The 1,153,433-nt window shown below is 45.4% G+C and overlaps 2 protein-coding genes across 4 annotated transcripts in view; one reads left to right on the top strand and one right to left on the bottom strand.

Annotated features, from left to right (window-relative positions):
• KCNT2 (potassium sodium-activated channel subfamily T member 2) overlaps window positions 1–14,787 on the bottom strand; it is a 1,359,842-nt gene extending 1,345,055 nt beyond the window's left edge. For both annotated transcript variants that reach the window (XM_077277827.1, XM_077277828.1), the window contains exon 1: window positions 14,499–14,787. In XM_077277827.1, coding sequence (XP_077133942.1) covers window positions 14,499–14,593 — 95 coding nt within the window. In that variant the 5' untranslated portion in view covers window positions 14,594–14,787. The remainder of the gene's footprint in view (window positions 1–14,498) is intronic.
• A 174,614-nt stretch (window positions 14,788–189,401) lies between these two features.
• CFH (complement factor H) lies at window positions 189,402–1,109,278 on the top strand. 2 transcript variants are annotated; one of them, XM_077276558.1, is made up of 26 exons: window positions 189,402–189,677; window positions 306,370–306,555; window positions 308,372–308,477; window positions 314,884–314,960; window positions 321,770–321,958; window positions 336,165–336,338; window positions 436,712–436,888; window positions 541,287–541,472; window positions 570,235–570,417; window positions 584,395–584,571; window positions 611,547–611,684; window positions 615,245–615,418; window positions 620,407–620,580; window positions 676,443–676,493; window positions 739,039–739,098; window positions 772,401–772,580; window positions 813,070–813,252; window positions 845,753–845,926; window positions 878,877–879,059; window positions 974,055–974,237; window positions 995,161–995,358; window positions 1,070,101–1,070,280; window positions 1,094,841–1,095,008; window positions 1,095,092–1,095,286; window positions 1,106,071–1,106,259; window positions 1,108,962–1,109,278. In XM_077276558.1, the coding sequence occupies exons 1-26, from the start codon at window positions 189,608–189,610 to the stop codon at window positions 1,108,973–1,108,975; spliced, it is 3,969 nt and encodes a 1,322-aa protein (XP_077132673.1). In that variant the 5' UTR covers window positions 189,402–189,607; the 3' UTR covers window positions 1,108,976–1,109,278. The 2 variants fall into 2 exon arrangements, with proteins under 2 accessions (XP_077132673.1, XP_077132671.1); XM_077276556.1 differs by having other exon boundaries at window positions 1,108,959–1,109,166.
• The last annotated feature ends 44,155 nt before the right edge of the window (window positions 1,109,279–1,153,433 follow it).

Genomic DNA, 1,153,433 nt, shown 5'->3' with positions numbered 1-1,153,433 from the left:
CATTTAATACTGGCCTGGCAAACTGTTATGACCCCAATGGCGAGGGTCTCAGAGGAACAAGTAAGTCTGCGACGTACAAAAATCCAGCTCATAGGGCAGTGGTAACTGGGTTGACCATATAACTACTCCTAACGCCAACACTAGAAGTAGCCGGGGAACATGCCTACGTTGGTCGCTAGATGTCTCGCGCCAGCCGGAGGACTAACTACCCCTACAAGAGGAAAACAAAGACCTCTCTTGCCTCCAGAGAATAGACCCCAAAAGTCGGATACAAGCCCCCCACAAATAATAACGGTGAGGTAAGAGGAAATGACAAACACAGAGATGAACTAGGTTTAGCAAAGAGAGGCCCACTTACTAATAGCAGAATGTAGTAAGATAACTTATATGGTCAACAAAAACCCTAACAAAATTCCACACTGGAGATACAAGAACCCCCGAACCGTCTAACGGCCCGGGGGGAGAACTCCAGCCTCCCTAGAGCTTCCAGCAAGGTTAGGATACAGATTATGTACAAGCTGGACAAAAATGCAAACAAAAACAAATAGCAAAAAGCAAGAAAGCAGACTTAGCTTAATTTAGCAGGAACCAGGATCAGTAGACAAGAGCACAACAGATTAGCTCTGATTACAACGTTGCCAGGCATTGAACTGAAGGTCCAGGGAGCTTATATAGCAACACCCCTGACCTAACGACCCAGGTGAGCATACAAGGGATGAATGACATACCCAGAGTCAAATCACTAGTAACCACTAGAGGGAGCCAAAAGGTAAATTCACAACAGTGGTTGTAACCAAAGATCTCAAATTTTGACTCCTCAGACCAAAGCACAGATTTCCACTGGTCTAATTCCTTGTGTTCTTTAGCCCAAATAAGTCTCTTCTGCTTGTTGCCTGTCCTTAGCAGTGGTTTCCTAGCAGCTATTTTACCATGAAGGCCTGCTGCACAAAGTCTCCTCTTAACAGTTGTTGTAGAGATGTGTGTGCTGCTAGAACTCTGTGTGTGGCATTGACCTGGTCTCTAATCTGAGCTGCTGTTAACCTGCGATTTCTGAGGCTGGTGACTCAGATAAACTTATCCTCAGAAGCAGAAGGTGACTCTTGGTCTTCCTTTCCTGGGGCGGTCCTCATGTCAGCCAGTTTCTTTGCAGCGCTTGATGGTTTTTGCAACTGCACTTGGGGACACTTTCAAAGTTTTCCTAATTTTTCAGACTGACTGACCTTCATTTCTTAAAGTAATGATGGCCACTCATTGTTCTTTACTTAGCTGCTTTTTTCTTGCCAAAATACAAATTCTAACAGTCTATTCAGTAAGATTATCAGCTGTGCATCCACCAGACTTCTGCACAACACAACTGATGGTCCTAACCCCATTTATAAGGCAAGAAATCCCACTTATTAAACCTGACAGGGCACACCTATGAAGTGAAAACCATTCCCAGTGACTACCTCTTGAACCTCATCAAGAGAATGCCAAGAGTGTGCAAAGCAGTCATCAAAGCAAAAGGTGGCTACTTTGAAGAGCCTAGGAAATACAGAAAAATCTTTAAATGAGCAGGCGTGTCCAAACTTCTGGTCTGTACTGTATATATATATATATATATATATATATATATATATATATATATATATATACATACATATATATATATATATATATATATATATATATATACATATATATATATATATATATATATATATATATATATATATATATATATTAGGAAAACTCCACAAAAGGTCACTGAAAATCTGACAAAAGTGCAAAAGTATTTTATAGTTTCTGAATATCAGCTATTGAAAATAAGACATTGCTTTTGAACTGTGTTTTAGCAGAAAAGTAGTGATGAATAAATATACTAATGCAAATGGCATGGACAAACATGATGAAGTAAGAGGATGGAAGTTTTGCTCATATTCCCCCTTGATAATATGTGTATTAAAGTGGTTGTCCGGTCCAAATCGATAAGTTTGCAGTCACTCTGTGTGACTGCAGACTTATGAATCCCCCGGTGCATGCACTCTACGCTGCCGGGATTCGACGGTTTCTGAGCCAGGACCAAAGGGTATGAATAAGTTATTCATACTCCTGGCCAGTGGGCGCAGCCTTGGTTCCAAACACATACATGTCATTGAGCCAGAAACTGGTGAATCCCCACAGTGCACAGTGTGTGCGCTGGGGGATTAATAAGTCTGCAGTCACACAGCAGTTGTAATGTGTAGCTATACAAATACTTTTTTCCATATAGTGTTTTTTTCTGAGTATAACCATGTTGGATGTAGGTTTTACTTCCTTTCTGATTACTGGTTTAGTTTTGTTCCAGTCTGGTTTCTGAAATAAGTAATGTAATTTGGATTCGTAAGGTAAACCTTAAAACTCGTTAATAATTTTAGAAGTTACTGCATTTCATTTGCAAATGTAGTGTCCATATTCAGAAAGGGTCACAAGTTGAGTCTGTAATCTTAATCTCTATAGTCCGCAGAATCTTTGAGGGTTTTCTAAGTGATGCTGCTATAACTTGGCGTATCTCAATAAATTTAATCCCATAGCCCAGCTTCAAAAGGGGTTTATAAGTGATTGGTTCCCATAAACGTAATCTCATAAACTCTAGATTGGTGCAAAATAAGGACATATCTGGACTTTTTTAAAAAGATTGATATGATGCCACATAAAAATTGGTAAATATAATGAGAACCTTGGGAGTTTGGTAAAATATGTGTAAATGGGTAAAGGACTCCCTCATTAATAGGAAGAAGCAGAGAGTTGTTATTATAAGGAACCTGACACCTGATTCATGCCACCCAAACCATGAGTATCATGAATCAGATCCTGGCAATCATAAAGCTAGGATCATATTCATGCAGGCCTCAGTTTGGGCAGCATGATTTAGGTGACAGGATATAATAATTTACATTTTCCTTTTTAATATATCTATTTTTTTCTCACTTTTTTCTTACTAAGTTTAATAATTAACAAATGCATATTACACAACAAAGTTAAATCAAACATTTGGACTTTTGCTGTTTCTCCACTGCATGACATGGTTAAAAATTTCAGCAAACATAAACATGAATTCAATGTTCTGCTTTTGTGTATCAATATCCCAAAACCCGGAAATTTAGACCCAACATTGCTAGAAATTATGATGCTTTCTGGAGATATTAGTTATTTTTTAGCATTTTTGTTAATAGGTTGTATTTAGAAAAATCACCAGTCCGAGTCTCCCCACTGTTTTATTAAAAAAAAACAACTACTTACACTTTTGAGCTCTAAATAATCTAAATTTTGGAATTGTGTACATGTCAGACATTTGTTGATCTATATGTCTCCATGGTAACAGACGATAAAAAATCCATTTTGATTCATTTGATTCTGCAATCATGTGTCGCTCCCTGTTATTCGCCCATACCCTAATGCAATAATAGACTATGTTAGGGCTGGCAGAATGCACCAAGTAAATATAAAGATAACAATAAGGTATGTTCGCCACCTGGGGTCCACCATGCAGAGATGGTAACTGCTGCTCGGTAATGGTGGAACAAGATGGTGGGTGAACGCTGAGCACACTCTGGTTAACCGTCAACCGGTGTGTACTGCATCGAGCTCTGTTACTACACAGAACTCCTGTAACACAGTATATAGATACTGCACCCTGTTGGCTGTCACAGAGCACAGCAGAATTAGCACAAGTGAGGTCACAAGACTTAGCCCCAAAGTCGTGGGGGTAAGAGTCTATCTAGATCCACTGTGCGCATGGCGTCGCACAGGCGTACGTCACTAACTGACGCTGGCTAACGTGTACAGTTCTTGCAATGCACTACTTGGCACTGTGTTTTGTGCCAATCACCCAGACTCAATCACAGCACAAGGGAAGGTGGAAAATTAGGAGCTTGCAGCAGATACAGACATGCTTGCACATACACCACGATTAGGATATAAAAGCGCACAGCCGTGCGGCCATGTGATCCTATTATAGCCGCAGTCTTTCCGGACCTTGCCAAAGGACCAATCCAAGGTGCTTGAGGACCTGGGCATGTGACCTTCGGCCACCAATGAGTGGTCGTCACACGGGCATGCTCAGAAGGTAAAAGCAGGACTTAGTCCCAGGAGCTTCTACTCGCTGCTGACTAATGCTGGTTGCTATAGCTGGACCTGGAGAGGCAGCAGCAACCAGATGCACAGCAATAGTCTGAGCAAGATGCTGGGACCGACGTCTCTGCTGAGCAAGATCTTCTGCAGCTGAGGAAAAATGGGAAACAGTAGAAGAGACGGCTTGTGATTCTCCCTGTGCAGCAGAAGGAACTCGACGCCTAACATTACCCCCCTCCTAGGGCCCCCCTTCCTTGGGCCTCACCACGCTCAAACGCCGCAATGAGCTGCGGAGCCCAAATGTGCTCAATAGGCTCCCAGTTCCTGTCCTCTGGACCGTGACCTTTCCAGTTCACCAGATAGAGCTTTTTGCCACGTACCACCTTAGAGCCGACAATAACGTTCACCTCATAATCGTCCGCGGATGAATCCGATGTCCTGGCAGATGACTCAGAAAACCGGGACATCTGAATGGGTTTTAGGAGGGACACATGGAAAGTATCGGTGATACCCAGGTGTGGAGGAAGAGCCAGATGGTACACTACAGAATTCACCCATTCCAGGACCTTGAAGGGGCCAATGTAGTGAGGAGCGAACTCAGTGGACTCAGTGGAGTCCATCCCGACCATTTCCCAGGGCCTATCAGCTACCGGCTGGGATACAGTAGACCCACAGATCACTGCCGGGGAGACCGATTCTTGGCGCAGGAGACACATGCCCAAATATAGTCACTAACATCACGAGCTATATGCGGCCACCAGTGCGACCTCACAAGGAGCTCATATGTCCTTTTAGTCCCAAAATGTCCACCCAACCTGGAGGAGTGAGCCCAAGAGAGAACCTCCGGTCACAAATTAGATGGGACAAAAGTCTTGCTTGGAGGTACAGACTCTAGCAAAACCAGAGCCACGGTTCTCAGGATCTCTGAAGGGATAATAAGCCGAGGCTCCTCTCCCTCCTCAGATGAAACTACGGAAAGAGAGAGAGCATCGGCATGAGAGATCTTCCCCCAGAGAGAAAATGGAGGATGAAGTGAAATCAGGAGAAGAACAGGGACCATCTGGCCTGGAGAGAATTTAGCCGCTGGGCAGTCTGAAAATAAATATGATTCTTATGGTGGGTGAATACTTGGAAGAGGTAACGAGCCCCATCCAGCAGATGTCTCCACTCTGAAAAGGCCAACTTCATTGCTAGCAACTCCCTGTCCCCAATGGAATAATTCCTCTCCGCCCGTGAGAAAGTCTTGAAGAAAAAGAAGCAAGGATGCTTCCGACCTTGAGAATCCTTCTGAAAGAGGATGGCTCCAGCACCGACGGAAGAGGCATCCACCTCCATAATAAATGGCTTATCAACATCGGGGCAATGTAAAATGGGAGCGCTAGCAAAAGTGTGACTTAATAGATTGAAATGCCTTGGAAATCTCCTCCGACCAAAATTTAGGATTAGCTCCTTTCTTGGTGAGAGCAACCAAAGGAGCTACCAAAGTTGAGGAGTCGGGATTGAACTGGTGATAGTAATTAATGAACTTCATAAAGCGCTGCACTGCTTTAAAAGAATTGGGTTCTTGCCAGTCCATCACAGCCTCTAGTTTGGCAGGATCCATGGCCAATTCCTGGGCTGAGATAATATAGGCTAGGAAAGGCAAGGACTCCTGCTCAAACACGCTCTTCTCAAGCTTTGCATAGAGGGAGTTAGCCCGTAGGATGTAGAAGACTTTGCAGACATCTATCCAGTGGGAATCTACATCTGGAGAGTAAATGAGAATATCATCCAGATAGACCACGACCGAGGTGGATAACAGATCCCGGAAGATGACATTCACAAAGTCTTGGAAAACGGCAGGGGTATTACATAGCCCAAAAGGCTTCACTAGGTACTCATAGTGGCCATCCCTGGTGTTAAAAGCCGTCTTCCAATCATCCCCCTCATGGATGCGCATCAGGTTAAAGGCACCCCACAGAGCTAGTTTAGTAAATACCCTCACTCCCCACAACCGATCGAACAGCTCCGAAATTAGAGGTAGAGGGGGGTTTTTTTAATGATTATGGCATTAAGACCCCTGTAGTCAATGCATGGATGTAGTTCCCCATTCTTCTTCTGCACAAAGAAGAAACCAGCCCCTGCAAGTGACAATGACTTCCTAGTGAACCCTCTCGACAGGTTCTCCATGATATACCAGGACATTGCCTCCATTTCCGGGAGAGATAATGGATAGACTCGACCCCGGGGAGGCTCTTCACCTGGCAAGAGATCAATAGGACAGTCATAGGGGCAGTGAGGCAGAAGGGTCTCCGCAGCTCTCTTGGAGAACACATCTGCATAAGACCAATAGTGTTTGGGGAGAGATGATAGATCTGCGGGCACTGCTGTAGTAGCCACATGAACACACTCCCTCTGACATCTACCCTCACAAGACTCACTCCATCCCAATATTCTCCCAGAGGACCACTCAATATGGGGGGATGGTGACTGACGTAATCAAGGGACCCCAAGTAAGACCTCATCTGATAACTGCATGTTTTGCTGCATTTTTGCACTTAGTCATTGCTTTCTATTGGTGAAAAAACGCTTAGATAGAAGTGACATGCTGCAGTTTGCAAAAACAGCAGTTTTCTAAATCAGTCAGGAAAAAGAACAATGTGTGTGAATGAGATTTCTGAAATCTCATAGCTTTTGTTGGTACTATAAAATGAAGGTTCAAATTTGCATAAAAATGCAACAAAAACGCAATGTGTGAACACAGTTTAAGAAGATGTGCAATTTCAGCTAAATGGAAATAAGAGATATGAAACATCTGTTATCTTCTCACTTGAGGGTAAGAAAAAAAATGGCACAAAATGTTCTAGTAGAGAAATAACACAAATCACAAATCTAATAAATGATACTTCTCTCACCGATGACGTGCTTTGTTCAGTCTCTGGTTCATTGCAAGCTATCATGACTTACTTTAAATTACACTCACAAGTGCAGCAGGCAATTATGTAATCTTTGGGATTATATTATGTTTGAAAAGTTTACAGTTCTCCAGTTTAGCCAATTTGATCTACTGTTATAACTGGCCTACAAAAACTATTACATTTACAGAGGGAAATGAATACTTTGGAAATTAGAGCAAAATCAATTTCTTAGTAACAGATTGTTTTATTATCTTGAATTCTTAACATATCACATTGGTCTGATTATTAATAAACCTAGCTAAACGGTCATAAATTAAATTTATCTATATCATTGTAAAGCCTATTTATCTACATTATATATAAAGCTGATATTGCCATAACTGAACACAGTTTAGGACAAACTTTCAAGATCAGCTTTTATGTGTGTTCATATTAAGAATAATGCTGTTTTTTCCCATTATTTTACTGGTATGCTACATTTTTTACTGGTTTTCTTCTCTGCTTCTCAAATTTCAGTTGCCACTGAGCTGAGGTATGTGAGAGATTTGTGATCTACTACTGATCTACTAGTGTATCTCTCATTAGCATATTTTCAGAAGCAGCAGAAATATGGGAGATATCATAAAGCAATACTGAGCAGTGTTACGGTGAATTCAACGCTGGGGTGAAAAAAAACTTGTTAAAAAGGAGCAGAAAGCAGCACTCTTGTGTCTCTTTCTCTCTCTCTCTCTGATTCTTTATCCTTCTCTCTTTACCCTATATTTTAAAATTCAATTTCACCAACTTCTTCAGAGTTTACCCCAAAAATTTGACTTGGAGCAAATTAATTCCCCAAGGTCTCAAGTCTTTCTAAGCCTTTATTTGCCGTTAAAGATATATGACATTCTAAGGTCGCCTAGTATGATATTACACTTCTTTTAAGCTCTTTAAATTCAGACTTAGAAATTACTTAGAATTTACCTCAACCTTTTTGGCTATGGGGAAATGGATGAAACTCATTGCTCTATCAGATGTTTCAGGCTTTTTAAATTGTAAAAAAGTGGACATTTCACAAAAATTACACACTTTTGAGGGCAGTGGCAGCAACAGTGTAGAATATGATGGTGCAGGCAAGGAGATATTTGTCATGGTAGGGCCAGCCCTGGCAGTCGCAAAAACATCATTACTGTATTTAAAAGTATGTTGGTCAGGCAGGAGATGTATGGAATTATTCAGTTTTAATACATGTACAGTCATAAGAAAAGCTAAATACTGCCACTATGAGTTTTCTGGCTTTAGCTACCATGACTGCACATGATGAATTAGACCCTGTCATTACATATCAAAAAGTAGGCCAAAATGCAGAAACTTTGACTGTAAGATGCCCTAGTCATGTGGCTAAAAACAATCAAAATGATCACCCTTCCAAGACCAAGATTTACAGTCAGTATGAAGTGTTTGTGCAGATATGTTTTTTTTTAATTTTGCCACTATGGCGGACATTTTGGTCAAACATCTCCACTTTGGTCTTATCTGTCCAAAAGAACCTTTCAGAAGTCTTTAAGTTTGTCCAAAGGCAACATTGCAAACATAAGCCATGCGGCCATCTTCTTTTAGGAAAGATACTTAATCCTTGCTTCCTTGCAAGTAAGTCCTACCATAGTAGATTGCATTTTTTTCCTGACTTCTCAATATTATATTTTTAAGAAAGTGAGTCGTCTATTGCATCAGGCTGTTTCAGAGAATTTCATAGTCTCACTGCTTGTAAAGAGCCACCATTTTTGGTTATGATTAAGCCTTCAGTCCTGTACACACAGAGGATTCCCTCTGTCATTGTTGCAGACCTACATGTAAAAAGATCATTAAAAAGATCACTGTACTGTCCCTTCATGTAAATGTACATTGCAATTTGATAACCCCTAAGCCCTTGTTTTTACAAAATGAATAGCCCCAAGTTTGATGACCTGTCTTGATGCTATAGTTCATCCAACCCCTTAATAACCTTGATCGCTCTTCTCTACACCCCCTGTAAAATGTTTTCTACTTGCGGATATTTTTTCTTGGTGTAGAATGATGTTCTCCAAATTACTTGGTAACTACCTTATAAACCCCGTAGATTAAAGGGCAGCAAGAATTTATTTTCTAAGCTCATTGCTTATCTTATCTCTCCTTGGCATTGTTTTAACACATGCCTAAATTCTCCAGATCAGCAAACTGTCCAACCTTCTGCTTTTATAAATATGGTTGCACATTCTGATTACCAATTAATCATCTTGCTGCTGCATACCCTTTTAGTTCATATGGAATGACTTGCCCTAAAAAGCAATCTAGTAATCCTCAAATCAGGCAGTGACTTAGAGGACAGTGAGCCATGTGTGGGAATTTTAAATGTAGATTATAGTGAGTCTTATGTGACTACATTAAATAGTGTCTAAGTAAAATCCAAGTTTTATGCAGTACTTCAATATTTTGGACCACTTGCTATTTTCTTCAATTCCTTAGGATGTGTGAATGTGAACGCAAGAAAGCAAATATCAAGTGAAGCCTAAACCAAGAAAGTTGCTCTTTACCTGTCCTATTGAATAACTCAATTTATGACTTTAAGAACTCTTGAACTTTTTGCACTAACACCCTAAGCCAGCACAATACTTTCTATATTTTACCATTTTTATTTTTGCTATTTATTATTCACAATACATAATGTATTTACTGTATTCTACAGACTGTTAGTTTACGGTTACACAAATACCAAATATATCCATGATATTCAATGGTTTGCGAACTTTATTTACAAGTGTATATTGTAAAATATTGCTACAGATTTTGCCTCATTATTTTTAAGAAGCGTTACAAAAAAATCCAACTTTTACTTTTCAGGTTATTTTTTTGGCATATAGAAATGTGTTTGTATATGCCAATACCCTGTGCCGGAAAAAAGAAAAAAAGGAAAATTGAGGATTTTAGGCCCTACAATGCAGCCTGTAGCTCGTTAGAGTTAGAGTTTCTGACTTCCATACCAATATGCTTGTGTTTAAATCCCAGCAGTGTCAAGCTGGGCACAAAATACGAGCATTAATTAAACAAATAGAGGCATCCACTAAGAGAAATCAGATGTCTAGGACGCTGGCATTGAAGGAGAATATGGTAGGGTCATGTGTGAGATGCAACATTAGATGCAAATGCAACAGATCTGTTGTGCAAACAAGTGTTTGTATCAGTGTCCTGATGGGCACCTGCTCACCCCATGGACCCCTTGGAGATAAATAAGCTGCTCAGCTTGCTTGTGAAAAGAAGTGGGGTTAGAGTACAGCCTGAAAGAAACAGTTACTATCATAACCAAGATTTTATGAGATTCATCAGCACAGAAGTATGTATCAATTTAGATAAAACAAATGGAAATTGTGCACTTCAAGCTTTCGCGAGCAGGTTTATATAGCTTATTCCTATAGATGTTGGAAACTAGTTTTAACTTTCACACATTCAGAATTTGTTAGTTAAATTATACATGTGATTTGCCATGGCAAAATCCATTGCTGAAATACTAGGCTGAGGCTTGGATTTGTGCTGTAGGTGTTCCAGCTGATCGGCTTGAGGATTTCCCCTATTGTCTCAGTGTAGTAATTACTTCAGTTGGATTTTCTTTTTTGCTGCAAATAAATGGAGTATGAAAATCCCAGTCAATTGCACCTGGTGCAAAACGTCAACATTTTGGATAAAGATTTCTGTGGAAATCAATCCTAAATCCTCCTAAAATCTTAAAGATGTGAATATTGCCTTGTGCCTCTCGACTCGCTCTAAAGTTTTAAGGCAATTTGATTTGAAGTATAAGACATGATTTGTTTGCCTTCTGTATTAAATATGTATGACTTGTTATCTCAGCTAGAAACTGCACATGTCATTTAAATAACATTAAATAACCTTTTAGTAACGTCGGAAGACAGTAGAAGTTCTTGAATTACTTAAAAGTCAGAAAAAATACGCAGATCTTACAATTTTCTGTACATCACAACATCACACGGAGACTTTTTCCTCTTGTCACTGAAGTCCAGATGCTCAGGGATCTCATTTACTTACTCTCTTTACTTTTTGGTTCCACCTTGAGCTGCATGGTAAGGGATCGTTCACATGAGCATAAAAAAATCATCTCATTCAGGAAAGTCGGACATTTTTTCTCCCTTTTCATCAATATGCTGTCCATATGCAATCTTTTTTTCACTCAGCAGATATTAATGTTTTAAATGATCATTTACAGTTTCAATACCACAGAACTGTAATGTATCTGTAAAAATCAGATGTTTTACTGACGGTCCGTATGGCTTGCAATTTTTTTCCTGCAGTATACCAATTTGGAAGTGAAATCGCTAGATGCTGTAATTTTTTTTCTCATGTCAAATACAACTGAGAAAATATTTGCAGATCTGCACTATCTCATTTAATAACATTGGTCTGAGGGCAATCAGATTTTTTTATAGGATTGCAATCGTCTGATTTAAATGCCCTAAGGCCGGGGTCACACTTGCGAGCTCAATGCGAGAATATTGCGTCAAGTCTCGGTACTGCCCCCGACACTCGGAAATGAAGCGTTCAGCTGCATAGAAGTACATGAAACCGCACGCTCCATTCCTGAGTGCCGGGACTTGATGCGAGTTTCTCGCATTGAACTCCTAAGTGTGACCCCATCCTAAATGTTACAAAGGATTAACAGAAGCAAAACTGATGATTAATAGAAAAGATTTGTCCCCTACTGGACAACCACTTTTCCATGTTTCTAATATGCATATAAAATAATCAAAAATAATTCTTTCCTCCTGAACCGGCGTGGCTCCTACGCTCGAAACACTGTTTTCCTAAGCTATCCTGTGACATTGTTTATATCACAGAACACTGAAGACCATCAATTGCCACTGATGGGCTGCAGCCCTCCGAAGTCTGATATTTCTGAGGAACATAGCTCACAAAGCAGAGAAGCAGCCCATCTTTAGTCTGGGAGATAAGTATTATTTTCTGTCTTTTTTTACATTCATAATCGTAGATAACTTCCATATAAGTTAATGTGAAATACTGGAATGGTGTAGCGGAGTGAGCTATGTTGTTTTCATAGCTCCTAAGTTCTGGAGACAGGGTAAGTAGCCAAGCTGCTCTATTTCCATAGCTCCCATTCACTTATATGGGCTTATTTGCAGTCCCCTTGCTTTTCTTCTGGTGCGCTATCTTCTGACACCAGCACGTGGATGCTGATATTGTGTTAGCCATGAGTGTCTAAGATTAGAATAACTCTCAAAGACATCTGTGGGCTTTACTTTACCTCTGTATACCACTAAATCATTGTGGATATGAAGAAAATAAAGGTGAAGTATCAATTAGATGGCAAAATATAGCATCATACAAAACTGGGGTACACAGAGAGTTTAGGGTTCCCTAGTGTAAAGTTACATGTGTCTTAGCTCCACATCACTGTATTCCTAACATTCACAGTTTCAAGCAGGAAAATGATTCTATATTAGAAGCACATCATACAATTGTCTTAGAGCCATAAAATAACTTATTCCTTACATCATAGTGCACTTTACATCTGTGTTCAAGCAAAAATTGACAAGGCAAGCTGGATCAGAGCCGTTCTTTCCCATTGTACCAGTTTAGTCACTTATCTAGACTACTTAAGATTATCAACTATGTCTTCTGTTTTTTTTATTAGTTGTTTTACAATATTTTTCTTTTTTTCCGTTTGTGACAGCTGATTCAGGATATGTTAAGGTGTAAATGATTATTGTATTTATTTCACATTGTATGATAAGAAATGTATTTAAAAAATTACACAGCATGCAGCCTTTAATGAGATACGAGGTAAAGTAGCTGACAATTTTCTAGAAGACCTTAAATAAATTGATCTTACACTTCAGTGGAAACTAAAGTACCATTTTTTTTCTAAAAGTGAATGACTTGTGCTCTCTACTTTTTCACTCTAGTAATGATAGAATGATTAAGTCAAACGTAGGACACTCCAGAAAAATAAGTCTTGTATGTTCCTCACAACAGGTTGTATGCCTGAGGTTTCTACAATTGAACAATCATTAGCTTTAAGCTTCAGTGGACTCACTGTGCTAATATAAATCCAATCACATAACATTGCATCCACCTAGGCACATAGTTCTGTTCATTCTCTTGTGTGGGAATCTAATAAAGAGCAACTATAAGATCAATAAAGAACAACTATAGAAGATAAAAAAAAGAAAAACTAGAAGATCAATAAAGAGCAATTAGAAAATCTGTAGATCAATAAAGAACTATAGAAGATCAATAAAGAGCAACTATAGATAAGCAATAAAGAGCAACTGGAAGACCTGTAGAAGATCAATAAAGAGCAACAATAGTAGATTAATAATAGCAACTATAGAAGAGCAATAGAGAGCAACAAGAAGACCCGTAGAAGGTCAATAAAGTGCAACTATAGTAGGTCAATAAAGAGCAACTGTAGAATAGCAATAAAGAGCAAATAGAAGACCTTTAGAAGATCAATAAAGTGCAACTGTAGATCAATAAAGAGCAACTATAGACAAGCAATAGAGCAACTAGAAGACTTGTAGAAGATCAATAAAGAGCAACAATAGTAGATTAATAATAGCAACTATAGAAGAGCAATAGAGAGCAACTAGAAGACCTGTAGAAGGTCAATAAAGTGCAACTATAGTAGATCAATAAAGAGCAACTATAGATGAGCAATAAAGAGCAACTAGAAGACCTGTAGAAGATCAATAAAGAGCAACTATAGTAGATCAATAAAGAGCAACTGTAGAATAGCAATAAAGAGCAACTAGAAGACCTGTAGAAGATCAATAAAGTGCAACTGTAGTAAATCAATAAAGAGCAACTATAGACAAGCAATAAAGAGCAACTAGAAGACCTGTAGACGTTCAATAAAGTGCAACTATAGTAGATCAATAAAGAGCAACTATATACGAACAATAAAGAGCAGCTAGAAGACCTGTAGAAGATCAGAAGATCAATAAAGAGCAACTATAGTAGATCAATAAAAAACTACTAGAAGACCTGCTGGATTTCAATAAAGAACAACTCTAGAAGATCAATAAAGACCAACTATAATTATTAATCACAACAAATATGTACAAGCAAATAAAATTGCTTAATTGCTTAACACAAAGCATGACATAACCTGATATCTATCATGTCTACTGTCAAGGATCTTTGACTTTATAGAACGCAAATCAAACCCTGACACCCAGACATACTATGTTTTTTTCTTCATGGCTTAGCATTGTAAAGAGAAGATATGAATTCTTACACATAAAATTAATTGGATCCCAAAGCATCTGTAATTGTAAGGACTCAGCCTTCGTACAATTCTTCAGTCTTGCAAGTATTTGGAGAGTACAGAGAAAGTGTTTATGTGCTTGATTGTGCTAAACATATCCATCTTCCCAAATAAGGAGTATTAATCAAATTAAATTGGAAAACATGGTACCACTACCAAGCAATAAGAGGTTGATTAATAAATAATACAAATATTCTTACCTGTCATCATTTTGCCATCCTTGATCTCCAAGAAGCAAATCCCGAAATCTGTACCTGGGTGGTAAAGGGGGCACTTCACTGTCCAAATCCACCATCCTTTCAGTTCAGAGTATAAGAGACACTGTGCTGGATGCTGGCACACAGGCTGCAGGTTGCTGAAGCAGGCAGCGTGGATGCTGAGTTGGATCACTTTGCAGCATTACCTTGCTGAGAAAGACTGATATGGATTGGAAGCTTTCCACACATACATACAGCATCCAGACTCTTCAGCATGCACATCAGAAACGCCTCTGCTCATCTCATTTGCTACTCAAGAAGCTCTAAAGAAGATGTGAAATGGACCACAGTTAGAAAATGAAGCTTTCACTGAATGATATGCTTCACTGAACTGTGTGAATGCAAGAAAAAAATCTGTAAAATGATTAATGACAAGGGTCATAAAGTGTGTCACTCAAAGTGTGAAAGTGCTTATGGTAATATCACCTACTTCTCTACATCTTTCTTAATCCAACCAGTATAAGCCATATCGAATTTTATAAGATTTTTCTTTTCATTTCTTGCACTTTTAATTAGAGATGATAACATCATTTTGCCAGGTTTGAGAGTGGCTCTGTCTCCAAGCAGTTCACATCTTGCGAATCTAAGGAGAAAAACATTGCAATCATTTTTTTATCCACTCATAAAGATACTGCTTTTGAGATGCATTTAAACTGGAAAAAAGAAAAAATTAGTCAGCTCACCCATTAGGTGGATTTCTCTTCATTCCTTCCCACATGGAAAAAGGTTGAGCAGTCAGTCCAGTATGAAAGAAACAGATGATATCCAGCGGGAAACCAGTGATTTCATAAAAAATTCAACATTTATTTGTTCATATTAAAATAACTTCCCATATGGTACACCACCAAACATTTGTGAAAACTAGACTAATACAGCACTATGCACAATCTAGTGTTAAAGGGAACCTGTCACCCCGTTTTTTTGATATGAGATAAAAATATGGTTCAATAGGGCCTGAGCTCTGCTTTACATTAGTACCTTTCATATCCCCCAATTCCCCACCTTTGCAGAGAAAATACCTAAGTAATCTCGTCGTTTTTGGCTGTCAATCACCCCGGTCCGGTCCGATGGGCGGGGCCTAATTGCTGTCTCTCCCCCCGCTCCTCCGCATCTCAGATGTAACTAGATCTGTAAATATCACAGATCGTGGTAATTTTTTGCGGTTGCGCATTGCATTAGCCTCTAGCAAAGCATGAAATCATTACGGCGCATGCGATGGCTTTTGACGCGATGCTCTGTGCCCCAGAAGCATAGAAAGACTTCCGGGGCACAGAACGTCAAGGAAAATGCCGGCGCATGTGCAATAATGAGTTGAATACTTTGCCCACTGTTAGGCAAAACATACTGCGCACGCGCGAGACGCCACTTGAATGCGCAGGCACAGAAAACAACACCAACGACGGAAATAAGATTCATAGAGCAAAGCCGGAGGTGGAGAGAATCAGCGATTAGGCCCCGCCCATCAGACCGGACCAGGGTGATTGACAGACAAAAACGGAGAGATTACTAAGGTATTTTCTCTACAAAGGTGGGGAATCGGGGGATATAAAATGGACTAACGTAAAGCAGAGCTCAAGCACTATTGAACCATATTTTTATCTCATATTAAAAAAACGGGGTGACAGGTTCCCTTTAAATGCAGCGATTAATGCTAGATTGTGCATAGTCCTGTATTAGTCTAGTTCTCACAAATTTTTGGTGGTGTACCATATGGGATGTTATTTGAATTTGAACACATAAATGTTGAATTTTTAATTAAATCCCTGCATTTAAACTAGAGACTGTTTAGAAAGAAGTCAGTATTAGGTAATATGCATGCATATTTATACGGTATGCATTCATAGAAAATGTTTGGTGTCAAAGTATATGGCAAGGCATGGAGATTACACAGAAATGTGTCATTGTGAATCCAGTGATAGAGTCTGATATTTTTAACAACATTACTACTCAAATTTCTCCCCTATACACATATATGTTACATCATTACTACCCAAAGGCCTATATATATATTCATATATATATATATATATATATATATATATATATATATATATATATATATATATACACTCACCGGCCACTTTATTAGGTACACCTGTCCAACTTCTTGTTAACACTTAATTTCTAATCAGCCAATCACATGGCGGCAACTCAGTGCATTTAGGCATGTAGACATGGTCAAGACAATCTCCTGCAGTTCAAACCGAGCATCAGTATGGGGAAGAAAGGTGATTTGAGTGCCTTTGAACGTGGCATGGTTGTTGGTGCCAGAAGGGCTGGTCTGAGTATTTCAGAAACTGCTGATCTACTGGGATTTTCACGCACAACCATCTCTAGGGTTTACAGAGAATGGTCCGAAAAAGAAAAAAAAATCCAGTGAGCGGCAGTTCTGTGGGCGGAAATGCCTTGTTGATGCCAGAGGTCAGAGGAGAATGGGCAGACTGGTTCGAGCTGATAGAAAGGCAACAGTGACTCAAATCGCCACCCGTTACAACCAAGGTAGGCCTAAGAGCATCTCTGAACGCACAGTGCGTCGAACTTTGAGGCAGATGGGCTACAGCAGCAGAAGACCACACCGGGTACCACTCCTTTCAGCTAAGAACAGGAAACTGAGGCTACAATTTGTACAAGCTCATCGAAATTGGACAGTAGAAGATTGGAAAAACGTTGCTTGGTCTGATGAGTCTCGATTTCTGCTGCGACATTCGGATGGTAGGGTCAGAATTTGGCGTAAACAACATGAAAGCATGGATCCATCCTGCCTTGTATGGAGCATCTTTGGGATGTGCAGCCAACAAATCTGCGGCAACTGTGTGATGCCATCATGTCAATATGGACCAAAATCTCTGAGGAATGCTTCCAGCACCTTGTTGAATCTATGCCACGAAGAATTGAGGCAGTTCTGAAGGCAAAAGGGGGTCCAACCCGTTACTAGCATGGTGTACCTAATAAAGTGGCCGGTGAGTGTATATATATATGTATATATATATATATATATAAAACCACTGGCAAAAATTATGGAATCACCGGACTTGGAGGATGTTAATTCAGTTGTTTAATTTTGTAGAAAAAAAGCAGATCACAGACATGGCACAAAACTAAAGTCCTTTCCAATGGCAACTTTCTGGCTTTAAGAAACACTAAAAGAAATCAAGAACAAAAAATGTGGTAGTCAGTAATGGTTACTTTTTTTAACCAAGTATAGGGGGAAAATTATGGAGTCACTCAATTCTGAGGAAAAAATTATGGAATTGCCCTGTAAATCTTCACTCCCAAAAATAACACCTTCATCAAATTAGATCTGCTTGTTAGTCTGCATCTGAAAAGTAGTGATCACACTTGGAGAGCTGTTGCACCAAGTGGACTGACATGAATCATGGCTCCAACACGAGAAATGTAAGTTGAAACAAAGGAGAGGATTATCAAACTCTTAAAAGAGGGTAAATCATCCCGCAATGTTGCAAAGATGTTGGTTGTTCACAGTCAGCTGTGTCTAAAATCTGGACCAAATACAAACAACATGGGAAGGTTGTTAAAGGCAAACATACTGGTAGACCAAGGAAGACATCAAAGCGTCAAGACCAGAAACTTAAAGGAATATGTCAACAAAACAGGAAATGCACAACAAAACAAATGAGGAACATATGGGTGGAAACCAGGGTCAACGTCAGTAACCGAACTGTAAGAAATTGCATAAAAGCAAATGGGATTTACATACAGAAAATGTTGTGAAATTCGATTCTGGGCTCCCCCGGTGGCCACTTGTGGAATTGTACTTGTGTGCATCATCCCCTCTGTTCACCTGCTCCTATCAGGATGTGGGAGTCGCTATATAACCTTGCTCCTCTGTCAGTTTCATGCCGGTCAACAATGTAATCAGAAGCCTTTCTGTGCATGTTCCTGCTACTAGACAACTCCCAGCTAAGTTGGACTTTTGTCCTTGTGTGTTTTTGCATTTTGTTCCTGTTCACAGCTGCTGTTTCGTTACTGTGTCTGGAAAGCTCTTGTGAGCGGAAATTGCCACTCTGGTGTTATGAGTTAATGCTAGAGTCTTAAAGTAATTTCTGGATGGTGTTTTGATAGGGTTTTCTGCTGACCATGAAAGTGCCCTTTCTGTCTTCTTGCTATCTAGTAAGCGGACCTCGATTTTTGCTAAACCTATTTTCATACTACGTTTGTCATTTCATCTAAAATCACCGCCAATATATGTGGGGGCCTCTGTCTGCCTTTTGGGAAAATTTCTCTAGAGGTGAGCCAGGACTGTCTTTTCCTCTGCTAGGATTAGGTAGTTCTCCGGCTGGCGCTGGGCATCTAGGGATAAAAAAACGTAGGCATGCTACCCGGCCACTTCTAGTTGTGCGGCAGGTTTAGTTCATGGTCAGTATAGTTTCCATCTTCCAAGAGCTAGTTCTCATATATGCTGGGCTATGTTCTCTCGCCATTGAGAATCATGACAGTTTGACCGGCCAAAAAAAAGGGTTAAATTACTGGGCTGAGAAAGGAGAGAAAGAAGAAGTCTGCTACAATTTTTTTTTTTTTTTTTTTTTTCCTCTAGTTCTGAGTGTGCTCTTAATTGAATCACTTGCTAGTCTGCCTATTCTGCAGCCTTCCTCTCTTTCTCTCCTTCTAATCCTTGAATGGCTCTGTGTTCACCTGTTTCAAATGGATCTTCAGAGTGTAGCTACAGGTTTGAATAATCTCGCCACAAAGGTACAAAATTTGCAAGATTTTGTTGTTCATGCACCTATGTCTGAGCCTAGAATTCCTTTGCCTGAATTCTTCTCGGGGAATAGATCTCACTTTCAAAATTTTAAAAATAATTGCAAATTGTTTTTGTCCCTGAAGTCTCGCTCTGCCGGAGACCCTGCACAGCAGGTCAGGATTGTAATTTCCTTGCTCCGGGGCGACCCTCAAGACTGGGCTTTTGCATTGGCACCAGGGGATCCTGCGTTGCTCAATGTGGATGCGTTTTTTCTGGCCTTGGGGTTGCTTTATGAGGAACCTCATTTAGAGCTTCAGGCGGAAAAGGCCTTGATGTCCTTGTCTCAGGGGCAAGATGAAGCTGAAATATACTGCCAAAAATTCCGCAAATGGTCTGTGCTTACTCAGTGGAATGAGTGCGCCCTGGCGGCGATTTTCAGAGAAGGTCTCTCTGATGCCATTAAGGATGTTATGGTGGGGTTCCCTGTGCCTGCGAGTCTGAATGAGTCCATGACGATGGCTATTCAGATCGATAGGCGTCTGCGGGAGCGCAAACCTGTGCACCATTTGGCGGTGTCTACTGAGAAAACGCCAGAAAATATGCAATGTGATAGAATTCTGTCCAGAAGCGAGCGGCAGAATTTTAGACGAAAAAATGGGTTGTGCTTCTATTGTGGTGATTCAACTCATGTTATATCAGCATGCTTTAAGCGTACTAAGAAGCCTGACAAGTCTGTTTCAATTAGCACTTTACAGTCTAAGTTTATTCTATCTGTGACCCTGATTTGTTCTTTGTCATCTATTACCGCGGACGCCTATGTCGACTCTGGCGCTGCTTTGAGTCTTATGGATTGGTCCTTTGCCAAACGCTGTGGGTATGATTTGGAGCCATTGGAGGCTCCGATACCTCTGAAAGGGATTGACTCCACCCCATTGGCTAGTAATAAACCACAATACTGGACACAAGTGACTATGCGTGTTAATCCGGATCACCAGGAGGTTATTCGCTTTCTGGTGCTGTATAATCTACATGATGTTTTGGTGCTGGGATTGCCATGGCTGCAATCTCATAACCCAGTCCTCGACTGGAGAGCTATGTCTGTGTTAAGCTGGGGATGTAAAGGAACTCATGGGGACGTACCTTTGGTTTCCATTTCATCATCTATTCCCTCTGAGATTCCTGAATTCTTGTCTGACTTTCGTGACGTTTTTGAAGAACCCAAGGTTGGTTCACTACCTCCGCACCGGGAGTGCGATTGTGCCATAGACTTGATCCCGGGTAGTAAATACCCTAAGGGTCGTTTATTTAATCTGTCTGTGCCTGAACACGCGGCTATGCGAGAATATATAAAGGAGTCCTTGGAAAAGGGACATATTCGTCCTTCGTCATCTCCCTTAGGAACCGGTTTTTTCTTTGTGTCTAAGAAAGACGGCTCTTTGAGGCCGTGTATTGATTATCGACTTTTGAATAAAATCACGGTTAAATATCAATATCCGTTACCACTGCTTACTGATTTGTTTGCTCGTATAAAGGGGGCCAAGTGGTTCTCTAAGATTGATCTCCGTGGGGCGTATAATTTGGTGCGAATCAAGCAGGGGGATGAGTGGAAAACCGCATTTAATACGCCCGAGGGCCATTTTGAGTATTTGGTGATGCCTTTTGGTCTTTCAAATGCCCCTTCAGTCTTCCAGTCCTTTATGCATGACATTTTCCGCGATTATTTGGATAAATTTATGATTGTGTATCTGGATGATATTCTGATTTTTTCGGATGACTGGGACTCTCATGTCCAGCAGGTCAGGAGGGTTTTTCAGGTTTTGCGGTCTAATTCCTTGTGTGTGAAGGGTTCTAAGTGTGTTTTTGGGGTTCAAAAGATTTCCTTCTTGGGATACATTTTTTCCCCCTCTTCCATCGAGATGGATCCTGTCAAGGTTCAGGCTATTGGTGATTGGACGCAACCCTCTTCTCTTAAGAGTCTTCAGAAATTTTTGGGCTTTGCTAACTTTTATCGTCGATTTATTGCTGGTTTTTCTGATGTTGTAAAACCATTGACTGATTTGACTAAGAAGGGTGCTGATGTTGCTGATTGGTCCCCTGATGCTGTGGAGGCCTTTCGGGAGCTCAAGCGCCGCTTTTCTTCCGCCCCAGTGTTGCGTCAGCCTGATGTTGCTCTTCCTTTTCAGGTTGAGGTCGACGCTTCTGAAATCGGAGCTGGGGCGGTGTTGTCGCAGAGAAGTTCCGACTGCTCCGTGATGAGACCTTGTGCTTTTTTTTCCCGTAAATTTTCGCCCGCCGAGCGGAATTATGATATTGGGAATCGGGAGCTTTTGGCCATGAAGTGGGCTTTTGAGGAGTGGCGTCACTGGCTTGAGGGGGCCAGACATCAGGTGGTGGTATTGACTGACCACAAAAATTTAATTTACCTTGAGTCTGCCAGGCGCCTGAATCCTAGACAGGCGCGCTGGTCGTTGTTTTTCTCTCGGTTTAATTTTGTGGTGTCTTACCTACCGGGTTCTAAGAATGTTAAGGCGGATGCCCTTTCTAGGAGTTTTGAGCCTGACTCCCCTGGTAATTCTGAGCCCACAGGTATCCTTAAAGATGGAGTGATATTGTCTGCCGTTTCTCCAGACCTGCGGCGGGCCTTGCAGGAGTTTCAGGCGGATAGACCTGATCGTTGCCCACCTGGTAGACTGTTTGTTCCTGATGATTGGACCAGTAGAGTCATCTCTGAGGTTCATTCTTCTGCGTTGGCAGGTCATCCTGGAATCTTTGGTACCAGGGATTTGGTGGCAAGGTCCTTCTGGTGGCCTTCCCTGTCACGAGATGTGCGAGGCTTTGTGCAGTCTTGTGACGTTTGTGCTCGGGCCAAGCCTTGTTGTTCTCAGGCTAGTGGATTGTTGTTACCCTTGCCTATCCCGAAGAGGCCTTGGACGCACATCTCGATGGATTTTATTTCGGATCTGCCTGTTTCTCATAAGATGTCTGTCATCTGGGTGGTGTGTGACCGTTTCTCTAAGATGGTCCATCTGGTTCCCTTGCCTAAGTTGCCTTCTTCTTCCGAGTTGGTTCCTCTGTTTTTTCAAAATGTTGTTCGTTTGCATGGTATTCCGGAGAATATCGTTTCTGACAGAGGGACCCAATTCGTGTCTAGATTTTGGCGGGCATTCTGTGCTAGGATGGGCATAGATTTGTCTTTTTCGTCTGCTTTCCATCCTCAGACTAATGGCCAGACCGAGCGGACTAATCAGACCTTGGAGACATATTTGAGGTGTTTTGTGTCTGCGGATCAGGATGATTGGGTTGCTTTTTTGCCTTTGGCGGAGTTCGCCCTCAATAATCGGGCCAGCTCTGCCACCTTGGTGTCCCCGTTTTTCTGTAATTCGGGGTTTCATCCTCGATTTTCCTCCGGTCAAGTGGAATCTTCGGATTGTCCTGGAGTGGATGCTGTGGTGGAGAGGTTGCATCAGAATTGGGGGCAGGTGGTGGACAATTTGAAGTTGTCCCAGGAGAAGACTCAGCTTTTTGCCAACCGCCGTCGTCGTGTTGGTCCTCGGCTTTGTGTTGGGGACTTGGTGTGGTTGTCTTCTCGTTTTGTCCCTATGAGGGTTTCTTCTCCTAAGTTTAAGCCTCGGTTCATCGGCCCGTACAAGATATTGGAGATTCTTAACCCTGTGTCCTTCCGTTTGGACCTCCCTGCATCCTTTTCGATTCATAATGTTTTTCATCGGTCATTGTTGCGCAGGTATGAGGTACCGGCTGTGCCTTCCGTTGAGCCTCCTGCTCCGGTGTTGGTTGAGGGTGAGTTGGAGTACGTTGTGGAAAAGATCTTGGACTCTCGTGTTTCCAGACGGAAACTCCAGTATCTGGTCAAATGGAAGGGATACGGTCAGGAGGATAATTCTTGGGTCACTGCCTCTGATGTTCATGCCTCCGATCTTGTCCGTGCCTTTCATAGGGCTCATCCTGATCGCCCTGGTGGTTCTGGTGAGGGTTCGGTGCCCCCTCCTTGAGCGGGGGGTACTGTTGTGAAATTGGATTCTGGGCTCCCCCGGTGGCCACTTGTGTAATTGTACTTGTGTGCATCATCCCCTCTGTTCACCTGCTCCTATCAGGATGTGGGAGTCACTATATAACCTTGCTCCTCTGTCAGTTTCATGCCGGTCAACAATGTAATCAGAAGCCTTTCTGTGCATGTTCCTGCTACTAGACAACTCCCAGCTAAGTTGGACTTTTGTCCTTGTGTGTTTTTGCATTTTGTTCCTGTTCACAGCTGCTGTTTCGTTACTGTGTCTGGAAAGCTCTTGTGAGCGGAAATTGCCACTCTGGTGTTATGAGTTAATGCTAGAGTCTTAAAGTAATTTCTGGATGGTGTTTTGATAGGGTTTTCTGCTGACCATGAAAGTGCCCTTTCTGTCTTCTTGCTATCTAGTAAGCGGACCTCGATTTTTGCTAAACCTATTTTCATACTACGTTTGTCATTTCATCTAAAATCACCGCCAATATATGTGGGGGCCTCTGTCTGCCTTTTGGGAAAATTTCTCTAGAGGTGAGCCAGGACTGTCTTTTCCTCTGCTAGGATTAGGTAGTTCTCCGGCTGGCGCTGGGCATCTAGGGATAAAAAAACGTAGGCATGCTACCCGGCCACTTCTAGTTGTGCGGCAGGTTTAGTTCATGGTCAGTATAGTTTCCATCTTCCAAGAGCTAGTTCTCATATATGCTGGGCTATGTTCTCTCGCCATTGAGAATCATGACAAGAAAAGCTAATCCAAAGGCATCATTAACACCTAAACAGAAAAAAAACAAAGTTACCATGGGCTAAGGAAAAGAAATCGTGGACTGTGGATGACTGGATGAAAGTCATATCCAGTGATGAATCACAAATCTGTATTGGGCAAGGTGATGAAGCTAGAACTTTTGTTTGGTGCCGTTCCAATGAGATTTATAAAGATGACTGCCTGAAGAGAACATGCAAATTTCCACAGTCATTGATGATATGGGGGTGCATGTCAGGTAAAGGCACTGGGGAGATGGCTGTCATTGCATCTTCAATAAATGCACAAGTTTATTTAGATTTTTTGGACACTTTTCTTATCCTATCAATTGATAGGATGTTTGGGGATGATGAAATCATTTTTCAAGATTATAATGCATCCTGCCATAGAGCAAAAACTGTGATAACATTCCTTGAAAAAAAACACACAAGGTCAATGTCATGGCCTGCAAATAGTCCGGATCTCAATCCAATTGAAAATCTTTAGTGGAAGTTGAAGAAAATGGTCCATGACAAGGCTCCAACCTGCAACGTTGATCTGGCAACAGCAATCAGAGCAAGTTGGAGCCAGATTGATGAAGAGTACTGTTTGACACTCATTAAGTCCATGCCTCAGAGACTGCAAGCTGTAATAAAAGCCAGAGGTGGTGCAACAAAATACTAGTGATGTGTTGGAGTGTTTTTTTGTTTGTTTGTTTTTCATGATTCCAGAATTTTTTTGCTCAGAAATGAGTGATTCCATAATTTTTTCCCTATGCTTGGTTAAAAAAATTAACTATTACTGACTACCACATTTTTTGTTCTTGATGTCTTTTAGTGTTTCTTAACCCCTTCCCGACCTGTGAAGCCACGTAGACGTCATGAAAGTCGGTGCCAATCTGACCTGTGAGGCCTATGTGGCGTCATGGAGGAATCGCGTCCCTGCAGATCAGGTGAAAGGGTTAACTCCAATTTCACCCGATCTGCGAGGACAGGGGGAGTGGCACTTCAGCCCGGGGGGGGGGTGGCTTTTGAAAGTGAAGCAGCCAATAGGAGTGATTTGCAATATTTCACCTATGAAAACTGGTGAAATATTACAATCCAGCCATGGCTGATGCTGCAATATCATCGGCCATGGCTGGAAACCCTGATCTGCCCCCCCCCCACTGCCACCGATCGCCTCCCCACTCCTCCGTCCTGTGCTCCGCTCCCCTCTGTCCGCCTGTACGCTACCCGCTTGGGGGTCTAGTTTCCAAAATGGGGTCACTTGTGGGGGGTTTCTACTGTTTAGGCACATCAGGGGCTCTGCAAACGTAACATGATGCCCGCGGACCATTCCATCAAAGTCTGCATTTCAAAACATCACAACTTCCCTTCCGAGCCCCGATGTTTGCCCAAACAGTAATTCTCCCCCACATATGGGGTATCAGCGTACTCAGAACAAACTGGACAACAACGTTTGAGATCCACTTCTCCTGTTACTCTTGTGAAAATAAAAAATTGCTTACTAAAGCATAATTTTTGAGGAAAGAAAAATGATTTTTTATTTTCACGGCTCTGCGTTGTAAACTTCTGTGAAGCACTTGAGGGTTCAAAGTGCTCACCACATTTCTAGATAAGTTCCTTGGGGGTCTATTTTCCAAAATGGGGTCACTTGTGGGGGTTTCTACTGTTTAGGCACATCAGGGGCTCTGCAAATGTAACATGATGCCCGAAGACCATTCCATCAAAGTCTGCATTCCAAAACGTCACTACTTCCCTTCTGAGCCCTGACGTATGCCCAAACAGTGGTTCCCCCCACATATGGGGCATCAGCGTACTCAGGACAAACTGGACAACAACTTTTGGTGTCCAATTTCTCCTGTTACTCTTGTGAAAATAAAAAATTGAGGGCTAAAAATAATTTTTGAGGAAAGAAAAATGATTTTTTATTTTTACGGCTCTGCGTTATAAACTTCTGTGAAGCACTTGGGGGTTTAAAGTGGTCACCGCACATCTAGATTAGTTCCATGGGAAGTCTAGTTTCCAAAATGGGCTCACATGTGGGGGAACTCCAATGTTTAGACACACAGGGGCTCTCCAAACGCGACATGGTGTCCGCTAGCGATTGGAGCTAATTTTTCATTCAAAAGTCAAATGACCTTCCTTCCCTTCCAAGCCTTGCCGTGTGCACAAACAGTAGTTTGTGACCACATATGAGGTATCGGTGTACTCAGGATAAATTGCCCAACACATTTTAGGATCCATTTTATCCTGTTGCCCATGTGAAAATGAAAAAATTGAGGCTAAAAGAAATTTTTTGAGAAAAAAGTACTTTTTCATATTTATGGATCAATTTGTGAAGCACCTGGGGGTTCTAAGTGCTCACTATGTATCTAGATAAGCTCCTTGGGGGGTATAGTTTCCAAAATGGGTCACTTGTGGGGGAGCTCCAATGTTTAGGCACACGGGGGCTCTCCAAACGCGACATGGTGTCTGCTGAAGATTGGAGCCAATTTTTCATTGAAAAAGTCAAATGGCGCTCCTTCCCTTCCGAGTCATGTCCTGCGCCCAAACAGTGGTTCCCCCCATATGGAGTATCCGCGTACTCAGGACAAATTGTACAATAACTTTTGGGGTCCAGTTTCTCTTTTTACCCTTGGGAAAATAAAAAAAATTGTTGCTAAAAGATCATTTTTGTGACTAAAAAGTTAAATGTTCATTTTTTCCTTCCATGTTGCTTCTGCTACTGTGAAGCACCTGAAGGGTTAATAAACTTTTTGAATGTGGTTTTGAGCACCTTGAGGGGTGCAGTTTTCAGAATTGTGTCACTTTTGGGTATTTTCAGCCATATAGACCCCTAAAACTGACTTCAAATGTGAGGTAGTCCCTAAAAAAAATGGTTTTGTAAATTTCGTTGTAAAAATGAGAAATCGCTGGTCAAATTTTAACCCTTATAACTTCCTAGCAAAAAAAATGTTGTTTCCAAAATTGTGCTGATGTAAAGTAGATATGTGGGTAATGTTATTTATTAACTGTTTTTGTCACATAACTCTCGTTTAACAGAATAAAAATTCAAAATTTGAAAATTGCGAAATTTTCAAAATTTTCACCAAATTTCCATTTTTTTGACAAATAAATGCAAAAATTATCGACCTAAATTTACCACTAACATGAAGCCCAATATGTCACGAAAAAACATTCTCAGAACCGCTAGGATCTGTTGAAGCGTTCCTGAGTTATTACCTCATAAAGGGACACTGGTCAGAATTGCAAAAAACGGCCAGGTCTTTAAGGTCAAAATAGGCTGGGTCATGTAGGGATTAAATCCAGAAAGTTGCCATTGGGAAGGACATTAGTTTTGTGCCATGTCTGTGATCTGCTTTTTCTACAAAATTAATCAACTGAATGAACATCCTCCAAGTCCGGTGATTCCATAATTTTTGCCAGGGGTTCTATATATATATATCTCCAGACCTGAACCCCATTGAAAAAATCTGGAAGGTAATCAAGAGGATGATAGATAGTCACAAGCCATCACAAAAAGAAGAACTGCTTAAATTTTTGTACCAGAATCAGTGTGAAAGACTGGTGGAAAACATGCCAAGACACATGAAAGCTGTGATTAAAAATCATGGTTATTCCACAAAATATTGTTTTCTGAACTCTTCATGAGTTAATATAAAGTGATAATCTTCAGCACTCAATAAGTCACAAAAAGAAGATGAGTTCCAATAGATGAGAAGAATTTATTGAACAGCCTATAAGATAGGTTAAACAGACATCATCGGCAGTATTTGCCTTTATCAAGGTAGTCAATATCAAATTAAACAGAAATTAACACATGATTAGTATCGTCATACGAACAAAAATGAAGAAAAACGTTTTTGAAAAAAAAGGTAAGAAATTCTGAGCCAATCGCTGGTCAATGGCTGTGTATTCCGTGTATAAGCAAGCACCAAAACCAAAAGAAAGAAAATCAAAGTGACCAAGTAAATTCATATCCATAGGAAACAATATGCTAGAGGCATAATAAATAAGGACCATGTGAGTACCTAGGAAAACATATGAAAATGAAAAATATGCAAGTGGAAAACAAGAGGAAAAAACAAATAAATAAATTTAAGGAAAAATCAAGGAAAAATCCCAAGGGATAAAAAACAGATGCCAGGTCAGCGATTATGCACGCATGTGTTAAAGTTGCCTAACAGTGAGCACCGGTACTAGTACAAGAAAGAAAGGAAACAAAAGGGGGAAAAAAAGGGGGAAAGAAATAAATCTAATTACCTGACTGAGTTAAAACATTAGTATTGTTGTTTCCAAATGATTATGAACTTGTTTTCTTTGCATTATTTGAGGACTGAAAGCACTGTTGTTTTTAATTTTGACCATTTCTCCTTTTCAGAATAAAAACACAAAATGTATTGCTTGGAAATTCAGAGACATGTTGTCAGAAGTTTATAGAATAAAAGAACAATTTACATTTTACTCAAAAATACACCTATGACAAGAAAAACCAGAGAAACTGAACATTTTGCAGTGGTTTCTTAATTTTGCCAGAGCTGTATATATATTAGATAGCTGATGGACAAATAGTCGTTTGACTGATAGACATCTCCTGACCCCCTATAGATATGAACATGATACTTACTCCATTTTACGAAGATGATAGTAAAGAAAGATGCTGCTAGACAGTTCAAAAGTGTTGAATTTGCACCATCCGACTCTTATCTGTCCAGATATCAACTATATGGTGTGAGTAAGAAGACATTTGACTTTCAGCTGATTAAGCCAATACTAGCGGGTTCAGTGACTGTAGTCTAATGTACAGAAGGGTCATTAATCTGAATTATGCACAATTTGGTCTTCAGCCTGGATTTAAAGAGGTTGTCCACTAATAGGACATCCCCTTATTAATACAATTGTTTGCCCCCGTTAAAATAAAAAACTTATAATCACCACTCGTACACATGCCATGTGGGCACTCGTTCTCCCAGTGCTCACGTGAGGTTTTATGTCACATGAACCCTGCGCCCAATCAGTGCCGGCTTCACTGTCCCTGCCTTTGGAGGAGTAAGTAATCAAAAAGAAGTCAGAGCTGCTGCTGTTTTCTTTCTACATTTTACATTTAATTTGCCCAGATGTCAGGGCATAATAAGGAACATTTGTTTTGAATAAATTAGCTGCAAATTGAGTTTCCCAGTAAAACCCATGCAAACTGGCAAAATCTAATTTTGTAAGATCTGCTTATCATTAACAATTAAACTTGCCAACTAATTATATGATTTGCTTTTCTTTGAAATAAAGCAACACTCTGTATCGCTATAACAAGCAAACATGCAATATATAAAAATGGAAGTACATTACTGCTTTAGAAAATTGATTAAAATGAGGTACTTAGCACAAAAATTGTCCAATTCATGTGTGCCCAGCTGCCCACAACACGGCAATCCTCTTTGCTGGGAACCCAACCTCAAATTGTCTCTTTAATGGATTGTTAGGCTACAATTAGATGAGAAGGTAGGATACTGCTGTGACTTAAACTGCCATAGGCTGATGAGTGGAGTGCTCAGTCAGGGAGCCTATGTATACAAACAACAAAAGACTGATCGTCACTTCAAAACAGAAATCAGGTGTGTAAATGTGCTTACTAAGAGTAGCAATCGCCATATATAACTAACAAATAAAGTGGCACTCTGTAGCGCTATATCATGAAAACATGAAATTGGAATTGCATTACTGCTCTAGAAAATGGATTAAAATTAAGATACTTAGAGCATGAATTGGTCAATTCCTGTATGCTAAGTATTCTCATTATAGGCTCTCTGACTGAGCACTCCACCCATCAGCCTCTGGCAGTTTTAATCACAGCAACATCCTATCTACCCACTTAATTGTAGACTATAAGCCCTGGAGAGGGATAATATTAGGTTAGGTTCCTAGCAAAAAGGATCACATTGTCGTCACTGCTGGACATACATCAATTGGCCAATACATGTGCTAAATTATATTCATTTTAATCAATTTTATAGAGCAGTAATACAATTCCAATTTCACATACAGATTTGGCAAATATTAAGAGACCACCACATCAAAACCCTGTCATGGGCAGCCCAATCTCCAGACCTGAACCCCATTGAAAACATCTGGAATGTAATCAAGAGGATGATGATGGATAGTCACAAGCCATCAAACAAAGAACTGCTTACATTTTTGCACTAAAAGCAGTGTGATAGACAGGTGGAAAGCAGGCCAAGACGCATGAAAGCTGTGATTAAAAATCATGGTTTTTCCACAAAATAATTGATTTGTGAACTCTTCCTGAGTTAAAACATTAGTATTGTTGTTTCTAAATGATTATGAACTTGATATCTTTACATTATGTGAGATCTGAAAGCACTGTTTTTTTTGTTTGTTTGTTTTTTTTAATATAAAAAAAAATTAAATATTTTTGTATTTAAAAAATACAAAATTTATTGCTTGGAAATTTGGAGACATGTTGTCAGCCGTTTGTAGAATAAAAGAACAATTTACATTTTACTCAAAAATATATACCTATAAAGAGAAAAATCAGACAAACTGAACATTTTGCAGTGGTCTCTTAATTTTTCGCAGAGCTTCATTTATATACAGTGTATACACATGGTGGCATGTAAAAGAATAGGCATATCTGGTCAAAATTACTGTTATTGTGAACAGTTAAGCGAATTGAAGATTAAATGGTCTCTGCTCACTATAACAATAATTTTAACAAGGGGTGCCCAAAGTTTTAAATGCATCTGTATATACAGTGGGTCCAGAAAGTATTCATACCCCTTTAAATTTTTTCACTCTTTGTTTTATTGCAGCCATTTGGTAAATTTTAAAAAGTTCATTTTTAATCTTGACTGTAAAAAAACAGAAATGTAGTATATTTTGCAAATTTATTAAAAAAGAAAAATTGAAATATCACATGGTCATAAGTATTCAGACCCTTTGCTCAGTATTTAGGAGAAGCACCCCTTTGAGCTAATGAAGCCATGAATGTTCATGGGAATGATACAACAAGTTTTTCACACCTGGATTCGGGGATCACCTGACATTCTTCCTTGCAGATCCTCTCCAGTTCCGTCAGGTTGGATGGTGAACATTGGTGGACAGCCATTTTCAGGTCTCTTCAGAGATGCTCAATTGGGTTTTGGTCAGGGCTCTGGCAGAACCAGTCAAAAATAGTCACAGAGTTGTTCTGAAGCCACTCCTTTACTATTTAAGCTGTGTGCTTATGGTCATTGTCTTGTTGGAAGGTGAACCTTCGGCCAAGTCTGATGTCCAGAGCACTCTGGAAGAGGTTTTCATCCAGGATATCTCTGTACTTGGCCGCATTCATGTTTCCTTCAATGAAAACCAATTGTCCTGTCCCTGCACCTGAAAAACACCCACAAAAGCATGATGCTGCCACCACCATGTTTGACTGTCGGGATTGTATTGGGCAGATGATGAGCAGTGCCTGTGTAATAATTATAGGGGATAACTCAGGAGACTATTTGCATGGAACAAAACAACTACAGGACACAGTTTTATAAGTGGTAAAGTCTATATTATCACACGGTGATTCAAACAGGTGCAGAGAGAAACTCAAGTCCACAACACGTGGTGCAAATATCAAATGCAGCTCAGCAGTATATAGGAAACTTCAGAGGAAAATGCAACCATGCAGAAAGTCTATGAAGCACAATTATTCTTGAGGATACTTGACACGAATAAGTCCTTGCTTAGTCAAAAACACAGATAGATATGCTTTTAAAGCAGTTCAAATAATATCTTAGCTCAACCAGGGAGGTCTGGGTAATAGTCTCAGGTTCTTTCAGAGCAGAAACAGCTTACAAGTCCAGCAAATGAAGATGGAAGTAAACACGAGCAGCAGATGAAGGAGGATTACTGGAACTGGAGTATGCAGCAGGAACTCAGAGCAGAGTAGCAGGATCACCACACAGGTTCACAGGAGCAGGTATATAGCCAGGGAGTCACCAGAGGTCAGGAGCTGGATGCAAGGCAGAATACTCTAGCACAGACTGAAGGCTTGGGTGGAGTTTTATAGCAGGAAGACACAGTGCACATGAGACCAAAGATGCCATCTTGGAAAAGGGCAATAATGCACAAAAAGGTAATAAAAAATGTTCTGAGTCCTGACATTACTCCCTCCTTAGAAGTGGCCTCAGGGCGATCCTGGACCTGGTTTTTCAGGGAATCTCTGATGAAAACGAGAAATCTTCTGTTGGGCATTGATGTTTTCCACAGGTTCCCAAGAGTCTTCCTCAGAGGGATATTCCTGCCATCTTATCAGATATTGGAGCCGATTCCTGCGAATCCTGGAATCAATAATTTCCTCCACCACAAATTGTTTTTGCCCATCAATCTCCACAGGCTGCGGAGGTGGCACAACTCATCCCTGGAAGGTATTAGGAAATACAGGCTTTCGTAAAGATACATGAAAAACTGGGTGTACTTTCATAGTCCTAGGCAGCTTCAGCCGGCAGGCCACAGAGCTCACAATACCGTTGATCTTGAAAGGGCCAATTAATTTCTGTCCAAGTTTTTGTGAAGGAACGTTTAACTTCAGATTCTTAGTTGCTAACCACACGGAATCTCTTACCTTGAACATGAGTGCAGGTTTACGGAATCTATCAGCCGATCTCTTATAACGTTCTTGAGCTGTGGTCAGGGATTCCTTCATAACCTCCAGATTTTGCCTCATCGCAGTCAGCCTTTCCTCCACTGCCGGAACCGGAGAATTAATTGAAGACCTAGGTAAGATACAAGGATGATAACCCAGATTGGCAAAGAAAGGTGTAAATTTAGTGGAGGCGCTCTGAGAATTGTTGTATGAAAATTCGGCTAATGGCAGCAACTCCAACCAATCATCCTGGAGATGGCTGACATAGCATCTTAGATATTGTTCTAGCGTCTGGTTGGTACGCTCAGTCTGACCATTTGTCTGGGGATGGTAAGTGGAAGAGAGGCAGACATTAATATTGAGTGCAGAGCAAAACCCCTTCCAGAATCTTGAAGTGAACTGCACTCCACGGTCAGAGATGATCTCATCCGGAACCCCATGCAACCGAAAGACATTCTGTATAACCAAGTTCACTGTATCTTTAGCTGAGGGAGGCCGGTGCACGGAACAAAATGAGCAGCTTTAGTCAGGCGATCAACTACCACCATGATTGTATTCATGCCCCCCGATGTAGGCAGCTCCACAATAAAGTCCATTGATATAGACCCCCAAGGGCGGGACGGAACAGGTAATGGTTGTAGAAGACCCGTAGGTGCCACATGAGGAGTCTTGTAACTAGCACATACCTCGCAAGAGAGAACATAGTGCTTGGTATCCTTCAGGCAAGTTGGCCACCAGAAGAATCGGCTCAGGAACTCTTGTGTCTTCTGTACCCCCTGTGACCAGCCAACTTGGAGTCATGTACCAACTTGAAGATCTGCAGACGGATGACCTCAGGGACGTAGATAAATCGATCTCTGAACCACATGCTGTTAGGGCTAGCGGAACGCACCGAGTAAATAGATATGTTTTTATTGATATTGGTGTGTTCGCAGCCCGGGGTCCACCATGCAGGAGTACCTGCTGCTAGCAAACGGCGGCACTATATGGCGGTATGGACTAACTCAGTTAATTCACCGAGTAGCTGTGAAAGCAAAGCACTGTGCCCTGTTAGACTTCACAGAGGCACAGGCTAACTGCCCAAACAGAGAGCAGTCAGTGGTCACGCATGCACACAAAACTCCTCGAAGGAGGTGCCAGCATTCTAGGGGCTTGTTTCAGCCAGGTCCCTGAATACATACAAACACAAACTCCTCGCCAGAGGTGTCAGCATTCTAGGGGCTTATTTTAGCCGGGTCCCTGAACACACTCTCACGTGACCACATTGGCGCAAAGCACATAACAAAGAACAATACTAGTGCATGGCCGTGCGGCCATGCGAGCATTAAATAGTTGCAGCACATACAGGACCTTCCTAGAAGGACCATTGAGAGGCTGCCACAGAGCATGAGCACCTACAGGATCTTCCTGAAGGACCAATGGCCTTAGCTGCAGTATCTGATCATGTGACCCTCGATCTCCACTGAGAGATCTTACTCTGGGCATGCTTAGAACGAGAAAAGGACTTAGTCCCAGAAGCGTCTGCTCGCCGCTGCCCAGCACTGACTTCAATGGCAGAAGCAGGAAAGGCAGTAGTAAGTCTTTGCACAGAGACAGACTGAGCGAGACGCTGGGACCGATGTCTCCGCTGAGCAGGCTTCAATGCGGCAGGAGAAGAATGGGAGACCGCAGCGGAGATGGCCCGAGATTCCCCCTGTGCAGAGGCGGGAACTCGACCCCTAACATTACCCCCCCTCATAGGGCCCCCCTCATTGGGCCTCATTACATTCGAAGGCAGCAATGAGCTGCAGAGCCTGAATGTGCTCAGCAGGCTCTCTGGACCTATCCTCAGGACCGTAACCCTTCCAGTCCACCAAATAAAATTTTTTGCCACGAACCACCTTGCACCCCAAAATAGCGATCACCTCGTAATCGTCCGTAGACGAACCCGATGTCCCGGCAGATGACTCAGAAAACCAGGACATGTATACGGGCTTAAGGAGGGACACATGAAAGGTGTCGGTGATACCTAGGCGTGGAGGAAGGGCTAGACGGTAGACCACAGGATTAACCTGTTCGAGGACCTTGAAGGGACCCAAGTAGCGAGGAGCAAACTTAGTGGACTCAACACGCAGCCTGATGTTACGAGCGGAGAGCCACACTAAGTCGCCAGGAGCAAAGGTGAGGCAGGGCGCCGATGTGCATCGGCGGAGGACATCATTCTCTCCTTGGAGGCCCGGATGGCTTCCTGAGTGCGGTCCCAAATGTCTCATGCCTCCACTGCCCAGTCTGCTACCCTGGAGTCAGCAGAGGACACGGGCATAGGCACAGGAACCCACGGATGCTGGCCATAATTAAGGAGGAAAGGATTTTGACCGGTGGAGTCGGCTACAGCATTGTTAAGGGCAAACTCTGCCCACGGTAACAAGGATGCCCAGTCATCCTGCCTGGCAGAAACAAAATGTCATAAATAAGTGACCAGAGTCTGATTGGCTCTCTCAACCAACCCATTCGTCTCGGGATGATAAGACGAGGAGAGATTTAACTCAATACTGAGTAGATGACAAAGCCCCCTCCAGAATCGAGATGCAAACTGGGGACCCCGGTCACTGACAATCTTGTCCGGCATACCGTGTAAGCGAAAGATATGCTTGATGAACAAGGCTGCCAGAGCCCGTGCAGAAGGTAGCCGTGGAAGAGGCACCAAATGAACCATTTTGGAAAAATGGTCGGTGATCACCCAGATAATGGTGCAACTACGAGACTTGGGTAAGCCCACCACAAAGTCCATCCCGACCATCTCCCAGGGCCTGTCTGCAACCGGCAGAGGGTAAAGCAACCCAGCTGGCCATTGCCGAGGGGACTTGTTCTTGGCTCAAGAGACACACACCCGAACATAGTCTGCGACATCACGAGCCATATGCGGCCACCAGTATGTCCTCGCCAGTAACTCAGATGTCCTTTTGGAAACAAAATGTCCACCCACCCTGGACGAGTGTGCCCAAGAGAGAACCTCCTGTCGCAAACTGGATGGTACAAAAGTCTTGCCCGGAGGCACAGACTCTAGCGAAACCAGGGCCACAGTTCTCAGGCTCTCGGTGGGGACAATAAGCCGAGGCTCCTCTTCCTCCTCCACAGATGACACAACGGAGCGAGAGAGAGCGTCGGCACGAATGTTATTCTCCCCAGAAAGAAATTGGAGGGTGAAATGAAACCGGGAGAAGAACAAGGACCATCTGGCCTGGCGAGAATTTAACTGCTGGGCTGTCTGCAGGTACACCAAATTTTTATGATCTGCGAAGACTTGGAAGGGAAAACGAGCTCCTTCCAAGAGATGTCTCCACTCCGAGAATGCCAACTTCATGGCTAGCAACTCCCTGTCCCCAATGGAATAATTCCTCTCTGCTGGTGAGAAGGTTTTAGAAAAGAATAAGCAAGGATGCTTCCGACCTTGAGCATCCTTTTGGAAGAGGACTGCTCCAGCATCAACAGATGAGGCATCCACCTCCATGATAAATGGCTTATCTACATCGGGGCGATGTAGGATGGGAGCGCTAGCGAAGTGTGACTTTATGGAGTTAAAGGCCTTGGAGACATCCTCAGACCACAATTTTGGATTTGCCCCCTCGTTGTTGAGGGCAACCAAGGGAGCTACCAAAGTTGAGAAGTGCAGAATGAACTGGCGATAATAATTAATGAACCCCATAAAGCGCTGCACCGCTTTAAGAGAATGGGGTTCCTGCCAGTCCATCACAGCCTGTAGTTTGGCAGGATCCATAGCCAATCCCTGGGCAGAGATGATATAGCCTAGGAAAGGTAAGGACTCCTGCTCGAATATACACTTCTCCAACTTGGCATAGAGGGAGTTTGCCCATAGGAGGTCGAAGACTTTGCATACATCTCTCCGGTGGGAGTCAATATCTGGAGAGAAGATGAGAATATCATCCAGATAGACTACGATCGAGGTGGTGAGCATATCCCGGAAGATGTCATTCACAAAGTCTTGGAAAACGGCTGGGGCATTACAGAGCCCGAAGGGCATCACCAGATATTCATAGTGCCCATCCATAGTGTTAAAAGCCGTCTTCCATTCGTCACCCTCACGGATGCGAATCAGGTTGTAAGCACCCCGCTGATCTAGTTTAGTAAACACCCTTGCTCCCCGAAGCCTATCGAAGAGCTCAGATATCAAGGGCAAAGGATACTTATTCTTAATGGTGATGGTGTTAAGACCCCTGTACTCTATACATGGACGAAGTTCCCCATTCTTCTTCTGCACGAAGAAGAACCCAGCCCAGCAGGTGACACTGACTTCCTGATGAACCCTTTTGCCAGATTCTCTTGAATGTACTGAGACATTGCCTCCATCTCCGGGAGAGATAACGGATAAACTTGACCCTGGGGAGGCTCAGCACCAGGCAAGAGATCAATAGGACAGTCATAGGGGCGATGGGGCGGAAGGGTCTCTGCCGCCTTTTTGAAGAACACGTCTGCATAAGATCAATATTGCTTGGGGAGAGAGGATAGATCTGTGAGTACCTCTGTAGTCGCAACCTGATTGCACTCCCTCTGACACCTACCCCTACAAGATTCACCCCATCCCAGAATTCTGCCTGAGGACCACTCGATATGAGGTGAGTGGTACCGTAGCGAAGGTATCCCCAACAGGACCTCATCAATTTCCTCAGGAATGACGAGCAGAGATTTAATCTCCTGATGGGATGGTGACATGGACAGAGTAAAAGGGATGGTCTGGTGTGTTATCTGTGAGGGTAGAGTCGACCCATTCACGACTCGTACCGTTACTGGTTGAGCTAGCATAACCAAGGGTATTGCGTGACATTGGGCGAAGGGCCGAAGACATAAAATTGCCCTCCGCCCTAGAATCCATGCAGAGCTCTACCGAGTGGGAGGATGAGCCTATAATAATTGTCCCTTTAAAGGACAATTTGGAGGCAAACGTCGCCGTGTTTCCTCAACCGCTGGGGACATCTGGTGGCAAGATGTCCTGACTGCTGGCAAACATGACAGACCTTGAGTGCACAAGCGGTCTGAGACTTAGATCCCGCTCGTGACACTTCCATGGCCTCATGTGACTCAGGAACCAGGACCGGAGATTCCAGAGGTTTGGCGAAGGTGGGAGCCAGCCTAAACCTCTGCCTACACTGGGCTCGCTCTAACCTCCGCTTGTTAAAACGGAGGTCAATTCGAGTAGAGACAGATATTAACTCCTCCAGTGTGGCAGGAATCTCCCTAGTGGCCAGAGCGTCCTTAACGTGATCAGCCAGGCCCCTCCAAAATATGGGGATAAGGGCTTAATCCAACCACTCCAGCTCAGAAGCTAAAGTACGAAAGCGGAATGGCAAAATGGCTGACCAAGGACTCACCCTGAGTTAATGCCAACAGTTGGAGCGCCGTGTCATGGGTGACTTGAGGTCCTAAAAAGACCTGTTTCAGAGTGCTCAGGAACAGCGAGCACTCTGCACCACATGATCGCCACGCTCCCACAGCGGCGCAGCCCATTCCAATGCCCTGTCCGACAAGAGAGACAGAATAAATCCCACCTTAGCCTGCTCAGTGGGAAAACGTGCAGCCAGGAGCTCGAGGTGAATAGAGCACTGACTCACGAATCCCCTACAAGACTTGCTGTCACCAGAAAATTATTCTGGCAGCGGGAGGCGAGATAACAGGGACGTCGGAACAGGGGTGGCAGTGGACAAAGTTGCTGCAGCCACACTAGCAATCTGTGCAGCAACTGCGGTAACATCCACAGCTGAGGTTGAGCTCTCGAGAGCCACCAACCTACCCTCCAGCTGCTGGATATACCGCAAGGATTGCTGAATGTCCACTATTTACTAGCCAGACCCTGGCACTAGTATTATGTTAGGGCTAGCGGAACGCACCGAGTAAATAGAGATGTTTTTATTGATATTGGTGCATTCACAGCCCGGGGTCCACCGTGCAGGAGTACCTGCTGCTAGCAAACGGCGGCACTATATGGCGGTATGGACTAACTCAGTTAATTCACCGAGTAGTCATGAAAGCAAATCACTGTGCCCTGTTAGACTTCACAGAGGCACATGCTAACTGCCCAAACAGAGAGCAGTCAGTGGTCACGCATGCACACAAAACTCCTCGACGGAGGTGCCAGCATTCTAGGGACTTATTTCAGCCAGGTCCCTGAATACATACAAACACAATCTCCTCGCCAGAGGTGCCAGCATTCTAGGGGCTTATTTCAGCCAGGTCCCTGAACACACTCTCACGTGACCACACTGGCCAAAGCACATAACAAAGAACAATACTAGCGCATGGCCATGCGGCCATGCGAGCCTTAAATAGTTGCAGCATGTACAGGACCTTTCTAGAAGGACCAATGAGAGGCTGCCACAGAGCGTGAGCACCTACAGGACCTTCCTGAAGGACCAATGGCCTTAGCTGCAGTAACTGATCATGTGACCCTCGATCTTCACTAAGAGATCTTACTCTTGGCATGCTCAGAACGAGAAAAGCAGGACTTAGTCCCAGAAGTGTCTGCTCGCCGCTGCCCAGCACTGACTTCAATGGCAGAAGCAGGAAAGGCAGCAGTAACTCTTTGTACAGAGACAGACTGAGCGAGACGCTGGGACCGACGTCTCTGCTGAGCAGGCTCCACTGCGTCAGGAGAAGAATAAGAGACCGCAGCGGAGATTGCCCGAGATTCCCCCTGTGCAGAGGCGGGAACTCGACCCCTAACACATGCCACCCTTAAGGACAAGATTAATATCCACAGGTGGGTTGGCCAGAAATACATCACCGACTTAGGCCTCCCTGCACTCCTTCCACAAGTCCTGATCGTAGATAACTCTGATGAAATTGGCATCAGATACAATGGTCTTGGACGGCGCTCCAGGTACGGAATCCTCAGCATAGATTCGGGATAAAGCATCAGCCTTCCCATTACGAGAACCTGGACGGTACAAGATAACAAAGTTAAATTGATTTAAAAATAAGTTCCAACGAGCCTGACGAGGAGAAAGACATCAAGCGGATCTAAGGAACTCTAGATTACGATGGTCAGTTAGCACTATGATCTGTTGTGCAGATCCTTGCAGATGATGCCTCCATTCTTTGAAAGCCGCAATAATAGCCAGCAATTCCTTGTCTCCCACGTTGTAATTCTTCTCTGCTGAGGTTAGTCTATGGGAAAAGAAAGCACAAGGATGTAGCAGACACTTCTTTCCAGTTCTTTGGGAGAGAATAGCCCCCAAAGCATTATCAGAAGCGTCCACCTCCACAATGAAAGAAAGTGTTGGATCTGGGTATATCAACAGCGGTGCTGATGTGAAACAGATCTTAAGCCAATCAAAAGCTTCTTGAGCTTGTGATGACCACTTAAAGGGTTTTTCCTTCTTTGTCAAGGAAGTAATAGGACGGACAATATCAGAAAAATTTCGAATGAAGCGTCTGTAGAAATTTGCAAAACCAATAAAACGTTGGACCTCCTTAATGTTCTTGGGTACCGGCCAGTCAAGGATAGCCTGAATCTTACCAGATTCCATGTTCAGCCCCTGGGGAGAAATGATATAACCTAAGAACTGTATCTCAGAACGATGGAACTCGCATTTCTCTGGCTTAATATACAGATGGTTCTCTTTCAGACGTCTTAAAACAGTTTTGACATGTTCCTGTAGAGAGTCAGAAAAGATTTGTATATCGTCCAAATAGATCACCACAAACTGGTCCAACAAATCTCTGTCATTAGCAAGGTGTTGAAACGTTGCAGGGGTGTTACAAAGCCCTAAGGGCATCACAAGAGATTCAAATTGTCCATACCGGCATCTGAATGCTGTCTTCCACTCATCCCCTGGACGAATACGCACCAAATTATAAGCCCCACAAAGATCCAGTTTAGAGAACACCTTAGCATGGCGGACTCTTTCCAGTAATTCGGGAATCAGAGGCAAAGGGTAACGGTTTCGTACGGTTACCTTATTGAGTTCCCGATAGTCAACACAGGGTCTCAGGGTCCCATCCTTCTTCTTTACAAAAAAGATAGGTGCCCCTGCTGGTGAGGAAGAAGGACGTATAAAGCCTTTGGCCAGATTTTCATCAATATACTCCTTTAAGGCTTGAAGCTCAGGTGCCGCCAAAGGGTATACGTTATCAAAAGGAATAGCTGCCCCAGGAAGCAACTCAAAGGCACAGTCATAATGCCTGTGTGGAGGAAGCTGATCTGCATTCAACTTGTCACAGATGTCAGAGAACTCTTTATATGCTGGAGGTAAAGAAAATACCTGTACATGTGGTTCCGTAGCCGTGGACTCAGGGACAGCTTCTGTTAACGCTGAGTTGCTCCTTGTTGGAAAGATAATCTCCTTGGTCTCCAAGCTGATAATTGGGTTCTGAGAACGCAACCAAGGAATGCCTAAAATCACAGGAAAATGAGGAGAAGAAATTAGCAAGAAAGAAAGTTGCTCCAGATGATTAGGCTCCAACAAAATTTCAAGGGGTACGGTCTCCTGATCCACAGGCCCAGAAATTAAAGGTGACCCATCCACTGTTTCCATGGTAATTGGAGAGGCTCTTTGCTGAATTTTAATACCATGTTCCTTGGCAAATGCGATATCCATGAAATTGCCACCTGCACCAGAGTCAATCATAGCTGAACGGGAAATCCACTGTCCTGAACACAGGATCTTAATAGGGAGAGAACAGTGAGAGTTCTTTTCCTTAAGCTCCTTGGGGAGTGAAGTCATAGAAAGTGAATGGAATACAGCGTTTAAAGGCAGGCTACATTCAGAGATGTCAGATTCATCATCACAGTTGTCATACTCCCCTACTGCTGCTAGCACCTTTTTAGGCCGTCTAGGACACTTAGGACAATTGATCAAGAAGTGGTCAGACTGGCCGCAGTAGAAACATAGACTTTCACGAAGGCGATGCTCCCAGCGTTCATTGATCTCGCGCCTCTGAACAGAATCAATTTGCATGGGCACCTCCTCCATCTCCCGAGATGTTTTACCTGCAGTCTCTTTGGAAGTAAGGGAAAAGTTAGAAATACGGTTATATGCAGCAAACTTCTCCTGCCTACGCTCAGTAAGGCGAATGTCAATGCACACACAATGCTGTATCAATGTCTCTAGCTCTTGTGGTGACTCAGAGCGAGCTAGTTCATCTTTTACAATACTAGACAGACCCCTTTTAAAAATAGGCAATTGTGCATAACTGTCCCAATTGGTATCTACCGCTAATCTCCTGAATTCAGTAGCATACTCAATAACAGAACGTTTTGCCTGGTGTAAAGACAATAAAGCAGATTCAGCAGTTGCACGGTGATTAGGATCATCAAACATTAATGCAATAGCGGCCAAGAAATCATCCAAGCTATTTAACCATGGGTCACGAGACTTAATCATCGGATTCGCCCAGGCAAGCGCTCGTGCGGTCAGCAGCATTATTACACACAATACTTTGGATCTATCATTAGGAAAACAGTCAGCATGCACATCAAAATAAAGCATACATTGATTCACAAAGCCACGAAATTTGTCGCGATCACCATTAAATCTGAATGGGGGCAACTTAGGTGGGCTAGCTGGTGGCGGTTACCCAGAGGGAAAAGTCGCTTGTGCAGCTATTTGCGTGCTTATGTCCTGAAAAGCCCATCCATACTGGGACTCTATGCCAGCAAGTTTGTTTTCCTGGGCTGCCATGTGGGTGCTTAAGTCCTGCAAAGTCTGTCCAAACGCTTGTTGATTGTGTTCAAAGCTTCCAAATTTCTTTTGCAGACCTTCCACATTTCTTTTGCAGACCTTCCACATCTTTCTGCAGTGATCTAATTATGGAAAACACCAGCTCTAGTCTGCTTTCTGCAGTCATTGTTCCAACAGTCTCCTTTTTTTTAGGCTAGAGTATCCTGTAATAATTATAGGGGATAACTCAGGAGACTCTTTGCATGGAACAAGACAACTACAGGACACAGTTTTATTAGTGGTAAAGTCTATATTATCACACGGTGATTCAAACAGGTGCTGAGAGAAACTCAAGTCCACAACACTTGGTGCAAATATCAAATGCAGCTCAGCAGTATATAGGAAACTTCAGAGGAAAATGCAATCATGCAGAAAGTCTATGAAGCACAATTATTCTTGAGGATACTTGACAAGAATAAGTCCTTGCTTAGTCAAAAACACAGATAGATATGCTTATAAGGCAGTTCAAATAATATCTTAGCTCAACCAGGGAGGTCTGGGTAATAGTCTCAGGTTCTTGCAGAGCAGAAACAGCTTACAAGTCCAGCAAATGCAGATGGAAGTAAACATGAGCAGCAGATGAAGGAGGATTACTGGAACTGGTGTGTGCAGCAGGAACTCAGAGCAGAGTAGCAGGACCACCACACAGGTTCACAGGAGCAGCTATATAGCCAGGGAGTCACCAGAGGTCAGGAGCTGGATGCAAGGCAGAATACTCTAGCACAGACTGAAGGCTTGGGTGGAGTTTAATAGCAGGAAGACACAGTGCACATGAGACCAAAGATGCCATCTTGGAAAAGGGCAGCAATGCACAAAAAGGTAATAAAAAATGTTCAGAGTCCTGACAGCCTGGTTTTCTCCACACATACCACATAGAATTATCACCAAAAAAACTATCTTCATCTATTTAGACCAGAGAATGTTATTTCTCATAGTCTTGGCATCCTTCATGTGTTTTTTAGCAAACTCTATGTAGGCTTCCATCGGGCCACTCTGCCATAAAGGCCCGACTGGTGGAGGGCTGCAGTGATAGTTGACTTTGTGGAACTTTATCCAATCTCCCTACTACATTTCTAGAGCTCAGCCACAGTAACCTTGGGGTTCTTCTTTACCTCTTTCACCTAGGCTCTTCTCCCATGATTGGTCAGCTTGGCTGGACGGCCAGGTCTAGGAAGACTTCTGGTAGTCCTTAACCTCTTCCATTTAAGGATTATGGAGGCCACTGGACTCTTAGGAACCTTGACTACTGCAGAAATTCTGTTGTAACCTTGGCCAGATCTGTGCCTTGCCACAATTCTGTCTCTGAGCTCCTTGGCCAGTTCCTTTGACATCATGATTCTCATTTGGTCTGACATGCACTGTGAGCTGTGAGGTCTTATATAGACAGGTGTGTGCCTTTCTATATCAAGTCCTATCAGCTTAATTAAACACAGCTGGACTCAAATGAAGGAGTTGAACCATCTCAAGGAGAATCACAAGGAAATGGACAGCATGTGAATTAAATATGAGTGTCTAAGCAAAGGATCTGAATACTTATGACTAGGGTTGAGCGACTTTTCCTTTTTTGAGGTCGAGTCGGGTTTCACGAAACCCGACTTTCTCAAAAGTCGAGTCGAGTGAAATCGGCTGATCTTCTTGAAAAGTCGGGGTCGGGGATCGGCCGAAACACGAAACCCAATGCAAGGTAATGGAAAATCTATATATTTTTATATTTACTTCAGCGCGATATATGTGAAAAGCCGGTAATTCAATTGCCGGCTTTTCATTTCTCCTGCCTAAACCCGACATGATGTGAGACATGGTTTACATATAGTAAACCATGTCATATCCCCCTTTTTTTGCATATTCCACACTACTAATGTTAGTAGTGTGTATGTGCAAAATTTCAGCACTGTAGCTATTAAATTTAAGGGTTAAATCGCGGAAAAAATTGGCGTGGGCTCCCGCGCAATTTTCTCCACCAGAGTGGTAAAGTCAGTGACTGAGGGCAGATATTAATAGCCTAGAGAGGGTCCATGGTTATTGCCCCCCCCTGGCTACAAACATCTGCCCCCAGCCACCCCAGAAAAGGCACATCTGGAAGATGCGCCAATTCTGGCACTTGGCCACTCTCTTCCCACTCCCGTGTAGCAGTGGGATATGGGGTAATGAAGGGTTAATGCCACCTTGCTATTGTAAGGTGACATTAAGCCAGATTAATAATGGAGAGGCGTCAATTATGACACCTATCTATTATTAATCCAATTGTATGAAATGGTTAAAAAAAACACACACACAATATTGCAAAGTATTTTAATGAAATAAACACACAGGTTGTTGTAATATTTTATTGTTCTCTCAATCCACCTGAAGACCCTCGCTCTGTAACAAAGGAAACATAATAAACCAACAATATACATACCATCCGTAGATCTGTAACGTCCCACGATGTAAATTCATCTGAAAGGGTTAAAATATTTTACAGGCAGGAGCTTTGCTAATGCAGCTGTGCTCGTGCCTGTAAACCCCAGGGAATGAAGGAAATGTAGGTCAATGACCTATAGTTACCTTCAGTCGTGGTGATGCGCCCTCTGCTGGATGTCCTCATATGACGTCGAGCGTGGGAAAAAGTTCCCAGGCTGCAGTTCATGAGGACATCCAGCAGAGGGCGCATCACCACGACTGAAGGTAACTATAGGTCATTGACCTACATTTCCTTCATTCCCCGGGGTTTACAGGTACGAGCACAGCTGCATTAGCAGAGCTCCTGCCTGTAAAATATTTTAACCCCTTCAGATGGATTTACCTCGTGGGACGTGACAGATCATCTGAAGGTATGTATATTGTTGGTTTATTATTTTTCAAAGCGAGGGTCTTCAGGTGGATTGAGAGAGCAATAAAATTAAAACAACCGGTGTGTTTATTTCATTAAAATACTTTTTAATAATGTGTGTGTTTTTTTAACCCTTTCATACAATTGGATTAATAATGGATAGGTGTCATAATTTACGCCTCTCCATTATTAATCTGGCTTAATGTCACCTTACAATAGCAAGGTGGCATTAACCCTTCATTACCCCATATCCCACGGCTACACGGGAGTGGGAAGAAAGAGGCCAAGTGCCAGAATAGGCGCATCTTACAAATGTGCCTTTTCTGGGGTGGCTAGGGGCAGATATTTGTAGCCGGGGGGGCCAATAACCATGGACCCTCTCTAGACTATTAATATCTGCCCTCAGTCACTGGCTTTACCACTCTGGCAGAGAAAATTGCGTGGGAGCCCACACCAATTTTTTCCGCGATTTAACCCTTAAATTTAATAGCTACAGCGTCGAAATTTTGCACATACACACTACTAACATTAGTAGTGTGGAATATGCAAAAAAAAAAGGGGGATATGACATGGTTTACTGTATGTAAACCATGTCTCATATCATGTCGGGTTTAGGCAGGAGAAATGAAAAGCCGGCAATTGAATTACCGGCTTTTCACATATATCGCGCTGAAGTAAATATAAATATGTATATATATATATATATATATATATATATATATATATATATATATATATATATGTGTCTCAATGACATATATATATATATATATATATATATATATATATATATATATATATATATATATATATATATATATATATATATATAAAAAACGAAACCCGACTTTGGAGCGAAGATCGCCGACGGCCGACCCGATCCCACAGTGAGATCGGGTCGGGTTTCACGAAACACGACTTTCCCAAAAGTCGGCGACTTTTGAAATTGGCCGATCTGTTTCGCTCAACCCTACTTATGACTATATGATATTTTAGTTTTTCTTTTGTATTAAATTTGCAAAAATTACTCCATTTCTGTTTTTTTCAGTCAAGATGGGGTGCAGAGTGTACATTAATGAGAAAAAAATGAACTTTTTTGAATTTATCTAATGGCTGCAATGAAACAAAGAATGAAAAATTTAAAGGCGTATGAATACTGTCCGTACCCACTGTATATAAGTATACATTACCAGTGATTACAGCGTATACCTAAATATATATCACAGGTGAATAAAATAAATCCATAAGTACTGTACATACCACAAAATAATTAAAATGCTTACATAAATATGTCACCACTGATTTAAGATAGAGATAGAAGGATTGATTCATGTAGGATCAGCTTCAAATTGAATTTTTAGAAATTTACAGGTCCCTGAAAATTAAAATACTCTGTTTTGATTTGTGAGGGAAAAAAAGCCTGATGGCATTTCACACATGCTGCACACTCAGTGAGTGAGGCAATGGTGTCAGGCAGGAAAATGCGGGTTTTCCCATAATACCCTGCAGTGATCATATCACAGTCTAGTGCAGCCAATCAATGGGACCATCACAGGCAGTGATTTTAAAGGACAGGACAGCAGATCCCTGTGCTTGTCAGTGCCAGATTGCTATGAGTGCCGCCCAGTGGTCAGCGCTCATAGCAAGTGAGCATTTCTGCCTCTGTGTAGCAGAGGTGATTGGGTTATTGGGTTATAGGAGCTTCTAGTTTCCCATGTAGACTATTGAAGCAAGTGAAAAGTAAAAAAAAAATATTTTTAAAAATTTGAAAAAAATATATATGTATTTAAAGGTTCAATTCAGCCCCTATACGCCCCATTTAAAATAAAACAATAAAAAATATATGTACACATATTAGATATTGCCGCATTAAGAATCGCCCAATCGATCAATATAAAAAATAATTAATCGGTTCGGTAAATGGGGTAGCGAAAAAAAGTAAAAATGCTAGAATTACATTTTTTTGGTCACTGCAATATTAAATTAAAATGCAATAATGGGCAATCAAAAGCTTGTATCTGCACCAAAATTGTATAATTAAAAACATCAAGTCGGCACGCAAAAAATAAGCACTCACTCGGCCCCAGATCCTGAAAAATGGAGACACTACAGTTCTCGGAAAATGACACAATTTTTTTTAACAAACTTTGGATTTTTTTGTTCACCATTTAAATAAGAAAGAACCTAGACATGTTTGGTGTCTATGAACTCGTAGTGACCTGGAGCCTGGAAAATTATAATGGCAGGTCAGTTTTAGCATTTTGTGAACATGGTAAAAAAAATCCCCAAAACTGTTGTGGAATTGCACTTTTATTGCAATTTCACTGCACTTGGAATTTTTTTCCTCTTTTTGAATGCATGATATGGTAAAACCAATGGTGTTGTTCAAAAATACATCTCGTCCCGCAAAAAAACAAGTCCTCACATGGCCATATTGACTGAAAAATAAAAAATGTTATGGCTCTGGGAAGAGGGAGAGTGAAAAACAGAAACACAAAAATGAAAAAGGGCTGTGTGTTGAGTTATTTAGAGGGCACACCAAATTTACAATGTTAGGCCAGTGTCACACTTGCCAGTGTAATGCGAGAAAGTCGCACGAGTCTATCGCATTAATACCCGACACTGCCGCCAGCACTTGGAGTGTGCGGCTGCATGTATTTCTATGCAGCTGAACCTTCGGGTCCCGAGTGCCGGCAGCAGTGTCGGGTATTAATGCGATAGACTCGTGAGAGTTTCTCGCATTACACTGGCAAGTGTGATACTGGCCTAATACAAGCTGTACACAGACTACTTTATATTATGTCAAAGTGTCAGATTTTCTGCGTTGTCTCATGAAAAGGTTTTCAAAAATGTGAGGGTTGTGCTTAACTTTTGTGACATACTGTATGTACAAACTTGCATTTTAGTCCTTAGCCCAATTTGCAAAAAGATTAGGTTTTAAAAAAGACATAAATGCAAAATTTGCACACAGGGACGAGGGATCGGGAAATTTAATCTGCTGCACTAAAAGTCTGTTGCTCAGAAACATTAATGGCTTAACAAACAGCACTGGGATTAATGCATTCATTAGGCCGGTTTCACACGTCAGTGGCTCCGGTACGTGAGGTGACAGTTTCCTCACGTACCGGAGCCACTGACACACGTAGACACATTGAAATCAATGCATCTGTGCAGATGTCATTGATTTTTTGCGGACCGTGTCTCTGTGTGCCAAATACGGAGACATGTCAGTGTTCGTGGGAGCGCACGTATTACACGGACCCATTAAAGTCAATGGGTACGTGTAAAGCACGTAACGCACACGGATGTTTTCCATGTGCAGTCCGTGTGCCGTGCTGGAGACAGCGCTTACAGTAAGTGCTGTCCCCCCAGCATGGTGCTGAAGCCGCCATTCATCCACTCTCTCCAGCGCTCGCTGGGGAGAAGGGATGAAAAATCTTTTTTTTTTTTTTTATGTGTTTAAAATAAACTTTAGGGCAAACCTGTGCGCCCGGCCGCCGGCATTAAAATACTCACCCGCCTCCCTCGACGCTTGCTCTCCGCCCCGCAGCTTCTCCTGTATGAGCGGTCACATGGTGCCACCCATTACAGTGATGAATATGCAGCTCCACCCCTATGGGAGGTGGAGCCGCATATTCATCAACTGTAATGGGCGGCACCACGTGACCGCTCAGTGCAGGAAAAGCTGCGGGGCGGAGAGCAAGCGTCGAGGGAGGCGGGTGAGTATTTTAATGCCGGCGGCCGGGCGCACAGGGGGTGGGAGGGGGGAGGATGCCCTAAAGTTTATTTTAAACACATAAAAAAAAAAAAAAAAAGATTTTTCATCCCTTCTCCCCAGCGAGCGCTGGAGAGAACGGATGAATGGCGGCTTCAGCACCATGCTGGGGGGACAGCGCTTATTGTAGCGCTGTCTCTTCTGCACGGTCCGTGTGGTACCCAGGCGGCACACGGCTGCCGCACGTGTGCCACACGGATGGCCTACGTGAGCTCACGGACACACGGACACGGATAACTCTGGTACCGATTTTTTCCGGTACCGGAATTATCTGGACGTGTGGGACAGGCCTTAGAGAGCTGAGAACATTCCCCAATGAACAATTACAATGGGAAAATATATGCTTTTCTGAAGTTTTTCTTTAAAAAACATAGCCCCGAAGCTACCCTAAATATGCACAAATGTCATAGAAACAGTTACTGCTGTATTTCATAATGTATGCTCATTAGACACTAAAACTTAAGCTGATTAATAACAGCATAATTTCTACCAGGGACTAATTGGGAAAAAGATAGTTTTGCACCTTGGCTACTTGAAAGCAGTAAAGCTATTTACTAGTTTTCAAACAGAATTTGAATAAAATCTGGCATCAAAGGTTAAAGGAAAAGCCACAGATATTAACTAAGTAGTAAAATATTTTTGCTGTTGCACATGCAATATGTCTTACTTCTTTTAGGGAGATGCAGAAAGTCTAACATAAAATATGCATAAAATGTATATTATACGGTACTGTGCATCAAGATTAATGAGGGCCAAAATATTTAATCAAGAATAAAGGGTCCGATCCATTAAGATGTTTTTGCAAAAGAATACTGGTGTAAAACACTTAAAGATGTTGGCGACTACATTCTATAATTCCTCCACCAATTTGAAGCTTGTATGGAAGTATTTTTGCAAATACCTCTTGTCCTCAGTGCCTGTGAGTGGCGCTATCGCTGACTGCTCGCTCGGTATAACATGAGCCCACTGCAGCCGCTGCTGACATCCGCTGATATCACGTCAATTACCAGAATGCCTTGCTTGACCCCTCGTGACTCAGTTGCGCTCAATCTACTAAGTGACTGGGCTGTGGGCAGAGTTTCACCGCACGTCACAGCCCAGTATCCAGCCTGCACTTTCCTTCTCTCCTCTGCTTTCATTAGCCACAAGCATGCGCTGGATACTGGGCGGTGACTTGCGGTGAAACTGCACCCCAGCCCAGTCACTCAGAAGGGGTGTGCGCAACTGGGTCACACCAGGATGCAAGGCATTCTGATACTTGATGTGACAACAGCAGCAGCTGCAGCCAGGGTCACATGATGCCGAGTGAGTGGTCAGCGATAGCGCCGATCTCAGACAGAGAGAACAACAAGAGGTACTGTATTTACAAAAATACTTCTATACAAATTTTAAATCAATAGGAGAATTAATGAATGTAGTGGACAACCCCTTTAAGTCCTGAAATTTTTGCAGAAATTGAAACCATTGTCACTTATATTCCAGTCTTTGCTAGTATGGGCATAGCATGTGTAGCATATGGGCTGGGCAGGGCATGGCTACACCCGCCTATCAGATTCATGATGTTACCCCGGTTCAGTGGCATAATTTACTCCAGAAATGTACTCCAGTCTCTCATTGTAGTACATTTCTGGCGCCACATGTCAGTTAAGTAGACTCTATGGTAGTTTATGTTCTGTTAAATCACCATTCACTAAGTGGAAATATAGCATGAAGAGCCAGTAGGCTCATGGAACATAAGAGGCACATAAAGATAGTACTTACAAAGTGACTCAGAATAGGTACTGTCTCTGAATGCAGAATTTGGATATTAAAATGCAAGATCATTTATTATGTTAAAATTCACTTGCTCATCCACATTGTAGAACTGTCATCATTTATCTTATAATGCAAAGAATGGAAACACCTGCCAAATGCCCATGCAGCAGATGCCCTTTTAAAGAGGATCTTGCACCAAGTCAAAAGTATATAGTTTATGTTATGCTACAATGATTATTCATTTTTTTAATCTACTATGCAGTGTTAAAGATAAAGTATATGCATTTTTATTTAATTCTGGATTTGAGAGACAAAATTTAGATGGTTTGACCCTGCCAGGGTCTATTTCACTAAGTCATTTTAGGTGGTTGGAGCAAGGTAGAGAGAATTTCTTAATGGTGGGATATGGCACCAAGCATGTGCGGTGCTATGCTGTTGATGCTTGTTTTGGTGCTCCCGCGCGTGTCTTCGATGATGTTTGAGTGCAGTCCAATGCTTTACATGCACCAATAAGCTTAAGTGGGGGAGCGTGATAGTCCCCACTTGGTTAGCTACACTATATCATGTAATATTGTCACTGCAGGGCCGTATGTGAAAGTCCTGACAATTTTTGAGCTTGATCTCCAGATGATGCAATCTTCAGCAACAAGTAAAATGTAGCTGGGTATTTTTTTTCTTTGTAGTGCAAATTGTACAGCAAAATATTTGGATACTGTCTATTTCAGGTTATTTAACTCAAAGTCAATTTGCAGCAGATTGATTTGATCATCTCTAATTATTATGTACCTCATATTAGCACATCTCTCCTCTCTTCTCTTATATACAGCTCTCACGCTCTCTTCACAATCTTGAACTGCACAGATCCATTCACTTCCACCATGCAACACAACAGACACTGTCGGAAATCACTCAATCATCTGCCCACTCTCTCTGTTCTCCTTCTCCTAGTCACAGGAGATATCTCTCCTAACCTTGTCCCTTTTGTAATAATATGTTTAACTCCTTCCCTGCTACACTCAGAAACCCTGTCAATCTCATCTGTCTCTTTTAATTGTGCCCTCTGGAACTCACTGTCATCATGTAACAAACTCTCCTACACCTATGACTTTTCCTTTCAAATTCCCTTAACCTTCTGCCTGTGACTGAAACCTGGATCCAGCAGTTGGACACCACCATTGCTGCTCTCTCATGTGGTAGCATACATTTTTCTCATACCCCGAGAGCTGAGAACAGATCAGGTGGAAGTGTTAGTCTGCTCCTTTCAACAAAATGTACTCAGCTAACTAACTCTGCATTGAAAAATTGTAATGTTACAGTGCAAAGCGCCCTGGGTCAAGCTGCACCTCCTTCAATTAGACCCCTGGCACACACTACAAACACGTTTTCTCCAGTGGTACTCCAGGTGCTCCAAAAGTCTGTGGAGAAAATCCAATCTGGCAGAAAATTGTATCCATTATAAGTTTATGCTTTAAACATTTGCTCTTCACCTCTCAAAACAGACCTACTTCAACACCCTTATAATTACTATCCAACAATCCTAAATGACTCTTTCATACTTTTCTATCACTCTTCAATGCAAGAGTGGAAGCCCCCACAAACAACCACAGCGCTGATGATCTAGCCAATTATTAAAAAAAAAATTCACTACATCTGACAGGAAATGTTCTCATAATCCCCTAACAATATGAATTCTCTTCCCTCCTACACTGTATCTAGCTCACTTTCTGTTTTTGAACCAGTCACAGAAGACGATGTGAGTGTGCTACTTGCATCTTCTCACCTTTTTTCCTGCACCAGTGACCCTATTCCCTCACATCTCCTCCAGTCCTTTTCCCAAGCTTTCACCACTCACCTAGCTAAAATATTGAATCTCTCTGCTTAATCTTGTATCTTTCCCTCTTAATTTAAACATGCCTGCATACATCAATAACTTAAAAAAAATCCCTCGACCAGACCTGCGTTGGTAACTGCAGAACTGTCTCTAAGCCCCCTTTATCTCTAAAATCCTGGAATGCTTAGTCCATTCCTTTGTAATCCACTATCTCACAGATAACTCTCTTCAACATTTACAATCTGGTTTCTGTCTCTAATGATCTACTAAGAGAAAAATCTAATGGTCATTATTTCCTGCTGATTCTCCTGGATCTCTCTACAGCATTCGGCACTGTGGATCACCAGCTCCTCCTCACTATGCTCCGTTCTATTGGCCTCAAAGATACTGTTCTCTCCTGGTTTTCCTCCTCTCTCTCTCACTGCTCCTTCTACGTATGTTTTGTTGGCTCCTCTTCCTCTCCTCTTCCCCATACTGTTGTGGTTCCTCAAGTTTCAGTCCTAAGCCCCCTTCTTCTCCTTATACAATGCTACTATTGTACAAACATTCAGTAGATTCAGTTTTCAGTACCATCTCTATGCTGATGATACCAAATGATACAGATTGTCTGCTGATATCACCCTTTCATTATTACAAAATGTTAATGATTGTCTTTCCGAGGTCTCTAACATTATGTCCTCCTTCTATCTGAAACTTAATTTGTCAGAAATTGAAGTACTTGTGTTTCCTCTCTCCATTAACCTACCTATGCCTGATATGGCCATCTCTGTGTGTGGTTCTACCATTCTTCCCAGCAACATGCCCGCTGTCTTGGGGTCATATTCAACTCATGTCTTTCCTTCTCTTCCAACATCCGATCAATAGCTCACTCATGTAACTTACATCTTAAAAAGATCTCTAGAATGTGACCTCTTTTTACATTTGACTCTGCAAAAACTCTTATTGTAGCGCTTATTCATTCTGTCTGGACTATTGCAACTCTCTACTAATCATTTTCCATCTTACTAAACTCTCCCCTCTCCAATCCATCCTGAATGCAGCAGCCAGGATCATATTCCTTTCCAATCACTTCACTGATGCTTCTACCCTGTTCCAGTCTTTCCACTGGTTGCCTATCCGCTACAAAGTCCACTATAACTACACCACTAGACCCATATAAAGTTCAAAGGGCACAAAAACCGAACTATAATTAATTATTCACAAAGGAGAACCGGTATAAAGTGCCAATATGCACCAGAAAAATATTTTATTAGAAAATATACATAGAATAGACAAAAAAACAGGTACAGCTGCAAGGTTGCTACTAAGAAGCAGAGACTGCCATAATGAATTTTAAATAATGTAAGTATGAGTATTAACACACCTATGCCTGCTTTAGTATGCCCGTGCATAAACCTCCATATACTACATAGTGTAGGGGTAACAAACCCTGTCAAAATACATAAGGGAACTATGCTAGGACAACCATAAATAAGAATAAGCGGCACTTACATTAGCCTGGTGTGGATCACAGATGGCGTCCCCGCCGCCCAAACGCACGTTTCGCTTCTTCGTCAGGAGGACGCCTCCTGACGAAGAAGCGAAACGTGCGTTGGGGCGGCGGGGACGCCATCTGTGATCCACACCAGGCTAATGTAAGTGCCGCTTATTCTTATTTATGGTTGTCCTAGCATAGTTCCCTTATGTATTTTGACAGGGTTTGTTACCCCTACACTATGTAGTATATGGAGGTTTATGCACGGGCATACTAAAGCAGGCATAGGTGTGTTAATACTCATACTTACATTATTTAAAATTCATTATGGCAGTCTCTGCTTCTTAGTAGCAACCTTGCAGCTGTACCTGTTTTTTTGTCTATTCTATGTATATTTTCTAATAAAATATTTTTCTGGTGCATATTGGCACTTTATACCGGTTCTCCTTTGTGAATAATTAAAGTCCACTATAAACTTATCACTCTCACCAACAAAGTGCTCCACGGTTAAAAGCGTCACCCTACATCTCTCCTCTCAGCTTAGTCTACCACCCTAGCCATGCCTTCTGACTTAAAATTAAATAATATGTAATCTGAACCTCCCACTCCAATCTCTGAAACTTCTTGCATGCTGCGCCAATTCTTTTGAATGTAATACCCAGTAAAATTAATTAATTCCCAATACCCTCAATTTTAAGTGTGGCCTAAATTTCTTTAGACTGTCTATCACCTCACCTCACTAATCAAACTATCCCATTTTTGGCCATATAAAATTTTCTTCAAAATTATGACCCTCGTACCATCTGTTCACACGCCCTCCATGCACTTTAAAGCCCTCTGTGTCTGTACATGTACATACACTGGATGGTGACAGGTTCATGCAGCATTATAAGAATATCCTATTCATTATATTGATGGCTGGACCATACAACACAAGCACTTTTTCATCATTTACCTTTTCTTGTCTCCCTTATTTCTTTACAGATTGTAAACTTGCGAGCAGGGCCCTCACTTACTTTGGTATCTGAGTTATATGTTTTTCTGTAATGTCTTTATTATCAGTACAAGTCCCCTCTAAAACGTAAAATGCTGCGGAATATTTTGGCACTTTAGAAATAAGAATTATTATTATTATGCTTTTTATTTATAAAAGTAGGCAATCCCCAGAATGTGAGCTGTATGTATTCAAGGTTAGCATGTGAAAAAAACAGACAGAAATATGATACATTGAAGCCTATAACTATATTTTCTGTTAATGACACTTGCATTCCAGAAGTCAGTAGCAGAGATAAATTCTAAATTGAGACAATTCTGGCTGAAGTCAGCCTTTTGCTTGGGGAAACAAAAACGTGTCTAGAAATAGAAAATTACTCTAGTGATTGCTCTGTCATAAAAGATTGACTTTCCCTTCAATCTCAATTTAAATCTAGTTAAAAGGTTAAAGGGTAACAAGAAGTATTTCTTGTAGTAATAAGGCTGATTTCACATTTGCGTTTGTTGCCGCAGCGTTTGTACCGCATATAAACGCATGCGTCGTGTTTTCCTATATTTAACATAAAAAATGCATGCGTTTTTTTTGTTCGCGTTTTGCCGTGTTTGACGACGCATGCGTCGTCTCGTCGTTTGCGGCTTGGCGCGGAAATGCAACATGTAGTAATTTCTAGAGGCGTCTATTTGCCGCCAGGAAATGCATGCGGTCGATTGCGCAAGGTTTGCGACAAAAAAACGCATTGCTGTCTATATAAACGCATGCGTTTACAAGCACATGCGTTTGGTTGCATTCTTGAACGCATGCGTTTCAATTGAGAAAAACATGTCTAGACACTGATAAGCCACCCCCCACCATCAAGGTGATAAAAGGGAGGGTGTGGACAGTTGCAGGTCACTTCTCAGCAGACAGCCAATCAGAGCAGACCGACCACAGTGGACAGCTAAGCAGAGCAGACGGCCCACAGCGGACAGCCAAGCAGAGCAGACTGCCCACGGCGGACAGCCAAGCTGAGCAGATGGACCACAGCACCTTGGAGCAAACAAGCCTCAGAACAATGTGAGTATATCCTAGCCAATGCCTTTATTTTCTATTTTCTGTCTCTACATGTCCTAATTTCTGCAATTTCTTTCTACATGCATCAGAATGTCTCCTTCGGATTCTTCGTCTGGTGAGGAGTTTCGGCCAGGACAGTCGGAAGTGGAGCATGTCAGTGAGGTGAGTACTTGCCTCGTCAGATTGGTAAGAATTCACTGTCACATCGACACATGTGACAATTTAAATTTTTCTTTTTTTTAGAGCTCTTCTACTGCGGCAGAGACAGGGCAGGAGCAGCGGAGTCAAGGACTGGTGGAAAGACGGCAGCGGGTACGTATACAAGGCTTACTGTCCTCAGTGTAATAATACAATTGAATCTTCCTTTCTTTCCATTCTTATTTCTTTACTTTTTTCTTGTGGAATCCTTTTGTATGTTGACTTTACTATTCATGCCATTTCTTAGCATCTTTTTTCTTTCTTTTCCTTCTGTTAATTGAGCAAACTGTAATGACTTTCTTTAATTTTTAGGTTTCACAACGGGAGGATGATCTTATCGAGAATGACCTCCTTATCACCCTGGTCCAGGAGAGAGTCCCGTTGTGGGACACCCAGGATCCACTGCACTCAAACAACGTGACGATCCGGCGGTTATGGAATGAGGTGGCCCAAGCGATGTGGGATGGCTGGAACAACGCCCTGACACGGGTCCGAGCTGCATTTGGTAAGTATTGCACTGCAGTGTGAAGCAGCAGAGACCTTGGCTGTGCTCACTCCACTGTGTGTGATGAAAGAAACTTTCTGGAGTTTCTCTCATCACACACAGTTGTGTGAGCACGGCCAAAAGTACTTTTTCTGACCACCATTTTATTTTAACAGTATCCAAAGTCAAAACACGTTGGTGTTCGATGAAGGACCGCTTCAACAAGGACCTGCGTCAAGAGAGCCGTGTTCCCAGTGGTTCAGGAGCAAGGATCAGACGCTACAAATACCATCGCGTTCTGTCATTTTTAAGACCGGTCCTTGCCCAGAGAACGTAAGTATTTATCACGTGCATTAGGTTGTATTGTATTGCCATAATCTGTATTTTTACATTCCACAGGATTTTGCGTCTGTTAAATTTTTGATAGTAATTTTCTTTTTCCTTTTTTCACAGCATATACAGCACTACTGTTAGCCCAGGTTCTGGAGCGGTCCTTCATCCAACAGCCACGGACCCGTCCCAGCCATCCAGCAGCGCAGCAGCAAGTGGGCCTTCCACACTAACTGGAGACCAGGGAGCTGGTCCATCAGGTCTTCCCCTTTCGCAGTCCTCTTCCACTGCCCCTTTTTTTTTGGCTACCTCCGGCAGCAGCAGAGGGCTTCGGACAGGTCACTCATGCCCGAGTTTTTGCACTTGAGCTCGGTTTTACACGAAGCAATCAAGGCTTTGGGTGACCGAATGGATGTTTCACATAGCCTCTTGAATGCACGTATCCAGGAGGTCAGCAAAATCCTTGATCAAGTGAAAGCCGACCTCCAGAGGCTAGCACATCATTTTTTTAACCAAATTGAGCAGGGCATGTCGGAACACCTTACTCCTGATCTCCAGCTGAGTTTCATGCAGGCCTGCAATGCTGCTTATGTGCAGGCTATGCAGCAGAGTCGGTATTTCCAGCAGACAGTGGGGACATATCCACCTGTGCCTTCACTGTCACGCTTGACCACAATGTCGACCTCTGCTGCATCCCACTGCACGGCCACCTCAATTCCTTCCACAGCCGGACACCACTACAGCACCACCACCATGCCGAGTGCAGTTGGACATCCCACTGCCACCACCATGACATCCGCTGCTCCTGCTTGGACCTCCTCCACTGACACCACGATGCAGCAGGACCCTGGCATGGCCTTCCGTACCGCCACCTCCACGATGCAGCAGGACCCTGGCATGGCCTTCCGTACCGCCACCACCACGATGCAGCAGGACCATGGCATGGCCTTCCGTACCGCCACCACCACAATGCAGCAGGACCCTGGCATGGCCTTCCATACCGCCACCACCACGATGCAGCAGGACCCTGGCATGGCCTTCCATACCACCACCACCACGATGCAGCAGGACCCTGGCATGGCCTTCGTACCGCCACCTCCACAATGCAGCAGGACCCTGGCATGGCCTTCCGCTCTACAAGCGCTATGGACTCTGGCATGGCTGCATGCTCTACAAGCACTATGGACTCTGGCATGGCTGCACGCTCTACGAGCACTATGGACTCTGGCATGGCTGCATGCTCTATGAGCACTATGGTCTCTGGCATGGCTGTACGCTCTACAAGCACTATGGACTCTGGCATGGCTGCACGATCTACGAACACTATGGACTCTGACACAGTGCAGCCGGACCCTGACAGGTCACCTGCCACCACGCCACGCTATATGAGCCCACCAAGACCTCCCACAACCAGGCAAACAAAAAAAAACACAGAAAAATAAAAAACAGAGGACTCTTAGCATTCCTCCCCCTTCACCTCCCAATGTGTCTGTAATGTCAGGTTTGTCTCACCCTTCCAGTGCGTCTCAAGCCTCTCATGTGTCAAGCCCCATCCCTGAACTTCCAGACCCTTCTAGTTTCATTGCCCCTTCTCCTGCCACCTCTGCGTCGTCCACGGTTAGCCAGGCCTCAGTTCTTCACACCCCCCGTTTACATCACTCTACCCCAAGCCGGCGCAGTAAATACATTTTTGAGTTGTTTACAAAATAAAAAAGTTTGATTTGCCACAATTATGTTTGGTTTCTTGTGTCTTCCGCTGCCGGCAACACACTCCGTGCGCCAAGAAACTTTGCGACACACTTACTTTTTGGGCCACATCATATTTCCAGTAGTTAAAAATAAAAAGACTGCAGCTTTGTGTGTCTTTAGTATACAGATATGAGGTGGGCCCAAAAATATTACATGTACCTCCATAATCTCTTTTTGTCTGTGCCTAGTGTGGCAGTATGAAGAGAAAATGGTGGAAATACAGTGCAGACCTCTATTGAACAGGTCAGGTGTCAAAAAACTCATTAGTTATGACACCTGACCTGTTGATTAGAGAACTGCCTTGTATAACCACCATTTTCTCTTCTTCATACATAATCTATTACACACAACTTGAGGGACAATGGTGGTCACACACTACATATCTATGCTCACCTGCACAGGTGTCAGAAATAGTGAATTCATGAGCCTGTATATGTTTATCATGAATTCATTATTTCTGACACCTGACTTGATGACTATAGATAGTGTGACAGTGATTGTCTCTTCAGTTTGTGTCCAATGGATACAGGAGAAGAGAATCATGACGCAATGACATCAACAAGCTTACCAATAAAGCAACATGGCTGCCATTACTAGCAGTATGTGCCCAGTGTTGTATATCAGTATTTGTGAGCCAAAACAAGGAGTGAACAATTAGAGGTAAATTATGATATTAATATATCAAAAATGATATTAAATACAGATCAAATATTGCAAGTTTAGGACAGTCTTGGTTTGGAAAGGAAAAAGATAGGAGACAGGGTCAACTCAAAACTAAAGTTTATTAATGAGAAATATTATAAAGTTTATTAATGAGAAATATTATTATCATTGTAGAAAATTACTGGTACAGATCGAATTACAACTGAACATTTACACAACATTGTCCTGCCATGACACACGTCCAATATCTGAATAAAAAAAGGCCGCAAATTGGTCCCGCATGTGACCAACTGCTGCAGTTGACCGCAGCGGGTGATGCTGGAAATCGGGCAGTGGGTGTACAACTGGTTCATCCAGTTCAATGTTGGGTTGCTCCTTAACCATTTTATAATTATGCAGAACCACACAGGCTTTGACCACCTCGTCGACTGTTTCCACTTTTAGATTTATGGCTGATGCAAGAATGCGCCATTTAGCGACCAGAATGCCAAAGGTACACTCTACAGTTCTTCGGGCCCTGGTCAGTCTGTAGTTAAAGATCCTTCTAGTGTGGTTCAAGTCCCGACTGGAATAGGGCTTAAGTAGGTTTTCACACATCTGAAAGGCCTCATCCCCAACCATAACAAATGGCATTGGTGGTCCTTGAGTGTTGGGGAGAGGTTGTGGCGGGGGAAAATTGAAATTGTTGCCATACACACGGCGGCCCATATCCGAGTTCTTGAAAGTCTGGGAATCGTTGCCACGTCTAAAAGCTCCAATGTCCACGGCGATGAAGCGACAGTTCACATCTGCAATTGCCATGAGCACAACAGAAAAATATTTTTTGTAATTGAAGTACTCCGATCCTGTTCTGGCTGGTTTGATAATGCGAATGTGCTTTCCATCCACCGCTCCTAAACAGTTGGGGAAATCACACACACTCCAGAATTTCTCCGCAATTTCTAGCCACAAGTCCAAGGTGGGTAGGGGTATAAACTCATCCCGGAGTACATTCCACAAAGCCCGGCAGGTGTTCACAACTATTCCGGACAGGGTGGATATTCCAAGCCGGTATTGGAAGTGGAGGGATGATAAACTCTCTCCGGTGGCCAGAAATCTGGAAGAAAAACAAACACAAAAAACATTACAATCTATTCTTTTTATGGTGTGGTTACGCTAAAGAAAGAAAGGAAAAATACCAAAAAAATACATGTCAGAAAACACTAAATTTGGACTGTCATTGGTTTAGATTTTGAACGTACCTTAATGTAACCAGCATACGTTCCTCGGGTGGAATCGCTCTACGGAGCTGGGTGTCCTGTCGCCGTATGGCTCCTTGGACACGAGAAAGCAAATCCCGGAATGAGTCTTGCGACATTCGTGTGTATTCCTGGAATTTCTCCGGGTTGGCATTAAGCTCGGCATAGAGCGTGTGGTAGGCTCCACGGCTCTCACGTAGTTCGATAATGGGGTGCCTCCAAAAACGCCTACGTTGTCTCCTTCTCCATCTTTGGCGATTTCTGTCTTGCTCCCAAGAAAAAGCACAGGCAAGAAACAGTTTGAAGCTGAAATCCAGGTTGAAATAAAAGCTCTCCATGCGAAGATCCATCATGACACAGGATACAGTAGCAAACTGTTAAAATTTCAGTAGCCATAGGGTCTATATATAGAGATTCCATAATACACGCCCTCTGTAGTCCCATTGGCGTTGTCTGGTTATCTAGATTTTTCTCTTGTGAAATTTCTCATCATGCGCACCAAAAACGCAAACGCAGGAAAAAACGCATGTAAACGCGTACAAATGCGGCGTTTTTTAACCGCATGCGTCAACGCATGCGTCAAAAAAACGCCGCGTTTGTACGCGTTTATATGCGTTTTTTCCACCACTTGCTGATGCGTTTTAAACACTGCGGATTTAAATGCAAATGTGAAACTAGCCTAAGACAAAGTATTAGGTCATTTGATATCAACAGCTCCACTGTTATACAATTTTTGCCCTATTGTTGCTAAATCTATTGGCCAAATTTTGAAAATGATCTCTGACCTTAATATCCTTGAAATAATTGATTACATTAAATAACCAAAATGGTGAAGAGGTTTGCAAAACATTAAAAACGCATGCGTTTTTTGGCATGCGTTTTGACGCGTTTTCGGCAACGCATGCGTTTTTTGATGCGTGCGTTTAATTGTAGAAATGCAACATGTAGTAATTTCTAGCGGCGTTTTTTTGCCGCAAAAAACGCATGCGTTTATTCTCGGCAAAAAAATGTATTGCTGTCTATGTAAACGCATGTGTTTTTAAGCACATGCGTTTGCTTGCGTTAAAAACGCATGCGTTTTTATAGAAAAACACAAGAAAACACAAAAAAAACAAGAAAACCCTAACCCTATCCCTAACCCTTGGGTTACTAGGGATCCTAACCCTAACCCTAACCCTAAGGTTAGGATCCCTAGTAACCCTAGGGATCCTAACCCTAACCCTAACCCTAGGGATCCTAACCCTAACCCTTAGGGTTAGGGTTAGGATCCTAACCCTTAGGGTTAGGGTTAGGGTTAGGGTTAGGATCCCTAGGGTTATGGTTAGGGTTAGGGTTAGGGGTAGGGTTAGGGTTAGGGTTAGGATCCTAAGGGTTATGGTTAGGGTTAGGGGTAGGGTTAGGGTTAGGGTTAGGATCCCAAGGGTTATGGTTAGGGGTAGGGTTAGGGTTAGGGTTAGGGGAAGGGTTAGGGTTAGGGTTTGGATCCCTAGGGTTAGGGTTAGGGGTAGGGGTAGGGTTAGGGTGTGGATCCCTTTATCACCTTGATGGTGGGGGGTGGCTTATCAGTGACCTGGTGACCAGGACATTCTTCTAATAAAAAGCTACCCCTAACCCTAGGGATCCTAACCCTAACCCTAACCCTAGCTAATTCTATTAATAGTGGGTTTTCTAGTTGATTTTGATGATTGGCAGCTGTCACACACTTCTCAGCATGCGTTTCAAAAACGCAAACGCAGGAAAAAACGCATGTAAATGCGTCAAAACGCCGCTTTTTTCTGCATGCAAAAACGCATGTGTCTAAAAAACGCAGCGTTTGCATGCGTTTACATGCGTTTTTTCACCACCTGCGTTTTTTTTAAAAACGCTGCAGATCAAAACTCAAGTGTGAAACCAGCCTACTCATCATTTGGCTTCATGAGTAGAGTATGTTATAGAATGCAAAATGTAGTACCTTGAAAAAGTTTTCTCACCCTGTAAACTTTTCCAGATTTTTTCACACTACACACACAAAGGGGGAATCTTGTACCACCTCCGCTGCAGTCTCTCATTCTCCTCCAGCCGCAGTGGAGCCTGCTCAGCAGAGACGTCAGTCCCAGCGCCTGGCTCGGACAGATGCTGAGCATTTGGTTACTGCTGCCCTTCCAGGTTCAGCCATTATAACCAATACTGTTCTGCGGCGAGCAGGCGCCCCTGGGACTAAGTCCTGCTTTTCTCCTTCTGAGCATGTACAAGGGAAGACCTCTCATTGGAGGTCGGGGATCACATGCTCAGGTCCTGTGGCAGCTCATATTGGTCCACTACGAAGGTCCTGGAGAGCTGCAGCTATAAAAGGTTTGCCTGGCTGCTCGGCTAGTATATATCAGTAATTGTGTGTGTGTGGATGTATGCCTGTTCTGGTGAAAGCTCCGAATCATTCCCATCCCTAGCAGGGGTGAGCCTAGCCTCTCTGCTGACTGAGGCGAACTGCAAAATGGCGCCCCCCATACACCCCGTACACACACGGCTCTGCTCCACTCCGTACACATACACGGGTCAGCTTCATACACTTTGTACACACAGGGCTCCATTTTGTACACACAGTGCTCTGCTCTGCACACCTCATACACACGCTGCTCAGCTCCGTACACCTCGTACACTTATGGCTCAGCTCCGCACACCTCGTACACACACGGCTCAGCTCCGCACACCTCGTACACACACGGCTCAGCTCCGCACACCTCGTACACACACGGCACAGCTCCGCACACCTCGTACACACACGGCTTCTCTCCGTACACCTTGTACACACGCGGCTCCGCTTTGTACACCTCGTACACATGCGGTTCCACTCCGTACACCTCGTACACACACGGCTCAGCTCTGCACACCTCGTACACACACGGCTCCGCTCTGTACACACACGGCTCCACCACATCCACACTGTAAACCCCTCCTGACCCCAGACATAAGCTTACCCTCTTCCAGCACCATGACAACCAGCACAGCAGAGTCCTGCATACACTGAGGCCACTGATCACGTGACCCCTGACTCCTCCCATTCAGTGACATCATCACAGGTCCTGTGCGCACAGAACAGCCTTCTATGAGCAGCCCCAGCAGATGCAGGAGAGGAGTGACTTCAGATTGAGAGCCTGTGATGATGTCATGATCACGTGACCGGTCACATGACCCTGGGAGGGCTGAATGAGAGGATTCGGCCATTCGGGATGGTTGGGAGCCTTGAATACAGTAGTAACTGAACCTGAATCTACGACGCAAATTCAGTTACTACACCGACAGAACCTCCCGCCCCCTCTCTTCATTGAAGGCAGTGCCGCCTGAGGTAAAGTCCTTAACTTGCCACATGGTAGCGGTGCCCCTGATCTCTAGAGTTGATGATTGTTTGTGAATGTTAGAGCTGTCTAGAGCCAGATAGTGCAATCCAGCACCAGGCACAATCTATACTGCATCTAACCAGCAGTGACCGCCAGTGCGATGCTGTACGCACTCTGTGCGGCTATCTCCAGTTTCTCCTGACAATACATCAGTGTAGGGTGGGAACTCCCACTTGATCCCAGCATCTGACTCAGGGCGTCCTCAGGGTCAGGCTCAAAAGCCACCGAGGGTCAGAGCGGGATCAATCACCAGCATATGGGGTGAATTGCAGGGATCCCACTAGTATCCATTTGCTGCACCCTGTGACTGCTAACAGGGCACAGTGTTATCTTTATTCCCTGTGACTCTGTGAAGCAACAGAGTTCGCTCCTATACAGACCGGGTGATGGAACCTGTGTCTATTCAGGCAAAGTACTGCCATATAGTGCCACCATTAACTAGCAGCAAGTTCCACTCCTGCATGGTCGACCCCGGGCTGCGATCGCACCTTTACTATCATTATATTTACTCTGTGCATTCCGCCAGCCCTAACACAAACTTAAATGTAATTTAAATTGGGATTTTATGTGATATACCAACACTAAGTAGCAAGTATTTGTGAAGTGTAAATAAAATGATATATTGATTTTTAGTTACTGTAAAAATATAAGTCTGACAATTGTGATGTGCATTTGAATTCAGCCCCCAGTATTCTGATAATCATAAATATTGGGTGATCAACTGCCTTGAGAAGTCACATAATTTTTAAAATGAACCCACCTGTGTGTAATTTATTGTCAATATAACTACAGCTGTTCTATGAAGGTCTCAAGTGTTTGAAACATGAAAACCAACTAGCACACCCAAAAGGTCAGGGATAAAGTTGTAGAGAAGAGTAAAGCAGGGATAGTTTGTAAAAAAAATAGCCCAAGTTCTGAACATCTCACCAAACATTGTTCAAGCAATCATGCAAAAATGAAAGGAGTATGTCACAATTGAAAACCTATCAAGATATGGCCATCCACCTGAATTGACATCTGAAACAATAAAATCACTAATTAGAGAAGCAGACAAGAGGCCCATGTTCATTCTAGAGGAGCTACAGAGATCCACAGCTCATGCGGGAGAATTTGTCCTCAGGACAACTATTAACCCTATACTTCACAAATCTGGCCTTTATTAAAGAGTGGCAAGAAGAAAGCCAGTTTTCAGAGCAATCCAAGAGAAATCCTGCTTGCAGATTACAAAAATCCTTGCAGTGGACATAGCTGACATGTGGAAGAAGGTGCTCTGATCAGAAGAGACCAAAGTAGAACTTTTTGAGCTAAATGAAAATCTCTATGTGTGAGGGAAAACAAGCACTGCACATCACCCTGAAAACAAAATCACCACTGTCAATCACGGTGGTGGCAGCATCATGCTGTGGAGATGGCTTTCTTCAGTAGAGATAGGTAAGCTGGTCAAAGTTGATGGTAAGATGTATGGAGCTAAGTACAATGCATTGCTGGAGGAAAACATGGTAGATGCTGCAAAACACTTGAGAATGAGGCACAGGTTCACCTTCCAGGAGGACAATGACCCTAAACATATTGCCAAATCTAAATTGTAAAAGTTGAGATTAAAGCATTTTCATATGTGTAAATGGCCTAAATCCCACTGATAGTCTTTGACAAGTCTTGAAAATTGCTGTTCACAGATGCTCACAATCAAATCTCATTGAGCTAGGGCTAGTTTGCAAATGAATGGGCAAAAAGAATTCAGTCTCTAAATGTGCAAAACTGGTAGACACATATCCCAAAAATGTACAGCATAAGGTCACAGCACATGTACAATGTACAGCACAAGGCCACATTGGCCTTGTACCTCAATGGACTGTCAGCTTCCTAAGCCTGTCATTACCTCCTCTCTGTTGGTGCCACAGGTGGGGTAGTCAGCCCTGGAAGCTCTGAAGTAACAGCTGCTCTTATCCTGGCTAGTAAGTGGAAGGGTGAGACTCTGTAAATATGCACCATCTTTGGTATTTTGCTGGGGCTGTTCTATGTGTTATTTATCTGCTTTGTGGTTCAGTAAAGTATTTGCATCAAAAGGTGGTTCTAGAAATTATTGACTTAGGGGGGCTGAATTCAAGTGCCGTCATAATTTTCAGATTTATATTTTTGAATTTTTTTAGAAAACCATATGTGATAACACAAAATTTTATCTTAAAAAAACAGGCATCTATTTTTAGTAAACAAGAAGTCATTGACTGTTACATACATGTTGACTTTTGAATTTAAGTGTTTCTTTCTGGTTGTCAAGAAAACACAGACATTTGTTTGTATAAGCCTGTAATATTGACTTGTAAATTGACATTTGATGTAACATATTGTGCTGTTATCTTGGATGACTAGAGACGCAGGATAATTGAACAATGATGTTTGCTGATATGTTGATTACACATTGTACCAGGCTATGCAGTTTGTTGACTTGCAAACATTGAATGATAAACTATAAACAATCAAATAATGCTGAGTTAACCTAATTCACATCTTTCTCTTGACCTCTGAATGCTGGCTTGAGGGACAGTTGTTAACTATAAAAAGAGAGTATGTTCACCTCTGTAATGATATATTCATGCAGATATCCAGACAGCCAATACATCTAGAGATCCAAAGAACCAGTAATTCGTTACAAGACAGCTGCCAAGACATCAAGGCTCCATCACGAGGGATACAGATTTGACATTCTACAGGATGTCCACTTAGGGGACTATGGCCCCGGCTGAAAGAACACAGATCTGCTCCATTGATCATCACTGAACCATGGATACATTAGGTGTAGCCAGGATTTGGACCCACTGGTCACCTGAGCCCCATGGATACATTTGGGAATGCCAGGAATGGGACCCACGGTAAAAGGAGAGCAAGCGTTTGGTGGGATGATCCCTGGTCCATGCATTTTTGGCTTGCGGACCAGAGCACCTGCTGACCCCCGTGTCTCCACACCATGTATCAATTTCTTTACACTTAATAAATATTTGCTACTTTTCATTGATATATCACATAAAATTGACATAAACCAACTTTTAAGTTTGTGGGTGGAACGTGAAAAAAATTGGAAAAGTGCACGCTGTGTGAATACTTTTTAATGACACAGTATTATGGAAGACGAATAAGAGAACTTAAAAAGAAACAAAATTATTTTTATTAGGGCAATATAATAAATTAAACCTTGTACCTTGAAAAAAATTTTAGTAAACAAGGAAATATATTGATTCTTAAGTTTTAAAAGTTAAAAAAAAATCTGTAAAAAGTTATAGGGCTTAAATTAGAGTTCTTCAAATACTGAGGTGTCCCCACCGCTGTTATTGAGGAATGACACTAAAGAATAATATATAATAATAAGCAGAGATATTTATGCAGCTCACCTATATTGGGTGTGAGCAATCAGAGACTTTTACAAATACAAGGGAAAAAAGCGTTTGATCCATAACAAAAGTCCTTGGCAAAAAATATTATTCTCTTCTTTCGTAGACAATTCCATAAAATCCAGAAATAGCAGCAACCAAATGAATACAAACATATAAATGATTAAATATCACAGTCATCCAAAATGTGTTGAGTAAAAACTCATTTTATCTGTACCTGATGTAGTAATATGTGAATATTTATGGTGGCTGCTGCTGATTCTGGATTTATTGGATTTTCCTAATAAAGAAAATATTTTTTTTATGCTAAAGACTTTGTTGTTTGATCAAAACCTATTTTTCATCCATATATGATAATGACTCTGTCAGAACTGGCATTCTTTGACTGTATTACAATTTATTTATTTGTGCTTATTGTCAGATATTCAGGCATGGACCACTGTTGAAGGTTTGTTGGCACCAGATTTTAGTGGGGAGACACCATTAAGAAAAACCTAAGAAGCCTTAGTCTAATTATTGTATTGTGTATTCATATGTAATAACCAAAAAAGAAAATAATGGGTTAAGATTCCCATATATTGACAAAAACACTCAAACATCAGTATTATAATATAGTAAAAAGAGAGAAAAGAACAAATTTAAGGGGTGGAGAGACTGTCTTCGCACTTATTCACCCACAGAGATAGGCACCTGTCATGATCTCTGCAGGCAGAGATCATAGCAAGCCTATAGAGGGACAAGCTCTCGGAAGATGGAACTATACTGACCATGAACTAAGCCTGCCGCGCAACTAGAAATAGCCAGGTAGCATTTCCTATTTATCGCTAGATGCCCAGCTCTGGCCTAAGACCTAAATAGCTAGCAGAGGGAAATATAAGACCTGGCTCACCTCTAGAGAAATATTCCAAAGAAGACAGTAGCCCCCCACATATAATGACGGTGAGTTCAGATGAAACAACAAACGCAGCAGGAAAATAGTCTTAGCAAATTTGAGGTCCGCTTACTAGATAGCAGAAGACAGATAGTATACTTTCATGGTCAGCAGAAAAACACTAACAAAACACCATCCAGAGATTACCTTAAACTCTGGCATTAACTCATAACGCCAGAGTAGCAATCCCTGATCAACGAGAGCTTTCCAGACACAGTAACAAAACTTCAGCTGTGAACTGGAACAAATAGGCAAAACAAAACATGGACAAAAGTCCAACTTATCTAGTAGTAGTCTAGAAGCAGGAACAAGCACTGAGAGGCATCAGATAACATAGTTGACCGGCAAGAAACCACCAGAGAAATGAGCTTAAATAGCGACACCCACTACTGATGGAATCAGGTGAAACAGGAAAGAGGATGACAAGTCCAATTCCACAAGCGGCCACCGGGGGAGCCCAGAATCCAAATTCACAACAGTACCCCCCCCTCAAGGAGGGGGCACCGAACCCTCACCAGATCCACCAGGGCGACCAGGATGAGCCCTATGGAAGGCACGAACAAGATCAGAAGCATGAACATCAGATGCATTGACCCAAGAATTATCCTCCTGGCCGTAACCCTTCCAGTTGACCAGATACTGGAGTTTCCGTCTGGAAACACGAGAGTCCAAAATTTTCTCCACAACGTACTCCAACTCACCCTCAACCAACACCGGAGCAGGAGGCTCAACTGAAGGTACAACAGGTACCTCATACCTGCGCAATAACGACCGATGAAAAACGTTATGAATGGAAAAGGACGCAGGGAGGTCCAAACGGAAAGAAACAGGATTAAGAATCTCCAATATTCTATAAGGGCCGATGAACCGAGGTTTAAACTTAGGAGAAGAGACCCTCATAGGGACAAAACGAGAAGACAACCACACTAAATCTCCAACACAAAGCCGAGAACCAACACGACGATGACGGTTGGCAAAACGCTGAGTCTTCTCCTGGGACAACTTCAAATTGTCCATAACCTGCCCCCAAATGTGATGCAATCTCTCTACCACCGCATCCACTCCAGGACAATCCGAGGATTCCACCTGACCGGAGGAAAATCGAGGGTGAAACCCCGAATTACAGAAAAACGGGGACACCAAGGTGGAAGAACTGGCCCGATTATTGAGGGCGAACTCTGCCAATGGCAAAAAAGCAACCCAATCATCCTGGTCAGCAGAGACAAAACACCTCAGATATGTCTCAAGGGTCTGATTAGTCCGCTCGGTCTGGCCATTAGTCTGAGGGTGAAAAGCAGACGAAAAAGACAAATCTATGCCCATCCTAGCACAGAATGCCCGCCAAAATCTAGACACAAATTGGGTACCTCTGTCAGAAACAATATTCTCAGGAATACCGTGCAATCGGACAACATTCTGAAAAAACAGAGGAACCAACTCAGAAGAAGAAGGCAACTTGGGCAGAGGAACCAAATGGACCATTTTAGAGAAACGGTCACAGACCACCCAGATGACAGACATCTTCTGGGAAACAGGCAGATCTGAAATAAAATCCATCGAGATGTGTGTCCAAGGCCTCTTAGGAATAGGCAAGGGCAACAGCAGTCCGCTAGCCCGAGAACTACAAGACTTGGCCCGAGCACAAACGTCACATGACTGCACAAAGACTCGCACATCTCGTGACAGAGAAGGCCACCAGAAGGATCTTGCCACCAAATCCCTGGTACCAAAAATTCCGGGATGACCTGCCAATGCAGAAGAATGTACCTCAGAGATGACTCTGCTGGTCCAATCATCCGGAACAAACAGTCTATCAGGCGGACAACGATCCGGTCTATCCGCCTGAAACTCTTGCAAGGACCGCCGCAGATCAGGAGAAACGGCCGACAAAATTACTCCCTCCCTAAGGATACCTGTGGGTTCAGAATTACCAGGAGAGTCCGGGTCAAAACTCCTAGAAAGGGCATCTGCCTTAACATTCTTAGAACCCGGTAGGTATGACACCACAAAATTAAAGCGAGAAAAAAATAAAGACCAGCGCGCCTGTCTAGGATTCAGGCGTCTGGCAGTCTCAAGATAAATCAAATTTTTGTGGTCAGTCAATACCACCACCTGATGTCTAGCCCCCTCGAGCCAATGGCGCCACTCCTCAAACGCCCACTTCATGGCCAAAAGCTCCCGATTCCCAACATCATAATTCCGCTCTGCGGGCGAAAATTTGCGAGAAAAGAAGGCACAAGGCCTAATGACGGAGCAGTCGGAACCTTTCTGCGACAACACTGCCCCAGCTCCGATCTCCGAAGCGTCAACCTCAACCTGAAAAGGCAGATTCACATCAGGCTGACGCAACACAGGGGCAGAGGCAAAACGGCGCTTAAGCTCCTGAAAGGCCTCTACAGCATGAGGGGACCAATTAGCAACATCAGCGCCTTGTCTGGTCAAATCAGTCAGTGGTTTAACGACATCCGAAAAACCAGCAATAAATCGGCGGTAAAAGTTGGCAAAGCCCAAAAATCTCTGAAGACCCTTAAGAGAGGAGGGCTGAGTCCAGTCACAAATAGCTTGCACCTTGACGGGATCCATCTCAATGGAAGAGGGAGAAAAAATATACCCCAAAAAGGAAATTTTCTGGACCCCAAACACGCACTTAGACCCCTTCACACATAAAGAATTAGACCGCAGAACCTGAAAAACTCTCCTGACCTGCTGGACATGAGAGTCCCAGTCATCAGAAAAAATCAGAATATCATCCAGATATATTATCATAAATTTATCCAGAAAATCGCGGAAAATATCATGCATAAAAGACTGGAAAACTGAAGGGGCATTAGAAAGACCAAAAGGCATGACCAAATACTCAAAGTGGCCCTCGGGCGTATTAAATGCGGTCTTCCACTCATCCCCCTGCCTGATCCGCACCAAATTATACGCCCCACGAAGATCAATTTTAGAGAACCACTTAGCACCCTCTATACGAGCAAACAAATCAGTAAGCAATGGCAATGGGTATTGATACTTAACAGTGATCTTATTCAGAAGCCGATAATCAATACATGGTCTCAAAGAGCCGTCTTTTTTTGAGACAAAGAAAAACCCAGCTCCCAAGGGAGAAGAGGATGGACGAATATGTCCCTTTTCCAAAGACTCCTTTATATATTCCCGCATAGCAGCATGTTCCGGCACAGACAAATTAAACAAACGACCCTTTGGATATTTACAACCCGGTATCAAATCTATGGCACAATCGCACTCACGGTGCGGAGGTAACGACCCAAGCTTGGGTTCGTCAAAGACGTCTTGATAATCAGAGAGGAACTCAGGGACTTCAGAGGGAATGGACGACGAAATAGAAACCAAAGGTACGTCCCCATGAATACCCTTACATCCCCAGCTCAACACAGACATTGCTCTCCAGTCCAAGACTGGGTTGTGAGACTGCAACCATGGCAATCCCAGTACCAAATCGTCATGTAAATTATACAGCACCAGGAAACGAATAATCTCCTGGTGATCCGGATTGATACGCATGGTTACTTGTGTCCAGTATTGTGGTTTATTATTAGCCAATGGGGTGGAGTCAATCCCCTTCAGAGGAATAAGAGTCTCCAAAGGCTCTAAATCAAAACCACAACGATTGGCAAAGGACCAATCCATAAGACTCAGAGCGGCGCCAGAGTCAACATAGGCGTCCGTGGCAATGGATGACAAAGAGCAAATCAGGGTTACAGACAAAATAAACTTAGACTGAATGGTGCTAATGGAAACAGACTTATCAAGCTTCTTTGTACGCCTAGAGCATGCTGATATAACATGAGTAGAATCCCCACAATAGAAACACAATCCATTCTTCCGTCTAAAATTCTGTCGCTCGCTCCTGGACAGAATTCTATCACACTGCATACTTTCTGGCGTCTTTTCCATAGACACCGCCAGATGGTGCACCGGTTTGCGCTCCCGCAGACGCCTATCAATCTGAATAGCCATTGTCATGGACTCATTCAGACCTGCAGGCAAAGGGAACCCCACCATAACATCCTTAACGGCATCAGAGAGACCTTCTCTGAAAGTTGCCGCCAAGGCGCACTCATTCCACTGAGTAAGCACAGACCATTTACGGAATTTTTGGCAGAAAACTTCAGCTTCGTCTTGCCCCTGAGATAGTGCCATCAAAGTTTTTTCTGCCTGAAGTTCCAAATGAGGTTCCTCATAAAGCAAGCCCGAGGCCAGAAAAAACGCATCCACATCGCGTAACGCAGGATCCCCTGCTGGCAATGAGAAGGCCCAATCTTGAGGGTCACCCCTGAGCAAGGAAATCACAATCCTAACCTGCTGAGCAGGGTCTCCAGCTGAACGAGACTTCAGGGACAAATAAAGCTTACAATTATTTCGGAAATTCTGGAAGCTAGCTCTATTCCCTGTGAAGAACTCCGGCAAAGGAATTCTCGGCTCAGATACCGGAGCATGTACCACAAAATCTTGTAAATTTTGTACTTTCGTGATGAGATTATTCAAACCCGCAGTTACACTCTGGAGATCCATTATTGTCAGGTGCACACAGAGCATACAGAGATTAGGAGGAGAGAGAGAGAAAAGACTGCAGCAAGGCAGACTGGAGGAAAAAAAAAAAAAAAAAATTTCAGCAGACTTCTTATAACTCTCCTTTCTCAACCTGGGTCTTTAACACTTTACTGGCCGGTCAAACTGTCATGATCTCTGCAGGCAGAGATCATAGCAAGCCTATAGAGGGACAAGCTCTCGGAAGATGGAACTATACTGACCATGAACTAAGCCTGCCGCGCAACTAGAAATAGCCAGGTAGCATTTCCTATTTATCGCTAGATGCCCAGCTCTGGCCTAAGACCTAAATAGCTAGCAGAGGGAAATATAAGACCTGGCTCACCTCTAGAGAAATATTCCAAAGAAGACAGTAGCCCCCCACATATAATGACGGTGAGTTCAGATGAAACAACAAACGCAGCAGGAAAATAGTCTTAGCAAATTTGAGGTCCGCTTACTAGATAGCAGAAGACAGATAGTATACTTTCATGGTCAGCAGAAAAACACTAACAAAACACCATCCAGAGATTACCTTAAACTCTGGCATTAACTCATAACGCCAGAGTAGCAATCCCTGATCAACGAGAGCTTTCCAGACACAGTAACAAAACTTCAGCTGTGAACTGGAACAAATAGGCAAAACAAAACATGGACAAAAGTCCAACTTATCTAGTAGTAGTCTAGAAGCAGGAACAAGCACTGAGAGGCATCAGATAACATAGTTGACCGGCAAGAAACCACCAGAGAAATGAGCTTAAATAGCGACACCCACTACTGATGGAATCAGGTGAAACAGGAAAGAGGATGACAAGTCCAATTCCACAAGCGGCCACCGGGGGAGCCCAGAATCCAAATTCACAACAGGCACCATAAGTTCGACACAATACCCTCGCTTAACATCCTCTCTCTCTAAGTTACCCTAATGGGGAATAACTATCAAAAGACCACCACCATCACCAAACAATAAAATGCTATTGTTCAATCTTGTAGCTAATATCTGAAGCATGACCATAATAACACAAGGTCATAAGCTCTAGGAGTAAGTAGTCAGTAAATCCGTGTTTGTTATTGTGAACCTTCAGTGGATACAGCAGAATAGTTAGTTATGATGCTGTAACGTTAAGCCGTTAATACACCAGTCATAGAAAAATATAACTGTCTTAAATGTATTTACCAAAAGATGCACTAGAGCAAAATGTACAATGAGAGTTCACATAAAAATTGTCTCCTTATATAATATAGATATAAGTAGGGTAAAAATGATCCATAAGAAGCAATAGCTTTTTATACATAGAGCAGACTAAAACATTGGTACAGCCGATATTAGCTTCTATCGATGTTGATACATTTTACAGTAGTATTCCCCATGATAAAGGAATTGAGGCAGTATAATACTGCCTCAGTACGATAGGAACTAATCTCTTACCACATAACCGATTTCTGACCAGCTTGTTGAAATTCATTCTTGGTCTATGCTACCCTGCTCCTTGGGCTGATGGAAGAACATGGAGGTCTTTCTTGAAGATGTCACATGGTGTCCTTACATATTTTTTGGGGGGAGTTACACTGATTACATTCCCGTCCTATGGTCAGGCGATAAATATTCTTTTGAGAAATGTGTATGTCATCTCAATATAAGCAATTTGGGCCTGACTTTCACACGTGAGTTATAGGGCAACAGTATTTCCTTTTTGGATATTTTTGTAAAATGGATACACAAGGAACACATAGTACATCTATTTTTCATAAATCAACAGCAAAGAGCAGCCTACTTAGGTTTGATAGTTACCCTCCTACTAGCCTAAAAAAGGATATAATAACACAAAACTGCATGAAGTAATCATGACAGTACAAAGTGACCGAAAAATGAGAGAAGTAATTTAAAAAGAAAATAAATCATACAATAACAATGATAAAATTCAAATACTAAAAATATAAGACAGGGGAATGAAAAAAGACCTCCAAGTGAATTTCAGGAGAAAGGGCACACAAGCCACTACATCAAGATGATAAGATTTTTTGCACTACCAACTAAGGCAAAGATAGAATCAATATAGCCTGCCAATAACAATAACAATTGTACTTTATAAAGTTAAATCCTCAGAAAAGTAATTGGAGGAACCATATATGTTCCTGAGTCTGAGTGCTCAAATGCGATTAATTGCAGCCAGATCCTAAGAAATTGTAAAGGTGCACACAACAAACAGAAAACCAGTATAAATGGGTGTTACCTGTAAAAAATGTTGAGTGCCTCCGTGTAGTGCAGAGGAGGAGGGGTGCTGCATGCCGATTCCTTGGGGCCGACGAGTGCCGTTTTGCTGGTATGCTTCTTCTTATTGGGGCACCAGGTGATTTTTTTTTAATTAGAATTGATATCCTTGGTTGTTTAAACAAATAACTCAGTTTCACCAGCTTTTTCTAGATTGTATTCAGTGAAACTTGTTTGCCATACTTACCCTGACAAGAAACTGTGGTCTGGCATATAGGCCTTGGTAGCCAAGCTCATATTTTATCCTTTTTCTAGTTCTTTGTTTTAAGGACCTGTCCTATGATCATTTATTTGCATACCCCTGGTAACTGAATGCCAAGACAAGGGACCACACTTTCTTTTTTAAAGGATAACATTAAGGAGTCCCCTCCATTGTCATGTTGCAAATTAATTTTGGAAAATACATATTCTGTATCTACATATACAGCATATGCCCAACTTCTGCACATTAGAATGTTTGTAATCAATTTAATGATCGAAAATCAATATGTGCTAACTATACTATATAATTCCATCAGTGTCATCAAAAGCTAAAAACAGCAATGAGACCGAAAAAGCACACCATACTCGTAATATACAAAATAATTGTTTTATTAATCCCAAAATATTAAAACACTTACAAAAATTACCTCCACACCGACCACACGGTGTGGAGGGGCAAATCTGCAACCCCAGAGCTTCCAACTAGCCGGAATATTTCATGATGACAAGCTGGACAAAAGAGACATAACTTAAACTGAACAAAAGGTCATAGGCAGGGAAACACCCAAAAACTAGCAGAACTTATCTTAAGCTGAAATGGACTGGCCAACAGAGAACTTCCAGGAAAGGACTGAATCCACAGGAAGGAACATTGACAGCTGGCATCAACTACAACCTAAAGCCCAGTTAAATAACAAGGCCAGGGCACCGATTAGTGAAAGCAGCTGCTAAGTTCCACTTGAAACCACCAGAGGGAGCCCAAGAGCAGAACTCCCAAAAATACCATTCATGACCACAGGATGGAGCCCAAGAACGGAATTCACAACAGCCTGCCTCCTGGATCTACGATATAAAGGAAAATTACAAAATGTCATGCTACATGAGAACCTTGAGCAAATATTGGCTACCAAACAAGCAACTCTTGTAGACCGTTTGGTTCAGGCATTCCCAGCACACAGCGGCGGTGATGGTTCTCACACGAGCTGCAGGGGGCAACATGCAAGAGGTGTTAGAGGGGCACAAATCAGAAGTGGCGTTGGACAGAGGGGTTTTATGACCAGGTTGTGGAGTGATTTCGCAATGACCGCAGACAGGACAGGTACTGCAGCATCGATTCAAAGTGACAGGAGACAGCATTTGTCCTCTATGGTTACAAACTACTTTTCTTCCCTTATCGATGTTCTCCCTCACAGGTCATTCCCCTTTGATTACTGGGCATCTAAAATAGACACCTGGCCTGAATTGGCAGAATATACATTACAGGAGCTCGATTGCCCTGCTGCTAGTGTGCTATCAGAAAGTCTTCAGTGCTGCTGGTTCAATACTGACCGAAAAAAGGACGTGTTTGGCTACCCAAAATGTTGATGATCTAACCTTCATTAAAATGAACCAATCATGGATTTCAAATTATTTTGCCCCACCTTCCCCTGCTGACATGTAGCTTTCCTTTAAAAAGGTCTTGCTTTTGGACTCTTCTTACTGACTGCTCCAATTCCTCCATTTGCTGCTGCTGAATGTCCACCATAGGCCATTTTTAACACCTCCCTAAATGGGCTGACTCCCCCCACGGGCCCGTGGTCACCACTTGGCGCAAGCACCCGTGCGAGTGCCGTTTGCCTGGACAGGTGGGTGTGCCCACTTTTGGCCGATGGCACTGGCACAGGGTCCCTCATCGTACAATTAAGTGTCTCTGGCAGTGGGGGTGCACACCCAACGTCAGATACACCATTGTAATATGAAGGGCCCTGGGCCAGTACCGCCACCCACGAGAGAGTGTTCCCCCCAGCTCAAACAGTGGTCCACCGCTGTTTAGTCGGTGCTGTTAAATCCTTCAATGGCACTGCCAATACAAATTGAGAGATGATAGTAAATATATACAGGGACCATGCCCTCCATTTTGACCTGTGAATACTGTGCGCAAACTACCACTATCTGGTACTCAGCAGAGGAACCCACCCCTGTACGTTGCTTTGCCACCTGTTTATTTACGAACATTTTTTTTGCAGACACTTAGCCCGCTTTACTATTTAGGCCAATGTACTGTGTCAGCCACTTATTCCAGTTGTCCTCCACCGAACAAAGCAGTGCCACCAGTTTACTCCTGTTTCCAGTTTAGAACTGCATTGAGCCAACTTTTTTATTTTAGGCCTAGTAAGTCTGTCTGCGCCACTACTACTAATCGTCCTCCGCTGACCAAAACAATGCTGCCTGTGTACCCGTTACCCATTTTGAACTGCATTGAGCCTATTTTTTATTTTAGGCCTAGTAAGTCTGTCTGCGCCACTCCTAGCAATCGTCCTCCGCTGACCAAACCAGTGCTGCCTGTGTACCCCTGTTACCCATTTTAAACTGCATTGAGCCAACTTTTTTATTTTAGGCCTAGTAAGTCTGTCTGCGCCACTCCTAGCAATCGTCCTCCACTGACCAAACCAGTGCTGCTTGTGTACCCCTGTTACCCATTTTAAACTGCATTGAGCACAACGTTTTTATTTTAGGCCTACTAAGTCTGTCTGGTCCACTCCAGTCCTGACAATCGTCCTCCGCTTAACAACACTCTGCGGCCTGTGTACCCCTGTAACCAATTTTAAACTGCATTGAGCCAACTTTTTTAATTTAGGCCTACTACCTGTGTCTGTCTGCGCCACTCAATACAACTGTCCTTCACTGCACAAAGCAGAGCCTCAATTTGCAGCCGATATCACATATTAAAGTGCATTTGGCCAACTAGTTTGGTTGGGCCTACTAACAGTGTCTGCCGCTCCTTGGTATTCTCCTGTGTTTTTATCCTGAGCTTCAATCTTCAGGCTTTCGGCCTATAGGAATTTTTAAAACTGCATTTGGCCTACTGGTTTGGTTGGGCCTACTAACGGTGTCTGCTGTTGTGAATTCCGCTCTTGGGCTCCCTCCGGTGGTTGTAAGTGGCATTTTTGCGAGTTCTGCTCTTGGGCTCCCTCCGGTGGTTTTAAGTGGTACTGCTGCTCCTTGGATTTAGTAGTCAGCAGCTGCTTCCACTGATTATCTTTCTGGCTCGACTATGTAGCCTGGTTCTATCCTTCAGCCTGTGCCAGTTGTCAATGGTTCCTGGTTGGATTCACATCTCTGCTTGGATTTCCCTGATATTCTGACCAGTTCAGCAAAGATAAGTCCTTGCTTTGTTCTTTTGCAGTCCACTTGTTGTGGACTTAATCTTTCTGCACTTTCTATGTTTTTTCTAGTCCAGCTTGTCAGTATGGATTTATTCAGTTAAGCTGGAAGCTCTGGGAAGCAGATTTACCCTCCACACCTTTAGTCAGGTGTGGAGATTTTTGTAAACTCTGTGGTGGATTTTTCTAGTTTTTAATACTGACCGCACAGTATTCTTTCCTGTTCTATTTATCTAGTTAGACTGGCCTCCTTTGCTACATCCTGGTTTCATTCTGCGTATGTCATTTCCCTCTCCACTCACAGTCAATATTTGTGGGGGGCTGTCCTATCCTTTGGGGATTTTCTCTGAGGCAAGATAGCTTTCCTGTTTCTATCTTTAGGGGTAGTTAGTCCTCCGGCTGTGATGAGGTGTCTAGAGAGTGACAGGAATATCCCACGGCTACTTCTAGTGTTGTGTTAAGCTCAGGAACTGCGGTCAGTACAGGTACCACCTCCTCCAGAGCACGTCCCATGTTGCTCCTAAACCACCAGCTCATAACAGTCTGCCACTCCTTGCTGTTCTCCTCCACTGAACAAAGCAGTGCTGCCTGTTTACTCATGTTACCAATTTTGAACTGCATTTAGACTACTTTATTCTTTGGGCCTACATCTGTGTTTCCTCATCATCCTGCCCATTGCCCAGCCACTGCTAGATGAGTCTGCCGGTACATTGACCAAGACCACTACATTCCCCTTGCACTCTACATAGCCAGTATCTGACCCTGCAGAAAGTCTGGTTCCCCTTCCCGCATACTATACCACCTTACACGGGGACAAAATGGAAGGTGCAGATGAAAGTGCAGGTTCCTTCAACAGGGGGGGCATACTTGTTGGCGATGTCACTGGCACAGGGCCCCTCATAGTACGCAAAAGTGTCTCTGCCGGTGGGAGGCGCCCCCGCCGTCAATCACAATGCCGTACTTTGAGGGGCCCTGTGCCACTGGCAAAGCGAACGAGTGTGCCCCCCTGCTTGCTCAGGATCACAGCACTTGCAAAGTTGAAATACTTACCTCTCCCTGCTCCACCGCCGTGACGTAGTCCGCATTTCCTGGGCCCACGAAAAACTTGAGCCAGCCCTATTCCCCCCACAACTGTTGCCAAATGACCCCCAAATTTTAAATGGCTAACTATTATTACAAGGTAAATTAAGATTGACAAGCTTAAGTAACAAGAATTGATGTTTTTGGCATTAAAGTGGGCTCTGTTGGTGTAATCCTGTCCTCCACTCACAGCCGACTTTGATTCTCCATTGACTTGCATTGGGTTTCGTGTTTCGGTCGGATCCCCGACTTTTTGCAATAATCGGCCGATTTCACCCGACCCGACTTTTGACAAAGTCGGGTTTCGAAACCCGACTCGATCCTGAAAAAGTAAAAGTCGCTCAACCCTAGTCACAAGCCATCAAACAAAAAAGAACTGCATACATTTTTGCGCCAGAAGCAGTGTGAAAGACTGGTGGAAAGCATGCCAAGACGCATGAAAGCTGTGATTAAAAATCATGGTTATTCCACAAAATATTGAATTGTGAACTCTTTTTGAGTTAAAACATTAGTATTGTTGTTTCTAAATGATTATGAACTTGTTTTCTTTGCATTATTTGAGGTCTGAAGGCACTATTTGGTTTTGTTTTCATTTTGACCATTTTTCTTTGTCAGAAAAAAAATCCAAAAATTATTGCTTGGAAATTCAGAGTCATGTTGTCAGAAGTTTATAGAATAAATGAACAATTTACATTTTACTCAATAATATACCTATAAAGAGAAAAATCAGACAAACTGAACATTTTGCAGTGGTCTCTTAATTTTTGCCAGCGCTGTATATTGTGCAGGTTATACAGTGATCAATGATATTACACACAGGAGCTCTGTATATAGTGTCAGTGTGAGGCTATGTGCTCAAGTTGCAGAAATGCTGCGGAAATGTCTGCAGCATTTCTGCAACTCCCTGCCACGGGTAAAATGCATGCGGAATTTGCTTGCATTTTCCCGAAAAACACAAGCGTTTTGCAATCGTTTTTACCTTGCAGAATGCTTGCGTTTTCCAAGCGATTTGATGCATCGCTTGGAAAAGTGAATGACCGGTTGGTCACACTTGTCAAGCATAGTCCTTGACAAGTGTGACCAACTTGTTACTATTGATGCTGCCTATGCAGCATCAATAGTAAAAGATAAAATGTTAAAAGTAATAAAAAAAAATTAAAAATATGTTTATTCTCACGTTCCGACGGCCCCCTATCTCCTCAGCGGCACTCCCGGTAGGTTCCTTTCTCAGGAATGCTTTACGCAAAGGACTTTTGTAGTGTCACGGTCGTGTCACGTATCTCAGGTGATTCGCGCAATGCATCCCTGGGAACTGATGCCATCACGTGCACCGCTGAGAGGCGGGACGACTTCGGGGACCATCAGAAGGTAAGTATATCCCTATTTTTTATTTTAATAATTATTTTTCACATGAATATGGATCCCAGGGCCTGAAGGAGAGTCTCCTCTCCTCCAGATCCTGGGTACCATCCGCACATGGAGCGCTCACTTTACGCATAGTGGGCATGGCCACATGCATAAAGTGAGCGTTTCAATGCAATCCTATGGCTGCGGAATTGTTGCAATCCGCAGAAATAATGAACATGCTGCGGATTTTACTGCTATGCGATTCTGCAGCGGGAAAATCCACAGCATGGGCACAGCAACTGCGGAATCCCATAGGATTGCATGGGAATGCATTTCCGCTGCAGCAAAAAAAGCGTCAGAAACACATAAAAAACGCAACGTGGGCACATAGCCTAAAGGTAATACAGTGATCACTGGTGACATTGTACAAAGGGCCACTGCATATAGTATACAGTGCATAGTGTCAGTGTACAGGTAACACACTGACTCACCAGTGACGTCTCTAGATGAAGTCCTTCATCTTTCCTTTACATCTTCATTCAGCACAGAGCTAATCTCTGCAGGAAATAACACAGTTACCTAGAGCACCGCTTGCAGAACACATTACTTAATTTTCTACCAACTTCTACACTACACCAGATGAAGAAAAAAAAGGTTACATAGTGTCGCTCTGCACAGTAAAAAGGACCGCCCCCCCCATTTCAAACAGTATCCTCTAAAAATGAAATAAATACATGACTGCAGTAATATTATCCCTTAATTAGCCCTTATGGTAATAATATCCCCCATCCTGGCCCCCGTGTGTCTCATTCCTGGCTCCAGCCATATGTTCTCCCATCCTGCCCTCAACAGCATCCATTCTGCCCCCATGTGATGTCCTGTGATCCTGCCCCATCTGCCCCATGATCCTGCCCAATCTGTCTCTATTGTATCCTTCCTGCACCATGTGTCTCCATCCTGCCCCATGTCTCCATCCTGCCCCATGATCCTGCTCCATTTGTCTCCATCCTGCCCCATGATCATTGTCTCCATCCTGCCCCATGATCCTACCCCTGTGTCTCATCCTGTCCCCTATGTCTCAATCCTTCCCCCTGTGTCTCCATCCTGCCCCCTGTGTCTCCATTCTTGCCCCCTGTGTCTTCATTCTTGCCCCGTGTCTATATTCTTTCCCCCTGTGTCTCTATTCTTTCCCTCTGTGTCTCCATTCTTCCCCCTGTGTCTCCCATCCTGCCCCTTTGCTACTTTCAGTAAAAATAAAAAAACCTTTCTCCTTACCTGGCAGCGCTTTTGCGGTGAAGTTTGCTCCATGCAGTTCAAGTGCGCACTCGCTGGTGAATGACAATGACATCATATGCCGGTGACATGCATGCTGATGTCAGCTGCCAGCCTCTGATTGTCTGTGGCTTTTAGCTGTTGCTGACTTTTGTGCCTTGGGGGTCAGCTGCCATCCCTAAGGTCAGCACTGGTGTAGCACCTGGCTTTGTCTAACTTGTTTCTTCTCAGATCGCGGTATCGTCAGCCACAGTGCATCTGAGGGTGGACTTGGTGGGGCACCTGGTCACTCCCCTCTAGGTTCTCCTCGGATCACGGCACATTGGTTCCATCACCCATTCCGTAATAAGCTCCCCAATGATGTTCAATACAGGTTGGGAAGTGCTTTGAAAACCAGAAGATTTTTTTAGATGCCATATGTAATGTATTTTCTAATGCTGTAGGCACCATCTAACATTGTTGCCTTCAGCTTAGTCTTTGCAATTGTGTGATATTTTCTTTGCGATCCCTATTTATTACAATTGCTGGATCTGAAATAACTAGCACTTTTCACCTTCGGCGTCCCCCTCTATTTCCTTGTAGATTGTAAGCTTGTGTGCCGTGCCCTCACACCTAATGTAACTGTTTAAACCATCTTACCTTGTATTGAATTTATTGTCTGTATATGTCAGTGCTAAATTGTAAATTGCTGCGGAATATGTTGGAGCTATATAAATACAGTTATTATTATTAATATTTGCCTGTCCATCTTTTTATAAACTAAACTTAATTTTAGTAATTGTGTAATAAAATGTATGTTTAATTTAGTAAATCCAAGTGACCTGTAGTTTCTCCTACAGTACATTTTTTAAGAGTAGTTAATTAAGAAATATATAAACTATATTGAAAAATAAAACACATTCTAATTTATGTTGACACCAGTTTCGGAGAATCCATACTTTCCAGCTTTCAAATCAGATAAATTAGTTGTTATTGATATACATATGTTACTAAAGGAAGAGTATGGACCAGTGCAGAATTCAAATATACAGTAAATATTTTATAAAGATTGTAATTTTTAATTGATGGAGCTTTATGATTGTAACATTTCTTTATATGGTTAGATAAGCTCTTCAAGCTCATTTATCTTGTCTGTTATAAACTGAAACATAATTTTTTTTTCATTCAACCTCTCTTTTCGCTAACATCTTCTTTAACAATGACAAATACATTTTACTCTATCACTTTGCCCACACTAACTTATGAAATAATATTCAACAAGAACAGTAGACTTTCCACAGTTTTCTCAATTGAACTGGTTGGTGATGGTAACTTTTGATCACTTTTTCCTCTGGAAAAGTTTAAGGTCAAGATTCGAGAATAAAATAGGCATGAAAGAACTCAAGATTTTTAATAGCACAGAGAGAAGTAGTATTAACTTTTTAAAATTTGCCCTTTAGTTAACTTTTTTCAGCTTTTACTTTTAGTATCAGTAAGGAATTATAATACTATTATACAACAATTACATCAGTTCATTTGTCCTATTATCCATACTAAATTATACTCTAAAACAGGCAGTACTTCAGGGCAAATGCCTCATGGATCAGCTCCTGCTGGTGAAGCATGAGTAATATTGTTTTTGTGCGATTTTTCTCACGGTAGCTTGGTGGTCTTATGGAGTCCAAGAATGAAGGTTTTAAGTTTTTATTTACATTGATTTTTCTTGTTGGATTAAATTCCTGAATATATTCACACTGTGAGTTTTTGGTACTGATTGAGGACCAAAGAGACTTTTATTCTGTTACCTGGCTTTCTGTCTGTTACTGAGATCTAGGGCAGCATGTGAGACATCTTTTAGGTTCAGAGTTGATTAATCAAAAGACCTCACCTAAAAATTGATATCATAAAAGTTGATAAAGGTAGACCTTAATTTTGCATATTGATGTTAGCTTGATTGAGGTTGGAATATATCTAATACTTGCTGTTTTTGCAGGTATTGACTGTCAAACTCCGTAGATACACCATTGACCTGTGTTGTTAATGCTCCACACTGTCTAGGTTCTGTCTAGCTCTGTCTGTGGATACATATTACAATATGCGAGAGCTTCTCACTAAATTATAATATCAACAAAAAGTTAATTTATTTCAGTTCTTCAATACAAAAAGTGAAACTCATATTATTTATATTCATTACAAACAGAGTGATCTATTGCAAGTGTTTATTTCTGCATATGTTGATGATTATGGCTTACAGCCTATTAAAACCCAAAAGTCATTATCTCAGTAAATTAGAATAACAAAAACCACCTGAAAAGGCTTCGTAAGCATTTAAAAAAGTCGCTTAGTCTGTTTCAGTAGGCTTCACAATCATGGGGAAGACTGCTGGCTTGACATTTGTCCAGAAGGCAGTCATTGACACACTCCACAAGGAGGGTAAGCCACAAAAGGTCATTGCTAAAGAAGGTGGCTGTTTACAGAGTGCTATATCCAAGCATATTAAGAGAAAGTTGAGTGGAAGAAAAAAGTATGGCAGAAAAAGGTGCACAAGAAACCGGGATAACGGCAGTTTTCAAAGGATAGTTAAGAAAAGGCCATTCCAAAATTTGGGAGAGATTCACAAGGAGTGATCTGCTGCTGGAGTCATTGCTTCAAGAGCCACCACACACAGACGTATCCAGGACATGAGCTACAAGTGTTGCATTCCTTGAGTCAAGCCACTCATGGCCAATAGACAACGTCAGAAGTGTCTTACTTGAGCCAAGGAGAAAAAGAAGTCGACAGTTGCTCAGTGGTCCAAGGTATTGTTTTCAGATGAAAATAAATTTTGCATTTCATTTGAAAATTATTTAGACTTGAGAGTCCTCAGTGGTTGATACCTTTTAATGGCTAACTGAAAAGATGGCTTCATTTTGGAAATCAAGGTCCCAGATTCTGGAGGAAGAGTGGAGAGGCCACAATCCAAACTGCTTGATGTCTAGTGTGAACTTTCCACAATCAGTGATGGTTTGGGGAGCCATGTCATATGCTGGTGTAGGTCCCCTGTGTTTTATCAAGGTCAAAGTCAGTGCAGCCGTCTACCAAGAAATTTTAGAGCACTTCATGCTTCCCTCTGTTGACAAGCTTTTTGGAGATGAAAATGTCATTGCCCAGAAGGACTTGGCACCTGTCCATACTGCCAAAAGTACAAATACCTGGCTTAAAAACAACAGTATCACTGTGCTTGATTGGCCAGCAAACTCACCTCACCTTAACCTCATAAAGAATCTATGGGGTATTGTCAAGAGGAAGACCCAACAATGCAGATGAGCTGAAGGCTGCTATCAAAGCAACCTGGGCTTCCATCAGGGCCGGCGCTCCCGGGCAAGTGCCGGGACCCTAGCGAGATGAGGGGGCCCATTTTGACAAGTGTGACCAACTTTTTACTATTGATGCTGCCTATGCAGCATCAATAGTAAAAAGATATAATGTTAAAAATAATTAAAAAAAATAAAAAATCATGCTATTCTCATTGTCCGGCGGCCCCCGCAACCTTCCCGATCTCCGCTATGCTCCCCGCAGCTCCTGTTCCCAATGATGCCTTGCGAAATGACCATAGATGACATAGGATCACGCGAGACCGCTATGTCGTCACAGGTCATTGTCTCGCAAGGCATTACTGGGAACAGGAGATGCTGTGAGCATCGCTAAGACCTGGGCTGGATCCAGGGGCCGCCAGAAGATGAGTATATAACTATTTTTTTATTTTAATTCTTTTTTTAACAGGGATATGGTGCCCACACTGCTATATACTACATAGCTGTGTTATATACTACGTGGCTGTGCTATATACTAGGTGGGTTGTGCTATATACTATGTGGCTGTGCTTTATACTTTGTGGCTGTGTTATTTACTATGTGGCTGCTATATACTACGTGGCTGTGCTATATGCTATATGGCTGTGTTATATGTTACGTGGCTGTGCTATATACTACGTGGCTGTGCTATATACTACGAGGCTGTGTTACATATTACATGGCTGTGCTATATACTACGTGCTCTGTATTATATGCTATGTGGGCTGTTATATGCTACGTGGCTGTGCTATATACTATGTGGGCTGTGTTATATGCTACGTGGGCTGTGCTATATACTACATGGGCTGTGCTATATGCTACATGGGCTGTGTTATATGCTATGTGGGCTGTGTTATAAACTGCATGGCTGTGCTATATGCTACGTGGGCTGTGTTATATGCTATGTGGCTGTGCTATATACTACGTAGGCTGTGTTATATACTACGTGGCTGTGTTATATGCTACGTGGCTGTGTTATATGCTGCGTGGGCTGTGTTATATACTATGTGGGCTGTGTTATATGCTACGTGGCTGTGCTATATACTACGTGGCTGTGTTATATACTACGTGGGCTGTGCTATATACTACGTGACTGTGCTATATACTACGTGTCTGTGCTATATACTATGTGGCTGTGCTATATGCTACACATTTTCCACTTTTACAAATGTTCTACGTTAATACTTTCTGATGTTTGTTTTAACCCCTTTACCTCCAAGGGTGGTTTGCATGTTAATGACCGGGCCAATTTTTACATTTCTGACCACTGTCCCTTTATGAGGTTATAACTCCGAAACGCTTCAACGGATCTTGGCGATTCTGACACTGTTTTCTCGTGACATATTGTACTTCATGATAGTGGTAAAATTTCTTTGATATAACTTGCATTTAATTGTGAAAAAAATGGAAATTTGGCGAAAATTTAGAAAATTTCACAATTTTCAAAATTTGAATTTTTATTCTTTTAAACCAGAGAGTTATGCAACACAAAATAGTTAATAAATAACATTTGCCACATGTCTACTTTACATCAGCACAATTTTGGAAACAAATTTTTTTTTTCTAGGAAGTTATAAGGGTTAAAAGTTGACCAGCAATTTCTCATTTTTACAACAAAATTTACAAAACCGTTTTTTTTTAGGGACCACCTCACATTTGAAGTCACTTTGAGGGGTCTATATAGCAGAAAATACCCAAAAGTGACACCATTCTGAAAACTGCAGCACTCAAGGTGCTCAAAACCACGTTCAAGAAGTTTATTAACCCTTCAGGTGTTTCACAGCAGCAGAAGCAACATGGAAGGAAAAAATTATCATTTTACTTTTTAGTCACAAAAATGATCTTTCAGCAATAACTTTTTTAATTTACCAAGGGTAAAAAGAGGAAATGAACCTCAAAAGTTGTTGTCCTATTTGTCCTGAGTATGCTGATACCCCACATGTGAGGGGGAGCTACTTTTTGGGCACATGGAAGGGCTCAGAAGGAAAGGAGCGTCGTTTGACATTTTCAAGCTAAAATTGGCTGGAATTGAGATCGGACACCATGTCGCGTTTGGTGAGCCCCTGATGTGCCTAAACAGTGGAAATTCCCCACAACTGACCCCATTTTGGAAACTAGACCCCCTAAGGAACGTATCTAGATGTGTTGTGAGCACTTTTATCCCCAAGTGCTTCACAAAAGTTTATAATGCCCGGGCGTGAAAAAAAAATATTTTTTTTCCACAAACATGATGGTTTAGTCCCCAATTTTTTATTTTCTCAAGGGTAACAAGAGAAATTGGAAACACAAGTTGTTGTCCAATTTGTCCTGAGTACGCTGATACCCATTATATGGGGGTAAACCACTGTTTGGGCGCATGGCAGGGCTCAGAAGGAAAGGAGCACCATTTAACATTTTCAATCTAAAATTTACTGGAATTGAGATTGGACGCCATGTCGCGTTTGGCGAGCCCCTGATGTGCCTAAACAGTAGAAATCCCCCACAAGTGACCCCATTTTGGAAACTAGACCCCCTAAGGAACTTATCTAGATGTGTTATGAGCACTTTTATCCCCCAAGTGCTTCACAAAAGTTTATAACGCCCGGGCGTGAAAAAAAAATCCTATTTTTTCCACAAACATGATCGTTTAGTCCCCAATTTTTTATTTTCTCAAGGGTAACAAGAGAAATTGGATGCCAAAAGTTGTTGTCCAATTTGTCCTGAGCACGCTGATACCCCATATGTGGGGGTAAACCACTGTTTGGGTGCATGGCAGGGCTCAGAAGGAAAGGAGCACCATTTGACATTTTCAATCTAAAATTGGCTGGAATTGAGATCGGACGCCATGTCGCGTTTGGCGAGCCCCTGATGTGCCTAAACAGTGGAAAACCCCCACAAGTGACCCTATTTTGGAAACTAGACCCCCTAAGGAACTTATCTAGATGTGTCGTGAGCACTTTTATCCCCCAAGTGCTTCACAAAAGTTTATAACACCCGGGCGTGAAAAAAATATCCTATTTTTTCCTACAAAAATGATTATTTAGTCGCCAATTTTTAATTTTCCCAAGTATAACAGGAGAAATTGGACCCCAAAAGTTGTTGTCCAATTTGTCATGAGAACGCTGATACCCCACATGTGGGAAAAAATACTGTTTGGGCACACGTCAGGGCTTGGAAGGGATGTGGTGACGTTTTGGAAAGCAGACTTTGATGGAATGGTCTGCAAGGCGTCATGTTCCATTTGCAGAGCCCCTGATGTGCCCAAACAGTAAAAAAAACCACAAGTGACATTTTGTAAACTAGACCCCCAATGAACTTAGATGTGCCCCCTTTTTGGAACTAATCTACTGTTTCCTGTAAAGTAAATTAGTAGTGCATGGAGGTGTGGTACAATTTGAAGCAATACTTCATACACAGGCCAGGTTTTTCGGGGCAGGTGTCGCATTGATAAATGGTGTCTTTGCGTATTCCCCTTTTGTAACACACTCGGCACCTTTTTTGCGACTTACCTCTTTTTCCAGTTTGCGGGACCTCCCCCGGGAAAACCTGACCTGGTACGATACGAGCACCTTCAGTTCCGGAAGTACTGGGGCCCGCTCCTTCCCTCGTGCCAAATATCAGGGCCTTAACCACTACCTCCTGGAACTGAAGGTACGACGCAGTAGTGTGGCGTGCACATCGTGACAGCAGGAAAGTGTTGAGCATTGCCATTTGTACGATGTACACGGACAGCTTTTTGCACCACACCTTGGCCTTTCTCAAAGCACTGTACGGTTGGAGGAGTCGATCAGAGAGATCAACGCCCCCCATGTTTTTGTTGTACCCCAGTACACAGTCAGGTTTGCTGACCTGTGTAGAGGTACCCCGTACAGTGCTGAGTGCACTGCGATCACCGTGTATGGTGGTCAAGAGAAGGACATCCCTCTTGTCCTTGTACTTGACCACCAGCAGGTGGTTGCTACATTGGGCTCTGCTCTCACCTTTTCTGAGCATCTGCCCAAGTAGTGTCTTTGGGAGGCCTCTCTGATTTTTGCGGACAGTACCGCAGGCTGCGGTACCTCGCGCAGAGAGGGATTTGTAGAGTGGGATGCTGGAATAAAAGTTATCAGTGTAGAGGTGATAACCTTTATCCAGCAGTGGGTGCACTGTTTTCCCACTCACTCCCAGGACAGGGGGACACTCAGGCGGTTCAATCCTGGTGTCCTTCCCTTCGTAGACTCTAAAGCTGTAGGTGTACCCTGATGTACTCTCACACAGCTTGTAGAGTTTGATTCCGTACCTGGCCCTCTTGCTGGGCAGGTACTGACGGAATCTAAGCCGCCCCTTAAAATGAACCAAGGACTCATCCACGCAGATGTCTCTTTTGGGCACGTACACTTCACCAAACTTTTTGTTGAAGTGTTCGATGACCGGCCGAACTTTGAACAGATGGTCAAAGTTGGGGTCATCTCGTGCGGGACACTGTGCATTATCGGAATAATGCAGGAACTTATGGATGGCCTCAAAACGCGTTCGGACCATGACCATTCGGAACACTGGAGTGTTGTATAAAATATCAACACTCCAATATTGCCGAATTTCTGGCTTCTTCAGGAGCCCCACATGAAGCATCAGGCCCCAAAACTGCATCATTTCAACTGCGTCTACAGGAGACCAGTTAGAATATGATGAACCGGTGTTTTGCTCCAAAAATTGACGAGCGTACAAATTAGTTTGCTCCACCATGAGGTTAACAAAATCCTCAGAGAAAAAGACTTTGAAAAAGTCTATTTCTGTGAGGCCGATGGTTTCAAACCTGATTCCTGATTCTGCCACAAAATCAGGAATCAGTGGCTCGTAATTTTTGGGGGGCGAGGTCCATACAGGGTCCGAAGAGGGGCACACTGGTTCATCTTCAGGAGTGGGCCCTGCCTCATCTTCATCTTCATGAATGATGGGCACTGCTTCTGTCCTACGGCGTCTGCGTGGTGGTTCCGCAGGGCCGGAGGAGGAAGATGAGGAGAGGGAAGAGGATGAGGAAGAGGATGAGGAAGAATCAGAAAAACAAAGAAAAGTGGGATTCTCTCCCTCGCTATCAGTGTCGGAGGCAAGAATATGCCTCCTCCGCTGAATAGAGCTGTTGGGACGAACGGGACGAGCGGGACATTTTTTTGTGAGTATTGTGCTTTTGTGTACTTTATTGGAAACTATGTGCACGTGTGGGGGGATAGTGTTTGGTGCAAACTATTCTGAAAAGAAAAAGCTAAAGAAAAAAAAAAAGAAAATGGGGAGAAAAAAATACCTGTGAAAGGAATAGTCTAAAACAGCAGGCCCTAGCTCTGATAAGTGAAGCGCGTCACTTATCAAATTTCGGCGCCTGCTGGGTGTGCAAACGGGGATGTGAAAAAAACGCCAGGCACGAGAGCTCTGATAAGTGAACCGTGTCACTTATCAGAGTTCGGCGGCTGCTGGGTGTGCGAACGGGGATGTGAAAAAAAAAGAAAAGGGAAGGCACAGATTAGACGCGGCGGCTGGGGGAGTGCAAGGGGATGGGGAAAAAAAAAAGAAAAGGCACGGATTAGACGCAGCAGCTGGGGGAGCGCACGGGGATGGGGGAAAAAGAAAAAAGAAAAGGCACGGATTAGACGCGGCGGCTGGGGGAGCGCACGGGGATGGGGGGAAAAAAAAAGAAAAGGCACGGATTAGACGAGGCGGCTGGGGGAGCGCACGGGGATGGGGAAAAAAAAAAAGAAAAGGGAAGGCACAGATTAGACGCGGCGGCTGGGGGAGCACAAGGGGATGGAGAAAAAAAAGAAAAGGCACAGATTAGACGCAGCGGCTGGGGGAGCGCATGGGAAAAAAAAAAAGAAAAGGGAAGGCACAGATTAGATGCGGCGGCTGGGGGAGCGCAAGGGGATGGGGAAAAAAAAGAATAGGCATGGATTAGACGCAGCGCCTGGGGGAGCGCAAGGGGATGGGGAAATAAAAAGAAAAGAAAAGGCACGGATTAGACGCAGCGGCTGGGGGAGCGCACGGGGATGGGGAAAAAAAAAAGAAAAGGGAAGGCACAGATTAGACGCGGCAGCTGGGGGAGTGCAAGGGGATGGGGAAAAAAAAAAGAAAAGGCATGGATTAGACACAGCGGCTGGGGGAGCGCATGGGGATGGGGAAAAAAAAGTGAGCACGAGTGTTGATAGGTGAACTGCGTCACCAATCAACGCTCGGCGGCGCTAAGGGGGTGAAAAAAAAGCGAGCACGAGTGTTGATAGGTGAACTGCGTCACCAATCAACGCTCGGCGGCTGCTAAATTTGGGCATGGATACGGCGCTAGGTGGGGAAGGGGGATGGGGAGACGGGGCAAGGGGGGATGGGGGATGAAGAGAGATCGGGCCGGGATCGGGGTATCAACACTTATGGTTGTAGTCTCTCTTCTTTCTTCTCTCTTCTTTCTTCTTTCTTTAGCAAGAATTGTGGTGTCACAGGCTACTGTGGCACCACAAGTCTCAGCACAGGAGGGGATCTCTCAGCGTGACCGCTCTGAAGGAATCCTCACCAAGTGTGAGGATTCCTTCAGAGCAGTTAGACAGGTCAGGGGCAGGTGAGACAGGTCACAGAATGGTCACACCGCTGCTGTGACCTGTGATTGGTGGGATCGATGATCACATCGATCCCATCAATCAGAGAGGGCCCTGGTGACGCTGGTGTTGCTAGGAACCAGCCTATGATCGGAGCTCACAGCTCCGATCATAGGCAGGTTACCGGCAGGTCACCAGCAGGTGTCCGGCAGGTCACCGGCAGGTCACCTTTAGGGCACAGCGCGGTCACACCGCTGCTGTGCCCTGTGATTGGCACAATCGATGATCACATCGATTGCGCCAATCAGAGCTGCAGGATCCGGATCACAGGAGGCAGGGCAGAGGGGGCTGCGGAGCCCGTTACAGGCGGTAATACCGCCGCTGTGCCCTGTAATTGGCGCTATCGATGTGATCGTCGATCGCGCCAATCTGGGGGGGTTTAGCCGATGCCTGGCGTTGCCAGGCACTGGCCTAGGATCGAGTACATCGGTACTCGATCCTAGCCTGGGACCTCACTGTTTCAGCCAAATTGATTGGCTGAAACAATGAGAAAGGCTGCGATTGGCTGCTCAGAATTGAGCAGCCAATCACAGCGATCAGGAGGCCGGGGGGGTGGCGAAAGGCCCTAGGATGCCGACACCATCTTCCTCCAGGTAAGATGGCGTCGTAATTTTAATGCAATCACTGCGACTTAAGTTGCAGTGTCGCATTAAAGGGCATGACGTACTATTCAGTCCTTGGGAAGTAGGGCCCACCCCACATGGACGGAATAGTACGTCTAATGACAGAAAGGGGTTAAAAAGTCATATTAAATGTATGCAGTTTTTTCTTTGCAGCAAGTTTAGCTAACAATAAAATGCCTACTGGAAACTGAGGAAAAGGTCACACAAATTGGCATATAAGGGTTGACTTATATAAAGCCCCTCTACTGTATGGTATTGTAGAATTTACAATAGCTATCACTCACGTAAGAAGTGAAATCTGGCATTGTACTATACCTATATTTCTCTGCTGTATCTGTGCATCATGAATTGTGGTATGTGTTAAAGGGGGGGCCCACTGAGTCTCTTTCGCCCCGGGGCCCTCAAAAACATGGAGCCGGCCCTGGCTTTCATAACACCTCAGAGCCACAGGTTCATCGCCTCTATGCCACTCTGCATTGATGCAGTAATTGATGCAAAAGGAGCCCCGACCAAGTATTGCGTGCATTTATTGAACATACATTTCAGTAGGCTAACTATTCAGATTTTAAAATTATCTTTCAAGCTAGTGTTGTAAAGTATGGTAATTTACTGAGATAATGACTTTTGGGTTTTCATTGGCTGTAAGCTATAATAATCAACATTAACAGAAATAAACACTTGCAATAGATCACTCTGTTTGTACTCTATATAACATATGAGTTTCACTTTTTGTATTGAAGAACTGAAATAAATTCTCTTTTTGATGATATTCCAATTTAGTGAGATACACTTGTATGTGCAAAAAGTACCCAAGTTACTCAAGCTGCAAAATTCTGCCCACATTTGGACATGTACTTCTCATGTACTATTCTTTTTCATGTAAATTCTTCATATAATAATGATACAATATTAAACTTTTCTTGAAAAAAATATTAAGAATTTGCAAAGAATGAAAACAGTACAGGGCTGATAAATAACTAAGATTTATGAACAGCCCCTGCACATTTGTATAAAGGCTGGTTTTATACATTTCCCCTTGTGCTCATCACTTTTTTTGTATATGTTATATTTTTGTCATTTGTGATATTCTTTTTTGCCTGAACTGTAATTATTACTGTCACATTTATTATACTTCTTATCAAACTTACCACTTTAACTTTTTCCTGCTAAAAACAAAATAACAAAGTAACTGCCATTCACAAAACTATACTATTAACATGTCAAAAGTTTTGATCTATGGAGATTTGGGTGTTTAGACTGCCACCGATTGCTAAAACACAAAGGCCGAGCAATGTACAAATTCATCTGTGATCAGCTCTGCTTGTCTGTCCGTAGTAGACAGGTTTATGTTTATGTCGATAGACTTAGAGGAGTCTGCATGTAACTCAGCATCAATATCGTAACTAGATCAGATGGACCCCAATGCAAAATCTGTACCTGGACCCTCACCTGCATATTGGTCAGATTTATGGGCCATTGTAGCTTTCTAAAATCTATAAGGGCATGTGTTTCCCCCTTATGTAGTAATGACCTCATACTGGGCCCCTTCAAGGTATATATTGTTCCCACATCCTGGTATATATGGCCTCCATCCTTGGCCGATCCTGGTTCATATGTCCCACATCCTGGTATATATGTCTCCCATTCTGGGCCAACCCTGGCTCATATGTCCACCATCCTGGCATATATGTTCCCCCTCCTGGGCCTATCCTGGTATATATGTCCCCCATCTTGGTTTACTGTATATGTCCCCCATCCTAGTATATAGTTCCCTTACTGGGCCCATCGTGGTATATATGTCTCCTATTCTGGGCCCACCCTTATATATATGTCCCCCATCCTGGTTTATATGTTCCAGCTCATGGGCCTATCCTGGTATATATGTTCCCCATCCTGGTATATCTGTCCCCAATCCTTGGCCCATGCTGATATACTGTATATGTCCCCCATTCTAGTTTATACCCACAATCACAGAACATTCATCATAAGCATCACACAAGGACAGCTTGCATATGTTAGACATGTCATTCAAGCAAATCAAACATGTCAAACACATCACACAGGCACACCTCATATATTAGATAGGACAGGACTATTGCCCCATATCATTTCTCCCCTATGCCTCCAAACTACTGGAACAACATGTCTATTTTGAACTGTGCTCCCACCTCTCCTCTTGCTCCCTATTTCACCTCTTACAATCTGGCTTCAGACCACAACATTCCACAGAAATTGCCCTGACTAAAGTCACCAACGACCTACTAACTGCCAAATGAAAGAGGCGCAAGTTTGTCCTATTCCTTCTCCTGGACCTGGCATCTGCCTTTTACACAGTGGACCATTCCCTCTTGTTGCATACTTTCTGATCTGTTGACATTACAGACTTTGGATCTCCTTGTACGTAACAGACAGGACATTCAGTGTCTCCCACTCACACACAACCTCCTCATCTCGCCCACTATGTGTCGGTGTCCACCAAGGTTCAGTTCTAGGACCGGGAAATATGCTTAGAGGGTGCACGCGCGTTCTCCCTCCCTATTAAAGGGACTGCCCACATCAACCTAAGGTATTCTCAGCCTTTAGCTTGGTGACACCTTCTATTTAAGGCTTTTTCCCCAATATGGAGGTGCCTGAGATACACTGTTAGTTTCCCTTGCCTGTCTGCTTGTCTACCCTGTACCCGGCTGCTTTTACCTGTCAGTGCCCATCTGCTTGTACCTGTCTGTGCTCTTCTGTCCATCAGGCAGTACAGATAGCACGTGTCAGTTCTCATCTGTCTAACACCTAGTTCAGCCCACACCTGCCAGTGCTTCTTTGTTCCTCAGCCAGTCCCATCTGTACCAGTGGTTCCAGAGTCCCTACAGTTCCTGCCTGCATTTTATTTCCTCCTTCAGGCCATAGCAGCTTACTCATTGTAGGGTGTCAACTGCCACCTTTTGTAGGTCAGTCATGGAGTAGCACCTGGTGCCAGCACTTTGTCCCTTCTTGGGTCACAATTTTCACCTACTGCCACTTGTCCGAGTAGGGATTTGGTAGGCCACCTAGTTACGCACCTTTCGGGCTTTCAGAGAGATACCTTGCCTGTTACAGTCTCCATCTGCTGAGTTGGCTGTAGTGGAAGAGGTGTTCGTCCCCCCTATACTAGTTCTACTCTATTTCAATTGATGCCACTTTGTTGGTGTCTGCCAGTAATTTTTGCAAATGTGCAGACTCTAGTGAAGGGCGAGCAATAAAATGCTTTGGTGCTTGTTGCTCGGGTCGAGCAAATTGGAATACTCGGGTACTCGGCCAGAACAACGAGCCCAATGTAAGTCTATTGGAGACCCGAGTATTTTTACCGCGATCCCACTGGGGGTCCTTTTAAGGTCTAAAAAAGTCTGAAAATGATGGAAACACTGCTCAAATGACACAGGAACCTCATGGGGATCGCCCCTGGAAGCATTTCTGACTAAAGCTGAGTTCACAGTTTTAATAATTTTTTTCTGAGATTCATGCCATTTTCCCAGTGCCACAAAAGACACATTAAAACGAAACCAAAATGTGTTTTGCTTGGAAATATGTCAAGGTAACATAGTAACATAGTTATTAAGGTTGAAGGAAGACTTTAAGTCCATCTAGTTCAACCCATAGCCTAACCTAACATGCCCTAACATGTTTATCCAGAGGAAGGCAAAAAAAAAACCATGTGGCAAAGAGTAAGCTCCACATTGGGGAAAAAAATTATTTCCCGACTCCACATACGGCAATCAGACTAGTTCCCTGGATCAACGCGCTATCAAGGAATCTAGTATATATAACCTGTAACATTATACTTTTCAAAAAAGGCATCCAGTCCCCTCTTAACTTTAAGTAATGAATCACTCATTACAACATCATACGGCAGAGAGTTCCATAGTCTCACTGCTCTTATAGTAAAGAACCAGCGTCGGTTATTATGCTTAAACCTTCTTTCCTCCAGACATAGAGGATGCCCCCTTGTCCCTGTCTTAGGTCTATGATTAAAAAGATCATCAGAAAGGTCTTTGTACTGTCCCCTCATATATTTATACATTAAAATAAGATCATCCCGTAGCCTTCATTTTTCCAAACTAAATAGCCCCAAGTGTAATAACCTATCTTGGTATTGCAGACCCCCCAGTCCTCTAATAACCTTGGTCGCTCTTCTCTGCATCCTCTCTAGTTCAGCTATGTCTTTCTTATACACCGGAGATCAGAATTGTACACAGTATTCTAAGTGTGGGCGAACTAGTGACTTATATAAAGGTAAAATTATGTTCTCCTCTTGAGCATCTTTGCCTCTTTTAATGCATCCCATTATTTTATTTGCCTTTGTAGCAGCTGCCTGACACTGGCCACTAAATAGGAGTTTGTCATCCACCCATACACCCAGGTCATTTTCATTGACTGTTTTGCCTAGAGTTTTAGGATTAAGCACATAGTTATACATCTTATTACTTCTACTCAAGTGCATGACCTTACATTTATCCCCATTAAAGCTCATTTGCCATTTATCAGCCCAAGCTTCTAGTTTACATAAATCATCCTGTAATATAAAATTGTCCTCCTCTGTATTGATTACCCTGCAGAGTTTAGTGTCATCTGCAAATATTGAAATTCTGCTCTGTATGCCCCCTACAAGGTCATTAATAAATATGTTAAAAAGAAGAAGGCCCAATACTGACCCCTGTGGTACCCCACTGCTAACCGCGACCCAGTCCGTGTGTGCTCCATTAATAACCACCCTTTGTTTATTATCTCTGAGCCAGCTCTTAACCCACTTATACATATTTTCCCCTATCCACATTACTCTCATTTTATGTATCACACTTTTGTGTGGCATCGTATCAAAAGCTTTTGAAAAGTCCATATACACTACGTCCACTGGGTTCCCTTGGTGCAGTCCGGAACTTACCTCTTCATAGGTACATCCTTTGCAGGTTAATGAATTGCCTGTAAGGTCAAATATTTAACCCCAGATCAAAAATTTCCTCTCCCACTTAGGCTTAGTTCAGACACAGCGTTTTTGAAGCATTTTTCAACTTTAACATTGCTTTCAACCACTACAAATGTATTCATTGGGAAATGTCATTGCAACATTTAACAAGCCTAGCTGACCATGTGGTGTGTGACACATAAGCAGACCCATCTTGTTTCATTTACGAAGGAGGGACTCTTAAATTCACAGAGCCTATTTTTACTGGTGCATCAGGCGGCATTAATCTTCTTAAAGGGCCATTATGAAACAGTGGGTCTTCTAAGCTGTTGTACCATTTGCTGTGAGTGGATGGGCTGCCAATAATTACGACGCACTACAATACTCCTGTTATAAGATGTCCAGGGGGGACTCCTGAAAAAGTGTTGCATTGAATTCAAGGCCTGCCCTGCTACCAATTTATATGCACCCCAATTAGCCTTTCAACCTACATACTGGATGGGCCCATGAAAATCCACTTCACAATATGCATTTTGTACTCCGTACCCCTTTATTTTACACATTGGCAGCAAGGCCAGCCCTGCTGCATAGTCAGTCATATGTGTTATGACCCCAATGGCGAGGGTCTCAGAGGAACGTGGAAGTCTGCAGAATACAAAAATCCAGCTCATAGGGCAGTGGTAACTGGGTTGACCATATATCTACTCCTAACGCCAACACTAGAAGTAGCCGGGGATCATTCCTACGTTGATTCTAGATGACACGCTCCAGCCGGAGAATCTAGCTACCCCTAGTAGAGGAAAACAAAAGACCTTTCTTGCCTCCAGAGAAGGGGACCCCAAAGCTGGATAGAAGCCCCCCACAAATAATAACGGTGAGGTAAGAGGAAATGACAAACACAGAAATGAACCAGGTTTAGCACAGAGAGGCCCGCTTACTGATAGCAGAATAAAGAAAGGTAACTTATATGGTCAACAAAAACCCTATCAAAATCCACACTGGAAATTCAAGAACCCCCGAACCGTCTAACGGTCCGGGGGGAGAACACCAGCCCCCTAGAGCTTCCAGCAAAGGTCAGGATATAGATTTGGAACAAGCTGGACAAAAATACAAAACCAAAACAAATAGCAAAAAGCAAAAAGCAGACTTAGCTGAAATTACTGGAACCAGGATCAGTAGACAAGAGCACAGCAGACTAGCTCTGATAACTACGTTGCCAGGCATAGAACTGAAGGTCCAGGGAGCTTAAATAGCAACACCCCTAACTAACGACCCAGGTGCGGATAAAAGGAATGACAGAAAATCCAGAGTCCAAAAAACTAGTAACCACTAGAGGGAGCAAAAAGCGAATTCACAACAGTACCCCCCCCTTAGTGAGGGGTCACCGAACCCTCACCACGACCACCAGGGCGATCAGGATGAGCGACATGAAAGGCACGAACTAAATCGGCCGCATGAACATCAGAGGCGACCACCCAGGAATTATCCTCCTGACCATAGCCCTTCCACTTGACCAGGTACTGAAGCCTCCGCCTGGAGAGGCGAGAATCCAAGATCTTCTCCACCACGTACTCCAACTCGCCCTCAACCAACACCGGAGCAGGAGGCTCAGCAGAAGGAACTACAGGCACAATGTACCGCCGCAACAAGGACCTATGAAATACATTGTGAATAGCAAACGACACAGGAAGATCCAGACGAAAAGATACAGGATTAAGGATTTCCAATATCTTGTAAGGCCCAATAAAACGAGGTTTAAATTTGGGAGAGGAGACCTTCATAGGAACAAAGCGGGAAGAAAGCCATACCAAATCCCCAACGCGTAGTCGGGGACCCACACCGCGGCGGCGGTTGGCAAAGCGCTGAGCCTTCTCCTGTGACAACTTCAAGTTGTCCACCACATGATTCCAGATCCGCTGCAACCTATCCACCACAGAATCCACCCCAGGACAGTCAGAAGGCTCCACATGACCCGAAGAAAAGCGAGGATGGAAACCAGAGTTGCAGAAGAAAGGCGAAACCAAGGTGGCGGAACTAGCCCGATTATTAAGGGCAAACTCAGCCAACGGCAAAAATGTCACCCAATCGTCCTGATCAGCAGAGACAAAACACCTCAAATAAGCCTCCAAAGTCTGATTGGTTCGCTCCGTCTGTCCATTAGTCTGAGGATGGAAAGCAGACGAAAACGACAAATCAATGCCCATCCTACTACAAAAGGATCGCCAGAACCTGGAAACGAACTGGGATCCTCTGTCTGACACAATATTCTCAGGGATGCCGTGCAAACGAACCACGTTCTGGAAAAACACAGGAACCAGATCGGAAGAGGAAGGCAGCTTAGGCAAAGGAACCAAATGGACCATCTTGGAGAAGCGATCACATATCACCCAGATAACGGACATGCCCTGAGATAGCGGAAGATCAGAAATGAAATCCATGGAGATATGTGTCCAAGGTCTCTTCGGGACAGGCAAGGGCAAGAGCAACCCGCTGGCACGAGAACAGCAAGGCTTAGCTCGAGCACAAGTCCCACAGGACTGCACAAATGACCGCACATCCCTTGACAAGGAAGGCCACCAAAAGGACCTGGCCACCAGATCTCTGGTGCCAAAAATTCCCGGGTGACCTGCCAACACCGAGGAATGAACCTCGGAAATGACTCTGCTGGTCCACTTATCCGGGACAAACAGTCTGTCAGGTGGACAAGACTCAGGCCTATCAGCCTGAAATCTCTGCAACACACGTCGCAGATCCGGAGAAATAGCAGACACGATAACTCCTTCCTTAAGAATACCAACAGGATCAGCGACTCCAGGAGCATCAGGCACAAAGCTCCTAGAAAGAGCATCGGCCTTCACATTCTTTGAACCTGGTAAATACGAGACAACAAAATCAAAGCGGGAGAAAAACAATGACCAGCGGGCCTGTCTCGGATTAAGGCGTTTAGCAGACTCGAGATACATCAGATTTTTGTGATCAGTCAGGACCACCACACGATGCTTAGCACCCTCGAGCCAATGACGCCACTCCTCAAATGCCCATTTCATGGCCAACAACTCCCGATTGCCCACATCATAATTTCGCTCGGCAGGCGAAAACTTCCTAGAGAAAAAGGCACAAGGTTTCATAACAGAGCAACCAGGGCCTCTCTGCGACAAAACGGCCCCTGCTCCAATCTCTGAAGCATCCACCTCAACCTGAAAGGGAAGTGAGACATCGGGCTGGCACAAAACAGGCGCCGAAGTAAACCGGCGTTTCAACTCCTGGAAAGCCTCCACGGCAGCAGGAGCCCAGTTAGCTACATCGGAGCCCTTCTTGGTCATATCCGTCAAAGGTTTCACAATGCTAGAAAAATTAGCGATAAAACGACGGTAGAAGTTAGCGAAGCCCAAGAACTTCTGAAGACTCTTAACTGACGAGGGCTGAGTCCAATCAAGAATAGCTCGGACCTTGACTGGGTCCATCTCCACAGCAGAAGGGGAAAAAATGAACCCCAAAAAGGGAACCTTCTGTACACCAAAGAGACACTTTGAGCCCTTGACAAACAAAGAATTTTCACGCAAAATTTTAAAGACCAACCTGACCTGCTCCACATGCGAATCCCAATTATCAGAAAAAACCAAAATATCATCCAGATAAACAATCAAAAATTTATCCAGATACTTCCGGAAAATGTCATGCATAAAGGACTGAAAAACTGAAGGCGCATTGGAGAGCCCAAAAGGCATCACCAAGTACTCAAAATGACCTTCGGGCGTATTGAATGCGGTTTTCCATTCATCACCTTGTTTAATGCGCACAAGGTTGTACGCACCACGAAGGTCTATCTTGGTGAACCACTTGGCACCTTTAATCCGGGCAAACAAGTCAGACAACAGCGGTAAAGGATACTGAAATTTGACAGTGATCTTATTTAAAAGCCGATAATCAATACAAGGTCTCAAAGATACGTCCTTTTTTGCCACAAAAAAGAATCCCGCACCAAGAGGGGAAGAAGACGGACGAATATGTCCTTTCTCCAGAGACTCCTTGATATATGAACGCATAGCGGTATGCTCAGGTACCGACAGATTAAACAGTCTTCCCTTTGGAAATTTACTGCCTGGGATCAAATCTATAGCACAGTCACAGTCCCTATGAGGAGGCAGTGCACTGGACTCAGACTCACTGAAGACATCCGGATAATCAGACAAATACTCCGGAACATCCGAAGGCGAAGAAGAAGCAATAGACACAGGCAGGGAATCCCCATGAATACCACGACAGCCCCAACTTGAGACTGACATAGCCTTCCAGTCCAGGACTGGATTATGGGTCTGTAACCATGGCAGCCCTAAAACAACCAAATCATGCATTTTATGTAAAACCAGGAAACGTATCACCTCGCGGTGTTCAGGAGTCATGCACATGGTAACCTGTGTCCAATACTGCGGTTTATTTGCTGCCAATGGCGTAGCATCAATACCTCTAAGAGGAATAGGATTTTCTAATGGTTCAAGAGTAAAACCACAGCGCTTAGCAAATGAGAGATCCATAAGACTCAGGGCAGCACCTGAATCTACAAACGCCATGACAGGATAAGATGACAGTGAGCAAATCAAAGTTACAGACAGAATAAATTTAGGTTGCAAATTACCAACGGTGACAGGACTAACAACCTTAGCTATACGTTTAGAGCATGCTGAGATAACATGTGTAGAATCACCACAGTAGTAGCACAAGCCATTCCGGCGTCTATGAATTTTCCGCTCATTTCTAGTCAGGATTCTATCACATTGCATTAAATCAGGTGTCTGTTCAGACAACACCATGAGGGAATTTGTGGTTTTTCTATCACATTGCACCGAATTAGGTGTCTGTTCAGACAACACCATGAGGGAATTTGCGGTTTTGCGCTCCCGCAACCGCCGGTCAATTTGAATAGCCAGTGTCATAGTATCATTCAGACCTCTGGGAATGGGAAAACCCACCATAACATTTTTAATGGCTTCAGAAAGGCCATTTCTAAAATTACCGGCCAGTGCACACTCGTTCCAATGTGTCAGCACGGACCATTTCCGAAATTTTTGGCAATACACTTCAGCCTCGTCCTGCCCCTGAGACATAGCCAGCAAGGCCTTTTCTGCCTGAATCTCAAGATTGGGTTCCTCATAAAGTAAACCGAGCGCCAGAAAAAACGCATCAATATCAGCCAATGCCGGATCTCCTGGCGCCAGCGAAAAAGCCCAATCCTGAGGGTCGCCCCGTAAGAACGAAATAACAATTTTTACTTGCTGAGCAGAGTCTCCAGATGAACAGGGTCTCAGGGACAAAAACAATTTACAATTATTCACGAAATTCCTAAACTTAAACCTGTCTCCGGAAAACAGTTCAGGAATCGGTATTTTAGGTTCTGACCTAGGATTTCTGATAACATAGTCTTGTATGCCCTGCACACGAGTAGCCAGCTGGTCCACACTTGTAATCAAGGTCTGGACATTCATGTCTGCAGCAAGCATAGCCACTCTGAGGTAAAGGGGAAGAAGAAAAAAAAAAAAAAAAAACTCAGAATCTTCTTTCTTATAATCCCTCTTCTGCAATGCATTAAACATTTAATACTGGCCTGGCAAACTGTTATGACCCCAATGGCGAGGGTCTCAGAGGAACGTGGAAGTCTGCAGAATACAAAAATCCAGCTCATAGGGCAGTGGTAACTGGGTTGACCATATATCTACTCCTAACGCCAACACTAGAAGTAGCCGGGGATCATTCCTACGTTGATTCTAGATGACACGCTCCAGCCGGAGAATCTAGCTACCCCTAGTAGAGGAAAACAAAAGACCTTTCTTGCCTCCAGAGAAGGGGACCCCAAAGCTGGATAGAAGCCCCCCACAAATAATAACGGTGAGGTAAGAGGAAATGACAAACACAGAAATGAACCAGGTTTAGCACAGAGAGGCCCGCTTACTGATAGCAGAATAAAGAAAGGTAACTTATATGGTCAACAAAAACCCTATCAAAATCCACACTGGAAATTCAAGAACCCCCGAACCGTCTAACGGTCCGGGGGGAGAACACCAGCCCCCTAGAGCTTCCAGCAAAGGTCAGGATATAGATTTGGAACAAGCTGGACAAAAATACAAAACCAAAACAAATAGCAAAAAGCAAAAAGCAGACTTAGCTGAAATTACTGGAACCAGGATCAGTAGACAAGAGCACAGCAGACTAGCTCTGATAACTACGTTGCCAGGCATAGAACTGAAGGTCCAGGGAGCTTAAATAGCAACACCCCTAACTAACGACCCAGGTGCGGATAAAAGGAATGACAGAAAATCCAGAGTCCAAAAAACTAGTAACCACTAGAGGGAGCAAAAAGCGAATTCACAACACATATGCACCCCATTAGGCCTTGGAACCAACATACTGGATGGGTCCATGAAAATCCACTTCACAATATGTATTTTGTACTCCCATACTCCTTTGTTTTACACATTGGCAGCAGGGCTAGCCCTGCTGCATAGTCATATGCACCCCATTAGGCCTTGAAACCCACATAGTGGATGTGCCCATGAAAATCTACTTCACAATGTGCATTTTGTACTCACTTACTCCTTGGTTTTACACATTGGCGGCAAGGCCAGCCCTGCTGCATAGTCATATGCACCCAATTAGGCCTTGGAACCCACATAGTGGATGTGCCCATGAAAATCCACTTCAAAATATGCATTTTGTACTCCCGTACGCCTTTGTTTTACACATTGGCAGGAAGGCGAGCCCTGCTGCATAGTCAGTCTTATGCACCCCATTAGGCCTTGGAACCCACATACTGGATGGGCCCATGAAAATCCACTTCACAATATGCATTTTGTACTTCCATACGCCTTGGTTTTACACATTGGCGGCAAGGCCAGCCCTGCTGCATTGTCATATGCACCCCATTAGGCCTTGGAACCCACATAGTGGATGTGCCCATGAAAATCCACTTCACAATATGCATTTTGTACTCCCATACGCCTTTGTTTTACACATTGGCAGGAAAGCGAACCCTGCTGCATAGTCAGTCATATGCACCCCATTAGGCCTTGGAACCCACATACTGGCCCATGAAAATCCACTTGCATTTTTTAATGGTATGATGATTCCCTCTTTGCAGAATTATTTACAGGAGAATTTGGCAATTGTGTTTGCCATGTTTTTAACACTAAGGTTCAGATATGGCTTTAAAAAAGGCTAATCCTTGAAATACAAAGCAATTTCATTGCAAACTACAAAAATTCAAGGAATATTAAGATTGAATAATGTGAGGGTGTACATTTTTGTGTATGTTAACAATAATATACAAAGGTTAATAAGCACATATAAGGATTACATAAATATACTGATCACGTATATATGAAGATTAACTTCATACAGTCTACTTAGATCATCACCAAGAGGCTTTTAAATATCATCCATCTGGAATATCCGAGAAGCAACACCAAGAGAACCCCTGGGAGATTACCTACACTGCATGGGCATCCCCAGTTATGCAGGTATTAGCACACTGTACATGTACAGGTACCCCAGTTTTGGCATCTGTATTTGTCATGTTTCTCTGGTCTTTTATAGTGATTTACACTATGTAGTAACTCTAGTTTCACCCAGACCTTCAAGTAGCCAGCTTTCAAGGTTGTATGAAACTGAGATATCATGGAGTTATCAGACGAGGGGCCATAAACCCAAGAAAATAAAAGCCACAAGAATTTAAATCAAACCACCACAGGCAGAGTTTCATTAAACCTTAATGTTTTACAACGACAAACCGCAAACATATAGAGGCTTAGAACTGTTTGTGAAGTAAATAAACAAACATTTCTCAAGATTGTGTCACTATGAGCATTGTCTGTCACATCTGTAAATGTTTTACAAGAAATGCCGCTATGTGATTGTCTGAATGCATTCGGTATACAGTATTTTAATCTGGATTCCTAATTGCCATTTGTATATTTGCCATTTGTACATTTTAGGCAGCCAAAGTTATCGCTCTCAAGGAGAGAAACTAATATAGTCGACAAATAAATATTTGTAATGAACTACTGAGCCAAACTAACAGCATTGCTTTTTCAAATGTATATGAAGTGTATTGTATCCAATGTGAGCAACCAGGCAACACAAAAAGGAGCTTTTCAAGTGAGCTCTTTAATGTACACAAATGTTATGAAGTGTTTGCCAACAAGGATGTGGTTTCACCAATGGGGGTATACCTTTTTTAAAAATATCCTACTGCCATCACAGCCCCCCTTGTTTAAAATTCTGTGGCCTATAAAAGTACAGAACACGTTCACCCAGGTCATGTCATCGGAGATAAGGAAGAGACATTGCAGGAAACAGAGTTAAGAAGTAGGCCCAGTGTAGGGGTGTTGGTCTCTGAGACTCGTAATTGAGGGCATGAGCTGACAAACAATTCCCCAATGTGGGGTCCTTTTTTTACTAAATAAAATAGTGCCATCACAGCCCTCTTGCTCAAAATTCACTGTACAGAGCACTTTCACCATGGTGATCTAGTGGCAGGTAAAGAAGAGACATTGCAGGAGACAAAGTTAAGAAGTAGGCCCAATATAATGTAATGATCAATTCCCAATGTGGGGTCCTGTTTTCACTAAATAAAATAGTGCCATCACAGCCCCCTTGCCCAAAATTCACTGTACAGAGCACTTTCACCCTGGTGATCTAGTGTCAGTTAAAGGACACATTGCAAAAAAACACAGTTAAGAAGTAGGCCCAATTGTTGTGGATTCTGTTGGTGGGCTCCCTCTGGTGGTTACTGCTGGTACTGGGTGACTTTGGTGGGTTGCGGCCTTTGGTTTCCACCTGTCCATCAGAGGCTGGGTGTTTCCTATTTTACCTGGCCTTTCTGTCATTTCCCTTGCCGGCTATCAATGTGTTCAGATGTGCTCTGTTTGGTTCCTGCCTACCTGCTCCCAGATCTTTCAGGAGAAGCTAAGTGCTGATTTTCAGTTGTTTGGTTTTTGGTCCAGCTTGCTTAGAATGTCTCTATGCTAGCTGGTTGCTCTAGTGGACTGAGGTTCTCCCCATGTGCCATGAGTTGGCACATGGGTTCTTGTAATCTCAGGATGGTTTTTTTGATTAGGGTTTTTTGCTGACCGCTCAGTCCCCTTTTGTATCATTCTGCTTTCTAGTTTTCAGTGGGCCTCTATTTGCTAAAGCTATATACATCATCTCTATGTGTGTGCCTTCCTCTCATTTCACCGTCAATACATGTGGGGGGCAACTATACCTTTGGGGTTAATTCCTCTGGAGGCAAGTGAGGTCTTGTTTTCTCTGCAGTACTAGTTAGCTCTTAGGCTGGTGCGTGGCGTCTAGAACCAACGTAGGCACGCTCCCTGGCTATCTCTAGTTGCGTTTGTCAGGCGTAGGGCAGCGGTCAGCCCAGGTTCCATCACCCTAGAGCTCGTCCGATATTTGTTATATTTTGCTTGTCCTGTGCTATCCCTAGCCATTGGGGATTCATGACAGTATAGCCGGCCAACAAAGTGTTAATTGTTTGGGCTGAAGCAGGAGGAAAAGAAGTGTTCAAGGAAAATTTTTTTTTTTTTTCCTTCAGAGTTTTGCTGCCTAGCCCTTAATTGCTGTCTAGCTGCTTCTTACCTCCTCTTAACCCTTGAATGGCTCTGATCTTAGCTGTTTATCATGGATGTCCAGAGTTTGGCTTCCAGCCTGAGTAATCTCGCGGCAAAGGTTCAAAACATACAGGATTTTGTTGTTCACACTCCCATGTCTGAACCTAGAATTCCTATTCCAGAGTTTTTTTTCTGGAGATAGATCTACCTTCCTGAATTTCAGGAACAATTGTAAATTGTTTCTCTCTTTGAAATCTCGCTCCTCTGGAGACCCTGCTCAACAGGTCAAGATTGTTATATCGTTCCTACGGGGCGACCCTCAGAATTGGGCATTTGCATTGGCACCAGGGGATCCTGCGTTGCTCAGTGTGGATGCGTTTTTTCTGGCATTGGGATTGCTCTATGAGGAACCTAACCTAGAGATTCAGGCTGAAAAGGCTTTATTAGCCCTCTCTCAGGGGCATGATGAAGCGGAAATATATTGTCAGAAATTTCGGAAATGGTCGGTGCTTACTCAGTGGAATGAGTGCGCCCTGGCTGCAAACTTCAGAAATGGTCTTTCTGAGGCCATTAAGGATATTATGGTGGGGTTCCCTGCGCCTACAGGTCTGAATGAGTCTATGGCTATGGCCATTCAGATTGATCGGCGTTTACGGGAGCGCAAACCCGTGCACCAGTTGGCGGTGTCTTCTGAACAGGCACCTGAGACTATGCAATGTGATAGAATTCAGTCCAGAAGTGAACGGCAAAATTATAGGCGGAAAAATGGTTTGTGTTTTTATTGTGGTGATTCAGCTCATGTTATATCAGCATGCTCTAAACGCACAAAAAGGGTTGATAAATCTTTTGCCATTGATACTCTGCAGTGTAAGTTCATTTTGTCTGTGACTCTGATTTTTTCACTGTCTTCCATTTCCGTCGATGCCTATGTGGATTCAGGCGCTGCCCTGAGTCTTATGGATTGGTCATTTGCTAAACGCTGCGGTTTTAGTCTAGAGCCTCTGGAAGTTCCTATTCCTCTGAAGGGAATTGATTCTACACCATTGGCTATGAATAAACCGCAGTATTGGACACAAGTGACCATGCGCATGACTCCCGTTCATCAGGAGGTGATTCGCTTCCTTGTACTGTATAATTTACATGATGTACTAGTGCTTGGTCTGCCATGGTTACAAACTCATAATCCTGTCCTGGACTGGAAAACAATGTCTGTGCTAAGCTGGGGATGTCAGGGGGTTCATGATGATGCACCTCCGATTTCTATCGCTTCATCGACTCCTTCGGAGATCCCTGCGTTTTTGTCAGATTATAAGGATGTTTTTGAGGAGCCTAAGCTCAATTCGCTCCCTCCTCATAGAGAGTGTGACTGTGCTATAGAATTGATTCCTGGCAGTAAGTTCCCTAAGGGTCGTTTATTTAATCTGTCACTGCCGGAGCATACTGCTATGCGGAATTATATTAAGGAGTCCTTGGAAAAGGGACATATTCGTCCATCTTCGTCCCCTCTGGGAGCAGGTTTTTTTTTCGTGGCAAAATAAGATGGTTCCCTGAGGCCTTGTATAGATTATCGCCTTCTGAATAAGATTACAGTCAAATACCAGTATCCATTGCCATTATTTACTGATTTGTTTGCTCGCATTAAGGGGGCTAGGTGGTTCACTAAAATAGATCTTCGTGGTGCGTATAATCTGGTGCGGATAAAACAGGGTGATGAGTGGAAAACCGCATTTAATACGCCTGAGGGCCATTTTGAGTATTTGGTAATGCCTTTTGGACTCTCCAATGCTCCGTCAGTCTTTCAGTCCTTTATGCACAATATTTTCCGTGAATATCTGGATAAGTTTATGATTGTGTATTTGGATGATATTTTGGTGTTTTCTGATGACTGGGAGTCTCATGTTCTACAGGTCAGGAAGGTGTTTCAGGTTTTGCGGGCCAATTCTCTGTTTGTGAAGGGCTCAAAGTGTCTCTTCGGAGTCCAGAAGATTTCTTTTTTGGGGTACATTTTTTCTCCTTCTACTATTGAGATGGATCCCGTTAAGGTTCAGGCTATTTGTGACTGGACACAACCTACATCTGTTAAGAGCCTTCAGAAGTTCTTGGGGTTTGCTAATTTTTATCGTCGGTTCATTGCTAATTTTTCCAGTATTGTTAAACCTTTGACTGATTTGACTAAAAAGGGTGCTGATGTTACTGATTGGTCTCCTGCGGCCGTGGAGGCCTTTCGGGAACTTAAGCGCCGGTTTTCTTCTGCTCCTGTGTTGTGTCAACCAGATGTTTCACTTCCTTTTCAGGTGGAGGTTGATGCTTCCGAGATTGGAGCGGGGGCGGTTTTGTCACAGAGAAGTTCTAATGGCTCGGTGACGAAGCCATGTGCTTTCTTCTCTAGAAAATTCTCGCCCGCCGAGCGCAATTATGATGTGGGTAATCGGGAGCTTTTGGCCATGAAGTGGGCATTTGAGGAGTGGCGTCATTGGCTTGAGGGTGCTAAATATCGCGTGGTGGTCTTGACTGATCACAAGAATCTCATTTACCTTGAGTCTGCCAGGCGTTTGAATCCTAGACAGGCTCGTTGGTCATTATTTTTTTCTCGTTTCAATTTCGTGGTTTCATACCTGCCAGGTTCAAAGAATGTGAAGGCAGATGCTCTTTCCAGGAGTTTTGTGCCTGACTCTCCTGGAGACACTGGGCCTGCTGGTATCCTTAGGGATGGGGTAATATTGTCCGCCGTATCCCCAGACTTGCGACGCGCATTGCAGGAGTTTCAGGTGGATAAACCGGATCGATGTCCACCAGAAAGACTGTTTGTTCCGGATGATTGGACCAGTAGAGTCATCTCCGAGGTCCATTCTTCTGTGTTGGCTGGTCATCCTGGAATATTTGGTACAAGAGATTTGGTGGCCAGGTCTTTTTGGTGGCCTTCCTTGTCTAGGGATGTGCGTACCTTTGTGCAGTCTTGTGAAGTGTGTGCTCGAGCTAAGCCTTGCTGTTCACGGGCTAGTGGGTTGTTGTTATCTTTGCCCATCCCGAAGAGGCCTTGGACGCACATTTCCATGGATTTTATTTCTGATCTCCCGGTTTCACAGAAAATGTCCGTTATCTGGGTGGTGTGTGACCGCTTTTCTAAGATGGTTCATTTGGTGCCCTTGCCTAAGTTACCCTCCTCCTATGAGTTGGTTCCTTTGTTTTTTCAGAACGTGGTTCGTTTGCATGGGATTCCGGAGAATATCGTTTCTGACAGGGGATCCCAGTTTGTGTCTACTACGTTTTGGCGGACGTTTTGTGCCAAGATGGGCATTGATTTGTCTTTCTCGTCTGCATTCCATCCTCAGACGAATGGCCAGACGGAGCGAACTAATCAGACCTTGGAAACTTATTTGAGGTGTTTTGTTTCTGCTGATCAGGATGACTGGGTTGCTTTTTTGCCACTGGCCGAATTTGCTCTTAATAATCGGGCTAGTTCTGCCACGTTGGTCTCTCCTTTTTTTTGTAATTCGGGGTTTCATCCTCATTTTTCCTCTGGTCAGGGGGAATCTTCGGATTGTCCTGGAGTGGACGTGGTGGTGGACAGGCTACATCAGATTTGGAATCAGGTGGTGGACAATTTGAAGTTATCTCAGGAGAAGACTCAGCAGTTTGCTAATCGCCGTCGCCGCGTGGGTCCCCGACTTCTTGTTGGGGACTTGGTGTGGTTGTCTTCTCGTTTTGTCCCTATGAAGGTCTCTTCTCCTAAGTTCAAGCCTCGGTTCATCGGTCCTTATAGGATCTCGGAGATTCTTAACCCTGTATCTTTTCGTTTGGATCTCCCAGCATCGTTTGCTATTCATAATGTGTTCCATCGGTCGTTGTTGCGGAGGTATGAGGTGCCCGTTGTTCCTTCGGTCGAGCCTCCTGCTCCGGTGCTGGTGGAGGGAGAATTGGAGTATGTTGTTGAAAAGATCTTGGATTCTTGTGTTTCCAGACGCAAACTCCAGTATTTGGTTAAGTGGAAGGGTTATGGTCAGGAGGATAATTCCTGGGTGGTCGCCTCCGATGTTCACGCGACTGATTTGGTCCGCGCCTTCCATAGAGCTCACCCTGATCGCCCTGGGGGTTCTCGTGAGGGTTCGGTGACCCCTCCTCAAGGGGGGGTACTGTTGTGGATTCTGTTGGTGGGCTCCCTCTGGTGGTTACTGCTGGTACTGGGTGACTTTGGTGGGTTGCGGCCTTTGGTTTCCACCTGTCCATCAGAGGCTGGGTGTTTCCTATTTTACCTGGCCTTTCTGTCATTTCCCTTGCCGGCTATCAATGTGTTCAGATGTGCTCTGTTTGGTTCCTGCCTACCTGCTCCCAGATCTTTCAGGATAAGCTAAGTGCTGATTTTCAGTTGTTTGGTTTTTGGTCCAGCTTGCTTAGAATGTCTCTATGCTAGCTGGTTGCTCTAGTGGACTGAGGTTCTCCCCATGTGCCATGAGTTGGCACATGGGTTCTTGTAATCTCAGGATGGTTTTTTTGATTAGGGTTTTTTGCTGACCGCTCAGTCCCCTTTTGTATCATTCTGCTTTCTAGTTTTCAGCGGGCCTCTATTTGCTAAAGCTATATACATCATCTCTATGTGTGTGCCTTCCTCTCATTTCACCGTCAATACATGTGGGGGGCAACTATACCTTTGGGGTTAATTCCTCTGGAGGCAAGTGAGGTCTTGTTTTCTCTGCAGTACTAGTTAGCTCTTAGGCTGGTGCGTGGCGTCTAGAACCAAAGTAGGCACGCTCCCTGGCTATCTCTAGTTGCGTTTGTCAGGCGTAGGGCAGCGGTCAGCCCAGGTTCCATCACCCTAGAGCTCGTCCGATATTTGTTATATTTTGCTTGTCCTGTGCTATCCCTAGCCATTGGGGATTCATGACACCCAATGTAATGTTATGCCCAATTCCCCTATGTGGAGTCCTTTCTTTACTAAATAAAATAGTGCCATCACAGCCCCCTTGCCCCAAATGCACCGTACAGAGCACTTTCACCCTGGTGGTATAGTGTCAGTTAAAGAACCCATTGCAGGAGACAGAGTTAAGAAGTAGGCCCAATGTAATGTCATGCCCAATTCCCCAATATGGGGTCCTTTCATTACTAAATGAAATAGTGCAATTACAGGCCCCTTGCCCAAATTTCACCATACAGAGCATGTTAACCCTGGTGATCTAATGACAGGTAAAGGACACATTGCAGGAGACAGTGTTAAGAAGTAGGGCATTTGCTCATGGGGGTAAATTTTTTAAAAATATTTCATGTGGATCATAGACACCCTTTCCAAAAAATTGACTGTCTGTAGCAGCACAGAACTCGTGAACCCTGGTGATCTAGTGGTTAAGGCGGGCTAATCCGCTAGGTGGCAATGTGGTGGGCTCGACCACAGCAGCACACTCAAAAAAGGGTCTGGGGGGTAGGGAGAAGCAGAGGTCAAGCAGCGTACTAAGACATAGGTGAAGATGGAGGTGGAGATGCGTGTCAGAGGGAAGTCATCCAAACCCGGAAGGAGGGGATGTAAATTTAATCCAGGGAAGCCAAGAGGTTTAAAATTTCTCATGGGATCGAGTCTCCCAACTAGACAGTTCTTCTAAACGGTACAAGTCTTGAACCTTAAGGGTCCATTCTTTCAGCGTTGGAGTTGTTTGCCTCCAATGTGTAGAAATTAGATGTTTTGCGGCTGCCAATAAGATGGGAAGCAAGTCATGCTTTCCTGGATTAAAAGTAGATGAGGGAAGAGAAAGCAAGACATCTTGGGGGGTAAGGTCTCAATTCATTAGGCCCATACTATGTAAGGATTTGTTTATTTCAGTCCAGAATTGCAATAATCCTGGGCAAAACCAAAAAATATGTGATAAAGTACCTATGGATTGGGAGCATCTCCAGCACAGTGGGGAATCAGTTAGTCCTTATTGGAACAGCCAATCCGGGGTTCTGTACCACCTAGAAAGAATTTTGAATGCGTTTTCTTGTAGTAAGATGCATCTGGAGAACCCGTGAGAGTTGGCAAGTACTTGTTGAGATTCTTGGGGGGATAATGAGATCTTCAACTCCGACTCCCAATAAGAGAGGTATAGAGGTTTAAATTTAGTTGGGGTTTTGAGGAGGTTTGCATATAGTTTTGAGACCAGTCTGGTAATTGGCGATTTCAGCTTAACCAAAAATTCAAGCCAGAGCCAATCGGAGGATTGTCTCCTATCGGATCTGAATTTTGTCATGATGTGATGTATATGATTCTTCTGAAGGAAATTTGAGGGTTGTTTTGTAGAATTGGTCGGCCAATTGTCGGTGCCGGGTATCTGATTGGAGAGAAGTTGGGAGATTGGGACATTAGGTAGGGTTGCCCAAAGCCCGAAAGCATCTTCATAATTAGGGTCTGTCAGCCAAGTGATAACTTTAAGCAGAATATTGTCAAGAAAAAGGCAACAAGGAAGATGGTTTGGGATAAGGGCACGCCGGATAGATAAGGTGTTATGGGTTATATCATCTAGTTTTTGTTGTGGGGGGTAACAGACGACCAGAGGTAAAGGTCGGCCTCTTTCCCCATCAGAGAAAGTTCTAATTTTGTGTTTAAGTTGTCCGGGTTAGGCTTTAATAAGTTTATCCATCTGGCAAGGTGGATGGCTTTGTAATAAGTTTTGAAGTCAGGCAGACCGAGACCGCCTCCACCCCTGAGCAAAGAATGAATTTTTAAAGGAAGTCTAGCTTTTTTGTGTTTCCATACAAATTGAGAAATCAATTGGTTAACTGAAAGGAAGAATGAGTTAGGGAGAGGTATAGGAACCATGTTCATGATGTAAAAAATCTTTGGAAAAATATAAGATTTTATGACATTAGTCCTTCCTAGTCTCAAGAATATCCGGCACACTGAGAGGTTCCAAGCAAAAATTAAATTTATTGCATTTCAAATCGTTGATATTTCATCTCATATTAAGGCCAATTCCGCACATAATGGACAGGTAAAATACATGATTCAGGTATCAAAGTTCAACGTTTCGGCTAATTTATAAGCCTTTATCAAGAAATACCTAGATGCGGGATAACATAAACATTGATTAAACTCATTAAATATAACATAAAAAGAAAAACTGAATACTTGACAAGAGACAAATGTGGTCATATTTGCCAAAAGAGTAAATATTCATACTAGAAAAATGCCCATGACTCTACCATCCTCAATGAATTCACAATGAATTCACAGATTATCGTTGTCAAAAACAAATGTATATGATAGGATATCAAAATAAATTGTGCACAAAAAAACTCCATTTATATAAGCATATCTATAAATATGCATGACTGTATAAGTATCATATAGTATAATATATATCATATATCAGTCCAAGTCCCGGTTTATATCTATGGAAAAAAAGAGCAAGATCCACATGCTTATGAGCCAGGACTAACAGCAGTGAGTAGTGTTGAGCGATACCTTCCGATATTCGAAAGTATCAGTATCGGATTGGATCGGCCGATATTCAAAAAATATCAGATATCGCCGATACCGATACCCGATACCAATGCAAGTCAATGGGACACAAATATCGGAACGTAAATAAGCCCTTTCTTTCCTTCTATTTGCTGTGCCGGAGGGGGGAAGAGTGTGGGCGGTGCGTGGGCAGACACAGTGTCTGTGTGTGCGGGGTCTGTGCGGGCCTGCCAGGTATCTGTACATGCCTTCCTGGGCTGTATGCGGCGTGCCGGGGATGTATGTGGGCTGCCCGGGCTCTATGTGGCGTGGGGGGGTCTCTCTGCGGCGTGGGGGGGTCTCTGTGCAGCATGAGGGGGTCTCTGTGTGGAATGGGGGGGTCTCTGTGCGGCATGGGGGGTCTATGTGTGGCGTGGGGGGGTCTCTGTGCGGCGTGGGGGGGTCTCTGTGCGGCGTGCTGGGGCTCTGTGCATGTGTGCAGGCATCGTCCGATGGGACTACAAGTCCCATCGGACGATGCCTGCTACACTGACAGTGATTGACACATTAGCCAATGATGGGACAGTAGTAGTCCCATCATCCGGCTAATGTGTTGAATGAAAAAAAAATACTCCATACATACAGTACAGACCAAAAGTTTGGACACACCTTCTCATTTAAAGATTTTTCTGTATTTTCATGATTAAGAAAATTGTACATTCACACTGAAGGCATCAAAACTATGAATTAACACATGTGGAATCATACACTTAACAAAAAAGTGTGAAACAACTGAAATTATGTCTTATATTCTAGGTTCTTCTAAGTAGACACCTTTTGCTTTGATGACTGCTTTGCACGCTCTTGGCATTCTGTTGATGAGCTTCAAGAGGTAGTCACCTGGAATGGTCTTCCAACAATCTTGTATGAGTTCCCAGAGATGCTGAGCACTTGTTGACCCTTTTGACTTCATTCTGTGGTCCATCTCACCCCAAACCATCTCGATTGGGTTCAGGTCTACTGACAGTGGAGGCATAGCACACCATCATTCTCCTTCTTGGTCAAATAGCCCTTACATAGCCTGGAGGTGTGTTTGGGGTCATTGTCCTGTTGAAAAATAAATGATGGTCCAACTAAACGCTAACCGGATGGAATAGCATGCCGCTGCAAGATGCTGTGGTAACCATGCTGGTTCAGTATGCCTTCAATTTTGAATAAATCCCCAACAGTGTCACAGCAAAGCACCCCCACACCATCACACCTCCTCCTCCATGCTTCACGATGGGAACCAGGCATGTAGAGTCCATCCGTTCACCTTTTCTGCGCTGCACAAAGACACGGTGGTTGGAACCAAAGATCTTAAATTTGGATTCATCAGACCAAAGCACAGATTTCCACTGGTCTAATGTCCATTACTTGTGTTCTTTAGCCCAAACAAGTCTCTTCTGCTTGTTGCCTGTCCTTAACAGTGGTTTCCTAGCAGCTATTTTACCATGAAGGCCTGCTGCACAAAGTCTCCTCTTAACAGTTGTTGTAGAGATGTTTCTTCTGCTAGATCTCTGTGTGGCATTGACCTGGTCTCTAATATGAGCTGCTGTTAACTTGCAATTTCTGAGTCTGGTGACTCGGATAAACTTATGCTCAGAAGCAGAGGTGACTCTTGGTCTTCATTTCCTGGGGAGGTCCTCATGTGAGCCAGTTCTTTTGTAGCACTTGATGGTTTTTTCTACTGCACTTGGGGACACTTTCAAAGTTTAACCAATTTTTCGGACTGACTGACCTTCATTTCTTAAAGTAATGATGGCCACTCGTTTTTCTTTACTTAGCTGCTTTTTTCTTGCCATAATACAAATTCTAACAGTCTTATCAGTAGGACTATCAGCTGTGTATCCACCAGACTTCTGACCAACACAACTGATGGTCCCAACCCCATTTATAAGGCAAGAAATCCCACTTATTAAACCTGACAGGGCACACCTGTGAATTCAAAACCATTCCCGGAGACTACCTCTTGAAGCTCATCAAGAGAATGCCAAGAGTGTGCAAAGCAGTCATCAAAGCAAAAGGTGGCTACTTTGAAGAACGTAGAATATAAGACATATTTTCAGTTGTTTCACATTTTTTGTTAAGTATATAATTCCACATTTGTTAATTTATAGCTTTGATGCCTTCAGTGGGAATGTACAATTTTCATAGTCATGAAAATAGAGAAAAATCTTTAAATGAGAAGGTGTGTCCAAACTTTTGGTCTGCACTGTACATACATGCTACATACATGCTACATACATGCTACATACATACTGCATACATACTACATACTACATACATACTACATGCATACATACATACTACATGCATACATGCTACATACATACTACATACATACTACATACTACATACATATTACATACATACTACATACATGCTACATACATACTACATACATACATACTGCATACATACTACATACATACTACATACATGCTACATACATGCTACATACATACTACATACATACTACATACATACTACATACATACTACATACAGTAAATTCATACATTACATACATGACATACATATAGACATACAGTACATTAAACATAGATTACATACTTACCAATACTTGTCATTTTGATCCCCGAAGCCAGTGTCATCTGTAAAAAATATGAAAAAAACAAACAACCAATATACTCCCTGTCCGCAGAAATCCACGAGTGTCCCACGACGATCTCCCGTGGAGAACGGCAGCAACAGCTGTTGCAACTGCTCTCCAGGGGCACCAGAAACACAATGACGTAGGAAGGTATTCCTCCGCCGCTGTAAAAAAAAGTCCCTAGTCACACTTTATGGCATTGCTGTATGAGAAATTTTCCTAGGCAGCAATTGCCATAAAGTGAGACTTTGTCCTAAGGTAACCTCTCAGTGATGCACTGCAGGAGCCATTGTCTCCTGTCAGTGTGTCACTGAGGGTCCTATAGAGCAGTGACATCACCCGATGTCACTGTTCTATAGGGGAGATCGCCGTGGGACACTCGTAATTAATTGGACTACGGCGGACAGGTAGTATGTGGTTTATTATTTTACTGTTTTTGCAGGCGCTGAAGTATGGTAAGTATGGTGAAATGAAGAATATTAAAATACTTTTTCCTAATGTGTGCATGTTTTATTAACCCTTTCTTACTATTGGATTAATAACGGATAGGCGCCTTATTGACACCTCTCCGTTATTAACCCGGCTTAATGTCACCTTACAATAGCAAGGTTACATTAACCCCTTATTACCCCATATCCCACCACTACACGGGAGTGGAAGAGAGGGGCTAAGTGCCGGAATTGGGGCATCTTACAGATGCGCCATTTCTGGGGCGGCTGCGGACTGGTATTTGTAGCCGGCGGGGGCCAATATCCATGGCCCCTCTCTAGGCTATGAATATCAGCCCGCAGCTGTCTGCGTAGCCTTTCTGGCAATAAAATATAGGGGGACCCACGTCATTTTTTTGGGGGGTCCCCCTATTTTAATAGCCAGTAAAGGCTACGCAGACAGCTGCGGGCTGATATTCATAGCAGGCTACAAATATTGTATGTATGTTGTGTGTATGAATGTAGTATATATGTAGTATGTAGGGTTGAGTGACTTTCATTTTTTTAAGATCGAGTCGGGTTTTGTGAAACCCGACTTTGTCCAGAGTCGAGTCGAGTGCAGTCGGCCGATTATCGCTAAAAGTCGGGGATCGACCGAAACACGAAACCCAATGCAAGTCAATGGGGAAGCATAGTCGGCAGTAAGTGGAGGCCAGGAAAACACCTACAGTGCCCATTTTAATGCCAAAAACATCCATTCTTGTTTCTGAAGCTTGTCAATCTTAATTAACTTCATAATAATAGTTGTTCAATGGAACTTGGGGGTCATTTGGCAAATTTGTGGGGGGTAGGGCTGGTTCAAGGTTTTAGTGGGCCCAGGAATCGTGGACTACGTCACGGCGGTGGAGCAGGGAGAGGGAAGTATTTCAACGTTGCAAGTGCTGTGATCCTGAGCAAGCAGGGGGGCAGAATTGTTCGCATTGGCACTGGCACAGGGCCCCTCAAAGTACAGCGGTGTGTTTGCACGGCGGGGGCGCCTCCCACCAGCAGCGACACTTTTGCGTACTCTGAGGGGCCCTGTGCCAGTGACGTCGCCAACGAGTATGCCCCCCCACCTGATGAAGGAACCTGCACTTTCATCTGCACCTTCCTCTTTGTCCCTGTGTAAGGTGGTATAACATGCAGGAAGGGGAACCTTACTTTCAGCAGGGTCAGATTCTGGCTGTGTAGAGTGCAAGGGGAATGTAGTGGTCTAGGTCAATGTACCAGCAGACTCATCTAGCAGTGGCTGGGCAATGGGCAGGATGAGGAGGAAACAGATATAGGGCCAAAGAATAAAGTAGGCTAAATGCAGTTCAAAATTGGTAACAGGACAGGACTAAACAGGCGGCATTGCTTTGTTCAGTGGAGTAGCAAACCCAGGAGCAGCAGACACTGTTTTAAGGGCCCAACCACACTAGTAGGCCAAATGCAGTTTAATATCTGATACTATAGGCCGAAAGCCAGAAGGTTGAAGCTCAGCTTTATTCAGTTGAGGGCAAACACCAGGGAGGGGCAGACACCGTTAGTAGGCCCTAACCACCAATTTTTAAAAACACAGCACTTAATGAGAGCCAGAAGGATGAATGTTGTGAAATTGGATTTTGGGCTCCCCCGGTGGCCACTGGTGGAATTGAACTTGTGTGCATCATCCCCTCTGTTCACCTGTTCCCATCAGGATGTGGGAGTCGCTATTTAACCTTGCTCCTCTGTCACTTCCATGCCGGTCAACATTGTAATCAGAAGCCTTTCTGTGCATGTTCCTGCTTCTAGACAACTCCCAGCTAAGTCGGACTTTTGTCCTTGTTTGTTTTTTGCATTTTGTTCCAGTTCACAGCTGCAGTTTCGTTTCTGTGTCTGGAAAGCTCTTGTGATCTGAAATTGCCACTCTGATGTTATGAGTTAATACTAGAGTCTTAAAGTAATTTCAGGATGGTATTTTGATAGGGTTTTCAGCTGACCATGAAAGTACCCTTTCTGTCTTCCTGCTATCTAGTAAGCGGACCTCGATTTTGCTAAACCTATTTTCATACTACGTTTGTCATTTTCATCTAAAATCACCGCCAATATATGTGGGGGCCTCTGTCTGCCTTTCGGGGAAATTTCTCTAGAGGTGAGCCAGGACTGTATTTTCCTCTGCCAGGATTAGTTAGTCCTCCGGCTGGCGCTGAGCGTCTAGGGATAAAACGTAGGTACGCTACCCGGCTACTGTTAGTTGTGCGGCAGGTTTAGTTCATGGTCAGTTTAAGTTTCCATCCTTCCAAGAGCTAGTTCATATGTATGCTGGGCTATGTTCTCTTGCCATTGAGAACCATAACAGTTTGACCGGCCCACAAAGGGTTAAATTAATTGGCAGAGAAAGGAGAGAAAAAAGAAGTCTGCTGAAATTTTTTTTTTTTTTTTTTCCTTCAGTTCTGAGTGTGCTTTCAATTGAATCACTTGCAAGTCTGCCTATATTGCAGCCTTCCTCTCTCTCTCTCCTTCTAATCCTGGGATGGCTCTGTGTTCACCTGTTTAAAATGGATATTCAGAGTTTAGCTGCAGGTTTGAATAATCTCACCACGAAAGTTCAAAATTTACAAGATTTTGTTGTTCATGTTCCTATATCTGAACCTAGAATTCCTTTGCCTGAATTTTTCTCGGGGAATAGATCTTGCTTTCAAAATTTCAAAAATAATTGCAAGTTGTTTTTGTCCCTGAAATCTCGCTCTGCTGGAGATCCTGCACAGCAGGTCAGGATTGTGATTTCCTTGCTCCGGGGCGACCCTCAAGATTGGGCTTTTGCATTGGCTCCAGGGGATCCTGCGTTGCTCAATGTGGATGCGTTTTTTCTGGCCTTGGGGTTGCTTTATGAGGAATCTCATTTAGAGCTTCAGGCGGAGAAAGCCTTGATGTCCCTATCTCAGGGGCAAGATGAAGTTGAAATATACTGCCAAAAATTCTGTAAATGGTCTGTGCTTACTCAGTGGAATGAGTGCGCCCTGGCGGCGAATTTCAGAGAGGGTCTCTCTGATGCCATTAAGGATGTTATGGTGGGGTTCCCTGTGCCTGCGGGTCTGAATGAGTCCATGACAATGGCTATCCAGATCGATAGACGTCTGCGGGAGCGCAAACCTGTGCACCATTTGGCGGTGTCTACTGAGAAGACGCCAGAGAATATGCAATGTGATAGAATTCTGTCCAGAAGCGAACGGCAGAATTTTAGACGAAAAAATGGGTTGTGCTTTTATTGTGGTGATTCAACTCATGTTATATCAGCATGCTCTAAGCGCACTAAGAAGCTTGATAAGTCAGTTTCAATTGGCACTTTTCAGTCTAAGTTTATTCTATCTGTGACCCTGATTTGTTCTTTATCATCTATTACCGCGGACGCCTATGTCAACTCTGGCGCCGCTTTGAGTCTTATGGATTGGTCCTTTGCCAAACGCTGTGGGTATGATTTAGAGCCTCTTGAAACTCCTATACCTCTGAAGGGGATTGACTCCACCCCATTGGCTAGTAATAAACCACAATACTGGACACAAGTAACTATGCGAATTAATCCGGATCATCAGGAGATTATTCGCTTTCTTGTGCTGTATAATCTACATGATGTGTTGGTGCTTGGATTGCCATGGCTGCAATCTCATAACCCAGTCCTCGACTGGAAAGCTATGTCTGTGTTAAGCTGGGGATGTAAGGGGATGCATGGGGACGTACCTTTGGTTTCCATTTCATCATCTATTCCCTCTGAGATTCCTGAATTCTTGTCTGACTATCGTGACGTTTTTGAAGAACCTAAGCTTGGTTCATTACCTCCGCACCGGGAGTGCGATTGTGCCATAGATTTGATTCCGGGTAGTAAATACCCTAAGGGTCGTTTATTTAATCTGTCTGTGCCTGAACATGCTGCTATGCGAGAATATATAAAGGAGTCCTTGGAAAAAGGACATATTCGTCCTTCGTCATCTCCCTTAGGAGCCGGTTTTTTCTTTGTGTCTAAGAAAGATGGCTCTTTGAGGCCGTGTATTGATTATCGGCTTTTGAATAAAATCACGGTTAAATATCAATATCCGTTGCCACTGCTGACTGATTTGTTTGCTCGCATAAAGGGGGCCAAGTGGTTCTCTAAGATAGATCTCCGTGGGGCGTATAATTTGGTGCGAATTAAGCAGGGGGATGAGTGGAAAACCGCATTTAATACGCCCGAGGGCCACTTTGAGTATTTGGTGATGCCTTTTGGCCTTTCAAATGCCCCTTCAGTCTTTCAGTCCTTTATGCATGACATTTTCCGTGATTATTTGGATAAATTTATGATTGTGTATCTGGATGATATTCTGATTTTTTCGGATGACTGGGACTCTCATGTCCAGCAGGTCAGGAGGGTTTTTCAGGTTTTGCGGTCTAATTCCTTGTGTGTGAAGGGTTCTAAGTGCGTTTTTGGGGTTCAAAAGATTTCCTTCTTGGGATACATTTTTTCCCCCTCTTCCATTGAGATGGATCCTGTCAAGGTTCGGGCTATTTGTGATTGGACGCAACCCTCTTCTCTTAAGAGTCTTCAGAAATTTTTGGGCTTTGCTAACTTTTATCGTCGATTTATTACTGGTTTTTCTGATGTTGTTAAACCATTGACTGATTTGACTAAGAAGGGTGCTGATGTTGCTGATTGGTCCCCTGCTGCTGTGGAGGCCTTTCGGGAGCTTAAGCGCCGCTTTTCTTCCGCCCCTGTGTTGTGTCAGCCTGATGTTGCTCTTCCTTTTCAGGTTGAGGTCGACGCTTCTGAAATCGGAGCTGGGGCGGTTTTGTCGCAGAGAAGTTCCGACTGCTCCGTGATGAAACCTTGTGCTTTTTTTTCTCGTAAATTTTCGCCCGCCGAGCGGAATTATGATATTGGGAATCGGGAGCTTTTGGCCATGAAGTGGGCTTTTGAGGAGTGGCGTCATTGGCTTGAGGGGGCTAGACATCAGGTGGTGGTATTGACCGACCACAAAAATTTAATTTATCTTGAGTCCGCCAGACGCCTGAATCCTAGACAGGCGCGTTGGTCGTTGTTTTTCTCTCGGTTTAATTTTGTGGTGTCATACCTACCGGGTTCTAAGAATGTTAAGGCGGATGCCCTTTCTAGGAGTTTTGAGCCTGACTCCCCTGGTAATTCTGAACCTACAGGTATCCTTAAGGATGGAGTGATATTGTCTGCCGTTTCTCCAGACCTGCGGCGGGCCTTGCAGGAGTTTCAGGCGGATAGACCTGATCGTTGCCCACCTGGTAGACTGTTTGTTCCTGATGATTGGACCAGTAAAGTCATTTCTGAGGTTCATTCTTCTGCGTTGGCAGGTCATCCTGGAATCTTTGGTACCAGGGATTTGGTGGCAAGGTCCTTCTGGTGGCCTTCCCTGTCACGAGATGTACGAGGCTTTGTGCAGTCTTGTGACGTTTGTGCTCGGGCCAAGCCTTGTTGTTCTCGGGCTAGTGGATTGTTGTTGCCCTTGCCTATCCCGAAGAGGCCTTGGACGCACATCTCGATGGATTTTATTTCGGATCTTCCTGTTTCTCAGAAGATGTCTGTCATCTGGGTGGTGTGTGACCGTTTCTCTAAGATGGTCCATTTGGTTCCCCTGCCTAAGTTGCCTTCTTCTTCCGAGTTGGTTCCTCTGTTTTTTCAAAATGTGGTTCGTTTGCATGGTATTCCGGAGAATATCGTTTCTGACAGAGGAACCCAATTCGTGTCTAGATTTTGGCGGGCATTCTGTGCTAGGATGGGCATAGATTTGTCTTTCTCGTCTGCTTTCCATCCTCAGACTAATGGCCAGACCGAGCGGACGAATCAGACTTTGGAGACATATTTGAGGTGTTTTGTGTCTGCAGATCAGGATGATTGGGTTGCTTTTTTGCCTTTAGCGGAGTTTGCCCTCAATAATCGGGCCAGCTCTGCCACCTTGGTGTCTCCTTTTTTCTGTAATTCGGGGTTTCATCCTCGATTTTCCTCCGGTCAGGTGGAATCTTCGGATTGTCCTGGAGTGGATGCTGTGGTGGAGAGGTTGCATCAGATTTGGGGGCAGGTAGTGGACAATTTGAAGTTGTCCCAGGAGAAGACTCAGCTTTTTGCCAACCGCCGGCGTCGGGTTGGTCCTCGGCTTTGCGTCGGGGACTTGGTGTGGTTGTCTTCTCGTTTTGTCCCTATGAGGGTTTCTTCTCCTAAGTTTAAGCCTCGGTTCATCGGCCCGTACAAGATATTGGAGATTCTTAACCCTGTGTCCTTCCGTTTGGACCTCCCTGCATCTTTTTCTATTCATAATGTTTTTCATCGGTCATTATTGCGCAGGTATGAGGTACCGGTTGTGCCTTCCGTTGAGCCTCCTGCTCCGGTGTTGGTTGAGGGCGAGTTGGAGTACGTTGTGGAAAAAATCTTGGACTCTCGTGTTTCCAGACGGAAACTCCAGTATCTGGTCAAATGGAAGGGATACGGTCAGGAGGATAATTCTTGGGTGACTGCCTCTGATGTTCATGCCTCCGATCTGGTCCGTGCCTTTCATAGGGCTCATCCTGATCGCCCTGGTGGTTCTGGTGAGGGTTCGGTGCCCCCTCCTTGAGGGGGGGGTACTGTTGTGAAATTGGATTTTGGGCTCCCCCGGTGGCCACTGGTGGAATTGAACTTGTGTGCATCATCCCCTCTGTTCACCTGTTCCCATCAGGATGTGGGAGTCGCTATTTAACCTTGCTCCTCTGTCACTTCCATGCCGGTCAACATTGTAATCAGAAGCCTTTCTGTGCATGTTCCTGCTTCTAGACAACTCCCAGCTAAGTCGGACTTTTGTCCTTGTTTGTTTTTTGCATTTTGTTCCAGTTCACAGCTGCAGTTTCGTTTCTGTGTCTGGAAAGCTCTTGTGATCTGAAATTGCCACTCTGATGTTATGAGTTAATACTAGAGTCTTAAAGTAATTTCAGGATGGTATTTTGATAGGGTTTTCAGCTGACCATGAAAGTACCCTTTCTGTCTTCCTGCTATCTAGTAAGCGGACCTCAATTTTGCTAAACCTATTTTCATACTACGTTTGTCATTTTCATCTAAAATCACCGCCAATATATGTGGGGGCCTCTGTCTGCCTTTCGGGGAAATTTCTCTAGAGGTGAGCCAGGACTGTATTTTCCTCTGCCAGGATTAGTTAGTCCTCCGGCTGGCGCTGAGCGTCTAGGGATAAAACGTAGGTACGCTACCCGGCTACTGTTAGTTGTGCGGCAGGTTTAGTTCATGGTCAGTTTAAGTTTCCATCCTTCCAAGAGCTAGTTCATATGTATGCTGGGCTATGTTCTCTTGCCATTGAGAACCATAACAGATGAAGCTCAGCTTTATTCAGTTGAGGGCAAACACCAGGGAGGGGCAGACACCGTTAGTAGGCCCTAACCACCAATTTTTAAAATAACAGCACTTAATGAGAGCCAGAAGGTTGAAGCTCAGCTTTATTCAGTTGAGGGCAAACACCAGGGAGGGGCAGACACCGTTAGTAGGCCGTAACCAAAGTTGAAGGCCAAATGCAGTTTCATATCTGATACTATAGGCCGAAAGCCAGAAGGTTGAAGCTCAGCTTTATTCAGTTGAGGAAAAACACCAGGGAGGGGCAGACACCGTTAGTAGGCCCTAACCACCAATTTTTAAAATAACAGCACTTAATGAGAGCCAGAAGGTTTAAGCTCAGCTTTATTCAGTTGAGGGCAAACACCAGGGAGGGGCAGACACCGTTAGTAGGCCCTAACCACCAATTTTTAAAATAACAGCACTTAATGAGAGCCAGAAGGTTGAAGCTCAGCTTTATTCAGTTGAAGGCAAACACCAGGGAGGGGCAGACACCGTTAGTAGGCCGTAACCAAAGTTGAAGGCCAAATGCAGTTTCATATCTGATACTATAGGCCGAAAGCCAGAAGGTTGAAGCTCAGCTTTATTCAGTTGAGGAAAAACACCAGGGAGGGGCAGACACCGTTAGTAGGCCGTAACCGAAGTTGAAGGCCAAATGCAGTTTCATATCTGATACTATAGGCCGAAAGCCAGAAGGTGGAAGCTCCGATTTAGACAGTGGAGGACAATTTGAATTAGGGACTGCAGACAGACTTAGTAGGCTGTCCCCTGTGGACCATGCATCCAACACATTAACCCATTGCACCGTAATGAACACGTAATCTTCCGTGGCCATGCCTACAGGTCCATGCGTCTGTTGTCAGGTGCACCTTTGTACTCACAGATTGCCAGAGTGCATGGACAATGCGGTCTTCTACATGCTGGTGGAGGGTTGGGATGGCTTTTCTCGCAAAAGAAGTGTCGACTGGTTAGCTTGTAGCGTGGTACAGCGTAGTCCATCATGGCCTTATTAATAGTAAATAAAATATATAACTAGGCTCTATGAACTTTTAAATAGGTTCCAGGGGTACACGGGCAGCATTGGTGTGGTCAGTGGAGGAGTATTGCAAGTAGGGGCCGCAGACAGGCTCATAAAGGCCTAAAATAACAAACAATAGGCTCATGGCAGTTTTATATCGGTTACATGGATACAAGGACAGGCAGCATTGTGGTCAGTGGAGGAGTATTGCAAGTAGGGGCCGCAGACAGGCTCACAAAGGCCTAAAATAACAAACAGTAGGCAGTCATGGCAGTTTTATATCGGTTACATGGATACACAGGCAGGCACTCCAGGCAGCATTGTGGTCAGTGGAGGAGTATTGCAAGTAGGGGCCGCAGACAGTCTATCAAAGGCCTAAAATAACAAACAATAGGCTCATGGCAGTTTTATATCGGTTACATGGATACACGGGCAGGCAGCATTGTGGTCAGTGGAGGAGTATTGCAAGTAGGGGCCGCAGACAGGCTATCAAAGGCCTAAAATAACAAACAATAGGCTCATGGCAGTTTTATATCGGTTACATGGATACACGGGCAGGCAGCATTGTGGTCAGTGGAGGAGTATTGCAAGTAGGGGCCGCAGACAGGCTCACAAAGGCCTAAAATAACAAACAATAGGCTCATGGCAGTTTTATATCGGTTACATGGATACACGGGCAGGCAGCATTGTGGTCAGTGGAGGAGTATTGCAAGGAGTGTCTGACACAGTTAGTACTCCAAAAAAAAAATAGATGTTAATGTCTCGCAAAACAACTATAAGTAAAAAAAGGGTGGCATGCTTAGGTACAGGGGTGGGCTCATCTGCAGAGTTTATGACAAAGTAATTTGGCAGTAAATTAGTATTTACTGGTGTCAATATAGGACACTGACCCAGACTACTTTAACTAGCATCATAGATGCTAACAAATTGGTATTGTTTGTCAGTGACAGGCATTGAATGATGTCAGTGCATAGACTACACATTGGTGGAGCTGTGCGAGATAATTTTGCACGTGGTACAGCACAGTTTGAGCTGGGGGGGGAACTCTCTTGTGGCCGGCGGTACCGCCCCAGGGCCCCTCATGTTACAACGGCGTGTCTGACGTTGGGTGCGCACCACCACCGCCAGAGACACTACATTGTACTATGAGGGACCCAGTGGCAATGCCGTCGACCAAAAGCAGGCACACCCGCCTCTTCAGACAATCAGCACTGTAACGGGTGCTTGCGCCAAGTGGCGAGACAACGGCCCCGTGGGGGGATTTTTCCCATTGGGGGAGGTGTAAACATGTCGTATGCTGGACAAACAGCTGCTGCAAATTAACAGATTGGAACACTCAGTAAGACCAGTCCACAAGCAAGACCTTTTTATAGGAAAGCTAGGTGTCAGCCGGGAAAGGTGGGGCAAAATAATTTGAAATCCAGGAGTGGTTCATTTTAATGAAGGTGAGATCATCCACATTTTGGGTAGCCAGACGAGTCCTTTTTTCGGTTAATATTGAACCAGCAGCACTGAATACTCTTTCTGATAGCACACTAGCTGCTGGGCAAGCAAGCTCCTGCAACGCATATTCTGCCAATTCAGGCCAGGTGTCTAATTTTGATGCCCAGTAATCAAATGGGAATGACGGTTGAGGGAGAACATCGATAAGGGAAGAAAAATAGTTAGTAACCATACTGGACAAATGTTGTCTCCTGTCACTTTGAATAGATGCTGCAGTACCTGTCCTGTCTGCGGTCATTGCGAAATCACTCCACAACCTGGTCAGAAAACCCCTCTGTCCAACGCCACTTCTGATCTGTGCACCCCTAACACCTCTGCCATGTAGCCCCCTGCAGCTTGTGTGAGAACCATCACCGGCGCTGTGTGCTGGGAATGCCTGAATCAAACGGTCTACAAGAGTAGCTTGTTTGGTTGCTAAGATTTGTTCGAGGTTCTCATGTGGCATAATATTTTGCAATTTGCCTTTATAGCGAGGGTCAAGGATGCAGGCCAACCAGTAATCGTCATCGCTCATCATTTTAGTAATGCGTGGGTCCTTTTTAAGGATACGTAAGGCATAATCCGCCATGTGGGCCAAAGTTCCTGTTGGCAAATCTGCGGTTGTGCTGGTTTGAGGGGCAGTTACAGGCAAATCTACGTCACTTGTCTCCCTTAAAAAAACAGAACCCGGCCTTGCAACGCCACTAATTTCTGTTGGCCCAGGAGAAGCTTCCTCATTAAAAAAGTACTCATCCCCATCACCCTCCTCGTCCTCCTCCTCCTCTTCGCCCGCTATCGCGTCCTCTACACGGCCCTGACCAGACAATGGCTGACTGTCATCAAGGCTTTCCTCTTCCAAGGCTGCAGACGCCTGCTCCTTTATGTGCGTCAAACTTTGCATCAGCAGACACATTAGGGGGATGCTCATGCTTATTATGGCGTTGTCTGCACTAACCAGCCGTGTGCATTCCTCAAAACACTGAAGGACTTGACACAGGTCTTGTAGCTTTGACCACTGCACACCTGACAACTCCATGTCTGCCATCCAACTGCCTGCCCGTGTATGTGCATCCTCCCACAAATACATAACAGCACGCCTCTGTTCGCACAGTCTCTGAAGCATGTGCAGTGTGGAGTTCCACCTTGTTGAAATGTCGATGATTAGGCGATGCTGGGGAAGGTTCAAAGACCGCTGATAGTTCTGCATACGGCTGGAGTGTACGGGCGAACGGCGGATATGCGAGCAAAGTCTGCGCACTTTGAGGAGCAGGTCGGGTAACCCTGGATAACTTTTCAGGAAGCACTGCACCACCCGGTTTAAGGTGTGAGCCAGGCAAGGAATGTGTTTCAGTTGGGAAAGGGCTATGGCAGCCATGAAATTCCTTCCGTTATCACTCACAACCTTGCCTGCCTCAAGATGTACAGTGCCCAGCCATGACTGAGTTTCACTCTGCAAGAACTCGGACAGAACTTCCGCGGTGTGTCTGTTGTCGCCCAAACACTTCATTGCCAATACAGCCTGCTGACGCTTGCCACTAGCTGTCCCATAATGGCACACCTGGTGTGCAACAGTGGCAGCTGCGGATGGAGTGGATGTGCGACTGGGGTGTGTGGACGAGCTCTCGCTTCTGCATGAGGAGGAGGAAGAGGAGGAGGGGGGGCGAACGCCTACAGCCAACTCTTTCCTTGCCCATGGACTAGGCAAAACTGTCCCAATATTGCTGTCCCCTGTGGACCCTGCATCCACCACATTCACCCAGTGTGCCGTGATGGACACGTAACGTCCCTGGCCATGCCTACTGGTCCATGCATCTGTTGTCAGGTGCACCTTTGTAGTCACAGACTGCCTGAGTGCATGGACGATGCGGTCTTTAACATGCTGTTGAAGGGCTGGGATGGCTTTTCTAGAAAAGAAGTGCCGACTGGGTAGCTCGTAGCATGGTACAGCGTAGTCGATCAGCGCTTTGAAAGCTTTGCTTTCAACTAACCGGTAGGGCATCATCTCTAATGAGATTAGTCTAGCAATGTTCAAACCCTGTGTACGCGGATGCGAGAATGAGTACTTCCTTTTCCTAACAAGAGTCTCATTTAGGGTGAGCTGGACTGGAGAGCTGGAGATTGTGGAACTAGCGGTGGTGCCTGTGGACATGGGTGACTGAGAGAGGGTTGGAGATGGTATTCTTGCCGGTGCCCTACATGCAGTGTTTCCTACTACTAACCTGGTGATTCCCTGACTGCTTTGGCCTGGCGACGAAAGCTGCACAGATACTGCAGGTGGTGTGGGAAATGGTCGGCTTACAGGTAGGGAAGGGATGTAGCGTTGCTGACTAGCTTCATTTGGCGAGGGTGCTGCAACCTTTAGGTACGTTTGGTAGTTAGTCCAGGCTTGCAAATGCATGGTGGATAAATGTCTATGCATGCAACTTGTATTTAGACTTTTAAGATTCTGACCTCTGCTTAAGGTTGTTGAACATTTTTGACAGATGACTTTGCGCTGATCACTTGGATGTTGTTTAAAAAAATGCCAGACTGCACTCTTTCTACTATCGGATACCTTTTCAGGCATTGCAGACTGAGCTTCTTTAACCAGATGGCCACGCTGTCCTCCAACTGGTTTTGGTTTTGCCACGCGTTTTTGGCCAGATACGGGCCCGGTAGATGGAACCTGTTGTGATGTTGATGCCTGCTGCGGCTCCTCCTCCTCCGCTTCAGAACTACTGCCGCCTGCACCCTGTTCCCCCAATGGCTGCCAATCGGGGTCCACAACTGGGTCATCTATGACCTCCTCTTCTATGTCGTGTGCGATTTCGTCTGTGTCACCGTGTAAGCCGGTGGTATAGCGTCCGTGACGGGGCACCTGTCATGATCTCCATGGCCAGAGAACTAGCATAAGCCTCAATAGGAACAAGCTCTTGGAAGATGTAACTGTACTGACCATGAACTAAACCTACCGCATCATCTAGAAGTAGCCAGGTAGCATGTCCTACTTTTTATCCCTATATGCCCAGCGCCGGCCGGAGAACTAAATAATGCTAGCAGAGGGAAATATAAGACCTGACTCACCTCTAGAGAAATGCCCAAAAAGGAGACAGAAGCCCCCCACATATATTGGCGGTGATATGAGATGAAACAACAAACGCAGCAGGAAACTAGTTTTAGCAAATTTGAGGTCCGCTTTCTAGATAGCAGAAGACAGAAAGCATACTTTCATGGTCAGTAGAAAACCCTAACAAAACACATCCAGAAATTACTTTAGGACTCTGGCATTAACTCATAATACCAGAGTGGCAATTCCTGATCAACAAGAGCTTTCCAGACACAGTAACGAAACTGCAGCTGTGAACTGGAACCAAAATACAAAAACAAAACATGGACGAATGTCCAACTTATCTAGTAGATGTCTGGGAGCAGGAACAAGCACAGAGAGGCTTCTGATAACATTGTTGACCGGCAAGCATCTAACAGAGAAGCCAGGTTATATAGCGACACCCAGATCTAATCAGAACAGGTGAACAGGGAAGATGATGTCACAAGTTCAATTCCACCAGTAGCCACCGGGGGAGCCCAGAATCCAAATTCACAACAGTACCCCCCCCTCAAGGAGGGGGCACCGAACCCTCACCAGAACCACCAGGGCGATCAGGATGGGCCCTATGAAAGGCACGAACCAGATCAGAGGCATGAACATCAGATGCAGTGACCCAAGAATTATCCTCCTGGCCGTATCCCTTCCACTTGACCAGATACTGGAGTCTCCGTCTGGAAACACGGGAGTCTAGGATTTTTTCCACAACGTACTCCAACTCACCCTCAACCAACACCGGAGCAGGAGGCTCAACGGAAGGCACAACCGGTGCCTCATACCTGCGCAATAACGACCGATGAAAAACGTTATGAATAGAAAAGGATGCAGGGAGGTCCAAACGGAAGGAAACAGGGTTAAGAATCTCCAATATTTTATACGGACCGATGAACCGAGGCTTAAACTTAGGAGATGAGACCCTCATAGGGACAAAACGAGAAGACAACCACACCAAATCTCCAACACAAAGCCGAGGACCAACACGACGGTGACGGTTGGCAAAAAGCTGAGTCTTCTCCTGGGACAACTTTAAATTGTCCATCACCTGCCCCCAGATATGATGCAATCTCTCCACCACCGCATCCACTCCAGGACAATCCGAGGATTCCATCTGACCGGAGGAAAATCGAGGGTGGAACCCCGAATTACAGAAAAACGGGGACACCAAAGTGGCAGAGCTGGCCCGATTGTTGAGGGCGAACTCCGCCAATGGCAAAAAAGCAACCCAATCATCCTGGTCAGCAGACACAAAACACCTCAGATATGTCTCCAGGGTCTGATTAGTCCGCTCGGTCTGGCCATTAGTCTGAGGGTGAAAAGCAGACGAAAAAGACAAATCTATGCCCATCCTAGCACAGAATGCCCGCCAAAATCTAGACACAAATTGGGTTCCTCTGTCAGAAACGATATTCTCAGGAATACCATGCAAACGAACAACATTTTGAAAAAACAGGGGCACCAACTCGGAAGAAGAAGGCAATTTGGGCAGGGGAACCAAATGGACCATCTTAGAAAAACGGTCACACACCACCCAGATGACAGACATCTTCTGAGAAACAGGCAGATCTGAAATAAAATCCATCGAGATGTGTGTCCAAGGCCTCTTAGGAATAGGCAAGGGCAACAATAATCCACTAGCCCGAGAACAACAAGGCTTGGCCCGAGCACAAACGTCACAAGACTGCACAAAGCCTCGCACATCTCGTGACAGGGAAGGCCACCAGAAGGATCTTGCCACCAAATCCCTGGTACCAAAAATTCCAGGATGACCTGCCAATGCAGAAGAATGTACCTCAGAGATGACTCTACTGGTCCAATCATCAGGAACAAACAACCTATCAGGCGGACAACGATCCGGTCTATCCGCCTGAAACTCCTGCAAGGCCCGCCGCAGGTCTGGAGAAACGGCTGACAAGATAACTCCCTCCTTAAGAATACCTGTGGGGTCAGAGTTGCCGGGTGAATCAGGCTCAAAACTCCTAGAAAGGGCATCCGCCTTAACATTCTTAGAACCCGGTAGGTACGATACCACAAAATTAAACCGAGAGAAAAATAATGACCAGCGCGCCTGTCTAGGATTCAGGCGCCTGGCAGTCTCAAGATAGATCAAATTTTTGTGGTCAGTCAATACCACCACCTGATGTCTGGCCCCCTCGAGCCAATGGCGCCACTCCTCAAACGCCCACTTCATGGCCAAAAGCTCCCGATTCCCAACATCATAATTCCGCTCAGCGGGCGAAAATTTACGGGAAAAGAAGGCACAAGGCCTCATCACGGCGCAGTCAGAACTTTTCTGCGACAACACTGCCCCAGCCCCGATCTCAGAAGCGTCGACCTCAACCTGAAAAGGAAGAGTCACATCAGGCTGACGCAACACAGGGGCAGAAGAAAAACGGCGCTTAAGCTCCTGAAAGGCCTCCACAGCATCAGGGGACCAATTAGCAACATCAGCACCCTGTCTAGTCAAATCGGTCAATGGCTTAACGACATCCGAAAAACCAGAAATAAATCGACGATAAAAGTTGGCAAAGCCCAAAAATTTCTGAAGACTTTTAAGAGAAGAGGGCTGCGTCCAATCACAAATAGCTTGAACCTTGACAGGATCCATCTCAATGGAAGAGGGAGAAAAAATATATCCCAAAAAGGAAATTCTCTGAACCCCAAAAACGCACTTAGAACCCTTGACACACAGAGAATTAGACCGCAAAACCTGAAAAACCCTCTTAACTTGCCGGACATGAGAGTCCCAATCATCCGAAAAAATCAGAATATCATCCAGATACACTATCATAAATTTATCCAAAAAATCGCGGAAAATATCATGCATAAAGGACTGGAAGACTGAAGGGGCATTAGAAAGACCAAAAGGCATCACCAAATACTCAAAGTGGCCCTCGGGCGTATTAAATGCGGTTTTCCACTCATCCCCCTGCCTGATCCGCACCAAATTATACGCCCCACGGAGATCAATCTTAGAGAACCACTTGGCCCCCTTTATGCGAGCAAACAAATCAGTCAGCAACGGCAATGGGTATTGATATTTAACCGTGATTTTATTCAAAAGCCGATAATCAATACATGGTCTCAAAGAGCCGTCTTTTTTTTGACACAAAGAAAAAACCGGCTCCTAAGGGAGATGACGATGGACGAATATGTCCCTTTTCCAAGGACTCCTTTATATATTCTCGCATAGCAGTATGTTCAGGCACAGACAGATTAAATAAACGACCCTTTGGGTATTTACTACCCGGAATTAAATCTATAGCACAATCGCACTCACGGTGCGGAGGTAGCGAACCCAGCTTGGGTTCTTCAAAGACGTCACGATAATCAGACAGGAACTCAGGGATTTCAGAGGGAATAGATGATGAAATGGACACCAAAGGTACGTCCCCATGAGTCCCCTTACATCCCCAGCTCAACACAGACATAGCTCTCCAGTCAAGGACTGGGTTGTGAGACTGCAGCCATGGCAATCCTAGCACCAAATCATCATGTAGATTATACAGCACCAGAAAGCGAATAATCTCCTGGTGATCCGGATTAATACGCATAGTTACTTGTGTCCAGTATTGTGGTTTATTATTAGCCAATGAGGTGGAGTCAATCCCCTTCAGAGGAATAAGAGTCTCCAAAGGCTCTAAATCATACCCACAACGATTGGCAAAGGACCAATCCATAAGACTCAAAGCGGCGCCAGAGTCGATATAGGCGTCCGTAGTAATAGATGACAAAGAGCAAATCAGGGTCACAGACAAAATAAATTTAGACTGTAAAGTGCCAATGGGAACGGATTTATCAAGCTTTTTAGTACGCTTAGAGCATGCTGATATAACATGAGTAGAATCCCCACAATAGAAACACAACCCATTTTTCCGTCTAAAATTCTGCCGCTCGCTTCTGGACAGAATTCTATCACACTGCATGTTTTCTGGCGTCTTCTCAGTGGACACCGCCAGATGGTGCACTGGTTTACGCTCCCGCAGACGCCTATCGATCTGAATAGCCATTGTCATGGACTCATTCAGACTTGCAGGCACAGGGAACCCCACCATAACATCCTTAATGGCATCAGAAAGACCCTCTCTGAAAGTAGCCGCCAGGGCGCACTCATTCCACTGAGTAAGCACAGACCATTTACGGAATCTTTGGCAGTAAATTTCAGCTTCATCTTGCCCCTGCGATAGGGACATCAAAGTTTTTTCTGCCTGAAGTTCCAAATGAGGTTCCTCATAAAGCAAGCCCAAGGCCAGAAAAAACGCATCCACATTGCGCAACGCAGGATCCCCTGGTGCCAATGCAAAAGCCCAATCTTGAGGGTCGCCGCGGAGCAAGGAAATCACAATCCCAACCTGCTGTGCAGGGTCTCCAGCAGAACGAGATTTCAGGGACAAAAATAACTTACAATTATTTCTAAAATTCTGAAAGCTAGATCTATTCCCTGAGAAGAATTCCGGCAAAGGAATTCTCGGCTCTGATACCGGAGCATGAACAACAAAATCTTGCAAACTTTGTACTTTCGTGGCGAGATTATTCAAACCTGCAGTTACACTCTGTAGATCCATTATAGACAGGTGAACATAGAGCCATTCAAAGATTAGAAGGAGAGAGAAAAAAAAGAAAGACTGCAGCATAGACAGACTGGCAAGTGATCCAATTAAGAGCACACTAACTACTAAAGAAAAAAAAAAAAAAAAAAAAAATTTTCAGCAGACTTCTTATTTCTCTCCTTTCTCAGCCAAGGATTTTAACCCTTTAGTGGCCGGTCAAACTGTCATGATCTCCATGGCCAGAGAACTAGCATAAGCCTCAATAGGAACAAGCTCTTGGAAGATGTAACTGTACTGACCATGAACTAAACCTACCGCATCATCTAGAAGTAGCCAGGTAGCATGTCCTACTTTTTATCCCTATATGCCCAGCGCCGGCCGGAGAACTAAATAATGCTAGCAGAGGGAAATATAAGACCTGACTCACCTCTAGAGAAATGCCCAAAAAGGAGACAGAAGCCCCCCACATATATTGGCGGTGATATGAGATGAAACAACAAACGCAGCAGGAAACTAGTTTTAGCAAATTTGAGGTCCGCTTTCTAGATAGCAGAAGACAGAAAGCATACTTTCATGGTCAGTAGAAAACCCTAACAAAACACATCCAGAAATTACTTTAGGACTCTGGCATTAACTCATAATACCAGAGTGGCAATTCCTGATCAACAAGAGCTTTCCAGACACAGTAACGAAACTGCAGCTGTGAACTGGAACCAAAATACAAAAACAAAACATGGACGAATGTCCAACTTATCTAGTAGATGTCTGGGAGCAGGAACAAGCACAGAGAGGCTTCTGATAACATTGTTGACCGGCAAGCATCTAACAGAGAAGCCAGGTTATATAGCGACACCCAGATCTAATCAGAACAGGTGAACAGGGAAGATGATGTCACAAGTTCAATTCCACCAGTAGCCACCGGGGGATCCCAGAATCCAAATTCACAACAGGCACCATAGTCTCCGCTGGGTTTGATTCTGCCTCAGTACACTGCGAGGGCAATGTTCTGGACTGAGTCAAAGGAACAGCATAGTAATCTGGCTGTGGCTGTGCATCTGTGCACTCCATGTCCGATTCAACTTCTAATGGACATGGCCTGTTAACTGTTTCACTGTCTAACCCAGGAACGGTATGTGTAAAGAGCTCCATGGAGTAACCCGTTGTGTCTCCTGACGCATCCTTCTCTCTTGTTCTGGGTGAAGAAGACAAGGAAGCGACTTGTCCCTGACCGGGAGCATCCACTGACGATGCACTGCTCTGACATTTGGCACTTTCCGAGGAGGAGGCGAAAGAGCTAGAGGCAGAGTCAGCAATGAAAGCCAATACTTGTTCCTGCTGCTTCGGCTTCAAAAGTGGTTTTCCTACTCCCAGAAAAGAGAGCGTTCGAGGCCTTGTGTAGCCATACAAGGAACCTGGCTCAACAACTCGAGACTTAGGTGCTGTACTGCTTTTACCACGACCACCTGATGCTCCACCACCACTACCATCATTACCAGCTGACAATGACCGCCCACGGCCACGACCTCTTCCACTAGACTTCCTCATTGCTTGCAAAACGTAACCAAAGTAACACTATTTGTTACTGTAAAACAACTTATAAGGTGAACTCAAACTTCTGTAGGATTTATATATACCTTTATAGGTGCCTGACACTCAAAGGAAAATCAGGCCCAATGTTACACACTAGGTTTTCTGTGGCCCAATAATTTGAGACAGATGGCACACACAGGCCCAGCACTCAAGCAGAAATGCCAATCTTAATTTCCCACTATTTTTTTTTTTTTCTGGGAGAATTTACCCCCCCCCCCAAAAAAAAGGCCCAGTATTACACAGTGTTTTCAGTGCCACACAATGAGAGAGAGATGCCACACACAGCAATGGCAGGGAGTCAGACTTGACAATATTTATCTCCCACTAATTTTTTTTTTGGAAAAGGGAGAATTTAGGAAAAAAAAAAAAAGGACAAGTATTACACAGTGTTTTCAGTGCCACACAATGAGAGAGAGATGCCACACACAGCAATGGCACGGAGTCAGACTTGACAATATTTATCTCCCACTAAATTTTTTTTTGGAAAAGGGAGAATTTAGGAAAAAAAAAAAAAAGGACAAGTATTACACAGTGTTTTCAGTGCCACACAATGAGAGAGAGATGCCACACACAGCAATGGCACGGAGGCAGACTTGACAATATTTATCTCCCACTAATTTTTTTTTGGGAAAAGGGAGAATTTAGGAAAAAAAAAAAAAAAAGGCCAAGTATTACACAGTGTTTTCGGTGCCACACAATGAGAGAGAGATGCCACACACAGCAATGGCACAGAGTCAGACTTGCCAATATTTATCTCCCTGCAGTTATCTCAGAAAAGTATGGCAGGCAGCTGAAAAGGACTGCTGCACACAAAAGTGTGGACAAACACACAAGATAGCTGTGCAGAAAGGAAGGAAAAACAGGATTTGTGCTTTGAAAAAAGCAGTTGGTTTACACAGCGGCGTACAGACAAAGCAACGCAGCTATCAGGGAGCCTTCTAGGGCAGCCCAATGAGCTACAGCGCTGAGGAAAAAAAAATGTAGCTTCCACTGTCCTGCAAACAAAAGGTGGTGTTGGACAGTGGAAATCGCTACAGCACAAGCGGTTTGTGGCTTTATGTACCCCGCCTATCACTATCCCTGCTTCCGAAGAAGCTGCAGCAACCTCTCCCTACGCTCAGATCAGCAGCAGTAAGATGGCGGTCGGCGGGAACGCCCCTTTATAGCCCCTGTGACTCCGCAGAAAGCAAGCCAATCACTGCAATGCCCTTCTCTAAGATGGTGGGGACTGAGATCTATGTCATCACGCTGCCCACACTCTGTGTCCACCTTCATTGGCTGAGAAATGGCGCTTTTAGCGTCATTGAAACGCGACTTTGGCGCGAAAGTCGCGTACCGCATGGCAGACCCCACACAGGGATCGGCTCGGTTTCATGAGACGCCGACTTTGCCAAAAGTCGGCGACTTATGAAAATGAACGATCCGTTTCGCTCAACCCTAGTAGTATGTATGCATGCATGTATGTATGTAGTATGTATGTAGTATGTATGTATGTATGTAGTATGTATAGTATGTATGTATGTAGTATGTATGTATGTATGTTTGTAGTATGTATGTAGTATGTATGTATGTAGTATGTATGTATGTATGTAGTATGTATGTAAGTAGTATGTATGGAGTATGTATGGAGTATTTTTTTTTTCATCATTCAACACATTAGCTGGATGATGGGACTACTACTGTCCCATCATTGGCTAATGTGTCAATCACTGTCAGTGTAGCAGGCTTGTAGTCCCATCGGACGATGCCCGCACTGAGACACCCCGCACGCCGTACAGAGACACCCCACATGCCGCACAGAGACACCCTGCACAGAGACCCCGCACACAGCAGAGACACCCCGCACGCCGCACAGAGACACCCTGCATGCCGCACAGAGACATGCCGCACGCCGCATAGAGCCCCGGCACACATGCAGAGAGCCCCACGGTCATGCACAGATACCGCCCGCACACACATACACATGCAGTCTCCGCCCACGCACCACCCACACTTCATTATACTGCATAATTTTACTATAGGAACTTCCAATTCCAATTTCCGATATCGCAAAAATATCGGAACTCGGTATCGGAATTCCGATACAGCGAATATCGGCCGATACCCGATATTTGCAGTATCGGAATGCTCAACACTAGAAGTGAGACAAAGGAGATAGTATCAGATTCACCAGTTGTATATTATATACATGATTAGTATAGTGCCAACTGATCCTGTCAAACACTTTTTCAGCATCTGTTGACAGAATGGTTAGTGGTGTTTTAGTTCTCCTTGCTTAAGAAATGGCATGGAGGATCTTAGTAGAGTTGTCTTTGCCCTCACGACCCCTCATGAAGCCCATTTGAACGGGGCAAACAATCCCACCCAAAACTCCATTGATTCTTGAGGCCAATATCTTAGCCCACAATTTTAAATCAGTGTTGAGTAATGAAATGGGCAATAGTTGCTACATAGGCTGTCATCTTTCCCCTTCTTTGGTATAATGGCAATGTAAGCTTCCAACACCTGGCGAGGTGGGAGTCTTCCCTTCAAAGAAGGAATTAAAAAGATTTACTAGGTGAGGGAGGAGAATTTCGGAAATTTTTTTGTAATAACCTACCGGGAAACCATCCGGACCAGGTGCTTTACCACTGGGGGTAATTTTTAAGGTGTCTTCCACTTCTCTTAGCGTAATTTTAGCAAGAAGTGCTTCACAGTCTTTAGGGGGGATTGTCGGAAGGGAGAGAGGGGCCAAGAAATTTTGAATTTTGTTTGAGGCTGTTGAACAGTCTTTCTTGTCATCAGAGGGAGACAAATTATAAAGGAATTCATAATATTGGTGAAAGGTCTCAGCAATCTCCTTAGAGTCCACAACCCTCCTATTTGTCTTAGTAAGGATATTTCTTATAACTTTTCTCTCTGTTTGCTGTTTAAACATCTGTGTAGTGAGCTTGCCACTTCTGTTACCGTGCATGTAAAAGCGATGTCTGCTGTACATGAACATTTTGGCTGATTTCAGGTTTAACAGATCTTTGAGTTTATTGCGGAGGGAGATGAGTTCCTGATGAGACTCAATCGATCTAGTAGTTTTATGAGTACGTTCTGATATATTAATTTGATGAAGAGACTGAATTTCTTTATCTCTCTGTTTTTTATATATATGAACTTAGTGAAATAAGTTCCCCTCTGAGGTCTGCCTTATGTGTTTTCCAAATAATAGGTGTAATTTGACCGGTATTAATATTTTCGTCACAAAAATAGTGAAATAGTAGTTTTTAAGTTATTCACATTTTTTGGGTTATCAAGCAATGATTCGTTTAGCCTCCAAGTCATAGTTGCTCTAGGTAGGGTGGTAATAAGAATTTCAATGAAGACGGGGGCGTGATCCGAAATTGTGATTTCGCCTATTCGAGAAGATTTAATTAAGTGTAAAGCTCGAGATTGTACAAGTAAATAGTCTATACGATGGTATGAGTTATGTTGAGGCGAGAAGAAGGTGTAATATTTTGTAGTGGGGAAAAAGCTACACCAGGAATCAATTAACTGTAGGGAGTATAGTTAGCTTAGAAGCTTTTGTCTTGACTTCTGAGATATGGGGGAGGAACCACTAGAAGCATCTATACTGGAAAGAGAAGTATTTTTAACAAGATACCACACTGTTCTATATGTGGCCTGTATTTTTTTATTTTTTTAACTAAAATAGTGTGCCGAACTAGGGTAACAGATAGCAAATAAAGCTAAATGTAGGCCTGAATTTCCACAATTTGTAGGCAACAAAAAATCAGACGTCTGACAGCGATAACACACTGCCAAATATGTGGCCTGTATTTTGTTAAATGCAAAAGAATGCTGTATATAATTACAGTAACAGACAGCAAAAAAGTGGTAAACCGGCCTACAATGCCCTAACTTGGAGCACGCAGATATATGAGGGCTGTCACGGAAATACCGCACTGGCAAATATGTGGTTTTATTATATTTTTTTAAGCTAAATAGTGCTGTATATAATTACAGTAACAGACAGCAAAAAAAGTGGTACACCGGCCTACAATGCCCAAACTTGGAGCACGCAGATATATGAGGGCTGTCAAGGAAATACCACACTGGCAAATGTGTGGCCTTGTTATATTTTTTTATACTAAATAGTGCTGTATATAATTTGAGCAAAAGACAGCAAAAAAAGTGGTCCTCCAGCCTACAATGCCCAAACTTGGAGCATTCAAATATATGAGGGATGTCGCAGAAATACCACACTGGCAAATATGTTGCCTTTTTACAAAATTTCATGCTAATTAGTGCTGTATATAATTACAGTAATAGACAGCAAAAATACTGGTACACCGGCCTACAATGCCCAAACTTGGAGCCCGCAGATATATGAGGGCTGTCATGGAAATACCACATTGGCAAATATGTGGCCTTTTTATAATTTTTTAAGATAAATAGTGCTGTAGATAATTAGAGTAACAGACAGCAAAAACAGTGTTACAGCGGCCTACAATGCCCAAACTTGAAGCACACAGATATATGAGGGCTGTCACGGAAATACCACACTGGCTAATATGTGGTCTTTTTATTTTTTTTATGCTAAATAGTGCTGTATATAATTACAGTAACAGACAGCAAAAAAGTGGTCCTCAGGTCTACAATGCCTTAACTTGAAGTATGCAGATATATGAGGGCTGTCACTAAATACCACACTGGCAAACATGTGGTCTGGTTTTTTTAAATGCCAAATAGTGCTGTATATAATTAGAGTAACAGACAGCAAAAACAGTGGCAAAACGGCCTAAAATGCCAAAACTTGGAGCACGCAGATATATGATGCCTTTTTTGGTGAATTTAATACACAAAAAAAAAGTGTCACAAGGCTAGCACACACAACTATGCTACGTATACCTGAAAAACTATGATTTTTAAACAGAACTCAGTCTGACAGAACACACTGTATATTTTTTTGGGGGGGTTAATTTTTTGGGAAAAAAAATGCAACTAGGTATAGAGTAAAGAAGCTGCTGCAGCAGCATACAGTTATAGAGCTTTGGGAGAGATGCAGTGGGACCAATGGACGCACATACAGTGCCTTCAGGCCTTGCACTGATGTGGATATGCTGTGCCCTGCCTACCTAGAGCTGCAATATCGGGACCCACGAATTAGCCCTAAAAAGGACTGCTGGTTTCTCAGGACTTGTGGATTTAACAGTTACAGACCTACACTAACTATAAAAACCATGATTCTGACCATATCTTGGCAGCAGCTCTCCCTACTCTCGCTGAATCCGGAACAGAACAGCGGTGAGCAGGGCGGTGCCAGGTCTCTTATACTCGGGATGATGCTGTGCGGCCAAGTCAATCACTGCACGACCACAACAAAGATGGCTGTGGTGTTTCATGGCCTGGCAGACAATCCCTGCAGTGTGATTGGGTCTCTAAAGTCCGCCGAAAATGCTGGGTGGAGACACCAGTTACCGCCGAATAATCCTGGAAATGCGCAGTGCTCGCCGAGTAAATCGAGCATAGTGATACTCGGGCGAGTAACGAGCAGTGGCGAGCACGTTCGCTCATCACTAGTCCTAATGTAAGACACAGGCATTGGACATACTGTATTTTTCGGATTAAAAGACGCACTTTTTCCCCAAAAATGTTGTAGGAAAAAGCGGGTACGTCTTATAATGCAGATATACCTTACCGGCTGTGGTGGTACACGGTCTCTGTATGCCGCAGGCTGGGATGAAGGCTGCAGCTGTTCGGTGCGGGCAATCAGTCGCTTGGCCTAGCATCTGGTTCCTTCATGTGTGCGGTTAGCACAGAAGAGTCCCAGAGCAGGCACAACCCTAGTTAGGGTCTTTAGTCCCACTAATCATTCCACGACCCTGTGAAGCAACAGGAGTCGTGCTATACTAACCGAGTGACGGAACTCATGTCTAATTTGACATTATACCGCCATATAGGGCCACCATTCCTCTTGCAGCAGGCTTCTCTCCTGCACGGTGGACCCCGGGCTGCGAACGCACCAATAACAATTCATATCATCACTCGGTGCATTCCGCCAGCCATAACAGAATACTAGCACCAGGGTCTGGCTAGAAAATGGCGGACGATCGGCCTCTACAGTGGTACATCCTGCAGCTGGAGGGTAGCTTGGCAACGCTTGAGCTCACAACCTCGGCTGTGGATGTCACCGCAGTCACTGTACAGGCTGCTAGCATAGCTGCAGCCAGTTTATCCTCTGCTACCCCTGGTCCGACTTGAGGCCATGGTAGTTTCTCGAGCGGGACCTAAGTCCCGGGCCACTCGAGTGTCTGGGCCACTCGAGTGCCCATGGTCTGTAATAACTGCCAGCAGATGGGACATTATGCCAATAAATGTCCTCAACAGTCGGGAAACAATCATGTCTAGTAACCATAGGAGGAGGTTCACTAGACACAGCGGTATTTTCCTCCAAGCTGTCCTTTAAGGGGACAATCACTTTAGGCTCTTCCACTCTTACAGTCGAGTGTTGTGTGGACTCTGGGGCAGAGGGAAATTTTATGTTCTCTGCCTTCGCACAACGCCACCCTATACCCCTGGTGATGCTCGCCAGGCCAGTGACTGTTCGAGTGGTAAATGGGTAAACACTGCCTACACAAATTACACATCAGACCATTCCTTTCACATTATCTATGTCTCCTTCCCATCAGGAGATTATCTCCCTGCTTGTCATTCCCGAGGGAATAGATGAGATACTACTAGGGATACCCTGGTTACGTTTCCACTCTCCTCATATAGAGTGGTCCTCAGGGAGAATTTTTGGTTGGAGTGACTCTTGTAAGGGCTGATGTATGAGTGAGTGCATTCAGGTTGCCACTACAGAGGTACCCGCAGATCTTACTTCTCTCCCCAAGTGCTATTGGTCCTATGCGGACGTGTTCTCCAAAAAGGCTGCTGAGACCCTTCTGCCTCACCGTCCCTATGACTGTCCTATTGATCTCATGCCTGGAGCAGAGCCTCCCCGGGGTCGGGTCTATCCTCTCTCCCTCCCAGAGACGGCGGCTATGACTCAATATGTTCAGGAGAATTTGGCTAGAGGGTTCATTAGGAAGTCAGTGTCACCTGCAGGGGCGGGGTTCTTTTTCATGCAGAAGAAGAATGGAGAACTTCGTCCATGCATAGATTACAGGGGTCTTAACGCCATCACCGTTAAGAATAAGTACCCTTTGCCCCTGATTTCTGAGCTCTTCGATAGGCTATGGGGAGCAAGGGTATTCACCAAATTAGATCTGCAGGGTGCTTACAACCTGATTTGCATCCATGAGGGGGACGAATGGAAGACGGCATTTAACACCAGGTATGGGCACTATAAATATTTAGTGATGCCCTTCGGCCTCTGTAATGCCCCATCCGTTTTCCAATACTTTGTAAATGATATCTTCTGGGTTATGCTCTCCACCTCGGATGTAGTCTATCTGGATGATATTCTCATCTACTCTCCAGATATTGACTCTCACCGGTGAGATGTTTGCAAAGTCTTCGACCTCTTACGGGCAAACTTCCTCTACGCTAAGTTGGAGAAATGTGTGTTTGAGCAGGAGTCCTTGCCTTTCCTTGGTTATATCATCTACGCCCAGGGGTTGGCTATGGATCCTGCCAAACTACAGGCTGTGATGGACTGGCAAGAACCCCACTCTCTCAAAGCGGTGCAGCGCTTTATGGGGTTCATTAACTACTATAGCCAGTTCATTCCGCATTTCTCAACTTTAGTAGCTCCCTCGGTAGCCCTCACCAAGAAGGGAGCAAATCCCAAATTGTGGTCTGAGGAGGTCTCCAAGGCCTTCCTTTCAAATAAATCTTAGTTTGCTAACGCTCCCATTCTACATTGTCCTGATGTTGATAAGCCGTTTAATGGAGGTGGATGCCTCATCCGTTGGTGCTGGAGAAGTCCTCTTCCAAAAGGATGCGCAAGGTCAGAAGCATCCTTGCTTCTTCTTTTCCAAGACCTTCAGACAAGTGGAGAGGAATCATTCCATCGGGGACAGGGAGTTGCTTGCCATGAAATTGGCTTTCTCTGAGTGGAGACATCGTCTGGAGGGGGCTCGCTTTCCCATCCAAGTTTTTACTTACCACAAAAATTTAGTATACTTACAGACAGCTCAGCGGCTAAATTCTCGCCATGCCAGATGGTCCCTGTTCTTCTCCCGGTTCCATTTCACTCTCCATTTTCTCTCTGGGGAGAAGAACATTTGTGCTGATGCTCTCTCTCGCTCCGTTGTGTCATCTGTGGAGGAGGAAGAGGAGCCTCGGCTTATTGTCCCCACTGAGAGCCTGAGAACTGTGGCCCCGGTCTCACTAGAGTCTGTGCCCCGGGCAAGACTTTTGTGCCAACACATTTGCGACAGGAGATTCTCTCTTGGGCTCATTTGTCTAGAGTGGGTGGACATTTTGGGACCAAGAAGACGTCTGAGCTGCTGGTGAGAACATACTGGTGGCCGCATATGGCTCGTGATGTCGGGGACTATATTCGGGCATGTGTCTCCTGTGCTAAGAAAAAGTCTCCTAGTCAATGACCAGCAGGATTACTTTATCCCCTACCGGTGGCAGACAGGCCCTGGAAGATGGTCAGGAAGGACTCTGTGGTGGGCTTACCCAAGTCTCGTGGCTGCACCATCATTTGGGTAATCAACGACCATTTCTCTAAAATCGTGCACTTGGTGCCTCTTCCACAGCTACCTTCTGCACAGGCTTTGGTAGCATTGCTTGTAAAACTTTTTTCCGCCTACACAGTATGCCAGACTAGATTGTCTGTGACCATGGTCCACAGTTTGCGTCTCGGTTCTGGAGAGAGCTTCGTCGACCTACTCAGCATCGAGTTGAATCTCTCTTCTTCATATCATCCCGAGACGAATGGGTTGGTAGAGAGGGCCAACCAGACCTTGGTCACATATCTGCAACATTTTGTTTCAGCCAGGCAGGATGACTGGGCATCCTTGCTACCATGGGCGGAGTTTGCGCTAAACAATGCCGTAGCCGACTCCACTGGGCAGACCCCATTTCTCCTTAATTACGGTCAACATCCGTGGGTTCCTGTGCACATGCCCGTGTCTTCCGCTGACTCCATGGTGGCAGACAGGGCTGTGGAGGCATGGGACATTTGGGACCATACTCAGGATGCCATCCGGGCTTCCAAGGAGAGAATGAGGTTCTCCGCCGATGCGCACCGGCGCCCCGCTCCGACCTTTGCTCCTGGCGATTTAGTGTGGCTCTCTGCCCGTAACATCAGGCTGCGAGTTGAGTCCACTAAGTTTGCACCTCGCTACTTGGGTCCCTTTAAGATCCTCGAACAGGTTAACCCTTTAGTCTACCATCTGGCCCTTCCTCGCATCTAATTTGACATTATACTGCCATATAGGGCAGCCATTCCTCTTGCAGCAGGCTTCTGTCTTGCACGGTGAACCGCGGGCTGAGAACGCACCAATAACAATTGATATAATTACTCGGTGCGTTACGCCAGCCGTAACACACATCATATATATTTTATAAATATAGAAATACACTATATAAAGTTTTTACTCACAGAAACATTCAGTTTATATCCAGCATATACAGTATGCTCACATACATATACAGTTCATATATATTTACACAATATAATGCACACATGCAGTATACAAATATAATATACATACACATACTATATACTGTATGTACATGTATATATACTGTATATATAAAGTATATACAGTACAGACCAAAAGTTTTGACACACCTCATTTAAAGATTTTTCTGTATTTTCATGACTATGAAAATTGAACATTCACACTGAAGGCATCAAAACTATGAATTAACACATGTGGAATTATATACTTAACAAAAAAGTGTGAAACAACTGAAAATATGTCTTATATTCTAGGTTCTTCAAAGTAGCCACCTTTTGCTTTGATGACTGCTTTGCACACACTTGGCATTATCTTGATGAGCTTCAAGAGGTAGCAGATAAGTAAAGAAAAACGAGTTGCCATCATTACTTTAAGAAATGAGGGTCAGTCAGTCCGAAAAATTGGGAAAACTTTGAAAGTGTCCCCAAGTGCAGTGGCAAAAACCATCAAGTGCTACAAAGAAACTGTCTCACATGAGGACCGCCCCAGGAAAGGAAGACCAAGAGTCACCTCTGCCTCTGAGGATAAGTTTATCCGAGTCACCAGCCTCAGAAATCGCAGGTTAACAGCAGCTCAGATTAGAGAGCAGGTCCATGCCACACAGAGCTCTAGCAGCAGACACATCTCTACAACAACTGTTAAGAGGAGACTTTGGGAAGCAGGCCTTCATGGTAAAATAGCTGCTAGGAAACCACTGCTAAGGACAGGCAACAAGCAGAAGAGACTTGTTTGGGCTAAAGAACACAAGGAATGGACATTAGACCAGTGGAAATCTGTGCTTTGGTCTGATGAGTCCAAATTTGAGATCTTTGGTTCCAACCACCGTGTCTTTGTGCGACGCAGAAAAGGTGAACGGATGGACTCTACATGCCTGGTTCCCACCATGAAGCATGGAGGAGGAGGTGTGATGGTGTGGGGGTGCTTTGTTGGTGACACTGTTGGGGATTTATTCAAAATTGAAGGCATACTGAACCAGCATGGCTATCACAGCATCTTGCAGTGGCATGCTATTCCATCCGGTTTGCGTTTAGTTGGACCATCATTTATTTTTCAACAGGACAATGACCCCAAACACACCTCCAGGCTGTGTAAGGGCTACTTGACCAAGAAGGAGAGTGATGGGATGCTACGCCAGATGACCTGGCCTCCACAGTCACCAGACCTGAACCCAATCGAGATGGTTTGGGGTGAGCTGGACCGCAGAGTGAAGGCAAAAGGGCCAACAAGTGCTAATCATCTCTGGGAACTCTTCAGGATTGTTGGAAGACCATTCCCGGTGAATGGTCTTCCAACTACTACACACATACTATATACACATATACAGACACACACACTGTATACTGCACATGTACACACACAGATACACATATATATGTATACTTACCAGGTTCTATGGCTTCACTTGTACAGATCCAGTCCCAGGACAGTGCTATGAGCAGCCATGATGAGAACTCACAGACACTCAGGGCTGCAGGCATCTTCCTGGCCCGGCTCTAACCTATGTATGCTATGTTGTAATTGGGCCCCTCCCCCTCAACTTCTAACTTGACTGCACAGAGAAAGAAAGAGAGAGGGGCTGGAGGTGGATTTGGGAGAGACGTCCTGGGACAACAGAGGGTACAGCCTTATTCACTGATGTACACCCTCTGGGCACTTCATAAAGGGGCTGCAGATGCAAGGAGCCCCCTTTGTGAGTGGGGGCCCCAGGCATCTGCCTGGTCTGCCTGCCCCAAACACCAGCTCTGGCTTTTGTTACTCAATGCATGGCTTAGGCTACTTTCACACAGCAGGTTTTTTGCATCAGGCACAATCCGGAGAATGTTGGAAAAAACGGATCTGGCGCAGATTGTAAAAAACTGATGCGACGGATCTGTTTTTTTCAAAGGATTCCACTAGCATATTTAGATAATTGGATAAAAAAAAATTGGAGCATGCTCAGTTTAAAAAAAATGGAATCCGGTGCCGGAATCAGTCATTTTCCAGATCCGGCACCTTCCGGCTCCCATAGGCTTCCATTCTAGCAAACAGCCGTAAGCGCCAGATCTGGCGCTTCCGGCTTTTTCGCCGGAGACAAAAAACGTTGCTATGGACGTTTTTTCCAGAAACCGGAAACGGCAGATTTTCCGGATCCGGCGAAAACAGGATGAAACGCAAGGTCATCTGGCGCAATCTGGCACTAATACAAGTCTATGGGGAAAAAACGGATCCGGCGGCAACATTCACCCGATCCGTTTTTTTTTAATTTAGCCGGATTGAGCCTGACAGCAAAAACCTGATGTGTGAAAGCCTTATGTAGGCCACAAATGTGATGTGAAAGACACTTCATCAAGTTGCATTTTAGTTGTTAAATGGCAAATACAATGTGGCAGCTATAGGGTAAAGCAATTGTAGACAAGTGTCTTAGAACAGGTTTCTTAAAGATAAAAAATAAATCCTATAGTTTAGCCTGCAGTGTTGTGCAGTTCATTTTGGAATATGTTTTCACGAATCTTTGACTTTCTGAATATTTCTCAACAGCTAGATTCAGTTTTTTAATAGATTTCTTCTCAGCACTGTGGTTCTGCTTCGGGAATATGTTCCAAATCACCATACGTGCATCTTTGTGGTGCACAGATAAGAGGATTTCTATGTGCTCCCAACCGTGATTTTAAAGTGAATTCTTGAGATTCAGTGTCACTCAGAAGCTTCTTTATTGAGACGATAATTTATTAGTTTTTAGTAAGTAAATGAAGACGCAACACATTAAGTAGACAAACAATATGTCATTTTATATTTATATTTAGTTATTTCAGTTTTATAGGTTAAAATCATGATTAATTGTGATTCAGTCATGGTAATTGCTATACAAGCAGTTGCAATTAACGGAAACGTAGAAACCTGTATATGCCTAGCTGAACAGACCATGTTCCAGTTATCCAGTTCATCTCTGTGCATTACTTTTCATACATTAGAGAAGTGAAGAAATGCATCTCAGTTTTCCATTAAAAAGGTTTTGAGGGATAAGGCAATGGGTAAGGGTACTGTGGAGAGAGCAGGTGGCCAACATTGAAAATGATAGGGAGTCAGCCTGATCATAATTCAAGCCCTTCTGCTGACATTTACCAGAAAAACAGTTTTCGCAAAGCCTACCTTGATATGTGGCACATAGGCAAAGGAATAAGCATTAGATCCCATCCCAATCCCTAAAATGAGTCTGACTTGGGAAAGTGTATGTAGAAAACCAGCTTTCCTCTTCAAAAATAATCTCTAAGATGCACTTTTGGCACATGCTGTTTCAGTAGTGTCAGATAATATACAGAAATATAGCAATTCAGATAATCAAAGGAGCTCTGATTCAGCATCTCACAGAAGTGATGGGCACATTGGGCAGTGTAAAGCTAGCAATTGCAGCAGCAGTACTACAGCATAGATGACATGATGAACAGGGAGTAGACGCCCAGCTAAGTGTGAGTCATGGGCACTGATAGAATCAGTATAGTGTATAGGACAGACAATGGACAGTCAGGTATACAGACAGATGGTATGGTCAAATGGATCATTGGCATCAGCTGAAGTTAATAAAAGTCAGCACTAATCCAAGCATGGTTCTTTTTGACAAATGTAAGGTTTTCTATACTGATGGAAGGTAAGATGAAATGACGAGCAAGCATGCTTGCCACTGCTTTGATGCTCAATCGACCATTGGGATGCTCGGGTATGCTTTTTACTAGATCGAGTATTGTGGGTGCTCGAGCACTATGCTCGAGTCTCCACGTGTATGTTTCATGGCTGCCAGACAGCCAATAAACATGCAGGGATTTCACATCATGCACGGTAATGTTGCAGCCATGTTGGCTACTGGCATTACTGTGATGGACCAGCCGCATCACGTCATCAGGTCTTATAGAAAACTTGGTGATGCAATGCTTGGCACACACTCCTTTAGAAGCAGATCATGGAGAGTTGATCTAGGAGGGAGAGCTTTGATTAACGTTCACCCCCTCCGCTAAATAATATAAAGTTGCATCCTATAGTGCCTTTCATTTGGCACTGAGGAATGTTTTTAACCTTTTTAAGGCTAGTAAATAATTAATTTAAATTATTTTCTTGCAGGCTTGAAAAAGAGGGATTGTATAGGGAAGGGTACTGTGGTACCGATGCCTCGGCCCCTCTCCTCCGGCAGAGATGCCTGCTTTGTCTCCTCCTTCAGCATCTGCAGTTGCCCGGGGTATGGGCACCATGCGCAGATCCCTGGGCATTGTGCTTAGGGCACGCACATGCGTGCACTTCCCCTCTCTTAAAGGGCCCACGTGCATCCTGCAAAAATTGTCCCTAGCCAATTTCTGGAGGACACTTACCATTTAAGGCACATCCAGCACTGAGATGCCTGTGCAACATTGTCAGTTTGTTCCTAAAATGGAACTTATTTGTTCTCAGGTCCCAGTGCTCATATTCCTGTATACCTGCCTGTCTATCAGCCTTGCTCACCTGCCTGTCTACAAGCCATGCCTGCCTGCCTATCTGTCAGCCATACCTGCCTGTCTATCAGTCTTGCCTACCTGTCTACCATGCATGCTTGCCTGCCTATCTACCAGCCGTGCCCGCCTGTCTGTCGGATTTGGTGAAGCAATTATGCCCCTCCAAGTTTACCTTCGTCCACTCACAGTGGTTACACCACCCAGCCCATTAAGATGTGAGATCTCCCCCTATTTTTGATATCAAGCCAAGGTAAAGCAGACTGACATCATCTAACATTACTGACGTCATCACCGCTCTTGCTGGGTATTTACAAAGCACAACCTGACTGAGAGTGACCTATAAAGCTTTGTTCACAGAAAGAGGCTCCAAAGGTTGTACTATAGAACTGGTGGACGTCGTGAAAACACCATCGACTATGTTCGAGCTGCGAAGTTAATAAATCGGTGAATGAGGGACTGTCTTTTTCCATTATTTAATTCTCTCTTTTTATGTCTTTCAGATTGCCATTTGTCCACTAAAACGGAATCCTTGGAATACTTCGGATTAGCATGGCTTTTTTTATTAACAAATTGGTGTACCAGGGAGTGTTTTTTTTTTAAAAAAAATATTTTTCTGTGTTAGATTTTCCTCTTAACTTACTGGGTTAGTAATGGGGATGTTTCTCCATTGGTAACCCCAGGGCTTGATGAAACTGACACTGCACAGCTGACATCAACCCCCCAAAATATTACTCTAATTGCCACCAGAACAGGGCAATTGGAAAGAGATGGGCAAAGCACCAGAATTGGAGCATCTAATGGATGCCCCAATTCTGCTGCAAGCTGGTATTTTTAGGCTGAGAAGGATCCAAAATCCTTGCATCTTCCTTCGTAGCCTGATAATATCAGCCCCCAGCTGTCTGCTTTACCTTGTCTGGTTATCAAAAATAGGGGAAACCTCATGTGTTTTTTTTCATTCATTTATTTATATATTTATTAACAACTAGTGTTGAGCATTCCGATACCGCAAGTATCGGGTATCGGCCGATACTTGCGGTATCGGAATTCCGATACCGAGATCCGATACTTGCCGCGTATCGGATACCGGAATCGGAAGTTCCCAGGATTCAAACTGCACGAATTCAGCCAATGAGGAATGATTCTGAGTGTGGGCACATTCTGTTCAGCATGGTGGGCATGAAACTACTGGCAAGGCTGTGATTGGCTGCTGAAATGATGTCATGCTGCAGTTTAAAAGTTGCTGGCGCCATTTTGCGCTCACTCTGCTGTGAATTCAGTTAGTGACAGGACGCTGTTTGCTGACTGAGGGCCAGTTGAGATAGCGATTTGCTTTATTGTTCTTTTCCAAGGCTAATTTAGCAACCGCTGTGTTCACCTACTAATCACCTTGCTTTTGCCTTGCAGCGCTGTTTTCACAGCGATCTGTAAGGTCTCTGTGTGTGTGTGTGTGTGTGTGTGTGTGCAGCCCACTCTCTAGTCTGTGTGCAGCCATAGGCCATAGCTGGTTGTATTCAGTTCAGGGAGGGTGGTTCACTGCCTCATACTGTTCTATTTTTTTTTTTTTTCAAGTAGTGCAGGCTGCTGCACATTTTTTCAAAAAATTCCTATTAGTGTCTTTCCACCCGTATCCAGCTAAATTGTGGAAAAACACTACATAGGATAACATAGAGGAGGTTTTTGGGGCCTTGCAGCGCCGTTTACGGCTGTCTGCACGGTCTCCGAGTGACTGCAGCTCGCCCTGTAGTCTGTGTGCAGCCATAGCCGGTTGTATCCAGCTCAGGGTAAATCACTGCGTCATACCGTGAAATCCAATTTCCTTTTTTCTAAGTAGTGCAGGCTGCTGCACATTTTTTCAAAAAATTCCTATTAGTGTCTTTCCACCCGTATCCAGCTAAATTGTGGAAAAACACTACATAGGATAATGTAGAGGAGGTTTTTGGGGCCTTGCAGCGCTGTTTACGGCTGTCTGCACGGTCTCCGTGTGACTGCAGCTCACCCTGTATTCTGTGTGCAGCCATAGCCGGTTGTATCCAGCTCAGGGTAAATCACTGCGTCATACCGTGAAATCCAATTTCCTTTTTTCTAAGTAGTGCAGGCTGCTGCACATTTTTCAAAAAATTCCTATTAGTGTCTTTCCACCCGTATCCAGCTAAATTGTGGAAAAACACTACATAGGATAATGTAGAGGAGGTTTTTGGGGCCTTGCAGCGCCGTTTACGGCTGTCTGCACGGTCTCCGTGTGACTGCATCTCGCCCTGTTGTCAGTTCAGCCCAAAAAAAATAAATAAATAATAAAGTTCACCAAACACACCACTTTACAGTTGCCACATTAGCTCATATTAAAGTCTAGTCCACACTTTAGAAAATTAGTGTTTCTTATTCCTGTTAGGAGCTGTTCAGGAATAAGCACACAAAGCCGTTAGTACTTTTCTGCTTATCTTTATCAGTCAACCAAGATGAAGAAGGCAGGGAGTAAGGCACGGGGGCGTGGGCGCGGAGCAGGGAGAGGACGTGGGGATTCTGTGCCTGCTGCGGGCACCGGTGACTCATCAGCACCCAGTTTCAGCAGGGAACAGTCCTTCATGCGCAGCTTTGTCGTAGAGCGCCGTACACCGCTGCTGCGTGAAGAACAAATTGAAGCCGTTGTCGGATGGATGGCAGCTAATGCATCGACTTCAATTAGTGCCACATCCTCTCAGACACAGAGCACTGGAGAGCACCCATCTGTCTCTTCACCACCTGCCAAATTGCCCAGGCAGACAGAGAGCCCAGGACAGGAGCCATCTCTACTTCTGTTCTCTGAATCTCTTGGCTTGGAAACAGGGGGTCAGCCAAGCAGCATTGGAGAAATGGAAGAAGAGGCAGTGTGCAGTGATGCCCAACAGCTTTTTCTCTCTGAGTCTGAAGAGGCGGGTGGGCCAGTGCCTCCGGTCACCACACCGCAGAACGCATCCGCTGATGACACTCAGGTGCCACTTTCTGGTGCATGCTCTGCTGCTGAGACTACCCAGGAGGAGCAGTTGGTGGCAGAGGGTAGTGTAGATGATGAGGTCCTTGACCCATCGTGGCGTGAGGGACAGGAAGGTGGTGGGAGCAGCTCTGAGGAAGAGATTCCCCGAACGGGCCAAAGAGGGAGAGGGAGGGGGAAGACTGCGGATCCTGTAGCCTCCACTTTGGCACCCGTTAGGAGCGTGTCTCTTCCAACAGCCAAAAAGGGCGCTCCCAAGACTTGCAGTGCCTGGTCCTTTTTTGACACAGTTGCAGATGACATTTGCTATGTCAAATGCAAGGTGTGTCATCGCAAAGTCAAAAGAGGGAGAAATGTCAGCAACCTCAATACCTCCAACATGTGGAAACATGTGCGGACCAGGCACGTGGCGGAGTTACAGAAACGCACTGAAGAGATAGGCCAACCAACAGCGGCAGCTACCACCCCTTCTGCTCGTGTTGCCTCTTCCTCCAGCTCACACGCAGCTGGTTCGGCTTCCTCCCAGGATCGCCGTGGAAGAACCTCTGGCACTGTTGTCCAGAGACCCACTGTAATTCCACCCGCAGCACCACGTTCCCAGTTATCCTCACACTCCCAGGCCAGTCTACAGCCATTGGTAGTACAGGCATGGGAGAAAAGGCGGTCTTTCTCGGCAAACCACCCACGAGCACAGGCTCTGACTGCAGGCATTGCCAAACTTCTGTCACTGGAAATGCTGTCATTCAGGCTGGTGGAGACTGACAGCTTCCGTGACTTGATGTCATTGGCAGTCCCACAGTACAATGTGCCCAGCCGCTTTTATTTCAGCAGGCAAGCCGTCCCTGCCCTGCACAAGCATGTGGAGGGACACATAAAACACGCGCTACTGAACGCCGTCAGTAGCAAGGTCCACCTCACCACCGATGCGTGGACCAGTCAACATGGACAGGGGCGATACCTTTCCCTCACTGCCCATTGGGTTAATGTCGTTGAGCCGGGTACAGACCGTGCGAGTGGCGCAGGACGTGCCCACTCCAAGGATTGCAGGAATCCAGTCTGTACACATTGACTCCTCCTCTTACACAAGTTCCTCAGAATCGTCGCTGCAGGAGCCGTCACAGTCCACCTCCACATGGACCCGTGAACCTTTACCTGTTACGACCGACATGAGCACAGCCGTGGCCAAACGTCAACAGGCCGTCTTGAAATTTATTTCTTTGGGCAATCGAAGCCACACAGCGCAGGAGCTCTGGAATGCCATCAAGCAGGAGAGCGATGTGTGGTTTGTGGCAGCAAATCTCCAGCCAGGCATGGTAGTGTGTGATAATGGCCGAAATCTGGTGGCAGCTCTGGGCCTCGGCAACCTCACTCACATCCGATGTCTGGCACATGTGCTCAATTTGGTCGTGCAGAGTTTTTTGAGGGACTATCCGGATCTTGATGCACTGCTGCACAAGGCCCGCCTAGAGTGTGCTCACTTGCGGCGTTCCAGCATGGCAAAATCGCGCATTGCGGCTCTGCAGCACCGATTCCGCCTTCCGGAACATCGCATCATATGTGACCTTCCTACCAGGTGGAATTCCACGTTACATATGTTGGAGCTGTTGTGTGAGCAGCAGCAAGCAGTAATGGAGTACCAGCTGCATCAGGCGCAAAGAAGTCGCACTCCGCGCCGTTCAGACTTCACAACCACAGAGTGGTCCACTATGAAGGACGTCTGCCAGGTTTTGCGTCCCTTCGATTATTCCACGCGGATGGCGAGTGCAGATGATGCACTAGTCAGAATGACTGTCCCCCTTATCTGCCTGCTTAAAAAATCACTGCAAGCGCTAAGGGATGATGTTGTGGAAGAGGTGGAGGATGAGGATTCACCATTTCCATCATCTTCTGGACAGTCAGCGCCACGTGGTTCCTCACAAACGCGTAGGCAGGGGACACTTTGTGAGGAGGATGAGGAGGAGTCAATGGAGGAGGAAGACATCCGTCCAGAGGAGGGAGTTACACAATTGTCCAGTAGTCAGTGAGTACAGCGAGGGTGGGGTGATAACGAGCGGGCAGAGATCACGCCTCAAGCAGGGAACAGCGTTTCTTGGCCAGTTGGCAGTCTGCAGCACATGGTGGATTACAAGCTGCAGTGCCTGAGAAACGACCGCCGCATCGCCCACATTCTCCACATGTCTGATTATTGGGTGTTCACCCTCCTCGATCCTCGCTACTGGGACAACGTAGAAAGCCTCATCACACCGTTGAACCGGGAGCGAAAAATGCGGGAGTACCAAGACACACTGGTGAATTCCATCATCTTCTCCAGTCCAACTGAGAGAAGTGCTGCTAGTGCATTACAAAGCAGCTCAGTGCGTCCAGGCAGTGGAAGAGGCTCTGCACAAAGAGGGATCAGAAGCAGTGCCTCTGCCCAAGGCAAGACCAGTATGGCCCAACTGTGGCACAGTTTTGTGTGCCCGCCACAAAGGTCTACACCATCACAGACGGCTCCAGTCAGCAGGAGGCAACGGTTCCGTCAGATGGTGACAGACTACATGTCTTGCCCTCTTGCTGTACTCCCAGACGGCTCTTCCCCTTTCAAGTTTTGGGTCTCAAAGCTGGATACATGGCCAGAGCTAAGCCAGTATGCATTGGAGGTGCTGGCTTGCCCTGCGGCTAGTGTATTATCGAAACGCGTCTTTAGTGCTGCAGGTGGTGTACTAACTGACCGTCGCATGCGACTATCCTCCGAAAACGTTGACCGGCTTACTTTCCTGAAAATGAACCAGGCCTGGATCTCGCAGGAATTTGCCACTCCTCTTCCTGATTAAATAATTAGGTGACTGTCTACAGTATCCAGGTCTCCTGTTGTGTTCATCTTTGTACCACCTGAACTTTAATTCCTGGGCTCCAACACCGCCAGTTGAGGCTCAGAAGTGCTGTCTGCACAGTCAAAACATACGACCCAGTGTTATTGGGTGTCAGTAACGTCAGCTGATCCCCAGCTGTGTAGCCGGCAATGTGTCCTGCGACCCCCACGCTGACACAACAACTGAAATGTAAGGGAACCTGTCCCCCCCCATGCGTTTGTTACTGAAAGAGCCACCTTGTGCAGCAGTAATGCTGCACAAGGAAAAGGTAGCTATTTTTGTTTAGCTCCTTGCACACGCAGAACTTAACACTTATAAAATGTGTCCACTGATACCGTAAAACCATCCCGTAGGTGGGACTTTCCTTCGTAATGTGACGCAGCACAGCCGTCATTCCTACCCCCTTGGCGCCGTGCGCCGGCTCCTCAGCGTTGTTTGATTCTGTCCCGAAGCCTGCGCTGTTATGTTATCCCTTGGCCAGGCACACTTAGCGCTGCCCCTCTTTTGACATCACTTGGTGTCAACCTGACTGCGCCTGTGCGTCCGCGCTGGCCGAGATCCCTCCTCGCAGTGTCTTCTGATTTAATCACACTGCGGGCCTGGGATCCATGGGCATGCGCAGTGCATATCTTCACCTCTGCCTCTCACTCATCTCCCTTCGCCTTCTTCAGACTGTGAACCGTCAGCTGATCCCTAATAGCATGCCACGGCCGTGACACCGCACAGTCTGAAGAAGCCGTAGGGAGGGGAGTGAGAGGCGAGGATATGCACTGCGCATGGCCACGGATCCCAGGCCCGCTGTGGGATTACATTAGACGACACTGCGAGGCGGGATCTCGGCCAGCGCGGACGCACAGGCGCAGCAAGACTGATACCAAATGATGTCAGAAGATGGGCAGCGCTAAGTGTGCCTGGCTCAGGGATAACATAACAGCGCAGGCTCCGGGACGGAATTAAACAATGCTGAGGAGCCGGGGCATGGCGCCAAGGGGGTAGGAATGACGGCTGTGCTGCGTCATATTACGAAGGAAAGTCCCACCTCCGGGATGGTCTCATGGTATCAGGGGACACATTTTATAAGTGTTTAGTTCTGTGTTTGCAAGGAGCATAATGAAAAGAGCCACCTTTTCCTTTTGCATCCTTTGTGCTGCACAAGCTGACTCTTTCAGCTACAAACACCTTGGGGGGGGTTAAAGGTTCCCTTTTGACTTTCTCCAATCAGGCTTCGGCCTACACTGTGTTCCTCTGCTCCTCCTGCTGTCCCTGGGCTCCAACACCGCTAGTTGGTGCCTGGAAGTGCTGTCCGCACAGTCAACACTTGCTGCCGTGTTATTGGGGTTCAGTAACGTCAGCTGCTCCCCTGCTGTGTGTGCTGCAATACCTCCTATCTGCTCCTCCTTCTGTCCCTGGGCTCCAACACCGCCTTTTGTTGCCTGGAAGTGCTGTCCGCACAGTCAACAGTCGCTCCTCTGTTATTGGGGTTCAGTAACGTCAGCTGTTCCCCAGCTGTGTGTGTGGCAATCCCTCCTCTCTCCTCCACCTCCTCCTCCTTCTGTCCCTGGGCTCCAACTCCGCTAGTTGTTGTCCGGAAGTGCTGTCTGCACAGAGCCAAACACCTCGCCAATGTGTTAGTGGGGTTCAGTAATGCCTGCTGCTCCCCTGCTGTGTATACGGCAACGTGTCATGCGACCGCCACGCAGGCACAACAACTTAAATTTAAGGGAACTCCCCCAGGCGTTTGTTACTGAAAGAGCCACCTTGTTCAGCAGTAATGATGCAAAAGGAAAAAGTGCCTCTTTTCGTGGTGCTCCTTGCACATGCTGAACCTAACACTTATGAAATGTGTCCCCTCACACCGTTAAACCGTCCGGTAGGTGGAACTTTCATTTGTCATGTGACGCAGCACAGCCGTCATTCTTACCCCCTTGGCACCATGCGCCGCCTCCTCAGCGTTGTTTGAATCTGTCCCGGAGCCTGCGCTGTTATGTTAGCCCTTGGCCAGGCACACTTAGCGCTGCCCGTCTTCTGACATTATTTGGTGTCAGGCTGGCTGCGCCTGTGCGGCCGCGCTGGACGAGATCCCGCCTCGTAGTGTCTTCTGATTTAATCCCACTGCGGGCCTGTGATCCATGGACATGCGCAGTGCATATCTTAACCTCCGCCTCTCACTCATCTCCCTACGCCTTATTCAGACCGTGCGCCGTCAGCTGATCCCTAATAGCATGCCACGGCCGTGACGCCGCACAGTCTGAAGAAGCCGTAGGGAGGGGAGTGAGAGGCGAGGATATGCACTGCTCATGCCCATGGATCACAGGTCCGCAGAGTGATTACATTAGATGACACAGTGAGGCGGGATCTTGGCCAGCGCGGCCACACAGGCGCAGCCAGCCTGACACCAAATTATGTCAGAAGACGGGCAGAGCAAAATGTGTGCATGGCCAAGGGCTAACATAACAGCGCAGGCTCCGGGACAGATTCAAACAACGCTGAGGAGGCGGCGCACGGCACCAAGGGGGTAAGAATGACGGCTGTGCTGCGTCACATGACAAATGAAAGTTCCACCTACCGGACGGTTTAACAGCGTGAGGGGACACATTTCATAAGTGTCAAGTTTAGCATTTGCAAGGACCATAATTAAAAGAGCTAAGTTTACCTTTTTCAGCATTAGTGCTGTACAAGATGGCTCCTTCAGCTACAAACGCCTTGGGGGGGGGGTTAAAGGTTCCCTTTCAACTTGCTCCAGTGCAGGCTTTGGCCTACACTCTGCTCTTCCTGCTGACCCTAGGCTCTAACACCGCCAGTTGGGGCCCAGAAGTGCTGGCTGCACAGAGCCAAACACCTTGCCAATGTGTCAGTGGGGTTCAGCAGCGCCAGCTGTTCCCCTGCTGTGTAACCGGCATCGTGTCCTGCAAAAGCCACGCAGACACAAGAACTGAAATTGAAGGGAACCTGTCCCCCCCAGGCGTTTGTATGTATAACAGCCACCGTGTACAGCAGTAATGCTGCATTTGTACAAGGTGGCTCACTAAGTTATTCTCCTTGCACACGTGGAATGAAACACGTCTAAAATGTGTCCCCTGAGACCATTAGGTGTAACTTTCCTTTGTAATGACACGCAGCGACCCCCTTGGAAGCGCAGCCCTTCTTCTGACATCATTGTTTGGCTGGCTGCGCCTCTGCGGCCGCCCTGCCCCACACAACGCCCCTCGGTGTCTTATTTATTTTGACTGCGAGAGTGTGATTGACGGGCATGAGCAGTGCATATCTTCGCCAGGCTGTCACTCAGCTCCTTCCGCCTTCTTCAGACTGTGCGGCTTCATGGCCGTGGCATGCAATAAGGGATCAGCTGACGCCGCACAGTCTGTAGCACGTGTAAGGACACGAGTGAGAGGCGAACATATGTACTGCGCAAGGCCATGAATCCCAGCCCCGCAGTGTGAAACAATGTAAAGACACTGCTGGGCTGGGATTCATGGGCATCGCGAACCGCACCAGACGACATGAAATGATGTCAGAAGACGGACAGCGCATGGCCAAGGGATAACGCAACAGCGCAGACTCCTGTACATCAAAATGCGATGCTCAGGAGGCCGCGCCAAGCACCAAGTAGGTATTTTTGCCACCTGTGCTGCGTCTCATTACGAGGGGAACTCCCTCCTCCAAGACAGTTTTGACTGTATGAGAGCCTAAATGTGGTACGTGTTTCACTCAGCGTGTGCAAGGAACAAAATTAAAAGAGCAACCTTTGACTTGGGCAGCATTACTGCTGCCCAAGGTGTGGCTCTTCTAGTTTGTAACACCTGAGGGGGGGTTAAAGGTTACCTTTAAAATTGGTTCAATTAGGCTTCGGCCTACACTCTGCTCCCTCTGCTCCTTCTGACCCTGGGCTCTAACAATGCCAGTTGGTGCCCGAAAGTGCTGGCTGCACAGAGCAAAACACTCGCCAATGTGTCAGTGGGGTTCAGCACCGCCAGCTGTTCCCCTGCTGTGTAGCCGGCAACGTGTCCTGCAACAGCCACGCAGACACAAAGCTGCCTCCAGTGCAGGCTTCGGCCTACACTCTGCTCCCACTGCTCCTCCTGCTGACCCCGGGCTCGAACACTGCCAGTTGGTGCCCCGAAGTGCTGGCTGCACAGATAAAAACACCCGCCACTCTGTCAGTGGGGTTCAGCACCGCCAGCTGTGCCCATGGTGTGTAGCCGGCAAAGTGTCCTGCAAAAGCCACGCAGACACAAAGCTGCCACCAGTGCAGGCTTCAGCCTACACTCTGCTGTTATGGTTCTCAATGGCAAGAGAACATAGCCCAGCATACATAGGAACTAGCTCTTGGAAGGATGGAAACTAAACTGACCATGAACTAAACCTGCCGCACAACTAACAGTAGCCAGGTAGCGTAGCCTGCGTTTTATCCCTAGACGCCCAGCGCCGGCCGGAGGACTAACTAATCCTGGCAGAGGAAAATATAGTCCTGGCTCACCTCTAGAGAAATTTCCCCGAAAGGCAGACAGAGGCCCCCACATATATTGGCGGTGATTTAAGATGAAAATGACAAACGTAGTATGAAAATAGGTTTAGCAAAATCGAGGTCCGCTTACTAGATAGCAGGAAGACAGAAAGGGTACTTTCATGGTCAGCTGAAAACCCTATCAATACACCATCCTGAAATTACTTTAAGACTCTAGTATTAACTCATAACATCAGAGTGGCAATTTCAGATCACAAGAGCTTTCCAGACACAGAAACGAAACTGCAGCTGTGAACTGGAACAAAATGCAAAAAACAAACAAGGACAAAAGTCCGACTTAGCTGGAAGTTGTCTGGTAGCAGGAACATGCACAGAAAGGCTTCTGATTATAATGTTGACCGGCATGGAAGTGACAGAGGAGCAAGGTTAAATAGCGACTCCCACATCCTGATGGGAACAGGTGAAAAGAGGGGATGATGCACACAAGTTCAATTCCACCAGTGGCCACCGGGGGAGCCCAAAATCCAATTTCACAACAGTACCCCCCCCTCAAGGAGGGGGCACCGAACCCTCACCAGAACCACCAGGGCGATCAGGATGAGCCCTATGAAAGGCACGGACCAGATCGGAGGCATGAACATCAGAGGCAGTCACCCAAGAATTATCCTCCTGACCGTATCCCTTCCATTTGACCAGATACTGGAGTTTCCGTCTGGAAACACGGGAGTCCAAGATTTTTTCCACAACGTACTCCAACTCGCCCTCAACCAACACCGGAGCAGGAGGCTCAACGGAAGGCACAACCGGTACCTCATACCTGCGCAACAATGACCGATGAAAAACATTATGAATAGAAAAAGATGCAGGGAGGTCCAAACGGAAGGACACAGGGTTAAGAATCTCCAATATCTTGTACGGGCCGATGAACCGAGGCTTAAACTTAGGAGAAGAAACCCTCATAGGGACAAAACGAGAAGACAACCACACCAAGTCCCCGACACAAAGCCGAGGACCAACACGACGACGGCGGTTGGCAAAAAGCTGAGTCTTCTCCTGGGACAACTTCAAATTGTCCACCACCTGCCCCCAAATCTGATGCAACCTCTCCACCACAGCATCCACTCCAGGACAATCCGAAGATTCCACCTGACCGGAGGAAAATCGAGGATGAAACCCCGAATTACAGAAAAAAGGAGACACCAAGGTGGCAGAGCTGGCCCGATTATTGAGGGCAAACTCCGCTAAAGGCAAAAAAGCAACCCAATCATCCTGATCTGCAGACACAAAACACCTCAAATATGTCTCCAAAGTCTGATTCGTCCGCTCGGTCTGGCCATTAGTCTGAGGATGGAAAGCAGACGAGAAAGACAAATCTATGCCCATCCTAGCACAGAATGCCCGCCAAAATCTAGACACGAATTGGGTTCCTCTGTCAGAAACGATATTCTCCGGAATACCATGCAAACGAACCACATTTTGAAAAAACAGAGGAACCAACTCGGAAGAAGAAGGCAACTTAGGCAGGGGAACCAAATGGACCATCTTAGAGAAACGGTCACACACCACCCAGATGACAGACATCTTCTGAGAAACAGGAAGATCCGAAATAAAATCCATCGAGATGTGCGTCCAAGGCCTCTTCGGGATAGGCAAGGGCAACAACAATCCACTAGCCCGAGAACAACAAGGCTTGGCCCGAGCACAAACGTCACAAGACTGCACAAAGCCTCGTACATCTCGTGACAGGGAAGGCCAACAGAAGGACCTTGCCACCAAATCCCTGGTACCAAAGATTCCAGGATGACCTGCCAACGCAGAAGAATGAACCTCAGAAATGACTTTACTGGTCCAATCATCAGGAACAAACAGTCTACCAGGTGGGCAACGATCAGGTCTATCCGCCAGAAAATCCTGCAAGGCCCGCCGCAGGTCTGGAGAAACGGCAGACAATATCACTCCATCCTTAAGGATACCTGTAGGTTCAGAATTACCAGGGGAGTCAGGCTCAAAACTCCTAGAAAGGGCATCCGCCTTAACATTCTTAGAACCCGGTAGGTATGACACCACAAAATTAAACCGAGAGAAAAACAACGACCAGCGCGCCTGTCTAGGATTCAGGCGTCTGGCGGACTCAAGATAAATTAAATTTTTGTGGTCGGTCAATACCACCACCTGATGTCTAGCCCCCTCAAGCCAATGACGCCACTCCTCAAAAGCCCACTTCATGGCCAAAAGCTCCCGATTCCCAATATCATAATTCCGCTCGGCGGGCGAAAATTTACGAGAAAAAAAAGCACAAGGTTTCATCACGGAGCAGTCGGAACTTCTTTGCGACAAAACCGCCCCAGCTCCGATTTCAGAAGCGTCGACCTCAACCTGAAAAGGAAGAGCAACATCAGGCTGACGCAACACAGGGGCGGAAGAAAAGCGGCGCTTAAGCTCCCGAAAGGCCTCCACAGCAGCAGGGGACCAATCAGCAACATCAGCACCCTTCTTAGTCAAATCAGTCAATGGTTTAACAACATCAGAAAAACCAGCAATAAATCGACGATAAAAGTTAGCAAAGCCCAAAAATTTCTGAAGACTCTTAAGAGAAGAGGGTTGCGTCCAATCACAAATAGCCCGAACCTTGACAGGATCCATCTCGATGGAAGAGGGGGAAAAAATGTATCCCAAGAAGGAAATCTTTTGAACCCCAAAAACGCACTTAGAACCCTTCACACACAAGGAATTAGACCGCAAAACCTGAAAAACCCTCCTGACCTGCTGGACATGAGAGTCCCAGTCATCCGAAAAAATCAGAATATCATCCAGATACACGATCATAAATTTATCCAAATAATCACGGAAAATGTCATGCATAAAGGACTGAAAGACTGAAGGGGCATTTGAAAGGCCAAAAGGCATCACCAAATACTCAAAGTGGCCCTCGGGCGTATTAAATGCGGTTTTCCACTCATCCCCCTGCTTAATTCGCACCAAATTATACGCCCCACGGAGATCTATCTTAGAGAACCACTTGGCCCCCTTTATGCGAGCAAACAAATCAGTCAGCAGTGGCAACGGATATTGATATTTAACCGTGATTTTATTCAAAAGCCGATAATCAATACACGGCCTCAAAGAGCCATCTTTCTTAGACACAAAGAAAAAACCGGCTCCTAAGGGAGATGACGAAGGACGAATATGTCCCTTTTCCAAGGACTCCTTTATATATTCTCGCATAGCAGCATGTTCAGGCACAGACAGATTAAATAAACGACCCTTAGGGTATTTACTACCCGGAATCAAATCTATGGCACAATCGCACTCCCGGTGCGGAGGTAATGAACCAAGCTTAGGTTCTTCAAAAACGTCACGATAGTCAGACAAGAATTCAGGAATCTCAGAGGGAATAGATGACGAAATGGAAACCAAAGGTACGTCCCCATGCATCCCCTTACATCCCCAGCTTAACACAGACATAGCGTTCCAGTCGAGGACTGGGTTATGAGATTGCAGCCATGGCAATCCAAGCACCAACACATCATGTAGATTATACAGCACAAGAAAGCGAATAATCTCCTGATGATCCGGATTAATTCGCATAGTTACTTGTGTCCAGTATTGTGGTTTATTACTAGCCAATGGGGTGGAGTCAATCCCCTTCAGAGGTATAGGAGTTTCAAGAGGCTCTAAATCATACCCACAGCGTTTGGCAAAGGACCAATCCATAAGACTCAAAGCGGCGCCAGAGTCGACATAGGCATCCGCGGTAATAGATGATAAAGAACAAATCAGGGTCACAGATAGAATAAACTTAGACTGAAAAGTGCCAATTGAAACTGACTTATCAAGCTTCTTAGTACGCTTAGAGCATGCTGATATAACATGAGTTGAATCACCACAATAAAAGCACAACCCATTTTTTCGTCTAAAATTCTGCCGTTCGCTTCTAGACAGAATTCTATCACATTGCATATTCTCTGGCGTCTTCTCAGTAGACACCGCCAAATGGTGCACAGGTTTGCGCTCCCGCAGACGTCTATCGATCTGGATAGCCATTATCATGGACTCATTCAGACCCGCAGGCACAGGGAACCCCACCATAACATCCTTAACGGCATCAGAGAGACCCTCTCTGAAATTCGCCGCCAGGGCGCACTCATTCCACTGAGTAAGCACAGATCAGTTACGGAATTTTTGGCAGTATATTTCAACTTCATCTTGCCCCTGAGATAGGGACATCAAGGCTTTTTCCGCCTGAAGCTCTAAATGAGGTTCCTCATAAAGCAACCCCAAGGCCAGAAAAAACGCATCCACATTGAGCAACGCAGGATCCCCTGGAGCCAATGCAAAAGCCCAATCTTGAGGGTCGCCCCGGAGCAAGGAAATCACAATCCTGACCTGCTGAGCAGGATCTCCAGCAGAGCGAGATTTCAGGGACAAAAACAACTTGCAATTATTTTTGAAATTTTGAAAGCAAGATCTATTCCCCGAGAAAAATTCAGGCAAAGGAATTCTAGGTTCAGATATAGGAACATGAACAACAAAATCTTGTAAATTTTGAACTTTCGTGGTGAGATTATTCAAACCTGCAGCTAAACTCTGAATATCCATTTTAAACAGGTGAACACAGAGCCATTCCAGGATTAAAAGGAGAGAGAGAGAGGAAGGCTGCAATATAGGCAGACTTGCAAGTGATTCAATTGAAAGCACACTCAGAACTGAAGGAAAAAAAAAAAAAAAAAAAAAAATTTTCAGCAGACTTCTTTTTTCTCTCCTTTCTCTGCCAATTAATTTAACCCTTTGTGGGCCGGTCAAACTGTTATGGTTCTCAATGGCAAGAGAACATAGCCCAGCATACATAGGAACTAGCTCTTGGAAGGATGGAAACTAAACTGACCATGAACTAAACCTGCCGCACAACTAACAGTAGCCGGGTAGCGTAGCCTGCGTTTTATCCCCAGACGCCCAGCGCCGGCCGGAGGACTAACTAATCCTGGCAGAGGAAAATATAGTCCTGGCTCACCTCTAGAGAAATTTCCCCGAAAGGCAGACAGAGGCCCCCACATATATTGGCGGTGATTTAAGATGAAAATGACAAACGTAGTATGAAAATAGGTTTAGCAAAATCGAGGTCCGCTTACTAGATAGCAGGAAGACAGAAAGGGTACTTTCATGGTCAGCTGAAAACCCTATCAATACACCATCCTGAAATTACTTTAAGACTCTAGTATTAACTCATAACATCAGAGTGGCAATTTCAGATCACAAGAGCTTTCCAGACACAGAAACGAAACTGCAGCTGTGAACTGGAACAAAATGCAAAAAACAAACAAGGACAAAAGTCCGACTTAGCTGGAAGTTGTCTGGTAGCAGGAACATGCACAGAAAGGCTTCTGATTACAATGTTGACCGGCATGGAAGTGACAGAGGAGCAAGGTTAAATAGCGACTCCCACATCCTGATGGGAACAGGTGAACAGAGGGGATGATGCACACAAGTTCAATTCCACCAGTGGCCACCGGGGGAGCCCAAAATCCAATTTCACAACACTCTGCTCCCTCTCCTCCTGCTGACCCTGGGCTCTAACACCGCCAGTTGGTGCCCGGTAGTGCTAGCTGCACAGAGAAAAACACCAGCCAATGTGTCAGTGGGGTTCAGCAGAGCCAGCTGTTCCCCTGCTGTGTAGCCGGCATCGTGTCCTGCAAAAGCCACGCAGACACAAGAACTGAAATTGAAGGGAACCTGTCCCCCCCCAGGTGTTTGTATGTATAACAGCCACCTTGTACAGCAGTAATGCTGCATTTGTACAAGGTAGCTCACTAAGTTATTCTCCTTGCACACGCCGAACGTAACACGTCTAAAATGTGTCCCCTGAGACCAATAAACCGTCCCTGAGGTGTGACTTTCCTTTGTAATGACACGCTGCAACCCCCTTGGTAGCGCTGCCCGTCTTCTGACATCATTGTTTGGCTGGCTGCGAATCTGCGGCCGCCCTGCCCGACACAACGCCCCTCAGTGTCTTATTTATTTTGACTGCGAGGGTGTGATTGACGGGCATGAGCAGTGCATATCTTCGCCAGGCTGTCACTCAGCTCCTTCTGCCTTCTTCAGACTGTGCGGCTTCATGGCCGTGGCATGCGATAAGGGATCAGCTGACGCCGCACAGTCTGAAGCAGGTGTAAGGACCCGAGCGAGAGGCGAACATATGTACTGCGCAAGGCCATGAATCCCAGCCCCGCAGTGTGAAACACTGTAAAGGCACTGCGGGGCTGGGATTCATGGTCATCACGAACCGCAGCGGCCGACATTAAATGATGTCAGAAGACGGGCAGCGCTAACAGCGCAAGGCCAAGGGATAACACGACAGCGCAGACTCCTGTACAGCAAATAACGACGTTCAAGAGGCCGCGCCCAGCACCAAGGTGGGATTCTTGACATCTGTGCTGTGTCTCATTAAGAAGGAAACTCCCGCCTCCAAGACAGTTTTGATTGTTTAAGGGGCTAAATGTCATACGTGTTTCATTCAGCGTGTGCAAGGAACAGAATTTAAAAGAGCAACCTTTGACTTGTGCAGCATTACTGCTGCCCAAGGTGTGGCTCTTCTAGTTTGTAACCCCTGAGGGGGGTTAAAGGTTACCTTTAAAATTGGTTCAATTAGGCTTCGGCCTACACTCTGCTCCTCCCGCAGAGCCTGGGCTCTAACACCGCCAGTTGGTGCCTGGAAGTGCTGGCTGCACAGAACAAAACACCCGCCACTCTGTCAGAGGGGTTCAGCACCGCCAGCTGTTCCCCTGCTGTGTAGCCGGCAACGTGTCCTGCAACAGCCACGCAGACACAACAGACCTACAAATGCCTCCAGTGCAGGCTTCGGCCTACACTCTGCTCCCTCTGCTCCTCCTGCTGACCCCGGGCTCTAACACCGCCAGTTGGTGCCCCGAAGTGCTGGCTGCACAGAGAAAAACACCCGCCACTCTGTCAGTGGGGTTCAGCACCGCCAGCTGTTCCCCTGCTGTGTAGCCGGCAACGTGTCCTGCAAAATCCACGCAGACACAAAGCTGCCACTAGTGCAGGCTTTGGCCTACACTCTGCTCCCTCTCCTCCTGCTGACCCTGGGCTCTAACACCGCCAGTTGGTGCCCGGTAGTGCTAGCTGCACAGAGAAAAACACCAGCCAATGTGTCAGTGGGGATCAGCAATGCCAGCTGTTCCCCTGCTGTGTAGCCGGCATCGTGTCCTGCAAAAGCCACGCAGACACAAGAACTGAAATTGAAGGGAACCTGTCCCCCCCCAGGCGTTTGTATGTATAACAGCCACCTTGTACAGCAGTAATGCTGCATTTGTACAAGGTAGCTCACTAAGTTATTCTCCTTGCACACGCCGAACGTAATACGTCTAAAATGTGTCCAGTGAGACCATTAAACCGTCCCTGAGGTGTGACTTTCCTTTGTATTGACACGCTGCAACCCCCTTGGTAGCGCTGCCCGTCTTCTGACATCATTGTTTGGCTGGCTGCGCCTCTGCGGCCGCCCTGCCCGACACAACGCCCCTCAGTGTCTTATTTATTTTGACTGCGAGGGTGTGATTGACGGGCATGAGCAGTGCATATCTTCGCCAGGCTGTCACTCAGCTCCTTCCGCCTTCTTCAGACTGTGCGGCTTCATGGCCGTGGCATGCAATAAGGGATCAGCTGACGCCGCACAGTCTGAAGCAGGTGTAAGGACCCGAGCGAGAGGCGAACATATGTACTGCGCAAGGCCATGAATCCCAGCCCCGCAGTGTGAAACACTGTAAAGGCACTGCGGGGCTGGGATTCATGGTCATCGCTAGGGTTGAGCGAAACGGGTCGATCATTTTCAAAAGTCGCCGACTTTTGGCTAAGTCGGCGTCTCATGAAACCCGATCCGACCCCTGCGCTTGTCGGCCATGCGGTACGCGACTTTCGCGCCAAAGTCGCGTTTCAATGACGCGAAAAGCGCCATTTCTCAGCCAATGAAGGTGAACGCAGAGTGTGGGCAGCGTGATGACATAGATCCTGGTCCCCACCATCTTAGAGAAGGGCATTGCAGTGATTGGCTTGCTGTCTGCGGCGTCACAGGGGCTATAAAGGGGCGTTCCCGCCGACCGCCATCTTACTGCTGCTGATCTGAGCTTAGGGAGAGGTTGCTGCCGCTTCGTCAGAAGCAGGGAGAGCGTTAGGCAGGGTCCACTAACCACCAAACCGCTTGTGCTGTAGCGATTTCCACTGTCCAACACCACCTTCGGTGTGCAGGAACAGTGGAAGCTTTTTTTTTTTTTTTTTTTCCTCAGCGCTGTAGCTCATTGGGCTGCCCTAGAAGGCTCCGTGATAGCTGTATTGCTGTGTGTACGCCACTGTGGAAACCAACTGCTTTTTTCAAAGCACATATCCTCTTGTTCCTTTCTGCACAGCTATCTTTTTTGTTTGTCCACACTTTTTATTTAATTTGTGCATCAGTCCACTCCTATTGCTGCCTGCCATACCTGGCTTAGATTACTGCAGGGAGATAGTAATTGTAGGACAGTCCCTGTTTTTTTTTTTTTTGTGGGAGATTAAGATTGGCATTTCTGCTACAGTGCCATCCCTGTGTGTGCCATCTCTCACTGAGTGGGCCATAGAAAGCCTATTTATTTTTTCCGTGATTTGTGTTCTAAATTCTACCTCAACACAAAAACACTACATCAATCAGTGGTAGAAAAATATTGGCCTCAGTCAGGGCTTGTGTGCCACTGCTGTGTGTGCTATCTCTCATTCAGTGGGCTATAGAAAGCCTATTTATTTATTTTTTTTTTCTTATTATTTGGTTTCTAAAGTCTCCCTGAAAAAAAAAAAAAAAAAAAAAACAGTGGGAGAGTAATATTGCCCTTTCAGCTTGTGTGCCAGTCTTGACTCCTGGGTGTGCCACCTCTCTCATTCAGTGGGCCATAGAAAGCATTTTTTTTTTCCTTGATTTGTGTTCTAAAATCTACCTCAACACAAAAACACTACATCAATCAGTGGTAGAAAAATATTGGCCTCAGTCAGGGCTTGTGTGCCACTGCTGTGTGTGCTATCTCTCATTCAGTGGGCTATAGAAAGCCTATTTATTTATTTATTTTTTTTCTTATTATTTGGTTTCTAAAGTCTCCCTGAAAAAAAAAACAAAAAAAAAAAAACAGTGGGAGAGTAATATTGCCCTTTCAGCTTGTGTGCCAGTCTTGACTCCTGGGTGTGCCACCTCTCTCTCATTCAGTGGGCCATAGAAAGCCTATTTATTTTTTTGGTTTTTTTAATATTATTTGGTTTCTAAAGTCTCCCTGAAAAAAAAAAAAACATAAAAAAACAGTGGGAGAGTAATATTGCCCTTTCAGCTTGTGTGCCAGTCTTGACTCCTGGGTGTGCCACCTCTCTCATTCAGTGGGCCATAGAAAGCCTATTTTTTTTTTTTTTTTAATATTATTGGGTTTCTAAAGTCTCCCTTAAAAAACAAAAAATACATAAAAAAACAGTGGGAGAGTAATATTGCCCTTTCAGCTTGTGTGCCAGTCTTGACTCCTGGGTGTGCCACCTCTCTCTCTCATTCAGTGGGCCATAGAAAGGCTATTTATTTTTTTGGTTTTTTTAATATTATTTGGTTTCTAAAGTCTCCCTGAAAATAAAAAAAAAAAAACTTAAAAAAACAGTGGGAGAGTAATATTGCCCTTTCAGCTTGTGTGCCAGTCTTGACTCCTGGGTGTGCCACCTCTCTCTCTCATTCAGTGGGCCATAGAAAGGCTATTTATTTTTTTGGTTTTTTTTAATATTATTTGGTTTCTAAAGTCTCCCTGAAAAAAAAAAAAAAATAAATTAGGTGGGAGATTAATATTGACATTAGTGCTTGAGTGACAGTCCTGCGTGTGTGTCATCTCTGTGATTTTGTGCCACAGAAAACAGAGTGTGTAACATTGTGCCTGATTTTCCTTGTGGTCTCACCAACCTGTTAAGGGATATTGAAATCATACTGAAGTTATAGCTCACTGTGTAAGTTGTTTGACAGCAACAAATAAAGTTACTTTGGTTAAGATTTTAAAACAATGAGGAAGTCTGGTGCAAGAGGTCGTCGTGGGCGTTCATTGTCAGCTGGTAATGATGGTAGTGGTAGTGGAGCATCAGGTGGTCGTGGGGATAAAAATATTCCACCTAAGTCTGGAGCTGTGGAGCCAGTTTCGTCGTCAGGCTACACAAGGCCTCGAACGCTCTCTTTTCTGGGAGTAGGAAAACCGCTTTTAAAGGCGGAGCAGCAACAGCAAGTTTTGGCTTACATTGCAGACTCAGCCTCTAGCTCTTTTGCCTCCTCTTCCGAAACTGGTAAATGTAAAAGCAGCGCGTCGCTTGTGGATGTTCACGGTCAGGGACAAGTCGCTTCCTTGTCCTCCTCAGCAAAAACTACAACAAGAGAGAAGGATGCAGCAGGCGACACAACGGGTCACTCCATGGAGCTCTTTACACATACCGTCCCTGGCTTAGAAAGTGAAACATTTAACAGGCCATGCCCATTACAAGTATATTCTGACATGGAGTGCACTGATGCACAGCCACAGCCAGAGTACTATGCTGCTCCTTTGACTCAGACCACCACATTGCCCTCTCAGGGTACAGATCCACAATCAGACCCTGATGAGACTATGTTGCCCCGCCACGAACGCTATACCACCGACCGACACAGTGACACAGACGAAGTTGCACACGAGCTCGAAGAGGAGGTAATAGATGACCCAGTTATTGACCCCGATTGGCAGCCATTGGGGGAACAGGGTGCAGGCGGCAGTAGTTCAGAAGCGGAGGTGGAGGAGGGGCCGCAGCAGGCATCAACATCGCAACAGGTTCCATCTGCCGGGCCCGTATCTGGCCCAAAACGCGTGTCAAAGCCAAAACCTGTTGGAGGACAGCGTGGCCATCCGGTTAAAGCTCAGTCTGCAATCCCTGAAAAGGGATCCGAGTCTAGGAAGAGTGCAGTCTGGCATTTTTTTAAACAACATCCAACTGATCAGCGCAAAGTCATCTGTCAAAAATGTTCAACTAGCTTAAGCAGAGGTCAGAATCTGAAAAGTCTAAATACTAGTTGCATGCATAGACACTTAACCACCATGCATTTTCAAGCCTGGACTAACTACCAAACGTCCCTTAAGGTTGTAGCACCCTCGGCCAATGAAGCTAGTCAGCAACGCAACATCCCTTCCGTCACTGTAAGGCCACCATTTTCCGCACCACCGGCAGTATCTGTGCAGGTTTCTTTGCCAGCCAAAAGCAGTCAGGGTCAGGGAACCACCAGTTTTGTAGGAGGAAATATTGCATCTAGGGCACCGGCGGAAACAATACCGTCTCCAACCGTCTCTCAGTCTGCCATGTACACCGGCACACCCGAAAGTTCCACGATCTCCAGCTCTCCAGTCCAGCTCACCCTACATGAGACTCTGGTTAGAAAAAGGAAGTACTTATCCTCGCATCCGCGTACACAGGGTTTTAACGCCCACATAGCTAGACTAATCTCGTTAGAGATGATGCCCTACCGGTTAGTTGAAAGCGAAGCTTTCAAAGCCCTGATGGAGTACGCTGAACCACGATACGAGCTACCCAGTCGACACTTTTTTTCCAGAAAAGCCATCCCAGCCCTGCACCAGCATGTTAAACAGCGCATCGTCCATGCACTCAGGCAATCTGTGAGTACAAAGGTGCACCTGACTACAGATGCATGGACCAGTAGGCATGGCCAGGGACGTTATGTGTCCATCACGGCACACTGGGTGAATGTGGTGGATGCAGGGTCCACAGGCGACATCAATTTAGGGACAGTTGTGCCTAGCCCACGGTCTAGGAAACAGTTGGCTGTAGGCGTTCGCACCCCCTCCTCCTCCTCCTCCTCGTCCTCCTGCAGAAGCTACAGCTCTTCCACAGAACGCAGTCTGCCAACCACTCCATCGGCAGATGACACTGTTGCACACCAGTTGTCCCATTATGGGCCAGCTACTGCCAAGCGTCAGCAGGCTGTATTGGCTATGAAGTGTTTGGGCGACAACAGACACACCGCGGAAGTTCTATCCGAGTTCTTGCAACAAGAAACGCAGTCGTGGCTGGGCACAGTAGATCTTGAGGCAGGCAAGGTAGTGAGTGATAACGGAAGGAATTTCATGGCTGCCATCTCCCTTTCCCAACTGAAACACATTCCTTGCCTGGCTCACACCTTAAACCTGGTGGTGCAGTGCTTATTGAAAACTTATCCTGGGTTCTCCGACCTGCTCCTCAAAGTGCGTGCACTTTGCTCACATATCCGACGTTCGCCTGTACACGCCAGCCGTATGCAGACCTATCAGCGGTCTTTGAACCTTCCCCAGCATCGCCTAATCATAGACGTTGCAACAAGGTGGAACTCAACACTGCACATGCTTCAGAGACTGTGCGAACAGAGGCGTGCTGTTATTTATTTGTGGGAGGATACACGGGCAGGCAGTAGGATGGCAGACATGGAGTTGTCAGGTGTGCAGTGGTCTAAGATACAAGACATATGTCAAGTCCTTCAGTGTTTTGAGGAATGCACACGGCTGGTTAGTGCAGACAACGCCGTAATAAGCATGAGCATCCCCCTAATGCGTCTGCTGATGCAAAGTTTGACGCACATAAAGGAGCAGGCGTCTGCACCAGAGGAAGAGGAAAGCCTTGATGACAGTCAGCCATTGTCTGGTCAGGGCAGTGTACAGGACGAGGTAGCGGGCGAAGAGGAGGTGGAGGACGAGGAGGATGATGGGGATGAGTATATTTTTAATGCCGAACCTTTCCCGGGGGCACAGGAAATTGGTTGCGTGTCACGGCCGGGTTCTGGTTTTTTGAGGGACACAAGTGACGTAGATTTGCCTGCAACTGCCCCTCAACCAATCACAACCGGAGATTTGACAACTGGAACTTTGGCCCACATGGCGGATTATGCCTTACGTATCCTAAAAAGGGACACACGCATTACGAAAATGATGAACGATGACGATTACTGGTTGGCCTGCCTCCTTGATCCACGCTATAAAGGCAAATTGCAAAATATTATGCCACATGAGAACTTGGAACTAATATTAGCAACCAAACAATCAACTCTTGTTGACCGTTTGCTTCAGGCATTCCCAGCACACAGCGCACGTGATCGTTCTCACACGAGCTCCAGGGGGCAGCAGACTAGGAGTGTTAGGGGTGCACACATCAGAAGTGGCGTTGGACAGAGGGGTTTTCTGACCAGGTTGTGGAGTGATTTTGCTATGACCGCAGACAGGACAGGTACTGCTGCATCAATTGAAAGTGACAGGAGACAACATTTGTCCAGTATGGTTACTAACTATTTTTCATCCCTTATCGATGTTCTCCCTCAACCGTCATTCCCATTTGATTACTGGGCCTCCAAATTAGACACCTGGCCAGAATTGGCAGAATATGCATTGCAGGAGCTTGCTTGCCCGGCAGCAAGTGTCCTATCAGAAAGAGTATTCAGTGCTGCAGGTTCAATATTAACCGAAAAAAGGACTCGTCTGGCTACCCAAAATGTTGACGATCTAACATTCATTAAAATGAACCACAACTGGATTTCGAAATCTTTTGCCCCACCTTGCCCGGCCGACACCTAGCTTTCCTATGAAAAGCTCTTGCCTGTGAATTACTTTTCTAATGTCTAATTTGCTGCAGCTGATTGTACAGCATACGACATGTTTACACCTCCCTAAATGGCAAAACTCCCCACACGGGGCCGTGGTATCGCGACTTGGCGCAAGCACCCGTGAGACTGCTGTTTGTCTGAAGAGGTGGGTGTGCTCGCTTTTGGTTGACGGCATTGCTACTGGGTCCCTCATAGTACAATGTAGTGTCTCTGGTGGTGGTGGTGCGCACCCAACGTCAGACACACCGTTGTAACATGAGGGGCCCTGGGGCGGTCCCGCCGGCCTCAAGAGAGTTCCCCCCTACCCCAGCTCAAAATGTGCTCTACCACGTGCAAAATTATGTCGCACAGCTCCACCAATCTTTAGTCTATTCGCTGACATCATTCAATGTCTGGCACTGACAATACAAATTTGTAGACATCTATGATGCAACTTAAAGTAGTCTGTGTCTGTGTCCTATATTGGCACCATTAAATAGTTACTGCCAAATTACTATGTCAGAAACTCAGTAGATGAGCCCACCCCTGTACCTAAGTATGCCACCTTTTTTTTTGTTTTGGTTGTTTTGCGAGACATTAACATCTATTTATATTTTGGGAGTACTGGGACAGACACTCCTTGCACTACTCCTCCACTGACCACCAAGCTGCCTGTGTATCCATGTAACCGCTGTAAAGCTGCCATGAGCCTATTGTTTGTTATTTTAGGCCTTTGATAGCCTGTCTGCGGTCCCTACTTTAAATACTCCTCCACTCATCACCAGCTGCCTGCCCGTGTATCCATGTAACCGCTGTAAAACTGCCATGAGCCTATTGTTTGTTATTTTAGGCCTTTGATAGCCTGTCTGCGGTCCCTACTTTAAATACTCCTCCACTCACCACCAAGCTGCCTGTGTATCCATGTAACCGCTGTAAAACTGCCATGAGCCTATTGTTTGTTATTTTAGGCCTTTGATAGCCTGTCTGCGGTCCCTACTTTAAATACTCCTCCACTCATCACCAGCTGCCTGCCCGTGTATCCATGTAACCGCTGTAAAACTGCCATGAGCCTATTGTTTGTTATTTTAGGCCTTTGATAGCCTGTCTGCGGTCCCTACTTTAAATACTCCTCCACTCATCACCAGCTGCCTGCCCGTGTATCCATGTAACCGCTGTAAAACTGCCATGAGCCTATTGTTTGTTATTTTAGGCCTTTGATAGCCTGTCTGCGGTCCCTACTTTAAATACTCCTCCACTCACCACCAAGCTGCCTGTGTATCCATGTAACCGCTGTAAAACTGCCATGAGCCTATTGTTTGTTATTTTAGGCCTTTGATAGCCTGTCTGCGGTCCCTACTTTAAATACTCCTCCACTCATCACCAGCTGCCTGCCCATGTATCCATGTAACCGCTGTAAAACTGCCATGAGCCTATTGTTTGTTATTTTAGGCCTTTGATAGCCTGTCTGCGGTCCCTACTTTAAATACTCCTCCACTCATCACCAGCTGCCTGCCCGTGTATCCATGTAACCGCTGTAAAACTGCCATGAGCCTATTGTTTGTTATTTTAGGCCTTTGATAGCCTGTCTGCGGTCCCTACTTTAAATACTCCTCCACTCACCACCAAGCTGCCTGCCCGTGTATCCATGTAACCGCTGTAAAACTGCCATGAGCCTATTGTTTGTTATTTTAGGCCTTCGAAGCCTGTCTGCGGTCCCTCCTTACACTAGGCCTCCACTGACCAGACCACTGCTGCCCGTGTACCCCTGGAACCAATTTTAAAGTGCCTACAGCCAGCCCATTTTATTGTGTTAGGCCTTCGAAGCCTGTCTGCGGTCCCTCCTTCCACTAGGCCTCCACTGACCAGACCACTGCTGCCCGTGTACCCCTGGAACCAATTTTAAAGTGCCTACAGCCAGCCCATTTTATTGTGTTAGGCCTTCGAAGCCTGTCTGCGGTCCCTCCTTCCACTAGGCCTCCACTCACCAGACCACTGCTGCCCGTGTGCCCCTGGAACCAATTTTAAAGTGCCTACAGCCAGCCCATTTTATTGTGTTAGGCCTTCGAAGCCTGTCTGCGGTCCCTCCTTCCACTAGGCCTCCACTGACCAGACCACTGCTGCCCGTGTACCCCTGGAACCAATTTTAAAGTGCCTACAGCCAGCCCATTTTATTGTGTTAGGCCTTCGAAGCCTGTCTGCGGTCCCTCCTTCCACTAGGCCTCCACTGACCAGACCACTGCTGCCCGTGTACCCCTGGAACCAATTTTAAAGTGCCTACAGCCAGCCCATTTTATTGTGTTAGGCCTTCGAAGCCTGTCTGCGGTCCCTCCTTCCACTAGGCCTCCACTGACCAGACCACTGCTGCCCGTGTACCCCTGGAACCAATTTTAAAGTGCCTACAGCCAGCCCATTTTATTGTGTTAGGCCTTCGAAGCCTGTCTGCGGTCCCTCCTTCCAATAGGCCTACACTGACAAAGGTACACCTGACAACAGACACGTGGACCTGTAGGCATGGCCACGGAAGGTTACGTGTCCTTTGTGGCTCAATGGGTTAATGTATTGGATGCATGGTCCACACAGGGGACAGCCTGCTAAGTCTGTATGCAGTCCCTAATTCAAGTTGTCCTCAACTGAATAAAGCTGAGCTTCTACCTTCTGGCTCTCATTAAGTGTTTTTTAAAAAACAAAATGGTGGTTAGGGCCTACTAACGGCTTCTGCCCCTCCCTGGTGTTGCCCTCAACTGAATAAAGCTGAGCTTCTACCTTCCGGCTCTGATTAACTGCTGTTTTTAAACACATTGCTGGTTCCGGCCTACTAACGGTGTCTGCCCCTGCCTGGTGTTGCCCTCAACTGAATAAAGCTGAGCTTCAACCTTCTGGCTCTCATTAAGTGTTTTTTAAAAAACAAAATGGTGGTTCCGGCCTACTAACGGTGTCTGCCCCTGCCTGGTGTTGCCCTCAACTGAATAAAGCTGAGCTTCAACCTTCTGGCTCTCATTAAGTGTTTTTTAAAAAACAAAATGGTGGTTAGGGCCTACTAACGGCTTCTGCCCCTCCCTGGTGTTGCCCTCAACTGAATAAAGCTGAGCTTCTACCTTCCAGCTCTGATTAACTGCTGTTTTTAAACACATTGCTGGTTCCGGCCTACTAACGGTGTCTGCCCCTGCCTGGTGTTGCCCTCAACTGAATAAAGCTGAGCTTCAACCTTCTGGCTCTCATTAAGTGTTTTTTAAAAAACAAAATGGTGGTTCCGGCCTACTAACGGTGTCTGCCCCTGCCTGGTGTTGCCCTCAACTGAATAAAGCTGAGCTTCAACCTTCTGGCTCTCATTAAGTGTTTTTTAAAAAACAAAATGGTGGTTAGGGCCTACTAACGGTGTCTGCCCCTCCCTGGTGTTGCCCTCAACTGAATAAAGCTGAGCTTCAACCTTCTGGCTCTCATTAAGTGTTTTTTAAAAAACAAAATGGTGGTTAGGGCCTACTAACAGTGTCTGCCCCTCCCTGGTGTTGTCCTCAACTGAACAAAGCTGAGCTTCCACATTCTGGCTTTCGGCCTATACTATCAGATATTAAACTGCATTTGGCCTACTAGTGTGGTTAGGCCCTTGAAACAGTGTCTGCTGCTCTTGGGTTTGCTACTCCACTGAACAAAGCAATGCCGCCTGTTTAGTCCTGTTACCAGTTTTGATCTGCATTTAGCCTACTTTATTCTTTGGCCCTATATCTGTTTCCTCATCATCCTGCCCATTGCCCAGCCACTGCTAGATGAGTCTGCTGGTACATTGACCTAGACCACTACATTCCCCTTGTACTCTACACAGCCAGAATCTGACCCTGCTGAAAGTAAGGTTCCCCTTCCCGCATATTATACCACCTTACACAGGGACAAAGAGGAAGGTGCAGATGAAAGTGCAGGTTCCTTCATCAGGTGGGGGGGCATACTCGTTGGCGATGTCACTGGCACAGGGCCACTCAGAGTACGCAAAAGTGTCGCTGCTGGTGGGAGGCGCCCCCGCCATGCAAACACACCGCCGTACTTTGAGGGGCCCTGTGCCAGTGCCAATGCGAACGAGTGGCCCCCCCCTGCTTGCTCAGGATCACAGCACTTGCAACGTTGAAATACTTACCTCTCCCTGCTCCACCGCCATGACGTAGTCCATGTTTCCTGGGCCCACTAAAACCTTGAACCAGCCCTACCCCCACAACTTTTGCCAAATGACCACCAATTTCCAGTGCCCAACTATTATTATAAAGTTAATTAAGATTGACAAGCTTCAGAAAACAAGAATGGATGTTTTTGGCAGTAAAATGTGCACTGTAGGTGTTTTCCTGGCCTCCACTCACTGCCGGCTATGCTTCCCCATTGACTTGCATTGGGTTTCGTGTTTCGGTCGATCCCCGACTTTTAGCGATAATCGGCCGACTTCACTCGACTCGACTCTGGACTAAATCGGGTTTCACAAAACCAGACTCGATCTTAAAAAAATGAAAGTCGCTCAACCCTAGTCATCGCGAACCGCACCGGCCGACATTAAATGATGTCAGAAGACGGGCAGCGCTAATAGCGCAAGGCCAAGGGATAACACGACAGCGCAGACTCCTGTACAGCAAATAACGACGCTCAGGAGGCCGAACCCAGCACCAAGGTGGGATTCTCGACATCTGTGCTGTGTCTCATTAAGAAGGAAACTCCCGCTTCCAAGACAGTTTTGATTGTTTAAGGGGCTAAATGTCATACGTGTTTCATTCAGCGTGTGCAAGGAACAGAATTTAAAAGAGCAACATTTGACTTGTGCAGCATTACTGCTGCCCAAGGTGTGGCTCTTCTAGTTTGTAACCCCTGAGGGGGGGTTAAAGGTTACCTTTAAAATTGGTTCAATTAGGCTTCAGCCTACACTCTGCTCCTCCCGCAGAGCCTGGGCTCTAACATCGCCAGTTGGTGCCCGGAAGTGCTGGCTGCACAGAGCAAAACACCCGCCACTCTGTCAGTGGGGTTCAGCACCGCCAGCTGTTCCCCTGCTGTGTAGCCGGCAACGTGTCCTGCAACAGCCACGCAGACACAACAGACCTACAAATGCCTCCAGTGCAGGCTTCGGCCTACACTCTGCTCCCCCTGCTGACCCTTTGCTCCAACACCGCTAGTTGGGACTCTAGGAAGACAAGCTTGAATAGGTCCCCATCCTGGTTCCAGCACCGTCAGCTGGTTCCGGGCAGAGCCTTTGGCTTAGGTGCCTCCTTCTGGGTATCCGAGTTCCACCAACGTCAGGTGGTCCTTGATAGTGCTTTCAGGCACGGGTACCTCCTGCTTAGTAACCGGGTTCCAGTAACGTCAGCTGGTCCGCGGTAGTTCCATTGGCTTTTGGACCTTCGGCTACCCATCGGGGTTCCAGTACCGTCAGCTGGTTCTCGGCAGTGTCTTTTGCTCTTGTACCTTCTGCTCCCCATCCTGGTTCCAGTACCGTCAGCTGGTTCCGGGCAGAGCCTTTGGCTTAGGTGCCTCCCTCTGGGTATCCGAGTTCCACCAACGTCAGGTGGTCCTTGGTAGTGCTTTCAGGCACGGGTACCTCCTGCCTAGTAACCGGGTTCCAGTAACGTCAGCTGGTCCTCGGTAGTTCCATTGGCTCTTGGACCTTCGGCTACCCATCCGGGTTCCAGTACCGTCAGCTGGTTCTCGGCAGTGTCTTTTGCTCTTCTACCTTCTGCCCCCCATCCTGGTTCCAGTACCGTCAGCTGGTTCCGGGCAGAGCCTTTGGCTTAGGTGCCTCTGTTGTGATTCGGTTCGTGGGCTCCCCCGGTGGTCTCTTGTGGTACTGGTGTCCTGCAAGCTTTGCCTTCTCAGTTCACCTGTTCCTATCAGGATGTGGGAGTATCTTATTTAACCTTGCTCCTCAGTCATTCTAATGCTGGCCATCAATGTATCCAGATTCCAGAGTGATTCTGTTGCATGTTCCTGCTCCCAGTTTTCTGCTCAGCTAAGTTGGACACTTTAGTCCTTAAGTCTATTTTTGTATGTTTTGTCCAGTTTGCACTTATGTGAATCTCTGCAGCTGGAAGCTCTTGTTGGGCTGAAATTACCACTCCGGTGTCATGAGTTGTCACATGAGTTAAGGTAATTTCAGGATGGTGTTTTGAAGGGTTTTGCAGCTGACCGCGAAGTCCTCTGTTGTATATTTCTGCTATTTAGTTTGCGGGCCTCTCTGTGCTAAATCTGCTTTCATACTACGTGTGTCTTTTCATCTGCTCTCACCGTTATTATATGTGGGGGGCTGCTATCTCCTGTGGGGACATTCTCTGGAGGCAAGCCAGGACTGTGTTTTCTTCTACCAGGGGTAGTTAGTTCTCCGGCTGGCGCGCGGCATCTAGAGACAACGCAGGAATGCCCCCTGGCTACTTCTTTTTTGGGGTTCAGAAGATTTCTTTTTTGGGGTACATTTTTTCCCCCTCTTCTATTGAGATGGATCCTGTGAAGGTTCGGGCTATTTGTGACTGGACGCAACCGACTTCTCTTAAGGGCCTTCAGAAATTTTTGGGCTTTGCTAACTTTTATCGTCGATTCATAACTGGTTTTTCTAGCGTTGTCAGGCCTTTGACTGATTTGACTAAAAAGGGTGCTGATGTTGCAGATTGGTCTCCTGCTGCTGTGGAGGCCTTTCGGGAGCTTAAGCGCCGTTTTTCTTCTGCTCCGGTGTTGTGCCAGCCTGATGTTTCTCTTCCTTTTCAGGTGGAAGTTGATGCTTCCGAGATCGGAGCGGGGGCGGTTTTGTCGCAGAAAAGTTCAGATTGTTCAGTGATGAGACCTTGTGCGTTCTTTTCTCGAAAATTTTCGCCCGGCGAGCGAAATTATGACGTCGGTAATCGGGAGCTTTTGGCGATGAAGTGGGCATTCGAGGAGTGGCGTCATTGGCTTGAGGGTGCTAAACATCAGGTGGTGGTCTTGACTGATCACAAAAATTTGATTTATCTTGAGTCGGCCAGACGTCTGAATCCTAGACAGGCGCGCTGGTCGTTGTTTTTCTCCCGGTTTAATTTTGTGGTTTCGTATCTGCCAGGTACTAAGAATGTGAAGGTGGATGCCCTTTCTAGGAGTTTTGAACCTGATTCCCCTGGTGATTCTAAACCTACGGGTATACTTAAGGATGGGGTGATATTGTCTGCTGTCTTCCCAGACCTGCGACGTGCTTTACAAGAGTTTCAGGCGGATCGGCCTGATCGTTGTCCGCCTGGTAGATTGTTTGTGCCGGATGAGTGGACCAATAGAGTCATCTCGGAGGTTCATTCTTCTACGTTGGCAGGTCATCCGGGAATTTTTGGTACCAGAGATTTGGTGGCTAGGTCCTTCTGGTGGCCTTCCCTGTCTCGGGACGTGCGTACTTTTGTGCAGTCTTGCGATGTTTGTGCTCGGGCCAAGCCTTGTTGTTCTCGGGCTAGTGGGTTGTTGTTGCCCTTGCCTGTTCCTAAGAGGCCTTGGACACACATCTCTATGGATTTTATTTCTGATCTCCCTGTTTCTCAGAAGATGTCCGTCATTTGGGTGGTGTGTGACCGCTTTTCTAAGATGGTTCATTTGGTGCCCTTGCCCAAGCTGCCTTCCTCATCTGAGTTGGTGCCCCTGTTTTTTCAGAATGTGGTTCGGCTGCATGGTATTCCGGAGAATATCGTTTCCGACAGGGGATCCCAGTTTGTGTCCAGATTTTGGCGGGTGTTTTGTGCCAGGATGGGCATTGATTTGTCTTTTTCATCTGCATTTCATCCCCAGACAAATGGCCAGACGGAACGTACTAATCAGACCTTGGAGACTTATTTGAGGTGTTTCGTGTCTGCTGATCAGGATGACTGGGTCTCCTTTTTGCCGTTGGCTGAGTTTGCCCTTAATAATCGGGCCAGTTCTGCCACTTTGGTCTCCCCTTTCTTTTGCAATTCAGGGTTCCATCCTCGTTTTTCATCTGGTCAGGTGGAGTCTTCGGATTGTCCTGGAGTGGATACCATGGTGGATAGGTTGCATCGTATTTGGGGGCAGGTGGTGGACAATTTGGAGTTGTCCCAGGAGAGGACTCAACGTTTTGCTAATCGTCATCGTCGTGTTGGTCCTCGTCTTCGTGTTGGGGACTTGGTGTGGTTGTCCTCCCGTTTTGTCCCTATGAGGGTCTCTTCTCCTAAGTTTAAGCCTCGGTTCATCGGTCCTTATAAGATTTTGGAAATTCTTAACCCTGTGTCTTTTCGTTTGGACCTCCCAGCATCCTTTGCTATCCATAATGTCTTCCATCGGTCATTATTGCGGAGGTATGAGGTACCACTTGTGCCTTCTGTTGAGCCTCCTGCTCCTGTGCTGGTTGAGGGTGAATTGGAGTACGTGGTGGAGAAAATCTTGGACTCCCGTGTTTCCAGACGGAGACTTCAATATCTGGTGAAATGGAAGGGCTACGGTCAAGAGGATAATTCTTGGGTTACAGCTTCTGATGTTCATGCTTCTGATTTGGTCCGTGCCTTTCATAGGGCTCATCCAGATCGCCCTGGTGGTTCTTGTGAGGGTTCGGTGCCCCCTCCTTAAGGGGGGGGTACTGTTGTGATTCGGTTCGTGGGCTCCCCCGGTGGTCTCTTGTGGTACTGGTGTCCTGCAAGCTTTGCCTTCTCAGTTCACCTGTTCCTATCAGGATGTGGGAGTATCCTATTTAACCTTGCTCCTCAGTCATTCTAATGCTGGCCATCAATGTATCCAGAGTGATTCTGTTGCATGTTCCTGCTCCCAGTTTTCTGCTCAGCTAAGTTGGACACTTTAGTCCTTAAGTCTATTTTTGTATGTTTTGTCCAGTTTGCACTTATGTGAATCTCTGCAGCTGGAAGCTCTTGTTGGGCTGAAATTACCTCTCCGGTGTCATGAGTTGTCACATGAGTTAAGGTAATTTCAGGATGGTGTTTTGAAGGGTTTTGCAGCTGACCGCGAAGTCCTCTCTTGTATCTTTCTGCTATTTAGTTTGCGGGCCTCTCTGTGCTAAATCTGCTTTCATACTACGTGTGTCTTTTCATCTGCTCTCACCGTTATTATATGTGGGGGGCTGCTATCTCCTGTGGGGACATTCTCTGGAGGCAAGCCAGGACTGTGTTTTCTTCTACCAGGGGTAGTTAGTTCTCCGGCTGGCGCGCGGCATCTAGAGACAACGCAGTAATGCCCCCTGGCTACTTCTAGTGTGGTGTGTAGGTTTAGCATCGCGGTCAGCTCTAGTTTCCATCACCCGAGAGCTTGTCCGTTTATTCTATGCTTCTGATGTTTCCTTGCCATTGGAAACCATAACATGCCTCCCTCTGGGTATCCGAGTTCCACCAATGTCAGGTGGTCCTTGGTAGTGCTTTTAGGCACGGGTACCTCCTGCTTAGTAACCGGGTTCCAGTAATGTCAGCTGGTCCTCGGTAGTTCCATTGGCTCTTGGACCTTCGGGTAGCCATCCGAGTTCCAGTTCCATCAGCTGTTTCTCGGCATTTTCTCAGCCTTCTTGTACCTTCTGCTACATTTCCAAGTTCAAGACCCTAGAGACGATGACCCGGAAGACCACCCCTAAGATGACGACGACACCAGAGATGACAACCACTAAGATGACGACGACCCTGGAGACGATGACCCTGAAGACCACCCCGATGACGACGACCCCGGAGACGACGACCCTGGAGACGACGACAACATGGGAGACCGAGAAGCAGAAGAACAAGAGGCTGCAGAACAAAGAGCAGAAGAACATTAAGCATAACACTAAATATCAGAGCAAAAGATATTATCAAAATTATAAGCAGAAGAAGACTAAGCAGTGTATGGGGGTGAGTCCGTTCCTCCTCGTGGTGCCCCTGGATAAAGCCTGATGCTGCAGGCCAAACTGAACGCAGACAAATTTAACTCTTTTGTGACAGGCAGAAGGGAAGGTGTAATCTTCAAACTTTTATAGATAACAACTACGGGAATGCCTGTCACAAATAAGAATATGATGAAGAAGTTGAATATGAAGAAGAATAATAGTTAAATAAAAAGAATATGAACAATGTAAAAAAAAAAATTATAGGTAGAAGATGAAGAAGAAGATGAATAAGGTGAAGAAGAAGTTGATGTCAAAGATGCTGATGAAGAAGAAAGTGTGGGAGAAGTAAAAAAGAGGGTGAAGGGCGTGGAAGTAGTGAAACATCAATATCTGACAAAATAAAAAAAATCTTAACATAGTCAATATCTTTGTAACTCCGAACGTCTTTAAAAAAAATTAAAATTCCTGCTATTCTATTTGATTGGGCTAAACATCTATGCCTTTAATGTCTCCGCCACCTCCCCCAATACATCCTACATTATTCTTATTTGTTTTCCTTCATATAGAATGAACCTACAAGGAAAAAAAGGGTTTATTTTAATTCTGATATTTTCGTCCCATTGACTTGCATTGGGATCGGGTATCGGAATCGGCGAGATCCGATACTTTGCCGGTCTCGGCCGATACGGCCGATACTTTCCGATACCGATACTTTCTGATATCAGAAGGTATCGCTCAACACTAGTGCCTTTCATTTGGCTTGTCCGGATCGGCCTGGGGGCTCTGGTGAGGGTTCGGTGACCCCTCCTCAAGCGGGGGTACTGTTGTGAATTCTGCTCTTGGGCTCCCTCCGGTTGTTGTAAGTGGTAGCGCTGCTGTCTCTGAATCACAGCATTTATCAGGTGTTTTCACTTTTTGCAATTTGGACAGGGCTATTTATTCTTGCTTCACTCTTTAGTCAGTGCCAGTTGTCCACTGTTCCTGGAGGATTCACATCCCTGCCTGGTCTCTTCTGCTTTGCAGTTCTTTTCAACAAAGATAAGTTCTGGCCTTGATTTTGCTGTCCACATGTTGTGGTCTTATTTTTCAGTTCCTTTCTATGTTTTGTCTTGTCCAGCTTGGTCTGTATTAGGATTTTTTTAGCCAAGCTGGTATTTCTGGAGATGCAGATATACCCTCCATATCTTTAGTTAGCTGTGGAGTTGTTGTATTTTCTGTGGTGGATATTTTCTAGTGTTTTAATGCTGACCGCATAGTACTCTGTCCTGTCATTTCTATTTAGCTAGAGGTGGCCTCCTTTGCTAAATTCTCATTTCAGTCTGTGTATGTTTTTCCCTCTCCTCTCACAGTCAATATTTGTGGGGGGCTGCCTGTTCTTTGGGGATTTTCTCTGAGGCAAGATAGTTTTCCCTTTTCTATCTCTAGGAGTAATTAGTCCTCCGGCTGTGTCGAGATGTCTAGGGAGCGCTAGGTACATTCCACGGCTACTTCTAGTTGCGGTGTTAGGTTCAGGGTCTGCGGTCAGTAAAGGTACCACCTTCTCCAGAGTACGTCCCATGCTGCTCTTAGGCCACCAGATCATAACAGGCTACTCTGCTGACGTGCAGACACTGCTCCTAGGCCCAAAACCCCAAAACTATTAACTGGATTAGATGCAGTAAAAATTGAGATACACAGGCGGTGTAGCTAGCTTCACAGGCGGGCTACTCTGCTGACGTGCAGACACTGCTCCTAGGCCCAAAATCCCCAAACTATTAACTGGATTAGATGCAGTAATAATTAAGATACACAGGCGGTATAGTTTGTTTAACAGGTGGGCTACTCTGCTGACGTTCAGACACTGTTCCTAGGCATAAAACCCCAAAACAATTAACTGGATTAGATGCAGTAAAAATTGAGATACACAGGCTGTGTAGCTAGCTTCACAGGCGGGCTGCTCTGCTGACGTGCAGACACTGCTCCTAGGCCCAAAACCCCAAAACTATTAACTGGATTAGATGCAGTAAAAATTGAGATACACAGGCGGTGTAGCTAGCTTCACAGGTGGGCTACTCTGCTGACATGCAGACACTGCTCCTAGGCCCAAAACCCCCAAACTATTAACTGGATTAGATGCAGTAAAAATTGAGATACACAGGCAGTATAGTTTGTTTCACAGGCGGGCTACTCTGCTGACGTGCAGACACTGCTACTAAGCCCAAAACCCCAAAACTATTAACTGGATTAGATGCAGTAAAAATTGAGATACACAGGTGATGTACCTAGCTTCACAGGCGGGCTACTCTGCTGATGTGCAGACACTGCTCCTATGCCCAAAACCCGAAAACGTTTAACTGGATTAGATGCAGTAAAAATTAAGATACACAGGCGGTGTGGCTAGCTTCACAGGCTGGCTACTCAGATGACTATCAGACAATGCTACTAGCCCAAACGGATTGGCTGAGCTAGATTACACCAAATGCTGTGACTAACACTTGCACAGCACTGGCTGAGACCTGCCTGGCAAACAGTGCTATGAACTGCTGTAACCTACCCTGAAAAGGGCTGATATTACAATTAGTCCCAACACCTACCGACTCCCTAAACCTATCTCTCTGAGAATTTGCTCCAAAAAAACACTCTTAGTCTGTATAGCGCCCACAGCAGCAGCGGTGCCGTCTAACACTCAGCTGCAGCAGTGAGGAAATGGTGGCGACGGGGCAAATGGCTGGTTCTTATAGGGCAAAGACATGTGACATACACAGCCAACGACAAATGACCTTGCTTGTGTGCATCACATGCACATTGCTGTGTGTGTGTGCGCACTGCTGATAGGCTGAGAGACTGCACCGCCCCTCTGTAATTGCGGGAAAAAAAAATGGAGATCGGCGTTATTTCAGCACAGATCTATCCCCTGCCCCCCCCCGCCCACTATACACTGAAACAGTCCAGTAACAATGATAAACAGTTTTAATGTGCAAATCAAGTTACGCTTTTGGTGAACGAACGTTAATCGAACAGAAACTCGAACAGCTGAATTTTAAGCAAATTGTTCGGGTTCGTCGAACGACTCGAACACCGCCCAAAACAGCTTGAATTTTAAATTGGCGAACAGTTCGACTCAAACACTGCTCATCTCTAGTCTCTACCTGTTCCTTCATACAGCAAACCAGCCTGCCCCGTGTCTCAGCTGTGCCTGCCTGCCCCTTGTCTCTGCCATGCCTGCCCTGTGTGCTTGCCTGCCCCATGTCTCTGCCATGCCTTCCTGCCCTATGTCTCTGCTGTGCCTGCCTGCCCCATGTCTCTGCTGTGCCTACCTGCCTCGTGTCTCTGCTGTGCCTGCCCGCCCTGTGTCTCTGCCGTGCCTGCCTGCCCCATGTCTCTGCCGTGCCTTCCTGCCCCGTGTCTCTGCCGTGCCTATCAGAGTACTAGCTATGCTCACAAGCCACTCTGCTACTCGTACCTGTCCTAGGGTGCCGTTTCCCCAAGCGGGATCAGCAGCCACAGACAGACGCCACCCAGGAGTGGCACCTGGCAGCTGCCTGCTGCACAAGCCTGACCTCACCATCAGAGGCTCCAGTGAAAACCAAGGCAGCTGTCCTAGTCACACCCCTTCCAGGGTAGTCTGGTTTGTGGCACAGTGGGGCCACAAGCCCCAGGCTCACACCCATCAGTCAGGGCGTGAGCGTGACAACCATAAATAAATTTTAAAAATGGCGTAAATTCCCCTGTGTTTTTGATAACCAGCCAGGCAAAACAGATAGCTGTGGGCTGCAGCCACACAGAAAAGGCACATCTATTAGATGTGCCAATTATGCCACTTGGCCCAGCTTTTCCCACTTGTCCTGTAGTGGTGGCAAGTAGAGTAATATTTGTGGGCTTGGTGTCACCTTTCGGCTGCTATTTTTAGGTTGTGAGGTCAATATCCATGGCCCTTACCATCCTGAGAATACCAGCCCCCAGCTGTCTTCTTTAGCAAGGCATCTGTCAGTTTTGCCTGGCTGGTTATCATAACTACAGGGGAACCCATGCTGTTTTTTAATTTATTTATAGCACATGAATACTCTCATCAACTGCCAGCTGCTTTCACTGTTATTAGAGGCAGGAGGTGTAGGCTGATGGGAGTAATAGTCCCATCAGCGCCCTCCTGCTCCCGCTGTTATTAGTTGATTCCAGTGTGAACATTGGAGAATGATGAGAGCCGTCTTCAGCACCTGGTGCTGGAAGACAGTGAGAACAGTACCGCTGCTTCCCAGGCACCAGTGAGAGTCACACTGATGACATACAGGTGTCACACGTGTGCACGTGTGAGGGAAGTGTTGCGGCCCATGCTGATGTTAAAAAGCAGACATGTCAGCATATTTTGCCCATGGACACATAGTCTGTGGAAACACATTGACAGTCGACACACATACCAGACACAGTGACATCTGAAAGAGGCCAAAGACTGATAGTAATCCTGATTTTAATTAATTGTCTATCTTGTTTATACAGTTATTAAAAAATACAAAGAAAAATAATAAAACATTGGTATAATAAACTCTTTTTTTTACTTTCCAGTGAAAAGTGTGTGTTGCAATCATTCTACAGAAGTTAGTCAAAAGAGGCTTGTTGTTTTTTTTCTGTCAAATTATCACTAGGTAAACTTTTGATTTGAGCAATTGTTTACCTTGTTCAAACATTAGAGGTTTTATCTCTATTGGGACACTTTTCAAATTTTCTAACCATTATTCAGAGTTTATGTGCATATTCCTCACAGAAAGGAGCAACAGGTCTTTATATAACACCCCTCCCACTCTCTGCATTCCTTGACTGATTTCGTAATAAATAATTTATGTAAGGGGGTAGTTCATTTAGAGATTAAAAACTAGACCAGTCCGTGCACAGCTCACTTTAGGAAAAGCAGAGGTGGAAGAAGCAAGCTCACAACAGGACACATGCTCAATTAATGGTCTTTTAAAATGTCTTTACTGGGATATGTACTTCTGCTTGCATCTGCCCTATGCTGTACTGCAGAGGCTTCAGCTGACGGTAAGACTTTGCAATTATATCTCAATTTTAAATTTCCACAACTAATGTCTGCTACTATATACTTCACATGCAAATAAGTCCCACAACTCAAAAAATCCAGAATTAAATATTTGCCAAATAATTGAGTGATAAAATATTGTAACTTTTTCTTTGTGTATTTTCTGCATCTATTGTCCAAGGAAATGTTATATTAGTGAAAATCAATTAAACAAGATCTTACAATGTATTTGGAATAATGATGAAATACGTTACATTTTTCATGTATGTTTGGTCATAGAAGAGATTTAAGTAACAGGATTAAATTTGCTGTATGTCGTAAGATGTGATACAATGTAAAACTGACTTCAATTTCAGTAATGTCTGTGACGTAATGATAAAAGTGTTACATGTCTCTTAGCGTGTGTTCACATGGGCATAATTATGTCAAGAAATGAAATATATTTAACTGAAAAATACGTATTGTAGATATGTGTTTACCAGATGGAATTGCATTTTTGGTTGAAGTGAAAAGTATAATAAAAATCATAAAAATGTAGAGTGAAAATATGTTGAGCTATTTTGTATTTCAGTAAGCAACAATGACATATTTAACATGAAATGAACCATATAAGCCTATTATGGGCTGCATCAAGCAAAGATTAAAAGAAAAGTTAAGGCAATGCTTGGATGGTTGTGTCTTACAATGACAACATCAATTTTTTGCTGGACGTACTAGAAGTGAGAATAAGTGGTGATCAGCTGATTGCCATGATTTTATGTACTTTGAAAAGAGTTGTTTTTGACAATGTGTTTTTTTTTAGCTGATCTGTGAAAAAAAATACTTAAAATTACTTGAAAGATTTTTCTATAGAGTTCTATTGTAAAATTAGTTTGCTGGTCATATTTTCAATGTTTGAGTGTTTTTTTCTGACTCACATTTTGAAAAACACATGATGGGATAAAATAGTGTATATCATTAGTTTGATGCAAATCTAGACAGAATTTGCTCCACACTAGGCACTGTTCAATCAAAAAGCTGCATTAAACATTTCTTCCAAAATCTCTTCAAAACTGTTTCAGAAAATGATTCACAAAACCAAAAAATAACTCCTCCAAAAATTCCGCAAAAAACAAGTGTTTCCTGAAATAGTTTCCATTTGAAAAAGTATTTTGTTGCATAAAAATATTTTCATTTACACATAGTCTTAGGAGAAAAAAAAAAGATTTATATTTGAATTTTAACAAATAAACTTTGCAGGGTAAAAAAAAATAACTCCACAGCATTGATACATTTTACTACGCTATGGCTGTATATGAACAGAATGACTAAAAATGTAAAAACAATGCTAGTAACCCAATAGGATTATATGAATAGTTATCCAGTTACGGTAATGGTACAGATGTTCTATAGAAATAAAGACTGAGAGGTATTTAGGATTATGAATGCGCAAACTTGTATTTAGAGCTCATTCTCAGTGCACTTCTCTAGCTGTTTAAAATGCATGAGAATGAAAATAAAATAAAAAATTTCTAATATGACATGGATTTTTTAGCCTTTTTATGGCTACTTTGCTGCCATTTTGTACTTTCACAAAAGCTTCTTGTGTGTTACTGATCCAATAAGTGCAACAAATTCACAAAACAAATTGATTGTATATAACACGTTTTAGATTACGGCATACGCTGAACACACTTCAATCTGGCTGCAAACAAATAAATTTGCAAATAATTTAAAGGGAACCTGTTATACAAAAATACTATTTACCTGCAGATATAGTGTTTATATGCAGGTGGATAGTGCTAAAATTTTGCCTTACTGAAAACACGGCAACTGGAAAATGTGAACTTACATTCTCCCAGGAGCTGCTGGCTTCATATCATAGGGATGTGCTTTTATTGGTTACAGTCACCCCTCACTATACCGTGAGTGACAGCTGTAATCCCTCCCCTGCCCTGTGACTGACATCTCGCTCTGTACAGATGCGCTGCAGAGCAGGCTGTTAATCAAGGTGCCAGGCAGGGATTACAGCTGCTGATTAATGTGAGCGGTAACTGTAACTGCTCCCTACATGACATTGTAATTGAAAGCAAGTGGCTACAGGGAGGATATAAATTTAATTCCTGCTGGTAGTAATGCTTTCAGTTAGGCCTTTTTCAAACATCCATCTTTTCTGTCTGTTTTTTTAAGGACCGCAAATACAGACACATGCACACCCATTGTAATCCATTGTGGTGTGCACAAGTCAGATTTTTCCAAGCTCATCTGGAAATGCCCCAATGATCCGCAGTAACCTCGATGCGCTAACAGATGCTTATTCCTCAGTGGTTCTCAGCCTGGACGGTTGCATTTTAGCACCACGAGCAGGGGAGAACTATATGAGCCATCTTCAGCACCCGACACCGGGGAACAGTGCTAACAGTACCGCCGATTCCCAGGTGCTGGTATGTGTGATACTGATGCGGCACACTGTTGCCACACATATGCCACAAGTATTACACACATGTACACACAAACACTGATATCTCCAGTACTGTTTTGTCTTGTACCGGAAACATCAGGACGTGAAAAAGAGCCCTTAGTAGTGTTTTTGTGACTTCATTAGAGATACTGATGATGACTGATGATCAACAGTTAATATCTCAGCACACTGAAAAAGTTTATCTTAATCATTTGTGACCAGTCAGACTGTCCTTTGCAGAAGACTGACTTAGGCCGGAGTCACACTTGCGAGTGTGATGCGAGAAACTCGCCCATCATTCCCTGGCACTGACACCGGCACTAGTGCGAGTTTCTCACATCACGCTTGCAAAAGTGACACCGGCCTTAAACTGACGATGTCCCTGTCAGAGGTAACATCTTACTGCTGTGACTGAGACAAGTAATGTGTCATAAATTTCATTTAAATCCTTCAATTCCTCCCCACTAATATACTTGTTGGAGGCAAGGGAAGTCAATTATGACCTGTTTTTTGTAGTACTACTACCTTGACAGCTGAATCCAATGTTATTAGTGGGTTTTAGGCTTCTGCCAGCGGGTTCCCCATTCTTAGTCTAGTATGTTTTTTTTCTTATATACTAGCCCTTGCATTGACCATGACATTTTTTCTTTTACAATAGATTTTGCATAGCACTATGATTATCTTTTAACAATCTTTTCAATCAATCCCAATTGTAACTCCTGCCAAAAAAGGATGCAACAAGAAATGCTAGGTAAACAGGAAACAAATACAGAAAGTAAAATAATTCAGCAGGCTGTAGTGTACCTTAGGATGTGTGTGAAAAGTTGGAATTAATAAAATAGGTTTGCAAAAACAGGCATTCATAGATAAACATCAACATTTTTAAAAAATATAACTACTTTCCCACAAATGGCAAAGTAATAAATTATAGCTAGCTGCATATAAAAAAAGCCAAAAGCTGCAACAGGGTACTGTACTGGTATAATGCATGTGCATGTAAAATTTGACTAGTAAAACAGATGTGCAATAAATATTTAGAAGACAATCTTTTTGAGATAGTCACACATTTGATGCATTTTCATTTGTATTTAAAGGAAATCCTAGTATGTAGGAGAAAATATGAAAAAAAACCTGTTTTTAATAAAATAGCGGTGCTTCTTATAATCCATGTGTCTTATTGCTTACTGAGGTGGTGGCTGCGGTGAAGCGGGGTCCCAGGGTCGCTGCTGGAGGAGGCAAGAGTCGATGCTGCAGGCTGGGATGAGGGGTTGTTTGGATGTGCGGCGCACCACTGCGGGTTTTCGGTGCTGCAGGTGTTCTGCGCCACGAATGTTCGGTGCTGCAGGGGCTCTGCCAACATCTTGTGGAAGCCCACAGCCCCTGCAGTTACATGGTTTCCTATGCGATGGACTCCCAGAAAATGGCTGCCGGGTTCGGCGCATGGGCAGAAGGAGATCTCTGCACCAAGATCTCAGTTGATGAGATCTCTGCGCTGATCATGAATGATACCATTGGTAGAATACGAATGAGTGCTATGCGAGAAAACATCGCATAGCACTTGGACCAGTGTTAATCTTTGGGGCAACTCACATCACCATACATTTTCTTGGGTGTATTCTCTGTGCGAGTGAAATCGCACCATGCTGTGATTGTACTCATATATCGACCTAGACTCACCAATGCAAGCCTATGGGTGTGAGAAAAACTCGGACACCACACGGACCATCCGTCCAGCTTGCGACAAACACGCACACATTTCCCACATTTCCCTCATTTCTGCCCATTCAGAAATTTAATTCAATAGGGAAAATCAATGAGAAATGTAAAGCCATACACATGTCATATGGACGCCATGCGGATACATGGGTGTGAGATAATCGCATCATCGCATTGTAAACACATTACACATGGATTACCATAGAGAGACTTGGGCCGATTTTCCATACGTTTAGTGTGACGCTGGCCTAATAGAAGAAAAAGCATAGCGAAAGTGAAAGTCATACCTGATGTATGGCTTCTTCAGAGAAATCCCTTAGTGAAGTCTAGCTCTTTTTAACATCTCCTTTTAATCATGTCCGATATATTTTGTTTTATATGTTCTCCACAAAGTTTATAGATTTTTTTTCTCATACTTTTTTTGCAGGATCTATATTTATGCACATCATATGTCATGTCTCTGCCTTTGTTAGCTATACATAGTGCATCAGTCTTTCTATGTATAACACAAGTGACCAGAAAAATTGCAGCTTCATGTCCCATAAGGGGACTATTACATACATTAAAAAGTAAAAAAATAAAAGGTTTTAAAAATATGAAAAAAAAACACAAAAGTTCAAATCACCCCAATTTTAACCCATTAAAAATAAAAACTCTCAAAAATATAAATATTTGGTATCACTGCATTTGCAGAAGTCCTATTAAAATCTAAAGTAAATTAATTTGAAAGAAAAAAAAGTCAAAACGCCACATTTACGTTATTTTGGCTGCCGCAACAATGATATCAAATGCAATAAGAAGCAATGAAAACATCGTATGTACCCCAAAATGGTGACAGGTAAAACATAAGGTCAGGGTGCAAAAAATAAGCCCTCAGCTCTATATCTTTAAAATTTAAAGTGTTACGGGCATCGGAAAATCTTGATACAAGCAAAGTTGTGGGTTTTTTTTTGTTTTTTTTTTTGCAAATATCAAAAAAAATGTACCACTTAAAAAAAAAAACTATATATGCTGGGTATCCTGCATACTCATACTGACCTGAAGAATTATCTTGCCAGGTTATTTTACTGGGAACATGGTATTTAAAAATAAAATTGTGAAATTGCAAAATTTTTGCAGTTTCAGAGTGCTTGAAATTTGTATCTCTTTTCAGTGAATTACATGATAAATGAATTATGTAGTTGAAAAGTATAGCTGGTCCCGCAAACAACATATGGTTATATGGACAGAATACTATAATAGTTATGGATCATAAAAGAAGGGGAGAAAAAAATGAAAATAAAAAAAATAGAAAAATCACCCATGGTGAAGGGATTAAGATTGCGACCAGTGAATAAGCTAAATCAATGAAGTTGGAAAAAAGATACCGTATATACTCGAGTATAAGCCGAGATTTTCAGCCCATTTTTTTTAGGCTGAAAGTGCCCCTCTCGGCTTATACTCGAGTCATTGTTCCAGGGGGTCGGCGGGGGAGGGGGAGCGGTGGCTGTGACATACTATCCTGCTCCTGGCATGGTCCCTGCATCTCCGATGGTCTCGGGGCGCCGGCAACTTCTTCCCGCGTTAAGCGGTCACATGGTACCGCTCATTTGAGTAATGAATATAGACGTGAGTCCACTCCCATAGGGGTGGAGCCGGATATTCATTACTGTAATGAGTGGTAACGGTGACCACTCAATGCTGGAAGAAGCTGTCTGCGCCCAGAGAAGACTATCAGGGAAGCTGCCAGGGACCGCGCTGGGAGCAGGTGAGTATAATGGGGAGGGTGAGCAGCATTGCGCGATATTCACCTGTCCTCGATCCACCGCCGGGCGCTGCTCCATCTTCCTTGTCCTCTGCTATGACTCTCAGGTCAGAAGGCACGATGACATGTTAGTGCGGGTCCTCTGCCTGAAGGTCAGTGCAGAGGATGCAGAAGACAGAACCGGCGCCTAGCGGTGGAACGCGGACAGGTAAATATTGCAAGTGCCGGGGGCCTGAGCGACGAGAGGTGAGTATGTGATTTTTTTTTTAATTGCAGCATATGGGGCAAGTGTCTCTATGGAGCATCTTATGGGGCCATAATCAGCATTTGTGCAGCATTATATGGGGCAAACATCTCTATGGAGCATCTTATGGGGCCATAATCAGCATTTGTGCAGCATTATATGGGGCAAATATCTCTATGGAGCTTCTTATGGGGCCATAATCAGCATTTGTGCAGCATTATATGGGGCAGATGTCTATGGGGCAGATGTCTATGGAGCATCTTATGGGACCATTATTAACCTTTGTGCAGCATTATATGGGGCATATTTTAATATGGAGCATCTTATGGGGTCCATCATAAACTTTATGGAGCATTATATGGGGTGTATTTTGTATGGGGCCCATCATGAACTGTATGGAGCATTATATGGGGCGTATTTTGTATGAAGCATTATATGGGGCTCCTGATTCAATGTGGATATTCAAAAACACTTATCCTACTGATGTCTCAATTAATTTTACATTTATTGGTACCTATTTTTATTTAGGCTTATACTCGAGTCATTAAGTTTTCCGAGTTTTTTGTGGCAAAGTTAGGGGTCTCGGTTTATACTCGGGTCAGCTTATACTCGAGTATATACGGTACATTTATATTTCCAGTAGAAATGAATGAATGATTGAATGAATGAATATATTCAAAAGGAATTGAAATCTATTTGAATTTTGCAAATATCTGCAATTGTCAAGATGGCCACTAACCTTCTTTTTCTAAGCTGTAAAGGGATATTAAAAATTATACTTGCACTATCGCTCATCTCTTTGGCCCCTCTGATCCACACCATTACTTGTCCTCACTAGGGTTGAGCGACTTTCATTTTTTTAAGATCGAGTCTGGTTTTGTGAAACCCGATTTAGTCCAGAGTCGAGTCGAGTGAAGTCGGCCGATTATCGCTAAAAGTCGGGGATCGACCGAAACACGAAACCCAATGCAAGTCAATGGGGAAGCATAGCCGGCAGTGAGTGGAGGCCAGGAAAACACCTACAGTGCACATTTTACTGCCAAAAACATCCATTCTTGTTTTCTGAAGCGTGTCAATCTTAATTAACTTTATAATAATAGTTGGGCACTGGAAATTGGGGGTCATTTGGCAAAAGTTGTGGGGGGGTAGGGCTGGTTCAAGGTTTTAGTGGGCCCAGGAAACATGGACTACGTGTCATGGCGGTGGAGCAGGGAGAGGTAAGTATTTCAACGTTGCAAGTGCTGTGATCCTGAGCAAGCGGGGGGGGGCCACTCGTTCGCATTGGCACTGGCACAGGGCCCCTCAAAGTACAGCGATGTGTGTTTGCATGGCGGGGGCGCCTCCCACCAGCAGCGACACTTTTGCGTACTCTGAGGGGCCCTGTGCCAGTGACGTCGCCAACGAGTATGCCCCCCCCACCTGATGAAGGAACCTGCACTTTCATCTGCACCTTCCTCTTTGTCCCTGTGTAAGGTGGTATAACATGCGGGAAGGGGAACCTGACTTTCAGCAGGGTCAGATTCTGGCTGTGTAGAGTGCAAGGGGAATGTAGTGGTCTAGGTCAATGTACCAGCAGACTCATCTAGCAGTGGCTGGGCAATGGGCAGGATGAAGAGGAAACAGATATAGGGCCAAAGAATAAAGTAGGCTAAATGCAGTTCAAAATTGGTTACAGGACTAAACAGGTGGCATTGCTTTGTTCAGTGGAGTAGCAAACCCAAGAGCAGCAGACACTGTTTCAAGGGCCCAACCACACTACTAGGCCAAATGCAGTTTAATATCTGATAGTATAGGCCGAAAGCCAGAAGATAGAAGCTCAGCTTTATTCAGTTGAGGACAACACCAGGCAGGGGCAGACACCGTTAGTAGGCCGGAACCATCAATTTTTAAAAAAACAGCAGTTAATCAGAGCCAGAAGGTAGAAGCTCAGCTTTATTCAGTTGAGGACAACAGAAGGCAGGGGCAGACACCGTTAGTAGGCCGGAACCACCAATGTGTTTAAAAACTGCAGTTAATCAGAGCCGGAAGGTAGAAGCTCAGCTTTATTCAGTTGAGGACAACACCAGGGAGGGGCAGATACCGTTAGTAGGCCGGAACCACCATTTTTTTTTTAAAAACAGCAGTTAATCAAAGCCAGAAGGTAGAAGCTCAGCTTTATTCAGTTGAGGACAACACCAGGGAGGGGCAGACACCGTTAGTAGGCCGGAACCACCATTTTTTTTTTAGAAACAGCAGTTAATCAAAGCCAGAAGGTAGAAGCTCAGCTTTATTCAGTTGAGGACAACAGAAGGCAGGGGCAGACACCGTTAGTAGGCCGGAACCACCAATGTGTTTAAAAACAGCAGTTAATCAAAGCCGGAAGGTAGAAGCTCAGCTTTATTCAGTTGAGGACAACACCAGGCAGGGGCAGACATTCACCTTTAGTAGGCCGGAACAGCCAATTTTATAAAAAAAAAAGCAGTTAATAAGAGGCAGAAGGTAGAAGCTCAGCTTTATTCAGTTGCAGCTTCTTGGCAATAATATAAAGAAGACGCGACAGGACAACACTCGGTGGATGCCATATCTGTGTTTTCAATGGAAAAAAACCTTTCAGTTAACTACTTGCAGGAGAAAGTTTTTGTAGCTGGTGGCCAATTTTTGTACTGTACCAGTTTTTTGTTGTATGTGTTTTTGTTTTTAATGTTAAAATGTCTGCATTTGATATCTCTCCAGTATTTTCTTTTTTATAAGCAAAATACTGCAGTTTTACATCGGTTACATGGATACACGGGCAGGCAGCTTGGTGGTCAGTGGAGGAGTATTTAAAGTAGGGACCGCAGACAGGCTATCAAAGGCCTAAAATAACAAACAATAGGCTCATGGCTGTTTTACATCGGTTACATGGATACACAGGCAGCTTGGTGGTGAGTGGAGGAGTATTTAAAGTAGGGACCGCAGACAGGCTATCAAAGGCCTAAAATAACAAACAATAGGCTCATGGCTGTTTTACAGCGGTTACATGGATACACAGGCAGCTTGGTGGTGAGTGGAGGAGTATTTCAAGTAGGGACCGCAGACAGGCTATCAAAGGCCTAAAATAACAAACAATAGGCTCATGGCAGTTTTACATCGGTTACATGGATACACAGGCAGCTTGGTGGTGAGTGGAGGAGTATTTAAAGTAGGGACCGCAGACAGGCTATCAAAGGCCTAAAATAACAAACAATAGGCTCATGGCTGTTTTACATCGGTTACATGGATACACAGGCAGCTTGGTGGTGAGTGGAGGAGTATTTCAAGTAGGGACCGCAGACAGGCTATCAAAGGCCTAAAATAACAAACAATAGGCTCATGGCAGTTTTACATCGGTTACATGGATACACAGGCAGCTTGGTGGTGAGTGGAGGAGTATTTCAAGTAGGGACCGCAGACAGGCTATCAAAGGCCTAAAATAACAAACAATAGGCTCATGGCTGTTTTACAGCGGTTACATGGATACACAGGCAGCTTGGTGGTGAGTGGAGGAGTATTTCAAGTAGGGACCGCAGACAGGCTATCAAAGGCCTAAAATAACAAACAATAGGCTCATGGCAGTTTTACATCGGTTACATGGATACACAGGCAGCTTGGTGGTGAGTGGAGGAGTATTTAAAGTAGGGACCGCAGACAGGCTATCAAAGGCCTAAAATAACAAACAATAGGCTCATGGCTGTTTTACATCGGTTACATGGATACACAGGCAGCTTGGTGGTGAGTGGAGGAGTATTTCAAGTAGGGACCGCAGACAGGCTATCAAAGGCCTAAAATAACAAACAATAGGCTCATGGCAGTTTTACATCGGTTACATGGATACACAGGCAGCTTGGTGGTGAGTGGAGGAGTATTTCAAGTAGGGACCGCAGACAGGCTATCAAAGGCCTAAAATAACAAACAATAGGCTCATGGCAGTTTTACATCGGTTACATGGATACACAGGCAGCTTGGTGGTGAGTGGAGGAGTATTTCAAGTAGGGACCGCAGACAGGCTATCAAAGGCCTAAAATAACAAACAATAGGCTCATGGCTGTTTTACAGCGGTTACATGGATACACGGGCAGGCAGCTGGTGGTGAGTGGAGGAGTATTTAAAGTAGGGACCGCAGACAGGCTATCAAAGGCCTAAAATAACAAACAATAGGCTCATGGCAGTTTTACATCGGTTACATGGATACACAGGCAGCTTGGTGGTGAGTGGAGGAGTATTTCAAGTAGGGACCGCAGACAGGCTATCAAAGGCCTAAAATAACAAACAATAGGCTCATGGCAGTTTTACATCGGTTACATGGATACACAGGCAGCTTGGTGGTGAGTGGAGGAGTATTTAAAGTAGGGACCGCAGACAGGCTATCAAAGGCCTAAAATAACAAACAATAGGCTCATGGCTGTTTTACAGCGGTTACATGGATACACGGGCAGGCAGCTGGTGGTGAGTGGAGGAGTATTTAAAGTAGGGACCGCAGACAGGCTATCAAAGGCCTAAAATAACAAACAATAGGCTCATGGCAGTTTTACATCGGTTACATGGATACACAGGCAGCTTGGTGGTGAGTGGAGGAGTATTTCAAGTAGGGACCGCAGACAGGCTATCAAAGGCCTAAAATAACAAACAATAGGCTCATGGCAGTTTTACATCGGTTACATGGATACACGGGCAGGCAGCTGGTGGTGAGTGGAGGAGTATTTAAAGTAGGGACCGCAGACAGGCTATCAAAGGCCTAACATAACAAACAATAGGCTCATGGCAGTTTTACAGCGGTTACATGGATACACGGGCAGGCAGCTTGGTGGTGAGTGGAGGAGTATTTAAAGTAGGGACCGCAGACAGGCTATCAAAGGCCTAAAATAACAAACAATAGGCTCATGGCAGCTTTACAGCGGTTACATGGATACACAGGCAGCTTGGTGGTGAGTGGAGGAGTAGTGCAAGGAGTGTCTGTCCCAGTACTCCCAAAATATAAATAGATGTTAATGTCTCGCAAAACAACCAAAACAAAAAAAAAGGTGGCATACTTAGGTACAGGGGTGGGCTCATCTACTGAGTTTCTGACATAGTAATTTGGCAGTAACTATTTAATGGTGCCAATATAGGACACAGACACAGACTACTTTAAGTTGCATCATAGATGTCTACAAATTTGTATTGTCAGTGCCAGACATTGAATGATGTCAGCGAATAGACTAAAGATTGGTGGAGCTGTGCGACATAATTTTGCACGTGGTAGAGCACATTTTGAGCTGGGGTAGGGGGGAACTCTCTTGAGGCCGGCGGGACCGCCCCAGGGCCCCTCATGTTACAACGGTGTGTCTGACGTTGGGTGCGCACCACCACCGCCAGAGACACTACATTGTACTATGAGGGACCCAGTAGCAATGCCGTCAACCAAAAGCGAGCACACCCACCTCTTCAGACAAACAGCAGTCTCACGGGTGCTTGCGCCAAGTCGCGATACCACGGCCCCGTGTGGGGAGTTTTGCCATTTAGGGAGGTGTAAACATGTCGTATGCTGTACAATCAGCTGCAGCAAATTAGACATTAGAAAAGTAATTCACAGGCAAGAGCTTTTCATAGGAAAGCTAGGTGTCGGCCGGGCAAGGTGGGGCAAAAGATTTTGAAATCCAGTTGTGGTTCATTTTAATGAATGTTAGATCGTCAACATTTTGGGTAGCCAGACGAGTCCTTTTTTCGGTTAATATTGAACCTGCAGCACTGAATACTCTTTCTGATAGGACACTTGCTGCCGGGCAAGCAAGCTCCTGCAATGCATATTCTGCCAATTCTGGCCAGGTGTCTAATTTGGAGGCCCAGTAATCAAATGGGAATGACGGTTGAGGGAGAACATCGATAAGGGATGAAAAATAGTTAGTAACCATACTGGACAAATGTTGTCTCCTGTCACTTTCAATTGATGCAGCAGTACCTGTCCTGTCTGCGGTCATAGCAAAATCACTCCACAACCTGGTCAGAAAACCCCTCTGTCCAACGCCACTTCTGATGTGTGCACCCCTAACACTCCTAGTCTGCTGCCCCCTGGAGCTCGTGTGAGAACGATCACGTGCGCTGTGTGCTGGGAATGCCTGAAGCAAACGGTCAACAAGAGTTGATTGTTTGGTTGCTAATATTAGTTCCAAGTTCTCATGTGGCATAATATTTTGCAATTTGCCTTTATAGCGTGGATCAAGGAGGCAGGCCAACCAGTAATCGTCATCGTTCATCATTTTCGTAATGCGTGTGTCCCTTTTTAGGATACGTAAGGCATAATCCGCCATGTGGGCCAAAGTTCCAGTTGTCAAATCTCCGGTTGTGATTGGTTGAGGGGCAGTTGCAGGCAAATCTACGTCACTTGTGTCCCTCAAAAAACCAGAACCCGGCCGTGACACGCAACCAATTTCCTGTGCCCCCGGGAAAGGTTCGGCATTAAAAATATACTCATCCCCATCATCCTCCTCGTCCTCCACCTCCTCTTCGCCCGCTACCTCGTCCTGTACACTGCCCTGACCAGACAATGGCTGACTGTCATCAAGGCTTTCCTCTTCCTCTGGTGCAGACGCCTGCTCCTTTATGTGCGTCAAACTTTGCATCAGCAGACGCATTAGGGGGATGCTCATGCTTATTACGGCGTTGTCTGCACTAACCAGCCGTGTGCATTCCTCAAAACACTGAAGGACTTGACACATGTCTTGTATCTTAGACCACTGCACACCTGACAACTCCATGTCTGCCATCCTACTGCCTGCCCGTGTATCCTCCCACAAACAAATAACAGCACGCCTCTGTTCGCACAGTCTCTGAAGCATGTGCAGTGTTGAGTTCCACCTTGTTGCAACGTCTATGATTAGGCGATGCTGGGGAAGGTTCAAAGACCGCTGATAGGTCTGCATACGGCTGGCGTGTACAGGCGAACGTCGGATATGTGAGCAAAGTGCACGCACTTTGAGGAGCAGGTCGGAGAACCCAGGATAAGTTTTCAATAAGCACTGCACCACCAGGTTTAAGGTGTGAGCCAGGCAAGGAATGTGTTTCAGTTGGGAAAGGGAGATGGCAGCCATGAAATTCCTTCCGTTATCACTCACTACCTTGCCTGCCTCAAGATCTACTGTGCCCAGCCACGACTGCGTTTCTTGTTGCAAGAACTCGGACAGAACTTCCGCGGTGTGTCTGTTGTCGCCCAAACACTTCATAGCCAATACAGCCTGCTGACGCTTGGCAGTAGCTGGCCCATAATGGGACAACTGGTGTGCAACAGTGTCATCTGCCGATGGAGTGGTTGGCAGACTGCGTTCTGTGGAAGAGCTGTAGCTTCTGCAGGAGGACGAGGAGGAGGAGGAGGGGGTGCGAACGCCTACAGCCAAGTGTTTCCTAGACCATGGGCTAGGCACAACTGTCCCTAAATTGATGTCGCCTGTGGACCCTGCATCCACCACATTCACCCAGTGTGCCGTGATGGACACATAACGTCCCTGGCCATGCCTACTGGTCCATGCATCTGTAGTCAGGTGCACCTTTGTACTCACAGATTGCCTGAGTGCATGGACGATGCCCTGTTTAACATGCTGGTGCAGGGCTGGGATGGCTTTTCTGGAAAAAAAGTGTCGACTGGGTAGCTCGTATCGTGGTTCAGCGTACTCCATCAGGGCTTTGAAAGCTTCGCTTTCAACTAACCGGTAGGGCATCATCTCTAACGAGATTAGTCTAGCTATGTGGGCGTTAAAACCCTGTGTACGCGGATGCGAGGATAAGTACTTCCTTTTTCTAACCAGAGTCTCATGTAGCGTGAGCTGAACTGGAGAGATGGAGATCGTGGAACTTGCGGGTGTGCCGGTGGACATGGCAGACTGAGAGACGGTTGGAGACGGTATTGTTTCCGCCGGTGCCCTAGATGCAATATTTCCTCCTACAAAACTGGTGGTTCCCTGACCCTGACTGCTTTTGGCTGGCAAATAAACCTGCACAGATACTGCCGGTGGTGCGGAAAATGGTGGCCTTACAGTGACGGAAGGGATGTTGCGTTGCTGACTAGCTTCATTGGCCGAGGGTGCTACAACCTTAAGGGACGTTTGGTAGTTAGTCCAGGCTTGAAAATGCATGGTGGTTAAGTGTCTATGCATGCAACTAGTATTTAGACTTTTCAGATTCTGACCTCTGCTTAAGCTAGTTGAACATTTTTGACAGATGACTTTGCGCTGATCAGTTGGATGTTGTTTAAAAAAATGCCAGACTGCACTCTTCCTAGACTCGGATCCCTTTTCAGGGATTGCAGACTGAGCTTTAACCGGATGGCCACGCTGTCCTCCAACAGGTTTTGGCTTTGACACGCGTTTTGGGCCAGATACGGGCCCGGCAGATGGAACCTGTTGCGATGTTGATGCCTGCTGCGGCCCCTCCTCCACCTCCGCTTCTGAACTACTGCCGCCTGCACCCTGTTCCCCCAATGGCTGCCAATCGGGGTCAATAACTGGGTCATCTATTACCTCCTCTTCGAGCTCGTGTGCAACTTCGTCTGTGTCACTGTGTCGGTCGGTGGTATAGCGTTCGTGGCGGGGCAACATAGTCTCATCAGGGTCTGATTGTGGATCTGTACCCTGAGAGGGCAATGTGGTGGTCTGAGTCAAAGGAGCAGCATAGTACTCTGGCTGTGGCTGTGCATCAGTGCACTCCATGTCAGAATCTACTTGTAATGGGCATGGCCTGTTAAATGTTTCACTTTCTAAGCCAGGGACGGTATGTGTAAAGAGCTCCATGGAGTGACCCGTTGTGTCGCCTGCTGCATCCTTCTCTCTTGTTGTAGTTTTTGCTGAGGAGGACAAGGAAGCGACTTGTCCCTGACCGTGAACATCCACAAGCGACGCGCTGCTTTTACATTTAACAGTTTCGGAAGAGGAGGCAAAAGAGCTAGAGGCTGAGTCTGCAATGTAAGCCAAAACTTGCTGTTGCTGCTCCGCCTTTAAAAGCGGTTTTCCTACTCCCAGAAAAGAGAGCGTTCGAGGCCTTGTGTAGCCTGACGACGAAACTGGCTCCACAGCTCCAGATTTAGGTGGAATATTTTTATCCCCACGACCACCTGATGCTCCACTACCACTACCATCATTACCAGCTGACAATGAACGCCCACGACGACCTCTTGCACCAGACTTCCTCATTGTTTTAAAATCTTAACCAAAGTAACTTTATTTGTTGCTGTCAAACAAATTACACGGTGAGCTATAACTTCAGTATGATTTCAATATCCCTTAACAGGTTGGTGAGACCACAAGGAAAATCAGGCACAATGTTACACACTCTGTTTTCTGTGGCACAAAATCACAGAGATGACACACACGCAGGACTGTCACTCAAGCACTAATGTCAATATTAATCTCCCACCTAATTTATTTATTTTTTTTTCTCAGGGAGACTTTAGAAACCAAATAATATTTTAAAAAAAAAATAAATAGGCTTTCTATGGCCCACTGAATGAGAGAGGTGGCACACCCAGGAGTCAAGACTGGCACACAAGCTGAAAGGGCAATATTACTCTCCCACTGTTTTTTTTTTTTTCAGGGAGACTTTAGAAACCAAATAATATTTAAAAAAAACAATAAATAGGCTTTCTATGGCCCACTGAATGAGAGAGGTGGCACACCCAGGAGTCAAGACTGGCACACAAGCTGAAAGGGCAATATTACTCTCCCACTGTTTTTTTTTTTTTCAGGGAGACTTTAGAAACCAAATAATATTTTTTAAAAAAAATAAATAGGCTTTCTATGGCCCACTGAATGAGAGAGGTGGCACACCCAGGAGTCAAGACTGGCACACAAGCTGAAAGGGCAATATTACTCTCCCACTGTTTTTTTTTTTTTCAGGGAGACTTTAGAAACCAAATAATATTTAAAAAAAAAAATAAATAGGCTTTCTATGGCCCACTGAATGAGAGAGGTGGCACACCCAGGAGTCAAGACTGGCACACAAGCTGAAAGGGCAATATTACTCTCCCACTGTTTTTTTTTTTTTCAGGGAGACTTTAGAAACCAAATAATATTTAAAAAAAACAATAAATAGGCTTTCTATGGCCCACTGAATGAGAGAGGTGGCACACCCAGGAGTCAAGACTGGCACACAAGCTGAAAGGGCAATATTACTCTCCCACTGTTTTTTTTTTTTTCAGGGAGACTTTAGAAACCAAATAATATTTTTTAAAAAAAATAAATAGGCTTTCTATGGCCCACTGAATGAGAGAGGTGGCACACCCAGGAGTCAAGACTGGCACACAAGCTGAAAGGGCAATATTACTCTCCCACTGTTTTTTTTTTTTTCAGGGAGACTTTAGAAACCAAATAATATTTAAAAAAAAAAAATAAATAGGCTTTCTATGGCCCACTGAATGAGAGAGGTGGCACACCCAGGAGTCAAGACTGGCGCACAAGCTGAAAGGGCAATATTACTCTCCCACTGTTTTTTTAAGTTTTTTTTCTTTTATTTTCAGGGAGACTTTAGAAACCAAATAATATTAAAAAAACCAAAAAAATAAATAGCCTTTCTATGGCCCACTGAATGAGAGAGAGGTGGCACACCCAGGAGTCAAGACTGGCACACAAGCTGAAAGGGCAATATTACTCTCCCACTGTTTTTTTATTTATTTATTTTTTTTCAGGGAGACTTTAGAAACCAAATAATAAGAAAAATAAATAAATAAATAAATAGGCTTTCTATAGCCCACTGAATGAGAGATAGCACACACAGCAGTGGCACACAAGCCCTGACTGAGGCCAATATTTTTCTACCACTGATTGATGTAGTGTTTTTGTGTTGAGGTAGAATTTAGAACACAAATCACGGAAAAAATAAATAGGCTTTCTATGGCCCACTCAGTGAGAGATGGCACACACAGGGATGGCACTGTAGCAGAAATGCCAATCTTAATCTCCCACAAAAAAAAAAAAAAAACAGGGACTGTCCTACAATTACTATCTCCCTGCAGTAATCTAAGCCAGGTATGGCAGGCAGCAATAGGAGTGGACTGATGCACAAATTAAATAAAAAGTGTGGACAAACAAAAAAGATAGCTGTGCAGAAAGGAACAAGAGGATATGTGCTTTGAAAAAAGCAGTTGGTTTGCACAGTGGCGTACACACAGCAATACTGCTATCAGGGAGCCTTCTAGGGCAGCCCAATGAGCTACAGCGCTGAGGAAAAAAAAAAAAAAAAAATAGCTTCCACTGTTCCTGCACACCGAAGGTGGTGTTGGACAGTGGAAATCGCTACAGCACAAGCGGTTTGGTGGTTAGTGGACCCTGCCTAACGCTATCCCTGCTTCTGACGAAGCTGCAGCAACCTCTCCCTAAGCTCAGATCAGCAGCAGTGAGATGGCAGTCGGCGGGAACGCCCCTTTATAGCCCCTGTGACGCCGCAGACAGCAAGCCAATCACTGCAATGCCCTTCTCTAAGATGGTGGGGACCAGGATCTATGTCATCACGCTGCCCACACTCTGCGTTCACCTTCATTGGCTGAGAAATGGCACTTTTCGCGTCATTGAAACGCATGGCCGACAAGCACAGGGGTCGGATCGGGTTTCATGAGACGCCGACTTAGCCAAAAGTCGGCGACTTTTGAAAATGATCGACCCGTTTCGCTCAACCCTAGTCCTCACCACACCTTCTGATGGTGGGAAGTGGAGAGGCTGTTGAGGGGAGTGATGAGGTAAGAAAAAAGGATTTATTTGTCACTATGTGACGACGTGGGAACCGTGGGTCTCTGACTGGCAATAAGGCCGGGGTCACACTAGAGAGAAATACAAACGAGTGAGAGGCGCAAAAACAACGCATTGCACTCGGACCAATGTTTCTCTATGGGGCAGCTTCCATCAGCCATATATTTCTCAGCAGTATTTTACGGGCTGAGAAAATTGCAGCATGCTGCGATTGCCAGCGTTTTCCTCCAAAAATCCGCCAATGAAAGTCTATAGGGATGAGAAAAATACGGATTACACACGGACCACATGTCTGACTTGCGATAAATACGCACCTGTGTGCTATAGAAAATCCGGTAATTCAGTATGGTGTACAGTAAAATCACACTGAGGCTATGGTCACACTATCAGTATTCGGTCAGTATTTTACATCAGTATTTGTAAGCCAAAACCAGAAGTAGAACACTCAGAGGATAAGTATAATAGAAACACGTCACAACTTATGTATTTTTCACCCACTCCTGGTTTTGGCTTACAAATACTGAAGTAAAATACTGACTAAATACTGAACGTGTGACTGCAACCTGACAGGTTAAAAATAGAACAGATAAAATATATATATACACATATATATATATATATATATATATATATATATATATATATATATATATATATATACAGTACAGACCAAAAGTTTTGACACACCTTCTCATTTAAAGATTTTTCTGTATTTTCATCACTATGAAAATTGTACATTCACACTGAAGGCATCAAAACTATGAATTAACACATATGGAATTATATACTTAACAAAAAAGTGTGAAACAACTGAAATGATGTCTTATATTCTAGGTTCTTTAAAGTAGCCACCTTTTGCCTTGATGACTGCTTTACACACTCTTGGCATTCTCTTGATGAGCTTCAAGAGGTAGTCCCATAGCACACAGAGTTCCTCTATTCTAATCCAACTTGGGGACATTGTATTGACTTTTTATTGACAGTCACTCAAGGTAGCTTGCAGGACCTAATAGACACAGTCAGCATTAAACCATTGCGGGCTTTCTACACTACCAGCTACATTGCATTGGTAGTCATTTTGTATGGTTTGCAGATTATAACAGGCACGCCAGCATCAATCCAATGCGGGTTCTCCAGACTATCATTCATCCACTTCTCAGTGGATACGTCGTTTGGGGATTCTACTGCTAGATCTTGACAGGGTGATCCCCACCATTTACATATTTCTCTTTGTGCATCCTTGTTTTGGAGCTGATCATGGCATCTCCTTGCGTGAATTACATTCTGAGTCAATAAATACTTTTGTTCCTGAGCAAACTTGCACACAAGGACTTCTGCTTCAAACTGGTGAGCTGAATTTTTACCCCTTCCCTTTTTTCCTTTGCATACACACAGGTTTTTAATATCTTTTTTGTACGCTCAATCCAAAGTAAAGCCCTTGTTCTTCCGAAAAAAATAAAAATAAAAAAACAACAATATCCCATACCTGTCCGCCGTACAGTCAAGTCCCACAATGTAAATCCATTGGAAGGGGTTAAACACATTTACAACCAGGAGCGCTGCTAATGCTCCAGCTGCTGGCTGTAAACGATTGGGGAATGTATGGAATGCAGGGAACGGAGCTTCAGTGACTAACGGTGCTGTCACCGAAGCTGCGCCCCCGGGCGGTATGAACTTATTTGAGCTGTAGCGTGAGAAAATATTTAGAAACCTTCCCATGCTACAGTGGGAAGAGAGAGTTAAGTGCCAGAATAGGCACATTTTGCAGATGCGCCTTTTCTGGGGTGGCTGGGGGCAGATTTTTTTAGCTGGGGGGGCAATAGCCATGGTCCCTCTCTAGGCTATTAATTTCTGCCCTCAGTCACTGGCTTTCCCTCTCTGGCAGAGAAAATTGTGCGGGAGCCCACACCAGTTTTTTCTTTAAATTAACACCTACACCTCACAAATTTTACACACAAACAATTCTAACATTATTAGTGAGGAATATGTAAAAATCTAACGGATATGAAATGGTTTACTGTATGTAAACCATGGCTCATATCCTGTCGGGTTCGGTAAGGACATAGCAAAAGCCGGCAATTGAATTACCAGCATTTCTGCTATCTAGCTCTGTATTAAATATATATATATATATATATATATATATATATATATATATATATATATATATATATATATATATTGTATATATAGACTGTATAGATGTTTTCAAGAATATTTGAGCCCATGAATCCATTATATGTCCATTTTGCAAGCCGGCGAGAAAATCTCGCCATATGGATGTCATACGGATGACATACGGATGACACATGGATATTTATTGGAGAAAAAAATATTGCATCCTCGCATTGAATAAGGATCACTGTTCAGGAACTTTTCTGCGTATCTCAGCCGTTAAAAACAGACTGTATTTTTATACGTTAGGTGTGACGCCAGCCTAATGATTCTTTGTTGATCAGAGCCACCTGTGTTTCTCACACTGTCACATAGAAGACAGCATGGGAAACAGCCGATGCTCAGGGTTCTAAACCCAAACAGCAACACAGGCTTCCTGGAGAAGTCCATGTTTGGGGTTCATGCACGGACACTAGGTGTTCTGTACTGACCCTGAACTTTACTGATTTGGTTTGTCCACCACTGATGGAGAATTACTATTTTTTGCAAATAAAATCTCCTGGAAAAATCAGCATTTATAGGTGAATTCAATTTTTTTCTGATCTATTTATCGCTAATTGCTAGAATTCACAAATTTGGACAGAACAACAAAGGATGAGATTGAGCGAAATATGTTAGAGGAACAATCTGAAAGCAGAAATAAATATGAAATGATTAGCCATGCCAAGAGTGAACCAAGTGCCCGTGCTTTATTTAAGTAGTCATTTTGTATGGACAGACTCCCTTTAAACAAGAGACGACAAAGACAGGCAAAAGCCTTCATGATAATGGTGATGAGCAATATCGTGTTTTGTGGTGTTGGGCAGCTGCAATATTATTTATAGGATGTTAAGAAGAGAAACCTCCGACTCCATGTAGATGGAAGGCCGTCTTCACATGTACATGTTTCCGGTACGTGTAGTATCCATTTTTACATGTACTGGAGACTAGTGTTGAGCGATACCTTCTGATATTTGAAAGTATCGGTATCGGATTGTATCGGCCGATATCCGAAAAATATCGGATATCGCCGATACCGATACCCGATACCAATACAAGTCAATGGGACACAAATATCGGAAGTGATCCTGGATGGTTCCCAGGGTCTGAAGGAGAGGAAACTCTCCTTCAGGCCCTGGGATCCATATTCATGTGTAAAATAAAGAATAAAAATAAAAATAGGGATATACTCACCCTCTGACGCGCCCTGGTTGTAACCGCTGCAACCGGCAGCCTCCGTTCCTAAGAAGGACCTTCGATGACGTGGCGTCTTGTGATTGGTCGCGTGACCGCTCATGTGACCGCTCACGCGACCAATCACAAGACCGCGACGTCATCGCAGGTCCTTCACTCGCTCATTCTTATCAGCCGATACCCGATACTTACGGTATCGGAATGCTCAACACTACTGGAGACATGTATTCGCACTTACCTATTAAAACCTATTCTGATCTTCACATGTCCGTGTTTTCAAAAGACTGTTTGTCTGTCTGAACCACACAGAGACATGTCAGTTTTTTTTCCAGCCTCATGGATGACCAGGGCCAATATAAGTCTATGGATTTGTGTAAAACATGCACAGCACATGGATGGTATTTGTGCATCATCCATTTGCCTCCTGTATGCTGTATGTGTTTAACATTGCTAAGTATAGGAGATGCTTTGAAATTGATTTTTCTTAAGTCATACCAGAAAAAAAACAAATGGCAAACAAATGGCACACTGATGACACATGGATGACAACTGATGGCTCACTGGTGGCACACTGATCCAAAACACTAATGACAATGGTATAGTTTTTTTTCCGATACCGGTACTATACAAATGTGTGAAGGAGCATGAGGCTGCCTTCAAACATCATGTGTGGCTTTGTTCACACGACTGTAATATTTACTTAGTTATATAGGTTGAAAAAAGACCTAGGTCCATGAAGTTCAACCTTTCTTCACCAATTGTACATTTTGTCACTAAATTAACTATAACTCGCAATGTTATGTGTATTGAGGAAATCGTCTAGCCCTTTTTTAAAAGCTGTTATAGTGTCTGCTATTACTACCTCTTGTGGTAGGGCATTTCACAGTCTGACTGTTTGAACTGTAAAGAACCCTTTCCTGTTTAGCTGTCAGAATCCCCTTTCTTCCCCCTGTAATGAGTGCCCCCTGGTCCTTATTATGGTCTTTGGAAGGAATATGTCATGTGCCAGTCCTTTGTACTGACCACATATATATTTATACATGTAAATGAGATCCCCTCTGCGATGTCTTTTTTCTAGGCTAAACAAGCTCAACTATTCTAACCTGTCATCATATGAGAGGCCTTCCATCCCTTCTAATCTAGTTGCCTGCCTTAAAACTGACTCTAATTTCTGAATATCCTTTATTAAATACATTGGGATCACAGGATTTTATCTCTCTTTTTATACACCTTAATATCTTGTTTGCTTTTGTGGCTGCTGCTTGACATTGAGTACTGCTGCTCAGCTTACTTGTAACCAGAATACCCATATCCTTCTCTCGTTCTCTATTACCAAGTTTACTCCCATTTCATGCATATGCAACAAAAGGATTACTCTGACCCTACATTTATCTACATTAAACCTCATTTGCCAAGTGATTGCCAATTCAGACATCTTATCCAGATCGTTTCACAATATTGTACTATCAAGGTCAGATTTTAATATTCTACATAGCTTGATGTCAACAGCAAAGACTGACACTTTACACTCAATCCCATCCACAAGGTCATTAATAAAGAGGATAAAAATTAATTGGTTATAGCACATATAAAAGTTGAGCGACTTTTACTTGTTTCGGATCGAGTCGGGTTTCGAGAAAACCGACTTTGTCAAAAGTCGGGTCGGGTGAAATCGGCCAATTATTGCGAAAAGTCGGGAACCTGACTTTCAGCAGGGTCAGATTCTGGCTGTGTAGAGTGCAAGGGGAATGTAATGGTCTGGGTCAATATACCAGCAGACTCATCCAACAGAGGCTGGGCAATGGGCTGGATGAGGAGGAAACACAGATATAGGCCCAAATAATAAAGAAGGCTAAATGCAGTTCAAAATTGGTAACAGGACTAAACAGGCGGCATTGCTTTCTTCAGCAGAGGACAACTGTAAGGAGTGGCAGACACAGTTAGTAGGCCCAAATAATAAAGTGGGTTAAATGCAGTTCAAAATTGGTAACAGGAATAAACAGGTGGCATTGCTTTGTTCAGCGGAGGACAACTGTAAGGAGTGGCAGACACAGTTAGTAGGCCCAAATAATAAAGTGGGCTACATGCAGTTCAAAATTGGTGACAGGACTAAACTGGCGACATTGCTTTCTTCAGCAGAGGACAACTGCAAGGAGTGGCAGACACAGTTAGTAGGCCCAAATAATAAAGTGGGCTAAATGCAGTTCAAAATTGGTAACAGGAATAAACAGGTGGCATTGCTTTGTTCAGCGGAGGACAACTGTAAGGAGTGGCAGACACAGTTAGTAGGCCCAAATAATTAAGTAGGCTAAATGCAGTTCAAAATTGGTAACAGGACTAAACAGGCGGCATTGCTTTGTTCAGTGGAGGACAACTGTAATGAGGGGCAGACACAGTTAGTAGGCCCAAATAATTAAGTAGGCTAAATGCAGTTCAAAATTGGTAACAGGACTAAACAGGCGGCATTGCTTTGTTCAGTGGAGGACAACTGTAATGAGGGGCAGACACAGTTAGTAGGCCCAAATAATTAAGTAGGCTAAATGCAGTTCAAAATTGGTAACAGGACTAAACAGGCGGCATGGCTTTGTTCAGCGGACGATAACTGCAAGGAGTGGCAGACACAGTAAGTAGGCCCAAATAATAAAGTGGTCTAAATGCAGTTCAAAATTGGTAACAGGGCTAAACAGGCGGCATTGCTTTGTTCAGTGGAGGACAACTGTAATGAGGGGCAGACACAGTTAGTAGGTCCAAATAATTAAGTAGGCTAAATGCAGTTCAAAATTGGTAACAGGACTTAACAGGCGGCATGGCTTTGTTCAGCGGAGGACAACTGTAATGAGCGGCAGACACAGTTAGTAGTCCCTAACACTAAAGTAGGCTAAATGTCTGCCAAAAAATTGTTCATAAATAAACAGGTGGCATAGCTAGGTACAGGGGTGGGCTCCTCTGCTGAGTAGCAGACAGTGGTAGTAGGCGCAAAGTATTAACTGGTCTAAATGGAGGCCATGGCCCCTGTATATTTTAACTATCATCTATCATCTCAAAAAATTTGTATTGGCAGTGCCATTGAAGGATTTAACAGCACAGACTACACAGTGGTGGAGCAGGGAGAGGTAATTTTGCAAGTGGTAGAGCACTGTTCGAGCTGGGGAGGAACACTCTCTCATGGGCGGCGGTACTGGCACAGGGCCCCTCATATTACGACGGTGTGTCTGATGTTGGTTGTGCACCACCACCGTCAGAGACACTTCATTGTACTATGAGGGACCCTGTGCCAGTGCCGTCACCCAAGATTGGGCACACCCACCTGTCCAGGCAAACGGCACTCGCACGGGTGCTTGCGCCAGGTGGTGACCATGGCCCTGTGGGGGGAGTCAGCCCATTTAGGGAGGTATAAAAATGGTCTATTGTGGACATTCAGCAGCTGCAAATGGAGGTATTGAAGCAGTCAGTATGAGGAGGCCAAAAGCAAGACATTTTTCAGGCAAGCTTCGTGTCAGCAGAGGAAGGTGGGGCCAAATAATTTGAAATCCATGATTGGTACATTTTAATAAAGGTTAGATCATCGACATTTCGGGTAGCCAGACATGTCCTTTTTTCGGTCAGTATTGAACCAGCAGCACTGAAGACTCTTTTGGATAGCACACTAGCAGCAGGGCAAGCGAGCTCCTGTAAGGCATATTCTGCCAATTCAGGCCAGGTGTCTATTTTAGATGCCCAGTAATCAAAGGGGAATGACCTTTGAGGGAGAACATCGATGAGGGAGGAAAAGTAGTTTGTAACCACACTGGAAAAATGCTGTCTCCTGTCCCTTTGAATCGATGCAGCAGTACTTGTCGTGTCAGTAGTCATTGCGAAATCACTCCACAACCTGGTCATAAAACCCCTCTGTCCAACGCCACTTTGGATTTATGCACCTCTAACACCTCTGCCATGTTGCCCCCTACGACTCGTGTGAGAACCATCACCGCCGCTGTGTGCTGGGAATGCCTGAACCAAGCGGTCTACAAGAGTTGCTTGTTTGGTAGCCAATATTTGCTCAAGGTTCTCATGTGGCATGATATTTTGTAATTTTCCTTTATATCGTGGATTCAGGAGGCAGGCCAACCAGTAATCGTCATCGGTCATCATTTTGATAATGCAGGGGTCCCTTTTTAGGATACGCAAGACATACTCAGCCATGTGGGCCAATGTTCCAGGTGTTAATTCACTGCTTGTGCTGGGTTGAGGAGCACTTTCTTGCAAATCAACATCACTTGTGTCTCGCAAAAAACCTGTACCTGATCTTGCAACGCCACCAGTTTCTATTGCCCCCTGAGAAGCATCCTCCTCCCATAAATATTCATCCCCATCATCCTCCGCTTCGTCCACCACCTCGTCTGTTGTGAATTCTGCTCTTGTGCTCCCTCCGGTGGTTATAAGTGGTAGCGCTTGGATCGCTGCATTCATCAGGTGTGTCCACTTATTGCAATTTTGACTGGGCTATTTAGTCTTGCTTGACCCTTTGCTCAGTGCCAGTTGTCCATTGTTCCTGGAGGATTCACATCCCTGCCTGGTCTCTCCTGCTTTGCTGTTCATTTCAACAAAGATAAGTTCTGGCTTTGATTTTTGCAGTCCACATGCTGTGGGCCTTATTGTTCAGTTCTTTTCCATGTTTTGTCTTGTCCAGCTTGCTCTGTATAAGGATTTGTTTAGCCAAGCTGGTATCCCTGGAGGTGCAGATATACCCTCCATATCTTTAGTTAGATGTGGAGATTTAGTATTTTCTGTGGTGGATATTTTCTAGTGTTTTAATACTGACCGCATAGTACTCTGTCCTATCCTTTCTATTTAGCTAGAGTGCCTCCTTTGCTAAATCCTGATTTCAGTCTGCGTATGTTATTTCCCTCTCCTCTCAGTCAATATTTGTGGGGGGCTGTCTATCCTTTGGGGATTTTCTCTGAGGCAAGATAGTTTTCCCTTTTCTATCTCTAGGGGTATTTAGTCTTCCGGCTGTGTCGAGATGTCTAGGGAGTGTTAGGTACATTCCACGGCTACTTCTAGTTGCGGTGTTAAGTTCAGGGTCTGCGGTCAGTACAGGTACCACCTTCTCCAGAGTACGTCTCATGCTGCTCCTAGGCCACCAGATCATAACAGTACAACTGACCAACAATGAGTTAATCGCATCTCAGAAGAAGGGAAGGAAAGTGCTGAGCCACTTTTTTTTCTGTAGTCTGTTGTGTCTTTTATTCCCTCTTTACCTCTGGGTGGCTCAGGAGTTTGGCGCTGGCATGGATGTTCAGGGATTGGCTTCTCGTGTGGATCAACTTGCTGCTAGAGTACAGGATATTTCCGATTATATTGTTCAGACTCCGGTTTTAGAGCCTAGAATTCCAATTCCTGATTTGTTTTTTGGGGACAGGTCCAAATTTTTGAGCTTTAAAAATAACTGTAAACTGTTTTTTGCTCTGAAACCCCGTTCCTCTGGTGATCCCACCCAGCAGGTTAAAATAGTCATCTCTCTGCTGCGTGGCGATCCTCAAGATTGGGCATTTTCCCTGGAATCTGGGAATCCTGCTTTGCTTAATGTAGATACCTTTTTTCAAGCGCTAGGGTTATTGTATGATGAACCTAATTCAGTGGATCATGCTGAGAAGACCTTGTTGGCCCTGTGTCAGGGTCAAGAAGCGGCAGAATTGTATTGCCAGAAATTTAGAAAATGGTCTGTGCTGACTAAATGGAATGAGGATGCCTTGGCGGCAATTTTCAGAAAGGGTCTTTCTGAATCCGTTAAAGATGTTATGGTGGGGTTCCCCAGGCCTGCTGGTCTGAGTGATTCTATGTCTCTGGCCATTCAAATTGATCGGCGCTTGCGCGAGCGCAGAGTTGTGCACACTATGGCGTTGTCTTCCGAGCGGAGTCCTGAGCCTATGCAGTGTGATAGGATTGTGTCTAGAGCTGAACGACAAGGATTCAGACGTCAGAATAGGTTGTGTTTTTACTGCGGCGATTCTGCTCATGTTATTTCTGATTGTCCTAAGCGTACCAAGAGAATCGCAAGTTCCGTTACCATCAGTACTGTACAACCCAAATTTCTGTTATCTATGACCCTGATCTGCTCATTATCGTCATTTTCTGTCATGGCATTTGTGGATTCAGGCGCCGCTTTAAACTTAATGGACTTAGAATTTGCCAGACGTTGTGGTTTCCCCTTGCAGCTTTTGCAGAATCCTATTCCTTTGAGGGGCATTGATGCTACATCGTTGGCTAAAAATAAACCTCAGTTTTGGACACAGCTGACCATGTGCATGGCGCCAGCCCATCAGGAAGATTGTCGTTTTCTGGTGTTGCATAATTTGCATGATGCTATTGTGCTGGGTTTCCCATGGTTACAGGTGCGTAATCCGGTATTGGATTGGAAATCTATGTCTGTGACTAGTTGGGGTTGTCAGGGGGTTCATGGTGACGTTCCTTTGATGTCAATTTCCTCCACCCCCTCTTCTGAAATTCCTGAGTTTTTGTCAGATTTCCAGGATGTATTCGATGAGCCCAAATCCAGTTCCCTTCCACCACATAGGGACTGTGATTGTGCTATTGACTTGATTCCAGGCTGTAAGTTCCCTAAGGGCCGACTTTTCAACCTGTCTGTGCCAGAACATGCCGCCATGCGGAGTTATGTTAAGGAGTCTTTGGAGAAGGGGCATATTCGGCCATCTTATTCACCACTGGGTGCAGGGTTTTTTTTTGTTGCCAAGAAGGATGGCTCCTTGAGACCCTGTATTGATTATCGCCTCTTGAATAAGATCACGGTCAAATTCCAATACCCTTTGCCTTTGCTTTCTGATTTGTTTGCTAGGATTAAGGGGGCTAGTTGGTTTACTAAGATTGACCTTCGAGGGGCATATAATCTTGTTCGTATTAAGCAGGGTGACGAATGGAGAACTGCGTTTAATATGCCCGAAGGCCATTTTGAATACCCTGTGATGCCATTCGGACTCTCTAATGCTCCATCTGTGTTTCAGTCCTTCATGCATGATATATTTCGGAATTATCTTGATAAATTCATGATTGTATATTTGGATGATATTTTGATTTTTTCAGATGATTGGGAGTCTCATGAGAAACAAGTCAGGATGGTGTTTCAGATCCTTCGTGATAATGCCTTGTTTGTGAAGGAGTCCAAGTGCCTTTTTGGAGTACAGAAGGTTTCATTTTTGGGCTTCATTTTTTCTCCCTCATCTATAGAAATGGATCCGGTTAAGGTTCAGGCCATTCATGATTGGATCCAGCCCACATCTGTGAAGAGCCTTCAGAAATTTTTGGGCTTTGCTAATTTTTATCGCCGTTTTATTGCCAACTTCTCCAGTGTGGTTAAACCCCTGACCGATTTGACGGAGAAAGGCACTGATGTGACAAATTGGTCCTCTGCGGCTGTTTCTGCCTTTCAGGAGCTTAAACGCCTATTTACTTCTGCCCCTGTGTTGCGTCAGCCGGATGTTTCTCTTCCTTTTCAGGTGGAGGTTGACGCTTCTGAGATTGGGGAAGGGGCCGTTTTGTCTCAGAGGAATTCTGATGGTTCCTTGATGAAACCGTGTGCCTTCTTTTCTCGAAAGTTTTCGCCTGCAGAACGCAATTATGATGTCGGCAATCGTGAGTTGTTGGCTATGAAGTGGGCATTTGAGGAGTGGCGACATTGGCTTGAGGGGGCCAAGCACCGTATTGTGGTCTTGACCGATCATAAGAATCTGATTTACCTCGAGTCTGCCAAACGGCTGAATCCTAGACAGGCCCGATGGTCCCTGTTTTTCTCCCGTTTTGATTTTGTGGTCTCATATCTTCCGGGTTCTAAGAATGTTAAGGCTGATGCCCTCTCTAGGAGCTTTTTGCCTGATTCCCCTGGGGTCCTTGAGCCGGTCGGCATTCTGAAGGAAGGGGTGATTCTTTCTGCCATCTCCCCTGATTTACGACGGGTTCTTCAGGATTTTCAGGCTGATAAACCTGACCGCTGTCCAGTGGGGAAACTGTTTGTTCCTGACAGATGGACTAGTAAAGTGATTTCTGAGGTTCATTGTTCTGTGTTGGCTGGCCATCCTGGGATATTTGGTACCAGAGATTTGGTTGGTAGATCCTTTGGTGGCCTTCCTTGTCACGGGATGTGCGTTCTTTTGTGCAGTCCTGTGGGACTTGTGCACGGGCCAAGCCTTGCTGTTCCCGCGCTAGTGGGTTGCTTTTGCCTTTGCCGGTCCCTGAGAGGCCTTGGATGCATATTTCTATGAATTTTATTTCAGATCTTCCGGTTTCCCAGAGGATGTCGGTTATCTGGGTGGTTTGTGACCGGTTTTCTAAGATGGTTCATTTGGTACCTTTGCCTAAATTGCCTTCTTCTTCTGATTTGGTTCCGTTGTTTTTCCAGCATGTGGTTCGTTTGCATGGCATTCCGGAGAATATTGTGTCCGATAGAGGTTCCCAGTTTGTTTCTAGGTTTTGGCGGGCCTTTTGTGCTAGGCTGGGCATTGATTTGTCTTTTTCTTCCGCATTTCATCCTCAGACAAATGGCCAAACCGAGCGAACTAACCAGACTTTGGAAACTTATTTGAGATGCTTTGTGTCTGCTGATCAGGATGATTGGGTGGCTTTCTTGCCATTGGCCGAGTTTGCCCTTAATAATCGGGCTAGTTCTGCTACCTTGGTTTCACCCTTCTTTTGTAATTCTGGTTTTCATCCTCGTTTTTCTTCAGGGCAGGTTGAGCCTCCTGATTGTCCTGGGGTGGACCCTGTGGTTGACAGGTTGCAGCAAATTTGGGCTCATGTTGTGGACAAATTGGTGTTGTCTCAGGAGGAGGCTCAGCGTTTTGCTAACCGTCGTCGGTGTCTTGGTTCCCGGCTTCGGGTTGGGGATTTGGTCTGGTTGTCTTCCCGTCATGTTCCTATGAAGGTTTCTTCCCCTAAGTTCAAGCCTCGGTTTATTGGTCCTTATAGGATTTCTGAGATTATCAATCCTGTGTTTTTTTGTTTGGCCCTTCCAGCATCTTTTTCCATCCATAATGTTTTTCATAGATCTTTGTTGCGGAAATATGTGGTGCCCGTTGTTCCCTCTGTTGATCCTCCTGCCCCAGTGTTGATTGATGGGGAGTTGGAGTATGTGGTTGAGAAGATTTTGTATTCTCGTATTTCGAGGCGGAAGCTTCAGTATCTTGTCAAATGGAAGGGTTATGGCCAGGAGGATAATTCTTGGGTTGTTGCGTCCGATGTTCATGCTGACGATTTGGTTCGTGCCTTTCATTTGGCTCATCCTGGTCGGTCTGGGGGCTCAGGTGAGGGTTCGGTGACCCCTCCTCAAGGAGGGGTTACTGTTGTGAATTCTGCTCTTGGGCTCCCTCCGGTGGTTATAAGTGGTAGCGCTGCTGTCTTTGGATCGCTGCATTCATCAGGTGTGTCCACTTATTGCAATTTTGACTGGGCTATTTAGACTTGCTTGACCCTTTGCTCAGTGCCAGTTGTCCATTGTTCCTGGAGGATTCACATCCCTGCCTGGTCTCTCCTGCTTTGCTGTTCATTTCAGCAAAGATAAGTTCTGGCTTTGATTTTTGCAGTCCACATGCTGTGGGCCTTATTGTTCAGTTCTTTTCCATGTTTTGTCTTGTCCAGCTTGGTCTGTATAAGGATTTGTTTAGCCAAGCTGGTATCTCTGGAGGTGCAGATATACCCTCCATATCTTTAGTTAGATGTGGAGATTTTGTATTTTCTGTGGTGGATATTTTCTAGTGTTTTAATACTGACCGCATAGTACTCTGTCCTATCCTTTCTATTTAGCTAGAGTGCCTCCTTTGCTAAATCCTGATTTCAGTCTGCGTATGTTATTTCCCTCTCCTCTCACAGTCAATATTTGTGGGGGGCTGACTATCCTTTGGGGATTTTCTCTGAGGCAAGATAGTTTTCCCTTTTCTATCTCTAGGGGTATTTAGTCCTCCGGCTGTGTCGAGATGTCTAGGGAGTGTTAGGTACATTCCACGGCTACTTCTAGTTGCGGTGTTAAGTTCAGGGTCTGCGGTCAGTACAGGTACCACCTTCTCCAGAGTACGTCTCATGCTGCTCCTAGGCCACCAGATCATAACACTCATCCAGGAGAGTTCCCTGAGCAGACAATGGCTGACTGTCACCAAGGCTTCCCTCCTCCTTGGCTGCAGATGCCTGCTCCTTAATGTGCGTCAAACTTTGCATCAGCAGACGCATTAGTGGGATGCTCATGCTTATGATGGCGTCATCTGCACTTACCAGCTGTGTGCATTCCTCAAAACACTGAAGGACATGACAGAGGTCTTGTAGCTTCGACCACTGCACACCAGACAACTCCATGTCTGCCATGCAAGTGCCTGCCCGTGTATGTGTATCCTCCCACAAATAAATTACAGCACACCTCTATTCGCACAGCCTCTGAAACACGTGCAGTGTGGAGTTCCACCTTGTTGCAACGTCGATTATTAGGCGGTGCTGGGGAAGATTCAGCGATCGCTGATGGTTCAGCACACAGCTGGAGTGTACGGGCGACCGGCGGATGTGCGAGCAAAGTTTTTGAACCTTTAAGAGCAGGGCTGGTAACCCCGGATAATTTTTCAGGAAGCACTGCACCACCAGGTTCAAGGTGTGAGTCAGGCAAGGTATGTGTTTCAGTTCTGAAAGGGCTATGACAGCCATAAAATTCCTTCCGTTATCACTGACTACCTTGCCTGCCTCAAGATGTACACTGCCCAGCCATGACTGAGCTTCTTGCTGCAAGTACTTGGCCAGTACTTCCGCGGTGTGTCTATTGTCACCCAAACACTTCATTTGTAACTAGTGTTGAGCGATACCTTCCGATACTCAAAGGTATCGGTATCAGATGGTATCGGCCGATATCCAAAAAGTATCGGATATCGCCGATACCGATACCCGATACCCGATACCAATGCAAGTCAATGGGACACAAGTATCGGAAGGTATCCAGGATGTTTCCCAGGGTCTGAAGGAGAGGAAACTCTCCTTCAGGCCCTGGGATCCATACTCATGTAAAAAATAAAGAATTAAAATAAAAAATATGCATATACTCACCTCTCCGGTGGCCCCTGGACCTTACCGATGTAACCGGCAGCCTCCGTTCCTAAGAATGAGCACGTGAAGGGCCTTCGATGACGTCGCGGCTTCTGATTGGTCACGTGACCGCTCATGTGACCGCTCACGCGACCAATCACAAGCTGCGACGTCATCGCAGGTCCTTCACGCGCTCATTCTTAGGAACGGAGGCTGCCGGTTACAGCGGTAAGGTCCAGGGTCCGCCGGAGAGGTGAGTATATCCATATTTTTTATTTTAATTCTTTATTTTTTACATGAATATGGATCCGATTCCAATTTCCGATATCACAAAAGTATCGGAACTTGGTATTGGAATTCCGATACCGCAAGTATCGGCCGATACCCGATACTTGCCGTATCGGAATGCTCAACACTATTTGTAACACAGCTGTCATGATTCCCAATGGCAGGGACTTAGGCAAAAACGGACTAGCTCTAGGAAGATGGAATGTCAGATGACCGCGATGCTGAACCTAACACACAAATAATAGTAGCCGGGGGGCGTGCCTACGTTTTATCCCTAGACGTCTCGCACCAGCCGGAGATCTAGCTACCCCTAGTAGAGGAATACACAGACCTGACTTGCCTCCAGGGAAACCCCAAAAGTGATAGTAGCCCCCCACATATAATAACGGTTAGGTAAGAGGAAAACACGTACGCAGTATGAATATAGGTTCAGCAAAGAGAGGCCCTCTGACTAGATAGCAGAAAATACAAAAGAGGACTTCGCGGTCACCTCAAAACCCTAATCAGCCATCCTGAAATTACTTTAACTCCGATATCAACTCATGACACCGGAGTAGTAATTTCAGATCACTAGAGCTTCCAGCAGCAAGAGTGAAAAAATGCGTGCTGGACAAAACAAACACAAAAAATACAAAAGATCCAACTTAGCTGAATTGCAGACTTGGAGCAGGTAGCAAGCAACAGAGGTGCTCTGGTAACATTGATTGCCGGCACTAGAATGACTGAGAAGCCAAACTAAATAGGAAACTCCCAATTCCTGATGGGAACAGGTGCACTGGAAATAAAAGACAAAAGTAAGCCAGTACCACCAGTAGCCACCAGAGGGAGCCAAAAACAGAATTTACAACAGTACCCCCCCCCTTAAGGAGGGGGCACCGAACCCTCATGAGAACCACCAGGGCGATCTGGATGCGCCCTATGAAAGGCGCGGACCAAATCAGAGGCATGAACATCGGAGGCAGTCACCCAAGAATTATCTTCCTGCCCGTATCCCTTCCATTTAACCAAATATTGAAGTCTCCGTCTGGAAACGCGAGAGTCCAAAATCTTTTCCACAACATACTCCAATTCACCCTCCACCAGCACAGGAGCAGGAGGCTCAACAGAAGGAACAACCGGCACCTCGTACCTCCGCAACAACGACCGATGGAAGACATTATGAATGGCGAAAGATGCTGGTAGGTCCAAACGAAAAGATACAGGATTAAGAATCTCCAAAATCTTATAAGGACCTATGAACCGAGGTTTAAACTTAGGAGAAGAGACCTTCATAGGGACAAAACGAGAAGATAACCACACCAAGTCCCCAACACGAAGACGATGACCCACACGACGATGACGATTAGCAAACTGCTGAGTCTTCTCCTGAGACAACTTCAAATTGTCCACCACATGACTCCAAATCCGGTGCAGTCTATCCACCACAGTGTCCACTCCATGGCAATCCGAAGATTCCCCCTGACCAGATGAAAAACGAGGGTGAAACCCTGAATTGCAAAAGAAAGGAGAAACCAGAGTGGCAGAACTGGCCCGATTATTAAGGGCAAACTCTGCCAACGGCAAAAAGGCGACCCAATCATCCTGATCAGCAGACACAAAACACCTCAAATAAGTCTCCAAGGTCTGATTAGTTCGCTCCGTCTGGCCATTAGTCTGAGGATGGAAAGCAGACGAGAAAGATAAATCAATGCCCATCCTGGCACAGAACGCTCGCCAGAACCTAGACACAAATTGAGATCCCCTGTCAGAAACGATGTTTTCTGGGATACCATGTAAACGAACCACATTCTGAAAAAACAAAGGAACCAACTCCGATGAAGAAGACAATTTGGGCAAGGGTACCAAATGAACCATCTTAGAAAAACGGTCACACACCACCCAAATGACGGACATCTTCTGAGAAACCGGGAGGTCCGAGATAAAGTCCATAGAGATGTGCGTCCACGGCCTCTTCGGAATAGGCAAGGACAACAACAATCCACTAGCCCGAGAACAGCAAGGCTTGGCCCGAGCACAAACATCACAAGACTGTACAAAAGTACGCACATCCCGAGACAGGGAAGGCCACCAGAAGGACCTGGCCACCAAATCTCTGGTACCAAAGATTCCAGGGTGGCCTGCCAACACAGAAGAATGAACCTCCGAGATGACTCTACTGGTCCACTCATCTGGAACAAACAGTCTCCCAGGCGGACAACGATCAGGCCTATCAGTCTGAAACTCCTGCAAAGCACGTCACAAGTCTGGGGAGACAGCAGACAAAATCACCCCATCCTTAAGGATACCCGTAGGCTCAGAATCACCAGAAGAGTCAAGCTCAAAACTCCTAGAAAGGGCATCTGCCTTCACATTTTTCGAACCCGGCAAGTATGAAACCACAAAATTTAACCGGGAGAAAAACAACGACCAGCGCGCCTGTCTAGGATTCAGACGCCTGGCAGACTCAAGGTAAATCAGATTCTTGTGATCAGTCAAGACCACCACCTGATGTCTAGCACCCTCAAGCCAATGACGCCACTCCTCAAATGCCCACTTCATAGCCAAGAGCTCCCGATTACCGACATCATAATTTCGCTCGGCGGGTGAAAACTTTCGAGAGAAGAATGCACATGGTCTCATCACTGAGCAATCGGGACTTCTCTGCGACAAAACCGCACCGCTCCAATCTCGGAAGCATCAACCTCGACCTGAAAAGGGAGCGAAACATCAGGCTGGCGCAACACAGGGGCAGAAGAAAAGCGGTGCTTAAGCTCCCGAAAGGCCTCCACAGCCGCAGAGGACCAATTGGCAACATCAGCACCCTTCTTAGTCAAATCAGTCAGAGGCTTAGCAACACTTGAAAACCCAGTTATAAATCGACGATAGAAATTAGCAAAGCCCAAGAATTTCTGAAGACTCTTCAGGGAAGTAGGCTGCGTCCAATCACAAATGGCCCGAACCTTGACAGGATCCATCTCAATAGAAGAAGGGGAAAAAATGTACCCCAAAAAAGAGATCTTCTGAACCCCAAAAATACACTTAGAACCCTTTACAAACAAAGAATTGGCCCGCAAAACCTGAAAAACCTTCCTAACCTGTTGAACATGCGACTCCCAGTCATCCGAAAAAATCAAAATATCATCCAAATACACAATCATAAATTTATCCAGATATTTACGGAAAATATCGTGCATAAAGGACTGAAAGACTGAAGGGGCATTAGAAAGACCAAAAGGCATTACCAAATACTCAAAATGGCCCTCGGGCGTATTAAATGCAGTTTTCCACTCATCTCCCTGCTTAATCCGCACCAAATTATACGCACCCCGAAGATCAATCTTAGAGAACCACTTTGCCCCTTTAATACGAGCAAATAAATCAGTCAATAGTGGCAAAGGATACTGGTATTTGACTGTAATCTTATTCAACAGGCGATAATCAATGCAGGGTCTCAGGGAGCCATCTTTTTTACCCATGAAAAAAAAACCTGCTCCTAAAGGGGATGAGGATGGACGGATATGTCCCTTTTCCAAGGACTCCTTAATTTACTCTCGCATAGCAGCATGCTCAGGCACAGACAGATTAAACAAACGACCCTTAGGAAACTTGCTGCCAGGAATTAGGTCTATAGCACAATCGCAATCCCTGTGAGGGGGGAGTGTTGTGAATTTGGATTCTGGGCTCCCCCGGTGGCTACTGGTGGAATTGAACTGGTGTCTTCATCTTCTCTGTTCACCTGTTCCCATCAAGATGTGGGAGTCGCTATATAATCTTGCTTCTCTGTTAGTTGCTTGCCGGTCAACAATGTTATCAGAAGCCTCTCTGTGCTTGTTCCTGCTCCTAGACAACTACTAGATAAGTTGGACTCTTGTCCATGTTTGTTTTTGCATTTTTGTTCCAGTTCACAGCTGTAGTTTCGTTACTGTGTCTGGAAAGCTCTTGTGAACAGGAATTGCCACTCTGGTGTTATGAGTTAATTCCAGAGTTTTAAAGTAATTTCTGGATGGTGTTTTGATAGGGTTTTCAGCTGACCATGAAAGTGTCCTTTCTGTCTTCTGCTATGTAGTAAGTGGACCTCAAATTTGCTAAACCTATTTTCATACTACGTTTGTTATTTCATCTTAATTCACCGCCAATACATGTGGGGGGCCTCTGTCTCCTTTCGGGGTATTTCTCTAGAGGTGAGCTAGGACTAATATTTTCCTCTGCTAGCATTATTTAGTCCTCCGGCTGGTGCTGGGCATCTAGAATCAACGTAGGCATGCTACCCGGCCACTGCTAGTTGTGCGGTAGGTTTAGTTCATGGTCAGCTCAGTTTCCATCTCCAAGAGCTAGTTCTTTTATATGCTTATGCTATGTTCTCTCGCCATTGAGAACATGACAGTTTGACCGGCCCACTAAAGGGTTAATATCCTTGGCTGAGAAAGGAGAGAAATTAGAAGTCTGCTGAGATTTTTTTTTTTTCTCCTTTGAATGGCTCTGTGTCCACCTGTTTGTAATGGATCTTCAGAGTGTAACTGCAGGTTTGAATAATCTCGCCACGAAGGTACAAAATTTGCAAGATTTTGTTTGTCATGCACCTGTATCTGAGCCGAGAATTCCTTTGCCGGAATTTTTCTCGGGGAATAGATCTGGGTTTCAGAATTTTCGAAATAATTGCAAATTATTTTTGTCCCTGAAATCTCGCTCTGCCGGAGACCCTGCACAGCAGGTCAGGATTGTGATTTCCTTGCTCCGGGGCGACCCTCAAGACTGGGCTTTTTCATTGACACCAGGGGATCCTGCGTTGCTCAATGTGGATGCGTTTTTTCTGGCCTTGGGGTTGCTTTATGACGAACCTCATTTTGAGCTTCAGGCAGAAAAAACTTTGATGTCCCTATCTCAGGGGCAAGATGAAGCGGAAGTTTACTGCCAAAGATTCCGTAAATGGTCTGTGCTTACTCAGTGGAATGAGTGCGCCCTGGCGGCGACTTTCAGAGAGGGTCTCTCTGATGCCATTAAGGATGTTATGGTGGGGTTCCCTGTGCCTGCGGGTCTGAATGAGTCCATGACAATGGCTATTCAGATCGATAGGCGTTTGCGGGAGCGCAAACCAGTGCACCATCTGGCGGTGTCCACTGAGAAGTCGCCAGAGAGTATGCAATGTGATAGAATTCTGTCCCGAAGCGAGCGACAGAATTTTAGACGGAAAAATGGGTTGTGTTTCTATTGTGGTGATTCTACTCATGTTATATCAGCATGCTCTAAGCGCACTAAAAAGCTTGATAAATCTGTTTCCATTTGCACCTTACCGTCTAAGTTTATTCTATCTGTGACCCTGATTTGCTCTTTGTCATCTATTACCACGGACGCCTATGTTGACTCTGGCGCCGCTTTGAGTCTTATGGATTGGTCCTTTGCCAAACGCTGTGGGTATGATTTAGAGCCTTTGGAGACTCCTATTCCTCTGAAGGGGATTGACTCCACCCCATTGGCTAATAATAAACCACAATACTGGACACAAGTAACTATGCGTATTAATCCGGATCACCAGGAGATTATTCGCTTTCTGGTGCTGTATAATCTACATGATGATTTGGTGCTAGGATTGCCTTGGCTGCAATCTCACAACCCAGTCCTCGACTGGAGAGCTATGTCTGTGTTGAGCTGGGGATGTAAGGGGGCTCATGGGGATGAACCTGTGGTTTCCATTTCATCATCTATTCCCTCTGAAATTCCTGAGTTCCTGTCTGACTATCGTGACGTCTTTGAAGAATCCAAGCCTGGTTCGTTACCTCCGCACCGAGAGTGCGATTGTGCCATAGATTTAATTCCGGGTAGTAAATACCCAAAGGGTCGTTTATTTAATCTGTCTGTGCCTGAACATGCTGCTATGCGAGAATATATAAAGGAGTCCTTGGAAAAGGGACATATTCGTCCATCGTCATCTCCCTTAGGAGCCGGTTTTTTCTTTGTGTCAAAAAAAGACGGCTCTTTGAGACCATGTATTGATTATCGGCTTTTGAATAAAATCACTGTTAAATATCAATACCCATTGCCGTTGCTGACTGATTTGTTTGCTCGCATAAAGGGGGCCAAGTGGTTCTCTAAGATTGACCTTCGTGGGGCGTATAATTTGGTGCGAATCAGGCAGGGGGATGAGTGGAAAACCGCATTTAATACGCCCGAGGGCCACTTTGAGTATTTAGTGATGCCTTTTGGTCTTTCAAATGCTCCGTCAGTTTTCCAGTCCTTTATGCATGATATTTTTCGCGATTATTTGGATAAATTTATGATTGTGTATCTGGATGATATTCTGATTTTTTCGGATGACTGGGACTCTCATGTCCAGCAAGTCAGGAGGGTTTTTCAGGTTTTGAGGTCTAATTCTTTGTGTGTGAAGGGTTCTAAGTGTGTTTTTGGGGTACAGAGTATTTCCTTCTTGGGATACATTTTTTCCCCCTCTTCCATCGAGATGGATCCTGTCAAGGTTCAAGCTATTTGTGATTGGACGCAGCCCTCTTCTCTTAAGAGTCTTCAGTAGTGTTGAGCGATACCGTCCGATACTTGAAAGTATCGGTATCGGAAAGTATCGGCCGATACCGGCAAAGTATCGGATCCAATCCGATACCGATACCCGATACCAATACAAGTCAATGGGGCTCAAGTATCGGACGGTATTCCTGATGGTTCCCAGGGTCTGAAGGAGAGGAAACTCTCCTTCAGGCCCTGGGAACCATATAAATGTGTAAAAGAAAGAATTAAAATAAAAAAAATCGCTATACTCACCTGTCCGACGCAGCCGGGACCTCAGCGAGGGAACCGGCAGCGTTGTTTCTTTAAAATTCGCGCTTTTACTTGGTTACGTGAAGTCCCGGCTTGTGATTGGTCAGGGCGGGCATGTTGCCGGGACGCGGACCAATCACAGCAAGCCGTGACGAAATTACGTCACGGCTTGCTGTGATTGGTCCGCGTCCCGGCAACATGGCGCCGTGACCAATCATAAGCCGGGGACGTCACTGGAGGCTGGACACGCGCGCTTTTTAAATGCATTTTAAAAAGTGCGCGTGTCCAGCCTCCCGTGACGTCACGGCTTGTGATTGGTTAATCGCGGCCATGCTGCCGGGACGCGGACCAATCACAGCAAGCCGTGACGTAATTTCGTCACGGCTTGCTGTGATTGGTCCGCGTCCCGGCAACATGGCGCCATGACCAATCATAAGCCGGGGACGTCACTGGAGGCTGGACACGCGCGCTTTTTAAATGCATTTTAAAAAGTGCGCGTGTCCAGCCTCCCGTGACGTCACGGCTTGTGATTGGTTAATCGCGGCCATGTTGCCGGGACGCGGACCAATCACAGCAAGCCGTGACGTAATTTCGTCACGGCTTGCTGTGATTGGTCCGCGTCCCGGCAACATGGCGCCGTGACCAATCATAAGCGGGGGACGTCACTGGAGGCTGGACACGCGCGCTTTTTAAATGCATTTTAAAAAGTGCGCGTGTCCAGCCTCCCGTGACGTCACGGCTTGTGATTGGTTAATGGCGGCCATGTTGCCGGGACGCGGACCAATCACAGCAAGCCGTGACGTAATTTCGTCACGGCTTGCTGTGATTGGTCCGCGTCCCGGCATCATGGCCGCCCTGACCAATCACAAGCCGGGACTTCACGTAACCAAGTAAACGCGCGAATTTTAAACAAACAACGCTGCCGGTTCCCTCGCTGAGGTCCAGGCTGCGTCGGACAGGTGAGTATAGCGATTTTTTTTATTTTAATTCTCTCTTTTACACATATGTTGTTGCGATACCCGATACCCGATACCATTACAGTATCGGAATCCCGGTATCGGAATTCCGATACAGCAAGTATCGGCCGATACCCGATACTTGCAGTATCGGAATGCTCAACACTAGTCTTCAGAAATTTTTGGGCTTTGCTAACTTTTATCGTCGATTTATTGCTGGTTTTTCGGATATTGCTAAGCCATTGACCGATTTGACTAAGAAGGGTGCTGATGTTGCTGATTGGTCCCCTGATGCTGTGGAGGCCTTTCGGGAGCTTAAGCGCCGTTTTTCCTCTGCCCCTGTGTTGCGTCAGCCTGATGTTGCTCTACCTTTTCAGGTTGAGGTCGACGCTTCTGAGATCGGAGCTGGGGCAGTGTTGTCGCAGAAAAGTTCTGACTGCTCCGTGATGAGGCCTTGTGCCTTCTTTTCCCGTAAATTTTCGCCCGCTGAGCGGAATTATGATATTGGGAATCGGGAGCTTTTGGCCATGAAGTGGGCTTTTGAGGAGTGGCGCCATTGGCTTGAGGGAGCCAGACATCAGGTGGTGGTATTGACTGACCACAAAAATTTGATTTATCTTGAGACCGCCAGGCGCCTGAATCCCAGACAGGCGCGCTGGTCATTATTTTTTTCTCGGTTTAATTTTGTGGTGTCATACCTACCGGGTTCTAAGAATGTTAAGGCAGATGCCCTTTCTAGGAGTTTTGAGCCTGACTCGCCTGGTAACTCTGAGCCCACAGGTATCCTTAAGGATGGAGTGGTATTGTCAGCCGTTTCTCCAGACCTGCGGCGGGCCTTGCAGGAGTTTCAGGCGGATAGACCGGATCGTTGCCCACCTGATAAACTGTTTGTTCCTGATGATTGGACCAGTAGAGTCATCTCTGAGGTTCATTCTTCTGCGTTGGCAGGTCATCCTGGCATTTTTGGTACCAGGGATTTGGTGGCGAGGTCCTTCTGGTGGCCTTCCCTGTCACGAGATGTGCGAGGCTTTGTGCAGTCTTGTGACGTTTGTGCTCGGGCCAAGCCTTGTTGTTCTCGGGCTAGTGGATTATTGTTGCCCTTGCCTATTCCTAAGAGGCCTTGGACGCACATCTCGATGGATTTTATTTCAGATCTGCCTGTTTCTCAGAAGATGTCTGTCATCTGGGTGGTGTGTGACCGTTTTTCTAAGATGGTCCATTTGGTTCCTCTGCCCAAGTTGCCTTCTTCTTCCGAGTTGGTTCCTCTATTTTTTCAAAATGTTGTTCGTTTGCATGGTATTCCTGAGAATATCGTTTCTGACAGAGGGACCCAATTCGTGTCTAGATTTTGGCGGGCATTCTGTGCTAGGATGGGCATAGATTTATCTTTTTCGACCGCTTTCCATCCTCAGACGAATGGCCAGACCGAGCGGACTAATCAGACCCTGGAGACATATCTGAGGTGTTTTGTGTCTGCTGACCAGGATGATTGGGTTGCTTTTTTGCCATTGGCGGAGTTCGCTCTCAATAATCGGGCCAGCTCTGCCACTTTGGTGTCCCCGTTTTTCTGTAATTCGGGGTTTCATCCTCGATTTTCCTCTGGTCAGGTGGAATCTTCGGATTGTCCTGGAGTGGATGCTGTGGTGGAGAGATTGCATCAGATCTGGGGGCAGGTGGTGGACAATTTGAGGTTGTCCCAGGAGAAGACTCAGCTTTTTGCCAACCGCCACCGTCGTGTTGGTCCTCGGCTTTGTGTTGGGGATTTGGTGTGGTTGTCTTCTCGTTTTGTCCCTATGAGGGTCTCTTCTCCTAAGTTTAAGCCTCGGTTCATCGGCCCGTATAAGATATTGGAGATTCTTAACCCTGTTTCCTTCCGTTTGGACCTCCCTGCATCCTTTTCTATTCATAACGTTTTTCATCGGTCATTATTGCGCAGGTATGAGGTACCGGTTGTGCCTTCCGTTGAGCCTCCTGCTCCTGTGTTGGTTGAGGGTGAGTTGGAGTACGTTGTGGAGAAAATCTTAGACTCCCGTGTTTCCAGACGGAGACTCCAGTATCTGGTCAAGTGGAAGGGATACGGCCAGGAGGATAATTCTTGGGTGAATGCATCTGATGTTCATGCCTCTGATCTGGTTCGTGCCTTTCATAGGGCCCATCCTGATCGCCCTGGTGGTTCTGGTGAGGGTTCGGTGCCCCCTCCTTGAGGGGGGGGTACTGTTGTGAATTTGGATTCTGGGCTCCCCCGGTGGCTACTGGTGGAATTGAACTGGTGTCTTCATCTTCTCTGTTCACCTGTTCCCATCAAGATGTGGGAGTCGCTATATAACCTTGCTTCTCTGTTAGTTGCTTGCCGGTCAACAATGTTATCAGAAGCCTCTCTGTGCTTGTTCCTGCTCCTAGACAACTACTAGATAAGTTGGACTCTTGTCCATGTTTGTTTTTGCATTTTTGTTCCAGTTCACAGCTGTAGTTTCGTTACTGTGTCTGGAAAGCTCTTGTGAACAGGAATTGCCACTCTGGTGTTATGAGTTAATTCCAGAGTTTTAAAGTAATTTCTGGATGGTGTTTTGATAGGGTTTTCAGCTGACCATGAAAGTGTCCTTTCTGTCTTCTGCTATGTAGTAAGTGGACCTCAAATTTGCTAAACCTATTTTCATACTACGTTTGTTATTTCATCTTAATTCACCGCCAATACATGTGGGGGGCCTCTGTCTCCTTTCGGGGTATTTCTCTAGAGGTGAGCTAGGACTAATATTTTCCTCTGCTAGCATTATTTAGTCCTCCGGCTGGTGCTGGGCATCTAGAATCAACGTAGGCATGCTACCCGGCCACTGCTAGTTGTGCGGTAGGTTTAGTTCATGGTCAGCTCAGTTTCCATCTCCAAGAGCTAGTTCTTTTATATGCTTATGCTATGTTCTCTCGCCATTGAGAACATGACAGGGGAGAGAACTAAGTTTAGGCTCCTCAAAAACATCACAATAGTCAGACAAAAATGCCGGAACTTCAGAGGGAGTAGATGAAGCAATGGAAACCAAAGGTACTTCCCCATGAGCCCCCTGACATCCCCAGCTTAACACAGACATTGTTTTCCAGTCAAGGGCTGGATTATGATATTGCAACCATGGCAATCCAAGCACTAAGACATCATGCAAGTTATGCAACACAAGGAAGCGAATCACCTCCCGATGGTCAGGAGTCATACACATAGTCACTTGTGTCCAGTATTGTGGTTTATTCCTAGCCAATGGTGTGGAGTCGATACCCTTCAAAGGGATAGGAACTTCCAAAGGCTCTAGGCTAAACCCACAGCGCCTGGCAAAGGACCAATCCATAAGACTCAAGGAAGCGCCAGAATCCACATAGGCATCCACGGTAATAGATGATAATGAACAAATCAAAGTTACAGACAAAATAAACTTAGACTGTAAAGTGCCAATTGCAAAAGACTTATCAACCTTTTTTGTGCGTTTAGAGCATGCTGATATAACATGAGCAGAATCACCACAGTAGAAGCACAACCCATTTTTACGTCTATAATTCTGCCGTTCACTTCTGGACAGAATTCTATCACATTGCATATTCTCCGGTGCCTGCTCAGAAGACACCGCCAAATGGTGCACAGGTTTGCGCTCCCGTAAACGCCGATCAATCTGAATAGCCATAGTCATGGATTCATTCAGACCTGTGGGCGTAGGAAACCCCACCATGACATCTTTAACGGCGTCAGAGAGACCTTCTCTGAAATTCGCCGCCAGGGCGCACTCATTCCACTGAGTAAGCACAGACCATTTTCGAAATTTTTGACAATATATTTCAGCTTCATCATGCCCTTGAGAGAGGGCTATCAAGGCTTTTTCAGCCTGAATCTCCAAATTAGGTTCCTCATAGAGCAACCCCAGTGCCAGAAAAAACACATCCACATTGAGCATCACAGGATCCCCTGGTGCCAATGCAAATGCCCAATTCTGGGGGTCACCCCGCAACATGGAAATAACAATTTTAACCTGCTGAGCGGGGTTTCCAGCGGAGCGAGATCTCAGAGAAAGATACAATTTACAATTGTGCTTAAAATTCAAAGAACGAGATCTATCTCCAGAAAAAAACTCAGGTATAGGAATCTTGGGTTCAGACATAGGAGCATGTATAACAAAGTCTTGGATATTTTGAACTTCAGAAGCAAGAGTATTCAGGTTTGAAGCTAAACTCTGGATATTCATTTCTCAACAGCTGAGATCTGAGCCATTCAGGGGTTAAGAGGAGAGAAAAAGGCAGCTGATTGAAATTATGGCTAGACAAAACTTCTGAGTAAAAAAAAAGTGTCAGAAACTTCTTTTTTCTCTCTTTCTTCAGCCAATACCTTTAATACATTATGGCCGGCAATACTGTCATGATTCCCAATGGCAGGGACTTAGGCAAAAACGGACTAGCTCTAGGAAGATGGAATCTCAGATGACCGCGATGCTGAACCTAACACACAAATAATAGTAGCCGGGGGGCGTGCCTACGTTTTATCCCTAGACGTCTCGCACCAGCCGGAGATCTAGCTACCCCTAGTAGAGGAATACACAGACCTGACTTGCCTCCAGGGAAACCCCAAAAGTGATAGTAGCCCCCCACATATAATAACGGTTAGGTAAGAGGAAAACACGTACGCAGTATGAATATAGGTTCAGCAAAGAGAGGCCCTCTGACTAGATAGCAGAAAATACAAAAGAGGACTTCGCGGTCACCTCAAAACCCTAATCAGCCATCCTGAAATTACTTTAACTCCGATATCAACTCATGACACCGGAGTAGTAATTTCAGATCACTAGAGCTTCCAGCAGCAAGAGTGAAAAAATGCGTGCTGGACAAAACAAACACAAAAAATACAAAAGATCCAACTTAGCTGAATTGCAGACTTGGAGCAGGTAGCAAGCAACAGAGGTGCTCTGGTAACATTGATTGCCGGTACTAGAATGACTGAGAAGCCAAACTAAATAGGAAACTCCCAATTCCTGATGGGAACAGGTGCACTGGAAATAAAAGACAAAAGTAAGCCAGTACCACCAGTAGCCACCAGAGGGAGCCAAAAACAGAATTCACAACACACAGCCTGCTGATGCTTACCACTAGCTGTTCGATAATAGGACACCTCGTGTGCAACACTGGCAGCTGCGGATGGAGTGGTCGTGCGACTGCACTCTGTGGTAGAGCTTTTGCTTCTGGAGGAGGAGGAGGAGGAGGGGTGGCGAACGCCTACAGCCAACTGTTTCCTAGACCGTGGGCTAGGCAGAACTGACCCACTATGGCTGTCCCCTGTGGACCCTGCATCCACCACATTAACCCAGTGCGCTGTGATGGACACGTAACATCCCTGGCCATACCTACTGGTCCATGCATCTGTTGTGAGGTGCACCTTTCCACTGACTGATTGCCTCAGTGCATGGACAATGTGGTCTTTGACATGCTGGTGGAGGGCTGGGATGGCTTTTCTCACAAAGAAGTGCCTACTGGGTAGGTCATAGCATGGTACTGCGTAGGCCATCAGGTCTTTGAAAGCTTTGCTTTCAACCAACCGGTAGGGCATCATCTCTAACGAGATTAGTATAGCAATGTGGGCATTCAAACCCTGTGTACGAGGATGAGTACTTTATATTCCTAACGAGAGTCTCTTATAGGGTGAGTTGGACAGGAGAGCTGCATATGGTGGAACTAGCGGTGGTGGTGGTGGTGGACATGGCGGATTGAGAGAGGGTTGGTGATGTATTCTTGATGTTGGCCTACATACAGTGTTTCCTACCAATAACCTTGTGATTCCCTGACTGCTTTGGCCTTGCGACAATACCTCCACATTTGCTGCTGGTGGTGTCCTAACCGGTGGGCTTACAGTGAGGGAAGCAGTGTAGCGTTGCTGACTACCTTCATTCTGAGCAGGTGCAACAACGGTATGTGACGTTTGGTAGTTAGTCCAGACTTGCAAGTGCATGCTTGTTAAATGTCTATGCATGCACGTTGTATTTAAATTTTGAAAATTCTTCCCTCTGCTAAAGGTCTTTGAGCATTTCTTACAGATAACTTTTGACTGATCATTCGGATCTTGGTTAAAAAATTGCCACACTGCACTCTTCCTACTATCGAATACCCTTTCAGGCATTGCACGCTGTGCTACTTTCACTGGATGGCCACACTGTCCTAAAACTGCTTTTGTTTTTGACAAACGTTTTTGGCCTGATACGGGACTGCCAGATTACAGCTGTTGCGATGTAGGTGTCTGCTGCGGATCATCCTCCTCCGCTTCTGAGCTACTGGCAGCGGCACCCTCTTCCCCCAATGGCTGCGAATTTGGGTCAACAACTAGGTCATCTATCACCTCCTCTTCAATGTCATGTGCACCTTTCTCTGTGTCACCGTGTAAGGTGCTATAGTGTTCGGGACGGAGCACCATAGTCTCATCCGGGTCAGATTCTGGCTCAGTACACTGCGAGGGCAATGTAGTGATCTGAGTCAATGGAACAGCATAATAATCTAGCTGTGGCTGTGGATCAGTGCACTCCATGTCCAATTCATCTTGTAAAGGGCAGGTAACAATTTCCCTTTCTAACCCAGGCACGGTATGTGTAAAGAGCTCCATGGAGTAACCTGTGGTGTCGCCTGACACATCCTTCACTTTTGGTTTCGGTGAAGGACACAAGAAAACGTCTTGTTCCTGACCAGGAGCATCCACTGACGACTCACTGCTTTTATATTTTGAACTATCTGAAGAGGAGGCGAAAGAGCTAGAGGCTGAGTCAGCAAGGAAAGCCTATGCTGCTCCGGCTTTAAAAGCGGTTTTCCTACTCCAAGATAAGGGAGCCTTCGAGGCCTTGTGTAGCCAGACGATGACGTTTGCTCAACACCTCCAGCCTTAGGTGCTATTTTGCTTTTCCCACTACCACCAGATGCTTCACCACCACCACCGCCACCATCAGTACCAGCTGGCAATGACCGCCCATGGCCTCTTCCACCAGGCTTCCTCATTTTTGGGAAAATCTAACCAAAATAACAACCATTATATGGTACTGTAAAACAAGATAGAAGGTGTATATAAACTTGTTGAGAATTTAAATCTCCCTTTTTTGGGGGGGAGACTGCACCAAAACTCAGGCCCAGTGTAAAACACAACACAATGTAAGTGGCAGAACGTGGCGGGCTGATACACGACAAACTAACAGAACTGACGTATATCCACTTTTGACAACTTGAATCTCCCTTTTTTGGGGGGGATACTGCACAAAAACTTATGTCCAGTGTATAACACAACACAATGTAAGTGGCAGAACGTGGCTGGCTGATATACGACAAACTAACAGAACTGACGTATATCCACTTTGTGACAATTTGAAAATTCCTTTTTTTGGGGGGAGACTGCACCAAAACTCAGGCCCAGTGTATAACACAGCACAATGTAAGTGGCAGAACGTGGCTGGCTGACATACGACAAACTAACAGAACTGATGTATATCCACTTTGTGACAATTTGAATCTCCCTTTTTGGGGGGGAGACTGCACCAAAACTCAGGCCCAGTGTATAACACAACACAATGTAAGTGGCAGAACGTGGCTGGCTGATATATGACAAACTAACAGAACTGATGTATATCCACTTTGTGACAATTTGAATCTCCCTTTTTTGGGGGGGAGACAGCACCAAAACTCAGGCCAAGTGTATAACACAACACAATGTAAGTGGCAGAACGTGGCTGGCTGATATACGACAAACTAACAGAACTGTTGTATATCCACTTTGTGACAATTTGAATCTCCCTTTTTTGGGGGGGAGACAGCACCAAAACTCAGGCCCAGTGTATAACACAACACAATGTAAGTGGCAGAACGTGGCTGGCTGATATACGACATACTAACAGAACTGACGTATATCCACTTTGTGACAATTTGAATCTCCCTTTTTTGGGGGGGAGACTGCACCAAAACTCAGGCCCAGTGTATAACACAACACAATATAAGTGGCAGAACGTGGCTGGCTGATATACGACATACTAACAGAACTGACGTATATCCACTTTGTGACAATTTGAATCTCCCTTTTTTTGAGGGGAGACAGCACCAAAACTCATTTAAATAGTCTGACACGTCACTCCTTAGTGGATCAGGTGCTCAGAGAAGGGATGCCAACCCCTATATCCAATATAATAGAATAGAAATCCGGCACTCAAAAAATCATGCAAATGTATTCATTTATTTTATGATCCCCAAAAAAATTCATAACGTTTCGGTCTTTATGACCTTCATCAGACAAAAGATGCAGTGACAGAAAAAAACGACCTATAAAGTACATGTGACTCATTCCGGAGTTCGCATATGTGTCCGGTGGTCGGTCAGCAGTATTTGGACCACCGGACACATATATGAACTCCGGAATGAGTCACATGTACTTTATAGGTCGTTTTTTTCTGTCACTGCATCTATTGTCTGATGGTCATAAAGACCGAAACGTTATGAATTTTTTTTGGGATCATAAAATAAATGAATACATTTGCATGATTTTTTGAGTGCCGGATTTCTATTCTATTATATTGCACCAAAACTCAGGCCCAGTGTATAACACAACACAATGTAAGTGGCAGAACGTGGATGGAAGATATATGAAAAAATACAAGGACTGTAGTACAATTTCAATCTCTCTACAATGATCTCAGGACAAGTATGGCAGCAATAAAAAGGACTGCTGCACACAAAAGTGTGGACAAATAAACAAGATAACCGTGCAGAAAGGAGCAACAGGATTTTTGCTTTTAAAAAAGCAGTTGGTTTGCACAGCGGCGTACAAACAGCAATGCAGCTATCAGGGAGCCTTATAAGGCAGCCTAATAAGCTACAGAGCTGATGCACAAAAATATGGCCTCCACTGTCCCTGCAAAAAAAGGTGGTGTTGGACAGTGGAAATTGCTACAGCACAAGCGGTTTGGGGGTTAATCTTCCCTCCCTAACTATATCCCTTCTTCTGATGAAGCTGCAGCAACCTCTCCCTATACTGAGATTGGCAGAAGTAAGATGGCGGTCGGCGTGCTCGCCCCTTTATAGCCCCTGTGACGCCGCAGAAAGCAAGCCAATCACTGTCATGCCCTTCTCTAAGATGGTGGGGACCGAGACCTATGTCCTCACGCTGCCCACACTCTGCGTCCTCCTTCTTTGGCTGAAAAATGGCGCTGAAAGCGTTATATGAAATGCGACTTTTGTGTGCAGATCGGCGACCTCATGGCCGATCCCACACTAGGATCAGGTCGGGTTTCATGAAACCCGACTTTGCCGAAAGTCGGCGATTTTTGAATTTGTCTGATCCGTTTCGCTCAACCCTATTTTAATCCTTTTGACGCCCTAACACAATAAAAGGACGTCTGAAAACTGATGCAACTGTAAAGTAGACATGTAGTATGTTAAATGTCATTTCTGAACTTTTTTGTGTGGTTTGACTACCTGATTCAAGGCAATACAAATTAAAAGTTTGAAAATGCAACTTTTTCTCCAAATTTCCAACATTTTCTTACGCAACCGCAAATTATATTGACTTAAATTTAGCACTGCCATAAAGTACAAGATATCTTGAAACAAAAAAAGGGTCTGAGAATCACTGGGATTAGAAGAAGCATTGCAAATTTATTATAGTATAAAGCGACATATGTCAGATTTGAAAAATGAGGCTCTGTCAGGAAGTTTACCTGGTGGCAAGAGGTTAAATAATGTGATGAGGGAACCTGAACGGAACAGTCCAGGGTCCGTACCGGACACCTAGTGTCTGTTACTGAACCCAGAACATAGACATTCACTGTCTGTCCACATTCCTGTTCTGTTCACCAATCTAATAAAGCTTGTTAAAAAGCTGCAGCACTGCCAATCAACATGCTTTTAGATTGTGGGCAATTCTGAAGCCATCACAGCCATGCCAAGTATTGAAATGGCTGTGATTGGGTGGCACATCATGTGACTTGCCCTGAATAAAGCCATTATGCTCTCATTAGTGTATGGATAGGACACAGCTGGAGGAGAGGACTGATTGTGACTGCACACTTTGCAAAAAAAAAAACTATTGTGTGCCCTCTGCAACCCATATCTGTGGTAGTACTGCTAGTACTGTGCTGAAAGCCGCTGTGTGTACTCTGCACCCCCTACTTGTGGTAGTATGGTTCATTTAAGCAGCTGTTTATATTCTGCACCCCCCTACCAGTGGGAGTAATAATCCTTTAAGCCGCTGTGTGTACTCTGCACTCACCTGCCTGTGGAAGTAATGTTCCTTTAAGCTGCTGTGTGTATTTTATACCCCCTCCTGCCTGTGGGAGTAGAGTAATGATACTTTAAGCCACTGTGTGTACCCTGCACCCCCCACCTGTGGCAGTAATGTTACTTACTGCTGCTGTGTGAACTCTGCACCCCAATCCTTTGGGGTTCCTTTAAGCCAAGTGTTTTTTAGTAGTCTGGAAATTAAATAATTGGATTCAGCCATCTAGTGGCCATTTGTAGGGCAAATAAATACATTTTCTGTACCTCTGTCTCTTTTCTAGCAGTGTGGCAAATAAATAATTGCCATCAGCCATCTCATTGCCATTTGTAAGCCAAATAATTAATTTTTCTATACCGCTGTGCCTTTTCTAGTAGTGTGGCAAATAAATCTCAGCAGCAGTCGTCTCGTTGCCACTTGTAGTTCATAGAAAGTAATTTAACGTACTTTTGTGTCTAAAACTTTTATATACTCTGCAGCTTTGCTACTGAGAGTAGTGTGTCTAAAATAAAGTTCTACTCTACAGCATCTGTTTCCCATTAGTGGGCCAAAAAAACTTTTATTCTACTGCTGGGTCTATATGAGTAGTGTGTTTAAAAAAAATGATTCTATCCTGCAGCCTTTTTTTCTGAGTAGAGTGTTTAAAAAACAATTCTACTATGCAGCAGTCTCTTTCCCATTTGTGGACTGAAAAAATATTTTATTCTACCACTGTGCCTATGCGAGCAGTGTTTCTAAAAAATTTGTATACTTGGCATCCGTGTTTTTGGAAGTAGTGTGTCTAAAATAAAATTCTACTCTGCAGCCATCGCTTTCCCATTTGTGGGCCCAAAAATATATTTTATTCTACTGCTGTGTCTATACGAGAAATGTATATCTAAAAAATGCTTCTACTCTGCAGCTGTCATTTTGTGAGAACTATATCCAAAAAAATATCTTCTGTACTGCTGTATCTGTACGAGTTGTGGCTGTGCCTAAAAAAAAATAACTGTGCCTTTAAACCTCTGTGTCTACTGGGCCAAAAAGCCCCTTGAAGCACTTTGCCAAAAAGCCTTTGCATGTAGTGGGCCAAAATGCCTCTGGGAATACTGAGCAAAAAGCCTCTGAGAGTACTGTGTAAAAAGCCTCTGAGAGTACTGTGCAAAAAACCTTTGGGAGTACTGTGCCAAAAAGCCTCTGAGAGTACTGTGCAAAAAGCCTCTGGGGGTACTGTGCCAAAAAGCCCTTGGGAGTACCGTTCCAAAAAGCCTTTACGTGTACTGTGTCAAAAATCCTCCGGGAGTACTGTGCCAAAGAGCCTTTGGGAGTACTGTGCCAAAAAGCCTCTGGAAGTACTGTGCTAAAAAGCCTCTTGGAGTACTGTTCCAAAAAGCCTTTACATGTACTGTGTCAAAAATCCTCTGGGAGAACTGTGCCAAAAAACCTTTGTGCATACTATGCCAAAAAGCCTCTTGGAGTACTGTGCCAAAAAGCCTTTGGAAGTACTGTGCCAAAAAGCCAGTGGGTATTGTGTCAAAAAGCCTCTGGGAGAACTGTGCCGAAAAAGCCATTGTGTAGACTGTGCCATTAAACCTCTGGGTGAACTGTGCCAAAAGCCTATATGTATACTCTGCAGCTGTGTTTTTATGAGTAGTGGCCTAAAAAATAGTTTTACTCTGCACCCGTACCTGTGGTAGTACTGTGAGTAAAAACAAACATTTCTACTGTGCACCCATCTCTCTGTGAGTACTCTGAAAAAGCCTCTGTGGGAACCACTTCTGGTTAATTTTAATAAATGTGAACTTGCTCACATTGGCTGTGGAGAGGCGCATGCTTACACCTCCTGCCATGCTCAAAACATGTTCCGACAGTACATTTTCCACAAAGCAGGCCAGCACTACCAAGTAAAAATAAGGCAAACTCAGGCCATGTGTCCAATTTGGAGACCTAGAAAATATATGTGCCAGACCCATCACTCAACATGTGGATATGTGTGGACACATACTCTTCCACCACGTCATTGAAACTGTCATGCTCATGGAATTGATCCCTTGAGCTAGTGTTTTGTAGATAGTTTCTCTTCCTGCCACAGGTGACACACCTTTTCTCGGGGTGTTTGGGTTTTATTTTCTGACTGCAGTCTGTCTAGCTTAGCACAGGTGTTTTCATTTGTCACCATTTAAGTGCAGCTTTATATTCTCTTCCCCAGTAGGCATTTCCTGCTAGTGATAGATTCATTTAGAAGGTCTGAAATTGTATTGTTCTTTTGAGGAAGTCTGTGAGCTTTGAGCTAAGAATTTTTACCTTGTTGCTTCTTTGATATACTTTGCATCCCTCTTCTGTTTAATTTTAGTAAGTAGGCAGTATATTTGGTAAGAGTAATTGCTTTATTCTTTGTTAGGTATTTTATTATTAATATTATTATTATACATTTACAGTGCCTTGGGAAAGTATTTGGCCCCCTGGAACTTTTCAACCTTTTCCCACATATCATGCTTCAAACATAAAGATACCAAATGTAAATTTTTGGTGAAGAATCAACAACAAGTGGAACACAATTGTGAAGTTGAACAGAATTTATTGATTATTTTAAATTTTTGGGGAAATTCAAAAACTGAAAAGCTGCAAGTCGCTTGGGGTATTTCTCTATCAGTTTTGTACATTGAGAGACTGAAATTCTTGCCCTTTCTTCCTTGGCAAATAGCTCAAGCTCATTGAGGTTTGATGGAGATCGTTTGTGAATAGCAGTTTTCAGCTCTTTCCACAGATTCTCAATTGGATTGAGGTCTGGACTTTGACTTGGCATTCTAACACCTGGATATGTTTATTTGTGAACCATTCCATTATAGATTTTGCTTTATGTTAGGGATCATTGTCTTGTTGGAAGACAAATCTCCGTACCAGTCTCAGGTCTGTTGCAGACTCCAACAGGTTTTCTTCAAGAATGGTCCTGTATTTGGCTCCATCCATCTTCCCATCAATTTTAACCATCTTCCCTGTCCCTGCTGAAGAAAAGCAGGCCCAAACCATGATGCTGCCACCACCATGTTTGACAATGGGAATGGCGTGTTCAGGGTGCTGAGCTGTGTGGCCTTTATGCCAAATATTATTTGGCATTGTTGCCAAAAAGTTTGATTTTGGTTTCATCTGACCAGAACACCTTCTTACACATGTTTAGTGTCTCTCCCAGGTGACTTGTTGAAAACTTTAAACAAAACTTTCTTCTTGCCCCTCTTCCATAAAGGCCAGATTTGTGCAGTGTTCGACTGATTGTTGTCCTATGGACAGACTGTCCCACCAGCTGTAGGTCTCTGCAGTTTATCCAGAGTGATCATGGGCCTCTTGGCTGCATCTCTGATCAGTCTTCTCCTTGTTTGAGATGACAGTTTAGAGGGACAGCTGGGTCTTGGTAGATTTGCAGTAGAATGATACTCCTTCCATTTCAATATGATCGCTTGCACAGTTCTCCTTGGGATGTTTAAAGTTTTGGAAATCATTTTGTATTCAAATCCAGCTTTAAACTTCTCCACAACACTATCACGGACCTGCCTGTTGTGTTCCTTGGTCTTCATGATGCTGTCTGTGCTTCAAACAGAACCCTGAGACTATCACAGAGCAGGTGCATTTATACGGAGACTTGATTACACACAGGTTGATTATATTTATCATTAATAGGCATTTAGGACAACATTGGATTATTCAGAGATCCACAATGAACTCCTGGAGTGAGTTTGGTGCACTGAAAGTAAAAGGGCCGAATAATATTGCACGCCCCACTTTTAAGTTTTTTAATTTCCACAAAACTTTAAAATAACTAATAAATTTTGTTCAACTTCACAATTGTGTTCCACTTGTTGTGGATTCTTCACCAAAAATTTACATTTGGTATCTTTATGTTTGAAGCATGATATGTGAGAAAAGGTTGAAAAGTTCCAGGGGGCTGAATACTTTCGCAAGGCACTGTATATGGCACCATTTATTCCATGGCGTTTTACATATGAAAAGGGGCAAATATAGACAAGCACAATAAACATGAGCAATACAAGGCACACACAAGTACAGAAGGAAAGGGGACCCTGCCAGCGAGGACTCACAGTCTTCAGGGGATGGGTGAGGATACACCAGTAGAGGGTAGAGCTGGTAGTGTGGCGGTTCAGCAGACTAAGGATCACTGCAGATTTCAGGCTTGTCGGAAGAGGTGGGTCTTCAGGTTCTTTTTGAAAGTTTCCGTGGTAGGCGAGAGTCTGATGTGTTGGCGTAGAGAGTTCCAGAGTATGGGCAAAGCACGGGAGAAGTCTTGTATGCGGTTGTGGGAAGAAGAGATAACAGGGGTGTAGAGAAGGAGTTCTTGAGGATCAAAGGCTGTGTGTGGGTAAGTACTGGGAGACCATGTCACAGATGTATGGAGGAGACAGGTTGTGGATGGCTTTGTATGTTACAGTAAGAGTGTTTGAACTGGAGCCTCTGGACAATAGGAAGCCAGTGACAGACTTTGCAGAGAGGAGAGGCTGGGGAATAATGGGGAGACAGGGGGATTACTCAGGCAGCAGAGTGTTGGATGGATTGGGGTGGTGTCAGAGTGCTGGAGGGGAGACCAGAGAGTACGAGGTTGCGGTAATCGAGGTGGGAGATAAGGGCGTGCACTAGCGTTTTTGTGGTCTCATGGTGAAGGAGTGCACGGATCCGGGAAATATTTTTGAGTTTGAGTTGGCAGGAAGAGGCAAGGGCTTGGATATGAGGCTTGAAAGAGAGGGCAGCGTCAAGGATCACCCCGAGCTACCGAGCATGCGGGACAGGGGAAAGAGAGCAGTCATTGACATTGATGGATAGTTTTGGTGGAGGAGTAGAGTGTTAAGGGGGAAAGATGATGAATTCTGTTTTGGCCATGTTCAGTTTTAAAAGCGAGCAGAAAAGAAAGCTGAAATAGCAGACAGACATTGTGGGATTTTTGTGAGTAAGGAGGTGAGGTCAAGTCCAGATAGGTAGATCTGTACGTCATCGGCGTAGAGATGATATTGCAAACTGTGAGATTCTATAAGCTTTCATAAGCCAAAGGTGTAGATGGAGAAGAGCAGGGGCCCTAGGACTGAGCCTTGGGGAACACTGACAGACAGGGGGCGAGGTGAGGAGGTGGTGTGGGAGAGGGAGACACTGAATGATTGATCTGTTAGATATGATGAGATCCAGGATAGGGCCAAGTCTGTGATGCCAAGATATGAGAGAATCTGTAGCAGGAGCGAGTGGTCCATAGTGTCAAAGGCAGAAGACAGGTCCAGGAGAAGGAGGACAGAGTAGTGTCAATTGCTCTTGGCAGTTAGAAGGTCATTGGTGACTTTAGTTAGGACAGATTCAGTTGAGTGGTGATGTAATGATTATAGGGGATAACTCAGCAGACTCTTTGTGTGGAACAAGACAACTACAGGACACAGTTTTATAAGTGGTAAAGTCTGTATTATCACATGGTGATTCAAACAGGTGCAGAGAGAAACTCAAGTCCACAACGCTTGGTGCAAATAATAAACGCAGCCTAGCAGTCTATAGGAAACTTCAGAGGAAAATGCAATCAAGCAGAAAGTCTATGAAGCACAGTTATTCTTGAGGATACTTGACATGAATAAATCCTTGTCTTAGTCCAGGCACAGATAGATATGCTTATAGGCAGTTCAAATCATATCTTAGCTCAACCAGGGAGGCCTGGTTAATAGCCTCAGGTTATTGCAAAGCAGCAACAGCTTACATGACCAGCAAATGCAGATGGAAGTAAACCACGAACAGCAGATGAAGGAGGATTACTGGAAACTTGTGTATGCAGCCGGAACTCAGAGCGCAGAGTAGCAGGATCACCACACAGGTTCACAGGAGCAGGTGTATAGCCAGGGAGTAATCAGAGGTCAGGAGCTGGATGCAAGGCAGAATACTCTAGCACAGACTGAAGGCTGGGGTGGAGTTTTATAGCAGGAGACACAGTGCACATGAGACCAAAGACGCCATCTTGGAAGAGGGCAGTAATGCACAAAAGGTAAAAAATGTTAAGAGTCCTGACAGGTGAGATCAGAAGCCAGATTGTAACCAGTCATAGAGAGAGCAGGAGTAGAGGTAGGATGACAGTTCAAGATGGTCATGCTGTTCCAGTAGTTTTGAGGCATAAGGGAGAAGAGATATTGGGTGATAGCTAGACACAGAGGATGGGTCAAGGGAGAGCTTTTTGAGGATGGGTGTTATCGAGGCATGCTTGAAGGATGAGGGGAAGACACCAGTTGTTAGTGAGAGGTTGAAGATGTGTGTTAGGGTTGGGATGAAGACTGTGGTGAGGTGAGGGATGAAGCGGGATGGGAGCGGGTCAAGTGTGCAAATGGTGAGATGTGATCTTGACAAGAGAGTGGAGAGCTGATATTCTGTCATGGTGGAGAAGTTAGTTTTGGAGGAGCAGGGTTGAGCAGCTAAGAGGGGCATTGGGGGCTGCAGGCCAAAGCATTCTCTGATTGTAGCGATCTTCTGCTTAAGGAAAGAGACAAAGTCTTCAGCAGAAATGAGAGAAGAGGGAGGTGGTGCTGGGGGATGGAGTAGAGAATTGAAAATGTTGAAAAGCTGTTTAGGATGTAAGACAGGGAGGATATTAGAGATGAGAAGTAAGTTTGTTTTGCGGCAGTGAGTGAGGACTTGAAGCTGGCAAGGGACTGCTTGTATGTGATAAAGTCCTCGGCAGAACGGGATCTCTTCCATCTCCGCTCAGCAACCCTGGAAGCCTGTCTCAGTTCTTTGGTCAGTCTGGTCAGTCAGGGCTGCCTGTTGATTGTATAAGTTTTGCTGTGTGCAAGGGGGAGGCCGATTCAAATGCTGCTGTTATTGTGGTGTTGTATAAAGTGGCAGCAGCATCTGTGTCATGTAAAGAAGCTATGTCTGTAAGAGGAAATACAGATTCAGAGAGTGAATGTAAATTGAGGTGTTTGAGATTTCTGCGAGAGTGGGTGAGTTTGTGGAGTGGGGCTTGCATACTAGGAGAGGAGAGGGAAGAAAATGTCAGTAGGTTGTGGTCAGACAGGGGGAGGGGTGAGTTAGTGAGATTAATCAGGCAACAGAGGTGCGTGAAGATAAGGTCCAGCATGTGGCCATCTTTGTGAGTGGCCGCAGAGGACCACTGAATGAGGCCAAAGAAAGCAGTCAGTGATAAACATTTAGAGGCAGCTGAGGTGGAAGTGTCAATGGGGATATTGAAGTCACCCATGATGATAGTGGGGATGTCAGCAGAAATGAAATTAAGTAGCCAGGTGATGAAATGGTCGAGAAAGGTGGAGATGGCTAGCTCTGATGGGCGATAGATCACAGCCAGCTGGAGGTTGGAAGGGGAGTAGATGCAGTGGGAAGAGTAGCAGAGGGTGGTAGCAGAATTGGGGTAAAGGAGCAGTTATCAGACATGAGCCAGCCAACTCCTCCACCACATTTGTTGCTGGGGTGAGGGGTGTGAGAGAGATGGAATCCCCAATAAGAAAATGCAGCTGGATAGACTGAGTCAGAGGAGATGAGCCAGATTTCAGTGATGCCAAGGAAGGAGAGTTTGCTGGTGATAAAGAGGTCATGGATATAGGACGTTTTTTGCAGACAGAGCACACGTTCCATAGTGTCCCATGTAGGGGGACCGGGGGAGTGGGGGCTGCATGAATGGGTATGAGGTTATCATTATTGCGAAATCTTGTAGAGGATCATGGCAGGGTGTTAGAAATGAGTGTAGGGATGTGTTGAAGTGGGCTAGGATTTAGGGATACGTCACCAACAATGAGGAGTAGCAGACAGACCGTTAGAAGGTGGGAGCTGGATAGAACATGATGCGGCTGTGTGTGTCTGGAGAAAAAGGATTGTAGGAGGAGGAACAGTTCTGAGGAGAAGGTGAGAAGGCTGGGGAGTATGGAGGGATAAATGAGTAGTTCTTTACTAGGTAGAGGGATTGCAGGAGATTATAAGAAGGAAAGTAGAATGGGGGTGAAAATGAAAAAAAAAACAGAAACAGGGTACTGGTTTTCTATTCATTACCTTACAGTCAATTCCAGTCCAATTCAAGTCTAATTCAAAGTATTGTAATTAGAAATCTGTAATTTGAAAGATACATGGATCAGTTTAAAGTCTGGATCAGACTCCTTGGTCTGAATATATCCCCCAGCTAAGGGCAATCACGTGTGAATGAGGAGGTGGATGGGTACTGCAAGACCAGATGTTGAGAGTTAAGCAAAGGTCATAAAGAGAGGGAGGGGTTGGAGTGACCACTCAAAGATATGCCAGAATATCATAATGAGAGACATGAAACAGATCATGGAAACAAGATGATAGGTAAGAAAGCATACCAGAAAAAGATTATATGCACTGCACATAGACACTCAGATGCCATGTATTTCATTATTTACTTTACTCACTGTAACATATTTCCTTTGTTCAGCACACTTCTCTTGAAGTTAATTCACTCTCTGCTGTGCCCTCCAGTTCTTTAGGAGGAATGCAAAGCAACTCAATGGCCATTTAGGGAGATTAGGTCCAAGTTGCCATGTAATATTTTTTTGGTTAGGGACAACAATATTAGGCAGGCACCACCGCCAGGGATCACCAATAGCATGCTACAAAAAACACAACATAAAATGAAAGAAAAAAAGAGGTAGCATGCATATTAAAGGGATCACCACAAGGATTATCAGTAATAAAGGTTTATTTCAACACACTTGAACACTGCAAAAAGACATTAAAACCATTTAAGCACCGCACCACACAGATAACAAAATGCTCTAACACAGCAGGACTGAATATAAAGGTACCAAAAAAAGGGGAATAGGGGTTAGAGGGTTGGAGAGATTATGATTACTCATATAAAGATCCCCCTAAAGCTCAGATATCAAGCAATATAGCACCCCATACAACCTGTCGCTGTTAGTAAAATTTCCAGGATGAAGTCCCTGTGTAGCATAGAAATGAAGGATGGAAGATAAAGAGAGAGGTGGCACCGGTGCCACCTCTCTCTTTATCTTCCATCCGTCCTGCTGTGTTAGAGCATTTTGTTATCTGTGTGGCATTTAGAGTCAATTATGGATGAATAATAATATGTGCTTGATTTGTATATACTGAGGGTGGCACCGTGGTATGACCTCATTATAGGTCTTGGTTTCTATCCTTTGCGGTGTTTTCGCAATTTTAAATGGTTTTAATGTCTTTTTGCAGTGTTCAAGTGTGTTGAAATAAACCTTTATTACTGATAATCCTTGTGGTGATCCCTTTAATATGCATGCTACCTCTTTTTTTCTTTCATTTTATTTTTTTGGTTAGGGCTATCTCTGCACTTGCAGGCACCACTAGGGACTGTGGTGTCAGGATATCTAGTCTGTACAGGAACCGCAGGCTCAGCTTCAGTTTTTTAGTATCTAACCTATTAATCCCAAGTGAGTTGCTGCACAGGTATAACCTACATGCTGCCTATTGCTAATACAGATCAGATGGTGGTGCTGGATGTTGCGATGTGCTAAGTAAGATTTCTGCCATGCTAACCATCACTTCCAAGGTGGTGCTGGTGCCCCAGCCTCATTGCTGCCTTCTTCCTCCTCTGCCCTGTGCTTCAACTGAGCCACTGCAGTGCGAGCTAGAAGATCGTAGTGTCTGGTGGCTCTAATCCGCCACTGAGAAGAAGCACTTCTCCAGTGTATTAAATGTGTTTGCTTCTTTCAGCAGAATAGAGGTTAAATGGCCATGTTGGAAATTCCTACATTCAGCTGTGCTCAGCTAACCACTCCTCTTCCCTATAAAAGCTGGGCTCAATTGCCAGGTCCTTGTCTGAGTTAGCATTAGTTACATAGATCTGGAGTGAGAGAAGCTGGTGTGGAAAAGGAGAGCTGGAGGAGTTTATTAGCAACTTTTGCTTGGTTTGTACGCTTGGAAATTCCTTATCCTTTCCTGTTTTACTTTATTTTCCCTCCCTACACACCCTTGTGAAAACCTCTGTTATATGTAAATATATATTTTGTGTGTGTGGAGTTTTCTTTATACCATTGTCTCTGTCTGTTGGATTGGTGTACTGCTGTACACAGTAGCTCCTCTCTTCCCTGGATGGGGGAAGGGGAGAGACGTAGGGCTGTTGTAGGAGATAAGGTAAGGGCGGAGGCCCCGGCATATTCGCCATCTGAAGTATTCTGGAGAACAGTGCGAGTTAGGGCGCCCCCTAGTGTTAGGGCCAGGAAAGGTGCCCCTGGTCCCAGGTCACTTGCCAGTTGACTTGTGACAGGCACCTTCAGTAGTGCATCTTTCAGCGTCCACTTGTCTTCCCACATTTTCAGGTCTTGCTCTAATGATGAAAGGATGGTGCATTGTTCTTGTAGTGGGGAACCAGATTAGTGGCCACACAGTAATCAGCCCTTGCAACAATATGGGCAAATTAGTGGTGGTTGTGCATGCACAGCTGCATGTATTGCCTCATGTATGCCAGGCTGACCAGAGGCAACGACATGCTCTCCTTGGTGGGAGCTGTTTTGTCTAGGTCTTTGCATCGTCAGTTCCCTCCAAATCCCCCCAGCCATGCTCCAGTGATACCTGTGAGCTGTTTTGAGTGCCACCCTGCTATGAACATGGTTGTCCTTCATCTTACTCCTCTTACTCCTCCTCATTGTCCTTGAGAACTATCCCCTGGATGGACAATTGTGTACCTGTTGGTACAGGAACCTCTCCTCCAAGACAAGCATGGATGCCTAGCCTGATAATGGTGTGAATAGTCCCTCTTGTTCCTCCTCTTCATCTTGTGCCCCCAACTCATCCATCATCACCTGAATCTTGGCTTTTCTAGGAGGCATAGATATGAGATAGTAACGCAAATGATGGCATCATCAGCACTGCCCATGTTCCTGGAGTACTCAAAGCAGGGCAGCACAGCACACACATTCTGTATGGAGGCCCAATTGTTGGTCGTGAAGTTGCGTTGTTCTGCATAGCTACTCACCCGTGCATGCTGGAGCTGAAACTCCAGTATAGCCTACTGCTGCTCGCACAGTCTCTTCAGAGTGTGCAAGGTGGAGTTCTACTTTGTGGGTAAGTCACATTTTTAGGCGGTGAGCTGGATGGCAGAAGTGAAACTGGAGCACATACAGGCGAGCAGCATCAGGGTAAGAATGCCAAAAAACATGCAGCGTTGGCCTGCAGATTCAGCAGCTGTATCATTTTTAAGGAAGCTCTCCACCACCAAATTCAGCACATGCTCCAGGCAAGGAATGTGCCCAGAGATTTCACCTGTTATCGCACACCACCAGGCTGAGCTTGAGATTTAGAGGCACCAACTACACATCTGTCTGTTCTTTGATCCACATGCAAAGCTCCTGCGCAATGTGGGATTTTTCCAACTTACAGATGAGTTTTAGAACAGTCTGCTGTAGTTTTTTCCCGGCTGTGCTGAAGTTGGTGGTGCAGATGTTACGCAGACCAGATGAGGAGTATTGGAGGAAGCAAAGTAAGAGGAGGAGGTAACATGGACAGAGAAACATCCCAAAAATATCTAGCTATCATCTGCGGTGGTAAGACATGCACCAAAATGCTTTCTGCTTTACGCCCAGTCACCACAACATTTACCCAGTGGGCAGTTAGAGAAATTTAATATGCCTGTCTGTGCTTAATGATCCATGTATCGGTGATTATGTGGACCTCTACACTGATGCCATTGTGCAGTGTACACCTGATTTTGTATGCAACATGTTTGTGCAAGGCAGTGATGACCCACTGGAAAAGTAGTACCCACTGGAAAAGTAGTGGCGGCTGGGAACCATGTAATGTGGTACCCATGATCCCAACATATCGTTAGCCCTTTAGAAATCACTTGTGAGTCCACATGTAGAATATGGGATCCAGTGTTTGGGGGAAGTACAGCTGAACCCATCAATTGGGATGGTGTGGAATCGCTCGGTGACACTACTTGTGGTGGTGCTTTCAGATCTCTTTGCGGGGTGCCAGGTGGCTCTGTTGCTTGAGAGGGGAATGAAGAGGCCAAGACCACAGCATTTGTTTGGAATGTAACCCCTCTATATGTACAGCACCATGGAATCAATAGTCCTCTGACCATTTGCACTACCCCTCCCACATATTCATCTTCCAACAGAACAAGTAGTTGTGCATCAGTGCACTCAATCTTTTTGAACTGTGGGACAAGGCCAGGTGAATGTGCCAAGGAATCACAGCCAGCAGAGTCATCAAAAAGCAGAAGTGACTGCTCCATGAACTGGGGCTCAGACTGCTTGCCTGATTTGCAAGCGGGTAAGGTGGAAAACAGATGCCCATGGGACCGGGGAAAGAAAGAGCAAAGGGACTGAAGGAAGTCTCAGCCAACCATTCTAAAACCAACTCTACTTGATCTGGCCTCATCATTCATCCAACTGTTCTCAAGCCTACGAAATTACACAGAAAGTCCTGTCACCTGCTTGCATCAGAGGAAGGTGTTTCATTTTGCCATGTAGCAGACACAGATTTACCTTGCTTTCTCTCACTGCAGCAGCTACATCACTACCACCATCAACATGTTCACATCTCTTATTTGATGCTCTCCTCATTGTTTTCAACCCAATAAAATGCAGAGCGTTACACGGCCTGTATGCAGAGACAGAGAGAGGACAGCAGATTATTACTGTTAGGGCTAGCGGAACGCACCGAGTAAATATAGATATTTATTATTATTGATGCGTTCGGAGCCCGAGGTCCACTGTGCAGGGGAACCTGCTGCTAGTAAATGGTGGCACTATTTGGCGGTATAGACTAGCTCTGTTACCTCACAGAGTAGCCAAGAAAGGAAAGCTCTGCGCCCTGTTAGACTTCACAGGAGCACAGGTAAACTGCCCATCAGAGAGCAGTCAGTGGTCATGCAAACATACAATCTCCTCACCGGAGCAGCCGGTATTCTAGGGGCTTATTTCAGCCGGGGCCCTAAATCCATGCACACAATCTCCTCGCCAGAGGTGCCAGCATTCTAGGGGCTTATTTCAGCCGAGTCCCTGAACACACATAAATGACCACACTGGCACATGCACGTAACAGATTCAATACTAGTGCATGGCCGTGCGGTCATGAGAGCCTTAAATAGCTGCAGCAAGTACAGGACCTTCCTAGAAGGACCAATGAGAGGCTGCTACAGAGCCTGAGCACCTTTAGGACCTTCCTGGAGGACCAATGGATTTAGCTGCAGTATCTGAACATGTGACCCTTGATCTCCACTGAGAGATCTTACTCTGGGCATGCTCAGAACAAAGAAAAGCAGGACTTAGTCCCAGAAGCGTCTGCTCGCTGCTGCCCAGCACTGACTTCAATGGCAGAAGCTGGAAAAGCAGCAGTAACCCTTTGTACAGAGTCAGACTGAGCGAGACGCTGGGACCGACATCTCCACTGAGCAGGCTCCACTACAGCAGGAGAAAAATGGGAGACCACAGCGGAGATGGCCTGAGATTCCCCCTGTGCAGAGGCGGGAACTCGACCCCTAACAATTACACTGCCCTTTTTCAAAGTACCCAAAATAATTAATAAAAAAGACACACAAAATAGTGTTGGCTACCTCCTCCTCATACAGCACCTCCACCAACTTCGCCTTCTGCTCCAGTTGAACATCCACCATTTGGTTCATGATTGTATATTTTGTTATTCTGTTATTTTAGGCTACTTTCACACTAACGTCGCTATGCGTCGTTTTGTTGAAAAAACGCATCCTGCAAAAGTGCTTGCAGGATGCGTTTTTTCTCCATAGACTTGCATTAGCGATGCAGTGCGACGCATTGCCACACGTCGCAACCGTCGTGCGACGGTTGCGTCGTGTTGCGTCGGTCCGTCGCCACCAAAAAACAATGCATGTAACGTTTTTTGGTGCGTCGAGACCGTCTTTTCCGACCGCGCATGCGCGGCCAAACTCTGCCCCCGCCTCCCCGCACATCACAATGGAGCAGCGGATGCGTTGAAAAACAGCATCCACTGCCCTCATTGTGCGGCGCTTTTGCTGCTTGCGTCGGTATGTCGCAACGACGCAGTTCATTGTGCGTCGTACGACGCTAGTGTGAAAGTAGCCATAAGTGATTTTCCTATCCACATTTGTTTGAAGAGCAATTGTCCTGCTCTTACCTCCATTTATCGTCTTTTTGCAGTACCTAGCACTGAACCCTGCCATTTTGCAACACTAACATTTTACAACACTGTAGTTTGGGTTCCCATTGTCAGGGGACAAGTTTGAGTCCTGACTTTTTAAAAATTCTGCTCGAACCTGGGGAACCTGAACATCCACGGGTTTGATCATCACTGCTTCAAAATAAGAAACAAAAATCTGATGACAGATAGCCATTAATTCGAAAAGTATATGAAAACTGCTTATTAGGAACATGGTCAGAGTAAAAAAAAAATCTGGTTAAAGGCTGCCATCTTGTGACCATGCCTGAGTTTTACAACACACACATACAGTGGGGAAAATAATTATTTGATATACTGTCGATTTGTCAAGTTTTCCCACCTACGAAACACGGAGAGATCTCTAGTTTTTATCGTAACTGTGACAGACAGAATCTAAAAATAAAAAACTGAAAATCAAAGTGTATGAATTTCAAATCAATACATTACATTTTATTGCATGAAATAAATATTTTATCATGATCACCTTGCAACCAGCAAGAATTCTGTCTCTCACAGACCTGTTAGTTTTTTTTAAGAAGCCCTCCTACTCATGCATTCATTACCTGTATTAATTGCACCTGCTTGAACTCTTTGCCTGTATAAAAGACACTTGTCCACACATTCAATCAATCACACTCCAACCTCTTCACCGTGGCAAAGACCAAAGATCTGTATAAGGATAAGGGCACAAGAGACAAAATTTGTAGACTTGCACAAGGCTGGCATGGTCTACAGGACAATAGCCGGGCAGCTTGGTGAGAAGGCAACAACTGTTAGCAAATGTAAGAAACACAAAATGACTGTTAATCTTCCTCGGTCTGAGGCTTCATGCAAGATCTTGCCTCTTGGGGTAAAGGATGATTTTGAGAAAGGTCAGGAGTCAGCCCAGAACTTCATGGGAGGACCTGGTCAATGACCGGAAGAGAGCTGGAATTATAGTCTCAAACAATACCTTTAGTAACACACTTCGACATGGGAGGACCTGGTCAATGACCGGAAGAGAGCTGGAATTATAGTCTCAAACAATACCTTTAGTAACACACTTCGACGACACGGACTAAAATTCTGCAGTGCACGCAAGGTCCCCCTGCTCATGCCAGCACATGTCTAGGCCCATTTGAAGTTCGCAAATGACCATCTGGATGATCCAAAGGTAGTATGCGAGACGGTCGTTGGTCAGATGAGACCAAATTAGAACTTTTTGGTATCAACTCTACTCACCGTGTTTGGAGGAAGAAGAAGGATGAGTATAACCCCAAGAACACTGTACCAACTGTGAAACATGATGGGGAAACATCATACTTTGGGGGTGCTTTTCTGCAAAGGGGACAGGACGACTGCAACAAAGTATTAAGTTAAAGGGGCCGAATAAAATTGAACGCCCCTCTTTTCAGTTTTTGAATTTCCACAAAAATTTAAAATAACCAATAAATTTCATTCAACTTCACAATTGTGTTCCACTTGTTGATTCTTCACCAAAAATTTACTTTTGGTATCTTTATGTTTGAAGCATGATATGTGGGAAAAGGTTGAAAAGTTTCAGGGGGCTGAATACTTTCTCAAGGCACTGTACCTAGCTGAAGTTATCTGTGGGAATTCTTTTTTTTTCTTCACTTTATAGCTGTTCCTTTTATTCTAAAGCAATCCATAGCTCCCATATTTCTACATTTACTTGCTTGGTCATGCTGCAGACTAAAGCCAGGTCATTGTAATTGAAGAGCCGCAAATCTAAGAATTTTTTTCACATCAGATGTGAGTGGGCCAAAAAATATTTTTTTGTGTGTGTGTCATTGCCAACTTGAAACGTCCACTTGATGAAGACGGTATTTCCGTTGAAATGTGTTGTGGCTTACCCCCATCCTGTGTCAGAGTTCTCTCTTCAGCCCTCCATTGACCGAGTTTTATTCATGTTCCTTTTTTTTTCCTCTCTTGGAGGTGTTCGGCTGGAGCTGCTGCGGTACTCTGTACCTTTCCCACACTGGGGCTACCTCTCTCAGCGCTCCATTACAATCCGCCTGCTATTGACTTTCATAGCCAACTTGTTGACACAATTTAGTTGTGCCCAAAAAAATCAAGGCCACATTTAGATCAGGCTGTTACCTCAGGCTGAGGCCTCGTGTATCTGTGGTGGAAAAATAGAAGCTTCGCAGGCTTAAGTTGCATAGTTCTGTCTGCTAGCCTTGTTCCACTCATAAAAAAAAAAATACCAAAAAAAATGTATACCGTCTGTTATGTCAGGCTGAAGCCTGGTGTATCTGTGGTGGAAAAATCGTAGCTTCGCAGGCATAGATAGTAAGAAGGTGCTTTCGCAGCCCGGGGTCCACCGTGCAGAGATGAAACCTGCTGCTAGTTAATGGCGGCACTATATGGCGGTATTACGCCAGAATAAAAACGGGTTCCGTCACCCGGTATAAACTGATGCGAACTCTGTTGCTTCACAGAGTCGCAGGGAAGCAAAGGAAACGCTGTGCCCTGTTAGCAGTCACAGGGTGCAGCAGATGGACCCTAGTGGGATCCCTGAAACTCACCCCCGCTATGCTGGTGATTGTTCAGAAGAAGAAAAGCAGGACTTAGTCCCAGGAGCGCCTGCTCGCTGATGATCAGTGCTGGCTACAATGGCGACTGAATTGTGAAGGGCTGCAGTAACCAAATGCACAGTATCTGCCTGAGCCAAGCGCTGGGAAAGAAGTCTCTGCTGAGCAGGCTCCACTGTGGCTGAAAGAGAATGGGAGACTGCAGCGGAGGTGGTTCAAGATTCCTCCTGTGCAGCAGTGAGAATTTGACAACTAACATTACCCACCTCCTAGGGCCCCCCTCCTTGGGCCTCACTATGCTCAAAGGCAGCAATGAGCTGCGGAGCCCGAATATGGTCAATAACTTCCCAGGACCAGTCCTCTGGGCCATGACCCTTCCAATCCACCAAATAGAATTATTTGCCACATACCACTTTACACCCCATGATAGTGTTCACCTCTTAATCGTCCGTGGATGAACGTGATGTCCCGGCAGATGATTTGGAAAACTGGGACTTGTGAACGGGCTTTAGGAGGGACACATGAAAAGTGTCTCTGATACCTAGGCGTGGGGGAAGGGCCAGTCGGTAGACCACAGTGGTAACCTGTTCCAGGACCTTAAAGTGGCCTAAGTAGTGAGGAGCAAACTTAGTGGACTCAGCTTGCAGCCTAATATTACGGATGGAGAGCCACACTAAGTCGCCAGGAGCAAATGTCAGAGCGGGGTGCCAATGTGCATCGGTGGAGACCTTCATTCTCTCCTTGGAGGCTCGGATGGCATCCTTTGTGCAGTCCCAAATGTCACGTGCCTCCACAGCCTATTCTGCCACCCTGGAGTTGGCGGAAGACACGGGCATGGGCACAGGAACCCGCAGATGCTGGCCATAGTAAAATAGGAATGGAGTCTGCGTAGTGGAGTCATCTACAGCGTTGTTTAGCGCAAACTCCGCCCACGGTAGCAAGGATGCCCAGTCATCCTGCCTGGCTGAAACAAAATGTCGCAGGTATGTTACCAGGGTCTGGTTGGCCCTCTCTACCAACCCATTCGTCTCGGGATGGTATGCTGAAGAGAGATTCAGTTTGATGCTGAGTAGACAACAAAGCTCTCTCCAGAACCGAAACACAAACTGGGGACCCCAGTCACTGACAATTTTGTCTGGCATACCATGTAGGCAGAATACATGCTTAATAAACAACGCCGCCAAGGCCCGTGCAGAAGATAGCTGTGGAAGAGGCACCAAGTGCACCATTTTGGAAAAATGGTCGTTGACTACCCAAATAATGGTGTAGCTATGGGACTTGGGTAAGCCCACCACGAAGTCCATCCCGACCATTTCCCAGGGCCTGTCTGCCAACGGCAGAGGATAATAAAACCCAGCCGACCACTGTCGAGGAGACGTATTCTTGGCGCAGGAGACACATGTCCGAATATAGTCTCCAACGTCATGGGCCATCTGCGGCCACCAATACGTCCTCGCCAGAAGCTCAGATGTCCTCTTGGTCCCAAAATGTCCACCCACCCTGGAAGAGTGAGCACAAGAGAGAACCTCCAGTCGCAAATTAGATGGCACAAAAGTCTTGCCCTGAGACACAGACTCTAGCGAAACTGGAGCCACGGTCCTCAGGCTCTCCGAAGGGACAATTAGCCGAGGCTCTTCCTCCTCTACTGATGACACTATGGAGTGGGAGAGAGCGTCGGCACAGATGTTGTTCTCCCCGGAAAGATAATGGAGGGTGAATTGGAAATGGGAGAAGAACAAGGACCATCTAGCCTTGCGACAGTTTAGCCGCTGGGAAGTCTGCAAATAAACCAATTTTTTGTGGTTGGTATATACTTGGAAGGGAAAACGAGCCCCCTCCAGTCCAGGAGGTGTCTCCACTCCGAGAAGGCCAACTTCATAGCTAGCAACTCCCTGTCCCCGATGGAGTATTTCCTCTCCGCTGGTGTGAAGGTTTTGGAGAAAAAGAAGCAAGGATGCTTCCGACCTTGAGCATCCTTTTGGAAGAGGACTGCTCCAGCACCGACGGATGAGGCTTCCAACTCCATTATAAATGGTTTATCTGCATCGGGGCTATGTAGGATGGGAGCGCTAGCAAAATGAGACTGAATAGAGAGGAAGGCCTTGGAGAACTCCCTCGACCACAATTTGGGATTTGCTCCCTTCTTGGTGAGGGCTACCAAGGGAACTACCAGGTTGGGATGAGAAGTGAGGAATGAACTGGCAATAATGGTTAATGAACCCCATAATGCTCTGCACCGCTTGAAGAGAATGTGGTTCCTGCCAGTCCACCACAGCCTGTAGCTTGGCAGGATCCATAGCCAATCCCTGGTGGAAATGATATAGCCAAGGAAAGGCAAGGACTCCTGCTCAAACACACACTTCTCCAACTTGGCATAGAGGGAGTTTGCCTGTAGAAGGTCGAAGACTTTGCAAAACATCTCTCCAGTGGGAATCCAAATCTGGGGAGTAGATGAGAATATCATCCAGATAGACTACCACAGAGGTGGAGAGCATATCCCAGAAGATATTGTTCACAAAGTCTTGGAAAATAGCTGGGGCATTACAGAGCCCAAAGGGCATCACCAGGTATTCATAGTGCCCATCCCTGGGGTTAAAAGCCATCTTCCATTTGTCCCCCTCACATATGCAAATCAGGTTGTAAGATCCCCGCAGATCTAGTTTAGTAAATACACTTGCTCCCCGTTGTCATGTCGGACGCTGTTCAGACCAGGTCGTCCGACAGACAGCAGTAATTCCGCTTTTGACCACTATTTGCTCATTGGCGTCTGCTAGATTTTGTCTAGCTGTTTCGGGGTTTATTTGGCTAGTCCTCGGATTGGAAGCTGGGCCATTCCCATGGCCTTTAAATAGTTCTCCTGTTCATTGGGCGTCGCCGATTATAGCTTCTCTCTTGTGCATTGTTATCTCGGTCTGGAGTGGAGAGCTGGTTTGGAGATTCGTTGCTGGTGGTGTATTTTCCTCTGTCTTATTTACTCCTTCCCATATTTGTATTTATTTTGCCCTGCACATTTATAGTGTATTCCTGAGTGACTGCGGCGTGGTGTATATTTTCCTTTATCCTTGTCTGTTCTAACTGTGGGTATTGGAATATTACCTCTTCACTGGGTGGAGGGCGGAGGTATCAGCCTAGGGTTATAACAGGAGTCAGGGGGAGGTTCGAGGCCTGGACATGCACACCATCAGTGTAAACTCCAGGTAGAGGGTCAGTCAGGATTTCCCTAGTCTGAGGGAAACTGCAGGGGCCCGGGTTTTTAGCTCTAGCTCACCTAGTCTCCCCGTGACATTATAATCGGCCCAACAAAAAAAAAAGGAGTTTCTTTTTTTTTTGTCTTGTCATGGATCCCATGACTTCCATAACCCGCCAGTTGGAGGCGCTGTCCCTACAGGTCACTGAGTTGAGGGGGGCAGTGCAGCAACAGGGACTAGCAGTATCTAATGTGCAGGCTGGAGTGACAGGAAGAGTTGCTGAGCCTAAATTTCCTTTGCCTGAAAGATTTACTGGGGAACGCAGTAAATTTGTTTCTTTTCGTGAAGCTTGCAAACTATATTTCCGCATGCGCTCGATCTCCTCGGGTAATGAGGCCCACCGTGTGGGTCTGGTGTTGTCATTGTTAAGCGGGGATCCCCAAGCATGAGCGTTTTCTTTGCCATCTGATTCCGTTGCATTTGACTCTGTGGAGAGTTTTTTTTCTTCTCTTGGGAAAGTCTACGATGAACCTGACAGAATGGCTCTAGCAGAATCTAAGATATACACTATTCGCCAGGTGGAGCGAGTTGCAGAGGATTACTGTTCTGAATTTTGTCGCTGGGCGATCGATACACAATGAAATGATCCAGCATTGCGGAGTCAGTTTATACATGGGATCTCTGGAAGGGTTAAAAAAGCCCTTCTGATGTACGAGACTCCTGTGTCTCTAGATTCTGCCATGAGTCTGGTTGTCCGCATTGATCGCTGTTTGCGTCAGGGGGAGCATGAGACGCCGTCTGTGGGAGAAGGTTTAGGTTCACATGAGGTGGCTGCAGGTGAGCCCACGGAACCTATGCAAATCGCAGGGGAGTCACATGTCAAGCGTTAAGCCCCTGAGCTCAGGAAGCAGGGAGCCTGTTTTTACTGTGGTAAAACTGGTCCTTTTATTAACATCTGTCCTCTGCTGTCTAAGAAAAACGCAATGGCGGAAAACTTCTCAGCTCAGAGGGTGTGGAGAATACCAATCTGAGCTTATGTATATCCTCCATGGTGGTTTCTCAATGCATGCTCCCTGCTAAGGTTTTTATTGCTGGCAGTGAGCTGCCAATTACTGTTTTTGTGGATAGTGGTTCAGCCACAAATCTCATTGATGAGGAGTTTGCGCGCACAGCAGGTTTTAGGATTGAAAAACTGTCTCATCCTATCCGCGTGGTCACCATCAATGCTGCTCCTCTCTCTCAGGGGGAGATAACTGAATTTGTGGCTGAGGTGAAACTCCACATAGGAGTTCTACATTCCGAGCGGGTTACATGTAAGGTGCTCAGGAATCTTCCTGCTCAGGTGGTTTTGGGTTTTCCTTGGTTGTCTATGCACAACCCGGTAATTGACTGGAAAACTCAGGACATAATTCGGTGGAGCGAGTTTTGCGAGGAGAATTGTCTGGCCACATGTGTGGCTGCGGTGACTTCAAGCGTTCCGGAGTCACTTCTGGATTTTGTGGACGTGTTCTCTGAGAAGGGTTGTTCAGAGTTGCCGCCACATCGTCCTTATGACTGTTCTATCAGGTTTAAACCAGGGTCCACATTGCCTAAAGCAAGGATGTTTAACATCTCCGGTCCGGACAGACAAGCGTTAAAAGATTACATTGCTGAAAGCTTGAGCAAAGGGCACATCAGGCTGTCATCCTCACCGGTGGCAGCAGGGTTCTTCTTCGTGATTGGATTTCAGGGAGTTGAACCAGATTACGGTTCGTGATCCATACCCTATGCCTCTGATACCAGATTTGTTCAACCAGGTGGCAGGTGCTAAGTGGTTTACCAAGCTTGACCTCAGGGGGGCGTACAACCTCATAAGAGTCCGTCAAGGTGATGAGTGGAAGACGGCTTTTAATACCCCTGAGGGTCATTTTGAAAATTTGGTGATGCCGTTTGGGTTGACTAACGCACCTGCAGTGTTCCAACATTTCATCAATGATGTATTCTCCCATGTTTTGGGGAAATTCGTTATCGTGTATCTAGATGACATCTTCATATATTCTTGCGACCGTAATGCTCATTTAGATCATGTCAGGCAGGTGTTACAGCTTCTCAGAGAGAATAAGCTGTATGCTAAACTTGAGACATGTGTATTTTCTGTTCAAGAGTTGCCTTTCTTGGGTTATATTGTGTCTGCTTCTGGGTTCAAAATGGACGCCGCTAATGTGCAGGCGGTACTGCATTGGGAACATCCTGATAACCTGAAAGCACTTCAGCGGTTCCTTAGGTTTTCTAATTACTATAGTAAATTTATCAAGGATTTTTCCGTCATTGCTAAACCGCTAACTGACATGACTAAAAAGGGTAACAATTTCTCCGTTTGGCCTCAGGCTGCTGTGCGCGCATTTGAATTTCTTAAGAACAGTTTTGTTTCAGCCCCCATTCTGGTGCAGCCAGATGTATCTAAACCCTTTGTTGTGGAAGTCGATGCGTCTGAGGTTGGTGTGGGGGCGGTACTATCTCAAGGCTCATCTTTGAGTGGTTTACGTCCGTGCGCCTATTTCTCCAAGAAACTGTCGTCTGCCGAACTTAACTACGATATCGACAACAAGGAGTTCTTGGCAATTAAGTTGGCCGTTGAGGAATGGCGACACTTCTTGGAGGGGTCGGTACATCAGGTTACTGTTATTACCGATCATAAGAATTTGCTGTATTTGGAGTCAGCCAAGCGTCTGTCCCCCTGGCAGCTTTGCTGGGCATTGTTTTTCACGCGGTTCAATTTTGTGGTCACTTACAGACCGGGGTCTAAAAACACTAAGGTGGATGCTCTATCCAGGTGTTTTCCGGGAGGAGAACCTCGGGAGGATCCAGTACCCATCCTCCAAAAGGGTGTTGTGGTTTCGGCTCTCACTACCGAGGTTGAGGCTGAGATTGCCGAGGCTCAGGAGGAGGTACCATCTGAGCTTCCCGTCAACAAATCTTTTGTACCGCTTCATCTCTGCCTAAAGGTTTTGGTGGAGCATCATGATGCTGTCCTGGCTGGCCACCCAGGGGTTAGAGGTACCTTGGAGTTGGTGTCACGTCGGTTTTGGTGGCCCAAGATCTGACAGGACGTGGTCTCATACGTGTCAGCTTGTACCACGTGCGCTAGGGCTAAGACGCCTTGCTCCCATCCTGTTGGCACACTACTTCCTCTTGAGGTACCTAGTAAGCCTTGGACGGAAATTTCCATGGATTTCATCACTGATTTGCCCTCATCAGCTGGGAACACGGTCATCTTGGTGATTGTTGATCGGTTTTCTAAAATGTCGCACTTTGTGTCTTTGCACTTCGTTGCCTAACGCTAAGACTCTGGCTCAGGTATTTGCGCAGGAGGTGGTCAGACTTCATGGGGTTCCGTCTGACATCATGTCTGATAGGGGGTCTCAGTTTGTGGCAAAATTTTGGAGAGCATTTTGCTCACGGCTCGGGATCAAGTTGTCTCATTCTTCGGCATTTCATCCTCAGTCAAATGGTCAGACTGAGCGTATGAACCAAAATTTGAAACAGTACTTACGCTGTTTTGTCTCTGATAACCAGGAGGAGTGGTCTACCTTTCTTCCTTTGGCTGAGTTTCCATCAATAATCACCGCCAGGAGTCGTCTGGGGAGTCTCCGTTTTTTTGTGTTTACGGGCTACATCCTCAATTTTGTACCTTGAGTCAGAGGTGCTCTTCCGGCGTTCTGGAGGAGGACCAGTTGGGGACACAATTGTCATCAGTCTGGAGGAAAGTTAAGCAGTTCCTGTTGAGTGTGGGTGCTAGGTACAAGCGTGTGGCTGACAGTAGGCGTGTGCCAGGTCCGGACCTGAGTGTGGATGACTGGGTGTGGTTATCCACAAAAAACATAAGACTCAAAATACCGTCCCTTAAATTGGGTCCACGGTTTATTGGTCCATTTAGGGTCACCGCCGTCATAAACCCAGTAGCGTACCGATTGGAGCTCCCTACGGTGTATAAGATACACAACGTGTTCCACAGGTCTCTTCTAAAGAAGGTGGTGGGTTCTGTGGATGCAGCGCCTATGCCACCTCCAGTCTTGGTGGATGGTAATTTGGAGTTTGAAGTCTCCAAGGTGGTTGACTCTCGTGTAGTGCATCGCACTTTACAGTACTTGGTACACTGGCGTGGTTATGGGCCTGAGGAGAGGTCCTGGGTACCAGCCTCGGACATTCATGCGGATCGGCTGGTCAGGTTTTTTCATCGTCGCCATCCAGACAAGCCGGGACCTATAAGCCGTGAGGGCCCTGGGGTCCCTCGTAGAAGGCGGGGTACTGTCATGTCGGACGCTGTTCAGACCAGGTCGTCCGACAGACAGCGGTAATTCCGCTTTTGACCACTATTTGCTCGATGACATCTGCTAGATTTTGTCTAGCTGTTCCGAGGTTAATTTGGCTAGTCCTCGGATTGGAAGCTGGGCCATTCCCATGGCCTTTAAATAGTTCTGTTCATTGGGCGTCGCCGATTATAGCTTCTCTCTTGTGCGTTGTTTTCTCGGTCTGGAGTGGAGAGCTGGTTTGGAGATTCGTTGGTTGTGGTGTATTTTCCTCTGTCTTATTTACTCCTTCCCATATTTGTATTTATTTTGCCCTGCACATTTATAGTGTATTCCTGAGTGACTGCGGCGTGGTGTATATTTTCCTTTATCCTTGTCTGTTCTAACTGTGGGTATTGGAATATTACCTCTTCACTGGGTGGAGGGCGGAGGTATCAGCCTAGGGTTATAACAGGAGTTAGGGGGAGGTTCGAGGCCTGGACATGCACACCATCAGTGTAAACTCCAGGTAGAGGGTCAGTCAGGATTTCCCTAGTCTGAGGGAAACTGCAGGGGCCCAGGTTTTTAGCTCTAGCTCACCTAGTCTCCCCGTGACACCCGTAGCCTATCGAAGAGTTCAGAAATCAGGGGCAGAGGGTACTTATTCTTAATGGTGATGGCGTTAAGACCCCTGTAGTCAATGCATGGACGTAGTTCTCCGTTCCTCTTCTGCATGAAGAAGAACCCCTCCCCTGCAGGTGACACTGACTTTTTAATGAACCCCCTTGCCAAATTCTCCTGGATGTATTGAGTCATTGCCTCCATCTCTGGAAGAGACAGGGGGTAGACCCGACCCCAGGGAGGCTCTGCCCCAGGCAAGAGATCAATAGGACAGTCATAGAGGCGGTGAGGAGGAAGGGTCTCCACAGCCCTCTTGGAGAACACGTCCGCATAGGACCAATAGCACTTGGGGAGAGAGGAAAGATCTGCAGGTACCTCTGTAGTGGCAACCTGAATGCACTCCCTCTGACATCTGCCCTCACAAGATTCACTCCATCCAAAATTCTCCCTGAGGACCACTCTATATGAGGGGAGTGGTAACGTAGCCAGGGTATCCCTGGCAAGATCTCGTCTATTCCCTCAGGAATGACATGAAGGGAAATAATCTCTTCATGGGATGGAGACATAGATAACGTAAATTGGATGGTCTGGTGTGTTATTTGTGAGGGCAGTGTCGACCCATTCACCACTCGTACAGTCACCGGCTTGGTGAGCATCACCAGGGGTATTGCGTGGTGTTGGGGCAAAGGCAGAGGACATAAAATTCCCCTCCGCCCCAGAATCCACACAATGCTCAACTTCAAGAGTGGATGGGCCTAAGGTGGTCATCCTTTTGAAAGACAGTTTGGAGCAAAACGCCACTGTGTCTAGAGAACCGCCTCCTACGGTTACAAGACGCGGTCGCTTCCCGGCCACTGGGGACATTTCTTGGCATAATGTCCTGGCTGCTGGCAGACATTATATTATGACCCGAGAAGTGGACCCTCTGGGTCATGGCTACAGAGCCCCCGAAGGCGAGCGGACCAGATGGAACCACCCCCTATACAGGGAGTGTTTGGGACAGTGTTATGACCTGGTGGTTACGGAGTAGCACTGAGATGACCTGGTGGGTAAAACCAATTATGGACAAGCTCCGAGGAAGTGGCAGCTCCACCGACAACAATCACAGTTATGACCTGGTGATTACGGAGCAGCACAGAAATTACCTGGTGGATAAAATGTACAAGCTCTGAGGAGGTGGTAGCTTTACTGACCGCAATCCCTACTCCTAACACCAACACTAGAAATAGCCGTGGGACGTTCCTATCTCTGCCTAGACACCTCGACACAGCCTAAGAACTAACTACCCCTGAAGATGGAAACGGAAAACTATCTCGCCTCAGAGAAACCCCCAAAAGGAAAGATAGCCCCCCACAAATATTAACGGTGAATGGAGAGGGAAATGACAAACTCAGAAATGAAAATAGATTTCAGCAAAGGAGGCCAACACTATCTAAATAGAGAGAGATAGAAAAGGATACTGTGCGGTCAGTATAAAAACTAAAATCCACGCAGAGTTTACAAAAATAACCTCCACACCGTGAGTCGGTGTGGAGGTTATTTTTGTAAACTCTGCGTGGATTTTAGTTTTTATACTGACCGCACAGTATCCTTTTCTATCTCTGCAAATCTGCACCCCCAGAGCTTCCAACTAGCCTGAATATTTCATAATGACAAGCTGGACAAAAGAGACATAACTTAAACCTGAACAGAAGGTCAAAAGCAGGGATACACCCAAGAACTAGCAGAACTTATCTTAAGCTGAAATGGACTGGCCAACAGAGTACTTCCAGGAGAGGACAGAATCCAACAGGAAAACATTGACAGCTGGCATCGACTACAGACTAGAGCCCAGTTAAATAACAAGGCCAGGGAACCGATTAGTGAAGGCAGCTGCTAAGTTCCACTCGAAACCATCAGAGGGAGCCCAAGAGCAGAACTCCCAAAAATACCATTCATAGCCACAGGATGGAGCCCAAGAACGGAATTCACAACAGGACAGGCCCAAGGAGGGTGAAGCCGTGACTGCCGGAGCCAAAGGGACGACTGATATAAGAACCAGAGATGGGTCAGAGGATAAGGGAGAGGTGGTGTCACCGAGGCAAACAGATCAGAAGAGTCACGAGCTCAGTATGAAAGGAAAAGGTACTGACCAGAATGAAGGAGACACACGATAGATGGGGAACGTCGGAAACACAGGACCGGCTAGGAAGGCTGGAACACTGGGCTGGCAAGACGGCAGGAACACGGGACTGGCGAGATGACAGGAACACAGGACTGGCGAGACGGCAGGAACACAGGACTGGCACGGAGACAGGAACACAAGACTGGCACGGAGGCAGGAACACAGGACTGACAAGGAAGGCAACAATGAGACAAGGAACAAAACAGTGTAAACGCTGGTGGAGCCAAGGAAACTAAAGAAATGCCGGCAAGGAACCGACAAACACGATAGACGCAAAGGCGTCTAACCAGGGCAAGTGCAGGAGTGAAATACCCGATGGGCGCCGCCATATTGGGGGCAGAGCCAATAGGTCACAGACTCCCAGAAGCCCCAGCAGTACAAGAAGCCCGTCTGCGCATGCGCGGACCGGCAAAGGGATGAGCACCCCGGAAAGCAGAGACAGAGGAGCAAGGAGGAGCGTCGGGAGCGCGCCAGCCGGAAAGGTAAGTATAGGATGGCGTAACACATTACAGACCATGGGTATTCGAGTGGCCCGGGACTTAGGTCGAGAAACCTTCATGGCCTCATAGGGCTCAGACGCCTGAAGCAGAGATTCCAGAGGCCTGGCGAAGGTAGGAGCCAACCGAAACCTCTGCCGTGCCTACACTGGGTTCACTCCAACCTTCGTTCGTTAAAATGAAGGTCGATGGGGGTGGATATAGTTATAAGCTCTTCCAGTGTGGTGGGAATCTCCCTAGTGGCCCAGGCGTCCTTCACATGGTCAGCCACTCCTTTCCAGATCACAGGGATAAGGACTTTATCCGACCACTCCAGCTCAGATGCCAAAGTCCGGAAGTGGACGGCAAAATGACTGACCATGGACGAGCCCTGTGCCAATGCCAGCAGTTGGAGTGCCGTATCATGGGTGACATGAGGTCCCATAAAGACCTGTTTCAGAGAGTCCAGGAAGCGAGGAGCACTCTGCACCACATGATCGCCACGCTCCCACAGCGGCGTTGTCCACTCCAACACCCTGCCCGCCAGAAGGGATATAATAAATCCTACTTTAGCCCGTTCCATGGGAAAAACGTGCAGCGAGGAACTCTGGATGTATGGCACACTGGCTCACGAATCCCCGACACAGCTTACTGTCACCAGCAAACTTATCTGGTAACGGGAGACGGGAAAATGTCGGAGCAGGGGTGGCAGTGGACAAACTGGCTGCAGCTACTCTAGCAGCCTGAACAGTGACTGCGGTAACATCCACAGCCGAGGTTATGCGCTCATGAGCCGCCAACCTACCCTCCAGCTGCTGGATGTACTTCATTTTGAAGTGGGGCCAGATGAGATCGCATGCAGCGATGCCCAAAGCTTTGAACAGCCATAGTCATATGAAGGCGATGGTGGGAAAGTGTCACAAGTCCTCTTTTATTCTGAAGAGGCAGTTTGCATATTAAATTTCCCAGAGAAGCATTGCACGGCGAATAAGCCTTCTTTCCTTGACAATCCAGATCTAGTATGTCACTCTATACAGCTACAGATATTCCCTATATATCATTTGAATCTTTGGATTATTGTTTACAGACTGAGACTATCACTACCATTTTCAATCTGGTACATCAGAACTGAAGTAGTACACAACTATCAGGTCAGATTTTTTTCTATTATTATGATGCGTGCTTTGAATACATAGTACTATGCAGTATGAGCATAAATATGACATTCCTTGGAAGTGGTAGGCACTAGGGTTGAGCGACTTTCATTTTTTTAAGATCGAGTCGGGTTTTGTGAAACCCGACTTTGTCCAGAGTCGAGTCGAGTGCAGTCGGCCGATTATCGCTAAAAGTCGGGGATCGACCGAAACACGAAACCCAATGCAAGTCAATGGGGAAGCATAGTCGGCAGTGAGTGGAGGCCAGGAAAACACCTACAGTGCCCATTTTAATGCCAGAAACATCCATTCTTGTTTCTGAAGCTTGTCAATCTTAATTAACTTTATAATAATAGTTGGGCATTGGAAATTGGGGGTCATTTGGCAAAAGTTGTGGGGGGTAGGGCTGGTTCAAGGTTTTAGTGGGCCCAGGAAACGTGGACTACGTCACGGCGATGGAGCAGTGAGAGGTAAGTATGTCAAGTTTGCAAGTGCTGTGATCCTAAGCAAGCAGGGGGGGGGCACTCATTGGCATTGGCACTGGCACAGGGCCCCTCAAAGTACAGTGGTGTGTTTGCACGGTGGGGGCGCCTCCCACCAGCAGCGACACTTTTGCGTACTCTTAGGGGCCCTGTGCCAGTGACGTCGCCAATGAGTATGCCCCCCCACCTGATGAAGGAACCTGCACTTTCATCTGCACCTTCCTCTTTGTCCCTGTGTAAGGTGGTATAACATGCGGGAAGGGGAACCTTACTTTCAGCAGGGTCAGATTCTGGCTGTGTAGAGTGCAAGGGGAATGTAGTGGTCTAGGTCAATGTACCAGCAGACTCATCTAGCAGTGGCTGGGCAATGGGCAGGATGAGGAGGAAACAGATATAGGGCCAAAGAATAAAGTAGGCTAAATGCAGTTCAAAATTGGTAACAGGACTAAACAGGTGGCATTGCTTTGTTCAGTGGAGTAGCAAACCCAGGAGCAGCAGACACTGTTTTAAGGGCCCAACCACACTAGTAGGCCAAATGCAGTTTAATATCTGCTACTGTAGGCCAAAAGCCAGAAGGTTGAAGCTCAGCTTTATTCAGTTGAGGACAAACACCAGGGAGGGGCAGACACCGTTAGTAGGCCCTAACCACCAATTTTTAAAAACACAGCACTTAATGAGAGCCAGAAGGTGGAAGCTCAGCTTTATTCAGTTGAGGAAAAACACCAGGCAGGGGCAGACACCGTTAGTAGGCTCTAACCACCAATTTTTAAAATAACAGCACTTAATGAGAGCCAGATGGTGGAAGCTCAGCTTTATTCAGTTGAGGAAAAACACCAGGCAGGGGCAGACACCGTTAGTAGGCCCTAACCACCAAATTTTTAAAAAGCAGCACTTAATGAGAGCCAGAAGGTGGAAGCTCAGCTTTATTCAGTTGAGGAAAAACACAAGGGAGCAGCAAACAGAGGTATTAGGCCCCATTCAGCAATTAAAAAAAAAAAAAAAGAATTAGAGCCAGAAGGTGGAAGCTCAGCTTTATTCAGTTGAGGACAAACACCATGGAGGGGCAGACACCGTTAGTAGGCCCTAACCACCAAATTTTTAAAAAACAGCACTTAATGAGAGCCAGAAGGTGGAAGCTCAGCTTTATTCAGTTGAGGACAAACACCAGGGAGGGGCAGACACCGTTAGTAGGCCGTAACCAAAGTTGAAGGCCAAATGCAGTTTAAATTCTGATACTATAGGCTGAAAGCCAGAAGGTTGAAGCTCAGCTTTATACAGTTGAGGACAAACACCAGGGAGGGGCAGACACCGTTAGTAGGCCCTAACCACCAATTTTTAAAAACACAGCACTTAATGAGAGCCAGAAGGTGGAAGCTCAGCTTTATTCAGTTGAGGAAAAACACCAGGCAGGGGCAGACACCGTTAGTAGGCTCTAACCACCAATGTTTAAAATAACAGCACTTAATGAGAGCCAGATGGTGGAAGCTCAGCTTTATTCTGTTGAGTAGGGTTGAGCGAAACAGGTCGATCATTTTCAAAAGTCGCCGACTTTTGGCTAAGTCGGCGTCTCATGAAACCCGATCCGACCCCTGTGCTTGTCGGCCATGCGGTACGCGACTTTCGCGCCAAAGTCGCGTTTCAATGACGCGAAAAGCGCCATTTCTCAGCCAATGAAGGTGAACGCAGAGTGTGGGCAGCGTGATGACATAGGTCCTGGTCCCCACCATCTTAGAGAAGGGCATTGCAGTGATTGGCTTGCTGTCTGCGGCGTCACAGGGGCTATAAAGGGGCGTTCCCGCCGACCGCCATCTTACTGCTGCTGACCTGAGCTTAGGGAGAGGTTGCTGCCGCTTCGTCAGAAGCAGGGATAGCGTTAGGCAGGGTCCACTAACCACCAAACCGCTTGTGCTGTAGCGATTTCCACTGTCCAACACCACCTTCGGTGTGCAGGAACAGTGGAAGCTATTTTTTTTTTTTTTTTCCTCAGCGCTGTAGCTCATTGGGCTGCCCTAGAAGGCTCCCTGATAGCTGTATTGCTGTGTGTACGCCACTGTGCAAACCAACTGCTTTTTTCAAAGCACATATCCTCTTGTTCCTTTCTGCACAGCTATCTTTTTTGTTTGTCCACACTTTTTATTTAATTTGTGCATCAGTCCACTCCTATTGCTGCCTGCCATACCTGGCTTAGATTACTGCAGGGAGATAGTAATTGTAGGACAGTCCCTGTTTTTTTTTTTTTTTTTTTTTTTGTGGGAGATTAAGATTGGCATTTCTGCTACAGTGCCATCCCTGTGTGTGCCATCTCTCACTGAGTGGGCCATAGAAAGCCTATTTATTTTTTCCGTGATTTGTGTTCTAAATTCTACCTCAACACAAAAACACTACATCAATCAGTGGTAGAAAAATATTGGCCTCAGTCAGGGCTTGTGTGCCACTGCTGTGTGTGCTATCTCTCATTCAGTGGGCTATAGAAAGCCTATTTATTTATTTATTTTTTTTTCTTATTATTTGGTTTCTAAAGTCTCCCTGAAAAAAAAAATAAAAATAAAAAAACAGTGGGAGAGTAATATTGCCCTTTCAGCTTGTGTGCCAGTCTTGACTCCTGGGTGTGCCACCTCTCTCTCATTCAGTGGGCCATAGAAAGGCTATTTATTTTTTTGGTTTTTTTAATATTATTTGGTTTCTAAAGTCTCCCTGAAAATAAAAGAAAAAAAACTTAAAAAAACAGTGGGAGAGTAATATTGCCCTTTCAGCTTGTGCGCCAGTCTTGACTCCTGGGTGTGCCACCTCTCTCTCTCTAATTGTGGGCCATAGAAAGCCTTTTTTTTTTGGTTTTTTTTAATATTATTTGGTTTCTAAAGTCTCCCTGAAAAAAAAAATAAATAAAAAAAAACAGTGGGAGAGTAATATTGCCCTTTCAGCTTGTGTGCCAGTCTTGACTCCTGGGTGTGCCACCTCTCTCATTCAGTGGGCCATAGAAAGCCTATTTATTTTTTTTTTTAAATATTATTGGGTTTCTAAAGTCTCCCTTAAAATAAAAGAAAAAAAACATAAAAAAACAGTGGGAGAGTAATATTGCCCTTTCAGCTTGTGCGCCAGTCTTGACTCCTGGGTGTGCCACCTCTCTCTCATTCAGTGGGCCATAGAAAGGCTATTTATTTTTTTGGTTTTTTTAATATTATTTGGTTTCTAAAGTCTCCCTGAAAATAAAAGGAAAAAAACTTAAAAAAACAGTGGGAGAGTAATATTGCCCTTTCAGCTTGTGTGCCAGTCTTGACTCCTGGGTGTGCCACCTCTCTCTCATTCAGTGGGCCATAGAAAGGCTATTTATTTTTTTGGTTTTTTTAATATTATTTGGTTTCTAAAGTCTCCCTGAAAATAAAAGGAAAAAAACTTAAAAAAACAGTGGGAGAGTAATATTGCCCTTTCAGCTTGTGCGCCAGTCTTGACTCCTGGGTGTGCCACCTCTCTCTCTCTAATTGTGGGCCATAGAAAGCCTTTTTTTTTTGGTTTTTTTTAATATTATTTGGTTTCTAAAGTCTCCCTGAAAAAAATAAATAAATAAAAAAAAACAGTGGGAGAGTAATATTGCCCTTTCAGCTTGTGTGCCAGTCTTGACTCCTGGGTGTGCCACCTCTCTCATTCAGTGGGCCATAGAAAGCCTATTTATTTTTTTTTTAAATATTATTGGGTTTCTAAAGTCTCCCTTAAAATAAAAGAAAAAAAACATAAAAAAACAGTGGGAGAGTAATATTGCCCTTTCAGCTTGTGCGCCAGTCTTGACTCCTGGGTGTGCCACCTCTCTCTCATTCAGTGGGCCATAGAAAGGCTATTTATTTTTTTGGTTTTTTTAATGTTATTTGGTTTCTAAAGTCTCCCTGAAAAAAAAAAATAAATAAAAAAAAACAGTGGGAGAGTAATATTGCCCTTTCAGCTTGTGTGCCAGTCTTGACTCCTGGGTGTGCCACCTCTCTCATTCAGTGGGCCATAGAAAGCCTATTTATTTTTTTTTAAAAATATTATTGGGTTTCTAAAGTCTCCCTTAAAATAAAAGAAAAAAAACATAAAAAAACAGTGGGAGAGTAATATTGCCCTTTCAGCTTGTGCGCCAGTCTTGACTCCTGGGTGTGCCACCTCTCTCTCTCTAATTGTGGGCCATAGAAAGCCTTTTTTTTTTTTGTTTTTTTTTTAATATTATTTGGTTTCTAAAGTCTCCCTGAGGAAAAAAAAAAAATAAATTAGGTGGGAGATTAATATTGACATTAGTGCTTGAGTGACAGTCCTGTGTGTGTGTCATCTCTGTGATTTTGTGCCACAGAAAACAGAGTGTGTAACATTGTGCCTGATTTTCCTTGTGGTCTCACCAACCTGTTAAGGGATATTGAAATCATACTGAAGTTATAGCTCACCGTGTAAGTTGTTTGACAGCAACAAATAAAGTTACTTTGGTTAAGATTTTAAAACAATGAGGAAGTCTGGTGCAAGAGGTCGTCGTGGGCGTTCATTGTCAGCTGGTAATGATGGTAGTGGTAGTGGAGCATCAGGTGGTCGTGGGGATAAAAATATTCCACCTAAGTCTGGAGCTGTGGAGCCAGTTTCGTCGTCAGGCTACACAAGTAGTGTTGAGCGATACCGTCCGATACTTGAAAGTATCGGTATCGGAAAGTATCGGCCGATACCGGCAAAATATCGGATCCAATCCGATACCGATACCCGATACCAATACAAGTCAATGGGACTCAGGTATCGGACGGTATTCCTGATGGTTCCCAGGGTCTGAAGGAGAGGAAACTCTCCTTCAGGCCCTGGGAACCATATAAATGTGTAAAATAAAGAATTAAAATAAAAAATATCGCTATACTCACCTGTCCGACGCAGCCGGGACCTCGGCGATTGTAAGCGGCAGCGTTGTTTCTTTAAAATTCGCGCTTTTACTTGCTTACGTGAATTCCCGGCTTCTGATTGGTCAGGGCGGCCATGTTGCCGGGACTCGGACCAATCACAGCAAGCCGTGACGAAATTACGTCACGGCTTGCTGTGATTGGTCCGCGTCCCGGCAATATGGCGCCGTGACCAATCACAAGCCGTGACGTCACGGGAGGCTGGACACGCGCACTTTTCAAAATAAGCGCGTGTCCAGCCTCCCGTGACGTCACGGCTTGTGATTGGTTAATGGCGGCCATGTTCCTGGGACGCGGACCAATCACAGCAAGCCGTGACGTAATTTCGTCACGGCTTGCTGTGATTGGTCCGCATCCCGGCAATATGGCGCCGTGACCAATCACAAGCCGTGACGTCACGGGAGGCTGGACACGCGCGCTTTTCAAAATAAGCGCGTGTCCAGCCTCCCGTGACGTCACGGCTTGTGATTGGTTAATGGCGGCCATGTTCCTGGGACGCGGACCAATCACAGCAAGCCGTGACGTAATTTCGTCACGGCTTGCTGTGATTGGTCCGCATCCCGGCAATATGGCGCCGTGACCAATCACAAGCCGTGACGTCACGGGAGGCTGGACACGCGCGCTTTTCAAAATAAGCGCGTGTCCAGCCTCCCGTGACGTCACGGCTTGTGATTGGTTAATGGCGGCCATGTTGCCGGGACGCGGACCAATCACAGCAAGCCGTGACGTAATTTCGTCACGGCTTGCTGTGATTGGTCCGCGTCCCGGCAACATGGCCGCCCTGACCAATCAGAAGCCGGGAATTCACGTAAGCAAGTAAAAGCGCGAATTTTAAACAAACAACGCTGCCGGTTCCTTCGCTGAGGTCCCGGCTGCGTCGGAGAGGTGAGTATAGCGATTTTTTTTATTTTAATTCTTTCTTTTACACCTTTTTACATTAATGTTGTTTCGATACCGATATCCGATATTACAAAAATATCGGATCTCGGTATCGGAAATTCCGATACAGCAAGTATCGGCCGATACCCGATACTTGCAGCATCGGAATGCTCAACACTATACACAAGGCCTCGAACGCTCTCTTTTCTGGGAGTAGGAAAACCGCTTTTAAAGGCGGAGCAGCAACAGCAAGTTTTGGCTTACATTGCAGACTCAGCCTCTAGCTCTTTTGCCTCCTCTTCTGAAACTGTTAAATGTAAAAGCAGCGCGTCGCTTGTGGATGTTCACGGTCAGGGACAAGTCGCTTCCTTGTCCTCCTCAGCAAAAACTACAACAAGAGAGAAGGATGCAGCAGGCGACACAACGGGTCACTCCATGGAGCTCTTTACACATACCGTCCCTGGCTTAGAAAGTGAAACATTTAACAGGCCATGCCCATTACAAGTAGATTCTGACATGGAGTGCACTGATGCACAGCCACAGCCAGAGTACTATGCTGCTCCTTTGACTCAGACCACCACATTGCCCTCTCAGGGTACAGATCCACAATCAGACCCTGATGAGACTATGTTGCCCCGCCACGAACGCTATACCACCGACCGACACAGTGACACAGACGAAGTTGCACACGAGCTCGAAGAGGAGGTAATAGATGACCCAGTTATTGACCCCGATTGGCAGCCATTGGGGGAACAGGGTGCAGGCGGCAGTAGTTCAGAAGCGGAGGTGGAGGAGGGGCCGCAGCAGGCATCAACATCGCAACAGGTTCCATCTGCCGGGCCCGTATCTGGCCCAAAACGCGTGTCAAAGCCAAAACCTGTTGGAGGACAGCGTGGCCATCCGGTTAAAGCTCAGTCTGCAATCCCTGAAAAGGGATCCGAGTCTAGGAAGAGTGCAGTCTGGCATTTTTTTAAACAACATCCAACTGATCAGCGCAAAGTCATCTGTCAAAAATGTTCAACTAGCTTAAGCAGAGGTCAGAATCTGAAAAGTCTAAATACTAGTTGCATGCATAGACACTTAACCACCATGCATTTTCAAGCCTGGACTAACTACCAAACGTCCCTTAAGGTTGTAGCACCCTCGGCCAATGAAGCTAGTCAGCAACGCAACATCCCTTCCGTCACTGTAAGGCCACCATTTTCCGCACCACCGGCAGTATCTGTGCAGGTTTATTTGCCAGCCAAAAGCAGTCAGGGTCAGGGAACCACCAGTTTTGTAGGAGGAAATATTGCATCTAGGGCACCGGCGGAAACAATACCGTCTCCAACCGTCTCTCAGTCTGCCATGTACACCGGCACACCCGAAAGTTCCACGATCTCCAGCTCTCCAGTCCAGCTCACCCTACATGAGACTCTGGTTAGAAAAAGGAAGTACTTATCCTCGCATCCGCGTACACAGGGTTTTAACGCCCACATAGCTAGACTAATCTCGTTAGAGATGATGCCCTACCGGTTAGTTGAAAGCGAAGCTTTCAAAGCCCTGATGGAGTACGCTGAACCACGATACGAGCTACCCAGTCGACACTTTTTTTCCAGAAAAGCCATCCCAGCCCTGCACCAGCATGTTAAACAGCGCATCGTCCATGCACTCAGGCAATCTGTGAGTACAAAGGTGCACCTGACTACAGATGCATGGACCAGTAGGCATGGCCAGGGACGTTATGTGTCCATCACGGCACACTGGGTGAATGTGGTGGATGCAGGGTCCACAGGCGACATCAATTTAGGGACAGTTGTGCCTAGCCCACGGTCTAGGAAACAGTTGGCTGTAGGCGTTCGCACCCCCTCCTCCTCCTCCTCCTCGTCGTCCTCCTGCAGAAGCTACAGCTCTTCCACAGAACGCAGTCTGCCAACCACTCCATCGGCAGATGACACTGTTGCACACCAGTTGTCCCATTATGGGCCAGCTACTGCCAAGCGTCAGCAGGCTGTATTGGCTATGAAGTGTTTGGGCGACAACAGACACACCGCGGAAGTTCTGTCCGAGTTCTTGCAACAAGAAACGCAGTCGTGGCTGGGCACAGTAGATCTTGAGGCAGGCAAGGTAGTGAGTGATAACGGAAGGAATTTCATGGCTGCCATCTCCCTTTCCCAACTGAAACACATTCCTTGCCTGGCTCACACCTTAAACCTGGTGGTGCAGTGCTTATTGAAAACTTATCCTGGGTTCTCCGACCTGCTCCTCAAAGTGCGTGCACTTTGCTCACATATCCGACGTTCGCCTGTACACGCCAGCCGTATGCAGACCTATCAGCGGTCTTTGAACCTTCCCCAGCATCGCCTAATCATAGACGTTGCAACAAGGTGGAACTCAACACTGCACATGCTTCAGAGACTGTGCGAACAGAGGCGTGCTGTTATTTATTTGTGGGAGGATACACGGGCAGGCAGTAGGATGGCAGACATGGAGTTGTCAGGTGTGCAGTGGTCTAAGATACAAGACATGTGTCAAGTCCTTCAGTGTTTTGAGGAATGCACACGGCTGGTTAGTGCAGACAACGCCGTAATAAGCATGAGCATCCCCCTAATGCGTCTGCTGATGCAAAGTTTGACGCACATAAAGGAGCAGGCGTCTGCACCAGAGGAAGAGGAAAGCCTTGATGACAGTCAGCCATTGTCTGGTCAGGGCAGTGTACAGGACGAGGTAGCGGGCGAAGAGGAGGTGGAGGACGAGGAGGATGATGGGGATGAGTATATTTTTAATGCCGAACCTTTCCCGGGGGCACAGGAAATTGGTTGCGTGTCACGGCCGGGTTCTGGTTTTTTGAGGGACACAAGTGACGTAGATTTGCCTGCAACTGCCCCTCAACCAATCACAACCGGAGATTTGACAACTGGAACTTTGGCCCACATGGCGGATTATGCCTTACGTATCCTAAAAAGGGACACACGCATTACGAAAATGATGAACGATGACGATTACTGGTTGGCCTGCCTCCTTGATCCACGCTATAAAGGCAAATTGCAAAATATTATGCCACATGAGAACTTGGAACTAATATTAGCAACCAAACAATCAACTCTTGTTGACCGTTTGCTTCAGGCATTCCCAGCACACAGCGCACGTGATCGTTCTCACACGAGCTCCAGGGGGCAGCAGACTAGGAGTGTTAGGGGTGCACACATCAGAAGAGGCGTTGGACAGAGGGGTTTTCTGACCAGGTTGTGGAGTGATTTTGCTATGACCGCAGACAGGACAGGTACTGCTGCATCAATTGAAAGTGACAGGAGACAACATTTGTCCAGTATGGTTACTAACTATTTTTCATCCCTTATCGATGTTCTCCCTCAACCGTCATTCCCATTTGATTACTGGGCATCAAAATTAGACACCTGGCCTGAATTGGCAGAATATGCATTGCAGGAGCTTGCTTGCCCGGCAGCAAGTGTCCTATCAGAAAGAGTATTCAGTGCTGCAGGTTCAATATTAACCGAAAAAAGGACTCGTCTGGCTACCCAAAATGTTGACGATCTAACATTCATTAAAATGAACCACAACTGGATTTCGAAATCTTTTGCCCCACCTTGCCAGGCCGACACCTAGCTTTCCTATGAAAAGCTCTTGCCTGTGAATTACTTTTCTAATGTCTAATTTGCTGCAGCTGATTGTACAGCATACGACATGTTTTCACCTCCCTAAATGGCAAAACTCCCCACACGGGGCCGTGGTATCGCGACTTGGCGCAAGCACCCGTGAGACTGCTGTTTGTCTGAAGAGGTGGGTGTGCTCGCTTTTGGTTGACGGCATTGCTACTGGGTCCCTCATAGTACAATGTAGTGTCTCTGGCGGTGGTGGTGCGCACCCAACGTCAGACACACCGTTGTAACATGAGGGGCCCTGGGGCGGTCCCGCCGGCCTCAAGAGAGTTCCCCCCTACCCCTGCTCAAAATGTGCTCTACCACGTGCAAAATTATGTCGCACAGCTCCACCAATCTTTAGTCTATTCGCTGACATCATTCAATGTCTGGCACTGACAATACAAATTTGTAGACATCTATGATGCAACTTAAAGTAGTCTGTGTCTGTGTCCTATATTGGCACCATTAAATAGTTACTGCCAAATTACTATGTCAGAAACTCAGTAGATGAGCCCACCCCTGTACCTAAGTATGCCACCTTTTTTTTTGTTTTGGTTGTTTTGCGAGACATTAACATCTATTTATATTTTGGGAGTACTGGGACAGACGCTCCTTGCACTACTCCTCCACTCACCACCAAGCTGCCTGTGTATCCATGTAACCGCTGTAAAACTGCCATGAGCCTATTGTTTGTTATTTTAGGCCTTTGATAGCCTGTCTGCGGTCCCTACTTTAAATACTCCTCCACTCACCACCAGCTGCCTGCCCGTGTATCCATGTAACCGCTGTAAAACTGCCATGAGCCTATTGTTTGTTATTTTAGGCCTTTGATAGCCTGTCTGCGGTCCCTACTTTAAATACTCCTCCACTCACCACCAAGCTGCCTGTGTATCCATGTAACCGCTGTAAAACTGCCATGAGCCTATTGTTTGTTATTTTAGGCCTTTGATAGCCTGTCTGCGGTCCCTACTTTAAATACTCCTCCACTCACCACCAGCTGCCTGCCCGTGTATCCATGTAACCGCTGTAAAACTGCCATGAGCCTATTGTTTGTTATTTTAGGCCTTTGATAGCCTGTCTGCGGTCCCTACTTTAAATACTCCTCCACTCACCACCAAGCTGCCTGTGTATCCATGTAACCACTGTAAAACTGCCATGAGCCTATTGTTTGTTATTTTAGGCCTTTGATAGCCTGTCTGCGGTCCCTACTTTAAATACTCCTCCACTCACCACCAGCTGCCTGCCCGTGTATCCATGTAACCGCTGTAAAACTGCCATGAGCCTATTGTTTGTTATTTTAGGCCTTTGATAGCCTGTCTGCGGTCCCTACTTTAAATACTCCTCCACTCACCACCAGCTGCCTGCCCGTGTATCCATGTAACCGCTGTAAAACTGCCATGAGCCTATTGTTTGTTATTTTAGGCCTTTGATAGCCTGTCTGCGGTCCCTACTTTAAATACTCCTCCACTCACCACCAAGCTGCCTGTGTATCCATGTAACCGCTGTAAAACTGCCATGAGCCTATTGTTTGTTATTTTAGGCCTTTGATAGCCTGTCTGCGGTCCCTACTTTAAATACTCCTCCACTCACCACCAGCTGCCTGCCCGTGTATCCATGTAACCGCTGTAAAACTGCCATGAGCCTATTGTTTGTTATTTTAGGCCTTTGATAGCCTGTCTGCGGTCCCTACTTTAAATACTCCTCCACTCACCACCAAGCTGCCTGTGTATCCATGTAACCGCTGTAAAACTGCCATGAGCCTATTGTTTGTTATTTTAGGCCTTTGATAGCCTGTCTGCGGTCCCTACTTTAAATACTCCTCCACTCACCACCAGCTGCCTGCCCGTGTATCCATGTAACCGCTGTAAAACTGCCATGAGCCTATTGTTTGTTATTTTAGGCCTTTGATAGCCTGTCTGCGGTCCCTACTTTAAATACTCCTCCACTCACCACCAGCTGCCTGCCCGTGTATCCATGTAACCGCTGCAAAACTGCCATGAGCCTATTGTTTGTTATTTTAGGCCTTTGATAGCCTGTCTGCGGTCCCTACTTTAAATACTCCTCCACTCACCACCAGCTGCCTGCCCGTGTATCCATGTAACCGCTGTAAAACTGCCATGAGCCTATTGTTTGTTATTTTAGGCCTTTGATAGCCTGTCTGCGGTCCCTACTTTAAATACTCCTCCACTCACCACCAAGCTGCCTGCCCGTGTATCCATGTAACCGCTGTAAAACTGCCATGAGCCTATTGTTTGTTATTTTAGGCCTTTGATAGCCTGTCTGTGGTCCCTACTTGAAATACTCCTCCACTCACCACCAAGCTGCCTGTGTATCCATGTAACCGATGTAAAACTGCAGTATTTTGCTTATAAAAAAGAAAATACTGGAGAGATATCAAATGCAGACATTTTAACATTAAAAACAAAAACACATACAACAAAAAACTGGTACAGTACAAAAATTGTCCACCAGCTACAAAAACTTTCTCCTGCAAGTAGTTAACTGAAAGGTTTTTTTCCATTGAAAACACAGATATGGCATCCACCGAGTGTTGTCCTGTCGCGTCTTCTTTATATTATTGCCAAGAAGCTGCAACTGAATAAAGCTGAGCTTCTACCTTCTGCCTCTTATTAACTGCTTTTTTTTTATAAAATTGGCTGTTCCGGCCTACTAAAGGTGTCTGTCTGCCCCTGCCTGGTGTTGTCCTCAACTGAATAAAGCTGAGCTTCTACCTTCTGTTCCAAATTACCATTTTTAAAAATGCAATTGGCTCTACCGGCCTACTAAAGGTGAATGTCTGCCCCTGCCTGGTGTTGTCCTCAACTGAATAAAGCTGAGCTTCTACCTTCCGGCTCTGATTAACTGCAGTTTTTAAACACATTGGTGGTTCCGGCCTACTAAAGGTGTCTGTCTGCCCCTGCCTGGTGTTGTCCTCAACTGAATAAAGCTGAGCTTCTACCTTCCGGCTCTGATTAACTGCAGTTTTTAAACACATTGGTGGTTCCGGCCTACTAAAGGTGTCTGTCTGCCCCTGCCTGGTGTTGTCCTCAACTGAATAAAGCTGAGCTTCTACCTTCTGGCTTTGATTAACTGCTGTTTTTAAAAAAAATTTGTGGTTCCGGCCTACTAACGGTGTCTGCCCCTCCCTGGTGTTGTCCTCAACTGAATAAAGCTGAGCTTCTACCTTCCGGCTCTGATTAACTGCAGTTTTTAAACACATTGGTGGTTCCGGCCTACTAACGGTGTCTGCCCCTGCCTTCTGTTGTCCTCAACTGAATAAAGCTGAGCTTCTACCTTCCGGCTCTGATTAACTGCAGTTTTTAAACACATTGGTGGTTCCGGCCTACTAACGGTGTCTGCCCCTGCCTTCTGTTGTCCTCAACTGAATAAAGCTGAGCTTCTACCTTCCGGCTCTGATTAACTGCAGTTTTTAAACACATTGGTGGTTCCGGCCTACTAACGGTGTCTGCCCCTCCCTGGTGTTGTCCTCAACTGAATAAAGCTGAGCTTCTACCTTCCGGCTCTGATTAACTGCAGTTTTTAAACACATTGGTGGTTCCGGCCTACTAACGGTGTCTGCCCCTGCCTTCTGTTGTCCTCAGCTGAATAAAGCTGAGCTTCTACCTTCCGGCTCTGATTAACTGCAGTTTTTAAACACATTGGTGGTGCCGGCCTACTAACGGTGTCTGCCCCTGCCTTCTGTTGTCCTCAACTGAATAAAGCTGAGCTTCTACCTTCCGGCTCTGATTAACTGCAGTTTTTAAACACATTGGTGGTTCCGGCCTACTAACGGTGTCTGCCCCTGCCTTCTGTTGTCCTCAACTGAATAAAGCTGAGCTTCTACCTTCCGGCTCTGATTAACTGCAGTTTTTAAACACATTGGTGGTTCCGGCCTACTAACGGTGTCTGCCCCTCCCTGGTGTTGTCCTCAACTGAATAAAGCTGAGCTTCTACCTTCCGGCTCTGATTAACTGCAGTTTTTAAACACATTGGTGGTTCCGGCCTACTAACGGTGTCTGCCCCTGCCTTCTGTTGTCCTCAACTGAATAAAGCTGAGCTTCTACCTTCCGGCTCTGATTAACTGCAGTTTTTAAACACATTGGTGGTTCCGGCCTACTAACGGTGTCTGCCCCTGCCTTCTGTTGTCCTCAACTGAATAAAGCTGAGCTTCTACCTTCCGGCTCTGATTAACTGCAGTTTTTAAACACATTGGTGGTTCCGGCCTACTAACGGTGTCTGCCCCTGCCTTCTGTTGTCCTCAACTGAATAAAGCTGAGCTTCTACCTTCCGGCTCTGATTAACTGCAGTTTTTAAACACATTGGTGGTTCCGGCCTACTAACGGTGTCTGCCCCTCCCTGGTGTTGTCCTCAACTGAATAAAGCTGAGCTTCTACCTTCCGGCTCTGATTAACTGCAGTTTTTAAACACATTGGTGGTTCCGGCCTACTAAAGGTGTCTGTCTGCCCCTGCCTGGTGTTGTCCTCAACTGAATAAAGCTGAGCTTCTACCTTCCGGCTCTGATTAACTGCAGTTTTTAAACACATTGGTGGTTCCGGCCTACTAAAGGTGTCTGTCTGCCCCTGCCTGGTGTTGTCCTCAACTGAATAAAGCTGAGCTTCTACCTTCCGGCTCTGATTAACTGCAGTTTTTAAACACATTGGTGGTTCCGGCCTACTAAAGGTGTCTGTCTGCCCCTGCCTGGTGTTGTCCTCAACTGAATAAAGCTGAGCTTCTACCTTCTGGCTTTGATTAACTGCTGTTTTTAAAAAAAATTTGTGGTTCCGGCCTACTAACGGTGTCTGCCCCTCCCTGGTGTTGTCCTCAACTGAATAAAGCTGAGCTTCTACCTTCCGGCTCTGATTAACTGCAGTTTTTAAACACATTGGTGGTTCCGGCCTACTAACGGTGTCTGCCCCTGCCTTCTGTTGTCCTCAACTGAATAAAGCTGAGCTTCTACCTTCCGGCTCTGATTAACTGCTGTTTTTAAAAAAAATTGGTGGTTCCGGCCTACTAACGGTGTCTGCCCCTGCGTGGTGTTTGTCCTCAACTGAATAAAGCTGAGCTTCTACCTTCTGGCTTTGATTAACTGCTGTTTTTAAAAAAAAAATGGTGGTTCCGGCCTACTAACGGTGTCTGCCCCTCCCTGGTGTTGTCCTCAACTGAATAAAGCTGAGCTTCTACCTTCCGGCTCTGATTAACTGCAGTTTTTAAACACATTGGTGGTTCCGGCCTACTAAAGGTGTCTGTCTGCCCCTGCCTGGTGTTGTCCTCAACTGAATAAAGCTGAGCTTCTACCTTCTGTTCCAAATTACCATTTTTAAAAATGCAATTGGCTCTACCGGCCTACTAAAGGTGAATGTCTGCCCCTGCCTGGTGTTGTCCTCAACTGAATAAAGCTGAGCTTCTACCTTCTGTTCCAAATTACCATTTTTAAAAATGCAATTGGCTGTTCCGGCCTACTAAAGGTGTCTGTCTGCCCCTGCCTGGTGTTGTCCTCAACTGAATAAAGCTGAGCTTCTACCTTCCGGCTCTGATTAACTGCAGTTTTTAAACACATTGGTGGTTCCGGCCTACTAAAGGTGTCTGTCTGCCCCTGCCTGGTGTTGTCCTCAACTGAATAAAGCTGAGCTTCTACCTTCTGGCTTTGATTAACTGCTGTTTTTAAAAAAAAATTGTGGTTCCGGCCTACTAACGGTGTCTGCCCCTGCGTGGTGTTTGTCCTCAACTGAATAAAGCTGAGCTTCTACCTTCTGGCTTTGATTAACTGCTGTTTTTAAAAAAAAAATGGTGGTTCCGGCCTACTAACGGTGTCTGCCCCTCCCTGGTGTTGTCCTCAACTGAATAAAGCTGAGCTTCTACCTTCCGGCTCTGATTAACTGCAGTTTTTAAACACATTGGTGGTTCCGGCCTACTAACGGTGTCTGCCCCTGCCTTCTGTTGTCCTCAACTGAATAAAGCTGAGCTTCTACCTTCCGGCTCTGATTAACTGCTGTTTTTAAAAAAAATTGGCTGTTCCGGCCTACTAAAGGTGTCTGTCTGCCCCTGCCTGGTGTTGTCCTCAACTGAATAAAGCTGAGCTTCTACCTTCTGTTCCAAATTACCATTTTTAAAAATGCAATTGCCTCTACCGGCCTACTAAAGGTGAATGTCTGCCCCTGCCTGGTGTTGTCCTCAACTGAATAAAGCTGAGCTTCTACCTTCCGGCTCTGATTAACTGCAGTTTTTAAACACATTGGTGGTTCCGGCCTACTAAAGGTGTCTGTCTGCCCCTGCCTGGTGTTGTCCTCAACTGAATAAAGCTGAGCTTCTACCTTCTGTTCCAAATTACCATTTTTAAAAATGCAATTGCCTCTACCGGCCTACTAAAGGTGAATGTCTGCCCCTGCCTGGTGTTGTCCTCAACTGAATAAAGCTGAGCTTCTACCTTCTGTTCCAAATTACCATTTTTAAAAATGCAATTGGCTGTTCCGGCCTACTAAAGGTGTCTGTCTGCCCCTGCCTGGTGTTGTCCTCAACTGAATAAAGCTGAGCTTCTACCTTCCGGCTCTGATTAACTGCAGTTTTTAAACACATTGGTGGTTCCGGCCTACTAAAGGTGTCTGTCTGCCCCTGCCTGGTGTTGTCCTCAACTGAATAAAGCTGAGCTTCTACCTTCTGGCTTTGATTAACTGCTGTTTTTAAAAAAAATTTGTGGTTCCGGCCTACTAACGGTGTCTGCCCCTGCGTGGTGTTTGTCCTCAACTGAATAAAGCTGAGCTTCTACCTTCTGGCTTTGATTAACTGCTGTTTTTAAAAAAAAATGGTGGTTCCGGCCTACTAACGGTGTCTGCCCCTCCCTGGTGTTGTCCTCAACTGAATAAAGCTGAGCTTCTACCTTCCGGCTCTGATTAACTGCAGTTTTTAAACACATTGGTGGTTCCGGCCTACTAACGGTGTCTGCCCCTGCCTTCTGTTGTCCTCAACTGAATAAAGCTGAGCTTCTACCTTCCGGCTCTGATTAACTGCTGTTTTTAAAAAAAAATGGCTGTTCCGGCCTACTAAAGGTGTCTGTCTGCCCCTGCCTGGTGTTGTCCTCAACTGAATAAAGCTGAGCTTCTACCTTCTGTTCCAAATTACCATTTTTAAAAATGCAATTGCCTCTACCGGCCTACTAAAGGTGAATGTCTGCCCCTGCCTGGTGTTGTCCTCAACTGAATAAAGCTGAGCTTCTACCTTCCGGCTCTGATTAACTGCAGTTTTTAAACACATTGGTGGTTCCGGCCTACTAAAGGTGTCTGTCTGCCCCTGCCTGGTGTTGTCCTCAACTGAATAAAGCTGAGCTTCTACCTTCTGTTCCAAATTACCATTTTTAAAAATGCAATTGCCTCTACCGGCCTACTAAAGGTGTCTGTCTGCCCCTGCCTGGTGTTGTCCTCAACTGAATAAAGCTGAGCTTCTACCTTCTGGCTTTGATTAACTGCTGTTTTTAAAAAAAATTTGTGGTTCCGGCCTACTAACGGTGTCTGCCCCTGCGTGGTGTTTGTCCTCAACTGAATAAAGCTGAGCTTCTACCTTCTGGCTTTGATTAACTGCTGTTTTAAAAAAAAAAATGGTGGTTCCGGCCTACTAACGGTGTCTGCCCCTCCCTGGTGTTGTCCTCAACTGAATAAAGCTGAGCTTCTACCTTCCGGCTCTGATTAACTGCAGTTTTTAAACACATTGGTGGTTCCGGCCTACTAACGGTGTCTGCCCCTGCCTTCTGTTGTCCTCAACTGAATAAAGCTGAGCTTCTACCTTCCGGCTCTGATTAACTGCTGTTTTTAAAAAAATTGTTGGTTCCGGCCTACTAACGGTGTCTGCCCCTGCGTGGTGTTTGTCCTCAACTGAATAAAGCTGAGCTTCTACCTTCTGGCTTTGATTAACTGCTGTTTTTTAAAAAAAAATGGTGGTTCCGGCCTACTAACGGTGTCTGCCCCTCCCTGGTGTTGTCCTCAACTGAATAAAGCTGAGCTTCTACCTTCCGGCTCTGATTAACTGCAGTTTTTAAACACATTGGTGGTTCCGGCCTACTAACGGTGTCTGCCCCTGCCTTCTGTTGTCCTCAACTGAATAAAGCTGAGCTTCTACCTTCCGGCTCTGATTAACTGCTGTTTTTAAAAAAAATTGGTGGTTCCGGCCTACTAACGGTGTCTGACCCTGCGTGGTGTTTGTCCTCAACTGAATAAAGCTGAGCTTCTACCTTCTGGCTTTGATTAACTGCTGTTTTTAAAAAAAAAATGGTGGTTCCGGCCTACTAACGGTGTCTGCCCCTCCCTGGTGTTGTCCTCAACTGAATAAAGCTGAGCTTCTACCTTCCGGCTCTGATTAACTGCAGTTTTTAAACACATTGGTGGTTCCGGCCTACTAACGGTGTCTGCCCCTGCCTTCTGTTGTCCTCAACTGAATAAAGCTGAGCTTCTACCTTCCGGCTCTGATTAACTGCTGTTTTTAAAAAAAATTGGTGGTTCCGGCCTACTAACGGTGTCTGCCCCTGCGTGGTGTTTGTCCTCAACTGAATAAAGCTGAGCTTCAACCTTCTGGCTTTTGGCCTACAGTAGCAGATATTAAACTGCATTTGGCCTATTAGTGTGTTTGGGCCCTTAAAACAGTGTCTGCTGCTCCTGGGTTTGCTACTCCACTCAACAAAGCAATGCCACCTGTTTAGTCCTGTTACCAATTTTGAACTGCATGTAGCCTACTTTATTCTTTGGCCCTATATCTGTTTCCTCCTCATCCTGTCCACTGCCCAGCCACTGCTAGATGAGTCTGCTGGTACATTGACCTAGACCACTACATTCCCCTTGCACTCTACACAGCCAGAATCTGACCCTGCTGAAAGTCAGGTTCCCCTTCCCGCATGTTATACCACCTTACACAGGGACAAAGAGGAAGGTGCAGATGAAAGTGCAGGTTCCTTCATCAGGTGGGGGGGGCATACTCGTTGGCGACGTCACTGGCACAGGGCCCCTCAGAGTACGCAAAAGTGTCGCTGCTGGTGGGAGGCGCCCCCGCCATGCAAACACACATCGCTGTACTTTGAGGGGCCCTGTGCCAGTGCCAATGCGAACGAGTGGCCCCCCCCTGCTTGCTCAGGATCACAGCACTTGCAACGTTGAAATACTTACCTCTCCCTGCTCCACCGCCATGACACGTAGTCCATGTTTCCTGGGCCCACTAAAACCCTGAACCAGCCCTACCCCCACAACTTTTGCCAAATGACCCCCAATTTCCAGTGCCCAACTATTATTATAAAGTTAATTAAGATTGACACGCTTCAGAAAACAAGAATGGATGTTTTTGGCAGTAAAATGTGCACTGTAGGTGTTTTCCTGGCCTCCACTCACTGCCGGCTATGCTTCCCCATTGACTTGCATTGGGTTTCGTGTTTCGGTCGATCCCCGACTTTTAGCGATAATCGGCCGACTTCACTCGACTCGACTCTGGACTAAATCGGGTTTCACAAAACCAGACTCGATCTTAAAAAAATGAAAGTCGCTCAACCCTACTGTTGAGGACAAACACCATGGAGGGGCAGGCACCGATAGTAGGCCCTAACCACCAAATTTTTAAAAAACAGCACTTAATGAGAGCCAGAAGGTTGAAGCTCAGCTTTATTCAGTTGAGGACAAACACCATGGAGGGGCAAACAGAGTTAGTAGGCCCCAACCACCAAAATTAAAAAAAAAAAAAAACACTTAATGAGAGCCAGAAGTTTGAAGCTCAGATTTATTCAGTTGAGGACAACTTGAATTAGGGACTGCAGACAGAATTAGCAGGCTGTCCCCTGTGTGGACCATGCATCCAATACATTAACCCATTGCGCCATAAAGAACACGTAACCTTCCGTGGCCATGCCTACAGGTCCATGCGTCTGTTGTCAGGTGTACCTTTGGACTCACAGATTGACAGAGTGCATGGACAATGCGGTCTTTTACATGCTGGTGGAGGGTTGGGATGGCTTTTCTCGCAAAAGAATTGTCAACTGGGTAGCTCATAGCGTGGTTCAGCATAGTCCATCATGGCTTTATTAATATTAAATAAAAGAAAAAAATTGGCTTTATGCACTGTAAAATAGGTTCCAGGGGTAAACGGGCAGCATTGGTGTGGTGAGTGGAGGAGGATTGCAAGGAGGCACCGCAGACAGTCTTACTAGGCCTTAAATAACTAAAAATAGGCTCAAGGCAGTTTTAAATAGGTTACATGGGTACACAGGCAGCATTGTGGTCAGTGGAGGAGGAGTATTGCAAGGAGGGACCGCAGACAGGCTAACAAAGGCCTAAAATAACAAACATAGGCTCATGGCAGTTTTACATCGCTTACATGGATACACAGGCAGCATTGTGGTCAGCGGAGGACTATTGCAAGGAGTGTCTGACACAGTTAGTACTCCAAAAAAATAAATAGATGTTAATGTCTAGCAAAACAACTATACATAAAAAAGGGTGGCATGCTTAGGTACAGGGGTGGGCTCTTCTGCAGAGTTTATGACAACGTAATTTGGCAGTAAATTAGTATTTACTGGTGTCAATATAGGACACTGACCCAGACTACTTTAACTAGTAGCATCATAGATGTCAACAAATTGGTATTGTTTGTCAGTGCCAGGCATTGAATGATGTCAGCGCACAGACTAAACATTGGTGGAGCTGTGCGAGATAATTTTGCACGTGGTAGAGCACAGTTTGAGCTGGGGGGAGAACTCTCTTGTGGCCGGCGGTACCGCCCCAGGGCCCCTCATGTTACAACGGTGTGTCTGACGTTGGGTGCGCACCACCACCGCCAGAGACACTACATTGTACTATGAGGGACCCAGTGGCAGTGCCGTCGACCAAAAGCGGGCACACCCACCTCTTCAGACAAACAGCACTGTAACTAACGGGTGCTTGCGCCAAGTGGCGAGACCACAGCCCCGTGGGGGGAGTTTTCCCATTGGGGGAGGTGTAAACATGTCATATGCTGGACAAACAGCTGCTGCAAATTAAGAGATTGGAACACTCAGTAAGACCTGTCCACAAGCAAGCACTTTTTATAGGAAAGCTAGATGTCAGCCGGGAAAGGTGGGGCAAAATAATTTGAAATCCAGGAGTGGTTCATTTTAATGAAGGTGAGATCATCCACATTTTGGGTAGACAGACGAGTCCTTTTTTCGGTTAATATTGAACCAGCAGCACTGAATACTCTTTCTGATAGCACACTAGCTGCTGGGCAAGCAAGCTCCTGCAACGCATATTCTGCCAATTCAGGCCAGGTGTCTAATTTTGATGCCCAGTAATCAAATGGGAATGACGGTTGAGGGAGAACATCGATAAGGGATGAAAAATAGTTAGTAACCATACTGGACAAATGTTGTCTCCTGTCACTTTGAATAGATGCTGCAGTACCTGTCCTGTCTGCGGTCATTGCAAAATCACTCCACAACCTGGTCAGAGAACCCCTCTGTCCAACGCCACTTCTGATCTGTGCACCTCTAACACCTCTGCCATGTAGCCCCCTGCAGCTTGTGTGAGAACCATCACCGGCGCTGTGTGCTGGGAATGCCTGAATCAAACGGTCCACAAGAGTAGCTTGTTTGGTTGCTAAGATTTGTTCAAGGTTCTCATGTGGCATAATATTTTGCAATTTGCCTTTATAGCGAGGGTCAAGGATGCAGGCCAACCAGTAATCATCATCGCTCATCATTTTAATAATGCGTGTGTCCCTTTTGAGGATACGTAAAGCATAATCCGCCATGTGGGCCAAAGTTCCAGTTGTCAAATCTGTGGTTGTGCTGCTTGGAGGGGCAGTTACAGGCAAATCTACATCACTTGTCTCCCTTAAAAAAACAGAACCCGGCCTTGCAACTCCACTAATTTCTGTTGTCCCAGGAGAAGCTTCCACATTCAAAAAGTACTCATCCCCATCATCCTCCTCGTCCTCCTCCTCCTCTTCGCCCACTACTGCGTCCTCTACACGGCCCTGACCAGACAATGGCTGACTGTCATCAAGGCTTTCCTCTTCCTCGGCTGCAGACGCCTGCTCCTTTATGTGCGTCAAACTTTGCATCAGCAGACGCATTAGGGGGATGCTCATGCTTATTATGGCGTTGTCTGCACTAACCAGCCATGTGCATTCCTTAAAACACTGAAGGACTTGACACAGGTCTTGTAGCTTCGACCACTGCACACCTGACAACTCCATGTCTGCCATCCAACTGCCTGCCCGTGTATGTGTATCCTCCCACAAAAACATAACAGCACGCCTCTGTTCGCACAGTCTCTGAAGCATGTGCAGTGTGGAGTTCCACCTTGTTGCAACGTTGATGATTAGGCGATGCTGGGGAAGGTTCAAAGACCGCTGATAGTTCTGCATACGGCTGGAGTGTACGGGCGAACGGCGGATATGCGAGCAAAGTCTGCGCACTTTGAGGAGCAGGTCGGGTAACCCCGGGTAACTTTTCAGGAAGCACTGCACCACCAGGTTTAAGGTTTGAACCAGGCAAGGAAGGTGTTTCAGTTGGGAAAGGGCTATGGCAGCCATGAAATTCCTTCCGTTATCACTCACTACCTTGCCTGCCTCAAGATGTACAGTGCCCAGCCATGACTGAGTTTCATTCTGCAAGAACTCGGACAGAACTTACACGGTGTGTCTGTTGTCGCCCAAACACTTCATAGCCAATACAGCCTGCTGACGCTTGCCACTAGCTGTCCCATAATGGCACACCTAGTGTGCAACAGTGGCAGCTGCGGATGGAGTGGATGTGCGACTGCGGTCTGTGGACGAGCTCTCGCTTCTGCAGGAGGAGGAGGAAGAGGAGGAGGGGGGGCGAACGCCTACAGCCAACTCTTTCCTTGACCGTGGGCTAGGCAGAACTGTCCCAATATTGCTGTCCCCTGTGGACCCTGCATCCACCACATTCACCGAGTGTGCCGTGATGGACACGTAATGTCCCTGGCCATGCCTACTGGTCCATGCATCTGTTGTCAGGTGCACCTTTGTAGTCACAGACTGCCTGAGTGCATGGACGATGCGGTCTTTAACATGCTGTTGGAGGGCTGGGATGGCTTTTCTAGAAAAGAAGTGCCGACTGGGTAGCTCGTAGCGTGGTACAGCGTAGTCCATCAGCGCGTTGAAAGCTTCGCTTTCAACTAACCGGTAGGGCATCATCTCTAATGAGATTAGTCTAGCAATGTGGGCGTTCAAACCCTGTGTACGCGGATGCGAGGATGAGTACTTCCTTTTCCTAACAAGAGTCTCATGTAGGGTGAGCTGGACTGGAGAGCTGGAGATCGTGGAACTAGCGGTGGTGCCGGTGGACATCGGTGAGTGAGAGAGGGTTGGAGATGTATTCTTGCCGGTGCCCTACATGCAGTGTTTCCTACTGCAAACCTGGTGATTCCCTGACTGCTTTGGCCTGGCGACGAAAGCTGCATAGATTCTGCAGGTGGTGCGGGAAATGGTGGGTTTACAGTGAGGGAAGGGATGTAGCGTTGCTGAATAGCTTCATTGGCCGAGGGTGCTGCAACCTTTAGGGACATTTGGTAGTTAGTCCAGGCTTGCAAATGCATGGTGGATAAATGTCTATGCATGCAACTTGTATTTAGACTTATTAGATTCTGACCTCTGCTTAAGATAGTTGAACATTTTTGACAGATGACTTTGCGCTGATCATTTGGATGTTGTTTAAAAAAATGCCAGACTGCACTCTTTCTACTATCGGATACCTTTTCATGCATTGCAGACTGAGCTTCTTTAACCGGATGGCCACGCTGTCCTCCAACTGGTTTTGGTTTTGCCACGCGTTTGTGGCCAGATACGGGCCCGGTAGATGGAACCTGTTGTGATGTTGATGCCTGCTGCGGCTCCTCCTCCTCCACTTCAGAACTACTGCCGCCTGCACCCTGTTCCCCCAATGGCTGCCAATCGGGGTCAACAACTGGGTCATCTATGACCTCCTCTTCTATGTCGTGTGCAACTTCTTCTGTGTCACCGTGTAAGCCGGTGGTATAGCGTTTGTGACGGGGCACCATAGTCTCCGCTGGGTTTGATTCTGGCTCAGTACACTGCGAGGGCAATGTTCTGGTCTGAGTCAAAGGAACAGCATAGTAATCTGGCTGTGGCTGTGCATCTGTGCACTCCATGTCCGATTCAACTTCTAATGGGCATGGCCTGTTAACTGTTTCACTGTCTAACCCAGGAACGGTATGTGTAAAGAGCTCCATGGAGTAACAAGTTGTGTCGACTGACGCATCCTTCACTGTTGTTCTGGGTGAAGGACACAAGGAAGCGACTTGTTCCTGACCGGGAGCATCCACTGATGATGCACTGCTCTGACATTTGGCACTTTCCGAGGAGGAGGCGAAAGAGCTAGAGGCAGAGTCAGCAATGAAAGCCAATACTTGTTCCTCCTGCTCCGGCTTCAAAAGTGGTTTTCCTACTCCCAGAAAAGGTAGCGTTCGAGGCCTTGTGTAGGCAGACGACGTTTTTGGCTCAACAACTCGAGACTTAGGTGCTGTACTGCTTTTACCACGACCACCTGATGCTCCACCACCACTACCATCATTACCAGCTGACAATGACCACCCACGGCCACGACCTCTTCCACTAGACTTCCTCATTGTTTGCAAAACGTAACCAAAGTAACGCTATTTGTTACTGTAAAACAACTTATAAGGTGAACTCAAACTTCTGTAGGATTTATATATACCTTTATATGTGCCTGACACTGAAAGGAAAATCAGGCACAATGTTACACACTAGGTTTTCTGTGCCCCAATAATTTGAGACAGATGGCACACACAGGACCAGCACTCAAGCAGAAATGCCAATCTTAATCTCCCACTATTATTTTTTTTTGAAAAGGGAGAATTTACCCCCCCCCAAAAAATGGCCAAGTATTACACAGTGGTTTTCGGTGGCCCTCACAATGAGAGACAGATGCCACACACACCAATGGCACGGAGGCAGACTTGCCAAAATATTTATCTCCCACTAATTATTATTTTTTTTTTTAAAGGGAGAATTTATAAAAAAATAAAAAATGGCCAAGTATCACACACTGGTTTTCGGTGGCACACAATGAGAGACAGATGCTAAACACACCAATGGCACGGAGGCAGACTTGCCAATATATTTATCTCCCACTATTTTTTTTTTTTTTTAAAGGGAGAATGTATAAAAAAAAAATGGCCAAGTATCACACACTTGTTTTCGGTGGCACACAATGAGAGACAGATGCCACACAAACCAATAGCACGGAGGCAGACTTGCCAAAATATTTATCTCCCACTATTTTTTTTTTTTTTTGAAAAGGGAGAATTTATAAAAAAAAAAAAATGGCCAAGTATCACACACTGGTTTTCGGTGGCACACAATGAGAGACAGATGCCACACACACCAATGGCATGGAGGCAGACTTGCCAATATATTTATCTCCCACTATTTTTTTTTTTTTTGAAAAGGGAGAATTTATAAAAAAAAAAAAAATGGCCACGTATCACACACTGGTTTTCGGTGGCACACAATGAGAGACAGATGCCACACACACCAATAGCACGGAGGCAGACTTGCCAATATTTATCTCCCTGCAGTTATCTCAGAAAAGTATGGCAGGCAGCTATAAAAAGGACTTCTGCACACAAAAGTGTGGACAAACACACAAGATAGCTGTGCAGAAAGGAAGGAAAAACAGGATTTGTGCTTTGAAAAAAGCAGTTGGTTTGCACAGCGGCGTACACACACAGGCACAGCAACGCAGCTATCAGGGTCAGGGAGCCTTCTAGGGCAGCCCAATGAGCGACAGCGCTGAGGAAAAAAAATGTAGCTTCCACTGTCCCTGCAAACAAAAGGTGGTGTTGGACAGTGGAAATCGCTACAGCACAAGCGGTTTGTGGCTTTATGTACCCTGCCTATCACTATCCCTGCTTCTGAAGAAGCGGCAGCAACCTCTCCCTATGCTCAGATCAGCAGCAGTAAGATGGCGATCGGCGGGAACGCCCCTTTATAGCCCCTGTGACGCGGCAGAAAGCAAGCCAATCACTGCAATGCCCTTCTCTAAGATGGTGGGGACTGAGATCTATGTCATCACGCTGCCCACACTCTGCGTCCACCTTCATTGGCTGAGAAATGGCGCTTTTAGCATCATTGAAACGCGACTTTGGCGCGAAAGTCGCGTACCGCATGGCCGACCCCACACAGGGATCGGATCGGGTTTCATGAGACGCTGACTTAGCCAAAAGTCGGCGACTTATGAAAATGAACGATCCGTTTCGCTCAACCCTAGTAGGCACTCCTCACTTAGTACTCAACCGTGTATGAAATAATGCTGGGCAGTTTTTACATACTTTGATGATACAAATCGAATTTCAAAGTATTAGAATTTCAGGAAATTTGACTCGAACTCTGTGAATCTATCCTTTCATCTCTAGTTCATGTGACCTCATTTTTACATTTAAGCATTTGGCAACTGTTGGAGTGCAGTTGTTAGCGCGTTTGTCCATCTTTAGTTACTAGTGATGAGCAAGCACTAAAATGCTCAGGTGCTCGTTGCTTGGGTTGAGCAGAGCAGATTGGAATACTCGGGTACTCGGCCAGAACAACGAGCCCAATGTAAGTCTATGGGATACCCGAGTATTTTTACCGCGATCCCCGGGGGTCCTTTTAAGGTCTAAAAACATCTGAAAATGATGGAAACACTGCTCAAATTACACAGGGACATCATGGGGATCGCCCCTGGAAGCATTCCTGACTCCTAGTTCACAGCTTTAATAGTTTTTTTCTGAGATTCATGCCATTTTTCCCGGTGCCTCAAAAAAAACACATGAAAAAGAAACCAAAACATGTTTTGCTTGGAAATATGTCAAGGTACATCCTTTGCAAGTTAATGACTTGCCTGTAAGGCCCAATATTTAACCCCAGACAGAAAATTTCCTCCTCCACTTAGGCTTAGTTCAGACGCAGCGTTTTTGAAGCGTTTGTCAACTTTTACATTGCTTTCAACCACTACAAATGCATTCACTGGGAAATGTCATTGTAACATTTAACAACCCTAGCTGGCCATGTGGTGTGTGACACATAAACAGGCCCATCTTGTTTCATTTATGAAGGAGGGGCGCTTAAAGTCACAGAGCCTATTTTTACTGGTGCATCAGGCGGCAATAATGCACCCCATTGGGCCTTGGAACCCACATACTGGATGGGCCCGTGAAAATCCAATTCACAATATCCATTTTGTACTCCGTACTCCTTTGTTGTACACATTGGCAGCAAGGCCAGCCATGCTGCATAGTCAGTCATATGCAATCCATTAAGCCTTGGAACCCACATACTGGATGGGCTCATGAAAATCTACTCATATTTTTTAATGGTATGATGGTTCCCTCTTTGCACAATTTTTTTACAGGAGAATTTAGCAATTTTATTTACCATGTTTTTAACACTAAGTTTCAGATACAGCTTTAAAAAGGCTAATACTTGCAATACAACGCAATTTTATTGCAAACTACAAAATTCAAGGAATAGCATTATTGAATAGTGTGAGTGTGTACACTTTTGTATATGTTAACATACACAGGTTAATAAGTACATATAAGGATTAAATAAATATAGTGATTACGTATATATGAAGAATAATTACATACAGTATACATAGATCATCACCAAGAGGCTTTTAAACATCATCCGTCTGGAATATCAGAGAAGCAACACCAAGACAGAGAACCTCTGGGAGATTACCTACACTGCATGGGCATCCCCAATTATGCAGGTATCAGCACACTGTAAGTGTATTGTGTCCAATGTGAGCAACTAGGCAACACAAAAAGGAGCTTTTTAAGTGAGCTCTTTAAGGTACACAAATGTTATGAAGTCTTTGCCAACAAGGATGTGGTTTCACCAATGTGGGGTACCTATTTTAAAAATATACTAGTGCCATCGCAGGCCCCTTGCCCAAGCTTCACCGGCCTATAACAGTACAAAGCACGTTCACCCTGGTCATCGATTGGCAGTTAAAGGACACATTGCAGGAGACAGAATGAAGAAGTAGGCCCAATGTAAGGTCATGCCCAATTCCCCAATGTGGGGTCCTTTTTTACAAATAAAAATAGTGCCATCACTTTTCCCGTGCCCAAAATTCACTGTACAGAGCACGTTCACCCTGGTCATAGAGTGTCAGTTAAAGGACACATTGGACACAGGTCTCTTAGACTTGTAATGGAGTGCCTGGCCTGACAAGCATTTGCTTATAGGTGGTTAATATTTTAAAAAATTTTCATGTGGATCCTAGACACCCTTTCCCAAAATTTTTTTTACGTGCATCGTAAATACCTTGCAAAACTGTAAAGTGGTTTCCTACACAGTTGCTGCTGGGAAGGTGCAGGTTTTTGGTAAAAAAATGGCAGACGAATCGTTGGAAAAAGTGATCAGGAAAAGGGGCATGGTGATAACAGGAATGGGAACGTACATGATTAATAACAGCGGCGGCTATGGGAGGTATGAGATCCAGGATACAGCCTACAATGATTAGTCGTTTAGCCACCACCAATTACCAGAATGTGTTTCATGCCCGTCAGAAGGTCAGTGTAACAGATGCACATCTTTGACTCCGCCTAAAAAATGCTTGTCAAAAATATGTTGCCAAACCAAAGACGCACGTGTCTGTCTAAAGCACAAAGTGCAACATGTTCGTGAGATGCTGAATTATAGAAAGCAGATCAGTGTTGGAGGAAAACAAAACAAACTGATGGATGCTTGTGAAAAACTAAGAGGAGTGCACGAGGAGGGGCACAAGGAGGGTCATCTCCTTTCTAGAATAGTGGCGGCACAGAGAGGCTCCACACATATAGTTGCTTTGAAGGGAAAGGATGGGTCGGAGCATACTGGTTGCGGGGCAATTTTGGAGGTGATGATGGAATATTATTCTGATCTTTTTAAATAGAGTGTACAACCAACGATGGAGGAGGTGGATGGTTTTCTGGCAGAGGTTCAGCTTCCTAGACTTTCTACGGTTCATCAGGGACTTCTTGAAGAGCCGTTTAATTTGGAGGAGCTTGACGCCACACTGGCCTCTATGCCTACTGATAAAGCCCCAGGGGTGGATGGTATCCCAGGGGATGTGTATATAAAATATAAATGGGTATTGCTTCCCGCTTTGCTGGAGGTGTATGCTGCTGGTTTGGTGGAGGGGGAGTTGTCGCGGTCCATGCGTGAGGCAAAAATTGCAGTGTTGCCAAAACAGGGTAAGGATCCAACGGATCCGGCTTCTTATCACCTAATCTCATGATTAACCATAAATATCAAAATGTTGGCCAAAATGTTGGCTAATTGTGCTAATAAGGTGACAACGACACTAATACACCAGGACCAGTCCGGTTTTATGCCCAATAGTTCTACAGCATGTAATCTTAGACAATTGTTTCTCAATATGCAGGTAACGTTGGACAATATGGGTCAGAGGGTTGTGGTGTCTTTAGATGCTGCTAAGGCTTTTGATAGTGTGGAATGGCGGGATTTGTGGGCGGTTATGAAGGCTCTCGGTTTTGGCGGGGGATTTAGAAGTTGAGGGCAATTGTTATATGCCTCTCCAAGAGCCAGGATACAGGTAAATGGGCTCTTGTCGGGGGATTTCCCTTTATATAGGCAGGGGTGCCCCTTGTCTCCTCTCTTGTTTGCAATTGCTGTTGAGCTCTTGGCGAAGGCAATATGGAGGGATAGGGACATAAAAGGATTTAGATACGGAAACTATGAAGAAAAGATTGCCCTGTACGCGGACGACATGTTACTGTTCTTGAAAGATGTGCAGGAGTCTTTGGAGTCTGTTATGAACAGCATTAAAAATTTGGGTCTCTTTCCGGATTATCTATTAATTTGGATAAGTCTGTGTTGTTGTCCATGGATGTGGCGGCTCCTCTGACACTAGATCCTGGGGTTCCCTTAAGGGTGGTACATGAGTCTAAATATCTGGACATTGCCCAGCCACATAGTATATTGCCCAGTCACATAGTATACAGCACAGAGCCACGTAGTATACAGCACAGACACGTAGTATACTGCCCAATCATGTAGCATACTGCCCAGTCACGTAGTATATTGGCCAGTCACATAGTATGCACCATATCCCTGTTATAAAAAAGAATTAAAATAAAAAATAGTTACATACTCACCCTCCATTGGCCCCCGGATCGAAGCGGTTACCGATGCTCCCGGGTCGAAGGGGTTACCGATGCTCCTCGCGCGCTCCAGTCTGAAGAGTGCATTGCGGTCTCGCGAGATGATGGCGTAGCAGTCTCGCGAGACCGCACGTCATCATCTCGCGAGACCACAATGCATGGAGCGGTCACCGGGGTGTCGCGAGGAGATTCGGTAACCGCTTCGATCCGGGAGCATCGGTAACCGCTTCGATCCGGGGGCCAACGGAGGGTGAGTATGTAACTATTTTTTATTTTTTTTATTATTTTTAACATTAGATCTTTTTACTATTCATGCTGCATAGGCAGCATGAATAGTAAACGTTGGTCACACAGGGTTAATAGCAGCGTTAACTGAGTGGACCACACTCAGGACAAGCGGTGGACACCGCGTCCGGAACAGGAGCTCACCAGTGCGATACCAGCACTAAGTCTGAACCTACGACTACGGATTTTCCCAAGGGGTAATCCGCCCATAAAATACGTTCACCAGCCATCTCTAAAAAAGAGAGGTACATTGAAGAAGGTCTATGACCGAAATGTCATTGTGTATGTACTCTTTTAAATTAAAATCACATTTACATCCTATCACGTGTGTGCCAAGTTGATCTACAAGACTGTATTACTGCGTGTCATATGCTTTAATAAAAATTATTTGATTTAAAAAAAGAGGAGTTCACCATCCGTAACTATAAACACACCTGTGGCACAAGCTTTTTCATCTACACCCATACATATTACCAATAATATACAAATGTCACAGTCGAAAATTATTTGTTCTAGGGTAACGAACACTGTTAAAGGAATGCCACTAAACGTAGATAACCACGACCCTGGAAAACACCAGATTTCCTCTTTACAAGATATGGACGATGATGGTATTGATGATGACTTTGAAATTTACCACATCAACACCAAGAAGATGAAGATCACAGCTGCAAAAAATGTGCAAAAAAGGCTGTGAATGTCTGGAAAATCATTATCTCTTGTGCAAACTTTCCCTCTTACTAAAGTGGTACCGAATGATGCATACACAGCTCTCATGTCTATTTAGGGTGGAATGGTTAAAAGTAGGGTTGAGCGACTTTTATTTTTATAGGATCGGGTCGGGTTTCACGAAACACGACTTTCTCAAAAGTCGGGTCGAGTGAAATCGGCCGATCCTATAAAAAAGTCGGGGTCGGCCGAAACGCGAAACCCAATGCAGTGCAATGGGATACTATGGTTCCCAGGGTCTGAAGGAGAGGAAACTCTCCTTCAGGCCCTGGGATCCATATTTAAGTGTAAAATAAAGAATTAAAATAAAAAATATTGATATACTCACCCTCTGATGCGCCCTGGTAGTAACTGGCATCTTCCGGTCCTAAGAATGGCGCTTGAAAGACCTTTTGAATGCTTCCCAGCTTGTGATTGGTCGCGGCGGCCCACGTGACCGCTGAGCGACCAATCACAACAAGCCGTGACATAATTCTCAGGTCCTAAATTCCTCATTCTAGGAATTTAGGCCATGAGAATTACGTCACGGCTTGTGATTGGTCGCTGAGCGGTCACGTGGGCCGCCGCGACCAATCACAAAGCCGTGACGTCATTTAAGGCCCTTCACACGCTAATTCTTAAGAAGGAAGGCTGCCGGAAAGAAGCAGGGTGCTTCCGAGGGTGAGTATATACCTAATAGGAATATACTCACCCTCGGCTTCTTTCCGGCAGCCTTCCTTCTTAAGAATTAGCGCGTGAAGGGCCTTAAATGACGTCACGGCTTTGTGATTGGTCGCGGCGGCCCACGTGACCGCTCAGCGACCAATCACAAGCCGTGACGTAATTCTCATGGCCTAAATTCCTAGAATGAGGAATTTAGGACCTGAGAATTACGTCACGGCTTGTTGTGATTGGTCGCTCAGCGGTCACGTGGGCCGCCGCAACCAATCACAAGCCGTGAAGCATTCGAAAGGTCTTTCAAGCGCCATTCTTAGGACCGGAAGATGCCGGTTACTACCAGGCTGCGTCGGAGAGGTGAGTATATCAATATTTTTTATTTTAATTCTTTATTTTACACTTAAATGTGGATTCCGATACCGAGTTCCGATATCGCAAACATATCGGAACTCGGTATCGGAATTCCGATACCAGATACAGAAGATCGCCGACCTCATGGCCGACCCCACACAGGGGTCGGGTCGGGTTTCATGAAACCCGACTTTGCCAAAAGTCGGCGACTTCTGAAAATGGTCGACCCGTTTCGCTCAACCCTAGTTAAAAGATTATGTATTCTGTTTTGTCCATGTCCACTTTTTGAAAGGGAGCATAAAAGAAGGATAAAATAGCGGCAAGACGTGTGATTTTGGTCAGTGAGGAGGTAATGTCAAGTACAGATATGTAGATCTGCATGTCATCGGCATACTGATGACATTGCAAACCGTGCCATTATATCAGCTGTCCCAGGGTGAAGGTGTACATGGAGAAGAGTAGGGGTCCTAGAACTGAGCCTTGGGGAACACCGAAATACTGTGGTCGAGATGACGAGGTGGTGTGGGAGAGGGAGACACTGAATGTCCCCGTAACACCTTGGTTGTTTATTAAAGACTCTGCCGATAACCCCCAAAAGGCCATTTGCACCAACGGCCATGCCCGCATCAGCAGGGGTAGCAAAACTCCCATCCTAACCACCACAAGCATGATCAGGCACATGGCAGCAAAGAACCCGATTTTGTTGATTGAACACAAAGCTCCATGAACAGTGTATGCAGGTGATACCACTGCTTCTTCCCATGTTGTGTGTGCAAGCCAATCCCCTGTCCATGGTGCATGCAAAGATGCCTCATGCCCTGCATCTGCAGTTGCACACAAACTCAACTAGCACCATCAACAAGCACGTCAACGTCCTTATCCCAGCTCAGCGTTCAGTTGTGCATACCCCAGTCTTTGGAACGCAAGCAGAAATAAGCAGCCAATGCCACAGTACTAAATTCACACATTTCTCGTCTGCTTGCGCTCAAAATGTTGCATTTTAGGCCCGTGGGAGATGTAAGCTTTCTGCACCCTGATGCCTGTGACCATCACAAGGTACTCATTACACAGCTGCCACATTTTTTACCTGTCTGCCGTCATGACATTACACAAGCAAGCACATGTCCCACAACATTACCCGGGCCCTCTACAATGCTGTTACAGGGAAAGTGCACCTAAACACGGACACTTGGACAAGTGTATGTGGGCATGGATGGTACATCTCACTGACTGCACACTGGGTTAGAGTAGAGGAAGCCATGACTCAGTTGGACATTGGGAGACCATGTTGCTGATGTATGGAGACAGGTTGTGGAAGGCTTTGTCTTTCATAGTTAGGGTTTTGAACTGTAGCCACTGGGCAATCGGAAGGCACTGAAGGGCCTGGCAGAGAGGAGACGCGGGGGAATAACAGAGGGACAGTTGGATTACTTGGGCATCAGACTTTAGGATAGATTGGAGTGATGCAAGAGTGCTAGAGGGGAGGCCAGAGAGTAGAATGTTGCAATAGTGTAGGCAGGAGATCATGAGGGCATGCACAAACATTTTTGCAGTTTCTTGGAATATACAGATCCTGGAAATGTTTTTGAGTTGCAGTGGGCAGGAGGAGGCAAGGGCTTGCATATGTATCTTGAAAGAGAGGGCAGAGTCGAGGATCACCCCAAGGCCCCGAACATGCGGGACTATTTGTACCGGTGTGCCATCCTGGCGTTACACAGGCACATGTCCCACAGCATTACCCGTGCCCTCCAAAATGTTGTTATTGGGAAAGTCCACCTAACCACAGACACGTGGACAAGTGCTTGTGGTCAGGGACGGTACATCTCACTAACGGCACACTGGGTTAACATAGTGGAAGCCGGGACACAGTCCAACTTTCGGCTGGTGCACGTCCACCTAACACCGAGTATTGCTGGCCCTACGTCAATCTGGGTTGCCCCCACAGTCTACAGCTCCTGCACCTCCTCCTCCTTTCATTCATGCATTCTCTTCGGCCTCCATCTCTGAAGGTAACACATCAGTCACAAGCTGGAAGCACTGCAGCACTGCCTCAGGCAAGCGGCAACAGGCTGTTCTGAAGCTAATATGATTAGGTGACAAACCGCACAATGATGTAGAGTTGTGGACAGCTCTGAAAGAGCAGGCAGATCTGTGGCTGACACCACTAAACCTACAGCCAGGCATGGTCGTGTGTGACAATGGCTGGAACCTGGTGGCTGCTCTGTGTCGAGGTGAGCTCACACACATGCCATGCCTGGCCCATGTGCTTAAACTCATTGTTCAACGTTTCCTGAAAAGCGACACAGAGGTGCCATATCTGCTAGGAAAAGTACGAGGCTCTGCGTACCAATTTTAGAAAGCTTTTGGGTCACTGACTGGTGTGTGATGTCCTCCCCATGCATTGGAACTCTACACTGCATATTTTGGAAAGGATTTGTGAGCAGAAGAGGACAGTTGTTGACTTCCAACATCAACAAGGCCGTTGGTATTCAGTTCTGACTTCACACATAAGATCTCAGGAGTGGACATGGATGTCAGACATATGCAGCATTCTCCAAAACTTAGAGGAATTCACCAAGATGGTGAGCGGCAATGACGCCATAAATAACATCTCCATCCTGCTTCTCTGTGTTCTAATATAAATATTTATAGATATAGATATTTATATAGCGTCAACATATTTACAGTTTGAAACACAACAGTCCTAAGTAACAATGATAACAATAATACAGTAATTAAACAGAAAAAAAAAAACAACCCTGGCCGTGACAGCTTACAATCTACACTAAGTAACAACGAGAACAATAATAAAACCCCCCAAAAACCTTCCTGCTCGTGACAACTCACAATCTACAATGAGGTGGAGGAGATAAAAACTACAGGGAAATGTATTTACAAGGATGTATTTACAGTGATATTACTGAGGTTTGTCGAAAGTTGTGGAGGCTGGAGGACAAGGAGGAGGAGGAGAGCATGGTCAGTTGTCCTCTTGGTGATGACACAGAAGTATCGACTGTTAGCAGTCTTACACGCATGGCTGAGTTTATGTTCTGCTGTCTTTCCCATCACCCTCGCATTCTCAAAATTTTGGGTGACAGGGAATACTGATTGGTGACAATTTCAGACCCACGCTACAAGGAGAACTTTATTTCTCTTATTCCAGAGGCAGACAGCTGTAGTACAATGTTGGAGGACCATAGGGCCCTTCTTGCTGAATTATTTAAAAAATTCCCATCTGAAAAAGCTGGCAGAAGAGGTCACAGTTCATTGGCAAAGCAAGCAGTACAGGTGAGAGAGACACAACTCCAATCCAGCAAAAGCAAAGGCAGTGGAACACTGACAAAGTACGAGTTTTCTCGCACCCTCCTATCGCCCTGGCCCTGAGGCGTGGGGGACTCTCACAAGGAGTGCTTTGTTTTGGAAAATGCTGAGGGAGTACCTTGCTGACCGCACCAACATCCTCTGTCATTCCTCTGTGCCCTTTCATTATTATTTTGCAAAGCTGAACACGGAGCATGAACTGTGTCTCTCTACTGCGAACGTGCTCTGTACTCACGGTCATGGAGCGCACAGTGCCTCACTCTCTGGCGGTCGCTGTGAACATGGCTCCTTGCTTTCTGGCAGTACCACTTTTATTGTCGGGAGCACATGCCTTCTTAATACAGAGACAGAGTACAACACTGCAAAAGCGTTCACACTCTGCTCCTCAGACTTTCTATGTGCGCAGTGACTGCCTCTAGGCAGAAGATGATGATGGTGGTAGTTGGAGTTGGAGCATTTAACACAGTCATGAAGCAGCCATAACAACTTGAAAGAGAACTATTTTTAACGAGATACCACACTGTTCGATACGTGACCTGTATTTGTTAATTTTTGTAAACTAAAATAGTGTACCAAACTAGGGTAACAGACATCACATACAGCTGAATGTAGGCCTGAATTTCCACATTTTGTAGGCCACAAATACATCTGACGTCTGACAGCGATAACACACTGGCAAATATGTGGACTTTTTATTTTTTTTTAAGCTAAATAGTGCTGTATATAATTAGAGTATCAGACAGTAAAAAAGTGGTACACCGGCATACAATGACCAAACTTGGAGCATGTAGATAAAAGAGGGCTGTCACGGAAATACCACACTGGCAAATATGTGGCCTTTTTATAATTTTGGAAGCTAAATAGTGCTGTATAGAATTTGAGTATCAGATAGCAAAAAAAGTAGTGCACCAGCCTACAATGACCGTACTTGGAGCACGCAGATATATGAGGGCTGTCACGGAAATACCACACAGGCAAATATGTGGCCTTTTTATTTTTTAAATGCAAAATAGTGCTGTACAGAATTAAAGCAACAGACAGCAAAAAAAGTGGTAAATTGGCCTACAATGACCAAACTTGGAGCACGCAAATATATGAGGGCTGTCAGGGAAATACCACACTGGCAAAAATGTGGCCGTTTTTTTTTTTTTTAAATGCAAACGCACCGTATACCATCGTTATAATTATTTGGTGCGTTCCGCTAGCCCTAAACGTCTGTCACGGAAATACCACACCGGCAAATATGTGGCCTTTTTTGTTATTTTGGAAGCTAAATAGTGATTTATAGAATTAGAGTATCAGACAGCAAAAAAGGGGTCTACCGGCCTACAATACCCAAAGTTGGAGCACGCAGATATATGAGGCCTTTTTCGGTAAATTTAAAACACACACAAAAGAAAAGTGGCACAAGGCTAGCACACACAACAATGCTACGTATGCCTGACAAGCTATGATTTTTTAACAGGCCTCAGTCTGACAGAACAGACTACATATTTTTGTTTTTTTGGGGTGAATTTTTGAAAAAAAATCCAACTAGGTATATAGTAAAGAAGCTGCAGCAGCAGACAGTTACGGAGCTTTGAGAGGGGTGCAGTGGGAGCAGGCCTTGCACTGATGTGGATATGCTGTGCCCTGCCTACCTAGCGCTGCAATATCGGGATGCACAAATTAGCCCTAAAAAGTACTTTTGGTTTCTGAGGAGTTGTGGATTTAAGAGTTGCAGACCTACACTAACTCTAAAAACCACGATTCTGACCCTATGTTGGCACCAGCTCTCCCTACTCTCGCTGAATCAAGAACAGAATGCATTGAGCAGAGCGGCGTCAGGTCTCTTATGATGCTGTACGGCCCAGCCAATCACTGCATGACCACAACAAAGATGGCTTTGGTGTTTCATGGCCTGGCAGACAATTCCTGCACCGTGATTGGGTCTCTAAAGTCCACCAAAAATGCTGGGTGGAGACACCAGTAACCGCTGAGTAATCCAGGAAATGCTCGCTGCTCGCCGAGTACACCGAGCATAGTGATACTTGGGCGAGTAACGAGTAGTGGCGAGCATGTTCGCTCATCACTATTAGTTATCTTATTCAGTTTTTGCCTATTTATAAATAAAATTGCTGAATTTATAGTATATCATTTATTATTTTGCATATTTTCAGTGTGATGTAAGTTTACTCATGCATTTTCAGTATGTTCTAGTCCACCTATGCATGTAGTTTAGCCGTATGTGGGTTAGTAATGATGATCATTTAACTTCATTTTTTAATCTGCATTAAGGATCATGCAAGAGGCCAGAGAGAATGGTGGAGGCAGAATTGGTAGGTGACTGGGAAAATGAGAGTTATCCTGGAGGAACACAAGCAGTTTATCAGTGCCGACCTGGATACACTCGTCAAGGAACTATTAAGAAGGCATGTATAAGTGGTGAATGGCAATATTTTGGTAGAAAAGGTGAATGTAAAAGTAAGTATTTGCTGTATCTATAACAATTTACAGTGTATACAAATATATAACGTCTTTATCAAGATTCTTTTTATCTAAACCTTATTTTCAGTGACAGATTTTTCATCTCATTGCATAGTACTAAAAAATGTCAAACATATTTTTTTCATCTTTTAGTGAAACATTTTAATATGGAAAAAATTTTTGCCGCGGTTCATCATTGCCCTTGAACCTGTTTTTTGTCTAGTTCCGTGTGTTTTACGCCTTGATTTTGTTTGCACACAATTCATTATTATATTTCTGCCTTTTTAAGTCTATTTTACATGTGTTCGTCCCTTTCATTTTTTATTTTTTTTTTGCCTTGTGGTGGTGCCTACCAGTTCCATATGTTTTTGCTTAGTTTATTAATTGCGACTTTATTAAAAGTTGCTAAATTTGGCAGGACCTTACTCCAATCCTAAGCTCTGTTGTAATTTTGAGTATGCCAACATTTTGGAGCAATTTTACGACTTTTGGGTCCAACACAGTCAAAAATCACCATAACAGTTCAAGACAGGAAGCAAGCCCGTTTTTTACTTTTTGACATATTCCTAAATCCCATTTGTCATTTTGATGAATTTGGCACCAAAAACGGCAACTAATACAAGACAAAAGGAAAGTGACTTAAAAAAAATAGCAGAATTGTCAAATTGGAGCCAAAATAATATGAAAGTGTTATCAAGCTGAAAAATATGTAACAATCCTGATGCAAAACCTTTCAAATCCCAAACTCATTTCACTTAGTAGATATCAAATTTTTACAATGTAACAGACCCACACAAAAATTCAATTTCAAGGGTCCAATCTTATATATAGCAGTTTATCACCTATTCAAAGCTTCATTTAAAAAAAGTGAATAACATTTTAAACAAACATAGTTGCAAATGTAGTTAAATGGATCAAAATCAAAAAATGCAAAACAGTTTTTTTTTATTCTCCTCTTTGGAGAATTTCTAATTTTAATAGGGTCTTTGACAATAATTTGTTCACAGTGTGCTCTCATGCTGGAACCCCCAGCAATCAGCTATGATCAGTGGAGAAACATGGCAGTGTTAAGTTCAGGATTTCTTTACAATGGTCAGTTTGTCAGAGAAAGCATATCAACCATCTTCTGTGACCTTCTTACAGACCTCAAAGATAGTTGGAAAATTTGCTCCAAACAACAGATTTTTCTGGGAGCTTTTATGGACATTCACAAATATGCTGGTATTAAGAGTTATGTATTTAAGTTCAGATCCAGCACATGCAGTTATTTCTTCTGCATTAAATGGAAGCCATGACACTAATGTGACCAAAGCCTTATTTGTTAGGTGTAAGCATAATATATGAAAATTCAAAATAATGTATAATACATGTGTATTCAACTGAGAGGCAAATCATATATTATAATAATAATTAATACAGAATCCTAGACAATAAAATCAGAGTAACAGTGTGAGATCCCAAAGCTACATACTATTGCTATACATCAAAGTGTAACTGCACCTGATAAAAGAAAGTAAAGCACTTTTTGCCACTGTAAACTGATGGTGTATCATGTGGTCCCTTTTAGGAATTTAAGTGTATTTGAATAATTTTTCATGTCAATTTTGGAGTAGATCTGTGTGAACATATTCCTACCAGTAAATGTTTCTCGCTGTTTGGTATAAAGTTGAATTTCCCCATTTTTAGTAAATGGGAACTGTGTAGCAACTTTGAACACCTATAAAATGTAACAACCAATAAAAGATCTTAACATGATACATTTTGATTACAATAATACATATTGTGAATTAAAATGATTTTATTTTATATACAGAAAAATCATGTGGGCATCCAGGTGATATACCATTTGGATCATTTGAGTTGACAAATGAGGAGTCATTCATTTTTGGAGCTGTTGTTGAATACACTTGTGATGAAGGGTGAGTTAAATCCATGTTAACCACTTACCACTTGTTTTAAAGGGAATCTGTCAATAAGTTGGACTCCTCTAAACCATTCATATGAGCATGTAACCCTGCAGCTGGATATTTTGATTAAATAGTCTTAAACCAGTAGGACTTAATAGTGAAGTAAAATGATTTGCCTTTATGCAGTAGATCTAAAATGGTATAATAGGGGTTAACAATCAGTCTGAGAGAACATATCTCTACATACTCTTAACAAACAAAGAGGAAGTTCAATCCCTGAGGAATAAGGGCTATACCTTCGAAACGCGTAGGACCATCATCTTCCTTTTGCTTTTTGGACCTTTCCATACTTTGGTGATGTCACATAGTATAGACTAACATGGCACTCTATAGTAAAAGTGTTGTTGGTGCTCAAGTCAGGTATCCAACCCGTCAAAATATAATAATAAACTTGGCATTCAGTATTTGAACAAAAAAGAGCTTCCTTTTATTTGTGCATCCAGACAAAAATGGTTATGAACATTTTCGGTCCATCACAGGACCTTCATCAGAACATTCTTTAGCATGAACTAAAAGTATACACAAAATAAAGAAAATTTAGAACATAGGAAATGTCACATGATGCATAATAGCACAGTTACAAATTGTCATACAACATTGGTGATGATCTTGTTCCAAATAGCTGAGGGTGACGGTATGACAGGAGAAATGCTATCCAGTGGTGCTCCATGAGCTGTGGGTGATTCCAGTGGAGGTGCGATCCACACTATTCTTAGTTTTTAAGGGAAAACGGTTACTGTGATACTAACATAAGAGTGTACACTTGTGGGTGTACTAGTGATGTGGAGGTGCAATAAAGGATACACCATTTCTCACATAATACGAGCAAGATTTTCAGAGTGTTTGAAGAAGCGGGAGTCTATACAGCGGAGTGCTAAGGCTGTGAGGTGAATACCTAAAAAATATGATTTAGCATAAATAACAGTGCATAAAGGTGTCCATTATGCTGTATAGGAGGAAAACAAACGTGAGACTCATCATAAGACCTATGGTAACAGCGCTAACCTAGATAGTGTAGATGAGATCAGTGTCCTAGTTCCCAGCATAGGCCCGTAAGAGGTACTCTGGTGAAAAAAAATAAGGCAAACTTTTAACTGGGGGTCACTGAATGATGGTGTACCTGGATGTGAAGGGGTGCTCTGTAAGCGGTCATGAGCGTCCAAATTATAGGGACCTGCTGTAGTAGGTATGTACTGTAAGAAAGGGCAGGAAGAGAACAGCGCAATGAGAAAAAAATGTGAGAGAAAGCGCAATTAATAGGAAAATACAGGTAGCCTAAGGCAGTATTTAGAAAAAAGCAGAGTAGTGACATATACCTGTAGACAAGCTGGGCATCAAAAGTCAAGGACAGCGCAAGAGATAAAGGCAAAACTATTGCAAAAAAAACCGCGCTGGAAACAAAATTGTATAGCGGTTAGATATAGTGACTAAAGGGGAGTCCGGCCACAGCCTCATCTCCCTGTGTTACCTTTATCCAAGTGTGCGAGTGCGCCGTGCAGCAGGGAGGAATGCTGTAATGCAGTGGTACTTCTGGGTTTAAATCCCGGTCTGTGATGACTTCACAGCGGTCATGTGACCTTGGCTGTGCAAAAAAAAATGAGTGAAAGAGTTCTGTGGCTGAGCCGTGACCCGCCAGTGTAAATGTATATAAGCCTGATGGAATAGACTGCGAGAAGGGGAAGTAAGTAAGGCACACCTGGATTAATCTAGGATGTGAGAGGACCCGTATGGGTGAGCTAACCATATTGTCATATAGCAAAAGCGCCTGTACTTATTTAAAGACAGATCATACTGTACCATGATGAGTGTCAACGGTGCCCAGTGATATGAGAAGTACAAAGGTTAATGATTCTAAAATAGAGAAGTAGAGATTAGGTGCATAGACCACATATGATGCAATATAAAAAAACATATTATATCACAGTACACAAGACATATCTATAAAAAGGCTGAAACATCTTAGTCCCTATTGAGCCCTTTTGGTTCAAGGGTCTGAAGTGTAAAGATCCAGAATGCCTCGTTTTTCTTGAGGGTTTTTATTCTGTTTTGGCCTCTCCTGTTGGAATCTATTTGCTCCAGAACCTAGAACCTCAGCTATGAGATATTATGGTTTTTGCGTGGAAGTGGTATGGTAGGGGCAAGTGAGTTTTTTTACAGCGGATGGTAGATTTATGCTGCAATATCCTATCCCTTACTGGCTGAGTTGTTTTGCCCACATAGTCTAGACGGCAAGGACACTTTATAAGGTATACTACATATGAGGATTCACATGTGTAGCCTCTTATTGGAATACCTTGACTTGAGTGAGGATGGAAGACCTGAGGGCCTTTTTGCACATTGTTACATTGTAGGCAGTTAAGGCAAGGGAAGGTACCCTCTTTCTGGGTCTGTAGAAACGTCTGCTTGGCTACAATGGTTCTGGAGCCCATGTCAGCCCTGACTAATCTGTCTTTTAAGTTCCTTGCCCTGCGGAAGCAGGGCAGAAAGGGAAGTTTGAATTCCGGGATCTCAGGATAGCTTTTGTTGAGTAAGTTCCAGTGACGTCTGATGGTGGTTTGTATTAGATTAGAAAAGGGGTGAAACATACTCACAAATGGAATGCGTTTACCACTATCGTTTATCCTGGTGGGAGCCCCCTCCTGTCTGGCCTTTGCAAGTATCCTATGTGGATATCCCCTATTAGCGAACTTATCTTGCATCTCAGACAATCTCATTTTTTTAGTATTGTCATCTGAAACTATCCTGTTGAAACTGTGACTTGGGTATGGAGTTCTTTATGGAGGGAGGGTGACAGCTGCTGTAATGCAGTAGGCTGTTCCTGTCAGTGGATTTAATGAATGGATCAATAGATAATACACCATTGTAGTCCTTACAGACCAAAGTGTCCAGGAAGTTAAAGCGCTCTATGTTGTGTTGTAGGAAAAATTGCAATTCAGGCCAAACACTATTAAGATGCTTGTCAAATTGTAAGAGTGATTCCAAAGGACCATCCCAAATGCAGAAGATATCGTCTATGTATCGACGCCAAACTCTCGAGCGGGCCTGAAATAGAGGATGGGTGTACACAAAATCATTTTCAAAAGATGACATGTAGGCGATAACGTACAGAGGTGCTACATTCGAGCCCATCGCGGTGCCCTGCTGTTGAATATAGAAAGTATCCTCAAACATAAAGTAATTTTCCTTGAGGACCAGATCTAATAAGTCAGCACAAAAGTGTCATGTTTTCATGTCAGTACCAGCTTCACTGAGGAGTTTGTCTGTGGCTTGCATCCCATTATCATGTGTGATGGAAGTATACAGACTACTAACATTCCAAGTTGCTAGTATTGAGGAGGTGGAAAGAGGGCCCAGTTCTTTAATGAGTCCCAAAAACTTATTTGTGTCCAAAATGAAGGATTTAGTGAGTTTAACTAGAGGTGTGAGGATCTTCTCAAGTACTATCGCTGGAGGAGCTAAAATGGAATCGGTTAGGGATACTATTGGACGTCCAGGTGGTTTAAACAACCTCTTGTGTATTTTGGGCAAAATTTAAAACACAGGGGTGATCGGATTGGTTTTAATAAGGAAATTTCTAAGTTTATTGTCTATGGTGCCCTCACACTCATGAAAGTCCACAAGAGTTTTGATCTTTTGGGCTATTTTGTTAACCGGATTGTATGGTATGGCTCTATAAATCTCTGTATTATTAAGTTGACTATAAACTTCTTCCAAATAGTCAGTCCTATCCATTTTAATTGTGGCACCACCCTTATCAGCTGGTTTTATAACAAGCGTTTTATCCGAAGCTAGTTGATCTAAGGATGATTTTTTAAGGGTGTTAGGTTGGTCTGAAAATGAAATTTCCCCAGGTTAACATCCCGATTGAAAATATCAATGTCCCTTTCAACCAGAGAGATAAAGGTTTCTATTGGTGGACTGTCCTTGGGAGGCATATATGAACTGGGGGTCCGAAGACCCAGACTACAAAGGATCAAGGAGGGAAGAAGTTCCCTGGACTGGTGGGTCCACTGTGGGAGTCTGTGTTGAAAAATGGATACGTGATTTGGAGGTTACGAAAAAACCTCTGTAAGTCCATATTGGGTTCAAAGGGGTTAAATTTGTACACTGGGCAAAAGGATAACTGGGCAAAAGGATAAACCTTTATGTAGTAAGGACAATTGTACAGAGTCCAAATTCTTTGAGGAGATGTTGATTACCAGTGGGAGTTGCGTACCTGTTATCTGGTCGACCTTTGGCTTATCGAGTCCCCGGCGGCATTGGCCCCCCTGCCTCATCTTCCTTTTGATCGCCCTCGGCTGTTCCCTAAAAAATTGGAAGTGTGGATATTCGAGGTGCTGGGTCTGCTGTCGGCCGAGCCAGAGGAGCTTAGAGAGTTTCGCAGTCTGGTTAAACGCTGAGAATCTCGCCACTGATATAATCTGTTCTGGAGGTAATCTTCGGTATCCCTCAGTCATTTGGACCTTTTCTTCTTCTCCGAGTCTGACCTGTGTGTGCGTAAAATTTCCTGATTTTTTGTTTTGAGTTCTTGAAATGCCTCCTGGCACATGGTGCTTCTTATTTGGTTTTTGATTGCACATATTTGAGAGTTCACTGAATCAAGATTCTGTTGCAAGTAAGACAAGGTAAGCATCATCAGATCGGCAGAACATTTATTGAGAATATGTTCAAACTTGGTACAGTATTGCTTGTCATCCCTGAAGAATGTGGGTTGAAGGGGAACCCACGGTGATGTTACAAATCACGGAGCAGTTTGCTATTTGCTATTAGTATTTGCTGTCAGTAACAATTAGCCTTTTGTGGTGCTGCTGCCTGGAGTGCCGCTCAAACACTTGGAGATACAGCATCAACTTTTACAAGCTACACTGAGAGCCTTCCAAGAAACACTGAGAGACTCTCAATACGGAGCATTTCAATACATAGTACTCCCTTTGCCCATTCCATCTCGGATCAGGGCCATTAAAACTTAAAGAGGTAGTCCCATCTCCAAAGATCCTATTCCAATATGTAGTAGGTGTGATGATAATATTAGCAAATACCTCCAATTACAAATGTAGTACACTTTTTCTGATTCGCTTTGTCTCTTTCATCATGTGCAGGCATTGCAGGACCTTAATCCTTAAACCTTAATAATCCATGGTTATATAACTAATTGGAGGTATTTACTAATATTATTATTACACCTACTGCATATTGAGATAGGATCTTGGAAATGGGAATACCCCTGTAACCTTTTTCAGGACATTTAAAAATGTAAAAAGGTCTCATGAACCTAAACCAAACATGGGACATACAAACACATAAATTAACACATAGACACTAAAAATGAGCGAACCTGAACAGTAAAGTTTGGGTTCAGTACTGAACACCTAATGTTCGTGCAAGGATCCCAAACACAGACTTCTCTAGGAAGTCTGTGTTACTGTTCGAACTCAGCACCCAAAGCAATGGGTGATTCCCAAGCTGTTATCTGTGTGACAGCATGAAAAACACCAGCGGCTCTGATCATCGGTAAGAATATTACCACCAGAGAGCTGCAGTTCCCAGGCCATTAGACAATAGCATGAGCCAGCTGCTGTAACAGGCGGTAAAAAGATTACTGCTGATCACAGGCATCGGCTGATGAGAGATTACAACAACATAGAACAGTGCAGACATATGATTTCCTGGAAGGTGACTGATGTCAGATGCACATTAGCAATTGATCAACAGAGAAAGAGAGGCACCAAGAATGTTAGTAACCCAAGGAAGCAAAGTTTTGTTAAGTGCCACCCACTGCACTAACACTTTATTTGCATACTTCTAGAAACAGGGATTTCTCAAAATGCAGGCAACAGCTTAGCATTATAGAAGGTACTAATGAGTTAATAATTCACAAGGCTACATGCTCATTCATACAGGTTAGGTGGGTTTAAACTTACATATTCCTTTTAAGAATTTTCCATAAATTAACTCTACAAAATAGAACTGCATATACTGTTACCATCACTTGTAACTGTGAATTTAACAACCCACTCTCTTACTTATCCAGGGTCTGCAATAGGATTAACACTGCACAGAAATAATATTAGTATTAAGCATTTCACAATAGCTCTAACGTTATATGTAAGATTTAGTAATATAATGTTGCAGCATTTATGTTTTGCAATAAATGGACATTAAGTAAACCAAAAGTGATGTTGCCAGTGCTAATTGTGTTGTTGTGGGGAAATTGATCATTTTATCTTCAATCGAGCATCCTAGATAGATCCAAAATTATATTCAAGCTGATATGTTATGGTTAATTTTGCCATGTTTTTCCACTGCAAACAATCCCACATTTCAATGTATAAATAACTCTAAGTAATCTGATTTTCAGGTATCGCCTGGCGAGCAGAGAAAGAACTCGAGAGTGCACAGCTACTGGCTGGAGCAATTACCTTCCTCACTGTGATGGTAAAGTTAGAGACAATATTTAACAGATATGTATTAGTGCAAAATATATTATATAAAAGAGCCAATCAAGCAATTATGAAAAGTCAAATAGATGTGTAGAATGTTCAGCAATTTTCTGAAGATGTAGTTGAAAAGAAAACATGTCTCAGGGGAATGTGTCAGTAGGATCAATTCTCCTAAGCTGTATGTATTAGCATGCAGGTCATAGGAAGCTGAATAAAATGACACCCCAATATCTGTGATACAATCTTATTCGAGAGAAATCTACATTGGTCTTATATGTAAATGAGCAGTTCATGGCTGTGGGCCCAACATTGATGGCTTGAGAATCTGCCTCCAGAGATTATTTTACATAAAAGTTACCAGTCAGATGTGCAATGACCGCTTTCTGCTCTCCTGATCTCACTGCAGAGCTGTGTGTGATTATAACTGAGACAGCTGCAGGCTCCTGTCCGTTATTTAGCTTCCATCTCACAGGAAACCAGTTTTGCAAGTTTTAAAACACAGCAAATCTGTGAGAGCTGCAGCCGTTAATGTGTATATAAGTTGAGCTCTACTCTTCTGTGCTAGTTATTTGTCTCAAACTGGTATCTCCCCATTTAAAATAATCTCTAGAGGCAGATTCTCATGAAAATTAGTGTCTGGACCACAATTTGGAACAGTGCATTTACATTATAGGAAAACATGGATGTCTATGGAATAAGACATCAGATTGCAGATATCAAGATATCATGTTATTCAGCTTCCCATGACCCACATGCCCATATAGACAGCTTAGGAGGGACAATATTACTGTCAGATTCCCTTTAAGGGATCGCTGTTCTTCAGCTTTTCAGGAATTCAAGAGCTGACATATTCCACAGGTATTTTAAACACAGACGGGGTGAACCTAGCCACAGTGCTGCCTGAGGCGAACTGCAAAACGGCACCCCCCCAAACACATATAAAGTACAGCCCCCCTATAGGGCTCCTATCTCATATACAGTCCCCCATACATTACATGAGTGATACTGTAACTATTGTACATTCTACAATAGGTCATAAATCAGACAGTATAGTCCTCCATACAGTATTCTGGGCACCACAGTGCTCCATACAGAATAATGAGCCCCATATATTGCTCTATACAGTATAATAAGCCCCATATATTGTTCCATACAGTATTGTGGGCACCGCACAGCGCCCCATACAGAATAACATGCCCCATATATTGCTCCATACAGTAAAATGAGCCCCATATATTGCTCCATACAGTATAATGAGCCCCACATGATGCTCCATACTGTATAATGGCCATACAGTGCTCCATACTGTATAATGGCCACACATGATGCTCCATACTGTATAATGACAACACAGTGCTCCATACTGTATAATGGCCACACATGATACTCCATACTGTATAATGGCCACACATGATGCTCCATACTGTATAATGGCAACACAGTGCTCCATACTGTATAATGGCCACACATGATGCTCCATACTGTATAATAGCCACACAGTGCTCCACACTGCATAATGGCCACACTTGATGCTCCATACTGTATAATGGCCACACAGTGCTCCATACTGTATAGTTGCCACACATGATGCTCCATACTGTATAATGGCCACACAGTGCTCCATACTGTATAATGGCCACACATGATGTTCCATACTGTATAATGGCCACACATAGTTACTCCTACACATGCGGCTGTGCTCCGTACACCTTGCACACACGCCTCCACTCCGTACTCATGCAGCTCCACCCCATACACCTCATACACACCTGGCTCTGCTCCATACACCTCATACACACCCGGCTCCGCTCCGTACACCTCATACACATGCAGCTCTGCTCTATGCACTGAATACACACCCGGCTCCGCTCCGTACACCTCATACACACTGGCTCTGCTCCATACACCTCATACACACCCGGCTCTGCTCCGTACACCTCATACACATGCAGCCCTGCTTTATACACCTCATACACACACGGCTCCGCTCCATACACCTCACACACACATGGCTTCCGCTCCATACACCTCATACACACACAGCTTTGCCCCATACACCTCATAGACTCAAAGCTCCACTCCGTACACCTCGTACACATTCAGCTCTGCTCCGTACACCTCTTACACACACGGCTCTGCTACATCCACACTGTAAACCCCTCCTGACCCAAAACATAAGGCAGCTTACCATGGAAACCAGCACAGCAGAGTTCTGCAATCCATGGAGGTCCCGATCATGTGACCCCTGACTCCTCCCCTCCTTTGACCTCTTCACAGGTCCTGTTTGCACAGAGAAGTCAATATGTGGTGTGCTGCTCTGCGGGTGCAGGGATGTCCGGCTGATATTGCACACTGTGGGTTGTGACTAACCTAACGGTTAGGTTGTGGGTTGTGGGCAGGGGCGCGCGCACCGCACTAGTGACACTCAGCAAATGTCTGGGATTATGGAGCGTCGGCACCAGGTGTTCTGACCGCCGCTCTGCCGCCCCCTGTCTTTCAGTGATGACTGCTGCCTGAAGCAAAGGGCTCAACTTGCCCCATGATAGCAGTGCCCATGAACATAGAGCAACTCTTGGATTAGTTCTTGTTTTTTGCTCCTCATTTTTGGTTAGGTATCTTAGGGCAGTATCATAGATTGTTTTCATAGACGTTTAATATTTGTATACATTTTATGTACTAGAAAAATGTTGCTCATAGACTATTCAATGAGCACACTATTCTTCAAATGTAGAGTTTACTTTAGCAGTACAGTGTTTACTAACTAGGGCAATATGTAAATATGCTTTATCTCCTTTGCTGCCCCCAATCACTGCTGTTTGCATGAATCAGTCACTTACCATTAGTGATGGGCAGACCCTTGGACTTTTGGGTCCAGCAGGTTTGCCAAACAGTTAGAAAGAGTTTGGTTTGGGTACCAGATCAGTACCCGAACACTGACCCCAGTCACTTGAATGGGAGGCCCGAACAAGCAGTGATTGCCATGCTGTCATGTGCATGACAGCACGGCAAACACTGCCTCTGATCAGCCTTAAAATCATTACTGCTGGTCAGAGAGCCATGATTCCCATGCTGTCAAAGAACAGCGTAAGCCGTCAGCTGTGAGTGAAGGTAAAAAGTTTACCTCTGGTCACTGGCAGCAGCTGATGGGCTTACCACTCCCATCAGCCTACTCCTGCTGCCACTAATAACAGCACAAGCAGGCAGTAGCTGATGGGAGTATTCATCAGCAGGCACCTGCGCTCTAAATAAATAATTACAAAAAAACCCAGCATGGATTCCCCTGTATTTTTGATAACCAGCCATGCAAAACTTACAACTGTGAGCTTCAAATCTCCTCTATCATCTTTAGCAAGGTTGGTTATCAAGAATAGAATGGAAAAAAAAATAATTTAAAAATATGGTCTGGGGTTGTTAGGACTGGTGGAATGCACCAAATAATAGTAATAGAGAATATGAGGTGCGTTCGCAGTCCGGGGTCCACCATGCAGAGATGACACCTGCTGCTGAGTAATGACGGATGGACACTTGCTCAAACATGGGTTAGACCTACCCAGTGTGAATAGAAGGGAACTCTGTTGCTTCAAAGAGTTGTCACAAATACGCTGCGCCCTGTTCGCGTTCACAGGGTGCAGCTGAAAGACACTAGTGGGATCCCTATGAATCACCCCCACTAAACTGGTGATTGGACCCGCTCTGACCCTCGGTGGCTTTTGAGCCCGCGCCTGAGGACACCCTGAGTCAGATGCTGAGTCCAAGCGGGAATTCCCACCCTACACTGACAGGATGTCAGGAAAGCGCACTGATTGCGCATGGTGCCGCACTGCAAAGGCACTGTAACATCTTCTTGATGTGCAGGTAGCACTGTCGGGCACTAGATAGCATCCACCATTCACGAGCAGTCAAGAACACTAGGAAGAGGAATGATTAAGGAGCGACAGTCACACATCTACACACAGACTTTATCAAGTATACACTAGCGTATGGCCGAGAGGCCATGCAAACCTTTTATAGCAGTAGTGCTACGGGACCTTCCTGATGGTCCAATAGGAGCTTCAACAAAACCTGAGTATGTGACCCCCGACCTCCAATTGGAGGTCATCTTGTGGGCATGCTCAGTATGGGAAAAGCAGGACTCAGTCCAAGAAAGACCAGCTCGTTGATGATCAGTGCTGGCTACAAAGGCAGAGCCTGGAAAGGCAGCGGCAACCAGTCGCACAGTATCAGCTTGAGCCAGACGCTGGGACCGACGTCTCCGCTGAACAGGCTCCACTGCAGCTGGAGAATGGGAGACCGTAGCTGACATGGTTCAAGATTCCCCCTGTGCGGAGGTGGGAATTTGACACCTAACAGGGGTCCCCACCATTTTTGCCAAGCTATAACAGACATCTGGAGGCTGAAGTTCTCAGGCTGGTAAGGGCCCAGGGATATTGACCCCCTCAGCCTCAAAATAACAGCCCACAGCCACCCAGAAACAATGCATCTATTAGATACACCAATTCTGGAGCTTTGTCTGGCTCTTCCCATTTGGCCCATGGCCGTGGCAAGTTGGGTTCATATTTGTGGGGTTGATGTCACCTTTGTATTGTCGTGTGACATCAAGCCCAAGGGTTAGAAATTTCTAATCCTATAGTTACATTAATAATAAACACACACCAATAATAAAGTATTTTATTTGAAATAAATAAAAAAGTAAAAGTATGTTTATTTTAAATAATAAACACATTTATACTCACCTCACCGAAGCCAAGGTCTCCTGTAGAAAACAGGATTCTGGTCAGGTGATGGGCTGGGCCATTCTAGCAGTTTTATTTTCTTTCTCTGAAACCAATTGAAAGTGACCTTGGCAGTGTGTTTGGGATCATTGTCTTGCTAAAATATCCACCCTCATTTCATCTTCATCGCTCTGGTAGATGGCAGCAGATTTTTATTAAGAGTGTCCTGATAAATTTGCAAATTCATCCTTCCTTAAATTACAGCTTTGGCAAAAATTAAGAGACCACTGCAAAATGTTCAGTTTGTCTGATTTTGTTCTTTATAGTTATATTTTTGAGGAAAATGTAAATTATTCTTTTATTCTATAATCTTCTGACAACATGTCTCCGAATTTCCAAACAATAAATGTTGCATTTTTTTCTGAAAAAGAAAAATGGACAAAATAAAAAAAATGTTGCTTTCAGACCTCAAATAATGCAAAGAAAACAAGTTCAGAATCATTTAGAAACAACAATACTATTATTTTAACTCAGAAATAGTTCAGAAATCAGTATTTTGTGTAATAACCATGATTTTTAATCACAGTTTTCATGCGTCTTGGCATGCTTTCCACACGTCTTTCACACTGCTTCTGGTGCAACATTTAAGCAGTTCTTCTTTGTTTGATAGCTTGTGACTATCCATCATCCTCTTGATTACATTCCAGAGGTTTTCAATGGGGTTCAGGTCTGGAGATTGGGCAGCCCATGACAGGGTTTTGATGTGGTGGTCTCTTAATTTTTGCCAGAGCAGCATATGAAGTCTACCAGTGCCGGATGCTGAAAAACAGCCCCGCACCATGATGTTTCCATCTCCAAACTTCACTGTTGGCATGGTGTTTTTGGGATAATGTGCAGTGAATTTTAGATAAACACTATAGGGAAACAGAGAGCAGATCATAGGTTGATACCTTTATAAAAAGATACAATAGATCCGTAATGTGCTCACCTGATCGAGTTGTGTTGGCACAATTCCTGTAAAAGCTTAATAACAGTTGCTGCTGCCCCGTGGCTAGGGGATGAACTCAACCAGCAAACTTGATGGTAAAGAGAATTTTTTTATTGTCCAAACCAAAATTAAGATCCTTTATCCAGTAATATAAAGAAGCAGTGCTTATTCCGCTGAGTGTTTCCATGCCGGTCTGGTAAAAAGAGGAGTTTTCATAGCCTGGAATGGCTGCTAAATAAAGAAAAAAAAAAATCAAAAGGGAGAAAATAGTCGCAAAAGATTACAAAATGTGGGAGGGGAAAAGGTCTAGAATATAAAGGATCGGTGCGGTGAGAGATATAGTAAAACAGGTGAGTATAGAAAAATCCACTTGTATAAAATGATAAATGTGTCATGAAATCAGGAGAGAAAAGAGAGAGAAAAAAAAGATGGAAATAGGCTAGAACACTGTTGTAGAAGTGAAGGAGAAGAAAGACCAGGAGGAAAAGGAATAATCTGGTAGAGCCACAGGATAGTTAGGAAATATTTAGTTAGATGTGTGGGGAAACTAAGAAGGCAAAGGAGGAGAGAGTACACAAGAGCTCAAATGAAAATAAGCAATGTTGTAATATATCTTATCAGAGAAATCTGCTTCTTTCTCTGCCAGAATTGATGATCAGCCATTATCAAAATTCTCAATTCTGTGGTAAAAAATGTATTCAGTGAGGACAGACGTCCCCATTACTGAGATAGGAGATGACTGGTGCCACTGATGAGATTATAACTAGAATGGAGGGGGAGTAGGAGGGAAGAGCTCTGTTTACAGAATCTCCCTCCTCTCATCTACATTGGGTCTCTTCAGTAGCGACGTCCTCTCCTATCTTAGTAATGGGAACATCTGTCTTCATTGAATGCAGATTTTACCTTAGAATTCAGAATTTTTGTAATGGCTGATCAATTCTGGCAGAGAAAGCCGCAGATTTCTCTAATAAAATATATTACAAAGTTTCTTATTTTATGTCTACTATTGGTTTATGAAATGAAAATGAAAATAATGGTTACTTCTTAAGTAACATTTTACAGAGGAATCTTTGAAAATAAAGAATATTTTTTGACCTTTTTCAGTTATGAACTGTCCACCTATCGAAGCTTCAGGTAATCTCGATGTTTTATCCACTTCATATGATGAAGAATATTCTGTTGGCCAAGTGGTTAGATTTGCGTGCAAACTCCCAACCCTTAAGTTAAATGGACCTTCTGAGATTTTCTGCACATCAGACGGAAAGTGGAATTTGGATCCACCAACATGTACAGGTAAGAGGTAGAATATCTTAATTAAAGGGAATCCGTCAACAGATTTTTGCTACTATAGCTAAGTACAGCATGACATAGCTAAGACACTGATCACAGGGATGTGTCGTCTATTAAGCTCTGTGTGCAATTTCAATACAATCAGTATTTTATTAGCATGAAATTACCACTACAAGACTATATCTCACATGCATAAAAGTCAAGCTTTTCTCTGTAACCCTGCCCCAACACTGATTAGCAGCATGCTGATCATTTCCAGTGTACACAGGAAGCTACCAGCCAGAGGTGTGGGTGGGGTTAAACATACAGCTACATCTACATCAGATAAAATAAGGATTCTATCAATACTAAATAAAGCAGACTGGTAAGTGACACATTGCTGGAATTGATATGGAAGTTTGTTTTGGATAAATTTATCCCTGTGTGTGCTGCGGCCGTTCCCAATAGGACTGAGTATTTTGAGCGCTCATCAAGAATGGACTGTACACCATTGTGACAGAACAACATTCCATCAATACTGATACTTTATTGTACATACATAGTTTTATAATTGCATATAGAAAGGAGTGGTTAGGGGTTGTTAGGGGTGGTTAGTTAATTACCATATTGTCTAGCTCCTCTGTTATTGGTTATCTAAATATATATGGAATATTGTGATTAATGCACATATGGATGCTGATTAAGCAACTAAAATGTAGCTCTGCATCTAGGACAAAGTTGAGACATCTGATCACCACTTAATACATCTGGTGTTGTTCCGCTTTTGGATGGAAAACCCCCATACAGTCTGTCTGGCTTATATCAGTTTATGTCAGCCATTTTAAACCATTGATTATAATGTATATATTTGCCATGAGTATATGAGTATATATAATTATAGAGGAGTATACATGCAAGTGAGATCTACATGATATATATATTTCTATGACAAGCCCCCCTTAGATATCACTTGCCCTAATCCTAGCCTCCTGTCCCAAAGCGCTGCAACTCTTTTGTGATGCCGGTGAACTGACGCAAGCCTAATACCTGCGCCCCACTCCATACAGACTTTTCGCAAATGGGCGGTCAGTAGATCTGTCCTTACCGGGTGTTCGTTGCGATCAGTCTCTTAGTCAATAGCATGTGTAGTGTATTCTTTATCAGGTAGGTCATCTATTCGGTCTGGCAGGGCATCCACAACATCATTCTGGCTCGGGCGTCATCTTCTGGTAGGGGAGCTTTCTTGCAATACGATGAGTGGATCCAAGTGGGTCTTCCCTCCAGTTTCACAGAGGTTGGTGTCATCAGCAGCACTTGAACAGGACCATCAAATCTGGGATCGAGTGGTGTTCTCCTTACAAACTTTTTCACCAACACCCAGTCTCCTGGCTTCAAGGAGTGCGTACCGGACACTGCATCTGGATCTGGCAATGAAGAAAAAACTTGAGAATGGATGTTAGCAAGTTTCTTGGTGAGTTCAATTTACATAAGCAGACAAAGTATCATATTACATAGTCAGAGGCTGAGGGAAAGGATACCCCTAACCTGGGACTAGACCCAAACAAAATTTCATAGCTTTTCTGGGCCTCTGGAAGTGTGCCTTACACTAAGTAGTGTGATTGGGAGTGTGTAGGCCTAAGTCTGACCCTACTGCTGACTAGATCTCTCGTGTGAGATTTGCTGTGAATGCGGGTCCCTGGTCACTCTCTATCACTTCTGGGGCCCCATAGCTGCATATCTCGTCTCTGAGAGTAGCTTCTTTGTAGTAGTCTTTGCTGACTGTTTCCTCACTGGGAAAGCTTCTGGCCATCCTGAGAACACGTCCATGACCACAAGGGCATATTCGAAACCTCCACTTGGCGGCATTTGGATGTGGTCTATCTAGACCCTCCGGAAGGGGTACAGTGATCTGACAAGACGATGTGTGGGAACTTTCTCCATTCTTCCAGGGTTGCATTTGCCGCAGGTCAGACAGCTGCTAGTTAACTTGGCTGTTAGGGTGGGGATCCCTGGAGCGAACCAGTAAGCACCAATCGGATCATTCATCTGTGTCTTTAATCTGTGTGTGGGCCCATGTGCCCACTGGACCACCATAGGGTACATGCTTCAGGGAAAACAGGGTTTGTAGTCCATTGAGTATACATACCCTTCCTACTTCATGTGTTGCTCCCTTCCGCATCCATCATTCCTTCTTGTCCTTTGGGGCTTGCTTTTGCAGCTTTTTGAGCAGATCACAGGATGTCATTTGGTCAGGTTTCTTGTCTTCAGTCGTCATGTAGTAGCTGTCCGGCTCTACGACCTCTCCCACTTTTCCATATTGTCTTCCCTTGACTGCTTCTTTGGCTGCCATATCCGCCATGTTGCTGCCTCATGCCTTTACTGTGTTTAGTTTTTCATGCACTTTGACTTTTAGTACTGCCACCACTTTTGGAAGTTGAAGTGCGTTCAGCAGGTCCTTAATGGCTCCATGATGCTTCATGGTTGTTCCTCTTGCTGTGATGAAGTCCATTGCAGCCCAGATGGGTCCAAAGTCGTGTGCTATGCCATGCGAGTACCTCAAATCAGTATACATTTTCGCAGTCTTGTCTTCTGCTATCTGGTAGGCCTTTCTCAGCGCTATCAGTTCTGCTTCCTGGGCTGACAGACTAGGCGGCAGACTTCTGGACCACAGGATCTCTTGATTGCTGGTCACTGCACATCCCATGTGGAATCTTCCTTTATCATCTGCAAATCTGGAGCCATCGACATAGAGGATCAACTCTGGTTTCATCAGTGGCTCTTCTGCCACCTTGGGTAGTACTGCTGTTTCCTGTTGCATGATGCTGAAGAAATCATGGTCATCCGTCCGGAGCAAATCCAGATCCCTGCAGAAGGTATCATGCAGATTTTGATCAGACTTTTTATCTGAGGGTCCATATCTGTATCCCCCTTGGGAGTGGGAGTAAAGTGGACGGGTTGAGGACTGTGCATCTAGAGATGGTGACATTGTTGGGCAGGAGTAAAGAGCACTGGAGGCAAAGATGCCTGGCAGTCGAGAGATGTTTTGGCTGGGTTTGGTTGAGAATTGCTGAGATGTAATGCGGAGCCAGGATTTCCAATGGTTTTTCCAATGTTGTCAGTAGTCCTGTCCAGGATGGCGTGTGCTGCAACTGCTGCTCTCATGCGGGAGGAAGAGGCTCCCCTTGCAACTGGATCCAGGCGAGCTGAAAAGTAGTCCAAAAGCTCCGCTTTCCCCCCTGAAGCTGCGTCAGGACTCCAGTAGCAAGGCCTTGTTTTCTCATCAAGTAGAGACGGAATGGCTTCTCGTAGTCAGGTAGGCCTAGTGCTGGCACTGAGACTGCAGAGCCTTTTAACTTCTTGAATGAGCCAATGCACTTGAACGAGCTGAAAGCTTCATCTGTCAGGAGGAATGGGGTCACACTGACGTAATCACACCGAGGCTGCATTAGGACTCAGGCATCAGGGATCCAGGCTCTGCAATATGAAACTAGACCAAGGAAGACCTGTAGCACCTTTGGAGTTGTTGGAGGAACCATCTTCTCCACTGTGGTCTTCCAGTCATCTGTCAGGTGTTTCACCTGGTGAGCAATACAGTGTCTCTGGAACGTAACTCGCTTCAGACACCACTGGATTTTGTTCTTTGAGATCTTGCAGTGCTGCTCTGCCAGGTAGAGTAGGAGATACAAGGCATGGGCTTTACACATGTCAAAGTCAATTGCACAAAGGAGTAGATTGTCCATGTATTGTAGCAGGGTTACTTCTGCATGTTCTGTGACCCAGTTGGTGAGGACTGTGGACATTGCTTTGGTGAACTGTGGTGGGCTGTTCTGGGCCCACTGTGGCATCACTGTCCATGTGTGGTGTCCCCCCTGGTGCGTTAAGGCAATCAGGTACTGATCATCCGGGAGAAGGGGAACACTGAAGTAAACATTAGCCAGGTCGGTCACTGTGAACACTTTTGCTGTGGCAGGCACATTTGAGAGCAGAGTGTGCGGATTCAGCATAATTGCAGTTTCAAACACCGTGGCGTCATTCACAGCTCTCAGGTCATGTACTATTCTGAACTTGGCTGGCTCTCCTTTTACAGTCTTTTCTTGACCAGGAAAAGCGGGGTATTGCAAGGTGATGTGCAAGGAACAATGATTCCTATTTCCAGGTAGACCTTCAGTTGGTAAGAGGCAGCTTGACTCTAGGCCTGGCCTGGGCCTTACGAGGGTACGGGGTACCTAGCTTGAGTGACACCCGTACTGGGGAATCTTGAGGTTTTCTCACGTCCTGGGGTCCCTTAGACCATAGACTTTCTGGTACTACATCCAGTACCTCCTTGGGTAGGCCTCATCGGTTGTTTAATGTTCTTGTAGGGCCACCAGCATGACTCTTTTTGGGTCAGCAATGAAGAAAGTGTCACTGTCCCATCTTCCTGGAACACTGTGGTTGCCTTCAGCTTCTGCAGTAGGTTCGCTCCCAGCAGGTTGAGTGGAAGGTCCTTGACACCACAAACTGGGGCAGGATAGAGTGTCCTGGCTGAGTTCACATGCTCAGTGACTTTGTAAGCTGAGAATGTCTGACTTGACCATCAATGCCCATGTGAGACACAGAGGATTCTGATAGGCAGGTGGGATCAGTGAGTTCCACAGGTCTCATCACACTTCTGGCTGCACCAGTGTGCAGAAAAAAAGATCTGACAAAGCCATCCACTTTCAGGGTAATTTGAGGTATTAGTCCTGCAGATGAGGTTTTACATGTCAGGAGAATAGTGTCTTGCGGACCTGGCTTGCTTGCCTCTGTCCTATGGACGGGGTACTTCACTGCTTTCTGCACTTCTTCTTTGACCTGTTTCTCTGGACCAACTCTTGGGTTGCATGGATGCTCTGCACTGGTTCCGGAAATGGCCAAACTTGCCACAGATGCAACACTTGACTCTTCTTCTGTCTTCGTAGGGTGGTTGCGCTTCCAGGTTAGTGGTCACCATGAGAGGGGCCGTCCTCTGCACTCCTGGTTGGGACTCGGTCCCTTTGGCTACTGTGGACAATGGCATGATGGGTACTGTAGCGGCAGCGGGGTCAGGCCTGCCGATCGAAGCTACGGTGGTAAGATGGGGCCTGCAGGTACGTCAGCGATGAGGCCCAGGGGTGCCATGAGACCAGCGGCTGCATCCAACCCAAAGTCTTGGGGCATTACAGGGGCTGCGGCTGCATCTGCCATCACTTCTTACCCCTGGTCTGACATAGCTTCTCCCCTTTGCTACCCTTATTGAGGTCGGTGTCTCATCTCCGGAGTCTGCAGCGGTTCTTCCGGTGTGTCGCTCAGCACTTTGCAGCATCTTCACCTCTGGCTCCCCTTCTGGCATTCTCAGCAGCACAGCACCTGTTTCCTTCTTTGCGCTCTTTGTGGTGCTATAATGGCGGCAGTTTTGGTGACAATCGGCAATAAACAGTCTCCTAGGCGTACACAAACCATTTTGCTGGGTCAGTCCACTGCTATTGACCTGTTCTCAGGCCTAGCCACTATCAGTGGTTTCCTGATTGGCTGTCTCAGTCCATGCACAAAGGCCTGTGCCAACATTTGCCTGTGTATCTGGTCATGAATTGTGAAGCCAAAGTCTTGGAAAACTTGCATTACTCTGCCATGAAACTTCTTTACAGACTCTGTCTTGTCTTGGCTCATGTCATGTAAGCTGAGGGCTTGTCCTGCCAATCTGCCTTTGGCCCACTCTCTGAGCTGTTCACTTAGCTGTGGTTCTGACTCCCAAGCGTGTACATCTCATTCTGCTGGAAGTTTGAATTGTTCCTTCATGATTGGCCAGAGTGCATCACTTGCCTATATTTCCATTTATGGCCCAGAGATCATTCCAGGTGGCTGCATATGTTCGCTGGTTCTGCTACATTCTTCGGTAAAATGGCATGAGATGCATCCCTGGGTCTAGAAGATTGTCACCTGACTTGAAGTGCAGTGCACATAGTGTCATGGTGGTGCCTCTATCTGCCCCTGCATTCTTGGTGCCTGTGGGTTTCTTTTCCTAGTACTGGGCAGCATGTTTGATGTTCCCTCTTCATCTTCATCAGAGGAATAGTTGTGATAGCATGTACTGGGGTCATACACTGGCTGATATTGGACTTAGAAGTTGCCTTTTTATTTGTGTGAGGATGTCTCCCCCCTTGCTGAAGCTGTGATGGATTAGGCTTATAATTCTATGTTGGTGTGAATGTAGGCTGCTCTGACCGGTGTTGAAATTGTCAGCAGATGTAGATGATGATGTCAGTACTCCCCCCTCTGCACCCAGGGCTGAGCTGTCTGCTTATCATAGAAATATATATCATGTAGATCTCACTTGCATGTATACTCCTCTATAATTATATATACTCATATACTCACAGCTAATATATACATTATAATCAATGGTTTAAAATGGCTGACATAAACTGATATAAGCCAGACAGACTGTATGGGGGTTTTCCATCCAAAAGCGGAACAACACCAGATGTATTAAGTGGTGATCAGATGTCTCAACTTTGTCCTAGATGCAGAGCTACATTTTAGTTGCTTAATCAGCATCCATATGTGCATTAATCACAATATTCCATATATATTTAGATAACCAACAACAGAGGAGCTAGACAATATGGTAATTAACTAACCACCCCTAACAACCCCTAACCACTCCTTTCTATATGCAATTATAAAACTATGTATGTACAATAAAGTATCAGTATTGATGGAATGTTGTTCTGTCACAATGGTGTACAGTCCATTCTTGATGAGCGCTCAAAATACTCAGTCTTATTGGGAACGGCCGCAGCACACACAGGGATAAATTTATCCGAACCAAATTTCCATATCAAATGGCGCCCCGCGAGGCAATGGACAAAATGCACACGGGGACCCTGCTGACCGGAGAGACAGAGGTGTTGGCCACGGCCTTGGTTTACGGGATGGAAACTGCGCAGCTCCATAAGTAAGGTAAGAAAATGTTATCATCTTACCTGAAAGTCCCCTGTGCCCAGTCCGGGTCTATACCTTTTACCAGTCAGGTGTGGTCATCACCGCATTCCCAGGTAGTGTAAAAAGTCCAAGCCTGTATCCAACAAACCCTGGGATATAAGTCAAGGTGTCTGCTGTGTGCCGTGTATGTGTTCCATGTTTGTGTGAGATCCGGGAGAAAAAGTTGGACCAGTGACTTTTGTTTGCGGTGGCTGGGTAACAGACCGCAGGAGGTTAAATCGCTCTATAAGTTATTGCAGGATTCCCGTGCATAGGAGGAACAGGTAGTTCGGGGGCAGGTAGTCCCATGTTCCAGGCACAGGTAGTGATAACTTAGATGGCTCCTGCAGATTCCCATAGTGCCGGCGATCCAGTTAGGACAACCGGACCGGGGTGGTAGATTTCCCACTTGTTGTGCTTCTCACTCAGGTGGCCCGGGCACAGGTGTGCCCAGTGCGATTGGCAGTAGTGTGTTCCCAGCGCAACCTGCACGTGTCACAGAATAATTAAAGGGGCATCTCCCGGACGTCTATCTGTATCTGTTTCTGTTTGGTTTGATTCATGTATCGCTGCTTTAGGAGAATACAATTGTAAAAGAAAGGTTTTTTTCTCTCTCTCCTGAACTTCCTCTTTTCCACGCTGCAAGCAGAGATATATGCATTGTAAATCACACTGTCACATCTGTTTTTTTCTGGCTGTTTCTGCAATGCTGACTATGGTCTAGCATTTATTAGAAGAAGTGAAACTAAATAGTATCTATCATTTTTGCTGCGACATACGTGTTTTCAGATACGTGATTTTAGTGACTTTGGATACAATAGCATAAGAAAAGGGGAAGTGTGTGTCTCTGACTGCGTTGAGCGCAAAGAGTTTTGAAAAAAAAAGAAGCCGTTTTATTACTCATTGGAAGGTATTCCTTCTATCTTTTTTTTTTCATTTTAAAGTTTTTAAGTTTTTTTTTATTAAGTTTCTTTCAATCTCTTTACCTTTTACTTTTTAAGAAAAAAGTTTTTTTCCTTTTGTATAAAAATTTTGAGTTTTTGGTTGTGAACTACGTTTTTGACGGTTTTATCGTTTTGTTTGATTTTTTTTTTTTTGGAGTTTTTATATACTAATTTTTAGAAGTTTTTGCTGTTTTTTTTCCTTTTTTGTTTGTTTTCTATTATTGTTTTTGCCATGGGGTATAAGGTGGCCCAGCAACAGGAGGGTCTTTTACTTCCTGATGAGAAAACAGCCCCCCAGAAAGTGGCAGAACACAAAGGTGTTAAGTATGTGAAGAATTTTGGAAGGTATAAAGTATGTAAAATTCATAAGAATGGCAGACTTCAAACTGCGGAACGGCATGATGTAGAAAGGAAAATAAGGGAAGTTAGCTGTTGTTTAGTGTTGAGTATTCTGATACTGCAAATATCGGGTATCGGCCGATATTCGCTGTATCGGAATTCCGATACCGAGTTTCGATATTTTTGTGATATTGGAAATTGGAATGGTTACCAGGGTCTGGAGGAGAGGAGACTCTCCTTCAGGCCCTGGGATCCATATTCATGTAAAAAATAAAGAACAAAAATAAAAAATATGGATATACTCACCCCTCCGACGGACCCTGGACCTCAGCGGTGCAACCGGCAGCCTCCGTTCCTAAGAATGCAGTGAGTGTAGGACCTGTGATGATGTCGTGGTCTTGTGATTGGTCGCGTGACCGCTCATGTGACCGCTCACGTGACTGCGACGTCATCGAAGGTCCTTCACTCTCTGCATTCTTAGGAATGGAGGCAGACGCTTGCAGCGGTGACACCCAGGGCTCGTCCGAAGGTGAGTATATCCATATTTTTTATTTTTATTCTTTATTTTTTACATGAATATGGATCCCAGGGCCTGAAGGAGAGTTTCCTCTCCTTCAGACCCTGGGAACCATCCAGGATCACTTCCGATATTTGTTCCCATTGACTTGTATTGGTATCGGGTATCGATATCGGCGATATCCGATATTTTTTGGATATTGGCCGATCCAATCCGATACCAATACTTTCAAATATCGGAAGGTATTGCTCAACACTACTGATGTTAGATTGCTGAATGCTAATACATGGTATGAAGTGGCAGCAGAGCTTACATCGTTTCGGTGGTACAAAAAGATATGTGAGCAAACCAGGAAGTGATGTTTGTGTGTATAAGACGGGAGATATTGGATCTGCCCCGTCTCTCCCTACAGGGAGAAGGCATCATTGCTCCTCTCTATTGTTCTCGTTCTTCTCTATCCTACTTTTTCTGTCACTCTTTCTCTCCTCTTTCTTCTCTCTCACTCTCCTTTCCTCTCCTCTTTCTCCACACTTTTCTCTTCTCTCTCTCCCTCTCTCTATCTCTCTCCTCCACACCTTCCATCTTCTCCTCCCTCTTCTCCTCACTCTCTCTCTCTCCTCCTTCTCCACTCCCCCACCACACCTATCTCCTCCTTCTCTTCCTTCTCCACACCCATCTCTCCTCCCTCTTCTCCTCACTCTCTCTCTCCCCACCTCCTTCTGCACACCCTGATTCTCCCCATTTCTCTTTACCACACCTTTCTATCTCTCTATCTCCTCATTCTCCTTCTCCACACCTCTTTCCTCCTTCTTCAATCAACCCCTTATTCTTCTTCTTCTTCTTCCTCTTTCTTCCTCTTCGTTGCCGGCTGGGCCAATGCCCAATTCAAACAATATGGTGCTTACAGCACAAGGTTCCCCTTCTATGTCCCTGGCACAATCCAGCCGTTGCCAGTTGTGATATCGGGGAAAGAAGGTGAAAATCCCCCTGCACACAATGCAGTGAGCAGCCCCCAGATATAGCAGACAGCTCAGCCCTGGGTGCAGAGGGGGGAGTACTGACATCATCATCTACATCTGCTGATAATGTACAATTTCAGCACCGGTCAGAGCTGCCTACATTCACACCAACATAGAATTATAAGCCTAATCCATCACAGCTTCAGCAAGGGGGGAGACATCCTCACACAAATAAAAAGGCAACTTCTAAGTCCAATATCAGCCAGTGTATGACCCCAGTACATGCTATCACAACTATTCCTCTGATGAAGATGAAGAGGGAACATCAAACATGCTGCCCAGTACTAGGAAAAGAAACCCACAGGCACCAATAATGCAGGGGCAGATAGAGGCACCACCATGACACTATGTGCACTGCACTTCAAGTCAGGTGACAATCTTCCAGACCCAGGGATGGTCACCACCGCATTCTCAGGGTTTGTTGGATACAGGCTTGGACTTTTTACACTACCTGGGAATGCGGTTGTGACCACACCTGACTGGCAAGAGATATAGACCCGGACTGGGCACAGGGGACTTTCAGGTAAGATGATAACATTTTCTTACCTTACTTATGGAGCTGCGCAGTCTCTGTCCCGTGAACCAAGGCCGTGGCCAACACCTCTGTCTCTCCGGTCAGCAGGGTCCCCGTGTGCATTTCATCCATTGCCCCCCCATCCCCACAGGATGTCTGCTGTTTTGGAATGCCAAGTGAAATGCAAATACAACATGGAGTCCACAATCTGTTCCACCCAAATTTGCTCTCCAAATTTCAAATAGCGCCTTTTCCCTTCTCATCCTCGCCAACAAATTATAGGGTCAAATTTCTCCTATTATTTCTAGCGAAAATTACAAACATAGAGCAAAAATAACATTATAGTGAAAAAATCTAATTTTGCTCACCCTCAAATTTTATAAAATTTTGCGAAGCACTTATGAGTAGTGTTGAGCGATACCGTCCGATACTTGAAAGTATCGGTATCGGAAAGTATCGGCCGATAACGGCAAAGTATCGGATCTAATCCGATACCGATACCCGATACCAATACAAGTCAATGGGATTCAAGTATCGGACGGTATCCCTGATGGTTCCCAGGGTCTGAAGGAGAGGAAACTCTCCTTCAGGCCCTGGGATCCATATTAATGTGTAAAATAAAGAATTAAAATAAAAAATATTGATATACTCCCCTCTCCGACGCAGCCTGCACCTTACCGAGGGAACCGGCAGCCTTCTTTGCTTAAAATGCGCGCGTTTACTGCCTTCCGTGACATCACGGCTTCTGATTGGTCGCGTGCCGCCCATGTGACCGCGACGCGACCAATCACAACAAGCCGTGATGTAATTTCAGGTCCTGAATGCCTAATTCTAGGCATTCAGGATTTGAAAATTACGTAACGGCTTCTGATTGGTCGCGTGCCACCCATGTGACCGCGACGCGACCAATCACAACAAGCCGTGACATAATTTCAGGTCCTGAATGCCTAATTCTAGGCATTCAGGATTTGAAAATTACGTCACGGCTTGTGATTGGTAGCGTGCCGCCCATGTGACCGCGACGCGACCAATCACAACAAGCCGTGACGTAATTTTCAGTTCCTGAATGCCTAATTCTAGGCATTCAGGATTTGAAACTTACGTCACGGCTTGTGATTGGTCGCGTCGCAGTCACATGGGCGGCACGCGACCAATCACAAGCCGTGACATAATTTTCAAATCCTGAATGCCAAGAATTAGGCATTCAGGACCTGAAATTACGTCACGGCTTGTTGTGATTGGTCGCGTCGCGGTCACATGGGCGGCACGCGACCAATCAGAAGCCGTGACGTAATTTTCAAATCCTGAATGCCTAGAATTAGGCATTCAGGACCTGAAATTACGTCACGGCTTGTTGTGATTGGTCGCGTCGCGGTCACATGGGCGGCACGCAACCAATCAGAAGCCGTGACGTCACGGAAGGCAGTAAACGCGCGCATTTTAAGCAAAGAAGGCTGCCGGTTCCCTCGGTAAGGTGCAGGCTGCGTCGGAGAGGTGAGTATATCCCTATTTTTTATTTTAATTATTTCTTTTACACATTGATATTAATCCCGATACCGATTCCCGATATCACAAAAGTATCGGATCTCGGTATCGGAATTCCGATACCCGCAAGTATCGGCCGATACCCGATGCTTGCGGTATCGGAATGCTCAACACTACTTATAAGTTCAAAAAGCTCAACAAACCTCTAGGAGAATTCCTTAACGGGTCTAGTTTCCAAAATTGGATCAATTGTGGAACTTTCCACTATTTTGGTACCTCAGGGGTTTAGCAAATGTGACATGGTGTCTGCAATCTTTTCCAGCCAAATTTTCACTCCAAACACAAAAAAGCACTTCTACCCTTCTCAGCCTTGCAAACAAACAGAAGTTTCTGACTTCATGTGAGATATTGTCACATTAAGGAGAAATTGCTTAATACATTTTTTTTTAATAAATTCTCCTTTTATCTGTTATGGAAATGAAAAATTTAGGGCTAAAGCAAAATTTTCATGGAAGAAATTTAATTGATTATTTTTTAAGTCCACTTTGCTTTAATTCTTGTTTAACTCCTGAAGAGTTAACACATTTTCTTACAGCAGTTTAAAATAATTTGAGGAGTGCAGTTTTTAAAATTGTATCATATCTGGTGGATTTCTCACAAAGTCACTTCAAAACTGAATATGTCTGTCAAAAATTAGATATGTAAATTTCCATTAAAATTTAAAAAAATGTGCTAAATTTTAACCCTTATAATATTCAAAAGAAATAAAAGGACGTTTTTGAAAAAAATAGACAATAGGGAAATGTTAGTTGTTAACTGTTTTGTGTGGTATAACAACCTGGTTTAAGGATATATGGTAATTTCAAATGTTTCCACAAAAAACCCTGAACTGCCATGACCTCAGCACCGTGGGAAAAAGTCAGTGATGGGGTCACTGCAGTTCATGCTAAGTGACTTCACCGCAGATCAAGGTTAGAAATTCTCACGGTAATCTGCTGTGTGGTGAACTCAGTGACTTTTTCCCATGGATCTCACTGAGGTCACAGCAGTTCAGCCCGGCTGGGGACGCAGCCTCAGTGACTGGATGTAACCTCGATGATGTCATCGCCGGTCACTGAGGCTCCGCTCGCAGTAGTTCATTCCCCAGTGGTTCTCAGCCTGGACGGTCGCATCTTGGCACCATCCAGGTAGAAAACTATTAATCCTCCAGACATGGATTACAGCGTGAGACAGAACGACAGACAGGTGAGGGATATTGTTGTTTTTTTATTTTAGTTTTATTACAGAAGAACGAGGGCTTCAGTGGAATAGGCTTTAGGTGACTATAACTGTGTTTGTTATTTTTAAATAAAATGGAAAACTGTGTTTAGTATTATTTCCAATAAAGGTCTTTATTCTGGCTGTGTCTTTATTTACCATGTAACTATAGGATTAGTAATGAATAGTTGTCTTATAGACACTTCGCCATTACTAAACTGTGGGCTTGATGTCACATGACAATACAAAGGTGACATCAACCCCACAAATATGAACCCCACGTGTCACCACTACAGGGCAAATGGGAAAAGCCAGGCAAAGCGCCAGAATTGGCGATTCTAATAGATGTGCATTTTCTGGGCAGCTACGGGCTGCTATTTTTAGGCTGAGGGGCCTATACCCATGGACCATTACCAGCCTGAGAATACCAGCCCCCAGCTGTCTGCTTTAGCCAGGCTGGTTGTCAAAAAAGGGGGGGACCCCACACCTTTTTTAAAATTATTTACGGCATCAAAAATATGGCATGGGGACCCCTCTATTCTTGATAACCAACCTTGCTGAAGCTGACAGCTGACATTTGCAGCCATCAGCTGTGAGTTTTGCCTGGCTGGTTATCAAAAATACAGGGGAACCCATGCAGGTTTTTTTTCTTTTTTTAATTATTTATTTAAAGGGCAGGAGCAGCTGATGAATACTCCCATCCGTCGCTCTTGCTATCATTGTTATTAGCGTCAGCAGATGTCAGCTGATAGGAGCTGTAGTCTTTTTACCTCCGATCACAGCTGAGCACTCACGCTGTCTTCTGACAGCGTGGGAACCGCGGCTCTTGACCAACGAAGATGATTTCACCACTGATCGGAAGCTCTACACTGGTGTTTCCCACGCTGTCACACAGCGTGTGAAACACTGGCTTTTGTGATGTGTATGTTCGTCTATATTCGGCGATTTATTTGATGATTAAATCAGAAAATTTTGCAAATTCAGCAATCGTGAGCCGAATTGAACATTGAAATATTCGCTATTTTCTAATTACCACATAAAGTGACAGATTTGAAAGATGTGCTTGGTCGTTAATGTCAAAATTGGCTCCCTCACTAAGGGATAATAATAGATTGCTAAAGATTGTTTCATCACATTATAAACAATATTTTCTCATTAATATTCTTTTCTACAGAGATTAAATGCAATCGTCCAATTGTGGATAAAGGGAGCGTGAATAAACTAGGCCAACTTATCTTCAATATTAATGAAATTATACAAGTTACATGTGAGCAAGGATATCGTCCAAATAGAAATGGAGAATCGACATGCACTAAAGATGACTGGTTTCCTAAACCTTCTTGCACTGGTGAGTAAACACTTTATATTTCAGGTACAATATATTCTATATTTTAATATGTTTATAATTACTGCTCTGAAGTCTATAATGTATAGGTGCTTCTCACAAAATTAGAATTTCATCAAAAAGTTAATTTATTTCACTGCTTCAATACAAAAAGTGAATCTCATATATTATATAGAGACATTACAAACAGAGTGATCTATTTCAAGTGTTTATTTCTGTTAATATTGATGATTATGGCTTACAGCCAATGAATTCCCAAAAGTCATTATCTCAGTAAATTAGAATAATTTATACCACTAGCTTGAAAAATGATTTTAAAATCTGAAATGTTGGCCTACTGAAATGTATGTACGGCAAATGCACTCAATACTTGGCCGGGGCTCCTTTCTCATCAATTACTGCGTTAATGCAGCATGGCAAGGAGGACACTGTTAAGGTGTTAAGGAAGCCCAGGTTGCTTTGATAGCAGCCTTCAGCTCCTCTGCATTGTTGCATCTGGTATCTCTCATCTTCCTCTTGACAATGCCCCATAATGTATGGGGTTAAGGTCAGGCGAGTTTGCTGCCAATCAAGCACAGTGATACTGTTGTTCTTAAACCAGGTATTGGCACTTTTAGCAGTGTGGACAGGTGCCAAGTCCTGCTGTAGAATGTAATTTCCATCTCCAAAAAGCTTGTCAGCATAGGGAAGCATGAAGAGCTCTAAAATTTCCTAGTAGATGGCTGTGCTGACCTTGGTTGTTAAAAAAAACAGTGGACCTACACCAGCAGATGTCATGGCTCCCCGAACCATCACTAATTGTGCAAATTTCACATTAGACCTCAAGCAGCATGGATTGTGTGCCTCTCCACTCTTCCTTCAGACTCTGGGACCTTTATTTACAAATGAAATGCAAAATTTACTTTCATATGAAAACACCATGGACCACTGAGCAACAGTCTAGTTCTTTTTCTCCTTGGCCCAGGTAAGATGCCTCTGATGTTGTCCATTGGTCATGAGTGGCTTGACACATGGAATGCAACACTTGTAGCCAGTGTCGGACTGGGGTGACAAGGGCCCACCAATAACATTGACTTTGGGGGGGCCACTTTTCACCTACATGCAAATATTATACTACCTTTGTTCACAAATTTACCTATATCTCTATATAATAATATGCTGGGTAGCGTGGTTAATGAATGATGAGATGTTGTTTTTTTTCTGTACAGAGTGAATCAAGTGAATTATGCCAAATACTGCCCATATAGTGGGGTTGGGGGTCCAGATCTACACAGGGGCCCCACGGGGGATTCCCCTGTTACCTTGTGGGCCAGTCCGAGCTTGCTTGTAGCCTATGTCCTGGATATGTCTCTGTGTGGTGGCTCTTTTAGCAATGACTCCAACAGCAGTCCACTCCTTATGAATCTCCCCCAAAATTTTTGAATGGCCTTCTCTTAACAATTCTTTCAAGGATGTGCACCGTTTTCTACCACAATTTTTCCTTCCACTCAACTTGCCATTAATATGCTTGAATACAGCACTCTGTGAACAGCCACTTTCCTTAGCAATGACCTTTTGTGGCGTACGCTCCTTGTGGAATGTGTGTCAATGACTGCCTTTTGGACATCTGTCAAGTCAGCAGTCTTCCCCATGATTGTGGAGCCTACTGAAACAGACTATTGGACCTTTTTTAAATGCTTAGGAAGCCTTTGCAGGTGTTTTTTGCTAATTATTCTAATTTACTGAGATAATGATTTTTGGGTTTTCATTGGCTGTAATCCATAATCATCAACATTAACAGAAATAAACACTTGAAATAGATCACTCTGCGTGTAATGACTCTATATAATATATAAGAGTCACTTTTTGTATTGATGAACTGAAATACATTAACTTTTAGATGATATTCTAATTTTGTGAGAAGCACTTGTACCTTCAATTTGGTAATATTATGATAGAATAATATCAATTTATTTGTAATTATACTTACCCTAGTGTGAGCGAAACACATCTCAATAATTTATAGGGGTTTTCCCTTTCAGAAACTTTGGGCTATAAGCAGTGGCGTAACTACAAAGTTATGGGCCCCGGTGCGAACTTCCAAATGGGCCCCCCCCCCTACCCCCGCATCCCCCCTACCCCCCCCACCTTCCCCTAGATACGCCTCGGACTGTTGCAGGAATCTCCTGCACTGCAACATGGTGTTGGGTGCCAGCACAGCCCGCACAGTGGTATATCCAGCACAGCCCGCACAGTGGTATATCCAGCACAGCCCGCACAGTGGTATATCCAGCACAGCCCGCCCAGTGGTATATAGAGCACAGCCCGCACAGGGATATATACAGCACAGCCCGCACAGGGGTATATAGAGCACAGCCCGCACAGTGGTATATACAGCACAGCCAGCACAGGGGTATATACAGCACAGCCAGCACAGGGGTATATACAGCACAGCCAGCACAGGGGTATATACAGCACAGCCAGCACAGGGGTATATACAGCACAGCCAGCACAGGTATATATATAGCACAGCCCGCACAGGGGTATATACAGCACAACCAGCACAGTGGTATATACAGCACAGGGGTATATACAGCACAGCCAGCACAGGGGTATATACCGCACAGCCAGCACAGGGGTATATACAGCACAGCCAGCACAGGGGTATATACAGCACAGCCAGCACAGGGGTATATCCAGCACAGCCCGCACAGTGGTATATACAGCACAGCCAGCACAGGGGTATATACAGCACAGCCAGCACAGGGATATATACAGCACAGCCCGCACAGGGGTATATAGAGCACAGCCCGCACAGGGATATATACAGCACAGCCAGCACAGGGATATATACAGCACAGCCAGCACAGGGGTATATACAGCACAGCCAGCACAGGGATATATACAGCACAGCCCGCACAGGGATATATACAGCACAGCCAGCACAGGGATATATACAGCACAGCCAGCACAGGGATATATACAGCACAGCCAGCATAGGTATATATATAGCACAGCCCGCACAGGGGTATATACAGCACAACCAGCACAGTGGTATATACAGCACAGGGGTATATACAGCACAGCCAGCACAGGGGTATATACCGCACAGCCAGCACAGGGGTATATACAGCACAGCCAGCACAGGGGTATATACAGCACAGCCAGCACAGGGGTATATCCAGCACAGCCCGCACAGTGGTATATACAGCACAGCCAGCACAGGGGTATATACAGCACAGCCAGCACAGGGATATATACAGCACAGCCCGCACAGGGGTATATAGAGCACAGCCCGCACAGGGATATATACAGCACAGCCAGCACAGGGATATATACAGCACAGCCAGCACAGGGGTATATACAGCACAGCCAGCACAGGGGTATATACAGCACAGCCCGCACAGGGATATATACAGCACAGCCAGCACAGGGATATATACAGCACAGCCAGCACAGGGATATATACAGCACAGCCAGCATAGGTATATATATAGCACAGCCCGCACAGGGGTATATACAGCACAACCAGCACAGTGGTATATACAGCACAGGGGTATATACAGCACAGGGGTATATACCGCACAACCAGCACAGGGGTATATACCGCACAGCCAGCACAGGGGTATATACCGCACAGCCAGCACAGGGGTATATACCGCACAGCCAGCACAGGGGTATATACAGCACAGGGGTATATACCGCACAGCCAGCACAGGGGTATATACCGCACAGCCAGCACAGGGGTATATACCGCACAGCCAGCACAGGGTATATACCGCACAGCCAGCACAGGGGTATATACAGCACAGGGGTATATACAGCACAGGGGTATATACCGCACAGCCAGCACAGGGGTATATACCACACAGCCAGCACAGGGGTATATACCGCACAGCCAGCACAGGGTATATACCGCACAGCCAGCACAGGGGTATATACCGCACAGCCAGCACAGGGGTATATACCGCACAGCCAGCACAGGGTATATACCGCACAGCCAGCACAGGGGTATATACAGCACAGGGGTATATACAGCACAGGGGTATATACCGCACAGCCAGCACAGGGGTATATACCACACAGCCAGCACAGGGGTATATACCGCACAGCCAGCACAGGGTATATACCGCACAGCCAGCACAGGGGTATATACAGCACAGGGGTATATACAGCCAGCACAGGGTTTATACCGCACAGCCAGCACAGGGTATAGAGCACAGCCCACATAACATTTCATCTCCCCCCCCCCCCGATAATGGCCCCACAGTCCGGTTAAAAAGAAAAAAAAAAACTCTCCTCACCTTTCCTTTTGCCCGCGCTGCTCCTGGCGGCTGAAGTCTGCCCAGGACACTGCAGGTGCGCGATGATATGACGTCATCGCGCACCCGCAGTGTACTGTCAGAGGCAGAATGGGGAATGATGGGAGAGGGGGCGTCAGGTGACGCTCTCCTCCATCATTGCATTGAACTATACCGGTGTCATAGGCACCGGTATAGTTAAATGCGGCGGCGGCGGCACTGGGGGGGGTTCCGGGGGAGGAACAGTGCAGCGGCCCACTACTGGCATCGGCTCTTCTGGCATTTGCCAGAAGTGCCCGATGGCCAGCCCGGCCCTGGCCCTGCTCAGACCTGCCGGCCCGGGGCCCCTGACCTGCGGGGCCCGGTCGCAATGGCGACTGCTGCGACCGCGGTAGTTACGCCCCTGGCTATAAGCTCTGGTAGTTATACAAACCAAGCTGAATATTGCTCTCCCCATTTTCAGTGCTGAGTCTCTGTTGCTCCTTATTATGTTGCTTGTCTCCAATGCCTGTATCACATTGACAGCAATGTCGCTGATCAGTGAGCTCTGAGTTCTGTGCTGTCTGTGCAGCGCCCCAGAGTCCTGGTCGTTGCAGTAACGTCGCTCTGCCGCTAAGGGGAGTGATGGTATGTCTGATTGCACTAAAGGAGTTCACCTGACCAGGTATCACAGTCACACACTACACTTCACACTCCGGCCACCAGGGGGAACAAAAGGTTCTATGTATTAGGCCACTCCTCACACTCTGGTAAAACTGGGAGTCGGATAGGAAGTTAAGGAGAAGCTGACTGGGTTTTGCCCAGGTAACATCTAGTAAGAGGAGAGCGTTGCTTGGGAAGACTCAGGGAGGTCCCTGTCAGGGGTGGGATCCTGACAGTGGCCTAGCACGAGACAGATCGTTACAGAGCCGTGTCTGCACCTCATTGCGGCGGCATCCTAAGAAAGGACACAAAGCAAAGTATATTGTGGAGAAGTGAGAAACAAGATCACAGCACAAAGGAGATAGAACCAGGAGGACTCGTGCCCCAAGATCGGCAACATCCTTCTGAGGCGCGTAGCCGGTGGCCGGAACGCCGAGGGAGTAATAGGCTCTACGTATTACTTTGAACTACGGCAGGGCAGTTAACTCTAGGTTGGCTGTCTCACCTTTACACCCAATGAAGACAACGGAGGCAATTGTGGGAGAGGGGCATCTCTAGGGTCCCTATAAAATAACTCCAGGCCTACCCCGTCATACGGGTGCATCCTATCCAAACCATCTGGGGGACGGAGAGAGAGAGAACAGAAACATACATGACAGTTGTGAGGGCTATCCCGTGGTGCTCAGCAGGGAGGTACTACAACACACAGGCGCTAGTAGGAATGCTACTGATTTCCACCTGCAAAGGGAACTCTGGATGTGCCTTCGGACCAGCCTGTCTCAGCCAGCCCTGTTAGCAGTGCTCTGGATTGCGGATTCCGAAGCCTTCAGTAAAAAGGTAAAGAGACAGCAACCCTGTGTCCTCGTCATTTACTGCGACCTACACCATCACCATCTACTCATCAAGGGAAGCCCTGGGGACATACTTCACCTGTGGGAAGTTACACCATCTAGCTGCCATTCCATCACCCCAGCGGACCCCTAGCAGCGTCGGTCACCCTGACCGAACACCACAGGTGGCTTCACGAACACTTGACAAACTCTCACCTACACCTTTAATTGGGCGCCCCTTAGCAGGGTCACGGACCGGGTCGGGCCACCGTGACACCCCCAGAACCGAGACCGAGGGACCCGGTACCGAATACTCCACTGCCCTGCATTTGGGGGCCGCTCCATCTACACAGGCAGAGATGCTAAGCTGAGCATTTGGAGGCAACAAATGTGATGTGAGATGAACAACAAAGATCATGGCAGTAGCAGAGAGCAGGCACTGTACCCAGTAGGGCCAATAATGCTCAAATTGTTTTTTTTTTCACAATTATTTCAGCATATAGTCAAAAGTTGACTGAAAGATGAAAAACCATTCAATGTGGCAGTCAAAAAGAATGAATTGGCACTCAATATCTAGAAATGATTAAAAACGGCAATTTATTTGTAAACTTCTTGCATAGTCAGGAAGTATGCACATTTAGATTTCTAAAGCAGGTAGCCTACTGCCATTTCTTACTCATTGTGCTTTTTCAGGGAACAATGGAAAAGGCCACCCATTCTTTCAACCCCTCCTGCAATAACCCTTCCATTATGTGCAACTTTATTAAAGCAATGACATGAATGAAAAAGAGAAAAAAAAAACAGCTTCAGAATTCATTGTTACAAAACTGTTGAATTAATTATGGTTTATCTAATACTAGTGGACTTGTAGCATTTGTTTTATTTATCCAATTGGCATCAATTCTCAGTAATTGCTTGTTTATCACCACCACCATCAATCAGCATAGAAATCAGTTGCAAACCAGCAAATCTAAAGGTACCTTCACATTAAGCGACGCTGCAGCGATAGCGACAACGATGCCGATCGCTGCAGCGTCGCTGTTTGGTCGCTGGAGAGCTGTCACACAGACCGCTCTTCAGCGACCAACGATGCCGAGGTCCCCGGGTAACCAGGGTAAACATCGGGTTGCTAAGCGCAGGGCCGCGCTTAGTAACCCGATGTATACCCTGGTTACCAGCGTAAAATGTAAAAAAACCAAACAGTACATACTCACCTTCGCATCCCCCGGCGTCCGCTTCCTGCATTGACTGAGCACCGGCCCTAACAGCAGAGCGGTGACGTCACCACTGTGCTGTACTTTCACTTTACGGTCAGCGCTCAGTCAGTGTGGGAAGCGGACGCCAGGGGATGCGAAGGTGAGTATGTACTGTTTGTTTTTTTTACATTTTATGCTGGTAACCAGGGTAAACATCGGGTTACTAAGCGCGGCCCTGCGCTTAGTAACCCAATGTTTACCCTTGTTACCATTGTAAAACATCGCTGGCATCGTTGCTTTTGGTGTCAAACACGACAATACACGCCGGTCTGACGACCAAATAAAGTTCTGAACTTTCTTCAACGACCAGCGATATCACAGCAGGATCCTGATCGCTGCTGCCTGTCAAACTAAACGATATCGCTAGCCAGGACGCTGCAACGTCACGGATCGCTAGCGATATTGTTTAATGTGAAGGTACCTTAAGACAGAAGGACTCTCCACCATGTTTGTCCCTAACATACTTAATCAAGCACAAGCAGCCCCTCTCTGTTAAAATAGAATTGACATTTCTGAAAAAGAGAAAAAGAAGTATTGTTTTACTTATATTATAGAATTCACATGGGCACTGTCATGGGTTTACCACGAAAGAGAAGAGTCATAAGACTGCAGAGTTTGATTTCTCCTACCTCTGCCTTGTTTAGAAGCACTTCACCTTCATATAAAATGGTGTAGATTTCTTTTGGCAGTGGAAGAGTTGTCATGATCCATTTTTGGATTTGAGGCATCTTTGGTTCCATTATGTTTTAAATGTAGCTTTTTTCCTTTCAGGACCAGCAATGGTTAATGTCAGTTTCCCTTGCGGGCAATCTGTTGCAACTGCAGATTTAGGTCAGCTGATGTGGGTGGTAACCTCTCCCACCATCCTATAAATGGTCACCTGATGCATCAGCTGACTGTTAGTGATAGAGTTATTCTATGGAGACCAGCCGTGCAGTTGCAGCTCTCTGGTGTTAGCACTGTATCATCTATTTCTGGAGTATTGAGTCCTGTTTCAGTGTCATCTGCGGTCTGGAGCTTGGCAGCGGAGCCTGGAGCTAAGTGTGGTGTTTTTTCCTCATCTGCCTCATGTTTGTCACTCTCCCCTGTGTTTGTACCATCTGCAGTGGTGATGCTAGCGCCCTTGCCAGCCAGTGCACTAGCCAGGGCAGTGTGATGTGACAGCAAGGGACGAGGTTCCTGACGGCGATGGGGGGAAGGACCCTCTTACCGCATTAGGGGAGTGCATGGTCAGGCTTAGGTTTGAGCAGGTGGTGACCATCCCTCTTTTGCTATCCACTTAAAGTCTTCCTTCAAACTTAATAATTATGTTACTATGTAGTGTATGGGTATCTTGATTATGTCTCCCTGGCTGAGTCTAGACTCTGTAAAATCAAGCAGGGGGGCCAGCTGGGTGAGGAATACTGCTCAGAGTTTAGGAGATAGGCCACTGACACGCAGTGGAATGACCTTGCCCTTAGGAGTCATTTCTGTCAGTGTCTGTCAGCTATCCTTCAGGATACTCTGGTGCAGTATGCTACTCCTGGATCTTTGTAGGCTGACATGGCCCTCGCTGTACGGGTTTATAGACGCCTCAGGGAGAGACATACACAGAATCTACCTCCTGTGGTTCTTTGTAGGGAGGAGGACACATTGGTGCAGATGGATGAACCCGTGCAGCAGGGAGGAGTCCCTTATCAAACTGGGTTGCCTGCGGTTCACGGCGGGATGAGGGCATGTTTCTACTGTGGTCTTACAGGTCATTACATCAATGTTTGCCCAGCTTGTGCCAAAGTAGATACACCAACTCAAAAGCTGTGTCCCCCTGGTCATGTGGAGGGAGGCAACCAGGGTGTATATATTTCCTCCATCTTTTCGACTCAGTGTACCATTCCTACTGAAGTGGTGGTTGGCGGGGTTACTGAGACTATACCGGTGCTTATGGATAGTGGAGCTGGAGTCAATTTGGTGGATTTTTGCTTTGTCCAGACCCATGGTCTGAAGGGTAAGACGCTTGCAAAACCCGTTAGTGTTCAGGCAATTGACTGTCCCATTCAGCCAGAGGAGGGTGACCCAAGTCTCAGATAATATTAACCCATGTATAGGGTCAATTCATGAAGAGACCCTGTTGTGCTATATCTTGGAGGGTATGCCAGCCCCCGTCTTCCTAGGCCTAACTTGGTTGAAGATACACAACCCGGTCATTAATTGGCAGTCCAGGGAAGTAGTCAGCTGGGACCAGTTGTGTAAGGACTGCTGCCTGTGAGCTACAATCTCAACCTTCCTTCTCCAACCTACCTCTTCTTCTCCAGTAGGGCCAGCTGAGGTGCTGTCAGAGAGTAGGGCCAAGACTCAACCCCCACCACAAATAAACCCTGAGTCTCGGAGTCCTTTTAGGAGGAGGGGTCAGGAGAGGGTGGTGGTTTCCTCTGTATGTAGTGAGGGTATGAGTTTGGTGACACAAGGGGATGCCTCTTTTTTCTGTTCCTCAAAGAGTTCACCATCATTTGGCAAATGCATGAGTGGAAATAAATGTTCAGGTCCGGACCTATGTGTGAATTAGTACGTGTGAGTGTCCACTAATAACATCAGGTGGAAGTACGCAACTGGGACCTGGAGTTCTAGGGTGATCGGGCCATATTGGGTGTTGGACATTCTCAGCCTGGGTACTTTCCAGCTGGAGCTACCCCCAGTAATTCGTGTACACGGCATATTCCACAGGTGTTCTGGAGATTTGTTGCACCTCTGGAGCCTATGTTATTGCCATCTCCATTGGGTTGCATTTGCTGTAAACCTGAAGATCAGGTAACTGCGGAGGTAAATCTTTGTGGATCAAGGAGTCCTCGCCGTAAGTTGGTTCTGGTGAGGTCCGGTGTTAAGTGTCCAGAGGCCACTCATTGAAAGGGGGGTACTGACAAGCTCCATTTTTGGATATATGGCAGTTCTGGTTCCACTATGTGTTAAATGTAGTTTTTATACTTTCAGGACCAGCGGAGGTTAATGTCAGTTTCCCTTGTGGGCAATGTGTTGCAACTGCAGAGTTGTTAGGTCAGCTGATGTGGGTGGTAACCACTCCCACCATACTAAAAATGGTCACCTGATGTATCAGCTGACTGTTAGTGATAGAGTTATTCTATGGAGACCAGCTGTGCAGTTGCAGTTCTCTGGTGTCAGCACTTTATCATCTATTTCTCTAGTTTGGAGTCCTGTTTCAGTGTCATTTGTGGTGTGGAGCTTGGCAGCAGAGCCTGAAGCTAAGTTTGGTGTTTTCCCTTATCTACCTGTGTTTGTAAAATCAGCAGTGAGGAGGCTAGCACCCTTGCTGGCCAGTGCACTAGCCAGGGCAGTATAAGGTGACAGTTATTCATGAGGTTCCTAACCATGGTGGGGGCAGGACCCACTTAGGGCATTAATGGAGTGCAGAGTCAGGCTCAGGTTTGAGCAGATGGTGACCATCCCTCCATCCCTATCGGTAGGGCCTTCCTCTCCCCATTTCCATCCCGTTTTGTGTGTGTCGTGTCATCCTTTTTTTTGGAAGTGCATTTGAGCAGCAAGGTGGATTGCTGTTGAGGGGAGATAGAGAGGAAAAAAAATCTATAAATCTTTAGCACAGCGAGTGTGAACGAGCTGAGTGTGACCTGAGCGTAAGTGTGACCGGCGGTAAGTGTGTGACTTGCGATTCAGTGAAGAGGTATTTGGAAAGCCTTTAACAAATACCTGTGTGAATTGGTGTGAGTTGCTGAATTGGGAGTAGCTATATTCATAAGGAGTTAACTTAGGGTGGGGCTCATAATTAAGGGGATATAAGGGGCAGCTGTTTGGGGCTCAAGTCCTTTTTGGAAGTGCATTTGAGCAGCAAGGTGAATTGCTGTTGAGGGGAGATAGAGAGGAAAAAAAAAATCTATAAATCTTTAGCACAGCGAGTGTGAACGAGCTGAGTGTGACCTGAGCGTAAGTGTGACCGGCGGTAAGTGTGTGACTTGTGATTCAGTGACTTTGGAATCAGGGAGTTTCCAAGGGAGGAATTGCTTCTGTTTTTTTTTTAATTAATATTTTGTATTTATTTTTAATTAATGTTTCTGTGTGGTGCAATCCCCATTAGGAAATGTGCTCCACAATTGTTAATGCCATCCAGTGCACATCTTGCCACATGTATGCAATCCTTGATCAGCCAGTCGAGGGTGCATACTGCTGTGTGAGATGTGAGCACATTGTGCATTTGGAAGCCCAGATTTTGGATCTAAATGTGCAGCTGGCAACACTGAGATCCATAGACAATATGGAGAGGAGTCTTCTGCTCACAGAGCAGACGCTCAATGGGATAGATGAGGAGGGGGATGGTAGGATGGAGCTGCAGGACAGTGTGGCAGTTAGCTGGGTGACAGACAGAAGGCGGGGTAGAGGGAAGAGTGCCAGGGAGGCTAGTCCTGATCTGGCACACCCCAATAAGTTTGCTAAGTTGGCAGATGAGGGGGGTGCCAGTACAGGGGTATCACTGCTGCAGCCAGGCATGTCCTCTGAAAGCCGGAGGAGTGACTGCTCCAGTAAGGAGGGAAATAGGAGAGCAGGGCAGGCCAGACAGGTGCTGGTAGCGGGGGACTCAATTATTAGGGGAACAGATAGGGCAATCTGTCACAAAGACAGGGATCGTCGGACGGTGTGCTGCCTACCTGGTGCTCGAGTCCGACACATCGCTGATCGGGTGGACAGATTACTGGGAGGGGCTGGAGAGGACCCAGCGGTCATGGTGCACATTGGCACAAATGACAAAGTTAGAGGTAGGTGGAAGGTCCTTAAAGATGATTTCAGGGAATTAGGCTGCAAGCTGAAAGCAAGGACCTCCAACGTGGTATTTTCCGAAATACTGCCTGTACCACGTGCCACGCCAGAGAGGCAACGGGAGAATAGGGAGGTTAATAAGTGGCTCAAGAATTGGTGTAGGAAGGAGGGGTTTGGGTTCCTGCAGAACTGGGCCGACTTCTCAGTTGGCTACAGGCTCTACGCTAGGGACGGGCTGCACCTCAATGGGGAAGGTGCAGCTGTGCTGGGGGAGAAAATGGTTAGAAGGTTGGAGGAGTGTTTAAACTAGGGATTGGGGGGAGGGTATTCTTTTTATAGGAGGGGAAGATAGTGCAGATAGAGACCTGGGCACAAATAAGGAAATTGGGGGTGGCGGTGGCATGGGGGGTGGGGTTAGAACAATTAATAATTTAAGAAAGAATAGAGGTACAGAGAGTAACATCAAGTGCATGTATACTAATGCCAGAAGCCTCGGCAACAAAATGGATGAATTAGAACTAATGTTGTTGGAGCATAATTATGACATGGTGGGGATATCTGAGACGTGGCTGGATGAGAGCCATGACTGGGCTGTTAACTTGCAGGGCTATAGCCTGTTCAGAAATGACCGAACAGATAAGCGAGGGGGAGGGGTGTGTCTATATGTAAAATCTTCCTTAAAACCCATCCTGCGTGATAATATAGGTGAATTTAATGAAAATGTAGAGTCCCTGTGGGTGGAGATAAGGGGAGGGGGAAAAATAATAAATTACTGATAGGGGTTTGTTATAAATCTCCAAAAATAATGGAAGCAATGGAGAATATCCTCGTAAAGCAAATAGATGAAGCTGCGACTCAAGGAGAAGTCATTGTTATGGGGGACTTCAACTACCCTGAAATAGATTGGGGAACAGAAACCTGCAGTTCCAGCAAAGGTAATCGGTTTTTGACAACTATGAGAGACAATTACCTTTCACAACTGGTTCAGGACCCAACAAGGAGGGGGGCACTGCTAGACCTAATATTAACCAACAGGCCAGACCGCATATCAAATATAAGGGTTGGGGTCACTTGGGGAATAGTGATCACAAAATAATAAGTTTTCATGTAACCTTTAATAAGATGTGTAGTAGAGGGGTGACAAGGACACTAAACTTCAGGAGGGCAAATTTCCAACGGATGAGAGAGGATCTTGGTGCAATTAACTGGGACAATATCCTGAGACACAAAAATACACAAAGAAAATGGGAGACATTTATTAGCATCCTGGATAGGACCTGTGCACAGTATATACCGTATGGGAATAAACATACTAGAAATAGGAGGAAACCAATATGGCTAAATAGAGCTGTAAGGGGCGCAATAAGGGACAAAAAGAAAGCATTTAGAGAATTAAAGGAGGTAGGTAGTGATGAGGCATTAAATAAATACAGAAAATTAAATAAATTCTGTAAAAAGCAAATCAAGGCAGCAAAGATTGAGACAGCGAGACTCATTGCCAGAGAGAGTAAAAATAATCCCAAAATATTCTTTAACTATATAAATAGTAAGAAACTAAAAAATGACAATGTTGGCCCCCTTAAAAATAGTCTGGGTGAAATGGTGGATGAGGATGAGGAAAAAGCCAATATGCTAAATGACTTTTTTTCATCAGTATTTACAAAAGAAAATCCCATGGCAGACAAAATGACTAGTGATAAAAATTCCCCATTAAATGTCACCTGCTTAACCCAGCAGGAAGTACAGCGGCGTCTAAAAATCACTAAAATTGACAAATCTCCGGGCCCGGATGGGATACACCCCCGAGTACTGCAGGAACTAAGTACAGTCATTGATAGACCATTATTTTTAATCTTTAAAGACTCCATAATAACAGGGTCTGTACCACAGGACTGGCGTATAGCAAATGTGGTGCCAATATTCAAAAAAGGGGCAAAAACTGAACTCGGTAATTATAGGCCAGTAAGCTTAACCTCTACTGTGGGTAAAATCCTGGAGGGCATTCTAAGGGATGCTATACTGGAGTATCTGAAGAGGAATAACCTTATGACCCAGTATCAGCACGGGTTTACTAGGGACCGCTCATGTCAGACTAATTTGATCAGCTTCTATGAAGAGATAAGTTCCGGACTGGACCAAGGGAACCCAGTGGACGTAGTGTATATGGACTTTTCCACAGCTTTTGATACTGTGCCACACAAAAGGTTGTTACATAAAATGAGAGTAATGGGGATAGGGGAAAATATGTGTAAGTGGGTTGAGAGCTGGCTCAGGGATAGGAAACAAAGGGTGGTTATTAATGCAGCACACTCGGACTGGGTCGCGGTTAGCAGTGGGGTACCACAGGGGTCAGTATTGGGCCCTCTTCTTTTTAACATATTTATTAATGACCTTGTAGGGGGCATTCAGAGTAGAATTTCAATATTTGCAGATGACACTAAACTCTGCAGGGTAATCAATGCAGGGGAGGACAATTTTATATTACAGGATGATTTATGTAAACTAGAAGCTTGGGCTGATAAATGGCAAATGAGCTTTAAAGGGGATAAATGTAAGGTCATGCACTTGGGTAGAAGTAATAAGATGTATGACTATGTACTTAATTTTAAAGCTCTGGGAAAAACCGTCAATGAAAAAGACCTGGGTGTATGGGTGGATGACAAACTCATATTCAGTGGCCAGTGTCAGGCAGCTGCTACAAAGGCAAATAAAATAATGGGATGTATTAAAAGAGGCATAGATGCTCATGAGGAGAACATAATTTTACCTCTATACAAGTCACTAGTTCGACCACACTTAGAATACTGTGCACAGTTCTGGTCTCCGGTGTATAAGAAAGACATAGCTGAACTGGAGCGGGTGCAGAGGAGAGCGACCAAGGTTATCAGAGGACTGGGGGTCTGCAATACCAAGATAGGTTATTACACTTGGGGCTATTTAGTTTGGAAAAACGAAGACTAAGGGGTGATCTTATTTTAATGTATAAATATATGAGGGGACAGTACAAAGACCTTTCTGATGATCTTTTTAATCATAGACCTGAGACAGGGACAAGGGGGCATCCTCTATGTCTGGAGGAAAGAAGGTTTAAGCATAATAACAGACGCGGATTCTTTACTGTAAGAGCAGTGAGACTATGGAACTCTCTGCCGTATGATGTTGTAATGAGTGATTCATTACTTCAATTTAAGAGGGGACTGGATACCTTTCTGGAAAAGTATAATGTTACAGGGTATATACACTAGATTCCTTGATAAGGCGTTGATCCAGGGAACTAGTCTGATTGCCGTATGGGGAGTCGGGAAGGAATTTTTTTCCCCATGGTGGAGTTACTCTTTGCCACATGGGTTTTTTTGCCTTCCTCTGGATCAACATGTTAGGGCACGTTAGGTTAGGCTATGGGTTGAATTAGATGGACTTAAAGTCTTCCTTCAACCTCAATAACTATGTAACTATGTAACTATGTAACTATCCACTGATCGACACCTCATTGGGTCATTGTATTTCATGACATTATTCTGTTCAGTTGAGAGGTCTTGGAAGCTTTCCTGTATTAACTCCTTTACCCCAAGGGTGGCTTACACGCTACTGACTGGTCCAATTTTTACAATTCTGACCACTGTCCCTTTATGAGGTTATAACTCTGGAACGCTTCAACGGATACTGGTGAATCTGACAAGGTTTTCTGGTAACATATTGTACTTAATGTTAGTGGTAAAGTTTCTTTATATGACTTGCATTCATTTGTGAAAAATAGGAACTTTAGTGAAAATTTTGAAAATTTCGCAATTTTCCAACTTTGAATTTTCATGCATTAAATCACAGAGATACAGTACAGACCAAAAGTTTGGACACAACTTATCATTTAAATATTTTTCTGCATTTTCATGACTATGAAAATTGTACATTCACACTGAAGGCATCAAAACTATGAATTAACACATTTGGAAATATATACTTAACAAAAAAGTGTGAAACAACTGAAATTATGTCTTATATTCTAGGTTCTTCAAAGTAGCCACCTGTTGCTTTGATGACTGCTTTGCACACTCTCGGCATTCTCTTGATGAGCGTCAAGAGGTAGCCACTGGGAATGGTCTTCCAACAATCTTGAAATAGTTCCCATAGATGCTTAGCACTTGTTGGCCCTTTTGCCTTTACTCTGCAGTCCAGCTCACCCCAAACCATCTCGATTGGGTTCATGTCTGGTGACTTTGGAGGCCAGGTCATCTGGTGTAGCACCCCATCACTCTCCTTCTTGGTCAAATAGCCCTTACACAGCCTGGAGGTGTGTTTGGGGTCATTGTCCAGTTGAAAAATAAATGATGGTCCAACTAAACGCAAACCGAATGGAATAGCATGCTACTGCAAGATGCTGTGGTAGCCATGCTGGTTCAGTATGCTTTCAATTTTGAATAAATCCCCAACAGTGTTGCCAGCAAAGCATCCCCATACCATCACAATTCCTCCTCCATGCTTCACGGTGGGAACCAGGCATGTAGAGTCCATCCGTTCACCTTTTCTGCGTCGCACAAAGACACGGTGGTTGGAACCAAAGATCTCAAATTTGGACTCATCAGACCAAAGCACAGATTTCCACTGGTCTAATGTCTATTCCTTGTGTTCTTTAGCCCAAACAAGTCTCTTATGCTTGTTGCCTGTCCTTAGCAGTGGTTCCTAGCAGCTATTTTACCATGAAGGCCTGCGGCACAAAGTCTTCTCTTAACAGTTGTTGTAGAGATGTGTCTGCTGCTAGAACTCTGTGTAGCATTGACCTGGTCTCTAATCTGAGCTGCTGTTAACCTGCGATTTCTGAGGCTGGTGACTCGGATAAACATATCCTCAGAAGCAGGGGTGACTCATGGTCTTCCTTTCCTGGGGTGGTCCTCATGTGAGCCAGTTTCTTTGTAGTGCTTGATGGTTTTTGCCACTGCACTTGGGGACACTTTCAAAGTTTTAACCAATTTTTCGGACAGACTGACCTTCATTTCTTAAAGTAATGATGGCCACTCTTTTTTCTTTACTTAGCTGCTTTTTTCTTGCCATAATACAAATTCTAAAGGCCCTGTCTCACATAGCGAGGTCGCTAGCGAGATCGCTGCTGAGTCACAAGTTTTGTGACGCAACAGCGACCTCAGTAGCGATCTCGCTATGTTTGACACGTACCAGCGACCAGGCCCCTGCTGTGAGATCGCTGGTCGTGTCGGAATGGCCTGGACCTTTTTTTGGTCGTTGAGGTCCCACTGACATCGCTGAATGGGTGTGTTTGACACGGATTCAGCGATGTCTTCGCTGGTAACCAGGGTAAACATCGGGTTACTAAGTGCAGGGCCGTGCTTAGTAACCCGATGTTTACCCTGGTTACCAAAAAAAAAAAACAGTACATACTCACCTTTCGGTGTCCGTCAGGTCCCTTGCCGTCTGCTTCCCGCTCTGACTGAATGCCGCCGTACAGTGAGAGCAGAGCGCAGTGGAACCAACATTTGTGGAACCAACATTTTTTTTGTTAGACAGTTATAAGGGTTAAAAGTAGACCAGCGATTTCTAATTTTTAGTACACCATGTTGTTTAGGGACCACATCACATTTGAAGTCACTTTGAGGGGTCTATATGATAGAAAATACCAAAAAGTGACACCACTCTAAAAACTGCACCCCTCAAGGTGCTCAAAACCACATTTAAGAATTTTTTTACCTCTTCAGGTGCTTCACAAGAATTTTTTGAATGTTTAAAAAAAATGAACATTTAAGTTATTTTCACAAAAAAATTACTTCAGATCCAATTTGTTTTATTTTACCAAGGGTAACAAGAGAAATTGGACCCTCATAGTTCTTGTACAATTTGTCCTGAGTATGCTGATACCCCATATGTGGGGGTAAACCACTGATTGGGCGCATGGCAGAGCTTGGAAGGGAAGGAGAGCTATTTGACTTTTCAATGCAAAATTGGCTGGAATTGAGCCCCTGATGTGCCTAAACAGTAGAAACCCCCCACAAGTGACACAATTTTGGAAAATAGACCAACTAAGGAACTTATCTAGATGTGTGGTGTGCACTTTGAACCCCTTGTGCTTTACAGAATTTTATAATGTAAAACCGTAAAAATAAAAAATCATATTTTTTTCACAAAAATGATCTGTTCGCCCCCAATTTTTTATTTTCTTAAGGGTAACAGGAGAAATTGGACCCCAAAAGTTGTTGTGCAATTTGTTCTGAGTACAGTTATACCCCATATGTGGGGGTAAACCACTGTTTGGGCGCATAGCAGAGCTTGGAAGGGAAGGAGCACCATTTGACTTTTTCAATGCAAAATTGGATGGAATTGAGATCAGACATCATGTCGCGATTGGAGAGCCCCTGATGTGCCTAAATAGTGGAAACCCCCAAAAGTGACCCCATTTTAAAAATAGATCACCTAGGGAACTTATCTAGATGTGTTTTATGCACTTTGAACCCCCAATTATTTTACTTTAGCTTATAATGTAGAGCCATGAAAATTAAAAAAATCATTTTTTTCTGCAAAAATGATCTTTTAGCCCCCGATTTTATATTTTCCTAGGGGTATCTGGAGAATTGGGCATCAAAAGTTGTTGTTCAATTTGTCCTAAGTATGCTGATACCCCATATGTGGAAGAAAACTACTGTTTTGACAGACATCAGGGCTAGAAAGGAAAGAAGTGGTGTTTTGGAATGCAGACTTTGATTAATTGTCTGCAGGTGTCACATTGCATTTGCAGAGCCCCTAATGTACCTAAACAGTAGAGACCCCCCACATGTGACCCCATATTGGAAACTAGACCCCCCACGGAACTTATCTAGATGTGTTGTGAGATATTTGAACCCCCAAGTGTTTCACTAAAGTTTATAACGCAGAGCCGTGAAAAACAAATCTTTTTTTCCCACAAAAATGAATTTTAGCCCCCAAATTTTTATTTTCCCAAGGGTAACAGGAGAAATTGGACCACAAAAACTGTTATCCAATTTGATCTGAGTATGTTGACACCCCATATGTGGGGTTAAATCACTGTTTGGTCTCACGGCAGAGCTCAGATGGAAGGAGCACCATTTTAATTTTTCAGCGCAGAATTGGATGGAATTGAGATCAGACGTCATGTTGCACTTGCAGAGCCCCTGATGTGCCTAAACAGTGGAAACTCCACAATTCTAACTCCAACCCTAATCCCAACACCCCCTAACCCTATTCCCAACCGTAACCACACCCCTAACCCCAACACACACCTATCCCCAACACACCCCTAACCCTAATCCCAACCCCAACGCACCTTTAACCCTAATCCCAACCCTAACCATAACTCTAACCACACCCCTAACCCTGACACACCCCAACCCAACCGTAAACATAATCCAAACCCTAACCCCAACTCTAGCCCCAACCCTAACCCTAACTTTAGCCCCAACCCTAACTTAAGCCCCAACCCTAACCCTAATGGGAAAATAGAAATAAATACATTTTTTTATTTTATTATTTTTTCCTAACTAAGGCGGTGAAAAAGTGGGGTTTGATTTACTATTTATAGCAAGTTTTTATAATGGTTTTTTATGTTTGGCATCTGTCACAGACTAAAATACACTTTTTATTGCAAAAAATAGTTTTTGAGTCACCACATTTTGAGAGCTATAAATTTTCCATTTGTCCACATGAGGTCTTGTTTTTTGCGAGATGAGTTGACGTTTTTATTGGTACAACTTTCGGGCACATGACATTTTTTGATTGATTTTTATTCTGGTTTTTGTTAGGTAGAATGAATGAAAACCAGCAATTCATGAATTTCTTGGGGGGGGGGGGGTTATACCGTTCCGCGTTTGGTAAAATTGATAAGGCAGTTTTAATCTTTGGGTCAGCATGATTACAGCGATACCTCATTAATATCATTTTTTTATGTTTTGGCGCTTTTATACAATAAAAACTATTTTATATAAAAAAATAATTATTTTTGCATTGCTTTATTCTGAGGGCTATAACTGTTTTATTTTTTTGCTGATGACGCTGTGTCGCAGCTCGTTTTTTGCGGGAAAAGATTACGTTTTTAGCGGTGCCATGTTTATTTATTTCTGTCTTTTTGATCGCGTGTTATTCCACATTTTGTTCGGTGGTATGATGATCAAGCATTGTTTTTTGCCTTGTTTCTTTTTTTATGGTGTTCACTGAAGGGGTTAACTACAGGGACAGTTTTATAGGTCGGGTTGTTACGGATGCAGCAATACTACATAGTAACATAGTAACAAAGTTACTAAGGTTGAAGGAAGACTTTAAGTGCATCTAGTTCAACCCACAGACTAACCTATCATGCTTAACATGTTGATCCAGAGGAAGGCAAAAAAAAAAAACCCATGTGGTAAACAGTAAGCACCACATGGGGGGAAAAAATTTCTTACCGACTCCTCATACGGCAATCAGACTAGTTCCCCGGATCAACGCCCTATCAAGGAATCTAGTGTATATAACCTGTAACATTATAATTTTCAAGAAAGGTATCCAGTTCTGCGGTACAGACCCTGTTATTATGGAGTCTTTAAAGATTAAAAATAATGGTCTATCAATGACTGTACTTAATTCCTGCAGTACTCAGGGGTGTATCCCATCCGGGCCCGGAGATTTGTACATTTTAGTGATTCTTAGATGCCGCCGTACTTCCTGCTCGGTTAAGCAGGTGACATTTAATGGGGAATTTTTGGTATCACTGATCATATTGTCTGCCATGGGATTTTCTTGTGTAAATACTGATGAAAAAAAGTCATTTAGCATATTGGCTTTTTCCTCATCCTCATCCACCATTTCACCCAGACTATTTTTAAGGGGCCAACACTATCATATTTTAGTTTCTAAATATTTAGGTAGTTAAAAAATATTTTGGGATTATTTTTACTCTCTCTGGCAATGAGTCTATCTCAATTTTTGCTGCCTTGATTTGCTTTTTACAGAATTTATTTAATGCCTCATCACTAGCTACTTCCTTTAATTCTCTAAATGCTTTCTTTTTGTCACTTATTGCGCCCCTTACAGCTCTATTTAGCCATATTGGTTTCCTCCTATTTCTGGTATGTTTATTCCCATACGGTATATACTGTGCACAGGTCCTATCCAGGATGCTAATAAACGTCTCCCATTTTCTTTGTGTATTTTTATGTCTCAGGTAGTGTTGAGCATTCCGATACCGCAAGTATCGGGTATCGGCCGATACTTGCTGTATCGGAATTCCGATACCGAGATCCGATACTTTCGTGGTATCGGGAATCGGAATCGGAAGTTTCCAGTGTATGGTTCCCAGGGTCTGAAGGAGAGGAAACTCTCCTTCAGGCCCTGGGATCCATATAAATGTGTAAAATAAAGAATTAAAATAAAAAATAGGGATATACTCACCTGTCCGGAGGCCCCTGGACTTTACCGCCGTAACCGGGAGCCTTCTTTGCTTAAAATGCGTGCATTTAATGGTTTCCGTGACGTCACGGCTTGTGATTGGTCGCGTGCCGCCCATGTGACCGCGACGCGACCAATCACAACAAGCCGTGAAGTAATTTTCAGGTCCTGATGCCTAATTCTAGGCATTCAGGATTTGAAAATTACGTCACGGCTTGTGATTGGTCGCGTCGCGGTCACATGGGCGGCACGCGACCAATCACAAGCCGTGACGTAATTTTCAAATCCTGAATGCCTAGAATTAGGCATCAGGACCTGAACATTACGTCACGGCTTGTTGTGATTGGTCGCGTCGCGGTCACATGGGCGGCACGCGACCAATCAGAAGCCGTGACGTCACGGAAACCATTAAACGCGCGCATTTTAAGCAAAGAAGGCTCCCGGTTACGGCGATAAGGTGCAGGCTGCTTCGGAGAGGTGAGTATATCAATATTTTTTATTTTAATTCTTTATTTTACACATTAATATGGTTCCCAGGGCCTGAAGGAGAGTTTCCTCTCCTTCAGACCCTGGGAACCATCAGGGATACCGTCCGATACTTGAGTCCCATTGACTTGAATTGGTATCGGGTATCGGTATCGGATTAGATCCGATACTTTGCCGGTATCGGCCGATACTTTCCGATACCGATACTTTCAAGTATCGGACGGTATCGCTCAACACTAGTCTCAGGATATCGTCCCAGTTAATTGCACCGAGATCATCTCTCATCCATTGGAAATTTGCCCTCCTGAAGATTAGTGTCCTTGTAACCCCTCTACTACACATCTTATTAAACGATACATGAAAACGTATTATTTTGTGATCGCTATTCCCCAAGTGAACCCCATCCCTTATATTTGATATGCGGTCTGGCCTGTTGGTTAATATTAGGTCTAGCAGTGCCCCCCTTCTTCTTGGTCCTGAACCAGTTGTGAAAGGTAGTTGTCTCTCATAGTTGTCAAAAACCGATTACCTTTGCTGGAACTGCAGGTTTCTTTTCCCCAATCTGTTTCAGGGTAGTTGAAGTCCCCCATAATAATGACTTCTCCTTGAGTCACAGCTTCATCTATTTGCTTTACGAGGATATTCTTCGTTGCTTCCATTATTTTTGGAGACTTATAACTAACCCCTATCAGTAATTTATTATTTTTTCCCCCTCCCCTTATTTCCACCCACAGGTACTCTAAATTTTCATTAGATTCACCTATATTATCACGAAGGATGGGTTTAATGGATGATTTTACATATAGACACACACCTCCTTCTCGCTTATCTGTATGGTCATTTCTGAACAGACTATAGCACTGCAAGTTAACAGCCCAGTCATGGCTCTCATCCAGCCTCGTTTCAGATATCCCCACCATGTCATAATTATGCTCCAACAACATTAATTCTAATTCATCCATTTTGTTGGCGAGGCTTCTGGCATTAGTATACATGCACTTTATGTATCTCTCTGCACCTCTATTCTTTCTTAAATTATTAACTGTTCTAACCCCACCCCCATGCCACCGCCACCCCCAACTTCCTTATTTGTGCCCAGGTTTCTATCTGCACTACCTTTCCCTCCTATAAAATGAATTCCCTCCCTCATTCCCTAGTTTAAACACTCCTCCAACCTTCTAGCCGTTTTCTCCCCCAGCACAGCTGCACCTTCCCCATTGAGGTGCAGCCCGTCCCTAGAACCTGTAGCCAACTGAGAAGTCGGCCCAGTTCTCCAGGAACCCAAACCCCTCCTTCCTACACCAATTCTTGAGCCACTTATTAACCTCCCTAATCTCCTGTTGCCTCTCTGGCGTGGCATGTGGTACAGGCAGTATTTTGGAAAATACCACCTTGGAGGTCCTTGCTTTCAGCTTGCAGCCTAATTCCCTGAAATCATCTTTAAGGACCTTCCACCTACCTCTAACTTTGTCATTTGTGCCAATGTGCACCATGACCGCTGGGTCCTCACCAGCCCCTCCCATTAATCTGTCAAACCGATCAGCAATGTGTCGGACTCGAGCGCCAGGTAGGCACTTTTATTGTTTTTTTTTATTTACATAAAGAAATGTATTTATTGGAACAATATTTATTTTTATTTTTTTTCTTTACTTAGGAATTTTTGTAAAAATATTTTTACACATGTTAACTTTTTTTTTTTACTTTTTTACTTTGTCCGAGGGTGGGACATCACTACATAGTGTCAGATCGCTGATCTGACACTTTGCACAGCACTGTGTCAGATCAGCGCTCTGACAGGCAGTGCAGGAGGCTTGCCGGAACCTGCTCTCAGCAGACACTGACAAGCCACCTCCCTGCAGGACCCAGAAGGACCCCGTGGCCATCTTGGATCCGGAGGCCTGCAGGGAGGAGGCCCTCGGAACAGCGCGATCACATAGCGTTGTTCTGAGAGTCTCAGGGAAGCACGCATGGAGTCCCCTCCCTGTGTGATGCTTCCCTATGCCACCGGAAGCTGTGATCTTGCTTGATCGCAGTGTTCCAGGGGTTAAAGTGCCGGGAGACGGCCCATGACTGCTACTGGCACATAGTGCTGGATGTCAGCTGTGATAATCAACTGACACCCGGCCACGATCGGCCACGCTTCCCCCAGGAGCGTAGCTGATAGCATGTGACATACTATTCCGTCCATGGGAATTATGGCCTGGGTCACATTGACGGAAAAGTATGTCCAATGGTAGAAAGTGGTTAATGATCTCAGCTGTTCACTGTTGTTCTCTCCACTCTCCTATATTTTCTGGGCCCTGGCTACCCCTCATTGCCAGATATAGTTTATGCTGCATGATTGGGGATGTTTATTTGTGGTTGTTGTTTGAGAAAGCATTTGGTGGATTTATCTGAGTCAGTTGCTAGGTTTTGAGTGTGTGCTAATTTCCCTGCTTTTCCTACTTTGGTTTTACCCCATATTCTATTACTCGATGTTTATCTCTGTTGTTTGTGTGAATATATTTGCATCGTTGGCATTTTCCTTTTTCCCTGTTTGAATTACCTTGGTAGTCTGATTGGTGCATTATGGTATACTACTACTCCCCTCTTCCCTGGGAGGTGAAATGGTACAGACTGAGGATGGATTCAGGAGTTAAGGAAAGGTACGCGGCCCCGGCATCTTCACCATCAGAAGTAATCTGGGTAAGAGGGCAACCTAGGACACCCCTAGCATTAGAGACAGGGAAGGAGCTACTGGTCCTAGGACACCAGACAACAGAGATGTGACATTAGCTCTAGCTGGATCCGACAACTGCAGCAACTCAGCCTGGAGGTGGCAGAACTACACACTGTCGTTTTGCGGCACCCTAACACATCAGGTTTGGGGACCGTGACCCCCAGGTAACCTTTAGTGGAGCCCAAGATCGCTTTGCCTGACATGTTCTCTGGGGGGCGTTACAAGTTTGTTGTATTTAGGGAGGCCTATGAGCTATACTTTAGGTTATGTCCTTGTTCCTTAGGAACAGAGGAGCAACGGGTGAGGATAATAATCTCTCTCTTTCAGGGTGACCCTCAGCATGGGCATTCTCTCACCCGTCTGACTCTCAGTTGCTCTGGATGGTGGGGAAATTTTTTCTGAGGCTAGGTCATATACACAATGATCCCAAGTCCACACTATGTCAGTTTCAGCAGGGAGACCGTTTGGAGGAGGAGAATTGCTCCGAGTTTCGGAGGTGCTCCACTGACACTTAGTTGAATGACCCCACGCTCTGAAGCCAGTTCTGTCAAGGGCTATCAGTAACACTGAAGGATGCCTTAGCCCTATGTGAGACTCCAGTTTTCCTTGAGGCCGCGTGTTCCTGGTTATCCGGGTGGATTACCGTTTTCTCCATAGACATAAAGAGACACCCCAATGTGCGGTAGGTCTGGGGCCAATGTAAACCTGGTTTTAGTCATCTGAGAAATCCATACAGTTGGGTGAGGTGACACGTTCTGGGAATCAAACTGTAGTTTGGCGTAAAGGATAGTGTGTTTTCACTGTAGGAAAAGGGGACATTTCTTGGGTGCATGTCCTTCCCTACCCCACTGTAAACAGCAACTGTTAAACTAAGGAGGCCGAGTGGCAGAGAGATTAGCAACCCAGGTGTACACATCTCCTCCGTAGGTAGGACACAATGTTTTCTACCTGCTGAAATGCATCTGGGCAAAAATAAGGTGGTTATGTCTGCCTTTTAATTTGATCGATGCTAGGTTTGTCCAGGTCCAGGGCCTCAAAACACATACGCTACCTAGACCTATATTCATAATAGCCATCGAGTCCGCACTCTTGAGACGGATATTTTATTCCAGTCATCCGAAGGTTACATCTACAGGTAGGGCCCATGAACTCACAAAGTATTGACTGTTATGTGCTTGAGGGTCTGCCCTCTCCAATGTTTCTTGGATTACCTTGGCTCACTCTGCACAACCCTGTGGTAGATTGTCAGACATAGGAGGAGTAAAGTGGAGTGAGTATTGTCAAGGACACTGCTTGGGCACCCGGCTTGCAAGGGTGGATAATCAGTCTGTGCCTAAATACTAGTGATGAGCTAGTATATTCGTTGCTTGGCTTTTCCCGAGCACCCTCGGGTGATCTCCGAGTGTTAGTGCTCGGAGATTTAGTTTTCGTCGCCTCAACTGCATGATTTATGGATGCTGAACAGCCTGAATACATGTGGGAATTCCTTAACAAACAGGCATTCCTCACATGTATTCAGCCTGTCTAGCAGCCATAAATCATGCAGCTGCGGCAACCAAAAACTAAATCTCCAAGCACTAACAAATACTCGGAGACCACCCGAGCGTGCTTGTGAAAACCCGAGCAACGAGTATGCTCGCTCATCACTACTAAATACCTGTTTGACTTTGGGGATGTGTATTTGGAGCAGGGGTGCCAAGAATTTTCTCCCCATTGTCCTAATGACTGCGCTGTTAACCTTGTCACTGAGGCCAAGGTGCCAAAGAGCAGTCTATATAATTTCTCTGGTCAAGAGATGCAGAACATGAAGGACTATATCCCTGAGTTTGGCAATGGGTCATATCAGAACAACCTTATCCCCCATTGCTGCAGAGTTTTTCTTTGTAAAAGAAGAATGATGCCCCTGCCTAGATTTCCGCAAACTCAATCAGATCACAGTCCAGGATTTGTAACCGCTCCCTCTCATCCCAGACTTCTTTAATCAGAATTTAGGAGCAAAATGGTTTTCTAAACTGGATCTCATTCGCATCAAAGAGAGGATGAGTGGAAAACAGCTTTCAATGTGCCAAAGGGATACTATGAAAACCTTGTGATGCCATTTGAGTTGGCTAATACTCCTGCTGTATTTCAGCACTTTGTAAATGACATTTATAGTCACCCGGAAGGTACATTTGTTGTAATCTATCTTGATGACATAATAATTTATTCATCTGACCTTAAGTCACATCTGGTACATGTCAGGCAGGTGTTACAGATATCCAGAGGCAATAAATTATTTGTCAAACCAGAAAAATGCATGTTCTCAATTGAGGAGATCCCTTTTTTAGGATATGTTACTGGGTTAGGATTGTCCTTAGGATTTGAAGGCGTTCGCCAACTACTATCGTAAGTTTATCAAAAACTTTTTGATAGTGGCCAAACCTCTGATGGATATGACCAGGATTGGGCCTGTCCAATCAGGGAGGCATTTGATACCTTGAAAAAGTGTTTTGTATCTGCAACGATATTCTCACAGCCTGGCATCACTCAGGTATTTATTGTAGAAGTTGATGTGTCTGATGTGGACTTGGGGCTATATTGTATCCTGGTTAGTGATGAGCGAGAGTGCTCGCCATTACTCGGTACTCGCCCAAGCATTACTGTGCTCGGTGTACTTGGCGAGCACCGAGTATTTCCGGGATTATTTGGCGGGAGCTCGGGTCTCCGCCCTGCAATTTTGGAGCTCTTTAGAGCCAATGTCCATGCATGGATTGTCTGCCATGCACTGTAATGCCACAGCCATCTTTGTTGTGGTATTACAGTGATTGGCTGGCAGTGCTCGCCGCATTCTGCTCCGGAGTCAGCTAGTGTAGGGAGAGCTGCTGCTGAGATAGGGTCAAATTCATTCTTTTAATAGTTAGTGTATGTCTGCTAGTGTTCAGTTCACAAATCCTGATAAACCAACATTTCTTTTTAGGGCAAATTCTGCGGTACATAGATTGCAGCACTAGGTAGGCCGGGGAGTCTATGTGCACATATCCACATCAATACAAGGCCTGCAGGCACTGTATGTGAGTACATAGATCTCACTGCATACCTCAAAAAGCTCCATTACTGTCTGCTGCTGCTTATTATATATATATATATGTATATACATATATAGCTGCAGTTATCCGTGGCAATTTTTTTTTTTGCAGCTTATACCTGCTCATTTTATTATACAGCAATCCATAGCCCCCTTTTTTCTACATTTATTTGCTTGGTCATGCTGCAGACTACAGCCAGGTCATTGGAATACAAGAGAGTGCAAATATAAGAATTAAAAAATATTTTTTTTTGACAATGGTATCAGATGTGAGTGCGCCAAAAAAAATCTGTCCTTTTTTTGGTACTATCTAAAATTTTGTAATGTCTTACATTTTTGGACACCATTTTGCTGCCCCAAAAATTTGTAGGTGGCCCAAAAATATTTAGCTACAGTTCTTATATTTATCGCTGTGAGTAGTATGCCACATGCATCACATATCATTGCGCTAAATATCTTACAATTTCAGTACTCCAATTTTTTTTAGTGTCATAGCCAACTTATTGACACAATTTTGGTGTCAAAAATCAAGGCCACATTTTGATCAGTCTGTTATCTCTGGCTGACGCCTGGTGCATCTATGTTGTCAAAATCCTTGCTTTGCAGGCATACGTTGCATTGTTCTGTCTGCTAGCCTTGGTCTACTCAGTATTTAGTGTTTTCAAAAATGTCAAAAAAACATAAATTTAGATTCATTCATAAGGGTGCAAGCATGTTTGGGGTCACACATTCAGCAAAGCATCTCATTAGCTAAGCATCAAGCTAAAAGCAGTTACTCCATGAAAGTTGGTCAGGGCAGGAGTCAGGTAACCCACACTCTGCTCTCCCTTTTATCCATGTGCTTTATTCCTATCCTCCTATGTTCCCTTGCCATCCAAATTTATAGCCCCATCCTCCTCCATCACGACTCATACACATCAACCCCTATATACTTCCCTCTCCCATGTACAGCTCCCATGTACTTCTCATCTTCCTGAAAAACCTCAGTCCATCTTGCCCAAACACACTGCACAAAAAAGCTTCGTACAATTTCAAAAACTTTTTGCTTTTTATCTTCCTACTCCTACTGATTTTGGGTGACATCTCCCCTAACCCCGGTCCACCATCCCCCAACCTCAACTGCCGCCCTACCTCATATCAAAACCATACTAACCTTATTAATATTACTTGAACTCCCTCAACTTTCTCTTTCAATTGTGCCCTTTGGAGTCCAGGGTCTGTATGTAACAAGCTTCCTTTCCTGCACAACTACGTTCTGAACAACTGTTTAAATCTGTTGGCCCTCACTGAAACCTGGATCCAGGACTCTGACACTGTCTCCCCTGCTGCCATTTCTCATGGTGGCTTACAATTTTCCCATTCCCCGAGACCCACATACAGACCTGGTGGTGGAGTCGGCATACTCCTGTCCCCACAGTGCACTTTCCAGGCCATTCCCTCAGTTCTGTCACTCTCATTCCCTTCTTTTGAGGTCCACACCATCAGGCTCTTTCATCCACTCTCCCTCAGAGTAGAGATCATATATCGGCCCCCAGGCTCACCCACCCACTTCCTGGACCATTTCTCAGCCTGGTTGCAGCACTTTATGTCCTCAGAACTCCCAACCCTTATCCTGGGAGACTTCAACATCCCCAACCACAGCCCCACTTGCACATCTGCATCCCAGCTTCTATCACTAACCACTTCTCTCGGCCTCTCACAGCTCTAAACCTCTGAGACACACAAGGACAGTAACACCCTTGACTTGGTCTTTGTCCCGCTCTGTTCAATCTCCTACCTAAATAACTCACTGTTTCCCCTCTCTGACCACAACATTCTCTCCTTAACGCCAACAATTCCTCGTCCACCCCAGCACACTCCTACCTACCATTCAGTCAGAAATCTGCAAGACATTAACCCTCATACACTTTCAGACTCCCTACACTCATCACTGTCCCCAATCTCCTCTTTTTCCTGTCCTGATCTGGCTGTACACCACTACAATGACACTCTCAGAAGCACATTGGACCAAGTGGCACTCCTCACCCTCAGAACCTCCAAACACAGAGTGAAACAGCCCTGGCTCACATCGCAAACTCGATTTCTCCAGCGATGCGCTAGGAGTTCTGAACACTTATGTAGGAAAACTCGCACACCAGAAGACTTCATCCACTTTAAATTTATGTTAAAAACCTATAACTCTGCCCTTCACCTCGCCAAACAGACCTACTACACCACCCTGATCTCCTCACTATCCAACAACCCCCTGAAACTTTTTGACACCTTTCACTCCCTCCTCTGGCCGAAAGCACAAGCCCCTATCACAGACATTTGTGCTGATGACCTGTCCTCCCACTTTAAAGAGAAAATAGATAACATCCATCAGGAAATCTGCTCCAAACCACCAAGTTCTGTGACTCCCATCCCTCCCTGCATTTCCCCTGGCTGACTCTCCACATTTGATCCCATTACAGAAGAAAAAGTCTCTAGGTTCCTCTCTTCTTCTCGTCAGACTACATGCACTACCGACCCCATTCCCTCTCATCTCCTCCAGTCTCTCTCTCCAGTCGTCACAACTCACCTAACTACAATCTTTAATTTCTCCCTCTCCTCAGGCATTTTCCCATCCTCCTTCAAACACTCTGTCATTACTCCATTATTAAAGAAACCATATCTCGATCCATCCTGCACAAATAACTACAGACCAGTTTATAATCTCCTCTTCATCGCTAAACTCTTGGAGTGCCTAGTCTACTCCGGTCTTACCCGTTACCTCTCCACTCACTCCCTCCTAGACCCTTCACAGTCCGGCTTCTGCTCCTTACATTCAACAGAAACTGCACTCATCAAAGTGACCAATGACCTTATGACAGCAAAATGTAATGGAGACCTGTCCGCTCTTCACCAGTCATTACACTGGCTGCCCATCCATTATAGAATCCAAATCAAAGTACTTGTTCTCACACAACCTTACAACTCCTCCCTCATTTCTTTCTATTGGACTAACCAACCACTGCTCTCTGCAAATTGCTTTCAACTAACCTTTGCACTAATCCGTACCTCCTACTCCTGACTCCAAGACTTCTCACGTGCTGTGCCAATCCTCTGGAATGCTCTACCCCAAGATATTAGTACCAGCCACAATTTGCATAGTTTTAGGTGCTCCCTCAAAACACATTTGTTCAGAGAGGCTTATCACGTTCCCTTATCAAAGTCATTTTGGGTTTGTGTGTGTGTGCGTCGCCCATTCACTACTTCCATCTATCTCACATCCCCTGAAGATGGCTGGACCATCATTGTAAATACACCCCTGTACTTTGTATCTCCCCCACCTCATTGTAGATTGTAAGCTCTCATGAGCAGGGTCATCTTATTTTGCTTTAATTATTGTATTGTTAACGTTGTTACTTATGACTAGTGTTGAGCAAATACCTTCCGATATCGGAAAGTATCGGTATAGGATTGGATTGGCCGATATTCAAAAAATATCGGATATCGCCGTTACCGATACCCGATACCAATGCAAGTCAATGGGACCAAAATATCGGAATTAAAATAAACCCTTTCTTTCCTTGTAGGTTCATTCTACATGAAGGAAAATGACTAAGAATAATGTAGGATGTATTGGGGGAGGTGGCGGAGACATTAAAGGCATAGAGGTTTAGCCCAATCAAATAGAATAGCAGGAATTTTTTTTTTTTTTTTAAGACGTTTGGAGTTACAACGATATTGACTATGTTAAGTTTTTTTTATTTTGTCAGATATTGATGTTTCACTACTTCCATGCCCTTCACCTTCTTTTTTACTTCTCCGACACTTTCTTCTTCATCATCCTCAGCAGCAGCATCTTTGACATCAACTTCTTCTTCACCTTATTCATCTTCTTCTTCATCTTCTACCTATTATTTTTTTGTTACATTCTTCGTATTCTTTTTATTCAACTATTATTCTTCTTCATATTTTACTTCTTCATCATATTCTTATTTGTGACAGGCATTCCTGTAGTTGTTATCTATAACAGTTTGAAGATTGCACCTTCCGTTCTGCCTGTCACAAAAGAGTTACAACAGGATTTGTGCGCGTTCAGTTAGGCCTGCAGCAGCAGGCTTTTTCCGGGGGCACCACGAGGAGGAACGGACTCACCCCCATACACTGCTTAGTCTTCTTCTGATTATAATTTAGATAATATCTTTTGCTCTGATATTTAGTCTTATGCTTAATGTTCTTCTGCTCTTTGTTCTGCAGCCTCTTGTTCTTCTGCTTCTCGGTCTTCCGGGTCGTCGTCTTTAGGGTCTTGACCCTGGAAATGTAGCAGAAGGTACAAGAAGGCTGAGAAAATGCCGAGAACCAGCTGATGGAACAGGAACTCGAATGGCTACCCGAAGGTCCAAGAGCCAATGGAACTACCGAGGACCAGCTGATGTTACTGGAACCAGGTTACTAAGCAGGAGGTACCCATGCCAGAAAGCACTACCAAGGACCACCTGACATTGGTGGAACTGGGACACCCAGAAGGAGGAACCTAAGCCAAAGGCTCTGCCTGGAACCAGCTGACGATGATGGAACCAGGATGGGGACCTATTCAAGATTGTCTTCCTAGAGCCCCAACTAGTGGTGTTGGAGCCAAGGGTCAGCAAGGGGAGCAGAGTGTAGGCCGAAGCCTGCACTGGAGGCAGTTTAATATCTGTTGTGTCTGCCTGGCGTTTGCAGGACAAGTTGCCGGCTACACAGCAGGGAAACAGCTGGCATTACTGAACCCCACTGACACAGTGGCGAGTGTTTTTCTCCGTGCAGACAGCACTTCCGAGCACCAACTGGTGATGTTAGAGCCCAGGGAATTAAGGAGGAGCAGAGTGTTGGCTGAAGCCTGCACTGGAGGCAGTTTAATATCTGTTGTGTCTGCATGGCGTTTGCAGGACTTGTTGCCGGCTACACAGCAGGGGAACAGCTGGCGTTACTGAACCCCACTGACACAGTGGCGGGTGTTTTTCTCTGTGCAGCCAGCACTTCTGAGCACCAACTGACGGTGTTAGAGCCCAGGGTCAGCAGGAGGAGCAGAGGAGCAGAGTGTAGGCCGAAGCCTGCACTGGAGGCAGTTTAATATCTGTTGTGTCTGCGTGGCGTTTGCAGGACATGTTGCCGGCTACACAGCAGGGGAACAGGTGGCGTTACCGAACCCCACTGACACAGTGGCGAGTGTTTTTCTCTGTGAAGCCAGCACTTCCGAGCACCAACTGGCGGTGTTAGAGCCCAGGGAATCAAGGAGGAGCAGAGGAGCAGAGTGTAGGCCGCAGCCTGCACTGGAAGGAGGCAGCTTATTGTCTGTTGTGCCATCGTGGCGTTTGCAGGACACGTTGCCGGCTACACAGCAGGGGAACAGCTGGTGTTACTGAGCCCCACTGACACAGTGGTGGGTGTTTTTCTCTGTGCAGCCAGCACTTCCGAGCATCAACTGGAAGTGTTAGAGCCCAGGAAATCAAGGAAAGGAGGAGCAGAGTGTAGGCCGAAGCCTGCACTGGATTCAGTTTAATATCTGTTGTGTCTGCGTGGCGTTTGCAGGACACGTTAGCGGCTACACAGCAGGGGAACAGCTGGCATTACTGAACCCCACTGACACAGTAGCGAGTGTTTTTCTCTGTGCAGCCAGCACTTCCGAGCACCAACTGGCGGTGTTAGAGCCCAGGGAATCAAGGAGGAGCGGAGGAGCAGAGTGTAGGCCGAATCCTGCACTGGAGGCAGTTTGATATCTGTTGTGTCTGCGTGGCGATTGCAGGACACGTTGCCGGCTACACAGCAGGGGAACAGCTGGCGTTACTGAACCCCACTGACAACGGCAGGTGTTTTCTTCTGTGCAGCCAGCACTTCCGAGCACCAACTGGCATTGTTAGAGCCCAGGGAATCAAGGAGGTGCAGAGTGTAGGCCAAAGCCTGCACTGGAGGCAGTTTAATATCTGTTGTGTCTGCGTGGCGTTTGCAGGACACATTGCCGCAACACAGCAGGGGATCAGCTGGCATTACTGAAGCCCAATAACAGAGGAGCGACTGTTGACTGTGCAGACAGCACTTCGGGGCAGCAACTGGCAGTGTTGATGCCCAGGGACTGCAGGAGGAGCAGGCTGGAGGTATTGCCGCAACACAGCAGGGGAGCAGCTGGCGTTACTGAACCCCAATAACAGAGGAGCGACTGTTGACTATGCAGACAGCACTTTCGGGCAGCAACTGGTGGTGTTGAAGCCCACGGACAGCAGGAGGAGCAGGCTGGAGGTTTTGCCGCAACACAGCAGGTTAACAGCTGGCGTTACTTGTTGTGAATTCCGCTCTCGGGCTCCCTCCGGTGGTTGTAAGTGGCACTTTTGTGAGTTCTGCTCTTGGGCTCCCTCCGGTGGTTTTAAGTGGAATGGCTGCTCCTTGGATTTAGCTTCAGCAGCTGCTTCCACTGATTGTCTTTCTGCCTCGGCTATTTTAGTCTGGCCTTATCCTTCAGCCAGTGCCAGTTGTCAATGGTTCCTGTTTGGAGTTACATCTCTTTTTGGATTTCCCTGATATTCTGACCAGCTCAGCAAAGATAAGTCCTTGCTTGGTTCTTTTGCAGTCCACTTGTTGTGGACTTAATCGTTCAGCACATTCTATGTTTTTCTTTCTAGTCCAGCTTATCAGTATGGATTTATTCAGTTAAGCTGGAAGCTCTGGGCAGCAGATTTGCCCTCCACACCTTTAGTCAGGTGTGGAGATTTTTGTAATCTCTGCGGTGGATTTTTCTAGTTTTTATTACTGACCACACAGTATTCTGTCCTGTACTATCTATCTAGCTAGAAGTGGCCTCCTTTGCTACATCTTGGTTTCATTCTACGTATGTCATTTCCCTCTCCATTCACAGTCAATATTTGTGGGGGGCTGCCTATCCTTTGGGGATTTTCTCTGAGGCAAGATAGCTTTCCTATTTCGACCTTTAGGGGTAGTTAGTTCTCCGGCTGTGACAAGGTGTCTAGGGAGTGACAGGAACATCTCACGGCTACTTCTAGTGTTGTGTTAAGCTCAGGAACTGCGGTCAGTATAGTTACCACCTGTTCAGAGCTCGTCGCATGTCGTTCCTAAACCACCAGTTCCTAACAGTACAACTGGCCCAAAATGGGTTAAATGCATCTCAAAAGAAGGAAAAAAAAAGGAGTTCTGAGCCATTTTTTTTTTCTGTAGTCTCTTTGGCTATTTTTTTCCTCTTAATCTCTGGGTGGTTCAGGATTTTGGCGCGGGCATGAATGTCCAGGGTTTGTTTTCTCGTGTGGATCAACTTGCTGCAAGAGTACAGAGTATCCAAGATTATGTTGTCCAGACTCCGGCTTTAGAGCCTAGAATTCCTACTCCTGATTTGTTTTATGGGGACAGATCCAAGTTTTTGAACTTTAAAAATAACTGCAAATTGTTTTTTGCTCTGAAACCCCGTTCCTCTGGTGATCCCATTCAGCAGGTTAAAATTGTCATTTCTCTGCTGCGTGGTGACCCTCAGGACTGGGCATTCTCCCTTGAGTCAGGGGATCCGGCATTGCTTAATGTAGATGCATTTTTTCAATCGCTCGGATTATTGTATGACGAACCTAACTCTGAGGAACATGCAGAAAAAACCCTGTTGGCCCTGTGTCAGGGTCAGGAAGCGGCAGAATTATACTGCCAGAAATTTAGAAAATGGTATGTGCTCACTAAATGGAATGAGGATGCTCTGGCAGCAATTTTCAGAAAGGGTCTTTCTGAAGCCCTTAAAGATGTTATGGTGGGGTTCCCCACGCCTGTTGGTTTGAGCGAATCTATGTCTCTAGCCATTCAGATTGATCGGCGCCTGCGCGAGCGCAAAGTTGTGCACCATGTGGCAGTGTCCTCTGAACAGAGTCCTGAGCCTATGCAATGTGATAGGGTTTTGACTAGAGCAGAACGGCAGGGATTCAGACATCAGAATAGGCTGTGTTTTAACTGTGGTGATTCTGCTCATGCTATTTCTGATTGCCCTAAGCATACTAAGAGGGTAGCTAGGTCTGTTACCATCAGTACTGTACAGCCTAAATTTCTCCTATCTGTGACCCTGATTTGCTCATTATCGTCCTTTTCTGTCATGGCATTTGTGGATTCAGGCGCTGCCCTGAATTTAATGGACTTGGAATTCACCATGCGCTGTGGTTCTTCCTTGCAGCCTTTGCAGAGCCCTATTCCTTTGAGGGGCATTGATGCTACACCGTTGGCCAAGAATAAACCTCAGTATTGGACTCAGCTGACCATGTGCATGGCTCCAGCACATCAGGAAGATTGCCGTTTTCTGGTGTTGCATAATTTACATGATGTTGTTGTACTGGGTTTTCCATGGTTACAAGTACATAATCCAGTGCTGGATTGGAAATCTAAGTCTGTGACTAGTTTGGGTTGTCAAGGGGTACATAGTGACGTTCCTTTGATGTCAATTTCCTCTTCCCCCTCTTCTGATGTTCCTGAGTGTTTGTCGGATTTCCAGGATGTATTTGATGAGCCCAAGTCCAGTTCCCTTCCTCCACATAGGGACTGTGATTGATTGACTTGATTCCTGGCTGTAAGTTCCCTAAGGGCCGACTTTTCAATCTGTCTGTGCCAGAGCATGCCGCCATGCGCAGTTATGTTAAAGAGTCTTTGGAGAGAAGGGGCATATTCGGCCGTCTTCGTCACCATTGGGAGCGGGATTCTTTTTTGTCGCCAAGAAGGATGGCTCCTTGAGACCCTGTATTGATTATCGCCTTCTTAATAAGATCACGGTCAAATTCCAATACCCTTTACCTTTGCTTTCTGATTTGTTTGCTCGGATTAAGGGGGCTAGTTGGTTTACTAAGATTGACCTTCGAGGTGCATATAATCTTGTTCGTATTAAACAGGGTGACGAATGGAAAACTGCATTTAATACGCATGAATGCCATTTTGAATATCTTGTGATGCCTTTTGGGCTTTCTAATGCTCCTTCTGTATTTCAGTCCTTCATGCATGATATTTTCCGCAATTATCTTGATAAATTCTTGATTGTGTATTTGGATGATATTTTGATTTTTTTCCGATGATTGGGAGTCTCATGTGAAGCAGGTCAGGATGGTATTCTGTTATGGACCTGGTGGTTAGGAGCACCTGGAATGACCTGATAGTTAAACTGAAAAACAGGACGAGCTCTGGGAAGTGGGAGCTCTGCTGACCGCAACCCTAATCCCATTATCACACACACTAGAATTAGCCGTGGAACGTGCCTAACTCTGCCGAGACGTCTCGACACAGCCTAAGAGGTAACTACCCCTAAAGATAGAAATAAAGCCTCACCTTGCCTCAGAGAAATTCCCCAATCTGAGAGATCTGAACCAGTACTGATACATTGACAGCTGGCATCAAGTAACAATCTGAGAGGAGTTAAATAGAGAAGCCAACCCAGTCCTAAACAATGGCAGCTGATGAAGCAACTTCAAGACCAGCAGCTCCACTTTCAGCCACCAGAGGGAGTCCACGGACAGAACTCACAGAAGTACCATTCCTGACCACAGGAGGGAGTTCGAGAACGGAATTCACAACAGTACCCCCCCCCCCTTGAGGAGGGGTCACCGAACCCTCACCAGAGCCCCCAGGCTGATCAGGACGAGCCAAATGAAAGGCACGAACTAAATCGGCAGCATGGACATCGGAGGCAAGAACCCAGGAATTATCCTCCTGACCATAGCCCTTCCATTTGACCAGATACTGAAGTTTCTGTCTCGAGATACGAGAATCCAAAATCTTCTCCACCACATACTCCAATTCCCCCTCGACCAACACTGGAGCAGGAGGGTCACCGGAAGGAACCATAGGCGCCACATATCTCCGCAACAACGACCTATGGAACACATTATGGATGGCAAAAGAAGCTGGAAGGGCCAAACGAAATGACACAGGATTGAGGATTTCAGAAATCTTATAAGGCCCAATAAAACAAGGCTTAAACTTAGGAGAAGAAACCTTCATAGGAACATAACGAGACGACAACCAAACCAGATCCCCAACACGAAGTCGGGGACCAACACGGTGACGGCGGTTAGCGAAACGTTGAGCCTTCTCCTGTGACAATGTCAAATTGTCAACTACGTGAGTCCAAATTTGCTGCAACCTGTCCACCACAGAATCTACACCAGGACAGTCCGAAGGTTGAACCTGTCCCGAAGAAAAATGAGGATGGAACCCAGAATTACAATAAAAAGGAGACACCAAAGTAGCCGAACTGGCCCGATTATTAAGGGCGAACTCAGCCAATGGCAAGAAGGTTACCCAATCATCCTGATCAGCAGAAACAAAGCATCTCAGATAGGTTTCCAAAGTCTGATTGGTTCGTTCAGTTTGGCCATTTGTCTGAGGATGGAAAGCCGAAGAAAAAGACAAATCAATGCCCATCTTAGCACAAAAGGACCGCCAAAACCTTGAAACAAACTGTGAACCTCTGTCCGATACGATGTTCTCCGGAATGCCATGCAAACGAACCACATGCTGGAAAAACAATGGAACCAAATCAGATGAGGAAGGCAACTTAGGCAAGAGTACCAAATGGACCATTTTAGAGAAGCGATCACAAACCACCCAGATGACCGACATCCTTTGAGAGACAGGGAGATCTGAAATAAAATCCATGGAAACATGCGTCCAGGGCCTCTTCGGGACCGGCAAGGGCAAAAGCAACCCACTGGCACGAGAACAGCAGGGCTTGGCCCGAGCACAAGTCCCACAGGACTGCACAAAAGAACGCATATCCCATGACAAGGAAGGCCACCAAAAGGACATAGTCACCAAATCTCTGGTACCAAAAATTCCAGGATGACCAGCCAACACCGAACAATGAACCTCAGAGATAACCCTACCTAGTCCATTTATCAGGGACAAACAGTCTCTCCGCTGGACAACGGTCAGGTCTATCCACCTGAAACTCCTGTAGCACCCGCTGCAAATCAGGGGAGATGGCAGACAAAATTACCCCCTCTTTGAGAATACCAGCCGGCTCAGGAACTCCTGGAGAATCAGGCACAAAACTCCTTGAAAGGGCATCAGCCTTCACATTCTTAGAACCCGGAAGGTATGAAACCACAAAATCGAAACGGGAGAAAAACAGTGACCATCGAGCCTGTCTAGGATTCAACCGCTTGGCAGACTCGAGATAAGTCAGATTCTTGTGATCCGTCAAGACCACCACGCGATGCTTGGCGCCTTCAAGCCAATGTCGCCACTCCTCGAATGCCCACTTCATAGCCAACAACTCCCGATTGCCAACATCATAAGCCCCTGCTCCAATCTCAGAAGCATCAACCTCGACCTGAAAAGGGAGCGAAACATCTGGCTGACACAACACAGGGGCCGAAGAGAAACGACGTTTCAGCTCCTGAAAAGCCTCAACGGCCGCAGAGGACCAATTCACCACATCCACACCTTTCTTGGTCAAATCAGTCAGTGGTTTAACAACACTAGAAAAATTAGTGATGAAGCGACGGTAAAAATTAGCAAAGCCCAGGAATTTCTGAAGGCTCTTTACAGATGTAGGCTGAGTCCAATCATAAATGGCCTGGACTTTAACTGGATCCATCTCGATAGTAGAAGGGGAAAAAACGAAGCCCAAAAATGAAAACCTTCTGAACTCCGAAGAGACATTTAGACCCCTTCACAAATAAGGAATTAGCACGAAGGACCTGGAACACCATTCTGACCTGCTTCAAATGAGACTCCCAATTATCCGAAAAGACCAAAATATCATCCAAATATACTATCATGAATCTATCCAGATATTTTCGGAAGATGTCATGCATAAAGGACTGAAACACCGATGGAGCATTAGAAAGCCCGAATGGCATCACCAGGTACTCAAAATGGCCCTCGGGCGTATTAAATGCGGTATTCCATTCATCGCCCTGTTTAATACGCACAAGATTATACGCCCCTCGAACATCTATCTTGGTGAACCAACTAGCTCCCTTAATCTGAGCAAACAAATCAGACAGTAGAGGCAAAGGGTTCTGAAATTTGACCGTGATTTTATTAAGAAGGCGGTAATCTATACAAGGTCTCAGAGAACCATCCTTCTTGGCTACAAAAAAGATCCCTGCTCCCAACGGTGATGACGACGGGCGAATATGCCCTTTCTCCAAAGACTCCTTTATATAACTCCGCATAGCGTCGTGTTCTGGCACAGATAAATTGAAAAGTCGGCCCTTAGGAAACTTACTACCAGGAATCAAATTTATAGCACAATCACAATCCCTATGAGGAGGTAGGGCACTGGACTTGGGCACATCAAATACATCCTGGTAATCCGACAAAAACTCAGGTACTTCAGAAGGAGTGGAAGAAGAAATTGACAACAATGGGACATCACCATGGACCCCTTGGCAACCCCAACTGGACACAGACATTGATTTCCAGTCCAATACTGGATTATGGACCTGTAGCCATGGCAAACCCAACACGACCACATCATGCAAATTATGCAACACCAAAAAGCGAATATCTTCCTGATGTGCAGGAGCCATGCACCTGGTCAACTGGGTCCAGTACTGAGGCTTATTCTTGGCCAAAGGCGTAGCATCAATTCCCCTTAATGTAATAGGATACTGCAAGGGCTCCAAGAGAAAACCACAGCGCCTGGCATACTCCAAGTCCATCAAATTCAGGGCAGCGCCTGAATCCACAAACGCCATAACAGAGTAGGATGACAAAAAGCAAATCAGAGTAACGGACAAAAGAAACTTAGGCTGTTTATTACCAATGGTGACAGACCCAGCGGACCGCTTAGTGCGCTTAGGACAATCAGAGATAGTATGAGTGGAGTCACCACAGTAAAAACACAGGCCATTCTGACGTCTGTGTTCTTGCCGTTCAGCTCTGGTCAAAATCCTATCACATTGCATAGGCTCAGGCCTCTGCTCAGAGGACACTGCCATATGGTGCACAACTTTACGCTCCCGTTAGCGCCGATCGATCTGAATGGCTAAGGACATTGATTCATTCAGACCAGCAGGCGTGGGGAACCCCACCAAAACATCCTTAAGGCCCTCAGAAAGACCCTTTCTGAAAATTGCTGCCAGGGCACACTCATTCCATTGAGTAAGCACAGACCACTTTCTAAACTTCTGACAATACATTTCAGCATCATCCTGACCCTGACATAGAGCCAGCAAGATTTTCTCTGCCTGATCCACAGAATTTGGTTCGTCATAAAGCACTCCAAGCGCCAGAAAAAACGCATCTACATTAAGCAATGCAGGGTCACCTGGCGCAAGGGAGAATGCCCAGTCTTGAGGGTCGCCACGTAACAAAGAAATAATGATTTTTACTTGCTGAATGGGGTCACCAGAGGAGCGAGGTTTCAGAGCAAGAAACAGTTTACAATTATTCTTGAAATTCAGAAACCTAGATCTATCCCCAGAAAACAAATCAGGAATTGGTATTCTAGGCTCTAACATAGGATTCTGAACTACATAATCCTGAATGCTTTGTACCCTTGCAGTGAGATGATCCACACTAGAGGACAGACCTTGAATGTCCATATCTACACCTGAGTCCTGAACCACCCAGAGGTTAAGGGGAAAAGAAAGACAAAACACACTGCATAGAAAAAAAAATGGTCTCAGAACTTCACTTATCCCTCTATTGAGAAGCATTAACACTTTGTGGCCAGCTGTACTGTTATGGACCTGGTGGTTAGGAGCACCTGGAATGACCTGATAGTTAAACTGAAAAACAGGACGAGCTCTGGGAAGTGGGAGCTCTGCTGACCGCAACCCTAATCCCATTATCACACACACTAGAATTAGCCGTGGAACATGCCTAACTCTGCCTAGACGTCTCGACACAGCCTAAGAGGTAACTACCCCTAAAGATAGAAATAAAGCCTCACCTTGCCTCAGAGAAATTCCCCAAAGGAAAAGGCAGCCCCCCACATATATTGACTGTGATTTAAGAGGAAGGTACAAATGCAGGAATGAAACAGGTTTCAGCAAAGGAGGCCAGTCTTACTAAATAGACAGAGGATAGAAAAAGGGATCTTTGCGGTCAGCACAAAAAACTACAAAAGCCACGCAGAGTTGTGCAAAAAGACCCCCCCACCGAATCACGGTGCGGTGGTGCCACTCTGCAACCCAGAGCTTCCAGCTAGCAAGACAATATCATGATAGCAACCTGGACTAGAACTTAGCAAGTACTAAGAAATATATTCAGTACACAAATAAACAACAAATGAGCTTAGCAGGGACTTAGCTTCTGCTGAAGTAGACAGGACATCAGAGAGATCCAAGAGAGATCTGAACCAGTACTGATACATTGACAGCTGGCTGTTATGATCCTAATGGCAGAGGATCTCAGGAGTACCAGCTAAGTCTGCAAACACAAAAAACCAGCTCATAGGGAAGTGGTAACTTGACTGACCGTATACCTGATCCTAGCACAAACAACTAGCAGCAGCCGGGGAACGTACCTACGTTGGTTCTAGACGTCTCGCGCCAGCCGGAGAACTAACTAACCCTTTCAGAGAAAATAAGACCTCTCTTGCCTCAAGAGAAAGGACCCCAAAGTTATAATACAAGCCCCCAACAAATAATAACGGTGAGGTAAGAAGAAATGACAAACGTAAGAATGAACTAGATTTAGCAAAGAGAGGCCCACTGACTAATAGCAGAAAATAGGAAGATGACTTATGCGGTCAGCAAAAAACCCTACAAAATATCCACGCTGAATATCCAAGAACCCACGCACCGACTAACGGTGTGGGGGGAGGATAACAGCCCCCCTTGAGCTTCCAGCAAAATCAGGAATCACATTTTAAACAAAGCTGGAACAAAATAAGGGAAACTCAAATGCACAAAAATAAGAAAGCAGGACTTAGCTTATCTTGCAAAATCAGGAGACCAGGAGACAGGAGAAAACAGACAAGGTCTGGTAACAACGAATCCAGGCACAATACTGAGTATCCAGGAAGTTTAAATAGGCACACCTGTTGTGAATTTGCTTTTGGGCTCCCCTGGTGGTTGCTGGTGGTACTGGTGACTTGTGTGTCTTTGCTGTCTCAGTTCACCTGCTCCCATCAGTGTTTGGGAGTTTCCTATTTAGCTTTGCTCTCCAGTCATTTCCTTGCCGGTCATCATTGTAACCAGAGCCTTCGGTTGCATGTTCCTGCTACTAGTCTGCTGATCAGCTAAGTGGACTCAGTCCTTTTGTTTTGTATCTTTTGTCCAGTTTGCAGTTTTGTTATTCTCTGTAGCTGGAAGCTCTTGTGGGCTGAAATTGCCACTCCTGTGTCATGAGTTGACACAGGAGTCTTAAAGTAATTTCAGGATGGTTTTTGAAAGGGTTTTCAGTTGACCGTGAAGTCCTCTTTTGTATCTTTCTGCTATCTAGTAAGTGGACCTCTCTTTGCTAAATCTACTTTCATACTGTGTATGTCTTTTCCTCTTAACTCAGCGTTATTACATGTGGGGGGCTGCTATCATCTTTCGGGGTATTTCCCTAGAGGTAAGCCAGGTCTGTTCCTTCCTCTACCAGGCGTAGTTAGTCCTCCGGCTGGCGCGTGGCATCTAGGAAGCCGTAGGTATGCTCCCTGGCTACTGTTAGTTGTGTGGTAGATTTAGCTCACGGTCAGCTTTAGATTCCATCACCCAGAGCTCGTCCGTTATTTTTGTGTTCTGATGTTTCCCTGCCATTGGGAACCATGACAGTATGACCGGCCCCTGTTAAAGTTACTGGCAGAAGAAAGGAGAGAAAAAGAAGTCTGTAGAGTTTTTTTTTTTTTTTCCTATGTTTGCTCCATAGTTGGATCAGTTGTATTTCAGCTTTAATTACAGCCTTTGCCTTTCTCTCCTTATAATCCTTGAATGGCTCTGAGCTCACCTGTTTAAAGATGGATCCTCAGAGTTTGGCTGCAGGTTTAAATAATCTTGCTACGAAGGTTCAAAATTTACAAGATTTTGTTATACATGCTCCTATTTCTGAACCTAAAATCCCTACACCAGAGGTGTTTTCCGGAGATAGATCTCGGTTTTTGAATTTCAAATATAATTGTAAATTATTCCTTTCTCTCAGACCTCACTCCTCAGGAGATCCTGTCCAGTAGGTTAAGATTGTAATCTCTTTGCTGCGAGGTGACCCTCAAAATTGGGCATTTTCATTGGCACCAGGGGATCCTGTGTTGCTCAATGTGGATGCGTTTTTCCTGGCTTTAGGGTTGCTTTATGAGGAACCTAATTTGGAGATTCAAGCTGAAAAAGCTTTGATAGCCCTATCTCAAGGGCAAGATGAAGCGGAGATATACTGCCAAAAATTTCGTAGGTGGTCTGTGCTAACTCAGTGGAATGAGTGCGCCTTAGCGGCAAATTTCAGAGAGGGCCTTTCTGATGCCGTTAAAGATGTTATGGTCGGGTTCCCTGCGCCTACGGGTCTGAATGAGTCCATGACAATGGCTATTCAGATTGATCGGCGTTTGCGGGAGCGCAAGCCTGTGCACCATTTGGCGGTATCTTCTGAAAAGTCGCCAGAGAATATGCAATGTGACAGAACTCTGTCCAGAAGCGAGCGGCAGAATTACAGGCGTAAAAATGGGTTATGTTTCTATTGTGGTGATTCTGCTCATGTTATATCAGCATGCTCTAAACGCACAAAGAAGGCTGACAAGTCTATTTATACTTTACAGTCTAAATTTATTCTGTCTGTAACCTTGATTTGTTCATTATCAGTTATTACTGTGGATGCCTATGTGGACTCTGGCGCCGCCCTGAGTCTTATGGATTGGTCCTTTGCCAGGCGCTGTGGGTTTGATTTAGAGCCACTGGAAGTCCCTATACCTCTGAAGGGTATTGATTCTACCCCTTTGGCTAGTAATAAACCACAATTCTGGACGCAAGTGACTATGCGTATGACTCCAGACCATCAGGAGGTGATTCGCTTCCTTGTGTTGTACAATTTACATGATGTTTTGGTGCTTGGATTACCATGGTTACAGTCTCATAACCCAGTCCTTGACTGGAAAACAATGTCTGTGATAAGCTGGGGATGTCGGGGGGCTCATGGGGATGTACCTTTGGTTTCCATTTCGTCATCTACTCCCTCTGAGATTCCAGCATTTTTGTCTGATTATCGTGATGTTTTTGAAGAGCCTAAGATTGGTTCTCTCCCTCCCCACAGAGATTGTGATTGCGCCATAGATCTGATTCCTGGCAGTAAATTTCCAAAGGATCGTTTGTTTAATTTATCTGTGCCTGAACATGCTGCTATGCGAGAGTATATTAAGGAGTCCCTGGAAAAGGGACATATTCGTCCTTCTTCATCACCTTTAGGAGCCGGTTTTTTCTTTGTCTCTAAAAAGGATGGCTCTCTGAGGCCTTGTATTGATTATCGACTCCTGAATAAAATTACAGTCAAATATCAGTATCCGTTGCCTTTGCTGACTGATTTGTTTGCTCGCATAAGGGGGGCTAAGTGGTTCTCTAAGATAGATCTTCGCGGTGCGTATAATCTTGTGCGGATAAAGCAGGGTGATGAGTGGAAAACCGCATTTAATACGCCTGAGGGCCATTTTGAGTATTTGGTAATGCCTTTCGGCCTTTCTAATGCACCTTCTGTCTTTCAGTCCTTAATGCATGATATTTTCCGTGAATATTTGGATAAATTTATGATTGTGTACTTGGATGATATTTAGATTTTTTCTGATGACTGGGAGTCTCATGTTCAGCAGGTCAGGAGGGTTTTTCAGGTTTTGCGGGAGAATTCTTTGTGTGTAAAGGGTTCAAAGTGTGTTTTTGGGGTTCAAAAAATTTCATTTTTGGGGTATATTTTTTCCCCTTCTTCTATTGAGATGGACCCTGTCAAGGTTCGGGCTATTTACGACTGGATGCAGCCTACTTCTCTGAAGAGTCTCCAGAAATTCTTGGGCTTTGCTAATTTTTATCGTCGATTTATAGCTGGTTTTTCTGGCGTTGCTAAACCTCTGACGGATTTGACTAAAAAGGGTGCTGATGTTGCCAATTTGTCCCCTGCTGCCGTGGAGGCCTTTCGGGAGCTTAAGCGCCGCTTTTTGTCTGCCCCTGTGTTGCGCCAGCCTGATGTTTCTCTTCCCTTTCAGGTTGAGGTCGAAGCTTCCGAGATCGGAGCGGGGGCGGTTTTGTCGCAGAAAAGTTCCGACTGCTCAGTGATGAGACCTTGTGCGTTCTTTTCGCGAAAATTTTCAGCCGCCGAGCGAAACTATGATGTTGGTAATCGGGAGCTTTTGGCCATGAAGTGGGCATTTGAGGAGTGGCGTCATTGGCTTGAGGGTGCCAGACATCAGGTGGTAGTTTTGACTGATCACAAGAATTTAATTTATTTGGAGTCTGCCAGGCGCCTGAATCCTAGACAGGCACGTTGGTCGTTGTTCTTTTCCCGGTTTAATTTTGTGGTCTCGTACTTACCGGGTTCTAGGAATGTGAAAGCAGATGCTCTTTCTAGGAGTTTTGAGCCTGACTCTCCTGGGAATTCTGAACCTGCTGGTGTCCTTAAGGATGGAGTGGTTTTGTCTGCTGTCTCTCCAGATTTGCGACGTGCTTTGCAAGAGTTTCAGGCGGATAGACCTGATCGTTGTCCGTCTGGTAGACTGTTTGTTCCTGACGAGTGGACCACTAGAGTCATCTCGGAAGTTCATTCTTCTACTCTGGCAGGTCATCCGGGAATTTTTGGCACCAGAGATTTGGTGGCTAGATCCTTCTGGTGGCCTTCCCTGTCTCGAGATGTGCGTGTTTTTGTGCAGTCTTGCGATGTGTGTGCTCGGGCCAAGCCTTGTTGTTCTAGGGCTAGTGGGTTGTTGTTGCCCTTGCCTATTCCGAAGAGGCCTTGGACGCACATCTCTATGGACTTTATCTCGGACCTCCCTGTTTCTCAGAAGATGTCTGTCATCTGGGTGGTGTGTGACCGTTTTTCTAAAATGGTTCATTTGGTGCCATTGCCTAAGTTGCCTTCCTCATCTGAGTTGGTCCCTCTGTTTTTTCAAAATGTGGTTCGCTTGCATGGTATTCCGGAAAACATCGTTTCTGACAGGGGTACCCAGTTCGTGTCTAGATTTTGGCGGGCAGTCTGTGCCAGGTTGGGCATTGATTTGTCTTTTTCGTCTGCATTCCATCCTCAGACCAATGGCCAGACGGAACGAACTAATCAAACTTTGGAGACTTATTTGAGGTGTTTTGTGTCTGCGGATCAGGATGATTGGGTTGCCTTTCTGCCGTTGGCGGAGTTTGCTCTTAATAATCGGGCTAGTTCCGCCACTTTGGTTTCTCCTTTCTTTTGCAATTCAGGGTTTCATCCGCGTTTTTCATCTGGTCAGGTTGAATCTTCGGATTGTCCTGGAGTGGATGCGGTAGTGGATCGGTTGCATCAGATTTGGGGACAAGTGGTGGATAATTTGGAATTGTCCCAGGAGAGGACTCAGCAGTTTGCTAACCGCCGTCGTCGTGTTGGCCCCTACCTTCGTGTTGGGGACTTGGTGTGGTTGTCTTCCCGTTTTGTCCCTATGAGGGTTTCTTCTCCTAAATTTAAGCCTCGGTTCATCGGTCCTTATAGGATTTTGGAGATTCTTAACCCTGTTTCCTTTCGTTTGGACCTCCCGGCATCTTTCGCTATCCATAATGTATTCCATCGGTCGTTGTTGCGGAGGTATGAGGTACCGGTGTTTCCTTCTACTGAACCTCCTGCTCCTGTGCTGGTAGGGGGTGAATTGGAGTACGTTGTGGAGAAGATCCTGGACTCCCGTATTTCCAGACGGAGACTTCAGTATCTGGTTAAATGGAAGGGCTATGGTCAAGAAGATAATTCTTGGGTAACTGCCTCTGATGTTCATGCCTCGGATTTGGTTCGTGCCTTTCATAGGGCTCATCCAGATCGTCCTGGTGGTTCTCGTGAGGGTTCGGTGCCCCCTCCTTAAGGGGGGGGTACTGTTGTGAATCCGCTTTTGGGCTCCCCTGGTGGTTGCTGGTGGTACTGGTGACTTGTGTGTCTTTGCTGTCTCAGTTCACCTGCTCCCATCAGTGTTTGGGAGTTTCCTATTTAGCTTTGCTCTCCAGTCATTTCCTTGCCGGTCATCATTGTAACCAGAGCCTTCGGTTGCATGTTCCTGCTACTAGTCTGCTGATCAGCTAAGTGGACTTAGTCCTTTTGTTTTGTATCTTTTGTCCAGTTTGCAGTTTTGTTATTCTCTGTAGCTGGAAGCTCTTGTGGGCTGAAATTGCCACTCCTGTGTCATGAGTTGACACAGGAGTCTTAAAGTAATTTCAGGATTGTTTTTGAAAGGGTTTTCAGTTGACCGTGAAGTCCTCTTTTGTATCTTTCTGCTATCTAGTAAGTGGACCTCTCTTTGCTAAATCTACTTTCATACTGTGTATGTCTTTTCCTCTTAACTCAGCGTTATTACATGTGGGGGGCTGCTATCATCTTTCGGGGTATTTCCCTAGAGGTAAGCCAGGTCTGTTCCTTCCTCTACCAGGCGTAGTTAGTCCTCCGGCTGGCGCGTGGCATCTAGGAAGCCGTAGGTATGCTCCCTGGCTACTGTTAGTTGTGTGGTAGATTTAGCTCATGGTCAGCTTTAGATTCCATCACCCAGAGCTCGTCCGTTATTTTTGTGTTCTGATGTTTCCCTGCCATTGGGAACCATGACACACACCCAGGCCAAACGAAGCAGGTGAGTGCCAACCTGGGGAAAGACACTCCAATTGCCATACCGCTAATGACCACAAGAGGGAGCCAAGAACTATAGTTCACAACAGTACCCCCCCTTTAAGGAGGGGTCACCGAACCCTCACCAAGACCACCAAGGCGATCAGGATGAGCAGCGTGAAAGGCACGAACCAAATCGGCCGCATGAACATCAGAGGCGACCACCCAGGAATTGTCCTCCTGACCATAGCCCTTCCATTTGACCAGATACTGAAGCCTCCGTCTAGAGAGACGAGAGTCCAAGATCTTCTCCACCACATACTCCAACTCGCCCTCGACCAACACCGGAGCAGGAGGCTCAACAGCAGGAACCATAGGCACCACGTACCGCCGTAACAAAGACCTATGGAACACATTGTGAATGGCAAACGACACCGGAAGATCCAAACGAAACGACACCGGATTAAGGACTTCCAAAATTTTATAAGGACCAATAAAGCGAGGCTTAAATTTAGGAGAGGAAACCTTCAGAGGGACATACCGAGAAGACAACCAAACCAAATCCCCAACACGAAGTCGGGGACCCACACCGCGGCGGCGGTTGGCAAAGCGCTGAGCCTTCTCCTGTGACAACTTCAAGTTGTCCACCACAAGATTCCAAATCCACTGCAACCTATCCACCACGGAATCCACCACAGGACAGTCAGAAGGTTCAACATGACCCGAGGAAAACCGCGGATGAAAACCAGAGTTGCAGAAAAATGGCGAAACCAATGTAGCGGAACTTGCCCGATTATTAAGGGCAAACTCAGCCAGTGGCAAGAAAGTAACCCAATCATCCTGATCCACAGAAACAAAACATCTCAAATAAGCCTCCAGCGTCTGATTAGTTCGCACAGTTTGGCCATTAGTCTGAGGATGAAAGGCAGATGAAAATGAGAAATCGATGCCCATCCTAGCACAGAAGGATCGCCAGAATCTGGACACAAACTGGGATCCTCTGTCAGACACGATATTCTCAGGAATGCCGTGCAAACGAACCACATTCTGAAGGAACAAAGGAACCAAATCGGAAGAAGAAGGCAACTTAGGCAAGGGCACCAAATGGACCATCTTGGAAAAATGATCACAGACCACCCAGATGACAGACATTCCTTGAGACACCGGAAGATCTGAAATGAAATCCATGGAAATGTGCGTCCAAGGCCTCTTCGGGACGGGCAAGGGCAAAAGTAACCCGCTGGCACGAGAACAGCAAGGCTTAGCCCGAGCACAAATCCCACAGGACTGCACAAAAGATCGCACATCCCGCGACAGGGACGGCCACCAAAAGGACCTAGCCACCAAATCTCTGGTACCAAAAATCCCAGGATGCCCTGCCAACACTGAGGAATGAACCTCGGAAATAACTCTACTGGTCCATTTATCAGGAACAAACAGTCTGTCAGGTGGGCAAGAGTCAGGTCTACCAGCCTGAAATCTCTGCAACACACGTCGCAAATCAGGAGAAATGGCCGACAAGATTACTCCCTCTTTAAGAATACCCGCTGGCTCTGCGACTCCAGGAGAGTCAGGCACAAAACTCCTAGAAAGAGCATCAGCCTTCACATTCTTAGAACCAGGCAGGTACGAGACCACAAAGTCAAAACGGGAGAAAAACAACGACCAACGAGCCTGTCTAGGATTCAGGCGTTTAGCGGACTCGAGGTACATCAGATTTTTATGATCAGTCAAGACCACCACACGATGCTTAGCTCCCTCGAGCCAATGACGCCACTCCTCAAATGCCCACTTCATAGCCAACAACTCCCGATTACCAACATCATAGTTCCGCTCAGCAGGCGAAAACTTCCTAGAAAAAAAACCACATGGTCTCATCACAGAGCAACCAGAGCCTTTCTGCGACAAAACAGCCCCTGCACCGATCTCAGAAGCGTCTACTTCAACCTGAAAGGGAAGTGAGACATCAGGCTGGCACAAAACAGGCGCCGAAGTAAACCGGCGCTTCAGCTCCCGGAAAGCCTCCACGGCCGCAGGAGCCCAATTAGCAACATCAGAACCTTTCTTGGTCATATCCGTCAAAGGTTTTACAATGCTAGAAAAATTAGCGATAAAACGACGGTAGAAATTAGCAAAACCCAGGAACTTCTGAAGACTCTTAACGGACGTGGGTTGAGTCCAATCATGAATAGCTCGGACCTTGACTGGGTCCATCTCCACAGTAGAAGGGGCGAAAATAAAACCCAAAAAGGAAACCTTCTGCACTCCAAAGAGACACTTTGAGCCCTTAACAAACAAAGCATTATCACGCAAAACCTGAAACACCATCCTGACCTGCTTTACATGAGAATCCCAATCATCAGAGAAAACCAGAATATCATCCAGATAAACAATCATAAATTTATCCAGATACTTCCGGAAAATGTCATGCATGAAGGACTGAAACACTGAGGGGGCATTAGAAAGCCCAAAAGGCATCACCAAGTACTCAAAATGACCTTCGGGCGTATTAAATGCAGTTTTCCATTCATCTCCCTGCTTAATGCGCACCAGGTTGTACGCACCGCGAAGATCTATCTTGGTGAACCACTTGGCACCCTTAATCCGGGCAAACAAGTCCAACAATAGTGGCAAAGGATACTGAAATTTGACAGTGATTTTATTCAAAAGCCGATAGTCTATACACGGTCTCAAAGAGCCGTCCTTCTTGGCCACAAAAAAGAATCCCGCACCAAGAGGGGAAGAGGATGGACGAATATGTCCCTTCTCCAAAGAGTCCTTAATATAAGCACGCATCGCGGCATGCTCAGGTACAGACAGATTAAATAGTCATCCCTTAGGAAATTTACTACCAGGAATCAAATCTATAGCGCAGTCACAGTCCCTATGAGGAGGAAGGGCACTGGATCTGGACTCACTGAATACATCCTGATAGTCCAACAAATACTCAGGGACTTCAGAAGGAGTAGAAGAAGAAATAGACACCGACGAGGAATCACAATGAATTCCCTGACAACCCCAACTTGACACGGACATTGCCTTCCAATCCAAAACTGGATTATGGGTCTGTAACCATGGCAGACCCAGAACGACCAAATCCTGCATTTTATGCAAAACAAGAAAACGAATCACCTCCCGATGTTCAGGAGACATGCACATGGTCACTTGTGTCCAATACTGCGGTTTATTCTCCGCCAATGGCGTAGCATCAATTCCTCTAAGAGGAATAGGATTTTCTAAAGGCTCTAGGACAAAACCACAGCGCTTGGCAAATGATAAATCCATAAGACTCAGGGCAGCACCTGAATCCACAAATGCCATAACAGCGTAGGAAGATAATGAGCAAATCAAAGTCACAGACAAAATGAACTTAGGCTGCAAATTACCAATGGCGACAGGACTAACAGCCTTTGATGGCCGTTTAGAGCATGCCGAGATAACATGTGTAGAATCACCACAGTAAAGACACAACCCATTCTGACGCCTATGATTTTGCCTTTCGGTTCTAGTCAGGATTCTATCACATTGCATTGAGTCAGGTGTCCGTTCAGACAACACTGCCAGAGGATTAGCAGTTTTGTGCTCCCGCAAACGTCGATCAACCTGGATGGCCAGAGCCATAGAATCATTCAGACTTGTAGGAATGGGAAAACCCACCATCACATTTTTAGTGGCTTCAGAAAGGCCATTTCTGAAATTTGCGGCCAGAGCACACTCATTCCATTGAGTAAGCACGGACCATTTCCGAAATTTTTGGCAGTACACCTCAGCTTCATCCTGGCCCTGAGAGATAGCCAGCAATGCTTTTTCTGCCTGTATTTCAAGATTGGGCTCCTCATAAAGCAATCCGAGCGCCAATGCCGGATCTCCTGGCGCCAATGAGAAAGCCCAATCCTGAGGGTCGCCACGCAAGAAGGAGATAACAATTTTAACTTGTTGAGCTGAGTCTCCAGACGAACGAGGTCTCAAAGATAGAAACAATTTACAATTATTCCTAAAATTCCCAAATTTAAATCGATCTCCAGAGAACAGCTCAGGAATAGGTATCTTAGGTTCTGACATAGGACTGCTAATAACAAAATCCTGAATGCCCTGCACACGTGCAGCAAGCTGATCCACACTAGTAATCAGAGTCTGAACATTCATGTCTTCAGCAGAGCTTCAAGCCACTCAGAGATAAAGGGGAGGAAGAAAAAAAAAAAAAAACCTCAGACTTCTTTTCTTATAGTCCCACTTCAGCAATGCACTTCTTTATTTGGCCTGGATTACTGTTATGATCATAATGGCAGAGGATCTCAGGAGTACCAGCTAAGTCTGCAAACACAAAAAAACAGCTTATAGGGAAGTGGTAACTTGACTGACCGTATACCTGATCCTAGCACAAACAACTAGCAGCAGCCGGGGAACGTACCTACGTTGGTTCTAGACGTCTCGCGCCAGCCGGAGAACTAACTAACCCTTTCAGAGAAAATAAGACCTCTCTTGCCTCAAGAGAAAGGACCCCAAAGTTATAATACAAGCCCCCAAAAAATAATAACGGTGAGGTAAGAAGAAATGACAAACGTAAGAATGAACTAGATTTAGCAAAGAGAGGCCCACTGACTAATAGCAGAAAATAGGAAGATGACTTATGCGGTCAGCAAAAAACCCTACAAAATATCCACGCTGAATATCCAAGAACCCCCGCTGTCATGATTCTCAATGGCGAGAGAACATAGCCCAGCATATATGAGAACTAGCTCTTGGAAGATGGAAACTATACTGACCATGAACTAAACCTGCCGCACAACTAGAAGTGGCCGGGTAGCATGCCTACGTTTTTTATCCCTAGATGCCCAGCGCCAGCCGGAGGACTACCTAATCCTAGCAGAGGAAAATACAGTCCTGGCTCACCTCTAGAGAAATTTCCCCAAAAAGGCAGACAGAGGCCCCCACATATATTGGCGGTGATTTTAGATGAAATGACAAACGTAGTATGAAAATAGGTTTAGCAAAATCGAGGTCCGCTTACTAGATAGCAGGAAGATAGAAAGGGCACTTTCATGGTCAGCAGAAAACCCTATCAAAACACCATCCAGAAATTACTTTAAGACTCTAGCATTAACTCATAACACCAGAGTGGCAATTTCCGTTCACATGAGCTTTCCAGACACAGTAACGAAACAGCAGCTGTGAACTGGAACAAAATGCAAAAACACACAAGGACAAAAGTCCAACTTAGCTGGGAGTTGTCTAGTAGCAGGAACATGCACAGAAAGGCTTCTGATTACATTGTTGACCGGCATGAAACTGACAGAGGAGCAAGGTTATATAGCGACTCCCACATCCTGATAGGAGCAGGTGAACAGAGGGGATGATGCACACAAGTTCAATTCCACAAGTGGCCACCGGGGGAGCCCAGAATCCAATTTCACAACAGTACCCCCCCTCAAGGAGGGGGCACCGAACCCTCACCAGAACCACCAGGGCGATCAGGATGAGCCCTATGAAAGGCACGGACAAGATCGGAGGCATGAACATCAGAGGCAGTGACCCAAGAATTATCCTCCTGACCGTATCCCTTCCATTTGACCAGATACTGGAGTTTCCGTCTGGAAACACGAGAGTCTAAGATCTTTTCCACAACGTACTCCAACTCACCCTCAACCAACACCGGAGCAGGAGGCTCAACGGAAGGCACAACCGGTACCTCATACCTGCGCAACAATGACCGATGAAAAACATTATGAATCGAAAAGGATGCAGGGAGGTCCAAACGGAAGGACACAGGGTTAAGAATCTCCAATATCTTGTACGGGCCGATGAACCGAGGCTTAAACTTAGGAGAAGAAACCCTCATAGGGACAAAACGAGAAGACAACCACACCAAGTCCCCAACACAAAGCCGAGGACCAACACGACGACGGCGGTTGGCAAAAAGCTGAGTCTTCTCCTGGGACAACTTCAAATTGTCCACCACCTGCCCCCAAATCTGATGCAACCTCTCCACCACAGCATCCACTCCAGGACAATCCGAAGATTCCACTTGATTGGAGGAAAATCGAGGATGAAACCCCGAATTACAGAAAAACGGGGACACCAAGGTGGCAGAGCTGGCCCGATTATTGAGGGCGAACTCCGCCAAAGGCAAAAAAGCAACCCAATCATCCTGATCCGCAGACACAAAACACCTCAAATATGTCTCCAAGGTCTGATTAGTCCGCTCGGTCTGGCCATTAGTCTGAGGATGGAAAGCAGACGAAAAAGACAAATCTATGCCCATCCTAGCACAGAATGCCCGCCAAAATCTAGACACGAATTGGGTCCCTCTGTCAGAAACGATATTCTCCGGAATACCATGCAAACGAACAACATTTTGAAAAAACAGAGGAACCAACTCGGAAGAAGAAGGCAACTTAGGCAAGGGAACCAGATGGACCATCTTAGAGAAACGGTCACACACCACCCAGATGACAGACATCTTCTGAGAAACAGGCAGATCCGAAATAAAATCCATCGAGATGTGCGTCCAAGGCCTCTTTGGAATAGGCAAGGGTAACAACAATCCACTAGCCCGAGAACAACAAGGCTTGGCCCGAGCACAAACGTCACAAGACTGCACAAAGCCTCGCACATCTCGTGACAGGGAAGGCCACCAGAAGGACCTTGCCACCAAATCCCTGGTACCAAAGATTCCAGGATGACCTGCCAACACAGAAGAATGAACCTCAGAGATGACTCTACTGGTCCAATCATCAGGAACAAACAGTCTACCAGGTGGGCAACGATCAGGTCTATCCGCCTGAAACTCCTGCAAGGCCCGCCGCAGGTCTGGAGAAACGGCAGACAATATCACTCCATCTTTAAGGATACCTGTGGGCTCAGAATTACCAGGGGAGTCAGGCTCAAAACTCCTAGAAAGGGCATCCGCCTTAACATTCTTAGAACCCGGTAGGTACGACACCACAAAATTAAACCGAGAGAAAAACAACGACCAGCGCGCCTGTCTAGGATTCAGGCGCCTGGCAGACTCAAGGTAAATTAAATTTTTGTGGTCAGTCAATACCACCACCTGATGTCTGGCCCCCTCAAGCCAGTGACGCCACTCCTCAAAAGCCCACTTCATGGCCAAAAGCTCCCGATTCCCAATATCATAATTCCGCTCGGCGGGCGAAAATTTACAGGAAAAAAAAGCACAAGGTCTCATCACGGAGCAGTCGGAACTTCTCTGCGACAACACCGCCCCAGCTCCGATTTCAGAAGCGTCGACCTCAACCTGAAACGGAAGAGCAACATCAGGCTGACGCAACACTGGGGCGGAAGAAAAGCGGCGCTTGAGCTCCCGAAAGGCCTCCACAGCATCAGGGGACCAATCAGCAACATCAGCACCCTTCTTAGTCAAATCAGTCAATGGTTTAACAACATCAGAAAAACCAGCAATAAATCGACGATAAAAGTTAGCAAAGCCCAAAAATTTCTGAAGACTCTTAAGAGAAGAGGGTTGCGTCCAATCACAAATAGCCTGAACCTTGACAGGATCCATCTCGATGGAAGAGGGGGAAAAAATGTATCCCAAGAAGGAAATCTTTTGAACCCCAAAAACACACTTAGAACCCTTCACACACAAGGAATTAGACCGCAAAACCTGAAAAACCCTCCTGACCTGCTGGACATGAGAGTCCCAGTCATCCGAAAAAATCAGAATATCATCCAGATACACAATCATAAATTTATCCAAATAATCGCGGAAAATGTCATGCATAAAGGACTGGAAGACTGAAGGGGCATTTGAAAGACCAAAAGGCATCACCAAATACTCAAAATGGCCCTCGGGCGTATTAAATGCGGTTTTCCACTCATCCCCCTGCTTGATTCGCACCAAATTATACGCCCCACGGAGATCAATCTTAGAGAACCACTTGGCCCCCTTTATACGAGCAAACAAATCAGTAAGCAGTGGTAACGGATATTGATATTTAACCGTGATTTTATTCAAAAGTCGATAATCAATACACGGCCTCAAAGAGCCATCTTTCTTAGACACAAAGAAAAAACCGGCTCCTAAGGGAGATGACGAAGGACGAATATGTCCCTTTTCCAAGGACTCCTTTATATATTCTCGCATAGCAGCGTGTTCAGGCACAGACAGATTAAATAAACGACCCTTAGGGTATTTACTACCCGGGATCAAGTCTATGGCACAATCGCACTCCCGGTGCGGAGGTAGTGAACCAAGCTTGGGTTCTTCAAAAACGTCACGAAAGTCAGACAAGAATTCAGGAATCTCAGAGGGAATAGATGATGAAATGGAAACCAAAGGTACGTCCCCATGAGTTCCTTTACATCCCCAGCTTAACACAGACATAGCTTTCCAGTCAAGGACTGGGTTATGAGATTGCAGCCATGGCAATCCAAGCACCAACACATCATGTAGATTATACAGCACAAGAAAGCGAATAATCTCCTGGTGATCCGGATTAATCCGCATAGTTACTTGTGTCCAGTATTGTGGTTTATTGCTAGCCAATGGGGTGGAGTCAATCCCTTTCAGAGGTATCGGAGCCTCCAATGGCTCCAAATCATACCCACAGCGTTTGGCAAAGGACCAATCCATAAGACTCAAAGCAGCGCCAGAGTCGACATAGGCGTCCGCGGTAATAGATGACAAAGAGCAAATCAGGGTCACAGATAGAATAAACTTAGACTGTAAAGTGCTAATTGAAACAGACTTGTCAGGCTTCTTAGTACGCTTAAAGCATGCTGATATAACATGAGTTGAATCACCACAATAGAAGCACAACCCATTTTTTCGTCTAAAATTCTGCCGCTCGCTTCTGGACAGAATTCTATCACATTGCATATTTTCTGGCGTTTTCTCAGTAGACACCGCCAAATGGTGCACAGGTTTGCGCTCCCGCAGACGCCTATCGATCTGAATAGCCATTGTCATGGACTCATTCAGACCCGCAGGCACAGGGAACCCCACCATAACATCCTTAATGGCATCAGAGAGACCTTCTCTGAAAATCGCCGCCAGGGCGCACTCATTCCACTGAGTAAGCAAAGACCATTTGCGGAATTTTTGGCAGTATATTTCAGCTTCATCTTGCCCTGAGACAAGGACATCAAGGCCTTTTCCGCCTGAAGCTCTAAATGAGGTTCCTCATAAAGCAACCCCAAGGCCAAAAAAAAACGCATCCACATTGAGCAACGCAGGATCCCCTGGTGCCAATGCAAAAGCCCAGTCTTGAGGGTCGCCCCGGAGCAAGGAAATTACAATCCTGACCTGCTGTGCAGGGTCTCCGGCAGAGCGAGACTTCAGGGACAAAAACAATTTGCAATTATTTTTAAAATTTTGAAAGTGAGATCTATTCCCCGAGAAGAATTCAGGCAAAGGAATTCTAGGCTCAGACATAGGTGCATGAACAACAAAATCTTGCAAATTTTGTACCTTTGTGGCGAGATTATTCAAACCTGTAGCTACACTCTGAAGATCCATTTCAAACAGGTGAACACAGAGCCATTCAAGGATTAGAAGGAGAGAAAGAGAGGAAGGCTGCAGTATAGGCAGACTAGCAAGAGATTCAATTAAGAGCACACTCAGAACTAGAGGAAAAAAAAAAAAAAATTGTAGCAGACTTCTTTTTTCTCTCCTTTCTCAGTCAGTAATTTAACCCTTTTTTGGGCCGGTCAAACTGTCATGATTCTCAATGGCGAGAGAACATAGCCCAGCATATATGAGAACTAGCTCTTGGAAGATGGAAACTATACTGACCATGAACTAAACCTGCCGCACAACTAGAAGTGGCCGGGTAGCATGCCTACGTTTTTTATCCCTAGATGCCCAGCGCCAGCCGGAGGACTACCTAATCCTAGCAGAGGAAAATACAGTCCTGGCTCACCTCTAGAGAAATTTCCCCAAAAAGGCAGACAGAGGCCCCCACATATATTGGCGGTGATTTTAGATGAAATGACAAACGTAGTATGAAAATAGGTTTAGCAAAATCGAGGTCCGCTTACTAGATAGCAGGAAGATAGAAAGGGCACTTTCATGGTCAGCAGAAAACCCTATCAAAACACCATCCAGAAATTACTTTAAGACTCTAGCATTAACTCATAACACCAGAGTGGCAATTTCCGTTCACATGAGCTTTCCAGACACAGTAACGAAACAGCAGCTGTGAACTGGAACAAAATGCAAAAACACACAAGGACAAAAGTCCAACTTAGCTGGGAGTTGTCTGGTAGCAGGAACATGCACAGAAAGGCTTCTGATTACATTGTTGACCGGCATGAAACTGACAGAGGAGCAAGGTTATATAGCGACTCCCACATCCTGATAGGAGCAGGTGAACAGAGGGGATGATGCACACAAGTTCAATTCCACAAGTGGCCACTGGGGGAGCCCAGAATCCAATTTCACAACACCCCGCACCGACTAACGGTGTGGGGGGAGGATAACAGCCCCCCTTGAGCTTCCAGCAAAATCAGGAATCACATTTTAAACAAAGCTGGAACAAAATAAGGGAAACTCAAATGCACAAAAATAAGAAAGCAGGACTTAGCTTATCTTGCAAAATCAGGAGACCAGGAGACAGGAGAAAACAGACAAGGTCTGGTAACAACGAATCCAGGCACAATACTGAGTATCCAGGAAGTTTAAATAGGCACACCCAGGCCAAACGAAGCAGGTGAGTGCCAACCTGGGGAAAGACACTCCAATTGCCATACCGCTAATGACCACAAGAGGGAGCCAAGAACTATAGTTCACAACAGCTGGCATCAAGTAACGATCTGAGAGGAGTTAAATAGAGAAGCCAGCCCAGTCCTAAACAATGGCAGCTGATGAAGCAACTTCAAGACCAGCAGCTCCACTTTCAGCCACCAGAGGGAGTCCACGGACAGAACTCACAGAAGTACCATTCCTGACCACAGGAGGGAGTTCGAGAACGGAATTCACAACAGTATTCCAGATCCTTCGTGATAATGCTTTATTTATGAAGGGGTCTAAATGCCTATTTGGAGTTCAGAAGGTCTCTTTTTTGGGTTTTATTTTTTCTCTCTCGTCTATAGAAATGGATCCTGTTAAGGTCCAAGCCATTCATGACTGGATTCAACCCACATCGGTGAAGAGCCTTCAGAAATTTTTGGGCTTTGCTAATTTTTATCGCCGTTTCAACTTTACCAGTGTGGTTAAGCTCCTGACCGATTTGACAAAGAAAGGCGCTGATGTGACGAATTGGTCCTCTGCGGCTGTTGAGGCGTTTCAGGAGCTTAAACGCCGATTTACTTCTGCCCCTGTGTTGCGTCAGCCGGATGTTTCTCTTCCTTTTCAGGTTGAGGTTGACGCTTCTGAGATTGGGGCAGGGGCCGTTTTGTCTAAGAGGAATTCTGATGGTTCCTTGATGAAACCGTGTGCTTTCTTTTCCCGAAAGTTTTCGCCTGCGGAACACAATTATGATGTCGGCAATCGGGAATTGTTGGCTATGAAGTGGGCATTTGAGGAGTGGCAACATTGGCTTGAGGGAACCAAGCACCGCATTGTGGTATTGACCGATCATAAGAATCTGATTTACCTCAAGTTGGCCAAGCGGCTGAACCCTAGACAGGCTCGATGGTCCCTGTTTTTCTCCCGTTTCGATTTTGTGGTCTCGTATCTTCCGGGATCTAAGAATGTTAGGGCTGATGCCCTCTCTAGGAGTTTTTTGCTTGATTCTCCTGGAGTCCTTGAGCCGGTTGGCATTCTTAAGGAAGGAGTGATTCTTTCTGCCATCTCCCCTGATTTACGGCGGGTGCTTCAGGAATTTCAGGCTGATAAACCTGACCGCTGTCCAATGGTGAAGCTGTTTGTTCCTGATAGATGGACAAGTAAGGTAATTTCTGAGGTTCATTGTTCGGTGTTGGCCGGTCATCCTGGAATTTTTGGTACCAGAGATTTGGTTGCAAGGTCCTTTTGGTGGCCTTCCTTGTCGCGGGATGTGCGTTCTTTTGTGCAGTCCTGTGGGACTTGTGCCCGGGCCAAGCCTTGCTGTTCCCGCGCTAGTGGGTTGCTTTCGCCTTTGCCGGTCCCTGAGAGGCCCTGGACGCATATTTCCATGGATTTTATTTCGGATCTTCCTGTTTCCCAGAAGATGTCTGTTATCTGGGTGGTTTGTGACCGGTTCTCTAAAATGGTCCATTTGGTACCTTTGCCTAAATTGCCTTCCTCCTCTGATTTGGTTCCATTGTTTTTTCAGCATGTGGTTCGTTTGCATGGCATTCCGGAGAATATTGTGTCTGACAGAGGTTCCCAGTTTGTTTCTAGGTTTTGGCGGGCCTTTTGTGCTAGGATGGGCATTGATTTGTCTTTTTCTTCGGCGTTCCATCCTCAGACAAATGGCCAAACTGAGCGAACTAATCAAGATGCTTTGTGTCTGCTGATCAGGATGATTGTGTGGCTTTCTTGCCATTGGCCGAGTTTGCCCTTAATAATCGGGCTAGTTCGGCTACTTTGGTTTTGCCTTTCTTTTGTAATTTTGGTTTCCATCCTCGTTTTTCTTCGGGGCAGGTTGAGCCTTCTGATTGTCCTGGTGTGGATTCTGTGATGGACAGGTTACAGCAGATGTGGACTCATGTGGTAGACAATTTGATGTTGTCTCAGGAAAAGGCTCAACGTTTTGCTAACCGCCGTCGGTGTGTTGGTCCCCGGCTTCGGGTGGGGGATTTAGTCTGGTTATCTTCTCGTCATGTTCCTATGAAGGTTTCTTCCCCTAAGTTCAAGCCTTGGTTTATTGGTCCTTATAAGATTTCTGAGATTATCAATCCAGTATCTTTTCGTTTGGCCCTTCCAGCCTCTTTTGCCATCCATAATGTTTTCCACAGATCTTTGTTGCGGAGATATGTGGTACCCGTTGTTCCCTCTGTTGATCCTCCTGCCCCGGTGTTGGTTGAGGGGGAGTTGGAATATGTGGATGAGAAAATTTTGGATTCTCATTTTTCGAGGCGGAGGCTTCAGTATCTTGTCAAGTGGAAGGGTTATGGCCAGGAGGATAGCTCTTGGGTTGTTGCCTCCGATGTCCATGCCGCTGATTTGGTTCATGCTTTTCACTTGGCTCGTCCTGATCGGCCTGGGGGCTCTGGTGAGGGTTCAGTGACCTCTCCTCAAGGGGGGGTACTGTTGTGAATTCCGCTCTTTGGCTCCCTCCGGTGGTTGTAAGTGGCACTTTTGTGAGTTCTGCTCTTGGGCTCCCTCCGGTGGTTTTAAGTGGAATGGCTGCTCCTTGGATTTAGCTTCAGCAGCTGCTTCCACTGATTGTCTTTCTGCCTCGGCTATTTTAGTCTGGCCTTATCCTTCAGCTAGTGCCAGTTGTCAATGGTTCCTGTTTGGAGTTACATCTCTTTTTGGATTTCCCTGATATTCTGACCAGCTCAGCAGAGATAAGTCCTTGCTTGGTTCTTTTGCAGTCCACTTGTTGTGGACTTACGGTAATCGTTCAGCACATTCTATGTTTTTCTTTCTAGTCCAGCTTATCAGTATGGATTTATTCAGTTAAGCTGGAAGCTCTGGGCAGCAGATTTGCCCTCCACACCTTTAGTCAGGTGTGGAGATTTTTGTAATCTCTGCGGTGGATTTTTCTAGTTTTTATTACTGACTGCACAGTATTCTGTCCTGTACTATCTATCTAGCTAGAAGTGGCCTCCTTTGCTACATCTTGGTTTCATTCTACGTATGTCATTTCCCTCTCCACTCACAGTCAATATTTGTTGGGGGCTGCCTATCCTTTGGGGATTTTCTCTGAGGCAAGATAGCTTTCCTGTTTCTACCTTTAGGGGTAGTTAGTTCTCCGGCTGTGACAAGGTGTCTAGGGAGTGACAGGAACATCCCACGGCTACTTCTAGTGTTGTGTTAAGCTCAGGAACTGCGGTCAGTATAGTTACCACCTGCTCAGAGCTCATCGCATGTCGTTCTTAAACCACCAGTTCCTAACAGTTACTCAACCCCAATAACAGAGGAGCGACTGTTGACTGTGCAGACAGCACTTCCGGGCAGCAACTGGTGGTGTTGAAGCCCAGGGACAGCAGGAGGAGCAGAGGAACAGAGTGTAGGCTGAAGCCTGATAGGAGAAAGTTTAAAGGGAACCTTTAACCCCCCCAAGGCGTTTGTAGCTGAAAGAGCCATATTGTGCAACATTAAGCATGCAAAAGGAAAAGGTGGCTCTTTTAATTATGCTCCTTGAAAACGCAGAACTAAACACTTATAAAATGTGTCCCCTGATACCGTGAGACCGTCCCGGAGGTGGGACTTTTCTTCGCAATGGGACGCAGCACAGCGGTCATTCCTACCCCTTTTGTGCCTTTTGTAAGTTGTCCCAGTAGCGAGAATCTAGGAGGGTGTACACCCAATAATCAGCCATGTTGAGAATGTGGGCGATGCGGCGGTCGTTTCTCAGGCACTGCAGCATGTAATCAGCCATGTGCTGCAGACTGCCAACTGGCCAAGAAACGCTGTCCCCTGCTTGAGGCGTGATCTCTGCCCGCTCTGCATCACCCCGCCCTCGCTCTACACACTGACTACTGGAGAATTGTGCAACTCCCTCCTCTGGACTGATGTCTTCCTCCTCCATTGACTCCTGCTCATCCTCCTCACAAAGTGTCCCCTGCCTACGCCTTTGTGAGGAACCACATAGCGCTGACTGTCCAGAAGCTGATGGAATTGGTGACTCCTCATCCTCCACCTCTTCCACAATATCATCCCTTGGCGCTTGCAGTGTTTGTTGAAGCAGGCAGATAAGGGAGACAGTCATGCTGACTAGTGCATTATCTGCACTCACCATACGCGTGGAGTCATCGAAGGAATGCAAAACCTGGCAGTCGTCCATCATAGTAGCCCACTCAGTGGTTGTGAAGTCTGAACGGCGCAGAGTGTGACTTCTTTGCGCCTGATGCAGCTGGTACTCCATTACTGCTGGCTGCTGCTCAGACAACCGCTCCAACATATGTAACATGGAATTCCACCTGGTGGGTAGGTCACATATGATGCGATGTTCCGGAAGGCGGAATCGGCGCTGCAGAGCTGCAATGCACGATCTTGCCATGCTGGAACGCCGCAAGTGAGCATACTCTAGGCAGACCTTGTGCAGCAGTGCATCAAGATCCGGATAGTCCCTCAAAAAACTCTGCACGACAAAGTTGAGCACATGTGCCAGACATGGGATGTGAGTGAGGTTGCTTAGGGCCAGAGCTGCCACCAGATTTCGGCCATTGTCACCCACTATCATGCCTGGCTGGAGATTCGCTGGCACAAATCACACGTCGCTCTCCTCCTTGATGGCATTCCAGAGCTCCTGCGTGTGTGGCTTCGATTCCCCAAAGAAATTAATTTCAAGACAGCCTGTTGACGTTTCGCCATGGCTGTGCTCATGTCAGTCGTAATAGGTAAACGTTCACGGGTCCATGAGGAGGTGGACTGTGATGGCTCCTGCAGCGATTATTCTGAGGAACTTGTGTATGAGGAGGAGTCAATGCATACAAACTGGATTCCTGCAATCCTTGGAGTGGGCAGGACACGTCCTACGCCACTCGCACGATCTGCAACGAGCTTGCCTGCTGAAATAAAAGTGGCTGGGCACATTTTACTGTGGGACTGCCAATGCCATCAAGTTACAGAAGCTGTCAGTCTCTACCAGCCTGAATGACAACATTTCAAGGGACAGTAGTTTTGGAATGCCAGCATTCAGAGCCTGTGCTCGGGGGTGGTTTGCCGAGAATGGCCACCTTTTCTCCCATGCTTGTGCTACCAATGGCCGTAGACTGGGCTGGGAGTGTGAGGATGACTGGGAACGTGGTGCTGTGGGTGGAATTACTGTGGGTCTCTGGACAACAGTGACAGAGTTTCTTCCATGGCGATCCTGGGAGGAAGCCGAACCAGCTGTGTATGAGCTGGAGGAAGAGGCAACACGAGCTGAAGAGGTGGTAGCTGCCGCTGTTGGTTGGCCTAGGTCTTCAGTGTGTTTTTGTAACTCCACCACGTGTCTGGTCCGCACATGTTTCCACATATTTGTGGTATTGAGGTTGCTGACATTTCTCCCTCTTTTGACTTTCTGATGACACACCTTGCATTTGACAAAGCAAATGTCATCTGCAACTGTGTCAAAAAAGGACCAGGCACTGCAAGTCTTGGGAGCGCCCGTTTTGGTTTTTGGAAGAGGCATGCTCCTAACTGGTGCTGAAGTGGAGGCTACAGGCTCTGCAGTCTTCCCCCTCCCTCTCCCTCTTTGGCCCGTTCGGGGAATCTCTTCCTCAGAGCTGCTCCCACCACCTTCCTGTACCTCACGCCACGATGGGTCAAGGACCTCATCATCTACACTACACTCTGCCACCAACTGCTCCTCCTGGGTAGTCTCGGCAGCACAGTATGCACCAGAAAGTGGCACCTGAGTGTCATCATCAGATGCGTACTGTGGTGTGCTGACCGGAGGCACTGGCCCACCCGCCTCTTCAGAGTCAGAGAGACAAAGCTGTTGGGCATCACTGCACACTGCCTCTTCTTCCATTTCTCCAATGCTGCTTGGATGGCCCCCTGTTTCCAAGCCAAGAGATATAGAGAACAGAAGTAGAGATGGCTCCTGTCCTGGGCTCTCTGACTGCGTGGGCAATTTGGCAGGTGGTGAAGAGACAGATGGGTGCACTCCAGTGCTCTGTGCCTGAGAGGATGTGGCACTAATTAAAGTCGATGCGTTTGTTGCCATCCATCCGACAACGGCTTCAATTTGTTCTTCACGCAGCAGCGGTGTACGGCGATCTCCTACAAAGCTGTGCATGAAGGACTGTTCCCTGCTGAAACTGGGTGATGATGAGTCATAAGCTGGGTGTACTTATCCAAAAATATTTATTATATATTAGCGACTGGATAAAAATTAACCTTTATTAGGTATTGTTAAAAGCCCAATATGGCACACTAAAAATGACGAGACAAAAACCAAAGTGATTGGTGCCCTATTACCCAAACAGAAAAAGGGGAAACAACACACAACAATTAACAAACAAACCAACACTATCAGTGTTGAAATGACTTCCAATCTATATTCGTAGTTGTGGCTATTATTTCAATGGGCTAGCTGCCACCAAGCTCATAAAATACAAGGTTTACTGCAGTATGCTGGACATCTGTCTGTGGGTCACACTTTGATGTTAGTGTCCACCTGTCTACACACTATATGTGCAGTACTCAACCTTCAAATTCCGTTTAAATGGCTTTTCAATTATAGTAATGCATTGTATTTGGTATATTTCCATATAAGACCCACCTTATTACCATTCACAAATATATACATACTAAAAAATGCCATATATTAGATTGGAGCCTTTGTCAATTATGGACTGGCTGCACCAATACCCAGCTTATAAAATTGCCAAATCTTCATAATTACCCATCCATGAATCTATGGGATACATGTATTTCTCATTTAAATTTCTATGAGTGTTCCCAGACGGGTTAATTTTTGGCAACCTACAGGGTTAATGTGGATGCGATGTTATGTAAACATTGCTGGGATGTATGCGTTATCCTAAATATATTATTCCCATATATATGGGTGGATCTCACCGCATCTTCATCATCTCCAGCCTTTCAGCTATCACTATCCACCTCGTGTCCGCCCTGATATGTGGGTATCGTGCTCTACAATGCGTCTCCCGACGCGTTTCTTCTTTATAGAATCATCAGGGGAGAATGCTGCTGCCATTGCGGCTCTCCCCCTTTCTGTGGTATTTATAAATTCAGCTCGGTACCGCGCTCTGTAAACCCCGCCTCCTCGCGTGTGACGCGCTTCCTGAGCTTCCTCCTATGTTGCTAGGCAACCTGCGACGCTCTCCTGCTTTCTTAAGCGCTTAGTATCTCTGTTCGGCGGCGCTTGCGCACCACCTTACCCAGACCAAGCGTAATACAGAATCTGAGGGCCGGCTCCTGCCTGGTAATCAAACAACAGGATATAAATGCATATGTTCATGCTATTCAATCCGATATGGTGCTTATTAATTCAGTGCAACTCTTGCATATATTCACCATTGCGCATGAAGCGTCACACGCCAGGAGGCGGGGTTTACAGAGCGCGGTACCGAGCTGAATTTATAAATACCACAGAAAGGGGGAGAGCCGCAATGGCAGCAGCATTCTCCCCTGATGATTCTATAAAGAAGAAACGCGTCGGGAGACGCATTGTAGAGCACGATACCCACATATCAGGGCGGACACGAGGTGGATAGTGATAGCTGAAAGGCTGGAGATGATGAAGATGCGGTGAGATCCACCCATATATATGGGAATAATATATTTAGGATAACGCATACATCCCAGCAATGTTTACATAACATTGCATCCACATTAACCCTGTAGGTTGCCAAAAATTAACCCGTCTGGGAACACTCATAGAAATTTAAATGAGAAATACATGTATCCCATAGATTCATGGATGGGTAATTATGAAGATTTGGCAATTTTATAAGCTGGGTATTGGTGCAGCCAGTCCATAATTGACAAAGGCTCCAATCTAATATATGGCATTTTTTAGTATGTATATATTTGTGAATGGTAATAAGGTGGGTCTTATATGGAAATATACCAAATACAATGCATTACTATAATTGAAAAGCCATTTAAACGGAATTTGAAGGTTGAGTACTGCACATATAGTGTGTAGACAGGTGGACACTAACATCAAAGTGTGACCCACAGACAGATGTCCAGCATACTGCAGTAAACCTTGTATTTTATGAGCTTGGTGGCAGCTAGCCCATTGAAATAATAGCCACAACTACGAATATAGATTGGAAGTCATTTCAACACTGATAGTGTTGGTTTGTTTGTTAATTGTTGTGTGTTGTTTCCCCTTTTTCTGTTTGGGTAATAGGGCACCAATCACTTTGGTTTTTGTCTCGTCATTTTTAGTGTGCCATATTGTGATGATGAGTCACCGGTGCCCGCAGCAGGCACAGAATCCACATGTCCTCTCCCTGCTCCACGCCCACGCCCACTTGCCTTACTCCCTACCTTCTTCATCTAGGTTGACTGATAAAGATAAGCAGAAAAGTACTAAGGGCTTAGTGTGCTTATTCCTGAACAGCTCCTAACAGGTATAAGAAACACTAATTTTCTAAAGTGTGGACTAGATTTTAATATGAGCTAATGTGGCCTACACAACTGTAAAGTGGTGTGTTTGGTGAACTTTATTCTTTTTTTTTTTTTTTGCAGAACTGACTACAGAGTGAGCTGCACTCACACAGAGACCATGCAGACAGCCGTAAACGGCTCTGCAAGGCCAAAAAAATCTCCTCTATGTAATCCTATGTAGTGTTTTTCCACAATTTAGCTGGATACGGGTGGAAAGCCACTAATAGGAAATATTTGAAAAAATGTGCAGCAGGCTGCACTAATAGCAAAAGAGGACAATGGATAGAATGGTATGAGGCAGTGGCTGCACACAGACTACAGAGCGATGTGCACTCACACAGAGACCGTGCAGACAGCCGTAAACGGCTCTGCAAGGCCAAAAAAAGCTCCTCTATGTAATCCTATGTAGTGTTTTTCCACAATTTAGCTGAATACGGGTGGAAAGCCACTAATAGGAAATATTTGAAAAAATGTGCAGCAGGCTGCCCTAATAGCAAAAAAGGACAATGGATGGAACTGTATGAGGCAGTGACGCACCCTGAGATGAATACAACCGGCTGTGGCTGCACACAAACTACAGAGCGATGTGCCCTCACACACACACAGACACCTTGCAGACAGCTGTGAACAGCGCTGCAAGGCAAAAGCAAGGTTCTGTAATAGCGAAGATGCGGAGGGCACCACTAAATATAAAAGTATTTGGGGCTCACCGTGGACAGAAAACGACAGATAATGACCAAGGAAAAAAGATCATGTCCATACAAATGGGAGCACCTCAATCCAATTTCAAAAAAATTATTTTAGACAATAAAGGCTTTTATTGATAAATAACACAGCAATTCACACAGAATACAAGATTAAAAGCATTTGAAAGTGCAAAGTGCAACAACAAAACCTGCACATCCGTCACTTCCTAGTATAGGGAAAAGTGACAAACCACATCCCTGCCCTCTCCCACTGAATAAATTCAAGGTGCAATAAACAGAGTATTATGACCAAAAGACAAACTGGGATAAACTGAGATTAAAGAATGCAGGAAAAAATATATAATCAACCTGCAACTCTGAACCCATAACTGTAGAAACATGTATGTATATATATATACACACCTGGTATGCACACATACAGGGCCCTATCTGTATCACAGTACCACCAATTGGATTGGTGGATTGCACCCCACATCCCCTTTCCCTCCCCCTCATTACTTTATTACTTTTTTGCTTCCATCTGCTCTCGCACGTTTTGCATTTGCCAGGCTCAGTATTGGACCATAGGGCGTATGTATACCCTTTTCATCTGACATTTTTTTCACCTGTTGGTAACTCTTTTTTTTATGATATATCTAGCAGGCCAGGTGGTACTGTGATACAGATAGGGCCCTGTATGTGTGCATACCAGGTGTGTATATATATATACATACATGTTTCTACAGTTATGGGTTCAGAGTTGCAGGTTGATTATATATTTTTTTCCTGCATTCTTTAATCTCAGTTTATCCCAGTTTGTCTTTTGGTCATAATACTCTGTTTATTGCACCTTGAATTTATTCAGTGGGAGAGGGCAGGGATGTGGTTTGTCACTTTTCCCTATACTAGGAAGTGACGGATGTGCAGGTTTTGTTGTTGCACTTTGCACTTTTAAATGCTTTTAATCTTGTATTCTGTGTGAATTGCTGTGTTATTTATCAATAAAAGCCTTTATTGTCTAAAATAATTTTTTTGAAATTGGATTGAGGTGCTCCCATTTGTATGGACATGATCTTTTTTCCTTGGCAAAAGCAAGGTTCTCACACAGCGGTTGCCAAATTAGCCTGGATAAAGCACAATGAAGCAAATTGCTATAAACTGGCCCTCAGTCAGAACACAGCATCCTGTCCCTAACTGAATTCACAGCAGAGTGAGCCCTAAATGGCGGCAGCGACTTTTATAGGGTATCATGACATCATTTCAGCAGCCAATCACAGCCATGCCAGTACTTCCATGCCCATCATGCAGAATAGGATGTGCCCACACTTCTAATCAGTCCTCATTGGCTGAATTTGGGCAGTATGAATTCTGGGAACTTCCGATTCCGGTATCCAATATATGGAAAATATCGGAACTCGGTATCAGAATTCCGATACTGCAAATATCGGCCGATACCCAATACTTGCGGTATCGGAATGCTCAACACTACTTATGACTTTTGTGTTTGAAACTGTTAAACTGTAAAGCACTGCAGAATATGTTGGCGCTATATAAATAAAGATTATTATTATTATTTAAAAAATGTATACAGTCTGTTATCTTCATCAGATGCCTGGTGTATCTGTGGTGTCAAAATCTTCACTTTGCAGGCATACATTGCATTGTTCTGTCTTCTAGCTTTGATCTAGTCAGTATGTAGTGTTTTCAAAAATTACAAAAAACATTTAAAAAAATGTATAGTGTGTTATCTCCGTCAGACACCTGGTGTACCTGGGGTGTTAAAATCTTCCCTTCACAGGCATACATTGCATTGTTCTGTCTTCTAGCCTTGGTCTATGCAGTTTTTAGTGTTTTCAAAAATTACAAAAAAACATTTAAAACATTTTATACATTCTGTTATCTCAGTCAGACACCTGGTGTATCTGTGATGTCAAAATCTTCGCTTTGCAGGCATACGTTGTATTTTGTTGTCTGCTAGCTTTGGTCTACTTATTTTTTTTGCTTAAAAAATACAAAAAAAATTAACTGTCTGTCATCTCTGTTAGATGCTTGGTGTATCTGTGGTTTCCAAAGACTTGCTTTTCAGGCATACTGATCACATATAATTTTTCTCCAAATAAAATCATTTGTATTTATCTTTTCAAAGATTTCATTAGTCCATTTAAAATGGGCAAGGCAAGGTGCAAGGCATGGGGAAGTGGACGTGATGCTCATGGTGCATGCAGAGGACGAGGCTGTGGTCAAACTGAAAGTGGGCCACAACAAAGACGCACATCTTTGTGCTTGACCTTCCTGTCCCACTTTCTAGGGGATCTCAGCACACCAGTATTGAAGCCAGAGCAGTGTGAAACGGTTGTTGGTTGGATAGCGACTAATGCTTCCAGTCAGGTAGCCACCATGTCTTCCACATGGTCAAGTGTGAGTAGCCGTGGGAGTGGACAAGATATTACTCACCCTGACCCTTCTTCCTCTCACAATTCCGAGTGCCCTGAAACAACTGATCCCACACTTGGACAATCGGAAGAGCTGTTCAGCTTTCCCTTTAAAGATTCTGTCCTCTTGGCTGGTCAACTTGAAGTGGGGCCAGATGAGATCGCATGTAGCGATGCCCAAAGATTTGAACAGCCACGGTCACACAAAGGCAATGGTGGGAAAGTGTCACAAGAGGTGGACGATGATGAAACACAATTGCCAGAAAGTCAGGAGGAGGAGCAGGGTGCGGATGTGGAAGACGAGGTGGTGGATGTCATAGTGACTGACCCAACCTGGCAGGAGGACATGCAGAGCAAGGACAGCAGCACACATGGGGAAGGAGGCATATGACCGCAACAGGCAGGAAGAAGCAGAGTGGTGGCCACAGACAGGTGACGTGCATCCATTCCCCGTAACACCAACATGACGGAAGTTGCCATTCCAACAGTTAGATCTTCCTTAGTCTGGTTATTTTTTAAAGACTCTGACGATAACTCCAAACAGGCCATTTGCAGCACCTGCCATGCCCGCATCAGCAGAAATAGCAAAACTACCAGCCTGACCACCACCAGCATGATTAGGCACATGACAGTAAAACACCTGACTTTGTGGGCCGAACCCCCAGGCTCCAGGAGCACTGTCTGCATGTGACACCACTGCTTCTTCCACTGTTTTGCATACAAGCCAATCCCCAGATCACAGTGCCTGTGAAGATGCCTCAGGCCCTGCACCTGTTGTTATGCACAGTCAACTAGCACCATCATCAAGCCCGTCCATGTCCTTGTCCCAGCCTAGCCTTCAGTTGTCTATACCCCAGTCATTGGAGGGCAAGCGGAAATACCCAGCCAATACCCCACAGTCCACAATACTTAATTCAAACATTTCTCGTCTGCTTGCACTCGAAATGTTGCCTTTTAGGCTCATTGAGATGGAAGCTTTCCACAACCTGATGGCGGCGGCCGTCCCAAGGTACTCGGTCCCCAGTCGCCACTATTTCTCCGTACCGGAATTACACCAGCATGTGTCCCACAACATTACTCCTGCCCTCAAGAATGCTGTTACTGGGAAAGACCACCTAACCATGGACATGTGGACAAGTGCTTGTGGACAGGGATGGCACATCTCACTGACAGCACAATGGGTTAACAGAGTTAAAGCTGGGACCCAGTCAGACCTTGGGATGGAACAAGTCCTCCCCATGCCGAGGATTGCTGGCCCTACATCAATCAGGGTTACCCCACGGTCTACAGCTCCTCCACCTCCTCCTCCTCTTCTTCTTCAGCCTCTATCTCTGAAATAACACATCAGTCAGAAGCTGGAAACACTGCAGCACTGCCTCAGCCAAGTGGCAAGAGGCTGTGCTGAAGCTAATCTGCATAGGTGACAAACCACACAATGCAGAAGAGTTGTGGACAGCGCTGAAAGAGCAGTCAGATATCTGGATGACACCGCTGAACCTACAGCCAGGCATGGTCGTGTTTGACAATGGCTGGAACCTGGTGGTGGCTCTGAAGCAAGGTGAGCTCATTCACGTACCTTGCCTGGCCCACGTGCTTAACATCATGGTTCAACATTTTTTGAAAAGCTACCCGGAGATGTTGGATCTGCTAGTTAAAGTACACTGTCTGCCCATTTTAGAAAGTCAGCTACAGCTTCAGCATCCCTTGCCATGCTTCAACAGCATTTGCAGCTTCCGGCTCACCGACTGGTGTGTGATGTCCCCACTAGTGATAAGCGAACATGCTCACCACTACTCGTTACTCGCTCGAGTATCACTTTGCTCGATGTACTCGGAGAGCACTGAGTATTTCTGGGATTATTCGGCAGGACCTCAGGTCTCCGCCCTACAATTCTGGTGCTCTTTAGAGCACCAATGACAGTGCAGGGATTGTCAGCCATGCACTATAATGCTTCAGCCATCTTTGTTGTGGTATTACAGTGATTGGCTGGCCACACAGCATTATCTGGTCTATAAGAGACCTGGCGCCACCCTGCTGGCCGCATTCTGCTCCAGAATTAACAAGTGTAGGGAGAGCTGCTGCTGAGATAGGGTCAGAATCGTGCTTTTAATAGTTAATGTAGGTCTGCAACTGTTCAGTCTGCAACTCCTGAGAAACCAACACTACTTTTTAGGGCTAATTCAGGGGTCCCGAGATTGCAGCGCTAGGTAGGCAGGGGAGTCTATGCACATATCCACATCAGTGCAAGGCCTGCGGGCACTGTATGTGAGTACAGAGATCTCACGGCATACCTCCAAAAACCCCGTTACTGTCTGCTGCTGCTGCTGCTTATTTAATATATATCTAGCTGTAGTTTTCTGTGGCTTTTTTGCTTTTTCATCACCTGATACCTGCTCCTTTTATTCTAAAGCAATCCATAGCCCCCTTATTTTAACATTTATTTGCTTGTTCACGCTGCCTACTACAGTCAGATTATTGAAATCTAAGAACGTGCAAGTCTACCATTTTTTTTGTCCCAGAAACTAAATGTGAGTGCGCCAAAAAATCTTTTTTTTTTTTTGGTGTTGTGTCATAGCCAACTTGTTGACACAATTTAGTTGTGCCCCCCAAAATCAAAGCCACATTTAGATCAGTCTGCTATCTGAGGCAGACGGCAGGTGTATCGGTGGTGGAAAAAATCTTAGCTTTGCAGGCATACATATCATAGTTCTGTGTGCAAGCCTTGTTCAATTTTTTTTTTTCTAATATTCACCAAAAAGGAAAAATTAATTTATACAGTCTATGTCAGGCTGAGTCCTGGTGTACCTGTGTTTGAAAAACCTTATTTCCGCAGGCATACGTAGCATAGTTCTGTGTAGTGATGAGCAAATGTGCTCGCCACTACTCGTTACTCACCCAAGTATCACTATGCTCGATGTACTCGGCGAGCACTGAGCATTTTCCGGGACTATTTGGCGATAACTGCAGTGTCCACCCAGCAGTTTTGGCAGACTTTAGAGACCCAATCACAGTGCAGGAATTGTCTGCCAGGCCATGAAATGCCGCAGCCATCTTTGTTGTGGTCGTGCAGTGATTGGTTTGGTTGCACAGCATCATCCCGTGTATAAGAGACCTGGCGCCACCCTGGGAGAGCTGGTGCCTAAATAGGGTCAGAATCGTGGTTTTTAGAGGTAGTGTAGGTCTGCAACTCTTAAATCCACAACTCCTGAGAAACCAACAGTCCTTTTTAGAGCTAATTTGTGGGTCCCGATATTGCAGCGCTAGGTAGGCAGGGCACAGCATATCCACATGAGTGCAAGGCCTGCAGGCACTGTATGTGCATCCATTGCTCCCACTGCTTCGCTCCCAAAGCTCCATAACTGTCTGCTGCTGCAATTTCTTTACTATATACCTAGTTGGATTTTTTTTCCAAAAATTTACTGCAAATAAACAAAAATATACAGTCTGTTCTGTTAGACTGATGCCTGTTGAGAAATCATAGTTTGTCAGGCATACGTAGCATAGTTGTGTGTGCTAGCCTTGTGCCACTTTTTTGTGTGTTTTAAATTCACCTAAAAAGGCCTCATATATCTGCGTGCTCCAACTTTGTGCATTGTAGGCCAGTGGACCCCTTTTTTTTGCTGTCTGAGACTCTGATTCTATGGGCTCATTTCCACATGCGAGGCACACGTCCGTATCTCGCATGTGGAAACCAAGCTGTGGAGCCGGCACTCCAGAGCGGAGCGTGCGGCCGCATAGGAACACATGGAGCTGCACAGCTCCGATCCAAAGTGCCGGCGCCAGAGCTTCGTTTCCACATGCGAGATATGTGCCTCGCATGTGGAAATGAGCCCTATACAGCACTATTTAGCTTCCAAAATTACATTTTTGCCAGTGTGGTATTTCCGTTACAGCCATCATATATCTGCATGGTCCAAGTTTGGTCATTGTAGGCCGGTGTACCTCTTTTTTTGCTGTCTGATACTCAAATTCTATACAGAACTATTTTGCATATTAAAAAAAGGCCACATATTTGCCAGTGTGGTACTTCATTGACAGCTCTCATATATCTGCGTGGTCCAAGTTTGCTCATTGTAGGCCAATGTACCCCTTTTTTTTTCTGTCTGATACTCTAATTCTATACACCACTATTTAGCTTCCAAAATAAAAAAGGCCACATATTTGCAGTGTGGTATTTCCGTGACAGCCCTGATAAATGTGCGTGCTCCAAGTTTGGTCATTGTAGGCAGGTGTACCCCTTTTTTGCTGTCTGATACCCTAATTCCATACAGCACTATTTAGCTTCCAAAATATAAAAAAGGCCACATATTTGCAGTGTGGTATTTCCGTGACAGCCCTGATAAATGTGCGTGCTCCAAGTTTGGTCATTGTAGGCAGGTGTACCCCTTTTTTGCTGTCTGATACCCTAATTCCATACAGCACTATTTAGCTTCCAAAATATAAAAAAAGGCCACGTATTTGCTAGCGTGGTATTTCCGTGACAGCCTTCATATATCTGCGTGCTCCAAATTTGGTCATTGTAGAACGGTGTACCCCTATTTTTGCTGTCTGATACTCTAATTCTGTACAGCACTATTTAGCTTCCAAAATAAAAAAAGGCCACATATTTGCCAGTGTGGTATTTCCGTGACAGCCGTTTAGGGCTAGCGGAATTCACCAAATAATTATAAGGATGATATAAGGTGCGTTTGAAGACCGGGGTCCACCGTGCAGAGATGGAATCTGCTGATGAGTAATGACGGACTATATGGCAGTATAATGTGGATACACACTTGGGATAGCTTCACCCAGTATGAAGGAAGCGAACTCTGTTGCATCACAGGGCCACGGTACCGCACAAAGAGTGCAAGCAAAGAGTCTCAGAACTCTGTCCCAAGACTCAGAGAAAGGTAGCTTCCACCATTTGCAAACAGTCAACAACACTAGGGATGGGAATGATTTGGAGGTTTCATCCATCAACAGGCATACATCCACACAAACATGTTAATAAGTTTATACTAGCGCATGGCCGTATGGCCATGCAAACCTTTTATAGCAGAAGCTCTCCAGGACCTTCCTAGTGATCCAATAGGAGCTGCTACAGGACCTGAGCATGTGACCCCAACCTCCAATGAGAGGTCGTCCCTTAGGCATGCTCAGAAGAAGAAAAGCGGGACTTAGTCCCAGGGTCGCCTGCTCACCGCTGATCAGTATTGGCTACAATGGCTGAGCCTGGAAGGATAGCAGTAACCAGTCGCGCAGTATGAGCTTGAGCCAGACGCTGGGACCGACGTCTCTGCTGAGCAGGCTCCACTGTGGCTGGAGGAGAATCGGATACCACAGCGGAGATGGTTTGATATTCCACCTGTGCATCAGCGGGAACTCGACACCTAACATTACCCCCCTCCTACGCCCCCCACTCCTTGGGCCTCGCTACGCTCGAAGGAAGCAATGAGCTGCGGAACCCGAATGTGCTCAAAAGGCTCCTAGGACCTGTCCTCTGGGCCATAACCCTTCCAATCCACCAAAGATAATTTTTTGCCACGTACCACCTTACATCCCATGATGGCATTCACCTCGTATTCGTCCGTGGACAAACCCGATGTCCTGGCAGATGACTCGGAAAACCGGCACATGTGGACTGGCTTTAGGAGGGACACATGAAAGGTGTTGGTGATGCCTAGGTGTAGAGGAAGGGCCAGATGGTAGACCACAGGATTAACCTGTTCCAGGACCTTGAAGGGACCTAGTTAGTGAGGTGCAAACTTAGTGGACTCAACTCGCAGCATGATGTTATGGGCAGAGAGTCACACTAAATCGCCAGGAGCAAAGGTCGGAGTGGTGCGCTGATGTGCATCGGCGGAGACCCTCATGCTCTCCTTGGAGGCCCGGATAGCATTCTGTGTGCGGTCCCAAATGTCACATGCCTCCACAGCCCAGTCTGCCGCCCTGGGGTCGGTGGAAGACACGGACATGGGTACAGGAATCCACGGATGCTGGCCACAATTAAGGAGTAATGGGGTCTGCCCAGTGGAGTCGGCTACAGCGTTGTTCAGTGCAAACTCTGCCCAAGGTCATCCTGCCTGGCAGAGACAAAATGTCGCAGGTATGTGACGAGGGTCTGGTTGGCCCTCTCTACCAGCCCATTCGTCTCGGAATGGTACGCTGAAGAGAGATTCAGCTCGATGCTGAGAAGACGACAAAACTCTCTCCAGAACCGAGACGCAAACTGGGGACTCCAGTCACTGACAATTTTGTCTGGCATACCTTGTAGGCGGAAAATGTGCTTAATAAACAATGCCGCCAAGGCCCATGCAGAAGGTAGTCGTGGAAAAGGCACCAAGTGCAGCATTTTGGAAAAATGGTCGGTGACTACCCAAATAATGGTGCAGCTACGGTACTTGGGTTAGCTCACCACAAAGTCCATCCCGACCATTTCCCAGGGCCTGTCTGCCACCGGCAGGGGGTAAAGTAGCCTAGAAGGGTGTTGTCGAGGAGAATTATTCTTGGCACAGGAGACACACGTCCGAATATAGTCTCCGATGTCACGGGCCATATGCGGCCACCAGTACGTCCTCGCCAGAAGCTCAGATGTCCTAATGGTCCCAAAATGTCCACCCACCCTGGACGAGTGAGCCCAAGAGAGAACCTCCGGTCACAAATTAGATGGCACAAATGTCTTGCCCGGGGGCAGAGACTCTAGCGAAACCGGGGTCACAGTCCTCAGGCTTTCCGGAGGGAAAATTAACCGAGGCTCCTCCTCTACTGATGACACTACAGAGTGAGAGAGAGCGTCGGCACAGATGTTCTTATCCCTGGAAAGATAATGGAGGGTGAAGTGGAAGCAGGAGAAGAAAAAGGACCATCTAGCCTGGTGAGATTTTAGCCGCTGGGCAGTCTGTAAATAAACCAAATTGTTGTGGTCGGTATACACTTGGAAGGGAAAATGAGCCCCCTCCAGGAGATGTCTCCACTCCGAGATGAGCCACTTTATAGCTAGCAACTCCCTGTCCCCGATGGAATAATTCCTCTCCGCTGGTGTAAAGGTTTGGAGAAAAAGAAGCAAGGATGCTTCTGACCATGAGCATCCTTTTGGAACAGGACTGCTACAGCACTGACGGATGAGGCATCCACCTCTATTATAAATGGTTTATATACATCGGGGCGATGTAGGATGGGAGCGCAAGTAAAATGAGACTTAATGGAGAGGAAGGCCTTGGAGACATCCTCCAACCACAATTTGGGATTTGTTACCTTCTTGGTGAGGGCTACCAAGGGAGCTACCAAAGTTGAGAAGTGGGGAATGAACTGGCGATAATCGTTAATGAACCCTATAAAGCACTGCACCGCTTTGAGAGAATGGCCTGTAGCTTGGCAGGATCCATAGCCAATCCCTGGGCGGAGATGATGAAGCCCAGGAAAGCCAAGGACTCCTGCTCAAACACACACTTCTACAACTTGGCATAGAGGGAGTTTGCCCGTAGGAGGCCGAAGACTTTGCAAACATCTCTCCGGTGGGAGTCTATATCTGGTGAGTAGATGGGAATATCATCCAGATAGAGTTTGACCGAGGTGTTGAGCATATCCCGGAAGATATCATTCACAAAGCCTTGGAAAATGGCAGGAGCATTACAGAGCCCGGAGGGTATTCATAGTGCCCATCCCTGGTGTTAAATGCAGTCTTCCATTCGTCCCCTCACGAATGCAAATCAGGTTGTAAGCACCCCGCAGATCAAGCTTAGTAAATACCCTGGCTCCCCGCAACCTATCGAATAAGTCAGATATCAGAGGCATAGGGTATTTGTTCTTAATGGTGGTTGCGTTAACACCCCTGTAATCTATGCATGGTAGTTCTCCGTTCTTCTTCTGCACGAAGAAGAACCCCGCCACTGCGGGTGAAACTGACTTCCTAATGAATCCTCTTGCCAGTTTCTCTTGAATATATTGGGTCATCGCCTCTGTCTCTGGGAGAGATAGGGGATAAACTCGACCCCGGGGAGGCTCTGCTCCAGCCAAGATGTCAATAGGACAGTCATAGGGGAAGTGGGGTGGAAGGGTCTCCGCAGCCCTCTTGGAGAACACATCTGCATAGGGCGAATAGTGCTTGGGAAGAGAGGAAAGATCTGCGGGTGCTTCAGTAGTAGCAACCTGAACGCACTACCTTAGACATCTACACTCACAAGAAGGCAGAGGACATAAAATTTCCCTCCACCCCGGAATCCACACAAAGCTCGACTGTAAGAGTGGATGGGCCAAAGGTGATAGTCCCTTTGAAGGACAGTTTGGAGGATAACATCGCCGTGTCTAGTGTACCTCCTCCTACATCCACTAGACACTGATGTTTTCCTGATCGCTGGGAACATCTGGAGGCAAGATGTCCTGACCACCGGCAGACAGGACAGCCCTTGAGTGCACGAGCGATCTGGGACTTAGATCCCGCTCGTGATACCTTCATGGCCTCATGTGGCTCGGATTCCTGGACCAGAGATCCCAGAGGTATGGCGAAGGTGGGAGCCAGCTGAAACCTCTGCTTACACTGGGCTCGCTCCAACCTTCACTCGTTAAAATGAAGGTCGATGCGAGTTGATACAGCTATTAGCTCCTCCAGTGTGGCGGGAATCTCCTTAGTGGTCAAAGCATCCTTCACATGGTCAGCCAGCCCCCTCCAAAACACAGGGATGAGGGCTTTATCCAGTCACTCCAGCTCAGATGCTAAAGTACGGAAGTGGATGGAAAAATGGTTGACCAAGGATGAGCCCTGTGTCAGTGCCAGCAGTTGGAGCACCGTATCATGGGTGACTAGAGGTCCCAAAAAGACCTGTTTCAGAGTGCTCAGGAACCGCAGAGCACTCTGCACCACATAATCGTCACGCTCCCACAGCAGTGTAGCCCACTCCAACGCCTTGTCTGATAAGCGAGATATTATGAATCCCACTTTTGCCCGCTCTGAGGGGAAACATGCAGCCAGAACATCAAGATGTATCGCACACTGGTTCACGAATCTCCTGCATGACTTGCTATCACCAGAATACTTATCTGGCAGTGGGAGGCGGGATAACGTCGGAACAGGGGCGGCAGTGGATAAACTAGCTGCAGCCACGCTGAACAGCTACTGCGGTAACATCCACAGCCGAGTTTGTGCACTCGAGAGCCGCCAACCTGCCCTCCAGCTGCTGGATGTACCACTGCAGTTGCTGTTTGTCCACTATTACTAGCCAGACCCTGGCACTAGTATAATGTTAGGGCTAGCGGAATGCACCAAATAATTAGAAGGATGGTATAAGGTGCGTTCGCAGGCCAGGGTCCACCGTGCAGAAATGGAATCTGCTGCTGAGTAATGACGGACTATATGGCGCTATAATGTGGATACACACACGGATTAGCTTCACCAGGTATGAAGGAAGCGAACCCTGTTGAGTCACAGGGCCGTGGTACCGCACAAAGAGTGCAAGCAAGGAGTCACAGAACTCTGTCCCAGGACTCAGGGAAAGAGTTCCTCCAGACCTCTTGCACTCGACACCGCTACTGGGGTGTCAGAGATTATCAGAAAAAATAATTTAATGCACAAGAGTGGTGCAGTGCCGCTCTGGCAGATGCCACTAACAACGCAGACTTGGGCCAGGAAAGCGCTCTATTAGCGCACGGCACCGCACTGGCTGTCACTGCTATCAGACGCTGTATCGTGTGCTAGCTGTGCAGAATAGCACTGTCAGGCTCTAGTAGCTTGCACCATTCATTAACAGTCAACAACACTAGGGATAGGAATGATTCGGAGCTTTCATCCATCGACAGGCATACATCCACACAAACACGTTAATAAGTTTATACTAGCGCATGGCCGTGCAGCCATGCAAAGCTTTTATAGCGGAAGCTCTCCAGGACCTTCCTAATGGTCCAATAGGATCTGCTACAGGGCCTGAGCATGTGACCCCCGACCTCCAATGAGAGGTCATCCCTTGGGCATGCTAAGGAGAAGAAAAGCAGGACTTAGTCCCAGGGATGCCTGCCCGCCGCTGATCAGTACTGGTTACAATGGATGAGCCTTGAAGGACAGCAGTAACCAGCCGCACAGTATCAGCTTGAGCCAGACGCTGGGACCGGCTTCTCTGCTGAGCAGGCTCCACTGCTGCTGGAGGAGAATGGGAAACCGCAGCGGAGATGGTTCGAGATTCCCCCTGTGCAGAAGTGGGAACTCGATACTTAACAACATATCTCTGTGATTTAAGGGCATAAAGATTCAAAGTTGGAGAATTGCAAAATTTTCACGAAATTTCAGTTTTTTTCACAAATAAACGCAGGTAGTATCAAAGAAATTTTACCACCATTATGAAAGACAATATGTCATGAGAAAACATTATCAGGATCAGTTGAAGCATTCCAGAGTTATTACCTCATAAAGGGAAAGTGGTGAGAATTGTAAAAATTGGCCCGGTCATTAACATGCAAATTACCCTTGGGGGTAAAGGGGTTAATAGATAATCCAGAAAGAGCCCAAAATTTTTTAATGCTGTTCATAACAGCCCCCAAAGACTACTGCACATCTTCCAAGAACAGTAAGGGGCACCCCTGACGCATTCCCCTATATAAAGGGAAATCCCCCAACAAGAGCCCATTTACCGCTACTGGCTCTTGAAGAGGCATATAACAATTGCACCCATATTATAAATCTCTCGCCAAAACCCATAGCCTTCATAACCGCTCATAAATACCGCCATTCCACACTATCAAATGCCTTAGTGGCGTCTAAAGACAGCACCACCCTCTGACCCATATTGTCTGACTTTACCTGCACATTGAGAAACAATCGTATAAGATTACATGCTGTAGAGCTATTGGGCATAAAACCGGACTGTTTCCGTTTTATTAGTGTCGTTATCACCTTGTTAAGACGATTAGCCAACATTTTGGCCAAGATTTTGATATCTATGGTTAATAATGAGATTCGGTGATAAGAAGCCGGATCCGTCGGATCCTTACCCTGTTTTGGCAACACTACAATTATTGCCTCAGGCATGGACCACGACAACTCCCCCTCCACCAGACCAGCAGCATACATCTCCAACAAAGCGGGAAGCAATACCTTTTTACAATTTATATACACCTCCCCGGGATACCATCCACCCCTGGGGCTTTATCATTAGGCATAGAGGCCAGTGTGGCGTCAAGCTCCTCCAAATTAAACGGCTCTTCAAGAAGTTCTTGATCAACCGTAGAAAGTCTAGGAAGCTGAACCTCTGCCAGAAAACCATCCACCTCCTCCATCGTTGGTTGTACCTGCGGTTTATAAAGATGTGAATAATACTCCATCATCACCTCCAAAATTGCCCAACAACCAGAATTCTCCGACCCATCCTTTCCCTTCAAAGCAACTTTATGTGTGGAGTCTTTCTGTGCTGCCACTATTTTAGAAAGGAGATGACCTGCCTTGTCCCCCTCCTTGTGCACCCCTCTTTAAACTTAGTTTTTCACAAGCATCCATCAGTTTGTTTAGTTTTCCTCCAACACTGATCTGCTTTCTATAATTCAGCATCTCACGAACATGTTGCACTTTGCCCTTTAGACAGGCACGTGTGTCTTTGGTTTGCCAACATATTTTTGACCGGCATTTTTTAGGCTGAGTCAAACACATGCATCTGTTACACCGATCTTCTGACGGGCATGAAACACATTCTGGTAATTGGTGGTGGCTAAACGTCTAATCATTGTAGGCTGTATCCTGGATCTCATACCTCCCATAGCCACCACTGTTATTAATCATGTGCGTTCCCATTCCTGTCATCACCATACCCCTGTTCCTAATCACTTCATCCAATGATTCGTCCTCCATATTTTTACTACGAACCTGCACCTTGCCAACAGCAACTAGGAAGCCACTTTACAGTTTTGCAAGGTATTTATGATGCCTGTAAACAATTTTTTTTAGAAAAATTGCCCCCCATGGGGAAATGTTTGTCAGCCCATGCACTTAGTACATGGGCATTACAAGTATAAGAGACACAATCCTTTATATTGGGTCTAGGTTTTAATGAGGCCTTCAGTGATGTCTCCTCATATTCCAATGCTAGAACACCAGGGTTCACGTGTTCCCTGCTGCTACAGAAAGTCAATTTTTGGGAAAGGGTGTCTAGGATCCACATGTAATTTTTTTTTAAAAAATAACCACCTATGAGCAAATGCTTGTCAGGCCAGGCACACCATTACAAGTCTAAGAGACTCACACCCCTACATTAGGCCTACTTCTTAACTCTCTCTCCTGCAATGTGTCCTTTACCTGCCACTAGATGACCAGGGTGAACGTGCTCTGTACGGTGAATTTTGGGCATGGGGCTGTGATGGCACTATTTTTTTATAAAAAACAGGAACCCACTTTGAGGAATTGGGCATGACATTACTAGATCATCAGGGTGAACGTGCTCTGTACTGTTATAGGCCGGTGAAGTTTGGCCAAGGGGGACTGTGATGGCAATAGTATATTTTTAAAAAAGGTAGCCCCCGTTGGTGAAACCACATCCTTGTTGGCAAAGACATCATCATAACATTTGTGTAACTTAAAGAGCTCACTTAAAAAGCTCCTTTTTGTGTTGCCTGGTTGCTCACATTGCACACAATACACTTCATATAAATTTGATAAAGAAATGCTGTTAGTTTGGCTCCGTCGTTCATTAAAAATATTTCTTTGTCCACTATGTTTCTTTCTCTCCTTGAGAGCCATAACTTTGGCTGCTTCAAATGTACAAATGGTGAATATACCAATGGTGATTTGGAATCCAGATTAAAATACTGTATACCAAATGCATTCAGACAATCACATAGCTGCATTTCTTGTAAAACAGTTACAGATGTGACAGACAATGCTCATAGTGACACAATCTTGAGAAATGTTTGTTTATTCTTTTCACAAACAGTTCTAAGCCTCTATATGTTTGCTGTTTGTTATTGTAAAACAATAAGGTTTACTGAAACTCTGCCTGTGGTGGCTTGATCTAAATCCTTGTGGCTTTTATTTTCTAGGGGTTTATGGCCAATCATCTGATGAATCCATGATATCTCAGTTTCATCCAACCTTGAAAAATGGCCACTTGAAGGTGTGGGTGAAACTAGAGTTACTACATACTATCATACTAAGACAGTTGCCAAAACTGGGGTACCTGTACATGTACAGTGTGCTGATACCTGCATAATTGGGGACACCCATGAAGTGTAGGTAATCTCCCAGGGGTTCTCTGTCTTGGTGCTGCTTCTCTGATATTCCAGATGGATGATGTTTAAAAGCCTCTTGGTGATGATCTAAGTATACTGTATGTAGTTTATCTTCATATATACGTAATCACTATATTTATTTAATCCTTATATGTACTTATTAACCTGTGTATGTTAACATATACAAAAGTGTACGCACTCACAATATTCAATCATACTATTCCTTGAATTTTGTAGTTTGCAATAAAATTGCCTTGTATTGCAGGTATTAGGCTATGTGCACACATTGCAGATTTCCTGCGGATCCGCAGCATTTTTTACCGTGCAGAAACACTGCAGATCCGCAAGTGATTTACAGTACAATATAAATCAATGGAAAAAAAATGCTGTGCTAATGGGGTGGAAAATTCTGTGTGGAAACGCTGCGGATTAAAAGAAGTAGCATGTCACTTCTTATGTGTGAATATGCAGCGTTTTTGTACAACGTTTTATAGAAATCCGCAGGGGTAAAAACGCAAGAAATCTTCACAAAATCTGCATAAAAAACGCATCAAATTGGCACCTGCATTTTCTGCCAGGAGATGCAGAATCCGCACAAAAAATTCTAGAGGCTGATCCGCAATGTGTGCGCATAGCCTTAGCCATTTTTAAAGCCGTATCTGAACCTTAGTGTTAAAAACATGGCAAATAAAATTGACAAATTCTACTGTAAATAATTTTGCAAAGAGGGAATCATCATACCATTAAAAAATACGAGAGGATTTTCATGGGCCCATCCAGTATGTGGGTTCCAATGCATCATGGGGTGCATATGACTATGCAGCAGGGCTGGCCTTGCTGCCAATGTGTAAAACAAAGGAGTACGGGAGTACAAAATGCATACGGTGAAGCAGATTTTCAGGGGCCCATCCAGTATGTGGGTTCCAAGGCGTAATGGGGTTCATTTGACTGACTATGCAGCAGGGCTGGCCTTGCTGCCAATGTGTAAAACAAAGGAGTATGGGAGTACAAAATGCATATTGTGAGGTGGATATTCATGGGCCCATCCAGTATGTGGGTTCCAAGGCGTAATGGGGTGCATATGAATGACTATGCAGCAGGACTGGCCTTGCTGCCAATGTGTAAAACAAAGGAGTATGGGAGTACAAAATGCATATTGTGAGGTGGATTTTCATGGCCCCATCCAGTATGTGGGTTCAAAGGAGTAATGGGGTGCATATGACTGTCTATGCAGCAGGGCTGGCCTTGCTACCATTGTGTGAAACAAAGGATTATGGAGCACAAAATGCATATTGTAAAGAGGATTTTCATGGGCCCAGCCAGTATGTGGGTTCAAAGGCGCAATGGGGTGCATATGAATTGGTAGCAGGGCAGGCCTTGAATTCAATGCAACACTTTTTCAGGAGTCCCCTGGACATCTTATGAAAGGGGTATTGTGGTGCATCGTAATTCTTGGCCACACATCCACTCGCAGCATAGGCTACAACAGCTTAGGAGACCCACTGTTTAATAATGCCTTTTAAGAAGATTAATGCTGCCTGATGCACCAGTAAAAATAGGCTCTGTGACTTTAACCCTTTCTGACATCGGACGTACTATCCCATCGAGGTGGGGTGGGTCCGTATGACCACCGACGGGATAGTACGTCCAGACTATCGCAGCTGACATCCGGCACTATGTGCCAGGAGCGGTCACGGACTGCCCCCGGCACATTAACCCCGGCACACTGCGATCAAACATGATAGCAGTGTTCCGGCGGTATAGGGAAGCATCGCGCAGGGAGGGGGCTCCCTGCGTGCTTCCCTGAGACCCTCGGAGCAACGCAATGTGATCGTGTTGCTGCGAGGGTCTCTTGCCTCCTCTTCCCTGCAGCAGGCCCGGATCCAAGATGGCATCCGGGTCCTGCAGGAAGGTGGCTTCACTGCGCCTGCTCAGAGCAGGCACCGTGAAGCCTCCAGGAGCTGTGCACGTCAGATCGCCGATCTGACACAGTGCACAGTAAAGTGTCAGATCGGTGATCTTACACTATAACATCAAGCGCCCCCCTGGGGCAATGTTATAGTGTTAAAAAAAAATTTCACATGTGTAAAAAAAAAAAAAAAAAAAAAAATCCCCCAAAAAATGCAAAAAAAAAAAATATATTGTTCCTATAAATACATTTCATTATCTAAATAATAAAAAAACAATAAAAGTCCACATATTTAGTATTGTCGTGTCCGTAGCGACCCGACCTATAAAAATGTCCCACTAGTTAACCCCTTCAGTGAACACCGTAAAAAAAAAAAAAAATCGAGGCAAAAAACAACGTTTTATTATCATACTGCCAAATAAAAAGTGGAATAAGACGCGATCAAAAAGACGGATATAAATAACCATGGTACCACTGAAAACATCATCTTGTCCCGCAAAAAATGAGCTGCCATACAGCATCATCAAAGAAAAAAGAAAAAAGTTATAGTCCTCAGAATGAAGCGATGCAAAAATAATTAATTTTCTATAAAATAGTTTTTATCGCATAAATGCGCCAAAACATAAAAAAATGATATAAATGAGGTATCGCTGTAATCGTATTGACCCGAAGAATAAAACTGCTTTATCCATTTTACCAAACGCGGAACAGTATAAAGGCCTCCCCTAAAAGAAATTCATGAATAGCTGGTTTTTGGTCATTCTGCCTCACTTAAATCGGAATAAAAAGCGATCAAAAAATGTCACGTGCCCGAAAATGTTACAAATAAAAATGTCAACTCGTCCCACAAAAAACAAGACCTCACATGACTCTGTGGACCAAAATATGGAGAAAATATAGCTCTCAAAATGTGGTAATGCAAAATATATTTTTTGCAATAAAAAGCATCTTTCAGTGTGTGACGGCTGCCAATCATAAAAATCCGCTAAAAAACCTACTATAAAAGTAAATCAAACACCCTTCATCACCCCCTTAGTTAGCAAAAAATAAAAAAATTTATTTATTTCCATTTTCCCATTAGGGTTAGGATTAGGGCTAGGGTTAGGGCTAGGGTTAGGGTTAGGGCTAGGGCTAGGGTTAGGGTTAGGGCTAGGGTTAGGGCTAGGGTTAGGGTCACTGGCGTAGCTAGAGCTTTTGCCGCCCGGGGCTGTTTCCAAGTTTGGCGCCCCCCCCCCCCCATTGCCGTCACTCAATGCCGGGCACCGCCCCCTCAGCACTGTTTACCCATGAAATTCGGTGCCTGCGCTGTGTATCGCTGTTTGGTGCAGGCGCAGAGAGCTCTGGCCGTCTGACATCACAGCCAGGCTTGCAGACTGCGCCTGTGCGGCCACCCACCTTGGTAATCCCAGCCCCGCAGTGTGTTATGCATTATGCAGAGTTCGGGGCTGGGATTCACAAGCAGGGCAGCCGCACAGGTGCAGTGTCCAGCATTGCCCCAGTCTGCCTCCAGCAATCTGCCCCCAGTCTGCCTCCAGCATATTGCCCCCAGCATATTGCCCCCAGTCTGCCTCCAGCATATTGCCCCCAGTCTGTCTCCAGCATATTGCCCCAAGTCTGTCTGAGTCAGACATAAAGAAAAAAAAAAAAAAAAGTTAAATCCTCACCTCTCCCTTTCCCAGCACAGGTCCCGTGCACTCAGCGTCTCTCCGGCTCTGCAACGCTTAGGACAGAGAGGCTGAGCGCGCAGTGATGACGTCATCGCACCCTCTGCCCTGAGACGTTGCAGAGTCAGAGGGCGCCGAAGACGCTGCAGCTGCCGCAGGAACCAGGAGAGGTGAGTATTAGAAAGGGGGGCCCAATGCCAACGCTCAGAGGCGTAGCTAGGGTTTCAGCTTAGGGGGGGCAAAAAATCTGAGTGGGCCCCTAACCAGGTACCCCTGACTACAGCGACGTGGTGCACCCTAATTGTGAGCCTGGGGGAACATCAGCAGATGACCGCACTGTGACTGAAAATAAGTCTATATACAAAACCGAACAATGATATTACTATATGAGGACCATATATTGGTAGATACCAGTCGTGCAGACAATATAAGAGATCGCAGCACAGTTATAGACAATAATTTACAGAGGACATTCTTTCTGATGGAGTCATTCATTTTTCTCATCTTTTCCATCTGGCCCAGACCGACATGACAACTTCTCCACCCAGGACTCGTCTGCAGATATTATGAGGACACATTAGACTTCTCACATTTCCAGCCCCGTCCCCATCTATCCCCAACCTGCACAAACTCCTCATTCTGCTGATACCCCAATACTGAGCCGCTGCTTCCATATGTGTCCTACAGCACCTGCAGTATGGTACAATAATGGTGCCGCCCCACATAGTAATGCCACCACTGTGCCCCTTACATAGTAATAATGACTCCTTTGTGCTCTCTAAATGATAAAATTCACCCCTAGAAAACATTAATGCCCTGTGCTAGTGCCCTTCACATTTTGTCCCTAAAAAGTAATAATACTACATATGAAATTTTGATGGTCTCAGTACTGAGTGCCCCTATAGCAATAATGTTTAAGTGCCCACTTAACATTTAATAATGTCCCCTAAGTAGCCTCCATGAACAGCTTGACTATACACAGTATGGTGGGCCCACAGCTTTCCTATACACAGTACAATGCCCCCACAGCTCCCCAATACACAATATGATGATCCCACAGCTCCCCTATACACAGTATGATGTCCCCACTGCTCCCCTATACACAGTATGATATCAGCACTGCCCCCTATACACAGTATGGTATGCTCACAGCTCCCTTATACACAGTATGATTGGCCCACAGCTCCCGTACATACAGTATGATGTCCAATAGAGCTCCCTTATACATAGAATGATGTTCCCATTGGTCCCTCAAAACACAGTATAATAGTTAATAGTGTCCTGACACTGTGTCGCCTGCACTGAAAGTCACACTGCCAGGAGGAAATTAACTTTATTCCTCACTGCAGCCAGGGGGGCGGCGCCGGCATGGTTTCAGTCACCGCTCTGTGTATAGAGCGCAGCAGCTGTAACTGCACCTCTTAGGCTATGTGCACACGTTGTGGATTCCATTGTGGATTTTTCCATGCAGGTCCTGCAAGATCCGCAGGTAAAATGCCCTGCGTTTTACCTGCGGATTTACTGCAGATTTTGTGCAGTTTTTGTACGGATTTCACCTGTGTTTTTACACCTGCGGATTCCTATTAAGGAATAGGTGTAAACCGTTGTGGAATCCGCACAGAGAATTGACATGCTGCGGAAAATACAACGCAGCATTTCCACGTGGAATTTTCCGCAGCATGTGCACTGCGGATTTGGTTTTCCATAGGTTTACATAGTACTGTACAACACATGGAAAACTGCTGCAGATCCGCAGCCAAATCCGCAATGCGTGCACATACCCTTACTTCAACTGACAGCCAGCTCAGCAGCCTCTACCACCCAGTAGTTGCGCACTGATGCCCCTATAAATAATAATGCTTCTTAAGTGCCCACTTGACATTTAATAATGTCCCCTGAGTCCCCCCATGTACAGTGATAGTGGCCCCAATCTGCCCAATCTGCAGGCGGTCAAGTGACGACTTTTTCGGCTTCTCTCAATTCTCTTCTATTGAAAGAAACCAAACCTTTCTAGTCGACACAAGCACATAGTAAACATGTGGTCGCATGACCGCCTGATGACGCCAGTGATATTGGGGCTCATGGCAGCAGGAGCTCCGTGTCATGATTTGGCAGTCTGCTTATTATTAAAGCACCACTCTATCAGGGTTTTTTTTTCACTGCTGGAGGTGCTTTAAGCACAAGTCCCCTGCCCCGGCCATATACTCATCTTCCGCCATATTGACCGCTTTTTGGCATCGCTCCAGTCCCGCAGCTCCATCTTGTGAGCACAGCTTCTGATTGGCCAGAAGTTAGAAGCTGCATCATAAGCGCTCAATGTAAGTCTATGAGGGCCAGGAAGAGGCGAGAAAGAGGCCAGAACGAGGCTCTTATAGACTCACATTGATACCGTACCGCTCCATGAAACGCTAGGGCAGAGGACAGGTCACAAACTGCAGGAGACGAACCCAAACGGTGCGGTGGCGAAAACTGATGAAAACGCCGGAAGGTGAGTATCAGTTGGTCTTAGATTGAGACTATGTGCCCACGTTGCGGATTTGTGTGAGGATTTTTCCACGCAGATTTTGAAAAATCCGCATGTAAAACGCACTGCGTTTTACAAGCGGATTTCCAGCATTTTTTGTGCGGATTTCCCCTGCGGTGTTACACCTACGGATTCCTATTAAGGAACAGGTGTAAAACGCTGCGGAATCCGCACAAAGAATTGACATGCTGCAGAAAATACAGTGCAGCGTTTCCGTGTGGTATTTTCCACAGCATGTGCACTGTGAATTTTGTTTTCTATAGGTTTACATGGTAGAGTCAAATCCGCAACGTGTGCATACCCTTAAAGTGCCACTCCAGAGATGAAATAAAAAAAATGCTGGAATGATGCTTTAAGGGTATGTGCACACGCTGCAGATTTCGCTGCGGAACTGCAACGCTTCCGCAGCTGCGGGTCCGCAGTGGTTTCCCATAAGTTTACAGTACAATGTAAACCTATGGGAAACAAAATCCGCAGTGCACATGCTGCGGAAAAAAACGTGCGGAAACACAGCGGTTTATATTCCACAGCATGTCAATTCTTTGTGCGGATTCCGCTGCGGGTTTACACCTGCTCCAATAGAAAACTGCAGGTGTAAACCCACAGCAGAAACCGCACTAGAAACCGCGATAAATCCGCAGTAAAAACCACAGCGTGTGCATATGCCCTAAATGTGATGCAGCTCATGGCTTACCCAGCTGGTAAGTATAATAAGCCCCCTACCTCCCCATCCCAGAGAACAACTATTACATGTGATGGAGTGCATATAATCTCATAACAAAGCCGTATAATAATCAGCCCCCCAGTGCCGTCGCCCTTCACCCACCTCAGCCCTCACAATACCCTTATCTTCTCACATTCACCTCCTCAGTGCCCTGTCGACCCTCCCCCACAACACCCCCCATCCTCACATTCACCCCCCAGCCCTGTCCCCCTCCCCCACAACACCCCATCCTCTCACATTTACCCCCCAATGACTATGACATGCCTATCAATCTAATGTATCTTATCCCCACTTACCAATGAAGTTTGCAGCAGGACCAGGAAGTATCTGAGTGAGTGATATGGAGGTGGGCACTAGGACCCAGCGTGCCTGCCCTGGGCCAATTCCAGCACAGGGAGAGGGAGGGAACAAACCTGCAGCCTGGAGAAGCTCCTGAGGTCGGTCAGCACAATAATACAGTTCAGGAGGGACGAGCGTGCAGAATCGCAGTCTGACAGGGGAGCAGGCATTTTGCTGCGCTCCTCCTGTATTGTGCCTCATCACGGAAGTGGCAGTGCCGGCTCCCAGTCGGCCCCTTCATGTGGCAGGGCCCGGGGCGAAGGCCCCCTCTGCCCCCCCAGTAGCTACGCTACTGCCAACGCTGGTATGGCGGCCCTGGTCGTGGCGTCGGCGCCGCCCGAAAATTTAAAGGGCCCGCGTCTCAAATTTTTTTTTTGTTCTTCCTCCTCCTCCTCTCTGGGTCGGAGCCGCCCCCGGCATTGTGCCGCCCGGGGCGGCCCGCCCCCCCCGCACCCCCCTTCCTACGCCACTGGTTAGGGTTAGGGCTAGGGTTAGGGTTAGGGCTAGGGTTAAGGCTACAGTTAGGGTTGGGGCTAAATTTAGGGTTAGGGTTTGGATTACATTTACGGTTGGGATTAGGGTTGGGATTAGAGTTAGGGGTGTGTCAGGGTTAGGGGTGTGGTTAGGGTTACCTTTGGGATTAGGGTTAGGGATGTGTTTGGATTAGGGTTTCAGTTATAATTGGGGGATTTTAAATGTTTAGCCACATCAGGGGCTCTCCAAACGCTACATGGCGTCCAATCTCAATTCCAGCCAATTCTACGTTGAAAATGTAAAACAGTGCTCCTTCCCTTCCGAGCTCTCCCGCTCGCCCAAACAGGGGTTTACCCCAACATATGGGGTAGCAGCGTACTCAGGACACACTGGACAATACATTTTTGGGTCCAATTTCTCCTGTTACCCTTGGGAAAATACAAAACTGGGGGCTAAAAAATAATTTTTGTGGGAAAAAAAGATTTTTTATTTTCATGGCTCTGCGTTATAAACTATAGTGAAACACTTGGGGGTTCAAAGTTCTCACAACACATCTAGATAAGTTCCTTGGGGTCTAGTTTCCAATATGGGGTCTCCTGTGGGGGATTTCTACTGTTTAGGTACATTAGGGGCTCTGCAAACGCAATATGATGCCTGCAGACCAATCCATCTAAGTCTGCATTCCAAATGATGCTCCTTCCCTTCCGAGCTCTGCCATGCGCTCAAACGGTGGTTCCCCCCACATATGGGGTATAAGCGTACTCAGGAAAAATTGGACAACAACTTTTGGGGTCTAATTTCAACTGTTACCCTTGGAAAAATACAAAACTGGGGGCTAAGAAATAATTTTTGTGGGAAAAAAAAGATTTTTTATTTTCACGGCTCTGCGTTATAAACTGTAGTGAAACACTTGGGGGTTCAAAGTTCTCACAACACATCTAGATAAGTTCCATGGGGGGTCTAGTTTCCAATATGGGGTCACTTGTGGGGAGTTTCTACTGTTTAGGTACATTAGGGGCTCTGCAAACGCAATGTGACGCCTGCAGACCAATCCATCTAAGTCTGCATTCCAAATGATGCTCCTTCCCTTCCGAGCTCTGCCACACGCTCAAACGGTGGTTCTTCCCACATATGGGGTATCATCGTACTCAGGACAAATTGGACAACAACTTTTGGGGTCTAATTTCAACTGAAAAAAGGGAATGTAGTCAGCTTACCGGTCTTAGACGAAATCCCCAGACCTGCCAACGCCCAGCACGGTTCGGGGTGAGCGCCCACAGCAAATGAAGACAAAAAGAGAAATGATCCAGCTGGAGGTGGAGGCAGTTTAGACTTTGTGAGACATTATTAGACAACTAAAGCAATAAATAGTTCTTCAAAAAGAAAAATCTTTACATAGCAAACACCTAGGCACACCAGTGAAGAGGATCAACGCGTTTCAACTATGAAGTCTTACTCATGATCTATCTAATAGTGCAATGAGAGCATATATATATAGTGTGCACAAGACATTGATTGGACAAACAATTAAAAATGCAAAGAGAAAAAAAAAATAAAAAAAAATAAAAAAAAGGAGAAAAGCAAAGAAAAAAAAAAAGAGAAATGCAAAGGAGAAAAAAAAATGCATTTCTTTGCAAAAAATCACATATAAATGTAGAAAAAAAGTAATCACCGGTTAAGATTATCATAGAAATAACAAATTGACATAATAAATACCCTTAAGAGACATTGCTTGAACATTACTTGAACATTAATTAATATTGCTTTATTAAATCATGTCTAGCAATAAGGCCATAAGGAATACGTGTGTCTAACATAAACATCCAATACGTTTCCCGATTAAAAAGTTTCTTCTGTAAATTACCTCCTCTCGGAGGTTTGTAAACCTTTTCTATTCCACAGAATCTGAGACTAGTAAAATTACCTTTGTGCACGTTGTAAAAGTGTCTGGACACAGCTGAGGCAGAGAGGGCTTTAGAATTCAATGCATCTGATAAATGCTGTCTAACTCGTACTTTCAGTGGACATGTAGTGCAGCCTATGTACTGAACTTTACATGTAATACATTCTATTAAATACACTACATTTTCGGTGTTACAATTAATGTAGTCATGTATATCAAATTGTTTGTGGTTATGAAAAGATGAGAATTTGTTAGTTTTATGCACATAGTTACATGTTTTGCAACGAGTGTCTCCACATCTAAAAAACCCTGTGGCGTTGAGCCATGTGGCTCTGTTGGTGTCCCGTAGAGAGCTGGAGAATGTTTTAGATTCCAAAAATAATTATTCTAACCTGACAAAAAAGGAAAGACAAGCGCTGAAAGAGCTGCATGATAACCAGGATATTATAATAAGACAATCAGATAAAGGAGGCACTATTGTGCTACTAGACGCAGGGCTGTATAAAAAACTGAATTTACAAGACTTGGAAAATAAGGAGATGTATTCTGAACTTAGTTCTAACCCTACCGAAGAATTTAACTCACTGTTGCACAACCTGTTACAGGAAGGTGTACATATGAATGTTATTGACGATAGAATAGCAGAATTTTTAAAAAACGATCATCCAGTTACACCAATTTATCATTCATTCCCTAAAATACACAAAAATGTGTTTCCTCCCCCAATGAGACCAATAGTTGCAGGTATTGGTTCCATAGGGGAAAGATTGGGATCTTGGTGGACCATTACCTGCAACCATTGGTGCAAAATACCCCTAGTTACATACGGGACTCAAAATATGTAACCTCAGTTTTTGATCAATTTTACTGGAAGGAAGAATACGCATGGCTTACATGTGATGTGGTAGGCTTATATCCATCAATTCCCTATTCAGTGGCATTGTCGAGTTTGTCATACTATCTGGATACATACTCTGCCTATAATAATGATACAAAAAGTTTTTTAATATCTGCAGTGGACTTTTTACTTAATCATAATTACTTTTGTTTTGACAATAGGTTTTTCAGACAACTAACGGGAGTGAGCATGGGCGCTAAATTCTCGCCTTCTTTAGCGAATATTGTTATGTTGAAATGGGAAGAGAGCCATATCTATAATGATGATATTGATATATGCAAACATATTGTATGGTATGGTCGCTATATAGATGACTTGATCCTAGTATGGAAGGGGTTCACAGGAGGAAGTGACCAAATTTGTTGATCATATAAATAACAATAATTTTAATTTAAAATTCACCCATTCCTTTCAGAAAAAACACACCAATTTTTTGGATTTGAATCTCTCAGGTAATGCACTGAAACATACTGTTGAGATTACTCCCTATAGAAAACCTACCTCAAGTAATTCAATTCTTAGAGCCAATTCTTGCCATCCAAATCATGTCTTAAACAACATTCCATATGGTGAACTTATTAGAACAAGAAGGAATTGCTCTGATAATGACGTCTTTTTGGCAGAGACAGAGAAAATTTGTGAGCGTCTTTCTAAGGGCTCATTTCCACATGCGAGGCACACGTCCGTATCTCGCATGTGAAAACCAAGCTCTGGCGCCGGCACTCCAGAGCGGAGCGTGCGGCCGCATAGGAACACATGTAGCTGCACAGCTCCGCTCCAAAGTGCCGGCGCCACAGCTTGGTTTCCACATGCGAGATACGGACGTGTACCTCGCATGTGGAAATGAGCCCTTATAGAGGGTATCCTAAATGGAATCTGGACAAAGCATGTAAAAAAATCTCCAAAGTAGATCGAAAAAAATTATTAACAATGAAAAATTATAAATCTACTTATAATAATCCCCATAAAAACAATAATAATGTAGTATTCAGTACCCTATATAGCTCACAATACAGGCAGATCGTGGATATTGTTAAGAATCATTTACCCATGCTTAAACAAGATGACAAATTAAAACGTATTTCAATACAGAGCGATATCAAATTCGTTGCTAAACAAGCTCCCACTTTGGGTTCGATCCTATCCCCAAGTCTATTCTCCAGCTCTCTACGGGACACCAACAGAGCCACATGGCTCAACGCCACAGGGTTTTTTAGATGTGGAGCCACTCGTTGCAAAACATGTAACTATGTGCATAAAACTAACAAATTCTCATCTTTTCATAACCACAAACAATTTGATATACATGACTACATTAATTGTAACACCGAAAATGTAGTGTATTTAATAGAATGTATTACATGTAAAGTTCAGTACATAGGCTGCACTACATGTCCACTGAAAGTACGAGTGAGACGGCATCTATCAGATGCAGTGAATTCTAAGGGTATGTGTCCACGTTCAGGATTGCATCAGGATTTGGTCAGGATTTTCCATCAGTATTTGTAAGCCAAAACCAGGAGTGGGTGATAAATCCAGAAGTGGTGCATGTTTCTATTATAATTTTCCTCTAATTGTTCCACTCCTGGTTTTGGCTTACAAATACTGATGGAAAATCCTGACCAAATCCTGATGCAATCCTGAACGTGGACACATACCCTTAAGCCCTCTCTGCCTCAGCTGTGTCCAGACACTTTTACAACGTGCACAAAGGTAATTTTACTAGTCTCAGATTCTGTGAAATAGAAAAGGTTTACAAACCTCCGAGAGGAGGTAATTTACAGCAGAAACTTTTTAATCGGGAAACGTATTGGATGTTTATGTTAGACACACGTATTCCCTATGGCCTTAATGCTAGACATGATTTAATAAAGCAATATTAATTAATGTTCAAGTAATGTTCAAGCAATGTCTCTTAAGGGTATTTATTATGTCAATTTGTTATTTCTATGATAATCTTAACCGGTGATTACTTTTTTTCTACATTTATATGTGTTTTTTTGCAAAAAAATGCATTTTTTTTCCTTTGCATTTCTCTTTTTTTTTTCTTTGCATTTCTCCTTTTTTTATTTTTTTTATTTTTTTTTTCTCTTTGCATTTTTAATTGTTTGTCCAATCAATGTCTTGTGCACACTATATATATACATTCACTGGCCACTTTATTAGGTACACCTGTCCAACTTCTTGTTAACACTTAATTTCTAATCAGCCAATCACATGGCGGCAACTCAGTGCATTTAGGCATGTAGACATGGTCAAGACAATCTCCTGCAGTTCAAACCGAGCATCAGTATGGGGAAGAAAGGTGATTTGAGTGCCTTTGAACGTGGCATGGTTGTTGGTGCCAGAAGGGCTGGTCTGAGTATTTCAGAAACTGCTGATCTACTGGGATTTTCACGCACAACCATCTCTAGGGTTTACAGAGAATGGCCCGAAAAAGAAAAAAAATCCAGTGAGCGGCAGTTCTGTGGGCGGAAATGCCTTGTTGATGCCAGAGGTCAGAGGAGAATGGGCAGACTGGTTCGAGCTGATAGAAAGGCAACAGTGACTCAAATCGCCACCCGTTACAACCAAGGTAGGCCTAAGAGCATCTCTGAACGCACAGTGCGTCGAACTTTGAGGCAGATGGGCTACAGCAGCAGAAGACCACACCGGGTACCACTCCTTTCAGCTAAGAACAGGAAACTGAGGCTACAATTTGCACAAGCTCATCGAAATTGGACAGTAGAAGATTGGAAAAACGTTGCTTGGTCTGATGAGTCTCGATTTCTGCTGCGACATTCGGATGGTAGGGTCAGAATTTGGCGTAAACAACATGAAAGCATGGATCCATCCTGCCTTGTATGGAGCATCTTTGGGATGTGCAGCCGACAAATCTGCGGCAACTGTGTGATGCCATCATGTCAATATGGACCAAAATCTCTGAGGAATGCTTCCAGCACCTTGTTGAATCTATGCCACGAAGAATTGAGGCAGTTCTGAAGGCAAAAGGGGTCCAACCCGTTACTAGCATGGTGTACCTAATAAAGTGGCCGGTGAGTGTATGCTCTCATTGCACTATTAGATAGATCATGAGTAAGACTTCATAGTTGAAACGCGTTGATCCTCTTCACTGGTGTGCCTAGGTGTTTGCTATGTAAAGATTTTTCTTTTTGAAGAACTATTTATTGCTTTAGTTGTCTAATAAAGTCTCACAAACTCTGAACTGCCTCCACCTCCAGCTGGATCATTTCTCTTTTTGTCTAATTTCAACTGCTACCCTTGGAAAAATACAAAACTGGGGGTTAAAAAATAATTTTTGTGAAAAAAAAATATTTTTTTATTTTCACGGCTCTGCGTTATGAACTGTAGTGAAACACTTGGAGGTTCAAAGCTCTCACAACTAGTGTTAAGCATTCCGATACTGCAAATATCGGGTATCGGCCGATATTTGCTGTATCGGAATTCCGATACCGAGTTCCGATATTTTTGCGATATCGGAAATCGGAATCGGAAGTGTGCGGTGCGTATGGTTCCCAGGGTCTGGAGGAGAGGAAACCCTCCTTCAGGCCCTGGGATCCATATTCTTGTAAAAAATAAATAATACAAATAAAAAATATTGATATACTCACCCCTCCGGGAGACCCTGGCTCTTAGCGGTGCCTCCGTTCCTAAGAATGCAGGGCGTGAAGGACCTTCGATGACGTCGCGGCTTGTGATTGGTCGCATGAGCGGTCACAAGAGCGGTAACGCGACCAATCACAAGCCGCGATGTCATCGAAGGTCCTTCAATCTGCATTCTTAGGAACGGAGGCAGACGCTTGGACCGGTGAGAGCCAGGGTCGTCGGAGGGGTGAGTATATCAATATTTTTTATTTTTATTCTTTATTTTATACATGAATATGGATCCCAGGGCCTAAAGGAGAGTTTCCTCTCCTTCAGACCCTGGGAACCATTCCGATATTTTGTGTCCCATTGATATGCATTGGTATCGGGTATCGGTATCGGCGATATCCGATATTTTTTGGATATCGGCAGATCCAATCCGATACCGATACCTTTGCATATCGGAAGGTATCGCTCAACACTACTCACAACACATCTACATGAGTTCCTTAGGGGTTTTACTTTCCAAAATGGTGTCACTTGTGGGGGGTTTCAATGTTTAGGCACATCAGTGGCTCTCCAAATGCAATATGGCGTCCCATCTCAATTCCTGTCAATTTTGCATTGAAACGTCAAACGGCGCTCCTTCCCTTCAGAGCTCTCCCATGCGCCCAAACAGTGGTTTACCCCCACATATGGGGTATCAGCATACTCAGGACAAATTGTACAACAACTTTTGGGGTCCAATTTCTTCTCTTACCCTAGGGGAAAAAAATTGGAGGCAAAAAATCATTTTTGTGAAAAAATATGATTTTTTATTTTTACGGCTCTGCATGATTAACTTATGTGAAGCACTTGGTGGATCAAAGTGCTCACCGCACATCTAGATAAGTTCCTTAGGGGGTCTACTTTCCAAAATGGTGTCCCTTGTGGGGGGTTTCAATGTTTAGGCACATCTGTGGCTCTCCAAATGCAACATGGCGTCCCATCTCAATTCCAGTCAATTTTGCATTGAAAAGTCAAACGACGCTCCTTCCCTTCCGAGCTCTACCATGCACCCAAACAGTGGTTTACCCCCACATATGGGGTATCGGCGTACCCAGGACAAATTGTACAACAACTTTTGGGGTCCATTTTCACCTGTTACCCTTGGTAAAATAAAGCAAATTGGAGCTGAAGTAAATTTTTTGTGAAAAAAAGTTAAATGTTCGTTTTTATTTAAACATTCCAAAAATTCCTGTGAAACACCTTAAGGGTTAATAAACTTCTTGAATGTGGTTTTGAGCACCTTGAGGGGTGCAGTTTTTAGAATGGTGTCATACTTGGGTATTTTCTATCATATAGACCCCTCAAAATGACTTCAAATGAGATGTGGTCCCTAAAAAAAATGGTGTTGTAAAAATGAGAAATTGCTGGTCAACTTTTAACCCTTATAACTCCCTAACAAAAAAAAAAATTGGTTCCAAAATTGAGCTGATGTAAAGTAGACATGTGGGAAATGTTACTTATTAAGAATTTTGTGTGACATATCTCTGTGATTTTATTGCATAAAAATTCAAATTTGGAAAATTGCGAAATTTTCAAAATTTTTGCCAAATTTCCGTTTTTTTTTCACAAATAAACGCAGGTAATATCAAATAAATTTTTATCACTACATGAAGTACAATATGTCATGAGAAAATCTTGTCAGAATCACTGGGATCCGTTGAAGCATTCCAGAGTTATAACCGCATAAAGGGACAGTGGTCAGAATTGTATAAATTGGCCTGGTCATTAACGTGCAAACCACCGTTGGGGGTAAAGGGGTTTAAGAGTCCCTCCTTCATAAATGAAACAAGATGTGTCTGCTCATGTGTCACACATCATATGGCCAGCTAGGGTTGTTAAATGTTACAATGAGATTTCACAGTGAATGCATTTGTAGTGGTTGAAAGCAACATTAAAGTTGAAAAACGCTGTAAAAAAAGCTGCACGTGAACTAAGCCCAAGTGGGGGAGGAACATTTCTGTCTGGGGTTAATAACTTGGCCTTGTAGGCAAGTCATTAACCTGCAAAGGTTGTACCTTAACATATTTCCCAGCAAAATCCGTTTTGGATTCATTTGTGTGTTTTTTGTTGCACCGGGAAAAATGGCATGAATCACGGAAAAAACTGTTTACAGCTGTGAACTAGGAGTCAGGAATGCTTCCAGGGGTGATCCCCATGATGTCCCTGTGTCATTTGAGCTGTGTTTCCATCATTTTCAGATGTTTTTAGACCTTAAAAGGACCCCTGGGGGGAAAGCAGTAAAAATACTCGCAGTTGTACTGACTGTAATGAGTGCTGTTTGTGCCAACAAGACTGAATGTCTATTTTTGCTTTAAGCTGGTTTATCAAGTATGTTTTAAAAAACAGTTGAAGATTTAAATGTAAAGCATTCCTCCGAGTATCTCGTTAAGCAGCCGAGTGAGCCGATCTACCAGAATGTTTCAATGTATCATGTGCTGTACATAAATATGTTGCTACAAACGTCTACTAATAATAACCATTTTCTCAGAATTTTTAACTTTACTGGTGATATTTTAGTCTGCATACATGCCCCATGGGGTAACTGTGTACGTGGTGTATGGTAACTATACATAACACGGAGTCATTTACTCCATTTTTCATACAGGTTAACAAAAGTATAATAATAACAACACATAATTAAAAAGCAAATGGATATTTAGTATTATACATAGTTAAAAAAAACAGTACTCTCTTACCGCCTCATTCTTCTTTGTAATATTACGCTTGTAATTTGCTTAAAATGTACCTGCTAAGCACAAAAGCTACCATAGTAATATATATTTATGTGTGCTGTATGTTTTATTTATTTTGTTTATTTACAATTTTTAATAGAAATAACTTGCAACGCTCCTCAAGTGCAAAAAGGAAGTGTGGATGCAAGGAAAGCTGTGTACAGACATGGAGAAGAAATTGTTGTGAAGTGTGATTATGGTTATGTTCTCCAGCCAGAGCCTAATAAACTCCGTAAATGCACAATAAATGGATGGGATCCTGCTCCAAACTGTGTTAGTAAGTACATTTGCAAAACATAGTGTCTACAGTGTAAATATTTGTCTCCTAACATTATTACATAACTAAACACTGAACAAATGCTATCTATAATAAAACCATTTTTTGATCAATATGTTAACAGTAAATTAAATTGGCTTAGCCAAAAAAGTAGGCAGTAGTTCCTACTAGTAAAGCAGCTTTCATCGATTCATCATGACATCAAGGTGGGAGAATTTGCTCTTGAAAACAGTAAAGAGGAAGGCAAATAAATTAAAGGGAAGGTCATTCCACTATGCACATTCCAGTGTTCTCCAATAACTATACCTAATATACTGTAGATGTATCACTCTGTTAACTCCATAGGCAAAACATATAAAGGGGAAGTGGGGGCGTTGTTGTGTTGTATTAGTGGACACTCAATTACTGATAAGGAACAGGTATGAGAGCACCTCTAGAGCTAATTCAGATTACAATAATAAGGGGGAACAGTAAAAATAATTCAAATCTTAAAAAAATATACATTTCACTCAAATCATAAAAATCCCTATAAAATACATTTATTGTGTTGTTAATAACGAGAATTTAATTTGTTTGCACTTTAATTTGTAACTCTGTGTTTGGCAAATTGGAATATCATGTTTTCTTCACAATTACACTTCTTTACGATACTTGGTAGCTGTCCTTTGTTTTACATTGGGTACAGAAAGTTTTCAGGCCCCTTTAAATGTTTCACTCTTTGCTTCATTGCAGTCATTTGGTAAATTCAAAAAGGTTCAGTTTTTTTCTCATTAATCTACACTCTGCACCCCATCTTGACTGAAAAAAACAGAAATATAGAATTTTTTGCAAATCTATTAAAAAAAGAAAAAACTGAAATATCACATGGTCATAAGTATTCAGATCCTTTGTTCAGCATTGAGTAGAAGCTCCCTTTTGAGCTAGTAAAGCCATGAGTCTTCTTGGGAATGATGCAACAAGTTTTTCACACCTGGATTTAGCGATTCTCTGCCATTCTTCTTTGTAGATCCTCTCCAGTTCCCTCAGGTTGGATGGTGAATTTTGGTGGACAACCATTTTCAGGTCTCTCCAGAGATGCTCAATTGGGTTTAGGTCAGTCAAGAATGGTCACAGAGTTGTTCTCAAGACACTCCTTTGTTATTTTAGCTATGTGATTAGGGTCATTGTCTTGTTGAAAGATAAACCTTCGGCCAAGTCTGAGGTCTAGAGAAATATGGAAGAGGTTTTCATCCAGGATATCTCTGTACTTGGCCACATTCATGTTTCCTTCAATTGCAACCAGTCATCCTGTCCCTGCAGCTGAAAAACACACCCATAGCAAGATTCTGCCACCACCATGTTTCACTGTTGGGATTCTATTGGGCAGGTAATAAGCAATGCCTGTTTTCTCCACACATACCGCTTAGAATTATCACCAAAAAGCTCTATCTTAGTCTCATCCGACCAGAGAATCTAATTTCTCATAGTCTGGGAGTCCATCATGTGTTTTTTAGCAAACTCTATGCGGGCTTTCATATGTTTTTCACTAAGGAGAGGCTTCCGTCAGGCCACTCTGCCACAATGGCCTGACTGATGGAGGGCTGCAGTGATAGTTGACTTTTGTGGAAGTTTTTTCCCATCTCCCTACTGTATCTGTGGAGCTCAGCCATATTGATAATGGGGTTCTTCTTTACCTCTCTCACCAAGGCTCTTCTCCCATGATTGCTCAGTTTTTCTGGACTGCCAGGTCTAGGAAGACTTCTGATGTTCCCAAACTTATTCCATTTACTCCTCTTCGGAGACGTCGGATTTCTACTGGCTATTTGTCAGCCCTGAATCCATACACACAAAATCCTCTCCGAAGGTGCCAGAATTTTAACGGCTTACAGCCGACCATGAGCACATGATGACACAAATTACACAGTTGCAAGGTTCAAACACATGAACATAGACTGATACTAGCACACTGGCATGCGCCATTGAGAGCCTTTTATACTTTAAGCTCAAGTTCAGTCAGACAAGACCTTGCCTGTGGACCAATCTGAAGCTGCCACATCACCAGAGCAGCTGACATCCGAGCACCAATGAGAAGGCGCCACATCATGGACATGCTCAGTAGGGTGAAATCTAGATTTAGGCTCCAGAGCACAATGCTGCACGTGTATACCAGTAGTCACCATAGGCTTAGCTGGAGAGCCAGCAGTAACTACACATGTAGCATGAGCCTGGGCAAGGCGCTGGGAGCAGAGTCTGTTCTGAGCAGTCAGCCCAGCAGCTGAGCCTGAATGGGAGACCACAGCACCAGACAAGGCTTGGGATCTATCCCATGCTGTGGAAAAATCCCAGTGACTAACATGCGGTTCCTCTTATCTATATATATAATTGTCTAAGGGTTTTTCCGTCTGTCTGTCTTTCTGTCTGTCTGCCTTTCTGTCTGTCTGTCTTTCTGTCTGTCTGTCCTGGAAATCCCGCGTCTCTGATTGGTCGAGGCCGCCAGGCCTCGACCAATCAGCGACGGGCACAGCATGGCGATGATGATGTCATAAAGGCCAGGCCTCGACCAGTCAGCGACGGGCACAGCATGGCGATGATGATGTCATAAAGGCCAGGCCTCGACCAGTCAGCGACGGGCACAGCATGGCGATGATGATGTCATAAAGGTTGCCTCGACCAATCAGCGACGAGCACAGTCTGCCACGAATTCTGGAATCATCATTGTCCATATACTACGGGGACATGCATATTCTAGAATACCCGATGCATTAGAATTGGGCCACAATCTAGTTTTTAATAACTAGCATAAGCACAGGCAAAACCGATAGCTGCGGGCTGCAACTCAACATTGTCACCTTTACCATGGCTGGTTATCTAGAATAGAGAGGTCCCCATGCCATTTTTTTTTTTAAATAAATAATTTTAAAAACCGGTGTTGGGTCCTCATGTCCATTTTTGGCAACCAGCCAAGCTACAGCAGACAGCTGGGGGCTGGTATTCTCAGACTGAGAAGGGGCCATGGTATTGGCCCTTCCCAGTCTAAAAATAGAAGCTCACAGCCCCCCCCAGAAAAGGTGCATCTATTAGATCTGCCAGTTCTGGGCTTTGCCCAGCTCTTCACACTTGCCCTGGTGTGGTGGCAAGTGGCGCAATATGTTTGAGGTTGATGTCACCTTTTTTTTAGGGCTCCTGACATCATGCTCATGGGTTAGTAGGTTAGTAATTCAGAGGAGTCTATAAAACACCCCCATTGCTAACTGCATATTTAGATTGCAAAAAGAAACCCAGCAGGAATAAAGTAATTTAATTGAAATAAAGACACTGATACCTTTATTTGAACTAATAATAAAAAAACAAAGTTATACTAACCTTTGCACCTAATCCACTAAAGCACATGGCACCTGTAAAAGACAGAAAATAATAAACAATCATATTCCTTCCTGTTTATTGCACAGGCACCATCTGATGCATACTCTCATCAGTCCACACTTGTGACCAGTGGGAACATTTTTGTGAACAAAGTGTAGTTGTATTACTTCTACACTCATAAAAGCTCTGCACAGTGGAAATCCTGCTGAAAATTACAAGCTGGGTCATCCATACACCCTTAAAAGGCACCAATTTTGGTACCTCATTCAAACATTGTGATCAAAGTGTAGTTGTGGTATTCCAACACTCATAAAAGCTCTACACTCAGTGCAAAGCATGCCAAAAATTATAAGCAGGGTAATCCATACACTTTTGAAGGCATCAAGTGGTGTGCCTCATAAAAAGTAACAAAGTGTAGTTCTGATACTTCAACACTCATAAAACAAAAAAAAAATAAAATGAGGGTGATTAAGGCATCCATAAAGGCAACAACTGGAAAGCCTCATTTAAATATTTTGAAAATGGAGTTGATTTGCTTTTACACTCACAAAGGAAAAACTATAAGGAGGGTAATCCAGTTATTCATAGACCTTTAAAGGCAACACATGGTGGGTCTCATTAAAATATTGAAGATTAAAAACACTTTATGTGCTGTTGTCATCTTATGGTGAGGAAAATTTGGGGCTAAACCATTTTTTGTTCACTGTTATCAGATTGAGCCTGTCAGGATTTTCTGTTTACAGCTGAAAGTGCCTGTCAGTTATGACCCCCATACTCCAGAGACACTATAAACATGCTCAAACAAGACGCTAGTGGCAGGGAAGCACAACACCACCAAGGCTTAAAGAGACAGCTCATGCCCAGGGATTGAAGCTTGAGGAGGACAATTTGCATATTCCAGGTGCCTTCTGGGAAAAGCAAATAGTCTCACTCAGCAAGAAGATCGTTGGGTACTGCCTGGACCAGCTGCTTGGAAAACATCACCAAACTGCGCGCCTTACGACGCACAAATTGTTTCCTATTGGACAATATTGCAAGAAAGCTTGGCTGATTACACAAGAAAGAAAAAACACAACAGATTACACAAGAAGGTTACACATAGTAGATTACACAAGAAAGAAGACACACAGCAATTGAGCAGGATTTAGGAGCAACATGGCAGATGTGACAACCTACATGGTGAGCTGTAACATGTGCTACATGTTCGTTCACAGATCGACCAGAAGAAAAATCGAACTTCACCTGCAGGGTCTGAAAGAAAGAATTGCAACTTTGTAACTCATCAAAGGAAATGAAGACTTTCTAGACAGAACATAAGTATTTCTCCCGGTCAAGGAAGGTGAAGAACGTGTCAGCGAAACTCCAAAACAGACAAGTGGAAGTATGTGACCAAAAGAAGCAAGAAGATCATGGAGACATCAACAACCACACAACTGAGAAACCGATGTCAAGTCTTGTGGAGGACGAAGATAGCACACCTAAGATGAGGCACTACCAGCAAGCAAAGAAGAAAAGGGCACATAGCAACCCCCAGAGGTGACACAAAAAGTAGAGTCAAGAAGCGAAGATGAGTGGTGGTGAGAGACTCACTACTGAGAGGCATAGTATTTGTCATCTGCGGGCCATACATAACTGCAAGAGAATTATGCTCCCTCCCAGATGCGAAGATCAAGGATGTGAACGATAGGATACATTACCAAAGCTCATCAATTCCAAGGACGTCCACACATTTCTTCTGACACAAATTGGCACTAGTGATAAGTGAGTATACTTGTTGCTCGGGTTTTCCCGAGTATGCTCGGGTGTCCTCCGAGTATTTTGGTGTGCTCAGAGATTTAGTTTTGTCGACACAGCTGCATGATTTGCGACTGCTAGACAATCTGAATACGTGTGAGGATTCCCCAAACAGCCAACCCCCACATGTATTCAGGCTGTCCAGAGGCCTCATATCATGCAGCTCTGTCGACAAAAACTAAATCTACAAGCATGCCAAAATACTCAGAGGACACCTGAGCATACTCTGGAAAACCAGAGCAATGCGTATACTTGCTCATCACTAGTTGGAACCAATGACACGGTAAGGAAGGACCTACCGACAATCTGCAAGGACTTTGAAGAGTTGAGGATGAAAGTAAAGGAACTGGATACACAGGTAGTTTTTTCTTCTATCCTCCCCATAGACCGGCATGGCACCAGGAGATGGAACAGGATCCTTGATGCTAACAACTGGCTAAGATGATGGTGCAGACAACAAGGATTCAGATTCCTGGACCACGGTGTGAATTACCTGTAGGATGGACTCCTCACCAGAGACGGACTACACCTCAACAAACCTGGGAAACACACATTCACATATAGTAAAGAGAAAGTCAGCTCAACTAGTACTTGAAGTCCAGCTTGCATGGAACTAGGTGGATCCACACCAGATAATATACTTAAGGAAAAAAAAAGTTTTTGTTCCAGCGTCTGGTAAAATAGTTCTTTCTTTATTTTAGGTCCATTAAAAAATTACAAAAATTACAATGGTTGCATAGACAGGGCAAGGAAGCAAGACATGTTTTGAACGCTCACTTGGGTTCTTTATCACAGCTTCAATGTCTATGCAACAATTGTAATTTTTGTAAATTTTAATGGACCTAAAATAAAAACTATTTTACCAGACGCTGGAACAACAACTTTTTTTTTCCTTAAACACACATTTGCCAGAAGACTCGCTGCACTCATCAGGAGGGCGTTAAACTAGAAGAAGAGTTGGTGGGAAAAAAAATGTTAGACATGAACATGAAGCAAGAAAATATACTGATGAAGGATATGAGGTGCAGTAAAGAAGAGACAAGACTAGTGATGAGCGAACGTGCTCGCCACTACTCGGTACTAAGCGAGCACTGAGTATTTCCGGGATTATTTAGCGGGAGCTCGGGTCTCCGCCCTGCAATTCTGGTGCTCTTTAGAACGCCAATGACAATGCAGGGATTGGCTGCCATACACTGTAATGCCACAGCCATGTTATGGTATTACAGTGATTGGCTGGCCGCACAGCGTCATCAGGTCTATAAGAGACCTGGCGCCAGGTCTGCTCGCCGCTTTCTGCTTTGGACTTAGATAGTGTAGGAAGAGCTGCTGCCGAGAGAGGGTCAAAATTGTCCTATAAATAGTTAGTGTGGGTTTGCTAGTGTTCAGTCCACAAATCCTGAGAAACCAACAGTCCTTTTAGGGCTAATTCAGGGGTCCTGAGATTACAGCGCTTGGTAGGCAGGGGAGTCTATGTGCACATACCCACATCAGTGCAAGGCCTGCAGGCACTGTGTGTGAGCACATAGATCTCACTGCATACCTAGCAAAGCTCCATTACTGACTGCTGCTGCCTATTTAATATATACCTGGCTGCAGTTATCTGTGGCCTGTTTTTTTTTTGCAGCTTATAACTGCTCATTTTATTCTAAAGGAATCCATAGCCCTCTTTTTTCTACATTTATTTGCTTGGTCATGCTGCAGATTACAGCCAGGTCATAGTAATAGAAGAGCGTGCAAATCTTTGAATTTAATTTTTTTTTGTCCCAGGCATCAGATTTGAGTGCGCCAAAAAATCTGTCCATTTTTTTTGGTGCTAGCTAATATTTTGTAGTGTCTTACAACATTTTTGGACACCATTTTGCTGCCCTAAATCTGTAGCTGGCCCAAAAATATTTAGCTGCAGTTCTTAGATTTATCACTGTGAGTAATACCCCACACGTAATGCATATAATTGCGCAAATATCTTTCAATTTTAGTACTTCTTTTTATGTGTGTGTGTCATAGCCAACTTGTTGACACAATTTTGGTGTGCCCAAAAAAATCAAGGCCACATTTAGATCAGTCTGTTATCTCAGGCTGATGGCTGGTGTATCTGTTGTGGAAAAATCTTTTATTAGCAGGCATACGCTGCATAATTCTGTCTGCTCACCTTGTTCTACTGATTTTTTATTGCTTTCAAAAATTCACAAAAAGAAAAAAAAATACAGTCTGTTATCTCAAGCTGAGAACGGTTGTATCTGTGGTAGAAAAATCTTTTATTCGCAGGCATACGTTGCATAGTTCTGTCAGCTAGCCTTGTTCTACTCTTTTTTTATTGTTTTCAAAAATTACCAGCAAACATTAAAAAAAAAAGTAAACAGTCTGTTATGTTAGGCTGAGGCCTGGTGTATCTGAGGTGGAAAAATCTTTTATTAACTGTACAGGGGGAACCTCAAACCATGTCCGCTGTGGTCTCCCGTTCTCCAATCTCACGGGCTTTAAGAGGGATACATGAAAAGTGTCAGTAATACCTAGACGTGTAGGAAGAACCAAATGGTAGACCACAGGGTTAACCTATTCCAGAACCTTGAAAGGGCCTATGTAGCGAGGCGAAAACTTAGTGGACTCAACTCACAGCCTGAGGTTACGGGCGGAGAGCCACACTAAGTCGCCAGGAGCAAAGGTCAGAGCGGGGCACCGGTGTGCATCAGCAGAAACCCTCATTCTCTCCTTGGAGGCCCAGATGGCATCCTGTGTGTGGTCCCAAATGTCACGTACCTACACCGCCCAGTCTGCCACCCTAGAATTGGTGGATGACACAGGCATGGGCACAGGGACACGTGGATGCTGGCCATAATTAAGGAGGAATGGGGTCTGCCCGGTGTAGTCGGCTATGGCGTTGTTCAAAGCAAATTCCTGCCTGACGGAGACAAAATTTTGCAGGTATGTTACCAGAGTCTGGTTGGCAGTCTTTACCAACCCATTCATCTTGGGATGGTACACAGAAGAGAGACTCAGCTCAAGTTGAGAAACCGACAGAGCTGTCTCCAGAACCGAGACTCAAACTCAAACTCGGGAACCCGGTCACTGACAATTTTGTCAGGCATGCCATGTTGACGGAAAAAATGTTTAATGAACAATGTCGCCAAGGCCCGTGCAGAAGGTAACCGTGGAAGCGGCACCAAGTGCACCATTTTAGAAAAATGGTCAATGACTACAAAGATAATGGTGCAGCTACGAGACTTGGGTAAGCCCACCATGAAGTCCATCCCAACCATCTCCCAGGGCTTGTCAGCCACCGGCAGGGGGTAAAGTAGCCCAGCAGGCCATTGCCGAGGAGTCCTATTCTTGGCGCCGGAGACACATGCCCAAATATAGTCCCCAAAGTCATGGGCCATCTGCGGCCACCAGTACGTCCTTGCCAGAAGCTCAGATGTCCTCTTGGTCCCAAAATGTCCACCCACCCTGGACGAGTGAGCCCAAGAGAGAACCTCCGGTCACAAATTAGATGGAACGAAAGTCTTGCCTGGGGGCACAGACTTTAGCGAAACTGGAGCCACAGTTCTCAGGCTCTCTGAAGGGACAATAAGCCGAGGCTCCTCCTCCTCATCCTCTGATGACACTAACGAGCGGGAGACAGCGTCGGTACAAGTGTTCTTCTCCCCAGAGAGAAAATGGAGGTTAAATTGGAATCAGGAGAAGAACAGGGACCATCTGACCTGGCAAGAATTTAGCTGCTGGGCGGTTTGCAAATACACCAAATTTTTGTGGTCGGTGAAAACTTGGAAGGGAAAGCGAGCCCCCTCCAGGAGGTGTCTCCACTCCGAAAAGGCCAACTTCATGGCTAGCAACTCCCTATAGTTGTGGCCAAAAGTATTGACACCCCTGCAATTCTGTCAGATAATGCTCAGTTTCTTCCTGAAAATGATGGCAAACACAAATTCTTTGGTATTATTATCTTCATTTAATTTGTCTTAAATGAAAAAACACAAAAAGAATTGTCCTAAAGCCAAATTGGGTATAATTCCACACCAAACATCAAAAGGGGTGGACAAAAGTATTGGCACTGTTCGAAAAATCATGTGATGCTTCTCTAATTTGTGTAACTAACAGCACCTGTAACTTAACTGTGGCACCTAACAGGTGTTGGCAATAACTAAATCACACTTGCAGCCATTTGACATGGATTAAAGTTGACCCAAACTCTGTCCTGTGTCCTTGTGTGTACCACATTGAGCATGGAGAAAAGAAAGAAGACCAAATAACTGTCTGAGGACTTGAGAAAAAAAATTGTGAGGAAACATGAGCAATCTAAACGCTACAAGTCCATCTCCAAAGACCTGAATGTTCCTGTGTCTACCGTACGCAGTGTCATCAAGAAGTTTAAAGCCCATGGCATTGTGGCTAACCTCCCTAGATGTGGACAGAAAAGAAAAATTGACAAGAGATTTCAACGCAAGATTGTGCGGATGTTGGATAAAGAACCTTGACTAACATCCAAACAAGTTCAAGCTGCCCTGCAGTCCGATGGTACAACAGTGTCAACCCGTACTATCCGTCAGCGTCTGAAGAAAAAGGGACTGTATGGTAGGAGACCCAGGAAGACCCCACTTCTTAACCCAAGACATAAAAAAGCCAGGCTGGAGTTTGCCAACCACTTACCTGAAAAAGCCTAAAACGTTTTGGAAGAATGTTCTCTGGTCAGATGAGACAAAAGTAGAGCTTTTGGGGCAAAGGCATCAACATAGAGTTTACAGGAGAAAAAAAGAGGCATTCAAAGAAAAGAACACGGTCCCTACAGTCAAACATGGCAGAGGTTCCCTGATGTTTTGGGGTTGCTTTGCTGCCTCTGGCACTGGACTGCTTGACCGTGTGCATGGCATTATGAAGTCTGAAGACTACCAACAAATTTTGCAGCATAATGTAGGGCCCAATGTAAGAAATCTGGGTCACCCTCAGAGGTCATGGGTCTTCCAGCAGGACAATGACCCAAAACACACTTCAAAAAGCACTAGAAAATGGTTTGAAAGAATGCACTGGAGACTTCTAAGGTGGCCAGCAATGAGTCCAGACCTGAATCCCATAGAACAAATGTGCAGAGATCTAAAAATGGCAGTTTGGAGAAGGCACCCTTCAAATATCAGGGACTTGGAGCAGTTTGCCAAAGAAGAATGGTCTAAAATTCCAGCAGAGCATTGTAAGAAACTCATTGATGGTTACCGGAAGCGGTTGGTCGCAGTTATATTGGCTAAAGGTTGTGCAACCAAGTATTAGGCTGAGGGTTCCAATACTTGTCTGGCCCATTTTTGGAGTTTTGTGTGAAATGATGCAAATTGTCTCTTCAGAGAGGAAGAGGACTAGAACTCTAGTGCCACTTATTGGAAGTAGAAATCCTAACAGTCAATGTCAACCCTTTAACGAGCCTTGTCATATGACTTAGGATAATAGCCAAACCAGAATCTCAATTTGCAGACACTGTGTTTCGGGGTACTGTCCCTCGTCAGTGCAAAGTGGAGATCTGGTTTGGCTGATTGAGAAGCGTCTGACCGGGATCCAAGAAGTAAGGGTCAACATTGACTGTTAGGATTGCTACTTCCAATAGGTGGCACTAGATTTCCAGTCCTCTTCCTCTCTAAAGAGACAATTTGCATATTTCCCAGAGGAGCATTGCGGCTTTAAGTCTCCTTACCTCGACATGCTTATCATGTCACTCTCCGCAAGGAGAAACGATACTTCTTGGATCCCGTGTGAAATGATCAATGTTTTGCTTTTTGCTTCATTCTCTTTTGTGTTTTTTCATTTAAGACAAATTAAATGAAGATAATAACACCAAAGAATTTGTGTGTGCAATCATTTTCAGGAAGAAACTGAGTATTATCTGACAGAATTGCAGGGGTGTCAATACTTTTGGTCACAACTGTATACCCGATGGAATAATTCCTCTCCGCCGGTGTGAAGGTCTTGTAGAAGAAGAAGCAAGGATGCTTCCGACCTTGAGCATCCTTCTGGAAGAGGACTGCTCCAGCACCAACGGAATGGCATCCACCTCCATGATAAAAGGTTTATCAACATCGGGGTGATGTAAAATTGGAGCGCCAGTAAAGTGTGACTTGATAGAGAGGAAGGCATTCGAGACCTCCTCCGACCACAATTTGGGATTAGCTCCCTTCTTGGTGAGGGCAACCAGGGGAGCTGCCAAAGTTGAGAAGTGGGGAATGAACTGGCGATAATAGTTGATGAACCCCATAAAGCGCTGCACCGCTTTGAGAGAATTGGGTTCCTGCCAGTCCATCACAGCCTGTAGCTTGGCAGGATCCATAGCCAATCCTTGGGCCGAGATGATATAGCCCAGGAAAGGCAAAGACTCTTGCTCACACTTCTCCAACTTGGCATAGAGGGAGTTTGCCCATAGGAGGTCGAAGACTTTGCAAACTTCTCTCCGGTGGTAGTCTATATCTGGAAAGTAGATGAGAATATCATCCAGATAGACTACAACCGAGGTGGAGAGCAAATCCCAGAAGATAGCATTCACAAAGTCTTGGAAAACGGCTGGGGAATTACAGAGCCCGAAGGGCATCACCAGGTATTCATAGTGCCCATCCCTGGTGTTAAAAGCCTTCTTCCATTCGTCCCACTCACGGATGCGAATCAGGTTGTAAGCACCCAGCAGATCTAGTTTAGTAAATACCCTAGCTCCCCGAAGCCTATCAAAGAGCTCAGATATCAGGGGCAGAGGGTACATATTCTTAACGGTGATGGCGTTAAGACCATTGTAGTCTATGCATGGACGTAGTTCTCCATTCTTCTTCTGCATGAAGAAGAACCCAGCCCCTGTGGGTGACACTGAATTGATAATAAATCTGGAGCACCCCCAGATGCAGGGCCGCGGGGTACTCGGTACCGGGCTTCTCTGTCTCAGTTCTGGGGTTGTCACGGTGGCTAGACCTGGTCCGTGACCCTGCTAAGTGGCGTCCAATGAAAAATGTGATGGTGATGCGTGGTGCAAGTCGTGATGAATAACGAGGACACAGGGTCACAGTCTCTTTACCTCTTTACTGAATGCTTCAGGATCCACAATCCAGAGCACTGCTAACTGGGCTGGCTCAGACCGGCCGGTCCGAAGGCACATCCAGAGTTTCCTTTGCAGGTGGAAATCAGTGCCTACCTTCTAGCGCCTGTGTGTTGTAGTACCTCCCTGCTGAGCAACACGGGATAGTCCTCACAACTGTTGTGTCTGTTTCTGATGTTCTTCTCTCACAACTTGTATCTGTTCTGATGTTCTTCTCCATCCCCCAGATGATATGGATAGGACGCACCCGTATGACGGGTAGGCCTGGAGTTCTTCCGGGACCCTAGCGTCACCCCTCTCCCACAATTGCCCCCTATGCCTGCTTAGGTGATTTAGGTGAGACAGCAAACCTAAAATTAACTGTCCTGCCGCTGTTTGAAGTAATGCTTGGAGCCTAATACTTCCTCGGCGTTCCGGCCACCAGCTACGCGCCTCAGTAGGATGTTGCCTCGATCTTACGGCACGACTCCTACTGGCTTTATCTCCTTTATGCTGCGATCTCGTTTCTCACTTCTACACAATAAACTTCTCTTCGTTTCCTTTCTTAGGATGCCGCCGCAATGGGTGCAGGCGCGGCTCTGTAACATTCTGTTCTGTTCGCTAGGCCACTGTCAGGATCCCACCCCTGACAGAGACCCCCCTGAATCTTCCCCTGCAACACCCTCTGTCACAGGATGTTGCCTGGATCCAACCCAGTCAGCTTCTGACTAACTTCCTATCCAGCCCCCAGTTTTACCAGATTGTGAAGAGTGGCCTAGTACATAGAAATGTAGTGTGTGACTGTGATACCTGGTCAGGTGAACTCCTTAAGTGCCATCAGACGTACCATCACTCCCCTTAGTGGCGGAGCGTCAGTACTGCAATGACCAGGACTCTGGGGCGCTGCAAATCCTCTTGCCAGATTCTTCTGGATGTACTGAGACATTACCTCCGTCTCTGGGAGAGATAACGGATAGACATGACCCCGGGGATGCTCAGCACAAGGCAAGAGATAAATAGGACAGTCATAGGGGCGGTGAGATGGAAGGGTTTCTGCAGCCCTCTTGGAGAACATGTCTGCATAGGGCCAATAGTGCTTGGGGAGAGAGGATAGATCTGCGGGTACCTCAGTAGTAGCAACCTGAATGCACTCCCTCTGACATCTACCCTCACAACATTCACTCCATCCCCAAATTCTGCCTGTGGACCACTCTATATAAGGGGAGTGGTACCATAGCCAAGGTATCCCTAACATGACCTCATCAAATCCCTCAGGAATGGCGAGTAAAGAGATAATCTCCTGATGGGATGGCGACAAAGAAAGAGTAAATGGGATGGTCTGGTGTGTTATCTGTAAGGGCAGTGTTGACCCATTCACCACTCGTATGGTCACTGGTTTGGCGAACATCACCAGAGGTATTGCGTGGAGTTGGGCGAAGGCAGAAGACATGACGTTGCCCTCCGCCATGGAATCCACGTAAAGCTTTACCATATGAGTGGATGGACCTAAGGTTTTTGCCCCTTGAAGGACAATTTGGAGGAAAACGTCAACATGTCTAGTGTACCTCCTCCTCCTACCACTAGACGTTGACATTTTCCCGACCACTGGGGACATTTCCTGGCATAATGTCCCGACTTCTGGCAGACCGGACAGACCTTGAGTGCACGAGCGGTCCGGGATTTAGACCCCGCTCGTGACACCTCCACGGCCTCATATGGCTTGGACGCCTGGACTGGAGATCCCAGAGGTTTGGCGAATGTGGGAGCCAGTCGAAACATCTGCCTACACTGGGCTCGCTCAAACCTTCACTTGTTAAAACGAAGGTAGATGTGGGTAGATATAGTTATTAGCTCCTCTATTGTGGCAGGAATCTCCCTAGTGACCAAGACGTCCTTCACATGGTCAGCCAGCCCCCTCCAAAATACAGGGTTGAAGGCTTTATCTGGCCACTCCAGCTCAGATGCTAAAGTCTGGAAGTGGACGGAAAAATGACAGACCATGGATGAACTCCGTGTCAATGTCAGCAGTTGGAGTGCCAAATCATAGGTGACTTGGGGTCCCAAAAAGACATGTTTCAGAGTGCTCAGAAACCGCAGAGCACTCTGCACCACATGATCGTCGCAGCATAGCCCACTCCAACACCCTGTACGACAAGAGAGATATAATGAATACCACTTTAGTCCTCTCTGAGGGGAAACGTGCAGCCAGGAGCTCAAGGTGAATCGCACACTGGTTCACGAATCCCCTACAAGACTTGCTATCACCAGAAAATTTATCTGGCAGCGGGAGGATGGATAAAGTCAGAACAGGGGTGGTAGCGGACAAAGTGGCTGCAGCCACACTAGCAGCCTGAACAGCTACTGCGGTAACATCCACAGCTGAGGTTGTGTGCTCGAGAGCCGCCAACTTGCCCTCCAGCTACTAGATGTACTGCTGCAGTCGCTGTTCGTCCGCCATTACTAGCCAGATCCTGGCGCTAGTGTAATGCTAGGACTGGCGGAACACACCAAATAATAATTAGAGAGGATATGAGGTGCGTTTGCAATCCGGGGTCCACCGTGCAGATAGGACACCTGCTACTCGGTAATGGTGGACTAGATGGTGGTATAATGTGAATACACACACGGGTTACTCTCACCCGGTATGAAGGAAGCGAACTCTTTTGCGTCACAGGGCCGTGATACCACACAGAGAGCGCAAGTAAGGAGTCAAAGAACTCTATCCCAAGACATGGGGAAAGAGTTCCTCTAGACCTCTTACGCTCGACACCGCTACTGTGGTGTCAAGGATACAACTGAACTAATAATTTTTCGCACAAGAGTGTGTACAACGCCGCTCTGGCGGATGCCACTAACCACCCTAACCAGGGCCAGGAAAGCGCACTTCTGGCAGTCGCTGCTGAGAGGCACTGAAATGTGTGCTGGATGTGCAGAGTAGCACGCTAGGTTGCTTCCACCATTTGCGAGCAGGCAACAACACTAGGGATGGGAATGATTCGGATCTTTCATCCATCGACAGGCATTCATCCACACACACACAAGTTAATAAGTTTACACTAGTGCATGGCCGAGTGGCTATGTGAACATTTTATAGCAGTAGAGCTCCAGGACCTTCCTGTAGGGTTGAGCGAAAAGAATCGGACAATTTCAAAAATCGCCGACTTTCGGCAAAGTCGGGTTTCATGAAACCCGACCCAATCCTAGTGTGGGATCGGCCATGAGGTCAGCGATCTTCGCACAAAAGTCGCGTTTCGCATGACGCGGTCAGCGCCATTTCTCAGCCAATGAAGAAGGACGCAGAGTGTGGGCAGCGTGATGACATAGGTCTCAGGCCCCACCATCTTAGAGAAGGGCATGACAGTGATTGGCTTGCTTTCTGCGGCATCACAGGGGCTATAAAGGGGCGTGCACACCGACCGCCATCTTACTTCTGCCAATCTCAGCATAGAAAAATATTTAGAAGTGAGAGTCCTCAGTGGTTGATACCTTTTAATGGCTAACTGAAAAGATGGTAACAAATTGCAAGCTTTCAAGACTACATACGTCTCTTCATCAGGCAAAGACTAAAACAAATTCTGAAGAATCACATATTTATGCACAACATAGCACAGAAAAAAAAAAAAAACATGGATAAGCCAGGTGACATGAAGCAGAATTACCATGGATGATATAAACAGTTACGTCCATAAATATTGGGCCAATTCTTAGATAAGGATTGTTTTATTGTCCTGTGATTAGAGTCTCTGTTTGATGACCCCACATGGTCTGATGGGCAAGTTCCTTAATTGATGTAAAAAGACATAAATCCGTGTGACACATTCATTCCTGCATTTAGAGTGTCAAAGGTCATCATCAGTTTATATTCCCAGACTCTTCTGTCTCTCTGAGTCTTGAAGTTACCTTTCAATACAAGTAATTTCATGTCCATAATGTTATGATTTGGGAGACAGAAATGTATTGCCACAGGTATATCCATTCTTTTTTCTTTTATTGTATGGCGATGAGAGTTCATCCTTGTTCTCAGTTTCTGCCCTGTCTCCCCCACATACAGACCCCCAGTTGGACATTTAGTACAAATAATTAGGTACACCACATTAGAAGTGACGCAGCTGAAAGTACCTGGTATCTTATAGTCCTGATGTGAGTTGGGGATCTTTATCTTGTCCGTGGTCATTATAAATGGACAGGTTTTACAGTTTTTCTGATTGCAGGGAAAGGTACCTGCAGCTGTTGGAGAGGACAGGGAGCTCTTGACAATGATTCTTCTTAGATTTGGGGGCTGCCTAAAACACAGTAGTGGGGGGTCTGGAAAAATGGATTGTAAGCGGGCATCTTTTTGTAGTAAAGGTTGTAATTTCCGTGCAGCTCCCCTTAGCGCCTCCAGATTTGGATTGTAGGTGACTACTAGAGGCACCCGTTTATTTTCTTCTTTAGTTTTGTAATGTAGCAGGTGATTCCTTGATATTCTGGTGGCTCTTGTGATCTGATTTTCAATTGGTCTTGGATGGTAGCCCTGATTCAAAAAGGTCTTTCTGAGGTGACCCAGGTGTTCATCTCTATCCATTGGGTTGGAACATATACGATTGTATCTGATGGCTTGGCTGTAGACAATGGAGTTTTTTATGTGTTTTGGATGGAAACTGTCCCATTTAAGGTATGTTGGATGGTCGATTGGCTTCTGATACAGTGATGTCTGTATTTTATTGTTCTGCAGCTTAATGATGGTGTCCAAAAAGTTAATTTCAGTGCAGGAGTAGTTGAGTGTCAAGTTGATGGTGGGATGAAATTGATTAAACTGTTCATGGAACGTCTTTAACTGTGGTTCAGACTCCGTCCAGATGATTAAAATGTCATCAATGTAGCGGTAGTACGCCAGAGGCCTGATGGGACATGAGGACAAAAAGTCGCTTTCAAGCTTGGCCATGAAAAGATTTGCATACTGTGGGGCCATTTTACTTCCCATTGCTGTGCCAGTCTCCTGTAGATAGATCTTCTTGTCAAACTCAAAGTAATTGTGGGTGAGGATGAATTTTATAAGTTTCACCGCAGAATTTGCATCAGTCCCTGTGTTTTCCAGGAAGAGTTTGCAGGCATTTAATCCATCCTGGTGTGGGATATTGGAGTACAAAGATTCCACATCCATGGTGGCCAGGATGGTTCCTTCTGGTAGAGGACCTATTGCTGATAGTTTATTCAATAGGTCAGTTGTGTCCTGAATGAAGCTGGGTGTATCTTTTACCAGGGGTTTAAGAATACCCTCTACCCATCCAGATACCTGCTCAGTAAGGGTGCCCACACATGAAATAATTGGTCTTCCTGGGTTTCCAGATTTGTGGATTTTGGGAAGCATGTAGAATGTCCCTGTTCTTGGACTTTCTGGTATCAGGTCATTGGCTCTTATGGATACGTCGGGCAGACAAGATACCAACTTGTTTAGTTCCTTATAATAATCCTGTGTAGGATCCGACTCCAATTTTTTGTAGTAGCGTGTGTCCGTAAGTTGTCTGTTTGCTTCCTTCATATAGTCTGATGTGTTCATCATGACTATTGCACCACCCTTGTCAGCAGGTTTGATGATGATTTCTTTGTTGGTTTTCAGAGACTGTATGGCCTTTCTCTCCTGGACACTGATGTTGGAAGCTTGTGTCCTGTTAGTATCTATGATGGTGGATTTTATCAAATGTCTGAAAGAGTCTATATAATTATCCAAATGAGGGTTGCGTCCCGGTGGAGGTGTCCAGTCTGACCTCTTCTTTGTTGTTAGGATCCCTTTTCCTTCAGTCCAGGTGGGTTCTGAATCTTCTGTATCATTGAAATATTCCCTCAGACGCAGTCTCCTGAAAAAATGTTCCATATCACTGCAGAGTTCAGTTTTATCCAGGGCCTTAGTAGGACAAAATGAGAGTCCTCTGGAAAGCACGGCCAGCTCCACTTTGTTGGGTTTATAATCTGAGAGATTAATGACACAGTTATTTGTGCCTGGAATGGAGTGGTTGTCCAAGTTGTCAGGTTTAGGCTTTGTTTTGTATCTGTTTGCATTGAGTCCTGAATTGAGGCGCAATCTGTGCAGTTTCTTTTTCTTGTTATGAATTAGATGGATCCGTAGTTTGTTGTAATGTTGTAATTTTTGCTCTGTGTCTTCTGTAAGTGTTTTCCTCAGAGATTCAAACTGCCCTTGGACTTTACTCTTTATGCTGTAGCAGACATGCAAAAGATGATTCCTTAATCTCTCAGAAGTCCTGTAACACAGGTTCTGTGCATAATGGGTGTTGTAGGTATGAAGAATTGGGTTTGTAATCCAGAGTCCTTTGGGAATTAGATTCTCCTTTTTGCATGTAGATAGGAAAAAAATGTCGCTGTCCATTTGTGCACGTTTCTTCAGAAGTGGTTTTAGTTCCATAAAGATGCGGTACATTCTGGTATCCTCCATTTTGCAGGTACTTTCAGCTGCGTCACTTCTAATGTGGTGTACCTAATTATTTGTACTAAATGTCCAACTGGGGGTCTGTATGTGGGGGAGACAGGGCAGAAACTGAGAACAAGGATGAACTCTCATCGCCATACAATAAAAGAAAAAAGAATGGATATGCCTGTGGCAATACATTTCTGTCTCCCAAATCATAACATTATGGACATGAAATTACTTGTATTGAAAGGTAACTTCAAGACTAAGAGAGACAGAAGAGTCTGGGAATATAAACTGATGACGACCTTTGACACTCTAAATGCAGGAATGAATGTGTCACACGGATTTATGTCTTTTTACATCAATTAAGGAACTTGCCCATCAGACCATGTGGGGTCATCAAACAGAGACCCTAATCACAGGACAATAAAACAATCCTTATCTAAGAATTGGCCCAATATTTATGGACGTAACTGTTTATCACCCATGGTAATTCTGCTTCATGTCACCTGGCTTATCCATGGTTTTTTATTTTTGTTTTTTTGTTTTTTTTTCTGTGCTATGTTGTGCATAAATATGTGATTCTTCAGAATTTGTTCTAGTCTTTGCCTGATGAAGAGACGTATGTAGTCTCGAAAGCTTGCAATTTGTTACCATCTTTTCAGTTAGCCATTAAAAGGTATCAACCACTGAGGACTCTCACTTCTAAATATTTTTCTATCTACTGGCTAACACGGTACCAAGATATATTTCTTTTCTAATCTCAGCATAGGGAGAGGTTGCTGCAGCTTCGTCAGAAGAAGGGATATAGTTAGGGAGGGAAGATTAACCCCCAAACCGCTTGTGCTGTAGCGATTTCCACTGTCCAATACCACCTTTTTTTTGCAGGGACAGTGGAGGCTATTTTTGTGCATCAGCTCTGTAGCTTATTAAGGCCCCGTCTCACTTAGCGACGCTAAAGCGATCCCGACAACGATACGACCTGTCAGGGATCGTTGCTGCGTTGCTTTGGGTCGCTGGTGAGATGTCAAACAGTGAGATCTTCCAACGATCGCTGCTGCGATCTCACTGTTTGACATCTCAGCGACCAGCGACCTGTAGCGACCTGTAGCGACCTGTACAACGATGTCACATGGGAGCTATTATGACGATTCAGTGTCTGAGTCGTCAACGAGGTCGTTGGTAAGGTGTCAAACACAGCGATGTGTGCTACCCAGCGGGACCTCAACGATCAAAAAAAGGTCCAGGCCATTCCGACACGACCAGCGATCTCACAGCAGGGGCCTGGTCGCTGCTACGTGTCACACATAGCGAGATCGCTACTGAGGTCGCTGTTGCGTCACAAAACTTGTGACTCAGCAGCGATCTCGCTAGCGATCTCGCTTAGTGAGACGGTGGCTTTAGGCTGCCTTATAAGGCTCCCTGATAGTTGCATTGCTGTTTGCACGCTTCTGTGCAAACCAACTGCTTTTTAAAGAAAAAATCCTGTTGCTCCTTTCTGCAGTTATCTTGTTTATTTGTCCACACTTTTGTGTGCAGCAGTCCTTTTTGTTGCTGCCATACTTGTCCTGAGATTATTGTAGGGAGATTGAAATTGTACTACAGTCCTTGGATTTTTTCAGATATCTTCCAGCCACTTTCTGCCACTTACATTGTGTTGTATTATACACTGGGCCTGAGTTGTGGTGCTGTCTCCCCCTCAAAAAAGGGAGATTCAAATTGTCACAAAGTGGATATACGTCAGTTCTGTTAGTTTGTCGTATATCCGCCAGCCACGTTCTGCCACTTACATTGTGTTGTGTTATACACTGGGCCTGAGTTGTGGTGCAGTCTCCCCCCAAAAAAGGGAGATTCAAATTGTCACAAAGTGGATATACATCCGTTCTGTTAGTTTGTCGTATATCAGCCAGCCACGTTCTGCCACTTACATTGTGTTGTGTTATACACTGGGCCTGAGTTGTGGTGCAGTCTACCCCAAAAAAAGGTTGATTCAAATTGTCACAAAGTGGATATATGTCAGTTCTGTTAGTTTGTCGTATATCAACCAGCCACGTTCTGCCACTTAGGCCTATCCCACACGTCCAAATAATTCCGGTACCGGAAAAATCGGTACCGGAGTTATCCGTGTCCGTGTGTCCGTGAGCTCACGTGGCACATCAGTGTGGCACACGTGCGGCAGCCATGTGCCGCCCATGTGCCGACTGGGTACCACACGGACCATGCAGGAGACAGCGCTAAAGTAAGCGCTGTCCCCTGCTTTGGGTGCTGAAGCCCCCATTCATTTCTTCTCTCCAGCAACGTGTGTCAAAAAAAAAAACAGTTTTAGGACAGCGTGGCCATCCGGTGAAAGTGGCACAGCGTGCAATGCCTGAAAAGGTATTCGATAGTAGGAAGAGTGCAGTGTGGCAATTTTTTAACCAAGATCCGAATGATCAGTCAAAAGTTATACTGTATATAAGAAATGCTCAAAGACCTTTAGCAGAGGGAAGAATCTTCAAAATTTAAATACAACGTGCATGCGTAGACATTTAACCAGCATGCACTTGCAAGCCTGGACTAACTACCAAAAGTCACGTACCGTTGGTGCACCTGCTCAGAATGAAGGTAGTCAGCAACGCTACATTGCTTCCCTCACTGTAAGCCCACCGGTTCGGACACCACCAGCAGCAAATGTGGAGGTATCGTCGCAAGGCCAAAGCAGTCAGGGAATCACAAGGCTATTGGTAGGAAACACTGTATCTAGGCCAACATCAAGAATACCATCACTAACCCTCTCTCAATCCGCCATATCCACCACCACCACCACCGCTAGTTCCACCATATGCAGGTCTCCAGTCCAGCTCACCCTACACAAGACTCTCATTAGGAAAAGAAAGTACTCATCCTCTCATCCGCGTACACAGGGATTGAATGCCAACATTGCTATACTAATCTCGTTAGAGATGATGCCCTACCGGTTGGTTGAAACCAAAGCTTTCAAAGACCTGATGGCCTATGCAGTACCACGCTATGACCTACCCAGTCGGCACTTCTTTGCGAGAAAAGCCATCCCAGCACTCCACCAGCATGTCAAAGACCATATTGTCCATGCACTGATGCAATCAGTCAGTGGAAAGGTGCACCTCACAACAGATGCATGGACCAGTAGGCATGGCCAGGGACGTTACGAGTCTATCACGGTGCACTGGGTTAATGTGGTGGATGCAGGGTCCACTGGGGACAGCCATAGTGGGACAGTTCTGCCTAGCCCACGGTCTAGGAAACAATTGGCTGTAGGTGTTCGCCACCCCTCCTCCAGAAGCGAAAGCTCGTCCACAGAGCGCAGTCGCACGACCACTCCATCCGCACCTGCTAGTGTTGCACACGAGGTGTCCCATTATCGAACAGCTAGTGGTAATCGTCAGCAGGCTGTGTTACAAATGAAGTGTTTGGGCGACAACAGACACACCACGGAAGTACTGGCCGAGTACTTGCAGCAAGAAACTCAGTCATGGCTGGGCAGTGTACATCTTAATGCAGGCAAGGTAGTCAGTGATAACGGAAGGAATTTTATGGCTGCCATAGCCCTTTCAGAACTGAAACACATACCTTGCCTGGCTCACACCTTGAACCAGGTGGTGTAGTGCTTCCTGAAAAATTATCCGGGGTTACCTGCCCTGCTCCTGAAGGTGCAAAGACTTTGCTCGCACATCCGCCAGTCGCCCGTACACTCCAGCCGTATGCTGAAACATCAGCGATCGCTAAATCTTCCCCAGCACCGCCTAATAATTGACGTTGCAACAAGGTGGAACTCCACACTGCACTTGCTTCAGAAGCTGTGCGAACAGAGGCATGCTGTAATTTATTTGTGGGAGGATACACATACATGGGCAGACACTTGGATGGCAGACATGGAGTTGTCTGGTGTGCAGTGGTCGAAGCTACAAGACCTCTGTCAAGTCCTTCAGTGTTTTGAGGAATGCACTCGGCTGGTAAGTGCAGATGACGCCATCATAAGCATGAGCATCCCACTAATGCGTCTGCTGATGCAAAGTTTGACGCACATTAAGGAGCAGGCATCTGTAGCCAAGGAGGAGGGAAGCCTTGATGACAGTCAGCCATTGTATGCTCAGGTAACTCTCCTGGACGAGGTGGTGGACAAAGAGGAGGAGGATTATGGGGATGAATATTTATGGAAAGGAGGATGCTTCTCAGGGGGCAATAGAAACTGTTGGCATTGCTAGGTCAGGTACAGGGTTTTTGCGGGACACAAGTGATGTTGATTTGCAAGAAAGTGCTCCTCAACCCAGCACAAGCAGTGAATTGACACCGGGAACATTGGCCCATATGGCTGAGTATGCCTTGCATATCCTAAAAAGGGACCCCCGCATTATCAAAATGATGACCGATGACGATTACTGGTTGGCCTGCCTCCTGGATCCACGATATAAAGGAAAATTAAAAAATATCATGCCACATGAGAACCTTGAGCAAATATTGGCTACCAAACAAGCAACTCTTATAGACAGTTTGGTTCAGGCATTCCTAGCACACAGCGGCGGTGATGGTTCTCACATGAGCCATAGGGGGCAACATGGCAGAGGTGTTAGAGGTGCAAAAATCCAAAGTGGCGTTGGACAGAGGGGTTTTATGACCAGGTTATGGAGTGATTTCGCAATGACCGCCGACATGACAGGTACTGCTGCATCGATTCAAAGTGACAGGAGACAGCATTTTTCCAGTATGGTTACGAACTACTTTTCCTCCCTCATCAATGTTCTCCCTCACAGGTCATTCCCCTTTGATTACTGGGCATCTAAAATAGACACCTGGCCTGAATTGGCAGAATATGCATTACAGCAGCTCGCTTGCCCTGCTGCTAGTGTGCTATCAGAAAGAGTCTTCAGTGCTGCTAGTTCAATACTGACCGAAAAAATGATATGTCTGGCTACACGAAATGATGATGATCTAACCTTCATTAAAATGAACCAATCATGGATTTCAAATTATTTGGCCCCACCTTCCCCTGCTGACACGTAGCTTGCCTGAAAAATGTCTTGCTTTTGGCCTCCTCTTACTGACTGCTTCAATTCCTCCATTTGCAGCTGCTGAATGTCCACCATAGGCCATTTTTATACCTCCCTAAATGGGCTGACTCCCCCCACAGGGCCGTGGTCACCACCTGGCGCAAGCACCCGTGTGAGTGCCGTTTGCCTGGACAGGTGGGTGGGCCCACTCTTGAGCAAAGGAGGCTGCCGGTTAACAGCGGTAAGGTGCAGGGGCCTCCGGAGAGGTGAGTATATCTATATATATATTTTTTTTAATTCTTTATTTTACACATTCATATGGATCCGATACCGATTCCCGATACCACAAAAGTATCGGACCTCGGTATCGGAATTCCGATACTGCAAGTATCGGCTGATACCCGATACTTGCGGTATCGGAATGCTCAACACTACCTACTAACTGTGTCAGCCTCTCATTACAGTTGTCCTCCGCTAAACAAAGCAATGCAGCCAGTTTAGTCCTGTTACCAATTTTTAACTGCATTTAGCCTACTTACTTATTTGGGCCTACTGACTGTGTCAGCCACTACTTACAGTTTTCCTCCACTGAACAATGCAATGCCGCCTGTTTAGTTCTGTTATCAATTTTGAACTGCATTTAGCCTACTTACTTTTTTGGACCTACTAACTGTGTCAGCCTCTCATTACAGTTGACCTCCGCTGAACAAAGCAATGCCGCCTGTTTTGTCCTGTTACCAATTTTGAACTGCATTTAGCCTACTTACTTATTTGGGCCTACTAACTGTGTCTGCCCCTCTTTACAGTTGTCCTCCGCTGAACAAAGCAATGCCGCCTGTTTTGTCCTGTTACCAATTTTGAACTGCATTTAGCCTACTTACTTTTTTGGGCCTACTAACTGTGTTAACCTCTCATTAAAGTTGTCCTCCGCTAAACAAAGCAATGGTGCCAGTTTAGTCCTGTTACCAATTTTGAACTGCATTTAGCCTACTTACTTATTTGGGCCTACTAACTATGTCTGCCCCTCATTACAGTTGTCTTCTGCTGAACAAAGCTATGCCGCCTGTTTAGTCCTGTTATCAAGTTTGAACTGTATTTAGCCTAATTACTTTTTTGGACCTACTTCTGTGTCTGCCCCTCATTACAGTTGTCCTCCGCTGAACAAAGCAGTGTCGCCTGTTTAGTCCTGTTACCAATTTTGAACTGCATTTAGCCCACTTTATTATTTGGGCCTATATCTGTGTTTCCTCCTCATCCTGCCCATTGCCCAGCCACTGCTAGATGAGTCTGCTGGTACATTGATCCAGACCACTACATTCCCCTTCCACTCTACACAGCCAGAATCTGACTTTTCTGAAATTCAGCTTCCCCTTCCCGCATACTATACCACCTTACATGGGGACAAATAGGTAGGTGCAGATGAAAGTGCAGGTTCCTTCATCAGGTGGGGGGGGCATACTCGTTGGTGACATCACTGGCACATGGCCCCTCATAGTACGCAAAAGAGTCTCTGCCGGTGGGAGGCGCAACCCGCCGTCAAACACACCGCCGTACTTTGAGGGGCCCTGTGCCAGTGCCAGTGCCAATGCCAATGAGTGGGCCCCCCCCGCTTGCTCAGGATAACAGCACTTGCAAAGTTGAAATACTTACCTCTCCCTGTTCCACCGCCGTGACGCATTCCGCGTTTCCTGGGCCCACGAAAATCTTGATCCAGCCCTACCCCCCACAACTTTAGCCAAATGACACCCAGTTTTCAATGCCTAACTATTATTATAAAGTGAATTAAGATTGACAAGCTTCAGTAATAAGATTTGATGTTTTTGGCATTAAAATGGACACTGTAGGTGCTTTCCTGTCCTCCACTCACTGCCGACTTTGATTCCCCATTGACTTGTATTGGGTTTCGTGTTTCAGTCAGCCCCCGACTTTATGCAATAATCGGCCGATTTCACCCGACCCGACTTTTGACAAAGTCGGATTTCGCGAAACCTGACTCGATCTAAAAAAAGTTAAAGTCACTCAACTCTACCTTCCTGATGGTCCAATAGGAGCCGCAACAGGACCTGAGCATGTGACCCCGAACCTCCAATGGGAGGTCGTCCTGTGGGCATGCTCAGTATGGGAAAAGCAGGACTAAGTCCCAGAAAGGCCTGCTCGCTGATGATCAGTGCTGGCTACAAAGGCAGAGCCTGGAAAGGCAGCAGTAACCATTCACACAGTAGCAGCTTGAGCCAGATGCTGGGACAGACATTTCTGCTGAGCAGGTTCCACTGTGGCTAGAGGAAAATGGGAGGCAACAGCGGACATGGTTCGAGATTCCCCCTGTGCAGTGGTGGGAACTCGACACCTAACATTATGTCAGGCTGAGGCCTGGTGTATCTGTGGTGGTAAATACGTTGCATATTTCTGTCTGCTAGCCTTGTTCCACTCTTTTTTTCTTGTTTTCAAAAATTCACAAAAAACATATAAAAAAAATGTATACAGTCTGGTATCTTAGGCTGAGGATGGTTGTACCTGTGGTGGAAAACTCTTTTATTCGCAGGCATACGTTGCATAGTTCTGTCTGCTAGCCTTGTTCTACTCATTTTTTATCGTTTTCCAAAATTACCAGCAAACATAAAAAATGTAAACAGTCTGTTATGTTAGGCTGAGGCCTGGTGTATCTGAGGTGGAAAAATCTTTTATTAACTCCGCTGGGGTCTCCCATTCTCCTTCAGCCACAGTAGAGCCTGATCAGCAGAGACGTCGGTCCCAGCATCAGGCTCAAGCAGATACTGTGCGATTGATTACAGCTGCCATTCCAGGCTTAGCCTTTGTAACCAGCATTGATCAGCATCGAGCAGACATTCCAGTGACTAAGTCCTGTGTTTCTTCTACTGATCATGCCCATGGGACGACCTGTCATTGGAGGTCAGGTATCACATGCTCAGGTCCTCTAGCGGCTCTGATTGGACCACTAGGAAGGTCCCGGAAGGCTACAGCTTAGTGTTGAGCATTCCGATACCGCAAGTATCGGGTATCGGCCGATACTTGCGGGTATCGGAATTCCGATACCGAGATCCGATACTTTTGTGGTATCGGGTATCGGTATCGAAACAACATTAATGTGTAAAATACAACATTAATGTGTAAAATAAAGAATTAAAATAAAAAATATTGCTATACTCACCTCTCCGACGCAGCCTGGACCTCACCGAGGGAACCGGCAGCGTTGTTTGCTTAAAATGCGCGCGTTTCCTGCCTCCCGCGACGTCATGGCTTCTGATTGGTCGCGTGCCGCCCATGTGGCCGCGACGCGACCAATCACAGCAAGCCGTGACGTAATTTTGAGGTCCTGGAAGCCTAATTCTAGGCATTCAGGATTTTAAAATTACGTTCCGGCTTGTGATTGGTCGCGTCGCGGTCACATGGGCGACGCGACCAATCACAAGCCGTGACGTCACGGGAGGCAGGACATGCGCGCATTTTAAAATTACGTCACGGCTTGTGATTGGTTGCGTGCCGCCCATGTGGCCGCGACGCGACCAATCACAGCAAGCCGTGACGTAATTTCAGGTCCTGAATGCAGAAATAGGCATTCAGGACCTGAAATTATGTCACGGCTTGCTGTGATTGGTCGCGTCGCGGCCACATGGGCGGCACGCAACCAATCACAAGCCGTGATGTAATTTTAAAATGCGCGCGTGTCCTGCCTCCCGTGACGTCACGGCTTGTGATTGGTCGCGTCGCCCATGTTACCGCGACACGACCAATCACAAGCCGGAACGTAATTTTAAAATCCTGAATGCCTAGAATTAGGCTTCCAGGACCTCAAAATTACATCACGGCTTGCTGTGATTGGTCGCGTCGCGGCCACATGGGCGGCACGCGACCAATCAGAAGCCGTGACGTCATGGAAGGAAGGAAACGCGCGCATTTTAAGCACAGAACGCTGCCGGTTCCCTCGGTGAGGTCCAGGCTGCGTCGGAGAGGTGAGTATAGCAATATTTTTTATTTTAATTCTTTATTTTACACATTAATATGGTTCCCAGGGCCTGAAGGAGAGTTTCCTCTCCTTCAGACCCTGGGAACCATCAGGAATACCGTCCGATACATGAGTCCCATTGACTTGTATTGGTATCGGGTATCGGTATCGGATTAGATCCGATACTTTGCCGGTATCGGCCGATACTTTCCGATACCGATACTTTCAAGTATCGGACGGTATCGCTCAACACTACTACAGCTATAAAAGGTTCACATGGCCGCTTGGCTATGCGCAAGTATAAATCAGAAATTATGTGTGTGTATGTGTGACTGAATCTGGTGAAAGCTCCTTAATCATACCAATCCCTAGTGTTGTTTAAAGTACTTGGGTGATTGAGCTACTTAGCACCAGACTGTGCCATCCAGCACAAGGCACAGGTAAACAGCGTCACTTAGCAGCGATCACCAGTGTGGTGCCTTGCGCAACTAGTGCACTTTCCTGGCCCTAGTTAGGGTGGTAAGTGGCATCCACCAGAGAGGCGCTGTACGCAGTCTGTGCAGTAAATCATTAGTTAGCTTTTTCCCTGGCACTGCAGTTGCAGCACCGAGCGCTAGTGGTCTAGAGGGACTCTAACCCTTGTCTTTGGGGCAGAGTCCTGTGTGTTAGGGCTAGCAGAATGCACCAAATAAATAGAAAGATAAAGTAAGGTGCGTTCGCAGCCCGGGGTCCACTGTGCAGAGATGGAACCTGCTGCTAAGTAGTGACGGACTATATGATGGTACAATATAGATTCATGCACGGGTTGACTCACCCAGTATGAAGAAAGTGAACCCTGTTGCATCACAGGGCCGCGGTACAGCACAAAGAGCGCAAGCAAGGAGTCACAGACCTCTACCTCTAGACTCGGGATTAGAGTACAACTAGACCTCTTGCGTTCGACACCGCAACTGGGGTATCAGTGTAACCAAAATAATAATTTAGATGCACGGGAGTGTGTGCGGTGCCGCTCTGGCGGACGCCACTAACCACCCAGGCTTGGGTAGGGAAAGCACTGTGATAGCGCACGACGCCGCACTGGCGGTCACAGCAAATAAACGCTGTTTTGTGTGTTCAAGTGTTGATAACAAAGTCGGGTGCTAGATGGCAATCATCCACCTTTCGCGAGCAGTCAAACACAAGGGAGGGGATAATTAAAGAGTGACTTTCTCTCATCAACACACACGTGTACACTAGCGCATGGCTGAGCGGCCATGCAAACCTTTTATAGCGGCAGTGCTACAAGACCTTCCAGATGGACCAATAGGAGCCGCAACAGGACCTGAGCATGTGACCCCCGACCTCCAATGGGATGTCGTTCCTTAAGAATGCTCAGTAAGGGAAAAGCAGTACTTAGTCCCAGAAAGATCTGCTCGCTGCTGAACATTGTTGTCTTCAAGGACAGAGCCTGGAAGGGCAGTAGCAACCAGTCGTCCAGTATCACTCTGAGCTAAAAGCTGGGACCGGTGTCTCTGCTGAGCAGACTCCACTGTGGCTGGAGAAGAATGGGAGACCGCAGTGGAGATGGTTTGAAATTCCCCTGTGCAGAGGCTGGAACTTGACACCTAACATTATCCCCCCTCCTTGGACCTCGCTGTGCTCGAATGCAGCGTGGAGCTTGAAAGTGCTCAGCAGGCTCCCAGGACTTGTCCTCTGGGTCGTAACTCTTTAAAATCCACCAAACAGAATTTTTTGCCACGTACCACCTTGCACTCCAAAATAGCGTTCACCTCGTAATCGTCTGTAGACGAACCCGATATCCCGGCATTTGACTCGGAAAACCGGGACATGAATACGGGCTTCAAGTGGGACATACCTAGGCATGGAGGAAGGGCCAGACGGTAGACCACAAGGTTAACCTGTTCCAGGACCTTGAAGGGACCCAAGTAGCGAGGTGCAAACTTAGTGAACTCAAATCGCAGCCTGATGTTACGGGCGGAGAGCCACAACAAGTTGCCAGGAGCAAACGTCAGAGCGGGGTGCCAATGTGCATCGGCGGAGGTCCTTATTCTCTCCTTGGAGGCCTGAATGGCATCCTGAGTGCAGTCCCAAATGTCTCGTGCCTCCACAGCCCAGTCTGCCACCCTGGAGTTGGCAGAAGACACGGGCATGGGCACAGGGACACGTGGATGCTGGCCGTAATTTAGGAGGAATGGAGTCTGACCGGTGGGGTCGGCTACAGCGTTGTTAAGCACAAACTCCACCAACGGTAGCAAGGATGCCCAGTCATCCTGCCTGGCAGAAACAAAATGTCGCAAATATGTGACCAGGGTCTGGTTGGCCCTCTCAACCAACCCATTCGTCTCGGGATGATATGCAGAGGAGAGATTCAGCTCAATACTGAGTAGACGACAAAGCTCTCTCCAGAAACGAGACGCAAACTGGGGACCCCTGTCACTGACCATTTTGTCTGGCATACTGTGTAGGCGAAAGATATGTTTGATGAACAACGCTGCCAGAGCCCGTGCAGAAGGTAGCCGTGGAAGAGGCACCAAGTGCACCATTTTGGAAATATGGTCGTGATCACACAGATAATGGTGCAGCTACGAGACTTGGTAAGCCCACCACAAAATCCATCCTGACCATCTCCCAGGGCCTGTCTGCCACTGGCAGGGGGTAAAGCAACCCAGCTGGCCATTGCCGAGGAGACTTGTTCTTGGTGCAAGAGACACATGCCTGAACATAGTCTGTAATGTCACGAGCCATATGTGGCCACCAGTATGTCTTCACTAGTAGCTCAGATGTCCTTTTGGACCCAAAATGTCCACCCACCCTGGAAGAGTGAGCCCAAGAGAGAACCTCTGGATGCAGGCTGGATGGTACAAAAGTCTTGCCCGGAGGCACAGACTTTAGCTAAACCAGGGCCACAGTTCTCAGGCTCTTAGTGGGGACAATAAGCTGAGGCGCCTCTTCCTCCTCCTCAGGCAATAAAATGGAGCGAGAGAGAGCATCAGCACGAATGTTCTTCTCCCTGGAAAGAAAATGGAGGGTGAAATGAAACCAGGAGAAGAACAAGGACCATCTGGCCTGACGAGAATTTAACTGCTGGGCTGTCTGCAAGTACACCAAATTCTTGTGGTCTGTGAAGACTTGGAAAAGAAAACGAGCCCCCTCCAAGAGATGTCTCCACTCTGAGAAGGCCAACTTCATGGCTAGCATCTCCCTGTCCCCGATGGAATAATTCCTCTCCCGTGATGAGAAGATCTTAGCAAAGAAGAAGCAAGGATGCTTCTGACCTTGAGCATCCTTTTGGAAAAGGACTGCTCCAGCACCAACATATGAGGCATCCACCTCCATTATAAATGGCTTATCTACATCAGGGCAAAGTAGGATGGGAGTGCTAGGGAAGTGTGACTTAATGGAGTGAAAGGCCTTGGAGACCTCCTCAGACCACAATTCGGGATTTGTACCTTCTTGGTGAGGGCAACCAAGGGAGCTACCAAAGTTGATACGTGTGGAATGAACTGGCGATAGTAATTAATGAACCCCATAAAGCGCTGCACCACTTTAAGAAAATGGGGTTCCTGCCAGTCCATCACGGCCTGTAGTTTGGCCGGATCCATAGCCAATCCCTGGGCGGAGATAATATAGCCCAGGAAAGGTAAGGACTCCTGCTCAAACACACATTTCTCCAACTTTGAGTAGAGGGAATTTGCCCGTAAGAGGTCGAAGACTCTGCAAACATCTCTCCGGTGGGAGTCAATATCTGGAGAGAAATGAGAATATCATCCAGATTGACTATGACCGAGGTGGAGAGCATATCCTGGAAGATATCGTTCATAAAGTCTTGGAAAACGACTGGGGCATTACAGAGCCCGAAGGGCATCACCAGATATTCATAGAGCCCGTCCCTGGTGTTAAAAGCCGTTTTCCATTTCTCCCCCTCACGGATGCGAATCAGGTTGTAAGCACCCAGCAGATCTAAATTTGTAAATACCCTTGCTCCTCAAAGCCTATCAAAGAGCTCAGATATCAGGGGCAGAGGATACTTCTTCTTAACGGTCATGGCGTTAAGACCCCTGTAATCTATGCATGCACGTAGTTCCCCGTTCTTCTTCTTCCCTGCAGGTGACACAGATTTCCTAATGAATCCTCTTGCCAGATTTTCCTGGATGTACTGTGACATTGCCTCCATCTCCGGGAGAGAAAACAGATAGACTTGACCCCGGGGAGGCTCAGCACTAGGCAAGAGGTCAATAGGACAGTCATAGGAATGGTGAGGCGGAAGGGACTCTGCAGCTCTTTTGGAGAACAGGTCCGCATAGGGCCAATATAGCTTGGGGAGAGAGGATAGATCTGTGGGTACCTCAGTAGTAGCAACCTGAACACATTCCCTCTGACATCTGCCCCCCACAAGATTCACCCCATCCCAAAATTCTGCCTGTGGGAAACTCAATATGAGGAGAGTGGTACAGTAGCCAAGGTATCCCTAACAGGACCTCATCAATTCCCTCAGGAATGAAGAGCAGAGATATACTTTCCTGATGAGATGGCGACATAAACAGAGAAAAAGGGATGGTCTGGTGTGTTATCTGTGAGGGCAGTGTCGACCCATTTACCACTCGTACGGTAACTGGTTGAGTTAAAATTACCAGGGGAATTGCGTGACGTTGAGCGAAGGCAGGAAACATATAATTGCCCTCAGCCCCAGAATCCACGCAGAGCTCTACCAAGTGTGTAAATTAGCCCATAGTAATTGTCCCCTTAAAGGACAATTTGGAGGCAAACGTCACCGTGTCTAGTGTACTGTTATGACCCCAGTGGACAGGGTCTCAGAGGAACGTGTAAGTCTGCGAGATTCAAAAATCCAGCTCATAGGGCTGTGGTAACTGGGTTGACCAAATAGCTACTCCTAACGCCAACACTAGAAGTAGCCGGGGATCATGCCTACGGTGATCGCTATATGACTCGCGCCAGCCGGAGAATCTAACTACCCCTAGGAGAAGAAAACAAAGACCTCTCTTGCCTCCAGAGAAAGGGACCCCAAAGCAAGATACAAGCCCCCCACAAATAATAACGGTGAGGTAAGAGGAAATGACAAACACAGAAATGAACCAGGTTCAGCAAAGAGAGGCCAGCTTACTAATAGCAGAATATAGCAAGATAACTTATCTGGTCAACAAAAACCCTATAAAAATCCACGCTGGAGATTCAAGAACCCCCGAACCGTCTAACGGTCCGGGGGGAGAACACCAGCCCCCTAGAGCTTCCAGCAAAGGTCAGGATACAGATTGGAACAAGCTGGACAAAAATACCAAACTAAACAAAAGCAAAAAGCAAGGAAGCAGACTTAGCTTGAAATACAGGAACCAGGATCATAGGACAAGAGCACAACAGATTAGCTCTGATTTCCACGATGCCAGGCATAGAACTGAAGGTCCAGGGAGCTTATATAGCAACGCCCCTGAACTAACGGCCCAGGTGAGGATATAGGAAAAAACAGAAGCTCCAGAGTCAAATCACTAATGACCACTAGAGGGAGCAAAAAGCAAAATCACAACAGTACCCCCCCCTTAGTGAGGGGTCACCGAACCCTCACCACGACCACCAGGGCGATCAGGACGAGCGGCGTGAAAGGCACGAACTAAATCGGCCGCATGAACATCAGAGGCGACCACCCAGGAATTATCTTCCTGACCATAGCCCTTCCACTTGACCAGGTACTGAAGCCTCCGCCTGGAGAGACGAGAATCCAAGATCTTCTCCACCACGTACTCCAACTCGCCCTCAACCAACACCGGAGCAGGAGGCTCAGCAGAAGGAACCACAGGCACAACGTACCGCCGCAACAAGGACCTATGAAACACGTTGTGGATAGCAAACGACACAGGAAGATCCAGGCGAAAGGATACAGGATTAAGGATTTCCAATATCTTGTAAGGACCAATAAAACGAGGTTTAAATTTGGGAGAGGAAACCTTCATAGGAACAAAGCGGGAAGAAAGCCACACCAAATCCCCAACACGTAGTCGGGGACCCACACCGCGGCGGCGGTTGGCAAAGCGCTGAGCCCTCTCCTGTGACAACTTCAAGTTGTCCACCACAAGATCCCAGATCCGCTGCAACCTATCCACCACAGAATCCACCCCAGGGCAGTCAGAAGGTTCCACATGACCCGAAGAAAAATGAGGGTGGAAACCAGAGTTGCAGAAAAACGGCAAAACCAAGGTGGCGGAACTAGCCCGATTATTAAGGGCAAACTCAGCCAACGGCAAGAAGGTCACCCAATCGTCCTGATCAGCAGAGACAAAACACCTCAAATAAGCCTCCAAAGTCTGATTAGTTCGCTCCGTCTGTCCATTAGTCTGAGGATGGAAAGCAGACGAAAACGACAAGTCAATGCCCATCCTACTACAAAAGGATCGCCAGAATCTGGAAACGAACTGGGATCCTCTGTCTGACACAATATTCTCAGGGATGCCGTGCAAACGAACCACGTTCTGGAAAAACACAGGAACCAGATCGGAAGAGGAAGGCAGCTTAGGCAAAGGAACCAAATGGACCATCTTGGAGAAGCGATCACATATCACCCAGATAACAGACATGCCTTGAGACACCGGAAGATCAGAAATGAAATCCATGGAGATATGTGTCCAAGGTCTCTTAGGGACAGGCAAGGGCAAGAGCAACCCGCTGGCACGAGAACAGCAAGGCTTAGCTCGAGCACAAGTCCGACAGGACTGTACAAATGACCGCACATCCCTAGACAAGGAAGGCCACCAAAAGGATCTGGCCACCAGATCTCTGGTGCCAAAAATTCCTGGGTGACCTGCCAACACCGAGGAATGAACCTCGGAAATGACTCTGCTGGTCCACTTATCAGGCACAAACAGTCTGTCAGGTGGACAAGAATCAGGCCTATCAGCCTGAAATCTCTGCAACACACGTCGCAGATCTGGAGAAATAGCTGACAAGATAATACCATCCTTAAGAATACCAACAGGTTCAGCGACTCCAGGAGCATCAGGCACAAAGCTCCTGGAAAGAGCATCGGCCTTCACATTTTTTGAACCTGGTAAATACGAGACAACAAAGTCAAAACGGGAGAAAAACAATGACCAGCGGGCCTGTCTAGGATTCAGGCGTTTAGCAGACTCAAGATACATCAGATTTTTGTGATCAGTCAAGACCACCACACGATGCTTAGCACCCTCGAGCCAATGACGCCACTCCTCAAATGCCCATTTCATGGCCAACAACTCCCGATTGCCCACATCATAATTTCGCTCCGCAGGTGAAAACTTCCTAGAGAAAAAGGCGCAAGGTCTCATAACAGAGCAACCAGGGCCTCTCTGCGACAAAACGGCCCCTGCTCCAATCTCTGAAGCATCCACCTCAACCTGAAAGGGAAGCGAGACATCAGGCTGGCACAAAACAGGCGCCGAAGTAAACCGGCGTTTCAACTCCTGGAAAGCCTCCACGGCAGCAGGAGCCCAATTAACCACATCGGAGCCCTTCTTGGTCATATCCGTCAAAGGTTTCACAATGCTAGAAAAGTTAGCGATAAAACGACGGTAGAAGTTAGCGAAACCCAAGAACTTCTGAAGACTCTTAACTGACGAGGGCTGAGTCCAATCAAGAATAGCTCGGACCTTGACTGGGTCCATCTCCACAGCAGAAGGGGAAAAAATGAACCCCAAAAAGGGAACCTTCTGTACACCAAAAAGACACTTTGAGCCCTTGACAAACAAAGAATTTTCACGCAAAATTTTAAAGACCATCCTGACCTGCTCCACATGCGAGTCCCAATTATCAGAAAAAACCAGAATATCATCCAGATAAACGATCAAAAATTTATCCAGATAGTTCCGGAAAATGTCATGCATAAAGGACTGAAAAACTGAAGGGGCATTAGAGAGCCCAAAAGTAGTGTTGAGCATTCCGATGCTGCAAGTATCGGGTATCGGCCGATACTTGCTGTATCGGAATTCCGATACCGGGATTCCGATACTCTTGTGGTATCGGGTATCGGGTATCGCAACAACATTAATGTTAAAATGTGTAAAAGAGAGAATTAAAATAAAAAATATCGCTATACTCACCTCTCCGACGCAGCCGGGACTTCAGCGAGGGAACCGGCAGCGTTGTTTGTTTAAAATTCGCGCTATTACTTGGTTACGTGAATTCCCGGCTTGTGATTGGTCAGGTCGGCCACGTTGCCGGGACGCGGACCAATCACAGCAAGCCGTGACGAAATTACGTCACGGCTTGCTGTGATTGGTCCGCGTCCCGGCAATATGGCCGCCCTGACCAATCACAAGCCGTGACGTCACGGGAGGCTGGACACGCGCCCATTTTAAAATGAGCGCGTCCAGCCTCCCGGCTTGTGATTGGTTGACCGCGGCGCAACCAATCACAAGCCGTGACGTCACGGGAGGCTGGACACGCGCCCATTTTAAAATGAGCGCGTCCAGCCTCCCGGCTTGTGATTGGTTGACCGCGGCGCAACCAATCACAAGCCGTGACGTCACGGGAGGCTGGACACGCGACCATTTTAAAATGAGCGCGTGTCCAGCCTCCCGTGACGTCACGGCTTGTGATTGGTCAGGGCGGCCATGTTGCCGGGACGCGGACCAATCACAGCAAGCCGTGACGTAATTTCGTCACGGCTTGCTGTGATTGGTCCGCGTCCCGGCAACATGGCCGACCTGACCAATCACAAGCCGGGAATTCACGTAACCAAGTAATAGCGCGAATTTTAAACAAACAACGCTGCCGGTTCCCTCGCTGAAGTCCCGGCTGCGTCGGACAGGTGAGTATAGCGATATTTTTTATTTTAATTCTTTCTTTTACACATTTATATGGTTCCCAGGGCCTGAAGGAGAGTTTCCTCTCCTTCAGACCCTGGGAACCATCAGGAATACCGTCCGATACATGAGTCCCATTGACTTGTATTGGTATCGGGTATCGGTATCGGATTGGATCCGATATTTTGCCGGTATCGGCCGATACTTTCCGATACCGATACTTTCAAGTATCGGACGGTATCGCTCAACACTACCCAAAAGGCATCACCAAGTACTCAAAATGACCTTCGGGCGTATTGAATGCGGTTTTCCATTCATCCCCTTGCTTAATGCGCACAAGGTTTTACGCACCACGAAGGTCTATCTTGGTAAACCACTTGGCACCTTTAATCCGGGCAAACAAGTCAGACAACAGCGGCAAAGGATACTGAAATTTGACAGTGATCTTATTTAAAAGCCGATAGTCAATACAAGGCCTCAAAGATCCGTCCTTTTTAGCCACAAAAAAGAATCCCGCACCAAGAGGGGAAGAAGACGGACGGATGTGTCCTTTCTCCAGAGACTCCTTGATATATGAACGCATAGCGGTATGTTCAGGTATCGACAGATTAAACAGTCTTCCCTTAGGAAATTTACTGCCTGGAATCAAATCTATTGCACAGTCACATTCCCTATGAGGAGGCAATGCACTGGACCTGGACTCGCTAAAGACATCCTGATAATCAGACAAATACTCCGGAACTTCCGAAGGCGTAGAAGAAGCAATAGACACAGGCAGGGAATCCTCATGAATACCACGACAGCCCCAACTAGACACTGACATAGCCTTCCAGTCAAGGACTGGATTATGGGTCTGTAACCATGGCAGCCCCAAAACAACCAAATCATGCATTTTATGTAGAACGAGAAAACGTATCACCTCGCGGTGTTCAGGAGTCATGCACATGGTAACCTGTGTCCAATACTGCGGCTTATTTTCTGCCAATGGCGTAGCATCAATACCCCTAAGAGGAATAGGATTTTCTAATGGTTCAAGAGTGAAACCACAGTGCTTAGCAAATGAGAGATCCATAAGACTCAGGGCAGCACCTGAATCTACAAACGCCATGACAGGATAAGATGACAGTGAGCAAATCAAAGTTACAGACAGAATAAACTTAGGATGCAAATTACCAACGGTGACAGGACTAACAACCTTAGATATACGTTTAGAGCATGCTGAGATAACATGTGTAGAATCACCACAGTAGTAGCACAAGCCATTCCGGCGTCTATGAATTTTCCTCTCATTTCTAGTCAGGATTCTATCACATTGCATCAAATCAGGTGTCCGTTCAGACAACACCATGAGGGAATTTGCGGTTTTTCTATCACATTGCATCACATCAGGTGTCTGTTCAGACAACAACATGAGGGAATTTGCGGTTTTGCGCTCCCGCAACCGCCGGTCAATTTGAATAGCCAGGGACATGGTATCATTCAGACCTGTGGGAATGGGAAAACCCACCATAACATTCTTAATGGCCTCAGAAAGGCCATTTCTAAAATTAGCGGCCAGTGCACACTCGTTCCAATGTGTCAGCACGGACCATTTCCGAAATTTTTGGCAATACACCTCAGCCTCGTCCTGGCCCTGAGACATAGCCAGCAAGGCTTTCTCTGCCTGAATCTCAAGATTGGGTTCCTCATAAAGTAAACCGAGCGCCAGAAAAAACGCATCAATATCAGCCAATGCCGGATCTCCTGGCGCCAACGAAAAAGCCCAATCTTGAGGGTCACCCCGTAAGAATGAAATAACAATTTTTACTTGTTGAGCAGAGTCTCCAGACGAACAAGGTTTCAGGGACAAAAACAATTTACAATTATTCCTGAAATTCCTAAACTTAAATCGGTCTCCTGAAAACAGTTCAGGAATTGGAATCTTGGGTTCAGACATAGGATTTCTGGTAACATAATCTTGTATACCCTGCACACGAGCGGCAAGCTGGTCCACACTTGTAATCAAGGTCTGGACATTCATGTCTGCAGCAAGCTTAAGCCACTCTGAGGTAAAGGGGAAAAGAAAAAAAAAAATGAGAGAGGGAAAAAAAAAAAACTCAAAATTTTCTTTCTTATAATCCCACTTCTGCAATGCATTAAACATTTAATACTGTCCTGGCATACTGTTATGACCCCAGTGGACAGGGTCTCAGAGGAACGTGTAAGTCTGCGAGATTCAAAAATCCAGCTCATAGGGCTGTGGTAACTGGGTTGACCAAATAGCTACTCCTAACGCCAACACTAGAAGTAGCCGGGGATCATGCCTACGGTGATCGCTATATGACTCGCGCCAGCCGGAGAATCTAACTACCCCTAGGAGAAGAAAACAAAGACCTCTCTTGCCTCCAGAGAAAGGGACCCCAAAGTAAGATACAAGCCCCCCACAAATAATAACAGTGAGGTAAGAGGAAATGACAAACACAGAAATGAACCAGGTTCAGCAAAGAGAGGCCAGCTTACTAATAGCAGAATATAGCAAGATAACTTATCTGGTCAACAAAAACCCTATAAAAATCCACGCTGGAGATTCAAGAACCCCCGAACCGTCTAACGGTCCGGGGGGAGAACACCAGCCCCCTAGAGCTTCCAGCAAAGGTCAGGATACAGATTGGAACAAGCTGGACAAAAATACCAAACTAAACAAAAGCAAAAAGCAAGGAAGCAGACTTAGCTTGAAATACAGGAACCAGGATCATAGGACAAGAGCACAACAGATTAGCTCTGATTTCCACGATGCCAGGCATAGAACTGAAGGTCCAGGGAGCTTATATAGCAACGCCCCTGAACTAACGGCCCAGGTGAGGATATAGGAAAAAACAGAAGCTCCAGAGTCAAATCACTAATGACCACTAGAGGGAGCAAAAAGCAAAATCACAACAGTGTACCTCCACCTACTACCACTAGACGCTGACATTTCCTTGACCGCTGGGGACATCTGGTGGCAAGATGTCCTGACTGCTGGCAAACATGACAAACCTGGAGTGCACGAGCGGTCCGGGACTTAGATCCCACTGGCGACACTACCATAGCCTCATGTGACTCAGGGGCCTGGACTGGAGATTCCAAAGCTTTGGCGAAGGTGGGGGCGGGAATCTCCATAGTGGCCAGAGCGTCCTTCACGTGGTCAGCCAGCCCCCTCCAAAATATCAGAATAAGGGCTTTATCCGACCATTCCAGCTCAGATGCTAGTGTGTGAAAGTGGACGGCAAAATGGCGGACCAAAAACGAGCCCTGAGTCAATGCCAACAGTTGGAACGCAGTATCATTAGTGACACGATGTCCTAAAAAGACCTGATTCAGAGTGCTCAGGAACAACAGAGCACTCTGCACTAGAGTTGAGCGACTTTTACTTTTTTCAGATCAAGTCGGGTTTCACGAAACCCGACTTTGTCAAAAGTCGGGTCGGGTGAAATCGGCCGATCATTACGTAAAGTCGGGGGCCGACTGAAACACGAAACCCAATGCAACTTAATGGGGAATCAAAGTCGGCAGAGAGTGGAGGACAGGAAAACACCTACAGTGCAAATTTTAATGCCAAAAACATCAATTCTTATTACTGAAGCTTGTCAATCTTAATTTACTCTATAATAATAGTTAGGCATTGAAAACTGGGGGTCATTTGGCTAAAGTTGTGGGGGGGTAGGGCAGGCTCAAGTTTTTCATGGGCCCAGGAATCGCGGAATACGTCATGGCATGGAGCAGGGAGAGGTAAGTATTTCAACTTTGGAAGTGCTGTGATCCTGAGCAAGCAGTGGGGGCCCACTCATTCGCATTGGCACTGGCACAGGGCCCCTCATAGCACAGCGGTGTGTTTGGCGGGGGTGGCGCCTCCCACCGGCAGAGACACTTTTGTGTACTATGAGGGGCCCTGTGCCAGTGACGTCACCAATGAGTGTTCCCCCCACCTGATGAAGGAACCTGCACTTTCATCTGCACCTTCCTCTTTGTCCCCGTGTAAGGTGGTATAGAATGTGGGAAGGGGAACCTGACTTTCAGCAGGGTCAGATTTTGACTGTGTAGAGTGCAAGGGGAATGTAGTGGTCTGGGTCAATGTACCAGCAGACTCATCTAGCAGTGGCTGGGCAATGGGCAGGATGAGGAGGAAACACAGATATAGGCCCAAATAATAAAGTGGGCTAAATGCAGTTCAAAATTGGTAACAGGACTAAACAGGCGGCACTGCTTTGTTCAGCGGAGGACAACTGTAATGAGAGGCTGACACAGTGAGTAGGCCCAAATAAGTAAGTAGGCTAAATGCAGTTCAAAATTGGTAACAGGACTAAACTGGCAGTGTTGCTTTGTTCAGCGGAGGACAACTGTAATGAGAGGCTGACACAGTGAGTAGGCCCAAATAAGTAAGTAGGCTAAATGCAGTTCAAAATTGGTAACAGGACTAAACTAGCGGCATTGCTTTGTTCAGCGGAGGACAACTGTAATGAGAGGCTGACACAGTGAGTAGGCCCAAATAAGTAAGTAGGCTAAATGCAGTTTAAAATTGGTAACAGGACTAAACTAGTGGCATTGCTTTGTTCAGCGGAGGACAATTGTAAGGCGTGGCTGACACAGTGAGTTGGCCCAAATAAGTAAGTAGGCTAAATGCAGTTGAAAATTGGTAACAGGACTAAACTGGCGGCATTGCTTTGTTCAGCGGAGGACAACTGTAATGAGAGGCTTTCCAGTGAGTAGACCCAAATAAGTAAGTAGGCTAAATGCAGTTCAAAATTGGTAACAGGACAAAACTGGCGGCATTGCTTTGTTCAGCGGAGGACAACTGTAATGAGAGGCTGACACTTTGAGTAGGCCCAAATAAGTAAATAAGCTAAATGCAGTTCAAATTTGGTAACAGGACTAACCAGGCGGCATTGCTTTGTTCAGCAGAGGACAATTGTAAGGAGTGGCTGACACAGTGAATAGGCCCAAATAAGTAAGTAGGCTAAATGCAGTTCAAAATTGGTAACAGGACTAAACTAGCGGCATTGCTTTGTTCAGCGGAAGACAACTGTAATGAGAGGCTGACACTTTGAGTAGGCCCAAATAAGTAAGTAGGCTAAATGCAGTTCAAAATTGGTAACAGGACTAAACTGGCTCCATTGCTTTGTTCAGCGGAGGACAACTGTAATGAGAAGCTGACACAGTGAGTAGGCCCAAATAAGTAAGTAGGCTAAATGCAGTTCAAAATTGATAACAGGACTAAACTGGCGGCATTGCTTTGTTCAGTGGGAGACAATTGTAAGGAGTGGCTGACACAGTGAGTAGCCCCAAATAAGTAAGTAGGCTAAATGAAGTTCAAAACTGGTAATAGGACTAAACTGGCGGCATTGCTTTGTTCAGCGGAGGACAATTGTAAGGAGTGGCAGACACAGTGAGTAGGCCCAAATAATAAAGTAGGCTAAATGTCTGCCAAAGTTTTTTTCATAAATAACCAGGTGGCATAGCTAGGTACAGGGGTGGGCTCCTCTGCTGAGTAGCAGACAGTGGTAGTAGGCGCAAAGTTTTAACTGGTCTAAACGGAGGCCAGGGCCCCTGTATATTTTAACTATGTCATACCTGCCTCCCCTGACGCTGCGGCCGCTTCCTCCATCGGCTCCTCCTGCTGCGGCCTTGCTCACCGCCCTGGGCATCGCGCCGCTACCTCGGCCTCTCTTGCTGCTGCTGGGGGTCTTCAGCGTGGCGCCCGTGCTCCCTCCTTCCTCCGGCCGGCGTCTGCTCCGCACATGCGCCTTAGGTCACGGGCGCGCGCTCTTCTCCCTTCTTAACCCCTTCCGCGTCCTCGCTGTTTCAACCTCCTCCAATCAGGTGACTCCTTGGCCTTTATCAGGCGTCCTCTCCATATGGAGGCCCTGATTATTGTTGTGCTTTTGTGCTCAGTGTTAGGCCTTGTCTCTTCCTGCCTGCTCACGTCTAGCTTCTGTCGTTTGACTATTTTCCTGTTTGCTCCTCTGTGTCCTTCTTGTCCCAGTCCAGTCTCCTTCGTTCCGTTCCTAGTCTCCCTACCTCTTTCTTTTCAGTCTTGTTTTATTACCCACTCCTCTGTCTTTTCCTGAGCCGTCCCTCTTGTACCAGCTGTTGCAGTGTAGACCCCCTTGGGCCTGCTCCCCACTATCCCTGTATAGGGGTAGCCCCTCCCCGGGATCGCTCGTCCTTGGGTCGTCTGCACCGTGACCCTGAGGGTCCACTCTCTCTTTGTACGTCACAGTACGTCACAGTATAATCAGGCCATGGACCCCGCTGGTACTTCTGCAGCAATGCAAAAGGAGTTGTTATTTTTACGGGAGAACCAGACCCGGATCATGTCTGTCATGAAGTCCATGGATTCCCGGTTAACTGCCCTTCAGACTTCCGATCCTGGCAACGCCCCTTTGCTGGCGGGACTCCAGCAGGAGCTTGCACAGCAGCGTGATACGCAGTCCCATATTCTAACCTATATGGCATCCGTAGACGACCGTCTACACTCTCTGCAGTCTACGGCCGCTGCTTCAGTCTCTCATAGAGATCCGGTACCTCTTCCTCCTCCTCGTTTGGGAAAGCCTCCTAGATATAGCGGTGATCCCAAATTGGGTCGGGGCTTTTTGAACCAGTGCCGCCTTCACTTCGAGCTTCTGCCCCAGCAGTACCCAACCGATTGTGCTAAGGTGGCCTTTATTGTGTCTCATCTTGAGGGAGAGGCCTTATCCTGGGTAAACCCTTTATGGGAGCGGGACGACCCGGTAGTTGCCAGTATTCAGATTTTTTTGGACACATTCCGTAGAGTCTTTGATGAGCCCGGACGGCTGGCTTCTACTACCGAGTCCCTCTTTAGCCTCCAACAGGGAAACCTTACTGTTGGACAGTACGCCATCCGTTTTCAGACACTATCCTCTGAACTCGGGTGGAATAATGAGGCATTGGTAGGGACTTTTTGGAGAGGGCTTTCGTCCAAGATTAAGGATAAGCTCGCTGGCCACGATACTCCTACTACCTTGGAGGATCTCATATCCCTGGCCACGCGTATAGACTTACGCTTCCAGGAGCGTTCTCGGGAATCGGTCAGGGAGAGGAGGCCCTTCAGGTCGAACTGGGCACCTGGTCCTTCCCCAAGCAAGTCTTCCACCTCTTCCATACCTGAACCTATGCAGGTGGACCGAGTTAAGTTTTCTGAGCAGCGACGTAAGGAGAGGTTAGCTGTCATGATTCCCAATGGCCGGGACACGGGCAAAAACGGACTAGCTCTAGGAAGATGGTATCTCAGGTAACCGCGATGCTGAACCTAACACGCAAATAAAAGTAGCCAGGGGGTGTGCCTATGTTTTATCCCTAGACACCTCGCGCCAGCCGGAGATCTAGCTGCCCCTAGAAGAGGAATACACAGACCTGGCTTGCCTCCAGGGACACCCCAAAAGTTATAGTAGCCCCCCACATATAATAACGGTTAGGCAAGAGGAAAACACAAACGCAGTATGAATATAGATTCAGCAAAGTGAGGCCCTCTGACTAGATAGATGAAAATACAAAAGAGGACTTCGCGGTTACCTCAAAACCCTAAGGAGCCATCCTGAAACTACCTTAACTCCGTTATCAACTCATGACACCGGAGTAGTAATTTCAGATCACTAGAGCTTCCAGCAGCATGAGAAATACAAATGCATGCTGGACAAAACAAACACAAAAAAAGCCAAAAAAATTCAACTTAGCTGAATTGCAGACTTGGAGCAGGTAGCAAGCAACAGAGGTGCTCTGGTAACATTGATTGCCGGCGCTAGAGTGACTGAGAAGCCAGACTAAATAGGAAACTCCCAATTTCCTGATGAAAACAGGTGCACTGGAAACACAAGACAAAAGTCAACCAGTACCACCAGTAGCCACCAGAGGGAGCCCAAAAACAGAATTCACAACAGTACCCCCCCTTAAGGAGGGGGCACCGAACCCTCATGAGAACCACCAGGGCGATCTGGATGCGCCCTATGAAAGGCACGAACCAAATCAGAGGCATGAACATCAGAGGCAGTCACCCAAGAATTATCCTCCTGACCGTATCCCTTCCATTTAACCAGATATTAAAGTCTCCGTCTGGAAATGCGAGAGTCCAAAATCTTCTCCACAACATACTCCAATTCACCCTCCATCAGCACAGGAGCAGGAGGCTCAACAGAAGGAACAACCGGTACCTCGTACCTCCGCAACAACGACCTATGGAAGACATTATGAATGGTGAAAGATGCTGGAAGGTCCAAACGAAAAGATACAGGATTAAGAATCTCCAAAATCTTATAAGGACCTATGAACCGAGGTTTGAACTTAGGAGAAGAGACCTTCATAGGGACAAAACGAGAAGACAAGTCTCCAACACGGAGACAATGACCCACACGACGACGACGATTAGCAAACTGCTGAGTCTTCTCCTGAGACAACTTCAAATTGTCCACCACATGACTCCAAATCCGGTGCAGTCTATCCACCACAGAATCCACTCCAGGACAATCCGAAGATTCCACCTGACCAGATGAAAAACGAGGGTGAAACCCAGAATTGCAAAAGAAAGGAGAAACCAGAGTAGCAGAACTGGCCCGATTATTGAGGGCAAACTCTGCCAACGGCAAAAAGGTGACCCAATCATCCTGATCAGCAGACACAAAACACCTCAAATAAGTCTCCAAAGTCTGATTAGTTCGCTCCGTCTGGCCATTAGTCTGAGGATGGAACGCAGATGAAAAAGACAAATCAATGCCCATCCTGGCACAGAACGCTCGCCAGAACCTAGACACAAATTGAGATCCTCTATCAGACACGATGTTTTCCGGGATACCATGTAAGCGAACCACATTCTGAAAACATAAAGGAACCAACTCCGATGAAGAAGGCAATTTGGGCAAGGGTACCAAATGAACCATCTTAGAAAAACGGTCACACACCACCCAAATGACGGACATTTTCTGAGAAACCGGGAGATCCGAGATAAAGTCCATAGAGATGTGCGTCCACGGCCTCTTCGGAATAGGCAGGGACAACAACAATCCACTAGCCCGAGAACAGCAAGGCTTGGCCCGAGCGCAAACATCACAAGACTGTACAAAGGCACGCACATCCCGAGACAGGGAAGGCCACCAGAAGGACCTGGCCACCAAATCTCTGGTACCAAAAATTCCAGGGTGGCCCGCCAACACAGAAGAATGAACCTCTGAGATGACTCTACTGGTCCACTCATCTGGAACAAACAATCTCCCAGACGGACAACGATCAGGCCTATCAGTCTGAAACTCCTGCAAAGCACGTCGCAAGTCTGGGGAGACAGCAGACACAATCACTCCATCCTTAAGGATACCCGTAGGCTCCGAATCACCAGAGGAGTCAGGCTCAAAACTTCTAGAAAGAGCATCTGCCTTCACATTTTTCGAGCCCGGCAAGTATGAAACCACAAAATTAAACCGAGAGAAAAACAATGACCAGCGCGCCTGTCTAGGATTCAGACGCCTGGCAGACTCAAGGTAAATCAGATTCTTGTGATCAGTCAAGACCACCACCTGATGTCTAGCACCCTCAAGCCAATGACGCCACTCCTCAAATGCCCACTTCATAGCCAAGAGCTCCCGATTACCGACATCATAATTTCGCTCGGCGGGCGAAAATTTTCGAGAGAAGAATGCACATGGTCTCATCACTGAGCAATCGGGACTTTTCTGCGACAAAACCGCCCCCGCTCCAATCTCGGAAGCATCAACCTCAACCTGAAAAGGGAGCGAAACATCAGGCTGGCGCAACACAGGGGCAGAAGAAAAGCGGCGCTTAAGCTCCCGAAAGGCCTCCACAGCCGCAGAGGACCAATTGGCAACATCAGCACCCTTCTTAGTCAAATCAGTCAGAGGTTTAGCAACACTTGAAAACCCAGTTATAAATCGACGATAGAAATTAGCAAAGCCCAAGAACTTCTGAAGACTCCTCAGGGAAGTAGGCTGCGTCCAATCACAAATAGCCCGAACCTTGACAGGATCCATCTCAACAGAAGAAGGGGAAAAAATATACCCCAAAAAGGAGATCTTCTGAACCCCAAAGATACACTTTGAACCCTTTACAAACAGAGAATTGGACCGCAAAACCTGAAAAACCTTCCTAACCTGTTGAACATGCGACTCCCAGTCATCCGAAAAAATCAAAATATCATCCAAATACACAATCATAAATTTATCCAGGTATTTACGGAAAATATCGTGCATAAAGGACTGAAAGACTGAAGGAGCATTAGAAAGACCAAAAGGCATTACCAAATACTCAAAATGGCCCTCGGGCGTATTAAATGCAGTTTTCCACTCATCTCCCTGCTTAATCCGCACCAAATTATACGCACCCCGAAGATCAACCTTAGAGAACCACTTTGCCCCTTTAATACGAGCAAATAAATCAGTCAATAGTGGCAATGGATACTGGTATTTGACTGTAATCTTATTCAACAGGCGATAATCAATACAGGGCCTCAGGGAGCCATCTTTTTTACCCACGAAAAAAAAACCTGCTCCTAAAGGGGATGAGGATGGACGGATATGTCCCTTTTCCAAGGACTCCTTAATATACTCCCGCATAGCAGCATGCTCAGGCACAGATAGATTGAACAAACGACCCTTGGGAAACTTGCTGCCCGGAATCAAGTCTATAGCACAATCGCAATCCCTGTGAGGGGGGAGAGAACTAAGTTTAGGCTCCTCAAACACATCACAATAATCAGACAAAAATGCCGGAATTTCAGAGGGAGTAGATGAAGCAATGGAAACCAAAGGTACTTCCCCATGAGCCCCCTGACATCCCCAACTTAACACAGACATTGTTTTCCAGTCAAGGACTGGATTATGAGTTTGCAACCATGGCAATCCAAGCACTAAGACATCATGCAAGTTATGCAACACAAGGAAGCGAATCACCTCCCGATGGTCAGGAGTCATACACATAGTCACTTGTGTCCAGTATTGTGGTTTATTCCTAGCCAATGGTGTGGAGTCGATACCCTTCAGAGGGATAGGAACTTCCAAAGGCTCTAGGCTAAACCCACAGCGTCTGGCAAAGGACAAATCCATAAGACTCAAGGAAGCGCCAGAATCCACATAGGCATCCACAGTAATAGTTGATAATGAACAGATCAAAGTTACAGACAAAATAAACTTAGACTGTAAGGTGCCAATTGCAAAAGAATTATCAACCTTTTTTGTGCGTTTAGAGCATGCTGATATAACATGAGCAGAATCACCACAGTGGAAGCACAACCCATTTTTACGCCTATAATTCTGCCGTTCACTTCTGGACAGAATTCTATCACATTGCATAATCTCCGGTGTCTGCTCAGAAGACACCGCCAAATGGTGCACAGCTTTGCGCTCCCGTAAACGCCGATCAATCTGAATAGCCATAGTCATGGATTCATTCAGACCTGTGGGCGTAGGAAACCCCACCATGACATCTTTAACGGCGTCAGAGAGACCTTCTCTGAAATTCGCCGCCAGGGCGCACTCATTCCACTTAGTAAGCACCGACCATTTTCGAAATTTTTGACAATATATTTCAGCTTCATCATGCCCTTGAGGGAGGGCTATCAAGGCCTTTTCAGCCTGAATCTCCAAATTAGGTTCCTCATAGAGCAACCCCAGTGCCAGAAAAAACGCATCCACATTGAGCAGCGCAGGATCCCCTGGTGCCAATGCAAATGCCCAATTCTGGGGGTCACCCCGCAACAAGGAAATAACAATTCTAACCTGCTGAGCGGGGTCTCCAGCGGAGCGAGATCTCAGAGAAAGATACAATTTACAATTGTGCTTAAAATTCAGAAAACGAGATCTATCTCCAGAAAAGAACTCAGGTATAGGGATCTTGGGTTCAGACATGGGAGCATGTATAACATAATCTTGGATATTTTGAACCTTAGAGGCAAGAGTATTAAGATTTGAAGCTAAACTCTGGATATCCATTTCTCAACAGCAGAGATCTGAGCCATTCAGGGGTTAAGAGGAGAAAAAAAAAACAGCAGATGGCAATTATGGCTAGACAGAACTTCTGAGTTAAAAAAAAAAAAAAAAAAAAGTGTCAGAAACTTCTTTTTTTCTCTCCTTCTTTAGCCAATACCTTTAATACATTATGGCCGGCAATACTGTCATGATTCCCAATGGCCGGGACATGGGCAAAAACGGACTAGCTCTAGGAAGATGGTATCTCAGGTAACCGCGATGCTGAACCTAACACGCAAATAAAAGTAGCCAGGGGGTGTGCCTATGTTTTATCCCTAGACACCTCGCACCAGCCGGAGATCTAGCTGCCCCTAGAAGAGGAATACACAGACCTGGCTTGCCTCCAGGGACACCCCAAAAGTTATAGTAGCCCCCCACATATAATAACGGTTAGGCAAGAGGAAAACACAAACGCAGTATGAATATAGATTCAGCAAAGTGAGGCCCTCTGACTAGATAGATGAAAATACAAAAGAGGACTTCGCGGTTACCTCAAAACCCTAAGGAGCCATCCTGAAACTACCTTTACTCCGTTATCAACTCATGACACCGGAGTAGTAATTTCAGATCACTAGAGCTTCCAGCAGCATGAGAAATACAAATGCATGCTGGACAAAACAAACACAAAAAAAGCCAAAAAAATTCAACTTAGCTGAATTGCAGACTTGGAGCAGGTAGCAAGCAACAGAGGTGCTCTGGTAACATTGATTGCCGGCGCTAGAGTGACTGAGAAGCCAGACTAAATAGGAAACTCCCAATTTCCTGATGAAAACAGGTGCACTGGAAACACAAGACAAAAGTCAACCAGTACCACCAGTAGCCACCAGAGGGAGCCTAAAAACAGAATTCACAACAGTTAGCACAGAGTTTGTGTCTCTACTGCGGAGGGGTTAATCATTTTTTGCACTCCTGTCCTGAGAGGCTGGGAAACTCCTCCACCTAGGCCAGGTAAGGGAGGCTTCCCTAGGTGACCCAAATTCCTCTCTACCCTTAACTATTTCAGCTTTGATTTCTTTAGGTCTTGAGCGTAGATCTGTGGAGGCGTATGTGGACTCGGGTGCGGCTGGTAACTTCATTCGTGAGGAGGAGGTGTACAAGCTTCAGATACCAGTAGTTACCTTGGAGACTCCGCGTGTTATTTCTGCAGTTGACGGCAAACTCTTACCGGACCCTATCACCATGGTTACTCTCGAGTTGGAAATGCAGATTGGAGCCCTACACTGCGAGAAGATTGCCTTCTATGTTTTGCCCAATCTGTCTCATGTCCTGCTTTTGGGTCTGCCCTGGCTCAGATCGCACGAGCCAGTTCTTGATTGGCGCTCTGGAGAAGTACTCCGCTGGGGTCATGGATGTCATAAACATTGTCTACAGCCCGTTTCTCCTCCAGGTCCTCCTCAAGCGGCCACCAATTCTCCCAGTCTTCCTGCGGCCTATCACTCGTTTGCCGATGTCTTTGATAAGAAGGAGGCAGAGTCCCTTCCACCGCATCGAATTTATGACTGTCCCATCGAGCTAATTCCCGGAATTACCCTTCCCAAGGGTAAAACATATCCCTTGTCTCCGGCAGAGACTTTAGCTATGTCTGAGTACATCAAAGATAATTTTTCTAAGGGATTCATCCGGAAGTCCTCTTCACCGGCTGAAGCTGGTTTTTTCTTCGTTCGGAAGAAGGATGGGTCTCTTCGGCCTTGTATTGACTACCGAGGTCTGAATGCCATCACGGTCAAGAATCGATATCCTCTTCCGCTGATTCCTGAACTCTTCGACCAACTGAGAGGAGCCCGAATCTTTTCCAAACTTGATCTGAGAGGGGCCTATAATTTGGTTCGAATTCGCGCGGGAGACGAGTGGAAGACCGCCTTTAACACTCGCGATGGTCATTACGAATACCTCGTCATGCCCTTTGGTCTCTGTAACGCTCCAGCAGTCTTCCAAGAGTCCGTAAATGAGATCTTCTGAGACCTATTGTATTCCTGCGTGGTGGTATACATTGACGACATCCTTATTTTCTCGCCCGACCTGTCCTCCCACAGGAGAAGTGTCCGTTTGGTCTTGCAACGACTCCGGGAGAATCGTCTTTACGCCAAACTCGAGAAGTGTTTGTTTGAACAGTCTTCCTTGCCCTTCTTGGGATATATTATTTCTGATGTGGGGTTGAAGATGGATCCTGAGAAGTTGTCTGCTGTACTCAAGTGGCCCCGTCCCTTTGGAGTGAAGGCTGTTGTGAATTCTGTTTTTGGGCTCCCTCTGGTGGTTACTTGTGGTACTGGCTGACTTTTGTCTTGCACCTGTTCCCATCAGGAAACTGGGAGTTTCCTATTTAGTCTGGCTTCTCAGTCATTCTAGTGCCGGCAATCAATGTTACCAGAGCACCTCTGTTGCTTGCTACCTGCTCCAAGTCTGCAATTCAGCTAAGTTGAAATTTTTGGCTTTTTTGTGTTTGTTTTGTCCAGCATGCATTTGTATTTCTCGTGCTGCTGGAAGCTCTAGTGATCTGAAATTACTACTCCGGTGTCATGAGTTGATAACGGAGTCAAGGTAGTTTCAGGATGGCTCCTTAGGGTTTTGAGGTAACCGCGAAGTCCTCTTTTGTATTTTCATCTATCTAGTCAGAGGGCCTCACTTTGCTGAATCTATATTCATACTGCGTTTGTGTTTTCCTCTTGCCTAACCGTTATTATATATGGGGGGCTACTATAACTTTTGGGGTTTCCCTGGAGGCAAGCCAGGTCTGTGTATTCCTCTTCTAGGGGCAGCTAGATCTCCGGCTGGCGCAAGGTGTCTAGGGATAAAACATAGGCACACCCCCTGGCTATTTTTATTTGCGTGTTAGGTTCAGCATCGCGGTTACCTGAGATACCATCTTCCTAGAGCTAGTCCGTTTTTGCCCGTGTCCCTGCCATTGGGAATCATGACAGTATTGCCGGCCATAATGTATTAAAGGTATTGGCTAAAGAAGGAGAAAAAAAAATAAGTTTCTGACATTTTTTTTTTTTTTACTCAGAAGTTCTGTCTAGCCATAATTGCCATCTGCTGTTTTTTTTGTTTTTTTTTCTCCTCTTAACCCCTGAATGGCTCAGATCTCTGCTGTTGAGAAATGGATATCCAGAGTTTAGCTTCAAATCTTAATACTCTTGCCTCTAAGGTTCAAAATATCCAAGACTATGTTATACATGCTCCTATGTCTGAACCCAAGATCCCTATACCTGAGTTCTTTTCTGGAGATAGATCTCGTTTTCTGAATTTTAAGCACAATTGTAAATTGTATCTTTCTCTGAGATCTCGCTCCGCTGGAGACCCTGCTCAGCAGGTTAGAATTGTTATTTCCTTGTTGCGGGGTGACCCCCAGAATTGGGCATTTGCATTGGCACCAGGGGATCCTGCGCTGCTCAATGTGGATGCGTTTTTTCTGGCACTGGGGTTGCTCTTTGAGGAACCTAATTTGGAGATTCAGGCTGAAAAGGCCTTGATAGCCCTCTCTCAAGGGCATGATGAAGCTGAAATATATTGTCAAAAATTTCGAAAATGGTCGGTGCTTACTCAGTGGAATGAGTGCGCCCTGGCGGCGAATTTCAGAGAAGGTCTCTCTGACGCCGTTAAAGATGTCATGGTGGGGTTTCCTACGCCCACAGGTCTGAATGAATCCATGACTATGGCTATTCAGATTGATCGGCGTTTACGGGAGCGCAAACCTGTGCACCATTTGGTGGTGTCTTCTGAGCAGGCACCGGAGATTATGCAATGTGATAGAATTCTGTCCAGAAGTGAACGGCAGAATTATAGGCGTAAAAATGGGTTGTGCTTCTACTGTGGTGATTCTGCTCATGTTATATCAGCATGCTCTAAACGCACAAAAAAGGTTGATATGTCTTTTGCAATTGGCACCTTACAGTCTAAGTTTATTTTGTCTGTAACTTTGATCTGTTCATTATCAACTATTACTGTGGATGCCTATGTGGATTCTGGCGCTTCCTTGAGTCTTATGGATTGGTCCTTTGCCAGACGTTGTGGGTTTAGCCTAGAGCCTTTGGAAGTTCCTATTCCTCTGAAGGGTATCGACTCTACACCTTTGGCTAGGAATAAATCACAATTCTGGACACAAGTGACTATGTGTATGACTCCTGACCATCGGGAGGTGATTCGCTTCCTTGTGTTGCATAACTTGCATGATGTCTTAGTGCTTGGATTGCCATGGTTGCAAACTCATAATCCAGTCCTTGACTGGAAAACAATGTCTGTGTTAAGTTGGGGATGTCAGGGGGCTCATGGGGAAGTACCTTTGGTTTCCATTGCTTCATCTACTCCCTCTGAAATTCCGGCATTTTTGTCTGATTATTGTGATGTGTTTGAGGAGCCTAAACTTAGTTCTCTCCCCCCTCACAGGGATTGCGATTGTGCTATAGACTTGATTCCGGGCAGCAAGTTTCCCAAGGGTCGTTTGTTCAATCTATCTGTGCCTGAGCATGCTGCTATGCGAGAGTATATTAAGGAGTCCTTGGAAAAGGGACATATCCGTCCATCCTCTTCCCCTTTAGGAGCAGGTTTTTTTTTCGTGGGTAAAAAAGATGGCTCCCTGAGGCCCTGTATTGATTATCGCCTGTTGAATAAGATTACAGTCAAATACCAGTATCCATTGTCACTATTGACTGATTTATTTGCTCGTATTAATGGGGCACAGTGGTTCTCTAAGGTTGATCTTCGGGGTGCGTATAATTTGGTGCAGATTAAGCAGGGAGATGAGTGGAAAACTGCATTTAATACGCCCGAGGGCCATTTTGAGTATTTGGTAATGCCTTTTGGTCTTTCTAATGCTCCTTCAGTCTTTCAGTCCTTTATGCACGATATTTTCCGTAAATACCTGGATAAATTTATGATTGTGTATTTGGATGATATTTTGATTTTTTCAGATGACTGGGAGTCGCATGTTCAACAGGTTAGGAAGGTTTTTCAGGTTTTGCGGTCCAATTCTCTGTTTGTAAAGGGTTAAAAGTGTATCTTTGGGGTTCAGAAGATCTCCTTTTTGGGGTATATTTTTTCCCCTTCTTCTGTTGAGATGGATCCTGTCAAGGTTCGGGCTATTTGTGATTGGACGCAGCCTACTTCCCTGAAGAGTCTTCAGAAGTTCTTGGGCTTTGCTAATTTCTATCGTCGATTTATAACTGGGTTTTCAAGTGTTGCTAAACCTCTGACTGATTTGACTAAGAAGGGTGCTGATGTTGCCAATTGGTCCTCTGCGGCTGTGGAGGCCTTTCGGGAGCTTAAGCGCCGCTTTTCTTCTGCCCCTGTGTTGCGCCAGCCTGATGTTTTGCTCCCTTTTCAGGTTGAGGTTGATGCTTCCGAGATTGGAGCGGGGGTGGTTTTGTCGCAGAAAAGTCCCGATTGCTCAGTGATGAGACCATGTGCATTCTTCTCTCGAAAATTTTTGCCCGCCGAGCGAAATTATGATGTCGGTAATCGGGAGCTCTTGGCTATGAAGTGGGCATTTGAGGAGTGGCGTCATTGGCTTGAGGGTGCTAGACATCAGGTGGTGGTCTTGACTGATCACAAGAATCTGATTTACCTTGAGTCTGCCAGGCGTCTGAATCCTAGACAGGCGCGCTGGTCATTGTTTTTCTCTCGGTTTAATTTTGTGGTTTCATACTTGCCGGGCTCGAAAAATGTGAAGGCAGATGCTCTTTCTAGGAGTTTTGAGCCTGACTCCTCTGGTGATTCGGAGCCTACGGGTATCCTTAAGGATGGAGTGATTGTGTCTGCTGTCTCCCCAGACTTGCGACGTGCTTTGCAGGAGTTTCAGACTGATAGGCCTGATCGTTGTCCGTCTGGGAGATTGTTTGTTCCAGATGAGTGGACCAGTAGAGTCATCTCAGAGGTTCATTCTTCTGTGTTGGCGGGCCACCCTGGAATTTTTGGTACCAGAGATTTGGTGGCCAGGTCCTTCTGGTGGCCTTCCCTGTCTCGGGATGTGCGTACCTTTGTACAGTCTTGTGATGTTTGCGCTCGGGCCAAGCCTTGCTGTTCTCGGGCTAGTGGATTGTTGTTGTCCCTGCCTATTCCGAAGAGGCCGTGGACGCACATCTCTATGGACTTTATCTCGGATCTCCCGGTTTCTCAGAAAATGTCCGTCATTTGGGTGGTGTGTGACCGTTTTTCTAAGATGGTTCATTTGGTACCCTTGCCCAAATTGCCTTCTTCATCGGAGTTGGTTCCTTTATTTTTTCAGAATGTGGTTCGCTTACATGGTATCCCGGAAAACATCGTGTCTGATAGAGGATCTCAATTTGTGTCTAGGTTCTGGCGAGCGTTCTGTGCCAGGATGGGCATTGATTTGTCTTTTTCATCTGCGTTCCATCCTCAGACTAATGGCCAGACGGAGCGAACTAATCAGACTTTGGAGACTTATTTGAGGTGTTTTGTGTCTGCTGATCAGGATGATTGGGTCACCTTTTTGCCGATGGCAGAGTTTGCCCTCAATAATCGGGCCAGTTCTGCTACTCTGGTTTCTCCTTTCTTTTGCAATTCTGGGTTTCACCCTCGTTTTTCATCTGGTCAGGTGGAATCTTCGGATTGTCCTGGAGTGGATTCTGTGGTGGATAAGACTGCACCGGATTTGGAGTCATGTGGTGGACAATTTGAAGTTGTCTCAGGAGAAGACTCAGCAGTTTGCTAATCGTCATCGTCGTGTGGGTCATCATCTCCGCGTTGGGGACTTGGTGTGGTTATCTTCTCGTTTTGTCCCTATGAAGGTCTCTTCTCCTAAGTTTAAACCTCGGTTCATTGGTCCTTATAAGATTTTGGAGATTCTTAATCCTGTATCTTTTCGTTTGGATCTACCAGCATCTTTCACCATTCATAATGTCTTCCATCGGTCGTTGTTGCGGAGGTACGAGGTACCGGTTGTTCCTTCTGTTGAGCCTCCTGCTCCTGTGCTGGTGGAGGGTGAATTGGAGTATGTTGTGGAAAAGATTTTGGACTCTCGCGTTTCCAGACGGAGACTTCAATATTTGGTTAAATGGAAGGGATACGGTCAGGAGGATAATTCTTGGGTGACTGCCTCCGATGTTCATGCCTCTGATTTGGTTCGCGCCTTTCATAGGGCGCATCCAGATCGCCCTGGTGGTTCTCATGAGGGTTCGGTGCCCCCTCCTTAAGGGGGGGTACTGTTGTGAATTCTGTTTTTGGGCTCCCTCTGGTGGTTACTTGTGGTACTGGCTGACTTTTGTCTTGCACCTGTTCCCATCAGGAAACTGGGAGTTTCCTATTTAGTCTGGCTTCTCAGTCATTCTAGTGCCGGCAATCAATGTTACCAGAGCACCTCTGTTGCTTGCTACCTGCTCCAAGTCTGCAATTCAGCTAAGTTGAAATCTTTGGCTTTTTTGTGTTTGTTTTGTCCAGCATGCATTTGTATTTCTCGTGCTGCTGGAAGCTCTAGTGATCTGAAATTACTACTCCGGTGTCATGAGTTGATAACGGAGTCAAGGTAGTTTCAGGATGGCTCCTTAGGGTTTTGAGGTAACCGCGAAGTCCTCTTTTGTATTTTCATCTATCTAGTCAGAGGGCCTCACTTTGCTGAATCTATATTCATACTGCGTTTGTGTTTTCCTCTTGCCTAACCGTTATTATATGTGGGGGGCTACTATAACTTTTGGGGTTTCCCTGGAGGCAAGCCAGGTCTGTGTATTCCTCTTCTAGGGGCAGCTAGATCTCCGGCTGGCGCGAGGTGTCTAGGGATAAAACATAGGCACACCCCCTGGCTATTTTTATTTGCGTGTTAGGTTCAGCATCGCGGTTACCTGAGATACCATCTTCCTAGAGCTAGTCCGTTTTTGCCCGTGTCCCTGCCATTGGGAATCATGACAGAAGGCCATCCAACGTTTTTTGGGCTTCGCAAATTATTATAGACAATTCGTGCCGCATTTCTCCTCCGTGACCAAGCCTCTTGTCGCCTTAACCCGGAAAGGAGCGAAGTTCCATGTTTGGCCTCTGGAGGCGGAGGACGCCTTTCTTGCCTTGAAACAGGCCTTTGCTTCTGCTCCAGTTCTTCATCGACCTGTGGCCAGCAGACCCTTCTTCCTTGAGGTGGATGCGTCCTCTACAGGAGCTGGAGCGGTACTCTCCCGGATTCCGGTTCCTTGTGGATTCTTTTCTAAGTCATTTTCCCCCGCGGAATGCAATTACTCAATTGGAGACCGGGAGTTGCTGGCTATAAAGATGGCTCTACAGGAGTGGCCTCATCTCTTGGAGGGGGCCGCTCATCCTTTTATGATTTTCACTGGCCACAAGAACTTAGCCTACATCCAGTCCGCTCAGAGACTCAACTCCAGGCAAGCCAGATGGTCATTGTTCTTTTCTCGTTTTGATTTTAAACTTCATTTTCGGCCCGGAACTAAGAATACTAAAGCAGACGCACTTTCCCGGTCCTTGCAATCTCCTGAGATAGAAGAGGGTCCTTCACATATCATTGATCCCGCCAGACTCATGGTAGCTCCTTCAAATCTCCTCTCGGTTCCACCAGGCAAGACCTTCGTCCCGTGTGACAAAAGAACTGAAGTTTTGCGTTGGGGACATTCTTCCAAGATTGCCGGACATGTCGGTACCAAGAAGACCCTTGCTCTTCTTTCCCGGTATTACTGGTGGCCATCTCTTCGACAAGACACTTCAGATTTTGTAGCCTCTTGCATGACTTGTGTGAAGAACAAAGTACCAAGAGAGTTGCCTTCCGGTCTCTTGCATCCTTTACCCATACCCGAAACTCCTTGGCAACAAATAGCCATGGATTTCATTACGGATCTGCCTCATTCCTCTGGGTGCACAACCATCTTTGTGGTGGTAGACCGGTTCTCCAAGATGGCCCATTTCGTTCCCTTGCCCGGATTACCCTCAGCTCCAGAATTGGCAAGAGTCTTCGTTCATCAGATCTTCAGATTGCATGGCCTTCCTCAACGAATCGTGTCCGATCGAGGAGTCCAATTTACTTCCAGATTCTGGAGAGCTCTCTGTAAGCTCTTAGGCATCTCTCTGGATTTTTCTTCCGCTTACCATCCTCAGACCAATGGGCAAGTAGAACGGATAAATCAAGTTTTGACTTCCTACCTACGTAACTTTACCAACGCCCATCATGATGATTGGGTTACCCTTCTTCCTTGGGCTGAGTTTGCCCATAACAATCATGTCAGTGAGGCTACTTCCAAATCTCCGTTCTTTGTAGTCTCTGGTCTGAATCCAGGAGTACCTCTTCCAATGTCTTCTCCTTCTGGTGTCCCTGCTGCAGATGCCCTTTCTTCTGAATTTTCCCAAGTTTGGAAGGAGACCAAGGAGGCTCTCGTACGGGCTGCAGTTCTGATGAAGAGACATGCTGACAAGAGAAGGAAAGATCTTCCTCCATATCATCCTGGTGACAAGGTCTGGCTATCGACCAAGCATATCCGCTTGAAGATTCCCTCTTACAAGTTGGGTCCTCGATACATCGGTCCCTTCGAGGTCTTGGGTCGTATTAACAACGTGGCTTATAAATTGAGGTTGCCGGCTTCGCTCCGAGTCCCTAACGTCTTCCATGTCTCGCTTTTGAAACCTCACTCCTTAATCGATTTTGCCCAGCTCCGCTTGACTCTCCGCAACCTTTTGGCGTCGATAATGATTTTGAAGTAAGAGATATTCTGGCAATGAAGAGGGTTAGAGGAAGAGTCTTCTATCTTATTGATTGGAAGGGATTTGGTCCTGAGGAGAGGTCTTGGGAACCTAGAGAGAACATTAACGCTCCACGGATTCTGAAAAAATTCTTGACTAGCCTTGGTAGAGGGGGTCTTAGAAGGGGGGGTACTGTCATACCTGCCGCCCCTGACGCTGCGGCCGCTTCCTCCATCGGCTCCTCCTGCTGCGGCCCTGCTCAGCCTCTCTTGCTGCTGCTGGGGGTCTTCAGCGTGGCGCCCATGCTCCCTCCTTCCTCCGGCCGGCGTCTGCTCCGCACATGCGCCTTAGGTCGCGGGCGCCCGCTCTTCTCCCTTCTTAACCCCTTCCGCGTCCTTGCTGTTTCAACCTCCTCCAATCAGGTGACTCCTTGGCCTTTATCAGGCGTCCTCTCCATATGGAGATGCCTGATTATTGTTGTGCTTTTGTGCTCAGTGTTAGGCCTTGTCTCTTCCTGCCTGCTCACGTCTAGCTTCTGTTGTTTGACTATTTTCCTGTTTGCTCCTCTGTGTCCTTCTTGTCCCAGTCCAGTCTCCTTCATTCCGTTCCTAGTCTCCCTACCTCTTTCTTTTCAGTCTTGTTTTATTACCCGCTCCTCTGTCTTTTCCTGAGCCGTCCCTCTTGTACCAGCTGTTGCAGTGTAGACCCCCTTGGGCCTGCTCCCCACTATCCCTGTATAGGGGTAGCCCCTCCCCAGGGTCGCTCGTCCTTGGGTCGTCTGCACCGTGACCCTGAGGGTCCACTCTCTCTTTGTACAAGGATATCGAAAGGAGATATAAAAGGAGAGACAAGGGGCGCAGAGTCTAAGTGTAGATGTATATTCACAGCAAGAAATATATATTGTTGCACTCACCCTTTGGATGTCTTGTATGTACATTCAATTGATCCGTATGATGGATCCACGCCTTATAATATTCCGGTATTCAGCACTATTGCAGGAACTATGCCAGCCTTGATCCAAGGATTGCATGTGAATACAATGGTTAGAAAAAAAAAAAAAAAAAATTTCCTTTCTTGGCGCTTCCGGAAGACAAGGGTAATTTGAAGGTTGAGATAATTTGCTCAATACCAAATTTATTAGGACACTTCAATAAGAACAAAACAACGCGTTTCAGCCCACAACGGCCTTCATCAGGTATTATATGTGCTTTTAAAAATGTTTTAAAAAAATGTTATCTTTATAGACTGGTGACTCCCAATACATAGCAGGGGTGTGCCTGAATTAATTGGAATTAACACTCCACGCCAAGTGAGTCAGTGTGATCTTCAACCAATCCTGGTGTATCGAATGTTATAATGGTATAATAAAAAATATAATAACTATACATACACATATATATACATACATACATACATATATATATATATATATATATATATATATATATATATATATATATACATACATATACATACATACACACACTGATAGACAAGACATACTATAAATTGTAAGGTTACACAGTAAGTCCTTTTGAAAAGTATTTAAAAGACTATTAAATTACATGTCCTCTTAACAAAATTTAAAAATTTTTAAAATTCAAAAGTTGGATAAGTAGAAAAAAAAAAAAAAATAAATAAATAAAAAAAAAAAAAAAAATGAAAAAAATAATAAAAAAATATAAATAAAAATAAATTTAAAAAAAATGAAAAAAAAAATTAATAAAAAAAAAAAAAAATAAAAAAATAAATAAATAAAAAATTTAAAAAAAAAAAAAAAATTAATAAAATAAATGAATGGATTGATTAATAAATATGCAAAACATATTATAAACTGCAAAATTACACAGTGGATCCTGTGATCCTTTCCACACATTTGTAAAACAATTAAATAGCATTTTGGCAGAATTCAGAAGGGAAAAAATATGCACAATACTTATACGCACATACATACATACATATATATATATATATATATATATATTTATTTATTTATTTATTTATTTTTTTCTCCCTTCCTCTCTCCCTTTTCCCCTTCATTTATCTCTTCTCCCTCTCCATTGTGAATCTCTATACATTTTCCACTGTTTCATTGAGGCCATCGGGATATAAGGTTTTCAATCGGAAAATCCAATAGGACTCCTTTCTATTTAATTTCTGGATTCTGCTGATTTCATTCTGTGGTATTTGCTCCACAGGGGTTACCTTTATGTCAAATTTTTGGTGATGTTTGACCAGAAGGTGTCTGGACAGACTATGTTTTAAAAAACCTTTTTTGGTGTTGTGCCTGTGGCCATTCATACGCAATCGCACTGTCTGTGTGGTGCGACCCACGTATTGAAGGCCACAAGCACAAGTGATCACATAAATGACATAGTCACTATCACAAGTAAGATGTTGATTTATATTTATGGTTTCTCCTGTACTGCTAGATATAATATAGTTTTGTTTATGACTGATGATGTTGCAGCAGTGACACTTTTTAGATCCACATTTGAAAACTCCAAAAGGATTTTGTATAGGAGTCCCTTTAGTATTTAAAGAGGAAAGGGGTTTCCCCAAATTACTAGGAGCAATGATGTTTTTAATTGTAACTCCCCTCCGAAATGTAATACCGGGATACTTAGGTAACCATTGTTTTAAAAAAGAATCCTTTCTTAGGATGTACCAATACTTATTTAAAATCTGCCTTACTTGCACGCTCCCCTGATTAAAAGCTGTGATGAAATTATATTCCCATCTAGTATTTTTTTCTGTAGTGTTTTCATTTTTGTTTTTGCACGTCTTCATTTGTTCGATGTTTGAACTAGAAGGTTGTTTATTGTTTATGAGTTTCTTGTACAGACACTCATTTTGAGTTTTTTTCAAGTTTGTTTCATAAGCTTCTGCTATGAGTTTTTTCGGGTATTTTTTATCCAAAAACTTTTTAGTCAAAATTTTGGATTGTTCTACATAGTCTGTGTCTACCGTATTATTTTTACGGATGCGCCGATATTGACTAAACGGTATATTCTTTTTCCATTTAGAATAGTGTGCACTCCGAAAATCCAAAAAACCATTAGAATCTGTTTTTTTAAAATGAGTTTTGGTTATAATTTTTTCGCCTGAATGACTGATTTCTAGATCTAAATAATGGATTTTCTCTTTATTTATATTGTATGTGAAGGAAATGCCCCAATTATTCTTGTTGAGTTCCTCTACAAGTGAGATTGCTAATTCTTCAGTGCCCTTCCAAAAGATGATAAGATCATCTATATAACGCCTATATAGCAATATGTTTTCTTTATAAGGTGTTTGGCTGAGAGGCGATGAGGACTCGAATCGCCCCATAAAAAGATTTGCGAAACTGGGCGCGACCCGAGTCCCCATCGCGGTGCCAAATTGCTGCAGGAACAGCTCACCCTGAAATTCAAAAACATTATGCTCCAATATAAATCTTAAACCTGTTGTGAGAAAATCTCTCTGGACTGGTGGCATATCTGGAATCCCAGATAGATAGTGGGCTACTGCTTCGATTCCCATATTGTGTTCTATGTTTGAATATAGAGCGTTCACATCTAGTGTAATAAAGAAATAATCTTTTTCCCAATTTAGGGAACTACATTCCTTTATAAGTTGGTTAGAATCCAGTAGAAAAGATGGTAGTTTTTTTACAAGATCCTGAAGATGTAAGTCTATATAATGGGATAACTGGCTGGTCAAAGATCCGATACCCGAAATAATGGGTCTACCTGGAGGTGCTATGGGATTTTTGTGGATCTTTGGTAAGTGGTAAAAAATTGCTGTGCTTGGATTTTTGTTTGTCAGAAAACGTTTTTCTTTTTTATTGATAATATGTTGAGAATAGGCTTTATTTATAAATAGATGGTATTCTGAATTGTATGTTTTGGCTGGATCCATATTTACTTTTTTATAATATTTTTAATAATAATTTTTTTTTTTTTTTTTTAAATTTTTTATTTATTTATTTATTTATTTTTTTATTTTTATTTTTTTTTATTAATTTTTTTTTTTTCATTTTTTTTAAATTTATTTTTATTTATATTTTTTTATTATTTTTTTCATTTTTTTTATTTTTATTTATTTATTTATTTATTTTTTTTCTACTTATCCAACTTTTGAATTTTAAAAATTTTTAAATTTTGTTAAGAGGACATGTAATTTAATAGTCTTTTAAATACTTTTCAAAAGGACTTACTGTGTAACCTTACAATTTATAGTATGTCTTGTCTATCAGTGTGTGTATGTATGTATATGTATGTATATATATATATATATATATATATATATATATATATGTATGTATGTATGTATGTATATATATGTGTATGTATAGTTATTATATTTTTTATTATACCATTATAACATTCGATACACCAGGATTGGTTGAAGATCTCTCTTTGTACATCACAGTACGTCACAAACTATCATCTATCATTTCAACAAATTTGTATTGGCAGTGCCATTAAAGTATTTAACAGCACAGACTACACAGTGGTGGAGCAGGGAGAAGTAAGTATTGCAAGTGGTAGAGCACTGTTCGAGCTGGGGGGAACACTCTCTCGTGGGCAGCATTACTGGCACAGGGCCCCTCATATTACGACGGTGTGTCTGACTTTGGTTGTGCACCACCACTGTCAGAGACACTTCCTTGTACTATGAAGGACCCTGTGCCAGTGCCGTCGCCCAGGAGTGGGCACACCCACCTGTCCAGGCAAACGGCACTCGCATGGGTGCTTGCGCCAGGTGGTGACCACGGCCCTGTGAGGGGAGTCAGCCCATTTAGGGAGGTATAAAAATGGTCTATGGGGGACATTCAGCAGCTGCAAATGGAGGAATTGGAGAAGTCAGTAAGAGGAGGCCAAAAGCAAGACATTTTTCAGGCAAGCTACATGTCAGCAGGGGAAGGTGGGGCCAAATAATTTGAAATCCATGATTGGTTCACTTTAATGAAGGTTAGATCATCAACATTTCAGGTAGCCAGACGAGTCCTTTTTTTGGTCAGTATTGAACCAGCAGCACTGAATACTCTTTCACTAGCAGCAGGGCATGCGAGCTCCTGTAATGCATATTCTGCCAATTCAGGCCAGGTGTCTATTTTAGATGTCCAGTAATCAAAGGGGAATGACCTGTGAGGGAGAACATCGATGAGGGTGGAAAAGTAGTTCATAACCATACTGGAAAAATGCTGTCTCCTGTCACTTTGAATCGATGCAGCAGTACCTGTCGTGTCGTGTCAGCGGTTGTTGCGAAATCACTCCACAACCTGGTCATAAAACGCCCCTGTCCAACGCCACTTCGGATTTGTGCACCTCTAACACCTCTGCCATGTTGCCCCCTATGGCTCGTGCGAGAACCATCACCGCCGTTGTGTGCTGGGAATGCCTGAACCAAATGGGCTTCAAGAGTTGCTAGTTTGGTAGCCAATATTTGCTCAAGGTTCTCATGTGGCATGAAATTTTGTAATTTTTCTTTATATTTTGGATCCAGGAGGCAGGACAACCAGTAATTGTCATCGGTCATCATTTTTATAATGCGGGGGTCCCTTTTTAGGATACGCAAGGCATACTCAGCCATGTGGGCCAATGTTCCAGGTGTCAGTTCACTGCTTGTGCTGGGTTGAGGAGCACTTTCTTGCAAATCAACATCACTTGTGTGCCGCAAAAACCCTGTACCTGACCTTGAAACGCCACCAGTTTCTATTGCCCCCTAAGAAGCATCCTCCTCCCATAAATATTCATCCCCATCATCCTCCTCCTCCTCCTCTTCATCCACCACCTCGTCCAGGAGAGTTCCCTGAGCTGACAATGGCTGACTGACATCAAGGCTTCCTGTTGTGAATTCCGTTCTTGGGCTCCATCCTGTGGTTATGAATGGTATTTTTGGGAGTTCTGCTCTTGGGCTCCCTCTGGTGGTTTCGAGTGGAACTTAGCAGCTGCTTTCACTAATCGGTTCCCTGGCCTTTTTATTTAACTGGGCTCTAGTCTGTAGTCCATGCCAGCTGTCAATGTTTTCCTGTTTGATTCAGTCCTCTCCTGGAAGTTCTCTGTTGGCCAGTGTTGTGAATTTGCTTTTTGCTCCCTCTAGTGGTTACTAGTTTTTTGACTCTGGTTTTTCTGTCATTCCTTTTATCCGCACCTGGGTCGTTAGTTAGGGGTGTTGCTATATAAGCTCCCTAGACCTTCAGTTCAATGCCTGGCAACGTAGTTATCAGAGCTAGTCTGCTGTGCTCTTGTCTACTGATCCTGGTTCCAGTTATATCAGCTAAGTCTGCCTTTTGCTTTTTGCTATTTGTTTTGGTTTTGTATTTTTGTCCAGCTTGTTCCAAATCTATATCCTGACCTTTGCTGGAAGCTCTAGGGGGCTGGTGTTCTCCCCCCGGACCGTTAGACGGTTCGGGGGTTCTTGAATTTCCAGTGTGGATTTTGATAGGGTTTTTGTTGACCATATAAGTTACCTTTCTTTATTCTGCTATCAGTAAGCGGGCCTCTCTGTGCTAAACCTGGTTCATTTCTGTGTTTGTCATTTCCTCTTACCTCACCATTATTATTTGTGGGGGGCTTCTATCCAGCTTTGGGGTCCCCTTCTCTGGAGGCAAGAAAGGTCTTTTGTTTTCCTCTACTAGGGGTAGCTAGATTCTCCGGCTGGAGCGTGTCATCTAGAATCAACGTAGGAATGATCCCCGGCTACTTCTAGTGTTGGCGTTAGGAGTAGATATATGGTCAACCCAGTTACCACTGCCCTATGAGCTGGATTTTTGTATTCTGCAGACTTCCACGTACCTCTGAGACCCTCGCCATTGGGGTCATAACAGTTTGCCAGGCCAGTATTAAATGTTTAATGCGTTGCAGAAGAGGGATTATAAGAAAGAAGATTCTGATTTTTTTTTTTTTTTTCTTTCTTCTTCCCCTTTACCTCAGAGTGGCTATGCTTGCTGCAGACATGAATGTCCAGACCTTGATTACAAGTGTGGACCAGCTGGCTACTCGTGTGCAGGGCATACAAGACTATGTTATCAGAAATCCTAGGTCAGAACCTAAAATACCGATTCCTGAACTGTTTTCCGGAGACAGGTTTAAGTTTAGGAATTTTGTGAATAATTGTAAATTGTTTTTGTCCCTGAGACCCTGTTCATCTGGAGACTCTGCTCAGCAAGTAAAAATAGTTATTTCGTTCTTACGGGGCGACCCTCAGGATTGGGCTTTTTCGCTGGCGCCAGGAGATCCGGCATTGGCTGATATTGATGCGTTTTTTCTGGCGCTCGGTTTACTTTATGAGGAACCCAATCTTGAGATTCAGGCAGAAAAGGCCTTGCTGGCTATGTCTCAGGGGCAGGACGAGGCTGAAGTGTATTGCCAAAAATTTCGGAAATGGTCCGTGCTGACACATTGGAACGAGTGTGCACTGGCCGCTAATTTTAGAAATGGCCTATCTGAAGCCATTAAGAATGTTATGGTGGGTTTTCCCATTCCCACAGGTCTCAATGATACTATGGCACTGGCTATTCAAATTGACCGGCGGTTGCGGGAGCGCAAAACCGCAAATTCCCTCATGGTGTTGTCTGAACAGACACCTAATTCGGTGCAATGTGATAGAAAAACCGCAAATTCCCTCATGGTGTTGTCTGAACAGACACCTGATTTAATGCAATGTGATAGAATCCTGACTAGAAATGAGCGGAAAATTCATAGACGCCGGAATGGCTTGTGCTACTACTGTGGTGATTCTACACATGTTATCTCAGCATGCTCTAAACGTATAGCTAAGGTTGTTAGTCCTGTCACCGTTGGTAATTTGCAACCTAAATTTATTCTGTCTGTAACTTTGATTTGCTCACTGTCGTCTTATCCTGTCATGGCGTTTGTAGATTCAGGTGCTGCCCTGAGTCTTATGGATCTGTCATTTGCTAAGCACTGTGGTTTTACTCTTGAACCATTAGAAAATCCTATTCCTCTTAGGGGTATTGATGCTACGCCATTGGCAGCAAATAAACCGCAGTATTGGACACAGGTTATCATGTGCATGACTCCTGAACACCGCGAGGTGATACGTTTCCTGGTTTTACATAAAATGCATGATTTGGTTGTTTTAGGGCTGCCATGGTTACAGACCCATAATCCAGTCCTGGACTGGAAGGCTATGTCAGTCTCAAGTTGGGGCTGTCGTGGTATTCATGGGGATTCCCTGCCTGTGTCTATTGCTTCTTCTACGCCTTCGGAAGTTCCGGAGTATTTGTCTGATTATCAGGATGTCTTCAGTGAGTCTGAGTCCAGTGCACTGCCTCCTCATAGGGACTGTGACTGTGCTATAGATTTGATCCCAGGCAGTAAGTTTCCTAAGGGAAGACTGTTTAATCTGTCGGTACCTGAACATACCGCTATGCGTTCATATATCAGGGAGTCTCTGGAGAAAGGACATATTCGTCCGTCTTCTTCCCCCCTTGGTGCGGGATTCTTTTTTGTGGCAAAAAAGGACGGATCTTTGAGACCTTGTATTGATTATCGGCTTTTAAATAAGATCACTGTCAAATTTCAGTATCCTTTACCGCTGTTGTCTGACTTGTTTGCCCGGATTAAAGGTGCCAAGTGGTTCACCAAGATAGACCTTCGTGGTGCGTACAACCTTGTGCGCATTAAGCAAGGGGATGAATGGAAAACCGCATTCAATACGCCCGAAGGTCATTTTGAGTACTTGGTGATGCCTTTTGGGCTCTCCAATGCGCCTTCAGTTTTTCAGTCCTTTATGCATGACATTTTCCGGAAGTATCTGGATAAATTTTTGATTGTTTATCTGGATGATATTTTGGTTTTTTCTGATGATTGGGATTCGCATGTGGAGCAGGTCAGGTTGGTCTTTAAAATTTTGCGTGAAAATTCTTTGTTTGTCAAGGGCTCAAAGTGTCTCTTTGGTGTACAGAAGGTTCCCTTTTTGGGGTTCATTTTTTCCCCTTCTGCTGTGGAGATGGACCCAGTCAAGGTCCGAGCTATTCTTGATTGGACTCAGCCCTCGTCGGTTAAGAGTCTTCAGAAGTTCTTGGGTTTCGCTAACTTCTACCGTCGTTTTATCGCTAATTTTTCTAGCATTGTGAAACCGTTGACGGATATGACCAAGAAGGGCTCCGATGTAGCTAACTGGGCTCCTGCTGCCGTGGAGGCTTTCCAGGAGTTGAAGCGCCGGTTTACTTCGGCGCCTGTTTTGTGCCAGCCCGATGTCTCACTTCCCTTTCAGGTTGAGGTGGATGCTTCAGAGATTGGAGCAGGGGCCGTTTTGTCGCAGAGAGGCCCTGGTTGCTCTGTTATGAAACCTTGTGCCTTTTTCTCCAGGAAGTTTTCGCCTGCCGAGCGAAATTATGATGTGGGCAATCGGGAGTTGTTGGCCATGAAATGGGCATTTGAGGAGTGGCGTCATTGGCTCGAGGGTGCTAAGCATCGTGTGGTGGTCTTGACTGATCACAAAAATCTGATGTATCTCGAGTCTGCTAAACGCCTTAATCCGAGACAGGCCCGCTGGTCATTGTTTTTCTCCCGCTTTGATTTTGTTGTCTCGTATTTACCAGGTTCAAAGAATGTGAAGGCCGATGCTCTTTCTAGGAGCTTTGTGCCTGATGCTCCTGGAGTCGCTGATCCTGTTGGTATTCTTAAAGATGGAGTTATCTTGTCAGCTATTTCTCCGGATCTGCGACGTGTGTTGCAGAGATTTCAGGCTGATAGGCCTGAGTCTTGTCCACCTGACAGACTGTTTGTCCCGGATAAATGGACCAGCAGAGTCATTTCCGAGGTTCATTCCTCGGTGTTGGCAGGTCACCCGGGAATTTTTGGCACCAGAGATCTGGTGGCCAGGTCCTTTTGGTGGCCTTCCTTGTCAAGGGATGTGCGGTCATTTGTGCAGTCCTGTGGGACTTGTGCTCGAGCTAAGCCTTGCTGTTCTCGTGCCAGCGGTTTGCTCTTGCCCTTGCCTGTCCCGAAGAGACCTTGGACACATATCTCCATGGATTTCATTTCTGATCTTCCGCTATCTCAGGGCATGTCCGTTATCTGGGTGATATGTGATCGCTTCTCCAAGATGGTCCATTTGGTTCCTTTGCCTAAGCTGCCTTCCTCTTCCGATCTGGTTCCTGTGTTTTTCCAGAACGTGGTTCGTTTGCACGGCATCCCTGAGAATATTGTGTCAGACAGAGGATCCCAGTTCGTTTCTAGGTTCTGGCGATCCTTTTGTAGTAGGATGGGCATTGATTTGTCGTTTTCGTCTGCTTTCCATCCTCAGACTAATGGACAGACGGAGCGAACCAATCAGACTTTGGAGGCTTATTTGAGGTGTTTTGTCTCTGCTGATCAGGACGATTGGGTGACATTCTTGCCGTTGGCTGAGTTTGCCCTTAATAATCGGGCTAGTTCCGCCACCTTGGTTTCGCCTTTTTTCTGCAACTCTGGTTTCCATCCTCGCTTTTCTTCGGGTCATGTGGAGCCTTCTGACTGTCCTGGGGTGGATTCTGTGGTAGATAGGTTGCAGCGGATCTGGAATCATGTGGTGGACAACTTGAAGTTGTCACAGGAGAGGGCTCAGCGCTTTGCCAACCGCCGCCGCGGTGTGGGTCCCCGACTACGCGTTGGGGATTTGGTATGGCTTTCTTCCCGCTTTGTTCCTATGAAGGTCTCCTCTCCCAAATTTAAACCTCGTTTTATTGGGCCTTACAAGATATTGGAAATCCTTAATCCTGTATCTTTTCGTCTGGATCTTCCTGTGTCGTTTGCTATTCACAATGTATTTCATAGGTCCTTGTTGCGGCGGTACATTGTGCCTGTAGTTCCTTCTGCTGAGCCTCCTGCTCCGGTGTTGGTTGAGGGCGAGTTGGAGTACGTGGTGGAGAAGATCTTGGATTCTCGCCTCTCCAGGCGGAGGCTTCAGTACCTGGTCAAGTGGAAGGGCTATGGTCAGGAGGATAATTCCTGGGTGGTCGCCTCTGATGTTCATGCGGCCGATTTAGTTCGTGCCTTTCATGCCGCTCATCCTGATCGCCCTGGTGGTCGTGGTGAGGGTTCGGTGACCCCTCACTAAGGGGGGGGTACTGTTGTGAATTTGCTTTTTGCTCCCTCTAGTGGTTACTAGTTTTTTGACTCTGGTTTTTCTGTCATTCCTTTTATCCGCACCTGGGTCGTTAGTTAGGGGTGTTGCTATATAAGCTCCCTAGACCTTCAGTTCAATGCCTGGCAACGTAGTTATCAGAGCTAGTCTGCTGTGCTCTTGTCTACTGATCCTGGTTCCAGTTATATCAGCTAAGTCTGCCTTTTGCTTTTTGCTATTTGTTTTGGTTTTGTATTTTTGTCCAGCTTGTTCCAAATCTATATCCTGACCTTTGCTGGAAGCTCTAGGGGGCTGGTGTTCTCCCCCCGGACCGTTAGACGGTTCGGGGGTTCTTGAATTTCCAGTGTGGATTTTGATAGGGTTTTTGTTGACCATATAAGTTACCTTTCTTTATTCTGCTATCAGTAAGCGGGCCTCTCTGTGCTAAACCTGGTTCATTTCTGTGTTTGTCATTTCCTCTTACCTCACCGTTATTATTTGTGGGGGGCTTCTATCCAGCTTTGGGGTCCCCTTCTCTGGAGGCAAGAAAGGTCTTTTGTTTTCCTCTACTAGGGGTAGCTAGATTCTCCGGCTGGAGCGTGTCATCTAGAATCAACGTAGGAATGATCCCCGGCTACTTCTAGTGTTGGCGTTAGGAGTAGATATATGGTCAACCCAGTTACCACTGCCCTATGAGCTGGATTTTTGTATTCTGCAGACTTCCACGTACCTCTGAGACCCTCGCCATTGGGGTCATAACAGGCCAGTCCATTTCAGCTTAAGATAAGTTCTGCTAGTTCTTGGGTGTATCCCTGCTTTTGACCTTCTGTTATGGTTTAAGTTATGTCTTTTTTGTCCAGCTTGTCATTATGAAATATTCAGGCTAGTTGGAAGCTCTGGGGTAGCAGATTTGCTCCTCCACGCCGTGTGTCGGTGTGGAGGTTATTTTTGTAAACTCTGCGTGGATATTTAGTTTTTCATACTGACCGCACAGTATCCTTTTCTATCTCTGTCTATTTAGATAGTATTGGCCTCCTTTGCTAAAATCTATTTTCATTTCTGAGTTTGTCATTTCCCTCTCCACTCACCGTTAATATTTGTGGGGGGGCTATCTTTCCTTTTGGGGGTTTCTCTGAGGCGAGATAGTTTTCCGTTTCCATCTTCAGGGGTACTTAGTTCTTAGGCTGTGACGAGGCATCTAGGCAGAGATAGGAATGTCCCACAGCTATTTCTAGTGTTGGTGTAGGGATTGCGGTCAGTAAAGCTACCACCTCCTCAGAGCTTGTACATTATTTGTTTTACCCACCAGGTCATTTCAGTGCTGCTCCGTAATCACCAGGTCATAACAGTGATTGCTGTCGGTGGAGCTGCCACCTCCTCGGAGCTTGTCCATGATTGGTTTTACCCACCAGGTCATCTCAGTGCTACTCCGTAACCACCAGGTCATAACAGTACAGCTGGCCCACAATGTGTTAAATGCATCTCAAAAGAGGAAAAAGAAAGTTCTGAGTCATTGTTTGTTTTTTTTTCTTGTTGCTTGTTTTGTCTTTTTTTCCCCCTTGATCTTTGGATGGTTCAGGAGCTTGGTGCTGATATGGAGGTTCAGGGTCTGTCTGCTCGTGTTGATCATCTCGCTGCAAGGGTACAGAGTATCCAAGATTATGTTATTCAGACTCCTGTTTCTGAGCCTAGAATTCCTATCCCTGATTTGTTTTCTGGGTATAGATCTAAGTTTTTGAACTTTAAAAATAATTGCAGATTGTTTTTTGCTCTGAGACCCCGTTCCTCTGGTGACCCCATTCAGCAGGTGAAGATTGTTATTTCTCTGCTGTGCGGAGACCCGCAGGACTGGGCATTCTCTCTTGAGCCAGGGAATCCTGCATTGCTCAATGTAGATTCATTTTTTCAAGCACTTGGACTGCTTTATGACGAACCTAATTCTGTGGATCAGGCAGAAAAAATCTTGCTGGCTCTGTGTCAGGGTCAGGAAGCAGCAGAAATATATTGTCAGAAATTTAGAAAGTGGTCTGTGCTTACAAAATGGAATGAGGATGCCCTGGCAGCTATTTTCAGAAAGGGTCTTTCTGAAGCCCTTAACCCCTTTCTGCCATTGGACGTAATATTCTGTCCATGTGGGGTGGGCCCTAATTCCCAAAGACGGAATATTACATCCAGGCCGATCGCGGCCGGGTATCAGCTGCCTATCGCAGCTGACATGCGGCACTGTGTGCCAGGAGCAGTCACGGACCGCCCCCGGCACATTAACCCCCGGCACACCGCAATCAAACATGATCACGGTGTGCCGGTGGTACAGGGAAGCATCGCGCAAAGAGGGGGCTCCCTGCGGGCTTCCCTGAGACCCCCGGAGCAATGCGATGTGATCGCGTTGCTGCGAGGGTCTCCTACCTCCTATCCCTGCAGGCCCCGGATCCAAAATGGCCACGGGGCTGCATCCGGGTCCTGCAGGGATTACTTCCGGGTGCCGTGCAGGTGCTGGTAAGCCTGCACGGCTGTAAGTGAGATCTGTGATCTGACAGAGTGCTATGCAAACTGTCAAATCACCGATCTGTAATGTCCCCCCCTTGAACAAAGTAAAAAAGTTTAAAAAAAAATTCCCACATGTGTAAAAAAAAAGAAAAAAAAATTCCTAAATAAAGAAAAAAAAAAAATTATTATTCCCATAAATACATTCCTTTATCTAAATAAAAAAATCAAACAATAAAAGTACACATATTCAGTATTGCCGCGTCCGTAACGACCCCACCTCTAAAACTATATCACTAGTTAACCCCTTCAGTGAACACCGTAAAAAAAAAAAAAAAAGTAGAATAACACGCGATCAAAAAGACTGATATAAATAACCATGGTACCCCTGCAAACGTCATCTTGTCCCGCAAAAAATGAGCCACCATATAGCATCATCAGCGAAAAAATTAAAAAGTTATAGTCCTCAGAATAAAGCGATGCCAAAATAATTATTTTTTCTGTAAAATAGTTTTTATCGTATAAAAGCGCCAAAACATAAAAAAAAGATAGAAATGAGGTATCGCTGTAATCGTACTTACCCGAAGAATAAAACTGCTTTATCAATTTTACCAAATGCGGAACGGTATAAACGCCTCCCCCAAAAGAAATTCATGAATAGCTGGTTTTTGGTCATTCTGCCTCACAAAAAACAGAATAAAAAGCGATCAAAAAATCTCCTGTGCCCGAGCATGATACCAATAAAAACGTCAACTCGTTCCGCAAAAAACAAGACCTCACATGACTCTGTGGACTCAAATATGGAAAAATTATAGCTCTCAAAATGTAGTAATGAAAAAAATATTTTTTGCAATAAAAAGCTTCTTTCAGTGTGTGACAGCTGCCAATCATAAAAATCCACTAAAAAACCCGCTATAAAAGTAAATCAAATCCCCCATCATCACCCCCTTAGTTAGCGAAAAATAAAAAAATGTAAAAAATGTATTTATTTCCATTTTACCATTAGGGTTAGGGTTAGGGCTAGGGTTAGGGCTAGGGCAAGGGTTAGGGCTAGGGTTAGGGCTAGGGTTAGGGTTAGGGCTAGGGTTAGGGCTAGGGTTAGGGTTGGAGCTAGGGTTGGGACTAGGGTTGGGGCTAGGGTCAGGGTTGGGGCTACAGTTAGGGTTGGGGCTAAAGTTAGGGTTAGGGTTGGGGCTAAAGTTAGGGTTAGGGTTTGGATTACATCTACGGTTGGGAATAGGGTTGGGATTAGGTTTAGGGGTGTGTCTGGGTTAGAGGTGTGGTTAGGGTTACCGTTGGGATTAGGGTTAGGGGTGTGTTTGGATTATGTTTTGAGTCATAATTGGGGGGTTTCCACTGTTTAGGCACATCAGGGGCTCTCCAAACGTGACATGACGTCTGATCTCAATATCAGCCAATTCTGCGTTGAAAAAGTAAAACAGTGCTCCTTCCCTTCCGAGCTCTCCCGTGTGCCCAAACAGGGGTTTACCCAAACATATGGGGTATCAGCGTACTCGGAACACATTGGAGAACAACTTTTGGGGTCCAATTTCTCCTGTTACCCTTGGGAAAATACAAAACTGGGGGCTAAAAAATAATTTTTGTGGAAAAAAATGTTTTTTTATTTGCATGGCTCTGCGTTATTAACTGTAGTGAAACAATTGGGGGTTCAAAGCTCTCAGAACACATCTAGATGAGTTCCTTAGGGGGTCTACTTTCCAAAATAGTGTCACTTGTGGGGGGTTTCTACTGTTTAGGTACATTAGGGCCTCTGCAAACGCAATGTGTTGCCTGCAGACCATTCCATCTAAGTCTGCATTCCAAATGGCGCTCCTTCCCTTCCAAGCCCTCCCATGCGCCCAAACGGTGGTTCCCCCCCACATATGGGGTATCAGCGTACTCAAGACAAATTGGACAACAACTTTTGGGGTCCAATTTCTCCTGTTACCCTTGGGAAAATACAAAACTGGGAGCTAAAAAATAATTTTGGGGGGAATTTTTTTTTTATTATTTTCACGGCTATGCGTTATAAACTGTAGTAAAACACTTGAGGGTTCAAAACTCTCACAACACATCTAGATGAGTTCCTTAGGGGGTCTACTTTCCAAAATGGTGTCACTTGTGGTTTTTTTTTACTGTTTAGGTACATTAGGGCTCTGCAAACGCAATGTGACGCCTGAAGACCATTCCATCTAAGTCTGCATTCAAAATGGCGCTCCATCCCTTCCGAGCCCTCCCATGTGCCCAAACAGTGGTTCCCCCCACATATGGGGTATCAGCGTACTCAGGACAAATTGGACAACAACGTTTGGGGTCCAATTTCTCCTGTTACCCTCGGGAAAATACAAAACTGGGGGCTAAAAATAATTTTTGTGGAAAAAAAATGTTTGTTTTATTTTTACGGCTCTGCATTATAAACTTCTGTGAAGCAGTTGGTGGGTCAAAGTGCTCACTACACCTCTAGATAAATTCCTTAGGGGGTCTACTTTCCAAAATGGTGTCACTTGTGGGGGGGTTTCAATGTTTAGGCACATCAGTGGCTCTCCAAACACAACATGGCGTCCCATCTCAATTCCTGTCAATTTTGTAGTGAAAAGTCAAACGGCGCTCCTTCCCTTCCGAGCTCTCCCATGCGCCCAAACAGTGGTTTACACCCACATATGGGGTATCAGCGTACTCAGGACAAATTGTACAACAATTTTTGTGGTCCAAATTCTTCTCTTACCCTTGGGAAAATAAAAAATTGGGGGTGAAAAGATAATTTTTGTGAAAAAATATGATTTTTTATTTTTACGGTTCTGCATTATAAACTTCTGTGAAGCACTTGGTGGGTCGAAGTGCTCAATACACATCTAGATAAGTTCCTTAGGGGGTCTACTTTCCAAAATGGTGTCACTTGTGGGGGGTTTCAATGTTTAGGCACATTAGTGGCTCTCCAAACGCAACATGGCGTCCCACCTCAATCCCTGTCAATTTTGCATTGAAAAGTCAAACGGCGTTCCTTCCCTTCCGAGCTCTCCCATGCGCCGAAACAGTGGTTTACCCCCACATATGGGGTATCAGCATACTCAGGACAAATTGTACAATAAATTTTTACGGTCCAATTTCTTCTCTTACCCTTGGGAAAATAAAAAATTGGGGGCGAAAAGATCATTTTTGTGAAAAAATATGATTTTTTATTTTTACAGTTCTGCATTATAAACTTCTGTGAAGCACTTGGTGAGTCAAAGTGCTCAATACACATCTAGATAAGCTCCTTTGGGGGTCTACTTTCCAAAATGGTGTCACTTGTGGGGAGTTTCAATGTTTAGGCATATCAGGGGCTCTCCAAACGCAACATGGCGTCCCATCTCAATTCCAGTCAATTTTGCATTGAAAAGTCAAATGGCGCTCCTTCGCTTCCGAGCTCTGTCATGCGCCCAAACAGTGGTTTACCCCCACATATGGGGTATGGGCGTACTCAGGACAAATTATACAACATCTTTTGGGGTCCATTTTCTCCTGTTACCCTTGGTAAAATAAAACAAATTGGAGCTGAAGTAAATTTTGTGTGAAAAAAAAGTTAAATTTAAACATTCCAAAAATTCCTGTGAAACACCTGAAGGGTTAATAAACTTCTTGAATGTGGTTTTGAGCACCTTGAGGGGTGCAGTTTTTAGAATGGTGTCACACTTGGGTATTTTCTATCATATAGACCCCTCAAATTGACTTCAAATGAGATGTGGTCCCTAAAAAAAATGGTGTTTTGAAAATGAGAAATTGCTGGTCAAATTTTAACCCTTATAACTCCCTAACAAAAAAAAATTTTGGTTCCAAAATTGTGCTGATGTAAAGTAGACATGTAGGAAATGTTACTTATTAAGTATTTTGGGTGACATATCACTGTGATTTAATTGCATAAAAATTCAAATTTGGAAAATTGCGAAATTTTCCAAATTTTCGCCAAATTTCCATTTTTTTCACAAATAAACGCAGGTAATATCAAAGAAATTTTAACACTATCATGAAGAACAATATGTCACGAGAAAACAGTGTCAGAATCACTTGGATCCGTTGAAGCGTTCCCGAGATATAACCTCATAAAGGGACAGTGGTCAGAATTGTAAAAATTGCCCCGGTCCATAACGTGCAAACCACCCTTGGGGGTGAAGGGGTTAAAGATGTTATGGTGGGGTTCCCCACGCCTGCTGGTTTGAACGAATCAATGTCTCTGGCCATTCAGATTGATCGGCGCCTACGTGAACGTAAGGTGGTGCACCATATGGCGGTGTCCTCTGGGCAGAGTTCTGAGTCTATGCAATGTGATAGGATTTTGACGAGAGCAGAACGGCAAGAGTTCAGACGTCAGAATGGGCTGTGTTTTTACTGTGGTGACGCTACTCATGCTATCTCTGACTGCCCGAAGCGTGCTAAGAGGGTTGCTAGGTCGGTTACCATCAGTACTGTACAGCCTAAATTTCTCTTGTCTATTACCCTGATTTGCTCATTGTCGTCCTTTTCTGTAATGGCATTTGTGGATTCTGGCGCTGCCCTGAACTTAATGAACCTAGAATTTGCCAAGCGCTGTGGTTTTTCCTTGGAGCTTTTGCAGAGCCCTATTCCCTTGAGGGGGATTGATGCTACGCCATTGGCCAAGAATAAACCTCAGTACTGGACACAGTTAACCATGAACATGGCTCCAGCACATCAGGAAAATATTTGCTTTTTGGTGTTGCATAATTTGCATGATGTGGTTGTGCTGGGGTTTCCATGGCTACAGGAACATAATCCAGTGCTGGATTGGAAATCTATGTCTGTGACTAGTTGGGGTTGTCACGGGATACATAGTGACATTCCTCTGATGTCAATTTCCTCGTCACCTTCTTCTGAAGTTCCTGAGTTTTTGTCGGATTTCCAGGATATATTCGAGGAGCCCAAATCCAGTCCCCTGCCTCCTCATAGGAACTGTGATTGCGCTATTAATTTGATTCCTGTCTGTAAGTTCCCTAAGGGCGACTTTTCAATCTGTCTGTGCCAGAGCATGCCGCTATGCGGAGTTATGTAAAGGAGTCCTTGGAGAAGGGGCATATTCGCCCGTCTTCGTCACCGTTGGGAGCGGGGTTCTTTTTTGTTGCCAAGAAGGATGGCTGCTTGAGGCCCTGTATAGATTATCGCCTTCTCAATAAGATCACGGTCAAATTCCAGTACCCTTTGCCTTTGCTCTCTGATTTGTTTGCTCGGATTAAAGGGGCTAGCTGGTTTACCAAGATTGACCTTCGAGGGGCGTATAATCTTGTCCACATCAAACAGGGTGATGAATGGAAAACAGCATTTAATACGCCTGAAGGCCATTTTGAATATCTTGTGATGACTTTCGGGCTCTCTAATGCTCCATCTGTGTTTCAGTCCTTTATGCATGATATTTTCCGGGAGTATCTGGATAAATTCATGATTGTATATTTGGATGATATTTTGTTTTTTTCCGATGATTGGGAGTCTCATGTGAAGCAGGTCAGGATGGTATTTCAGATTCCTCGTGCTAATGCACTGTTTGTGAAGGGGTCTAAGTGCCTTTTTGGAGTTCAGAAGGTTTCTTTTCTGGGGTTCATTTTTTCTCCCTCGGCTATTGAAATGGACCCTGTTAAGGTCCAGGCTATTTATGATTGGACTCAACCCACATCTGTGAAGAGCCTTCAGAAATTTTTGGGCTTTGCTAATTTTTATCTCCGCTTCATTGCTAATTTTTCTACTGTGGTTAAACCTCTGACCGATTTGTCCAAGAAAGGTGCTGATGTGGTGAATTGGTCCTCTGCAGCTGTGGAGGCCTTTCAGGAGCTTAAGCGTCGTTTTACTTCTGCCCCAGTGTTGCGTCAGCCAGATGTTTCTCTCCCTTTTCAGGTTGAGGTTGACGCTTTTGAGATTGGGGCAGGAGCTGTTATGTCTCAGAGAAGTTCTGATGGCTCTGTATTGAAACCGTGTGCTTTCTTCTCCAGAAAGTTTTCGCCTGCTGAGCGTAATTATGATGTCGGCAATCGGGAGTTGTTGGCTATGAAGTGGGCATTTGAGGAGTGGCGACATTGGCTTGAGAGAGCTAAGCATCGTGTTGTGGTCTTGACCGATCATAAGAATCTGATTTACCTTGAGTCTGCCAAGCGGTTGAATCCTAGACAGGCTCGGTGGTCTTTGTTTTTCTCCCGTTTTGATTTTGTGGTCTCGTATCTTCCGGGATCTAAGAATGTGAAGGCTGATGCCCTGTCTAGGAGTTTTTTGCCTGATTCTCCAGGAGTCCTTGAGCCGGCTGGTATTCTCAAGGAGGGGGTGATTCTTTCTGCTATCTCCCCTGATTTGCGGCGGGTGCTTCAGGAGTTTCAGGCTAATAGACCCGACCGCTGTCCTGTGGGGAAATTGTTTGTTCCTGATAGATGGACTAGTAAGGTGATTTCTGAGATTCATTGTTCTGTATTGGCTGGTCATCCTGGGATCTTTGGTACCAGAGATTTGGTTGCCAGGTCCTTTTGGTGGCCTTCTTTGTCACGGGATGTGCGTTCCTTCGTGCAGTCCTGTGGGACCTGTGCCCGGGCTAAGCCCTGCTGTTCTCGTGCTAGTGGGTTGCTTTTGCCTTTGCCTATCCCTGAGAGGCCCTGGATGCATATTTCCATGGATTTTATTTCTGATCTTCCTGTTTCTCAGAAGATGTCTGTCATCTGGGTGGTTTGTGACCGGTTTTCTAAAATGGTCCACTTGGTACCTTTGCCTAAGTTGCCTTCCTCCTCTGATTTGGTTCCTTTATTTTTTCAGCATGTGGTTCATTTGCATGGTATTCCGGAGAATATTGTGTCTGACAGAGGTACCCAGTTAGTTTCTAGGTTTTGGCGGTCCTTTTGTGTTAGAATGGGCATTAATTTGTCTTTTTCTTCGGCATTTCACCCTCAGACAAATGGACAAACGGAGCGAACCAATCAGACCTTGGAAACCTATTTGAGATGCTTTGTGTCTGCTGATCAGGATGATTGGGTTACCTTTTTGCCGTTGGCCAAGTTTGCCCTTAATAATCAGGCTAGTTCGGCTACTTTGGTTTCGCCTTTTTTTTGTAACTTCGGTTTTCATCCTCGTTTTTCTTCAGGGCAGGTTGAGCCTTCGGACTGTCCTGGGGTAGATTCTGTGGTGGACAGGTTGCAGCAGATTTGGACTCATGTGGTGGACAATTTAACATTGTCTCAGGAAAAGGCTTAACATTTTGCTAACCGCCGTCGGTGCGTTGGTCCCCGGCTTCGGGTTGGGGATTTGGTCTGGTTGTCTTCTCGTCATGTTCCTATGAAGGTCTCTTTCCCTAAGTTCAAGCCTCGTTTTATTGGTCCTTATAGGATTTCGGAAATTATCAATCCGGTGACGTTTCGTTTGGCCCTTCCAGCTCCTTTTTTTGCCATTCATAATGTGTTCCATAGATCTTTGTTGCGGAGATATGTGGTGCCCATGGTCCCCTCCGTTGACCCTCCTGCTCCGGTGTTGGTTGAGGGGGAGTTGGAATATGTGGTGGAGAAGATTTTGGATTCTCATCTTTCGAGGCGGAAACTTCAGTATCTTGTCAAGTGGAAGGGTTATGGCCAGGAGGATAATTCTTGGGTTTTTGCCTCTGATGTCCATGCTGCCGATTTGGTACGTGCTTTTCATTTGGCTCGTCCCGATCGGCCTGGGGGCCCTAGTGAGGATTCGGTGACCCCTCCTCAAGGGGGGGGGTACTGTTGTGAATTACATTCTTGGGCTCCATCCTGTGGTTATGAATGGTATTTTTGGGAGTTCTGCACTTGGGCTCCCTCTGGTGGTTTCGAGTGGAACTTAGCAGCTGCTTTCACTAATCGGATCCCTGGCCTTGTTATTTAACTGGGCTGTAGTCGGTAGTCCATGCCAGCTGTCAATGTTTTCCTGTTGGATTCAGTCCTCTCCTGGAAGTTCTCTGTTGGCCAGTCCATTTCAGCTTAAGATAAGTTCTGCTAGTTCTTGGGTGTATCCCTGCTTTTGACCTTCTGTTCAGGTTTAAGTTTTGTGTTTTTTGTCCAGCTTGTCATTATGAAATATTCAGGCTAGTTGGAAGCTCTGGGGTAGCAGATTTGCTTCTCCACACCGTGTGTCGGTGTGGAGGTTATTTTTGTAAACTCTGCATGGATATTTAGTTTTTCATACTGACCGCACAGTATCCTTTTCTATCTCTGTCTATTTAGATAGTATTGGCCTCCTTTGCTAAAATCTATTTTCATTTCTGAGTTTGTCATTTCCCTCTCCACTCACCGTTAATATTTGTGGGGGGCTATCTTTCCTTTTGGGGGTTTCTCTGAGGCGAGATAGTTTTCCGTTTCCATCTTCAGGGGTAGTTAGTTCCTAGGCTGTGACGAGGCGTCTAGGCAGAGATAGGAACGTCCCACAGCTATTTCTAGTATTGGTGTTAGGAGTAGGGATTGCGGTCAGTAAAGCTACCACCTCGTCAGAGCTTGTACATTATTTGTTTTACCCACCAGGTCATTTCAGTGCTGCTCCGTAATCACCAGGTCATAACAGTGATTGCTGTCGGTGGAGCTGCCACCTCCTCGGAGCTTGTCCATGATTGGTTTTACCCACCAGGTCATATCAGTGCTACTCCGTAACCACCAGGTCATAACAGCTTCCCTCCTCTTCGGCTGCAGACGCCTGCTCCTTAATGTGCATCAAACTTTGCATCAGTAAACGCATTAGTGGGATGCTCATGCTTATGATGGCGTCGTCTGCACTTACCAGCCGAGTGCATTCCTTAAAACACTGAAGGACTTGACAGAGGTTTTGTAGCTTCTACCACTGCACACCAGACAACTCCATGTCTGTCATCCAAGTGCCTGCCCATGTATGTGTATCCTCCCACAAATAAATTACAGCACGCCTCTGTTCGCACAGCCTCTGAAGCATGTGCAGTGTGGAGTTCCGCCTTGTTGCAACATCGATTATTAGGCAGTGCTGGGGAAGATTCAGCGATCGCTGATGGTTCAGCATACAGGTGGAGTGTGTGGGTGACCAGTGGATGTGCGAGCAGTCTTCACACCTTCAGGAGCAGGGCTGGTAACCCCGGATAATTTTTCAGGAAGCACTGCACCACCAGGTTCAAGGTGTGAGCCAGGCAAGGTATGTGTTTCAGTTCTGAAAGGGCTATGGCAGCCATAAAATTCCTTCCGCTATCACTGACTACCTTGCCTGTCTCAAGATGTACACTGCCCAGCCATGACTGAGATTCTTGCTGCAAGTACTCGGACAGTACTTCGCGGTGTGTCTGTTGTCGCGCAAACACTTTCTTTGTAACACAGCCTGCTGATGCTTACCATTAGCTGTTCGATAATGGAACACCTCGTGTGCAACACTGGCAGCTGCGGATGGAGTTGTCGTGCGACTGCACTGTGTGGACGAGCTTTCGCTTAAAGAGGAGGAGGAGGAGGGGTGGCAAACGCCTTCAGCCAACTGTTTCATAGACTGTGGGCTAGGCAGAACTGTCCCACTATGGCTGTCCGCTGTGGACCCTGCATCCACCACATTAACCCAGTGTGCCATGACGGACACGTAATGTCCCTGGCCATGCCTACTGGTCCATGCATCTGTTGTGAGGTGCACCTTTCCACTGACTGATTGCCTCAGTGCATGGACAATGCGGTCTTTGACATGCTGGTGGAGGGCTGGGATGGGTTTCCTCGCAAAGAATTGCCGACTGGGTAGGTCATAGCATGGTACTGCGTAGGCCATCAGGTCTTTGAAAGCTTCGCTTTCAAGCAACCGGTAGGGCATCATCTCTAACGAGATTAGTCTAGCAATGTGGGCTTTCAAACCCTGTGTACGCGGATGACAGGATAAGTACTTTCTTTTTCTAATGAGAGTCTCTTGTCGGGTGAGCTGGACTGGAGAGCAGCATATGGTGGAACTAGCGGTGGTGGTGGTGGTGGACATGGCGGATTGAGAGAGGGTTGGTGATGGTATTCTTGATGTTGGCCTACATACAGTGTTTCCTACCAAAAACCTTGTGATTCCCTGACTGCTTTGGCCTTGTGATGATACCTCCACATTTGCTGCTGGTGGTGTCCTAACCGGTGGGCTTACAGTGAGGGAAGCAATGTAGCATTGCTGACTATCTTCATTCTCACCGGGTGCACCAACGGTACGGGACGTTTGGTAGTTAGTCCAGGCTTGCAAGTGCATGCTGGTTAAATGTCTAAGCATGCACGGTGTATTTAAATTTTGGAGATTCTTCCCTCTGCTAAAGGTCTTTGAGCATGTCTTACAGATAACTTTGCACTGATCATTCAGGTCTTGGTTAAAAAATTGGCACACTACACTCTTCCTACTATGGAATACCTTTTCAGGCATTGCACGCTGTGCTACTTTCACCAGATGGCCATGCTGTCATAAAACTGTTTTAGTTTTTGACAAACTTTTTTGGCCAGATACGGGCCTGCCAGATGACAGCTGTTGCGATGTAGATGGCTGCTGCGGATCATCCTCCTCCGCTTCTGAGCTACTGGCAGTGGCACCCTCTTCCCCCAATGGCTGCCAATCTGGGTCAACAATTGGGTCATCTATCACCTCCTCTTCAATGTCATGTGCACCTTCCTCTGTGTCACCGTGTAAGGTGCTATAGCGTTCAGAATGGGGCACCATAGCTTCATCAGGGTCAGATTCTGGCTCAGTACACTGCGAGGGCAATATAGTGATCTGAGTCAATGGAACAGCATAATAATCTAGCTATGGCTGTGCATCAGTTCACTCTATGTCCGATTCATCTTGTAATGGGCAGTTAACAATTTCCCTTTCTAACCCAGGCACAGTATGTGTAAAGAGCCACCACCATCAGTACCAGCTGGCAACGACCGCCCACGGCCTCTTCCACCAGACTTTCTCATTTTTGGGAAAATCTAACCAAAATAACAACAGTTATATGGTAGTGTAAAACAAGGTAGAAGGTGTATATAAAATTGTTGAGAATTTAAATCTCCCTTTTTTGGGGGGAGACTGAACCCATACTCAGGCCCAGTGTATAAAACAACTCAATGTGAGTGGCAGCAAGTGGCTGGCTGATATACGACAAACTAACAGGACTGAAATATATCCACTTTGTGAGAATTTCAATCTCACTTTTTTTTTTGGACACTGAACCAAAACTCAGGCACAGTGTATAAAACAACACAATGGAAGTGGCAAAAAGTGGCTGGCTGATATACGACAAACTTTGAGGACTGAGGTATATCCACTTTGTGAGAATTTGAATCTCACTTTTTTTTGGGAGGAGACTGAACCCAAACTCAGGCCCAGTGTATAAAACAATGCAATGTGAGTGGCAGAAAGTGGCTGGCTGATATACGACAAACTATGAGGACTGAGGCATATCCACTTTGTGAGAATTTGAATCTCACTTTTTTGCGGGGGAGTCTGAACCCAAACTCAGGCCCATTGTATAAAACAACGCAATGTGAGTGGCAGCAAGTGGCTGTCTGATACACGACAAACTAACAGGACGGAAATATATCCACTTTGTGAGAATTTGAATCTCACTTTTTTTTTTGGACACTGAACCAAAACTCAGGCCCAGTGTATAAAACAACACAATGGAAGTGGCAGAAAGTGGCTGGCTGATATACGACAAACTAAGAGGACTGAGGTATATCCACTTTGTGTGAATTTAAATCTCCCTTTTTATTTTGGGGAGACTGAACCCAAACTCAGGCCCAGTGTATAAAAAAATGCAATGTGAGTGGCAGAAGGTGGCTGGCTGATATACGACAAACTAAGAGGACTGAGGTATATACACTTTGTGAGAATTTGAATCTCCCTTTTTTGGGGGGGAGACTGAACCCAAACTCAGGCCCAGTGTATAAAACAACGCAATGTGAGTGGCAGCAAGTGGCTGGTTGATATACGACAAACTAAGAAGACTGAGGTATATCCACTTTGTGAGAATTTGAATCTCACATTTTTTGGGGGGAGACTGAACCCAAACTCAGGCCCAGTGTATAAAACAACGCAATGTGAGTGGCAGGAAGTGGCTGGCTGATATACGACAAACTAAGAGGACTGAGGCATATCCACTTTGTGAGAATTTGAATCTCACTATTTTGGGGGGGAGACTGAATCCAAACTCAGGCCCAGTGTACAAAACAACGCAATGTGAGTGGCAGAAAGTGGCTGGCTGATATACGACAAACTAGGAGGACTAAGGTATATCCACTTTGTGAGAATTTGAATCCCACTTTTTTTGGGGGGAGACTGAACACAAACTCAGTCCCAGTGTATAAAACAACACAATGTGAGTGGCCGCAAGTGGCTGGCTGATACACGACAAACTAATAGGACTGAAATATATCCACTTTGTGAGAATTTCATTCTCACTTTTTTTTTTGGACACTGAACCAAAACTCAGGCACAGTGTATAAAACAACACAATGGAAGTGGCAGAAAGTGGCTGGCTGATATACGACAAACTAAGAGGACTGAGGTATATCCACTTTGTGAGAATTTGAATCTCACTTTTTTTGGCGGGAGTCTGAACCCAAACTCAGGCCCATTGTATAAAACAATGCAATGTGAGTGGCAGCAAGTTGCTTGCTGATACACGACAAACTAACAGGACGGAAATATATCCACTTTGTGAGAATCTGAATCTCACTTTTTTTTGGGGGGAGACTGAACCACAACTCAGGCCCAGTGTATAAAACAACTCAATGTAAGTGGCAGCAAGTGGCTGGAAGACATATGAAAAAATACAAGGACTGTAGTACAATTTCAATCTCCCTACAATGATCTCAGGACAAGTATGGCAGCAATAAAAAGGACTGCTGCACACAAAAGTGTGGACAAATAAACAAGATAACTGTGCAGAAAGGAGCAACAGGATTTTTGCTTTTAAAAAAGCAGTTGGTTTGAACAGCAGCGGTGCAAACAGCAATGCAGCTATCAGGGAGCCTTATAAGGCTGCCTAATAAGCTACAGGGCTGATGCACAAAGATATAGCCTCCACTGTCTCTGCAAAAAAAGGTGGTGTTGGACAGTGAAAATCGCTACAGCACACGCGGATTGGGGGTTAATCTTCCCTCCCTAACTATGTCCCTTCTTCTTCTAAGATTGGCAGAAGTAACATGGCAGTCGGCGTGCCCGCCCCTTTAGAGCCCCTGTGATGCCGCAGAAAGCAAGCCAATCACTGTCATGCCGTTCTCTAAGATGGTGGGGACCGAGACCTATGTCATCACGCTGCCCACACTCTGCGTCCTTCTTCATTGGCTGAGAAATGGCGCTAAACGTGTCATATGAAATGCGACTTTGGCACGAAGATCGACGACCTCATGGCCGATCCCACACTAGGATCGGGTCGGGTTTCATGAAACCCGACTTTGCCGAAAGTCTGCGATTTTTGAATTTTTCCGATCCCTTTCGCTCAACCCTACTCTGCACCACATGATCACCATGCTCCCACAGCAGCGTAGCCCCCTCCAATGCCCTGTCGGACAGGAGGGACACAATAAATCCCACCTTAGCCCGCTCTGTGGGGAAATGTGCAGCAAGAAGCTCGAGATGTATAGAGCACTGGCTCACGAAACCCCTACAAGATTTACTATCACCAGAACATTTTTCTGGCAGGGGGAGGCGAGATAGAGTTGGAATAGGGGTGGTAGTGGACAAGGTTGCTGCAGCCACATTAGCAGCCTGAACAGCAACTGCAGTTACATACACAGCTGAGGTTGTGCGCTCGAGAGCCCCCATCCTACCCTCCAGATGCTGGATGTACCGCAAAGATTGCTGTTTGTCCATCATCACTGGTACCGCACAAAAAGTGCAAGCAAGGAGACACAGAAGTCTACACCTAGACTTGGGATTGGAGTACAACTACACCTCTTGCACTCGACACCGCAACTGGGGTGTCAGCAAAACCTAAATAATAATTTAGATGCATGGGAGTGCGTGCTGTTGTGAAATTGGATTTTGGGCTCCCCCGGTGGCCACTGGTGGAATTGAACTTGTGTGCATCATCCCCTCTGTTCACCTGTTCCCATCAGGATGTGGGAGTCGCTATTTAACCTTGCTCCTCTGTCACTTCCATGCCGGTCAACATTGTAATCAGAAGCCTTTCTGTGCATGTTCCTGCTGCTAGACAACTTCCAGCTAAGTTGGACTTTTGTCCTTGTTTGTTTTTGCATTTTGTTCCAGCTCACAGCTGTAGTTTCGTTTCTGTGTCTGGAAGGCTCTTGTGATCTGAAATTGCCACTCTGATGTTATGAGTTAATACTAGAGTCTTAAAGTAATTTCAGGATGGTGTTTTGATAGTGTTTTTAGCTGACCATGAAAGTGTCCTTTCTGTCTTCCTGCTATTTAGTAAGCGGACCTCAATTTTGCTATACCTATTTTCATACTACGTTTGTCATTTCATCTAAAATCACCGCCAATATTTGTGGGGGCCTCTGTCTGCCTTTCGGGGAATTTTCTCTAGAGGTGAGCCAGGACTATATTTTCCTCTGCCAGGATTAGTTAGTCCTCCGGCCGGCGCTGGGCGTCTAGGGATAAAACGCAGGCTACGCTACCCGGCTACCGTTAGTTGTGCGGCAGGTTTAGTTCATGGTCAGTTTAGTTTCCATCCTTCCAAGAGCTAGTTCTTATGTTTGCTGGGCTATGTTCTCTTGCCATTGAGAACCATAACAGTTTGACCGGCCAAAAAAGGGTTAAATTAATTGGCAGAGAAAGGAGAGAAAAAAGAAGTCTGCTAAAAAAATTTTTTTTTTTTTTTTTTTTCCCTTCAGTTCTGAGTGTGCTTTCAATTGAATCACTTGCAAGTCTGCCTATATTGCAGCCTTCCTCTCTCTCTCTCCTTCTAATCCTGGAATGGCTCTGTGTTCACCTGTTTAAAATGGATATTCAGAGTTTAGCTGCAGGTTTGAATAATCTCACCACGAAAGTTCAAAATTTACAAGATTTTGTTGTTCATGTTCCTATATCTGAACCTAGAATTCCTTTGCCTGAATTTTTCTCGGGGAATAGATCTTGCTTTCAAAATTTCAAAAATAATTGCAAGTTGTTTTTGTGTTATGACCCCAATGGCGAGGGTCTCAGAGGAACGTGGAAGTCTGCAAGATACAAAAATCCAGCTCATAGGGCAGTGGTAACTGGGTTGACCATATATCTACTCCTAACGCCAACACTAGAAGTAGCCGGGGATCATTCCTACGTTGATTCTAGATGACACGCGCCAGCCGGAGAATCTAACTACCCCTAGTAGAAGAAAACAAAGACCTCTCTTGCCTCCAGAGAAAGGGACCCCAAGCAGGATAGAAGCCCCCCACAAATAATAACAGTGAGGTAAGAGGAAATGACAAACACAGAAATGAACCAGGTTTAGCACAGAGAGGCCCGCTTACTAATAGCAGAATAAAGAAAGGTAACTTATATGGTCAACAAAAACCCTATCAAAATCCACACTGGAAATTCAAGAACCCCCGAACCGTCTAACGGTCCGGGGGGAGAACACCAGCCCCCTAGAGCTTCCAGCAAAGATCAGGATACAGATTTGGAAAAAGCTGGACAAAATACAAAACAAAACAAATAGCAAAAAGCAAAATAGCAGACTTAGCTGATATAACCGGAACCAGGATCAGTAGACAAGAGCACAGCAGATTAGCTCTGATAACTACGTTGCCAGGCATTGAACTGAAGGTCCAGGGAGCTTATATAGCAACACCCCTAACTAACGACCCAGGTGCGGAAAAAAGGAATGACAGAAAAACCAGAGTCAAAAAACTAGTAACCACTAGAGGGAGCCAAAAAGCAAATTCACAACAGTACCCCCCCCCTTAGTGAGGGGTCACCGAACCCTCACCACGACCACCAGGGCGATCAGGATGAGCGGCATGAAAAGCACGAACTAAATCGGCCGCATGAACATCAGAGGCGACCACCCAGGAATTATCCTCCTGACCATAGCCCTTCCACTTGACCAGGTACTGAAGCCTCCGCCTGGAGAGGCGCGAATCCAAGATCTTCTCCACCACGTACTCCAACTCGCCCTCAACCAACACCGGAGCAGGCGGCTCAGCAGAAGGAACTACAGGCACAACGTACCGCCGCAACAAGGACCTATGAAATACATTGTGAATAGCAAACGACACAGGAAGATCCAGACGAAAAGATACAGGATTAAGGATTTCCAATATCTTGTAAGGACCAATGAAGCGAGGTTTAAATTTTGGAGAGGAGACCTTCATAGGAATAAAGCGAGAAGAAAGCCACACCAAATCCCCAACGCGTAGTCGGGGACCCACACCGCGGCGGCGGTTGGCAAAGCGCTGAGCCCTCTCCTGTGACAACTTCAAGTTGTCCACCACATGATTCCAGATCCGCTGCAACCTATCCACCACAGAATCCACCCCAGGACAGTCAGAAGGCTCCACATGACCCGAAGAAAAGCGAGGATGGAAACCAGAGTTGCAGAAAAAAGGCGAAACCAAGGTGGCGGAACTAGCCCGATTATTAAGGGCAAACTCAGCCAACGGCAAGAATGTCACCCAATCGTCCTGATCAGCAGAGACAAAGCACCTCAAATAAGCCTCCAAAGTCTGGTTGGTTCGCTCCGTCTGTCCATTAGTCTGAGGATGGAAAGCAGATGAAAACGACAAATCAATGCCCATCCTATTACAAAAGGATCGCCAGAACCTAGAAACGAACTGGGATCCTCTGTCTGACACAATATTCTCAGGGATGCCGAGCAAACGAACCACGTTCTGGAAAAACACAGGAACCAGATCGGAAGAGGAAGGCAGCTTAGGCAAAGGAACCAAATGGACCATCTTGGAGAAGCGATCACATATCACCCAGATGACAGACATGCCCTGAGACACCGGAAGATCAGAAATGAAATCCATGGAGATATGTGTCCAAGGTCTCTTCGGGACAGGCAAGGGCAAGAGCAACCCGCTGGCACGAGAACAGCAAGGCTTAGCTCGAGCACAAGTACCACAGGACTGCACAAATGACCGCACATCCCTTGACAAGGAAGGCCACCAATAGGACCTGGCCACCAGATCTCTGGTGCCAAAAATTCCCGGGTGACCTGCCAACACTGAGGAATGAACCTCGGAAATGACTCTGCTGGTCCATTTATCCGGGACAAACAGTCTGTCAGGTGGACAAGACTCAGGCCTATCAGCCTGAAATCTCTGCAACACACGTCGCAGATCCGGAAAAATAGCTGACAAGATAACTCCATCCTTAAGGATACCAACAGGATCAGCGACTCCAGGAGCATCAGGCACAAAGCTCCTAGAAAGAGCATCGGCCTTCACATTCTTTGAACCAGGTAAATACGAGACAACAAAATCAAAGCGGGAGAAAAACAATGACCAGCGGGCCTGTCTCGGATTAAGGCGTTTAGCAGACTCGAGATACATCAGATTTTTGTGATCAGTCAAGACCACCACACGATGCTTAGCACCCTCGAGCCAATGACGCCACTCCTCAAATGCCCATTTCATGGCCAACAACTCCCGATTGCCCACATCATAATTTCGCTCGGCAGGCGAAAATTTCCTAGAGAAAAAGGCACAAGGTTTCATAACAGAGCAACCAGGGCCTCTCTGCGACAAAACGGCCCCTGCTCCAATCTCTGAAGCATCCACCTCAACCTGAAAGGGAAGTGAGATATCGGGCTGGCACAAAACAGGCGCCGAAGTAAACCGGCGTTTTAACTCCTGGAAAGCCTCCACGGCAGCAGGAGCCCAGTTAGCTACATCGGAGCCCTTCTTGGTCATATCCGTCAAAGGTTTCACAATGCTAGAAAAATTTGCGATAAAACGACGGTAGAAGTTAGCGAAACCCAAGAACTTCTGAAGACTCTTAACTGACGAGGGCTGAGTCCAATCAAGAATAGCTCGGACCTTGACTGGGTCCATCTCCACAGCAGAAGGGGAAAAAATGAACCCCAAAAAGGGAACCTTCTGTACACCAAAGAGACACTTTGAGCCCTTGACAAACAAAGAATTTTCACGCAAAATTTTAAAGACCAACCTGACCTGCTCCACATGCGAGTCCCAATTATCAGAAAAAACCAAAATATCATCCAGATAAACTATCAAAAATTTATCCAGATACTTCCGGAAAATGTCATGCATAAAGGACTGAAAAACTGAAGGCGCATTGGAGAGCCCAAAAGGCATCACCAAGTACTCAAAATGACCTTCGGGCGTATTGAATGCGGTTTTCCATTCATCACCTTGCTTTATGCGCACAAGGTTGTACGCACCACGAAGGTCTATCTTGGTGAACCACTTGGCACCTTTAATCCGGGCAAACAAGTCAGACAACAGCGGCAAAGGATACTGAAATTTGACAGTGATCTTATTTAAAAGCCGATAATCAATACAAGGCCTCAAAGATCCGTCCTTTTTAGCCACAAAAAAGAATCCTGCCCCAAGAGGGGAAGAAGAAGGACGAATATGTCCTTTCTCCAGAGACTCCTTGATATACGAACGCATAGCGGTATGTTCAGGTACCGACAGATTAAACAGTCTTCCCTTAGGAAATTTACTGCCTGGGATCAAATCTATAGCACAGTCACAGTCCCTATGAGGAGGCAATGCACTGGACCTGGACTCGCTAAAGACATCCTGATAATCAGACAAATACTCCGGAACTTCCGAAGGCGTAGAAGAAGCAATAGACACAGGCAGGGAATCCCCATGAATACTACGACAGCCCCAACTTGACACTGACATAGCCTTCCAGTCCAGGACGGGATTATGGGTCTGTAACCATGGCAGCCCTAAAACAACCAAATCATGCATTTTATGTAAAACAAGAAAACGTATCACCTCGCGGTGTTCAGGAGTCATGCACATGGTAACCTGTGTCCAATACTGCGGTTTATTTGCTGCCAATGGCGTAGCATCAATACCCCTAAGAGGAATAGGATTTTCTAATGGTTCAAGAATAAAACCACAGTGCTTAGCAAATGACAGATCCATAAGACTCAGGGCAGCACCTGAATCTACAAACGCCATGACAGGATAAGATGACAGTGAGCAAATCAAAGTTACAGACAGAATAAATTTAGGTTGCAAATTACCAACGGTGACCGGACTAACAACCTTAGCTATACGTTTAGAGCATGCTGAGATAACATGTGTAGAATCACCACAGTAGTAACACAAGCCATTCCGGCGTCTATGAATTTTCCGCTCATTTCTAGACAGGATTCTATCACATTGCATTAAATCAGGTGTCTGTTCAGACAACACCATGAGGGAATTTGCGGTTTTGCGCTCCCGCAACCGCCGGTCAATTTGAATAGCCAGTGCCATAGTATCATTCAGACCTGTGGGAATGGGAAAACCCACCATAACATTCTTAATGGCATCAGAAAGGCCATTTCTAAAATTAGCGGCCAGTGCACACTCGTTCCAATGTGTCAGCACGGACCATTTCCGAAATTTTTGGCAGTACACTTCAGCCTCGTCCTGCCCCTGAGACATAGCCAGCAAGGCCTTTTCTGCCTGAATCTCAAGATTGGGTTCCTCATAAAGTAAACCGAGCGCCAGAAAAAACGCATCAATATCGGCCAATGCCGGATCTCCAGGCGCCAGCGAAAAAGCCCAATCTTGAGGGTCGCCCCGTAAGAACGAAATAACAATTTTTACTTGCTGAGCGGAGTCTCCAGATGAACAGGGTCTCAGGGACAAAAACAATTTGCAATTATTCATGAAATTCCTAAACTTAAACCTGTCTCCGGAAAACAGTTCAGGAATCGGTATCTTAGGTTCTGACCTAGGACTTCTGATAACATAGTCTTGTAAGCCCTGCACACGAGTAGCCAGCTGGTCCACACTTGTAATCAAGGTCTGGACATTCATGTCTGCAGCAAGCTTAAGCCACTCTGAGGTAAAGGGGAAGAAGAAAAAAAAAATGAGAGAGGGAAAAAAAAAACTCAGAATCTTCTTTCTTGTAATCCCTCTTTTGCAATGCATTACACATATAATACGGGCCTGGCAAACTGTTATGACCCCAATGGCGAGGGTCTCAGAGGAACGTGGAAGTCTGCAAGATACAAAAATCCAGCTCATAGGGCAGTGGTAACTGGGTTGACCATATATCTACTCCTAACGCCAACACTAGAAGTAGCCGGGGATCATTCCTACGTTGATTCTAGATGACACGCGCCAGCCGGAGAATCTAACTACCCCTAGTAGAAGAAAACAAAGACCTCTCTTGCCTCCAGAGAAAGGGACCCCAAGCAGGATAGAAGCCCCCCACAAATAATAACGGTGAGGTAAGAGGAAATGACAAACACAGAAATGAACCAGGTTTAGCACAGAGAGGCCCGCTTACTAATAGCAGAATAAAGAAAGGTAACTTATATGGTCAACAAAAACCCTATCAAAATCCACACTGGAAATTCAAGAACCCCCGAACCGTCTAACGGTTCGGGGGGAGAACACCAGCCCCCTAGAGCTTCCAGCAAAGATCAGGATACAGATTTGGAAAAAGCTGGACAAAATACAAAACAAAACAAATAGCAAAAAGCAAAATAGCAGACTTAGCTGATATAACCGGAACCAGGATCAGTAGACAAGAGCACAGCAGATTAGCTCTGATAACTACGTTGCCAGGCATTGAACTGAAGGTCCAGGGAGCTTATATAGCAACACCCCTAACTAACGACCCAGGTGCGGAAAAAAGGAATGACAGAAAAACCAGAGTCAAAAAACTAGTAACCACTAGAGGGAGCCAAAAAGCAAATTCACAACATTTTGTCCCTGAAATCTCGCTCTGCTGGAGATCCTGCACAGCAGGTCAGGATTGTGATTTCCTTGCTCCGGGGCGACCCTCAAGATTGGGCTTTTGCATTGGCTCCAGGGGATCCTGCGTTGCTCAATGTGGATGCGTTTTTTCTGGCCTTAGGGTTGCTTTATGAGGAACCTCATTTAGAGCTTCAGGCAGAAAAAGCCTTGATGTCCCTATCTCAGGGGCAAGATGAAGTTGAAATATACTGCCAAAAATTCCGTAAATGGTCTGTGCTTACTCAGTGGAATGAGTGCGCCCTGGCGGCGAATTTCAGAGAGGGTCTCTCTGATGCCATTAAGGATGTTATGGTGGGGTTCCCTGTGCCTGCGGGTCTGAATGAGTCCATGACAATGGCTATCCAGATCGATAGACGTCTGCGGGAGCGCAAACCTGTGCACCATTTGGCGGTGTCTACTGAGAAGACGTCAGAGAATATGCAATGTGATAGAATTCTGTCCAGAAGTGAACGGCAGAATTTTAGACGAAAAAATGGGTTGTGCTTTTATTGTGGTGATTCAACTCATGTTATATCAGCATGCTCTAAGCGTACTAAGAAGCTTGATAAGTCAGTTTCAATTGGCACTTTTCAGTCTAAGTTTATTCTATCTGTGACCCTGATTTGTTCTTTATCATCTATTACCGCGGATGCCTATGTCGACTCTGGCGCCGCTTTGAGTCTTATGGATTGGTCCTTTGCCAAACGCTGTGGGTATGATTTAGAGCCTCTTGAAACTCCTATACCTCTGAAGGGGATTGACTCTACCCCATTGGCTAGTAATAAACCACAATACTGGACACAAGTAACTATGCGAATTAATCCGGATCATCAGGAGATTATTCGCTTTCTTGTGCTGTATAATCTACATGATGTGTTGGTGCTTGGATTGCCATGGCTGCAATCTCATAACCCAGTCCTTGACTGGAAAGCTATGTCTGTGTTAAGCTGGGGATGTAAGGGGATGCATGGGGACGTACCTTTGGTTTCCATTTCGTCATCTATTCCCTCTGAGATTCCTGAATTCTTGTCTGACTATCGTGACGTTTTTGAAGAACCTAAGCTTGGTTCATTACCTCCGCACCGGGAGTGCGATTGTGCCATAAATTTGATTCCGGGTAGTAAATACCCTAAGGGTCGTTTATTTAATCTGTCTGTGCCTGAACATGCTGCTATGCGAGAATATATAAAGGAGTCCTTGGAAAAGGGACATATTCGTCCTTCGTCATCTCCCTTAGGAGCCGGTTTTTTCTTTGTGGCTAAGAAAGATGGCTCTTTGAGGCCGTGCATTGATTATCGGCTTTTGAATAAAATCACGGTTAAATATCAGTATCCGTTGCCACTGCTGACTGATTTGTTTGCTCGCATAAAGGGGGCCAAGTGGTTCTCTAAGATAGATCTCCGTGGGGCGTATAATTTGGTGCGAATTAAGCAGGGGGATGAGTGGAAAACCGCATTTAATACGCCCGAGGGCCACTTTGAGTATTTGGTGATGCCTTTTGGCCTTTCAAATGCCCCTTCAGTCTTTCAGTCCTTTATGCATGACATTTTCCGTGATTATTTGGATAAATTTATGATCGTGTATCTGGATGATATTCTGATTTTTTCGGATGACTGGGACTCTCATGTCCAGCAGGTCAGGAGGGTTTTTCAGGTTTTGCGGTCTAATTCCTTGTGTGTGAAGGGTTCTAAGTGCGTTTTTGGGGTTCAAAAGATTTCCTTCTTGGGATACATTTTTTCCCCCTCTTCCATCGAGATGGATCCTGTCAAGGTTCAGGCTATTTGTGATTGGACGCAACCCTCTTCTCTTAAGAGTCTTCAGAAATTTTTGGGCTTTGCTAACTTTTATCGTCGATTTATTGCTGGTTTTTCTGATGTTGTTAAACCATTGACTGATTTGACTAAGAAGGGTGCTGATGTTGCTGATTGGTCCCCTGCTGCTGTGGAGGCCTTTCGGGAGCTTAAGCGCCGCTTTTCTTCCGCCCCTGTGTTGCGTCAGCCTGATGTTGCTCTTCCTTTTCAGGTTGAGGTCGACGCTTCTGAAATCGGAGCTGGGGCGGTTTTGTCGCAAAGAAGTTCCGACTGCTCCGTGATGAAACCTTGTGCTTTTTTTTCTCGTAAATTTTCGCCCGCCGAGCGGAATTATGATATTGGGAATCGGGAGCTTTTGGCCATGAAGTGGGCTTTTGAGGAGTGGCGTCATTGGCTTGAGGGGGCTAGACATCAGGTGGTGGTATTGACCGACCACAAAAATTTAATTTATCTTGAGTCCGCCAGACGCCTGAATCCTAGACAGGCGCGCTGGTCGTTGTTTTTCTCTCGGTTTAATTTTGTGGTGTCATACCTACCGGGTTCTAAGAATGTTAAGGCGGATGCCCTTTCTAGGAGTTTTGAGCCTGACTCCCCCGGTAATTCTGAACCTACAGGTATCCTTAAGGATGGAGTGATATTGTCTGCCGTTTCTCCAGACCTGCGGCGGGCCTTGCAGGAGTTTCAGGCGGATAGACCTGATCGTTGCCCACCTGGTAGACTGTTTGTTCCTGATGATTGGACCAGTAGAGTCATTTCTGAGGTTCATTCTTCTGCATTGGCAGGTCATCCTGGAATCTTTGGTACCAGGGATTTGGTGGCAAGGTCCTTCTGGTGGCCTTCCCTGTCACGAGATGTACGAGGCTTTGTGCAGTCTTGTGACGTTTGTGCTCGGGCCAAGCCTTGTTGTTCTCGGGCTAGTGGATTGTTGTTGCCCTTGCCTATCCCGAAGAGGCCTTGGACGCACATCTCGATGGATTTTATTTCGGATCTTCCTGTTTCTCAGAAGATGTCTGTCATCTGGGTGGTGTGTGACCGTTTCTCTAAGATGGTCCATTTGGTTCCCCTGCCTAAGTTGCCTTCTTCTTCCGAGTTGGTTCCTCTGTTTTTTCAAAATGTGGTTCGTTTGCATGGTATTCCGGAGAATATCGTTTCTGACAGAGGAACCCAATTCGTGTCTAGATTTTGGCGGGCATTCTGTGCTAGGATGGGCATAGATTTGTCTTTCTCGTCTGCTTTCCATCCTCAGACTAATGGCCAGACCGAGCGGACGAATCAGACTTTGGAGACATATTTGAGGTGTTTTGTGTCTGCAGATCAGGATGATTGGGTTGCTTTTTTGCCTTTAGCGGAGTTTGCCCTCAATAATCGGGCCAGCTCTGCCACCTTGGTGTCTCCTTTTTTCTGTAATTCGGGGTTTCATCCTCGATTTTCCTCCGGTCAGGTGGAATCTTCGGATTGTCCTGGAGTGGATGCTGTGGTGGAGAGGTTGCATCAGATTTGGGGGCAGGTGGTGGACAATTTGGGGTTGTCCCAGGAGAAGACTCAGCTTTTTGCCAACCGCCGGCGTCGGGTTGGTCCTCGGCTTTGTGTCGGGGACTTGGTGTGGTTGTCTTCTCGTTTTGTCCCTATGAGGGTTTCTTCTCCTAAGTTTAAGCCTCGGTTCATCGGCCCGTACAAGATATTGGAGATTCTTAACCCTGTGTCCTTCCGTTTGGACCTCCCTGCATCTTTTTCTATTCATAATGTTTTTCATCGGTCATTGTTGCGCAGGTATGAGGTACCGGTTGTGCCTTCCGTTGAGCCTCCTGCTCCGGTGTTGGTTGAGGGCGAGTTGGAGTACGTTGTGGAAAAAATCTTGGACTCCCGTGTTTCCAGACGGAAACTCCAGTATCTGGTCAAATGGAAGGGATACGGTCAGGAGGATAATTCTTGGGTGACTGCCTCTGATGTTCATGCCTCCGATCTGGTCCGTGCCTTTCATAGGGCTCATCCTGATCGCCCTGGTGGTTCTGGTGAGGGTTCGGTGCCCCCTCCTTGAGGGGGGGGTACTGTTGTGAAATTGGATTTTGGGCTCCCCCGGTGGCCACTGGTGGAATTGAACTTGTGTGCATCATCCCCTCTGTTCACCTGTTCACATCAGGATGTGGGAGTCGCTATTTAACCTTGCTCCTCTGTCACTTCCATGCCGGTCAACATTGTAATCAGAAGCCTTTCTGTGCATGTTCCTGCTGCTAGACAACTTCCAGCTAAGTTGGACTTTTGTCCTTGTTTGTTTTTGCATTTTGTTCCAGCTCACAGCTGTAGTTTCGTTTCTGTGTCTGGAAAGCTCTTGTGATCTGAAATTGCCACTCTGATGTTATGAGTTAATACTAGAGTCTTAAAGTAATTTCAGGATGGTGTTTTGATAGTGTTTTTAGCTGACCATGAAAGTGTCCTTTCTGTCTTCCTGCTATTTAGTAAGCGGACCTCAATTTTGCTATACCTATTTTCATACTACGTTTGTCATTTCATCTAAAATCACCGCCAATATTTGTGGGGGCCTCTGTCTGCCTTTCGGGGAATTTTCTCTAGAGGTGAGCCAGGACTATATTTTCCTCTGCCAGGATTAGTTAGTCCTCCGGCCGGCGCTGGGCGTCTAGGGATAAAACGCAGGCTACGCTACCCGGCTACCGTTACTTGTGCGGCAGGTTTAGTTCATGGTCAGTTTAGTTTCCATCCTTCCAAGAGCTAGTTCTTATGTTTGCTGGGCTATGTTCTCTTGCCATTGAGAACCATAACAGCGTGCGGTGCCGCTCGGGCGGATGCCACTAACCAGCCAGGCTTGGGTAGGGAAAGCACTGTGATAGCACACGGCGCCACACTGGCAGTCACAGCAAATAGATGCTGTTTTGTGTGTTCAAGTGTTGATAACAAAGTCAGGCGATAGATAGCAATCATCCACCTTTAGCGAGCAGTCAAACACAAGGGAGGGGATAATTAAAGAGTGACTTTCTCTCATCAACACACACAGGTTCACAAGTGTACACTAGCGCATGGCCGAGCTTTTATAGCGGCAGTGCTACAACACCTTCCAGATGGACCAAAAGGAGCCGCAACCGGACCTGAGCTTGTGACCCCCGACCTCCAATGGGAGGTCATCCCGTGGGCATGCTCAGTAAGGGAAAAGCAGGACTTAGTCGCAGAAAGACCTGATCACTGCTGAACATTGCTGGCTACAAGGACAGAACCTGGAAGGGCAGTAGTAACCAGTCGTCCAGTGTCAGCCTAAGCTAGACACTGGGACCGATGTCTCCGCTGAGCATATTCCACTGCAGCTGGAGAAGAATGGTAGTCCGCAGAGGCGATGGTTCGAGATTTTCCCTGTGCAGAAGCAGGAACTCGACACCTAACACTGTGACCCAATACTAGCGTTCACTCTGCGGTAATGTGGCCCTGTGACACAACATGGTTCGCTTCCTTACATACCGAGTACCGATATACTGTCTGCCATTACCAAGCAGCAGGTGTCATCTCTGCATGGTGGACCGTGTGTATTGAAGATTGGCAATGATGTGGGTGATGGGGAGAAGGCAATGATGGAGGTGGTGGAATGGGCAATGATGTGGTGGTGGGGGTGAGAGAAATGATGGTTGTGGTGGAAAGGACAATGATGATGGTGATGGGGGAGGCAATGATGGAGGTTTTGGAATGGGCAATTATGGGGTGGTGGGGGAGAAGGCAAGGATGGAGGTGGTGAGTGCAATGATGGCGGTGGAGGGGGAGAACAATGATGATGGTGGAGGAGAGCTGCATTACACGCTATGAGGGGGCTACATTATACTTCTGTGCTGGGCTGCATTATTTTCTCAGGGGGCTACAACATACTATGTGATGGGATCTGTATTATGACTTATGAGGGGGCTATAGTACATTCTATGGGGACTGCCTTATAAGCGAGCTGCATTATACTCTGAGGGGGCTGCATTATACTATATGAGGGGTGCTCCATTATGCCATATGAGGGTGCTACATTATATTCTATGGGGGGCTGCATTATACCTTATGTGGGGTTGTATTATAATTTATGGGGTGCTGTATTATACCCTATCAGGGGGGCTGCATTATATTCCATGAGGGAGGCTACATGATATTCTATGAGGGGGGCTACTTTATATTCTATGAGGGGGCTACCCCAACTGCTGCTACATAATTAAGACGTGTACTACCTTATATTATACCCTGATATTAGTGTGTAGTAGGCCCCAAGAATGATTTTTTCTGGTGGGCCCAAGGTGATCCGGTCTGATGCTGGGTGGGGGATATTCTCTGCACTGTTGAAAAGTGTGTCTCATTAAGGGAGAGGTTGAGGGCACAGGTAGAGTACCTACAAGAGGTGGAGGAGGCAGAAGCACTGAAGGAAGGGTTACATGCAGAGCTTTGTCCCACAATCCTTGTGAATTCCAAAATTTGCTGTATAGTGAAACCTTTGTGTCTAGTGTTTTAGTTTACCATCCCTTGGTGTGCAGTGGTTTAGTTCTCAAAAACTACAGCCACCAATTGGGCAAGTTCTCCCACTTAAAAAGATGAGAGGCCTGTAATTGACATCATAGGTAGACCACAACTATGAGAGTCAAAGTTGAGAAAACAAGTCCAGAAAATCACCTTGTCTGATTTGGCAAGATTTGTTTGCATTCTTCTCTGACCCTACTTCATCCAGCCCAGGTTCCAACTGCAAGAAAATGTTGCCCATTGGTGCAGATGTTTTCCTCCTCTTGAGTCTGTGAATCTTTGAAGCAGAACTTTGATGGCCATGGAATAGAATGTGCAAACAGCTCTGAAGACTTTCCCATCTGTGGTACCACACAGTCAGTTGGGCGGTTGGAGAGTTGTGACGTGGGGGGAAACAAGGGTAATTGGGATGACACTTATGAGGACTGTATTGTGTGTGATGCAAAGGTGGAGGAAGAGGATGAGGGGTCACTTTATGCAGAACTTGCCATCCACTGGAAAAAACTCCTTCCTTCATCTACAAGGCATACCCATGTATGGCTGCCAAAGAATGGGAGTTAAGTAGCTCATACAGTAACAGAAGTTATCAAATTGCTGTTTGTCAGTGCAGCAAAATAAATTACTTTTTATTTCTTATATCATCCCTGTCTCAGAATCTAAACAGCTATTAAGTACTTTCAATTCTCTCCTCATCCCCCAGCTACCCCTACCTATCCACTCATCTCAGCTGAAGTCTTTGCCTCATACTTTAATCTCAAAGATGATTGACAACATAAGGCAAAACTTTTGTCTAAAGTCTCCACAGCCCCTCCTGATAACTACTCAACTCTCCTCCTGCAAAACCAACTTCTCTAGCATGGAAGATCAATTTTCCTCTTTACTCTACAAATCATGTCTCATCACCTGTGAAAAACAGTCTTTATCACAAAACTAACCCACCACTTCAACCTGTCACTAACCACTGTTGTCTTCCCCTCATGCTTCAAACATACCTCAATCACACCCATCCTCAAAAAGTCCTCCCTTGACCCATTCATTGTGTATTGCTATCACTTATCCCCTATGCCTCAAACTAGTGGAATAACACGTCCATTTTGAACTATCCTTAAATCTATCCTCATGCTCCCTGTTTGACCGCTTACAACCTGGCTTGCTTTCGACAGCACCTTTTCACTTAAACTGCCATAATTAACGTCAACAACGACCTACTAACTAACCCCCAAATCTAAGCAACACTACTTTGTCCTCCTCCTCCTGGACCTGTCATCTGCCTTCAACATAGTGGACCATTCCCTATTACTACAAACTCTTTAATCTCTTGGCATCACAGACTTGGCCCTATCTTGTACCTCCTCATACCTATCAGACAGTACATTTAGTGTTTCCCACTCACACACCAGCTCCTCATCTTACCCCCTATCTGTCAGTGCCTCCAAGATTCATTTTTAGGACCCCTGCTCTACTCCATCTACATCTTTGTCCTGGGACAGCTCATGGAGTCTCACGGCTTTCTGTATCACTTCTACTATTACACAGATCTACCTCTCTGGACCTGATATCTCCTCATTACTTACCAGAACCCCACAATCTCAGTCATCTATTTCATCTTCTCTGCTAGGTTTCTAAAATGTAACATGGATAAAACCAAAGTCATCATCTTTCCACCATCTCATTTAATCCCCCAACTGACCTATCCATCAAAATCAATGGCTAGACAATGATCTTTCCTTCAAATCTAAGATCCAAGCCATTTCCGTTTCCTGCCAAGTCCAACTCAAAAATATCTTCCGAATCTGCAGATTCCTCAACCATGAATCTTCAAAAACATTAGTGCATATCCTCATCATCTCCTACCTCGACTACTGCATCTTCCTGCTCGGTGGCTTGTAATACTATCACACCCATCCAATCTATCCTAAACTCTGTTGCTCGATTAATCCACCTGTCACCCCACTATTCCTCAACTTCTCCCCTCTGTAAATCCCTGCACTGGCTTCCCATTGCCCAGAGACTCCGGTTCTGAACCCTAAGTTTGGCATATAAAGCGATCCAAAACCTTTCTCCTCCATACATCTGTGACCTAGTCTCCTGATACTTACATGCCCAAAACCTCCGATAGTCACAAGATCTCCTTCTCTACTGCCCTTTTATCTGCTCTTCCCACAATCGCATACCAGATTTCTCACGTAGATCCTCACAGATCCTCTGGAACTGTGTCCCTCAACATATCATACTCTTGCATTCCATGGGATCCTTCAAAAGGACCCTGAAGAAATACCTCTTCTTACCAGCATGCCAACTACACTAATCATTGCTCCACCATACCGCTGCAGCTCTATCCTCACCTATTGTAAAACCCATCCTTTGTAGACTGTGATCCCTCATGGGCAGGGTCCTCTCTCCTCGAGTAGCACTCGGTGACTTGTTTTGTTTAAGATTATCGTACTTGCTTTTATTCTATATATCCTTTTCACATACAGTAAATGGCACTAAAACAATAAATAACAATACCGCTGTGAAGCTGCCAAAGAAAGGGAGTTGAGTAGACAGTAAATGAAGTTTAAAAAAAAAAAACAGAGCAATTATAATATTCTACTCTGTGAAATTGATAACACCTTAATGGTGTGTGTCAACAATTTTGGGGAATATTTGTACTCCAAGTTGGGTCTCGTTCATGTGTGTTGCCTGTAGCAGTAGAATTCACATACAAGTAGGCCAGCAATTACTTTCAGTCAATTAGCTGTGTTACTATCATTAAATTTTTATAATATTTGTGGCATTCCAAGCTGATATTTGGGCCACCTGAGTGTGGCTGATAAAAATTAATGTATAAGATGTTGCATGAGGTATCAGGGCTCCCAGCACAGCATTCTCACACTGGTCCCTCATCCACCTCATCTCAACTGAAACTTCAATTCCAAGCAGTAACTGCTGGGACAGAACATGAAACATAATGCATGGCCCTTGGCTGATTGCTTGTGTGGCAGTATAACAGGTTCTACTGTGGGTCAATTGATCAGTCAACTAGCTGTGTTACTATTCTTACATTTTTCTATCAATAGTAGTCTATAAAACTCATGTTTTTGCCATATGAGTGTGGTTGGTTTAAAAAAATGGAGGTGTTGCATGAGGTGTGAGGTCTCCCAGCAAAGAAGGCTTACACAGCTCTCTTAACCACCAGGTCCTCATTAAAACTTTAATTCCAAGCTGTAAATGCTGGGACAGACCCTGATACCTCATGCATGACCCATCTGTTTTGGAAGCTTTTTGTCACCCACTAAGGTGTTGTCTATAAATTTGGTTTTGCCTCCTATTGAGTCAAATGGGGTTCGGGTACGTTCGACGAACTGTTCGGTGAACAGAGGTCCGTTCTGCAAATCTAACCGAACAGAACCTTGAAAGGTTCACTTATCTCTAGTAGAGAGTAGGATTCATGGTTCCATTTACCCTAGCAAGTCTTCTAGGTCCTGAAGCAGCAAAACAGCCTCAGACCATCACACTACTGCTGCCATATTATACTGTGGGTATCATGTTACCTTTCTGAAGTTCTTTGTTACTTCTACACCAGATGTAATGGAGCAACATACACCTTCCAAAAAGTTCAACTTGTGCTTCGTCAGTCCACAGAGTAATGTCCCAAAAGTGTTGGGGATCACCAAGATGTTTTCTGGCAAAAATGAGATGAGCCTTTATGTTCTTATTGCTCAGTACTAGTAGTGGTTTTCATCTTGGAATTCTGCCATGTAGGCCATTTGTGCCCAGTCTCTTTTTATGGTGTAGTCATGAACACTGACCTTAACTGAGTCAAGTGAGGCCTGCAAATCTTTAGATGTTGTAGTTGGGTATTTTGAAAATTCTTGGATGACTAGTTGCTTGGGGTAATTTTAGTCAGCCAACCACTCCTGCGAATTTTCATCATTATCCTATGTTTTTGCATTTTTGGATAATGGCTCTCACTGTGGTTCACTGGAGTTCCAAAACTTTAAAAATGGCTTTATAACCTTTTCCAGACTGATATATCACAATTACTTTGTTGCTCATTTTTTCCAAAACGTATTTGGATCGCGGCATTATATCTAGCTTTTAAGGATCTTTTGGTCTACTTCACTTTGTCAGGCAGATTCTATTTAAGTGATTTCTTTGAGAACAGGTGTGGCAGTAATCAGGCCTCAGTGTGGCTATGGAATTTGAGCTCCGCTTCCCAAAGATGTGATAAGCCCCAGTTCATTTCTGTTTTAAGGGGTGAGCAATCACTTTTTCACACAGGGCCCTGTAGGTTTGGATTTCTTTTTCCCTTAATAATAAAGACCTTCATTTATAAACTGCAGTATGTGTTTAATAGTGTTATGTTTGTCAAATTTTTTTTTTTTTTTGTGATCTGGAACATTTAAGTGTGACAAAATTGCACAAGAATGGGAAATCAGGAAGGGGGCATACACTTTTTCACACCACTGTATGTGTACAATTAACAACCCACTGCATTTTTTGCCTGTTTGGAGTCATTATTTTCTTACACCTCAGGTCAGTAAAATGGTGAATTGGTGTGATTAAGTGGTTTAAAAAACTGCAAAAATAACATTTATAAAATAAACATTTATTCCCATCCTTTGAGGCCAGGTGCACGTGATTAGTAATTAGCATCTCTTTGGACGCAGCGCATGTTCACTGCATCCAAAGCGCTGCCATCTTTTGAATGCAGGTGAATCCGCATGTGTTCACTGAACCAAGCGGATTCACCATGTTCAATACATTCTATTGATGAAATTTCTCACGCAGAGACTTTCATCTCCTTATGAGAAATTGACTTGCTGTGGTCTGAATAGACGCGCCACTTGTCAGTCTCGCGGGTAATCTGCAGGCATCTGTGGACGCATAGTGGGCATGGGAATTCTTGAAATCCTATCCACTATACTATGACATCTGGACCGTGTGGGTTTAATTTAACATAAGTACACAACGTGAAACCTGCAGCGATTGTTGTGCACATACCCTTACATTTCATATTTCAATAAGATTCTAAAATAGTTACAGTTCTTATTCATTAAGGTTATCAAATATTGCAAGTATCTTGGATGGGCAATCAGGATCACATTTTCTTCGCATTGTCAGCCATTTCTTCCCTTGAGTTACTCGTAGATTTTGTTAGTTAAAGGGAACCTGTTACCCCCAAAATGGCTGGTGAGGTGAGCTCGCCGGCATCAGGGGCTTATCTACAGCATTCTGTAATGCTGTAGATAAGCCCCCGATGTATCCTGAAAGAGAAGAAAAAGAGGTTAGATTATACTCACCCAGGGGCGGTCCCGTTGAGGTCCGGTCAGATGGGCGTCTCCGGTCCGCTCCGGCGCCTCCCATCTTCATTCCATGACGTCCTCTTCGGGTCTTTACGCCGCGGCTCCGGCGCAGGCGTACTTTGCCTGCCCTGTTGAGGCCCGGCCCCTGCGCACTGCAGTACTTTGCGCTGCCCTCAACAGGGCAGGCAAAGTACGCCTGCGCTGGAGCCGCGGTGTAAAGACCCGAAGAGGATGTCATGGAATGAAGATGGGAGGCGCCGGAGCGGACCGGAGACACCCATTCGACCAGACCGCAACGGGACCGCCCCTGAGTGAGTATAATCTAACGTCTTTTTCTCCTCTTTCAGGTAACATCGGCGGCTTATCCACAGCATTACAGAATGCTGTAGATAAGCCCCTGATGCCGGTGAGCTTACCTCACCAGCCATTTTGGGGGTGACAGGTTCCCTTTAATAGCAGGTGTTGTCAGACCTTTTTCATCCTTACACCTACATTTTCTCTTTTTTCCGCTTTGTTTCTGCAGGTAAAAAATGTGATGAACCTGATATTAAAAATGGAGAGCTTTACTACAATTACTATTTTCCAAGGAGTCCTAGAAGTACTATACAATATACGTGTAATACCAATTATCTGTCACTAGTACGGAGAGAATACTGGGGGAGAACAGAATGTACTAACTTTGGATGGAATCCTGAACCAAAATGTTTACGTAAGAATTTGTCCAGTTTGCTACCTCTCTTGAAAATAAAAGATTATTTTGAACATAAATATATATTTTGGTTTAAAGCAATTAAGCTTCATTGTAGAATTAAAAGTTGTATAAATTTCTTTTACACTTTCTTTATGAAATCATTATCTTTTATAAAGTATCAATATACGGTCAGTTCCGAGACCTAATAACACCCATGCTCATGAGATGGTGATCATTCAAATGCTGTCAGTTATCAGAGAACTAGAAAATTTCACTCCAAACCAGCTGGTCGTCTACATCATTGTCTGTAAGCCCAAACCAGGAGTGTGAGAAAAATGCAGAAGTGGTGATGGTGACGTTTTTCTATTATACTTTTCCTCTGAATATCCCACTCCTGGTTTTGGCTTACAAATACTTAAGTAAAAAAACTCACCAAATACTCAGCATTAGAACGAGGCCTAATGAAGACCAATATAAAACTGATTAATTGATTGACTGATATGAAAGTACATTGGAAAATTGTACAGCCTTTTGTTATCCATAGAAATTAAATGAAATATTAATACGTTGTCAAATATTCAAAATACTATAAATGCCTTCCATGATGCACTACAGTGTAGCTTCCCTATGTTAATTGTGTAGTGTAGTTGTGCATTCATTTTTTGTTAACAAAGCACTTTACCCATGAGTGTCTGGAACTCACGATTAAAGGGATATTTTCAAGTTGTCACTTGAGCAGATAAGAGCAATGCATAGTCCTACCAGTTTCCCTTTTTCCTGGTTTCTGGTAGGGCGGGCACACTTTCTTGAGTGACAGTTCTTGTGAATAACAGAGCTATAGTATTAGTAGACCTATAAAGCTCAACACAAGTTCTGCTGTAACACATCCATCATTAAACAAGCACATTGTTCCGGACAGTAAGAGCAGAAAGCTGTCATCAGGAGACCTGCTCTGAAAGCTGCAAGGGCTAATGGTTTTGTAAGATTTATAGCAGCAGACTGTCATAAGTTGAGAAGGAGGGGGAAGAAAGTGAGCAGCAGACTGGAGTGTACAAAGCAAAAGCCTGGAAAGATGCAGCTAGTATGTTAGGAGTTAACCTCTCTTCTGGAATGTAGCTACTGTCCACAATTGGCCTGGTCCTGAAAGGGTACTAGTGTCCAAGTTCCATGAAAACTATGTGCAGACTAAGAAAGCTAAAAGCTCTCTTATTGCAGGAAAATGGCAGCAGATTATTTATTATTATTATTATTATTATTTATTTTTATAGCACCATTAATTCCATGGTGCTGTGCATGAGACAGGGTTACATCAAAATACAAATATCACTTACAGTAAACCAACTAACAATGACAGACTGGTACAGAGGGGAGAGGACTTTGCCCTTGTGGGCTTACATTCTACAGATAAAAATATGCAAGTTTGCAATTGACTTGCTGTTTCTATGCTGTCTAATTAACTAAAGCAATTTAAAGGGAATCTGTCAGGCTATTTGTGTGTAGTATACTAATAGTAACCTGGGGGCGTGGCCTGGCTGCTCTCGGGATAAGACATGGCTGACAAGAGCTCCTACAAAACCCAGAGCATACCACAGAAAAAAGTGAACACCTTGATACAAGCTGATCCCCAGGACCAGGTTGAACCCATCCTGCACCCTTTGGGGTGAAGCTGGCAATGAAAAGTGACCCCATAATGTCTCTGGCTGAGCTGTGGGATAGACTGTGGGGACCTGACTGGGAGAAGACAGGCGCCATCTTCTCGACGTAGGGAGCTGTTTCTGACAGCGAACCAGAGATAGTGATATACACCACGGAGGTATCATCCAACGGGATGTCCCTCCCCCTTCCTGCCTGCTCGGGCTAGATCCGTCTCCTCCCGACGACCCCCCTTCGGCTCCCAGCTCTGGTACACTAAACAGTGCAGGGCTTCTCCTGCGCGCCTCCAGCTCCTCTACCTCGCCTCCCCTGCTCCTCTGAATGAGCAGAGAAGCTCCTGCCAGCAGTCGATGCGCTGCAATTACTCACCTATGTGGAACATGGTGTTTTCCCTCCGTGCTCCCCTCCATCTGTCGCCCAGGATGGGATACAGGTGGGCTGGATCTGAAGCTGTGGCGGCGGTGCTCAGAGTTTTCCCGCCTCTTGCCGACGCCATATTGAACAGTGCACCAGAGCGCTGAGGGCCGGAGCGGTGAGATCAAACTTCATCAGGAAGCACAGGGCCACCTCACAAAAGCCACTACTGCCCAGGAAGGAGTTTATAAACAAAAAAACATAAAGAATCAGGAAAAGGGGACCAAACAGAATTAAAAGAGTGGAGACAGAGGGGACCGGTGGGGGCAGGAAATAAGACACCCTGCATTGCATGAAGTACTAAAACATACTAGGAAGGCTCTCCAACTAATTGGCCAATATTCCTGGAAGCTCCTCCTCAGCTTCCTCTTTAATTTCTCTGATTCACTGTGCTTTTAGACTACTACAAAAGCTCCAAAGTTAGCAGAGAAAGGAATTAGGAATTGCCATATTTTTTTATGTGCAAATTGCCTCTTCAGGGAAAAAGAGGACTTTAACTCTATAGCGCCAAGTTGAAAGTAGCGATGCTACAAGTCACAATCAACGCTTTAATGAGTCTTGCAATATGACTTAGGATAAAAGCCAATTCAGTATCTCAATTCGCAGACATGGTGTTTTGGGCATATTTTTTCATGATCAGAACTATCTCTGGGATAACAGGGATATCTAGTGGTCTGTTACAGAATTGCACCCAAAAATACTTCAGAAAGTAAAAGAGGACTCTTTCTGCTTTCTCATCCTCTAAAAATGTAATTTTTTCTGTGACTGCATGCACTGAGGGACTGTGTTTGGTGCCAAGATAATTACTGGATGTGGCTGAATTTGAGCGTCTCACAATGGTCAAGATTGGCAATAGAGCCTCAGGAGCTACTTCTAGATCTAATGCTCCCCTAACCCAAATGGGCATGAATAAATTTCTTAAAAAAAGCAAGCAAAAAACGTTTCATCCATGTCCAAATCCCCACCGTCCATGGGCTTACACTCTCCTAGTGACTCTGACTCTGCAATGGAAAGTGAAATGGAAGATAGCAGAACCATGGGAGAACAGCCCGTATCCAGGTCCTTTATAAAAAGGATACTCGCTAAATCTCTAGAACCGGTTGTTAAAGACTTGTCTGACATCAAGTAAGAAATTTCACAAATAGGCCATAGGGTAGATGCGCTCGAGGCCTCCAACTCTATCTTATTCCAACAATCCAATGCTGTTATAGCCTGCTCACAGAGTCAAGGAGGTCATATCAACCAAATATATTCTATTCTTGAAGACCGTGAAAATAGAGAAAGAAGGAATAACCTGAGGATAAAGGGCATCCCTGAATCAGTCGCAGCTGAAGCTCTGTCTCTGACTCTGATAGAGATATTCTCTAAAATAATGTCCCAAGAGGACCCCTTCCACATAGAAATAGTGAGAGCTCACAGGTCGTTAACCCCTTGATCCCATATGACGTACTATCCCGTCAAGGTGACCTGGCACTTAATTCCCAGTGACAGGATAGTACGTCATACTGTTTAATGCGACATCGCGACTTAAGTCACGGTGATCGCATTAAATTTCCTGGAGGAAGATGGCGTCGGCATCCCAGGGCCTGGCTCCGCCCCCCCAGGCCCCTCGATCGCTGTCAATTCTGAACAGCCAATCACAGCATTTCTCATTGTTTCAGCCAATCAGATTGGCTGAAACAATGAGGTCCCAGGCTAGGATCGAGTATCAATGTACTCGATCCTAGGGCCGGTGCCTGGCAATGCCAGGCACCTGCAAACCCCCCCCCCCCAGATTGGCACGATCGCCGATCGTATCGTTCGCGCCAATCACAGGGCACAGCGGTGGTATTACCACATTGTGCCCTGCTGTATCGGCCTGGATCGGTGCTGCAATAACACCGATTGTAGACCAGAGCCTAATGTAGGCCCAGCAGGGCCTGCAGGAGCTGATTAGCGTGATCGATGCTATCGACGATAGCGCCAATCACAGGGCACAGTGGTGGTCATGTTGTGACCACTGTGTGCCCTTGCTGGTGACCCGGCTGTGACCTGCCTAGGATCGGAGGGATCCTAGGCAGTTGCCATGGTCACCAGCGCCAGCAGGGATTGGTGGAATCGATGTTATCATTCAATCCCACCAATGACAGCTCACAGCAGTGGTGTAACCGCTCTGTGACCTGTCTGTCACCTGCAGGTGACTTGTCTGACTGCTCTGCAGGGATCCCCACTCTAGCTGAGGACTCCTACAGAGTGGTCACACAGCCAGATCTAGTCTTGCTGGGCCTTGTGGTGCTACAGAAGCCTGTAACACCACAATCCCTGCATCAGTGCATTAGAAAAGAAAGAAAGAAGACCGAAGAAAGAAGACAGAAGAAAGAAGAGAGACTACAAACATAAGTGTTATCAGCCCCTACCTGATCTCTCTTCACCCCCCCATCCCCCCTTCCCCTTTCCCCCTCTTTTTTACCCCCCTCCATCCCTCTTTGCGCCACCTCCGTGTGCACGTTTAGCAGCCGCCAAGCGTTGATTGGTGATGCAGTTCACTGATCAACACTCGTGCTCGCTTTTTTTCATCAGCCTCCTTTGCCCAATTCCGAATACCCATCCGGCAGCCGCCAAACTTTGATAAGTGATGCAGTTCACTTATCAGAGCTTGTGCCAGCCATTTTTCTTTTTTTTTCACCACACCTGTGCGCACACCCAGCAGCCGCCGATCTTTGATAAGTGACGCGGTTCACTTATCAAAGCTCTTGTGCCTGCCATTTTCTTTTTTTTCACATCTCCGTGCGCTCACCCATCCGCCATGTCTAACCCGTGCCTTCCTTTTCTTTTTTTCTTTTTCACATCTCCGTGCGCTCACCCAGCCGCCGCATCTAACGCGTGCCTTCATTTTGCAGCGCCCCAGAGTCCTGGTCGTTGCAGTACTGTGGCTCCGCCACTATGGGGAGCTATGGTACGTCTGATGGCACTGAAGGAGTTCATCTGACCAGGTATCACAGACACCAATACATTTCACAGTCTGGCCTCCAGGGGGAGCTAAGGGTACTATTCATTAGGCCACTCCTCACAGTCTGGTAAAACTGGGGGTTAGGCAGGAAGTTAGATCAGAAAGCTGACTGGGTTGGAACCAGGCAACACTGTTATGGTTCTCAATGGCAAGAGAACATAGCCCCAGCAAACATAAGAACTAGCTCTTGGAAGGATGGAAACTAAACTGACCATGAACTAAACCTGCCGCACAACTAACAGTAGCCGGGTAGCGTAGCCTGCGTTTTATCCCTAGACGCCCAGCGCCGGCCGGAGGACTAACTAATCCTGGCAGAGGAAAATATAGTCCTGGCTCACCTCTAGAGAAATTTCCCCGAAAGGCAGACAGAGGCCCCCACAAATATTGGCGGTGATTTTAGATGAAATGACAAACGTAGTATGAAAATAGGTTTAGCAAAATTGAGGTCCGCTTACTAGATAGCAGGAAAACAGAAAGGGCACTTTCATGGTCAGCTGAAAACCCTATCAAGACACCATCCTGAAATTACTTTAAGACTCTAGTATTAACTCATAACATCAGAGTGGCAATTTCAGATCACAAGAGCTTTCCAGACACAGAAACAAAACTACAGCTGTGAACTGGAACAAAATGCAAAAACAAACAAGGACTAAAGTCCAACTTAGCTGGGAGTTGTCTAGCAGCAGGAACATGCACAGAAAGGCTTCTGATTACAATGTTGACCGGCATGGAAGTGACAGAGGAGCAAGGCTAAATAGCGACTCCCACATCCTGATGGAAACAGGTGAACAGAGAGGATGATGCACACCAGTTCAATTCCACCAGTGGCCACAGGGGGAGCCCAAAATCCAATTTCACAACAGTACCCCCCCCTCAAGGAGGGGTCACCGAACCCTCACCAGAACCACCAGGGCGATCAGGATGAGCCCTATGAAAGGCACGGACCAAATCGGAGGCATGAACATCAGAGGCAGTCACCCAAGAATTATCCTCCTGACCGTATCCCTTCCATTTGACCAGATACTGGAGTTTCCGTCTGGAAACACGGGAGTCCAAGATTTTTTCCACAACGTACTCCAACTCGCCCTCAACCAACACCGGAGCAGGAGGCTCAACGGAAGGCACAACCGGTATCTCATACCTGCGCAATAATGACCGATGAAAAACATTATGAATAGAAAAAGATGCAGGGAGGTCCAAAAGGAAGGACACAGGGTTAAGAATCTCCAATATCTTGTACGGGCCGATGAACCGAGGCTTAAACTTGGGAGAAGAAACCCTCATAGGGACAAAACGAGAAGACAACCACACCAAGTCCCCAACACAAAGCCGAGGACCAACCCGACGCCGGCGGTTGGCAAAAAGCTGAGTCTTCTCCTGGGACAACTTCAAATTGTCCACTACCTGCCCCCAAATCTGATGCAACCTCTCCACCACAGCATCCACTCCAGGACAATCCGAAGATTCCACCTGACCAGAAGAAAATCGAGGATGAAACCCCGAATTACAGAAAAAGGGAGACACCAAGGTGGCAGAGCTGGCCCGATTATTGAGGGCAAACTCCGCTAAAGGCAGAAAAGCAACCCAATCATCCTGATCTGCAGACACAAAACACCTCAAATATGTCTCCAAGGTCTGATTCGTCCGCTCGGTCTGGCCATTAGTCTGAGGATGGAAAGCAGACGAGAAAGACAAATCTATGCCCATCCTAGCACAGAATGCTCGCCAAAATCTAGACACGAATTGGGTACCTCTGTCAGAAACGATATTCTCCGGAATACCATGCAAACGGACCACATTTTGAAAAAACAGAGGAACCAACTCGGAAGAAGAAGGCAACTTAGGCAGGGGAACCAAATGGACCATCTTAGAGAAACGATCACTCACCACCCAGATGACAGACATCTTCTGAGAAACAGGAAGATCCGAAATAAAATCCATCGAGATGTGCATCCAGGGCCTCTTCGGGATAGGCAAGGGCAACAACAATCCACTAGCCCGAGAACAACAAGGCTTGGCCCGAGCGCAAACGTCACAAGACTGCACGAAGCCTCGCACATCTCGAGACAGGGAAGGCCACCAGAAGGACCTTGCCACCAAATCCCTGGTACCAAAGATTCCAGGATGACCTGCCAATGCAGAATAATGAACCTCAGAAATGACTTTACTGGTCCAATCATCAGGAACAAACAGTCTACCAGGTGGGCAACGATCAGGTCTATCCGCCTGAAACTCCTGCAAGGCCCGCCGCAGGTCTGGAGAAACGGCAGACAATATCACTCCATCCTTAAGGATACCTGTAGGTTCAGAATTACCAGGGGAGTCAGGCTCAAAACTCCTAGAAAGGGCATCCGCCTTAACATTCTTAGAACCCGGCAGGTAGGACACCACAAAATTAAACCGAGAGAAAAACAACGACCAGCGCGCCTGTCTAGGATTCAGGCGTCTGGCGGACTCAAGATAAATTAGATTTTTGTGGTCAGTCAATACCACCACCTGATGTCTAGCCCCCTCAAGCCAATGACGCCACTCCTCAAAAGCCCACTTCATGGCCAAAAGCTCCCGATTCCCAACATCATAATTCCGCTCGGCGGGCGAAAATTTACGCGAGAAAAAAGCACAAGGTCTCATCACGGAGCAATCGGAACTTCTCTGCGACAAAACCGCCCCAGCTCCGATTTCAGAAGCGTCGACCTCAACCTGAAAAGGAAGAGCAACATCAGGCTGACGCAACACAGGGGCGGAAGAAAAGCGGCGCTTAAGCTCCCGAAAGGCCTCCACAGCAGCAGGGGACCAATCAGCAACATCAGCACCCTTCTTAGTCAAATCAGTCAATGGCTTAACAACATCAGAAAAACCAGCAATAAATCGACGATAAAAGTTAGCAAAGCCCAAAAATTTCTGAAGACTCTTAAGAGAAGAGGGTTGCGTCCAATCACAAATAGCCTGAACCTTGACAGGATCCATCTCGATGGAAGAGGGGGAAAAAATATATCCCAAAAAGGAAATCTTTTGAACCCCAAAAACACACTTAGAACCCTTCACACACAAGGAATTAGACCGCAAAACCTGAAAAACCCTCCTGACCTGCTGGACATGAGAGTCCCAGTCATCCGAAAAAATCAAAATATCATCCAGATACACAATCATAAATTTATCCAAATAATCATGGAAAATGTCATGCATAAAGGACTGAAAGACTGAAGGGGCATTTGAAAGACCAAAAGGCATCACCAAATACTCAAAGTGGCCCTCGGGCGTATTAAATGCGGTTTTCCACTCATCCCCCTGCTTAATTCGCACCAAATTATACGCCCCACGGAGATCTATCTTAGAGAACCACTTGGCCCCCTTTATGCGAGCAAACAAATCAGTCAGCAGTGGCAACGGATATTGATATTTAACCGTGATTTTATTCAAAAGCCGATAATCAATGCACGGCCTCAAAGAGCCATCTTTCTTAGCCACAAAGAAAAAACCGGCTCCTAAGGGAGATGACGAAGGACGAATATGTCCCTTTTCCAAGGACTCCTTTATATATTCCCGCATAGCAGCATGCTCAGGCACAGACAGATTAAATAAACGACCCTTAGGGTATTTACTACCCGGAATCAAATCTATGGCACAATCGCACTCCCGGTGCGGAGGTAATGAACCAAGCTTAGGTTCTTCAAAAACGTCACGATATTCAGTCAAGAATTCAGGAATCTCAGAGGGAATAGATGATGAAATGGAAACCACAGGTATGTCCCCATGCGTCCCCTTACATCCCCAGCTTAACACAGACATAGCTTTCCAGTCAAGGACTGGGTTATGAGATTGCAGCCATGGCAATCCAAGCACCAACACATCATGTAGGTTATACAGCACAAGAAAGCGAATAATCTCCTGGTGATCCGGATTAATCCGCATAGTTACTTGTGTCCAGTATTGTGGTTTATTGCTAGCCAATGGGGTGGAGTCAATCCCCTTCAGGGGTATAGGAGTTTCAAGAGGCTCCAAATCATACCCACAGCGTTTGGCAAAGGACCAATCCATAAGACTCAAAGCGGCGCCAGAGTCGACATAGGCGTCCGCAATAATAGATGATAAAGAACAAATCAGGGTCACAGAAAGAATAAACTTAGACTGTAAAGTGCCAATTGAAACAGACTTATCAAGCTTCTTAGTACGCTTAGAGCATGCTGATATAACATGAGTTGAATCACCGCAATAGAAGCACAACCCATTTTTTCGTCTAAAATTCTGCCGTTCACTTCTGGACAGAATTCTATCACATTGCATATTCTCTGGCGTCTTCTCAGTAGATACCGCCAAATGGTGCACAGGTTTGCGCTCCCGCAGATGCCTATCGATCTGGATAGCCATTGTCATGGACTCATTCAGACCCGCAGGCACAGGGAACCCCACCATAACATCCTTAATGGCATCAGAGAGACCCTCTCTGAAATTCGCCGCCAGGGCGCACTCATTCCACTGAGTAAGCACAGCCCATTTACGGAATTTCTGGCAGTATACTTCAGCTTCGTCTTGCCCCTGAGATAGGGACATCAAGGCCTTTTCCGCCTGAAGTTCTAACTGAGGTTCCTCATAAAGCAACCCCAAGGCCAGAAAAAACGCATCCACATTGAGCAACGCAGGGTCCCCTGGAGCCAATGCAAAAGCCCAATCCTGAGGGTCGCCCCGGAGCAAGGAAATCACAATCCTGACCTGCTGAGCAGGATCTCCAGCAGAGCGAGATTTCAGGGACAAAAACAACTTGCAATTATTTTTGAAATTTTGAAAGCAAGATCTATTCCCCGAGAAAAATTCAGGCAAAGGAATTCTAGGTTCAGATATAGGAACATGAACAACAAAATCTTGTAAATTTTGAACTTTCGTGGTGAGATTATTCAAACCTGCAGCTAAACTCTGAATATCCATTTTAAACAGGTGAACACAGAGCCATTCCAGGATTTAGAAGGAGAGAGAGAGAGAAAGGCTGCAATATAGGCAGACTTGCAAGAGATTCAATAACAAGCACACTCAGAACTGAGGAAAAAAAAAAAAAAAATCTTCAGCAGACTTCTCTTTTCTCTCCTTTCTCTGTTAATTAATTTAACCCTTTTTTGGCCGGTCAAACTGTTATGGTTCTCAATGGCAAGAGAACATAGCCCCAGCAAACATAAGAACTAGCTCTTGGAAGGATGGAAACTAAACTGACCATGAACTAAACCTGCCGCACAACTAACAGTAGCCGGGTAGCGTAGCCTGCGTTTTATCCCTAGACGCCCAGCGCCGGCCGGAGGACTAACTAATCCTGGCAGAGGAAAATATAGTCCTGGCTCACCTCTAGAGAAATTTCCCCGAAAGGCAGACAGAGGCCCCCACAAATATTGGCGGTGATTTTAGATGAAATGACAAACGTAGTATGAAAATAGGTTTAGCAAAATTGAGGTCCGCTTACTAGATAGCAGGAAAACAGAAAGGGCACTTTCATGGTCAGCTGAAAACCCTATCAAGACACCATCCTGAAATTACTTTAAGACTCTAGTATTAACTCATAACATCAGAGTGGCAATTTCAGATCACAAGAGATTTCCAGACACAGAAACAAAACTACAGCTGTGAACTGGAACAAAATGCAAAAACAAACAAGGACTAAAGTCCAACTTAGCTGGGAGTTGTCTAGCAGCAGGAACATGCACAGAAAGGCTTCTGATTACAATGTTGACCAGCATGGAAGTGACAGAGGAGCAAGGCTAAATAGCGACTCCCACATCCTGATGGAAACAGGTGAACAGAGAGGATGATGCACACCAGTTCAATTCCACCAGTGGCCACAGGGGGAGCCCAAAATCCAATTTCACAACACAACACCTTGTGGCAGAGGGTGTTGTGGGGGAAGATTCGGTAGGGTCCCTGTCAGGGGTGGGATCCTGACAGAGGCCTGGCAAACGGAAAGAACGTTACGGGACCGTGCCTGCACAGTATAGCGGCGGTGCCCTAAGAAAGGACAAGAAGCGAGATTTATTGTGCTGAGTGAGAAACGAGATCACGCATCAAGGAGAATACCAGTAGGAGTCGTGCTGTTAGACCGAGGCAACATCCTACTGAGGCGCACAGCCGGTGGCCGGAACGCCGAGGAAGTACAGTGCTCCAGGCCATACTTCGAACCTACGGCAGGACAGTCAGTTATAGGCGGGCTGTCTCACCCAAATCACCTAAGAAGACATAGGGGGCAACATTGGAGAGGGGCGACTCTAGGGTCCCGGAAGACCTCCGAGCCTACCCGTCAAACGGGTGCGTCCTAACCATAGCATCTGGGGGACGAAGAGTAACATCATCTAATCGAGTTGTGAGGGAACACGAGAAACAGACACAACAGTTGTGAGGGACTATCCCGTAAGCACAGCAGGGGAGGACCACAACACACAAGCGCTAGAAGGTAGGCACAGATTTCCACCTGCAAAGGGAACTCTGGAGGTGCCATCGGACCGGCCGGACTTGCGCAGCCCGATTAACCGTATTCCGGACTGAGGACCCTGAATTCATCAGTAAAGAGGTAAAGAGACTGCACCCTGGTGTCCTTGTTATTTACTGCGACCTGCACCACACCACCATTTACCACCTTTCACTGGACGCCCCTCAGCAGGGCCACGGACCGGGTCTAGCCACCGTGACAATCCCAGAACAGGGACTCAGAGGCCCGGTACCGGGTACCCCTCGGCCCTGCGGCAGTGGGGGCGCCACAACTTGGCGTCACGAACAGGATCTACTTAAGCCCGAGGATCGGGTCATGTGTGCCTTGGAACTGTGATTTATTATACTTTGGACTGTGCTTTACTGCAAGGACTGTGTATTGCCGTTTACCGCCAAAATCCGCCATTACAGCGCCCTGAGGAGCGCAGGAGAAAGAAAAAGGGCGTGGAAGTGGGCGTTAATGAGCTGAAGAGCGCGAAAAAACAATGGCCGCCCAGTCGAAGTATTTCTGCATCCTGAGGACATGTCCGTCAGCAGCCGAGGTCCGCCTTCTCATCCTCTTTGGAGGGTGGAGACCATGGAGACGGGGCCGCCCACGAAAGAGACCGCGGGAAGAGGACACTGGAGAGGAAGCAAAGATGGCGACGCCGGGAGCACTGCGTGGGAATGACCCGACTCGGCATGAGGCTGCTTCACCCGACACAGCCCCAGATGCGCCATCGTTGCAGGGACTGACCCTTACGGAGCTACCGATGGGCCGACCCCACTGGCCGCTGTCTGAGGAGTGTGTGGCTGCAGCTGAGGACCGGCAGATAGCCGACGCCCTTGTGACCGCTCGGCTGGGCCAACCCATGGAGATTCGCCTGTCTCCGGTGTCCCCTGCTTCCTTCATCCCGACCGCGGCGGAGTGTGAGCTGCAGGCACAGGGCTTAAGGGTCCTGCCGGAGGCAGAACACCTGCGGCGCTTGATGACGGCCTGGCGGAACAGACCCCAACCTGCGGCCCAGGTCGATCTGACGAGCGTCGAGGACACTCCACCGTCACACTGGGGTGTCGTGGTGTCCTTCAACTCCCGGAAAGGAAGGGGAGTTATTCAGGAGATCGGGGAGCCACTACAGGTCCGTGTTGACCGAGAAAAAGTGGAGCCCTGCGGGGGAAGGTACGATTATAACCAGGAGCCTGGCGACGCAGTGACCTACACCCGGTGGAGGAAGGAGGTCGGCTGGATGGCTCGGGGGGTCCAGCGGTGTGTCGCACTCCAGGCCGCTGCCGGAACGTCGGGGGATAAGCCTCCTGCAGGGAAGGTGACGGAACCTGTCCCCACGGAACCTCAGGAAGTCCGGCATCACCGCGTGCCTCTGGGTCACGCTTGCCCACAAGTAAGGAGGGCATCCCGACGAGGGATCCTGTCGTTGCTGGAGCCGGGACCGGTCCTTGTTACACCAACGCGACCCGTTGGCCTGGTGAGGCCCGGAAGGAGACCACCCCCTGCCCCGCCAGAAACTGAGTAAGCGAGAATGCTTCATTAAATGTAAATAGTTAACTGTTTGTTTTCCTGCTTTTTGCTGCTTTAAACCCGACTAGGGTTATTCTTAAAGGGATCCCTTAGTTTACCCGGGATCCCTTCCACTGTTTTTGCTTTTGTTTCCTGTTTTATTATCACTGAAAGAACTGCTGAATCATGAACAATGCATGATTACAAACTTCTTGTACATAGTTTGCACCTTCTTAAAGGTGCTCTCTACTGGTTTTACAAAGGAAAGGACTCTTTGCGAAGAAACTGTTTCTGGAAACAGCACCGGAGTCCTTACTGCAACCAGACTTGCAGCTTGAGAAGTTGCACTACCTCATAGAGACTTGGTCCCCTCTTAAAGGGAATGTTCACATATTGCACTTATGAATAGTGTTGCCTTAAGACAGTTAAGTGGCAATGATATCTTGAAAGAAGAAGTAATAATGCTAACGTGTAGAAGTTAAATGTAGCTAACTAGTTAATTGTAAGGAATGTTTAATAATGTGTAAGAGAATGAGGATGGGAATTGAACCCGTACGGGGTTAGTCGGTGAGTCCTACTAGGAGCCATACAGAGATGGCTCGGTGATCCTGAACTAAGAGATGGGTGGCACGTTCTATACTGTGTATAGTAGCAGAAAGGCAGTATGCCCGGGCAGAAAGGGGCGGTCCTGCAACAGAACGAGAGGCAGTAGGCCTGGCGCAGATAGACAGGCGGTCCTGCAGACATAAAGAAGGGGAATGAAGAAAAGTTAATTAGTATTATAGCATTTTATAAGAAAGTCTTTAGTGGATTTAGTGTGTACGTCCTTAAAGGCAATGTTAAATTATAGTGTTTTATAAGAAGGTCTTTAGTGGATTGAGCGTGTACGTCCTTAAAGGCAATGTTAAATTATTGTTGAAAATTTGCACTAAGTAGAATACCCGTTTGGGTAAGAGAAAGTTATTTATAGTCTGTTATTTTGAATATCTAACCATGTTTGTAACGTTCAAGTGTCCTCACCTCCCATAAAGGGAAGCTTTGTTACAGTTACTCGTTATTGCATTTCAAAATTGTATGTCTTTTGCTGACATGTATTGTTGTTTTCTTCCCAGTCCAGGAGTACTGGATTTAACCGGGGGGGAGTGCAGCGCCCCAGAGTCCTGGTCGTTGCAGTACTGTGCCTCCGCCACTATGGGGAGCTATGGTACGTCTGACGGCACTGAAGGAGTTCATCTGACCAGGTATCACAGACACCAATACATTTCACAGTCTAGCCTCCAGGGGGAGCTAAGGGTACTATTCATTAGGCCACTCCTCACAGTCTGGTAAAACTGGGGGTTAGGCAGGAAGTTAGATCAGAAAGCTGACTGGGTTGGAACCAGGCAACACCTTGTGGCAGAGGGTGTTGTGGGGGAAGATTCGGTAGGGTCCCTGTCAGGGGTGGGATCCTGACAGAGGCCTGGCAAACGGAAAGAACGTTACGGGACCGTGCCTGCACAGTATAGCGGCGGTGCCCTAAGAAAGGACAAGAAGTGAGATTTATTGTGCTGAGTGAGAAACGAGATCACGCAACAAGGAGAATACCAGTAGGAGTCGTGCTGTTAGACTGAGGCAACATCCTACTGAGGCGCACAGCCGGTGGCCAGAACGCCGAGGAAGTACAGTGCTCCAGGCCATACTTCGAACCTACGGCAGGACAGTCAGTTATAGGCGGGCTGTCTCACCCAAATCACCTAAGAAGACATAGGGGGCAACATTGGAGAGGGGCGACTCTAGGGTCCCAGAAGACCTTCGAGCCTACCCGTCAAACGGGTGTGTCCTAACCATAGCATCTGGGGGACGAAGAGTAACATCATCTAATCGAGTTGTGAGGGAACACGAGAAACAGACACAACAGTTGTGGGGGACTATCCCGTAAGCACAGCAGGGGAGGACCACAACACACAAGCGCTAGAAGGTAGGCACAGATTTCCACCTGCAAAGGGAACTCTGGAGGTGCCATCGGACCGGCCGGACTTGCGCAGCCCAATTAACCATATTCCGGACTGAGGACCCTGAATTCATCAGTAAAGAGGTAAAGAGACTGCATCCCTGTGTCCTTGTGATTGATTGCGCCTTACATCACACATCGAACTGGCATTCCTTTATTGGACGCCCCTGAGCAGGGTCACGGACCGGGTCTAGCCACCGTGACAACCCCAGAACTGAGACCCAGAGGCCCGGTACCGGGTACCCCTCGGCCCTGCGGCGGTGGGGGCGCTCCACTTTTCTTTTTTTTTACATCTTCGTGCGCTCACCCAGCCGCCGCGTTTAACGCATGCCTTCCTTTTCTTTTTTTTCACATCTCCGTGTGCTCACCCAGCAGCCGCTGAACATTGATAAGTAACGCAGTTCACTTATCAGAGCTCTCGTGCCTGCCATTTTTTTTTTCACATCCCCATTCACACACCCAGCAATGCACACCCAGTGGTGCCATTTTTCTCTTGTTACCCTCGGGAAATTAAAAAATCGGGGACTAAATGATCTTGTTTGTGGAAAAAAATATGATTTTTTATTTTCAAGCCCGGGCGTTATAAACTTCTGTGAAGCCCCTTGGGGTTCAAAGTGCTCATCACACATCAAAGTTCCTTAGGGGGTCTAGTTTCCAAAATGGGGACACATGTTTGGGATTTCCAATGGCACATCAGGGGCTTGTCAAATGCATCATGGCGTCCGATCACAATTCCAGCCAATTTTAGGTTGACAAAATCAAACGGCGCTCCTTCCCTTTTGAGCCCTGCCATGCGCCCAAACAGTGGTTCCCCCCCACATATGTGGTATCAGCATACTCAGGACAAATTGGACAACAACATTTGCAGTCCAATTTCTCCTGTTACCTTTGGGAAAATAAAAAATAGGGGACTAAACAATAATGTTTGTGGAAAAAATATGATTTTTTATTTTCACGCCCGGGCGTTATAAACTTCTGTGAAGCCCCTGGGGTTTCAAAGTGCTCATCACACATCTAGATAAGTTCCTTAGGGGGTCTAGTTTCCAAAATGGGGACACTTGTGGGGAGTTTCCACTGTTTAGGTACATCAAGGGCTCGTCAAATGCAACATGGCGTCTGATTGCAATTCCAGCCAATTTTAGGTTGAAAAAATCAAACGGCACTCCTTCCCTTCCGAGCCCTACCATGCACCCAAACAGTGGTTCCCTCCACATATGGGGTATCAGCATACTCATGACAAATTGGACAACAACTTTTGCAGTCCAATTTCTCCTGTTACCCTTGGGAAAATAAAATGTGGTTTTGATCAGCTTGAGGGATGCAGTTTTTAGAATGGTGTCACTTTTGGGTATTATTTGCTATATAGACCCCTAAATGTGACTTCAAATGTGAGGTGGTCCCTAAAAAAAATCGTTTGTAAATTTTGTTGTAAAAATGAGAAATTGCTGGTCAACTTTTAACCCTTATAACTCCCTAATGAAAAAAAAAATGTTTTTCCAAAATTGTTCTGATGTAAAGTAGACTTGTGGGAAATGTTACTTATTAAGTATTTTGGGTGACATATCTCTGTAATTTAAGGGCATAAAAATTCAAAGTTTCGCCAAATTTCCATTTTTTTCACAGATAAACGCATGTAATATTAAAGAAATGTTACCACTAGCATGAAGTAGAATATGTCCCGAGAAAACAGTCTCAGAATCGCCAAGATCAGTTGAAGCATTCCAGAGTTATAACCTCATAAAGGGACAGTGGTCAGAATTGTAAAAATTGGCCCGGTCATTAACGTGCAAACCATCCTCGGGGCTTAAGGGGTTAAAACCCCAGCCTTAATTAGGAGACCCCCCCACGGGATGTCAGTTGCTGCTTTTTGGACTATCGCACTAAGGACTTAATATTAAGACGGTCAAGAGAAACAAAAAGTATTGTATTTGAGGACTCACCGATTTTGATCTTCCAAGACCTAGTGGCATCAATGCTCAATAAGAGACGCCTATTGAAACCTTTCACAGAAACCTTGCATCATAATCAGTGTCAATACCGTTGGCTATATCTCTTTGATATTGCAATTACAGCCAAAAATAAGCGTATTTAAGCTAGGACCTCTGCAGAAATCTGCTGGGGATCACCCTGGAAAAATACCCAGATTTGGAAATATACCACTTTACACCTTCCTTGAATTCTTTACCCCAGCCAACATCTTGGAGCATAGTCCAACCTGCAAGAGCCCATCAAGACAAGTGCAAAATAACGAAGCTCCAACCCATATCACCGGTCGACAAGAATGGATGAATTAATGGACTGGGTACTGGATTTGACCTGGTTGCAGAATTTCCATTTCCAGGCCTGGTAGACCTGTAATGATAGAACTGCTTGAATTTCGCTATGTTCTCATTGTTATTTGCTTGTTATTTTCTTCTCTCTTTTTCAGATAGAGGTGCTTAGATTTGGCTAGAGCCCTTTGACTCTAATAGTTTCCAAATACTCCACCTGTGTTTGAGCTTTGTTCACTAATAACAAACCAATGTCTCCCTTCCTATGGGGCTTGCCTGATTTCCATGGCATTGCCACCACCACATCTCTCCATATCAAGATGGTTTATGTTAATGTTTACAGCACTTGTCGAGATTTGTGTACCACCCCCGTCATTTTAGTTTTAATGTCCCTGTACCCCAATTATTCTTTGACATCCTTTCCACCCTTTCTCCCTTGGTCTGGTTTGGTTGCATTACAGACTAAAGGTCTGCACACTCACTATCTCTCTTATGGAGACTAATGAAGTTATTCTTAAGTGAGCAAGCTTCAATACGCATGGCCTAACTTCACCTATTTCGAGATCCCAGACACTGAATAGGTTCAGAAAGGAAACTTTTAATATTCTCCTCCTGCAAGAAAACTTGTTGTGAATTATGTTTTTGGCTCCCTCTGGTGGCTACTGGTGGTACTGGTTGACTTTGGTCTTGTGTTTCCAGTGCACCTGTTTTCATCAGGAAATTGGGAGTTTCCTATTTAGTCTGGCTTCTCAGTCACTCTAGTGCCGGCAATCAATGTTACCAGAGCATCTCTGTTGCTTGCTACCTGCTCCAAGTCTGCAATTCAGCTAAGTTGAAATCTTTGGCTTTTTTGTGTTTGTTTTGTCCAGCATGCATTTATATTTCTCGTGCTGCTGGAAGCTCTAGTGATCTGAAATTACTACTCCGGTGTCATGAGTTGATAACGGAGTTAAGGTAGTTTCAGGATGGCTGCTTAGGGTTTTGAGTTAACTGCGAAGTCCTCTTTTGTATTTTCATCTATCTAGTCAGAGGGCCTCACTTTGCTGAATCTATATTCATACTGCGTTTGTGTTCTCCTCTTACCTAACCGTTATTACATGTGGGGGGCTACTATAACTTTGGGGGTTTCCCTGGAGGCAAGCCAGGTCTGTGTATTCCTCTTCTAGGGGTAGTTAGCTCTCCGGCTGGCGCGAGGTGTCTAGGGATACAACGTAGGCACACCCCCTGGCTATTTTTATTTGCGTGTTAGGTTCAGCATCGCGGTTACCTGAGATACCAACTTCCTAGAGCTAGTCCGTTTTTGCCCATGTCCCTGCCATTGGGAATCATGACAGTGGATTATCGCCTGTTGAATAAGATTACAGTCAAATACCAGTCTCCTTTGCCACTATTGACTGATTTATTTGCTCGTATTAAAGGGGCAAAGTGGTTCTCTAAGGTTGATCTTCGGGGTGCGTATAATTTGGTGCGGATCAAGCAGGGAGATGAGTGGAAAACTGCATTTAATACGCCCGAGGGCCATTTTGAGTATTTGGTAATGCCTTTTGGTCTTTCTAATGCTCCTTCAGTCTTTCAGTCCTTTATGCACGATATTTTCCGTAAATACCTGGATAAGTTTATGATTCTGTATTTGGATGATATTTTGATTTTTTCGGATGACTGGGAGTCGCATGTTCAACAGGTTAGGAAGGTTTTTCAGGTTTTGCGGTCCAATTCTCTGTTTGTAAAGGGTTCAAAGTGTATCTTTGGGGTTCAGAAGATCTCCTTTTTGGGGTATATTTTTTCCCCTTCTTCTGTTGAGATGGATCCTGTCAAGGTTCGGGCTATTTGTGATTGGACGCAGCCTACTTCCCTGAAGAGTCTTCAGAAGTTCTTGGGCTTTGCTAATTTCTATCGTCGATTTATAACTGGGTTTTCAAGTGTTGCTAAACCTCTGACTGATTTGACTAAGAAGGGTGCTGATGTTGCCAATTGGTCCTCTGTGGCTGTGGAGGCCTTTCGGGAGCTTAAGCGACGCTTTTCTTCTGCCCCTGTGTTGCGCCAGCCTGATGTTTCGCTCCCTTTTCAGGTTGAGGTTGATGCTTCCGAGATTGGAGCGGGGGCGGTTTTGTCGCAGAAAAGTCCCGATTGCTCAGTGATGAGACCATGTGCATTCTTCTCTCGTAAGTTTTCGCCCGCCGAGCGAAATTATGATGTCGGTAATCGGGAGCTCTTGGCTATGAAGTGGGCATTTGAGGAGTGGCGTCATTGGCTTGAGGGTGCTAGACATCAGGTGGTGGTCTTGACTGATCACAAGAATCTGATTTTCCTTGAGTCCGCCAGGCGTCTGAATCCTAGACAGGCGCGCTGGTCATTGTTTTTCTCTCGGTTTAATTTTGTGGTTTCATACTTGCCGGGCTCGAAAAATGTGAAGGCAGATGCTCTTTCTAGGAGTTTTGAGCCTGACTCCTCTGGTGATTCTGAGCCTACGGGTATCCTTAAGGATGGAGTGATTTTGTCTGCTGTCTCCCCAGACTTGCGACGTGCTTTGCAGGAGTTTCAGACTGATAGGCCTGATCGTTGTCCGTCTGGGAGATTGTTTGTTCCTGATGAGTGGACCAGTAGAGTCATCTCAGAGGTTCATTCTTCTGTGTTGGCGGGCCACCCTGGAATTTTTGGTACCAGAGATTTGGTGGCCAGGTCCTTCTGGTGGCCTTCCCTGTCTCGGGATGTGCGTACCTTTGTACAGTCTTGTGATGTTTGTGCTCGGGCCAAGCCTTGCTGTTCTCGGGCTAGTGGATTGTTGTTGTCCTTGCCTATTCCGAAGAGGCCGTGGACGCACATCTCTATGGACTTTATCTCGGATCTCCTGGTTTCTCAGAAAATGTCCGTCATTTGGGTGGTGTGTGACCGTTTTTCTAAGATGGTTCATTTGGTACCCTTGCCCAAATTGCCTTCTTCATCGGAGTTGGTTCCTTTATTTTTTCAGAATGTGGTTCGCTTACATGGTATCCCGGAAAACATCGTGTCTGACAGAGGATCTCAATTTGTGTCTAGGTTCTGGCGAGCGTTCTGTGCCAGGATGGGCATTGATTTGTCTTTTTCGTCTGCGTTCCACCCTCAGACTAATGGCCAGACGGAGCGAACTAATAAGACCTTGGAGACGTATTTGAGGTGTTTTGTGTCTGCTGATCAGGATGATTGGGTCGCCTTTTTGCCGTTGGCAGAGTTTGCCCTCAATAATCGGGCCAGTTCTGCTACTCTGGTTTCTCCTTTCTTTTGCAATTCTGGGTTTCACCCTCGTTTTTCGTCTGGTCAGGTGGAGTCTTCGGATTGTCCTGGAGTGGATTCTGTGGTGGATAGACTGCACCGGATTTGGAGTCATGTGGTGGACAATTTGAAGTTGTGTCAGGAGAAGACTCAGCAGTTTGCTAATCGTCATCGTCGTGTGGGTCATCATCTCCGTGTTGGAGACTTGGTGTGGTTGTCTTCTCGTTTTGTCCCTATGGAGGTCTCTTCTCCTAAGTTCAAACCTCAGTTCAGAGGTCCTTATAAGATTTTGGAGATTCTTAATCCTGTATCTTTTCGTTTGGACCTTCCAGCATCTTTCACCATTCATAATGTCTTCCATAGGTCGTTGTTGCGGAGGTACGAGGTACCGGTTGTTCCTTCTGTTGAGCCTCCTGCTCCTGTGCTGGTGGAGGGTGAATTGGAGTATGTTGTGGAGAAGATTTTGGACTCTCGTATTTCCAGACGGAGACTTCAATATCTGGTTAAATGGAAGGGATACGGTCAGGAGGATAATTCTTGGGTGACTGCCTCTGATGTTCATGCCTCTGATTTGGTTCGCGCCTTTCATAGGGTGCATCCAGATCGCCCTGGTGGTTCTCATGAGGGTTCGGTGCCCCCTCCTTAAGGGGGGGTACTGTTGTGAATTCTGTTTTTGGCTCCCTCTGGTGGCTACTGGTGGTACTGGTTGACTTTGGTCTTGTGTTTCCAGTGCACCTGTTTTCATCAGGAAATTGGGAGTTTCCTATTTAGTCTGGCTTCTCAGTCACTCTAGTGCCGGCAATCAATGTTACCAGAGCATCTCTGTTGCTTGCTACCTGCTCCAAGTCTGCAATTCAGCTAAGTTGAAATCTTTGGCTTTTTTGTGTTTGTTTTGTCCAGCATGCATTTATATTTCTCGTGCTGCTGGAAGCTCTAGTGATCTGAAATTACTACTCCGGTGTCATGAGTTGATAACGGAGTTAAGGTAGTTTCAGGATGGCTGCTTAGGGTTTTGAGGTAACCGCAAAGTCCTCTTTTGTATTTTCATCTATCTAGTCAGAGGGCCTCACTTTGCTGAATCTATATTCATACTGCGTTTGTGTTCTCCTCTTACCTAACCGTTATTACATGTGGGGGGCTACTATAACTTTTGGGGTTTCCCTGGAGGCAAGCCAGGTCTGTGTATTCCTCTTCTAGGGGTAGTTAGCTCTCCGGCTGGCGCGAGGTGTCTAGGGATACAACGTAGGCACACCCCCTGGCTATTTTTATTTGCGTGTTAGGTTCAGCATCGCGGTTACCTGAGATACCATCTTCCTAGAGCTAGTCCGTTTTTGCCCATGTCCCTGCTATTGGGAATCATGACAAAAACTATTTCCAAAGTGAGAAACTTTCCTTTTTTGATAAGTCACATTATAACCAGTGGTATCTTGCTACATCCCCCCAGAACGGTTCTAGAGGAGTGTCAATTGTGTTTGATAAGAATACCCTCTTCTTCTAACTGATTCGTTAGTTAACGCTGAAGGGAGATACATCTTCGTGAAAGGCCTTTTTGGATCACCTTCAAACTAAATCAGTTCTGCTCTTTTTTAGAGGGCACACCAATTCCTGGAGGAAATCTAACCATTGAATCCTATCCTAGACTCGACCACAAAGAAATGCCAGATTTCATACCAAAATATTATTAAGATAAAGAAATCACTTCATACTCTCTCATTAGTTGATATATGGCGACATCTACATCCCACTGATATTGACTTCACTTTTTTCTCACATCCCCGTAATTCTTACCACTGAATTGAATATGTTTTCCTTCCAAGGCCTTTGTTGTCTAAAACCTTCAAAGTGGAGATATTCCCCTCGATTCACTCCGACCATTCAATAGTTTCAGTCTGCATTTCAACATCAAAATCTCACTCTATACATTACACATGGAGGCTAAATGACTCAATTCTAACTTCAGACCCTAATAAACAACAAATTCGTAGCACCCTTATTGATTTCTTTAAGATTAATGACACTCCAGAGGTAAGCTTCCCATTTGTGTGGGAGGCACACAAAGCAGTATTCAGGGGTGAACTGATTTCTATGGCTTCCCACCTCAACAAACAACGCAAAAGGATAATGTACAACCTTTACGAAGAAATAGCCAAATTAGAAATACAACATAAAAGAACCCTGCTGCATCAAAGCTTGGAAGCATTGACAGCCAAACGATTACAACTAAAAGACTTGCTCAACACACATTCTGCAAAACAGTGCCTCAATTGGAGGAACCACATGTATGTACATGGCGATAAGTGTTGTGAATTCAATTCTTGGGCTCCCTCCGGTGGTTGTAAATGGCACTTTTGTGAATTCTGCCCTTGGGCTCCCTCCGGTGGTTTTGAGTGGAACTGCTGCTCCTTGGGTTTAGCATTAGCAGCTGCTTCCACTGATCGTCTCTCCGGGCTCCGCTATTTAGCCTGGCTCTAGTCTTCAGCCAGTGCCAGCTGTCAATGTTTCTTGGTTGGATTCAGATCTCTCCTTGGATTTCTCTGATAGCCTGTCCATTTCAGCAAAGATAAGTCCTTGCTTGTTCTTTTGTTGTCCACTTGCTGTGGACTTAATCGTTCAGCTCATGTTATGTTTTTTCTTGTCCAGCTTGTCAGTATGATATATTCAGTTTAGCTGGAAGCTCTGGGGAAGCAGATTTGCCCTCCACACCATGAGTCGGGCGTGGAGATTTTTTGTAAACTCTGTGTGGATTTTTATAGCTTTTAATACTGACCGCACAGTATTCTTTCCTGTTCTGTCTATCTAGGTAGAAGTGGCCTCCTTTGCTAAATCCTGTTTTCATTCTGTGTATGTCATTTCCCTCTCCACTCACAGTCAATACTTGTGGGGGGCTATCTTTCCTTTGGGGATTTTCTCTGAGTCAAGATAGCTTTCTGTTTCCATCTTTAGGGGTAGTTAGTTCTCAGGCTGTGACGAGGTGTCTAGGGAGTGACAGGAACATCCCACGGCTACTTCTAGTGTTGGTGTTAGGATCAGGAACTGCGGTCAGTACAGATACCACCTCCTCAAAGCTCGTCCCATGCTGCTCCTTAACCACCAGGTCATAACAGTACAGCTGGCCAACAATGTGTTGAATGCATCTCAAAAGAGAGAAAAAAAAGTTCTGAGCCATTTTTTTTTCTGCAGCCTGTTTTGTCTTTTTTTCCCCTTAATCTCTGGGTGGTTCAGGATTTTGGCGCTGACATGGATGTTCAGGGTTTGTTCTCTCGTGTGGATCAACTCGCTGCAAGGGTACAGAGTATCCAAGATTATGTTGTTCAGACTCCGGCTTTAGAGCCTAGAATTCCTACTCCTGATTTGTTTTTTGGGGATAGATCCAAGTTTTTGAACTTTAAAAATAACTGCAGATTGTTTTTTGCTTTGAGACCCCATTCCTCTGGTGACCCCATTCAGCAGGTGAAGATTGTCATTTCTCTGCTGCGTGGAGACCCTCAGGATTGGGCATTCTCCCTTGAGTCAGGGGTTCCTGCATTGCTTAATGTAGATGCATTTTTTCAAGCGCTCGGATTGCTGTATGACGAACCTAATTCTGTGGATCAGGCAGAAAAAACCTTGCTGGCTCTGTGTCAGGGTCAGGAAGCGGCAGAAGTATACTGCCAGAAATTTAGAAAGTGGTCTGTGCTCACTAAATGGAATGAGTATGCCCTGGCAGCAATTTTCAGAAAGGGTCTTTCTGAAGCCCTTAAAGATGTTATGGTGGGGTTCTCCACGCCTGCTGGTTTGAGCGAATCAATGTCTCTAGCCATTCAGATTGATTAGCGCCTGCGCGAGCGCAAGGTTATGCACCATATGGCAGTGTCCTCTGAGCAGAGTCCTGAGCCTATGCAATGTGATAGGATTTTGACTAGAGCAGAACGGCAGGAATTCAGACGTCAGAATAGGCTGTGTTTTTACTGTGGTGATTCTGCTCATGTTATTTCTGATTGCCCTAAGCATACTAAGAGGGTTGCTAGGTCTGCCACCATTAGTACTGTACAGCCTAAATTTCTCTTGTCTGTTACCCTGATTTGCTCATTGTCGTCCTTTTCAGTTATGGCATTTGTGCATTCAGGCGCTGCCCTGAACTTAATGGACTTAGAGTTCGCCAGACGCTGTAGTTTTTCCTTGCAGCCTTTGCAGAGCCCTATTCCCTTGAGGGGATTGATGCTACACCATTGGCCAAGAATAAACCTCAGTACTGGACACAGTTGACCATGTACATGGCTCCAGCACATCAGGAAGATTGTCGTTTTCTGGTGTTGCATAATTTGCATGATGTTGTTGTGCTGGGTTTTCCATGGTTACAGGTACATAATCCGGTGCTGGATTGGAAATCTATGTCTGTGACTAGTTGGGGTTGTCAAGGGATACATAGTGATGTTCCTTTAATGTCAATTTCCTCTTACCCCTCTTCTGAAGTTCCTGAGTTTTTGTTGGATTTCCAGGATGTATTTGATGAGCCCAAGTCCAGTTCCCTTCCTCCTCATAGGGACTGCGATTGTGCTATTAACTTGATTCCTGGCTGTAAGTTCCCTAAGGGCCGACTTTTCAATCTGTCTGTGCCAGAGCATGCCCCATGCGGAGTTATGTTAAGGAGTCTTTGGAGAAGGGGCATATTCAGCCGTCTTCGTCACCGTTGGGAGCGGGATTCTTTTTTGTTGCCAAGAAGGATGGCTCCTTGAGACCCTGTATTGATTATCACCTTCTCAATAAGATCACTGTCAAATTCCAATACCCTTTACCTTTGCTTTCTGATTTGTTTGCTCGGATTAAGGGGGCTAGTTGGTTTACTAAGATTGACCTTCGAGGGGCGTATAATCTTGTTCGTATTAAACAGGGTGACGAATGGAAAACAGAATTTAATACGCCCGAAGGCCATTTTGAATACCTTGTGATGCCATTCGGGCTCTCTAATGCTCCATCTGTGTTTCAGTCCTTTATGCAAGATATCTTCCGGAATTATCTTGATAAATTCATGATTGTATATTTGGATGATATTTTGATTTTTTCCGATGATTGGGAGTCTCATGTGAAACAGGTCAGGATGGTATTTCAGATCCTTTGTGCTAATACTTTATTTGTGAAGGGGTCTAAGTGCCTTTTTGGAGTTCAGAAGGTTCATTCATGATTGCATTCAACCCACATCTGTGAAGAGCCTTCAGAAATTTTGGGGCTTTGCTAATTTTTATCGCCGTTTCATTGCTAACTTTTCAAGTGTGGTTAAGCCCCTGACCGATTTGACGAAGAAAGGCGCTGATGTGATGAATTGGTCCTCTGCGGCTGTTGAGGCCTTTCAGGAGCTTAAACGTCGATTTACTTTTGCCCCTGTGTTGCATCAGCCGGATGTTTCTCTTCCTTTTCAGGTTGAGGTTGACGCTTCTGAGATTGGGGCAGGGGCCGTTTTGTCTCAGAGAAGTTCTGATGGTTCTTTGATGAAACCGTGTGCCTTCTTCTCCAGAAAGCTTTCGCCTTCGGAGCGTAATTATGATGTCGGCAATCGGGAGTTGTTGGCTATGAAGTGGGCATTTGAGGAGTGGCGACATTAGCTTGAGGGAGCCAAGCACTGCATTGTGGTCTTGACCGATCATAAGAATCTGATTTACCTCGAGTCTGCCAAGCGGTTGAATCCTAGACAAGCTCGACGGTCCCTGTTTTTCTCCCGTTTTGATTTTGTGGTCTCGTATCTTCCGGGATCTAAGAATGTGAAGGCTGATGCCCTCTCTAGGAGTTTTTTGCCTGGTTCTCCGGGAGTCCTTGAGCCGGTTGGTATTCTCAAGGAGAGGGTGATTCTTTCTGCCATCTCCCCTGATTTACGGCGGGTGCTTCGGGAATTTCAGGCTGATAAACCTGACTGCTGTCCAGTGGGGAAACTGTTTGTTCCTGATAGATGGACTAGTAAGGTAATTTCTGAGGTTCATTGTTCGGTGTTGGCTGGTCATCCTGGGATTTTTGGTACCAGAGATTTGGTTGCTAGGTCCTTTTGGTGGCCTTCCTTGTCGCGGGATGTGCGTTCTTTTGTGCAGTCCTGTGGGACTTGTGCCCGGGCTAAGCCTTGCTGTTCCCACGCTAGTGGGTTGCTTTTGCCTTTGCCGGTCCCTGAGAGGCCCTGGACGCATATTTCCATGGATTTTATTTCGGATCTTCCTGTTTCCCAGAAGATGTCTGTTATCTGGGTGGTTTGTGACCGGTTTTCTAAGATGGTCCACTTGGTACCTTTTTCCTAATTTGCCTTCCTCCTCTGATTTGGTTCCATTGTTTTTTCAGCATGTGGTTCGTTTGCATGGCATTCCGGAGAATATTGTGTCTGACAGAGGTTCCCAGTTTGTTTCTAGGTTTTGGCGGTCCTTTTGTGCTAGAATGGGCATTGATTTGTCTTTTTCTTCAGCATTTCATCCTCAGACAAATGGCCAAACTGAGCTAACCAATCAGACCTTGGAAACCTATTTGAGATGCTTTGTGTCTGCTGATCAGGATGATTGGGTGACCTTCTTGCCGTTGGCTGAGTTTGCCCTTAATAATCGGGCTAATTCGGCTACTTTGGTTTCGCCTTTTTTTTTGTAATTTTGGTTTTCATCCTCATTTTTCTTCAGGGCAGGTTGAGCCTTCTGACTGTCCTGGTGTGGATTCTGTGGTGGACAGGTTACAGCAGATTTGGACTCATGTGGTGGACAATTTGACGTTGTCTCAGGAAAAGGCTCAACGTTTTGCTAACCGTCGTCGGTGTGTTGGTCCCCGGCTTCGTGTTGGGGATTTGGTCTGGTTATCTTTGGATGGTTAACCCTCGGCCAAGTCTGAGGTCCAGAGCACTCTGGAAGAGGTTTTCATCCAGGATATCTCTGTACTTTGCCGCATTCATGTCTCCTTCAATGACAACCAGTCGTCCTGTCCCTGCAGCTAAAAAACACCCTCATAGCATTATGCTGCCACCACCGTGTTTCACTGTTGGGATTGTATTGGGCATTTGATGAGCAGTGCCTGGTTTTCTCTACACATATCGCTTAGAATTATCACCAAAAAGATCTATTTTTGTCTCATCAGCCCAGAGAATCTTATTTCTCATAGTCTCGGAGTTCTTCATGTGTTTTTTAGCAAACTCTATGCAGGCTTTCATATGTCTTGCACTGAGGAGAGGCTTCTGTCTGGGCACTCTGCTATGAAGGCCTGACTGGTGGAGGGCTGCAGTGATAGTTGACTTTATGAAACTTTCTCTCATCTCCCTACTGCATCTCTGGAGCTCAGCCACAGTGATCTTGGGGTTCTTCTTTACCTCTCTAACCAAGGCTCTTCTCCAATGATTGCTCAATTTGGCTGGACGGCCAGGTCTAGGAAGACTTTTGATGGTCCCAAACTTCTTACATTTAAGGATTATGGAGGCCTCTGTGCTCTTAGGAACCTTACGTACGCCAGAAATTTCTGTTGTAACCTTGGCCAGATCTGGGCCTTGGTACAAGTCTGTTTCTGAGCTACTTGGCCAGTTCATGATTCTCATTTGGTCTGGCATGCATTGTGAGCTGTGATGTCTTATATAAACAGGTGTGTGCCTTTCCAAATCCAGTCCTATCAATTTAATTAAACACAGCTCGACTCCAATGAAGGAGTAGAACCATCTCAAGGAGGATAAAAAGGAAATGGAAAAAATGTGACTTAAATATGAGTGTCTGAGTAAAGGGTCTGAATATTTATGACCATGTGATATTTCAGTTTTTATTTTTTAATAAATTAGCAAAAATGTCTACATTTCTATTTTTTTCAGTCAAGATGGGGTGCAGAGTGTACACTAATGAGAAAAAAAACGTTTTTGAATTCATCATATGGCAGCAATGAAACAAAGAGTGAGAAATTTAAAGGGGTCTGAATACTTTCCGAACCCACTGTAAAATGCTCACCAAATACCGAATGTGTGATCGTGTCCTTATGGTAACTATTGCCTAAGCAACCCCAACCCATTTTTTACATGGTAACTTAGGATACCAGTTAAATAAGATATTGCTGCAATTTATGTAACTAAAAGGTTCCCTACATGTATCTAACTAGGATTGATATCACAGAATTTGCATGGATTTCTGCAATTAATATTCAGATGGATGTGACAGCTGCAAAAGTTTCTGCAGCAAATATTCCACACTTGAATATATGCAGTTGCTGGAAGGAACACGGTGAAATTACTATTATGTAAGAATGCAAAAAGAAACAGAAACTCATATAAATGTCTTTGTTTCTTATAGGACAATGTTTCAACAACAAGGCGTATTTTGAAAATGCTGAACTTGTAAACTTACAATCAAACTATCTGGAAGGAGAAGAAGTGAATTTTAGGTGTAAATCTCCTTCTCGGACACCAGACGGAAAGACCACTGGAATTAGAACGTGTCTCCCTAATGGAGAATTTACTACAGCGAAATGTTCAAGTAAGTATAATTGATTATTTCTAGGATATACAGGTCCTTCTCAAAAAATTAGCATATAGTGTTAAATTTCATTATTTACCATAATGTAATGATTACAATTAAAGTTTCATATATTATAGATTCATTATCCACCAACTGAAATTTGTCAGGTCTTTTATTGTTTTAATACTGATGATTTTGGCCTACAACTCCTGATAACCCAAAAAACCTGTCTCAATAAATTAGCATATTTCAACCGTCCAATCAAATAAAAGTGTTTTTTAATAACAAACAAAAAAACCATCAAATTATAATGTTCAGTTATGCACTCAATACTTGGTCGGGAATCCTTTGGCAGAAATGACTGCTTCAATGCGGCGTGGCATGGAGGCAATCAGCCTGTGACACTGCTGAGATGTTATGGAGGCCCAGGATGCTTCAATAGCGGCCTTAAGCTCATCCAGAGTGTTGGGTCTTGCGTCTCTCAACTTTCTCTTCACAATATCCCACAGATTCTCTATGGGGTTCTGGTCAGGAGAGTTGGCAGGCCAATTGAGCACAGTAATACCATGGTCAGTAAACCATTTACCAGTGGTTTTGGCACTGTGAGCAGGTGCCAGGAAGCATGAAGTGCTCCAAAATCTCCTGATAGCTAGCTGCATTGACCCTGCCCTTGATGAAACACAGTGGACCAACACCAGCAGCTGACATGGCACCCCACACCATCACTGACTGGGTACTTGACACTGGACTTCAGGCATTTTGGCATTTCCTTCTCCCCAGTCTTCCTCCAGACTCTGGCACCTTGATTTCCGAATGACATGCAAAATTTGCTTTCATCAGAAAAAAGTACTTGGGACCACTTAGCAACAGTCCAGTGCTGCTTCTCTGTAGCCCAGGTCAGGCGCTTCTGCTGCTGTTTATGGTTCAAAAGTGGCTTTACCTGGGGAATGCGGCACCTGTAGCCCATTTCCTGCACACGCCTGTGCACGGTGGCTCTGGATGTTTCCACACCAGACTCAGTCCACTGCTTCCTCAGGTTCCCCAAGGTCTGGAATCGGTCCTTCTCCACAATCTTCCTCAGGGTCCGGTCACCTCTTCTCGTTGTACAGCGTTTTCTGCCACATTGTTTCCTTCCAACAGACTTACCATTGAGGTGCCTTGATACAGCACTCTGGGAACAGCCTATTTGTTGAGAAATTTCTTTCTGGGTCTTACCCTCTTGCTTGAGGGTGTCAATGATGGCCTTCTTGACATCTGTCAGGTCGCTAGTCTTACCCATGATGGGGGTTTTGAGTAATGAACCAGGCAGGGAGTTTTTAAAAGCCTCAGGTATCTTTTGCATGTGTTTAGAGTTAATTAGTTGATTCAGAAGATTAGGGTAATAGGTTGTTTAGAGAACCTTTTCTTGATATGCTAATTTATTGAGACAGGTTTTTTGGGTTATCAGGAGTTGTAGGCCAAAATCATCAGTATTAAAACAATAAAAGACCTGACAAATTTCAGTTGGTGGATAATGAATCTATAATATATGAAAGTTTAATTGTAATCATTACATTATGGTAAATAATGAAATTTAACACTATATGCTAATTTTTTGAGAAGGACCTGTATAGGGTTGTGCAAATCAAGGTATTAGCAGGTGTTGCTAAGATCTGCAAATGAAAAAATTTTCAAGCATCAGTCTGTGGCATATAAGGGGGCATAAATGCCAGGTAGAATAGGATTTATTTTTAGTCACATGATGTTCAATAACAAATTATATTGTGGTACCGTGTTAGCCAGAAAAATCGATGTGAATACTTTTCTGCCCACTGATGACAAAAGTATTCTCAGAGTGATACCTTTACTGGCTAACTGGAAAATAATATGTTTATGTAGAAAAAAGATGCGGCCGCACTCTCCGGTCTTTAAAACAGGTAACTTTATTGCACACACATATCTTCACAGCACGGGGGTGTATCTACAAGAATGGAAGGGTACAGGCAGAACGACGGCCGTTCATTCACGGCTTGAGCACAAATGCATAAATGTTGCTGAAACCACACAAAACTAATGGCCTAGCAATCTAGCCATGGATTATATTCTAAAGAAAAATATGAACAAATTATGCTATGAAGAGGATCATGATAACTCATCAATAGTCAAAGAAATAACTACGGTATCTGTTCATATCGCAAAAAAATAGAGTGTGATGACTAAAAATGAGCAGTGGATATATAAGTTAGTCAATAAATGGTGACAAAACCATGGAACCAAAGCAGACCAAGATGACAATGGATAAATATTATATGTAAGTATTGGGTAATGCCAGGAATCGCTAAATATAAAATGATGAAAAGGCCTAACCCCCCCAAGCAAATAATAATACATATTAACTCCTTCACGACTGACATACATACATACATACATTGGAAATAGTCCTTGTTTCTATGCTAAACATAGGGAACAAATATAGTGTGAATGCATCCTTCTAGTATTAACAGTAAGCAGTACAGGCCATTAAGTGATGTTTTGTCTATAACCCTGAGCTATATATAGCTGCTTCAGAGTATACATAGATGTATATATAACAGAAGAAGAGCCCTTCATCTCATACATGGACAGCTTACATTGCACAGAGCCATTCTTAAAGTGTGGTTCTGTCATTTCAGTTTAAGAGGGCTTTCCTAAGTAGTGACCCTTTCCATAGGAAGCTCATATTTCATGATAATGCAGTCATTCATTTTAGCCCCTTCTCCACATATGATGTACCGGTACATCATATTTAGCAATGACTTGCCGAAATATGACATACTGGTATGTAATGGAGATCTTGTGGACACAGGAGCTGTGCCCGCATGATCGCTGTCAGGGGCTTGGCTTACGTGGTAGCCGATCTTTGCCTGTTACAGCTAGAGGTTGTTAAGCCTTGTTTCTTTAACTCCCTAAATGCCACGATCAATAGTAATCACAGCATTTAAAAGGTGAGGAGAGAAAGAGAGCTCCCTCTCCCACATGATCGGCATCACAGAGACTTAATCATGGTATCCTGATGGTTTCCATGGCAGAAATAGGTCAGATTATCACCTCCTTGTTTGCCAGCTGTGGTGCAATCAAGGAGCACAGTCCAAAGGGTATTCTGCAAGTGTAACTCTGGCAGGTCTAATCCATCGAAATTCATTTTACCAGTGATCAGAGTAATAAAAGTTAAAATCCATCAGGTTTACTATGTGAAAAAAAGTTTAAAAAAATTGCAAAAATATAAAGAAAAAAATCACAAAATAAAGAACAAATAATGAAGAAAATGTTATACTAATAAATATGTATATTTATGTAAAAACAAAAATAAACCAAAAAGTACCCCTATTTGGTGTTGTCCTGTCCAGAATAACCCGATCTAGAAAAGTAAAGCACTAATTAAACCCCTTCAGTGAACAATGTAAAGAAAATATAAATCGTGGCAAAAAACAATGCTTTTCCATCATACCGCCGAAAGAAGTGGAACAAAATGCAATCAAAAGGTCGAATCTAAATGAAAATGGTATTGGTGAAAATATCATTTTGTCTAGCAAAAAACAAGATAGCACAAAGAAGAGGGTTAATCGCAATTATAAGACTTCAAAATAATGACAATAACTGACAAGGAAAAAACTCCTCAAAAATCAAATAAAAATTAGAACAAATCTTTATGGAATAAATACAAAGAATTGCTGAAAATATTTTACAAAGGAGATTTTTATGTGCTTGAAAATGTGAAAATTATACTAATAAAAACTTCAACTCATCCTGAAAAAAAAACCAAGTCCCCACATGATTCTGTCAGCAGACATCTCGAAAAATTATACCTTTCAATATATGGTCATTTAAAAACTTTTCTTTACCAAAAAAGCATTTTTTAGTGCATGATAGCAGCCAAAAGTAACCTGACCCAAAGAATAAAGCTGTCAAATCACTTATACTGTACGAGAAACAGTGTAAAAGAAAAAAATTCTTGACCTGCTGTTGACTTGTTTATTCTGCCTTTCAAAGCTTGCAGAACGGCTCAGCTCACATTTATCCAGTGCTCTACTCTACACTGAGTCACTTTAGACTTTATCTAGCCTATGATCCAGCAGTGTCCATCTTTTTAAGTGTGCATTAAAGCATTGTCGGCCACAGTTTTGTGCACATTTGAAAGGAAGGACAGCACTGAACAGAGGCCAGATGGAGTCCAGACTGTAACCCTGCTGCCTCATTATAGTGAATGGATTCCTCTGGGGGGTTTCATCTGAACCACATAATTTGGAGATTTAAATGGAAACCCCGATGTAAGTGCTCAGCGCTGAGCAAACGATAAATGTGATACAAAATGTTTTGAAAAATGTTACCAATAATCTTTTCAACTCTATCCACAAAAAATGGTCCCAACTCAGGTCTATCGTATGTCAACGTAAATACAAGGGACTTTCGCGTTATTGGAAAGGCTTTGGAAAAGCACTGTGGCTCCTCACCCCCTGAAAAGCACACCAGGGAAATCCACACTCCAAAATCCAAATGCCCCCTCCCTCCTGAGCCCCAAAGTATGCCTAAACTGCAGCTAGTGACCACTAGAGATGCGCAAACATGTTTGTAAAACATTTGACAATCTCAAATTTGGCACGAATGATTTGGCTTTGTGTAAAGGTTCACAAGCATTTTAACTTAAAGTTGGCAAAATTTGGTCACAGTTTGGTAAATCATTGCTTTTCACTAAAGCTTTTGTTATTATTTTGGCTAGGATAGTGGTGCAGTATGATGAGCAGGGGTGATGGGGGATGTGTTTGATGAAGGGAGGAGGTGTGTCTAGGTCAAAGAAGCTGCGGAGTTTAATTTTTTTTCTTTAATAACTTAATGTGTGAACATTCTGGCAGCCAATCAGGGTGAGGAAACCATTCACAATGTCATGACACAAGGTTTTATTTGATTGGAAGCCAAAGTCACATGTCCCTGGGCATATAATAAGTGGACATCTTATTTTGCTGGCACCTTTTTCTCAGTGTCACAGTGCAGAGAAACTGCTCCTGATTCAAGTGCTGCAAGTGAACTTGTCAGTTTGGGCTGTCCCACACGTCCAGATAATTCCGGTACCGGAATAAATCGGTACCGGAGTTATCCGTGTCTGTGTGCCTGGGAACTCACGGAGGCCATACGTGCGGCACACGTGTGCCGCCCGTATGGCGAGTGGGTACCACACGGAGCGTGTGGTACCCACTCTGCATCATGCTGAAGCCGCGATTCATATGTTCCCTGCAGCAGCGTTTGCTGCAGAGAAAATATGAATAATAGTGTTTAAAATAAAGATCTATGTGTCCGCCGCCCTCCCACCCCTGTGCGCCCCCCCGCTGGTCAGAAAATACTTACCCGGGTCCCCCGTCGGCTGTCGCTCCTTCCTGGTCTGGCCGCGGCTTCTAGTGTATGCGGTCACGTGGGCCCGATCATTTACAGTCATGAATATGTGGCTCCACCTCCCATAGGGGCGGAGCCGACTATTCATGATTGTAAATGATCGGCCCCACGTGACCGCATACAGTAAGCCGCGGCCAGACCAGGAAGGAGCGACAGCTGACGGGGGACCTGGGTAAGTATTTTCTGACCAGCGGGGGGGCGCACAGGGGGTGGGAGGGCGGCGGACACATAGATCTTTATTTTAAACACTATTATTCATATTTTCTCTGCAGCAAACGCTGCTGCAGGGAACATATGAATCGCGGCTTCAGCACCATGTGGGGGGGACAGCGCTTACTGTAGCGCTGTCTCCTGCACGCACACGGACCCCAGACGGAGAATGTCCGTGTGAGGTCCGTGTTTTACACGGACCCATTGACTCTATTGGGTCCATGTAATACGTGCGCTCCCACGAACACTGACATGTCTCCGTGTTTGGCACACGGAGACACGGTCCGCAAAAAGTCAATGAAATCTGAACAGATGCATTGATTTTTATGAGTCTACGTGTGTCAGTGTCTCCGGTACGTGAGGAAACTGTCACCTCACGTACCGGAGCCACTGACGTGTGAAACCGGCCTGATCGAGATAAGATCCTGTCCTATGTGAAATCGATCTTCAAAAATCTTACTAGATCATGCAAAAACGTTATTGCTGTCTCAGTAGGCCCAATTTGCTAATCCAAACCATTTGTGATAAAACTGTGTTTCAGTAAGAATTCAGAAGGCCAGGTTTTCACTTATAAATAGTTAGCCCCAATATTAGGGTGCAGCCAGGAGGCCCAATTTTCTAATCCAAATCATTTGTGATAAAACTGTATTTCATTGAGAAATCAGAAGGCCAGATTTCCCCTTAAAAACAGTTAGGCCTGATATTGACGTGCAGCCAGGAGGCACAAATTTCCACATAAAAATTGTTAGGTTTAACAGTGTTGTTCAGGCACACTATCAAACAAAATAAATAGTAATTGTTCATTTAATGACAGGCGACTGACAGGTGTGAGACTAAAGGTACCTTCACACTAAGCGACTTAACAACGATAACGATAGCGATCCGTGACGTTGCAGCGTTCTGGATAGCGATATCGTTGTGTTTGACACGCAGCAGCAATCAGGATCCTGCTGTGATATCGCTGGTCGTTGCTGAAAGTCCAGAACTTTATTTGGTCGTCAGATCGTGTATCGTTGTGTTTGACAGCAAAAGCAATGATGCCAGCAATGTTTTACAATGGTAACCAGGGTAAATATTGGGTTACTAAGCGCAGGGCCGCGCTTAGTAACCTGATATTTACCCTGGTTACCATTGTAAAAGTAAAAAAGAAAACAGTACATACTCACCCTCTGATGTCTGTCACATCCCCCGGCATCCGCGCTGCTGCTCAGAGCTTACTGCACTGACTGTGTCAGTGCCGGCCGTAAGGCAAAGCACAGCGGTGACGTCACCGCTGTGCTTTAGGACCGGCGCTCACACAGTGCAGGGAAGCGGACGTGACAGGCACCGGAATGTAAGTATGTAGTGTTTGTTTTTTTTTACATTTACGCTGGTAACCAGGGTAAACATCGGGTTACTAAGCGCGGCCCTGCGCTTAGTAACCCGATGTTTACCCTGGTTACCCGGGGACTTCGGCATAGTTGGTCGCTGGAGAGCTGTCTGTGTGAAAGCTCTCCAGCGACCACACAGCGACGCTGCAGCGATCGGCATCATTGTCGCTATCGCTGCAGCGTCGCTAAGTGTGAAGGTACCTTAACCCCTTCACCCCCGGAGCTTTTTCCGTTTTTTCGTTTTCGTTTTTCACTCCCCTCCTTCCCAGAGCCATAACTTTTTTATTTTTCCGTCAATTTGTCCATGTCATGGCTTATTTTTTGCGGGATGAGTTGTGCTTTTGAACGACATCATTGGTTTTACCATGTCGTGTACTAGAAAACGGGAAAAAAATTCCAAGTGCGGTGAAATTGCAAAAAAAGTGCAATCCCACACATGTTTTTTTTTTTTTTTTTTGCTAGGTTCACTAAATGCTAAAACTGACCTGCCATTATGATTCTCTAGGTCATTACGAGTTCATAGACACCTAACATGGCTAGGTTATTTTTTACCTAAGTAGTGAAAAAAAATCCCAAACTTTGCTAAAAAAAAAAAAAAAATTTGTGCCATTTACCGATACTCGTAGCGTCTCCATATTTCATGATCTGGGGTCGGTTGAGGGCTTATTTTTTGCGTGCCGAGCTGGCATTTTTAATGATAGCATTTTGGTGCAGATACGTTCTTTTGATCGCCCGTTATTGCATTTTAATGCAATGTTGCGGCGACCAAAAAAACCTAATTCTGGCGTTTCGATTTTTTTTCTCGTTACGCCATTTAGCGACCAGGTTAATGCTTTTCTTTATTGATAGATCGGGCGATTCTGAACGCGGTGATACCAAATATGTGTAGGTTTGATTTTTTTTTTATTGATTTATTTTGATTGGGGCGAAAGGGGGGTGATTTAAACTTTTATGTTTTTTTTATTTTTTTCACATTTTTTTAAACTTTTTTTTTTACTTTTGCCATGCTTCAGTAGCCTCCATGGGAGGCTAGAAGCAGGCACAACCCGATCGGCTCTGCTATGTAGCAGCGATCATCAGATCGCTGCTACACACCAGAATTGCAGGTGTGCTGTGAGCGCCGACCACAGGGTGGCGCTCACAGCCACCGGCGATAAGTAACCATAGAGGTCTCAAGGACCTCTATGGTTACCTTCCTGATGCATCGCCGACCCCCGATCATGTGACGGGGGTCGGCGATGACATCATTTCCGGCCGCGCGGCCGGATGTGGTAGTTAAATGCCGGTCTGCATTTGACAGCGGCATTTAACTAGTTAATAGCGGCGGGTGACACGCGATTTCACCCGCCGCTATTGCGGGCACATGTCAGCTGTTCAAAACAGCTGACATGTCCCGGCTTTGATGCGGGCTCACCGCGGAGCCCTGCATCAAAGCAGGGGACCTGACGTTGGACGTACTATCCCGTCCAACGTCAGGAAGGGGTTAAGGTTGTGAAACAGCAGGTTGCTAAATGGGAAGGGTACATAAAACATGAGTGGAAAGGGGGAATAGGCTTGGTGTTCGACATGTACATGGGTTAGGTGTTTATGTTAATGAAAGCTCAACTGAACAAACAACTTTGCATCCTATCCAAAGACCACTGACAACATATGTTCTAGATCCCACTTGGTGTGAATCCAGATGCAGCTTTGTAGCTCAGAAAAGCAGGTGGAGGAGGAAGATGAGGAGCTAACATTGCGGCTTCCTACGCCGACACAAAGTAATGCAACCATGACAAGCACTACATCCTCAACACAACTCTGGCTGTGGCCAGCACTGGTATCGAGTGTGCAGTTCACAGGTGCTGAAAGGGTTGCCTAGCTTGGACCTTTTTTGAGACCGCAAAAGGATGACCAAACTCACATTGTCTGTCAAATTTGCAACAAAAACACTCAGTAGAGGCAAAAATTGCAGTAATTTGACAACTACATGCATGATATGCATGAAGCGGCACATGCATGATAAACATGCCTGTTTTTGGGAATCTTACTGCATTAAAATGCCGACTTGTGGGCCTCTCCAACTACCGGCCATCCCCTCAACCCCCATCTGCTGCTTCTTCTTCCTCCAACACCATGCCAAGTCTTCTCACACAGATCTATGGCCTCAGAAACTCCACTTGCTTAACCCCTACAGTCAAGGTGAGTGAGAGCTTGTCAGCTATTACAGAAGTGGGCATGACTACTATTTTTGTGTCACCTAGCACAGCACATTTTTATGAATCCACCATAACATCTCCACCTGCACCTCACTCAAATTCCAGCAGTTTATCCTGTTCTCCACAGGCAAGGCAGTTTATCCTGTTCTCAAGCACAGTCCTGCAGCTGAGGTCATGCAAAAGAATGCTTTCTTCTACACATGTCAAAGCCCTCAGTCACGCAGTTGAGGTCATGCAAAAGAATGTTTTCTTCTAGACAAGCCAAAGCTAATAGCTTGAACTCCACCATCTACAATAAGAAGGCCATGAAAATGTTGCCTTTCCACATGCTGGATACAGACGGTTTCAGAAAGCTGATGGCCGTCACAGTCCTCCAGTACCAGTTGCCCAGTCGCCATTACTTCTCTGAGAAAGCTGTGCCTGCATTACACCAGCATGTCGCAGACAATATCACCTATTCCCTGAAAATATGTATGTCTGCCAAGGGGCATTTCATCACTGACACTTAGATTAGCAAACATGAGCAGGGGTGTTACATCTTGTGACTGGGCACTAGGTGACTCTGGTGGCAGTGGGGGAAGGTGGTCAAGGAGCTGCTTGACAAGTCTTTGAATCACCAAGGCTTGCGGGACAAACCTCTGTATCCAATATTTCCCCTCACCTCCGTACTGTGCAGCCATGGCTCACTGCATTCAGGCACTGTTCAAATTAATTTGCCTTGGAGATCACAGTCAAATGACTTGGTTAGCTGTCCACAACTCTTGAGCTAAGTTGGAGCAATGGCTGTATCCAATGAACTTGGACCCAGGGAAGGCAATTAGTGATAACAGAGCAAACCTGGTGGCTGTCCTATGCCAGAGTGACCTCACACACATGCCTTGCAGGTCTCACTTCCTCAACCAGCTGGTACAGCAATTTCTCTGCCACTATCCAGGCCTGAATGCACTGCTACAGGAAGTACATTTGCTGTATTCTTACTTCTGACAATCACATCCCGCAGGTCATCGACTTGATTCGCTACAGATGTCGTTCTGATTTACAATGTTCCAACATGGTGGAATTCCACTCTGCACTTGTTGCAGCGATTATGGCAGCAACGACAAGCCCTGGTGCAGTATGTCATTTTGCATAGCCTGAGCAAACAGTCTGGACATGGTGCAAATCTTCTTGTGGAGTGGGAACGGGTGAAGGACCTCTTCACCCTGCTGCACAGTTTTGAAATAGCTACTAAGATGAGTAACGCTGACAACGCCATCATCAGCATCACTATTCCTGTCATCTACATGTTAGAGCACATATTGTTTAGTCTATGTGAGGATGCGGTGGTGCCAAAGGAAGAGGTGAAAGCAGAGGAGAATGCAGAAGGGATAACAATATCTCACATTTCCAGACTGTCATTGCACAGGTGTGTGACATGGGAGGGTGGCTTACAGCAATCAAGGCGGGCTGATGGTATCAGGCAAACTGTTAGTGAAGGTGAAGTAGCTGAGGAACAAATGGAGGAGGACGAGGTGATGGATGTGCAACAGTCAGGAGATGAAGAGGATAATGATCCCCTTTCTGTTGTCTGCAGATGGTGGAAGGAGATAGAGGAAGCAACCTTGAGTGTTACCCTGCCCCAAGCACAGCATAGACTTGGACCTCATGGAAAAACTCGACACATGAGTGCCATCTTGCTGCACTAAATTCAACATGATCCTGTATTCTTAGGGTTATTAATAATGCTGACTATTAGGTTGCCACTCTAGTTACGTAATTTAGTATTTAGTATTTATTTAGTAAGAATACATTTAGCCAGATGCTTCCCCCCCCCAATGGAAAGGGATGTGCGCATGCTGAAGTATGGAAACATGCTTGTAGACAATCTTAAGAGTGGTTTTCCCCATGACAGCAGTGAGGCACTGAGGCAGTGAATACTTATGACCATGAGATATTTCAGTTTTTCTTTTTAATAAATTTGCAAAAATTTCTACATTTCTGTTTTTTTCAGTCAAGATGGGGCGCAGAGTGTACATTAATGTGAAAAAAATGAACTTTTTTGAATTTATCAAATGGCTGCAATGAAACAAAGAGTGAAAGATTTAAAGAGGTCTGAATATTTACCAAACCCACTGTATGTTTGTAGTCATTGTCCTGGCTGCAAGACCCATTACTTAGGACGCAAACCCAGCTTTCTGACACTAGACACCAAAATCCTTTGGTAATCTTCAGGTTTCATGATGATTTGCACACAGTCAAATTAACCAGTGCCAGAAGCAGCAAAATAACCTCAAACCATCTTTGAGCCTCCACCATATTTGATGTATCATGTTCTTTTGTTTGTAAGCCTCATTTTGTTTTCAGTAAACAGTAGAAGGGTGTGCTTTACTAAAACGCTCTGTCTTGGTCTCATCTATCCACACATTGCTTTCCCAGAAGGATTTTGACTTTGTCACCTACATTTTGGAAAACAGCAGTCTAGCTTTATTTCTCCGTTTCAGAGTCCTCCTGGGTCTTCTACCATAGCATTTAATTTCATTCAAAGGTCAACAGTCAATGTTCGCTGACAATGATACACTCTGAGCCTGCAGGACAGCTTGAATTTCTGGGAACTTATCAATTAAATGACCAAAGAACTATGGCTGAAAACCATCTTCATGGAAGAAAGGCGACCAAAAATCTACACCTTCATGGAACCAATGCCAAGTGACTAAACTATGCACAAAAAGATATAGGAACAACGATACTGAAAAATTGGATTGATAAATCAAAATGTGAAATATTTGGCTGTAGTAGAAGTCACTTTGCTCAACACAGAGAAGAGTTTCTTTGTGGTTTTCTTTAAAATTTGCAGAGAAATTGGCTAATTCAATCAGCTTATCAGTGGAGCATCGACTTGCTGTAGTTCCTAGCAAAATCATAAAGCTTGAAACACAGTAGCTGAACTAGGGCCTCATAAATGCATATCTTTGATGCATATACAGTATAATCTGACATGCCGAAAAATTGTAAGAATACTAAAACTAATTATCCATGCCACCTTACATGAGTAAAGTATCTGATTATGTATTCTGTTGAAACTGCGGCAGACAAATATACTGTATATGGTATACTATGGAGAATATTCTGGGCAGATTTAAAAATCTACCTAAAGAAAAACTATTTTCGGAATAACTATGTTTAACTCCTTCATGACCGTGGGATTTTCCGTTTTTCCGTTTTCGTTTTTCACTCCCCTCCTTCCCAGAGCCATAACTTTTTATTTTTCCGTCAATTTGGCCATGTGAGGGCTTATTTTTTGCGGGACGAGTTGTACTTTTGAACGACATCATTAGTTTTACCATGTCGTGTACTAGAAAACGGGAAAAAAATTCCAAGTGCGGTGAAATTGCAAAAAAAGTGCAATCCCACACTTGTTTTTTGCTTGTCTATTTTCCTAGGTTCACTAAATGCTAAAACTGACCTGCCATTTTGATTCTCCAGGTCATTACGAGTTCATAGACACCTAACATGACTAGGTTATTTTTTACCTAAGTGGTAAAAAAAAATTCCAAACTTTGCTAAAAAAAAAAAAAAAAAAAAAAAAAAATTGCGCCATTTTCCGATACCCGTAGCGTCTCCATTTTTCATGATCTGGTGTCGTTTGAGGGCTTATTTTTTGCGTGCCGAGCTGGCGTTTTTAATGATACCATTTTGGTGCAGATACGTTCTTTTGATCGCCCGTTATTGCATTTTAATGCAATGTCGCGGCGACCAAAAAAACGTAATTCTGGCGTTTCGATTTTTTTCCTCATTACGCCGTTTAGCGATCAGGTTAATGCTTTTTTTGTTGACAGATCGGGCGATTCTGAACGCGGCGATACCAAATATGTGTAGGTTTGATTTTTTTTTTATTGATTTATTTTGATTGGGGCGAAAGGGGGGTGATTTAAACTTTTATGTTTTTTTTTATTTTTTTCACATTTTTTTTTACTTTTTTTTTTCACTTTTGCCATGCTTCAATAGCCTCCATGGGAGGCTAGAAGCAGGCACAACCCGATCGGCTCTGCTATGTAGCAGCGATCATCAGATCGCTGCTACACAGCAGAATTGCAGGTGTGCTGTGAGCGCCGACCACAGGGTGGCGCTCACAGCTGCCGGCGATCTGTAACCATAGAGGTCTCAAGGACCTCTATGGTTACCATTCAGAAGCATCGCCGACCCCCGATCATGTGACGGGGGTCGGCGATGACATCATATCCGGCCGCCCGGCCGGATGCGGTAGTTAAATGCCGCTGTCTGCGTTTGACAGCGGCATTTAACTAGTTAATAGGTGCGGGCAGATCGCGATTCTGCCCGCGCCTATTGCGGGCACATGTCAGCTGTTCAAAACAGCTGACATGTCCCGGCTTTGATGCGGGCTCACCGTGGAGCCCTGCATCAAAGCAGGGGACCTGACGTCGGACGTACTATCCCGTCCGACGTCAGGAAGGGGTTAACAAGACACTGAAAAATTAAAACTGCACTGTGATTGATTGCTATGGGTTAACAAAAAGACTGATTTCTTTTACACAATTTAAAAATTACGCCCCCATTCAATATTAAATATAAATGATATTTCTGCATAATTTCCAATATTTTCCTTTATAAAATGTTTCATGTTTTGACTCAAATTAGTGTTTTTTTAAAGATTTTATACCTTGATATTTTATTATTTGTTTGCTAGTATTACAAATTATTGTGTTATTTCTATATCATCATCACTGTAAAGTCATAGGAAACTTTCTTTACTTCGGTTTCTACATTTTCTAAATAGCCATTTTTAATTGCATCAACGTTTATTTTTTTGTTCTTAGTAACATGCAAAGCTCCGCGACTTCTACATGGAAAATACACCTTCATTGAAGAAGAATTTGCAAATGGAGCATATTTGCAGTATGAATGTGATAAAGGTTATATGACACAAAAACACAACCTTTTTGCCACTGCCCAGTGTCTTGATGGAAAATGGTCTGAATATCCGATGTGTATAGGTAAGAAAATTGATAGTAGGAAAACAATGATTAAGCGCATAAATATAAAATATACTGAACAAAAATATAAATGCAACACTTTTTTGTTTGCCCCGTTTTTTATGAGCTGAACGCAAAATTCGAAGACTTCTTCTTTATACATAAAAGGCATTTTTCTCTCAAATATTGTTCACAAATTTGCCTAAATCTGTGTTACGCCTGATTCACATGTACTGAAATTTCTGGTATTGGATATAACAGTACCGGAGATATCAGTATATGTGTGTTTGTCTGTATGTGCGTACGTGTGTAATACTTGTGGTATATGTGTGGTAATCGTATGTCGCCCTGTGCAGCATCAGTACTACATGTACCGGCACCTGGGAATCAGCAGTATTTTTAGCACTGTTCCCTGGTGCAAGGTGCTGAAGACAGCTCTCATAATTCTCCCCTGCTATGCTGGCGATCAGCACAAGCAGAGGAGAATATTGAGAGTTGTATTCAACTGATAACAGCAAAAGCAGATGATGGCTGATGGAACTAATACTCTCATCAACCTACAGCTGCTGCCGAGAATAACAGTGAGAGCAGGCGCAGGCTGATGGTATTTTTCATCTGCCGCTGCCTACGCTATACATAAATGACAAAAATGTCATGGGTGCCCCTGTATTTTTGATAACCAGCCAGACAAAACTGACAGCTGCGGGCTGCAACCCTCAGCTGTCAGCTTCAGCCAGGCTGCTTATCAAGAGTAGAGGGGTCCCCACTGTTAGGGCTAACGGAACGCACCAAATAATTAGGAAGATGGTATAAGGTGCATTCTCAGCCTGGGGTCCACCGTGCAGAGATGGAACCTGCTGCTGAGTAATAACGGACTATATGGCGGTATAATGTGGATACACACACGGTTTGCTTCACCTGGTATGAAGGAAGTGAACCCTGTTGTGTCACAGGACCGCAGTACCGCAAAAAGAGCGCAAGCAAGGAGTCACAGAACTCTATCCCAAGACTCAGGGAAAGAGTTTCTCTAGACCTCTTGCGCTCGACAACGCTACTGGGGTGTCAGAGTTAAACAGAAAGAATCATTAAATGCACAAGAATGCGTGCAGTGCTGCTCTGGCGGATGACACTAACCACCCAGACTTGGGTCAGGAAAGCACTCTATTAGCACAAGGCGCCGATCTGGCGTTCACTGCAATCAGATGCTGTATCGTGTGTTAGGTGCAGGTAACACTGTCAGGCGCTGGATAGCAAGCATCCACCATTCATGAGCAGTCAAAAACACTAGGAAGGGGGATGACTAAAGAGCGACAGTCACACATCTACACACACATGATTTCAAGTATACACTAGCACAAGGCCGAGAGGACATGTGAAACTTTTATAGCAGCAGTGATACTGGACCTTCCAGATGGTCCAATAGGAGTCGCAACAGGACCTGAGCATGTGACCCCCGACCTCCAATGGGATGTCATCCCTTGGGCATGCTCAATATGGGAAAAGCAGGACTTAGTCCCAGAAAGACCTGCTCGCTGCTGATCGGTGCTGGCTACAAAGGCAGAGCCTGGAAGGGCAGCAGTAACCAGTCGCACAGTATCAGCTTGAACCAGACGCTGGGACTGACATCTCAGGTGAGCAGGCTCCACTGCGGCTGGAGAAGAATGGGAGACCGCAGCGGAGATGGTTCGAGATTCCCCCTGTGCAGAGGCGGCAACTCAACACCTAACACCCACACAATTTTTTAAAATTATTTAAATAAATAATTAAAAAACAGGGTGGAGTTCCCTTCATTTTTGGCAGCCAGCATTCGGCATCAGGGAACAGCGCTATCAGTACCTCTGCTTCCCAGGCACCGCTACGTGTCATACTGATGACACACAGATGTCTTCCGTGTGTCATCAGTGTCCACATGTGTGGACCGTTTTGCAGCCTGTGTAGCTGTTAAACAATGGACATGTCAGCGCATTTTGTCCAACGACACATGGTCCGTGGAAACACACTGACATGTGCATAGACTGGTGCTGAGCGATACCGTCCGATACTTGAAAGTATCGGTATCGGATAGTATCGGCCGATACCCAAAAAGTATCGGATATCGCCGATACCGATACCCGATACCAATACAAGTCAATGGGACACCAAGTATCGGAAGGTATCCTGATGGTTCCCAGGGTCTGAAGGAGAGGAAACTCTCCTTCAGGCCCTGGGATCCATATTAATGTGTAAAATAAAGAATAAAAATAAAAAATATTGATATACTCACCTCTCCGACGGAGCCTGCACCTTACCGATGTCACCGGGAGTCTCCGTTCCTAAGAATGAGCGCTTGAAAGACCTTAGATGACGTCGCGGATTGTGATTGGTCGCGTGAGCGGTCACATGACTGCTACGTGACCAATCACAAGCCGCGACGTCATCTAAAGTCTTTCAAGCGCTCATTCTTAGGAACGGAGACTCCCGGTGACATCGGTAAGGTCCAGGCTCTGTCGGAGAGGTGAGTATATCAATATTTTTTAATTTTATTCTTTATTTTACACATTATTATCGATCCCGATACCGATTCCCGATATCACAAAAGTATCGGAACTCGGTATCGGAATTCCGATATCGCAAATATCCACCGATACCCAATACTTGCGATATCGGAATGCTCAACACTAGCATAGACCCATTCACTTGAATGGGTCCACTTGTGTAAGTGTCTTCGGTACATCTGAAAACTGTCACCAGACGCAGGCTTGGTCTGGCCCACAGAAGGACACTTTGGTTGGCCCCTGTGCAAGAGTGGACTGACATAAAAGGGAGCATCTTATTCATTTACCAATCTACCCAGTTCATTGTTACCATATATAAATTTGTGATTGAGGATAAGATCACATTTGCATGTAGCTGAAAAGGGGGCCCTGGAGTTGGTTACTGGTGGGCCCCTGTTACCCCAGTCCGACACTGACCACATGTACTAGACACACTGATGTCTTAAAGGGCTCTTAGCACTGACATCTGAAAGAGCCCTTAGTGAGTGCTTCTCCTTTGCCGAGATAATCCATCCACCTCACATGTGTGGCATAACAAGATGCTGATTAGACAGCATGATTATTGCACATGTGTGCCTTAAGGCCCCGTCTCACATAGCGAGATCGCTAGCGAGATCGCTGCTGAGTCACAAGTTTTGTGACGCAACAGCGACCTCCATAGCGATCTCGCTATGTGTGACACGTACCAGCGATCAGGCCCCTGCTGCGAGATCGCTGGTCGTGTCGGAATGGCCTGGACCTTTTTTTGGTCGTTGAGGCCCCGCTGACATCGCTGAATCGGTGTGTGTGACACCGATCCAGCGATGTCTTCACTGGTAACCAGGGTAAACATCGGGTTACTAAGCGCAGGGCCGCGCTTAGTAACCCGATGTTTACCCTGGTTACCAAAAAAAACAAACAGTACATACTCGCCTTTCGGTGTCCAGGTCCCTTGCCGTCTGCTTCCTGCTCTCACTGACTGCCGGCCGTACAGTGAGAAGTGAGAGCACAGCAGTGACGTCACCGCTGCGCTCTGCTCTCGCTGTACGGCCGGATCTCAGTGAGAGCAGGAAGCAGACGGCAAGGGACCTGGACACCGAAAGGCGAGTATGTAGTGTTTGTTTTTTTTGGTAACCAGGGTAAACATCGGGTTACTAAGCGCGGCCCTGCGCTTAGTAACCCGATGTTTACCCTGGTTACCCGGGTGCTGCAGGGGGACTTCGGCATCGTTGAAGACAGTTTCAACGATGCCGAAGTCGTTCCCCTGATCGTTGGTCGCTGGAGAGAGCTGTCTGTGTGACAGCTCCCCAGCGACCACACAGCGACTTACCAACGATCACGGCCAGGTCGTATCGCTGGTCGTGATCGTTGGTAAATCGCTTAGTGAGACGGGGCCTTTAGGCTGGCCACAATAAAAGGCCACTCTAAAATATGCATTCTCACTGAGAAGGGATCACAAAACAAACATTTTAATAATAAATTTAATAACCGATAAGACAAGCTACAAAAGTGCACTCAAGTTACACAGATCCTGAAACTTCAGGAAATGACTGGGCTAACATCACAAAAACATAAACCTCTCACCAATGTGATACATTTTCCAATCACATATAATCTGTTTCTTGTCTTAACTTGTTTCATCGTTCTCTGCTTAGCAACTCATCAGGAGACTTAAGATATTCCCATGAGAAGAGACTATAGCTCATAAAAACAATATTCATGCAAAAATAGCCTTATAGATGTGTCCTACACATTTACAGGGGACATTCGCAATCTAATATGATAGGTATGCCATAAACTAAGTTGTACATAGTTGGTATTTTAAGTGACAAAAAATGTGTGATATCTTCAAATTTAATATATCACATCTATATAGCATTTATTAGTGTGTTCAGAATAATAAGTTTTGATTACATGAGTGCTACTGGCTTTAAAAATTCAGTTTCACGCTGCACCCAAATCAATCAGTAATTGAGCTTTCACTCCTATAAGTATTGTAACATTGTCCATGTCACATAGCCCTTAAAATCATAGGGCATGCTTATCATGCCCTAGTCATCCTCGGGTAAGTATAATTCTCTGTGCATTAGAATGTGCACAAGTAACAACAGGATGCTAAAGCTGCGTCCTGCTTGTGAATCATCATATGTCAAATGGTGCCACCAGGTCATTTAAAATCTCTGCTCCTCCCACTCAGTGATGTGAAGCCCGGTCTCATCTGATTGGATAACAAGTTACTAATTTGTATCTAATCAGATCTCAAAGAGCTGGATTCCCCACATTTACATCATAATAAACTCTGTCTACATAGCCAATCATAAACTCGAGGGTGCAGCAGGGAGCAGATCATTAACAAGTTTCCCCCATGTAGTTTTAGGATGATTTCTCACCTTCCTCATGATCAAGGATAGTCTATTATGTGTCGAGTTCACGCCGCTGCACAGGGGGAACCTCAAACCATGTCCACTGCGGTCTCCCATTCTCCTCCAGCCACAGTTGAACCTGCTCAGCAGAGACGTCAATCCCAGCGCCTGGCTCAAGCTGATACTGTGTGCTTGGGTACTGCCACAATTCCAGGCTCTGCCTTTGTAGCCAGCACTGATCAGCAGTATGCAGGCATTTCAGGGACTAAGGCTGGTTCGCAGCCTTTCTGCCGCAATTTTCCGCATGCGTCGTGTATTCCTATCTTTAACATTAGGGATACAGGTGTCTGCGATTGGTTGCGTTTTGCCGCGTTTGATGACGCATTCGTCGTTTCGTTGTCTGCGGCTTGGTGCTGTAAACGCTACATAATTTTAGAGTCATCAATTTGACACTTAGAAACGTATGTGGTTGTTAGCAGAAGGAATGCGGCAAAAAAAACGCATTTCGGTCTATGTGAACGCATGTGCTTGCAAGCACATGCGTTTACTTGCGTTTGTGAGCGCATGCGTGGCACAACAGGAAAACATGTCTAGACACTGATTAGCCACCCCCACATACAAACTGATAAGAGGAGGGAGTGGGCATTGGCAGGTCACTATACAGGAGACGGGGAAGCAGACCAGACACAGGAAAGTACCTTGGAGGAAACAAGACTCTGAACAATGTGAGTATATCAACGCCAATGCCTTTATTTTCTATTTTCTGTCTCTATATGTCCTAATTTCTTTCATTTTCTTCTTTCTGCATGCATCAGAATGTCATCTTCTTCTGAGGAGGAGCAACGGCCTGGGCCTGCACAAGGGGGAAATGTCAGTGAAGTGAGTAGTCTCCTCTTCAGATAGGTAAGTACTCTACACATGTGTAATTTTTTTTTTCCTTTTTTTAGAGCAGTTCTTCCACTGCGGCAGAGGCTGAGCAGGAGCAGCATGGAGATGCTCAGGTGGCAAGGCGGCAGCATGTAAGTATACCTGGCTGACTGTTTATTCTATCCTGACTTTACTATTTTTGAATGTTCATTTCTTTACTTTCCTCTTTCTTTACCTTTTTCTTCTTGACTCCTTTTTTTCTTGACTTTCAATATTCATGCCAGTTTTCTGTCTCTGTCTTTTTTCTATTCCTTATGTTAATCTCTCCAACATTAATGTCTTTATTTATTTTTTAGGTTCCAGAACGGGATGAGGACCTCATTGAAAATGACCTCCTAATCTCCCTGGTCCATGAGCGAGTCCCGTTGCGGGACACCCGGGTTCCGCAGCACTCGGGCAACATGACAATCTGGCGGCTATGGAATGAGGTGGCCAGAGCGATGTGGGATGGCTGGGACAACGCCCCGACTCGGGTCCGAAATGCATTTTGTAAGTATTGCAATGCGGTGTGCTGCAGCAGTGACCTTGGCTGTGATCACACAACTGTGTGTGATGAGAGAAACTCCTGAGAGTTTCTCTCATCACACACAGTTGTGTGATCATGGTCAAAAGTGCATTGTCTAACCATTATTTATGTTTTTCAACAGTGCTCAAAGTCAAAACACATTGGCGTTCGATGAATGATCGCTTCAACAAGGACCTTCATCAAGAGAGCCGGGTTCCTAGTGGTTCTGTAGCAACGATCTGCAAATTCAAGTATCACCGCATCCTTTATATTTTTGAGACCTGTCCTTGCCCAGAGAACGTACGTATTTTTTGTGGTGGAATGAGTTGTGTTGGATTGCCTAATCTGTATTTTTCTGTTCCTCGGGAGTTGGCGCTTTACTATTGTAAATGTTTTGTTTTAATGTGTTTTTCACAGCACATGGAGCAGCACTCTTGACCCTGGTTCTGGAACGGTCCTTCATCAAACAGCCACGGACCTGTCCCAGCCTTCCAGCAGCACTGCAGCAAGTGGGCCTGCCACACAAACTGGAGACCAGGAAGCTGGTCCATCAGGTGTTCCCCTGTCTCAGTCCTCAGCCTCTGCCTCTTTTTTTGGGGCTCTTCCCAGCAGCGACAGGTCACTCATGCCCAAGTTTTTGCTCTTGAGCTCGGTCTTTCTTGATGGACTCAAGGTGATGGGTGACTGACTGGATAGTGCCATAAACTATATGAATACACTTATCCAGGAGGTCACCAAAAGCCTTGACCAAGTGAAAGCTGACCTCCAGAGGCCAGCACATCATTTTTTCAATCAAACTGAACTGGGCATGTCAGAACACCTTACTCCTGATCTCCAGCTTAGTTTCATGCAGGCCTGCAATGCTGCATACGTGCAGGCTATGCAGCAGAGTCGGTATTTTCAGCAGACAGTGGCGGCATATACACCTGTGCAAACACTGTCACGCTTGACCTCAAAGCCGAGCTCTGCTGCATACCACTGCATGGCCACCTCCATTTCAAGCACTACCGGACACCACTACAGCACCACTGCCATGCCGAGTGCTGTTGGACAGCCCACCGCCACCACCATGACAGCTGCTGCTCCTGCTTGGACCTCCTCCACTGCCTCCACCATGCAGCAGCAGGACCCAGGCATGGCCTTCCGCTCCACCACCACCATGATGCAGCAGGACCCAGGCATGGCCTTCCACTCCACCACCACCACGATGCAGCAGGACCCAGGCATGGCCTTCCCCAGCACCATGCAGCAGCAGGACTCTGGCATGGTTGTCCACTCTACGAGCACAATGCAGCAGCCATACCCTGACAGATCGCCCACCACGACCAGGCCGCAACAAATGAGCCGACCGAGGCTCCCCAGACTTACACATAGATCACAGAAAGGGAAAAAAATAAAAAGCAGCGGACTATCTGTATTCCTCCCCCCTCACCTCCCAATGTGTCAGTAATGTCAGGTTTGTCGCATCCTTCCATTGTGTCTCAGCCCTCTTATGCGTCAAGCCCCATCCACGAACTCCCAGACCCCACTACTTTAATTGCCCCTTCTCCTGCCACCCCTGCGTCGTCCACACTTAGCCAGGCCTCACAGCTGCACACCCCCCAGTTCCGTCACTCTACCCCAAGCAGGCGCAGTTATTTTTTTTTTTTTTGCTCTGTTTTATGGTCTCTGCCAGTACGATTTCATTGGAATGTAACTGACGCTCTATCTAGTTGTTATTTTCTGGCTTATGGAGCACATGCTGATTAACTGGCTGAGCTATAACTTTCTTGTGTTGTACTGTATGCAAAAATTCTCTTAACCCCTTTCTGCCAGCTGACGAAATACTACGTCAGCTGGCAGAACCCCCGCTTTAAGGTGGGCTCCGGCGGCGAGCCCACCTTAAAGCCGCGACATGTCAGCTGTTTTGTACAGCTGACATGTGTGCGCAATGAGCGCGAGCGGAATCGCAATCCGCCCGCGCCCATTAACTAGTTAAATGCCGCTGTCAAACGCAGACAGCAGCATTTAACTACCGCATCCGGCCGGGCGGCCGGAAATGACGTCATCGCCGACCCCCGTCACATGATTGGAGGTCGGCGATGCTTTAGCATGGTAACCATAGAGGTCCTTGAGACCTCTATGGTTACTGATCTCCGGCAGCTGTGAGCGCCACCCTGTGGTCGGCGCTCACAGCACACCTGCAATTCTGCTGTGTAGCAGCGATCTTATGATCGCTGCTACATAGCAGAGCCGATCGGGTTGTGCCTGCTTCTAGCCTCCCATGGAGGCTATAGAAGCATGGCAAAAGTGAAAAAAAAAAGTAAAAAAAAATGTGAAAAAAATAAAAAAAATATAAAAGTTTAAATCACCCCCCTTTCGCCCCAATCAAAATAAATAAATAAAAAAAAATCAAACCTACACATATTTGGTATCGCCGCGTTCAGAATCGCCCGATCTATCAATAAAAAAAGCGTTAACCTGATCGCCAAATGGTGTAATGAGAAAAAAAATTGAAACGCCAGAATTACGTTTTTTTGGTCGCCGCGATATTGCATTAAAATGCTATAACGGGCGATCAAAAGAACGTATCTGCACCAAAATGCTATCATTAAAAATGCCAGCTCGGCACTCAAAAAATAAGCCCTCACCTGACCCCAGATCACGAAAAATGGAGACGCTACGAGTATCGGAAAATGGCGCAATTTTTTTTTTTTTTGCAAAGTTTGGAATTTTTTTTCACCACTTAGGTGAAAAATAACCTAGACATGTTAGGTGTCTATGAACTCGTACTGACCTGGAGAATCATAATGCAAGTCAGTTTTAGCATTTAGTGAACCTAGCAAAATAGCCAAGCAAAAAACATGTGTGGGATTGCACTTTTTTTGCAATTTCACTGCACTTGGAATTTTTTTCCCGTTTTCTAGTACACGACATGGTAAAACCAATGATGTCGTTCAAAAGTACAACTCGTCCCGCAAAAAATAAGCCCTCACATGGCCAAATTGACGGAAAAATAAAAAAGTTATGGCTCTGGAAAGAGGGGAGCGAAAAACGAAAATGAAAAATCGGAAAAAACTCCGGGGGTGAAGGGGTTAAATAAAAAATCGCAAAAAAATAAAATTTGGGTTGAAAAATAAATAATATTGTTTTTTGCCCCCAATAATGTTTGGTTATTTGTGCATTTCACTGCCGGCAACACACACCGTGCACCTAATAAAACACTGCACCGCACACTATATTTTTTTGCCAACTCATAGCTCCAGTAGTTATTTAGTACAAGACTGTAGCTTTGTGTGTTTGGTATCGAGCTATGAGGTGGCTAAAAAATATATAACTTGTATTTTCTCCATAATCTCTTCAGTCTTATTAATCTGTGTCGCAGCCTTGTATAACCTCCATTTTTTCTTCAGTGTACGTAATCTATTTCACACAAACCGAAGAGAAGATGAAGGTCATGCAAGGCATATCTATACTCACCTGAACATGTGTCAGAAATAGTGAATTCATGAGGCTGTTATTTGTTCATCATGAATTTATTATTTATGACACCTGACTTGATGAGTGTAGATCTGTTTTGTATTATACCTCCATCGTCTCTTCATTCTACGTCCAATAGATACTGCAGAACAGAATCAGGACATAATGACGTCAACTACCTTACCACTAACAACATAAGTGGTTTTTAGAGGAAATACATAGGAGACTCGGTCAAGATATCAAAACACGAAGTTTATTAACAAAAAATATTAGTAACATTTTAAACATAACTGGTACAGACCCAAACCCAACAGGACATTTTACACAATATTGTCTTGCCATGCCACACGTCCAATATCAGAATCAAAATAGGCAGCAAATTGGTCCCACATGTGGCCAACTTCAACAGTTGACTGCAGCAGGTGATGCTGGTAATCTGGCAATGGGTTTGCAACTGGTTCATCCAGTTCAATGTTGGGTCACTCCTTAGCCATTATGTAATTGTGGAGAACCACACAGGCTTTGACCACCTCATCGACTGTCTCCATTTTTAGATTAATGGCTGTCCCAAGAATGCGCCATTTTGAGACTAGAATCCCAAAGGTTCACTTTACTATTCTTCGGGCCCTGGTCAGTCTGTAGGTATAAATCCTTTTAGTGTGATTCAAGTCCTGACTGGAATATGGCTTATGTAGGTTTTCACACATCTGGAAGGCCTCATCCCCAACCATAACAAATGGCATCGGTGGGCCTTGAGTGTTTGGGAGAGGTCGCGGCAGTGGAAAATTAAAGTTTTTGCTATACACATGTCGGCCCATATCCGAGTTCAAGAAAGTCTGTGAGTCATTGCCATGGCCAAAAGCTCCAATGTCCACGGCTATGAAGTGACAGTCCCCATCTACTATTGCCATGAGCACAACAGAAAAATATTTGTTGTAGTTGAAGTACTCCGATCCAGTTCTGGCGGGTTTGATAATGCATATGTGCTTTCCATCCACCGCTCCCAAACAGTTGGGGAAATCACACACACTCCAGACATTTTCTGCAATTTTCATCCACATGTCCTCCATAGGTAGGGGTATAAATTCATCCAAGAGAACATTCCACAAAGCCCGGCAGGTGTCCGCAACTATTCCAGACAAGGTGGAAATTCCAAGCCGGTACTGAAAGTGGAGGGATGATAAGCTCTCTCCGGTTGCCAGAATTCTGAAATAAAATAAAAAAAATTAAATTAAAATCAATTCCATTTATGGTGGTGTTTAGCTAAAGACATAAAGGAAAATACAAATAATACATGGCAGACCAACAATAATTATGACTGGCATTTGTTTAGAATTCTTACGTACCTTAATGAAACCAGGAGACGTTCATCTGCTGGAATCGCTCTACGGAGCTGGGTGTCCTGTCTCTGGATGGCTCCTTGGACACGACCAAGTAAATCCCAGAAAGAGTCTTGAGACATCCTGTTATGTTCCGGGAATTTGTCCGGGTTGGCATTAAGCTCGACATATAGCGTGTGATAGGCTCCACGGCTCTCCCGGAGTTCTATAATGGGGTGTCTCCAAAAATGCCTACGCCGTGTCCTTCTCTGTCGGTCTCTATTTCTTTATTGCTCCCAAGCAAACACACAGGCAAGAAACAGCTTGATGCTTAAATTCAGGTTGAAATAAAAGCTTTTCATGTGAAGATCCATCATGACACAGGATACAGTAGCAAACTGTTAAGATTTCAGCAGTCCAAGGGTCTATATATAGATATCCTATAATACACGCCCACTGTAGTCCCATTGGCGGTGTCTGTTTATCTAGATTTTTCTCCTGTTAAATTTTCCACCATGTGCACAGAAAATGCAAACGCATGCAAAACGCATGAAAAAGCGTGTAAACGCCGCTTTTTTTGACCGCATGAGTTATCTTATGCGTCTAAAAAACGCTGTGTTTGTACGCGTTTGCATGCGGTTTTTCGTGCATTTGAGGTTGCGGATTAAACGCTGCGGATTGTGACGCAAATGTTAAACTAGCCTAAGTCCTGCTTTTCCCATACTGAGCATGCCCATGGGATGACCTCCCATTGGAGGTCGGGGGTCACATGCTCAGGTCCTGTTGTGGCTCCTAGTGGACAATCAGGAAGGTCCTGGAGCGCTACTACTATAAAAGGTTTGCATGACCCATGGCCGCTCGGCCATGCGCTAGTGTAAACTTGCTAATGTGTGTGTGGATGTATGCCTGTCAATGTATGAAAGCTCCTAATCATTCCCATCCCTTGAGTTGTTGACTGCTCGTGAATGGTAGAGCTACCTAGCGCCTGATAATGCTCTCCCACACATTTAGCACACAATACTACGTCTATTAGCAGCAACCGCCAGTGCGGCGCCGTGCGCAAATAGTGCGCTTTCCTGGCCCAAGTTAGGGTGGTTAGTAGCATCCGCCAGAGCGGCATTGCTCGCACTCTTGTGTGGTAAATTCTTGTTTAGTTTATTCCCAGACACCACAGTAGGGGTGTCGAGTGCAAGAGGTCTAGAGGAACTCTTTCCCTGAGTCTTGGGACAGAGTGCTGTGACCCTTTGCTTGCGCTCTCTGTGCGGTATTGCGGCCCTGTGATGCAACAGGGTTCGCTTCCTTCATACCGGGTGAAGCTAACCCGTGTGTGTATTCTCATTGAACGGCCATATAGTCTGCCATTACCAAGCAGCAGGTGTATTTTCTGCACGGCGCACTCCGGACTGCGAACGCACCTTATGTCATCTCAAATTATTATTTGATGTGTTCTGCCAGTCCTAATACTGTCATTTTGTATTTCTTCCATTTTCTTACTATTGCACTCAGTTGTCTCCTTCTCACCCAGGAGCTTATGTATGGTTTTGTAGTCCATTCCAGTTTTCAGCAGGTCTATTAGCTTGTCCCTGACATCCTTAGAAATCTCTTTGGTCTTGCCCATGTTGTAGAGATTAGAGTCTGACTTTTGAGTCTGTAGACAGGAATCTTTTATAAAGGTGACTATGTAAGACAGCTGTCTTTAATGCAGGTAATGAGTTGATTAGGAGCGTCTAACTGGTCTGTAGGAACCAAAATTCTTAATGGTTGGCAGGAGATCAAGTACTTATTTCTCACTGCAAATTGAAAATACATTTATATCATTTATACAATGTTATTTTCTGGATTTTATTTATGATATTCTATCTCTCAATGTGAAAACTAGCCTACACTTAAAATTATAGACTGTTCATGTCTTTGTCAGTGTGCAACTTACAAAATCAGCAAGGGATCAAATAATTATCTCCTTCACTGTACATTAATCCGAACCCCTAATAATTTCTGAAACATGATTATGTACAAGTGAAAGAAGTGCTCACCCACATGTGAAGTGAGGGAATATAAGGGTGCTGTCATGGGCTCCAAAAAATCCCGTTACCGGTAAGTAACTAAGACTTTATTTGATCCCTCATGACAGCACCACGACAAAATTACAGAGATGTATGACATCAGGCAGGGAAAACAGATTGAAGCACCCTTCTTTCAAATGTGAGGTCAAAAAAGGAACCCAAATCAAGTATATAATGCTTATAAAAAGTGGAAGTAGAAGGCCATGTGTCTGCCTAACATATCTACTTGATCGAAACCTCTGATCTCTCTGCCACAGCCTATGTGGAGTGAGCCCCCAGACCTTCTGGTGCTGCCGTACCACTTGATGTATAAGCTAACAAAATGGCTTCCCTGATCCACCTAGCTAAAGTGCATTTTGAAACCTTAAGTCCCTTCCATTAACAAAGAATTATCCCTTTTCCATAGGTTAGTAACTGATATGTATCTGAATAGTCATCTCATGACATCCAGTGAATGGAGTCTCTCTTCCTTATAATTCTTAGAGTTGGTACAGAAGGAGGGAAGAACTATCTGTAGCCTATGAAACTTAGAGGCTACTTTATGTAGGTAAGATGGATCTGGCTTTAGGATAACCTTATCTTCCAGGAACTGGGTGTATGGTGGGAGTTTAGAAAGGGCCTGAATATCACTAACCCTTCAGGCAGATGTTAATGCTACAAGAAGGGCTGTTTTAAGGAAAATAAGTTTTATTGGGACTGAATCAAAGGGCTCAAAGGGAGATTCTGTCAAAGCTGTTAGAACTAGGTTTAGGTCCCATTTCACTATTATTTCTTTAAGTATGGGTTTAGATCTAGCCGATGCCCTAATAATTCTAGCTACCCAATAATTCCCAGCCAGATCACAACTATACAGGGCCCCCAGAGCTGATACCTCGACCTTGAGGGTGCTAGTGGATAGTACCATCTCTTTTCACCTTATGGGCACTTTCCTGGGAAAGGGATCTCATAGACTCCTTAACCTGATGATCTCTCTTAAATTAGTAGCAAAGTCTGGTGTTTCTCCTGCTACTGTCTACTGAATGCACAATTGCCCAGTCTCTTTAGATAAAAGTCTGCAATAAGGCCCTGCAAAGCGCACACGCCTTATGCTTAGATTTTGACTTAAGGTACCTTCACACTAAGCGATGCTGCAGCGATATCGACAACGATGTCGATCGCTGCAGCGTCGCTGTGTGGTCGCTGGAGAGCTGTCACACAGACGGCTCTGCAGTGACCAATGATGTCGAAGTCCCCGGGTAACCAGGGTAAACATCGGGTTGCTAAGCGCAGGGCCGCGCTTAGTAACCCTATGTTTACCCTGGTTACCAGTGTAAATGTAAAAAAACAAACACTACATACTTACATTCGCGTCCCCCGGCGTCCGCTTCCCTGCATTGTGTAAGCGCTGGCCCTAAAGCAGAGCGGTGACGTCACCGCTGTGCTTTGCTTTCCGACCGGCACTGACACACTCAGTGCAAGAAGCTCTGAGCAGCAGCGCGGACGCCGGGGGATGTGACAGACATCAGAGGGTGAGTATGTAGTGTTTTTTTTTTTTACTTTTACAATGGTAACCAGGGTAAACATCGGGTTACTAAGCGCGGCCCTGCGCTTAGTAACCCGATATTTACCCTGGTTACCATTGTAAAACATCGCTGGCATCGTTGCTTTTGCTGTCAAACACGACGATACACGCCGATCTGACGACCAAATAAACTTCTGAACTTTCAGCAACGACCAGCGATATCACAGCTGGATCCTGATCGCTGCTGCATGTCAAACACAACGATATCACTAGCCAGGATGCTGCAACGTCACGGATTGCTAGCGATATCGTTTAGTGTGAAGGTACCTTTACACTTCATTCACTGGCAGAAAATGGGAGTGATAAGGGGAAGATTATATCACCGAGTGAGCGTTCATGAAGATCACTTACCAGTATAAAGTAATCAAATGGTACCGAATCATACGGGGGTACATCTCAGCTGAAGAACCTTCCCAGGAGGCTGAAGACTGATCCAGTCTGCTGGAGCTTCTCTGACTGGATCTCCTTTCACTGATATGACCACCTCCTCCGCTGCTACAGGGTCGTCGCCAGGTCACTTGTAAGTGATGCTTCCCAGTGAACTGCTGCTGTGCAGATGATAATTATTGCTACACCTGATCCTGCTGCTCTAGTGACTCCATCTTTTCTTAAATGAAGACTATGGGCCTGGAAGCACCCAGTCTTCTTCTGGCCTGTCATTTAAAGTTTATGCCACTCCTCCAATCCGGCACCCCCAGATTTCAAGGTCAGAAGGTCTTCCATGTGGTCTGTCTCCCCGGTGCATCTCCCTGGAACTTGCTGGCTGTGTCTCTCGCCCACGTGGCCGTGACTCCCGATCGCCGCCAGGTCACGCCCACCATTGGTGACTCCACTTATGACCCTGCCCTGCAGGCTCGTCAATCCGCTCCTCAGATCCACTGGGAGCACATGCACTTCAGCCATGTCACATGCGGCAATCACCAGCCACGTCACAGGAGTCGTGCCCTGGCCAAGTCAGAGGAGATGGCCCCCAGCCATGTCACTTGGCCCACCCTAGTCTCCGTGGCAGGACATACACCAGCTGAGTGTGACCATGCCCTTGGGTTTGCGCGGACACAGCAGTCAGGCACAGTCCAGGTTATACTTAACTGCACCATCTTGCTGCAGACCACGGCTGAGCTGGTAATCCTAACCGGATACCACTTTCCTGCTCTGCTCACTACCGTGAAGTCTCCCTGGACCCACTGTGGTGCTTCCAGGGACCCCACACCAGCTGAGGAAGAGGACCCCCACAGCATGAACTGATCGGCCGAGCCTGGGAACGACTCCTTCTTTGACAGATATGTCTGTAGAGGTCTGTCCATCAAGGACAGGAAATCAACTGATGCGTGGGAGAGATGCCACTCTTTTATATCTGTAGGTTTTCTGTCTTTGAAGGGCAGATCCACTCTCTCATGATGCGGTCATGCGATTATGGGGATCAAATTATATATATTGTAAGATTGCACTTACTTACGGGTTTGGGAATACTCACTTGGCAGCAGGATAAACATAGACAGGCACGGTTTTTTCTCATAAATAGTCCATGTATTTTATGATCCACTCAGCATAAACCACAGAAGGCCATGTTCCACATCACAGACCTCACATCATACTTAGCACTTCACAGTATATGGCTTTGAAGCACAGTCAGTAAACATGCAGGACCTTTGTCCAGTTGTCCTGGGTGACTGCATGCCGCACAGTTCAGTAACTGACCTTCAATAAAACACATAGTCCTTTCCCCATATCCGGGGTTACCTCGTAGGAGCTCCTGCTCCACAGGCTGACTCCTCATCAGTCCATGGTCCTCACCACAGGTGACCTGTCCTCACCTCGTGCTGTTCAGGGCTAGCACACCCAACACCGAGGTTTCTCTCAGGACCTTGCACCTGTCTCCCCCATGTGCTACCCACACACCTGCTTTACATAGTGTCCATTAATCACATGACCAGTCACTGTTTCAACACAATTATGTCTCCAAGTGCATCCCGAAGCGCACATGCAGCGCCCCCTGGCTGCAACATTGGTCACTGCACCACATACCTCCCCCCTTTATTCAACCCTATTGGGGTGGACACATGACATCAACCCGGGGTTCCGATACAGGGAACCCACGTCACCTTGTCTTACTAGGCGAGAGGGCCCTCTCAGTCGGGTTTGGGCATCATGGTCAATCTGGCGTCGCAATCCCCTTGCAGCCATACGACCTGTCTGGACTGACTGTTTGTCAACACGTCCTCTAACGGGTCTCCCACCTAAGTCACTCAGCCCTGAGCTAACTGAGATGACACTTCTTTTATCTCTTTCATCAAGCCTCTTTCTGTAACCTCTCTGCTGGCTATTTCTTCCATGGTCTTTATGTCCTCTGTTAGCTTCACCTTGAGGACCTTCAGCCCTTAGCGAACCTCTTCGCCTCTCTAACCCGTGAGATGAAGCTGGCGGCCATCTGTTTCCCATTTTCTGCAGCTCTTTATTCATCTGCTCTCTCTCACGTCTTAGCTGCTCGATCTCTTTTAGGTACGTTACGCGATACCCCAGGAGCATCCGGACATTCTCAAGACTCTCCATGGACCAGACAATAAGGAATGGAACCATCCCATCTTCACCCATGTTCTGGGCCTCGTCATCAGCCGGAATCCTCAGTCTCTTCACACCGTATTTATTCACTATCTCCTGCATCACTCTCCCAAGTCTTCCGACGACTTTCGCTACCAGAGCTTTGGGCACTTGGATGACTTCTTCCACAAGGCCTAGCCGATTTTAAGCTTCTCTCGCAAGCTCTAGACGTCGAGTGGCCTCATTATTCCTCAACAGGATCATCTGTTTCGTGCGGAGGCACTGTAGATGCATATCCTTCAGGACAGCCACCCGCTTCACTGTGACCTCCTTAGTCGACAGTATCACCAACTGTTTCGTCTCTAGTGCCCAATGCACACTACACGCTTCTACTGCCTTTTTAAAGGCCTCATGCACACCCTCTCTGGTGCATGCATCTTGCGCCTCTTCGGGTACATCTATCATGCACTTGAAGAGCGGAGTCTCATTCTCCTCAGGAATGGATGGCTCCTGCTTTGCCATCGACCTTTCCATCAAGACATCTGCCACAATCGGGTGACTATCTTGTTCGGCTCTTAGCGCACACTTTTCTTCAGCTTTACCCTCTTCCAGACCCCTGGTCAAGATGGGCATTAGCAGCTTCATCTCGTTACCACTCTGGTACTGGCATGGTAAGCCTGCGACCACCACCTCTTTCTCTTGTAGAGGGCCTTTTAGTGCTTCTCTGAGCACTTCCATGTCTTCCTTTAGGGTCTTATACATACTTTGCCATGTGAACAGGTGACCTCTGAGCTCAGAGACTTCCTTCTCCAGCTCATCCACCCTGTGCTCAGCCGCTTGTCTCAGGACCCTTTCTCGTTCAACATGTTCTTTCACTGTCTCTTTAATCAGCTCTATTTCATGATCCTGTTCTCTATTGGCTAACACATGTCGCATTATCACTTCTTTAAATATATTTTCAGATGGGCCAGCTTGCTCACCCACACTCTGCCGCTTCAGAGTTTTACCTATCTCTTCATTAACAGGTTCAACCCTCTCTTGGGCTTCAGTAGTGACAACCTTAGCCTCCTCCACATTCACAGGGACTTCAGAGTACTTCACACACTCCAGGTCCTCCGCATCTCCCATCAAATCTTCACAAGGTGCAACTGGTTCAGCCCCTTTGCCTCTTTTACGTCTTCGGCGACGGGAGGAAGTTTTGCTACTTATACCAGAGTCAGTCTTACTGTCCTCTTTTCCGCTTTCGTCACCGTCTGAATGGGAGTCACCACCACCCGATCGGTCATCCGGGAACCAGCCATCCCCATCTAAACAGGTCACATTTTCTGGAATGGCTGCCACCGCTATCATGACTTTAGCCTGTGGAGCCCTGTCGTTTCTCTGTGTCAGTACCTCTGATTGCACAGCGTCATACTCTGCTGTAGCGCTTGTTACTGACCAAGACATGTCACAGTCACCCCCAGAGCCAGTCTCACACCCCACAACATGGTGAACCTTCCTGCTGCTCCCTAACCGGGTGTCAGCTTCAGGGGCTTTATTAACCACGTCACTTAAAGTCATCTTGGGGTACACACCAGGTGACATGTCTGTAAGTTGGGCAGATGCTCCCACCCCACAGGTCAACCCGACGTCTGACCCATCAGTCTTGGAAGGTGTTTCTGCCAACTTTGTGTCACTAAGTTGGGCCCATTCACCATTTTCCTTGGTCATGCCCACCTTAGGACTGTCAACTCTAGGGGGCACATTCTCAACATTACTACCTCCCATACACATAATTTCCACAAATACTTCACCCTTTTTCCACCAGTCCCACAGTGCTTCCAAATCTTGTCCTATTACGATAGGATACGGCAAGTTTGGGACTACAGCCACCTCCTGGTATGTGGAAACATCAGTTGCGACAATGTAGAGAGTGGCTACCTGGAGATGTTTAGTGTCCCCAGGTGACACAGAACTTCCTGGAAGGGTTCTCAGCAAAGACGCTTCTCTCCCCGGGTCTATTAACCCCCGTACACACTCTCCATCCAGCCAAAAAGAACACAGTCGTGACTCCTCACTGATTGCCGCCCCTTTTTGGCTCTGCCCCCTTTTGGGCAAGTGCTTTGCTTTTTGACACCACCCCTGTTCGGGAAACAGCCCCCTTTTGGGATTCCACCCCTTTTTGAGCTACTACCCCTGTTCGGGTTACCGCCCCTTTTTGGGACTCCGCCCCCTTTTGGGCAACCATCCCCGTTTGGGTCACCACTCACTATTAGGGATACTCCCTTCCTTGGGTTACACTCCGTGGATTTCCCCACGGCACTCAGGCCCCAGTTTGCCCAGTACACCCCTATGTCTCTGGGCTTGTACTGGCCCTTTAAGAGTCTGCACAAAGAAATTATTATTTTTTTTTATATATATATATATGTCATTTCACCAGCTCCCGCTGGTACCGCCACAGCTCCCGCTGCAGTCACACACAACTGGCACCACGATCCACAGCAAGCCGCTTGTCCCCTTCGTGGACCCACCGATCCACAGCAAGCCGCTTGTCAGCTTCGTAACGCCGCCGAGTTACAGCCAGACACAATCTTCGTGGCCCCGCCGAGCCACAGCAATTAACTCCACATGTGCGTGCTGGATCGTTGCCCGCTTCGAGCACCATATGTAAGATTGCACTTACTTACGGGTAAGGGAATACTCTCTTGGCAGCAGGATAAACATAGACAGGCACGGTTTTTTCTCATAAATAGTCCATGTGGTTTATTATCCACTCAGCATAAACCACAGAAGGCCATGTTCCACATCACAATATATATATATATATATATATATATATATATATATATATATATATATATATATACACTCACTGGCCACTTTATTAGGTACACCTGTCCAACTTCTTGTTAACACTTAATTTCTAATCAGCCAATCACATGGCGGTAACTCAGTGCATTTAGGCATGTAGACATGGTCAAGACAATCTCCTGCAGTTCAAACCGAGCATCAGTATGGGGAAGAAAGGTGATTTGAGTGCCTTTGAACGTGGCATGGTTGTTGGTGCCAGAAGGGCTGGTCTGAGTATTTCAGAAACTGCTGATCTACTGGGATTTTCACGCACAACCATCTCTAGGGTTTACAGAGAATGGTCCGAAAAAGAAAAAAAATCCAGTGAGCGGCAGTTCTGTGGGCGGAAATGCCTTGTTGATGCCAGAGGTCAGAGGAGAATGGGCAGACTGGTTCGAGCTGATAGAAAGGCAACAGTGACTCAAATCGCCACCCGTTACAACCAAGGTAGGCCTAAGAGCATCTCTGAACGCACAGTGCGTCGAACTTTGAGGCAGATGGGCTACAGTAGCAGAAGACCACACCGGGTACCACTCCTTTCAGCTAAGAACAGGAAACTGAGGCTACAATTTGTACAAGCTCATCGAAATTGGACAGTAGAAGATTGGAAAAACGTTGCTTGGTCTGATGAGTCTCGATTTCTGCTGCGACATTCGGATGGTAGGGTCAGAATTTGGCGTAAACAACATGAAAGCATGGATCCATCCTGCCTTGTATGGAGCATCTTTGGGATGTGCAGCCGACAAATCTGCGGCAACTGTGTGATGCCATCATGTCAATATGGACCAAAATCTCTGAGGAATGCTTCCAGCACCTTGTTGAATCTATGCCACGAAGAATTGAGGCAGTTCTGAAGGCAAAAGGGGGTCCAACCTGTTACTAGCATGGTGTACCTAATAAAGTGGCCGGTGAGTGTATATATATATATATATACATATGTATATATACAGTACAGACCAAAAGTTTGGACTCACCTTCTCATTGAAAGATTTTCCTGTATTTTCATGACTATGAAAATTGAAAAATTCACACTGAAGGCATCAAAACTATGAATTAAAACATGTGGAATTATATACTTAACAAAAAAGTGTGAAACAACTGAAAATATGTCTTATATTCTAGGTTCTTCAAAGTAGCCACCTTTTGCTTTGATGACTGCTGTGCACACTCTTGGCATTCTCTTTATGAGCTTCAAGAGGTAGTCACCGGAAATGGTCTTCCATCAATCTTGATGGAGTTCCCATAGATGCTTAGCACTTGTTGGCCCTTTTGCCTTCACTCTGCGGTCCCGCTCACCCCAAACCATCTCGATTGGGTTCAGGTCTGGTGACTGTGGAGGCCAGGTCATCTGGCGTAGCACCCCATCACTCTCCTTCTTGGTCACATAGCCCTGACACAGCCTGGAGGTGTGTTTGGGGTCATTGTCCTGTTGAAAAATAAATGATGGTCCAACTAAACGCAAACTGGATGGAATAGCATGTCGCTGCAAGATGCTGTGGTAGTCATGCTGGTTCAGTATGTCTTCAATTTTGAATAAATCCCCAACAGTGTCACCAGCAAAGCACCCCCACACCATCACACCTCCTCCTCCATGCTTCATGGTGGGAACCAGGCAGAGTCCATCAGTTCACCTTTTCTGCGTCACACAAAGACACGGTGGTTGGAACCAAAGATCTCAAATTTGGACTCATCAGACCAAAGCACATATTTCCACTGGTCTAATGTCCATTCCTTGTGTTCTTTAGCCCAAACAAGTCTTTTCTGCTTGTTGCCCGTCCTTAGCTGTGGTTTTCTAGCAGCTATTTTACCATGAAGGCCTGCTGCACAAAGTCTCCTCTTTACAGTTGTTGTGGAGATGTGTCTGCTGCTAGAACTCTGTGTGGCATTGACCTGGTTTCTAATCTGAGCTGCTGTTAACCTGCGATTTCTGAGGCTGGTGACTTGGATAAACTTATCCTCAGAAGCAGAGGTGACTCTTGGTCTTCCTTTCCTGGGGCGGTCCTCATGTGAGCCAGTTTCTTTGTAGCGCTTGATGGTTTTTGCAACTGCACTTGGGGACACTTTCAAAGTTTTCCAAATTTTTCGGACTGACTGACCTTCATTTCTTAAAGTAATGATGGCCACTAGTGTTGAGCATTCCGATACCGCAAGTATCGGGTATCGGCCGATATTTGTGGTATCGGAATTCCGATACCAAGTTCCGATATTTTTGCGATATCGGGAATCGGGATCGGGATGCATATTCATGTGTAAAATAAAGAATAAAACTAAAAAATTGGGATATACTCACCCTCTGACACGCCCTGGTTGTAACCGCTGCAACTGGCAGCCTCAATTCCTAAGAATGAGCGAGTGAAGGACCTGCGATGACGTCGCGGTCTTGTGATTGGTTGCGTAACCGCTCACGTGACCGCTCATGTGACCACGACATCATCGAAGGTCCTTCACTCGCTCATTCTTAGGAACGAAGGCTGCCGGTTGCAGCGGTTACAACCAGGGCGTGTCAGAGGGTGAGTATATCCCTATTTTTTATTTTTATTCTTTATTTTACACATGAATATGGATCCCAGGGCCTGAAGGAGAGTTTCCTCTCCTTCAGACCCTGGGAACCATCCAGAATCACTTCCGATAATTGTGTCCCATTGACTTGTATTGGTATCGGGTATCAGTATCGGCGATATCCGATATTTTTCGGATATCGGCCGATACAATCCGATACCGATACTTTCAAATATCGGAAGGTATCGCTCAACACTAATGGCCACTCATTTTTCTTTACTTTGCATATTTTATATATTGTATATTTGTATTATGGCAAGAAAAATCAGCTAACAGTCTATTCAGTGGGACTATCAGCTGTGTATCCACCAGACTTCTGCTCAACACAACTGATGGTTCCATCCCCATTTATAAGGCAAGAAATCCCACTTATTAAACCTGATAGGGCACACCTGTGAAGTGAAAACCATTTCCGGTGACTACCTCTTGAAGCTCATCAAGCTCATCAAGAGAAGGCCAAGAGTGTGAAAAGCAGTCATCAAAGCAAAAGGTGGCTCCTTTGAAGAACCTAGAATATAAGACATATTTTCAGTTGTTTCACACTTTTCTGTTAAGTATATAATTCCACATGTGTTAATTCATAGTCTTGATGCCTTTAGTGTGAATGTACAATTTTCATAGTCTTGAAAATACAGAAAAGTCTTTAAATGAGAAGCTGTGTCCAAACTTTTGGTCTGTACTATATATATATATATATATATATATATATATATATATATATATATATATATATATATATATATATATATATATATATACATATATATATATATATATACATATATATAGACACACACGCACATGTGTATAGCTTTTCAGATAAGTTTGAATAATAAACTTTTAATTACATTTTTTTTTAAAGGTTTGGTACATTTAAAATCTGGCTACTAACTTGATACTCCACAGTTTCTACTTAATATGGGTATCTTTATCTCCTCACATTTCAGTTTTAGAAAATGCTTGGATTTCTCATAAGAAAATCATCATGGAACATATGTGTTAGGAGTCGAGCTCCCTCTGCTGCACAGGGGGAATCTCGATCCGTCTCTGCTGCGGTCTTCCATTCTCCTTCGGCCGCAGTGGAGCCTGCTCAGCGGAGATGTCGGTCCCAGCGTCTCACTGAGTCTTATTCAGTGCAAAGGGTTTTTGCTGCCTCTCCAGGCTCTGGTATTGTACCCTGCACTGATCTACGGCGAACAGGCTTTTCTGGGACTAAGTCCTGCTTTGCACACACTGAGCATGCCCAGGGTAAGATCTCTCAGTGGAGATCAAGGGTCACATGTTCAGGTTCTGCAGCCAAGTCTATTGGTCTTTCTAGGAAGGTCCTGTAGGTACGCATTCTCAGTGGCAATCTCTCATTGGTCCTCTTCTTTAAGGTCCTGTACGTGCTGCAGCTATTTAAGGCTCGCATGGCCACACGGCCATGCGCTAGTATCTTCTAAAGTTACATGCTTTGCACCACTGTGGTCATATGCGTGAATGTGTTCAGGGACCTGGCTGAAATAAGCCCCTAGAATGCTGGCACCTCCGGTGAGGAGATTGTGTATGAGAGTATTCAGGGACCCGGCTGAAATAAGCCCCTAGAATGCTGGCACCTCCGGCGAGGAGGGTTGTGTGCATGCATGACCACTGACTGCTCTCTTCTGGGTAGTTAGCCTGTGTCTCTGTGAGAGTTAACAGGGCACAGAGCTTTGCTTTCTCGGCCGCTCTGTGAAGCTAACAGTGCTGGTTAATACCGCCATATAGTGCCGCTATTTACTTAGCGGCAGGATATTTCCTGCACGGTGGATCCCGGGTTGCGAACGCACCAATCACATCAATAAATGTATTCGGTGTGTTCCGCAAACCCTAACAATATGTTCCTGTAAAAAAAATATAGCTTATGTAGGTGTAAGGGGATGGAATAATGTTGCTGTTTTACCTTTCCTCCCTAATAAGTCCCGGTACCGTATGTTCTAGTGTAAATAAAAGTTAGTCTGTTATATTGTGGTACTGCTACATGAATACATGTATTACAGTCTATAAATAATGGTACTGCTACGCTGAATATGTGTATTACCATTACCTGCAAAATGTAGATATTATAACATGTCATGGTGTATTATGTTAGGCAAAGTGTAGGGCTCATGTTTGGCCACTAGATGGGGGGCATTGTAATGTACAGAGCTCTCACCTAGTGTATAGGACAGTAAATCATTAATCGTAGGTGGGGCTGCTGTGTAGTAAGGCTAGACACAGGAAGTGTTAGAGTCAGAGGGCGAGGGACGCCAGAACCGTCCACATGGGCTACAGGCCCAGGACACCACAGCAGCCACAAAACATTAAAGAAGCGAGGCCCAGCCATCCACAGCCCCAGAACAGTACAGCAGCAGGCCAGCACAGCTGGGGGCCAATAGTAGTTTCAGAATGTGGCAACTCATCGCTTGGGCAGACACCCTCAGGTCCAGGGCGAAGTGGCTGGAGGAACCCAGAGATGCAGTGAGTTTGGACAGTAAAGATATGGTACGAGCGTAGGGGACATTACAGAAGGGCAGGTCACTCTCCCAGTGGTTTCTGAATCCGGGAACTAATGATCTTGTGTCTGGGGTGAAACAGACTGAGGGATGCATATCCGTAGCAGAGCTGTGCAGAGAGAACACTGAGGAACCGTCAGGAACGTTCTGACCCAGGTCCGTGCTCTGTGACTACGAGTGAAGTTCAGGGAAAGGAAAGGAACATTGTTTTGTGAAGCCTGTTGTAATTACTGCAAAGACTCTGGATATGCTGTGTAGTGAATCCAGTAAAGATGTTCTTGTTGAAGTTGAAACAGATTGTGTCTCAGTTAATGCAAATCTGCCTGGAGAGCGTCTCCCGCAGCATAGCGAAGATCCAGAAGGAACTGGACCTGAAGACACGGGTATGCTGACTAATGGTGATTATTTTCTTGTGAGGTGAGGCCAGGACACAGAAACCCAGGAGTCCTCGGCCATGACTACGGTCCTGATCGAACCTTACATAGGGGTAGAGGAGGAGTTCTCACAAAATGAATTGCAAATTGTTAAAATTTACTGAGACTTGTCAATCTCTGGAATTTTGACTCAAAGTTGATTTGCAGTCGTTCAATAACCTCTATTATTTACCCATAAATCAAGCTAAGGCCGGGCTAGAAAATCACATCTGATATGAAAGCGCAAAGTATTCTCATTTTTTCCTATTTTCTAGAGCAGTAATGCAGCTCAAATTTCGATATGCTAATGACCCTCTGCTCCTGCTCTGCTGAGAGTGTAATCCGAATGTCAGTGCTATGGGCTCCGATCCTCTAGCATGAGAGGATTGGAGCACAGATGTGGAGGAGCTGGAGAAATTAATTTCTCCATCTCCTCTGCTGCCATTGTCAGCGGGAATTGCATTGTATTTGAATATTACCGATATCACCGATGCTTCACACGCAGACATAGACTTACATGGGTGCATGCAATCTAATTCTCGGGTGCAATTGCAGCGTGCTGTGACTATTTTCAAATGCCAAATCGGCATGTGAAAATCGCAGATGTGAGCTGCATCATAGAGAAACATTTGGTCGAGTGCAACCCTATTTTTTCCGGATTGCAGTCACCCGAATGCTTTGCAAGTAGGACTGAGCCCTAACACTTTCTATACAGTGAAACCTCTTTAAAACCATCTTATTGATCACCTTATACTCTAGAATTACTATGATAGGTTTTCGAATAATGTTTTATCATATATACTGGTGTTTTTGGGTGGTCATCTGAAAGACATTTTCATCAAGAGTACTGATAAAAAACTGTTAAGGCCTCCTTCAAATGTCTGTATCAAACATACACATGAAAAATAGTACCGGTGCCGTCAGTGTTTTCCATCAGTGTGTCATCAGTGTTTTTCCAGTATGGGAAAAGAAAAAATAAAATTACAATGCTTCTCCTATACTTTGCATTGTTAAACATGTTTTTTTTTTATAGGCTGAACTGGATGGACAAATGTCTTTTTTCGGCCTTGCTACCTATGTTATTATATGTTAAACACTGACAGTACATGGGCGGCACACTGATGCCATACTGGTGCTGTACGCATTTTTCACAGACCCATAGACTTGTATTGGCCCTTGTCATATACGTGCTATCGGGAAAAAAACGGACATGTTTCCATGTAGGACACATGGTCTGAGTGAAAATAGACGTGAAGATTTCCATAGGTTATAATGGGTATAGGCTGTCACACGTATTGGAAACACGGACATATGAAGGAGGCCTAACACACAGAAATGGTCATTTGAAAACTTGGCCGTTTTTAATGGCATCTTTTCATATCTAACATTAGTTCATAGATGAAATAATGAGCAATTTATGTCTATTTTTTACAGATATTACATGTAAATATGGGCTTTCCACATATAAAGATAAGCATGTTGCTCCCTATGCATGTCCTCTTGGTCAGAGGCCGAAATCAGATCTTGTGCAGTGTTTTAATTATGGCTGGGGTCCACCACCCATTTGTCAAAGTAAGTCTTAAAAATAAAAATATATCCTGTTATTAGTTATATAATTCTGGTTGCTTGACTGCTTTTTTTAATCTACTATTTTAGATTATGCTAACTGACTCCAATTTGCCTACATTTTCTATACATTATTCTTAATATAGTTTCTATTGATTCACTCTATAGAAAAATCTACTCCATGCCTCTTTTCGAAAGGGACGCGTGCATGCTGCAGTATTGAAACACGTTTGTAGAAAATCTTAAGTCTGGAGACACACTAGTGATTTTAATATCTGTCCAATTTTATGCCTAAAAAGTAAGACAAGTGCCATGTGTTTTTTATGTGAGTACAATCTGATTTTTAACACTTTACATCCAATTGCAATGCAAATGCAATTCGATTGCAACGCGATTATAACATGAGCTTTTGCAGAGAGCAATTCTCTATGTAAATTAAACAGTTTTCCAAGAAAATATTGTTCAGGATATACAGCTCTGGCACAAATTAAGAGACCACTGCAAAATGTTCAGTTTGTCTGATTTTTCTCTTTACAGATATATTTTTGAGTAAAAAGTCAATTGTTCGTTTATTCTATAAACTTCTGACAACATGTCTCCGAATTTCCAAGCAATACATTTTGTATTTTTTTTCTGACAAAGAAAAATGATCAAAATTAAAAAAAAAAAACAGTGCTTCCAAACCTCAAATAATGCAAAGTAAACAAGTTCATAATCATTTAGAAACATCAATATTTAACTCAGGAAGAGTTCAGAAATCAATATTTTGTGGAATAACCAAGATTTTTAATCACAGCTTTCATGCGTCTTGGCATGCTTCCCACGAGTCTTTCACACTGCTTCTGGTGCAAAAATGTAAGCAGTTCTTCTTTGTTTGATGGCTTGTGACTATTCAACATCCTCTTGATTACATTCCAGAGGTTTTCAATGGGGTTCAGGTCTGGAGATTGGGCTGCCCATGACAAGGTTTTGATGTCATGGTCTCTTAATTTTTTCTGAACTCTTCCTGAGTTAAAACATTAGTATTGTTGTTTCAAAATGATTATGAACTTGTTTTCTTTGCATTATTTGTGGTCTGAAAGCACTGGATTTTTTAAATGTTAACCATTTTTCTTTGTCAGAAAAAAAATTACAAAATTTATTGCTTGGAAATTCGGAGACATACTGTCAGAAATTTCTAGAATAAAAGAACAATCAACTTTTTACTCAAAAATATACCTATAAAAAAGTCAAACAAACTGAACATTTTGCAGTGGTCTCAAGTTTTGCCAGAGCTGTACATGTAATTATGAAGGAAATAGTGTTTCTTAACACTTTTCCCTTTAAAACATTTTTTTTATGTTTGGTTTGGTAGATGTTTTTAAAAATCCGTAAAACTGGCACAATAATGTGACAATATTATACAGTATGTGAGTCAGAAAGGCATGCAGGCATCTTCTCCATTTTACCATTTAGTTTTAGCTCTTTCTCATCCATTTCAGCTTTTTTCTCATGCCCCCAGCAAAAAAATATTCAGCTTTCCTTTTGACTTGCATTGGATTTGTTATTGGGTACGAATACACAGATATTATAAATGTTTGTAAGCCCATACACTTAGTGCATGGGCATTACCAGCCTAGGTTACTTACTCCTAAGACTATGTGCACACGTTGCGGATTAGCCTTAGGAATTTCTGGTGCGGATTCTGCCTCTCCTGGCAGAAAAAGCAGCTGTGGATTTGTCACGTTTTTTGTGCTGAGCCACAGCGTTTTTTGTGCATTTTTGCTGCGTTTTTTTTTTTTTTAATTTACTGCGTTTTTTTACCCCTGCGGGTTTCTATAATTAAATGGGTACAAAAACGCTGCAGATCCGCAAAAAAGAAGTGACATGCTACTTCTTTTAAACCGCAGTGTTTCCGCTGCGGATTTTCCGCAATGTGTGCACAGCTTTTTTTCTCATTGATTTACATTGTACTGTAAATCAATTGCGAATCTGCAGTGTTTCTGCACCGCAAAAAATGCTGCGGATGCGCAGAGAATCCGCAACGTGTGCACATAGCCTTAATAATGGGAAAAAATGTTTTATGAGGACCTCCACTATGTCTCTTCAAAGGGGTATTGGACTGTGCATCCTTCTAATTTTTAGCATCTCTTGCACTTACTGAATACGCTTTTCCAGTTTAGGAAACCCACTACGTAGTAATGGGAAAAAATGCTTTTCTGTGGATCCACCTTCTAGTTCAGGGAATTTTTTTTTTAAACTAAAAGAGCTGATGTGGTCTAGTAATGTATGATCCAATATCTTGTTGTGGGCAGTCAGGTTGTCATCACATAGGGAGTTCTCACAATGCATAAAGGATTTCACACCCGGGACAGGAGAGTTTGTACAGTAAGTACTAAAGATCCTGTACTACTTCATATCAGGCTGAGGACATGCTTCATGCTTTATTCCCCAGCAGTTTTGATGAACTAACAGTCCTTGATGCTGCTACATTCAACTAATCGCTTTTTTCAGGGCTAATTCAAATAAATTCTATTTTGTTATACTACCAATCTTATCTGCACTTTGCTACGTTGAGGTGTGGCAGTAGGTACAGCGTATGACAGACATCTAGTAAGGGATTATTGCCTTATAAATTCTAAGCCATTTCTGCTGCTTTTTTACATGGGCTCCATGATCTATTAATACTTTTTAAAGTAAGCTACAGATCTGGCAAAAATTAAGAGACCACCACATCAAAACCCTGCCATGGGCAGTCCAATCTCCTGACCTGAACCCCATTGAAAACCTCTGGAATGTAATCAAGATGATGATGGATAGTCACAAGCCATCAAACAAAGAAAAACTGCTTACATTTTTGCACCAGAAGCAGTGTGAAAGACTGGTGGCAAGTATGCCAAGAAACATGAAAGCTGTGATTAAAAATCTCAGTTATTCCACAAAATATTGATTTTTGAACTCTTCCGGAGTTAAAACATTAGTATTGATGTTTCTAAATGAAAGCAACGTAAATGTGCAAAAAAGCTGCAAAAATGCTGTGTGTGAATATAGCCCAAGGTGTGGAGTAGCATTTTTTTTTTTAATTTATTTAGCCTTATATACAAGTGATTATCCTAGAAAGAATGTTTCTTAACATTTTTTCCAGTCAAATCCATTTTAAGTGCCGTTTTGGATGCTATAGTGTCAGTTTGTAAAAGTGGTGTAATACTCGGACAACATTGTTCTCAGCAATGACCTGTGATTAAGAGATGCATCCAGGATTCTTCACCTTGCTGTTCCCATGCAATTTTAGCACTGTTTACATTGTTTTCAGCAATTTTTAGACTCCCTCCAGACGTCCAGGGTGTTTGAGGGGAAAAAATGCTCAAGTTTACTATTGACTTCATTTATACTCGTTACTCAGGTCGAGCACCCGAGCATTACGATTTGCTTGCTCATCACTAATATTAAAATGAATGGTGTCATTTAAGAGTACAACCTGACATGGAAAAAAAAAGTATCATGGCTCTTAGAAATACTGTAATAAAGTAAAAAATGAAAGGGAAGAAATGAAAAGTTGTGTTTAATTGCCTATTTTTCTATTTCAGATATTGGATGCAATATTCCAGAGGCATCAAATCTTGTACGAAGTCCTCATTTTCAATCTTATGAGATTAATGATAAAGTTGAATTTTCATGCAAGCAAGGCTTTGAAAGAGATGGATCTCGAACAAGCACTTGTACAGAAAATGGATGGAAACCAACATTACCGACTTGTCAAAGTGAGCTTGGAACTTTGGTGAAACAGAGATACTTTGTATAGATTACATGTTAGGATGAGTGAACGTGCTCTGTGATACTTGGTTATCACTCGAGTATCATGGTGCTTGGATATACTTGTTTCTCGGAAAGCAAGAGGAGGTGCTTGAGTGAAAACTCGACTCCCTGCCTTGCGTCTTTGATGCTTGTTATGCAGCCAATAAGCATGTGGGTATTGCCAGTGAGTTACTGTAATTATGTAGCCATCTTAGTTGTGTCATTACTGGGATTGGCTGGTCATGTGACATCATCAGAGATTATAAAAGGACAGGCGTCGCCCGGATCGGCACACTGACGCTATCGCACAGCTCTGTGACACTTCGTATCGGAGGGAGGGGCTACTTGTCAAGGCCTGAGTGCACAGTATAATGCACCAGAGGCCTGTAGTGTTGATACTGGTGCTAAAGCTCAGCCATCATACTAACAGCCCTTCTAAGGGCTAATCATTTGCAGTACATACAATCTGCATTTAGCAGGAGCAGGAAGAGTAAGAAAATCCCACTCTGTAGACTGAGATTATGCTTATGCTGTCCGTTGGCAAATATATATCTGCATTTTTGTTTGTGGGAGCTCAAAAAATTGAATATATTTTGATCCATCACATATTATGTGCTTTGAGGTCTTTTTTGTGTTATGCGACACTCTGAAAAGTTGTTGAAACATTTTCCTGGGCTACATATCTCACCCAAACACTATTCTGTAGTGTGCAGTAAATATTTGTGGTCTCTAAAACTGCTAAAAAGCTTTTCAAAATTTGTAGGCCTACATTTCTCAGACATACAATGTTATGTGTACTGTGAACATTTTTGCGATATGTAAAACTGCAAAAAAAAATTTAAAAAATTGTAGGCCTCTGTTTCTCAGACATACAGTGTTGCATGGTCTGTGAACATTTCTGTTATCTGTAAACCTGCTAAAAAGCTTTTTAAAAAAAGTATTGCCCTCAATTTCTCAGTCATACAGTGTTACATGTTCTGTTAACATTTCTGTAAACTGTCAAACTGCTAGAAAGCATTTAAAAAATTTGTAGGCCTTGTGAGGGGTTGACTAACCAAACTGATTGCAGAGGTAAACACAGGAACGCTTCAGGGGACCGAGTCACATAGTCTATGACCACTAGGATGTACTGATGACCCTGTGCAGACTTAAAGGGAACCTACCACCCCGTTTTTTAAAAATTAGATAAAAATAGTGTGAAATAGGGGCAGAGCTGGGCTTTACATTAGGGCCTTTTCGGTGCCTTTACACCCCCGTTAGGCTGCCCAAATACCTTTGTGAAGTGGCCGTTTTCTGCTGTCACTCAAGTGGGTCAGGTCGGATGGGCGTGGTCACAGCGCTGTTTGTCCCCCAGGATCCTGCTCATCATTACGTTGGTGGCGTAGTGGTGTGCGCATGTCCAAAGAAGATCCACTGCCCAGGAGATGAATAACGGCGCGGTCTTCGCTATTCAGCCGTTTACCGGTGGGCGCGGCCATCTTTCCTGTGGCCGCGCCTGCGCAGATGGAGCGCTCTGCTGCCCGGGACTTCAGGAAAATGGCCGCCGCGATCTCCATCTGCGCACGCGCGGAATCCCGCAGCCATTTTCCTGAAGTCCCGGGCAGCAGAGCGCTCCATCTGCGCAGGCGCGGCCACAGGAAAGATGGCCGCGCCCACCGGTAAACGGCTGAATAGCGAAGACCGCGCCGTTATTCATCTCCTGGGCAGTGGATCTTCTTTGGACATGCGCACACCACTACGCCACCAACGTAATGATGAGCAGGATCCTGGGGGACAAACAGCGCTGTGACCACGCCCATCCGACCTGACCCACTTGAGTGACAGCAGAAAACGGCCACTTCACAAAGGTATTTGGGCAGCCTAACGGGGGTGTAAAGGCACCGAAAAGGCCCTAATGTAAAGCCCAGCTCTGCCCCTATTTCACACAATTTTTATCTAATTTTTAAAAAACGGGGTGGTAGGTTCCCTTTAACTAGGGGACCTACAATGTCTATGGCAATCCTCTCAAAGGGGCCTTTATCACAGGCAAGGGAACAAAGGGACTTCGGAAGTGAGAAGTAGCAGCGGTTATCTGACAGATGGGGCAGGACCTACAATAATTTAGGATCTCACGGTAACATCATGGTCAATAGAACCTCCGCATTGCTCTCTCCTGAGTTTTCTATAACCTCAAATGTCCCCCCAAAACAAATGGCAAATGGGCCATGTATAAAACCCTCTGTATGGTTCTGGAACTAATAGCTACTTGACTATCTTACCTCCCTTCATTATAATCACCCGATAAAGCAACTCGCCATTGACTGCAAAGTGTGGGAACCTGGCGTCAGTCCCCAGCTCTTCAGCAACCCCATTGCTTTATCAAATGCCCCCTTTAAGGTAAGATCTCTAAGTTGAGCAGACTCGGAGTTCTATTTGAGTGCTTCTAACTCAGGGAAGATGGGCTCCTCCTTCACCGTCTCGTCCCACTCTCCAGCCCCAGCCCACATAGGGGAAACTCCTCCATCTTTGCTTTTGATGGAGTATCTTCCAGAGAGATCTGGCTTTTGTCTGGGACACTCTGTGCAGCCCCCTTTTGCCACAAGTTCCAAAATAATGAAAAATCCTACCCCAGCATGACAGGATGTATCAAGTCTTTTACTACCCCAACCTTACGGGACTTAGTACCACACTCTGTTCCCACAGTCACTCTCAACACAGGGTACTCCTTGACTTCTCCATGTATGCAGTGGATGCCCACAAACTTATTCGGGATCAATTGGTGGGGCAGTGTATCATTAATTAGGGTCACTAGACTTCCAGAGTCCAAAAATCCAAGAACCAGTACCAGAACCAGTTAGTAGAGTAGATATTTAGTTTTAGCTCTTTCTCATCCATTTCAGCTTTTTTCTCATGCCCCCAGCAAAAAATATTCAGCTTTCCTTTTGACTTGCATTGGATTTGTTATTGGGTACGAATACACAGATATTATAAATGTTTGTAAGCCCATACACTTAGTGCATGGGCATTACCAGCCTAGGTTACTTACTCCTAAGACTATGTGCACACGTTGCGGATTAGCCTTAGGAATTTCTGGTGCGGATTCTGCCTCTCCTGGCAGAAAAAGCAGCTGTGGATTTGTCACGTTTTTTGTGCTGAGCCACAGCGTTTTTTGTGCATTTTTGCTGCGTTTTTTTTTTTTTAATTTGCTGCGTTTTTTTACCCCTGCGGGTTTCTATAATTAAATGGGTACAAAAACGCTGCAGATCCGCAAAAAAGAAGTGACATGCTACTTCTTTTAAACCGCAGTGTTTCCGCTGCGGATTTTCCGCAATGTGTGCACAGCTTTTTTTCTCATTGATTTACATTGTACTGTAAATCAATTGCGAATCTGCAGTGTTTCTGCACCGCAAAAAATGCTGCGGATGCGCAGAGAATCCGCAACGTGTGCACATAGCCTTAATAATGGGAAAAAATGTTTTATGAGGACCTCCACTATGTCTCTTCAAAGGGGTATTGGACTGTGCATCCTTCTAATTTTTAGCATCTCTTGCACTTACTGAATACGCTTTTCCAGTTTAGGAAACCCACTACGTAGTAATGGGAAAAAATGCTTTTCTGTGGATCCACCTTCTAGTTGAGGGACATTTTTTTGAAACTAAAAGAGCTGATGGGGTCTAGTAATGTATGATCCAATATCTTGTTGTGGGCAGTCAGGTTGTCATCACATAGGGAGTTCTCACAATGCATAAAGGATTTCACACCCGGGACAGGAGAGTTTGTACAGTAAGTACTAAAGATCCTGTACTACTTCATATCAGGCTGAGGACATGCTTCATGCTTTATTCCCCAGCAGTTTTGATGAACTAACAGTCCTTGATGCTGCTACATTCAACTAATCGCTTTTTTCAGGGCTAATTCAAATAAATTCTATTTTGTTATACTACCAATCTTATCTGCACTTTGCTACGTTGAGGTGTGGCAGTAGGTACAGCGTATGACAGACATCTAGTAAGGGATTATTGCCTTATAAATTCTAAGCCATTTCTTTTTTACATGGGCTCCATGATCTATTAATACATTTTAAAGTAAGCTACAGATCTGGCAAAAATTAAGAGACCACCACATCAAAACCCTGCCATGGGCAGTCCAATCTCCTGACCTGAACCCCATTGAAAACCTCTGGAATGTAATCAAGATGATGATGGATAGTCACAAGCCATCAAACAAAGAAAAACTGCTTACATTTTTGCACCAGAAGCAGTGTGAAAGACTGGTGGCAAGTATGCCAAGAAACAAGAAAGCTGTGATTAAAAATCTCAGTTATTCCACAAAATATTGATTTTTGAACTCTTGCTGAGTTAAAACATTAGTATTGATGTTTCTAAATGAAAGCAACGCAAATGTGCAAAAAAGCTGCAAAAATGCTGTGTGTGAATATAGCCCAAGGTATGGAGTAGCATTTTTTTTTTGTATTTATTTAGCCTTATATACAAGTGATTATCCTAGAAAGAATGTTTCTTAACATTTTTTCCAGTCAAATCCATTTTAAGTGCCGTTTTGGATGCTATAGTGTCAGTTTGTAAAAGTGGTGTAATACTCGGACAACATTGTTCTCAGCAATGACCTGTGATTAAGAGATGCATCCAGGATTCTTTACCCTGCTGTTCCCATGCAATTTTAGCACTGTTTACATTGTTTTCAGCAATTTTTAGACTCCCTCCAGACGTCCAGGGTGTTTGAGGGGAAAAAATGCTCAAGTTTACTATTGACTTCATTTATACTCGTTACACAGGTCGAGCATCCGAGCATTACGATTTGCTTGCTCATCACTAATATTAAAATGAATGGTGTCATTTAAGAGTACAACCTGACATGGAAAAAAAAGTATCATGGCTCTTAGAAATACTGTAATAAAGTAAAAAATGAAAGGGAAGAAATGAAAAGTTGTGTTTAATTGCCTATTTTTCTATTTCAGATATTGGATGCAATATTCCAGAGGCATCAAATCTTGTACGAAGTCCTCATTTTCAATCTTATGAGATTAATGATAAAGTTGAATTTTCATGCGAGCAAGGCTTTGAAAGAGATGGATCTCGAACAAGCACTTGTACAGAAAATGGATGGAAACCAACATTACCGACTTGTCAAAGTGAGCTTGGAACTTTGGTGAAACAGAGATACTTTGTATAGATTACATGTTAGGATGAGTGAACGTGCTCTGTGATACTTGGTTATCACTCGAGTATCATGGTGCTTGGATATACTTGTTTCTCGGAAAGCAAGAGGAGGTGCTTGAGTGAAAACTCGACTCCCTGCCTTGCGTCTTTGATGCTTGTTATGCAGCCAATAAGCATGTGGGTATTGCCAGTGAGTTACTGTAATTATGTAGCCATCTTAGTTGTGTCATTACTGTGATTGGCTGGTCATGTGACATCATCAGAGATTATAAAAGGACAGGCGTCGCCCGGATCGGCACACTGATGCTATCGCACAGCTCTTTGACACTTCGTATCGGAGGGAGGGGCTACTTGTCAAGGCCTGAGTGCACAGTATAATGCACCAGAGGCCTGTAGTGTTGATACTGGTGCTAAAGCTCAGCCATCATACTAACAGCCCTTCTAAGGGCTAATCGTTTGCAGTACATACAATCTGCATTTAGCAGGAGCAGGAAGAGTAAGAAAATCCCACTCTGTAGACTGAGATTATGCTTATGCTGTCCGTTGGCAAATATATATCTGCATTTTTGTTTGTGGGAGCTCAAAAAATTGAATATATTTTGATCCATCACATATTATGTGCTTTGAGGTCTTTTTTGTATTATGCGACACTCTGAAAAGTTGTTGAAACATTTTCCTGGGCTACATATCTCACCCAAACACTATTCTGTAGTGTGCAGTAAATATTTGTGGTCTCTAAAACTGCTAAAAAGCTTTTCAAAATTTGTAGGCCTACATTTCTCAGGATGTATCAAGTCTTTTACTACCCCAACCTTACGGGACTTAGTACCACACTCTGTTCCCACAGTCACTCTCAACACAGGGTACTCCTTGACTTCTCCATGTATGCAGTGGATGCCCACAAACTTATTCGGGATCAATTGGTGGGGCAGTGTATCATTAATTAGGGTCACTAGACTTCCAGAGTCCAAAAATCCAAGAACCAGTACCCCATTGATGGACACGGTACACGCTTCTGTCACCTCACCAGGTTGACAGTCCACACTGCAGACCGGATAGGCATAATAGGAGCAATGTCTGACTGGGCTGCACTCCATTATTTCAGGGGATATATGACACCAGATGGCTACGTATCCAGGATAGGGACATCGCCAACAGACCATGTCCTTAACAGCCTTAAGTGACCCCTCAGTGGGATTTGGAAACCCCCCCATTTGTGGGTATAGCCACCCTCCGCTGTAAACCCGTCTCTCTTTGGGTATCTCAGTATGGGGAAGTGGTGATGTCTGGTTTCCTGAGGGATTTCTCAACAATCTGGTATGTCTCCACCAGGCTAACCAGGTGGTCCGCATTCCTAGGGTCGCCCTAGGTAACCCAGGTTTGTATTGGCCTTGGAAGAGAGTGGATGAGACTGTCCATTACCACACACTTGATCATATGGACAGGAGTGGAAGTCTCTGGCTGAAACCACTTTTGGACTAGATACAACAAATCAAACATCTTGGAGCGAGGGGGTTTGCCACTTGCATACACCCAGCGGTGGACATAGTTACTCCCAGGCGTGCCAAGATTTCAGTCTTTAACTTGGTGTATTCATTGGCATGCTGTAGTGCTAAGACATAATAAGCCCTTTGAGATTCTCCCGACAAATATGACGCCAGCACCTCCATCCACTGCTCTGGTGGAAGATTCTCTCGAAAAGAGCCAGAAAAGCTTCAACATCATCCCTGGGGTCATTTTTTGCATGGCTCTTCTTACTGCTTTCCGGACATACGAGTCATCACCTGGAATGAGGAAGGAGACCGCTGGCCTCCCACAAACCACCTCTGCGAGGAGTTCCATTTGCCACTTTAGCGCCTCCTGTCGTTATCTCTGCTGCTGTCATTGGAGCTGTTGTGCCAACAGATTATTTGTTTCCAGTTGTGCCATTTGTTGCTGCTGACTGACCAGCTGTTGCTGCTGTTGAACTTGGACCAAATGCTTCACAAGCTCCTCCAAGCTGCCGGATGTCTCATGCTGGATGGCAGATTTCACCCAGGACATGCAGTTCGTCCACACCCGCTGTGTGTTCTCCTGGATCGCTGCCAACAATCAAAACACCACAGGTGAGAGGTTGACTCACTCAGCTGCTTGCAAAGGTAAACACAGGAATGCTTCTTGTGGTAAATCATCTGCTGGTTTATTATGAGACAGCATAAACCATAACAGGGCTTAGAAAAGTATGGCATAACGGCAAAACAAAAGATAACATTTAGCAAAAGCCCTTATCTCTTAGGGGTTCACACACTCAGACCAGCATATGTCTTCAGCTCCTCCTGGAACCACTATCTGGAGACTCTCATCTCCAAAACAAAACACATATAACAAAAAACTTTTAACATGACATCCACACACTTGAGGTGGACATATGGTGAGTAGGCTTAACGCCCATCTCTGACATACAAACCCATCTCTTCTCATGGCTGATTAGCTCCTTCAGCAGATAGCATGCTGGAGAGAAACTTATGGGTTTCTAGATCACAGAAGACAGCAATCTCTGTGATACATATCTCCCTTCACATACAGTGCCAGTGACCGTGTCACAGCTTCATTTCTCAAACATACAGTGTTACTTTGTCTGTGAATATTTCTCTGAGGTCTAAAAGAGAATAAAAGCTTTCAAAAATGTTGTTGACCTCGAGTTCTCAGGCATACTGTGTGAACTGGTCTGGAAATATTTCTGTGATTTCTAAAACTAGGCATTGAAATATTTTTCTGGATTATATTTAATAGTGATGCATACACTTTTGCATTCTTTTGTTACATTACAGTGGAGTTAACTCACGAAAAAAGCTTTGATTGCTGAAGGTGACCACTTTTTTTAATTAAAAATAAACTTGGTATCAAGAGGTCTAGCAATTACAAAATGCATAAGGCATGCATAAAGGTAAAGTGAAGTGGAATTGCTGATTAGGTTGCACGCAGATGCCGAGGACATGGGGCAGACTATGACTGCTGCTGTGGCACAAGAAACACGCTCATCCACGACACATAGGTTACTGTCCGACTTTGCAGGGAGGTACAGTACACCGCTTCTGAAGCCAGAGCAGTGTGAACAGGTGGTCGGTTGAATAACAGATAATGCTTCCAGCAGGCTTGACAGTACCACACAGTCTTCCACATGGTCTAGTCTCAGAGGTCTAAAGTCTTTGATAACTTAATAATCACCCCAATCCTCCTTCCTCAAACCATATTGTTACCATATTGAGTAACATGGGAGACAGAGTCACAACAGATCTATCCCTGAGTGTTATGACCCCAATGGCAGAGGGTCTCAAAAATACATACCAAGTCTGCAAACACAAAAAACCAGCTCATAGGGCAGTGGTAACTGGGCTGACCATATAGCTAATCCTAGCACCACAAATAGCAGCAGCCGGGGAACATGCCTACGTTGGTTCTAGACGTCTCGCGCCAGCCGGAGAACTAACTAACCCTAGAAGGGAAAAGATAGACCTTTCTTGCCTCCAGAGAAAAGACCCCAAAAGTTGGATACAAGCCCCCCAACAAATAATAACGGTGAGGTAAGGAGAAAAGACAAACGTAAGAATGAACTAGATATTTAGCAAAGAGAGGCCCACTGACTAATAGCAGAATATAGTAAGATGACTTATACGGTCAGCAAAAACCCTATCAAAATTTCCACGCTGGATATTCAAGAACCCCCGAACCGTCTAACGGCCCGGGGGGAGAATACCAGCCCCCTAGAGCTTCCAGCAAAATCAGGAATCACATTTAGTACAATCTGGACAAAAAATAATAGCAATGCAAATAACCAAAAAACAAGGAAGCAAGACTTAGCTTAATTTTGCAAGATCCAGGACCAGCAGACAGGAGCAAACAGAAAGGAACTGATTACAACGATGCCAGGCACAGGACTGAGAATACAGGAAGTTTATATAGCGACACCCCTGGACTAACGACCCAGGTGGGTGCCAAACTGAGGAAAGACAATCCCAGAGTCATATCACTAGTGACCACAAGGGAGCCAAAAAAGTCTAATTCACAACACCTGAGGCATCTATCTATGCATGTGGGCAGAGCCATGGCGGCCTCTAATGATTCAGGATTTTCGTAAAGCGCTAGAGAGTCTTTTAATCTTTCAGACAGTCTCTGAGAAAACTGACTCCTAAGAGCAGAATCATTCCACCTGGTGTCAGTAGCCCATCTACTGAGCAGAATTCCCCTGCCAGATGATCTCCCTGTTGGAGCTTACATAGCTTAGACTCAAAAAGAGATAATGAGTCTGAGAGAAGTGAAAAAGCCCAGCATTGAGGATCTCCTTAAAGATGAACAAGGACAAAGCCTAAAATAAAGCTTGCAGGCTTCATAGAGCACAAAAATGTATCTAATTCCCAGAAAACAGATCCAGGAGGGCAACCTTAGGTTCTGGTTATGCTTGACTGCCTACCAGACCAATAGTCTTCTGCTGTAAGACTCTAGATTGCAGGTCTGACAGTTCAAGCGGCAGACAATGCAATTGTTTGGCAAAGACTGCAATGGGATCCATATCAGTATATAAAATGTGGGACTGGTGAAAATGTCATGCTGTGACGGTCCCCGGTAAGGGTACCGTTACACAAAATGATTTACCAACGATCACGACCAGCGATACGACCTGGCCGTGATCGTTGGTAAGTCGTTGTGTGGTCGCTGGAGAGCTGTCACACAGACAGCTCTCCAGCGACCAACGATGCCGAAGTCCCCGGGTAACCAGGGTAAACATCGGGTTACTAAGCGCAGGGCCGCACTTAGTAACCCGATGTTTACCCTGGTTACCATCGTAACAGTAAAAAAAAAAAACAGTACATACTCACCTTCTGCTGTCTGTCACACGTCCCTCGCCGTCTGCTTCCCGCACTGTGAGTGCCGGTCGGAAAGTAAAAGCAGAGCACAGCGGTGACGTCACCGCTGTGCTCTGTACTGCCGGCGCTCACACAGTGCAGACACAGGATGCAGGAGGAGTGCAGTGAAGCGGACGCCCGGCACCAAAATGTGAGTATGTGTTTTTTTTTTTTTACATTTACGCTGGTAACCAGGGTAAACATCGGGTTAGTAAGCGCGGCCAGTTATGATCCGGTGGTAGGATCACAAAACTGACCTGGCCTGTAAACCAGAATATCAGGACAAGTTCTGGGAATGTGGAAGCTATACTGACCGCAATCCTGATCCTATCCACACACACTAAAGGCAGCCGTGGAGCGTTACCTAAAAACCTAGACGCCTCTTCACAGCCTGAGAAACTGGCTACCCCTAGAGAGAAAGCAAAGACCTCACTTGCCTCAGAGAAATAACCCCAAAGTTTTAGACAGCCCCCCACAAATAATAACGGTGAGATAAGGGGAAAATACAAATGTAGAAATGAAACAGGTTTAGCAAATGAGGCCCGCTAACACTAGACAGACAGAAGATAGCTAGGATTCTGTGCGGTCAGTACAAAAACTATCAAAAACAAACCATGCAGGGAATACAAGAACCCCCACACCGACTCACGATGTGAGGGGCGCACTCTGCACCCCAGAACTAACCAGCAAGCGAAAAATCACATTAAAGCAAGCTGGACTGAACTCATCATATACTGAGAAACGTTTTCAAGGAAATAATGAGCAAAATGAACAAGCAAGACTTGGCTTCTCCAGTAGGAGACAGGTCACAAGGAAGATCCAGGAGTGATCAGAATCAGGACTGAATACAACGACAGCAGGCAACAAGTGAAGGTCCAGGTGAGTTAAATAGGAACAGCAAAGCAGGAAATGAAGCAGCTGAGCCCAGCCACAGACCAGCCATATCGCTAAAGGCCAACAGAGGGAGCCCAAGAACAAACTCACACAGTAACACTCAAGACCACAGGAGGGAGCCCGAGAACGGAATTCACAACAGTACCCCCCCCTTGAGGAGGGGTCACCGAACCCTCACCAGAGCTCCCAGGCCAATCAGGACGAGCCGAATGAAAGGCACGAACCAAATCGGCCGCATGGACATCGGAGGCGACAACCCAGGAATTATCCTCCTGACCATAGCCCTTCCATTTAACTAAGTACTGGAGCTTCCATCTCGAAATACGAGAATCCAAGATCTTCTCCACCACATACTCCAACTCCCCCTCGACCAAGACCGGAGCAGGAGGATCAACAGAAGGGACCACAGGCACCACATATCTCCACAACAATGACCTATGGAACACATTATGAATGGCAAACGATGTTGGGAGGTCCAAACGAAATGACACAGGGTTGAGGATTTCCAAAATCTTATAAGGACCGATGAAACGAGGCTTGAACTTAGGAGAGGAAACCTTCATCGGGACATAACGAGAAGACAACCATACCAAATCCCCCACACGAAGTCTGGGACCCACACAGCGACGGCGATTAGCAAAGCGCTGAGCCTTCTCTTGTGACAACGTCAAATTGTCCACCACGTGGTTCCAAATCTGCTGCAACCTATCCACCGCAGAATCCACCCCAGGACAGTCAGAGGGCTCAACCTGACCCGAGGAAAATTGAGGATGAAAACCAGAATTGCAAAAGAAAGGTGAAACCAAAGTAGCAGAACTAGCCCGATTATTGAGGGCGAACTCAGCCAATGGCAAAAAAGTCACCCAATCATCCTGATCAGCAGAAACAAAACATCTCAAATAAGTTTCCAAGGTCTGATTTGTTCGTTCGGTTTGGCCATTCGTCTGAGGATGGAAGGCTGACGAAAAAGACAATTCAATGCCCATCTTAGCACAAAAAGACCGCCAAAATCTGGACACAAACTGGGATCCTCTGTCAGACACAATGTTCTCCGGAATACCATGCAAACAAACCACATTCTGAAAAAACAGTGGCACCAAATCGGAGGAGGAAGGCAGCTTAGGCAAGGGCACCAAATGGACCATTTTAGAAAAACGATCACAAACCACCCAGATGACAGACATCCTCTGAGAGACAGGAAGATCCGAAATGAAATCCATGGAAATATGCGTCCAAGGCCTCTTCGGGACAGGCAAAGGCAAAAGCAATCCACTGGCACGAGAACAGCAAGGCTTGGCCCGAGCACAAATCCCACAGGACTGCACAAAGGAACGCACATCCCGCGACAAGGAAGGCCACCAAAAGGATCTCGACACCAAATCCCTGGTACCAAAAATCCCAGGATGACCTGCCAACTCCGAAGAATGAACCTCGGAAATAACTCTACTGGTCCATCTGTCCGGGACAAACAGTCTCTCCGTTGGACAACGGTCAGGTCTATTGGCCTGAAACTCCTGCAACACCCGTCGCAGATCAGGAGAGATGGCAGACAAAATCACCCCTTCTTTGAGGACACCAGCCGGTTCAGAAACTTCCGGGGTGTCAGGTACAAAACTCCTAGAAAGGGCATCAGCCTTCACGTTTTTCGAACCCGGAAGATATGAAACCACGAAATCGAAACGAGAGAAAAACAGCGACCATCGAGCCTGTCTAGGATTTAACCATTTGGCAGACTCGAGATAAGTCAAATTCTTGTGATCCGTCAAGACCACCACACGATGCTTGGCTCCCTCAAGCCAATGTCACCACTCCTCAAATGCCCACTTCATTGCCAATAACTCTCGATTACCAACATCATAATTCCGCTCGGCAGGCGAAAACTTTCTTGAAAAGAAAGCACATGGTCTCATCACAGAGCCATCAGAGCTTCTCTGTGACAAGACAGCCCCTGCTCCAATCTCAGAAGCATCAACCTCGACCTGAAAGGGAAGAGAGACATCGGGCTGGCGCAAGACAGGAGCCGAAGAAAACCGAAGTTTCAGCTCCTGAAAGGCCTCCACGGCCGCAGGAGACCAATTCGTCACATCAGAACCCTTCTTGGTCAAATCCGTCAAAGGCTTAACCACACTAGAAAAATTAGTGATGAAGCGACGGTAAAAATTAGCAAAACCCAAGAACTTCTGAAGACTCTTCACAGATGTAGGTTGAGTCCAGTCATGAATAGCCTGGACCTTGACTGGATCCATCTCAATAGTAGAAGGAGAAAAAATAAAGCCCAAAAAGGAAACCTTCTGGACTCCGAAGAGACATTTAGAGCCCTTCACAAACAAGGTATTGGCACGCAGGACCTGAAATACCAGCCTGACCTGCTTCACATGAGATTCCCAATCATCAGAAAAGACCAAAATATCATCCAGGTACACAATCATAAATCTACCCAGATACTCTCGGAAGATGTCGTGCATGAAGGACTGAAACACGGATGGGGCATTAGAAAGCCCAAAAGGCATCACCAAGCACTCAAAATGGCCTTCGGGCGTATTAAATGCTGTTTTCCATTCATCGCCCTGCTTTATGCGCACAAGATTATACGCTCCTCGAAGATCTATCTTGGTGAACCAACTGGCCCCCCTAATCCGGGCAAACAGATCGGACAACAGTGGCAAGGGGTACTGAAATTTGACCGTGATTTTATTTAGAAGGCGATAATCTATACAGGGTCTCAGAGAACCATCCTTCTTGGCCACAAAAAAGAACCCTGCACCCAAAGGGGACGAGGACAGGCGAATATGCCCCTTCTCCAAAGACTCCTTTATATAACTCCGCATAGCGGCATGTTCTGGTACAGATAAATTAAAAAGTCGTCCCTTAGGGAACTTACTACCAGGAATCAAATTTATAGCACAATCACAATCCCTATGAGGAGGTAGGGCACTGGATTTGGGCTCATCAAATACATCCTGGTAGTCCGACAAAAACTCAGGGACTTCAGAAGGAGTAGAAGAAGCAATTGACACCAAAGGAGCATCGCCATGAATCCCCTGGCAACCCCAACTTGACACAGACTTTGCTTTCCAATCCAGGACTGGATTATGAGCCTGCAGCCATGGCAGACCCAACACGACAACATCATGCAAATTATGTAGCACAAGAAAGCGAATCACCTCCTGATGTGCAGGAGCCATGCACATGGTCACTTGGGTCCAGTACTGAGGTTTATTCTTGGCCAATGGCGTAGCATCAATTCCCTTTAGTGGGATAGGGAACTGTAAAGGCTCCAAGACAAAACCACAGCGCCTGGCAAATGACAAATCCATCAAATTCAGGGCAGCACCTGAATCCACAAAAGCCATAACTGAGTAGGATGACAGAGAGCAAATCAAAGTAACAGACAAAATGAATTTAGGTTGTACAGTACCAATGGTGATAGACCTGGCGAACCTTTTTGTGCGCTTAGAACACTCTGAGATAACATGAGCAGAATCACCACAGTAAAAGCACAACCCATTCTGACGTCTGTGATTTTGCCGTTCAATTCTGGTCAGAATCCTGTCACATTGCATAGGCTCAGACTTCTGTTCAGAAAATACCGCCAGATGGTGCACAGGTTTGCGCTCCCACAAATGCCGATCAATCTGAATGGCCAAAGACATTGACTCATTCAGACCCGCAGGCGTGGGGAACCCCACCATAACATCCTTAAGGGCTTCAGAAAGACCCTTTCTGAAAATCGCTGCCAGGGCACACTCATTCCATTGAGTGAGCACAGACCACTTCCTAAACCTCTGACAGTAAACCTCTGCTTCATCCTGACCCTGAGAGAGAGCCAGCAAAATCTTTTCTGCCTGGTCTACTAAATTAGGTTCCTCATAAAGCAATCCAAGCGCCAGAAAAAACGCATCCACATTTAGCAATGCAGGATCTCCTGGCGCCAGAGAGAATGCCCAATCTTGAGGGTCACCACGTAACAAAGAAATAACAATTTTAACTTGCTGAACAGAGTCACCAGAGGAGCAAGGTCTCAGAGAAAGAAATAACTTTCAATTATTCTTAAAGTCCAAAACCTAGATCTATCTCCGGAGAACAGCTCAGGAATTGGTATTTTAGGCTCTGACATAGGACTGCGGACTACATAATCCTGAATGCCCTGTACCCTTGCAGTGAGATGATCCACACTAGAAGACAGACTCTGAATGTCCATATCTGCAGCTGAATTCAGAACCACCCAGAGATTAAGGGGAGGAGAGAGGCTAAACACAGTGCAGAGGAAAAAAAAAATGACCTCAGGACTTCTCTTCTCCCTCTTCTGCTGCATTAACACTTTGTGGCCTGCTGTACTGTTATGATCCGGTGGTAGGATCACAAAACTGACCTGGCCTGTAAACCAGAATATTAGGACAAGTTCTGGGAATGTGGAAGCTATACTGACCGCAATCCTGATCCTATCCACACACACTAAAGGCAGCCGTGGAGCGTTACCTAAAAACCTAGACGCCTCTTCACAGCCTGAGAAACTGGCTACCCCTAGAGAGAAAGCAAAGACCTCACTTGCCTCAGAGAAATATCCCCAAAGTTTTAGACAGCCCCCCACAAATAATAACGGTGAGATAAGGGGAAAATACAAATGTAGAAATGAAACAGGTTTAGCAAATGAAGCCCGCTAACACTAGACAGACAGAAGATAGCTAGGAATCTGTGCGGTCAGTACAAAAACTATCAAAAACAAACCACGCAGAGAATACAAGAACCCCCACACCGACTCACGATGTGAGGGGCGCACTCTGCACCCCAGAACTAACCAGCAAGCAAAAAATCACATTAAAGCAAGCTGGACTGAACTCATCATATACTGAGAAACGTTTTCAAGGAAATGATGAGCAAAATGAACAAGCAAGACTTAGCTTCTCCAGTAGGAGACAGGTCACAAGGAAGATCCGGGAGTGATCAGAATCAGGACTGAATACAACGAAAGCAGGCAACAAGTGAAGGTCCAGGTGAGTTAAATAGGAACAGCAAAGCAGGAAATGAAGCAGCTGAGCCCAGCCACAGACCAGCCATATCGCTAAAGGCCAACAGAGGGAGCCCAAGAACAAACTCACACAGTAACACTCATGACCACAGGAGGGAGCCCGAGAACGGAATTCACAACAGCGGCCCTGCGCATAGTAACCCGATGTTTACCCTGGTTACAAGCGAACGCATCGCTGGATCGGTGTCACACACTGATCCAGTTATGACAGCGGGAGATCCAGCGACAAAATAAAGTTCCAAACGATCTGCTACGTCGTACGATTCTCAGCAGGGTCCCTGATCGCTGCTGCGTGTCAGACACAGCGATATCGTATGGATATCGCTGGAACGTCACGGATCGTACCGTCGTAGCGACCAAAGTGCCACTGTGAGACGGTACCCTAAGGTAGGGAAGCCTCAAACTGTCCCTGGAACTGGGACCCTAACAATCCCTGTTCCGGGGTGCTCTTGAAGGTAGAGAGGTCCAGGTCTCCAACATTACTATGCTTCTGTTAAACCCTGATCTGTCCCCTCACCCATACCATGAGGAATGGGACAGAAATGTAAGGTAAACAAGACACAAAGACAAAACCAGGATAACAGACAACCTCTATCATACAAAAGCACTAATTAACAATAGGGAGGAGCAAAGGGACAGGGAGAAATAAACTAAATGGGAACAGGGACCAGGAGATAAACACACATGTACTACAACAAACCAGAGATCACTACTACAACAACTCCTCTCCAACCACTGAGCTTTAAAACTCAGCACAGGAATACAAATCTTTGACAAGTAGGGGCAAGATGTTTTGGCCAGATTTTATAGGGAGAAGTAATGACTAGATAAGAAGCAGATGAAATAGAGTTACATGTTTCTGACCAGTATAGAAAGAGTCATTAACCCCTTTAGCTCCATAAAAAATGAAATCAATTTAATTTGGGACACAAATCATACAATCTCTAAAGAAGACGTGGGATTCATTACCCGACATGACCGTCTAACTCTAGGTCTTCCAGGAGGACGTGACACCTTAGTGATAACCACTTCTCAATGTACTACAAATAGAAGCTAGCAATTAGAATGTGGCTGCACAGTGTGCTGTCAGTCATTATATGTATCATTATGCAAATTGAGTGGTAGCAAGGATGCACTGAGCCATTGGGGCATTTTTGGGGTGGATCAAAACCCTCACATTTAAACACAAAATATACATAATTTGCTATGGAATACAAAACCACTATAAGCTATGTTACAAGTATTATTTTTATAGGGGCAAAGTCCCTTAAATATATATATATATATATATATATATATATATATATATATATATATATATATATATATATATATATTGGAAAAAAGGAACAAGACCAATTAGATGGTCTAAGAATGTACGTGAACATAGCGTAGAAAGGTAAAAAAGTTTGAGGGATGAAAGACTCCTTCTAAGTACAACTTAATTTCTGCTTCATTTTAAGAATTAATTAATATACTGTACCTGGTCATCTTCTAGAAACTTAGGTTTCAGTTTGGCTCTTTGCTTTGCCGGAGAGAGAGAGCGCTTGGGCTACATGTAGCTGATGTTTCCTTCGATTGAGATATGATCTTTTGTTTCAGAGTAACTAATTTTTGAATGTTCAGGAGAATTGAGATAATGGAAGTAGCAACAGTATTAGTTGAGTTGAATAGATTTAAGGTTTTGGGGGATAACAGCATATGACTAGGTGCCACCCAAGCGGAGCAGTGTTGACTCTGCAGAGAGCGAATAGTGTTAATTATTAATATGTGCAGTCAGCAAGTATGAAACTTTGAAAAATCTTGATTGATAAGGGAACACAGGCTTTATTGGCAATAAAATCAATTTCCTTGCACAAAATTATCTTTATAATGTTTTGATAATATTGGAAACATTGTAATATTTTTAAAGAAAATTGCATTCATGGAATTTAAAAAAGTTTTAATTAAATAATTTTCAACAATTTTGCCCTTAATCTCCATCCTAAACAGAGTAAATTCTCCCCAGCTACAGTCAGTGACAATTAATTTTACACAAAAGTAGGAAAGAATATTGTATCGAAAAATAAATGTACGTAATATGCGGAATTATGTGGCTAAAAAAATTTAGCATTTTGTGTCAACATTTTAGTACAATGAATAATGCTGGCTCTGTATCTTGCATAGTACACATGATTCTTTTGGCAGTACTATCCTGTGGTCTGATATGAAAAGCATTAGGTGAGGAAGATGATGGGGTTGATGACAATGACAAGCCACTACTTGCAGGTACTGGCTTCTTACCAGAAAGACAATCGCGAAGATAGGTAGGTGGACAGCTTGAGCCTTGCTCATCTTGGTGGTCTGTTTGCTTTCCCCATATGAGAAGATGATGGTTTCATGTGCTAGTAGTGTTGATGTGTGCCAGGATGCTTATTTTCCAGCAGTATAACCTGCACTCTGTCTGATACCAAGGTTGTATCCTTTACAGAATCATTATGTTCATCATCATTATTGTCATCATCCCTGATTTGGGTAATAGTTGCCTCTTCATGGGAAATGGCCTGAGTTACTTCCCCTACCATCTGATTCCTACATTGAAATTTTCCCAGGTTTAGAATGCTAATACTACCTTCACAGCCCATAGTGCCATGGCTTGTAACACCAGCCATAAAGAATGGTGATAAAATCATGTTTTCCACCTTCTCTATCCCCATGTCATCTAAACACAAAGGATGATTATTTATCTCTTCCAATTAATCAACTGGAATACATTGGTATGGTGTAGTATGTTCCTTAGCCTATGGGTGATGTTTGTTAAGGAACTAAAGGGTTGAACAAAAACATGACTCATAGATAGAATAGAAATGTTGCCTTTTACAATAATAAATGTTAAGGTAGATGGTATTTTTGTATTAGTATTCACAGACTGCGACTATCACTCCCATTTTCAATTTGTTTAAGCACTGAAAATTGTACACTAGAATCAGATTAGGTCTTTTTTGTCTCCTTTTTTAAATGAGCTGTGCACTCTCACCTACTATTCCTGCACTGCACACAAATAAATGGAACTCCTTGACTAGCCCTCATTTTTTATACTGTCCCCATGATTGGTTGTGCTAGATCATGTAATGTGATATGCTGCACAGCATTAAAGGGAAGGCCATGTGGCCACTCCTGAGTGTTCATGCCATGGGGATACCACGACAGAGAGTAGCCAGAAGATTGCAGCGTTTGGTTACACAAACCCCTGCACATATTAGATCTGCTTCACCTTCCTATTACCAATGAAGGTGTTCCTTGCTCTGTTATTGCAAGAGTTAAATCAGTTCTATCTCCTAGAGCTCTTCGCTTTGAATTGCCTTAGCTGTTCTGTGTTGGTCACTCCTCGGAGTGTCCTCGGTGTCCCGGGACAAGGAGCTCCTTCTCTGTCTCTAACGCTAGGGGTGCCCTAGCTCGCCCTGTTGCCCTGATTTCTTCTGATGATGAAGAAAACGGGGTCACATACCTTGCCTTATCTCCTGAATCTGCCCTCAGGCTTTACCCTTCCCTCACCCAGGGAAAAGGGGAGTAGTAGCATATTGTAATACACCACCAAGACTATCATGATAATACAAACAGGGATAAAAGAAAATATCAATCATACAAATATGCTCACACAAACAACAGGGGTTTGCACTGAGGAGTGAGGGTAAAGCTAAAATAGGATAGGAAATTACTACAAACCCAAAACCTAGCAACAGTCACAGATAAATCTACCAATCGCCTTCTCAAACAACAACCGCCAACCAACAACCTGCAACCATGCAGGAAAAGCTAGCTCTGGCAATGAGTACTTGCCAGTTATATATAGGAGATGAGAGTGGCTAACAGTGAACATCTGAGCCTTAATCCAAGAAAGCTTCCAGGAGCTCTCAACTGAGCAGATTAACTCCTGCAGTGTTTAAAGAAACCTACACAATTTAATATGAACGTTATAATTTGTGCAGGAGTTGGAGAAATCAGATGCTGCGATCTTCTGGCTCCTCTCTAACATGGTAAACCTGTGGCCTACATATGCTCAAATCTGGCACTAGGAAATAGCTAATGATTAGTGTTGAGCGATACCTTCCGATATCGGAAAGTATCGGTATCGGATTGGATCAGCCGATACCGGCAAAATATCGGATCTCGCCGATACCGATACCCGATACCAATGCAAGTCAATGGGACGAAAATATCGGAATTAAAATAAACCCTTTCTTTCCTTGTAGGTTCATTCTACATGAAGGAAAACAGCTAAGAATAATGTAGGATGTATTGGGGGAGGTGGTGGAGACATTAAAGGCATAGAGGTTTAGCCCAATCAAATAGAATAGCAGGAATTTTTTTTTTTTTTTTTTAAGATGTTCGGAGTTACCAAGATATTGACTATGTTAAGAATTTTTTTATTTTGTCAGATATTTTTTTAACTTCTCCCACACTTTCTTCTTCATCATCATCAGCATCTTTGACATCAACTTCTTCTTCACCTTATTCATCTTCTTCTTCATCTTCTACCTATTATTTTTTTTTTGTACATTCTTCATATTTTTTTTATTCAACTATTATTTTTCTTCATATTCTACTTCTTCATCATATTCTTATTTGTGACAGGCATTCCTGTAGTTGTTATCTATAAAAGTTTGAAGATTACACCTTCCGTTCTGCCTGTCACAAAAGAGTTACATTTGTCCGCGTTCAGTTTGGCCTGCAGCATCAGGCTTTATCCAGGGGCACCACGAGGAGGAACGGACTCACCCCCATACACTGCTTAGTCTTCTTCTGCTTATAATTTAGATAATATCTTTTGCTCTGATATTTAGCGTTATGCTTAATGTTCTTCTGCTCTTTGTTCTGCAGCCTCTTGTTCTTCTGCTTCTCGGTCTTCCATGTCGTCATCTCCATGGTCGTCGTCTCCAGGGTCGTCGTCGTTGTCGTCATCGTCATCGGGGTGGTCTTCAGGGTCATCGTCTCCAGGGTCGTCATCATCTCAGTGGTTGTCGTCTCTGGTGTCGTCGTCATCTTAGGGGTGGTCTTCCGGGTCGTCGTCTTTAGGGTCTTGAACTTGGAAATGTAGCAGAAGGTACAAGAAGGCTGAAAAAATGGCGAGAACCAGCTGATGGAACTGGAACTCGGATGGCTACCCGAAGGTCCAATAGCCAATAGAACTACCGAGGACCAGCAGACGTTACTGGAACCCGGTTACTAAGCAGGAGGAACCAGTGCCAGAAAGCACTACCAAGGACCACCTGACGTTGGTGGAACTCTGATACCCAGAAGGAGGCACCTAAGCCATTGGCTCTGCCCGGAACCAGCTGACGGTACTGGAACCAGGATGGGGAGTAGAAGGTACAAGAGCAAAAGACACTGCCGAGAACCAGCTGAGGGTACTGGAACCCGGATGGGTAGCCGAAGGTCCAAGAGCCAATGGAACTACCGAGGACCAGCTGACGTTACTGGAACCCGGTTACTAAGCATGAGGTACCCGTGCCTGAAAGCACTACCAAGGACCACCTGATGTTGGTGGAACTCGGATACCCAGAAGGAGGCACCTAAGCCAAAGGCTCTGCCCGGAACCAGCTGACGGTACTTGAACCAGGATGGGGAGCAGAAGGTACAAGAGCAAAAGACACTCCCGGGAACCAGCTGACGGTACTGGAACCCGGATGGGTAGCCGAAGGTCCAAGCTGGCGTTGCTGAACCCCACTGACACAGTGGCGAGTGTTTTTTTCTGTGCAGCTAGCACTTCTGGGCACCAACTGGCGGTGTTAGAGCCCAGGGTCAGCCAGCAGGAGGAGCAGCGTGTAGGCCGAAGCCTGCACTGGCGGCAGCTTTGTGTCTGCGTGGCGTTTGCAGGACACGTTGCCGGCTACACAGCGGAGTAACAGCTGGCGTTGCTGAACCCCACTGACACATTGGCAGGTGTTTTTCTCTGTGCAGCCAGCACTTCCGGGCACCAACTGGCGGTGTTAGAGCCCAGGGTCTGCAGGAGGAGCAGAGTGTAGGCCGAAGCCTAATTGAACCAATTTTAAAGGTAACCTTTAACCCCCCCCTCAGGTGTTACAAACTAGAAGAGCCACCTTGTGCAGCAGTAATGCTGCACAAGTCAAAGGTTGCTCTTTTAATTTTGTTCCTTGCACACGCTGAATGAAACACGTATAAAATTTAGCCCCTTATACAGTCAAAACTGTCTTGGAGGCGTGAGTTCCCTTCTTAATGAGACGCAGCACAGCTGTCAAAAAAACCACCTTGGTGCTTGGCGCGGCCTCCTGAGCGTCGCATTTTGCTGTACAGGAGTCTGCGCTGTTGTGTTATCCCTTGGCCCTGCGCTGTTAGCGCTGCCCGTCTTCTGACATCATTTCATGTCGGCCGGTACGGTTCGCGATGCCCATGAATCCCAGCCCCGCAGTGTCTTTTCATTAATTCACACTGCGGGGCTGGGATTCATGGCCTTGCGCAGTAAATATGTTCGCCTCTCACTCATGTCCTTACACCTGCTTCAGACTGTGCGGCGTCAGCTGATCCCTTATCACATGCCACGGCCATGAAGCCGCACAGTCTGAAGAAGGCGGAAGGAGATGAGTGACAGGCGAACATATGCACTGCTCATGCCCATCAATCACAGCCTCGCAGTCAAAATAAATAAGACACCGAGGGGCGTTGTGTCGGGCAGGGCGGCCGCAGAGGTGCAGCCAGCCAACCAATGATGTCAGAAGACAGGCAGCGCTACCAAGGGGGTTGCTGCGTGTCATTACAAAGGAAAGTCACACCTCAGGGATGGTTTAATGGTCTCAGGGGACACATTTTAGACGTGTTGAGTTCGACGTGTGCAAGGAGAATAACTGAATGAGCCACCTTGTACAAATGCAGCATTACTGCTATACAAGGTGGCTGTTATACATACAAACGCCTGGGGGGAGGGGGACAGGTTCCCTTCAATTTCAGTTGTTGTGTCTGCAGGACACGTTGCTGGCTACACAGCAAGGGAACAGCTGGCGTTGCTGAACCTCACTGACACATTGGCTGGTGTTTTTCTCTGTGCAGCCAGCTGTTAAAGGCACCAACTGGCGGTGTTAGAGCCCTGGGACAGCAGGAGGAGAGGGAGCAGAGTGTAGGGCGAAGCCTGCACTGAAGGCAGTTTTAGGTCTGTTGTGTCTGCGTGGCGTTTGCAGGACACGTTGCCAGCTACACAGCGGGGGAACAGCTGGCGTAGCTGAATGTTATGACCCCAATGGCGAGGGTCTCAGAGGAACGTGGAAGTCTGCAGAATACAAAAATCCAGCTCATAGGGCAGTGGTAACTGGGTTGACCATATATCTACTCCTAACGCCAACACTAGAAGTAGCCGGGGATCATTCCTACGTTGATTCTAGATGACACGCGCCAGCCGGAGAATCTAGCTACCCCTAGTAGAGGAAAACAAAGACCTTTCTTGCCTCCAGAGAAGGGGACCCCAAAGCTGGATAGAAGCCCCCCACAAATAATGACGGTGAGGTAAGAGGAAATGACAAACACAGAAATGAACCAGGTTTAGCACAGAGAGGCCCGCTTACTGATAGCAGAATAAAGAAAGGTAACTTATATGGTCAACAAAAACCCTATCAAAATCCACACTGGAAATTCAAGAACCCCTGAACCGTCTAACGGTCCGGGGGGAGAACACCAGCCCCCCTAGAGCTTCCAGCAAAGGTCAGGATATAGTTTTGGAACAAGCTGGACAAAAATACAAAACCAAAACAAATAGCAAAAAGCAAAAGGCAGACTTAGCTGATATAACTGGAACCAGGATCAGTAGACAAGAGCACAGCAGACTAGCTCTGATAACTACGTTGCCAGGCATAGAACTGAAGGTCCAGGGAGCTTATATAGCAACACCCCTAACTAACGACCCAGGTGCGGATAAAAGGAATGACAGAAAAACCAGAGTCAAAAAACTAGTAACCACTAGAGGGAGCAAAAAGCAAATTCACAACAGTACCCCCCCCCTTAGTGAGGGGTCACCGAACCCTCACCACGACCACCAGGGCGATCAGGATGAGCGGCATGAAAGGCACGAACTAAATCGGCCGCATGAACATCAGAGGCGACCACCCAGGAATTATCCTCCTGACCATAGCCCTTCCACTTGACCAGGTACTGAAGCCTCCGCCTGGAGAGGCGAGAATCCAAGATCTTCTCCACCACGTACTCCAACTCGCCCTCAACCAACACCGGAGCAGGAGGCTCAGCAGAAGGAACTACAGGCACAATGTACCGCCGCAACAAGGACCTATGAAATACATTGTGAATAGCAAACGACACAGGAAGATCCAGACGAAAAGATACAGGATTAAGGATTTCCAATATCTTGTAAGGCCCAATAAAACGAGGTTTAAATTTGGGAGAGGAGACCTTCATAGGAACAAAGCGGGAAGAAAGCCATACCAAATCCCCAACGCGTAGTCGGGGACCCACACCGCGGCGGCGGTTGGCAAAGCGCTGAGCCTTCTCCTGTGACAACTTCAAGTTGTCCACCACATGATTCCAGATCTGCTGCAACCTATCCACCACAGAATCCACCCCAGGACAGTCAGAAGGCTCCACATGACCCGAAGAAAAGCGAGGATGGAAACCAGAGTTGCAGAAAAAAGGTGAAACCAAGGTGGCGGAACTAGCCCGATTATTAAGGGCAAACTCAGCCAACGGCAAGAATGTCACCCAATCGTCCTGATCAGCAGAGACAAAACACCTCAAATAAGCCTCCAAAGTCTGATTGGTTCGCTCCGTCTGTCCATTAGTCTGAGGATGGAAAGCAGACGAAAACGACAAATCAATGCCCATCCTACTACAAAAGGATCGCCAGAACCTGGAAACGAACTGGGATCCTCTGTCAGACACAATATTCTCAGGGATGCCGTGCAAACGAACCACGTTCTGGAAAAACACAGGAACCAGATCGGAAGAGGAAGGCAGCTTAGGCAAAGGAACCAAATGGACCATCTTGGAGAAGCGATCACATATCACCCAGATAACGGACATGCCCTGAGATAGCGGAAGATCAGAAATGAAATCCATGGAGATATGTGTCCAAGGTCTCTTCGGGACAGGCAAGGGCAAGAGCAAACCGCTGGCACGAGAACAGCAAGGCTTAGCTCGAGCACAAGTCCCACAGGACTGCACAAATGACCGCACATCCCTTGACAAGGAAGGCCACCAAAAGGACCTGGCCACCAGATCTCTGGTGCCAAAAATTCCCGGGTGACCTGCCAACACCGAGGAATGAACCTCGGAAATGACTCTGCTGGTCCACTTATCCGGGACAAACAGTCTGTCAGGTGGACAAGACTCAGGCCTATCAGCCTGAAATCTCTGCAACACACGTCGCAGATCCGGAGAAATAGCTGACAAGATAACTCCATCTTTAAGAATACCAACAGGATCAGCGACTCCAGGAGTATCAGGCACAAAGCTCCTGGAAAGAGCATCGGCCTTCACATTCTTTGAACCAGGTAAATACGAGACAACAAAATCAAAGCGGGAGAAAAACAATGACCAGCGGGCCTGTCTCGGATTAAGGCGTTTAGCAGACTCGAGATACATCAGATTTTTGTGATCAGTCAAGACCACCACACGATGCTTAGCACCCTCGAGCCAATGACGCCACTCCTCAAATGCCCATTTCATGGCCAACAACTCCCGATTGCCCACATCATAATTTCGCTCGGCAGGCGAAAACTTCCTAGAGAAAAAGGCACAAGGTTTCATAACAGAGCAACCAGGGCCTCTCTGCGACAAAACGGCCCCTGCCCCAATCTCCGAAGCATCCACCTCAACCTGAAAGGGAAGTGAGACGTCAGGCTGGCACAAAACAGGCGCCGAAGTAAACCGGCGTTTCAACTCCTGGAAAGCCTCCACGGCAGCAGGAGCCCAGTTAGCTACATCGGAGCCCTTCTTGGTCATATCCGTCAAAGGTTTCACAATGCTAGAAAAATTAGCGATAAAACGACGGTAGAAGTTAGCGAAGCCCAAGAACTTCTGAAGACTCTTAACTGACGAGGGCTGAGTCCAATCAAGAATAGCTCGGACCTTGACTGGGTCCATCTCCACAGCAGAGGGGGAAAAAATGAACCCCAAAAAGGGAACCTTCTGTACACCAAAGAGACACTTTGAGCCCTTGACAAACAAAGAATTTTCACGCAAAATTTTAAAGACCAACCTGACCTGCTCCACATGCGAATCCCAATTATCAGAAAAAACCAAAATATCATCCAGATAAACAATCAAAAATTTATCCAGATACTTCCGGAAAATGTCATGCATAAAGGACTGAAAAACTGAAGGCGCATTGGAGAGACCAAAAGGCATCACCAAGTACTCAAAATGACCTTCGGGCGTATTGAATGCGGTTTTCCATTCATCACCTTGCTTAATGCGCACAAGGTTGTACGCACCACGAAGGTCTATCTTGGTGAACCACTTGGCACCCTTAATCCGGGCAAACAAGTCAGACAACAGCGGCAAAGGATACTGAAATTTGACAGTGATCTTATTTAAAAGCCGATAATCAATACAAGGTCTCAAAGATCCGTCCTTTTTTGCCACAAAAAAGAATCCCGCACCAAGAGGGGAAGAAGACGGACGAATATGTCCTTTCTCCAGAGACTCCTTGATATATGAACGCATAGCGGTATGTTCAGGTACCGACAGATTAAACAGTCTTCCCTTAGGAAATTTACTGCCTGGGATCAAATCTATAGCACAGTCACAGTCCCTATGAGGAGGCAGTGCACTGGACTCAGACTCACTGAAGACGTCCTGATAATCAGACAAATACTCCGGAACTTCCGAAGGCGTAGAAGAAGCAATAGACACAGGCAGGGAATCCCCATGAATACCACGACAGCCCCAACTTGAGACTGACATAGCCTTCCAGTCCAGGACTGGATTATGGGTCTGTAACCATGGCAGCCCTAAAACAACCAAATCATGCATTTTATGTAAAACCAGGAAACGTATCACCTCGCGGTGTTCAGGAGTCATGCACATGGTAACCTGTGTCCAATACTGCGGTTTATTTGCAGCCAATGGTGTAGCATCAATACCCCTAAGAGGAATAGGATTTTCTAATGGTTCAAGAGTAAAACCACAGCGCTTAGCAAATGAGAGATCCATGAGACTCAGGGCAGCACCTGAATCTACAAACGCCATGACAGGATAAGATGACAGTGAGCAAATCAAAGTTACAGACAGAATAAATTTAGGTTGCAAATTACCAACGGTGACAGGACTAACAACCTTAGCTATACGTTTAGAGCATGCTGAGATAACATGTGTAGAATCACCACAGTAGTAGCACAAGCCATTCCGGCGTCTATGAATTTTCCGCTCATTTCTAGTCAGGATTCTATCACATTGCATTAAATCAGGTGTCTGTTCAGACAACACCATGAGGGAATTTGCGGTTTTTCTATCACATTGCACCGAATTAGGTGTCTGTTCAGACAACACCATGAGGGAATTTGCGGTTTTGCGCTCCCGCAACCGCCGGTCAATTTGAATAGCCAGTGCCATAGTATCATTAAGACCTGTGGGAATGGGAAAACCCACCATAACATTCTTAATGGCTTCAGAAAGGCCATTTCTAAAATTAGCGGCCAGTGCACACTCGTTCCAATGTGTCAGCACGGACCATTTCCAAAATTTTTGGCAATACACTTCAGCCTCGTCCTGCCCCTGAGACATAGCCAGCAAGGCCTTTTCTGCCTGAATCTCAAGATTGGGTTCCTCATAAAGTAAACCGAGCGCCAGAAAAAACGCATCAAGATCAGCCAATGCCGGATCTCCTGGCGCCAGCGAAAAAGCCCAATCCTGAGGGTCGCCCCGTAAGAACGAAATAACAATTTTTACTTGCTGAGCAGAATCTCCAGATGAACAGGGTCTCAGGGACAAAAACAATTTACAATTATTCACGAAATTCCTAAACTTAAACCTGTCTCCGGAAAACAGTTCAGGAATCGGTATTTTAGGTTCTGACCTAGGATTTCTGATAACATAGTCTTGTATGCCCTGCACACGAGTAGCCAGCTGGTCCACACTTGTAATCAAGGTCTGGACATTCATGTCTGCAGCAAGCATAGCCACTCTGAGGTAAAGGGGAAGAAGAAAAAAAAAAAAAAACTCAGAATCTTCTTTCTTATAATCCCTCTTCTGCAATGCATTAAACATTTAATACTGGCCTGGCAAACTGTTATGACCCCAATGGCGAGGGTCTCAGAGGAATGTGGAAGTCTGCAGAATACAAAAATCCAGCTCATAGGGCAGTGGTAACTGGGTTGACCATATATCTACTCCTAACGCCAACACTAGAAGTAGCCGGGGATCATTCCTACGTTGATTCTAGATGACACGCGCCAGCCGGAGAATCTAGCTACCCCTAGTAGAGGAAAACAAAGACCTTTCTTGCCTCCAGAGAAGGGGACCCCAAAGCTGGATAGAAGCCCCCCACAAATAATGACGGTGAGGTAAGAGGAAATGACAAACACAGAAATGAACCAGGTTTAGCACAGAGAGGCCCGCTTACTGATAGCAGAATAAAGAAAGGTAACTTATATGGTCAACAAAAACCCTATCAAAATCCACACTGGAAATTCAAGAACCCCCGAACCGTCTAACGGTCCGGGGGGAGAACACCAGCCCCCCTAGAGCTTCCAGCAAAGGTCAGGATATAGTTTTGGAACAAGCTGGACAAAAATACAAAACCAAAACAAATAGCAAAAAGCAAAAGGCAGACTTAGCTGATATAACTGGAACCAGGATCAGTAGACAAGAGCACAGCAGACTAGCTCTGATAACTACGTTGCCAGGCATAGAACTGAAGGTCCAGGGAGCTTATATAGCAACACCCCTAACTAACGACCCAGGTGCGGATAAAAGGAATGACAGAAAAACCAGAGTCAAAAAACTAGTAACCACTAGAGGGAGCAAAAAGCAAATTCACAACAGCTGAACCCCACTGACACAGTGGCGAGTGTTTTTCTCTGTGCAGCTAGCACTTCCGGGCACCAACTGGCGGTGTTAGAGCCCAGGGTCAGAAGGAGGAGCAGAGAAGCAGAGTGTAGGCCGAAGCCTGCACTGGAGCAAGTTGAAAGCGAACCTTTAACCCCCCCCAGGCGTTTGTTGCTGAAAGAGCCATCTTGTACAGCACTAATGCTGCAAAAGGAAAATTTGGCTCTTTTAATTATGCTTCTTGCAAACGCTGAACTAGACTCTTATGAAATGTGTCCCCTCACAATGTAAAACTGTCCCAGAGGTGGGACTTTCCTTCGTAATGGGACGCAGCACAGCTGTCATTCCAACCCCCTTGGTGCCGTGTGCCGCCTCCTCAGCGTTGTTTGATTCTGTCCCGGAGCTTGCGCTGTTATGTTATCCCTTGGCCAGGCGCACTTAGCACTGCCCGTCTTCTGACATCATTTGGTGTCAGGCTGGCTGCGCCTGTGCGGCGGCCCTGCCCGAGATCCGGCCTCGCAGTGTCATCTAATGTAATCCCACTGCGGGCCTGGGATCCATGGGCATGCGCAGTGCATATCCTCGCCTCTCACTCCCCTCCCTCCGGCTTTTTCAGACTGTGCGGCGTCCCGGCCGTGGCATGCTATTAGGGATCAGCTGACGGCGCACAGTCTGAAGAAGGCGGAGGGAGATGAGTGAGAGCCTGAGGTGAAGATATGCACTGCGCATGGCCATGGATCCCAGGCCCACAGTGTGATTAAATCAGAAGACACTGCAAGGTGGGATCTCGGGCAGCGCGGCCGCACAGGCGCAGCCAGCCTGACACCAAATGCCGTCAGAAGACGGGCAGCGCTAAGTGTGCCTGGCCAAGGGATATCATAACAGCGCAGGCTCCGGGACAGAATCAAACAACGCTGAGGAGGTGGCGCACGGCACCAAGGGGGTAGGAATGACGGCTGTGCTGCGTCACATTACAAAGGAAAGTCCCACCTCTGGGACAGTTTAACGGTGTGAGGAGACACATTTCATAAGTGTTAGGTTCAGTGTGTGCAAGGAACACAACGGAAGTAGGCACCTTTTCCTTATGCAGCATTACTGCTGCACAATGTGGCTCTTTCAGTAACAAACGCCTGGGGGGGGCAGGTTCCCTTAAATTTTAGTTGTGCCAGTGTGGCGGGCGCTGTTGTGAATTAGACTTTTTTGGCTCTCTCTTGTGGTCAGTAGTGATATGTCTCTGGGATTGTCTTTCCTCAGTTTGGCACCCACCTGGGTCGTTAGTCCAGGGGTGTTGCTATATAAACTTCCTGGTTTCTCAGTCCAGTGCCTGGCATCGTTGTAATCAGTTCCTTTCTGTTTGCTCCTGTCTGCTGGTCTTGGATCTTGCAAAATTAAGCTAAGTCCTGCTTCCTTGTTTTTTGGTTTTTTGCTTTGCTCTTATTTTTTGTCCAGCTTGTACTAAATGTGATTCCTGATTTTGCTGGAAGCTCTAGGGGGCTGGTGTTCTCCCCCCAGGCCGTTAGACGGTTCGGGGGTTCTTGAATATCCAGCGTGGAAATTTTGATAGGGTTTTTGCTGACCATATAAGTCATCTTACTATATTCTGCTATTAGTCAGTGGGCCTCTCTTTGCTGAATATCTAGTTCATTCTTACGTTTGTCTTTTCTCCTTACCTCACCGTTATTATTTGTTGGGGGCTTGTATCCAACTTTTGGGGTCTTTTCTCTGGAGGCAAGAAAGGTCTATCTTTTCCCTTCTAGGGTTAGTTAGTTCTCCGGCTGGCGCGAGACGTGTAGAACCAACGTAGGCACGTTCCCCGGCTGCTGCTATTTGTGGTGCTAGGATTAGATATATGGTCAGCCCAGTTACCACTGCCCTATGAGCTGTTTTTTTGTGTTTGCAGACTTGGTATGTACTTTTGAGACCCTCTGCCATTGGGGTCATAACAGTATGCCAGGCCAAGGTTGAATGTTTAATGCATTGCAGAAGTGGGATTACAAGAAAGGAAAGTCTGAGGTTTTTTTTTTTTGTTTGTTTTTTTTTCCTCTCTTTTTTCCTCCCCTTTACCTCTGAGTGGCTTGTGCTTGCTGCAGACATGAATGTCCAGACTTTGATTACAAGTGTGGATCAGCTTGCTGCTCGTGTGCAGGGTATACAAGATTTTGTTACCAGTAATCCAATGTCTGAATCTAAAATACCTATTCCTGAGCTGTTCTCTGGAGACCGATTTAAGTTTAGGAATTTCAGGAATAATTGTAAATTGTTTCTATCTCTGAGACCCCGTTCATCTGGAGATTCAGCTCAGCAAGTAAAAATTGTTATCTCTTTCTTACGGGGTGACCCTCAGGATTGGGCCTTCTCGCTAGCGCCAGGAGATCCGGCATTGGCAAATGTTGATGCATTTTTTCTGGCGCTCGGATTGCTTTACGAGGAACCCAATCTTGAAATTCAGGCAGAAAAAGCCTTGTTGGCTATTTCTCAGGGGCAGGATGAAGCTGAAGTGTATTGCCAAAAATTTCGGAAATGGTCCGTGCTTACTCAGTGGAATGAGTGTGCTCTGGCCGCAAATTTCAGAAATAGCCTTTCTGAAGCCATTAAGAATGTGATGGTGGGTTTCTCCATTCCTACAGGTCTGAATGATTCCATGGCGCTGGCTATTCAAATTGACCGGCGTTTGTGGGAGCGCAAAGCCGCGAATCCTCTGGTGGTGTTGTCTGAACAAACACCTGATTTAATGCAATGTGGTAGAATTCAGACTAGAAATGAAAGGAAAAATCATAGACGTCAGAATGGGTTGTGTTTTTACTGTGGTGATTCTACACATGTTATATCAGCATGCTCTAAACGCCTAACAAGGGTTGTTAGTCCTGTCGCCATTGGTAATTTGCAACCTAAATTTATTTTGTCTGTGACTTTAATTTGCTCATTGTCCTCCTACCCTGTTATGGCGTTTGTGGATTCAGGTGCTGCCCTGAGTCTTATGGATCTGTCGTTTGCCAAGCGCTGTGGTTTTGTTCTTGAGCCGTTGGTAAATCCTATCCCTCTTAGAGGTATTGATGCTACGCCATTGGCAGAAAATAAACCGCAGTTTTGGACACAGGTAACCATGTGCATGACTCCTGAACATCGGGAGGTGATTCGTTTTCTTGTTCTGCATAAAATGCATGATTTGGTCGTTTTGGGTCTGCCATGGTTACAGACCCATAATCCAGTCTTGGATTGGAAGGCAATGTCTGTGTCAAGTTGGGGCTGTCAGGGAATTCATGGTGATTCCCCGCCGGTGTCTATTGCTTCCTCTACTCCTTCGGAAGTTCCTGAGTATTTGTCTGATTACCAGGATGTATTCAGCGAGTCCAGGTCCAGTGCTCTTCCTCCTCATAGGGACTGTGACTGCGCTATAGATTTGATTCCAGGTAGTAAATTTCCTAAGGGAAGATTATTTAATCTGTCTATACCTGATCATACCGCAATGCGTTCGTATATCAAGGAATCTCTGGAGAAGGGGCATATCCGTCCATCCTCTTCCCCTCTTGGTGCGGGATTCTTTTTTGTGGCCAAGAAGGACGGATCTTTGAGACCTTGTATTGACTATCGGCTTCTGAATAAAATCACTGTTAAATTTCAGTATCCTTTGCCTCTGTTGTCGGACTTGTTTGCCCGGATTAAAGGTGCCAAGTGGTTCACCAGGATAGATCTTCGTGGTGCGTACAACCTTGTGCGCATTAAGCAAGGAGATGAATGGAAAACTGCATTTAATACGCCCAAAGGTCATTTTGAGTACTTGGTGATGCCTTTCGGGCTCTCTAATGCTCCTTCAGTGTTTCAGTCCTTTATGCATGATATTTTCCGGAAGTATCTGGATAAATTTATGATTGTTTATCTGGATGATATTCTGGTTTTTTCTGATGATTGGGACTCGCATGTAGAGCAGGTCAGGATGGTGTTTCAGGTTTTGCGTGAGAATGCTTTGTTTGTTAAGGGCTCAAAGTGTCTCTTTGGAGTACAGAAGGTTCCCTTGTTGGGTTTTATTTTTTCCCCTTCTGCGGTGGAGATGGACCCAGTCAAGGTCCGAGCTATTCATGATTGGACTCAACCCACATCAGTTAAGAGTCTTCAGAAGTTCTTGGGTTTTGCTAACTTCTACCGTCGTTTTATCGCTAATTTTTCTAGCGTTGTTAAACCTTTGACGGATATGACCAAGAAAGGTTCTGATGTTGCTAACTGGGCTCCTGCAGCCATGGAGGCTTTCCAAGAGTTGAAGCGCCGGTTTACTTCAGCGCCTGTTTTGTGCCAGCCTGATGTCTCACTTCCCTTTCAGGTTGAAGTGGATGCTTCTGAGATTGGGGCAGGGGCCGTTTTGTCGCAGAGAGGCCCTGGTTGCTCTGTAATGAGACCATGTGCTTTCTTCTCTAGGAAGTTTTCGCCTGCTGAGCGGAATTATGATGTTGGCAATCGGGAGTTGTTGGCCATGAAGTGGGCATTTGAGGAGTGGCGTCATTGGCTCGAGGGTGCTAAGCATCGTGTGGTGGTCTTGACTGATCACAAGAATCTGATGTATCTCGAGTCTGCTAAACGCCTGAATCCTAGACAGGCCCGTTGGTCATTGTTTTTCTCCCGTTTTGACTTTGTGGTCTCGTATTTACCAGGTTCAAAGAATGTGAAGGCTGATGCTCTTTCAAGGAGCTTTGTGCCTGACTCTCCTGGAGTCGCAGAACCAGTTGGTATTCTTAAAGAGGGAGTAATCTTGTCAGCCATTTCTCCGGATTTGCGACGTGTGTTGCAGAGATTTCAGGCTGGTAGACCTGACTCTTGTCCACCTGACAGACTGTTTGTTCCTGATAAGTGGACCAGCAGAGTCATTTCCGAGGTTCATTCCTCGGTGTTGGCAGGGCATCCGGGAATTTTTGGCACCAGAGATCTGGTGGCTATGTCCTTTTGGTGGCCTTCCTTGTCACGGGATGTGCGGTCATTTGTGCAGTCCTGTGGGACTTGTGCTCGGGCTAAGCCTTGCTGTTCTCGTGCCAGCGGCTTGCTCTTGCCCTTGCCTGTCCCGAAGAGGCCTTGGACACACATTTCCATGGATTTCATTTCAGATCTTCCGGTGTCTCAAGGTATGTCTGTCATCTGGGTGGTTGCATCTGATGTGCATGCGGCCGATTTAGTTCGTGCCTTTCACGCTGCTCATCCTGATCGCCCTGGTGGTCTTGGTGAGGGTTCGGTGACCCCTCCTTAAAGGGGGGGTACTGTTGTCAATTAGACTTTTTTGGCTCCCTCTTGTGGTCACTAGTGATATGTCTCTGGGATTGTCTTTCCTCAGTTTGGCACCCACCTGGGTCGTTAGTCCAGGGGTGTTGCTATATAAACTTCCTGGTTTCTCAGTCCAGTGCCTGGCATCATTGTAATCAGTTCCTTTCTGTTTGCTCCTGTCTGCTGGTCTTGGATCTTGCAAAATTAAGCTAAGTCCTGCTTCCTTGTTTTTTGGTTTTTTGCTTTGCTCTTATTTTTTGTCCAGCTTGTACTAAATGTGATTCCTGATTTTGCTGGAAGCTCTAGGGGGCTGGTGTTCTCCCCCCGGGCCGTTAGACGGTTCGGGGGTTCTTGAATATCCAGCGTGGAAATTTTGATAGGGTTTTTGCTGACCATATAAGTCATCTTACTATATTCTGTGTCATGGTTCCCAATGGCAAGGGAACGTAAGAAACATATGAATAACGAACGAGCTCTCGGGTGATGGAAACTCGAGTTGACCGTGAGCTAAATCTACCACACAACTAATAGTAGCCAGGGAGCATACCTACGGCTTCCTATATGCCACTCGCCAGCCGGAGGACTAACTACGCCTGGTAGAGGAAGAAACAGACCTGGCTTACCTCTAGGGAAATACCCCAAAAGATGATAGCGGCCCCCCACATGTAATAACGGTGAATTAAGAGGAAAAGACATACACAGTATGAAAGTAGATTTAGCAAAGAGAGGTCCACTTACTAGATAGCAGAAGGATACAAAAGAGGACTTCACGGTCAACTGAAAACCCTTTCAAAAACCATCCTGAAATTACTTTAAGACTCCTGTGTCAAGTCATGACACAGGAGTAGCAATTTCAGCCCGCAAGAGCTTCCAGCTACAGAGAATTACAAAAACTGCAAACTGGACAAAAGGTACAAAACAAAAGGACAAAGTCCACTTAGCTGATCAGCAGACTAGTAGCAGGAACATGCAACCGAAGGCTCTGGTTACAATGATGACCGGCAAGGAAATGACTGGAGAGCAAGGCTAAATAGGAAACTCCCAAACGCTGATGGAAGCAGGTGAACAGAAGCAGTAAAGTGCAAACAAGTCACCAGTACCACCAGCAACCACCAGGGGAGCCCAAAAAGCGGATACACAACAGTACCCTCCCCTTAAGGAGGGAACACCAAACCCTCACAAGAACCGCCAGGGCGATCTGGATGAGCCCTATGAAAGGCACGAACCAAATCCGAGGCATGAACATCAGAGGCAGTTACCCAAGAATTATCTTCCTGACCATAGCCCTTCCATTTAACCAGATATTGAAGTCTCCATCTGGAAATACGGGAGTCCAAGAACTTTTCTACCACGTACTCCAATTCACCCTCCACCAGCACAGGAGCAGGAGGTTCAGTAGAAGGAACCACCGGTACCTCATATCTCCGCAACAACGACCGATGGAACACATTATGGATAGCGAAAGATGCCGGGAGGTCCAAACGAAAGGAAACAGGGTTAAGAATCTCCAAAATCCTATAAGGACCGATGAACCGAGGCTTAAATTTAGGAGAAGAAACCCTCATAGGGACAAAACGGGAAGACAACCACACCAAGTCCCCAACACGAAGGTGGGGGCCAACACGACGACGGCGGTTAGCAAACTGCTGAGTCCTCTCCTGGGACAATTCCAAATTATCCACCACTTGTCCCCAAATCTGATGCAACCGATCCACTACCGCATCCACTCCAGGACAATCCGAAGATTCAACCTGACCAGATGAAAAACGCGGATGATACCCTGAATTGCAAAAGAAAGGAGAAACCAAAGTGGCAGAACTAGCCCGATTATTAAGAGCAAACTCCGCCAACGGCAGAAAGGCAACCCAATCATCCTGATCCGCAGACACAAAACACCTCAAATAAGTCTCCAAAGTTTGATTAGTTCGTTCCGTCTGGCCATTGGTCTGAGGATGGAATGCAGACGAAAAAGAAAAATCAATGCCCAACCTGGCACAGACTGCCCGCCAAAATCTAGACACGAACTGGGTACCCCTGTCAGAAACGATGTTTTCCGGAATACCATGCAAGCGAACCACATTTTGAAAAAACAGAGGGACCAACTCAGATGAGGAAGGCAACTTAGGCAATGGCACCAAATGAACCATTTTAGAAAAACGGTCACACACCACCCAGATGACAGACATCTTCTGAGAAACAGGGAGGTCCGAGATAAAGTCCATAGAGATGTGCGTCCAAGGCCTCTTCGGAATAGGCAAGGGCAACAACAACCCACTAGCCCTAGAACAACAAGGCTTGGCCCGAGCACACACATCGCAAGACTGCACAAAAACACGCACATCTCGAGACAAGGAAGGCCACCAGAAGGATCTAGCCACCAAATCTCTGGTGCCAAAAATTCCCGGATGACCTGCCAGAGTAGAAGAATGAACTTCCGAGATGACTCTAGTGGTCCACTCGTCAGGAACAAACAGTCTACCAGACGGACAACGATCAGGTCTATCCGCCTGAAATTCTTGCAAAGCACGTCGCAAATCTGGAGAGACAGCAGACAAAACCACTCCATCCTTAAGGACACCAGCAGGTTCAGAATTCCCAGGAGAGTCAGGCTCAAAACTCCTAGAAAGAGCATCTGCCTTCACATTCCTAGAACCCGGTAAGTACGAGACCACAAAATTAAACCGGGAAAAGAACAACGACCAACGTGCCTGTCTAGGATTCAGGCGCCTGGCAGACTCCAAATAAATTAAATTCTTGTGATCAGTCAAAACTACCACCTGATGTCTGGCACCCTCAAGCCAATGACGCCACTCCTCAAATGCCCACTTCATGGCCAAAAGCTCCCGATTACCAACATCATAGTTTCGCTCGGCGGCCGAAAATTTTTGCGAAAAGAACGCACAAGGTCTCATCACCGAGCAGTCGGAACTTTTCTGCGACAAAACCGCCCCCGCTCCGATCTCGGAAGCATCAACCTCAACCTGAAAGGGAAGAGAAACATCAGGCTGGCGCAACACAGGGGCAGACAAAAAGCGGCGCTTAAGCTCCCGAAAGGCCTCCATGGCAGCAGGGGACCAATTGGCAACATCAGCACCCTTTTTAGTCAAATCCGTCAGAGGTTTAGCAACGGCAGAAAAACCAGCTATTAATCGACGATAAAAATTAGCAAAGCCCAAGAATTTCTGGAGACTCTTCAGAGAAGTAGGCTGCGTCCAGTCGTAAATAGCCCGAACCTTGACAGGGTCCATCTCAATAGAAGAAGGGGAAAAAATGTACCCCAAAAAGGAAATTTTTTGAACCCCAAAAACACACTTTGAACCCTTTACACACAAAGAATTCTCCCGCAAAACCTGAAAAACCCTCCTGACCTGCTGAACATGAGACTCCCAGTCATCAGAAAAAATCAAAATATCATCCAAGTAAACAATCAAAAATGTATCCAAATATTCACGGAAAATATCATGCATTAAGGACTGAAAGACCGAAGGAGCATTAGAAAGGCCGAAAGGCATTACCAAATACTCAAAATGGCCCTCAGGCGTATTAAATGCGGTTTTCCACTCATCCCCCTGCTTAATTCGCACCAAATTATACGCCCCACGAAGATCAATCTTAGAGAACCACTTAGCCCCCCTTATGCGAGCAAACAAATCAGTCAGCAAAGGCAATGGATACTGATATTTGACTGTAATTTTATTCAGGAGTCGATAATCAATACAAGGCCTCAGAGAGCCATCCTTTTTAGAGACAAAGAAAAAACCGGCTCCTAAAGGTGATGAAGAAGGACGAATATGTCCCGTTTCCAGGGACTCCTTAATATACTCGCGCATAGCAGCATGTTCAGGTACAGATAGGTTAAACAAACGACCCTTTGGAAATTTACTGCCAGGAATCAGATCTATGGCGCAATCACAATCCCTGTGAGGAGGGAGTGAACCAATCTTAGGCTCTTCAAAAATATCACGATAATCAGACAAAAATGCCGGAATCTCAGATGGAATAGATGACGAAATGGTCACCATAGGAGTGTCCCCATGAGCCCCCCGACATCCCCAGCTTAACACAGACATAGCTTTCCAGTCAAGGACTGGGTTATGAGACTGTAACCATGGTAATCCAAGCACCAAAACATCATGTAAATTGTACAACACAAGGAAGCGAATCACCTCCTGATGGTCTGGAGTCATACGCATAGTCACTTGCGTCCAGAACTGTGGTTTATTACAAGCCAAAGGTGTAGAATCAATACCCTTCAGAGGTATAGGGACTTCCAGAGGCTCTAAATCAAACCCACAGCGCCTGGCAAAGGACCAGTCCATAAGACTCAGAGCGGCGCCAGATGTTGTGATTTTGCTTTTTGCTCCCTCTAGTGGTCATTAGTGATTATACTCTGGAGCGTCTGTCTTTTCTTATATCCTCACCTGGGCCGTTAGTTCAGGGGCGTTGCTATATAAGCTCCCTGGACCTTCAGTTCAATGCCTGGCATCGTTGAAATCAGAGCTAATCTGTTGTGCTCTTGTCCTCTGATCCTGGTTCCTGTTTTTCAAGCTAAGTCTGCTTCTTTGCTTTTTGCTTTTGTTTTGTTTGGTATTTTTGTCCAGTTTGTTCCTATCTGTATCCTGACCTTTGCTGGAAGCTCTAGGGGGCTGGTGTTCTCCCCCCGGACCGTTAGACGGTTCGGGGGTTCTTGAATTTCCAGTGTGGATTTTTATAGGGTTTTTGTTGACCAGATAAGTTATCTTGCTTTATTCTGCTATTAGTAAGCTGGCCTCTCTTTGCTGAACCTGGTTCATTTCTGTGTTTGTCATTTCCTCTTACCTCACCGTTATTATTTGTGGGGGGCTTGTATCTTGCTTTGGGGTCCCTTTCTCTGGAGGCAAGAGAGGTCTTTGTTTTCTTCTCCTAGGGGTAGTTAGATTCTCCAGCTGGCGCGAGTCATCTAGCGATCACCGTAGGCATGATCCCCGGCTACTTCTAGTGTTGGCGTTAGGAGTAGCTATTTGGTCAACCCAGTTACCACAGCCCTATGAGCTGGATTTTTGTATCTTGCAGACTTACACGTTCCTCTGAGACCCTGTCCACTGGGGTCATAACAGTATGCCAGGCCAGTATTAAATGTTTAATGCATTGCAGAAGTGGGATTATAAGAAAGAAAATTTTGAGTTTTTTTTTTCCCTCTCTCATTTTTTTTTTTTCTTTTCCCCTTTACCTCAGAGTGGCTTAAGCTTGCTGCAGACATGAATGTCCAGACCTTGATTACAAGTGTGGACCAGCTTGCCGCTCGTGTGCAGGGTATACAAGATTATGTTACCAGAAATCCTAGGTCTGAACCCAAGATTCCGATTCCTGAACTGTTTTCAGGAGACCGATTTAAGTTTAGGAATTTCAGGAATAATTGTAAATTATTTTTGTCCCTGAAACCTTGTTCGTCTGGAGACTCTGCTCAACAAGTAAAAATTGTTATTTCATTCTTACAGGGTGACCCTCAGGATTGGGCTTTTTCGTTGGCGCCAGGAGATCCGGCATTGGCTGATATTGATGCGTTTTTTCTGGCGCTCGGTTTACTTTATGAGGAACCCAATCTTGAGATTCAGGCAGAGAAACCTTGCTGGCTATGTCTCAGGGCCAGGACGAGGCAGAGGTGTATTGCCAAAAATTTCGGAAATGGTCCGTGCTGACACATTGGAACGAGTGTGCACTGGCCGCTAATTTTAGAAATGGCCTTTCTGAGGCCATTAAGAATGTTATGGTGGGTTTTCCCATTCCCATAGGTCTGAATGATACCATGTCCCTGGCTATTCAAATTGACCGGCGGTTGCGGGAGCGCAAAACCGCAAATTCCCTCATGTTGTTGTCTGAACAGACACCTGATGTGATGCAATGTGATAGAAAAACCGCAAATTCCCTCATGGTGTTGTCTGAACGGACACCTGATTTGATGCAATGTGATAGAATCCTGACTAGAAATGGGAGGAAAATTCATAGACGCCGGAATGGCTTGTGCTACTACTGTGGTGATTCTACACATGTTATCTCAGCATGCTCTAAACGTATATCTAAGGTTGTTAGTCCTGTCACCGTTGGTAATTTGCATCCTAAGTTTATTCTGTCTGTAACCTTGATTTGCTCACTGTCATCTTATCCTGTCATGGCGTTTGTAGATTCAGGTGCTGCCCTGAGTCTTATGGATCTCTCATTTGCTAAGCGCTGTGGTTTTATTCTTGAACCATTAGAAAATCCTATCCCTCTTAGGGGTATTGATGCTACGCCATTGGCAGAAAATAAGCCGCAGTATTGGACACAGGTTACCATGTGCATGACTCCTGAACACCGCGAGGTGATACGTTTTCTCGTTCTACATAAAATGCATGATTTGGTTGTTTTGGGGCTGCCATGGTTACAGACCCATAATCCAGTCCTTGACTGGAAGGCTATGTCAGTGTATAGTTGGGGCTGTCCTGGTATTCATGAGGATTCCCTGCCTGTGTCTATTGCTTCTTCTACGCCTTCGGAAGTTCCGGAGTACTTGTCTGATTATCAGGATGTCTTTAGCGAGTCCAGGTCCAGTGCATTGCCTCCTCATAGGGAATGTGACTGTGCTATAGATTTGATTCCAGGCTGTAAGTTTCCTAAGGGAAGACTGTTTAATCTGTCGATACCTGAACATACCGCTATGCGTTCATATATCAAGGAGTCTCTGGAGAAAGGACACATCCGTCCGTCTTCTTCCCCTCTTGGTGCGGGATTCTTTTTTGTGGCTAAAAAGGACGGATCTTTGAGGCCTTGTATTGACTATCGGCTTTTAAATAAGATCACTGTCAAATTTCAGTATCCTTTGCCGCTGTTGTCAGATTTGTTTGCCCGGATTAAAGGTGCCAAGTGGTTCACCAAGATAGACCTTCGTGGTGCGTACAACCTTGTGCGCATTAGGCAGGGCGATGAATGGAAAACCGCATTCAATACGCCCGAAGGTCATTTTGAGTACTTGGTGATGCCATTTGGGCTCCCTAATGCACCTTCAGTTTTTCAGTCCTTCATGCATGACATTTTCCGGAAGTATCTGGATAAATTTTTGATTGTTTATCTGGATGATATTCTGGTTTTTTATGATGATTGGGACTCGCATGTGGAGCAGGTCAGGATGGTTTTTGAGATTCTGCGTGAAAATTCTTTGTTTGTAAAAGGCTCAAAGTGTCTCTTTGGTGTACAGAAGGTTCCCTTTTTGGGGTTCATTTTTTCCCCTTCTGCTGTGGAGATGGATCCAGTCAAGGTCCGAGCTATTCATGATTGGACTCAACCCTCGTCAGTTAAGAGTCTTCAGAAGTTCTTGGGTTTTGCTAACTTCTACCGTTGTTTTATCGCAAATTTCTCTAGCGTTGTTAAACCGCTGACGGATATGACCAAGAAAGGCTCTGATGTAGCTAACTGGGCTCCTGCTGCCGTGGAGGCTTTCCAGGAGTTGAAACGCCGGTTTACTTCGGCGCCTGTTTTGTGCCAGCCTGATGTCTCACTTCCCTTTCAGGTTGAGGTGGATGCTTCGGAGATTGGGGCAGGGGCCGTTTTGTCACAGAGAGGCCCTGGTTGCTCTGTTATGAGACCTTGCGCCTTTTTCTCTAGGAAGTTTTCGCCTGCGGAGCGAAATTATGATGTGGGCAATCGGGAGTTGTTGGCCATGAAATGGGCATTTGAGGAGTGGCGTCATTGGCTCGAGGGTGCTAAGCATCGTGTGGTGGTCTTGACTGATCACAAAAATCTGATGTATCTCGAGTCTGCTAAACGCCTGAATCCTAGACAGGCCCGCTGGTCATTGTTTTTCTCCCGTTTTGACTTTGTTGTCTCGTATTTACCAGGTTCAAAGAATGTGAAGGCCGATGCTCTTTCCAGGAGCTTTGTGCCTGATGCTCCTGGAGTCGCTGAACCTGTTGGTATTCTTAAGGATGGTATTATCTTGTCAGCTATTTCTCCAGATCTGCGACGTGTGTTGCAGAGATTTCAGGCTGATAGGCCTGATTCTTGTCCACCTGACAGACTGTTTGTGCCTGATATGTGGACCAGCAGAGTCATTTCCGAGGTTCATTCCTCGGTGTTGGCAGGTCACCCAGGAATTTTTGGCACCAGAGATCTGGTGGCCAGATCCTTTTGGTGGCCTTCCTTGTCTAGGGATGTGCGGTCATTTGTACAGTCCTGTGGGACTTGTGCTCGAGCTAAGCCTTGCTGTTCTCGTGCCAGCGGGTTGCTCTTGCCCTTGCCTGTCCCTAAGAGACCTTGGACACATATCTCCATGGATTTCATTTCTGATCTTCCGGTGTCTCAGGGCATGTCTGTTATCTGGGTGATATGTGATCGCTTCTCCAAGATGGTCCATTTGGTTCCTTTGCCTAAACTGCCTTCCTCTTCCGATCTGGTTCCTGTGTTTTTCCAGAACGTGGTTCGTTTGCACGGCATCCCTGAGAATATTGTGTCAGACAGAGGATCCCAGTTCGTTTCCAGATTCTGGCGATCCTTTTGTAGTAGGATGGGCATTGACTTGTCGTTTTCATCTGCTTTCCATCCTCAGACTAATGGACAGACGGAGCGAACTAATCAGACTTTGGAGGCTTATTTGAGGTGTTTTGTCTCTGCTGATCAGGACGATTGGGTGACCTTCTTGCCGTTAGCTGAGTTTGCCCTTAATAATCGGGCTAGTTCCGCCACCTTGGTTTCGCCGTTTTTCTGCAACTCTGGTTTCCACCCTCGTTTTTCTTCGGGTCATGTGGAACCTTCTGACTGCCCTGGGGTGGATTCTGTGGTGGATAGGTTGCAGCGGATCTGGAATCTTGTGGTGGACAACTTGAAGTTGTCACAGGAGAGGGCTCAGCGCTTTGCCAACCACCGCCGCGGTGTGGGTCCCCGACTACGTGTTGGGGATTTGGTGTGGCTTTCTTCCCGCTTTGTTCCTATGAAGGTTTCCTCTCCCAAATTTAAACCTCGTTTTATTGGTCCTTACAAGATATTGGAAATTCTTAATCCTGTGTCCTTTCGCCTGGATCTTCCTGTGTCGTTTGCTATCCACAACGTGTTTCATAGGTCCTTGTTGCGGCGGTACGTTGTGCCTGTGGTTCCTTCTGCTGAGCCTCCTGCTCCGGTGTTGGTTGAGGGTGAGTTGGAGTACGTGGTGGAGAAGATCTTGGATTCTCGTCTCTCCAGGCGGAGGCTTCAGTACCTGGTCAAGTGGAAGGGTGTTATGATTTTCCCAATGGCAGGGAAATCAAAATAACAACGGACTAGCTCTCGGGTGATGGGAACTAAAGTGACCGTGACCTGAACCTGACACCACACTGGAAGTAGCCGGGGAGTGTTTCCTACGATGCCCTAGACACCACGCGCCAGCCGGAGATCTAACTACCCCTATCAGAGGAATATACAGGCCTGCCTTACCTCCAGAGATGAACCCCAAAAGGAGATAGCAGCCCCCCACAGATATTGACGGTGAGTCAAGAGGAAAAGACATACGTAGGATGAACAGCAGATTTAGCACAGTGAGGTCTGCTTACTAGATAGCAGAAGTACAGAAAAGAGTCACTTCACGGTCAACTTCAAAACACTACTCAAAAACACCATCCTGAAATTACTTTAAAACTCCAGTGACAACTCATGCCACTGGAGTGGCAATTTCAGTCCACGAGAGCTTCCAGCTACAGAGAGTCACATTGCAGATAGCTGGACAAAAATAGCATTAACTAGAAACAAAATTCAACTTAGCTGAACAGGATCTTGAGGCAGGAGAATGCAACAGAATGCTACTGATACATTGTTGGCCGGCATCGGACCAGCAGCCAAGCAGCCTTAAATAGGAAACTCCCCTAATGGGTGTCAACAGGTGATCAAGGATAGAAGAAAGCAAATAAGTGGCACTACCATAAAACACCACCGGGGGAGCCCACAAACAGAATTCACAACAGAAGGGCTATGGTCAGGAAGATAATTCCTGGGTGGTCGCCTCTGATGTTCATGCGGCCGATTTAGTTCGTGCCTTTCACGCCGCTCATCCTGATCGCCCTGGTGGTCGTGGTGAGGGTTCGGTGACCCCTCACTAAGGGGGAGGTACTGTTGTGATTTTGCTTTTTGCTCCCTCTAGTGGTCATTAGTGATTATACTCTGGAGCGTCTGTCTTTTCTTATATCCTCACCTGGGCCGTTAGTTCAGGGGCTTTGCTATATAAGCTCCCTGGACCTTCAGTTCAATGCCTGGCATCGTTGAAATCAGAGCTAATCTGTTGTGCTCTTGTCCTCTGATCCTGGTTCCTGTTTTTCAAGCTAAGTCTGCTTCTTTGCTTTTTGCTTTTGTTTTGTTTGGTATTTTTGTCCAGTTTGTTCCTATCTGTATCCTGACCTTTGCTGGAAGCTCTAGGGGGCTGGTGTTCTCCCCCCGGACCGTTAGACGGTTCGGGGGTTCTTGAATCTCCAGCGTGGATTTTTATAGGGTTTTTGTTGACCAGATAAGTTATCTTGCTTTATTCTGCTATTAGTAAGCTGGCCTCTCTTTGCTGAACCTGGTTCATTTCTGTGTTTGTCATTTCCTCTTACCTCACCGTTATTATTTGTGGGGGGCTTGTATCTTGCTTTGGGGTCCCTTTCTCTGGAGGCAAGAGAGGTCTTTGTTTTCTTCTCCTAGGGGTAGTTAGATTCTCCGGCTGGCGCGAGTCATCTAGCGATCACCGTAGGCATGATCCCTGGCTACTTCTAGTGTTGGCGTTAGGAGTAGCTATTTGGTCAACCCAGTTACCACAGCCCTATGAGCTGGATTTTTGTATCTTGCAGACTTACACGTTCCTCTGAGACCCTGTCCACTGGGGTCATAACAGCCAGAGTCCACATAGGCATCCACGGTAATAACTGATAATGAACAAATCAAGGTTACAGACAAAATAAATTTGGACTGTAAAGTGCCAATTGAAATGGACTTGTCAACCTTCCTAGTACGTTTAGAGCATGCCGATATAACATGAGCAGAATCACCACAATAGAAGCATAACCCATTTTTACGCCTATAATTCTGCCGCTCGCTTCTGGACATAACTCTGTCACATTGCATTTTCTCTGGCGTCTCTTCAGAAGATACCGCCAAATGGTGCACGGGTTTGCGCTCCCGCAAACGCCGATCAATCTGAATTGCCATTGTCATGGACTCATTCAGACCTGTAGGCGCAGGGAACCCGACCATAACATCTTTAACGGCATCAGAAAGACCCTCTCTGAAATTTGCCGCTAAGGCGAACTCATTCCACTGAGTAAGCACAGACCATTTACGAAATTTTTGCCAGTATATCTCCGCTTCATCTTGCCCCTGAGATAGGGCTATCAAAGCTTTTTCAGCTTGAATCTCCAAATTAGGTTCCTCATAAAGCAACCCTAAAGCCAGGAAAAACGCATCCACATTGAGCAACGCAGGATCCCCTGGTGCCAATGAAAATGCCCAATTTTGAGGGTCACCTCGCAGCAAAGAGATTACAATCTTAACCTGCTGGACAGGATCTCCTGAGGAGTGAGGTCTGAGAGAAAGGAATAATTTACAATTATATTTGAAATTCAAAAACCGAGATCTATCTCCGGAAAACACCTCTGGTGTAGGGATTTTAGGTTCAGAAATAGGAGCATGTATAACAAAATCTTGTAAATTTTGAACCTTCGTAGCAAGATTATTTAAACCTGCAGCCAAACTCTGAGGATCCATCTTTAAACAGGTGAGCTCAGAGCCATTCAAGGATTATAAGGAGAGAAAGGCAAAGGCTGTAATTAGAGCTGAAATACAACTGATCCAACTATGGAGCAAGCATAGGGGAAAAAGAGAAAAAAAAAAATTTTACAGACTACTTTTTTCTCTCCTTTCTTCTGCCAATAAGTTTAACACTGGCCGGTCATACTGTCATGGTTCCCAATGGCAAGGGAACGTAAGAAACATATGAATAACGAACGAGCTCTCGGGTGATGGAAACTCGAGTTGACCGTGAGCTAAATCTACCACACAACTAATAGTAGCCAGGGAGCATACCTACGGCTTCCTATATGCCACGCGCCAGCCGGAGGACTAACTACGCCTGGTAGAGGAAGAAACAGACCTGGCTTACCTCTAGGGAAATACCCCAAAAGATGATAGCGGCCCCCCACATGTAATAACGGTGAATTAAGAGGAAAAGACATACACAGTATGAAAGTAGATTTAGCAAAGAGAGGTCCACTTACTAGATAGCAGAAGGATACAAAAGAGGACTTCACGGTCAACTGAAAACCCTTTCAAAAACCATCCTGAAATTACTTTAAGACTCCTGTGTCAACTCATGACACAGGAGTGGCAATTTCAGCCCGCAAGAGCTTCCAGCTACAGAGAATTACAAAAACTGCAAACTGGACAAAAGGTACAAAACAAAAGGACAAAGTCCACTTAGCTGATCAGCAGACTAGTAGCAGGAACATGCAACCGAAGGCTCTGGTTACAATGATGACCGGCAAGGAAATGACTGGAGAGCAAGGCTAAATAGGAAACTCCCAAACGCTGATGGAAGCAGGTGAACAGAAGCAGTAAAGTGCAAACAAGTCACCAGTACCACCAGCAACCACCAGGGGAGCCCAAAAAGCGGATACACAACAATTCTGCTATTAGTCAGTGGGCCTCTCTTTGCTGAATATCTAGTTCATTCTTACGTTTGTCTTTTCTCCTTACCTCACCGTTATTATTTGTTGGGGGCTTGTATCCAACTTTTGGGGTCTTTTCTCTGGAGGCAAGAAAGGTCTATCTTTTCCCTCCTAGGGTTAGTTAGTTCTCCGGCTGGCGCGAGACGTCTAGAACCAACGTAGGCACGTTCCCCGGCTGCTGCTATTTGTGGTGCTAGGATTAGATATATGGTCAGCCCAGTTACCACTGCCCTATGAGCTGGTTTTTTGTGTTTGCAGACTTGGTATGTACTTTTGAGACCCTCTGCCATTGGGGTCATAACAGTGCGCATGACACGTTGCCGGATACACAGCAGGGGAGCAGCAGGCATTACTGAACCCCACTAACACATTGGAGAGGTTTTTGGCTCTGTGCAAACAGCACGTCCGGGAAGCAACCAGCAGTGTTGGAGCCCAGGGACAGCAGGAGGAGCAGAGTGTAGGCCGAAGCCTGCACTCGAGGCATGTAAATGTCTGTTAGTGTGCCAGCGTGGCAGTCGCATGACACGTTGCCGGATACACAGCAGGGGAGCAGCTGACGTTACTAAACCCCAATAACATGGCAGCAAGTGTAATCTGTGCGGACAGCACTTCCAGGCACCAACTGGCGGTGTTAGAGCCCAGGGACAGCAGGAGGAGCAGATTGGAGGTATTGGCGCACACACAGCAGGGGAGCAGCTGACGTTACTGAACCCCAATAACACGGCAGGAAGTGTTAACTGTGTGGACAGCACTTCCAGGCACCAACTGTTGGTGTTAGAGCCCAGGGACAGCAGGAGGAGCAGATTGGAGGTATTGCCGCACACACAGCTGGGGAACAGCTAACGTTACTGAACCCCAATAACAGAGGAGCGACTGTTGACTGCGTGGACAGCACTTCCAGGCACCAACTGGTGGTGTTGGAGCCCAGGGACAGCAGGAGGAGCAGAGGAACACAGTGTAGGCTGAAGCCTGATTGGAGCAAGTCGAAAGGGAACCTTTAACCCCCCCAAGGTGTTTGTAGCTGAAAGAGCCATCTTGTGCAGCACTAAGGATGCAAAAGGAAAAGGTGGCTCTTTTAATTATGCTCCTTGCAAACACAGAACTAAACACTTATAAAATGTGTCCCCTGATACCGTGAGACCGTCCCGGAGGTGGGACTTTCCTTTGTAATGGGACGCAGCATAGCCATCATTCCTACCCCCTTGGTGCCGTGCGACGCCTCCTCAGCGTTGTTTGATTTTGTCCCGGAGTCTGCGCAGTTATGTTATCCCTTGGCCAGGCGCACTTAGCGCTGCCCGTCTTCTGACATCATTTGGTGTCAGGCTGGCTGCGCCTGTGCGGCCGCGCTGCCCGAGATCCCGCCTTGCAGTGTCATCTAATGTAATCCCTCTGCGGGCCTGGGATCCATGGGCATGCGCAGTGCATATCCTCGCCTCTCACTCCCCTCCCTGTTATGGACCTGGTGGTTAGGTGCACCAGGAATGACCTGATAGTTAAACACGGAATCGGGACGAGCTCTGGGGAAATGGGAACTCTGCTGACCGCAAACCCTACTCCTATCAACACAACTAGAAATAGCCGTGGAGCGTGCCTGACTCTGCCTAGACGCCTCTTCACAGCCTAAGAGCTAACTACCCCTAAAGAAAGGAAACAAAGCCTCACTTGCCTCAGAGAAATTTCCCCAAATGTAAAAGCAGCCCCCCACAAGTATTGACTGTGAGTTAAGAGGAAATCACAAACACAGGATGAAATAGGTTTTAGCAAAGAGAGGCCAGTCTAACTAAACAGATTGAGGATAGAAAAGGGATCTTTGCGGTCAACACAAAAAGCTACAAAAATCAAGCAGAGTGTGCAAAAAATACTCCCGCACCGACTCACGGTGCGGTGGTGCCACTCTGCACCCCCAGAGCTTCCAGCTAGCCAGGCAGTTTCATGATAGCAAGCTGGACTAGAACTTAGCAAGAAAAACCATATGTAACAAATGAACAAGCAGGAACTTAGCTTGTGCTGGAGTAGACAGGTCCTCGGAAAGATCCAGGAGAGATCTGAACCAGTACTAGAACATTGACAGCTGGCATGGAGTAACGATCTGAGTGGAGTTAAATAGAGAATCCAGCCTAGCCCTAAACGAGGGCAGCTGGAGAAGGAATCTCAGAACCAGCAGCTCCACTCACAGCCACCAGAGGGAGTCCATGGACAGAACTCACCGAAGTACCATTCATGACCACAGGAGGGAGTTCGAGAACGGAATTCACAACACCTCCCTCCGGCTTCTTCAGACTGTGCGGCGTCCCGGCTGTGGCATGCTATTAGGGATCAGCTGACGGCGCACAGTCTGAAGAAGGTGGAGGGAGATGAGTGAGAGCCTGAGGTGAAGATATGCACTGCACATGGCCATGGATCCCAGGCCTGCAGTGTGATTAAATCAGAAGACACTGCAAGACAGGATCTCGGGCAGCACGGCCGCACAGGCGCAGTCAGCCTGACACCAAATGATGTCAGAAGATGGGCAGCGCTAAGTGTGCCTGGCCAAGGGATAACATAACAGCGCAGGCCCTGGGACAGAATCAAACAATGATGTGGAGGCGGTGCACGGCACCAAGGGGGTAGGAATGACGGATGTGCTGCGTCACATTACGAAGGAAAGTCCCACCTCCGGGACGGTTTTACGTTATCAGTGGACACATTTTATAAGTGTTAAGTTCTGCGTGTGCAAGGAGCTAAACAAAAATAGCTACCTTTTCCTTGTGCAGCATTACTGCTGTACAAGGTGGCTCTTTCAGTAACAAACGCCTGGGGATGGGGGGGACAGGTTCCCTTCAATTTCATTTGTTGTGTCAGCGTGGCAGTCGCAGGACACATTGCCGGCTACACAGCTGGGGATCAGCTGACATTACTGAAACCCAATAACACTGGGTCGTATGTTTTCACTGTGAAGCCTGCACTTCTGAGCCTCAACTGGCGGTGTTGGAGCCCAGGAATTACAGTTCAGGTGGTAGAAACATGAACACAACAGGAGACCTGGATACTGTAGACAGTCACCCAATTATTTAATCAGGAAGAGGAGTGGCAAATTTCTGCGAGATCCAGGCCTGGTTCATTTTCAGAAAAGTAAGCCGGTCAACATTATCGGAGGATAGTCGCATGCAACGGTCTGTTAGTACACCACCTGCAGCACAAAAGACTCGTTCCGATAATACACTAGCTGCAGGGCAAGTCAGCACCTCCAATGCATACTAGCTTAGCTCTGGCCATGTACCCAGCTTAGAGACCCAAAACTTGAAAGGGGAAGATCCGTCTGGGAGTACAGTAAGAGGGCAAGACATGTAGTCTGTCACCATCTGACGGAACCGTTGCCTCCTGCTGACTGGAGCCGCCTGTGATGGTGTAGACATTTGTGGCGGGCACACAAAACTGTGCCACAGTTGGGCCATACTGGTCTTGCCTTGGGCAGGGGCACTGCTTCTGCTCCCTCTTTTTGCAGAGCCTCCTCCACTGCCTGGACGCACTGAGCTGCTTTGTAAAGCAGTAGCAGCACTTCTATCAGTTGGACTTGAAAAGATGATGGAATTCACCAGTGTGTCTTGGTACTCCCGCATTTTACGCTCCCGGTTCAATGGTGTGATGAGGCTTTGTACGTTGTCCCAGTAGCGAGGATCGAGGAGGGTCTACACCCAATAATCAGCCTTGTTGAGAATGTGGGCGATGCGGCGGTCGTTTCTCAGGCACTGCAGCATGTAATCAACCATGTGCTGCAGACTGCCAACTGTCCAAGAAACGCTGTCCCCTGCTTGAGGTGTGATCTCTGCCTGCTCTTCATCACCCCACCCTCGCTGTCACACTGACTACTGGACAATTGTGTAACTCCCTCCTCTGGACGGATGTCTTCCTCCTCCATTGACTCCTCCTCATCCTCCTCACAAAGTGTCCCCTGCCTACGCGTTTGTGAGGAACCACGTGGCGCTGACTGTCCAGAAGCTGATGGAAATGGTGACTCCTCATCCTCCTCCTCTTCCACAACATCATCCCTTAGCGCTTGCAGTGTTTGTTGAAGCAGGCAGATAAGGGGGACAGTCATGCTGACTAGTGCATCATCTGCACTCACCATCCGCGTGGAATAATCGAAGGGACGCAAAACCTGGCAGACGTCCTTCATAGTGGCCCACTCTGTGGTTTTGAAGTCTGAACGGCGCGGAGTGCGACTTCTTTGCGCCTGATGCAGCTGGTACTCCATTACTGCTTGCTGCTGCTCACACAACTGCTCCAACATATGTAACGTGGAATTCCACCTGGTAGGTAGGTCACATATGATGCGATGTTCCGGAAGGCAGAATCGGCGCTGCAGAGCTGCAATGCGCGATCTTGCCATGCTGGAACGCCGCAAGTGAGCACACTCTAGGCGGACCTTGTGCAGCAGTGCATCAAGATCTGGATAGTCCCTCAAAAAACTCTGCACGACCAAGTTGAGCACATGTGCCAGACATGGGATGTGAGTGAGGTTGCCGAGGCCCAGAGCTGCCACCAGATTTCGGCCATTGTCACACACTACCATGCCTGGCTGGAGATTCGCTGCCACAAACCACACATCGCTCTCCTGCTTGATGGCATTCCAGAGCTCCTGCGCTGTGTGGCTTCGATTCCCCAAAGAAATTAATTTCAAGACGGCCTGTTGACGTTTGGCCACGGCTGTGCTCATGTCGGTCGTAACAGGTAAAGGTTCACGGGTCCATTTGGAGATGGACTGTGACGGCTCCTGCAGCAATGATTCAGAGGAACTTGTGTATGAGGAGGAGTCAATGCGTACAGACTGGATTCCTGCAATCCTTGGAGTGGGCAGGACACGTCCTGCACCACTCGCACGATCTGTACCCTGCACAACAACATTAACCCAATGGGCAGTGAGGGAAAGGTATCGCCCCTGTCCATGGTGACTGGTCCACGCATCGGTGGTGAGGTGGACCTTGCTACTGACGGCGTTCAGTAGCGCGTGTTTTATGTGTCCCTCCACATGCTTGTGCCTGGCAGGGACGGCTTGCCTGCTGAAATAAAAGCGGCTAGGCACATTGTACTGTGGGACTTCCAATGACATCAAGTCACGGAAGCTGTCAGTCTCCACCAGCCTGAATGACAGAATTTCCAGTGAAAGAAGTTTGGCAATGCCTGCAGTCAGAGCTTGTGCTCGAGGGTGGTTTGCCGAGAAAGGCCGCCTTTTCTCCCATGCCTGTACTACCGATGGCTGTAGACTGGGCTGGGATTGTGAGGAATCGGATGACTGGGAACGTGGTGCTGCGGGTGGAATTACAGTGGGTCTCTGGACAACAGTGCCAGAGGTTCTTCCATGGCGATCCTGGGAGGAAGCCGAACCAGCTGTGTGTGAGCTGGAGGAAGAGGCAACACGAGCTGAAGAGGTGGTAGCTGCTGCTGTTGGTTGGCCTAGGTCTTCAGTGTGTTTTTGTAACTCCACTGCGTGCCTGGTCCGCACATGTTTCCACATATTTGAGGTGTTGAGGTTGCCGACATTTCTCCCTCTTTTGATTTTATGATGACACACCTTGCATTTGACATCTGCAACTGTGTCAAAAAAGGACCAGGCACTGTAAGTCTTGGGAGCGCCCTTTTTGGCTTTTGGAAGAGACATGCTCCTAACGGGTGCCGAAGTGGAGGCTACAGGCTCCGCAGTCTTCCCCCTCCTTCTCTCTCTTTGGCCTGTTCGGGGAATCTCTTCCTCAGAGCTGCTCCCACCACCTTCCTGTTCCTCACGCCACGATGGGTCAAGGACCTCATCATCTACACTACCCTCTGCCACCAACTGCTCCTCCTGGGTAGTCTCGGCAGCACAGCACGCACCAGAAAGTGGCACCTGAGTGTCATCATCAGATGCATACTGCGGTGTGGTGACCGGAGGCACTAGCCCACCCGCCTCTTCAGAGTCAGAGAGACAAAGCTGTTGCGCATCACTGCACACTGCCTCTTCTTCCATTTCTCCAATGCTGCTTGGCTGGCCCCCTGTTTCCAAGCCAAGAGATTCAGAGAACAGAAGTAGAGATGGCTCCTGTCCTGGGCTCTGTGACTGCCTGGGCAATTTGGCAGGTGGTGAAGAGATAGATGGGTGCTCTCCAGTGCTCTGTGCCTGAGAGGATGTGGCACTAATTGAAGTTGATGCGTTAGCTGCCATCCATCTGACAATGGCTTCAATTTGGTCTTCACGCAGCAGCGGTGTATGGCGCTCTCCGACAAAGCTGCGCATGAAGGACTGTTCCCTCCTGAAACTGGGTGATGATGAGTCACCAGTGCCCACAGCAGGCACAGAATCCCCACATCCTCTCCCTGCTCCGCGCCCACGCCCACGTGCCTTACTCCCTGCCTTCTTCATCTTGGTTGTCTAATAAAGATAAGCAGAAAAGTACTAAGGGCTTAGTGTGCTTATTCCTGAACAGCTCCTAACAGGTATAAGAAACACTAATTTTCTAAAATGTGGACTAGACTTTAATATGAGCTAATGTGGCCTACACAACTGTAAAGTAGTGTGTTTGGTGAACTTTATTATTTATTTATTTATTTTTTGGCAGAACTGACTACAGGGCGAGCTGCACTCACACGGAGACCGTGCAGACAGCCGTAAACGGCGCTGCAAGGCCCAAAAAAACCTCCTCTAGGTTATCCTATGTAGTGTTTTTCCACAATTTAGCTGGATACGGGTGGAAAGCCACTAATAGGAATTATTTGAAAAAATGTGCAGCAGCCTGCACTATTTGCAAAAAAGGACAATGTGTTTTACAGTATGAGGCAGTGACGCACCCTGAGCTGGATACAACCGGCTGTGGCTGCACACAGACTACAGGGCGAGCTGCACTCACATGGAGACCGTGCAGACAGCCGTAAACGGCACTGCAAGGCCCCAAAAAACCTCCTCTAGGTTATCCTATGTAGTGTTTTTCCACAATTTAGCTGGATACGGGTGGAAAGCCACTAATAGGAATTATTTGAAAAAATGTGCAGCAGCCTGCACTATTTGCAAAAAAGGACAATGTATTTTACAGTATGAGGCAGTGACGCACCCTGAGCTGGATACAACCGGCTGTGGCTGAACACAGACTACAGGGCGAGATGCACTCACATGGAGACCGTGCAGACAGCTGTAAACGGCGCTGCAAGGCCCAAAAAACCTCCTCTACGTTATCCTATGTAGTGTTTTTCCACAATTTAGCTGGATACTGGTGGAAAGCCACTAATAGGAATTATTTGAAAAAATGTGCAGCAGGCTGCACTATTTGCAAAAAAGGACAATGTATTTTACAGTATGAGGAATTGACGCACCCTGAGCTGGATACAACCGGCTGTGGCTGCACACAGACTACAGGGCGAGCTGCACTCACATGGAGACCGTGCAGACAGCCGTAAACGGCACTGCAAGGCCCCAAAAAAACCTCCTCTAGGTTATCCTATGTAGTGTTTTTCCACAATTTAGCTGGATATGGGTGGAAAGCCACTAATAGGAATTATTTGAAAAAATGTGCAGCAGCCTGCACTATTTGCAAAAAAGGACAATGTATTTTATGGTATGAGGCAGTGACGCACCCTGAGCTGGATACAACTGGCTGTGGCTGAACACAGACTACAGGGCGAGATGCACTCACATGGAGACCGTGCAGACAGCTGTAAACGGCGCTGCAAGGCCCAAAAAACCTCCTCTACGTTATCCTATGTAGTGTTTTTCCACAATTTAGCTGGATACTGGTGGAAAGCCACTAATAGGAATTATTTGAAAAAATGTGCAGCAGGCTGCACTATTTGCAAAAAAGGACAATGAATAGAACAGTATGAGGCAGTGAACCACCCTGAGCTGAATACAACCGGCTGTGGCTGCACACAGACTACAGAGTGGGCTGCACTCACACACACACACACACACACACACAGACCTTGCAGATCGCTGTGAAAACAGCGCTGCAAGGCAAAAGCAAGGTGAGCACACAGTGGTTGCTAAATTAGCCTGGAAAAAGCACAATGAAGCAAATCGCTATCTCAACTGGCCCTCAGTCAGAACACAGCGTTCTATGCCTAACTGAATTCACAGCAGAGTGAGCCAGAAAGGGCGGCAGCGTTTTTTATAGTGCATCATGACATCATTTCAGCAGCCAATCACAGCCTTGCCAGTAGTTACATGCCCACCATGCTGAACAGGATGTGCCCACACTTGTATTCATTCCTCATTGGCTGAATTTGTGCAGTTTAAATTCTGGGAACTTCCGATTCCGGTATCCGATATGCGGTAAGTATCGGAACTCGGTATCGGAATTCCGATACCGCAATTATCGGCCGATACCCGTTACTTGCGGTATCGGAATGCTCAACACTACTAATGATAGTTACAACTTTCTGGTTTGGTGGGGAAGGAGTGTTCTGAAATAGTAGCAGTCAGAGGGTGTAGTTTACAGGAGATATCTGCATGGATGTGTGTTTATCCTACGGCCCAACAAACAGGCTCTCCATGCATGTGTTGTGACTGTCATACAGCCATGACACATGCAGCTGCGGCGCCGAACAGCTGATTATCGGGAGCGCTCCAGGTATCCAGGTTATAGATGCAGCTATTTGGTAAGCGCTATAGCTATTTGGATAAGCACTTATCCAAAGCTATTTGATCAACCCTATTAGAGTTATCTTATACACTTCAGTTCAATATCTCCCTGGAAGGAAGGAAGCAGATCAGCGAGCATTTAGGAGCACAGCAAGGTGCAAGACCGCAGCATCTCCAACTTCAGGGGTAGTCTGGGTTACAGGGATAGTCTAGAGTCCTCCAAGCTTGAGGGACAGGGAAAGAGCCAATTGCCCAGTGAAATCCAGTGACAGCATTGTGACATTATCATATCATCAGTCTTTACCTTTTTGGATCAACTGTGGATACTGTGGTTGCTCAGGCAGGGCAGTTACAAACAGCGTAGGTGGTGGCAGACTTGCATGCAGTTGCCTTGAAGCATTCATGGACTCGGGGCTTAGGGTCTGCTGCCTCCAACCCCTGTTGGAACCCAAGTTAGCTTAAGGATATGTTTGTGGTTTTTAGGGAGATTTTAGGTTACATCTCTATTCCTCAGGTACTGAGGAATAGCAGGTGGGGATTGTATTTTCTCTTCTCCAGGGTAACCCCCAAGCCGATTACCAATTGTTTCAAATGGTGGAGGGAATGTTAAATGCTCTGTGTCTAATTTATGATGACCCTAACCATGTTTCTCTGGCTGAAAATCAGCTGGTATTTTCACACGCTCAAGAGTTCATCTGAGTTCAGGCTGAGAGGGAGTGCAGCTTCAGTGACGTCACTGCTAGTCACTGAAGCTCCACTCCCAGCATTTCATTCATTCCCCAGTAGGTTACAGCCGGGTTGGTGGCATTAGCACCGCTCCCGTTTGTAAACTATATATCCCCCAGATATGGATTACGCCATGGGACTGACTGTACGCTGGACCAGTATGGGTATATTGTTGGTTTTTTATTTTTTATTTTTTTTCCAGGAGATCGAGAGCTTCACATGGATTATCAATAACAATAAAATGGTAAAACTGTGTTTAGTGTTTTATTTCATTAAAAGACTTTTCTGCATGTGAGTGTTTATTTGACCCTTTACAAACTTTAGGATTAGTAATGGATAAGTGTCTTATTGACACCTCTCAATTACTAAGCCGGCTTAATGTCACCTTACATTACAAAGGTGAAATTAACCGTGTTAGGACTGGCGGAACACACCAAATAATAATTAGAGAGAATATGAGGTGTGTTCGCAGTCTGGAGTCCACTGTGCAGAAAGGACACCTGCTGCTCGGTAATGGTGGACTAGATGGCAGTATAATGGGAATACACACACGGGTTAAATTCACCCGGTATGAAGGAAGCGAACCCTATTGCGTCACAGGGCCGCCATACCGCACAGAGAGGGCAAGTAAAGAGACACAGAACTCTGTCCCAAGACACGAGGAAAGAGTTCCTTTAGACCTCTTATGCTCGACACCGCTACTGTGGTGTCAGGGATAGAACTGAACTAATAATTAATCGCACAAGAGTGCGTACAATGCCGCTCTTGTGGACGCCACTAACCACCCTAACCAGGGCCAGGAAAGTGCACTAAGCACACGGCGCCGCACTGGCGGTCGCTGCTGAGACACGCTGAATTGTGTGTTGGATGTGCATAGTAGCACTGTCTCGCACTAAGTAGCTTCCACCATTCGCGAGCAGGCAACAACATTAGGGATGGGAATGATTCGGAGCTTTCATCCATCGACAGGCATTAATCCACACACACGTAAATTAATAAGTTTACACTAGACTATCTGTCTATGAATATATATATATATATATATATATATATATATATATATATATATATATATATACTAGATGGTGGCCCGATTCTAATGCATCGGGTATTCTAGAATATGCATGTCCACATAGTATATTGCCCAGCCACGTAGTATATTGCCCAGTCACGTAGTATATTGCCCAGCCACGTAGTAAATTGCCCAGTCACGTAGTATATTGCCCAGCCACATAGTATATTGCCCAGTCATGTAGTATATTGCCCAGCCACGTAGTATATGGCCCAGCCACATAGTATATTGCCCAGCCACATAGTATATTGCCCAGTCAGGTAGTATATTGCCCAGTCACGTAGTATATTGCCCAGTCACGTAGTATATTGCCCAGTCACGTAGTATATTGCCCAGCCACGTATTATATTGCCCAGCCATGTAGTATATTGCCCAGCTATGTAGTATATTGCCCAGTCACGTAGTATATTGCCCAGCCATGTAGTATATTGCCCAGTCACGTAGTATATTGCCCAGTCACGTAGTATATTGCCCAGCCATGTAGTATATTGCCCAGCCATGTAGTATATTGCACAGCAATGGAGTATACAGCACAGAGCCACGTAGTATACAGACTTAAAATAAAAAATAAACATATACTCACCTTCTGAAGGCCCCTTGTGCGGTGCACGCGGCAGCTTCCGGTCCCAGGGTTGGTATGAGTGCAGAACCTGTGATGACGTCGCGGTCACATGACTGTGACATCATGGCAGGTCTTTCTCGCAGGACCTGTGATGACGTCATGGTCACATGACTGTGACATCATGGCAGGTCCTTGTCGCATACCATCCTTGGCAGCGGAACCTGCCGCTTGCATGGAGCGGTCACCGGAGCGTCGCGAGGAGCGGGAAAGGCGGCAGAAGGTGAGTATATAATGATTTTTTATTTTTTTTTATTATTTTTAACATTAGCTATTTTTACTATTGATGCTGCATAGGCAGCATCAATAGTAAAAATTTGGTCACACAGGATTAATAGCAGCGTTAATGGAGTGCGTTACACCACGGCATAACGCGGTCCATTAGCGCTGCCATTAACCCTGTGTGAGCGGTGAGTGGAGAGGATTATGGAGCGGGCACTGACTGCAGGGAGGAAAGAGCGGCCATTGCCCGGACTGTGCCCGTCGCTGATTGGTCGTGGCAATGGTCGTGGACGTTTGCCACGACCAATCAGCGACTTGGATTCCATGACAGACAGAAGCCGCGACCAATGAATATCTGGGACAGACATACAGACGGAAGTACCCCTTAGACAAATAAATATATATGTGTGTGTGTGTGTCACTGACATATATACATATATATACACCTATACTATGTATATATTTATTCTATTCTAACCTATTCTATTCTATACTGTCCATGGCAGATCATTTGCCGGCTTTTAATCTATCTATATATATATACCGTATATGTTTTGAAGATCATTTGGTATTAAAATGATGTTTACAGTTGTGTATTATAATGTGACTTTAACATGAGCTTTTACATAGAGAGAACTGCTGTATGTAAAAGCTCATGTTAAAATCGCATTGCATACGGATGCCATATGGATGTCACACTGTTACTAGATGCGAGGAAATTGCATCCTCGCAATGCAAACTGATTACATACGGATCACTTTTCAGGAACATTTATGTGATTCTCGGCCGTCAAAATCGGACCGATTTATTTTTTACGGTAAGTGTGAGTCCAGCCTTACAGTGACTCACAAGCAACCTCTGCATGCTTATTGGCTGCATAACTGGTGCCAAAGATGCTGGGCAGGGGATTTGACCTTGAATTGGAGCACCGCCCATTGCTTGCCAAGTAATGAGCACTTCCCAGCACCATGATACTCGAGTAATAACCGATTATCACTGAGCACATTTGCTCATCCCTAAAAGCCAACTGTACAATACCCAGTTATTATTTAACTACTGGGTCTAATTGCCCAGGCTTTTTTTCATAACATAATGATCATTGCACACATTATAGCTGACTTAAGAGAAGGTGGAAGCAGCAATAAACCACTTGTGTTTTCTCCTCAGGAAAAAACAGAATGATATACATAATAGAAAACTGCAGCTCATCATACCCACCTGAAGATACTGCTGGCAAGATTACGGCCGGGATCACACATGCGAGAAACACGGCCGAGTCTCTCATGTTAATACCCGGCATTGTCTCCGGCTCTCAGGAGTGGAGCGTCAGGCCGCATAGCAATAAATACAGATGCACGCTCTGCTCCCGAGTGCTGGGTGCAGTGTCGGGTATTAACATGGAGACTCGGCCGTGTTTCTTGCATATGTGATCCCGGTCTAAGGGTATGTGCACATGCTTGCGGATTACTCTGCTGATTTTTCCTGACTGATTGTGGTAAATCTGCAGGTAAACTGCACTGGGGATTTCCTGCGGAATTATCGTGAATTTACCGCAATTTTTTTGCAGGTTTTGTGCGGATTCCACCTGCGGTTTTACACCTGCAGATTCCTATTATGGAGCAGGTGTAAACCGCTGCGGAATCAACACAAAGAATTGACATGCTGCGGAATAAACAATGCTACGTTTCCGCAGCATGTGCACTGCGGATTTTGTTTTCCATAGGTTTACATGGTTCTGTAAACTCATGGAAAACTGCTGCGAATCCGCAGCAAAATCCGCAGCGTGTGCACATACCCTAAGGGTATATTAGAAAGGCAATCTGAATGGCATGGTGCAGTTTTAGCTCTGCATGTCAGTGATGTGCTTATTTTGCACAGTGCTGTGCTGATGATAGGAGGATACATTAGATTGGTGTGGTAGTGGTGGCAATTACAACAATCATCAGACCACTTGAGAAAGCAATGCAGAATTCCAAGACCAAGCCTGTTGCATCCAAGATGATTGGAATCAATGGTTCTACCACTTTTTCGCTCATATACCTTTAAATCTGCTCTTTACAAAAGCTGAATCACATGAGAAAGATTTGTAAAGATTATTTTTAATGTTTAGAGATAATTTTCATGTAGATGAGAATTAGGAAGTATAGAAAGAAGAGCATCCATTACATATGTGCATTTCTTAAAGGGAACCTGTCACCCCCCCCCAGGCTTTTTTAACTAAAAGAGCCACCTTGTGCAGCAGTAATGCTGCATTCTGACAAGGTGGCTCTTTTAGTTCTGGGTGCTGTAACTGCCAAAATAATCAGTTTTATAATTTGTCCTAAATACCTTTTCTTCAGTCAAGGAGGCAAGGAGCGGACTGCGCCTGTGCGGCCGCCCTGCCTGTGAATCCTAGCCCCGCAATGTGAATAAATCAGAAGACACTGCGGGGCTGGGATTCACAGGCAGGGCGGCCGCACAGGCACAGTCTGCTAGACTGCATATGAGGACGGACTGGCAGCGCTCACTGCGCCTGCCCAAGGCAGGAGAAAAGAGCACAGGCGCCGGCCGATTTCAAAACAGCGGTGAGGAGGTGGCGCCCGGCGCCAAGGAGATTTGAGTGACGGCTGTGTGGTATCTGCAGCAGGAGGGAAAGGCCTGCCTCCTTGACTGAAGAAAGGTATTTAGGACAAATTATAAAACTGATTAGTTCTGCAGTTACAGCACCAATAACTAAAAGAGCCACATTGTCAGAATGCAGCATTACTGCTGCACAAGGTGGCTCTTTTAGTTAAAAACGCCTGGGGGGGGTGACAGGTTCCCTTTAAACCCTCCAGATCATATATTTTTGTATGAAAATGACTCAATGTGTCTGACTTCAAAGCAGCAGGGGAGTATTAAATATTATTTGTGCTTATTTATATTTTTAGAGCAACCTGGTCAGTCAGATGCCACTAACCCACCACCAGGTGAAAAGGAAGGTAAGTTGTTTATCTCATTTTAACATTTGCATTAATAAATAAACCAACATTTATCAAATCATACCCATTTAGGAAATGCCAATTATATAGTTTCATGAAAACTAGGGTAACTTAACATAAAAAAAATGTTTTTACAATGTCAGTTATTCCAATATTCTGAATATAAAGTGTCCAATATAAGCCAAGAATAAAGTTTGGTCTATGAGTAACCAGTAGAATGAATAGGATGACTGTATAAACCCTAGTTTGCAGTTCTCCAGAAATGTAAACAAATTGCGAGTAGTGTTGAGTGAGTGTGCTCGTTACTCAGGTTCTCCGAGCATGCTCGGTTGATCCACGAGTGTTTTTTGCTTGCTCATAGATTATGTTTGTGTCTCTGCAGCTTTTAAACAGCCTAACACATGCAGGGATTACCTATTTGTTATGTATTTCCCACATGTATTTCCCACATGTATTCAAGCTGTCTAGGAGCCCAAATCATGCAGCTGCGGAGACACATACATAATCTACGAGCACGCAAAAAATACTAAGAGAACAGCTGAGCATGGTTGGAAAGCTCAAGTAACGAGCACACTCGCTCATCACTAATTGTGAGTCAATACAATAGGGTAAAAAAGTAGTTACTGGTACTAGTTCACACACCGCTGAAGATTTAGAGAGTAGGTGGGCTTCTACATAATGCTACTCAGTAGAGTTGAGCGACTTTTACTTTTTTCGGATCGAGTCGGGTTTTGCGAAACCCGACTTTGTCAAAAGTTGGGTAGGGTGAAATCGGCCGATTATTGCGAAGTCGGGGGCCGACTGAAACACGAAACCCAATGCAAGTCAATGGGGAATCAAAGTCGGCAGTGAGTGGAGGACAGGAAAACACCTACAGTGCCCATTTTAATGCCAAAAACATCAATTCTTATTACTTAAGCTTGTCAATCTTAATTTACTTTATAATAATAGCTTGGCATTGAAAACTGGGGGTCATTTGGCTAAAGTTGTGGGGGGGTAGGGCTGGCTCAAGATTTTCGTGGGCCCAGGAAACTCAAAATATGTCACGGCGGTGGAGCAGGGAGAAGTAAGTATTTCAACTTTGCAAGTGCTGTGATCCTGAGCAAGCAGGGGGGGGGCACTCATTGGCACTGGCACAGGGCCCCTCATAGTACGGCGGTGTGTTTGACGGCGGGTGGCGCCTCCCACTGGCAGAGACACTTTTGCATATGGATCGCCCCCAGAGTAAAGCAATGGGGTACTCGGTACCGCGTCCTGCGATTCAGGGAATATCACGGTGGCTGACCCAGTCCGTGGCCCTCAGGGGCGTCCAGTAAAAGAGTTTATGTATGGGCAAGGTGCAATAAAGAATGAGGAGACAGGTTTGCAGTCTTTTACCTTGTTTACTGAAGACTTCAGATGGTATCCTCAGCCCGGAGCGCCAGATGACAGGGCAGAGTCCGGTCAGTCTGAAGGCAATTCCAGAGTCCCCCTATCCAGGTGGAAATCAGTGGCCTTCCTACTAGTTCCTGAGTGTTGTAGTACCTCCCTGCTGAGCTTCTCGGTAAGGTCCTCACAACTCTTGTAGATGTTCTTGGTGTTATGTCTTCCTCTCTCTCTGTCCCCCAGATGGTGTGGATAGGATGAACCCATATGACTAATTGCCTGAGGCTTATTTATAGGGAGCCTAGGGATGCCCCGACCCCCACAGTTGCCACTGAGTCTTTTTAGGTATTAAGGTCGGACAAACAACTTGGAATTGACTGTCCTGCCGGTCTCTGGAGCAAGGCTTAGAGACAGTTGCCCCCTCGGTGTTCCTAGCTATGGGCCAGAAAGGAGCAGGTTGTTCCTGGCTGATCTCCCTCTGATATTCCTCTCCTGTGATCTGCTTTCTTGCACACTCTCTGCTGTATGTCCACCTTTTAGTCCTTTTCCCAGGAGTTGCAGCACTTCAGGCCAGCAGAGCTCCTCTCGTACTGGCTGCCTGACAGGAACTGAACTCCTTTTCCTCCAGATCAGGATGTAAATAGGGGAGTTCACCCTAAACAGGCTTAGAGCTCCCCCTTCTGGTCTGGAGTGTGAACATGTTGCATGTGTGTGATACCTGAATGTGGTTGTCTTTCATTGCCTTCAGACATGACATCACTTCTCCCCTGAAAGGATAATGACATCACTGTGACGACCAGGACACTGGGGCGCCGCACTCCACCCCTGTTAAATCCAGTACTCCGGGACTGGGAAAAGAACAACAACAATACATATTAGCAAAAGACATACAATTTTGAAATGCTATGAACAACTTATACAAATGTAGTGCTGTGGGAGGTGAGGACACTTGAACGTTGCAAAAGTCTCTGTCATGCACAGTTCATGACTCCCAGTTCAGTGCGTGCAAACTTGAAACAGCAGGGATCCCGGGTAAACAAAGGGATCCCTTTTAAAAGCATAATGAAAATTTTGGAGCAATTCACTGTCCATTACTCCATTGTCCATTTTAAATCTGTAACAAAGATATATATACACAAACATTTTCAACCAAACAGCAGCAACCGTTAATATTTCCAAGTTTTGTAGCGAATTGGGGTCTGATTTTTAGTGCTACGTGTAGACCTCCGCAATGCAGGGGTTGCTAGTGACATAACAGGGTCCGCTGTGCTCGCTATCGCTGGTGTGGTGCACTGTCTTCTGGCTACACTTCTAGTGAGTCTAGGTAGCACTGGTATGCTGGAGCTCACAGGACTGCTGCTACTAATTGTGGGCCTGGCAGATTCACCGACGGCAGAGGGAGGACTTGCTGATTCAACTGTTGGCATGGCATCCTCTGTTGGAGTCTGCTGTGGTTGAGTTACAGCCGTGATTGCGTCGGCTATGGGAATCTGTTGGTGCAGAGTCTCTTTTGGCTCCAGATGATCTGGCCTCAAATTTGGTTCTGGCGGCTTCGGCTGACGAAACGTTAAAACAGGCACCACGATGGCCTGATTTATTTGAGTCCAAGACTGGGGAAAATCGCCAAGAACAGTGTGTATCATCTTCTCTTCTACGGGTGGATATGTTCCTGGATCTGTTTCCCTATCTCTCAACTTATCAGGGCATATTTTGAGGTGGTCTCTGGATATGGCTGTCGAAGTTTCTCCTCCATCTTTGCTGATGAGACAGAACTTCGTATTGTCAAAGTCGGATGGCAGGATGGTATATGGTTCCGCTTCCCATTGGTCGTCAAGTTTGTGTAGTCTCCTCTTCCGTTTGAGTACTTGTTCACCTGGCGACAAGGGAATTGCAGGAGCATGCTGGTTGTAGTCCCTTTCTTGTTTTTGTCTGGCTTGGGCTAGACATCTTTCCATGCATTCCTGTACTTTGCAGTACCTTTGCTGCCTTTCTGTATCCCAATCTGCATCTGGCGAGGTATCTTCTGGGATTAGGACCCCCATATCTAGATCAACAGGTAACATGCTGGATCTTCCTCTCATCAGGTATGCTGGGGTACAGTTGGTGGAATTCACTGGGATGTGGTTGTACATGTCTACCAAGTCGGGCAACTTTGCTGGCCATAAGTTCCGTTCTTCCACAGGCAAAGTCATCAGTAAGTCAATTACCACTTGGTTCATCTTTTCACACATCCCATTGGTTTGGGGGTGATACGGTGTCGTTCTGATCTTTTTACACCCGTATAAGTTGCAGAATTCCTGGAACACTTCTGCTTCAAAGGCTGGCCCTTGATCAGTCAGTACCTTTTCCGGGTACCCGTGTGGTCTGCAGAAGTGCTGCTGGAAGGCTTTGGCTGCTGTCCTTGCTGTCAGATCTTTGACAGGCACAACTACCAGAAATCTAGAGTTAGTGATCTACGATGGTGAGGGCGTAGACGTAGCCTGACCGGCTGGGTGTTAGCTTCACATGATCTAGCGCGACCAGTTCGAGCGGTTGTCTGGTGATGATGGGCTGTAGTGGAGCCCTTTGGCTGTCACGGTCCTTCCTGCGTAGGCTACATGGGCCACACTCTCGGCACCACTTTTCGATGGCTTTCTTCATGGCAATCCAGTAGAACCTTCCACGAAGCAGACTCTCCAACTTCCTCCATCCGAAGTATCCTGCTCCATCGTGGTACACTTCCAGAACCATTGGCGCATCTTGCTTTGGGACTACTATCTGCCATACCAACTCATGGGTGTGTGGGTCGATGCTTCTTCGGCACAGCTTACCATCGTAAATAAACAGCTTCCACAGCTGTTGCATCTCCTGTGGATCCTCCGGGCCAGGGTGTGATCCTGCCTGTGTCAGGAGCTCTTTCACCCGACGGACCGCGGGGTCACTGTCCTGAGTCTCTGCCCATCCATGGTGAGGCAGGGGATTCAGCGTGGCGTCCTGCCTGTTCCTGCGCCCGTTCCTCACATGATGGGAATACTGAGTGGCCTTGGGGCGATGGAAAGCTGGCAACTCTATTTCTTTGAGTGCTTCGGAGTCCTCTCCCATTTCTGTCAAGTTGGGCATCCTGGACAACGCATCGGCATTTGCATTCTTGTGCCCTGCCCGGTACTTGATGGTGAAATCATAATTGGACAACCGGGCCATCCACCGCTGCTCCAGGGCACCAAGTTTCGCTGTGTCCAAGTGTGTCAGTGGATTGTTGTCCGTGAAGACGGTGAATTTTGCTGAGGCCAGGTAATGCTTGAACCCCTCAGTCACTGCCCAAACAATGGCAAGGAACTCCAGCTTAAAGGAATTGTAGTTGTCAGGGTTCCTTTCAGTGGGACGAAGTTTCCTGCTGGCGTAGGCAATTACCCTCTCTTTGCCTTTCTGGACCTGGGACAATACGGCTCCCAGTCCCATGTTGCTGGCATCCGTATACAGCACAAACGGTTGATCATATTCATGGTAGGCCAGCACCTCTTCTCCCGTCAGCGCCAACTTCAAACAAGTGAAGGATCCTTCCAGGCCGTCATTCCAGTCAAATGAGGTATTCTTACCCTTGGTTTTCTTGGATTGGCCCACCAACAGGTCTTGCAATGGCGCGGCTTTCTTGATGAAGTCTTTGATAAACCTCCTGTAGTAGCCTACCAACCCGAGGAACTGCCAGACTTCATGGAGGTTGCTGGGCTTCGGCCAGTCTCTGATCACAGTGACCTTGTCAGGGTCTGGGGCCACCCCTTCAGCACTCACTACATGGCCCAGGTACTGCACTTTAGGCTTTAACAGATAGCATTTGGATGGTTTTACCTTTAGGCCAAAGTTGGACAGGGCTTCGAACACCTCGGCCAGGTGCTTCAGATGGTCCTCATAAGTCTTGGAGAAGACAATGACATCGTCCAGATATAGCAACACGGTTTCAAAGTTCTTGTGTCCAAGACAGCACTCCATCATCCTCTGGAACGTTCCTGGGGCGTTGCACAGTCCGAATGGCATGTAGTTGAATTCACAGAGACCCATCGGTGTGGTGAAGGCCATCTTTTCCTTGTCCGCCTCTGATACGGGAACCTGCCAGCACCCTCTGGTGAGATCCAAGGTAGAGAAGTAGTTAGCAGATATTAAAGCAGCCAAGGACTCTTCTATTCTGGGCAGTGGGTATGCATCTTTATGTGTAATGTGGTTTATCTGCCTATAATCAACACACATCCTCATCGTGCCATCCTTTTTCCTGACGAGGACTAATGGAGCTGCCCAGGGGCTACAACTGTCTCTCAGCCTCCTTCATCTCTCTCAACATGTCTTTGGCACACTGATAATGAGCTGGGGGTACAGGACGGTATCTCTCTTTAATGGGTGGATGATCTCCCGTGGGGATATGATGTTGAATCCCTTTTACCTGCCCCAAATCTAGGGGGTGCTTGCTGAATACTCATGAACCACTCTGTAACCCCTTGTTTCTGGTGTGATGGGGTAGTCAGTGCCCATATGCAATTTCTGACACCAATCTTCCGTTTGCCCTGCAGAGCCATTGTCCTCCGCCTGGTTGGACGGGACCAAGGGTTCTGGTGCCTGTATCACATTATTATCAACAGCAAACAATTTGGCAAGTGTGACATATTTGTTTATGTGGACCTCTTCCTCTCCACAGTTAAGGACACATACAGGCACCCTCCCATTGCGGACTTCAACCACCCCTCTAGCTGTCAGGAGGGTGGGCCTACTATCTGAATACACAGGTTCTACCAGGGCCTGGTAGTCTTTACCTCTGAGGCCTATTGCTGCCCGACACCATATTAACATTTCACTCCTGGGGGGTATTGCAATGGGGATTGAATCACTCACTGTCACGCAGCCAATTTCTCCATCAGTCAGTTCTACCTGCTGTCTCTGCATCAGAGCTCTGATTTCTTTCTGCAGGGCACGTTGTTCACTTTAACCAGCTGTTTCTGCCACCTGCTGTAACAAGACAATAACCTCTGCAAGACAATTTTCTATGACATTAGTACCAATGGTCATCATGGTGAATCATACATTCACGTTGGTCAATATCAACAATTACAATTCCTTGGGCTTTCAATTCTACCCGCCCCACTTTAATGGTGACCTCTTTGTACCCCACTTGTGCCAATCGCTGACCGTTACTGGCTATTATGGTGAAATCATCATCAGGCCACGAGTAATGTTGGTGTCCTCCCAATAACATTTATAAAGGATGTAAGGCATATTTGTCACCTGCGAACCGGTGTCCAACAGAGCGTTCATGACAATACCGTCAATCACAATGGGGAGAACAGGTCTTCCTCCAATGTACTTGGCTCTCCAGTTTTGCGGGCCTGGCCGTCCTACTCCTGGGGGTTGGCCCTCTGCCCCAGGGGTTGCTTGTTTAAATGACAGTACCTTGCAATGTGGCCCACCTGGTTGCAGCGGCAGCAGATGGGTCATCCGTCCTGATGAAAGCGATCATCGTCTCTGCCTCTGGTCGGCGGGATCCGCCTCTGTTGTTGCCAGGTAACATCCTCCGGTCTGGAAGCCAGCTTGATCTTCTCCTTGGGGGCCTCCTGTAGGGACTGCACGGTCCAAGCTAAAGCAGCAACGCTCTTGGTCAGCTCCTGCATCTGGAGGCGTAGTCCTGCAGGGGAATCATCTTCCAGGATCTGGGCATCGGCCTCGACAGAAACTTGAGCATCTGGCGCCACCTCCTGGTGGTACGTGAGGGCTTGACGCCTGGGAGGTACTGACGGCTGGGCTGTCACTCCTGTAATCACTTGGATGGCCTTGTCTTTAAATTGCGCAAAGGTCAGGTCAGGATTCTGCATGGCCAGGAGGTGCAGTTAGGCCCTTTGGTGACTGCACAGGAGCCCCTCGATGAACCGCTCCTTTAAGAGTTTATCCTCATCTTGCAAGCTGTTTGGATCATCCTGCTTGATTGCCCGCAGTGCCTCCTGGAGATTAAGGGCATAGTCCCGTAAACTATCCTGCAGCCTCTGCTTGCACCCATAGAACGTCAATTTAATTTATGTAGCGGTGCGGGTGTCAAAGGTGGTTTTAAAGGGAACCTGTCACCCCGTTTTTTCCGTATGAGATAAAAATACTGTTAAATAGGGCCTGAGCTGTGCATTGCAATAGTGTATTTTGTGGACCCCGATTCCCCACCTATGCTGCCGAAATACGTTACCAAAGTAGTCGTTTTCGCCTGTCAATCAGGCTGGTCTGGTCAGATGGGCGTGGTGTCTTCTCCCAGATCTTGCTTAGTTTTCTGTTGGTGGCGTAGTGGTGTGCGCATGCCCAAGGTCCCGAATTCACTGCACAGGGGAGTGAAAAGATCGCGATGTGCGCTATTTCATTGGTGATCGGTGGGGGCGGCCATCTTCCTTTGGCAGCACGTGCGCAGAAGCGGCGCTCTGCTGGCTGCGGCTTCAGGAAAATGGCCGCGGGATGCCGCGCGTGCGCAGATGGAGATCGCGGCGGCCATTTTCCTGAAGCCGAGATGCGAACTCTGCTTCAGGAAAATGGCCGCCGCGATTTCCATCTGGGCACGCGCGGCATCCCGCGGCCATTTTCCTGAAGCCGCGGCCAGCAGAGCACCGCTTCTGCGCACGCGCGGCCAAAGGAAGATGGCCGCCCCCACCAATCACCAATGAAATAGCGCACATCGCAATCTTTTCACTCCCCTGTGCAGTGGATTTGGGATCTTGGGCATGCGCACACCACTACGCCACCAACGGAAAACTAAGCAAGATCTGGGGGAAGACACCACGCCCATCTGACCAGACCAGCCTGATTGACAGGCGAAAACTACTACTTTGGTAACGTATTTCGGCAGCATAGGTGGGGAATCGGGGGTCCACAAAATACACTATTGCAATGCACAGCTCAGGCCCTATTTAACAGTATTTTTATCTCATATGGAAAAAACGGGGTGACAGGTGCCCTTTAAGCTTTGCAAAGACCTGCTGCACAGTTCTCTTATCTGCAGCTGGCCAGGACTTCACTTCTCTCAGAGCCGCTCCAAACAGTTGGCCCGTTACCATGTGAACTTTCTGAGGCTCTGTCAAGGGATAAAACTCAAGCAGGCTGCAGATCCCTTCTTTAAAGTCAGTTAATGTATGCGATTCTCCAGAGTATCATGGGAGCCAGGCTGCTCCAGGTATGTATGGCATGGAGAAGGGCATTATGGCCGCTGTAGCCGTGGCGGTGTCCGGCTGGCTGATGGAAGCGGTAAGCTCTGCGGAACCCGGTGTCGGTACAAGGCCTGCGGCTGCGACTATTCCGGGGCCTGGAGGCGCTTCCAGGTCTGCAGCTGCGACCGCCGCTACTTCCCTTCCTGGATCGGACATGGCCGCTCCTCCCCACTGCTAACCTGGTGGAAGTCGGGGATCCTCTCCGTGGCCCTCAGGGGCGTCCAGTAATAGAGTTTATGTATGGGCAAGGTGCAATAAAAAATGAGGAGACAGGTTTGCAGTCTTTTACCTTGTTTACTGAAGACTTCAGATGGTATCCTCAGCCCGGAGCGCCAGATGACAGGGCAGGCAGAGTCCAGTCGTTCTGAAGGCAATTCCAGAGTCCCCCTATCCAGGTGGAAATCAGTGGCCTTCCTACTAGTGTCTGAGTGTTGTAGTACCTCCCTGCTGAGCTTCTCGGTAAGGTCCTCACAACTCTTGTAGATGTTCTTGGTGTTATGTCTTCCTCTCTCTCTGTCCCCCAGATGGTGTGGATAGGACGAACCCATATGACTAATGGCCTGAGGCTTATTTATAGGGACCCTAGGGACGCCCCGGCCCCCACAGTTGCCACTGAGTCTTCTTAGGTATTAAGGTCAGACAGCCAACTTGGAATTGACTGTTCTGCCGGTCTCTGGAGCAAGGCTTAGAGACAGTTGCCCCCTCGGTGTTCCTGGCTACCGGCTTCTGCGCCTCAGAAAGGAGCAGCTTGTTCCTGGCTGATCTCCCTCTGATATTCCTCTCCTGTGCTCTGCTTTCCTGCACACTCTCTGCTGTATGTCCACCTTTTAGTCCTTTTCCCAGGAGTTGCAGCACTTCAGGCCAGCAGAGCTCCTCTCGTCCTGGCTGCCTGACAGGAACTGAACTCCTTTTCCTCCAGATCAGGATGTAAATAGGGGAGCTCACCCTAAACAGGCTTAGAGCTCCCCCTTCTGGTCTGGAGTGTGAACATGTTGCATGTGTGTGATACCTGAATGTGGTTGTCTTTCATTGCCTCCAGACATGACATCACTTCTCCCCTGAAAGGATAATGACATCACTGCGATGACCAGGACACTGGGGCGCCGCACGTACTATGAGGGGCCCTGTGCCAGTGACATCGCCAACGAGTATGCCCCCCCACCTGATGAAGGAACCTGCACTTTCATCTGCACCTTCCTCTTTGTCCCCGTGTTAGGTGGTATAGTATGTGGGAAGGGAAACCTGACTTTCAGCAGGGTCAGATTCTGGCTGTGTAGAGTGCAAGGGGAATGTAGTGGTCTGTGTCAATGTACCAGCAGACTCATCTAGCAGTGGCTGGGCAATGAGCAGGATGAGGAGGAAACACAGATATAGGCCCAAATAATAAAGTACGCTAAATGAAGTTCAAATGTGGTAACAGGACTAAACAGGCGGCATTGCTTTGTTCAGTGGAGGAAAACTGTAATGAGTTGCAGACACAGTTAGTAGGCCCAAATAATAAAGTAGGCTAAATGCAGTTCAAATGTGGTAACAGGACTAAACAGGTGGCAGTGCTTTATTCAGTGGAGAAAAACTGTAATGAGTGGCAGACACAGTTAGTAGGCCCAAATAATAAAGTGGGCTAAATGTCTGCCAAAAATTGTTCATAAATAAACAGCTGACATTGCTTTGCTCAGTGTCGGAAAATTGTGATGAGTAGCAGACTAAGTTAGTAGGCCCAAATAATAAAGTGGGCTAAATGTCTGCCAAAAATTGTTCATAAATAAACAGGTGGCATAGCTAGGTACAGGGGTGGGTTCCTCTGCTGAGTAGCAGACAGTGGTAGTAGGTGCAAATTATTAACTGGTCTAAATGGAGGCCAGGGCCCCTGTATATTTTAAGTATCATCTATCATTTCAACAAATTTGTATTGGCAGTGCCATTGAAGGATTTAACAGCACAGACTACACAGTGGTGGAGCAGGGAGAGGTAAGTATTGCAATTGGTAGAGCACTGTTCGAGCTGGGGGGGAACACTCTCTTGTGGGTGGCGGTACTGGCACAGGGCCCCTCATATTACAATGGTGTGTCTGACATTGGTTGTGCACAACCACCATCAGAGACACTTCATTGTACTATGAGGGACCCTGTGCCAGTGCCGTCGCCCAAGAGTGGGCCCACCCACCTGTCCAGGCAAACGGCACTTGCACGGGTGCTTGAGCCAGGTAACGACCACGGCCCTGTGGGGGGAGTTAGCCCATTTAGGGAGGTATAAAAATGGCCTATGGTGGACATTCAGCCGCTGCAAATGGAGGAATTGGAGAAGTCAATAAGAGGAGGCCAAGAGCAAGACATTTTTCAGGCAAGCTACATGTCAGCAGGGGAAGGTGGGGCAAAATAATTTGAAATCCATGATTGGTTCATTTTAATGAAGGTTAAAACATAAAACAACACAATGTAAGTGGCAGAAAGTGGCTGGCTGATATACAACAAACTAACAGGACTGATGTATATCCACTTTGTGAGAATTTGAATCTCACTCTTTTTTTTGGAGACTGAGCCAAAACTCAGGCCCAGTGTACAGTGCCTACAAGTAGTATTCAACCCCCTGCAGATTTAGCAGGTTTAATAAGATGCAAATAAGTTAGAGCCTTCAAACTTCAAACAAGAGCAGGATTTATTAACAGATGCATAAATCTTATAAACCAAAAAGTTTTGTTGCTCAGTTAAATTTTTATAAATTTTAAACATAAAAGTGTGGGTCAATTATTATTCAACCCCTAGGTTTAATATTTTGTGGAATAACCTTTGTTTGCAATTACAGCTAATAATCGTCTTTTCTAAGACCTGATCAGGCCGGCACAGGTCTCTGGAGTTATCTTGGCCCACTCCTCCATGCAGATCTTCTCCAAGTTATCTAGGTTCTTTGGGTGTCTCATGTGGACTTTAATCTTGAGCTCCTTCCACAAGTTTTCAATTGGGTTAACGTCAGGAGACTGACTAGGCCACTGCAACACCTTGATTTTTTGCCTCTTGAACCAGGCCTTGGTTTTCTTGGCTGTGTGCTTTTGGTTGTTGTCTTGTTGGAAGATGAAATGACGACCCATCTTAAGATCCTTGATGGAGGAGCGGAGGTTCTTGGCCAAAATCTCCAGGTAGGCCGTGCTATCCATCTTCCCATCGATGCAGACCAGATGGCCAGGCCCCTTGGCTGAGAAACAGCCCCACAGCATGATGCTGCCACCACCATGCTTGACTGTAGGGATGGTATTCTTGGGGTCGTATGCAGTGCCATCCAGTCTCCAAACGTCACGTGTGTGGTTGGCACCAAAGATCTCGATCTTGGTCTCATCAGACCAGAGAACCTTGAACCAGTCAGTCTCAGAGTCCTCCTAGTGATCATGAGCAAATTGTAGACGAGCCTTGACATGACGCTTTGAAAGTAAAGGTACCTTACGGGCTCATCTGGAACGGAGACCATTGCAGTGGAGTACGTTACTTATGGTATTGACTGAAACCAATGTCTCCACTGCCATGAGAGCTTCCCGGAGCTCCTTCCTTGTTGTCCTTGGGTTAGCCTTGACTCTTCGGACAAGCCTGGCCTCGGCACGGGAGGAAACTTTCAAAGGCTGTCCAGGCCGTGGAAGGCTAACAGTAGTTCCATAAGCCTTCCACTTCCGGATGATGCTCCCAACAGTGGAGACAGGTAGGTCCAACTCCTTGGAAAGGGTTTTGTACCCCTTGCCAGCCTTGTGACCCTCCACGATCTTGTCTCTGATGGCCTTGGAATGCTCCTTTGTCTTTCCCATGTTGACCATGTATGAGTGCTGTTCACAAGTTTGGGGAGGGTCTTAAATAGTCAGAAAAGGCTGGAAAAAGAGATAATTAATCCAAACATGTGAAGCTCATTGTTCTTTGTGCCTGAACTACTTCTTAATACTTTAGGGGAACCAAACAGAATTCTGGTGGGTTGAGGGGTTGAATAATAAATGACCCTCTGAAAAAACTTTTCACAATTTAAAAAACAAATAAACAAAGAAATAACATTCTTTTTTGCTGCAGTGTATGTCACACTTCCAGGCTGATCTACAGGCCAAATGTCACAATGCCAAGTTAATTCCAAATGTGTAAACCTGCTAAATCTGCAGGGGGTTGAATACTACTTGTAGGCACTGTATATAACAACGCAATCTAAGTGACAGAAAGTGGCTGGCTGACATACGACAAACTAACAGGACTGAAGTATATCCACTTTGTGAGAATATGAATCTCCCTTTTTTTGGGGAGATTGAACCAAAACTCAGGCCCAGTGTATATAACAACACAATGTAAGTGGCAGAAAGTGGCTGGCTGATATACAACAAACTGACAGTACTGAAGTATATCCACTTTGTGAGAATTTGAATCTCCCTTTTTTGGGGGGAAACTGAACCAAAACTCAGGCCCAGTGTATATAACAATGCAATCTAAGTGACAGAAAGTGGCTGGCTGACATACGACAAACTAACCGGACTGAAGTATATCCACTTTGTGAGAATTTGAATCTCACTTTTTTTTTTGGAGACTGAACCAAAACTCAGGCCCAGTGTATAAAACAACACAATGTAAGTGGCAGAAAGTGGCTGGAAGATATATGAAAAAATACAAGGACTGTAGTACAATTTCAATCTCCCTACAATGATCTCAGGACAAGTATGGCAGCAATAAAAAGGACTGCTGCACGCAAAAGTGTGGACAAATAAACAAGATAACTGTGCAGAAAGGAGCAACAGGATTTTTGCTTTTAAAAAAGCAGTTGGTTTGCACAGCAGCGTGCCAACAAAAATGCAGCTACCAGGGAGCCTTATAAGGCAGCCTAATAAGCTACAGAGCTGATGCACAAAAATATAGCCTCCACTGTCCCTGCAAAAAAAAGGTGGTGTTGGACAGTGGAAATCGCTACAGCACAAGCAGTTTGGGGGTTAATCTTCCCTCCCTAACTATATCACTTCTTCTGATGAAGCTGCAGCAACCTCTCCCTATGCTAAGATCGGCAGAAGTAAGATGGCGGTCGGTGTGCACGCCCCTTTATAGCCCCTGTGATGCCGTAGAAAGCAAGCCAATCACTGTCATGCCCTTCTCTAAGATGGTGGGGACCGAGACCTATGTCATCACGCTGCCCACCCTCTGCGACTTCCTTCATTGGCTGAAAAATAGCGCTGAAAGCGTCATACGAAGCGCGAATTTTGCGCGCAGATCGCCGACCTCATGGCCGATCCCACACTAGGATTGGGTTTCATGAAACCTGACTTTGCCAAAAGTTGGCGATTTTTTAATTTGTCCATTCCGTTTCGCTCAACCCTAGTCCACAGTGTCGAATGCTGCGGAGAGATCCAAGAGAATTAGCATGGAGTAGTTACCATTTTGGAAGTGCATTGAACAGCAAGGTGGATTGCTGCTGAGAGGAAAAACTAAAAAAAAATTGCTTTAAATCTTCAGTTTAGTGAGTGTGACCTGAGCGTAAGTAAGAACGGCAGTAAGTGCGTGACTTGTGATTCAGTGAAGAGGTATTTCAAAAACCGTTAACAAATAACTGTGTGAATTGGTGTGAGTTGCTGAACTGAGAATAGCTATATTCACAAGGGGTTAATTTAGGGTGGGGGCTCACAATTAAGGGTTTATAAGGGGCAGCTAGTTGGGGCTCAAGTCCTTTTGGAAGTGCATTGAACAGCAAGGTGGATTGCTGCTGAGGGGAAAAAGAAATAAAAAATCTCTTTAAATCTTCAGCTTAGCGAGTGGGAACGAGCTGAGCGTAAGTGCGAACAACAGTAAGTGTGTGACTTGTGATTCAGTGACTTTGGATTCAGGGAGTTTCCAAGGGAGAAATTACTGTATTTTATTAATACTTTGCATTTATTTTTTATTTTACTTTTCTGTCTGGTACAATCCCCACTAGGAAATGTGCTCCACTATTGTTAATGCCATCCAGTGCACATCTTGCCACATGTATGCAATCCTTGATCAGCCAGTCGAGGGTGCATACTACTGTGCGAAATGAGAGCACAATGTGCAATTGGAAGCCCAGATTCTGGATCTAAATGTACAGCTGGCAATACTGAGATCCATTGACAATATGGAAAGGAATCTTCTACTCACTGAGCAGATGCTCAATGGGATAGATGTAGGGGAGGATGGTAGGATGGAGCTGCAGGACAGTGAATCAGCAAGCTGGGTGACAGTTAGAAAGCGGGGTAGAGGGAAGAGTGCCAGGGAGGCTAGTACTCATCTGGCACACCCCAATAAGTTTGCTAAGTTGGCAGATGAGGGGGGTGTCAGTACAGGGGCAGCACTGCTGCAGCCAGGCATGTCCTCTGAAAGCCGGAGGAGTGACTGCTGCAGTAAGGAGGAAAATAGGAGAGCAGGGCAGACCAGACAGGTGCTGGTAGTGGGGAATTCAATTATTAGGGGAACAGATAGGGCAATCTGTCACAAAGACAGGGATCGTCAAACGGTGTGCTGCCTACCTGGCGCTCATGTCTGACACATCGCTGATCGGGTTGACAGATTACTCGGAGGGGCTGGTGAGGACCCAGTGGTCATGGTGCACATTGGCACAAATTACAAAGTTAGAGGTAGGTGGAAGGTCCTTAAAAACGATTTCAGGGAATTAGGCTGCAAGCTGAAAGCAAAGACCTCCAAGGTGGTATTCTCTGAGATACTACCTGTACCACGTGCCACGCCAGAGAGGCAACAGGAGATTAGGGAGGATAATAAGTGGCTCAAGAATTGGTGTAGGAAGGAGGGGTTTGAGTTCCTGGAGAACTGGGCCGACTTCTCAGTAGGCTACAGGTTCTACGCTAGGGACGGACTGTACGTTAATGGGGAAGGTGCAGCTGTGCTGGGGGAGAAAATGGCTAGAAGGTTGGAGGAGTGTTTAAACTAGGGATTGGGGGAGGGTATTCATTTTTTAGGAGAGGAAGATAGTGCAGATAGAGACATGGGCACAAATAAGGAAGTTGGGGGTGGCGGTGGCATGGGGTTGGGGTTAGAACAATTAATAATTTAAGAAAGAATAGAGATACAGAGAGATACATAAAGTGTATATATACTAATGCCAGAAGCCTCACCAACAAACTGGAGGAATTAGAATTAAAGTTGTTGGAGCATAATTATGATATGGTGGGGATATGTGAAACATGACTGGATGAGAGCCATGACTGGGCTGTCAACTTGCAGTTATATATATATAGTCTGTTAAAAAATGACCGAACGGATAAGCGAGGGGAGGTGTGCGTCTATATGCAAAATCATCCTTAAAACCCATCCTGTCATGAATCCCCAATGGCTAGGGATAGCACAGGATAAGCAAAGTATACTAAATATCGGACGAGCTCTAGGGTGATGGAACCTGGGCTGACCGCTGCCCTACGCCTGACAAACGCAACTAGAGATAGCCAGGGAGCGTGCCTACGTTGGTTCTAGACGCCACGCACCAGCCTAAGAGCTAACTAGTACTGCAGAGAAAACAAAGACCTCACTTGCCTCCAGAGGAATTAACCCCAAAGGTATACTTGCCCCCCACATGTATTGACGGTGAAATGAGAGGAAGGCACACACATAGAGATGATGTATATAGCTTTAGCAAATAGAGGCCCGCTGAAAACTAGAAAGCAGAATGACACAAAAGGGGACTGAGCGGTCAGCAAAAAACCCTAATCAAAAAAACCATCCTGAGATTACAAGAACCCATGTGCCAACTCATGGCACATGGGGAGAACCTCAGTCCACTAGAGCAACCAGCTAACAAAGAGACATTCTAAGCAAGCTGGACAAAAAACCAAACAACTGAAAATCAGCACTTAGCTTATCCTGAAAGATCTGGGAGCAGGTAGGCAGGAACCAAACAGAGCACATCTGAACACATTGATAGCCGGCAAGGGAAATGACAGAAAGGCCAGGTAAAATAGGAAACACCCAGCCTCTGATGGACAGATGGAAACCAAAGGCCGCAACCCACCAAAGTCACCCAGTACCAGCAGTAACCACCAGAGGGAGCCCGCAAACAGAATCCACAACAGTAGCCCCCCCTTGAGGAGGGGTCACCGAACCCTCACGAGAACCCCCAGGGCGATCAGGGTGAGCTCTATGGAAGGCGCGGACCAAATCAGTCGCATGAACATCGGAGGCGACCACCCAAGAATTGTCCTCCTGACCATAACCCTTCCACTTAACCAAATACTGGAGTTTGCGTCTGGAATCACGAGAATCCAAGATCTTTTCAACAACATACTCCAATTCTCCCTCCACCAGCACCGGAGCAGGAGGCTCGACCGAAGGAACAACAGGCACCTCATACCTCCGCAACAACGACCGATGGAACACATTATGAATAGCGAACGATGCTGGGAGATCCAAACGGAAAGATACAGGGTTAAGAATCTCCGAGATCCTATAAGGACCGATGAACCGAGGCTTGAACTTAGGAGAAGAGACCTTCATAGGGACAAAACGAGAAGACAACCACACCAAGTCCCCAACAAGAAGTCGGGGACCCACGCGGCAACGGCGATTAGCAAACTGCTGAGTCTTCTCCTGAGATAACTTCAAATTGTCCACCACCTGATTCCAAATGTGATGTAGCCTGTCCACCACCACGTCCACTCCAGGACAATCCGAAGACTCCACCTGACCAGAGGAAAAACGAGGATGAAACCCCGAATTACAAAAAAAAGGAGAGACCAACGTGGCCGAACTAGCCCGATTATTAAGAGCAAATTCGGCCAGTGGCAAAAAAGCAACCCAGTCATCCTGATCAGCAGAAACAAAACACCTCAAATAAGTTTCCAAGGTCTGATTAGTTCGCTCCGTCTGGCCATTCGTCTGAGGATGGAATGCAGACGAGAAAGACAAATCAATGCCCATCTTGGCACAAAACGTCCGCCAAAATCTAGACACAAACTGGGATCCCCTGTCAGAAACGATATTCTCCGGAATCCCATGCAAACGAACCACGTTCTGAAAAAACAAAGGAACCAACTCAGAGGAGGAGGGCAACTTAGGCAAGGGCACCAAATGAACCATCTTAGAAAAGCGGTCACACACAACCCAGATAACGGACATTTTCTGTGAAACCGGGAGATCAGAAATAAAATCCATGGAAATGTGCGTCCAAGGCCTCTTCGGGATGGGCAAGGATAACAACAACCCACTAGCCCGTGAACAGCAAGGCTTAGCTCGAGCACACACTTCACAAGACTGCACAAAGGTACGCACATCCCTAGACAAGGAAGGCCACCAAAAAGACCTGGCCACCAAGTCTCTAGTACCAAATATTCCAGGATGACCAGCCAACACAGAAGAATGGACCTCGGAGATGACTCTAGTGGTCCAATCATCCGGAACAAACAGTCTTTCTGGTGGACATCGATCCGGTTTATCCACCTGAAACTCCTGCAATGCGCGTCGCAAGTCTGGGGATACGGCGGACAATATTACCCCATCCCTAAGGATACCAGCAGGCCCAGTGTCTCCAGGAGAGTCAGGCACAAAACTCCTGGAAAGAGCATCTGCCTTCACATTCTTTGAACCTGGCAGGTATGAAACCACAAAATTGAAACGAGAAAAAAATAACGACCAACGAGCCTGTCTAGGATTCAAACGCCTGGCAGACTCAAGGTAAATGAGATTCTTGTGATCAGTCAAGACCACCACGCGATGTTTAGCACCCTCAAGCCAATGACGCCACTCCTCAAATGCCCACTTCATGGCCAAAAGCTCCCGATTACCCACATCATAATTGCGCTCGGCGGGCGAGAATTTTCTAGAGAAGAAAGCACATGGCTTCATCACCGAGCCATTAGAACTTCTCTGTGACAAAACCGCCCCCGCTCCAATCTCGGAAGCATCAACCTCCACCTGAAAAGGAAGTGAAACATCTGGTTGACACAACACAGGAGCAGAAGAAAACCGGCGCTTAAGTTCCCGAAAGGCCTCCACGGCCGCAGGAGACCAATCAGCAACATCAGCACCCTTTTTAGTCAAATCAGTCAAAGGTTTAACAATACTGGAAAAATTAGCAATGAACCGACGATAAAAATTAGCAAACCCCAAGAACTTCTGAAGGCTCTTAACAGATGTAGGTTGTGTCCAGTCACAAATAGCCTGAACCTTAACGGGATCCATCTCAATAGTAGAAGGAGAAAAAATGTACCCCAAAAAAGAAATCTTCTGGACTCCGAAGAGACACTTTGAGCCCTTCACAAACAGAGAATTGGCCCGCAAAACCTGAAACACCTTCCTGACCTGTAGAACATGAGACTCCCAGTCATCAGAAAACACCAAAATATCATCCAAATACACAATCATAAACTTATCCAGATATTCACGGAAAATATTGTGCATAAAGGACTGAAAGACTGACGGAGCATTGGAGAGTCCAAAAGGCATTACCAAATACTCAAAATGGCCCTCAGGCGTATTAAATGCGGTCTTCCACTCATCACCCTGTTTTATCCGCACCAGATTATACGCACCACGAAGATCTATTTTAGTGAACCACCTAGCCCCCTTAATGCGAGCAAACAAATCAGTAAATAATGGCAATGGATACTGGTATTTGACTGTAATCTTATTCAGAAGGCGATAATCTATACAAGGCCTCAGGGAACCATCTTTTTTTGCCACGAAAAAAAAACCTGCTCCCAGAGGGGACGAAGATGGACGAATATGTCCCTTTTCCAAGGACTCCTTAATATAATTCCGCATAGCAGTATGCTCTGGCAGTGACAGATTAAATAAACGACCCTTAGGGAACTTACTGCCAAGAATCAATTCTATAGCACAGTCACACTCTCTATGAGGAGGGAGCGAATTGAACTTAGGCTCCTCAAAAACATCCCTATAATCCGACAAAAACGCAGGGATCTCCGAAGGAGTAGATGAAGCGATAGAAATCGGAGGTGCATCATCATGAACCCCCTGACATCCCCAGCTTAGCACAGACATTGTTTTCCAGTCCAGGACAGGATTATGAGTTTGTAACCATGGCAGACCAAGCACTAGTACATCATGTAAATTATACAGTACAAGGAAGCGAATCACCTCCTGATGAACGGGAGTCATGCGCATGGTCACTTGTGTCCAATACTGCGGTTTATTCATAGCCAATGGTGTAGAATCAATTCCCTTCAGAGGAATAGGAACTTCCAGAGGCTCTGGACTAAAACCGCAGCATTTAGCAAATGACCAATCCATAAGACTCAGGGCAGCACCTGAATCCACATAGGCATCGACGGAAATGGAAGACAGTGAAAAAATCAGAGTCACAGACAAAATGAACTTAGACTGCAGAGTATCAATGGCAAAAGATTTATCAACCCTTTTTGTGCGTTTAGAGCATGCTGATATAACATGAGCTGAATCACCACAATAAAAACACAAACCATTTTTCCACCTATAATTTTGCCGTTCTCTTCTGGACTGAATTCTATCATATTGCATAGTCTCAGGTGCCTGTTCAGAAGACACCGCCAACTGGTGCACGGGTTTGCGCTCCCGTAAACGCCGATCAATCTGAATGGCCATAGCCATAGACTCATTCAGACCTGTAGGCGCAGGGAACCCCACCATAATATCCTTAATGGCCTCAGAAAGACCATTTCTGAAGTTTGCAGCCAGGGCGCACACATTCCACTGAGTAAGCACCGACCATTTCCGAAATTTCTGACAATATATTTCCGCTTCCTCATGCCCCTGAGAGAGGGCTAATAAAGCCTTTTCAGCCTGAATCTCTAGGTTATGTTCCTCATAGAGCAATCCCAATGCCAGAAAAAACGCATCCACACTAAGCAATGCAGGATCCCCTGGTGCCAATGCAAATGCCCAATTCTGAGGGTCGCCCCGTAGGAACGATATAACAATCTTGACCAGTTGAGCAGGGTCTCCAGTGGAGCGAGATTTCAAAGAGAGAAACAATTTACAATTGTTCCTGAAATTCAGGAAGGTAGATCTATCTCCAGAAAAAAACTCTGGAATAGGAATTCTAGGTTCAGACATGGGAGTGTGAACAACGAAATCCTGTATGTTTTGAACCTTTGCCACGAGATTACTCAGGCTGGAAGCCAAACTCTGGACATCCATGATAAACAGCTAAGATCAGAGCATTCAAGGGTTAAGAGGAGGTAAGAAGCAGCTAGACAGCAATTAAGGGCTAGGCAGCAAAACTCTGAAGGAAAAAAAAAAATTTCCCTTGAACACTTCTTTTTCTCCTGCTTCAGCCCAAACAATTAACACTTTGTGTGTCCGGCTATACTGTCATGAATCCCCAATGGCTAGGGATAGCACAGGATAAGCAAAGTATACTAAATATCGGACGAGCTCTAGGGTGATGGAACCTGGGCTGACCGCTGCCCTACGCCTGACAAACGCAACTAGAGATAGCCAGGGAGCGTGCCTACGTTGGTTCTAGACGCCACGCACCAGCCTAAGAGCTAACTAGTACTGCAGAGAAAACAAAGACCTCACTTGCCTCCAGAGGAATTAACCCCAAAGGTATAGTTGCCCCCCACATGTATTGACGGTGAAATGAGAGGAAGGCACACACATAGAGATGATGTATATAGCTTTAGCAAATAGAGGCCCACTGAAAACTAGAAAGCAGAATGACACAAAAGGGGACTGAGCGGTCAGCAAAAAACCCTAATCAAAAAAACCATCCTGAGATTACAAGAACCCATGTGCCAACTCATGGCACATGGGGAGAACCTCAGTCCACTAGAGCAACAGCTAACAAAGAGACATTCTAAGCAAGCTGGACAAAAATCCAAACAACTGAAAATCAGCACTTAGCTTATCCTGAAAGATCTGGGAGCAGGTAGGCAGGAACCAAACAGAGCACATCTGAACACATTGATAGCCGGCAAGGGAAATGACAGAAAGGCCAGGTAAAATAGGAAACACCCAGCCTCTGATGGACAGATGGAAACCAAAGGCCGCAACCCACCAAAGTCACCCAGTACCAGCAGTAACCACGAGAGGGAGCCCGCCAACAGAATCCACAACACCATCCCGCGTGATAATGTAGGTGAATCTAATGAAAATGTAGAGTCCCTGTGGGTGGAGATAAGGGGAGGGGGAAAAAATAATAAATTACTGATAGGGGTTAACTATAAGTCTCCAAAAATAATGGAAGCAATGAAGACTATCCTCGTAAAGCAAATAGATGAAGCTGCAACTCAAGGAGAAGTCATTATTATGGGGGACTTCAACTACCCTGAAATAGATTGGGGAATGGAAACCTGCAGTTCCAGCAAAGGAAATTGGTTTTTGACATCTATGAGAGACAATTACCTTTCACAACTGGTTCAGGACCCAACAAGAAGGGGGGCACTGCTAGACCTAATATTAACCAACAGGCCAGACCGCATATCAAATATAAGGCTTGGGGGTCACTTGGGGAATAGTGATCACAAAATAATAAGTTTTCATGTTTCCTTTAATAAGATGTGTAGTAGAGGGTATATAAGGACACTAAACTTCAGGAGGGCAAATTTCCAATGGATGAGAGATGATCTTGGTGCAATTAACTGGGATGATATCCTGAGACATAAAAATACACAAAGAAAATGGGAGACGTTTATTAGCATCCTGGATAGGACCTATGCACAGTATATACTGTATGGGAATAAACATACTAGAAATTGGAGGAAACCAATATGGCTAAATAGAGCTGTAAGGGGTGCAATAAGGGACAAAAAGAAAGCATTTAGAGAATTAAAGGAAGTAGGTAGTGATGAGGCATTAAATAAATACAAAAAATTAAATAAATTCTGTAAAAAGCAAATCAAGGCAGCAGAAATTGAGACAGAGAGACTCATTGCCAGAGAGAGTAAAAATAATCCCAAAATATTTTTTAACTACTTAAATAGTAATAAACTAAAAAATGAGAGTGTTGGCTGTTGTGAAATTGGATTCTGGGCTCCCCCGGTGGCCACTTGTGGAATTGAACTTGTGTGCATCATCCCCTCTGTTCACCTGCTCCTATCAGGATGTGGGAGTCGCTATATAACCTTGCTCCTCTGTCAGTTTCTTGCCGGTCAACAATGTAATCAGAAGCCTTCTGTGCTTGTTCCTGCTACTAGACAACTCCCAGCTAAGTTGGACTTTTGTCCTTGTGTGTTTTTGCATTTTGTTCCTGTTCACAGCTGCTGTTTCGTTACTGTGTCTGGAAAGCTCTTGTGATCGGAAATTGCCACTCTGGTGTTATGAGTTAATGCTAGAGTCTTAAAGGAATTTCTGGATGGTGTTTTGATAGGGTTTTCTGCTGACCATGAAAGTGTCCTTTCTGTCTTCCTGCTATCTAGAAAGCGGACCTCGATTTTGCTAAACCTATTTTCATACTACGTTTGTCATTTCATCTAAAATCACCGCCAATATATGTGGGGGCCTCTGTCTGCCTTTTGGGAAAATTTCTCTAGAGGTGAGCCAGGACTGTCTTTTCCTCTGCTAGGATTAGGTAGTTCTCCGGCTGGCGCTGGGCATCTAGGGTTAAAAAACGTAGGCATGCTACCCGGCCACTTCTAGTTGTGCGGCAGGTTTAGTTCATGGTCAGTATAGTTTCCATCTTCCAAGAGCTAGTTCTCATATATGCTGGGCTATGTTCTCTCGCCATTGAGAATCATGACAGTTTGACCGGCCCAAAAAAGGGTTAAATTACTGGCTGAGAAAGGAGAGAAAAAAGAAGTCTGCTACAATTTTTTTTTTTTTCCTCTAGTTCTGAGTGTGCTCTTAATTGAATCACTTGCTAGTCTGCCTATACTGCAGCCTTCCTCTCTTCCTCTCCTTCTAATCCTTGAATGGCTCTGTGTTCACCTGTTTCAAATGGATCTTCAGAGTGTAGCTACAGGTTTGAATAATCTCGCCACAAAGGTACAAAATTTGCAAGATTTTGTTGTTCATGCACCTATGTCTGAGCCTAGAATTCCTTTGCCTGAATTCTTCTCGGGGAATAGATCTCACTTTCAAAATTTTAAAAATAATTGCAAATTGTTTTTGTCCCTGAAGTCTCGCTCTGCCGGAGACCCTGCACAGCAGGTCAGGATTGTAATTTCCTTGCTCCGGGGAGACCCTCAAGACTGGGCTTTTGCATTGGCACCAGGGGATCCTGCGTTGCTCAATGTGGATGCGTTTTTTCTGGCCTTGGGGTTGCTTTATGAGGAACCTCATTTAGAGCTTCAGGCGGAAAAGGCCTTGATGTCCTTGTCTCAGGGGCAAGATGAAGCTGAAATATACTGCCAAAAATTCCGCAAATGGTCTGTGCTTACTCAGTGGAATGAGTGCGCCCTGGCGGCGATTTTCAGAGAAGGTCTCTCTGATGCCATTAAGGATGTTATGGTGGGGTTCCCTGTGCCTGCGAGTCTGAATGAGTCCATGACGATGGCTATTCAGATCGATAGGCGTCTGCGGGAGCGCAAACCTGTGCACCATTTGGCGGTGTCTACTGAGAAAACGCCAGAAAATATGCAATGTGATAGAATTCTGTCCAGAAGCGAGCGGCAGAATTTTAGACGAAAAAATGGGTTGTGCTTCTATTGTGGTGATTCAACTCATGTTATATCAGCATGCTTTAAGCGTACTAAGAAGCCTGACAAGTCTGTTTCAATTAGCACTTTACAGTCTAAGTTTATTCTATCTGTGACCCTGATTTGTTCTTTGTCATCTATTACCGCGGACGCCTATGTCGACTCTGGCGCTGCTTTGAGTCTTATGGATTGGTCCTTTGCCAAACGCTGTGGGTATGATTTGGAGCCACTGGAGGCTCCGATACCTCTGAAAGGGATTGACTCCACCCCATTGGCTAGTAATAAACCACAATACTGGACACAAGTGACTATGCGTGTTAATCCGGATCACCAGGAGGTTATTCGCTTTCTGGTGCTGTATAATCTACATGATGTTTTGGTGCTGGGATTGCCATGGCTGCAATCTCATAACCCAGTCCTCGACTGGAGAGCTATGTCTGTGTTAAGCTGGGGATGTAAAGGAACTCATGGGGACGTACCTTTGGTTTCCATTTCATCATCTATTCCCTCTGAGATTCCTGAATTCTTGTCTGACTTTCGTGACGTTTTTGAAGAACCCAAGGTTGGTTCACTACCTCCGCACCGGGAGTGCGATTGTGCCATAGACTTGATTCCGGGTAGTAAATACCCTAAGGGTCGTTTATTTAATCTGTCTGTGCCTGAACACGCTGCTATGCGAGAATATATAAAGGAGTCCTTGGAAAAGGGACATATTCGTCCTTCGTCATCTCCCTTAGGAGCCGTTTTTTTCTTTGTGTCTAAGAAAGACGGCTCTTTGAGGCCGTGTATTGATTATCGACTTTTGAATAAAATCACGGTTAAATATCAATATCCGTTACCACTGCTTACTGATTTGTTTGCTCGTATAAAGGGGGCCAAGTGGTTCTCTAAGATTGATCTCCGTGGGGCGTATAATTTGGTGCGAATCAAGCAGGGGGATGAGTGGAAAACCGCATTTAATACGCCCGAGGGCCATTTTGAGTATTTGGTGATGCCTTTTGGTCTTTCAAATGCCCCTTCAGTCTTCCAGTCCTTTATGCATGACATTTTCCGCGATTATTTGGATAAATTTATGATTGTGTATCTGGATGATATTCTGATTTTTTCGGATGACTGGGACTCTCATGTCCAGCAGGTCAGGAGGGTTTTTCAGGTTTTGCGGTCTAATTCCTTGTGTGTGAAGGGTTCTAAGTGTGTTTTTGGGGTTCAAAAGATTTCTTTCTTGGGATACATTTTTTCCCCCTCTTCCATCGAGATGGATCCTGTCAAGGTTCAGGCTATTGGTGATTGGACGCAACCCTCTTCTCTTAAGAGTCTTCAGAAATTTTTGGGCTTTGCTAACTTTTATCGTCGATTTATTGCTGGTTTTTCTGATGTTGTAAAACCATTGACTGATTTGACTAAGAAGGGTGCTGATGTTGCTGATTGGTCCCCTGATGCTGTGGAGGCCTTTCGGGAGCTCAAGCGCCGCTTTTCTTCCGCCCCAGTGTTGCGTCAGCCTGATGTTGCTCTTCCTTTTCAGGTTGAGGTCGACGCTTCTGAAATCGGAGCTGGGGCGGTGTTGTCGCAGAGAAGTTCCGACTGCTCCGTGATGAGACCTTGTGCTTTTTTTCCCCGTAAATTTTCGCCCGCCGAGCGGAATTATGATATTGGGAATCGGGAGCTTTTGGCCATGAAGTGGGCTTTTGAGGAGTGGCGTCACTGGCTTGAGGGGGCCAGACATCAGGTGGTGGTATTGACTGACCACAAAAATTTAATTTACCTTGAGTCTGCCAGGCGCCTGAATCCTAGACAGGCGCGCTGGTCGTTGTTTTTCTCTCGGTTTAATTTTGTGGTGTCGTACCTACCGGGTTCTAAGAATGTTAAGGCGGATGCCCTTTCTAGGAGTTTTGAGCCTGACTCCCCTGGTAATTCTGAGCCCACAGGTATCCTTAAAGATGGAATGATATTGTCTGCCGTTTCTCCAGACCTGCGGCGGGCCTTGCAGGAGTTTCAGGCGGATAGACCTGATCGTTGCCCACCTGGTAGACTGTTTGTTCCTGATGATTGGACCAGTAGAGTCATCTCTGAGGTTCATTCTTCTGCGTTGGCAGGTCATCCTGGAATCTTTGGTACCAGGGATTTGGTGGCAAGGTCCTTCTGGTGGCCTTCCCTGTCACGAGATGTGCGAGGCTTTGTGCAGTCTTGTGACGTTTGTGCTCGGGCCAAGCCTTGTTGTTCTCGGGCTAGTGGATTGTTGTTGCCCTTGCCTATCCCGAAGAGGCCTTGGACGCACATCTCGATGGATTTTATTTCGGATCTGCCTGTTTCTCAGAAGATGTCTGTCATCTGGGTGGTGTGTGACCGTTTCTCTAAGATGGTCCATCTGGTTCCCTTGCCTAAGTTGCCTTCTTCTTCCGAGTTGGTTCCTCTGTTTTTTCAAAATGTTGTTCGTTTGCATGGTATTCCTGAGAATATCGTTTCTGACAGAGGGACCCAATTCGTGTCTAGATTTTGGCGGGCATTCTGTGCTAGGATGGGCATAGATTTGTCTTTTTCGTCTGCTTTCCATCCTCAGACTAATGGCCAGACCGAGCGGACTAATCAGACCTTGGAGACATATTTGAGGTGTTTTGTGTCTGCGGATCAGGATGATTGGGTTGCTTTTTTGCCTTTGGCGGAGTTCGCCCTCAATAATCGGGCCAGCTCTGCCACCTTGGTGTCCCCGTTTTTCTGTAATTTGGGGTTTCATCCTCGATTTTCCTCCGGTCAAGTGGAATCTTCGGATTGTCCTGGAGTGGATGCTGTGGTGGAGAGGTTGCATCAGATTTGGGGGCAGGTGGTGGACAATTTGAAGTTGTCCCAGGAGAAGACTCAGCTTTTTGCCAACCGCCGTCGTCGTGTTGGTCCTCGGCTTTGTGTTGGGGACTTGGTGTGGTTGTCTTCTCGTTTTGTCCCTATGAGGGTTTCTTCTCCTAAGTTTAAGCCTTGGTTCATCGGCCCGTACAAGATATTGGAGATTCTTAACCCTGTGTCCTTCCGTTTGGACCTCCCTGCATCCTTTTCGATTCATAATGTTTTTCATCGGTCATTGTTGCGCAGGTATGAGGTACCGGTTGTGCCTTCCGTTGAGCCTCCTGCTCCGGTGTTGGTTGAGGGTGAGTTGGAGTACGTTGTGGAAAAGATCTTAGACTCTCGTGTTTCCAGACGGAGACTCCAGTATCTGGTCAAATGGAAGGGATACGGTCAGGAGGATAATTCTTGGGTCACTGCCTCTGATGTTCATGCCTCCGATCTTGTCCGTGCCTTTCATAGGGCTCATCCTGATCGCCCTGGTGGTTCTGGTGAGGGTTCGGTGCCCCCTCCTTAAGGGGGGGGTACTGTTGTGAAATTGGATTCTGGGCTCCCCCGGTGGCCACTTGTGGAATTGAACTTGTGTGCATCATCCCCTCTGTTCACCTGCTCCTATCAGGATGTGGGAGTCGCTATATAACCTTGCTCCTCTGTCAGTTTCTTGCCGGTCAACAATGTAATCAGAAGCCTTCTGTGCTTGTTCCTGCTACTAGACAACTCCCAGCTAAGTTGGACTTTTGTCCTTGTGTGTTTTTGCATTTTGTTCCTGTTCACAGCTGCTGTTTCGTTACTGTGTCTGGAAAGCTCTTGTGATCGGAAATTGCCACTCTGGTGTTATGAGTTAATGCTAGAGTCTTAAAGGAATTTCTGGATGGTGTTTTGATAGGGTTTTCTGCTGACCATGAAAGTGTCCTTTCTGTCTTCCTGCTATCTAGAAAGCGGACCTCGATTTTGCTAAACCTATTTTCATACTACGTTTGTCATTTCATCTAAAATCACCGCCAATATATGTGGGGGCCTCTGTCTGCCTTTTGGGAAAATTTCTCTAGAGGTGAGCCAGGACTGTCTTTTCCTCTGCTAGGATTAGGTAGTTCTCCGGCTGGCACTGGGCATCTAGGGTTAAAAAACGTAGGCATGCTACCCGGCCACTTCTAGTTGTGCGGCAGGTTTAGTTCATGGTCAGTATAGTTTCCATCTTCCAAGAGCTAGTTCTCATATATGCTGGGCTATGTTCTCTCGCCATTGAGAATCATGACAGTTGGCCCCCTTAAAAATAGTCTGTGTGAAATGGTGGATGAGGATGAGGAAAAAGCCAATATGCTAAATGACTTTTTTCATCATTATTTACACAAGAAAATCCCATGGCAGACTGTTATGGACCTAGTGGTTAGGAACACTTGAGATGACCTGATAGGTAAACCAGAAATATAGGACAAGCTCTGGGGACGTGGAAACTTTACTGACCGCAACCCTGATCCTATCACACACACTATAGGCAGCCGTGGAGCGTACCCAACTCTCCCTAGACGCCTCTTCACAGCTTGAGAACTAGCTACCCCTAGAGAGAAACAAAAGCCTCACTTGCCTCAGAGAAATTTCCCCCAAAGTAGAGTCAGCCCCCCACAAATAATAACGGTGAGTTCAGAGGAAAAATACAAACATAGAAATGAAAACAGGTTTTAGCATAGGAGGCCCACTAGTACTAAATAGTAAGAAGATAGCAAGGGAACTGTGCGGTCAGTATAAAATACTACAAAAATATCCACGCAGAGAATACAAAAGACCCTCACACCGACTCACGATGTGAGGGAGCAACTCTGCTCCCCAGAACTTCCAGCTAGCAAGAAAATAGCATATAAGCAAGCTGGACTGAACTTAACATATACTGAGAAACATTTTCCAAAAGCAGTGAACAAAAATGAACTAGCATGAACTTAGCTTCTCCAAGAGGAGACAGGTCACACGAGAAGTCCCAGAGAGATCTGAACCAATACTGAATACAACGACAGCTGGCAACAAGTAAAGATCTAGGTGGAGTTAAATAGGCAGCAGCATAGCAGAAAACGAGGCAGCTGGAGCCCAGCTAAAGACCAGCAGTATCACTCAAAGCCACCAGAGGGAGCCCACGAACAGAACGCAACAAAGTACCATTCACGACCACAGGAGGGAGCCCGAGAACGGAATTCACAACAGCAGACAATATGATCAGTGATAACAAAAATTCCCCCTTAAATGTCACCTGCATAACCCAGCAGGAAGCACGGCGGCGTCTAAAAATCACTAAAATTGACAAATCTCCGGGCCCGGGTTGGATACACCCCCGAGTACTGCAGGAATTAAGTACAGTCATTGATAGACCATTATTTTTAATCTTCAAAGAATCCATAATAAACAGGGTCTGTGCCACAGGACTGGCGTATAGCAAATGTGGTGCCAATATTCAAAAAGGGGACAAAAACTTAACTCGGTAATTATGGGCCAGTAACCTTAACCTCTACTGTGGGTAAAATCCTGGAGGGCTTTCTAAGGGATGCTATACTGGAGTATCTGAAGAGGAATAACCTCATGACCCAATATCAGCATGGGTTTACTAGGGACCGTTCATGTCAGACTAATCTGATCAGCTTCTATGAAGAGGTAAATTCTGGACTGGACCAAGGGAACCCAGGAGATGTAGTGTATATGGACTTTTAAAAAGCTTTTGATACAGTGCCACACACAAGGTTGATACTAATTATGGGCGAGCACTAACATGCTCGGGTGCTCGTTGCTCGGGTCAAGCAAATTGGAATACTCGGGTACTAGGCCAGAGCAACGAGCCCAAAGTAACTCTATGGGAGACCCGAATATTTTTACCGCGATCCCCCCGAGGGTCCTTTTAAGGTCTAAAAACATCTGAAAATGATGGAAACACTGTTCAAATGACACAGGAACCTCATGGGCATCGCCCATGGAAGCATTCCTGACTCCAAGTTCACAGCTTTAATCATTTTGTTCCGAGATTCATGCCATTTTTCCTGGTGCCACAAAAAACATCCTTTGCAGGTTAATGACTTGCCTGTAAGCCCAAATATTTAACCCCAGACCGAAAATTTCCTCTCCCACTTAGGCTTAGTTCAGACGCAGCATTTTTGAAGCGTTTTTCAACTTTAACATTGCTTTCAACCACTACAAATGCATTCACTGGGAAATGTCATTGTAACATTTAACACTCTAAGTTGGCCATGTGGTGTGTGACACATAAGCAGACCCATCTTGTTTCATTTATGAAGGAGGGACTGTTAAAGTCACAGAGCCTATTTTTACTAATGCATCAGGCGGCATTAATCTTCTTAAAGGGCCATTATGAAACAGTGGGTCACAATCCCCCTGTCATAACATGTCCAGGGGGGACTCCTGAAAAAGTGTTGCATTGAATTCAAGGCCTGCCCTGCTACCAATTCATATGCAACCCAATAAGCCTTTGAACCCACATAGTGGATGGGCCCATGAAAATCCACTTCACAATATACATTTTGTACTCCGTACTCCTTTGTCTAACACATTGGGGGCAAGGCCAGCCCTGCTGTATAGTCATATGCACCCCATTAGGACTTGGAACCCACATACTGGATGTGCCCATGAAAATCCACTTCACAATATGCAATTTGTACTCCCGTACTCCCTGGTTTTACACATTGGCGGCAAGGCCAGCCCTGCTGTATAGTCATATGCACCCCATTAAGCTTTGGAACCCACATAGAGGATATGCATTTTGTTCTCTCTTGCTCCTTTGTTTTACACATTGGCAGGAAGGCGAACCCTGCTGCATAGTTAGTCATATGCACCCCATTAGGCCTTGGAACCCATATACTGGATGGGCCCAATAAAATCTACATCACAATATGCATTTTGTGCTCCATACTCCTTTGTTTTACACATTGGCAGCAAGGCCAGCCATGCTGCATAGTCAGTCATATGCACCCCATTAGGCCTTGGGACCCACATAGTGGATGGGCCCAGGAAAATCCACTTCACAATATGCATTTTGTGCTCCATACTCCTTTGTTTTATACATTGGCAGGAAGGCGAGCCCTGCTCCATAGTCATATGAACCCAATAGGCCTTGTAACCCACATAGTGGATGTGCCCATGAAAATCCACTTCACAATATGCATTTTGTACTCCCGTACTCCTTGGTTTTACACATTGGTGGCAAGGCCAGCCCTGCTGCATAGTCATATGCACCCCATTAGGCCTTGGAACCCACATAGTGGATGTGCCCATGAAAATCCACTTCACAATATGCATTTTGTACTCCCGTACCCCTTGGTTTTATACATTGGCAGCAAGGCCAGCCCTGCTGCATAGTCAGTCATATGCACTCCATTAGGCCTTGGAACCGACATACTGGATGGGCCGAGGAAAATCCACTTCACAATATACATTTTGTACTCCTCTACTCCTTGGATTTACACATTGGCGGCAAGGCCAGCCCTGCTGCATAGTCATATGCACCCCATTAGGCCTTGGAACCCACATAGTGGATGTGCCCATGAAAATCCACTTCACAATATACATTTTGTACTCCGGTACTCTTTGGTTTTACTCATGCCAGCAAATTGAGCCACGCTGCATAGTGAGTCATATGCACCCCATTACGCCTTGGAACCCACATACTGGATGGGCCCATGAAAACCCACTCATATTTTTTAATGGTATGATGGTTCCCTCTTTGCAGAATTATATACAGGAGAATTTGGCAATTGTGTTAGCCATGTTTTGAACACTAAGTTTCAGATATGGCTTTAAAAAAGGCTAATCCTTGCAACACAAAACAATTTCATTGCAAACTACAAAATTCAAGGAATATTAAGATTGAATAGTGTGAGTGCGCACATTTTTGTATATGTTAACAATAACATACAAAATGTTAGGGTTGGCGGAACGCACCGAGTATATATATGTAGGGTTGAGCGAAACGGGTCGGCCATTTTCAGAAGTCACCGACTTTTGGCAAAGTCGGGTTTCATGAAACCCGACCCGACCCTGTGTTGGGTCGGCCATGAAGTCGGCGATCTTCTGAATCTGGTATCGGAATTCCGATACCGAGTTCCGATATGTTTGCGATATCGGAAATCGGTATCGGAATCCACATTTAAGTGTAAAATAAAGAATTAAAATGAAAAATATTGATATACTCACCTCTCCGACGCAGCCTGGACATTGCCGCTGGTAACCGGCACCTTCCGTTCCTAAGAATGGCACTTGAAAGACCTTTCGATGACGTCACGGCTTGTGATTGGTCGCGGCGGCCCACGTGACCACTCAGCGACCAATCACAAGTAATTCTCAGGTCCTAATTTCCTCATTCTAGGAATTTAGGACATGAGAATTACGTCACGGCTTGTGATTGGTCGCTGAGCGGTCACGTGGGCCGCCGCGACCAATCACAAGCCGTGACGTCATCGAAAGGTCCTGAACGTGCTCATTCTTAAGAAGGAAGGCTGCCGGAAAGAAGCAGGGCGCGTCCGAGGGTGAGTATATACCTAATAGGAATATACTCACCCTCGGCTTCTTTCTGGCAGCCTTCCTTCTTAAGAATGAGTGCGTGAAGGACCTTTCGATGACGTCACGGCTTGTGATTGGTCGCGGCCGCCCACGTGACCGCTCAGCGACCAATCACAAGCCGTGATGTAATTCTCATGTCCTAAATTCCTAGAATGAGGAATTTAGGACCTGAGAATTACTTGTGATTGGTCGCTGAGCGGTCACGTGGGCCGCCGCGACCAATCACAAGCCGTGACATAATTGAAAGGTCTTTCAAGCGCCATTCTTAGGAACAGAAGATGCCGGTTACCAGCGGCGATGTCCAGGCTGCATCGGAGAGGTGAGTATATCAATATTTTTTATTTTAATTCTTTATTTTACACTTAAATATGGATCCCATGGCCTGAAGGAGAGTTTCCTCTCCTTCAGACCCTGGGAACCATAGTATCCCATTGCACTGCATTGGGTTTCGTGTTTCGGCCGACCCCGACCCCGACTTTTTTATAGGATCGGCCGATTTCACTCGACCCGACTTTTGAGAAAGTCGGGTTTCGTGAAACCCGACCCGATCCTATAAAAATAAAAGTCGCTCAACCCTATATATATGTATTAATAGGTGTGTTTGCAACCCGGGCTCCATCGTGCAGGGAAGGAACCTGCTGCTGGCAAATGGCTGCGCTATATGGCAGTATAAGTGAACTCTGTAACTCCACAGATTTGCTAGAAGCAAGATGCTGTGCCCTGTTAACCTCACAGAGGTACACAGGTACCAAACAGAACAAAACTGTGGTCATGCAGTCAGAGAAACAGGCAAACAACTCCTCAACAGAGGTGCCAGTATTCTAGCTGCTTATTTCAGCCAAGACCCTGAATACACACATACAAACTCCTTACCGGAGGTGCCGGTATTCTAGGGGCTTATTTCAGCCAAACTCTAACCACATCCAGACATGACCACACTGGCGCTGAGCTCATAGACTTTGGTTTGATACTAGCGCATGGCCATGCGACCATGCAAACCTTTTATAGCTGTAGCAGACAAGGACCTTCCAAGTGGTCCAATAGCAGCTGCTACAGAGCCTGAGCGTGTGACCCCTGACCTCCAATAAGAGGTCCTCCCGTGGGCATGCTCAGTGTTTGCAAAGTAGGACTTAGTCCCAGAAACGCAAAACAGAGAACCCCTGGGAGATAACCTACACTGCATGTGCGTCCCCAATTATGCAGGTGTCAGCACACAGCACAATGTAACAGCTTGAGAACTAGCTACCCCTAGAGAGAAACAAAAGCCTCACTTGCCTCAGAGAAATTTCCCCCAAAGTAGAGTCAGCCCCCCACAAATAATAACGGTGAGTTCAGAGGAAAAATACAAACATAGAAATGAAAACAGGTTTTAGCATAGGAGGCCCACTAGTACTAAATAGTAAGAAGATAGCAAGGGAACTGTGCGGTCAGTATAAAATACTACAAAAATATCCACGCAGAGAATACAAAAGACCCTCACACCGACTCACGATGTGAGGGAGCAACTCTGCTCCCCAGAACTTCCAGCTAGCAAGAAAATAGCATATAAGCAAGCTGGACTGAACTTAACATATACTGAGAAACATTTTCCAAAAGCAGTGAACAAAAATGAACTAGCATGAACTTAGCTTCTCCAAGAGGAGACAGGTCACACGAGAAGTCCCAGAGAGATCTGAACCAATACTGAATACAACGACAGCTGGCAACAAGTAAAGATCTAGGTGGAGTTAAATAGGCAGCAGCATAGCAGAAAACGAGGCAGCTGGAGCCCAGCTAAAGACCAGCAGTATCACTCAAAGCCACCAGAGGGAGCCCACGAACAGAACGCAACAAAGTACCATTCACGACCACAGGAGGGAGCCCGAGAACGGAATTCACAACAGCAGACAATATGATCAGTGATAACAAAAATTCCCCCTTAAATGTCACCTGCATAACCCAGCAGGAAGCACGGCGGCGTCTAAAAATCACTAAAATTGACAAATCTCCGGGCCCGGGTTGGATACACCCCCGAGTACTGCAGGAATTAAGTACAGTCATTGATAGACCATTATTTTTAATCTTCAAAGAATCCATAATAAACAGGGTCTGTGCCACAGGACTGGCGTATAGCAAATGTGGTGCCAATATTCAAAAAGGGGACAAAAACTTAACTCGGTAATTATGGGCCAGTAACCTTAACCTCTACTGTGGGTAAAATCCTGGAGGGCTTTCTAAGGGATGCTATACTGGAGTATCTGAAGAGGAATAACCTCATGACCCAATATCAGCATGGGTTTACTAGGGACCGTTCATGTCAGACTAATCTGATCAGCTTCTATGAAGAGGTAAATTCTGGACTGGACCAAGGGAACCCAGGAGATGTAGTGTATATGGACTTTTAAAAAGCTTTTGATACAGTGCCACACACAAGGTTGATACTAATTATGGGCGAGCACTAACATGCTCGGGTGCTCGTTGCTCGGGTCAAGCAAATTGGAATACTCGGGTACTAGGCCAGAGCAACGAGCCCAAAGTAACTCTATGGGAGACCCGAATATTTTTACCGCGATCCCCCCGAGGGTCCTTTTAAGGTCTAAAAACATCTGAAAATGATGGAAACACTGTTCAAATGACACAGGAACCTCATGGGCATCGCCCATGGAAGCATTCCTGACTCCAAGTTCACAGCTTTAATCATTTTGTTCCGAGATTCATGCCATTTTTCCTGGTGCCACAAAAAACATCCTTTGCAGGTTAATGACTTGCCTGTAAGCCCAAATATTTAACCCCAGACCGAAAATTTCCTCTCCCACTTAGGCTTAGTTCAGACGCAGCATTTTTGAAGCGTTTTTCAACTTTAACATTGCTTTCAACCACTACAAATGCATTCACTGGGAAATGTCATTGTAACATTTAACACTCTAAGTTGGCCATGTGGTGTGTGACACATAAGCAGACCCATCTTGTTTCATTTATGAAGGAGGGACTGTTAAAGTCACAGAGCCTATTTTTACTAATGCATCAGGCGGCATTAATCTTCTTAAAGGGCCATTATGAAACAGTGGGTCACAATCCCCCTGTCATAACATGTCCAGGGGGGACTCCTGAAAAAGTGTTGCATTGAATTCAAGGCCTGCCCTGCTACCAATTCATATGCAACCCAATAAGCCTTTGAACCCACATAGTGGATGGGCCCATGAAAATCCACTTCACAATATACATTTTGTACTCCGTACTCCTTTGTCTAACACATTGGGGGCAAGGCCAGCCCTGCTGTATAGTCATATGCACCCCATTAGGACTTGGAACCCACATACTGGATGTGCCCATGAAAATCCACTTCACAATATGCAATTTGTACTCCCGTACTCCCTGGTTTTACACATTGGCGGCAAGGCCAGCCCTGCTGTATAGTCATATGCACCCCATTAAGCTTTGGAACCCACATAGAGGATATGCATTTTGTTCTCTCTTGCTCCTTTGTTTTACACATTGGCAGGAAGGCGAACCCTGCTGCATAGTTAGTCATATGCACCCCATTAGGCCTTGGAACCCATATACTGGATGGGCCCAATAAAATCTACATCACAATATGCATTTTGTGCTCCATACTCCTTTGTTTTACACATTGGCAGCAAGGCCAGCCATGCTGCATAGTCAGTCATATGCACCCCATTAGGCCTTGGGACCCACATAGTGGATGGGCCCAGGAAAATCCACTTCACAATATGCATTTTGTGCTCCATACTCCTTTGTTTTATACATTGGCAGGAAGGCGAGCCCTGCTCCATAGTCATATGAACCCAATAGGCCTTGTAACCCACATAGTGGATGTGCCCATGAAAATCCACTTCACAATATGCATTTTGTACTCCCGTACTCCTTGGTTTTACACATTGGTGGCAAGGCCAGCCCTGCTGCATAGTCATATGCACCCCATTAGGCCTTGGAACCCACATAGTGGATGTGCCCATGAAAATCCACTTCACAATATGCATTTTGTACTCCCGTACCCCTTGGTTTTATACATTGGCAGCAAGGCCAGCCCTGCTGCATAGTCAGTCATATGCACTCCATTAGGCCTTGGAACCGACATACTGGATGGGCCGAGGAAAATCCACTTCACAATATACATTTTGTACTCCTCTACTCCTTGGATTTACACATTGGCGGCAAGGCCAGCCCTGCTGCATAGTCATATGCACCCCATTAGGCCTTGGAACCCACATAGTGGATGTGCCCATGAAAATCCACTTCACAATATACATTTTGTACTCCGGTACTCTTTGGTTTTACTCATGCCAGCAAATTGAGCCACGCTGCATAGTGAGTCATATGCACCCCATTACGCCTTGGAACCCACATACTGGATGGGCCCATGAAAACCCACTCATATTTTTTAATGGTATGATGGTTCCCTCTTTGCAGAATTATATACAGGAGAATTTGGCAATTGTGTTAGCCATGTTTTGAACACTAAGTTTCAGATATGGCTTTAAAAAAGGCTAATCCTTGCAACACAAAACAATTTCATTGCAAACTACAAAATTCAAGGAATATTAAGATTGAATAGTGTGAGTGCGCACATTTTTGTATATGTTAACAATAACATACAAAATGTTAGGGTTGGCGGAACGCACCGAGTATATATATGTAGGGTTGAGCGAAACGGGTCGGCCATTTTCAGAAGTCACCGACTTTTGGCAAAGTCGGGTTTCATGAAACCCGACCCGACCCTGTGTTGGGTCGGCCATGAAGTCGGCGATCTTCTGAATCTGGTATCGGAATTCCGATACCGAGTTCCGATATGTTTGCGATATCGGAAATCGGTATCGGAATCCACATTTAAGTGTAAAATAAAGAATTAAAATGAAAAATATTGATATACTCACCTCTCCGACGCAGCCTGGACATTGCCGCTGGTAACCGGCACCTTCCGTTCCTAAGAATGGCACTTGAAAGACCTTTCGATGACGTCACGGCTTGTGATTGGTCGCGGCGGCCCACGTGACCACTCAGCGACCAATCACAAGTAATTCTCAGGTCCTAATTTCCTCATTCTAGGAATTTAGGACATGAGAATTACGTCACGGCTTGTGATTGGTCGCTGAGCGGTCACGTGGGCCGCCGCGACCAATCACAAGCCGTGACGTCATCGAAAGGTCCTGAACGTGCTCATTCTTAAGAAGGAAGGCTGCCGGAAAGAAGCAGGGCGCGTCCGAGGGTGAGTATATACCTAATAGGAATATACTCACCCTCGGCTTCTTTCTGGCAGCCTTCCTTCTTAAGAATGAGTGCGTGAAGGACCTTTCGATGACGTCACGGCTTGTGATTGGTCGCGGCCGCCCACGTGACCGCTCAGCGACCAATCACAAGCCGTGATGTAATTCTCATGTCCTAAATTCCTAGAATGAGGAATTTAGGACCTGAGAATTACTTGTGATTGGTCGCTGAGCGGTCACGTGGGCCGCCGCGACCAATCACAAGCCGTGACATAATTGAAAGGTCTTTCAAGCGCCATTCTTAGGAACAGAAGATGCCGGTTACCAGCGGCGATGTCCAGGCTGCATCGGAGAGGTGAGTATATCAATATTTTTTATTTTAATTCTTTATTTTACACTTAAATATGGATCCCATGGCCTGAAGGAGAGTTTCCTCTCCTTCAGACCCTGGGAACCATAGTATCCCATTGCACTGCATTGGGTTTCGTGTTTCGGCCGACCCCGACCCCGACTTTTTTATAGGATCGGCCGATTTCACTCGACCCGACTTTTGAGAAAGTCGGGTTTCGTGAAACCCGACCCGATCCTATAAAAATAAAAGTCGCTCAACCCTATATATATGTATTAATAGGTGTGTTTGCAACCCGGGCTCCATCGTGCAGGGAAGGAACCTGCTGCTGGCAAATGGCTGCGCTATATGGCAGTATAAGTGAACTCTGTAACTCCACAGATTTGCTAGAAGCAAGATGCTGTGCCCTGTTAACCTCACAGAGGTACACAGGTACCAAACAGAACAAAACTGTGGTCATGCAGTCAGAGAAACAGGCAAACAACTCCTCAACAGAGGTGCCAGTATTCTAGCTGCTTATTTCAGCCAAGACCCTGAATACACACATACAAACTCCTTACCGGAGGTGCCGGTATTCTAGGGGCTTATTTCAGCCAAACTCTAACCACATCCAGACATGACCACACTGGCGCTGAGCTCATAGACTTTGGTTTGATACTAGCGCATGGCCATGCGACCATGCAAACCTTTTATAGCTGTAGCAGACAAGGACCTTCCAAGTGGTCCAATAGCAGCTGCTACAGAGCCTGAGCGTGTGACCCCTGACCTCCAATAAGAGGTCCTCCCGTGGGCATGCTCAGTGTTTGCAAAGTAGGACTTAGTCCCAGAAACGCAAAACAGAGAACCCCTGGGAGATAACCTACACTGCATGTGCGTCCCCAATTATGCAGGTGTCAGCACACTGTACATGTACAGGTACCCCAGTTTTGGCATCTGTCTTAGTCATGTTTCTCTGGTCTTATATAGTGATTTACACTATGTAGTAACTCAAGTTTCACCCAGATCTTCAAGTGGCCTCTTTTCAAGGTTGGATGAAACTGAGATATCATGGACTCATCAGGCGAGGGGCCATAAAACCCTAGAAAATAAAAGCCACAAGGATTTAGATCAAACCACCACAGGCAGAGTTTCAGTAAACCTTATTGTTTTACAATGACAAACAGCAAACATATACAGGATTAGAACTGTTTGTGAAGTGAGTAAACAAACATTTCTCAAGACTTTGTCACTATGAGCATTGTCTGTCACATCTGTAAATGTTTTGCAAGACATGCAGCTATGTGATTGTCTGAATGCATTCGGTGTACAGTATTTCAATCTTGTTTACAAATCGCCATTTGTATATTCGCCATTTATACATTTGAGGCAGCCAAAATTATGGTTCTCAAGGAGAGAAACTAATATAGTGGACAAAGCTATATTTTTAATGAACTACTGAGCCAAACTAACAGCATTGCTTTATCAAATTTATATGAAGTGTATTGTGTCCAATTTGAGCAACCAGACAACACAAAAAGGAACTTTTCAAGTGAGCTCTTTAAGGTACACAAATGTGAAGTGTTTGCCATCAAGAATGTGGTTTCACCAATGGGGGGTACCATTTTTAAAAATATACTATTGCCATCACAGCACCCCTTGCCCAAACTTCACGGGCCTATAACAGTACAAAGCATGTTCACCCAGGTCATGTCGTCAGAGATAAGGAAGAGACATTGCAGGAGACAGAGTAAAGAATTAGGACCAATGTAGTGGTGTGGGTCTCTGAGACTTGTAATGAAGGCATGATTTGCCAAACAATTCCTCAATGGGGGTACTTTTTTAAAAATACACTAGTGCCATCGCATTCCCCTGGCCCAATCTTCAACGGCCTATAACAGTACTGAGCACGTTCACCCTGGTGATCTATTGGCAGGTACATTTTAGATTGCAGGAGACCGAGTTAAGAAGTCGGCCCAATGGAATGTCATGCCCAATTCCCCAATGTAAAATCCTTTTTTAAAAAACTAAGAGAGCCATCACAGCCCCCTTGTCCAAAATGCACCGTAAAGAGTACGTTCACTCTGGTGATCTACTGGCAGGTACAGGACAGATTGCAGGCGACCGAGGTAAGAAGTAGGCCTAATGTAATGTCATGCCCAATTCCCCAATGTGTTGTCCTTTTTTAAAAAAAAATAAGAGTGCCATCACAGCACCCTTGGCCAAAATGCACCGTACAGACCACGTTCACCTTGGTGATATAGTGGTTCTGGATGAGGAGGAGGATAAGAACAAACCGACCAAATCTGGAAGCGTATTCCCATGTGTGGTTGTGAAGAGGTGCATAAGAATACACCTCCCCAAAAGAGAAAATGTATTTGAGGTTAATAAGAAAAAATATGAATGGCACTGAGAAAACCACACTTAGTACTCACTGTTAAAGGATGAATAAACTCTGAATCACGGACACCTACCAAAAACCTTCACCTTGCTGGAAGTGCTTGCTGTAAAAAAAGTGCATAAAAAGTCCAAAGAAGCAAGAAAAACAGCAGCAGCACTCCAAATATTGGTGAAAAAACAACCTTAGTCCTTTATTGCATTATAAAAATCATGAACAAGGTATAGCGGGTAAACAAGTGCAGATTATGCAGGCAAATGAAACAGGACGACGGCCATTTCGCACAATAAGTGCTTCCACGGGTCCAGAAACAAAGAATGGTAAGTCAGTTCTTTTAAACACACACAATGTGATCACATTTGCATACAATTAAAATTCATAGATATCACATGTGGCGATGTCAGCATAACATACAATGTGCATTTAAAAAAAAAACGTTCCTCAGAGCAGCATGATACAGAATGACAAATCATTCAAACATTAAATGCAAATACAAAGCTTGTTTAGAGGTGATAAAAACCAGTCTATGACAAGTCATCTGAAAAACAAAAGACAAAAACATAAAAAAAAAAAAAAATTCTACAGAAAACATGAATAATCCAACCTTTCATTCAGTCCCAATGGACCTTGGGCATTTGCTTTAATAATCCACCTAGCCTCACGCCTCAAAAGGATTTTGTTATGATCACCCCCGCTTGGTGGTAATTTAACCACTTCCAAGCCTGCAAAACGCAGGCAGCGCTGATTACTATCATGTTTTTCCTGAATGTGCTTAATGAATCTAGGAGAGCCTTTGCCCGTTGTAGCTGAATGAAAATGTTCACGGAATCTAATGAAGACAGATCTTATAGTCTTACCTATATAACAGAAGGAACATGGACAAAAAATTATATACACCACATATTTGGTTTTACATGTGATCAAGTCTCTTACATGATGATATATAGAGCCAATTTGTAACGATTTACCGGTTTGATGATAAGAACAGAAGTTGCAATCCCCACAGCGAAATTGCCTTTTGGGGTATTAGTAGACAGCCAGTTAGTATTGCGTTGAGAAATACGGTGTTTTACTAACATATCAGTTAGATTAGTTGTCCGTCTATAGGAGAAGTGTGGAGCGATTTCATCGTGTTTGTGCAAGACCCCATCTGAAGCCAAAACGTGCCAATGCTTGCATATGGATGAATAAATTGCCTGATCAAGAGAGGTATGTTCAAAGCAAAAGTTAAAAATCTTTTGCGAACTTCCGGAACGCATTGAGGAGTAACCTGATTTCTTACTCAACAATTCGGATTGCGTTACTTTTTTAACACATTGTTCAGATGCAGTCAGCAAATTTTTTGGGATAACCTCTTGCCTCAAACAGCAATTGTCCAATTGCTGTTGAAACAAACTTTCATCATTATTTATTTTCCTTAAACGCAACATCTGGATGTAAGGCAAACTTTTTTTCGTATACTGCGGGTGGGCAGAGTCATAAAGTAGCAGCGAGTTGGAAGCTGTAGGTTTTCTATGAACTTTTGTTATGATAGCATCATCTTTAATATTTATATCAATGTCAAGAAAACACAAATTGTTACGTCCAAAATTAGAGGCAAAGCGCATATTTTCATCATTGGTATTATTTAAATATGCCACAAATTTTTCGACTTCAGAAATATCACCATCCCAGATAACAAATATATCATCCACATAACATAAATAGCATTTTATATGCTTCAAGAAGGGATTCTTTATACCGGTAATAAACTTCTCAAAGGCTGCCAAGAATAAATTGGCAAAAATGCATGTGGAATAGAGCACGAGACCTGCTCACTACTTGAGAAAACTGTTATATTTTCTTATAACGGGTGTGGACAATACCTCCGATGAGACACTTCCAGCGCAAGACGGGCTTCTACAAGGTCGTGCTGATGCAGTTAATTTTTTCATTGACTGCAATATTAAAGACGAACTTGAGGTGATTAGTACTAAATCTTTGGAATATAAAATACAATTGTTGGCTGAGAAAGAAATAAGAATGTTCAGGACTATTGAATCTCTTAAGTCTTACATTGACTGCAATAGGGTACCTCGAGGACTGAGAATTTTTAAAGAACCTTCCCAATTTCAAGATGATTTGGTTTTTAAAAATGAGTGGGAAGCTATCCATCTTGATTGCTCTCAAAAGTTACTGAAATTAGTGACTGCTAAAAATGAATAAGAGTATGCTGTGGTATGCGGCTAGTTGGAAAAAGCCAAACTTGAACTTTCTTCACGTCATAATGAAAATCAAATTAAAAATGTTCAAAAAAAGTTGGACAGAAAATTGATAGTAACACAAATTGAAACAAAACAGAAGAAAAAAGAAAAATTTATGAGGGATAAACAGGACTTTGATACTGGACGAGTTTTTCCATGGAAACAACAAGCCACCAAAAAACGGACATTTATTAATAAAAACCGCAATCAAAGGTTTTTCAGAAAGAAACCTATCAATGATGGGTGGTTTACAGATTCGGACTCTAGTGCAGCTGAGGATTGTGTAGAATCGGATGTTTCCACTCCTGGTGTATCAACAGTTCCTTTAGGCATTCCAAGACAAGACAGGGCAGGCGTTTCAAATCCAGGAAAGAAGCGCAAAGAGGTCTCAAGGAAACAATAAGTGACTCTGGTGACACAACTGATAAAAATTTGTCACGTAAAATCTTGACTTCAGACCATCTTTCTTTACTTTCAAAAGGCTTGAACTATTGCATTCCTGCAGCATTCGATTTAACTGAGCTTAAAATTGATTTGTTCAAAAGTGTCAGAAAATTACATTTGCATAAAACATTTATTGATAAAAATTTAAGTCTCACTCATGTGGAGACAAGAAATCTGATTTCCATTGGAACGTTGGGCTTTATGGCATATCCTCCTGATGATATTTCTCATCATGATGATGTGCAATAACTTCTCGATATTTCTAGCCCAAATGAATGTTTGATACAAATGCAGGACACTACTATTTCAGGTCTTCCCTTCACAGGTGGTGTGAGATCAAGTTTCGTTCCCCCAACCACCCCAGGTAATGTCATAGATTTGTTCCAAGAGCTAGTAGTTGAAGACATTGAGGCTCTAATTTATCAGACTCCGCCAAAAAATCTTACTTTACAACAACAAAAAGCGCTGAGAGAGATGCAATTATGGGACGATGTTGTTTTACGCAGCGCCGATGAAGGCGGTAATATAGTTGTATTAGAAAAGGATTATTATATACAAGAGGCATTGTCCCAATTGAATCAAACGGACACATATATACACCTCACTAGTAATCCTATTTCTAAATACAAAACTTCTCTAATGTCATTCCTGCGCAAAAATGTTGAAAATGGTGTGTTGCCTCAAAAGGAAGGTGAGAAACTGTTTCCTTCATTTCCTTGTATTCCTCATTGGTATACAATTTCAAAAATCCACAAGTCAGTTTCACACCCTCCTGGACGACCGATTGTGTCAGGTCTGAATACCATCACAGAACCTCTTTCCCAATATCTTGATTAGTGTTTAAAACCCGCTGCTGTCCCAAATTCCCTCTTTTGTGCGTGATTCTGGTGACTTTCTTAGGATTTTACAGTCAATTGAATGGCAACCTAATTTTTCTTTAGCTTCTATAGATATAGAGAGTCTATACACCAGAATCCCGCACAATCTTGGTATAGCAGCGGTAGAGAGAATTTTACACAATTCGAATAAATCGTCCACATTTGTTTCTTTTATATTAGAGGGGCTTGATTTTGTATTAACTCACAATGCATTTAAATTTCTGGATCAATGGTACCTACAAGTGGTCGGTACCGCAATGGGTACGCCCGTAGCATGCGTTTTCGCCAATTTATTCTTGGCAGCCTTTGAGGAGAAGTTTATTACTGGTATAAAGAATCCCTTCTTGAAGCATATAAAATGCTATTTACGTTATGTGGACGATATATTTGTTATCTGGGATAGTGATATTTCTGAATTTGAAAAATTTGTGGCATATTTAAATAATACCAATGATGAAAATATGCGCTTTACCTCTAATTTTGGACGTAACAATTTGTGTTTTCTTGACATTGATATAAATATTAAAGATGATGCTATCATAACAAAAGTTCATAGAAAACCTACAGCTTCCAACTCGCTGCTACTTTATGACTCTGCCCACCCGCAGTATACGAAAAAAAGTTTGCCTTACATCCAGATGTTGCGTTTAAGGGAAATAAATAATGATGAAAGTTTGTTTCAACAGCAATTGGACGATTTAAAAACGTGGTTTGAGGCAAGAGGTTATCCAAAAAATGTGCTGAATGCATCTGAACAACGTGTTAAAAAAGTACCGCAATACGAATTGTTGAGTAAGAAATCAGGTTACTCCTCAATGCGTTTGGGAAGTTCGCAAAAGATTTTTAACTTTTGCTTTGAACATACCTCTCTTGATCAGGCGATTTATTTGTCCATGCGCAAGCATTGGCACGTTTTGCTTCAGATGGGGTCTTGCACAAACGCCGTGAAATCGCTCCACGCTTCTCCTATAGACAGACGACTAATCTAACCGATATGTTAGTGAAACACCGTATTTCTCAACGCAATACTAACTGGCTGTCTACTAATACCCCAAAAGGCAATTTTCGCTGTGGGGATTGCAACTTCTGTTCTTATCATCAAACCGGTAAATCGTTACATATTGGCTCTATATATCATCATGTAAGAGACTTGATCACATGTAAAACCAAATATGTGGTGTATATAATTTTTTGTTCATGTTCCTTCTATTATATAGGTAAGACTATAAGATCTGTCTTCATTAGATTCCGTGAACATTTTCATTCAGTTACAACGGGCAAAGGCTCTCCTAGATGCACTAAGCACATTCAGGAAAAACATGATAGTAATCCAAGTAATCCGCGCTGCCTGCGTTTTGCAGGCTTGGAAGTGGTTAAATTACCACTAAGCAGGGGTGATCATAACAAAATCCTTTTGAGGCGTGAGGCTAGGTGGATTATTAAAGCAAATGCCCAAGGTCCATTGGGACTGAATGAAAGGTTGGATTATTCATGTTTTCTGTAGAATTTTTTTGATTTTTTTTTAATGTTTTTGTCTTTTGTTTTTCAGATTACTTGTCATAGACTGTTTTTTATCACCTCTAAACAAGCTTTGTATTTGCATTTAATGTTTGAATGATTTGTCATTCTGTATCATGCTGTTCTGAGGAACGTTTTTTTAAATGCACATTGTTGTTGTATGTTATGCTGACATCGCCACATGTGATATCTATGAATTTTAATTGTATGCAAATGTGATCACATTGTGTGTGTTTAAAAGAACTGACTTACCATTCTCTGCGCTTATTGAGCGAAACGGCCGTCGTCCTGTTTCATTTGCCTGCATAATCTGCACTTGTTCACCCGCAATACCTTGTCCATGATTTTTATAATGCAATAAAGGACTAAGGTTGTTTTTTCACCAATATTTGGAGTGCTGCTGCTGTTTTTCTTGCTTCTTTGGTATTTGAGGTTATGATTTGCTTTTTTCACTTGCTGGTGTACAGAAGTCTTTCCCAATCCAGGCCTTGTTCATTTTTATAAGAGTCAGCCTGTCAGCATTTTCAGTTGTCAAGCAGATGCACTTATCTGTTATAATTCCACCAGCGGCACTAAAAACCCTCTCTGACAGAACGCTAGCAGCAGGGCAGGCCAGGATCACCAAGGCGTATAGAGCCAGTTCATGCCACGTGTCCAGCTTGGATACCCAATAATTAAAAGGCACAGATGAATCACTGAGGATGTTTGTACTCCCTCACTATCTTCCCAAACATTGCACTTCTTGTGACAGCACCCCTTGCCTCTGTGTCACCACGATGGGAGTGTCTGAGAAAACTGTCCCAGAACTTGGCCATTGTTACCCTGCCTGAGCTGGATTGTACTTCTGTCTCTCTCGCTTGGAGTCCTTGGTTGTACAACAAACTCTGACATCTGCTGCCAGCGTTCTCACATGGGAATTTTCTAACTAATTCCATTACAAGGGCCCTGTGGTACTGCAACATTTTAGTACACCTCTCTGCCTCAGGCAGAAGAGACTGAAAGTTCTCTTTGTAGCGTGGGTCTAGAAGTGTCACCAACCAGTAATGAGTGTCACCCAAAATTTTGATAATCCGAGGGTCACGTGAAATGCAGAGCCATGTGTGCCAGACTGCTAACAGGCAAGACTTCCATGTCCTTACCAACAGGATGACTGACCATGCTGTCCTCCTCCTCCTCCTCATCCTCCTTCTCCCTGTCCTCAGGCCATCCTCGCTGAACGGAAGCTAATACAGATCTGTTTGTAGTACCGTCTATAGCGCATGAAAGTAGCTCCTGTTCTTCCTCCATCTCATTGCCTACCAATACACACTGAGAAGACATGAGACTGGGCAGAGTGTATTCCCCCTGTATGTTTTCTTGCTTCATGTCCTCATGCTCCGCCTGCAATGCATCCTCTTTGATTGTGAGCAGAGAGCTGAGAAGTGGGATGTTGATGCTAATTATGGCATCATCGCCGCTCACCATCTTGGTGCAGTCCTCAAAGTTTTGTAGGATGTTACATATGTCAGAAATCCATGTCCACTCCTGAGGTCTTATGTGTGGAGTCTGACCTGAAATTCGACCGCCTTGTTGATGTTGGTAGTCAACAATGGCCCTCTTCTGCTCCTAAATCCTTTCCAATATATGCAGTGTAGCGTTCCAGCGCGTGGGGACATCACACAAAAGCTGGTGAACTGAGAGCTGAAAACGCTGCTGAAGCACGGCAAGGGCGGCTGAAGCTCTAGCTGACTTTCTAAAATGGGCAGACAGACGGCGTACTTTCACTAGCAGATCCGGCAGCTCCGGGTAGCTTTTCAGAAAACGTTGAACCACGAGGTTAAGCACATGGGCCAAGCAAGGTACGTGTGTGAGCGCACCTTGCCTCAGACTTGCCATCAGGTTACGGCCATTGTCACACACGACCATGCCTGGCTGTAGGTTCGATGGTGTCATCCAAACATCTGACTGCTCTTTCAGTGCTGACCACAACTCTTCTGCATTGTGCGGTTTGTCTCCTATGCAGATTAGCTTCAGCACAGCCTGTTGCCGCTTGGCTGAGGCAGTGCTGCAGTGCTTCCAGCTTTTGACTGATGTGTTGATTTCAGGGATGGAGGATGAAGAGGAGGTGCAGGAGCTGTAGACTGTGGGGGCTACCCTGATTGATGTAGGGCCTGCAATCCTCAGCGTGAGGAGGATGTGTTCCATCCCAAGTTCCGACTGGGTCCCGGCTTCCACTCTGTTAACCCAGTGTGCCATCATTGAGATGTACCGTCCCTGCCCGCAAGCACTTTTCCATGCCTGTCCATGGTTATGTGTACTTTCATGGTAACAGCATTGTTGAGAGCATGGGTAATGTTGTGGGACACATGGTGGTGTAATGCCGGTATGGCACACCGGGAGAAATAGTGGTGACTGGGGACCGAGTACCTTGGGACGGCCGCCACCATCAGGTTGTGGAAAGCTTCTGTCTCAACAAGCCTAAAAGGCAGCATTTCTAGCGCAAGCAGAAGAGAAATATTAGAATTGAGTACTGTGGCCTGTGGGGCGTTGGCTGGGTATTTCCGTTTGCGTTCCAAAGACTGGGTTATAGACAACTGAACTCTGTGCTGGGACAAGGATGTTGACGGGCTTGCTGATGGTGCTGCTTGACTGTGGGCCACAGCAGGTGCATGGCTAGAGGCATCTTCACATGCACGTTGCACTGGGGTTTGGCTTCCACGCAAAATAGTGGAAGAAGCAGTGGTGTGACCAGCAGGCAGTGGTCCTGGAGCCTGGGGTTCAGCCCACAAAGTTGGGTGCTTTGCTTGCATTTGCCAGATCATGCTTGTGGTGATAAGGTTGGTTATTTTGCTTACCCTGCTGATGTGGGCATGTCTGGTGCTGCAAATGGCCTGTTTGGGGTTATCAGCGGAGTCTTTAAAAAATAGCCAGATTCGGAATGGTCTCACAGGTGGAATGGCAACTTCACTCATGTTGGTGTTACGGGAAATGGATGCACGCCTTCTGTCTGTGGCCACCACACTGCTTCTTCCTGCCTGTTTGGGGGGTATGCCTCCTTCCCCATTTGTGCTGCTGTCCTCGCTATGCATGTCCTACAGCCAGGTTGGGTCAGTCATTATGTCATTCACAACCTCGTCTTCCACATCCGCACCCTGCTCCTCCTCCTGACTTTCTGGAAATTGTATCTCATCATCGTCCACCTCTTGTGACACTTTCCCACCATAGCCTTCATGTGACTGTGGCTGGTCAAAGCTTTGGGCAGCTCTAAATGCGATCTCAACTTTCCCCACTTCAAGTTGACCGGCAGAGATTTCTGAATCTTGAAATGGAAAACTGAACAGCTCTTCAGAGTGTCCAAGTGTGTGATCTGTTGTATCAGGGCACTTGGCATGGTGGGAGGAAGGAGGATCATGGTGAGGAATATCCTGGCCACACTCACGGCTACTCAGACTTGACCGTGTGGAAGACAAGGTGGTGGTGGTGGCTAAGAGACTGGAAGCATTATCAGCTATCCAACCAACAATCGTTTCACACTGCTCTGGCTTCAATAGTGGTGTGCTGTGGTCCCCTAAAAACTGGAACAGGAAGGTCGAGCGAGAAGATGTGGGTCTTTGTTGTTGCCAACTTTGACCTTGCCCACGGCTTCGTCCTCTGGATGCACCATCAGCATCACGTCCACTTCACCGTCCCTTGCCTTATCCATTTTAAATGGACTACTGCACTACTTCAAATGCTCAACACAAATGTCTTTATTAGTAGCGAAATAATATGTGATCAGTATTCCTGCAAATCTACGCTTTTTCAAACCAAAACACCAGGCAGGCCTCAGCCTGACATTACAGACTGTATTCAATATTTTTTTTTTTTTTAAAGTTAATTTATGCAAAATTGTGCTGTATAGAATTTGAGTATCACACTGCCAAAAAATAAGTACACCGGCGTCCAATGCCCAAACTTGGAGCACAGAGATATATGACGGCTATAACGGAAATACCACACTGGCAAATCTGTGGCCTTTCAATTTTGTTATGCTAAATAGCGCTGTATTATATTTGAGTATCACACAGCCAAAAAATAAGAACACCGGCCTACAATGTCCAAACTTGAAGCAGAGATATATGAGGGCTCTCACCGAAATACCACACTGGCAAATCTGTGGCCTTTCAATTTTTTTTCATGCTAAATAGCGCTGTCTAGAATTTGAGTATCACACAGCCAAAAAATAAGTACACCGGCCTCCAGTGCCCAAACTTGAAGCAAGAGATATATGACGGCTGTAACGGAAATACCACACTGGCAAATCTGTGGTCTTTCAATTTTTTTTATTCTAATAGCTCTGTATAGAATTTGAGTATCACACAGCCAAAAAATAAGTACACCGGCCTCCAATGTCCAAACTTGGAGCACAGAGATATGTGACGGCTGTAACGGAAATACCACACTGGCAAAACAGTGGCCTTTTAATTTTTTTATGCAAAATAGTGCTGTATAGAATTTGAGTATCACACAGCCAAAAATTAAGTACACCGGCCTCCAGTGACCAAATTTGGAGCACACAGATATATGAGGCCTTTTTTGGTGAATTTAAAGCACCAAAAAAGAAAAAAACAGGGCACAAGGGTAGCACACACAGCTATGCTAAGTATGCCTGACAAACTATAACTTTTCAACAGGCCTCAGACTGACAGAACAGACTGTATATTTTTTTTTTGGTGGGGGGGAATTTTTGGAAAAAAATAGGTATATAGACAGTAAATAAGCTGCAGCAGCAGGCAGTTATGGAGCTTTGGGAAGGATGCATTGGACCAATGGAAGCACATACAGTGCCTGCAGGCCTTGCACTGATGTGGATATGCTGTGCCCTGCCTACCTAGCGTTGCAATATCGAGACCCACGAATTAGCCCTAAAATGGACTTTTAGTTTCTGAGGAGTTGTGGATGTAAGAGTTGCAGACCAACACTAACTCTAAAACCACGATTCTGACCCTATCTCGGCAGCAGCTCTCCCTACTCTCGCTGAAACAAGAACAGAATGCGGCAAGCAGGGCGGTGCTGGGTCTCTTATACTCGGGAGGATGCTATATGGCCCGGCCAATCACTGCACAACCACAACAAAGATGGCTGCGGCGTTTCATGGCCTTGCAGACAATCCTTGCACCATGATTGGGTCTCTAAAGTCCGCCTAAACTGCTGGGTGGAGACTGCAGTTACCGCCGAATAATACTGGAAATGCTTGCTGAGTACGCCGAGCATAGCGATACGCGGGCGAGTAGCGAGTAGTGTGGAGCACGTTCGCTCATCACTAGTTGATACATAAAATGAGAATAATGGGGATAGGTGAAATTTGTGTAAGTGGGATAAGAGCTGGCTCTGGGATAGGAAACAACGAGTGGTTATTAATGGAGCACACTTGGACTGGGTTGCGGTTAGCAGTAGGGTTCCACAGGAGTCAGTATTGGGTCCTCTTCTTTTTAACAAATTTATTAATGACCTTGTAGGGGGCATACAGAGCAGAATTTCAATATTTGCAGATGACACTAAACTCTGCAGGATAACCCATACAGAGGAGGACAATTTTATATTACAGGATGATTTATGTAAACTAGAAGCTTGGGCTGATAAATGGCAAATGAGCTTTAACAGGAAAATGTAAGGTCATGCATTTGGACAGAAGTAATAAGATGTATAACTATGTGCTTAATTCTAAAACTCTGGGCAAAGCCGTCAATGAAAAAAACCTGGGTGTATGGGTGGATGACAAACTCACATTAAGTGGCCAGTGTCAGGCAGCTGCTACAAAGGCAAATATAATAATGGGATGCAGTAAAAGAGGCATAGATGCTCATGAGGAGAGCATAATTTTACCTCTATACAAGTCACTAGTTCGACCACACTTAGAATACTGTGTGCAGTTCTGGTCTCCGGTGTATAAGAAAGACATAGATGAACTTGAGTGGGTGCAGAGAAGAGTGACCAAGGTTATTAGAGGACTGGGGGGTCTGCAATACCAAGATAGGTTATTACACTTGGGGCTATTTAGTTTGGAAAAATGAAGGCTAAGGGGTGATCTTATTTTAATGTACAAATATATGAGGGGACAGTACAAAGACCTTTCTGATGATCTTTTTAATCATAGGCCTGAGACAGGGACAAGGGGGCATCCTCTACGTCTGGAGGAAAGACGGTTTAGGCATAATAACAGACGCGGACTCTTTACTGTAAGAGCAGTGAGACTATGGAACTCTCTGCCATATGATGTTGTAATGTGTGATTCACTACTAAAATTTAAGAGGGGACTGGATACCTTTCTTCAAAAGTACAATGTTACAGGTTATATATACTAGATTCCTTGATAGGGCATTGATCCAGGGAACTAGTCTGATTGCCATATGTGGAGTCAGGAAATAATTTTTTCCCCAATGTGGAGCTTACTCTTTGCCACATGGGTTTTTTTGCCTTTCTCTGGATCAACATGTTAGGGCATGTTAGGTTAGGCTATGGGTAGAACTAAATGGACTTAAAGTCTTACTTCAACCTTAATAACTATGTATATTACATTTAGCTGTTAGTAGATCATTAGAGACTTTAGTGAGGACAGTTTCAGTAGAATGTAAAGAGCAGAAACCAGATTGAAGAGGGTTGAGAAGAGCGTTATCTGAGAGATAGCGGATAAGATGGGAGTGGACCAGGCGTTCAACGAGTTTGGAGATGAAGGGGAGATTAGAGACAGGTCTATAGTTAGTGGAACAGTTTTAGTCAAGGGATGGTTTTTTAAGTAATTGGATGTATGATGGCATGCTTAAATGAGGAGGGAAAGATACCGGAAGAGAGAGAGGTTGAATATTTTTGTTAGGTGAGAGATGATTATTATCATTATTATTATCATTATTATTATCATCATTATTATTATTATTCATTGTCTACCCTGCCGCCCTTGGGGAAGTCTGATCACAATCTTATACTATTGTCCCCAGTCTACCAACCTGTTGTTAGTAAACAGCCTGCTACAATTAAATCAGTTAGAATGTGGAGTCCAACAAATGAACAGGCTTTGCAGGATGGCTTTCATCTTACAGACGGGGATGTGTTGCTTGGGACAATGGACGAGTATGCAAATGTTAATGAAGTGGTTGGTAGAGTGACTGACTACATTAACTTCTGCACTGATATGCTGGTGCCGACTAAAAAGATTAGGTGTTTTGCAAACAACAAGCCATGGATAACAAAGGAATTGAAGCATTTGCTCAACAGGAAAAAAAAGGCATTTACATTAGGCGACAAAGAGGAAATTAAAATGATACAGCATGAATGGAAGTATAAAATAAAGGAGGCCCAGAAAGCCTTCAGAATTAAACTTGAAAAGAAACTGTCCCACAATAATACCAGGGAGGTTTGGTCAGGAATGAAATTACTGACTGGGCTTAAGGCAAGGTCTGATCACGGGGGAGGAAAACTGGACAAGGCTAATGAGATAAACGAGTATTTCAATAGATTTAGCAGTACATGTGTACTGCCAACTGGAAGTGGAGGGGAATTGGGTGCAAATTCTGCAACATCGATATTGGAGGATGAGCAGACTAATTTTAGAGTATCCGAAAATGATGTGAGGAGGCAGTTTAAGTCACTTAACGTTGGTAAAGCAGCAGGACCAGATGGACTCAGCTCACGTGTCCTTAAAGTTTGTGCAGACCAGCTGTGTACTGTCTTTACACTCCTATTTAATGGAAGTCTACAAACACAGAGGGTACCAGTGTTATGGAAAACTTCCTGTCTGGTGCCGGTACCCAAGACTTCTTCTCCTGCAACCCTAAATGACTATCGTCCTGTAGCCTTAACATCTCATGCTATGAAAGCCTTGGAAAGATTAGTTCTTGCTCACTTAAGACCGAGGGTTAACGCTTTTATTGATCCCCTTCAGTTTGCTTACCGACATAGATTGGGGGTGGATGATGCTATTCTTTCCCTGTTACATAGTGTACATTCATTTCTGGAGACTGACGGAACCATGGTGCGAGCGATGTTCTTTGATTTCTCGAGTGCATTTAATTCCCTGCAGCCACCTTTACTACACAAAAAGATGACTGATATGAAGGTGGAGGTGGAGATGAGAAATTGGATAACTGACTACCTATCAGATCGGCCACAGTTTGTACAGATGGGAGCAGTTGTGTCAAACAGATTACTGAGCAGTGTAGGTGCCCCCCAGGGAACGGTGCTTGCGCCCTTTCTTTTCACACTGTATACTTCAGACTTTCAGTATAAATCTGATCTTTGCCACCTTCAAAAATTTTCGGATGACTCCGTGGTAGTGGGATGTATTAGGGGAGATCGGGGGGATGAGGAATATAGAAGGGTGGTGTCGAATTTGGTGGATTGGTGCAATGGTAACTATCTACAACAAAATGTTAAGAAAACCAAGGAGTTGGTGGCCAACTATAGCAGGATTAAGTTGGAATGCTTACCGATCACTATTGCTGGTCAGGAGGTAGAGCAGGTGGAGAGTTATAAATATTTGGGGGTCCATTTGGATAGCAAACTGGACTGGAGATGCCACTTAGAGTTTGTCTACAAGAAGGGGATGAGCAGATTGTATTTCCTAAGGAAACTGAGGTCTTTTAATGTGTGCAGCAAAATGTTAGAAATGTTCTACCAGTCTGTGGTGGCAAGTGCCATCTTTTTTGCAATCATATGCTGGGGTAATAGTGTGCGGGCCTCTGATGCTAATAAGCTGAATAAGCTTATCAAAAAGGCAAGTTCTGCTGTCGGCTGCAATCTGGACTCTCTTGAGGAGGTAGTGGAGAGAAGAACTCTGAAAAAGTGTATGGCAATTATGAATAATAATGCACATCCACTATATGAGCTATTCATGAGACAGAAGAGCACCTTCAGTAACCGGCTAATACTTCTGAGGTGTAAGAAGGAAAAATTTAGGAAATCGTTTGTGCCAACTGCTATGGGGATGTACAACAATAACATTAGGGTTAAATCATAAAGGTGATTGTCTACTTTATTCCTTCTACTTTTCAGTTTACCCGCTGTGTATGTCCTATTCTAATGTATAATGTCCTTCTGTCAACAAACTGTCATGTCAATTAAGTAATTCATTTTATGATTCTTATGATGTAAGTTGTGCTGCTGTGATACCATAATTTCCCACGGGATCAATAAAGTGTATCGTATCGTATGACAGCAGGGGAAAGAGACTGGAGGAGATGTGACAGAATGGGGTCAATGGTGCAAGTGGTCGGGCGAGAAGATGCAAGGAGCCTGATTACTTCTTCTTCTGTGACTGGTTCAAAATCAGAGAGTAAGCTAGATGCAGTGGGGGAGGGAGGACAGTGCATGGTCTGAGGGGATTGGGAGAAAATTTCCTGTCAGATGTGGTCAATTTTTTCTTTGAAGTAATTGGACAGATCGTCAGCACGGAGATCCGTGGTTGGGGCCTGCAATCTTGGGTTGAGTAGGGAATGAAAAGTGTCAAAGAGACATTTAGGGTTGTTGGACAGTGAGTTGATGAGGGTGTTGAAATAGGTTTGTTTTGAGAGGTGAAGAGCAGAGTTGTATGTTTTAAGAATGAACTCATAATGGATTAAATTTTTGGGCAGATTAGATTTTCTCCACAGACGTTCAGCGCACCTGGAGCACCTCTGCAGGAAACTTGTTTGCAGCGTGTGCAACAGTTGTCGCCATCTGTGCCTAGTTGTTCTATGTATAGGAGGTGCAATTTCATCCAGGGCACTTTTGCAGGGTTTCATTGTAACGCTTCAGGGCAGAATCAGGATGTGAGATGGAGGAGATAGGAGCCAATGAGTACTGCAAGCTCTTCATAAATTTGTGGGTGTTAATTGCCTGTATGTTCCTATAAGTGTGGAAAGTGGGGGTGACCTGAGCGGGATGGCAGTTCTCGATAGAGAATGAATGAAGATTGTGGTCAGAAAGGGGAGTCTGTTAAATCATCTACTGAGCAAAGCCGGGAGAAGACCAAGTCGAGGGAGTTTCCGTCTTCATGCATTGGAGAGTTAGTTTGCTGCAAGAGGCCAAAAGAGGAGGTTAGAGATAAAAGGTGAGAAGCAGATGGGGAGAGGAGAAAAGCAAAGGGGATGTTGAAATCACCCATGATGAGGGTGGGGATGTCACAGGAGAGAAAGTGTGGAAGCCAGGTCGCAAAGTGATCCAGGAACTGATGAGAGGGGCCAGGAAGACGATACTCCACTGCCACTTGCATGGCGAAGGGGATGTAGAGTCTGACAACATGGATCTCAAAAGAAGGGAAGATGTTGTGAATCTGCTTTTGGGCTCCCCTGGTGGTTGCTGGTGGTACTGGTGACTTGTGTGTGCTTTACTGTCTCAGTTCACCTGCTCCCATCAGTATTTGGGAGTTTCCTATTTAACCTTGCTCTCCAGTCATTTCCTTGCCGGTCATCATTGTAAATAGAGCCATTCGGTTGCATGTTCCTGCTACTAGTCTGCTGATCAGCTAAGTGGACTCTTAGTCCTTTTCTTTTTGTATCTTTTGTCCAGTTTACAGTTCTGTGATTCTCTGTAGCTGGAAGCTCTTGCGGGCTGAAATTGCCACTCCTGTGTCATGAGTTGACACATGAGTTTTAAAGTAATTTCAGGATGGTATTTTGAAAGGGTTTTCAGCTGACCGTGAAGTCCCCTTTTGTATCCTTCTGCTATCTAGTAAGTGGACCTCTCTTTGCTAAATCTACTTTCATACTGTGTATGTCTTTTCCTCTGAACTCACCGTTATTATATGTGGGGGGCTTCTATCATCTTTGGGGTATTTCACTGGAGGTAAGCCAGGTCTGTTTCTTCCTCTACCAGGCGTAGTTAGTCCTCCGGCTGGCGCGTGGCATCTAGGGATAATCATAGGTGTGCTCCCTGGCTGCTATTAGTTGGGTGGTAGATTTAGCTCACGGTCAGCTCGAGATTCCATCACCCAAGAGCTCGTCCGTTATTTATATGTTTCTGACGTTCCCTTGCCATTGGGAACCATGACAGGAAGACAAGTGAAGGTACCTGGGGGATAACTTGGAAGGTACATTTTGGTGAAAGGAGCAGACGAACGCCTCCACATGCTCTGTTGTCTGATCTTGGGGTATGAGAAAAGTGCAATCCACCATATGAGAGAGCAGCAGCAGCAGTGGTGGTGTCTGACTGCGGGATCCAGGTTTCAGTAAGAGCAAAGAGGTTAAGAGAATTAGAAAAGAAGAAGTCATGGATGAAGGAGAGTTTATTACACACTGAGAATTCCAAAGGGCACAATTGAAAGAGGCAGAAGGCATGCATGAGATATTAATAAGGTTAGAGGAATTTCTGAGTGTAGCAGTTGGGAGGTTTGACTTGCTGTAACATGGGGGCCGGGGTTGGGAGAGATGTCTCCTGCGACCAGGAGAAGGAGGATAGAAAGAGTGAGCAGATGGTTAAGTGATTTGTGAGAGAGTCTCTTGTGTTGGATGGAGGGACTGAATGGATCTGCACTGTTAAGCAATGTGAACAGAGCATATACATAGGAGACGAAAGGACAGAGGGGCCAATATGAATAGAGTGTAAAGAGTTAATGTAAGGGTGGTGAATATGAGTGAATGCAGCAGCCAGGATATAGATGAGACAAATGCATATAGTGAGTATTTGTTGTGTTCCAAAAGTACAGGGAATAGATTTATTTGTCTTAACTGTCTCCTGCCCTGTCTAACTACCATGTTTTAATGGGACTTGCTGTCCGGACGTCCTGGGAACAAGAGAGGGCTACGGCTCCTCCCTGTGTCCTTTTTATTCCCCCCCTGACCCCCCTCGTATGTGCCTAGGTCACTTCCCCTATGTCATTTCCCCCTTTGTCGTTTCCTTTACTTCCTCCCCCGTTTCTTCTCTGTCCTCCCTCCCTGCTTTTTACCCAAATCCTTTATACCTCCGTCACTCGCTACCTGCCTCAATCATGTCCCCCTCCTTCCAACCCTCCGTGTCCCATCTGGCGGTTACTTGATCTTGGCAAGGTCGACTTCCCGTGACCTTCCCCCTTTTCACCTTGAATAAAACCAAGCCTGGTCTGATCATACAAAAGCTCCTGGGCAGGGGGGGAAGCAAAAGTGTATACAGAGAGGACAGCACGGGATCACAGCTGATTCTTTCAGCTAGGTGAAACATGTTTTTCAACAGGAATGGAAATTTTTTACCTTACAGAAACCAGCAGTGGCAATCCCATGATGTCCTGTCTGTGGAGCGCCCCCACGTCAGGGCAATGGGGTACTCGGTACCGGGTCCCTCTCGGTTCTGGGGATGTCACGGTGGCCTGACCTGGTCCATGGCCCTTTGAGGGGCGTCCAATTAAAGGTGTAGATTATACGGTGTTCGTGACGCCACCTGTGGTACTCAGTCAGGGTGACTGATGCTGCATAGGGGTCCGCTGGGGTGATTTTATAGCAGCAAGATGGTATACCTTCCCACAGGTGAAGTGTATTCCCAGGGCTTCCCAGAAGTGTAGATTGTAATGGTGGATGATGTGAGGTGCAGGGAATAACGAGGACACAAGGTTGCAGTCTCTTTACCTTTTACTGGAAGCTTCAACATCCACAGTCCGGGGTACGGACCACAGGGTAGGCAGAGTCCGGCTGGTCCGAAGGCAAATCCAGAGTCCCATTATCCAGGTGGAAATCAGTAGCCTTCTTACTAGCGCCTGTGTGCTGAGCAACTCGGTAAGGTCCTCACAACTTTCGTGGATGTTTCTGATGTCTTCTCTCTGTCCCCCAGATGGTATGGATAGGACAAACCCATATGACTGGGATGGCCTGAGGCTTGTTTATAGGGACCCTAGAGATACCCCAACCCCCACAATTTGCCGTGTCTTCTTAGGTATTAAGGTCGGGCAGCCAACTTGGAATTGACTGTCCTGCCGGTCTCTGAAGTAATGCGTAGAGTCAGTTACTCCCTTGGTGTTCCGGCCACCGGCTACGCGCCTCAGAAGGAGGCTGCCTGTCTCGAGGCAGAACTCCTCCCAGTGTTTTCTCCTTGTGCTGTGACTTCGTTTCTCACTCTCTACAACACAGTTCGCTTTGTGTCCTTTCTTTGGATACTGCCGCACGTGGGGCAAGCGCAGCTCCGTAACTTTCTATCCCGCTAGGCCTCTGTCAGTATCCTACCCCTGAGAGGGACCCTCTGTCTGCAGCTCAGATGTTCCTCCTTTCCCCTCTGTCTGCCTGACAGGTACTCACTGGGTCAAACCCAGGCAGCGTCTGACTAACTTTCTATCCAAACCACCAGTTTTACCCTTCTGTGAGGAGTGCCCTACTAGATAGGAGCATGGCTCCCCCTGGTGGATTGGAGTGTGAAGTGTGGTGTATGTTTGGTGATACCTGGAAGGATGGACTCCTTTATTACCTTCAGACATAATATCACTCCCCCTGGTGGAAGAATGACATTACTGCAGCAACCAGGACTCTGGGGCGCTGCACTTTTATACTGTAATTTGGTGTTCCTGTAATTGTGACAACCCACACATTAAAATAATGAATAAATTATTTACGAGGATCAATAAATGGAGTAAAAAAATAGTGTGGTATTTTTCTCTATTAAACCCAGAAAAAAATAATAAAAATGTAATAAAAATGTAACGCTGAGGCCATGTTAACATGTAGAATAAAGTCTGCATTTTTTTCTACTGCTTTTTTTCTGCAGATGTCCTCATTACACAATGCAATAACAATCTTCTCTAATTGTTGCATGTTTGCTGCATTTTTTTATGCGTGTTCCCCCATATTTAATGTGTTTATGGTGCAGATGTGAAACTGCTTTTTTGATAGTACAAAAAAGCTTTGATTATGCTCTTAAAAATGCAACAGCGTTTATTTTCTTCATGCTTTTTTTTTCAGAAGAAGCCAAATGAGAAAAAAGTACCAAAACCGCAGTGTTCAGCAGCAACTTTAGATTCACAGAGGGAGGAGATTTCATAGAATCACATCCACTTTGATGGGACATTTAGGCCATGTTCACATGTAGCGCAAATGCTGTATTTTTTTCAGCTTTTTTCCACAGAAATTGTGCTGTTTTTAACTGTCCATAAAAATTGGATGTGATTTTATGAAGACTGTGTCCCCCATACGTCTAAAAATGTAACTGAACTGTGAGGCTTTGGTGCTTTTTTTCTCTAGAGGCTTTTATGTGGAGCCTCAAAAAAAAAAACAAAGGAAAAAGACTGCAGATACTTTTTTAAGTGCAGATTCAAAGCTATAAAAAGCACTTAAAAACACAACTTCACATCTGCTCTAAAAATGCATCAAATAAGGGTGAAAGGGTATAAAATTCAGCAAATAACCAGAGAATATTGTTATTGAGTGGCTTGGTATGGAAACCTGCAGAAAACAAAAGCCACAGTACTAATGCTATGTATGAACACGGCTTTACAGACACCAAAAAGCCAGATGTCGTATAGTAAAGATACATACAGTGGGTGTAGAAAGTATACAGACCCCCTTTACGTTTTTCACTCTTTGTTTCATTGCAGACATTTGGTAAATTCAAAAAAGTTCATTTTTTCTCATTATTGTACACTCTGCACCCCATCATGACTGAAAAAAAACCCATAAATGTAGCATTTTTTGCAAATGTATTAAAAAACAAAAACTGAAATATCACAGACCCTTTGCTCAGTCACTCATACTTAAGTCACATGCTGTCCATTTCCTTAGGATCCTCTTTGAGATGGTTCTACTCCTTCATTGGAGTCCAGCTGTGTTTAATTAAACTGATAGGACTTTATTTGGAAAGGCACACACCTGTCTATATAAGACCTCACAGCTCACAGTGCATGTCAGAACAAATGAGAATCATTAGGTCAAAGGAACTGGCCAAAGAGCTCAGAGACAGAACTGTGGCAAGACACAGATCTGGGTAAGGTTACAAAATAATTTCTACAGTACTCAAGGTTCCTAAGAGCACAGTGGCCTCCATAATCCTTTAATGGAAGAAGTTTGGGACCACAAGACGTCTTCCTAGACATGGCTGTCCAGCCAAACTGAGTAATTGTGGGAGAAGAGCCTTGGTGAGAGAGGTAAAGAAGAACCCCAAGATCACTGTGGCTGAGCTCCAAAGATGCAGTAGGGAGATTGAAGAAAGTTCCACAAAGTCAACTATCACTGCAGCCCTCCACCAGTCGGGCCTTTATGGCAGTGTGGCCCGATGGAAGCCACTCCTCACTGCAAGACATATGAAAGCCAACATAAAGTTTGCTAAAAACACATGAAGGACTGCCATAGTATGAGAAATAAGATTCTCTGGTCTGATGAGACAAGGATAGATATTTTTGGTGAAAATTCTAAGCGGTATGTGTGGAGAAAACCAGGCGCTGCTCATCACTCGCCCAATACAATCCCAAGAGTGAAACATGGTGGTGGCCGCATCATGCTATGGGGTGTTTTTTAGCTGCAGGGACTGGATGACTGGTTGCCATTGAAGGAAACATGAATGCAGCACCTCTTCCAGAGTGCTCTGGACCTCAGACTTGGCCAAAGGTTCACCTTCCAACAAGACAATGACCCTAAGCACACAGCTAAAATAATAAAGGAGTGGCTTCAGAACAACTATGTTACCTTTCTTGACTGGCCCAGCAAGAGCCCTGACCTAAACCCAATTGAGCATCTCTGGAGAGACCTGAAAATGGCTGTCCACCAATGTTCACCATCCAACCTGACAGAACTGGATAGGATCTGCAAGGAAGAATGGCAGAGGATCCAGGTGTGAAAAACTTGTTCCATCATTCTCAAGAAGATTCATGGCTGTACTCGCTCAAAAGGGTGCCTCTACTCAATACTGAGCAAAGGGTCTGAATACCACCATGACCATGTGATATTTCAGTTTTTCTTTTTTTAATAAATTTGCAAAAAATTCTACATTTCTGTTTTTTTCAGTCAAGATGGGGTGCTGAGTGTACATTAATGAGAAAAAAAAATAACTTTTTTGAATTTACCAAATGGCTGCAATGAAGCAAAGAGTGAAAAATTTAAAGGGGGTCTGTATACTTTCCATACCCACTGTATTTATCTTTACTATATGACATCTGGCTTTTTGGTGTCTGTAAAGCGGTTTAAAGGGGTCTGAACACTTTCCGTTCCAACTGTAAAAATGAGAAAGTTCGGTCAACTCCAATCGTGAATGAAGGAACAAAAAATACATCCACAGGTCCCAACTAGAAATGAGCAGGATCCACAAATAACATTGCACCAACCCTGGCTAATCAAAAGCCACGCCGAGAACACCGAAGGTAAGGGATTCGTGGGTCTTCATCCAGCCTCCAAGTAGCACTGACCTGCACACTGGACCAGAGTCCAGTGAATCGATCAGCTTATCTTTAGTCCTAGCTGTCCTGGATACAGCTGACAGTCCCAGATGTCCCTCACTGACATCACCCCTCTAACATCTCCTTCTGCCATGGTAGAAAGAAATAGTTAATGAGTGTGCATTGCGGTGTGGCCAGGGACGTGTGCCAAGATTTGCAGCAACTCGCTATGCACACCATGTAATTTAGTCTTCTTTCTGGTCTTTAAAAGTTGGGAGGTATGTATAAACACACACCAACGTTGGTGTGTTTTAGGGGGATGATTCATGGTAATGATATGATTTATGCTTCTTTACTTGAATTTCAGAATTAATTTAGTGTATGAAGGTGCTTTTAGAATTTGTGAAAGAACTGTATTTAAATAAAACCCTTAAATAAATTTAAACTATCAAAATTAATTAATTATTGTGTGAATTAATGAGGATTACAAAGGATTATTCTGATCAAATCAAATTTCTGAACATTGAAGTGGACATAAAACAAAACAGTTCAGATATGTATCTAAATTAAAGTAGTTATGTAAAGAACATTTTATTCTTTGTTTCCTTATATTCTTTCCAATAATATATATTTTATAAACCTTTCAAAAGACCAATTTTTTCATAATTGAAGTCATGAGGCAAAATCACAAATGCATTTCTAGTGTTTCTGAAGCAAATACAAAGATGAGGAAGGCTGGCAATTTGTTTGTAATAATTAAATAATTGATAATATTTATTAATATTGATTTATTATTTTTGTTTTCTAGTTGAAATGCCTCTTGATCCAGATTCAGTTGCCTCAATGCCAGCTTCAAAGGATAAACAAGGTAAATTATGAATGTGCAACTATTATCTATTAAGCAAGGAAAATAATGAGTCATACGTTTAGTATAGTTCTATAATAAAGCATTAAGTTTTATCCAACTGTCAAACTAAAGGACTAGTGGATTTCATTCAACATCAAAATTTAAGTTTGGTAACAGTCGTCAAACCAGAAGAGCAAGTGATAATACCTTCATACATGCTCAGCACCTAGCTCCCCAGACAAGATATGGCAGATATGGCCAAGTTTTAGTAATGAAAGGTTCTCTGTATAAAGATTGGGTAGTGAGAAATACAACGACCATAAACCAGAGCAGGATTCAACAAAATAATCATGGCTTTTCTAGCAAAACCAGGAAACGAAAAGATAACATATATCACAGACCCTACGCCTGCACGAACCTGCCCTCTCAGGATACCATCACCATAGTCCAGCACAATTGCACATAAACACTACTCTGGAGCTCTCTTGCCACCAGACACATAGAGCAAAACTCAGTGGCCGGACAGTTAACTTTCCAAACTACACCCTTGGGGTGGAAATATGATGAGTAACCATCCCACCTGTCTCTTACACCTACTCACAAAAAATCCAACCCTGTCATGGCCCATTAACCCCTCTCAGCACATAACTTGCTGTACAGAAAGTTCTGGGTTTTCACAACACGAAAGACAGCAATCTTCGTAAATCATACTGTATCTCCCCTCACTTACATTGCAAGTAACCTTGTCCCACATCGCTACTTCTGCCCACAGCCGGGGGTTTTCAATAGTGATGAGCGAATGTGCTCGCAACTGCTCGGTCTTCGCCCAAGTATCACTATGTTCGGTGTACTCGGCGAGCACTGAGAATTTTCAGGATTATTCAGCGGGAGCTCTGGTTTCCTCCTTTTAATTTTGGTGCTTTTGAGAGTTCCAATCAGCATACAGGGATTGTCTGCCATGCACTGTAATGCCGCAGCCATCTTTGTTGTGGTATTACAGTGATTGGCTGGCCGCACAGTGTCATCAGGTCTATAAGAGAACTGGTGCCGCCCTGATCGGCACATTCTGCTCCGGACTCAGCTAGTGTAGGGATAGCTGCTGCTGAGATAGAGTCAGATTTGTTCTTTTAATACTTAGTGTGGGTCTGCTAGTGTTCAGTCCACAAATCCTGATAAACCAGCAGTCCTTTTTAGGGCTAATTCGGGGTACATAGATTGCAGTGCTAGGTAGGCAGGGGAGTCTATGTGCACATATCCACATCAGTGCAAGGCATGCAGGCACTGCATGTGAGTATATACTGTAGATCTCACTGCATACGTATAATGGCTCCATTACTGTCTGCTGCTGCGTATTTTACATATACCTAGCTGCAGTTATCCGTGGCAATTTTTTTTTTTGCAGCTTATACCTGCTCATTTTATTAGAAAGCAATCCATAGCCCCCTTTTTTCTACATCTAATTGCTTGGTCACGTTGCAGACTACAGCCAGGTCATTTCAATACAAGAGCGTGAAAATCTAACAATTTAAACATTTTTTGTCCCAGGCATCAGATGTGAGTGCGCAGAAAAATCTGGCTTTTTTTTTTTTGGTCCTATATCATTTTTTGTAGCATCTTACAATATTTTTGGACACCATTTTGCTGCCAATAAATCTGTAGCTGGCCCAAAGATATTTAGCTACAGTTCTTATATTTATCACTGTGATTTGTACACCACACGCATCGCATATCATTGCGCTAAATATCTTACAATTTTAGTACGCTAATTTTTTTTTTAGTGTCATAGCCTACTTATTGACATAATTTTGGTGGGCCCCAAAAAATCAAGGCCACATTTTGCTCAGTCTGTTATCTCTGGCTGACGCCTGATGTATCTGTGGTATCAATATCCTTGCTTTGTAGGCATACGTTGCATTGTTTTGTCTGCTAGCCTTGGTCTACTCAGTATTTAGTGTTTTCAAAAATAAAAAAAAATAAAAAAAAAAAAAACTATACAGTCTGTTATCTCCATCACACGTCTGGTCTACCTGTCGTCTTCAAATCTTGGCTTTTGAGGCATACATTCCAGTTTTTGGTCAGCTACCCTTGGTGTATACAGTATTTTGTTGCTTTTAAAATAAAAAAAAAATACAGCCCACATATTGAAACAGTCTGTTAAATCAGTCAGACGCCTGGTCTGTCTGTGGTCTCCAAATCTTTGCTTTTCAGGCATATTGAAATAGTCTGTTATCTCCGTCCAATGCCCGTCATATATGCGATCTAAAAATAGTTGTTTTCCATGAATACATTCAAATTTTTGGTCTGTCTAATACTCTAGGTCTAAACACTCTTTTGGTAAAAAAAAAAACAACAACAGAAACATATTACAGAGTGGTAGTTCTGTGACACGCCTCATCTATCTGTTGGCTAAAAAGTGTGCTTTTGAGGCTTCCATTCTCCTTTTTTTGAAGTGTTACCCTTTATCTAAACATTATTTAGCAGTTAAAAAATAAATATATAGGCCACATATTGAAGAGTCTGGCATCTCAGTCAAACACCAGATGTATCTGTGGCCTGTAAATTGTGGCATTTCAGGGTTACATTCCATTGCTTTTCCTGTCTTTGACCTGATTTCTATACACTATTTTTTGGTCCAAAATAAAAACACAGGCTACATATTTCACAGTGTGGTATCTCCGTGACACGCCTCATGTATCTTTGGTCTACAGAGTGTGCTTTTCAGGCTTTCATTCACCTTTTTTTTGCTGTGTGTTACCCTAGCTCTAAACAGTAAACACTATTTTGGGATGATTTTTTTTTTAAATGAACCTCCCATGGGGAAATGTATGTCAGCCCATGCACTTATTGTATGGGCATTTCAAGTCTAGGAGACCCGCTCCTTTAAATTGTGACTTTTTTTTAATGAGGCCTTCCTCCACGTCTCATCAGCTACTGTAATAAATAAAGGGGATAACACAGGAGACTCTTTGCGTGGAACAAGACAACTACAGGACACAGTTTTATAAGTGGTAAAGTCTATATTATCACACTGTGATTCAAACAGGTGCAGAGACAAACTCAAGTCCACAACACTTGGTGTAAATATTAAATGCAGCTTAGCAGTCTATAGGAAACTTCAGAGGAAAATGCAATCACGCAGAAAGTCTATGAAGCACAATTATTCTTGAGGATACTTGGCACGAAAAAGTCCTTGCTTAGTCCAAAACACAGATAGATATGCTTATAAGGCATTTCAAATAATATCTTAGCTCAACCAGGGAGGCCTGGGTAATAGTCTCAGGTTCTTGCAGAGCAGCAACAGCTTACATGTCCAGCAAATGCAGATGGAAGTAAACACAAGCAGCAGATGAAGGGGGATTACTGGAACTGGTGTATGCAGCAGGAACTCAGAGCAGAGTAACAGGATAACCCCACAGGTTCACAGGAGCAGGTCTATAGCCAGGGAGTAACCAGAGGTCAGGAGCTGGATGCAAGGCAGAATACTCTGGCACAGACTGAAGGCTGGGGTGGAGTTTTATAGCAGGAAGAAACAGTGCACATGAGACCAAAGACGCCATCTTGGAAAAGGGCAGTAATGCACAAAAGGTAATAAAAAATGTTCAGAGTTCTGACAGCTACCGCCCCTAGAACACCAGGGTGAACATGTTCTATGCTGCTACAGCCAGTCAATTTTTTGGTATGGGTGTCTATGATCCCCATAAAAAGTTTAAAAAATGTACCCCCCATGGGGAAGTGTTTGTCAGCCCATACACTTAGTGTATGGGCATTATGAGTCTAGGAGACCTGCTCCTTTGTAATGAGACATTTTTTTATGAGGCCCTCCTCCACGTTTCTTCCAAGTGGGGATTGGGGTGTGTGCAAATTTGTGTAAAGGCGGCCCTTGAATTCAATGCATAAGGAAACTGTATGGCAGTAATGCACAAAAGGTAATAAAAAATGTTCAGAGTCCTGACATTACTCCCTCCTTAGAAGTGGCCTCAGGATGATCCTGGACCTGGTTTCTCAGGGAATCTCTGATGAAAATGAGAAATCTTCTGTTGGGCATTGATGTTTTCCACAGGTTCCCAAGAGTCTTCTGTAGCGCCCCCACTGCCGCAGGGCCGAGGGGTACCCGGTACCGGGCCTCTGAGTCTCTGCTCTGGGGTTGTCACGGTGGCTAGGCCCGGTCCGTGACCCTGCTGAGGGGCGTACAGTGAATGATAGATGTGGATAATGATGATGTTGCGGTGCAGTGTAGGTTGTAGTAAATAACGAGGACACCAGGTTGCAGTCTCTTTACCTCTTTACTGAAGGTTTTAGAGTCCTCAGTCCAGAGTGCTGTCAACAGGGCTGTCAGAGACCGGCCGGTCCAAAGGCACATCAGGAGTTCCCTTTTCAGGTGGGAATCAGTGTCTACCTTCTAGCGCTGGGTGTTGTAGTTCTTCCCTGCTGAGCTCCCGGGATAGTCCTCACAACTGATTCTGCCTGTCTCTGATTTTCGTTCTCTCCGTCCCCCAGGTGATATGGTAGGACGCACCTGTATGACGGGGTAGGCCTGGAGTTCTTCCGGGACCCTAGAGTCGCCCCTCTCCCACAGCTGCCTCCGTTGTCTGCTTAGGTGATTTGTGTGAGACAGCCAACCTATAATTGGCTGCCTTGCCGCGGTTTGCAGTAGTACTTAGAGTCTCTTACTTGCTCGGCGTTCCGGCCACCGACTGTTTGCGCCTCAGAAGGATGTTGCCTCGGTCTAACAGCACGACTCCTTCTGGTCCTAATTCCTCTTTACTGTATTCCCGTTGTTCACTGGTTAGTTCTGCTCTTAGGAGTCTGCCAGGATCCCATCCCTGACAGGTCCTCTCACTAGCTCTTCCCAGTTACTTCTCTTCCTGTCTTCCTGTCCAACCCCCAGTTTTACCAGAGTGTGAGGAGTGGCCTACTAGATAGAACCACCCCCCCTGGTGGCCGGAGTGTGAAGTGTAGTGTGAGTGTTACCTGGTCAGAGAAACTCCTTTAGTGCAATCAGACGTAACATCACTCCCCTTAGTGGCAGAGCGACATTACTGCAACGACCAGGACTCTGGGGCGCTGCACTCCCCCCCGGTTAAATCCAGTACTCCCGGACTGGGAAAACAAGAACAACAATACATGTTAACAGAAAACACACACAATTTTGAAATAGCATAAACAATTAAACATAACAGTGCTTCCCTTTATGGGAGGTGAGGACTCTTGAACGTTGCAAAAGTTAGGTCATGCACAGTTTATGACTCTCAGTTCAATGGTTGAAACAGCGGGGACCCCGGGTAAACAAAGAGGTCCCCCTTTTGAAAGTTTTTGAGCAATTCACCGTCCATTACTCTATTGTCCATTTTAAAACCTGTAACAAAAGATATGCACACAAACATTTTCAACTAAATAGCAGCCCTTATTAATACCTCCAAGTTTTGTAGCGGAGGGGAGTTTGATTCTGAGTGCTGCGCGTGGACCTTCGCAGCGCAGGGGTTGCTATTGACCTAACAGGGCCCGCTATACTTGCTACCGCTGGTGTAGTGCACTGTCTTCTGGCTACACTTCTAGTGAGTCTGGGTAGCGCTGGCAGGCTAGAGCTCTCAGGGCTGCTGCTAGCAACAGTGGGTACGGCAGGCTCACCGATAGCAGAGGGAAGATCTGCCAGTTCAGCGGTCGGCACAGCATCTTCAGGTAGGGCTTGTTGAGGTTGCGGGGCCGGATGGTCGGGTACTACCATTGTTTCTGGTGGGTCCAGCTGTGGGAACGTTAGAACAGGTACCACGATGGCATGATTTATCTGAGTCCAGGACTGGGGAAAGTCTCCAAGGACGGTGTGGAACATCTTCCCCTTTTCCACCGGTGGGGAGATTTCTGGGGCCGCGTCCCTCTCTCTCAACTTATCGGGGCAGACCTTAAGGTGATCCCTGGATATCGCTGTCGAGGTCTCTCCTCCGTCCTTGCTGATGAGACAGACCTTCGTGTTATCGAAATTGGATGTCAGGATGGTATACGGTTCCGCTTCCCATTGGTCATCGAGCTTGTGTAGTCTCCTCTTTCGCTTGAGTACTTGCTCAACAGGGGACAGGGGAATCGCAGGAGCACGCTGGTTGTAGTCCCTTTCTTGTTTCTGCCTAGCCTGGGCAAGACTTCTTTCCACACACTCCTGTACTTGGCGGTACTTTCGCTGCCTTTCTGCATCCCAATCCGCATCCGATGAGGTATCTTCGGGGACTAGGACCCTTATGTCCAGATCAACAGGTAACTGGCTAGACCTTCCTCGCATCAGGTACGCTGGAGTGCAATTGGTGGAATTTACTGGGATGTGGTTGTACATATCCACCAAGTCAGGCAACTTGGTCGGCCACATGTTCCGTTCCTCCACGGGTAAGGTCTTCTTCAATAAGTCGATCACCACTTGGTTCATCTTTTCGCACATCCCATTGGTTTGAGGATGGTATGGGGTGGTTCTGATCTTCTTACACCCGTTGGCAGAATTCTTGGAACACTTCTGCTTCGAATGCTGGTCCCTGATCAGTCAGTACCTTCTCCGGGTAGCCGTGGGGCCGACAAAAGTACTGCTGGAAGGCTTTGGCGGCAGTCCTAGCCGTTAGATCCTTAACAGGTACGACCACCAAAAATCTGGAGTAGTGATCTACGATGGTAAGGGCGTAGATATAGCCTGACCGGCTAGGTGTCAGTTTCACATGATCCAGTGCGACCAGTTCGAGCGGCCGTTTGGTGATGATAGGCCGCAGGGGAGCCCGTTGACTACCACGGTCCTTCCTGCGTAGACTACATGGACCACACTCCCGACACCACTTCTCAATGGCTCTCTTCATGCCAATCCAATAGAACCTCCCTCGGAGTAGCCTCTCTAGCTTCCTCCATCCGAAGTGTCCGGCTCCATCGTGGTAGGCTCCCAGAACCATGGGCACATCTCACCTTGGCACCACTATCTGCCACACCAATTCATGAGTACGTGGGTCGATGCTCCTCTGGCACAGCTTGCCATCATGGATAAACAATTTGCTTCTCCCCTTCCACAACTGTTGGGTCTCCTGTGGATCATCTGGGCCAGGGTGCAACCCTGCCTGCATCAAGAGCTCTTTCACCCGACGGACCGCGGGGTCACAATCCTGGGTTTCCGCCCATCCGTGATGGGGCATGGGATTCAGCGTGGCATCCGGTTGGTTCTTGTGCCTGTTCTTCACATGATGAGAGTTCTGAGTGGCTTTGGGGCGATGGAAGGCAGGCAGCTCCACCTCTTCAAGTGCCTCCGGGTCTTCTCCCATTTCTGGCAAATTGGGCATTCGGGACAAGGCATCGGCATTAGCATTCTTGTGTCCTGCCCTGTACTTGATGGTGAAATCATAATTGGACAGCCGTGCCATCCACCGCTGTTCCAAGGCCCCGAGTTTGGCAGTGTCCAGATGCGTTAGCGGATTGTTGTCCGTGAAGACGGTGAATTTCGCGGAGGCCAGGTAGTGTTTAAACCTCTCTGTCACTGCCCAGACAATGGCAAGGAATTCCAGCTTAAAGGAACTGTAGTTGTCAGGGTTTCTTTCCGTGGGACGGAGTTTTCTGCTGGCATAAGCGATCACCCTCTCTTTGCCTTTCTGGACCTGGGACAGCACGGCTCCCAATCCCACATTGCTGGCATCCGTGTACAGCACAAACGGTTGGTCGTATTCGGGGTAGGCCAGTACCTCTTCACCCGTCAGTGCCGACTTCAAACAAGTAAAGCTCCTCATTCCAGTCAAATGGGGTGTTCCTCCCCTTAGTCTTCTTTGGTTGTCCCACCAACAGGTTTTGCAAGGGTGCGGCCTTCTTAGTGAAGTCCTTGATGAACCTCCGGTAATAGCCGACCAGCCCGAGGAACTGCCGGACTTCGTGGAGGTCACTGGGCTTTGGCCAGTCCTTGATCACCATGACCTTGTCTGGGTCTGGGGCCACTCCTTCAGCGCTCACCACATGGCCCAGGTATTGCACTTTAGGTTTCAGCAGATGACACTTGGACGGTTTCACCTTTAAGCCAAAGTTGGACAGGGCTTCAAACACCTCGGCCAGGTGCTTCAGATGGTCTTCATAGGTCTTAGAGAAGACAATGACATCATCCAAATACAGCAGCACGGTTTCGAAGTTCATGTGCCCCAGGCAGCACTCCATCATCCTCTGGAACGTCCCGGGAGCATAGCACAATCCAAATGGCATGTAATTGAATTCGCAGAGACCCATTGGCGTCGTGAAGGCCGTCTTCTCTTTGTCCGCCTCCGCTACAGGAACCTGCCAGTACCCACTGGTGAGATCTAAGGTAGAGAAGTAGTTAGCAGATTTTAAGGCAGCCAGAGACTCCTCTATCCTGGGCAGTGGGTATGTGTCCTTATGTGTAATGCGATTCAACTGCCTGTAATCAACACACATCCTCATTGTACCATCTTTCTTTTTAACAAGGACTAACGGAGCTGCCCAGGGGCTACAGCTGTCTCTCACCACCCCAGCCTCCTTCATTTCCCGCAACATGTCCTTGGCACACTGGTAATGAGCTGGGGGTACAGGGCGATATCTCTCTTTTATGGGTTGGTGATCTCCCGTGGGGATATGATGTTGGATCCCTTTCACCTGCCCAAAATCTAAGGGGTGTTTGCTGAATACCTGCTCGTACTCGTGTACCACCATGTAGGCCCCTTGTTTTTGATGGGATGGGGTAGAGTCAGTGCCCACATGCAATTCCCGACACCAGTCTTTCGAGTGCTCTGCAGAACCGTTGTCCTCCGCCACGTTTGACGGGTCCAAGGGTTCAGGTGTCTGTATCACACTATTATTAACAGTGAACAATTTGGCGAGCGTGGCATACTTGGTGAGGTGAACCTCTTCCTCCCCACAATTGAGGACACGTACGGGCACTCTCCCCTGGCGAACGTCGACCACCCCCCGGGCTGTCAGAATAGTAGGCCTATTGTCTGAATATACGGGTTCTACCAAGACCTGGTAGTCCTTTCCCCTGAGGCCTATAGCTGCCCGACACCATATTAACATTTCACTCCTGGGGGGTATCGCGATGGGTTTTGAATCACTCACAGTGACACGACCAATCTCACCACCAGTCAGCTCTACCTGCTGTCTCTGCATCAGAGCTCTGATTTCCTTCTGCAGGGCACGTTGCTCACTGTGGCCAGCGGTTTCTGCCACCTGTTGCAACAAAACAATAACTTCTGCAAGACAATTTTCTATAACATTAGTACCAAGAGTCATCATGGGACTACATTCTCGACGATCAATATCAACAATCACAATCCCTTGGGCTTTCAATTCCACCCGCCCCACCTTGATGGTGACCTCCTTATACCCCACTTGTGGCAACGGCTGACCATTACTGGCTATTATGGTGAAATCATCGTCAGGGCCACGAGTAATATCAGTGTTCTCCCAATACCATTTATAAAGCACGTAAGGTATAGTCGTCACCTGAGAACCGGTGTCCAGCAAAGCGTTCAAGGGGATTCCATCAACCACTACAGGGAGAACTGGTCGTCCTCCAATATACTTGGTTCTCCAATGCTGCGGGCCTGACCGTCCTACTCCTGGGGGTTGGCCCTTTGCCCCAGGGGTTGCTCGTTTAAAGGACAGTACCTTGCAAGGTGGCCCACCTGGTGACAGCGGCGGCAGATGGGTCGTCCGTCCTGATGGAAGCGATCGCTGTCCCGGCCTCTGGTCGGTGGGGTCCTCTTCTGTCGCGTCCAGGGGACATCTTCTGGTCTGGAGGCCAGCTGGATCTTTTCCTTGGGGGCCTCCTGTAGGGACTGCACCATTCGGGCTAGGGCAGCAACACTCTTGGTCAGCTCCTGCATCTGAAGACGGAGTCCTGCAGGGGAGTCGTCCTCGAAGCTCTGGGCGTCGGCCTCCGTGGCAACTGGGGTATCCGATGCCACCTCCTGGTGGTATGTGAGAGCGGGGCGCCTGGGTGGTATTGCGCGGCTGGGCTGTCGCTCCTGCAATGCCTGGATAGCTTTATCTTTGAATTGCGCAAAAGTCAAGTCTGGATTTTGCATGGCCAGGAAGTGCAATTGGCCCCGCTGGTGACTGCACAGGAGCCCCTCAATGAACCGCTCCTTCAGGAGTTTATCCTCATCCTGCATGCTGCCGGGGTCACTCTGCTTAATGGCCCGCATCGCCTCCTGGAGATTAAGGGCATAGTCCCGTAAGCTATCCTGCGGTCTCTGTTTGCATCCATAGAAAGTCAGTTTAATTTCTGTAGCAGTGCGAGTATCGAAGGTGGCTTTAAGCTTTGCAAAAATCTGCTGTGCAGTTCCCTTATCCTCGGCGGGCCAGGAGTTCAATTCTCTCAGAGCCGCCCCAAAGAGTTGGCCGGTTATCATATGAACCTTCTGAGGCTCTGTCAGGGGATAAAACTCGAGCAGGCTGCAGAGCCCTTCCTTAAAGTCAGTGAATGTATGCGACTCCCCAGAGTATCGTGGGAGCCAGGCCGCTCCGGACAGGTACGGCATAGAGAAGGGCATTATGGCTTTTGTGTTAGCGGCAGTGTCCAAGTGGCTGAGGGGAACAGCGGGTTCTGCGGCAACCGGTGGTGGTATTAGGGCCGCGGCTTCGCCCGCTGCGGGGACCGGAGCTGCCCCTGCGTCCGCGGCTGCGGCCGCCACCTCCTCTCCTCCCGACTCGGACATGGCTGTCCCTTCCTCCCACTAACCTGCTGGAGGTCGGAGTTCCTCTTCCGGGATTGGCGCCTTACCGCGCTTTCCGTTCCGCGCTTCTTTTGCCCGGTTCCGCCCACGAAGCTAAGGCTCCTCCCTCCGTGCGCGGCAATGGCGAATTTTGGCGGTAAATGGCAATACACAGTCCAAGCACAATAAATCACAGTTCCAAGGCACACATGACCTGATTCTTCAGGCTTAAGTAGATCCTGTTCGTGACGCCAAGTTGTAGCGCCCCCACTGCCGCAGGGCCGAGGGGTACCCGGTACCGGGCCTCTGAGTCTCTACTCTGGGGTTGTCACGGTGGCTAGGCCCGGTCCGTGACCCTGCTGAGGGGCGTACAGTGAATGATAGATGTGGATGATGATGTTGCGGTGCAGTGTAGGTTGTAGTAAATAACGAGGACACCAGGTTGCAGTCTCTTTACCTCTTTACTGAAGGTTTTAGAGTCCTCAGTCCAGAGTGCTGTCAACAGGGCTGTCAGAGACTGCCCGGTCCAAAGGCACATCAGGAGTTCCCTTTTCAGGTGGGAATCAGTGTCTACCTTCTAGCGCTGGGTGTTGTAGTTCTTCCCTGCTGAGCTCCCGGGATAGCCCTCACAACTGATTCTGCCTGTCTCTGATGTTCGTTCTCTCCGTCCCCCAGGTGATATGGTAGGACACACCCGTATGACGGGGTAGGCCTGGAGTTCTTCCGGGACCCTAGAGTCGCCTCTCTCCCACAGCTGCCTCCGTTGTCTGCTTAGGTGATTTGTGTGAGACAGCCAACCTATAATTGGCTGCCCTGCCGCGGTTTGCAGTAGTACTTAGAGTCTCTTACTTGCTCGGCGTTCCGGCCACCGACTGTTTGCGCCTCAGAAGGATGTTGCCTCGTTCTAACAGCACGACTCCTTCTGGTCCTAATTCCTCTTTACTGTATTCCCGTTGTTCACTGGTTAGTTCTGCTCTTAGGAGTCTGCCAGGATCCCATCCCTGACAGGTCCTCTCACTAGCTCTTCCCAGTTACTTCTCTTCCTGTCTTCCTGTCCAACCCCCAGTTTTACCAGAGTGTGAGGAGTGGCCTACTAGATAGAACCACCCCCCCTGGTGGCCGGAGTGTGAAGTGTAGTGTGAGTGTTACCTGGTCAGAGAAACTCCTTTAGTGCAATCAGACGTAACATCACTCCCCTTAGTGGCAGAGCGATATTACTGGAACGACCAGGACTCTGGGGCGCTGCACTTCCTCAGGGGGATATCCCTGCCATCTTATCAGATATTGGAGCCGATTCCTGCGAATCCTGGAATCAACAATTTCCTCCACCACAAATTGTTCTTGCCCATCAATCACCACAGGCTGCGGAGGTGGCACAACACGTCCCTGGAAGGTATTAGGAGATACAGGCTTTAGTAAAGATACATGAAAAACTGGGAGTACCTTCATAGTCCTAGGCAGCTACAGCCGGCAGGCCACAGAGCTCACAATACTGTTGATCTTGAAAGGGCCAATGAATTTCTGTCCAAGTTTTTGTGAAGAAACGTTTAACTTCAGATTCTTAGTTGCTAACCACATGGAATCTCCTACCTTGAACATGGGTGAAGGTTTACGGAATCTATCAGCCGATCTCTTATAACGTTCTTGAGCTGTGGTCAGGGATTCCTTCAGAACCTCCAGATTTTGCCTCATCGCAGTAAGCCTTTCCTCCACGGCTGGAAACGGAGAATTAATTGGAGACCTAGGTAAGATACATGGATGATAACCCAGATTGGCAAAGAAAGGTGTAAATTTAGTGGAGGCGCTCTGAGTATTGTTATATGAAAATTCGGCTAACGGCAGCAACTCCAACCAATTATCCCGGAGATGGCTGACATAGCATCTTAGATATTGTTCCAGCGTCTGGTTGGTACGCTCAGTCTGACCATTTGTCTGGGGATGGTAAGCGGAAGAGAGACAGACATTAATATTGAGTGCAGAGCAAAACCCCTTCCAAAATCTTGAAGTGAACTACACTCCACGTCAGAGATGATCTCATCTGGAATCCCATGCAACCGAAAGACATTCTGTATAACCAAGTTCACTGTATCTTTAGCTGAGGGGAAGCCGGTGCATGGAACAAAATGAGCAGCTTTAGTCAGGCGATCAACTACCAACATGATTGTATGGATGCCCCCCAATGTAGGCAGCTCCACAATAAAGTCCATTGATATAGACCCCCAAGGGCGGGATGGAACAGGTAATGGTTGTAGAAGACCTGTAGGTGCCACATGAGGAGTCTTGTAATGAGCACATACCTCGCAAGAGAGAACATAGTCCTTGGTATCCTTCAGGCAAGTTGGCCACCAGAAGAGTTGGCTCAGGAACTCTTGTGTCTTCTGCACCTCCCTGTGACCAGCCAACTTGGAGTCATGTACCAACTTGAGGATCTGTGTTGTGAATTCTGTTGTGGGTTCTGCTCTTGGGCTCCCTCCGGTGGTTATAAGTGGTAGTGCAGCTGTTTGTCCTTCACAGCAGTCATCAGCTACTTCCACTTTGGACAGGGCTATTTAGTCTGGCTTCAACCTTTACTGAGTGCCAGTTGTCCATTGTTTTCTGGGGATTCACTTCTCTGCTTGGTTTCTCCTGCTGGATTGTCCAAATCATCAAAGATAAGTCCTGGCTCTGTTTTTGCAGTCCACATGCGGTGGACTTTATAGTTCTGTGAATTGCTATGTTTTTTCTTGTCCAGCTTTGTCTGTGTAAGGATTTATTCAGCCAAGCTGGAAGCTCTGGAGTCACAGAGTTCCCCTCCATGCCTTTAGTTAGGTGTGGAGATTTTTGTATCCTCTGTGGTGGATTTTTGTAGTATTTTTAATACTGACCGCACAGTACTCTGTCCTGTCTTTTCTTTCTAGGTAGCGTGGCTTCCTTTGCTAAATTCTGTTTTTCAGTCTGCGTATGTTATTTCCCTCTCCTCTCACAGTCAATATTTGTGGGGGGCTGTCTTTCCTTTGGGAATTTTCTCTGAGGCAAGATAGTATTCCTGTTTCTTTCTTTAGGGGTAATTAGTCCTCCGGCCGTGACGAGGTGTCTAGGGAGTGACAGGAACATCCCATGGCTACTTCTAGTTGCAATGTTAAGTTCAGGGTCTGTGGTCAGTAGAGTGGCCACCTACTCCAGAGCTCATCCATGCTGCTCCTAGACCACCAGATCATAACAGATCTGCAGACGGACGACCTCAGGGACGTAGATACGTCGATCTCTGAACCACATGCCACCCTTAAAGACAAGATTAATATCCACAGGTGGGTTGGCCAGAAACACATCACCATCATAGGCCTCCCTGCACTCCTTCCACAAGTCCTGATCGTGGATAACTCCGATGAAATTGGCATCAGATAGAATGGTCTTGGACGGGGCTCCAGGAACGGAATCCGCAGCATGGATTCGGGATAAAGCATCAGCCTTCCCATTACGAGAACCTGGATGGTACGAGATAACAAAGTTAAATTGATTTAAAAATAAGTTCCAACGAGCCTGACGAGGAGAAAGACATCTAGCGGATCTAAGGAACTCTAAATTGCGATGGTCAGTTAGCACAATGATCTGTTGTGCAGTGTTATGGTTTCCAATGGCAAGGAAACATCAGAAGCATAGAATAAACGGACAAGCTCTCGGGTGATGGAAACTAGAGCTGACCGCGATGCTAAACCTACACACCACACTAGAAGTAGCCAGGGGGCATTCCTGCGTTGTCTCTAGATGCCGCGCGCCAGCCGGAGAACTAACTACCCCTGGTAGAAGAAAACACAGTCCTGGCTTGCCTCCAGAGAATGTCCCCACAGGAGATAGCAGCCCCCCACATATAATAACGGTGAGAGCAGATGAAAAGACACACGTAGTATGAAAGCAGATTTAGCACAGAGAGGCCCGCTAACTAAATAGCAGAAAGATACAACAGAGGACTTCGCGGTCAGCTGCAAAACCCTTCAAAACACCATCCTGAAATTACCTTAACTCATGTGACAACTCATGCCACTGGAGTGGTAATTTCAGCCCAACAAGAGCTTCCAGCTGCAGAGATTCACATAAGTGCAAACTGGACAAAACATACAAAAATAGACTTAAGGACTAAAGTGTCCAACTTAGCTGAGCAGAAAACTGGGAGCAGGAACATGCAACAGAATCACTCTGGATACATTGATGGCCAGCATTAGAATGACTGAGGAGCAAGGTTAAATAGGATACTCCCACATCCTGATAGGAACAGGTGAACTGAGAAGACAAAGCTTGCAGGACACCAGTACCACAAGAGACCACCGGGGGAGCCCACGAACCGAATCACAACAGTGCAGCTCCTTGCAGATGATGCCTCCATTCTTTGAAAGCCGCAATAATAGCCAGCAATTCCTTGTCTCCCACGTCGTAATTCTTCTCTGCTGAAGTTAGTCTATGGGAAAAGAAAGCACAAGTATGTAGCAGACCCTTCTCTCCAGTTCTTTGGGAGAGAATAGCCCCCAAAGCATTATCAGAAGCGTCCACCTCCACAATGAAAGAAAGTGTTGGATCTGGGTGTATCAACAGCGGTGCTGATGTGAAACAGATCTTAAGCCGATGAAAAGCTTCTTGAGCCTGTGATGACCACTTAAAGGGCTTTTCCTTCTTTGTCAAGGAAGTAATGGGATGGACAATATCAGAAATATTTCGAATGAAGCGTCTGTAGAAATTTGCAAAACCAATAAAACGTTGGACTTCCTTAACATTCTTGGGTACCGGCCAGTCAAGGATAGCCTGAATCTTACCAGATTCCATGTTCAGCCCCTGGGGAGAGATGATATAACCTAAGAACTGTATCTCAGAATGATGGAACTCGCATTTGTCCGGCTTAATATACAGATGGTTCTCTTTCAGACGTCTTAAAACAGTTTTGACATGTTCTTAATGTTCCTGTAGAAAGTCAGAAAAGATTAGTATATCGTCCAAATAGATCACTACAGACTGGTCCAACAAATCTCTGAAAATGTCATTAGCAAGGTGTTGAAACATTGCAGGGGCGTTACAAAGCCCGAAGGGCTTCACAAGAGATTCAAAGTGTCCATACCGGCATCTGAATGCTGTCTTCCACTTATCCCCTGGACGAATACGCACCAAATTATAAGCCCCACGAAGATCCAGTTTAGAGAACACCTTAGCATGGCGGACTCTTTCCAGTAATTTGGGAATCAGAGGCAAAGGGTAACGGTTTGGTACGTTTACCTTATTGAGTTCCTGATAGTAAACACAGGGTCTCAGGGTCCCATCCTTCTTCTTTACAAAAGAGATAGTGCCCCTGCTGGTCAGGAAGAAGGATGCATGAAGCCGTTGGCCAGATTTTCATCAATATACTCCTTTAAGGCTTGAAGATCAGGTGCCGCCAAAGGGTATACGTTACCAAAAGGAATAGGTGCCCCAGGAAGCAACTCAATGGGACAGTCATAATGCCTGTGTGGAGGAAGCTGATCTGCATTCTTCTTGTCACAGATGTCAGAGAACTCTTTATATGCTGGAGGTAAAGAAAATACCTGTATATGTGGTTCCGTAGCCGTGGACTCAGGGACAGCTCCTGTTAACGCTGAGTTGCTCCTTGTTGGAAAGATAATCTCCTTGGTCTCCCAGTTGATAATTGGGTTCTGAGAACGCAACCAAGGAATGCCTAAAATCACAGGAAAATGAGGAGAAGAAATTAGCAAGAAAGAAAGTTGCTCCTGATGATAAGGCACCAACAACATTTCAAGGGGTACGGTCTCCTGATCCACAGGCCCAGAGATTAAAGGTGACTCATCCACTGTTTCCATGGTAATTGGAGAGGCTCTTTGCTGAATTTCGATACCATGTTCCTTGGCAAATGCAATATCCATGAAATTGCCACCTGCACCAGAGTCAATCATAGCTGCATTGGAAATCCACTGTCCTGAACACAGGATCTTAATAGGGAGAGAACAGTGGGAGTTCTTTTCCTTAAGCTCCTTGGGGGGTGAAGTCATAGAAAGTGAATGGAATACAGCGTTTAAAGGCAGGCTACATTCAGAGATGTCAGATTCATCATCACAGTTGTCATACTCCCATACTGCTGCTAGCACTTTGTTAGGCTGTCTAGGACACTTAGTACAATTGATCAAGAAGTGGTCAGACTGGCCGCAGTAGAAACATAGACTTTCACGAAGGTGATGCTCCCGGCGCTCATTGATCTCGCGCCTCTGAACGGAATCAATTTGCATGGGCACCTCCTCCACCTCCCGAGATGTTTTACCTGCAGGCTCTTTGGAAGGAAGGGAAAAGTTAGAAATACGGTTTTATGCAGCAAACCTCTCCTGCCTACGCTCAGTGAGGCGAATGTCAATTTGCACACAATGCTGTATAAATGTCTCTAGCTCTTGTGGTGACTCAGAGCGAGCTAATTCATCTTTTACAATACTAGACAGACCCCTTTTAAAAATAGGCAATGTGCATAAGTGTCCCAATTGGTATCTACCGCTAATCTCCTGAATTCAGTAGCATACTCAATAACAGAATGTTTTGCCTGGCGTAAAGACAATAAAGCAGATTCAGTGGTTGCACGGCGATTAGGATCATCAAACATTAATGAAATAGCGGCCAAGAAATCATCCACGTTATTTAACCGTGGGTCACGAGACTCAATCATCGGATTCGCCCAGGCGAGCGCTTGTGCGGTCAGCAGCATTATTACACACAATACTTTGGATCTATCATTAGGAAAATGGTCAGCATGCACATCAAAACATAGCATGCATTGATTCACAAAGCCACAAAATTTGTCGCTATCACCATTAAATCTAAATGGGGCAACTTAGGTGGCTAGCTGGTGGCGGTTGCCCAGAGGGAAAAGTTGCTTGTGCAGCTATTTGCGTGCTTATGTCCTGAAAAGCCCATCAATACTGGGACTCTATGCCAGCAAGTTTGTTTTCCTGGGCTGCCATGCGGGTGCTTAAGTCCTGCAAAGTCTGTCCAAACACTTGTTGATTGTGTTCAAAGCTTCCAAACTTCTTTTGCAGACCTTCCACATCTTTCTGCAGTGATCTAATTATGGAAAACACCTGCTCTAGTCTGCTTTCTGCAGTCATTGTTCCAGCAGTCTCCTTTTTTTTTTTTAAGGCTACAGTATCCTGTAATAATCATAGGGGATAACTCAGGAGACTCTTTGCGTGGAACAAGACAACTACAGGACACAGTTTTATAAGTGGTAAAGTCTATATTATCACACGGTGATTCAAACATGTGCAGAGAGAAACTGAAGTCCACAACACTTGGTGTAAATATTAAATGCAGCATAGCAGTCTATAGGAAACTTCAGAGGAAAATGCAATCACGCAGAAAGTCTATGAAGCACAATTATTCTTGAGGATACTTGACACGAATAAGTCCTTGCTTAGTCCAAAACACAGATAAATATGCTTATTAGGCAGTTCAAATAATATCTTAGCTCAACCAGGGAGGCCTGGGTAATAGTCTCAGATTCTTGCAGAGCAGCAACAGCTTACATGTCCAGCAAATGCAGATGGAAGTAAACACGAGCAGCAGATGAAGGGGGATTACTGGAACTGGTGTATGCAGCAGGAACTCAGAGCAGAGTAGCAGGATAACCCCACAGGTTCACAGGAGCAGGTCTATAGCCAGGGAATAACCAGAGGTCAGGAGCTGGATGCAAGGCAGAATACTATAGCACAGACTGAAGGCTGGGGAGGAGTTTTATAGCAGGAAGACACAGTGCACATGAGACCAAAGACGCCATCTTGGAAAAGGGCAGTAATGCACAAAAGGTAATAAAAAATGTTTAGAGTCCTGACAGCTACCGCCCCTAGAACACCAGGGTGAACATGTTCTATGCTGTTACAGCCAGTCAATTTTTTGGCATGGGTGTCTATGATCTCCATAAAAAAAGTTTAAAAAATGTACCCCCCATGGGGAAGTGTTTGTCAGCCCATACATTTAGTGTATGTGCATTATGAGTCTAGGAGACCTGCTCCTTTGTAATGAGACTTTTTTATGAGGCCCTCCTCCACGTTTCTTCCAAGGGGGGATTGGGGTGTGTGCAAATTTGGGTCAAGGTGGCCCTTGAATTCAATGCATAAGGAAACTGTATGGCAGGACCAACTGAAGACTGTGAAGTGGGTTTTCCTGTGGCCATCCAGTACCTGGGTTCAAAGGCTTATTGGGGTGCATATGACTTAATAGCAGGGCGGGCCTTGCATTCAATGCAACATTTTTTCAGGAAGCCCTCCTGTACCTCTCATGAAAGGAGTATTGGGGAGCGTTGTAATTATTGGCAGCCCAGCCACTCACTGCATAGGCAATAAAAGCATAGGAGATTCACCGTTTAATAATGGCCCTTTAAGAATATTAATGCCGACTGATGCCCCTCTAAAAATAGGCTTTGTGACTTTAAGAGTCCCTCCTTCATAAATGAAACAAGATGTCTCCTTATGTGTCACACATCACATGGACAGCTAGGGTTGTTAAATGTTACAATGACATTTCCCAGTGAATGCATATGTAATGGTTGAAAGCAATGTTAAAGTTGAAAAACGCATTACAAACGCTGCGCGTGAACATAACCCAAGTGGTGGAGAATCATTTTGGTCTGGAGTAAATTATTTTGCCTTATATATAAGTCATTAGCTTGGAAAGCTTGTACCTTAACATATTTCCCAGCAAAATCCATTTTCGTTAAGTTTTTGTATGTTTTTTGGTGCACCTGTAAAAATGGTGTGAAACTCTGACAACATTGTTTACAGCTGTGACCTAGGAGTCAGAAATGCTTCCAGGGGCGATCCCCATGATGTTCCCGTGTCATTTGAGCAGTGTTTCCATCTTTTTCTGATGTTTTTAGACCTTAAAGGACCCCCAGGGGGATCACGGTAAAAATACTCGGGTTTACCATAGATTTACATTGGGCTCGTTGCTCGGGTCAAGTACCCGAGTATTCCAATTTGCTCGACCGGACCAACGACCATCCGAGCATTTTAGTGCTTGCTCATCAATATTTATGACCAAAACACAATTGTCTAATATAGTATATGAGCCTGTTGGGTTTATCTAAAGATACCTTTCATATACTAATTAGTTGCTGATGAGGTGTGGAGATGTTGATTTTCACCAGACCAGCTATCCCATTAATCATTCTTTAGCAGTGATTTGATTTGCATGAGCGGTGTCAGGAATGGCTCATTGAAAGTCTCTGCCTCCTTGACAATTCACTTTAAAGCTGGGGTACGCACACCTATCATTGTTGGTGCACTGTGCATGCCCAGGGCAGTAGCAGCAGTAATGCAGGACTTAACAGCCGTTACTGCAGGCTCTTTACGAATCTCGTGGTTGCCTGGGTCCTACATAACTGCTGCATCCCTGGGCATGCTGAGCATGTCGATGATGCTGTGAATGTAATGTATACCCGGCTTTCCTGTTCATTTCTAGGTAGGTATAGATTTTGCCAACAGGCAGCAGTCGTGTCACTCTTTGAAATCATGTCCCTCATGCCCACAGGGATGTAATAAAATAGTAAGTTGGACAATTAGTGTGGGTAAACCATTGACTTCACAGAACAAATAGCGACATTGAGAAGAAGATAACAGGATCACTAAATACACGCTATCAGTTTGGGGGGCCTATGGAAGCTGACAGGTACTGTTTAAGTGACAAAGATGCAGATCTGCCCACACATCAACAGATATTCAAATTTCAACTTCAAATTTTCACCACTCCCTCTCAAACATCCAAAAAGCACAAAGGTACCTTATTATAATCCTCCCTGATTGCCTGCAGCTTCTGGTACTTCTATGTTAAGGTCCTTCTGCATGGTTTGGGGCATACTTTAGAGGCGCATACAATTGAAAGCTATTCAAAAAGTCAGCATACGGTAAATCATAATTATTTACAAATTGGCAAAAACAAATAATCCTTAGTCAAAGACTTTTAAAATATATCTTTTATTTTTCCGTCTAATAACAGGAATTTAAATGCAATAAAAAATGCAATGGTTGCTAAATGGGCTATATGGGATACAATTTGAATGCTCCAAGTCAGATACATGCAGGGCATCTCTTTGTCTGATCAGGTAATTCGCTAATAGCTATAACAACTATGATTTATTGTCTTGCTTGTGCTGCCTCGTACCTACACTGCCTGTATCCTCCAAGTAATTTCTTTAAAGAGATGGCAGAGAAAATTGCAGAACCACTAGCCATAATATTTGAAAAATCATGTGACGGGGGCACCAATGGGAGTGTCTTTTGATGCAATTCCGCCAGCCACGAGTTAAATGCAGCTGTCAGAGATTGACAGCGGCATTTAAATACTTAACAGATATGCAGCTGTTAGGAGCATATGACAGCTGATAAGATCAGCTGTCATGTGCCAGGAAAGATGCGGGCTCCGTGCTGGAGCCCACATCAAATTCAAGGAGATGACTTTGGACGTAGCTATAAGTTCAAGGTCGTGAAAGGTCAGTATGATTGCAGTGACATCAAATTAGTATTTTAGTTTTTCTTTCTAAGCAAGCAGTGAAAAAAATTAAGAAATTTTGAAAAACTAACAACAAACTAAGTTTATGCTGCTGATATTATTATTATTATTATTATTATTATTATACATTTTACTTCTATGCTGCCGGCACATTCCACATCCCTTTACAAATCAGAGGTGATGTGCAAAATAAGATATTAAGGAGTAACACATAATTCAAGACATACCAAGAGTAGAAAAGGCCCTCCTTTTAAGCTTACAAACTACTGTATAAGGAAATATGGATGACGCAAAATGAAAAAAAGGCTTACATTGTATAATCCAGCCATGATTAACATAGGGGCATTCAAATGATGCTGCATAAATCAATCATCTGTCACTAAATGTAAAAATACATGTCATGATTCTGTTGTCTGATAACTTGAGGCCAGGTGCTCCTACTCTGTCCCTAACGGTATGGGCACTCAAGCAATCTCTGCTCCCCAGGTTACTTCTGATGGTGAAGATGATAGGGCCACATACCTTGCTTTGCTTCAGAATGAGCCCTTATCTATCCCCTCCCCCTACCAGGGAAGTGGGGAGGAATAGTGTATGTTAATACAAAAACCAGACAAACAAGTAAGGACGTATAGGGATAAATGAATATGTCAATCATACAAAATATCCACTCATAGACAACAGAGAGAAACACAGAAGAAAATAGGAAGCTAAACATAATAGTATATGATGGGTACTATGCACACAGCCAAAAAACACCAAGCAGCAATCACAGAACAACTCTCCAAAATGCCTCTACCGAACTCCGAATGCTCCACTCTTTCACCAAGCAGTACAAGTCTTAGCACTATCAATCCGGGTTGCCAGAGGCAAGAATATATAGGAGAGGGGAGTGGCTGATACTGTACAGCTGAGATCCTTCATGCAGAAATCTACAGAGACTCAAAGCTGAACAGTTTAACCCCTGCACTGCTGAAAGAATCCTGCACCATTTAATATGAAGGAGAAATGAGTCTATTCAGTGCAGGACTGCGTAAATTCATAGTTCTGGAGATGGAGGATGGAGGTGGGATCTTTGGATTATAGAAAAAGTTAGAATACAGATGAAGAAAGGACAGCGCTACTCCAGAATGTGAAGAAAGCAATCTACATTTTATTCTGCCTCCTGCGGCAATGTTTCGGTCCGAGGACCTTTTTCAAGCACAGTACAAAAACATGTTTCAACCACCATTATATATCTATAACCACACCCCTTAATTAAGCAGTGCCCAATAGGTGACCATCTCCTTTAAACAAATACACAATATAACCAAATACAGTATTACAAATATAAAAACAATCCCACAAAGACAGTCCCACATATATCCCATTAACTAACAGAGTCCAGCTAACCCTGATCGCTCCCAAAGATCCATAAACATCCATAAATCACATAAAACGTACCCAGCTCCTGAAAGGTAAACAAGACACATCGCACCTATCAGGAAAGTGCATCAATGATTACCATGGTGATAAAGGCGTATATGGAACAGAAATCATCCAATCACACAAATAGGTATCCACATCCTATGACCGGCCCATAGCCGGCATACACTGCGCAGCACCGCGTCAGCCCATAGGATGTTCATCCGGTCCGTCAGTCCTCAACACCGGAAGTGACGACGTATCATCGGAAAGAACCTATTGCGCATGTCCTCCCAGCCCTTAGCACCAGAAGCGACGACATCTCATCGAAAGAAGCATATTGCGCATGCCAAAAGTTCAGCTCCAATTGCGTTGTACATGTCCATGGGATTATACTGCTCAGAGGCTGCACTGCGCATGTCCACATTGTCATAGTGACATCTCACTGAAGGAATCCCATTGCGCATGTCAGGGATTCATTCCATATATGTCCATAAGCTCCATTGCGCACATCCACGTTGTCATCATATTGTGCACGTCCACGGCTCAATTATCTCCAGTGTCAGTGTATATAACAATAATTGTCCATAAACACATATTGCACATATCCAAATTCCATATTGCGTCAGTATTCATGCATATAGCCTCTAGTCCTCAATTAACACTCCATATATAGGATATCTCGGGGCTCCATCAGATATTCCTGGACCCGACGTTGTGTCACATGTAGGGGTACCTATTAGATCTTATTTAATAATAATTAAGTTATATTAGATATTCCATTATTCCATTCGACCCCATGTTATATGGTGCCTTCATGGTATACAAATAGATAGATAAACCGATATCAACCTTTTCAGGATATAGGCACACCTGTAATATAATGTCACAAAATAATCTAAGTACAACAACCAACACATAAATAAAGAAGAACAAATAAGAAAAAATAATTCACATAAATACTACCAGTATCATATAGGATATTTATCAATTCAGGGAACTGGTATGTCAGGACTATCAAAAAAATATCACATAAGACCAATATATAAGAGGTTAAAAACAATATACCGATTTATACACCACAAAGATCACATTAAAAAAGACAACTTTGCTGATATTCAATATTTAATCCCTTAGGAGAAAGTGTATCAAGCTCATGTATCCATTTGAGTTCTTTCCTCTTAAGGATAGCAACACGATCCCCTCCCCGTCTTAGTATAGGGACGTCGTCTATAACCCTATATCTGAGCTGGTTCACTGAATGTTTCATCTCATGGAAATGCTTTGGTACCGGTAGGTCAATGAGCTTTGTCCTAATTGTACTTTTATGTTTAGAGATCCTTGTCCTGATCTCCTTTGTGGTCTCGCCCACATAATAGAAGCCACAAGGGCAACTAAGAACGTAGATCACAAAACTACTCTTGCATGTATACCGTTTCTGGATCATATACTTTTTACCGGTATGGGGATGATAGAAACTTGCCCCTTTCACCATATTATTACAACATGCGCATCCGAGACATGGGAAATTACCCAAGCTCGGACGACTCAGAGTAGTTTGCAGATCCCTCTTTGAACTCCCCACATCTGATACTACCAATGCATCCTTAAAATTTCTGTTCCTCCTATAGGAAAAAAGAGGAGGTTTCTGAAATTCCTTGACATTAGCATGTCCCTTATTAAGCAAAGGCCAATGTTTGCGTATTACATCCGAGATCTGATTACTATGCCCATTATAGGCTGTAACAAAAGGTATCCTCTTTTCCGATTCTACAGCAACCTTAGGGGTAAGGAGCTCATCCCTATTCTTGGATAATGCTTTAGATTTAAACTTAACCAAATCAGACTTCGGGTACCCTCTCGCGAGAAACTTTTGACACATTTCATCCAACCTCGTGTCAATCAAAGTATCATTGGAGACAATTCTTCTAACTCTCAAAAGTTGACTCCATGGGAGGGATTCCACCATTCGTCGCGGGTGCTCACTTGAAAAAAGTAACAAATTGTTCCTGTCTGTCTGTTTGACAAACAGATCAGTACACAGCAACCCATCACTTTTATATACACTTGTGTCCAGGAACTGCATCCTAGTCTGAGAACACTCCATTGTGAAACCCAACCCAGGGTATATATTGTTCAAGAATAGATGAAAGAGCTCAAGTTCATCCCGATCACCGTCCCATACCAGGAAGACGTCATCAATGTAGCGCCGCCAGCCCCTGACAAGGCCCCAGAATCGAGAACTGTACACGTATTCGCCCTCCAGGACAGCCATATAGATGTTAGCATAAGTGGGGGCCACATTGGACCCCATGGCTGTCCCGCGGCGCTGCAGGAAGTATTCATCCCCAAAGAGAAAAAAATTCCTCTCAAGGACGAACTCCAGCAGCGCCAGGACGAAACGTGCACAATCTGGAGCCATGTCGGAGCCGCCAGCGCCACACCGACAGCCGACAGCCCCCTGGCATGCTCAATGGACGTATACAGTGAGGTCACATCAAAGGAAACCAACCATGTGGAATCCTCAACCCGCACATCCCTCAGTGATCCAATAAAGTCACTAGTATCTTTAACATAGGATGGCGCAGAAACTGCAAACCTCCTTAGTAGGTGATCTAAAAAAATCGCCACTTTGTTACACAGGGAACCCCTACCCGACACAATCGGGCGACCAGGAGGTCTCCGAAGGTCCTTGTGGATCTTCGGAAGGGCGTACAGAACGGGAACCACCGGGTGTTCAGTTTTCAAATATTCCACCAGCTTGGCATCAATCAAACCATTGGTGTGTGCCTCTTCTATTAATGTATCTAATTCCACCTTGAACCTCTGGGTTGGGTTCACCTGGAGCCTCTCATATACATCAGTGTCCGAAAGCTGTGACCTGATCTCATCCACATATTGGGCTGTATCCATCACCACCAAGGCTCCACCCTTGTCGGCAGCCTTGATGGTGATGGATTTGTTGCTTCTAAGGGTCTCAATTTCCCTACGTTCCAAATAGCTCAAATTTGAACGACCCCTTCTCCTCCCTTTTTGCTTTAATTTGGCAATATCTGCCTTTACAAATTTACAAAAAGTCTCCACAACCGGATCCTGTACCGGAGGTATAAAATTACTCTTATTGTAGAGACCACATTTATCAAGGGAGAGATGTGTATGAGATTCTACGGGCACAGCCTTCTCTTTGTCTGAAAAAAACAACGCCAATTTCAGCCGTCTGAAGAAAAAGAACAAATCATTGTCGACATTAAACCAATTAGTGTTACTCGTAGGACAAAAAGAAAGACCTTTGGACAGTACTTTCACCTGCAAATCAGAGAGGGTTAATGAAGAAATATTTACCACCAGAGAAGACGCTCCATTCACTTCCTCTTCCCCTTGGATCTGGTCACCGATCCCTGGTTCTCTCTTCCGGTGTTTCCTGCCACCCCTGTGGCCACTCCGTCTCCTTGGGGTGTCCCCACCCCTTTGGCTAAAAAACGAGATGCATCCAAATTCACCACTCTACCATCATCAGTGGAATCAGATTCACCCCCTGTGAAACCAAAAGTTGTTTGTGCATTCATATTCCTACGGGGTCTCCTTGTTCTCTTAGGAGCACCCCTAGAACGTCCAGAACCAGGCGATGATCCTCTTGGCAATGAATTTCTGAATTGCCACCCATAAACTCTGCCATTATTATAATCATCCAGATCTCTAAACCATTTAGATCTTTTGGTGTCCTCCAGTCCAGTTTTAAACTTCAGAAGGTTTTCCTCCATTTTAACATTAATATTTCCAAAATCATCGACTGGAATGGCAGATAACAGGGCAGTTCTCGTCTCATCCTGTTTGATCTTTAAGATCTCGATTTCTTTTTTCAGAAATTCTATATTTAGCAGCATGATATCAAATGCATATTTATTGCCTATCGCCTCAAACTTGGCACAAAACTGCACATTGTTCGGCATCAGGGTAGGCCTTAAACTAGACCTTAATCCCCTGGGGATTCTCTTGGCCTTAAAATATTCAACCAATGTACCCGTATGTAGCTCCAGAGAGATGATTTTTCTTCTTTCCACCTCCCATCTCGCTTTCAGCATCTCAGCAGAGGGTTGTTGTAAATATGAATTATCAGTCCTAGTGTCCGATATAATCCTTGCAGCATCCTCATCGGTATAGAAAAAACAGGCAGATGCTGGTTCACCACCACCACCAGCACATATATCCATAATTCAAAATTGTAAAGGATGCAGGCCAAACGTGACCCATACAATGCAAATATTCTTCAATAGTTGTAAGGCCGCACCCTAAAATAGCATAGTCTCTCAGGACTCAGAAGCGCACGTCCTTACCAGGGGGTCCAGCCCAGTCCATAATTCAGAATACAGATGAAGAAAGGACAGCGCTACTCCAGAATGTGAAGAAAGCAATCTACATTTTATTCTGCCTCCTGCGGCAACGTTTCGGTCCGAGGACCTTTTTCAAGCACAGTACAAAAACATGTTTCAACCACCATTATATATCTATAACCACACCCCTTAATTAAGCAGTGCCCAATAGGTGACCATCTCCTTTAAACAAATACACAATATAACCAAATACAGTATTACAAATATAAAAACAATCCCACAAAGACAGTCCCACATATATCCCATTAACTAACAGAGTCCAGCTAACCCTGATCGCTCCCAAAGATCCATAAACATCCATAAGTCCTGAGAGAGTCCTGAGAGACTATGCTATTTTAGGGTGCGGCCTTACAACTATTGAAGAATATTTGCATTGTATGGGTCACGTTTGGCCTGCATCCTTTACAATTTTGAATTATGGATATATGTGCTGGTGGTGGTGGTGAACCAGCATCTGCCTGTTTTTTCTATACCGATGAGGATGCTGCAAGGATTATATCGGACACTAGGACTGATAATTCATATTTACAACAACCCTCTGCTGAGATGCTGAAAGCGAGATGGGAGGTGGAAAGAAGAAAAATCATCTCTCTGGAGCTACATACGGGTACATTGGTTGAATATTTTAAGGCCAAGAGAATCCCCAGGGGATTAAGGTCTAGTTTAAGGCCTACCCTGATGCCGAACAATGTGCAGTTTTGTGCCAAGTTTGAGGCGATAGGCAATAAATATGCATTTGATATCATGCTGCTAAATATAGAATTTCTGAAAAAAGAAATCGAGATCTTAAAGATCAAACAGGATGAGACGAGAACTGCCCTGTTATCTGCCATTCCAGTCGATGATTTTGGAAATATTAATGTTAAAATGGAGGAAAACCTTCTGAAGTTTAAAACTGGACTGGAGGACACCAAAAGATCTAAATGGTTTAGAGATCTGGATGATTATAATAATGGCAGAGTTTATGGGTGGCAATTCAGAAATTCATTGCCAAGAGGATCATCGCCTGGTTCTGGACGTTCTAGGGGTGCTCCTAAGAGAACAAGGAGACCCCGTAGGAATATGAATGCACAAACAACTTTTGGTTTCACAGGGGGTGAATCTGATTCCACTGATGATGGTAGAGTGGTGAATTTGGATGCATCTCGTTTTTTAGCCAAAGGGGTGGGGACACCCCAAGGAGACGGAGTGGCCACAGGGGTGGCAGGAAACACCGGAAGAGAGAACCAGGGATCGGTGACCAGATCCAAGGGGAAGAGGAAGTGAATGGAGCGTCTTCTCTGGTGGTAAATATTTCTTCATTAACCCTCTCTGATTTGCAGGTGAAAGTACTGTCCAAAGGTCTTTCTTTTTGTCCTACGAGTAACACTAATTGGTTTAATGTCGACAATGATTTGTTCTTTTTCTTCAGACGGCTGAAATTGGCGTTGTTTTTTTCAGACAAAGAGAAGGCTGTGCCCGTAGAATCTCATACACATCTCTCCCTTGATAAATGTGGTCTCTACAATAAGAGTAATTTTATACCTCCGGTACAGGATCCGGTTGTGGAGACTTTTTGTAAATTTGTAAAGGCAGATATTGCCAAATTAAAGCAAAAAGGGAGGAGAAGGGGTCGTTCAAATTTGAGCTATTTGGAACGTAGGGAAATTGAGACCCTTAGAAGCAACAAATCCATCACCATCAAGGCTGCCGACAAGGGTGGAGCCTTGGTGGTGATGGATACAGCCCAATATGTGGATGAGATCAGGTCACAGCTTTCGGACACTGATGTATATGAGAGGCTCCAGGTGAACCCAACCCAGAGGTTCAAGGTGGAATTAGATACATTAATAGAAGAGGCACACACCAATGGTTTGATTGATGCCAAGCTGGTGGAATATTTGAAAACTGAACACCCGGTGGTTCCCGTTCTGTACGCCCTTCCGAAGATCCACAAGGACCTTCGGAGACCTCCTGGTCGCCCGATTGTGTCGGGTAGGGGTTCCCTGTGTAACAAAGTGGCGATTTTTTTAGATCACCTACTAAGGAGGTTTGCAGTTTCTGCGCCATCCTATGTTAAAGATACTAGTGACTTTATTGGATCACTGAGGGATGTGCGGGTTGAGGATTCCACATGGTTGGTTTCCTTTGATGTGACCTCACTGTATACGTCCATTGAGCATGCCAGGGGGCTGTCGGCTGTCGGTGTGGCGCTGGCCGGCTCCGACATGGCTCCAGATTGTGCACGTTTCGTCCTGGCGCTGCTGGAGTTCGTCCTTGAGAGGAATTTTTTTCTCTTTGGGGATGAATACTTCCTGCAGCGCCGCGGGACAGCCATGGGGTCCAATGTGGCCCCCACTTATGCTAACATCTATATGGCTGTCCTGGAGGGCGAATACGTGTACAGTTCTCGATTCTGGGGCCTTGTCAGGGGCTGGCGGCGCTACATTGATGACGTCTTCCTGGTATGGGACGGTGATCGGGATGAACTTGAGCTCTTTCATCTATTCTTGAACAATATATACCCTGGGTTGGGTTTCACAATGGAGTGTTCTCAGACTAGGATGCAGTTCCTGGACACAAGTGTATATAAAAGTGATGGGTTGCTGTGTACTGATCTGTTTGTCAAACAGACAGACAGGAACAATTTGTTACTTTTTTCAAGTGAGCACCCGCGACGAATGGTGGAATCCCTCCCATGGAGTCAACTTTTGAGAGTTAGAAGAATTGTCTCCAATGATACTTTGATTGACACGAGGTTGGATGAAATGTGTCAAAAGTTTCTCGCGAGAGGGTACCCGAAGTCTGATTTGGTTAAGTTTAAATCTAAAGCATTATCCAAGAATAGGGATGAGCTCCTTACCCCTAAGGTTGCTGTAGAATCGGAAAAGAGGATACCTTTTGTTACAGCCTATAATGGGCATAGTAATCAGATCTCGGATGTAATACGCAAACATTGGCCTTTGCTTAATAAGGGACATGCTAATGTCAAGGAATTTCAGAAACCTCCTCTTTTTTCCTATAGGAGGAACAGAAATTTTAAGGATGCATTGGTAGTATCGGATGTGGGGAGTTCAAAGAGGGATCTGCAAACTACTCTGAGTCGTCCGAGCTTGGGTAATTTCCCATGTCTCGGATGCGCATGTTGTAATAATATGGTGAAAGGGGCAAGTTTCTATCATCCCCATACCGGTAAAAAGTATATGATCCAGAAACGGTATACATGCAAGAGTAGTTTTGTGATCTACGTTCTTAGTTGCCCTTGTGGCTTCTATTATGTGGGCGAGACCACAAAGGAGATCAGGACAAGGATCTCTAAACATAAAAGTACAATTAGGACAAAGCTCATTGACCTACCGGTACCAAAGCATTTCCATGAGATGAAACATTCAGTGAACCAGCTCAGATATAGGGTTATAGACGACGTCCCTATACTAAGACGGGGAGGGGATCGTGTTGCTATCCTTAAGAGGAAAGAACTCAAATGGATACATGAGCTTGATACACTTTCTCCTAAGGGATTAAATATTGAATATCAGCAAAGTTGTCTTTTTTAATGTGATCTTTGTGGTGTATAAATCGGTATATTGTTTTTAACCTCTTATATATTGGTCTTATGTGATATTTTTTTGATAGTCCTGACATACCAGTTCCCTGAATTGATAAATATCCTATATGATACTGGTAGTATTTATGTGAATTATTTTTTCTTATTTGTTCTTCTTTATTTATGTGTTGGTTGTTGTACTTAGATTATTTTGTGACATTATATTACAGGTGTGCCTATATCCTGAAAAGGTTGATATCGGTTTATCTATCTATTTGTATACCATGAAGGCACCATATAACATGGGGTCGAATGGAATAATGGAATATCTAATATAACTTAATTATTATTAAATAAGATCTAATAGGTACCCCTACATGTGACACAACGTCGGGTCCAGGAATATCTGATGGAGCCCCGAGATATCCTATATATGGAGTGTTAATTGAGGACTAGAGGCTATATGCATGAATACTGACGCAATATGGAATTTGGATATGTGCAATATGTGTTTATGGACAATTATTGTTATATACACTGACACTGGAGATAATTGAGCCGTGGACGTGCACAATATGATGACAACGTGGATGTGCGCAATGGAGCTTATGGACATATATGGAATGAATCCCTGACATGCGCAATGGGATTCCTTCAGTGAGATGTCACTATGACAATGTGGACATGCGCAGTGCAGCCTCTGAGCAGTATAATCCCATGGACATGTACAACGCAATTGGAGCTGAACTTTTGGCATGCGCAATATGCTTCTTTCGATGAGATGTCGTCGCTTCTGGTGCTAAGGGCTGGGAGGACATGCGCAATAGGTTCTTTCCGATGATACGTCGTCACTTCCGGTGTTGAGGACTGACGGACCGGATGAACATCCTATGGGCTGACGCGGTGCTGCGCAGTGTATGCCGGCTATGGGCCGGTCATAGGATGTGGATACCTATTTGTGTGATTGGATGATTTCTGTTCCATATACGCCTTTATCACCATGGTAATCATTGATGCACTTTCCTGATAGGTGCGATGTGTCTTGTTTACCTTTCAGGAGCTGGGTACGTTTTATGTGATTTATGGATGTTTATGGATCTTTGGGAGCGATCAGGGTTAGCTGGACTCTGTTAGTTAATGGGATATATGTGGGACTGTCTTTGTGGGATTGTTTTTATATTTGTAATACTGTATTTGGTTATATTGTGTATTTGTTTAAAGGAGATGGTCACCTATTGGGCACTGCTTAATTAAGGGGTGTGGTTATAGATATATAATGGTGGTTGAAACATGTTTTTGTACTGTGCTTGAAAAAGGTCCTCGGACCGAAACGTTGCCGCAGGAGGCAGAATAAAATGTAGATTGCTTTCTTCACATTCTGGAGTAGCGCTGTCCTTTCTTCATCTGTATTCTGAATTATGGACTGGGCTGGACCCCCTGGTAAGGACGTGCGCTTCTGAGTCCTGAGAGACTATGCTATTTTAGGGTGCGGCCTTACAACTATTGAAGAATATAGAAAAAGTTAGTCTTAGGTCATTAGCAGAGTGGACAGCCTTGGCAGGGTGGTAGACATAAATGAGGGAGAAGAAGTAGGGCTGTGCATAATTGTGAACAGCTTTGTGGGTGAAAGTAATAAGTTTATATTGTATTCTGTAGCAAATGAGCAACCAAGTTTGACTGGCACAGAATGGAGTTATTGATGTAACAGCTGAAACTAAATATTACCCTGGCTGCTGCATTCAGGATAGATTGTAGAAGGGAGAATTTAGTAAGAGTTGTAGAAGTCCAGACGAGAATGAATCACAGCAACAGTATAAGTTTTCGCACAGTCAAAGGTAAGAAAAGTTTGAAATTCTTGAAACTTTTTTGAGGTGCAGGTGATCGGAAATAGGATATAAATAGTGATGCGCAAAGGTGCTCTTATAAGGTGTTATCTAAGCATGCTTGTGTGCCAATAGAGTATCTTCGGCATGCTCGAAAACAATGTTCGAATAGCCGTATATGCAGAGTTTTATGTTGTAAGCATGGACCTATAATGGATGAAGTCTTTGGACAATTTTTTTTTTTCATAGATTTTCAGCACACCCAAACACCGCTAAAGTAAACACATATGCGGCATGTGCCAGGGTAGCCATTGTCTGTGCTAATTCAGAACATGAGGAAGATGAGATTGGGGCTGATAGTGACTGTAAATTCTTCATCAAGTGCTACGTACTGATGGCATTAAAATTTCTGTATGTCTGAAAGTTAAGCGTGTTATGGTAAGAGAGTGAGCGTTAGTAAAATCACACACTAAGCAAAGTCAAGAGAAGACCAGGCCCTGGGACTGATGACATTAGACATTGTGTTATCATGTTTTGAGACCTGTAACATTTTGTATTTCTATTTCCAAAAAAAGAAAAATGGAGCTGAGTGATGGGTTATTTTTTCAATGGCAAGCTGACATTTGTAATGAGAACATTTTGGGGTAGACAATATTTTATCATTACTTATTGCATTTTGTGACAGAGCTGCATTAAAAAATGGAAAATCTGACATTTTTTTATTTTAACTTGTATTATATGTTTTAATTAATTTAATATTTTGGATAGATTGAACTTTTACAAATGCAATGATACCAAATGTATTCATTTTTAATTATTGAAAGTGATTTGTATTTATGGGGTAATAGATAAAAAAAGAGGCTCTAACTCTTAAATTTGTCCTTTTAAAGAATGCACTCAATTTTTTAACATGATAAAAAATGATATTTCAATAAGACAACAAATGTAGTGTAAACCTAGACTGAGATTATTAAGCATAAATACTTAAGAATAAGTTCTATTTATTTTCCTCTAGAAAATAGAAAGAAATGTGCTCGTGCACATAATCCAAAATTTGCTGAAATCACAAATCTAAAGGAAGCTTATTACAGCAATGATGAAGCTACCATAAAGTGTAACAGAGGATACAAGATGTACGGCAATGCAACAATCCGCTGTATTGACGGAATATGGGAACAACCTCCAGAGTGCTACGGTAAGTTTATTTTGTCCTTTAACATATATTTTTCATATATAGACATTTTTAAATACATATACATATATATATATATATATACTTTAAATGTTGTTCTGATTAATTTTAGTCGATTAGTTATCTTTATTGAAAAGCCATCAAAATATTGCCAAAAGTCAACAAAGCCTCTTATTACTTCAATAATACTTTATGTACCTGCTTATTCAGAATGTGCTATTCAAAAATATATTTATTTTTAACATAACTGATGTAAAACATGAATAGTGAGAATCAGACAGATGTCAGTGATTTTTCACAAATGCAAAAATGGTCCTATTGTCATCAGTGTTATCCAATTTTCATTAATGCTTGGTCAGTGTGTCAGTCTATACCATCACCAGTCATTCACTGATGTTAATAAACAAAAAGGAAAAGGCTTCTCCTATCGATTGCAATGGTAATTACAGAGAGTTTATGGATTTCAGATTGATGACATCAGTGTGCAGACTGTGATTGTCATAGACGTATAGACTTAGGCCGGGGTCACACTTGGAAGTGCAATGCAAGAAACTCACGCAAGTCTCTCGCACCAATACCCGGCACTGCCACCGGCACTCGGGACAGGAGAGTGTGGATGCATGTGTTTCTATGCACCATGTATTTCTATGCACCATGTATTTCTATGCAGCTGAACGCTCCGGTCCCAAGTGCCGGCGGCAGTGCCGGGTATTGATGAGATAGATTTGTGCGAGTTTCTCGCATTGCCCTCGCAACTGTGACCCCGGCCTTAAATGCCCAATTTTGATCAATGACTCATAAATGGACATTTCTCAGAGTTATTTTCTGAATAACTGGTCCCAAAAAAAAATTTGCTTGATTTTATAGAAACATGAGTGCATTTTCAAAGTGAATTCGGTAAACCCATTGGGACTAAATGAGAATTTAGTTTTAGCTGTGTTTCTTTTTATTCAACAGCCAATTATGAGACCATTTTGATTTGAAATATAGTATAAAACATTTAACAGCTATTTATTATTAAAAATCTGGTATTTATTCTCATGCAATAACTTGCTATATCTTACTTAGTGATGAAAATTAGTGTTCTCCATAATATTTAAGGGGAGAAGAATTTCTTTTTGTTATAGATATGATTGTAAAAATCATTCAAGTTCTCATACTTATCATTGTGAATACTGAAGCAAGGCTAGCAATCTATTAAACTTTACATGACCCTTAGTCTACCGTCTCACAGTGGCACTTTTGTCGCTACGACGGTACGATCCGTGACGTTCCAGCGATAGCCATACGATATTGCTGTGTCTGACACGAAGCAGCGATTAGGGACCCTGCTGAGAATCGTATGTCGTAGCAGATCGTTTGGAACTTTCTTTCGTCGCTGGATCTCCCGCTGTCATCGTTGGATTGGTGTGTGTGACACCGATCCAACGATGCGTTCGCTTGTAACCAGGGTAAACATCGGGTTACTAAGCGCAGGGCCGCGCTTAGTAACCCGATGTTTAGCCTGGTTACCGTCGTAAATGTAAAAAAAAAAAAACAGTACATACTCACATTCCGGTGTCCGTCAGGTCCCTTGCCGTCTGCTTCCCGCACTGACTGACTCCCGGCCGTAAAGTGAAAGCACAGCACAGCGGTGATGTCACCGCTGTGATCTGCTTTCACTTTACGGCCGGGAGTCAGTCAGTGCGGGAAGCAGATGGCAAGGGACCTGACGGACACTGGAATGTGAGTATGTACTGTTTGGGTTTTTTTACATTTACGACGGTAACCAGGGTAAACATCGGGTTACTAAGCGCGGCCCTGTGCTTAGTAACCCGATGTTTACCCTGGTTACCCAGGGACCTCGGCATCTTTGGTCGCTGGAGAGCTGTCTGTGTGACAGCTCCCCAGCGACCACACAACGACTTACCAATGATCACGGCCAGGTCGTATCGCTGGTCGTGATCGTTGGTAAATCGTTTTGTGAGACGGTACCCTTAGCTGCTTGGACCCCCTGGTTTGCAAACAGGTAATTAAAGCTTTCCTGGGAATATGGAGGGTGACAGATTTATGACCCTGGCCTGCATGTGCTTCATATGCAAACAGGCTGATGTGAGCTTCTTTGTTCCATTCAAATTATTGTGAATGTTGATCTTTTTATGAATGGCATAGATATGATAGATATGAAAGTTATATTTTCATAGTCATGACCAAGGGGCAACATAAAATATCACCTTAGGTCACTGGGTTGTGACAATATCACCATCAAATTAAATAATATAAAGATGGATGATGCAATTCATGCCATGTTTCCTATCTATGTTCAAGTAAAATCGTGGTAGGAAACATGACAATAATTTCTCCCTCTTAGGACCTCCAGGGCCGAAGATATCAAAGAATTTTGGAATCTCATAATTTTCTAACACTTAGGCTGGTTTCACACTTGCGTTTTGATCTGCAGCGTTTTTAAAAAAACCGCATGTAGTGAAAAAACGCATGTAAACGCGGCAAAACGCAGCGTTTTTTAGACGCATGCATTTTTGCATGCAGAAAAAAAAACGCGGCGTTTTGCCGCGATTAATGCGCTTTTTCCAGCGTTTGCGTTTTTTAAACACATGCTCAGAAGTGTGTGACAGCTGCCAATCATCAAAATCAACTAGAAAACCCACTATAAACAGAAATAGCTAGGGTTAGGGTTAGGGTTAGGATCCCTAGTAACCCTAGGGATCCTAACCCTAACACTAACTCTAACCTTAACCCTAACCCCTAACCCTAACCCTGACAAGCCACCCCCCACCATCAAGGTGATAAAGGCATCCAAACCCTAACCCTAACCCTAACCCTAACCCTGACAAGCCACCCCCCACCATCAAGGTGATAAAGGCATCCAAACCCTAACCCTACCCCTAACCCTAACCCTAACCCTGACAAGCCACCCCCCACCATCAAGGTGATAAAGGCATCCAAACCCTAACCCTAACTCTAACCCTACCCCTAACCCTACCCCTAACCCTAACCATGACAAGCCACCCCCCACCATCAATGTGATAAAGGCATCCAAACCCTAACCCTACCCCTAACCCTAACCCTGACAAGCCACCCTCCACCATCAAGGTGATAAAGGCATCCAAACCCTAACCCTAACTCTAACCCCACCCCTAACCCTACCCCTACCCCTAACCCTGACAAGCCACCCCCCACCATCAAGGTGATAAAGGCATCCAAACCCTAACCCTAACCCTACCCCTAACCCTAACCCTAACCCTGACAAGCCACCCCCCACCATCAAGGTGATAAAGGCATCCAAACCCTAACCCTACCCCTAACCCTAACCCTAACCCTGACAAGCCACCCCCAACCATCAAGGTGATAAAGGCATCCAAACCCTAACCCTAACCCTACCCCTAACCCTAACCCTAGGGATCCTAGGGATCCATAGGAATTGGCTATTATGTTGACCTGGTGACCAGGACATTCTTCTAATAAAAAGCTTTGTTCAATGTGGACACCCCAAGATATGCGGTATTGCTATATAGTACTAAAAATATAAACTCGTAGAGTATTGACTGTCATATAGGGTTAGGGTTAGGGGTAGGGGGGTTAGGGTTTGGATCCCTTTATCACCTTGATGGTGGGGGGTGGCTTGTCAGGGTTAGGGTTAGGGGTAGGGTTAGGGTTAGGGTTAGGGTTTTCTTTTTTTTTCTTGTGTTTAGGGTTAGGGTTTTCTTGTTTTTTCTTGTGTTTTTCTATAAAAACGCATGCGTTTTTAACGCAAGCAAACGCATGTGCTTAAAAACGCATGCGTTTACATAGACAGCAATGCATTTTTTTGCCGCAAATTAACGCATGCATTTTTTTGAGGCCAAAAAACGCAGCTAGAAATTACTACATGTTGCATTTCTGCAAATGAACGCATGCGTCAAAAAACGCATGCGTTGCCGAAAACGCGTCAAAACGCACGCTAAAAAACGCATGCGTTTTTTAATGTTAAGTATAGAAAAAAAAACAAATGCTTTTTTTAGCGCTAAAATGCAGCGGACAAAAACGCAAGTGTGAAACCAGCCTAAGGCATATCCTATGGTTTTCTGAAGACCATAGCTGCTGCTAGTCACCATTGAGGAGGTATATTGGTGTAACTTGGGTTAATAAAAACAAATGCCAAATTATAATCTTTGTTACTCCTGGGAGATGCAGTTTACTGTAGTTCTGTACATTGCCTCTCCAAAAACAAAAAGCTCCACTTTTAGAAAAGTCAGAACGATGTCTGCGACATCAGGTTTTGTACATTTCTTCTGTTTATCCTTTTATTTTATGCAATTGTTCATAATTTACAGTTTAGTCCATTTTGTAACATCTTTGCATAAACACTACCTACTTTTTCATATTAACCCCTTAACGACCAGGGGTATTTTTGGTTTTGCATTTTCATTTTGTGCTCCTCTTATTCCCAGAGCAATAACTTTTTAGTTTTTTGGTCAAAATGGCCATGTGAGGGCTTGTTTTTTGTGCACTACAGGGTGGGCTATTTCTATGGATACACCTAAATAAAATTGGAATGGTTGATGATATCAACTTCCTGTTTGTGGTACATTAGTATATGGGAGGGGGGAAACTTTTCAATATGGGTGGTGACCATGGCAGCCATTTTGAAGGCAGCCATTTTGGATCCAACTTTATTTTTTTAAATGGGAAGAGGGTCATGTGACACATCAAACCTATTGAGAATTTCACAAGAAAAACAATGGTGTGCTTGGTTTTAACATAACTTTATTCTTTCATGAGTTATTTACTAGTTTACAACCACTTATAAAATGTGTTCAAAATGCTGCCCATTGTGTTGGATTGGCAATGCAACTCTCTTCTCCTACTCTTGACACACTGATAGCAATACCGCAGAAGAAATGCTACTACAGGCTTCCAGTATCCATTGTTTCAGATGCTGCACATCTCGTATCTTCACAGCATACACAATTGCCTTCAGATGACCCTAAAGATAAAAGTCTAAGGGGGTCAGATTGGAAGACCTTGGTGGCCATTCAAGTGGGCCACGATGATGAATCCAATTTCCAGGAAACTGTTCATGTAGGTATGCTCGGACCTGACACCCATAATTGATGGTATAGTGTGGTATATGGGGTACAAACATAGTGGGGCCATTCTTGATCAATGAAAACCTCAATGCCACTGGAAATCTGAAATTGCTACATGATGATGTGCTGCCCTCTTTATGCACTGAAGATGGCATGTTCCCTGATTTTTTTCCAGCAAGATGGTGCACCCCCACATTATGGGTGTCAGGTCCGAGAATTCCTACAAGGAATCTGATCACCTTAGACTAGCATTTCTTCTGCAGTGTTGCTATCAGTGTGTCAAGAGTGGAAGAAGAGGGTTGCATTGACAATCCAACACAATGGGCAGCATTTTGAACACATTTCATAAGTGGTCATAAACTTGTAAATATCTCATGAATGAATAAAGTTACGTTAAAACCAAGCACACCTTGTTTTTCTTGTGAAATTCTCAATAAGATTGTTGTGTCACATGACCCTCTTCCCACTGGAGAAAATAAAGTTGGATCCAAAATGGCTGACTTCAAAATGGCCTCCCATTTACTAATGTGCCACAAACAGGAAGGTGATATCCCCAACCATTCCCATTTTAATTTAGGTGTATCCATAGAAATGGCCCTCCCTGTAGATGTAATTTTGAACGCCATCATTTGTTTTACCATGTCATGTAACAGAAAATGGGAAAAAAATTCCAAGTGCAGATAAATTGCAAAAAAAGTGCAATCACACACTGTTTTTTTATTTGTATTTTTTACTAGGTTTGCTAAATGCTATAATTGACCTGCCATTATGATTCTGCTGGTCATTACGAGTTCATAGACACCAAACATGTCTAGGTTCTTTTTTATCTAAGTGGTGAAAAAAATTCCAAACTTTGTGAAAAAAAAAGTTGCCATTTTCCAAGACCTGTAGCGTTACCATTTTTCGGGATCTGGGAACGAGCGAGGGCTTAATTTTTGCATGCCGAACTGACATTTTTATTGACACTATTTTGGTGCAGATACATTTTTTTGATCGTCCGTTATTGCATTTTATTGCAACGCTGTAGCGACCAAAAAAAAACGTAATTCTGGCATTTAGATTTTTTTTTCTCGCTACACCATTTACTGATTTGATTAGTTCTTTCTTTATATTTATAGATTGGGCGATTTTGAACGCGGCAACACCAAATATATAATATAATATTTGATTTTTTTTATTATTGTTCTATTTTGAATGGGGCGAAAGGGTGGTGATTTGAACTTTATTTTTTTTATATATTTTTAAAAACTTTTTTACTTTTTGTATGCTTTGATAGTCTCCATGGGAGACTAGAAGCAGCACTTGTCCGATTGGCTCTGCTACATAGAGCAGGGCTGCAGTCCTGCTCTATGTAGCAGAAATGCTCACTTGCTATGAGCGCCGACGACTAGGCCGCGCTCATAGCGATCCAGCAATGACAACCACAGGGGTCTTTTACTGACCCCAGGTTGTCATGCCAACCCATCGGCAACCAACTGCCATGTGACTCGGGCTCCGAAGGGAGGAGGGAATGATGCACTTCCTGCGTGTGCATGTTAAATGCCGCTGTCAGAGTTTGACAGCGACATTTAACAAGTTAACAGCTGCGGGTGATTCGCGATTTCACCCACGGCTGTTCTGGGCACATGTCACCGGGGGAGGCGTTCAATGACAGACTGTGTCCGTCATTGGACGTTAATGGGTTAAATATATAAGATTTAATACTGCCGTTCTTCTTGCTCTGTAAAACACACCACTGAAGCAATATGCTATCTAAATGGGCATCCAAACAGCCTGTATAAATAATTGGTGGAGGCAGCTAGTTCCTTTTTGTTATTGTGGTGCTTGCCAATGGACATACATATACACACATATACAGGTGCTTCTCACAAAATTAGAATATCATCAAAAAGTTAATTTTATTTCAGTACTTCAATGCAAAAAGTGAAACTCATGTGTTATAAAGGGTCATGACAAACAGAGTGATCGACTTCAAGTGTTTATTTCTGTTAATGTTGATGATTATGGCGTACAGCCAATGAAAACCCAAAAGTCATTATCTCAATAAATTAGAATACTTTATAACACCAGCTTGAAAAATGATTTTAAAATCCGAAATGTTGGCTATTGAAATGTATGTTCAGTAAATGCAATCAGTACTTGGTCAGGGCTCATTTTGCATCAATGCAGCGTGGCATGGACGTGATTAGCCTGTGGTACTGCTGAGGTGTTATGGAAGCCAAGGTTGCTTTGATAGCAGACTACAGCTCATCTTCAATGTTGGGTCTGGTGTCTCTCATCTTTCTCTTGGCAAAACCCCATAGAATCTCTAAGGAGTTAACGTCAGGCAAGTTTGCTGGCCAACCAAGCTTAGTGATACTGTTGTTTTTAAACCAGGTATTGGTACATTTGGCAGTGTGGACAGGTGCCAAGTAGTGTTGAGCGATACCTTCCGATACTTGAAAGTATCGGTATCGGATAGTATCGGCCGATACCCGAAAAATATCGGATATCGCCGATACCGATACCCGATACCAATACAAGTCAATGGGACTCAAGTATCGGAAGCTATCTTGGATGGTTCCCAGGGTCTGAAGGAGAGGAAACTCTCCTTCAGGCCCTGGGATCCATATTAATGTAAAAAATAAAGAATTAAAATAATAAATATGGATATACTCACCCGTCCGGCAGCCCCTAGACCTTACCGCTGTTACCCGGCCGCCTCTGTTCCTAAGAATGAGGAGTTTAGGACCTTCGATGACGTCGCGGCTTGTGATTGGTTGCGTGACCGCTCATGTGACCGCTCACGCGACCAATCACAAGCCGCGATGTCATCGCAGGTCCTAAACTCCTCATTCTTAGGAACAGAGGCTGCCGGTTAACAGCGGTAAGATCCAGGGGCCGCCGGACGGGTGAGTATATCCATATTTATTATTTTAATTCTTTATTTTTTACATTAATATGGATCCCAGGGCCTGAAGGAGAGTCTCCTCTCCTCCCGACCCTGGTAACCATACACTGGGAACTTCCGATTCCGATTTCCGATATCACAAAAATATCGGAACTCGGTATCGGAATTCCGATACTTGCGGTATCGGAATGCTCAACACTAGTGCCAAGTCCTGCTGAAGAATGAAATTTCCATCCCCAAAAAGCTTTTTGGCAGAGGGAAGCATAAGGTGCTCTAAAATTCCCTGGTAAATAGCAGCACTGACTTTGGTCTTGATAAAACACAGTGGACCTATACCAACAGATGATATGGCTCCCCAAACCATCACTGATTGTGGAAACTTCACTCTAGGCTGCAAGCTGCTTGGATTCTGTGCCTCTCCACTTTTCCTCCAGACTCTGGGATCTTGATTTCCTAATGAAATGCAAAATGTACTTTCATCTGAAAACAACACTTTGGACCACTGAGCAACAGTCCAGTTTTTTTTCTCCTTGGCCTAGGTTAGATGCTTCTGGCATTGTCTATTGGTCATGAGTGGCTTGACACAAGGAATGGAACACTTGTGGCCCATATCTTGGATGCGTGTGTTTGTGGTGTCTCTTGAAGCAATGACTCCTCCAGCAGGCCACTCCCAAATTTTGGAATAGCCTTTTCTTAACAATTCTTTCAAGGCTGCGGTTATCCCGGTTGCTTGTGCACACACGCCTTGATAACCTCATCGACGGTCTCCATTTTCAGATTAATGGTTGTCCCTAAAATGTGCCATTTCGAGACAAGTATACCAAAGGCACACTCAACAGTTCTTTGTGCACTGGTCAGTCGGTAATTGAAAATCCTTATTTGTGTGGTTCAAGTCCTGACTAGGGTCGATCGATCACCCTAAAAATCGGATCGAAAAGGATCGGTCCGATCACACTTGAAAATCGGCAATCGGGAATTCCGATTTCCGATCCTCATTGATGGGGATAATAAATTGAAATTCCTAAAACACCTATTTTACATTGTGGTGTTTTCTAAATGACTAAAAACACCAAAATAACATGTAGAATTGGTAATCGGAGGCAGCGGAGCCAGAGAAATAAAATAATAATGGGCACAGGTACTGTTTTTAGTATGAATAGCGGTTATAATGTGGCACATTTGGTCTATGGGTCAAAATAATAACGTAATGCTTGGCAAACTCTTTGGAATTTACTTTTTCTTCATTCATTTCATTTTATTCTTCAATGGTGGTCACGGCGTTGTAGATACCATTATCACGCCTGTGGATCTCCCAGGCCGAGGCGCCTGCTTCATTCTTTTTTCCGCTAAGATCAAGGGCAAAAACATTTCTTAAATGATTGTCTGTCGCTTCCTCTGTAATCTATGCCTGAGATGCAGGGAGGCCATACACTGGAACCAGCGGGGAAAGCCACAAAATTTACTATAGATACTGATGACCCGAAATCACACCAACATCTTTCTGACCCACGTCGCACACGACAAGATGCTGGAAGGCTCTAGTCTACAGCTAACGCCCAGTCGCCACAGTCAATAAAAATGTTGAAGAGATCTAAAGCTGCGCACCACAATCAAAAATAGAGAGCACTATAGCAAGAGTCCTGCCTACATTTTTGTCTGCACATCATTCCGCGGCAGCAGCATTGATGCCATGTTTGCTTGTTCCTTGCCCTGGGTGCAATAAATGGTACCGAGTTCTACCTACTATTAATTTCAATTTTTTTTTTTTTGCTACCTTTCATCCTTCTTTTTTAAATAGCTCATTCTGATAGCTTTTTTAAGAAAATGTGTTTATTAGTGTTGAGCATTCCGATACTGCAAGTATCGGGTATCGGCCGATACTTGCGGGTATCGGAATTCCGATACCGAGATCCGATACTTTTGTGGTATCGGGTATCGGTATCGAAACAACATTAATGTGTAAAAGAAAGAATTAAAATAAAAAATATTGCTATACTCACCTCTCCGACGCAGCCTGGACCTCACCGAGGGAACCGGCAGCGTTGTTTGCTTAAAATGCGCGCTTTTACTTCCTTCCGTGACGTCACGGCTTGTGATTGGTCGCGTGCCGCCCATGTGGCCGAGACGCGACCAATCACAGCAAGCCGTGACGTAATTTTCAGGTCCTCAATGCCTATTCTAGGCATTCATGATTTTAAAATTACGTTCCGGCTTGTGATTGGTCGCGTCGCGGTCACATGGGCGACGCAACCAATCACAAGCCGTGACGTCACGGGAGGCAGGAGACGCGCGCATTTTTAAAATTACGTCACGGCTTGTGATTGGTCGCGTCGCGGTCACATGGGCGGCATGCAACCAATCACAGCAAGGCAAGCGTGACGTAATTTCAGGTCCTGATGCCTATTTCTGCATTCAGGACCTGAAATTACGTCACGGCTTGCTGTGATTGGTCGCGTCGCGGTCACATGGGCGGCACGCAACCAATCACAAGCCGTGACGTAAATTTAAAAATGCGCGCGTCTCCTGCCTCCCGTGACGTCACGGCTTGTGATTGGCCGCGTCGCCCATGTGACCGCGACGCGACCAATCACAAGCCGGAACATAATTTTAAAATCATGAATGCCTAGAATTAGGCATTGAGGACCTGAAAATTACGTCACGGCTTGCTGTGATTGGTCGCGTAGTGGCCACATGGGCGGCACGCGACCAATCACAAGCCATGACGTCACGGAAGGAAGTAAAAGCGCGCATTTTAAGCAAACAACGCTGCCGGTTCCCTCGGTGAGGTCCAGGCTGCGTCGGAGAGGTGAGTATAGCAATATTTTTTATTTTAATTCTTTATTTTACACATTAATATGGATCCCAGGGCCTGAAGGAGAGTTTCCTCTCCTTCAGACCCTGGGAACCATCAGGGATACCGTCCGATACTTGAGTCCCATTGACTTGTATTGGTATCGGGTATCGGTATCGGATTAGATCCGATACTTTGCCGGTATCGGCCGATACTTTCCGATACCGATACTTTCAAGTATCGGACGGTATCGCTCAACACTAGGGTTTATTGTTTAAAAAAAAAAAATAATAATAATAATTTTGCTTCCCTATTCCTATGTTGTGTCGGAGTAGGTTTAAATATAAGAACTTTGCATGGTTTAGCAACATTTGAAAAATACTTCTTCCGGGAGGCCTGTCTCAGTGGACTCTCACCGGGAGGGGTCCGCGTTCAGGTTGCCCTGCAGCAGCAGGGAGTCTCCAGGGGTAACACGAGGAGGAATGGACTCACCTCCATACACTGTTTCGTCTTCTTCTGCTTAGACTTATTTTTTTCTTCTTCTGCATTTTATCATTCTGCTTATTCTTATTCTGCTTATTCTTTTTTCCTGGTCTTATGGTATCTGGTTCTTCTGGTTCTGGTGCTTTGGGTACTGGTACTTCTGGTTCTTCCATTTCTTAAACCTTTGCTTCATCTTCTTCTTCCTCTGGTTCTTCTTCTTCTGAGTCTTCTTCCTCTTGTACCGGTTCTTCTTCCGCTTCTTCTTCCTCTGGTTCTTCTTCCTCTTGTTCTGGTTCTTCTTCTTCCTCTGGTTCTTCTTCCTCTTGTTCCGGTTGTTCGTCTTCCGGTTGTTCTTCTTCCTCTGGTTCCGGTTCTTCTTCTTCCTCTGGTTCTTCTTCCTCTGGTTCCGGTTCTTCTTCTTCCGGTTGTTCTTCATCTGGTTCTTCTTCTTCTAGATCTTTTTGTTCTTCTTCTTTTGGCACTTGTATTTATAATTGTAATTTGTGAAGCATGTAGTTCGGGTGCATGGAAGAACAGCAAGAAGTACCAGTGTCCGAAAGCACATTCGTGGACCAGCTGATGTTACTGGAACCTGGATACACAGTAGAAGGAACCTGTGGCAAAGACATTATTGAGAATCAGCTGGTGGTGCTGGGACTCTGTTATTAAGCAGAAGGTATAAGTGCCATTGGCACTAGCGAGAACCATCTGGTGCTCCTGAAACCCTGTTACTAAGCAGAAGGTATAAGTGCCATTGGCACTATCGAGAGGGTTAACATTTGTTACTAACCCCCAAAATAAAGGACAGCTTCTGTTACTGGAACCAGGAGCCACAGAAGGAGCCGCCTGGACTACCTGCAATCTGGAGACCCAGCTAACTCTACTGGGGCACGGAGCAGAAGTAGATCAAGTTGTGCATGTCCCAGATTACCAGTCTACATTACCGGAACCCGGAGCCAAGCTAGGAGGCAAATGTCCTGCAGGCACTCTTGAGAAACAGCTAACAGAGGAAGCAGTGCAGGGCAACAGTGGGTGGTGCTGAGGCCCAATGGTATAGGAATCATTGTAGGTGGACAGGAGAATTTGAACTGCCAGTAGCACAGCCAGAGTCCAGCTTGCGTTGCTGAACCCTGGAAACACGGCAGCGGGTGTTCAATGTTCTACTGACACTTCCGAGCAACAGCTGATGGTGCTGAAGCCCAGGTGGACTGGAGTATTTGTAGGTGGACTGGAGTATTTGTAAGTGGACTGGAGTATCTGATTTGCCAGTGGCACAGCCAGAGTAAAGTGTGTAGTGCTGAACCCCGTAAACAAAGCAGGCCTGGTTCATCTTTATAAAAGTTAGGCGGTCAACGTTATCGGTGGATAGGCACATGCGTTGGTCTGTCAGGACTCCTCCAGCAGCGTTAAAGACACGCTCCGATAACACACTGGCAGCGGGGCAGGCCAGCTCCTCCAAGGCATGCTGGCTAAGCTCTGGCCATATATCAAGCTTGGAGACCCAAAACTTAAAGGGGACAGAACCATCCTGGGACACAATTACATGGCTGGACATGTAGTCCATCTGATGGTAATGCTGCGCCCTGCTGAATGGAACCGTATTGGATGGTGCATGACGTGGTTGCGGGCACATAAAACTTTGCCACATTTTGACAAGACTGAACTGGTCTTCTGCAGAGGTGCTGCTCCTGCTCTGTGGACGGCTTCCTCCCCGTCCTGGAGGCACTGAGCTGCCATGTTTAACACTCGAAGTAGTCCTCTCAGGTGGAAATGAGGACATCATCGAATGTATCAGTGTGTCTTGGAACTCTTGCGTTTTACGATCTCGGTTCAATGGTGTTATCAGGGTTTTTAGGTTGTCCCGGTAGCGAGGATCCAGGAGGTTGGCCACCCAGTAATCATCAGTGTTGAGAATATGAGCGATACGGCGGTCGTTTCGAAGGAACTGCAGCATTAAATCACTCATGTGTTGCAGACTGCCGACTGGCCACGCCCCACTGACCCCTGCTTGAGGTGTGCTCTCTGTCTCCTCTGCATCCCCCCATCCTTGCCGTAAATGATGACTACCAGTGTGTGGTATTCCATCCTCCTCTGGCCATGCTACTTCCTCCTCCGATTCTTCCTCCTCCTCTTCATCAAAGTGTCCCCTGTCTGGACCTTTGTGAGTTGCCGTGCTGCCTGGCTAACAACCCACCCATAGAGCTGTGGGCTGTGACTGTCCCGATACAGAAGGCATTGTCAGCATTTGTTCCTCCTCCTCCTCCTCCTCCTCATCTAAAACTGCATCCCTGATCCCTAGCATAGTTTTTTCAAGGAGGCATATGAGGGGTACAGTGATGCTGACTATGGCATCATCCGCGCTCTACATGAGAGTGGAATGATGAAAGGGCCGCAAAACACAGCAGATGTCCTTCATGTAAGCCCACTCGGCACATGTGAAGTGTGGCCTGCAACCTGTGCGATTCGTTTGTGCCTGACGCAGCTGGAATTCCATTACTGCGTGCTGCTGCTCACACAACCTCTCCAGCATATGCAACGTGGAATTCCACCTAGTGCGGACATCACATATGAGGCGGTGTTCAGGCAGGTTAAATCTTCGCTGCAGAGCTGCAATGCGCGCATTGTGTACGCTCGAACGGCGCAAGTGAGCGCACTCGCCACGGACCTTGTGCAGAAGATCTTCAAGATCCGGATAGCTTTTAAGAATACTCTGCACAACCAAATTTAACACATGTGCCAGGCATGGGATGTGAGTCAGATTGGCTAGACCCAGAGCTGCCACCAGGTTTCGCCCATTATCACACACCACCATACCTGGCTGGAAGTTGAGCGGCCTAAACCACTGCTTGATCTGCTGCTTGATGGCATTCCACAGCTGCTCTGCAGTGTGGCCTGTATCCCATAAACTAATCAATTTCAACACGGCCTGTTAACATTTGGCCATGGCAGTGCTCAACTTGGTCGTGTCAGTGGACAGTTCACCAATCCTTGCGGATGTAGATGGTGCCAACTGCTGTGCGGAGGAATCTGAGGAAGTGGAGTAGGAGGAAGAGGCAATGTGAATGGACGAAAGTCCTGCTATCCTTGGTGTTGGCAGGACCTGCGCAGTGCCACTATCCAATTCTGTACCCAGCTCCACCACATTTACCCAATGGGCAGTGAGGGAAATGTAGCGTCCCTGACCGTGCTTACTGGTCCACGCATCGGTGGTCAGGTGGACCTTGCTGCTGATGGCGTTAAGTAGCGCACGCTTAATTTTTTTCTCCATGTGCTGTTGCAGGGCAGGGACGGCTTTTCGACAAAAATAGTGGTGGCTAAGAACACAGTATTGTGGGACTGCCAATGCCATGAGATTGTGAAAGGCATCCATGTCCACCAACCTGAATGATAGCATTTCAAGGGCCAGCAGTTTTGTAATGCTAGCATTGAGGGCCTGTGCTCGGGGATGGCTTGCTGGGAATTTCCTTTTTCGAGCCCATAACTGTGGGATGGATGGCTGCAGGCTAGACAGGGACTGTGAGGATAACAGGGATTGCGAGGTTGGTGGCGGTGTGACAGTGACGATGGCTGGCTGTACACTACTGCAGGAGGACGTTCTCTCTCTGGGAGGAACAAGCTACAACGTTAGCGGAAGAGGTGGCACATGGAGCTGCAGGTTGGGCAAGATTTTTTATGTGACTTGTCCACTCCGCAACGTGCTTGTTCCTCAAATGCCTCAACATATTGGTGGTATTGAGGTTGTGGCTGTTTTTCCCTCGCTTCAGAAGAGTTAGATGACACAGATTGCATCTGACTGTTGTAATGTCATCAGCAACTTGGTCAAAAAAGGCCCAGGCACCACATCTCTTTGGACCACCCCTTGGACTAGTTTTTGCATGGGACCTGCTCCTTCCGGGTGCCGAAGTGGAGGCTACAGGCAACCAACTCTCACCCCTCACGCTACTCCCTTTTTTGGCCCTCTGCTGCTGTACTGTTGTGGGAATCTCTTCCTCTGAGCTGCTACCACCACTTTGCTGTCCCTCACACCATGATGGATCAAGGACCTCATCATCTGTTGGACCCTCTTCCAACACCTCAGACGATTGCTCCTCCCAGGTCGTTTGTATACTGCAGGACACACCAGCTAATGCCACCTGAGTTTCATCATCATCTGATGCGTACTGTGGTCGGCTCACTGTGTGCACAGGGCTACCCGCCTCTTCTTCTTCTGAGAGAAATAAAAGTTGGGCATCACTGCTTAAAAGCTCTTCTTCCTGTTGTCAAATACTGCCTGACTGGCCCCCTGATCCACAGCCAACAGATTCATCAAACAGAAGTAAAGATGGCTCCTGTACTGGTCCCTCTCACTGCCTGGGTAATTTGGCAAGTGGTGGTGAAGAAGCAGAGCGGTGCTCTACACTGACATGAGCGGACTCTGTGCTCTGTACCTGGGAGGATGAGGAACGAATTGAAGTCGATGCCGCAGCTGCCATCCATTCAACAACGGTTTCATTTTGTTCCTCCCCCAGCAATGGGATACCACGACCTCCAACAAAGCTGCGCATGAAGGACTGTTCCTGGGAATAGATAGTGGTTGAGTCACTTGTGCCCACAGCAGGCAAAGATTCTCCATGGCCTCTCCCTGCAACACCTCCGCGACCGCGACCATGTCCCTTACTCCCTGCCTTCCTCATCTCTCTACACTTAGATGGGCAGAAGGGAAGAAGAGTTCTCCTATTTAGTGTGCCTAAACCTGTAAAGCTGCAGACAGGTGTAAGAAACACTAATTGGATCTAGTTTGGTGTATACTTTAATAAAAACTGGTGTGGCCTAAACGAATATGAACTGGTGTTGTGTGAACTATATTTATCAAAATCTGAAAGTATCACAGAGTTTTTGTAGCAGTTGCATCGTGGGGGCGTAATCTACGGTGCAAATATGGAATCTACAAATATTCTGCGAATACTAGGTGAGAATGTGCAAGGCGGCACAATCCCACAACAAAAATACGATAGTGTGATTACACCTCGACTGCTGCACAGAGGTGTAAACCGACACTAATTGGAAGTATTGTGGTGATTCCAATTAGAGTGCAATCACACACAAAATGCAGGTGGTAGTATTAGGATTTTTTTGTAGCAGTTGCACCATGGGGGTGTAATCTACGGTGCAAATATGGAATCTACAAATATTCTGTGAATACTAGGTGAGAATGTGCAAGGTGGCACAATCCCACAACAAAAATACGATAGTGTGATTACACCTCGACCGCTGCACAGAGGTGTAAACCGTCACTAATTGGAAGTATTGTGGTGATTCCAATTAGAGTGCAATCACACACAAAATGCAGGTGATAGTATTAGGATTTTTTTGTAGCAGTTGCACCGTGGGGACGTAATCTACGGTGCAAAAGTGGAAGCTACAAATATTCTGCTAATACTAGGTAAGAATATTTCCAAATTCCCACACCTCTCCCCTCCCCAGTCCTCACTAAGATGTATGGGATCAACCAACTAAATAACTTTTGTTCCCTCTACCTATCTATCCAATTCTCAACGGCTGCAGTCCGAACAAAATAAAAGATTGGTGGATGGTGTGCTGAAACAGCAAAAAGACAGGCGCTGCAATCTGCAGAGAATGTAGTAAGCAGACCAGTGTATGCTGCACAGTGACGCTGCTGGCTCCACAGAACTCTGTGCAGGTCTTAAGAAAAAAAAGCGCAGGGTAGTGAAGCACAGTCAGTGAAGGTACTTTAACACAGGAGGTGTTAAAATAGATAGGACAAAAACGCTAATAGAGACACAATATTTTTGCTCTCTCTCTAATGACAGAGACAAGCTCTCCCTAACTGAATTGGTGCCAGCAAAAGAAGATGACTGATTTTTATATGGCCAGGGACATGTGACTTCGGCAGATAATCACAGAAGACCTTGTGTCATGACATTGTGGATGGTTTCTGCCCCTGATTGGCTGCCAGAATCAACACACATAAAGTTAAGGGGAAAAAATTGAACGGCTCCTTTACCCTCTGCATGCTCCCTCCCCTCATCAAACATGTCACATTGTCCCCCCACTCATCATACAGCACCTCTGTCTTAACCAAAGTAATAACAAAAGCATTAGTGGAAATGCGATGACTTACCAAACTGTGATCGAATTTTGACGAGTAAAAATGCTCTTGAAAGTGAACACGAATCCGAATGTGCTATGTTCGTGTCGAATTTGAAATTGGAGAACGTTTTCCGAACAAGTTCGCTTATCTCTAGTCTTGGTCTCATGATGTAAAAATGTGAATAGCATGATGAAGAGGACTGATTAAATACCAATTATATTTGAACCTTAAGATTTATTGGCCTTCATGTAATAAAGAGAAGGCACTGTGAATAACAATAATAGCAAGAATACACCATGTAAGGTGTTAGGGTTGGCGGAACGCACTGAATATATTTATTAGGTGAGATAGGTGCGTTCGCAACCCGGGATCCACCGTGCATGAAAGAACCTGCTGCTAAGTAAGGTGGTGAAGTAAATTAGTATAAACAAACTCTGTTACTTCACAGAGCCCGTAGTAAAGAGAACGCTGTGCCCTGTTTAGCTCACAGGGGACACAGCTACTGAGTAGAGCCAACAGTGGTCATGCAGTCCAAACCAAACATGCAGCTCCTCTCCGGTGGAGCTGGAATTCTAATGGCTATTAGCCAGCCCTGAATTCACTCATAAGAAACTCCTCGCCAGAGGTGCCAGCATTCTAGGGGCTTATTTCAGCCAGGTCCCTGAATGCATACACACAAAACTCCTCGCCGGAGGTGCCAGCATTCTGTGGGCTTACTTTAGCCGGGTCCCTGACCACACACACAACCACACTGGCGCTGAGCTCGTACATATTTGATACTAGCGCATGACCGTACGGTCATGAGAACCTTTAATAGCTGCAGCAACTTCAGGACCTTCCCAGAAGAACCAATGGAAGGCTACCACAGAACTTGATCAGGTTCAGGACCTTCCTTGAGGACAAATGGAAGTTGCTGTAGTACCTGGGCATGTGACCCTTGATCTCCATTGAGAGATCTTACCCTGGGCATGCTCTTTGTGTGCAAAGCGGGACTTAGTCCCAGAAAAGCCTGCTCGCCGCAGACCAGGGCAGGGTACAATAGCAGAGCCTGGAGAGGCAGCAGTAACCCTTTGCACAGTATCAGATTCAGTGAAACACTGGGACCGATGTCTCCGTTGAGCAGGCTCCACTGCGGCTGATGCAGAATGGGAGACCGCAGCAGACATGGTTCGAGATTCCCCCTGTTCAGCGTTGGGAACTCGACTCCTAACATAAGGGATGGAGCTATTTATAACAAGAGATAATACTATGCAATGATAGGACAGCAATGTATATTACAACAGAGGATGCTATATAATAGGGGAAGGCATCATACATAACTAAAAAGGATGCTAATTAATATGGGACGGTACGAAGCAATTATGTAATTAAAGATTGCCTTATATACTGTATAACAGGAAATTATGTTATATACTAAGTGACTGTACTATACATAATCAGGCTAAATTCATGTATCCATTTGAAGTGTCAGTGTGCTGCCCAATTTTTTCTTAGACAGCATACAGACCAATTAAGTGTGTCACATTTTGATCCTCATAATCGCATCAGAAATAGAAATTATTTGAGTCTTGCAGATCTCATTCTTGAATCTGTGATATTCACGAACATGTAAATAGATGGGTCTTTCCCTTTCTTGTAACTGCACCTTTAACCCAATCCCACCTCTACCCTCCTTTATTCTCCCCTCTTTTGAAGTCCACTCTGTCGTATCTACTCTCCCTCCAACCTCCAAGTGGCAGTCATATACCGACCTCCGGGCACGGCCACTGCCTTTATTGACCAATTCTCTACCTGGCTTCTTCACTTTCTTTCCACTGACATTCCCACTATCATCATGGGTGACTTCAACATCCCCACTGATACCCTTCAGTCAACAGCCTCCAAACATCTGTCCCTTACTTCATCTTTTGGACTTACAAAGTGGTCCACCGCAGCCACCCACACAGACAGACATACTCTAGACCTGGTCTTCAACCGTCTCTGCTCTCTATCTAACTTCACCACCTGCCTTCTCCCTCTATCTGACCACCATCTGCTCACTTTCTCCTCCCTGTCCTTCTCACTGGTCACCCATGTCCAGCAACATGCGCACCCCTGCAGAAACCTTGCACACCTAGACACCCACAAACTCTCTGACTCTATCTTACCACTGGCATCCATATCCTCACTCCACGACACACAGTGCCACTGCTTTCTACAGTGCCACTCTCGCATCAGCTATTGACACAGTTGCCCCTCTCGTTCATGGCAGAGTGCGATGTATCAATAGACAACCCTGGCACAATAACACCACTAAAAACCTCCAGCAAGGGTCCAGGGTTGCAGAGCGGCGTTGGAAGAAAGCACATTTGCAAGAAGACTTCACTGCATTCAAACAGGCAACACTTGCTTTCAAATCTGCTCTCACCTCTGCTAAAGAGGCCTACTTCACAACCCTTGTATCCTCCCTATCCTATAACTCCAAACAGTTATTCAAAACTTTTAACTCCCTCCTCTGCCCCCCACTGCCCCCTCCAACCTCTCTCATCTCTGCTGAGGACTTTGCCGCACACTTTAAAAATAAGATTGACGAAACTAGGCAAGTCTTCATTGTTCAACCACCACATCCCCTTTGTATACCAGACCAATGCCCAAACCCCATAACCTCTCTATCCAACACCACTGAAGGGGATCTTAATTGTCTCCTCTTCAAATCGCACATCACCACCTGTGCGCTCAACTCCATTCCACCTCCTCCCCAACCTCACCGGCACTCTGATCCCATCCCTAACCCATCTCTTCAACCTATCACTAATTTCTGGTACCTTCCTTTTTGCTTTCAAACATGCCACAATCATGCCTATCCTTAAAAACCCAACCCTCGATCCAACTGCTTTGTCCAGCTATCACCCAATATCGCTGCTCCCATTCGCTTCCAAACTCCTGGAGCAGCACCTCTACTCTGAACTTTCCTCCCACCTCTCATCCAACTTGCTCTTTGACAATCTACAATCTGGTTTCCGTCCCCACCACTCAACTGAGACTGCCCTGACCAAAATTACTAACGACCTACTTACAGCCAAAGCTAAAGAACAATACTCTATACTCCTCCTTCTAGACCTGTCCTCTGCTTTCAACACAGTTGACCACTGCCTCCAACTAGAGATTCTCACGTCCTTTGGCATCAAAGACCTTGCCCTATCCTGGATCTCCTCATACCTTTCCAACAACACATTCAGAGTCTCCCACTCCCACACTACCTCCTCATCCCACTCTCTCTCTGTTGGAGTCCCCCAAGGCTCTGTTATAGGACCCTTACTCTTCTCAATCTGTACATTTGGCCTGGGGCAACTCACAAAGTCCCATGGATTCCAGTACAACCTTTAGGCTGTGTGCACACATAGCATATTTTTCGCGTTTTTTTCGCGGTTTTTCGCTATAAAAATGCTATAAAACCGCAAAAAAAAAACTACCATTAAGCATCCTATGTAATAGAATGCATTCCGCATTTTTTGTGCACATGCTGCATTTTTTTCCTGAGCGGAATCGCATTCCAGAAAAAAACGCAGCATGTTCATTAAAATTGCGGAATCACGGCGATTCTGTACCCATAGGAGTGCATTGATCTGCTTACTTCCCGCATGGGGCTGTGCACACCATGCGGGAAGTAAGCAGATCATGTGCGGTTGGTACCCAGGGTGGAGGAGAGGAGACTCTCCTCCACGGACTGGGCACCATATAATTGGTAAAAAATAAAAGAATTAAAATAAAAAATAGCGATATACTCACCTTCGATGTCCCCCGCAGTCTTCCGGCCTCTCCGCTGCACGCTGCCGCCTCGGTTCCTATAGCTGCTGGGCGGTGAAGGACCTGCGATGACGTCACGGTCTTGTGATTGGTCGCGAGACCGCATTTTACCGGTCACGTGACCAATCACAAGACCGTGACGTCATCGCAGGTCCTTCACCGCCCAGCAGCTATAGGAACGGACACCGCTGAGGTCTGCAGGTGAGTATAACCATGTTTTTTATTTTTTTTATTATTTTTTAACATTTTACCTTTTACTATAGATGCGGCATAGGCTGCATCTATAGTAAAAAGTTGGTCACACTTGTCAAACACTATGTTTGACAAGTGTGACCAACCTGTCAGTCAGTTTTCCAAGCGATGCTACAGATCGCTTGGAAAACTCTAGCATTCTGCAAGCTAATTATGCTTGCAAAACGCTAGTTTTCTGCGGGTATATGCATGCCTAATTCTGCATGCGATATACCCGCGGCAGGAGGCGCAGAATTGCCGCGGAAATTTCCGCGGCAATTCTGCAACATGTGAACTTAGCCTTATGCTGATGACACTCAGATCTACTGTACCTCTCTGGCCCAGACGTCACCTCTCTGCTGTCCAGAATCCCAGAGTGTCTTTCAGCAATATCCTCCTTCTCCTCTCGCTTCCTCAAACCCAATGTGGACAAATCTGCACTCATCATCTTTCCTCCATCTCATAGATTTTCCTTACCTGACCTATCTATCGCAAATAACAACATCACGTTTTCCCCAGTACTGGAAGTCCGCTCTGCCCTGTCCTTCAAACCACACATTCAAGCTCTTTTCACCTCCTGTCGCCTCCAGCTCAAAACTATCTCCAGAATCCGTCCTTTCAACAACCGTCAATCTACTAGAATGCTTGTGCATGCCCTCAACATCTCCCGCCTTGACTACTGCACATCCTTTCTGTGGCCTCCCTGCTGACACCCTTGCTCCTCTCCAGTCCATCCTTAACTCTGCTGTCCGACTAATTCATTTCTCTCCTTGCTACTCCTCCACTTTCCACCTCTGCAAATCTCTTCACTGGCTCCCATTCCCTCAGCGTATTCAATTCAAATTGCTAACACTGACCTACAAATCCATCCATAACCTGTCTCCTCCATATATCTCTGAACTAATCTCCCAATATCTTCTATCACGTAATCTCTGCTCCTCCTAAGACCTCCTTCTCTCCTCAACACTTATTCGCTCCTCACCCAACCGTCTGCAGGACTTCTCCCGAATAACCCCCATCCTCTGGAATTCTTTGCCGAAAAACATCCGACTATCAACCACATTTAGATCCTTCAGACGGAACCTGAAAACCCACCTCTTCAGGTACGCCTACAGCTTGCACTGACCCCCCCTGCCTCCTCACCACTACCGGAGCTACTGCCACACCAACACCAGAGATCCTGCAACCCTCAACCTATTGTCTCCTTCCCCACCATCCTGTAGAATGTAAGCTCCCAAGGGCAGGGTCCTCTCCCCTCTGTATGAGTCTGTCATTGTTAGTCTGTTTACTGTAATTTGTATGTAACCCCTTCTCATGTACAGCACCATGGAATCAATGGTGCTATATAAATAATAATAATGATGATGATAATAATAATAATAATAATAATAATAATATAGACCTATAAAACTCTGAGTCTGTGTGCCATCCAATAAAAAAAAATCTAGCAGCACATGGACATATCACATAAATACTATATGAGAAAGTGACCTAAAGGAGTTTGTTTTTAAATAGCAGAATTATTTCAAGTCATGCAGAATAATAATTACAGTGCCTAGCAAAAGTATTCAGCCCCTTGGAACTTTTCAACCTTTTCCCACATATCATGCTTCAAACATAAAGATACCAAATGTAAATTTTTGGTGAAGAATCAACAACAAGTGGAACACAGTTAGGCTACGTTCACATTAGCGTTGTGCGACGCAGCGTCGGGCGCCGCTGCGTCGCCGCATGCGTCATGCACCCCTACATTTAACATGGGGGCACATGGACATGTGTTGCATTTGCGTTTTGTGACGCATGCGTCGCTGCGGCGCACGCGTCAGGGCGCACAGGACGCAGCAAGTTGCATTTTTTGTGCATCCAAAATCAAGCAAAAAAAGGACGCATGCGTCACAAAACGCTGCGTTGTGCATGCATTCACATTTGCGTTGTGCGTTGCGTCGCTGACGCTGCGGCGCACAATGCAAATGTGAACGTAGCCTTATGAAGTTGAACGAAATTTATTGGTTATTTTAAATTTTTGTGGAAATTCAAAAACTGACAAGTGGGGCGTGCAATATTATTCGGCCCCTTTACTTTCAGTGCAGCAAACTCACTCCAGAAGTTCATTGTGGATCTCTGAATGATCCAATGTTGTCCTAAATGCCTAATAATGATAAATATAAATATAATCCACCTGTGTGTAATCAAGTCTCCTTATAAATTTACCTGCTCTGTGATAGTCTCGTGGGGTTCTGTTTGAAGCACAGAGAGCATCATGAAGACGAAGGAACACAACAGGCTGGTCTGTGATACTGTTGTGGAGAGGTTTAAAGCCGGATTTGGATACAAAATGATTTCCAAAACATTAAACACCCCAAGGAGCACTGTGCAAGCGATCATATTGAAATGGAAGGAGTATCATTCCACTGCAAATCTACCAAGACCCAGCCATCCCTCTAAACTTTCATCTTAAACAAGGAGAGGACTGATCAGAGATGCAGCCAAGAGGCCCATGATCACTCTGGATGAACTGCAAAGATCTACAGCTGAGGTGGGACAGTCTGTCCATAGGACAACAATCAGTCGTACACTGCACAAATCTGGCCTTTATGGAAGAGTGGCAAGAAGAAAGCCATTTCTTGTAGATATCCATAAAAAGTGTTGTTTAAAGTTTGCAGCGAGCCACCTGGAAGACACACCAAACATGTGGAAGAAGGTGCTCTGGTCAGATGAAACAAAAATCGAACTTTTTGGCAACAATGCCAAAAGATATGCTTGGCGTAAAGGCAACACAGCTCATCACTCTGAATACACCATCCCCGCTGTCAAACATGATGGTGGCAGTATCATGGTTTTGGCCTTCTTTTCTTCAGCAGGGATGGGCGAGATGGTTAAAATTGATGGGAAAATGGATGGAGCCAAATACAGGACCATTCTTGAAGAAAACCTGTTGGAGTCTGCAAAAGACCTGAGACTGGGACGGAGATTTGTCTTCCAACAGGAAAATTATCCCAAACATAAAGCAAAATGTACATTGGAATGGTTAACAAATAAAAGTATCCAGGTGTTAGAATGGCCAAGTCAAAGTCCAAACCTCAATCCAATCAATAATCTGTGGAAAGAGCTGAAAACTGCTGTTCACAAATGATCTCCATCAAACCTCACTGAGCTCGAGCTGTTTGCCAAGGAAGAATGGGCATAATATGTGGGAAAAGGTTGAAAAGTTTCAAGGGGCAGAATACTTTTGCAAGGAACTGTATATCCAGTGTCTGCTGAAGTCCCATTTGATAAGACTCGTTTTCTGTTACTTCTCCATCTGGTCAAACCTTCATGCCAACATATTTCATCCACGACTTGTTTTCTCACACTGTTCACCACAGCCCTTAAAATAACAAGGTCACGTAAATTATATGCAAATTGCCTCTCCAAGAGGACTTGAACTTTAATGTCACCTATTAGAAATAGCAATCCTAAAAATCAATATCGGACCTTAAACAGACCTTTCTATAAGACTTAGGAGGAAAGTCACTCCAGAATCTAAATTTGCAGTATTTCAAGCTGTTTCCCCTCATCAGTGCAAAGCACAAGACCAGATTTGGCTGTTTCAGAGGCTTCTAACTGGAATCTAAATGGTAACGATTCTCCTTAATTAGTGACATGCCGGTCATGCCATTGTAAAGAGGCTTATAAGCCAAGTAATGCTCCTCTTAGAATTTAAGTGTGCAAATTGCCTCTTCAGAGAGGAAGATGACTTGAACTCTAAGGCCATGCACACGTTCAGGATTTTTCGTGTTTTTTTCGTGTTTTTTCGCTATAAAAACGTGATAAAAACGTGAAAAAAACGCTAACATATACCTCCTATTATTTACAGGGTATTCCGCATTTTTTGTGCAAATGTTGCATTTTTTTCCGCGAAAAAATCGCATCGCGGAAAAAAAAGCAACATGTTCATTAAAGTTGCGGAATTGCGGGGATTCCGCACACCTAGGAATGCATTGATCTGCTTACTTCCCACACGGGGCTGTGCACACCATGCGGGAAGTAAGCAGATTATGTGCGGTTGGTACCCAGGGTGGAGGAGAAGAGACTCTCCTCCACGGACTGGGCACCATATAATTGGTCAAAAAAAAAAAAATAAAAAAAAAAATAGTCATATACTCACCTTCGATGGCCTTCGGAGTCTTCCCACCTCTCCGGTGCATGCTGCCGCTTCGGTTCCTATAGCTGGTGTGCGGCGAAGGACCTGCGATGACGTCGCGGTCTTGTGATTGGTGGCGAGACCAGTCATGTGACCGCTCACGTGACCGCGACGTCATGGAAGGTCCTGCGCACACACACCATCTATAGGACAACGGACGCCGCTGAGGAGATCAGCTGTCTGCAGGTGAGTATAACCATTTTTTTATTTTTTTTATTATTTTTAAACATTCTATCTTTTACTATTGATGCTGCATAGGCAGCATCTATAGTAAAAAGTTGGTCACACTTGTCAAACACTATGTTTGACAAGTGTGACCAACCTGTCAGTCAGTTTTCCAAGCGATGCTACAGATCGCTTGGAAAACTTTAGCATTCTGCAAGCTAATTTCGCTTGCAAAATGCTAAAAAAAAATGAAAAAAACGGGAAAAAAACTAAAAAAAAAAATGCGGATTTCTTGCAGAAAATATCCGGTTTTCTTCAGGAAATTTCTGCAAGAAATCCTGATGTGTGCACATACCCTAATGCCACCTATTTAAAGTACCAATCCCTTTAAAGGGTTGATATTTACTTTTAGGATTACTATTTACATTAGGTGGTACTAGAGTTCAAGGCCTCTACTTCTCCGAGTAGACAATTTGCGCATTTCATTTCACAGTGGAGCATTGCATGGCTTAATGAACCTTCTTACACTGGCATGCCAGGCATGTCACTCTCCACAGGGAAAAAACATTACGACATATGTTGTATACATACATTTTTCTCCTGAGTAAAGAATTCCCCACACTGCGCTCATAAATACAAATTTGCATAATACCTTTAATGTACCATTAGCCAGCACTGAACCCTCCATTAACTATAATCTCTGCCACTCAATAAATATATATTCGTCAGTTACTGTGACTCTCAACTCACTTTATTTTAAGGCTCTGTGCACACGTTGAATTTTTGTTGGGTTTTTTTCCCAATGGATTTCTTGAATTGAACATTACAAGCAAAGTGAATGAAGTACAATGAACAGCAAGGTGGATTGCTGCTGAGGGGAAAATAAAAAAAAAAACCTTTAAATCTTCTGCTTAGCGAGTGTGAACGAGCTGAGTGTGACCTGAGCATACCTGCGAACTGGGGTAAGTGTGTGACTCAGTAGCGTAGCTACCAGGGGGCAGAGGGTGCGGTCGCCCCAGGCCCGGAGCTCAGAGGGGGCCCACCTGGAGCTATGCTACCCTTAACTATATTAGCCTGCTGTGCACGCCAATATAGTTGAGCTCTGCGGTAGAGCAGGGACAGAATCTCCCTGCACTGCCGAGGTCTGTTCTGTAGAGGAGCATGTACCCGGGGACGCTGGGTGCCGGCACTGTACCTGCTGCCTCCAGCAGAGCATACTACAGACACACAGACATTGCCGGCTGTGTGGTGTCTGCTGAAGAGACTTCAGGACGCTGCTTCTTCCCTCCCTGAGCCCTGCATAGCATACAGGAGCAGGACAGGAGATAGGATGACGTAGGAGCTCAGGCTGCAGGGGGCTGGAGGTGGCTGCACTGTGCAGTAAGGAGGAGGCAGGACACTGTTCCCCTCCTGACAAGTCCCTGAGGTTTCTTGCATCCATTTTGCTCTGTCTCTGTCAGTCTCCCTCACTCTCTGTCTCTCTGTCAGTCTCACTCTCTGTCTCGCTCTCTCTTTCTGTCTCTCTCTGTCTTGCACTCTGTCTCGCTCGCTCTCAGTCTCGCTCGCTCTCAGTCTGTCTCGCTCTCTCTGTCTCTCTCTGAGTCTCTGTCAGGGTCAGTCTCTGTCTCTCTGTCAGTCTTTGTCTCGCTCTTTCTCAGTCTGTCTCGCTCACTCTCTGTCTTGCTCGCTCTCTCTGTGTGTCGCTCTCTCTGTGTGTCTTTCTCGCTCTCTCTGCCCCGCTCGCTCTCTGTCTCGCTCGCTCTCTGTCTCGCTCGCTCACGCTCTCTCAGTCTGGCTCTGAGTCTCTGTCTCTCTCAGGGTCAGTCTCTGTGTCTCCCTGTCAGTCTCTGTCTCTCGCAGTCTCTCTGTCTCAGTCTTTGTCTCGCTCTCTCTCTGTTTGTCTCTCTCTCAGTCTCTGTCTCAGTCTCTGTCTCTCTCAGTCTCTGTCTCTCTCAGTCTCTGTCCCTTTCTGTCACTCTCTGGCAGTCTCTCTCTGGCTCAGTCTTTGTTTCGCTCTCAGTTTGTCTCTGTCTTAGTCTCTCGCTCTAAGTCTCACTCTCGCTCTGTCAGTCTCTCTGTCTCTGCCAGTCTCTCTTCAGTCTCTGTCTCTTTGTCTCTCTCAGTCTCTCTGTCTGTCTCTCTCAGTCAAGGTCTCGCTCTCTGTCTCGCTCTCAGTCTCGCTCTCTGTGTCTTTCTCTCTGTCTCAGTCTCTCTCTGAGTCTCTGTCTCTGTGTCAGTCTCTCTCTGTCTCTCTCACTGTCTGTCTCTGTCACTCTGGCAGTCTCTCTCTCTGTCTCTCTCAGTCTCTATCTCTCTCTCAGTCTCGCTCTCTCTCTTTCTCGCTCTCAGTCTCTCTGTCAGTCTCTCTTTCAGTCTGTCTCTCTGTCTGTCTCTATTAGTCTCTGTCAGTCTGTCTCTCTCAGTCTCTGTCACTCTCAGTCTCTGTCACTCTGTCTCACTCTCTCTGTTTGTCTCAGTCTCGCTCTCTCTCTGTCTGTCTCTCAGTCTCTCTCTCAGCATCTCTCTCTCTATCTCTTGTAATGTAGTCCTGTAGCAGGACAGGGGTCAGGGTCCTATCAGTCCAGTGTGTGTCATCTCATATCAGTAAATACAAGGTAACAAACATGAAAATGCCATTTATATAAACAATAAAAATCCCCATAAAGTTGAGGATAAATATATATGATGAAGAGCCAAATAGAATAAAAATGGGAACAGCCAGTAGGTGAGTATAGATAATCACAATCACATATACAGTAGATGCATATGTATACTCAGTCTGAATAACATGGACCGCAAATAGGGAGAAGGGAAAAAAAGAAGAGATGACATACAGGGGGTGCACTTTCTTCTTTCATTGTGTGATATTTTACCTCCCCCCCTTTCTTCTGCTTTCCTCTTTCTTTCCATTCACCTCTTTAGGGTCTTGTCCAGACAAGAGTATTCTTTTTAGGGTTACCTGGATTCATTCAGGGACCTATTCCCATATGGTGGACTCTATACGTATTTACTGGTTGTTTTTATTTTCTGCAATTTTCAGCCCACAGAAAGGGACAGAGCAGAGACCAGAATCCAAGGGAGATACAACGTTGGGGCTAATGCGGGGGCCATTATACATTTTCAATTACAGCAGGATCATCTGCTGAGGTTCCCCTTATACCCATGATTAAAGTGTGCCACCATAGTTGTAATCAAGGTTTAGGGGCCCACTCAGATGGTTCGCCCCCCCTGAGCTGAACCCTTAGCTACGCCTCTGGTGTGACTTGTGATTCAGTGAAGAGGTATTTGGAAAACCTTTAACAAATACCTGTGTGAGTTGTTGAATTGGGAACAGCTATATTCACAAGGGGTTAATTTAGGGTGGGGACTCATAATTAAGGGTTTATAAGGGGCAGCTGGTTGGGGCTCAAGTCCCTTTGGAAGTGCATTGAACAGCAAGGTGGATTTCTGCTGAGGGGAAAAAAAGAAAAAATATCTTTAAATCTTCTGCTTAGTGAGTATGAATGAGCTGAGTGTGACCTGAGCATAAGTGCGAACGGTGGTAAGTGTGTGGCTTGTGATTCAGTGACTTTGGATTCCGGGAGTTTCTAAGGGAGAAATTACAGAATTGCTATCTGTATTTGATTAATACTTTGTATTTATTTTTATTTAACTTTTCTGTCTGGTGCAATCCCCATTAGGAAATGTGCTCCACTATTGTTAATGCCATCCAGTGCACATCTTGCCACATGTATGCAGTCCTTGATCAGCCGGTCGAGGGTGCATACTGCTGTGCAAGATGTGAGCACGTTGTGCATTTGGAAACCCAGATTCTGAATCTAAATGTGCAGCTGGCAACACTGAGATCCATAGACAATGTGGAAAGGAGTCTTCTGCTCACTGAGCAGACGCTCAATGGGATAGATGAGGGGGGGAGATGGTAGGATGGAGCTGCAGGACAGTGAAGCAGCAAGCTGGGTGACAGTTAGAGGGCTGGGTAGAGGGAAAAGTGCCAGGGAGGCTAGTCCTGATCTGGCACAGCCCAATAAGTTTGCTAAGTTGGCAGATGAGGGGGGTGCCAGTACAGGGGTAGCACTGCTGCAGCCAGGCATGTCCTCTGAAAGCCGGAGGAGTGACTGCTCCAGTAAGGAGGGAAATAGGAGAGCAGGGCAGGCCAGACAGGTGCTGGTAGTGGGGGACTCAATTATTAGGGGAACAGATAGGGCAATCTGTCACAAAGACAGGGATCATCGAACGGTGTGTGCCTACCTAGCGCTCGAGTCTGACACATCGCTGATCGGGTGGACAGATTACTGGGAGGGGCTGCTGAGGACCCAGCGGTCATGGTGCACATTGGCACAAATGACAAAGTTAGAGGTAGGTGGAAAGTCCTTAAAGATGATTTCAGGGAATTAGGCTGCAAGCTGAAAGCAAGGACCTCCAACGTGGTATTTTCCGAAATACTGCCTGTACCACGTGCCACGTCAGAGAGGCAACGGGAGATTAGGGAGGTTAATAAGTGGCCCAAGAATTGGTGTAGGAAGGAGGGGTTTGGGTTCCTGCAGAACTGGGCCGACTTCTCAGTTGGCTACAGGTTCTACGCTAGGGACGGGCTGCACCTCAATGGGGAAGGTGCAGCTGTGCTGGGGGAGAAAATGGCTAGAAGGTTGGAGGAGTGTTTAAACTAGGGATTGGGGGAGGGTATTCATTTTATAGGAGGGGATGATAGTGCAGATAGAGACCTGGGCACAAATAAGGAATTTGGGGGTGGCTGTGGCATGGGGGTGGGGTTAGAGCAGTTAGTAATTTAAGAAAGAATAGAGGTACAGAGAGGAACATCAAGTGCATGTATACTAATGCCAGAAGCCTCGCCAACAAAATGGAGGAATTAGAATTAATGTTGTTAGAGCATAATTGTGACATGGTGGGGATGTCTGAGACATGGCAGGATGAGAGCCATGACTGGGCTGTTAACTTGCAGGGCTATAGCCTTTTCAGAAATGATAGTACAGATAAGCGAGGGGGAGGGGTGTGTCTGTATGTAAAATCATCCTTCAAACCCATCCTGAATGATAATATAGATGAATTTAATGAAAATGTAGAGTCCCTGTGGGTGGAGATAAGGGGAGGGGGGAAAAATAATAAATTACTGATAGGAGTTTGTTATAAATCTCCAAAAATAATGGAAGCAAAGGAGAATATTTTCATAAAGCAAATAGATGAAGCTGCGACTCAAGGAGAAGTCATTATTATGGGGTATTTCAACTACCCTCAAATAGATTGGGGAACAGAAACCTGCAGTTCCAGGAAAGGTAATCGGTTTTTGACAACTATGAGGGACAATTACCTTTCACAACTGGTTCAGGACCCAACAAGAAGGGGGGCACTGCTAGACCTAATTTTAACCAACAGGCCACACCGCATAGCAAATATAAGGGTTGGGGGTCACTTGGGGAATAGTGATCACAAAATAATAAGTGATCAAGTATCCTTTAATAAGATGTGTAGTAGAGGGGTGACAAGGACACTAAACTTCAGGAGGGCAAATTTCCAACCGATGAAAGATGATGTAGGTGCAATTAACTGGGACAATATCTTGAGACATAAAAATACACAAAGAAAATGGGAGACATTTATTAGCATCCTGGATAGGACTTGTGCACAGTATATACCGTATGGGAATAAACATACTAGAAATAGGAGGAAACCAATATGGCTAAATAGAGCTGTAAGGGGCACAATAAGTGACAAAAAGAAAGCATTTAGAGAATTAAAGGAAGTAGGTAGTGAGGAGGCATTAAATAAATACAGAAATTGAAATAAATTCTGTAAAAAGCAAATCAAGGAAGCAAAAATTGAGACAGAGAGACTCATTGCCAGAGAGAGTAAAAATAATCCCCAAATATTCTTTAACTACGTAAATAGTAAGAAACTAAAAAATGATTGTATTGGCCCCCTTAAAAATAGTCTGGGTGAAATGGAGGATGAGGATGAGGAAAAAGCCAATATGCTAAATGACTTTTTTTCATCAGTATTTACACAAGAAAATCCCATGGCAGACAATATGATCAGTGATAACAAAAATTCCCCATTAAATGTCACCTGCTTAACCCAGCAGAAAGTACGTTGGTGTCTAAAAATCACTAAAATTTACAAATCTCCGGGCTTCAGGTGGGATATGCAGCGCCCCAGAGTCCTGGTCGTTGCAGTACTGTGGCTCCGCCACTATGGGGAGCTATGGTACGTTTGATGGCACTGAAGGAGTTCATCTGATCAGGTATCAGAGACACCAATACATTTCACAGTCGGGCCTCCGGGGGGAGCTAAGGGTTCTATTCACTAGGCCACTCCCCACCATAGTGGGTAAACTGGGGGTCAGGCAGGAAGTTAGATCAGAAAGCTGACTGGGTTGGAACCAGGCAACACCTTGTGTCAGAGGGTGTTGTGGGGGAAGATACAGTAGGGTCTCTGTCAGGGGTGGGATCCTGACAGGGGCTTGGCAACTTGAACGAACGTAACGGGACCGTGCCTGCTCAGGATAGCGGTGGTGCCCAAGGAAGGACGAGAAGCAAGATAGATTGTGCTGAGTGAGAAACGAGATCAAGGCAATAAGGAGAATACCAGTAGGGGTCGTGCCGTAAGACCGAGGCAACACCCTACTGAGGCGCACTACCGGTGGCCAGAACGCCGAGGGAGTATTACAACATCCAGCTTCAAGCGATACTCTAAACAGCGGCAGGACAGTCAGTCTAAGTCGGGCTGTCTCACTTAAATCACCTATGTAGTCTTGGCGGGCAACTTGTGGAGAGGGGCGACTCTAGGGTCCCGGAAGAGCTCCGAGCCTACCCGTCAAACGGGTGCCGTCCCAACCGTAACATCAGGGAGGGACGGAGGATTAGCAGAACATCATCTAATCGAGTTGTGAGGGAACTTAAGAAACAGACACAACAGTTGTGGGGACTTTCCATAAGCACAGCAGGGAAGGACCGCAACACATAGCGCTAGAAGGAAGGCACAGATTTCCACCTGCTAAGAGAACTCTGGAGGTGCCATTGGACCGGCCGGACTTGCGCAGCCTGGTTATCCAGATTCTGGACTGAGGACCCAGAGATCTTCAGTAAAGAGGTAAAGAGACTGCAACCTGGTGTCCTCGTTATTTACTGCACCGCACCACTACAGCCTCACCGCCACCACCATCCGTCATACCTATCACCGTACGCCCCTCGGCAGGGTCACGGACCGGGCCTAGCCACCGTGACAACCCCAGAGCAGAGACTCAGATGCCCGGTACCGGGTACCCCTCGGCCCTGCGGCAGTGGGGGCGCTGCAATTTTGGCATCACGAACAGGATCTACTTAAGCCTGAAAAATCAGGTCATGTGTGCCTTGGAACTGTGATTTATTGTGCTTAGAACTGTACTTTATTGCAAAGACTGTGCTGTGCCACTTGCCGCCAAAATCCGCCGCCATTACAGCGCTGAGGAGAGCGCAGGAGAAGAAGAGGGGCGTGGAGTGGGCGTAGGCAAGCTGAAGAGCGCGGACGACAATGGCCGCCCAGTCTAAATATTTCTGTGTCCTGAGGACGTGTCCGTCAACAGCCGAGGTCCGCCTTCTGATCCTGTTTGGAGGGTGGAGACCATGGAGACGGAGCCGCCCACGAAAGAGACCGCGGGAAGAAGACACTGGAGAGGAAATAAAGATGGCGATGCCGGGAGCACCGCGTGGGGATGACCTGACTCGACATGGAGCCGTATCACCGGACACAGCCTCGGAGACGCCATCGTTACGGGGACTGGCCCTCACGGAACCACTGATGGGTCGACCCAACTGGCAGATGTCCGAGGAGTGTGTGGCCGCAGCCGAGGCCCAACAAATAGCATGCCGCTTGGAGGCTGATGCCCGCCTGCTAGCTCGGCTGGGCCAGCCCACGGAGGTCTGTCTATCTCCGGTGTCCCCGGCTCCTCCCAACCCGGCCGCGGCTGAAGGTACGCTGCAAACGCAGGGCATGAGGATCTTGCCGGAGGCCGAACACCTGCGGCACTTGATGACGGCGTGGCGGAGCCGGCCCCAGCCTGCAGCTCAGATTGATTTGACCAGTGTGGAAGAAACCCCGCCATCACACTGGGGTGTAGTAGTGTCCTTCAACTCCCGACACGGAAGGGGAGTTATACAGGAGATTGGGGAGCCGCTACAGATCCGTGTAGACCGGGAGGAGGTAGAGCCCTGCGGAGGAAGGTTCGCTCACGACCTGGAGCCAGGTGACGCTGTAACCTACACCAGGTGGAGGAGGGAAACAGGTGAAGCTGGATGGATAGCACGGGGCGTCCAGCGGTGCGTCACACTCCAGGCCGCCGCCGAAACATCTGAAGATGAACCTCCTGCCGAAAAGGCAATGGAACTTGTCCCTGCGGAGCAGCGGGGAACTCAGACCCACCACGTACCTTGGGGGCGTGCCGGCCCACCAGTGAGAAGAGCATCACGGCGAGGAATCCTGTCATTGCTGGGACAGGAACCGCTCCTTGGATCGGCAGCGCGACCCGTTGGTCTGGTAAGGCCCGGAAGGAAGCCACATTCTGTACCGAAAGATGAGTAAGATAATACTACTCTTAAAATGTGTACATAGTTTCTTAACTGTTTGTTCGTTTCCTGATTTTGCTGCTAAAACCCGTCTAGGGTTAACTCTTAAAGGGATCCCCTTGTTGACCCGGGATCCCTATCGCTTTTTGGTTGTTTTTCCACTTTTTGTTTCCTGTTGAAAAGAACTGCCGCAATCATGAACAGTGCATGATACAAACTTTTTGTAAATAGCTTGCACCTTATTAAAGGTGCTCCCTACTGGTTTTACTTCAAAAAGGACTCTTTGTGAAGATACCACACTGGAACCTTTGTTGAGTACGGACTGGTAGCTTGAGAAGACATGCTACCTCATAGAGACTTGGTCCCCTCTTAAAGGGGATGTTCATTTGTTGCACTTAAATGGTGATATTGCTTTAAGATAGGTAGCAATAATGTTTTGGCGAAAAGAAAGTGATGATAATGTTTGTATGAGAAAGTTTTATGTATCCAACTAGTTAATTGTAAAGAAATGCTGATAATGTCCCCTGAAAGAAAGTGAAAGCTAGTAGAAGGATGTAGTGGGCCCGTAGGGGTAGATGTAGTGCCCAGCATACATGCCAGTAAGAAAAATAATGGGAAGGTTTAATGTTCTATAGAAAATGTTTGATAATGTTGATAGACAACGAGGACAGAAGGTAAACCCTGAGTCCTCCTAGGAGTCATGTCGAGATGGCTCGGTGCTCTTAAACTGAAAGTAATGTTATGTTCTATACTGTGTATAGTAGTTGAAAAGACAGAAGGCTCGGGCTGAAAGGAGCGGTCCTGTAAGAAAGGAGAGGCAGTAGGTCTGGTGCCGTTAGGACAGGCGGTCCTGCAGATTTAAAGAAGGAGAATGTAAAAGTTAAATTGCCTTATAATGTGATTATAATAAAGTCTTTAGCGGATTCAGAGTGTACGTCCTTAAAGGCAATGTTAAATTATTGTTCAACAAGTTTGTACTAGTAGAATACCCGGTTGGGTAAGAAAAGTTATTTATAGCATGTTGCTATGATATTTAACCATGTTGGTAACGTTCAAGTGTCCTCACCTCCCATAAAGGGAAGCTCTGTTTAAATATACTTATTGTTATTGCACTCAACAAAACTGTATGTCTTTTTGCTAACTTGTATTGTTGTTTTCTTCTCAGTCCCGGAGTACTGTGTTTAACCAGGGGGGAGTGCAGCGCCACAGAGTCCTGGTCATTGCAGTACTGTGGCTCCGCCACTATGGGGAGCTATGGTACGTTTGATGGCACTGAAGGAGTTCATCTGATCAGGTATCACAGACACCAATACATCTCACAGTCGGGCCTCCAGGGGGAGCTAAGGGTTCTATTCACTAGGCCACTCCCCACCATAGTGGGTAAACTGGGGGTCAGGCAGGAAGTTAGATCAGAAAGCTGACTGGGTTGGAACCAGGCAACACCTTGTGTCAGAGGGTGTTGTGGGGGAAGATACAGTAGGGTCTCTGTCAGGGGTGGGATCCTGACAGGGGCTTGGCAACTTGAACGAACGTAACGGGACCGTGCATGCTCAGGATAGCGGCGGTGCCCAAGGAAGGACGAGAAGCGAGATAGATTGTGCTGAGTGAGAAACAAGATCAAGGCAATAAGGAGAATACCAGTAGGGGTCGTGCCGTAAGACCGAGGCAACACCCTACTGAGGCGCACTACCGGTGGCCGGAACGCCGAGGGAGTATTACAACATCCAGCTTCAAGCGATACTCTAAACAGCGGCAGGACAGTCAGTCTAAGTCGGGCTGTCTCACTTAAATCACCTATGTAGTCTTGGGGGGCAACTTGTGGAGAGGGGCGACTCTAGGGTCCTGGAAGAGCTCCGAGCCTACCCGTCAAACGGGTGCCGTCCCAACCGTAACATCAGGGAGGGACGGAGGATTAGCAGAACATCATCTAATCGAGTTGTGAGGGAACTTAAGAAACAGACACAACAGTTGTGGGGACTTTCCATAAGCACAGCAGGGAAGGACCGCAACACATAGCGCTAGAAGGAAGGCACAGATTTCCACCTGCTAAGAGAACTCTGGAGGTGCCATTGGACCGGCCGGACTTGCGCAGCCTGGTTATCCAGATTCTGGACTGAGGACCCAGAGATCTTCAGTAAAGAGGTAAAGAGACTGCAACCTGGTGTCCTCGTTATTTACTGCACCGCACCACTACAGCCTCACCGCCACCACCATCCGTCATACCTATCACCGTACGCCCCTCGGCAGGGTCACGGACCGGGCCTAGCCACCGTGACAACCCCAGAGCAGAGACTCAGAGGCCCGGTACCGGGTACCCCTCGGCCCTGCGGCAGTGGGGGCGCTGCAGATACACCCCCGAGTACTGCAGGAATTAAGTTATGTCATTGATAGACCATTATTTTTCATCTTTAAAGACACCATAATAACAGGGTCTGTACCACAGGACTGGCATATAGCAAATGTGGTGCCTATATTCCAAAAGGGGACAAAAAACTGAACTCGGAAATTATAGGCCAGTAAGCTTAACCTCTACTGTGGGTAAAATCCTGGAGGGTTTTCTAAGAGATGCTATACTGAAGTATCTGAAGAGGAATAACCTCATGACCCAATACCAACATGGGTTTACTAGGGACCGTTCCGGTCAGACTAATCTGATCAGTTTCTATGAAGAGGTACGTTCTGGACTGGACCAAGGGAACCCAGTAAACGTAGTGTATATGGACTTTTCAAAAGCTTTTGATACGGTGCCACACAAAAGGTTGATATATAAAATGAGAATAATGGGGATAGGGGAAAATATGTGTAAGTGGGTTAAGAGCTGGCTCAGGGATAGGAAACAAAGGGTGGTTATTAATGGAGCACACACGGTTAGCAGTGGGGTACCACAGGGGTCAGTATTGGGCCCTCTTCTTTTTAACATATTTATTAATGACCTTGTAGGGGGCATACAGAGCAGAATTTCAATATTTTCAGATGACACTAAACTCTGCAGGGTAATCAATACAGAGGAGGACAATTGTACATTACAGGATGGTTTATGTAAACTAGAAGCTTGGGCTGATAAATGGCAAAGGAGCTTTAATGGGGATAAATGTAAGGTCATGCACTTGGGTCGAAGTAATAAGATGTATAACTATGTCCTTAATTGTAAAACACTGGGAAAAACCATCAATGAAAAAGACCTGGGTGTATGGGTGGATGACAAACTCACATTTAGTGGCCAGTGTCAGGCAGCTGCTACAAAGGCAAATAAAATAATGGGATGCATTAAAAGAGGCATAGATGCTCATGAGGAGAACATAATTTTACCTCTATGCAAGTCACTAGTTCGACCACACTTAGAATACTGTGCACAGTTCTGGTCTCCGGTGTATAAGAAAGACATAGCTGAACTAGAGCGGGTGCAGAGAAGAGCGACCAAGGTTATTAGAGGACTGGGGGGTTTGCAATACCAAGATAGGTTATTACACTTGGGGCTATTTAGTTTGGAAAAACAAAGGCTAAGGGGTGATCTTATTTTAATGTATAAATATATGAGGGGACAGTACAAAGACCTTTCTGATGATCTTTTAATCATAGACCTGAGACAGGGACAAGGGGGCATCCTCTATGTCTGGAGGAAAGAAGGTTTAAGCATAATAACAAAGGCGGATTCTTTACTGTAAGAGCAGTGAGACTATGGAACTCTCTGCCGTATGATGTTGTAATGAGTGATTCATTACTTAAATTTAAGAGGGGACTGGATACCTTTCTTGAAAAGTATAATGTTACAGGATATATATACTAGTTTCCTTAATAGGGCGTTGATCCAGGGAACTAGTCTGATTGCCGTATGTGGAGTTGGGAAGGAATTTTTTTCCCCAATGTGGAGCTTACTCTTTGCCACATGTTTTTTTTTTTGCCTTCCTCTGGATCAACATGTTAGGGCATGTTAGGTTAGGCTGTGGGTTGAACTAGATGGACTTAAAGTCTTCCTTCAACCTTAATAACTATTTTACTATGTTACTATGTTAAATTTTGCTTATTTTTACCCCCAAAATGTCCCCCATCTTTGGCTCCTTTTGGTTTAATGTTCCCAATCCTGGGCCCCATCCAATAATAATTTCCTTCTTGGTAAAATGTTTCCCAGCTTTGGCTCTTTGATAGTAAAATGTCACAAATTCTGTGTCCCTTCATGGTAAAATAGCAAAGAAAAAAAATTTCAACTCACCCTTTCAAAGAATCCTATATGGCAACTTGTACACATCAGAGCAGTCTGCTGGAAAACCAGATGGCAAGCATGGGAACCACAATGTGGTTAATCCTTGTAAAACTCTCTTACTTGCAACCCCAGGTAGGTAAACCAGTTATTATGAAGATTCTGGAGTTATCCCCTCTGTGTAGAGATGGTCTCCTAGCTGCGTCTTCCGTGTTGACTGTAACCCAGTTTAGCTTTGTTAGGATTGCCTTACTCCTGAGAGATGTAAGGAAATTCTTACAGTCTGTAAGAATGTGGCAGTCTGCACATTGGAACTTTTTTAGCATGTGTTCAAACATTTTTTTGAAATTTTAAATAACAAATACTCGCTTTTTTGAGCGCCATATTAACCATTTTTGATTTCATGGTAAAATGTTGGATATCCGGGGCCCCTTCACAGTACAATGTTCCCCATTTTGGGCTCCTTTTTGATAAAATGTAATTTATCCTGGGCCCATTCATGGTAAAATGTCCCCCTTCCTGGGCCCCATCCTATAATAAATTCCCACATCATGGGATCTTTTTCGGTAAAATATCCTTCATTTTGAGCTAGTTCTTGGTAAAAATATCCTCTTCCTGGGTCACTTTATGGTCTTATGTACCACATCCTGGTCCCCTTCATGGTAAAATGTCTCTCATCCCGATCTTGGGCATAATGCCCCTTATCCTAATCCCATTCTATAATAAGAAGGATATGATTATAAATATGTATTAAATCAAATGTTTGTAAATAGTAAAGAAAAAAGAATAAGAACAAATGAAAATTCATTAGAAACATGCATTAATATGGCCAAAAATATAGATGGCGTCATTACGAATATGGAAATACCTGTTATGTCCACTCTTTTATTTACCATGCAAGGTAAGCTCAAAAATAATAATAATAAAAAATTAGCAATGCTAGGATTGCATTTTTGTTCATCATGCTTATAATAATATTGCACAATAGGCTACTAAAATATTGTCCGTAATGCAATGCCACGTATTTCAAAATAATTCCATTGAAAAGATCAACTGATCCCTGCAAAAATAAACCCTGACACAGCTGGGTGGAGGAAATTTTAAAATGTTATGGCACACAGTTAATGGAGATAAACACAAAAAAATGTAATGAAACACTTTTTCTAGAAAAATATAAAGCGTTCTTTAAATTTGGTATCATCATAGTTTTATTGACCTGCAGAGTAAAGTAGACAGAACTGATTCATGAAGGAATTTTACCTTAATTCTTGTGTAAAACTTAAAAGCTCCAGCCTTTAGTGTTTCCACGCCAGTCCCGACCAGCTTCACTGAAATGGACGTAGCATGGGCCGGACAGGACATGGCTGAACCTAACCAACTAATTTATGAAACTGTAGTGGAGTAAATTTCACCCATAAAGTACTCTCGTACATTTGTACAGAACTAAGAAGCAGATAATTTATTAAGTGGAGATGGAGGGCGCTTCTTAATGAATTTGTCAAATTATGTTCTGGGGGACTCTTTCATTAAGACTGGCGTTCACAATGCCATTTTTATTGACTAGGGGCCAACATGTTTTTGACCAAATAATGAACTCAGTGAAATTTGAAACATAAAGTCAGAGTTGTGTTTTTTTCATATTACACCTAGAAATAATTAATACAGTGTATTAAATAAGTTACCTGTACTCCAAAATTCTGGCCTTGAAAAATATTTTTTTCTGCATTTCAAGAAAAACTCTCAAATTTACAAGTATAAAAATAATCAAAAGTTATAGTCTTTGGAAAGCAATTATGGAAAAGAGAAAAAGATTGCTGTATCCTTAAAATTTTAAGCTTATAGCTATTTATCAGTCTTGGTAAATGAAATTCCAAGAAGCCCTACATAGAGAAGTTACCGTTATTTCTAGATGTGGAGCTAATACCAAAAGAGAAGCAATCATGGAGAGAGGCAATTGGTTTTAATAGACAACTGCTTATATGATATTACTCCTTTCTGATTAGGAACCTTGTTAAAGTAATAATAATGTAATATTTTTCTATTTTTTAAGGAGTAACAGACTGCAGGAAACCGCCTAGAGTAATTAATGGTTATTTAACTACGGATTCTAAGCAAGAAAAATATGTTACTGATGACATTGTAAAATACCAATGTGATCCAGGATTTCACATCAGTGGATCAAATAAAATTATTTGTGTGGGTGGACAGTGGTCTGGTTCACCAGAATGCACAGGTAAGAACTTTAAAATATTTATATAGTACCTACAGGAAAGATATATATATTGGTACCGTGTTAGCCAGTAGATAGAAAAGTATTTAGAATTGAGAGTCCTCAGTGGTTGATCAGCAACTGAGGACTCTCAATTCTAAATATTTTTCTATATAGTACCTTACATTGAAGTATTGTCATAAAAAAATGGGATATCACATAACTAGGCTTTGTTTTTTAACTTAGAATATTCCCATGTGTTTAGTTCAGGCACTTTCCACACTGACGTCATGTTATTTAAGTCTGACTAGTGAAACTAGTATGATTGTGATGGGTTTTTGAATTGGGTATCTGTAGCCATTTTCTATAATGTGATAAAGTATAATTTATTTAACAAATCTTCAAGTGATTACAAAATCTTTTTAAATTCATTAGCTATGCCAAATTTGGCTGTGAAAAGTGATATAGTGAAAAATGTTGCAAAAATAACGCCACTTTTGGGACAGATGCCGACAGTGCAATTATTCATACGTGTTATTTATGCGGTGTACATGGAAGAAGCCATGGCCTTTAAACAAGCTGTGGTCCAAAAACAATTTCTTTTTGGGCAATAGCAACAGGTTTGGTATTTGGGAAAAATAATGGCTTGGTTTACCTGTCAAAAAATTATTCCTTTTTATAGAGTAACATGAAATAAGTATTTCATCATCTACCAACCAGCAAGCAGTCTGGCTCTCACTGACCTATTAGTTTTTCTTCAAGAAGTCCTCTGTGATGACACAGCATTTTATCGTAATTAACCTGACATCTATTTTCCCAACTTGGAGTCCAAACATTTCAGAAAATTAGTGTCAGAAACCAGGAAAAGTGATATCAATTGACCCACATTAGAAATGTTATAATGGCCCCACATGGATGGATGGGACAGGGCGCTGTCTAGCATTTCTAGCTTACAAATTGATTAGTATGAGGTGGATGAGTCACAGGTGTAGGCAGGACTGCCACCAGGAATTTCAGGGCTCCAAACTGGCAAAATTTCAGGGTCCCTGGAAACTCCACCCAGGCACCACACCAGCTCCGCCTCCACCCCAAACCTTCCACTTTTCCACTGCCCACTCTTGTAAAAACTCTACTTATGCATTATGTCCTCACCAATCTCACATTAACAGTTCCCATTGAACATCAGATTACAGACATAGCCATCAGCTTTTGTTTTGGCCAAAAGATGTTTTAAGCCTACCACCACGACAATGTAGACTTTTTTGGCACGGCAAGGGGTTGATTAGGAGATTTCACCAGGTAACATGCACACATTCACACATACACAATTTTATTTTATACTAACGCATGGCCAAGCAGCCATGCAAAACTTTTATATGTGACCTCTGACCTCCAAAGAGAGGTCGTCCCACAGGCATGCTCATTATACAAAAAGCAGGACTTAGTCCCTGGAGCGTCTGCTCGCCACTGATTAATGCTGGTTACAGTAGCTGGACCTGGGATGGCAGCAGTAACCAGACGCACAGCATCAGCTTGAGCAAGACGCTGGGACCAACATCTCTGCTGAGCAGGCTCCTCTACTGCTGGGGAAGAATGGGAGACTGCAGAGGACATGGTTCGAGATTCCCCCGTGCATCTACAAGAACTTAACACCTAACAAATACCGCTACATCATGACATCCGGACAACATATTACCACTAGAGATGGGTGGACACCTGGTTGTTCAGGTCTGATGGGTTTGCCAAACAGCTACAAAAAGTTTGTGTTTGGGTACCAGAACAGTATCACTTGAATGGGGGGCCTGAACATCCAGTGCTTTCCATGCTGTCATGTGCATGACAGCGCAGCAAATACTACTTCTGATCGGTGATGAAATCATCCCCACCGGTCAGAGAGCCTCTTTTGCCATGCTGTCAAAAGACAGCGTGAGTGCTCAGCTGTGATCGGAAGTATAAAGTTTACCTCTGGTCACTGGTGTCAGCTGATTGGACTACAGCGAGAGCAGGAGAGGCTGATGGAATAATCATTAGCTGTCTCCTGGGTTTTATATAATAAAAAAAAAAATTACATGGTTCCCCAGTATTTTGGATAACCAGCCAGGCAAAACTCACAGCTGAGGGCTGCAACCCTTAGCTGTCATCTTCAGCAAGGCTGGTTATCAAGAATAGAGGGGTCCCCATGCTGTTTTTTTTAAAGTATTTAAATAAATCATTTAAAAAACAACATTTTTGACAAACAGCCTTGCTAAAGCAGACAGCTGGGGGCTGGTGTTCTCAGGCTGGTAAGGGGCCATGGATATTGCCCCAGCCTAAAAATAGCAGCCCGCAGCTTCCCAGGAAACCCACAACTATCAGTTGCGCCAATTCTGGTGCTTTGCCCGGCTCTTGCCACTTGCCTTGTAGCAGTGGCAGGTGGTGTTACTATTTGTAGAGTTGATGTCACATTTGTATTGTCAGGGGACATCAAGCCCATGGTTTAGTAATGGAGAGCCGTCTAGAAGACACCTATTAATTACTAATCATATACTGTAGTTGTATGGTAAAAACGACACCGCTAGTATTTTATTAGAAATTAAACAAAACACACTTTTACTTTTTTTATTTAAGAATAACAAACACAGTTAAACACACCAAACGCCTATTCCACCTAAGCTCTCATCTTCTATAATAAAACATAAATAAGAAGCGACAATATCCTTCACCTCTCCATCATTCTGTCCCATGCCGTAATCCATGTCTGGGGGATAAACAGTTTTCAACCTGGATGTGCCAAAATGCAACCTTCCAGGTTGAGAGCCACTGGCGACTTAACTGCTGCGAGTGCATCGAGGTTACCTCTGGTCACTGAGGCTGTGTTCCAAGCCGGGCTGAGCTGCCGTGACCTCGGTGAGATCCCCGCTAGCACCATGAGAAAAATTCATACTGTGATTTGTTTTTTCCACAGACCAAATTTGGTCTGTAGAAAAAATTGCAGATCTGCACTGCCAGATAGTATAATATTGTGCCGAATGCTATCAGGTAAACCATTATACGCTTGTAAGATCAGAGCCTAAGTGACTTTATTCCTCCTGCAGATCTTCTTCAATTAACCTCTAGCTGGAGTCCGGCCTTATATATATATATATATATATATATATATTTATATATATATATATATATATATATATATATATATATATATATATATATATACTGTGTGTACACTGCTCTAAAAAAGGGAACACTAAAATCCCACATCCTAGATATCACTGAATGAGATATTCAAGCTGTAAATCTTTATTCATTATATAGTGGAGTGCGTTTGAACAGTAAAACCTAATCTCATGGAGGTCTGGAGTTGTAATGATGCTCAAAATCAAAGTGGAAAATCAAATTACAGGCTGATCCAACTTTAGTGGAAATGCCTCAAGACAAGGAAATGATGCTCGGTAGTGTGTGTGGCATCCACGTGCCTGTTTGATCTCCCTACAATGCCTGGGCATGCTCCTCATGAGGCAGCGGATGGTCTCCTGAGAAATATCCTCCCAGACCTGGACAAAAGCATCCGCCTGCTACGGAACTGCATCACAGAACTAGGGTAGAAGGGGGAAAACTGACCCTGCACTATGATTAGGCTGATGCCCAACGATGGAGCGTTCCTTGCGAATAGACCCACCAACGATCCTAGGTTAATCTCAAGTGAAACCTATAGACAGGGGGTAGGGGGTCCCTAAAAGATCTTAGGGCTGAGTACAAAAAACGTGTCACCTCCTGATCGAAAACACAGAGAAGGCTGCAGAACCAACTGAAAACAGAAACTAAGACCAGCAGAACCAGAGGTCCCAGTACTTCACAAATTACAACACAGAAGACAAAGCTAAGCACCAAGAGAGAATTCAAGCAGATTAACACTGTTGTCCAGCAAGGAATGGGAGGCAGATGCTGGTTAATAAAGGGTGACCCAAACACCTGACCCAAGGGAAACCCAGCACCAGGGGAAAAAGACCAGCAGCCAGAACACCACAAGAAAATGGCGGATAGTCACAAATTGAACAGCTGCTAACAGTACCTCCCCTTTAATGAGGATCCCCCAGATCCTCTAGGCCGGGCCTTATTCAGAAATCTCCTGTGAAAATCTACTTTGAAGAACCTAGAATATAAGACATAATTTTAGATGTTTCACACTTTTTGTTAAGTATATAATTCTACATGTGTTAATTCATAGTTTTGATGCCTTCAGTGTGAATGTACAATTTTCATAGTAATGAAAATACAGAAAAATCTTTAAATGAGAAGGTGTGTCCAAACTTTTGGTCTGTACTGTATATATATATATATATATATATATATATATATATATATATATCCCAAACAGAGGCCTCATTCACCTTGTTATTTAGTGGCAGTGAAATTGCACATAAAAAAACAATATTTATTTCTGTTGGTAAACGTGATACAGCCTTTCATATCTCACGTTGTAATTTTGTGGCGGTAATATGGAGATGTCTGCAACTATCACACACATTATAAAAAATATAGTTTTTTACTGTTGCTAAATGTGATATAGCACGACGTATTCCACGTTGTAATTTTGTGGCGGTGATATGACTGTCTGGAGACCTCACGCACATTATTATAATTTTTTTCTGTTGGTTAACGTGATATAGCCCACCGTATTCCAGATTATAATTTTGTGGCGGTCATATGAAACTGTTTGCAGGCCTAACATACATAAAAAAAAAAATCTTTTGCAAAATGTTATAGTGGCCTCCGTATCCCACATTGTTATTTTATGGCGGTGATATGAAGCTGGATACAGACCTCACTCACATTAAAAAAAATATGTTTTTTCCTGTTGGTAAACAAGATACAGCCCGCCGTATCCCACATTGCAATTTTTTTATGTTAAAATTAGGCTGTCTGCAGAGCTCACGCACATAATTTTTTTTTTCTTTTTTCTGTTTATAAACGTGATAAAGCCTACCATATCCCTCATTGTAATTATGTGGTGGTGAAATTGTTGGGTGTGCAGAGCTGTTGCACATAAAAAATAAACATTTTGGGTTTTTAATAATGTGATACAGCAGGGTAAATATGATTTTGAAATTGTTTGTAGCATATCTTCTAGGTTATACAGGTGACACTTACAGTAACAAAAAAATTGTTCCGTTACTAGCTTTGTACAGTAGGGAACATCTCACTTTCAAATTGTTTGTAGCATCTAGTCTGTTATAAAGGTCTCATCCACAGGCCCCCCAAAATATTCTTCTGTTACTAAGATCATACTGTAGGGGACATCTCACTTTCAGATTGTTTGTAGCATCTACTCTGCGTTATAGAGGCCTCTTTCACAGGCCCAAAACAAATTCTTCTGTTGCCAACGTCATACAGCAGGGAGAATCTCACTTTCAAAATGTTTGTAGCATCTACTCTATGTTATAGAGGCCTCAACCACTGCCCCCCCAAAATTCTTCTGTTACTAATGTGATACAGTAGGGGCTATCTAACTTTCAAATTGTTTGTAGCATCTACTCTATGTTACAGATTCCTCATCCACAGGTCCCAAAATGTTTCTTGAGTTACTAATGTCATACACTATGGGACATCTCACTTTCCAATTGTTTGTAGCATATATAAATGTTTGTAGCGTCTATGTTATAGAGGCCTTATCTACCCCAAAAATCTTGTGTTACTAACATCATAGGGAAGATCTAATAAAAAAATTGTTTTGAGTATATTTTCTTTGTCATACAGGCCTCATCCACACTTAAACAATTATTTATTCTGTGACTAACGTGATTCAGCATGCCATAATTCACCTTATCATTTAGTGCCACTCAAAATCAGCCGTATGCAATGCTGGTGCAGAGTTTAAAATCTACCTTTTGGTTGCTAGTACTGTGCTCCTACCACACTATCTGAGCGACCATGACTGTGAAAAAGTAAGGTCGTGGTGGAAGGGGGATTAGGCTTTTTGTTCAAGGTATACATCAGTGTACACCAATGCAGTAATGTTTCTGTAAGCACTAGTGAACCAACAATATCATGTCCTATCCATAGACAACTGACAACTTCTGTTACTGGACGGGCTACTCCACTAACTTTGTTTGGCAGACACACAGCGGTACGCCTTGTTGATTAGGCACAGAAAGTGAATGTGCTCGAGTGGATGGAAAGTGCAGCTTCAAGAGGCCTCTCCTTCTCTTCTTCCATGTCAACATCACACCCAGTACAAACCACAAAGGTGACAGCCATATTACCTTTGCTTCCCCTAGCATATAAACGCTCCAACTGTACAACTGACTGTAAGGGACCACAGATAGGTGAGTTTGGAGAGCCGGTCACACATGCCATGGGCATAAGAAGTGTACTCAAAGGCTCACGGAGTCAAGAAGAGGAAATCTGCACCAATGCCCCCAATTTTTTTTTTTTGCTTGGATCCGGGGCAGGACATAGTAGGGTCCAAGCAGCATCCTGACCCTTGTGACCAGACGTTAACCCCTGGGGGGGAGGTGATCCTGATGAGACTCAGATATCTGAGGCTCACGCAGACTGTACTCTGCTGTCAGGGCAGGAGGAGGAGGAGGGTGACTCAAATGACAATGTGATAACACAGAGGATGATGATGATGTGTTAGGGTACCGTCACACAGTGCAATTTTGATCGCTACGACGGTACGATTCGTGACGTTCTAGCGATATCGTTACGATATCGCAGTGTCTGACACGCAGCAGCGATCAGGGATCCTGCTGAGAATCGTACGTCGTAGCAGATCGTTTGGAACTTTCTTTCGTCGCTTGATCACCCGCTGACATCGCTGGATCGTTGTGTGTGACAGCGATCCAGCGATGCGTTAGCTGGTAACCAGGGTAAACATCGGGTAACTAAGCGCAGGGCCGCGCTTAGTAACCCGATGTTTACCGTGGTTACCAGCGTAAAAGTAAAAAAAAAAAAAACGTACATGCTCACCATCTGATGTCCGTCCGGTCCCTTGCCGTCCGCTTCCCGCTCTGACTGTCTGCCAGCCGGAAAGTGAGAGCAGATCACAGCGGTGACGTCACCGCTGCACTCTGCTCTCACTGTACGGCCGGATCTGTCAGAGCAGGAAGCGGACGGCAAGGGACCGGACGGACATCAGATGGTGAGCATGTACGGTTTGTTTTTTTTACTTTTACGCTGGTAACCACGGTAAACATCGGGTTACTAAGCGCGGCCCTGCGCTTAGTAACCCGATGTTTACCCTGGTTACCCGGGGACTTCGGCATCGCTCCAGCGCCGTGATTGCACGTGTGACCGCAGTCTACGACGCTGGAGCGATAATCATACGATCGCTGTGACGTCACGGATCGTGCCGTCGTAGCGATCAAAATTGCACTGTGTGACGGTACCCTTAGATCCCAATTGGCATGAACACAGGCACACAGTTGAGTAGGTCATCTGAGGAGTAAGACGAGCAAGTTACATTGCATCGTACATCGCAGACACATAGTGATGCATCCACGATGAGTAATGCATCCTCAGCCACAACTCTGGCTGTGACCAGCAGTGTTCGCAGATCTGCAGCTCCCAGGGGTTGCATAGCATGGGTCTTTATGACATTGCAATGAATGAGTCAACTCGCGTAATCTTCCAACCTTGCAAAAAAATCTAATCAGAGAGAAAAGTGCAATAATAATAATAAGTGCAATAATTTGACTACATGTATGACTACATGTATGAATGACTACATGTATGAATCTTCACATTCACAATCAACATGCGTTACTCTGGGAATCCCACTGTGCAAAAATGCGGACCAGAGGACCTCAACAGCCATCAGGCGCCCCACAATCACGTGTCAGTCGTTAAGTGGACAATGCCAGTAAGTGTGTCTTTAAGGGCATGATTGATGTTCCTGGACATGTGCTGGTACAATGCAGGGACTGCACAACAGGAGAAAATGAAGCTGCAGAGGACCAGAGGTGGCAGAAATTCTCACTGTCTACCAGCCAAAATGACAACATTTCCACAGCAAGCAGCCTGGCAATGCATTAACTTAGCACTGGGTCTGCAGGTGGGTGGCTGGTAACTCTTTTTTTGTTCTAAGGCCTGGATTAAGGACAGCTCAATGCTGCGCTGGGTCAAGAATTTGGAAGTGCCTCATGATGGTAAGTCAGAATGTGCAAGGTTAGATCCAGAGCAGGAGGCATCTGTGCCAGTGTTTTGGACAGGGGATTTGGAAGCACCTAGCACAGGGGAAGAGGCAATGGTGACACACAATGGCATCAATCATGTACCCAGGCATTCGTCCCAATGAGTCAGGTGCTTAGATGACATGTGCCTGAGCCAGTCAGGAACTCAGGGTGGAGACAGTCAAGAACGTAGGGTGGAGACAATCAGAAACAGCACCGGTACAAGTATTTGAGTCAGCACAGTATTGTCCAACGAACGAGCTGAATAGCTCAGAGGGAAGAGCTGCGCCTGGTGCACAAGGCCTGCTGGGTTCGAATCCTGACAGTACTCGCCTTCTTTCAGGATGGCCTCTGGACATCTCAGGTATTGGCATCTTTGGATGTCTCTTATGAAAAGCTCTTGTAAGCCTGGATGCATGGACATTGCCCTGCGGCTCCCATGGCTTATCTTCTGCTCCGTAACCCCTCCGTTGCACCAAATATTGTAGTCTTTCTCTACAAGAATCAAGACTCAAGAGTCAAGAATTTCATCCTCAATGTACTCTTCTTCACCATGGACTTTTTCTGGTGGAGGAGATGGCTGAGTTCTTCTTTGAAATGGGTACTCTCTGAATTGTGCCGCCTGATGCACAAGAGCTGCTGGGTTCGAATCATGACAGTATGGCTGAGGAATGGAACACTAAAAAAAATTTAAAAGCCCCTTCTCAGTTGTAGAGATCACAGAAATGTCCTCAGAACACGAAACACTGTATGGCTGAGAAATGGAACCGTACAACATTTTAAAAGCTTTTTCTCTGTTTTAGAGGTCACAGAAATGTTCACAGACCACATAGCACTGTATGGCTGAGAAAATGAAACCTTAAATTTGATAGAAGGAGCCCATAGAATGTTTCATATTTGAAGAGTGTTTGTGTGGAGAAATGGACCAAAATTACTGTTAAGCAATGCTAGTTTCTTCATACAGGGGTCATCTTGAAGTTCTCATCACTAGGGTTGAGCGACTTTTACTTTTTTAAGATCGAGTCGGGTTTCGCGAAACATGACTTTCTCAAAAGTCGAGTCGAGTGAAATCGGCCGATTATCTCGAAAAGTCGGGGATCGACCGAAACATGAAACCCAATGCAAGTCAATGGGGAAGCATAGTCTGCAGTGAGTAGAGGCCAGGAAAACACCTACAGTGCCCATTTTAATGGCAAAAACATCCATTCTTGTTACTGAAGCTTGTCAATCTTAATTTACCTTGTAATAATAGTTAGGCATTGGAAATTGGGGGTCATTTGGCTAAAGTTGTGAGGGGTAGGGCTGGTTCAAGTTTTTAGTGGGCCCAGGAAACGTGGACTACATCACGGTGGTGGAGCAGGGAGAGGTAAGTATTTCAACTTTACAAGTGCTGTGATCCTGAGCAAGCAAGGGAGGCCCACTCGTTCGCATTGGCACTTGCACAGGGCCCCTCAAAGTACGGTGGTGTGTTTGCACGGCGGGGGCGCCTCCCACCGGCAGTGACACTTTTGCATACTATGAGGGGCCTTGTGCCAGTGACGTCGCCAACGAGTATGCCCCCCACCTGATGAAGGAACCTGCACTTTCATTTGCACCTTCCTCTTTGTCCCCGTGTAAGGTGGTATAGTATGCGGGAAGGGGAACCTGACTTTCAGCAGGGTCAGATTATGGCTGTGTAGCATGCAACGGGAATGTAGTGGTCTGGGTCAATGTACCAGCAGACTCATCTAGCACTGGCTGGGCAATGGGAAGGATGAGGAGGAAACACAGATATGGGCCCAAATAATAAAGTGGGCTAAATGCAGTTCAAAATTGGTAACAGGACTAACCAGGCGGCTGTTATGATTTTCCCAATGGCAGGGAAATCAAAATAACAACGGACTAGCTCTCCGGTGATGGGAACTAAAGTGACCGTGACCTGAACCTGACACGACACTGGAAGTAGCCGGGGAGTGTTTCCTACGATGCCCTAGACACCACGCGCCAGCCGGAGATCTAACTACCCCTATCAGAGGAATATACAGGCCTGCCTTACCTCCAGAGATGAACCCCAAAAGGAGATAGCAGCCCCCCACAGATATTGATGGTGAGTCAAGAGGAAAAGACATACGTAGGATGAACAGCAGATTTAGCACAGTGAGGTCCGCTTACTAGATAGCAGAAGTACAGGAAAGAGTCACTTCACGGTCAACTTCAAAACACTACTCAAAAACACCATCCTGAAATTACTTTAAAACTCCAGTGACAACTCATGCCACTGGAGTGGCAATTCCAGTCCACGAGAGCTTCCAGCTACAGAGAGTCACATTGCAAATAGCTGGACAAAAATAGAATAAACTAGAAACAAAATTCAACTTAGCTGAACAGGATCTTGAGGCAGGAGAATGCAACAGAATGCTACTGATACATTGTTGGCCGGCATCAGACCAGCAGCCAAGCAGCCTTAAATAGGAAACTCCCCTAATGGGTGTCAACAGGTGATCAAGGATAGAAGAAGGCAAATAAGTGGCACTACCATAAAACACCACCGGGGGAGCCCACAAACAGAATTCTCAACAGTACCCCCCCCTTAAGGAGGGGGCACCGAACCCTCACCAGAACCACCAGGGCGATCTGGATGAGCACTATGAAATGCACGAACCAAATCAGGAGCATGAACATCAGATGCTGTCACCCAAGAATTATCCTCCTGACCATAGCCTTTCCACTTAACCAGATACTGAAGTTTCCGTCTGGAAACACGGGAGTCCAAGATCTTTTCCACCACATACTCCAACTCACCCTCAACCAGCACAGGAGCAGGAGGATCAGCAGACGGAACAACCGGCACCTCATACCTCCGCAACAATGACCGATGAAAAACATTATGAATAGTAAAAGATGCTGGGAGGTCCAAACGAAAGGACACAGGATTGAGAACCTCCAGAATCCTATAAGGGCCGATAAACCGAGGCTTAAACTTAGGAGACGAGACCTTCATAGGAACAAATCGAGAAGACAACCAAACCAGGTCCCCAACACAAAGACGAGGACCGACACGCCGATGACGATTAGTGAACTGTTGAGTCTTCTCCTGGGACAACTTCAGATTGTCCACAACCTGTCCCCAAATCTGATGCATTCTATCAACCACAGCATCTACTCCAGGACAATCCGAAGACTCCAATTGACCGGACGAAAAGCGAGGGTGAAACCCTGAATTACAAAAAAATGGAGAAACCAAAGTGGCAGAACTGGCCCGATTGTTAAGGGCAAACTCTGCCAATGGCAAAAAATCAAGCCAATCGTCCTGATCAGCGGACACAAAACACCTCAAGTAAGTCTCCAAGGTCTGATTAGTACGCTCAGTCTGGCCATTAGTCTGAGGATGGAATGCAGACGAAAAAGACAAGTCGATGCCCATCCTGGCACAGAACGCCCGCCAAAATCTAGACACAAACTGAGTACCCCTGTCAGACACTATATTCTCAGGAATACCATGCAAACGCACAACATTCTGAAAAAATAGAGGGACCAGCTCAGAGGAGGAGGGCAATTTGGGCAAAGGTACCAAGTGAACCATCTTGGAAAAACGGTCACACACCACCCAGATGACGGACATCCTACGAGAAACAGGAAGGTCAGAAATAAAGTCCATAGAGATGTGCGTCCAAGGCCTCTTAGGAATAGGCAAGGGCAACAACAACCCGCTGGCCCGGGAACAGCAGGGCTTAGCCCGAGCACAAACATCACAAGACTGCACAAAAATACGTACATCTCGAGACAACGAAGGCCACCAAAAGGACCTAGACACCAGATCCCTGGTGCCAAAAATTCCAGGATGACCTGCCAACGTGGAAGAGTGAACCTCCGAAATAACTCTACTGGTCCAGTCATCAGGGACAAACAATCTACCAGGCGGACAGTGATCAGGCCTATCCACCTGAAACTCCTGCAAAGAGCGCCGCAGGTCTGGGGAGACAGCTGACAATATCACCCCATCCTTCAGGATGCCAGTAGGTTCGGAATCACCAGGCGAGTCAGGCTCAAAACTCCTAGAGAGGGCATCCGCCCTCACATTCTTAGACCCAGGCAGATATGAAACCACAAAGTTAAATCGAGAGAAAAACAACGACCAGCGCGCCTGTCTAGGATTCAGACGCCTGGCTGACTCAAGATAAATTAGATTTTTGTGGTCAGTCAAGACCACCACCTGGTGTCTAGCACCCTCAAGCCAATGACGCCACTCCTCAAATGCCCACTTCATGGCCAAGAGCTCCCGATTTCCAACATCATAATTTTGCTCAGCGGGCGAAAACTTTCGAGAGAAAAACGCACATGGTCTCATCACTGAGCAGTCAGGACCTTTCTGCGACAAAACTGCACCTGCTCTGATCTCGGAAGCATCTACTTCAACCTGGAACGGGAGCGAAACATCAGGCTGGCGCAACACAGGAGCAGAAGAAAAGCGGCGCTTAAGCTCCCGAAAGGCCTCCACAGCCGCAGAGGACCAATTGGCAACATCAGCACCCTTCTTGGTCAAATCAGTCAAAGGTTTAGCAATGGCAGAAAAACCCGCTATGAATCGGCGATAGAAATTAGCAAATCCCAAGAATTTCTGAAGACTCTTTAGAGAAGTAGGTTGTACCCAATCACAAATAGCCTGAACCTTAACAGGGTCCATCTCCATAGATGAAGGGGAAAAAATATATCCCAAAAAGGAAATTCTCTGAACCCCCAAAATACACTTTGAGCCCTTCACAAATAGAGAATTAGCTCGTAAAACCTGAAAAACTCTCCTGACCTGTTGAAAATGAGATTCCCAGTCCTCCGAAAAAATCAAAATATCATCCAAATACACAATCATAAATTTATGCAGATATTCACGGAAAATATCGTGCATAAAGGACTGAAAAACGGAAGGGGCATTCGCGAGACCGAAAGGCATTACCAAATACTCAAAATGGCCTTCAGGCGTATTAAATGCGGTCTTCCACTCATCCCCCTGCTTAATCCGCACCAAATTATACGCACCACGTAGATCGATCTTAGTGAACCACTTCGCCCCCTTTATGCGAGCAAAAAGATCAGTCAGTAAAGGTAACGGATACTGGTATTTAACTGTAATCTTATTCAGAAGTCGATAGTCGATACAAGGTCTCAATGAACCATCCTTTTTACCCACAAAGAAAAACCCTGCCCCCAGTGGAGACAAAGAGGGGCGAATATGACCCTTTTCCAAAGATTCTCTGATATACTCCCGCATAGCAGTATGTTCAGGTACAGACAAATTAAACAAGCGACCCTTAGGAAATTTACTACCGGGAATCAACTCAATAGCGCAGTCACACTCTCTGTGAGGAGGGAGAGAATCAGTTTTAGGCTCCTGAAAGACATCATAAAAATCTGACAGAAATGCTGGGATCTCAGAGGGAGTAGATGAAGAAATGGGAACCAAAGGTGCATCCCCATGAATCCCCTGACATCCCCAGCTCAGCACAGACATTGATCTCCAGTCCAAGACTGGATTATGAATTTGTAACCATGGTAATCCAAGTACTAATACGTCATGTAGATTATATAACACAAGGAAACGAATAATCTCCTGATGGTCTGGGGACAGATGCATAGTCACTTGTGTCCAATATTGTGGTTTATTGCTAGCCAAAGGTGTAGAATCAATACCCTTTAAGGGAATAGAAACCTCCAGAGGCTCTAAATCAAACCCACAACGCTTGGCAAAGGACCAATCCATGAGACTCAGAGCGGCGCCAGAATCCACATAAGCATCCACAGTAACAGATGATAAAGTACAAATCAATGTCACGGACAAAAGAAATTTAGACTGCAAGGTACCCATAGAAAAAGATTTATCAACCTTTTTATCAACCTTCTTTATGCGTTTAGAGCATGCTGATATAACATGAGCTGGATCTCCACAATAGAAGCACAACCCATTTTTGCGCCTGTAATTCTGTCGTTCGCCTCTAGACAATACACTATCGCATTGCATATGCTCTGGTGCCTTTTCAGAGGTCACCGCCAAATGATGCACAGGTTTTTGCTCAGAAGATACCGCCATATGGTGCACAGGTTTTTGCTCAGAAGATACCGCCATATGGTGCACAGGTTTTTGCTCAGAAGATACCGCCATATGGTGCACAGATTTGCGCTCCCGTAAGCGCCGATCAATCTGGATAGCCAATTTCATGGCATCATTCAGACCTGTAGGCACAGGGAACCCCACCATGACATCCTTCACGGCATCAGAGAGACCTTCTCTGAAATTAGCTGCTAGAGCGCACTCATTCCATTTAGTAAGCACCGACCATTTACGAAATTTTTGGCAGTATATCTCAGCTTCATCTTGCCCTTGAGAAAGAGCTATCAAGGCTTTCTCAGCCAAAATCTCTAAATTAGGTTCTTCATAAAGCAACCCCAAAGCCAGAAAAAACGCATCTACATTTAATAACGCAGGATCCCCTGGCGACAATGCAAATGCCCAACTTTGTGGGTAACCCCGCAATAGAGAAATAACAATTTTAACCTGTTGCGCAGGATCACCAGCAGAGTGAGATTTCAGAGACAAAAACAATTTACAATTCTCTCTGAAATTCAAAAAACGGGATCTGTCTCCGGTAAAAAATTCAGGCATAGGGATCTTAGGTTCAGACATTGGAGCACGTATAACAAAATCTTGTAAGTTCTGGACCTTTGTAGCCAGGTTATTCAGACCTGCAACCAAACTCTGTGGATCCATGATTCAAACAGGTGTAACCAAAGCCATTCAGAGATTAAGAGGAGAGGAAAAAAAAAAAAAAATGCTGAAGACTGCAGTTTAAGCAAGGAGTACAAATAAGCACTAAGGTGCACTTTCCAAACACAGAAGGAAAAAAAACCTTTTCATATCCTTTCCTGCTTTAGTGCATAGTTTTAACACATGTGGCCGGCCAAACTATTATGATTTTCCCAATGGCAGGGAAATCAAAATAACAACGGACTAGCTCTCGGGTGATGGGAACTAAAGTGACCGTGACCTGAACCTGACACGACACTGGAAGTAGCCGGGGAGTGTTTCCTACGATGCCCTAGACACCATGCGCCAGCCGGAGATCTAACTACCCCTATCAGAGGAATATACAGGCCTGCCTTACCTCCAGAGATGAACCCCAAAAGGAGATAGCAGCCCCCAACAGATATTGACGGTGAGTCAAGAGGAAAAGACATACGTAGGATGAACAGCAGATTTAGCACAGTGAGGTCCGCTTACTAAATAGCAGAAGTACAGGAAAGAGTCACTTCACGGTCAACTTCAAAACACTACTCAAAAACACCATCCTGAAATTACTTTAAAACTCCAGTGACAACTCATGCCACTGGAGTGGCAATTCCAGTCCACGAGAGCTTCCAGCTACAGAGAGTCACATTGCAAATAGCTGGACAAAAATAGAATAAACTAGAAACAAAATTCAACTTAGCTGAACAGGATCTTGAGGCAGGAGAATGCAACAGAATGCTACTGATACATTGTTGGCCGGCATCAGACCAGCAGCCAAGCAGCCTTAAATAGGAAACTCCCCTAATGGGTGTCAACAGGTGATCAAGGATAGAAGAAGGCAAATAAGTGGCACTACCATAAAACACCACCGGGGGAGCCCACAAACAGAATTCACAACAGGCGGCATTGCTTTGCTCAGTGGAGGAGACAAGCAAGGAGCGGCAGACACCGTTACTAGGGCCCAACCAAACTACTAGGCCAAATGCAGTTGCTTATTAAAAATATAGGCCGAAAGCCTGAAGATTGAAGCTCAGCTATATTCAGTGGAGGAGAACACCAAGGAGCAGCAGACATCGTTACTAGGGCCCAACCAAAGTAGTAGGCCAAATGCAGTTTAAAATTCCCTATAGGCCGAAAGCCTGAAGATTCAAGCTCAGCTTTGTTCAGTGGAGGAGACAAGCAAGGAGCGGCAGACACCGTTACTAGGGCCCAACCAAAGTAGTAGGCCAAATGCAGTTTAAAATTCCCTATAGGCCGAAAGCCTGAAGATTGAAGCTCAGCTTTGTTCAGTGGAGGAGACAAGCAAGGAGCGGCAGACACCGTTACTAGGGCCCAACCAAACTACTAGGCCAAATGCAGTTGCTTATTAAAAATATAGGCCGAAAGCCTGAAGATTGAAGCTCAGGAAAAAAAAACAGGAGAACACCAAGGAGCGGCAGACACCGTTAGTTGGCCCAACAAAACTACTAGGCCAAATGCAGTTTAACATTCTAAATACAGGCCGAAAGCCTGAAGATTGAAGCTCAGGAGAAAAGAACAGGAGAACACCAAGGAGCGGCAGACACCGTTAGTAGGCCCCAACCAAACTAGTATCCCAAATGCAGTTTCATATTAAAAATATAGGCCGAAAGCCAGAAGATTGAAGCTCAGAAAAAAAAAACAGGAGAACACCAAGGAGCGGCAGACACCTTTTGTAGGCCCCAACCAAACTAGTAGCCCCAATGCAGTTAAATATCTGATATAGGCCGAAAGCCTGAAGATTGAAGCTCAGCTTTTTTCAGTGGAGGAGAACCCCAAGGAGCGGCAGACACCGTTAGTAGGCCCAACCAAACTAGTAGGACAAATGCAGTTTAAAATTTATAAATATATCCTTAAAGCCTGAACATTGAAGCTCAGCTCTGTTCAGTGGAAGAGAACACCAAGGAGTGGCAGACACCGTTAGTAGGGCCCAACCAAACTAGTATCCCAAATGCAGTTTCATATTAAAAATATAGGCCGAAAGCCTGAAGATTGAAGCTCAAGAAAAAAACCTGGAGAACACCAAGGAGTGGCAGACACCGTTAGTAGGGCCCAACCAAACAAGTAGCCCAAATGCAGTTTAAAATTCCCTATAGGCCGAAAGCCTGAAGATTGAAGCTCAGCTTTATTCAGTGGAGGAGACAAGCAAGGACTGGCAGACACCGTTACTAGGGCCCAACCAAAGTAGTAGGCAAAATGCAGTTTAAAATTCCCTATAGGCCGAAAGCCTGAAGATTGAAGCTCAGCTTTGTTCAGTGGAGGAGACAAGCAAGGTGCGGCAGACACAGTTACTAGGGCCCAACCAAACTACTAGGCCAAATGCAGTTGCTTATTAAAAATATAGGCCGAAAGCCTGAAGATTGAAGCTCAGCTATATTCAGTGGAGGAGAACACCAAGGAGCAGCAGACATTGTTACTAGGGCCCAACCAAAGTAGTAGGCCAAATGCAGTTTAAAATTCCCTATAGGCCGAAAGCCTGAAGATTGAAGCTCAGCTTTGTTCAGTGGAGGAGACAAGCAAGGTGCGGCAGACACAGTTACTAGGGCCCAACCAAACTACTAGGCCAAATGCAGTTGCTTATTAAAAATATAGGCCGAAAGCCTGAAGATTGAAGCTCAGCTATATTCAGTGGAGGAGAACACCAAGGAGCAGCAGACATTGTTACTAGGGCCCAACCAAAGTAGTAGGCCAAATGCAGTTTAAAATTCCCTATAGGCCGAAAGCCTGAAGATTGAAGCACAGCTTTGTTCAGTGGAGGAGACAAGCAAGGAGCGGAAGAAACCGTTACTCGGGCCCAACCAAACTACTAGGCCAAATGCAGTTGCTTATTAAAAATATAGGCCGAAAGCCTGAAGATTGAAGCTCAGGAAAAAAAAAACAGGAGAACACCAAGGAGCGGCAGACACTGTTAGTAGGCCCAACAAAACTAGTAGGCCAAATCTAGTTTAAAATTCTAAATACAGGCCGAAAGCCTGAAGATTGAAGCTCAGCTTTGTTCAGTGGAGGACAACACCAAGGAGCGGCAGACACTGTTAGTAGGCCCAACCCAACTAGTAGCCCCAATGCAGTTTTCAAATTCCTATAGGCTGAAAACCTGACAATTGAAGTTCAGCTTTTTTCAGAGGAGGACAGCTGTATTGAGTGGCGCAGACAGACACAGGTAGTAGGCCTTAAACCAAAAAGTTGGCTCAATGCAGTTTAAAAAAGGTTACAGGGGTACACAGGCAGCATTGATGTAGTCAGCGGAGGACGATTGGAAGGAGTGGCGCAGACTTACTAGGCCTAAAATAAAAAAAGTAGGCTCTGTGCAGGTTTAAATAGGTTACAGGGGTACACAGGCAGCCTTGCTGTGGCCAGCGGAGGACGATTGCAAGGAGGGACCGCAGACAGACTTACTAGGTCTAAAATAAAAAAGTAGGCTCTATGCAGGATTAAATTGGTTACAGGGGTACACAGGCAGCATTGGTGTGGTCAGTGGAGGACGATTGGAAGGAGTGGCGCAGACATACTAGGCCTAAAATAAAAAAGTAGGCTCTATGCAGGTTTAACTTGGTTACTGGGGTACACAGGCAGCATTGGTGTGGTCAGCGGAGGACGATTGCAAGGAGGGGCAGACTCAGTTAGTAGGGCCAAAAAAGTAATAGGCAAAATGCAGTTAAAAATAGATTACAGGAGTACGCTGGCGGCCTAGCTGTGTTCAGTGGAGGACAACTGTAAGGAGTGTCTGACACAGTTAGTAGGCCAATATAATAAACTGAGGTTAATGTCTGGCAAAAAAAAAAAAATCACAAATAAACATGTGGCATACCTAGGTACAGGGGTGGGCTCCTCTGCTGACTTGCAGACAGTGGTAGTTGGTGCAAAGTATTAACTGGTGTAAATGTAGGACAGGGCATCTGAATATTTTTACTAGCATCAATCATGTCAACAAATGGTATTGGCAGTGCCATTGAAGGATTTAACAGGACAGACTACACTGTCGTGGAGCAGTGAGAGGTAATTTTGCAAGTGGTAGAGCACTGTTTGAGCTGGGGGTGGAACACTCTCTCGTGGGCGGCGGTGCTGGCCCAGGGCCCCTCATGTTACGACGGTGTGTCTGACGTTGGGTGTGCTCCACCACCACTGCCAGAGATACTTCATTGCACTATGAGGGACCCTGTGCCAGTGCCGTCGCCCAAAAGTGGGCACACCCACCTGTTCAGCCAAACGGCACTCGCACGGGTGCTTGCGCCAAGTGGTGACCACGGTCCCGTGGGGGTAGTCAGCCCATTTAGGGAGGTGTAAAAATGGCCAATGGTGGACATACAGCAGCTGCAAATGGAGAAATTGGAGCAGTCAGTAAGCCGAGTCCAAAATCAAGATCTTTTTACAGGAAAGCTAGGTGTCAGCAGGGAAAGGTGGGGCAAAATAATTAGAAATCCATGATTGGTTCATTTTAATGAAGGTTAGATCATCAACATTTTGGGTAGCCAGACGAGTCCTTTTTTCGGTCAGTATTTTTTTTTTCCTTTAAATGTTTATTTTATTTTCAAAGATAACACATAACAACACAAATATAAAATATTCCAATACAAATTATAATTACAACACAAAAAAAGAAAGAAAAAAAATTATATATATGTATATATATATATATATATATATATATATATATATATATATATATATATATATATATACATATATATATATATATACACAGTGCCTACAAGTAGTATTCAACCCCCTGCAGATTTAGCAGGTTTACACATTTGGAATTAACTTGGCATTGTGACATTTGGACTGTAGATCAGCCTGGAAGTGTGAAATGCACTGCAGCAAAAAAGAATGTTATTTCTTTGTTTATTTTTTTTTTTAAATTGTGAAAAGTCTTTTCAGAGGGTCATTTATTATTCAACCCCTCAACCCACCCGAATTCTGTTTAGTTCCCCTAAAGTATTAAGAAGTAGTTGAGGCACAAAGAACAATGAGCTTCACATGTTTGGATTAATTATCTCTTTTTCCAGCCTTTTCTGACTATTTAAGACCCTCCCCAAACTTGTGAACAGCACTCAAACATGGTCAACATGGGAAAGACAAAGGAGCATTCCAAGGCCATCAGAGACAAGATCGTGGAGGGTCACAAGGCTGGCAAGGGGTACAAAACCCTTTCCAAGGAGTTGGGCCTACCTGTCTCCACTGTTGGGAGCATCATCCGGAAGTGGAAGGCTTATGGAACTACTGTTAGCCTTCCACGGCCTGGACAGCCTTTGAAAGTTTCCTCCCGTGCCGAGGCCAGGCTTGTCCGAAGAGTCAAGGCTAACCCAAGGACAACAAGGAAGGAGCTCCGGGAAGATCTCATGGCAGTGGGGACATTGGTTTCAGTCAATACCATAAGTAACGTACTCCACCGCAATGGTCTCCGTTACAGACGAGCCCGTAAGGTACCTTTACTTTCAAAGTGTCATGTCAAGGCTCGTCTACAGTTTGCTCATGATCACTTGGAGGACTCTGAGACTGACTGGTTCAAGGTTCTCTGGTCTGATGAGACCAAGATCGAGATCTTTGGTGCCAACCACACACGTGACGTTTGGAGACTGGATGGCACTGCATACGACCCCAAGAATACCATCCCTACAGTCCGGCATGGTGGTGGCAGCATCATGCTGTGGGGCTGTTTCTCAGCCAAGGGGCCTGGCCATCTGGTCCGCATCCATGGGAAGATGGATAGCACGGCCTACCTGGAGATTTTGGCCAAGAACCTCCGCTCCTCCATCAAGGATCTTAAGATGGGTCATCATTTCATCTTCCAACAAGACAACGACCCAAAGCACACAGCCAAGAAAACCAAGGCCTGGTTCAAGAGGCAAAAAATCAAGGTGTTGCAGTGGCCTAGTCAGTCTCCTGACCTTAACCCAATTGAAAACTTGTGGAAGGAGCTCAAGATTAAAGTCCACATGAGACACCCAAAGAACCTAGATAACTTGGAGAAGATCTGCATGGAGGAGTGGGCCAAGATAACTCCAGAGACATGTGCCGGCCTGATCAGGTCTTATAAAAGACGATTATTAGCTGTAATTGCAAACAAAGGTTATTCCACAAAATATTAAACCTAGGGGTTGAATAATAATTGACCCACACTTTTATGTTTAAAATTTATAAAAATTTAACTGAGCAACAAAACTTTTTGGTTTGTAAGATTTATGCATCTGTTAATAAATCCTGCTCTTGTTTGAAGTTTGAAGGCTCTAACTTATTTGCATCTTATTAAACCTGCTAAATCTGCAGGGGGTTGAATACTACTTGTAGGCACTGTATATATATATATATATTATAACAACTGTTTTAGGACAAATGGTATTTACTCGCTGTCCAGGTTTGCCAAATCTTTGCTACCTTTTTTCTCCTAGTGCGAGACTGAGACAACATTAATTCATATTTACAGTTCACATTCAGCTTTTCGGTCAGCTCTTTTAGGGTTGGAGGAAAGGTCTCCTTCCATTTTCTAGCCAACAATATTCGAGCTGCTATCAGTATATGTGATATCAACCCTCTAATTTCTTTAGGAAATATTTCCAAACCAATGTGTAAAATCACCATTGAGGGTGTAATTTGTGCCGTTACCCCTGAAATCTCCATAATCAGCTTCAACACACTGCCCCAAAAGGATAGAAGCCTCGGGCACAAGTACCAGATATGTCTCTGGTTGCCTACTTGTCCACATCCTCGCCAACATAAATGGGAGGATTGCGGATTAAATTTTGCAATTCTCTCTGGGCATAGATACCATCTCATTTGAGTCTTCTTTAATTGTTCCACGTGATTTATACAGGATGACACTCTCTTAACCTCCTTTATGCTATTTCCCCATAGTTCTAATTCTAATACCTCCCCTAACTCTAGCTCCCATTTTTCCATATAAGGCAGTTTAATCTCTTCAACTGGGTTAATTAAAGCTCTATAAAACACTGATATTCCTTTTATAGTTGGACCTGATGTTACTATGAGTTTTCCCATCTTTCCCTCTCCCATAGTGCCAGAATATCTCGCTTTTACAATTTTATTTAAAAAATTCCTAATTTGTAAATACTGATAAAAATATTTCCGTATTCCGGTATATTTCTTGGCTAATTGATCAAAAGGGATAACTCCAGTGATTTCCATTATGTCTGCTAAAGTTTGTATACCTGCCCCTCGCCATTGTTGGAGGTTTAAATAAGGAATATGGGGCTCAATGGCATATATTGACAATGTTTCACATGGTATCCCTAGCAGCAAGGGTATTAACAATCTCCATAACCGGATTGCCGCCTGCATTGTTGGCAATAAGGGGGAGGTGGGTCCCATTTGAATTAACTCTGTCTCTAGCGCCAGACGCGTGGAACCCCGTCTAGAATAAAATTTTTCTATCTGCATCCATCTGTGGTTTCCATTCATCTGCCACCATTCTTTTAAACCCACTAATATTGAGGCTCTATGATATGCCATTAAATCCGGGACTCCCATCCCCCCTACTTCCATAGGTAGATATAGTGACGCCCTTGCTACGCGTGGTTTCTTATATGCCCATATATATTTACTAACTAGTAGTGTTGAGCGATACCGTCCGATACTTGAAAGTATCGGTATCGGAAAGTATCGGCCGATACCGGCAAAATATCGGATCCAATCCGATACCGATACCCGATACCAATACAAGTCAATGGGACTCATGTATCGGACGGTATTCCTGATGGTTCCCAGGGTCTGAAGGAGAGGAAACTCTCCTTCAGGCCCTGGGAACCATATAAATGTGTAAAAGAAAGAATTAAAATAAAAAATATCGCTATACTCACCTCTCCGACGCAGCCGGGACTTCAGCGAGGGAACCGGCAGCGTTGTTTGTTTAAAATTCGCGCTATTACTTGGTTACGTGAATTCCCGGCTTGTGATTGGTCAGGTCGGCCATGCTGCCGGGACGCGGACCAATCACAGCAAGCCGTGACGAAATTACGTCACGGCTTGCTGTGATTGGTCCGCGTCCCGGCAATATGGCCGCCCTGACCAATCACAAGCCGTGACGTCACGGGAGGCTGGACACGCGCTCATTTTAAAATGGGCGCGTGTCCAGCCTCCCGTGACGTCACGGCTTGTGATTGGTTGCGCCGCGGTCAACCAATCACAAGCCGGGAGGCTGGACGCGCTCATTTTAAAATGGGCGCGTGTCCAGCCTCCCGTGACATCACGGCTTGTGATTGGTTGCGCCGCGGTCAACCAATCACAAGCCGGGAGGCTGGACGCGCTCATTTTAAAATGGGCGCGTGTCCAGCCTCCCGTGACGTCACGGCTTGTGATTGGTTGCGCCGCGGTCAACCAATCACAAGCCGGGAGGCTGGACGCGCTCATTTTAAAATGGGCGCGTGTCCAGCCTCCCGTGACGTCACGGCTTGTGATTGGTCAGGGCGGCCATATTGCCGGGACGCGGACCAATCACAGCAAGCCGTGACGTAATTTCGTCACGGCTTGCTGTGATTGGTCCGCGTCCCGGCAACGTGGCCGACCTGACCAATCACAAGCCGGGAATTCACGTAACCAAGTAATAGCGCGAATTTTAAACAAACAACGCTGCCGGTTCCCTCGCTGAAGTCCCGGCTGCATCGGACAGGTGAGTATAGCGATATTTTTTATTTTAATTCTCTCTTTTACACATTTTAACATTAATGTTGTTGCGATACCCGATACCCGATACCACAAGAGTATCGGAATCCCGGTATCGGAATTCCGATACAGCAAGTATCGGCCGATACCCGATACTTGCAGCATCGGAATGCTCAACACTACTAACTAGTAGTTGTAAATCATTAATATATTTTTTTGGTATATTTAGGGGGAGGGTCCTAAAATAATACAAAATCTTTGGTAAGGCTATCATTTTGAAAGCATTAATACGGGCTACCCAGGAAGTGGTGATTTTATGCATATCTTCTAATAAAATTTTAATTTGTGTATGTAGATTTGTAAAGTTTACTTTTATTATCTGATCTGTAGTTGTCAACATTATCCCTAAATAGGGAATTCCTTCTTTTAACCACTGAAATGAAAATAATTTCTTCATATCTTGTATGGACTCTATTGACATTGCCACTGGAAGAATTGATGATTTATTCAGGTTTAATTTATAAAACGATATCTCACTGAATTCTTTCAGCTCCTCTAAGACTGTCGATAAAGACTGTTTAATATTCAAACAAGAGATAATAATATCATCCGCATAAAGACTTATTTTATGAGCCTCCTTCCCTACCATTACCCCTGAAATTAAAGGCGAGATCCTAATCCTTTCCGCCAGTGGTTCCATACATAGAACAAAGATTATTGGGGACAGGGGGCAGCCCTGTCGCGTCCCGTTTGTTATATAAAAAGGTTCCGATAGAGCACCCGCCGTCCACACTCTTGCCGAAGGGGCCGCATATATGGCTAAAATAGCTGCGAGAATTGATCCTCCCAACCCAAATTTTTCCAGAACTGCCCGGACATATCCCCAGTGCACCCTGTCAAAGGCCTTCTCTGCGTCCAATGACAGGAATGCACTGGGGAGGCCTGACAGCTCCGCAATCCGAACTAAAGCTATCATTCGGCGTATTCCATCTTTCGCCTCTCTACCCCTCACAAACCCTACCTGGTCTGGTGAGACCAGATCTGGAATAATCTGATTTAAACGAGAGGCTAACATTTTGGTAAAAAATTTTATATCCGTGTTCAAGAGAGCTATAGGTCTAAAATTTTCTGGGGTTATGGGTGTTTTACCGGGTTACGGTAAAGTGACAATGGTAGCCTCCAAGTTGACTTTAGCGATTGACCCCTCGTCCTTCCACCTCGAAAATATTCTCAATAAGAAAGGAACTAGCTCCTCCTGAAAAGTTTGATATTAATAATTAGGAAATCCATCCGGCCCAGGCGCGCTAGCCCTCTTAGATTGTTTTATGGTCGAAATAATCTCTTCTTTTGTAAAGGGGGCATTCAAATAGCTCAATTGCTCATCTGAAATCTTAGGAAGATTCACGGATCTAAGATAATTTTTTATTCCCTGTGCCGAGGGTTGTGGGATCCCTGGGTCACTCCCCAGATTATACAGCTTTGTGTAATATTTAACAAATTCCTCAGCTATTCCCATAGGGTTTCTCACATGAGACCCATCTGACTTCAAAATATATTCAATCCTATTCTTTATCTCTCTTTTTTTTATTTTTCGAGCAAGGAGGGCCCCCCCTTTGTCCCCAGCGGAATACCACTTCATTTTTAATTTACGCATGTTATGCGCATGAGCAGACAGCATTGAATCTCGCAATTTAAATCTGATTGAAAATATTTCAGTAGTGATTGGAGGGGTAACCACCTTCTTGTTGATAGATTCTAAGGTTTGCAATCTGCCCAAAAGTTCTCTTTTTTCCTTCTCCTTTCCTTGTTTCAGGATAGACGCTTGTTGTAATAACACCCCCCTTATAACCGCTTTATGTGCCATCCACAAGGTTTCATCATTGATCTCCCCATTGTCATTTTTATCAAAATATTCCCTTACTGCAGAACCTACTATCGAAGATACCTTTTCATTCAGGAGTATTTCCTCATTCATGCGCCACCTGAATATGGGCGTATGTTGATAAGACAATGAAATCTTAAGATATATGGGGGCGTGATCCGACCATGTTATCAGACCAATCTTTGCTTCCATACTCCTTAATAAAATGTTATCATCTACCAGGAAATAATCTATTCTGCTGTATGTGTGGTGTCGGTGGGAGAAAAAAGTATAATCTCTTTCTGATGCTTGGACATATCTCCAATAATCATGATAATGAAATTCGAGAGCTAATGATCTCAACTCCCCTCGACTCCGCTCACCCCCTCGAGAACTGTCCATCTCTCTGCTCATAGGAAGATTAAAATCCCCACAAACTATTTTACCTCCTTTTCCAACTGCCTGTATTTTTTTAAATACCTTTCTAATGAATTTTCCTTGGCCTCTGTTCGGTGCATATATTGTCGCTAATGTATGTAATATCCCATTTAAAGTACAGGACAAAATCAAAAATCTCCCTTCTGAGTCTACATATGTCTGTAACACTTCACATGCCACTGTGTGTTTAATTATAATACAGACCCCACATTTTTTAACCGTATTATTAGAAAAAAAAATATGTGGAAACTGATTATGATGAAATCTCCCATTATCTATTTCAAGCAGATGTGTCTCCTGTAAACAAATTATTTCTGCTTGTGATTTTAACACCTCTGACCAAACCATGCTCCTTTTACTAGGGGAATTCATGCCTTTACCATTTAATGACATTATTTTTATACTCATTACAACATATATGTATCTTCTGCTATAAAGTCCTCCACCTCCTTACCCTTTGAACTAATCCTATTAAATACACTGGTATCCAACACTATAAAACAAGCAGTTATCTCCGTCTCTTTCAGACCCAAAGCTGCACTGAAATATAACAGTATGTTTATCTCGACGCGTTTCTCCGAGGTCGGTTCATCAGGGCTGACCCGATCCTGTGGTTTTTGGATGGACATTGTTCCCCACCACTGTACCGCACGGTGCTTCCAAGCGGTTTATCTTCTTACCCGTCATTCAGATAAGTGGTGTTTTTCTAGTATGTCTCCTGATGAACCGACCTCAGAGAAATGCGTCGAGATGAACATACTGTTAGAATATATTAGATTGGGGATTTACACTCATTTTTGTGTTTTCTTATTTATATAGACTAGGTGCTATGGTTTATACTTATTAGCCTTTGCACGCTCTGCCTTTTCTGAGAGCCTGTTTGCAATTTTGCAGTGGTTTCCATCTGGCAGCGTTAGGGCCTATTAGGGCCAGCCGACGAGAGCGGGGGCGCCATTTGCACAGGAATTTGTAGGGTGCCAACCCCCGCAAATAGGCAGTGTGAATATAGGTACAGATAATCCCATAGGGAGCCTACAGGCTAGATAGGGTTATGTGCAATTATGTACTAAGTATGTGCTACTGTTGATTCCAAAAGAGCACACGTACGCATTATTATGGTTATGTGAGTCAAGTACTTGGCACACTAGTCATTGTTATCTGTTTGTCTGTTTGTATGGTCTGCTGTTTGTCTATCTATTCCACACTTGAGGGTTGTTTAGGGTGAGTCAGGGCTAGTCTACGTTGAGCGGGGGCGCCATTGCACAGGTTTCATAGGGTGCCAACCTCCGCAGCAAGGTAGGGCATAGATAGCCTACACATTAGGGACTGAGAGCACCCTGTATCTTTACTTAGCCAAACAGTAGCCTTTTTTAGGTCGTGATTGTTGAATTTTATCTTTAATATTAGTAAATGTTACGTTTTATTGTGTATTGGATTTATTTGTGAATTTAGTGCTTTAGTCGGTGAAATAATTGTCTCTTTTGGGCACTTACATTAATTGCTTCTGTGATACCGGATCGGCCGAAACACGAAACCCAATGCAAGTCATTGGGAAATCTATATATTTTTATATTTACTTCAGCGCGATATATGTGAAAAGCCGGTAATTCAATTGCCGGCTTTTCATTTCTCCTGCCTAAACCTGACATGATATGAGAAATGGTTTACATACAGTAAACCATGTCATATCCCCCTTTTTTTTTGCATATTCCACACTACTAATGTTAGTAGTGTGTATGTGCAAAATTTCGGCGCTGTAGCTATTAAATTTAAGGGTTAAATCACGGAAAAAATTGGCGTGGGCTCCCGCGCAATTTTCTCCACCAGAGTGGTAAAGCCAGTGACTGAGGGCAGATATTAATAGCCTAGAGAGGGTCCATAGTTATTGGCCCCCCATGGCTACAAACATCTGCCCCCAGCCACCCCAGAAAAGGCACATCTGGAAGATGCGCCAATTCTGGCACTTGGCCACTCTCTTCCCACTCCCGTGTAGCGGTGGGATATGGGGTAATGAAGGGTTAATGCCACCTTGCTATTGTAAGGTGACATTAAGCCAAATTAATAATGGAGAGGCGTCAATTATGACACCTATCCATTATTAATCCAATTGTATGAAAGGGTTAAAAAAACACACACACATTATTAAAAAGTATTTTAATGAAATAAACACACAGGTTGTTTTAATATTTTATTGCTCTCTCAATCCACCTGAAGACCATCGTTCTATAACAAAGGAAAAATAATAAACCAACAATATACATACCATCCGAAGATCTATCACGTCCCACGATGTAAATCCTTCTGAAGGGGTTAAAATATTTTACAGGCAGGAGCTGTGCTAATGCACTCGCTGCTGCCTGTAAACCCCGGCGAATGAATGAAGGTAATGTAGGTCAATGAAATGTAGTTACCTTCATTCGTGGTGATGTGCCCCCTGCTGGATGTCCTCATATTACCTCGAGCATGGGAACTTTTACCAGGCTGCAGTTCATGAGGACATCCAGCAGAGGGCGCATCACCGCGAATGAAGGTAACTACAGCCTGCTGACGCTTACCACTAGCTGTTCCATAATGGGACACCTCGTGTGCAACACTGGCAGCTGCGGATGGAGTGGTCGTGCGACTGCGGTCTGTGGACGAGCTCTCGCTTCTGCTGGAGGAGGAGGAGGAGGGGTGGCGAACACCTACAGCCAACTGTTTCCTAGACCGTGGGCTAGGCAGAACTGTCCCACTATGGCTGTCCCCTGTGGACCCTGCATCCAGCACATTAACCCAGTGTGCCGTGATGGACACGTAACGTCCCTGGCCATGCCTACTGGTCCATGCATCTGTTGTGAGGTGCACCTTTCTACTGACAGATTGCCTGAGTGCTTGGACAATGCGGTCTTTGACATGCTGGTGGAGGGCTGGGATGGCTTTTCTCGCAAAGAAGTGTCGACTGGGTAGGTCATAGCGTGGCACTGCATAGGCCATCAGGGCTTTGAAAGCTTCACTTTCAACCAACCGGTAGGGCATCATCTCTAACGAGATTAGTCTAGCAATGTGGGCGTTCAAACCCTGTGTACGTGGATGAGAGGCTGAGTACTTCCTTTTCCTAATGAGAGTCTCTTGTAGGGTGAGCTGGACTAGAGAGCAGCATATGGTGGAACTAGTGGAGGTGGTGGTGGACATGGCAGACTGAGAGAGGATTGGTGATGGTATTCTTGTTGTTGGCCTACATACAGTGTTTCCTCCCAAGAACCTGGTGATTCCCTGACTGCTTTGGCCTTGCGACGATACCTCCACATTTGCTGCAGGTGGTATCGTAAACGGTGGGCTTACAGTGAGGGAAGAAATGTAGCATTGCTGTCTAGCTTCATTGTGAGCGGGTGCAACAACATTACGGGACTTTCGGTAGTTAGTCCAGGCTTGCAAGTGCATGGTGGTTAAATGTCTATGCATGCAAGTTGTATTTAAATTTTTTACATTCTGACCTCTGCTAAAGGTCCTTGAGCATTTCTTACAGATCACTTTGCACTGATCATTCGGATCTTGGTTAAAAAATTGCCAGACTGCACTCTTCCTACTATCGAATAGCTTTTCAGGCATTGCACACTGTGCTACTTTAACCGGATGGCCACGCTGTCCTTCAACTGTTTTTTGTTTTGACACACGTTTTTGGTCAGATACAGGCCTGCCAGATGAAAGCTGTTGCGATGTTGATGCCTGCTGCGGCTCCTCCTCCTCCTCTTCAGAGCTACTGCCAGCGGCACCCTGTTCCCCCAATGGCTGCCAATCGGGGTCAACAACTGGGTCATCTATCACCACCTCTTCTATGTCCTGTGCACCTTCCTCTGTGTCACCTTGTGAGCCGGTGCTATAGCGTTCGGGACGGGGCACCATAGTCTCATCAGGGTCAGATTCTGGCTCAGTACACTGCGAGGGCAATGTTGTGATCTGAGTCAATGGAACAGCATAATTATCTAGCTGTGGCTGTGCATCTGTGCACTCTATGTCCGATTCATCTTGTAATGGGCATGGCCTGTTAACAATTTCCCTTTCTAACCCAGGCACGGTATGTGTAAAGAGCTCCATGGAGTAACCTGTTGTGTCGCCTGACGCATTCTTCACTGTTGTTCTGGGTGAAGGACACAAGGAAGCGACTTGTTTTTGACCGGGAACATCCACTGACAACGCGCTGCTTTTAAATTTTGCACTTTCCGAAGAGGAGGCGAAAGAGGCAGAGGCAGCAAGGAAAGCCAAAACTTTTTCCTGCTGCTCCGGCTTTAAAAGCGGTTTTCCTACTCCCAGAAAAGGGAGCGTTCGAGGCCTTGTGTAGCCAGACGATGACGCTGGTTCAACAACTCGAGACTTAGGGGCTATATTGCTTTTCCCACGACCACCTGATGCTCCATGACCACCACCACTACCATCATTACTAGCTGGCAATGACTGCCCACGGCCACGACCTCTTCCACCAGACTTCCTCATTCTTGGGAAAATGTAACCAAACTAACAATCGTTATATGGTCCTGTAAAACCAGGTAGAAGGTGTATGTAAACTTGTTGTGAATTTAAAACTCCCTTTTTTATGTGTGGGAGACAGCCAAAAATCAGGCCCAATGTATTACGCTACACAGTTTGATTGGCAGAAAGAGGCTGGCAGATATGCCACTAACAGGACTGACGCAGATGCACACACTGGCAATATAAATCTCCCTCTTTATGTGTGGGAGAATGCAGGAAAAAAACAGGCCCACTGTATTACACTACACAGTTTGATTGGCAGAAAGAGGCTGGCAGATATGCCACTAACAGGACTGATGCAGATGCACACACTGGCAATATAAATCTCCCTCTTTATGTGTGGGAGAATGCAGGAAAAAAACAGGCCCACTGTATTACACTACACAGTTTGATTGGCAGAAAGTGGCTGGCAGATATGCCACTAACAGGACTGACGCAGATGCACACACTGGCAATATAAATCCTCCCTTTTGGGGGGGGGGGGAAACTAGTGAATAAATCAGGCCCACTGTATTACAGTATAGTTTCTGTGGGAGAAAATGACTGGCAGAGATACCACAGACAGGAATGGCACAGATGCACAGATTTGGCAATATTACTCTTACTTTTTTTTTTTTTTTGGGGGGGAGACTAGTGAATAAATCAGGCCCACTGTATTACAGTATAGTTTATGTGGCAGAAAATGACTGACAGAGATACCACAGACAGGACTGGCAGAGATGCACAGATTTTGCAATATTAATCTCCCTTTTTTTTTTGGGGGGGGAGACTAGTGAATAAATCAGGCCCACTGTATTACAGTATAGTTTCTGTGGCAGAAAATGACTGACAGAGATACCACAGACAGGACTGGCGCAGATGCACTGATTTGGCAATTTTAATCTCCCTTTTTTTTTTGGGGGGGGGAGACTAGTGAATAAATCAGGCCCACTGTATTACAGTATAGTTTCTGTGGCAGAAAATGACTGACAGAGATACCACAGAAAGGACTGGTGCAGATGCACTGATTGGCAATATAAATCTCCCTTTTTAGGTGTGGGACAGTGCAGAAAAATACAGGCCCACTGTTTTACACTACACAGTTTCAGGGGCAGAAAGTGGCTGGAAGATATATATAAAAAAAAAAAAAGGGACTGTACTACTATTACTATCTCCCTACAATAATCTCAGAAAAGTATGGCAGGCAGCAATAAAAAGGACTGCTGCACACAAAAGTGTGGACAAACAAACAAGATAGCTGTGCAGAAAGGAAGGAGCAACAGGATTTGTGCTTTTTAAAAAGCAGTTGGTTTGCACAGCGGCGTACAAACAGCAATGCAGCTATCAGGGAGCCTTCTAGGGCAGCCCAATAACTGATGAAGAAAAATCTAGCCTCCACTGTCCCTGCAAAGAAAAGGTGGTGTTGGACAGTGGAAATCGCTACAGCACAAGCGGTTTGGGGGTTAATGTACCCTGCCTAACTCTATCCCTGCTTCTGAGGAAGCGGCTGCAACCTCTCCCTATGCCCAGATCGGCAGCAGTAAGATGGCGGTCGGCGTGCACGCCCCTTTATAGCCCCTGTGACGCCGCAGAAAGCAAGCCAATCACTGCCATGCCCTTCTCTAAGATGGTGAAGACCAGGACCTATGTCATCCTGCCTGCACTCTGTGTACACCTTCATTGGCTGAGAAATGGGCTGAACGCGTCATATGAAACGTGACTTTGGCGCGAAGATTGCCGACCGCGTGGCTGACCCCACACTGGGATCGGGTCGGGTTTCACGAAACCCGACTTTGCCAAAAGTCGGCGATTTATGAAAATGACCGATCCGTTTTGCTCAACCCTACTCATCACCAGTAAACGCTTTTGTATAAAGATTTAAATACATTTCACTAAGCATGTTTAATAATTTTTTCCCTTTGTAATGTCTCATTACACATTACTTAATTCATAAACAGCTAGGGTTTGATTTTTTTTGCCTGTGTGGATTGGATGGGTTGTTACCAACACCTGTTGAGAATTTCAATAGAACCTTTAGAAACATATTTACTTACTCATTGGTGTAGTGTCCTAATTGTACTTTTATGTACTCAAATAGCATTTTGCAGAAATTTTCACACTTTTGTCAATGACCTAATAATCTGTTTTTTTTTCTCTTGAGATGTTTTAACAATGTTTTATTTTGCTTTTACTTTTTAGAAGATTCATGTGAAGGGGCTCCAGTAGTTTCAAATGCATTTGTTGTACAAGATCAGAAAATATATAAACATGGTGAAAGTGCTGAATTTACATGTAAAGATAACTATGGATTTTCTGGAGGAGATTCAGCAAAATGTGTGGAAGGAAAGTGGATGAATGTTCCAAAATGTGTTGGTAAGTAAAGTATATTACATTGAAAACATTTGAAGAAAAGGGGAAACAGGAAACCTAACCAATGTCGATAGTTTCGTGATATTCCCACAACAATGGGATAGTAGAGGCACAACTCAGTAGACAATAGATATATACAACCCCCAAACCACTAATTATAGCAAAGAGGGAAAAGAGTATCTTATACCAAATATTATATTTTATTAAAGTACAATACAAACAAAGATAATAAACAGAATGAAACTGCCGAAGCAGGACTGCAAGGGAATCCAGAAAAAAATTATTAATAGCAACCAGCAAGCCTTAGTATAGTGTTCAAAATCACACATCTGAATATTGAAAAAATAAGAAAAATTGCTATAAAATGAGTCCAAGTTTTGGAGTGCCAACAGTCACTCAGGTTAAGACATATGTAATACTGGGTGCATGTACTGCTGGTCAAAAACTCACAATAAGGACAAAGTAGTTGCACGAAATTGTATATAAAATGTGTATAAGTAAAGTGCTGAGTACTGCAAATGGTGCACTGGCCACTAGTGGGCTAAGCTGCATATAATGAGCCGGTACTTACTGGTGCAATGTGCTGTAACGAGACCCCGGCCAAAGAACCTCCAATTGTTTACCTGCTACAGTCGGGGTGAGGGAGAGCCTGTCAGCTGATATTGAAATGGACATTCCTGCTGTTTTTAATGGATTTTAGATACTAAGCACACCCCATCTTTCTTAATCCACCATAACATCTCCACCTGCACCTCTCTCACAGTCCAGCAGCTTGTCGTGTTCACCCTACTCCACCCTGTGTCAGCACAGTGGCCAGCACTCGTTTGTGAAGTTGTACTCAAGTATAAGATTGTTTCCTCTTACACATGCCAAAGTTAAGAGCTTGAACCTCACCATCTTCAATCTATTAATAATACTAACCTTTATTTATATAGCACTAACATATTCCGTAAAGCTTTACAAGTCAGCAGTTCATATAAAACAGTCAAAGATTACAAAGTTTACGATAATCAAACAATTAAAGCTAAAATAATGATGACCCTGCTCCTCGGAGCTTACAGTTTACAATGAGGTGGGGGTGACACAAAGTACAGGTGCTTATTTACAATGATGGTCCAACCATCTTGAGGAAATGACCGGTAGATAAAGGCTGCATGAAGCTTTTGCTTAGAGTTGAGTTAGATGGTGAATTATGTTCAGATAAGTAGAGAATAGGTTATAGATAGAAAGGACTTTGATTAGGGAATGTGATAGGCCACCCTAAACAGATGTGTATTGAGGGAGCACCTAAAATTGTGTACGTTGTTGTTACACTCCTAATTTCATTGCAGAGAAAGGGTAAGAGGTGAGTTATCTAGGTAGGAGATTGAACTGGGCAGGACAAAGTCCAGGTAAGGGCTGTTACCATCTTTGTGTGTCTCAGAGGTCACAAGAAGTGGCTAGAGATAGAAGCAGGGATGTGGTTGGGTAGGTGGGGCTGTTGAAGTCTCACAAAATAAGGGTTGGCAATTCTGAGGACATAAAGTGTCGCAGCAAGGCAGAAAAGTGGTCACGTTAGTGAGTGGGTAAGCCTGGGAGACGATATATTACCACTACTTGGAGGGAGAGTGGATGGAAGTCCCTGATGGTGTGAAGCTCCAAGGAAGAATGATGTCCAATGGGTCTATATTTATAACTTAAAATAAAACTGGCTTGTTGGTGGCATCAAGGAGTGTTGGGTTATCTTGGAGTTAGTAATGATCGTACGGCGGGATATACACATTCCATCTGGAGATGGATATTCCTTACACTCACTGTTAGTTTTCTGAGAAACAATTATTGTGAACAGCCTGTGGCCTCCTCTATTAATTGGCGCCCAATCAAATAATTGTCTGGATGAGAGAGCCCAGCTGAGGCTCTTCGCTACAAAGATCATAGCAGGTGTTTCTGCGTGAGTCACAGCATATGATCTCTGTGATTATTGCATGGCCAATCCAATCTGTTGGCCATGGAAATGCAGCCTTTCTGCCTTGTGGATACAGACAATTCCGAAAGTTGATGGCTGTTGCAGTCCTCCAGAGACAGTTGCCAATCACATTACTTCTTTAAGAAAGCTGTGCCTGCGCTATACCAGCATGTCGCAGACAACATTACTCGCTCCCTAAAAAAATCTATGTCTGCCAGGGTGCATTTTAACACTGACACCTGAATGAGGAAGCATGGACAGGGGTGTTACATGTAGCTTACTGTTCACTGGGTGGCTCTAGTGGCTGTGGTGGCAGTCAGGGAAGAGGCTGCTCCACAAGTCTTGCAATCCCCGAGGCTTGCAGGGTGCTTGGTGATAGAGAATTAAACCACTACACACCATAAGATGGAGAACTAAAATACTAGACAATAGGGGTTGGAGAACTAAACTACTAAACAGCTTGGGTTGGAGAACTAAGCTAATACATACCAGGCGATAGAGAGCTAAAGCACTATACACCAAGGTGTCACTAGACATCAAGTCTTGGAATCCCGAGGAAATGTGAAACATACCTTCAGATAACACTTTCTCCAGTGCTTCTGCTTCCCTCACCTCCTTCAGGGCCTAAACCTGCGCCCTTAGCCCTTGCCGTAAGGAAACACACATTTCAACAATCCACAGAGTATCCCCTCCACCTCCATACTGCGCATCCAGGATTCACTGCAATCAGGCAGTGTTTAAATTACTATGCCTTGTAGATCGCAGTCATTCAGATCAAGAGTTGTTGACAGCTCTCCATGCTGAGTTTGAGCAATGGCTGTCTCCACTCAACCTGGAGCCATGGAAGACTGTGTGTGATAACGATGCGAACCTGGTGGAGGCCCTATGCTAACCTCACACACGTGCCTTGCATGGCTCACATCCTCAACCTGATGTTAGAGCATTTCCTCTGCCACTGTCCCTGCCTCGATGTTCTGCTGCAGAACCCACTGGCGTTGTGTGCTCACTTCCACCATTCCACTTATGTTGGTATAGAGATCTTTTGGACTACCGGTTAATATGCACTGTGACTACATCGTGGAATTCAACTCTGCACATGCTGCAGCCACTGTGGAAGCAGTGCTGATACCTAGTGCAGTATGACATTTAACATAGCCTGGCACAATGCAGTAGGAGTGGACACAGATGAATGTCCTCTGCACTAGATATGAGCAATTTTTTGGGGAAATGATTGCCAAACATAAATTCTTCACAAATAAAATTCATGATCGGAAACCCGAGTAAAATTTTATAAAATCGGTAAAAATCGGTAACATTTGGTAAAAGTACGGGAAAGTATTTTGCTTGCCACAAAAATATTTTCAGCACTTTAGCAACGATAATGGAGGTGTATAATGGGCGTTTGGCACATGTTTGATGAGGTGAGGGGGCTTGCAGAGCTCAGAGGAGTGGTGTTTTTGTAAGCACAGCAGTCATTTTTTATTTTTTTCCCTAGTTTTATGTGTGCACATTGCAGCTAGCCAATCAGGGCACAGGAAACACCCACAATGTCTTGACACAACGGTTTGTGTCATTGGCTGCGGAAATAACATGTCCCTCTGCATTTAAATAACAGACATCTTGTATTAGCACCATTTTGACACTGATACAGCGCAGAGAGGCTGCTCCTGATGCTGCCACTCTTACTAGCAAGATTTCAGCTATTTAGTTAGGCAGTTGTATATCAGTAATGTAGCTATATAGTGTCCATTGGGGCTGTAAGGCTGTGTGCACACGTTGCGGATTCTTTGCATTTTTTTCGTGTTTTTTTGCTATAAAAATACGATAAAAATGCTTAAAATACGCATGCATATGCATCCCATTATTTAGAATGAATTCCGCAATTCTTGTGCATATGTTGTGTTTTTTTCCGAGAAAAAAATGCATCGTGGAAAAAAACGCAGCATGTTCATTAATTTTGCGCATTTTGTGCAGATTTCCCACTATATTATTGCATCCCAGAACCTCCGGAAAAAAAAAAACACAAAAAAAGCGCAAAACACGAGAGAAATATGCGAAAAAAACCACGAAAAATCCGCATGTGGATTTCTTGAAGAAAATGTCCGGTTTTGTTCAGGAAATTTCTGCAAGAAATCCTGAGGTGTGCACATAGCCTAAAACTTACCCTCCGGAATTTTTTTGGGGGGGCATTATTGAGGATCTCAAAGTAGGCAGGACACATGTCCTACAAGTGTGGTGTTGTTAGGTGTTGAGTTCCCGCTGCTGCACAGTGGGAATCTCGAACCATGTCCGCTGCGGTCTCCCATTCTCCTCCAGCCACAGTCGATCCCAGCAGCTGGCTCAAGCACATACTGTGCGTTTGGTTATAGCTGCCTTTCCAGGCTCAGCTTTTATACCCAGCATTGATCAGCGGTGAGCAGACGATCCAGGGACTAAGTCCTGCTTTTCTTCTACTGAGCATGCCCATGGGACGACCTCACATTGGAGGTCGGGGGTCACATGCTCAGTTCCTGTAGCATCTCCGATTGGATCACTATGAAGGTCCCAGAAGGCTACAGCTATAAAAGGTTTGCATGGTCGCTTGGCCATGCACTAGTATAAAACTGAAATTGTGTGTGTGTAGATGTATGACTAAATCTGGTGAAAGCTCCTTAATCATTCCCATCCCTAGTGAAAGTACTTGGGTGATTGAGCTACCTAGCGCCAGACTGTGCCATCCAGCACTAGGCACAAGCTACAGCGTCTGTTAGCAGCAACCGCCAGTGTGGCATCGTGCGCAATCAGTGCACTTTCCTGACCCTAGTTAGGGTGGTTAGTGGCGTCCACCAGAGCGGCGCTGTATGCACTCAGTGCGGTAAATGTTTTAGTTAGTCCTGTCCTGACAACCAGTCAGTGTAGGCTGGGAATTCCAGGTTGGACTCAGCATCTGACTCAGTGTGTCCTCAGGCAAGGGCTCAAAAGCCACCGAGGGTCAGAGAGAGTCCAATCACCAGTTTAGTGGGAGTGATTCATAGGGATCCCACTAGCGTCTTTTAGCTGCACCCTGTGACTGCTAACAGGACGCAGCGTATATTTGGCGACTCCGTGAAGCCACAGAGTTCACTTCCATTCACACTGGGTGAGGTATAAACCCACGTGTGAGCAAGAGTCCATCCACCATTACTCAGCAGCAGGTTCCATATCTGCACGGTGGACCCCTCTTATCTCCCTTTATATTATTTTGTGCGTTCCGCTAGCCCTAACAGTTGTGCACTGCTTCTATAGTGCTCCATGCACTGGTATAGCATTCTTAATAATATTATTTCAGTAAGCCAATGTAAAAAAGCCTGCTGTATCCCATATTTAGCTAGTTAGATAGTTGTATATCAGTCAGAAACTGATACTGTAGGCATCTAGTGTTCAGCGTGGCTGTTAAATTTACCTTCCCGCGCTTTTTTTTTCTTTTTTGGCCATATGAAGGTGCACAAACAAATCCAGCAGGGCATTTGTTGAGCACTGCTTCTATTGTGATCCATGTACAAGTATATCATTCTAATTCACATGTAGCTAGTGAAAAAATATTAAACAGCCTGCTGTATCCCACCTTGTAATTTAGTGCTGTGGTGAAATAAAATGGTCTGCAGATCTAAGGCACAATAAAAAAAAGTTATGTTTTTTTTCTGTTGCTAAATGTGAAGCAGCCTGCTGTATCCCATGTAGTCATTTTGTGGTGGTGATATGAACCTGTCTGCATACCTAAGGCACATAAAAATTTATAATTTTTCAGTTGCAAAAAGTTAGACATCCCACTGTATCACACTTTGTCATTTGTTTGGGTTGAAATTAGGCTGCAGAGGCCTGATCCAGAGGCACCTGACTTGAAAATTAGTTTGTAGCTTATAGTTTGTTAAAGAGGCCTGATCTTTGGTCCAAAAAAATTTCTTCTGTTAGTAACATAATACAGTAAGGGACCTAACTTTAAAAATAATTTGTAGCATCTAGTGTGTTATTGAGGCCTGATCCATAGGCCACAAACAAATTCTTATGTTATTAATGTCATACAGTAAGGGACCTGACTTGAAAAATAGTTTATATCATCTAGTGTGTTATGGAGGCCTGATCATTGGTGCAAAAATTTTTTATTTTTTCTGTGACTAACACGATACAGCACGCCATATTTTAACTTTGAATTTACTGTCGCTGAAATTCAGCTGTTTGCAGAGATGGTATAGATTTTAAAATCTAATTTTTGGCTGTTAATACTGTGCTCCTACCACACTATCTGAGCAACATGACTGAGAAAAAGTGAGGCTGTGGTGGAAGGGAAATTAGGCTTGGTGTTATAGCTGTACCTGGGGTAGGTGGTAATGTTTGTGAAAGTACTAGTGAAGCAACGTCACATCCTATGCAAAGACAACTAACAACTTATGTTACTGGACAGGCTACACCACTACCTTTCATTGGCAGCCGCACAGCGGTATGTCTTGTCGATGATGCCCAGAAAGAGCATGTACTTGAGTGGATGGCAAGTGCAGCTTCAATTGGCCTCTTCTCCTCTTCCTCCACCTCAACATCACACCCAGTACAGTCCACAGATGTGGCAACCAAATTCCCATTGCTTCCCCCTGCGTCCCAACTATCCAAACATTTAACTGACTGTACGAAACCACAGATGGGTGAGTCTGAAGAGCTGTTCACATATTCTATGCCATATTAATCAGAAGTGTACTCAAAAATTTGAAGAGTCAAAAGAAGGAAATCTGCACCGATGCCCAAAATTTTTTTAGCTTGGATCCGGAGCAGGAAGAAGTACAAGCATCCTGACCCTTGTCATAAGATGTTAACCCCTGGGGGGTGAGGTGATCCAGATGAGACTCCGATATCTGAGGCTCACGTGGACTGTACTGTGCTGTCAAGGCAAGAAGAGGAGGAGGGTGACTCCAATGGCGAGGAATGTGATAACGCAGAGGATGATGATGAGGTATTAGATCCCATTTGGCGTGAACATAGAGGCACACAGCTGAGTAGGTCATTTGAGGAGGAAGACAAGGAGGTTACATTGGGCCATCTGTCGCAGACATGTAGTGATGCAGCCACGATGAGCGATGTATCCTCAGCCACAACAGTGCCTCTGACCAGCAGTGTCTGTGGATTTGAAGCTCACAGGGGTGGCAAGGGTTGCTTAGCCTGGGCCTTTTTTGACACTGCAAAGGATGAGCCAACTCATGTAATCTGCGAATATTGCAAAAACAAAGTCGAGGTAAAAAGTGCAATAATTTGACTACTACATGTATGAACCTTCATATGCGCAATCAACATACTTTAGTGTGGGAATCCCACTGAGCAGAAATTCAGACCAGCGGACATGAACCACCATCAGTCGCCTCATCAATCGCATCTGCTGCTTCTTCCTCCTCCTCTGTTACTGTGCCAACTATTGAGATGCAGGTCCTTTATCGCACAGCCTCGGGTTCGTTACCCGATTGAGTCACACTGATTTAGAGGGCCACCTTCAGCTGTAACGGAAGCGGACATGCCTGCTGTTTTTGACCAATCTCAGAGAACGATCACACCACAAGTATCTTGATCCAGAGAAACATCTCCGCTTGCACCTCTCTCATGGTCCAGTAGTTTTTCCGGTTCACCATAGTCAGCCCTCTCACAGCATTGCAGCCAGCCCACGGTTCTGCAGAAGATTGATTCCTCCTATGCATGACAAAGCATTTTGTTGGCTACAGAAATGCTGCCTTTCCGCCTCATGAATACCGACGGTTTCTGAAAGCTGTTGGCTATCGCAGTTCCCCAGTACCAATTACCAAGTCACCATTACTTTTCTAAGAAAGCTGTGCCTGCGCTACACCAGCATGTAGCAGACAACATCACCCCTTCCTTGACAAAATCTCTGTCTTCCAGGGTGCATTTCACCACAGACACTTGTGCGAGTAAGCATGGCCAAGGGCATTACATCTTGCTGACGGGGCAATGCGTGACTCTGGTGGCTGTGGGGACAGGCGCTGCTCCACAAGTCTTGGAATCCTCAAGGCTTGAAGGCCAAACCTCTACATTTAACACTTCCTCCACCTGCACCCACAACCTCTGCCTTCACAAGACACATATTCCAACAGTGCATAGCGAACCCCCACCCCTTTCCTACTGCTCACCGCAATCAGGCAGTCATAAAATTGATATGCCTTGGAGATTGCAGTCATATAGCTGAAGAGTTGTGGACAGCTCTCCAGGCTGAATTTGATCAATGGCTGTCTTTGCTGAACCTACATCCTGGGAAGGCCGTGTCTGATAATGGAGCAAACCTGGTGGCAGCCTCACGGTGAGGCAAGCTCACACATGTGCCTTGCATGGCTCACGTCCTCATCCTTGTGGTACAGCATTAACTCAGCCACTATCCTGGCCTGAGTGACCTGCTTCAGAAAGCACATAAGCTGTGTGCTCATTTCCGCCATTCGCACCCCTCTGATCATCAACATGCATACAGAGGTCTTTGTCCATGCCAGTTAACAGGTTGATCTGTGATGGCCCAACGCAGTGGAAATGTGGCACATATCACGTTTACAGAGTGGGCAAAGATTAAAAACCTCTGCACCCTTCTGCACAGTTTAGAAATGGCTGCTAAGATGGTTAGCGCTGACGACGCCATCATGAGCATCACTATTCTGGTCATTTATATGCTGGAGCAGACTTTGAACAGCCTGCGGGAGGAGATGGTGGTCCAAGAAGAAGAGGAGGAAGTGGAGGAGACTTCGGAAGGGATAACATTGTCTCAAAGTTCAAGACTTTTGTCACACAGGCAAGTGCCAAGGGAGGGTGGATTACTGCAATCGAGGGAGCTGGTGATGATAACAGACAAACTATTATAGAAGGTGCAAGATCCAAGGAACAAATGGAGGAGGAAGATGGGTAAGCAACTTTTGGATGAAGAGGATAATCCTCCCATCTCTATTTTTTGGGGTTGGCTGAAGGGGATGGAGGAAACTAGCCTCATTGTTACCCAGCCACCAGCACAGCATGGGCTCGGACCTTATGATTGTGCCCCACATATGAGTGCCTTCTTGCTGCACTATTTGCTACATGATCCCTGTATAGTAATGATTAGGAATAATGCTGACTACTGGGTTACCACTTTATTAGATCCACATTATGAAACCACATTTTTCTGGATCATTCCCGCCCTAGAAAGGTACCCGCGAATGCTAGAGTATTGAAACACACTTTTATACAACCTTAAGAGAGCTTTTCCCCAAAACATCAGTGAAGCACACATATCGCATTGCAGCTGTAGGCTTCCAATCTCCAGCCCGTCATTTCATCAATGCCAAAACATTAGCAGCAGCAGTGGTGGGAGTGGAAGAAGCAATTTCTGTGAGTCCTTTGACACTATTTTTTGACCAACTCCTGCTCCAGCACAATAGAGTCCAAGTCTTAGATGTGGTGTACCGATGGAGAGGATGGTTCAGGAGTATCTAGAACTAAATATCAATACCATCAGTTAGGGTTTAGACCCTTTCACATTTTGGTCTTTCAAAATGGATGAGTTGCCTGAGCTTGCTGTTATGATCTGGTGGCCTAAGAGCAGCATGAGACGTACTCTGGAGAAGGTGGTACCTGTACTGACCGCAGACCCTGAACCTAACACCGCAACTAGAAGTAGCCGTGGAATGTACCTAGCGCTCCCTAGACATCTCGACACAGCCGGAGGACTAATTACCCCTAGAGATAGAAAAGGGAAAACTATCTTGCCTCAGAGAAAATCCCCAAAGGATAGGCAGCCCCCCACAAATATTGACTGTGAGAGGAGAGGGAAAAAACATACACAGACTGAATTGAGAGTTTAGCAAAGGAGGCCACTTCTAGCTAAATAGAAAGGATAGGACAGAGTACTATGCGGTCAGTATTAAAACACTAGAAAATATCCACCACAGAAAATACAAAAACTCCACAGCTAACTAAAGATATGGAGGGTATATCTGCATCTCCAGAGATACCAGCTTGGCTAAAAAAATCCTTATACAGACAAAGCTGGACAAGACAAAACATAGAAAAGAACTGAACAATAAGACCACAGCATGTGGACAGCAAAAACAAGGCCAGAACTTATCTTTGTTGAAAAGAAATGCAAAGCAGAAGAGACCAGGCAGGGATGTGAATCCTCCAGGAACAATGAACAACTGGCACTGACTAAAGGGTGAAGCAAGACTAAATAGTCCAGTCCAAATTGCACAAAGTGAACACACCTGATAAATGCTGTGATTCAGAGACAGCAGCGCTACCACTTACAACCACCGGAGGGAGCCCAAGAGCAGAATTCACAACAGCTTGCATCACATGCCTTGGAGGTATTATCATGCCCGGCAACCAGCGTCTCTCAGACCTAGTGATGAGCGAGAATACTCGTTGTTCAGGTTTTCCTGAGCATGCTCGGGCATCCTCTGAGTATTTTGGGGTGTTCTCAGAGATTTAGTTTTTGTTGCCACAGCTAGTCAGCCTGAATACATGTGGGGTTTGCCTGTTTATTAGGGAATTCCCCCATGTATTCATCCTGTCTAGCAATCATTCAGCTGAGGCAAAGAGAACTAAATCTCTGAGCACGCCAAAATACTCGGAGACCACCCGAGCATGCTCTGGAAAACCCAAGCAATGAGTATACTCACCCATCTCTACTCAGAACATGTCTTCAGAGCTGCTGGTGGTGTCCTGAGGGATAAGCACTTATGGCTGTCCACTGAAAGTGTTCACCACCTAACTTTCATTAAGATGAACAAGTCATGGATCTCCAAGAACTTTTGCATACCAATCGCAGACTGTACAGACTAGGTGATATTGCATTTTTTAGTGTGATGCATTATTGTCAGGTAACTGCACTCTGTGATATCTTTAGTGCCGCTTCTGTGGCTGCTGCTGCTGATGTTAACACAAATTTGTGGAAATGTGAACAGTCATGGTTAGTGTTGAGCATTCCGATACCGCAAGTATCGGGTATCGGCCGATACTTGCGGGTATCGGAATTCCGATACCGAGATCCGATACTTTTGTGGTATCGGGTATCGGTATCGAAACAACATTAATGTGTAAAATACAACATTAATGTGTAAAATAAAGAATTAAAATAAAAAATATTGCTATACTCACCTCTCCGACGCAGCCTGGACCTCACCGAGGGAACCGGCAGCGTTGTTTGCTTAAAATGCGCGCGTTTCCTGCCTCCCGCGACGTCACGGCTTCTGATTGGTCGCGTGCCGCCCATGTGGCCACGACGCGACCAATCACAGCAAGCCGTGACGTAATTTTGAGGTCCTGGAAGCTTAATTCTAGGCATTCAGGATTTTAAAATTACATTCCGGCTTGTGATTGGTCGCGTCGCGGTCACATGGGCGACGCGACCAATCACAAGCCGTGACGTCACGGGAGGCAGGAGACGCGCGCATTTTTAAAATTACGTCACGGCTTGTGATTGGTTGTGTGCCGCCCATGTGACCGCGATGCGACCAATCACAGCAAGCCGTGATGTAATTTCAGGTCCTGATGCCTATTTCTGCATTGAGGACCTGAAATTACATCACGGCTTGCTGTGATTGGTCGCGTCGCTGTCACATGGGCGGCACGCAACCAATCACAAGCCGTGATGTAATTTAAAAAATGCGCGCGTCTCCTGCCTCCCGTGACGTCACGGCATGTGACCGCGACACGACCAATCACAAGCCGGAACGTAATTTTAAAATCCTGAATGCCTAGAATTAGGCTTCCAGGACCTCAAAATTACGTCACGGCTTGCTGTGATTGGTCGCGTCGCGGCCACATGGGCGGCACGCGACCAATCAGAAGCCGTGACGTCGCGGGAGGCAGGAAACGCGCGCATTTTAAGCAAAGAACGCTGCCGGTTGCCTCGGTGAGGTCCAGGCTGCGTCGGAGAGGTGAGTATAGCAGTATTTTTTTATTTTAATTCTTTATTTTACACATTTATATGGATCCCAGGGCCTGAAGGAGAGTTTCCTCTCCTTCAGACCCTGGGAACCATCAGGGATACCGTCCGATACTTGAGTCCCATTGACTTGTATTGGTATCGGGTATCGGTATCGGTTTAGATCCGATACTTTGCCGGTATCGGCCGATACTTTCCGATACCGATACTTTCAAGTATCGGACGGTATCGCTCAACACTAGTCATGGTTGGTCTACATCTGCCGAGTTAGCTGTAGTTGAAGAAACGTCGGTCCCAATTATACTATTTCCATTCTCATGAAAGTTACTCCACTTCGGTGGTGTCAGGCCCTCATTTTTTTAAATATCAGCACTCCAAGTTGGGTGTCTATCTGCTGGATTAGGTGTAGTGAAAGACTTGTCGGTCCCTATTAGACTATTTCTACTGTGGTGAAATTGATGCCACTTTGGTGGTGTCTGCCAATAATTTGGAAATGTGAACACTCCTGGTTGGGTGTCCATCTGCTGTATTGGGTGTAGTGAAAGACCTGTCAGTCCCTATTTGACTATTTCTACTGTGGTGAAAATGATGCCACTTCTGTGGTTGTAAGGCCCTCATTTCTTTAAATGTAAACACTCCTTGTAAGATGTCCATCTGCTGGTTTGGGTGCAGTGAAAGACCTGTCGGTCCCTATTGTACTATTTCTATTGTGGTGAAATTGATGCCACTTTGGTGGTGTCTGCCAATGATTTTGGGAAATGTGAACACTCCTGGTTAGGTCTCCTTTATGCGTGTTGCCTGTAGCAGTAGGCCTCCGAGACCATCAGGCCTCCACTTCCTTGTACGCAACTACCCGTGTTACTATCCTTAAATTTTTCTGACAATGGTAGTGTTAAGGCTTCAATCGACCAGCCCGGTGATACTCACCTCACTCGCCGGGGTGCCACTGATCGGGGGCTATCCAGCATCTCTCTGTACTTCCTGCTTTCCACCCATGTCGGGGATCCAGTCACTCGCACACGTGCGCTTGGCAGCATAGGCTGCGGCCGCGCGCTTCCGCAGCGCTTAATGCAGCCAGAAGATCCTGACTCGGAAGCGGTTCCCTTGCGTGGCGGCGCTCACCAAGTATTTCAGGCCGCTTCCTGCAAGGGGAAGCACTTGATTATTTCGCTAGTGTCTGTCTTGGGGCCAGTTTTGGCATCAGTATGGGTGCTCTTCTATATCTCAGGTCCCAGTGTGCACTCTGCTCTCTCCTGCTGCCAGCGTGCTTCCCAGTGTGCACTCTGCTCTCTCCTGCTTCCAGCATGCTTCCCAGTGAACTCTCTGCTCACTCCTGCTCCCAGCATGCATCCCAGTGTGCATCCTGCTAACTCCTTTTCCCAGTCTGCATCCCAGTGCGCTTCCTGCTCACTCCTGCTTCCAGTGCGCTTCCCAGTGCATGCTCTGCTCTCCCCAGATCTCAGTTTGCCTCTCTGTGTGTAGCCTGCTCACTTCTGTTTCTCCTTAGCTTTCCTGTGCATTCCCGGCTCTGACCTGATCCCAGCTCTGCCTCAGTCTTTTTCAGCATCTGCCTTCCCTGGGCTCTGATGGTCCTGGATCCGGTTCAGTCTCCTCAGCCTCTGGTCCTCGGAACCCGTCCCTACATCCCAGCTTCTCGCTTAAGTAACCAGCTTCCCTGTTTGTCCTCAGCTCCTAGTCCCATTCCTCTGTGTCCCTTGTCCGCCTACGGTTTCACATTGGTCTCTGTTTCCTAGGAGTCATCCCCCTGGGTGCCAGCTACCATGGTTCTCTACCATCCTGAGCCTGCCCCTGATGCTGCCTGTATACGGGTCAGTCTCACTAGGTCAGCTTGCTCAGGCTGGGTTGGTATCACGGCCCAGAGGGTCCGCTCTAGGCATGGTGATAGAATGATCAGGCCATGGATCTCGCTGGTGCTTCTGCATGAGAATCAGAATCGCATTATATCTTTACTGCCACAGCAATATCCCACCTATCAGACTAAGGTGGCACTTGTGGTTTCACACCTGGAGGGGGAGGCTTTGGCTTGGGTAAATCCATTGTGAGAGTGTAAGGAACCCATAGTCTCTCAGATTCCAATCTTTTTGTAGACCTTCCATAGAGGGTTCGATGAACCGTGTCGTCTGGCCTCTACCACTGAGTCCTTCTTTAATCTCCGCCAAGGATCTCTTTCTTTTGGGCACTATGCCATTTGCTTCCGCACCTTGGCCTCTAAGTTGGGGTGGAATAACGAGGCGCTGGTCAGAGCCTTTTGGCAGGGGCTGTCGGGTCGAATCAAAGATGAGCTCGCTGGCTGAGACACGCCAACCTCTCCCGAAGATTTAATATCTCTCGCCACGTGTATTGACCTACGGTTCCAGGAGCGCACTTGAGAATCTGCTTGAGAGAGGAGGCCTAGTCACCCGCCTCTTGCCGGCACCAGGTCATCCGGTCCACGATCTATGGAGTCCACTTCCGCCGCTGCTTCTGAATTGATGCAAGTGGATTGGCTCAAAATTGTGGAACAGCAACATAGAGAAAGGCTCGCATAAGGTCTATGTCTATACTGTGGAGATCCTTCCCATCTACTTCGTTCCTGTCCTGTGCAGCCGGGAAACTCCTCCACCTAGGACAGGTAATAGAGGCCTCCCTAGGTGTGTGTGATTCCTCTCTACCTTTAACGCTGTCTGTTCAGTTGTGTGTGGGTCTTAAGTGCTACTCCAATGTGGCTTACAAGGATTTAGGCATGGCAGGGAACTTCATTAGGCTTGAAGAGGTTGAAAGGTACCAGATTCCTGTTAGGACCCTGGAGAATCCCCGGTTCATTGCTTCCGTGGATGGCAGACTTTTACAGGAGTCTGTTACCAAGGTTACCGAGGAACTGAAATTGCAAGTTGGAGTTCTGCATCGGGAGAGGATTGCTTTTATGTTCTCTCTAAAATGTCCCGTGCTCTTCTTCTAGGTCTCCCTTGGTTAAGGTCACACGAGCCAACCCTTAATTGGCATTCTGGAGACACACTTCATTGGGGCCAGTTCTGTCAGGAGAAGTGTCTGCTGAGAGTCTGACCAGTTGGAATGTCACAGCATCCTCCTGTCCCCATTGGGTTACTCTCAGCCTACTGGTCTTTCATGGATGTCTGCAGCAAGAAGAAGGCAGAGAGTCTTCCGCCAGATCGGCCATATGACTGTTCGATTGAGCTCATTCTTGGTTCGACCCCTCCTAGGGGCAGAATATACCTCCTCTCTCCAGCTGAGACCCAGGCCATGTCGGAATACGTCCAGGACAATCAGGACAGGGGCTTTATTCGGAAGTCCTCTTCTCCCACAGGCGCGGGATTCTTCTTTGTTAAAAAGAAGGACGGCTCCCTTCGAACCTGTATTGACTATAACATCATGGTCAAGAACAGGTATCCTCTGCTGCTTATCCTGAAGCTCTTTGATCATTTGAGGACAGCACAGATCTTTACCAAACTTGATCATCGTGATGCCTACAACCTGATGCATATTTGCGCTGGGGATGAGTGGAAGACCACATTTAATAAGCAGGATGTACATTACGAGTATTTGGTCATGCCCTTCGGCCTCTGCAATGCGCCCACGGTATTTCAGAAGTTTGTCAAAGACATATTCCAGGACCTCCTATACTCATGCGTTGTAGTGTACCTGGATGATATTCTCGTCTTCTCTCCAGATCTGCCATCTCACAGACAAAACATTCGCCATGTGCTGTCGTGTTTCAGGTTGAACCGTTTCTATGCCAAGTTCGAAAAATGTGTTTTTGAACAGACCTCTTTACTATTTTTGGGATACAAAATCTCTGAATTCGGCTTAAAGATGGATCCGGAGAAAGTGTCTGCCATTCTCAACTGGCCACTGCCTCTCGGGGTTAGGGCCATCCAACGGTTCCTTGGATTTGTGAACTACTACAGGCAGTTCATTCTGCACTTTTCCTCATTATCTAAGCCAATTTCAGCTATTGTTCGCAAGGGAGCCAATTCCCACGTTTGGCCTCCGGAGGCTAAGGATGTCTTTTTGTCTCTGAAACAAGCCTTTGCAGCCGCCCCTGTGCTTTTTCGTCCTGAGGCTAGCAGACCATTCATTTTCCAGGTGGATGCCTCCTTCACAGGAGCCAGAGCAGTGTTTTCCCAGAAGTCCTCTTCCGGTTGCTTAGTTACCTGCGTTTTTTTCTTCAAGGCATTTTCTACAGCCGAACGCAACTACTCTATCGGTGACAGGACTGCTGGCCATTAAGCTAGCTCTCAAGGAATGGCGTTACTTACTTGAAGGGGCAGTACACCCTTTCATGATTTTCACTGACCACTAAAATCTGTCTTACATCCGATCTGCTCAAAGACTCAACCCTCGGCAGGCCAGGTGGTCTCTGTTTTTTGCCCACTTCGATTTTGAACTTCACTTTTGGCCGGGCAATAGAAACGTCAATGCTGATGCTCTGTCTAGGTCCTTACAGCTGGCTAATACAGAGGACACATTATCTCACGTTATCGATCATTCCAGGATTATCATGGTGGTGCCTCTGAGTCTTGCTACTATATCCCCAGGGAAGACGTTTGTTTCACAGAGTGACAGAGAAAAAAGTGTTACTCTGGGGTCATTCATCTTAGTTTGCTGGGCATGCTGGGATTAAGAAGACTTTCTCTCTTATCTCTCACCACTATTGGTGGTCCTCTCTACGCCAAGACATACAAGATTTTATAGCTTTCTGTCCATCCTGCGCCAAGAACAAGATTCTGAGGCATCTACCCTGCGGTAATCTGCATCCTCTTTCTGTTCCAAATGCCCCATGGCAGGATATAGCCATGAATTTCATCACTGATCTCCCTCCCTCCTCTAGTTGTACGGTTATTTTGGTGGTCATGGATCGTTTCTCTAAAATGGCTCACTTAGCTCCTCTGCCTGGATTGCCCTCAGCTTCCGAATTAGTCAAGATTTTTATTAGTCATATCTTCAGGATTCATGGATTTCCGCAATGCAACAGGGGAGTTTAATTTACTTCCCGCTTTTGGAGGGCTCTATGCAAGCTTATGAAAGTGACTTTGGACTCTCTTTGGCCTATCACCCCCTACCAATGGTCAAGCAGAGGGTACCAACCAGATCCTGATGTCATACCTTCGACACTTTATTAATACTCACCAAGAGAATTTTTCCTCCGGCAAAATTCGCATTTAACAATCACCCCAGCGAGTCTTCTAACAAGTCTCCTTTTTTCATGGTCTCGGGACAGCACCCTAATGTGCCTCTGCCGGTTCCTCCAGTCTCGGGCATGCCTGCAGCTGACTCTCTGTCCATGGAGTTCTCTAAGATTTGGGAGGAGACCAAAGGAGCAATCGTTAAAGCAGGTGTCAGGATGAAGAGATATGCTGATAAATGACGCCTGGACCCACCTCCTTATCTTCCTGATGACAAGGTATGGCTCTCATCCAAGTATATCCCACTTAAGATTCCTTCCTACAAGTTGGGTCCTCGATACATATGTCCCGTTGAGATCTTGGGATGAATCAATGACACGGCCTATAAGTTGAAGTTGCCTGCCTCGCTCCATTTTCCCAACACCTTGCATGTCTCCCTTCTTAATGGTGTTTAACTGCTATCATTCTTCTCTCTGTCACACTCCTAGCCCTGTGAGCATTGGGAACATTTATACTCACTATGAAAAAGGTGAGGGGGAGAACTTTCTTCTTGATTTATTGGAAAGGGTTTGGTCCTGAGGAGAGGTTGTGGGAGACTTGGAAGAACATCACTGCACCTCATATTCTAGGTAGATTTATTTCCAACCTTAAAAAGGGGGGATGTAAGGAGGGGGGTTCTGTTATAGCTCCAACCCCCCGGCCCCGTGATACTCACCTCACTCTCTGGCGTGCCGCTGACCGGGGGCTCTCCAGCATCTCTCCTGTACTTCCTGCTTTCCGTCCATGTCAGGGATCCAGTCGCCCGCGCACATGCGCTGCACTGCTCAGGCTTCCACAGCACTTTATGCGGCAAGAAGATCCTGACCTGGAAGTGGTTCCCTTGTGTGGCAGCGAGCACGAGGCATTTCAGGCTGCTTCCTGCAAGAGGAAATGCCTGACTAATTCACTAGTGTCTGTCTTGGGGCCAGTCTTGGCACCAATACGGGCGCTCTTCTATATCTTAGGTCCCAGCGTGCTTTCTGCTAACTCCTGCTTCCAGCATGCTTCCCAGTGCGTGCGCTGCTCACTCCTGCTCCCAGCGTGCATCCCAGTGCGCATCCTGCTCACTCCTGTTCCCAGTCTGCATCCCAGTGCGTGTCCTGCTCACTCCCGCTTTTAGTGCGCTTCCCAGTGCACACTCTGCTCTCCCCAGATCTCAGTTTGCCTCTCTGTGTGTAGCCTGTGCACTCCTGTTTCTCCTTAGCTTTCCTGTGCATTCCCGGCTCTTACCTGATCCCAGTTCTGCCTCCCTCTTTTTCAGCGTCTGCCTTCCTTGGGCTTTGGTGGTCCTGGATCCGGTTCAGTCTCTTCAGCCTCTGTTCCTCGGAACCCGTCCCTACATCCCAGTTTCCTGCCTCAGTAACCAACTTCCCTGTTTGTCATCAACTCCTAGTCCCATTCCTCTGTATCCCTTGTCCCCCTATGGTTTCACATCGGCCTCTGTTTCCCTCCAGGTGCCAGCTACTCTGGTACTCTACCCTCTTGGGTCTGCCACTGATGTTCCCTTTATAGAGGTCGGTCTCACTAGGTCAGCTCGCTCAGGCTGGGTTGGCATCACGGCCCAGAGGGTCAACTCTAGGAATTGTGACAGGTAGTCTACAAACTTATATTTGTGCCACCTGAGTGTGGCTCAGCATGAAAGCAGGTAGAGGTGTTGCATGTGGAGTCAAGGCTCCCAGCAAAGGGGCCCAACACCGATCCCTCACCCACCTCGTTTTGCTGTGACGTTCATTGGAAAGCTTTAAATGCTGCAAAGAACCCCAATACCTCATGTCTGGCTGATTGCTGCAGTTTCATGCCACAATTTGCACTGTGAGTGAATTGAGGTCACTTTCCTGGTGTCTGTCCCTCATTTGATGTGTTTTGGCAGCATTTGAGGCCATTGTAAGGTGTTATGCATGCGTTTGTTTTTGCCTCCCATCGACGTAAATAGTGTTCAGTAATGTTCAGCCAATATTCGACGAATTAATCCACAAATATTGCAAATTCGCCGAACGTAATCCAAATTGAACATTGAAATATTTGTTCATCTCTACTCTGCACCTTTCTGCATGTTTCAAAATGACTACTAAGATGGTTAGCGCTGACGACGCTGTCATCAGCCTCACTATTACTGTCATCTACATGCTGGAGCACACTTTGAATAGTCTGTGGGAGGGGGTGGTGGTGGTCTCTGGGGAAGAGGAGGAAGCAGAAGAGGACGCCTTTAGGGTTAACAATATCTCTAAGTTCAGGTCTGTCGTCTCACATGCGGCTGGCATGGGAGAAACAAATCTAGAAGGATCAAGAAAAGGACGAGAAGGAAAAGGTGATGGACGCACAAGTTAGGTAATGAAGAGGATAATGATTCCCTCTCTGTTGTCCATGGTTGCCAGGAGGGGATTGATGTGTTTTCACAGACAAAACAGATAAAAATAGAAGTGTACTAGATAATTTATTCACCGTAGAGAAAACCCCAATTTAAGGATACATTAAAACATAACTTAATAAATCTTGCAAAATTACTAATACAGTGAAAAAACACATACCACCACAAAAATATCATACAGACACCTAATAAGAAATACCAATGGGGGTGCCTAACAGTGGGGGATGGCACCCTTGATACAGCGAGAATGGTGTCCTTTCACGTCGAAGGCTGACCCTTCTATCCCTTAGGTAAATATGGATGCCCCTATGATATAATTTAAAGGGGCAACTTGATATCAGTGGCTGTGATATCCATATCTGTATGCATCCCCTGATTCGATGCATGGTCAACAAAATGATAAACCATCTGTGATATGCATATGCATCCAATCAGGGGATACATACAGATATATAAGAGCTGCATGAGCGGTAAAAACCTAGGCACTCTAATAGAGGGGATATGATGTGTTATATCATATGGACATCTATCCTTACATCATCCAGCATCAGCTAAGTCTTTAAGATCTATACTGATATCTCACTCCTGATGAATCTCAAAAGAGGGGAAATGTGACGAGTTTATATGTGTATAGCTGTTGGTCTAATATTGTACTATCACAGATGGTTTATTATTTTGTTCGTCATGCTGAATTTTTCATTGTATTTGCCGCTAAATGTGACCTTGTCACAGATTGTCTATTATGACTCTGTTGATTTTGCCAAACATTTGTCACTGAGAGGTTATAGCTGTTGGTCTAAATGCTATCATAGACCACCTATTACTTTGTTGATGTCGCTGAACTTTCTATTATATGACATTGTCACAGGTTTTTCTACTATGACTTTGCTGAATGTTAACAAATGAAATGCCCTACCAATATGATTACTAGTGTCATTTTACATATAATGATCACTTGTTGATGTTTACAAGGCGCTAAGCACTTTAATCTATCTAAGTGTATTAGAACATGTTTTTTTCTTTGACCTAACATGAGTGAATATCTACTTTTGTCTTGTTATATCTTTGGTACTTGGTGTAAGTACAATAAGTTACAATATTAAGGCTGTACTCTGTGTGGCTTTATCTATATTATTACAGCCACTGATATCAAGTTTCCCCTTTAAATCATATTATAGGGGCATCCAGGTTTACCTAAGGGATAGAAGGGTAGGCCATAGATGAGCGGGGGTACCATTCTCGTTGTATCTAGGGTGCCAACCCCTGCTGTTAGGCAGTCTTGAGATTATAGGGACAGATACATACACATAGTGTTAAGGCTAGTGGAACGCACAAAATTATATTAAGAAAGGTACAAGGTGCTTTTGCAGCCAGGAGTCCACCGTGCAGAGATAACTCCTGCTGCTCGGTAATGGCGGGCAATATATGGCGGTATAATGTGTTCACACATGGGTTAGCTTCACCCGGTATGAAAAAGGAGACGAACCATGTTGCTTCACAGGGCCGTCGAACCGCAAAATGAACACTAGGATAAGGTCACAGAACTCTGCCCCAAGGACTGGCGGAGGAGTCCCTCTAAACCACAAGTGCTCGGCGCCGCAACTGCGGTGCCAGGGAGAAACTAAGTCTAACATTTACTGCACAAAAGTGCGTACAGCGCCGCTCTGGCGGACGCCATTAACCACCCAGACTAGGGCCAGGAAAGCGCACTAGTTTCGCACGGCGCCTAACTGGAGGTCGCTGCTGATTTGATGCTGTAAAGTCGTCCTTTTGTGCAGGATAGCACTGTCAGGCGCTAGATAGCTCAATCACACAAGTACATTCAACAACACTAGGAATGGGTATGATTAGGAGCTTTCACCAGATACAGGCATACATCCACACACACACGTTTACAGATGTATACTAGCGCATGGCCGTGTGGTCATGCGAACATTTTATAGCTGTAGCTCTCTGGGACCTTCCTAGTGATCCAATAGGAGCCGCCACAGGACCTGAGCATGTGACCCCTGACCACCAATGAGAGGTCGTCCCTTGGGCATGCTTAGAAGAAGAAAAGCAGGACTTAGTCCCAGGAGAGTCTGCTCGCCGCTGATCAGTGCTGGTTACAATGGCTGAGCCTGGAAGGGCAGCAGTAACCAATCGCACAGTATCTGCCTGAGCCAGACGCTTGGATCAATGTCTCAGCTGAGCAGGCTCCATTGCGGCTGGAGGAGAATGGGAGACCACACTGGAGATAGTTCGAGATTCCCCCTGTGCAGCAGCAGGAACTCGACACCTAACATTACCCCCCTCCTAGGCCCCCCTCCTCCTTGGGCCTCGATACACTCTAAGGCAACAATGAGCTGCGGAGCCCTAATATGCTCAACAGGTTCCCAGGACCTGTCCTCTGGGCCATGACCCTTCCAATCCACCAAATAGAATTTTTTGCCACGTAACACCTTACACCGCATGATAGCATTCACCTCGTAATCGCCCGTGGATGAGCCCGATGTCCCGGCAGATGACTTGGAAAACCGGAACATGTGGACGGGTTTTAGGAGGGACACATGGAAGGTGTCGATGATACCTTGGCGAGGTGGAAGGGCCAGACAGTATACCACAGAGTTAACCTGTTCCAGGACCTTGAAGGGATCTAAGTAGCGAGGAGCCAACTTAATGGACTCAACTCGCAGCATGATATTACGGGCGGAGAGCCTCACTAAGTCGCCAGGAGCAAAGGTCAGAGCGGGGCGCCGATCTGCATCAGCGGAGACCCTCATTCTCTCCTTGGAGGCCCAAATGGCATCCTGTGTGCGGTCCCAAATGTCGCGTGCCTCCACAGCCCAGTCTGCCACCCTGGAGTCGGCAGAAGACACGGGCATGGGCACAGGAACCCGTGGATGCTGGCCGTAGTTAAGGAGGAATTGGGTCTGCCAGGTGGAGTCGGCAAACTCCGCCCACGGTAGCAAAGATGCCCAGGCATCCTGCCTGGCAGAAACAAAATGTTGCAGGCATGTGACCAGGGTCTGGTTGACCCTCTCTACCAATCCATTCGTCTCGAAATGGTACACTGAAGAGAGATTCAACTCGATGCTGAGTAAATGACAAAGCTCTCTCCAGAACTAAGACACAAACTGGGGACCCCGGTCACTGACAATTTTGTCTGGCATACCGTGTAGGTGGAAAACGTGTTCAATAAACAATGCCGCCAAGGCCCATGCTGAATGTAGCTGTGGTAGAGGCACCAAGTGCACCATTTTGGAAAAATGGTTGGTAACTACCCAAATAATAGTGCAGCTGTGGGACTTGAGTAAGCCCACCACAAAGTCCATCCTGACAATTTCCCAGGGGCCTGTCCGCCACCGGCAGGGGGTAAAGTAGCTCAGCAGGTCATTGTCAAGGAGAACTCTACTTGGCGCAGGAGACGCATGCCCGAATATAGTCTCCGACGTCACGGGCCATATGCGGCCACCAGTACATCCTCTCCAGAAGTTCAGATGTCCTCTTGATCCCAAAATATCCACCCACCCTGGACGAGTGAGCCCAAGAAAGAACCTGTGGTCGCAAATTCGATGGCACAGAAGTCTTGCCTGGAGGCACAGACTCTAGCGAAACCGGGGCCACAGTCCTCAGGCTCTCGAAAGTGACAATTAGACTACTCTCTTCCTCCTCCTTCGATGACACCACGGAGCGGGAGAGAGCATCGGCACGAATGTTCTTCTCTCTGGAAAGGAAATGGAGGGTGAAATGGAACTGGGAGAAGAACAGGGACCATCTAGCCTGGTGAGAATTTAGCCTCTGGGCAGTTTGCAAATACACCAAATTCTTGTGGTCAGTGTAAACTTGGAAGGGAAAACGAGCCTCCTCCAGGAGATGTCTCCACTCTGAGAAGGCCAACTTCATTGCTAGCAATTCCCTGTCCCCAATAGAATAATTCCTCTCCACCGGTGTAAAGGTCTTAGAGAAAAAGAAGCAAGGATGCTTCCGACCTTGAGCATCCTTTTGGAAAAGGACGGCTCCAGCACCTATGGAAGAGGCATCCACCACCATTATAAAAGGTTTATCTACATCGGGGTGATGAAGAATGGGAGCGCTAGCAAAGTGGGACTTAATAGAAAGGAAGGCCTGGGAGACCTCCTCTGACCACAATTTGTGATTTGCTCGCTTCTTGGTGAGGGATACCAAGGGAGCTACCGAAGTTGAGAAGTGGGGAATGAACTGGCGATAATAATTAATGAACCCCATAAAGCGCTGCACCGCTTTGAGAGAATGAGGTTCCTGCCAGTCCATCACGGCCTGTAGCTTGGCAGGATCCATGGCCAGTCCCCGGGCAGAGATGATATATCCCAGGAAAGACAAGGACTCCTGCTCAAACACACACTTCTCCAACTTGGCACAGAGGGAGTTTGCCCATAGGAGGTTGAAGACTTTGCAAACATCTCTCCGGTGTGAATCCATATCTGGAGAGTAGATGAGAATATCATCCAGATGGACTACCACCGAGGTGGAGAGCGTATCCAGGAAGATATCACTCACAAAGTCTTGGAAAACGATTAAGGCATTACAGAGCCCGAAGGGCATCACTAGATATTCATAGTGCCCGTCCCTGGTGTTAAAAGCCGTCTTCCATTCGTCCCCCTCGTGGATGAGAATCAGGTTGTAAGCACCCCACAGATCCAGCTTAGTAAATACCCTTGCTCCCCGGAGCCTATCGAAGAGCTGAGATATCAGGGGCAGAGGGTACTCGTTCTTAACCATGATGGTGTTAAGACCCCTGTAGTCTTTGCATGGACGTAGTTCTCCGTTCTTCTTCTGCATGAAGAAGAACCCCGCCCCTGCAGGTGACACTGACTTCCTAATGAATCCTCTTGCCAGATTCTCCTGGATGTATTGAGTCATTGCCTCCATCTCTGGGAGAGACAGGGGGATAGACCCGACGCCTGGGAGGCTCTGCCCCAGGCAAGAGGTCAGTAGGACAGTCATAGGAACGGTGAGGCGGAAGGGTCTCTGCAGCCCTCTTGGAGAACACTTCTGCATAGGACCAACGGTGCTTGGGGAGAGAGGAAAGATCTGTGGGTACCTCTGTAGTGGCAACCTGAATGCACTCCCTCAGACATCTGCCCTCACAAGATTCACTCAATCTCAAAATTCTCCCTGAGGACCACTCTATATGTGAGGAGAGGTAACGTAACCAGGGTATCCATAGCAGGATCTCGTCTATTCCCTCGAGAATGACAAGAAGAGAAATAATCTCCTGATGAGATGGAGACATAGATAAAGTAAACAGGATGGTCTGGTGTGTTATCTGTGAGGGCAGTGTCAACCCATTCATCACTCGTACAGTCACAGGTTTAGCGAGCATCACCAGAGGTTTGGCGTGCAATTAGGCAAAGGCACAAGACATAAAATTCCCCTCCACCCCAGAATACACACAAAGCTCGACCGTGTAAGTGGATGGGCCTATGGTAATTGTCCCCTTGAAGGACAATTTGGAGGAAAACATCGCTGTGTCTAGTGTACCTCCTCCTCCAACCACTAGACACTGACGTTTTCCCGACTGCTGGGGACATTTCTTGGCATAATGTCCAGGCTGCAGGCAGACAGGACAGACCTTGAGTGCACGAGCAGTCCGGGACTTTGACCCCGCTTGTGGCACCTCCATGGCCTCATGTGGTTCGGACGTCTGGACCTAGAGGTTTGATGAAGATGGGAGCCAGCCGAAACTTCTGCCTACACTGGGCTCGCTCCAACCTTCGATTGTTAATACTAAGGTCGATGGGGGTAGATATTACTATTAGCTCCTCCAGTGTTGCGGGTATCTCCCTAGTGGCCAAGACGTCCTTCACATGCTCAGCTAGTCCCCTCCAGAATATAGGGATGAGGACTTTGTCCAGCCACTTCAGCTCAGATGCCAAAGTTCAGAAGTGAATGGCAAAATGGCTGACCATAGACAAACCCTGTGTCAATGCCAGCAGTCGGAGAGCCGTATCATGGGTGACATGAGGTCCCAAAAAGACCTGTTTCAGAGTGCTCAAGGACCGCGGAGCACTCTGCACCACATGATCGTCGCGCTCCCACAGTGGCATAGCCCACTCCAACGCCCTGTTCAACAGGAGGGATATGATAAATCCCACCTTAGCCTGCTCCGTGGGAAAACGTGCTGCCAGGAGCTCAACATGTATATCACACTGGCTCATGAATCCCCGACACAGCTTACTGTCATCAGTAAACTTGTCCTGCAATTGGAGATGAGATAACGTCGGAGCAGAGGTGGCAGTGGACAAGCTAGATGCAGCCACTCTAGCAGCCTGAACAGCAACCGCAGTAACATCCATGACTGAGGTTGTGAGCTCGAGAGCCGCCAACCTGCCCTCCCGCTGCTGGATGTACCGCTGCAGTCGCTGTTCGTCTGCCATTACTAGCCAGACACAACGCTAGTTTAATGTGTTCACACATGGGTTACCTTCATCAGGTATGAAAAATGAGACGAACCCTGTTGCTTCACAGGGCCACCGAACCGCAAAATGAACACTAGGATAAGGTCACAGAACTCTGCCCCAAGGACTGGCGGAGGAGTCCTTCTAAACCACTAGTGCTTGGCGCCGCAACTGCGGTGCCAGGGAGAAACTAAGTCTAACATATGCTGCACGAAAGTGTGTACAGCGTTGCTCTGGCGGACACCACTATCCTCCCTGACTAGGGCCAGGAAAGCGCACTAGTTGTGCACGGCGCCACACTGGCGGTCGCAGCTGATTTGACACAGTAAAGTCATGCTTTTGTGCAGGATAGCACTGTCAGGCGCTAGATAGCTCAATCACACAAGTACATTCAACAACACTAGGAATGGGTATGATTAGGAGCTTTCACCAGATACAGGCATACATCCACACAAACGATTACAGATTTATACTAGCACATGGCCATGCAACCATGAAAACCTTTTATAGCTGTAGCTCTCCAGGACCTTCCTAGTGGTCCAATAGGAGCCGCCAGAGGACCTGAGCATGTGACCCCTGACCACCAATGAGAGGTCGTCCCTTGGGCATGTGCAGGAGAAGAAAAGCAGGACTTAGTCCCAGGAGCATCTGCTCGCCGTTGATCAGTGCTGGTTACAATGGCTGAGCCTGGAAGGGAAGCAGTAACCAAGGGCACAGTATCTGCCTGAGCCAGACGCTGGGACCGATGTCTTTGCTGAGCAGGCTCCACTGTGTCTGGAGGAGAATGGGAGATCGCAGCGGAGATGGTTTGAGATTCCCCCTCTGCAGAGGCAGGAACTCGGCACTTAAGACATAGAAATAAATATTTTCTATACTAGATACCTTTGTTTAAAAAAAAAAAATTCAAGTAACATGTTTTCAACACCTCCATTTAGTACTGTAATCATTTCACTTTTGCCTTACTCCCCTGTTCTATAATAGTTGCAGCAGGGTGAGCCATCAACGAGCGGGGGCGCCATTGTGTGGGATTTAGGGTGCCATGCTCCGCTGGTAGATAGGGGCAAGTCAGTTTATTATAGGGATAGGCACCTCCCTTGGTATTTCTTATTAAGTGTCTGTATGATATTTTGGTGGTGTTATGTGTTTTTTCACTGAATTAGTAATTTTGCAAGATTTATTAAGTTATATTTCAATGTATCCTTAAATTGGAGTTTTCTCTATGGTGAATAAATAATCCAAGAGGGGATGGAGGAGGCAAGCTTGAGTGTTATCCCACCACCAACATACTATGGACTTGGACCTCATGAAAGAGACCAACTAATGAGCGCTTTCTTGCAGCACTATCTGCAACAATGATTGTTGCCCATATTGTGAGGATTCTAAATAGTGCTGACCACTGGGTTGCCAGTCTATTTGATCCACGATACAAAAGTACATTTTGACAGTTGCTCCCCCTTCTGGAAAGGAACGCTCACATGCTGCAGGATCAACACATGCTTGAAGACAAACTTGACAATGGTTTTCCCCAAGACAGCAGTGAGACAAACAGCATGCATCACAGTGATTGGCTTCTAACCCCAGAAACATTGAGTCGTCAACGCAAAAACATTAGCAGCCTTGCAGCGCTGGAGTCCTGGGTTCCAACTCCACCAAGGACAGCATCTGCAAAGAGAGTGTATGTTCTCCCCGCGTTTGGGATGGTTTCCTCCCAATACTTATTTTTCTTTCCATACTCCAAAGACATATTGATAGGAAATTTAGATTGTGAGTGCAAATGGTGACAGTGTCAGTAATGTCTGTAAATGTCTGTAGAGTGATGTGGAGTAATTGGCACTATATAAGCGATATAAAAATAAATAAATAAATAAATAAATAGAAAATGATGCTCAGCCACACTCAGGTGGCACAATTATCAGATTCATAGACTTCTATTGTCAGAAAAATGTTCACTCAAAAAGGGTGGAGGACTGCCGATCTCGGAGGCCTACTGCTACAGGCAACACACATGAAGGAGACCCAACCAGGAGTCTACACATTTCCAAAAATTAGTGGCATACAACAACAAAGTGGCATCAATTTCACCACAGTAGAAATGGTATAATAGGGACCGAAAAGGTCCTCCACTACACACAATGCAGCAGATGGATAGTTAGACACCCAACGAGGAGTGTTCAGATTTCCACAAATTAGTGGCAGACACCAAGAAAGTTGCATCAATTTCACCACAGTAGAAATAGCATAAAAGGGATTTACAGGCCTTTCACTACACCCAACCCAGCAGATGGACACTCAACCAGGAATGTTCACATTTCCAAAGATTAGTGGCAGATACCATCAAAGTAGCATCAATTTCACCACACTAGAAATAGTATAATAGGAACCGACAATTCTTCCACTAAACCCAAGCCAGCAGATGGATAGTTGGACACCCAACCACTAGTATTCACATTTCCAAAAAATAGTGGCTGACACCAGCAAAGTGGCATCGATTTTGCCACAGTATAAATAGTATAATAGTGACTGACAAGTCTTCCACTACACCCAACCTAGCAGATGGACAGTTAGACACCCAACCAGGAGTGTTCACATTTCCAAAAATTAGTGGCAGACACTGGAATGTGGAATCAATTTCACCACAGTAGAATTAGCATAATAGGGACCTAAAGGTCTTTCACTGCACCCAACCCAGGAGATGGACACCCAATCAGGAGTGTTCACATTTTCAAAAATTAGTGGCAGACACCACTAAAGTGGCATCAATTTAACCACAGTAGAAATAGTATTATAGGGACCAACACATCTTCCACTACAGCCAACTCTGGAGATGGGCACGCAAGCTTTTCACATTTCCACAAATTTGTGTTAACATCTGCAGCAGCAGCAACTGCAGGCACAGAAGCACCACTAAAGATATCACAGACTGCAATTTCGTGAGAACAATGCAGCACATTAAAAGCTACAACATCCAGTAACAAAAGTTGTCAATTGTCTTTTGATATGAGGTGACATTGTTGGTTCACTAGTGCTTTCACAAACATTACGACCTACACCACATACACCTTGAACTCCAAGCCTAATCCCATTTCCACTACAACCTTGCTTTTTTGCCGTCATGTTGCTCAAATAGTGTGGTAGGAGCACAGTATTTGCAACTAAAAATTAGATTTTTTACTCTGCACTACCTCTTCACACAGCTGAATTTGAGCACCACTAAATGAGGAGGTGAAATATGGTGTGCTGAATCACGTTAGTCGCTGAAGAAAGAATTGTTCGAGTGTTGATGAGGCCTGTATGACAAAAGATATGCTTTAAACAATTTAAAAGTGAGATCTAACCTACTGTAGAACATTAGTAGCTGAAGAAATGCTTTTCTTGAGTGGATGAGTATTGTATAAAATAGACAAGATGCTCCAAACAATTTCAAAGTAAGATCTTCCCTACTGTATGACGTTAGTAACTGACGAAATTATGGGGGGCCTTTAGATGAGACCTGTATAACATAAACTTGATGCTCAAAACAATTTCAAAGTGAGATATTGCCTACTGTAGAAAGTTAGTAACTAAATAAATTAGATTTTAGTGTGGATGAGGCCTGTATAACCAAGAATATATGCTTCAAACTATTTCAAACTGGGATCTAACTTGCTGTATCACGTTCATAAAAACAATTTTTTTATGTGCACACAACAATTTCACTGCCGTGAAATTACAAAGTGTGGTATGGCTGGCTATATCACATTTAGCAACAGAATATTTTTTTAATGTGCATGAGCTCTGCAGACATTTTCATTTCGACGCCGCAAAATTACAATGTTGAATATGGCAGGCTGTATCAACGTAATTTTTTTTTTATATGCAAACCTGCATATTAATGAGCTGTGCAGACAGTTCAATTTCATCCCCACTAAATGACAAGGTGATGCATAGTTTTCTGAGTTACGTTAGCAACTGCCAAGAAAAGATTTTTTACTGTACAACAGCTAAAAACACATAACAAAATTACAACGTGGGATATGGTGGGCTGTATCAGGTTTAGAAACAGAAAATATATTTTTTTGATGTGCATTAGCTCTGCGGACAGTTTAATTGCACCGCCACAAAAACGTGGTATATGGTGGGCTGCTTCACGTTTAGCAACAGTTTTTTTTGTTTTTTTTTTGCTTTAATCTGCATGAGCTATGATGACAGTGGACTTTCTGCACCACTAAATAACAGTGAGATATGGTATGCTGAATCATGGTAGCAACTGCCAAAAAACATGTTTTCATAGCCAGCAGCTCTAATCACAGAACAATGTCACCACACCAATAAATGACAAAGTGACATATGCCTTGCTGTATCACATTTTGCAAGTGAAACAAATATTTAGAAAGGTTTTCTAGTGCATGGAGCACAGTAGAAGCAGTGCACAAGACACTTGTATGAAATGTGCCCTACTATTGATGTCTATGGACCTCAGTAATGGAAAAAAAAAAACTGCTGGAAGGTTGATTTGTTTTGCTACAGTGTCAAAATGGTGCTAAAGCAAGATGTTTGCTTTTTATATGGGAAGCAACATGTGATTTCAGCAGCCAATGAAACAAGCCGTTGTGTCAGGACATTGTGGATGTTTCCTGCACCTCAATTGGTTAGCCACAATGTGCACACATAGAGTTAGAAGAAAAATAAAATACAGTTTACAAGCATGCCACTCCTCTGAGCTCTCCCCACCCCCTACCCTCATCAAATACATGCCCCAACCTCATCATACACCACCATTATCGTAGCCACAGTGCTGAAAATACTTTAGTGGCAACACAAATGTTTTCCTGCACTTTTTACCACATTTTTCCGATTTCATAAAATTGTGCTCATATTTCAGATCACAAATCCATATGTGCCATATTTGTGCTGATTTTATGTGTGGCTATTGTTTATCAACCAAATTCGCTATCTACAATAACCCAATAAATATTATCAGCTGCCACCACCAATCGTATTTACAGGCTGACTGGATGCCTCATAGGTAGCATATGGCTTTGAGGCGCAGTTTACAGAACATAAGGAGCAGAATTATTAAATTTCATATTTAATCCAAAACGGGCAGTGTTTATAAAATATATGCAAAAGATTTTACAAAGGACACAAAACAATACAGCATTTAAATTTACAGAAAATTAAAGGGATTAACAAAAGAACTTACTATGCCCCTCACAGAGTTGAGTCAGCTTAGCCAAACGAGAGCATTTCACTTGGAGACTTTCATGGAATGTGATTCATTCACACACAGCGTGTATCTCTTCAGGAACACAGATCATAATTCAGCTTGATTTTTTATCAGCACCAGAGTTACACCACCCATCCCCTCCCGTGATAACCTCACCTTGGCTTGGTTGTTGTTGTGGGTTGTTCTCAGCCCTTCAAGAGTTTATGGAATTCTCAATTTATGTGATAACCTTTCTCTAAATGATCTCAGAAGTTCGAGATCGATGACATATATTTTATCAGGATTTTACCTTTCCCCAGAGATAAAACATGATATGACTGTTGTCACTTAATATGGCCACTATGGATGTGAGGCTTATAGGCAGGTGTTACATTTATCAAAAAACATGCATATTCTTCTCCGATTAACCCTGAAGTCACAAAGATATGTCCTATCACTATCAGATTTATACAAGACCCAATATTCAAAAAATTTTTTCCAATACCCATGCATCTGGCAAGGATGATTGGATTAAAGGAATATGCACCAGTGAAGAAAAATAGCTATCTCTAAAGGATGTGAGATATTCATTTTAATCCCCATAAAACCTAAAAAGTATTTTCCAGACTTAACAATTTTTCCAATCTGTAACTCTTTGTCCATGCGCAATAGACAAAGGGACCGTCACACTGACCAACTTTCCAACGATAACGACAGCGATCTGTGACGTTGCAGCGTCCTGGATAGCGATCTCGTTGTGTTTGACAAGCAGCAGCGATCTGGATCCTGCTGTGATATCGCTGGTCGGAGCTAGAAGTCCAGAACTTTATTTGGTTGTCAGGTCGGCGTGTATCGTTGTGTTTGACAGCAAAAGCAACGATGTCAGCAATGTTTTACAATGGTAACCAGGGTAAAATCGGGTTACTAAGCGCAGGGTTGCGCTTAGTAACCCGATATTTACCCTGGGTACCATTGTAAAAGTAAAAAAAAAAAAACAGTACATACTCACATTCTGATGTCTGTCACGTCCCCCGCCGGCGTCCACAGGGTTAAAACTGCTTTCGGCAGGAGTGTTGCTAATGCTGCGCTGCTGCCGAGAGCTTCCCTGCACTGACTGTCAGTGCCGGCCGTAAAGCAGAGCACAGCGGTGACGTCACCGCTGTCTGCCAGCGCTGACACATTCAGTGCAGGGAAGCTCTCGGCCGGAGCGCGTGCATTAGCAAGCGCTCCTGCAGAAAGCAGTTTAACCCTGTGGACGCCGGCGGGGGACGTGACAGACATCAGAATGTGAGTATGTAGTGGTTTTTTTACTTTTACAATGGTAACCAGGGTAAATATCGGGTTACTAAGCGCGGCCCTGCACTTAGTAACCTGATGTTTACCCTGGTTACCCGGGTGCTGCAGGGGGACTTCTGCATCATTGAAGACAGTTTCAATGATGCCGAAGTCTTTCCCCTGATCGTTGGTCGCTGGAGAGAGCTGTCTGTGTGACAGCTCCCCAGCGACCACACAACGACTTACCAACGATCACAGCCAGGTCGTATCGCTGGTCGTGATCATTGGTAAGTCGTTTAGTGTAACGGTACCTATACTTGTTAGTATGGCCAGGATCTCTTACTTCAAAAGGCACTGCATGCATTTTAATTAGGATGGTTAACTTATTTGTCTATTGTACAAGCCTATCTCTTGAAGACTCAAGCTTTCAGCTCAGATTTTGAGCTATTGTCCTACTGCACAGGAGGAGAAGGGGGGTGAAGGCCTAGAGCTTTCAATATTTTCTATGACAGTGTGTGTGCATGCATGTGTGCGTGTGAGTGTGTGTGTGTAACTTTGGAAAAAAATCTCAAAGTCAAACTTCACTTTGCAAGATAGTAATTGAAACAGCCAGATTTTGCGAAAGTATATGTCTACTTACTTAATCAATTTTATTTTTATTCTAGTAACAGCCTGCAATCAACCACCTACTGTTCAGAATGCTAGAATTAAAGAACAAATTAAAAATATGTATGCATCTGGTGACACAGTTACATATTCATGTAATAAGGATTATTCCCTGGAACAATCTTTGACAGGTGAAGCAAAATGTGAGAATACAGAATGGATCAATCTACCAGTGTGCAGAAGTAAGTGCTGTTCCAAATAAAGAAGAACTGCTTAAATATACCAAGACACATGAAAGCTGTGATTAAAAATCATGGTTATTCCGCAAAATATTGATTTCTGAACTCTTCCTGAGTTAAAGGGAAGAAAAACCAAACTTAGACAGGAGTCTTGATGGTCAGTTGCTCTCACAGAGTCCCCCATACAGGGCACTGTATGGGGACTCTGTGAGAGCAACTGACCATCGAGACCACCCTCATTTGGGGCAGTAGTGGGACGAACAAGATGGGAGTTCCCAGCGTGCTGATAAGTATACTTTGTGCATTTGCTCTTATTTTTCAGGACGATTGAGTCCTTTTTTGTATTTATGAAAGCAAGCTGGGATAGCTCTCCTGTCTAAGTACCAACTATGAGTGACTGCTAATATGTCCGTACTATCTGCAGGTCTTCTCTCCTAATTATTTATAATTTTGTTTTTTGCACCTTTGTCTTGCTTAGGCATATTATTTGCCAGGAATTGAGCCTGTGGACTATCAGTCCAATAGAGACTGCAGTATTTTATAGTGTCCAGTTTGTTATCTTTTGAGCACTATATTGCAAGATAAGATTATACCTCTTTAGACTAATAGAGGATTGCTGATAGCATATTTTACATTTGCACGTTGTAAGGTATTCTTGTGCTAATAGTACTTATAACCATCTATTCGGATTATTGTGTATTATTACACTCCGGTTACCCGTTATTCTGTATGGGATTAATCAGTCTACTGTTTATTCAGCCAGAGTACTCTACTTTTCATCCCTCTGGGCTTCAGTATTCTGAAGAATACTTACATTTATTTTTTTGAGTTTTGATAATTTTTTCTATTTATTTTTTCCATTTTTTTGGTTTTTTTGCTTCTTTATTTGTTTATTTCTTTACGGGTACCTGTGGTGTATTGGGACATGTATCTTTTATCTCTCCTGAATTCAGGGTGAGCAAGGGACCCTAGGGTCAGCCACCGTTGAGTGGGGGCGCCTACCGAAACAACTTAGGGTGCCTACCTCCACTGCTAGGTAGGTGTCACTATAGTGGTCTGTTGTAGTATTTAACAGGTTTCCTTTATTGAAGGGAGCACTTAGGGTAACAACAGGGTTAGCCTTCGAGGAGTGGGGGCGCCTACCGCGGTAAAGTAGGGTGCCTACCTCCACTGCTAGGTAGGGTTTATTAGTAGATTACACAGGGTGGTTTAGGTACATTGGATGCCTTCTTACCTTTTAATATCTATTTGACAAGTAAAGTCTACTTTTAAATTGTTCTATTAAAAGTTAAATTTTAGGGATCCTTGTTTGGTTTTGGTTTTTCTTTGCTTCTAGGATTCCGATTTATAGTAGTTTGGTTCTTTTGAGTTAAAGGGAACCTGTCACTCCCAAAATCGAAGGTGAGCTAAGCCCACCGGCATCAGGGGCTTATCTACCGCATTCTGTAATGCTATAGATAAGCCCCCGATGTATCCTGAAAGATGAGAAAAAGAAGTTAGATTATACTCACCCAGGGGTGTTCCCACTGCGGTCTGGTCCGGGGCCTCCCATCTTCTTAGGATGACGTCCTCTTCTTGTCTTCATGCTGCGGCTCCAGCGCAGGCGTACTTTGTCTGCCCTGTTGAGGGCAGAGCAAAGTACTGCAGTGTGCAGGCGCCTGGAAAGGTCAGAGAGGTCCAGTGCCTGCACACTGCAGTACTTTGCTATGAAGATGGGAGGCCCCGGACCGCGATGCCCATCGGACCGGACCGCCCCCCCAGGTGAGTGTAATCTAACCTCTTTTTCTCATCTTTCAGGTTACATTGGGGGCTTATCTACAGCCTTAAGGTACCTTCACACTGAACAACTTAACAACGATAACGACAGCGATCCGTGACGTTGCAGCGTCCTTGATAGCGATATCGTTGTGTTTCACAAGCAGCAGCGATCAGGATCCTGCTGTGACATCGTTGGTCGGAGCTAGAAGGCCAGCACCTTATTTCGTCGCTTGATCACCCGCTGACATCGTTGAATCGGCGTGTGTGACACCGATCCAGCGATGTGTTCACTGGTAACCAGGGTAAACATTGAGTTACTAAGCGCAGGGCCGCGCTTAGTAACCTGATATTTACCCTGGTTACCATTGTAAATGTAAAAAAAAAAAAAACACTACATACTTACATTCCGGTGTCTGTCGCGTCCCCCGGCGTCCGCTTCCCTGCACTGTGTCAGCGCTGGCCGGCCATAAAGCAGAGCACAGCGGTGACGTCACCGCTCTGCTTTGCGGCCAGTGCTTACACAGGATGCAGGAGGAGTGCAGGGAAGCGGACGCCGGGGGACGTGACAGGCACCGGAATGTGAGTATGTGTTTTTCTTTTTTTACATTTACAATGGTAACCAGGGTAAACATCGGGTTACTAAGCGCGGCCCTGTGCTTAGTAACCCGATGTTTACCCTGGTTACCCGGGGACTTCGGCATCGTTGGTCACTGGAGAGCTGTCTGTGTGACAGCTCTCCAGCGACCACACAACGATGAAACAGCAACGCTGCAGCGATCGGCATCGTTGTCTATATCGCTGCAGCGTCGCTTAATGTGACGGTACCTTAACAGAATGCTGTAGATAAGCCCTTGATGCCAGTGGGCTTAGCTCACCTTCGATTTTGGGGGTGACAGGTTCCCTTTAAAACATTAGTATTGTTGTTTCTAAATGATTATGAACTTGTTTTCTTTGCATTATTTGAGGTCTGAAAGCACTGTTTTTTTTGTTTTGACCATTTCTCCTTTTCAGGAAAAAAATACAAAATGTATTGCTTGGAAATTCGGAGATGTTGTCAGAAGTTTATAGAATAAATGAAGAATTTACATTTTACTCAAAAATATACCTATAAAGAGAAAAATCAGACAAACTGAACATATTGCAGTGGTCTCTTAATTTTTGCCAGAGCTGGATATTAATTTTATTATTAGCTGTTTGCAAAGAACATATATATACAGTGGGGAAAAAAAATATTTAGACAGCCACCAATTGTGCAAGTTCTCCCACTTAAAAAGATGAGAGAGGCCTGTAATTGACATCATAGGTAGTCCACAACTATGAGAGTCAAAATTGAGAAAACAAATCCGCTGGGCAACACAAACTTTTAACTCCCTTCAAAGGTTTTCTATGAGGTTGAGATCTGAAGACTGGCTAGGCCACTCCAGGACCTTCATATGCTTCTTACGAAGCCACTCCTTTGTTGCCCTGGCGGTGTGCTTGGGATTATTATCATGCTGAAAGACCCATCCATGTTTCATCTTTAATGCCCTTGCTGATAGAAGGAGGTGTTTGCACTCAAAATGTCACGATACACGGCCCCATTCATTCTTTCATGTACAGGGATCAGTCATCCTGGTCCCTTTGCAGAGAAACAGCCCCAAAGCATGATGTTGTCACCTCTATGCTTCACAGTAGGTATGGTGTTCTTTGGATGCAACTCAGCATTCTGTCTCCTCCAAACATGACGAGTTTTGTTTATACCAAACAGTTCTACTTTGGTTTCATCAGACCATATGACATTTTCCCAATGCTCTTCTGGATAATTCAAATGCTCTCCAGCAAACTTCAGAAAGGCCCGGACATCTACTGGCTTAAACAGGGGGACACATCTGGCACTGCAGGATCTGAGTCAATGGCAGTGTAGTGTGTTACTAATGCTAGCCTTTGTTATGGTGGTCCCAGCTCTATGCAGGTCAGTCACTATGTCCCCCTGTGTGGTTCTGGGATTTCTGCTCACTGTTCTTGTGATCATTTTGACCCCACAGGGTGAGATATTGCGTGGAGCCCCAGATCGAGGGAGATTATCAGTGGTCTTGTATGTCTTCCATTTTCTTATTATTACTCTCACAGTTGATTTAATCACACCAAGCTGCTTGCCTATTGCAGATTCAGTTTTCCCAGCCTGGTGCATGGCTACAATTTTGTTTCTGGTGTCATCCGACAGCTCTTTGGTCTTCACCATAGTGAAGTTTGGAGTGTGACTGTTTGAGGTTGTGGACAGGTGTCTTTTCTACTGATAACAAGTTCAATCAGGTTCCATTACTACAGGTAATGAGTGGAGGACAGATGAGCCTCTTAAAGAAGAAGTTACAGGTCTGTGAGAGCCAGAAATCTTGCTTGTTTTTAGGTGACCAAATACTCATTTTCAACCATAATTTGCAAAATAAAGTTTGCCAAATCAGACAAGGTGATTTTCTGGACTTGTTTTCTCATTTTGACTCTCATAGTTGTGGTCTACCTATGATGTAAATTACAGGCTTCTCTCAGCTTTCTAAGTTTGAGAACTTGCACAATTGGTGGCTGACTAAATATTTTTTTCCCCACTGTGTTTGTTATTACCTTAGGGCTGCAGCCACATTGTCAACATTACCCCCAAGGCTACTTCCACACTAGAGTTTTTCGGCGGACGTCGCAATGCGTCGTTTAGGAGAAAAAACGCATCCTGCAAAAGTTGTCTGCATTTTTCCCCATAGACTTACATTACCGACGCATTGCGACGTATCGCCACACGTCGCACGACGGTTGCGTCGTGTTTTGGTGCACCGCCGCCACAAAAAACATTACATGTAACATTTTTTGTGCATCTAGTCCGCCATTTTCGACCGCGCATGCGTGGCCAAAACTCCGCCCCCTCCTCCCTGGACCTTACAATGGGGCAGCGGAAGCGTCGTAAGAGTGCTTCCGCTGCCCCCGTTGTGCTTCTCTTTCACAGCATGCGTCGGTACATCGGCCCATCACACTGTGACGGGCCCATACTGACGCTTGTGTGAAAGCAGCCTAAGACTGCTGTTTTTGCAGCCTCCTTTACCAGAGGGTCTCCTTAGATTTTAAAAGCCACATCTACTGTATGTATGGTTGTCTCTTTTTATGTGTATGGGAACATTTTAGGGAGCCACATTTTTCCAAGACGCAAGGTCTCATAGATGAGCTACCCAAAAAAATACTAAGTGCCACAGTCATAACTCAAAACCACTGGTCCCTTTTTGAAACCTTATAATATGAACGGCTGACCACAAAACTCAAAGCTCCCTTGTATCTGTTGGACATCTGGTTGTCTTATGCAGTTAAGTTGCAAGGAGGAAAGAACTTGCCTAGGTAGAGAGAAATGACCCAGCATTCATGTTATGAATGTGGTATGGATCATCAATACTGATGAGCGAACGTGCTCGCCATTACTCTTTACTCACCCGAGTATCACTATGCTCGATGTACTCGGCGAGCATTGAGCATTTCCAGGATTATTTGGCGATAACTGCAGTCTCCACCCAGCAGTTTTGGCTGACTTTAGAGACCCAATCACAGTGCACGGATTGTCTGCCAGGCCATGAAACAGCGCAGCCATCTTTGTTGTGGTCATGCAGTGATTGGCTGGGCCGCACAGCATCATCTCGAGTATAAGAGACCTGGCGACGCCCTGCTCGCCGCATTCTGTTCCTGTTTCAGCAAGAGTAGGGAGAGCTGGTGCCGAAATAGGGTCAGAATCGTGGTTTTCAGAGGTAATGTAGGTTTGCAACTCTTACATCCACAACTCCTGAGAAACCAACAGTCCTTTTCAGGGCAAATTCGTGGGTCCCGTGATTGCAGCACTAGGCAGGCATGGCACAGCATATCCACATCAGTGCAAGGATTGCAGGCACTGTATGTGCATCCATTGGTCCCACTGCATCCTTCCCAAAGCTCCATAACTGCCTCCTGCTGCTGCAGCTTATTTACTGTCTATATACCATTTTTTTTTCCCCCAAATCCCCCCCCCCAAAAAAAATATATATATACAGTCTGCTCTGTCAGACTGAGGCCTGTTGAAAAATTATAGTTTGTCAGGCATACGTAGCATAGTTGTGTGTGCTACTGTAAGGAGTTAAAAGCACAAGAAGAGTCTGGGGGCGGTTACCTTCTTGGCTCTGTGCCCGGAACCATTGAGCTGTGCTGCGGGTTCCCTAGGGAGAGACTGATAGACTGGGACAGAAAGGAAGCAGCCACAGGGCGGGAAAGGGACGCGCGCAGGAGACAGAGCAGCGTGCAGAGCAGGGTGCAGCTGCGCTTCAGAAGAGAGAGAGAGCTCCCGGTCTGAGGACAAATAGAGAGAGACTGCCCAGAAAGACTGTATCTCGTGAGTACATAAAGCGGACTCTGCTGTGACTGGAGAGGGGCACTTTGAGACCCGTTTTAGAGACTGACACCCTGGTCCCCGCGGTATCAGTACAGAGACTTAACAGTACAGAGCCCCTGACTCCTGGTACAGAGACTTAACATTGCGGAGCCCCTGTTTTCCTGGTATAGAGACAACAGTGCGGAGCCCCGATTTCCAGGTTGTGCTGTAAAAGTTAAAGACTCAGAGCCTGTGCATACCACATTAACTCCCGAAACCCCAGGCAGCAGGCTCTCAGAGACTACTCTGCCCACGGACAACAGAGGGACGTCAAGTGCCACTGTTTCTCGGCGCCTACGTTGGAGAAGACGACCCTCCAAGCAAGTCATCTTCAGACTGATAAGTGTTCTTTTCTCAAGGAATCCTGCTTAATTCGGTTATATTGTTTAACTCCCGTATTTTTGCATTGTTTTATTGTTAGTTATTTTGCATTGCTTCCTCCCTGCGAGGAGAACCATATCCCTGTTATTAAACCCCTCAACTGTTGGTCTGTCTGTTCCGTGGTGACATACTCAGTACCTGCATTCTATTACACTACCCTTGTGCCCCTTTTTTTTTTGGTGTTTTAAATTCACCGAAAAAGGCCTCATATTTCTTCGTGCTCCAAGTTTGGTCATTGGAGGCAGGTGTCATTTTTTTTGGCTGTCTGATAGTCAAATTCTATTCAGCACTACTTTGCCTAAAATAAATTGAAAGGCCACAGATTTGCCAGTGTGGTATTTCTGTTACAGCCGTCATATATCTCTGCTCCAAGTTTTCGCATTGGAGGCCAGTGTACTTATTTTTTGGCTGTGTGATACTCAAATTCTATACAGCGCTATTTAGCCTTAAAAAAAAATTGAAAGGCCACAGATTTGCTAGTGTGGTATTTCTGTTACAGCTGTCATATATCTCTGCTCCAAGTTTTGGCATTGGAGGCCTGTGTACTTGCAGCGCCCTAGAGTCCTGGTCGTTGCAGTACTGTGGCTCCGCCACTAAGGGGAGCTATGGTACGTCTGATGGCACTAAAGGAGTTCATCTGACCAGGTATCACAGACACCAATACATTTCACAGCCGGGCCTCCAGGGGGAGCTAAGGGTTCTATTCATTAGGCCACTCCCCACCATTGTGGGTAAACTGGGGGTCAGGCAGGAAGTTAGTTCAGAAAGCTGACTGGGTTGGAACCAGGCAACACCTTGTGGCAGAGGGTGTTGTGGGGAGAAGATTCGGTAGGGTCCCTGTCAGGGGTGGGATCCTGACAGAGGCCTGGCTACAAGAAGGAACGTAACGGGACCGTGCCTGCTCAGCATAGCGGCGGTGCCCAAGGAAGGATTAGAAGCGAGATAGATTGTGCTGAGTGAGAAACGAGATCAAAGCAAGAAGGAGAATACCAGTAGGAGTCGTGCTGTGAGACCGAGGCAACATCCTACTGAGGCGCACAACCGGGGGCCGGAACACCGAGGGAGTATTACAATATTCAGCTTCAGGCAATACTCTAAACCAACGGCAGGACAGTCAGTCTAAGGCGGGCTGTCTCACCCAAATCACCTATGCAGTCTTGGGGGGCAACTTGTGGAGAGGGGCGACTCTAGGGTCCCGGAAGAGCTCCGAGCCTACCCGTCATACGGGTGCCGTCCTAACCGCAACATCAGGGAGGGACGGAGGATTAGCAGAACATCATCTAATCGAGTTGTGAGGGAACTTAAGAAACGGACACAACAGTTGTGGGGACTTTCCGTAAGCACAGCAGGAAAGGACCGCAACACCTAGCGCTAGAAGGAAGGCACAGATTTCCACCTGTTAAGAGAACTCTGGAGGTGCCATTGGACCGGCCGGACTTGCGCAACCTGGTTATCCGGATTCTGGACTGAGGACCCAGAGATCTTCAGTAAAGAGGTAAAGAGACTGCAACCTGGTGTCCTCGTTATTTACTGCGACCGGCACTTCATAACTACACCACCATCACCATCTACATCCGTCACTTCATTCACTGTGCGCCCATCGGCAGGGTCACGGATCGGGCCTAGCCACCGTGACAACCCCTAGAGCAGAGACTCAGAGGCCCGGTACCGGGTACCCCTCGGCCCTGCGGCAGTGGGGGCGCTGCAAAATTTGGCGTCACGAACAGGATCTACTTAAGCCTGAGGAATCAGGTCATGTGTGCCTTGGAACCATGATTTATTGTGCTTGGACTGTAATTTATTGCAAAGACTGCGTGTTGCCATTTACCGCCAAAAGTTCCCGCCAAAAGTCGCCGCCATTGCAGCGTCCCAGGGAGCGCGGAGGAAGAAGAGGGGCGTGCCATGGGAGGAGACTACCAAAGCGGCGCCAGAAGTAGCGACCGCCCCCTCCAACTCCTGCTGCGAGAGGACGACTTACCCAGCAGCCGAAGAGAACCGCCCCCTGACTTGCAACGGCAGGAATGGGGTGAAGGAGGAGCCCGACCTCGGAGAAATGGCGGAGCCAGGTGCATGCGTTGCCGCCGAATGCCTGACAGCGACGATGAGCAGCAAGTGCCCGAGCCACAGCGAGGTGATCCTGGCCTGCCCCTGCCCATCAGAGACGGACTTGCGTCCACCGCCGGTGAAGGACCTGAACTCCTTGGAGCCGCCAGTGGAGGAGCCGAGCTTTCCTATCCCAGCCACAGAGCCATGGAGGGCAGAGCCACATCCAGAGACCACTCCGGAAGAGCCGCGGTCCGGGCTGCAGCCGATTCCAGTGTCCTTGTCAACGGACCGGAGCAACATCGGTGGAATCACATCAGGCGCAGGTATGGATGGCACCCCTACTCCCCCGGCCGATTCTGCTCTCCCGACCGATCCGGCTCCCCTGATCAATCCCGCTCCTGTGACCGCTCCTCACCCCAGCAGCAATAACCGTTTCTTCTCAGTGGAGCGGGTAGTCCTCACCCCCGACGCGATGGGGAAGCTGTTACCTCCACTACCGACCAAGGTGGGGGAACCCATAGATGTAGGCCCGGACGGGGTGATCCTCCGGTGGGACACCCCCTGGAATGAGCCGTATGGAGCTCCGGGGGAGAGCCTCACCCTTGCGGTACTTACCTGGGAACAGTATAAGCAATGTCTAATACAACACTGGAAAGATCGAGACGAGACCGAACAACATGATACACAACGTAGAAAGTCTGCGCACGGCAGGAAAGACGTGGTAAAGCGTGGAACTGTGCTGGCCTACCACCCGAAGAGGGGATGGGGCTCCATACAGGAACCGGGACTACCAACTGATGTCTTTGTTACTAGTTACAACGTAAAAACTCCCTGCTGCAGTCGAGATGGTGACCCGTTGCAAAGGGGGGATCAGGTGACCTACACTCGCCACCGGAATGCACAAGGATGGTGCGCTCGGAATGTTCGCCGGTGTGAGCCTGAGGGAGCGTCACCTGTTGCCCCAATCATGACTGATCCAGATTTGCCAGATCTTGTTACTGTCACCACTGTACGCCTTGTAGCGGCTGCTGAACTTGCAAGCAGGGTTAGCCTCCAAATCCAGACACCGGCTGATCTGATGGCATCTGAGAGACCAACTACCAGCACAGGTGCTGCATCAGCCGGGAATCAAAGACCACCCCCTACACTACAAGACTGAGTAAGCAGGAATGCTTTAATAAATGTAAATAGTTACTGTTCTACTGTTTTGCTGCTAAACCCGGTTATGGTTAACTCTTAAAGGGATCCCTTTGTTGACCCGGGATCCCTATTGCTTTTTGGTTGTTTTTCCACTTTTTGTTCCTGTTGAAAAGAACTGCCGCAATCATGGACAGTGCATGATACAAACTGCTTGTAAATAGTTTGCACCTTATTAAAGGTGCTCCCTACTGGTTTTACTTAAAGAGAGACTCTTTGCGAAGATACCGCACCGGAGCTTTTGCTGAGTATGGACTGGTAGCTTGAGAAGATGTGCTACCTCATAGAGACTTGGTCCCCTCTTAAAGGGGATGTTCACGTATTGCGCTGATGAACCGTATTGCCTTAAGACAGTTGGGTGGCAATAATGTCTTGGAAAGAAAAAGTAATAATGTTGATATGAACACGTTAAATGTACTTAACTAGTTAAATGTGAAAAGTGTTTGATAATGTTGATGGAAGAACGAGGACAGAAAGTGAACCCGTAGGGGTTAGTGGTGAGTCCTCTTAGGAGCCAGATAGAGATGGCTCAGTGATTTCAAACTGAAAGTAAATGATATGTTCTATACTGTGTATAGTAGTTGAAAAGGCAGTAGGCCCGGGCTGAAAGGGGCGGTCCTGTAAAGAAAGGAGAGGCAGTAGGTCTGGAGCCGTTAGGACAGGCGGTCCTACAGACATCAAGTAGGAGAATGAAGCACAGTTGCTTAAGCCTTATAATGTGTATAAGAAGGTCTTTAGTGGATTCAGAGTGTACATCCTTAAAGGCAACGTTGAATTAATGTCTAAAAATTTTGCACTTAGTAGTACCCGGTTGGGTAAAGAGAGTTATTTATAGAAAAGTTATTTAAAAGTATTTAACCATGTTTGTAACGTTCAAGTGTCCTCACCTCCCATAAAGGGAAGCTCTGTTCAAGTATACTTATTGTTATTGCACTCAACAAAATTGTATGTCTTTTTGCTAACCTGTATTGTTGTTTTCTTCCCAGTCCAGGAGTACTGGATTTAACCGGGGGGGAGTGCAGCGCCCCAGAATCCTGGTCATTGCAGTACTGTGGCTCCGCCACTAAGGGGAGCTATGGTATGTCTGATGGCAATGAAGGAGTTCATCTGACCAGGTATCACAGACACCAATACATTTCACAGCCGGGCCTCCAGGGGGAGCTAAGGGTTCTATTCATTAGGCCACTCCCCACCATTGTGGGTAAACTGGGGGTCAGGCAGGAAGTTAGTTCAGAAAGCTGACTGGGTTGGAACCAGGCAACACCTTGTGGCAGAGGGTGTTGTGGGGAGAAGATTCGGTAGGGTCCCTGTCAGGGGTGGGATCCTGACAGAGGCCTGGCTACAAGAAGGAACGTAACGGGACCGTGCCTGCTCAGCATAGCGGCGGTGCCCAAGGAAGGATTAGAAGCGAGATAGATTGTGCTGAGTGAGAAACGAGATCAAAGCAAGAAGGAGAATACCAGTAGGAGTCGTGCTGTGAGACCGAGGCAACATCCTACTGAGGCGCACAACCGGCGGCCGGAACGCCGAGGGAGTATTACAATATTCAGCTTCAGGCAATACTCTAAACCAACGGCAGGACAGTCAGTCTAAGGCGGGCTGTCTCACCCAAATCACCTATGCAGTCTTGGGGGGCAACTTGTGGAGAGGGGCGACTCTAGGGTCCCGGAAAAGCTCCGAGCCTACCCGTCATACGGGTGCCGTCCTAACCGCAACATCAGGGAGGGACGGAGGATTAGCAGAACATCATCTAATCGAGTTGTGAGGGAACTTAAGAAACGGACACAACAGTTGTGGGGACTTTCCGTAAGCACAGGAGGGAAGGACCGCAACACCTAGCGCTAGAAGGAAGGCACAGATTTCCACCTGTTAAGAGAACTCTGGAGGTGCCATTGGACCGGCCGGACTTGCGCAGCCTGGTTATCCGGATTCCGGACTGAGGACCCAGAGATCTTCAGTAAAGAGGTAAAGAGACTGCAACCTGGTGTCCTCGTTATTTACTGTGACCGGCACTTCATAACTACACCACCATCACCATCTACATCCGTCACTTCATTCACTGTGCGCCCCTCGGCAGGGTCACGGATCGGGCCTAGCCACCGTGACAACCCCTAGAGCAGAGACTCAGAGGCCCGGTACCGGGTACCCCTCGGCCCTGCGGCAGTGGGGGCGCTGCATACTTATTTTTGGGCTGTGAGATACTTAAATCCTATACAGCGCTATTTCGCATAAATTAACTTAAAAAAAAATTAAATACAGTCTTGTTAGGTCAGGCTAAGGCCTGCCTGGTGTTTGGGTTTGAAAAATCGTAGATTTGCAGGCATAATGATCACATACTATTTCGCTAGTAATAAAGACATTTGTGTTGAGCATTTGAAATAGTACAGTAGTCCATTCAATATGGGCAAGGCAAGAGGCAAGGGATGGGGAACTGGACGTGATGCTGATGATGCATCCAGAGGATGAGGCCGTGGGCAAGGTGAAAGTGGGCAACAACAAAGACCCACATCTTCTCGCTCGACCTTCCTGTCCCAGTTTCTAGGGGACAGCAGCACACCACTATTGAAGCCTGAGCAGTGTGAAACGGTTGTTGGTTGGATAGCGGATAATGCTTCCAGTCACTTAGCCACCACCACCACCTTGTCTTCCACACGGTCATGTTTGAGTAGCCATGAGTGTGGCCAGGATATTCCTCACCCTTATCCTCCTTCCTCCCACCATGCCGAGTGACCTGAGACAACTGATCCCACACTTGGACACTCTGAAGAGCTGTTCAGTTTTCCATGTCAAGATTCAGAAATCTCTGCCGGTCAACTTGAAGTGGGGAAAGATGAGATCGCATGTAGAGCTGCCCAAAGCTTTGACCAGCCCCGGTCACGCGAAGGCGATGGTGGGAAAGTGTCACAAGAGGTGGACGATGATGAGACACAATTGCCAGAAAGTCAGTAGGAGGAGCAGGGTGCGGATGTGGAAGACGAGGAACAGGAGCTACTTTCATGCGCTATAGAAAGTACTACAAACACATCTGTATTAGCTTCTGTTCAGCCGGGATTGCCTGAGGACAGGGAGGAGGAGAATGAGGAGGAGGAGGAGGAAAGCATGGTCAGTCGTCCTGTTGGTGAGGACACGGAAGTCTTGCCTGTTAGCAGTCTGGCACGCTTGGCTGACTTTATGTTGCGCTGCATTTCACGTGACCCTCGGATTATCAAAATTTTGGGTGACACTCATTACTGGTTGGTGACACTTCTAGACCCACACTACAAGGAGAACTTTCAATCTCTTCTGCCTGAGGCAGAGAGGTGTACAAAAATGTTGCAGTACCACAGGGCCCTTGTAGCTGAATTAGTTAGAAAATTCCCATGTGAGAACGCAGGCAGCAGACATCAGAGTTTGTTGTACAACCAAGAACTCCAAGCAAGAGAGACAGAAGTACAATCCAGCTCAGGCAGGGGAACAATGTCCAAGTTCTGGGACAGTTTTCTCAGACCCTCCCATAGTGGCGACACAGAGGCAAGGGGTGCTGTCACAAGAAGTGCAATGTTTGGGAAGATGGTGAGGGAGTACCTTGCAGATCGTATAAACATCCTCCATGATTCCTCTGTGCCTTTTAATTATTGGGAATCCAAGCTGGACACCTGGCATGAACAGGCTTTCTACGCCTTGGAGGTCCTGGCCTGCCCTGCTGCTAGAGTTCTGTCAGAGAGTGTTAGGGTTTTTAATGCCGCTGGTGGAATTATAACAGATAAGCGCATCCGCCTGTCAACTGAAAATGCTGACAGGCTGACTCATCAAAATGAACAAGGCCTGGATTGGGAAAGACTTCTGTACACCACCAAGTGAAAACAGCAAAACATAACCTCAAATACATTCTCTGTTTTAGGGAGGTGTATTCTCATACACCTCTTCACAACCACACATGGGTATATTCTTCCAGATAGGGTCGGTTTGTTTTTATCCTCCTCCTTATCCTCATCCTCCTCATCCAGAACCACTAAATCACCAGGGTGAACGTGTTCTGTATGGTGCAAGTTGGCCAAGGGGCCTATGATGGCTCTATTTTATTTAAAAAAAAAAAAGGATTTTACATTGGGGAATTGGGCATGACATTACATTGTGCCTACTTCTTAACTCTGTCTCCTGCAATCTGTCCTGTACCTGCCACTAGATAACCAGGGTGTTGGCCAAGGGGCCTGTGATGGCACTCTTTTATTTAAAAAAAAAAAGGATTTTACATTAGGGAATTGGGCATGATATTACATTGGGCCTACTTCTTAACTCTGTCTCCTGCAATTTGTCCTGTACCTGCCAGTAGATCACCAGGGTGAACGTGCTCTGTACGGTGCATGTTGGCCAAGGGGCCTGTGCTAGCACTCTTTTATTTAAAAACAAAAAGGATTTTACATTGAGGAATTTGGCATGACATTACATTGTGCCTACTTCTTAACTCTGTCTCCTGCAATCTGTCCTGTACCTGCCAGTAGATCACCAGGGTTAACATGCTTTGTACGGTGCATGTTGGCCAAGGGGCCTGTGCTGGCACTCTTTTATTTAAAAAAAAAAAGAAAAAGGATTTTACATTGGGGAATTGGGCATGACATTACATTGGGCCAACTTCTTAACTCTGTCTCCTGCAATCTGTCCTGTACCTGCTACTAGATCATCAAGGCGAACGTGGTCAGTACTGTTATAGGCCGTTGAAGTTTGAGCTAGGGGCATGCGATGGCACTAGTGTATTTTTAAAAAAGGTACCCCCATTGGGGAATTGTTTGGCAGCTCATGCACTGCATTAAAAGTCTCAGAGACCCACACCACTACATTGGCCCTAATTGTTAAATCTGTCTCCTGCAATGTCTCTTCCTTATCTCTGATGACATGACCAGGGTGCACGTGCTCAGTACTGTTATAGGCCGGTGATTTTTGGGCACAGGGGCTGTGAAGGCACTATTTTATTTTGTAAAAACAGGACCCCACATTGGGGAATTGGGCATTACATTACGTTGGGCCTACTTCTTATGTCTGTCTCCTGCAATGTGTCCTTTAACTTCCACTAGATGATCTGGGTGCACTTTCTCTGTACTGTCATAGACCAGTGATTTTTGGGCACGGGGGCTGTGAAGGCACTATTTCATTTTGTAAAAACAGGACCCCACAGGACTGTGGCTATGTAGCTGAGGAGAGAGGACGCATTGCGATAGAGCTCCTTGAATCCTGATACTATCCTGCACTAAAGACCCCCAGGGACGGTGAAATATCTACTATTGTTGAGCCTCCCAGACTCCGGATGGCTTTTGGCTCCTGTGACGAGGTGCTGTGAAGACCGGGAGGCACCGGGGGCTAAAGAGTCCTGGACAGACGACTGGATCCCTCTGAGGAGGCGGCCATTTCCAGGAGGGCACGCTCTGTCGGGAGGAAGCGTGTCGCTGACTCCTGCGGGTATGGGGATCCCACCATTGGACTCCGGGTGGCTTCTGGCACCTGCGGTAGGTGTTGTGGAACTCCGGTGCACCGGGAACAGGTGGTGGCGGCGTCTGTGTGGAGCGGCAGCCATCTTCAATGCGCACGCTCTGACAGGAGGAGACACGACACCATTTCTCACCCTTGCAGCGCTGTTTGGGTGAGTGAGCACACCAGAGCATACTGAGGGGACGAGCAGCATGTGCTCTGGAAAATTGGTCCCTGCACTCCCCTTTCAATAAAGACACTCATTTGGTCAGTTCCACTACTTTGGAGGGTTCTTGGACCCCCCCTCCCTGCTGCTACAACTGCGGGCGCCATGAGTCCTTCCTGGTGCACAATAGACTGGTGGAAATCCAGGGTAGCCACATTTATAACTCCCTGCATCCTGTGGATATAAGTACTCTATATAGCCCTGCTGTGACTGTGTGGAACACTTATAAATATAATTCTAACCATCCTGCTGTGCCACATTACTGCTAGTCATTAGTGTTGAGCGATAACTTCCGATATTCAAAAGTATCGGTATTGGATTGGATCGGCCGATATCCAAAACATATGGGATGTCGCCGATACCGATACCCGATACCAATGCAAGTCAATGGGACCAAAATATCGGAATTAAAATAAACCCTTTCTTTCCTTGTAGGTTCATTCTAAATGAAGGAAAACAACTAAGAATAATGTAGGATGTATTGGGGGAGGTGGCGGAGACATTAAAGGCATAGAGGTTTAAAGGCATTTTTTTTTTCAAGACATTCGGAGTTACAAAGATATTGACTATGTTAAGATTTTTTTTATTTTTTCAGATATTGATGTTTCACTACTTCCATGCCCTTCACCTTCTTTTTTACTTCTCCGACACTTTCTTCTTCATCATCCTCAGCAGCAGCATCTTTGACATCAACTTCTTCTTCACCTTATTCATCTTCTTCTTCACCTTCTTCCTATTATTTTTTTTTGTTACATTCTTCATATTCTTTTTATTAAACTATTATTCTTCTTCATATTCTACTTCTTCATCATATTCTTATTTGTGACAGGCATTCCTGTAGTTGTTATGTATAAAAGTTTGAAGATTACACCTTCCGTTCTGCCTGTCACAAAAGAGTTACAACAGGATTTGTCCACGTTCAGTTAGGCCTGCAGCAGCAGTCTTTTTCAAGGGGCACCACGAGGAGGAACAGACTCACCCCCATACACTGCTTAGTCTTCTTCTGCTTATAATTTAGATAATATATTTTGCTCTGATGTTTAGTCTTATGCTCAATGTTCTTCTGCTCTTTGTTCTGCAGCTTCTTGTTCTTCTGCTTCTCGGTCTTCCGGGTCGTCGTCTCCAGGGTCGTCGTCTCCAGGGTCGTCGTCATCATCAGGGTAGTCTTCAGGGTCGTCGTCTCCAGGGTCGTCGTCTCAGGGGTTGTCATCTCTGGTGTTGTCGTCATCTTAGGGGTGGTCTTCAGGGTCGTCGTCTTTAGGGTGTTGAACTTGGAAATGTAGCAGAAGGTACAAGAAGGCTGAGAAAATGCCAAGAACCAGTTAATGGAACTGGAACCCGGATGGCTACCCGAAGGTCCAAGAGCCAATGGAACTACCGAGGACCAGCTGACGTTACTGGAACCCGGGAACTAAGCAGGAGGTACCCGTGCCAGAAAGCACTACCAAGGACCACCTGATGTTGGTGGAACTCAGATACCCAGAAGGAGGCACCTAAGCCAAAGGCTCGGCCCGGAACCAGCTGATGGTACTGGAACCAGGATGGGGAGCAGAAGGTACAAGAGCAAAAGACACTGCCAAGAACCAGCTGACGGTACTGGAACCCGGATGGGTAGCCGAAGGTACAAAAGCCAATGGAACTACCAAGGACCAGCTGACGTTACTGGAACCCAGTTACTAAGCAGGAGGTACCCGTGCCAGAAAGCACTACCAAGGACCACCTGACGTTGATGGAACTCAGATACCCAGAAGGAGGCACCTAAGCCAAAGGCTCGGCCCGGAACCAGCTGATGGTACTGGAACCAGGATGGGGAGCAGAAGGTACAAGAGCAAAAGACACTGCCAAGAACCAGCTGACGGTACTGGAACCCGGATGGGTAGCCGAAGGTACAAAAGCCAATGGAACTACCAAGGACCAGCTGACGTTACTGGAACCCAGTTACTAAGCAGGAGGTACCCGTGCCAGAAAGCACTACCAAGGACCACCTGACGTTGATGGAACTCAGATACCCAGAAGGAGGCACCTAGGCCAAAGGCTCTGCCTGGAACCAGCTGACGGTACTGGAACCAGGATGGGGAGCAGAAGGTAAAAGAGCAAAAGACACTGCCAAGAACCAGCTGACGGTACTGGAACCCAGATGAGTAATCAAATATACAAGAGCCAATGGAACTACCGAGGACCAGCTGACATTACTGGAACCCGGTTACTAAGCAGGAGGTACCCGTGCCAGAAAGCACTACAAAGGACCACCTGACTTTGGTGGAACTCGGATACCCAGAAGGAGGCACTTAAGCCAAAGGCTCTGCCCGGAACCAGCTGACGGTACTGGAACCAGGGGGACCTATTCAAGATTGTCTTCCTACAGCCCCAACTAGCGGTGTTGGAGCCCAGGGTCAGCAGGGGGAACAGAGTGTAGGCTGAAGCCTGCACTCGAGGCAGTTTAATATCTGTTGTTGTGTCAGCGTGGCGGTCGCAGGACACATTGCCGGATACACAGCTGGGGATCAGCTGACGTTACTGAAACCCAATAACACGGCAGCAAGTGTTGACTGTGCAAACAGCACTTCCGAGCAGCAACTAGCGGTGTTGGAGCCCAGGGACAGCATGAGGAGCAGAGTGTAGGCCGAAGCCTGCACTCAAGGCAGTTTAATATCTGTTGTTGTGTCAGCGTGGCGGTCGCAGGACACATTGCCGGATACACAGCTGTGGATCAGCTGACGTTGCTGAAATGTGTCCCCTGATACCGTGAAACCGTCCCGGAGGTGGGACTTTCCTTTGTAATGGAACGCAGCACAGCCGTCATTCCTACCCCCTTGGCGCTGTGCGCCGCCTCCTCAGCGTTGTTTGAATCTGTCCCGGGGCCTGCGCTGTTATGTTTAACCTTGGCAATGCGCAGTTATCGCTGCCCGTCTTCTGACATCATTTGGTGTCAGGCTGGCTGTGCCTCTGCGGCCGCGCTGCCCGAGATCCCGCCTCGCAGTGTCGTCTAATGTAATCACACTGCGGGCCTGGGATCCATGGGCATGCGCAGTGCATATCTTCGCCTCTCACTCACCTCCTTTCGGCTTCTTCAGAGTGTGCGGCGTCACGGCCGTGGCATGCTATTAGGGATCAGCTGACGGCGCACCATCTGAAGAAAGCGGAGGGAGATGAGTGAGAGCCTGAGGTGAATATATGCACTGCGCATGCCCATGGATCCCAGGCCCGTAGTATGATTAACCCCTTCCCAACCTGTGACGCCACGTAGGCGTCATCAAAGTCGGTGCCAATCCGACCTGTGACGCCTATGTGGCGTCATGGAGGGATCGCGTCCCTGTAGATCGGGTGAAAGGGTTAACTCCAATTTCACCCAATCTGCAGGGACAGGGAGAGTGGTACTTCAGCCCAGGGGGGGGGTGGCTTCGCCCCCCTGTGGCTACGATCACTCTGATTGGCTGCTGAAAGTGAAAGAGCGAATCAGAGCGATTTGTAAGATTTCACTATGAAAACTGGTGAAATATTACAATCCAGTCATGGCCGATGCTGCAATATCATCGGCCATGGCTGGAAACTCTGATCTGTCCCCCCACCGCCACCGATCTCCTCCCCAGTCCTCCATCCTGTGCTCCACTCCCCTCCGTCATCCTGTCCGCTCCCCTGTCGTCCTGTCTGCTCCCCCCAGACTCTGATCCCACCCCCCGTGCTCCGATCACCCCCCGTACTCCGATTCCCCCCCCCCTCATACTTACTGAGCCTCCCAGTGTCCGTCCGTCTTCTCCACGGGCGCCGCCATCTTCCAAAATGGCGGGCGCATGCGCAGTGCGCCCGCCGAATCTGACGGCGGGATCACACAGTGATCACACAGTGATCAAAATAAAAAAATTGTAAATTAACCCCCCCCTTTATCACCCCCATACGTAGGGACAATAATAAAATAAAGAAAATATATTTTTTTTTTCACACTAGGGTTAGAACTAGGATTAGAACTAGGGTTAGGGTTAGGGGTAGGGTTAGGGCTAGGGTTAGGGGTAGGGTTAGGGGTAGGGTTAAGGCTAGAACTAGGGTTAGTGTTAGAATTAGGCTATGTGCGCACGGTGTGGATTTGGCTGCGGATCTGCAGCGGATTGGCCGCTGCAGATTCGTAGCAGTGTTCCATCAGGTTTACAGTACCATGCAAACCTATGGAAAACCAAATCCGCTGTGCCCATGGTGCAGAAAATACAGCGCGGAAATGCTGCGTTGTATTTTCCGCAGCATGTCAATTCTTAGTGCGGATTCTGCAGCGTTTTACACCTGTTCCTCAATAGGAGTCCGCAAGTGAAATCCGCATAAAAAACACTGGAAATCCGCCATAAATCTGCAGGTAAAACGCAGTGCCTTTTACCTGCAGATTTTTCAAAAATGGTGCGGAAAAATCTCACACGAATCCGCAAAGTGGGCACATAGCCTTAGGGTTGGAATTAGAGTTAGGGTTGGAATTAGGGCTAGGGTTGGAAATAGGGTTAATAATAGGCTTGCGGTTAGGGTTATGGTTAGGGTTAGGGGTGTGTTGGGGTTAAAGTTGTGGTTAGGGTTGGGGTTAGGGTTGGGATTAGGGTTAGCATTAGGGTTAGGGTTGGGTTTAGGGTTAGGGTTTTGGTTAGGGGTGTGTTGGGGTTCGGGTTGGGATTAGGGTTATGGCTATAGTTGGGATTAGGGTTGGGGTGTGTTGAGGTTAGTGTTGGAGTTAGAATTGAGGGGTTTCCACTGTTTAGGCACATCAGGGGTCTCCAAACGCAACATGGCGCCACCATTGATTCCAGCCAATCTTGCATTCAAAAAGTCAAATGGTGCTCCCTCCCTTCCGAGCCATGACGTGCACCCAAACATTGGTTTACCCCCACAAATGGGGTACCAGCATACTCAGGACAAATTGGGCAACAACTATTGTGGTCCAATTTCTCCTGTTACCCTTGCAAAAATAAAAAATTGCTTGCTAATACATAATTTTTGCGGAAAGAAAAATGATTTTTTATGCACTTGGGGGTTCAAAGTGCTCAACACACATCTAGATAAGTTCCTTGGGGGGTTTAGTTTCCAAAATGGGGTCACTTTTGGGGGTTTCTACTGTTTAGGCACATCAGGGGCTCTGCAAACGCAACGTGACGCCCGCAGACCATTCCATCAAAGTCTGCATTTCAAAAGTCACTACTTCCCTTCCAAGCTCCGACATGTGCCCAAACAGTGGTTTACCCCCACATATGGGGTATCAGTGTACTCAGGACAAACTGGGCAACAATTATTGGGGTCTAATTTCTCCTGTTACCCTTGTGAAAATAAAAAATTACTTGCTAAAACATCATTTTTGAGGAAAGAAAAAATATTTTTTATTTTCACGGCTCTGCGTTGTAAACTTCTGTAAAGCACTTGGGGGTTCAAAGTTCTCACCACATATCTAGATAAGTTCCATGGAGGATCTAGTTTCCAAAATGGGGTCATTTGTGGGGGAGCTCCAATGTTTAGGCACATAGGGGCTCTCCAAACGCGACATGGTGTCCGCTAACGATTGGAGCTAATTTTTCATTCAAAAGTCAAATGGCACTCCTTCCCTTCCGAGCCTTGCCGTGTGCACAAACAGTGGTTTACCCCCACATATGAGGTATCGGTGTACTCAGGAGAAATTGCCCAACACATATTACGATCCAATTTATCCTGCTGCCCATGTGAAAATGAAAAAAATTGAGGGTAAAAGACTTTTTTTGTGAAAAAAAAGTACTTTTTCATATTTATGGATAAATTTGTGAAGCACCTTGGGGTTTAAAGTGCTCACTATGCATCTAGATAAGTTCCTTGGGGGGTCTAGTTTCCAAAATGGGGTCACTTGTGGGGGAGCTCCAATGCTTAGGCACACAGGAGCTCTCCAAACACGACATGGTGTCCTCTAAACATTGGAACCAATTTTTCATTGAAAAAGTCAAATGACACTCCTTCCCTTCCAAGCCCTGTCGTGCGCCCAAACAGTGGTCCCCCCACACATATGGGGTATCCACGTACTCAAGACAAATTGTAAAATAAATTTTGGGGTCCAGTTTCTCTTTTTACCCTTGGGAAAATAAAAAAATTGTTGCTAAAAGATCATTTTTGTGACTAAAAAGTTAAATGTTCATTTTTTCCTTCCATGTTGCTTCTGCTGCTGTGAAGCACCTGAAGGGCTAATAAACTTCTTGAATGTGGTTTTGAGTACCTTGAGGGGTACAGTTTTTAGAATGGTGTCACTTTTGGGTATTTTCAGCCATATAGACCCCTCAAACTGACTTCAAATGTGAGGTGGTCCCTAAAAAAAATGGTTTTGTAAATTTCGTTGTAAAAATGAGAAATCGCTGGTCAAATTTTAACCCTTATAACTTCCTAGCAAAAAAAAAAAATTGTTTCCAAAATTTTGCTGATGTAAAGTATACATGTGGGTAATGTTATTTTTTTTTATGTTTATTAACTATACTGTGTCACATAACTTTCTCGTTTAACAGAATAAAAATTCAAAATTTGAAAACTGCGAAATTTTCCAAATTTTTGCCAAATTTCCATTTTTTTCACAAATAAACGCAAAAATTATCGACCTAAATTTACCGCTAACATGAAGCCCAATATGTCATGAAAAAACAATCTCAGAACTGCTAGGATCCGTTGAAGCGTTCCTGAGTTATTACCTCATAAAGTGACACTGGTCAGAATTGCAAAAAATGGCCAGGTCATTAAGGTCAAAATAGGCTGGGCCATGAAGGGGTTAAAACAGAAGAGACTGCGAGGTGGGATATCAGGCAGCGTGGCTGCACAGGCCCAGTCCGCCTGACACCAAATGATGTCAGAAGACGGGCAGCGCAAACTGCGCATGGCCAAGGTTGAACATAACAGCGCAGGCCACGGGACAGATTCAAATAACGCATGGCGCCAAGGGGGTAGGGATGATGGCTGTGCTGCGTACCATTATGAAGGAATGTTCCACCTCCGGGATGGTTTTACGGTATCAGGGGACACATTTTATAAGTGTTAAGTTCTGCGTGTGCAAGGAGCAAAACTAAAAGAGCTACATTTTCCTTGTACAGCATTACTTCTGCACAAGGTGGCTGTTTCAGTAACAACTGCCTGGGGGGGGGCAGGTTCCCTTAAATTTCAGTTGTGGTGTCAGCGTGGTGGTTGCAGGACACATTGCCAGCTACACAGCAGGGGAGCAGCTGGCGTTACTGAACCCCACTAACACAGTGACGAGTGATTTTTCTCTGTGCAGACAGCACTTCCGGGCAGCAACTGGCGGTGTTGAAGCCCAGGGATAGCAGGAGGAGCAGGCTAGAGTTATTGCCGCATACACAGCAGGGAAGCAGCTGGCATTACTGAACCCCAATAACAGAGGAGCAACTGTTATCTGTGCAGACAGCACTTCCGGGCAGCAACTGGTGGTGTTGAAGCCCAGGGAAAGCCGGAGGAGCAGGCTAGAGTTATTGCCGCACACACAGCAGGGGAGCAGCTGGCATTACTGAACCCCAATAAGAGAGGAGCAACTGTTAACTGTGCAGACAGCACTTCCGGGCAGCAACTGGCGGTGTTGAAGCCCAGGGATAGCAGGAGGAGCAGGCTAGAGTTATTGCCGCACACACATCAGGGGAGCAGCTGGTGTTACTGAACCCCAATAACAGAGGAGCAACTGTTAACTGTGCAGACAGCACTTCCGGGCAGCAACTGGCGGTGTTGAAGCCCAGGGAAAGCAGGAGGAGCAGAGTGTAGGCTGAGCCCTAATTGGAGCAAGTTGAATGGGAACCTTTAACCCCCCCCAGGCATTTGTAGCTGAAAGAGCCACTTGTGCAGCACTAATGCTGCAAAAGGAAAAGGTGGCTCTTTTAATTATGCTCCTTGCAAACGCAGAACTAAACACTTACAAAATGTGTCCCCTGATACCGTGAAACCCTCCCGGAGGTGGGACTTTCCTTCGTAATGGGATGCAGCACAGCCATCATTCCTATCCCCTTGGTGCTGGGCGCAGCCTCCTCAGAGTTGTTTGAATCTGTCCTGGAGCCTGCGCTGTTATGTTCACCTTGGCAATGCGCAGTTAGCGCTGCCCGTCTTCTGACATTATTTGGTATCAGGCTGACTGTGCCTGTGCGGCCGCGCTGCCCGAGATCCTGCCTCGCAGTGTCGTCTAATGTAATCACACTGCAGGCCTGGGATCCATGGGCATGCGCAGTGCATATCTTCGCCTCTCACTCACCTCCTTTCAGCTTCTTCAGAGTGTGCGGCGTCACGGCCGTGGCATGCTATTAGGGATCAGCTGACGGCGCACCATCTGAAGAAGGCGGAGGGAGATGAGTGAGAGCCTGAGGTGAAGATATGCACTGTGCATGCCCATGGATCCCAGGCCCGCAGTATGATTAACCCCTTAAGCCCCGAGGGTGGTTTGCACGTTAATGACCGGGCCAATTTTTACAATTCTGACCACTGTCCCTTTATGAGGTTATAACTCTGGAACTCTTCAACGGATCTTGGCGATTCTGACATTGTTTTCTCATAACATATTGTACTTCATGTTAGTGGTAAAATTTATTCGATATAACTTGCGTTTATTTGTAAAAAAAACGGAAAGTTGGCAAAAATTTTGAAAATTTTGCAATTTGATGAATTTGATGAAATGAATTTTTATGCCCTTAAATCACAGAGATATATCACGCAAAATACTTAATAAGTAACATTTTCCACATGTCTACTTTACATCAGCACAATTTTGGAACCCACATTTTTTTTTTGTTAGGGAGTTATAAGGGTTAAAAGTTGACCAGAAATTTCTCATTTTTACAACACCATTTTTTTTAGGGACCACATCTCATTTGAAGTCATTTTGAGGGGTCTATATGATAGAAAATCCACAAGTGTGACACCATTCTGAAAACTGCACCCCTCAAGGTGCTCAAAACCACATTCAAGAAGTTTATTAACCCTTCAGGTGTTACACAGGAATTTTTGGAATGTTTAAATAAAAATGAACATTTAACTTTTTTTCACACAAAATTTATTTCAGCTCCAATTTGTTTTATTTTACCAAGGGTAACAGGATAAAAGCAAAAGTTGTTTTACAATTTGTCCTGAATACGCTGATACCCCATATGTGGGGATAAACCACTGTTTGGGCGCATAGCAGAGCTCGGAAGGAAAGGAGCGCCATTTGACTTTTCAATGCAAAATTGACTGGAATTGAGATGGGACGCCATGTTGCGTTTGGAGAGCCCCTGATGTGCCTAAACATTGAAACCCCACACAATTGACACCATTTTGGAAAGTAGACCCCTTAAGGAACTTATCTAGGTGTCTGGTGAGCACTTTGACCCAACAAGTGCTTCACAGAAGTTTATAATGCAGAGCCGTAAAAATGAAAAATCATATTTTTTCACAAAAATGATTTTTTCGCCCCCAATTTTTTTTTTCCCAAGGGTAAGAGAAGAAATTAGACCACAAAAGTTGTTGTGCAATTTGTCCTGAGTACGACGATACCCCATATGTGGGGGTAAAACACTGTTTGGGCGCATAGCAGAGCTCGGAAGGGAAGGAGCGCCATTTTACTTTTCAATGAAAAATTGACTGGAATTAAGATGGGACGCCATGTTGCGTTTGGAGAGCCCCTGATGTTCCTAAACATTAAAACCCCCCACAATTTACACCATTTTGGAAAGTAGACCCCCTAAGGAACTTATCTAGATGTGTTTTGAGAGCTTTGAACCCCCAAGTGTTTCACTACAGTTTATAACGCAGAGCAGTGAAAATAAAAATTCTTTTTTTTTTCACAAAAATGATTTTTAGCCCCCAGTTTTGTATTTTCACAAGGGTAACAGGATAAATTGGACCCCAAATGTTGTTTTCCAATTTGTCCTGAGTACGCTGATACCCCATATGTGGGGGGAACCACTGTTTGAGCGCATGGCAGAGATCGGAAGGGAAGGAGCGCCATTTGGAAAGCAGATTTAGATGGATTGGTCTGCAGGGGTCACGTTGCATTTGCAGAGCCCCTGATGTACCCAAACAGTACAAACCCCCCACAAGTGACCCTATATTGGAAAGTAGACCTCCCAAGGCACTTATCTAGATGTGTTGTGAGAACTTTGAACCCCCAAGTGTTTCACTACAGTTTACAACGCAGAGCCGTGAAAATAAAAAATCTTTTTTTTTCCCACAAAAATGATTTTTATTTTCACAAGGATAATAAGAGAACTTGGACCCCAAAAGTTGTTGTCCAATTTGTCCTGAGTACGCTGATACCCCATATGTTGGGGTAAACCCCTGTTTGGGCGCACGGGAGAGCTCGGAAGGGAAGGAGCACTGTTTTACTTTTTCAACGCAGAATTGGCTGGAATTGAGATCGGACGCCATGTCGCGTTTGGAGAGCCCCTGATGTGCCTGAACAGTGGAAACTCCCCAATTCTACCTGAAACCCTAATCCAAACACACCCCTAATCCCAATGGTAACCCTAACCACACCCCTAACCCTGACACACCCCTAATTCTAATCACAACCCTAATCCCAACCATAAATGTAATCCAAACCCTAACCCTAACTTTAGCCCCAAACCTAACCCTAACTTTAGCCCCAACCCTAACCCTAACTTTAGCCCCAACCCTAACCCTAACTTTATCTCCAACCCTAGCCTTAACCCTAACCCTAGCCCTAACCCTAACCCTAGCCCTAATGGGACAATCGAAATAAATAGATTTTTTTAATTTTATTATTTTTCCCTAACTAAGGGGGTGATCAACGGGAGTTTGATTTACTTTTATAGCGTTTTTTATATCGGATTTTTCTGATTGGCAGCTGTCACACACTAAAAGACGCTTTTTATAGCAAAAAAGATTTTGCGTCTCCACATTTTGAGACCTATAATTTTTCCATATTTTGGTCCACAGAGTCATGTGAGGTCTTGTTTTTTGTGGGATGAGTTGACGTTTTTATTGGTAACATTTTCGGACACGTGACAGTTTTTGATCACTTTTTATTCTGATTTTCGCGAGGCAGAATGACCAAAAACCAGCTATTCATGAATTTCTTTTGGGGGAGGTGTTTATACCATTCCGCGTTTGGTAAAATTGATAAAGCAGTTTTATTCTTCGGGTCAGTACGATTACAGCGATATCTCATTTATATCATTTTTTTTATGATTTGGCGCTTTTATAAAGATAAAAGCTATTTCATAGAAAAAATAATTATTTTGGCATCGCTTTATTCTGAGGACTATAACTTTTTTATTTTTTTGCTTATGATGCTGTTTGGCAGCTCGTTTTTTGCGTGACAAGATGACATTTTCAGCGGTACCATGGTTATTTATATCTGTGTTTTTGATCGCGGTGTGATAATAAAGCGTTGTTTTTGGCTCGTTTTTTTTCTTTTTTTCTTACGGTGTTCACTGAAGGGGTTAACTAGTGGGACAGTTTTATAGGTTGGGTCATTACAGACGCGGCGATACTAAATATGTGTACTTTTATTGTTTTTTTTGTTTTTTTAGATAAAGAAATGTATTTATGGGAATAATATTTTTTTTTTTTTTATTTAGGAATTTTTTTTTTTTTTTACACATGTAGGGAAATTTTTTTTTTTACTTTTTTACTTTGTCCCAAAGGGAAAATCACAGATCGCCGATCTGACAGTTTGCAAAGCACTCTGTCAGATCGGCGATCTGACATACAGCCGTGCAGCCTTACCAGAGCCTGGTCTGCACCCGGAAGTACACCCTGCAGGACCCGGATGCAGCCCCGCGGCCATTTTGGATCCGGGGACTGCAGGGAAGAGAGGTTCAGTACAAGGTGAGTACATCACCTTGTACCGATCATCTCAGGGAAGCACGCAGGGAGCCCCCTCCCTGCGCGATGCTTCCCTGTACCGCCGGTACACTGCGATCATGTTTGATCGCAGTGTGCCGGGGGTTAATGTGCCGGAGGCAGTCCGTGACCGCTCCTGGCACATAGTGCCGGATGTCAGCTGCGATAGTCAGCTGACGCCCGGCCGCGATCGGCCGCGCTCCCCCCGTTCGCGCTGCCGATTGCGCTGAATGTACTATCCCGTCACTGGGAATTAAGTCCCAGGTCACCTTGACGGGATAGTACGTCCAATGGGATTAAGGGGTTAAATCAGAAGAGACTGCGAAGCAGGATCTCGGGCAGCGCGGCCGCACAGGCCCAGTCCACCTGACACCAAATGATGTCAGAAGACGGGCAGCGCAAACTGGGCATGACCAAGGTTGAACATAACAGCGCAGGCCACAGGACAGATTCAAACAACGCTAAGGAGGCAGCGCACGGCACCAAGGGGGGAAGGAATGATGGCTGTGCTGCGTCCCACTGACTCAGCCGATCAGATTTACCTTTTCCAGCATGCCAATTTGTCAGGGGTAATCCTTTTGTCAGGCTAGGTAAGATTACAGGTATCTGTGGCGGAAGCCTTGCATAATAAATAGTGTGGCAGATTTACAGCCTAGATACCTTTTTGTAGCTTATGTATTGATTCTTGTATGGATATTTATACCACTATGATGTTTCTTGGTAAAATCCTGTGGAATAACAGCATGTCTATACCTGACAGAATGAAATTGTGATCTGACTGTATTATTATAATCGGCTTGGTAGTGTCTTCTCTGGTATTTACCTATGATAATTATTTGTTGACCCGTAACCTCTACCCATGTGGTGGGGGCCTTTTAATTGTTTTTAATGTTTTTGTGTGGTGTTCTCAATAAAAAAAATTTTTTGTACTTTATTATTGTATTTGGTGATCCCATTTGTTCGTATGCATACACTTTTCTCTATATGGCCGGCACCAAGGGGGTAGGGATGACTGCTGTGCTGCGTCCCATTACGAAGGAAAGTCCCACCTCCGGGACCGTTTTACGGTATCAGGGGACACATTTTATAAGTGTTAAGTTCTGCGTGTGCAAGGAACAAAACTGAAAGAGCTACCTTTTCCTTGTGCAGCATTACTGCAAGGTGGCTCTTTCAGTAACAAACGCCTGGGGGGGGGGGACAGGTTCCCTTAAATTTCAGTTGTTGTGACAGTGTAGCGGTCGCAGGACACATTGCTGGATACACAGCTTGGGATCAGCTGACGTTACTGAAACCCAATAACACTGGGTCATGGGTTTTGACTGTGCAGACAGCACTTTTGAGCATCAACTGGCGGTGTTGGAGCCCAGGGATTACAGTTCAGGTGGTAGAAACATGAACACAACAGGAGATATGGATACTGTAGCCAACCAATTATTTAATGTGGAACAGGAGTGGCAAATTCCTGCAAGATCCAGGCCTTGTACATTTTCAGAAATGTAAGCCGGTCAACATTATCGGAGGATAGTCGCATGCGACAGTCTGTTAGTACACCACCTGCAGCACTAAAGACGTGTTCCGATAATACACTAGCAGCAGGGCAAGCCAACACCTCCAATGCATGCTGGCTTAGCTCTGGCCATGTATCCAGCTTAGAGACCCACAACTTGAAGGGGGAAGAGCCGTCTGGGAGTACAGTAAGAGGGCAAGACATGTAGTATGTCACCATCTGATGGAAACGTTGCCTCCTGCTGACTGGAGCTGCCTGTGATGGTGTAGACATTTGTGGTGGGCACACAAAACTGTGCCACAGTTGGGCCATACTGGTCTTGCCTTGTGCTGAGGCACTGCTTCTGCTCCCTCTTTGTGCAGAGCTTCCTCCACTGCCTCGACGCACTGAGCTGCTTTGTAAAGCAGTAGCAGCACTGCTCTCAGTTGGACTGGAGAAGATGATGGAATTCACCAGTGTGTCTTGGTACTCCCACATTTTACGCTCCCGGTTCAATCGTGTTATGAGGCTTTGTAAGTTGTCCCTGTAGCGAGGATCTAGGAGGGTGTACACCCAATAATCAGCCGTGTTGAGTATGTGGGCGATGCGGCGGTCATTTCTCAGGCACTGCAGCATGTAATCAACGATGTGCTGCTGACTGCCAACTGGCCAAGAAACGCTGTCTCCTGCTTGAGGCGTGATCTCTGCCTGCTCTGCATCACCCCACCCTCGCTCTACACACTGACTACTGGACAATTGTGTATCTCCCTCCTCTGGACCGATGTCTTCCTCCTCCATTGACTCCTCCTCATCCTCCTCACAAAGTGTCCCCTGCATAGGCCTTTGTGAGGAACCACGTAGCACTGACTGTCCAGAAGCTGATGGAATTGATGATTCCTCATCCTCCACCTCTTCCACAAGATCATCCCTTTGCGCTTGCAGTGTTTGTTGAAGCAGGCAGATAAGGGGGACAGCCATGCTGACTAGTGCATCATCTGCACTCGCCATCCGCGTGGAATCATCGAAAGAAGGCAAAACCTGGCAGACGTCCTTCATAGTGGCCCACTCTGTGGTTGTGAAGTCTGAACGGCGCGCAGTGCGACTTCTTTGCGCCTGATGCAGCTGGTACTCCATTAATGCTGGCCGCTCCAACATATGTAACGTGGAATTCCACCTGGTGGGTAGGTCACATATGATGCAATGTTCCGGAAGGTGGAATCGGCGCTGCAGAGCTGCAATGCGCGATCTTGCCATGCTGGAACGCCGCAAGTGAGCACACTCTAGGCGGACCTTGTGCAGCAGTGCATCAAGATCTGGATAGTCCCTCAAAAAACTCTGCACCACCAAGTTGAGCACATGTGCCAGACATGGGATGTGAGTGAGGTTGCCTAGGCCAGAGCTGCCACCAGATTTCGGCCATTGTCACACACTACCATGCCTGGCTGGAGATTCGCTGGCACAAACCACACGTCGCTCTCCTGCTTGATGGCATTCCAGAGCTCCTGCGCTGTGTGGCTTCGATTCCCCATATAATTAATTTCAAGATGGCCTGTTGATGTTTGGCCACAGCTGTGCTCATATCGGTCGTAACAGGTAAACGTTCACGGGTCCATGTGGAGGTGGACTGTGACGGCTCCTGCAGCGATGATTCTAAGGAACTTGTGTATGAGGAGGAGTCAATGCGTACAGACTGGATTCCTGCAATCCTTGGAGTTGGCAGAACACGTCCTGCGCCACTCGCACGATCTGTACCCGGCTCAACAACATTAACCCAATGGGCAGTGAGGGAAAGGTATCGCCCCTGTCCATGGTGACTGGTCCATGCATCAGTGGTGAGGTGGACCTTGCTACTGGCGGCGTTCAGTAGCGTGTGTTTTATGTGTCCCTCCACATGCTTGTGCAGGGCTGGGATGGCTTGCCTGCTGAAATAAAAGCGGCTGGGCACATTGTATTGTGGGACTGCCAATGCCATCAAGTTACGGAAGCTGTCAGTCTCCACCAGCCTGAATGACAGCATTTCAAGGGACAGTAGTTTTGCAATGCCAGCATTCAGAGCCTGTGCTCGGGGGTGGCTTGCCGAGAATGGCCGCCTGTTCTCCCATGCCTGTGCTACCGATGGCTGTAGACTGGGCTGGGAGTGTGAGGATGACTGGGAATGTGGTGCTGTGGGTGGAATTACTGTGGGTCTCTGGACAACAGTGCCTGAGGTTCTTCCATGGTGATCCTGTGAGGAAGCCAAACCAGCTGTGTGTGAGCTGGAGGAAGAGGCAACAACACGAGCTGAAGAGGTGGTAGGTGCCGCTGTTGGTTGGCCTAGGTCTTCAGTGTGTTTTTGTAACTCCACCGCGTGCTTGGTCCGCACATGTTTCCACATATTTGTGGTATTGAGGTTGCTGACATTTTTCCCTCTTTTGACTTTCTGATGACACACCTTGCATTTGACAAAGCAAATGTCCTTTGCAACTGTGTCAAAAAAGGACCAGGCACTGCAAGTCTTGGGAGTGCACGTTTTGGCTTTTGGAAGAGGCATGCTCTTAACGGGTGCAGAAGTGGAGGCTACAGGAACCGCAGTCTTCCCCATCCCTCTCCCTCTTTGGCCCGTTCGGGGAATCTCTTCCTCAGAGCTGCTCCCACCACCTTCCTGTACCTCACGCCACGATGGGTCAAGGACCTCATCATCTAAATAACCCTCTGCCACCAACTGCTTTTCCTGAATAGTCTCGGCAGCACAGTACACACCAGAAAGTGGCACCTGAGTCTCATCAACGTGGGCACTGACCCACCTGCCTCTTCAGAGTCAGAGAGACAAAGCTGTTGGGCATCACTGCATACTGCCTCTTCTTCCATTTCTCCAATGCTGCTTGGCTGGCCCCCTGTTTCCAAGCCAAGAGATTCAGAGAACAGAAGTAGAGATGGCTCCTGTCCTGGGCTCTTTGACTGCCTGGACAATTTGGCAGGTGGTGAAGAGACATATGGGTGCTCTCCAGTGCTCTGTGCCTCAGAGGATGTGGCACTAATTGAAGTCAAAGCATTAGCTGCCATCCATCTGAGAACGGCTTCAATTTGTTCTTCACGCAGCAGCGGTGTACGGCGATTTCCTACAAAGCTGCGCATGAAGGACTGTTCCCTGCTGAAACTGGGTGATGATTAGTCACCGGTGCCCGCAGCAGGCAAAAAATCCCCACGTCCTCTCCCTGCTCCACACCCACGTGCCTTACTCCATGCCTTCTTCATCTTGGTTGACTGATAAAGATAAGCAGAACAGTACTAAGGGCTTAGTGTGCTTATTCCTGAACAGCTCCTAACAGGTATAAGAAACACTAATTTTCTAAAGTGTGGACTAGACTTTAATATGAGCTAATGTGGCCTACACAACTGTAAAGTGGTGTGTTTGGTGAACTTTATTATTTTTTTATTTTTTGGCAGAACTTACTACAGAGTGAGCTGCACTCACACACAGACCGTGCAGACAGCCGTAAACGGCGCTGCAAGGCCAAAACAAGCTCCTCTATGTAATCCTATATAGTATTTTTCCACAATCTAGCAGGATACGGAGGGAAAGCCACTAATAGGAAAAATTTGAAAAAATGTGCAGCAGGCTGGACTAATTGAGAAACAGACAATGGAACGGTATGAGGCAGTGACGCACCCTGAGCTGACTACAACCGGCTGTGGCTGCGGACAGACTACAGAGCGATGGGCACTCACACACACAGAGACCTTGCAGACAGCTGTGAACAGCGCTGCAAGGCAAAAGCAAGGTTCTCACACAGCGGTTGCTAAATTAGCCTGGGTAAAGCACAATGAACCAAATCGCTATCTCTAAACTGGCCCTCAGTCAGAACACCGCGTCCTGTCCCTAACTGAATTCACAGCAGAGTGAGCCCAAAAGGGCGGCAGCGACTTTTATAGTGCATCATGACATCATTTCAGCAGCCAATCACAGCCATGACAGTAGTTACATGCCCACCATGCAGAGCAGGATGTGCCCACACTTCTAATCATTCCTTATTGGCTGAATTCGGGCACTTTGAATTATGGGAATTTCCGATTCCGGTATCCGATATACAGACAGTATCGGAACTCGGTATCGGAATTCCGATACCTGATACTTGAGGTATCGGAATTCTCAACACTACTAGTCATGCATTGCTCCAAAGGATCGGTGGCTGCCTATAAATTAAAAGAGTTTGCCAGAGTTGATCCCTCTGATAGTGTACGGTCTCTTAGAAATAATCCCTCACAAGTACAACGCAAAAACCGTCTCTCTGATAGTAGTGAGGGGAGTGAACAGGAAGAACTGACTCTTAAACAGGCGTCTGAACAATTAATGCAGGCCATATCCCTAACCAGAACATCACTTACCGAAAAAATAGAGGATGTACATACTGAAGTGGGACGCCTTCGGCAGGATATGCAGGCTATGAAAGGGCGTATTATGGAGGTGGAGACAAGGGTATCCCATGTAGAAGATACCATTACTCCCATGGAGGCCAAGTTGACAAAAGCAGCTGGCTCTATAAACGCCTGGAAACAAAAAGCAGATGACCTAGAGAATAGACTACGCCGAAATACATCCAGATTACTGAATCCAGCGAGGGTATCCCCTTACTTCTTTGATAATAGGAGCACAGGACGTTGCTCCTATATTGTTTGGTTCTTGTTCCATTTTTTCTTTTATATTGGTTTTATCTGTTATCTATGTAGAAACTGCCGTCAACAGCATTCTCATTTTCTGTGTGCTATCTTTGATCTTTACCTGAGTAATAATGTATACCATATCTTGATGAGTAAGCATGGGATCTGAATTGGTATGTATGACCTGGAATGTACGAGGTATTAAATCCCCCCGGAAGAAAATTAAGGTATTTTCACAGATTAAACACCATCACCCCCACATTGTGGCTTTGGTGGAGACGCACCTGACCAGAGATGCGGCCCGGTGCGTGCAGAAACCATGGGTGCAATGGTATATTCACGCGTTCCATACTAACTATTCGAGGGGGGTGTTGTTGCTGGTATATATAGTTAGATGGGAGGCCAGGGAGGCCCATAGGGACCCTGTGGGTCGTTTTGCTTTTGTATACGCAATAATTAATTCTCGTGAATATGTAATTTTATGTATCTACAACCCTCCCCCTGCTAACACATCAATCCTCCGGATGGTAATGAGTTTTGCCTTAAACTATCCAGACGCACAAGTTATTTGTATGGGAGATTTTAATTTAGTCATGGATAATTGTCTTGACAGATTTAGATTGGGTGATGGAGGGTCTGAGGAGCCCCCCTCTTCGGCTCCAACTCAGTTGGCATTGTTTATGGAGGGCAGTGGATGGCTGGATTTGTGGCGGATGTGAAATGCCCCCATAGGGCTGTGGGGTACTCGGTACCGGGTCCTTTGGTTCTCAAAGGCGGATTTCACGGTGGCTGACATGGTCTGTGGCCCTCGTGAGGTCCGTTGTAAATGGGGGAAATGTCTTTAAAGGGATTTGTTTGTGACGCCACTTGTGGTATTCGGTCAGGGTGACCAACGCTGCTTAGGAGTCCACTGGGGTGATGTTATGGCAGCTAGATGGTATACCTTCCCACAGGTGAAGTATATCCCCAGGGCTTCCCAGTGTGCAGATGGTGGATGGTGTGAGGCGCAGTGAAGAACGAGGACACAAGGTTGCAGTCTCTTTACCTTTTTACTGAAGGCTTCAGCATCCACAGTCCAGAGCACCAGATCACAGGGCAGGCAGAGTCCGGCCGGTCTGAAGGCAAATCCAGAGTCCCCTTATCCAGGTGGAAATCAGTAGCCTTCCTCTAGCACATGGGTGTTGTAGTACCTTCCTGCTGAGCGTCTATGTAAGGTCCTCACAACTGATGTTGGTGTTCTAGATGTTATGTCTCTCTCTGTCCCCCTGATGGTAAGGATAGGACAAACCTGTATGACTGATGGCCTGAAGCCTTTTTCAGGGACTCTAGCATGCCCCAGCCCCCACTAGTTGCCACCATGCCTCCTGGGTATGGGTCGGGCAGATAATATGGAATTAGCTGTCCTGCCGGTCTCTGGAGCCAGGCTTGGAGACGATGACTCCCTCAGTGTTCCGGCTACCGGATCCTGCGCCTCAGAAAGGAGGAAGTCTTTTGCAGGGCAGAACTCATTCTGGTTTCCTCTCCTTTTGCTATGACTTCATTTCTCACCCTCTACAATACAATTTGCTGTTCTTGTCTCTTTTTTATGATGCTGCCACACGTTGGGCCGACGCAGCTCCGTGGCCTTCTGTCTAGGCCTCTGACAGGATCCCACCCCTGTCAGGGACCCACTACCTGAGCGGAGCTCAGACAGATAGCAGCTAACTGGGTGAAGCCCAGCCAGCTTCTGCCTAACTTCCTATCAAGACCACCAGTTTTACCTAATTGTGAAGAGTGCCCTACTAAATAGGAGCATAGCTCCCCCTGGTGGACTGGAGTGTGAAGTGTGATGTATGGTTTGTGATACCTGGTAAAAGATCTCCTTTATTGCCTTCAGACGTAACATCACTCCCCCTAGAGGAGAATGATATTACTGCAACGACCAGGACCCTGGGGCGCTGCAGATGCATCACCCTGGAATGAAAGGATACACCTGCCACTCGAACACTAGGCGGACACTGTCCCGCATAGATTTTATATTTAGATCTGGTGGATTAGCAATGTGGATAGATAGTGTGGAACATGGCAATAGAGGGGTATTGGATCACAGCCCGATTATACTTAAACTCAGATATGGGCAACCGAACAATAGTATGGTCTGGAAGCTGAATCCCTTTTGGCTGAAATTATTGGTTTCTAACGACAGAACAGTAGATCAGCTGAACTGTTTCATTTCGTCCCACTCAGCACCTCAAAATGTTAATTTATTTTGGGACGCCCTTAAGGAGTATTTAAGGGGATGTTTATCTTCCACAATTTCTTATATAAAGAGGGTGACCTTGGAAGAGGATGCTTAGATGGAACGGAGGTTGAAAGATGCAGAGGCTGCATACTTATCTAACCAAACTAATGGCAATAGAATCGAGTGGCTGACCTCACAAAGGCTATATACTCAACATATAGATACCAAGTCTAAGCGTAAACTGTTCTTCGCACGTCAATCATATTTTGAACTAGGAAATCAAGCTAGAACATTTTTGTCCTTTCTGGTGCATCAACGTAATACATCCAATACAATATTACAGATTTGTGCACCAAACGGCTTCTTGGTATCCACGACCGAAGAAATACTCCACTGTTTTTATGACTATTATAAATTGTTGTATAAGTCCAAAAGTGGCCTCGATATTTTAGAATGTTTAGATTATCTATCAGATATAACATTTCCCACATTGAGTCCCACCCAGCGGGCCTTTATGGATGCTGAGTTTACATTGGAGGAGATAGAATATGCAATGATGGACATGGCCTCTGGGAAGGCTCCTGGACCGGATGGGTTTCCCATTGAGTTATATAAGAGATATAGGGATATCCTAGTGCCACTCTTATTAAAGGTATTTCAGGGTGTATGGGAGGGAGGATGTATGCCTGAAACTTTTTATGAGGCAAATATTATCATACTTAAAAAGGAGGGGCAGGACCCTTTGGAATGTGGAATGTGGATCCTATCGCCCCATATCCATGGTCAATGTAGACTACAAAATCTTCACTAAAGTCCTGGCCATTAGGCTGAATTCAATTATATTGGATCTTATCCACCCAGACCAAACTGGCTTTATGCCCGGTAAGAGCACCTCCATTAATATCAGGTGAGTCCAGTCGATAATTCAATATAGTTCTTTAGTGTCAGACAACAACTGGGCATTAGCATCACTGGACGCGGAAAAAGCCTTTGATTCTCTTGAGTGGCCCTTTCTGTCAGCATGCTTACAGAGGTATGGTATTGGGGATAAATTTCTGAAATGGATCAATATACTATACATGAAACCTAAAGCCCGTATAATTATAAATAACTCCATTTCCGAGTCTTTCTCATTATATAGGGGGACCCGTCAGGGATGCCCCCTCTCTTCAGCTCTTTTTGCTCTCGTGATAGAGGCATTGGCAATACGTATAAGATCTTCCCCTGACATTAAGGGTATAGATATAGCGGGTCGTGAGGATACCATCGGTTTATATGCTGATGACATGGTGATATTCATGGACAGGGTGGAGGAAACATTGTTGCGGGTAATTACCACTCTAGATAAATTCAGTAAATACTCCGGTCTATATATCAACTGGGACAAATCTGCTCTGTTGCCTCTCTCTTGTACCCCAATACCAGGCCTCGAAACTCTCTCCTCGTTACTTATTGTATCCAATTTTAAATATTTAGGTATCTACATGTCCCAATACAGCAATTCTGACTTACAACTTAGTATTTATCCATAGTTAGAACTAGTCAAATCTAAATTTGCGTCTTGGAGCAAAATTCCATTGTCGATTGCGGGCCTTATCAACCTAATTAAAATGATACTCCTCCCTAAGCTTAGTTATTGCCTTCAACAAAGCGCAGTACCGGTACCTAAATCCCTCTTTACAAACCTAAACTCCCAAATTACTTCCTTTATAAGGGGGAAAACTAGACCCAAACTTAGGCAGTCTGCTTTACAGACTGCTAAACAGGGGGGTGGAGCGGCACTGCCGGATTTTTCTCTGTACCACCTGGCCGGACAGGCTAGAGCATTAAGTACATGAATGCCTAATAATTGTCTCCCTAATTCTGAATATCAGTTGCTTCACTCTGCCCGAGGCTTCCTGGAACTAGAAAAAATTAATGTCCCTCGTTTACTGCCTATGCTTCTTCTTTCACGGTCAGTTTGGAGACAAATTAAAAAAGTTGTAGGATTTAAAGGTATTATAGGGGGAAATGGGAGGGACCTATCCCTGACGTGCAAGAAGAGGAATGGGAAGAGATTCTAGAATCCCCACTCAGGGTGTCCCCATCGATCAATAACAGAATGACCCAGCTATATATAATATATAACGAAGTAAGGAAGGCGTTCCAGCTCCATAAAATTCAAATGCTTTATTTCTCCATTAAAAATTGGTGTAATACAAACAGTCCTTGCCTTAGATAAATTCAAAGAATAAGAATGGAATAAATTCAGCAGTAATGGTACATAATTTCATTTTTACGATTCAGGCCAAATGGATATCTGGTTCGCAAATTATATATCCAAAAAGCTTCTCTGGTTAGAAGCTGTCTTTTGATATCTCCACCCCGCTGTGACAGTTTAGTTTGTTCTATGCCCTGGATTGTCATCATAGATGTATTACCTGAATGACACATGATAAAGTGTTTGGCAGCAGCTGATATATTTTTACCTTGGATATTAGTGCTTCCTAGGTCCCTTAAATGCTCTGTGAATCTAGTTTTCAGCTTTCTCGTAGTGCACCCTATGTATGACAAATTACATTCTCTACAGTCAATTTTGTACACTACATTCTTTGAGTGACAATTAATAAAAATTTTTATTTGGAAAGTTTTGTTTTTATCCTTATCTTGGAATGTGTTATTTGTTAATGCGTACCTGCATGTACTGCACGCAGTGACACCACATTTGTAAAAGCCTCTACATTGTAACCATGTACTAGAAGCCGGCTGTGATTGAAAGAGACTAGGTGATAAAGAGCTGCCAATAGTTGGCGCTCTCCTGGCCACAATATTGAGCCCATCTTTGAGAATATCTGATAGTAAATCGTCTTCCTGCAATATAGGTAACCTTTTCAATATTATATTTTTAATTTCATTGAACTGGCTGCTGTATTGGAAACAAACATATGGTTTCTTACTTTTACCTTCTCTTTCTCTTTTATTCTCCCTATCTAGGGTTAAAAGACTATCTCTAGGTTTTTTATCCACTATTTTTTGTGCTCTATTTAGGGTCCAGTCAGGATACTGTCTTTCTTTTAGCTGCACTCTTAAGCCATCAAATTCCTCCTTTTTAGATATTTCACTACTACAATTTCTCTTGTGCTGCGTATATTCTCCCACCGGAATTGACTTTATAGTATGTTTGGGGTGGCTACTCCTCACATGTAGCACAGTATTCCCACTGATGGGTTTTATGTGCGTCTTGCTGTCAACAATCTGATTTTCTACCCCCATCAAGTCTAGATCTAAAAATGAAATAGTACTTTTATTCAATTTGTGGGTGAATTTGATACCAAAATCGTTGCCGTTGATGTATCCAATGAAATCCGGTACGGCAGATACATCGCCGCTAGTGTTGAGCATTCCGATACCGCAAGTATCGGGTATCGGCCGATACTTGCGGGTATCGGAATTTCGATACCGAGATCCGATACTTTTGTGGTATCGGGTATCAGTATCGAAACAACATTAATGTGTAAAAGAAAGAATTAAAATAAAAAATATTGCTATACTCACCTCTCCGACGCAGCCTGGACCTCACCGAGGGAACCGGCAGCATTCTTTTCTTAAAATGCGCGCTTTTCCTTCCTTCCGTGACGTCACGGCTTCTGATTGGTCGCGTGCCGCCCATGTGGCCGCGACGCGACCGATCACAGCAAGCCGTGACGTAATTTTCAGGTCCTTCTAGGCATTCAGTATTTTAAAATTACGTTCCGGCGTTGTGATTGGTCGCGTCGCGGTCACATGGGCGACGCGACCAATCACAAGCCGTGACGTCACGGGAGGCAGGAGACGCGCGCATTTTAAGCAAACAACGCTGCCGGTTCCCTCGCTGAAGTCCAGGCTGCGTCGGAGAGGTGAGTATAGCAATATTTTTTATTTTAATTCTTTATTTTACACATTAATATGGTTCCCAGGGCCTGAAGGAGAGTTTCCTCTCCTTCAGACCCTGGAAACCATCAGGAATACCGTCCGATACATGAGTCCCATTGACTTGTATTGGTATCGGGTATCGGTATCGGATTAGATCCGATACTTTACCGGTATCGGCCGATACTTTACGATACCGATACTTTCAAGTATCGGACGGTATCGCTCAACACTAATCGCCACCCCAAATAATTAGGGTGTCATCGATGTATCTGCCGTACCAGATCATGGACCCGGCAAAGGGATTGTTCACACTGTAGATATATTTGCGTTCCCAATACGCCATAGTCAGATTTGCCAATGAGGGAGAATACTTAGCCCCTATTGGAACGCCTGTCCTCTGCTCATACACCGTATTTTCAAATGAAAAAATATTGTGTTTTAGAAGAAAAAAGTGACTTGCAACACATAATTAATTAGATCCTGGGTATAGGAGCTGAAATTTTCCAAGTGATCACATAGCGCTTCCATTGCCAGGGTATGTGGTATGCATGTGTACAGTGATATAACATCACAGCACAACCATGAATAATTTTTCTGCCATATTTTATTTGAAAAGGTTTTGAGAACTTCCCTAGAATCTTTCACATAGCCTGGTAATTTAACAACAAGGGGTTGTAAGACGGAGTCCACCCACTCACAGAGATGTTCATTCATTGACCCTATACCCGACACTATGGGTCTCATAGCCGGCAAACCCACTCCTTTATGCACCTTAGGCAAACCGTATAATATGGGCATTTTGGGATTGGGAACATATAAATAATCAGCCTGCTTTTTGCTAAGGACACCCAAACTCAAACTCAGAATCATAACATTTGTGTACCTTAAAGAGCTCACTTGAAAAGCTCCTTTTTGTGTTGCCTGGTTGCTAACATTGGACACAATACACTTCATATAAATTTGATAAAGCAATGCTGTTACTTTGCCTCAGTAGTTCATTAAAAATATAGCTTTGTCCACTATAGTTGTTTCTCTCCTTGCGAGCCTTAACTTTGTCTGCCTCAAATTTTACAAATGGAGAATATACAAATGGTGATTTGTAAACAAGATTGAAATGCTGTGTACCAAATGCATACAGACAATCACGTAGCTGCATATCTTTTAAAACTTTTACAGATGTGACAGAAAATGCTCATAGTGACACAATCTTAATAAATGTTTGTTTATTCACTTCACAAACAGTTCTAAGCCTCTATATGTTTGCTGTTTGTCATTGTAAAACATTAAGGTTTACTGAAACTATGCCGCTGGTGGTTTGATCTAAATCCTTGTGGATTTTATTTTTTAGGGGTTTATGGCCCCTCATCTGATGACTCCATGATATCTCAGTTTCATCCAACCTTGGAAAGTGGCCACTTGAAGGTGTGGGTGAAACTAGAGTTACTACATACTGTAGTGTTATTCACTATATAAGACCAGAGAAACATGAATAAGACAGATGCCTTAACTGGGGTACCTGTACATGTACAGTTTGCTGATACCTGCATAATTGGGGATGCCTATGCAGTGTAGGTAATCTCCCAGGGGTTCTTTGTCTTGGTGTTGCTTCTCTGATATTCCAGACAGATGATGTTTAAAAGCCTCTTGGTGATAATATAACTATACTGTTTGTAGTTAATCTTCAGGGGCAGCACGGTGGCACAGTGGTTAGCACAGCAGCCTTGCAGCGCTGGAGTCCTGGGTTCAAACCCCACCAAGGACAACATCTGCAAAGAGTTTGTATGTTCTCTCCGTATTTGCGTGGGTTTTCTCTGGGTACTCCGGTTTCCTCCCACATTCCAAAGACATACAGATAGGGAATTTAGATTGTGAGCCCCAACGGGGACAGCAATGATAATGTGTGCAACCTGTAAAGCGCTGCGGAATATGTTAGCTCTATGTAAAAAAAAAAATAAAGATTATTATTATATATATACGTAATCACTATATTTATTTAATCCTTATATGTACTTATTAACCTGTGTATGTTAACACATACAAAAGTGTACGCACTCACACTATTCAATCATACTATTCCTTTAATTTTGTAGTTTGCAATAAAATTGCCTTGTATTGCAAGTATTTGCCTTTTTTTAAAGCTGTATCTGAACCTTTGTGTTAAAAACATGTCAAATAAAATTGCAAAATTCTCCTGTAAATATTTGTGCAAAGAGGGAACCATAACATACCATCATACCATTAAAAAATACTAGTGAATTTTCCTTGGCCCATCCAGTATGTGGGTTCCAAGGCCTAATGGGGTGCATATGACTATGCAGCAGGGCTCACCATCCTGCCAATGTATAACACAAAGGAGTATGGAGCACAAAATGCATATTGTGAAGTGGATTTTCCTGGGCACATCCAGTATGTTGGTTCCAAGGAATAATGGGGTGCATATGACTGACTATGCAGCAGGGCTGGCCTTACCGCCAATGTATAAAACAAAGGAGTATGGAGCACAAAATGCATACTGTGAGGTGGATTTTCCTGGGCCCAGCCAGTATGTGGGTTCCAAGGCCTAATGGGGTGCATATGACTGACTATGCAGCAGGGCTGGCCTTACCGCCAATGTATGAAACCAAGGAGTACGGGAGTACAAAATGCATATTGTGACTATGAAGCAGGGCTAGCCTTGCTGGCAATGTGTAAAACCAAGGAGTACGGGAGTACAAAATGCATATTGTGAAGTGGATTTTCATGGGCACATTCAGTATGTGGGTTCCAAGGCCTAATGGGGTGCATATGACTGACTATGCAGCAAGGCTGGTCTTGCTGGCAATGTCTAAAACCAAGGAGTACGGCAGTATAAAATGCATATTGTGAAGTGGATTTTCATGGGCACATCCACTATGTGTGTTCCAAGGCCTATTGGGGTTCATATGACTATGCAGCAGGGCTGGCCTTGCCGCCAATGTGTAAAACCAAGGAGTACGGGAGTGCAAAATGCATATTGTGAAGTGGATTTTCATGGGCACATCCACTATGTGGTCCAAGGCCTAATGAGGTGCATATGACTATGCAGCAGGGATGGCCTTGCCACCAATGTGTAAAACCAAGGAATACGGGAGTACAAAATGCATATTATGAAGTGGATTTTCATGGGCCCATTCAGTATGTGGGTTCCAAGGCCTAATGGGGTGCATATGACTATGCAGCTGGGCTCGCCTTCCTTCCAATGTATAAAACAAAGGAGTACGGGAGTACAATATGCATATTGTGAAGTGGATTTTAATGGGCCCATCCAGTATATGGGTTCCAATGCCTAATGGGGTGCATATGACTGACTATGCCGCAGAGCTCACCTTCCTGCCAATGTGTAAAACAAAGGAGCACGGTGTTAGGGTTGGCGGAACACACCAAATATATTTATTAGATGGGATAGGTGCGTTGGCAACCCGGGATCCACCGTGCAGGAAAGAACCTGCTGCTAAGTAAGGCGGCGAATAGTGTTGAGCATTCCGATACCGCAAGTATCGGGTATCGGCCGATATTTGCTGTATCGGCATTCTGATACCGAGATCCGATACTTTTGTGATATCGGGAATCGGTATCGGGATCAATATTAATGTGTAAAATAGAGAATAAAAATAAAAAATATTGATATACTCACCTCTCCGACGCAGCCTGGACCTTACCGATGTAACCGGCAGCTTCCGTTCCTAAGAATGAGTGCTTGAAAGACCTTAGATGACGTCGCGGCCTGTGATCGGTCGCGTGAGCGGTCAAGTGACCGCCACGCGACCAATCACAAGCCGCGACGTCATCTAAGGTCTTTCAAGAGCTTGAAAGTCCTTAGATGACGTCGCGGCTTGTGATTGGTTACGCGGCGGTCACGTGACCGCTCACGCGACCAATCACAGGCCGCGACGTCATCTAAGGTCTTTCAAGCGCTCATTCTTAGGAATGGAAGCTGCCGGTTACATCGGTAAGGTCCAGGCTGTGTCGGAGAGGTGAGTATATCAATAATTTTTATTTTTATTCTTTATTTTACACATTAATATGGATCCCAGGGCCTGAAGGAGAGTTTCCTCTCCTTCAGACCCTGGGAACCATACAGGATACCTTCCGATACTTGATGTCCCATTGACTTGTATTGGTATTGGGTATCGGTATCGGCGATATCCGATACTTTTCTAGTATCGGCTGATACTATCCGATAGCGATACTTTCAAGTATCGTACGGTATCGCTCAACACTAGCGGCGAAGCAAATTAGAATAAACAAACTGTTACTTCACAGGGCCCGTAGTAAAGAGAACGCTGTGCCCCGTTTAGCTCACAGGGGACACAGCTACTGTGTAGAGCCAACAGTGGTCATGCAGTCCCACCAACACGCAGCTCCTCTCCGGTGGAGCCGGAATTCTATCGGCTATTAACCAGCCCTGAATTCACACATAAACTCCTCGCCAGAGGTGCCAGCATTTTAGGGGCTTATTTCAGCCTGGTCCCTGACTGCATACACAAAACTCCTCGCCAGAGGTGCCAGCATTCTAGGGGCTTATTTCAGCCGGGTCCCTGACCACACACACGACCACACTGGCGCTGAGCTCGTACATATTTGACACTAGCGCATGGCCGTGCGGTCATGAGAACCTTATATAGCTGCAGCACCTACAGGACCTTCCAAGAAGGACCAATGGAAGGCTGCCACAGAACTTGATCAGGTACAGGACCTTCCTGGAAGACCAATGGAAGTTGCTGCAGTACCTGAGCATGTGACCCTTGATCTCCACTGAGAGATCTTACCCTGGGCATGCTCAGTGTGTGCAAAGCAGGACTTAGTCCCAGAACAGCCTGCTCACCGCAGATCAGTGCAGGGTACAATAGCAGAGCCTGGAGAGGCAGCAGTAACCCTTTGCACAGTATCAGACTCAGTGAGATGCTGGGACCGACGTCTCCGCTGAGCAGGCTCCACTGCGGCCGATGCAGAATGGGAGACCGCAGCAGACACGGCTCGAGATTCCCCCTGTGCAGCAGCGGGAACTCGACTCCTAACACACGGGAGTACAAAATGCATATTGTGAAGTGGATTTTCATGGACCCATCCTCTGTGGGTTCTAAGGCTTAATGGGGTGCATATGACTATGCAGCAGGGCTGGCCTTACCGCCAATGTATGAAACCAAGGAGTACGGGAGTAGAAAATGCATATTGTGACTATGAAGCAGGGCTGGCCTTGCCACCAATGTGTAAAACCAAGGAGTACGGGAGTACAAAATGCGTATTGTGAAGTGGATTTTCATGGGCCCATTCAGTATGTGGGTTCCAAGGCCTAATGGCATGCATATGACTGACTATGCAGCAGGGCTGGCCTTGCTGCCAATGTGTAAAACAAAGGAGTACGGGAGTACAAAATGCACATTGTGAAGCGGATTTTAATGGGCCCATCCAGTATATGGGTTCCAATGCCTAATGGCGTGCATATGACTGACTATGTAGCAGAGCTCGCCTTCCTGCCAATGTGTAAAACAAAGGAGTACGGGAGTACAAAATGCATATTGTGAAGTGGATTTTCATGGGTACATCCAGTATGTGGGTTCCAAGTCCTAATGGGGTGCATATAACTGACTTTGCAGCAGGGCTGGCCTTGCCGTCAATGTGTTAAACAAAGGAGTACGGAGTACAACATGCATATTGTGAAGTGGATTTTCATGGGCATATCCACTATGTGGGTTCAAAGTTTTACTGGGTTGCATATGAATTGGTAGCATGGCAGGCCTTGAATTCAATGCAACACTTTTTCAGGAGTCCCTCCTGGACATCTTATGACAGGGGTATTGTGGTGCGTCGTAATTCTTGGCAGCCCGTCCACTCACAGCATAGGCTACAACAGCTTAGGAGACCCACTGTTTCATAATGTCCCTTTAAGAAGATTAATGCCGCCTGATGCACCAGTAAAAATAGGCTCTGTGACTTTAACAGTCCCTCCTTCGTAAATGAAACAAAAAGGGTCTGCTTATGTGTCACACACCACATGTCCAGCTAGGGGTGTTAAATGTTAAAATGATATTTCCCAGTGAATGCATTTGAAGTGGCTGAAAGCAATGTTAAAGTTGAAAAACGCTTTTAAAACGCAGCATCTGAATTATGCCTAAGTGGGAGAGGAAATTTTCGGTCTAGGGTGAAATATTTGGCCTTACAGGCAAGTCATTAACCTGCAAAGGATGTACCTTGACATATTTCCAAGCAAAACCCGTTTTGGTTTCATTTCCATGTGTTTTTTGTGACACCGGGAAAAATGGCATGAATCTCGGAAATAATTAAGACCGTGAACTAGAAGTCAGGAATGCTTCCAGGGGCGATCCCCATGAGGTCCCTGTGTCATTTGAGCCGTGTTTCTATCATTTTCAGACATTTTTTACCTTAAAAGGACCCCCGGGGGGGATCGCGGTAAAAATACTCGGGTCTCCCATAGACTTACATTGGGCTTGTTGTTCTGGCCGAGTACCAGAGTATTCCAATTTGCTTGACCCGAGCAATGAGCACCCGAGCATTTTAGTGCTCGCCCATCACTAATCATCAATGCTTATAGCTTTGCACCAGTCGTGTACAACCAAAAGGGGCAGACCACCCAATGCTCCCTCCTCCATCATTCTTCCTCTGCATCTGACGTCTCAAAGCAATGGGCGCAATGACGTCACTACAACATATATCAAAATTCTGATGTGCATTATCAGTGGTGAGTTCAATAGGCATATATCAGATAAATATCAATATATAAAGATAAATATACCTCACCACTGCTGCATAGTATGTGGACAACTGCAAAACAACACGAGAACAGGAAAAGAGGACCTCAAGCAGTCATACATCCAAATATAAAACAAGATTTATTGGTACAAACAACTTTAAAAATACCAGAACGCAAGTGCATAAAAGGGCCAATAAGATGACAACAAGTGTCAACGACATCATGCTGAGCCCAAGATACAGGGTGACCCTAACATGATAATACACACAGGAGAGCTTGGCGGTGCCAAATAACAAAAAAATCAAAATGCCACAGAATCACCCTGGGCGCCCCCTGAGGAAGGTATCACACCGAAACGCACGTCGGGGTGACGGGTGTCCCTGCGGTATTTGTCAGCTATCAGGTGATGTGGATGCGGTGTCGTATTGAATTGTGATTCTGTGGCATTTTGATTTTTTTGTTATTTGGCACCGCCAAGCTCTCCTGTGTGTATTATCATGTTAGGGTCACCCTGTATCTTGGGCTCAGCATGATGTCGTTGACACTTGTCATCTTATTGGCCCTTTTATGCACTTGTGTTCTGGTATTTTTAAAGTTGTTTGTACCAATAAAGCTTGTTTTATATTTGGACATATGACTGCTTGAGGTCCTCTTTTCCTGTTCTTGTCACTACAACATGTCTACTGTGTCGAGCAATGTGAAGCTGCAAAATATCCACTGAGGAGATGGGAGCAAAAGGGGTACAGAGAGAGGTAAAGGTACCTTCACCCATAACGATTTTGTTAACGATATCGTTGCAACGTCACGCTTTTTGTGACGTAGCAACGATCCCGCTTAACGATCTCGTTATGTGTGACAGCGACAAACGATCAGGCTCCTGCTGGGAGATCATTGGTTGTAGGGAATGATCAGGACCTTTTTTTGGTCGCTGATCACCCACTGTCATCGCTGGATCGGCGTGTGTGACGCCAATCCAGCGATGTGTTCACTTGTAACCAGGGTAAATATCGGGTTACTAAGCGCAGGGCCGCGCTTAGTAACCCAATATTTACCCTGGTTACCATTGTAAAAGTTAGCGCCGGCCGTAAAGCAGAGCACAGCGGTGACGTCACCGCTGTGCTCTGCTTTACGGCCGGCGCTGACACAGTCAGTGCGGGAAGCTGACGGCGAGGGACGTGACAGACATCGGAATGTGAGTATGTAGTGGTTTTTTTTTTAACTTTTACAATGGTAACCAGGGTAAATATCGGGTTACTAAGCGTGGCTCTGCACTTAGTAACCCGATGTTTACCCTGGTTACCCGGGGACTTCGGCATCGTTGAAGACAGTTTCAACGATGCCGAAGTCGTTCCCCTGATCGTTGGTCGCTGGAGAGAGCTGTCTGTGTGACAGCTCCCCAGCGACCACACAACGACTTACCAACGATCACGGCCAGGTCGTATCGCTGGTCGTGATCGTTGGTAAGTCGTTTAGTGTAACGGTACCTTAAGTATTTTCTTTTATTATTTTTGTAATCAATGAGAACATTATGGAGTCCATTATATTATAAAGGGCTATGTGTGACCATTACATTTTATTAAAGGTACCGTTACACTAAACGACTTACCAACGATCACGACCAGCGATACGACCTGGCCGTGATCGTTGGTAAGTCGTTGTGTGGTCGCTGGGGAGCTGTCACACAGACAGCTCTCTCCAGCGACCAACGATCAGGGGAATGACTTCGGCATCGTTGAAACTGTCTTCAACGATGCCGAAGTCCCCTTGTAACCAGGGTAAACATTGGGTTACTAAGTGCAGGGCCGCGCTTAGTAACCCGATATTTACCCTGGTTACCATTGTAAAAGTAAAAAAAAACACTACATAATCACATTCTGATGTCTGTCACGTCCCCCGCCGTCAGCTTCCCTGCACTGACTGTGTCAGCGCCGGCCGTAAAGCAGAGCACAGCGGTGACGTCACCGCTGTGCTCTGCTTTACGGCCGGCGCTGACAGTCAGTGCAGGGAAGCTGATGGCGGGGGACGTGACAGACATCGGAATGTGAGTATGTAGTGTTTTTTTTTTTTAACTTTTACAATGGTAACCAGGGTAAATATCGGGTTACTAAGCGCGGCCCTGCGCTTAGTAACCCGATATTTACCCTGGTTACAAGTGAACACATCGCTGGATCGGCGTCACACACGCCGATCCAGCGATGACAGCGGGTGATCAGCGACCAAAAAAAGGTCCTGATCATTCCCTACGACCAACGATCTCCCAGCAGGGGCCTGATCGTTGGTCGCTGTCTCACATAACGAGATCGTTAAGCGGGATCGTTGCTACGTCACCAAAAGCGTGACGTTGCAACAATATCGTTAACAAAATCATTATGTGTGAAGGTACCTTAAGAGCTATGTGAACTATTACATTATAGGGAAGGCAATGTGGGACCAATTATACTATACCCATTTTATTATATAGAGGGCTATGTGGAGCCTATTACATTATATGGAGGGTTATATGGGGCCCATTATTTTATACTGGCTACTGAACCCGTTCTACGCCCGGTGGCGCGCATTTATATTTGTATATGGTCTCCATCTTGGTATGTGCTGCTTCCATCCTGTGCCCTAATCTTGTCATGTGCTGCTACCATCTTACGCCCCCATCCTGTCACATGCTGCTCCCATCCTGCGCCCACTTCCTGTCATGTGCAGCCCCATCCTGCACCCTCATCATATTTTCTGTGCCTCCATCTTGTCTTGAGCTACTCTCTTCCTGTGTGCTCATCCTTTCATGTGCTCCCATCTTGCACCCCAATCCTGTCATGTGGTGCTCCCATCCTGCTCCCCAATCCTGTCATGTGGTGCTCCCATCCTGCATCCCCATGCGGTCATGTGCTGCCTCCATTCTGTTCACCCATTCTGTAATGTGCTGCACCCATCCTGCGCCCCCATCCTGTCACGTGCTGCTCTCATCCTTCTCCCCCATCCTGTCACGTGCTGCTCTCATCCTGCGCCCCCATCTTGTCATGTGCTGCTCCCATCCTGCCACTCATTCTGTCTTGTGCTGCACCCATCCTGCGCCCACATCCTGTAATGTGCTGCCCTCATCCTGCGCCCCATCCTGTCAAGTGCTGCCCTCATCCTGCTCCCCCATTTTGGCATGTGCTGCTCCCATTCTGTGCCCCATTCTGTCATGTACTGCTCCCATCCTGCGCCCCATTCTGTCATGTGCTGCTCCCATCTTGCGCCCCCATTCTGTCATGTGCTGCTCCCATCCTGAGCACTTCTAGAGGGAGGATTTAAATTTATCCTTCACGGTTAACCCAGTGATTTCCAAATTAATATACAAGGTGTTGCCGGCAACTGAAAATGACCAGACGGAGACGTGTGTCTCTGTATGGGGGATCGAGCTGATCTCTGGCCCCCGTTTATTTTGTATATCAGTTTTCATTGTCACAGAAATTATAATCCAACTAATCAGCATAAGAACACGCTCACAGTTCTTAACCTATAAGAATGCAGGAAAAACTTAACCCATGAGGATTCAGGAAAAATGGAAACTACAGATATGGTCATGTCTTTTTGGCACAGTATGTGTTTTTCTAACAGATGCCTCAGTCTTGTATAGTGATACACCCCCGAATCTCTTATCTGGCTCGAGACAGAAGACTCAAGGTCTTTATACCAATTATGAACAATAGCCTAGTTGCATACCAGGCTTGTGAACAACAAGATAAAGTTACTTCATGGCAGCTGTAACCTTTTACCTAATTAAATAACAGAATTTATCTTTAAGCAACAAGAAAATGGAGTCAAAAACACAAAATGGAGAATCTAGCACAAAATGGAGAACCTTTCATAATTTGTTCCTTCACATTCCCCCCTAGATAAATTTTGTTAATTAATGTCCAGCATCAGAGATACTATCCCAAGCTCTAAGCTCGAGGGGTACTGGTCTTCACATGACTGGTGCCATGTTACCAGCCATTTTAAATACAGTTTCATTAATATCTACAAGCGAGGGAAAAATCTTATTATTTCACAGTCTAAGATATAGCAGTACAAAAAGTATATAAGAAAATATATTTTCACCTTGACAATCCCCCCTAAACACTAAGTTTTTTCCTTAACCCCTTCCCGACATTTGACGTACTATCCCGTCGAGGTGGGGTGGGCCCGTATGACCGCCGACGGGATAGTACGTCATAGCCGATCGGCCGCGCTCACGGGGGGAGCGCGGCCGATCGCGGCCGGGTGTCGGCTGCATATTGCAGCTGACATCCGGCACTATGTGCCAGGAGTGGTCACGGACCGCCCCCGGCACATTAACCCCCGGCACACCGCGATCAAACATGATCGCGATGTGCCGGCGGTGCAGGGAAGCATCGCGCAGGGAGGGGGCTCCCTGCGGGCTTCCCTGAGCCCCCCGCAGCAACGCGATGTGATCGCGTTGCTGCGAGGGTCTTACCTCCCTCCCTGCCTGCTCCAGACCCGGATCCAAGATGGCCGCGGATCCGGGTCCTGCAGGGAGGGAGGTGGCTTCACAGACGCCTGCTCAGAGCAGGCACTGTGAAGCAGCCTGCACTTCTCGCAGATCGGTGATCTGTCAGAGTGCTATGCAAACTGGCAGATCACCGATCTGTATTGTCCCCCCCTGGGGCAAAGTAAAAAAGTAAAAAAAAAAAATTCCAAATGTGTAAAAAAAAATAAAAAAAAATATTCCAAAATAATGAAAAAAAAAAAAATATTATTCCCATAAATACATTTCTTTATCTAAATTAAAAAAAAAAAACAATAAAAGTACACATATTTAGTATTGCCACGTCCGTAACGACCCAACCTATAAAACTGCCACACTAGTTAACCCCTTCAGTAAACACCGTAAGAAAAAAAAAAAAAAAACGAGGCAAAAAACAACGCTTTATTACCATACCGCCGAACAAAAAGTGGAATAACACGCGATCAAAAAGACTGATATAAATATCCATGGTACCGCTGAAAACGTCATCTTGTCCCGCAAAAAACAAGCCGCCATACAGCATCATCAGCAAAAAAATAAAAAAGTTATAGTCCTGAGAATAAAGCGATACCAAAATAATTATTTTTTCTATAAAATAGTTTTTATCGTATAAAAGCGCCAAAACATAAAAAAATGATATAAATGAGGTATCGCTGTAATCGTACTGACCCGACGAATAAAACTGCTTTATCAATTTTACCAAACCCGGAACGGTATAAACGCCTCTCCCAAAAGAAATTCATGAATAGCAGGTTTTTGGTCATTCTGCCTCACAAAAATCGGAATAAAAAGCGATCAAAAACGGTAACGTGTCCGAAAATTTTACCAATAAAAACGTCAACTCGTCCCGCAAAAAACAAGACCTCACATGACTCTGTGGAGCAAATGTGGAAAAATTATAGGTCTCAAAATGTGGAGACGCAAAAACTTTTTTGCTATAAAAAGCGTCGCTGGTTTCACACTTGCGTTTTTGTCTGCAGCGTTTTTTGCACAAAAAAACGCATGCGTTTTTTCCCTATATTTAACATTGAAAACGCATGCGGTTTTTTTGTACGCGTTTGGTCGCGTTTTCAAACGCATGCGGTTTTTTTCTGCATGCGTTCATTTTCAGAAATACAACCTGCAGTATTTTCTTGCGTTTTTAAGCACATGCGTTTGCGTTAAAAACGCATGCATTTTTATCGAAAAAAACAGAAAACACACTGAAAAGCCACCCACCACCATCAAGGTGATAGAGATCCAAACCCTAACCCTAACTCTACCCCTAACCTCACCCCTAACCGTTTAATGAACATTTTCTGACAGTCATAGTGCCACGTATTTCAGTGCCACGTATTTCAGTGCCACGTATTTCAGTGCCATGTATTTCAGTGCCACGTATCACGTATTTCAGTGCCACGTGTTTCAGTGCCACGTATTTCAGTGCCACGTATCACGTATTTCAGTGCCACATATTTTAGTACCACGTATTTCAGTTGCACATATTTCAGTGCCACGTATTTCAGTGCCACGTATTTCAGTGCCACGTATTTCAGTGCCACGTGTTTCAGTGCCACGTATTTAAGTGCCACGTATCACGTATTTCAGTGCCACGTATTTCAGTGCCACGTATTTCAGTGCCACGTATTTCAGTGCCACGTATTTCAGTGCCACGTATTTCAGTGCCACGTATTTAAGTGCCACATATCACATATTTCAGTGCCACTTATTTCAGTGCCACGTATTTCAGTGCCACGTATTTCAGTGCCACGTATTTCAGTGCCACGTGTTTCAGTGCCACGTGTTTCAGTGCCACGTATTTCAGTGCCACGTATTTCAGTGCCACGTATTTCAGTGCCACGTATTTCAGTGCCACGTGTTTCAGTGCCACGTATTTAAGTGCCACGTATCACGTATTTCAGTGCCACGTATTTCAGTGCCACGTATTTCAGTGCCACGTATTTCAGTGCCACGTATTTCAGTGCCACGTATTTCAGTCACGTTTAGGGTTAGGGGTAGGGTTAGGGTTAGGGCTAGGGTTGGAGGTAAAGTTAGGGTTGGGGCTAAAGTTAGGGTTGGGGCTAAAGTTAGGGTTAGGGTTTGGATTACATTTACGTTTGGATTAGGGTTGGGATTAGAATTATGGGTGTGTCAGGGCTAGGGGTGTGGTTAGGGTTACCGTTGGGATTAGGGTTAGGGGTGTGTTTGGGTTAGGGTTTCAGGTAGAATTGGGGGGTTTCCACTGTCCAGGCACATCAGGGGCTCTCCAAGCGCGACATGGCGTCCAATCTCAATTCCAGCCAATTCTGCGTTGAAAAAGTAAAACAGTGCTCCTTCCCTTCCGAGCTCTCCCGTGCGCCCAAAAAGGGGTTTACCCCAACATATGTGTTATCAGCGTACTCGGGACAAATTGAACAACAACTTCTGGGGTCCAAGTTCTCTTGTTATCCTTAGGAAAATAAAAATTTGGGGGGCTAAAAATCATTTTTGTGGGAAAAAAAAGATGTTTTATTTTCACGGCTTTGCGCTATAAACTTTAGTGAAACACTTGAGGGTTCAAAGTTCTCAAAACACATCTAGATAAGTTCCTTGGGAGGTCTAGTTTCCAATATGGGGTCACTTGTGGGGGGTTTGTACTGTTTGGGTACATCAGGGGCTCTGCAAATGCAACGTGACGGCTGCTGACCAATCCATTTAAGTCTGCATTCCAAATGGCGCTCCTTCCCTTCTGAGCTCTGTCATGCGCCCAAACAGTGGTTCCCCCCCACATATGGGGTATCAGCGTACTCAGGACAAATTGGAAAACAAATTTTGGGGTCCAATTTATTCTGTTACCCTTGTAAAAATACAAAGCTGGGGGCTAAAAAATCATTTTTGAGAAAAAAAAAAATTATTTTCACGGCTCTGCGTTATAATCTGTAGTGAAACACTTGGGGGTTCAAAGCTCTCAAAACACATCTAGATAAGTTCCTTAGTGGGTCTACTTTCCAAAATGGTGTCACTTGTAGGGAGTTTCAATGTTTAGGCACATCAGGGGCTCTCCAAACGCAACATGGCGTCCCATCTCAATTCCAGTCAATTTTGCATTGAAAAGTCAAATGGCGCTCCTTCCCTTCCAAGCTCTGCCATGCGCCCAAACAATGGTTTACACCCACATATGGGGTATCAGCGTACTCAGGACAAATTGCACAACATTTTTTTGGGTCCAATTTCTTCTCTTACCCTTGGGAAAATAAAAAATTGGGGGCAAAAAGATCATTTTTGTGAAAAAATATGATTTTTTATTTTTACGGCTCTGCATTATAAACTTCTGTGAAGCACTTGGTGGGTCAAAGTGCTCACCACACATCTAGATAAGTTCCTTAGGGGGTCTACTTTCCAAAATGGTGTCACTTGTAGGGAGTTTCAATGTTTAGGCACATCAGGGGCTCTCCAAACGCAACATGGCGTCCCATCTCAATTCCAGTCAATTTTGCATTGAAAAGTCAAATGGCGCTCCTTCCCTTCCAAGCTCTGCCATGCGCCCAAACAATGGTTTACACCCACATATGGGGTATCAGCGTACTCAGGACAAATTGCACAACATTTTTTGGGGTCCAATTTCTTCTCTTACCCTTGGGAAAATAAAAAATTGGGGGCGAAAAGATCATTTTTGTGAAAAAATATGATTTTTTATTTTTACGGCTCTGCATTATAAACTTCTGTGAAGCACTTGGTGGGTCAAAGTGCTCACCACACATCTAGATAAGTTCCTTAGGGGGTCTACTTTCCAAAATGGTGTCACTTGTAGGGAGTTTCAATGTTTAGGCACATCAGGGGCTCTCCAAACGCAACATGGCGTCCCATCTCAATTCCAGTCAATTTTGCATTGAAAAGTCAAATGGCGCTCCTTCCCTTCCAAGCTCTGCCATGCGCCCAAACAATGGTTTACACCCACATATGGGGTATCAGCGTACTCAGGACAAATTGCACAACATTTTTTGGGGTCCAATTTCTTCTCTTACCCTTGGGAAAATAAAAAATTGGGGGCGAAAAGATCATTTTTGTGAAAAAATATGATTTTTTATTTTTACGGCTCTGCATTATAAACTTCTGTGAAGCACTTGGTGGGTCAAAGTGCTCACCACACATCTAGATAAGTTCCTTAGGGGGTCTACTTTCCAAAATGGTGTCACTTGTAGGGAGTTTCAATGTTTAGGCACATCAGTAGCTCTCCAAACGCAACATGGCGTCCCATCTCAATTCCAGTCAATTTTGCATTGAAAAGTCAAATGGCGCTCCTTCCCTTCCAAGCTCTGCCATGCGCCCAAACAATGGTTTACACCCACATATGGGGTATCAGCGTACTCAGGACAAATTGCACAACATTTTTTGGGGTCCAATTTCTTCTCTTACCCTTGGGAAAATAAAAAATTGGGGGCGAAAAGATCATTTTTGTGAAAAAATATGATTTTTTATTTTTACGGCTCTGCATTATAAACTTCTGTGAAGCACTTGGTGGGTCAAAGTGCTCACCACACATCTAGATAAGTTCCTTAGGGGGTCTACTTTCCAAAATGGTGTCACTTGTAGGGAGTTTCAATGTTTAGGCACATCAGGGGCTCTCCAAACGCAACATGGCGTCCCATCTCAATTCCAGTCAATTTTGCATTGAAAAGTCAAATGGCGCTCCTTCCCTTCCAAGCTCTGCCATGCGCCTAAACAATGGTTTACACCCACATATGGGGTATCATCGTACTCAGGACAAATTGTACAACAACTTTGGGGTCCATTTTCTCCTGTTACCCTTGGTAAAATAAAACAAATTGGAGCTGAAATAAATTTTGTGTGAAAAAAAGTTAAATGTTCATTTTTATTTAAACATTCCAAAAATTCCTGTGAAACACCTGAAGGGTTAATAAACTTCTTGAATGTGGTTTTGAGCACCTTGAGGGGTGCAGTTTTTAGAATGGTGTCACACTTGAGTATTTTCTATCATATAGACCCCTCAAAATGACTTCAAATGAGATGTGGTCCCTAAAAAAAAATGGTGTTGTAAAAATGAGAAATTGCTGGTCAACTTTTAACCCTTATAACTCCGTCACAAAAAAAAATTTTGGTTCCAAAATTGTACTGATGTAAAGTAGACATGTGGGAAATGTTACTTATTAAGTATTTTGCGTGACATATGTCTGTGATTTAAGGGCACAAAAATTCAAAGTTGGAAAATTGCAAAATTTTCAAAATTTTCGCCAAATTTCCATTTTTTTCACAAATAAACGCAAGTTATATCGAATAAATTTTACCTTTAACATGAAGTACAATATGTCACGAGAAAACAATGTCAGAATCGCCAAGATCCGTCAAAGCGTTCCAGAGTTATAGCCTCATAAAGGGACAGTGGTCAGAATTGTAAAAATTGGCCCGGTCATTAACGTGCAAACCACCCTTGGGGGTGAAGGGGTTAAAGAAAGATCCTTCGAGACTGTCCATGTGATGGGAAAAGGGGAGGTGGATTTCTTCATCCAGACACCTCAGAAACTCTCCCCTAGCGAGAGGCCTCCAGGCAGCTGAACCCTTCACTAACCTCACATGGAGTTCTCCCACTGTCCCTAAACTAAATCTCTTAGCATCATCTGAGAATGGGGGGTTCTGTCTACTCTCTTGAGGGGGACATACTTAGGGATCTCCCTTGGATCAGTACCATCGTACTCTGGTGGGTCTACTTCTTGATTGAGGAAGGTGCCAGTCGAGATTGCGTTCACTATCTACCTAGGCCTGCCCAGGTGTACTTGTACATCTATCATATTGTCATTATTTGTTTGTAAAATGAGAAAGGTTGGTTCTCAGGGTCAGCCAATTGTTTTTGCATAGCTAGCTAATCTGAGGGCCTCCAGGGATAATACTCCTGTATCTGTCTTGCCCTACCTGATGTGGTTGGTTCTCTGGTGGTGGGGGGGCGACATGACATGCTGGTCTACAGCTCCTTCCCAAAAGGATTACTGTCAGCCTACTCCCAAAAGTTAATGTCTCCACTATCCACCAACCACAATCCTGTGTCAGCTTCTTATATCACTGAATGTGATCTTGTCTGGACAGGATTCAGTGTAATTCTCTTAGGTCGGGTTGCAGCACGGGTCATACAAGTGTTAGGGCCCAAATCCTCAACTATATCCTGAAAGGCATCACAGCTATAATTAACAAATCTTTGTTCTCTGTAATATATATATTTGATCCATTCAACATTTTTATTAATCTGCACCTGTGGGATTATAGAAGCAATGCCGGCATAAATCTGGTTCTGGGCTTTAAACTGGTCAGGCACCCCCCTTGGCACTCCAATGGCATCAATATACACTAGTGGATCTTCTTCATAACTCATGTGGAGCTGGTCAAAACTTCTCCTCTTTCTGGTAGGTTCATCAGGTATCTTTGGTGTACATATATTGTGTATGTTTAATTAGCAAATCAGTATCTAGAGGACTGTTTTCTTTGCAGAAACTTGTCTTGAAGATCCCTACTGGTGTACCTGTGGTGTCGTGGGAATTATAACAGGTGTAATTGTCAGCTAATACGGTTACTTCTCCTGGGACCTTTAGTTTAGGTTCCTTATGAATTAGTGGGACATAATCTGGGCAATCAGTGGACTTCAAACCTTTCAACAAATTCATGACACAGGCAGTGGTGTTGTCATCAGGAAAAAGCAATGCATGTGTGTAGAGATGTGTATTCGCAGCAGCACAAGCAATACATCCTACAGAGATATTCTGGACTCTTACATTGTATCTCACCCATTCTAACCATAGATTTTTCCTTGGGGCTGTTTGTGTTTCTATGGAGAAAACCTCTTGCCAACTGAGACCTGGAATGGGGATCACTTCATTGACTACATTTTGCAAACGCTCACCTGGGCCTAAATTCCCATGGTATCCACTACTAAATACATAATTATAATGCCTTCCCAGTACAAATGTCTGCAGGTCAGCAGATTGGGGGCTTTCGAGATTTAGGAGGAGGGGGTGACAACTTTTACCCCATTTACAGCCCCTAAGTGGTTGCGGAAAGGCTGTTAGATGCATTCTCTCACGAAGACTCCTACCCATCCTATCCTTAGAGAACATGGCTTCACTAGATTTATATCCCCAATCATCCCCCGTACTCCAGGCAGCATCTGACCAATAATAACAGTTATTGTTGTCATTTCTGGTAACACATATATAAAACTGGATGATCCCCTCTACCACCCGTCCAGTCTCAAGGCACTTGACTACATCACAGAAATCAAATCGCCAGATATTCACCGGGGCTGTCAGGTTTACCCAGAGAATAGTGGGGCCAGAATTCTTATTTACAATAGGGGCCGAAGAGGTAGGGGCGAGGATGGCCCCTGGTCCCAGGATCAAAAACAACAGCAACATTTCCCTTCAGTCACTACTGTGACTAAACACTGGTTCGGTCTCTTTTACAGTGTGAGGCGTGGATCCAGGTGCTCTTTCCTTCAAATTTTACTGCAGTGGGGGTAACCAGGATCACCGTGTGAAGTCCTTCAAATCTTGTCTGGAGACAATCTCTGCACACAAACTTTTTCACATACACCAGGTCTCCTGGCACAAAGGGATGGTGTCCAGGAACCTTGTCTGGGTCTGGAAGAGAACTGAAGACAGTTAAATGCACTTTGGCAAGGTGTCCATGTAAGGCCTGCACATAGCTAGTCAAGTCCTGGTACTTGAGCTGCAACTGTTGTGGAAAGAAACATTCAAGATTGGGGCTCCTGCCAAACAGAATCTTATACGGTGACAGTCCTGTCTTCCTGTTTGGGGTATGTCTTACTGAAAACAAAGCTAGAGGGAAGCATTCTGTCCATGGTTTACCAGTCTCTGTCATTGCCTTCTGGATTTTAAGCTTAAAAATTCCATTTAGTCTCTCCACTCTTCCACTACTCTGCGGATGGAGTATGCAATGCTTGACTTACCCCCAGTGCTGCCATTACCTCTGACATGATCTCTCCAGTAAAATGGGAACCCTGATCGCTTTCAATTACTTCAGGAATTCCATACCTGCATATGATCTCAGCCATCAGTTTCTTCGCCGTTGTCTTAGCCGTAGCTTTGGCAACTGGGTAGGCTTCTGGCCAACCTGAAAATAAATCAATGCAGACCAACACATACTCATACGTCCCTACCCTGGGTAACTGAATATAATCATTCTGCAGTCTCTGGAATTGGTTAAAGGGCCGGGGAGTGTGTTTGGATGGGGTTTTCACTGTCCTACCCTGATTATGTGTGGCACATATCATGCAGCTCTGTACCTGCCTTTCTGCGCAGGTGGAAAACCCGGGGGCAATCCATTGTTTCTGTAGGGTGTCACACATGGCCGTCTTCGAGTGGTGCACATTCCCGTGCAGAACCTGTGCCATCATTGGGTACAGTACCTGTGGTAGGCAGACCTTTTCACCCCTCCCCCATAGCCCAGTGACGGTATCAGAGCAAGCCCCTATCCTTTGCCACCTATCTTTCTCCTCCTTACTTGCCTGTTCTTGTAACCGGGCTAAGATGTCTTTCAACACAAGTGGAGATGGTGGGGTGTCTAGGTGATGTACTCTAGAGGCCACAGGAGTGCTTGCTGCTTTCTTGGCAGCCTGGTCTGCCAGTGCGTTACCCTTTTGTCCGTCCATCAGTGCCTTTGGTATGTGCCTTTACCTTTATAATGCCTGCTTGGGTGGGGAGCTGTAGTGCATTCATAAGTTGCTGGACTGCCTCAGCATGTTTATTGGGGTGGCCATTTGCTGTCAGGAAAGCCCTGGCTCTCCAGATAGGCCCATAATCGTGTGCAATGCCAAAAGCATACCTGGAATCAGTGTAGATATTTACAGTCTTAACTTCTGCTAGTTTGCTCTGCTTCTTGTGCACACATATGAGCTGGCATTGACTCTGCCTTGATTACCTCATGTTCTGAGACCACAGCATATCTGGTACAGTAGCATCCTTGGTCATCTTGGTGACGGGATCCATCTACAAAAAGCTCAAAATCAGCATTAGAATGGGCACACTAGAGACCAGCCGTTTCCTGAAACATCAATTCTAGACAATCATATGGTTTGGAAACCTAATCTTGTTCCTCTGGATCCATTCTAGAAAGAAAAAGAGTGTCCTTTTTCATGTCACCTACTCCTCCCCCCTTTGGATCCATAGGTACTAGGAGAAGAGTAGCGGGGTTTAGGACAGTGCACCTTTTCAAAGTCACATTAGTAGGCATGAGAATAGCACACCGAAATCGCAGCTGTCTGGTCATGGACATTTGGCTAGATTATACTTGGTTAGGGATACTATATACATCGTGTGGGGTATGGACCATCAGTGGGTAATTTGATTGAGTCCATGAGGGTTTTAACAGCTTCAGCATTCTTCACTGGAGTCCCGGCGGTGGTAATAAACCCTCGATTGGCCCATAGGGCTCCTAAATCATGAGCAATACCAAATGCATACTGTGAGTCCGTGTATATATTAGCCCGCCTGTATTTGGCCAGAACACATGCAGTAGGCAGAGCCTGAAGTTCTACTTCTTGTGCTGACAGTGAGGGAGGGAGTGCAGCTCCGTGCACTACAGTATCTTCCGTAGTAACAGCGTATCTGGTGTGGAATCTGCCAAATCATCAGCATATCTTGAACCGTCTTTCAGGGCATTGTAGAAAGGTTGCATTATACGGGATGCGTCCGGTATCCACTGACAACAATAAGTACATAGTCCAAGAAAACGCTGGAGTTCAGTCTCATCTTTTGGTAAAGGAAGGGAGCTGACGGCTATTTTTCTTTCTTTTGTGAGGTGTCTGACACCCTGAAGGAGACAGTGACCCAAAAATATCACTTGACCAAGGCAGAACCGAAATTTCGAGGCCGAAACCCGACAGTTCAGATCTGCCAGATACTTGAGAAAACTAACAGTGGCAACAATGGTTTCCTGCTCTGTCCGTTCACACAACAAAAGATCATCCACATACTGAAGCAGCGTGACATATGGGTGTTCTAACTGCCAGGGTAAAAGACACTCTCCCATATTTTTTTGCAAACTGATTGGGACTTCTTTTTTTGGGCCCCCTGTGGCATAACTGTCCGCGTCAATTGTCATCCCTGATAAGTGAATGCAAACAGAAACTGGCAATCTGGGTGTAATGGAATGCTGAAGAAGACATTGGCAAGGTCAATAACTGTGAACCAAGCAGCATCCTGAGATATCTGGGACAAAAGAGTATGTGGATTAGGCACCGGAGTTTCTGGAACAGTAACTGCATTAACTGCCCGTAGACCTTGTACCAGCCGGTACACAGGGGGTTGGTCGGGTGGAGTCTTTTTCTTAATGGGAAACAAGGGCGTGTTCCATGGGGAAACACAGGGTATCAGGACACCATTATCGAGTAACGTTTGTATTTGCCCCTTGAGGCACTGCTCCTGATCATGTTTCAAAGGGTACTGATGGACTTTGGGAAAAGGGGCACCAGGTTTGAGAATCACTTTTACTGGTTCTACAGGCATTATTGGGGGAGAATCTGGGTCTATCAGGACCATCATAACTGTGGGAAGGGCATGTAGGATACAGATCTCATTATATTCATCTGCATAGGGGTTATATAATGTAAGGACCATCTGACCATCATCTTGGAATTGTATTCTGGAGCGGAACTGTGATAATAAATCTGCCCCCAGTAAATTTACTGGACATGAGGGAGAGATTACGAACTGAGCAGTAACTTCAGGGAAAGGTCCCACAGGGTTAGGTTTTATAAGAGTATATTTATTGGGTCTGTCATCTACTCTAATTAAAACAAGCTCTTGATCTGAGAATTGACATGGGGCTGGGGAGGGACCTTATCATCAAGCAGGGAGACCCCCTGTTCCAGATCATCATTTTTAATTGTTTGTCTTTCTGACACATTATTCTCAAACGCTTTCTCAATACCTTCCTGCACCACAAAACATCCAGACTTTATCATAGGAGTAGACAGCTTTCATTTTTCAACGTAGCAAAAAACAATCAGAATTCATTTTCTCTGTTGATCCTCAATTTGCTATATATCAACCACTCAACTTGCTTTTACCAATCTTTCAATCACTGATACAAATTTCCTTATAAAACCAGGCACTATATTTCACTTTCAAATTCCAGATTATAATATTTCTTTATACTTAAAAACAATGTTGTCGCTTTAAACAAGACACAGATCTACCAGAGAAAATACAGAGAACACCGTTACAGTATGTGCTCTCTCCATTCCAAGGACACAGAGATAAGAGAGATCACAGCATTCCTCTACACAGAGAAAAGAGACAAGCAATAGCGCAGCTACGCGACCCCTCCCATCGGATATTTCAAAGACAAACACAAACGAAATACAGTAGTTCTTAGACTTAATTAATTTCTACAAAATCTTCATCGCACAATTCACATACCAGAACACCTTAGAAAAACCAATGATTGAGAATATTTTCCCCGTCTTTGGGCAAACAATATCAGATTCATAATACAACTTCAATGACTTCTTTTCCTTCCACAAAAACGGATTCTCCTTTAGAGCTAAATATGCTTCTTAGTTGTGCATAATACCGACGGCCTTACGGTTTTATTCCACTGGGTCTCTCTCTGTCCCCCGCTGGGACAACCCAAAAACACGGTACTCAGTGAAAGGAGGAGGGCGTCTTAGACTTAACCCTCCGGACACCCCTGGAAATACATAAATATATGATTCCTGAGTTACGCATCCTACCCAATCTTCGATCACCTCACCGCGCCTGATTCTAACAGTGATCAGGAATTCAGGATATTTTGACTATAAAGAGAATTACATCACTGGTCAATCCGGGGTGTCCGTCCCTTATGAGGTACGGTTCGAGCACTGGGCTCCCAACGGAACTACACCTCTATATGATTCCACCCAAAAATCATCCCACCTCCGGGGACAAACCTCAGATCCTCTTTGCAGCAACAAACACAGGAAAACCACACCAAACGGTCAGTCTGGACAGTATAACTGCCAACTTACCGTGGTTGTTGTGGGGGATCAGTCCCAATTTTCCAGTGCCTGTGTCCGGTCCGAGGGTCCTTTGTCTTGTTGTCCTCCGGGCGGCAGAGGCGTTCCTGCTTGGAGCCCCACGTTAAGCGCCAACTGTTGAGGGAGGATTTAAATTTATCCTTCACGGTTAACCCAGTGATTTCCAAATTAATATACAAGGTGTTGCCGGCAACTGAAAATGACCAGACGGAGACGTGTGTCTCTGTATGGGGGATCGAGCTGATCTCTGGCCCCCGTTTATTTTGTATATCAGTTTTCATTGTCACAGAAATTATACTTCAACCAATCAGCATAAGAACACGCTCACAGTTCTTAACCTATAAGAATGCAGGAAAAACTTAACCCATGAGGATACAGGAAAAATGGAAACTACAGATATGGTCATGTCTTTTTGGCACAGTATGTGTTTTTCTAACAGATGCCTCAGTCTTGTATAGTGATACACCCCCGAATCTCTTATCTGGCTCGAGACAGAAGACTCAAGGTCTTTATACCAATTATGAACAATAGCCTAGTTGCATACCAGGCTTGTGAACAACAAGATAAAGTTACTTCATGGCAGCTGTAACCTTTTACCTAATTAAATAACAGAATTTATCTTTAAGCAACAAGAAAATGGAGTCAAAAACACAAAATGGAGAATCTAGCACAAAATGGAGAACCTTTCATAATTTGTTCCTTCACACACTCATTCTGTCATGTGCAGTAAAAAGGTGCTGATGTATTTTCTATATACAGTATATTCAGTAGAAAGTGGCTGGATTGCTCCGCTGACATATTTTATATATAGATTCAGTATAAAAATGGCACCGGAAAGCGCGGACTGCGCAGGTGCCGATTGCGGCGCCACAACCCTCCTGGGCCACAATCCTCATCTCCGGATGCGTAACTTACAAAATGGCATGCACCATTTCCGACAGAGGATTCATGTCCCGGCCTTCGGCCTGAAGAGACCTCGCGGCAATACAGGATAGGTACCATATATACTCGAGTATAAGCCGACCTGATTATAAGCCGAAAATCCTAATTTTGCCACAAAAAACTGGTTAAACTTATTATATCCAGTATACTCGAGTATAATCCTAGGGTGGGAAATGCAGCAGCTACTGGTAAATTTCAAAAATAAATAGATACCAATAAAAGAAAAATTGATTGAGCCATCAGTAGGTTAAATGTTTTTGGATATCCATATTGAATCATGAGCCCCATATAATGCTCAGTTATACATACATACAGTTCATGATGGGCCCCATAAGATGTTCCATACAAAATATGCCCCATATAATGCTCCATAAAGTTCATGATGGGCCCCATAAGATGCTCCATGCAAATATATGCCCCATATAATGATGCACAAAGGTTAATAATGACCCCATAAGATGCTCCATATTAAAATATGCCCCATATAATGCTGCACAAAGGTTAATGATGGCCACATAAGATGCTCCATAGAATAATATGCCCCATATGCTGCTCCATAAAGTTTGATTGCCTCATAAGATGCTCCATAACATAATATGCCTCGTATGCTGATCCATAAAGGTTGAAGGCCCCCATAAGATTCTCCATAGCATAATGTGCCCCGTATAATGTTCCATAAAGGTTAATGGCCCCCATAAGATGCTCCATAGCATAGTATGCCCCGTATGCTGCTGCTGCGATAAAAAAAATGACATACTCACCTCTCATTGCTGGGCGCCGAGTGCTGGGGCTCTGAGCAGGCAGGGACACCGGCACACTATGGGGGTCAGGTGCCGGAGTCGCCGCTGCCTTAGGCTCCTGGCGCTTGGGATATTCACATGTCCCAATTCCACCACCGCGCGCCGCTCTGTCTTCCTGTGGGGCTCGATATACTGTACCCATTATGTTACATGGATGGCTATGTGGAAACTATCACAGTATATGGAGGACAATGTAGGGCCCATTATATAATATGGATGGCTATATGGGGCCTATACATTATGTGGAGGGCTATGTGGGGGCCATAATATTATATAGAAAGGCTACGTGGGGCTCATTATATAATATGGAGGTCTATGTGAAGGCCATTATATTATATAGAAAGCTATGTGGGAATCAAAATATTATATGGAAGGCTATGTGTGCCATTAAATTATATGGAGGGCTATGTGTGGCCCATTATATTATATGCAAGGCTATGTGGGGTTCATTACAATATATGGAAGGCTATGTGGGGCATGTTATACTATACCTATTATATTATATGAGGGCTACCTGGGGCCATTATATTACATGGAGAGCTATGTGAGGCCATTATATTATATGGAAGGCTATGTGGGGTCATTGCATTATATGGAAGGATATTCGGGGTTCATGTTATTATTTGTAGGGCTATGTGGGAGCCATTATATTGTATAGCGGGCTATGTGGGGCCTGTTATGTTACATAGAAGGTTATGTGAGGCCATTATTTTATAGGAATAGCTAAAGGGCTATGTGAATGCCATTAAATTATATGAACTCTATGTGGGGGCCATTATATTATATGAAATGTAATGTAGGTGGGGCCATTGTATTATATGGAAGGCTATGTGGAGCCAAATATTTTATATGGAAGGCTATGTGGGGCTCTAAATATGATATAGAGGGCTAAATAGCGGCAATAATATTACATAGAGGGCCATGTGATGGTCATTATATTATATATAGTGCAATGAGGAACCCATTATAATGTATGGAGGGATATGAGGGACCATTATATGATATGGGAGGCTATGTGGGGTCTATTATTATTTAAAAGATTATGTGAGGGGCACCTCCGCCTGCTCAGGAGACCCATAGCGGCTGGGCAGCAGAGCAGGGAGATCGATTCTCCCTGATCTGACTCAAAATGTAACTGTATCGGCGCGCTGCATGCGCCGATACAGTTACAGTAGCATAGCTCCGGGTGGACCCCCTCAGAGCGCGGGGCCCTGGGCGACTGCCCCCTCTGCCCGCCCGGTAGGTACACTACTGCACTGGCCCCTCCCCTGTGTTACCTCCTTCCCAATCTGCTGTCCAGGAAGCAGATTCTGTAGCTTCTAGCCCACAACATGCAGTTGCACATACAGTAAGACCATTCAGCAAACGCGTCCACTTTTTGGTCGTAGCGCAGAGTTTAATTCTCCCTTGTCAGCATATATGTCACTTCCCAAATTGTTTGTTAGATAGGCAATACATATTTGTTAGCACTTTACATTGTCTGGTGCTGGACAAAGACCATTCCTGGCTTATCCTGGCTCCTAAATGAGACGTGTGTCTCTTTATTTAACTGTTGCTTCCTTTACATTTTCTAAATTTTTGGTAAAAAAAAGAACATGGTGGTGGGGTATTTGCTAGTTTCTGTACATTTTAAGCACGTCTAAGATACTGAGCTAATACACTCCACAGACCTATTTAGGCCACAGCCTTACACACATTGTAGCATGGTCATTGCTATGCAGCACTGTCTGTCACCTGAGTAATACACTCCACAGACTTCTATACTCTTTGGGACATATCCCGTAATTACTTCATTGTTGCTCAAGATCATGCAAAAGATACATTCTGGCTGGTTGGGTAGTTTCCAGAAGTGCGTAGGCTTGTGCTGATTGGTCAATGGCACTCTGTCTCTTTCCCTTGAGGAGGCTGCTTCAAAGTAAAATGAGGCTTCTACATGTTCCTGACATGGGTTTCAGGTCTGACAGACTGACCACAATACAGGCCCTCACTTGCATACACTATATTCAGAAATTAATTCAAATGCTTTTGGTGTCTGGTAGAATCCAATTTACTGACATTCAGGGCTGTACATGCCATCGGGCACTTCTGGCAAATGCCAGAAGGGCCGGTGCCAGTAGTGTGTTGCTCGATCCCTGCATGCTGAGCCGCTGTCAGCGGCGCCAGCGCTGACTCGCCCCCCCCGCCAGGGCAGCCACATTCAACTATACCGGCATCTATGATACTGATACAGTTGAATGCAATGATGGAGGAGAGAGTGTCTGCTGACGCTCCCTCTCGCATCATTCCCTGCTTTGCCTCTGACACTGCGGGTGCGCGATGACATCATATCATTGCGTACCTGCTGTGTGCCGGGCAAACTGCGGCTGCTGAGACCGGAGTCAGGATTTTTTTAATATATCAATGATTGATAACTGGATTGTGGGACTATTAGGGGGGCTGCATTACATTCTATGGGGGGCTGTATTACATTCTATGGGGGTTGTATTATATTCTATGGGGGGCTGTATTACATTCTATGAGGGGGGGATTGCATCATACTCTTATGGGACTACATTATTTTCGATGGGGAGGTATGCTGTGTTATATTCTATATTACATGTATTCTATGTATTACATTTATTATATTCTATGAGGGGTGATTGCATCATATTCTATGAGGGGGCTACATTATATTCTATGGATGGCTGCATTATACTATATGAGGAGGGCTGCATTGTATTCTATGGAGGGGCTACATTACATTCTACGGGGGATGCATTATGCTCTATGAGGGGGCTACCATATATTATATATGCAGGGGCTGCATTATACTATATGAGGTGGCTGCATTATATTCTCTAGGGGGTTACATTATACTCGGGGCTGCAATATATTCTGTGGGGTGGCTGCATTATACTCTGGGGTGGCATCATTATACTATATGTGGGCTACATTATACTGTATTGAGGACTATGGGGAATACGTTATACTATAGGAAGAACTATGGGGTGCATTATACTATGGGAAGTGAATTGTACTACATGGATGACTATACTATATGGAGCACTATGAGGAGTGAATTATACTATATGGAGGACTGAGCAGTGTATTTTAATCTATGGAGGACTATGAGGAGTGTATTATACTATATGGAGGACTGAGCAGTGTATTTTAATATATGGAGGACTATGAGGAGTGTATTATACTATATGGAGGGCTGAGGAGTGTATTATACTATATGGAGGACTAAAGAGTGTATTATACTATATGGAGGACTGAGGAGCGTATTATAATATATGGAGGACTGAGGTGCACATTATTATATATGGAGGACTATGGGGTGTATTATACTATTATATTATATTTATGTGGGAACAGAAATCCTTGTTCTCAGCAGCACATCGCCGGTGTATACTGTATATGTGCTGCTGATAACATGATATTGTATGGGGACAGATTGATCTAATTGTGATTGTTCTGTTCCCTTCATTCTTTCTCAGTTGGTGTAAAGAGGCCGGGAAACAAGCGAACGACTTCAGTATTGTTGATCACACTCATTTAGCGGCCTGAGATGAGTGCATGTAAATACAGCAGAAATGCTTTGCAGGGAGACCAGGAAAGGATGATGACAGTTGTAGTTAGCACCCGGCGCCTGGGAATAGCGCTACCTCTACTGCTTTTCCCAGCCGCCAAAGCATTTAATTCTGGTATGTGTAATGATTTTTAGGGTTGATGTCAGCTGCATAATGTCAGCTGCTATCAATCCCTGGTGTAAGTAATGGAGAGTTGTCTATTAGACACCCCCACTACTAGCCCAGACCTGGCGAGCCCCAGCGACTCTGAAGGTTGGTGACGGTAGTAACAATACCGCTCTTCACAGTCACCGAGCTCAGCGCAAGACCCGGAATATCTGAAGAGCCGTGACGTTACTGATGTCGCCGCTCTTCAGAGTCACCGGGTCTCGTGCAGCACAGCGGAACCAAAAGTGGCTGTAGGCAAAGTTTATGGAGCATCAGAATGAGGTTTCATAGTCTTTGGTCGTCTCAATCCCTTCATTAGCTGCGAGATCCAGTTATGTAGGTAAAGTAGCGGCTTTTCTTGGTACCGAAACTGAAAGCAATAAATAGAACTGAGCTGTAATTCTGGATACAGCTGTGATTATATATTATATAGATTGCATAAAAAGAGAAGAAAATTGCAGCACTCACCCCGTTTGTTTCTTCAGTTCTTTATTTGAATATACATATCCACGATGGGATGTGGCACAAAAACGGCTTGGGCTTGTGAGGGGAGCCGGGATGTGCAGAGACGAGACGGACGACGGCCGTTTCACGCGTTTGCGCTTCTACGGGTCCATGTGAAGTGGGCTTACAACGTCATTTCCCTTTATGGGATTTAGACGACTTAGAAATTTACATAAATTTACATACTTTTACACCATAGTGAGTTAAAACCAACAACTTACTCGAACTGCACCTGTCAGATATGCAGCCTCAGGAATGAACATTAAAATATCTCATTTAAATAAATACCGATAAGTCTATTTTTTCATTTAAACCCCAAGGACCCTGTGCATTGGTCCTTAGTATCCACCTGGCTTCCCGCTGTAAGAGAAGCCTATTGTGATCACCTCCATATTTGGGGAAGTTTACCTTTTCTAGCCCGGCGAATTTTAAAACATTAGGGTCACCTGCATGATTTTCTTGTATATGCTTAACTAAACGCACTCTGCCTTTTCCTGTGAGGATTGAATTATAGTGCTCCCGAAAGCGCACCATTAACGGCCTTATCGTTTTGCCTATATAATACCGATTGCAGGGGCAGAAGATGACATACACAATAAACTTACTTCTACATGTTATAAAATCTTTGACTGTATGGAGATATGTTCCTATTTTTAGTGGATTATCTGTTTTGTGAAAAATACACATACTACAATCTCCACATTTATGGTTGCCAGGTGGGGCAGAGGTATCTATCCAATTCATATTGCGTTTTTCTACACGATTTTTTACAATTAAATCCCCTATATTTTTTGAGCGCTTGTATGAAAAAAGGGGAGTAGTGGTTGCAAAGTCTGCGTCTTTTTGGAGAACGTGCCAGTTTTTTCGGATTACCGCGTGTATTTGATTATCCAGGGGGGTGTGTTTAAATATAAATGGAAATCTCCGATTTTTATTACATTTCTGTGCCTTTTCGTTCTTTTTATTTCTGCTTTTTTTATTATTCCCCTTTTCCAACAGATCTATTTGGGAGAGAGTAGCTGCACGTGCTTCAGCTGCGCATAATAAATGTTCCGGATACCCTCTTGTTTTAAACCGCATTTTTAGTTCATAAATCTGTTTTTTATAAAGGTCCTCACTATTATTTATTTTTCTTAATCTCACCATCTGACTGAATGGGATGCTGGATTTGGTGTGGTGTGGGTGAGCACTATTAAAGTGTAAAACACTGTTAGTGGCTGTATTTTTCCTATGAACACTTGTTATTATTGAGCCACTCTTAATTTCCACCTTCACATCCAAAAATTCCAGTTCAGTACCTCCATATAGTGATGTGAACTTCATGTTCTCATCATTTTCGTTCAGATATTTAATGAAGTTTTGGAAGATTATTTCGCCCCCATCCCAGATTATGAAGATATCGTCTGCAAAACGTAAATAAAGACGGATGTGTTTCAGATATGGATTTAGGGGTCCGGTGACATGCCTCTCCTCAAACGCTGCAAGGAACAGGTTTGCAAAGACGCATGCCACCGGAGTACCCATTGCGGTACCTGTCTTCTGGCGATACCATTTGTCCATAAATTTAAATGTATTGTTGGATAGAACAAAATTTAAACTATCAGTCACAAAGGATATGAAATCTTGATCTTTATCCGTATTTATTAGAATGCTCCGAATCGCCTCTATGCCCGTGTGTTGCGGAATTCTAGTATATAGACTTGTAATGTCTATAGAGGCTAAGGCAAAAGTTGGTTGCCACATAAAATCCTTTAGAGCCAGCAGGAAATCCCCTGAGTCTTTGATAAATGACGGAATTTCGTATAGCAACGGTTTTAATAACCAGTCAATGAGTTGTGACAGAGGTTCTGTTATGGAGTTAATTCCAGATACGATGGGGCGCCCTGGAGGTTTTTTCTCATCCTTGTGAATTTTTGGAATGCTATACCAATTCGGGTAACTAGGGGAGTCTGGTATTAATTTCTCCGCTGTTTTTTTAGAAATAATCCCTTTTTCTACATATTTGCGTAATAATGATCTTAATTTATCTTTAATAACGCTGGTGGGGTTTCTTTCTAAAGGCTGATATGTATTTGAGTCATTCAGCTGGAGTAGGGCTTCTTCTATATAATACGATTTATCCAGAATCACTACATTGCCCCCTTTGTCAGCCCTTCTGATAATAACATCCTCCCACCCTTGTATTTCTTTCAAGGCTGTGTATTCGGGGATTGGCAGATTTTTTTGGGGCTGTGTATATAAGATTGCCTCCATGTCTCTTGTGACTAAATCTTCAAATAAATCAATATTATTGCCTGGGGAAATGGGGGGCATCCACCGTGATTTAACTCCTCCCATGAAGGGGGTAAAAGTTGGGGGCTCTTCCGTTACTTTTATTTTTTCTTGTGAGGTCTCCTCAGGATTTTCAAGGTTAGTTAAGAGATTTATAATCTCTCTATCTTGTATGTCTGGTTGTGAGTATGCTATAAATCCTAATTTACCGACAGTAGCTGGTATATCAGTGGTAACTGCTGTGGGGGAAATACCTTTATTTTTACAAAAAGATTTATGGAGATGTAGTTTGCGCGTGCTTTTGAATAGTTCTATTTTAAACTCTCCCAGATCAAATGGTTCTGGTAGGCAGAAATTTAGTCCACGCGATAAAACTTTATAATGGTCTTCTGTCATTGATTTTTTTGACAGATTTATAACTTGCAGAGATTCTTGATTAACCGGTATTGAATTGTCCATGCTCAGCGTCTCCAAGACACTTGTTTCCGCTTCTTGAGGGTACTTTTTTCTTCTTTTTCCACCCCGGCGTGTTTTCTTCCTTCTAAAGGGATGGATGCGCTAGTTTGTGGATGCTGAGTTGTAGTTGTATTTATTAAAGACATCGCTCCTTCCTGGACATCTTCTGCTGCACTCGAGTCGGAGTCTGTCACCCACCCGTCACGTATTGTGTGTGGTTTTCTACCAGATTTATTTGGGCGATTTCCTCGAAAAGGTTTTTTAGAGATATTTTTATTCCAAGAAAATACTTGGTTGGTCTCAAAGTCACGCTTATCTCTTAAGAATTTTTCTTTTTTCTTTTCTTTGGTTTCCATTTGAACAATTACCAATTTCTTTTCCAATTTTTTTTTCGAAATTTTTAAACACAGTATCTCCTATTCTGCTTTTTAGTTCAATCTTAGATTTTTCCAATTGTTCACATATTAAAGTATAATCCTTTTCATTCTGTGTAAGAACTACCGTATTTTCCGGCGTATAAGACGACTGGGCGTATAAGACGACCCCCCAACTTTACCAGTTAAAATATAAAATCTTCTTAAAAGTCGGGGGTCTTCTTATACACCCTATGTCGTCTTATAGGGCCGGTGAATATGTGCCTTTTGGGGGGGGGGGGAGTGATCCTGATGCCGAGGGGGCGTCTCACAGGAAAGTGAGTATCCCCCATTACCTTATCGTAGCGGTGCAGCGTGGGGGTCTCAGTGCTGGGAGTGGCGGCGGCGGCTGCTGTGCTCTGGTGCGGCGGCTGCTGTGCTCTGGTGCGGCGGCTCCTCTTCTGTGTGGGGCCTCTGTGCTGTGAGGTGGCGGTGGCGGCGGCATATCTTTATCCAGTTGGGGCTCCTCCGGCATCTCCTTAGCCCTGGAGGCCCCGCCGCAACTCCATCGGTGCAATGCAGCGGCCATTTTCCCGGAGGCAGCTCAATAGGTGCGATGCGGTGGCCTCCGGGAAAATGGCCGCTGCTCAGATTCAGATCTCGTCCCGAAATCTCGGGACACGAGATCTGAATCTGAGCAGCGGCCATTTTCCCGGAGGCCACCACATTGCACCGATGGAGTTGCGGCGGGGCCTCCAGGGCTAAGGAGATGCCGGAGGAGCCCCAACTGGATAAAGATACGCCGCTGCCGCCGCCACCTCACAGCACAGAGGCCCCACACAGAAGAGGAGCCGCCGCACCAGAACACAGCAGCCGCCGCCGCTCCCAGCACTGACACCCCCACGCTGCACCGCTAGGATAAGGTAATGGGGATTACTCACTTTCCTGTGAGACGCCCCCTCGTCATCAGGATCACTCCCCCTCCCCACCCACCATATACACCGGCGTACACGACGATTCCCGGCGTATAAGACGACCCCCGACTTTTAAGAAGATTTTCGGGGGTTAAAAAGTCGTCTTATACGCCGGAAAATACGGTAATTGGAGTAGATTTTGCGAACATTGCAGGTGTATTTTTTCCCAAGCATTTTGGAAACTGGGATCATCTTTAAATTGGGAGATTTCCTTAAAGACTCGCAGTCCTCTTGGCACTCTATTGCAATCGACGTAAGATTTCAAAGATTTTACAGTCCAATATAAACGGATTTCTTTTTCTGCCAAAATATGAATTTTCGACTCCAAAGTTTTGGTACTAATTAATTCGAGTTCATCCTTATGGTTGCACTCTGCAAAGTAGTCTCCTGCTCCCTCTCTGCCCGCCAGTAAACCACCTGAAGCTTCTCCCTCATTAGCTTGATCCTCCATTTCTTCCATTTGTATGGAGGAGCACGACATTATGTGAGGTTACTTCCCCTTCGTGCTCAAGTGCATGAATCTAATTCAAAAGGTAAAGCACGTAAAAAAGCTAAGCACTGGCACTGAACCGGGCGTGTAATTTTTTTAAATAATGTCCGCAAGAGAGTCTCTCTTAAGCTGGGGGCTTTTTATGAAGCGATTCTTGAGAAGACCAGGGTGGTGCTATGCAGTGGGTATGACACATCCAATAAAGATTGCATAAAAAGAGAAGAAAATTGCAGCACTCACCCCGTTTGTTTCTTCAGTTCTTTATTTGAATATACATATCCACGATGGGATGTGGCACAAAAACGGCTTGGGCTTGTGAGGGGAGCAGGGATGTGCAGAGACGAGACGGACGACGGCCGTTTCACGCGTTTGCGCTTCTACGGGTCCATGTGAAGTGGGCTTACAACGTCATTTCCCTTTATGGGATTTAGACGACTTAGAAATTTACATAAATTTACATACTTTTACACCATAGTGAGTTAAAACCAACAACTTACTCGAACTGCACCTGTCAGATATGCAGCCTCAGGAATGAACATTAAAATATCTCATTTAAATAAATACCGATAAGTCTATTTTTTCATTTAAACCCCAAGGACCCTGTGCATTGGTCCTTAGTATCCACCTGGCTTCCCGCTGTAAGAGAAGCCTATTGTGATCACCTCCATATTTGGGGAAGTTTACCTTTTCTAGCCCGGCAAATTTAAAACATTAGGGTCACCTGCATGATTTTCTTGTATATGCTTAACTAAACGCACTCTGCCTTTTCCTGTGAGGATTGAATTATAGTGCTCCCGAAAGCGCACCATTAACGGCCTTATCGTTTTGCCTATATAATACCGATTGCAGGGGCAGAAGATGACATACACAATAAACTTTTTTGTGCCACATCCCATCGTGGATATGTATATTCAAATAAAGAACTGAAGAAACAAACGGGGTGAGTGCTGCAATTTTCTTCTCTTTTTATGCAATCTTTATTGGATGTGTCATACCCACTGCATAGCACCACCCTGGTCTTCTCAAGAATCGCTTCATAAAAAGCCCCCAGCTTAAGAGAGACTCTCTTGCGGACATTATTTAAAAAAATGACACGCCCGGTTCAATGCCAGTGCTTAGCTTTTTTACGTGCTTTATATATTATATAGTCGTGTTACACTCCCCTCACTTCTTGTAGCCTACAAGTGTACAAAGATATTATACAGTTACTATGTGACAAGTGGACCTGTGTAACTTCAAATGCCAGGGCTGAATATTAGTCCCAGTCCAGCCCTGCTGACATTGATCATACAGCTTCCCCAACTCTTGTGTTATATTCACCTTAGAGAGGCTTCAGCCACTATGACAGTGGCTCCATTGGCATCCTGTGGCAAAAATGAACTGTGGAGCTCACAAAACTCAGGTTTTGGTTTTGGTGGTGATGGTGTGCAAAGCCCAAAATTTAAATGGGCATGTTTTCGCTGGCATTCTAAATGCTGGGTAATATGTATTCCACTATCTACCTAACAATATTGAATGGGGGAGGTACCTCCCAAATGTAGGAGTGAGAGCCCTCACAAATGTAGAAGGAAAAACTAAAGCCAAAACACTCCATGTGAACATATGCTAAAGGAGCGGTATAAGTTTTTGTTTATTTTTTATATTATTTTTATTTTGTTTTATAAACATGTAATTATGAAGGAAAAAATGTTTATTAGCATTTTTCCTTTAAAAACAAAATTTGGTTTGCTTTGGTACGTCTTCTTATAAATACGGAAAACATGCGCAATAGTCTGACAACATTGTTCCCAGATACAATATGTGAGTCAGAAAGACATAAGGGCATCTTCTCCATGCTGTTCCCATTTAGTTTTAGCACTTTCCCATCCATTTCGGATTTTTTCCCATGCCACCAGACCTGTTTGTTGGGTCCAGCAGAAAAATATTCGGCTTTCCCATTGACTTTCATTGGATATGTTATTCGGTGCGAATACACTAATAATAGAAATTATTCAAACCGATTTTCCCAAATACAAATATTATACTATTCGATCATCACTATTAATAAATTTCTTGAATATGGTTTTGAGTAGTGTTGAGCGATACTTTCCGATATCGGAAAGTATCGGTATCGGAAAGTATCGGCCGATACCGTCACAGTATCGGAATCCAATCCGATACCGATACCCGATCCCAATGCAAGTCAATGGGACGAAAATATCGGAATTAAAATAAACCCTTTATACACTTGTAGGTTCATTCTACATGAAGGAAAACAACTAAGAATATTGTAGGATGTATTGGGGGACGTGGCGGAGATATTAAAGGGACAGAGGTTTAGCCCAATGTAATAGAATAGCAGGATTTTTTATTTTTTTTTATGAAGTTCGGCGTTAGAAAGAATTTGACTATTTTTTTTTTTTTTTTTTTATGTCAGATATTGATGTTTCACTACTTCCACGCCCTTCACCTTCTTTTTTACTTCTCCCATGCTTTCTTCTTAATTATCCTCATCATCAGCTTCTTTGACATCAACTTCTTCACCTTATTCATCTTCTTCTTCATCTTCTACCTATTATTTTTTGGGTTACATTGTTCATATTCTTTTTATTTTACTATTATCTTCATCATATTCAACTTCTTCATCATATTCTTATTTGTGACAGGCATTCCCGTAGTTGTTATCTATAAAAGTTTGAAGATTACACCTTCCGTTCTGCCTGTCACAAAACAGTTACATTTGTCCGCGTTCAGTTTGGCCTGCAGCATCAGGCTTTATCCAGGGGCACCACGAGGAGGAACGGACTCACCCCCATACACTGCTTAGTCTTCTTCTGCTTATAATTTACATAATATTTTTTGCTCTGATATTTTGTGTTATGCTTAATGTCCTTCTGCTCTTTGTTCTGCAGCCTCTTGTTCTTCTGCTTCTCGGTCTTCCAGGTCGTCGTCGTCTCCAGGGTCGTCGTCTCCGGGGTCGTCGTCATCGGGGTGGTCTTCAGGGTCGTCGTCTCCGGGGTCGTCGTCATCGGGGTGGTCTTCGGGGTCATCGTCTCCAGGGTCGTCGTCATCACGGTGGTTGTCGTCTCTGGTGTCGTCGTCATCTTAGGGGTGGTCTTCTGGGTCATTGTGTTTAGTCTCTTGAACTTGGAAATGTAGCAGAAGGTACAAGAAGGCTGAGAAAATGCCGAGAACCAGCTGATGGAACTGGAACTCGGATGGCTACCCGAAGGTCCAAGAGCCAATGGAACTACCGAGGACCAGCTGACGTTACTGGAACCCGGTTACTAAGCAGGAGGTACCTGTGCTGAAAGCACTACCAAGGACCACCTGACGTTGGTGGAACTCGGATACCCAGAGGGAGGCACCTAAGCCAAAGGCTCTGCCCGGAACCAGCTGACGGTACTGGAACCAGGATGGGGAGCAGAAGGTACAAGAGCAAAAGACACTGCCGAGAACCAGCTGACGGTGCTGGAACCCGGATGGGTAGCCGAAGGTCCAAGAGCCAATGGAACTACCGAGGACCAGCTGACGTTACTGGAACCCGGTTACTAAGCAGGAGGTACCCGTGCCTGAAAGCACTACCAAGGACCACCTGACGTTGGTGGAACTCGGATACCAAAGGGAGGCACCTAAGCCAAAGGCTCTGCCCGGAACCAGCTGACGGTACTGGAACCAGGATGGGGAGCAGAAGGTACAAGAGCAAGTGTCTGCGTGGCTTTTGCAGGACACGATGCCGGCTGCACAGCAGGGGAACAGCTGGCGGTGCTGGACCCCACTGACACATTGGCGAGGTGTTTTTCTCTGTGCAGCTAGCACATCTGGGCCCCAACTGGCGGTGTGTTAGAGCCCAGGGTCAGCAGGAGGAGGAGCAGGAGGAGGAGGAGCAGGGGGAGGGGAGTGTAGGCCGAAGCCTGCACTGGCGGCAGCTTTGGGTCTGTTGTGTCTGCGTGGCTTTTGCAGGACACGTTGCCGGCTACACAGCAGGGGAACAGCTGGCGGTGCTGGACCCCACTGACACATTGGCGAGGTGTTTGGCTCTGTGCAGCCAGCACTTCCGGACAGCAACTAGCGTTGTTGGAGCCCGGGCTCTGCAGGTGGAGCAGAGTGTAGGCCGAAGCCTAATTGAACCGATTTCAAAAGTCACCTTTAACCCCCCCTCAGGGGTTACAAAGTAGAAGAGCCACAGCTTATGCAGCAGCAGTGCTGCGCAAGTCAAAGGTTGCTCTTGTAATTTTTCTCCTTGCACACGCTGAATGGAACACGTATAACATTCAGCCCTTTATACAGTCAAACTGTGTAATGGAGGCGAGAGTTCCCTTTGTAATGAGACGCAGCACAGGTGTCAAGAATCCCACCTTGGTGCTGGGTGCAGCCTCCCGAGCGTTGTTATTTGCTGTACAGGAGTCTGCGCTGTCGTGTTATCCCCTGGCCTAGCGCCGTTAGCGCTGCCCATCTTCTGGCATCATGTAATGTCGGCCGGTGCGGTTCGCGATGCCCATGAATCCCAGCCCCGCAGTGTCTTAACATTGTTAAAACACTGCGGGGCTGGGATTCAGGGCCTGGCGCAGCACATATGTTGGCCTCTCACACTCGGGTCCTTACACCCGCTTCAGACTGTGCGGCGTCATCTGATCCCTTATCGCATGCCACGGCCATGAAGCCGCACAGTCCGAAGAAGGCGGAAGGAGAGGAGGGACAGGCGAACTGATGCACTGATCCTGCCCATCAATCACACCCTCGCAGTCCCAATAAATAAGACACCGAGGGGCGTTGTGTGGGTCAGGGCGGCCGCAGAGGCGCAGCCAGCCAAACAATGATGCCAGAAGACGGGCAGCGCTACCAAGGGGGTTGCAGCGTGTCATTACAAAGGAAAGTCACACCACCGGGACGGTTAAATGGTCACACAGAGGACACATTTCAGACGTGTTTTCAGTTCCACATGTGCGAGGAGAATACGTTTCTGAGCCACCTTGCACACATGCAGCATTACCGCTGTACAAGGTGGCTGGATAACGTAAAAACGCCTGGGGGAGGGGGGACAGGTTCCCTTCAATTTCAGTTCTTGTGTCTGCGTGGCTTTTGCAGGACACGTTGCCGGCTGCACAGCAGGGGAACAGCTGGCGGTGCTGGACCCCACTGACACATTGGCGAGGTGTTTTTCTCTGTGCAGCTAGCACATCTGGGCCCCAACTGGCGGTGTGTTAGAGCCCAGGGTCAGCAGGAGGAGGAGCAGGAGGAGGAGGAGCAGGGGGAGGGGAGTGTAGGCCGAAGCCTGCACTGGCGGCAGCTTTGGGTCTGTTGTGTCTGCGTGGCTTTTGCAGGACACGTTGCCGGCTACACAGCAGGGGAACAGCTGGCGGTGCTGGACCCCACTGACACATTGGCGAGGTGTTTGGCTCTGTGCAGCCAGCACTTCCGGACAGCAACTAGCGTTGTTGGAGCCCGGGCTCTGCAGGTGGAGCAGAGTGTAGGCCGAAGCCTAATTGAACCGATTTCAAAAGTCACCTTTAACCCCCCCTCAGGGGTTACAAAGTAGAAGAGCCACAGCTTATGCAGCAGCAGTGCTGCGCAAGTCAAAGGTTGCTCTTGTAATTTTTCTCCTTGCACACGCTGAATGGAACACGTATAACATTCAGCCCTTTATACAGTCAAACTGTGTAATGGAGGCGAGAGTTCCCTTTGTAATGAGACGCAGCACAGGTGTCAAGAATCCCACCTTGGTGCTGGGTGCAGCCTCCCGAGCGTTGTTATTTGCTGTACAGGAGTCTGCGCTGTCGTGTTATCCCCTGGCCTAGCGCCGTTAGCGCTGCCCATCTTCTGGCATCATGTAATGTCGGCCGGTGCGGTTCGCGATGCCCATGAATCCCAGCCCCGCAGTGTCTTAACATTGTTAAAACACTGCGGGGCTGGGATTCAGGGCCTGGCGCAGCACATATGTTGGCCTCTCACACTCGGGTCCTTACACCCGCTTCAGACTGTGCGGCGTCATCTGATCCCTTATCGCATGCCACGGCCATGAAGCCGCACAGTCCGAAGAAGGCGGAAGGAGAGGAGGGACAGGCGAACTGATGCACTGATCCTGCCCATCAATCACACCCTCGCAGTCCCAATAAATAAGACACCGAGGGGCGTTGTGTGGGTCAGGGCGGCCGCAGAGGCGCAGCCAGCCAAACAATGATGCCAGAAGACGGGCAGCGCTACCAAGGGGGTTGCAGCGTGTCATTACAAAGGAAAGTCACACCACCGGGACGGTTAAATGGTCACACAGAGGACACATTTCAGACGTGTTTTCAGTTCCACATGTGCGAGGAGAATACGTTTCTGAGCCACCTTGCACACATGCAGCATTACCGCTGTACAAGGTGGCTGGATAACGTAAAAACGCCTGGGGGAGGGGGGACAGGTTCCCTTCAATTTCAGTTCTTGTGTCTGCGTGGCTTTTGCAGGACACGTTGCCGGCTGCACAGCAGGGGAACAGCTGGCGGTGCTGGACCCCACTGACACATTGGCGAGGTGTTTTTCTCTGTGCAGCTAGCACATCTGGGCCCCAACTGGCGGTGTGTTAGAGCCCAGGGTCAGCAGGAGGAGGAGCAGGAGGAGGAGGAGCAGGGGGAGGGGAGTGTAGGCCGAAGCCTGCACTGGCGGCAGCTTTGGGTCTGTTGTGTCTGCGTGGCTTTTGCAGGACACGTTGCCGGCTACACAGCAGGGGAACAGCTGGCGGTGCTGGACCCCACTGACACATTGGCGAGGTGTTTGGCTCTGTGCAGCCAGCACTTCCGGACAGCAACTAGCGTTGTTGGAGCCCGGGCTCTGCAGGTGGAGCAGAGTGTAGGCCGAAGCCTAATTGAACCGATTTCAAAAGTCACCTTTAACCCCCCCTCAGGGGTTACAAAGTAGAAGAGCCACAGCTTATGCAGCAGCAGTGCTGCGCAAGTCAAAGGTTGCTCTTGTAATTTTTCTCCTTGCACACGCTGAATGGAACACGTATAACATTCAGCCCTTTATACAGTCAAACTGTGTAATGGAGGCGAGAGTTCCCTTTGTAATGAGACGCAGCACAGGTGTCAAGAATCCCACCTTGGTGCTGGGTGCAGCCTCCCGAGCGTTGTTATTTGCTGTACAGGAGTCTGCGCTGTCGTGTTATCCCCTGGCCTAGCGCCGTTAGCGCTGCCCATCTTCTGGCATCATGTAATGTCGGCCGGTGCGGTTCGCGATGCCCATGAATCCCAGCCCCGCAGTGTCTTAACATTGTTAAAACACTGCGGGGCTGGGATTCAGGGCCTGGCGCAGCACATATGTTGGCCTCTCACACTCGGGTCCTTACACCCGCTTCAGACTGTGCGGCGTCATCTGATCCCTTATCGCATGCCACGGCCATGAAGCCGCACAGTCCGAAGAAGGCGGAAGGAGAGGAGGGACAGGCGAACTGATGCACTGATCCTGCCCATCAATCACACCCTCGCAGTCCCAATAAATAAGACACCGAGGGGCGTTGTGTGGGTCAGGGCGGCCGCAGAGGCGCAGCCAGCCAAACAATGATGCCAGAAGACGGGCAGCGCTACCAAGGGGGTTGCAGCGTGTCATTACAAAGGAAAGTCACACCACCGGGACGGTTAAATGGTCACACAGAGGACACATTTCAGACGTGTTTTCAGTTCCACATGTGCGAGGAGAATACGTTTCTGAGCCACCTTGCACACATGCAGCATTACCGCTGTACAAGGTGGCTGGATAACGTAAAAACGCCTGGGGGAGGGGGGACAGGTTCCCTTCAATTTCAGTTCTTGTGTCTGCGTGGCTTTTGCAGGACACGTTGCCGGCTGCACAGCAGGGGAACAGCTGGCGGTGCTGGACCCCACTGACACATTGGCGAGGTGTTTTTCTCTGTGCAGCTAGCACATCTGGGCCCCAACTGGCGGTGTGTTAGAGCCCAGGGTCAGCAGGAGGAGGAGCAGGAGGAGGAGGAGCAGGGGGAGGGGAGTGTAGGCCGAAGCCTGCACTGGCGGCAGCTTTGGGTCTGTTGTGTCTGCGTGGCTTTTGCAGGACACGTTGCCGGCTACACAGCAGGGGAACAGCTGGCGGTGCTGGACCCCACTGACACATTGGCGAGGTGTTTGGCTCTGTGCAGCCAGCACTTCCGGACAGCAACTAGCGTTGTTGGAGCCCGGGCTCTGCAGGTGGAGCAGAGTGTAGGCCGAAGCCTAATTGAACCGATTTCAAAAGTCACCTTTAACCCCCCCTCAGGGGTTACAAAGTAGAAGAGCCACAGCTTATGCAGCAGCAGTGCTGCGCAAGTCAAAGGTTGCTCTTGTAATTTTTCTCCTTGCACACGCTGAATGGAACACGTATAACATTCAGCCCTTTATACAGTCAAACTGTGTAATGGAGGCGAGAGTTCCCTTTGTAATGAGACGCAGCACAGGTGTCAAGAATCCCACCTTGGTGCTGGGTGCAGCCTCCCGAGCGTTGTTATTTGCTGTACAGGAGTCTGCGCTGTCGTGTTATCCCCTGGCCTAGCGCCGTTAGCGCTGCCCATCTTCTGGCATCATGTAATGTCGGCCGGTGCGGTTCGCGATGCCCATGAATCCCAGCCCCGCAGTGTCTTAACATTGTTAAAACACTGCGGGGCTGGGATTCAGGGCCTGGCGCAGCACATATGTTGGCCTCTCACACTCGGGTCCTTACACCCGCTTCAGACTGTGCGGCGTCATCTGATCCCTTATCGCATGCCACGGCCATGAAGCCGCACAGTCCGAAGAAGGCGGAAGGAGAGGAGGGACAGGCGAACTGATGCACTGATCCTGCCCATCAATCACACCCTCGCAGTCCCAATAAATAAGACACCGAGGGGCGTTGTGTGGGTCAGGGCGGCCGCAGAGGCGCAGCCAGCCAAACAATGATGCCAGAAGACGGGCAGCGCTACCAAGGGGGTTGCAGCGTGTCATTACAAAGGAAAGTCACACCACCGGGACGGTTAAATGGTCACACAGAGGACACATTTCAGACGTGTTTTCAGTTCCACATGTGCGAGGAGAATACGTTTCTGAGCCACCTTGCACACATGCAGCATTACCGCTGTACAAGGTGGCTGGATAACGTAAAAACGCCTGGGGGAGGGGGGACAGGTTCCCTTCAATTTCAGTTCTTGTGTCTGCGTGGCTTTTGCAGGACACGTTGCCGGCTGCACAGCAGGGGAACAGCTGGCGGTGCTGGACCCCACTGACACATTGGCGAGGTGTTTTTCTCTGTGCAGCTAGCACATCTGGGCCCCAACTGGCGGTGTGTTAGAGCCCAGGGTCAGCAGGAGGAGGAGCAGGAGGAGGAGGAGCAGGGGGAGGGGAGTGTAGGCCGAAGCCTGCACTGGCGGCAGCTTTGGGTCTGTTGTGTCTGCGTGGCTTTTGCAGGACACGTTGCCGGCTACACAGCAGGGGAACAGCTGGCGGTGCTGGACCCCACTGACACATTGGCGAGGTGTTTGGCTCTGTGCAGCCAGCACTTCCGGACAGCAACTAGCGTTGTTGGAGCCCGGGCTCTGCAGGTGGAGCAGAGTGTAGGCCGAAGCCTAATTGAACCGATTTCAAAAGTCACCTTTAACCCCCCCTCAGGGGTTACAAAGTAGAAGAGCCACAGCTTATGCAGCAGCAGTGCTGCGCAAGTCAAAGGTTGCTCTTGTAATTTTTCTCCTTGCACACGCTGAATGGAACACGTATAACATTCAGCCCTTTATACAGTCAAACTGTGTAATGGAGGCGAGAGTTCCCTTTGTAATGAGACGCAGCACAGGTGTCAAGAATCCCACCTTGGTGCTGGGTGCAGCCTCCCGAGCGTTGTTATTTGCTGTACAGGAGTCTGCGCTGTCGTGTTATCCCCTGGCCTAGCGCCGTTAGCGCTGCCCATCTTCTGGCATCATGTAATGTCGGCCGGTGCGGTTCGCGATGCCCATGAATCCCAGCCCCGCAGTGTCTTAACATTGTTAAAACACTGCGGGGCTGGGATTCAGGGCCTGGCGTAGCACATATGTTGGCCTCTCACACTCGGGTCCTTACACCCGCTTCAGACTGTGCGGCGTCATCTGATCCCTTATCGCATGCCACGGCCATGAAGCCGCACAGTCCGAAGAAGGCGGAAGGAGAGGAGGGACAGGCGAACTGATGCACTGATCCTGCCCATCAATCACACCCTCGCAGTCCCAATAAATAAGACACCGAGGGGCGTTGTGTGGGTCAGGGCGGCCGCAGAGGCGCAGCCAGCCAAACAATGATGCCAGAAGACGGGCAGCGCTACCAAGGGGGTTGCAGCGTGTCATTACAAAGGAAAGTCACACCACCGGGACGGTTAAATGGTCACACAGAGGACACATTTCAGACGTGTTTTCAGTTCCACATGTGCGAGGAGAATACGTTTCTGAGCCACCTTGCACACATGCAGCATTACCGCTGTACAAGGTGGCTGGATAACGTAAAAACGCCTGGGGGAGGGGGGACAGGTTCCCTTCAATTTCAGTTCTTGTGTCTGCGTGGCTTTTGCAGGACACGTTGCCGGCTGCACAGCAGGGGAACAGCTGGCGGTGCTGGACCCCACTGACACATTGGCGAGGTGTTTTTCTCTGTGCAGCTAGCACATCTGGGCCCCAACTGGCGGTGTGTTAGAGCCCAGGGTCAGCAGGAGGAGGAGCAGGAGGAGGAGGAGCAGGGGGAGGGGAGTGTAGGCCGAAGCCTGCACTGGCGGCAGCTTTGGGTCTGTTGTGTCTGCGTGGCTTTTGCAGGACACGTTGCCGGCTACACAGCAGGGGAACAGCTGGCGGTGCTGGACCCCACTGACACATTGGCGAGGTGTTTGGCTCTGTGCAGCCAGCACTTCCGGACAGCAACTAGCGTTGTTGGAGCCCGGGCTCTGCAGGTGGAGCAGAGTGTAGGCCGAAGCCTAATTGAACCGATTTCAAAAGTCACCTTTAACCCCCCCTCAGGGGTTACAAAGTAGAAGAGCCACAGCTTATGCAGCAGCAGTGCTGCGCAAGTCAAAGGTTGCTCTTGTAATTTTTCTCCTTGCACACGCTGAATGGAACACGTATAACATTCAGCCCTTTATACAGTCAAACTGTGTAATGGAGGCGAGAGTTCCCTTTGTAATGAGACGCAGCACAGGTGTCAAGAATCCCACCTTGGTGCTGGGTGCAGCCTCCCGAGCGTTGTTATTTGCTGTACAGGAGTCTGCGCTGTCGTGTTATCCCCTGGCCTAGCGCCGTTAGCGCTGCCCATCTTCTGGCATCATGTAATGTCGGCCGGTGCGGTTCGCGATGCCCATGAATCCCAGCCCCGCAGTGTCTTAACATTGTTAAAACACTGCGGGGCTGGGATTCAGGGCCTGGCGCAGCACATATGTTGGCCTCTCACACTCGGGTCCTTACACCCGCTTCAGACTGTGCGGCGTCATCTGATCCCTTATCGCATGCCACGGCCATGAAGCCGCACAGTCCGAAGAAGGCGGAAGGAGAGGAGGGACAGGCGAACTGATGCACTGATCCTGCCCATCAATCACACCCTCGCAGTCCCATTAAATAAGACAACGAGGGCTGTTGTGTGGGTCAGGGCGGCCGCAGAGGCGCAGCCAGCCAAACAATGATGCCAGAAGACGGGCAGCGTTACCAAGGAGCTTGTTGCGTGTGTCAATACAAAGTCAAATCACACCTGAGGGACGTTTTAATGGTCACAGAGGACACATTTTAGACGTGTTCACTTCAACATGGGCAAGGAGAATAAGTTTCTGAGCCACCTTGAACACATGCAGCATTACTGCTGTTCAAGGTAGCTGTAAAACATAGAAACACCTGGGGGAGGGGGGACAGGTTCCCTTCAATTTCAGTTCTTGTGTCTGCGTGGCGGTCGCAGGACACGTTGCCGGCTACACAGCAGGGGAACAGCTGGCGGTGCTGAACCCCACTGACACATTGGCTGGTGTTTTTCTCTGTGCAGCTAGCACATCTGGGCAAAAACTGGCGGTGTTAGAGCCCAGGGTCAGCAGGAGGAGCAGGGGGAGCGGAGTGTAGGCCGAAGCCTGCACTCGAGCAAGTTGAAAGGAAACCTTTAACCCCCCCCCCCCCCAGGCGTTTGTAGCTGAAAGAGCCATTGTGTACAGCACTAATGCTGGAAAAGGTAAACTTAGCTCTTTTAATTATGGTCCTTGTACATGCGGAACCTAACATTTATGAAATGTGTCTCCTCACAGCGTTAAACCGTCCGGTAGGTGGAACTTTCCTTTGTCGTGTGACGCAGCACAGCCATCATTTTTACCCCCTTGGCGCCGTGCGCCGCCTCCTCAGCGTTGTTTGAATCTGTCCCGGAGCCTGCGCTGTTAGGTTAGCCCTTGGCCATGCACACATGTTGCGCTGCCCGTCTTCTGACCTCATTTGGTGTCAGGCTGGCTGCGCCTGTGCGGGTGCGCTGGCCGAGATCCCGCCTCGCAGTGTCGTCTAATGTAATCCCACCGCGGGCCTGTGATCCGTGCCCGTGCGCAGTGCATATCCTCTCCTCTCACTCCCCTCCCTACGGCTTTTTCAGACTGTGCGGTGTCACGGCCGTGGCATGCTATTAGGGACCAGCTGACATCGCACAGTCTGAAGAAGCCGTAGGGAGGGGAGTGAGAGGAGAGGATATGCACTGCGCACGGGCACGGATCACAGGCCCGCGGTGGGATTACATTAGACGACACTGCGAGGCGGGATCTCGGCCAGCGCACCCGCACAGGCGCAGCCAGCCTGACACCAAATGAGGTCAGAAGACGGGCAGCGCAACATGTGTGCATGGCCAAGGGCTAACCTAACAGCGCAGGCTCCGGGACAGATTCAAACAACGCTGAGGAGGGGGCGCACGGCGCCAAGGGGGTAAAAATGATGGCTGTGCTGCGTCACACGACAAAGGAAAGTTCCACCTACCGGACGGTTTAACGCTGTGTGGGGACACATTTCATAAGTGTTTGGTTCAGCATGTGCAAGGAGCATCACGAAAAGAGGCACTTTTTCCCTTTGCATCATTACTGCTGCACAAGGTGGCTCCTTCAGTAACAAACGCCTGGGGGGGGGGGGGGGGTCAGGTTCCCTTACATTTAACTTGTTGTGCCTGCGTGGCGGTCGCAGTACACGTTGCCGTATACACAGCAGGGGAACAGCTGGCGGTGCTGAACCCCACTAACACATTGGCGAGGTGTTTGGCTCTGTGCGTACAGCACTTCTGGACGGCAACTAGCGGTGTTGGAGCCCAGGGACAGGTGGAGGAGGAGGAGGTTGGAGAAGGTTGGAGGAGGTAGGAGGGATTGCCACACACACAGCAGGGGAACAGCTGACGTTACTGAACCCCAATAACAGAGGAGGGACTGTTGACTGTGCGTACAGCACTTCTGGACGGCAACTGGCGGTGTTGGAGCCCAGGGACAGGTGGAGGAGGAGGAGGTTGGAGGAGGTAGGAGGGATTGCCACACACACAGCAGGGGAACAGCTGACGTTACTGAACCCCAATAACAGAGGAGGGACTGTTGACTGTGCGTACAGCACTTCTGGACGGCAACTGGCGGTGTTGGAGCCCAGGGACAGGTGGAGGAGGAGGAGGTTGGAGGAGGTTGGAGGAGGTAGGAGGGATTGCCACACACACAGCAGGGGAACAGCTGACGTTACTGAACCCCAATAACAGAGGAGCGACTGTTGACTGTGCGTACAGCACTTCTGGACGGCAACTGGCGGTGTTGGAGCCCAGGGACAGGTGGAGGAGGAGGAGGTTGGAGGAGGTAGGAGGGATTGCCACACACACAGCAGGGGAACAGCTGACGTTACTGAACCCCAATAACAGAGGAGGGACTGTTGACTGTGCGTACAGCACTTCTGGACGGCAACTGGCGGTGTTGGAGCCCAGGGACAGGTGGAGGAGGAGGAGGTTGGAGGAGGTAGGAGGGATTGCCACACACACAGCAGGGGAACAGCTGACGTTACTGAACCCCAATAACAGAGGAGGGACTGTTGACTGTGCGTACAGCACTTCTGGACGGCAACTGGCGGTGTTGGAGCCCAGGGACAGGTGGAGGAGGAGGAGGTTGGAGGAGGTAGGAGGGATTGCCACACACACAGCAGGGGAACAGCTGACGTTACTGAACCCCAATAACAGAGGAGGGACTGTTGACTGTGCGTACAGCACTTCTGGACGGCAACTGGCGGTGTTGGAGCCCAGGGACAGGTGGAGGAGGAGGAGGTTGGAGGAGGTAGGAGGGATTGCCACACACACAGCAGGGGAACAGCTGACGTTACTGAACCCCAATAACAGAGGAGGGACTGTTGACTGTGCGTACAGCACTTCTGGACGGCAACTGGCGGTGTTGGAGCCCAGGGACAGGTGGAGGAGGAGGAGGTTGGAGGAGGTAGGAGGGATTGCCACACACACAGCAGGGGAACAGCTGACGTTACTGAACCCCAATAACAGAGGAGGGACTGTTGACTGTGCGTACAGCACTTCTGGACGGCAACTGGCGTTGTTGGAGCCCAGGGACAGGTGGAGGAGGAGGAGGTTGGAGGAGGTAGGAGGGATTGCCACACACACAGCAGGGGAACAGCTGACGTTACTGAACCCCAATAACAGAGGAGCGACTGTTGACTGTGCGTACAGCACTTCTGGACGGCAACTGGCGGTGTTGGAGCCCAGGGACAGGTGGAAAAGCAGAGGAACACAATGTAGGCCGAAGCCTGAGAAAGTCGAAAGGGAACCTTTAACCCCCCCCCCCCCCAAGGCGTTTGTAGCTGAAAGAGCCAGCTTGTGCAGCACAAAAGATGCAAAAGGAAAAGGTGGCTCTTTTCATCATGCTCCTTGCAAACACAGAACTAAACACTTTTAAAATGTGTCCCCTGAAGCCGTGAAACCGTCCCGGAGGTGGGACTTTCCTTCGTAATATGACGCAGCACAGCCATCATTACTACCCCCCCGCCGCCGTGCCCCGGCTCCTCAGCGTTGTTTGATTCCGTCCCGGAGCCTGCGCTGTTATGTTATCCCGTGGCCAGGCACACTTAGCGCTGCCCATCTTCTGACATCATTTGATGTCAGGCTGGCTGCGCCTGTGCGGCCGCGCTGGCCGAGAGCCCGCCTCGCAGTGTCTTCTGATGTAATCCCACTGGGGGCCTGGGATCCATGGCCATGCGCAGTGCATATCCTCGCCTCTCACTCCCCTCCCTACGGCTTCTTTTTCAGACTGTGCGGTGTCACGGCCGTGGCATGCTATTAGGGACCAGCTGACACCGAACAGTCTGAAGAAGCCATAGGGAGATGAGTGAGAGGTGGAGGTTCAGATATGCACTGCGCATGTCCATAGATCCCAGGCCCCCAGTGGGATTAAATCAGAAGACACTGCGAGGCGGGCTCTCGGCCAGCGTGGCCGCACAGGCGCAGCCAGCCTGACACCAAATGATGCCAGAAGACGGGCAGCGCTAAGTGTGCCTGGCCACGGGATAACATAACAGCGCAGGCTACGGGACGGAATCAAACAACGCTGAGGAGCCGGGGCGCGTCGGCGGGGGGGTAGTAATGATGGCTGTGCTGCGTCATATTACGAAGGAAAGTCCCACCTCCGGGACGGTTTTACGGTATCAGTGGACACAATTTTATAAGTGTTAAGTTTTGCGTGTGCAAGGAGCAAAACCAAAATAGCTACCTTTTTCCTTGTGCAGCATTACTGCTGCACAAGGTGGCTCTTTCAGTAACAAACGCCTTGGGGGGGGGGGGACAGATTCCCTTACATTTCAGTTGTTGTGTCAGCGTGGCGGTCGCATGACACATTGCCGGCTACACAGCTGGGGATCAGCTGACGTTACTGAAACCCAATAACACTGGGTCGTATGTTTTGACTGTGCAGACGGCACATCTGAGCCTCAACTGGCGGTGTTGGAGCCCAGGAATTTAAGTTCAGGTGGTAGAAAGATGAACACAACAGGAGACCTGGATAACGTATACAGTGACCTAATTATTTAATCAGGAGGAGGAGTGGCAAATTCCTGCGAGATCCAGGCCTTGTTCATTTTCAGGAAAGTAAGCCGGTCAACGTTATCGGAGGATAGTCGCATGCGACGGTCAGTTAGTACACCACCTGCAGCACTAAAGACACGTTCCGATAATACACTGGCCGCAGGGCAAGACAGCACCTCCAATGCATACTGGCTTAGCTCTGGCCATGTATCCAGCTTTGAGACCCAAAACTTGAAAGGGGAAGAGCCGTCTGGGAGTACAGCAAGAGGGCAAGACATGTAGTCTGTCACCATCTGACGGAACCGTTGCCTCCTGCTGACTGGAGCCGTCTGTGATGGTGTAGACTTTTGTGGCGGGCACAGAAAACTGTGCCACAGTTGGGCCATACTGGTCTTGCCTTGGGCAGAGGCACTGCTTCTGCTCCCTCTTTGTGCAGAGCCTCCACCACTGCCTGGACGCACTGAGCTGCTTTGGAATGCACTAGCAGCACTTCTCTCAGTTGGAATGGAGAAGATGATGGAACTGACCAGTGTGTCTTGGTACTCCCGCATTTTTCACTCCCGGTTCAACGGTGTGATGAGGCTTTCTACGTTGTCCCGGTAGCGAGGATCGAGGAGGGTGAACACCCAATAATCAGACATGTTGAGAATGTGGGCGATGCGGCGGTCGTTTCTCAGGCACTGCAGCATGTAATCCACCATGTGCTGCAGACTGCCAACTGCCCAAGAAACGCTGTCCCCAGCTGGAGGCGTGATCTCTGCCCGCTCGTCATCACCCCACCCTCGCTGTACAGACTGAGTACTGGACAATTCGGGAACTCCCTCCTCTGGACGGATGTCTTCCTCCTCCATTGACTCCTCCTCATCCTCCTCACAAACTGTCCCCTGCCTACGCGTTTGTGAGGAACCACGTGGCGCTGACTGTCCAGAAGATGATGGAAGTGGTGAATCCTCATCCTCCACCTCTTCCACAACATCATCCCTTAGCGCTTGCAGTGATTTTTCAAGCAGGCAGATAAGGGGGACAGTCATGCTGACTAGTGCATCATCTGCACTCGCCATCCGCGTGGAATAATCAAAGGGACGCAAAACCTGGCAGACATCCTTCATAGTGGCCCACTCTGTGGTTGTGAAGTCTGTACGGCGCTGACTGCGACTTTTTTGCGCCTGATACAGCTGGTACTCCATTACAGCTTGCTGCTGCTCACACAACCGCTCCAACATATGTAACGTGGAATTCCACCTGGTAGGTAGGTCACATATGATGCGATGTTCCGGCAGGCGGTGTCGGCGCTGCAGAGCCGCAATGCGCGCTTTTGCCGTGCTGGAACGCCGCAAGTGAGCACACTCTAGGCGGACCTTGTGCAGCAGTGCATCAAGATCCGGATAGTCCCTCAAAAAACTCTGCACGACCAAATTGAGCACATGTGCCAGACATGGGATGTGAGTGAGGTTGCCGAGGCCCAGGGCTGCCACCAGATTTCGGCCATTATCACACACTACCATGCCTGGCTGGAGATTCGCTGGCTCAAACCACACATCGCTCTCCTGCTTGATGGCATTCCAGAGCTCCTGCGCTGTGTGGCTACGATTCCCCAAAAAAATTAATTTCAAGACGGCCTGTTGACGTTTGGCCACGGCTGTGCTCATGTCGGTCGTAACAGGTACACGTTCATCACGGGTCCATGTGGAGGTGGACTGTGACGGCTCCTGCAGCGATGATTCTGAGGAACTGGTGTAAGAGGAGGAGTCAATGCGTACAGAATGGATTCCTGCAATCCTTGGAGTGGGCAGGACACGTCCTGCGCCACTCGCACGGTCTGTACCCGGCTCAACTACATTAACCCAATGGGCAGTGAGGGAAAGGTATCGCCCCTGTCCATGTTGACTGGTCCACGCATCGGTGGTGAGGTGGACCTTGCTACTGACGGCGTTCAGTAGCGCGTGTTTTATGTGTCCCTCAACATGCTTGTGCAGGGCAGGGACGGCTTGCCTGCTGAAGTAAAAGCGGCTGGGCACACTGTACTGTGGGACTGCCAATGACATCAAGTCACGGAAGCTGTCAGTCTCCACCAGCCTGAATGACAGCATTTCCAGTGACAGAAGTTTGGCAATGCCTGCAGTCAGAGCCTGTGCTCGTGGGTGGTTTGACGAGAAAGGCCGCCTTTTCTCCCATGCCTGTACTACCGATGGCTGTAGACTGGGCTGGGAGTGTGTGGTTGACTGGGAAAGTGGTGCTGCGGGTGGAATGACAGCGGGTCTCTGGACAACAGGGCCAGAGGTTCTTCCACGGCGATCCTGGGAGGAAGCCGAACCAGCTGCGTGTGAGCTAGAGGAAGAGGCAACACGAGCTGAAGAGGTGGTAGCTGCCGCTGTTGGTTGGCCTAGCTCTTCAGTGTGTTTGTCTAACTCCGCCGGGTGCCTGTTGCGCACATGTTTCCACATGTTGGAGGTATTGAGGTTGGCGACTTTTTGACCTCTTTTGATTTTTTGATGACACACCTTGCATCTGACATAGCAAATGTCATCTGCAACTGTGTCAAAAAAGGACCAGGCACTGCAAGTCTTGGGAGCCCCCCTTTTGACTTTTGGAAGAGACATGCTCCTTACGGGTGCCAAAGCGGAGGCTGCAGGATCCGCAGTCTTCCCCCTCCCTCTCCCTCTTTGGGCCGTACGGGGAATCTCTTCCTCAGAGCTGCTCCCACCACCTTCCTGTCCCTGACGCCAAGATGGGTCAAGGACCTCATCATCTACACTACCCTCTGCCCCCAACTGCTCCTCCTGGGTAGTCTCAGCAGCAGAGCACGCACCAGTAAGTGGCACCTGAGTGTCATCATCAGCTGATGCGGCCTGCGAGGTGGTGACCGGAGCCACTGGCCCACCCGCCTCTTCAGAGGAAGACAGAAAAAGCGGTTGGGCATCACTGCACCCTGCCTCTTCTTCCATTTCTCCAATGCTGCTTGGCTGGCCCCCTGTTTCCAAGCCAAGAGATGATTCAGAGAACAGAAGTAGAGACTGCTCCTGTCCTGGGATCTCTGTCTGCCTGGGCAATTTTGCAGGTGGTGAAGAGACAGATGGCTGCTCTCCAGTGCTCTGTGTCTGAGAGGATGTGGCACTAATGGAAGTTGATGCATTAGCTGCCATCCATCCCACAACGGCTTCAATTTGGTCTTGACGCAGCAGCGGTGTACGGCGCTCGGCGACAAAGCTGCGCATGAACGACTGTTCCCTTGTGAAAGTGGGTGCTGATGACTCACCGGTGCCCGCAGCAGGCACAGAATCCCCACGTCCCCTCCCTGCTCCGCGCCCACGCCCACGCCCACGTGCCTTACTCACTGCCTTCTTCATCTTGGTTGACTGATAAAGATAAGCAGAAAAGTACTAACGGCTTTGTGTGCTTATTCCTGAGCAACTCCTCCTAACAGGTATAAGAAACACTAATTTTCTAAAGTGTGGACTAGACTTTAATATGAGCTAATGTGGCCTACACAAATGTAAAGTGGTGTAACTGGTGTGTTTGGTGAACTTTATTATTTATTTATTTTTTTGGGGGCTGAACTGACAACGGATAGAGCTGCAATCACACGGAGACCGTGCAGACAGCCGTAAACGGCGCTGCAAGGCCCAAAAACCCTCCTCTACTTTATCCTATGTAGTGTTTTTCCACAAATTAGCTGGAGACGGGTGGAAAGACACTAATAGGATTTTTTAAAATAAATTAGCAGCAGACTACACTACTTTGAAAAAAAAGAAAATTGATTTGGCGGTATGACGCAGTGAAAAACCCTGAGCTGCAGACAACCAGGCTACGGCTGCTCACAGACTACAGGGCGAGCTGCAGTCACACGGAGACCGTGCAGACAGCCGTAAACGGCGCTGCAAGGCCCAAAAACCCTCCTCTACTTTATCCTATGTAGTGTTTTTCCACAAATTAGCTGGAGACGGGTGGAAAGACACTAATAGGATTTTTTAAAATAAATTAGCAGCAGACTACACTACTTTGAAAAAAAAGAAAATTGATTTGGCGGTATGACGCAGTGAAAAACCCTGAGCTGCAGACAACCAGGCTACGGCTGCTCACAGACTACAGGGCGAGCTGCAGTCACACGGAGACCGTGCAGACAGCCGTAAACGGCGCTGCAAGGCCCAAAAACCCTCCTCTACTTTATCCTATGTAGTGTTTTTCCACAAATTAGCTGGAGACGGGTGGAAAGACACTAATAGGATTTTTTAAAATAAATTAGCAGCAGACTACACTACTTTGAAAAAAAAGAAAATTGATTTGGCGGTATGACGCAGTGAAAAACCCTGAGCTGGAGACAACCAGGCTATAGCTGCTCACAGATTACAGGGCGAGCTGCAGTCACACGGAGACCGTGCAGACAGCCGTAAACGGCGCTGCAAGGCCCAAAAACCCTCCTCTACTTTATCCTATGTAGTGTTTTTCCACAAATTAGCTGGAGACGGGTGGAAAGACACTAATAGGATTTTTTTGAATAAATTAGCAGCAGACTACACTACTTGAAAAAAAAAAAAAAAAAAAAAAAAAGAACAGTATGAGGCAATGAACCACCCTCCCTGAACTGAATACAACCAGCTATGGATGGCCTATGTGGCTGCACTCAGACTAGAGAGTGGGCTGCACTCACACACACACACACAGAGAGACCTTGCAGATCGCTGTGAAAACAGCGCTACAAGGCAAAAGGAAGGTGAATAGTAGGTGAACACAGCGGTTGCTAAATTAGCCTTTGGAAAGCACAAAGAAGCAAATCGCTATCTCTAAACTGTCCCTCAGTCAGCAAACAGCGTCCTGTCACTAACTGAATTCACAGCAGAGTGATCGCAAAATGGCGCCAGCGACTTTTAAACTGCATCATGACATCATTTCAGCAGCCAATCACAGCCTTGCCAGTAGTTTCATGCCCTCCATGCTAAACAGGATGTGCCCACACTTGGAATCTTTCTCATTGGCTGAATTTCTGAATTTTGAATCATTGAACTTCCGATTCCGGTATCCGATACGCGGCAAGTATCGGAATCCCGGTATCGGAATTCCGATACCGCTAGTATCGGCCGATACCCGATACTTGCGGTATCGGAATGCTCAACACTAGTTTTGAGCACTTTGAGGGGTGCAGTTTTTCAATGATGTTACTTTTGGGTATTTTCTGTAACATAGTCCCCTCAAAGTAACTTCAAATGTGATTTGGTCACTAAAAAATGGTTTTGTAACTTTTAACCATTCTAATTTCCTAAAAAAAAAATATTTTTCCAAAATGATGCTGATGTAAAGTAGACATGTGGTCAATTCTATTTTGTGACTATTTTGTGTGGTATAATTGTATGATTTTAGGGCATACAAATTCCTAGTTTAAAAATTGTGAAATTTTCACATATTTTATAAAATGTTTGATATTTTCATAAATAAGTGCAAGTCATATTGATCATAATTTACCACTAACATAAAGTAGAATGTGTCACGAAAAAAACATTCTCAGAATCACAGGGATGTTTTGAAGAGTTCTAAAGTTATTACCACATAAAGTGACAGTACTCAGAATTGAAAACTTTTTACAGGTCAAGAAAGTGAAAACAGGTTTCAGGGTGAAGGCATTAATATTAGATATTTTAATCTATCACAAAACTTGGGATGTTAGATTTAGCAAGGCTTAAGTAACTTCTGTGGCACTGAGGAGACAACAAACAATACATTTTTTTATTTTGTTTTACCAATGATATATTTACATATTTAATTTGCTTAATTGTTATTCTTTTTCAGAAATCGGAGACCAGTGTGGTCCACCACCAACTGTACAATCTGGAGACACAGTGGATATTAGAAAAAACAGCTATAAAACTCGTGACGTTGTTGAATATAAATGCAAAAATTATTATCTTCTTAAAGGAAATAAGAATGTGCAGTGCATGAATGGTGTCTGGGGAGAAGCACCAGTTTGTCTAGGTATGTTCATTATCACTTATCACTAAGTGTATAGAAACAACATGAAGGCAAATAAATAATATTACTAGAAGGTTTGTAATAAGGTTAGTAGTGCACGCACAGAGGGAATGTTGTTCCTATATTCTTGTAAAAATAATAATTAGTACAATTGCATATAAACAGTATACATATGTAAAACAGTACATATGTGCATGTTAAACATGCATACAGTTATATGAAAAAGTTTGGGCACCCCTATTAATCTTAAGCTTAATGTTTTATAAAAATTGTTTTTTTTGCAACAGCTATTTCAGTTTCATATATCTAATAAATGTTGGACACAGTAATGTTTCTGCCTTGAAATGAGGTTTATTGTACTAACAGAAAATGTGCAATCTGCATTCAAACAAAATTTGACAGGTGCATAAGTATGGGCACCCTTATCATTTTCTTGTTTTAAATACTCCTACCTACTTTTTACTTACTAAAGCACCTTTTTTGGTTTTGTAACCTCATTGAGCTTTGAACTTCATAGCCAGGTGTATGCAATCATGAGAAAAGCTACTTAAAGTGGCCACTTGCAAGTTGTTCTCCTGTTTGAATCTCCTCTGAAGAGTGGCATCATGGGCTCCTCAAAACAACTGTCAAATTTTCTGAAAACAAAGATTATTCAACATAGTTGTTCAGGGGAAGGATACAAAAAGCTGTCTCAGAGATTAAACCTGTCAATTTCCACTGTGAGGAACATAGTAAGGAAATGGAAGAGCACAGGTACAGTTCTTGTTAAGGCCAGAAGTGGCAGACCAAGAAAAACATCAGAAAGGCAGAGAAGAAGAATGGTGAGATCAGTCAAGGACAATCCTCAGACCACCTCCAGAGAGCTGCAGCATCAACTTGCTGCAGATGGTGTCACTGTGCATCGGTCAACTATACAACGCACTTTGCACAAGGAGAAGCTGTATGGGAGAGTGATGCGAAAGAAGCCGTTTCTGCAAGCACGCCACAAACAGTCGGCTGAGGTATGCAAAAGCACATTTGGAGAAGCCAATTTCTTTTTGGAAGAAGGTCCTGTGGACTAATGAAACCAAGATTGAGTTGTTTGGTCATACAAAAAGGCGTTATGCATGGCGGCCAAAAAACACAGCATTCCAAGAAAACACTTGCTACCCACAGTAAAATTTGGTGGAGATTCCATCATGCTTTGGGGCTGTGTGGCCAATGCCGGCACCGGGAATCTTGTTAAAGTTGAGGGACGCATGCATTCCTCTCAGTACCAGTAGATTCTTGACAATAATGTTCATGAATCAGTGACAAAGTTGAAGTTACGCAGGGGATGGATCTTTCAGCAAGACAATGATCCAAAACACCGCTCCAAATCTACTCAGGCATTCATGCAGAGGAATAATTACACTGTTCTGGAATGGCCATCCCAGTCCCCAGACCTGAATATCATTGAACATCTGTGGGATCATTTGAAGAGGGCTGTCCATGCTCGGCGACCATCAAACTTAACTGAACTGTAATTGTTTTGTAAAGAGGAATGGTCAAAAATACTTTCATCCAGGATCCAGGAACTCATTAAAAGCTACAGGAAGCGACTAGAGGCTGTTATTTTTGCAAAAGGAGGATCTACTAAATGTTAATGTCACTTTTCTGGTGAGGTGCCCATACTTATGCACCTGTCAAATTTTGTTTGAATGCAGATTGCACATTTTCTGTTAGTACAATAAACCTCATTTTAAGGCAGAAACATTACTGTGTCCAACAGTTATTAGATATATGAAACTAAAATAGCTGTTACAAAAAAAACTATTTTTTATAAAACATTAAGCTTAAGATTAATAGGGGTGCCCAAACTTTTTCATATAACTGTATATACATTTGTGGCGCCCCTAGGGGTATTTGCCAAAAAATAGTTATTGACACCAAATACAAATATTAAAATAGCAAGACTGCACTACCATCTCCGGCCAGAAGGGGGAGCTCCAGAGACTCCCCTTGATCTATTCTGGTCTGAGAAAAGGACTGGCAGTTGGGTTGCGGAGCTGAAAGTGAGAGGTCGTATAACTGAACTCCTAACAGCCCTATGACGGATTATAGGCCCGTAATACCCATAGTAGGAAAAGAGGAATAGAGAAAAAGGACATTGTGAGAACCGGGTTGCAATAATTTCTACCCAAAATAGGCGCAGAGACGGATACCGGATCCGTGGCTATATTCGTTATATATAATACAGAAACCGGAAGAAAGTGAGGTGATATCAGCTTCACCAGGGTAAGATGCAGCAAAAGACACAGAGTTCAGCGGTACTCCCAAAGGGGGTAAGCCGACAAAAAGGACTCGGGTTGTCCGTCGAACCAGAGCACAGAAGAGATAGATTGGGTCGGCAGCCAGTTCACATACAGCAGCAGGGCCATACAGAAACTGCGCATAATAAGAGGTGGAAATCCTGACAGGGTCAAAGTAATTCAGAGTTCTTATACAGACTCCGGTGACAGTATTGGTTGCAAATCCCTTTTTGTTGAAGTAAACTGGTTAAACGTTTCAGTGCCTCAGTGTTTCATTTGGACAATAGCCATCGATCCAGGATCGGGGTCATCACAGCTGAGAGGATGCAAATAAAATGATAAAAAAACAGACAATGTGATTTTCTGGATTTTTTTTTCTCAGTTTGTCTCCCATAGTTGAGGTCTACCTATGATGTAAATTACAGACGCCTCTCATCTTTTTAAGTGGTGGAACTTGCACTATTGCTGACTGACTAAATACTTTTTTGCCCCACTGTAACTGTATCAAACAAATATATGCCCATCATCCACAGTTACATATTTCACATATATACAGTGTGTACAGAAAGTGTTCGCACCCCTATAAATTTTTCATTCTTTGTTTCATTGCAGCCATTTGGTAAATTCAAAAAAGTTCATTTTTTTCACATTAATTTACACTCTGCACCCATCTTGACAGAGAATAAAAACAGCCATGCGATATTGGAAGGTAGCAATCCTACAAGTCCATGTTGACCCTTTAAGGAGCCTTGTCACAAGACTTTGCAGTGAATTTGCACACACTGTGTTTCGGGGTACTGCCCCTCGTCAGTGCAAAGCGGAGATCCGGTTTGGCTGTGTGAGAGGCATCCGACCGTTATCCAAGAAGTATCGTTTCTCCTTGTATAGACTTAATAACGTGTGTGTGTGTGTGTGGATGTATGCCTGTCGATGGATGAAAGCTCCGAATTATTCCCATTCCTAGAGTTGTTGACTGCTCGCGAATGATGAAGTAATGTAGCGCCAGATAGTGCAATCCAAACACAAGAGCATGATCCTTGCAGCGTCATTCCAGCAGCGACCACCAGTGCGGTGCTGTGCGCAACCAGTGCACTTTCCTGGCCCTAGACAGGGTGGATAGTAGCGTCCGCCAGTGCGTTTTCCCCTGGCACCGCGGTAGCGGCGCCGAGGGCTAGTGGTCTAGAGGGACTCTTTCCCCTATCCTTGGGGCAGAGTTCTGTGACCTCGCCCTAGTGTTCACTCTGCGGTTCGGTGGCCCTGTGAAGAAACATTGTTTGTCTCCCTTTTCATACCGGGTGAAGCAAACCTGTGTGTGAACACGTTATACCGCCATATTTTGTCCGCCATTACTTAGCAGCAGGTTCCGTCTCTGCATGGTGGAACCCGGGCTGCGAACACATCTCTTATCGCTCATTATATTATTTGGTGCATTCCACCAGCCCTAACATTATACTAGAGCCAGGGTTTGGCTAGTAATGGCGGATGAACAGCGACTGCAGCAGTACATCCAGCAGCTGGAGGTCAGGTTGGTGGCTCTCGAGTGCACAACCTCGGCTGTGGATGTTATCGCAGTAGCTGTTCAGGCTGCTAGCGTGGCTGCAGCTAGTTTGTAGACTGCCACACCTGTTCTGACTTTATCCTGCCTCCCACTGCCAGATAAGTACTCTGGCATAGCAAGTAATGCAGGGGATCCTTTAACCAGTGTGCGATACACCTTGAGCTCCTGGCTGCATGTTTCCCCTCAGAGCGGGCTAAAGTGGGATTCATTATTTTTCTCTTGTTGGACAGGGTGTTGGGGTGGGCTACGCAGCTGTGGGAGAGCGACGATCATGTGGTGCAGAGTGCTCCGCGGTTCCTGAGCACTCTGAAACAGGTCTTTTTGGGACCTCAAGTCACCCATGATATGGCGCTCCAGCTGCTGGCACTGACACAGGGCTCATCCTTGGTCAGCCATTTTTCCGTCCACTTCCGGACTTTAGCGTCTGAGATGGTGTCGCTGGATAAAGACCTCATCCCTGTATTTTGGAGGGGGCTGGCTGATCATGTGAAGGACGCTTTGGCCTCTAGGGAGATTCCCGCCACACTGGAGGAGCTAATAGCTGTATCAACTCGCATCAACCTCTTTTTCAACAAGTGAAGGTTGGAGCGAGAACAGTGTAGGCAAAGGTTTCGGGTGGCTCCCACCTTTGCCAAACCTCTGGAATCTCCGGTCCAGGCGTCTGAGCCACATGAGGCCATGGAGGTGTCAAGATCGGGATCTAAGTCCCGGACCGCTGGTGCACACAAGGTCTGTCATGTCTGCCGGCAGTCAGGACATCTTGCCTCCAGATGTTTCCAGTGGTTGGGAAAATGTCAGCATCTAGTGGTTGTAGGAGGAGGTACACTAGACATGGCGATGTTTTCCTCCAAACTGTCCTTCAAACCTGTAACCGTATGAGTGGTAAATTGGGTCGGCAGTGCCATCACAGATAACACACCAGACCATCCTAGTTACCTTATCCATATCTTCATCCCATCAGGAGATTATCTCCCTGCTAGTCATTCCTGAGGGAATTAATGAGGTCCTGTTAGGGATACCATGGCTACGCTACCACTTTCCTCATATTGAGTGGTCCTCAGGGAGAATTCTGGGATGGAGTGAATCTTGTGAGGGTAGATGTCTGAGGGAGTGCGTTCAGGTTGCCACTACTGAAGTACCCGCAGATCTTTTCTCTCTCCCCAAGCGCTATTGGCCCTATGGGGACATGTTCTACAAGAGGGCTATGGAGACCCTTCCGCCCCACCGCCCCTATGACTGTCCTAATGACCTCTTGCCTGGTGCAGAGCCTCCCCGGGGTCGAGTCTATCCCCTATCTATCCCGGAGATGGAGCCGATGACCCAATACATTCAGGAGAATCTGGCAAGAGGATTCATTAGGAAGTCAGTATCACCTGCAGGGGCAGGGTTCTTCTTCGTGTAGAAGAAAAAAGGAAAACTACGTCCACGCATAGATTACATGAGTCTTAATGCCATCACCGTTAAGAACAAATACCCTCTGCTTTTGATACATTAGTTATTCGATAGGTTGCGAGGAGCGAGGGTATTTACTAATCTGCGGGGTGCTTACAACCTGATTTGCATCCATGAGGGGGATGAATGGAAGACGGCATTTTACACCAGGGACGGGCACTGTGAATACCTGGTGATGAGCTTCGGGCTCTGAAATGCTCCTGACGTTTTCCAAGACTTTGTGAATGATATCTTCCGGGATATGCTCACCACCTCGGCTGTAGTCTATCTGAATGATATTCTCATCTACTCACCAGATTTAGATTCCCACCGGAGAGATGTTTGCAAAGTCTTCGACTTCCTATTGGCAAACTCCCTCTATGCCAAGTTGGAGAAGTGTGTGTTTGAGCAGGAGTCCTTGCCTTTCCTTGGCTATATCATCTCCGCCCAGGGATTGGCTATGGATCCTGCCAAGCTACAGGCTGTTATGGACTGGCAGGAACCTCATTCTCTCAAAGCGGTTCAGCGCTTTATGGGGTTCATTACCTATTATCACCAGTTTATTCCCCACTTCTCAACTTTGGTAGCTCCCTTGGTAGCCCTCACCAAGAAGGCAGCAAATCCCAGATTGTGGTCGGAGGAGGTCTCCAAGGCCTTCTTCTCTATTAAGTCTAATTTTTCTAGCACTCCCATCCTACATCACCCCGATGTAGATAAACCATTTATTATGGAGGTGGATGCCTCATTCGTCAGTGCTGGAGTAGTCCTCTTCCAAAAGGATGCTCAAGGTTGGAAGCATCCTTGCTTCTTTTTCTCCAAGACCTTCACACCAGCAGAAAGGAATTATTCCATTGGGGACAGGGAGTTGCTAGCTATGAAGTTGGTCTTCTAAGAGTGGATACACCTCCTGGAGGGGGCTTGTTTCCCTTCCAAGTGTATACCGACCACAAAAATTTGGTTTATTTACAGACTGCCCAGCCGCTAAACTCTCCCTAGACTAGATAGTCCTTGTTCTTCTCCTGCTTCCACTTCACCCTCCATTAGCTTTCTGGGGAGAAGAACATCCATGCCAACGCTCTCTACCTCTCTGTAGTGTCATCAGTATAGGAGGAACCTCGGCTAATTTTCCCTTCGGAGAGCCTGAGGATAGTGGCTCTGGTTTCGCTAGAGTATGTGCCCCCCGGGCAAGACCTTTGTGCCATCTAATTTGCGTGTGAAGTTTCTCTCTTGGGCTCACTCGTCCAGGGTGGGTGGACATTTTGGGACCAAGATGACATCTGAGCTTCTGGCGAGGACGTACTGTTGGCTGCATATGGCCCGTGACATCGGAGACTATATTCAGGCATGTGTCTCCTTCTCCAAGAATAAGTCTCCATGACAACGGCCTGATGGGCTACTTTACCCCCTGCCGGTGGCGGACAGGCCCTGTGAAATGGTTGGGATGGACTTTGTGGTGGGCTTACCCAAGTCCCGTAGCTGCACCATTATTTGGGCAGTCACCGACCATTTTTCCAAAATGATGCACTTGGTGCCTCTTCCATGGCTACCTTCTGCACGAGCCTTGGCAGCGTTGTTTATGAGGCATGTTTTCCGCCTACACGGTATGCCAGACAAAATGGTCAGTGACCGGGGTCCCCAATTTGCATCTCGTTTCTGGAGAGAGCTTTGTTGTCTTCTCAGGATCGAGCTGAATCTCTCTTCAGCATACCATCCTGAGACGAATGGGTTGGTAGAGAGGGCCAACCAGACCCTGGTCACATACCTGCGACATTTTGACTCAGCCAGGCAGGATGACTGAGCATCCTTGCTACCATGGGTGGAGTTTGCGCTGAATAACGCCATAGCTGACTCCACTGGGCAGACCCTAGTCCTCCTTAATTGTGGCCAGCATCCGCGGGTCCCTGTATCCATGCCCGTGTCTTCCTCCAACTCCAGGGTGGCAGACTGGGCTGCTGAGGCACGTGAAAATTGGGTACGCACACAGGATGCTATCCGGGCCTCCAAGGAGAGAATGAGGGTCTCTGCCAATGCACATCGGTGCCCCGCTCCGACCTTTGCTCCTGGTGATTTAGTGTGGCTCTCCACCCGTAACATCAGGCTGCAAGTTGAGTCCACTAAATTTGTGCCTCGCTACCTAGGCTCCTTCAAGGTCCTGGAACAGGTTAATCCTGTGGTCTTCCGTCTGGCCCTTCCTGCACACCTAGGCATCACCAATACCTTTAATGTGTCCCTCGTAAAGCCCGTCCACATGTCCCGGTTTTCCGAGTCATCTGCAGGGACATCGGGCTCATTCACGGACGATTACGAGGTGAACGCCATCATGGGGTGTAAGGTGGTACGTGGCAAAAAATTCTATTTGGTGGATTGGAAGGGTCATGGCCCAGAGGACAGGTCCTGAGAGCCTGTTGAGCACTTTCGGGCTTCGCAGCTCATTGCTGCCTTCGAGCGTAGCGAGGCCCAAGGAGAGAGGGCATGTTAGGTGTTGAGTTCCCACCGCTGAACAGGGGGAATCTCGATCCATCTATGCTGCTGTCCCCCATTCTCCTCCAGCTGCTGTGGAGCCTGCTCAGCAGAGATGTCAGTCCCAGAGTCTGGCTGAAACTGATACTGTGCGGCTTGTTACTGCTGTCCTTCCAGGCATGCGAGCAGGCATCCCTGGGACTAAGTCCTGCTTTTCTTCTTCTGAGCATGCCCAAGGGATGACCTCTCATTGGAGGTCGGTGATCACATGCTCAGGTCCTGTAGCGGCTCCTATTGGACCACTGGGAAGGTCCCGGAGAGCTTCCACTATAAAAGGTTCACATGGTCGCACGTCCATACGCTAGTATAGACTTACTAACCTGTCTGTGTGGATGTATGCCTGTCGATGGATGAAAGCTCCGAATCATTCCCATTCTTACAGTTGTCGACTGCTCGTGAATGATTAAGTAATCTATCGCCAGACAGTGCTATCCAAATGCAGTGCCCCAGAGTCCCGGTCGTTGCAGTACTGTGGCTCCGCCGCTAAGGGGGGCTATGGTACGTCTGATGGCACTGAAGGAGTTCATCTGACCAGGTATCACATACACCAGTACATTTCATAGTCGGGCCTCCAGGGGGAGCTAAGGGTGCTATTTATTAGGCCACTCCTCACCACAGTGGGTAAACTGGGGGTCAGGCAGGAAGTTAGGACAGAAAGCTGACTGGGTTGGAACCAGGCAACACCTTGTGGCAGAGGGTGTTGTGGGGGAAGATTCGGTAGGGTCCCTGTCAGGTTTGGGACCCTGACAGAGGCCTGGCTACAAGAAAGAACGTCACGGGACCGTGCCTGCTCAGCATAGCGGCGGTGCCCTAAGAAAGGAACAGAAGCGAGATATATTGTGCTGAGTGAGAAACGAGATCAAAGCAAGAGGAGAAATACCAGTAGGAGTCGTGCTGTAAGACCGAGGCAACATCCTATTGAGGCGCACAACCGGCGGCCGGAACGCCGAGGAAGTATTTATATATCTAGCTCCAAGCAATACTTCAAACCAACGGCAGGACAGTCAGTCTCAGGCGGGCTGTCTCACATACATCACCTATGAAGACATGGGGGGCGCACTAGGAGAGGGGCGACTCTAGGGTCCCGGAAGAGCTCCGAGCCTACTCGTCATACGGGTGCCGTCCTAACCAGAACATCAGGGAGGGACGGAGGAGAAGAACATCATCCGAATGAGTTGTGAGGGAACATCAGAAACAGACACAACAGTTGTGGGGTACTATCTCGTAAGCACAGCAGGGGAGGACCACAACACATAGCGCTAGCGGGAAGGCACAGATTTCCACCTGTAAAGAGAACTCTGGAGGTGCCATTGGGCCGGCCGGACTTGCGTAGCCTGGTGAACCGTATTCCGGACTGAGGACCCAGAGATCTTCAGTAAAGAGGTAAAGAGACTGCAACCTGGTGTCCTCGTTATTTACTGCACCGCACCACCACCACCATCTACATCCATCCTATCATTCACTGTGCGCCCCTCGGCAGGGTCACGGACCGGGGCCTAGCCACCGTGACAACCCCAGAGCAGAGACTCAGAGGCCCGGTACCGGGTACCCCTCGGCCCTGCGGCAGTGGAGGCGCTACACAAACACAAGAGCACAATCCTTACAGCGTCTATCCAGCAGTGACTGCCAGTGCAGCGCTGTGCACAATCAGTGTGCTTTCCTGGCCCTAGACAGGGTAGTTAGTGGCGTCTGCCAGTGCGCACTCTCGTGCGGTAAATGTTTGTTAGTTTTTCCCTGGCATTGTGGTAGCAGCGCCGAGCACTAGAGCTATAGAAAGACTCTTACCCCAGTCCTTGGGGCAGAGTTCTGTGACCTCGCCCTAGTGCTCACTCTGCGGTTCGGCGGCCTTGTGAAGCAACAGGGTTTGTCTCCCTTTTCCTACCGGGTGAAGATAACCCATGTGTGAACACATTATACCGCCATATTGTGTCTGACATTACTTAGCAGCAGGTTCCATCTCTGCACGGTGGACCCCGGGCTGCGAACGCACCTCTTATCACTCATTACATTATTTGGTGCATTCCGCCAGCCCTAACAGTAAATTATTTCACTGACTGTTTTTAAAAAACATTTTACCTCACAAAATGTACCCAATGCGATCTCCTGCTCTACTGTCAGTATTGTCTTTGAGGGAAGAACACAGCACAGGAAGGAGAGAGACGGGGATAGCACATGGGGTAGACAGGTGAAAGAAGAGCGCAGAAGAGAGAGAGTGGATAGGTGGGTGAGCACATGGGGGAGAGATTCTCAATCCTGTAAAGTCAGCCCCCATCGTGACATTACCGCCTTCCCAATGCAATAGCATCGGGCCTCCATCTAGTTATATTTAAGGAATAAGTGACAATAATAATTAAATATGAGAAGTGATGTGGCTCTAATAAATTAATTATACAAGAGAATGTGTAAAAGGATAAAGTAAATAATGAATACTAAACAAAAATATAGTAATGAATGAAAAAGTAAATAAAGAAATAAATAAACTAGAAATAAAAAGAATATAGAAATAAATAAAAACAGAAATGAATAAATAAAATATTGGAGAACTTGATATTAAAAAATGTGATCTAATGATTGTGTGATACTGTAAATGTCAAAACTAATGGTGAGTACATCAGTAGAGGAAACTGAAGTGTGTGTGTGTGTGTGTGTGTGTGTGTGTATTGTGATGCAGAAACAATTTTTAAGACCTATATAAATATATACATGTAAATATATACATATACAGTATCTACTATATAATTGTCTAAGGGTCACTTCTGTCTTTCTGTCTGTCCTTCTGTCTGTCTGTCTTTCTGTCGGTCACGGATATTCATTGGTCGTGGCCTCTGTCTGTCATGGAAATCCAAGTCACTGATTGGTTGTGGCAAAACGCCCACGACCATTGCCACGACCAATTAGCGACGGCTATTGTCCGGCGGCAAAATGGCCGCTCTTTCCTCCTCGCAGTCAGTGCCCGCTCCATAGTCCATCCTCCCCTCCAGTCATCCAGTCAGCCTTCACACAGAGTTAATGCCAGCGTTACCGGAGCATGGTGTAACGCACTCCGGTTACGCAGCTATTAACCCTCTGTGACCAACTTTTTTACTATTGTGCTGCGTACGCAGCATCAACAGTAAAAAGATCTAATGTTACAAATAAGAATAATAAAAAAAAGGTTATTCTCACCCTCCGACGTCGCGCCGTCCTCGCCAGTGCAATCGGCAGGTTCCGGTGCCAAGGATGCTATGCGAGAAGGACCTTCCATGACGTCACGGCCATGTGGTCCTGCACTCATACCAACCCTGGGACCGGAAGCTGCCGCGCGCACTACACACAGGCGCCAGGACTTCAAGGGGCCTTCGGAGGGTGAGTATATGTTTATTTTTTTATTTTAAAGGGAACCTGTCACCTGAATTTGGCAGGACCGGTTTTCGGTCATATGGGCGGGGTTTGTGGGTGTTTGATTCACCCTTTCCTTACCCGCTGGCTGCATGCTGGCCACAATATTGGATTGAAGTTCATTCTCTGTCTTCCGTAGTACACGCCTGCTCAAGGCAATCCCGGAACACAGCAAAATACTTCCGGGACATAGTGCGCCGGCGCATGCGCACTAATGCTTTTTGGCTTTGCCCACAGTTGGGCAAAGCATACTGCGCGTGCGCAAGGCAAGATTGCCTTGCGCAGGCGTGTAATACAGAGGACAGAGAATGAACTTCAATCCAATATTGTGGCCGGCATGCAGCCAGCGGGTAAGGAAAGGGTGAATCAAACACCCGAAAACCCCGCCCATGTGACCGAAAACCGGTCCCGCCAAATTCAGGTGACAGGTTCCCTTTAAGTCTTTTTTAACCATGCATATAGTGCCCACATTACTATATACTACGTGGGCTGTGTTACATACTGTGTGGGCTCTGTTATATACTACACCTCTATGCTATATACTAAAGTGCCTATGTTATATACTGCGTGGCCAGTGTTATATACTGCGGGGGCTGTGCTATATACTGTGTGGTTGCTATGTACTGCGTGGGCTGTGCGTGTGCTGTGTTATATATTAGGTGGCCAGTGTTATATACTGCAGGGGCTGTGCTATATACTGCGTGGCTGCTATATACTGCGTGGGCTGTGCTATATATTACGTGGCCAGTGTTATATACTGCGGGGGCTGTGTTATATACTGCATGGCTGCTATATACTGCGTGGGCTGTGTTATATACTGTTTGGGCTGTGTTATATACTGTGAGGCCACTATTACAGTGGGGCAAAAAAGTATTTAGTCAGTCAGCAATAGTGCAAGTTCCACCACTTAAAAAGATGAGAGGCATCTGTAATTTACATCATAGGTAGACCTCAACTATGGGAGACAAACTGAGAAAAAAAAATCCAGAAAATCACATTGTCTGTTTTTTTATCATTTTATTTGCATATTATGGTGGAAAATAAGTATTTGGTCAGAAACAAACAATCAAGATTTCTGGCTCTCACAGACCTGTAACTTCTTCTGTAAGAGTCTCCTCTTTCCTCCACTCATTACCTGTAGTAATGGCACCTGTTTAAACTTGTTATCAGTATAAAAAGACACCTGTGCACACCCTCAAACAGTCTGACTCCAATCTCCACTATGGTGAAGACCAAAGAGCTGTCAAAGGACACCAGAAACAAAATTGTAGCCCTGCACCAGGCTGGGAAGACTGAATCTGCAATAGCCAACCAGCTTGGAGTGAAGAAATCAACAGTGGGAGCAATAATTAGAAAATGGAAGACATTCAAGACCACTGATAATCTCCCTCGATCTGGGGCTCCACGCAAAATCCCACCCCGTGGGGTCAGAATGATCACAAGAACGGTGAGCAAAAATCCCAGAACCACGCGGGGGGACCTAGTGAATGAACTGCAGAGAGCTGGGACCAATGTAACAAGGCCTACCATAAGTAACACACTACGCCACCATGGACTCAGATCCTGCAGTGCCAGACGTGTCCCACTGCTTAAGCCAGTACATGTCTGGGCCCGTCTGAAGTTTGCTAGAGAGCATTTGGATGATCCAGAGGAGTTTTGGGAGAATGTCCTATGGTCTGATGAAACCAAACTGGAACTGTTTGGTAGAAACACAACTTGTCGTGTTTGGAGGAAAAAGAATACTGAGTTGCATCCATCAAACACCATACCTACTGTAAAGCATGGTGGTGGAAACATCATGCTTTGGGGCTGTTTCTCTGCAAAGGGGCCAGGACGACTGATCCGGGTACATGAAAGAATGAATGGGGCCATGTATCGTGAGATTTTGAGTGCAAACCTCCTTCCATCAGCAAGGGCATTGAAGATGAAACGTGGCTGGGTCTTTCAACATGACAATGATCCAAAGCACACTGCCAGGGCAACGAAGGAGTGGCTTCGTAAGAAGCATTTCAAGGTCCTGGAGTGACCTAGCCAGTCTCCAGATCTCAACCCTATAGAAAACCTTTGGAGGGAGTTGAAAGTCCGTGTTGCCAAGCGAAAAGCCAAAAACATCACTGCTCTAGAGGAGATCTGCATGGAGGAATGGGCCAACATACCAACAACAGTGTGTGGCAACCTTGTGAAGACTTACAGAAAACGTTTGACCTCTGTCATTGCCAACAAAGGATATATTACAAAGTATTGAGATGAAATTTTGTTTCTGACCAAATACTTATTTTCCACCATAATATGCAAATAAAATGATAAAAAAACAGACAATGTGATTTTCTGGATTTTTTTTTCTCAGTTTGTCTCCCATAGTTGAGGTTTACCTATGATGTAAATTACAGACGCCTCTCATCTTTTTAAGTGGTGGAACTTGCACTATTGCTGACTGACTAAATACTTTTTTGCCCCACTGTATATACTGCGTGACCTGTATTAACGCAGTGAGTATTCTACAATATGTATGTATGTATATAGCAGCCACATAGTATACAGCACAGACCACATAGTATTTGTCTGCTATATACTACATGGCTCTTATATACTACGTGGCCTGTGCTATATACTATGTGGCTGCTATATACATACATACATATTCTAGAATAACCGATGCTTTAGAATCGGGCCACCATCTAGTAAGTACATAAATGTGTATAGCATATAGTATACTTTGCAAATAATGTAATGCGTTATACAGTGGGGAAAAAAGTATTTAGTCAGCCACCAATTGTGCAAGCTCTCCCACTTAAAAAGAAGAGAGAGGCCTGTAATTGACATCATAAGTAAACCACAACTATGAGAGTCAAAAAGAGAAAACAAATCCAGAAAATCACCTTGTCTGATTTGGCAAGATTTATTTTGCAAATTATGGTGGAAAATAAGTATTTGGTCATTAACAAAAGTTAGTCTCGATATTTTATTATATATCCTTTGTTGGCCATGACAGAGGTCAAACGTATTCTGTAAGTCTTCAGAAGGTTGGCAGACACAGCCACACTTTTGTTTGTATGTTGGCCTATTCGTCTATGCATATCTCCTCTAGAGCAGTGATGTTTTGGGCCTGTCGCTGGGCAACACGAACTTTCAAATCCCTCCAAAGGTTTCTATGGGGTTTGGGGTTTGAGACCTGGAAACTGGCTAGGCCACTCCAGGACCTTCATGTGCTTCTTACAAATCCACTCCTTCGTTGCCCTGGGGGTGTGCTTGGGATCATGATCATGCTGAAAGACCCATCCACGTTTCATCTTCAATGCCCTTGCTGATGGAAGGAGGTTTGCACTCAAAATCTCCCGATACGTGGCCCCATTCTGTCAGAACTCTGAACATTTTTGATTACCTTTTGTGCATTACTGCCATTTTCCAAGATGGCATCTTTGGTCTCATGTGCACTGTGTCTTCCTGCTATATAACTCCACCCTAGCCTTTAGTCTGTGCTAGAGTCTTCTGCCTTGTATCCAGCTTCTGACCCTGGTGGCTCCCTGGCTTTGTACCTGTTCCTGTGAACCTGTGTGGAGATCCTGCTCTGAGTTTCTGCTGCATACACCGGTTTCCAGTAATCCTCCTTCATCTGGCTGCTTGTGTTTTCTTCTATCTGCATTTGTTGGACATGCAAGCTGTTGCTGCTCTGCAAAAACCTGAGACTATTACCCAGGCCTCCCTGGTTGAGCTAAAGACATTATTTGAACTGGCTTACAGTATAAGTATATCTATCTGTGTTTGGACAAAACAAGGACTTACTCGTGTCAAGTATCTACAAGTATAACTGTGCTTCATAGACTTTCTGTTTGATTGCATTTTCCTCTGAAGTTCCATATAGACTGTTATGCTGCATTTAATATTTACACCAAGTGTTGTGGACTTGATATTTTTTCTGCACCTGTTTGAATCACCGTGTGATAATATAGGCTTTACCACTTATAAAGCTGTGTCCTGTAGTTCTCTTGTTCCACGCAAAGAGTCTCCTGAGTTATCCCCTATAATTATTACACATTCATTCTTTCATGTAAACGGATCAGTCGTCCTGTTCCCTTTGCAGAGAAACAGCCCCAAAGCATGATGTTGCCACCCCCATGCTTCACAGTAGGTATGGTGTTCTTTGGATGCAACTCAGCATTCTGTCTCCTCCAAACATGATGAGTTTTGCTTCTACCAAACATTACTACTTTGGCTTCATCAGATCATATGACATTCTCCAAATACTCTTCTGGATAATCCAAATGCTCTCTAGCAAAATTCAGATGGGCCCTGACATGTACTGTCTTAAGCAGGGGGACACATCTGGCACTGCAGAGTCCCTGGCAGCATACTGTATTACTGATGGTAGCCTTTCTTACGGTGGTCCCAGCTCTATGCAGGTGATTCACTAGGTCTCTCTGTGTGGTTCTGGGATTTTTGCTCACCGTTCTTGCGATCATTTTGACCCCACGGGGTGAGATTTTGCGTGGAGCCACAGATCGAGGGACATTATCAGTGATCTTGTATGTCTTCCATTTTATAATTGCTCCCACATGTGATTTCATCACATCAAGCTGCATGCCTATTGCTGATTCAGTTTTCCCAGCCTGGTGAAAGGGCTATAATTTTGTTTCTGGTGTCCTTTGACAGCACTTTGGTCTTCACCATAGTGGAGTGTGGAGTATGACTGTTTGAGGTTGTGGACAGGTGTCTTTTATACTGATAACAAGTTCAAACAGGTGCCATTACTACAGGTAATGAGTGGAGAACACAGGAGCCTCTTAAAGAAGAAGTTAATGATCTGTGAGAGCCAGAAATTTTTAATGTTTTTAGGTGACCAAATACTTATTTTCTGCCATAATTTGTAAAATAAATCTTGCTAAATCAGACAAGGTGATTTTCTGGATTTATTTTCTTATTTTAACTCTCATAGTTGTGGTCTACCTATGATGTTAATTACAGGTCTCTCTCATCATTTTAAGTGGGAGAACTTGTACAATTGGTGGCTGACTAAATACTTTTTTTCTCACTGTATGTGAGAAATATCTGTGCAACCATACTAAAAAGTCAAATAGATGTGCTAATTCTGGCACGATGCCCAGCTCTTCCCACTTGCCCTGTGGTTGTGGAAAGTGGGGTACATGTTTGTGAGGTTGATGTCACCTCTGTTTTGTCTGGTGACATCAAGCCCATGGATTAGTAATGGAGAGAAGTCTATATGATGACTATCCATTATTATTCCTATAGTTGTTTTGTAAATAAAAACAGCAAGTATAAAGTACTTTATTTGAAATAAAAACAAAACACATCCTTTTTTATTTAAAAAGGGCCATTAGGCGAGTTATACTGAGGTGTTAAAGAGTCCTTAGGGGGATCTAGTAGCTGACAATTCAAATATATTCTATTCTCTCCTAATATCCCTCATAACCGAAAACAATTTAAGGTTTAGTGGAGGAGTAGGGGGTTATCCCATTACAAACATTTTTGCACATTTGACTGCGTTACAGACTTAGCTGCTGCCACGCACAGGAAAAATCCTTTCAGGAACTATTAAAATGAATTCTATTCTGTAATAATATCATACTTAGCTGAACAGATAAATGAAAATGAGCAAAGTGTGCAATAAAGGATGGGGAAGTGGATGTGCTGCAGCTGGTGATTGCAGAGTCCATGGCCATGATCCATGTGAAACTGGGTTTGCTGCAACAGAACAATAAGCATGCTCAACCTAGCTTCCTCTCCCACTTTTCAGGGTGGGCATGTGACACCACTCTTTAAAACAGTACAGTGCAAGCAGGTTGTGTGTTGGATGGCAGACAATGCTTCCAGTCTATTTCCCAGTCTGGACCGCATAATCCTCAACCTGATCCTCCATCCTCCCACAATGCCGAGTCCCAGAAGACAAGTAACCCATACTTGGACACCATGTGACAAAGAAGAGAAGGCAGCACTCACCGATCCTTAAAATGGTTTGACCTTTATTCAGTCACATAATAAAACCTTCATGGCTCAGTGGGGTGTGAAGATAGGCGTGTGCAGGCTCTGACGACGGCTGATTAGCGCTGGTATAGCGCTTCTATGGGTCTTGGACACTCCTAGGAGCTTTTTACTTCTTCTGGCCTGTCACCATGCAAGTTTCAAGATGGACAGAAGGAGTTTGTGTGCAGTGATGTCCAAATATTTGAGCAGCCACAATCAGAAGAAGCATTCTGCAGTGTAAAGCAATTAATGTCTCAAGAGGTGGATAATGATGAGACATATAGATAAATATGATAAATAAACTGGAACCAACACTTGCCTTTCATAGAAAATCTAGGGACAATCTTCCAAGTAGCAAGGATCTTTGGTGCCAGTGAAAACAAACAAATATTGTGTAGTGTGAAAACCGGGACTCACCATCCCTTAAATTCTTCCTATATTCATGAAGTTTAAAAGATGACAGCAGTTTAAGAATTAAATTCAGTAAATACAAGTGATGATGAGACACAGTTGCCAACAAGTCATGTTTTGAGAACAAGTCAGAATGACTACCAGAGTGAGCAAGTGTAAGACAAGGTGGTGGATGATAAAGTCACTGATCCAATCTGGCACAGTGGCATGCAGACCGAGCACAGCAGCACAGAAAGGGAGGGATCTGCAGAACTGCAACAGGCAGGAAGAGGAAGTGGTATTGACAGAGGGAGAGGGCGGTCCATTGTTACCCAGAGCAAACACACATGGCCAGCTACCAGGCCAATGGTTTGGTGTTCCCCAGTCTGGCACTTTTTCATAACAACTGCGGAAAAAACAAAAGAACAGTGAGTTGCAGCAAGTGCCATACCAAGCTCAGTAGGAGCCAGATCACTACCAGCCTGACCACCACCAGCATACTCAGGCACATGTCATCCAGGCACCCAGCTAGGTGGTCAGAACGCCTAGGTCCACAATCACTGTCTGTCAGTGCTGAAGCAGTGCTTGTAACTACCACCACACTGACTGGTGTGCGACCTGCCCACACATTGGAAATTAACATTGCATATGTTGTCAAGGCTTTGTGATTAGCAGAGGGCTGTAATTACCAATTCCAACATGCCTGTCGGTATTCCTCTCAGCCTCCGCACATAACAACTGACAAGTGGCCACGGATGTCTGACTTATATGCAGTACTCCAAAACTTTGAGGAATCAACCAAGATAGTGAGTGGCAACGACAACAAAACTATTGTGACCATCCCGCTTCAGTGTCTACTCAAACACTCACTGCTCACAATGAAAGAGAAAGCTTTGCATATGGACCAGGTGGCGATGGAGTAAGAAAGTAGACAGGATGATGCTAACCAGCCCAGCCTCATCTCATTTTCTCAGCGCATATTGGGTGATAATGAGGAGGAGGAAAGGGGCAGGAGATGGTTACCCGCATTACAGAGGTTACTACAAACACCAGTTTCTTGTCTGTTCAGCGTGGATGGCCTGAAGAGGAGGAGAGGGAGTAGGAGATGAAGAGTCATCCTTCTGGTAGGGACAGTGAACTCTTGACTATTGGGAGTCTGGCAGTTTTAAAGTCCCGCTGCCATTCATCATATTATATTCATTTTGGGCACCACTAATTACTTGTTGTTCATCCTTCTCAATCCCTGCTACAGGGAGCACTTTTCGTCTCTCCTTCCAGCCACGGGGAGGGCTAATAAAATGTTGCGATACCAAAAGGCTTGGTCAAAAAAACTCTTGTCTAGCAACGCTTGCGGCAGATGTCAGTGTTCTTTAGACAATCAAGTAGTAGAAAGGAGAGAGACACCCCAACAGGTCCAACAGAGGCAGGGGAACACTATCAATGGTCTTATGCAGTTTCATTAGACTCTACCATTGGCCAGGCCATGATTTGCAGGGTAAACTCGCAAGAAGGGAAACAAGAAAATGGTGTCAAAAGCTTTTGTCTATTATATTTATATAAGGTACCTTAACTATTCTTTATATGAGCATTATTCATTTAAACTCCATAATCTATCAACTATGTATACTGTATACACTGTATATGCTAGGATGTATACAAACATTGAATACATTAAATGTGGACTGCATTACTGCTTCATAGAATATACTTAAAGGTAATTAGCACATAAATTGGCCTATTCATGTGACTGCCTCCATGTCTGACTGAGCACACTTCCCATCAGCCTAAAGCCTCCTTCGTATGTCCGTGTTTCCAGTACAAGTGGCATCTGTTTTTTTCAAGGATACCACAAGTAGTCATATAGCTTTATATACCTGATGAAGGCTCTTAGAGCAGAAATGCGTTGTGTTTAGTTTTTCATACATTTTTACGTGTTTTTCAGGAACCTATAGACTTTTATTGGCTGCTGAAAAAAACCAGACATGTCTCTGTGTAGTTTACACGGACACATGATCTGTGTAAAAACACAGAAATGTGAGCAGCACCATAGGTTATAAAATAGGTACATGTGATATCATTGAAAAAAAACAGATGCCACATGCAATGGGGTGCAACTGATTGTGCTAAAGAAGTAGGACAAAAAAAAGAAATAGAGTAATGAAAATGAACAGTGCACACTCCCAAGAATGAAAGAGTGAATGAAAAAGCTTTATGAAAATACAGTAGTGCCAAAAAAACATTAAAAACAATTAAAAGCAAACAGAAATATAGAGGCTCATGATAAAAGCATCAAAACACAGGCATAATGGGACAAATAATCCCAAAAATACTCCAAATGAGTACAAGATACCAAAAGGATAATTCAGTACACAGAAGTTTATAGAAACAGAGCATTAATATCCAAAATATGGCAGAGTTGCCAATGACCATTAAAAATATATATATAGACATAGATGTTCACATCATATAAAAATAATCAACATCTTGAAGCAGTCAACTGGCCACCAAACTCTTAGTGCAAAGACATGCCATGTAACAGAAAATACTAAATAGTGCACAGTATCATGCAGAACATCAATAATCCGTATTGAAAAAGGAGTGTAAGTGAAAGTAGGCAGATTAAATAACCAAGCAAATATTAAGGCATACTTGTCACAAATGGAGCCCACAGATGCCCTCCAGACCCATTGCGTGTCGCTAATACATTTAGCTTTGACAGGGTAAGTCAATGTCTGATGTGACAAAGTATAAATACAAGTAAGCGCACTTACTAATTAATGATCGCTGACACCTGGGCGGCATACACTGGACATGAGGTAAAATGGTCCATGTCGAAACATCTGTGTCTAAGAGCGGCGTGCATGCCATCACTACCGGAAATGGAAGGATGCGTTCCACTGACCGGAAGTGACGCACCGCAGTAGTGGAATACAGGAAGAACAGTCAGTCAGGGCGTCTGTACATACCCACGATAAGCGCTCTGTGTTCCACCAACCGGACATGGCCGGCGCAGAGCTTCTGTAAGGTAACGTAAAACAGCACCTTACAGAAGAAGTATATCCCTGCGCAAACTAGTCACAAGCTGGAAATGTAAGCTAGCAAAATACAAATAGATTGAGTACCAATATGATAAGCCATGGCATAAGATTTAATAAGAAATAAAGGAGACAAATGGAAAATAAAAAATAAACAATGAAAAATAAAAAAACAAACGAATTGAAGGTAAAATATGTGAGACTTCTTTGCCCAATGAGCTTTCTAATTTTTTTGGGTGCTTTTAGTTTTCAGTTCATGGTAACTATATTACTAATTATGGTGTTATAAAATATAGAGTAGTAGAATTTTGCGTTGTCTTAAAAAAATAAAATAACATAGTTGAGATGTCCTTTTTATGTTTTAGAACCTTGTACTGCAAAGGAAAAGAGTATGGAAGATAATAATATACACCTAAAGTGGTTAGGCGAGAGAAAACTATACAGTACACATGGTGACACAATAGAATTTGATTGTAAATCTGGATTTGAATCGCCTCCTAACACACAGATGAGAGTTACTTGTGAACATGGAAAGTTGGAATATCCAAAATGCTACAAAAGAGGTAAGTTTAGTTTGGAAATAGCAATGTGCAGAAAGTGATGCTTAATTATGATTATCCCAAAAAATATTACAATCTGAGAGTCCTCAGTGGTTGATATCTATTAATGGCTAACTAAAAAGATGGTAACAAATTGCAAGTTTTCGAGACTACTCAGGTCCCTTCCTCAGGTATAGAATAACACAAAGTCTGAAGAGTCACATATTTATGCACAACACACATAAATAATGTAATAGCTAAGACAACTGACGTGAACCAGAACTATCATTATTGGAAGGGGAGAAAATATGTGGCCGTAAATATTGCAACACTTCACAGATAAGGAGTGTGAAAGTTTATTGTCCTGTGATTGAAGTCTGGGCCATGATTGTGATGCCCCCAAAATGGTGTGAAGAGCACATTATTTAGGTAATGTAGAAAGCCATACCCCCAACAAATGCTGAGGCCAATGATTCAAAAATGGTTTTGGTCTGCAGGCTTGTTATTTTACAATTCTATTTGCTCTATTCACATTTTTTACTTTTTATTAGGGATGAGTGAAAATGTTGGGTGATATTTGGTTATCACTTGAGTATCACGGTGCTTGGATGTGCTTGTTACTCGGTGAGTAATAGGCGGTGCTTGAAGTAAAACTTGAATCCTTGCCCTGTATCTCTGACACCTGTTACACAGCCAATAAGCATGAGGGGATTGCCTGTGAGTCACTGTAATGCCATAGCCATCTTGTTTGTGGCATTACAGTGATTGGTTGGCCATCTGACATCAAAGAATATTAAAAGACAGACTCTGCCTGGCTTGGCATACTGATGCCATTGCACAGCTTTGTGACACTTTGTATTGGAGGGAGAGAGTGCTTATCTAGGCCGTGTGCACAGTATAACGAACCATAGACCTGTAATTTTGATACAGGTATTGAAACAGCCATCAAACTAACAGCCCTTCTAAGCGCTAATCATTTGCTTTGCTGTTTGTATCACATACAATCTGCATTTAGCCTAGGGAGAAAGAGAGAGTCGCAGAAGCAGGAAAAGTGGCAGGATACAGTTTGTTGGAGGGATTAGGGCTTTGCAGTCCGTTGGCAAAATGTATAGCAGCATCTTTTTTGTGGGGTCTGAAAAAATTGAATATATTTTGATCCATTAAAGGGAACCTGTCACCCCCAAAATCGAAGGTGAGCTAAGCCCACCGGCATCAGGGGCTCATCTACAGCATTCTGTAATGCTGTAGATAAGCCCCCAATGTATCCTGAAAGATGAGAAAAAGAGGTTATATTATACTCAGCCAATGGCGGTCCCGCTGTGGTCCGGTCCAATGGCCGTCGCAGTCCGGTCCGGGGCCTTCCATCTTCTTACGATGATGTCCTCTTCTTGTCTGCACGCTTCGACTTCGGCGTACTTTGTCCGCCCTGTTGAGGGCAGAGCAAAATACTGCAGTGCGCAGGCGCCGGGAAAGGTCTGAGAGGCCCGCCTGCATAGGCAGCATCAATAGTAAAAAGTTGGTCACCCTTGTCAAGCACTATGCTTGACAAGTGTGACCAAACTGTCAATCACTTTGCGTGAGCATTCTGCAAGCTAAAAATGCTTGCAAATGCTTGTGTTTTGTGGGAAAACTCATGCGAATTCCGCATGTGTTTTACCCGTGTCAGGCAGTTGCGGAAATGCTACAGACATTTCCACAGCATTTCTGCAACGTGGGCACATAGTCTAAAACTAAGAAAAAGCTTTTCAAAAATTTTGTAGGTTTCCATTTCTCATCCATAGAGTGGTACATGGTCTTTAAACATTTCTGTAATCTCTAAAAGTACACAAAAGATTTTAAAAATAGTGTAGGGTTCCATTGAACAAAAGCATTAAAACATTTTTCTAGATCGAATTTCGTTGTCATCCATACGCTTTTGCATTCTTTCTGTTACAGTGGAGTAAACTCAAAAAAAGTGCTTTGATTGCTGCAGGTGACCAGTTTATTTATTAAATGTATGATGAAATGGATTTAATAGTGTTTGTACTATTTGGTCAATTATTTAATCTTTATACTAAGCACTAATGATGAGCGAGCATGCTTGCCACTACTCGGTACTCGCCCGAGTACCACGGTACTCACAAATGCTCGGTTCTAGTCGAGTACACCGGGATTATTCAGCGGGAGCTCAGGTCTCCGCCTTTAAATTTTGGTGCTTTTTAGAGCGCCAATGAACATGCAGGGATTGTCTGCAGTGCACTGTAATATCGCAGCCATCTTTGTTGTGGTATTACAGTGATTGGCTGGCTGCACAGCATCATCAGGTCTATAAGAGACCTGACGCTGCCCTGCTCGGCGCATTCTGCTCTAGATTCAGCTAGGGTAGGGAGAGCTGCTGCTGAGATAGGGTCAGATTTGTTCTTTTATTAGTTAGTGTGGGTCTACTATTGTTCAATCTGCAAATCTTGATAAACCAACAGTCCTTTTTAGGGCTAATTTGGGGGTATATATATTGCAGTGTAGGCAGGGGAGTCTACGTGCGCATATCCACATCAGTGCAAGGCATGCAGGCACTGTATATGAGTATATAGATCTCACTGCATACATCAAAAGGCTCCATTACTGTCTGCTGCTGCGTATTTTATATATACTTAGCTGCAGGTGTCCGTGGCTAGGATTTCTTTTTTTGGCACTTTATACCTGCTAATTTTATTACAAAGCAATCCATAGCCCCCTTTTTTCAACATTTATTTGCTTGGTCACACTACAGACTACAGCCAGGTCATTTTAATACAAGAGCGTGAAAATCTAACAATTTAAAAGGTTTTTTTTTCACAGGCATCAGATATGAGTGCACAGAAAATTCTGGCCTTTTTTTTGGTACTACAGTATCTTTTGGAGTGTCTTACAACATTTTTGGGCACCATTTTGCTGACCAAAAAATCTTTAGCTGGCCCAAAAATATTTAGCTACAGTTCTTATATTTATCACTGTGATTTGTATGCCACACACATCGCATACCATTGCGCTAAATATTTTACAATTTTAGTACTCCAATTTTTTTTTTTTAGTGTCATAGCCTACTTATTGACACAATTTTGGTGTGTCCAAAAAAATCAAGGCCACATTTTGATCAGTCTGTTATCTCTGTCCAGTCTACCTGTGGTCTACAAATTCTTGCTTTACAGGCATAAATTCCACTTTTTTGTCTGTCTGCTACCCTTGGTATATACAGTATTTTGGGGTAAAAACATTTTTTGAAAAACTCCAGGCTCATATTGAAACAGTCTGTTATCTCAGTCAGATGCCTGGTCTATCTGTGGTCTCCGAATACTTGCTTTCCAGGCATAGATTCCACCTTTTTGTCTGTCTGCTACTCTTAGTCTATACAACATTTTGGGGTAATTTTTTTTTAAAAACTACAGGCCACATAATGAAACAGTCCGTAATCTCCATCCGATGCCTGGTCTATCTATGCTGTACAAATACTTGCTTTTCAGGCATACATTCCACTTTTTTTGTCTGTCTGCTATCCTAGGTCTACACAGTATTTTGGGGTAAAAAAAATAAAAAAAACTTCAGGCCACATATTGAAACAGTATGTTATCTCCGACCGACGCCTGGTCTATCTTTGGTCTACAAATACTTGATTTTCAGGCATACATTCCACTTTTTTGTCTATCTGCTACACTAGTTCTATACAATATTTTGGTTTAAAAAATTTTTTTTAAAACTCCAAGCCACATATTGAAACAGTCTGTTATCTCCGTCCAACGCCTGGCCTATCTGTGGGCTACAAAAACTTGCTTTTCAGGCATACTTTCCATTTTTTTGGAGTTGTAATAGCCTACTTTGTGACAGTAATTTTCTTTTCAAAAGAAAAAAAAGGCCACATATTGAACATTGTGGTTTCTCTGTCAGACGCCTCCTCTATGTGTGGGTTAAAAATTGTTAGGAAAAAAGCAAATGTTCCAGCTTCATACGAATAAAATACAAATTTTAATAGAAAAATTTAAAAAAGTGCATACTCCACGGATCTCACAATTGCCCCGGGGAGGAAAGCAACGCGTTTTGACTGCTGCCGCAGTCTTTATCCAAGCTAATCTATCCTAGAGCACACACCAGCATATAAGGTGCCATGCACCAATCAAAAGGATATAAACATGTCACATGATCAAAAGGTCCTAAAACATTTAACAATCAGATACAAATAGGCAAATGAAAAAAATAAAATAATATAAAGAAAATTTTACATAGTTATAATAATTGCTGTAGTCAGACAGATGTCAATAGTGGAACATGATCTCGTTTTTACGATTTAAGCTGTCAGGAAAACGTGTGCCCAGAACAAAAATCCAATAAGCTTCTCGTGTTAATAAGAGTCTGAGTGTCTCCACCCCGATGGGGTTTTATAATTCTTTCCAAACCCTTTACACGAAAAGATGAGGTGTCCCGTGCATGATAATCAATAAAATGCTTAGCAGCAGATGAAATATTGCGATTTATGCTTCTTATATTAGAAATGTCATATTTTCTTTTCTTTTAAAAATTGTTGCATTTGAGTGCTCCTTTGAGCTGGTTTTGGTGTGTCTTTGCCTAGTAATTAATAAAATTTGTTAAAAATAAAATTAAAAAATTACCAACATTCCATTAAATTAAAAGTGTGTTTTTTCGGCACAGTGATCACGTATTGGTTTTCTAAAAATTAATCCATTTGTATTGAACTGTTAAAATATTTCAGTAGTCCATTTAAAATAGGCAAGGGAAGGGGAAGTGGATGTGATGCTGATGGTGCATGCAGAGAATGAGGCCGTGGCTAAGGTGAAAGTGGGCCACAACAAAGACCCACATCTTCTCGCTCGACCTTCCTGTCCCAGTTTCTAGGGGACCGCAGCACACCACTATTGAAGCCAGAGTTGTGTGAAACGGTTGTTGGATGGATAGCGGATAATGCTTCCAGTCACTTTGCCACCAACACCACGTCTTCCACACGGTCAAGTCTGAGTAACTGTGAGTCTGGACCGCATATTACTCACCGTGATCCTCTTTCCTCTCACCATGCCAAGTGCCCTGAGACAACTGATCCCACACTTGGACACTCCGAAGAGCTGTTCACTTTTCCCTTCCGGACTCTTGGCTAGTAAACTTGAAGTGGGGCAAGATGAGGTCTCATGTAGTGATGCCCAAAGATTTGAGCAGCCACGGTCACACGAAGGCGATGGTAGGAAAGTGTCATAAGAGGTGGATGATGATGAGACACAATTGCCAGAAAGTCAGGAGGATGAGCAGGGTGCGGATGTGGAAGAAGAGGTGGTGGATGACATAGTAACTGACTCAACCTGGCAGGAGGACATGCAAAGTGAGGACAGCAGCACTCATGGGGAAGGAGGCATATCACTCCAACAGGCAGGAAGTAGCAGCGTGGTGGCCACAGACAGAAGGCATGCATCTGTTCCCCGTAACACCAACATGAGGGAAGTTGCCATTCCAACTGTTAGATCTTCCCGAGTCTGGTTATTTTTTAAAGACTCTGACTATAACCCCAAACAGGCCATTTGCAGCACCTGCCATGCCCGCGTCAGCAGGGGTAGCAAAACAACCAGCCTGACTACCACCAGCATGATCAGGCACATGGCAGCAAAGCACCTTACTTTGTGGGCTGAACCCAAGGCTCCAGGAACAGTGTCTGCAGGTGACACCACTGCTTCTTCCACTGTATTGTGAACAAGCCAATCCCCAGTGCATGTGAAGATGCCTCGTGCTCTGCACCTGTTTTTGCCCACAGTCAACTAGCACCATCATCAAGCCCGTCAACGTTCTTTTTCCGATGCAGCCTTCAGTTGTCTATACCCCAGTCATTAAAATGCAAGCAGAAATACCCAGCCAACGCCCCACAGGCCACAATACTAAATTCTCACATATCCCGTCTGCTTGCGCTCGAAATGTTGCCTTTTAGGCTCGTTGAGATGGAGCTTTCTGCAACCTGATGGCAGCGGCCGTCCCAAGGTACTCGGTCCCAAGTCACCACTATTTCTCATAGTGTGCTGTACCGATATTACACCAGCAAGTGTCCTACAACATTACCCATGCCCTCAACAATGCTGTTACTGGGAAAGTCCACCTAACTACGGACACATGGACAAGTGCTTGTGGGCAGGGATGGTACATTTCACTGACGGCACACTGGGTTAACAGTGGAAGCCGGGAACCAGTCGGACCTTGGGATGGAACATTTCCTCCCCATGCCAAGGATTGCAGGCCCTACGTCAATCAGGGTTGCCCCCACAGTCTACAGCTCCTGCACCTCCTCCTCCTAATCCTCCTCCTCAGCCTCCATCTCTGAAATGAGCACATCAGTCAGAAGCTGGAAGCATTGCAGCACTGCCTCATCCAAGCGGCAACTGGCTGTGCTGACCTAATCTGCTTAAGTGACAAACAGCACAATGCTAAAGAGTTGTGGACAATGCTGAAAGAGCAGTCAGATTTTTGGCTGACACCACTGAACCTACAGCTGGTCATGGTCCTGTGTGACAATGGCCGGAACCTGGTGGTGGCCCATAGGCAAGGTGAGCTCACACATATGCCTTGCCTAGTTAGGGCATGTTAGGGCATATTAGATTAGGCTATGGGTTGAACTAGATGGACTTAAAGTCTTCCTTCAACCTTAATAACTATGTAACTATGTAGCCCATGTGCTTAAACTCGTCATTCAACATTTTCTCAAAAGCTACCTGGAGCTGCCATATCTGCTACATAAAGTATCCCGCTTGTCTGCCCATTTAAGAAAGTCAGCTACAGCTTCATCTGCCCTTGCCGTGCTTCACCAGCATTTGCAGCTTCTGGCTCACAGACTGGTGTGTGATGTCCCCACGCGTTGGAACTCTACACTGCATATGTTGGAAAGGATTTGTGAGCAGAAGAGGACAGTTGTTGACTAGCAGAATTAACAAGGCCATTGTTATTCAATTCAGACTCCACACATTCAAGACCTCAGGAGTGGACATGGATGTCAGATGTATGTACCATCCTCCAAAACTTTGAGGACTGCACCAAGATGGTGAGTGGCGATGATGCCAAAATTAGCATCACCATCCCGCTTTTCTGCATTCTGAAAACATCTCTTCTCACAATTAAAGAGAATGCATTGCAGGCAGAGCACGAGGACATGGAACAAGGAATCTTACAGGAGGATTACACTCAGCCCAGCCTCATGTCTTCCCAATGTGGATTGGTATACAATGAGGAGGAGGAGGAAGAACAGGAGCTACTTTCATGCGCTATAGACTGTACTACAAGCACAACTGTCATACCGTCTGTTCAGTGTGGATGGCCTGAGGAGGAGGAGGAGGAGGAGGACAGCATGGTCAGTTATCCTGTTGATGAGGACATGGAAGTCTTTCCTGTTAGCAGTCCGGCACGCATGGCTGACTTTATGTGGCGCTGTGTTTCCCAGGACCCTCGCATTATTAAAATCTTCGGAGACACTCATTACTGGTTGGTGACACTTCTAGACCCATGCTACAAGGAGAACTTTCAATCTCTTCTTCCAGAGGCAGACAAGTGTACTAAAATGGTGCAGTACCAGAGGGCTCTTGTAGGGGAATTACAAAAAAAATTCCCATCTGAGAACACTGTCAGCAGACGTCACAGTTTGTTGGACAGCCAAGAAGTACAGGTGAGTGTGTGACAGAAGTACACTCCAGCACAGGCAGGGGAACAATGGCAAAGTTCTAGGGCAGTTTTCTCAGACCCTCCCATCGCGCCGGCACAGAGGCAAGGGGTACTGTCACAAGAAGTGCAATGTTTGGGAAGATGCCGAGGGAGTACCTTGCTGATCATACAAACGTCCTCCGGGATTCCTCTGTGCCTTTTAATTATTGGGTATCCAAGCTGGACACGTGGCATGAACTGACTCTCTATGTCTTGGAGGTCCTGGCCTGCCCTGCTGCTAGCATTCAGTCAGAGCGGGTTTTTAGTGCTGCTCGTGGAACTATAACTGAGAAGTGCATCCGTCTGTCAACTGAAAATGCTGACAGGCTGACTCTTTAAACATGAACAAGACTTCTGTACACCACGAATGAAAACAGTGAAACTTAACCTTAAATACATTGTCTTTTTTGTGGAGGTGTATTCTCATGCACCTCTTCACAACCACACATGGGTATGCACTTCCAAATTTGGTCTGTTTGGTGTTATCCTCCTCCTTATCCTCATCTTCATCATCCACAACAACTAGAACACCAGGGCGAACGTATTCCGTGATGCAAAAGTCGCTCAATTTTTGTGCAAGAGCGTTTTTAGGATGCCCGTTACTAATTTGAAGCCAAAAAAAATTTACTCCCCCAAGGTGAAATGTTTGTCACACTTAGTGTATGGGCATTCAAAATGTAGGAGACCCGCTCCCTTAAATTGGGAATAGAGACATATGAGGACATCCTCCATGTCTCTTCAGGCACCACCACTAGAGGGTGAACGGATTTTGTGATGCAACAGTCACTCTATTTTTTGGGAAAGGGTGTTTAATGATGCCTTAAATAATTAAATTAAAAAAAGGTGTACCCCAGGGGGGAATGTTTGTTAGCCCATAAACTTAGTTTATGGGCATTCCAAGTATAGGTGAAGTGCTCCTTTTTAATGTGACAATTTTTTTTTATGAGACCCTCCTCCATGTTTCTCTCAAGGGTGATTTTGGTGCATGCAGATTACAGCCAGGCTTTGCATTCACTTCATGGACAAAATCTATGGTAATAAAAAAAAAATAATAATAATAATAACATTAATGTGAACTTTTGTTTCATGTGGCCATCCAGTACATGGTTTCAAAGGGTTATTGGAGTGCATGTAACATTGGTGCAGGGCAGGCCTTGCATTCAGTGGATAAGCAAACAGTATGGGAGACACTTTCTTCTAATGGGATCAATTTTGTCTGAGGTGGTAAAGTACATCTGCTGAAATGCTTATTGGGGTGCATGTAACTTTGGGACAGGCCAGGCCTTGCATTCAATGCTTAACCAAACAATATGGGAGACACACTTTCTTCTAATGGGAACAATTTTGTCATGAGGCAGTAAAGTACGTCTGCTGAAAGACTTATTGGGGTGCATGCAACCGTGGCACGAGGATGTTGGGACAGGCCAGGCCTTGCATTCAATGCATAAGCAAATATTGCGGGTCACTGGGAAATCCCGGATGACGTCAGTGACCCGCACACGTCACCAGCAGGCACCGGAAATGACACCGTGGCAATTGCCCGTGTCAGGGACATGCGTACTAGTGCACGTCCCTGACACGGGCAATGGCTGCGGAGTCATTTCCGGTGCCTGCTGGTGACGTGTGCGGGTAACTGACGTCATCCGGGATTTCCCGGTGACCCGCACTGCCATGTTGGCGCCTGAGGTGGCGAGGTATTAGGCGCCCGTTCTTTGTCAGAGACATGCACCGCTAATTAGCGGCATGGAGGACTATAAATACAGGATGTTGGAGACATGGACACCATGCGGGCCCCCAGACGAAGCAGTGGGCGAAACGCGCGTAGGGGCATGTGTCGGCATTATGGAGAAGGGTAAGACTCTACTATGGGACTAATAGTCCTTACTGCACGTGTGAAATTCTGGGTCACTGGACCGCGGGACTGTTTTTTTGGTAGAATAGTGCAGTAGTGGATCCCTGCAAAGACATGGGTAGTCTGTCGAGCTAAAAGTTAGTGACTACTGGGATTCAGTCTAGATGTGATTGTGCCCTTCCCTTGTTCATTATGTGACACTTAGCGTGTCCTTTTGGTGCACCTTTACCCAATATTTAAATAACTCTGTAGTATTATATTATTTGAATATGGATTTTGTTTTATATGTTTAGTGTTCAATAAATAAATATAATTTTTATTCTTGTGAGTTTGTGAGTCGTTATACTTCGTTCTTTGAGGTTGGTATATAATAGGAAGTATCTCAGGGTACTATCCCAATTGGTTCTGGGTGATCCTGGCAGGACCAATTTGTGACTATGGTTTCTGGACCTGAGTCTTTGTTGTTGGCAATAACAGTATAGGAGACCAACTGTTTAATGGCCCTTTAAGAACATTAACCCCTTCACCATGAAGCCTGTCTTCAACTTCCTGACCAGGCCATTTTTTTCAATTCTGATCACTGTCACTTTACGTGGTTATAACTCTGAAACGCTTCAACGGATCCTGGTGATTCTGAGATTGTTTTCTCGAGACATATTGTACTTTATGATAGTGGTAAAAGTTTTTCGATATGACTTGCGTTTATTTGTGAAAAAAATGGAAATTTGGTGAAAATTTTGAAAATTTAGCAATTTTTGAAACTTTTAGTTTGTAGGCCCTTAAATTACAGAGTCTTGTTGGCACTATAGTTAATAAATAACATTTCCCACATGTGTGCTTTACATTAGCACAATTTTGAAAACATAATTTTTTTTTTGGTTAGGAACTTATAAGGGTTAAATTTGACCAGCGATTTCTCATTTTTACAACAAAATTTGCAAAACTATTTTTTTACGGACCACCACACACTTGAAGTTACTTTGAGGGTTCTATATGAAGAAAATGCCCAAAAGTGATACCATTCTAAAAACGGCACCCATCAAGGTACTCAAAACCACATTCACAAAGTTTATTAACCCTTCAGGTGCTTCACAGGAATTTTTGGAATGTTTTAAAAAAAATTGAACATTTAGCTTTTTTTCACAAAAATTTTACTTCAGATCCAATTTGTTTCATTTTCCCCAGGGTAACAGGAGAAATTGGCCCCCAAAAGTTGTTGTACAATTTGTCCTGAGTACGCTAATACCCCATATGTGGGGGTAAACCACTGTTTGGGCGCACGGCAGAGCTCGGAAGGGAAGGAGCGCCATTTGACTTTTCAATGCAAAATTAGCTAGAATTGAGATCGGACACCATGTCGCGTTTGGAGAGCTTCTGATGTGCCTACACAGTGGAAACCACCCCAAGTGACACCATTTTGGAAAGTAGACCCCCTAAGGAACTTATCTAGATGTGTGGTGAGCACTTTGAACCCCCAATTATTTCACTAAAAGTTATAATGTAGAGCCGTAAAAATTAAAAAAAAAAAAAAATTCCACAAAATGATCATTTAGCCCGTAATTTTTTTATTTTCCCAAAGGTAACAGGAGAAATTGGACCACAAAAGTTGTTGTGCAATTTGTCTTGAGTACGCTGATATCCCACATGTGCAGGACAACCACCGTTTGGGCCCAAGGCAGAGCTCGGAAGGGAAGAAGCGACGTTTTGGAATGCAGACTTTAATGGAACGGTCTGCGGGCATCACGTTGCGTTTGCAGAGCTTCTGATGTACCAGAACAGTAGAAAACCCACACAAGTGACCCCATATTGGAAACTAGATGCCCAAGGAACTTACCTAGATGTGTTGTGAGAACTTTAAACCCCCAAGTGTTTCACTAAAGTTTATAACGCAAAGCCGTGAAAATAAAAAATATTTTTTTTCCACAAAAATTATTTTTTAGCCCCCAAGTTTTTTAGTATCACATGGGTTACAGGAAAATTGGACTACAAAAGTTGTTGTGCAATTTGTCCTGAGTACGCTGATACCCGATTTGTGGGAGGAAACCACCATTTGGGCTCATGGCAGGACTCGGAATGGAAGGAGCGCTGTTTTGGTATGCAGACTTTGATGGAAAGGTCTGTGGGCGTCACGTTGCATTTGCAGAGCCCGTGTTGTACCTAAACAGTAGATACCCCCCACAAGTGACCCCATATTGGAAACTAGACCCCTCAAGTAACTTATCTAGATGTGTTGTGAGAACTTTAAACCCCCAGGTGTTTCACTAAAGATTATAATGCAAAGCCGTGAAAATAAAAAATATTTTTTTTCCACAAAATTGATTTTTTTAGCCCCCACATTTTTATTTTCACAAGAGTAACAGGAGAAATTGGACAGCAAAAGTTTTTGTCCAATTTGTCCTGAGTACACTGATTCCTCATATGTGGGGGTAAACCACTGTTTGGGTGCACAGCAGAGCTTGGAAGGGAAGGAGCACTGTTTTACTTTTTCAATGCAGAATTGGCTGTAATTGAGATCGGAAGCCATATTGCGTTTGGAGAGCCCCCCAATTCTAACTCCAACCCTAACCCCAACACACCCCTAACTAATCCCAACTCTAACCATAACCCTAACCACACCCCTAACCCAAACACACCCCTAATCCCAACCCTAACCATAACCCTAACCACATCCCTAATCCCAATGTCCCCTGTTATGATCCTAGTGGCAAGGATCACAAGTAGGACTAGCTAAGTAACTAAACCGACTACAAACTCTAGGGAAGTGGTAACTGAATTGACCGCAACCTGATCCTATCCGCAAACAACTATAGGCAGCCGTGGAACGTTACCTGAAAATCCTAGACGTCTCTTCACGGCCTGAGAAACTGACTATTCCTAGAGGGAACGAAAGTCCTCACTTGCCTCAGTGAAATGACCCCAAAGATATAGAATAGCCCCCCACAAATATTAACGGTGAGTTAAGGGGAAAGCACAAACGCAGAGATGAAATTAGATTTAGCAAATGAGGCCCGCTAACACTAGAAAGCAGAAAATAGAAAGGGAACTGTGCAGTCAATTAAAAACCCTATTCAAAATATCCACGCAGAGATCGCTCGAGCCCCCGCACCAACTAACGGTGCGGGGGAAGCAACTCTGTACCCCAGAGCACTCCAGCAGAAGAAATCACATATTAGCAAGCTGGACTAAACTCATCATACACAGAAATCATATTGCAGACTGATGAGCAAAAAATAATTAAACAGAACTTAGCTTCTCCTGAAGAGACTGAAACCGAAGATAATCAGGAGTAATCAGAATAGCACTGAGTACATTGACAGCCGGCAACAAGTGGAAGTGAAACAGAGCTAAATAGGAAACTCCCAAGTGAATAACGAGGCAGCTGATCAGCCACAGACCCACAGGATAACAAACAAAGCCACCAGGAGGAGCCCAAAACAAAAGTCACACAATACCACCTGTTACCACAAGAGGGAGCCTGAAAACAGAGTTCACAACAGCCCCCCTAACCACAACACACCCCTAACCCCAACACACCCCTAATCCCAAACCTAATCCCAACCCTAACCCTAACCACACCCTTAATTCAAACACACCCCTAACCCTAATCCCAACCCTAATCATAACCCTAACCACACCCCTAACCCCAACACACCCCTAACCCTAATCCCAACCCTAACCCCAACCGTAAACATAATCCAAACCCTAACTCCAACTTTAGCCACAACCCTAACCCTAACTTTAGCCCTAACCCTAACTTTAGCCCCAACCCTAACCCTAATTTTAGCCCCAACCATAACCATAACTTTAGCCCCAACCCTAACCCTAACCCTAATGGGAAAATGGAAATAAATAATTTTTTTTATTTTATTATTTTTCCGTAACAAAGGGGTTGATAAAAGTGGGTTTGATTTACTATTTATAGCGAGTTTTTATGGCAGATTTTTGTTTGGCAGCTGTCGCACGCTAAAAGATGCTTTTAATTGCAAAAAATAGTTTTTGCATCACCACATTTTGAGAGCTATAATTTATCCATATTTTGGCCCACAGAGTCTTCTTTTTAGCAGGACGATTTGACGTTTTTGTTGGTACATTTTTTGTTTCGGGCACATGACATTTTTTGATCTCTTTTTATTACGATTTTTGGGAGGCAGAATGAAGAAAAATCAGCAATTCCTGAATTTCTTTTCGGGGGGGGGGGGGGGGGGTGTTTATACCATTCCGCCTGTGGTAAAATTGATAAAGCAGTTTTATTCTTCGGGTCAGTAGATTACAGCGATACCTCATTTATACATTTTTTTATGTTTTGGCGCTTTTACACAATAAAAACTATTTTATAAAAAAAAATAATTGTTTTTGCATCGCTCTTTTCTGAGAGCTATAACTTTTTTATTTTTCTGCTGATGGTGCTGTATGGTAGATTTTTTTTGCGGGACAAGATGACGTTTTCAGCGGTACCATGTTTATTTATATCTGTCTTTTTGATCGCGTTTTATTGCACTTTTTGTTCGACAGTATGATGATGAAGCACTGTTTTTTGCCTCGTTTTTTATTAATTTTTTTACGGTGTTCACTGAAGGGGTTAACTAGTGGGATAGTTTTATATAGCTGGTCGTTACGGACGCGGCAATACCAAACATGTGTAATTTTATTTTATTTTTTTTATTTACAGAAATGAATGGATTTAATGGAAAATATTTATTTATTTTTTTAATTTTTGGGGGGATTATTTTTTTATACATTCTTTTTTTTTTTTTTTACATTATTACATTGTCCCAGGTTGGGATATTACTATATAAAGTCAGATCGCTGTTCTGACACTTTCCAGAGCACTGTGTCAGATCAGCAATCTGACAGGCACTGAAGGAGGCTTGCCGCCAAGCCACCTAAGTGAAGGACCTGGAAGGACCCCCACGGCCATTTTGGAGCCGGGGTCTCTATGGAGAACACTGGAACAATGCGATGGCATGGCATTGTTCCGGTGGGATTTTCTTTGTGCCGCTGTCACTACTGACAGCGGCATCAGAGGGGTTAAATGCCCACAATCGGCGCTAGCACTGATCATGGGCATTGCTGCGGGATGTCAGCTGTCACATACAGCTGAAACCTGCACGCGGTCGCTGCTGTGCTCACCATGAGGCCGCGCGATCCTGCCACCGTACTAGTACTGCGGTTTGCGGGAACACAGTTCCTGCAGAGCTGTACTAGTACAGCGCATTTCAGGAAGGGGTTAATGCCATCTAATGTCCCTCGAAAAATAGGCTCTGTGACATTAAGAGTCCCTCCTTCATAAATGAAACAAGATGTGTCTCCTTATGTGTCACACACCACATGGCCAGCTAGGGTTGTTACATGTTACAATGACATTTCCCAGTGAATGCATTTGTATTGGTTGAAAGCAATGCTAAAGTTGAAAAATGCATCAAGAACGCTGTGTGTGGACATAGCCCAAGTGGTGGAGGAACATTTTTGGTTGGGGTTAGTTATTTTGCTTTATATAATTCATTACCCTGGAAAAAATGTTCCTTAAAATATTTTACAGCAAAATCCTTTTTGCTTTTGTTTTTGTATGTTTTTTGATGCACCTGTAAAAATGGTGTGAAACTCTGACAACATTGTTTACAGCTGTGACCTAGGAGTCAGGAATGCTTCCAGGGGCGATCCTCATGATGTTCCCGTGTTATTTGAGCAGTTTTTCCATCATTTTCATACGTCTTTAGACCTTAAAAGGACCCCCAGGGGGGATCGCGGTAAAAATGCTCCGGTTTCCCATAGACTTACATTGGCCTCGGTGCTCGGGTTGAGTACTTGAGCACTTTTATATCTGTTATTTTTCAATTCTGGGATACATTTAATTATGCATTTCTCTTATTCAAATATTGTATTTATCTAATCATGTAGTTATAAAAAAAATATAATTTGAGCACTGTAACATTATTAACCCCTTCCCGACCCATGACGCCACGTAGGCGTCATGAAAACCCGTGCCTTCCCGACCCATGACGCCTATGTGGCGTCATGGAATGATCGCGTCCCTGCAGATCGGGTGAAAGGGTTAACTCCGATTTCACCCGATCTGCAGAGACAGGGGGAGTGGTGCTTCAGCCCAGGGGGGGTGGCTTCACCCCCTCGTGGCTACGATCGCTCTGATTGGCTGTTGAAAGTGAAACTGCCAATCAGAGCGATTTGTAATATTTCACCCCAAAAAACGGTGAAATATTACAATCCAGCCATGGCCGATGCTGCAATATCATCGGCCATGGCTGGAAAACCTAATCTGCCCCCACCCCACCCCACCGATCGCCCCCCCAGTGCTCCGGTGCGTGGTCCGCCCCCCTAAGTCATCTTGTCCGCTCCTGCGTCCTCCTGTCCTCTCCCCCCGTGCTCCGGTGCCCCCTCCCTGTGCTCCGGTCCCCCCCCGTGATCCGATCACCCCCCCTACATACTTACCGGGCCTCCCAGTGTCCGTCCGGCTTCTCCATGGGCGCCGCCATCTTCCAATATGGCGGGCGCATGCGCACTGCGCCCGCAGAGTCTGCCGGCTGGCAGATTCATTTCAGAAGTATTTTGATCACTGCGATATAGCCTATCGCAGTGATCAAAATGAAAAAAAAGTAAATGACCCCCCTTTATCACCCCCATAGGGACAATAATAAAAATAAATAAAATATATATTTTTTTTTTCTGCTAGGGTTAGGGTTAGAACTAGGGTTAGAATTAGGGTTAGAATTAGGGGTAGGGTTAGGGTTAGGGGTAGGGTTAGGGCATGTGCACACAGTGCGGATTTGGCTGCGAATCCGCAGCGGATTGCCGCGGATCCGCAGCGGATCGGCCGCGGATCCGCAGCGGATCCGCCGCGGATCCACAGCGGATTGGCCGCGGATCCGCAGCGGATTGGCCGCTGCGAATTCGTAGCAGTTTTCCATCAGGTTTACAGTACCATGTACACCTATGGAAAACCAAATCTGCTGTGCCCATGGTGCGGAAAATACCGTGCGGAAACGCTGTGTATTTTCCGCAGCATGTCAATTTTGTGCGGATTCCGCAGCGTTTTACACCTGTTCCTCAATAGGAATCCGCAGGTGAAATCCGCACAAAAAAACACTGGAAATCTGCTGTAAATCCGTAGGTAAAACGCAGTGCCTTTTACCTGCGGTTTTTTCAAAAATGGTGCGGAAAAATCTCACACGAATCCGCAAAGTGGGCACATAGCCTTAGGGTTAGGGTTGGAATTAGAGTTAGGGTACCGTCTCACAGTGGCACTTTGATCGCTACGACGGTACGATCTGTGACGTTCCAGGGATATCCATACGATATCGCTGTGTCTGACATGCAGCAGCGATCAGGGACCCCGCTGAGAATCGTACGTCGTAGCAGGTCGTTTGGAACTTTCTTTCGTCACTGGATCTCCCGCTGTCATCGCTGGATCGTTGTGTGTGACAGCTATCCAGCGATGCGTTCACTTGTAACCAGGGTAAACATCGGGTTACTAAGCGCAGGGCCGCGCTTAGTAACCCGATGTTTACCGTGGTTACCAGCGTAAAAGTAAAAAAAAAAAAAAAAACGTACATACTCACATTTCGGTGTCCTTCAGGTCCCTTGCCGTCTGCTTCCCGCTCTGACTGTCTGCTGGCCGGAAAGTGAGAGCACAGCACAGCAGTGACGTCACCGCTGCGCTCTGCTCTCACTGTACGGCGGCACTCAGTCAGAGCGGGAAGCAGACGGCAAGGGACCTGAAGGACACCAAAATGTGAGTATGTACGTTTTTTTTTTTTTACTTTTACGCTGGTAACCACGGTAAACATCGGGTTACTAAGCGCGGCCCTGCGCTTAGTAACCCGATGTTTACCCTGGTTACCCGGGACCTTGGCATCGTTGGTCGCTGGAGAGCGGTCTGTGTGACAGCTCCCCAGCGACCACACAATGACTTTCCAACGATCACGGCCAGGTTGTATCGCTGGTCGTGATCGTTGGTAAATCGTTATGTGAGACGGTACCCTTAGGGTTGGAATTAGGGCTAGGGTTGGAAATAGGGTTAAGATTAGGCTTGTGGTTAGGGTTAAGGATAGGGTTAGGGTTGTGTTGGGGTTACAGTTGTGGGTAGGGTTGGGATTAGGGTTAGGATTAGGGTTGGATTTAGGGTTACGGGTGTGTTGGGGTTAGGGTTGTGGTTAGGGGAGTGTTGGGGTTAGGGTTGTGATTAGGGTTATGGCTACAGTTGGGATTAGGGTTAGGGGTGTGTTGGGGTTAGTGTTGAAGTTAGAATTGAGGGGTTTCCACTGTTTAGGCACATCAGGGGTCTCCAAACACAACATGGCGCCACCAATGATTCCAGCCAATCTTGCGTTCAAAAAGTCAAATGGTGCGCCCTCCCTTCCAAGCCCCGACGTGCGCCCAAACAGTGGTTTACCCCCACATATGGGATACCAGCGTACTCAGGACAAACTGGGCAACACATTATTGGGGTCCAATTTCTCCTGTTACCCTTGCAAAAATAAAAAATTACTTGCTAAAACATAATTTTGAGGAAAGAACAATTATTTTTTATTTTCACGGCTCTACGTCATAAACTTATGTGAAACACTTGGGGGTTGAAAGTGCTCACCACACAAATAGATAAGATCCTTTTGGGGTCTAGTTTCCAAAATGGGGTCACTTGTGGGGTGTTTCTACTGTTTAGGCACATCAGGGGCTCTGCAAATGCAACGTGACGCCTGCAGACCATTCCATCAAAGTCTGCATTTCAAATGTCACTACTTCCCTTCCGAGCCCTGACGTGCGCCCAAACAGTGGTTTACCCCCACATATGGGGTACTAGCGTACTCACAACAAACTGGGCAACAAATATTGGGGTCCAATTTCTCCTGTTACCCTTGTGAAAATAAACAATTGCTTGCTAAAACATCTTTTTTGAGGAAAGAAAAATGATTTTTTATTTTCACGGCTCTGCGTTGTAAACTTCTGTGAAGCACTTGGGGGTTGAACGTGCTCACCACACATCGAGATAAGTTCCTTGGGGGGTCTAGTTTCCAAAATGGGGTCACTTGTGGGGGGTTTCTACTGTTTAGGCACATCAGGGGCTCTGCAAACATAACATGATTCCCGCAGACCATTCCATCAAAGTCTGCATTCCAAATCGTCACTACTTCCCTTCCGAGCCCCGCCATGTGCCCAAACAGTGGTTTACCCCCACATATGGGGTATCAGCGTACTCAGGAGAAACTGGACAACTTTTGGGGTCAAATTTTTCCTGTTACCCTTGGGAAAATTAAAAAATTCTGGGCTAAAAAAATATTTTTGAGGAAAGAAAACACATTTTTTATTTTCACGTCTCTGCATTATAAACTTCTGTGAAGCACTTGGGGGTTCAAAGTGCTCACCACACATCTCGATAAGTTCCCTTGGGGGTCTAGTTTCCAAAGTGGGGTCAATAGTGGGGAGTTCCTACTGTTTAGGCACATCAGGGGCTCTGCAAACGCAACGTGACGCCCGCAGAGCATTCCATTAAAGTCTGCATTTCAAAACGTCACTACTTCCCTTCCGCTCCCCGACGTGTGCCAAAACAGTGGTTAACCCCCACATATGGGGTATCAGCGTACTCAGGAGCAACTGCACAACAACTTTTGGGGTCCAATTTCTCCTGTTACCCTTGGGAAAATAAAAAATTGTGGGTTAAAAAATCATTTTTGAGGAAAGAAAAATAATTTTTTATTTTCATGGCTTTGCGTTATAAACTTCTGTGAAGCACTTGGGGGTTCAAAGTGCTCACCACACATCTAGATTAGTTCCTTGGGAGGTCTAGTTTCCAAAATGGGGTCACTTGTGTGGGAGCTCCAATGTTTAGGCACACAGGGGCTCTCCAAACGCGACATGGTGTCCGCTAATGATTGGAGCTAATTTTCCATTCAAAAAGCCAAATGGCGTGCCTTCCCTTCCGAGCCCTGCCGTGCGCCCAAACAGTGGTTTACCCCCACATATGGGGTATCATTGTACTCAGGACAAACTGGACAACAACATTTGGGGTCCAATTTCTCCTATTATCCTTGGGAAAATAAAAAACTCCGGGCTAAAAATAATTTTTGAGGAAAGAAAAATATTTTTTTATTTTCATGGCTCTGCGTTATAAACTTCTGTGAAGCACCTGGGGGTTTTAAGTGCTCACTAATCACTATACATCTAGATTAGTTCCTTGGGGGGTCTAGTTTCCAAAATGGGGTCACTTGTAGGGGAGCTCCAATGTTTAGGCACACAGGGGCTCTCCGAACGCAACATGGTGCCCACTAACGATTGGAGCTAATTTTCCATTGAAAAAGTCAAATGGCGCGCCTTCCCTTCCAAGCCTTGCCGTGCACCCAAACAGTGGTTTACCCCCACATATGAGGTATCGGCGTACTCAGGAGAAATTTCCCAACAAATTTTAGGATCCATTTTATCCTGTTGCCCATGTGAAAATGAAAAAATTGAGGCTAAAAAAATTTTTTTGTGAAAAAAAAGTACTTTTTCATTTTTTACGGATCAATTTGTGAAGCACCTGAGAGTTTAAAGTGCTCACTATGCATCTAGATAAGTTTCTTGGGGGGTCTAGTTTCCAAAATGGGGTCACATATGGGGGAGCTTCAATGTTTAGGCACACAGGGTCTCTCCAAACGCGACATGGTGTCCGCTAATGATGGAGATAATTTTTCATTCAAAAAGTCAAATGGCGCGCCTTCCCTTCCGAGCCTTGTCGTGCACCCAAACAGTGGTTTACCCCCACATATGAGGTATCGGCGTAGTCAGGAGAAATTGCCCAACAAATTTTAGTATCCATTTTATCCTGTTGCCCATGTGAAAATGAAAAAATTGAGGCTAAAAAATTTTTTTGTGAAAAAAAAGTACTTTTTCATTTTTACGGATCAATTTGTGAAGCACCTGGGGGATTAAAGTGCTCACTATGCATCTAGATAAGTTCCTTGGGGCGTCTAGTTTCCAAAATGGGGTCACTTGTGGGGGAGCTCCAATGTTTAGGCACACGGGGGCTCTCCAAACGCGACATGGTGTCCGCTAAAGATTGGAGCCAATTTTTCATTGAAAAAGTCAAATGGCGCTCCTTCGCTTCCGAGCCCTGCCGTGCCCACAAACAGTGGTTAACCCCCACATATGAGGTATCAACTTACTCAGGACAAATTGGACAACAACTTTTTTGGTCCAGTTTCTCCTTTTACCCTTGGGAAAATAAAAAAATTGTTGCTAAAAGATCATTTTTGTGACTAAAAAGTTAAATGTTCACTTTTTCCTTCCATGTTGCTTCTGCTGTTGTGAATGGTGTCACTTTTGGGTATTTTCAGCCATATAGAACCCTCAAACTGACTTCAAATGTGAGGTGGTCCCTAAAAAAAATGGTTTTGTAAATTTTGTTGTAAAAATGAGAAATCACTGGTCAAATTTTAACCCTTATAACTTCCTAGCAAAAAAAAAATTTCTTTCCAAAATTGTGCTGATGTAAAGTAGACATGTGGGAAATGTTATTTATTAACTATTTTGTGTCACATAACTCTCTGGTTTAACAGAATAAAAATTCAAAATGTGAAAATTGCAAAATTTTCAAAATTTTCGCCAAATTTCCGTTTTTTTCACAAATAAACTCAGAAATTATCGACCTAAGTTTACCACTAACATGAAGCCCAATATGTCACAAAAAAACAATCTCAGAACCGCAAGGATCCGTTGAAGCGTTCCTGAGTTATTACCTCATAAAGTGACACTGGTCAGAATTGCAGAAAATGGCAAGGTCATTAAGGCCAAAATAGGCTGGGTCATGAAGGGGTTAATCTGTGAACTGCATTACTTATTATTTATAATTTTATATGATATGTGCATAAGTCATCTAATTATGTAGCTGGAATACATCAATATAGTAACAGTATTTGGCTGAAAAACTGCTGTATTTTGCATTAATGTTATTATTGTATTGGTATTGGCATCAGTTCATTTGGCCCGAACGGTTACTTACTCCCTTTATTATTATTTTTATATATAATGTTCTCTGATATTACTTACTTTACTAGCGGGGAGTCCTCCATCTTTTCCTAACTGTACAATTCTTTGTTATTTTATTTTATCAGTGGTTCTACATTTGTGTCTATTTAACTCTATAATATGCAAATTGCTTCTTCTGAGAAAAAGAGGACTTAACTCTATAGCGCCACCTGTTGGAAGTAGCGATCCTACAAGTCACAATCAACGCTTTAACGAGTCGTGCAATATGACTTAGGATAAAAGCCAAATCAGTATCTCAACTCTATAGTGCTACCTCTTACCCATGCATTTTATACCGCTTCTGTGCCTACTTAAATAGTCACTGCTCACAAATAAACATGAAGCTTTGCATGACAAGGTGGGGATGGAGGATACGTAGCACAGTATGTAGCCAGCCCAGCCTCTTCTCATCTCCTCAGCAGAGATTGAGTAAAGGCCCCGTCTCACTAAGCGATTTACCAACGATCACGACCAGCGATACGACCTGGCCGTGATCGTTGGTAAGTCGCTGTGTGGTCGCTGGGGAGCTGTCACACAGACCGCTCTCCCCAGCGACCAACGATCAGGGGAACAACTTCGGCATCGTTGAAACTGTCTTCAACGATGCCGAAGTCCCCCTGCAGCACCCGGGTAACCAGGGTAAACATCGGGTTACTAAGCGCAGGGCCGCGCTTAGTAACCCGATGTTTACCCTGGTTACCAAAAAAAACAAACAGTACATACTCGCCTTTCGGTGTCCAGGTCCCTTGCCGTCTGCTTCCTGCTCTGACTGAGCCGCCGTACAGTGAGAGCAGAGCGCAGCAGTGACGTCACTGCTGTGCTCTCACTTCTCACTGTACGGCCGGCAGTCAGTGAGAGCAGGAAGCAGACGGCAAGGGACCTGACGGACATCAGAAGGCGAGTATCTAGTTTGTTTTTTTTTTACATTTACGCTGGTAACCAGGGTAAACATCGGGTTACTAAGCGCGGCCCTGCGCTTAGTAACCCGATGTTTACCCTGGTTACCAGTGAAGACATCGCTGGATCGGTGTCACACACACCGATTCAGCGATGTCAGCGGGACCTCAACGACCGAAAAAAGGTCCAGGCCATTCCGACACGACCAGCGATCTCGCAGCAGGGGCCTGATCGCTGGTACGTGTCACACATAGCGAGATCGCTATGGAGGTCGCTGTTGCGTCACAAAACTTGTGACTCAGCAGCGATCTCGCTAGCGATCTCGCTATGTGAGACGGGGCCTTTACAATGAGGAGGTGAATGCTGAGGAGGAATATGAGCCAGTGGCTAGCACAACAGAGGCTAGTAGCCACACAACCTTCAACCCATCTCTCCTGCGCAGATGTGCTGAGGATGAGAATGAGGAAGAAGAGAGGGAGGAGGAGATGGAGAATCGTTATCATGGTGGAGACAGGGAAGTATTGTCTGTAGGGACCTTGTCACATATGGCAGAGTTTATATACCACTGCCTTTCCTGTGACTCTTCCGTTACATTCATTTTGTCCCAAAAAAGAGTATTGGTTGTTCACCCTGCTGTACCCACACTACAAGGAAAACTTTGCATCTCTTCTTCCTGAGGTGGAGAAGTCTTCTGAAATGGTGTTATACCAGAAGACCATTACGGAAAATATGTTAAAAAATTCTCATCAGACAACACTGCATCTAGTCTCTTAGACAAATTAACTTTAGCAGAGCCTGTTGCCTTTTCACTGAATCAGTGCTGCAGAGCTTCCAGCTTTCTGCTAATATGGATGACGTGTTCTGAGATAGCAAATTGGAGATAGAAGACTAGCAGGAGGGGTGCAGGAACTGGTGTTGGTGGTGGAGAAAACCATGATCGAAGTAAGGTCAGCAATCCTCGGCGTTGGTAGCATATGTGCCTTGCAAGGGTGACCCCGGCTTCCATAATGTTCACCCTGAGTGCCGTCAGAGAAATGTAGGGTCTCTTGCCACAAGCGCTTGTACACGTCGGTCATTAAAGGGGTTTTCCCATGAACAATAGTTATTTTTAATCAATAGATCTTGAAATAATCAATTCCAGAACTGGATGTGTTTAAATAAAATGGGCCTGTTTGAGATAACCTTATAAATGTGCTCCTGCTACGTACTGTGTAATGGTTGTCTGACCATTCATGAACATGATCTGATCATACCATAGCTCCTGGGTTGAAGAGGAAGCAAAATAATACACTATTACAGCACAGGATAGCAAATGCTTTTTTATTTGATGTAAAATATTGTTGAGAACAGGCAGGTACAGCTGGGAGAAAAGTATTAAGTCAACGACCAATTGTGCAAGTTCTCCCACTTAAAATGATGAGAGAGGCCAGTAATTGACATCATGGGTAGACCACAACTATGAGAGTTAAAATGAGAAAACAAATCCAGAAGTTTACCTTGTATGATTTGGCAAGATTTATTTTGCAAATTATGGTGGAAAATAAGTATTTGGTCACCAAAAAACATGCAAGATTTCTGGCTCTCACAGACCTGTAACTTCTTCTTTAAGAGACTCCTCTGTCCTCCACTCATTACCTGTAGTAATGGCACCTGTTTGAACTTGTTATCAGTATAAAAGACACCTGTCCACAACCTCAAACAGTCACACTCCTGACTCCACTATGGTGAAGACCAAAGAGCTGTCGAAGGACACCAGAAACAAAATTTTAGCCCTGCACAGGCTGGGAAGACGGAATCTGCAATAAGCAAGCAGCTTGATGTGATGAAATCAACTGTGGGAGCAATAGTAATAAAATGAAAGACATGCAAGACCACTGATAATATCCTTCGATCTGGGGCTCAACGCAAGATCTCACCCCGTGGGATCAAAATGATCACAAGAACAGTGAGCAAAAATCCCAGAACCACACAGGGGGACATAGTGAATGACCTGCATAAAGTTGGGACCACCGTCAGGGATCCTGCAGTGCCAGATGTGTCCCCCTCCTTAAGCCAGTACATGTCAGGGCCCTTTTGAAGTTTGCAGAGAGCATTTGGATTATCCAGAAGAGTATTGGGAGAATGTCATATGGTCTGATGAAACCAAAGTAGAACTGTTTGGTAGAAACAAAACTTGTCGTGTTTGGAGGAGACTGAATGCTGAGTTGCATCCAAATAACACCATACCTACTGTGAAGCATGGGGGTGGCAACGTCATGTTTTGGGGCTGTTTCTCTGCAAAGGAACCAGAACGACTTATCCGTGTACATGAAAGAATGAATGGGGCCATATATCGTGAGATTTGGAGTGCAAACCTCCTTCCATCAGCTAGGGCATTGAAGATGAAGCATGGATGGGTCTTTCAGCATGATAATGATCCAAAGCACATCGACAGGGCAACGAAGGAGTGGATTCGTAAGAAGCATATGAAAGTCCTAGAGTGGCCTAGCCAGTCTCCAGATCACAACCCCATAGAAAACCTTTGGAGGGAGTTGAAAGTCCGTGTTGCCCAGTGACAGGCCCCAAAACATCACTAGAGGAGATCTGCATAGAGGAATGTGCCAAAATACCACCAACAGTGTGTGCTAACCTTGTAAAGACTTACAGAAAATGTTTGACCTCTGTCATTGCCAAAAAAGGATATATAACTAAATATTGAGATGAACTTTTGTTAATGACCAAATACTTTTTTTCCACCATAACTTGCAAAATAAATGTTGCCAAATCAGACAAGGTGATTTTCTGTATTTGTTTTCTCATTTTGACTCTCATAGTTGTGGTCTACCTATGATGTCAATTACAGGCCTCTCTCATCTTTTTAAGTGGGCGAACTTGCACATTTGATGGCTTAATAAATCCTTTTTTCCCCCATCATAGGTAAAGTTCCCGATTTCTGCAAGATGAATGAGGTAGGCAATTTCTTCTTCTAGTTTGTGGTAATATGACCCACTGGGCAACCAGTAAATGTCTCAATGGATCCCAGAGCTGTGAGCAGGCCCTGCCTTACAACTCTTACAGGACCTGTGCACATTAGTTAAAGCAGTGACTTGAGTTGAGAAACTTGCACCTGATCATTCAATGTCACTGTTTTCTGGTGGCAGAGGGGTCTGTTGTGAATTCCGTTCTGGAGCTCCCTCCTGTGGTTGCTAATGGTATTTTTGTGAGTTCTGCCCTTGGGCTCCCTCTGGTGGTTTCGAGTGGAACTGCTGCTCCGTTAGGTAGCTGTAGCAGCTGCCATCACTGATCGCCTTGCCTGGGTTTGTTATTTAAACCTGCTCTGTGCTTTAGTTCATGACAGCTGTCAATGTCTTAGGTTGGATTTGGTTCTCTACTTGGATTTCTCATATGGCCTGTCCTTGTCAGCAAAAGATAAGTTCTGCTAGTTCTTGTTCGTCCATTTGCTTTGGACATTATTGCTTTGCAAATATGTTTCTTTTTGTCCAGCTTGTCACTATGTCATATTCAGGCTAGCTGGAAGCTCTGGGAAGCAGATTTGCCCCTCCACACCGTAAGTCGGTGTGGAGTTCATTTTTTGTAAGCTCTGCGTGGATTTTTGTAGTTTTTAATACTGACTGCACAGTATCCTTTTCTCTCTGTCTATCAAGTTTAGTATTGGCCTCCTTTGCTGAAAACTGATTTCATTTCTGTGTATGTCATTTCCCTCTCCCCTCACAGCCAATATTTGTGGGGGGCTATCTTTCCTTTTGGGGTTTTCTCTGAGGCAAGATAGCTTTCTATTTCCTTCTTTAGGGGTAGTTAATTCTTAGGCTGTGAAGAGGTGTCTAGGGAGAGTCAGGAACATCCCACAGCTATTACTAGTGTTGTTGTTGGGATTAGGGATTGCGGTCAGTAGAGATACCACCTCCTCAGAGCTCGTCCCATGTTGTGTTTTAGCCACCAGGTCATATCGGTGTGGCCTCTTAACCACCAGGTCATAACAGTACAGCTGGCCCACAATGTGTTAAATGCATCTCAAAAGAGGGAAAAGAAAGCTCTGAGTCATTTTTTTTTCCTTTGTTGCTTGTTGTGTCTTTTTTTTCCCCTTAATCTCTGGGTGGTTCAGGATTTTGGTGCGGATATGGAGGTTCAGGGTCTGTCCTTGCGCGTGGATCAACTTGCTGCAAGGGTACAGAGTATCCAAGATTATGTTGTCCAGACTCCGGTATTAGAGCCTAGAATTCCTATTCCTGATTTATTTTCTGGGGATAGATCTAAATTTTTGAATTTTAAAAATAATTGCAGATTGTTTTTTGCTCTGAGACCCCGTTCCTCTGGTGACCCCATTCAGCAGGTGAAGATTGTTATTTCTTTGCTGCGTGGCGACCCGCAGGACTGGGCATTCTCCCTTGAGCCAGGAAATCCTGCATTGCTCAATATTGACGCATTTTTTCAAGCGCTCGGATTGCTGTATGACGAGCCTAATTCTGTGGATCAGGCTGAAAAAACTTTGCTGGCTCTGTGTCAGGGTCAGGAAGCAGCAGAAGTATACTGCCAGAAATTTAGAAAGTGGTCTGTGCTCACAAAATGGAATGAGTATGCCCTGGCAGCGATATTCAGAAAGGGTCTTTCTGAAGCCCTTAAAGATGTTATGGTGGGGTTTCCCACGCCTGCTGGTCTGAATGAGTCAATGTCTTTGGCCATTCAAATTGATCGGCGCCTGCGCGAGCGCAAGGTTGTGCACCATATTGCAGTGTCCTCTGAGCAGAGTCCTGAGCCTATGCAATGTGATTTTGACTAGAGCAGAAAGGCAGAAATTCAGACGTCAGAATGGCCTGTGTTTTTACTGTGGTGATTCTGCTCATGCTATTTCTGATTGCCCTAAGCGTACTAAGAGGGTCCCTAGGTCTGTTACCATTAGTACTGTACAGCCTAAATTTCTTTTGTCTATTACCCTGATTTGCTCATTGTTGTCCTTTTCTGTTATGACATTTGTGGATTCTGGCGCTGCCCTGAACTTAGTGGACTTAGAATTTGCCAAGCGCTTTGGTTTTTCCTTGGAGCCTTTGCGGAGCCCTATTCCCTTAAGGGGGATTGATGCTACGCCATTGGCCAAGAATAAACCCCAGTACTGGACACAGTTGACCATGTACATGGCTCCAGCACATCAGGAAAATATTCGCTTTTTGGTGTTGCATAATTTGCATGATGTTGTTGTGCTGGGTTTTCCATGGTTACAGGTACATAATCCAGTGCTGGATTGGAGATCTATGTCTGTAACTGGTTGGGGTTGTCAGGGGATACATAGTGATATTCCTTTGATGTCCATTTCCTCGTCCCCTTCTTCTGATGTTCCTGAGTTTTTGTCTGATTTCCAGGATATATTTGATGAGCCCAAGTCCAGTTCCCTGCCTCCTCATAGGGACTGCGATTGTGCCATTAATTTGATTCCTGGCTGTAAGTTCCCTAAGGGCCGACTTTTTAATCTGTCTGTGCCAGAGCATGCCGCTATGCGAAGTTATGTAAAGGAGTCTTTGGAGAAGGGGCATATTCGCCCGTCTTCGTCACCATTGGCAGCAGGATTTTTTTTTGTTGCCAAGAAGGATGGTTCCTTGAGACCCTGTATAGATTATTGCCTTCTCAATAAGATCACGGTCAAATTCCAGTACCCTTTACCTTTGCTTTCTGATTTGTTTGCTCGGATTAAAGGTGCCAGTTGGTTTACTAAAATCGACCTTCGAGGGGCGTATAATCTCGTGCGTATTAAACAAGGTGATGAATGGAAAACAGCATTTAATACGCCCGACGGCCATTTTGAATATCTTGTGATGCCATTCGGGCTCTCTAATGCTCCATCGGTATTTCAGTCCTTTATGCATGATATCTTCCGGAATTCTCTGGATAAATTCATGATTGTGTATTTGGATGATATTTTGTTTTTTTCCGATGATTGGGAGTCTCATGTGAAGCAGGTTAGGATGGTATTTCAGGTCCTTCGTGCTAATGCATTGTTTGTGAAAGGGTCTAAGTGCCTCTTTGGAGTTCAGAAAGTTTCTTTTTTGGGTTTCATTTTTTCTCCCTCGGCTATTGAAATGGACCCTGTTAAAGTCCAGGCCATTCATGATTGGACTCAACCCACATCTGTAAAGAGCCTTCAAAAATTGTTGGGCTTTGCTAATTTTTATCGCCGCTTTATTGCTAATTCTTCTAGTGTGGTGAAGCCTCTGACCGATTTGACGAAGAAAGGCGCTGATGTGATGAATTGGTCCTCTGCGGCTGTTGAGGCCTTTCAGGAGCTTAAACGCCGTTTTACTTCTGCCCCTGTGTTGCGTCAGCCAGATGTTTCTCTCCCTTTTCAGGTTGAGGTTGATGCTTCTGAGATTGGGGCAGGGGCCTATTGTCTCAGAGAAATTCTGATGGCTCTTTGATGAAACCATGTGCTTTCTTCTCCAGAAAGTTTTTGCCTGCTGAGCGTAATTATGATGTCGGCAATCGGGAGTTGTTGGCTATGAAGTGGGCATTGGCTTGAGGGAGCCAAGCATCGCGTGGTGGTCTTGACTGATCATAAAAATTTGATTTACCTCGAGTCTGCTAAGCGGTTGAATCCTAGACAAGCTCGGTGGTCTCTGTTTTTCTCTTGTTTTGATTTTGTGGTCTCGCATATTCAGGGATCTAAGAATGTGAAGGCTGATGCCCTTTCTAGGAGTTTTTTGCCTGATTCTCCGGGAGTTCTTGAGCCGGCTGGGATTCTCAAGGAGGGGGTGATTCTTTCTGCCATCTCCCCTGATTTGCGGAGGGTACTTCAGGAGTTTCAGGCTGATAAACCTGACCGCTGTCCTGTGGGGAAACTGTTTGTTCCTGATAGATGGACTAGCAGGGTAATTTCTGAGGTTCATTGTTCGGTGTTGGCTGGTCACCCTGGGATTTTCGGTACCAGAGATTTGGGGGCTAGGTCCTTTTGGAGGCCTTCCTTGTCGCGGGATGTGCGTTCGTTTGTGCAGTCCTGTGGGACCTGTGCTCGGGCTAAGCCTTGCTGTTCCCGTGCCAGTGGGTTGCTTTTGCCTTTGCCTATTCCTGAGAGGCCCTGGACGCATATTTCCATGGATTTTATTTCTGATCTTCCTGTTTCTCAGAAGATGTCTGTCATCTGGGTGGTTTTTGACCGGTTTTCTAAGATGGTCCATTTGGTACCGTTGCCTAAGTTGCCTTCCTCCTCTGATTTGGTTCCATTATTTTTTCAGCATGTGGTTTGTTTGCATGGTATTCCGAAGAATATTGTGTCTGAGAGAGGTTCCCAGTTCGTTTCTAGGTTTTGGCGGTCCTTTTGTGCTAGAATGGGCATTGATTTGTCTTTTTCTTCTGCATTCCATCCTCAGACAAATGGCCAAACGGAGCGAACCAATCAGACCTTGGAAACCTATTTGAGATGCTTCGTGTCTGCTGATCAGGATGATTGGGTGACCTTTTTGCCGTTGGCCGAGTTTGCCCTTAATAATCGGGCTAGTTCTGCTACCTTGGTTTCGCCTTTTTTTTGTAACTTTGGTTTTCATCCTCGTTTTTCTTCAGGGCAGCTTGAGCCTCCTGACTGTCCTGGTGTGGATTCTGTGGTGGACAGGTTGCAGCAAATTTGAACTCATATGGGTGACAATTTGACGTTGTCTCAGGAAAAGGCTCAACGTTTTGCTAACCGTCGTCGGTGTGTTGGTCCCCGGCTTCATGTGGGGGATTTGGTCTGGTTGTCTTCTCATCATGTTCCTATGAAGGTTTCTTCCCCTAAGTTCAAGCCTCGCTTTATTGGGCCTTATAAGATTTCTGAAATTATCAATCCAGTGTCTTTTCGTTTGGCCCTTCCAGCTTCTTTTTCCATTCATAATGTGTTCCATAGATCCTTGTTGCGGAGATATGTGGTACCTATGGTTCCCTTCGTTGATCCTCCTCCTCCGGTGTTGGTTGAGGGAGAATTGGAATATGTGGTGGAGAAGATTTTGGATTCTCTTTTTCGAGACGGAAGCTTCAGTATCTGGTCAAGTGGAAGGGTTATGGCCAGGAGGATAATTCTTGGATTGTTGCCTCCGATGTTCATGCTGCCGATTTGGTTCGTGCTTTCCATTTAGCTCGTCCTGATTGGCCTGGGAGCTCTGGTGAGGGTTCGGTGACCCCTCCTCAAGGGGGGGGTACTGTTGTGAATTTCGTTCTGGAGCTCCCTCCTGTGGTTGCTAATGGTATTTTTGTGAGCTCTGCCCTTGGGCTCCCTCTGGTGGTTTCGAGTGGAACTGCTGCTCCGTTAGGTAGCTGTAGCAGCTGCCAACACTGATCGCCTTGCCTGGGTTTGTTATTTAAACCTGCTCTGTGCTTTAGTTCATGCCAGCTGTCAATGTCTTAGGTTGGATTTGGTTCTCTCCTTGGATTTCTCATATGGCCTGTCCTTGTCAGCAAAAGATAAGTTCTGCTAGTTCTTGTTCGTCCATTTGCTTTGGACATTATTGCTTTGCAAATATGTCTCTTTTTGTCCAGCTTGTCACTATGTCATATTCAAGCTAGCTGGAAGCTCTGGGAAGCAGATTTGCCCCTCCACACCGTGAGTCGGTGTGGAGTTCATTTTTTGTAAACTCTGCGTGGATTTTTGTAGTTTTTAATACTGACCGCACAGTATCCTTTTCTCTCTGTCTATCAAGTTTAGTATTGGCCTCCTTTGCTGAAAACTGATTTCATTTCTGTGTATGTCATTTCCCTCTCCCCTCACAGCCAATATTTGTGGGGGGCTATCTTTCCTTTTGGGGTTTTCTCTGAGGCAAGATAGCTTTCTATTTCCTTCTTTAGGGGTAGTTAATTCTTAGGCTGTGAAGAGGTGTCTAGGGAGAGTCAGGAACATCCCACAGCTATTACTAGTGTTGTTGTTAGGATTAGGGATTGCGGTCAGTAGAGATACCACCTCCTCAGAGCTCGTCCCATGTTGCGTTTTAGCCACCAGGTCATATCGGTGTGGCCTCTTAACCACCAGGTCATAACAGGGGTCGTAACGACAGCCAATTCGGGCCCCTTCAATACAGTGTTTGATATTAATGTCTAGAGCCCATTAATGGAATTCACAGTTAAAATCCCCTATACATCTTATAATGCACATCAAATGCAAGTGAATAGCGTCAATTATTCACCATTCAATTGCTATGGACAGATCCATACAGATTTTTGTCTCCACGTGGGAAACGTAAACACATTTGTGAGAATATCGAGCATACTGATTAGACCCAGTGAATGACAAGAAAACAACTAGTGATGAGCAAGCACTAAAATGCTGGGGTGCTTATTGCTTGGGTCAAGCAAATTGGAATACTCGGGTACTTGACCCGAGCAACAAGCCCAATGTAAGTCTATGGGAAACCCGAGTATTTTTACCGCGATCCCCCCCGGGGGTCCTTTTAAGGTCTAAAAGCATCTTAAAATGATGGAAACACTGCTCAAATGACATGGGAACATCATGGGGATCGCCCCTGGAAGCATTTCTGACTCCAAGGTCACAGCTGTAAGCAATGTTGTCAGTGTTTCTCGCCATTTTTACAGTTAAAAAAACATTAAAAAACGAAACCAAAATGGATTTAGCTGGGAAATAGGTTAAGGTACATCCTTTCCAGGGTAATGACTTGTATATAAGGCAAAATAATTAACCCCAGACCAAAATGTTCCTCCACCACTTGGTCTTTGTTCACACGCAGCGTTTTTGATGCGTTTGCTTTCAACCAATACAAATGCATTCACTGGGAAATGTCATTTTAACATTTATCAACCCTAGCTGGCCATGTGGTGTGTGACACATAAGGAGACACATCTTGTTTCATTTATGAAAAAGGTACTCAGTCTTAACCCCTTCACCCCGAAGCCTGTTTTCACCTAACTGACACGGCCAATTTTTACAATTCTGACCACTGTCACTTTATGAGGTCATAACTCTGAAACGCTTCAACGGATCTTGGTGATTCTGAGATTGTTTTCTCGTGACATATTGTACTTTATGATAGTGGTAAAACTTCTTCGATATGACTTGCATTTATTTGTGAAAAAAACAGAAATTTGTCGAAAATTATGAAAATTTCGCAATTTTCAAATTTTTCGTTTTTATGCCCTTAAATTAGAGAGTTATATCACATAATATAGTTAATAAACAACATTTCCCACATGTCTGCTTCACATCAGCACAATTTTGGAAACATATTTTTTTTGTTAGGGAGTTATAAGGGTTAAAAGTTGAAAAGCGATTTCTCATTTTTGCAACAAAATTTGCAAAACCATTTTTTTTACGGACCACCTCACACTTGAAGTGACTTTGAGGGGTCTATATGACAGAAAATGCCCAAAAGTGACACCATTCTAAAAACTGCACCCCTCAAGGTACTCAAAACCACATTAAAAAAGTTTATTAACCCTTCAGGTGCTTCACAGGAATTTTTGGAATGTTTAAAAAAAATTGAACATTTAACTTTTTTTTCACCAAATTTTTACTTCAGATCCAATTTGTTTTATTTTACCAAGGGTAGCAGGAGAAATTGGACCCCAAAAGTTGTGCAATTTGTCCTGAGTACGCTGATACCCCATATGTGGGGGTAAACCACTGTTTGGGCGCATGGCAGAGCTCGGAAGGGAAGGAGCGCCATTTGACTTTTCAATGCAAAATTGGCTGGAATTGAGATCGGAACCCATGTCGTGTTTGGAGAGCTCCTGACGTGCCTAAACAGTGGAAACCCCCACAAGTGACACCATTTTGGAAAGAAGACCCCCTAAGGAACTTATCTAGATGTGTGGTGAGCACTTTGAACCTCCAAGTGCTTCACATAAGTTTATAATGTAGAGCCGTAAAAAAAAATTAATATTAATTTTCACAAAAAATGATCTTTTTGCCCCAAATTTTTTATTTTCCCAAGGGTAGCAGGATAAATTGGACCCCAAAAGTTGTTGTGCAATTTGTCCTGAGTATGCTGATACCCCATATGTGGGGGTAAACCACTGTTTGGGCGCATGGCAGAGCTCGGAAGGGAAGGAGCGCCATTTGACTTTTCAATGCAAAATTGGCTGGAATTGAGATCGGAACCCATGTCGTGTTTGGAGAGCCCCTGACGTGCCTAAACAGTGGAAACCCCCACAAGTGACACCATTTTGGAAAGAAGACCCCCTAAGGAACTTATCTAGATGTGTGGTGAGCACTTTGAACCTCCAAGTGCTTCACAGAAGTTTATAATGTAGAGCCGTAAAAAAAAATTAATATTAATTTTCACAAAAAATGATCTTTTTGCCCCAAATTTTTTATTTTCCCAAGGGTAGCAGGATAAATTGGACCCCAAAAGTTGTTGTGCAATTTGTCCTGAGTACGCTGATACTTCATATATGGGGATAAACCACTGTTTGGGCGCATGGCAGAGCTCGGAAGGGAAGGAGCGCCATTTGACTTTTCAATGCAAAATTGGCTGGAATTGAGATCGGAACCCATGTCGTGTTTGGAGAGCCCCTGACGTGCCTAAACAGTGGAAACCCCCACAAGTGACACCATTTTGGAAAGAAGACCCCCTAAGGAACTTATCTAGATGTGTGGTGAGCACTTTTAACCCCCAATTGTTTCACTAAAGTTTAGAATGTAGCGTTATGTAAATTAAAAAATAATTTTTTCTTTCCACTAAATGATGTTTTAGCCCGCAATTTTTTTTCCCCAAGGGTAACAGGAGAAATTGGACCACAAAAGTTATTGTCCAATTTGTCCTGAGTACGCTGATACCCCATACATTGGGGGGAACCACTGTTTGGGCGCACGGCAGAGCTCGGAAGGGAAGGAGCGCCGTTTGAAATGCAGACTTAGATGGATTGGTCTGCAGGTGTCATGTTGCATTTGCAGAGCCCCTGATGTACCTAAGCAGTAGAAACCCGCCACAAGTGACCCCATATTGGAAACTAGACCCCCCACGGAACTTATCTAGATGTGTTGTGAGTAGGGTTGAGCGACTTTCATTTTTTTAAGATCGAGTAGGGTTTTGGGAAACCCGATTTTGTCCAGAGTCGAGTCGAGTGCAGTCGGCCGATTATCGCTAAAAGTCGGGGATCGACCGAAACACGAAACCCAATGCAAGTCAATGGGGAAGCATAGTCGGCAGTGAGTGGAGGCCAGGAAAACACCTACAGTGCCCATTTTAATGCCAAAAACATCCATTCTTGTTTCTGAAGCTTGCCAATCTTAATTAACTGTATAATAATAGTTGGGCATAGGGAATTGGGGGAAAGTTGTGGGGGGAGTAGGGCTGGCTCAAGTTTTTCGTGGGCCCAGGAAATGCGGACTACGTCACGGCGGTGTTGCAGGGAAAGGTAAGTATTTAAACATTGCAAGTGCTGTGATCCTGAGCAAGCAGGGGGGGGCCCACTCGTTCGCATTGGCACTGGCACAGGGCCCCTCAAAGTACGGCGGTGTGTTTGCATGGCGGGGGCGCCTCCCACCAGCAGCGACACTTTTGCGTACTCTGAGGGGCCCTGTGCCAGTGACGTCGCCAACGAGTATGCCCCCCCACCTGATGAAGGAACCTGCACTTTCATCTGCACCTTCCTCTTTGTCCCTGTGTAAGGTGGTATAACATGCGGGAAGGGGAACCTTACTTTCAGCAGGGTCAGATTCTGGCTGTGTAGAGTACAAGGGGAATGTAGTGGTCTAGGTCAATGTACCAGCAGACTCATTTAGCAGTGGCTGGGCAATGGGCAGGATGAGGAGGAAACAGATATAGGGCCAAAGAATAAAGTAGGCTAAATGCAGTTCAAAATTGGTAACAGGACTAAACAGGCGGCATTGCTTTGTTCAGTGGAGTAGCAAACCCAAGAGCAGCAGACACTGTTTCAAGGGCCTAACCACACTAGTAGGCCAAATGCAGTTTAATATCTGATAGTATAGGGCGAAAGCCAGAATGTGGAAGCTCAGCTTTGTTCAGTTGAGGACAACACCAGGGAGGGGCAGACACCTTTAGTAGGCCGGAAAAGCCTATTGCATTTTTTAAAATGGTAATTTGGAGCAGAAGGTTGAAGCTCAGCTTTATTTAGTTGAGGACAACACCAGGCAGGGGCACACAGACAGACACCTTTAGTAGGCCGGAAAAGCCTATTGCATTTTTTAAAATGGTAATTTGGAGCAGAAGGTTGAAGCTCAGCTTTATTTAGTTGAGGACAACACCAGGCAGGGGCACACAGACAGACACCTTTAGTAGGCCGGAAAAGCCTATTGCATTTTTTAAAATGGTAATTTGGAGCAGAAGGTTGAAGCTCAGCTTTATTTAGTTGAGGACAACACCAGGCAGGGGCACACAGACAGACACCTTTAGTAGGCCGGAAAAGCCTATTGCATTTTTTAAAATGGTAATTTGGAGCAGAAGGTTGAAGCTCAGCTTTATTTAGTTGAGGGCAACACCAGGGAGGGGCAGAAGCCGTTAGTAGGCCCTAACCACCATTTTTTTTTTTAAAAACCACTTAATGAGAGCCGGAAGGTTGAAGCTCAGCTTTATTTAGTTGAGGGCAACACCAGGCAGGGGCACACAGACAGACACCTTTAGTAGGCCGGAAAAGCCTATTGCATTTTTTAAAATGGTAATTTGGAGCAGAAGTTTGAAGCTCAGCTTTATTTAGTTGAGGACAACACCAGGCAGGGGCACACAGACAGACACCTTTAGTAGGCCGGAAAAGCCTATTGCATTTTTTAAAATGGTAATTTGGAGCAGAAGGTTGAAGCTCAGCTTTATTTAGTTGAGGGCAACACCAGGCAGGGGCACACAGACAGACACCTTTAGTAGGCCGGAAAAGCCTATTGCATTTTTTAAAATGGTAATTTGGAGCAGAAGGTTGAAGCTCAGCTTTATTTAGTTGAGGACAACACCAGGCAGGGGCACACAGACAGACACCTTTAGTAGGCCGGAAAAGCCTATTGCATTTTTTAAAATGGTAATTTGGAGCAGAAGGTTGAAGCTCAGCTTTATTTAGTTGAGGGCAACACCAGGGAGGGGCAGAAGCCGTTAGTAGGCCCTAACCACCATTTTTTTTTTTAAAAACCACTTAATGAGAGCCGGAAGGTTGAAGCTCAGCTTTATTTAGTTGAGGGCAACACCAGGCAGGGGCACACAGACAGACACCTTTAGTAGGCCGGAAAAGCCTATTGCATTTTTTAAAATGGTAATTTGGAGCAGAAGGTTGAAGCTCAGCTTTATTTAGTTGAGGACAACACCAGGCAGGGGCACACAGACAGACACCTTTAGTAGGCCGGAAAAGCCTATTGCATTTTTTAAAATGGTAATTTGGAGCAGAAGGTTGAAGCTCAGCTTTATTTAGTTGAGGGCAACACCAGGCAGGGGCACACAGACAGACACCTTTAGTAGGCCGGAAAAGCCTATTGCATTTTTTAAAATGGTAATTTGGAGCAGAAGGTTGAAGCTCAGCTTTATTTAGTTGAGGGCAACACCAGGGAGGGGCAGAAGCCGTTAGTAGGCCCTAACCACCATTTTTTTTTTTAAAAACCACTTAATGAGAGCCGGAAGGTTGAAGCTCAGCTTTATTTAGTTGAGGGCAACACCAGGCAGGGGCACACAGACAGACACCTTTAGTAGGCCGGAAAAGCCTATTGCATTTTTTAAAATGGTAATTTGGAGCAGAAGGTTGAAGCTCAGCTTTATTTAGTTGACGACAACACCAGGCAGGGGCACACAGACAGACACCTTTAGTAGGCCGGAAAAGCCTATTGCATTTTTTAAAATGGTAATTTGGAGCAGAAGGTTGAAGCTCAGCTTTATTTAGTTGAGGACAACACCAGGCAGGGGCACACAGACAGACACCTTTAGTAGGCCGGAAAAGCCTATTGCATTTTTTAAAATGGTAATTTGGAGCAGAAGGTTGAAGCTCAGCTTTATTTAGTTGAGGGCAACACCAGGCAGGGGCACACAGACAGACACCTTTAGTAGGCCGGAAAAGCCTATTGCATTTTTTAAAATGGTAATTTGGAGCAGAAGGTTGAAGCTCAGCTTTATTTAGTTGAGGACAACACCAGGCAGGGGCACACAGACAGACACCTTTAGTAGGCCGGAAAAGCCTATTGCATTTTTTAAAATGGTAATTTGGAGCAGAAGGTTGAAGCTCAGCTTTATTTAGTTGAGGGCAACACCAGGGAGGGGCAGAAGCCGTTAGTAGGCCCTAACCACCATTTTTTTTTTTTAAAACCACTTAATGAGAGCCGGAAGGTTGAAGCTCAGCTTTATTTAGTTGAGGGCAACACCAGGCAGGGGCACACAGACAGACACCTTTAGTAGGCCGGAAAAGCCTATTGCATTTTTTAAAATGGTAATTTGGAGCAGAAGGTTGAAGCTCAGCTTTATTTAGATGAGGGCAACACCAGGGAGGGGCAGAAGCCGTTAGTAGGCCCTAACCACCATTTTTTTTTTTAAAAAAACACTTAATGAGAGCCGGAAGGTTGAAGCTCAGCTTTATTTAGTTGAGGGCAACACCAGGCAGGGGCACACAGACAGACACCTTTAGTAGGCCGGAAAAGCCTATTGCATTTTTTAAAATGGTAATTTGGAGCAGAAGGTTGAAGCTCAGCTTTATTTAGTTGAGGGCAACACCAGGCAGGGGCACACAGACAGACACCTTTAGTAGGCCGGAAAAGCCTATTGCATTTTTTAAAATGGTAATTTGGAGCAGAAGGTTGAAGCTCAGCTTTATTTAGTTGAGGGCAACACCAGGGAGGGGCAGAAGCCGTTAGTAGGCCCTAACCACCATTTTTTTTTTTAAAAACCACTTAATGAGAGCCGGAAGGTTGAAGCTCAGCTTTATTTAGTTGAGGGCAACACCAGGCAGGGGCACACAGACAGACACCTTTAGTAGGCCGAAAAAGCCTATTGCATTTTTTAAAATGGTAATTTGGAGCAGAAGGTTGAAGCTCAGCTTTATTTAGTTGAGGACAACACCAGGCAGGGGCACACAGACAGACACCTTTAGTAGGCCGGGAAAGCCTATTGCATTTTTTAAAATGGTAATTTGGAGCAGAAGGTTGAAGCTCAGCTTTATTTAGTTGAGGGCAACACCAGGGAGGGGCAGAAGCCGTTAGTAGGCCCTAACCACCATTTTTTTTTTAAAAAACCACTTAATGAGAGCCGGAAGGTTGAAGCTCAGCTTTATTTAGTTGAGGGCAACACCAGGGAGGGGCAGAAGCCGTTAGTAGGCCCTAACCAAAGTTGAAGGCCAAATGCAGTTTAATTTCTTATACTATAGGCCGAAAGCCAGAAGGTGGAAGCTCCAATTTAGACAGTGGAGGACAATTTGAATTAGGGACTGCAGACAGACTTAGTAGGCTGTCCCCTGTGGACCATGCATCCACCACATTAACCCATTGCGCCGTAATGGACACGTAATCTTCCGTGGCCATGCCTACAGGTCCATGCGTCTGTTGTCAGGTGCACCTTTGTACTCACAGATTGCCAGAGTGCATGGACAATGCGGTCTTCTACATGCTGGTGGAGGGTTGGGATGGCTTTTCTCGCAAAAGAAGTGTCGACTGGTTAGCTTGTAGCGTGGTACAGCGTAGTCCATCATGGCCTTATTAATAGTAAATAAAATATATAACTAGGCTCTATGAACTTTTAAATAGGTTCCAGGGGTACACGGGCAGCATTGGTGTGGTCAGTGGAGGAGTATTGCAAGTAGGGGCTGCAGACAGGCTATCAAAGGCCTAAAATACCAAACAGTAGGCACTCATGGCAGTTTTACATCGGTTACATGGATACACAGGCAGGCACTCCAGGCAGCATTGTGGTCAGTGGAGGAGTATTGCAAGTAGGGGCCGCAGACAGGCTATCAAAGGCCTAAAATAACAAACAGTAGGCAGTCATGGCAGTTTTACATCGGTTATATGGATACACAGGCAGGCACTCCAGGCAGCATTGTGGTCAGTGGAGGAGTATTGCAAGTAGGAGCCGCAGACAGGCTATCAAAGGCCTAAAATAACAAACAGTAGGCAGTCATGGCAGTTTTACATCGGTTACATGGATACACAGGCAGGCACTCCAGGCAGCATTGTGGTCAGTGGAGGAGTATTGCAAGTAGGGGCCGCAGACAGGCTATCAAAGGCCTAAAATAACAAACAGTAGGCAGTCATGGCAGTTTTACATCGGTTACATGGATACACAGGCAGGCACTCCAGGCAGCATTGTGGTCAGTGGAGGAGTATTGCAAGTAGGGGCCGCAGACAGGCTATCAAAGGCCTAAAATAACAAACAGTAGGCAGTCATGGCAGTTTTACATCGGTTACATGGATACACAGGCAGGCACTCCAGGCAGCATTGTGGTCAGTGGAGGAGTATTGCAAGTAGGGGCCGCAGACAGGCTATCAAAGGCCTAAAATAACAAACAGTAGGCAGTCATGGCAGTTTTACATCGGTTACATGGATACACAGGCAGGCACTCCAGGCAGCATTGTGGTCAGTGGAGGAGTATTGCAAGTAGGGGCCGCAGACAGGCTATCAAAGGCCTAAAATAACAAACAGTAGGCAGTCATGGCAGTTTTACATCGGTTACATGGATACACAGGCAGCTAGGTGGTGAGTGGAGGAGTATTTAAAGTAAGGACCGCAGACAGGCTATCAAAGGCCTAACATAACAAACAATAGGCTCATGGCAGTTTTACAGCGGTTACATGGATACACGGGCAGGCAGCTTGGTGGTGAGTGGAGGAGTATTTAAAGTAGGGACCGCAGACAGGCTATCAAAGGCCTAACATAACAAACAATAGGCTCATGGCAGTTTTACAGCGGTTACATGGATACACGGGCAGGCAGCTTGGTGGTGAGTGGAGGAGTATTTAAAGTAGGGACCGCAGACAGGCTTCAAAGGCCTAACATAAGAAAATGGGCTGGCTGTAGGCACTTTATAATTGGTTCCAGGGGTACACGGGCAGCAGTGGTCTGGCCAGTGGAGGACTAGTGGAAGGAGGGACCGCAGACAGGCTTCAAAGGCCTAACATAACAAACAATAGGCTCATGGCAGTTTTACAGCGGTTACATGGATACACGGGCAGGCAGCTTGGTGGTGAGTGGAGGAGTATTTAAAGTAGGGACCGCAGACAGGCTATCAAAGGCCTAACATAACAAACAATAGGCTCATGGCAGTTTTACAGCGGTTACATGGATACACGGGCAGCTTGGTGGTGAGTGGAGGAGTAGTGCAAGGAGTGTCTGTCCCAGTACTCCCAAAATATAAATAGATGTTAATGTCTCGCAAAACAACCAAAACAAAAAAAAAGGTGGCATACTTAGGTACAGGGGTGGGCTCATCTGCTGAGTTTCTGACATAGTAATTTGGCAGTAACTATTTAATGGTGCCAATATAGGACACAGACACAGACTACTTTAAGTTGCATCATAGATGTCTACAAATTTGTATTGTCAGTGCCAGACATTGAATGATGTCAGCGAATAGACTAAAGATTGGTGGAGCTGTGCGACATAATTTTGCACGTGGTAGAGCACATTTTGAGCTGGGGTAGGGGGGAACTCTCTTGAGGCCGGCGGGACCGCCCCAGGGCCCCTCATGTTACAACGGTGTGTCTGACGTTGGGTGCGCACCACCACCGCCAGAGACACTACATTGTACTATGAGGGACCCAGTAGCAATGCCGTCAACCAAAAGCGAGCACACCCACCTCTTCAGACAAACAGCAGTCTCACGGGTGCTTGCGCCAAGTCGCGATACCACGGCCCCGTGTGGGGAGTTTTGCCATTTAGGGAGGTGTAAACATGTCGTATGCTGTACAATCAGCTGCAGCAAATTAGACATTAGAAAAGTAATTCACAGGCAAGAGCTTTTCATAGGAAAGCTAGGTGTCGGCCGGGCAAGGTGGGGCAAAAGATTTCGAAATCCAGTTGTGGTTCATTTTAATGAATGTTAGATCGTCAACATTTTGGGTAGCCAGACGAGTCCTTTTTTCGGTTAATATTGAACCTGCAGCACTGAATACTCTTTCTGATAGGACACTTGCTGCCTGGCAAGCAAGCTCCTGCAATGCATATTCTGCCAATTCTGGCCAGGTGTCTAATTTGGAGGCCCAGTAATCAAATGGGAATGACGGTTGAGGGAGAAGATCGATAAGGGATGAAAAATAGTTAGTAACCATACTGGACAAATGTTGTCTCCTGTCACTTTCAATTGATGCAGCAGTACCTGTCCTGTCTGCGGTCATAGCAAAATCACTCCACAACCTGGTCAGAAAACCCCTCTGTCCAACGCCACTTCTGATGTGTGCACCCCTAACACTCCTAGTCTGCTGCCCCCTGGAGCTCGTGTGAGAACGATCACGTGCGCTGTGTGCTGGGAATGCCTGAAGCAAACGGTCAACAAGAGTTGATTGTTTGGTTGCTAATATTAGTTCCAAGTTCTCATGTGGCATAATATTTTGCAATTTGCCTTTATAGCGTGGATCAAGGAGGCAGGCCAACCAGTAATCGTCATCGTTCATCATTTTCGTAATGCGTGTGTCCCTTTTTAGGATACGTAAGGCATAATCCGCCATGTGGGCCAAAGTTCCAGTTGTCAAATCTCCGGTTGTGATTGGTTGAGGGGCAGTTGCAGGCAAATCTACGTCACTTGTGTCCCTCAAAAAACCAGAACCCGGCCGTGACACGCAACCAATTTCCTGTGCCCCCGGGAAAGGTTCGGCATTAAAAATATACTCATCCCCATCATCCTCCTCGTCCTCCACCTCCTCTTCGCCCGCTACCTCGTCCTGTACACTGCCCTGACCAGACAATGGCTGACTGTCATCAAGGCTTTCCTCTTCCTCTGGTGCAGACGCCTGCTCCTTTATGTGCGTCAAACTTTGCATCAGCAGACGCATTAGGGGGATGCTCATGCTTATTACGGCGTTGTCTGCACTAACCAGCCGTGTGCATTCCTCAAAACACTGAAGGACTTGACACATGTCTTGTATCTTAGACCACTGCACAGCTGACAACTCCATGTCTGCCATCCTACTGCCTGCCCGTGTATCCTCCCACAAATAAATAACAGCACGCCTCTGTTCGCACAGTCTCTGAAGCATGTGCAGTGTTGAGTTCCACCTTGTTGCAACGTCTATGATTAGGCGATGCTGGGGAAGGTTCAAAGACCGCTGATAGGTCTGCATACGGCTGGCGTGTACAGGCGAACGTCGGATATGTGAGCAAAGTGCACGCACTTTGAGGAGCAGGTCGGAGAACCCAGGATAAGTTTTCAATAAGCACTGCACCACCAGGTTTAAGGTGTGAGCCAGGCAAGGAATGTGTTTCAGTTGGGAAAGGGAGATGGCAGCCATGAAATTCCTTCCGTTATCACTCACTACCTTGCCTGCCTCAAGATCTACTGTGCCCAGCCACGACTGCGTTTCTTGTTGCAAGAACTCGGACAGAACTTCCGCGGTGTGTCTGTTGTCGCCCAAGCACTTCATAGCCAATACAGCCTGCTGACGCTTGGCAGTAGCTGGCCCATAATGGGACAACTGGTGTGCAACAGTGTCATCTGCCGATGGAGTGGTTGGCAGACTGCGTTCTGTGGAAGAGCTGTAGCTTCTGCAGGAGGACGAGGAGGAGGAGGAGGAGGGGGTGCGAACGCCTACAGCCAACTGTTTCCTAGACCGTGGGCTAGGCACAACTGTCCCTAAATTGATGTCGCCTGTGGACCCTGCATCCACCACATTCACCCAGTGTGCCGTGATGGACACATAACGTCCCTGGCCATGCCTACTGGTCCATGCATCTGTAGTCAGGTGCACCTTTGTACTCACAGATTGCCTGAGTGCATGGACGATGCGCTGTTTAACATGCTGGTGCAGGGCTGGGATGGCTTTTCTGGAAAAAAAGTGTCGACTGGGTAGCTCGTATCGTGGTTCAGCGTACTCCATCAGGGCTTTGAAAGCTTCGCTTTCAACTAACCGGTAGGGCATCATCTCTAACGAGATTAGTCTAGCTATGTGGGCGTTAAAACACTGTGTACGCGGATGCGAGGATAAGTACTTCCTTTTTCTAACCAGAGTCTCATGTAGGGTGAGCTGGACTGGAGAGCTGGAGATCGTGGAACTTTCGGGTGTGCCGGTGTACATGGCAGACTGAGAGATGGTTGGAGACGGTATTGTTTCCGCCGGTGCCCTAGATGCAATATTTCCTCCTACAAAACTGGTGATTCCCTGACCCTGACTGCTTTTGGCTGGCAAAGAAACCTGCACAGATACTGCCGGTGGTGCGGAAAATGGTGGCCTTACAGTGACGGAAGGGATGTTGCGTTGCTGACTAGCTTCATTGGCCGAGGGTGCTACAACCTTGAGGGACGTTTGGTAGTTAGTCCAGGCTTGAAAATGCATGGTGGTTAAGTGTCTATGCATGCAACTAGTATTTAGACTTTTCAGATTCTGACCTCTGCTTAAGCTAGTTGAACATTTTTGACAGATGACTTTGCGCTGATCAGTTGGATGTTGTTTAAAAAAATGCCAGACTGCACTCTTCCTAGACTCGGATCCCTTTTCAGGGATTGCAGACTGAGCTTTAACCGGATGGCAACGCTGTGCTCCAACAGGTTTTGGCTTTGACACGCGTTTTGGGCCAGATACGGGCCCGGCAGATGGAACCTGTTGCGATGTTGATGCCTGCTGCGGCCCCTCCTCCACCTCCGCTTCTGAACTACTGCCGCCTGCACCCTGTTCCCCCAATGGCTGCCAATCGGGGTCAATAACTGGGTCATCTATTACCTCCTCTTCGAGCTCGTGTGCAACTTCGTCTGTGTCACTGTGTCGGTCGGTGGTATAGCGTTCGTGGCGGGGCAACATAGTCTCATCAGGGTCTGATTGTGGATCTGTACCCTGAGAGGGCAATGTGGTGGTCTGAGTCAAAGGAGCAGCATAGTACTCTGGCTGTGGCTGTGCATCAGTGCACTCCATGTCAGAATATACTTGTAATGGGCATGGCCTGTTAAATGTTTCACTTTCTAAGCCAGGGACGGTATGTGTAAAGAGCTCCATGGAGTGACCCGTTGTGTCGCCTGCTGCATCCTTCTCTCTTGTTGTAGTTTTTGCTGAGGAGGACAAGGAAGCGACTTGTCCCTGACCGTGAACATCCACAAGCGACGCGCTGCTTTTACATTTACCAGTTTCGGAAGAGGAGGCAAAAGAGCTAGAGGCTGAGTCTGCAATGTAAGCCAAAACTTGCTGTTGCTGCTCCGCCTTTAAAAGCGGTTTTCCTACTCCCAGAAAAGAGAGCGTTCGAGGCCTTGTGTAGCCTGACGACGAAACTGGCTCCACAGCTCCAGACTTAGGTGGAATATTTTTATCCCCACGACCACCAGATGCTCCACTACCACTACCATCATTACCAGCTGACAATGAACGCCCACGACGACCTCTTGCACCAGACTTCCTCATTGTTTTAAAATCTTAACCAAAGTAACTTTATTTGTTGCTGTCAAACAACTTACACGGTGAGCTATAACTTCAGTATGATTTCAATATCCCTTAACAGGTTGGTGAGACCACAAGGAAAATCAGGCACAATGTTACACACTCTGTTTTCTGTGGCACAAAATCACAGAGATGACACACACGCAGGACTGTCACTCAAGCACTAATGTCAATATTAATCTCCCACCTAATTTATTTTTTTTTTTTTCTCAGGGAGACTTTAGAAACCAAATAATATTAAAAAAAAAAAAAAAAAAAAGGCTTTCTATGGCCCACAATTAGAGAGAGAGAGGTGGCACACCCAGGAGTCAAGACTGGCACACAAGCTGAAAGGGCAATATTACTCTCCCACTGTTTTTTTATGTATTTTTTTTTTCAGGGAGACTTTAGAAACCAAATAATATTAAAAAAAAAAAAAAAAAAAGGCTTTCTATGGCCCACAATTAGAGAGAGAGAGGTGGCACACCCAGGAGTCAAGACTGGCACACAAGCTGAAAGGGCAATATTACTCTCCCACTGTTTTGTTATGTTTTTTTTTTTTTTTTCAGGGAGACTTTAGAAACCAAATAATATTAAAAAAAAAAATAAATAAATAGGCTTTCTATAGCCCACTGAATGAGAGATAGCACACACAGCAGTGGCACACAAGCCCTGACTGAGGCCAATATTTTTCTCCCACTGATTGATGTAGTGTTTTTGTGTTGAGGTAGAATTTAGAACACAAATCACGGAAAAAATAAATAGGCTTTCTATGGCCCACTGAATGAGAGAGAGGTGGCACACCCAGGAGTCAAGACTGGCACACAAGCTGAAAGGGCAATATTACTCTCCCACTGTTTTTTTAGGTTTTTTTTTTTTTCAGGGAGACTTTAGAAACCAAATAATATAAAAAAAAAAATAAAAAATAAATAGGCTTTCTATAGCCTACTGAATGAGAGATAGCACACACAGCAGTGGCACACAAGCCCTGACTGAGGCCAATATTTTTCTCCCACTGATTGATGTAGTGTTTTTGTGTTGAGGTAGAATTTAGAACACAAATCACGGAAAAAATAAATAGGCTTTCTATGGCCCACTCAGTGAGAGATGGCACACACAGGGATGGCACTGTAGCAGAAATGCCAATCTTAATCTCCCACAAAAAAAACAAAAAAAAAACAGGGACTGTCCTACAATTACTATCTCCCTGCAGTAATCTAAGCCAGGTATGGCAGGCAGCAATAGGAGTGGACTGATGCACAAATTAAATAAAAAGTGTGGACAAACAAAAAAGATAGCTGTGCAGAAAGGAAGGAACAAGAGGATATGTGCTTTGAAAAAAGCAGTTGGTTTCCACAGTGGCGTACACACAGCAATACAGCTATCACGGAGCCTTCTAGGGCAGCCCAATGAGCTACAGCGCTGAGGGGAAAAAAAAAAAAAAATAGCTTCCACAGTCCCTGCACACCGAAGGTGGTGTTGGACAGTGGAAATCGCTGCAGCACAAGCGGTTTGGTGGTTAGTGGACCCTGCCTAACGCTCTCCCTGCTTCTGACGAAGCGGCAGCAACCTGTCCCTAAGCTCAGATCAGCAGCAGTAAGATGGCGGTCGGCGGGAACGCCCCTTTATAGCCCCTGTGACGCCGCAGACAGCAAGCCAATCACTGCAATGCCCTTCTCTAAGATGGTGGGGACCAGGATCTATGTCATCACGCTGCCCACACTCTGCGTTCACCTTCATTGGCTGAGAAATGGCGCTTTTCGCGTCATTGAAACGCGACTTTGGCGCGAAAGTCGCGTACCGCATGGCCGACAAGCACAGGGGTCGGATCGGGTTTCATGAGACGCCGACTTAGCCAAAAGTCGGCGACTTTTGAAAATGATCGACCCGTTTCGCTCAACCCTAGTTGTGAGAACTTTGAACCAACAAGTGTTTCACTACAGTTTATCACGCAGAGCCGTGAAAATAAAAAATATTTTTTTTCCAAGAAAATTATATTTTAGCCCCCACGTTTTTATTTTCCCAAGGGTAACAGGAGAAATTGGACAACAAAAGTTGTTGTCCAATTTGTCCTGAGTACGCTGATACCCCATATGTGGGGGGGAACCACTGTTTGTGCGCACGGCAGAGCTCGGAAGGGAAGGAGCGCCGTTTGAAATGCAGACTTAGATGGATTGGTCTGCAGGTGTCTTGTTGCATTTGCAGAGCCCATGATGTACCTAAACAGTAGAAACCCCCTACAAGTGACCCCATATTGGAAACTAGACCCCCCACGGAACTTATCTAGATGTGTTGTGAGAACTTTGAACCCCCAAGTGTTTCACTACAGTTTATAGCGCAAAGCCGCGAAAATAAAAAATATATTTTTTTCCACGAAAATTATATTTTAGCCCCCATGTTTTTATTTTCCCAAGGGTAAGGCTGGTTTCACACTTGCGTTTTTATCTAAATGCTTTTTTAAAAAAAACGCATGTGTGAAAAAACGCATGCGTTTTTATATAAAAACACAAGAAAACGAGAAAAAAACAAAAAACCCTAACCCTACCCCTAACCCTAACCTGAAATACGTGGCACTGAAATACGTCGCACTGAAATACGTTTATATACGTATATACGTATATAAGTGCCACGATATTTCAGTGGCCACGTATATAAGTGCCACGTATATAAGTGCCACGTATATAAGTGCCACGTATATAAGTGCCACGTATATAAGTGCCACGTATTTCACGTAAATGCCACGATATTTCAGTGCCACGTATTTCACTGAAATATCGTGGCACTTAAATACGTGGCACTGAAATATCGTGGCACTGAAAGACGTGGCACTGAAATATCGTGGCACTGAAATATCGTGGCACTGAAAGACGTGGCACTGAAATATCGTGGCACTGAAATATCGTGGCACTGAAATATCGTGGCACTGAAATACGTGGCACTGAAATACGTGGCACTATGACTGTCAGAAAATGTTCATTAAACGGTTAGGGGTGAGTTTAGGGGTAGGGTTAGGGTTTGGATCCCTTTATCACCTTGATGGTGGTGGGTGACTTTTCAGTGTGTGTTCTGGTTTTTTTCTATAAAAACGCATGCGTTTTTAACGAAAACAAACGCGTTGAGATCGGACGCCATGTCGCGTTTGGAGAGCCCCTGATGTGCCTAAACAGTGAAAACGCCCCAATTCTAACTGAAACCCCAACCCTAACCCCAGCCCTAACCCTAGCCCTAACCCCAACCCTAACCCTAGCCCTAACCCTAGTCCTAACCCTAGCGCTACTTTCACACTAGCGTTTTTTTGCATACGTCGCAATGCGTCGTTTTGGCGAAAAATCGCATCCTGCAAAGTCATCTGCAGGATGCGTTTTTTCCCCATAGACTAACATTAGCGACATATTGACACACGTCGCAAGCGTCGTGCGACGGTTGCGTCGTGTTGTGGCGGACCGCCGGCAGCAACAAACGTTACATGTAACTTTTTTTGTGCCGACGGTCCACCATTTCCGACCGCGCATGCGCGGCTGGAACTCCGCCCCCACCTCCCCGCACCTCACAATGGGGCAGCGGATGCGTGGAAAAACAGCATCCGCTGCCCCCGTTGTGCAGCGCTTGCACAGTATGCGTCGGTATGTCGGGCCGACACAGCGCGACGGCCCCGTACTGACGCTAGTGTGAAAGTAGCCTAACGGGAAAATGGAAATAAATATATTTTTTTAAATTGTATTATTTTTCCCTAACTAAGGGGGTGATGAAGGGGGGTTTGATTTACTTTTACAGCGGGTTATTTAGCGGATTTTTATGATTGGCAGCCGTCACACACTAAAAGACGCTTTTTATTGCAAAAAATAGTTTTTGCATCACCACATTTTGAGAGCTATAATTTTTCCAGATTTTGGTCCACAGAGTCATGTGATATCTTGTTTTTTGCGGGACGAGTTGACGTTTTTATTGGTACCATTTTCGGGTACATGACATTTTTTGATCGCTTTTTATTCCGATTTTTGTGAGGCGGAATGAACAAAAATCAGCAATTCCTGAAATTCTTTTAGGGGGGGCGTTTATACCGTTCCGCGTTTGGTAAAAAGGATAAAGCAGTTTTATTCTACGGGTCAGTACGATTACAGCGATACCTAATTTATGTAATTTTTTTTATGTTTTGGCGCTTTTACACAATAAAAACTATTTTATATAAAAAAATAATTGTTTTTGCATCGCTTTACTCTGAGAGCTATAACTTTTTTATTTTTCTGCTGATGATGCTGTATGGCAGCTTTTTTTTTGCGGGACAAGATGACGTTTTCAGCGGTACCATGGTTATTTATATCCTTCTTTTTGATCGCGTGTTATTCCACTTTTTGTTTGGCGGTATGAGAATAAAGCGTTGTTTTTTGCCTCGGTTTTTTTTTTTTTTTTTTACGGTGTTCACTGAAGGGGTTAACTAGTGATATAGTTTTATAGGTGGGGTCGTTACGGACGCGGCGATACCAAATATGTGTACTTTTATTGTGTGATTTTTTTTTTATTTAGATAAAGAAATGTATTTATGGGAATTTTTTTTTTTTTTTTCTTTATTTAGGATTTTTTTTTTATTTTTTTTTTTACACATGTGGAAAAATCTTTTTCTTACTTTTTTACTTTGTCCCAGGAGGGGACATTACAGATCGGTGATCAGACCGTGTGCACAGCACTCGGTCTGATCACCGATGTGACAGGCACGTTCCACAGGCTTGCCGGCGCCTGCTATGAGGATTCTCAGCAGACGCCGGCAAGCAGGGTCATCTCATGACCCGGAAGGAGTCCCGCGGCCATCTTGGATCCGGGGACTCCTTCCAGGTCACCGGAGCAGCGCGATCTCATCGCGTTGCTCCGGTGGGAGAGCGCAGGGAGCCCCCGTCCCTGCGCGATCCCCCTCTATGCCGCTGTCACTATTGACAGCGGCATCAGAGGGGTTAAATGCCCGCGATCGGCGATAGCGCCGATCGTGGGCATTGTTGCGGGGTGTCAGCTGTCATATACAGCTGACACCCGCACCCGATCACCGCGGCGCTCAGCGTGAGACCGCGGTGATCGGGGCGCCGTACTAGTACTGCGGCTGTCAGTAATGCAGTGCCGGCAGCGCAGTACTAGTACGGCGCATGTCGGGAAGGGGTTAAAGTCACAAACCTATTTTTACAGGGGCACTATTATTATTATTATTATTTATTTATATAGCACCATTGATTCCATGGTGCTGCACATGAGAAGGGGTTACATACAAGTTACAGATATCACAAACAGTAAACAAACTAAGAATGACAGACTGATAGAGGGGCGAGAACCCTGCCCTTGTGGGCTTACATTCTACAGGATTATGGGGAAGGAGACAATAGGTTGAGGGCTGCTGCAGCTCCGGCGTTGGTGAGGCGGTAGCTTCAGTAGTGATGAGGAGGCAGCGGGGTCAGTGCAGGCTGTAGGCTTTCCTGAAGAGATGGGTTTTCAGGTTCCGTCTGAAGGATCCGAATGTGGTTGATAGTCGGACATGTTTGGGCAAAGAATTCCAGAGGATGGGGGATATTCGTGAGAAGTCTTGGAGGCGAATGGATGAGGAGCGAATAAGTGTGGAGGAGAGAAGGATTTCTTGGGAGGACTGGAGATTATGTGAGGGAAGATTTCGGGAGATTATTTCAGGGATATATGGAGGAGACAGGTTATGGATGGATTTGTAGGTCAGTATTAGTAATTTGAACTGGATACGCTGAGGGAATGGGAGCCAGTGAAGAGATTTGCAGAGGGGGGAAGCAGAGGAGTAGCGAGGAGAGAGATGAATTAGTCGGGCAGCAGAGTTAAGGATGGACTGGAGAGCTGCAAGGGTGTTAGCAGGGAGGCCGCAGAAAAGGATGTTGCAGTATTTAAGGCGGGAGATGATGAGGGCATGCGCGATCATTTTAGTAGATTGACGGTTGAGGAAAGGACGGATTCTGGAGATGTGTTTGAGATGGAGGCGACAGGAGGTGGAAAGAGCTTGGATGTGCGGTTTGAAGGACAGGGCAGAGTCGAAGGTTACTCCGAGGCAGCGGACTTCCGGTACGGGGAAAGCATGATGTCATTGATTAAGATAGATAGGTCAGGTAAGGAAGATATATGGGATGGAGGAAAGATGATGAGTTCAGATTTGTCCACATTGAGTTTGAGAAAGCGAGAGGAGAAGAAGGAGGATATGGCTGATAGACACTCTGGGATTCTGGACAGCAGAGCGGTGACGTCTGGGCCAGAGAGGTAGATCTGAGTGTCATCAGCATAGAGGTGGTACTGGAATCCATGGGACTTTATGAGTTGTCCCAAGCCAAGTGTATAGATTAAGAGTAGGGGTCCTAGAATGGAGCCTTGGGGGACTCCAACAGCGAGAGGATGGGATGAGGAGGTAGTGTGGGAGTAGGAGATGCTGAATGTGCAGTTGGAAAGGCACGAGGAGATCCAGGATAGGGTGAGGTCTTTGATGCCAAAAAAGGAGAGGATCTGTAGTAGGAGGCAGTGGACAACTGTGTCCAAAGCAGAGGACAGGTCTAGAAAGAGAGTACAGAGTCTTGTCCATTAGCTTTGGCGGTAAGTAGGTCGTTAGTGATTTTGGTCAGGGCTGTCTCAGTTGAGTGATGGGGCGGAAACCAGATTGTAGATTGTCAAAGAGCAAGTTAGATGAGAGGTGGGAGGAAAGTTCAGAGTGGACATGCTGCTCCAGAAGTTTGGAAGCGAATGGGAGCAGTGATATTGGGCGATAGCTGGACATAGCAGTTGGATCGAGGGTTGGCTTTTTAAGGATAGGCGTGATTGTGGCATGTTTGAAAGCAGAAGGGAAGGTGCCAGAAGATAGTGATAGGTTGAAGAGGTGGGTTAGGGATGGGATAAGTGTGGTGGTGAGGTTGGGGAGGAGGTGGGATGGGATGGGGTCGAGTGCACAGGTGGTGAGGTGTGATTTGGAGAGGAGACAATTAAGCCCCCCTTCGGTGATGTTGGATAGGGAGGTTATGGGGCATCAGGTGGCATTAATATTCTTAAAGGGTCATTATTAAACAGTGGGTCTCCTATGCTGTTACTGCCTATGAAGTAAGTGGCTGGGCTGCCAACAATTACAATGCACCCCAATAACCCTTTCATGAGAGGTACAGGAGGGTTTCCTGAAAAAATGTTGCATTGAATGCAAGGCCTGCGCTGCTATCAAGTTATATGCACCCCAATAAGCCTTTGAACCCAGGCACTGGATGGCCACAGGAAAACCCACTTCACATTCTTCAGTTGGTCTTGCCATACTGTTTTCTTATGTATTACCTGTAAGGCCTGCCCTGCTATCAAGTCATATGCACCCCAATAAGCCTTTGAACCCAGGTACTGGATGGCCACAGGAAAACCCACTTCACATTCTTCAGTTGGTCTTGCCATACTGTTTTCTTATGTATTACCTGTAAGGCCTGCCCTGCTATCAAGTCATATGCACCCCAATTAGCCTTTGAACCCAGGTACTGGATGGCCACAGGAAAACCCACTTCACATTCTTCAGTTGGTCCTGCAAAACTGTTTTCTTATGTATTGCCTGCAAGGCCTGCCCTGCTATCAAGTCATATGCACCCCAATAAGCCTTTGAACCCAGGTACTGGATGGAAACAGGAAAACCCACCTCACATTCTTCAGTTGGTCCTGCCATACTGTTTCCTTATGCATTGAATGCAAGGGCCGCCTTGACCCAAATTTGCTTGCACCCCAATCACCCCTTGGAAGAAACATGGAGGAGGGCCTCATAAAAAAATGTCCCATTACAAAGTAGAGGGTCTCCTTGACTCATAATGCCCATTCACTAAGCGCATGGGCTGACAAATATTTCCCCATGAGGGTTAAATTTAAAAAAAATTTACTATGGGGATCATAGACACCCTTGCCAAAAAATTGACTGTCTGTAGCAGCATGGAATACCTCAACCCTGGTGATATAGTGGTGGAAAATGATGAGAGGTGGAGGAAGGCCTCATTAAAAACTAGGCCCAATTAAAAGGAGTGGGTCTCCTAGATATGTAATGTTCATACACTAAGTGTATGGGCTGACAAACAATTCCCCATGGGGGGTAAATTTTTAAAAAATATACTATGGGCATCATAGACACCCTTGCCAAAAAATTGACTGCCTATAGCAGTACAGAACACTTTCAGCGTGGTGATCTAGTGGTGGAGAATGAAGAGACATTGCTGAAGGCCTCATTAAAAACTAGGCCGAATGTAAAGGAGTGTGTCTCCTAGACTTGTAATGCCCATACACGCAGTGCATGGGCTGACAAACATTTCCCCAAGGGGGATACATTATTTGAAAATATAGTATGGGCATCATAGAAATCCTTGCCAAAAAATCAACTGCCTGTAGCAGCACAGAAGATGTTAAGCCTGGTGATCTAGTGGTGGAGAATGAGAAAACATAAAATAAATCATAATGAAATCAAACAAATAAATAAAAACTGTGAATCCACTGATGAAAGTAAATTAAAAAAGGGAAAGGCGAACACAGGTTCATAGATTTGAAGCCAGAATGTGTCCAACGAGATGTTTGTCTCTAGCAACAGCTCAGAGACAGGGCTGTAAATAAAAATATAATATAAAAGTCTTTTAATAATTTTCTATTGTAGAGGTATACACTACCTCATTAGAGGACTGTCCAGAGATAGGAAAAATGGAAAATATAAGAATAAATGGGAATAATAGACGTACATCTCATTTTTATGACATTTCCCCCTGTGGGAGTAAGATTTGTTTTGGTTTTCAATTAGTAAGGGGCATCATAAAAACACAAAAAAATTTGTGACTTTGGCATCGCGGAATCCGTTCACCCTGGTGTTCTACTGGTTGTGGATGATGAGGATAAGGAAGAGGTTAACAACAAACAGACCAAATCTGGAAGTGTAGACCCATGTGTGGTTGTGAAAAGGTGCACGAGAATACACCTCCCCGAAAAAGAGAATGTATTAGAGGTTATGTTTCACTGTTTTTACTTGGGGGTGTACAGAAGTCTTTCCCGATCCAGCCCTTGTTCATTTTTATAAAAGTCAGCCTGTCAGCATTTTCAGTTGACAGGCGGATGCGCTTATTTGTTATAATTCCACTAGCGGCACAAAAAACCCGCTCTGACAGAAAGCTAGCAGCAGGGCAGGCCAGGACCTCCAAGGTGTAGAGAGCCAGTTCATGCCACGTGTTCAGCTTGGATACCCAATAATTAAAAGGCACAGAGGAATCCCGGAGGACGTTTGTATGATCTGCAAATTACTCCCTCAGTATCTTCCCAAACATTGCATTTCTTGTGACAGCACCCCCTTGCCTCTGTGCAGGCACGATGGGAGGGTCTGAGAAAACTGTCCCAGAACTTTTCCATTGTTCCCCTGCCTGAGCTGGATTGTGCTTCTGTCTCTCTTGCTTGAACTTCTTGGTTGTACACCAAACTCTGACGTCTGCTGCCAGTGTTCTTACATGGGAATTTTCTAAGTAATTCCGCTACAAGGGCCCTCTGGTTCTGCAACATTTTAGTACACCACTCTGCCTCTGGTAGAAGAGATTGAAAGATCTCCTTGTAAAGTGGGTCTAGAAGTGTCACCAACCAGTAATGAGTGCCACCAAAAAATGTTATAATGCGAGGGTCACATGAAGTCAGCCATGCGTGCCAGACTGCTAGCAGTCCTCACCAACAGGACGACTGACCATGCTGTCCTCATCCTCCTCCTCCTTATCCTCAGGCCATCCCTGCTGAACAGACGGTATGACAGCTGTGCTTGTAGTACCATCTATAGTGCATGAAAGTAGATCCTGTTCTTTCCCCTCCTCCTCCTCCTCATTGCCTACCAACCCACGTTGGGAAGACATGAGGCTGGGCTGTGTAATCTGTTTGGTTCCTTGATCCATGTCCTCATGCTCTGCCTGCAATGCATCCTCTTTAATTGAGAGCAGAGAGGTTTCCAGAATGCTGAGAAGCATGATGGTGATGCTAATTATGGCGTCATTGCCGCTCACGATCTTGGTGTAGTCCTCAAAGTTTTGGAGGATGGTTCATATGTCTGACATTCATGTCCATTCCTGAGGTCTTATGTGTGGAGTCTGAACTGAATATCGATGGCTTTGTTGATATTGGTAGTAGGGTTGAGCGACCTTTACTTTTATAGGATCGGGTCGGGTTTCACGAAACCCGACTTTTTCAAAAGTCGGGTCGAGTGAAATCGGCCGATCCTATAAAAAAGTCGGGGTCGGGGTCGGCCGAAACTCGAAACCCAATGCAGTGCATTGGGTTTCCAATGGTTCCCAGGGTCTGAAGGAGCGGAAACTCTCCTTCAGGCCCTGGGATCCATATTTAAGTGTAAAATAAAGAATTAAAATAAAAAATATCGCTATACTTACCCTCTGACGGGCCCTGGTACTAACCGGGAACCTTCCTTCCTTAGAATCAGCCTTCCAGGACCTTGCGGTGACGTCGCGGCTTGTGATTGGTCGCGCGGCCGCCCATGTGACCGCTCGCGCGACCAATCACAAGCCGCGACGTCACCGTGACGTCACCGAAGGTCCTGGAAGGGCTGATTCTTAGGAAGGAAGGCTGCCGGAAAGAAGCAGGGCGTGTCCGAGGGTGAGTATATACCTAATAGGAATATACTCACCCTCGGCTTCGTTCTGGCAGCCTTCCTTCCTAAGAATCAGCCCTTCCAGGACCTTCGGTGACGTCACGGTGACGTCGCGGCTTGTGATTGGTCGCGCGAGCGGTCACATGGGCGGCCGCGCGACCAATCACAAGCCGCGACGTCACCGCGACATCACCGCAAGGTCCTGGAAGGCTGATTCTAAGGAAGGAAGGTTCCCGGTTAGTACCAGGGCCCGTCAGAGGGTAAGTATAGCGATATTTTTTATTTTAATTCTTTATTTTACACTTAAATCTGAATTCCGATACCAATTCCCGAGATCTTAAACATATCGGGAATCGGTATCGGAATTCCGATTCCAGATTCAGAAGATCGCCGACTTCATGGCTGACCCCACACAGGGGTCGGGTCGGGTTTCATGAAACCCGACTTTGCCAAAAGTCGGCGACTTCTGAAAATTGCCGACCCGTTTCGCTCAACCCTAATTGGTAGTCAACAACTGCCCTCTTCTGCTAGCAAATCCTTTCCAACATATGCAGCATAGAGTTCCAACGCGTGGGGACATCACACACCAGTCGGTGAGCCAGAAGCTGCAAACGCTGGTGAAGCATGGCAAGGGCGGCTGAAGCTGTAGCTCACTTTCTAAAGTGGGCAGACAGATGATGTACTTTCACTAGCAGATCCGGCAGCTCCAGGTAGCTTTTCAGAAAACATTGAACCACGAAGTTAAGCACATGGGCCAAGCAAGGTACGTGTGTGAGCTCACTTTGCCTCAGAACGGCCTCAGGTTCCGGCCATTGTCACACACGACCATGACCAGCTGTAGGTTCAGTGGTGTTAGCCACAAATATCTGACTGCTCTTTCAGCGCTGTCCACAACTCTTCTGCATTGTGTGGTTTGTCACCTATGTAGATTAGCTTCAGCACAGCTGCTTGGCTGAGGCAGTGCTGCAGTGCTTCCAGCTTCTGACAGATGTGTTGAATTCTGAGATGGAGGCTGAAGGAGGAGGAGGAGGTGCAGGAGCTGTAGACTGTAGGGGCAACCTTGGTTGACGTAGGGACCGCAATCCTCGGCGTGGGGAGAATGTGTTCCATCCCAAGGTCTGACTGGGTCCCTGCTTCCACTATGTTAACTCAGTGTGTCATCAGTGAGATGCACCATCCCTGGCCACAAGCACTTGTCCACATGTCCGTGGTTAGGTGGAATTTCCCAGTAACAGCATTGTTGAGGGCACGGTTAATGTTGTGGGACACATGCTGGTGTAATGCTGATACAGCACACAAGGAGAAATAGTGGCGACTGGGGACCGAGTACTTTGGGACTGCCGCCGTCTTCAGGTTGTGCCTAAAAGGCAACATTTCGAGGGCAAGCAGAAGAGAAATGTTAGAATTTAGAACTGTGACCTTTGGGGCGTTGGCTTGGTATTTCCGATAGCATTCCAATGACTGGGGTATAGACAACTGAATGCTGTGCTGGGACAAGGATGTGGGTGGGCTTGATGATGGTGCTGCTTGACTGTGGGCAACAGCAAGTGCAGGGCTAGTGGCATTTTACATGCACAGTGGACTGGGGATTGGCTTCTATGCAAAACAATGGAAGAAGCAGTGGTGTCACCTGCAGACAGCGTTCCTGGAACCTGGGGTTCGGCCCACAAAGTCAGGTACTTTGCTGTCATGTGCCTGACACGGGAAGATCTAAGAGTTGGAATGGCAATGGAGCGCCCCCAGATGCAGGGCAATGGGGCACTCGGTACCGGGTCCCTCTGTCTCGGTTCTGGGGATGTCACGGTGGCCCGACCCGGTCCGTGGCCCTGTTAAGGGGCGTCCAATTAAAGGAGTAGGTGAAAGTTTGTCAAGTGTTCGTGACGCCACCTGAGGTGTTCGGTCAGAGTGACCGACGCTGCTGGGGGTCCGCTGGGGTGATGGAATGGCAGCTAGATGGTATTCCTTCCCACAGGTGAAATATATCCCCAGGGCTTCCCTTGATGTGTAGATGGTGATGGTGTAGGTCGCAGTAAATGACGAGGACATAGGGCTGCAGTCTATTTACCTTTTACTGTAGACTTTGGTATCCACAATCCAGAGCACTGCTAACAGGGCTGGCTGAGACCGGCCGGTCCAAATGCACATCCAGAGTTCCCTTTGCAGGTGGAAATCAGTAGCCTTCCTACTTGCACCTGTGTGTTGTAGTTCTTCCCTGCTGAGCACCATGGGATAGTCCTCACAACTCTTGTCTCTGTTTCTAATGTTCTCTCTCTTTGTCCCCCAGATGATATGGCTAGGACGCACCCGTATGACGGGGTAGGCCTGGAGTTATTTTATAGGGACCCTAGAGACGCCCCTCTCCCACAATTGCCTCCGTTGTCTGCATAGGTGAAAAGGTGAGACAGCCAACCTAAAGTTAACTGCCCTGCCGTGGTTGGAGTAGTGCGTAGAGCCAGTATTCCCTCGGTGATCCGGCCACCGGCTACGCGCCTCAGAAGGATGTTGCCACGATCTTAGGGCACGACTCCTCCCGGTATTATCTCCTTTGTTGCTGTGATATCGTTTCTCACTTCTCCACAATATACTCCGCTTCTTGTCCTTTCTTGGGATGCCGCCGCAATGAGGTGCAGGCATGGCTCCGTAACGATCTGTCTCTTGCTAAGCCACTGTCAGGATCCCACCCCTGATAGGGACCCCCCTGGATCTTCCCAGCAACTCTCTCTCTCAATAGATGTCGCCTGGGCAAGACCCAGTCAGCTTCTCCCTAACTTCCTATCCAACCCCCAGTTTTACCAGATTGTGAGGAGTGGCCTAATACATAAAACCTTTTGCTCCCCCTGGTGGCCGGAGTGTGAAGTGTAATGTGTGACTGTGATACCTGGTCAGGTGAACTCCTTTAGGGCCATCAGACGTACCATCACTCCCCTTAGTGGCAGAGCGACAATACTGCACGACCAGGACTCTTGGGCGCTGCAGCAACATCCCTCATGTTGGTGTTACGGGGAATGGATGCAATCCTTCTGTCTGTGGCCACCACACTGCTTCTTCCTGCCTGTTGGGGTGATATGCCTCCTTCCCCATGTGTGCTGCTGTCCTCGCTCTGCATATACTCCTGCCAGATTGGGTCAGTCACTATATCATCCACCACCTCGTCTTCCACATTCGCACCCTGCTCCTCCTCCTGACTTTCTGGCAATTGTGTCTCATCAATGTCCACCTCTTGTGACACTTTCCCACCATCGCCTTCGTGTGACCGTGGCTGCTCAAAGCTTTGGGCATCACTACATGCGATCTCATCTGGCCGCACTTCAAGTTGACGGGCCGAGAGTCTGGTATCTTGAAAGGGAAGAGTGAAAGTGAACAGCTCTTTGGAGTGTCCAAGTGTGGGATCAATTGTCTCAGAACACTCGGCATGGTGGGAGGAAGGAGGATCAGGGTGAGGAATATCAGGTCCACACTCATGGCTACCCAGACCTTGTTGTGGTTGTGGTTGTGGTGGTGGCTAAGTGACTGGAAGCATTATCCGCTATCCAACCAACACCCGTTTCACACTGCTCTGGCTTCAATAGTGGTGTTCTGCGGTCCCCTAGAAACTTCTGAATCTGGAATCGGAATTCCGATACCGATTCCCGATATGTTTAAGATCTCGGGAATTGGTATCGGAATTCAGATTTAAGTGTAAAATAAAGAATTAAAATAAAAAATATCGCTATACTTACCCTCTGACGGGCCCTGGTACTAACCGGGAACCTTCCTTCCTTAGAATCAGCCTTCCAGGACCTTGCGGTGACGTCGCGGCTTGTGATTGGTCGCGCGGCCGCCCATGTGACCGCTCGCGCGACCAATCACAAGCCGCGACGTCACCGTGACGTCACCGAAGGTCCTGGAAGGGCTGATTCTTAGGAAGGAAGGCTGCCGGAAAGAAGCAGGGCGTGTCCGAGGGTGAGTATATACCTAATAGGAATATACTCACCCTCGGCTTCGTTCCGGCAGCCTTCCTTCCTAAGAATCAGCCCTTCCAGGACCTTCGGTGACGTCACGGTGACGTCGCGGCTTGTGATTGGTCGCGCGAGCGGTCACATGGGCGGCCGCGCGACCAATCACAAGCCGCGACGTCACCGCGACATCACCGCAAGGTCCTGGAAGGCTGATTCTAAGGAAGGAAGGTTCCCGGTTAGTACCAGGGCCCGTCAGAGGGTAAGTATAGCGATATTTTTTATTTTAATTCTTTATTTTACACTTAAATCTGAATTCCGATACCAATTCCCGAGATCTTAAACATATCGGGAATCGGTATCGGAATTCCGATTCCAGATTCAGAAGATCGCCGACTTCATGGCTGACCCCACACAGGGGTCGGGTCGGGTTTCATGAAACCCGACTTTGCCAAAAGTCGGCGACTTCTGAAAATTGCCGACCCGTTTCGCTCAACCCTAATTGGTAGTCAACAACTGCCCTCTTCTGCTAGCAAATCCTTTCCAACATATGCAGCATAGAGTTCCAACGCGTGGGGACATCACACACCAGTCGGTGAGCCAGAAGCTGCAAACGCTGGTGAAGCATGGCAAGGGCGGCTGAAGCTGTAGCTCACTTTCTAAAGTGGGCAGACAGATGATGTACTTTCACTAGCAGATCCGGCAGCTCCAGGTAGCTTTTCAGAAAACATTGAACCACGAAGTTAAGCACATGGGCCAAGCAAGGTACGTGTGTGAGCTCACTTTGCCTCAGAACGGCCTCAGGTTCCGGCCATTGTCACACACGACCATGACCAGCTGTAGGTTCAGTGGTGTTAGCCACAAATATCTGACTGCTCTTTCAGCGCTGTCCACAACTCTTCTGCATTGTGTGGTTTGTCACCTATGTAGATTAGCTTCAGCACAGCTGCTTGGCTGAGGCAGTGCTGCAGTGCTTCCAGCTTCTGACAGATGTGTTGAATTCTGAGATGGAGGCTGAAGGAGGAGGAGGAGGTGCAGGAGCTGTAGACTGTAGGGGCAACCTTGGTTGACGTAGGGACCGCAATCCTCGGCGTGGGGAGAATGTGTTCCATCCCAAGGTCTGACTGGGTCCCTGCTTCCACTATGTTAACTCAGTGTGTCATCAGTGAGATGCACCATCCCTGGCCACAAGCACTTGTCCACATGTCCGTGGTTAGGTGGAATTTCCCAGTAACAGCATTGTTGAGGGCACGGTTAATGTTGTGGGACACATGCTGGTGTAATGCTGATACAGCACACAAGGAGAAATAGTGGCGACTGGGGACCGAGTACTTTGGGACTGCCGCCGTCTTCAGGTTGTGCCTAAAAGGCAACATTTCGAGGGCAAGCAGAAGAGAAATGTTAGAATTTAGAACTGTGACCTTTGGGGCGTTGGCTTGGTATTTCCGATAGCATTCCAATGACTGGGGTATAGACAACTGAATGCTGTGCTGGGACAAGGATGTGGGTGGGCTTGATGATGGTGCTGCTTGACTGTGGGCAACAGCAAGTGCAGGGCTAGTGGCATTTTACATGCACAGTGGACTGGGGATTGGCTTCTATGCAAAACAATGGAAGAAGCAGTGGTGTCACCTGCAGACAGCGTTCCTGGAACCTGGGGTTCGGCCCACAAAGTCAGGTACTTTGCTGTCATGTGCCTGACACGGGAAGATCTAAGAGTTGGAATGGCAATGGAGCGCCCCCAGATGCAGGGCAATGGGGCACTCGGTACCGGGTCCCTCTGTCTCGGTTCTGGGGATGTCACGGTGGCCCGACCCGGTCCGTGGCCCTGTTAAGGGGCGTCCAATTAAAGGAGTAGGTGAAAGTTTGTCAAGTGTTCGTGACGCCACCTGAGGTGTTCGGTCAGAGTGACCGACGCTGCTGGGGGTCCGCTGGGGTGATGGAATGGCAGCTAGATGGTATTCCTTCCCACAGGTGAAATATATCCCCAGGGCTTCCCTTGATGTGTAGATGGTGATGGTGTAGGTCGCAGTAAATGACGAGGACATAGGGCTGCAGTCTATTTACCTTTTACTGTAGACTTTGGTATCCACAATCCAGAGCACTGCTAACAGGGCTGGCTGAGACCGGCCGGTCCAAATGCACATCCAGAGTTCCCTTTGCAGGTGGAAATCAGTAGCCTTCCTACTTGCACCTGTGTGTTGTAGTTCTTCCCTGCTGAGCACCATGGGATAGTCCTCACAACTCTTGTCTCTGTTTCTAATGTTCTCTCTCTTTGTCCCCCAGATGATATGGCTAGGACGCACCCGTATGACGGGGTAGGCCTGGAGTTATTTTATAGGGACCCTAGAGACGCCCCTCTCCCACAATTGCCTCCGTTGTCTGCATAGGTGAAAAGGTGAGACAGCCAACCTAAAGTTAACTGCCCTGCCGTGGTTGGAGTAGTGCGTAGAGCCAGTATTCCCTCGGTGATCCGGCCACCGGCTACGCGCCTCAGAAGGATGTTGCCACGATCTTAGGGCACGACTCCTCCCGGTATTATCTCCTTTGTTGCTGTGATATCGTTTCTCACTTCTCCACAATATACTCCGCTTCTTGTCCTTTCTTGGGATGCCGCCGCAATGAGGTGCAGGCATGGCTCCGTAACGATCTGTCTCTTGCTAAGCCACTGTCAGGATCCCACCCCTGATAGGGACCCCCCTGGATCTTCCCAGCAACTCTCTCTCTCAATAGATGTCGCCTGGGCAAGACCCAGTCAGCTTCTCCCTAACTTCCTATCCAACCCCCAGTTTTACCAGATTGTGAGGAGTGGCCTAATACATAAAACCTTTTGCTCCCCCTGGTGGCCGGAGTGTGAAGTGTAATGTGTGACTGTGATACCTGGTCAGGTGAACTCCTTTAGGGCCATCAGACGTACCATCACTCCCCTTAGTGGCAGAGCGACAATACTGCACGACCAGGACTCTTGGGCGCTGCAGCAACATCCCTCATGTTGGTGTTACGGGGAATGGATGCAATCCTTCTGTCTGTGGCCACCACACTGCTTCTTCCTGCCTGTTGGGGTGATATGCCTCCTTCCCCATGTGTGCTGCTGTCCTCGCTCTGCATATACTCCTGCCAGATTGGGTCAGTCACTATATCATCCACCACCTCGTCTTCCACATTCGCACCCTGCTCCTCCTCCTGACTTTCTGGCAATTGTGTCTCATCAATGTCCACCTCTTGTGACACTTTCCCACCATCGCCTTCGTGTGACCGTGGCTGCTCAAAGCTTTGGGCATCACTACATGCGATCTCATCTGGCCGCACTTCAAGTTGACGGGCCGAGAGTCTGGTATCTTGAAAGGGAAGAGTGAAAGTGAACAGCTCTTTGGAGTGTCCAAGTGTGGGATCAATTGTCTCAGAACACTCGGCATGGTGGGAGGAAGGAGGATCAGGGTGAGGAATATCAGGTCCACACTCATGGCTACCCAGACCTTGTTGTGGTTGTGGTTGTGGTGGTGGCTAAGTGACTGGAAGCATTATCCGCTATCCAACCAACACCCGTTTCACACTGCTCTGGCTTCAATAGTGGTGTTCTGCGGTCCCCTAGAAACTGGGACAGGAAGGTCAAGCAAGAAGATGTGGGTCTTTGTTGTGGCCTACTTTCAACTTGGACACGTCTTCATCCTCTGCGTGCGCCATCAGCATCACGTCCATTTCCCCGTCCCTTGCACCTTGCCTTGCCCATTTTAAATGGACTACTGCACTATTTCAAAAGCTCAACACAAATGTATGTATTTGGAGCCAAATTATATCTGATCAATATGCCTGCAAAGCTACGATTTTTCAAACACAGAAAAAAAAATTGAACAAGGCTAGCACCCAGAACTATGCTAGGTATGCCTGCGGAAATACGATTTTTCAAACACAGAAACACCAGGTCTCAGCCTGATATAACAGACTGTATTAATTTTTTTTTGCTTTTTGGTGAATTAAAAAAAACCCAAAACAATGAACAAGGCTAGCACACAGAACTATGTTACGTATGCCTGCAAAACTATGATTTTTAAAACAGAGATACACCAGGCCTCAGTCTGACGTAACAGACTGTATACATTTATTTTTTTTTTTTTGTGAATTAAAAAAAAAAACTATGAAAACTGCAGCTACATATATAGTAAAGAAGCAGCAGACAGTTATGGAGCTTTGGGAGGTATGCAGTGAGAGCTCTGTACACATACAGTGCCTGCAGGCCTTGCACTGATATGGATATGTGCACATAGACTCCACTGCCTACCTAGCGCTGAAATCTCAGGACCCCCGAATTTGCCCTAAAAAGGACTGTTGGTTTCTCAGGAGTTGTAGACTGAACAGTTGCAGACCTACACTAACTATTAGGGCTCATACTCACATGTGAGAAAGTTGGATGAGTCCATACCCGGCACTGCACCCGGCACTCAGGTGCGGAGCGTGCAGGTGCATATATTGCAATGTGGCCGCACGCTCTGATCTGAGTGCCGGGTATTGACGTGCAAGACTCATCTGAGTTTCTCACATGTGAGTATGAACCCTTAAACGCACGATTCTGACCCTATATCAGCAGCAGCTCTCCCTGCACTCGCTAAGTCTGGAGCTGAATGCTCTTGTAGACCTGATGACGCTGTGCGGCCAGCCAATCACTGTAATACCACAACAAAGATGGCTTCGGCATTACAGTGCATGGCTGTGAATCCCTGCACTGTCATTGGCACAATAAAGAGTGCCAGAATTGCAGGGCGGAGACCCGAGCTCCCGCCGAATAATCCTGGAAATCCTCCGTGCTCTCCGAGTACACCGAGCATAGTGATACTCGGGCAAGTAACGAGTAGTGGCGAGCACGTTCGCTCATCACTAAAAAACAAGTCCTCATAAGAACCTGTAGCACATCCACAATAGAAATTTAAGTGCCAATATCAGATTTCTGCGGCTGAGCCTCTTAACCCTTTCATTATCTGGCGATTTTTATTTTTTCCACATTGGTTTTGGGGGTATTTTATTTTGCATGTTCACTATATGGTAAAACTAACCTGGCAATATGATTCCCCTTTACGTGTGCTCAGATACCAAACATTATATATATCTTTTTGATTTTATTTAGGTAGAGGAAAAAAAAGTGGAAATTTGTAAAAATAATAATTTTGCTTTTAGCGCCATTTTCTGAGACCTGTAACATTTTCATGTTTTTGGATCATGGGGCTGTATGAGAGCTTATTTTTTTCTCTTTGAGCTGATGTTTCAGCAATACTATTATGGGGTATAATAACCCATAGCAATGCTATGTATTGCATTAATCACGATTTCCACAGGTCGTCATTCACTGGAGGCTCATAGTGACAGGCACTGGTGTCATCATCAGGCCCCTGACTGTCATGACAGCCCCTCAATCAGGTCACTGGCAGGCCCATGAGCGGGATGAACAACACGCTTCCCGCCGGTTCATGTTTAATGTCTTTGCCAGTGATTGGTATATTGACAGGCTAAGGCTGGTTTCACACTTGCGTTTTGATCTGCAGCGTTTTTACCCAAAAAAATGCATGCATTTTTTTCTATGCTTAACATTAAAAACGCATGCGTCTTTTTACATGCGTTTTGATGCGTTTTCGGCAACGCATGCGTTTTTTGACGCGTGCGTTTAGTTGCAGAAATGCAACCTGTAGTAATTTCTAGCGGCGTTTCTTTGCGGCAAAAAAACGCATTGCTGTCTATGTAAACGCATGCGTTTTTAAGCACATGCGTTTGCTTGCATTAAAAACACATGCGTTTTTATAGAAAAAAAACAAGAATACACACTGACAAGCCACCCCCCACCATCAAGATGATGAAGGGATCCAAACCCTAACCCTAACCCTGACAAGCCACCACCCACCATCAAGGTGATAAAGGGATCCAAACCCTAACCCTAACCCTGACAAGCCACCACCCACCATCAAGGTGATAAAGGGATCCAAACCCTAACCTTAACCCTAACCCTGACAAGCCACCACCCACCATTAAGGTGATAAAGGGATCCAAACCCTAACCCTAACCCTGACAAGCCACCACCCACCATCAAGGTGATAAAGGGATCCAAACCCTAACCCTAACCCTGACAAGCCACCACCCACCATCAAGGTGATAAAGGTGTTATGATCTGGTGGCCCAGGAGTAGCATTGGACGTACTCTGGAGAAGGTGGTATCTATACTGACCGTGGACCCTGAACTTAACACCGCAACTAGAAGTAGCCGTGGGATGTACATACTGATCCTAGACACCTCGACACAGCCGGAGGACTAATTAACCCTATAGATAGAAAAGGGAAAACTATCTCGCCTCAGAGAAAATTCCCAAAGGATAGGCAGCCCTGTTGTGAATTCCGCTCTTGGGCACCCTCCGGTGGTTGTAAGTGGCACTTTTGTGAGTTCTGCTCTTGGGCTCCCTCCGGTGGATTTAAGTGGAACTGCTGCTCCTTGGATTTAGCAGTCAGCAGCTGCTTCCACTGATCGTCTATTCTGGCTCGGCTATTTATCCTGGCTCTATCCTTCAGCCAGTGCCAGTCGTCAATGGTTCCTGCTTGAATTCACATCTCTCTTGGATTTCCCTGATATTCTGACCAGTTCAGCAAAGATAAGTCCTTGCTTTGTTCTTTTGCTTTCCACTTGTTGTGGACTTAATCGTTCAGCACATTCTATGTTTTTTCTAGTCCAGCTTGTCAGTATGGATTTATTCAGTTAAGCTGGAAGCTCTGGGAAGCAGATTTACCCTCTGCACCTTTAGTCAGGTGTGGAGATTTTTGTAAACTCTGTGGTGGATTTTTCTAATTTTTAATACTGACCGCACAGTATTCTGTCCTGTTCTATCTATCTAGCTAGATTGGCCTCCTTTGCTACATCCTAGTTTCATTCTGTGTATGTCATTTCCCTCTCCACTCACAGTCAATATTTGTGGGGGGCTGTCTATCCTTTGGGAATTTTCTCTGAGGCAAGATAGCTTTCCTGTTTCTATCTTTAGGGGTAGTTAGTCCTCCGGCTGTGACGAGGTGTCTAGGGAGTGACAGGAACATCCCACGGCTACTTCTAGTGTTGTGTTAAGCTCAGGAACTGCGGTCAGTACAGGTACCACCTCCTCCAGAGCACATCCCATGTTGCTCCTAAACCACCAGTTCATAACACAGCCCCCCACAAATATTGACTGTGAGAGGAGAGGAAAAAACATACACAGGCTGAAAACAGGATTTAGCAAAGGAGGCCAATCTAGCTAAATAGGAAAGATAGGACAGAGAACTATGCGGTCAGTATTAAAATACTAGGGAATATCCACCACAGAAAATACAAAAAACTCCACATCTAACTAAAGATATGGAGGGTATATCTGCCTCTCCAGAGATTCCAGCTTGACTGCATAAATCCTTACACAGATTAAGCTGGACAAGAAAAAACATGAAATGCACTGAACAATGAGGCCCACAACATGTGGGCTGCAAAACAAGCAGAACTTATCTTGGTGAAAAGACCAGGAAGCAGGAGAAACCATGAAGGGATGTGAATCCTCCAGAATACAATGGACAACTGGCACTGACTAAAGGGTGAGGCCAGGCTAAATAGCAAAGTCCAGAGTGGACACACCTGATAACTGCTGTGAAGGACAGACAGCAGCGCTACCACTTATAACCACTGGAGGGAGCCCAAGAACAGAATTCACAACATAAAGGGATCCAAACCCTAACCCTACCCCTAACACTAACACTATGACAGTCAATACTGTATGAGTTTATATTTTTAGTACACTATAGCAATACCGTATATCTTGGGGTGTCCACATTGAACAAAGCTTTTTATTAGAAGAATGTCCTGGTCACCAGGTCAACATAATAGCCAATTCCTATGAATCTCTAGGATCCCTAGGGTTAGGGTTAGGGGTAGGGTTAGGGTTAGGGGTAGGGTTAGGGTTTGGATCCCTTTATCACCTTGATGGTGGGTGGTGGCTTGTCAGGGTTAGGGTTAGGGTTAGGATCCCTTTATCACCTAGATGGTGGCGGGTGGCTTATCAGTGACCTGGTGACCAGGACATTCTTCTAATAAAAAGCTACCCCTACCCCTAACCCTAGGGATCCTAACCCTAACCCTATCCCTATCCCTAACCCTAACCCTAGCTATTTCTGTTTCTAGTGGGTTTTCTAGTTGATTTTGATGATTGGCAGCTGTCACACACTTCTCAGCATGCGTTTTAAAAACGCGAATGCAAGAAAAAACGCATGTAAATGCGTAAAAACGCCGCGGTTTTTTTCCACATGCAAAAACGCATGCGTCTAAAAAACGCACCGTTTACACGCGTTTACATGCGTTTTTTCACCACATGCATTTTTTTAAAAAAACGCTGCAGATCAAAACGCAAGTGTGAAACCAGCCTTACAGCTGTTGGTGAAGCACCGCTCCACCTGTGGCTGTTAGAGGCACTTGATGGCTGATTAAATCAGTCATCAAGTGCGGAGAAAGATAGGGGTTTGGCTTGGGCCCCTGTATCATTTTAGATCCTATAAAGATATCTGTTTTCTCCCCTTAACGCAGTAAGGCTACGTTCACATTTGCGTTGCGTCGGGCGCAGCCGCGGCGACGCATGCGTCATGCGCCCCTATATTTAACATGGGGGGCGCATGGACATGCGTTGTGTTGCGTTTTGTGACGCATGCGTTTTTTTGGCGCAAGCGTCAGGGCACAGAGGATGCTGCATGTTGCATTTTTTTGCATTAAAAAAATGAACGCATGCGTCACAAAACGCTGCGTTTTGCATGCATTTTGCATGCGTTGTGCATGCGTTGTGCGTTGCGTCGCCGACGCAGCACACAACAACGCAAATGTGAACGTAGCCTAAGGACCATTGGTATTTCAGTTTTTGAATTTCCATTTCTTGCTCCCCTTCTTGCTTCCCCAGAGCCATAACTTTTTTATTTTTCAGTCAAAATGGACATGTGAGGGCTTGTTTTTTGTAGAACAAGTTGTACTTTTGAAAGACACCATTGGTTTTCACATATCATGTACTGGAAAACTAAAAAAATTATCAAAATGCGGGGAAATTGCAAAAAAAGAACAATACCACAGTATTTTTTTACCATGTTCACTAAATGCTAAAACTGACCTGTCACTATGATTCTCCATTCATAGACACCAAACATGTCTATGTTATTTTTATTTAAATGGTGAAATAAAATCACAAATTTGATTGAAAAAAATAGCGCCATTTTCCGAGACTTTTAGGGTCTCCATTTTTTGTGAGCGTCTGCTGGGTAAGGGCTTATTTTCTGTGCTCTAAGCTGAATTTTAATTGATACTATTTTTGATGTAGATATGATCTTTTGATTGCCCGATATTGCATTTGATTGCAATGTTGCAACGATGAAAAAAAATGTAATTCTGGTGTTTGTAATATTTTTATCATTACATAGTTTAGTGATCGGGTTAATTGTTTTTTAATATTGATAGATGGGGTGATTCTGAAGGTGGTGATACTAAATATGGGTATATTTGATTATTTTATTGTTCTGTTTTGAATGGGGCAAATGGGGGGGTGATTTGAACTTTTCTATATATATATATTTTAATATTTTTAAAAACTTTTTTTTACTTTTTGCATGCTTCAATAGTCTCCATGAGACTAAATGACAAATATCACAATATTGTTGCTCAACAGGTCTACTATACTAATATATCATAAATCCCACTAGACAATGACCATATATTAACATCACATCACATCTACATGTAACCACCATTCTGTTACTGAATAAAATCAACTGTACCAAGACCAATATACCAATAATATCACAAACAAGGGATAAATACTCCCATGCTGTGACACAACCACATATAATCACCACATAGCTGAATAATATCACTATAGTGATCCTTATATCAAAAAAACACAGTACTATTCACTAATATATTCTCCATCCTGTAATATATCCTCCATCCTGGCCCCCAATACTGTAATAGTGTCCCCCATCCTGTTAAAATGTCCCCCATTCTGACCCCTCCTGTATTCTGCTCCATCCTGGCCTCATCCCGTAAAAGTGCACCGCTCAGCTCTCCTTCCTTCTCTCAACACTGATTGCAAATCTTACTGGGTTTTTAAAGGAACCTATTAGCAAACTTTAGAACTGTGAAGACTAGCTGAGGGACACATAAAACTGATACTGCTAAAATGATGTGTAAACTGTTGCTATATTTTTTACTTTTAAACTTATATTTCAATTTAAACAGGTGGGCTAAGGTGGAAACAAGTAATTTCTGTCAGATTAATACAGTGTGTGCAGAATTATTAGGCAAGTTGCATTTTAGAGGATTATTTTTATTGGAATATGCCGATGACCCACCTGCGCTTATGAGGAAAAAATATATTACTACATGCACTACAGCACCCCTGCTGTGAGGAGAAAACAGAGCCGATAGCGCTCTGATTAATGTATTAGGTCCAATGAGCAGACTGTGTCCAGGAACCGTGATTTCAGCGGGATGGCGGTCTAACCGCTAAAAGATGCCAATAATATGGCTCCCTGTAATGATTACATAGATAAACGTTCACTTACTAGTTGTGGAAGTGAAGATGGTTGAGGAAGTCGGTCAATGTCCAGGGATCTGGTCTGCTGCTGTGCCGGCCTGGATCGTAAGCCTGCAGGGAAATCCAGAACCGGCTGTGCCCAGACAAGTGGCTGGACGCTGGGCGTCTAGAAGGACAGGAACCGCTCACTCCTAGCGTGCCCCGGCCGGAAGCAACGCCGGCGCAGTAGTGGTATGTGCGGGGGGCGTGGCTGAAGTAGTGATGTCACAAGTTTGGGCGGGCGCGTGTCAGGGCAACCAACCAACGTGTTTCGAAGGAGGGACTCCTTCTTCGTCAGGGCTGAAGTTCCCTGAAAGACCCGTCCTTATATAGCCTACACCCCCTGGAATAAACCTGCCCCTACAACTTACTGATAGTGCCGATCGTGGGCTCCCTTAGAATGAAGATTGTACCGTCTAGTATGTTGAATATATATAGACGAATGTGTGCGTGGAGCTATAGGCACAACTGAGATATAGATATTGATCGATAATGTGGAGCATCCATGATTGGATTGCTTATATGATATGCATACATGGCCATGAGCTAACATAGGGACCTGGATGAGAGAGGGAGGGGGAAAGGGGAAGGGGGAAAGGAGGTGCAAAGTGCAAATGTGTAAGAGTTAAAAACATTATTGAGATAATACTTTATTTCCAATTTAGCTAAAACACATGTATATCAAAAGTCACGTAAATGTATACCTGGTTCAATACCGGGATACAAAATCAAACTTGGTTAAAACCAATAAAAGGATTAAATATTTTATTTATTAAAAATACACTAAAACTAACTAAGTCTGCATAGTGAATCGTGGTCACTTCAGATCCCCATGGGGTGCTGACTAAAAACTGTGTCACTGTTCCTGTAGTGTGATTAGATAAAACATCACGTGCTTGGCTAATATGGTGTATAAAGAACGTTAAAAAATCATTAAAAAGTCGTTAAAAAATAACCATATTATTGAAACGCGTATAGCTCTATTTCCTGGTTGAGCCCCTTAGGGGCCAGGCTGTCCAGTATGAAAATCCATTTGGATTCAATCCTGGACATTGTTTTTAGAAAATCACCTCCCCTGAGGTTTCGTTGGACTACCTGTATACCACAAAAAAGAACGTTAGTACAGGATCGATTATGCTTTTCTAAAAAGTGGCGAGATAGAGGATGCCCTTTAAAACCTTTCTGGATATTGTCCAGATGTTCCTTGATCCTAACCTTCAAGGGCCTTTTAGTTCGGCCAACATATATCTTCTTACACGGGCAAGTGAGTATGTAGATGACCCCAGCTGTTTCACAGGAGATCATATTCTTGATAGAGAAACTTTTAGTGCCACTTGAATCTAAAAATGTGGTTTGGGTACATCTTTTATGGGATGTGCGTATACAGCATGAACAATGTCCACATGGTGTAAATCCCATAGAACGATGATCCGCCGTTAATGTGAGTGTACCTTTTTTCGCCAGGATCGGTTTTGTTGTAGGTGCTACCTATACCCTTAGTATAGACAAATCTTGGGTTCTCGGATAAAAGATCCCCAATAGTTTTAGTGTATTTTTAATAAATAAAATATTTAATCCTTTTATTGGTTTTAACCAAGTTTGATTTTGTATCCCGGTATTGAACCAGGTATACATTTACGTGACTTTTGATATACATGTGTTTTAGCTAAATTGGAAATAAAGTATTATCTCAATAATGTTTTTAACTCTTACACATTTGCACTTTGCACCTCCTTTCCCCCTTCCCCTTTCCCCCTCCCTCTCTCATCCAGGTCCCTATGTTAGCTCATGGCCATGTATGCATATCATATAAGCAATCCAATCATGGATGCTCCACATTATCGATCAATATCTATATCTCAGTTGTGCCTATAGCTCCACGCACACATTCGTCTATATATATTCAACATACTAGACGGTACAATCTTCATTCTAAGGGAGCCCACGATCGGCACTATCAGTAAGTTGTAGGGGCAGGTTTATTCCAGGAGGCGTAGGCTATATAAGGACGGGTCTTTCAGGGAACTTCAGCCCTGACGAAGGAGTCCCTCCTTCGAAACGCGTTGATTGGTTGCCCTGACATGCGCCCGCCCAAACTTGTGACGTCACTACTTCAGCCACGCCCCCCGCACATACCACTACTGCTCCGGCGTTGCTTCCGGCCGGGGCACGCTAGGAGTGAGCGGTTCCTGTCCTTCTAGACGCCCAGCGTCCAGCCACTTGTCTGGGCACAGCCGGTTCTGGATTTCCCTGCAGGCTTACGGTCCAGCCCGGCACAACAGCAGACCAGATCCCTGGACATTGACCGACTTCCTCAACCATCTTCACTTCCACAACTAGTAAGTGAACGTTTATCTATGTAATCATTACAGGGAGCCATATTATTGGCATCTTTTAGCGGTTAGACCGCCATCCCGCTGAAATCACGGTTCCTGGACACAGTCTGCTCATTGGACCTAATACATTAATCAGAGCGCTATCGGCTCTGTTTTCTCCTCACAGCAGGCGGTGCTGTAGTGCATGTAGTAATATATTTTTTCCTCATAAGCGCAGGTGGGTCATCGGCATATTCCAGTGTATTCATTCTAGACAGGCTCCAGCACAATCCCTGTCACCCCACCAGCAGCTCCATTTCCCCTCTTTTTCTCTCTTCCCTCCCCTATTATTCCCACTGTGTAGCGCCAGTGTTTACCTTTTTCATTTTCGATTATTTTTATTATTGATCAACAGCTATGTTCTCAATCAACCCAAAAGACTCATAAATATCAAAGCTTAATATTTTTGGAAGTTGGAGTGGGGTTTTTTAGATTTGGCTATCTTAGGAGGATATATGTTTGTGCAGGTAACTATTACTGTGCAGTATTATTAGGCAACTTAATAAAAACCAAATATATTCCCATTTCACTTGTTTATTTTCACCAGGTAAACCAATATAACTGCAGAAAATTTAGAAATAAACATTTGACCTGCAAAAACAAACCCCCCCAAAATTAGAGACCAATATAGCCACCTTTCTTTATGACGACACTCAACAGCCTTCCATCCATAGATTCTGTCAGTTCCTCGATCAGTTTATGATCAACATTGCGTGCAGCAGCCACCACAGCCTCCCAGACACTGTTCCGAGAGGTGTACTGTTTTCCTTCCCTGTAGATCTCACATTTTATGAGGGACCACGGGTTCTCTATGGGGTTCAGATCAGGTGAACAAGGAGGCCATGTCATTATTTTTTCTTCTTTGAGACCTTTATTGGCCAGCCATGCTGTGGAGTAGTTGGTGGCGTGTGATGGAGCATTGTCCTGCATGAAAATCATGTTTTTCTTGAATGATAACGACTTCTTCCTGTACCACTGCTTGAAGAAGTTGTCTTCCAGAAACTGGCAGTAGGTCTGGGAGTTGAGCTTCACTCCATCCTCAACCCGAAAAGGTCCCACAAGTTCATCTTTGATGATACCAGCCCATATCAGTACCCCACCTCCACCTTGCTGGCATCTGAGTCGGAGTGGAGCTCTCTGCCCTTTACTGATCCAGCCTCTGGCCCATCCATCTGGCCCATCAAGAGTCACTCTCATTTCATCAGTCCTGAAAACCTTTGAATAGTCAGTCTTAAGATATTTCTTGGCCCAGTCTTGACGTTTTATCTTATGTTTCTTGTTCAAAGGTGGTCGTTTTTCAACCTTCCTTACCTTGGCCATGTCCGTGAGCATTGTACACCTTGTGCTTTTTGTTACTCCAGTAACGTTGCAGCTCTGAAATATGGCAAAACTAGTGGCAAATGGCATCTTGGCAGCTTCACGCTTGATTTTCCTCAATTCATGGGCAGTTATTTTGCTCCTTTTTTGCCCAACGCGCTCATTGCGACCCTGTTGGCTATTTGCCATGAAACGCTTGATTGTTCGGTGATGATCACACTTCAAAAGTTTGGCAATTTCAAGACTGCTGCATCCCTCTGCAAGACATCTCCCAATTTTGGACTTTTCAGAGCCCGTCAAATCTCTCTTCTGACCCATTTTGCCAAAGGAAAGGAAGTTGCCTAATAATTAAGCGCACCTTATATAGGGTTTTGATGTCATTAGACAACACCCCTCCTCATTACAGAGATGCACATCACCTGATTTACTTAATTGGTAGTTGGCTCTCAAGCCTGAACAGCTTGGAGTAGGACAACATGTATAAAAAGTATCATGTGATCAAAATACAACTTGCCTAATAATTCTGCACACAGTGTAGTAACACTTCTGTTTCTCACACTTTCTGGAGTGTGCTTTGTATTCAGTAAATAGGGTTCCAAGAAGTATAATTTCTCCTTGCGGAGAGTATGCCCTATGCCCTGAAGAAGAGAGCAAGATAGCTCTTGAAACGCGTAGGCTTCAATAAACCACCCTAAATCTACCTCGTGTGCGCGGTCTTCAGTTCGCCTAAGACTATTACCTCCAGCATCCTTTTGGATTCTTGTGGAGACCTGCTGCTACGATTATGCCTTCTTGGGAGTTGTGACCCAGTTTCACAACTTCAATAGGTGAGCACATTCCCTACAAAGGATTGTATGTGTGTTTTTTAAACAGTGTGACACATTGGGGGCGCCTTGTCTTTTTTCTCCTTGCGGAGAGTGACATGTTAAGCATGTCGACATGAGGAGACTTAAAGCCGCAATGCTCCTCTGGGAAATATGCAAATTGTCTCTTCAGGGAGGAAGACTAGTACTCTAGTAAATACTCGTTAGTAACCATGTAAACTATTATCTTTTTCAGGTTTTTGTGTATTACAGCAATCGGCAATGATTGGCAATAATATTCATTACAATGTAAGCACAGTAGTGGACAATGGACAAGTAATCAAATTTCAATGTAACGAAGAAATGACTCCAGAAAAGGGTCTGGAAGCGAAATGTACATTGGGAAATATACAATACCCAAAATGCACTGCTGCAAGTAAGTCTCTATAAATGCACTTATTTATTACATAAATCAGACTGTCTATACCTAGCTCTTCACTAACAGTATAGAGGGAAAAACCATAAGAAAACAAATCCCAAGAACTACTATAAACCCCAGACCCGACTTAGTAGATGCTGAAATTATCAGTGAATTATGAAACCATAGCTGTCTCTTCATCAGCATAATACATAATCTTAAAGAAAAAAACAGTATGGTTTCATAATGTGTTGGAAATTCTGACATAACTGGACTGTAAAAAAAAAGATATCGACTGCAGATCCAAAAATAATATGTCGATCTAATGCCGCCATGCTAACATTTAAAAAACTAAACATGAGGTTCTTAGTTTAACCCCTTCATGACCCAGCCTATTTTGGCCTTAATGACCTTGCCGTTTTTTGCAATTCTGACCAGTGTCCCTTTATGAGGTAATAACTCAGGAACGCTTCAACGGATCCTAGCGATTCTGAGACTGTTTTTTCGTGACATATTGGGCTTCATGTTAGTGGTAAATTTAGGTCGATAATTTCTGAGTTTATTTGTGAAAAAAATGGAAATTTGGCAAAAATTTTGAAAATTTTGCAATTTTCACATTTTGAATTTTTCTGTTAAACCAGAGAGTTATGTGACACAAAATAGTTAATAAATAACATTTCCCACATGTCTACTTTACATCAGCACAATTTTGGAAACAAATTTTTTTTTGCTAGGAAGTTATAAGGGTTAAAATTTGACCAGTGATTTCTCATTTTTACAACAAAATTTATAAAACCATTTTTTTTAGGGACCACCTCACATTTGAAGTCAGTTTCAGGGTTCTATATGGCTGAAAATACCCAAAAGTGACACCATTCTAAAAACTGCACCCCTCAAGGTGCTCAAAACCACATTCAAGAAGTTTATTAACCCTTCAGGTGTTTCACAGCAGCAGAAGCAACATGGAAGTAAAAAATGAACATTTAACTTTTTAGTCACAAAAATGATCTTTTAGTGAAATTTTTTTTATTTTCCCAAGGGTAAAAGGAGAAACTGAACAACGAACGTTGTTGTCCAATTTGTCCTGAGTACGCTGATACCTCATATGTGGGGGTAAACCACTGTTTGGGTGCACGGCAAGGCTCGGAAGGGGAGGCGTGCCATTTGACTTTTTGAATGGAAAATTAGCTCCAATCGTTAGCGGACACCATGTCGCGTTTGGAGAGCCCCTGTGTGCCTAAACATTGGAGCTCCCCTACAAGTGACCCCATTTTGGAAACTAGACCCACCAAGGAACTTATCTAGATGCATAGTGAGCACTTATAACCCCCAGGTGCTTCACAGAAGTTTATAACGCAGAGCCGTGAAAATAAAAAATAATTTTTCTTTCCTCAAAAATGTTTTTTAGCCCAGAATTTTTTATTTTCCCAAGGGTAATAGGAGAAATTGGACCCCAAATGTTGTCGTCCAGTTTGTCCTGAGTACGATGATACCCCATATGTGGGGGTAAACCACTGTTTGGGCGCACGGCAGGGCTCGGAAGGGAAGGCACGCCATTTGGCTTTTTGAATGGAAAATTAGCTCCAATCATTAGCGGACACCATGTCGCGTTTGGAGAGCCCCTGTGTGCCTAAACATTGGAGCTCCTGCACAAGTGACCCCATTTTGGAAACTAGACCTCCCAAGGAACTAATCTAGATGTGTGGTGAGCACTTTGAACCCCCAAGTGCTTCACAGAAGTTTATAACGCAGAGCCATGAAAATAAAAAATAATTTTTATTTTCTCAAAAATGATTTTTTAGCCCACAATTTTTTATTTTCCCAAGGGTAACAGGAGAAATTGGACCCCAAAAGTTGTTGTCCAGTTTCTCCTGAGTACGTTGATACCCCATATGTGGGGGTAAACCACAGACTTTGATGGAATGCTCTGCGGGCGTCAGGTTGCGTTTGCAGAGCCCCTGATGTGCCTAAACAGTAGGAACGCCCCACAAGTGACCCCATTTTGGAAACTAGACCCCCCAAGGAACTTATCTAGATGTGTGGTGAGCACATTCAACCCCCAAGTGCTTCACAGAAGTTTACAACGCAGAGCCTTGAAAATAAAAAATAATTTTTCTTTCCTCAAAAAAGATGTTTTAGCAAGCAATTTTTTATTTTCACAAGGGTAACAGGAGAAATTGGGCCCCAATAGTTGTTGCGCAGTTTGTTGTGAGTGTGCTGGTACCCCATATGTGGGGGTAAACCACTGTTTGGGTGCACGTCAGGGCTCTGAAGGGAAGTAGTGAAATTTGAAATGCTGACTTTGATGGAATGGTCTGCGGGCATCACGTTGCATTTGCAGAGTCCCTGATGTGCCTAAACAGTAGAAACACCCCACACGTGACCCCATTTTGGAAACTAGACCCCCAAAGGAACTTATCTAGATGTGTGGTGAGCACGTTCAACCCCCAAGTGCTTCACAGAAGTTTACAACGCAGAGCCTTGAAAATAAAAAATAATTTTTCTTTCCTCAAAAAAGATATTTTAGCAAGCAATTTTTTATTTTCACAAGGGTAACAGGAGAAATTGGGCCCCAATAGTTGTTGCCCAGTTTGTTGTGAGTGTGCTGGTACCCCATATGTGGGGGTAAACCACTGTTTGGGTGCACGTCAGGGCTCTGAAGGGAAGTAGTGAAATTTGAAATGCTGACTTTGATGGAATGGTCTGCGGGCATCACGTTGCATTTGCAGAGTCCCTGATGTGCCTAAACAGTAGAAACACCCCACACGTGACCCCATTTTGGAAACTAGACCCCCGAAGGAACTTATCTAGATGTGTGGTGAGCACTTTCAACCCCCAAGTGCTTCACAGAAGTTTATAACGCAGAGCTGTGAAAATAAAAAATAATTGTTGTTTCTTCAAAAATTATGTATTAGCAAGTCATTTTTTATTTTTGCAAGGGTAACAGGAGAAATTGGACCCCAACAGTTGTTGCCCAGTTTGTCCTGAGTATGCTGGTACCCCAAATGTGGGGGTAAACCACTGTTTGGGCGCACGTCGGGGCTTGGAAGGGAGGGAGCACCATTTGACTTTTTGAACGCAAGATTGGCTGGAATCAATGGTGGCGCCATGTTGCGTTTGGAGACCCCTGATGAGCCTAAACAGTGGAAACCCCTCAATTCTAACTTCAACGCTAACCGCAACACACCCCTAATCCTAATCCCAACTGTAGCCATAACCCTAATCACAACCCTAACCCCAACACACCCCTAACCACAACCCTAACCCCAACACACCCATAACCCTAATTCCAACCCTAACCCTAATCCTAATCCCAACCCTAACCCTAATCCCAACCCTAACCCTAATCCCAACCCTAACCACAACTGTAACCCCAACACACCCCTAACCCTATCCGTAACCCTAACCACAAGCCTAATCTTAACCCTATTTCCAATCCTAGCCCTAATTGCAACCCTAACTCTAAGGCTATGTGCCCACGTTGCAGATTTGTGTGAGATTTTTCCGCACGATTTTTGAAAAATCTGCAGGTAAAAGGCACTGCGTTTTATCTGCGGATTTACAGCGGATTTCCAGTCGTTTTTTTTGCGGATTTCACCTGCGCATTCCTATTGAGGAACAGGTGTAAAACGCTGTGGAATCCGCACAAAGAATTGACATGCTGCGGAAAATACAACGCAGCGTTTCTGCACTGAATTTTCCGCACCATGGGCACAGCGGATTTGGTTTTCCATAGGTGTACATGGTACTGTAAACCTGATGGAAAACTGCTACGAATTCGCAGCGGCCAATCCGCTGCGGATCCGCGGCCAATCCGCTGCGGATCCGCAGCCAAATCCGCACTGTGTGCACATGCCATAACCCTAACCCTAACCCTACCCCTAACCCTAACCCTACCCCTAACCCTAACCCTACCCCTAGTTCTAACCCTAGTTCTAACCCTAACCCTAGTGGAAAAAGAAAAAAAATATTTTCTTTATTTTATTATTGTCCCTACCTATGGGGGTGATAAAGGGGAGATTTATTTATTATTTTTTTTATTTTGATCGCTGTGATAGAACCTACCACAGCAATCAAAATGTACTCGTAACGAATCTGCCGGCCGGCAGATTCAGCGGGCGCACTGAGCATGCGCCCGCCATTTTGGAAGATGGCGGCGCCCATGGAGAAGACGGACTGACACCGGGAGCCTCGGTAAGTATAAGGGGGGGGGAGATCGGGTCACGGGGGGGCGTTGGAGCACGGGGGGGTGGCATAAGAGCAGGGGGGAGTGGACAGGAGGACGGGGGAGCGGAGCACAGGACGGAGGGGACTACGGGACAGATCGGTGGCTTGGGGGGGCGATCGGTGGGGTGGGGGGGGCTCACATCAGTGTTTCCAGCCATGGCCGATGATATTGCAGCATCGGCCATGGCTGGATTGTAATATTTCACCAGTTTTTTAGGTGAAATATTACAAATCGCTCTGATTGGCAGTTTAACTTTCAACAGCCAATCAGAGTGATCGTAGCCACGGGGGGGTGAAGCCACCCCCCCTGGGCTGAAGTACCACTCCCCCTGTCCCTGAAGATCTGGTGAAATTGGAGTTAACCCTTTCACCCGATCTGCAGGGACGCAATCATTCCATGACGCCACATAGGCGTCATGGGTCGGATTGGCACGGGTTTTCATGACGCCTACGTGGCGTCATGGGTCGGGAAGGGGTTAAGATTCTAAACAGACTCTTTAGAGCCCATTTCCACCTCTCAGTGGGTCCCTAACTTTGATGGCATTTCTGACATCAAATTAAGTTACTGAAACTTGACATCTGACCTACTGGAATTTTTCCTTGCAGTAGCTCCTCCGGAATACACTCTGATGCTGGGAAAAGAGAATGAATGCTGCATTAGCTAGCATATTATGTATAAGGTGTGTGATGCAGCGGTAGCACCATTTTCAGTGGAACAGCAGTGACTAGTGTTGAGCGATACCGTCCGATACTTGAAAGTATCGGTATCGGAAAGTATCGGCCGATACCGGCAAAGTATCGGATCTAATCTGATATCGATACCCGATACCAATACAAGTCAATGGGACACCAAGTATCGGACGGTATCCTGTATGGTTCCCAGGGTCTGAAGGAGAGGAAACTCTCCTTCAGGCCCTGGGATCCATATCAATGTGTAAAAGAAGGAATTAAAATAAAAAATAGGGATATACTCACCCTCCGACGCAGCCTGGACTTTACCGCCGTAACCGGGAGCCGTTGTACCTAAGAATGCGCGCTTGAAGGGCCTTAGATGAGGTCACTGCGCTCTGATTGGTCCGTAGCGGTCGCGTGACCGCTACGCGACCAATCACAAAGCAGTGACGTCACCTAAGGTCTTTCAAGCGCTTGAAATACCTTAGAAGACTTCACGGCTTTGTGATTGGTTGCGTAGCGGTCACGCGACCGCTACGCGACCAATCAGAAGCTGCGGACGTCTTCTTAGGTATTTCAAGCGCTTGAAAGACCTTAGGTGACGTCACTGCTTTGTGATTGGTCGCGTAGCGGTCACGCGACCGCTACGGACCAATCAGAGCGCAGTGACCTCATCTAAGGCCATTCAAGCGCGCATTCTTAGGTACAACAGCTCCCGCTTACGGCGGTAAAGTCCAGGCTGCGCCGGAGAGGTGAGTATATCCCTATTTTTTATTTTAATTCTTTCTTTTACACATTGATATTAATCCCGATACCGATTCCCGATACAACAAAAGTATCGGATCTCGGTATCGGAATTCCGATACCGGCAAGTATCGGCCGATACCCGATACTTGCGGTATCGGAATGCTCAACACTAGCAGTGACCCAAGCAAGTTCAAACAATGACCGCCAATACGCCTTTTAACTGACCTGAGATATAAGAGAATAACCTCCCAATACAGGTAACAATCCAGCAGCTGTCGGCTGTACACTATTGCTGACAACTTGCTGCATCAGCCACGATCAGTGTTGGCACCGTCCAAATCTGTTTGACCCCTTAGATGCTGCTTTCAATAGTGACTATATCATTATAAATGGTTAACAGACTGTGGGGGCTTCCTCCTAATCCCAATTGGTGCCCTCAGATCATAATTTTGTGGTCCTGATGTTTGCCATGGCAATTCATGACCAAATAGCCACCTAAGAGTCTGCCGGCTGTTGTAACCTGTTCAGAAGTTAGAGGCATTTAGGTAGTAAAAATGCACATTTTCATTTCTGTCATGTCACTTTGCATTAATTCCTGAAAAGCAACTGAATGGTTAATAAATTGAAAAAGACCACATTTTTGGTCGAAACTTTGCTGTACCATGGCTCAATAAATTTTCCATTTTTGATGATTACACCTGACTGGAGCGCTGTTCATCTATCTGAGACTGTTTGGACATCTGGGAGGGTTCCCTGGAAACGGAACGTGCGCCCCACTGAGTGAGTGCTGTCAGTCCCTCTTCTTTGTATTTAGCAGTTTTCAATATGTCAGGGGGTGCTGTTTTTAAAATGGTATCACTTTTGGGGGTTTCCAAATATATGGGACCCCTAAGGGCACTTCAAACATGGCTAAGTCCCTAAAAAAATACATTTTGTAAATTTCCTTGAAAAAATGAAAAATTACTGCTACATTTTTAAACCTCCCAAAATGCTAACAAAATAAAAGAACATTTTATAAATGGTGCTGATGTAAAGCAGACATGAGGGAAATGTTATTTATTAATGGTTTGCTGTGGTATGACTATCTGGTTTAAAGGGATAATCATTCAAAGTTTGAAAATTGCTAATTTTTTTACATTTTTCTCAAATTTCTGATATTTTTTATAACTACACACAAAACATATCGACCTAAATTTATCATTATCATCTATATATATAATTGTCTAAGGGTTTTTCCGTCTGTCTGTCTGTCTTTCTGTCTGTCTGTCCTGGAAATCCCGCGTCTCTGATTGGTCGAGCCCGCCAGGCCTCGACCAATCAGCGACGGGCACAGCATGGCGACGATGATGTCATAATGGAAATCCCGCGTCTCTGATTGGTCAAGGCCGCCAGGCCTCGACCAATCAGCGACGGGCACAGTATCGACGTAGATGTCATAATGGTTGCCATGGCGACGATGATGTCATAAAGGTTGCCTCGACCAATCAGCGACGGGCACAGTCTGCCGCAAATTCTGGAATCATCATTGTCCATATACTACGGGGACATGCATATTCTAGAATACCCGATGCGTTAGAATCGGGCCACAATCTAGTAAAGTATAATATGTCATGAAAAAACATTATCAAATTCACTGGGATTTGTTGAAGCTTTCCAGAGTTATTACCACATAAAGTGACACTGGTCAGGTTTCAAAAATTTAGCTCCGTCACTAAGGGGTTAATGTGTTACTTCACACAGTCCATTAGAAATACACAATACACAGCTTCTTCATCCAGACCATTGGAAATACACAGTACACGGCTTCTTCACACAGTCCATTAGAAATACACAGTACATGGCTTTAGTTTGCAGTTCCTAAACAGGCCATACTTCCCTTTGTCCAGTTTCCCTGGGCAACCGCACGCCGGTACCAAGTCTCTTAACTCACACCTTGCACTGCACGCTAGATCCTCTGGATTGCAGCCAGGTAAACATAAGACAGTCCAAGACGCAGGGTGTCAGTCTCTTTGGTTCCTCTTGCCCCTGTGTTGCTTCACACAGGGAGTGCTCTGTAGACAGCTGTTCTGTCTGCTTCCAAGAACAACACTGACACACCTCACACTCTACTACAGGGCTTTTTAAACAGTAACTGCTTCACCATTCTAATCATAGTTACTAGTGATGAGCAAGTATACTCGTTGCTCGGGTTTTCCCGAGCACGCTTGATGTTGTGAACTCTATTTCTGGGCTCCCTCTTGTGGTCACAAGTGGTACTGTGTGAGTGCTGTCTTTCTGCAGGTTTGTGACTGGCATCAGCTGTCTCGTTATCTGTGGGCTGGTTTTCTATTTAAGCTCACTTGGACTCTCAGTCTATGCCTGCTGTCAATGTATTCAGTGCTATTCTGATTCCTTCTGACTACCTTGTTCCCAGTCTCTTCAAGAGAAGCTAAGTTTCCGTTTTGTTCATTTTTTGATCATCAGTGTTCTATATGTTTCTTGTCCAGCTTGCTAATATGTGATTTCCCAGCTTGCTGGTAGCTCTGGGGGGCTGAGTTTCTCCCCCCACACCGTTAGTTGGTGTGGGGGTTCTTGATTTCTCAGCGTGGATATTTTGGTAGGGATTTTTACTGACCGCACAGTTCGCTATCTGTCTTCTGCTATCTAGTATTAGCGGGCCTCATTTGCTGAATCTGTTTTCATTCCTACATGTGTCTTTTCTCCTTATCTCACCATTATTATTTGTTGGGGGCTTCCTATATCTTTGGGGTTATTTCTCTTGAGGCAAGTGAGGTCTTGCTTTCTCTTTAGGGGTAGTCAGTTTCTCAGGCTGCGTTGAGACATCCAGGATTTTAGGCACGTTCACCGGCTACCTTTAGTGTGTTTGGATAGGATCAGGTTTTGCGGTCAGTCCAGTTACCACCTCCCTAGAGCTCGTGTCTATGTTTAGTTACTTAGCTAGTATTTCCTGTGATCCCCAGCCACTGGGATCATAACTGCTTGAGTGGTCCCCGAGCATTTGTAAGTGTTCGGAGATTTAGTTTTTATCACCGCAGCTGAATGATTTACAGCTACTAGCCAGCCTCCTCTAAAGCTTCTTTCACACTTCCATCTTTCTTTTTCCGTCACAATGCATCGTTTTGAGAAAATTGGATCCAGCAAATGGTGCTGCTGGATCCGTTTTTTTTTGTATGAGCGACGGACTGTGACGGATGGTCACACATTTCATCCGTCGTGCACTGGATCCTTCGTAAAATTGCTGTCCGTCGGGCGGAGACAACGCACAAAGGAATGTTTTTGTGTACGGCGGAAAATCACTCAGCGATGGATCCTGCGCTGTCCGTCGTTGGCTATAATGGAAGCCTATGCATCAAGGATCTGTCGCTGACTCTGAATAGCAGGAATCCAGCGACGGATCTTGTCTTTTCAAACTGAGCATGCGCGGAAGCATCACGATCGTTGGAAAGGCTGCGAGGACTGCCCGGGACACCGGAAGGTAAGAATATCACGATTTTCTATTTTTTTAATTATTTTTAACATGGGTTGTGATGTGTATGCGTTTTCGCAGCGAAAAATGGCGGCGAAGACGCATACTGTAATAAATATACTGGAAAACTCAGGAGTCTCTTTGCGTGGAACAAGACAATACAGAACACAGTTTGTAGGTTATAAAGTCTATATTGTAAATACACGGTGCTTCAAACAAGTGCAGAGAAAACTCAAGTCCATAACACTTAAACAACTTAACAAGTCTGTAGGAAATCTCAGGGAGAAATGCAATCAGCAGACAGTCTGTAGGGCACAGTCTTTACTTGAGAATGCTGGAAACAAATAAGTTCGTGTCTAGTCCATGCACGGATAAGCAAGTCCAAACAAAGTGTTAAATTATCCAGGAAGGTCTGGGTAGAAGTCTTAGATTAAGCAGAGCAGTCCAGGGCTTTGCAGCTAATTATATGAAGCAGAACCAGAGCAGCAACCAGCTTATGTGTTTAGCATTTGCAGGTGTAGGTCAGCGGCATAGAAAAAGCAACACAAGCAGTCTGGAGCAGGAGGTGCGCTGGCACAGATGGATGCAGCAGCATCTCAGAGAGCGAGAAGCAGAGTGTTCACACAGGTTTGCAGGAGCAGCCAGAAAGCCAGGAAGCCACCAGGAGCACATGAAACAAAAGACAACATCTTGGAAAATGGAAGGCATGCCCAAAAGGTAACCAAAAACCATTCAGAGTCCTGACATTACTCCCTCCTTAGAATCGGCCTCAGGATGATCCTGGACCTGGTTTTTCAGGGAATCTCTGATGGAAATGAGAAATTTTCTGATGGGCATTAATGTTTTCCACTGGTTCCCAAGAGTCTTCTTCAGGGGGATACCTCTGCCACCTTATCAGGTATTGGAGCTGATTCCTGCGAATCCTGGAATCAATAATTTCTTCCACCACAAATTGTTCTTGCCCATCAATCACCACAGGCTGCGGAGGTGGCACAATACGTCCCTAGAAGGTATTAGGAGATACAGGCTTTAGTAAAGATACATGGAAAACTGGGTGTACCTTCATAGTCCTAGGCAGCTTCAGACGGCAGGCCACAGAGCTCACAATATCGTTGATCTTGAAAGGGCAGATGAATTTCTGTCCAAGTTTTTGTGAAGGAACGTTTAACTTCAGATTTTTAGTGGATAACCACATGGAATCTCCTACCTTGAACATGGGTGCAGGTTTACGGAATCTATCAGCCGATCTCTTATAACGTTCTTGGGCCGTGGTCAGGGATTACTTCAGAACCTCCAGATTTTGCCTCATCACAGTCAGCCTTTCCTCAACTGCCGGAGCCGGAGAATTAATCGGAGACCTAGGTAAAATACACGGATGATAACCCAGATTGGCAAAGAAAGGTGTGAACTTAGTGGAGGCGCTCTGAGTATTGTTATATGAAAATTAGGCCAACAGCAGTAAATCCAACCAATCATCCTGGAGATGGTTGACATAGCATCGTAGATATTGTTCCAATGTCTGGTTGATACGCTGAGTCTGACCATTTGTCTGGGGATAAGCGAAAGAGAGACAGACATTAATTTTGAGTGCAGAGCAAAACCCCTTCCAGAATCTTGAAGTGAACTGTACACCATGGTCAGAGATGATCTAATCTAGGACCCCATGCAGCCGAAAGACATTCTGTATAACCAATGTCACTGTATTCTTAGCTGAGGGGAGGCCGGTGCGTGGAACAAAATGAGCGGCTTTAGTCAGGCGATCAACTACCACCATGATTGTATTCATGCCCCTTGATGTAGGCAGCTCCACAATAAAGTCCATTGAAATAGACCCCCATGGGCGGGACGGAATAGGTAATGGTTGCAGAAGACCCATAGGTGCCACACGAGGAGTCTTGTAGCGAGCACATACCTCGCAACAGTCCTTAGTATCCTTCAGGCAAGTTAGCCACCAGAAAAATCGGCTTAGGAACTCTTGTGTCTTCTGTACCACCCTGTGACCAGCCAACTTGGAGTCATGTACCAACTTAAGGATCTGCAGACGGACAGCCTCAGGGACGTAGATACGTCAATCTCTGAACCACATGCCAACCTTAAAGACAAGATTAATATCAACAGGTGGGTTGGCCAGAAATACATCACCGTCATAAGCTTCCCTGCACTTCTTCCACAAGTCCTGATCGTAGATAACTCTGGTGAAGTTGGCCTAAAAAAAAATGGTCTTGCATGGGGCTCCAGGTGCGGAATCCGCAGCATGGATTCGGGATAAAACATCAGCCTTCCCATTATGAGAACCTGGACGGTACAAGATAACAAAATTAAATTGGTTTAAAAATAAATTCCAATGAGCCTGACGAGAAGAAAGACATCTAGCGTATCTAAGGAACTCTAAATTGCGATGGTCAGTCAGCACTATAATCTGTTGTGCAGCTTCTTGTAGCTGATGTCTTAATTCCTTGAAAGCCGCAATAATAGCCAGCAGTTCCTTGTCTCCCACTTCGTAATTCTTCTCTGCTGAGGTTAGTCTACGGGAAAAGAAAGCACAAGGATGTAGCAGACCCTTCTCTCCAGTTCTTTGGGAGAGAATAGCCCCCAAAGCATTATCAGAAGCGTCCACCTCCACAATGAAAGAAAGTGTTGGATCTGGGTGTATCAACAGCGGTGCTGATGTGAAACAGATCTTAAGCCAATCAAAAGCTTCTTGAGCCTGTAATGACCACTTAAAGGGCTTTTCCTTCTTTGTCAAGGAAGTAATGGGACGGACAATATCAGAAAAATTTCGAATGAAGCGTCTGTAGAAATTTGCAAAACCAATAAAACGTTGGACCTCCTTAACGTTCTTGGGTACCGGCCAGTAAAGGATAGACTGAATGTTACCAGATTCCATGTTCAGGCCCTGGGGAGATATGACATAACCTACGAACTCTATCTCAGAACGATGGAACTCGCACTTCTCTGGCTTGATATACAGATGGTTTTCTTTCAGACGTCTTAAAACAGCTTTGACATGTTCTTCATGTTCCTGTAGAGTCAGAAAAGATTATTATATCGTACAAATAGATCACCACAAACTGGTCCAACAAATCTCTGAAAATGTCATTAGCAAGATATTGAAATGTTGCAAGGGCATTACAAAGCCTGAAGGGCATCACGAGATATTCAAAGTGTCCATACCGGCATCTGAACGCTGTCTTCCACTCATCCCCAGGACGAATACACACCAAATTATAAGCCCCACAAAGATCCAGTTTGGAGAACACCCTAGCATGGCGGACTCTTTCCAATAATTCAGGAATCAGAGGCAAAGGATAACTATTTCGTATGGTTACCTTATTGAGTTCCCGATAGTCAACACAGGGTCTCAGGGTCCCATCCTTCTTTTCTAGAAAAAATATAGGTGCCCGGGCTGGTGAGGAAGAAGGACGTATGAAGCCTTTAGCCAGATTCTCATCAATGTACTCTTTTAAGGCTTGAAACTCAGGCGCTGCCAAAGTGTATACGTTTTCAAAAGGAATAGCTGCCCCAGGAAGCAGCTTAGTGGGACAGTCATAATGCCTATGTGGAGGAAGCTGATCTGCATTCTTCTTATCACAGATGTCAGAGAATTCTTTATACGCTAAAGTGAATACCTGTACAGGTGGTTCGGTAGCCATGGACTCAGGGACAGCTTCAGTTAATGCTGAGCTGTTTCTTGTTGGAAAGATAATCTCCTTGGTCTCCCAGTTGATAGTCAGGTTCTGAGAACGCAACCAAGGGATACCTAGAATCACAGGAAAATGAGGAGAGGAAATTAACAGGAAAGAAAGTTGCTCCTGATGATTAGGCTTTAACAAAATCTCAAGGGGGACAGTCTCCTGATCCACAGGCCCAGAGATTAAAGGCGACCCATCCACTGTTTCCATGGTAATTGGAGAGGCTCTTTGCTGAATCTCAATACCATGTTCTTTGGCAAAGGTAATGTCCACAACATTGCCCCCTGCACCAGAGTCAATCATAGCTGCACTGGAAATCCACTGTCCTGCACACAAGATCTTAATAGGAAGTGAACAGTGAGAGTTATTTTCCTTCAGCTCTCTGGGAGGTGAAGTCATAGAAACAGAATGGAACACAGCATTTAGTGATATAACAATAAACCTATAGAGAGGGCACTCCAAGTAAATGCTCCGCCATCAAAATATATAATAAACCAAAGGAAAAATGGACACCAAAGCTAAAAATAATAATTTATTGAAAACCGTTAAAACAGTACAGAACTACACAGATGAAGTATATGATAAGAAAAAAATATATAATATATAGTAGAAAGGCAACACTAGTGCCGCATATGTATATACCCTGCTAGGAGACAGAGTGGCTCCTCTTTCCGCGTACGGCTACAGGGTGGGACTCTGTGTGTGCATACACCTTCTTCATTCTTGTAAGTATAATATGGCTCTCCTCATATATGTTTAGGTGATCTTCCCTGGTATATTTGCACATATGTGCTGCGATGCATATGGATACATAGGGCTCTCTTGCCACATTATACTTTGCATGAGGCACTTTACCTACTTTTTTACTTATGGGCACACTCATTGTCCCCCTGTACCTGCTTTCTATTTGTGAGCAACTATTGCATTATTGTCAGATATTTGGTTGGCTGTGTGTTACCATCAATATTTTATAGTATACTATTTACTTATTGCATATGTTGTTGTGGTACACCCCCCCCCCCCTGTCTTACTCTGTCTCCTAGCAGGGTATATACATATGCGGCACTAGTGTTGCCTTTCTACTATATATTATATATTTTTTTCTTATCATATACAGTACTTCATCTGTGTAGTTCTGTACTGTTTTAAAGGTTTTCAATAAATTATTATTTTTAGCTTTGGTGTCCATTTTTCCTTTGGTTTATCACAGCATTTAGTGGTAGGCTACATTCAGAGATATCAGATTCCTCATCACAGTTTTCATACTCCCCTACTGCTGCTAGCACCTTGTTAGGACGTCTGGGACACTTAGGAGAATTGATCAGAAAGTGGTCAGATTGGCTGCAATAGAAACATAAACTTTCCCGAAGGCAGTGCTCCCGGCGTTCATTGCTCTTACACTTCTGCACAGAATCAATCTGCATGGCATCTCCTCTACCTCCCGAGATGTTTTTCCTGCAGGCTCTTTGGAAGGAAGGGAAAAATTAGACATACGGTTAAATACAGCCAATTTCTCCTGCCTACGCTCAGTAAGGCGAATGTCAATGTGTACACAGTGCTGTATAAACGTTTCTAGCTCTTGTGGTGACTCAGAGCGAGCTAAGTCATTTTTTACAGTAATAGGCAGACCCCTCTTAAAAATAGGCAATTGTGCATAACTGTCCCAGTTGGTATATACCGCTAATCTCCTGAATTCTATGGCATATTCAATAACAGAACATTTACCCAGGCGTAAGGACAATAAAGCAGATTCAGCGGTTGCACGGCGATTAGGGTCATCAAATATTAATGCAATAGGGGCCAAGAAATCATCCAAATTATTTAACCGCGGGTCACGAGACTCAATCATAGGATTAGCCCAGGTGAGTGCTCTTGCGGTCAGCAACATTATTACACACAATACTTTAGATCGGTCATTAGGGAAGCGGTCAGCATGCACATCAAAATATAGCATACATTGATTTACAAAAAAACAAAATTTGTCACGATCGCCATTAAATCTGAATGGAAGCAACTTAGGTGGGCTAGCTGGTGGTGGTTGCCCAGAGGGTAAAGCCACTTGTGCCGCCATTTGCGTACTTAAGTTCTGGAAAGCCTCTCCATACTAGGACTCCACACCAGCAAGTTTGTTTTCCTGGGCCGTGATTCGGGTATTTAAGTCCTGTAAAGACTGTCCAAACACTTGCTCATTGCGTTCAATGCCTCCAAGTTCCTTTTGCAGACCTTCCACATTTCTGCAGGGATCTAATCACGGTGAACACCTGCTCCAATTTGCTTTCTGCAGACATTGTTCCAGCAGACTCCTTTTAGGCCTTGAGTATCCTGTAATAAATATACTGGAAAACTCAGGAGTCTCTTTGCGTGGAACAAGACAATACAGAACACAGTTTGTAGGTTAAAAAGACTATTTTGTAAACACACGGTGCTTCAAACAAGTGTAGAGAAAACTCAAGTCCATAACACTTAAACAACTTAACAAGTCTGTAGGAAATCTCAGGGAGAAATGCAATCAGCAGACAGTCTGTAGGGCACAGTCTTTACTTGAGAATGCTGGAAACAAATAAGTTTGTGTCTAGTCCATGCAAGTCTAAACAAAGTGTTAAATTATCTAGGAAGGCCTGGGTAGAAGTCTTAGATTAAGCAGAGCAGTCCAGAGCTTTGCAGCTAATTAAATGAAGCAGAACCAGACAAGCAACCAGCTTACATGTTTAGCAATTGCAGGTGTAGGACAGCGGCATAGAAGAAGCAACACGAGCAGTCTGGAGCAGGAGGTGCGCTGGCACAGATGGATGCAGCAGGATCTCAGAGAGCGAGGAGCAGAGTCTTCACACAGGTTTGCAGGAGTAGCCAGAAAGCCAGGAAGCCACCAGGAGCAAGAACACCAGCAGAATACTCAAGCACAGACTAGAGCATGGGGTGGAGTTATAAGGCAGGAAGACAAGGAGCACATGAAACAAAAGACACCATTTAGAAAAGGGCAGTCATGCCTAAAAGGTAACTGAAAACCATTCAGAGTCCTGACAAATACACAACGTGTGCACATAGCCTTCTAGGATGCACTGGAACCGTCAAAAAAACTGCTCCAGTGCATCCGTTTTTTACAATCAGCACAGGATCCATCTTTTCAACATTTTGACAGATTGTGACTGATTGTAAAAAACGGAATTGTGAAAGAGGCCTAACTGGTGTTGCTCCACAGATTCTGGAACAGTTTTTTCTTTTTTTTTTCTGTGCCCCTTTATTCTAATGTTACTAGGTTCACTTGGTGAGGTTGATTCTCTAAGCATCAGGTCTGAGTGGGCATACAAACCCAGGGCGCCGATGCAGTAAGCATTAAGGCATGTAGGCAACAAGTCCATATTTCCTGCTCAAAATTGTTTGGGCTTATACTGTGCTGCAGTCATGGCTCAGTAGGCCCCATTTGCTAATTTAAATTTTTAGGGCTAATAGTGATGTTCAGGCACACTGAGAAAATAAATACTAATTGTCGTAAGGTTGTGAAACAGTTGGTTAAATGAGTGGAAGGGTTCATACAACTTGAGTTAAAAAAAACAAGGTTGTGGTGGAAGGGGGAATAAACTTGGTGTTCGAATTGTGTACTTGGGTTAGGTGTTAATATTACTGAAACCGCTACTGAGGAAACACGGTTTCGTCCTATGCAAAGACAAATGACATCTTTTACTGGATTGACCACTTGACTCCATTTGCTTGGCAGCCGCACAGCCGTAGGCTTTGTAGGTGAGTGTCGGAAAGAGCATGTGCTCCAGAGGATGGCAAGACTGCATAAAGTGGCCTCTCCTCTTCTTCCTCCACCTTAACATCATACACAGCACAATGCTCCAATGTGGCACCCCAATCACCCTTGATTGCCCCACTGCACAAATTTCCGACTTCCCATCTGACTGTTGGGAACCACAGATGGGTCAGTCTGAAGAGCTGTTCACACATTCTTTTCCATGGGCATCAGCAGTCTGCTTCAAAGATTCACAGACTCAAGAGAATGAAAGCATCTGCACCTATGGCCAACATATTTTCCTTTTGGGCCGGAAGAAGTAGTATCTGAGCAGAACAAAGAACCTCGTCACCAGACGTTAACCCCTGAGGTTGGAGGTGATACTGATGAGACTCAGATACCAGAGGCTTACGCAGACTGTACTGTCATCATAGTGACACTGCTTTCCTCATGGGGAGAGTGATATTATGCTAGGAAGCGATGAAGGATATCTCTTTATCAGGTAATCACAAACATGCCACATGTTCACACTCCAGGCCACAAGGGGGAGCTGTTGATCCTATTTCTAGGTGACTCCCCTACATATATTGTGGTTTGGAGGGAAAAAGAGGGAGGTTCAGTCAGATAGAGCCAGGAAGCAGGCTGGAGCAGTCTGAGGAAGGAAGAACATATGAGGAGCCGTGCAGCCACGAGAGTGTGTAGGAGAGTGAAGCACAGGAGAATGATATCAGGGGAGACCAGCTGCGAATGAACTATCTCCCTCTGAAACGCAGATCACCAGTAGCCGGAACACCGAGGTTGTAAGTAAGGGACTCTAAGACTTACAGCAGAGACTGGCAGGACAGCTCAACTGCAAGTTACCTGTCTGCCCTAATGTCCTGCAGGCACAGTAAAACTTAGAGCCCGGGTGTCATGATCCAGTTCTGAGTTTGTGCTCTGCTGTCTTGTTTCTGGACTGGTAATGTGGGAGTTAATCCCCTCTGCCTCACTTTGAAGCTGGCTGAGCTATTTAAGTCCTCTGCAGCGTGTGGGCCAGTGTCAGCTATAGTTCATGCTGCACGGTTTGAGCACCTGACCTGTATACTTGTACTAGTGTTCCTTTTGCCTCTGTCTGCCTGTACCCATTTATGACTTGTTCTGACCTCTGGCTTGTACCCTGACTTCGTCTTATGTATCACGTTTTGGTTACCACGTTCCTGGTAGGGTCTGACTTCTTGTTTGTCCCAAACTATTCCTCTGACTCCCCCTGTGTACTGCACTGACCTCTCTGTGTATGACCTTGGCTTGTCTGACTTCCCTTTCATTACCTGTGACACCTGTGTTGTTGTTCAGTGTTGCTGCACTGTGTGTACAACCTCTTTTCCTTAACCAACACCCCCTGGTGGAGGTTGCACTACACTGCACTGCAGCAGCACATTACACCGGGTCATGATCGAGATCCTGTAAAAAGGTTCGAGTCACCTGTCATACCAGTTTGTGTCCTATCCTATATGGGGGAGAGAAGAAATGTGAGGACCTTATCAGAAGCAATAGGCAGTAAGGGACTACAACACCACCACGCTAGAGGAAGGCTTTTAACTCCACCTGGTAAAAGGGAACTCTGAATTCGCTTCCAAGCAGGCCGGACTCTGCCTGTCCTGTGATCTGGTACCCTGGACTGTGGCTGCCTGAAGTCTTCAGTAAACCAGGTAAAGAGACTGCAAACATGTGTCCTCATTCTTTACTGTACCATTCACCATCTTCCATCTCTACACCGGGAGCCCTGGGGATATACTTCACCTGTGGGAAGTTATACTATCTAGCTGCCATCACATCACCCCAGAGGACCTCTTAAAACAGCCTCAGTCCCCACTGACCAAATACCACAGGTAGCTCACAAACATAAACTTTATTCAATTTCCCTTTTTACATGGGCACCCAGGGCCACGGACCGGGTCGCCACCATGACTTCCCCCTGTGAACACGGGACCCGGTACCGGGTACCCCACCGCCCTGGTGGGCGACTCATTAGGGCATGAAGAGGAGAAGGGTGAGGAGTGTGAGAACAGAGACAATAATGATGAGGTTGTAGATCCCACTTGGTGTGAACCCAAAGGCAAACAGCTCAGTAGCTCAGCAGAGGAGGTGGATCAGGAGAAATACGATGAGGTAACATTGTGTGTTATGATCCGGTGACCTAGGAGCCGCATGAGACTTTCTCAGGAGTAGGTGGAACCTATACTGACCGCAAACCCTAAACTGACACCGCAACTAGAAGTAGCTGTGGGGTGTACCTAACAATCCTAGACACCTCGACACAGCCGGAGGACTAAATACCCCTATAGATGGAAATGGGAATCCTATCTTGCCTCAGAGCAGAACCCCAAAGGATAGGCAGCCCCCACAAATATTGACTGTGAGTATTAGAGGAAAGACACACGCAGGCAGAAAACAGGGTTTAGCAAAAGAGGCCACTCTGGCTAAAATAGAAAAGGATAGGACAGAATGCTAAGTGGTCAGTATTAAAACCCTGAAAATATCCACAGCAGATAATACAAAAATTCCACCATCTAACTAAAGACATGGAACGTATATCTGCATCTCCTGAGAATCCAACTTGACTGGAAAAATCCTGACACAGTCTAAGCTGGACAAGAAAAAACAATGAATAGCGCTGATCTGTAAAGCACACAGCATGTGTGCTGAAGAAACAAAAACCAGACACTTATCTTTGCTGATTTGGCAGCAGGGCAGGGGAACCAGACTGAGATCCAAAACATCCTAGAACAATGGACAACTGGCAAGGACTAATGAATCCTGCAACCTTAAATATCCCAGTCAGCACTGCAATCAGCAGGGAAGCCTGCCCAGGATTGCAACCCAGGGACAACTGTATTACCACCAACAACCACCGGAGGGAACCCAAGAGCAGAATTCACAACAATTGTGGCTTGCTGCACAGACCGGAGTGATTCAACCACGACAAGCAATGCATCCTCAGCCACAACTGTTGCTATGGCCAGCTCCGGTCATGAGTCTGCAGTTAACAGGGAGGGACATTAACGTTTTTTTAACCTGGCCCTTTTTGAGATCTCAAAGAATGACCAAACTCACATTATCTGCCAACTTTTCATAAAATGATTCAGTAGAGGCAAAAATTGCTATAATTTGCATTCTACATGCATGAACCTGCACATGCGTGATCAACATGCCTTAGTCTTGGAATCACACTGTACTAAAATGCAGACTAGCAGGCCTCACCAGCCACCAGCCATTCAATCAACCTCATCTGCAGCTTCTTTCTCCTCTGTCACCATGTCAAGTGTTCTCCGGCCACAGAACCTTCACTTGTTTACCTCCTACAGTCGGGGTGAGAGATAGACCATCAGCTGTTATGGTCCACGATGACATCTTTGCCTGCACCTCACTCACAGTCCAGCAGTTTTTCCTGTTCTCTGTACTCCACCCTCTCTCAGCACAGAACACAGCCCTTCATCCCGCAGTTGTGATCATATTAAACATGCGAAAGCTAAGAGCTTGAACTCCACCATTTCTAATCAGTTGGCCATGGAGAGCTACCTTTCCACCTAGTGGATAAAGATGGTTTCTGAAAGTTGATGGCCATCACAGTCCATCAGTACCAGTTGCCAAGTCATCATTACTTCTCTAAGAAAGCTGTGACTGTGCCACACCAGCATTTTACAAACAACATCATCTGCTCCCTGAAAACAATTGTCTGCTAGCTTTCATTTCACCACTGACACCTGGACGAGCAAACATGGGCAGGGCTGTTACTTCACGTTGACTGGGCACTGGGTGACTCTGGTGGCTGTGGGACAGGCATTCAAGGGGCTGCTCAATAAGTCTTGAAATCCCCAAGGCTTGCAGGACAAACCTCTATATATAACACTTCCTTCATTGCTTCTGGCTTCTCCACCTCCTCCATGGACTCCACCTGCGCCCTCAACCTCTCCCTTAATGAGACTCGCATTTCAACAGTGCAGAGGGAATCCTCCCCACTGCGCAGCCAGGGCTCACCGCAATCAGGCAATGTTTAAATTAATATGCCTTGGAGATCGCAATCATACAGCTATATGTGGACAGCTATCCAGGCCATGTTAGAGCAATAGCTATCTCCACTAAACATGGAGCCAGGGAAGGCCATGTGAGATATTGGTGCGAACATGGTGGCAGCCCCAAGCCAGGGAAACCTCACACACATGCCTTGCATTGCTCATGTCCTCAACCTAGTGGTACAGCAATTTCTCTGCCACTATCCCGGGTTGGATGTGATGCGCTTGCTGCAGATAACATGGTCACTGTATGCTCACTTCCATTGATCTCACCCATGAGGTCATCAACTAGCATCGGTTAACTGTTTGATTTGCTATGTGCTGACACAATGGAATTCCACTCTGCACTTGCTGCAGTGACTGTGGCAGCAGTGGCGAGCCTTGGTACAGTATGTTCTTTTGCATAGCCTGGGCCAACGCAGTATGGACTTGGTGCAAATCACGCTTGCAAAATGGGCAAAGATGAAGGACCTCTGCACCCTTCTGTGCAGTTTTGAAATAGCTACTAAAGTGGTTAGCACTAATGATGTCATCATCAACATCACTATTCTGATCATCTACATGCTGGAGTACACATTGAATAGTCTGCTGGGGGAGGTGGTGGCCCCATAGGGAGAGGTGGAAGCAGATGAGGATGTGAAAGGGATAACAATATCTCTAAGTTCCGGACTGTCATCACACAGACGGGTGCCATGGGAGGGTGGATTACAGTGATCGAGGTAGGCTAGTGGTACCAAACAAACTGTTACTGAAGGTACAGGAGCCAAGGAACAAATGGATTAGGAAGAGGTGATGGATAGTGTTGAGCGATACCGTCCGATACTTGAAAGTATCGGTATCGGAAAGTATCGGCCGATACCGGCAAAATATCGGATCCAATCCGATACCGATACCCGATACCAATACAAGTCAATGGGACTCAGGTATCGGACGGTATTCCTGATGGTTCCCAGGGTCTGAAGGAGAGGAAACTCTCCTTCAGGCCCTGGGAACCATATAAATGTGTAAAATAAAGAATTAAAATAAAAAATATCGCTATACTCACCTGTCCGACGCAGCCGGGACCTCGGCGATTGTAAGCGGCAGCGTTGTTTCTTTAAAATTCGCGCTTTTACTTGCTTACGTGAATTCCCGGCTTCTGATTGGTCAGGGCGGCCATGTTGCCGGGACTCGGACCAATCACAGCAAGCCGTGACGAAATTACGTCACGGCTTGCTGTGATTGGTCCGCGTCCCGGCAATATGGCGCCGTGACCAATCACAAGCCGTGACGTCACGGGAGGCTGGACACGCGCGCTTTTCAAAATAAGCGCGTGTCCAGCCTCCCGTGACGTCACGGCTTGTGATTGGTTAATGGCGGCCATGTTCCTGGGACGCGGACCAATCACAGCAAGCCGTGACGTAATTTCGTCACGGCTTGCTGTGATTGGTCCGCATCCCGGCAATATGGCGCCGTGACCAATCACAAGCCGTGACGTCACGGGAGGCTGGACACGCGCGCTTTTCAAAATAAGCGCGTGTCCAGCCTCCCGTGACGTCACGGCTTGTGATTGGTTAATGGCGGCCATGTTCCTGGGACGCGGACCAATCACAGCAAGCCGTGACGTAATTTCGTCACGGCTTGCTGTGATTGGTCCGCATCCCGGCAATATGGCGCCGTGACGTCACGGGAGGCTGGACACGCGCGCTTTTCAAAATAAGCGCGTGTCCAGCCTCCCGTGACGTCACGGCTTGTGATTGGTTAATGGCGGCCATGTTGCCGGGACGCGGACCAATCACAGCAAGCCGTGACGTAATTTCGTCACGGCTTGCTGTGATTGGTCCGAGTCCCGGCAACATGGCCGCCCTGACCAATCAGAAGCCGGGAATTCACGTAAGCAAGTAAAAGCGCGAATTTTAAAGAAACAACGCTGCCGCTTACAATCGCCGAGGTCCCGGCTGCGTCGGACAGGTGAGTATAGCGATTTTTTTTATTTTAATTCTTTCTTTTACACCTTTTTACATTAATGTTGTTTCGATACCGATATCCGATATTACAAAAATATCGGATCTCGGTATCGGAAATTCCGATACAGCAAGTATCGGCCGATACCCGATACTTGCAGCATCGGAATGCTCAACACTAGTGATGGACAAGAAACAGTCAAGAGATGAAGAGGATAATAAAGCAAGGAAGCAAGAGCTTGAGTGCTACCCCACCACCAACACAGCATGGACCTAATGCAAAATTCTTATTTAATATACTCATTTTAATAAATAATTCCAAGAAAGTAGTAAAAAAGTTCATACAACAAGTAATAGCAAGGCAGGTGACACCTAGAAACCACGTTAGGCACGATTAAGGTACAATCATAACAATAAACACATCCCCTTTTAATTTCTATTAGAGTACTTGTATGGAGTAGTATAATTTAACCAGATGTAGAAACATATATGTAAATAAATAACTAAATAAATAGATAAGAGGCCCCTAAGTAGCAGCCAGTGCATATAGTCAATACAACATATTTTAGAGGGCCATAATGTACTCAATATTATCTTACAAAAGGAAAAAGTACCATTACAAGTAAAACACCCTCAGAACATACAGGCGTATGTGTAAAATACAGAAACGGGGGAGGGAGATGGAAACATAAGTAGATAAATAGTACCAACTTACTGCCAAGATGTGGAAAAAGGGCCCCGACGCGCGTTTCGCTTTCAGTGCTTCTTTGGGGGGAGAGTGTGCAAAACAGTCATCAAAGCAAAAGGTGGCTACCTTGAAGAACCTAGAATAATAGACATAATTTCAGTTGTTTCACACTTTTTTGTTAAGTATATAATTCCACATGTGTTAATTCATAGTTTTGATGCCTTCAGTGTGAATGTACAATTTTCATAGTCATGAAAATACAGAAAAATCTTTAAATGAGAAGGTGTGTCCAAACTTTTGGTCTGTACTGTAGTTTTCTTTGAAACAATTGTACCTGCTGATTCTTTGTTTTTCTGTAGCTTTTCACAAGTGGTCCTTGACTCTTGAACAACTCTTCTGATAATTTTTTTCACACCTCTGTCTGAAATCTTGCGGGGAATATCTGGTTGTGGCCGGTTGATGGTGAAATAGTGTTCTTTCCACTTCTGGATTGTGACCCCCAACATTGTTCACTGGAATCTTAGTAGTTTAGAAATTGTTCTGTAAACATTGCCATCAGTATGATTTGCAGCAGTAAGGTTGTGAAGGTCTTGAGAAAGCTCACTGGTTTTACACATGATGAGATATTTCTTGTGTGGCACCTTGGTAATGAGACACCTTTTTGTATGCTGTCAGTTGAAACAGCTCATATTACTTTTCACTAAGTGGCAAGATTGCTTTACAATTACTGATAGATTTTATCTGGTGTCATGACTTTCCATTGATTTTTGCACCTTTCTTTCTTCATGAGTACAATACCTATCACTATGTAATTTCTCATTATTACACATAACTCTGGGGTATGATGGGTTAAGTTAAGAAGCTTATAATGATCCACACAATGTCCTCCATCACACTCCTGCACAGGCCTCTTTTTCTTTGCCCTGCTATTGTCGTGCGCATGTGCAGTGCTCTTTGTCCTTTCCTGCACGTACACATTTCAGTACTTTGCTCTGCCTTTGGCAGGGCAGAGAGAAGTACGCCTGTACAGGATCACAATGGAGGACATTATGTGGATGATGTAAGATGCATCATCCACACAAAGAAAGGAAGAGGACGGCAATCATAAAAAGATAAGAGGTGCTGGATCAAGACCAGTGACACCCATGGGACCGTACGATGTTGTAGGTGATTATAATATATATATATATATATATATATATATATATATATATATATATATTTTTTTTTTTTTTTTGCACAGAGTTGAGGAATGCTGTATATGAAGGTGCTGGCCACTTCTTTATATGGGAAAAACCTTGTGATAGCTTTCTTTAAAATGGGGTAATAAAAAAATTTCATTATTTGTTACTTTTTAGAAAGCTGCAAGGCTCCAGAAATACAAAATGGATTCCTTAAAACCCCTGAAGACAGTTATGACTCTGGCCATTATGCAGAATTTCAGTGCAATAAGGACCATGTAAAGAATAACCTTTTAAGTCCTAAGTGTGAAAATGGTAAATGGACTCATCATCCAGTCTGTTACAGTAAGTACAATGGACATGTAGAAATATCAAATGTGTTGTAAAAAAATAAAAACTAAAAAAAACCTGTCTCCTTGTGAACTCAGGTCCATGTGAAGTCTCCTCAGAGGACCTTTCTGGCAGCAACATTCAGCCAGTTTCAACTGATATTGGTAAAAGTTATAAACACGGAGAAGAATTACAGGTTTCCTGCAAGCAAGGATACAAACGACCAAATCAACCAAGCTTCTTCATTGAATGTAATGATGGGAAATTTAAGTATTCACGATGCTTCTCTGGAAGTAAGAATAATTTTTGTTTCTTGTTAATAACAATTAAGATATCACATATGACATTTTAACATATTTCATATTATTGCTACACTTTTTCTTCTATGTGACAAAAAATAATATTCTCCATGAAGCTATTATCAGTCTGACTTTTCTCACTACAACTGATATGTTCGTTATCACTGCAGAAGGTATCAACTACAAAATACTTCAACTCATCAAAGCTTTTATGCAAAAATAGTGGTGTAAAAGCTTAGAAAAGTCACAAAAGTTTGGAGTTTTCACTCCAGTTTCTCCCAGCTCAACTGAAGTGGGTGGAGCTCGGGTTGGACAGGGGCGCAGCGAGGGTGTGACTCCACAGCTAATCTAATTCATATCAAGTTGTGTTGTTCCCCACACCAGAAATCTTACTACAGTCACCAACCGGAGTAAGATTTCTGGAGTGGAGCATGGAAGCGTACGCTACAGGTCAGATGCTCCAGATTCATGAAGAGGTGTGTACCGCTTCATAAATCAGAAACATCTGACTTCACCACTGCTCATCAAGACCAGTGAGAAAATGACTAGTGATGAATCGGGGCCATATAGGTAAATTAATGGAGAGCTGCTTTCTATTTTAGCACATGCATGGGGTCTCAAACTTGTAACCACAACTATGAAGTTGCAAACTAGAATCAGAAATGTAAAACTGGGCAAACTCTGCACTGGACATATCTAGTTTGAGGTTATGTGCACACATTGCGGATTTTGCTGCGGATCCTTAGTGGTTTTGTTTTCCCTGAGTTTACAGTGCCATGTAAACCTATGGAAAACAAAATCCGCAGTGCACATACTGCAGAAAAAAACGCAAGGAAACGTAGCGTTGTTTATTCCGCAGCATGACAATTCTTTGTGCGGATTATGCAGTGGTTTACACCTGCTCCATAATAGGAATCCGCACAAAAAATGCATAAAATCTGCGGTAAATCCACAGGTAAAACGCAGTGCTTTTTACCTGCGGATTTCTCAAAACAGGTGCTGAAAAATCTGCAGAGGTTCCATCTATGTGTGCACATACCCTAAATAAATTGCTAACCATCTTCTTCTTAGCTTCATTAATTTGTTTTTAACATGCTCCTTGATTCTGATATTGGTTAAAATGGAAACTTTGATTTAAGGTACCGTCACATTAAGCGACGCTGCAGCGATATAGACAATGATGCCGATCGCTGCAGCGTCGCAGTTTCGTCGTTGTGTGGTCGCTGGAGAGCTGTCACACAGACAGCTCTCCAGCGACCAACGATGCCGAAGTCCCCGGGTAACCAGGGTAAACATCGGGTTACTAAGCGCAGGGCCGCGCTTAGTAACTCGATATTTACCCTGGTTACCAGTGTAAATGTAAAAAAAACAAACACTACATACTCACATTCCGGTGTCTGTCGCGTCCCCCAGCGTCCGCTTCCCTGCACTGTGTAAGCGCCGCCGGAAAGCAGAGCGGTGACGTCACCGCTGTGCTCTGCTTTACGGCCGGCCGGCGCTGACACAGGATGCAGGAGGAGTGCAGGGAAGCGGACGCCGGGAAACGCGACAGGCACCGGAATGTAAGTATGTAGTGTTTTTTTTTTTTTTACATTTACACTGGTAACCAGGGTAAATATCGGGTTACTAAGCGCGGCAATGCGCTTAGAAACCCGATGTTTACCCTGGTTACCAGTGAAGACATCGCTGCATCGGCGTCACACAAGCCGACTCAGCGATGTCAGCGGGAGATCCAGCGACGAAATAAAGTTCTGGCCTTCTAGATCCGACCAGCGATCTCACAGTAGGATCCTGATCGCTGCTCTGCTGCGTGTCAAACACAACGATATCGCTATCCAGGACGCTGCAACGTCACGGATCGCTATCGTTGTTAAGTTGTTCAGTGTGAAGGTACCTTTAGACTCTGATCACACAGCTGCAATGTGGAAAGCTGATAACTGATGAACATGATTAGGCAAAGTAATCATGTGAAGAGTTAAAAGACCTCTGACTAAAGGTACCGTCACATTTAGCGACGCTGCAGCGATCTAGACAACGATCCCGATCGCTGCAGCGTCGCTGTGTGGTCGCTGGAGAGCTGTCACACAGACAGCTCTCCAGCGACCAACTATGAGAAGTCCCCTGGTAACCAGGGTACCGGGGGACAGACACCGGAATGTAAGTATGTAGTGTTTGGGGTTTTTTACGTTTACACTGGTAACCAGGGTAAACATCGGGTTACTAAGCGCGGCCCTGCGCTTAGTAACCCGATGTTTACCCTGGTTACCAGTGAAGACATCGCTGAATCGGCGTCACACACGCCGACTCAGCGATGTCAGTGGGAGATCCAGCGACGAAATAAAGTTCTGGACTTTCTGCTCTGACCAACGATGGCACAGCAGGATCCTGATCGCTGCTGCGTGTCAAACTGAACGATATCGCTATCCAGGACGCTGCAACGTCACGGATCGCTAGCGATATCGTTCAGTGTGAAGGTACCTTAAGGCTGCCGTCACACTAGCAGTATTTGGTCAGTATTTTACATCAGTATTTGTAAGCCAAAACCAGGAGTGGGTGATAAATGCAGAAGTGGTGCATATGTTTCTATGATACTTTTCTTCTATTGTTCCAGTCCTGGTTTTGGCTTACAAATACTGATGTAAAATACTGACCAAATACTGCTAGTGTGACGGCAGCCTAAAAGGTGAAGGGAAAAATCTGAAGATGCAGTGTGTCAGGGTTGTACTGTATAAGTCGCCCAGAGGCTGATGCTCTTACTTTTATTTTTAACATCCTGAACACATTCATCATTTGAGAATTTTTTTTAAACAAACTCTTCCTTTTTGACTTGTGTTATGCACTTCTGGTTGTTTGCGATAAGATTATGAAAATGTTCCACGTGGTTCATGAATTTTGTGCAATGTTAAAAATGGCCATTTTTATCATTTATAGTGATGAGCGACACTAAAATTCTAGGGTGCTCGTTTCTGGAATCGAGCAAACCATAATGCTCGACCCAAGTGACGAGTATAATGGAATACAATGGGGAACGTGAGCATTTTTGCAACCCCTCCACACCCCCCCCCCCCCCCCCCCCGAGGTCTGGAGGGGTGTCAAAGTTGCTCGATGAAAGGAGGGCTGAAATGGCATAAGAACAGCATGGCGAAGACCCAACAAGTATCTCTGAATCCTAGTCGCTGCTGGGAAAAGTGTTGTCAGAGTATTGCGCAACTTTTACAAACTGACAATAAAATATACAAAACTGAAGATAAAATGGATTTTACTGGAAAAAAATGTTAAGAAAATTATTTTCAGGATAATTACTTGTATATAGGGCAAAATTAATAAGAGAAAAAATGATCCTCCACACCCTTGGGCTATGTTCACACATAGTGTTTTTGCATTATGTTCAATGGTAAAAAAAAACATTCACAAAGAAATGTAATTTTAACATTTTACTACATTACCTGGGCATGTAGTTGATACATGATCAAACACATTCTGTTTATGAAGGCGGGACTCTGAAAATGACAAAACTTTTTTCCACAAGGCCATCAGGTGACCCTCACTATTTATAGAGGGCCATCAGGAGGCCCTTACTATTGTTAAATGGCCAGCAGGCGTCTTATGCACAGATGAGACTTAAGGTACCTTCACACTAAACGATTTACCAACGATCACGACCAGCGATACGACCTGGCCGTGATCGTTGGTAAGTCGTTGTGTGGTCGCTGGGGAGCTGTCACACAGACAGCTCTCCAGCGACCAACGATGCCGAAGTCCCCGGGTAACCAGGGTAAACATCGGGTTACTAAGCGCAGGGCCACTCGTTTTTCTTTACTTAGCTGCTTTTTTCTTGCCATAATACAAATTCTGATGGTCCCAACCCCATTTATAAGGCAAGAAATCCCACTTATTGAACCTGACAGGGCACACCTGTGAAGTGAAGACTATTCCCGGTGACTACCTCTTGAAGCTCATCAAGAGAATGCCAAGAGTGTGCAAAGCAGTCATCAAAGCGAAAGGTGGCTACTTTGAAGAACCTAGAATATAAGACATATTTTCAGTTGTTTCACACTTTTTTTGTTAAGTATATAACTTCACATGTGTTAATTCATAGTTTTGATGCCTTCGGTGTGAATTTATAATTTCCATAGTCATGAAAATACAGAAAAATCTTTAAATGAGAAGGTGTGTCCAAACTTTTGGTCTGTACTGTACATATATACAGTATATACATATATATACATACACACACATATATATATATATATATATATATATATATACATACAGAGCAATATACATGAGGTATAGCAATGCTCTTGTACACAGTGACCATACATTTTATGTGTAGCAGTGTCACAGTGTATGAACACATTAATAATACACATTAAACATTCTTAAAGGGGTTAGGAAAAAGAAGGGAACACAACATATTTACATCCCCTACATTTCCCCCTTTCTTTAATGATGTTTGCCCTCAACCATGGCAACCTGTAATGTAAAACATTATAAAACATTAGAATAAGACTCTATATGAGTCATGTCCTTTATTTTATTCAAAGGGGAGATGACCCCCTTCCTTTAAACATGGCACTAAAGCACAGGGAACGTAATTTCACTGGAGAGTCCTGCTTCTCCAGCAGAATGAGCACAACGGGTGCAACAAAAAAAAAAGAGTCCATAGGCTCTAAATGTTTTTTTTTATCCGGCTCGCAGTCCTCCAGAACAAAGCATGCAAACAACAACAACCACAAGTCCTTGTGGCCTCCTTTGGTCACCTAACTCCCTTTTCACTGGAAAAACAACAGGGGGCTTCTCTTCTGCCCCAACAGGATGCGGAACAGTGCCTTTATTATACCGTGCAACAGTACCACAAATGTAACAGTTCAGTCTCTTCAACGGCAGGTCCCTTGTGCCACTCCAATAACATCATGTTCCCTTTCCGGGTTCCGTTTCAGGGGTGACTCTGCGGCAGCAGCAGTCACAGGTTGCCTCAGAGAGACAGAGGTGGCAAGAGCATCACGGGTACTCGACAGTGTCGAGCTCAAGTCCGCATGCTGTGCTATCTCTTCGGAGGTGCATAGGGCCACCGCCACTGCAAAATAGCCCCGAGGATAACGCTCTTTGAAAAAGGAGACTCAGTCCCCTTCTTCAGCAGCCTTCCAAATTTCACCGAGGCCGCATTTACATAGACCTTGTGATGGCTCCCAACCTCGCGTATGAAGCCGTAGTCTCGTCCCGTTTCCACATAGGTGAGCTTGCCATAAGTGCGGCGACCAGCCATAATGCCACCTCCTGGCTGGTGCAATTCAGCCCACACTTCCTTCTCTCCTCCCTTTTTCTGCTCCAAGACCCCAGCGATCCAGGCCTGTTGTTCGGGAGAAGGGAAGGGACCGTCTCCAAGGCGAGCAGAACCTGCGGCTCCCTGGAGCGTCTGGTGACACATGGTACACCTCCACTGTAGCACCCAGCGAGCTGTGGTGCAGCTCTGGACCTCCGACTCCCTGCGGATGGACAGTGACTGGACCCCGGGAGCAGATGACGTGGGAGAGGGCTCACTTTCTTGGGACGTCGGCCGAGGCTCACTCACCGCCTCGCATTGTTGCTGTCTTGCTCCGTCGATGGTGTCACTGCTGTCTTCTTCCACCGAGGTTGTGCGGTGTGGTCTTTCTGGACGTTGTTCCGGCACCGGCCTTGCTTCTGGTTCAGGCTACTTTGGAGTTGTTTCTAGTTCCGGTCCCCTCTGGGTTAACAACTTAAGTTCCAGGCAACGAGGTTCTGCCTCCTGGCACCGCAACGCTGGCTCTGCAAGAAGTTCCGGCTCCAGTGAACGTGAAGAGGACTGCTCCGCTTGTGATATCTCTTGTCTGCGGGATGATGTGGACTTTGCCGGCTGCTGACTCTGCGCTGAAGACCTCTCTGGGCGCTGGTAATTGGGGTGCTCTGCGATTTCTTCCTACTGTCCGGCAGGCCGGGATCTTATGTCCTCCTGAAGCCACATCTTTCCAATGCAGCCTAGGCTGCCACAGCTGCATACAAGATCCTCTTCTGGGCCCCACCCGTTCCATGGTTGAGTTGCTTCCAGTCGCTTCACTCATTTCTTTTCAAGTCACTTAAGTAGGCGTGGGGGTAGGTTTCTTTGGCACATCCTCCGGAGGTGTCGCTCAAAGGATTTTTGTGCTATTTCAGCTAAGACACACCCACGGAGGGTACAAGCAAAGCAATAGTCCTTCTTTTTGGCGCCACTCGCTGCAATCTGGGTTGCCATCTTGGTTTTATCAGTCCTTACTAAATTTCCAGTCACATCAAGATTTACCGCCATCTCCAGGGCATCTGTTCCTCCTGAAGTTGCGGCGCTAGTCACATGAAAAACACTTTCTTCATCACCATGCCGGCTTCACCACCATATGGGGCAGTGAGATCCTGCCAACTATACCAAGTGAAGGAAGGGCCAGGGGGTGCTAGAGTGATAGTCATGGCTGACAATAATCCTTGTATGGCTCCCTGGTCCATTCCCCAAAAAAGTTCTCATTTCTCCTCTGCATTACCTCTGTGCTGGCTTTCTGCCTCTAGCTGTGAGTAGAGACTGTGATACAGCGGTGCAGGACACTTATGGAACTAGTCAGAGGAGGACTAGAATGTGTAGTGACTGCAATATAAAGGATGCTGTAATGAACTGGTGTGAACTGAACACTAAAGTTATGTGCATTTAAGTTATGTGCCTGGAACATTTTCTGTGTGAAGATAACGCATTAAAGAGACTTTTATGTTTGAACTTTGTGGGTCACTGCTTCTTCACTGTTACCTCACATATGGTGCCTCACATATGGTGGAGAATGTGGACAATGTGAACTAAGGCATACACAAAGCGTGCTGTATGTCAATAATTAAGCCAGCAACGCTACATTTCAAGCCCATGGACAAGATGGAGGAAATATTAAGACAGTTGGCCATGTCTCACACACAGTTGCAGCGGCAACAGATGGAGCAATAGCAGCAGTCAAATGAATTGTTGATTCAGCAGATCGCGGCTATGCGAGAGGTAAATCCCTCAGCAACCATATAGTGGTCGGAAGCCCGGTACAAAATCCGGTCAGCGCTGAGGAAGATGGAATCTGAGGAGGACATGGAGGTTTTTCTCACCATCTTTGAACGCACCGCGGAGCAGGAGAGCTTGCCGGTGACTCAGTGGGCTGAGGTGGTGTCCAACTTACTGACGGGAGATGCCCAGGAAGCCTTCATAGACCTCAGTTGGGATGATACCCTGGACTATGGGAAGCTGAAAGGTAAGATCCTTGCCAGATTGGGGGTTAATACGTATGTGCGGGCCCAAGGGTGTTCCAGTGGTCTTTTTCTGAGACTAGCCCTGCCCGATCTCAGGCATATGACTTGCTGCAACTGGTAAAAAAAAGTATTCAGCCTGAGACATTAACTTAGTTCCAGATGGTAGAGAGGGTGGTGGTAGACCTCCTGGTGAGGGCCCTGCCAGCAGCCATACTGCTTTGGGGGGACAAGGGGACCTAGGTACTCTGGATGAGGTGGTGGGACTGGTAGAGCGGTATACAGCTACTCAGGAATTTATACGGGACATTGCTCCTTGTCGGGTGTCACATAAGGCTTCCCCAGCCCAGGAACCTGGTAAAACTAAAACGGCTCCTGGGTGCAGTTGTGCCACACCGATCAGATGTTGGCGGTGCCAAGGGCCAGGCCCTGTGGCTGCCAACTGCCCGCTGGGGTCTGAACCCATGGATTGCAGGTATGATCCCCTTATTTCTCTGTATGCTCAGCCAGTCGGTACATTAGTCTGTGACAGTGGTGCAGGACACCCATGGAACTAGTCAAAGGAGGACTAGCATGTGTAGTGACTGCAATATTAAGGATACTGTAATGAACTGCTGTGAACTGAACACTGAAATTATGTGCATTTAAGTTATATGCTTGGAACCTTTTCTGTGTGAAGATAACGCATTAAAGAGACTTTTATGTTTGAACTTTGTTGGTCACTGCCTCTTCACTACTACCGGTGCCTCACAGTATACAGAATAATATACTGTCCATGAGGTATAGCAATGCTCTTGTACATGGTGACAATACACTTTATGTGTAGCAGTGCCACCGTGTATCAACACATTAATAATACACATTATTAAATGGGTTGGGAAGAAGGGAACACAACATATTGACATCCCCTACATACAGATCTTTGTAAAAAACACAAATCTATCAATGAGTGTATGGGAAAAAATCAAGCTATGGACTATGGAAGAGATGCACATATGTGGCCAGAATGAACACTACTTTCCAGCAGATGATTCCTAGCACCTATCCCTACATGAAAGGCAGCTAATATTGTTATTAATAGGGAATAGAACAGATATTACCTTGATATTTTTCTTTTGTTAGGTTGCAGCAGCAAGACTATAATGCAATAAGCCCTGACTTGAAGCCTGTAATATGTTATCCCTACTGCGACAGCTCACTCTACATGACTAGCAGTTTAGAGCAGTATTATTAGAGAATAGAATCCATTTGAACTAGCTTTGAAAAAGGTTATCCGTTTAATGTAGCAGCATCATGGGCTATTATGTAATCAACTCTGCTGGTGAATATAGTGGAGTGCTTCGCATCTACTCAGTCTGATATGGAGGAGACCAGGATCTCCTCTACTTACTGTGCAAATTCTCCTGTCCAGCCTGTGAAATCCTGTCTGCAGTGTGAGATCGGCTTTTGTTATGACCATCTGACAGCCCTCAACAAGGCACTGGATCATATGCTAATACAACGTATTGGCTCTATTGGTTTCCTAAAATGTAACCTCAACTAGAAGGTGGAGCCTCAGAAAAGTATTTTTCCTAATTACTAAGTAGTGGTTCTCCTAGACTGGTAAAGAGTTTCCACTAAGTGCAAGGGATGCCAAAAATTAGAAGGAGGCACTCCAATACCCATTTGAAAAGACATAGTGGAGGGCCTCAGAAAACATTTTTTCCCAATATTAAGGAGTGGGTATCCTAGATTGGTAAAGTGCATGCACTAAGTGCATGTGCTGAAAAACATTTACCTCTGGAGGTATACATATTTATCAAAGAATGTCTGAGGTAATGTGAGGACAAAACATTTTATATTAGTCAACCAGTCATCTATTTTCAGCAAACCAGAAAGTATAGACTGTTATGTATATGTTGACTTTTGAATTTATGTGTTTCTTTTGGTTGGTAAAGAATACAAACTTTTGTTCATGTAAGCCTGAAATATTGACTTGCAAGTTGACAATTTTTTGTACCATATATTGCTCTTATCCTGAATAAGTACTGATACAGGCTCATAGAACAATGATGTTTGCTGATATGTTGATTATACATTGTCCAAGACAGGCAGTTTGTTGACTTTCAAAACAGGACAAAAACTATGCAATAGTTTACCATTCTTCCCCTTTACCTGTGAATACTGGGTGAAGGACAGCTATTAACTGTAAAAACAGGTTATAAGCATTTGTAACATCAGACAGGGATACTGGGTAAGACACTGCAAAAAATTTAAATGGAGGAATGAATTGGCACAATTTTGAGTGCACTGATATGTGATCTGTGTAACGGACAAACCCCAGTTTAAAATAGCTGGATTTTTAGTGCTGTAATGTGGAAAGGATCTGGCTGTATTCTGCAATGCAACATGCAAATGGAGCAGAAAAAAACAGAATTCTCTGGATTGCTTTTAAAGCAAATAATCAGAATTAAGATCCCCAAAAAATATTCCTGGCCCATAATTCCTGGGGCTATGTCTAAAAATATCTCTAATAGACAGCAGCAGACAGAACTGGAATGGACCCTCTTGCTATATGCATTGAAGTCTGCTATATACACTGCCTGCCTTGCACTGATATATATGCAGCTTTATTAGTCCTCAGAAGGACTGTTAGTTGAGATGGATATGTGTATTATATTTGGTATACCTACACTAAGTACGAAGCAAACTCTCCCTAGCTCAGCAGCATCTCTCCCTACACTGCCTGATTCCGGATCAGACTGTGACGAGCATGGCGGCACCAGGTCTGATATAGACCTGATGAAGCTTTGCGGCCAGGCAATCACTGTAATGCCACAGCCAACATGGCTGTGGCATTACAGTGTGTGGCAGACAATCCCTGCATGTTCATTGGCTCTCTAAAGAGCACCAAATATGAGGGGGGGGACCCGAGCTCCCGTCGAGCAACCCCGGAAATACTTGGCGATTTCTGAGCATCTCAAGCAGTGAGATGCTTGGGTGAGCACCGAGTAGTGGCGAGCATGCTCGCTCATCACTACTTGTCACTAAAGTTATCCTCTTATCTGTGGATTACCTTGCAAACATAGGTATAATCTGCAAATATTGAATTTCTTCTCTGTATGCCCCCTACAAGTCATTAATAAATACAGTAACAAGCAAAAGAGTAAGAATGCTTTGATCTTTTGGCTTTCAGACTCCATATGTCAACATCCACAACTGCTTCAAATGTGAGACTACCTTCATTTTATAGATAATCATCCTGGCTCTCTCATACATAAAATTTGACTTGCAAAAGAGGGGAGAAGCTATGTGGGTCATTAGATAGATCAGTTCATGAAATAGAAAGAGCCGACTCAGGTTCAAAATAAGTACTCAGAACAGTGCGCTATGCAGAGGAAGCTAAAGTATAGACTGCCATTATGTAATAAAAACAAAAGAACTTATAGGATAGTTATCGAGGTTTACAGTAAAGTTGATGTACATTACAATGATTATTATGTGGATCTCATATTTACCATTTGATTTCATAGAGACTTGCCGCATAGATCAAGATGATCTTGATGGAAACAACTTAGAATTGGACGAAGTTCATAATACTGATGTTTTCTATGAAATCGGGGAAACAATTATGTTTAAATGTAAGAATGGATTTAGTCATCGTGATCGTCAACCAACTGGAACATGTGCTGAAAAAGAACTGATCTATCCAAAATGTATAGGTAAAGTAAAGAAAAAAAATATTTCACCTTCCAATTGAAAAAAAATCAGTGGGACTACATGACTTCTGAAGGCTTAATTTTATTGTTAATCTCTCTGCAGTAGTTTACATGGGGAATCTGAAGCAGTAGATGCTGAATTGTAGCGCTAAAGGCTGCCTAGTTGTAAGAAATCATAATAGCATTAAAGGGAATCTGTTTCTAGATTTTCTCTTTTTCATCTGAAAGCAGCAGGATATAGTTGCAAAAACCCTGATTCCAATGATGTATCATTTACTTTACTGGTTGTTGCAGTTTTGATTAAAAACTATTTTACATGCTGCAGATCTAGCAGTTCTCTGAATGCTGAGCTCTGTATAACCCCGCCCATACAATTGATTGGCAGCTTTCTGTGTACATTGTGCAAAAGCAGAAATCAGCCAAGCACTGGTGGGTTATACGGAGCTCATGAATTTGGAGGACTACATGGCAGCAGGTTTACAAGTCCTCTAGTTATAATCTCCTGTGGATAATAGAGTGATTTTATCAAAACTACAGAAAGCATCCCAGTATGTGACACATTGCTGGAATCAGGGTTCTCTACATTATGCTGCTCTCAGATTTGGTAGCAAAAACATGGTGACAGATTTCCTTAAAGAGGTGTGAAATTAGACTGCATGTCTGACTTTTCCTGAATAAATTTATAAATGGCTCTGAAACAGTTTTCGGAGAAAAAAAATCATCTATACTTTTGTGTATGCCATTTTTGTGATAAAATTAGTCACCAAATCAAAAGTTTTCAAAAACTCCCAGGGTAACAGCTAGAACAAAAAAAATACACTGATCCACCTCACATAACCCCTTAGATGCTGTGATCAATCTTTAACAGGTTAATGTGACCTGTCATATGAGCTTAAGTTCACAGATCTCAATCCTGTTATGCACCTGTTAAATTTTCTGAATTGATGAAGTTCCCATTTCACAAGTTTTAAAGGTTTGTTCAGTTATAGAAAGTTATCACATATCTGTGGGGTGCGTAATAACTTTTTGCTCTTTGGGGGTCCAAAAGGATCAACAGAATGTGGAACTTTGATCCCCATTAAAAGCTAGAGTGGCAAGTCAGATATCTTACTGCCATTCCCTTCATTCTCCTTAGGGATGCCTGAAGGAGCTAAATGCAGTGACCAGCAGCCCCATAGCAGGTGAATGGAGTGGTGGTCAATCATGTGCACTGCTGTCCCATTCTATAATTGGAATTAAAGCTCCCTGTTCTGCCAAGAAGTGTGTGTCCCAGTGTTCCGACCCCTTCCAAGCAATAAGTTATTACCAATCCCTAGGATACATGATAACTTTTTTCACAGGACAACCCCTTCAAAAGTCTTTCTGGCAGATACCATAGTGGAGCGCCCATTAGGGCCGCGGGGTACTCGGGCCGGGTCCAATGGTTCTTAAAGGGGATGTCATGGCAGCAGTGACCCAGTCCGTGGCCCTGGGCGTCCAATAAAAGTGATGAAATGAAGGGGAAATAAAGTTTATAGGGGATTTGCTCGTGAAGCCACCTGTGGTGTTCGGCAATAAGAAGTTGGCCGACGCTGCAGTTCAGATCCACTGGGGCAGTTGGTGACGCAGCAGAGTTGTTACAGCTCTCCACGGGTAGAACTAGGCCCCGGGGCAGTTAAAGAATTAAAGTCAATGATGGTTAATGTTGTAGTGCAGGACAAGTGATGCAGGGAATAATTCTGAGGACACAGCACGGTGCAGTTTCCATAGTTTACTCACAGTTCTTATATGCAGTCCCCAGCTAGGTGCTGTGTCTTCCGGGTTTGTGATCCAGCCAGCTCTCAGGTAATTTGGAGTACACATTGCCAGGACCCCCTTCTTATGTTCCTTCCCTGGCCATCTCACTGCGCTGGCTCCCACTTCTCCTGCCCTGCGCCTTCACACACAGTGTCCCAAGCCAGCAGCCTCGGATCCTGTCGGGCGATGTCTTCCTGGTCCCCTTGATCCTATGTGGCTCCCTTTTCAGCGAATGTGTGTGGTTGTGGCTGTGGCACAAACAATTACCACAGTCTCCGGTTTGCTAGCTGAGTCCTCAGTTTCTCCACTAATCTAGGGCCAGTCCCCTACTGCGACTTGGTCCCTCCACCAAACTACGGTTGGCATGGATTCTGGCCCCATGGGTGAATTCCTCACTACACGTGCCCCTAGGACCCCTTCTTCCTCTCTAACTCTCTGGAACTTCTCTCTCTCTGTCCTCTGGTGCTGGGACGAGCTCCTCACTCCTCAAGTCCCCAGCTCCAACTCCCCCTGCCTCTCAATAACTGACTAACTTCTCCCTCTTGTTTCTATGACAACTCCTCACAACTGCCACTCTCTCCACCCACACCTTCTACCTAGTCCCTCCCTGGCCTGGAGAGGTCCAGTGTAGGGTGCTAGTGTGTGGGTACTGGGGAGTGCCCCCTCCTTACTCAAGAGCGGAGTACCACATCTCTGGCTGAGGTGCAGTACCTCTGTGGTGACTGGAACCTCAGGGGCACCACAATAGTATACTGTAACTCCAATGACCTTATGGACTCAATTCCTGATTGAGCTAGAGCCATTTTTTTCAGCATAAGGAGGCCTATTTTATATGTCTATAGGGTTTATATATAGTTTATGTTCCTCAATAATTTATATGACATCATAAATAGGTCAGTAACTCTGTTTGATTTCTCATTGTTCAGCAGAATCTTCAGTGTGACTACAGTAACAACAAGCAAGATGTTACATCGTCCGGGAAGAGACAACTATAGACAAACAGCCTTTTCTCTAATTGTATTGAGTTGAATAAAATAGTGGTCACTCATCGTGTATTGTTTTAGAGACTTCTGTGTAAGAAATAAAAGTATAAATAAATAAAACTGGCTTATATGTATATATATATATATATATATATATATATATATATATATATATATATATATATATATGTAATGGTAATTCACTTATCTGTAGTTTGTTGATCAGATTAATACACAGTAAACACTTATGTACATCCCCTCCCAATATGAAATTGTACATTATGTTGGTGACTGTCAGCATTTTCATAGTTCTGCTATTGTATCCACACAGTCAGCAAGGTGAGCTCATCTGTAACACACATCTGCTACTTCTGCAAAATCCGGGACCAGAAGCAACACAAAACTTCTCCCGATTACAGATGAGCAGAACTTTTGAAATTTGAATTTATCTGTTTTGATGAAGTTCCATCAAGAATTAGGTCTGCAGCAAATAAATTCACACGAACGCATAATTAAAAAGCATGTAATTGCCAGGAAAATATGCGTAGAACTTAGTGAGTTCACTGTAGGCTATTTTCCCACAATGAGCTTTTGGTGAGTTTTTGATGTTGCAAATTTTGCCACCATTCCTGCTCCTATTAAGTAAATTAGGTTATTTGTATTTGTATCACCTTTTTGTTGCTGCTGTTTTTTTGTCTGTTTTTCATATTCCATACTAATATAGCAGCTTTGTTTTTAATACTTCCTGGTAGGGTTGAGCGAAACGGGTCGGCAATTTTCAGAAGTCGCCGACTTTTGGCAAAGTCGGGTTTCATGAAACCCGACCCGACCCCTGTGTGGGGTCGGCCATGAAGTCGGCGATCTTCTGAATCTGGAATCGGAATTCCGATACCGATTCCCGATATGTTTAAGATATCGGGAATTGGTATCGGAATTCAGATTTAAGTGTAAAATAAAGAATTAAAATAAAAAATATCGCTATAGGAAGGAAGGCTGTCGGAAAGGAGCAGGGCGTGTCCGAGGGTGAGTATATACCTAATAGGAATATACTCACCCTCGGCTTCGTTCCGGCAACCTTCCTTCCTAAGAATCAGCCCTTCCAGGGCCTTCGGTGACGTCACGGTGACGTCGCGGCTTGTGATTGGTCGCGCGAGCGGTCACATGGGGGCCGCGCGACCAATCACAAGCCGCGACGTCACCGTGACGTCACCGCAGGTCTTGGAAGGCTGATTCTAAGGAAGGAAGGTTCCCGGTTAGTACCAGGGCCCGTCAGAGTGTAAGTATAGCGATATTTTTTATTTTAATTCTTTATTTTACACTTAAATATGGATCCCAGGGCCTGAAGGAGAGTTTCCGCTCCTTCAGACCCTGGGAACCATTGGAAACCCAATGCACTGCATTGGGTTTCGTGTTTCGGCCGACCCCGACCCGACTTTTTTATAGGATCGGCCGATTTCACTCGACCCGACTTTTGAAAAAGTCGGGATTCGTGAAACCCGACCCGATCCTATAAAAGTAAAGGTCGCTCAACCCTACTTCCTGGTATTTGGTTTTAACAAAACTTTATTGATACAGTCATGTATGGATTATATATGTTTTTAGTGCGTTTCCACGTCTGCAGATTTTCTACATCTAATGCACGTCTATGGAAAAATCTGCACAGAAAACTCAGCATACCGGCAGGAGAAATCAACATGTTTCTTTATTGCAACACGCACCGCACGTTAATTTAGGCTGAGCAAAAAATAAGCACACAGGGCATGAGATTTCAATAATTCCCATTAAACTTGCTGGGATTGTAAGACACTGCGTTTGTATTGCAGCAAAAATATGCAGCACAAATATGCAGCACAAAAAACTCAACAAAAACTCATTGTGGGCACACAGCTCTAGACCATTTGCACATGTTGCATATTTGGTCAGTATTTTTATATCTCACCTGTATCTCATCTGTACCTCAGTATTTGTCAGCCAAAATCTGGAGTGGAACAATCAGAGGAGAAGCATAATAGAAACAAGTTACCACTTCTGTATTTATCACCCACTGCTGGTTTTGGCTTACAAATACTGAGGTAAAAAACTCACCAAACACTGAACATGTGTATGTAGCCTTAATCTCGATTGAACGAGTTCAAGTCAAATTTCCTCACATCGGTGGTTTCAAATTAAATTGAACAAATTATGATAAAATTAGTGGTTTGCTATTAAAGAAAAAAAATATCCAGCACTATTTCACGCGTGCTGCTCTCTCAGTGAGGAGGCTAATAGCATCTAGCGTGGAAATAAAAGCTTCCCCATAATGTCCCTCTACAATCCGATCACATTGTGTACCACAGCCAAATAGGTGGGCTATCACAAGCATCATAAAATATATTGGATGGCCAAGGAAAGCAATTTTGTGACTGTACTGTGTAGGGATAACAGTGCTCAGATCACATGGGATAGGGATAGAAAAAGGCCTAATGTAATTCTTTTATACTACGTCAATGCCGATGTACAAGATTAAAAATGGAAGTGATAGCCTCAATCTGCGAAAAGAAATCCAAGATTCAAAGTAATATACAGAGAACTGATGAAAAAGTCTCATCACTAGTCATGAGCGAATATACTCATTGCTCGGGTTTTCCCCAGCACGCTCGGGTGATCTCCGAGTATTTGTTAGTGTTCGGAGAGTTTTCATCGCAGCAACTGCATGATTTACAGCTACTAGCCTGCTTGATTACATGTGGGGATTCCCTAGCAACCAGCCAACCCCCACATGTACTCAGCCTGGCAAATAGCTGAGGAGATGAAAATGTAATCTCTGAACACTAACAAATACTCGGAGGTCACCCGAGCAACGAGTATACTCGCTCATCACTACTCACTGTGTGGCTGTGAATTACCGTAATACATATGTGACATACTGCAGCAACAGCATCTTAATAGCTCTTTTCTTAATTTGTTTTCAAACAGTAAGAGCAAAGGTAGCATTATAACACTCATTGCAGATTTTGTAACTAAGGGCTCGCTCATATTGATGTATATTCTCTCATGCAAGAGAAAGAGGCCGACTATACTAATTACACTTGTCGCAAACTCAGCAAGAGTGCGATCCGATTCTCTCGCATAAGAAAATCGCATCAACTGTGTGGAGAAGATGGAGAGCTTAATACCTCCATCTTCTCTGTGAACGTACATCAGACTGCACTACGATGACATCCCAGCACAGTCTGGTGTTTCACCCACACCCATAGCCTGGTATGAGTGCGCATCAGAAACCTATTACAGCCAGAACAAAAAGGTGATAGGGAACTCGCTCTATACTGGTACTGGTTTATAGAAAAAGAAGGGTATAATAAAGTTTAAACAAATGTATTCACGAGAGATATAGCCATATAGAATATGTAATATAAATCTATTGTTATAATGCAAAACAATTTATAAAAGATTTTTTAAACATAAGCACAGTGAGCAAAGAAAGAAGGCGACAGAACAGCAGGAGGAGATGGGCATGTGAGCATTATAGGGTTATAGCAGGTAAGCAAAAAAGGCAAATGATAAATATACATAATATTAAAGAACCAGATATACCGCATATACAAAAACATTAGCCAAACTGACTAAATGTTTAAAAGAGTATTATCATGAGTAGAGTTGAGCGACTTTTACTTTTTTGGAATCGAGTCGGGTTTCGCGAAACCCGACTTTGTGAAAAGTCGGGTCGGGTGAAATCGGCCGATTACTGCGTAAAGTCGGGGTCCGACCGAAACACAAAACCCAATGCAAGTCAATGGGGAATCAAAGTCGGCAGAGAGTGGAGGACAGTAAAACACCTACAGTGCCCATTTTAATGCCAAAAACATCAATTCTTATTACTGAAGCTTGTCAATCTTAATTTACTTTATAATAATAGTTAGGCATTGAAAACTGGGGGTCATTTGGCTAAAGTTGTGGGGGGTAGGGCTGGCTCAAGTTTTTCGTGGGCCCCGGAAATGCGGAATATGTCACGGCAGTGGAGCAGGGAGAGGTAAGTATTTCAACTTTGCAAGTGCTGTGATTCTGAGCAAGCAGGGGGGGCACACTCGTTCGCATTGCCACTGGCATAGGGCCCCTCAAAGTATGGCGGTGTGTTTGACGGCGGTGGCGCCTCCCACGGCAGAGACACTTTTGCATACCATGAGTGGCCCTGTGCCAGTGATGTTGCCAACGAGTATGCCCCTTCCACCTGATGAAGGAACCTGCACTATCATTTGCACCTTCCTCTTTGTCCCCATGTAAGGTGGTGGAAGGGGAACCTGAGTTTCAGCAGGGTCAGATTCTGGCTCTGTAGAGTGCAAGGGGAATATAGTGGTCTGGGTCAATGTACCAGCAGACTCATCTAGCAGTGGCTGGGCAATGGGCAGGATGAGGAGGAAACACAAATCTAGGCCCAAATAATGAAGTGGGCTAAATACAGTTCAAAATTGGTAACAGGACTAACCAGGCGGCATTGATTTGTTCAGTGGAGGACAACTGTAATGAGAGGCTGACACAGTGAGTATGCCCAAATAAGTAAGTAGGCTAAAAGCAGTTCAAAATTGGTAACAGGAGAAAACAGGCGACATTGCTTTGTTCAGCGGAGGACAATTGTAAGGAGTGGCTGACACAGTGAGTAGGCCCTAATAATTAAGTAGGCTAAAAGCAGTTCAAAATTGGTAACAGGACTAAACTGGTGGTGTTGCTTGGTTCAGCAGAGGACAATTGTAAGGAGTGGCTGACACACTTAGTAGGCCCAAAAAAATAAGTAGGCTAAATGCAGTTCAAAATTGGTAACAGGAATAACCAGGCGGCATTGCTTGGTTCAGCAGAAGACAATTGTAAGGAGTGGCTGACACAGTGAGTAGGCCCAAATAAGTAAGTAGGCTAAAAGCAGTTCAAAATTGGTAATGGGACTAAACTGGCGGCGTTGCTTGGTTCAGCGGAGGACAATTGTAAGGAGTGGCTGACACAGTGAGTAGGCCCTAATAATAAAGTAGGCTAAATGTCTGCCAAAAATGTTTTCAGAAAGAACCAGGTGGCATAGCTGGGTACAGTAGTGGGCTCCTCTGCTCAGTAGCAGACAGTGGTAGTAGGCACAACATTTTAACTGGTCTAAATGGAGGCCAGGGCTCCTGTATATTTTAAATATCATCTATCATTTCAACAAATTTGTATTGGCAGTGCCATTGAAGGATTTAACAGCACAGACTACACAGTGGTGGAGCAGGGAGAGGTAAGTATTGCAAGTGGTAGCGCACTGTTCGAGCTTCAGGGGGAAACACTCTCTCATGGGCTGCGGTACTGGCACAGGGCCCCTCATATTACGACGGTGTGTCAGACGTTGGTTGTGCACCACCACCGTCAGAGACACTTCATTGTACTATGAGGGACCCTGTGCCAGTATCGTCGCCCAAGAGTGGGCACACCCACCTGTCCAGGCAAACGGCATTCACCGGGGTGCTTGCGCCAGGTGGTGACCACGGCCCTGTGGGGGGAGTCAGCCCATTTAGGGAGGTTTAAAAATGGCCTATGGTGGACATTCAGCAGCTGCAAATGGAGGTATTGGAGCAGTCAGTAAGAGGAGGCCAAAAGCAAGACATTTTTCAGGCAAGCTACGTGTCAGCAGGGGAAGGTGGGGCCAAATAATTGGAAATCCATGATTGCTTCATTTTAATGAAGGTTAGGTCATTGACATTTCGGGTAGCCAGACGTGTCCTTTTTTCGGTCAGTATTGAACCAGCCACACTGAAGACTCTTTCAGATAGCACACTAGCAGCAGGGCAAGCGAGCTCCTGTAATGCATATTCTGCCAATTCAGGCCAGGTGTCTATTTTAGATGCCCAGTAATCAAAGGGGAATGACCTGTGAGGGAGAACATTGATATGGATGGAAAAGTAGTTTGTAACCATACTGGACAAATGCTGTCTCCTGTCACTTCGAATCGATGCAGCAGTACCTGTCGTGTCAGTGGTCATTGCAAAATCACTCCACAACCTGGTCATAAAACCCCTCTGTCCAACGCCACTTCGGATTTGTGCACCTCTAACACCTCTGCCATGTTGCACACTACGCCTCGCATTAGAACCATCACCACCACTGTGTGCTGGGAATGCCTGATCCAAACGGTCTACAAGAATTGCTTGTTTGGTAGCCAATATTTGCTCAAGGTTCTCATGAGGCATAATATTTTGTAATTTTCCTTTATCGTGGATCCAGGAGGCAGGCCAACCAGTAATTGTTATCGGTCATCATTTTGATAATGTGGGGGTCCCTTTTTAGGATACGCAAGGCATACACAGCCATGTGGGCCAATGTTCCATTTGTCAATTCACTGCTTGTGCTGGGTTGAGGAGCACTTTCTTGCAAATCAACATCACTTGTGTCCTGCAAAAACCCTGTACCTGACCTTGCAACACCACCAGTTTCTATTGCCCCCTTAGAAGCATCCTCCCATAAATATTCATCCCCATCATCCTCCTCCTCCTCTTCTTCGTCCGCCACCTTGTCCAGGAGAGATCCCTGAGCAGACAATGGCTGACTGTCATCAAGGCTTCCCTCATCCTCGGCTGCAGACGTCTGCTCCTTAATGTGCGTCAAACTTTGCATCAGCACACGTATTAGTGGGATGCTCATGCTTATGATGGCGTCGTCTGCACTTACCAGCCGTGTGCATTCCTCAAAACACTGAAGGACTTGACCACTGCACACCAGACAACTCCATGTCTGCCATCCAACTGCCTGCCCGTGTATGTGTATCCTCCCACAAATAGATTACAGCATGCCTCTGTTCGCACAGCCTCTGAAGCATGTGCAGTGTGGAGTTCCACCTTGTTTCAACGTTGATTATTAGGCAGTGCTGGGGAAGATTCAGCAATCGCTGATGGTTCAGCATACGGCTGGAGTGTACGGGCGACCGGCGGATGTGCGAGCAAAGTCTTTGCACCTTGAGGAGCAGGGCTGGTAACCCGGGATAATTTTTCAGGAAGCACTACACCACCAAGTTCAAGGTGTAAGCCAGGCAAGGTATGTGTTTCAGTTGTCAAAGGGCTATGGCAGCCAGACAATTCCTTCCGTTATCACTGACTACCTTGCCTGCCTCTAGATGTACACTGCCCAGCCATGACTGAGTTTCTTGCTGCAAGTACTCAGCCAGAACTTCCGTGGTGTGTTTGTTGTCGCCCAATCACTTCATTTGCAACACAGCCTGCTGACGCTTACCACTAGCTGTTCGATAATGGGATACCTCGTGTGCAACGCTGGCAGCTGCCGATGGAGTGGTCATGCGACTGAGCTCTGTGGATGATGCGACTGCGCTCTGTGGATGAGCTTTGGCTTCTGGAGGAGGAGGGGGAGGAGGAGTAGGGGTGGCGAACCCCTACAGCTAACTGTTTCCTAGACCGTGGCTAGGCAGAACTGTCCCACTATGGCTGTCCCCTGTGGACCCTGCATCCACCACATTAACCCAGTGCGCCGTGATGGACACGTAACGTCCCTGGCCATGCCTACTGGTCAATGCATCTGTTGTGAAGTGCACCTTTCCACTGACTGATTGCCTCAGTGCATGGACAATGCGGTCTTTGACATGCTGGTGGAGGGCTGGGATGGCTGTTCTTGCAAAGACCTGCTGACAGGGTAGGTCATAGCGTGGTACTGCGTAGGCAATCAGGTCTTTGAAAGCTTTGCTTTCATCCAACCGGTAGGGCATCATCTCTAACGAGATTAGTCTAGCAATGAGGCAGTTCAAACCCTGTGTATGCAGATGAGAGGATGAGTACTTTCTTGTCCTAACGAGAGTCTCTTGTAGGGTGAGCAGGACTGGAGAGCTGCATATGGTGGAACAAGCAGTGGTGGTGGTGGACATGGCGGATTGAGAGAGGGTTGGTGATGGTATTCTTGATGTTGACCTACATACAGTGTTTCCTACCAAAAACCTTGTGATTCCCTGACTGCTTTGGGCCTGCGAAGATAGCTCCACATTTCCTTCTGATGGTGTCCTATCCGGTGGGCTTACAGTGAGGGAAGCAATGTACCGTTGCTGACTACCTTCATTCTGAGCAGGTGCAGCAATGGTACGGGACGTTTGGTAGTCAGTCCAGGCTTGCAAGTGCATGCTGGTTAAATGCCTACGCATGCACGTTGTATTTAAATTTTGGGGATTCTTCCCTCTGCTAAAGGTCTTTTAGCATTTCTTACAGATAACTTTGCACTGATCATTCGGATCTGGGTTAAAAAATTGCCACACTCCACTATTCCTGCTATGGAATACCTTTCCAGGCATTGCAAAAAGTCAGTTACATAAAGTCTGGGATTGCATTTAAATAAAACCTATTTGCATCTACGTTTGAGTGCCGGATATTTTTTCTTTTTCAGGCATTGCACGCTGTGCTACTTTCACCGGATGGCCACACTGTCCTAAAACTGATTTTTTGGTTGACAAACATTTTTGGCCTGAGACGGGCCAGCCAAATGAAAGCTGTTGCGATGTAGATGGCTGCTGCGGATCATCCTCATCCGCTTCTGAGCTACTGTCAGCGGCACCCTCTTCCCCCAATGGCTGCCAATCTGGGTCAACAACTAGGTCATCTATCACCTCCTCTTCAATGTCATGTGCACCTTTCTCTGTGTCACTGTGTAAGGTGCTATAACGTTCGGGACGGGGCACCGTAGTCTCATCAGGGTCAGTTTCTGGCTCAGTACACTGCGAGGGCAATGTAGTTATCTGAGTCAATGGAAAAGTATAATAATCTAGCTGTGGCTGTGCATCAGTGCACTCCATGTCCGATTCATCTTGTAATGGGCTGTTAACAATTTCCCTTTCTAACCCAGGCATGGTATGTGTAAAGAGCTCCATGGAGTAACCTGTTGTGTCACCCGACGCATCCTTCACTGTTGGTTTGGGTGAAGGACACAAGGAAGCGACTTTTTCCTGACCGGGAGCATCCACTGACGACTTGCTGCTTTTAAATTTGGAACTTTCTGAAGAGGAGGCGAAAGAGCTAGAGGCTGAGTCAGCAACGAAAGCCACAACTTTTTCCTGCTGCTCCGGCTTTATAAGCGGTTTTCCTACTCCCAGATAAGGGAGCCTGCAAGGCCTTGTGTAGCCAGACGATGACGCTAGCTCAACACCTCCAGCCTTAGCTGCTATTTTGCTTTTCCCACTACCACCAGATGCTCCACCACCATCATTACCAGCTGGCAACGACCGCCCACGGCCTCTTCCACCAGACTTCCTCATTTTTGGGAAAATCTAACCAAAATAACAACCGTTATATGCTACTGTAAAACAAGGTAGAAGGTGTATATAAACTTGTTGAGAATTTAATTCTCCCTTTTTTTGGGAGGGAGACTGCACCACAAATCAGGCCCAGTGTATAACACAACACAATGTAAGTGGCAGCAAGTGGCTGGCTGATACACGACAAATTAAGAGGACTGAGGTATATCCACTTTGTGAGAATTTGAATCTCACTTTTCTTGGGGGGATCTGAACCCAAACTCAGGCCCAGTGTATTTTACAAGGCAATGTGAGTGGCAGCAAGTGCCTGGCTGATACAAGACAAACTAAGAGGACTGAGTTTTATCCACTTTGTGAGAATTTGAATCTCACTTTTTTTTTGGACACAGAACCCAAACTCAGGCCCAGTGTATTTTACAACACAATGTGAGTGGCAGCAAGTGGCTGGCTGATATACGACAAACTAAGAGGACTGAGATATATCCACTTTGTGAGACTTTCAATCTCACTTTTTTGGGGGGAAGACTGAACCCAAACTCAGGCCCAGTGTATTTTACAACACAATGTAAGTGGCAGAACGTGGCTGGCTGATATACGACAAACTAACAGAACTGACGTATATCCACTTTGTGACAATTTGAATCTCCCTTTTTTTGGGGGGAGACAGCACCACAACTGAGGCCCAGTGTGTAACACAACACAATGTAAGTGGCAGCAAGTGGCTGGAAGATATCTGAAAAATCAAAGGACTATAGTACAATTTCAATCTCCCTACAATGATCTCAGGACAAGTATGGCAGCAACAAAAAGGACTGCTGCACACAAAAGTGTGGACAAATAAACAAGATAACTGCAGAAAGGAGCAACAGGATTTTTGCTTTTAAAAAAGCAGTTGGTTTGCACAACAGCGTGCAAACAGCAATGCAGCTATCAGGAAGCCTTATAAGGCAGCCTAATAAGCTACAGAGATATAGCCTCCACTGTCTCTGCAAAACAAAGGTGGTGTTGGACAGTGGAAATCTCTACAGCACAAGCGGTTTGGGGGATAATTCTCCCTCCCTATATCCCTGCTTCTGACGAAGCTGCAGCAACCTCTCCCTATGCTAAGATCGGCAGAAGTAAGATGGCGGTCGGCGTGCACGCCCCTTTATACCCCCTGTGACGCCGCAGAAAGCATGCCAATCACTGTCATGCCCTTCTCTAAGATGGTGGGGACCGAGACCTTTGTCATCACGCTGCCCACACTCTGCGTCCTCCTTCATTGGCTGAGAAATGGTGCTGAAAGCATCATATGAAACGTGACTGGCGCGAAGATCGCCAACCTCATGGCCGTTCCCACAGTGGGATCGGGTCGGGTTTCATGAAACCCGACTTTGCCGAAAGTCGGCGATTTTTGAATTTGTCCGAAGCATTTTGCTCAACCCTAATCATGAGAAGTGTACAGTACCTGTAGTCATCTTCTCCTGCTGGACTGGTGCAAGGTCCCAACACGTATTTTAGCACGGAGCCTTCATCAGGGATTGTGCATGATCAGAATATTGGAGCCACTTGCAGCATGCCGCGAATCAGCATGCAAAAATCATTGCATATCTGCACTGCCCGAGAATATAACATTGAAACAAGTGACACATACCTCTCAACCGTCCCGGATCCCGCGGGACTGTCCTGATTTTGACAGTCAGCCCCGTGATCCCGGGCAGGACATTAGTTGTCCCGTGCTACGCAAGGTTTGTTGCTGTGTTTTTTTTTTTTTTATAAAAGTTGGGTCACCTCCCCATAGCCATGAGCCATACATACAGGAAGGGGGTCAGTATACAGTATTAAGCATCATGTGGGATCATTTTACAGTATGGAGAACTGTGTGGCCAGTATACAGTATGGAGCATCATGTGTGGCCATTATACAGTATGGAGCATCATGTGTGGCCATTATACAGTATGGAGCATCATGTGCGGTCATTATACAGGATACAGCATCATGTGTGGTCATTATAAAGTATGGAGCATCATGTGCAGTCATTATACAGTATGGAACATCATGTGCGGTCATTATACAGTATGGAGCATCATGTACAGCCAAGATACAGTATGGAGCATCATGTGTGGTCATTATACAGTATGGAGCATCAAGTGCAGTCATTATACAGTATGTAGCATCATGTGCGGTCATTATACAGTATGGAGCATCATGTGGGGTCATTATACAGTATGGAGCATCATGTGCGGTCATTATACAGTATGGAGCATCATGTGGGGTCATTATACAGTATGGAGCATCATGTGCGGTCATTATACAGTATGGAGCATTATGTGGGGTCATTATACAGTATGGAGCATCATGTGTGGTCATTATACAGTATGGAGCATCACGTGCGGTCATTATACAGTATGGAGCATCATGTGTGTTCATTATACAGTATGGAGCATCATGTGTGGCCATTATACAGTATTGAGCATCATGTGTGGCCATTATACAGTATGGAGCATCATTTGCAGTCATTATACAGTATGGAGCATCATGTGTGGTCATTACACAGTAAGGAGCATCATGTACAGCCAATATACAGTATGGAGCATCATGTGCAGTCATTATACAGTATGGAGCATCATGTGCAGTCATTATACAGTATGGAGCATCATGTGCGGTCATTATACAGTATGGAGCATTATGTGGGGTCATTATACAGTATGGAGCATCATGTGCAGTCATTATACAGTATGGAGCATCATGTGCAGTCAGTCATTATACAGTATGGAGCATCATGTGCGGTCATTATACAGTATGGAGCATTATGTGGGGTCATTATACAGTATGGAGCATCATGTGCAGTCATTATACAGTATGGAGCATGATGTGCGGTCATTATACAGTATGGAGCATTATGTGGGGTTATTATACAGTATGGAGCATCATGTGCGGTCATTATACAGCATGGAGCATCATGTGTGTTCATTATACAGTATGGAGCATCATGTGTGCCCATTATGCAGTATAGAGCATCATGTGTGGCCATTATACAGTATGGGGCATCATGTGTGGTCATCATACAGTATGGAGCATCATGTGTGGCCATTATACAGTATGGAGCACTGTGTGGCCATATTTTTTTGTTTATAATTATTGTATATGAAACTGTGATCAGCAGTGCTAAATGGGTGTGGTTGAGACGTGGATATGGGTGTGACTAATTATGAATGGGTGTGGTCAGAGGCGTGGCCTAAAATTTGCCGCGGCACGCTTGGCGCGCCACAAACTTTATCCCTCTTTCACATCTTAAAAAGTTGGGAGGTATGAGTGACATCTAATAAAACATCACATAGCACAGAGTCATGTAATAAGGTAGTGCGAGTGAATCCAAAATCTGAATTTGAGCTGCTTCTGTTTGTAAATTAAAGTGTGATCCCAAATCCTGAAACTCAAATACAAGTGATTACTAGTGATGGGCGAGCACTAAAATGCTTGGGTGCTCGTTGCTCAGGTCGAGCAGATTGTAATACTCGGGTACTCGACCCGAGCAACGAGCCCAATGTAAGTCAATGGGAAAGCCAAGTATTTTTACCGTGATCCCCCCCGGGGGTCCTTTTAAGGTCTAAAAACATCTGAAAATGATGGAAACACTGCTCAAATGACACGGGGACATCATGGGGATCGCCCCTGGAAGCATTTCTGACTCCTAGGTCACAGCTGTAAGCAATATTGTCAGAGTTTCACGCCATTTTTACAGGTGCACCAAAAAACATACAAGAATAAGGCTAAATAATTAAAGGGACTCTGTCACCTGAATTTGGAGGGAACAATTTTCAGCCATAGAGGTGGGGTTTTCGGGTGTTTGATTCACCCTTTCCTTACCCGCTGGCTGCATGCTGGCTGCAATATTGGATTGAAGTTCATTCTCTGTCCTCCGTAGTACATGCCTGCACAAGGCAATCTTTTGCTATGTTCACACGCAGCATTTTTTCATGCGTTTTTCAACTTTAACATTGCTTTCACCAATACAATTGCATTCACTAGGAAATGTCAATGCAAGGCTGTGTGCACACGTTCAGGATTTTTCCCATTTTTTTGCGTTTTTTTCTGCTATAAAAACACGATAAAACCGCGAAAGAAACGCATACATTAAACATCCTATTATTGGAATGCAATCCGCAATTTTTGTGCACATGTTGCGTTTCTTTCCTCGGCGGAATCACATTCCGGAAAACAATGCAGCATGTTCATTTTTTGTGCGGAATCGCGGGGATTCCGCACACATAGGAATGCATTGATCTGCTTACTTTCCGCATGGGACTATGCCCACCATGCGGGAAGTAAGCGGATCATGTGTGGTTGGTACCCAGGGTGCAGGAGAGAAGACTCTCCTTCAGGCCCTGGGAACCATATAATTGTTAAAAAAAGAATTAAAATAAAAAATCATGATATTCTCACCATACGGCATCCCTCACAGCGTTCCCGCTCCTTGCGATGCTTCTGTTCCCAATAATGCATTGTGAAAATGACCTGTGATTACGTAGCGGTCTTGCAAGACCGCTACGTCATCTGAGGTCATTGCCGCAATGCATTATTGGGACCGGAGCATCGCGAGGAGCGGAAGACAGCCAGGGATGCTGGAAGGTGAGAATATCATGAGTTTTTATTATTTTTAAAGTTCTCTCTTTATACTATTGATGCTGCATAGGCAGCATCAATAGTAAAAAGTTGGTCACACTTGTCAAACACTATGTTTCACAAATGTGACCAATAGTGTTGAGCATTCCGATACCGCAAGTATCGGGTATCGGCCGATACTTGCGGGTATCGGAATTCCGATACCGAGATCCGATACTTTTGTGATATCGGGAATCGGTATCGGGATTAATATCAATGTGTAAAAGAAAGAATTAAAATAAAAAATAGGGATATACTCACCTCTCCGACGCAGCCTGCAGCTTACCGAGGGAACCGGCAGCCTTCTTTGCTTAAAATGTGCATGTTTACTGCCTTCCGTGACGTCACGGCTTGTGATTGGTCGCGTGCCGCCCATGTGACCGCGACGCGACCAATCACAACAAGCCGTGACGTAATTTTCAGGTCCTGATGCCTAATTCTAGGCATTCAGGATTTGAAAATTACGTCACGACTTGTGATTAGTCGCGTGCCGCCCATGTGACCGTGACGCGACCAATCACAAGCCGTGACGTAATTTTCAAATCCTGAATGCCTAGAATTAGGCATCAGGACCTGAAAATTACGTCACGGCTTGTTGTGATTGGTCGCGTCGCGGTCACATGGGCGGCACGCGACCAATCACAAGCCGTGACGTCACGGAAGGCAGTAAGCGCGCGCATTTTAAGCAAAGAAGGCTGCCGGTTCCCTCAGTAAGCTGCAGGCTGCGTCGGAGAGGTGAGTATATCAATATTTTTTATTTTAATTCTTTATTTTACACATTAATATGGATCCCAGGGCCTGAAGGAGAGTTTCCTCTCCTTCAGACCCTGGGAACCATCAGGGATACCGTCCGATACTTGAGTCCCATTGACTTGTATTGGTATCGGGTTTCGGTATCGGCGAGAGCCGATACTTTTCGGGTATCGGCCGATACTATCCGATACCGATACTTTCAAGTATCGGACGGTATCACTCAACACTATTCAGGACCTTTGTCCCGGCCGGTGACACACACTCCCTGGGCCTCCTTTCCGATGTTCACGAGCGGGGTAAGCCCATGATCAAGGTCTGCGATACAGCGATCAGCCATCAGGACCTTGTGTGACGTCAGCTGTCATGTGACCAGCGGGGATACTAGGCGTCATTAGGACCAATTGCTATGTGTTTCAGAGATTACGATATGCCTAAATCGAATTAATCTAATAAATTCCATCCCCACTTACTGATGAAGTTTTCAGGCAGTTAGGGGGACCAGGAAGTGTCCAGATAGATGCAAGGAGGGCACTAGGACCCAGCATGCCTCAGCCAATCCCAACGTGCACAGCCAGAAAGTAACTGCAGCTGCTGCCAGCCCAGCCAGGAAGAGTCTCCTCAGGGGAGACCACAATGGTTCACTGCACAGACAGAGGCTCTGCAGCCTGCTGCTGTGCAGAGTCTATCAGACAGGGGAGCTGGCATTGTGGGATGTATTTTTTAAAAGTTTAAAAACCACAAAATACTGTATACACCAAGGGTATCAGACCAAAAAGTGGAATGTATGGCTGAAAAGCCAAGATTTGAAGACCACAGATAGACCAGATGTGTGACAGAGATTACAGACTGTTTCAATATGTGGGATGTATTTTTTTGACATTTTAAAAAACACAAAATACTGTATACACAAAGGGTAGCAGACCAAAAAATGCAATGTATGCCTGCAAAGCAAGGATTTGGACACCACAGATACAGCATGCGTCTGACAGAGATAACAGAGTGATCAAAATGAGTTCTTGATTTTTTTTGGACCACCAAAATTGTGTCCATAAGTAGCCTATGACACTAAAATAAAACATTTGAAGTACTACAATTATACAAACATTTCACCATGGGGGGTACATTTCAAAAAAATATTTTATGGGCATCATAGACACCCTTTCCAAAAATTGGACTGGCTGTAGCAGCACAAAACCCGTTAACCCTGGAGATCTAGTGGTGGAGAATGAGGAGACATAAGATAAATCATGCTGAAATCAAAAAAATGAATAAAGGATGTGAATCCACCTATGAAAGTAAATAACAAAAGGGAGGGGCGAACACAGGTTCATAGATATGAAGCCAGAATGTGTCCAACGAGATATATTTGCCCCTACCAACAGCTCAGAGACAGGGATATAAATTAAAATATAATATAAGAGCATTTCAATATTTTTCTATTGTAGAGGTATACACCAGCTCTATAGAGGATGGTCCAGAGATATGAAAAATTGAAAATATATGAATCAATGGGTAGAATATACGTACATCTCATTTTTACGACATTTCCCCCAAAGGAGTAACATTTGTTTTGGTTTCAAATTGGTAACGGGCATCATAAAAACACCCTTGCACAGACATTGAATGGCTGTAGCAGCATACAACATGTTCACCATGGTGTTCAAGTGGCAGAGAATGATGAGATGTGCAGGAAGGCCTTATTGAAAACTATTCCCAATGTTAAGGAGCGAGTCTCCTAGATTTGTTATGCCCATACATGAAGTGCATGGGCTGACAAACATTTTCCCATGGGGAGTATATTTTTAAAAAATTATTTATGGGTATCATAGATAGAGTTGAGCGACTTTTATTTTTATAGGATCGGGTCGGGTTTCACAAAACCCAACCTTCTCAAAAGTCGGGTTGAGTGAAATCGGCCGATCCTATAAAAAAGTCGGGGTCAGGGTCAGCCGAAACACGAAACCCAATGCAGTGCAATGGGATACTATGGTTCCCAGGGTCTGAAGGAGAGGAAACTCTCCTTCAGGCCCTGGGATCCATATTAATGTGTAAAATAAAGAATCAAAATAAAAAATATTGATATACTCACCCTCGGACGCGCCCTGCTTCTTTCCAGCAGCCTTCCTTCCTAAGAATGCGCGCGTGAAGTACCTTAGATGACGTCGCGGCTTGTGATTGGTCGCGACCGCCCATGTGACCGCTCACGCGACCAATCACAAGCCGCGACGTCACTGCAGGTCATTCACGCGCTCATTCTTAGGAAGGAAGGTTGCCAGTTAGTACCAGGGCACGTCCGAGGGTGAGTATATCAATATTTTTTATTTTGATTCTTTATTTTACACTTAAATATGGATTCCGATACCGATTCCCGATATCGCAAACAGATTCAGAAGATCGTCGACCTCATGGCCGACCCCACACAGGGGTCGGGTCGGGTTTCATAAAACCCGACTTTGCCAAAAGTCGGCGACTTCTGAAAATGGCCGACCCGTTTCACTCAACCCTAACCATAGACACCTTTGCCCAAAACTTGAATGACTGTAGCAGCATACAACACGTTAATCACGGTGTTCTAGTGGCGGAGAATGATGACACTTTGAGGAAGGCCTCATTAAAAACTGGGCCCAATGTTAGCGAGTCTCCAAGACTTGTAATGCCCATACACGAAGTGCATGGCCTGACAAACATTTCCCCATGGGGGGGGTACATTTTTAAAAAATATTTATGGGCATCATAGACGCCCTTGACAAAAATTGGACTGGCTGTAGCCTCACAGAACACGTTAACCCTGGTGATCTAGTGGTGGTGAATGAGGAGACATAATGATAAGTCATACTGAAATCAAACAAATAAATAAAAAATGTGAATACATCAAAAAGAAAATAACAAAAGGGAGGGGCGAACACAAGTTCATAGATATGAAGCTAGAATGTGTCCAACGAGATATGTTTGTCCCTAGCAAGAGCGCAGAGACAAGGATATAAATTAAAATATAATATAATAGCATTTCAATAGTTTTCTATTGTAGAGGTATACACTAGCTCATTAGAGGATGGTCCAGAGATAGGAAAACTGAAAAATATAAGAATAAATGGGAAGAATATACGTACATCTCATTTTTATGACATTTCCCCCTGGGGGAATAATATCTGTTTTGGTTTCAAATTATTAACGGGCATCATAAAAACACCCTTGCACAAAAATGGAGTGACTTTTGCATCACGGAATGCATTCACCCTGGTGTTCTAGTGATTGTGGATGATGATGATGAGGATAAGGAGGAGGATAACACCAAACAGACCACATCAGGAAGCATATACCCATGTGTGGTTGTGAAGAGGTGCATGAGAATGCACCTCCACAAAAAAGACAATGTATTAGAGATTATGTTTCGCCTTTTTCACTTGGTGGTGTACAGAAGTCTTTCCCAATCCAGCCCTTGTTCATTTTTATAAGAGTCAGCCTGTCAGCATGTTCAGTAGTCAGGCAGATGTGCTTATCTGTTTAGCGGCACTAAAAACCTGCTCTGACAGAATGCTGACAGCAGGACAGGCCAGGACCTCCAAGGTGTAGAGAGCCAGTTCATGCCACGTGTCCTGCTTGGATTCCCAATAATTAAAAGGCACAGAGGAATCACGGAGGACGTTTGTATGATCTGCAAGGTACTCCCCCGGAATCTTCCCAAACATAGCACTTCTTGTGAGAGCATCCCTTGCCTCTGTGCCGGCATGATGGGAGGGTCTGAGAAAACTGTCCCAGAACTTGGCCATTGTTCCCCTGCCTGAGCTGGATGGTACTTCTGTCTCTCTCCTTGGTTGTACAATAAACTCTGACGTCTGCTGCCATCGTTCTCACATGGGAATTTTTTAAGTAATTCCGCTACAAGGGCCCTCTGGTAATGCAACATTTTTTGTACACCTGTCTGCCTCTGGAAGAAGAGATTGAAAGTTCTCCTTGTAGTGTGGGTCTAGAAGTGTCACTAACAGTAATGAGTGTCCCCAAAAATTTTAATAATGCGAGGTTCACTGGTAATGCAGCGCAACATAAGGTCAGCCATGTGTGCCAGACTGCTAACAGGCAAGTCTTCCGTGTACTCACCAACAGAATGATTGACAATGCTGTCCTCCTCCTCCCTGTCCTTAGGCCATTTACGCTGAACAGACGGTATGAAAGCTGTGCTTGTAGTACCATCCATAGCGCATGAAAGTAGCTCCTGTTCTTCCTCCTCATTGTCTACCAATCCAAGTTGGGATGACATGAGGCTGGGCTGAATGTAATCACCCTGTATGGTTCCTTGCTCCATGTACTCGTGCTCTGCCTGCAATGCATCCTCTTTTACTGTGAGCAGAGAGGTTTTCAGAATGCAGAGAAGCAGGATGGTGATGCTAATTATGGTGTCATCACCACTTACCATTTTGGTGCAGCCCTCAAAGTTCTGGAGGATGGTACATATGTCTGACATCCATGTCCACCCCTGAGGTTTTATGTGTGGAGTCTGAACTTAATGTCGACGGCCTTACAGATGCTAGTAGTCAATAACTGCCCTCTTCAGCTCACAAATCCTTTCCAACATATGCAGTGTAGAGTTCCATCGCGTGGAGACATCACACACCAGTCGGTGAGCCAGAAGCCGCAAACACTGCTGAAGCACGGCAAGGGTGGCTGAAGCCGTAGCTGACTTTCTAAAATGGGCAGACAGAGGGTGCACTTTCACTAGCAGATCCGGGTAGCTTTTAAGAAAATGTTGAACCATGAGGTTAAGCACATGGGCCAGGCAAGGTACTTGTGTGAGCACATCTAACACCCCAGGAAACCGGTTGTTACAGTGATGTTGCCTTCCTTTCGGGGAGGGCTGTATCATGCTTGGAGGCAAGGAGGATTCCCTTTACTAGGTAAAGCACCTACATGCAACACTTTATGAATCCAGGCCAGAATGGGGAGCTCTGAACACGGATTTAGGGGAGCCTCCCCCAGATATATGTATTCTGGTCTGGAGGAGGAGTTAGAGAGTTGTTGAGAGACAGTGGAGGAGAGAGGACTGAGAGCAGAGAGTGGGGCCGTGCAGCCACATGTGAGCTGCAGCTTCAGGAAAGGAAGATAACCTGAAGGGTTGCATGTTAGTGAGCATCTGAGGAACGAAGCACAGGAGAAGGAAAGGGCTTAGAGGGAACTGTGACCAGGCACCCTCTGAGCCAAAGCGCAGGAACCGGCATTGGTAGAGTGTTGAAGCAAAGGACTTTAAGTAATTTGTCCACACCCACACCTGGAGGTGAAGCAGTACACTAGGAGCCCAGGTCGTGATAGAGACTCTATAAAAATGCTTGCACTGCCCACCATACGGGTAACTGTCCCAGGACAGGAGAGAGAGAACTTTGTCAGGAAGCCACAGGCAACAAGGACCTCACGTAAGAGCGCGAGCAGGAAGGCTTACGGACCTCACCTCGGAGAGGGTTCCACCATTGTCTCCAGGCTGGCTGGACTACATCACCACCTGTTGTTGGTACCCTTGACTGCGGCCTGCTGCCACCAGTAAACCAAGTAAATACATTACAACCTTGTGTCTTCTGTTTATTTGCCAGCATTCACCACCCTTGCCATACAAATTTTGAGCCCTGGGGACCCCGCTTCACCTGTGGGAAGCGTCACAATCTTTGATGTATTAACATCACCCCAGAGAACCCCTTTAAGCAGCGTCGGTCCCCTCTGACCCAGAACCACAGGTGACGTCACGAACACAAACTTTATTACAACTCTCTTTTAAAGACCTTTCCCTTTTACTTGAGCGCCCAGGGCTACGGACCAGGTCGCAGCCACCATGACATCCCATTTAAGTACCGGACCTGGTACCGAGTACCTCCATGGCCCTGGCAGAAGACTCATAGGCTTTGAAACAGGATCTGTTGTGTAGGGTGTAAGTAGCCAGCACGGTTGGCTGTATGGTGATTGCTTTGATATGTAGTGTCTGTATTAGAGATACGTATTAAAAGTTAAATTTTATCTGATTTATCACTTTGGTCTAAGGTTATGTTGCTGGGTTCCTGTGTCAGATAGAAATCGATGGGTAGGAAGCAGAGGAATGATTCCTCCAGCTCCGTTCCACTGCCATTTTCTCCTGTAGACAGCAGAGCTGCAGGAATTGCTCCCTACCTGCTGCACATGAGGGCAATCTGACCATTGGCCCCACGGAGCCCCGTGCTCTGAGCAACAGGCCAGATTGCCCTCAGTATTAGCTGCCCTGTAAGGGCCCCCTCAGGTGGTTTGTCCACCCCTGCCACCCTTGGGCTGCAGTGCTGTGGACATAACATCTGCACTGAAGACAATAACAGACACAAGGAGTGGCAAAAGATACTCTGAACTGGACCAAGGGAGAGTGAGCAACGAAGAGATTGTTTCCCTAAATTGTGACGAGTAGTGTTGAGCATTCCGATACTGCAAGTATCGAGTATCGGCCGATACTTGCGGTATCGGAATTCCGATACCGGGATTCCGATACTTGCCGCGTATCGGATACCGGAATCGGAAGTTCCACGATTCAAAATGCAGAAATTCAGCCAATGAGAATGATTCCAAGTGTGGGCACATCCTGTTTAGCATGGAGGGCATGAAACTACTGGCAAGGCTGTGATTGGCTGCTGAAATGATGTCATGCTACAGTTTAAAAGTCGCTGGCGCCATTTTGCGATCACTCTGCTGTGAATTCAGTTAGTGACAGGACGCTGTTTGCTGACTGAGGGACAGTTTAGAGATAGCGATTTGCTTCTTTGTGCTTTCCAAAGGCTAATTTAGCAACCGCTGTGTTCACCTACTATTCACCTTGCTTTTGCCTTGTAGCGCTGTTTTCACAGCGATCTGCAAGGTCTGTGTGTGTGTGTGTGTGTGAGTGCAGCCCACTCTCTAGTCTGAGTGCAGCCACATAGGCCATCCATAGCTGGTTGTATTCAGTTCAGGGAGGGTGGTTCATTGCCTCATACTGTTCTTTTTTTTTTTTTTTTCAAGTAGTGTAGTCTGCTGCTAATTTATTCAAAAAAATCCTATTAGTGTCTTTCCACCCGTCTCCAGCTAATTTGTGGAAAAACACTACATAGGATAACGTAGAGGAGGGTTTTTGGGCCTTGCAGCGCCGTTTACGGCTGTCTGCACGGTCTCCGTGTGACTGCAGCTCGCCCTGTAGTCTGTGAGCAGCCGTAGCCTGGTTGTCTCCAGCTCAGGGTTGTTCACTGCGTCATACCGCCAAATCAATTTTCATTTTGTTTTAAGTAGTGCAGGCTGCTGCACATTTTTTCAAAAAATTCCTATTAGTGTCTTTCCACCCGTCTCCAGCTAATTTGTGGAAAAACACTACATAGGATAACGTAGAGGAGGGTTTTTGGGCCTTGCAGCGCCGTTTACGGCTGTCTGCACGGTCTCCGTGTGACTGCAGCTCGCCCTGTAGTCTGTGAGCAGCCATAGCCTGGTTGTCTCCAGCTCAGGGTTGTTCACTGCGTCATACCGCCAAATCAATTTTCATTTTGTTTTAAGTAGTGCAGGCTGCTGCACATTTTTTCAAAAAATTCCTATTAGTGTCTTTCCACCCGTCTCCAGCTAACTTGTGGAAAAACACTACATAGGATAACGTAGAGGAGGGTTTTTGGGCCTTGCAGCGCCGTTTACGTCTGTCTGCACGGTCTCCGTGTGACTGCAGCTCTATCCGTTGTCAGTTCAGCCCCCCAAAAATAAATAAATAATAAAGTTCACCAAACACACCAGTTACACCACTTTACATTTGTGTAGGCCACATTAGCACATATTAAAGTCTAGTCCACACTTTAGAAAATTAGTGTTTCTTATACCTGTTAGGAGGAGTTGCTCAGGAATAAGCACACAAAGCCGTTAGTACTTTTCTGCTTATCTTTATCAGTCAACCAAGATGAAGAAGGCAGTGAGTAAGGCACGTGGGCGTGGGCGTGGGCGCGGAGCAGGGAGGGGACGTGGGGATTCTGTGCCTGCTGCGGGCACCGGTGACTCATCAGCACCCACATTCACCAGGCAACAGTCGTTCATGCGCAGCTTTGTGTCAGAGCGCCGTACACCGCTGCTGCGTGAAGAACAAATTGAAGCCGTTGTCGGATGGATGGCAGCTATTGCATCAACTTCAATTAGTGCCACATCCTCTCAGACACAGAGCACTGGAGAGCAGCCATCTGTCTCTTCACCACCTGCCAAATTGTCCAGGCAGACAGAGAGCCCAGGACAGGAGCCGTCTCTACTTCTGTTCTCTGAATCTCTTGGCTTGGAAACAGGGGGCCAGCCAAGCACCATTGGAGAAATGGAAGAAGAGGCAGGGTGCAGTGATGCCCAACAGCTTTTTCTCTCTTCCTCTGAAGAGGCGGGTGGGCCAGTGGCTCCGGTCACCACATCGCAGGCCGCATCAGCTGATGATGACACTCAGGTGCCACTTACTGGTGCGTGCTCTGCTGCTGAGACTACCCAGGAGGAGCAGTTGGGGGCAGAGGGTAGTGTAGATGATGAGGTCCTTGACCCATCTTGGCGTGAGGGACAGGAAGGTGGTGGGAGCAGCTCTGAGGAAGAGATTCCCCGTACGGCCCAAAGAGGGAGAGGGAGGGGGAAGACTGCGGATCCTGCAGCCTCCGCTTTGGCACCCGTTAGGAGCATGTCTGTTCCAAAAGCCAAAAAGGGCGCTCCCAAGACTTGCAGTGCCTGGTCCTTTTTTGACACAGTTGCAGATGACATTTGCTATGTCAGATGCAAGGTGTGTCATCAAAAAGTCAAAAGAGGTCGAAATGTCAGCAACCTCAATACCTCCAACATGTGGAAACATGTGCGCAACAGGCACCCGGCGGAGTTAGAAAAACACACTGAAGAGCTAGGCCAACCAACAGCGGCAGCTACCACCTCTTCAGCTCGTGTTGCCTCTTCCTCTAGCTCACACGCAGCTGGTTCGGCTTCCTCCCAGGATCGCCATGGAAGAACCTCTGGCCCTGTTGTCCAGAGACCCGCTGTAATTCCACCCGCAGCACCACTTTCCCAGTCATCCACACACTCCCAGCCCAGTCTACAGCCATCGGTAGTACAGGCATGGGAGAAAAGGCAGCCTTTCTCGTCAAACCACCCACGAGCACAGGCTCTGACTGCAGGCATTGCCAAACTTCTTTCACTGGAAATGCTGTCATTCAGGCTGGTGGAGACTGACAGCTTCCGTGACTTGATGTCATTGGCAGTCCCACAGTACAATGTGCCCAGCCGCTTTTACTTCAGCAGGCAAGCCGTCCCTGCCCTGCACAAGCATGTGGAGGGACACATAAAACACGCGCTACTGAACGCCGTCAGTAGCAAGGTCCACCTCACCACCGATGCGTGGACCAGTCAACATGGACAGGGGCGATACCTTTCCCTCACTGCCCATTGGGTTAATGTCGTTGAGCCGGGTACAGACCGTGCGAGTGGCGCAGGACGTGTCCTGCCCACTCCAAGGATTGCAGGAATCCATTCTGTATGCATTGACTCCTCCTCTTACACCAGTTCCTCAGAATCATCGCTGCAGGAGCCGTCACAGTCCACCTCCACATGGACCCGTGATGAACGTTTACCTGTTACGACCGACATGAGCACAGCCGTGGCCAAACGTCAACAGGCCGTCTTGAAATTAATTTTTTGGGGGAATCGTAGCCACACAGCGCAGGAGCTCTGGAATGCCATCAAGCAGGAGAGCGATGTGTGGTTTGTGCCAGCGAATCTCCAGCCAGGCATGGTAGTGTGTGATAATGGCCGAAATCTGGTGGCAGCTCTCGGCCTCGGCAACCTCACTCACATCCCATGTCTGGCACATGTGCTCAATTTGGTCGTGCAGAGCTTTTTGAGGGACTATCCGGATCTTGATGCACTGCTGCACAAGGTCCGCCTAGAGTGTGCTCACTTGCGGCGTTCCAGCACGGCAAAAGCGCGCATTGCGGCTCTGCAGCGCCGACACCGCCTGCCGGAACATCGCATCATATGTGACCTACCTACCAGGTGGAATTCCACGTTACATATGTTGGAGCGGTTGTGTGAGCAGCAGCAAGCTGTAATGGAGTACCAGCTGCTTCAGGCACAAAGAAGTCGCAGTCAGCGCCGTACAGACTTCACAACCACAGAGTGGGCCACTATGAATGACGTCTGCCAGGTTTTGCGTCCCTTTGATTATTCCACGTGGATGGCGAGTGCAGATGATGCACTAGTCAGCATGACTGTCCCCCTTATCTGCCTGCTTGAAAAATCACTGCAAGCGCTAAGGGATGATGTTGTGGAAGAGGTGGAGGATGAGGATTCACCATTTCCATCATCTTCTGGACAGTCAGCGCCATGTGGTTCCTCACAAAGGGACAGTTTGTGAGGAGGATGAGGAGGAGTCAATGGAGGAGGAAGACATCCTTCCAGAGGAGGGAGTTACCGAATTGTCCAGTACTCAGTGTGTACAGCGAGGGTGGGGTGATGACGAGCGGGCAGAGACCACGCCTCCAGCAGGGGACAGCGTTTCTTGGGCAGTTGGCAGTCTGCAGCGCATGGTGGATTACATGCTGCAGTGCCTGAGAAACGACCGCCGCATCGCCCACATTCTCAACATGTCTGATTATTGGGTGTTCACCCTCCTCGATCCTCGCTACCGGGACAACGTAGAAAGCCTCATCACACCATTGAACCGGGAGCGAAAAATGCGGGAGTACCAAGACACACTGGTCAATTCCATCATCTTCTCCATTCCAACTGAGAGAAGTGCTGCTAGTGCATTCCAAAGCAGCTCAGTGCGTCCAGGCAGTGGTGGAGGCTCTGCACAAAGAGGGAGCAGAAGCAGTGCCTCTGCCCAAGGCAAGACCAGTATGGCCCAACTGTGGCACAGTTTTCTGTGCCCCCCACAAAAGTCTACACCATCACAGACGGCTCCAGTCAGCAGGAGGCAACGGTTCCATCAGATGGTGACAGACTACATGTCTTGCCCTCTTGCTGTACTCCCAGACGGCTCTTCCCCTTTCAAGTTTTGGGTCTCAAAGCTGGATACATGGCCAGAGCTAAGCCAGTATGCATTGGAGGTGCTGTCTTGCCCTGCGGCCAGTGTATTATTGGAACGTGTCTTTAGTGCTGCAGGTGGTGTACTAACTGACCGTCGCATGCGACTATCCTCCGATAACGTTGACCGGCTTACTTTCCTGAAAATGAACAAGGCCTGGATCTCGCAGGAATTTGCCACTCCTCCTCCTGATTAAATAATTAGGTCACTGTATACGTTATCCAGGTCTCCTGTTGTGTTCATCTTTCTACCACCTGAACTTAAATTCCTGGGCTCCAACACCGCCAGTTGAGGCTCAGAAGTGCCGTCTGCACAGTCAAAACATACGACCCAGTGTTATTGGGTTTCAGTAACGTCAGCTGATCCCCAGCTGTGTAGCCGGCAATGTGTCATGCGACCGCCACGCTGACACAACAACTGAAATGTAAGGGAATCAGTCCCCCCCCCCCCAAGGCGTTTGTTACTGAAAGAGCCACCTTGTGCAGCAGTAATGCTGCACAAGGAAAAGGTAGCTATTTTGGTTTAGCTCCTTGCACACGCAGAACTTAACACTTATAAAATGTGTCCACTGATACCGTAAAACCGTCCCGGAGGTGGGACTTTCCTTCGTAATATGACGCAGCACAGCCGTCATTCCTACCCCCCCGGCGCCGCGCCCCGGCTCCTCAGCGTTGTTTGATTCCGTCCCGAAGCCTGCGCTGTTATGTTATCCCGTGGCCAGGCACACTTAGCGCTGCCCGTCTTCTGGCATCATTTGGTGTCAGGATGGCTGCGCCTGTGCGGCCGCGCTGGCCGAGAGCCCGCCTCGCAGTGTCTTCTGATTTAATCCCACTGGGGGCCTGGGATCCATGGACATGCGCATTGCATATCTGAACCTCCACCTCTCACTCATCTCCCTATGGCTTCTTCAGACTGTTCGGTGTCAGCTGGTCCCTAATAGCATGCCACGGTCGTGACACCGCACAGTCTTAAGAAGCCGTAGGGAGGGGAGTGAGAGGCGAGGATATGCACTGCGCATGGCCATGGATCCCAGGCCCCCAGTGGGATAAAATCAGAAGACACTGCGAGGCGGGCTCTCGGCCAGCGCGGCCGCACAGGCGCAGCCAGCCTGACACCAAATGATGTCAGAAGATGGGCAGCGCTAAGTGTGCCTGGCCAAGGGATAACTTAACAGCGCAGGCTCCGGGAAGGAATCAAACAACGCTGAGGAGCCGGGGCGCGGCGCCGGGGGGGTAGGAATGACGGCTGTGCTGCGTCATATTACGAAGGAAAGTCCCACCTCCGGGACGGTTTCACGGTTTCAGGGGACACATTTTATAAGTGTTTAGTTCTGTGTTTGCAAGGAGCGTGATGAAAAGAGCCACCTTTTCCTTTTGCATCTTTTGTGCTGCACAAGCTGGCTCTTTCAGCTACAAACGCCTTGGGGGGGGTTAAAGGTTCCCTTTCGACTTTCTCAGGCTTCGGCCTACATTGTGTTCCTCTGCTTTTCCACCTGTCCCTGGGCTCCAACACCGCCAGTTGCCGTCCAGAAGTGCTGTCCACAATGTCCCAACAGTCGCTCCTCTGTTATTGGGGTTCAGTAACGTCAGCTGTTCCCCAGCTGTGTGTGTGGCAATCCCTCCTACCTCCTCCACCTCCTCCTCCTCCACCTGTCCCTGGGCTCCAACACCGCCAGTTGCCGTCCAGAAGTGCTGTACGCACAGTCAACAGTCCCTCCTCTGTTATTGGGGTTCAGTAACGTCAGCTGTTCCCCTGCTGTGTGTGTGGCAATCCCTCCTACCTCCTCCTCCTCCACCTGTCCCTGGGCTCCAACACCGCCAGTTGCTGTCCAGAAGTGCTGTACGCACAGTCAACAGTCCCTCCTCTGTTATTGGGGTTCAGTAACGTCAGCTGTTCCCCAGCTGTGTGTGTGGCAATCCCTCCTACCTCCTCCTACCTCCTCCTCCTCCTCCACCTGTCCCTGGGCTCCAACACCGCCAGTTGCCGTCCAGAAGTGCTGTACGCACAGTCAACAGTCCCTCCTCTGTTATTGGGGTTCAGTAACGTCAGCTGTTCTCCAGCTGTGTGTGTGGCAATCCCTCCTACCTCCTCCTACCTCCTCCTACCTCCTCCTCCTCCACCTGTCCCTGGGCTCCAACACCGCCAGTTGCCGTCCAGAAGTGCTGTACGCACAGTCAACAGTCCCTCCTCTGTTATTGGGGTTCAGTAACGTCAGCTGTTCCCCTGCTGTGTGTGTGGCAATCCCTCCTACCTCCTCCACCTCCTCCTCCTCCACCTGTCCCTGGGCTCCAACACCGCCAGTTGCCGTCCAGAAGTGCTGTACGCACAGTCAACAGTCCCTCCTCTGTTATTGGGGTTCAGTAACGTCAGCTGTTCCCCTGCTGTGTGTGTGGCAATCCCTCCTACCTCCTCCTACCTCCTCCTCCTCCACCTGTCCCTGGGCTCCAACACCGCCAGTTGCCGTCCAGAAGTGCTGTACGCACAGTCAACAGTCCCTCCTCTGTTATTGGGGTTCAGTAACGTCAGCTGTTCCCCTGCTGTGTGTGTGGCAATCCCTCCTACCTCCTCCACCTCCTCCTCCTCCACCTGTCCCTGGGCTCCAACAACGCTAGTTGCCGTCCAGAAGTGCTGTCCGCACAGAGCCAAACACCTCGCCAATGTGTTAGTGGGGTTCAGCACCGCCAGCTGTTCCCCTGCTGTGCAGCCGGCAACGTGTACTGCGACCGCCACGCAGGCACAACAAGTTAAATTTAAGGGAACCTGTCCCCCCCCCCCAGGCATTTGTTACTGAAGGAGCCACCTTGTGCAGCAGTAATGATGCAAAGGGAAAAAGTGCCTCTTTTCGTGGTGCTCCTTGCACATGCTGATCCTAACACTTATGAAAAGTGTCCCCTCCTACCGTGATACCGTCCGGTTGGTGGAACTTTCCTTTGTGATGTGACGCAGCACAGCCGTCATTCTTACCCCCTTGGCGCCGTGCGCCGCCTCCTCAGCGTTGTTTGAATCAGTCCCGGAGCCTGCGCTGTTAGGTTAGCCCTTGGCCATGCACACATTTTGCGCTGCCCGTATTCTGACATCATTTGGTGTCAGGCTGGCTGCGCCTGTGCGGCCGCGCTGGCCGAGAGCCTGCCTCGTACTGTCTTCTGATTTAATCCCACTGGGGGCCAGAGATCCATGGACATGCACAGTGCATATCTGTACCTCCACCTCTCACTCATCTCCCTATGGCTTATTCAAACTGTGCGGTGTCAGCTGGTCCCTAATAGCATGCCACGGCCGTGACACCGCACAGTCAGAAGAAGCCGTAGGGAGATGAGTGAGAGGTGGAGGTTCAGATATGCACTGCGCATGTCCATGGATCTCAGGCCCCCAGTGGGATTAAATCAGAAGACAGTACGAGGCGGGCTCTCGGCCAGCGCGGCCGCACAGGCGCAGCCAGCCTGACACCAAATGATGTCAGAAGACGGGCAGCGCAAAATGTGTGCATGGCCAAGGGCTAACCTAACAGCGCAGGCTCCGGGACTGATTCAAACAACGCTGAGGAGGCGGCGCACGGCGCCAAGGGGGTAAGAATGACGGCTGTGCTGCGTCACATCACAAAGGAAAGTTCCACCTACCGGACGGTATCACGGTAGGAGGGGACACTTTTTATAAGTGTTAGGTTCAGCATGTGCAAGGACCATAATTAAAAGAGCTAAGTTTACCTTTTCCAGCATTAGTGCTGTACACGATGGCTCTTTCCGCTACAAACGCCTGGGGGGGGGTTAAAGTTTCCCTTTCAACTTGCTCCAGTGCAGGCTTCGGCCTACACTCTGCTCCCTCTCCTCCTCCTGCTGACCCTGGGCTCTAACACCGCCAGTTGGGGCCCAGATGTGCTAGCTGCACAGAGCCAAACACCAGCCAATGTGTCAGTGGGGTTCAGCACCGCCAGCTTTTCCCCTGCTGTGTAGCCGGCAACGTGTCCTGCGACCGCCATGCAGACAAAAGAACTGTAATTGAAGGGAACCTGTCCACCCTCCCCCAGGTGTTTCTATGTTTTACAGCCACCTTGTACAGCGGTAATGCTGCATGTGTGCAAGGTGGCTCAGAAACGTATTCTCCTTGCACTCGTGGAACTGAACACGTCTAAAATGTGTCCTCTGTGACCATTAAAACGTCCCTCAGGTGTGATTTTCCTTTGTATTGACACGCAACAAGCTCCTTGGTAACGCTGCCCGTCTTCTGGCATCATTGTTTGGCTGGGTGCGCCTCTGCGGCCGCCTTGCCCCACACAACGCCCCTCGGTGCCTTATTTATTTTGACTGCGAGGGTGTGATTGACTGGCATGAACGGTGCATTTCTTCGCCTGTCCCTCATCTCCTTCCGCCTTCTTCGGACTGTGCGGCTTCATGGCCGTGGCATGCGATAAGGGATCAGCTGACGCCACATAGTCTGAAGCAGGTGTAAGAACCCAAGCGAGAGGCGAACATATGTACTGCGCCAGGCCATGAATCCCAGCCCCGCAGTGTTTTAACTATGTCAAGACACTGCGGGGCTGGGATTCATGGGCATCGCGAACCGCACCGGCCGACATCAAATGATGTCAGAGGACGGGCAGCACTAACAGCGCAAGGCAAAGGGATAACACGACAGCGCAGACTCCTGTGCAACAAATAACGATGCTCAGGAGGCCGCGCAAAGCACCAAGGTGGCATTTTTGCCAGCTATACTGCGTCTCTTTACGCCTCAAAATCAGTTTGACTGTGTAAGGGCCTAAATGTTATACGTGTTCCTTTCAGCGTGTGCAAGGAGCAAAATTAAAAGAGCAACCTTTGACTTGTGCAGCACTACTGCTGCATAAGCTGTGGCTCTTCTACTTTGTAACCCCTGAGGGGGGGTTAAAGGTTACCTTTGAAATTGGTTCAAGTAGGCTTCGGCCTACACTCTGCTCCCCCTGCAGAGCCCGGGCTCCAACACCGCCAGTTGGGGCCCGGTACTGCTAGCTGCACAGAGCCAAACACCAGCCAATGTGTCAGTGGGGTTCAGCACCGCCAGCTGTTCCCCTGCTGTGCAGCCGGCAACGTGTCCTGCAACAGCCACTCAGGCACAACAGACCCAAAGCTGCCGCCAGTGCAGGCTTCGGCCTACACTCTGCTCCATCTCCTCCTCCTGCTGACCCCGGGCTCTAACACCGCCAGTTGGGGCCCGGTACTGCTAGCTGCACAGAGAAAAACACCAGCCAATGTGTCAGTGGGGTTCAGCACCGCCAGCTGTTCCCCTGCTGTGCAGCCGGCATCGTGTCCTGCAAAAGCCACGCAGACACAAGAACTGAAATTGAAGGGAACCTGTCCCCCCTCCCCCAGGCGTTTGTACTTTTTTAAGGCCACCTTGTACAGCGGTAATGCTGCATGTGTGCAAGGTGGCTCATAAACGTATTCTCCTCGCACATGTGGAACTGAAAACACGTCTGAAATGTGTCCTCTGTGTGACCATTTAACCGTCCCGGGGGTGTGACTTTCCTTTGTAATGACACGCTGCAACCCCCTTGGTAGCGCTGCCCGTCTTCTGGCATCATTGTTTGGCTGCCTGCGCCTCTGCGGCCGCCCTGACCCACACAACGCCCCTCGGTGTCTTATTTCTTGGGACTGCGAGGGTGTGATTGATGGGCATGAGCAGTGCATCAGTTCGCCTGTCCCTCATCTCCTTCCGCCTTCTTCAGACTGTGCGGCTTCATGGCCGTGGCATGCGATAAGGGATCAGCTGACGCCGCACAGTCTGCAGCGGGTGTAAGGACCCGAGTGCGAGAGGCGAACATATGTGCTGCGCCAGGCCATGAATCACAGCCCCGCAGTGTTTTAACAATGTTAAGACACCGCGGGGCTGGGATTCATGGTCATCGCGAACCGCAGCGGCCGACATTAAATGAGGTCAGAAGATGGGCAGCGCTAACAGCGCTAGGCCAGGGGATAACACGACAGCGCAGACTCCTGTACAGCAAATAACAACGCTCAGGAGGCTGCACCCAGCACCAAGGTGGGATTCTTGACATCTGTGCTGCGTCTCATTACAAAGGGAACTCGCGCCTCCAACACAGTTTGACTGTATAAAGGGCTAAATGTTATACGTGTTTCATTCAGCGTGTGCAAGGAGCAAAATTAAAAGAGCAACCTTTGACTTGTGCAGCACTACTGCTGCATAAGCTGTGGCTCTTCTACTTTGTAACCCCTGAGTGGGGGTTAAAGGTTACCTTTGAAATTGGTTCAAGTAGGCTTCGGCCTACACTCTGCTCCCCCTGCAGAGCCCGGGCTCCAACACCGCCAGTTGGGGCCCGGTACTGCTAGCTGCACAGAGCCAAACACCAGCCAATGTGTCAGTGGGGTTCAGCACCGCCAGCTGTTCCCCTGCTGTGCAGCCGGCAACGTGTCCTGCAACAGCCACGCAGGCACAACAGACCCAAAGCTGCCGCCAGTGCAGGCTTCGGCCTACACTCTGCTCCATCTCCTCCTCCTGCTGACCCCGGGCTCTAACACCGCCAGTTGGGGCCCGGTACTGCTAGCTGCACAGAGAAAAACACCAGCCAATGTGTCAGTGGGGTTCAGCACCGCCAGCTGTTCCCCTGCTGTGCAGCCGGCATTGTGTCCTGCAAAAGCCACGCAGACACTTGCTCTTGTACCTTCTGCTCCCCATCCTGGTTCCAGTACCGTCAGCTGGTTCCGGGCAGAGCCTTTGGCTTAGGTGCCTCCCTCTGGGTATCCGAGTTCCACCAACGTCAGGTGGTCCTTGGTAGTGCTTTCAGGCACGGGTACCTCCTGCTTAGTAACCGGGTTCCAGTAACGTCAGCTGGTCTTCGGTAGTTCCATTGGCTCTTGGACCTTCGGCTACCCATCCGGGTTCCAGCACCGTCAGCTGGTTCTCGGCACTGTCTTTTGCTCTTGTACCTTCTGCTCCCCATCCTGGTTCCAGTACCGTCAGCTGGTTCCGGGCAGAGCCTTTGGCTTAGGTGCCTCCCTCTGGGTATCCGAGTTCCACCAACGTCAGGTGGTCCTTGGTAGTGCTTTCAGGCACGGGTACCTCCTGCTTAGTAACCGGGTTCCAGTAACGTCAGCTGGTCCTCGGTAGTTCCATTGGCTCTTGGACCTTTGGGTAGCCATCCGAGTTCCAGTTCCATCAGCTGGTTCTCGGCATTTTCTCAGCCTTCTTGTACCTTCTGCTACATTTCCAAGTTCAAGAGACTAAACACGATGACCCGGAAGAACACCCCTAAGATGACGACGACACCAGAGACGACAACCACCGTGATGACGACGACCCTGGAGACGATGACCCTGAAGACCACCGTGATGACGACGACCCCGGAGACGACGACCCTGAAGACCACCCCGATGACGACGACCCGGGAGACGACGACCCTGGAGACGACGACCCTGGAGACGACGACGACCTGGAAGACCGAGAAGCAGAAGAACAAGAGGCTGCAGAACAAAGAGCAGAAGAACATTAAGCATAACACTAAATATCAGAGCAAAAAATATTATCTAAATTATAAGCAGAAGAAGACTAAGCAGTGTATGGGGGTGAGTCCGTTCCTCCTCGTGGTGCCCCTGGATAAAGCCTGATGCTGCAGGCCAAACTGAACGCGGACAAATGTAACTGTTTTGTGACAGGCAGAACGGAAGGTGTAATCTTCAAACTTTTATAGATAACAACTACAGGAATGCCTGTCACAAATAAGAATATGATGAAGAAGTAGAATATGATGAAGATAATAGTAAAATAAAAAGAATATGAACAATGTAACCCAAAAAATAATAGGTAGAAGATGAAGAAGAAGATGAATAAGGTGAAGAAGTTGATGTCAAAGAAGCTGATGATGAGGATAATGAAGAAGAAAGTGTGGGAGAAGTAAAAAAGAAGGTGAAGGGCGTGGAAGTAGTGAAACATCAATATCTGACAAAATAAAAAAAAAATTAACATAGTCAAAATCTTTCTACCGCCGAACGTCATAAAAAAAAACAAACCTGCTATTCTATTACATTGGGCTAAACCTCTGTGCCTTTAATGTCTCCGCCACGTCCCCCAATACATCCTACATTATTCTTAGTTGTTTTCCTTCATGTAGAATGAACCTACAAGTTTATAAAGGGTTTATTTTAATTCCGATATTTTCGTCCCATTGACTTGCATTGGGATCGGGTATCGGTATCGGATTAGATCCGATATTTTGACGGTATCGGCCGATACTTTCCGATACCGATACTTTCCGATATCGGAAAGTATCGCTCAACACTAGTGACGAGTAGTTTTCCTGAAACTGATAACTTAAGGATTAGGGAATAATTTCACATAATTAGCATACTGATAGCAGGTTTTCTATGTTTGTAACCTTGTTTGTTTTGTGTAAATATACAGATCCACTGAGTTCAAACAAAGTATTATCTTTGTTTGAGCAGTAAATGTTTTTAGATTAAGCAAATGATTTCTGCAGAACTCTGTTAGGTAACCTATTCACTTTCAGTATTTGCATCAGTAAATAGTTAGTAACAACAATTCCAGTAAGGGTATGTGCACACGTCCGGATTTCTTGCAGAAATTTCCTGAAGAAAACCGGAAATTTTCTGCAAGAAATCCGCATTTTTTTTTTGCGTTTTTTTTCCGTTTTTTTCGCTTTTTTTTAGCATTCTGCAAGCATAATTAGCTTGCAGAATGCTAAAGTTTTCCAAGCGATCTGTAGCATCGCTTGGAAAACTGACTGACAAGTTGGTCACACTTGTCAAACATAGTGTTTGACAAGTGTGACCAACTTGTTACTATAGATGCTGCCTATGCAGCATCTATAGTAAAAGATAGAATGTTTAAAAATAATAAAAAAAATAAAAAAAATGTTTATACTCACCCGCAGACAGCTGATCTCCTCACCGCGTTCGTTCCGTATAGATGGTGTGTGCGCGCAGGACCTTCCATGACGTCGCGGTCACGTGAGCGGTCACATGACCGGTCTCGACCAATCACAAGACCGTGACGTCATCACAGGTCCTGCACCGCACAGCAGCTATAGGAACCGAAGCGGCAGCATGCAGCTGTGAGGCGGGAACACTGCGGGGGGCATCGAAGGTGAGTATATCGCTATTTTTTATTTTAATTCTTTTATTTTTGACCAATTATATGGTGCCCAGTGCGTGGAGGAGAGTCTCCTCTCCTCCACCCTGGGTACCAACCGCACATAATCTGCTTACTTCCCGCATGGTGTGCACAGCCCCGTGCGGGAAGTAAGCAGATCAATGGACTCCTAGGTGTGCGGAATCACCGCAATTCCGCATTTTTAATGAACATGTTGCTTTTTTTTCCGCGATGCGATTTTTTCGCGGAAAAAAATCGCAACATTTGCACAAGAAATGCGGAATACACTGTAAATAATAGGAGGCATATGTAAGCGTTTTTTTTTCGCATTTTTATCACGTTTTTAACGCGAAAAAAACGCGAAAAATCCTGAACGTGTGCACATGGCCTAAGAAACAAGTGAGATAATAGAGTGATAAGTATTTCATTTTTTTCTTACTGGTTTATCTCAGGGAGACTTTAGGATTAGGGATGAGCGAAATATTCGGACTCGCTATACTCATATCGAGTAAGTCTTAATACTCGGGTATTCTTAACGAGTAGCGAGTCCAATGCAAGTCAATGGGAAATGCGAGTACTTTTATGCTAGACCCTACAAAGCGGTCTGGGGGCCTGAGGAAAAGGCTGAAATGGGTGCATGATTGTTTAAAAGCAGGCGGTAAAAAGCTGTGTGTTGGTTTACACAGGAAGAAGCCAACCATCATCATCACAAGGGGTTCAGAATTTTAAAGGTTGGACTACTGTCCTTGTTGTTCCACTGCCACTGCACAATGTGATGGCATAGTGTCTTCAAAAAAAATAGCCCTAGGGGCTGTATCATTGTTGATGAAGGAAAGAGGCCTCAAGAGCCAGACAATTATGAAACTAGACTACTAGCACGGTAGTTCCTGTGCCCAATGTGCAGGCATAGACAAAGTGTTTCCAAAAATTAGCCCAAGGGGCTGTATCACGGTTGACGCAGGAAGGAGGTCTCATCACAAATTCCTCCGATGGGAAATATTAATCAATGGAACATTGCTTCTAGCTTGTTGACCATGAGGTACATGTGGCAGAAGCAGGAGTAGGATACACATGTAATTAGAAGGAGGTAAGGGGTTTGTATGGGAAGGGATGGACGTGATCACCAGAAACATAAAAGAATGTTTTGGGTGACTTTAGGTTGGGATGTCATCTGGAAGGCTTAAAAACTGTGGTGAAATCCAGTCCTTGTTTGATTTTATCAGAGTTAGCCTGTCTGCATTCTCGGTAGTCAGCCGTGTGCGTGTATCTGTGATGATCGCCCCAGGGGCACTGAAAACACGCTCTGACACCACACTAGGAGCAGGGCAGGCCAGTACCTCCAAGGCATATAAGGAGAGGTGTGGCCAACTGTGCAGCTTGGATACCCAGTAATTAAATGGAACCAAAGCATCAGGACGAATGTAGGTAAGGTCACTTAGATACTTGTTGATCATGTTGTTCAACTTCTGCCTCCTTGACATTGTTACCAGTCCACATAGCCCTTCCTGATGAGCCGGTTTATTGAAGATGGCCCAGTTTGTTGACATTTTCCCCCCACCTCTTTTGGACCTGCTGGGCTTGTCTCTCCCGATTAATGCATGCTGTTGCAAAGAGCTGGTACTTCTGCTACCAGTGGTGTCTGAGTCTGATGTTGCCATCAAATGATCAATATCGGCTATCTTGATGGATTCAATTGTGAAGCCCCTTGGTGACTGCAACAGTAGCATTAAAAAAAATTGTCCTTGTACTGTGGATCAAGAAACATGGCCAACCAGTATAGATTGCTGTTGAAAATGTGGATCATGTGAGGGTCAAGGGACAGACAATTAGACATAAACTGTTCCATGTGTACCAAGCGGCAATAAGGCACATGTTTTGTGGCCCAAGAAGGAGGAACAATACCCCTCTTCCCCTCACACTGACTCTCCTCCTCCTCCACCTTCTCCTCTCTAGCCCACCCATGCTGGACAGACCTGAAGCTGGGGTTGGGAGTTCCCTCTGTAGCATCATTTTTCCCCTCGGTTCCACATAAAAATATGTCCTGTCCCTCCTCATCTTCCTCCTCATCTTCATCACCCAATCTTGCCTCATCATTATATTGGCTGGGCTGGTGAAATCTTTTGTTCCATACCCTGCTGATGGGCACTCAAAAATTCCATGTTTAGATTATGCAGCGATTCTTTCAACGTACATAGCATCAGGGTGATAATACTGATAATAGCCTGATCACCGCTCATGAGGTTGGTGCAGTACTCAAAGTTATCAATCACCTCACAAATGTCAGCGATCCACACCCACTCAACAGTAGTTATGAGTTTTGACTGAGTCGCCATGTTTAAGCTGGTATTCAGAAAGTGCCCTCTGCTGCTCACTAATTCTTGCCAACATATGATATGTTGAGTTCCATCATGTTGGCAGAGTCAGTGATTTGGCAAATTTAATTGCTTTTGAAGTGCTGCAAGATCGGCAACAGCGATAGAGGAATGGCGGAAATGGGCACAAATACGACGCGCCTTCTCAAGTAGGTACAGCAAATCAGGGTATGTTTTCATAAATTTCTGAACCACTAGCAAGCATGTATGCCATGTGTACCAGCTTCCCGAGCTTTATTGCCGCCACCAGGTTACGCCCATTATCACAGACAACCAGACCGGGTTCGAGATTCAGTGGGGAGAGCCACTGATTGGTCTGTTGCTTTATTCCTTGACACAGCTCTGCTGCAGTGTATGGTGTTTGACCTAAACAGACCAGCTTCAGCAGAGCGTGTTGCCGCTTTGCATATGCGCTGCTGAACAGTTCCCAACTTGGGAGTGATGAGGAGTGATGAGGAGGGTAATTCAGTATAGGATGAGGAGGAGGAGGAGGAAGAGGGGAGACTTGATGTATATGATGATGCAGAAACCATAACTGGAGGTTGGGCCCACTATATGTGGCATGGATAAGATAGGTGATATTCCAGTTTGTGACTTTGTTCCACCCTCCACCAGGTTCAGCCAGTGTGCTGTGACAGAAATGTATTGTCCCTGTCCACAACTACTTGTCCACATGTCTGTTGTTAGGTGGAGCTTCCTGGTTATGGCGTTGATGAGAGCATGCTACAGATTGTTTAACATGTGCTCGTGTAACGCAGGGATGGCACACTGGGAAAAATAGTGCCGGCTGGGATCAAAGTATCGTGGGGCAGCCAAATCCAAGAGAACATGGAAAGACTGTGTCCCCACAAGCCTAAACAGCAACATCTCCAGAGCTAGCAACTTGGCAATGTGCGCATTTAGTATTTGTGCTTGTGGGTGTGTGGGTTTGTATTTACGCTTCCTTTCATAGATCTGGGGCACAGACAACTGGACGCTTGGCTGGGGCAAACAAGTGGATGGGATTGTTGTGTCCTGTGTCTCTGCAACTGCAGCTTGTGAGCTGGAGGTATGAGCAACTGCTTCCTGGCCAGCAGATTGGGAAGGACGGATAACAGGCGACATGGCAGTGGTTTGACCTGCAGACACTGATTTGTTTCTCTGTTGTTCCACCCACCGACAAGGGTGCTTGGCTGCCATGTGTTTATGCATACTGGTAGTGCTCTGGTCGCCTTTGCCCTGGCCTCTGCTCAGCTTCGTATGGCAGATGCTACTGATGACAAGGTTTTGGTTCAGAACTATCCAAAACAAAATTCCAGACAGAAGATGAACACCCCCTTGCCTTGACTTGGGGCACAGAGGGATTGCTTTTGGCAATAGTTGATACACTTCAAACTCTGCTCAAACCAGTAGCCCTTGGTGCCTTCTTTGGTGCTACATATCCACCTTCTTCCTCTGTGCTGTTGTGTTCGCTATGCATACAAACAGTCCAGGTCAGATCAGTGGACTCGATCATTGACCACCTCGTCGTCCATATCATCCTCCTTCTGCGTTGATATTGTCGGCTGACTAGATGGCAACTGTGTCTCATCATCATCAGCCTCTACCACCTGAGCTGGTATATCACATGGCTGAAAGTGACTTTCCTCTGTCCGAGGGTTTTCAAATATTTGGCCATGAACAGACGATACCTCCTCATGTTCCTCTTCAATGTTGTGCATTGAGAGGCCAGAGGCAACCAGAGGATCATATGTACCAAACAGATCATCGGAGTGGCCAAGCATGTGGTCAAAAGTTTCCTGTGACTGCTGAGGGGAGGAAGCAGGAACAGGTTGAGGATTGGATGAACCAGCATTCTGTGTATTGACAGTAGACTGTATGGTCGTGGAGGATTGGGTGCTACTAGCAAATGAAATTGAGGCCTTATCTGTCATCCAAGACAGTATCTGCTCTTGTTCTCCTGGCTTCCAGACACGTTTATGTTCCAGACTGGGAATTATCTCCAGGAACATGGATGAATCAACCTTCTTCTGTCTCCCAGACTCAGTGCCTTGTCGGGCATCACTGACAACCCCACACCCACGTCCACATCCCTGTTTGTTCACAACAGCTTTTTGGGGGAATTTGAGGTTTTTGTGACATAGTCGCAGATATTCAGATGCAGATATTGTGGAACAAGGAGCAGTTCGTGCTTTGTGGAAGGTAGCACTACAGCCTAGTACTGCTTTGTGTTTTACAAACAGGAGGACTGTCTGCAATGTAAAAAAAATTGGCCTGAGTTTAACTCCCAATATTTTGCTCGCCAGTCACCACAGAAGACAACAGAGCTGGCTGAGTGTCAGTTGTGCAGTAACGTAGATGCTATTCGGTGTGCAAACAGCACCATAAGGGCAAAAAAAATTGCCTGCGTGTAACGCCGAATATTTTGCTCGCCAGTCGCAACAGAAGCCAACAGTGCTGGCTGCATGTCAGTTGTGCAGTAACATGCGTGCTATTCGGTGTGCAAACAGCACCGTAAAGGAAGCAAATTGGCCTGCAGGGGTGAATGTGACCCCAAAAATAGCTGGGAAAACTGTCACTACTCCCTGACGTTATACAGTACTTTCAGCAAGAGCATAGATATTGAGGTACTATGTATGTACTGTAACTCTCCTGCCTGTCTCCCTGTACTACTACAGTCACCTCCTACTACAGTAGAATAGCTCTCACAAGAGATTTTGTGTTTTTCTTTAGATGATTTCTGGACGATTTCCAAAAATACAACTCTCCCTAGCAGCTGCTCACACTCTCCCTACGCTAGCTCTAGCTGTGTTCCAGATGCAATGTGCAGAAAATGGCACTGACAGGGCGTGTATAGAGCCTATGAATCATACCCTACTATGATGACTCATCTATGATGCTGCGCAGCCAGCCAATCACAGTAATGCCGTCCACAACTAAGAAGGCTGCGGCATTACTGTGATTGGCTAATGCTGGGCGGAAGATTGCAAGGCGAGTAGTGAAATACTCGCTAGGATTTGAGTACCGCGAGTTCCGCATTACAAGGCCGAGTACCGAATCCTAACGAATATACTCGCTCATCCCTACATAGGATGTCTGTATTACAAGTCACCATTCTGCTTCTACCTGCGGCATCTTGATGTGCAGCTTCAAAGCTGGAGAATGGTAAGACATCAGCTATCTTTTCATGAGCATTTTTTTCATGATGACACATAACAAATAAGATATATGTTTTTTTACACTGAAATAATTTGAGAAAGTCAGTTCAGTTTTTTTAGCTATAATCAGAAATAAATTAAGGGTCGATACAGAGTCAGTTCAGTCTTTTCGTTTTACTGTTAGCTTTATATATAGTTCTGTCTTTGGCTTAAAAACTGTCATAAAATCTGCAGCATTATTTCCAAAAATGCTGAGTGTGAAACCATCCTAAAGCCTCCTTCACATGTCTGTATTTCTGGTACGTGCACAAACAGAAAAACTGACCAGCAAACTAGTATGTATAGGTGCAAGCTAAGACAATAAATCCAAGAGAAAATATAGCTGCACTATAAAATGCTGAGAGTAACACATTTAGAAATTTGGAACTGCATTACTGCCAGACAATATAGAAATGCTACACGGTAACACAATACCCATTATGAATGAAGTAAACACACAGGACACCGATGTATGGAGAATAATGGCCGTGGTGTTTATTTAGGGCAACTGAAATAACCATAATAACATTTAAATAAATTAAATAACCATAACACCAATACAATCCTCATATAAAATACTCCAATCCACCCAGAGTATACTGGGCAAATTTTCCCAAAAGGACATGGCTTAAAAAGCCATGCCCCCCCAAAAAAATAACACCACAGCCATTTCTCAATTATGGACTAGATATCTAAAATTAAAATGTCCAAGCCAATAGCTGAGAGATGAACAAGGTCATTCCTATAAATTCCAGGAGAGAAACCTTCCATATCTAAATGTCTAAAAGAAAAACCATCTAAGGAGAACAGAAAACTCTCCATTCCTTTATTAGCCCTCCTGCGCATCTTATCCATAAAGATGAAGTTCGGCCTAGACCATACCAATCTAATAACGATCTCTGAAAAAACAACGCAAGAGTGGTTAAATTCCATTTTTAACAAAGATAGATTTTTTCATTAATGACAGTAAATCCTATATATTGTTTTTTCCAAGATCGTTGCCGCCTAAATGAACTATAACTAAATCAGAAGTAGATATATAGAAAAAGGAACAGCACACTAGTATAACTTATCTCAGGGTGCAGAGCCTCCAGGCAACCTGTCCACGGTCGTCCACATTCAATAAATATCAAAACAGAAGGCAGCACTCCATTATTTCCAAAAAAATATAGGATTTATTCAAATCCATGTGTCAGTGCGACGTTTCAGCTCTATTGAGCTTTTCTCAAGCAGTGGATACAGGTTCCTTAGTGCATATATACAGTACTTAACCATCCTTAATTACAGCCATTTGTGTTTAATTATATACAGATAAATCTGATAAAGTGCATCTGTGCATATTTGTGCGTTATATGTGTAAACAGTCTGTGAACCATGCTGTTCTTACCGCCATAGGGACCGGTTACTAATGGAGGACGCCATTAAATCTTTCGGCGTTCATAGATAACTATTGCGCATGTCTGTTGCGTCATACCGCTTGGTTGAACTGCAGGTCAAATGGCTGAACTCGGCGCATGCGCAGTAGCGCTAAATTTAGCCATCTTTCTGGAGACATAATTCCTTTGGTGACAACCACAGGTGGATAAACCACACTACAAATGAGTATAATCCTTAATGTAATATATTTTATTAAAGAACAAATACATAAAATACACATTAAAATGAGAAAAACTGGATATCCAATAAACAGGACACAAAGAGTGCCCGGCACATAACGCCTAAAGCAGCAGAGTAGCAATTCAATGCCCCATAAAGTGCTAACAATGATATAGTCACACAGCAATGTCAATATCAAAGTGTGAAAGCTTCAGTGATCACACCTTTCAAACAGTGCCTGGTGTCAAAGACATCCACATGGTATTTAATATGTGTGATAGCCAAGCTCAACACAAAGGATCCACATGCTGCTGAATAATATAAAGGGCAAACATATACCATAAATAAATAACATTATCCCACATTAGAACCAGTGTATACTGTGAAAATGCAAAAAGACAGGCATGAGCCCAAAACATAGAAATGTAACTAAGAGAGGCATGATATACTCACTAAGTGTAATGAAGGCAGAGTGCCGGTGCCACGTTGGTCCCTGCCGCCCCAACGCACGTTTCGTAGAGACTTCCTCAGGAGGCGTGCATTGGGGGGAGGGTTTCGACCATTTATACCATGTCCAGCCAATCACAGCATAGAACTAAACCTAATTGAAAACAAATAACATATGTGCGCAGAATGCCCGTACTGACGTCTGATAATGACCGGTACCAACGGCGCATGCGCAGCCGCCACAGCAACCACGGGACCATCCAGGAAGCGGCCGTGGAACGCAAGCAAGCAGGGCCGTCATGGAGACGGCTCTGCATGCCGCGCGCCGAGCGCCGCCCACCAGATGATCCGGCGCCATGGAAGCAGCGCATGCGCACACCGGACATAAAGAAATCTAAAGAAAAAAAATAGACTCAGAAGTGAATATACCGTAAGGCCATGTGCACACGCTCAGTATTTTTTGCGTTTTTTTCGCGTTTTTTCGCTATAAAAATGCGAAAAAAACGCTAACATATGCCTCCCATTATTTTCAGTGTATTCCGCATTTTTTGTGCAAATGTAGTCTTTTTTTCCGCGAAAAAAATCGCATCGCGGAAAAAAAAGCAACATGTTCATTAAAATGCGGAATTGCAGGGGATTCCGCACACCTAGGAGTCCATTGATCTGCTTACTTCCCGCACGGGGCTGTGCACACCATGCGGGAAGTAAGCAGATTATGTGTGGTTGGTACCCAGGGTGGAGGAGAGGAGACTCTCCTCCACGGACTGGGCACCATATAATTGGTAAAAAAAAACGAATTAAAATAAAAAATAGTCCTATACTCACCCTCGATGTCTTCCCGCCTCTCAGCTGCATGCTGCCGCTTCGGTTCCTGTAGCTGGTGTGCGGTGAAGGACCCTGCCGATGACGTCACGGTCTTGTGATTGGTCGTGAGCGGTCATGTGACCGCTCACGTGACCGCGACGTCATGGAAGGTCCTGCGCGCACACACCATCTATACGGAACGGACGCCGGTGAGGAGATCAGCTGTCTGCGGGTGAGTATAAGCATTTTTTTTATTTTTTTTATTATTTTTAAACATTCTATCTTTTACTATAAATGCTGCAAAAGCAGCATCTATAGTAAAACGTTGGTCACACTTGTCAAACGCTATGTTTGACAAGTGTGACCAACCTGTCAGTCAGTTTTCCAAGCGATGCTACAGATCACTTGGAAAACTTTAGCATTCTGCAAGCTAATTACGCTTGCAGAATGCTAAAAAAAAACGCAAAAAAAACGGAAAAAAAACGCAAAAAAAAAATGCGGATTTCTTGCAGAAAATTTCCGGTTTTCTTCAGCAAATTTCTGTAAGAAATCCTGAACGTGTGCACATGGCCTAACACAGAGAAATCATGGCACTGAACAAGAATGAAGGTGACTGTGTGCATATGCATATAAAGGTGACTGTGTACATACTAATGCGCATAAGTAAGTGATGTAACCCACTTAATTAAAACGCAATGTGATATAAACCATTTGACAATATTTATAAGATAAACAGAATACACAAAAACAATGAGTGCCATAGCAATATATGGAGGTGAAAGCCTCATAATTATAACAGTCAATCTGTGATATTAAACAGGTAACATAGTAACATAGTAACATAGTAACATAGTTAGTAAGGCCGAAAAAAGACATTTGTCCATCCAGTTCAGCCTATATTCCTATATTCCATCATAATAAATCCCCAGATCTACATCCTTCTACAGAACCTAATAATTGTATGATACAATATTGTTCTGCTCCAGGAAGACATCCAGGCCTCTCTTGAACCCCTCGACTGAGTTCGCCATCACCACCTCCTCAGGCAAGCAATTCCAGATTCTCACTGCCCTAACAGTAAAGAATCCTCTTCTATGTTGGTGGAAAAACCTTCTCTCCTCCAGACGCAAAGAATGCCCCCTTGTGCCCGTTACCTTCCTTGGTATAAACAGATCCTCAGCGAGATATTTGTATTGTCCCCTTATATACTTATACATGGTTATTAGATCGCCCCTCAGTCGTCTTTTTTCTAGA

The sequence above is a fragment of the Ranitomeya variabilis genome, chromosome 8 (genome assembly GCF_051348905.1).
Source record: "Ranitomeya variabilis isolate aRanVar5 chromosome 8, aRanVar5.hap1, whole genome shotgun sequence".
In the NCBI taxonomy this organism is placed as follows: Eukaryota; Metazoa; Chordata; class Amphibia; order Anura; family Dendrobatidae; genus Ranitomeya; species Ranitomeya variabilis.
Note: the sequence above shows the minus strand (reverse complement) of the source record. Positions and strands in the feature narration are given on the sequence as shown.

Excerpts from the sequence above, each read along its gene's own strand:
- CFH (XM_077276556.1), top strand. The coding sequence starts at position 189,608 with ATGTCTTTACTGGGATATGTACTTCTGCTTGCATCTGCCCTATGCTGT. Across the intron at positions 189,678-306,369 it reads TGCAGAGGCTTCAGCTGACG|GATCATGCAAGAGGCCAGAG; the intron begins GTAAGACTTTGC and ends ATCTGCATTAAG. Across the intron at positions 845,927-878,876 it reads GAATGTTCCAAAATGTGTTG|TAACAGCCTGCAATCAACCA; the intron begins GTAAGTAAAGTA and ends TTTTTATTCTAG.